Here is a 1,153,433-nt window from a genome sequence, read left to right on the forward strand (position 1 = left end):
GCATTCATATTTATCCGTTGCGTCTTCGCGCGCTTGTAAATTTTCTCTTTTCATTTAATCGCGAAAAATAGATATCGTCATCGTGAAATACGTACTCCAGGAGTAATATAATCTTTCGATTTAGGCAATAAAAAAATAAGAGGAAACCACCCTATTCCGATGACAACTAGGGAAGCAGAGAGGATTTTTTCAACCCTTAAACGTGTTAAAACATTCTTACGTATCCAGATGGAGGACAGGCTCACTGCTTTGGCTATGTTGTCAATTGAAAATAACTTCCAGGATGGTATCGAAGGTTTCAATGACAAGGTGATAGATAAATTCGCTCGGACGAAGGAAAGGAATTTCACCTGCTGTCACTTGTAAAGGTGTGGTTAGAATAATTGCTTTCATTAACATGCTTATATTATTTCTGTTCATGCAGTTTTAAGGGTAGGGAGTACCAGCGGCACATCTTGCCTGCAATGCATTCTATTACGACGAAATATGATGCTCATGGATTATAATTAACATTATATAAATCAATCATCCTGTATCTGCTCTAATGTACATCATGCACACTCTGTATAAATTACCACCAGCCGCTATTGGGCTAAGGTAGCTAAAATCACGAGCTACCACAGCCCAAGAGTTAAAGGGGCTAAAGGTTGGTGGGATTCGACCTCTTACAATTAGTGTGTTTCTCTTACATTAGTTGAAACTTTAGATGTGATATGAAGGAGATGATGATATATTGAGAGGTCATTGAAAATTCTCCAAATTAGAAAAGAAATCCTCTCAATAAATATCTGTACCTACTTAAAGCAAAAGAAATAACAAATTTCAAATATGAATCTTGTTAATCATGTCCATTTTAGCTCTCTTCAATATTTATATTATTTTTTCTTGATCAATAAAATAGCAAAATATAATGGAACAGATGTGTGGGGAACATAAATCATTCTTTATCTATTCAAGCTCTCTAGGTTTTAGTAGAACGTCCATTGGGAGCATCGAAACCCATTAATCTACGTTTGAGGTGACTGAAGAAAAGATCTTCAGAAAGAGATTTTATGAACGGTCAGTTCTTTCTCACATTTTTAAAATTCCTGTTCGCACAAAGGCTGCGGCGGATCTCACTTTAGTAATGCAATGAAAATATCACTAAAAATGAAACAATTGCGAATAAAGGTCGCAAAGTGACCTAAAAGGTCAAGTTATGCCATTTTTCTGGACGTGCTGAAGTTATTCACGGCATTTATGACACGGATGAGCGAGGACGTAAATATTGTCGAGGACATTGTGTACGCGAGGATTCAAAGTGGGCGCGCCATATTTCTTTACCGAAGTGAAATACGACTGTCCTCAAGCGTGTTTCATAACTTCCATAACATCGCACAGCACCACGTAACATGGCAATAACAACAAGATAAATTAGCTATCGATCGACTCAGGACCTTCACCCCTGACTTGAACTAATTTTCGTTGAAATCTGGATTAAATATTTGTGGAATTCAATTTAGCTAGTTAAGTAATCGAGTGAAGTGGTAGGTCTGCTTATCTTCCATTATTTTTTGTAAAAGTAGTTTATTTAGTTAAATTTTAGACAATTTTTAAATGTAATTTTTGTTTGAAAAACTATGTTAAATTCTCTTGTGCGTGCGTTACCTAATTGTGTTATCCAAAATTTAACGGCAGCATATTTTAAAGGTTAGTAAGTAGTCCTGTTTTCGAGTTGAACATTCCCATTGATTAGAAGTTTGTTGGTATTAATGTGTTCTTTAATAAAATCTTTGGTTGTCTTTGAAGCTTCAGCATTCAGATCCGTAGGATTCCGGGGTACTCACAGCATTCCATCGTCAATTTCACTCGCAGACATGAAGATAAGGATTTTGCCCGCTCTTCAGGACAATTACATGTACTTGGTAAATAATCACACTAGTTTTCACTAGGCTAGAAACTTTTTAATGAAAAAAATTGATGCTAAATTATTTAGATGCTAAATTATTTAATTTTAAGGTCGTCGATGAAGTTTCCAAAGAGGCGGCTTGTGTAGATCCTGTCGAACCTGAGAAAGTTCTACGAGCCGTGAAGGAAGAAGGAGTTAAGCTCACCACTGTTTTGACAACACACCATCACTGGTATTCTAGCATTTTTACATGAATGATTTCCATTATGTTATACCGGTGACACTGCGGCGAATCACCACTAAAGTCCACACCGCATTTCCATGTATCTGAGAATATGAAGACAGTCGCTTTCGCCTTATGATAAACTAGTCTCATGCCCTGCACAATTTTCTCGTCCTCGATGATTGGAGTAATTTGAGAGTTAATTATGCAATAGATTTTACGCAATATAAATTGCATGCTAACTTGCCTCTTGATACGACACTGTTTATTCACTATGGCTGAAATACTTCGTGCATAATTTCTATTATTTAGAGTATCATTCGTTCAGGGAATACTTAAATCCGCGGTGATTAATAACCTTATGACCTTTACTTTTGACAGCTGAAGAACTCCTAAGTGCCGAGTTCCTGTTATGATAATTTTTATGATTGGTTATTTGTAAAGTTGTTCTTGGTGCCTGTATCTTCCATTGATTCAGAAATTTACGTAACTAGTGCATACTCCTCTTAAAATGCGTGGACAACCTTGGAATGATTTTTATGGCTTCAAAAGTTTATCTGAGTAAATTTAATTCAGAATGGTTGCATTTTTTCTTTTTTGGAAATGAATCGTGAAAAAAATATTTCGTTGTTCCATCCTAATGTAAACTGTTATCCTGTAAACTCTTCCTGTGAATACAGAGTGTATCTCGTTGAATAGTGAATGAATCTTTGGTGACATTAAAATATGGCCTGTTAATTAGAAAAAAAACTTTGACACTTTTATCAATTTCATTTAAAAATAAAACCATTTATTCTGTCCTTATGGCAAAGATTTCACCAGTACAGGACGTTTAGTAAAAAATTCAACTCTATTGCGACCGATATTGATGTATGGGCCAAATAAATGTGCTAATTTCTAGCATCTTGTCGCAGTTACAATTCTGTCCACACTGCTCATTCTTTATACAACTGTAACAAGCATTGAAGTGTAAGTATGGGATCCTCTTCTTCTGGCTACCCAAAGCGCTTTCTATGGCTTATGCTTAATTTTAGAGGTGTGAAGTGTGGTATGAGGGAATGCTATTATCTGTTGATGAATGAATTCTTATTTAGGCTCTTGGCAAAATCTCAATAATAGTCAAGATCTTTTCTCAATGAGATAAAATGGATGTTGGGACAATTGAATGCACTCTCAACCTGCACTTTGTTCCTACTTGAGCTGTTTCATATAAACTTGCCGGGTCAACAATTCAGTTTTCAACCATTCTTTTTTTGCTAAAAAATCATTGTGTACCAGATTCCACACTTAATTCTTGTTCTGAGGGAAACAGAAGAGCATCAAATGTTGGATGTTAATCAGCATAATGAAATTCAATGTAAAGGAAGGAAACAGACTAATGAAACCAGAGGTGGGGCCAAATATCTGCTGCTCATCGTGATCTTATTTTTGTTTTTTTCTACCTTCCTTTGAAAGTGGAGTGTGAACTTCCTCTTGACACGTAAGCATAGTCATGAAATTTCATTAATTGGTGATGATCACTAGATCTCAGTATTCATCAATAGCTGTCCACAGCATACTGATTTTCATGATGAATATTTTAAACTATGCACTGGATGATTTTTTAAATTTGCATTCATATGCAGACCTTATATATCAACTCCCTTGTGAAGTGTTTTAATTGGCTATTGAGTAGATATTTAATTTAATGGTAACTAGGGATTACTTATTTAAATATTATTCTTAAGGTTTACCATTATTATAGGTTAGTTTTATTTCTTTTATATTCTAGGTTGATAAGTAAAATTACAAGAAGTTGAATGTTATGTAAGACATTCAATATGTTCTTAACATTAATATGCGAAAAAATCAAAGAAAAGATGAAATATCTTTGTAATGTTCCATGCAGTTTTATGAATCCAACAAGTTCTGGTGCTTGCTGTGCCATTATTAAAAGGTACAACTTTCAAAAGGAATGTCGAAGATTACAGGCATTAATTCAATCTGTAATGATACTGGTTTCAGCAGGAATCAAAATTAGGATTATTCATACTATTTTTTGATAAGTGTTTTTAAGTCAGTAAGATCTGTTTACCTTTTTCAAGTGTTGAATATAAAAAAAAATTATCTTGTTATTATCTTGTTGAAAAATTTCATGAAAACCTAAATTTTATGAAGTCACAGCTCCAGTCCCAGGCCTTTCTCATGCTTAATTCAATGGGAAAAACAATCAAGATGAACCTCTATTATTATGGAACTTTATTCGAACAAAATCCATGCATGGGCCCCTGTCAGGAAAAATAACCTCCGTGCCACAAATTTTCTGCTTAAAAATTGATTTAGTATGCGTTAATTTGCAATTTTTCTTCCAAAGTCTTCATTATAGTCAAAGTTTCTCTTATTATGACTTAAAGTTACACTTTATGCATCTGGTTGGTCATTTCCGCAAGGTGCTGCTTATCAGCTGCTAGTGAAGTCTATGATGTCTTCTAATTTCCATCTGCTTATCAGAGTTGTCTCCAGTTGACCCATCAAACTGCAGATATAAAATCTACATACTACCCCTGAAGCGACCTCATGAGGCATGTGGTAGAGGGGTGTTTGAATGCCATATGTTTCCAAAAAAATAAAAGAAATTTTGTATTGGAATAATTTGATTATTTGTTTAGGGTAAAAACACTATGCCTTTCTGTTCAGAAAAATATATATGTCTCTTATTTTATTATTTCTGTTTGATCTAGAAATATAGTTGGGTTCTATTCAGGCGTTGCTCTGAAAGATATATGTTCTTAATAGTTGGTAAATAATTTGACTCGATGGTCTAAAATTTTTAATTTACGCTATAATGCCTAAGGATATCTTTTGTGCCCCACTTCCTTGTTGTCTAGTTTATGAGGCTGGCCTTTTTTCGCTGTTAATATTTATTTCAGAAAAAATTATGTGCACATAAAGTATTTTTTGGTGGTACGCTTTAGGCCATGTGCAATGCCAGCTTCAACATATTATGACCTCGAGCAATCTATTGACCACTGTTCAGTCCGATGAATAGTAGCATCTTAGCCTGTTGTCATGGCCATGACTTTTCCATTTACATTAGCCTCAAATGTCTATTATTAGGTTCAACTCATTTAAAACTTTTTAATGTGGCTAATAAATTATAATGCTTTAGATCTTGAAGGTACCACGAATAACTTATCTATTTCCGTAGTTGCACAATAAGAAGGTCATTTGTATATTCCTTGGCACCGTATGGTTGCTTCTGTGGAGGACTTCCAGTGAAAACATATTCAATGTAATGAACAGAGTCTTTGTTTTGCTCATGATGCAAACAGCCATCAAAAGAGTAAAAAATACTAACATAGAGACCACATTTGTATTGCCTTATTCATCTCTGATTTCAGGTTTTTTTCCAATATATGTGCAACGAATAACGTGTGTTGAAATATTTCTTGTATTTTAAAACACATGTAATATTATATTTACCAATATAAACGAGACACAGTTTTATTTTACAATACAGCATTTTACCAGTGCAATTACAGTAATGTTTTTTGATGCAATTTTATTCTTACACTATGCCTAACCGTAACACATCAGAACGCTTCTACACAAGTTAAGAATAATTAGGAAGGGAAAATATACCATAGTCATGCATAGATGGTATGCGGCTAACCCATCATTCTGGTGTTAAAGTTGGAGGCATGAAGAAATTTGTATTATGAATTGGAAATTATCATCTTTTATCATTGGGTACGCATGGATGGAGGATTACTGTGCAATAAGTGATTGTCTGCTCTGCTCTAAATGAGCCAGTGTGAGAGGAAAGAATAATATTCCGCTGAGGGTTTTACAACTGATGATTTCATTTGCTTACTTATGCAGATAGGTTTATAGGGTCAATCTTGTCAACCTTAAGGTTTTCATTGCATTTATCCACAATTGAAGACACTTACAGGCATTCCTATACATTAGGGTGTCTTGAAATTACTTAAGTTCTCTAGTGTCTATGTTGGTACCTATTATTAGAGTTTGTGATACAAAAGAAAAGACCTGAATGTAGAGTATAGCCTGAAAGAATGTCTTAACCATGAAAAAAGTTTGCCTTATTATCACATTTACAATTTCTCAATCCTTCAAAACACCTGCCATTGCTGCTGCTACATTGGTGAGACCCATCTTCAAAACTCATGAACAATATGGTCATCCGGTGAAAAATGCAACCCACGCATCACATTTGCTAGTGAACCCCCTTATGCCTTGTTAACAGCTGCTTGACTTTGTGTACACATGGTGTTGTACATTCAAAATGAGTCTTTTGGTAGAAAACAACTTATGGCATGTTACGATAGTTGCTAGTTGGGAAAGCTTCTACACAATGTTGGTCTTTCTTGAAATGAACCAACAGCAAAGAAGATATTATATATGTCAGGAGACATTAAACATGTGGGAAGTCCTCTGAAAATCGATTTCTTGAGTAATATGTAGTTTGTTCTGTGATTGATGGAGTATGTCATCAATTTTTCTAGTTCACTGTACCAACTGAAGTTATACCAAGTGAAGTTGTTTGTGAACAGAGCTTTACAATGAATATTCTGTGGAAGAAAAATCACTTGTCTTGACCAGGATGAGTGTTTGCCATAGAGTGAAACTTCTAAAAAGTCTCGCTATGTATTCAATATGTGTAGAAAGAATGATACCTTTGGGTTCAAAGTTCTGGCACTAGCATCGGTACTGTAGCTCTATGCACACAAACATGTGGTGTTATATTGTGTCTGGCAGCATAAGGCATCTTGCGCTCTAAAACCATCAAAAAACTGCCAGGAAGATGTTTGGTGTTTGAAATGGTGTAAAACTCAGCGTGAATTTGGGTTCAGTTACTGGTCAACGCAAATAATCCGTTTAATAATTCAGATTTTAAGTGCATTTGTGGGTGATTCTGTAATGATACACCACTGGCTAGTTGTGGTTATTCACTGAATAACTGTACAGTGAAGTTGATATTTTTCTGGTCCAAACAGAGTTTTTAAAAGAGGTTTTACTGTATTTCATTGTTTTTGGTTTTTTACATATTTGAGCTTATAAGTGTTTTATTTATTTATTTCCATTACCCCATAAACAGCACATTTACGGCCTTTACAATGGGGAATTAACAATTGACAATGAAGGACATTCACACACGCCCATGCCCTGGATAAGGGTAACTTACCCAGGCGGGACTCGAACCCGCGACCTTCGGTTTGGCAGTCGAGGACTTTACCCCGCCGCCACCGAGGCTGGCGGGGTAAAGTACTATTTCTGTACTACTTTCTGTACTATTTTCTTTCCTTGTCAGGGATCATGCTGGGGGGAACAAGAATTTGGTGAAAATGGCCACAGGTTTGGGTGATGCTTGCCCTCAGCTGTGTGTGATGGGTGGTGATGACAGAATCGAGGCGCTCACTAAGAAAGTCTCACATGGAGAGGAGTTCAACCTTGGATCCCTCTCTGTCCGTTGCCTTTCCACGCCCTGCCACACATCGGGTCACATCTGTTACTATGTTTCTGGAGCAAATCATCCTCCCGTAGTGTTCACTGGTAAGCTGTAGTGTATTGAGTACCTTTTTGCGTGTATTAGTGTGTTCAATTAAGTTTTTATTGCCTTCACTTTGGATATAATGCAGACTCAATTCTGAATCTTTTTATTGTCAATAGTTATTGGCAGTCTCAAAGGTAGGAACTGTGATTTTGTGGCCAATAATTTAACTATGTGGTGCAAAACTAAGTTCCCACTGTTTGTCTATAGATGATTACAGATCATTAACAGCATGAACTATAAAGCTTAGGCATTTGGTAAACAAACTGCTCAACGATGAAGGTGAGTTTGTTTTGGTGACATATCCTAATTGTTGCGTGAAAATGTCTGAGTTTGCTCCGAATAATTGTTGTTTTTGGGGAGAATTGATTTTCTTCTTTCAATTGAAGAAAACGCCATCTAAAGGGCACTGAGAGCTCCATAAAGTGTACAGAGTTGATGCTCTGAGTGATACAACATGCTGTGATTGGTTCTGTTGCTTCAAAGATAGTCATTTCTAAGTTAATGACTGTCTGCATAAAGGAAGGCCAAAATCCTTCGAAGACGCTCAAATGGAGGTATTGCTTGATGATGATCCATGAAACTCAAGAAGAGCTTGTTTCATCACTGTGAGTTATCCGCTAAGCCATTTCCAAGCAATTGCATGCAATGGGAATGATTTAAAATGAAGGAACTTGAGTTTTTTGTGATTTGAAGCCAAGGGACGTTGAGCATAGTTTTTTTGCATGTGAAAAACTGTTCTAGCAGCAAAAAATGAAGTTTTTCTTCATCGTGTCTTGAAGGGTGATGAAAAATTGATTCATCACAAAAACTTTCCCTCCAAAAAGAGGGAAGAAAGTCATGGGGACTGCCTGGTCATACCTCTACTTCATTGGCTTCGCCAAGTACTCTTGCTGTGAAGGTTATGCTGTATATTTGGTGGGATCAGCTCAGTGTTATTTGTGAATTGTTAAAACAAAAAAAAAACAATACTGGGGAATGATATCGACTTCAATTGATGCAATTGAGCCGAGCACTGTGTGAAAAACAGCCGCAGTGGAGCAGAGGTACGACAAAGTGATTCTACCACAGAACAACACTCCAATTCATGTTGCCAAACCCTTTAAAACTTACTGGGAAGTACTCAAATGGGAAGTCCTAACTCACCTTCCATATTCCTCAGATATTCGGTCGTACAATTATGAGTTGTTGCGTTGTATGTCTCATGGTCTGACTGGTCAGCAGTTCTACTCACATGAAGACATCAAAAAATTGCTTGATTTGTGGATAGCCTCAAAAGATGAACTCTTTTACTGTAATGGTAATTGAGCTCTGCCAGAAAGATGGGGAAAAGTTGTAGCTAGCAATGAAAATGCTTTGAATTATTCATTTGTCATAATTTTTCACAATAAAGTTGTAGTTTCATGAAAAAAAGTGTGAACTTAGTTGCCTACTTTATAGATGCTTGAGAATTCCTGCTTAAATTACAAGCATTGGTGGCCAAGATGTATATTATGTCTAAGTGATTAAATTATGTTGAGCTGTCTGTTGTAGCAATGAGGGAAGCTCTGGATGAGTGCTTCGGCCATGTAAGTGTTTGGATTGCTTTTAACTAAATTCCTTAACACGTTCAGGGAGATGTGACCCACTGGGGGGCCGGACAAATTAACACCGTTCATTACTGCTGCGCCTGCAAGGAATGACCTTGTTTGTTGTTATTGCTCATGTGGACATATTGTTAGGATATTATGATTTTTTTCGGACCGAATTTTGTAATTAAAATTTAGTTTCTTGATTTTACATAATTCATAGTAATTCTTGAAAATTTAATTATGAGCATTCACACTAACAATACATTAATCCCCTGGACTGGGAATTAAATCACAGACTTGTTTCTTTCGGGGGCATTGAGCATACCACTAGGTTATCCAGGTTCCTTCATTCTCATGGCCTTCTTTACCTGGGTTAATAGTGCTAGGTGTTAGGCCCTTGAAGGATGACCACATCAGGGAGAATGGGTGGCCCATGGTCCATGAACCTTGGTTTAGAATTGACATTGGAATCAAGGAACATGGGCAGCGTAGTGGTCAGTACTATAGCCAGGAAAGACTAAGGCCTGTGATTAGAATCCCAGTCTGGGCAATAACAGAAACCTTATGCGAGTGATAAGGAAGATGAACGGCATTGGTGGTAATGTTTAAAATCTTCACTTCAAAATTGCATTTTAATGAAGATTTAACCCTTTGCCATTCAGATGATTACTTTGTTTTTTGAAACCAGTCCACATATTCCTGACTGTGGTACCCTAACGATGTTTGAATTTGTTCCCCGAGAGTTGATCTCACATACTGTGTTTGTTGTTCGTAGTCTGTATGTGTGTGCAATCTTAACCCATACTACCTTACCTGTGTCCTTACAAGGGGTTAATCTTTGCAAAGGGTCTTTACAAATTGAGAGTGTGTATTTGTGAATGGTTTCCGGCTAAGAGGCTGTGATTGGTCTCTGGTGTTAATTGCTTCTTTCCGGCAAATCAAAACAGTAAATCACCTTACCTTTGACAAGGTCTTAAACGTTTTGGTCATTGGAGTTAATCTTTTTGTTTGACTATTTAAGCTGTGACGCTCACCTACCCTGTTCTACCTTACACAGGATTAGTTTTTTTCATTTTCTTTCAGCATTGTTTGGTCATACCTTGTATATATTAGCAGAAATTCCTAATACCTCATCTACACCTACTTTTACTACTACATCTACACCTCACCTATTTCCTCACCCTCATCTTAACAATAGGCTTATTCTCACTGGCAAAAACTCCAATGCACACCACTGGACTCAACTATCCTCTGAATAGCATCCTCAAATGGCTCAAAGCTAGTCCAATGTAAGGATGCTGAATAGCTTTAAGTGCCCTGCTAACCTTCCATAGTGTAGGATGCCTTTATTTTTGTTTTCACCGTGTTGTAGTTGTGAAAAAGACTACAGTTTCTGCTGCATTACAGCTGGTGTCATCAAGTCTAAGTACTTAATGCTGTATTGTGCTCACCATTATATAGCACACTGAGGTGTCTCATCTCTGATTGGTTTTAGAGTTTGCTCTTGGGCCTGTAATATCAGAGTTAGAATCAAATAATGTATTCCTGGTGTTTACCGGGCTGCATATCTAATCCCAACACCCATATTATTTATCAAAATGCATGTTCTCACTCTAATTAGTTGCAAGGCTGGGCTGCATGAATATTAAAGTCAAAATATGATATCAAGTACTTAGGCCTGAAGAAACCCACTGGAATGCAGCAGAAACTGTCTTTTACAGCTCTATGATGCAGTGGAAGCTGAAAAATGCTGCTTGCATTGCGGAAGCGCTGCAGAAGTCTTCACACCAACCTTCCATAGTTTATTCATGGTGAGGGTTCTGCTGTCAGTAAAATTCAAAGAGCAACGTCCATCACGTTACCTGGCCAGTCTAATTTCTTGTCTGAGTTCATTGAAAACTGCAGAAAACAAACAAGCTGATGAGTTTCTCTGTACCTCTCTTCTAACTGTTGCTGAAGTAGTGAAAAATTTTATGAAGTCTGAGTCTTCAATATTTCTCGTTATTTATTCCATTTGAAGTTGTGCAAAACATCTTTCCCACGCTTGTGTCTTAACTTTTTTTTGTACCTAGTAGACGTAATAAATAAATGTTTCTTCTAGGTGATACTCTCTTCATTGCTGGATGTGGAAGGTTCTTTGAGGGAACTCCTAATCAAATGTACACTGCATTAGTGGAGATATTGGGAAACCTTCCTGACAATACGGTGAGCATTATAGTGGTGGTTTTGGTTGCTCATTATGTGCCATTGAACTTGTTAAGCATTGAAATTTATCTCTAAAAAACACCAAAAATTCAGTATAGTAATAGAGGATACATGAGATGTATCATCACATTTTAGGTTAAGATCCTTAACAAATAATTTCATATTTAAAATTAACAGCAGACAAGGCAAGAACTTCAGGTCAGTTTTACCCCATAAGATAATTTTTGTTTTGAAGATTTTTACAGCTTCTTTTATCTATCTTGTTGGCTCCTTTCGGGAAATGCTGTGCTGAAAACATTTTTGTCCCGATCTTATATGTGATTCGTTATCTCATTGTTGGCCCGATTTGAATTTCCCATGGAAGGCAATAGCCATTAGGCATTAGATTGGGCCAGGAACCCTTTATATATCTGGCTGAGGTTATATCCATCCACCCAACTGAAATTATTTGGCCTTTTTGCTATTTAGACAGCTTCACATATAAGGCATGGAAGGTAATCTTCTGTCTTCGCCAATACCTGTGTATGGTTAAACATTATTTTATGCCCAGGACTGGAGGAGTAATGTTCTGCGACTGCTAATGCCTCCTATTATTTCAATGTTTCCCTCTCATTCTCTTGAAAATGCTCTTAGTAGGAGGAGTGAAAGGTTGAGTGGTAAATGCTATGGATTGTTGAAATGTGCAAGAGATGGTCATTAAACTTGTTGCAGTGTCCTAATGTTTTCTGGTCTCAATTTACTGCTTGCAGTTTAAAGTTGATAAAAAAAATTCTTGAAGGATATATCATTAATTATGACAAATTTATATCCCAGCGGAGAATGAGTAAAGATATATGGCATTTTAATTCAAAGTAATGTCTTTCTATACCAGAATACTTACTACTTCCTCTAGCTAATGTATATATGTACTCTATAAATTATTGATGAAGACAGTTTTAAATATATATGATCTAACAATATTGGGAACTGCAAGTGCATGATTGAAATTTCTATTGCATTTACAGCAAGTGTATTGTGGTCATGAATACACAATCCAAAACCTGAAATATGCTCAGCATGTGGAACCTGCCAATGAAAATATTCAGGATAAAATGTCTTGGGCCCATTCGAAGCGAAGCAAAGAAGAACCAACAGTGCCTTCAACCATTGGTAATTATTGTAGCTGTTACCAAATTTTGCCTTATTATTGTCGTAGGTTTCAGTGAAATTTGCTGTTTATACTCTGTGAGCCTCGTATGTGTATGAGCATCTCAATGCTTGTTGCTTGCCTATAGGGGAGGAGAAGCTGATCAACCCTTTTATGCGTGTCCTTGACCCTGCAGTGCAGCAACATGCTGGCCAGAATGAACCTATAGCCACCATGGGATTCATTCGTACCGAGAAGGACAGCTTCAAAGCTCGGTAGAAAGCTCAAATTGTGTGCTTATAGTGTGGAAAGATTGCTATTGTGTTACAAATGGTCGTAGTTGTGGACTAAGTTTTCTTTTGGTATTAGTTTCTGTAATTTCTGTTTGAAGTATTGATTGTATGAATTGGAGCGAATATGAATTGTAAATAATTTTTGTATCCTTACTACCTGATTTTGTTGGTAAAATTTTTCTCAAGTAGTTTAGTAGTCAAGTCATAGCAGAATGGTTACTTTGAAGACTAATACATACGTTCTCCCTAAGAATTGGGCATTAATTTCAATAACTTTTACAAAGAAAATTTTATATTTTATTACAAAATCGTACAAAAATTATAAATATAACTAATAAGATGAACTGCATAGCCAAATATGATCTGTAGAAGATTGATAATATCTATGAACTGAAAAAACAATTTTAAATTTCGACCAGCTCCAATGTTCACTCAGTTTCACAACATCCAGCACTTCCTACAATAAACATAATCTATCATCACGTCACTTATCTTCAAATTCACTCAGGTCAGCTCGAAGAATCATCCGCTGGAAAATGTGAAAATTTAGGTCGAGAGCTGTACATCTGCATGTCAGCAGAATACTTTTCTTTCTGCTTCTCATATTTATCATAGTAAACCTGAAAATCAACGAGAGTATGATTGAAAGTGTTTTAGCATGACACTGACAACTGGATGTCTTAAGAATAACGATTTACCTAACCCCGAGATGCTCGACATAACTTCACTAAATATACCATTAATCAAGGAATCATGAGTAATGAAGAATGAGTAAGTCATGAAATTCGCTCTCACTTAAATAGCATTCAGTAAATGATAACATTCACTTACCGTTATTGGGTAACAACAATCCAGAAAGCAGGTAAAAAGAAAATTAACTAAATTTGAGAAATCCATCATAATAAAGTGGTAACTCTAAAGAAGAGTTAAATTAGGGCAAAATAAACACTACACAATATCAGAATCAAACCAATGGTGCACAACCTTCTTATCATCATTGGTGAGACTATTCCATCGGCTGGCCAATAACTTTGTTAGTTCTTGCTTGCTTAAATCTGCCTCTTGACCACTTCCAATATTCGTATACTGCTCGGATACCAGTGGTCTCTGCTCCTGGCAAAACTGGAAATACGGGTTAGCAGGCCGTTTAGGAGCACTTGGATCCCTGTCTTTTCCATCTTTATTTTTCCTCTTAGAGGAACTAGGAGTGCCTCCACCAGTACCACCCTTCCCTCTGGGAGTTTTTTCCGAATTTACAGTGGAGGAGGTTGAACTAGAGGCCTGAAAAAGTAACAACTCATAAAGACTACTGACAATAACTGTATTTCCATATACAAATACGAGCCACAATAAAATTCTATACCTTAACCTGAGGACTTAATTTGTTCGGCTCTGGATTCTTGTGTGTCTGAGGAATCAAAACTGGAGGCTCTTCTGCAAGATGGAGCGAAAGGGGAACATTTCTCCAACTATCTCCATGCTTATCCAACCGCGCCATCAAAAACCTTTTAACAACCAATTTTCAATAAGCAAATGATTAACATACATTATAATCACAATGCTAATGTGCCTCCTTACTTTCTTTCTTTCCGGGCTCTTCGAAGCATCTTCCGTACTCTTTGAATGCGATTGACCAGTCTCTCGTTGTCCTGGAATATAAAATTGCAACTTAGTAGCAACGACAAAAGGAAAAACACCCGTAGTATAAATATTATTTAGTACCTGTTGCATTGCGGTGCACCTTTCTAATAGAATATGGAACTTTCTACAGTATGGATCCACTTCTACATCATCTATTTCATCTTCTGTTTCATCTGACATGACGTTGGAACTTAATATGATCATAGTTCAAGAGAAGAATTCCGGGAACATGAAAAGTATACAGTCTTATTCATTAGCGGATAACCAATTAAAATTTACACGGATTATCACTATCAACATTTGAAAATCAGATATCCTACAATATTGTGTCCAGGCAACTAGATTTATGTCGTTTTCCTGATGTTACAATGCACATTTATGTTGTTTTCTATTGAGCGTAAAAATTTGCACTGAAACAGTTGAGGTACGATATTCGTACCACACATCGAATTCGTGCTTCGAAAATAATCGATATTGCTAAGCGGCGTTCTGCTGGTTCTGCTTTCCGTGGAAGGGATTCGTTTTCAGCTTTGCAGGCGAGAGGTTACTTCGCACTCTTGTTTCGTTGTCATTAAAGGGGTTTATTGTTTGGTTTTACGTAGAGTAACTGATATAGGTTATTTTTAGTGGTTTCTGTTTGGAGGAAGAATATTACATAATCGGAATATTTTTCTTATAACTATCTTATTAGTGGAAACGAAACTCTTTCGATCAGGGTGTCATTGCGCATACTCAATTATTTTTTGTGAATTTTGCCGAATACTTGCGATATTGTGTTTAAGCGTGAAGGTTGTATATTTGAATGTTTTCGTCATTGTGATGATCCTTCATTCTGGTTTTCCATCTCGTCGCGATTTTTTTAATTTCTGTCTCTAGCTAATAATTCTCCGGATTGTGTTGACTCCAAAAATTAGGACTTTGTATCACCTGTATCCATCGTCGAAGTGTGTGGGAACCAATGACCTTAAACTACGTGGGAGAGCATCAATGATTTGGTAGCACGCATAGGTGAGTATTTGCTTTTGATATGAATTTGTGAAGTGTCCATTGCTAATTAATATTTTTCGTTTTTGTGACTTGCTGAACCAGATCTCTGGTCTGGTTTCTCTTGCTTAAATTGTGTGTGTGTGTTGCGGGAAAGTTATGAACATTCTTCAATTTTATGTTGTCAAGTGATGGACAGTTCTCATCCTGTTATCATGAATGGAGTTGGGTATTGTCATTGGGTATTCATACTTTACACCCAGACATCCTGGCAAAATTTTTCTTGTTGGTTGTCCATCTCTTATTCATTAGCAGTTTCCCGTCATGTAAATGGCTGACCGCGTTAATCGCATAGCTCGAGCTTGCCAACAATAAAAATAGAGTCACTATTCTCAGCATCTTGGGAAATTTGCCATTATTTTTCCTTAGTATTGCTGTATATGCCATTTTCTTCTGCATATCATGTGTGCTCGAGACTGGGAAGTTCCAATATACCCTGTCGCTAATTTGTCTCCTCTGAACTTAAAAGGCTGAGTTGTTTTTTGACCCCTAGGTTGCCGGTTGCCTGTCACAATCTACGCGCTCTGTATTGTTTGCCTGCTTAAGAATTTACTCCTAAAATCTTGTCCGTGCGGGTGGTGGCTATTACCCGGCGAGGAATCAGCTGTGCCTGCCGATGTGTCCCGACAGGAGAGAGCAGGATCCGTAAAAAGTGTTTTCTACGTTATGTGAAAAATTTTCGGACACATTCGTTTTTAGCCATTGATGAGTGTTCGCTGTTGTTTTTGAAAGTCGAGACTCCTTAAAATCAGGAGGAAAATGTTGACGTGATTCCCCGTTTAGCAGAAATTAAACTTCCTCTTAGGCTAGCAAAAATAACCGACTTCATTGCATTAGTATGTTATCTGGTTCGTCCAGAGGGGCCGAGGGGGGGGGGGGGTCAATCCTGGAAATTCGACCCTTATCCCTATTTCGGGTGCCCCCGATACAATTACCTTGAATTTGGGGATAGGAACGATCTCCATAGAGAACATATTCCCTGCTCCCAAGATTTCAGAGCGACCCCAATTGTACCTGGATGTTGAATAGGACATTTCTTTGCAGAAAAATATTTTTGCTGGAAATAACTTTAACCCATTAAGGAGGAGTAAGTTATTTGGGACGCTTCATACATTTACTGTCTTGTTCAATAGCGATGTGGGAAAACTGGTCCACGAAGGGGTTTCGTAAATATTAATCAAAATGTTTTGCTTTGTATGATGCGATTATAATTGAACTCCACTGTGAAAAGTACTGGATATATAACGTTAAACAATCACCAATATATTATTTTTATTCACCAAAAACTACTTTTATTGGGACCTACTTTGTCTCGGGCCGGGTGTGGGAGGGGGGGAGGAATTCAACCCCTACATCCCTCCCATCATGGTTTCACCCCTGACCCAGCCAGAAAAAAACGCGGTCGGTCTCGTTGCATTTCTTTGCTGTCATGTGTGATGCTGGGACGTCTTTCCTACTCCCGTGAAATGCTTTGGCTATATTTTAATTGTTTTGCGTGCGAATTAAGCGAAACGCGCGTGCATTGATGGCATATATTATCGACTCTTCCCAAATTCGTAACGGATAAATATTCTGCGCATTGTTCATCACTTGAAAATATGAATAGATTTAACGTTGTTTTAGTGTCACTTGTTAAATACTGAAAATTCTCTTCATCGTCGTTTATTACGTATTCCAATGTATGGTGCCACCAATTTTACTGAGACATGAATAAGTCTCAGTTTTGGCTAGCACTGAAACAAGCAACTTCGCGCTGCAAGAAATGACCGTCTATTCCTATCAAGTTAAATAGAAGTTATTAATAAGGGGGCGGAGATCAATGTAAGGGGGATTTAAGAAATTTGAAGGAGGACTACCCACAGTATTTTATATTTGAAACAATTGTGACAAAAATTCGGAGTAGCGCTGCGTGCCACTGCTATGCCGTCGCTCATGGTTAATTCAAATAATTCAGATAGTGGTACTCGATTTTTTTCTTTGATTCACTCAGTTTCTTGGGGGGGAGGGTCTTGGGTCTCCTGGGCCTCCCCTTATAATCACCCTTATATTCGGTGTCTACTCATAAAAAAATTGGGTTATGGCTATAGAAATTTCAAAAGATGCATTCTGGTGAAAATTCAGTTAAACCTCATTTATTACTATCATGGCAGTTGGACGAGTTACTGAATACAGACCGGTGACTAACCCCTGGATCCCTTTTTGCCAGGGGAGGGGTTGCCCCCCCCTGGCCTCTTTATCCCCCCCAAAGTTTATTCCTAGTTACACCTCTGACTGAGGTTATAGATTATCTAATGCAATGCATGAACACACATGAATCATTGTGTAAATGGATGCTTTTTTGAATGAAGTCAAAATTCGCTATGTGACCAACCACCCAACTTGTGTGAAGGCGTGAACAGAAAATAGAACCTGTTCTAATTTAGTTTATGCATTCATTCAGGTTCCATTCCGGTGATACTTCCCTCATATATCCCCAATCTAAGCCGTATCACCAATAATTTGGATTGACTTATATTCTTTTGTAGGTGTGGTAATTACTTTGTAATATTATTGTGTTTACCAAAACTTTGAGATATCCTGACTCGCATTAAAATTCTATGAGAAAGAACGGCAAAATTATGTTGGCTAGGTTATCTACCTCCATTGATGCTGTGGAATGCAGTGATATCAGTGTTGATGTGATGAGGGATAAATCCTCTTATAATATTTAAATTGAATTTTCTTCTAAAGACATGATATACATTGACACCCTACTGATTTGGAAATTAGCTCTTTGAAATCATTCATGGTGGAAAGAATAGTTTTAAGATGCACCACCATTTCTTGATTTTTTAAAATATGGGACTCCCCCACATCCGTAATTGGTTGCCTGGGTTACTCTTACCATCATTTATATTACTATTAATTTAAATGTACTTCTTTAGTTGTTGTTTTTAGCTGTGGCTGAAGGCCATTTTAGTGCCAGGCATGTACTTCATACATGAATTCCATCGGTGCTCACTGAAGGGCAATGGAAGCACAGTAAGGGAGGGGTGTACAGTGGCTTAGTTAGTAGACCACATGGCTGTTGATCTAAGAGTTTTGGGTACAAATCCTAGGTGAAGACTTTGGACACATCCAAATTACAAAATTACTAATCCTTGAAGGTAAAGGTGGCAAAAAGAAAGGAATTGACCCACTTATCCCGAATATTCTCATATTCACATGCCTGTGGCTAAGGCTAGGGTGAGCTATCCCCTCCTCTCCTCCCACTGACCTTCGGGTTGACTCATTGGTTGAATGAGTGTAAATTTTAGGGAATATTCTGAGGCTGCTGCCAGGTACGACCTTTCAATATTCATGCTGACTCTGGTTTAATTAGTTATGATGAAGGTGGAAAAAATTGCTATCTGCTTTATAAGCATCTATTACTGTTGAGATTCAAACTTGGAACTTGTAAGTAGTGATAATACCATGCTTCATAGAGAATGGCTGTCGGATGTTCTAATTGACTTTTTTATTTTTAATTAACTATTTAAACATAAATATAAACCTTGATTTTATTACAGCCGGTGATGATAATCCTTGGTGAAGCCTAAGGGCACTCCCAACTTGTGTGTGTTTGCGTATGAAGTGGCCTAGGATAAGGGATTGATCCCTTACCCTGAACGTTCTGATATTCAAATTTCTGTGGCTTAATATGTGTAGAGCTCTACCCTCACATATCAAGTAACCAGCTATCACTAACCAACCTATCAGTTGAAGCCCTGAGTGGGTTGGGGTAATTATCTGGAATCAGTCAGCTAGGGTTAAATAAAGTTATTAAACTCTCCACCAAAGTGTTGACATGGTTGATAATATCGAAGATAGTGATTACCTTTTTTCAGTCACAGGGTGGATTCAAAGTAAAACTTGTTCATTCATTAGTCTTACTTCATTACTCGTATTGAAATTCAGTGCATTTAATGCTTTTGGGGTCATAAAATGGTTTATGGGTAGAAGAGGTGATTTCAGATTCGCCAAAGAGATGGACCTGGGGTCAGGGGGCATAATAGCCGGGGTCAAAGGGTCCATGCCCCAGGGATTACTGATGAATGTTGAAAAGTATGAATTATATCTGCTTACCAAAACTTTTGGGGGAGCGAGGAAGCCTGGTGGGTAAAGTGCTTGATTGCTGGTGCGTCATGGGTTCCAATTACAAGCGAAGCCTATAAACACTCCCTAAAGGCCGCTATACACGGTGAATGATCATGCTGAATGATCACGTGATCATTCATAGGATCATGCGAGCAAAATAGAACATGTTCTAATTTTCACTGAATGATGCGCATGAAATTCGCGAATTGTTACGTCCTACACGGCGAATGATCATGCTGAATGATCATGCAAATAAAATCATTCGCCGTGTATGGCGGCCTTAAGAAAATCCTCGAAGTAAGGGATGGCCCAGAGAAAGGATCTGCCCTCCCCCTACCCTGAATGTTAATATATTCAAATGCCAATGGCGAGTTGGAGACCAGAATGTCTCTTATATATTTAAATATAATATATCATGGGGCGCCTTTGTTTGAAATGAGTTCTCCTAATCCCAGAGAGAATATAAGGGATGCTCACCACCCCCAATCCCCCAAAATGAGGCTCTTAATGCGTCACTGTCTATAGAAAATAAATTCAGAAGGAATTGCCGGACATCAGATCGCTAGCGGATCTAAAACAGTAGCGTGCATGTTTTATCGCTTTTTACGATTGGAAGGGACTCTGTTTGGAATTTCCTCGCTCCCGTGCCTCACGACGCCGCTCAATCTCAGTCAAATTCAGCGGTTGCGGAGGTCGTTTGTCATATTCAAGGATGTCCTGGGTAATTACTCCATATCTTTCACTCTGAGGAGACTTCCAGGAAAGTGGAAGGAAGCCGTTAAAAGTCACATGCTCGTGTGGTCCGTGTTAAGTCCCTTGTGTTGCGCAATACTCGAGTCGCTAGCCGCGGTTTTACTGATTAAAATTGCATGCCACAGGTTATGGCCTTGGTAACTTTGGCCTGAAAGCCCGTGAGTGAAACGGAGGGTGTATATCAAACTCCCATGTCCATTATGTTGGCTTCCAGGTTTTCCAGACAATAGGGTCGTTCACTCACCTACTCTCAAAATCTCAATTCATAAAAACAATTCGGTAAATTGAAGTGAAAGATAAGTGGCTACTAAAAAAAATTTCTTCTATATTCACAATTTCTCATATAAGCTAATTGACAACACGTAATATATGCCGTTCACTTTTCATGAGATGGTGACATCATAAGGAGTTTTTTGTTCATTTACTCGATCAAGGAGAACATTTCACTGAGGGAAAAAATTGCTAGCAAGAGCATATGCAAAAAAGAACTTGAGTTTTTTTCTTTTTCTTGACCTCGATGTTTAACGTGGATCTGTGTCTTCGAGTTTAGGTATTGAAGAATATAAATGGGAATTTTCCAACTTTTTGGTATAGTGTTTTATCACCTTCATCAGGATTTGTTTTTTGCAATGAATTGAATTTGTTTACAACTAAGAATCACACGAAGTTCATGCACAAGACCGAGTACTAGCTGAGTCGCGGTGAAACACTATGCATACGTTCTTGATGTCATCAACTTACTCGAAAAAGGGTTATAAAGGTCGTCGATTTTAATTTGAATACGTTGCTGTGATATTTTGTATCTCAATCATCGATTAACTACTTGTGACGATGTGATTGAAAGTTCAGAAGTTCTAGGGAGTTTCGTCACTCGTAAATATTAACAAGTTCTATGATTTTTCTCAAAACTTGCTGCATAAAAACCTCTTAAGCATTTCGAAACTTAGACATCTCTAGCCTCTCTTGTACAGCATATATTCTTGTGCCCTTTCAATGGTTGCTGCTATCGTTTCTCCTCCCTGGCATTCTAACGGTAGTGTCCCACTCTTGTAACTGTCATTAATTATTCCGCGGAGAATGTCATTGGATTTGTCGTGTCTACGAGGTTAATCGTGAATTCACGGTTAATTTTGTCTTCTACCGGCGCCTGGATGCCTTTTAATTTTCTCGTTGATGTAGGGGATCGATAGGGGGTCTGCTTTTTGATTCCTCTTTTTCACCTCGTCTTCTCCTGAAACTTATCCAGCGTTCTGCTCAAATATCTGCTCATTTACACTTAATAAATTGATCGCTTCTACTTTCAATGCCTTCTTTTCGATTGGCGCATTTGGTGTAAGCTCATTTGATTTTTAGCTCTTCATACGCCATTTGAACTGTTATTAGAAATATTTAAATATTTCCTTACATCTTTCCGCTACCCATTCCTCCATTGCTTGCCTTTTATCAAGAGCCTTGTTAGCATCATTTGTGTTTACGCGTTTGCTCCAATCTTCCACGTGATAAAAGACGTCTTGCGTATACTTTCCCGTTCATTCTCCCTACTTCTCCCCTACCGGACGATGATACGAACTGCATCGAAAAAGATTCTGATATTAAATTTTACGTGGAAAATTGCCTGTCTTTTTTATTCATATGTAGAATTGCCACCAGTTAAAAGTTGAAAAACTCGTTATATGTCTGACGTGAACTTTGCCTACCTCAAAACACGTAGCTTACTCATAGTTTCTGATATGCTTCATTCGTAATTATTTTCGCAGACAATCATAATTTTTCTTTGCTTCCAGATATTTTTCCGGCGAATAGTAGTTAGTATCTGTGCTATTGATTTAATGTGGTTTAAATTTAAGGATGGGTCGGTTCGATTCTTCAATAATCTATGCCATCGGTTCTTGAGTTTTTAACCAAAATCGGAACAGGAACGTAACAGGAACCGAAATCGGTTCCGAAGTACACGCGCAAAAATCAATTTGGAAAGTTTACCAAGCAATAATATATATAGGTACATATATACCTACATAATGTAAATGTAGTGGTGTTATTAAAAATGATCCGTTTGAGATGACTTTGTGTGTTATTTTAGCTAGTTTTCGTGATGAAATGGCTTTCGGAAATCATTTATAGCTTTTGGGAATTGAGCGATGAAAATGAAACTGTCGATTAAGATACGAGACCGAGAACCGATGCCACGAACGGAATAGGAATGGATAAAAGAAGTGAACCCGACCCATTCTTAGTTTCAATTGTTACCCTTACATGCTTTTTCACTTCACTCATGACGTTTTATTTGCTCGTTGACGAATATGTAACTGACAGCCGGATTTTTTGTTTCTGTGTATCTTTCTCCCGCACTGCCTCGAATTTCATTTGACTTGTGTACTATCGTGGAGAAGGGCTGTTATCGATTTGGTTCATTCTTCTCTCTTGGCATTTTCCATGTGTGTGTTGTCTTCTGCGTATGTAGTTATCTCTCGGGTAGCGTGTTTACTGCATCTATTTTATTCTTTCCACAGAACTCCGAAGTCCATCTCCTTTACCATTTCATTTCCCAACTGCTACAGTCTACTCATATATTTTCCCCTTCTATGGATAAGGCCTCAGTCGTCAATGGGGTAATTTCATCGTTCCCGATATCGCGGTTCAATTCAAGAATACGAAATATGAATATGGAAGTATTAATTGTGCTAAAAATACTTACATACGTCCAGCTTTTCACTTTTTACAAACGAGAACCCGTGAAAGCTGAGAAGTAATTTTAATAATTGGACAAGAACAGCAACTGAATATCATAATTTTCCACCTGCCTTTTCGTTAAAGTACGTAGAACAATGATGATTGACATGGATAACTCGTGGAGTAGATGACGTATCAAAAGACGGAAATGTCGATAGCTTCACATTTTATTTACCCTATTAGAATTCGCAGAAAAGGTTCTGGTAGACGAGCCAATATTTATTAGATTTATTCCACTTCTACACTCCTAGATTTAGCTCTTTCGGTAGCTGGATCAGAATATGATTTATTTTTCTGTTTACGAGACTTTTTAAAATTATAGAATAAAATAAAATAACTTTGTTTTATTTTATTCCATAATGAAGAAATTCCACAAAATAACGCCTGAGACCGTGAGTTATACTTTTAAAAAATTTTTACCGTTGTATTCAACACATTAAAATCCACGGGAAAGAATTTCCTTGGGCTGGGAGTGGAACCGCTGTCCTTCGGTTTTCCGTCCCAGTGTGCAGATCTCTAAGCTAAGTAGGTTAATTTTTATACCGGTCTGGGAAGTCATAGCCGTCAGAGAAATTATGCCTGGGACAAACTCTACGGAGGTACCGCTAAGGGATGAGATTTGTGATTAAGCATAGGTATCCCTTGTAATATTGCCGTCCTAGCTTGGCGACACGGGGTATAGCCGACTTGTCTCTACTTGACTTCATTTATACTACTGCTTGGCTTAATTTCACAGTACATCTTAATGGTTTTTTACGAAAAGTTTCTGCTTGCGACTTCTTTCGGTACAAATTTTAAATTTCGGACTGAAAATCAGGGAAATCGAAAATGGAAAGTTTGTATGATCCCTGAGACTCGGTGATTTCCATTTCAATTTACCGAGGTTCATGGGGATATGCGGAAGAGTTTTTTCCCATGGCAATTTATTTGGATTTCACCGCCGTTTGCGTGCCAGAATTGAAATGTATTTGCCACATCTCAGCCAGCAGGCATTTGCCATCTTAGCATCTCCTCGATCGCCATGCCCAGTGTACGTCGTTCATCGTGCCGCTGGCTCTCTTCATTCTTCCCTCACTCTCACAAGTCAAACACGTTGCTGCCTGTTCTTATTCTTTTTCGGAAGCTCATGTTTCCATTCCATATAGTGCTGCAATCTGAAACAAAGAAGCTCTATTCAACATAAGCACTCATTGATTCCAGTCGCCAAGGAATCTTCTAGTTGAATTAATCTGATAGGAATACGTACGGCGACGACGATATACTCATGACTTTGCAAATAAAGTGTCATTAATACTATCGTATTAATGACACTTTATTTGCAAAGCATTCACACTTAGCGTTCAAGTTTCGAATGGTTTGCTTACAAGCGGCCATATCGTAAAGCGATATCGGTAGGCTAATTTATAATTGTTGATAACGTATTCCCGGTAAAGATCATAGCAGGTTAAGATCTTCAATTAGTGGAAAATTCATGTACGTATGTTATCACGTCGTTTAATGTATAATTTTTTTGAAATCGTTGATATTGTAAACTTCCTAAAATATTCGCAAAGTTTTTTGTGAAAAAATAATGACCAATATACACCAAATATATGAATTAGAAGAAGTTACAGCCTTTCACAAAAATGAGCTTCGTATTTCTTAAACTGATTTCAACGAACGACGCTATTATTAATGACGATCGACTGTAACGGCGTCGCGTCGCCATTACAGGTGATCTCACTATAATGACCACGAGAGTTGCAACTCCGGACGGCGCTAACGATGCTACTCAATTTTTTCCTGAGATCAAAGCTATGGACGGCATGCAACGTCATTAAAGAAGTGATTTCAAGGTCTGTGTAGCTACTCATAGCACGTACGATCCCATTCGTCTGCGTTATGGAGCACCGACCTCTTGAGGAAATTGCACTAGAGCACGCATTGGCTTATGCGCTTGGGGCTAATGCTGAATTTGCAAGAATTAAGATCACTTGATGGATCTAAGCAGCGATTCCGACGATAGTGTTTGTTTTTATGTTGTTATTTTCGATTTGAATGAAAAAATAGCATATTTCTTTTATTCTTGACCTTTTGTTTATATTTTAATACGAGCTCTTGAGCTTTATTTCATGTATAAAAATTAGTTTAGAAAAAAATATATACAAGAAGTTGGGTGCGCTATGAAAATAATTAACTGGAATAGCTACGCAAGTTTCACGAGGAAATAAGGCATGGTTGAAGCTGAAATAGAAGAGATAGGAACAGCGCTTCTAAGATGGGGGTGTGGAGGAGGCTAGAGATGGTGAAATGGGTAGAATAGGTAAGGAATGTGGATGTGCTGGAAAGATCTGGAGAGGAAAGAACATTATGGAGAACTATACAAAAGAGAAAGGGAATTGGATCGGGCATATTTTAAGTGGGGAGGGGATTTTAAATACAGCAGTGGAGGGAACAATGGAAGGAGAAAAGACGAAGATGGCAGACGAAGTGAGAATAAAAAGGTGGTGCAAGGAAACCATGGAAGAGACAAGGGACAGGAAGAGGTGGAGACAACTTAATTGGCATTACTTATATTCTTTGGCACACAACAGTACCAATCAATTTTCAATTGACCCATTTGTTTCGAAGTTTTCAGAGGTTTGCGTTTTTTATAACAAATCCATCAATGTTAGTGGTGTAAACATTTTTTTCGGCAGACTGTTAATACTATAATGTATCAAAATTGAAAGTTATTGGAAGGAAAGATACGGGAACACCAAGCGTTCGAAGTTCGGCAACTTGATTTTAGGCGTATAAGAATGGATACTTAAAAAAAGTTCAGGAAATGCTATGAAGCCGAAGAGTTTTTAAAAAGTAAACGATCCAACGTATAAATAAAAAATTTTCATGATTTTTGTTGCATTTTAATTGAATACTTCGTTTTGACGATAGAACTACTCAAACTCGGGTGTATTGCTTTTTTTTTACAGACGAGAACCCGTGAAAATTCTGCCGTGAAAGCCGTGACGTAATTTTAATAATTGGACAAGAACAGCAACTGAATATCATAATTTTCCACCTGCCTTTTCGTTAAAGTACGTGCAACAATGATGATTGCCATGGATAACTCGTGGAGTAGATGTCGTATCAAAAGACGGAAATGTCGATAGCTTCACATTTTATTTAACCTTTTAGAATTCGCAGAAAAGGTTCTGGTAGACGAGCCAATATTTATTAGATTTATTCCACTTCTACACTCCTAGATTTAGCTCTTTTGGCAGCTGCATCAGAGTATGATTTATTTTTCTGTTTACGAGGCTTTTTTTTCAATTTTTCACCGTGTTTTTGCAATAAGAACTCCTCAAACTCGGGTGTAGTGCTTTTTTTTACAGACAGGAGATATTTGGAACCTGCCATTGGTCAGAAAACCAGTTGATGATAACTAACTCTGAGAATAGGTCTGGGTACGCCACTGCAGTGTGCGAATGTATATGTAGATATTAACTCCATCAAGCCCAGGTCTCCTTTATTTTACTGCCGAGACCGACTGATTGCGAGGGTTACAACTCACATCAAAGGTCGCCTATTGAGTTGCAGATTCTTCCTTGATCTGCTCAACGCTTCGTCCCTCTTTCAATCGCATTCTCGTGATTAGATCGCTTTGTCGCATTGGAGTCGGTTGGGAAGAGTGCAGATCACATCTCTGGCTCGAATCCCGAAGTCGTCGCGTGTTCTGATCGACCAAAGCGGCGTGCTTTGAAGTCATGCGAGAAGGTGAGGATTGCTGAACGTCTCATCCCACTCGATACACGTGCAGGTATTTTCAGTGCTTACGTGGTTCCCTTTGCGTCTTTATTTCCTTTAAACGCAGCTATAAAGCGGTCGATGTGAGCTTCGCAAATACTTAGGTACCAAATCATCCAGGTCTGATCTTTCGCAACAGCTCGACCTAAAATATTGATCATGTCCCAAGTGTACATGCAAGGGTCTTGCCACATAAATACACCGGTTCTCATAAGATCACGGAAATGAAACAATGGTGGACCCGGGCTAAGTCTTGATGGGTGTCCATTCCTACTTAACCCGTGGTGATTGTCTGCAATTGGCAGGCAGAAATGGCACAATTAATCAGGAAAGTCAGAGTTTCATGGTACCTGACTAAGGTCCCCTGCACCATGCAATATAATCTAACTTTCCCTACTTAATTTTTGGTGGAGAAATTTGAGCACTTTGCGTCTTCTGCCATAACAGCTACAGCAGATTCCTCTAATATGCGCCACCGCATAATGGCGCAATGGCGCTCGCTCACTTGGGGCGATTCCCCAAGAACAGAATCCCGCCAGAGAACCTATGTGTTCTCCAGTAAATTGGGCAGAAAGCAATGGAAGTTGTACGTAGATAGCTGAAGATGGTAAAAATTCATTCTTCGCGGGTGTTTAATTCATTTAAACAGAAATGAAGTAATAAGTTTGGTTATTATCGACTGAAAAAGTGATACAGTTCGCTAATTAAGTCCGTTTCCGAAGTGGCGTGAAAGCAGAATTAAAGATTATTTTTTGAAAATCCCTCCATTAAAAGAAAACTTGAATGATTATTGCTATGGTTACAATTTTAATTGGATACAAATTGACTATCATCGAATGAAATATGTTTACAATTAATGTTGAATAGTTAAATAATTATTGTTGAGTATCTATTTTTACGTTACATTCTGTTTGCGGAATGAAGACTGCACCACTAGTAACTATGTGCCGCGTTCGTCTTGTGCCACAAAGCAATGGTTGCAACGCATGCGTTCTGCTCCGTTACAAGTCATCTGCATAAAAAATATTATTGTCCATGATTCTGATTCCGTCTAATATTGGTGCCATGCTCTGTTTAAGCCTGGCGGCAAAACCTCATCTTTGAATTTTAAATGAACCTATATCTTTTCTATGAATTATTTATTAGCGCGACACATGTTCCGACTTTTCCTGTGTGTATATTGACTCCTAAAAGAATAGGAGGTACTAAAACCTGTCGGTAGGGAGAGGCACCGTGAATTGCCGCACTATGGGGCACTGACCTTAGTGATGCCACTGGACCTGTATTCCATTTTTTCTACTGTTTGTAAAGCTATAAACTATATGGTGGCTATTTATAGTGCTACACCTCAACATCCTCCGTCAATGGTCGCGTTAAGACCGCTTAATGCGGCGAAAAGTTTCTGCTGATCCCTTACAGTGGTTGCTCACCGGTCAGTCAACATGTTGTGATATTTTGCACCATTGTTGGAGGATTAATGACTCGGGGAGTGACCGGTCAGTGAAATCAAACAAACTCGATGCAGCGGCGTATATACATAGCCCCCCTTACCCCCGAAATGAGGAAAATAAATGAAGTAAGTTTCGTAGTTTGAATGAATCAAGCGTGAGGGTAAGGCCGTGGCATGCAGTGATACTCCGTCACCTATGTTATTTCTTTTTGTATATGAATATATTAGTATGAAGTATAATGGGTATTCCTTATTTACAATGCATCAAAGTGACTTTACATTGATATTGCCTCCCCAATTCTGTAATCCTCTACATAGGCGGATCTAGGGGGTGCATCACGGGGGCACGTGCCCCCCTTATAAATATGCAAGATTTTCAATACGGTCCCTCTATCATTGCGTTCGTTTTGTATTACGAGGTATCTTTGTGCCCCCCCCCAGAACAAAATCCTGGATCCGCCCCTGATCCTATAATCAATGCATCAACATTCTAGTTAATGCTAAGCAGGTACACATGAGGGATAGAATGGTAAAACCCAAAAGGCTGATACCGCCAAACTGAAGCGCCCCCGGTGGGGGCGCTTCAGCAATTTTCGTCGCATAAGAAGGAGACCGTCCCGTAGAAGCTGAATTTATATAGCTAGTTAGGACTCATATTAATCGGTTTTCAAACATGTCCGCAGCTCGTATTTCGAGTGCAGAGCGATCCGAATGTTTGCAACTTTGATCTCGCGAGACATAAAACTGAAAATTTACGAATTTCATAGATTTTGTCATCGCAGATATAAATTTGGTTTAATGGGCCAAACAATAGATGATTTTACCGAGCAGTTGGGATCTTTATGCTGTCAGCATCGCGAGTGGCGACTCTTAAAAACCCATTTTAATGCACATTTGGTACGTATAAAATCGTTTCAGGCTTGATTTTGTGGAATATTGTTAAATCCGTGTTAAATTGAATAATGTGGAAATTACCATTTTCGTTTTTATCATGGATGGTACATTTGGTAGCCCACAGGGGAAGAATCCATTGTAATATTTGTGGAATTGACCTATGTACATATGTTGCTAGTTATTTGGAATGTGAGAAAATACGAGTGCAAATGTCCTATAAGGAGAGCCACGATTCTTGGAACGTGTAACGCAACTGTTATATATCCGTGCGGCCATCAACAGTCAAACTGTCTTGGCAAGGCGCGAAGGGAGAAAGGCCAAGGGGGGATGGGGAAGGGGGCGCCCTCCCCATTTTCCCCTCCCGCCTTTCTTTCCAACCCCTCACCCTCCCCATCGCGGTCCCGGTGTAGTCCTCTCTTGCCCTTCGCTGCGCTGAGCGAAAGGACCCCTCCCCTTCCCAAATCCTTTGGATGTCCGCCAAATGGGTTTGCATCCTTGTCCTCCCCCCCTTTCGTGAGCGGGCGAAGGTTGTGCCGGCAGTGGCAGTAGGGCAGTCTGGCGGGCGTCGGCGACCTTAGCATGTTCGTGTGTTTGTGTGTGGAATCACGACGACCAGCTGTGGCGGTCACGGAGGCCCCTCCCTCTCGCGGTCGAAAAGTGAATGAGCTTTTGTTTTTGTTTTCCACTTCGCTCCTCTCCTTTTCCTTTCCTCTCACCTCGTCGAGGGGAAACAGCCAATATCGCTGTGCGGGCATAATTAATATTGTTGACCAAGCCGTTGACCTCATTGGAATCCGTTTCTAGTTATATTTTCTCGAGGTTTTGGTCAACAACGTAAAAAAGAACGCTTTCCAACGTTTCGATTTATTTGTAAATAATATTCTGGGCTTTATTGGTTAGAGAATGGGTAACTGTGGGTATAAAACCGCATGTTCACTCTTATATTAAAAAAAAAATAATTGAAATTTGAAAACAGTTAGTTGGCTTGGGATACTGTGAGTCAGGGTCCTACTAAACACATTTTTAATCAACCCATCTCCATAGCCTTTTATACATTAACCAAATAAATAAACTGGGAACAAAAAATATGGAAAAAAACTAGTAGAAACTAATTTTTATAAAATGATATTTTTCAGCCTTGAAATTTTATTGGGTTTCCATTAATTAAGTTAACTTATATATCCACGTTATATTTCTTATGATTGTAAAAAGTTGGGGTAAATATTGTTTCTTCGCGTAGTTATTATTGTTAATGTTTCATATTTGTACTGTTTGGGCTGGTAATTTTTTGTTACGGTTTAACTTAATGGTGTTTATAGGAATTTTAATGTTGTTTCTTTTGGCAGCACATGTAAATAAAACTCTCAGTATTCCTGGTCAGGTAACAGTTTTCAAAATTCTTTATGTTCATTTTTTTATGTGCAAGAGCGGACGTTCGTTTGTTTGACCTACTATTATCCATGTGTCCCATCATAACATCTCTGGATATTATTTACATTTTAATCAAAATGTAGGAATAACTTCTTTTACTTTGTTAACTTTACCCCCGCGAAAATATTAATAACAATGTATAAACATTTCTCATTCACTCCTAGTTTCAACTCCACCAGGTGGAGTACCACCCAGTTGTCGGCAAGCTTTCAAACCTTTTTTAAGTATAATCATAAAACCACACTCAGTAGTGAAGTTAGGGAATCACGCGGTGTGTATGCGTTTCACACAGAACTGTACACCGAAGATTTTCCTCTTATAATAAGTGGTGGGCCAATTTACTGATGGTCGGTCATTTTACGTGCCGCCACCCAGTCTGTCGAGAGCGTGACCCTCTGGTGGGGTTTCGTCCTGGGCGGCGAGACCCACCTGTGGGACTGACATCCGATGCTATATGTACGATATTAGCATACCAAATGTTTCTTTTTCTAACTCCTCAGGTCGCTAAATAGCGACAGCTGCAAATGGAAGATGAATAGCAAATTTGCCATCGCGCTGGGAGGAAGGCTTGTGTGGCCCAGTGGTGGGTCACGTGATAAGGAACGCAGTTTCCAGTGCCTAATCTCTGCAAATTTACACTAACCATTGCGGTGATGTTGTGAACATCGGTCACGGCTTGAGTCTATTCTGCGTTTGTCATACCTTTCTGCAAATTTCGGACATCAACATCGTACTGTTTGCGTGCTCCGTTGTGAATGTAAGTCACTCTCGTAATCTAAATTTCCATATGTATTCTGTTTTTCCTCGCCTCCATTCTAATTTATCATCCCTGCTCGTTATTACCAGAGTCTTTTAAATTGCCCGAGTATTATTTTTCTCTTAGAGGCGAAGACCAGTCGCCATATTTGAAACCCAAATTGCGCTAATCTAGGCTCTCCGGAGTCTTTTTGTGGGCTCATGTGTTAAAAAGCGGAGTGAGATTATTTTTTTAATATTCTGGCATCACTTCATAAATTTTACTCTTTTTGAATTTTTTATATCTCAGTAATTATGCTCGTCCGTTCCCTACTATCCTCACGGTACGGATGGCTTGTATGATGAAGAGGAATACTTTCTCTTGATTTTTTGCCCGCTGTATGGAGTAGCACGCTCTGTCAGAGGATGCAGCGCATAGAATTCATTGTGAGCTGTGTGCAGGGTAGTTGTTGCAGTAATTAATGTCGCAACTGAGCTTTGAGAAGCGAGGCTCTCTTTTTTTTAATGGGACGGAACGTCACTTTTTTTTTTACTCTCTCTCGGTCGGCTGGAGATGCGCGCGCATATGAATATTATTTGCCCTCACCGCCTTTCGTGGCGGCTCTTCAAGTGTCTCCATCATGGCACTTAAATTTTCCGTTTACGTCACGTACGCCTATCTATACGCAACAAACTGTGTTGCTGCGTACAAGTATAGTTCATGTAAATGAAGGAAATGAAGCAAGAATATAAATATGGACGACGCCTCGCAGACATATGAGACCTAGGAGACCAGCGGAAATGCGGGAAATTTTTAGCATAAGTAGTCTACCGCCTGACGCTTACAGTTTTTTATTTAGAACTTCTTCTCCTACTCTTTCAGTGATTCAACTCGAAGGTTGATATTGTCAGGTATTGTCAGGTGAGGGTCTAGTTCATCCTGGACTAAGCCTCATGTATGTGAATACCACTCGTAAGGGCGGGAGGGGGGCAGTTTGCGCCAACTCACACTAAAAGGATTAGTTATTTGGGGTTGTCCAAAGGATTCACCCGAGTTCTGAACCCGGGACCCTTCCATGTGCAGCCAAGCGCTTGACCACTAGGCTTCTACGCTCATCCTAAAGATCTGGTTGGCAGTCAAAATTCCAACTCTTCACCACTCCTTAACTACAACCCTTAGGCCAACCTGAAATCACCGCCTCTCCCCCAAGACCACCGGGGAGACTGGATTGCAATCCTAAACAGTATGGAAATAGGTGTGCTGAATGAGGAAGTTTTACTAATCATTATCCTTGTAACTGATAAACAGCATCACTATCATCGAGATTTTAGCGATGCTCAGTGGCCTGAAATCGAAAATATACTTGACATATATGAGATGACGTTTTTCGAGGCCGAAACCTCTAAGTTTACTATTTGCTATCCAAAAAATCGTTCGGATTCAATCACATCAGTTGGCATATACGAGCAAATTCGCCGTTGTCTAGTCCAAGGAATGGCTTTTTTTTACCATCTATTGGAAAATCATACTGATTAAATGGATAGTGGAGTGTTTCACTGGTGTGAAAAACGGTATCAACTACGTATGTATGTATGTATGCTACTTATTATCTATTTTGTTATAGTTTCAGAGACGTTACTCTTAGTTTGAGTGCCGTTACGTTACAAAATGAAGAACGCTAATTTAATTCGACCTTTCTCATAAAATGGAATAAAACTGGGGCCAAAAGATATATTTAAGGCGGGAAATGTATTTCAAGGATTTAATGAAGTGAACTGAAGACGTGGCTGACGAAAAATAAATCCACTTGCGATCCCGAATAGTAGCTAATGTTTTGAATGCACGTTAGGATCTCGTCTTCGAGCGGCTGTAGCAGTGGCGGTTTGCCCTTAAGGACTCTCGGACGCCGCCCCTCCCAAAGATTTGAAAAAGGAAAAAAGAAATAAATACCCATTCAATTGTAAGTATACATCTAATTAACCTAAGTATTTTTTCAATCGCTTACATCGAAAATGTAGGAAAAACACGCAGAAATAGCGCGAGAAGTTCGCATTTCTAGCCGCGGGGCGCTGGCCAGAACATCCTAATCCATCGCCATGCAGTTACATGAAGAGTAGTAGTGGTGGGGGCTGCTGGTGCTATGACGCGTCTAAGCTTGTGCCTTGTGGAAGTCTTGGGACGCCGCCCGAGCATGCGCAGAACGACGTATCTAGGGAGTTGACATCGCCGTTACGGCTGGCGGCATTATAATCTGGCGTTTACTTGGTGCTGTAGAGTCGAAGAATACCTTGTTTTTGTTTAAATTTTATTATTATAAATATTTAAATTATATTATTTTGAATTAAACAAATTTAATACCTTGATGGCAAATTAAAAACTCACTAAAATATACAAAATATTCAAAAATTTTGACCCCCCGATGTAGTGTGCCCCCCCCGAGCATTGGACTTACGAGCCGCCACTGGGCTGTAGTTGGAAACCCACGACTCACTTCTCTTATTTGTATGATGACGACGATAATTCATCATATTTTCCATGTTTTTTCCGGTTGTGTTGTGGAGTGGTATGACAAGGAACTAAGATTTCTTTTCCCTGTGTCACGATTCTTAAGTAAAACGCCTTCGAAAATGGGAAAAGTAATATTGTGAACGTTGATAAGGTTAATTTAAGCGTCCATAAAACGGAATATTCATTTCGGGCATTCGTCGAGAAGTCGTATAGCGGATGTGGAAATGTGGAGCGGGTGGGCTATTTGCCGATAAGTAGCCCATGCGATAAGCTATCGCCACAACGGAGTCATTAAGATCCGTTACCAAGTCTTAAGCGTCTATTCTTGTAAGTGGTTATAGGACACTCAAAGTCTATTTCTGGAAAACTAAGAAATATGAAACATTCGAAAGATTCTGTGTTCAAGAAAGAAATTAGGCTTACAGTCAAGTACTTAACAAAACACGTCATAATTATTTCATTTTCCACCTTCGCACGCAGTCGGCCGCTCTTCCAACACTCTTATTTTTTCACAATTGCTTAAATCTGTTGTCTGTTCGATAGAATTTTTATCACCTTATGCTCACCACCATTGAAAAATTGGTGCTCTAAGAGGTATTTTGCCCTGAGCTGATAATTAGTATTATTAACCAGGAATGTGTGTGTTACTCCGTTATAACGGACTCGATAATCGTATTTTTACCATCGTCGATGAGGACAGAGTTTTGAAAGTAAGTATCTGCAGCCTACTTCTTGAGCTACTCTCGGAGGGAAGTCGACTGCTTTTACCAGTTAGTGGTTGAGTTGATGACGTCACGAGTTCTTGCCGAGCGGATCATCGTTTCTCAATTACTCCTTCGTCTTGCGGGCATGGTCCTCGTGTGGTCCGTTGTTGTTCACACTCAGGTGAGTGATTACGTCCATCATTGAATGGTGCTGTATAGTAAATGAACAAAAACGGTAATGACGTCACCAACTACTGAAAAGTCATTGGATACGTTCTCGTTTTTTTATTTTTAACTTAAGAGAGAATGGCTGAATAGGAATTTTTTGTCGTATTTTATCTTTCCCTTACTTTCACCGTTTATGGCCTTGCGATTTCGTATCGTAGTGAATGACTCTATGCAAAATAAATGTACCACTTGCGACGCAACATGGCGTTGTAGTTGACAAAGCTCTAAGAATACTGAAAAAAATCCTAAAATGTGCGGGGGCTCCACGGTAGCTTTAGAATCATGAAAAAGGCGAAAGGAAGTTATTCCAATTGGAAAATCATGGCCTGTCATCCGATTTGAAAATTTTATTTCATCATTTCTAACGGATACTAAGGAGAGTTGTTAAGATTTTAATGAAATCTACTAATTAGTATCTTTTAACCTTTTCTGTGTACCGTAAGTATAATTATTTCCATGTTGTCCTCAGATTTTGCGTACTTACAAATGATTCCCGCGAATATTAATAAAAAAAAACCTTTTGTCTTTTTAGAAGGCATTTACGGTGTTTGAAGAGCGAAATCTTGCTACTGAGAAAGTTGATAATGCATAATTATAATTTTAATTAATACTTTTCCAAATATTTCAACCAGCTTTTGCGACATTATCACGTAATTTACCTCGGTTGACTTACAATTATAATATTAATTTGCTAATGACTGAGAAATTTGCATGGCAATAAGCCTAATTTTTGTTTTTGCTTAATTATTAAGATTTAACGAACATTGCACCACAATCAGTAAGGCAAATTCTTTCTTTCTTATTTGCAATGCGCCTCCTACCAGACTTTTAAAAATTAACATGAATTCAAAATATGCGAAAAAAAGAGAAAAATCAAAAGTCTAATCATCATCGTCAAAATCTATGAGAAAATTTGAAATTTTTCTAATCGTAATTTTTTCTATGAACGCAGCCATTGACCTGTGAGTTCTGGCATGACACGCTTTGTGTTCCCAATGGTTAATTTACTCCTAATTTTTTCCATATACTGGTCTTCAGGCTGCAATTAAGGGATGAGGCCAGTAAAAATATCAATAAATATCTATGGATTAGAATTGATAAAGAAATTATCTTCATGGATTCGGGGCGTTTATAGAAAAAATTGCGTGCATACGACGCCGTTATTTATTATTGTCCTGCGCAACTATGACTGCTAACTGCCGCTCTTAAGAAATTGAAATTGACTTGGTTTGTTTCTTAGCCGCATTAATGTCTTTTGCCGCCGCCGCGGCGGAAGAGTCTCGGGAATTGTGGCATTCCGCCCGGCCTGCCGGCCGGCTCGCACGATCAGCTGATGCATGAGGTCGTGCGTCTGTTGTGAAACCTCTCCCTCTCTGTCGGCGGTGTTGTTCGAGGGACCTTTGGCTCAGAGAAGGCTCTCTCCCTGTGTGGAGAGGGAGGGGGGTGGGTTTGGAAGCGGCTGATAAGCGGGAGGGGTGGGGGTTAGCTGCTCCCCCCCCCCCTGCTCGCCCATTTTTATCCCCGCTGACGAAACGGAGAGAACGGTTCTCTCCGGTCTTTATCTCAGTTGTCTCTCTGCGCGTCCAGGCGTGCGAGTGTGGAGCGCACGTTTTCCTAGCTTAAAAGCTCTGCTGGTGCGTGCGTGTGTCACCCCTGGAGGAGTACCCCCGTCCCCATTTCACTCCACCCCTTTTGCCGGAGGAGGACCTCCCCCTCGGCCGTGCACGTTCGCTCAGACCTCTTACAGGCGAGAGCGCAATTGAGCGTAGGTGCCATGGTAGGTGCATTCAGTTTGTGGGAAAGCTACACCTGCAAAACACCCGCGGTATACTTTTCCACGTATCGTTGCATTTCACTGTGGACTTAATAGGTGGAAGTGCGTGGTGTACTGTGTGTAAGTTGATCCTGCACTGTGGGCAAACCCCTCGGTGCGCTTGTACACAGGGTATATGAATTGACGCGAGTCTCCGTCTGAGGAACTCATGGGAGAAGCGAGAAAATAGTCCATTCGACCCCAAGGTTGATAGTGAATTAGCTCTCTGCGCTTCGTGGGAGCATCGCGCCGTCTATTTTGGAAGGAGCACCTGGAGGAACCAAAAAATCCATTCGACATCTCATGATAGTGTGTAGTGCAGTCCCCAAAGCAAGGAAGTCCATCGACCTTGTCATGATATCGCAGTGGTGTTAAGGCCATCTTCCGACACACTCAACTCTCTTAGCTGAGCGTAGTAGGTTGAATCTTTACCCATAGTGTAGGAAGTGAGGTTTCATAGGGGTCAATTTTTCAGTTTTCAATCTGGCTGCGGGCAGTGTTACCGATAATTAATTTTGATGAGGAGAGTTATTGAATGCTGATATTATAAATTTCTCTACCGAGAATTCACTGTGCCGAGAAGAGTAATCGAATGGTGATGTAAACCAACTTGCCACTGAGAATTCAGTGTGCTATGGACGTTAGTCGAATTGTGATATTATAAATTTCTCCACCGGTTCACCGAACCTCAAAGGGGGGGTGGGGGTGTTTTGGTATTTTCTCTTGCCGGGCGGAAGTGTGTTTTCGTTCGTCAAGGTGAGCGCGGAGTCGACAATGAGAGTGACGGTGCAAGGGGGGAGGTGGTGCGCGCGCTGCCCCTCACATCTCGCCGAGGACGGGCGGTCCACCTCGGAGGAGGAGATGGGCGCCCCCACGTTGGAAGGGAGGGCCGCGTGCTCTTGCTGAAGGAAGGCTCACTCGAAGAGTGTACGCACACACTCCTCCACCACCCTTCAAGACGAGAGGACGGCCGTGGTGGTGGAAGATGGACCCGTGAAGGCAGCTGGAGCCTATCGAAGTCTAGTGCTGTGATCCGTGTGAATTGGTGATAACCGAGTGTATATAATTATTGAGCCTTCACAGGAGGCGGTTTTCTCAATCATACACTGCTGGATGTGCCTCGTTGTATTTAAATACCAGGACACAGTTTTAATTTCATGTGGCCGTGGTCAGATGTGTCAGTAGTTAGTGATTCCCTAGTGCAAGAAGGTAGTTTTCGTTGGGGACAGTTTTCTCCATCATTTTTAATCCATCACATTTCATACGAATACCGTGGCACACAATTTCTCGTGGCCTTGGTCGATTTTCGCCGAGAATTCAGTGTGCTACAGAGTCATCGAATGATGATGTTTGTAAATTCGGTTTAATTTTGCTGCTACGTGTAATTCCATGCGGTTCAGTGAGTCTTCGGTAGTGTAAGGAATTGAGAGAAGTCGCCAGTTGTGTGTGCCTTGATCGCTTAATATCCCGAGTGCGTGTGTTTTTTTCTTATCTGCGTGGTTACATACCGACATATATCATCCGGATTCTTCGCCCTCGCTGGCACGGGGAGCCGAACAGCGTTTGTTCTTTTGGTGATTGCCATTTCTCGTGTTTTCCCTCCTGAGGATACGCACAATTCTCCATCGAGATTGGTCTACCATTCCCCTGTTATCTTTGAGAACCTCCTTTCATCCCCCCCCCCCCCCCCGGAATCTTCTCTCCGACCTGACCTATCCATTGGTGACGGCATGATCTCCGCTGGGGGCGCAGCTGCGCGGATCGTCAGCCGGACCACGGTGAGTGACCAGGACGGCGACGGTGTCCTTGAGGACCCACATGCTTCCCTCTTTACACATCGAATATTGTTTTTCTTAGGTGACTTATCACTCATTTAAATCTGACCTTGTATTTTAGTGAAGGGAACAGTGTATACCACTGTCAATATTTGCCTCCGAGAGTTCAGTGTGCTACTGATTGTGAGAGTAATTGAATTATAATGTTATAAATATCTCCACCGGTTCGCCTAATCTCAGAGGGGAGGGTGTTTTGGTGTCTCTTGCCGGCCGGAAGTGGTTTTCCCTCGTCAAGGTGATCGCGGTTTATGGAATAGTTCTAATGCATAGCGGAAGATAGTAAAAGTTTCTAGGGTGTAACTAATTTACAGCTGATAAGTATTGTGAGAGGATAATGAGGTAAAATTTTCTAATTCACAAAAACATAGGCTAGTGTTTACCAGGCCCTGATCATAAAAAAGGATTTTAGCATGTAAGTAAGGTCATCGCTGTAGTGGAAGATATGCGGCCACTTCAAAGGTGGACGGTTGGTGACGAATTACTCACCTAAAACTTGTGCCTTCATATTGTAATTTTCGGGGTGTGTAAAATTGACCCAGGGTAGCATGTGCCCGTATCTCAAATTTTGTAACTCTTCACTTAGTATTTCTCGGATAAAATTTTTCATATATTCGAGATATGTACAGGAGGGTGCTATTTGCTGTATGCTAAGGTCTATACTACTCATCCTGAAAAATTCAAGATGATTGCTTAAGTTTTCGACGAGTAATACTTCAACTAGAAAAGACGAAATACGTCCGTCGAGAGGTATGTGTGCGTCCTTATAAACCTTGTTTACCCGTCGAATTTGACAGCTATAGCAGTCGACTGTCAGCTCGACTCGAATGTGTGGACAGTGGCTGCGTAACACTGCGAAGAGAGAATGTTGCGTTCTCTGCGAGAATGTTGTCCGCCTTGATTCTATCTACAAGGTTTGTGCCAAAAGTAATGAGCTTCATTTTTTTGCCACGCGACTGTGCAACGCCACCTGCGCGACTGATTGGAAGTAGTGGGGGGGACTTTAAGCTTGTCAGCGACACCTCGTTCAGTTGCATACGAGCTTTTGGAGCGGTAGGACATCTTTTTTAGTAAACCTCCGCGCAGTGTCTCGTCGTGGTTAGGATGGAGAGAACTTTGGAGCAACGCTATGCGATAAAGTTTTGCGTCAAACTTCAAAAGACGGCGAAGGAAACATTTTATTTGCTCACTGAGGCCTTCAAGGATGATTGCTTGTCGTACTCGCAGGTCAAAAAGTGGCACAAGTCGTTCAAGGAAGGCCGGGAAGAAGTGGCCGATGAGGCCCGTTCTGGGCGTCCATCAACATCGCGAACGGGCGATAATGTCACCCGTGTGCGAGATTTACTGAACAAAGACCGCCTGATGAGTGCTCGTTTGATGGCAGAAAAATTAAATTTGAAAAATTAAATTTTTCCGAAAACAGATGTTCATCAAATTGTTTCAGAAGACTTATGCGTAAGACTCCATGCGTAAGATTTGCGCGAAACTTGTGCCAAAAGTCTAGTCCGACGCTCAAAAACAGCAGCGCGTGGAAGTGTGCAACGAGCTGCTTGAACTCTGCGAGGAGGATCCAAATTTCCTTGACAACGTCATCACAAAAGATGAGTCGCGGATCTTTGAATACGATCCGAAGACGAAAAAACAGAGTGCGGAGTGGCACACGACCTCGTCACCGCGTCAGAAGAAAGCAAGAATGAGCAAGTCCCGCATCAAGTCCATGGTCATCGTGTTCTTCGACGCTAAGGGAATCGTGCACTACGAGTTTGTACCACCTGGGCAGAACGTCAACAAGAACTTCTACAAAGAAGTTCTTAAAAGACTCAATCACAGAGTTACCCGCGTCCGGCCAGAGATCCAGTCGTCATGGAGACTCCACCATGACAACGCGCCGAGTCACACCGCCTTCGTAGTCAACTCCTATCTGACCCGGATCGGTGTTTCAACGGTGCCACGGCCCCCCGATGAAGCCCCGGCAGACTTCTTCTTGTTTCCTAGGGTGAAAAGGGAGCTGAAAGGAAAGCATCTGGAGACCCTAGATAACATTTAAAAAACCACGACGAGGTGCCTTAACAGCATTCCGCAAAGCGAGTTCCAGAGGGCCTACAATGCATGGAAAACACGTTGGAATAGATGTATAGACGCGGGAGGAGACTATTTTGAAGAGTATTAAGTTGCATTATATGTTTGATCAATAAATCTATTTTTTTGAAAAAAGGCTCATTACTTTTGGGACAAACACTGTATTAGCGACATTAAGAAGTTCAAATTCGAAGGTACATCTACATCTACATCTACATAATACCCTGCGAGCCACCTCTAGGGTGTTTGGCAGGGGGTGATCAATCACCAGCATGCAGCATGCATTTGGACTCCCACATGCACACCACACCGTCCAAAAAACGTCCCGTATAATAACAAACTATACTACTATATGCTGTTAGAAATAGAATATAGAATAGAATTTCAGAAACATGCATTAAGTTTTACATAGGTTAGTAGGCTACACTACAAGTCATGCAATCTATTTACGAGTTCTATTGCTGCCGTTATAATCTCTTATTGATCGTGGAAAAAATGACATTCGGAATCTGTCTGTTCTACAATCTATCTCTCTTATTTTATTTATATGATCTGATTTTCCGTAGTACGTTGGCGTCCGCAAGATATGGTTAACTTCGTCAGAAAAGACACTGCTCTTGAGTCTATTTTTCAATCTACGGTTCGACAGAGATTCCCATCCGAGTTTATCTAAGAGGTCAGTTACACTAACATGACTATCGTAACGACCTTTCACATACCTGGCAGCTCTTCTTTGCACGCGTTCTAACTCTGTTATTAAGCCTTTTTCATGAGGGTCCCAAACACTGGCAGCGTATTCCAAATGTGGTCTAACGAGGGAAAAGTAGCTAATTTCTCTCACTTTGTCGTCGCACTTTCCTAATATTCTTTTAACAAAACCAATTTTACGATTAGCTTGACCGGTTATTTCTCGAATATGTTTATTCCACGATAGATCATTATTGAGTCTAACGCCTAGATATTTCACGGATTCAACTGCATTTAATTGGGTGCCTCGAATGATATAGTTACGCTGTAGGGAGTAATTCTTCTTCCAGAAATTCATTACGACGCATTTTTCCAAATTTAATTCCAACTGCCAAGCATCGCACCAAGCTTGGATAGCAGCAAGGTCATTCGTTAGTTCATCCATATCTTTGCTGGAACGGATTTCTCTGTAAACTACAGCGTCGTCTGCAAATAATCGTAACTTCTGTGTACTACTTCGCCAATGTCGTTTATATAAAGAAGGAATAGGAGTGGGCCAATGACACTACCCTGAGGAACGCCAGAAGTGACTCTAACCTCATTGGAGACTGGAGGTAGTAGGAATGAATATATCACCAGCGCCAAACGTTGATATAACTGATCGCAGGCAAAGACTGTGGTTACAGTTTTCTTTGTTTCAAGTTTTTGACTTTATGAGAGATCAATGGTGAGCGAAAAGTCTAGCATAATATCTCATGAAGAAGAGGAAATTGTAATATTTCTCTGGAGTAGTCGTCACGTTTTTCTTATTGTGCCTTTTATATAATGAAGCGCATTATTGGTTCTCCGGAGACTTTTGCCTTTTCATAACTTACTAGAAATAGTTTTTTTATCTGCTGCTATTTAGCAGTCAACTACCACTTGTAAACAAGGCTTTATTGTTCATCCTCTGTTTCATGGCCTGTTCCACATCTGAAAATGTATCTGCATTCTATCAATCTCCAGCTATCTGCAGAATATTAAAAAAGCAAGCATATAGATTATCTAAAATTTCATGAAACTCAAATGGGTTGAATGAGAAGCATAGGAGACAGGATGGCTTTTAGATTACACGATTTGGGTAGGTCAAGTAATTGAAGAAAAGCGAGTTCATCGGTCATCCTTAGAACAATAACTAGATTTTTCTAAAAAAAATTCCATACGTGGTTAAAATGTTGGTAGTTGTAATATACACAAACTGGGGGTAAACTTTTCCGGAGTCACCTGCATGTTATTGTTGACGTCGGTTAAAAATGATTTCAATTTAAGGGTGGTAATCATAATACAAACTCTTTGGTTTGATCTATCTGAAACCGTAAGAGTTGTTCTATAGCTGTACTACTGTTTGTGGTGTAGCAAGAGAAGATGAAATGTTCAGTTTTTTTTGCTTTCAAATTCGCTTTCCGAGAACTCGCTTGTCAGCTGTGATTATCTAATCGCCTATGAAGTGAATAAAACCACTAGTTTATCCTATGTGAGCGGAGGATGAGAATTCCATATGGGTACTCCAGGAGTCAAAGGTGGTGACATAGAGCTGGAGGGGGAGGGACGGAGGCGTGGGAGATAGAGAGAAAGCGCAGATGAGAGAAGGAAGTTGATAAATATGTACTACAAAGCAGGAGATATTCCCGAGATTACATCCCGTCAACGCTTTCTGACTTCCGCCTGGCATTTCGATTCATAACAATCGTTGCGCAACAGACTTGTCGAAGAGCCAGCGACTTTTGCAATCGAGTAAAGGGAGTGCACCACCTTTGTGATGAATTTCCAAGAGTTTAACAATGTAGGAATCACCAAACGTACCCTTGATTTATTTACTCACACCACGTTTGAATGGATATACAAAAAACTTGCATCGCTGACGGCAGTGTGATCCGAGTTTCAAGCTTCAAATAAATAGGGAATTTATAAGCGTGATGATAAAGTTTATCCATTCCATAACTTTTCATTGAAATTCTCGCGAGTAGAAATACTTTATTGCAAATATTGAGGATAAATGGATGCTTTCACCGTCGCGTTGCGGGCATTTTTGAAGACCGATTGAAAGCGAACGAAGTGGTAGTAATAATCCTGCTTCTACGCAAGGAGGCTACATCGAAAAAATCCCATTCCATTCCGTAGTAGGTTGATTGTTGTTGCCTTTTCGGGGACATTACAATTGGTTTCTGAATATGTCCGCAGCGCGTGAATAAGTGCAATCTCGTTTGTGTACTCGCAAGGAATAATGTCGAAAAGTTATGCAATTTGTGCATTATGTGATCAGAAGTATATATTTCGGTTAACAACTCGAATTATAGCTTATTTTCCATCAAAGTCGCATAACTCTGCTCGACAGTGACTTTTGTAAACCCCTTCAAATGCGTAGTGGGTGACGACAATTTTGGCGGCCGACTGCAGAATCCTCTTATTCTGATATTCGTGCGTCTGCGGGACGAACTTGGGCCTCATCCACGCAGATCCTCTTAGCCACGAGTGTTAGAAAAGGGGATTGTCATGTAGGCCTCTAAATGTGTTGTCACCCACCGCGCATTTAAATGGGTTTACGAAAGTCTCCATTCGCGTCGCTGACGAACAAATTGATCTAAGTTTCTTGGGGAAATAAGGTGAAATCAGCGGATTTAACCGAAATCTATCTACATGATGATGTGATCTATCAAATTCATGACGTTTCAATGCTCTTCCTCGCAATTACAAACATTATAATGAGAAATATTGGGAAACAAACGGATCGCATTGCACTCATCACCCCGCCGCGGACATTTTTGAAAATAGATTAAAATGCGACCGAAGTGGCAACAGAAATCAGCCTTCAATGGGATGGAATTGGGACTCCTCTATGCAGTCCCCTTGCGCTTATAGCACTACCGTGTGAGGAATTTCTTTCCGCATCGGCTGCAGACCGCTGCTGGTGGGTTGAATGAAAGCCTTTGTCGCTTGAGGCATCACGGTCGACCGCTGACACCTGTGCGTGTGTTGTTTGTGCTGCTCTTTCCCTTTCTCTCTCCTTGGGACAGCAAGTGCCTTTCATTCTCGTCCCACTCTCTTCTCGGGCGATGTGGGAAAGCGAAAACACTCACCCATAGGGATACGTGAAGCAGTTCAATTACTGATATTTTAGACAATTTTTGGTGGATGTTTTGCTACGGTGATTTTCATCTTTTCGCGTGTTGTGCGGTGGATATTGAAGGGACCAATTGAGATAAAATACATGGAAATTGCATGATAGAATACAATGGACAGTTGCATCAAAAATTTTACAAAAAGTCTTGTTTTCCGTTTCCTCTTTGTTTTTCGTTTTCTCATTTGTGCATTTCACGTTGGTTTAGGGGCAATTTTTTTAAAAGCGCAATCCCTTCTGGCGAACGTACCGGTAGGAAATTGCAGGTACTCGTTCACTTGCAAACTAGATACGCTCCGAGTGCTTGGTTGTGTGAGGGATTGGTCATCAGTTGGAAATGACTTACGCTGGTACATATTACATTTTTACCAGAAGCCAAAATATAACCTTAAAGTTGCTGTGCCGGCTGACATAGAATCACTGCGTGAAGAACACATGCCAATAGCGCTCGATCTTTTGATGAAACTATGATAAAAACATTATCACTGGTAAATTAAATCAAAATTGCCAAAAAAATCGCTGCTGAGAATAATTTTCAGGGTTTCCACTCAGGGTTTCCACTCAACTGTGAAAACCTTAAAACCGTGAAATAGCCGTGAATTTTGTCTACCGCGAGTAAAACCTGGAAAAAGCCGCGAATTTCGTCGTAAAACCTTAAAAATCTCTCAAACTTAATTGTAAAACTACGATTGACCGATAGAAAGAATGATCGATATGTCGATCATGTTTCAAGGTCTGTAGTCACTCGCAGACACTGTCTTTGCATTTATCTGCACACCTGTATTCGAAGCGCAAATATTGGGCTGTTTGCCGGGACGACACTTCGACCTAAAACCTGTGATTGGAAGACCGGTAACCAAAGTGTCATTAAACCCTGGCGAAAAATCAGATACCTTCCTGCCACCCTACTACTTCCATTTACCCACTCACAACCTTTATCCGGCCCTGAATTTTGCTAACGATAGGTGATTTCATAAGAGATATTAACTTCATTGCTGCGTTTGCATTCACAGCGTCTGTTGCGTTTAGTAAGTTTTTAGTTGACGTGCGGCTGGTGATTGTTATGTGATCAAATATATCCGACTAAAATGGCTCGTTAACGGACCGTGAATTTGAAGACATTTAGACCGTGAAAACTGGGAAAAACCGTGAATTTTATAATTTAGTGAGTGTGGGAGCCCTGAATTTTGTAATAGAAACCAATTTCCGCTTTATGCGTGCGATTGCCGTGGACGCTTCAAGAAGAAATTTTTGGAATATTTCAAGCATTTTTTTTTTTCAAAAATAAAATTCGTTTGTAATTGCCGGTGGTCGAAAGGCCGTCTTTCGCTGTGAATATCTCGAGAAGTAGGCGATGGATTGAAAAAAATACAGGTATTTATTTTTAGGACTATCATAATGATAAATTTAAAACTAGTGAACAAGTCCATTATTACTTCTCCTTCTACTTTACACAATTACGAGTTCAGGGATCGTTCGAAATCTTCCTTCTGGTATAGTGACAAATTCATACTGTGTGATTTTCCAAGCATATTGTGTCGTTCTCTGTTTTACATTTTTATCCTGTCCTTGGTGGTCTCGTAGTTCTTTGTGCTCGTGGAAATGTATTGGCAACGACAATGCATGTCTGCTCGAGGTCGAAATCGAGTCGGTGCTTGCATATCTAGTATGAAGAAGGCTCGGGGCAGTTAAACACACATTTTTCAGCACTAGATGAATGGATTAATATTACGAGCACCATTCAAGTGATAAAGCGTGTTAGCATTTGAGTGAACGTTACTAATTGGAAGACAATGTGGGATAATCAGTGCTCGTTGTTCCTTTTGAGGCGACTGATTTCTTAGTAGTAGGCAATCTTTGCCAGATTATTTTCATTAACTTTATACAGTTCTTTTGAATTTCTCGTACATAAAAGTCAGTTGGTTAAACCCAGCTTTCCGCTATCTTCATCTGAGGCTAATCAATTTGCACCGATATATTTCTGCTTTTTTCAGGTTCAACTTATTTGCTACTTTTAATTCTTTCGATTCGTTCGCTGTACTTACTTTACTTTCCGAGAAACTCTTCAAGAAGCCCTCTTTCTTAATGTCTATATTAGAATGTAGGCAAGCGGTTTATGCTTTAGGAGAGAAATAAATATTTAAATGCCAAATAGAATCGTTAACTTCCTTGTTTTAATCATTGAAATCCATTGTGTACATCGCTGTTTACCTTTATTGAATATTTACGCGAATTGTACCTTCTGTACGTTTGTTATTGCATCTCCTTTTAAGGATTCCGTAATTTTTCAAAATATTTTCCTCGGTACTATATATCGTTTTTTGTTTTGCAAGGTAAGAGAGAGCATTTTGAAATTTGGCTCACTTATATTGTTGGCAGTGGCTTCTGTTTTTCGTTTGTTCAAATGGCTGGTGTGGCCATTGTATTTTAAGACAAGACTTTTTACGCTTGCTTTCTTTTACGATGTTTACCACAAGAGTCGTGATAAAAATCTTCGTATTTTTTGCGATCATCGGCACTCGACGCACTTACAAGCCAAGGAAAGTGATTAAAATATCATGTATCTCCTTTTAAAGATTTACAGTCTGCCGCCGATAAATGAATTTCAGTGCGACGTTGGGGAGTGCATATCAGCATGTCGTGGATAGCTTTTGAAGAAGAGGGGTAATTGTAATTCAATCTTTTTAGAGATTTTGTGAAAAAGATAGGTAAAAAAACATCTCAGGACATGAGCAATTACATGTTCCCCTTTCGTAGAACCCCTGACAAAAATGTTGCTATAAAATAAAAAGGAAATTCTTGTACTTGAGCTGCAAGGTTTTACAACACACGACCTGATTTTCGATTTTGGTTATCCACATCATCAGGTCAACCTGCTGGCCAGCCAACGATGGGGCTAATAAAACCTAATGACATTAGTAAAAGTTTTCTTTAACATTTTCTATCGATGAGACGCCTCCAAGTAAACTAGACGAAATTGAGTAAACTTTTATCAGTGTTCAAGAAGATATTGTATCAAATTATAAAAATGAGTATAATAATACAAAACTAATGTTGAGAATTATCTATCGTTTCAGTATTTATTTTGTGAATTTTTTTTTTTAACTTTCACTGTGAAATATAACTTACTTTGTATCCACCCCTTTCATTTCTTAACCAACCCGGGTTCCAACACAGTTGCATTGCCGTCATCTGAGTAAGAATGATTTCCCCACTTCTGTGTTGAAACCCGATCGGTTTATATATAATGATGAGTTGAAAATGGCAGCAAAAAAAAGCGTCGAACCTTTGGCAATGCTGTGTGCCGGGCGTGTTGGAATGCGTGGAGCGTGTTTCTTTGTCCGCTCCAGCTGTTGCTCTTTTGAGACGCGTTCGTTTTCCGCCTTCCTTGGTCGGATCAGCTGAGAGAGCGGCCGGTGAGCGTCCTTGGTCGCATTGGGGCAGCCCACGTTGAGGCCGCAGTCGTCGACTCTTCTCTGTTGTTGGGAGAGGGGAGGGTTGGCTGGACGCGTGAAGGACTCTCCGCCCTTTGAAAGGGGAGGAGGAGGAGGCATCCGGAGAGGAAAACATTCCCCCTCTTCTTCGCGTCTCAGAAGGAAAGACGAAAGCCCCAATCTCCACCTCCACCCTTGGATGACAGGGCGAGTCACCTTGCCTCTTCATCGCTCACTTTCGCCCTCGCCTTGTCTAAATAATTTGTAGATTTTCGCCCCGCCATGAACTCCTAATATTAATAATGTCATCAAGAATATTACAATAGAGATTTATCTGGTCAGTCTCTCAATGCGTAGTCACCTGCCGATAATTAAAAGAATCTACAGAAGTCGTCACACGCGTCGCTGCCGAGCATAGCGATCCAATTTTCTGGGGGAAATTAGCCATAATTAGAGCTCTTGACCGAAATTTATGCCTTATAATGATGAGATCTATCAAATACATAGGTACTCAGTGCCATGACTGGAGTTTGTAATGTAGTATAAATGAAATATCGAGAATAATGCTCCACTTAGCTCCAATATTGCCTACATTTTTGAAAACCCATTAAAATGCGCCCGAAGAAGCAACAAAAATCGTACTTCAATGAGGATACATTAGCCTTCTCTGTTATAATTTTTGGCTGTTTATAGCCCATGAGGTAATTATGTACGTATGAAATCACATTTTAAAGCACTGGAGATAAAGAAAAGAATCACTTTATTCGGAGAATTAATAAAACTAGGAAATGTATTGAAGAATAATTCTATTTCATTGTTGAAAATGCCATTTTAAGCGAATGAAAGATAAAGTATGTAAACTTAACAACCCCTCCCTACTGTGAATGTGTAAATTTCTCTAGTCTGTGGCATAATACTTCGGTTTATGTCCCACCCTCACCTATTCAAACCTTTTTTCTGGTTGAAGCTCTCATTGAGTGATCAAATAACTAAATCTTCTGTTGGGCGAATTAAGCCGGTATATGTACCCGCTGTCGAGCAAAATAAATTTTTCTAGATTTTAACTCTTGGAGTAACCGAACGGATAACTTCACTCGCCGCAAGAAAAAATGTGCGTGAAAAGGGAGGAAAATGGAGACAATCTTTTGAAAAAGTTACAGTTAGTGTAAATGTTGTTATTCATTTCCATTCTCAGAAGTTTCGTCTGAGTACCTATATATCTATGACCTTGCTCTTCTATTGCATTACCGTATTGATTATTGCAATTCGATCATTTCTCCCCTGTTCTTGCATCCTCCGCCGCCTGTTTTACCATTGCTCTATCCGATTGCTTTGAAAAGTTCTGGATGTCAATAACCTCATTTATTAAGATCATCCTGGACTTTCGTCAACTTTAACCGTTCTTGCTAACTACCATTTCTGTTCTTAATTTTTTTGTATTTTGTTTTAGGGTGCCTCGACAACTGAGGTCATTTGCATTCTGTTCTTAAATAGCTGTTACTGTCTCACATGCTAAAAAATCTATCTATCCACGCGTGCGCAATTCAATCGGGACCGTTAAATTCACAGTGATCATGCTGCATCTGCAACTGTATCACCAACAAGTTTTTCCTCTTCGAAGAGGCTGTGTTGAAGTCTTCGTGAGTTTCTCGGTCATAAAGAAAAGTCTATGAATTTAAAATTTTCATTAATCATATCAGAAATCAATCATCGTAATTGCTTCCAATGTGCCGCCTATATATATCCGTAACGTCTTCACTCACCCTGGTTCCAGGAGTCGCCAGTTGTTGCTTTAAAATTTACCGATTCGATCCAGTTAAAATTTTTGAATATTACCCAAAGTCAAGGGTAAATGATAGTTATAGACCGTATTTTGCTCTGGATTGGGTTGAGATGCTCACGTTGGTCATACCATGGAAAAAATGAAGTTGGTTAGTAATGCCATGTCTGTGATGCGTAAAATTTGCTCGCTTTGACACGATATCTTCGGAACGTGAATGTTACTTTCTTTGGTCCTGTCCTTATGTAGCTCCCGTGTATGGGCGGCCGATGGTAAAGTTTTATATTCTTATTTTCGGACTTCGGCCGATGAAGTTTTCATGGCAAGGTAAACTTCCTCGGTCAAAGGCCAACCTTTTTGGGGCAAGGCAGCGTTCAAGGTTTGGTCAGTAGAGCGGTTAATGTGCGTCGTAGCTTCTCGCACTGACCCTTCAAATTGTGCTTTGAATAGCGAAAACACGAGTATAGTAATTCTCTAGTAGGTCACTAGATGTGCTGTCACCAATCGTGCTTTTTAATGTATTTACAGAAGTCGTAACTCGCGTCCCTGACGGGAAAGCGATCCAAGTGTCACGGCGAAATAAGTTGTGACGGGGGCCTAAATTTAGATTCGTGAAGATACAATATATCGAATCGATAATATTAATACTGAGATTGAATAGATCGCTTTACATCCATAGCCCCGCTGCGAGAATTTATAAGAAAGATGGAAATGCGCTCTGGCAATATTTCCTTACAAATATATCGATTTGCAAAATCTTAATAGGGTAGTTTCCTTCATCAAAGAAAACGATAGGCATGGATTGCGATTCGTTACCCACCATTAGTGTATTCATAATACACAAATTATTTGGTTTTAGAAATACCGGTTTAGACGAATGGCAAGGGTCAAATTTTATCCTCATTTGAAAAAGGCCAGATTGGCGCCCATGCGATTCCACTCCGCGTGACGTCACAGGGACCTAGTTTCTACACGAGAGGATAGGAGTTATACATCGTCTGAGGTTACCAATGCATGCATGAGGCACAGAGCTCAGGGAAACATGTCTTAATAATCACCTATTAAAACTGGCTAAGGTCGGAAAGTTTTCTTCGTTTGATAAGGTATTAATAAACCTTTAAGCCAAGCGCTACCATTCAGCAAGGTACTCAGCTATCCGCTAGCATCCTGCGTCCTATCAGCGCTCAGAGCCTCGATCAAGGTCACTTCACAAGGAGAGAGGGGGAACCAGAAATGCGTCGCACGGACTTTCCTACTTACGCGTCGCGTTTTTGCGCGCTTGAAAATTTTCACTTTTCATTTAATCGCGAAAAATAGATATCGTCATTTAAAAATCTAAAAGCGCAAAATACGTACTCCAGGAGTAATAATCTTTCGATTTAGGCAATAAAAAAATAATAGGAAACCACCCTATTGGAAGAAACTCTCTCCAAATGTTATAACTCAAAAGTACCAAATATCATAAGTAAAAAAATATTAAAACGAAAGCAATAAGGTCATTCAGATTTTTGTTTTTTATAAAAGAAGTAAGAGGCAACGTGTACCAAGCTTCTACGGGAGCGACTGATGCCTCCTGTGTATAATCCTTCTTGAGTGAAATCGGGAATGCGGTGGAAGCGACACCTGTCCGATACGGCACCTGAGGTTTTTTTATTTTGAGATAGTTAAATTGGCAGTCATGTGAAGGATCCTTTGGGTCATTGTAAAGGTGGGATTTTACGTTGATTTTTAGCACCCTCCTTTCGTTACTCTCATCGCCATGACGTTAACGGAAATATCCGATGATATTTTTTGTGTAAGTATTTTTAGTGACGGATTCCGACATTTAGAAGGGATTCTGTGTCAAGGTTGTTACTTTCTAATTTTTTACCGTAGTGCTGGTATCTTAAAATTAATTTCGACGGATCTCTTTCGTAAATTTTGTCCATACCGAGGAAGAAATAATAAAGGAAGAAGTTTGATGTTCGTTTTCGTTCACCTTCCCTATTTTCAACGTAATAACATCATTTTGACTTCTTTTGAAGAATGTTTAAAAGCGAATTAAATCTTGCAAGAAGGAAAGTTTGTGGAACATCCTTGGAAATGGCACATGTCCCTTCAAACTGGTGTGAGAGAAATATGTCGAAAAAAAAACCCTTTCTTTAGAGTTGATATCAGCCAGACGAGTACTCTAGCGAAGATTGAGATTTTTTTTGCGTATTACGTATTTTTTCCGTGTATTTTATATTCGAATTCCCCAGGAAAATATATTTTCTGCTCCCATTTCGGAATGTAAAGCAAATATTTGATAACTTCGATGATTGTTATCGAAAGTAACAGTCTGATTATTTAGGGAGCGTGTATATAGTGGGTTATAAGTATCATTGTAATTAATTACGCAGTCCGAAGATAGATAACTCTCTCCTTTTATTCAAGTAAATACCGCGGGCACATTCCTATTCGTCATCTTCGAATAGCTGGCATTCGAGCAGAGATTGGCGTCTCGTATTTTCCCTGGAGCATCCAATGTTAACTTTGATATCTCGACTCTCTAGGAGATTTTTTCCCCTTTCGGAATTGATAGCGCGCAAACTCCGTGGGATAATTTCTCACGTCGCTCCCGGCATTTTTGTGACGCTGCGCGTCCTTGATAAAATATTGAGACCGAGTTTGGGTCTCAGATTAATCTCGCCGGCAGAAAATCGAAATTTTGTAGCCTTTTCTGTATTATTTTCTCTGAAAATCGAAGTTTTTGGGTCCTCCAGTCTCGATTGTACTCATGCAGTCGTATAATGGATATGAAAAGATGTTAGAAAATGCACCTTATTTAATTATTAACCAGTTTTTAATATTTCATTAAGTTTCTTTCATATTAGGCCAATATCAACTGTTTTCTAAAAAAAACCAAGATAGCTTGAGTTTATACACTTTACGCTGAAACGGAAGTCAATTTCGTTCCGTTAATTTTTTCTTCGTATATCCAGTTAATATCCATTTAAATGTTTTTCAAAACTATTTAAAATCGCGTTTTTGTTTGTATTACTGTGCTTTAAAAAAATGTGTATGCACTGTTATTTCCCTTTTAGGAGTGCATGTAGGAGATTTGCCTCTAATTTACTCTTTTTCCCCGCATCATATTGATTTAATCTATTTATAGGCCACATCTTGAGACATGATGGCCTGATGAAAACAATCGTCGAAGGACAGGTGGAAGGCAAGAATGGAAAAGGAAGACCTCGAACAAAATATATGGAACAAGTAAAGAGAGATGTGAAAGAGAAGAAATACGTAGGAGTGAAAAGATTAGCTGATAGGAGAACTGAGTGGAGAGCTGCGTCAAACCAATCCTAGGATTGTTGACCAGTGATGATGATGATTAAAATTTTAGCGCAATTTAAAGCGCATTTAAATATTTTTTTCTGTTGATAAAAGGCCTATGAATGACTTTTATATTAAGTTTTTACGATTTATTTAATAGCAGTCAATGTGCTAGTGCCTCAACAACTGATCTGGAATTGATTGAAAACAGATATTGACCAACTCGAGCAAATTTTTGTTGATAAATATATTTAATAAATATTTTTTCATTGCTTCCAAGAATTATTTATGCCCAATTGATCGAATTTCCACTTTATCAAACATGTGTGCTATCTAGGCAGTTTTATCCTGAATGCGATGCAACCCAAATGACATGTATTCACCCTTACGCCGATTAAAATAAACCGTAGAATTACCGTAGATTAGTCATCACTGATTCATTCTTGGTTGCTCTACGATTTCATGTATGGTAAATTTTTTCGCGTTTGCCAGGACTCGCATGAAGACTCTCCAACTCACTTGAAGGCTATATTAATGCTGCCGCGTCGCTATAGCTTATTCTTCACTCTACACAGAGCATTGATAGACGCAGATCGACGCATTTTTCCCAATATGTGTTTGAAATAGGGCATTTGCACTCGCGAGGAATAGCATTGTAAGCTTATGGATTCGATATTATAAAATCGCGAATGTAAATTTGGATCAGAAGCTCTGATAATAGTTCATTTTCACGTGAAATTCGGCTCGTTCTGTCGTCAGAATCGCGAGCATCGTCAAAATCGTCAGCAGCAACGTTATTGAACTCATTTAAATTCGCGATGAGTTGGAGCACACTTATGACCGAATGGAGAATCCTCAATTGTAATTTCCGTGGTATCAACCAGTAACCTCAGTACAAGGAAAAATCTATCTTTATTTATTTGTAATGAGATGAAAAAATCCCGTCATCTGTGCAAGAGCAAAAACCTTTTCGTCGATGCGAAATTCATTGACAACTTATAATCTGCAAAAAAATTTAAATGATCGACCAATCTCCTTGTGAATTACTTTCGGGTTTCCAATTTATTATGCTTGATGGGTGTCGGCGTTCGACGTTGGTCGGAATTATTCATTCAGAAACTAACCCGGTTGAGAAACCCGGAAGAATTCACCCGTACCATTCACTGGAAAAGCATTAGTACCTTCAATTCATTGATATTTCTGGAAAACCTTAAATTGTCGGATTAATGAGTTTTAAGTGTGGTTTTAGTCGTCATGCATTTCGAAAGACTTTCGTCGAGTGGCGCAGATCCCGGCTTTCAAGCCGTTTCCTCGTGAGTCCCCTCGTCTCTGTCTGCTAATCGTCCTCGCCTCGGTTCTCGGCTTGGATACTTTCGTCGTGGCGGTCGAGAGATTATCTGCAGTGGTGTGTTGTACATGTGAGGGTGTGTCTGAGAGAACTATCATTTTTATAAGCGCCCACAGGAATAGACGTGGCGACCGTGAATGTACCCCATTGAGTTTTAAAAAGCCTTCTCAAGGGGCTAAGGAGTGGCGTGGACGTACTGAGTGGACCACTCGCTTCGCTTGTGCCTAAACATCCTGTGTTGCAACCCTCCTCCCTCCCTCCCTCCTCAGAGAATAAATAAAACCCGCGATCTCTCGTCTCCTTGGCAATGAGCGGAAATTTTTGCGCCATCCCTTATTTTTACGACCTCTCTTCTGAAGAATGCTTTCCTTTGTCTCTCTCCAAATGTTAGTCGTTTCCAAGGGAACTGCATGGAAGAAGCCCCAGAAGTCCATTGCGTGAAAACTTGATTTTTGTTTCCTTTTCCGTTATCATTAAAGTAGTCTACCGACCAAGGTAGTTTTCCATGTAGTATTTAAGAAGTATTCTGGCAGTCTCCCCTCCTTTCATGGACTTCCCTATTAAATTTATAGAAAGGCCTGCTCCCTTTAATTCTATCTAAAAACCGTAATCTCTTCCTTCCTATCCCCCCTTTACCCAGCATTATATCCTCCAACTCTGTTTTCAATATACCATCCCCCCTCAGTACTCGCTCCATCCATTGCCTTCTATCTCCTCTGTTTATTTCGTATATCATCTAGAAGCTGCCTCTCCTAACCCACCATGTCCAGCACTTCGTCCTTCCTCCTCCTTTCCATTAACTTCGCCTTCTTCATACTTCTCCACTCCTGTCAAAAATGTTCACAGCGGGTCGATGAATTTTGAGCAAACCACTTATTTTTATTATTTGCAATACATAAAGCTACCAAATTTTTCGCGAAAAGCTATAATAATTTCAGATCACTTCCACAATTTCCTCTCAGTATTTGTAATAGACTAGAAATCATGTGTGCGGGCAATTTATAAAATATCTCTATTATTTATAATACAATTATGTACGGAACATTAATTAAAAATGACTGTGTGTTTCCGAAATATGAACAATTTGCTACATCTTGCGTTAGAGTCTTTGCACTTGTGTGAGGAATGGCTTTAAAGAATTTTGAATTCGTTAAATCTTGTCGCCATGAATACAATTGTTAGTTAACAGCCCTAGTTATATCTTCTATACCCGTGAACAAGGGACTACATCGATGACTTCCCAGTCTGTCCCGTAAAAGCTTAATTTTTGTTGCCGTTTTGAGCGCATTTTAATCGGTTTTCACAAATATCCGCAGCGCGGCGATGAGTGCGGAGCGATCCATTTGTTCTTAAGGCCGCTATACACGGTGAATGATCGTGCGAATGATCATGCTGAATGATCACGTGATCATTCACAGGATCATGCGGGCAAAATAGAACATGTTTTAAATTTCACTGTATGATCATGCGCATGAAGGTTCGTTCATTCGCGAATTGTTCCGTCATACACGGTTAATGATCGTGCTGAATGATCATGCGAATGAAATCTTTCGCCGTGAATAGCGGTTGTAGACTATTTGCAGTCGCGAGAAATAAATCACATTTAAAAGTTACGTCTTCGATTGATCACTTCATCGTGATAGAAAATTTCGGTTAACAATTATGGCACATTTATCCGCAAAATTCGGATCTCTTTGCTCTTCAGGGACGCCATTGGCGACTTAAGTAATTCTATTTACACGATCATTGGGTTACACCCATCAGAAGGCTGTTGGGACAATGCTGTATTGTAATATTTGTGATTGTATTTACTCAGGAAAGTAATTTGTAATTATGGCTGTTTGTCGAATTTTTATTTGGAGATGATTCATAAAAATTGCTAAATTTTAAATTTTATTCTTCGCGAGTGCAATTACCCTATGCAAGTATTCAGAATTAATTTTCATCGCTCTGTCCTCGCCGCCACGCTTCGGTCATTTTTGAGAACCGAGAAGAAAAAGACCGAAGTCTAGCTTCTACGAGACGTCTCCTCCGCGGTCGTTCTTCAGTCCCTCTTAATGCTTTGACTCCCGTTAGAGTTCTCTCTAGGAGAGTTAGGGTTTTTTTTAAAAGTGTCTGCATGTCCGTGCTCCCGTGGCGGTGGCAGTAACGTCGTGTCGCCTAGCTCTCCGCTCCACCAAGGTCGACTTAATACCCTTGGCAGCGACCTTGCGCCTCGCTCTAAACCCCCACCAGCACTCTTACGGGATAGTGGAGCTCCCCATCCCCTCATCGCCATCCTATCCAGGAGGAAGAGTGTGCTTAAGGGACAATTGAGCGTATGTGTGCGATGATAATAGTTTTAATGTTCTCTCAGTTGAAAGCAATTGCACCCGTGCTCTATGAACGTGAATCCTCCCATTTATCAGAGTGATTTCATTGAATCCGCGGGGCTCTTAGAAACGGTTGCACCCCGGCCTTGGCCATCAGAGGTCCTTGATATAGCGGAGAGTAGATTTATTTTTTAAAGAATTATATCGTAAATCGATACGTTCCATATCATCAGAAGATTTTGCGTTAGAGTATCTAGGTAGAGAATTTGTTCTTTTCCATTTTAACTTTATTTTACATTTGATTTCAATTGACTTATATGATTCGTGGCTGGAAATTCTGATACCCGGCATTGATTCTTGATAGTCCATGGCGAATGACGATGGTTATGTTCGTGGATGAAGTTATGAAGTAAAGTTATTGTGGCAAAGTTCAAATTTTATTTTTTCATTATTATGGACTTCCACTTACAATACCCTTACTGTTAGTGACGGCCGAGGTTGTCAGCATGATGAGAATATCTAAAGGAGTGGAAGATGAAATAAACGTTGAAACAGTATGTAAATATTTTGTGGAGAGCTATTGAGTATATTTTATACTTTAATTGTTCACCCGTGGTAAAGATCACGGAGAGAAACGTTGAATAACGGAAATGTTTAAAACGGTATTTTCCCCGGTATATCATGAAGTGAGCCAAAGCAGTCACAAAATGGTTTAGTTAGTTAATAATGAAATTATTACAATCATACGACGTAATTTTAAACCTTATTTAGCAAACACCATTACGAATAATTTCAATTCACCTTCTTGCTCACAAGTGTCTTCAGGTTGTGCTGCTCCTAAATTATTTTAGCCCTGGGATAGCGTGGTTGTCCAGCACTATTTCGGCTTATTACTTGGGTTTTACGCTATTATATTAATATCCTGCTATGACTTATTGTGATGAAATTGGCTGATAGATCTTTGTAAATCAAATATTATCTTTCCAACCCACATATGTCTTGAAACCAGAGTAAAGATGTGTTCGGCGAAGAGACATAGCTTGACGCTTTAGTGCCTATCTTTCATTTGAGCATTCTCTTTTTCTGCCGAAAACTTTAGCAATCAAAATGACCCATTTTCATTTGGAGGTGATTTCGTCCAAGGCCATACCAGATTTGGAAGTGAGAGAGATACAGCATTGGTTACTAGGCCCTTCCTTATCTCTATCTCGAATATAAGCGAGTCATTCGTGGTTTTCCTGCCTTCGAATAAGGTTTGGTTTCAAATGTGTTTTTGATGCACTCTCCCGAAATAGCGTGAACTTAGGTTATAACTTCGGAGCAGTATTATTTTTCGGATACATAATAAGCGGGTATGGATTGATTCAGAGTATAAGGCGACATTTGGTAAAGATATTTTTTTCCGAAAAATTAATTTTCTACAAATATGTAATGTCTAGTAATAAATGTTTTCACTTATAGACCATGGTATTATGATAACAGATCAAATTTTGTATGAATTTTGATGAAGTCGGGCTATACGAGGGAAAACATTTTTGTATAGGATAAATAAGGAATCTGGTCGACTTGATAGCATGAAAGTATCGTTATGATTACCTTCATTTTGTCAGAAAAACTCTGAATATAGCAGAAATATCTCCGAATTTGCCAAAAAAACTTCGATATTTTCGCTGATAACGTTATAAACAAACTTCAAAATATGGGAAATCGACGTAATTTAACCCTCGAGAAAGTCATCGTATCCGGGGAAACGTTAAAATCGGGTGGACTTTCTATCGGGGTCCAACTGAACTCGGAAAGCAGTTGCGCGCAAGTTAGATGAAACGTCTGGGAATTATTCTATAGGTACAAGGATGGGATTTTTGTTTCTATGCAATGAATTGTTAGAGTTAGTTTTTTTATAACGTTTTAGCGTGGGGTCAAAAGACTTCTGCTACCACTGCTGGTTTATGGCGTGCAGTTTACCATTTCTTTCTTGCATCATCGCTCGTGCGCCCTCAAGTCTGTAGTTGTTTACGCGCCAAGGATAGAGCAGATAGAAAATATTTTTCGTATTACTCTAGATTATAAATCTTTCATAAAATTAATAACTTGTCTTCACTGCGTGGCCATCTCGCTATTGGTCCGGCGTTCAGAAAAAAGCCATGTGTCTCTCGTTGCCTTGAGAGTGTGAACACCTTATCAATCTTCTCCTGTTGTTATCTTATCTCTTTGGATTCAATTATAAATTTTCCGCATTATGACTTATGTGCCTTGATCGGCCATTGTCCGCACCATCAGGGGCTTTGCACTCAACTCATCAATGGCATTGAGCACGTTCCTTCGATCGATATGCTCACGGATGTTAGAATAGAGGATTCTCCAATCGGCCACTGCGAAGCTAGGTCACATACCACGCATTTAAGCGGATTTAATAAAATCGTCGCTCGCGTCACTGGCAATATAGCTGCCCGAATTCCACGGAAAATAACCAGCAATTTGGGATGTTAACCGATATCCATTTTCACAACTACATACCACCTTGTAATCAAATGGCGTGTGGCGTGGGTGTTAGGACACCAGCTGATATCATGAAAGACTTTCAAAGTCAGAGTGATCACTAATGTTGCTGTAGATGACAGAGTCGTCAGCAAATAAACGTATTTTATACTAATTCGGGAGTCAATTATGTATATAATGAAGAAAAGGGGGCCGATTAGGCCAAGAACCTTTTCAAATACTCTGACCATGTCAGAAATATGGCTGTTCTTACAATTTTTAACGAACAATATATAAGGATACATTTGGCTCATTACGCGTTTCAATTGTAAAACGCGTGGTTATGACTGTCCTGACAAATAATGAAGTCAATGATAACCCTATTTTTGTTAGAAATTTTGACGGAATTTTAGCATACTTCAAGGTAAGGTATTTGAATTTAATAGATTTTTAAAAATTCTTCATTTAACATTCGCTAAAATAAATTTTTTTATATGGGGCTAATTCAGGTAGTCGGAGGAAGGGCGAGGTTGTGGAGCCTGTATATTATCTTCTTGTTTAAAATGTTAAAATAAAAAGTAGTTGCACTTGAGCACAATTATTTTAATGGTAACGGCTCACAGAGCCATCATCTGGCGCAAGACATCACGGTACATGAGGACATAGCATTTATACCTTTGAGCAAGGTGACAGCATAGAGGAGGCCCGATTCTATCCCTTAGAAGGTTGAATTCTGTTGCCACTTCGGTCGCATTTTACTCGGCTTTCAAAAATGTCCGCGGCGCGGTGATGAGTGCAATGCGATCCACTTTTTCACAATATTTTGCGGTATAATGTTTGAAAATGCTAGGAATAGCATTGAAAGTAATGAAATTGATAGATCACATCATCATGCGTATAGATTTCGGAGAATCCCCCTAATTATACCTTAACTTATTTCCCCGTGAGACTAGGATCAATTCGCCCGTCAGCGACGCGAGTGGCGACTTTTGTAAGCCCATTTAAATGCGATGTGGCTGACAAGACGTTTAGAGACCGACTTGAGGATCCTCTTTTGTAATATTCGTACCTTTGAGGAAGAGGTATTTGAGAGTTTGACAAGCCTGAGGAAGGGGTTGAAAGCAGGCGTACAGTGGGGGGACAGCGAGAAATAGGACTACCAAGAAGATACGGACAAACCAGTGGTAGAATGAGTTCTGTTGTAATAGCTGTAGAAGTGTACTTAAGGGAAAACAACAGGGAAACGCGGATGCACAGGGGGGAAAAGAATAGAATGGGCAGGGTGAAAGAAAGGCAACCACGTTATTAGAAATAGATAGGGTTGAATAGGTAGCGAAGCAAGAAGGAATAGAAAAGCACAGTTAAATTTTCATTTAATTTGTCGAATTGCCACTCAGTAACGCCTGAATCGGTTGACTTTGTTCTCTTCTTGCTTTAGGGCTTCGATGAATGGAATGAACGGAGGCAGATGTTTCTTTTTTCTAACCCCCTGGTAATCCATCCGTTCTGTATCGGTCACTGCCCTCCCTCCCTCCACGGGTTATCTCTGCATGGCAATGGGATCGTCTTCTTGAAATGGGTCGTCGCCACACATCTGCCTCTGTTTGTCCCGCTTATGCTCATCATTAGATCAAGACTGTGAATTGTTGCCCGAGTGGAGTAGGATGGGAAGCCTCTCGTCTCCGTGGATGGAATAAAGTGTTTTTGGGTTACTATCAGTGGGGTGAAAGTTATTAACGTAGTAACTGTTTTCGCGATAAAGGAGTAGCCATAAGCTAAGAAAAAAATCAATTCAAAAGAAAATTTTGGAATGTATTGTAAATGTAAATTAAAATTACACTTCGACTCGACAAAGACGCATGAGCGTCTGCAGCAATCTGCACTTCCACCAATAATAATGAATTACGATAATAGTAAAGGTACCTCAAGATATCTTTCGCGCCCCTCCCCCTGAGTTTTTTCGGTATCCGCTACTTCGATTATGACTAATGGGATGCGTCATAAAGACATGAGTTGTTAGCTTTTTCGCTAGGTATTCTTCTGGATTTTCTGCTTTGGAGTATTTTACCTTTCCGTGGTAAGCTGGAGAATTATCGAATATAAAAATAATCTCTGTAATGATTGAATGGATAAAGAATATTTTTCGTAATACTAATTGACCGAAAAAGTAAATTTTACTGAATGGGTTTGAGCTTCTGTTTGGTTATTTTCAAATACGCTTTTATGTAATGGTGGTTACTTCACATGCTTACTGTACTTTACCGTCGATATGCCTATAGCATTATTGATTTTACTTAGCCTCGTATTATTGATAGGCGGATGGTGCGGAGCGTGATGAGTAGCTGATAAGCTTTGATAGAAGCTCAGTCTTTTGAATAGTCGTGTTTCGTCATTTTTACACTCTTTTGAGCTATTCCTTTCGTTAGTCAAAGGTTATTCCTGATCAAGTAATCTCAAACAATCTCTTGTGACTTCACCAACTCATTTAAAGGGGCAAATTTTCCGTTTTCTTATTGTAAGTCGACGAGGTAGGAGCTAAATCGGGGAGATCTGTTACCTTCCATCAACGAAATTATTTTATATATAGCGATTTATGATAAGAATGAACATCCCTATTTCGAGATAACTTAAATATAACCTTCATGTGGTATAACCTGGAGAAATAATGAATGAAATTACGCTTATTGTTATTAGGTAATTATAATTGGCTTCTAAAACTCTGGCAAATTGGTATGCTGAAAATACTGACCAAACAGCAAGCTTAATTACAGTTTGAATTGTTTCAACTTTATTGCTCTTTGTCTCTTATTCAGTAGTGTATACATTTTTTTTGGTGATTGGTAAGGCTTATGTACTTCATTCGAATTTTGGAAAAAATGAATTATATATTATTTCGTTTTTACAGATCTGATCATCTTATCAACGAATACGTGTCTATAAAAACGATTTTTTTGAAATAAAGTTTTTTTGTCGATCTGTTTGCTAACACACGCATGAAAATGTGACATTAAGCGTGAAAATATGACATTATCGATTTTTTGTCATTAATTTTCACTATCGAATTCATTCTTAATAGTATTCTTTCATTCCTTCAAAACAGAGGAAGTAGATGAGCACATCTCTTCGTGAGTACTCAATGCGCCGTTCAAACACGAATTGCGACATTTTACTTGATCAGCGTTTCCCTATCTCCATATATACTGCTGCATTTACTATCAGTCCTCGCGTTAGGCGTAGGCATTTGTCCTTGGCGCATTGGTGATTCAGCTACTTATTCATCGTAAACGTGACTAGATTCAATTTCAGCTGAAAGACGCAAAAGTATTTGCGGCAGATTCTGAGAAGAATCCTAGACACTGTTGGAATTTTTATATCGTCTCGTCTTGTTCCCTTGTTATATTTAAATATTTATATATTTTCACCTCGACATAGAAGGCATGCAAGTAGATACAGCTGACAAGTAACTCTGAACAGTCGTCATGGTCGTATACGCATTTTTCCGGCGTTTCACATTATTGTTTTCTGTCTGAGGACGACAGTTTCGCCGGCAAACACGCCTGTATATTCCGGTTAGAAGAATAAAATATTTTCGGTATTAAGTTGCTGTCGATCTTTTAAACGTTCTCGAGGCTGTCAATTACAAGTGTTGCGTCGTATATGGTTGAAAATATCCCAGGTATTCGAGTTGGGCTTCTAATATTGGAAATTAAATTCAGTCGTATGTATATTACTTCTAATCACTGTCGTGAACGACGAAGTGCTGGACAATGGATATGGTGGGTGAGGAGAGGCAGTTTCTAAATGAGGTACGAAGGAGACATAAGGTATGGATGAAGCGGGTATTGAGCGGGGAGGGGATGTCGAAGACGGTGTAAAGAGGGTTGAATGTTGGGTTAATGAGGCAAAGTAAGGAAGAGATTAGGATCTTCAGGTAGAATATAAGGGATATAATAACCTTATTGTGAATTTTAGAGGAATGTCTATGAAGGGAGGGAAGGCTGCCAGAGTACTTCTTAAATACCCCATGGAAACTTACTTTAACCGGTGGAATAATTCAATTATGATCACTGTCATCCTCATCATGTACGTAGCCAAGAATTAGGGTGATTCAGCCCCCCGAAATATTCCCCTTGTATCAACTGCCCGCTATACATAACCGAGAGAGACAACTAGTCCACGGACACATATCCTCTGACTTTCTCTCAACTGCTAAAAGTTGTGGACTGATATAAAGATCTTAGATACGAATTTTTTTTATCCGAAAAACTAATTATTGGATAGTATTGACTACCAACTGTTGCCAGAGTCATAAAGTTTAAATATTTTTTTCCGAACATTGAGGAAGATCTCGGAAACAAGTGCCTACGTAGTCCTATTAATAATCACTACGGCCGTTTCGATAATAACTGGAAAACAAATTCTAGCATCACTTAAACGAAATTTTAGGTTTATTTTAATGAAATTTACGGTTTCCTATGCGTAGAACTCGTCAAAAAAAATGTAAGTGTGTAAGCAACCCGCATACCCTCCAAAGCAAATTTTAGGCTACCTGCTTGGTCCTCATGCAACAAACAACGCGTTAAACGCCTGAAAACGTGATTTCATCAATAATTTACCGTGAAATTCTTCGCAAGAGTCAAGGTAATTGGTCGTAGTTAGGGATAGAGTGGACCCACTCCCTTTCTTCCCGTGGTCGAGCCCCTCGAGGTGTTTTAATTGTTCATTGCAGCTCGGAATTCCGTTTCTACTTTGAGACGAATGTTGGCTATTCCATGCCTGCCATGTGTTCAATCTCCCCTACTCTTATTTTAGTTATTCTCCTAATACATTTAATCAGAATATTACTTAAAATCACTTAGTTCTTGCGCAGATTCAGGCATTCAGATGCGCAGAACTAAGGGGGTTTAAGTTCCGCGCACTTGAAGGCCTAAATCTACGCAAAGACTGTAGGTTGATCAAAACCATTGCTCCAATATTCAAACTATAACTAATTAGTGGCTAAATGAATTACAACCAACGTGAGCTGTTGGAAAATATGTTCTCTTCCAAGATAGTCAAGCATTTTCTACCAGATACAAGTCCACCCTAAGGGACGACGTAGATCAGGCCCTTGACCGTCTCGTAGAAGATCGTGATTAGAGTCCTTTATTGTTCGGGGGAAAAACGTATTCCCATACCTATCTGTTTGGGAAAATATCTCTTTTAATTTACCTTTTTTTAGACCTGAAAATTTTGTGGGATTTTTATATGATGTTCTCCGTCTCATTCTGAAAGATATCTATTCTCAATTGCTCTAGCAGGTATATTGATATTCAGGAGGTTGAAATACGTAAAGATTACCTGCATTTTCGGAAAAAGCTTTCACATGCATATTAGTTTGTTGCGTAGTGAAATGCAGGGTCCACTAGTGATTTGATACCATAGATCTCGGACTTGGAAAAGACCGCCTAAGGATGGGAAATGCACGGGGAATTCTCGAGAGCACTCGACGAGGCGATAACGCCTATTATCGATCGATGATTTATGAATCACACTTCCCCACTCCTGGTCTTCCCGTTTCCATGACCTTGCACTCCTCTCCCTCCTCCAAGTCCACCTTCCTCTTCTTCTAATAATCCCCTCCGCGAATGATAAGTTGGTTCCGTAATCAAACTCGTCACTCCATCCCCTCCTCCTCTTCCTCCCTGCCTCCCTCTCCTACTTAAAGGCCCGATTGCGCGGTTCTTTAACCCGCAATAGGTAATGCGTAAATATATGAACGCGAGAGTGAACGTAAAAAAATGTACCGCGTAATCATCCAGCTTGTGCGTATGTGTGAACAGATAATAGAACATTTTTCTAATGTTGGTCATGCATTCGAACATGTTCCGTTCCGGTCCACCGAAATCGTCGAAGTCTTAGGCAGGATTATTGGCCAGGGGAGGGAGACAGGCCAGGCAACTAGTATACGGTACTGGGGGCATAATGAATATAAAGTTATTAAAATTTATTATAAAATGCTTGCAGTTCAAGTTGTCCAGGTGGGGCGCTGCCCGACCACCCCCCAAGCCCCTGGTTTGTGCATTCATTTATTAACAATGAGGAGCGATTTGCGAAAATATATTTTTATTGGGCATATTGTTTCATTTTACGAACAGCAAGTGATGTTCTGAATGCTCCATAATTTCTTTCCAAATGATTGTATTTATGAAAAAATCGTTTCTTATTTGTATTTTCTCTTCCATTTCAGGTGAGTGGTGATTAATATAAATCTGAGGGGTTATAACTGCCAAATTGGATTTGAATATTGGTGAGTGCGAATAAATTAGTGCCTCGACTGCTGTGATGCGTCGAAGTCACGTTCATTTTTTTCTGTAATGATGTAGTGATGATGAGTTTAAGAGAACTCTTCAACGCGTGCTCTATTTCCACTACAAATAGTGTGGTTTGTTTTCTCCTCTTTATTGATTGTTATATATACTGTAAGTGTCATAAATAACAGAACATCTGTTATCAGTCATTTCTATTAATATATATATTTTTTTTAGATCACGAGATGTGATCTAAAAAAAATATATATATATAATAAGGGGTCGTGAAGCATAAAGTTTGATTTCTATTAATAAACATTGTAGTTAAGTTTTATGTGGACGTTGTGTTAAACGGTCATGACAGGGAAAATCCAAAATTTTCCAAATAAAAATCTTCATTAGGACGGAAACGCTGTGAAACTCTTCAAAAATAAAAAAAATTCTTAAGGATGCGGTCTTATTTGGCTCATAACGTTTGACCCTTATTACCCCACATCTCGAACTTAGTTAAGCGATTTTATTTTCGTCAGTAAGTTTTATTTCATGCTGTAATTTAAGATAGTAGATAATGTTGTGTTCCGGTATGACCATTGATTTTCTGAGTGTATTTAAATATTATTATTTATTAAATACCCTGGATGATTTATTGGTAGTTGTTTGCATTTTCTATTAGCAATAATAGTAGCTGTAGCAAAGGGAGCATAAGTAAATAACAAAGATGAAATTTTTTGTGCAATATTTTGTATGCAGCACTGTGTACTTGATTATGATGTGATTATCGAAACGCGTTTTCATATGGATAAACACTCGGGTTTGCGAAGGTTTCTCTTTCGCTAGTGACCACACTCTTAAAAAAACAAATTTGAAAATTCACATGCACGCTCCCACACAACACCTCCAGGATTTGCTCTGAGGAACGAGTTTTTGCTGCACTCAGTTTTACGGAGAGTTTTCTTCCAATTTTCTCTCAGCCCTTTGTTCATCGTGTTCTTCGTATTTTTATCACTTCTTTGTCTTACCATTACTTATTCTCATTCCTTGCCCATTAAAAGTATAGCCTTGAGGAATTCTTGTAATCAACGGCTACACGGCCATAGAAGTGCCATCTATTTTATTTGCATTGCATTTTCGACTTCACAGAATTTTAAAATTGTTTTAAAACTTAAAATATATAACAAAAGCAAGAATTTCTTGATTGAAGCTTTCGCGGCTCATGATGATTAAAAATAAGTCACATACGGGTGTATGCCGCGTACGCGGCATATGCGGCGTATGTACGCGGCATACACCCGTATGTGACTTATTTTTAATCAAAAGCAAGAATGTATAAAACAATGGTTAACAAGTGTGATAAAATGTGGAGCATAGATGTGAGGAATTAAAGAAAAAGATATAAATGGGAGAAGTGGTTGCAGAAAGAGTGGACTTCGTAAAGTTAGAAATGATACAATAATGAAGATAATCGGAAACCGTTAGTTTCGATGATGGAATAAGAAAACGTCGACCAGGTAGAAGGAAAGCATCTTGTCTGGTTGGTCATGTTATTAGGATGGATGACAACTGGTGGCCCAAGCAAAATTTGGATGAGACCTCCAGAAAAAAATAACTGAAAAAAGGAACACAAAGAGCGAATTAGAGACAGGGAATACAGAGAGAAATGGTAACAAGAGGAATGAGAGAAGAGGATTGTCATGACAGAGATAAATGAAACCTGAGTGCAGTAAAATGACGACAGTCGTAAACAGCCTGCTACATGTATAAAAGTGTAAAATTTTGCGCAATCACATCACTCAGGTGACGATACGTTGTTTTTTTTTTCGTTTTTGAAATCGTCGATGTGTTGCCGTTAATACCCGGACATCCCCCGTTTTGGATTGTTCATCCCCCGTGGATCGCGTGCTGTGCACGTGTGTCCTTCCTTCATTACGCCCTATCCCTTTGCTTCCTGTTCACCCGGCTACCCAACTCGTGGGATCAGTGTGTGTATATACCTTCCCCATTTCCCGACATCACGTCCCCCGTGGCCCCGTGAGGCACGCCTCGCACACCTCATCAAGATCGATAAAGGCCCCCTACCTACGCCCTTCCTTTCCTCGGCTCATCCGTACTGCGCATATTTCACCTTCCTATTACATTCCACAAATAGTAATGCGACAGTTAAGAAGGTCCATTTTCCGAAAATAAACAAAAAATGTCTTTAACGCGAGTGCCCTATCTGCGCTAATTCTACCTTATGTTTAGTCCGTATTTCGGAATGAAAATAGTGACATTGGGAGAATTGCTGGATTTTCAAATAAATCGTTCGAATTTCACTGGCAGTTAAGAACGTCCGATTTCATTGCACGCGACTGTCCGATCTGCGCAAATTACCCCTATCTCGGGGGATTATTCTGTATTTCCGAATGAAAATGACCACGTTTGGAGAGTTGAAGCGTTGAGGGATCTTCAAATGAATCGTTCAATTCTTTCGTTCAAACGGAGCACTGGAGGAAGAGAAAAATAATGACGAGGAAGACAGTGGACAATACATTTTGAGAGTCATTAAAGCTTCACTGCAATGATTTTCCTGACAAATTTTCATATTTTATTCGTAAAGACTCACCTAATGGAGATTAAACGGTTTTTTCACGTGATTATATGGTAAAGTCATAAAATTGTTTTGACTAATCTTTTAGTGTAAATACTCCTAAGGGCGACGCATCGAAGGAGAGGATGGAAGGATTATTTTCCTCCTAGAATGCTATTGAATGTTGATAATCAACCGTTCTTTTGGAATTGAGTCGTTTAAGTGATCTCTATCTCTATTTGGGAGTGTTTGGAAACATTTCCTCTTGTGAGCTTTTACTCTCGTGCTATTGGTGGTGACTAATGGAACTTCCAAACAATGCCCATATTTGGCTAAATTTGTAACGTCATCCAAATTTGATTCGATAAAATCGCTGCAGCCGCAATAGGTGTAAAAGGAAATTAAAGAACTACGGAAGCGGGTATTTGCGGACTTTTTTACCTGTTGATGAAAATCATAGGGCGCAGCAACGGAGGAAGGCTTAGATAATGACGAGGAAGGCAGTGGACAAAAGTTTGGTACCGCTTCACTGTAATGGGTTTCCCGTTAAAATCGAAAAGAGTCACAAAATTAAGATGAAACAGTTTTTCACTTGATTACTCGAAAAAAATTATAACATTATGTTGACTGATTTTTAAGTGCAAATACTCCTTGGTGGGACGCATTGAAGGAGACGATAAAATTATTTTTTTATCCTCAAATTCTAGCGGCATCAACGAAAAAAGTATTCCAAATCTGTAAAGAAAACCGAATTGTGGAAAACGGCCCTTCATTTATGGTACATTCTACATTGAAGGAGGATGAAATGCTTCTCTTTTCCAAATGCGTCTCAGTTGTCATAAAAAATTGGAATAAAGTTCTGACTTTTTTACAAGTAAAAAACTATTAGCTATGAAAAACCACGGTATATATGTCGTACATTCTGCAAACGTATCCCAGGCACCTTGGCTGCCAACGGTCGTGGTTGAAGTCTCGTCGTGACGTCATTTGTGTTTGGATTTGGAGTCGGGAGGAGATTTTTCTCATATTCAAGGCCTTGCCCTTAGCATGGAAATTCAATGCCTTTAGCCATTAACTCCTGGGATATGTGTCGCATGCAAGGATGATAAAATAATTTTATTTGTAAAATGCTATTGCGCTGTCAAAGAATAAAAAGTACTGTATGTATCGAGGTAAAAATGAGAAATCGCCCTATTTTTAACTTGAATTTTACGGTTAAGAAGGGTAAATTCTTGTATTTCAAACTGCATATCGATGGCTAAGTTCTAACAACACGTATCTCAAAATTTGGCCGGTTTGAGGAAGGTGTCTTAAAAAAAGTGTAATGACATTTAAAAAATAAAATTGAAGCAAAAAAGAACTCTTTGGTTGCAAATGTATGCTTCTTTTTCAGTTTTATGAATTTTTGGTTTTTAATTTCAGTTTAGGTACAATTAAAAAAATGAATCGTTTCTTTTACTCTCCTTAAAAGTTGCTATTTTTGATATATGTGTCGTTTGAACTTAGCCATCGATATGTGTATCAATTAACATAAATTTAATATCTTAAACTCTATTGATATGCCAATGCAAGAAAAAGTATACGATATGTATTGAGAAAAAAACAATATATTGGGGCAAAACCGCCCTACTTTTATCGCAACATATTTTTAAACTGCGTCTTCGTATTAAATATAATAATTGCATTAAGTATAACCTTGGTCATGGAAAATGCCGTTAATTATGGAAAATCCCCTTATTCTGGCTTGCATTCCCAGTACGTATCCCAGTGAACTTGGCCATCGAAGGCCAGGGGCTCTTTTTTGCGCTGTGTGAAGTAAAATGTAGAAATTTTATTTTTTAATGTTAAAAAATGTGTATTTAACTATAGTAAAAGTACCACCGTTATTTTTTTTACGTTGAATATGTTTTTCTATCGGGAAAATATCCTATGAACCCGATAGAGTATTGTATCATTTATACGATTTTTTTACCAGCCATATATTCTATGGTCTCTTATAAAAGAAATGCCGTTTGTTTTTTTTCCCTGTAGCTATACTTCCTCTACGTGAATCCGCAGAGTATACGGTGGAATATGCCCTATGGTGGAGGGAAAATGATTCCGTTGACTCACGATAACGTAATCATCGGAAAACCGCGTGCTCTACTTCCTGCTCCCGATGCCTGTGAATGGGCTCAGAAAAAAATGGGGAAATGTTGGGCCTCGTTTTTTTCAGTGCTCGCTGTGTTTTTTTAGACCCAGATTTTCCGCTCGCACTTCGCTTCTTGGAGTTTTCCATCGATCAGAAGATTGCAAAGGCAGGGAAGAAGGGTAGGGGGATGGAAGAGAGCCTTGCAAAGAACGCTGGGAAATATCACTTCGGGCTCGGCGGAGCAATTACAGAAAGACGGTGTTTTCTGTAATTGCGCTTCGGGTGGAAATCCCGGCCGTGAAAAATATACATCTGCATAGCGTGTATCCTGAAGGCCACCTCCAGGGTGTTTATCCGGGCCTCGCTTTTCCAATGGTGCGCTATGTACTTCATCTGTTTTGCGAATTTTTCAGTGATCATTATGTAAACAGTAGATGCGTTGCTAGTTTGGCCGCATATATTTATGATCATTTCTGTGGATTCACTTGGCTATTATTATTCTGGTAACTTTCGCAAAAACTAACATCGGGCTTTAATTTGACGGCAAATACTTTCTAAGTTTGTCGTAAGCGACTGCTGTTTAGTCAATAGCAGCAACTCGCTTACGCCAGCGCATCGAGATCATGATTATATCCGAAAATTTACGTCGGGAATCGCTTGCAGGTGATTTGCTCTTCGATTATGTAAATAATGGATGCGTTGCTTGAGAATTGCATTGATCTTGATATCAAAGCTTTGTAATGAGGTGTCCTTAGGATCTTGTTCTTGCCCTACCGTCGCAAACCTAGTGAGTCACGCTTCGCATGCGGGACACGGCACAACTTCCTTAAAATCGTTTCATAAATCGTTTCAGTTGCGAATATAAAGCAGCGTGATGTCAGTGGTGTAGATAGATACTGGGATCAACTGCCTTCATTGGGATGGTAAAGTGTATAAAGGGGACTTTTTTATTCTATAATTTAATAGGAAGAAATTTTCTGACCCCACTAGCGTACGTTTAATACCAATGCGATATCTAACCAGTAGTATGCGTTAAATTGTACGTCCACATTTCCATAATTCGAATTGAAATATTTCCGGAATATTTCGATAAAACTAAGAAATATTTTTTCGACTCAGCGAAGTTCAACTGTTACGTAATATATCAAACAGTTCACCCATACTGTAAAAGAATATATTGATCGATTAATAAGGCATTTACTTGTGAGGAAGTATATGAGGCTGGTTCAGTAAAATTCATCTATCAGTGGTTTAAAACCTGAGTAGGATAATTATTTTGACATCACGTTTACTAGTTATCTTTAACTTTTTAAAATTCTAGGCCCTCAGTTTTTCCATGGAGTCCATTTTGTTATCTCCAGTATTATTTTGATTCCTGTTTGGTAATCGTTTAATTTGCGATCAGCTTAATCGTTAGCCTTTGATTTACCCGGCTACAGCCATTTGTATTGTGATATTTTTACGGCAGTGGCGAAAGTGACCATTAAAAAGGGCGCATAACTCCCTCTCAACTGGTCGTATTTCGTTTACTTTGTTGACGAATTTAAAACTTTAACCTTGATCATGCGAACATTTTCTCCGTACTTTAGAGTGATAGTGGCTCCAGCGATAGGTTTTCAGGGACCAAGAGAGTGATCGCTCGACCCATAACCTTCAGAATCACACGGTCATTCCGCTATCTGGGGGAGTCTTTTTCCATCGCTTATTCCGTCCCTTTCCCTATTCACAACAGCCATTCAATTAAAAGCCAAGCGTGGCGTCACAATTGCTGTTAGCGGCCGTGCTTTTTGATTTGCTGAAAGAAGTTTCCGGCGTTGGTGTCATTGACGGGAAAGGGATGTGCCTAGTGATGGAAAAAAGGCATGGGATTTCCATGCATGGAGCCATCAGGAAAAATGATCGCTGGAAACGGTCATTTTTGCTTCCATCATTGGAGCGATCGCTCGGAACGGCTGCAACAGTGATCGTGTGATTCAGAATTTCACTATCATGTTGATATTTTCGGGACAAGCAGAGTAAACCATTGCCAACATTTTCCAGTACATAAAAGGCAAAAATGTTTCCTCTTACAAGATAATTAAGGTATATATTTCAAATTTCTAGTGCAGGCAAACGCTACTCAGGGTTTACTTTATACGATCTGAAAATTTCAAAAATTATAACATGAATTTTAAATGAGTAGTCACCAAAGAAGATCGTTCATTTGGGAGGGATGACACCTATTACTACATGTCTTAATGTGGTTTTCAGTTCTCATTGTTTTTGCTTGCACTTACCACGTTCCATCGGGTTTCTTTTGGCTTTTTTTTAATTAACCTGGAAATAGATAGCCTTGAAAGTGTCATAAGTTTGAAATGAGTGCTCTGATAGTGGCTCTAACACTAGTTGTTACATTGAGCCCGTATAACTCGCTTATCAAATTGTCGTATCTATCGACCTTTGGACCCAACCTATCTGTTGTTTCGCTGCACGCGCTCGGATTCATTGATTAGGCCTAGCTGTTTAGGGTGACATATTTATATGTCGTACTGATCCCTGGGGGAGTGCACTATAGGGGGATGTATATCTGCCGACCTTGCAACAATTCATCTTAAGCCTCGTTAGTGGGGTTGGGTGGGGGGAGCGGGCGGCAGCCGCAGAGCAGGCGGCGCCCGTGTCGCTTTATCGCATTCCGCGACTTCTCCCCACCCCTAATTACCTTCCCCCTCCTTATTACCCATGTGGGCGCCGTAGCTTGGAAACGGAAGGATGGGAGTGAGAAAATAGGATGCTAGGTTAGGCATGAATCAAACCGTCATTTTTCACGGACAATTCCAGTCATGATTTGAGCTATGATTTTCAATGACGGCGAAAACGTTTGCGTAACCCATAATTTTCTGTATCACACGGTAATTTTGAGGCGTCCTTGATGTTTTCCATTTCTGTTATCCTAAATCTCAATCGCGAAAGTGTGGAGCGCAAAAAGTGAATTTTCTTTTTCTGCATCACGATTTCAAAAAGTTCATGGTTTAACAAATTGTAAGCATAATGCAGTGTAATTTACGTATTTGATATGCAGATGATTAAGGTCTATGATATACTCTCCGTAAATTTGACTAAAGGCACCACCTAGTTAAAGGAAAGAATTCGACGGCTCTGAAGACCCCCTAGTGCACGGAATACCATGTGACTGCGGCGCGGTCTATGCCGGCGAAACAAGGGGAGCAATCGAAACCAAAATAAAGTCATCGCGGTATTCTCGATGGCGACCGGTCGAAACGTATACAACAGTGAAGCAAATAACCCGGTTGAATACTTGAAGCAACGTCAACTACTCATGAAAATGGGTGACAACTTTCTGCGTTTTATTATTTTACACTTAAGAGCGAGCGGCTTAAATTAGAAGATTGTTTTCGCCGTAAGTTATATCTCCCTTCCGTTTACCGAATTCTTTTAGTGAACGGCTTTTTTCACTCAGTTCCTGAATCGGTATTTTTGAAAAGAATTCGGTTTTGATAGGGAAAAATATGATCCCGTGGAGAAAACAAGTACTTATTCCTCATCCAGCCTTTCTCTCATAAGTTAATAAAATGGCGCACATTGCCTCCCACTTTTCGTGAGTGGTTGACGTCATTAGATATCCGATCCATAAACTCATGGAGAACCGCTCACGGGTGAAGGGATCGTTCTTAAGAGTTTAAACTATAATGGATTACGTTCGGCTGACGGGCGAGATCGAGCATTAGCGTTTCAGTCGTGAACCGCTCAGTTAGATGTCGTGATGTCATTGAATTATTTGCAAAAGGGTGAAGGCCGTCGATTTATCGCCGGGAATCGATCGATATGTAGGTGACTGATGGAGAAACAGAAAACTCTTTATATTTTAAACTCTATTGGAATCGGCAATTAAAAAAAATGTAGAAAGAGCCCAATTTCTTAACGGGCTGAGTGAAAAATCCCATTTAATGTACGTCGTATCTGTCACTTCTTCTGTCATCTTTGTCATCCCTCCCCGTTTTTGCTTGTCCTTGCACTTCAAATGGATCGCTCGCCCTTGGAATCCATCCGCTGGAGGAATGAGCGCAAATGACAAAGCCTGCTGTCTCCATCCGTGTTTATATGCCCTACTGGTCCCTTTACGGAACGGATCACTTTTTTCCCTTTTAAACCATTCGAAAAAAGTTTAATCCACATAATTTTCCTTTAGAAGTTTACTATTTTTATGCGATTCACAACGAATGAATGAAATGAACGATATTAATCATCTATATTAACTTCCCTAGATACACATTTTTTGCCTCCATTACTATATTTTACCTTTTATGAAAAATCGCGTTACATTGACGCCTGCTATTTGTAGAGTAATAGCTGTCTGACTCAGTTAAAAATTTCTGAAAATAAGTCAAAGTAAATAATCAGTATCACATTAATGACTGACACCATTGTTTAACGCGTGCAGCCGATCACTGGCCAAAAAATCAGCAATGGTATTCGGTTTTGCTAGCGTATTTTTAATTTTTTTTCAGGTATGTTTTCATAACTTTTGAAAAAAATCAGTGAAATAAATTTAATGACGTGCGTATTTTTTAATGCTATAGTTTTATTGCGTTTTGCGTGAAAATCTCTTTCAGTTCACTCCAGTCATTTTTCAACCGTTAGGGGACCCAAACTTAGTTTGAAATCTATTCAACCAAGTGTATATAACGAAAAAGTATTAAATAAATGAATGATACAATATTTTTTCCCTTAAAAATTTTTGCTGTTGTCAGCAGCTATATAATCTGTAAAATTTCGTAGAAACTGAAAACCGCTGTTTGTCAGGAAGTGTGTCTATCTAGAGAAAAATTGGCGATTTTGCATTGCAGTTGGCATCCTCTTTGTTGATAACCAAGCATTTTAGAATGTTTTTTCGAAGTTTTAAGTCCTTAAAAATGTAATTTTCTAGTTCTGTCCACCTTTTTCTCTATTTCAGCCCACTGCAAATTTTGATGATGAATCGATTCTGGTTTAGACGTAGGAGTTCGAGGTCAATATGAATATTTAAATAATAAGTTGCATTTTATATAGTATTCAAGATTAATAGATAAATAATAATTGGCATTTAATATCGAAGGTAAAACGTATAAAATTATTTTCCCTAAAAATTAGCATCACATTAAAATTTTTAATATCACATGAAAATATTCCACATTAAATTTCGTGGCTATGTAGCTCGAAATTTTATGGTTGTCTTCAGGAAAATAGATGCTTCTAATAGAGTCTGAGTTAACAGGCTTAATAAGATACAACGCCGTCATTGGATGAGAAACTTCACGGAGTGCATGCCACGCTTAAGTTGCATACCGCCCACGATTTCTGGTAATTATTTCATTGTAGCTATGGGTGGTTGTAAATTATGGAATTCGATAGATGTAAATTTTTCATTTAAGGCTGTTAAAGTGTAGTTAAATTTATACCTTCCTGCTTTTTTCTGCCTTTCGTGTTCAATGATTAAAATTTAGGCTTGGGCAGGAGGATTATTCATTAACTGCGTCGTAAAGTCAGGCCTATTGTCACTCTCATTTTGGAGTAATGTTGGCTCAAAATTAAAAGAATCGCTAATATTATAGTGTCTCATAGCTTAAATTCCTCATCATCATCACTGTTCAACAATCCTAGGACTGGTTTGAGTCAGCTCTCCACTCATTTTAAATTCTTATGAAAAAATAACGGAATTTTTAATGCTGTATGCCTAAAAAAATGGCATTCCTCCAGTCAGTGGCATGAAATTTTGAAACCAATTCCCCCTGCTGCTTCTACTCGGGAAATAGCTTCATCGTAACGACGCGTCCCAAACCTAACCGATATCCGTCGCACGCGATTTATTTCTGTTACAAGTTCTACTTCGTGCCTTCTCGTGGCCTTGTATTCCTGCTCGATAAATCGTATATAACGAGGGCACGTAGTCGATGAATCGCTGCAATTCCCGCACCTCCGTTGCCCGTACATTTCACCGACGAAACGGTTGAAGCCCCCATTTTGCGTCTTCTGGTCAGGTTTTGTGCATAAATTTGAAGATGATCTGTTGACGTAATTAATGACTGGAAAAAATTGCACAAATGGGCCAGAGTCGTCGTGGTATTAAGGGTAGAGGAAGTTTTAGTTGCTGCGCACTTGTGATTGCCTTGCCTGATCACGTGATTCTTGGAAAGAACTAAATAGACCCTGAAGATACTATTATGTATTACTTATTGGTAATTAAGAAAGCATAACCCCCAGAGATGAGCATCCATGCTGTATTTAAGTTATAGTACTGACGAAAAGCCATCGGAATGTGCACTCCTCCCATATTGTAATCAATTCTAAGGCTAGTGTGAATTTATTTCAGAAAAAAAGACTAAATATTTATGCTTACTACTTCAGAATAAAGTAAACCAATTAAACAAATTCCATTATTTACACCCCCTCAAACTTCTTGGGCACATTTTATATACCTACGCTTCCACTAGGCAAACCCCAATGCAAAATCCACATTGCCGCCTTCGCGCAGAAAATTCTAACACGAACGGATTTTCCTGCGACGACGCCAGGGGCTGGCGACATGACTTCATCAATTCTCAAGACTGGATCTGATTGCCTCACTAGCTGTAACGTCAACGCCACGCCAAGGCACCCTAACTCATCCCTGTCACCTCCTTGGGGTTTTTCGGGCAATATCCAACATAACTCTCCTTTCCCTAGTCTTCTCCAAAACTTGCCATTTGTCCCTACTCCAAGCCTCCCCATCCCCGTTGCCTCCTCCTCCTTTGGCCCATCTCGTCTTCCCCGCCACTCTCTTCCACTTTTTTTTTACAAAATACTGTGCGCCACTGCCATTCGCTTTTTATACAATGACGCGACACGGGTGTGGAGCCGTGGAAGTGCTTTACTTATGTGCAATCAGTGTACCTGTTCATTGCGCAAAAAAAAACTCAGAAATGGCCGGATCGGTACAATCGGTTTCGCTATGGCTTGAACTGAAACGATTGTTTTTGCATAATGGTTCGGTTCCTTCGAACGCATCTCATGCCTAGAATAAACGATACAGCTTGCACTGGCCCGGTGACGTTTCACATTTCTGAATGAGATGGCTTAAAAATTCCATAGAAAACAGAAAATCACTATTTAAGAATTCATAATGGCAGAAAATGCCATGATTTTTTAAAAGTTCGCGATCAACATGGTAACTGGCTGTAGTGACGTCAGACTCTACCAATGCATTGCATATACACTGCATCCCGAGTGTCATCTTCCATGAAGTAGGTATTATTTTTTTAAGTTATGATATAATGCACCGTATTGTGATGCGGTGGTAATTGAGAAAATGCTCGTCGGCCGAGCCCTTTTTGTGATTTGCCAGTCTTTACCGTTTGTTGCCCGTCACTTTGAAGAGCGTTAGAAGGATCTATGTGACAATGGCGGGAGATACGAGCGTTCCAAGGAATGATGGGAGATGGTCAAATGGAGTGAGATGGCGGCACGAATAATAATCGGACGGTTGAATGTGGGAGCGTGGGCGGCAGGTGAGAACACATTCACGTTTCTTTTTATTTAAAATAAAAAGATTTTTAGGAAAAAAAGAATAAGCGTGTTCAACATCGCCGTTTCTAGGCGAATCGCGTCCGTGCAGCTGCTTTGCCAAGGTCTCTTCCCGTATGGAATGCTCACCCCTCCCAACCCCTTCGCCTTTTCGCCTTCACTTGTTTCCAGTTCGCCGACTGTGACTATGGAAACGAAAAAAAAGTAAAAGGGGAGCATTTCGAAAATTACTTCGCTGTCGCTGATCCTTGTCTTTCTCCTGCCGTTATGCTGCAGAAATGTCACCAAAATGGCGGAGAGGAGGTTTTTTTATTCACGTTTTGTGTGACGCACGTGTGCTTTGCGATCTTCTGGATGTTTCCCTCTCTGAGCCCACCCCCCGTGCACCGCCAATCATCCCCTTCTGCATCGCTGTCACTAGGAGTGCCTCTTTGGCCTGTGCCTCTTTGCCATCTACCTTCGGACTGGAGCGAGTTTTTTTTTTACAGTGGGATCTATTTTCAGTGAAAGAAATACCCTGGACCGCGAATCGAACCACTAACCTTTGGCTTTTCGCCGAATGGAAATCAGTGATCCGGGTATAGCTTACAATTAGTGGTGTACGCAGTTACCCGGAAAGCCAAAGGCATAACCCTTTCAAAACCCGGTGGCACCTGCGCGGACATCGGTTTAGGGCATGGACGAGTCTATTTTGTAGAAGTACCGTCACACGAGGGTGTAGGGTAACATTGCCATTATTTATTTTGGGCCTGGAATCAATTAATGGTCCATGCTTGACTCAGTCCTAAATGCTTTTCCTCCGCTCCGACGTTCCTCCAATGGAGACACTTGCTCTCCCCTCGTCGTTCTGCGCGTTCTGGGGCCACCGAGTTTTGACCGGACCGTACGTGGTTCAATATCCGGTCCATAAATAATTTCCCCCCTGCAATTATAGTGAATTTTACCATCGTTGGCTTGGCAGATTCGATATTTTCAATAATTTTGGTTAAGATTTAAAAATGATAAGTATGTGGTTCGATGTGGTGAAAGTTATTTTTATTAGTTAAATAAGATATTACAATGTTTCCACTAAATTCAATGTCTTATATAACTATTATTAACAGAGAAATGCTGATTGGTAAGATTTTGTCAATTGTAACTTACCTATTTGTCCCTTTTTTACGAATTCCTCAGATGAATCACGCTTTGGACCTGAGTGAACAGCTGCATTTTCACACCACTGTGAACTTACCCGACACTCCATGAATGCGAACCGATCTTTGTCCGCGGCTCTCTCTGAAACTATGAGAAAGATTGGTGTGGAATATGGGACGTGCTTAAAATATTGATTCTCATCCTTTGCAGGGCTCGAAGTAGCCCTCATCAGTCGACCTGTCTCTTTGCTTGGAATGTTGCACTCGGTACCCACTCACCGTGATACTGATCCTCTGCATTTTATTCTTTGTGCCTTGCAGCAGTAGATGCAGGTTGAGGCAAGGGTTTGATGGAATCCCGAAGCGCGGATTCCATCATCGATTTTAAATGAACTTCGGAACTGTAACGGGAGAGATTTCATCATGTAATGGCGCGCCCTCGGGCGTTAAGTCCGCTCAAGCGAGTCATCCGCTCGTTCTCATGGAAGCTACCTTCTCGCTAATTCCTCTACATCACTTCTTTTTAGCCCGGATCCCGCAATTAAAAGTGATTGAAAGCATTTCTTCCGAATAAATTCGTTCTTCGAATTCTTTTGAACTGAAGGACTTATTTGCTGTGCTTACCAACAGAATTAAATGTAAGAATCAAGTGTACTAGTTTCAATAATGATAAATCCTGGGTTGTTATTGGTCAGGAAATTTAGGGGAAATGGAATTCGCCTGAGAAGTCGGAGTATAGTCATCACGTCCATCAAAGTCTACGAGGTTTCGGTATTAATAGGGTATGTGACTCGGGGTGATTCCACACCATGAATGCGGCTTTCATTCCAGCCTTAATCGTGAGTGTCTGGAATTGATAATAAAGGGAAAGGGAGATTTTTGTCGGTAATAGTCAGGGAGTTTGAATTTGGGAATTTTATGACATCCCTGTAAATTGACGGTCATTTCAATACAGGCATGATTAATATTTTCATGATATCACCTCGAATATCGACCGATTTTCAGGAATAGCGTTATCAATTGTTAAACGAGGCGTATTACATTAGTATCAATTCCATTAAATCCCATTTCCAAGGGTGACCTAAACTTCATCATAATGGTATAAGGATGAGGCTACCGACAGCTAGATCATTAGCGTCATAAAGGAAGGGTAAGGGAGGAAGGACGGCGAGAAACCAGGCGTCGGGAGCAGACACGCCTGCACCAGTCGAAAGGCACCAAGAGAACCGCAGCTTCACGTCCCAACTGACGGGTGGAGTGATTCAATAGGGTGGTTTCCTATAATTTTTTTATTGCCTAAATCGAAAGATTATTAATCCTGGAGTGCGCATGCATGCTCTTTGATTTTCGAATGACGATATCTATTTTTCGAGATTAAACGAAAAGTGAAAATTTTAAGAGCGCGACGGATAAGTAGGAATGATGGGAAAAGTCCGTGTGACGTATTTCTGGTTTCAGCTGTCGTCCTGTGAGGTGACCTTGGGGCGAGGCTTGAGCGCTGATACGGCGCTGGCTGCTAGCAGGTAGCGCTTGGCTCAAATAAGGATTATTATTCCCCTATCAAACGAAGGAAGCTTTCCGAACTTAACTAATTTTAATGTGTGATTATTAAGAGATGTTTCCCTGAGCTCTGTGCCTCATGCATGCATTAGTAGCCTCAGACAGCGTAAAACTCTTATCTACTCGTATAGAAACTAGGTCCCTGTGACGTCACGTGAAGTGGAATCGCATGGGCGCCAATCTAGCCTTTTTCAAATACGGTTAAAATTGACCATTGCCATTCGTCTAAACTGGGATTTCTAAAACCAAATGATTTGTATATTACGAATACACTAATGGTGGGTAACTAATCGCAATCAATGCATTTCGTTTTCTGTGATGAAGGAAACTACTCTATTGAAATGCCCTCCACTGAGCACCCGAGGAGGGATCCGGCGGTCTCTGATTTGTCTACGCCACCGCCGGCATTTGAACCCGGACCCATTGGGTGGGATACTAGCTCTCTGGCCACTACACCTTCCCTATCCCCCTAAACCTAGCTAGTAGATAATTGCGAAGTATCTTACTTGAACTAACACTATAGTACGTAGGCAGCTTCGACGTGTAAATCAGACTTCCCCTCTCCCGGGAGAAGTCCCCCTCGCGTGGCGAGGGAAGCTTTCCCGAGCTCGGTGGTGCGGCAATGGTGCGCGAAGACCGGTGCAGTGGGCGAGCGCATCAAAGCGAGCAGGTGGGAGGCAGGTGGGGATGGGTGGGAAAATATCGTAGTAAATATTAATCAGAGCGATTTTCGCCTTCTGCTCTGTTGACCACGTTTGAAATACAAAAATCCCAGGTCATAAATCATCCATCTCTACTAGAAGAGTATTTGAATAGAAATACAAATATGGGCGCGGAGTGGGTGTAAGACGTAACAAAAGATTGCGCTATCGTCAGTAAAGATGTAGAGCTCTCTGCGCTAGAACATGCGTGTATATTACTTTAAAAATGCAATCCTAAAAGATAGAGACGTGACATTTAATGATGATTACATCAAGTATAAAAATTTTCGGGTTTACTTCTGCGTGGAATGAACTTCTAATGCTCAACCTTTCGTTCCTTCTGGTGGGAACATCGTCGGGAGACGTAGCCCTTAGGAGGAGGAAAAAAACGTTGAACATTTGAATCTCATTCCGTAGAACAGTAAATCCAAAAGTGGTTTATACTTGTGCTTCTATTCGCTGCAAAAATCTATAAACCAAAATGGTGACATTTAAATGCGCATAAATTACAATCGTGTAGTTAGTGCACCAGTATCGTGTGAGGAAATATGTACCTCGACAGTCTACTTAGGGAAATCATATATGTCTCCCGAGAGTTAAAAAACCTAGCGCTTTTGCGCTTATGACGGAGAAAATGAAACTATTACCACCTCCCTCCATTATCTTCCCATTAGTGGAATTAGGATTAAATGCGACCGAAGTTTCCCGAAGCTTTTAATGCAGATGCGAATGAGTGCGAGATGAGTGTGGAAAGGGGTGGGAGGGAGAATGTGCAACAGCTGTCACGGGGCTGCGTTTCAAGTTCAAGGTCTCCACGAAACAAACGCTGCGTGCCACGTGCCATCATCTTCCCAGAGAGAGAGAGGCAGAGAAACACATGCCCCCCATGATGTCAGGGAAAGGGAGATATTATTCGGTTGCATATTGTGTGTGCAGCGGGGGCGCAAACGAGTGTGGGTGTACTTGTAGAGCAAGGATGGGTCAGTTCTTATACCGAATGAGCTCGTTGATAATTTTTTTAAATTTTAGATTCTTATGGAGTTTAAAAAATAATTACTCACGTGTGCATCCATTTCTCTGTCCTTCGCTAACTAATCGAGCTCTTCGTGGCAAAAATTCGACGGTCTTAACCCATTTGTATTTACTTATTAACAAAAAAAAGTCACAGGAAACGGCAGAGGGCAACGACGTAAAACGGCACAGAGGCGTTTTACATTGAATTGACAATGAAAACAACTAAATTATGGGAAAGAACGGAATAAAAAATAAGATTTAGAAATTAAAAATTGTCTAGAAAATTTTGAGTGTGGAGAGAGGGTAGGGGAGGGATATCAAGCGCGCGTTGTTAAAGGTGGAGAGATTGTAAAAAAAAAGAGTTAACGGCGATGAGGTCACGGAAGGGTGATTGCGAGATCAGGGAGTTGAAGATTTGGAGGGGTCGGTGGAATAATGACGCTGGGATGTTGGGTGCAGCTGGTGCGGGAATGGGTGTACTATGGTCGGTGGATTGTGTCATTTCCGATCCTCATGGGATCGTTCATAATTTTTTAGAGGCGATTAATAGTAGGGTTTGAAGAAAATCATTGGACCATTATTTTACCGTTGTTAAATCCGTCGCATACTTTTTGAGAAATTTGCGGCGGCTATTCTAAAGGTTTGGGTGTGGGACTCGTTGGGCGTCGTTCGTTGTCGTTTTCACTTCTGTAAGCGATTACTTTCCTCAATCAAAGTTTCTCCCACAACGAGCTGTTGAACCAGAAATTTTAATTACATCATCAAATCACAAAAGTGGGCGGTAAATTTCGTATTTTCTTGCTTTAAACTGCCGTGAGAATGGCTGAAGGGCTAAGATTTTTTTTTCCTTCATTATGTTTCACTTCCTTCCTATTCAATCGGTGAAAAAAATGCATAAGAAGTGATGCTGTTGATGATGATAATGGTGAGATATAGCCTAGTTTTTGAAGACTTTCGGGGATAGAGAAAAGGGATCAACATTCGGAGGAAGGGAACTAAGAAGTTGGGGGAGGCGGAAAAAAGAGAGCGCTGAATCCTTTGAATGAATAGCGAGTTCGGGTCTAGTTAGGTCGGGTCGGGTTATTAGTGAAATACCCCGTTCTTTTCAACAGAATCCGTTATTAAATGCATTTCTGTGGGACTTGTATACTGTAGAGTATTAAACTCTTAGAGGTTTTCGGCGCAGCATATATTTTCTCTCAAAAGCACTTCGCAAAGGATATTATTTTGGAAACCTTGGATTAAGCCGTATGTATCCATTGTTGTTCTCCCTTCTGTTGAGAAAAGTGCACGGAGAACAACAATAGTTTTTCAGCGCGACCTTTAAAGTCAAAGAAAGGGAATATGTAGAATTATTTCTTTTTTTCGTGAAACATATTGTTCTGATTTCGGTTATATGTATCTACTCCGAAAAAACATTCCATTTAATTGTAAAAATACGTGATCCGAGGCCTGTGGAAACATCCCTTGCTTGTGGAATGCACCGCTCCGCGACGACTCCCCGCTCCCACCCTCCCATTATTCCCACCCCCCCTCCGTTTCCACACAAATAGCCTTACCCCGTTCCCCGTGACGTCACTTATCTACATATTTCCCCTCCTCTTCATTCCCCCCCCCTCCTTCCCTGTGTGGTGGTGCTGGAGTTGGCATGACGTCACGGAATTGCAGTTGCTTCGCCAAGTCCCATCTCAGCGGCCCTGACATTTTCTCATGGGCCTCGCTTACCCTTTGTTCATGTGGTGTGTTTTGTTTCTTGGAATTACCTGCCATCTGCTCTCACCGAGGTAAAAGGAAGGTATTTACCTTTATCTAATCAGATACTCATTGCTTGTGGTACTTATTTTGTGCTTGACTGACAAATGTTCCGTAGAAATATGAAAATTAGTTTGCGCATGTTACAATTTTCTGAAAAAAGTGAACTTGACAGCTAAAAATGGGATATTATGTTTAGTATCATGTCAGAGTGGAAGTTTAAAGTTTCTGTTCTCTTTTGAGGGGAAAAACATGCTAATAGGTGCGAAGTCATTCATGAAAATGTGCATGAGGTAAGAAAAATATTCCATTCAGAAAATGCGGAAGGCTCCAAATGGCGAATTTTATTAATTAATTTATTAATTTTTTGACATCATGAGTGCCAGTGTTACTAAAATTTATATCCTCTTTGTATAAAATTCAGATGCCATATTTATATTTAAATGAATTCGTGAGATTTATTGCTTATACGATCCACAGTTCTTATTAAGGCACGTCTCAAATATAATTTTAATGTTCAGTCTCGTCAGAAGTAATAAAGAAATAATATTATTTACTGCAACGTAATTATATGGCAGATATTAGGTGTGGTGAGAAATTGACTTTATGCCCTAGAATAAATAGGAGATTTTCAACCATTACATTGAGTTGGAAGAGGAGAAATGAAGTGTATAAGATACTATACCAGAGCTCTTCTTGATTACTCCTGATTCTGTTTCCAGTTTATCCACTACTGTTAAATTAGTTTATTCCAAGAAATCTACGAAATTAATTTATATGTGATATGCATATCAGAATGTCATTCCGATAATTTCTTAAATACTTCCACTATGTTTGAGTTGTTTAGTATTTACTCTGGTAATTGGTATTCAAAAAATAATTTCAAAAAAATTTATTTTTGTATACTTGTTATAAACCTGGAAAAATAAATCATTAGAGATAAAAACATCTTAAAAGTCATCTTTTCCATACTGGTGAAGATTTTGAGATTATCTGCTATTTATACGTCAGGAAAACTTTAAATGATTCCCTTAATATTTGCTTAAACGCTATTGCGCTCATTTAAATCATACTTAATCTGGAGATCTTAATAATTATATCGCCCTTAAATCATCTGCGGGGACTTTCCTTCTTTGGCGTAATGTGCGCCTAATGACCCTTTTTTTCCTGTTCTTTGGGGCACCATCTTTATTTTCCTAAGGTTAATGAAATATTCCAGACAGTGCATCGATTTGTTGAAGGAGAAATAAGATCATTTGAATACGACAATTAAGGCGTTTTTAGTGAACTACCTCGTTTCTTAAATTATCCTTTTTTGACAAGTAATTTTTACAAAAAGTTTTTCACTTCAACGAATGTCTTCTGATTACCATACCACTTACTCTTTATCACGCTTTAGATGGTATCCCTTCATATTCATAGCTAGTCTTAATTGGCCGTAGCGAATTTTATTTGATTTCCTCCTTTTTGAGTGGCCTTACGGTCCTCGTTCTAATTTCGATTGTACTGGCTAGTACGTAACTACCTTTTTTCAAAACTTAATGAAACTCATTGTACGAATCAGAATTTTTTATCTTTTTACGTGGTATTGAAGACGAATTCAGACATAAGACGTCCCACATTCTCTGTATTCTGAGAAAACAGATTGTTGTCGTTTGTCATGATTCTTGCCAACGCAGCAGGTATTATGTCGACAATTTCTTCAGGGATGTAGGTCTTCTAAGCTTGTATAGTCCTTGGACGGCACACATGAACACGGAATTTCAAAACGCCCCATAGAAAAATCGTCCGAGTTGGCGTTTGGACGGTACAGCCTCTCAAACCTGGGTGTCTTCATTTTTTTTGAAGGCAGTAGAACTCGCAGCGCCACCTGCAGAACCACCATCTCCCAATTCTCCTCGCGTACTCTGTGACAACTCTTGGAACCTTCGCTCATCTAGTGTCTGTGTAGGAAATCCCAATCCCTCCCCATTTATGCTGAATGTTCCTCCATGCTCATTCCTCCACCAACCAACCCACTCGCCCCCTTTTTTTTCCAATGCTCTGCTCCTTCGCCCGGACGACTGTGTGTGTGTGTTTGGTTGCATTTTGCGCCGCCCACGCGCAGTTTTACCCTTTTCCGCATGATATGCGCTTCCAGCCCCAAGGTCGCTCTTTTTCTCTCTATGTGCCGGCTGCCGGGAGTGAGGCGCTCCCTCCCTCCTCCCACCTCCACCAATCAACGCCTATCCCCCCCTGTGTGTTACGCGCAGACGCCATAATTATTATCCGCTCCTTTTCTCGCGAGTGCATTACTGCGGACGGCAGGGCCTCAAGGCGACGTTTCCTGGGAGCTGGAAAGATGATCTCGAGACGGAAAGATGGGTGAAATGGTTGAAAAGTACAGGGAAATCGTTGGAAAGTCTCTTATCCTGGGGACGCTAAGGATAAATTCCCGCTCGAAGGATGGAGCTTGTTAAAAAATTGTATTGCTACCAACTATTGGACGGCTCTATTCAGAAGAACTTTATTGTGCAGCAATTATTTTATCGTATATTCAATACGAAGGGTGTTTTCTTCTGAGGTAGAGTTATTCGTTTTCGTCCGGGTGATGAGGTCTGTGGCAGCCATTGACCTCATCACCACCTGGCGAAAATCATTTACCTTACCCTGAATTGGAACTCAGTTTTCTCGAATTCGCACCAGCTGTTGAACTACCACTTGAATTACCGGGGTATCTTATTCCTCTGTGGAGTTTTACGGGAGAGACGGGTTGTAATCCTGGTCCAGGTTAATGATTTTTTCTTTCCTGGTACTAAGAAATTTCTGAATCCTTCATAATCTGGGAACGTTAGCTTAAATTGGCGTACGGTTAAAGATTGCCAGTTACCCCTTTAGATCACTCTCATGGGATAGTTAGATAAAAGCAATATTATCCCAAAAATCCTTGTATTGGAACGAGTCGAAAAAAAGAAATATCCTTGAACATGAAAATCTCCGGGAATGTTTTGATTGCTACACAGTGGAAACCCTGTGATGAATTGTGTCGTAGATTGTGCTATTTTTTTTAAAGCGAATTTAAATGAGGTCGAATGTTAGCGGAATTGAGTTCCTACCTTTTTTAACGGACCGCATCCAATCCTTCCCTCCTCTCTACGTCATTAATTTATTTCCAACGAGCAATACCCAAAATTCCTTATGTGTATTAACGGGTAGGGAAAGAAGAAACCCCCTAGGAAGCCTGAAACTCTCGAGGATTTTTTCGATGGCAACACGATTGACACCCTGTGATGTAGTATGCCGTCAGCTTTCGCGCTGGACTGTGCCATAATTTTAAAGCGAATTAGGAGTTCGCATATGAATTAAACGTTACGTCTCAACCGTAATTTTCTGTGACTCACGCCTTTCGTCCAATCTTTACCTCCCTCTACGTCAGTAATTTCTACTCCATAATCAATATTATCCCAAAAATCCTTGTTTGTTGGAATGAGTCGGAAAAAAATAAATCCTCTGGAAAACTTGAAAATCTCGGGGATTTTTCCGTTGCGACTCAATGGACACCCTATTTAATGAATTATGCCGTGAGCTTTCGAATTGTGCTGTGCCATATTTTTTAAAGCGAATTTGGAGGAGGTCGCATATGAATTGCATTACGTTTCTACCTTAATTTTCTGTGCTTGGCGTCCAACCCTTCCCTCTCTGCCTGCGCGGTGTTTGAGTGTGCGTTGAGCGGCGAGGAGTGGAGGGGACTCGGGCGTCGGTGACTCGTGCGCGCTCTTCCGCAGCGGCCTTAATTAAGAGGCGCGCGGCACGGCGTTCAATTGAGCGCACCTTTTGGGGTGCAAGGAGGGGGGTGGGGGATGGGAGGGCAGAATATGGCGTCGGCAGGGGGTTTGGAGGATGCAGTCCCTCTTTTGACTTCATATTTTTTAATGAAATTTCATTTATTTTTCCCCTCTCAACGGATTTTCAAATTTCGTCACTGAAAATGTAAGAATTTTATTGTAAAATATGGATATCATGATAAAAAAGCCTTCGGGAAAATAAAAAAATTATAAAAGGAGCATTGACACCAAAAATGATAAACGATGTTTATCATTTACCCCTGAATGGAAACTTCAACGGCTTCGTTACCTGCTCAATCCATTAGTTGTGATCTTAAATCTCTGAAAATTTGCGGTATTGTTAGTTGCTGAATATCATCTCAATTATTAAATACTGCTTTATATTTGTGTTTTATGTGTTGCTCCGTAACATACCTGGAACTTCTGTTGCCTTGAAATTATTTTTATAAAATTCCTTGTTCATTGTATTATTTATGTAATTTAACGTTTAGTATTTTTTCCACGTTTATAGGGACTTAGAACCATGAGCACCCATTCCAATTTTAATGTCAATCATGGGTAAATAAGTAGTCGAGCATGCGCCGTAGCAGCAAAGGATGCGGTCATAAAGAAAATCTATATGCTCAATCGTGCCAGCAGCTGGCCCTATAATAGCGGTAGAGGGACTTTATAGTGTTCGACCCTCGCCTTAAGGGCTTAGCCGGCCGTGACCTTGCCGGGCACGCGAAAGACGGGCGGCGTGTCAATCGATATGCCCTTTTAAGTCGCTGTTTACCGCTTGGAAGTGGGGAGCTTGATCGGATAAGCCTTTTAAGTGCACCGAGTCGTATCCCATACCTTATTCCATCCATTCCCTCTCTCCCCCCTCCCTCATTTTCTCCCTTATCAATTCCACCAATCAGAGGCGCCCTGGAGGTGTGGTTCGCGATGGTGTCTACCTCGGACGGGGTGTGGAGGAAGTGGTGTGCGAGATGGAGAGAGAGAGGCAGGGGTTTTGTAGAGAGAATGTTCCAAGGGCGCGACCTCCTCTAATGCACTCCAATCAATGAGCAGAGGAGTGAAGTGGCACTTAAAAACTTCCACCTCTCTCGATCGGAGCATGCATGCTTATAGCCTGCATCGCCTGCATGCATCAGCGCCACCTTCTGCCGCCCCGCGGCGCTGATTCCACTCATCCATCCCATGTGCGCGCGGACGAGAATGAATCTCGTGTGAAACAAAAAGGAATTTTGCGTTGGTTCCTCGAAAACTTTGGAAAAACGGGATCACATTGAGGAGGCGCAACTTGGCCCGCCCAAGTCCGTCTCGTAGAAGCATAATTCTCTTCCTTCGCTTCTTAATCTGTTTACGAAAATTTCCGCGATAAGCGCGGGGTGATCCATGTGTTCTTAATGTAGTCAATTTAGTGGTAACTCTCGTGAGGAATTGTATTGAAAAGCTGTGAGTTCGGTATTTTAAATCATCTATTGTATAAATTTCTGTTTACAGCCCGTAAAAAAGCCCGTTTCCCCGCAAAATTCGGATCGCTCTTCCTTTAGCGACGCCAGTGGCGACTTTTGTAAACCAATATAAAAGCACGGTGGGTGACAACACACGTCTTCTATTGTATTCGTGCATCCCGCAGTATGAATGCATACGTATTCTGTATTCTGCGCCACCTTTCGCCCTTTCCCACCCCGCGGCACTGATTGCACTTGTCCATTCCATGTGCAGACAAGAAAGAATATCGGGATGAAACTTCACATGGGAACCTCAGAAAGTTGGAGATGTTCATCCATATTTCCCGCGGGATCACGTCGAGAATGCTTCAGTCCGTGCCGTAGAAACTTTATTTATCCTCCCGTTTCTCACTCGCTTTTCAATCGGATTTCAAAAATGTCCGGGGCGCGGTGCTAAGTGGAGGGCGATCCATTTCATATCAAATTTTGCTGCATAGCATATGTGTGTGCTAGAATAAAAAAGTTTTGAATTGGATATGTTATATCATTACGAATAGATTTATAAAATGTTAAATGTATATTTAAGGGCGTACCCAGGATCCAAACTAGGGGGGGGGGGGGGGCAAGCCATTGTTGTTCAAGTTGTAGGTAAGATTAAAGCATGGAAAAGGTGAATAGAATCAACATTTTGAGGAAACTGTATTAGCTCTTTATTAGTTTTTAAAATTATTTGTTTGAAAAAATATTATTTTCCTTGAAGACATTCACTATTTTTGCTTCTGGGGGGGGGGGGGGGCAGTAGGTACGCCCATGCGTATATTGTTTCAAAAGCATTATAAACTTCTATTTTCACCTGTATGTTGCAAAAGTCATCGCCTGCCAAAGAAGAGGTCGCGGGTTTGGGTCCCGCCTGGGTAGGTTGCCCCTCTCTATGAGGGCGTGGTAGTTCGTTCACGTGTAGTTGTTAAATTTGAATATCTACCCGAAGTAAAAATGTCCAATATGAGCTGTATTTGGTGGTATGAGAATAAATAAAATAAAAAAATTCGGTGAAAACTCATGATTATTGACTAAGTTGATCGAAACACCGGTTTTCGGAGGTATCTTCACTCCAACCTCAATTGGAACTTAGAAATTTAGAGTAGGTACCTGTCATCGAATATAGCCACTGCTATAACAGTCTATCTCGACGTGTCAAGCGGGCGTATTGTAGCCAGTCATCTCTCTCTCAATATAGCGAGTATTCCAAAAGGCGAATCATAGGAATCATTACAAGGGCAGTTGAGAGACGAGGATGGGGGGGGGGGGGGAAGAGAATCCCTTTTATGTCATCGATTGTCGTCGTTGCAAGGGCGTTACCATCGGCTTTGGCCTACTTCCGCCTCCGTCCGTCCGAAAAGGCTCAATGCGACGGAGCACTGCATGGTGGGGTGACAGCCTGCTGGATGAACTCACTCCATCGGCAGAATGCCCGATATTTCTTTTTTTTTATCTTCCGACTCTTTTTTTCCAATGTTTTTTTCCTCTCTCTCTCTCTCTCTCTCCTGTTTCCCTGATCCTATTCAAAATATTTACTTGGGATTCCTAACCTCCTCGCTTTCCCAAATACTCGCCCTTATTGACAGTGTATGCGCAGGAAGTTGGGAATAAAATGCATAGAATACGCAAGGGAAAGGAACGATTGGGAAATCAAATCATCTCATGGTAATGGTAATGTGGCCTTCATTTTGAGTGTCTTCTTCAGCAGTTGAATCCGAGACGTTGTAGATTTTTAATGTTTTTATCCCTATTTTCCTGGTTACTCCGCGTCTAGTATTTCCGTTGACTACAGTGTCGCCAGCGATAATCCTGGCATCAGGTCCAAGGTCCTTATATAGCCCTTCTTTACCACCTTCCTTGTGTAACTGTCCGCTGATAGGTTGCCTCTCTGAGTGCTCTCTTCCATGATTGGTGGAAAGGCTACGCCGTCTCTCGGCTCTTGTCTTGTTTTTTTTAGGTTTGGCAATCTCGATAACTTCTTGTGTCAACCTCGGGTAAAAGCGTTTGGCTCGAGAATTTCCTGAAATACCCCGGAGCTGTTGTCCTTCCGGCAAGGACACAAAGTAGACGCTGCGTTCATCAGCGATACCCAGCTACAACTTCACAGAAAATGGAATTTTCTCGGCTACACTGTCTTTCGAGAAGATAGAATGGCGCTAGATCCTACGTGGCAGGGCTTCGTTGGAACTGCAGTTCTTCTCCGAGATGGTCTCAGCCAGCCGCCAGCCGGGAACACTAGCCGCCGAAGCGAGCCAAGCGGCTAAATTAGGACATAGAGAGAAGGCCACATTTTCATAGAGTTTCATCAGGCGGAATGAAGTGGAAAAACTCGATTAAACTTGTGTTTCTCTCTCTCTATGAGACCTAGAAAAAGGGCAAAGCAGCACCTTTGACCTGAAGAAGCCAGAAGGAACACTGGCGAAACTGTATTCAATGGCAATATTGTACGCGATGTAACCGGAAAAAAGGAAAATCAAATTTTTCGAAATTATCAAAGGAATTGATCGCGGACTAGCCAGTGGCGTATTTTTATGGAGTCACCCGTAAGTGCAAATCATTTGCCTTGTCTCGGGACAGTGGGTCCATGCGCAAGAAGCAATCGGCCGTGTGACATTGTATGTCTACCAGCATAGCCACCGTGCCTTCTAAAGCAAAAGAAAACTCCAAAGAGGAAGAAAATGGCTTATTAGTTCATGTGAGTGAATACCTGGTGCAGATTCGGGAGAAACAGGGTTGAATCCCGGTAAAGGCAACTGATTATTTCGCTGTGGAATTTTCGCTCTTGAAGTTTCAGGAGTATTTTTCATGGTTGTTTTTGGCGATAATGGAATGACTGATGGTGTCATAAGGTATTTGTTTTTTAAGGTTGACTAGCAAAGTGGATTCCTACTCGGCCAAATTAAATTTGGGGATCGGACTCCTGTTTTGGCTTCATATTCCTCGGGCCCGGGTTCAAATCCCGGCAGTGGCAGAGAAGTATCAGAGACTCGACGATCCATGTTTGAGTGTGGTGTGGAGGGCATCTCAAGCGCAACACTCCGTCCGTCGAATGGGACGTTAAGCTGAGTTCCCCTTGGCGCCCAACGTTAAGACCAGGCTGATACCGACGCCGGGTTTCCGTCCACCTATGCTTTCCTACTCTTCCCCCATGGCGCCGATAACCTTAGCTGTCTGTCCCCTCCTCCATATACCATACCATATCGAACTTAATTCAGCCCTTTTGCCTATAATTCATGTCGGTTATGTTTTGGATTTTTTTTATGGATAGCAGTGTACGCTGGATGAAACTCACGGGTGAGATCAACGTATTGGAGTTCCAGCGGATGAATCTGGGACTCTTGCGGGGAAGTAATTGAAAGAGAGGCAATTCACTGTGCCCAACTCTAATTATAAGGTTTTTTTGACTCCTTTAATTCTGCTAGAAGGATTCAAACGGATTGAATGAAATCATGCATGATTTATCTTCTTTTTCCTTCTCTCACGTTTGGCTTTGATATAATTTTCCGCTGCTTGTTATTCCGCTCGAATGGTATTACGTGAGCGTGCACGCTTGGGTGCGTGTATTAATGAATGCCTATCCTTGCCTGTATCTGTTCTTTTTTAGTGCTTTATTTGGCACGTTGCTTCGCTTCGGATTTATAATTAGTCGCTATGGTCTTTTCATTCTGGGAATCGACGCTGAAAGAGATGAAAGTAGACGATGCGTAAGTAAAATGGTGTCACCAATTCACGCGATCGGCCCAGGTGGCCCACACATGACTGAGTACAAAGTAAAACAGGTGTGAGGTAGAGGTAGTACAAATGTTTGATTTGTAATTATTCCATGTAAAATCTCTGGGATACACCCATCATAAAATTTTCTTTGATTTACATTATTATTTTTATGTAATTTAAAAACTTAGGGAGTTAAATTGCTTTTTTAATTTTGTGATAACATTGGTGCAAAAGAAACTGAAATGTATGTCCAGCTTTTGCTGATGATGTCGCCTTAAGTTACAGTGGTTACGACCAAATAAGCATTGCAAATGACGTTCAAAAGACTTGTACTTTATACGTAAATGGTTTGATTATAATGGGCTTGAACTAAGTGAAAAAACCAAATTTATGTATTTTGATCCTAGCAACTGCTATGCAATCAATGTTAAATTATATTACCATAATGTAGACTGCCTAAAGCAGAACTGTAGTTGTCTAATAATTGAGCAGGTCAGCAGCGTAAAATATTTAGGAGTAACATTTGATAAATACTTGAAATGGTATCACCATATAAATGATTTAATAAGAGTCTTACGATATTATGTATCGAAGCTTTATTTTATTCGACATAAGTGTCCTTACTATTTTCAAGTAATATTGTACAACGCTTTGGTTGGCACTAAGTTAATTTACGGTTTGATATGTTGGGGTGGTGCCCACAAAACGGCATTGAACCCTGATGTTTCATAGTGATAATGTTTCAAAAAATTATATATACTTTCTTTTTGTTTTCTGGTCTGCCGTGAAATTAGTTTTTAAGATGGTAGCTCCCATGCTGGTTTTTTTTAACCATTGAAGCTACCTAAAGCTCCATTTGCGTTGTCCTGTTAAAAAAAGTGTACATTCAAGGTTGGAGTATTAAATTCAAATTCAAATTAAATTCAAATTCAACTTAGGGAGTTAAATTGCTTTTTTAATTTTGTGATAACATTGGTGCAAAAGAAACTGAAATGTATGCCCATTTTATTTTCTGCGAATCAAAGTAAATTCCCGTAATCCATTGAATAACTTTCTCTGTTTCTCATTTGACAAATGCTTATTGAATATTTTGTGTTAATATTGGTATGTCATTTGGTTTCTTTTCAGTTTTTAAAGGTGATTGTGAATATGTTATTTTAGCCAGGTACTATATTCCAAGTGCTACATTGTATCTTCCCAATATTTGTAATACGTGGGTAAATGTTATTTGTAAGTATGAGGGATAGGCCTAGGTGAGTGACACTAAATAAATCACCGTTTTTTTGTTTTTAAATTGTGAGAGAGTGACTATGAGAAATATGTTTTTCGTCTTTACGTATCTTTCTCAATCATCTAGGTAACGAATTTTATGGATTAGGGATTTCTTGTCTGAGATGGGCGACCCTGTTACTAACTCCAATTTGTTTTTTTATTAAATAGTTTATTTAGTCTTTCATGCATTGCCTGGGTGTAATCGTTGAGTATTAATTTTTTATTTCTTTTTCTCTCTTTCGCAGGTAAGCTTCGCCATTCCTACCCTTCACTGCATTGTATACCCTGACTGTGGGAACACCCTCCGACATTGTAAGTTTAATTATTTTTTCAATCAGCCTCGCGGATTCATTTCATCTCCCGTGACCTAAGTTATTCATTATATTTTTTTAATCGAGGACCTACTCGTGAAAAGTGATCGTCAACGTTCGCGCTTTATTTTTTTCTATCTTGCGATAGAATAGCTGAATGGGTGAGATTTTTTTCTCGCTCTAATTTATCTTTCTCCTGCATCAACCGAATTAATCCTTTTTATGAATTGCTATTTTTGGACTTACTGAACGCCTTCATTGTGCTTTGCGTATCGTGGATCAGAGGAAAGTTTGATAGGTGATGAAAGGAATGTAGCGGATTGAAAGGGTTGAGAAAGAGAATTTTGACTAATGGTCCTCGTATGATCGGGAAAAAAGTTCCTAGTATAGCAATTAAAAATATCGAGTGTAGGTCGGTCTACTATACATGCCCTGAACTTACGTGATGATACTGTGTGTGCGAACCAAAATTTTTGCACCCCCTCACCCCGATATTTTTCTGTTTCTACGGCACTGGCCCAGTTTCTTTTAGATTTTTCACACAAAGTAAATGAGGCGCGTACTAAGGATAGACAACGTACACGTGCTATTGGAATCAAAAAGGTCCCTCGCGCCTTAGAACTTTCAGTATATTCCTTCTCGACCTCTTTGATTTACATGTAAATTTCAAATATCAGTTTTGGTTGTTAAAAATCATTCTTTGGGAACGATTCGGAATTTAATAAATTCCACATTCAGGGCTACAAAGAAATCAAAATCTTATGCTCTGTTGTCATTTAAATAATTTAATATCCCTTTCATGTTATATAATATGTTGCCTCTCTTGGTCGTTCCTAGAGATGTCATGCTTATTTTTCTTTTAAGTTTTATATTATATTTATTCCTCTCGCCACATGCATCGGAGGATTCATCCAAATATGAAGTAGTAACTATGATGTACCCATAAAACAAATTTTAAGGTTATTACCCCTCTTAAAATTGTATCAATTTTGTTAAATAAGCTTTGAAAGGTGAGAAGAGGGAAAGTAGGTGTTGTACCCTGATTTTTTTATATGCAGCCCTTAACATTATATTGCCAGTTTATTCGATTGTAGCCCACTGTGTGCCGTAGAACAGAAAAAATCGGGGGTAATGGGCTGCAATAATTTGGTCTGTAAATACCTTGCCATCACGTATTTTCAGGGCGTGCAAAGTAGACCGTTTGCAATATTACCTTATATCACAAATTCGAATATTTTACTTTATGGCGGTTTATAATTTTTTCAGTTGTTTTGTTTAATTGAGATACGAGTCAATTTTAAAAGGTCTACTTAAAAATTTATGTACTCGTAACTTGGTCTATTCCACTCGGCTTTATTCGGTTCTTCCTTCTGGTTATCAACAGCAAACGCAACTTTTTCTTATGGCTTTATCCGTGAGCAAGTTCCATGAAGTTAACTCGCCAATAATCAAAAGGTTCATTCTACTTATTATGAATAATTGAAATGAACTTGAATTTGGTGCGGAAATACTGAAAAAGAACTTCATTTTCAATTATATTTTAACTGTTCCACAGAAATTGTATCAGACCGGAATTTCATCACCACCTCCTATTTTTTCATCTATTCATCCATAGGTACACTTCCTCGTATTTTATTTCGACTTAATGTTTTCCTTTGTTTTACCTTCCTGATCGATATTTCATCAGTATCTCTTGGTTTTTTCCCGTTGTCGTTCCGAGCGCTACTTCAAAATATTATTTCGAGTAGCGATTCATTGAATGGGTTCTCATTCTTTTCGTGGGATCAGTTACTCTGCGAGCATGAATGGATTGAGTGGAATACTGGGAAATCCTAGAATGCGATGTACCATTTGTGATGCGGTGGTACGGGCAGCGTTTCGACGCCGCGGGATTACGCCTCAAAAGCTGGTATACAAGGGGCCGGATCACCCTCAATCAACCAGCCGTATTTTGTATTTATTTTATGGCGCGTTGATTGTTTGCAACTTAAAACATATTACCACCAGTGCCCACTTGCGTGTTCTGCACCCTGGTTGACATTTCTGTGCTACCGGTTTGATGAGAATCATGGCGCAATCGCGAGAATCATGGGCAAATTGCGAGAAATGCTCACAGGGGGCTTGCAAGAGTTTTGCAAAGGAGAGCCGCTGCAGTGGGAAGGCAGGGATTAATTGTGGCTTGCCACTTTTCGTCTTATTTGACTCAACTTAATATGTGTGGTTTATTTTCATAGTGGAATAGGGGAAAGCCTTGTCAACTTTATTAAGTATGTAAAATATTTGAAATTTTACCACCATGGAGAATATTTCTCAATGGGAGCGTGGTTTGGACGCTGACTGGTGCAGAGAAGTCAAGATTGGAAGCGTTTTAAATGTGATGCCACCGGAGAATGATGAAGATAAAATGGATCGACCGAGTAAGCAATGAGGAAGTACTAACGAGAGCGGGAGAAAAGTGAAATCTTCTAAAAACCTTAAGAAGACGGGATTACTTAGTTGGTGACATCATAAGGCATGCTTGCCTTATGATCATAGAAGTACAATGGGAGGGAAAAAGGGCAAGGGACGGCCTCGAATGAGTTACGTAGGACAGGATATAAAGGATTTAAAAGAGAAGAAATCCGTCACTATGAAAATTTAGCGGATAGGAGAGAGGAATGGAGTACTGCCTAAAACCAATCCTAGGATTATTGAATGGGATGGATGAGGCAGATACTTTGTGGAGATCCATTATGAGGTATGAAGTGACACACTGTGCACTTTCCACATAAAAATTTATTAAACTACAGTCGACATGTTTCGCTGATCAGTCGTCAGTCTTATGTAGTGCAGCGAAACATGTCGATTGTAGTTTAATAAATTTTTATGTGGAAAGTGCAAAGTGTTTCACTTCATATAGGTACCCTAGGATTATTGTCTAGTATTGACTATTGATTTAGTACTGATATAGTATTGACTATTGATTTAGTACTGATATAGTATTGACTAATGTAATGATGATGTTGTATCGGTCACCAAAGAAGGCAAAAAACGACCGGTCGTAATGGAGGTAAAGCAATGTTCGACAATCAATAGTACGGCATGTTTTTGCTATACGACCGCCACCAGCACAGCGCTCGACCTCACCACACTGACTTCCGTTTCACGATTCGGGGTACTCGCATACGCTCCACATACCCCTCCGATTGTGTCCTCAAACAAAAGTCTTTCCCCTCGTACTCAATCCATTGCCCAGGCGAGCGGTCACAAAGTGGTGCAATCGACAGACGTTCCAAAGGCCGCTCGTTGCCCAAGCGACGCCGACGAGTGCGGTCCGTGACCACCGCCGCGCCGTCATGCGAGTGGAACGACAGTTGCACAATGCGACGGCGCTTCCGAGTTCCGCCCGGGGCGCCACACTCGCGCGCCGTCCGTCCATTGTTCGCTCGCATATCTGTGCTCGCGAGAATGTCGGTGACAGCGTTGACGGATTTTGGGAAATCCTGGGCGTGCCCACCCTTCCCCAATGGGGCCGGCTACTTGTATCCTAAATTGCAATTTATTAAATGTATTCGGTGGATGGACGTAAGTGTTAGGTCGAAAACAAATCTCCTCAGTCAGCCATTCTCTCGTTAGTTTAAAACAATACTCGAAAGTCAACGCCTTCCTATCGTTAGCTGTTGACTTCATTACATCTACATACTGCCTCTCAAGACGCCTCAAATAGGCATTTGGGGGGGTGTGTTAGGACAAAAGTCGTTAAAAAAAAAGGAAATGCCCTTACGTAGTTAGGCTTAGCATATGTTTACATTTTAAATTAGAGTTGCAGATTATTGACGTCCACGTCAGGGTCAAGACAAGGTCCACGAAGAACTGCTCGTTGTAGGAAGGAATAGTGCAAATAACCTCTAACCACCCGATGCCGATGGGAGGACCTTTTTAGTATTCATGAAGTGGTGAACCGCTAGACTGGAGCTCGGATAGTCTGCAAAATTGTCTGAGAAAGGATTAGTGCCTTCGGTTTTTCGTCGCGAATACCTCGAGAAGCAGGTTACGGATGGAAAAACGGAAAAATGCGGGACTCTTCATTTTTAATAACTCTGGCTAGCTAACTAACTAACTATTGCTAACTATGTCACTATCAAAAGAAATTGGCGATCGCGCCTGTTATGATGGCGCATCTCTATTTATAAGTAAATTTTATTTCCCCTTAAATTTGGGACTCGAGTAGAAGTCATATCAGGCGTTGGATCATTTTTTTCAAAGCTTTCTTTCAAGATAATTTCTTCCAGTGAAAGTGGAATTTATTTTCGAAATCTGGGTCGGTAAATAAACATCTCTGGACCATAAAAATGTTTTTCTGACGTTGTGTAACATTCCCTCGGATCTCATGGTAATGCCGACAGTATTCAGACTTCCAGTTGTGTCAATGCTAGACTTACGGTTTTTATGTGACGCCTTCAAGTTCATTGTTCTTGTGTATATTTACACGGGGGTAGAGATGGATTCTGACATAAAATGGATGGAGGGGGTGAAGCCTTGTGGAGAGGTGTGATAAAATGGCTCTTAGAATTAGGTGCTGAAAGAAGATTTTTATCACCGCTGAGTGGCAACTTTTGCATGTTATTACTAATCATATGTTTATTTTCCCATTTAGGGCCTAATTGCCTTGTAGTTTCATTGTTGTTAAATCGGTAGGTCAGCGTATAGGCTACCTCTGCCGTCTCTTTGTGGAGATCCTAAATGCTAAAAAATGAACTGGACACTTTTCCACTGCAATTTTATTTGCCGAATGGGTTTCAGCCTTTCTCATTAAGTACCTTTCTTAAGGAACTTAAAGGTTGGAGACGCCCCTTGAAATGGCACGGGAGTGCTGATACCGGTTAGGCTAAAAAGAATTATCTTGCGAAGTATAAAAGTTTATTTTTTCATTGCGAAAGTATTGTGGAAAAACTATTTCCCCTGGGCAGTCCGAAGCTGAAGATGAGAGGAGCGGAGTGATATTTCCCCATGAGTTTGTCATCTTGGGTGAAGATGTCACAGTCGTCCGCAGACACGAGCCGCGGGTCTGCGCACGACATTCCTCACTCGCCTTTTTTCGCCATGGACCCTTAGTGCCGCACCTGATGCAATCCCAGCGTGTGGAAGGGCGCGTTTGAGTGAGAGACAATCTGACGGAAATGCCGTCTGCCCGCGCCACGGAGCAAGGGCGACCGTGATGGACCAATCCGTGGACATCGCGGCTTGTCCCACAAGAGTACTATTTGGATCCTCCCGCCTTCAATTCCTGCTCTCGCCTGCTCATTGGCCAACACCGGACGTGTGGATGAAAGGGTGACACGGTAGAGGGTACGTCCCTTTGCGATACTACAGAGAACTCCACGGCCTTTGTGCGAGCTAGAACTGATGGAATGCTCACTTAATTACGTTTTAGGATAGTGATGGATCCAGGGTGGGATTTTTGTTCCCCAAATTACGGAAAAAGTTTTGAGCCTCCCCGAAGAAACCACTACAATGTGTAGCACGTACAATGAGTCAGTGGCGGCCGGCCGTGGCAGTTGGACGCGGCCATGGGACGCCCCAGGAAAACTAAGACTTTTAGGAAGGGATATTCCCGCTATACCAATGAATACGAATTTTAATAAACGAGCAATCGTTGTAGATAAAGAGAAAAAAAAAATACTTTCAATAATCGTGAAATTGAATAGAAATCCCATTCCAAAATCCGGCGTCTGCAGTGCATGTCAATCGGAAAGCAGTCATGAAAAGGTAGCAGAAGTATGCAAATTTGTTTTCCTCTGCAATTTAGTGAATGTATAAAAGAATATGGACGTAAATTTCTTAGATACATTCTCGTATTCTCAATAAATAAATGAAGACTTTTCGATGTGTACCCAATCACTTGGTGTAAACATAGGCCACTATATTTGTTTCGAAAGGGTTCCCTCCGGTACCTCACTCCACTCTATCCAACCGGCATCCAAGGTCTTCACCGATTGGCTAACTTGTTAACGGCCAAATGATACAACTTCGTGGTCTCACTATATAGCATGTTTCGTTTGCAAATATGTCCTAGAATTTATTGATGTCGTTACGCGGGAGATGAAGCAGAATCATTGAAATTTAAAATTTGAAAATGCGCGCGCAAAATCAGCTCAGATCGTACGACAAATCCATCCTGGACCTTAAATGTATTTCTTTTTTGTTATGCGGCTTGAATTAAGAACATTAAAACGTGAAATTAGTGCAGAAGAACACAGGTTTTCATAAAATATATGAAGAATAATAAATTTCAGTATTATACATAAAATATATAAAAAAAGTTATACAAATTAATACGTCCAATTGGTCGTAGTTTGTCCCTATGTACGCACTCCTACTGCCTCACTATAAAGAAGCACCATTCATATGCACTGATGCTCTTTTAATTGTCTCTTCGTCTGAAAATAATGCCGGTAGAATTCACTTTACGACTACTATTTAGCATATTTCTCTGAGGAATTGGGGTCGCCCTACCGTCAGCGTTAAAATTTGGCGACTGTTGTAAACCCGTTGGATTTAAAAAAATCCGTATCCCTTCCAATCAAACCAAGTTGCATTCAAAATGTATGCATTTCTATGCATTGTAGCTAAAACAAGGGCCATAGGTTCATGGTTAGTTGTCTCCTGAGCGTGTGCGTAGTGGGCAGTCTCCATGAGGTCACAAATAAATTTCGGGGGGAGAGGACTAAAGTGGCCTGAGTCCCCTAACCCCCAGACTAAATGGCTAGTTGTTGGAGCATATGCGCGGTAGCCAAAACTTCCTATCGTCCACAGTACATTTTTGGCTTGGTGATTCTTTCCGGTAGGCTTCTTAAGAGGTCCTTCATTGTGTCCTTATTACAGATTAGCATGCTCTTCTTGTGGTCCACCAACTCACATCGTCCCTCCCGTCTTTTCGTTCGCTCAACGCTCCCATTGTCCTCCCATGTCGCGGAATACGTACGCTGCGATCCAAATGGGACGGACGTAAGTAGGGCAAGGCCGAGGGCGCGCATCCCGGAGACAGCAGGCGCCGCGCCGCCGCCGGCCGGGCCCGCTGGGGAGAGGAGTGTGCATGGGTATTGGCCCCTTTGGTGCGAGCTGGGGAAGAAGAGAGGCTGGGACCATGTGGTTTTCGCCCTCCCGTCCCCTTTTCTCCCTCCAACCCCCTCCCCTCTGCCTTCCCCACCCTCCACCGGCGACGCCACTTCCCCATTGCGACTCATGACTTATTTAAAATATAAACTACACAAAAATCTAAAAAAACGATATAAAAAAAGAAATAAGGGATTCAGAAGATGGCTTTTCGCAGCTGCCTCTTGAATGATCTGATGGGCATTGAAAGATCCAGGGAAGGGTGAGTAGTCGATATGGTATTGAAAGAGGTAGGGAGGCTGTAAAAAAGTGATCTCTGAGAGAGAGAGAGAGAGAGAGAGAGAGAAAGACGGAATTTAGGTTGGTGTAGTAGGTGGTTATTACGGAAGGAGCGGGTGGGAATGTGGAGTGAAAAGAAAGGCAGTATTTCTGAGGATCGGAACTTGCCATTTAAGGAATTGTAAATTAAGGAAATATCATGAAAATTCCTACGGAAGGATTTTAAGTCCGTATAACACGGGGCATGCACTTGCACAATCTGACGTGTGTACGAAGGCGCAGTCAAAATTGCGTCGTATACAGCGGTGAATTGCTTGAACACATGCGTGAATGCGTGGACATGAGATGGAAAAATAGCACTCTCTAATTTCTTTCATGCATTCGCGCAATTCCACGCCATCTTAGAAGTTAATGCAGTTCTAAACTGCAGAATTCCGTGCCCCGTGTAAAACGGCCTTTATACACTCCAGGTTGTATGGATTGCATTTATACTCACCTTATGCACACCTCGATCCACGAAAATTTCCAGCCGGCCACGTATGTCTCTTTTTACTCTTGTACTCTTGAGAAAAGCTGCTTTCCCAAACAATGATACATCGAAAAACATTTTTAAATGTTGTGTCCTTATCATATTGGTCGCGAAAGAGCTTAGTAGTGTTGCTGTCGTAGTATAAAATTTTGAAATTTATTTCATGACGTAATTAGCACCTAGTGTCATTCGCCGTTTACTCGAGAAAGGGGCGCATTGCTCCATTTGAGCCCATAATATAATGAAAACTAGAAGCGTCCAATTAAGACCATGTGGACGATTCCTTTTCTTGATAACAAAATGCGCTGTGGGAAATTGCGTATGTAAATAACGCTCGCGGGATTTCTACGAATCTCACCCTCTATTAGCGTAAGATATGCTAATTAATGGTGTGATGGAAAAGAAATTTCATCTTTGGCGGATAGACTAGGTAGTTATTTCTGATTGGTTATTTGTTGCGATCCCTCGGCGTAATAACGAACTTGAGGCAGATTCCCGCCCAGCTTCTTTTCGGAAAGTGTGTCCTTTAATGGGGTTACGTGTCATGGAGCATGCTAAACCGAAGGTCGAAGGTTCAACTCCCGCCTAGAAAAGTTTACCATATCCAAGGTATGGATGTTTGTGTACCTTTAATGGTTAAATGCTGTGAAAACCGCGATGTAAAGGCCAGATAGCGTTGTTTTCGGTGGTATGGTAATAAGTGAAATAAATAAAAAAATAGCTCTGGAGAAATGCCCTATTTTTGAAAGATTTTGGTCCATTCATGGGATACATTTCAGGTCCACTGTCCAAAATTCTCCTTTCCCTGCAAGCAGCGCCGTGTAATGTGAATATTCGCCCTAATTTTCTTCGCTAAACCTTGTCCTCCTCCCCAATAACGGCCTCTTCTCTCCCCAATGAGTACTGAATAAGAAGGCTTGCCGAAAGGATAGGGAGGGATGATAGCAGACTGCATTTGCCTCAACGCTCGGATGCATGCCTCCGGCGCACCGCTGCAGTCCAAGCTCCTCTCTCCCGTTGCGCTTATCTGCGAGCCCGATCGGAAAAGCTATGCCCTGTCGTTCCTCCACCACTTCGCCACAGGGGAAATTCAGCCTTTAGAAGACATAGCTTCCTTTCGGTAAGTATATTTTGGCGACAGATAACTCGCGTAAAACTGACGCTATCAATTTGAAATTCAGGGTAACCGTAGTAGGCAACGTTCAAGTTAGGCCTGTTTCTCGACTATTAAAAATTAGCTCCTGAGAAAATAATTAAAAGGTAAAATCACGAGTATTACAGTAGAGGATTTGACAGTCGGTCTCCGCGCATTTAAATGGGCTTGCAGAATCGCCAATCGCGTCGCTGGCTAGCAAAGCGACCCGAGTTTCACGGCGAAGTGCGGTGTAATTCGCATGGACTGCGCGTGGCTCCTTATTGTTTATACTCAGGGGCGGTTTGCAGTTATTGGGGGCCCTCGGCTGGGGCTCGTGATAGAGCCCTCCTCACTCGGGGATTTGGGGGTTCTCACCCGGAAAATTTTAGGGAATCGCATCCCTGGAAATGGATTATGACGCTATCTCAAAAACTATATAATGGTTATTAAGAGTAGCAATTTTACGATAAAAAATACTGCAAAAAGTGAGAATTTCACAACTAATGAAATTTCATGTTGATATATTGTTCTATTATTTATTCAGTGTATTTTTTCCTTGAAACTGCTCATTGAAATCTAAAAAATCACTCAAATTAGCTATTCGAATAACCCTGTCGGTTCTCTTTATTCTCCTGGCACTTGTATTTTATTTATTTTTGTATAAACTTTTTACACTGTGTGTTTGATAAATAAAACAACCAATGGAAACGTAGAATTTTATAATGACAAAAAAACTTTGGTTCAAATTATCCGATTATTTTTATCACACGAGGTCAAGACCCGAAAACGCAATGCACGAGAAGAGTTCGGACACGGAAAGTAAAGATAATTTTGAGATGAAGAAAATAATCCCAACTCAATCCATTTCCTCGCAGGGGTAAAGAAAACAAGCCGAATTTTCTCACCCTCTTGTTGTCAGTCGGTGGTTCCATTAGATTTCAGGGTAATAATCATGTTTAGGAAGAACCAGTCATCGAGGGAAGAAATAGCTCACTAGAATCTCAATCAACAATTAACCGCGCGAGGTCTAGGAATAGCTGCGAAGCGGTGACCCGTTCAGCAGCAGTTGGAGACGTCATCAACTTATCTGAGAAAGAAGTTAATTTTTCGTCGCGAATACATCGAGAAATAGGCGAAGGATCGAAAATCGGAATAATACTTATGTATTTATTTTTAAAATCCTTCAGTATCGACAACAAAATGAATTTGAAGAACGAGCTCTTGACCATTTCGGGTGTTGATCGAACGACCCCATTCCGTGAGCTCGGGTTAGCCTCGCCTTCCTCTTGCGGCGTTGTCTCGAGCTGATCTTAAGTTTAAGTCCTGTGTCTCCTAACTCCCGTGCTCCCTCGGATCATCCGACCCCAATCACAACCTCGCTTCCTTCCTCCGTCTTTTGTCTGTCTGCAGATTGGCAGAAGGGGTTGAGTCTTTAAGTGGAGGCCGGCATGCCACCCTTTCCTCCTGGGAACCATCTTACTGCTCATCTCCCACGTCCGCTTTTGCCAACGACGGACTCTGCTCCTCCACCTTCCGCTCCTTGACCTTATGACCCCTCCCCTCGTTGCTGGTTGCGTACCTCTGTCACCCCATCTATCTGGGTCGCCAATGCGAATGATGATAATAATCAGTGTTGTTCATCGCATTGTCTCGGTCATTCATTCTTAGTTGAGGCAGAAATCTGGCGGAAAAGTGGGCGCGTCGCATCTTCAATTGCCTTTCCTGCTGCCCTCAATTCTCTGACTACCGTATGTGTGGTAGATGTTATTGTTTTTGTTTGCACTTACGATATAAAAAGTGAGCTAGAAGGGTAAGTGATTTTCAAAGAAATGTTTTTCTCCTAACAATTACCTACACGAGTTAAAAGCAAATATGTACTTTAAAAAACTAATTTTAGGGTACGCGGAGTTTGTAATTATAATGTTAAATCCTTATCTTTGAATATTTCGCGTGTATAAAAATATATAAAAAACGGGGATAAAATTATCTTTAAAATGGTGTGTTTATAATGAAATTTTTCGCAAATAATAAAATATTTATCGCGTTTAACTTGTTTTGAAAAGTTGGCGTTGGTATTGATGAAAGGCGCCAAGGGGACCACGGTTTAACGTTCCATCCGACGGGCGGAGTTCTGTACTTGAAATGCCCTCCCCTAAGCACCCAAGAAGGAATCGGGCAGTCTCTGAAAAATGTCTCCCACAACCGTGTTGGTGGTGAACCTGGATCCACAGTCCGGGAAGCCGAAATAGGCCACCAAACCATTCCCGTATGGAAATATATTTCTTTAAATAAAAATCCTTTTTTTTCCACAGCCATTATTTTAGTTGATAAAGTTATATTTATGGACTGGATTCAACATTGACGTAAGTTTTGAAACCAACCGAGTCAATACTAAATGGTTTCTGTATTTTATTTTGCGTTTGCTTGACCTTTTAAAGGACGCATACAGAGCGGGGCGGCGCGTGTTTCGTGACCCGCATGACACGTGTGCAAATATGTAAGCCTAACTTCGACCATCCAGGAGGTGCAGAGCGCGGGACAAATTAGAGGCACTGCATTAGAAGAGGTTGCCAGAGGGTGCGCCGATTTCTACCGTTCGAGCCATTTCTCCCTTTGATGCCATTTCTCGCTGTTCGTGCGTAGGATTCACATATGAGCGAATCGGAGGTGAAAACTATTTTAACCATTTCAGCCGTTTTTATGCTTTAAAAAATGTAGTTAATCAATATTTTTGTTCATAATATGAATTTTTATGTTGTTAACTAAGGCTAACAGATCATTAAGTATTATTTATGTTCTTAACTGTGCGGTGTACTTAATGATTCATTTTAATCATGTATATGATTATTGTGGGTAACTGATGCTATTCAGCCTACTCTCGTTAGGTAGGCTATCCTTTTATCGAGTAAATATATGGGAGACGGAGGAATTTTGTGAAATAAACAGCTTCTGATATTGATGCCTCTTAGTGGAAATTATCATTGCATGAGTATCATGCGATCTTTGAAACCAATTGTGTATTTGTGGTGAATATTAACCTTTTGAAACGCATTCATGATTTGAATTCACTCTCCTTCCCAAGTCGCTATCGTGTAGCAAGCTAAAGATTGGAAAAAAACTTATTATACCGACGGAAGAATGTGCCAAATCGATATGACTACAGTAAATAAATTCAATTAATTATATTTTATAGAAATTTGAGCATAAATGCTAATAAAATTGTCAAACTAAGCAATAAAAATTTTCGAGAGAATTAGCCACGATCGCCGTGAAGACTTCGCATGACGTATTTCTTTTTTCTGTCGTCCGATGCAGACGCTCCTTGGACCTTCTACTATAATTCATTCGTGGGAAGCATTTATTGTATTTTATTTAATGGATGCTAGTCATTCAATGCTTGATAGTAATTTTATTTACATTCAATGTACATCCTTAGGTCTGTCTGTTAATGTGTAATAAGCCATTCCAGTGAGCAGTTAGGCCGAAAATTCGATTATATTTTCTAATTGATTCCGTGCTGGAAGCATCTTCGCTATTAGATCCTCCAGAGCAACGAAAAGTGGCTTCCAAGTATCCGTTGGCCAGAATCCCCCGGTGGAAAACCTCCTGGATAAAAATGCATTTTAATGTGCGGTACTAATCTTATATTTTTTTAATAACTTAAGTGCTACACTGGTGTTCAATTATCAATTACAGAAATGAATGATTACGATTATACTCAAGTTAGTAACTCTTAATTATTTTACTCGATATTATTTATTAGAATTTAGAAGCCCATAATGGGATTTCATGAGTGCCAACATTTTATTATATAAACATTCAGCAGACGAGGGAATGACCTGTATTCGTTAAAAAAATTCAATTCAAGTAGCATCTTCGTTTAATTAAGTTTGTATTAAAGGTTAGAGTTTTTGGCTTCGGTACTTATTTTTAACAGCTTAAAATCATTGGCATACGAATAGGTTACTTTCTGTTTGGTATTCGCTGTATATTCGTAATCTCATGCACCAGATCGTTGGCTTCCTTACAGAATAACATTTTATGCTTTGTTGTTTTTGCTAAAAATATACGTTATCTAAGAGCTAATTTCCTCTTAATCGTAGGGAAACGGATTACGTAACCAGGTGAAACAAAGACGCATGGATTTTGCTACACAGAGGGTGGTCCTCAGTCAATGATTTTAGAGTCGTGTCACTGAAACCGACGCGGGAAAGAGAGGCAAAACAACTGACTGCACAATTTTCATTTTGAATGTCTCCGTTGCCTGATAAATCCTTCTAGGTCGCACTTTATCCAATAACGGATTTAAAGTTGGTGTTTACTGTGCCATGCATGGGAAAGTCCATTGAGTCACAGAATGTGATTCCCCGGCGAGGGGGAATATTGATTTCTCTCGAGTGAGTTGACGTGTTGTTACTCAAAGCATTAATGTCACTTTGAGCTCTTTCTCTTTCTATGCGCGCCGGTGTTAATTCGCATCGCTGTTCAATTATAGTTTTTTCTGTGGTTTTTGACAAATTAAGTTAAAATAATGAAAATAAAATTACCAGGTTTCATCATCATCATCATCATCACCGATCAGCAGTATTTAGACTGGTTGGACACACCTCATCACTTCATTCTTCTGTCAGCTAACATTTTCACAACTTTCGCATTTCTTCTTATATTTATGATCCCTTCTCTACCTGATCCATATATTTTTTTCCATGTTACAATTATTCATAGTAAACTCAAAATATAAGTTATTATAAATCGTTTCCTTATTTCTATGTTAACATTTTTTTCTACCAATAGATCTTTCTTTTTGTAGATTGATCTCTTCGCTTGGGTATTCTATTGATAATTTCTTTCCGTCGCTAGTAATTCTGCTTCCCATATAACAGATTTCATTCTCATCTGCTAGGTTCCATGTCCAAATTTACTAATTTCTCTAATTTTTTTCTTTGTGTAGTGGAAGCTAGATACGAAACATGTGATGTTTGGGGGTTAGCACGTAAAGGTTTTTGTTTACGTTACTTCGTACGAGATATTATCCCATCCGCAGTTCCTTGAGTAGCTCAATTTATTTCGTGTTTCTTTAAGGTTTGGGAAAATACATTGTCTTAATTAACACATGCATGCATTGTAAGCTTGTACATGGTGGAAGGGCTCCATATTATCGATAACATACCCTTTGTTACTTCCATAATATTTTTTTTTAATTCCGACCGGTTTCGGCAGTTACACGATTATAAAGTACAGAAAATATTTTATCAAGTACATTACCAGTACAGTATCAGGTACAGTAACATTATCGAGTACAGAAAATATTTGTACTCGATAATGTTTTAACAGCCGAAATTGGTCGGAATTAAAAAAATATATTGTGGAAGTAACAAAGTGTCTGTTATTCATAATATTAACCCGTGCATTCATCAGATCATTTCGTTAGTTCCAGCGAAACTAAGAAGTATGTATGAGAAACGCTTGGCCGTAGGGCTAGGCATTCGGTAGTGCATCATATAAATCATCCCTCAAAAATATCATCGAGTTTCCACCCAATAAAAAATCATTCTGGATTATCGTAATGCGTCTTTGGCTTTCCCACCCCCTACCACTAAAATCAACCCTAAATCAGTCTCAATAGGCGTATGTGATATAAGATGGGGGTGTTGGAATACCAACCGTTTACAGAAAAATAAAATGAAATCGCTTTACAGTGATTTGGGTACTGTTTTCCACGCTGCAATTTCTAAAGTTCCTTATTGTGTTGAGGCAAGAACGAATTACTCTACCTCTCCGTTTGGCAGTATTTATCGTTTCTGTGGGATCGTAAAATAGGAACTTGTGTGTTTTCTAACCATTGCCGGGCTGTGTGTCGGCGGGGTGAAGTCTGCCTGCCAAACCGAAGATCGCGGTTCGAGTTTCGCCTTGGTAGGTTGTCCGTATCTAAGGTTTGAATGTAAGGTTGGTCATATCGTTACTAGATGTCAACCACCCTTGCTTGGTCCAAGTTTTACTGTTTAAGGGGCAACTAAGGAATATTAGGTAATAAATTGTTCGCGTGTTAAAAGACACGCAACGCAAGACGGTAGTCGATATACCCTCTTATCTCCTGACTATCGTGGTCCGGAAGTTCTGGATGCAGGGCATTAGTATCAAGGACGTGGTGGAGGTTCAATCCCTCCATTTCGCATCCCCTTTGGGAAGGGGCGGGGCTTTGAGGGGCGTGGGGGATCCATTTCAAATGCGCGCATCGACCTCTCCTCTATTGCGGCTCTCGGCAGGGACTAGTTCTCTTGGCTGCCGCAATGGCGCGAACGCAGCGGAAAAAGGGGAAGGGCCTCTTTTCTCGATCACGCTGTGGCAACACTAACAATAAGCAATCATTGGAAATGAAATATGATAAAAAAATTTTAGTAACCATTCATTAAGGATAATTAATTCTATTATCAAGTGAGTGTATACACAGCTGTTATTGAGTTACACAGGTTACCCTCTAACGTGGATAACCAGTAAAACCTCGAATACTAGAGGAATTTTACTCTCCTGGATGGAGAACTTGAGGAAACCTCTCGATTTGGCGGGTGTTGTGGAAAAATCTGTTTCTGCCGCATGCAGCGTCCAGTGGAAACCAACGACATGAATAATATATATATACCAATGTTGAATCGTGTGAGGCACCCACTGCAAAGCAAAGACTAAAATATGTATTAAAAGTTTTTAAAAACTATTTGTCAGTGAATCTAAATCTCTCTAATTAAAGCTGCTCATCCAATAACTTTCGTTAACAAAAATTTCACTTACATTTGGACAAGCACGTATTTAGAAACTAATCCAAGTTTTGAAAATACTCGTTATTAATTTGATTTTAGATTTTTGATATTCGTTGTATATGATATTTTTATTTGAGGATTATTCTGAAATTTATAAAGGGTTTATATAGAAAGAAGTACTTAATTCAAATCAAATTCGGCTTCCAAAAGGGAAAATGAGATGTGATGCCTCACGGAGCCAGATATTGTGGGTGGTATGCGAGTTGCGTGCACTCGACATTTGTTGCTGATTCTAACGCATAACAAAACCACTATATTCTTTTGAAAATTTTTGAAATCCGTTTAATATAATTCTGGAGGTTAAAACCATCTTTGGTCATTGCCAAAATGGGCAACGGTTAGTGATTTATTCTTCGTAGGTATTTGCCACCAAATTCAGCCTCAATTTTTGCACAGTTTAAACTTAAGTTCTCGGGTAGCTGTTTTAATATTATCAATTTTTGAATAAGTTCGGATCTGAGACACTGATATGAACAGGCAACTTCCTTGCTCAGGGAAACTTTAATGTTTAAGTATGCGTAATTTTTCGGCTCAACGCACAGTAGGTCCAAACCCCACTTTAGACGGACAAAAGTCAAAAACTTTTACTAACTACCCTAAAATATTCATACACATGTTTTAGAGACCGATTTAATGTTAAGTTTTCAATATTTTAGATTTTAAATTTTTTTTTCAATTTCATAACTTTTAGAATTTTAAATGTAACTTGATTAGTTGTAAAAATAGATTATATATAAATATTTTATCAATATCTTTGAAAAAACCATCATGCTTAATAGAAAAATAAAGATTTTCTCTTAAGTTTGCATGTACCATTTTCCAATGCAAAAAGAAAGAAAATACTATATTGAAGAGGTAGTTACAACTTTCAAAAATAAAATACAGTAGAATATGGTTAATTGCGCGTCGAGAGTGAAAAAGTACTAAATTGGCATTCCGGAATCGAATAAGTACACCTCAGTTGAACGGAAATAGCCTTTTGGAGCACTTCATTCACGACAGGGTGGGAGCCTCGGGAATGGCCTCTCTACAATTTAAAAAGGTCTGTCCTTGTGTAGAAAACTTCACCGCTTCTATCTATGAGTAGACAAAATATATAATGCAATCAAATTTAATTTATTACAAAATAATAATAATATCTTAATGGACACTGTTTATATTATAGTTTACCCGTTGCTATGCAGCCATAGCGGCCGGATGGATTCCCTTTCGGCTTGTCATGCATAGCTAATCTTTTATCATAAAACTCTTTTTGCAACTCGCTAGCAGTTGATTTCTTATACATTATTTAGCTCAGTCTTCAATGAATAATATATCTAAAAATCACGTTACGATTCCGTCCGATTATATAACTTTTCTCTAATTAAATAAAACTTTTCATCGTGAAAAATCAACGACGTTCCATTCATAATAATTAATTTCTCCACGGCTATTTTCTCCAAAATATAAATAGTAAAAGCAAATTTATATTCTCCATACTTATTCCAATTGATTGCTTGATTGATTTAAATATAATCAAAAGGGCCAGTGTACTGTAATCATAGTTTAAAATAGACCGTCTATTTAGGCGTCTGCGACTCCGGGACCAGTGCTTCGCTTTTCTCTCACTTTGGCACTTATTTCTACACAAAGGTGCACACATACCAACCCGTGAAATACACTGTTATGCAGTTCAAGCATCCTATTACCCAACCTAATATTTAAAAAACCCCATTTCAAACTTTCATTTTTGGACTTTTGTCCACTTAAAGTGGGGTTTGGCCCCACTGTGCACCGTAATGAAAACAATAAACACACATTATTGTCCCCTTGGAGCCGCGTATCGTCATTTTGACTTATTACGACAGCAGGAGCTACGACATCTCGTGGGACTAATGAATCAGAATACAATATGGAAAACTTTGTTCACAATTGGAATTAATGGCTATAAATCCCTGGGAAATAGAATTTTAGAAAAAGCTCTTTCCTTCGTTGATCCACGTTTTGAAAGCACGGAAATTTTTTAGGCTCCTTTGCTTGTTCAGCGAGCGTCGGAGCGTTCAGGTAAGAGCTGCAACGTTTAATTCTTGGCACCACTCCAAAAAAATCTGCGGTTCTTTAATTATTCGAAAAATATTTAATTTGAATATGTTTTGATTCTTATTTCCTCTTTTTAAATATGCAGTTAATGGAATGTGTATTTTAAGGGTAATTTATGGTCCCACTGAATTAAAATTTCAACTTAAAAAAATAGAAAGTATATATATCCAGAAATGATCATTAATTTCCTTTTATGTTTTTTTTCTGGCGCTTGCCTCATTACCGTGACGGAGGAAAAATAAATCTAGTTTGAGTGTACGTCATTTCAGCTCCCTAAAAATTAGGCTGTCTACGTCATGTACAATAAAATATAATGAAATGATCCAGATATGATCACTATTTTTTTCTCTGGACTAAGCTATCAAGTGAGGTGGGGAAGATAATATTTCAAATGCGCTAGCTAAATAATTGACCGAACTCATTTTATTAAATATATATTTAAAATGAAAACGTCAATGTAAAAAATGTTTGAAGAAAGAGACAAGGAAATTAGCGTTTTTGTCCCACTGAATTCAATTCCAACGCTTAAAAAAAAAGAAAATAAATGCTCAGAAATGATCATTAAAATTTCCTTTAAAGTTATTTTTCTCTGAGGCAAGTCTCATTACCGTGAAGGAAGAAAAATAATATTCCCAATTCATCCTGTTCTATTCGTACTGCAATTATAATTTTGGTATATACTCTAGCCTTCATTTTTCCTTCTCCCTGGCTATTTCCTTCAGCTCCCTAGTATTCTCTTTCCTCTTGTCCTTCTTTATCTACTACTTTTACTTTTAATTTCTTGACCTCCCTCTAGGTACTTCTCCCTCCATTTTTCCCCAAGTATATTCCTCACATTATGGCAGTGTATTATGACCCATCTAACGTGCCGTTAGTTGACGTATGGTGCTCCACAACTTCCTTTCCTTTATTGTTCTCCGATACCTATCCTCGTTTCTCACCATACCCGTCCAGTTGATTTCACCACCCGCTACTAGAACCAGGTCTCCAAAGCGTCAAGTGTTTTCTGATCAGCTTTTTTAAACGTTCAGGTTTCTGATCCGTAGATTGCTACCGCCCATACATATGTTTTAAATAACTTTATCCTCTTATCTCTGGTCCTAGAGCGTGGACGTTTGTAACTTCAGTTCCAACAAAATTAAGAAATTTTCGTGATACAATAAAAGATAATGAAATGAACCAGAAATTATAATTTTTCTCTGGACTAAGGCTATTGAGTAATTTCTTGAGGGAGGGAAGATGATACTTTAAAAGCGGTAGCTAAAAAAGGACCAAATTCATTTCTTGGAATATATTTAAAATCAAGACGATGAAGGCAAAAAATAATTTGAAAAAAAGGGTCGAGGAACTTAACCTTGTAGCAAAAGTATCTAGACTTTGGAAACAAATCTATTTTGTCGAGGTGACATACTATCCACCATACGAGGTGACCATGAAGGAGGACAGTATCGCAGGGGAGGCAAAAGAAACGCTGCACAGTGGTCCCAAATCGAAAAAAGCTGGCCAAAAGTCGTTTTTTCGAAAATTTTCAAGGAATTTTTGGACCTTATATTCGGATTCTACAGGATATGGTCTACAAATTACACTACTAAGTTAGTATTTTTGTTCATCAGAGCGGCTGCAGTGATCCGTCAAACATGGAGCATTCACCGTAAAAATCACAGTTGCGTGAAATCGGTCGATTTTGATGGAGTTCAGCGTCATGCAGGACAACCTTTACGCGATATATTTGGCCAAAAAACATTTTTATCTACAAATATAAACATTATTACATAGTGGGACATAAATTTTATTCGGATTTTACTATGTTTACTATTTTATATATATTTTGTAACTTTTAGTGTTTTTTACCCGAATTTTCAAATAAAATGTACAATATCGTTTAGAAAGGCACGTGAATGCACGGTGTCTTTTGCACCAATACAAAGGGAAAAGTATATGCAACGCAGTAGTGAACAAAATTTTTGCTACTAGTTGCTACTCCGACCTCAGCATTGATTTAACTATAATGATGCAATGCGCTGACGCGGGCGGCGGCCTGGCTGGCGCGTGGTAGGGCTCGAGGAAATCCAGTATTTATGGGTGTTATTCAACATTGTTGGATATTTTATTTCTACAAAAAATATTTACCCTATGAATAAAATTCTCTTGCCATACGTAGAACATTTTATCATTAATAGTTTCCACTTGACCTTACCTTTTATTTGCGCGTGCCCATGCTCTCATAAAAATTGCTTAAGGACTCGAGCGGAAGGATATATTTATGGATCGAAAGTTCGCAGCTATGCTTATAGTAATCCTCAAAAACTTGAATGCATTCAAAACAAAAAAGGAATCCCTCAAATGCTACTCCAACCTTTCCTTCCGTTAGACAGATTAGTTTTTGCCCTCACGCGGCACATTGTCCCTCTGTCGCCTCCTTAGCGGCCTCCTCAACCGCATGCAGGGCAAACGACTGCCGAAAAGGCCAGAGGCTATTTATTGCGCCCATTGGGAAAACACAACCACCGCTCTCTGTACACTTGTTATGAATTGCACTTTGGCCACCGGGGATGAACGGAGTAAGCCTTTTCACCCTTCAAATGTGATATTTCCTAGAAAACGGAGATAATAGCATCGCGAACCTCACACTGTGGAACTCCCAAATTACTTCTAGACATCGCTTGCCCGAAATTTTCCCGCCAAAACTCAGTTTTAGTCGGATTTTGCCAAACGAAAGACGTGAAAGTTAGTTTCCTCAAGCGTGAAGATCGAGTCTTGAAAAAGTCGAGTATCCTCGAACTTTTTAAAGAAGACTTGTGGGGTTGAAGAAGAGTGCCCATAGTGTTTTAGTTCGATAACTCTGAAAATTTTCACGCGTCTTGAGATGCATGAAAAATTTCTTGAAAGTGGAAAAGGGTCCGTATCATTTAAAAACCAATACTTATTGGATTGCTGCAGCAACAAGTTAGAGTTAGATGAGGACGTTAATTCAAAGTTATCCTAAAAAAATTGCGGAGAAGTGTTTTTTCTCTCAAATTATCTTCGCCGGTGGAAGGAAAGAAAAAGAAATGACAGGTTTTTTAGAAGAAAGTTCGCTGATTGCCGAAATGAGAAGTTGAAATTTCCTCCGCCTTTATTTAAATGTCAGCACATTACATCCAGTAAGTATTTAATGTGGAATTTGTGATGAATTTAGAGTGATATTCATTGTACTTAATTCAATATGTTCGTCAAAATTGCTACTTTTGAAGGTTCATCAGGTTTATTGAAATTGGTCGACCAAAAAAAAATTTGAGAATTCCAGTGAAAGGGCCTAGAGAAGGAAAACGGAGGATCTTAGAGCTAGCACATCGCCAGTAGAGCATCCATGAGTTATCGAAGCAAAGGTGATGAGTTCGTGGCGAAAATAATAAATGAGATGACAACAACCACTCTCTCAAGAGCGCGGCGAGTGTTATCAAAATGGAGAGCCAAGGGTGTGAGGCAAAGTAAAATCTCCCACGAAGAAGCCCTTTCCATGATCGTTTCTGGTAATTTCACGAAACATCAGTACTTGCTCCTCCGACGGACATCTAAAGAAGCTGCCCTTCCTATTGTCCACTTGTCCGAGAGGGCAATGGAGGCGAGGAATAAGGACATAAGAAGATTCAGGGAGCACCATGCAAGGAAATTTTCCTGGATAGCAACGAATGAAGACCTGATTAAAAGCTTACTCCTAACTTCAGATGCAATGATATCTAGTGTTTCTAAGGCTCAAAGAAGGAAATTACTTCAATTACCAGTCGAGGTAAAGAGTTTATTAATCCTGGAAGAATTGAGTGGATGACGACTGTGATGAGGATTTGTCGGATAGTGATTATGAATGTATTTAATTTTTTTTCGTAACAATGACTGAGAAAGATAAGGAGAAATGTTAGCTTATTTTTTGATAATTAAAAAAGCCCAAATTAATGGAAAATCTCATTTAATTTTTCGTACCAAATCATGTGCTCGTTAAATTGATGCCTCACTGCGTAAAGAGCCTATTGCAAGCGTATCAATAAATTTGGCGTTTAACTTGAGTTATAGGAGTTATGAAATATTGTTTATAACATTTCAATGATTGTAATAATGCCTCCGTTGAAACTTGTGAAATAAGGAACCTCGTTTAAAATTGCTTCCAAATCCATTGGCACGTTACAAGGAACTATAAAATTGTCTACTTAATTAGAATTAGATATTATAATTTTTAAACAATTAATGTAGTACAATAATACTAATAATATACTTATAATATAAATTTCCAATTAATATTAACTTATTTTTCGTATCAAATACGATCAAACATATGAGAAAGTAGAAAATATTCTCTTGGTTCATTCAAAATCAGTTGTTCAAAATTTGTCCAAAAATAAACAATGCAGTCATTTTATATGCATTTATGTATGTTTTAAATGACTAATTCTGTTTTATGATATGTATAATTTTTATTTACTATCACCAGGTATAATCTCAAATTCCAATGTTAAAAACATTAATTGTTTAAACAAAATGTGAAATAACAATAAAATTATTGCAAATACATAAAAAATAGTTATAAATTCAGAATAAGCGGGTCAAAAACAATAAGAATAGACCTTTAGGTCAAATATATACATAATAACAATAGCGTAATTAATTTTGGCCAGCTTTTTTCGATTTGGGACCACTGTGCGCTGTTTGAATGTTGTATCCATTTCATGTATGAATGCATGGAAAAAAAATTCTGTTAGGTCAGTCTATAATTTTAACAATGATGAGGCTATAATGTCTTACTCCCGAAGTTGTTTATTTATAATATGCATCTCCAAAAATCTGCAAAACATATTTTTATTTGGGTGATAAATATAAATTATTTAATTAAGTGTTAAAAAATAGTTTAAAAAAAGTCGATATTAGACAGACTTTTATATGTGAGGCTCAAGAGATATTTTCTTCGCCCTACCACGCCGGGTCAAGTCCTTTCCGATTTGGGTCCGTAACAGCGAGCTTATGTCGATATTGTATTTTGGCGTGATAAACGTTCGGTGCGCGAGGGCGTATTTTAATTCGGACACTTTTTTTGATATTGATCCCGCTGTTAAGGGTGTTTGGAGGGGGCGGTCACCATGGGGGAAGGGTAAAGGGGCAGGGTCTGTCCCTGGGAACGCCGATGAGGCAGCGGTTGCGTCACGGGTCCCTCTGAAGGACTCTCCGATATTCAAATGGCCCGCTCCAACGATTTCCAACCCTTATATTACGGCCGTCACACAACCTGCCCCTTTCGCCCTGACGGTCATCGGATTTTCTAGCCGGCCGACTCTGACCCAGATACTCTATGTCCCCTCTGCTGTAATCGAAAATAGCTGAGTAGGATTTTAAGAGGGGACGCCTAGCGAATATATATATGTATGCATGTAAGCGGTGCTGTCGTGATGCGGTGTAAAATGAAACCATCCCTCCATGATGGCTCTCTCGCGCGCATGAATGATTTGGAAATAGAGGAGATTGTGCAGCCAAAAGTGCTAAATTTATTCCAGCTAGAGGTGTTTTTGGATCAAATGCTTCCCCTGCAGACATGCACTCTCATGCTTTATTTTGCTCCACGTGATCCGTGCTGGATCATTATCCTCTCATGCCTCGCTACGAAAATTGGCCAAGTATTTAATTTTTAAAATTAGTAAACTCTTTCATCAAAATTTCGTATGTGTAGATGATGGCGCGATGGTGTAACTAGTATGATATTTATCGGCATCGAGGATGTTTACCTGGAAGGATAATTTTTGGGGAAAATGTTCCCCGTTCAGCCATTGCTGCGTTAGTTTGGAGTAGGGTAAAGCGAAAGTTTCCGCCCGCGTTCCATGAGTTGGTGGCGTTATCAGAGTTTCGGCTCGTTACCTCATACAGCGAGCATAGCTTTATTTTGCTTCTTAGCTTTATATTGAAGGAAAGCATCGCTCACAAAAATGTAAACATCAGCGAAGTACGCGAGGTCAGTGCGGAGAGGAAAGTTGGTCGGTGATATGCTAGGCAGACTTTGGTGACGTCATCAACTTATCAGCGAAAGTGTTAAGACCGTCGATTTTCCGTCGAGAATAGCTAGATAAGTTGTCCCTCGATAAGTTATAAGAAGAACGGAAAATACGGAGTTCACATTTTTGTAATACTCTATCGCTATTGACAATAAAAGAAAAGAATCGCTATTGCAAGCAACAACGAGCCACGCGAGGCCCACGCACAAGGATGCGGATTAGCTGCGAACTGGTGACACGCTCGGCATGAGGCCGTGTCGTCATCAACTGATCCTCGAAAGGGTTATGGTCGACGTTTTTTTATTTTTGTCCCGCAACGCTCGATAAGTAAGGGATGGATCGAAAAAGAAAATTCCACTGGTCTCTTGATTTTTCCAAGCTCTACTATAATCGAAAAATAAATAATAGTGAACTATCCCATTGTGAGATTTCGAATCCGGTTAGAGTCAACCGAGTTAACTGATTTTTTTAGGGTGACGTTCATTAGAAAAAATAACTCCAAAGAAAATTAATGGACTTTTTTGTAAGGTCAAATTGAATGTACGAGTTGCTTAGACAAAGGCAAATGAGCTTCTCCAATAATTGCATTCCCAGGTCACCACCAACAATAGAAAAAAAAACTAAACGAAAACTAAAAATTGCTCTCTTTTCAGTGGCAGGCATTTGAGCGCAATAAAAAATATCTTGCGCCACAGTTTATTTAATCTCGCTCGTGTTACATTAAGTTTTCTTTTTTAGCTTTGTTGCCTAAAATGATTAATTTCTTTCTAGGTACAACTCTTATTTTAAGCGCTGTGAAACTTAACAGGAGGCATGACGTGATACAGGCTGATTCTTGCGTGGGTCTACTTAACACACCTAGAAATTTTCAACGTGATAGCTTGAGTTTTAAAGTACCAATAAGTACATAAAAAAATTCCAAACGAAACATTAACGGTCGAGGGGTCGTGATTTGTTCACGCAAGCTTCTTCTATCTGTGCGAGGTTATCCATCCAGTTATTTCCGTTCTTTATCGGTGATTAGGATCGAAAGTTTTCTGCTTTGTGAACCTACTTACCTTGTGCTAAGAGTAAGTAATAAGCATAAATGATTTTCGGCTTCTGCAAATTCGGTCGAGGTAGAAATGGCAAAATTCCAAATCACTTGATGGCCGTGATTGTCTCAATTCCGACGATAGCTTTTATTTAAATGTTATTTATTTACTGGAAATTTTTTTTCCATTGTTTTGATATCATAATAGGAAAAAAAGCTAATAATTATGATTAAATCGATTGTATAATAATTCATTCGCCCTCTTTTTCCATTTCCTTTGCTGAAATTTGATTTGAGGGTATCAATGTCGTCGTCAAATGTTGGACACCGCGTAGCCAGCCAACTCTAGCGCTCTTTTGAGCTTAGATTATATATGAGTAAACATTTAGGCCCTTTACTCTTGCACTTTACCATTGAGTACCTTGGTACCAGCATCAATCCTGACCTCTGACCGAACACTGTTTTTGTGTTCGCCTGAGGAGCCATTCATAGCATAGTTTTCAGCTGTTTTTTTTGCAAACTGCGCATGCTCAGCGCTATTTACGAGTTGTTTGACGCTAGCGGTCCAGAGCAATCTCAGCAATGTAAAAGTTTTTTTTTGTTGGGACCAACATTTTGCTTTTTTGCAACGCATCTATTGTTTACGCGATCGAAGTTTTTGGGTGGTGCCCCACTTTCCGTTTCGCCACTTGGGGCGCGTCGATCGCTCTTCATTCCTTCTGGGAATTCGCTGAATGAGAGAATGGAGAGGGGAGGGGGAAGGAGGGATTAGGAGGGGCGGGAGTGGCCATCCAGTGAGGAGACTCCTCCATTGACTGCGACGCTGAGAGTCTGCTGTGAATGACTCCGTGTTATCGACTGTTCCTCAAGGACCCGTACCGTGCCCGTCTCCGTTCCCGCTCTTATAGTTGATTTCGCAGCAATTGGAGCGATGAAAGCGCATTATTTGCCCACCCGTTTGGGATACCTCTAGATAATGCAGTGACGTATTAAGATGAGGGGATTACCTTTTGGAATACCTCCTCCCGTAATTACTCGAAATTATTAAAAGATTAACAGCACAGGACTTGGATTCCTTGAAGATGATTGACGAGTCGCTCTTCGAAACGCTGGAAAAAGAAATAGAGAACCTAACCCGTTTTGAAACCCGTGAGATCTTTACCAATTATTAGTCTTCTCTACGCTGTTCATCTTCAATACCAGCTCAGTATTTGATCCAATGATCAATGGTACAGCAGAACTGCTACTTTTAATATGTATCACTTCAACGCATTATCACATGGGCGGATGTAGGCGTTGTTTTCGGCGGATTCATTATTTGCCGCTACGCATTGGGATTATGCCTTGCGAGTGAGGTTTGATATGCGCAGGCAAGTGACTTTTAGGTATTCATCGATATTTTATACATTGTTTGTTTAGGTGGTACTATCTTTTCAATTTTTCCAGAAATTATACCCCCCACCTCCACTTAATCCGCCATTTGTCGTAGTTGAGATGCCTTAGTGCCATCTTGGGATAGTCGAACTCTAATATTAATCAAGCATTCTAATTTTTTGAGGGAACATATCACAATTACATGAATAAAATATTTACTGTGATTAATTGTGTGGTTGAGCAAGATCTGCAGGCTATTGCAACTGCTCAGAAAAAAATTATGTACGCTTTTATTTTCATCAGTGCCGGTTGTGGAGATAAAAATGCTTAAACATTTTTGAAATGTCTAAATACGGATCATAAAATCCGTTGAAATAATTTCTTCATTTTTGTGAACTATTCCTTCGCCAGTATCATTTTGGTTGAAAATATGCTCTCAGGAGAGACGAAATGTGGTGGGCGACCTTAAAGAGCTCTTTAGCTCCCCCCTCAACTCTTCTTTTCCATAAAATATTACTTTTATAAAACGTTAGACATTGTTTTGGATTTTTCCGCAGGGATAGAGTGAACCATTGTCACAATTTGCCTGTAACGAGGAAGTGAAATTTTGTGTTTTAACTCAGTCTGACTTTCTCTATTAGGCGATGAGATATCTATAGTTCAAAATTTCTGTGATATCAATATCTTCAATGTGTGGTATATTGTTCTATTTTTTATATTTTACCCGTGTATTAATTTGTTAATTTCATTATATATCTTAATTCTAAACATTGATTGCTGCATGAAGTATTAATTTGTACCTTTTTAGTTCCACCCGCTTGGAGAGGTACCAGCGAGAAATCCCAGGGGTATTTAAATATAATTTATGACACCTCCGGAAAAACATGTCTTTTATATCAACGTTTGATAAACATCATTGTTTTTTTATATTTAACCATTATTGTATTGAATATCAATAATTCTTATTGATTTTTATTCAAAATATTAATTGCTGCATAATTATTCATTTGAAGAACAACCTTATAGCTTTGACAAAGACGATAAATCGGCTAGTGGAACTTTTCGGCTGAGGAACTAAAACCGATACATAGACCCAAAAGAAGCAGTTGGATGATGTGGAGCCGGTAAAAACGGTTTCGCCAAGGGCAATCGACGTTATATGAGTTGAGAGAAGAATTGACTTGTGCATCTGGCAGGGAGTATTATGAAGGTCGTCAAAGGAAATTTGTTAGTAAGTTTATTTATAATTTTTTATTGAAGTTATGCTGTTATTTCTGGGTCTCCCGTGGTACCCATTTATCAGATGTAAAAGCATTTTTTCTACCACGGTGATTTTCCCATATTTAAGACATGTTAAATGTTATATATAAAAGGGCGAATATATATGTGCTTAAGATTTCAAAGCGATAGCCTAAGTTACGAGCAATACTTAAGAATATATACAATTTATGATCGGTTAAGCAGGAGAGAGGCGCCTTATTAAGCTCGCTTTATTGCCTACTGCAAGATGAATACAAAGAGGAGGTTCTAGTCCGTCCCATATAAGCTTGAATGATGCCGCCTCTACGGTCGATTTTAATCAGTTTTCAAAAATGTCCGCTGCAGGGATGAGCGCTGATCCAATTACTCCCTATGTTTGTCATAGTCTTTGCACTCGCGGGGAGTAGTATTGAAAAGTCATACATTCCGTGAATTACACATGCCGTGTTCAAAATCTCAAATGATCAAGTTAGCTTGATTTCAAGTTGACTCTATGACGAAGGACAGCTATTTTATCTAACAATTTACGAAATACCTGCAACGGAGGAGGCATCTAGCGGTCATCGCCTGGGTTAAACATTTATCGTCGAATTTCCAAAATTAACCGTACGGTCGAAGTAATTAACTCTGAGGTAATAGTTATATGTCTTCTCTGTTATACATTATTTGTGATTTGTCATAAATTGTGATTTTTGTCCAACGTCATCAATTGAACTCGAAACCGAGTTAACTTGATTATTGGAGCTTATGAAATCGCCCATTATATCCTGGTATCGGATAGCATCCAAATTTTATTGCAATGCAGCCAATTTTATGGTTTATATCTTGTAAAATTTTAATCGCTAAAGCTTCAGCGTCGTGAGTGGCGACTTTTGCAAAACCATTTAAATGCGCGGTGGCTGTTAACACACCCAGTGGCGGAGTTGATAATTTAATATTATAATATTTGTGGCCTAAGGCCTCCATTTGATAGTACAGAAAGATTGGGAACAGTGAGAAGAGTTGGACGTGAGAGGTCTTATTGATATTTCCTCCTCGCTTGAATAACCTCAACCCGGCTAGCAAATATCTTTCTCTTTTTGGAAGATTTGCCAGGTGTCGCTCCCGGCAACGCAAACACGATGAGAGTCAGTGATTGATTTGAGTACGATCCGACGAAATATTATTTTATTTTCTTTGGGACTTTTTCGGCAAACAGTGTCGAGCAAATATTATCAATTTGGGGCTAGTTTGCCGAGAGTAGTTCATCTCCAATGTCGGAACCAGACGTGGAGAGCTGTTAATGCAAACGAATGGACGTTTATTCACATCCATTCGCCTCCTCTCTGTTTGCGCTCTTACGGTTTCGGAATTGGCCTCCGAATATCGGCTCGGTGATTATCACGCTTTTAATGATTCACACCTGTTGCAAATAGTCTCGCGGTTGGCGTTGTTGTCGTCCTCGTAAAATGAATCCGCGACGTCGTTCGAGTTTCGGGATTGAGAGCTCTCGGTTGGAGGTCGTATCTCGCTCGTAAGTAGGGCGCGGAAAAATGGCCCTCAGTTTTGGGGAAGAGGTCGTATAAGCGGTCGCTAATATTGAAAGAGAAAAGTCTCTCGAAAAGTCTCTACTTGCACGAATGCATGTCATTATTTTACTTATTTATTATTATTAGTTACTTTTTTTATTTTTTTCATTATTTTTTTATCAGATATGTCATTTACAATATTTTCAGTAATAATTTGTGTGGAAAAAATTGAATTTTCATTAACATTATACACTTTACCTCCTCTGAGTCTGATTGTCGTGGGGTACGTGTGATAACTATGTTTACTCCTAAGGGGTATGTATCGCATGTGATTTGGACTATGTCAATTTTGTGGCAAGTCGGTACTCTGGTATTAAAATACTTCAATTGAGTTGAGTGAAAACCCCCATGAAATGCTAATAGGCTCCTAGTAGGTTACCTTTGCTCGTCATGGTATTTTTATGCTAATTCGTTTTTTTATTATTCAGAAAATAAATCGCATTCTTTGTATCAATCTGGCGTATCGGTTGTGGCTGAAATTATTCATTTTGAAATAATGATTTGATATTTGAAAAATGAATGTTTTTCAAATGTAAATGCACGCAGCTCAAGTGATTCTTAAAACTGTGCTCGTATTCAGCTTAAGGATGCTCTAATGAATATCTACTTAGTGGGTATTTTTCAGCTGGTATGAAACAGTAGTGAACCGGTCGACAGAAGAAGGTGACGCGATCAAATTATCTCGGAAAGGCGTAAGGCCGTCGTTTTTTCGTCGCTAATAGCTCGAGAATTAGCTGACACAAAGTGGGCCCAAATTAAAATCTCCACTCCTTCTTTTTTGGAGATAGTTTCTGGAAACATTTTCACAATTGTGAAAAAGCAGTTGGCAATTTTGAAATGATAACTCATTTCTCATTTATGGCCCATTATTCAATCGGGCACGGAAGTATCCGTCTAGGATATTTCACGATGTTAAATTCGCTGACTTGTGGGGAATATTTGAGGCAGACATCTCATGGAGGAGGTAGTAAAGTGCCAGCCATTGCATTAACTTTTGACATCAAGATATTGTGATAATGCCTATGTGCTTTTATAAAAACTTCTGCCCTTAACAAGAAGAGCTAGGAACGGGTCGCCTTGTAAGGAGTGCCATACGATGTCTTTTCCGTCTAATAATAAAGACTTCTTACAAACTCCTGGGGTAATTATCATGTCAACCAGGTGGTGATAGGTATTCATATCCTAGTAAATTTTAAAATTTAGTGATAAACAGCGATATTTTAAATTAGTCTTAAAGTTATTGAAAAAAGAGTAAACCACCAATAAACCTAGCTCTGAAGCATCCAAAAGAACTATAATATTATTGAATATCCTTAAAGGTAGCAAATTAATAGCTATATCCCGATGCTTGGTAAGCAAAAGTTGAAATATTTAGTGAAAATGGCGCGCAGCAGATTTCGTAGATTTTTATTTATTTTCGGCGGGACGTAAAAAATGATCTCATTCTTCTGCAAAAATAATTAAAATTTGCTATAGATGCCCGGGGCTGTCTAAAATGAGGATATTTAATTCCAGGTTCGTAAGGCAAAAGTCGAAATTTTGATTTTTTTTGCATTGCTTTTTTTCGATTTCAGCCCACAGTGTGTGTCATAAGGTTGCAGGGGCTCTTTTGACTGGCAAGCAAGCATGGGGATCTAATAACTCCACCCCTTAGCCCCCCCCCCCTGTAAGTTAGCTTGGGGATTCAGTGCGCGCGCCGTCCCCTCCCCCCTCCACCAATCCCCCACGTTAGTGGTGCGGGGGACGTAAGGGAGTGGGTGCGGTGCCGCAGCCGGAGCTGGCGGTAGTATGTATCGGGGTCAGGAGTGCTGCATCCGTGCCCCGCCGCGCCGCACCCCTTTTTTTGTTTGAGTCCGCACCGCCACAGCAACACACCCTCACTGGCTGCCCGCGCCGAGCGCCGTGGCGCAGCTTGGGGGAAAAGGCTTGAAGTGTGCCCGCACACGAGGTCACTGGGTTGAGGGAAAAAGAGAGAGAAGGAGCGAGAGGGTATGCTCGTGTTTCCAGAGACCAAACGCACACATTTCTGCGCCCCGGGGATGGATTAAAAACGTACGAAAAATAATTTATCTATTGCTAGGCAGCACCCGGCAGACTTCGTCCTGCTTGTTTATACTTCTTTACCTATATATATGTACGTGTAGAAAACTCACAACCTTGGCAACCTTGATAATGACGTACGAGTCGAAACCGTGGTTGGAAATGATGTATCAGTGTGGAGTAGAAATGTGTGCATACAGCAAAATTTCTGTGGCGGTGGCGTTCTAAAATATTTTTCAGCGTGCGGCGGCGACCACGCCGCTGGAGGCTCCATTTAAAGCCCAGGCACAAAGTACAAGTCAAATACAGATAATTATTTCGTATTGGCCTAATTGGTTTCAAAACCTATGTGAATGTTGAATCCTACCCGCAAATGAGACAGTATCTCACTTATCCTTACAATTTAACTTAATCCCCACTTTATCAACTAAAAAAATGGTAGTGGAATAAAATGAAGAGTTTTATTTTAAAGAAATCTATTTCCATTAGGGGATCCACTTGGTTTGCTTGTTGGTGTGTTGGTTGGTTTTTTGGTAGGGAATCGGACAGTCTTTTAAAAATCTCCGCCTCCGCCCCCAGGATTTGAACTCAGACCCACGGGATTAGAAGCCAGTTATCTGGCCACCAACACCAACCCAGTACCCCAATACTAATTCTGATCAAATTAATATCTGAGTATATGCTGCTAATTTTTTCTATAAAATACGTACATAAGGCAGATTTGCGAATTGATGTAAGGGCAGGGAAATGAAAAAATTCGGTCTGGAAATCAGGGAACAGTTAGGGAAAAGGAAAGTTGGTGTGAACGCTGAAGGAGCGGCTGGGAGTGGCAAGCGTCGTTTTCCGGGACGCGCGTCGCTCGGAGGGCGGGACAGGGAATGCGTGGAAAAGGCGGAAGGAAGAAGGAAGGAAGGGAAGCACTCCTACGCCGGGATCGATCTGCGGAAAGGAGAGAGAGATACGGCTGGGAGGACGGGGGTTGGAGAGTGAAGGGCGAAGATTTGTACTTCTGCGTGTGTAAGTGAATGCGAATGGAGAGAATATAGTTTCACATCTACGAGGTACCGTGCAAGCCACCCCCTGGGGTCGTGGCACGGGGTGATTCTACTCCATGCATGAAGAACTCTTCCTAGTCAGAAACGATCTCTTTCGCCGGACACTGACGAAACATCTCTGAACAACCAAACTCGGTTAGACCAGAAACTGGGAGTGTACTAAGGACACGAAATAAAACTACTGTCGGAGTCAAATTTATGTGGCGTTTTATTTTGCAAATTTATACCTGCGCTTCAGTGCATGCTACAATAATGAATAATACGTGATTTTAAAGAAATTGTTATTCTTAATTCTGATTTATCTTTTGTTTTATAAAAAAATTATAAAGGTAGACACGCCAGTGCAATAAATGACTCCGCGTACCGTAGAATTAGCCATTTTGTCAACTTAATGAACTTTGTAACTCAACCTAGGGAAAAATACTACTTCTACGGCATTCGTCTTCCACAATAAGTTGCACGCATCAATGCAGATTGCTAAAATGGATTTTACGTATTATTCGAATGCATATTATATTGTTAATAAACGAAAATGTTATCTATTATAGCATGCATTTAAGCCCAGATATAAATTCGCAAAGTACAGCGGCACATCATTTTGACGGCGACAGTACCAGTTAGTTATAGAGAAACGTTAAGTTTGCGTTGTAAGTGATTCATGTATAAGTTACAACGTTCCAAAAAAAATCGTGCTGATAGTATTCACAAATACATTATTTATTTATTTATTTATTTATATCAATTACTCAAAACAGCACAATGTGGCCTTTACATCGTGAGTTAAAACATTCAACAACGGACGAACAAACACACCCGTGTCCTGGAAGGGGAAACCTATCCAGGCGGGACTCGAACCCGCGACCTTCGGAATTGTAGGCGAGGACTTATCCCCGCCGCCACCGAGAACTATTAGCTGAGTCTATTTTACCTAGTGCGAGCCAAGCTATCCTAGATCTAATCTATCGCAAGTCCCTTATCGCATGCGGAAAAAAACGACATCTTAAATCTATGGGGTTTTCTGTAGTTAATCTCTCTGATCTTATTCATTTGGTAATTTTTACCATAGTAATAATTGGGCTCTCTCAAAATATATTAAAAATCCAGCAAAAAACATTCTACTTGAAATTTCCACTAAATATGTGACCTAAATTTTTCTCATCGATCGGGTTTGTGCCATACTCAAATCCTAATTAATTCAGTTACACTATTATGTTTATTATAATGTTTTTTTTACAAATCTAGCTGCCTGCCTCTGCGTTATATCTACATGTATATCAGATCTGTATGGTCTTTAAATAAAGTTCTCACGGGTTCCCAGCCAGAATTTCAAGAATTCATCTTGTCCCACGTTTTTGAGGCTCGTCACATTCTTCATCCTCACGGAATGATTCATTGAAATGTGGATCTATTATTGATACATGAATTATTCCCCAAGAACTAGGGGCGTGACAGACCTAGCAGCGTCGTAAAAGATGGATTCTCTCAACCGGCTGTAAACCCGAAAGAACTTTAATCCAATTAATTTGTCAAGAGAATACCAGATATTTAATCAGAATAGACTCTATTTTTATGCTACTCGGCCAAAATTGAGCTAACCTTTATCGTCAGTGATAATTATAGTGCCATAATTTATTCTACAGCTTCAATTATTTGCCCAATCGTTTATGACACGCGCGGGACATCTTCAGGGACAATGGGATTTCATAAAGGGGCATCCATTATGTTCCCTGTGTCCACACTGGAGCTATGATTGCGGGGCGCTACATTCATTTTTAATAGTTGCAACAGTCTTGCAATGGCGAGGAATTATAAGTTATTAATTCGATAGATTACATCATGTCACTCAATTAGTCAGTGATTAAACCCGGAGGTCGGTTTGGATCGGTGAGGTGCTAAGTTAAGTGAAGTGATTTTATCAAATGTTATTTTATTATTAAAAGTACTTTTATTCCTTACTAAAATTAGACTTATGAAAATTTCCATTAATTGGCGATAAGCTGAGGAATGAATAGGAGTAGGGTAAATCATATTGAAATGAATGCTGATATTGATAAGGGGGATGAGCTGGACGTCAATGAAGGATTCCCAGAAAAGTAGGGTTTGCAAAAGCCTTATACGTGACTTTATATTCTCTCGAGGAATGTAAATATTATGTGGAGTAAACCCGAGGCTAGGGGGTCTAAGATTAAGCAACAGGCGTGTGGCTTTTACACACTCAGGGTAGAGTATCAGTTCCTTTCCCTGAGTCACCTCGCTTTTTGAAGATTATTTTTAAGGGTATCCAAAGGATTCACCCGGCATTTGAACCCGGGACTCCTCGATCAGGAGCCAAGCTCTCTACCTACAAGGCCACCGCGCTCCTTATTATATAATCAAGAATATAAATTCGGTTGACAGCCCTGGTTATCGGTCTTCTGATCTTAGGATCGCTCTGCAGCCAGCGGCGCGAGTAACAACTTATATAAACTCATGTTCACGCTCGTTAGGCGCCAGTACATCTGGTGACTGACCGACCGAGAATCCTCTTTTATACCATTCATGTTTGGGAGATGCGGCGTGAATTGAGCCACGAATATTGCGTTTGAGGATTTTCCTGCCGGCCGCTTAATGTGCTGTCACTCACCGCGCATTTAAATGGATTTACAATGGACTTACGGCGCTGACGGCAGTGCTTTCCCGGGGAAAGAATAAGTGAAAAAGAGATTATATTCTTTTGCGAAAACGGGGAGGAAATAGATCGCTCTGCGCTGATTGCAGCGCTGCGGAAATTTTTGGAACCATATTGAACACGCCAGGACAAAGGATAAAGCTGCGACCGGACGAACTGGGGCCTCCTCAATGTAGTCTATGTCTACCTAGGTATTATTTTTTAACCTACATTGGTATTTCACCTTTAATTGGCTGGTTAAAAACTCAATAGGTCCCATTTGCTATGATTTGGCCGATATTTGGTGAAAACCCCATGATGAATGAGTTAAAAACTTGATCGGCAATGATTGCCGACAGTAAAAATAATTATGCTGTAATAAACCCACATTTAAGTCTCCATGGACTTTCCATTAGGTCAATTCCTGAGCCGACGCTTCCATGCCTGACTCTGTGCCATCTTCCCCAGAAGATTCTGTTGTTATGTCTTAAGTTGGCATGAATGATTCATTAATTATTAAGGTTTTATCTCTCCTTCTCCTCTGGTCGTAGTTTGTCTTTCTTTTTAGCATATTGCTCGTTTGAAACTTAGGCTATTATACTGAACTTTTCAGGGTATATCACAAGGTATTAATAAAAACTACTGCCATAGGGAATTCTTTCATTTAACAACTATTCGGCCGTCGAAATTTGGTATTTTCGTGGTATGGGTGTAGCGTAAACCATTTTCCATGTTTACCTATATGCAGTAAATAAAAGGCTGACCTCCGATCAAATACTAATTTAAAATTTTCGTGTTCAAGGCAGGAGTAATGCGTTCACTTAATTATTTTTCTGTGTTGGTATGAGATGCTTATCTTCATTATAATTGTATTTTCAGTGCATATTTTGCTTGGTGTCCTTGTTGTGTTAATTAATTACCATTCAGATATCGTTACATAGCATTTATACGAATCATGGGGTTGGAAGCTACTTGTAATGCCTAGGTTGCTTGGGCAACTAAAAACAGAGCGACGCGACGTAGTGAACATCATCTTAGAATCCCACTATACATATCTCTAGTCCCGACGGAAACCATAAATTAAGGGAGATATTTTAGCGGCACGGATGGGTCCAGGAATGTGTTTTCCCCACGAGAAAAATATCTGACTTAAATAAATGCTTGGTGGTAATCAGTACGCGCATCTCCCTTCCTTTTTTATTGTTTGTTAACGGCTGGTTAACCCTACAAGCCTATTGAGGCGGCTTTTAGTGTAGTGTGTACCGCTGTACAGTAGTGAAGGCTGTTTAATGTTCGACATTTGCATTGAGCCTCACATTATGCAATGGCCTGTATGAGTGTAGCACAAGATTCGAAGAAATGCTTCCATTTGTTAGCGCTGACCGCAATTCTGAAACTCGACAAGGTTTAATTCGTTCCCTCCTAGGCTTATCTGTTTGGTAAATTCTATCAGAAACCGCAGAAATCGGAAGAAAGCAGCGAATTTCTCCCCAGTCTTACCCGTTAAGTGCTTAGTAGTTTTTATGGGTACGAATTTTTACGTTGTGGATGGGATAGACCGAGAACATAAAATCCTCTCGTTCATGGGACTTTGAGTACCAATTTCTGCATTGTTGAGTTGATTTTTGATTTAATAATTTTATGGAAGTATTTTATGCATATTTTTGGATAATGTTGGGTATTAATTTTTCCTTTTTATCTTTCGCAGGTAAGCTTCGCCATTCCTCGTCTTCACTGCATTATATGCCTCGACTGTGGGAACAACACCCTTAGACGTTGTGAGTTGAATTTTTCCTTCAATCAGTGTCGCGGAATCATTTCATCTCCCATGACCTAAATTATTCTCCAATGTTTTATCGAGGACCTCTTTCGTACATTTATTTTTTGGCCGTCGATATCGCTCAGCCCGCCATCTTTAAGGAACTTGATTTGCGATATTGACGTGGTCGTAGAAGCCCTTCAAAATTCCGCCCAGACCCACTTGGATCCCGGAGACACTTCGAGGGAACGGCCGCGTTACGTGACGGGTGGAAAAGACTCCCTCGCGGTCGCGCTCTTTTTTTTTCATGATAGCAATCACAAATTTAACAATAGAGAACTCTTTCGTCAGCCACTAGACATGATGTCTCTTACCACGCATTTAAATGAATTTCCAAAAGTCGCCATCCTCGTCACTGACGGCAGGTCGATCCGAATTTGACGGAGAAATGCAGCTATATTTAGAGCTGTTTATCCAAATTTATTTTTGGGATTATATTCGACGGCCTCGTTGGCGGCGGTCTAAAGTCCCCGCCTGCTAATCCGAAGGTCGCGGGATCAAGTCACGGCTATTTAAGTCACTTCCATCCAGGGAATGGGCATTTGTGCTGTTACTGTTGTTAATTGTTGGAATCCTTGATGCTAAGGCCATTACAAGTTGTTTTCGTGGCATGTGGAAATATAAAAAGAAATGTATGATTTATCTCATTCATCTTTTTAATCGTTATTCCTCTCGAGTTCAAAGATTATATATGGCTACTATTGAGGATAAATGGATCGCTTCGCGTGCATCGTCGCGTTGCGGACATTCTTAAAAAGCGATTAAAAAGCTACCGATTTGGAAACATGAATGAAGCTTCCGCGAAACTGCCGGTTATATCCCCTTGGGCGACCTGCTCGACAGCGAGTTGATGCCATCTACTTATCCGGAAAAGGGTTAAGGTCGTCTATTTTTCGCGAAGAATAGTTGGAGAAATAGATGACTTATCGAAAAACGGTTAAAAATAGTTTTTTTTAATGTACACACAATTACAATCGACATTTTCTGAAGTAATACAATCACAAGAAAAATTTCTAAACATACCCATTTGGTACTAAAAAGTTTACGATTAAAAGTGAATATTGGTTTATCCGAAATCATGAGTTTATGTCACTTGTCTATCACTTGATATCTATTCTCATGTCTTTCTTAAAATTCCGTGTTTCCATGTCACATAGTGCTGTAATCTGATTCGAAGAAGCAGTCTTCAAAACAAGCACGCATTGATTCCCTTCGCAAAGAAATGTTCTGATTGTATTCATCTTATTGGAGTACGCGCGATTATCGTATTAATGCTTGGGATGAAAACTTAATTCGCGAAACATACATACTAGTATGCCTCGTATGCTGGTATGTATGTTTTGCAGTAAAACAGGCGTGCGAGTTTCGATAGGTTCGCTTACAAATAGGCATATCATAAAGGGGTAGAGTTTCATATCAGCGACCAGCATGAGAGATAGCAAATGTATACAATTTTACTAGGAGAAGTTTTGTGTACCATCTAATTTGCTGTTGCTGGCCTTCAGGGCCCCCAAGGGCTCTTCTCCTGGTGGTCCATTGGCTAAGTATTTGTTTCAGCAGATTATTTTTTTTGATACTTTCTTTCACTTATTTTTATTGGGCTGTAATTTTTTACGGGATGTCTGAACGAATTTTTTTATCCCTTCAATAAATTTTCTCACAGGCATTATATGTTTATCGGAAATCTCATTTTTAGCTGAAAAATGTCATATTTTTCTCTGTAATAAACTAATTTAGATTTCATTTCAACCGATGTTTATAGTAGCTGGATGTAGCTAACATACAGTTAAAAATGAAGAAGGGTAATACTAATATACAGTAAGAAATATTTCCCTAAATCATCAATTCAATTTAATGCAAAAAAGTTAAAACTAATAGGCGATACACAGCGCCGGCATGTGGCCGAATGTTGGTCCACTGCAGTAAAGTTCTGGCTATCGTTAGGTCCGGCTCAACGGATGGGTTTGGCCTCGCCGTGGAACACATTTGCCCTGTAGCTTCCCCTCCTTACTCTCATCGGAACAGACCACATGGTTGGTTTGAAAGCGCCCCATTTTGGTGTGTATTTATTTCGATGACGCTTTGCAAAGACGACGTTCGTTCGAAAATAACGCTGTCATTTGCGAAAGACGCGTCACTCAGCCAACTTAGAGGCGTTTTCTCCTGCAATAAACAGACAGCCCTTTTTTCAGCTATGGGTTTCTATAATTACATCAGTATTTTTGTTCGTGGTTCTCGTGACAGTCCATATTTTAGTTTCTTTTTACCGCGTGGACCAGCTAAGCTAAGTATCATATTAGTTTACTCTATTATTAATAAATTACTCCAGAGGTTAATGAAGGTTTATATGAAGTGTTTTGCGAATTAGCCCGGCCTGTTTCCCCGCAATCTCTCATGTTTTTTTTCGAAGCCCTCTTACGATAACCTTGTCCCGACTATCAAGCGTTTCAATGCCAAGTTTATTATTGAAGTATTCCACCGTTTAAGGTAAGTTTCCATGCTGCGTTTAGCAGATTGCCCCGTCCTGTCTCCGCTCCAAAATCAGCGTTCTCTCTTGTATTCTTAAAAAAAAACCTTCTTTCTATCTTTCTCCAAACCAAATAACCTTTTGTTCTATCTTCTTATCTTACTCCCACTCCCTCGTTTGCCCATCCTTCTATCACGGATGTTTTTAGCTTCTACCTGCTCAGTTGTCGTCCCTTCCATACATTTTATCCCCTCCTCATCCCCAATACGCTGAGAGCGAACATATGAGATCCAGAGCAGAGGGATTTAATGCGGTTACTTTATAAAATACCGAAGAAAGCTGCGCGATTGGCCATAAACTGCTACGAGCAAACAGAGTGTTACACAGCTTTTACATGAAAGGCCGATAGGAGGATTTACAGGAGTCGCTAGAGACTCGGAGGCTACGTTCTATACAGCCTTATACCTTGTTCCCATGATTATCTTTTTGACGACGGTTACTCTTAACCAGCGTAATTTTAGGTTATGGAACGCACATGAAAGGCAACTATGGTATAATATCCTACGCTGGTAGTGCTACCCGCGTAACTTAATGGGAACAGGTGGGAAGGTATCTACTGTCGAATCCTTGTAAGAATGATTCGTGGAGAAACAGTTGAACTACGAAATCCGTTCTCAATTCGCGATTGTTGATATTCGAAGGGGAAACGGAAAGCCTGGTGCCTTATTGCCTTGTACCGTGTAATTATGCAATAAAATAGTATATCAACATAGATCAACGATTTCAAACTCCGTTAATGGCTCAATTGCGCCACTTCGTGTATATCATTCGTCAACTATCTTTAGATGTGGAGTTATAGTAACTTCTGCCGACAAAAGCAGTGAAATATAAGAGACATTTTGCCGAACGGGTAATATTGGGACTTCGTTTTACCCCCGGACGATTAATGACTATGCAAAGTGAAACGTTGTAGTCCAATCACTCCAACACGCACCTTTTCTTTCTTTTTTTTGTAAACACATTAATGTTACTCGAACACCATTCACCACACACGATGGCTGAAACGTTTCATAAAATGGACTACATCAACCGGTGGAAAGCCTGAGAAGAGTATACCTATATAATTGGACAGGAAAGGGTAAAATCTTTCTTAGCCTTCCATGAATTTACGGCGATAGAGGATAAAATGGGAATCCCAGTTCGTTTTTATTTTTCATTTTACTTTACCATACATTTTTTTTTACCAAATATCCAAACTTGCCAAGTACTGCATGGAACAAGTAACTTCGCACTCATTCACTTGCACGGATGCAAAGTTATATAAAGTTATAGAAACACCAGTTACATAAATTTATGGTGAGTATAACTTAGCACCCGTGCAGACATAAATACTGCCTCCTGAAGTAACTCTTTTATGAGTCTTTCGTATGTATTAACCATCTTCTAATCGTAGATTATTTATTAGTAATGTCATTGCTTTCGATTTTTAAAAATTTGTTAGAAAAGTGTCAAAAACAAGAAAACATTTACAAAAACTCTATGAAATTTGAAGAAGCAGTTCAAAAGAAAATGGCAAAAAATGAGAAAAATAAATAAAATAAAATCACCAGATTGGTACAAAAATAAAAAAAATAAAATTTCAATTCTCAACTAAAAACTTCTGATGTAGGCTTTCGCGGCGTTCAGGTTCGCCGTTGGGTAGGTTCTGTCCACGTTGTTATTTTGATGGCGACGTTCCACCTACTGTGTTGTAGGCGTCCTCAGGTCAGGCTGAAGTGGAGAGCTCTCTCTAGAAGCACTCTCCCCTTCAGCATGACCTGAGGACGCCTATAACTCAGTAGATGAAACTTCGCCATCAAAATGACTACGCGGACAGTACCAGGAAATCTATCCTACTGATCAACTACAACCGTGTATTCTGCTCAATTAATTCTGAATTTGCAAAAACTCATTAGATTTAATCTTCTATTTCTCACAAACATCACTTTACACCGACAATGATACAAATTCTCCATTTTTATCATCTACCTTTGTAAACTGGCTAGTTGGGGCGAGTTTTGGACTCACCGGAACAGCTTCCGGAAACGCGCTTTTAGCGCGGCCATTGATGTGGCCATGACTGCGTACTTAGTTACTTGTTTTATGTTGTTCTTTGGAAAACGTTCGCTGCGGAATATAGACAGAATAGGGTTTATTTTCTCCGACAGTGGCATAGTAAGCACGATGTCCGTCTTCCGTGCCTCAGTGTGGATTTGAGACATCAACACAGACTGAACCTTCTCTGCGATTCGCCGTGGAAGGAGATGGCTTGGTGGTGTAACTGGCAGCATACCTGACTGGCAATCGGGGTTCTAATCCCGGCTAAGGCAAATGATTTTTTCATGCTGAATTCCATCCCTGGTTAATATCCGTACTTGCGTCTTGGTCGGGACTGCATGCAATTTTATGAGAGCACTAGGGGGGGCCCTTTGAAGGATACAACACACCGGGGCCGGGACCCAATGTTTTAATCGATACGCCCAGTCACCCGGGGAGGGGATGGAATGGGAAGGAAAAAGGAAGGAGGCGCTGCCGCCGTTAGGAAAAAACCTGCGTTGCCTTGGGGACAACGGCTACCAGCGAAGCCATTACTTGATTTATCAACGAAATTGGAGGAATTTTCTATGAGTGGAGAAATCCAACGATCATTTCGTTGGAATGGGATTGCATGGAGTTGAACTCGCCTTTGGGTTAGCGTAAATGATGCCAGTGGCGAATGTTTTACATTGCTTTCCGGGGGGGTAAGTCGGGCGAGTGGCCAATGGGGCATGGCTTGGGAATAAGGAATTGCATACCTCGTGGACCTTGTGACCTAATTCAGGGGCAGTTGCTTGAACTTAGCGTTTGAAATTTGCGTATTTTAGCATAGTTAGGAAAGTTCTCATACTATTCAAATATAAAGTTGTGTATTTCCTTGAAAAAAAAGTGGAATAATGAGGTATTCCAAAAGTCTCGCCTGGTTCTGATGTATTGAATCGACCTCATCACAAGTTATCAATCCACACATTGGTTTCATATACTTTTCAATCGCAATATTAGTACATTATTCAATTCTAGGTTAATGCAATATTGAATAAGGTACATTCTTGGCTCATAAAAGTAAGCTGAAGGAAGTATACTCAAGAAAGTATATAGGATACCTTGTAATCCTATGTGGCACTTTGTGTCTGCGTCGCGGTTGTCCGGCGCAGGGGATGCTGGTTGAATTGTGAGTGGCGCGCGCGCGGGCGACCCGCGTGTTTTGTTTGTTTGCCTTTCCGTCGGATGGGCGCTGCAAATATTGTCCCTCGCCCGGAAACCCTTTTCCCGTCTCTCTTTCATTTTTTATTCTTTTGAGCGAGGCACTCTTTCAACTCCTCATTCGCCTCTGTGTCTAAGGGAGACTCCCTCCCCTTAAAACATGTATTCAGGTCGCTTTTGGTAAACGTGTGTCGAGCGAACCGTTTTAAAGTGGTTAAAAATTACTCCGTCACTCGTTTTTATTTTCGTCCGCTTCCTCGGGAAACGAACGACCAAAATTATGAAGCTCCAGCGGAAGATATTGAGTGATGCCATTGAGGAAGATTTTAAGTGGTTGAAAATTACTCTGTCACTCTTAGGCGTCGTTCTAACCAAATTGACTGGAATTAACTTGACGAAACTTACTAAAAACAAGTGTCCATAGCAACTTTAAGTGGCGCTACTTGACGGAATGGTAATTAGTCGATAAAAGTGGAAGTATCTCTTGCAAGTAGCCTATGGTAAGACGAGAGTAATATGCGTCGACACTCTCATAAACTCGCTTAACTGTTATCAATGGAATGCCGATACATCCCCTCTCCAAGTGATGCGAGCATAGCGCACTATATTTGAAAGAAATAGGAAGAGATCGAGTTGAGGAGAATTTTGGACTTGGGCAGAATGACTCGTGTGTAATTTTCTGTGAGTGATTTTATAGACTTCTTTGGTCTTTACATGGAGCAGTTTTAATTTCTGCCAATTTTTCGGAATTTTATGTGTATCTCATAAGGCTTTCATACATTTTTTTATTTTAAAATGGAAGTGAACCATGTTATAAAAATTTCAGATTTCGTGTAATTTAACTTCGTGATTAAATGATGAAAAATTAGAATTAAAACCAAATGGAATGGTACCTCTTCGCAATTAAAATAGGAGGGCGAAAAAATGACGGTATTTCAGTAGGTACACGTATTTTATGTTCGCATGTAACCAGGGAAAATTCAGCTACACTTGCCTGCGAGGCTTCTCTCTTTTATTTTCTTTATCTTATCATTCTTTCCTGTCATGCACGCGAGGTGCAACTCGTCACGTCTTTGTGTCCGAACTTGAATTCAGAACGTCGTATTTCCTCTGCTCTCGGGCCTTACTCCGTTCGAAAGAGAAAAGTTTGTTCTCTGGGAGAAGTTGGGTTTCAAGAAATGAGTTTGCTGGATAGTCCGAAGCGAGGGACGAGCCGGTGGTGCGATGGACTGAAAGTTACCAATGGATTCGATTGGTGTCGATTCTCTCGAAGCTGTCGAAGAGTGGTCTCTTCCGCGTGTGAACCAGCCTCATCGCCGTGAGAGTGGATATCGATTGCGGTCTTCGCTTACTAATCGACTTAGTGAGACGAGCTCTCTCTCCTCCCCCTCCTCCCCCTGCCCTTTACCCACTCATAGTCTCTCTTGCAATCGTGTTGAACTCGTGTGGAACTTGCCCGTTCAATGTTCCCCAGGGAAGCGTCGTTGGCTGATTGGCTAGGTAGGGATGTCTGGACATGACAGCGGATGCGTAATGTTCGCGTCTAAGTTGACTGCCGTTGCAGTCGACGGCTAAGCCAAAATGACTGGATCATTTTTTCTTTCCCTCAGAGTTATAGGTAGCTCCTGCAATAGGTTTCCAGGAAACATTATAATTGCTTTATGTTAATTGAATGTTTTTATTTTTCCATCGTTCTCACCTTGCATGGATTTACTATTGGAATTACTAACCCTTGCCAAGTTTTGCCTTTGCACGAATGTGAACGTATTTTTTGTTCTTATGCGTAATTATTTTATGACCGTGTGGTGTGCGTGTGAGGGCCTTATTGCATGCTGCTTGCTGGTGGTTGATCACTCCTGCCAAAACCCTGGAGGTGGCTCACAGGGTTACAGCTATTAGTTAATAGTCGCGATTCCTAGCTTATCTTATTCCACCGACGACTCCTTGCACCCTCATTTCTGGATGTGTACGAGGCCATGGTCGTGTACAAGGAATCGCCAGTGGAATGCATATGTTTCGATTTGTTAGTTTGGACTCGTTAAGTATCTAAATACATTTGAAAAGAGAGCACCGATTGCTTTGTTGCGATCACAGATACTTGGAGGCATGTCTACCTCGAGGCGATTGCTGTGACATCAGGCTGAATCACTTGATCTTTTTTTCCATCCGTCAGAGTCATATGTTTTCAGGATTATCTCTAGCAATAGGTTTTCAGTTTCAAGAGTGATAGCTCAACCTATCATTTCCTGTATCACACGGTTATTCCCTCCGTCTCTTTTTCCATCCCTTATTCCGTCATTTTCCTTAATCAATTGTAGTATCATTTCCGCATGAATTTCTATTCAATTGAAAACCAAGGGTGGCGTTTAGGGTGTTGCTTATTTTTTTATTTTTTTCCCGGATTTTTTATTTCTACCTCTTAAAGTATGCAATGGGGTGCAGAATGGATATCCTAAAACTTTCAGCTCAGTTGTTGAATATTTAGAGGTCGCTCAAAGATCATAAATGCAATAACATTACATTTTCCCGATTTTCTGAAGTTACATAATTTTCAGGGGTAACGCACAATTTTGCATTGCTTCAGGGTCAAAATTCGCTCCATTTAACGTCCGCTCAACAGTTTTCCAGGAATGAATATTTTTCCGCGAGCTACTGCCGCGCTTCACGCCCCTGACGGCGAGCTGGTCGCTAGCAGGCCGCATTCACAGTCAACTGAAAGGTCATGCGCCCCTCGCTGCCTTACTTTTTTGCCTCGCGCCTTCCTTAACGAGAGTCGGTGGAAAAAGGCAGGAGTTACTTAAAAACCTGTATTGCTTAACATTGTGATAAATTCAGGAGACTGTTTCGTTGTGATGAAGCAGAATAGATGGAACCATTAGAATGATGTTTAGAGACAACCGTGTGTATGTTTTCTCACCCAAGTTACACGCCACTGGCGTTACTATCGCTGTTAGCGGCCGTGCGTTATGAATTGCTGAAAGACGTTACCAGCGATGGAAAAAGGGACGTGATTTCCATCCCTTCGGGAAATGGTTGCGTGAAACGGTCATTTTTCCGCCGTCATTGGAGCGATCGCTAGAGCTATCGCTCGGAAGGGGCGGAAAAAATGATGGCGTTATCGCTTTAGGGAGATGCATATTTCCGGTGGTATTGAAGCAAGCAGCTCCTTTTTTTGTGTTGTGTGAGTGCGATCTGTATTTTTACAATACCTGCTTTTCAGCTGCCTTTTTTATTTTCGAAAAAACAATTTATTTTCATTCGATCGGAGTTTTTTTTAATTTGAGGAGGAAAACATTATAACTCGTTTTCACAAAGCCTGAGAATTCAATCGTCATCTCCTGTCCGGGATAGCATTGCATGACTCAATTGTTTTATCTTAATCGATATATTTAATAATAACCCTTTCATGTCTATGCTCTTGAATTAAAGACAGTATAGCTACTATCGCTCTCAGATTGGTAAACATTTAAGCAATGATAAAGAATAAACCTTAACTAATCACCCCTTAGTATGACCGTTATAGCAGAATATTCTTATGAAATTTAATTTTTTTATTCTGATTTTTCTACATTGCTGATGAAATTCTGATAAAATTTTCTGAAATTGTACTTATGTACTTCTAAATATTCTTAAAACTCCATTTCCTGCGTAATCCATTATTACGTATTTATCTTTCTTTTGGGAATGCAAAGTCAGTGATTATTTCATTACTGAGTGTAATGTGTTGCGTATCAGAGCCTGTAGACTTATGACATTGAGTGAAATTTGAATACTCTACGCCATTAAGCCCTCGAATGTCGCGTATTCTAAAGACTTCCATGTCGATGCATGTATCCAGACGAAAGCCTCTTGTCGACAGCAGCGCACCACACGGCGACCATTCGAGATAGATCGCATTCCGCTTCCGCAGCTGCTCGGAATTGAAACCGCGTGAGGTCAATTGAGGTCACGGGGTAATTACCTTCTTGCGCCTCCGCCGGATCATGGAAGTATCATGTATGATTAAGAGGACGCATACCTCCTGCTTGAGTTGTCATTTTTGTTGACGAATTACTAGCTTAAAACTAATGCTATCATCTTAAATTTTGCAGGGTATATAATGAAGACCGTGGTTAACATTTCCCTGCATTTCAAATTTTAAAATGTTAGGTATGTATTCTCCCATATACAATATTTTTATGATTGAAAACAGAAATTATTTGCAAGTATGTACTACACTATTGTCTGAAAATTTCAAGACGATAGCGTGAATTTCAAAGGAGTAATTCACCAATAAAAATACGAAGTACCACTGGACGAGACGCAGAGAGGAGTCCTCTTAAGGCATATATGTTCTTTGTTTAGTTGAATGAAGTGCTACACTTACGAGGTGTCTTCAGAAAATAACGGAAATTTTTGGTAAAAAAAATATTCCTTTTGTCGTCAACATTAATGTTGTCGCATTCAAAATAGTCTTCATCAGGTATTAAGTAGATAACATGCTTAAAACTATTTCTTTCACATTTTCCTCGTTTTCATCGGTTGTTGATGTGCCTTATTATGTTCGTCATCTTCAACGTCTGCTCGGCCATCTTGGATACGCGTATACCACTCGTAAATTCTTGACCAATCCTTGGCCTTAGTTGACGTTCCGCACATTTTGTTACACGTCATTTGCTGATAGTTCTTTGGTTAGCAATCATTCTTTGATTCATTATTTGATTTCTTTTAACGTGCGAAAATCGCCGAGCCCATAAAACACGTCTAACTTTAGTGGCTGCCATAGGCACAATAAAAAAATTGCTGAAGGTTTTATCATACTCAATTTGTCATGTAATAATAAAATAATAATAAAAATAATCCATAATCGGACCTTTTAAACCCGCGAAATTAGAAAATTCTCGTTATTTTCTGAACACACCTTTGACTCTCACGTATTCTATCGCTTATTGTCTCTAATTTGTTGTTATTTCTTTCCACTTCCATCCCGTTTTATCTGGCCTATTTATTGGTCCTAAAATAATATTATCCCTTCGCATTTGCTGTTACTCATTCTTACGTTCGGCCAAGAATAGTGGTTCAATCTGAGTCTCCTCTGCGTACCTCTCGGGTGTAAATTTAGTGGGCATTTGATGCCAGATTTAATTTATTTTGTTTTTCGGATTGTATTGAGTGTTGCTAAGTTTATATCACGGTCTTCTTTTAATTTTGGAGCCTGAATCGCTTTGGCTGCTTCGTGGCCATCTATTCACTAGCGTACCTCCCTCAATTATTTCTTCGCCATTGTAGACATATGGCGGTGTCAAAATGATATTACCTGTTTTAATAGTAAATAACAAAGCTATCGTTTGTATTTGAATTGTATTGATTTTGAATGTCCATCAGCCATCCTTTAGCTTGAAATTTAAGAGACCAAATTTGCCTCCCCGTCTCCATTTCTCTTTAAGTAAAACTTATCAAGCCCAACGTCATTTTAGGAAAAAAAATGAAACTTGAATATTTTTCATATGAAGATATGTGTATATTTTCATCTCAATCACGATAATCATGGAAGCATCAAATGGTCCATTACATTTTGAAACATGAAGTGGAAATTGGCTCAGAACTGTCTTTAGTAGACCTGAAAATACACCCATTTTCTAAATAAAGGTCTTGAAATAAATGTTGGTTCGATGTAACCCGAGGTTATAAAAATGTCACAAACTGTTAAAACCAACTAACTCCCCCACGTATTTTTTCCACGTGTCAGCCTCAACCGACCATTTCACCATAGGATGGATGACTTTAAAATCCGTGTTAGAACCTCCCTTTTATACCTATCCTATTATTCTGACTCTGTAAGTGGTCTTTTGTGTGTGAAACAATCAGTTTAACGGCATCAGCCGTTCTGCTTATGAAGCTGATGTATTGAAACTGTTGAGAAATAACACCAAGATTGCGAAAGTTGGATAGCTTTGTTATTTATTATTATAACATGCTGTTCGACCACATTTCCAGTGATAAGGTATTCCCCTAGTCGCTCACAATCTCGCCAGCTCTAAAATAACTCAATTTTCTTCTAGCGTTTTGGCTCTTGGCCTATAGTCTCAAGCTTTTCGCATCTTAATCCGCTTTCAGCACACTTAGTATTGAGCAAGTGCTTCTTGCATTTGGTTGGAGACGCTCTTTGTCCTATATTGGATTCCCTGTTTTTCAGGTTCTAACTGTGCGATCTCAAATCTTCCTTGAAATATGATAATGTTTTCCGGGTTCTACCGCGTTATTTATTGTCTGATCACGACAGTTCCGCCGGCAGTCCGCCGACAGTCTAAGCCTGTACCTTTTTGGATTCATCATTCGTCGATGGGCAGCGTTATTCCTAGCCGTAAAAACATAAAAGGACACAGTTAGAGTATTTCCTCTGTAAACATTGACACACTGACCTGCGCTTCTTTTTCTATGGGCCTCACCATTTTTTTGTTTCCTCTAGGAATTTGCTTCTCCGACGATAGGTCTCCTATATCTGTTTTTCTCAATTCCTTGTCTACAAGGACATTCATTCTTCTCTAACTGGCCGTCTTCGCCCTGGATTTCCTCCGTACCCAAGTGTGTACACTGGCGATATTTGGCAAAGGCGACGCTGTGTCGTCTATGGAGAGGTTCCCGTTAGAAGCAGAAGTAGCGGCGCTGCGGAGCGGCCGGCACTTCCGTTGTGAAAGGCGCCGGCGCCGCCTCTGCAAATTGAGCGCGCTTCGCTGTTGCCATGCCATGCGGCCTCCGAAAGTGACTCTATAATATTTCTCTCCTCTCGTCTTCGATTTCGAAAGCAGCCCTTTTAAGGCCGCGGGAACAAATCTTGAGGCTCACAACCAGTGCCGAAGAGAAAAAAATCCATTTCCTGTGCTGGAAATGGGATCGTAGATCTTTTGATTTTCGAGCCAATCCGCCGACCACTGCGCTCATAAAATTCTTTAATTCTCCAGCCAATTTCAGTAATTTTATTCTTTGGAATTGATGCTGAATTTAACATCCAAATTTGAAGCATAAATCTAGGTTCCCAAATTACTGCCAAATTTCCATCAGATTTATAAATAGTGACTATGTTAAAATATGAAAGAGAGATTGTCCAAATTGCTCTGCCTACTAAATTGAACTCTCCCTATTCCTACCCGTATTTATGCTCGCCCTAGGACATTTGAGATCCCTGAAGTCTAGGCTACTCCTGCAAACTCGTCAGTGTTAAGGTTTGCGTGCTTCCTTGGAGAGTGGAAAATTCCTCTAAGGGTGCAATGTAGAACCTACTCATGTATTCTGCTCTTCAATCTTGGCGTTACAATAATATTTATTGAGGCTTTGGATGAGAATATAAAGCTTGAAAATAACATCCATTGTGTGATGTCTGTCTAAGGAAGATTTTGGCATCGCCTCTGTCCACCTTTCACCGACAAGATTGAGAAATCAGTTATAAACCCTGCAGGTCTCTCGCCCGTCATCGGAACGCGAGCACTCGCTCTATGTTAGGCTATATTTTCTTCTTTAGGTCTCAACCTATGAAAGTCGATCATTTTTCTTATTTTCTTCGATTAAATCAAATTTATAATAGTTAAACGGTCCATATCATTAAAATCAAGCCTATTTACGTCTGATAGAATATTTAATTATTAATTCATATCGCGTGGGATATAAAATAGAGTACCAGTACTTGTTATTGATTTGTTGACTCGTAAAACTGCAGTGTTAATATTAGCATAGAAAGGGCATTATAAGACAACATTATCAATCAAAATTATTATGCAAGCACGCACTACACAGGAAATGTGCATGATCGAGACACAATTTTCGCAGACATATCTGGTAAATCTATTTTTCTTGTATCCAGTCTGCTTATATTTTTTTTAAATTCCAGGCACTTTGGGTTCTCATAACTTTTAGATTCCTTTGATTCATCTATTCTGTTAGAGTCGTGATAGGCTCGTCACGAAGGTCCGACTGCACTTAGGGCACCTGGAGTCTGCGCCGTGCGCTGCGAGTATGGCCAGTAATGGAATGAAGAAACAGGCCGATTTCCGGAGACGAAGCTAAAAGAACACCGTTGACACCTCCAACTGGGACAATAAAATAATCGGCGGTACCTGAGCACAGTATTTTATTTATTTTTTATTTTTTTATTTTATTCTAAAACCACCGGATACAGCTCTCATTGGCCATTTTACACCGGGGTGTTCAACGTATGTAACAGTAAACATACACAAACAACCATGCCCTGGACCGGGGTAACCTACCCAGGCGGGACTCGAACCCGCGACCTCTTGTTTGGCAGGCGAAGACGTTACCCCGCCGCCACCGAGGCCGGCAAGATGAAGGATTCATTAGGATCACATTATACACTCTGGATGTTTCGAGGGAGAAATGAAGAACCTATCCCGCTGTGAAGCCTGAGAGATCTTGTTACTTAGTATCCATTAGCAATCGTGGTTTCCGTTATCGCTACTACATGTGACACATTTTAAACAAGATGTATCAAATGAATTGATGATCGACTCCGCGAATTGATCTGGTCAAGTGAGATACGCTTTAAAAGCGATAAGCGATTAAATCATTGGTTCAGTAAATATCTCCTTCTGTGACATAAGATTGAGTGGCTGCCTAAGATAAAATGCGCCGAATGGAAAATGATTTTTCGACCATTTAGAGTTAAATATCGCGTTTTCTCTAGTCGTCTTCGCCCTATATGAGGAGAGCGTTAGTAAAACCAATGATTTCTGAGTCTTGGCTTCGTGAAAAATTGCCCTAATATTTAAGAGTGCATGATATTTTTCGACTTAATTATTTGTTCCAATTGGGTCTATCACAAATTTTACATTATCGTAGGTTATGATAGAGTTTCAATATTTAAGAGACCGGTATTTTTCCGTCTTTCGATCCGAAGCAGACTTCTACTTTGCGACGAAATTCCACCGCCCTTAACCCTTTCGCAGATGAGTGGATGACGTCATGAGCTCATTCCGAGCGAGTCGCCGCGTTTCAGTGACTCCTGAGTCTTGTGCACGGGTCTCTTGTGATTCGTTGTTGTTTACACTCTTGTGAGGCATTGTCTCCATCAATAAAAAGTTCTCTCTCAACGAGATAATGAACCAATACTATAATGACGTTAACAAGTCATGAAAAGTTGGTGGAAACTTTCGCGTTATCGTAATTAAAGTATTAGAGAATTACTTCTTGGAGAGGTTCTTTGCTTTGAAACTTGTCTTTCCATTCCATTCGCCGAATTAAAAAAATAAATATATTTTCGGGTTCTAGTTGACGACTCCATTTAAGCACGAGCATTTCATTTCTGTTACCCATTTTCTTATTCTGCCAGCCTCCATATCCGTTTTCTCCGACGGCTCCTGTGTGTATATGAATGTGCTGTTTTAATTTAAATTATTGCGTGTGTTTTAAATAGAAATATCCGTAAATTGGAATAGGGTAGCTTCCTTCATCAAAGAAAACGAAAGGCATTGATTGCGATTCGTTACCCACCATTACTGTATTCATAATATACAAATTATTTCGTTTTAGAAATACCGGTTTAGACGAATGGCAATGGTCCATTTTTATCCTCATTTGAAAAGGGCCAGATTGGCGCCCATGCGATGCCACTCCACGTGACGTCACAGGGACCTAGTTTCTATACGAGAAGATAGGAGTTATACATCGTCTGAGGTTACCAATGCATGCATGAGGCGCAGAGCTCAGGGAAACATGTCTTAATAATCACTTATTAAAACTGGCTAAGGTCGGTAAGTTTTCTTCGCTTGATAAGGTATTTATAATCCTTATTTAAGCCAAGCGCTACCAGCCAGCAGGGTACTCAGCTACCCGCTAGCAGCCTGCGTCGTATCAGCGCTCAACTCGCATCAAGGTCACCTCACAGGGCGGCAGCGGGAACCAGAAATACGTCACACGGAGAGATTTCCCGGCATTCATACTTACGCGTCGCATTTTCGCGCGCTTGAAAATTTTCACTTTTCATTTAATCGCGAAAAATAGATATCGTCATGTAAAAATCTAAAAGCGTGAAATACGTACTCCAGGAGTAATAATCTTTCGATTTAGGCAATAAAGAAATAATAGGAAACCACCCTATTGCCATTCGCTCCTAATTTCGCAGTTTCGTGTTGATGTGTTGCGTGAGAAGCGCAAAATATTTACTTTGAGCACTTTTTTGATATTCAGGTCTATTTGTCAATGGATAAATAAATAGATTGAAACATTGTAAGTCCTCCAAAACATTTTATTTTGTAAACACCGACCTGTTTCAACATTCATCCGTCATTCTCGAAAGGAGGTGTAACTTGTTTCTCATTTTTCTTTCTTCAACTTGTTTTCCGAGGATGACGCGTGAGTGTTGTAACCGGTCGGAGTTAACCAAATAAACTTTTGTCTCCCTCATTAATGGCCGCGCCGAAGGCACGTTTAGGCGCTTTGCCTGTAAACCAATGTTCACCAAAACCAGTCAGCTTACCTTGTAATAGTTATTTTGGGCATTTTCCTGTGTTGTGTGTGCAGTGTGTTGTTTGCGCTGCCAGAAAATCAAAATTTAACATTGAAAATGTGATTTAGAACATTTTTTGACCAATTTCATACAGATTATTTTACACAACACAATTCATTTCTTTATTTTTTCTATTTTTTATTATTTGCTATTATTTATTTTATTGTTGCAAGTAGCAATTTTGATAATCCTGTATTTTCTTTTGTATTTTTATTGCTATGCGAAACTCGATAAGCATATTAAATTATTGTAACTAAATGAGTAGAATTGAATAGAAAGGACTATTAGTTACTTAATTAGGCATTATGCTCGTATTTTGAAGCATAGAATCCTATTTCCAAGTGTCTATAAGTAAAGTGTTATCAGTTGCTCCGAGCTGGAACTAAAAATTGCTGCCTAGTTGGGTTATATATTGGTTCACTGTGGGGAATTTATTGGCGGAAAGGACGTCGCGATGTCGCGTCGCGTCGAGTATTGATTAATTTGGAAAGAGCAAGTTGCATATGGACGGATTAGCTTTGCGAGATTTAAAGTTTATTCCCATTGTTATTCACTAAGTTTTAATCTATCTATCCATGAGTTCGAAATCCCACAAAGTTACTTCATAAACTATTGAAGTAAATAACTGTATTGTACAATTTGCATTTTTTTCGAATATACGAGTCCGAATACCAATTTAAATAAGAAATAAAACTCTTAACGTGACTTCTGACGGTTTAAAACATTCCTTCCCCATTTTTGTTGACTAAGTCATCCGAAAACCATATTTCGGAGATTCATATTTATATTTTATTTGGAAATCGTATTTGCATTTCTTAGGATATGTTTAGTTGAAATCAAATGGTAAGCTACCATTATCCATCTATCCTAAAGTAATTTATGTTTCCTCTTGCTTTTCAGGTAAGATTTTCCGTATATTGCTGAGATTTTCACGAAGCTCCTCGTTAGAGTTTAAGACGGTAAGAATGTGACTCAAAATACTGAAGTTAATGTATTCAATTACCCATGGGTGTACTTCTTAACATATTTAATTTATCAATTACCTGCCGAGAGTGCTGTAGCATCCTCATCCTCACTGTATTTTATTATTTCTGTGTTATTATTGCTCTTGAACGTAACTGATGTCGTTAATTTTAATTGTCACGAAACCAAGCTTTTCAATTTTTTCGCCGTTTTTCGTCGGCCTTATATTACTATCAGTCTTATATATTTTAGCCAATCAATCATATTTTTTTATTTTTAATTATATTTGATAGTCTTTTTCAAAGGATACTGACTCTATTGAGAAGTGCAAAACTTCCATTAACAGATAATTTCGTTTGTTGGGATTGTGCAGTAACAATATACCAAAGCTTAACGTGTAAATCCTAAAATATGCAACTGTTTGATGTTGAGACTTTTTACCTTTTGTCTAAAAATACGATGCTTGATGACGTATATACCATGCTACCCTTATGCTACCAAAATTGAAATAGCAATAGCCCAGATCACGTGATCTTTGATAGGTCCATTGAACGGTCATTTTCATCATATCATGTTCATTTAGTCCCCATTGTTCCAGCCAGGTATAACCACTTGTATAAATCGTTGAATAATTCAAACCATTGATTAAATATAAGCAAGAGAGTTTTATTGGCTTTTACGCATCCAACCAAGATTGAAATGGCATAATTCCAGATCACATGATCTTTGATAGGTCAAATTTGCCCATTTCAGCCATAGCGTTTGTTTACGTAATATTTGCCTCGATATAAACTTCCATTTACGCTGTACGTATAGCTGTAAAAAAGATATTGGTGTATTGGGATTTCAGTATATTCTATTAAAAAGTATTTGATTTTCTAACTTCTATTCATTTCTCATTATAATACTAAAGTTGGGGTTTTAATCGTAGGCCTGAGCTATGGTTACTGCGTGGCCACCTGCATTGCTACATGCGTAGCACTCATGTTTTATTTAATCTGTCTTCAAGCCAGTCCAATTCAATACTTTCATTCCCGATAATAAAATATTGATACGCGAGACGAAATAAAATTAAAACCCGGATAGACAATATGAGGGTCGTAAATACGAAACTTACAGTCGAGGATTCTCTTTTCCGCTACTTAATGGCTCCCACCGCACATTAAAATGGGTTTAAAAAAACCGCTTACGGCAGAACGAACCGACTTCTCGGAGAAATAAGCTGTTATTAGAGATCTTAATAGAAATTTATATTAATAATGTTACTACCTAGCAATTTCATAACTTTTGACTAAGTACGTGACTACGCTTGCGCCTGCATGAAATTCAATTTGCAGTGGCTTTACTTTATGGTTGATGCTGTTCCTTCTCCCCTATATTTTTTGCCTTCGGGATGAAATTAATCAAAGACGTTAAGAATCGCGAATGTTACATTAGAGGATTCTCTTGCCGGCCACTGGATGTGTTGTCACCCACTTGCCATTTTAATGGATTGACAAAAGACGCCATTCGCATCACTGGGGTAGCATCATCCGATATCATGAGGAAATAAGCTATAATTAGTTGTCAGCCGAAGTTAATTTTCGTTATGGTATAATGTAAGGAAATTGTACAACTTTTCAATAATGTTACCCACGAATTGCGAGTGCAAATACTCTTATGTTATTGCATTCATCACCCCGAAAACAGCACTATTTGGCCTTTACATCGGGGGTACTAAATACAACGATTGACGATCACTGACATCCTTGCTCTGGCTTGGGGTATCGTGCCCAGGCGGAACTCGAGCGAGGAATTTTGTGTGGCTGTCGAGGGCTGTACTTCACCGCCACTCCATCGGTCCCATGATCGGAAAAGTATTGATAATTAGTGGATCGCTCCGTAATCATTGCTTCGTTGAGGATTTACTTTTTTTGAAAACTGACCAATATGCGACCTAATAGGGTAGTTTCCTTCATCAGAAAGGATTGATTGCGATTCGTTACCCACCATTAGCATTTTCATAATATACAAATAATTTCGTTTTAGAAATCCCATGGTCCATCCAATCCAGTGGCAATGGTCAATTTTAACCTCATTTGAAAAAGGCCAGATTGGTGCCCATGCGATGCCACTCCACTTGACGTCACAGGGACCTAAATGATATACGAGTAGATGGGAGTTTTATATCGTCTGAGATTACCAATGCATGCATGAGGCACAGAGCTCAGGAAAACATCTCTTAATAATCACCTATTAAAACTGCCTATGGTCGGAAAGTTTCCTTCGTTTGTTAAGGTATTAATAATCCTTATTTAAGCCAAACGGTACCTGCCTGCTGGGTACTTTGCTACTTGCTAGCAGCCTGCATCGTGCTGGCGCTCATAGCCTTGCACCAAGGTGCATTTAAAAATATAAAAGCATGAAATACATACTCCAGGAGTCGATTTAGGCAATAAAAAAATAAGAGGAAACCACCCCATTGGTAACATAGGTAAAGCCCCTGCGGGACAGAATTAATCCACTGCACGCAGTCTCTTTTATCCAACAGCATGGTTTCGTTCCGGGGAGTGTTGTAGATACAGCTCATTGCTGGAAACATATCTCTTTTAGTGCTCTTGATGTGGTCTAACCATCATCGCTGGAGTATTGCCTTTATGCCGAAAAACAAAGGCGGAATTCTGCATCTCCCGTTAGATGCCTCCCTAGTGTTTTACGTGCGTGGAAAACAGTATTACGATAGCCGTATTTTTAACCCTCCCGTCTGGAGCTCATCATACTATAAGGGTGGAATGTTTCGGGAGTTCTTTGAAATCACCCGATGACTGTGCGTTTTCGGAAAAATTGCCTGCTATTAAACTCCACCTGGCGGATAGGATAGTTGGGAAGTTTGGCGCCATCCCAGAGACGGTGGATACATGCGTGCGTGCCATTCCGCGTGCGGGCGTGCGCCAAGTGCGTGGGCCCAAGGCATTCAAAGCGGAAGCCATTGTGTCAGACCACCTCGGGCAGGTGCGCAATCACTTTGCTCTATCACGCGACCACGCTCAACGGTCCCAAATAAATATATTAATAATGCTGTTATCATACGTGTACATAAAACCGATTGTAGGCATTTCTAATCTCTATAGTCTCCGGCTCAAATTTGTGGAAGTTCATTCTAACAAATGAAAGAAAAATATGTACTTATCTACCAATTTATTCTCGCGGTACTTGGCCAAAAACAATGTCTTACATTGTCCAGACACAGCTCTGTTGTTTGTAGGCATTTCTGTTTGTGCTTTATGCATGGCATACTAAGTTGGGCATACTCCCTTTATCAGCTCTCAAAGTTAGCAAAACGTTTTGATGATGGTACGAGGTGTGTTCAGAATATAACAGGAACTAATTTTTTTACTATTTTGGTAAACATGCCCCTGATGTATGAAAAAATTGTGTGCCGTATTATTTTTTTCTTTGTCTGTGCCGGCTGCTAACGTTAGACGTGTTTTATTTGAGCTCGACTATATTCGGCTCACACTTCATTGCCTGTTCGAGGATTTTTGGCCAAAAGCAATTCCTTACATTGTCCAGACTTTAACGTGTTTTCAGAAATGAAAAGGACCTTAAATGGACGTATTTTTACAAGCATAGATGTCATTAAAAGAAATCGCATTTGTTGATAGATGAATTGGTTAGTAAAGTTTCTGATGATTTCGATGAACTTTATTTTACTTTTCTCATTAACCTTAAGTTCATGATTTTTTTGCGAAATCAACTAAAGCATATATCCTTGACAACTACTGATATTAATGTTAAATCGTGTTTTTGTCTCTGAAAGTTAATACTATTTTCATTCGAATTTAACTCAGTGATGGGCAAATTTTTGCTAATACATAAATATTATTTTGAATTTGAACCCAACGGATCAAATGATTTAGGATTGAACCTTTACCTCAAATATGTACTCGCCAATGTACACTCAAATCCCAGCAGATGCTCTCCCGCAAAAATATATATATTTTCTCCAGTATCCATGTTAAAATAGTAAGCGGAACGAGGATTTGAACTCTTTGAGTTCATATCATATTATTCAAACAATTGTTCTAAATTTCAAATGGATTTGTAACAGCAGCCCAAAACATAAAACGTAAACAAGAAATAGATTACTCACAGTTACAATTCGGGCCTATTGAAACGCTGCCAAACTCTTAAGAAACGGCGCTGGCGAAGGAATGCGAGAATGGGAAGGGGATGGATGGAGTGAGGGCTGTATCTTTAGGGAAGATTGGGAGAGAGGGTTGATATTGGCGCGTGGCGGCCGGATATTGTTCTTATATACTCCTTTCATCCTCTCCGAAAACAACCCTTTAGAACTTGCGAAAAACGAGAAACAGATTTAATGGCTGCATTAACGGATATTACGGGAGAGTATTCTCCAGGTACTACATGTGCTGTCACCTTCCGCGCATGTGATCACAAAAGTTACCGCCCGCGTCGCTGATGGCGTAACGATCCGTATTTCACGGGGGTATAAAAAACTATAATCGGGGCTGTCAACTGAAATTTTTATTCGTATCGATATGAACTTTCGAATTTATTAGTTTTTAATTCCGGTAAAAAATATACCATTATGCCCGGCTACTACGAAGTTAGCTTGAGAAGAGGTTGCGTTGTTTACGAGTTCTTCTATTGCAGTTTTGCAAACAATTTGTATCCTGTGAACGATAATGGGACTGGCTTTCTTATTAAAAATTGCAATTTTAGTTAAAATAGATATTGAAATATTTTCACTGGATTTATTTCCCCACGTCGCGTTTCGTTGTTACAACGATATAATTGAAAACTTTGTTGTAACAACGAAACCGTCGTGCAAAAATAAATACAGTAGAAATATTGCAATATCTTATTCAACTAATATTTATAACTTCCACCTCATCGTGGCTCACTAATCATAAAAAATTTCAAGTTAACGGAACGAAAACTTAGTGAAAAACCAAGTTCTCTAAAGATCCAAATAGAAAAAAATCATTCGCCTTGACCGGGATTCGAACCCGGATCCCCCCGGTCGAGTGCTTTAGCCTTTAGCTTTTCTCTGTGGATCTTTCGCACGATTGTGCATTGCGGGTGACTCCCGTAAAAGTTATCACCGCGGCTAGTCCCGGTATACTTTATTCAAGTTGGCTAACTTGATTTTACGCTCGAAAAGGGTATATTTTAAAAATAAATACTTGCATACAAGAAATACCTAGAGCCGATGATTTTTTTTAAACTAATAAATAAAGCGTAGAAATGAACAGACCCCTTATTATTTTTACTGCCTTGTAATGGGCTGTTTTGTTTCGAAGATGCTTGACGACCGAGGAGCTATGCGAACCATGTTGACTTTCTTTTTTCAGACAGTAAGTTGCAACATAAATCAAGCTCTTTCGGAACAGAGTTGGGCCTCAATTATGTAGTTTCCTTAGATGAATTATATCCCTTGCACTTAAATGGATCGCGATATTCGAGGTCCTTCCCAACCATTCCCAACATGGCGATTGTTTGGAGCTGGGTGAGTTGGTGACGCAAGTGATGTGAAATGGTACTCTGTCACCGCGATTGTTGGATGAACGTTGGAATCTTATGAATGGCCTTTTTTCTGAATGGAAGATACCTATCTTCCTTGCTAGCGCGTCGATGAATTGTCATTTTTTTTCGATTCCCAGTTCATCCGATCTAAAAACTCGGCGCTTTATCGCGCGGTGGTGGAGTACCAACTTTATGAACGGAGTTCTATCGGCTCTGATTTCGTTCGGGTCGTTGTCAATATCTGGCTTCTGCGACGGCCTTCATTCACTTCCGAGGGTGACCTACTGAGATATCTCGTCCATGTCATTGTCCCATCGTCAAATCACTATGATGGACAGTCGCAATTTCCGTACTACGTCACTTCCTTTCGTTTTAATGGGACCAGTTCGCCATTTCCTCGTCCCAGTATTTCATCCCCACTTCCAGCTCAAACCTATTCAATTCGTGATGCGGTGCTCATCCCTTAGACTGTGCTTCGAAACCATCGTGGTTAATAAGCTTTTGTGTGTTGCGTTAGCTATGGAGAGATCATAGTTCAGTGTCATCTTTTGTTCAAGCATTGTCTTTTATTTCTTTGGCCGCGTGCCGAGTTTAACCGTTGGTCTATGCTATGTCCATTGTCCCATCAATGATCTCGTCTGTTCCGTTCAAGTGATCCATAAATTACTTTCATGACCACTCCAGAGTGTATCATTTCCTATGGCGTAGTCACCAGATATTAAATGGCAGTTATCGTATCACCAGATGTTACATGACTCATGCCGAAAGCGTTTTCAATAATGCTGTTTTTGCACTTAAGGAGTTGGAAAAAAAACTAAGAAAAAATCAAGGTCAAAGAAAATTAGTGGACTTTATTGTAAATTTAAATTAAATTTACAAGTTAACTCAAAAATGCACGTGAGCTTCCTCAACAATCTGCTCTCTCTCGTTACCACCAACAAGAGGCAAACGAAATAAAACACAAACGCGAAGTTGGTTCCGTCCAATGGCAGGCAAGGGAGCACACACACAAGCATCTTGACGCCAGCAATGCTATCGTTTTTAATGGATTTCATACATCTTGTTTTTTGAAGAATCGTGAATTTCCCAGTCAACACAAATTTATCATTTTTATTCTGCAAAATTGGGTCACCACTCCTTTGTTATCCAGGTCTGGGGGTGACATTTTGTCATAATGGCCCAATTTCCTTCGTGTATTTTTCTAATCGCAATCTTGATACCATCTTGATATGGTCTATGCACTAGAGAATAACGAAATTTCATCATTTTTTTTCTCGAGCGTAAATTTTTTAGCTATCGTGATGAATAATTTTCACGGTAGGAATGAAATAATGAATTATTTCTTCCATTTGCTTTGATCCGGTTTCACGATTGAGCAATCATTGATTCTAATGAAATGATTATTACAAAATCGAAGTGTTTACTTTGGATTTTCTTTCAACTGCCAAAGCGTTGTTCAAACGATTTGACTTGTAGTTATGGAGTTGAAAATATGATACGAGCATTTGCTGGTTTAAAATAATTGAAAGCGGCTTTACTCAACTCGGAATAAAGGTAAATGTGAGAGATTTTCTGACTCTTTGCTTGCGGACAAAGTTAAAATGTCGCTGGCATAGTTTGGAAGTTCAATCGGCGACCATCTAAGGCGCGAGAAAAATGTCTCGCTTCCAAGGTGTCATTGTCGTTGCTTAGAGCACGATATGAATCAATGAGCGGTTCATTTGAAGATCTGATAGCTCTTCGAATGTGGCTATTCTCATTGGGAAGCACAGATTTACCCCTCTGAGCTGTGCTGAACGAGAACTTAATGCAATCAGAAAATGACCGATTGCTCTGTCACTCTTCACTGAGCGTCCTCCTAGTTTAAGTATCCAGCCGTATAGCTCCGGTGAAGCTCCGTCGGCAATTACTCTGAGATCGCGCCGAAGTATTCCTCGCTTCAGTGAACACTATGATGCATGACGATACTGGATCCACTCCGCTTGTTTCGACAGGGAAACAAATCATCGATGAGGAAAGATGGAGTCATTAACATTCCACTTAACCCCACTTGAAGCTCGTTGCAGTGGACCACGTGGGCGATTGTACAGGATGACAAACGCTTCAAGGATTTATAATTCGTAAATAAAATAAGCGTTTCGTGGGGCTGGAGAGAATATAAAATCATCGTCATGAGACGTTTTCTTGTGATCACAAAGCTAAAAGTGCTTTGTCAACATGCGTGGTCGTATCCACCGGGTCTTCAACTTCCGGGTTGCAGGTGAAACAGCAGCATAAGAGCCGAGCTCAGCAAAAATTGAAAGAACTGGCGGAGTGACCAGAAACTACCGCAGGCCTTGTCCGCGGGGTGTTTGGGGGTTTAGATCCCCCCTTCCATGCTCCCTTATCGATTTTGTTAGCCCAGTAGTTCGCGTTGGATTGATAATGTGTTAAATTTAATTCAAATAACATTGATATTATTTATATAATTTCATTTTTTGTTGATCTTTGTCGATGTCGAATTGATGTTGATAATAATCCATCTCAGAATCTAGCTAAACTCTTGTTTTATAATTTAAACGTATGTACCCTACTACTCCGTAAATTAGATTTGGTGGCAAACCGTCAAATATATCAGTAAAATCCTCGAATGTGTGTTTTTTCATCGGCTGTCGGATAAACACGCAGAGCGGGCTGGAGTGCCTAGCGATTCGCATGATTTACGAGCATATTTCCGTTCGCGAGGAGCGGCATTGAAAATTTATAATTTTGAGCTCCTATCGTCACGAATGTAAGTATATTATCACAATTGAATTCGTATCGTTATACCGTCAACTTGGTGACTTTTGGAAATCCTTTTAAATGCGATGGGTGACGACACATATAGTGTCTGACGGGAGAATCTTCTCCTGTCCTCCTCGTGGGAGCAGAGATAACACCTGAGCACTTTGGCTCGCCTGTGAGCGTAAACTTATCCGATTGGAACGAGCAATTTATTTCATGCAGACCTGTTTACAGTCGAAAACCACAGAGGACGTCACGCACATTGTTGGGGAGGGGATGTCGTGTCGGCATCGCCCACTTCGCTGGCACGTGCGTCTCTTGTTTTTTCGTCGAGGATGACGCGCGCGGGATGATTCCCGGCAAGTGCCGAGGGGGATTGGGGTCATCGCCGCCGTCGCTACTGGCCTTGAGGGCAGAGGATTCCCCTCCAAAGACAGCTGACAAACGGGAAGCAACAGCCTCAATCGTATTGCTCATTCACAACTTTTTTTCTCTGATAAGCCTTCCATTTCTATTTTTTTAGTACAGTTTGTACACTACTCATAGTAGTCCGCTAGAAAATTGGTTGGCAACCCGTGGCCTGTACTATAAAGAAAAAGGTAGAAAAAAATTATTTTGCGTCAGTTTTTTTTTTCAATATAGCCCTTTAATGCTCTGCAAGTATATCATTTTTTACTCCTATCCATTTTTATAAACAAATGAAAATTGTTTACTGCAGTCGACAAAACAATGGAACTATAGGATTGATGCAGATGAAACTCGATCACCTGACTAGCCACGAGTGCTGCTTACTCGAAAAAATTAATTTATTATCCTAAGAGAGCAATCTTTCGGAAATTTCAAGGATTTATTGAACGACCCTCGTAAGAAAGGACTCCCGTCACTCATTGACCTGGCGTTGCGATATCAAAAGGACACGTAGTTCTCGCCTTTGTCCAGTCTTTTTGTCGTGGTCTGTATCGGCTGGTGTATGGAAAAAATTAGCGATGAATTAAAATTAGGAATAACCAAGAAATTAGCATCGCAGTAGAAAAAAATAACCGTGGACTGGACGTCCCCTGCGTTAACATTCTCCTGCAGGACGTTAACAGCAAACTGCCAATCTTTAAGGTTTTGAAATTAATTGGTGCTCTTTCTTAGTCACATTGATTTCTTTTTCGGAGTAAACTTCCATATTCCATATTATGTCCACGTAATTGTGCTGTCCGAGTTGTCTTCCTGCACGATACTCAGAACTAACAAAACACGTTTGTATAGCGCATGAAAAAAATGAACACGACATAATTTTCAGCTAGTGCATCCCCAGTGATTGTCGGTAAGGAATGTTAAATTAAAAAATAGTGGTGCACATAATCTTGACAAGCCAGAATTTATTTTACAAAATAATTGCTTATTAAATACTTCATCAAGTGGGGGGCCACGGCTTCAGTGATACAGAATGGTGACTTATGATTACTACTCTTCGGTGATAGTCTCGAAAATATTTACCCGGTGACATCAATCGAAGTCATCGGAAATTACTGATGCCTCTTACCTGTACGCCGATGAAACTTCAAACCGATTGGACGCATCTACGAATGTGTAGCTCTCTGCTTGTAAAAGTGACGATTAATGTAATGTAGCGATTACTCAAAGCTGTCCAGGATTAGCGCATAAAATTCCCTTTTATGTATTTCTCTTGGTATCGTGCAACTCGTCCACAGAATTTTTTCGAATTCTCTTTAAGTGAGCCCATCGTGCTCGCGATGCACTTGTAACAACTTCTGCATTAAAAAAAGTATTGGGTTTTACCTCTTAAATCATACGCTCTTGCGGTCGTCTAATGTGTCATTGGTCTGAAAATGAGTTATAGAAATCAAGTGATTAATCGGTTACTCCGCTCTCTATTTGTTCACTTCCCTCGATGGATGGACCATGCCCCTTTTTGAGGCGATTCGTGGTCACTCGATAATCGTGTCTGTCGCGTCTTCGCCCTTTAGTCGCCCTCCTTGTCCGCTGCGAGGCGCCACCCTACCCCCCTCCTCCACCGCCCTCTGCCTGGCAACAGGCGCCCCCGAAACTCTTCCTCTTCTAATTCTTTCCCTTACGCAATCAAGCCCCCCACCCCTTTCCCCCCTACGTCTCATCCCTTCCGCCCGTTTATCTTTTGAGTCTAGTACGAGTGTCCGCGCTTTTGCGTGCAGCATAAGGTGCGTTAGCGCGATTGCATTATCCATCCGGATATGTCTGTCCCAGGTCCGCTTTAATTGAGGGATACGTCTTCATTTCATTACGTATCGTAAGGTTATGGGCTCGTTCACTCTGACCCAAAAATAATTCGTTTGATGGTGGGGAAAGAAGAAAAGAAGGGAAAGGAAGAGGCAAATATAAGAATATGAGAAGAAAGTACTGTTGAGCTTTATACGCCATGGAATAACCCGAAGGATTGTCCACGGGATGAGAGACAGCAGTTACGTGGTAAGAATAATGGAAGAAAATTTATGAATACTCAGAGGTAGACCCAGGGACGAGTATCTAGGACTGATCAAGAAGGATGCGGGGAAGAATAGTCTCAGAAGGTAATCAACCGTCCAGGATAAAAACCGATTGGAATAATGTCGATCATCAGTGTCAATGACGCCCTTTCTCAAAAAAGTTTGGAAGGTTTGGAAAGAGAGAATCTCGCGCCGTCATTGATACGAATCGAGTTACCGCAAACGAAGCATAAAAAGACACCCTGGAGCGTACCGTGTGCCCTGTGGTTGTGGGAAGGTGTGGATTTGGGGAGTCAGGCCGCACCATTAAAACGCGGCTCAAAGAACATGGTCACCTTTAACGTCTAGCTTTGCCTACCGAGTCGGCCGTTGACGAGCATTGGATGGTGCACGAATATTTCAAAAGAGGAGCCTCTGAATGTGTTGTCACCCGTCGCGCATTTAAATGGGTTTACAATAGTCGCCACGCGCGTCGCTGATGGATAAAGTGATCCGAATTTCATGTGGAAATAAGGTATAATTGTGGGTGTTAACCGAAATTCATCTACACGATGATGCGGTCTTTCAAATTCATAATATTTCAATTGTACTCCTCGCAATCGCAAACCCTATCCTTCAAAATATGGGAAAGAAGTGGATTGCATTGCACTCATCACCGCGCCGCGGGCATTATTGAAAATAGATTAAAATGCGACCGAAGTGGCAACAGAAATCAGCCTTCAATGGGATGGAACTGGGCCTCCTCTATGCAGTCCCCGTGGGATGCATAGAGGAGGCCCGTGGTATGTAAAAGAGACATCCATTTTGATGAAGCGGAAATACTCTGCCGTACATCCAATAATTGCGACAGAATATCTAAAGAGACTATTGAAATCCGATTGGAAATCTGGCATTCCAGCACAGACGCCGGATAGGAGCTGAGCAACACTTGGGGGCCAGTGCTGAAAACTATTAAGGCAAAGGAGGGCGAAAATCGGCGCCAATCAATGGGAAGAGACCACAAGTGCGATACAAATTTAAATACAGGCCACGGTCATGGCAACAGCATCATTTTTTGATGAGGAGGTACGTCGGACCAAAATGTTTGAGAAAATGGTCTCTCTCACCCGAGAAAACAAAATTGTATTTAAAGATACTGTCACTAGAGGGAGGGAGGACCACCCTATGAGTTATAGACAGTCCAGAGAGCTGGTATTTGGAATGGAATCCTGCCTCGATTTCGCGGGAGTTAACTGAGAGACTATTTCACCGTTCACCTGAGAAGAGGTAGAAATGGGAAGGAAAAACTGAAGACGGCGCCGCGACATCTTTTGAAGACTCCTACTCCGTCCGCCCTTTTTATATCTCTCTTTAATCAGGTGCAAAAAAAAGTTCAACCTACGAGGTGTAAATCTCTGCAAAGCGCCTTCTTAACTCGCCAACTTTCGCGGTGGAATCGAATTTGCACTCTATTTATCCTCAAGATAACCGAGTGCGGCCGTGTTCACTCGCCTCCAGTCCACAGCCAACTGTCGAGTATGAGCGGATCCGGGCGAGTTGCCAGTTATTTTTAAGATCTTCCCCGAAAATGCGAATTTTTTTAGGAATAAGTGTTCATCACTAATTGGTTAATTACATAGTGGTTTAATAGGGAGATTGTGGAATTGGGTTATTGGGTCAATGTTCATTTGTTAGCGGTATTATATTAGAATTTATGTATTTAATAGATTGTTTGAAATTGGTTTATTGGGACAATGTTAAATTCTTAGTAGATTGATATTAGAATTAATGTATTATTTTTTACCATAGGCGTCTATTCTGTTTCTCAACTTTGTATTAGAGAGGTACATTTTTTATTCTTGTGTAAACATCTAATGCTGCCACCAGGCAATAGCCTACTTGAAGCAATGTAATAAAATATTCACAGTCGATCGATTTTGGCCCGGTTCGGAACTAAAAAGTACGGACTCTAAACAGTTGAAGTAAAAAAAAATATTCTTATTCTAATATCTTCGCAAAGCGACAATTAGTCAGATGTGACTAAATCGGTCGATGATTTTCTTGTATTTCTGTAAAAAATGCAGGTGATATTTATAAATATTTTCATTAACCTCTGTGATGCCCTTAATTTCAGTCAACATAAAATAAATTGAAATGAAAGGTAGTTGCACTTTTCTGCAATTGCGACGTTAACAATAAATTTGTACGACGCGCTTCGGCTCACAGAGCCATCATCTGGTACAAAAACTGATTGCTCTGAGAGCCGATGGCAATATGAGCCGATACAAGATGATGTAAGATCTCTGTGAGCCGATGACTATACGAGCCGATAGTAGATGAACCGAAACGCGTCTTACGAATTAAATTATGATTGAAAAGTGCAACTACCTTTCATTTCAATATGTCGAACTTCCACTGTAGCACGCTTGAATCGGTTGAACTTGTAAAATAAATTTTCATAATCTAGTATTAGGAAGACGAGATTTTAGTAAATTTATAGTATGCGTTATAAGTTTATACAGTTAATGATAAAATATGTTGAGCAATTATTAATCGGTCTCTCCATGAGTATTTGGCGGAAATGAAGACAATAACCTGATGCAGATTCGGAGAAGAATTTCTATATTTATAGTAGTCCTTTCCATTTTGTTAGATCGCCGGCTATGCGGATAGTAAAAAAATATTTGATTCGAATATCTTCGCAAAGCGACAATTAGTCTGATGTGACGACAGCGGTCTATGATTTTCATTTACTTTTGTGTAAAATGAAAATGATAGTGATAGTGAAATGATTCGAATCCCTTCAGTTTTATGATCCAAGTCTATCGTGGCTTTTAGCCAAAATTTAATTTTAAGTGCCTTAAAAATGATATTTCTTAATGTTCTCTTTAAAAAAGCAAATGTTTGCCAATATCTATGACTTCAGTTTTCATACTTTAAAAAAATTGTACAAATAGTTACCTACAGCTCGATGAAATGTTGAAATAAAGAGAAAATATAAAAATTATCCCACAATCAGATTTTAGCCATCATAATCTATAAGAAGAGATAATGGTATTTAGTAGGGTAAAATAACGACGTTATAAATTTTGGCCAGCTTTTTTCGATTTGGAACCACTGTGTGCAGCTGCGATTATGATCCCGAAGACCCTTCCATGGTAGGGGTAGTATAAGAAGGAAGGGTATCATTGTGTCGACACGAGCTATCACTAGGGAAACGAGTTTTAATATTCCTAGAAAATACTGTCTAGAAAGATTTCATCTGTGAATTAGTGGGTGATTGACAATAAAATGGACTTTGGAAATCAAAGGGTAGTGGAAAATAATCATTATTAAAAGCGACGGACCTGTTCCTCGGTCCGTCTTTCTCCTGTATTCTCTCAGGGGGTGGCCTTTGTTTTGATTTTTCAGAGAGTAGACCAACAGAATTATATACCCACCCGTATCCTGTGTGGTGAATCACGTACTCAGGTGGGACTCGAACCCGCGATCCCAGGACAAGCAGAAAAGGACTTTACCCCGCCGCCACGTGGGACGACATCTGCATCTACATACTACCTCGCAAGCCGCCTCAAGAGGCATGTGGCGGGTGGTGTTAGGACACAAGCCCTTAGTAAATAGGAAATGCTCTAACGAATTTCCGACTCGCATTTACGAAAGTACTTTATTGTGTGTAGGAAAGTTTATTCCCATACTTAACCGCTCGGCAAAATATCTCTCGTAATTTATCTTCTCTGTCGGACCTGGAAATATAGTGGGGTTTTAACACGACGTTCTCCGTGTCTCTGTGAAAGATATATATCGATGGCTAAGTTCTAACAACACGTGTCTCAGATTCGGCCGGTTTGCGGCAGGTGTCTTAAACAAAGTGCAATGACATTTAAAAAAATAAAATACAAGCAAAAAACAACTATTTGTTTGTAAATGAATGCTTATTTTTCAGTTTTATGAACTTTTGGTTTTTAATTTCAGCGTAAAGTACAAAAAATTAATCTTTTCTTTGCTCACCTGAAAATTTGCTATTTTTGAGATACCTGTTGTTAGAACTTAGCCATCGACATACCTAATTGCTCAGGCAATCTAAGGCTAGCCGTAGCCTTCGAGTCTCTCGTGGCTCTCACCCTGACGTGGAAAATCAATACCCGTTCATAATTGCTGAATTCGCTTTAATCATTTATTATTTACCCTTAGGACTTATAATGGTCTATAGTGTGAATCCCCTGGCGGCATGGGTAGTTATTTTTACACCGTTATCCCCATGTCCCAGGTGCTTGTGAAATTATCTCTCAAATTCCCCTCGTCTAATTTATTGTCGTGCAATTCCGGATAATTTATTGTCCTGCCTTCAGTAGTTGGCTCATTTGACACGTGCACGGCATCATGGAAGATAAGATTCATTCGGAGCGTGGAGCTTTAGGAAAGTTGCCGACCTTTTGTGATTCTTTCAATTGAATATGAGCGTGAAATAAAACTTTTGAGAGTATGCAAAGTGTTACTCATTGAGAAATTGTTAAATGTCTAATAATGTCTGATAACAAAATCGAATGATAGATTCATTGGTAAAATTTGATGTCATTCTCTCCTGGAGAATTATTTCATAAAAACTTCTCGCGATTTCCACCGATTTTAATCATTATGTATCCCCAACGTTTCAACGGACGACTCCTGCATCGTCATTAGGGTCACCTTGTCTTCCGTTGGTGATATTTCAACGATTAATACCGGTGCATATCCTGATTAGCCTTCACGAAGGTCCATGAGTATTTAGTCTGGTATCGATTGGGCCTATCCAATGACGGTATTTCAAACGAGAGACTAGTATCGCATTTCCTGGCAAGTAGCGCTGATACCTTTAACTTAAGGTACGTGTACATATTAGAGTTTTTAGATAGATTTGCTCTAGCGAGAGCAGTCTACCAGAAAAGTCTACCTTGTAAAAATTTCTGAGAGCACTCTAGCTAATAGTAATAATAGAGAGAATGGATATAACCTCAGCCGCATATGGAGAGGGTTCCTGGCCCAATCTAATGACCAACGGCTATCACCTTCCGTGAAAATTCAAATCGGGTCAACAATGGGTTACCGAAACCTATATAAGCTCGGGACGAGAACGTTTTCCCTCCCATTCTCTTGAAAAAGCTCCCAGTAGGAGGAGTTAAACGTCGAGCAAATAATGTTACCTACGCAGCATTTCCCGAAAGCCACCACCAGCACTCTAGCTAGTGCGACTCTCAACTCTAGTGGTAGAGCTACTCTCACGCTGAAGGGGGGGGAGTTTGAACAGAAAGGTAGAGTGTCTCGCTCTACTGCTCCCGCTCTATCAAGGTTGCCGGGTAGAGTATTTTCTCTCGCGTGAGGAAATCAATTCTGTCTTCAAGAAATTGATAAAAAGCGGGGAAAAACTGAACTCTTATTCAATTCAGCCGTTCGAAAGTTATGCAGAGGAATGATCTGGTGCTTTCCCGGAGTCTCAGTCGAATGAAATGCTCTCGAGTCGCTCTCACCACGTGAATTGCCTGATTACTGCAGACGTTTCGACCGGCGACTCTTTGGTCTTCATCAGGAATACTGCGAGTCCCTCGTCGAAACGTCTATAGCATAGGAGGAACTCACCCTGTTGAAGATCCGAGAGCATTTCTTCCGATCCGAGAGAAGATCCGAGACCCAGATCTTTGGAATACTGCGAGTAAGGAATTTCGGGATAGGCTCAAAAAAGCCGTGCCATTGGAGAAGATTGCAGAAAATTTGGAAATGGAAGAGATAGGAGGACGTCGATGGCAGTCTCGCGGTAGCACTCTCGCGAGAGTAAATTTCGTGTCAGTGTGTTCAGTCTCCAGACTAACTAAGTCTCGCTAGAGCTGCCCTACAACTCCTCCAGAGAGTCTCGGTGGAGTAAAATCTCTCACCAGTGCATACAGTGTCTAGATTAAGTCTCGCTAGAGTAGTGGAACTGCAGCGAGATTTTGCTTTACAGTGTACACGTACGTTAAATTCTCGCCACGCTAAAATAAATGGTTTTATGTGTAAATGAAATAGAATTGCCGTATACATGCTAGGACATTCTTTACAGTAGGAACACATCAACAATGTTTATTTTCTTCAGTCTGATTGACCGTTGTTTTGAATGAAGAGAAATTTCTTGTGTTAAATAGGTATTGGTGTCAAAATCTTAGTGTACAAGTCTTTGCCAAATCTTAATCGATTTTAATTACATTTATACTACGCCTCCCTAGCTTAACGTTGTTATGTAACATGCCTTAGGTAACCCGCCGCACACTAAAGAACTTTTCTCTATTTTTATGTTATATAACCCTATGGAAGCGCTTTATCTTGTCAATAACGTAGAAATCACAGCAGAATATTTTTAGTTAAGCCAAAGAGGTGGGGAAGTTAATTATGCTGTAGCTGGGCCTAATAATCAAGAGAACATATGAGAGAATAAGTGAAAATCTTTCAGCCAGCAGTGGTTCATCTCGTCTTTTTCCCGTCTGACTGGCTTATGTGGAATTTTTTAAAATTTAACTTTTACCGCCATAAAATCAACTGATTTGGGCGTTACTTGGTGGGACGATGAAATGTTCATGGTGAAACAAAACCCAATAACTGTTCCACAAACTTTTTATTATTAGCTTTCAACTAGTTTCGACGTCTATACCGTCATTATCAAAACAAAACAAAAAAATCAAAAAAGTTAATCCTTGATGATGATGGTATAACGTCGAAATTAGTTGACGTATAGTAATAAAAAGTTTGTGGAACAGCTCTGGGTTTTGTTGGACCATGCACTTTTACCGTCATGTTAGAAGGAATGAATGGCATGAGGAAGGAAGGCATGAAATGTGGTATAAAAGTGGCGTGTTTAATTTTTAAGCCTATTTTCATAAAAAATAATGTGCCTCTTCCCAAAACTTTTTGGCCAATCTGATTAACAAAGGGATTATTCAGTTGTTTTTTGTAGAAATTTAGAAAGTGTATGCTTCAAGTTGGTACTAACGTTTGAAAAAAATTGATACTGTGAATTCGGTGCAGATTGGCTATAACTATTTCCCCCGCTGATAAAATAGCTATTAAGAAGAACCCAGTAAACAAAAACGCTGTCTACACTAGAATTAAGACAGGTTAAAAAATTACAACAAATATAAATTAGGATCACCAAAAAAATCAGCTTCACAGCTTCGATGTTGAAAATAAATCTCGTTCTCCACGCCATCTATCATTCTTCTGTTGTACTAAAACAGCAAACCTTCGCATACAAGGTGAGTTACATGGGAGTGATCGCTCAATCGACCTCTTATCAGGAGTTGACTCCTCAAATTTTATGGTATTTCCTCGTTATTTTTTAGTCTGAGGTGTCTTCGTCCACGGTTCTTGGTTAAAACTAACAAAACACGGGTGCAAGACGTATGAAGAAAAATGACTGTGAAGGCAATTCTCGTTCCTAAGTTTTAGGCAAGGGGTCTGCTTAAAGGAGGCCCAAATCCATCCCTTATAACGCTGATTTCTGTTGCCCCTTCGGTCATTTTAATCGGTTTTCAACAATGTCCGCGGCGCGGTGATTAGTGCAATGCGATCCACTTCCAATATTTTTCATTGTTATGTTTGTAACTGCGAGGAATAGCATTGAAAAGTTATGAATTTGATATAAGATATCATCATGCATATAAATTTCGGTTAACACCCCAATTTAAACCTTAGTTCCCCTTGAAAGTCGGATCAATTCGTCCGTCAGCGGCACTAGTGGTGACTTCTGTAAACCCATTTAAATGCGCGGTCGATGACAACGCTTTTAGACGACGACGCGTCGCGTCGTGAGGATCCTCTTTTATAATATTCGTGGTTTTACACTAATATTGACGTTAGTTAAAAAATCGACCAAACCGCACGCTTGTTTTCGCGCTTATTTTTACCAGTTGCCGCGATAATTTGTTCTATGGACGCGACACTTCACGCATTGAAATGTCATGCCAAGTGCTCCATGGGGATAGTTTATGGATATAGCTAATGCTTTCTATAAAGCGGCCTAAGGTAGCAATGAGGAGGCGGCGGTGCGAAATAACCTTTTACGTGAAAACACCCTAATAAATCCTGCTACTACTATCCAAGAGGCACCCTAGTGGGCACTTCTGTCGCTCAGTCAGCCATTGTTGTAGTGGAATCGCCCACGCGACCGCCGACTGCCCTTATCTTTCCCTCTCTTGTTCTGCGAAGACTTTAAGTCTAGTCTAATGCCTCCGTGACACGGGAGTGAGATAAGAGACGATAAGAGAGGCGAGCTTCTAGAATATAGGATCAGGTGAGAAATCTTTGAGGTGTCTGTCCCTGAGCTGGCACGTGCATGACAGACGGGAGTCACGGTCCTAACTGTACCCTCTAATCGAATACTCCCTCCCCATTCCGAAGTGGGAGGGATTCGATCCTCCCCTCCACATTGACCCCGCCTCTCCTCCCCCGAAATTTTTGCCTAAAAATAATAATTTGGCTACGTCCTTGAAGGAGGCTACCTTATGGGCGAAGTTTAGAGTTTTATGTTGGGGGGCGGGAGGAGGGGGGGAACTGCAATCCTGCCGGGGTTTTAGGGACTATGGAACAAACGTCTGTGAAAAAGGGGTATTCCATAGCGCCTAAGTGAAGAATTTGTTTAAATTAGCCTCTGAAAAGAGCATTTTAATTACTACCTAAGACTAAAAATACTTTAAAATTTTGATGGTTTAGTTGTCACAGTACTTGAATGCACATATTTCGTACTGTTTTGGAACAAATTAGCATTTAAGTTGGGAGGGGCAGGCTCCCCTAACCTTTAACCCCCAAAGCTCCGCCCATAGGCCTCTTGTATGTGGAATTAAAAGGCACTCTTACGTTCGGTATGAGGCGTGAGTGATTGGGTATGTCTAAAAAAAACTGCGTTGGAGTATTTGCGTCGTACGTTTCTATCAAAGTGGAAGGTGCGTGGCCGTCTGGGACCTTCTGCCGTGGGGCCCGGCGGGGCAAAGGGGCCTCGGTGGGAAACCCGCCCTTCCTGGTCATCCCGCCCCTAATTATTGCTCGTTTCATCATAACCTCACCTCAGAGCGATATTTTAAGGTACTTGGAAAGCATGAAGAAAAACGTTTCTCTTCATCATTCGCGGATTTGATTCGGTGGGCCATTGTTTTTGCGTTTATGCAGTGGAGGTATCGATATGGCAATCGTTTTTTTTATTGGAAAGCGGTCGAAAGTAAAAAACATTTTGAAACTTGCAACAATGTTCGCCTTCCGTGATTGCGGGAAGCGGCAGAGTTTGCTTGTAGGCTTGGAGAGGCTTGTAAGCTAGCTGCTGTTTGAATCAATAACAACTACGGAAATTTGGATAACTAATCTGAGGTTGGGCTCGTCCACCAAACTATTTTTCCCGTCGTATGTAATAGAATAAAAAAATGAAGAGACTCGCATTTTTTCGTTTCTCGATTGGTCCTCTACCTCTCGAGTTATTCCAAACTGCATCCTCTAACTTTCCGCAGTTAAGTTGATGGCGTCACGAACTGTTGCTGCGTACGCCACCGTTTTCCCCTCTCCTCGTCCTCACGTGGTTAGTTGTATTTTACAGTGCTGTGAGCGATTATCTTTGAAAGAGCTAGAAATATCAGAACGAATGACGTCACCAACTCATGAAAAGTGGTATGAAACTTTAGCATATTTTAATTTGAAATTTAATAGAGAATTGCAAATTGCAGGAAGATTTGTTCTTCATCGTAACTTCTCTTTCCCTTCCATCCACCGAATTCCTACAGTGAAATAAGATTTTGGGTGCCAGTGAAGGACCCCATTTTCGCCTTTCCTGAATAAGAAAAGATGGGAGTCGTTTCGAGTTTTTCATTACACAGCTAAACCCGTTTTTACACATCGAAGTAGACTATTATAGCAGTGGCTCTAGGACGATATCTCTCAACTATTCGTTGCATAGAAGTGTCCCAATAGTGTATTGCGCCTCATGGTGACATAAGTAGAAAAATGAAGTGGCATATGCGAAGGAGAAACATTTTCATCTCCTCTTCTCTGTGAGACGAATTAATTTTTGGCGCACCTTTCATCCCTAATTACCGATGCATCGAAAAAAATCTAAGAGTAATAATATTATTTGTCTGCGTAATTGTTGATTGCGATGTATCCATAGTCATCGACTCTACCTGCATTTAAAGTTGAACTGCTTCAGCTTCTCTAATAGATTACTATAAACTCTAATAAACCTCAAGGCCTCAATCCATTCGTTCTTCACAACAGTCCCAGCCAACACGAACGAGACGAGCCTTCGACTCTTGTAGTGGTCATATTCGACGTATGAACCCAGCTTAACATATAAGGAAATTGGAACATCATATTAGGAGAATTTGGTTGTCTTAGGCAAGTCTTAGGTTTTGTGGTCTGAGTTACGGGGGATGATCGCCAAGAGGGTGGGATAGGTTGGTGGCGAAGGGGGCCTTGTGTGGCTTCCTCGTGAAGTCCTTCGACCTGTGAGGTGACGACGACCAGAGTGTCATTTCAAGTCGTCTGTCTGTCCAGGCTGCTTGTGTTTTTGTGTGTGCTCCCGGCCGTTGGGACCGAGACGAGTTGGACTGCCGTGAGTGATACCTAACACTTTAATTTTGGCTGCCTTAGTAACGAAAAAAAAATATTTTTACGTAACATCCAGTTGATTTCAGCCCTCATTATATGGTCCTCGCAAAAGTTTAAGCTACGGATAATTCGATTGAGGATTCTCCTGTCAACCACTGGATTTATTGTCACCTGCGGCGCATTTCAATAGATTTGGAAAATTCGTTGCTCGCGTCGCTCACGGCAGAGCGAGCCGAAATGCACGAGGGAATAAACTGAAATCATTACTTAACGAAATTTATTTACTGCTTACCCTGATATATTCTAGTTCTATTTTGCGTAATTTTCAGCAGACAACTGGGCATTATCCTTCCTATATTTATTGATATTCTTCAAATACTTATCTGATTCGGCTATGACTTCACCAAAAAACCGCAACATACTATTTCATTCCCCGTGGATACTGACTCCTGAAGCCTTTTCTTTGATTTTATCGATAGCTTTCTGTGAGTAAACATTAAAAGTTATGGGATGCAATGCGCATCATTATCTCACTCTTTACCTTATTCTAGATTCTTAACAGTTGGGTCCGGATTTAATCACAGAAACTTAGTTACTTGGTTTTTAATTAGGCTATGGACAATTTTTTGCCGAGTTGCTTGCGAAACTACGCATTCTTTCCAAGTGTCCCTTGGAGTGCCGTCCTCATAGTCCTCGCAAAAGCTTGCGCCTTCAAATGCGTGGAAAAAAAGAGTGGAACAAGTGAGAGGGAGAGAAACAGGAAAGTTTAAAAAATATATATTTTTAAAATTTTGTGATTCATATTTCAAAAGAATAGAGATTTAATGTTTTATATTCTATGCCTTAAAATATATTTATGTTTATAATGAGTTAAAAATCTTGGTGTTCCGACTTCTGATTACTGTGATATTAATTATGAAATGATTCAAGGCATTTAGATTTATAAACGATAAAATTTAAAAAAATATCTTTAATCAGGGTATTACTAATACCTCTGCTCCCATTTGTCATAGGGAAGAGGTTTTTATCTCTGTAAAGATAAAAACTGGCTCTGGCATTTAATATAAATTAAATGGATATAATCCTATTCCCTATTATTGTGAAACATATATGTTTGAAAAAATTGCGAATTAACTTTTATGAAATACCCTTTAAAAAGAATTCTTATTATCGGCCGAAACTTTTATTTCGTTACCTTGGTACATGTTTCTCACCGTTCCAAAGTTTAATTGAGTGGCATCCCACAAGTGAATTTTATAAGATAATTTACACATGTTAAAAAATTTCTGTCTCCTGGCGCTTCGGCTCACCTTTTAAAAAACCTTTTATTACCAGCCAATGAATTTCTATGAATCCACTAACTGCTGATAATTATCGAGTTGTCTTTTGGTTGCATAAATTCAGAAGTTAAGAGGCAAAAAAGAGGGAAAAGAGGAATCTCTTTGTCTCATTCGTCTTCAAATGCACTCCAAGCGGGCATAACTTCGAGATGTTCCAAAAAATGGAACAGCACCTTCCCAAATTTTTGGCACAATATTAATGGAATTATGTACACAATTTTATAAATAAACGCCATTGATAAGTAAATAATAAGATAAAAGTAATTCGAAATATTAAAAATTAAAAACATTAACGTATTAAATTTTTTGTTGTTTTACAATAAAATGTATCAAAAATCAAAAAATGTACCCATATTTCAGCTACGTTTTTGAAGTCCTTCAGCAATTGGTTACGTTGATTACTTCCCGAAAAGTGTGACGCCGAATATTTCATGTTTGAAATAAATAAATTAGAAAAATCGCCGTTTTGAAAATACAGTTATTCAGTCGTTTTTTCGATTTTCGTAAAAACGCTTCAAAAAAGTGATTTTTATTTGAGTAGTATAAACTGTATACCAATTTTCACCAAAATCTTAGTGGTCCAGGGTTAACTGCAGTCCGAGTCACCGTGGAATGACCTATCTATTGTGGTCGGTATCAAAAAACCATATTTTTACCATCTCTCTCCCCCCTTTGTTCGCAGAGTTCCCCCTCGGTGTCCCCGCATGGCCGTGGATCGCAGCGACCCCTCCTGCAGCGTTGACGCGCTCGACCCGCCACTCCACCCGAGCACCAGCCGCCAGGCGCACAGCCGCAGCCGCCGCCGCCGAAGGCCCTGCCCCGCCGCCCCTGACCGCCGAAACAGGCCGGCCCCCACGGCCACCACCTTGATGCCCGGCCGCCGCCTCCAGCGACACTTCCGCCTCCACCGCCGTCGCCGCCGGCCAATCACGCGGCTCGAATGGACGCCAATGCGGACGGACCCGAGGACGAGACCTCTGTAGACCACGATGGGCCTAAAAGCACCAATGCAAGTGCCCCCGACGATGAGGAGGCGGTGGGACCCACGGTCGTCGCACCTCCTCCGACAGCGCTGTCGCCCGCTGCAGTGGCGGCCTCCCCGACAACCCGAGACCCTCCAGAAGTCAAGAACGAGGAGGTCAGTTCGGCCGGCAGCAGTAGCAGCAGCGCCAGTCTGCACGTGCAGTTCACGGCGGGGTCGGGGGCGGAGAGGCCCCTGGCCAACGGGGGCCTGCACAAGAGGGCCCGCTGCGGCCCCTCCGTGAGCTCCGCCTCCTCGGAGGAGTCGTCGGCGGGCGGTGGGGCGGCGGGCGGGGGCGCAGTGCCCCCTGACGGGGGCTGGGGCTGGGTGGTGGTGTTCGCATCGTTCTTTGTCAACCTCATCGCCGACGGGATCACCTTCTCGTTCGGCGTGCTCTACGTTGAGCTGCTGCGGTACTTTCGCCAGGGCAAGAGCAAGACGGCCTGGATCGGATCGCTCTTCATGGCGATGCCTCTGCTCTCAGGACCCATCGCGTCCTTCCTCACGGACCGCTTCGGATGTCGCAAGGTAACCGTCTCACCAGATATTCTCCTATGTATTCGTTAGAGTATATTGATGAAAGAGACTAAGTTCCAATGACTGTCCTCTCAATGCCTTCATGCTCAAGTTAACAAGCAGCGATTTTTGTGGGCTTTGTCATTAGTAATGGAATGAATTTTCCCATTAGAAACTTCATTTCTCCCTAATATCATAATCTACCCGTTCCTATATCTCAAGTCAGTGTTCTATCATTCTATGTCTGTTCTAGGGATAATTTTAAGTGTTGCAAAATTATTTATTAATTATCTATCCTAAATTGTCCTAACAATTTATTAAGTTTCTTCTATTTCCTTTGTTATTGGCCTATTGTTTAATGCCCTTTTTTATATAGACTTTAATTTTTGCAGTTTTTCTTCCACCATTATGATTTTAAAATACATTGTAGATTATCAATATTTTTTCATGGGTGTTTTTGCTAACCTAATTGATCTATGCTGGTGTTGCATACAGCTAATCAGGTCTGATGTATGTATTATATATATATATATATAATCATGGTAAATCTAAGCGTCCTGGTAGCGCAACTGGTAGAGCACCTGGCCGGAAACCAGGAGGTTCTGGGTTCGAGTCCCAGTCAGGCCGCATTTTTACCCTCTGATTTCTGGCTTTTTCCATCTACCACAGCACCATTGTCCTCGTCCTTTTTCTGTTCCATGTTCCTATCCCTTTCTTTCCTTACCACTGAATTTATATGTATGTTTGCGCTTAAGGCGCCGTGTGAATGAATGAAGTAGTGTATCGGCCATATTGGCTTATTTCACTTGGGCTCAGCGTGCCCCGAAACGCATGTTCCTGTCTCTTTCCTGCTATCGTGTGAGTGTGTATCTTTCCTTTCATCCTTGTGTCCTCGTCCATTCCTTCTGTTGGTGAGTGGTGAGCTGCCCCAGTGCCATCTATTGGTTACTCTTGCGGGCCAAAGCAAAGGGAGTTTACTGTATATAAACCCCCGCCGAAATCATGGTAAATCTAAGCGTCCTGGTAGCGCAACTGGTAGAGCACCTGGCCGGAAACCAGGAGGTTCTGGGTTCGAGTCCCAGTCAGGCCGCATTTTTACCCTCTGATTTCTGGCTTTTTCCATCTACCACAGCACCATTGTCCTCGTCCTTTTTCTGTTCCATGTTCCTATCCCTTTCTTTCCTTACCACTGAATTTATATGTATATATATATTACTTGAATGCACATACTTAAAATTTTGTGTCAAGCAGTGTGGATCTTTTCTATTGCTATGGACCCTGAGCCAGCTTAAATCTTTATTTATTTTTGTTGGAAAACTATACTTTTAGCCCCTTCAGAGCTAAACTTTATTACTATATATTATATTTTTGCTTGCAGGTGACCATCGTAGGCTCCATCATTGCAGCCTTTGGCTTCTTCATCTCTAGCTATGTGAACACAATGGAGCCACTCTTCCTAACCTTTGGTATCATCGCTGGCTTTGGACTGTCCATGTGCTATGTGGCTGCTGTGGTCATTGTCGCCTACTACTTTGAGCGCCGCCGCTCCTTTGCCACTGGCCTCTCCGTCTGTGGCTCTGGCATCGGCACCTTCGTCATGGCACCACTCACCCACGTGCTCATTGAGGAATATGGCTGGCGCGGCACCACCATGCTGCTCGCTGGCCTCTTCCTCCACATGGCTGTGTGTGGGGCCCTCATGAGGGACCTGCCACTGCCCAATGGTGGCAAGCCAGAGCCCAAGTCTAAGGGTCCTAACAAGAAGCGCAAGGCTCGCTTCTCAAGCAACAACAACGCTTCGAGCGACTCATGCTCAGGGCGTACGGCTGGCGATGCCTCACCTACGCTTGACGACTGGCCACACGGACCATGGGCAGGTGAGTTTAATGCCTGCATCACTCGGCTCCTTGGGTAAATTATTTGTGGGTTTTCTGCCAGGTCATGTCATCTCCTACTGACATTTTGATGGCTCCACTAACTCCACCAACCTCCTCAGGATGGCACTGTACACGGTGCCAGGTGTATTTTGTTGCATTTATACATACTCCCTATTTGGTTATATGGCTCCAGAGGGGTATTTTTCTCTCTTCTGCCGTACTTCCTTGATTTTATGTGTGATGGGTCTCCACTACTCTATCATCTGCAAAATCAATTGACGAGCATCCAGCCAATTGGGGGGGGGGGGGGGGATGTGTGGGGCTGCCATAACTTTTTCCATGGTTATTTCAAGCTGAAGTCAATCCTGTGAAGTTCAAAATATAGATTCTTTTTGGACTCAGGATATGATATGTATAAATACCCTATCTGCTTCTTTGATAGGAGCATTGCCAGCTGAAACTGACACATTACTTTGTCACTCAACTCTGACCATATGATAATAACTCTTGTTTTTATTGGACTGCCATTGGACTCTTTACCTCAAAAACAGCCTCATCAAAAATCTTGTCAGGACTTGACCCAAGGATATTCTTTGTATCAAACAAATCTGCTGGGACTGATGCTTATGTTGTACATATGTTTTCTTGCGTAAAAATCGAAAATGGGCTCTGAAAATTGGCATGTATGTTTTTCATCCATATCTTTTTGGTTGGAAATATTGAAAATGGATTTTTAATTCTGGCTATGTCTTCCTATTACATATTTTACTTTTGAGTGGATGTATTACATGGTGATAAATTAGACATTGCAAGTTGCTAAGTCCATAATTTTCAAATTATGTATACTGCATGCGGTCTGTTGCGGGAGTTTCCCCTCAAAGGCCATCCCAAGTTATTTCTGAAGGGTGAGGATTAAGGTGCTTCCAAGGGAAAGCTTCCCAGAGTGAATGACAGTCTCATTTAAGGTACCTGGGTGCTTCAGTCAGGGTGGTCCTGCTCAACTACTACAAGCCGTTGCTATTACAGTTTTACATGTTATGGTTCTTATGTTTATAGGTGATGGTATCAATGGTGCAGGAGATGTGTTTGGTGTTGGTCCAAATGGTGGCCCGACTGGTGCTGGGTCAGGGGCACCAACGGAAGAAGATGGCGTCCGCCTCTGTAGTTCCCTTGTCAGCCTGCCAACGTTTGTCAAGAATGGCGAGGCTGTGCCACTGGAAGCCCTCGAGATGCTCAGCAACCGTCAGCACGTGTACAGTGTCATCCTCAGGAACTACCCCAGCCTCCTCATCTCGAGAAGCTTCAGCGACTCGGCACGGCTTCACTTTGAGGCACCAACGCGGGTGCCTGTTCCGGAGGGCAAGGAGGTGCTCGTGTCTCCTCCTAGTGAACCTGTCGAGGGAGGAGTTGTACATCACACTCACGGAAGGATCCTCCGGTCTCCACCACCCCACCCACCCCCCATCCTATCATCCACCAGAGTGCCCTTGTTGAATGCTGCACACGGCCCCACAGCCAACGGACCATCTGGCGGTGATGCTTTCCTCTGGGTCCGTCGGCAGCATCACAACAGCAGTCAGCGACGGGTGCCCACTGCATATCTAAAAGATCTTCGTGTTCACAGGTTAGTGCGTTATCCATGACAGTACTTTTTATCTTTCAACTATGCTAAATATTGACTCTCTCTATGTAAAAATAACACTGTAAATATAATCTGAATAGAGTTTTCAAAATTTGATTTCATTCATAAATGGGTGCATTCATGTGGAGTGAGCATTGAGAGTTCTACCTCAGTCAGGGATCGAACCACCGCTGATTGTGAACATCTTTTATTAGAAAAAGGTCAGCTGAGCACTACAGGGAGTCTTTTGAATCCACAAAAAACCTAGAGCTACTATTTGAGCTCTTAGCGATCATTCACTACTGATCAGGTGGCTGAAAAGACTGCTCTGAGAAATGACTGCTCTGAGAAATGACTGAATGCCCTCACTGAGCTGCTATTTTGTGGTCGTATTCATGGGAAATTCCAAAGCCGTTGTAGTAGAGTTCTGAGTGATCTCTACCTCTGATTGTGCCCAATGCTATTGCGAGAGTATTAAATTGAGCTGTACAGGTTGCTGTCCATAGATGGGTGGCTATTTAAAAAAAAGTTGAGGTTCCACAGAAACAGAATGATCATTGCATAAGGACTTGGCGGCTTTAGGGGGCACGTGCCCCTCCCCAGATGCTTCAAAAATAGACAAGATTTTAAATACATATATCAGATTTTTATATTTTAATATAAAAGCTATAAATATTCACTTATTAATAAATTTGGTATTAAAATTAAGAGTATAATTCTAGGATTAATTGTTGCATATAGTTTTTAATCCCAAATATGATAGGATAGTTTACCTGTTAGACCCTGGTGCCCCCCAGGAAAAAATCCTGGATCCACCCTTGGATAAGGTTTTGACATAAAGAATTAATAATTTCTTGAATGGAAGGGAGCTACACCCAAGCCCTTATAAAGTACATATTTTCTTAACCCTCACCCATTTATCCAATTTCCTTTACTAAAAAAGTTTGTGTGCTATCCACAATTATTTGGATGTAAGGCTGCCAGAGGAAAAACTGAATTTTACTCCAAATTCTTCTCTATTTTTTTCCTCCAATAACGGTGGACTCAAACATAGTACATACAAGTGTCTTCAGTCTTGCCCACTCAATGTTCTTAGGCATTTGTTGACCACAATTTTGCATTACAGGCACTCTTTAACGTACCGAGGGGCTATGCTGAACATCAGTCGTTATCGTTTACGTGCTTCATCTTGCCCTGACATTTATAGGAATTCAATGACAACAATTGCAAAAGAAAAATTTGAGGTATGTTCAGAATAATTTTTACGATTTGTTGTTTTGCAATCTTCCATTTTGAAATAGGTTATCATTGTCATTATTTTATTATTTTCCTGTAACTATGTAACTGCTGGGATGGTTTTGTTTCCTTCTGTTGTTGCATTGAAATTTTTTAAAAACATTATTAGCAAATATTTTTGTGGGATGCGGCATTTCTGAGAATTTAAGTTTCATTGGTTAATTATTTTCTTGTTTTATTTTTATTCATATTTATTTTTTTGGAATCCATTGCTTTCACAACTATTGCAAGAATTTTGTTAAATGCTTTTGTTGTGACATATTTTTCTCCTTTAAACGTATAGATATACAGCTTAAGTTGCAATTGATATGCATAAAATATGTTCACAATATCTGTAATATCCAACATTGATGTCCATTCAGTATCCAATATTTATCCAAGAATATTGTATTTCACTTCTGTAGTCATACACAGGCTAAAAACTGTAAGTCATTGACTGTGAAAGTATTCGGATATTTGATCCTTTAGATCATGAAGATCGCAGTTTTGGTGGTTTCTTCATTTATTTGTTTTTTGGATGTACGAGAAATAGATTAAATACTAAGTTTCCAAAACTTGTAGCCCAAGTGACTTTGATAAAAGTAATTAATGACAACGTCATGTACTTAAAGGCAACCATGACTGTAACTGGCCATACCCATCAGGGATTGCTTGGGAATGAAAACAATATCTGGTGAACTTAAATTTAGCATTCATATTCACATGTTTGGAAAATAAAATATCACTTGATGAACATTATCTCACTCTTTTGTTTTGGATTTTTGGTGATGTAAACAAAAAACTGAATCCATACTAGGTTGAGATTAGTTGCATCTCAGAAGAGTGATCATGAAATAAGTCTGGCAACAGTCCAAAAAATCTTGATTCATGGAAGTAATTGTGGTTTGATTCATGTAATTTTCTAATCACTTCAGTGGGCCATCAATTGAAAGTATGTAGTTGAATGAAGAATGTGCAAATTAGTATTTTTTGATGAAGAGTTGAATATCGTGTTGAGTTGTAACTACTCAGCGAATATCGAGTTGAGTTGCATGGACTTTTTTTATTAGTCTATTTTTTGAGTAACTGCTGGTAATTCAGTGTGTATTTGTATCAACAATAACTTTACAGCTTTCACTTTTCATTGTCTTGCTCTGAAGACTACCTACAAAGGCATGGTACTCTATTGAATCCTTACGTAATATTTTCATATTCTCTCGGTGTTTGAGTAAAGAAAATAGGGAAAGGGTAGTAAAGTATCCTATAATAAAGTATGAGCTATGTAGCAGATTACCCTGAATATTTCACGGGGTTGGAAGAGGGTCGGCTGTTGCTGAAAATGTATTAGTTAGCCATGTCGACTGTAATAGTAGTTGACTGGTAGGTGTAAAGCTTGCTTAAACCCCCAGACCAAGAAAATTATCTTAATATATTTAGGTATTATCAACTTTATAAACAATTCTTACTTGAGTTTGATGATGGCGCTTCTTAGTGGCAGATTTCTGAACCTATTGACCTCGACTGTTCTGTAAACGGAAGCACTTGATTTAAATAAATAAAAGATATGTCTTACTTCCACCAATTGAAGCCGGAATCTGTTGAGCTTATTCGTAACCTCTTGACTCAACTCAGCATTTGTAATCGTACTCAAAGCACTTATGTTGTGTTGCAACAACTTGACTCGACTTGAAATTAAGTACTTTCACATCCCTAGTTTGAATGGTTTGAAAATCAAACATAAGTGGTGCTCAAAACAAAAAATATACAATTCTAACCTGTTTCAGGGGAACAATGTGCATATCGATACCTCCACTGCACAAATGCTCAAAAATTGCCCACCGAATGAAATCCACTCATCTAGTATGAGCAGCGGTTGGCGGTGGCGATTGTTGAGTGTTTATGCATTGGAGGTATCGATATGCTTTGTGAATGACATCTCAATAATGTCAGCATTATATATTATTCTTTTTAAATAGCCATAAACCAACTATACGTGAACATTATAATTGCACTGCATATAAATAGTATCTTTTTTTTTCGAAGCTGCCAGCATGCATTAATATCTTTACAATATCTGTGTAAAGTTATCATTAGATAACACTTTTTGAATATTCGTAACCCTCTAGGGCTAATGAATGGGTATCAATTGTTACCCCAGTTAATTAGGATGACTATGCATATGACATTTGGTAAAACTATGTATGAAGATAGAATCACTAATCTCATTTCTGTATGTTATCTCAGTGGTTTTCAGGGCTCTGGGACCTGTGGGAAGTACTGGCTGACATGGTAGATTTCTCACATTTTGCTGATGTTCGTTTCTTGTTGTTTGCTGCTTCTAACTTCCTCCTATACTTTTGGTATGATGTACCCTATGTATATCTTGCCGACTGTGCTGGAGAACTGGGTTTCAGTGAAGGTGATGCTTCATATCTCATCAGTATCATAGGAATAGTCAACATGGTTGGAGAGGTGAGTTGATCTGAAGTTGACGAATAAAAATCCAAACTCTCTGTGTTATTTTTAATGCCTGTCTAATGCACTTTCTCTGTTTGATTTACAGGTAATTTTGGGATGGGCTGGAGATAAGACGTGGGTGAATGCGGGACTGTTGTATGCTGCTTGTATGGGTTTGTGCGGTTTTTTTGTGGCGCTTGTTCCTCTCCTGTCCAGCTACCATGCTCTCTCGATTGTTTCTGGCGTGTTTGGTCTTTTTATAGCAGCTAATTACTCTCTCACCTCAATCATCCTCGTGGAGCTGATTTCTCTGGAGCGTTTCACCAACGCATATGGATTACTGCTGCTGGTGCAGGGTATTGCAAATCTGGTTGGACCTCCTTTGGCTGGTGAGTTTGTCTTAATTCTTGTTTAAATTAAATGTGGCAGTGGAAAATATTTCATATTTTTGTGAAGTACCACTCTTTTTAAGGTTCCATATTTACCTGTCATGTGCATAACCTGGGATTCATAACATGTGTACATAGTTGCATCTTCAAGTGACTGTTCGTAGTTATATTGATATTAATGCAAAAATCGTGTGCAGTCAGGGATAAGAGCGAGGTGAGAGTGAAATTGTTGTGCAGATGGTGAGAGAATGGAAGGATTAGTTGGGGCATATTATATACCACTGTATATTTCAGTGGTATATTTATGGCAATTTTTTTGATTGTAGTCCATAGGTTAAGGCTATTGTTGATGCTGGAAATTTCTATGAGTTTTAATGAGATGATAACATTCACCAGGAATATGTTAATAGCTCAAAGATAGAAATGTGACTGCGGGTTTTAGTGTAGATGGTGGTAGAGGGGTATGAGGACTCATGATTTTCAGTGTTGTTGAAAATTATGTTTTGGAGAATGGAGAATGTAGGAGGGTAGCATTTGTTCATTTGCCAGGGGCACATAGTTTCTGAATTGCTTGATTATCCAAACAATTTCCAGGGTATCGAGTCTCCTCCCATTTACCTCTGAGTGGAGGATGTCTGGTGTGATCCCTCCAGCACTGGTGTACTGTGCAGACAAGTTCCTTGATTCCCATGGCATTTTATTAAAATTTCACTGCTGTTCATGCCATATTTATAGCTAAGCAGGGCTTTAGTGGTGGTATGGGGCTCACTACTGGTAGTTGCTTCTTGGAAGTACATATTCTCGTGAGTAGCCATCCTTGATAGACTGCAAGAGCCTTACATCTAGCATCATGAATTATAAAAGTAGGCTTTGGAATCAAGGAACCTGGATGCCATTGTGGTCTGATGATAGGCCCTGAAAGCCAACGGTCTGTGGTTTGTTTCTCAACCTTGGGGAAATTTTTCCCATGACAATGTATGTTTATTTCTCCACAATTTATACGGCAGGATTGATATGTACAATGGAGGTTTTTAAGCGTCTAAACATTATTAAAACACTTCTCACAATTCCTAGAGGCTTTTATTATGGTCATCTAGTTTTGATGTCTGTTGCATCATTATTAAGACCACAGGGAGGTTGAAGGACTGTTGCAATTACTGTTGCAATTGAAGGATCGTTGAGTAATCTGTTGGGGAGGTGTAATGAGAAAGCTGGTGGTAATGGCATAAGAGAAAGGGCATAAAGAAAAGAATGCATCTTTTAAAACTGTCATGAAAGAAGGGGATAATTTTATGTTCGTCATTTCATTGAACAATGTAAGCTCTTAATTCAGATTTGCTTCCTGAAAGTGATGGGCATTGAGGGGGTGAGTCTACTGGCTGTTTCTTCTATCTCTGTAGGATGGCTGTATGACATCTCAGGGAGCTACGACATCTCATTCTACCTGGCTGGTTTTTTCATTGCCGTGTCTGGCTTGCTCCTGGTGATCCTGCCTGTTATCGAGCGAGTTCGAGGTACAAAGATAGGACGCTCTGCATCAAGCAGTGGAGAAGAAGAGTGTGATGATGAAGAAGAGTATGGTGTGCTGGCAGATATGAGGCTGTGTCAGTGTTTTCCGTGTGATCTTGGTCGAAGGGGAAGTGAAGTGAATATGAAACCAAACAGACTGTGATTTAAATAGGTTTATCAGTGGATGTGGGAGTGAAAAATTTTCCCTTCCAAGTCTCCTAATATTTTCCTCCTCTAGCCTAACCTTTTAATTAGTAATTTTCCATCGATATTGCTGGCATACACTTACAGGTGTATGGAGAAGATTACACCAGGTGATACTTTGTAGGATAGTCATCATATGCCTCCCTTTTGATGTTTTCCTCAACAATGACCCTCTAATTGAATTCACTCTGATGCTTAGTTAGTGGTGAGTTTAATGTGTATATTTTATACTATTGGTATAGTAGATTATGTGTTGCATCTCTGTAATCAAAGCTTTTGGCTAAGGATGGGTTGGTTTCATTCTTTTGTCGGTTCTTAGAGTTTGGTTCATTTCATCGGTTCTCAATTCCTGTAATTAATCTAGTATTTCATTGTAATTGCCTAATTTTCAGAAGCTATCAATGCATTTTGATGGGGAATTATGAAATATGTCTAAAATACTTCATCAAAATGTATCAAAAGTGGATTAATCCGAAACATTACTCTATTAAAGGTACATATATGCAAATTATGTTGTGGAAAACTTTTCTAACTGCGTGGGTCACTGATTATTTCTGCACCAATTCCTATTTTGATTCTATTCCGAATTTTGGTCCTAAGCTGAAATCTGTTTGAACTGAGAACTGAAGAACTGAACCAACCCATCCCTACTTTTGGCTAAATAACTTTTTATAAAAGTTGAAACACTCAACGTTGACTTATAAAGTAACATTATGAAGTGAGTGATAGGAGGGGGGGGGGTGCATTGCCTTGTAAAGATTCCAGGAAGGAATTCTGGGCACAGGAAGAGTGTGAATATATATTAGGAGTTTGGTGCCCAAGCAAGCTATCTAACATTGTTGTATTCTCTAATTAGTTTGTGCGGAGAAATATGAAGGCGTGCAATGGAAAGAAACTTTGCGAGAGGCAAAGGGTGTAAGTGATCGAGTGCCTTGTATCATGTTTCTCACAGCTAGCAATACTGTTAAGAGGTTTTTAACTCATCTCTTAAGTAAGAGTAATTTTTTTTTAGATGCACCCGGTGTGAATGGCAGAGCTGACTGCTCACTGTTTATTGTGCAAATGGGTTTAAAATATTCTTCTCCATTCACATGCTCAATCCACTCTACTTTTGAAAGGTTTAATAGCTGTGTGAGCTGTTATTTAGACTTTTAAGTCTTTTTATGGATATACCTTGTGCAGTGTACACTTTGAAATACTCAGAAATATTTTGGCAAGTGAAGCAGTGCATGAAAATATACATTAGTCACAGTTGTTTCGTAATTACTATTTTGTTGATGATGTAGAGTTGGGTGTCTGATTTGTTGAATGAGTAGTTATCCATTTCTTTGTACTGACTTTATAACTGCCATGCCTTGGTCTGATAGATGTTTGAAAACTTGATGGGAAGTTGAAAATTATTTCCTGGTGAAATATTAAAGTGTACGTTGCTGAAGTGAAAATGTTTAATGCAGTTTGCATGATTTTTTTTGTATGACATTATTTTTTTCAGTTTTGTAAGTGATAAGTGACTTATATCAACAAAGTTATATAACCAGCAACACTGATTAGATACAGATAAGTCTGGAAAGTGTTAAAAGTTTCTGAACTCAGGGTTTCAGGTGAATCTCTGGTTTCCTGAAAATAATGTGAAAACCAATACTATGGTGTCTACATGCATACTTACATTAATAACGCACATACCAAAGGATTATTGGTATAAAAATGTGTACAGTGGTCTTTTAATAACTATTCAGTGCTAAGAATTGCTATTTCTTTGCTTGGAACATGTATTTTTTCTGCATAAATTTTCTGATTTCTATAAGTGAATAGTGAATACAATTTTTGGAGTTACTTACTGAATTGACTTAGTAAATTCATCTATTTTTTGTTTTGCTGGTACATATTTAGCTATTATTTACTAGATCATCATTTTCTTTCCCCTTAACTCCTGAAATGGCATTGATGTACGTGCAATTTAATTTAAAAGGCTAAATTTATTATGTTATTGGATGAAAAGAAACCCTTGTTTCAAATTTATGCCAATTTCAAAATTTCAACTAATGTGTCCCTTAAATTCAGTTACATATTTTCAATAGTGTTGTACCCAAACTTTTGAGAACTTATTCATTGCAGCATCGAAACAGGAAAGTTTGAGATGTCCGTATAGATTTCAGTATACATATCTGCTCTATAAATATTACTTAATTTATTCATCTAATGAGATTATCATTTAATATTTTTCAATATTCAATGAAAATCAATGCTTTTCCAATAAAAAATAATATTCAACCTGTTTAAACACGTTAACACTCTCTTATTGTCATCTGTGCTCTCATTAATTTAAAAAATTCACTGCATGCTATGAAGCATTTGAGTGGCTGTCCTTTTATAGTAGTTTAAATCTAAATTTTGTCTCGGTGATGATATTAATTAGATCTTAAAGGTCTTAATCTTGCTGGAAGAGCAATAGTGCCGTAACAGAATGCCATAGTAAGCGCTCACCTTACCAAGATCTCTGTCCTTTTTTACATTTTGATATTTGCTTGTTTTTTTCGGAGGCAAAGAGAATTTCAATGCCTCATATTATTCCTTACGTCAAGCAGGCAGAATGAGTTTGAGAGAGTCTGAGTGATTCTACCATTGCAAGGGGCAAATTTCATGCTAGTAATTACCTATTTCCATGTGTAAGACTTTCATCAGCTAATCCAAGCATTATGTAGCATTAGATTTGTCATTTGTTGTTTCTTTTGAAAGAAATGCAAGCTACACCTTCTACTCTGGTTCCTCTTTTTAGCCTTTTGGTTGTGTGTTATTGAAAGCATGATAAATGCAGGCTGCTCTTTTTTTCTAGTTTAAATGATTACACTGAATATTTTTAAATTTTGGATGTGCATGTGGGAATCCTGATATCGGAACTACAGCAAATTTCTTTAAAGCTGCATTTGGAATTTTTATACCAGTTACTTTCAAAATTAAATGTCTTAATTCTCCTTAACAATCACATGAATTATTAAAATGTATTGCGGTGCCTACATTTGATAACCATGCCAGTGATAAATCTCGTGAAAGTTGTCTCCATCCCTTCAGAATAAAAGTTGTTCTTCTCCATACGTAAACTAGCTCTGTTTATCCCAGGATGCAAATAGAGTCATTGCCTAAATTGAAAGTCTGGGCAGTTTAACTTCAGCTCAAGGATGGCAAATGGTTTTTCATCTTTAGGAAGAAGTGAACAATTTTTACATGAATTACCTTCGCTTTACATCTAAGTGTACCGATTCCAGGTGGATATTATTAAATCTGGGCCCTTTGTGCTAATGTATAATAAGAAAGTTAGTAAAATGGACTTTTCCAAACGTCCAGTGGTCTTAGTAAGAGCTCTTACTAATAATGTTGTAGATACTTAAAGAAACAATGAAATGAAGGGTTGATTGGTCCTAATAACATCCATTTTGACTGAAAGTGATTGAAAGTGATGATTTCTGTTGTTGAGCAAATGTTGGATCCCACATTGTACCCTTAACACCAATTGCAAATTTCATGCGTCAGCTATGACAAAAAATCTGTTGTGAGATGAAAAACATGCTCGTCGATGACAAAGAAACTAATCTACAGGTAAATCTGTGATGGAATTTGTGTGTGTAGTGGAAAGACTTAAAGGTTACCTTTCATTGTATTAGTAAGGCTGATAAAGTCCCAACGACTTTAGTGATTGGGATCAAGGCTTGTGATTTAAAATAGTTATGTAGTCACAATCTCACTGTTTTATTCTGATTGTGAGACATTGGTTCAATTGTTGTCATCATTTATTCATTAAGTTTTTAAGAATATGAGTATTTTTCGGAGTGATATGTGCATTACAAGTTTTCTTTCCTATCCATTAATGTGCCTGTGATACAGTATTATCTGTTAAGTTACTACGATGGTGTTCAGTAACGGTCATTAAAATTTCTGGAAATTGTATAAAATTTGCATCATCTGTATTTTAATTTAAGTTTTTTTTTACTAAAGTCCACCATTTGTGTTAAATGCAAACAGTTTGAACCTTGACATGGTACAAATTATTAAAAGTGGTAACTTAAATATCTGTAATTTTAGTAAAATGTCAGTGAATATACTATCTGAATAGAAAATATCCATGGCAAGCTTGCTTTGATATTAATAATTTTGTAGATAACTCTGCCATCAATTTTTGTCAATAAATGAAAATCAACTGTTCATTGCTCAAATTCATTATTCTTTCATTGTATGTATTTTTTTCATTTTTATTCATTTTAAATTTACTAAACATAGTTATTCCAATGTAATAGGTCAGAAATAAGGAGGCTGTACGGGAGACAAAATTCAAAAACTAGACCCTCGCATCGATAGTCAATGGAAAGGTTGCATATAAAGTGAAATTTCAGGATTTATTCTCCAGAGCAGGAAAATCTTCTTGAGTTGGGTGGACATTCAGAGGTATTTCTACTCCATTTCCATTTACGGCATAATATTTTCTGATTCTTCTTCTCCTCCAATACCAAATGCAAATGCTTAAGCAAATTGCCAGCACAGATAATGAAATGAGGATGACGTATGTCACATATGAAGTGTTAACGTCATATTTAAACATGGTACATACACAGTTAGACTGTGTTTTCATTTGAGATTCTCCTTTTGCTTCAATGACATAACATACTTTAGGTTGTGACGATTCGCCCATTTTGTTCATAATGTCCTTTAAATCCAATGTATAACTTGTTGGGTTCCTTGGTGAGGAAGATAAATTAAAGTGAAGGGTTATGATGTCTCTATGTTCAGATATTTCATCCTCCAAGTATCCATTTGTGATCGATGAGTTGTCTGTGCAATTATTTTTAATCTGGAATACATATTCTGAAACTGGAAATAATTGAAATCATTATTCACGAATCAATGAATCCAAAATTTTACGTTTAGGTTTAGATTTTTTTTCAGGTCTACAATGTCACAATATTTGGAATTTTCATTAGTTATTTTCTAGTGGCACACCATTTTTGTCATCTTTTATGTTAAATGCTTAACTTAGCTTTTATATTGGTTAACTACAAATATTTTTACCAGTGAGAGGGCAGGGCTCAAGGGTGCCCGCCACTCAAGCCCAGATACTGTTGGTGGGAGGGGGAGAGGGGAGAGACATGGAGTGAACTTTGCATCATCAGATGCACACATTTGCTTTTCTACTTGTGAAAGGAATACTTGAATGATGGGAATCTTAGGTCTGGCACTGGAGTAACGAGTGAGGGACCTCACACTAGAGTCTCTCTTTCCTCTCGTATATTGACACTTATGCAACTGTGTGAAGATAAAATACTTAATATATTTTAATGTCATATCATAGTCTTATAAGCATATTGCAACCAAAATTTTTATGAAATATAGCTTGAAGAAAATAAAAATTAACAAAAGCGCGATTCCTATCGTTGGAAAAAATTTAACTTCTCACCAAGCTAAGTGGATTATATCTAGACTTAAGAAAATTACTTTTTACATTGATATCATTTATTAGGATCTTTAAATTGACATTTCTTAAAATAATATCTCATCTTTATAAGACTTATTTATGATGTGATCACTGAAAGAAAAAAAGTACATCTCACTCCAGGATCACTCATTGTGATCTTTAAATTGATATTTGATTAAATAACATATAATTTTGCATGCTTGATTTATTTCTCATGTAACCATTATGACACGAGTAAACTTGATAATTAAGTCGTATGAGCTGGTTGCCTTATCCTAAAGTTCAGTTCGGTTCTTGTGAATGGCTATTCAAATGCATGTTATGAATAATTAAGGTAGCAAATGTTGGTGGTATTTATTCTTTATCATTAAAGCAATAGGTCATGTTACTATGATCTGGGGCTGTTACCACATCCATTGACTTATAACATACACCTATCATTTTTATTTGTAATGGGGGAGCCAGGACGCATGGGAGAAAAATGAAAATGCTTAAATATTAAATAAAAATCCATCAATGAATTTTTTCTAAATTATTAGTTTTGGAAAATTTAGGTAGATGTGTTTCGAGTGTAAAATAAAAGTTTGCTATAATGCCAGAGTGGAGTATTTGAGGAAATGAAATTCACCATTTTTAAATCTTTGAATATAGCATAATAATAATAGGAAAGGGCATTTTATCATTATAAGCAAAGTTTACATGAAGTTTTAACTTAAAAATAAAATCATGACTCTGGGACAATTTATTGGAGAAATAGAATGTCCTATATAATTCAAGGCATGTTTTTTTATGCTAATGCTTAAAATTTAAATTTGCATAAAAGACACAAACATTTGCTGCAACCTTTCGTACACGTACTATGTGAATAATGGTCAGATTTCTAATTTTTTTCTTTCAGATCAGGGTGACAAGTAGAAACTTTTTCGCTCTACAAGAAAGTAGTTAGAAGTACTAATATTAATGATAGTACATAATACCTTTTCCTTTCTCAAGAGATCTTCCTGGTGCCGTCCAGGTTATGTATAAATTAGAAGAGGTTCCTTCCTGTTTTCCTTTCAGATCTCTTATTTTATCAGGAGGATATGCCTCATCGAATTTCTGAAACTGCAATTTTTATTAATGTAGACATCAATTATTTATGTCTCAAAATTTATGATTTTTGAAATTAGAGAATGAAGTACCGTATTTGACGGCATATAAGACGCACCCTTATTTAGAAGGCCACATTCAAGGAAAAAAGTTTCAATAGTCCGCGCGACAGCACAGTACCACAATAACTTAAAATGTGGTTTCTTTTAGTTCTCACTTTTCATAAAAGCCAAACAAACAGTGAATGCAATTACCAAATATATTTTTATTTAGGAAAATTTAACGAATGGGAAGCTATTTTGAGCATAATATGTAGATTTCAATAATGAATAAATAAGTGAACAGCAAGCAATCAGACATAATACAAAATAAATCAAAAACAACAAAAAACACAGATTCAAGGAAAACATTGCCTATCATTAAATGAGACTTAAATCACTTTCAAAACCGTAAAAATCCTTTTCACTATCATCAGCATCGAAAACGAGAATATCGTCATCACCACTGTATCCATCATCGCTAGTATCACCTTCTTGGAATAATGTGTCGTCTCTCGTTCAAGCGCTGCTAGTTTTATTTTTTTGACTAGAACAGTGCAGTGTCGGAAGGAAACCATCCCAGTTCTCTCTTTTGAGTTATATTTTTGTTGGCAAAAATTTAGTTGAACCTGGTGAAATAATTAGGCATGTCAGATGTAGAAAAAGTTTTGTGTGACTAGACCTTTATCCAGGCTGTAAATAGCATTCAGTATTGAAAGTTAACCTGTGTCCTTCGCATATAAGATGCAGGTAACTTTTTTGAGACCAAATTTAGGAAAAAAAGTGTGTTTATATGCCATCAAATACGGTATGTAAATGCATATTTGGGTATCTACTATCCAACTCTTATAGCACTTCACTCCCACGGATGATTTGGTTGAGTTCCTTTATTTGTAGAAAAATGCTCCGAGTAGATAATTTGAATCATCTAGGTTATCTAAAAGGATTGAATCTTCAATAATGTTAGCTCCATTTTAAATTAGTAGAGAGGCAATATAGAAAAAAATGCTCCAATTTTTATTATGAATTACTTTCTGCCATTTTTTTTATGACAGAATTATACTGACTTGAGTGATATGGCAAAAATTAACTCTTTTGTTCTCTTGAAATTGATAGAATTTCAATCTCCAAGAGTGGTTGTGTTCTCAGACACAAAATTGAAATTCATAAACAGAATTCATCTGATGAGTGGGAAAGATTGGTAATGACGAAAAGAAAGGCCCATTTGTTCGTATTTTCACACGTTTAAAGTATAAGAAACTCAAAAGTTGGCGCCCACTTTTCCTATGACGGTGATGTCATTAAAGTTCTGGTTCATTTACTCATTTGGAGAGAAACTTTCATTGAGTAAAGTTGGTGCTCAGAAGAGTGTAAACTACAATGATCGTCATAAGATTGCAGTACAATGCTGAAGAGTGTAACTAAAAATTAGTGAACCACATACTATGTATGAGTTTATCATGCCATCAGCTTATCTCTGATAGGTTAATTGGGAGGAAATTTTTTTATCATAAATAGCTGTAGAAGTTGACGATGATGGGGAAAACAGAAAAATATGGGTCCTCTAATTTTAAAAATGTATTACTCTCTGCAATTAACCCTTTATAGCTCACTGATTGCTTGAGCAATCACCTTGATCCCAACCGTTACAATTTTTTTTGTCTGTTCATTCTCGCTACACATGTCCTTAAGATCAGAGAGCAGTTGCATGGAATGAACAGTGGTTGATTAGGTAACCACCCATACATGACATAAATACCGTATTTCTCCGAATATAGTCCCCCCCCCCCCCCCCCCCCGTAATTTTGAGGCTTGAGTTTCAGGAAAAAAAATCAAAAAATGGGTTTGAATATAGTCCCCCCTTTACTTTAACCATGGGCATTTTTGGAAAAAAAGGGGGGACTATATTCAGACAAATACGGTATCTCTGTTTTAAGGTATTTGCATAAAACTACTGTTTACATGTCTTAAAACAAGTAAGTATTGTGTAAAAATATAAGCAAATGGTTTTAGGGAGATTTTTAGAGGGCTAAATAAAATTGGTGAATGAAGCCTTTGTGTGAAGGGGAACTCTTTTCAAGGAATCTGTGAGTCACTCACCTGGAATGGTGGTCCTCTGATCTGCATTTGGAATTTTTCATGTTGGAGTCCATAGCCAATTACAGAGCACTCAAGGGAAATGTTACATGGTGTTGAGTTATTCCGGCAATGATTGTAAAAATCTCCAGTTGGGTAAAAGTATCCAGAGTATATGCTATCTCTGTTTACGCCATCAGCTCCCCATCCTCCATCGTGGAGTTTTATGACCTCTCTCTGGTGCTTGGAAGTATTCCTTTGATAACTGATATCTTCCGCTGTAATCCTATAATGTTTGATTTATTTCTATTATAGGGGTGTAGCAGTAAAAAGGCTTTTGCACTATTTATATAATATATTTACTTTAAAACTATTTATATTTAATAATGTTGAGTTAATCATAGAATTTCTTGAAATTTTCATTTGATACTCCATATAATGCGAATAACAACTACAACACATATAATACCAAATCATAACCTGTTGCATCCAAATACCGTATGGGCATGTGTGCCTTTTTTCCCAGAAATTTCCGCCGAAAATGGGGGTGCGTCTCATACACAAACTTCTTATCTTCCCCCCTCACCTTCACCGGTCGCAAGTCTAAGGGGAACTGAGTGGTCTTGGTTTTCAGCGTGAGTCGCTCATCTGAAACCCTAGGTCAAAAACAAGCGGAGGGCAGGGGAGTTTCTCCCTCAGTGACGTATTTTTAAAATGCTCCTGTTTGCTTTTCTTACTGGTAAGCATCGCGCCGTCACGTCGGTACCTCAGAGGTGAACATGAAAAAGATTGTGCGGGGTTTTTCGCTCCAAAGGGCACGCTAAATTTACTACCACGAGTGGGCATCCCGCAGCATTAATACTGCAAATAGTAATCGCGTATCAAACGTAGAGAAACGCGTAGTTTTGAAGGACAATACTTGGTTAATAGTCAAAATCTGTCTTGCCGAGTAATTTCCATTATGCTAAGGACCTTATTTTTCAAAAATCATTTTCAGACGCTATTATGAGGATTATTGCAACTGAAAATTATATTGGCGTCAAAACCTGCGATTTAAAAAATTCGAACAAATATGTACATTGTTGGACTAAATGGTGAATAGAAGAAATCGGAAAGTGAAGAGCGCAGAAGGAGAGGTCGAGGGGAAGGAGCACGCTCCCTCTTGTCTTTCAAGCAACGAGGCTACAAGTGAAGGAATAAGAGAAGAAACACGTCCGATCCTGCATGTGACATCATAGCCTTCAAGGCAAAGGGGCTAAGGGGTAGCAATGTGATATATGCAGTTTGCGTTGCCTAAAGTTTCTAGTCCGTCTCGTCTTGTTTGAATGCGCTCATGCTATGAAATGGTCCTATGTGGGCTTTGTTGAATATTAGTAGCCTTGTTGTGACTATAAATCTTTGGGCCAATAAATTAGAGCTTATAAAACTTAAAAGCTGTCAGATATGTGTTGCGTTAGGTCCCATTCTTTTTTGAACTTCGTGCGATTCATACAATTGCTGAAAGCTATCGAGATATCTTCGAGCTCAGTTGGTGACTCACCTAACATTTGGCCTCCAGAAACTGGGAGAAATGAACCTGGTTGACCGAAAAAGATCATTTGGTGAGATGGGGCTGGGATGAAACACGTTTCCATTGTTCCCTTGTAACTTGATTTTTTCCTTTGAGGCAAGTGATTTATGGTCTATGGGGTCTTGGGAAGGAAAAAAAACGTCAGAGGCATTGGCTGATGGAGGGCCAAGTGTGGTTCCGTGAAATCTACGATGTGGTTATTATCCTATGGTGCTGAGATTCCCCCGGTTGTCGTTCAATCTCTTGGGAAGGTTCATGCTATGTGCCTGTCGTGTTTTACCTTAAAATTTTCCACAGTTGCAATTCTATTGCAACACTCCGATGAGAGCTTTTGAAAAAAATTGTTTGTGAGTAGGACATGCATTGTACCGCAATGGCATGTGCGAAGAGAGGATCGGAACTCTTTCTACTCCCTCTTATGGGACGTTGCACTCATGAAAGAATTGATTAAAAATTTTGGATTCAATTTCTTCAACGAATTTGGATCCGGAGTATAAGGCGAAGGGCATTATCCGTGGACATTTGGATCCGAGGTATCCGATCTGACCATCCCTAGTAAGCATCATAAGGTTAAGACTACAAGTGAATACCTACATATCTCCGAGCGCCATACATATTGTGCAAATTTAGCTGAATAAATGCCACGGAAATGTTTTGTATTGAAAGAGGAAATCTTAATAACTGTCAAAAGTCCAGGTATACGTCTGCAACACCGCGAGACAGGATAAAAAAAAGCAGCAAAATTTTTTTCTTTAGCTTTGATGCTCAACGTAGGCATGCATCTCTTACACGTGCTTATACAGTATGGTGTACAGGCTAATTTTTTCATGCCTAATTTATTGTATTTAGGGGTGTGATAAGTCACTTTAGCAATTAAATTTTTGCATTATATTTTCTTCTATTTGTTCACATGTTGTTCTGGATGATTTTTTTCTTTTTTCCAAACCTGATAAGTACAAAATCATGGTTGTATAGAGGAGGTAGTTTAGAATGTTGGAGATGGATTAGAAGGCATTAATGAGAATTTGTTTTATGAGTACATGTTATGTGAGAAGAATATGTATTTCAAAAAGTTATGTGAAATAACAGGGATTTTTCAATTTTCAATTGGAATTTGTATACATATAGTTAATCAAAAGGAAGCAATTACCGGATGTAATTATTTTTTAGACATTGAAATACATTGATTTAAATGAGTGTAAAAGATGTGTGCTGAAATATGAATTGAATATCCACGTGTATCGAATATTAAGTGATAGGCTTGGAATCAATTTCATAGTGAAAGGACTCGTATAGGTGTAGGTACATCATTATGTATATATTTGATATCATGTTCCAAGATTAAATTTCTGTGAGCAAATGTACTTTTCATGCCTAAAATTACACCTTACTTACATAATTGTGACATTTTCTAATGACTCATTATTTTCTTTTATCTGTGACATGATTATTACTGGATGTGGTCCATTGGTATTCCAGCTCAAGTGGTTGTCTCCCTTTTCACACAAACCTGTGAAAGAGTAGGAATTCAATTTGGATTTTAGTTTCATGTACTCTTAAGTTAATTTTGTAAAGGGTGCTTCTACCCAAATATAGGATTAATTTGATTGGATAAGTGAGTATTGATCTCAAAATCAGAGACTTTAAGCCATAAGCATGTTTTCCAAAGGTTACTTATATAATTCTACCCAGCTCATTTGCAAAATACCTACTCTACCTAATAGGCTGTGAAACTCCCCTATTTTACATTGCTTTACTCACATTTTGCCTAGTGATAACTGACTGTAGACATTCTCACTGATCAGCAAAAGTAACATGTGAAGAGATAGCTGATTACTGAACAGTGAATATTACTGTCTAAATGGCATGCTGATCGTCTACATTTTGTAGCGAACAGCTAATGAATTTTTTTTTCTTCTTTGATTGAGATTGCAGAAATTTAAGGAATGCACACTCTTTCTAAATGATTTTTGCAAACTTTTTCCAGTGAGGCATTTGTTTTGTAAGTTGTTTTCTAGGTCAAGAAAAAATCTGTCTCATTAACCATCATTTACTTAGTCATTCAGCCTGAAGGTTAGTTTGTGCAGGTGTAAGTAGAGCTCACCCCTGATTGAGTCACGTGCATGTGAAATTGTCACATGCAAGGCATTTTCTTTCCCTTGACTGCCTCCCAAGTTGAGGGTTGACTTTTTTGGGGGGTGTCCATGGGGTTTACGCAAAATTTGAGACCCCACAATCTTGTTAGGAACTATGTTAGTTTGTTACCAAGTGTCCATTTACACTAATAATGGTGCTTTAAACTTTAAAGGTGTACTACTGAGCCATGCTAAGAGTTAATAATGTTTTTTCATATCTGTGCCTGTCAGGCACGTGGCGCCTGAACTCTGCAATTCAAATATTATTCGCTTTCCTGACAGAAGGTTATGCATTTTTTTAACGTTTATTAATGAACAATAAAATACTAAGGTAGAAACTATGCTAGGAGTGTAAATACATAAATCTGGGCTTAATTATGTGGCATTTATAGCAAAAAATTTAATTTGTTTCAGCATTTTTTTTACATTTATTGAGAGCTTAGTCTAGAATCATAGTGAGAAAAATTGAACAATAAAATGCTAAGTTAGGAGCTATATTAGGTGTGTAAAGACATTAAAATGGGCTTGATTATGTTGCATTTATCGCAAAAAATTTAATTTGTTTCAGCATTTTTTTACATTTATTGAGAGCTTAGTCTAGAATCATAGTGAGAAAAATTGAAAAATAAAATGCTAAGTTAGGAACTATATTAGGGGTGTAAAGACATTAATCTGGGCTTGATTATGATGCATTTATTGCAAAAAAATATTTTCCTTATGCATTTTTTTAACGATTGTTGAGAGCTTAGTCTAGACCCAAACTTAGAAAATTCAATGATAAAACATTGAAATACTTAATAGAACCTGTGCAAGTGTCTCACTGAAAAATATCAGTAGATATTTACTGAGTTTGCCCTCTTCTCCGTGTGAGATTGAACGAGATTTAACTTAATTTTCCCTCTAAAGCCTTGTATGCTTAATTGACGCCCCCTCGTTTCCGTTACTTATTGGTGTGCTCCACTTCTCATTATTGTCATTGTATGTGGTACCCCTCGGGTGTGTACTACACTTAAGACAGCAGCATGTTTATATCTAATGCATCAGAATAATTTTTACTGTTGGTCTCTCCTCCCACTGTTGCTTCCTATGACTGTTTGGCCAAAAATTGTAACCAATAAGTCTTTTACCCACCATTAATTTTCCAATTATGTTGAATTCATTAGTGCAATACAGAAGACACTTGCCTTAAAATGGTACATAGTTGTTCTGAAGGACCAGTTATTTAGCAAATTCCATCGCTTGTAGAATCAGCATTATTTCCACGCAAGAAATCAGTTCAATCAGGAGCATCAGCACGTATAATGTTACTTTGGCAAAAAATGAGTGTCATGAGCTAAGGAGGTGTAGAATTACTTAATTGATGACTTTTTGTGCAAGTGGAAACGAAATCGGAAAAATTTTAAATTTATAAAATGGGGTGCAAAATTAGCACAGATCATATGCCAAGTCCATCGTAAGTCAAGCCCAATGAAAAGCAAGGTTCTTATTTACTATAAATTACAGGAAAGAATTATTAATTCACTCTTTCTACTTTTAATGAAGAAACAATGAGTGCCTAATTCAAGTGTTTTTTTGACTTACTATTTTTGTGTTCCAATGTATTGCTACTCAGTCCTTCAGCATTTTTATCCTGGCAGGCGAAGCAGCTGAACTTTAAATTTTGCATATTTACATTTGCTTCAAATGTCTCAGCCACCCTTACGAAAGCATATGGGGTATATTGTTCCTCAATGCTGTTTGGGCATTTAATGTATAAATTTTTTGTGCTATTCTGTTGGAAGAAAAAAATTAATATGCATGTAGTATATTATGTTTTATTTTTAGAGCATTCTGATCATTTTTATCTAATAAGTATCAAAACTCTCCTGATGCCATATTCTACTACCCATCTTATATTTTTTGCCCCAGTGTATTTGTAAAAATCAGTAAATATTGAAAAAGTACCGTACATGTCTGAATATAGTTCCCCTTTTTTCCAAAAATGCCTATGGCAAAAGTAAAGGGGGGGCTATATTCAAAGGCATTTTTTAAACTTTTCCCGAAACGGAAGCCTCAAAATTAGGGGGGGGGGACCATATTCAGAGGGGGACTATATTTGGAGAAATACGGTAATACTTGCATTAACTTTCACTCAAACTCTCAATGCAAACCAACTAAAAATACCGTGACATCTGAACTCATATCGCCATTACTAATCATAGTCACCATCACTATCTACTATTATCAAGGCTGGTTGTCAAGGAAATATTTTGTCATTGATATTAATGTAAAATGTTAGTTTTCCAGCTAAAAAAAATTATTTTAAGGAAAATACGAGTTGTAAAAGCAAATTTACGGAAAAATTATATGCTTCATATATGTATCTCCAACCATACCTTTAAAAAATCATAGTCTTTTATCCCAAAGAAAGGTACTGGAGAAAAACTACGTTTGTGTATGTATTTTCCACATTTCATAACAATTGGATGATGGTGCAGTAGTGCACAAAGGGCAAACCAAGATATATCCATTTCTATATGCATGATTTTAATGCATCAGTGGGATGTGTTTCTCACTAGATGAATCAATGGCCATATATTCATGGAAGTCCTTAATTTTATTAATTAAATATGAGTGCATACTAACTTAGAGCTAACTAACTTACATGTTATCAGTTGCTGCTCGTTACCTATTATGGACAGACATATTGTTATGTTAAATTGGGTCAAGTTATATTTTGAACAATAGCTTTTTAACCATGTTTAAACCTAAAGCAGTTCTCCCAAATTGACACCCAGGTACATATGTCGTTCCCCGGCATGAAAATACATACGTCGGTACACAACATGTTGATTTTCTGCATTTCGGGGAGGGGGGACCTGGCTGAATGGGAAATTTGAAAGCAAGCATGTAGAGCAAAACATACCACATTGCACGGATATGAGATCCATAAAGTGTTCAGTTCTTCGTCTCTTCCCTTCTTTTCGTCATTGCACTGTGGAAAGTTATGTCTGAGTTGACACCCGTGCAATCCAAATAGGAAATGTACTGATATTTCTAATCTTCTAAATTGATCACTGGAAGAAACAGTAATGGGGATACTGGTTCCCTCTTCTGCTTTGTAGTCAATTAGTAATTCTTTCTGTAATATCTGAAAGAAATACAGACGTACGTGTAAACATTCTGTCTCAGGTATGAGTTCAATAAACTGGTTTCAATTTTTTATCATCCAACTTTAATTCTTTCTTTAATTTTCAGGTGAATGAACTTACATAGATAGGTGCATTTAAAGTCAAAGTTGGTTGGATCTTTTTAAGTCTTGTCTGAATTAAGTTTTATCCATACTATGCAATTTTTGGTACTTGCCGTTGTGGTAGACACATTACTATGACTCCAGGTAGAAAAGAAGGTAGCTATCACTTCCTCTAAGGCTGTATCAATACTGATGATACGAATTTCATGCTGAATACTTAGAGAATCCTCACTGACTTGCAGATATTGACCATGAGCTTTCAAATCACAGTATCCATGATGACAGGCATCTTTTCTGCAAATATTTCAAATGGATATAATATGCGATAGTGAGATTTTTGTAGGAAGCAGGTGAGTTTTCTCTGCAATAACTACGTAAATTTAAAGAACCAAGCCTCTTTAGCCAAATTATCATTTGATGCAGAAATTATGTATTTATCTTTATTGGAAAATTTTCTTGCAGCTGAGCTTAAAGCTTCCAAGTGCATCCACCAAGCTGCAGCTGATGGACCAGTCTTTAGATAAAGGAGTTATTTGAGGTATAAGTGGGTCTACTTGTCACTATTGTCTTTATTTGAAGATTTGGACAGGACTGGCTTTTAAATTTTGTAACTTAAGGCCTGTTTACACAATGCATTAACACGTATGAGTTAATGTCTGTTTGCATGAATGCTTTTTGTGAACCGGAACGGAACAGGTACGAATGCATGAACCAAATTAGAGCAGTCTCTATTTTATGTGCATGCAAGTGCAAGTCAAGTGGTTACATTTTCGTGTTCATTCTTGCATTCAGACATTAACTCGTACGGGTTAATGTACCGTGTAAACAGGCCTTTATGATACTGCATTGTCCCAAACACCAGGATATATGTACCATTATTGTAAAATGCTATGGTTGACTGCATTATGGCAAACCAATTTAATTTTTGCAATATTTACCCAGTGTTTATGCAAAATGAGGAGTTCACTCCAAAAATACAAATGAAAACTCTCCAAAGTGATACACTGTGCAACTCCCAAATGTACACCAAATGTAAACACCACTTGAGCAATCAAGGCATCTTGTTGATCGGTAGAGTTTTGTTGGCTTTCAATCAAAGCAATTGATTTTTCTTTCATGGAATTTTTGCTTTTCAATGTGCTTTTCCTGGTGACTCTGGAAAGGTATACAGCTGGCTAGTCTATGGTTATCCCTGAGGCTGCGGGAACGTTTTTAAACGGTCTGCATGGTGAGTGTGGGGAAAACGTTTTTCAACATTTGACCAGATTTTCTTACCAATGGTAGCCTTTCCTTAAGATTTTATTGCTGTCCTTTCCGCGGTTGCTTGAACTTGGCCTTACCTAGTGGCAGAGAGCACGAAGGCGTCTTTCAAGGACTGCGTACCCTCACCGCGGGGAGCGCTACCTGAATTATCCCTTCCTGAGAGAGAGAGCTCCCTGCTCTCCACCGCTCATTCATGATGGAAAAAATTTTAACGAGTCTTTGTATTTCCTTGGAATTTATCTTGCTGTTGTCCATTAGCCGGGGAAACTTATTTGAATGCATTGGTCTCTCTTTCTTATACTATCGGTGGTGGGTCTTCCGTCCCTGAGTAATTACCAAGGACATATTATATTCGTGGTCTGTCGGCAGGGGGTAGGGTGGGGAGTCCTGGATTATGAAGGCCCACTATGGGGTCGATGGAAAAATATCTTCCCTGCTCCTGTCCCGCACTCAGTGGAATCAAAATTTTGACGCTCCCACAGCTAAAGGATGAATTCTAGAGATGGGTCGAATAGCAGATTTCTCGAACTCGATTATCGAATTCGAATATTAAATCATTGCTCGAATATTCGTATACCTCGAATTTCGAATACCTCGAATACCTAAACGATGAATGCGGGAATGTTTGACTCGGTTGCCTATGCAGCAGGAAACACAAGATTTTGGGGAGTAATTTTGATTTCCTTTAAAGGATTCGAACAGGAATTTGGCTGATTAATGGAATATTTTAATTTTATCGAAACATTTGGGCATATGTATAGTTGATTAAACTAACATCTCTTTCAAATATTCTAAGGGGACTCACCACCTCGTGAAAAATGATTGCATGCCGTCTCGGCATTTACACTGCTACGATGAATTTCTGTCTGATATATGCATTCTTATCTACCAAATGCCATTTCAGCGGCGCACCCATCTGATACTCGGCTTCATCCAACTTCTTATGTTCAACAGGTAGCTCACTTTACACCCACTCCTGCTGTCACTGTGCTAGTGGACAATCTGAGGCGTTTTGCAAAATACACGCGCTTCTCCACCGGATTTTCTTCAATTATTTTCATTCCATCTTTGGAAGTTCTCAGGAGATAAGAAAATGAATTCGAATTGCTATCAGGGAGAAACCAAATATCCTGAGAAAATATCACTTTGTCTGTGCCTGTAACAATAGAGATTTATAGCACAACTCATAAATTGTAACTTGATATATGTTTTCGGAAAAAAATACTGCATCAACTTCCGAGAAGCTCTGCTGCACATATCGAGTTTTGCCAGAATGCTAAGTCTCCGTCGTATTCTGACATTTATTTCCTCGCGTAAAATGCTTAAATAAAGTCAGAAATGCGTCGCTTCTTCTTTTTTATATTACGCGCACATTATTAATATTTCAATCCAATAAAGGTGTAATATCAATTGCCGAAAGTCATTGTTAGACACCTTTTGGGCTAATAGGTGATTCATGCAGCAGTTGACCTCCTGAAACTGGGAACTTTGAAGCAGGTAGGCTGAAAAAGGTCAGTGGGTGAGAAAAGGGGGGGCGCAAAACACTTTAACGTTAGAAATTTCTATTGTTCTTGTGTAACTTGATATTTTTTTTGAAGCTAAGGTCTTCGTAATATGATCCCTGCACGAGCTGGGACCTTTTTATTTATTTCAGAGAAGTGGAAAGCCTCAGAGGGGGGGCTAGTGCTGAATGGAGGGGGATAGCGGATCTTGGGAAATGCGCTAGTGTAACTATCCCACGGTACTCATGCAGCAGTTGACCTCCAGAAATGGGGAACTTTGAAGCAGGTAGTCAGAAAAAGGTCAGTGGGGGAGAAAGAGGGAAGGGTGAAACACGATTATATCACTCTCCTGTAACTTGATATTTTCTTTAGAAGCTTTTCATTTATGGTCTACGTAATACGATTGTTAGGACACAATCAGGATTGTTAGGACCAATTGCGAGGACACAATCAAAGGACTTTTCTCGTCCTCTCAATTGGAAGGCAGCCGGCATAACACACTTTCAACCCCTTCTCTTTGCACTTTCTGCCACATTGAAAATATGGATCTTGGGAGTTGTTGACTGGGGGAGAGCTTGAGATTTGGCACTCATTTAGTCTATGTAGGTATATCTCATTGTCAGCAGATGTCTCTAGGGTCTGTCATTTATATACTAGTGCGTGGATCTCTACGAAAGGGACACAAGGCATGTAGACCCCTATGTGCCTCACCCTACAAATTAGAACATAGCTTTTTTAATGTGGGAGCATATACCACCATATCTTCTTTAGCCAGCTAAACTCCACTCTACATCTTGATAGTTCCAATGGTAGAAAAGTGGCAAATGTGATTTCTGGTCCAAACGAATTTTATTCCTTGCAAGTTAATGCAAATTTCACCACTGTCATTGCAGCTGGATTGAAATATACCTCTAAGTAATTTATTTTTCAGCATTATATGTAATTAATTTTTGGCATGTAAACTTTCTACTTCATATGAAAAAACTTTTAGATAAGTAATTAAGTTAACCAGGTTCAGTAATCACTTTAATTAGCATCTGAGGCATTGCTGTGCTACTGCTTCTGGACAATACTAAACTTTTATTTGTTTTCTAATCTAGTATGAAAAGGTACTCACTGGAGAACAATGTGGACAATTTTCAATTTTTTTTGCCATACATTAAGCAGTGTTCTTCTTTCATTTGCTCCGATGTACACTTCTTCCCAATCTTTATAGCTTAATGAAATAATTAGACCACCTTCCTTCTGAAATTCCTGTAATGATGATATTAAAATAAAAAAGCAAATTATGATTTAAAATTCAATATCTAATAGACTAGAATATAAGACCTAGAAATTAATAATTATGGAATAGATCTAATAACAATTGAATAGAAGACCAAACAAAATTTGCTCAATCAGGGTTGGTAGGTTAAGTCGAATAAATTTCAGGGAAGTTAGGTCATGGTCAGGGAAAAACTCCATACATGCGGAATAAAGAAGAAAATCAGGGTTGAATGCGAGAAGTATTGCTGGATTCAAGCAATGAGGTGGACGTTTCGTTGCCCTTCCATGGCTGCAGCTGCACCGCAACTGGCGGTGGCAAATTTGCACTACATGACTTTTTTCTGCTACTTCTACTGCTTGACTTTATTTCACAATATGTCTTCCTGCATATTTCTACCAATTCCATCTAAAAGAGTGTGGTGACATTGATAGAAAGTCAGGGAAATAAAAAAAATCAAACTGAAAATGAAGGATAAAGTTTGGAAGGACCCTGATTCAGTAGTGCTTAGAAAGTGGTGCAGGGGAGTATTCAGCTGGCCAAGGAAAGATGGAAACCTGCTGTACAACTCATGATGGACTTGATACTGTGTAAATACTGGCCATTTCCACCATCAAACCATTATCTCCGAGGCTGTGACGTTGCCAGAATTTCGTTTCGGGAGGGTCAAAAATCAGGGGGAAATTTTTTAAAAACAGGGTAGAGGGTTTTAAACTATTTTAATACTTTTCATTATCAAAAAAACCTCATTTTTCTAAGAAATCTTTTGTAAATTCATGATTTTTAAAATATTGTGTTTTCTTTTATGAAGCAAAGTACATATGTTTGTTTTTATATTTTGGGAAGGGGGTGGGGTAGGGTGGGGAAGGGATCGGACTCCCCCTTCAATATGCCACTTACCTGAGGATGCATTGTCACGTGAGACTGAAAAAGTTTACAGTCCTAAGACAAGTTCTAAGAAGAAAGTTCATTGAGCTTACACAATGTGAAATGTGAATAGCCTTTAATGACGCAGTGTGCAGGGAAAGCTTAAGAACATAATTTGATCATTACTATTAATATTACTTTTTTCTGTTCAAATTTTCCAACCCTATTTTGGTCATTTCTAGGAAGGAAATGTAAACAACAAAGATTATGAGAATTACTGACTAAGTGAGGTGAAACTCGACTACAATTAAACCTTTTCAGCTAGATGGATGCCTTTCATTGGGTTGCTTTCACCGTGAACAATAGGCTTGATTCTTGATGCTAGAGCACTTCGTTGGGTCATCTCTCCCACAGTCATCATAGGTAGGTGAATGAAATTAGAAGCCCTGGAAATTGAAAAAAAATCATTGATTGAATTTCTTCATGATAAATATTTAAAATTTTTTGCTGAAATTGAAATTAGATACCAGTTGATTGAAACTGATAGGGCCCAATTGCACTTTGTGGGATTTAAGTATTTGCCTTTTAAGTGTATTTTTTCTATCATTCTCACTACCTTTTACTACTTGGTGCTACTTGACTTTATTTCACGGGACACTTTGCGGCATTTTTCTATAAAATCCATATGCATGACTGCTTTGCTGTTGATACAACAAAAGGAAAATGGATAATGTATATGTATTAATGTGGTCTTGCAAGCCAAGAAAAGTAAGTGAAATTGAAAATGGAAACAGTGAGGTAATGGCAAAATTAGCAGTGCCGGAATGCACTTCACTAAACTTTTTTTTGGAAGTGAAATACATATTACTCTGCGTGTTTTTTTTACACAAGTTATTATTTACATTTTATTACAATTTTTTGTTTTGGTTATAGATGTGTACATTAGAAATTTTGTGTCAAATAATTGATAAAAATATAATTTGACTATTATGTCTTTTGTTAGCCAGTGCCGGACCAGCAGTACGGTGCATTCTGGCACCATGACACCATGCTGAATAGAAAGTTTGTACGAACCATGTTTAAAGATTCGCATCATTATGGAGTGTAGTTGGTGAATATGTATCACCAATAGATGGCCAATAGTTTCATGTCATATATGATTGGGAGAACTCGGGCTCATTCTATAATGTTGTTCTATCCATGTCCCAAGTAAGTTGGTTAGGTCCCTACGCCAAACTTAAAATATCATATATGTAGTGTGGCTACAGCCTCTCTAAAAATAATACAAATAAAAATAATATAAACTGGTACAAATAATATTTCTAGTTATAATGGAAGGATTTATGGATTTAACTGCACATTAATATTATAGTAACCGCGGTAATGTCATTTTAACCCATAAGTATATATACATAGGCGGATTTAGGCCAGGGAGGACGAGCCCCCCAGATGCTTAAAAATTGATGAGATAAAAAAAAAATATTAATAAATATTATATTTTAATATAAATTTATAAATATTTACGTATTAATAACTTTTATATTAAAAGTAAGAGTACATTTCATAGAGTAATTGTTGCATGTGGTTTTTTATTCCAAATATGTGAAGATTGTTTGCCTGTCGGATCCTGGTGCCCCCCCCTCTCCTAAAAAATTCTGAATCCGTCCTTGAGTACATATGACTGATTCTAATGATGTAAATTTTCATAACAAGGGTTCAGTTGGACAAAGTTTGCTAACAAAAAGATATTTCCATTAGACTTTTGTAAGATTTGTATTTTCTACTGCAAAAACTTGTGAAAAATATGCTTGTAGAGCTATCTTATTCCATTTTTTGTGAACATTTTAATTTAAACTAGCACTTTTGAACTGTGCAAAAAGAATTAAATAGCTTCATAACTCCACTCTCTTTTCATTTACTGCTGTTCAAAGCACTTGATCTCTAGTCTAACTCATGCCTCATGTAATATTGTATCAGTGGTATCTGTAGCAGTAGAACTGGAAGATGTCTGGCCAGAAGTTGCCAAAATATCAGTGAATAAATGAAAGGAATTTTAAGCTCATTGTTCCTCGTATGTGATTATAGTGAAAATATTGTAACATAATAATGATATTTCTGTTAATTTTCTGTACTTATATGTGTGCAGTACACTCCTGATTATTCGGACTAATGATGGGGAGAGACGGCACGAATAATCGAAATACACGGATAATCCAAATATTCTCATAAATGTCTTGTAGTTTTCATAATTTACTTATAACAAACAATATATTATTATTTATGACGTTATTCTGTTATTTTAGAGTGCTTCCAGGACTCATTGAGAGGTATCTTTGTTAGTTTGTGATCTTTTTAGCAGCGATAGCATGGTATTAATGCTCCATGTAAGGCCTGGTTTCGGAAACCACGCATCCATGGCTGTGTGATCAAGGATACAGAAAAGTGGTTTGCAGGAATGCTTCAAAACCACTGCTCGACGTCGGAAACAACACTTCCAGGCACCACACCACCTAGTTGTGTCTCGCACAAGTTGCCCAGTTTGCAACTGCTGCGGGACGTGTATCCGTGATCACGGTGGGTGGTCGTGCACTGTGAGGCTTGGAAAACAGGGACACGGTGCTCCTGTGAATGCAGCTAGCGTGCGGTCGCTTCCGTTTTACGAAGGGGATTTTAATGGAATTAATAATGGTGTGTCCTCGCATTAATTCCAATGATTTTGCGTCCGATTTTATTTTTTTCTTATAGATCGGGGAAAAAATTGAGCGAGAGTGAAAATGATGCATGGATAATCCACAACTCGGATAAACCGCAGCCAGATAATTGGTAGTCTGCTGTATTCCAAAAAGCATATTTTGATGTTCATGCATGTGATCATTACAGCTGACGTTGGAGCAACTGTACTAGTGTGGTCTCACTCCAGCAGAGCTTAGGCTGGTACAGGGATCGTGGCTAACGAGAACGAGGCCATAATAGGGCTTTCATGTATTGAGCCATTGCCATGACTGACACAGGTAAGCAAAAGTTTGGCCATATCATGGCTGCATTTTCTTTCTTGACTGGGTGACTAGAGTGGTCCCATTAATCAGAATCTTCTATACCTATATGAGTAAACTATGTATGTATAACAGTAATTACCCAATTTGAGCCACGGCCACAGAATCTCCTTCAAATATGGTGTATTTTAACCACCTTTTCACTGTTTCTACTATGTGCTGATCCATACCATTCTGAAAAGTAATGAAGAAAATGTATTAGTTGTCATCAAGACTAAAAGTAAATTGTAAATGCAAATTTTACATATATCTTAAAGATTTGGGAATCTGCGGAAAATTAAAAATGTAGAAAAACTTAGCTGGTCGGTAAATGAAAAAAACTGAAATTATTCAAGGTCCACACAATCTAACATTCATGAATTTTAATTTCTGGTCTGATAACCCGATGAATGCCATATATCTATTAGAGATTCCTTTTGGCATTTTTATATTATTCTACCTCGCTATTCTTGTGAAATTATGTGTTTTACTTATGACTGTCGTTTCGTCATCATTTAAAAAATGTGAATGATTTTTAAATTATGGCCATATGATGTTATTTCTCCTTATGGTATTGAAGCGCCAAGAATAAAGACATTATTCTTATACATAAATGCCTTAATGAATACTCTGAAATGATGGGATAAAAACAGTATCTACAGAAGTGCTGAAAGTTTGGCATCCGTTTTGTCATTACTCGACTGGATGTTTGTCGGCCTGGCCGTAAGAAACCCATAACAAGCTTACTTGATAAGCGCCTTCCTAATTTCTTCCTTTCCCCTTATCTCAACGACTTATAATGTGCTAGCTGGGTCTGCACTATGAAATATTGAAAGGAATCTGGAAAGGCTATCTGGAAATATTGACTATCCAAATTCATTTCAAGTTAAGTCAAAATACTCACTATTTTTGCTCCATCACTCATATCCATTACTATAGTGATTTCTGGATAAAGGGTATCATTCTCTAAACGGAAGGCTATATTTTCCTGAAATGATTAGAGAAATTCAAATAATTTTTGGAAAAACAGGTTTCTAAGTCATGAGCATGTGGAGTGTATGCAGAATAGAGAGCATGTAGAGTGGAGCCTGCTGGTGAGTGTAAAGGAATCAATATTAACTTGTCTGTGAGTTAAGATTGAAGTCTGAAAATTGACAATGAAACGTTTTCAATCTTAATTCAGAAAACATTGAATATATATGCATATGTGTGCACTTCTGCCATGCACTGGTACCTCAGCTGTAGGATGCTCCAGATCCAAATAAAAAAAATGTCGTAAAAGTGACAAGTTGTTGTGAAAGTTGCTTTAGGAAGCCCATCATTCTTAATTTCGAGATAAACTGAAGAGATAAAGAATATTATTCCATTTTCAGATGTTAAGATATAAATCCACTGAATAAAAAAATAGAAGACATCCTATACTCATAAAAATAAATATTAATAAAAGAAACATAAGTGCTTTTCTTTGACAAAACTGCAGAAAATATACCTTATCTTATGCTTTTCGACAAAATCAATGTAATCTACTTTACATAAGTAAATTTTGATCATGATAAAGTAAAACTATTTGATGAAATTCAACTTTAGGATAGGCTTTTAAAAATAATCATTGAATGAAGAAATTTGATTTGATGTTAGTCTTGTGACAGTTCACCTTCTCTTGAGGATGTGTGACATATCTGACATTAGATTAGCATTGTTGTTCAACTAAGATAAATTTATACAACAATTGCCATGAGAAAAAATTCCCCTGGACCGGGAATCGAACCACGGACCTTTGGCTTTCCGTTTAAGAATACAAGAGAATTAAAGAACCTGGATAGCGTAGTGGTTTGCGCAGTGGCCCGGAAAGCCAAAGGTCCGTGGTTCGATTCCCGGTCCAGGGGAATTTTTTCTCATGGAAATTGTTGTAAATTTCACCGCCGTTCACGCGGCAGGTTTAGAAATATTACACATAAGATAAATTTACATTTTAGCAACTATATTAGCAAGGTTAGGCTTTTTAAGTTGTACCTCTGGGATAGTCATATTACTGAAGGTTCTTCTTATAGAAATGTATGTATGTGCGTTGGGGAATCCACTGTCATTGTACAGCCTAGAGAGTCGTACAGCTGAAGGTTGTTCAATTGAGATTACGCAGTAATTATGATTAATTCATATATATGAGCTTGCCTGTTGGGATAATAGTGATTTCTGGATCTGGGAATGCATTCATTTCAAAGAATATGGATTATTACCAGTGAATGAAGTTTAAATACAGAAATTATTGAAAGTGAAAAGTTTCTGTTACTCAATATGACAGCTATTTTTCCTTAATAAATTATGTGCATTTCATAAAATAATGATAATTTATAAAATATTGCTATTTGGTAATAATTTAAAAAATACCTTTTCAATAGTGAAATGCACTTACTTGAAGAGCTCCATAAATAAATGTATCAATAATCCCAAGAAGTATAAAAATAATGAGATTGGTCTTGATATGTTTAGACTGAAATAAAGAAGAGATGTCAGTTTTAGCTTCTACACTTTTAATTTTTATGTAACTTGATGATTTTTCTCAGATGAAGTCTTACCATATTTATCCCAAACAGGACAATGACGTAGTTGGACAAGGTTTTATGTGAATACTGTCTCGATTCTGTCAACTTTTGTGCAGCCTCATGATTTCTTCTAGCATTTTTCCACATTTCACAGTTTTATCACAAAACTTTGACATTTTGATCAAAATTTCAGGTATCGATATAGTCATATATAGATAGCTATCTGGACATCAAACAGTGCACTGATGTATGGAGAGAGGAATGTGGAGAGGATTTAGGAATGTGGTTGAGACCAAAGTTATGATTCATTTCATTTGCTGATTGGGCAGTCAATGACAAGAGGTTTAAGGATGGCCATGGGTGACTACTGACATTTATGAAGCAACACTTGCAAAAATATATCTGATATATTTTATCCAATTTTTCGATTCTTCCTTCAAAATTTTATATCAATTTTACTGTTCATTTTTTGAGAATTATTGAGAAAAGTAAATAAGGTGTATGTTAATTGATGATGACAGGGAGAACAGATAAAATTCCGTGGATTGTATGCAGAGACATGGAATGCTTACTGCTGATACTAATGTGCAATTTATCCATCTTTTAGAGTAAAGTTCTTAGATATTTGGCTTTATGTATTTGTTAAAAAAATCCTACTATTTATAATATTATTTCTTACTTGTTATTCAAATACCAGCCGGATTTTCTGCTGTCTTTTCCCCGACTACACCTCTTATCTTCAAGCAATGACTCCCTAACTTATTTACTCAGTTTATCTGTGAAAACGCCCATATTGCAGTGACACATAGATAGCTCTAATGTTTGTTGACTGAACACACTGATATGGCTCCAAAAATTTAATGGGAAGCTCTGATCATGGAAAAGCACATTCTGATTGCTCCCTGTTCTATATAATTTCAACATCTTTTTCTAGGATTGCCTATAACATGTGTAGTCTACCCTGAAAAAGGTTGGTTTGTACGGATCTCATCTAACATTTTGAACCAAATTGTGCCATATTACGAAATGGCGTAATGAATTCCATTTGTAACATTCATTTTCATCTCTCTTATTATTAATGAAAATCACATTATTAATGAAAAAATTGAAAAATATGTCAAATTAAGTGTTCAAATAATAATTCATAGTGTGTTACAGAGTTAAGAATATTGTAAACTAATTTTGATTATATTTTGAAGAGATGTAAAAATATTTTAAAACCCTTATTTGAGAGACTTTATTTTTAAAAAATGAATTTGAAATACTCTCTCAATATGTCTCCAATTCAATCATTCAATGTTGTTTTGCAACTTCAAATATCTGATATGTTATTTAATGTTGTTATTGATGTCACAAACAAATTTTTTTCTATGTATTCAAAGTAATTTTAAAATATTTACAATTATTATTATCTAAATTTTGTAGGATGATAAAAAATGTAAATTCATGAAGAAAGAATCTAAGAACTATACCAAGTGTTTGCTTTCCAATGTTTTCATTTTTGGGTAATACCTCAATATTTTTCATCCAAATAGTTTTTTCAGCCTATTGGCCATTTTACCAACCAGTTAACCTGCAAATTATAATTTTTGAGTAGCATTTCCTTCCTGAATAATTTTCATTTATATTGATTTAACAGACATTTTTTATTCCCTTATATTTTATTTAGGATAGTTAACCTTCCCCAATACCCCTCATCTGAATCATATTTCCTCCCTATCTAACCTGAGTGTATCTTCATATTTTGATATTTTTCACTTCCTGAATATTTATTATTGGAAAAGTTGTCCAGATTAGTTAAAAAAATGTATTCAAATGAAAAATTATAAAATTATTCACCTCACTAAACCAAAAATTCCCTTAGAAGTGGGTGCAGAGTTGTACAAGTTCAAATTGGATATGAAGTAAAAGTAGCGCCTCAAAAATAGTGATACCAGACAGGGGCGCAGATAGAATTAAGGCTGGGGGGGATTTAGGTGCAACTAATACCTGTGCGCGGTGGTATGGAAAACCCACCAGGATAAGTGGGAGGTGCGAGATCAATAAATTGCGGAATTTTAAGATAAAAGGTTCAAAATGGTGAGTTTTATGGCTTTCTGAGGGATATTTTATTAATCCTTACACTATTATATTAGCAATATCATAGAGTAAGTATATTCGCGAAATGTATTTCATTTGATACATTGATCGTTCAACGAAGCGATGAACATCAATAAGATTTATATTGTCTCTTGAAGCGAAAAAATCTTCCCTCACGGAAAATCTCTTCCTCGTCAAAACAGCAGCTCACCTCGCCAACCTATCTGATGGCAATACGATCTCCTTGGGAGACGGGAGCTTTCAACGTAGACCCAGGCCAGTAAGGAAAGCCTGACGAGGTGCGTTCATTAAAAATTCATAACTCCCCTTGTAATCGAGATAAAGTTACAATTCTTTCACCAAAAATAAATTTATAGATTTTTACAAATTTCATACGCAGCATATATATATGGACCTATATCGTAAGATACAAAAGTTAGCAGGCGATTGATTTTTACCCTGCAAAATTCCAGATTTTTCGTCCGAAAGATATATAAACACACATAACAACGTTGAAACTGAGTTATGAACAAATTAAAGTTTACCAGTACGGAAAAAAATCTGCTATAAACATTTCCTGCAAGTTTCAACTTTATGCTAAGAACAGTCTGCCGGAAAATGGATTAGGAATATAAACTCGGAAAAGTCAAGTAACTAGCCGAAATTCGAGAAAATATTTTTTATAACAATTGTTATACACAAAATCGAATAATTATTGTATCCACTAAACGTAGCAACCCTTTCTGCTTCAGAATATATTTTTAGACATGTGGAACGAGCAAATTAAAAAAATGCCAAAATTGTTCATAGCCATCTGGTTAATTGTTCTAGAATTACGCCAAAAACGTATACGAATTTTGTACGTGTGGTGAGCTCTCTATATATACTTACTCTATGGTAATATCAATGTAATAAGTAAAATAGATTAAATTTAAATATTTATCTGAGCTCTGGGGGGGGTTTAACCCCAAAAACTCGCTGCGCCACTGATACCAAAAGTTAAGCAGTTGTAAATCAGGCCTCAGAGAGTGTTTTTTTAGCAGTATTATTTTTAGAATTTTATTGAAATATCACATTTTCCCATTCAGCAAAAAAATATTTTGTTGACAATGACGTTTTTGCTTCCCATTTTCAAAACGGGTTTTGATTAAAATTTTGTGTAACTACATCATTATTTTAAATCTAAATTAAAAATATTATTTCAATATAAAGTTTACCTACTGAATCAAAAATTTGCAATTTTCCTACAGTGAATTAAAATATGTTCAAGACTCCGAAGTCATTTATTAACCTTTCCCTCCTGCAGACTCAAATGTGTTTGGTTCTTAAAGTTCATAATTTTCTTTTATCATTTCCCATTTTTAATCTTGAGAATCCTGAATCTTTGTTTACAATAAATTTTAGATGTTAATCATTACATAGCATTTTTATTACTAGCTATTCCTAATTTTCTTTTGACATAATTGGGTCACAATTTCCCATTTCCATACCTGTGCATTAAAAGGTTTATTTGACAGGATAATTTTAACCTATGTACTAAAATAATGCTTCATCCTACAAGGCATCAAAAAATGTTGATGACTGTAATATGGGTTTTTTCACAACATTTCTCAATAATACTGTTTTAATTTAAAAATGTTTTAAATAAGGATAATGTAAACAACCATACCCTCACAACCTGCCCAACCCATCCTGACCTAAAAATACCCAGCCAAAAAAAACTTACCGAACCGTACCAAACCCAAACAAACCCAAACCACACCAACCTAAACCGACATAAACGTAACCCAAACAAACCAAACCCAAACCAACCTAAACCGACATAAACCCATCCCAAACCAACTGAACTCAACCTAACCCAACCAAAACATACAGAACCCCAATCAAACCAAGCTAAAACGACACAAAACCGGCCCAATCACACCCAACACAACCCAACCCAACCAAACCCAGCCAACAAAACAAATCGAACACAACCATACACAACCTAAACTGACACATATCCGACCAAAACCATCCCAACCCAACCCGACCCGACCCGACCCAACCCAACCCAAGCCTACGCAAGGCTACCCAAACCTACCCAAACCTACCCAAACCTACTCAACCCTACCAATCGAGACGAACCCTGCCGTGCGATCGAAAAATCAATGTGATTTCGGGCGACGCAAACTTATTTCAAAGATAACTGCATAAACACCTCAACAAATCTTCAAAGAATGCTCTCATATAAGTTACTCCGCGTGACTTTGCCAAAAACCCATTTGAAACTCTACCTAAATGTAAAACTTTGTTGAAAAACAGTATCCTCCATTTTGTAACTGCACGGAAAGGATTTTTCGCTAATATTCTTTAACATTACGGGAAATTAAAGAAAAAACCCTATGCCAACAGAGTATGTGGTCTTTTCTTCCGCAAGAATCCATCCATAACTTCACCATCTACGTACTTTGGAAGATTTTCAGAGAGAATTGAATACGGGCGTTTTTATGGAAATTTCCTCACGTTTGAGCCTCTGTATCACAGTAACGGGTAAGATCAATGCCAAATATAGTACATATCCATAAACTTCAATCATTTTTTAGTATACCTGCGAAGTTTCAAGTCTATAACTCAAAAATGCCATTTTGTAATTTTGTCCGGTTTATCCGATTTCCGCCCACTGTGCGATGTTAAAACTGCCGGAATATAATTTTAAAACTAATTTCACAATTTTTCATTTATAAATTACTCACTATTACTTACCATGAATCCACACAAATTTCGAAAATGCCACACTTCAAAATATCCCACTTTTATTGTTAACATGGTCGTTTCCTCTGACGCTCATGAAAATTGCACCGAAGTTATTTTTTTATATAAAGTTTTTTTTTACATGGGCACTATTATTTGGATTTTACACGCAGTCTTTTTCAGTGAAAAATCCCAATTTTCGGAAATACCACTTTTCAAATGAGCAACTCTCATGAGAAATTAGAACTTTCACATTTACAGTTGACACGGAAGTCTTCCACTGGAGCTCACCAAAGTTGCACCGAAGTTAGAACTGGCCGGAATATAATTCTATACGATGTTTCATTGATGAGGCTATTCTAGATGATGTTCCCTCTCTCACTTCACTCCCATGGCCATTTATACCCTAAATGGTATTTATCGTCGCCAACTGCCTGCCTCCAACTCTTTCTAACTTCTGCATCCGCCTCGCTGACTCCTCGATGCTATTATATAGACTTTATTCACACAATTCTTGTGAAAAATTCCAAAATTTGAAACTGTCACACTTCAAATGAGTTTCAAAGTACACATTTACAGTGTGTATGGCATTTTTCCAATGAAATTTTCACCGATAATAGACCTCAAGCAGATAAAGTTTTATTGCAAATTTCACTGATGAGCACACTTTTCTTTATATCTCTTTCTAACTATTTCTAGAAAAAATAACAAAATTTTAATTTATTTCACCCTAAAATACATCATATTTTTTCACGGGAAGACATCGTGAATGACTTACAAAGAATTTTGCGCTCATCGATGACACTTGGTATGATATTTTACTACGCGTGGTTCTAAGATGAAAATTTGGTGATAATCGGTGGAAATGTTTGTACCATGTCAACAATTAATGTGAACTCTTTTGTGGTGTGGCAATTTCTAAACGTGAGATTGGAAGTTTAATATCACTCACTTCCTGTGAAAAATCCCGAATTTCTAAAACTGTCAGACTTTAATGGATCAGTTGAAATGAAATAGATAAATGGTATATTTTTGATGCGTTGTATGATAATTATGATACAAAAAATAATTTTTTTACAGGCGTGTCACAATTCCAAAATTTATATCCCCGTGGATTTAAAATGTGCTTTTAACAAAAGACTCCATATCGTATTGCATTATTATTCCCTTCCAATTTCGCACTTTTATTACTTCGCAATATGATTTTATTTCCGCATGATTTTAGCGTTGTATCGTAATTTTGAATTTTTCATACAACGCTATAAAAATATTTCGGTGACTAGAATTTTCAAGTCTGAAACATTAATTCCCATTTTCCTTCTTGCGAATTCAAAATATGTTTTTAGAAGAATTTTTAACCTCTGAAACAAAAGAGCACTTTTGTCGCAGCGTATTCAAATTTTGTCGTTGTTTAGGCTTACTTCCGTATCATCATTTCCCATATTTATTTTTGCATAATCAAACTGTACTTTCCATACAATTTGCATTAAAAATTCGCATTTTCCCCAAAAAGTATTTCTGTCTGTAGATGACAATAATTTTCACTTCCGTCTTATGTTTTCGTGTTAATATTTCAGCGTTTTCAATATGTGTTATTGAGAAAACATTTACTTCAGTATCATCATTTTGTATTCCTGCGCACGAAAAAGTTTCTCATGAACTATTTATGTTCGAATTTTCGCTTTTTTTAGAAGAATTTCATGCATAGTTGGTAACAAGAATATTCATACCAAAGTCACATTTTTAATTTATTCATTCTGAGTACTGAAATCCAGTTCGCAAGTTCATATCCAAGTGACATTTTTAATTTTTTCTTTCTGACTGCAGAAAAATTTCGTTTGAAACAAGAATATTCATATCCTAATCACATTTTTAATTTTTTCACTTTGAGTAGTGAATTCACTTTGTATCAAGAATATTCACATGCAAGCCACATTTTTAATTTTTTTTCTGAGTACTGAAATCGCATTTGCAAGACAAATATGCATATCAAAGTCACATTTTTAATTTTTTCACTATGAGAAGTGAATTCCCGTTTGTAACAAAAATATTCATACCCAAAGAAAAATTTAATTTTTTTCTTTCTGAGGACTGAAATCACGATTGCACCAAGAATATTCATATCCAATTAACATTTTTAATTATTTCACTTTGAGTTTGAGTTTGCGTTTGTAACAAGAATATTTCTATCCATGTCACGTTTATAATTTTTTATTTCAGAGTACTGAAATCGCGTTAGCGAGAGGAACTTTCATATCCAAGTAATATTTTTAATTTTTTCACTTTGAGTAGTGAATTAGCGTTTGTAACAACGATATTCATATCCAAGTAACATTTTTAATTTTTTCACTTTGTGTACTGAAATCGCGTTTGCAACAAGAATATTCATAATTAAGTAACAATTTTAATTTATGTTTCTAATAATTTACTTCAGTATCATCATTTTGTAATCCTGCGCACGAAAAAGTTTCTCAGTGAGTTTGCAACATGAATATTCATTCCCAAGTAACATTTTAAACTTTTTCACTTTGAATAGTGAATACGCGTTTGTAAGAAGAATATTCGTATCCAAGTAACATTTTTAATTTTTTCATTTTTAGTTCTGAATTCGCGATTGTAACAAGAATATTTCTATCCATGTCACGTCTTTAATATTTTATTTCTCAGTACTGAAATCGCGTTAGCAAGAAGAATTTTCATATCTAAGTAACATTATTAATTTTCTCACTTTGAGTAGTAAATTAGTGTTTGTATCAAGAAAATTCATATCCAAGTCACATTTTTGATTTTTTCTTTCTGAGTACTAAAAACGCGTTTGCAAGAGGAATATTCACATCTGAGTTACATTTTTAATTCTTTCTTTCGGAGTACATAATTCGCGTTTTCAACATGAATATTCATATCGAAGTCACATTTTTAATTTTTTCACTTTGAGAAGTCATTCGAGTTTGTAACAAGACAATTCATATCAAAGTCACATTTTTAATTTTTTCAATTTCAGTATTGAATTCGCGTTGGTAACAAGAGTATTCATATCCAAGTCATAGTTTTTTTCTGAAGCTGTCATCGCATTTGCAAAAAGAATATTCATATCCAAGTCACATTTTTAAGTTTTTCACTTTGAGTAGTGAATTCGCCTTTGTATCAAGAATATTCATATATAGTCACATTTTTAATTTTTCTCTTCCCGAGTGCTAAAATCACGTTTACAACATGAATATTTACAACCAAGTCACATTTAAAAAAAATTACAGTTTGAGTTGTGAATTCGCGTTTGTAACAAGAATTTTCATATCCAAGTCACCTTTTTAATTTTTTCTTTCTGAGTGATGAATTCGCGTTGGTAACAAGAATATTCATTTTCAATTCAGATTCTTAATTTTTAATTTCTGAGCACAGAAATTGCGTTTGAAACTTTGAAGATTCATATCTTAATCACATTTTTAATTCGTTCACTTTGAGTAGTGATTTCGCGTTTGTATCAAGAATATTCATATGAAGTCAAATTTTTAATTTTTTCTTTTTGACTACTGATATCGCGTTTGGAACGAAAGAATTTATATCCAAGTAACATTTTTAATTAATTCATTCTCTGTAGTGAATTCGATTTTCTTACAAGTTTAATCAAATATCAGTCACATTTTTAATTTTTTTTCTGATGACTGAATTCTGGTTTGTAACAAAAATATTCATATCTAAGTAAGATTTTTTATTTTGGTTCGTTTTTATTTTTACTTTCTGAGTACAGAAATCGCCTTTGCAACAAGAATATTCATATGAAAGTTAAATTTTTATTCTTTCATTTGAGTAGTGATTTAGCGTTTGTAACACGAATATTCAAATCCAAGTAACACCTTGAATTTTTTCTTTCTGAGTACAGAAATCGCGTTTGTAACAAGAACATTAATATCCTATTCACATTTTTAATTATTTCACTTTGTACAGTGAATTCGCGTTTGTATCAAGTATAATCATATCCAAGTCACATTTTTAATTTTTTTACCTTGAGTATAGAAATTGCGTTTGCAACAAATACCAACAACATATTTAAAGTCACATTTTTAATTTTATATCTTTGAGTAGTGAATTCGAGCCAGCAACAAGAATATTTATATCGTAGCCATATTTTTTTAATTTTTTCTTTCTGAGTAGGTACTGAAATCGTGTTTTCAACAAGAATATTTTATCTAATAAAAATTTTGAATTTTTTCTTTCTGAGTACTGAAAGCGATTTTGCACCAAGAATATTCATATCCATGTAACATTTTTTATTTTTTTCAGTTTGAGTAGTTAATTCGCATTTGTAGCAAGAATGTTTCTATCCAAGTGACATTTTTAATATTTTATTTCTGAGTACAGAAATCACGTTTGCAGCAAGAATATTCATATCCAAATAATATTTTTAATTTTTTCACATTGCGTCGTGAATTCGCGTTTGTAACAAGAATATGTATTCATATTAAAAATCACATTTTTAATTTTATCTTTTTGAATAGTGAATTCGCGTTTGCAACAAGAATATTTATATCATAGCCACTTTTTAAATTTTTTTCTTTCTGAGGACTGAAGTTGCGTTTGCAAAAAGAACAATTAAATCAAAGTAACATTGTTAATTTTTTCAAATGAGAAGTGAATTCGCGTTTGTAACAAGAATATTCATAATCAAGACCGATTTTTAATTTTTACTTTCTGAGTACAGAAATGGCGTTGGCAACAAGATGATTCTTATCTAAATCACATTTTAAATTCCGTTCACTTTGAATAGTGAAATCGCGTTTGAACAAAAATATCCATATCAAAGTAACATTTTTAACTTTTTCACCTTGAGTAGTGGAATTCCGTTTTATCAAGTACATTCATATTCAAGAAACATTTTCAATTTTAACACTTCACTCATCCAAGTAACATTTTTAATTCATTCAAATTGTGTAGTGAATTCGCTTTTCTTACAATAATAATCAAATATAAGTCACATTTTTAATTTTTTTTTCTGAGGACTGAATTCTTGTTTGTAACAAAAAAATTCATATCCAAGTAAAATTTTTAATTCATTAAAGAATAATCATATCTAAGTCACAATTTTTAATTTTTTTCTGAGGAATGAACTCGCGTTTGCAACTTGAATATTCACATCCAAGTGAAGTTTTTAAATTTTTCACTTGAGTAGTGAATTCGCGTTTTTAACAAAAATATTCATATTTAAATAAAATGTTTTATTTGACTCTTTCTGAGAACTGAAATCGCGATTTCAACAAGAGTGTTCATATCCTAGTTTCATTTTTAATTTCCAGAAATCGCCTTTGCAACAAGAATATTCATATGCATGTCACATTACAAACTTTTCTTTTTCTGATGACTGAAATCGCGTTTGCAAAAAGAATATTCACATCCAAGTCAAATTTTGATTCTTTCACTGTAGTAGTGATTTCGCTTTGGTAACAAGAATATTTATATCAATTAACATTTTTAATTTCTTCACTTTGAGTATAAAAATCGCGTTTGCAATTAAAATATTCATATCAAAGTAATATATTTAAATTTTTTACTTTGGGTAGTAAATTCGCGGTTGTAACAAGAATATTCATATCCAAGTCAGATTTTTAATTTTTTCAGTCGGTGGACTTAAATCGCGTTTGCAAAAAGAATTTTCAAATCCAAGTCACCTTTTTTATTTTTCCTTTCCACGTACAGAAATATCTTTTGGAACACAAATATATTCATATCCTAATCATATTTTTATTATTTTCACTTTTAGTAGTGAATTTTTTTTTCTGGGAACTGAAATCGCAATTGCACAAGAATATTCACAGTCAAGTAACATTTTTTAATTCTTCAGTTTGAGCAGTGAATTCGCTTTTTATGAAGAATATTCATTTTATTCCAAGTCACATCTTTATTTTTTTCTTTCTTAGTATTGTAATCGGGTTTTCAACAAGAATATTAATATGCAAGTGATATTTTTAATTTTTTCACATTGAGTAGTGAATTCGCGTTTGTAACAAGAATATTCAAATCCAAGTAACACCTTGAATTTTTTCTTTCTGAGTACAGAAATCGCGTTTGTAACAAGAATATTCATATCCTATTCACATTTTTAATTATTTCACTTTGTAGAGTGAATTCGCATTTGTATCAAGAATATTCATATCCAAATCACATTTTTAATTTTTTTTCTGAGTACTGAAACCGACTTTGCACCAAGAATATATATAACCATGTAATATTTTAAATTTTTCCTGTTTGAGTAGTTAATTCGTGTTTGTAGCAAGAATCATTCTATCCAAATGGCATTTAAAATTTTTTATTTCTGATTACTGAAATCACGTTGGCACAAGAATATTTATATCCAAGTAATATTTTAAATTTTTCACATGGAGTAGTGAATTCACGTTTGTAACATGAATATTCATATTTGCCTGACGTTTTTGATATTTTTACTTTGGAAAGTTAATTCGCGGTATAAAAAACCAATATGTTCATATCTAAGGCACATTTTTAATTTTTCTCTTTCTGAGTACAGCAATCGCGTTTGCAAAAAGAATATTAATATCCAAGTCACATTTTCAATTTTTTCTGTCTGAGTACAGAAATATCGTTTGGAACACAAATATATTCATATCCTAATCATATTTTTAATATTTTCACTTTGAGCAGTGAATTCGCGTTTGTAGCAAGATTTTTCATATCAATGTCACCTTTTTTTATTTTTTCTTTCCGAGTACAGAAATATCGTTTGGAACACAAATATATTCATATCTTAATCATATTATTAATATTTTGGCTTTGAGTAATAAATTTCGCGTATATAACAAGAATATTCACATCAAAGTAAAATTTTTAAATTTTTTTCTGAGAACTGAAATCGCGTTTGCAACAAGAGTATTCACAACCAAGTAACATCTTAAAATTTTTCAGTTTAGTAGTGAATTCGGTTCTATGAAGAATTTTCATATCCAAGTCACTTCTTCAATATTTTCTTTCTGAGTATTGAAATCGGGGTTTCAACAAGAATATTCATATCCAAGCAACATTTTTAATTTTTTCACTTAGAGTACTGAAATTGCGTTTGCAACTAAAATATTCAGATCAAAGTAACCTTTTTAAAATTATTCACTTTGGGTAGTAAATTCGCGGTTGTAACAAAAATATTCATAGTCAAGGCAGATTTTTAATTTTTTCAGTCGATGGACTTAAATCGCGTTTGCCAAACGAATATTCATATCCAAGTCACATTTTTAATTTTTTCCACTTTGAGTATAGAAATTGCATATGCAACAAATATATTCATATTAATGTCACATTTTAAATTTTTTTCTTTTTGACTCGTGAATTCGCGTTTGTAACAAGAATTTTTATATCCTAGCAACATAAATAATTTTTTTCTTTCTCAGTCAGAAATCGCGTTTTCAACAAGAATAATCATATCCAATTTATATTTTTAATTTTTTTTTCTGAGTAAAGAAATTGCGTTTGCAACAAGAATATTCATATGTAAGTCACATTTTTAATGTTTTCTTTCTGAGTACAGAAATATCGTTTGGAACACATGTATATTCATATCCTTATCATATTATTAATATTTTCACTTTGAGCAATGAATTCGCGTTCATAACAAGAATATTCATATCAAAATAAAATTTTTAGTTTTTTTTTCTTTCTGAGAACTGAAATCGCGTTTGCAAAAAGAATATTTATATCTAAATAAATTTTTTTATTTTAGTTCATTTTTTATTTTTATTTTCTGAGTACAGTAATCGCCTTTCCAACAAGAATATTCATATGCAAGTCACATTTCAAACTTTTCTCTTTCTGATGACTGAAATCGCGAATGGAAAAAGAATAGTCACATCCAAGTCAAATTTTTATTCTTTCACTTGAGAAGTGATTTCGCGTTTGTAACAAGAACATTCATATCCTAATCAGTTTTAATTATTTCACTTTAAATAGTGAATTTGCGTTTGTATCTAGAATATTCATATCCAAATCACTTAAAAAATTTTTGCTTTCTGAGTACTGAAATCGGACTTTCAACAAGAATATTCATATCTAAGTAACATTTTTAATTTTGTCTTTCTGAGTACTGAAATCGGACTTTCAACAAGAATATTCATATCTGAGTAACATTTTTAATTTTGTCTTTATGAGTGCTGAAATCGACTTTACACCAAGGATATTGATATCCATGTAACATTTTAAATTTTTTCAGTTTGAATAATTAATTCGTGTTTATAGCAAGAATGTTTCTTTTCAAGTGACATTTAAAATTTTTTACTTCTGAGTACTGAAATCGCGTTTACACAACATATCCAAGTAAAATTTTTAATTTTTTCACATTGAGTATTGAATTCGCGTTTTAAACTAGAATGTTCATATCCAAGTCACATTTTTAGTTTTTCTCTTTCTTAGTACTGAAATGACGTTTGCAACAAGAATATTCACAACCAAGTGTCATTTTTTAAGTCTTCAGTTTCAGTAGTGAATTAGCGATTGTAACAAGAATTTTCATATCAGAGTCACCTTTTTAATTTTTTCATTCTTGGAACAGAAATATCGTTTGGAGCACAAATATATATTCATATCCTAATCGTGTTTTTAATATTTTCATTTTGTGTAGTGACATCGCGTTTATAACAAGAATATTCATATCCAAGTAAAATTTTTAATTTTTTTCTTTCTGAGAACTGAAATTGCGTTTTCAACAAGAATATTCACAACCGAGTGACATTTTAAAAGTTTTCAGTTTGAGTTGTGAATTCGCTTTCTATGAGGAATCTTTTTATCCAAGTCGCTTTAAAAATTTATCTTTCTGAGAACTGAAATCGGATTCCCAACTAGAATATTAATTTTTCAAGAATATTCATGACCTTCAATTTTTAATTTTTTCACTTTTTGTACAAAAATCGCGTTTGCCACTTAAATATTTATATCAATGTAATATTTAAAAATTTTTCATTTTGGGTAGTGAATTCGCGGTTGTATATCTAAGTCACATTTTTTAGTTTATAACTTGAGTAGTGGATCCGCGTTTGCATCAAGAATATTTATATCCAAGTCACATTTTTAATTTTTTCATTTTGAATAGAGAATTCGTGTTTGTATCAAGAATATTCATATCCAAGTCGCATTTTTAATTTATTCTCTCAGAGTACTAAAAACGCGTTTGCAACAAGTATATTCATATATATGTCACATTTATAATTTTTTCTTTCTGAGTACTGAAATCAACTTTGCACCAAGAATATTAATATCCATGTAACAATTTTAATTTTTTCAGTTTTTTGTAGTTCATTCGCGTGTGTAGCAAGAATGTTTCTATCCAAGTGACATTTTTAATTTCTGAGTACTGAAATCGCGTTTGCACCAAGATTATTCATATCGGTGTAACATTTTTAATTTTTTCAGTTTTTTGTAGTTAATTCGCTTTTTTGCAAGAATTTTTCTATCCAAGTGACATTTTTATTTTTTTATTTCTGTATACTGAAATCGCGTTTGCACAAGAATATTTATATCCAAGTAAAATTTTTAATTTTTTCACATTGAGTAGTGAATTCGTGTTTGCAACAAGAATATTCATATCCAAGACTCATTTTTTATTTTTATCTTTCTGAGTACTTAAATCACGTTTGCAACAAGAATAATAACATCCAGTCACATTTTTAAATTTTCAGTTTGAGTAGTGAATTCCTGTTTTAACAATATTCATATCCAAGTAAAATTTTTAATTTTTTCACATTGAGTATGAATTCGCGTTTGTAACAAGAATTTTCATAACCAAGTCACCTTTTTAATTTTTTCTTTCTGAGTACAGAAATATCGTTTTGAACACAAATATATTCATATCTTAATTATATTTTTAATATTTTCTCTTTGAGAAGCGAATTCGCGTTTGCAACAAGAATATTCATATCCAAATAAAATTTTTTCTTTTTTTTTCTTTCTGAGAACTGAAATCGCGTTTGCAACAAGAATATTCACAACCAAGTCACATTTTTAAATTTTTCGGTTTAGTAGTGAATTCGCATTCTATGAAGCATATTCATATCCGAGTCAAATCTTAAAATATTTTTTTGTGAGCATATAATAGCATAAGTATACTTGATATAAACACGATTTCACTAATCGATGTGGAAAAATTGTGAATGTGACTTGGATATTAAGAGTCTTGATGCAAAGCGTATTCAATACAGAGAGTGAAAAAATAAAATTTTTTATTAGGATATGAATATTCTTGTTGCAAACCCGATTTTAGTACTCAGAAAGTAAAAATTAAAAATATGACTTTTATATGAATATTCTTGATGCAAACGCGAATTCACTAATCGAAGTGAAAAAATTAAAAATGCGATTTGATATGAATATTCATGTTGAAAACGCGATATCTGTACTAAGAAAGAAAAAATTAAAAATGTGACTTAGATATGATAATTTATGTTGCAAACGCGATTTCACTAATCGAAGTGAAAAAATTAAAAATGCGATTTGATATGAATATTCATGTTGAAAACGCGATACCTGTACTAAGAAAGAAAAAATTAAAAATGTGACTTAGATATGATAATTTATGTTGCAAACGCGATTTCTATTACAATGTTGTTACTATTTCTTAATTTCTAAATTAAACTATCAGAGAGTCAAAAAATTAAAATTGTTACTTGGATATGGTTATTTTTGGTGCAAACGCGATTTTAATTCTCAGAAATAAAAAAAGTGATATTATTACTTTTTAATTTCTAGGGACATAAATCGCGTTTGCAATTAGAATATTTACATCCAGGTCACATTTTTAAGTTTTTTTCACTTCGACTAGTGAATTCGCGTTTGTAATAAGAATATTTATAATCAAATTACATTTGAAATTATTTTAATGTACATAAATCGCGTTTCAACAAAGAATAATTATATCCTAATCACATTTAAAATTGATTCACTTTCAATAGTGTATTCGCGTTATTATGAAGAATATTCATTAAAAGTCACATTTAAAATTTTGTGCAGAAATCGCGTTTGTAAACGGAATATTCATATCAAAGTGATATTTTTAATTTTTTCACTTAGGGTAGTAAGTTTGCTTTCATAACATGAATATTCATATCAAAGTCAATTTTTAATTTTTATATTTCGGAGGACTTTATTCGCTATTGAAACAAGAAAATTCATATCCTAATCAAATTTTTAATTTTTTCACTTTGAGTAGTATATTTGCGTTTGTATTAAGAATATTAATATCGAAGTCACTATTTACTTCTTTCTTTCTGAGTACTGAAAACGCGTTTGCACCAAGAACATTCATATCCAAGTAATATTTTCAATTTTTTCACATAGAGAAGTAAATTCACGTTACTAACAATGATATTCATATCCAAGTGACATTATTAATTTTTTCATTTCAGTACTTAAATCGTATTTGGAGCAAAAATATTCATATCAAAGTCACATTTTTAGTTTTCTTCTTTCTGAGGACTGATATCGCGTTTGCAAAAAGAATATTCACATCCAGGTGACATTTTTAAAAATTTCACTCTAGTAGTGAATTCGCGTTATTAGCAAGAATATTTATATCCAAGTAACATTTTTAATTTTTTAACATTGAGTACAAAAAATGCAACAAAAAAAATATATCGAAGTAGCATTTCTAATTTTTTCATTTTGGGTAGTAAATTCGCGTTTGTAACAATAATATTCATATCCAAGTATCATTATTAATTATTTCACTTTCAGTACTGAAATCGTATTTGTAACTAAACTATTCATATCTAAGTCTCAATTTTCTTCTTTCCGAGGACTGAAATCACGTTTGCAAAAAAAATATTCACATCCAGCACACATTTTAAATTTTTTTATTTTAGTACTATATTCGCGTTTGTATCAGGAATAATTGCATCCAAGTAACATTTTTAATTTTTTTACATTGAGTAGATAAATGGCGTTTGCAAAAAAAATGGATATCAAAGTAACATTTTTAATTTTTTCATTTTGTGCAGTAAATTCGCGTTTATAACAAGAATATTCATATCCAATTAGCATTATTAATTTTTCCACTTTCGGTACTGAAATCGCGTTTGGAAAAAAAAATTCATATCCAGGTATAACTTTTAAATTTTTCAGTATTGGTATTGAGTTCGCGTTTATAACAATAATAATCATATCAAAGCCACATTTTTAGTTTTTTTCTTTCTGGTGACTAAAATCGCCTTTGCAGCAAGAATATTCATATCTAAGTCACATCTTTAATTTTTTTCTTTCTGAGGCCTGAAATCGCGTTTGCAAAAATAATATTCACAACTAAGCAACATTTTTAATTTTTTCCTTTGAGTAGTGAATCCGTGTTTGTAACAAGAATATTCCTATCCAAGTCTCATTTTTAATTTTTTCTTTCTGAGTACTGAAAACGCGTTTGCCTCAAGAATTTTCATATCCAAGCAACCTTTTTATTTTTTATATCCGAGTCCTGAAATCGCGTTTGTAACAAGAATTTTCATATCCAAGTAATTCTAAAAATTTTGTTTTCTGAGCACAAAAATCGGGTTTGCAACAAGAATACTCATACCCAAGTAGTATTTTAATTTTTTCACATTGAATGGTGAATTCGCGATGTTAAAAAAATATTCATATCTACGTAACATTTTTAATTTTATCATTTTCAGTACTGAAATCGCGATTGGAACATAGATATTCATATCCAAGTACCATTTCAAATTCTTTCAATTTTGGTAGTGAATTTGCGTTTCTATCAAGTAGAATCATATCCAAGTCACATTTTAAATTTTTTCTTACTGAGTATATAAACCGCGTTGGTCACAAGAGTATTCATATCTAAGTCACATTATTAACTTTTTTCTTACTGAGGAACTAATTCGCGTTTGCAAAAAGAATATTCACATCACAGTCACATTTTTAATTTTTTCACTTTGATTAGTGAATTCGCGTCACATTTTATTTTCTATCTGAGTTCAGAAATCGCGTTTGCAGCAAGAATATTCATATGCTAATCACATTTTTAATTTTTTTTATTTCGATTAGGGAATTCGCGTTTGTATCAAGTATATTTATATCAAAGCCACATTTTTATTTTTCTCTTACTGAGTACAAAAAAGGCGTTTGCAACAAGAATATTCATATCACAGTCACATTTTTAACTTTTTTCTTCCTGAGGACTGAATGCGCGTTTGCAAAATGAATATTCACATCCCAGTCACATTATTAATTATTTCACTTTCATTAGTGAATTCACGTTTGTAAGAATAATATTCATACCCAAGTCACTTTTTTTTTCTTTCTGAGTTCAGAAATCGTGTTTCTTTCATATCCTAATCACATTTTTTATTTTTTTACTTTAATTAGTGAATTCGCGTTTGTATCATGTATATTCATATCAAAGCCACATTTTTAATTATTTCTTACTGAGTACAAAAAAGGCGTTTGCAACAAGAATATTCATTTCACAGTCATATTTTTAACTTTTTTCTTCCTGAGGACTGAGAACGCGTTTGCCTCAAGAATATCCAAGAATATTTATATCCAATTCACATTTTTAATTTATTCTTTCTGAGTAGTGAAATCGCGTTTGCAACAAGAATTTTCATATACAAGTAATATTTTAATTTTTTCTCATTGAATGGTGAATTCGCGTTTGTATAAAAGAATATTCATATCCAAGAAACATTTTTAATTTTATCATTTTCAGTACTGAAATCGCGATTGGACAATAGAAATTCATATCCAAGTAACATTTCAAATTGTTTTACTTTTGGTAGTGAATAAGCGTTGGCAACAAGAGTATTCGTATATGAGTCACATTATTACCTTTTTTCTTTCTGAGGACCAAATTCGCGTATGAATATTATTGTTACAAACGCGAATTCACTAATCAAAGTGAAAAAAATAAAAATGTGACTGGGATGTAAATATTCTTTTTGCAAACGCGAATTTGGTCCTCAGAATGAAAAAAGTTAATAATGTAACTTAGATATAAATACTCTTGTTGACAACGTGGTTTATGTACTCAGTAAGAGAAAATTTAAAATATGACTTAATTATGAATATTCTTCTTACAAACGCGAATTCACTAGTCGAGGGGAAAAAAGTCAAAAATGTGACTTGGATGTGAATAATCTAGTTGCAAACGCGATTTCAGTACTCGGAAAGTAAAAATTAAAAATGAGTCTTATATATTTTAAATTCTTGTTGCAGACGGGGTTTCAGTTCTCAGAAATTAAAATTTAAAAATGTGAATTGGATATAAATATTCTAATAATAATAATAATTTTTTATTTCTGAGAACAAAAGTCGCGTTTGCACCAAGAATATTCATATCTTAGTAACAATTTTAATTATTTCGCACTCTTTAGTGAATCAACATTGTATTTAGAAAAAAAGTAATACCATTGTAATAGAAATGGAGTTAGCAACAAGAATAATCATATCTTAATTACATTTTTAATTTTCTTTTATAAGGACCAAATTGAATATTCACATCCCAGTCACATTTTTAATTTTTTCATTTGAATAGTGAATTCGCGTTTGTAACAATAATTTTCATACGCAAGTCAAATTTTTAATTTTTTCTTTCCAACTGCAGAAATCGTGTTCGCAACAAGAATATTCATATCCTAGTAACATTTTATTTTTTTTCTTCTGATGACTGAAATCGCGATTGCCAAAAGAATATTCACATGTAAGTCATATTCTTAATTTTTTCGCTTGAGTATCGAATTGCCGTTTTTAACAAGAATATTGTTGCAAACAAGATTTCAGTACTTATAAAAAAAATTAAAATTATAACTAAGATATGATTATTCTTGTTGCAAACTCCATTTCTATAACAATGGTATTACTATTTCTTTATTTTTAAATACAATGTTAATTCATTACAGAGTATGAAAAAATTAAAATTTGTACTTGAATATGAATATTCTTGGTAAAACGCAATTTTAGTTCTCAGATATAAAAAATTAAAATTATTATGAGAATATTTATATCCAATTAATATTTTTAAATTTTTATTTCTGAGAACTGAAATCCCGTCTGCAACAAGAATTTACACATCCAAGCCACATTTTTAATTTTTTTCTTTCTAAGTACAGAAATCACGTTTGCAAACGGAAAATCATATCAAAGTGATATTTTTCATTTTTTAACATTGGGTAGTGTAATCGCGTTTGTATCAAGAATATTTATGTCAAAGCCAATTTTTAAAGTTTTTCTTTCTGGGTACAGAAATCGCGTTTGCAAACGGAATATTCATATCCAAGTGATATTTTTAATTTTTTCACTTTGGGTAGTATATTTACGTTTGTAACGTGAATATTTATATAAAAGTCAATTTTTAATTTTTTTATTCCGGAGGTTTTAATTCGCTATTAAAACAAAAAAATTCATATCCTTATCACATTTTTAACTTTTTCACTTCGAGTAGTGAATTTGCGTTTGTATCAAGAATATTAATATCCAAGTCACATTTTGAATTTTTTCTTTCTGAGTACTGAAATCACGTTTGCAACAAGAATTTACATAAACGAATAATTTTTAAAATTTTTTTTCTGAGTACATAATTCGCGATTGCAACAAGAATACTCATATCCAAGTAATATTTTAATTTTTTCACATTGAAATGTGAATTCGCGTTTGGAAAAAGAATATTCATATCCAATAAACATTTTTAGTTTTATCATTTTCAGTACTGAAATCGCGATTGGACAATAGAATTTCATATCCAAGTAACATTTTAAATTATTTTACTTTTGGTATTGAATTTGCGTTGGCAACAAGAATAATCGCATCCTAGTCAGATTTTTAATTTATTCTTACTGAGTATATAAACCACGTTGGCAACAAGAATATTCGTATCTGAGTCACATTATTAACTTTTTTCTTTCTGAGGACCAATTTCGCGTATGAATATTATTGTTACAAACGCGAATTCACTAATCAAAGTGAAAAAATAATAAATGTTACTGGGATGTAAATATTCTTTTTGCAAACGCGAATTTGACCCTCGGAAAGAAAAAAGGTAATAATTTGACCTGGATGTGAATTATCTAGTTGCAAACGCGATTTCAGTACTCGGAAAGTAAAAATTAAAAATGTGGCTTGGATGTGTAAATTCTTGTTGCAGACGAAATTTCAGTTCTCAGAAATTAAAAATTAAAAATGTGAATTGGATATGAATATTCATATAATAATTTTTAATTTTTTATTTCTGAGAACAAAAATTCCGTTTGCACCATGAATATTCGTATTCAAGTACAAATTATATTTTTTTTCACACTCTGTAGTGAATTAAGATTGTATTTAGAAATAATGAAATGGTAATACCATTGTAATAGAAATGGAGTTTCCAACAAGAATTTTCATATCTTAGTTACATCTTCAATTTTTTTTGTGAGGACCGAAATCACGTTTGCAACAATATTCTTGTTAAAAATGCGAATTCATTACTCAAGCGAAAAAATTAAAAATATGACTTGGATGTGAATATTCTTTTTGCCAACGCAAATTCACTACCAAAAGTAAAAGAATTTAAAATGTTACTTGGATATGAAATTCTATTGTCCAATCGCGATTTCAGTCATCAGAAAAAAAAAATTAAAATGTTACTTTGGTATGAATAACCCTGAAACAAACGTGAATTCAGTATTCAAAGTGAAAAAATTTAAAATTTTATTAGGATATGAATATTCTTGTTGCGAACACGATTTCTGCACTCGAAAAGCAAATATTAAAAATTTCACTTGCGTATGAATATCACTGTTACAAACGCGAATTCACTATTCAAATGAAAAAATTAAAAATGTGACTGGGATGTGAACTTTCATTTTGCAAACGCGCATTCAGTCCTCAGGAAGAAAAAAAATAAAAATGCGACTGTGACTTGTTGCAAACGCCTTTTTTGTACTCAGTCAGAATAAATTAAAAATGTGGCTTTGATAGGAATATACTTGATACAAACGCGAATTCACTAATCAAAGTTAAAATATTAAAAATTTGATTAGGATATGAATATTCTTTTTGTGAACGCGATTTCTGAACACAGAAAGAAAAAAAATTTGACTTGGGTATGAATATTATTGTTACATACGCGAATTCACAAATCAAAGTGAAAAAATTAAAAATGTGACTGGGATGTGAATATTCTTTTTGCAGACGCGAATTTGGTCGTCAGAAAGAAAAAAGTTAATAATGTGACTAGGATAAGATTATTCTTGTTACAAACGCTAATTCACTACCAAAAGTAAAAGAATTTAAAATGTTACTTGGATATGAAATTCTATTGTCTAATCGCAATTTCAGTACTGAAAATGATAAAATTAAAAATGTTTCTTGGATATGAATATTTTTTTTACAAACGCGAATTCACCATTCAATGAGAAAAAATTAAAATATTACTTGGATATGAGTATTCTTGGTTCCATCGCGAATTATGTACTCAGAAAAAAAATAAAAAAAATTACTTGTATATGAAAACTCTAGTTGCAAACGCGATTTTAGTTCTCAGAAATAATAAATTAAAATTATTATAAGAATATTTATATCCTATTCACATTTTTAATTTTTAATTTCTGAGAAATGAAATTCCGTCTGCAAAAGGAAATTACACATCCAAGCCACATTTTTAATTTTTACTTTACGAGTACTGAAATCGCGTTTGCAACTAGAATATTCACATCAAAGTCACATTTTTAACTTTTTTCGCCTCGACTATTGAATTCGCGTTTATAACAAGAATATTTATAATAAAGTCATATTTAAAATTTTTTAATGTACATTAATCGCGTATGGACAAATAATAATCATATTCTATTCATATTATTGATTTTTTCACATTTGTATTGAATTTGCGTTTGTATTCAGAATAGTCATATCAAAGTTTCGTTTAATTTTTTTCTTTCTGAGTACAGCAATTACGCATGCAAACGAAATATTCATGTAAAAGTGATATTTTTAATTTTTTAACTTTGGGAAGTGAATTCGCGTTTGTATCAAGAATATTCGTGTCAAAATCAATTTTTAATTATTTTCTTTATGAGTACAGAAATCGCGTTTGCAAACGGAATATTCATATACAAGTGAAATTTTTATTTTTTCACTTTGGGTAGTATATTTACGTTTGTAATGTGAATATTCATATCAATGTCAATTTTTAATTTTTTGTCTTCCGGAGGTTTCAATTCGCAATTAAAACAAGAAAATTCATATCCTTATCACATTTTTAATTTGTTCACTTTGAGTAGTGAATTTGCGTTTGTATCAAGAATATTCATATCCATGTCACATTTTTAATTTTTTCTTTCTGAGTACTGAGAACGCGTTTGCCTCGAGAATATTCATATCCAAGCAACATTTTTAATTTTATCATTTTCAGTACTGAAATTGCGATTGGACAATAGAAATTCATATCCAAGTAACATTTTAAATTCTTTAAGAATATTCATATCCAAGTAACAGTTTTAATTTTTTCACACTCTGTGGTGAATAAACATTGTATTTTGAAATAAAGAAATAGTAATACCATTGTAATAGAAATGGAGTTTGGAACAAAAATAATCATATCTTAGTTGCATTTTGAATTTTTTTTGATGAGGACTGAAATCGAGTTTCCAACAATATTATTGTTAAAAACGCGAATTCAATAATCAAGCGAAAAAATTAAAAATATGACTTGGATGTGAATATTCTTTTCGCAAACGCGATTTCAGTACTTAGAAAGAAAAAATCAATAATGTGACTTTGGTATCTTGAAACAAACGGAAATTTAGTAATCAAAGTGAAAAAATTTAAAATTTGATTAGGATATGAATATTCTTGTTGCGAACACGATTTCTGCACTCGGAAAGAAAAAATTAAAAATTTGACTTCCGTATGAATATTATTGTTACAAACGCGAATTCACTATTCAAATGAAAAAAATTAAAAATGTGACTGGGATGTGAATATTCAATTTGGTGCTTATAAAAAAAATTAAAAATGTAATTTAGATATGATTATTCTTGTTGCTAACTCCATTTCTATTACAATGGTATTTTATTTTTTACTTTCCGAGTACTGAAATCGCGTTTGCAACTTGAATACTCACATTCAAGACACATTTTTAACTTTTTTCGCTTCGACTAGTGAATTCGCGTTTGTAACAAATATATTTATAATTAAGTTATAATTTAGATTCTTTAACGTACATTAATCGCGTATGAATAAATAATAATCATATTCTAATCATGTTATTGATTTTTTCACATTGTGTATTGAATTTGCGTTTGTATCAAGAATATTCATGTCAAAGGCAATTTTTAATTTTCTTCTTTATGGGTACAGAAATTGCGTTTACCTCAAGAATATTCATATCCAAGCAACATTTTTAATTTATTCTTTCTGAGTTCTGAAATCGCGTTTGTAACAAGAATTTTCATATCCATGTAATTAAAAAAAAAAATTTCTGAGTACTAAATTCATATCCAAGTAATATTTTAATCTTTTCACATTGAATGGTGAATTCGCGTTTGTAAAACAATATTCGTATCCAAGTTACATTTTTAATTTTATCATTTTCAGTACTGAAAACATGATTTGACAATAGAAATACATATGTAAGCATTATTTTAAAGTCTTTTACTTTTGGTAGTGAATTCGCGTTTCTATCAAGGATAATCATATCTACTAGTAAGTCAATTTTTTAATTTTTTTTTCTGAGGATTGAAATCGCGTTTGCAATAAGAATATTCACATCTAAGTCGCGTTGTATAACTTTTTCACTTCGACCGGTGAATTTTCGTTTGTAACAAGAATAATCATATCCAAGCCACATTTTTAATTTTTACTTTCCGCGTACTGAAATCGCGTTTGCAAATAGACAATTCACATCCAAGTCAAATTATTACCTTTTTTCTTTCTGAGAACCAAATTCGTGTTTGCAAAATGAATATTTACATCCCAGTCACATTTTTAATTTTTTCACTTTAATTAGTGATTTCACGTTTGTAACAATAATATTCATACCCAAGTCAAATTTTTTTTCTTTCTGTTTTCAGAAATATCGTTTGCAAAAAGAATATTCATACCCTAATCACATTTTTAATTTTTTCTTACTGAGTACAAAAAAGGCGTTTGCAACAAGAATATTCATATCACAGTAACAATTTTAACTTTTTTTTTCTGAGGACTGAATTCGCGTTTGCAAAATGAATATTCACGTCCCAGTCACATTTTTAATTTTTCCATTTGAATAGTGAATTCGCGTTTGTAACAATAATATTTATACGCAAGTCATATTTTTAATTTTTTCTTTCCGACTGCAGAAATCATGTTCGCAACAAGAATATTCATATCCTAATCAAATTATAAATTTTACACTTTGATTACTGAATTCACGAATTACAGTCATAATTTTTTCGCTTGAGTATTGAATTAACATTATTATAAGAATATATTTATCCAATTCACATTTTTAATTTTTAATTTCTGAGAACTGAAATCCCGTCATCAATAAGAATTTACACAACCAAGCCACATTTTTAATATATACTTTCCGAGTACTGAAATCGCGTCTGCAACAAGAATTTACACATCCAAGCCTCATTTTTAATATTTACTTTCCGAGTAATGAAATCGCGTCTGCAACAAGAATTTACACATCCAAGCCACATTTTTAATTATTTCTCTCTGAGTACTGAAATCGCGTTTGCAACTAGAATATTAACATACCAGTCACATTTTTAATTGTTTCACCTTGATTAGTGAATTCGCGTTTGTAACAATAATATTTATGTCCAAGTCACATTTATTCATATCCTATACACATTTTTAATTATTTTCTTTGATTAGTGAAGTCGCGTTTGTATCAAGTATATTCATATCAAAGCCACATTTTAAATTTATTCTAACTGTGTACAGAAAGGGCGTTTTTAACAGTAATATTGTTGCAAACGCGATTTCATTCCTCACAAAAAAAAATTAAAATGTAATTATGATATGATTCTTCTTGTTGCAAACTCAATTTCTTTTACAATGGTATAACTATTTCTATATTTCTAAATACAATGTTAATTCACTACAGAATGTGAAAAAATTAAAACTGTTACTTGGATATGAATATTCTTGGTGCAAACGCGATTTTAGTTCTCAGAAATTAAAAAATAAAATTATTACAAGAATTATTATATCCAATTCACATTTTTAATTTTTAAATTAAGAGAACTGAAATCGCGTCTGCAACAAGAAAATACACATTAAAGCCACATTTTTAATTTTTTCTTTCTGAATACTAAAATCGCGTTTGCAACTAGAATATTCACATCCAAGTCCCTTTTTTTTTAACTTTTTTTGCCTCGACTAGTGAATTCGCGTTTGTAACAAGAATATTAATGTCAAAGTCAATTTTAAAATTTTTTCTTTCTGAGTACAAAAATCGCGTTTGTAAACGGAATATTCATATCCAAGTGATATTTTTAATTTTTTAACTTTGAGTAGTGAATTCGCGTTTGTATCAAGAATATTAATGTCAAAGTCAATTTTAAAATTTTTTCTTTCTGAGTACAGAAATCGCGTTTGCAAACGGAATATTCATATCCAAGTGATATTTTTAATTTTTTAACTTTGGGTAGTGAATTCGCGTTTGTATCAAGAATATTAATGTCAAAGTCAATTTTAAAATTTTTTCTTTCTGAGTACAGAAATCGCGTTTGCAAACGGAATATTCATATCCAAGTGATATTTTTTATTTTTTAACTTTGGGTAGTGAATTCGCGTTTGTATCAAGAATATTAATGTCAAAGTCAATTTTAAATTTTTTCTTTCTGAGTACAGAAATCGCGTTTGCAAACGGATTATTCATATCAAAGTGATATTTTTAATTATTTAACTTTGGGTAGTGAATTCGCGTTTGTATCAAGAATATTAATGTCAAAGTCAATTTTAAATTTTTACTTTCTGAGTACAGAAATCGCGTTTGCAAACGGAATATTCATATCCAAGTGATATTTTTAATTTTTTAACTTTGGGTAGTGAATTCGCGTTTGTATCAGGAATATTAATGTCAAAGTCAGTTTTAAAATTTTTTCTTTCTGAGTATAAAAATTGCGTTTGCAAACGGAATATTCATATCCAAGTGATATTTTTAATTATTTAACTTTGGGTAGTGAATTTGCGTTTGTATCACGAATATTAAAGTCAAAGTCAATTTTAAAATTTTCTCTTTCTGAGTACATAAATCGCGTTTGCAAACGGAATATTCATATCCAAGTGATATTTTAAATTTTTTTAATTTTGGGTAGTGAATTCGCGTTTGTATCAAGAATATTAATGTCAAAGTCAATTTTAAAATTTTTTCTTTCTGAGTACAGAAATCGCGTTTGCAAACGGAATATTCATATCAAAGTGATATTTTTAATTTTTTAACTTTGGGTAGTGAATTCACTTTTGTATCAAGAATATTAATGTCAAAGTCAATTTTAAATTTTTTCTTTCTGAGTACAGAAATCGCGTATGCAAACGGAATATTTATATCCAAGTGATATTTTTAATTTTTTCACTTTGGGTAGTGAATTCGCGTTTGTATCAAGAATATTAATGTCAAAGTCAATTTAAAAATTTTTCTTTCTGAGTACAGAAATCGCGTTTGCAAACGGAATATTAATATCCAAGTGATATTTTTAATTTTTTAAGTTTGGGTAGTGAATTCGCGTTTGTATCAAGAATATTAATGTCAAAGTCAATTTTAAAATGTTTTCTTTCTGAGTACAGAAATCGCGTTTGCAAACGGAGTATTCATATCCAAGTGATATTTTTAATTTTTTAACTTTGGGTAGTGAATTCGCGTTTGTATCAAGAATATTAATGTCAAAGTCAATTTTAAAATTTTTACTTTCTGAGTACAGAAATCGCGTTTGAAAACGGAATATTCATATCCAAGTGATATTTTTAATTTTTTAACTTTGGATAGTGAATTCGCGTTTGTATCAAGAATAATAATGTCAAAGTCAATTTTAAAATTTTTTTTTCTGAGTACAGACATCGCGTTTGCAAACGGAATATCCATATCCAAGTGATATTTTTAATTTTTTAACTTTGGGTAGTGAATTTGCGTTTGTATCAAGAATATTAATGTCAAAGTCAATTTTAAATTTTTTCTTTCTGAGTACAGAAATCGCGTTTGCAAACGGAGTATTTATATCCAAGTGATATTTTTAATTTTTTCACTTTGGGTAGTGAATTCGCGTTTGTATCAAGAATATTAATGTCAAAGTCAATTTAAAAATTTTTCTTTCTGAGTACAGAAATCGCGTTTGCAAACGGAATATTCATATCCAAGTGATATTTTTAATTTTTTAACTTTGGGTAGTGAATTCGCGTTTGTATCAAGAATATTAATGTCAAAGTCAATTTTAAATTTTTTTCTTTCTGAGTACAGAAATCGCGTTTGCAAACGGAATATTCATATCCAGGTGATATTTTTAATTTTTTAACTTTGGGTGTGAATTCGTGTTTGTATCAAGAATATTAATGTCAAAGTCAATTTTAAAATTTTTTCTTTCTGAGTACAAATATCGCGTTTGCAAACGGAATATTCATATCCAAGTGATATTTTTAATTTTTTAACTTTGGGTAGTGAATTCGCGTTTGTATCTAGAATATTAATGTCAAAGTCAATTTTAAAATTTTATCTATCTGAGTAGAGAAATCGCGTTTGTAAACGGAATATTCATATCCAAGTGATATTTTTAATTTTTTAACTTTGAGTAGTGAATTCGCGTTTGTATCAAGAATATTAATGTCAAAGTCAATTTTAAAATTTTTTCTTTCTGAGTACAGAAATCGCGTTTGCAAACGGAATATTCTTATCCAAGTGATATTTTTAATTTTTTAACTTTGGGTAGTGAATTCGCGTTTGTATCAAGAATATTAATGTCAAAGTCAATTTTAAAATTTTTTCTTTCTGAGTACAGAAATCGCGTTTGCAAACTGAATATTCATATCCAAGTGATATTTTTAATTTTTTAACTTTGGGTAGTGAATTCGCGTTTGTATCAAGAATATTAATGTCAAAGTCAATTTTAAATTTTTACTTTCTGAGTACAGAAATCGCGTTTGCAAACGGAATATTCATATCTAAGAGATATTTTTAATTTTTTAACTTTGGGTAGTGAATTCGCGTTTGTATCAGGAATATTAATGTCAAAGTCAATTTTAAAATTTTTTCTTTCTGAGTACAAAAATCGCGTTTGCAAACGGAATATTCATATCCAAGTGATATTTTTAATTTTTTAACTTTGGGTAGTGAATTCGCGTTTGTATCAAGAATATTAATGTCAAAGTCAATTTTAAATTTTTTCTTACTGAGTACAGAAATCGCGTTTGCAAACGGATTATTCATATCAAAGTGATATTTTTAATTATTTAACTTTGGGTAGTGAATTCGCGTTTGTATCAAGAATATTAATGTCAAAGTCAATTTTAAATTTTTACTTTCTGAGTAGAGAAATCGCGTTTGCAAACGGAATATTCATATCTAAGAGATATTTTTAATTTTTTAACTTTGGGTAGTGAATTCGCGTATGTATCAGGAATATTAATGTCAAAGTCAATTTTAAAATTTTTTCTTTCTGAGTACAAAAATCGCGTTTGCAAACGGAATATTCATATCCAAGTGATATTTTTAATTTTTTAACTTTGGGTAGTGAATTCGCGTTTGTATCAAGAATATTAATGTCAAAGTGAATTTTAAATTTTTTTCTTTCTGAGTACAGAAATCGCGTTTGCAAACGGAATATTCATATCCAAGTGATATTTTTAATTTTTTAACGTTGGGTAGTGAATTCGCGTTTGTATCAAGAATATTAATGTCAAAGTCAATTTTAAATTTTTTTCTTTCTGAGTAAAGAAATCGAGTTTGCAAACGGAATATTCATATCCAGGTGATATTTTTAATTTTTTAACTTTGGGTAGTGAATTTGTGTTTGTATCACGAATATTAATGTCAAAGTCAATTTTAAAATTTTTTCTTTCTGAGTACAGAAATCGCGTTTGCAAACGGAATATTCATATCCAAGTGATATTTTTAATTTTTTAACTTTGGGTATGGAATTGACTTTTGTATCAAGAATATTAATGTCAAAGTCAATTTTAAATTTTTTCTTTCTGAGTACAGAAATCGCGTTTGCAAACGGAATATTTATATCCAAGTGATATTTTTAATTTTTTCACTTTGGGTAGTGAATTCGCGTTTGTATCAAGAATATTAATGTCAAAGTCAATTTAAAAATTTTTCTTTCTGAGTACAGAAATCGCGTTTGCAAACGGAATATTAATATCCAAGTGATATTTTTAATTTTTTAACTTTGGGTAGTGAATTCGCGTTTGTATCAAGAATATTAATGTCAAAATCAATTTTAAAATTTTTTCTTTCTGAGTACAAATATCGCGTTTGCAAACGGAATATTCATATCCAAGTGATATTTTTAATTTTTTATTTTTGGGTAGTGAATTCGCGTTTGTATCAAGAATATTAATGTCAAAGTCAATTTTAAAATTTTTACTTTCTGAGTACAGAAATCGCGTTTGAAAACGGAATATTCATATCCAAGTGATATTTTTAATTTTTTAACTTTGAGTAGTGAATTCGCGTTTGTATCAAGAATATTAATGTCAAAGTCAATTTTAAAATTTTTTTTTTCTGAGTACAGAAATCGCGTTTGCAAACAGAATATCCATATCCAAGTGATATTTTTAATTTTTTAACTTTGGGTAGTGAATTCGCGTTTGTATCAAGAATATTAATGTCAAAGTCAATTTTAAAATTTTTTCTTTCTGAGTACAGAAATCGCGTTTGCAAACGGAATATTCATATCCAAGTGATATTTTTAATTTTTTAATTTTGGGAAGTGAATTCACTTTTGTTTCAAGAATATTAATGTCAAAGTCAATTTTAAATTTTTTCTTTCTGAGTACAGAAATCGCGTTTGCAAACGGAATATTTATATCCAAGTGATATTTTTAATTTTTTCACTTTGGGTAGTGAATTCGCGTTTGTATCAAAGAATATTAATGTCAAAGTCAATTTAAAAATTTTTCTTTCTGAGTACAGAAATCGCGTTTGCAAACGGAATATTCATATCCAAGTGATATTTTTAATTTTTTAACTTTGGGTAGTGAATTCGCGTTAGTATCAAGAATATTAATGTCAAAGTCAATTTTAAATTTTTTTCTTTCTGAGTACAGAAATCGCGTTTGCAAACGGAATATTCATATCCAGGTGATATTTTTAATTTTTTAACTTTGGGTGTGAATTCGCGTTTGTATCAAGAATATTAATGTCAAAGTCAATTTTAAAATTTTTTCTTTCTGAGTACAAATATCGCGTTTGCAAACGGAATATTCATATCCAAGTGATATTTTTAATTTTTTAACTTTGGGTAGTGAATTCGCGTTTGTATCAAGAATATTAATGTCAAAGTCAATTTTAAAATTTTATCTTTCTGAGTAGAGAAATCGCGTTTGTCAACGGAATATTCATATCCAAGTGATATTTTTAATTTTTTAACTTTGAGTAGTGAATTCGCGTTTGTATCAAGAATATTAATGTCAAAGTCAATTTTAAAATTTTTTCTTTCTGAGTACAGAAATCGCGTTTGCAAACGGAATATTCATATCCAAGTGATATTTTTGATTTTTTAACTTTGGGTAGTGAATTCGCGTTTGTATCAAGAATATTAATGTCAAAGTCAATTTTAAAATATTTTTTTTCTGAGTACAGAATTCGCGTTTGCAAACTGAATATTCAAATCCAAGTGATATTTTTAATTTTTTAACTTTGGGTAGTGAATTCGCGTTTGTATCAAGAATATTAATGTCAAAGTCAATTTTAAATTTTTTCTTTCTGAGTACAGAAATCGCTTTTGCAAACGGATTATTCATATCAAAGTGATATTTTTAATTATTTAACTTTGGGTAGTGAATTCGCGTTTGTATCAAGAATATTAATGTCAAAGTCAATTTTAAATTTTTACTTTCTGAGTACAGAAATTGCGTTTGCAAACGGAATATTCATATTCAAGTGATATTTTTAATTTTTTAGCTTTGGGTAGTGAATTCACGTTTGTATCAAGAATATTAATGTCAAAGTCAATTTAAAAATTTTTCTTTCTGAGTACAGAAATTGCGTTTGCAAACGGAATATTAATATCCAAGTGATATTTTTAATTTTTTAACTTTGGGTAGTGAATTCGCGTTTGTATCAAGAATATTAATGTCAAAGTCAATTTTAAAATTTTTTCTTTCTGAGCACAGAAATCGCGTTTGCAAACGGAATATTCATATCCAAGTGATATTTTTAATTTTTTAACTTTGGGTAGTGAATTCACTTTTGTATCAAGAATATTAATGTCAAAGTCAATTTTAAATTTTTTCTTTCTGAGTACAGAAATCGCGTTTGCAAACGGAATATTTATATCCAAGTGATATTTTTAATTTTTTCACTTTGGGTAGTGAATTCGCGTTTGTATCAAGAATATTAATGTCAAAGTCAATTTAAAAATTTTTCTTTCTGAGTACAGAAATCGCGTTTGCAAACGGAATATTAATATCCAAGTGATATTTTTAATTTTTTAACTTTTGGTAGTGAATTCGCGTTTGTATCAAGAATATTAATGTCAAAGTCAATTTTAAAATTTTTTCTTTCTGAGTACAGAATTCGCGTTTGCAAACGGAATATTCATATCCAAGTGATATTTTTAATTTTTTAACTTTGGGTAGTGATTTCATGTTTGTATCAAGAATATTAATGTCAAAGTCAATTTTTAATTTTTTCTTTCTGAGTACAGAAATCGCGTTTGAAAACGGAATATTCATATCCAAGTGATATTTTTAATTTTTTAATTTTGGGTAGTGAATTCGCGTTTGTATCAAGAATATTAATGTCAAAGTCAATTTAAAAATTTTTTTTTTCTGAGTACAGAAATCGCGTTTGCAAACGGAATATCCATATCCAAGTGATATTTTTCATTTTTTAACTTTGGGTAGTGAATTCGCGTTTGTATCAAGAATATTAATGTCAAAGTCAATTTTAAAATTTTTTCTTTCTGAGTACAGAAATCGCGTTTGCAAACGGAATATTCATATCCAAGTGATATTTATAATTTTTTAACTTTGGGTATGGAATTGACTTTTGTATCAAGAATATTAATGTCAAAGTCAATTTTAAATTTTTTCTTTCTGAGTACAGAAATCGCGTTTGCAAACGGAATATTTATATCCAAGTGATATTTTTAATTTTTTCACTTTGGGTAGTGAATTCGCGTTTGTATCAAGAATATTAATGTCAAAGTCAATTTAAAAATTTTTCTTTCTGAGTACAGAAATCGCGTTTGCAAACGGAATATTAATATCCAAGTGATATTTTTAATTTTTTAACTTTGGGTAGTGAATTCGCGTTTGTATCAAGAATATTAATGTCAAAATCAATTTTAAAATTTTTTCTTTCTGAGTACAGAAATCGCGTTTGCAAACGGAATATTCATATCCAAGTGATATTTTTAATTTTTTATTTTTGGGTAGTGAATTCGCGTTTGTATCAAGAATATTAATGTCAAAGTCAATTTTAAAATTTTTACTTTCTGAGTACAGAAATCGCGTTTGAAAACGGAATATTCATATCCAAGTGATATTTTTAATTTTTTAACTTTGAGTAGTGAATTCGCGTTTGTATCAAGAATATTAATGTCAAAGTCAATTTTAAAATTTTTTTTTTCTGAGTACAGAAATCGCGTTTGCAAACGGAATATTCATATCCAAGTGATATTTTTTATTTTTTAACTTTGGGTAGTGAATTCGCGTTTGTATCAAGAATATTAATGTCAAAGTCAATTTTAAAATTTTTTCTTTCTGAGTACAGAAATCGCGTTTGCAAACGGAATATTCATATCCAAGTGATATTTTTAATTTTTTAATTTTGGGAAGTGAATTCACTTTTGTTTCAAGAATATTAATGTCAAAGTCAATTTTAAATTTTTTCTTTCTGAGTACAGAAATCGCGTTTGCAAACGGAATATTTATATCCAAGTGATATTTTTAATTTTTTCACTTTGGGTAGTGAATTCGCGTTTGTATCAAAGAATATTAATGTCAAAGTCAATTTAAAAATTTTTCTTTCTGAGTACAGAAATCGCGTTTGCAAACGGAATATTCATATCCAAGTGATATTTTTAATTTTTTAACTTTGGGTAGTGAATTCGCGTTAGTATCAAGAATATTAATGTCAAAGTCAATTTTAAATTTTTTTCTTTCTGAGTACAGAAATCGCGTTTGCAAACGGAATATTCATATCCAGGTGATATTTTTAATTTTTTAACTTTGGGTGTGAATTCGCGTTTGTATCAAGAATATTAATGTCAAAGTCAATTTTAAAATTTTTTCTTTCTGAGTACAAATATCGCGTTTGCAAACGGAATATTCATATCCAAGTGATATTTTTAATTTTTTAACTTTGGGTAGTGAATTCGCGTTAGTATCAAGAATATTAATGTCAAAGTCAATTTTAAATTTTTTTCTTTCTGAGTACAGAAATCGCGTTTGCAAACGGAATATTCATATCCAGGTGATATTTTTAATTTTTTAACTTTGGGTGTGAATTCGCGTTTGTATCAAGAATATTAATGTCAAAGTCAATTTTAAAATTTTTTCTTTCTGAGTACAAATATCGCGTTTGCAAACGGAATATTCATATCCAAGTGATATTTTTAATTTTTTAACTTTGGGTGTGAATTCGCGTTTGTATCAAGAATATTAATGTCAAAGTCAATTTTAAAATTTTTTCTTTCTGAGTACAAATATCGCGTTTGCAAACGGAATATTCATATCCAAGTGATATTTTTAATTTTTTAACTTTGGGTAGTGAATTCGCGTTTGTATCAAGAATATTAATGTCAAAGTCAATTTTAAAATTTTTTCTTTCTGAGTACAGAAATCGCGTTTGCAAACGGAATATTCATATCCAAGTGATATTTTTGATTTTTTAACTTTGGGTAGTGAATTCGCGTTTGTATCAAGAATATTAATGTCAAAGTCAATTTTAAAATATTTTCTTTCTGAGTACAGAAATCGCGTTTGCAAACTGAATATTCAAATCCAAGTGATATTTTTAATTTTTTAACTTTGGGTAGTGAATTCGCGTTTGTATCAAGAATATTAATGTCAAAGTCAATTTTAAATTTTTTCTTTCTGAGTACAGAAATCGCTTTTGCAAACGGATTATTCATATCAAAGTGATATTTTTAATTATTTAACTTTGGGTAGTGAATTCGCGTTTGTATCAAGAATATTAATGTCAAAGTCAATTTTAAATTTTTACTTTCTGAGTACAGAAATTGCGTTTGCAAACGGAATATTCATATTCAAGTGATATTTTTAATTTTTTAGCTTTGGGTAGTGAATTCACGTTTGTATCAAGAATATTAATGTCAAAGTCAATTTAAAAATTTTTCTTTCTGAGTACAGAAATTGCGTTTGCAAACGGAATATTAATATCCAAGTGATATTTTTAATTTTTTAACTTTGGGTAGTGAATTCGCGTTTGTATCAAGAATATTAATGTCAAAGTCAATTTTAAAATTTTTTCTTTCTGAGCACAGAAATCGCGTTTGCAAACGGAATATTCATATCCAAGTGATATTTTTAATTTTTTAACTTTGGGTAGTGAATTCACTTTTGTATCAAGAATATTAATGTCAAAGTCAATTTTAAATTTTTTCTTTCTGAGTACAGAAATCGCGTTTGCAAACGGAAAATTTATATCCAAGTGATATTTTTAATTTTTTCACTTTGGGTAGTGAATTCGCGTTTGTATCAAGAATATTAATGTCAAAGTCAATTTAAAAATTTTTCTTTCTGAGTACAGAAATCGCGTTTGCAAACGGAATATTAATATCCAAGTGATATTTTTAATTTTTTAACTTTTGGTAGTGAATTCGCGTTTGTATCAAGAATATTAATGTCAAAGTCAATTTTAAAATTTTTTCTTTCTGAGTACAGAATTCGCGTTTGCAAACGGAATATTCATATCCAAGTGATATTTTTAATTTTTTAACTTTGGGTAGTGAATTCATGTTTGTATCAAGAATATTAATGTCAAAGTCAATTTTTAATTTTTTCTTTCTGAGTACAGAAATCGCGTTTGAAAACGGAATATTCATATCCAAGTGATATTTTTAATTTTTTAATTTTGGGTAGTGAATTCGCGTTTGTATCAAGAATATTAATGTCAAAGTCAATTTTAAAATTTTTTTTTTCTGAGTACAGAAATCGCGTTTGCAAACGGAATATCCATATCCAAGTGATATTTTTCATTTTTTAACTTTGGGTAGTGAATTCGCGTTTGTATCAAGAATATTAATGTCAAAGTCAATTTTAAAATTTTTTCTTTCTGAGTACAGAAATCGCGTTTGCAAACGGAATATTCATATCCAAGTGATATTTTAAATTTTTAAATTTGGGGAAGTGAATTCACATTTGTATCAAGAATATTAATGTCAAAGTCAATTTTACATTTTTTCTTTCTGAGTACAGAAATCGCGTTTGCAAACGGAATATTCATATCCAAGTGATATTTTTAATTTTTTAACTTTGGGTAGTGAATTCGCGTTTGTATCAAGAATATTAATGTCAAAGTCAATTTTAAATTTTTTTCTTTCTGAGTACAGAAATCGCGTTTGCAAACGGAATATTCATATCCAGGTGATATTTTTAATTTTTTAACTTTGGGTGTGAATTCGCGTTTGTATCAAGAATATTAATGTCAAAGTCAATTTTAAAATTTTTTCTTTCTGAGTACAAATATCGCGTTTGCAAACGGAATATTCATATCCAAGTGATATTTTTAATTTTTTAACTTTGGGTAGTGAATTCGCGTTTGTATCAAGAATATTAATGTCAAAGTCAATTTTAAAATTTTATCTTTCTGAGTAGAGAAATCGCGTTTGTAAACGGAATATTCATATCCAAGTGATATTTTTAATTTTTTAACTTTGAGTAGTGAATTCGCGTTTGTATCAAGAATATTAATGTCAAAGTCAATTTTAAAATTTTTTCTTTCTGAGTACAGAAATCGCTTTTGCAAACGGAATATTCATATCCAAGTGATATTTTTGATTTTTTAACTTTGGGTAGTGAATTCGCGTTTGTATCAAGAATATTAATGTCAAAGTCAATTTTAAAATTTTTTCTTTCTTAGTACAGAAATCGCGTTTGCAAACTGAATATTCATATCCAAGTGATATTTTTAATTTCTTAACTTTGGGTAGTGAATTCGCGTTTGTATCAAGCATATTAATGTCAAAGTCAATTTTAAATTTTTTTCTTTCTGAGTACAGAAATCGCTTTTGCAAACGGAATATTCATATCCAAGTGATATTTTTGATTTTTTAACTTTGGGTAGTGAATTCGCGTTTGTATCAAGAATATTAATGTCAAAGTCAATTTTAAAATTTTTTCTTTCTTAGTACAGAAATCGCGTTTGCAAACTGAATATTCATATCCAAGTGATATTTTTAATTTCTTAACTTTGGGTAGTGAATTCGCGTTTGTATCAAGAATATTAATGTCAAAGTCAATTTTAAATTTTTTCTTTCTGAGTACAGAAATCTCGTTTCTAACGGAATATTCATATCCAAGTGATATTTTTAATTTTTTAACTTTGGGTAGTGAATTCGCGTTTGTATCAAGAATATTAATGTCAAAGTGAATTTTAAATTTTTTTCTTTCTGAGTACAGAAATCGCGTTTGCAAACGGAATATTCATATCAGAGTGATATTTTTAATTTTTTAACTTTGGGTAGTGAAATCGCGTTTGTATCAAGAATATTAATGTCAAAGTCAATTTTAAATTTTTTTCTTTCTGAGTAAAGAAATCGCGTTTGCAAACGGAATATTCATATCCAGGTGATATTTTTAATTTTTTAACTTTGGGTAGTGAATTTGCGTTTGTATCACGAATATTAATGTCAAAGTCAATTTTAAAATTTTTTCTTTCTGAGTACAGAAATCGCGTTTGCAAACGGAATATTCATATCCAAGTGATATTTTAAATTTTTTAACTTTGGGTAGCGAATTCGCGTTTGTATCAAGAATATTAATGTCAAAGTCAATTTTAAAATTTTTTCTTTCTGAGTACAGAAATCGCGTTTGCAAACGGAATATTCATATCCAAGTGATATTTTTAATTTTTTAACTCTGGGTAGTGAATTCACTTTTGTATCAAGAATATTAATGTCAAAGTCAATTTTAAATTTTTTCTTTCTGAGTACAGAAATCGCGTTTGCAAACGGAATATTTATATCCAAGTGACATTTTTAATTTTTTCACTTTGGGTAGTGAATTCGCGTTTATATCAAGAATATTAATGTCAAAGTCAATTTAAAAATTTTTCTTTCTGAGTACAGAAATCGCGTTTGCAAACGGAATATTAATATCCAAGTGATATTTTTAATTTTTTAACTTTGGGTTGTGAATTCGCGTTTGTATCAAGAATATTAATGTCAAAGTCAATTTTAAAATTTTTTCTTTCTGAGTACAGAAATCAAGTGATATTTTTAATTTTTTAACTTTGGGAAGTGAATTCACTTTTGTATCAAGAATATTAATGTCAAAGTCAATTTTAAATTTTTTCTTTCTGAGTACAGAAATCGCGTTTGCAAACGGAATATTTATATCCAAGTGATATTTTTAATTTTTTCACTTTGGGTAGTGAATTCGCGTTTGTATCAAGAATATTAATGTCAAAGTCAATTTAAAAATTTTTCTTTCTGAGTACAGAAATCGCGTTTGCAAACGGAATATTGATATCCAAGTGATATTTTTAATTTTTTAACTTTGGTTAGTGAATTCGCGTTTGTATCAAGAATATTAATGTCAAAGTCAATTTTATAATTTTTTCTTTCTGAGTACAGAAATCGCGTTTGCAAACGAAATATTCATATCCAGGTGATATTTTTAATTTTTTAACTTTGGGTGTGAATTCGCGTTTGTATCAAGAATATTAATGTCAAAGTCAATTTTAAAATTTTTTTCTTTCTGAGTACAAATATCGGGTTTGCAAACGGAATATTTATATCCAAGTGATATTTTTAATTTTTTAACTTTGGGTAGTGAATTCGCGTTTGTATCAAGAATATTAATGTCAAAGTGAATTTTAAATTTTTTTCTTTCTGAGTACAGAAATCGCGTTTGCAAACGGAATATTCATATCCAAGTGATATTTTTAATTTTCTAACTTTGGGTAGTGAATACGCGTTTGTATCAAGAATATTAATGTCAAAGTCAATTTTAAATTTTTTCTTTCTGAGTACAGAAATCGCGTTTGCAAACGGAATATTCATATCCAAGTGATATTTTTAATTTTTTAACTTTGGGTAGTAAATTCGCGTTTGTATCAAGAATATTAATGTCAAAGTCAATTTTAAAATTTTTTCTTTCTAAGTACAGAAATCGCGTTTGCAAACGGAATATTCATATCGAAGTGATATTTTTAATTTTTTAACTTTGGGTAGTGAATTCGCGTTTGTATCAAGAATATTAATGTCAAAGTCAATTTTAAAATTTTTTCTTTCTGAGTACAGAAATCGCGTTTGCAAACGGAATATTCATATCCAAGTGATATTTTTAATTTTTTAACTTTGGGTAGTGAATTCGCGTTTGTATCAAGAATATTAATGTCAAAGTCAATTTTATAATTTTTTCTTTCTGAGTACAGAAATCGCGTTTGCAAACGGAATATTCATATCCAAGTGATATATTTAATTTTTTAACTTTGGGTATTGAATTCGCGTTTGTATCAAGAGTATTAATGTCAAAGTAAATTTTAAAATTTTTTCTTCTGAGTACAGAAATCGCGTTTGCAAACGGAATATTCATATCCAAGTGATATTTTTAATTTTTTAACTTTGGGTAGTGAAATCGCGTTTGTATCAAGAATATTAATGTCAAAGTCAATTTTAAAAATTTTTCTTTCTGAGTACAGAAATCGCGTTTGCAAACGGAATATTCATATCCAAGTGATATTTTTAATTTTTTAACTTTAGGTAGTGAATTCGCGTTTGTATCAAGAATATTAATGTCAAAGTCAATTTTAAAATTTTTTCTTTCTGAGTACAGAAATCGCGTTTGCAAACGGAATATTCATATCCAGGTGATATTTTTAATTTTTTAACTTTGGGTGTGAATTCGCGTTTGTATCAAGAATATTAATGTCAAAGTCAATTTTAAAATTTTTTCTTTCTGAGTACAAATATCGGGTTTGCAAACGGAATATTCATATCCAAGTGATATTTTTAATTTTTTAACTTTGGGTAGTGAATTCGCGTTTGTATCAAGAATATTAATGTCAAAGTGAATTTTAAATTTTTTTCTTTCTGAGTACAGAAATCGCGTTTGCAAACGGAATATTCATATCCAAGTGATATTTTTAATTTTCTAACTTTGGGTAGTGAATACGCGTTTGTATCAAGAATATTAATGTCAAAGTCAATTTTAAATTTTTTCTTTCTGAGTACAGAAATCGCGTTTGCAAACGGAATATTCATATCCAAGTGATATTGTTAATTTTTTAACTTTGGGGTAGTAAATTCGCGTTTGTATAAAGAATATTAATGTCAAAGTCAATTTTAAAATTTTTTCTTTCTAAGTATAGAAATCGCGTTTGCAAACGGAATATTCATATCGAAGTGATATGTTTAATTTTTTAACTTTGGGTAGTGAATTCGCGTTTGTATCAAGAATATTAATGTCAAAGTCAATTTTAAAATTTTTTCTTTCTGAGTACAGAAATCGCGTTTGCAAACGGAATATTCATATCCAAGTGATATTTCTAATTTTTTAACTTTGGGTAGTGAATTCGCGTTTGTATCAAGAAAATTAATGTCAAAGTCAATTTTAAAATTTTTTTTTTCTGAGTACAGAAATCGCGTTTGCAAACGGAATATTCATATCCAAGTGATATTTTTAATTTTTTAACTTTGGGTAGTGAATTCGCGTTTGTATCAAGAATATTAATGTCAAAGTCAAATTTAAAATTTTTACTTTCTGAGCACAGATATCGCGTTTGCAAACGGAATATTCATATACAAGTGATATTTTTATTTTTTTCACTTTGGGTAGTGAATTCACTTTTGTATCAAGAATATTAATGTCAAAGTCAATTTTAAATTTTTTTTTTCTGAGTACAGAAATCGCGTTTGCAAACGGAATATTTATATCCAAGTGATATTTTTAATTTTTTCACTTTGGGTAGTGAATTCGCGTTTGTATCAAGAATATTAATGTCAAAGTCATTTTTAAAATTTTTTCTTTCTGAGTACAGAAATCGCGTTTGCAAACGGAATATTCATATCCAAGTGATATTATTAATTGTTTAACATTGGGTAGTGAATTCGCGTTTGTATCAAGAATATTAATGTCAAAGTCAATTTTAAAATTTTTACTTTCTGAGTACAGAAATCGCGTTTGAAAACGGAATATACATATCCAAGTGATATTTTTAATTTTTTAACTTTGGGTAGTGAAATCGCGTTTGTATCAAGAATATTAATGTCAAAGTCAATTTTAAAAATTTTTCTTTCTGAGTACAGAAATCGCGTTTGCAAACGGAATATTCATATCCAAGTATTATTTTTAATTTTTTAACTTTGGGTAGTGAATTCGCGTTTGTATCAAGAATATTAATGTCAAAGTCAATTTTAAAATTTTTTCTTTCTGAGCACAGATATCGCGTTTGCAAACGGAATATTCATATACAAGTGATATTTTTATTTTTTTTCACTTTGGGTAGTGAATTCACTTTTGTATCAAGAAAATTAATGTCAAAGTCAATTTAAAATTTTTTTTTTCTGAGTACAGAAATCGCGTTTGCAAACGGAATATTTATATCCAAGTGATATTTTTAATTTTTTCACTTCGGGTAGTGAATTCGCGTTTGTATCAAGAATATTAATGTCAAAGTCATTTTTAAAATTTTTTCTTTCTGAGTACAGAAATCGCGTTTGCAAACGGAATATTCATATCCAAGTGATATTATTAATTTTTTAACTTTGGGTAGTGAATTCGCGTTTGTATCAAGAATATTAATGTCAAAGTCAATTTTAAAATTTTTACTTTCTGAGTACAGAAATCGCGTTTGAAAACGGAATATACATATCCAAGTGATATTTTTAATTTTTTAACTTTGGGTAGTGAAATCGCGTTTGTATCAAGAATATTAATGTCAAAGTCAATTTTAAAAATTTTTCTTTCTGAGTACAGAAATCGCGTTTGCAAACGGAATATTCATATCCAAGTATTATTTTTAATTTTTTAACTTTGGGTAGTGAATTCGCGTTTGTATCAAGAATATTAATGTCAAAGTCAATTTTAAAATTTTTTCTTTCTGAGTACAGAAATCGCGTTTGCAAACGGAATATTCATATCCAAGTGATATTTCTAATTTTTTAACTTTGGGTAGTGAATTCGCGTTTGTATCAAGAAAATTAATGTCAAAGTCAATTTTAAAATTTTTTTTTCTGAGTACAGAAATCGCGTTTGCAAACGGAATATTCATATCCAAGTGATATTTTTAATTTTTTAACTTTGGGTAGTGAATTCGCGTTTGTATCAAGAATATTAATGTCAAAGTCAAATTTAAAATTTTTTCTTTCTGAGCACAGATATCGCGTTTGCAAACGGAATATTCATATACAAGTGATATTTTTATTTTTTTCACTTTGGGTAGTGAATTCACTTTTGTATCAAGAATATTAATGTCAAAGTCAATTTTAAATTTTTTTTTTCTGAGTACAGAAATCGCGTTTGCAAACGGAATATTTATATCCAAGTGATATTTTTAATTTTTTCACTTTGGGTAGTGAATTCGCGTTTGTATCAAGAATATTAATGTCAAAGTCATTTTTAAAATTTTTTCTTTCTGAGTACAGAAATCGCGTTTGCAAACGGAATATTCATATCCAAGTGATATTATTAATTTTTTAACTTTGGGTAGTGAATTCGCGTTTGTATCAAGAATATTAATGTCAAAGTCAATTTTAAAATTTTTACTTTCTGAGTACAGAAATCGCGTTTGAAAACGGAATATACATATCCAAGTGATATTTTTAATTTTTTAACTTTGGGTAGTGAATTCGCGTTTGTATCAAGAATATTAATGTCAAAGTCAATTTAAAAATTTTTTTTTTCTGAGTACAGAAATCGCGTTCGCAAACGGAATATCCATATCCAAGTGATATTTTTAATTTTTTAACTTTGGGTAGTGAATTCGCGTTTGTATCAAGAATATTAATGTCAAAGTCAATTTTAAAATTTTTTCTTTCTGAGTACAGAAATCGCGTTTGCAAACGGAATATTCATATCCAAGTGATATTTTTAATTTTTTAATTTTGGGAAGTGAATTCACTTTTGTATCAAGAATATTAATGTCAAAGTCAATTTTAAATTTTTTCTTTCTGAGTACAGAAATCGCGTTTGCAAACGGAATATTTATATCCAAGTGATATTTTTATTTTTTCACTTTGGGTAGTGAATTCGCGTTTGTATCAAGAATATAAATGTCAAAGTCAATTTAAAAATTTTTCTTTCTGAGTACAGAAATCGCGTTTGCAAACGGAATATTCATATCCAAGTGATATTTTTAATTTTTTAACTTTGGGTAGTGAATTCGCGTTTGTATCAAGAATATTAATGTCAAAGTCAATTTTAAATTTTTTTCTTTCTGAGTACAGAAATCGCGTTTGCAAACGGAATATTCATATCCAGGTGATATTTTTAATTTTTTAACTTTGGGTGTGAATTCGCGTTTGTATCAAGAATATTAATGTCAAAGTCAATTTTAAAATTTTTTCTTTCTCAGTACAAATATCGCGTTTGCAAACGGAATATTCTTTTCCAAGTGATATTTTTAATTTTTTAACTTTGGGTAGTGAATTCGCGTTTGTATCAAGAATATTAATGTCAAAGTCAATTTTAAAATTTTATCTTTCTGAGTAGAGAAATCGCGTTTGTAAACGGAATATTCATATCCAAGTGATATTTTTAATTTTTTAACTTTGAGTAGTGAATTCGCGTTTGTATCAAGAATATTAATGTCAAAGTCAATTTTAAAATTTTTTCTTTCTTAGTACAGAAATCGCGTTTGCAAACTGAATATTCATATCCAAGTGATATTTTTAATTTTTAAACTTTGGGTAGTGAATTCGCGTTTGTATCAAGAATATTAATGTCAAAGTGAATTTTAAATTTTTTTCTTTCTGAGTACAGAAATCTCGTTTGCAAACGGAATATTCATATCCAAGTGATATTTTTAATTTTTTAATTTTGGGTAGTGAATTCGCGTTTGTATCAAGAATATTGATGTCAAAGTCAATTTTAAATTTTTTTCTTTCTGAGTAAAGAAATCGAGTTTGCAAACGGAATATTCATATCCAGGTGATATTTTTAATTTTTTAACTTTGGGTAGTGAATTTGCGTTTGTATCACGAATATTAATGTCAAAGTCAATTTTAAAATTTTTTCTTTCTGAGTACAGAAATTGCGTTTGCAAACGGAATATTCATATCCAAGTGATATTTTAAATTTTTTAACTTTGGGTAGTGAATTCGCGTTTGTATCAAGAATATTAATGTCAAAGTCAATTTTAAAATATTTTCTTTCTGAGTACAGAAATCGCGTTTGCAAACGGAATATTCATATCCAAGTGATATTTTTAATTTTTTAACTTTGGGTAGTGAATTCACTTTTGTATCAAGAATATTAATGTCAAAGTCAATTTTAAATTTTTTCTTTCTGAGTACAGAAATCGCGTTTGCAAACGGAATATTTATATCCAAGTGATATTTTTAATTTTTTCACTTTGAGTAGTGAATTCGCCTTTGTATCAAGAATATTAATGTCAAAGTCAATTTAAAAATTTTTCTTTCTGAGTACAGAAATCGCGTTTGCAAACGGAATATTAATATCAAAGTGATATTTTTAATTTTATAAATTTGGGTAGTGAATTCGCGTTTGTATCAAGAATATTAATGTCAAAGTCAATTTTAAAATTTTTTCTTTCTGAGTACAGAAATCGCGTTTGCAAACGGAATATTCATATCCAAGTGATATTTTTAATTTTTTAACTTTGGGTTGTGAATTCGCGTTTGTATCAAGAAAATTAATGTCAAAGTCATTTTTAAAATTTTTTCTTTCTGAGTACAGAAATCGCGTTTGCAAACGGAATATTCATATCCAAGTGATATTTTTAATTTTTTATTTTTGGGTAGTGAATTCGCGTTTGTATCAAGAATATTAATGTCAAAGTCAATTCAAAAATTTTTTCTTTCTGAGCACAGATATCGCGTTTGCAAACGGAATATTCATATATAAGTGATATTTTTATTTTTTTCACTTTGGGTAGTGAATTCACTTTTGTATCAAGAATATTAATGTCAAAGTAAATTTTAAAATTTTTTTTTCTGAGTACAGAAATCGCGTTTGCAAACGGAATATTGATATCCAAGTGATATTTTTAATTTTCTAACTTTGGGTAGTGAATACGCGTTTGTATCAAGAATATTAATGTCAAAGTCAATTTTAAATTTTTTCTTTCTGAGTACAGAAATCGCGTTTGCAAACGGAATATTCATATCCAAGTGATATTGTTAATTTTTTAACTTTGGGGTAGTAAATTCGCGTTTGTATCAAGAATATTAATGTCAAAGTCAATTTTAAAATTTTTTCTTTCTAAGTACAGAAATCGCGTTTGCAAACGGAATATTCATATCGAAGTTATATGTTTAATTTTTTAACTTTGGGTAGTGAATTCGCGTTTGTATCAAGAATATTAATGTCAAAGTCAATTTTAAAATTTTTTCTTTCTGAGTACAGAAATCGCGTTTGCAAACGGAATATTCATATCCAAGTGATATTTTTAATTTTTTAATTTTAGGAAGTGAATTCACTTTTGTATCAAGAATATTAATGTCAAAGTCAATTTTAAATTTTTTCTTTCTGAGTACAGAAATCGCGTTTGCAAACGGAATATTTATATCCAAGTGATATTTTTAATTTTTCACTTTGGGTAGTGAATTCGCGTTTGTATCAAGAATATAAATGTCAAAGTCAATTTAAAAATTTTTCTTTCTGAGTACAGAAATCGCGTTTGCAAACGGAATATTCATATCCAAGTGATATTTTTAATTTTTTAACTTTGGGTAGTGAATTCGCGTTTGTATCAAGAATATTAATGTCAAAGTCAATTTTAAATTTTTTTCTTTCTGAGTACAGAAATCGCGTTTGCAAACGGAATATTCATATCCAGGTGATATTTTTAATTTTTTAACTTTGGGTGTGAATTCGCGTTTGTATCAAGAATATTAATGTCAAAGTCATTTTTAAAATTTTTTCTTTCTGAGTACAAATATCGCGTTTGCAAACGGAATATTCTTTTCCAAGTGATATTTTTAATTTTTTAACTTTGGGTAGTGAATTCGCGTTTGTATCAAGAATATTAATGTCAAAGTCAATTTTAAAATTTTATCTTTCTGAGTAGAGAAATCGCGTTTGTAAACGGAATATTCATATCCAAGTGATATTTTTAATTTTTTAACTTTGAGTAGTGAATTCGCGTTTGTATCAAGAATATTAATGTCAAAGTCAATTTTAAAATTTTTTCTGTCTTAGTACAGAAATCGCGTTTGCAAACTGAATATTCATATCCAAGTGATATTTTTAATTTTTAAACTTTGGGTAGTGAATTCGCGTTTGTATCAAGAATATTAATGTCAAAGTGAATTTTAAATTTTTTTCTTTCTGAGTACAGAAATCTCGTTTGCAAACGGAATATTCATATCCAAGTGATATTTTTAATTTTTTAACTTTGGGTAGTGAATTCGCGTTTGTATCAAGAATATTAATGTCAAAGTCAATTTTAAATTTTTTTCTTTCTGAGTAAAGAAATCGAGTTTGCAAACGGAATATTCATATCCAGGTGATATTTTTAATTTTTTAACTTTGGGTAGTGAATTTGCGTTTGTATCACGAATATTAATGTCAAAGTCAATTTTAAAATTTTTTCTTTCTGAGTACAGAAATTGCGTTTGCAAACGGAATATTCATATCCAAGTGATATTTTAAATTTTTTAACTTTGGGTAGTGAATTCGCGTTTGTATCAAGAATATTAATGTCAAAGTCAATTTTAAAATATTTTCTTTCTGAGTACAGAAATCGCGTTTGCAAACGGAATATTCATATCCAAGTGATATTTTTAATTTTTTAACTTTGGGTAGTGAATTTACTTTTGTATCAAGAATATTAATGTCAAAGTCAATTTTAAATTTTTTCTTTCTGAGTACAGAAATCGCGTTTGCAAACGGAATATTTATATCCAAGTGAAATTTTTAATTTTTTCACTTTGAGTAGTGAATTCGCCTTTGTATCAAGAATATTAATGTCAAAGTCAATTTAAAAATTTTTCTTTCTGAGTACAGAAATCGCGTTTGCAAACGGAATATTAATATCAAAGTGATATTTTTAATTTTTTAAAATTTGGGTAGAGAATTCGCGTTTGTATCAAGAATATTAATGTCAAAGTCAATTTTAAAATTTTTTCTTTCTGAGTACAGAAATCGCGTTTGCAAACGGAATATTCATATCCAAGTGATATTTTTAATTTTTTAACTTTGGGTTGTGAATTCGCGTTTGTATCAAGAAAATTAATGTCAAAGTCATTTTTAAAATTTTTTCTTTCTGAGTACAGAAATCGCGTTTGCAAACGGAATATTCATATCCAAGTGATATTTTTAATTTTTTATTTTTGGGTAGTGAATTCGCGTTTGTATCAAGAATATTAATGTCAAAGTCAATTTTAAAATTTTTTCTTTCTGAGCACAGATATCGCGTTTGCAAGCGGAATATTCATATCCAAGTGATATATTTAATTTTTTAACTTTGGGTATTGAAATCGCGTTTGTATCAAGAGTATTAATGTCAAAGTAAATTTTAAAATTTTTTCTTCTGAGTACAGAAATCGCGTTTGCAAACGGAATATTCATATCCAAGTATTATTTTTAATTTTTTAACTTTGGGTAGTGAATTCGCGTTTGTATCAAGAATATTAATGTCAAAGTCAATTTTAAAGTTTTTTCTTTCTGAGTACAGAAATCGCGTTTGCAAACGGAATATTCATATCCAAGTGATATTTCTAATTTTTTAACTTTGGGTAGTGAATTCGCGTTTGTATCAAGAAAATTAATGTCAAAGTCAATTTTAAAATTTTTTTTTTCTGAGTACAGAAATCGCGTTTGCAAACGGAATATTCATATCCAAGTGATATTTTTAATTTTTTAACTTTGGGTAGTGAATTCGCGTTTGTATCAAGAATATTAATGTCTAAGTCAATTTTAAATTTTTTCTTTCTGAGCACAGATATCGCGTTTGCAAACGGAATATTCATATACAAGTGATATTTTTATTTTTTTCACTTTGGGTAGTGAATTCACTTTTGTATCAAGAATATTAATGTCAAAGTCAATTTTAAATTTTTTTTTTCTGAGTACAGAAATCGCGTTTGCAAACGGAATATTTATATCCAAGTGATATTTTTAATTTTTTCACTTTGGGTAGTGAATTCGTGTTTGTATCAAGAATATTAATGTCAAAGTCATTTTTAAAATTTTTTCTTTCTGAGTACAGAAATCGCGTTTGCAAACGGAATATTCATATCCAAGTGATATTTTTAATTTTTTAACTTTGGGTAGTGAATTCGCGTTTGTATCAAGAATATTAATGTCAAAGTCAATTTTAAAATTTTATCTTTCTGAGTAGAGAAATCGCGTTTGTAAACGGAATATTCATATCCAAGTGATATTTTTAATTTTTTAACTTTGAGTAGTGAATTCGCGTTTGTATCAAGAATATTAATGTCAAAGTCAATTTTAAAATTTTTTCTGTCTTAGTACAGAAATCGCGTTTGCAAACTGAATATTCATATCCAAGTGATATTTTTAATTTTTAAACTTTGGGTAGTGAATTCGCGTTTGTATCAAGAATATTAATGTCAAAGTGAATTTTAAATTTTTTTCTTTCTGAGTACAGAAATCTCGTTTGCAAACGGAATATTCATATCCAAGTGATATTTTTAATTTTTTAACTTTGGGTAGTGAATTCGCGTTTGTATCAAGAATATTAATGTCAAAGTCAATTTTAAATTTTTTTCTTTCTGAGTAAAGAAATCGAGTTTGCAAACGGAATATTCATATCCAGGTGATATTTTTAATTTTTTAACTTTGGGTAGTGAATTTGCGTTTGTATCACGAATATTAATGTCAAAGTCAATTTTAAAATTTTTTCTTTCTGAGTACAGAAATTGCGTTTGCAAACGGAATATTCATATCCAAGTGATATTTTAAATTTTTTAACTTTGGGTAGTGAATTCGCGTTTGTATCAAGAATATTAATGTCAAAGTCAATTTTAAAATATTTTCTTTCTGAGTACAGAAATCGCGTTTGCAAACGGAATATTCATATCCAAGTGATATTTTTAATTTTTTAACTTTGGGTAGTGAATTCACTTTTGTATCAAGAATATTAATGTCAAAGTCAATTTTAAATTTTTTCTTTCTGAGTACAGAAATCGCGTTTGAAAACGGAATATTTATATCCAAGTGAAATTTTTAATTTTTTCACTTTGAGTAGTGAATTCGCCTTTGTATCAAGAATATTAATGTCAAAGTCAATTTAAAAATTTTTCTTTCTGAGTACAGAAATCGCGTTTGCAAACGGAATATTAATATCAAAGTGATATTTTTAATTTTTTAAAATTTGGGTAGAGAATTCGCGTTTGTATCAAGAATATTAATGTCAAAGTCAATTTTAAAATTTTTTCTTTCTGAGTACAGAAATCGCGTTTGCAAACGGAATATTCATATCCAAGTGATATTTTTAATTTTTTAACTTTGGGTTGTGAATTCGCGTTTGTATCAAGAAAATTAATGTCAAAGTCATTTTTAAAATTTTTTCTTTCTGAGTACAGAAATCGCGTTTGCAAACGGAATATTCATATCCAAGTGATATTTTTAATTTTTTATTTTTGGGTAGTGAATTCGCGTTTGTATCAAGAATATTAATGTCAAAGTCAATTTTAAAATTTTTTCTTTCTGAGCACAGATATCGCGTTTGCAAGCGGAATATTCATATCCAAGTGATATATTTAATTTTTTAACTTTGGGTATTGAAATCGCGTTTGTATCAAGAGTATTAATGTCAAAGTAAATTTTAAAATTTTTTCTTCTGAGTACAGAAATCGCGTTTGCAAACGGAATATTCATATCCAAGTATTATTTTTAATTTTTTAACTTTGGGTAGTGAATTCGCGTTTGTATCAAGAATATTAATGTCAAAGTCAATTTTAAAGTTTTTTCTTTCTGAGTACAGAAATCGCGTTTGCAAACGGAATATTCATATCCAAGTGATATTTCTAATTTTTTAACTTTGGGTAGTGAATTCGCGTTTGTATCAAGAAAATTAATGTCAAAGTCAATTTTAAAATTTTTTTTTTCTGAGTACAGAAATCGCGTTTGCAAACGGAATATTCATATCCAAGTGATATTTTTAATTTTTTAACTTTGGGTAGTGAATTCGCGTTTGTATCAAGAATATTAATGTCTAAGTCAATTTTAAATTTTTTCTTTCTGAGCACAGATATCGCGTTTGCAAACGGAATATTCATATACAAGTGATATTTTTATTTTTTTCACTTTGGGTAGTGAATTCACTTTTGTATCAAGAATATTAATGTCAAAGTCAATTTTAAATTTTTTTTTTCTGAGTACAGAAATCGCGTTTGCAAACGGAATATTTATATCCAAGTGATATTTTTAATTTTTTCACTTTGGGTAGTGAATTCGTGTTTGTATCAAGAATATTAATGTCAAAGTCATTTTTAAAATTTTTTCTTTCTGAGTACAGAAATCGCGTTTGCAAACGGAATATTCATATCCAAGTGATATTTTTAATTTTTTAACTTTGGGTAGTGAATTCGCGTTTGTATCAAGAATATTAATGTCAAAGTCAATTTTAAAATTTTTACTTTCTGAGTACAGAAATCGCGTTTGAAAACGGAATATACATATCCAAGTGATATTTTTAATTTTTTAACTTTGGGTAGTGAATTCGCGTTTGTATCAAGAATATTAATGTCAAAGTCAATTTTAAAATTTTTTTTTTCTGAGTACAGAAATCGCGTTCGCAAACGGAATATCCATATCCAAGTGATATTTTTAATTTTTTAACTTTGGGTAGTGAATTCGCGTTTGTATCAAGAATATTAATGTCAAAGTCAATTTTAAAATTTTTTCTTTCTGAGTACAGAAATCGCGTTTGCAAACGGAATATTCATATCCAAGTGATATTTTTAATTTTTTAATTTTGGGAAGTGAATTCACTTTTGTATCAAGAATATTAATGTCAAAGTCAATTTTAAATTTTTTCTTTCTGAGTACAGAAATCGCGTTTGCAAACGGAATATTTATATCCAAGTGATATTTTTAATTTTTTCACTTTGGGTAGTGAATTCGCGTTTGTATCAAGAATATAAATGTCAAAGTCAATTTAAAAATTTTTCTTTCTGAGTACAGAAATCGCGTTTGCAAACGGAATATTCATATCCAAGTGATATTTTTAATTTTTTAACTTTGGGTAGTGAATTCGCGTTTGTATCAAGAATATTAATGTCAAAGTCAATTTTAAATTTTTTTCTTTCTGAGTACAGAAATCGCGTTTGCAAACGGAATATTCATATCCAGGTGATGTTTTTAATTTTTTAACTTTGGGTGTGAATTCGCGTTTGTATCAAGAATATTAATGTCAAAGTCAATTTTAAAATTTTTTCTTTCTGAGTACAAATATCGCGTTTGCAAACGGAATATTCTTTTCCAAGTGATATTTTTAATTTTTTAACTTTGGGTAGTGAATTCGCGTTTGTATCAAGAATATTAATGTCAAAGTCAATTTTAAAATTTTATCTTTCTGAGTAGAGAAATCGCGTTTGTAAACGGAATATTCATATCCAAGTGATATTTTTAATTTTTTAACTTTGAGTAGTGAATTCGCGTTATATCAAGAATATTAATGTCAAAGTCAATTTTAAAATTTTTTCTTTCTTAGTACAGAAATCGCGTTTGCAAACTGAATATTCATATCCAAGTGATATTTTTAATTTTTAAACTTTGGGTAGTGAATTCGCGTTTGTATCAAGAATATTAATGTCAAAGTGAATTTTAAATTTTTTTCTTTCTGAGTACAGAAATCTCGTTTGCAAACGGAATATTCATATCCAAGTGATAATTTTAATTTTTTAACTTTGGGTAGTGAATTCGCGTTTGTATCAAGAATATTAATGTCAAAGTCAATTTTAAATTTTTTTCTTTCTGAGTAAAGAAATCGAGTTTGCAAACGGAATATTCATATACAGGTGATATTTTTAATTTTTTAACTTTGGGTAGTGAATTTGCGTTTGTATCACGAATATTAATGTCAAAGTCAATTTTAAAATTTTTTCTTTCTGAGTACAGAAATTGCGTTTGCAAACGGAATATTCATATCCAAGTGATATTTTAAATTTTTTAACTTTGGGTAGTGAATTCGCGTTTGTATCAAGAATATTAATGTCAAAGTCAATTTTAAAATATTTTCTTTCTGAGTACAGAAATCGCGTTTGCAAACGGAATATTCATATCCAAGTGATATTTTTAATTTTTTAACTTTGGGTAGTGAATTCACTTTTGTATCAAGAATATTAATGTCAAAGTCAATTTTAAATTTTTTCTTTCTGAGTACAGAAATCGCGTTTGCAAACGGAATATTTATATCCAAGTGATATTTTTAATTTTTTCACTTTGAGTAGTGAATTCGCCTTTGTATCAAGAATATTAATGTCAAAGTCAATTTAAAAATTTTTCTTTCTGAGTACAGAAATCGCGTTTGCAAACGGAATATTAATATCAAAGTGATATTTTTAATTTTTTAAATTTGGGTAGTGAATTCGCGTTTGTATCAAGAATATTAATGTCAAAGTCAATTTTAAAATTTTTTCTTTCTGAGTACAGAAATCGCGTTTGCAAACGGAATATTCATATCCAAGTGATATTTTTATTTTTTTAACTTTGGGTTGTGAATTCGCGTTTGTATCAAGAAAATTAATGTCAAAGTCATTTTTAAAATTTTTTCTTTCTGAGTACAGAAATCGCGTTTGCAAACGGAATATTCATATCCAAGTGATATTTTTAATTTTTTATTTTTGGGTAGTGAATTCGCGTTTGTATCAAGAATATTAATGTCAAAGTCAAATTTAAAATTTTTTCTTTCTGAGCACAGATATCGCGTTTGCAAACGGAATATTCATATACAAGTGATATTTTTATTTTTTTCACTTTGGGTAGTGAATTCACTTTTGTATCAAGAATATTAATGTCAAAGTCAATTTTAAAATTTTTTTTTCTGAGTACAGAAATCGCGTTTGCAAACGGAATATTGATATCCAAGTGATATTTTTAATTTTTTCACTTTGGGTAGTGAATTCGCGTTTGTATCAAGAATATTAATGTCAAAGTCAATTTTAAATTTTTCTTTCTGAGTACAGAAATCGCGTTTGCAAACGGAATATTCATATCCAAGTGATATTTTTAATTTTTTAACTTTGGGTAGTGAATTCGCGTTTGTATCAAGAAAATTAATGTCAAAGTCATTTTTAAAATTTTTTCTTTCTGAGTACAGAAATCGCGTTTGCAAACGGAATATTCATATCCAAGTGAAATTTTTAATTTTTTAACTTTGGGTAGTGAATTCGCGTTTGTATCAAGAATATAAATGTCAAAGTCAATTTTTAAATTTTTACTTTCTGAGTACAGAAATCGCGTTTGAAAACGGAATATTCATATCCAAGTGATATTTTTAATTTTTTAACTTTGGGTAGTGAATTCGCGTTTGTATCAAGAATATTAATGTCAAAGTCAATTTAAAAATTTTTTTTTCTGAGTACAGAAATCGCGTTTGCAAACGGAATATCCATATCCAAGTGATATTTTTAATTTTTTAACTTTGGGTAGTGAATTCGCGTTTGTATCAAGAATATTAATGTCAAAGTCAATTTTAAAATTTTTTCTTTCTGAGTACAGAAATCGCGTTTGCAAACGGAATATTCATATCCAAGTGATATTTTTAATTTTTTAATTTTGGGAAGTGAATTCACTTTTGTATCAAGAATATTAATGTCAAAGTCAATTTTAAATTTTTTCTTTCTGAGTACAGAAATCGCGTTTGCAAACGGAATATTTATATCCAAGTGATATTTTTAATTTTTTCACTTTGGGTAGTGAATTATCGTTTGTATCAAGAATATAAATGTCAAAGTCAATTTAAAAATTTTTCTTTCTGAGTACAGAAATCGCGTTTGCAAACGGAATATTCATATCCAAGTGATATTTTTAATTTTTTAACTTTGGGTAGTGAATTCGCGTTTGTATCAAGAATATTAATGTCAAAGTCAATTTTAAATTTTTTTCTTTCTGAGTACAGAAATCGCGTTTGCAAACGGAATATTCATATCCAGGTGATATTTTTAATTTTTTAACTTTGGGTGTGAATTCGCGTTTGTATCAAGAATATTAATGTCAAAGTCAATTTTAAAATTTTTTCTTTCTGAGTACAAATATCGCGTTTGCAAACGGAATATTCATATCCAAGTGATATTTTTAATTCTTTAACTTTGGGTAGTGAATTCGCGTTTGTATCAAGAATATTAATGTCAAAGTCAATTTTAAAATTTTATCTTTCTGAGTAGAGAAATCGCGTTTGTAAACGGAATATTCATATCCAAGTGATATTTTTAATATTTTAACTTTGAGTAGTGAATTCGCGTTTGTATCAAGAATATTAATGTCAAAGTCAATTTTAAAATTTTTTCTTTCTGAGTACAGAAATCGCGTTTGCAAACGGAATATTCATATCCAAGTGATATTTTTAATTTTCTAACTTTGGGTAGTGAATACGCGTTTGTATCAAAAATATTAATGTCAAAGTCAATTTTAAATTTTTTCTTTCTGAGTACAGAAATCGCGTTTGCAAACGGAATTTTCATATCCAAGTGATATTGTTAATTTTTTAACTTTGGGGTAGTAAATTCGCGTTTGTATCAAGAATATTAATGTCAAAGTCAATTTTAAAATTTTTTCTTTCTAAGTACAGAAATCGCGTTTGCAAACGGAATATTCATATCGAAGTGATATTTTTAATTTTTTAACTTTGGGTAGTGAATTCGCGTTTGTATCAAGAATATTAATGTCAAAGTCAATTTTAAAATTTTTTCTTTCTGAGTACAGAAATCGCGTTTGCAAACGGAATATTCATATCCAAGTGATATTTTTAATTTTTTAACTTTGGGTAGTGAATTCGCGTTTGTATCAAGAATATTAATGTCAAAGTCAATTTTATAATTTTTTCTTTCTGAGTACAGAAATCACGTTTGCAAACGGAATATTCATATCCAAGTGATATATTTAATTTTTTAACTTTGGGTATTGAATTCGCGTTTGATTCAAGAGTATTAATGTCAAAGTAAATTTTAAAATTTTTTCTTCTGAGTACAGAAATCGCGTTTGCAAACGGAATATTCATATCCAAGTGATATTTTTAATTTTTTAACTTTGGGTAGTGAAATCGCGTTTGTATCAAGAATATTAATGTCAAAGTCAATTTTAAAAATTTTTCTTTCTGAGTACAGAAATCGCGTTTGCAAACGGAATATTCATATCCAAGTGAAATTTTTAATTTTTTAACTTTAGGTAGTGAATTCGCGTTTGTATCAAGAATATTTATGTCAAAGTCAATTTTAAAATTTTTTCTTTCTGAGTACAGAAATCGCGTTTGCAAACGGAATATTCATATCCAAGTGATATTTCTAATTTTTTAACTTTGGGTAGTGAATTCGCGTTTGTATCAAGAAAATTAATGTCAAAGTCATTTTTAAAATTTTTTCTCTCTGAGTACAGAAATCGCGTTTGCAAACGGAATATTCATATCCAAGTGATATTTTTAATTTTTTAACTTTGGGTAGTGAATTCGCGTTTGTATCAAGAATATTAATGTCAAAGTCAATTTTAAAATTTTTTCTTTCTGAGCACAGATATCGCGTTTGCAAACGGAATATTCATATACAAGTGATATTTTTATTTTTTTCACTTATGGTAGTGAATTCGCGTTTGTATCAAGAATATTAATGTCAAAGTCATTTTTAAAATTTTTTCTTTCTGAGTACAGAAATCGCGTTTGCAAACGGAATATTCATATCCAAGTGATATTTTTAATTTTTTAACTTTGGGTAGTGAATTCGCGTTTGTATCTAGAATATTAATGTCAAAGTCAATTTTAAAATTTTTACTTTCTGAGTTCAGAAATCGCGTTTGAAAACGGAATATTCATATCCAAGTGATATATTTAATTTTTTAACTTTGGGTAGTGAATTCGCGTTTGTATCAAGAATATTAATGTCAAAGTCAATTTTAAAATTTTTTTTTTCTGAGTACAGAAATCGCGTTTGCAAACGGAATATCCATATCCAAGTGTACTTTTTAATTTTTTAACTTTGGGTAGTGAATTCGCGTTTGTATCAAGAATATTAATGTCAAAGTCAATTTTAAAATTTTTTCTTTCTGAGTACAGAAATCGCGTTTGCAAACGGAATATTCATATCCAAGTGATATTTTTAATTTTTTAATTTTGGGAAGTGAATTCACTTTTGTATCAAGAATATTAATGTCAAAGTCAATTTTTAATTTTTTCTTTCTGAGTACAGAAATCGCGTTTGCAAACGGAATATTTATATCCAAGTGATATTTTTAATTTTTTCACTTTGGGTAGTGAATTCGCGTTTGTATCAAGAATATAAATGTCAAAGTCAATTTAAAAATTTTTCTTTCTGAGTACAGAAATCGCGTTAGCAAACGGAATATTCATATCCAAGTGATATTTTTAATTTTTTAACTTTGGGTAGTGAATTCGCGTTTGTATCAAGAATATTAATGTCAAAGTCAATTTTAAATTTTTTTCTTTCTGAGTACAGAAATCGCGTTTGCAAACGGAATATTCATATCCAGGTGATATTTTTAATTTTTTAACTTTGGGTGTGAATTCGCGTTTGTATCAAGAATATTAATGTCAAAGTCAATTTTAAAATTTTTTCTTTCTGAGTACAAATATCGCGTTTGCAAACGGAATATTCATATCCAAGTGATATTTTTAATTTTTTAACTTTGTGTAGTGAATTCGCGTTTGTATCAAGAATATTAATGTCAAAGTCAATTTTAAAATTTTATCTTTCTGAGTACAGAAATCGCGTTTGCAAACGGAATATTCATATCCAAGTGATATTTTTAATTTTTTAACTTTAGGTAGTGAATTCGCGTTTGTATCAAGAATATTTATGTCAAAGTCAATTTTAAAATTTTTTCTTTCTGAGTACAGAAATCGCGTTTGCAAACGGAATATTCATATCCAAGTGATATTTCTAATTTTTTAACTTTGGGTAGTGAATTCGCGTTTGTATCAAGAAAATTAATGTCAAAGTCATTTTTAAAATTTTTTCTTTCTGAGTACAGAAATCGCGTTTGCAAACGGAATATTCATATCCAAGTGATATTTTTAATTTTTTAACTTTGGGTAGTGAATTCGCGTTTGTATCAAGAATATTAATGTCAAAGTCAATTTTAAAATTTTTTCTTTCTGAGCACAGATATCGCGTTTGCAAACGGAATATTCATATACAAGTGATATTTTTATTTTTTTCACTTTGGGTAGTGAATTCACTTTTGTATCAAGAATATTAATGTCAAAGTCAATTTAAAATTTTTTTTTCTGAGTACAGAAATCGCGTTTGCAAACGAAATATTTATATCCAAGTGATATTTTTAATTTTTTCACTTATGGTAGTGAATTCGCGTTTGTATCAAGAATATTAATGTCAAAGTCATTTTTAAAATTTTTTCTTTCTGAGTACAGAAATCGCGTTTGCAAACGGAATATTCATATCCAAGTGATATTTTTAATTTTTTAACTTTGGGTAGTGAATTCGCGTTTGTATCAAGAATATTAATGTCAAAGTCAATTTTAAAAATTTTTACTTTCTGAGTACAGAAATCGCGTTTGAAAACGGAATATTCATATCCAAGTGATATTTTTAATTTTTTAACTTTGGGTAGTGAATTCGCGTTTGTATCAAGAATATTAATGTCAAAGTCAATTTTAAAATTTTTTTTTCTGAGTACAGAAATCGCGTTTGCAAACGGAATATTCATATCCAAGTGATATTTTTAATTTTTTAATTTTGGGAAGTGAATTCACTTTTGTATCAAAAATATTAATGTCAAAGTCAATTTTAAATTTTTTCTTTCTGAGTACAGAAATCGCGTTTGCAAACGGAATATTTATATCCAAGTGATATTTTTAATTTTTTCACTTTGGGTAGTGAATTCGCGTTTGTATCAAGAATATAAATGTCAAAGTCAATTTAAAAATTTTTCTTTCTGAGTACAGAAATCGCGTTAGCAAACGGAATATTCATATCCAAGTGATATTTTTAATTTTTTAACTTTGGGTAGTGAATTCGCGTTTGTATCAAGAATATTAATGTCAAAGTCAATTTTAAATTTTTTTCTTTCTGAGTACAGAAATCGCGTTTGCAAACGGAATATTCATATCCAGGTGATATTTTTAATTTTTTAACTTTGGGTGTGAATTCGCGTTTGTATCAAGAATATTAATGTCAAAGTCAATTTTAAAATTTTTTCTTTCTGAGTACAAATATCGCGTTTGCAAACGGAATATTCATATCCAAGTGATATTTTTAATTTTTTAACTTTGTGTAGTGAATTCGCGTTTGTATCAAGAATATTAATGTCAAAGTCAATTTTAAAATTTTATCTTTCTGAGTAGAGAAATCGCGTTTGTAAACGGAATATTCATATCCAAGTGATATTTTTAATTTTTTAACTTTGAGTAGTGAATTCGCGTTTGTATCAAGAATATTAATGTCAAAGACAATTTTAAAATTTTTTCTTTCTTAGTACAGAAATCGCGTTTGCAAACTGAATATTCATATCCAAGTGATATTTTTAATTTTTTAATTTTGGGTAGTGAATTCCGCGTTTGTATCAAGAATATTAATGTCAAAGTGAATTTTAAATTTTTTTCTTTCTGAGTACAGAAATCGCGTTTGCAAACGGAATATTTATATCCAAGTGATATTTTTAATTTTTTCACTTTGAGTAGTGAATTCGCGTTTGTATCAAGAATATTAATGTCAAAGTCAATTTAAAAATTTTTCTTTCTGAGTACAGAAATCGCGTTTGCAAACGGAATATTAATATCAAAGTGATATTTTTAATTTTTTAACTTTGGGTAGTGAATTCGCGTTTGTATCAAGAAAATTAATGTCAAAGTCATTTTTAAAATTTTTTCTTTCTGAGTACAGAAATCGCGTTTGCAAACGGAATATTCATATCCAAGTGATATTTTTAATTTTTTAACTTTGGGTAGTGAATTCGCGTTTGTATCAAGAGTATTAATGTCAAAGTCAATTTTAAAATTTTTTTATTTCTGAGCACAGATATCGCGTTTGCAAACGGAATATTCATATACAAGTGATATTTTTATTTTTTTCACTTTGGGTAGTGAATTCACTTTTGTATCAAGAATATTAATGTCAAAGTCAATTTTAAAATTTTTTTTTTCTGAGTACAGAAATCGCGTTTGCAAACGGAATATTGATATCCAAGGGATATTTTTAATTTTTTCACTTTGGGTAGTGAATTCGCGTTTGTATCAAGAATATTAATGTCAAAGTCAATTTTAAATTTTTCTTTCTGAGTACAGAAATCGCGTTTGCAAACGTAATATTCATATCCAAGTGATATTTTTAATTTTTTAACTTTGGGTAGTGAATTCGCGTTTGTATCAAGAAAATTAATGTCAAAGTCATTTTTAAAATATTTTCTTTCTGAGTACAGAAATCGCGTTTGCAAACGGAATATTCATATCCAAGTGATATTTTTAATTTTTTAACTTTGGGTAGTGAATTCGCGTTTGTATCAAGAATATTAATGTCAAAGTCAATTTTAAAATTTTTACTTTCTGAGTACAGAAATCGCGTTTGAAAACGGAATATTCATATCCAAGTGATATTTTTAATTTTTTAACTTTGGGTAGTGAATTCCGCGTTTGTATCAAGAATATTAATGTCAAAGTCAATTTAAAAATTTTTTTTTTCTAGGGTACAGAAATCGCGTTTGCAAACGGAATATCCATATCCAAGTGATATTTTTAATTTTTTAACTTTGGGTAGTGAATTCGCGTTTGTATCAAGAATATTAATGTCAAAGTCAATTTTAAATTTTTTTCTTTCTGAGTACAGAAATCGCGTTTGCAAACGGAATATTCATATCCAAGTGATATTTTTAATTTTTTAATTTTGGGAAGTGAATTCACTTTTGTATCAAGAATATTAATGTCAAAGTCAATTTTAAATTTTTTCCTTTCTGAGTACAGAAATCGCGTTTGCAAACGGAATATTTATATCCAAGTGATATTTTTAATTTTTTCACTTTGGGTAGTGAATTCGCGTTTGTATCAAGAATATTAATTTCAAAATCAATTTTAAAATTATTCTTTCTGAGTACAGAAATCGCGTTTGCAAACGGAATATTCATATCAAAGTGATATTGTTAATTTTTTAACTTTTGGTAGTGAATTCGCGTTTTTATCAAGAATATTAATGTCAAAGTCAATTTTAAAATATTTTCTTTCTGAGTACAGAAATCGCGTTTGCAAACGGAATATTCATATCCAAGTGATATTTTTTATTTTTTAACTTTGGGTAGTGAATTCGCGTTTGTACAAGAATATTAATGTCAAAGTCAATTTTAAATTTTTTTCTTTCTGAGTACAGAAATCGCGTTTGCAAACGGAATATTCATATCCAAGTGATATTTTTAATTATTTAACTTTGGGTGGTGAATTCGCGTTTGTATCAAGAATATTGGTGTCAAAGTCAATTTTAAAATTTTTTCTTTCTGAGTACAGAAATCGCGTTTGCAAACGGAATATTCATATCCAGGAAATATTTTTAATTTTTTCACTTTGTGTAGTGAATTCGCGTTTGTATCAAGAATATTAATGTCAAAGTCAATTTTAAAATTTTTTCTTTCTGAGTACAGAAATCGCGTTTGCAAACGGAATATTCATATCCAAGTGATATTTTTAATTTTTTAACTTTGGGTAGTGAATTCGCGTTTGTATCAAGAATATTATTGTCAAAGTGAATTTTAAATTTTTTTCTTTATGAGTACAGAAATCGCGTTTGCAAACGGAATATTCCAATCGAAGTGATATTTTTAATTTTTTAACTTTGGGTAGTAAATTCGCGTTTGTATTAAGAATATTAATGTCAAAGTGTTTTAAAATTTTTTCTTTCTGAGTACAGAAATCGCGTTTGCAAACGGAATATTCATATCGTAGTGATAGTTTTAATTTTTTAACTTTGGGTAGTGAATTCGCGTTTGTATCAAGAATATTAATGTCAAAGTCAATTTTAAAATGTTTTCTTTCTGAGTACAGAAATCGCGTTTGCAAACGGAATATTCATATCCAAGTGATATTTTTAATTTTTTAACTTTAGGTAGTGAATTCGCGTTTGTATCAAGAATATTAATGTCAAAGTGAATTTTAAATTTTTTTCTTTCTGAGTACAGAAATCGCGTTTGCAAACGGAATATTCATATCCAAGTGATATTTTTAATTTGTTCACTTTTGGTAGTAAATTCGCGTTTGTATCAAGAATATTAATTTCAAAGTCAATTTTAAAATTTTTTCTTTCTGAGTACAGAAATCGCGTTTGCAAACGGAATATTCATATCCAAGTGATATTTTTAATTTTTTAACTTTGGGTAGTGAATTCCCGTTTGTATCAAGAATATTATTGTCAAAGTCAATTTAAAAATTTTTCTTTCTGAGTACAGAAATCGCGTTTGCAAACGGAATATTCATATCCAAGTGATATTTTTAATTTTTTAACTTTGGGTAGTGAATTCGCGTTTGTATCAAGAATATTAATGTCAAAGTCAATTTTAAATTTTTTTCTTTCTGAGTACAGAAATCGCGTTTGCAAACGGAATATTCATATCCAAGTGATATTTTTAATTTTTTAACTTTGGGTAGTGAATTCCCGTTTGTATCAAGAATATTATTGTCAAAGTCAATTTAAAAATTTTTCTTTCTGAGTACAGAAATCGCGTTTGCAAACGGAATATTCATATGCAAGTGATATTTTTAATTTTTTAGCTTTGGGTAGTGAATTCGCGTTTGTATCAAGAATATTAATGTCAAAGTCAATTTTAAATTATTTTCTTTCAGAGTACAGAAATCGCGTTTGCAAACGGAATATTCATATCCAAGTGATATTTTTAATTTTTTAATTTTGGGTAGTGAATTCGCGTTTGTATCAAGAATATTAATGTCAAAGTCAATTTTAAAATTTTTACTTTCTGAGTACAGAAATCGCGTTTGAAAACGGAATATTCATATCCAAGTGATATTTTTATTTTTTAACTTTGGGTAGTGAAGTCGCGTTAGTATCAAGAATATTAATGTCAAAGTCAATTTTAAAATTTTTTTTTTCTGAGTACAGAAATCGCGTTTGCAAACGGAATATCCATATCCAAGTGATACTTTTTAATTTTTTAACTTTGGGTAGTGAATTCGCGTTTGTATCAAGAATATTAATTTCAAAATCAATTTTAAATTTTTTCTTTCTGAGTACAGAAATCGCGTTTGCAAACGGAATATGCATATCCAGGTTATATTTTTTATATTTTAACTTTGGGTGGTGAATTCGCGTTCTTATCAAGAATATTAATGTCAAAGTCAATTTTAAAATTTTTTCTTTCTGAGTACAGAAATCGCGTTTGCAAACGGAATATTCATATCAAAGTGATATTGTTAATTTTTTAACTTTTGGTAGTGAATTCGCGTTTTTATCAAGAATATTAATGTCAAAGTCAATTTTAAAATATTTTCTTTCTGAGTACAGAAATCGCGTTTGCATACGGAATATTCATATCCAAGTGATATTTTTTATTTTTTAACTTTGGGTAGTGAATTCGCGTTTGTACAAGAATATTAATGTCAAAGTCAATTTTAAATTTTTTTCTTTCTGAGTACAGAAATCGCGTTTGCAAACGGAATATTCATATCCAAGTGATATTTTTAATTATTTAACTTTGGGTGGTGAATTCGCGTTTGTATCAAGAATATTGGTGTCAAAGTCAATTTTAAAATTTTTTCTTTCTGAGTACAGAAATCGCGTTTGCAAACGGAATATTCATATCCAGGAAATATTTTTAATTTTTTCACTTTGTGTAGTGAATTCGCGTTTGTATCAAGAATATTAATGTCAAAGTCAATTTTAAAATTTTTTCTTTCTGAGTACAGAAATCGCGTTTGCAAACGGAATATTCATATCCAAGTGATATTTTTAATTTTTTAACTTTGGGTAGTGAATTCGCGTTTGTATCAAGAATATTAATGTCAAAGTGAATTTTAAATTTTTTTCTTTATGAGTACAGAAATCGCGTTTGCAAACGGAATATTCCAATCGAAGTGATATTTTTAATTTTTTAACTTTGGGTAGTAAATTCGCGTTTGTATTAAGAATATTAATGTCAAAGTGTTTTAAAATTTTTTCTTTCTGAGTACAGAAATCGCGTTTGCAAACGGAAAATTCATATCGTAGTGATAGTTTTAATTTTTTAACTTTGGGTAGTGAATTCGCGTTTGTATCAAGAATATTAATGTCAAAGTCAATTTTAAAATGTTTTCTTTCTGAGTACAGAAATCGCGTTTGCAAACGGAATATTCATATCCAAGTGATATTTTTAATTTTTTAACTTTAGGTAGTGAATTCGCGTTTGTATCAAGAATATTAATGTCAAAGTGAATTTTAAATTTTTTTCTTTCTGAGTACAGAAATCGCGTTTGCAAACGGAATATTCATATCCAAGTGATATTTTTAATTTGTTCACTTTTGGTAGTAAATTCGCGTTTGTATCAAGAATATTAATTTCAAAGTCAATTTTAAAATTTTTTCTTTCTGAGTACAGAAATCGCGTTTGCAAACGGAATATTCATATCCAAGTGATATTTTTAATTTTTTAACTTTGGGTAGTGAATTCCCGTTTGTATCAAGAATATTATTGTCAAAGTCAATTTAAAAATTTTTCTTTCTGAGTACAGAAATCGCGTTTGCAAACGGAATATTAATATCCAAGTGATATTTTTAATTTTTTAACTTTGGGTAGTGAATTCGCGTTTGTATCAAGAATATTAATGTCAAAGTCAATTTTAAATTTTTTTCTTTCTGAGTACAGAAATCGCGTTTGCAAACGGAATATTCATATCCAAGTGATATTTTTAATTTTTTAACTTTGGGTAGTGAATTCCCGTTTGTATCAAGAATATTATTGTCAAAGTCAATTTAAAAATTTTTCTTTCTGAGTACAGAAATCGCGTTTGCAAACGGAATATTCATATCCAAGTGATATTTTTAATTTTTTAACTTTGGGTAGTGAATTCGCGTTTGTATCAAGAATATTAATGTCAAAGTCAATTTTAAATTTTTTTCTTTCTGAGTACAGAAATCGCGTTTGCAAACGGAATATTCATATCCAAGTGATATTTTTAATTTTTTAACTTTGGGTAGTGAATTCGCGTTTGTATCAAGAATATTAATGTCAAAGTCAATTTTAAAATTTTTACTTTCTGAGTACAGAAATCGCGTTTGAAAACGGAATATTCATATCCAAGTGATATTTTTATTTTTTAACTTTGGGTAGTGAAGTCGCGTTTGTATCAAGAATATTAATGTCAAAGTCAATTTTAAAATTTTTTTTTTCTGAGTACAGAAATCGCGTTTGCAAACGGAATATCCATATCCAAGTGATACTTTTTAATTTTTTAACTTTGGGTAGTGAATTCGCGTTTGTATCAAGAATATTAATGTCAAAGTCAATTTTAAAATTTTTTCTTTCTGAGTACAGAAATCGCGTTTGCAAACGGAATATTCATATCCAAGTGATATTTTTAATTTCTTAATTTTGGGAAGTGAATTCACTTTTGTATCAAGAATATTAATGTCAAAGTCAATTTTAAATTTTTTCTTTCTGAGTACAGAAATCGCGTTTGCAAACGGAATATTCATATTCAAGTGATATTTTTAATTTTTTAGCTTTGGGTAGTGAATTCACGTTTGTATCAAGAATATTAATGTCAAAGTCAATTTAAAAATTTTTCTTTCTGAGTACAGAAATTGCGTTTGCAAACGGAATATTCATATGCAAGTGATATTTTTAATTTTTTAGCTTTGGGTAGTGAATTCGCGTTTGTATCAAGAATATTAATGTCAAAGTCAATTTTAAATTTTTTTCTTTCTGAGTACAGAAATTGCGTTTGCAAACGGAATATTCATATCCAGGTGATATTTTTAATTTTTTAACTTTGGGTGTGAATTCGCGTTTGTATCAAGAATATTAATGTCAAAGTCAATTTTAAAATTTTTTCTTTCTGATAACAAATATCGCGTTTGCAAACGGAATATTCATATCCAAGTGATATTTTTAATTTTTTAACTTTGGGTAGTGAATTCGCGTTTGTATCAAGAATATTAATGTCAAAGTCAATTTTAAAATTTTATCTTTCTGAGTAGAGAAATCGCGTTTGTAAACGGAATATTCATATCCAAGTGATATTTTTAATTTTTTAACTTTGAGTAGTGAATTCGCGTTTGTATCAAGAATATTAATGTCAAAGTCAATTTTAAAATTTTTTCTTTCTTAGTACAGAAATCGCGTTTGCAAACTGAATATTCATATCCAAGTGATATTTTTAATTTTTTAACTTTGGGTAGTGAATTCGCGTTTGTATCAAGAATATTAATGTCAAAGTGAATTTTAAATTTTTTTCTTTCTGAGTACAGAAATCTCGTTTGCAAACGGAATATTCATATCCAAGTGATATTTTTAATTTTTTAACTTTGGGTAGTGAATTCGCGTTTGTATCAAGAATATTAATGTCAAAGTGAATTTTAAATTTTTTTCTTTCTGAGTACAGAAATCTCGTTTGCAAACGGAATATTCATATCCAAGTGATATTTTTAATTTTTTAACTTTGAGTAGTGAATTCGCGTTTGTATCAAGAATATTAATGTCAAAGTCAATTTTAAATTTTTTCTTTCTGAGTACAGAAATCGCGTTTGCAAACGGAATATTCATATCCAAGTGATATTTTTAATTTTTAAACTTTGGGTAGTGAATTCGCGTTTGTATCAAGAATATTAATGTCAAAGTGAATTTTAAATTTTTTTCTTTCTGAGTACAGAAATCTCGTTTGCAAACGGAATATTCATATCCAAGTGATATTTTTAATTTTTTAACTTTGGGTAGTGAATTCGCGTTTGTATCAAGAATATTAATGTCAAAGTGAATTTTAAATTTTTTTCTTTCTGAGTACAGAAATCTCGTTTGCAAACGGAATATTCATATCCAAGTGATATTTTTAATTTTTTAACTTTGGGTAGTGAATTTGCGTTTGTATCACGAACATTAATGTCAAAGTCAATTTTAAAATTTTTTCTTTCTGAGTACAGAAATTGCGTTTGCAAACGGAATATTCATATCCAAGTGATGTTTTAAATTTTTTAACTTTGGGTAGTGAATTCGCGTTTGTATCAAGAATATTAATGTCAAAGTCAATTTTAAAATATTTTCTTTCTGAGTACAGAAATCGCGTTTGCAAACGGAATATTTATATCCAAGTGATATTTTTAATTTTTTCACTTTGAGTAGTGAATTCGCGTTTGTATCAAAAATATTAATGTCAAAGTCAATTTAAAAATTTTTCTTTCTGAGTACAGAAATCGCGTTTGCAAACGGAATATTAATATCAAAGTGATATTTTTAATTTTTTAACTTTAGGTAGTGAATTCGCGTTTGTATCAAGAATATTAATGTCAAAGTCAATTTTAAAATATTTTCTTTCTGAGTACAGAAATCGCGTTTGCAAACGGAATATTCATATCCAAGTGATATTTTTAATTTTTTAACTTTGGGTAGTGAATTCACTTTTGTATCAAGAATATTAATGTCAAAGTCAATTTTAAATTTTTTCTTTCTGAGTACAGAAATCGCGTTTGCAAACGGAATATTAATATCCAAGTGATATTTTTAATTTTTTAACTTTGGGTAGTGAATTCGCGTTTGTATCAAGAATATTAATGTCAAAGTCAATTTTAAATTTTTTTCTTTCTGAGTACAGAAATCGCGTTTGCAAACGGAATATTCATATCCAAGTGATATTTTTAATTTTTTAACTTTGGGTAGTGAATTCGCGTTTGTATCAAGAATATTAATGTCAAAGTCAATTTTAAAATTTTTACTTTCTGAGTACAGAAATCGCGTTTGAAAACGGAATATTCATATCCAAGTGATATTTTTAATTTTTTAACTTTGGGTAGTGAAGTCGCGTTTGTATCAAGAATATTAATGTCAAAGTCAATTTTAAAATTTTTTTTTTCTGAGTACAGAAATCGCGTTTGCAAACGGAATATCCATATCCAAGTGATACTTTTTAATTTTTTAACTTTGGGTAGTGAATTCGCGTTTGTATCAAGAATATTAATGTCAAAGTCAATTTTAAAATTTTTTCTTTCTGAGTACAGAAATCGCGTTTGCAAACGGAATATTCATATCCAAGTGATATTTTTAATTTCTTAATTTTGGGAAGTGAATTCACTTTTGTATCAAGAATATTAATGTCAAAGTCAATTTTAAATTTTTTCTTTCTGAGTACAGAAATCGCGTTTGCAAACGGAATATTTATATCCAAGTGATATTTTTAATTTTTTCACTTTGGGTAGTGAATTCGCGTTTGTATCAAGAATATAAATGTCAAAGTCAATTTAAAAAATTTTTCTTTCTGAGTACAGAAATCGCGTTTGCAAACGGAATATTCATATCCAAGTGATATTTTTAATTTTTTAACTTTGGGTAGTGAATTCGCGTTTGTATCAAGAATATTAATGTCAAAGTCAATTTTAAATTTTTTTCTTTCTGAGTACAGAAATCGCGTTTGCAAACGGAATATTCATATCCAGGTGATATTTTTAATTTTTTAACTTTGGGTGTGAATTCGCGTTTGTATCAAGAATATTAATGTCAAAGTCAATTTTAAAATTTTTTCTTTCTGAGTACAAATATCGCGTTTGCAAACGGAATATTCATATCCAAGTGATATTTTTAATTTTTTAACTTTGGGTAGTGAATTCGAGTTTGTATCAAGAATATTAATGTCAAAGTCAATTTTAAAATTTTATCTTTCTGAGTAGAGAAATCGCGTTTGTAAACGGAATATTCATATCCAAGTGATATTTTTAATTTTTTAACTTTGAGTAGTGAATTCGCGTTTGTATCAAGAATATTAATGTCAAAGTCAATTTTAAAATTTTTTCTTTCTTAGTACAGAAATCGCGTTTGCAAACTGAATATTCATATCCAAGTGATATTTTTAATTTTTTAACTTTGGGTAGTGAATTCGCGTTTGTATCAAGAATATTAATGTCAAAGTGAATTTTAAATTTTTTTCTTTCTGAGTACAGAAATCTCGTTTGCAAACGGAATATTCATATCCAAGTGATATTTTTAATTTTTTAACTTTGGGTAGTGAATTCGCGTTTGTATCAAGAATATTAATGTCAAAGTGAATTTTAAATTTTTTTCTTTCTGAGTACAGAAATCTCGTTTGCAAACGGAATATTCATATCCAAGTGATATTTTTAATTTTTTAACTTTGAGTAGTGAATTCGCGTTTGTATCAAGAATATTAATGTCAAAGTCAATTTTAAATTTTTTCTTTCTGAGTACAGAAATCGCGTTTGCAAACGGAATATTCATATCCAAGTGATATTTTTAATTTTTAAACTTTGGGTAGTGAATTCGCGTTTGTATCAAGAATATTAATGTCAAAGTGAATTTTAAATTTTTTTCTTTCTGAGTACAGAAATCTCGTTTGCAAACGGAATATTCATATCCAAGTGATATTTTTAATTTTTTAACTTTGGGTAGTGAATTCGCGTTTGTATCAAGAATATTAATGTCAAAGTCAATTTTAAATTTTTTTCTTTCTGAGTAAAGAAATCGAGTTTGCAAACGGAATATTCATATCCAAGTGATATTTTTAATTTTTTAACTTTGGGTAGTGAATTTGCGTTTGTATCACGAACATTAATGTCAAAGTCAATTTTAAAATTTTTTCTTTCTGAGTACAGAAATTGCGTTTGCAAACGGAATATTCATATCCAAGTGATATTTTAAATTTTTTAACTTTGGGTAGTGAATTCGCGTTTGTATCAAGAATATTAATGTCAAAGTCAATTTTAAAATATTTTCTTTCTGAGTACAGAAATCGCGTTTGCAAACGGAATATTCATATCCAAGTGATATTTTTAATTTTTTAACTTTGGGTAGTGAATTCACTTTTGTATCAAGAATATTAATGTCAAAGTCAATTTTAAATTTTTTCTTTCTGAGTACAGAAATCGCGTTTGCAAACGGAATATTTATATCCAAGTGATATTTTTAATTTTTTCACTTTGAGTAGTGAATTCGCGTTTGTATCAAGAATATTAATGTCAAAGTCAATTTAAAAATTTTTCTTTCTGAGTACAGAAATCGCGTTTGCAAACGGAATATTAATATCAAAGATATATTTTTAATTTTTTAACTTTAGGTAGTGAATTCGCGTTTGTATCAAGAATATTAATGTCAAAGTCAATTTTAAAATTTTTTCTTTCTGAGTACAGAAATCGCGTTTGCATACGGAATATTCATATCCAAGTGATATTTTTAATTTTTTAACTTTGGGTAGTGAATTCGCGTTTGTATCAAGAAAATTAATGTCAAAGTCATTTTTAAAATTTTTTCTTTCTGAGTACAGAAATCGCGTTTGCAAACGGAATATTCATATCAAAGTGATATTGTTGATTTTTTAACTTTTGGTAGTGAATTCGCGTTTGTATCAAGAATATTAATGTCAAAGTCAATTTTAAAATTTTTTCTTTCTGAGCACAGATATCGCGTTTGCAAACGGAATATTCATATCCAAGTGATATTTTTAATTTTTTAACTTTGGGTAGTGAATTCGCTTTTGTATCAAGAATATTAATGTCAAAGTCAATTTTAAAATTTTTACTTTCTGAGTACAGAAATCGCGTTTGAAAACGGAATATTCATATCCAAGTGATATTTTTAATTTTTTAACTTTGGGTAGTGAATTCGCGTTTGTATCTAGAATATTAATGTCAAAGTCAATTTTAAAATTTTATCTATCTGAGTAGAGAAATCGCGTTTGTAAACGGAATATTCATATCCAAGTGATATTTTTAATTTTTTAACTTTGAGTAGTGAATTCGCGTTTGTATCAAGAATATTAATGTCAAAGTCAATTTTAAAATTTTTTCTTTCTGAGTACAGAAATCGCGTTTGCAAACGGAATATTCTTATCCAAGTGATATTTTTAATTTTTTAACTTTGGGTAGTGAATTCGCGTTTGTATCAAGAATATTAATGTCAAAGTCAATTTTAAAATTTTTTCTTTCTGAGTACAGAAATCGCGTTTGCAAACTGAATATTCATATCCAAGTGATATTTTTAATTTTTTAACTTTGGGTAGTGAATTCGCGTTTGTATCAAGAATATTAATGTCAAAGTCAATTTTAAATTTTTACTTTCTGAGTACAGAAATCGCGTTTGCAAACGGAATATTCATATCTAAGAGATATTTTTAATTTTTTAACTTTGGGTAGTGAATTCGCGTTTGTATCAGGAATATTAATGTCAAAGTCAATTTTAAAATTTTTTCTTTCTGAGTACAAAAATCGCGTTTGCAAACGGAATATTCATATCCAAGTGATATTTTTAATTTTTTAACTTTGGGTAGTGAATTCGCGTTTGTATCAAGAATATTAATGTCAAAGTCAATTTTAAATTTTTTCTTACTGAGTACAGAAATCGCGTTTGCAAACGGATTATTCATATCAAAGTGATATTTTTAATTATTTAACTTTGGGTAGTGAATTCGCGTTTGTATCAAGAATATTAATGTCAAAGTCAATTTTAAATTTTTACTTTCTGAGTAGAGAAATCGCGTTTGCAAACGGAATATTCATATCTAAGAGATATTTTTAATTTTTTAACTTTGGGTAGTGAATTCGCGTATGTATCAGGAATATTAATGTCAAAGTCAATTTTAAAATTTTTTCTTTCTGAGTACAAAAATCGCGTTTGCAAACGGAATATTCATATCCAAGTGATATTTTTAATTTTTTAACTTTGGGTAGTGAATTCGCGTTTGTATCAAGAATATTAATGTCAAAGTGAATTTTAAATTTTTTTCTTTCTGAGTACAGAAATCGCGTTTGCAAACGGAATATTCATATCCAAGTGATATTTTTAATTTTTTAACGTTGGGTAGTGAATTCGCGTTTGTATCAAGAATATTAATGTCAAAGTCAATTTTAAATTTTTTTCTTTCTGAGTAAAGAAATCGAGTTTGCAAACGGAATATTCATATCCAGGTGATATTTTTAATTTTTTAACTTTGGGTAGTGAATTTGTGTTTGTATCACGAATATTAATGTCAAAGTCAATTTTAAAATTTTTTCTTTCTGAGTACAGAAATCGCGTTTGCAAACGGAATATTCATATCCAAGTGATATTTTTAATTTTTTAACTTTGGGTATGGAATTGACTTTTGTATCAAGAATATTAATGTCAAAGTCAATTTTAAATTTTTTCTTTCTGAGTACAGAAATCGCGTTTGCAAACGGAATATTTATATCCAAGTGATATTTTTAATTTTTTCACTTTGGGTAGTGAATTCGCGTTTGTATCAAGAATATTAATGTCAAAGTCAATTTAAAAATTTTTCTTTCTGAGTACAGAAATCGCGTTTGCAAACGGAATATTAATATCCAAGTGATATTTTTAATTTTTTAACTTTGGGTAGTGAATTCGCGTTTGTATCAAGAATATTAATGTCAAAATCAATTTTAAAATTTTTTCTTTCTGAGTACAAATATCGCGTTTGCAAACGGAATATTCATATCCAAGTGATATTTTTAATTTTTTATTTTTGGGTAGTGAATTCGCGTTTGTATCAAGAATATTAATGTCAAAGTCAATTTTAAAATTTTTACTTTCTGAGTACAGAAATCGCGTTTGAAAACGGAATATTCATATCCAAGTGATATTTTTAATTTTTTAACTTTGAGTAGTGAATTCGCGTTTGTATCAAGAATATTAATGTCAAAGTCAATTTTAAAATTTTTTTTTTCTGAGTACAGAAATCGCGTTTGCAAACAGAATATCCATATCCAAGTGATATTTTTAATTTTTTAACTTTGGGTAGTGAATTCGCGTTTGTATCAAGAATATTAATGTCAAAGTCAATTTTAAAATTTTTTCTTTCTGAGTACAGAAATCGCGTTTGCAAACGGAATATTCATATCCAAGTGATATTTTTAATTTTTTAATTTTGGGAAGTGAATTCACTTTTGTTTCAAGAATATTAATGTCAAAGTCAATTTTAAATTTTTTCTTTCTGAGTACAGAAATCGCGTTTGCAAACGGAATATTTATATCCAAGTGATATTTTTAATTTTTTCACTTTGGGTAGTGAATTCGCGTTTGTATCAAAGAATATTAATGTCAAAGTCAATTTAAAAATTTTTCTTTCTGAGTACAGAAATCGCGTTTGCAAACGGAATATTCATATCCAAGTGATATTTTTAATTTTTTAACTTTGGGTAGTGAATTCGCGTTAGTATCAAGAATATTAATGTCAAAGTCAATTTTAAATTTTTTTCTTTCTGAGTACAGAAATCGCGTTTGCAAACGGAATATTCATATCCAGGTGATATTTTTAATTTTTTAACTTTGGGTGTGAATTCGCGTTTGTATCAAGAATATTAATGTCAAAGTCAATTTTAAAATTTTTTCTTTCTGAGTACAAATATCGCGTTTGCAAACGGAATATTCATATCCAAGTGATATTTTTAATTTTTTAACTTTGGGTAGTGAATTCGCGTTTGTATCAAGAATATTAATGTCAAAGTCAATTTTAAAATTTTATCTTTCTGAGTAGAGAAATCGCGTTTGTCAACGGAATATTCATATCCAAGTGATATTTTTAATTTTTTAACTTTGAGTAGTGAATTCGCGTTTGTATCAAGAATATTAATGTCAAAGTCAATTTTAAAATTTTTTCTTTCTGAGTACAGAAATCGCGTTTGCAAACGGAATATTCATATCCAAGTGATATTTTTGATTTTTTAACTTTGGGTAGTGAATTCGCGTTTGTATCAAGAATATTAATGTCAAAGTCAATTTTAAAATATTTTTTTTCTGAGTACAGAATTCGCGTTTGCAAACTGAATATTCAAATCCAAGTGATATTTTTAATTTTTTAACTTTGGGTAGTGAATTCGCGTTTGTATCAAGAATATTAATGTCAAAGTCAATTTTAAATTTTTTCTTTCTGAGTACAGAAATCGCTTTTGCAAACGGATTATTCATATCAAAGTGATATTTTTAATTATTTAACTTTGGGTAGTGAATTCGCGTTTGTATCAAGAATATTAATGTCAAAGTCAATTTTAAATTTTTACTTTCTGAGTACAGAAATCGCGTTTGCAAACGGAATATTCATATTCAAGTGATATTTTTAATTTTTTAGCTTTGGGTAGTGAATTCACGTTTGTATCAAGAATATTAATGTCAAAGTCAATTTAAAAATTTTTCTTTCTGAGTACAGAAATCGCGTTTGCAAACGGAATATTAATATCCAAGTGATATTTTTAATTTTTTAACTTTGGGTAGTGAATTCGCGTTTGTATCAAGAATATTAATGTCAAAGTCAATTTTAAAATTTTTTCTTTCTGAGCACAGAAATCGCGTTTGCAAACGGAATATTCATATCCAAGTGATATTTTTAATTTTTTAACTTTGGGTAGTGAATTCACTTTTGTATCAAGAATATTAATGTCAAAGTCAATTTTAAATTTTTTCTTTCTGAGTACAGAAATCGCGTTTGCAAACGGAATATTTATATCCAAGTGATATTTTTAATTTTTTCACTTTGGGTAGTGAATTCGCGTTTGTATCAAGAATATTAATGTCAAAGTCAATTTAAAAATTTTTCTTTCTGAGTACAGAAATCGCGTTTGCAAACGGAATATTAATATCCAAGTGATATTTTTAATTTTTTAACTTTTGGTAGTGAATTCGCGTTTGTATCAAGAATATTAATGTCAAAGTCAATTTTAAAATTTTTTCTTTCTGAGTACAGAATTCGCGTTTGCAAACGGAATATTCATATCCAAGTGATATTTTTAATTTTTTAACTTTGGGTAGTGATTTCATGTTTGTATCAAGAATATTAATGTCAAAGTCAATTTTTAATTTTTTCTTTCTGAGTACAGAAATCGCGTTTGAAAACGGAATATTCATATCCAAGTGATATTTTTAATTTTTTAATTTTGGGTAGTGAATTCGCGTTTGTATCAAGAATATTAATGTCAAAGTCAATTTAAAAATTTTTTTTTTCTGAGTACAGAAATCGCGTTTGCAAACGGAATATCCATATCCAAGTGATATTTTTCATTTTTTAACTTTGGGTAGTGAATTCGCGTTTGTATCAAGAATATTAATGTCAAAGTCAATTTTAAAATTTTTTCTTTCTGAGTACAGAAATCGCGTTTGCAAACGGAATATTCATATCCAAGTGATATTTATAATTTTTTAACTTTGGGTATGGAATTGACTTTTGTATCAAGAATATTAATGTCAAAGTCAATTTTAAATTTTTTCTTTCTGAGTACAGAAATCGCGTTTGCAAACGGAATATTTATATCCAAGTGATATTTTTAATTTTTTCACTTTGGGTAGTGAATTCGCGTTTGTATCAAGAATATTAATGTCAAAGTCAATTTAAAAATTTTTCTTTCTGAGTACAGAAATCGCGTTTGCAAACGGAATATTAATATCCAAGTGATATTTTTAATTTTTTAACTTTGGGTAGTGAATTCGCGTTTGTATCAAGAATATTAATGTCAAAATCAATTTTAAAATTTTTTCTTTCTGAGTACAGAAATCGCGTTTGCAAACGGAATATTCATATCCAAGTGATATTTTTAATTTTTTATTTTTGGGTAGTGAATTCGCGTTTGTATCAAGAATATTAATGTCAAAGTCAATTTTAAAATTTTTACTTTCTGAGTACAGAAATCGCGTTTGCAAACGGAATATTCATATCCAAGTGATATTTTTAATTTTTTAACTTTGGGTTGTGAATTCGCGTTTGTATCAAGAATATTAATGTCAAAGTCAATTTTAAAATTTTTTTTTTCTGAGTACAGAAATCGCGTTTGCAAACGGAATATTCATATCCAAGTGATATTTTTAATTTTTTAGCTTTGGGTAGTGAATTCGCGTTTGTATCAAGAATATTAATGTCAAAGTCAATTTTAAAATTTTTTCTTTCTGAGTACAGAAATCGCGTTTGCAAACGGAATATTCATATCCAAGTGATATTTTTAATTTTTTAATTTTGGGAAGTGAATTCACTTTTGTTTCAAGAATATTAATGTCAAAGTCAATTTTAAATTTTTTCTTTCTGAGTACAGAAATCGCGTTTGCAAACGGAATATTTATATCCAAGTGATATTTTTAATTTTTTCACTTTGGGTAGTGAATTCGCGTTTGTATCAAAGAATATTAATGTCAAAGTCAATTTAAAAATTTTTCTTTCTGAGTACAGAAATCGCGTTTGCAAACGGAATATTCATATCCAAGTGATATTTTTAATTTTTTAACTTTGGGTAGTGAATTCGCGTTAGTATCAAGAATATTAATGTCAAAGTCAATTTTAAATTTTTTTCTTTCTGAGTACAGAAATCGCGTTTGCAAACGGAATATTCATATCCAGGTGATATTTTTAATTTTTTAACTTTGGGTGTGAATTCGCGTTTGTATCAAGAATATTAATGTCAAAGTCAATTTTAAAATTTTTTCTTTCTGAGTACAAATATCGCGTTTGCAAACGGAATATTCATATCCAAGTGATATTTTTAATTTTTTAACTTTGGGTAGTGAATTCGCGTTAGTATCAAGAATATTAATGTCAAAGTCAATTTTAAATTTTTTTCTTTCTGAGTACAGAAATCGCGTTTGCAAACGGAATATTCATATCCAGGTGATATTTTTAATTTTTTAACTTTGGGTGTGAATTCGCGTTTGTATCAAGAATATTAATGTCAAAGTCAATTTTAAAATTTTTTCTTTCTGAGTACAAATATCGCGTTTGCAAACGGAATATTCATATCCAAGTGATATTTTTAATTTTTTAACTTTGGGTGTGAATTCGCGTTTGTATCAAGAATATTAATGTCAAAGTCAATTTTAAAATTTTTTCTTTCTGAGTACAAATATCGCGTTTGCAAACGGAATATTCATATCCAAGTGATATTTTTAATTTTTTAACTTTGGGTAGTGAATTCGCGTTTGTATCAAGAATATTAATGTCAAAGTCAATTTTAAAATTTTTTCTTTCTGAGTACAGAAATCGCGTTTGCAAACGGAATATTCATATCCAAGTGATATTTTTGATTTTTTAACTTTGGGTAGTGAATTCGCGTTTGTATCAAGAATATTAATGTCAAAGTCAATTTTAAAATATTTTCTTTCTGAGTACAGAAATCGCGTTTGCAAACTGAATATTCAAATCCAAGTGATATTTTTAATTTTTTAACTTTGGGTAGTGAATTCGCGTTTGTATCAAGAATATTAATGTCAAAGTCAATTTTAAATTTTTTCTTTCTGAGTACAGAAATCGCTTTTGCAAACGGATTATTCATATCAAAGTGATATTTTTAATTATTTAACTTTGGGTAGTGAATTCGCGTTTGTATCAAGAATATTAATGTCAAAGTCAATTTTAAATTTTTACTTTCTGAGTACAGAAATTGCGTTTGCAAACGGAATATTCATATTCAAGTGATATTTTTAATTTTTTAGCTTTGGGTAGTGAATTCACGTTTGTATCAAGAATATTAATGTCAAAGTCAATTTAAAAATTTTTCTTTCTGAGTACAGAAATTGCGTTTGCAAACGGAATATTCATATCCAAGTGATATTTTTAATTTTTTAGCTTTGGGTAGTGAATTCGCGTTTGTATCAAGAATATTAATGTCAAAGTCAATTTTAAAATTTTTTCTTTCTGAGCACAGAAATCGCGTTTGCAAACGGAATATTCATATCCAAGTGATATTTTTAATTTTTTAACTTTGGGTAGTGAATTCACTTTTGTATCAAGAATATTAATGTCAAAGTCAATTTTAAATTTTTTCTTTCTGAGTACAGAAATCGCGTTTGCAAACGGAAAATTTATATCCAAGTGATATTTTTAATTTTTTCACTTTGGGTAGTGAATTCGCGTTTGTATCAAGAATATTAATGTCAAAGTCAATTTAAAAATTTTTCTTTCTGAGTACAGAAATCGCGTTTGCAAACGGAATATTAATATCCAAGTGATATTTTTAATTTTTTAACTTTTGGTAGTGAATTCGCGTTTGTATCAAGAATATTAATGTCAAAGTCAATTTTAAAATTTTTTCTTTCTGAGTACAGAATTCGCGTTTGCAAACGGAATATTCATATCCAAGTGATATTTTTAATTTTTTAACTTTGGGTAGTGAATTCATGTTTGTATCAAGAATATTAATGTCAAAGTCAATTTTTAATTTTTTCTTTCTGAGTACAGAAATCGCGTTTGAAAACGGAATATTCATATCCAAGTGATATTTTTAATTTTTTAATTTTGGGTAGTGAATTCGCGTTTGTATCAAGAATATTAATGTCAAAGTCAATTTTAAAATTTTTTTTTTCTGAGTACAGAAATCGCGTTTGCAAACGGAATATCCATATCCAAGTGATATTTTTCATTTTTTAACTTTGGGTAGTGAATTCGCGTTTGTATCAAGAATATTAATGTCAAAGTCAATTTTAAAATTTTTTCTTTCTGAGTACAGAAATCGCGTTTGCAAACGGAATATTCATATCCAAGTGATATTTTAAATTTTTAAATTTGGGGAAGTGAATTCACATTTGTATCAAGAATATTAATGTCAAAGTCAATTTTACATTTTTTCTTTCTGAGTACAGAAATCGCGTTTGCAAACGGAATATTCATATCCAAGTGATATTTTTAATTTTTTAATTTTGGGTAGTGAATTCGCGTTTGTATCAAGAATATTAATGTCAAAGTCAATTTTAAATTTTTTTCTTTCTGAGTACAGAAATCGCGTTTGCAAACGGAATATTCATATCCAGGTGATATTTTTAATTTTTTAACTTTGGGTGTGAATTCGCGTTTGTATCAAGAATATTAATGTCAAAGTCAATTTTAAAATTTTTTCTTTCTGAGTACAAATATCGCGTTTGCAAACGGAATATTCATATCCAAGTGATATTTTTAATTTTTTAACTTTGGGTAGTGAATTCGCGTTTGTATCAAGAATATTAATGTCAAAGTCAATTTTAAAATTTTATCTTTCTGAGTAGAGAAATCGCGTTTGTAAACGGAATATTCATATCCAAGTGATATTTTTAATTTTTTAACTTTGAGTAGTGAATTCGCGTTTGTATCAAGAATATTAATGTCAAAGTCAATTTTAAAATTTTTTCTTTCTGAGTACAGAAATCGCTTTTGCAAACGGAATATTCATATCCAAGTGATATTTTTGATTTTTTAACTTTGGGTAGTGAATTCGCGTTTGTATCAAGAATATTAATGTCAAAGTCAATTTTAAAATTTTTTCTTTCTTAGTACAGAAATCGCGTTTGCAAACTGAATATTCATATCCAAGTGATATTTTTAATTTCTTAACTTTGGGTAGTGAATTCGCGTTTGTATCAAGCATATTAATGTCAAAGTCAATTTTAAATTTTTTTCTTTCTGAGTACAGAAATCGCTTTTGCAAACGGAATATTCATATCCAAGTGATATTTTTGATTTTTTAACTTTGGGTAGTGAATTCGCGTTTGTATCAAGAATATTAATGTCAAAGTCAATTTTAAAATTTTTTCTTTCTTAGTACAGAAATCGCGTTTGCAAACTGAATATTCATATCCAAGTGATATTTTTAATTTCTTAACTTTGGGTAGTGAATTCGCGTTTGTATCAAGAATATTAATGTCAAAGTCAATTTTAAATTTTTTCTTTCTGAGTACAGAAATCTCGTTTCTAACGGAATATTCATATCCAAGTGATATTTTTAATTTTTTAACTTTGGGTAGTGAATTCGCGTTTGTATCAAGAATATTAATGTCAAAGTGAATTTTAAATTTTTTTCTTTCTGAGTACAGAAATCGCGTTTGCAAACGGAATATTCATATCAGAGTGATATTTTTAATTTTTTAACTTTGGGTAGTGAAATCGCGTTTGTATCAAGAATATTAATGTCAAAGTCAATTTTAAATTTTTTTCTTTCTGAGTAAAGAAATCGCGTTTGCAAACGGAATATTCATATCCAGGTGATATTTTTAATTTTTTAACTTTGGGTAGTGAATTTGCGTTTGTATCACGAATATTAATGTCAAAGTCAATTTTAAAATTTTTTCTTTCTGAGTACAGAAATCGCGTTTGCAAACGGAATATTCATATCCAAGTGATATTTTAAATTTTTTAACTTTGGGTAGCGAATTCGCGTTTGTATCAAGAATATTAATGTCAAAGTCAATTTTAAAATTTTTTCTTTCTGAGTACAGAAATCGCGTTTGCAAACGGAATATTCATATCCAAGTGATATTTTTAATTTTTTAACTCTGGGTAGTGAATTCACTTTTGTATCAAGAATATTAATGTCAAAGTCAATTTTAAATTTTTTCTTTCTGAGTACAGAAATCGCGTTTGCAAACGGAATATTTATATCCAAGTGACATTTTTAATTTTTTCACTTTGGGTAGTGAATTCGCGTTTATATCAAGAATATTAATGTCAAAGTCAATTTAAAAATTTTTCTTTCTGAGTACAGAAATCGCGTTTGCAAACGGAATATTAATATCCAAGTGATATTTTTAATTTTTTAACTTTGGGTTGTGAATTCGCGTTTGTATCAAGAATATTAATGTCAAAGTCAATTTTAAAATTTTTTCTTTCTGAGTACAGAAATCAAGTGATATTTTTAATTTTTTAACTTTGGGAAGTGAATTCACTTTTGTATCAAGAATATTAATGTCAAAGTCAATTTTAAATTTTTTCTTTCTGAGTACAGAAATCGCGTTTGCAAACGGAATATTTATATCCAAGTGATATTTTTAATTTTTTCACTTTGGGTAGTGAATTCGCGTTTGTATCAAGAATATTAATGTCAAAGTCAATTTAAAAATTTTTCTTTCTGAGTACAGAAATCGCGTTTGCAAACGGAATATTGATATCCAAGTGATATTTTTAATTTTTTAACTTTGGTTAGTGAATTCGCGTTTGTATCAAGAATATTAATGTCAAAGTCAATTTTATAATTTTTTCTTTCTGAGTACAGAAATCGCGTTTGCAAACGAAATATTCATATCCAGGTGATATTTTTAATTTTTTAACTTTGGGTGTGAATTCGCGTTTGTATCAAGAATATTAATGTCAAAGTCAATTTTAAAATTTTTTTCTTTCTGAGTACAAATATCGGGTTTGCAAACGGAATATTTATATCCAAGTGATATTTTTAATTTTTTAACTTTGGGTAGTGAATTCGCGTTTGTATCAAGAATATTAATGTCAAAGTGAATTTTAAATTTTTTTCTTTCTGAGTACAGAAATCGCGTTTGCAAACGGAATATTCATATCCAAGTGATATTTTTAATTTTCTAACTTTGGGTAGTGAATACGCGTTTGTATCAAGAATATTAATGTCAAAGTCAATTTTAAATTTTTTCTTTCTGAGTACAGAAATCGCGTTTGCAAACGGAATATTCATATCCAAGTGATATTTTTAATTTTTTAACTTTGGGTAGTAAATTCGCGTTTGTATCAAGAATATTAATGTCAAAGTCAATTTTAAAATTTTTTCTTTCTAAGTACAGAAATCGCGTTTGCAAACGGAATATTCATATCGAAGTGATATTTTTAATTTTTTAACTTTGGGTAGTGAATTCGCGTTTGTATCAAGAATATTAATGTCAAAGTCAATTTTAAAATTTTTTCTTTCTGAGTACAGAAATCGCGTTTGCAAACGGAATATTCATATCCAAGTGATATTTTTAATTTTTTAACTTTGGGTAGTGAATTCGCGTTTGTATCAAGAATATTAATGTCAAAGTCAATTTTATAATTTTTTCTTTCTGAGTACAGAAATCGCGTTTGCAAACGGAATATTCATATCCAAGTGATATATTTAATTTTTTAACTTTGGGTATTGAATTCGCGTTTGTATCAAGAGTATTAATGTCAAAGTAAATTTTAAAATTTTTTCTTCTGAGTACAGAAATCGCGTTTGCAAACGGAATATTCATATCCAAGTGATATTTTTAATTTTTTAACTTTGGGTAGTGAAATCGCGTTTGTATCAAGAATATTAATGTCAAAGTCAATTTTAAAAATTTTTCTTTCTGAGTACAGAAATCGCGTTTGCAAACGGAATATTCATATCCAAGTGATATTTTTAATTTTTTAACTTTAGGTAGTGAATTCGCGTTTGTATCAAGAATATTAATGTCAAAGTCAATTTTAAAATTTTTTCTTTCTGAGTACAGAAATCGCGTTTGCAAACGGAATATTCATATCCAGGTGATATTTTTAATTTTTTAACTTTGGGTGTGAATTCGCGTTTGTATCAAGAATATTAATGTCAAAGTCAATTTTAAAATTTTTTCTTTCTGAGTACAAATATCGGGTTTGCAAACGGAATATTCATATCCAAGTGATATTTTTAATTTTTTAACTTTGGGTAGTGAATTCGCGTTTGTATCAAGAATATTAATGTCAAAGTGAATTTTAAATTTTTTTCTTTCTGAGTACAGAAATCGCGTTTGCAAACGGAATATTCATATCCAAGTGATATTTTTAATTTTCTAACTTTGGGTAGTGAATACGCGTTTGTATCAAGAATATTAATGTCAAAGTCAATTTTAAATTTTTTCTTTCTGAGTACAGAAATCGCGTTTGCAAACGGAATATTCATATCCAAGTGATATTGTTAATTTTTTAACTTTGGGGTAGTAAATTCGCGTTTGTATAAAGAATATTAATGTCAAAGTCAATTTTAAAATTTTTTCTTTCTAAGTATAGAAATCGCGTTTGCAAACGGAATATTCATATCGAAGTGATATGTTTAATTTTTTAACTTTGGGTAGTGAATTGGCGTTTGTATCAAGAATATTAATGTCGAAGTCAATTTTAAAATTTTTTCTTTCTGAGTACAGAAATCGCGTTTGCAAACGGAATATTCATATCCAAGTGATATTTCTAATTTTTTAACTTTGGGTAGTGAATTCGCGTTTGTATCAAGAAAATTAATGTCAAAGTCAATTTTAAAATTTTTTTTTTCTGAGTACAGAAATCGCGTTTGCAAACGGAATATTCATATCCAAGTGATATTTTTAATTTTTTAACTTTGGGTAGTGAATTCGCGTTTGTATCAAGAATATTAATGTCAAAGTCAAATTTAAAATTTTTACTTTCTGAGCACAGATATCGCGTTTGCAAACGGAATATTCATATACAAGTGATATTTTTATTTTTTTCACTTTGGGTAGTGAATTCACTTTTGTATCAAGAATATTAATGTCAAAGTCAATTTTAAATTTTTTTTTTCTGAGTACAGAAATCGCGTTTGCAAACGGAATATTTATATCCAAGTGATATTTTTAATTTTTTCACTTTGGGTAGTGAATTCGCGTTTGTATCAAGAATATTAATGTCAAAGTCATTTTTAAAATTTTTTCTTTCTGAGTACAGAAATCGCGTTTGCAAACGGAATATTCATATCCAAGTGATATTATTAATTGTTTAACATTGGGTAGTGAATTCGCGTTTGTATCAAGAATATTAATGTCAAAGTCAATTTTAAAATTTTTACTTTCTGAGTACAGAAATCGCGTTTGAAAACGGAATATACATATCCAAGTGATATTTTTAATTTTTTAACTTTGGGTAGTGAAATCGCGTTTGTATCAAGAATATTAATGTCAAAGTCAATTTTAAAAATTTTTCTTTCTGAGTACAGAAATCGCGTTTGCAAACGGAATATTCATATCCAAGTATTATTTTTAATTTTTTAACTTTGGGTAGTGAATTCGCGTTTGTATCAAGAATATTAATGTCAAAGTCAATTTTAAAATTTTTTCTTTCTGAGCACAGATATCGCGTTTGCAAACGGAATATTCATATACAAGTGATATTTTTATTTTTTTTCACTTTGGGTAGTGAATTCACTTTTGTATCAAGAAAATTAATGTCAAAGTCAATTTAAAATTTTTTTTTTCTGAGTACAGAAATCGCGTTTGCAAACGGAATATTTATATCCAAGTGATATTTTTAATTTTTTCACTTCGGGTAGTGAATTCGCGTTTGTATCAAGAATATTAATGTCAAAGTCATTTTTAAAATTTTTTCTTTCTGAGTACAGAAATCGCGTTTGCAAACGGAATATTCATATCCAAGTGATATTATTAATTTTTTAACTTTGGGTAGTGAATTCGCGTTTGTATCAAGAATATTAATGTCAAAGTCAATTTTAAAATTTTTACTTTCTGAGTACAGAAATCGCGTTTGAAAACGGAATATACATATCCAAGTGATATTTTTAATTTTTTAACTTTGGGTAGTGAAATCGCGTTTGTATCAAGAATATTAATGTCAAAGTCAATTTTAAAAATTTTTCTTTCTGAGTACAGAAATCGCGTTTGCAAACGGAATATTCATATCCAAGTATTATTTTTAATTTTTTAACTTTGGGTAGTGAATTCGCGTTTGTATCAAGAATATTAATGTCAAAGTCAATTTTAAAATTTTTTCTTTCTGAGTACAGAAATCGCGTTTGCAAACGGAATATTCATATCCAAGTGATATTTCTAATTTTTTAACTTTGGGTAGTGAATTCGCGTTTGTATCAAGAAAATTAATGTCAAAGTCAATTTTAAAATTTTTTTTTCTGAGTACAGAAATCGCGTTTGCAAACGGAATATTCATATCCAAGTGATATTTTTAATTTTTTAACTTTGGGTAGTGAATTCGCGTTTGTATCAAGAATATTAATGTCAAAGTCAAATTTAAAATTTTTTCTTTCTGAGCACAGATATCGCGTTTGCAAACGGAATATTCATATACAAGTGATATTTTTATTTTTTTCACTTTGGGTAGTGAATTCACTTTTGTATCAAGAATATTAATGTCAAAGTCAATTTTAAATTTTTTTTTTCTGAGTACAGAAATCGCGTTTGCAAACGGAATATTTATATCCAAGTGATATTTTTAATTTTTTCACTTTGGGTAGTGAATTCGCGTTTGTATCAAGAATATTAATGTCAAAGTCATTTTTAAAATTTTTTCTTTCTGAGTACAGAAATCGCGTTTGCAAACGGAATATTCATATCCAAGTGATATTATTAATTTTTTAACTTTGGGTAGTGAATTCGCGTTTGTATCAAGAATATTAATGTCAAAGTCAATTTTAAAATTTTTACTTTCTGAGTACAGAAATCGCGTTTGAAAACGGAATATACATATCCAAGTGATATTTTTAATTTTTTAACTTTGGGTAGTGAATTCGCGTTTGTATCAAGAATATTAATGTCAAAGTCAATTTAAAAATTTTTTTTTTCTGAGTACAGAAATCGCGTTCGCAAACGGAATATCCATATCCAAGTGATATTTTTAATTTTTTAACTTTGGGTAGTGAATTCGCGTTTGTATCAAGAATATTAATGTCAAAGTCAATTTTAAAATTTTTTCTTTCTGAGTACAGAAATCGCGTTTGCAAACGGAATATTCATATCCAAGTGATATTTTTAATTTTTTAATTTTGGGAAGTGAATTCACTTTTGTATCAAGAATATTAATGTCAAAGTCAATTTTAAATTTTTTCTTTCTGAGTACAGAAATCGCGTTTGCAAACGGAATATTTATATCCAAGTGATATTTTTATTTTTTCACTTTGGGTAGTGAATTCGCGTTTGTATCAAGAATATAAATGTCAAAGTCAATTTAAAAATTTTTCTTTCTGAGTACAGAAATCGCGTTTGCAAACGGAATATTCATATCCAAGTGATATTTTTAATTTTTTAACTTTGGGTAGTGAATTCGCGTTTGTATCAAGAATATTAATGTCAAAGTCAATTTTAAATTTTTTTCTTTCTGAGTACAGAAATCGCGTTTGCAAACGGAATATTCATATCCAGGTGATATTTTTAATTTTTTAACTTTGGGTGTGAATTCGCGTTTGTATCAAGAATATTAATGTCAAAGTCAATTTTAAAATTTTTTCTTTCTCAGTACAAATATCGCGTTTGCAAACGGAATATTCTTTTCCAAGTGATATTTTTAATTTTTTAACTTTGGGTAGTGAATTCGCGTTTGTATCAAGAATATTAATGTCAAAGTCAATTTTAAAATTTTATCTTTCTGAGTAGAGAAATCGCGTTTGTAAACGGAATATTCATATCCAAGTGATATTTTTAATTTTTTAACTTTGAGTAGTGAATTCGCGTTTGTATCAAGAATATTAATGTCAAAGTCAATTTTAAAATTTTTTCTTTCTTAGTACAGAAATCGCGTTTGCAAACTGAATATTCATATCCAAGTGATATTTTTAATTTTTAAACTTTGGGTAGTGAATTCGCGTTTGTATCAAGAATATTAATGTCAAAGTGAATTTTAAATTTTTTTCTTTCTGAGTACAGAAATCTCGTTTGCAAACGGAATATTCATATCCAAGTGATATTTTTAATTTTTTAATTTTGGGTAGTGAATTCGCGTTTGTATCAAGAATATTGATGTCAAAGTCAATTTTAAATTTTTTTCTTTCTGAGTAAAGAAATCGAGTTTGCAAACGGAATATTCATATCCAGGTGATATTTTTAATTTTTTAACTTTGGGTAGTGAATTTGCGTTTGTATCACGAATATTAATGTCAAAGTCAATTTTAAAATTTTTTCTTTCTGAGTACAGAAATTGCGTTTGCAAACGGAATATTCATATCCAAGTGATATTTTAAATTTTTTAACTTTGGGTAGTGAATTCGCGTTTGTATCAAGAATATTAATGTCAAAGTCAATTTTAAAATATTTTCTTTCTGAGTACAGAAATCGCGTTTGCAAACGGAATATTCATATCCAAGTGATATTTTTAATTTTTTAACTTTGGGTAGTGAATTCACTTTTGTATCAAGAATATTAATGTCAAAGTCAATTTTAAATTTTTTCTTTCTGAGTACAGAAATCGCGTTTGCAAACGGAATATTTATATCCAAGTGATATTTTTAATTTTTTCACTTTGAGTAGTGAATTCGCCTTTGTATCAAGAATATTAATGTCAAAGTCAATTTAAAAATTTTTCTTTCTGAGTACAGAAATCGCGTTTGCAAACGGAATATTAATATCAAAGTGATATTTTTAATTTTATAAATTTGGGTAGTGAATTCGCGTTTGTATCAAGAATATTAATGTCAAAGTCAATTTTAAAATTTTTTCTTTCTGAGTACAGAAATCGCGTTTGCAAACGGAATATTCATATCCAAGTGATATTTTTAATTTTTTAACTTTGGGTTGTGAATTCGCGTTTGTATCAAGAAAATTAATGTCAAAGTCATTTTTAAAATTTTTTCTTTCTGAGTACAGAAATCGCGTTTGCAAACGGAATATTCATATCCAAGTGATATTTTTAATTTTTTATTTTTGGGTAGTGAATTCGCGTTTGTATCAAGAATATTAATGTCAAAGTCAATTCAAAAATTTTTTCTTTCTGAGCACAGATATCGCGTTTGCAAACGGAATATTCATATATAAGTGATATTTTTATTTTTTTCACTTTGGGTAGTGAATTCACTTTTGTATCAAGAATATTAATGTCAAAGTAAATTTTAAAATTTTTTTTTCTGAGTACAGAAATCGCGTTTGCAAACGGAATATTGATATCCAAGTGATATTTTTAATTTTCTAACTTTGGGTAGTGAATACGCGTTTGTATCAAGAATATTAATGTCAAAGTCAATTTTAAATTTTTTCTTTCTGAGTACAGAAATCGCGTTTGCAAACGGAATATTCATATCCAAGTGATATTGTTAATTTTTTAACTTTGGGGTAGTAAATTCGCGTTTGTATCAAGAATATTAATGTCAAAGTCAATTTTAAAATTTTTTCTTTCTAAGTACAGAAATCGCGTTTGCAAACGGAATATTCATATCGAAGTTATATGTTTAATTTTTTAACTTTGGGTAGTGAATTCGCGTTTGTATCAAGAATATTAATGTCAAAGTCAATTTTAAAATTTTTTCTTTCTGAGTACAGAAATCGCGTTTGCAAACGGAATATTCATATCCAAGTGATATTTTTAATTTTTTAATTTTAGGAAGTGAATTCACTTTTGTATCAAGAATATTAATGTCAAAGTCAATTTTAAATTTTTTCTTTCTGAGTACAGAAATCGCGTTTGCAAACGGAATATTTATATCCAAGTGATATTTTTAATTTTTCACTTTGGGTAGTGAATTCGCGTTTGTATCAAGAATATAAATGTCAAAGTCAATTTAAAAATTTTTCTTTCTGAGTACAGAAATCGCGTTTGCAAACGGAATATTCATATCCAAGTGATATTTTTAATTTTTTAACTTTGGGTAGTGAATTCGCGTTTGTATCAAGAATATTAATGTCAAAGTCAATTTTAAATTTTTTTCTTTCTGAGTACAGAAATCGCGTTTGCAAACGGAATATTCATATCCAGGTGATATTTTTAATTTTTTAACTTTGGGTGTGAATTCGCGTTTGTATCAAGAATATTAATGTCAAAGTCATTTTTAAAATTTTTTCTTTCTGAGTACAAATATCGCGTTTGCAAACGGAATATTCTTTTCCAAGTGATATTTTTAATTTTTTAACTTTGGGTAGTGAATTCGCGTTTGTATCAAGAATATTAATGTCAAAGTCAATTTTAAAATTTTATCTTTCTGAGTAGAGAAATCGCGTTTGTAAACGGAATATTCATATCCAAGTGATATTTTTAATTTTTTAACTTTGAGTAGTGAATTCGCGTTTGTATCAAGAATATTAATGTCAAAGTCAATTTTAAAATTTTTTCTGTCTTAGTACAGAAATCGCGTTTGCAAACTGAATATTCATATCCAAGTGATATTTTTAATTTTTAAACTTTGGGTAGTGAATTCGCGTTTGTATCAAGAATATTAATGTCAAAGTGAATTTTAAATTTTTTTCTTTCTGAGTACAGAAATCTCGTTTGCAAACGGAATATTCATATCCAAGTGATATTTTTAATTTTTTAACTTTGGGTAGTGAATTCGCGTTTGTATCAAGAATATTAATGTCAAAGTCAATTTTAAATTTTTTTCTTTCTGAGTAAAGAAATCGAGTTTGCAAACGGAATATTCATATCCAGGTGATATTTTTAATTTTTTAACTTTGGGTAGTGAATTTGCGTTTGTATCACGAATATTAATGTCAAAGTCAATTTTAAAATTTTTTCTTTCTGAGTACAGAAATTGCGTTTGCAAACGGAATATTCATATCCAAGTGATATTTTAAATTTTTTAACTTTGGGTAGTGAATTCGCGTTTGTATCAAGAATATTAATGTCAAAGTCAATTTTAAAATATTTTCTTTCTGAGTACAGAAATCGCGTTTGCAAACGGAATATTCATATCCAAGTGATATTTTTAATTTTTTAACTTTGGGTAGTGAATTTACTTTTGTATCAAGAATATTAATGTCAAAGTCAATTTTAAATTTTTTCTTTCTGAGTACAGAAATCGCGTTTGCAAACGGAATATTTATATCCAAGTGAAATTTTTAATTTTTTCACTTTGAGTAGTGAATTCGCCTTTGTATCAAGAATATTAATGTCAAAGTCAATTTAAAAATTTTTCTTTCTGAGTACAGAAATCGCGTTTGCAAACGGAATATTAATATCAAAGTGATATTTTTAATTTTTTAAAATTTGGGTAGAGAATTCGCGTTTGTATCAAGAATATTAATGTCAAAGTCAATTTTAAAATTTTTTCTTTCTGAGTACAGAAATCGCGTTTGCAAACGGAATATTCATATCCAAGTGATATTTTTAATTTTTTAACTTTGGGTTGTGAATTCGCGTTTGTATCAAGAAAATTAATGTCAAAGTCATTTTTAAAATTTTTTCTTTCTGAGTACAGAAATCGCGTTTGCAAACGGAATATTCATATCCAAGTGATATTTTTAATTTTTTATTTTTGGGTAGTGAATTCGCGTTTGTATCAAGAATATTAATGTCAAAGTCAATTTTAAAATTTTTTCTTTCTGAGCACAGATATCGCGTTTGCAAGCGGAATATTCATATCCAAGTGATATATTTAATTTTTTAACTTTGGGTATTGAAATCGCGTTTGTATCAAGAGTATTAATGTCAAAGTAAATTTTAAAATTTTTTCTTCTGAGTACAGAAATCGCGTTTGCAAACGGAATATTCATATCCAAGTATTATTTTTAATTTTTTAACTTTGGGTAGTGAATTCGCGTTTGTATCAAGAATATTAATGTCAAAGTCAATTTTAAAGTTTTTTCTTTCTGAGTACAGAAATCGCGTTTGCAAACGGAATATTCATATCCAAGTGATATTTCTAATTTTTTAACTTTGGGTAGTGAATTCGCGTTTGTATCAAGAAAATTAATGTCAAAGTCAATTTTAAAATTTTTTTTTTCTGAGTACAGAAATCGCGTTTGCAAACGGAATATTCATATCCAAGTGATATTTTTAATTTTTTAACTTTGGGTAGTGAATTCGCGTTTGTATCAAGAATATTAATGTCTAAGTCAATTTTAAATTTTTTCTTTCTGAGCACAGATATCGCGTTTGCAAACGGAATATTCATATACAAGTGATATTTTTATTTTTTTCACTTTGGGTAGTGAATTCACTTTTGTATCAAGAATATTAATGTCAAAGTCAATTTTAAATTTTTTTTTTCTGAGTACAGAAATCGCGTTTGCAAACGGAATATTTATATCCAAGTGATATTTTTAATTTTTTCACTTTGGGTAGTGAATTCGTGTTTGTATCAAGAATATTAATGTCAAAGTCATTTTTAAAATTTTTTCTTTCTGAGTACAGAAATCGCGTTTGCAAACGGAATATTCATATCCAAGTGATATTTTTAATTTTTTAACTTTGGGTAGTGAATTCGCGTTTGTATCAAGAATATTAATGTCAAAGTCAATTTTAAAATTTTATCTTTCTGAGTAGAGAAATCGCGTTTGTAAACGGAATATTCATATCCAAGTGATATTTTTAATTTTTTAACTTTGAGTAGTGAATTCGCGTTTGTATCAAGAATATTAATGTCAAAGTCAATTTTAAAATTTTTTCTGTCTTAGTACAGAAATCGCGTTTGCAAACTGAATATTCATATCCAAGTGATATTTTTAATTTTTAAACTTTGGGTAGTGAATTCGCGTTTGTATCAAGAATATTAATGTCAAAGTGAATTTTAAATTTTTTTCTTTCTGAGTACAGAAATCTCGTTTGCAAACGGAATATTCATATCCAAGTGATATTTTTAATTTTTTAACTTTGGGTAGTGAATTCGCGTTTGTATCAAGAATATTAATGTCAAAGTCAATTTTAAATTTTTTTCTTTCTGAGTAAAGAAATCGAGTTTGCAAACGGAATATTCATATCCAGGTGATATTTTTAATTTTTTAACTTTGGGTAGTGAATTTGCGTTTGTATCACGAATATTAATGTCAAAGTCAATTTTAAAATTTTTTCTTTCTGAGTACAGAAATTGCGTTTGCAAACGGAATATTCATATCCAAGTGATATTTTAAATTTTTTAACTTTGGGTAGTGAATTCGCGTTTGTATCAAGAATATTAATGTCAAAGTCAATTTTAAAATATTTTCTTTCTGAGTACAGAAATCGCGTTTGCAAACGGAATATTCATATCCAAGTGATATTTTTAATTTTTTAACTTTGGGTAGTGAATTCACTTTTGTATCAAGAATATTAATGTCAAAGTCAATTTTAAATTTTTTCTTTCTGAGTACAGAAATCGCGTTTGAAAACGGAATATTTATATCCAAGTGAAATTTTTAATTTTTTCACTTTGAGTAGTGAATTCGCCTTTGTATCAAGAATATTAATGTCAAAGTCAATTTAAAAATTTTTCTTTCTGAGTACAGAAATCGCGTTTGCAAACGGAATATTAATATCAAAGTGATATTTTTAATTTTTTAAAATTTGGGTAGAGAATTCGCGTTTGTATCAAGAATATTAATGTCAAAGTCAATTTTAAAATTTTTTCTTTCTGAGTACAGAAATCGCGTTTGCAAACGGAATATTCATATCCAAGTGATATTTTTAATTTTTTAACTTTGGGTTGTGAATTCGCGTTTGTATCAAGAAAATTAATGTCAAAGTCATTTTTAAAATTTTTTCTTTCTGAGTACAGAAATCGCGTTTGCAAACGGAATATTCATATCCAAGTGATATTTTTAATTTTTTATTTTTGGGTAGTGAATTCGCGTTTGTATCAAGAATATTAATGTCAAAGTCAATTTTAAAATTTTTTCTTTCTGAGCACAGATATCGCGTTTGCAAGCGGAATATTCATATCCAAGTGATATATTTAATTTTTTAACTTTGGGTATTGAAATCGCGTTTGTATCAAGAGTATTAATGTCAAAGTAAATTTTAAAATTTTTTCTTCTGAGTACAGAAATCGCGTTTGCAAACGGAATATTCATATCCAAGTATTATTTTTAATTTTTTAACTTTGGGTAGTGAATTCGCGTTTGTATCAAGAATATTAATGTCAAAGTCAATTTTAAAGTTTTTTCTTTCTGAGTACAGAAATCGCGTTTGCAAACGGAATATTCATATCCAAGTGATATTTCTAATTTTTTAACTTTGGGTAGTGAATTCGCGTTTGTATCAAGAAAATTAATGTCAAAGTCAATTTTAAAATTTTTTTTTTCTGAGTACAGAAATCGCGTTTGCAAACGGAATATTCATATCCAAGTGATATTTTTAATTTTTTAACTTTGGGTAGTGAATTCGCGTTTGTATCAAGAATATTAATGTCTAAGTCAATTTTAAATTTTTTCTTTCTGAGCACAGATATCGCGTTTGCAAACGGAATATTCATATACAAGTGATATTTTTATTTTTTTCACTTTGGGTAGTGAATTCACTTTTGTATCAAGAATATTAATGTCAAAGTCAATTTTAAATTTTTTTTTTCTGAGTACAGAAATCGCGTTTGCAAACGGAATATTTATATCCAAGTGATATTTTTAATTTTTTCACTTTGGGTAGTGAATTCGTGTTTGTATCAAGAATATTAATGTCAAAGTCATTTTTAAAATTTTTTCTTTCTGAGTACAGAAATCGCGTTTGCAAACGGAATATTCATATCCAAGTGATATTTTTAATTTTTTAACTTTGGGTAGTGAATTCGCGTTTGTATCAAGAATATTAATGTCAAAGTCAATTTTAAAATTTTTACTTTCTGAGTACAGAAATCGCGTTTGAAAACGGAATATACATATCCAAGTGATATTTTTAATTTTTTAACTTTGGGTAGTGAATTCGCGTTTGTATCAAGAATATTAATGTCAAAGTCAATTTTAAAATTTTTTTTTTCTGAGTACAGAAATCGCGTTCGCAAACGGAATATCCATATCCAAGTGATATTTTTAATTTTTTAACTTTGGGTAGTGAATTCGCGTTTGTATCAAGAATATTAATGTCAAAGTCAATTTTAAAATTTTTTCTTTCTGAGTACAGAAATCGCGTTTGCAAACGGAATATTCATATCCAAGTGATATTTTTAATTTTTTAATTTTGGGAAGTGAATTCACTTTTGTATCAAGAATATTAATGTCAAAGTCAATTTTAAATTTTTTCTTTCTGAGTACAGAAATCGCGTTTGCAAACGGAATATTTATATCCAAGTGATATTTTTAATTTTTTCACTTTGGGTAGTGAATTCGCGTTTGTATCAAGAATATAAATGTCAAAGTCAATTTAAAAATTTTTCTTTCTGAGTACAGAAATCGCGTTTGCAAACGGAATATTCATATCCAAGTGATATTTTTAATTTTTTAACTTTGGGTAGTGAATTCGCGTTTGTATCAAGAATATTAATGTCAAAGTCAATTTTAAATTTTTTTCTTTCTGAGTACAGAAATCGCGTTTGCAAACGGAATATTCATATCCAGGTGATGTTTTTAATTTTTTAACTTTGGGTGTGAATTCGCGTTTGTATCAAGAATATTAATGTCAAAGTCAATTTTAAAATTTTTTCTTTCTGAGTACAAATATCGCGTTTGCAAACGGAATATTCTTTTCCAAGTGATATTTTTAATTTTTTAACTTTGGGTAGTGAATTCGCGTTTGTATCAAGAATATTAATGTCAAAGTCAATTTTAAAATTTTATCTTTCTGAGTAGAGAAATCGCGTTTGTAAACGGAATATTCATATCCAAGTGATATTTTTAATTTTTTAACTTTGAGTAGTGAATTCGCGTTATATCAAGAATATTAATGTCAAAGTCAATTTTAAAATTTTTTCTTTCTTAGTACAGAAATCGCGTTTGCAAACTGAATATTCATATCCAAGTGATATTTTTAATTTTTAAACTTTGGGTAGTGAATTCGCGTTTGTATCAAGAATATTAATGTCAAAGTGAATTTTAAATTTTTTTCTTTCTGAGTACAGAAATCTCGTTTGCAAACGGAATATTCATATCCAAGTGATAATTTTAATTTTTTTAATTTTGGGTAGTGAATTCGCGTTTGTATCAAGAATATTAATGTCAAAGTCAATTTTAAATTTTTTTCTTTCTGAGTAAAGAAATCGAGTTTGCAAACGGAATATTCATATACAGGTGATATTTTTAATTTTTTAACTTTGGGTAGTGAATTTGCGTTTGTATCACGAATATTAATGTCAAAGTCAATTTTAAAATTTTTTCTTTCTGAGTACAGAAATTGCGTTTGCAAACGGAATATTCATATCCAAGTGATATTTTAAATTTTTTAACTTTGGGTAGTGAATTCGCGTTTGTATCAAGAATATTAATGTCAAAGTCAATTTTAAAATATTTTCTTTCTGAGTACAGAAATCGCGTTTGCAAACGGAATATTCATATCCAAGTGATATTTTTAATTTTTTAACTTTGGGTAGTGAATTCACTTTTGTATCAAGAATATTAATGTCAAAGTCAATTTTAAATTTTTTCTTTCTGAGTACAGAAATCGCGTTTGCAAACGGAATATTTATATCCAAGTGATATTTTTAATTTTTTCACTTTGAGTAGTGAATTCGCCTTTGTATCAAGAATATTAATGTCAAAGTCAATTTAAAAATTTTTCTTTCTGAGTACAGAAATCGCGTTTGCAAACGGAATATTAATATCAAAGTGATATTTTTAATTTTTTAAATTTGGGTAGTGAATTCGCGTTTGTATCAAGAATATTAATGTCAAAGTCAATTTTAAAATTTTTTCTTTCTGAGTACAGAAATCGCGTTTGCAAACGGAATATTCATATCCAAGTGATATTTTTATTTTTTTAACTTTGGGTTGTGAATTCGCGTTTGTATCAAGAAAATTAATGTCAAAGTCATTTTTAAAATTTTTTCTTTCTGAGTACAGAAATCGCGTTTGCAAACGGAATATTCATATCCAAGTGATATTTTTAATTTTTTATTTTTGGGTAGTGAATTCGCGTTTGTATCAAGAATATTAATGTCAAAGTCAAATTTAAAATTTTTTCTTTCTGAGCACAGATATCGCGTTTGCAAACGGAATATTCATATACAAGTGATATTTTTATTTTTTTCACTTTGGGTAGTGAATTCACTTTTGTATCAAGAATATTAATGTCAAAGTCAATTTTAAAATTTTTTTTTCTGAGTACAGAAATCGCGTTTGCAAACGGAATATTGATATCCAAGTGATATTTTTAATTTTTTCACTTTGGGTAGTGAATTCGCGTTTGTATCAAGAATATTAATGTCAAAGTCAATTTTAAATTTTTCTTTCTGAGTACAGAAATCGCGTTTGCAAACGGAATATTCATATCCAAGTGATATTTTTAATTTTTTAACTTTGGGTAGTGAATTCGCGTTTGTATCAAGAAAATTAATGTCAAAGTCATTTTTAAAATTTTTTCTTTCTGAGTACAGAAATCGCGTTTGCAAACGGAATATTCATATCCAAGTGAAATTTTTAATTTTTTAACTTTGGGTAGTGAATTCGCGTTTGTATCAAGAATATAAATGTCAAAGTCAATTTTTAAATTTTTACTTTCTGAGTACAGAAATCGCGTTTGAAAACGGAATATTCATATCCAAGTGATATTTTTAATTTTTTAACTTTGGGTAGTGAATTCGCGTTTGTATCAAGAATATTAATGTCAAAGTCAATTTAAAAATTTTTTTTTCTGAGTACAGAAATCGCGTTTGCAAACGGAATATCCATATCCAAGTGATATTTTTAATTTTTTAACTTTGGGTAGTGAATTCGCGTTTGTATCAAGAATATTAATGTCAAAGTCAATTTTAAAATTTTTTCTTTCTGAGTACAGAAATCGCGTTTGCAAACGGAATATTCATATCCAAGTGATATTTTTAATTTTTTAATTTTGGGAAGTGAATTCACTTTTGTATCAAGAATATTAATGTCAAAGTCAATTTTAAATTTTTTCTTTCTGAGTACAGAAATCGCGTTTGCAAACGGAATATTTATATCCAAGTGATATTTTTAATTTTTTCACTTTGGGTAGTGAATTATCGTTTGTATCAAGAATATAAATGTCAAAGTCAATTTAAAAATTTTTCTTTCTGAGTACAGAAATCGCGTTTGCAAACGGAATATTCATATCCAAGTGATATTTTTAATTTTTTAACTTTGGGTAGTGAATTCGCGTTTGTATCAAGAATATTAATGTCAAAGTCAATTTTAAATTTTTTTCTTTCTGAGTACAGAAATCGCGTTTGCAAACGGAATATTCATATCCAGGTGATATTTTTAATTTTTTAACTTTGGGTGTGAATTCGCGTTTGTATCAAGAATATTAATGTCAAAGTCAATTTTAAAATTTTTTCTTTCTGAGTACAAATATCGCGTTTGCAAACGGAATATTCATATCCAAGTGATATTTTTAATTCTTTAACTTTGGGTAGTGAATTCGCGTTTGTATCAAGAATATTAATGTCAAAGTCAATTTTAAAATTTTATCTTTCTGAGTAGAGAAATCGCGTTTGTAAACGGAATATTCATATCCAAGTGATATTTTTAATATTTTAACTTTGAGTAGTGAATTCGCGTTTGTATCAAGAATATTAATGTCAAAGTCAATTTTAAAATTTTTTCTTTCTGAGTACAGAAATCGCGTTTGCAAACGGAATATTCATATCCAAGTGATATTTTTAATTTTCTAACTTTGGGTAGTGAATACGCGTTTGTATCAAAAATATTAATGTCAAAGTCAATTTTAAATTTTTTCTTTCTGAGTACAGAAATCGCGTTTGCAAACGGAATTTTCATATCCAAGTGATATTGTTAATTTTTTAACTTTGGGGTAGTAAATTCGCGTTTGTATCAAGAATATTAATGTCAAAGTCAATTTTAAAATTTTTTCTTTCTAAGTACAGAAATCGCGTTTGCAAACGGAATATTCATATCGAAGTGATATTTTTAATTTTTTAACTTTGGGTAGTGAATTCGCGTTTGTATCAAGAATATTAATGTCAAAGTCAATTTTAAAATTTTTTCTTTCTGAGTACAGAAATCGCGTTTGCAAACGGAATATTCATATCCAAGTGATATTTTTAATTTTTTAACTTTGGGTAGTGAATTCGCGTTTGTATCAAGAATATTAATGTCAAAGTCAATTTTATAATTTTTTCTTTCTGAGTACAGAAATCACGTTTGCAAACGGAATATTCATATCCAAGTGATATATTTAATTTTTTAACTTTGGGTATTGAATTCGCGTTTGATTCAAGAGTATTAATGTCAAAGTAAATTTTAAAATTTTTTCTTCTGAGTACAGAAATCGCGTTTGCAAACGGAATATTCATATCCAAGTGATATTTTTAATTTTTTAACTTTGGGTAGTGAAATCGCGTTTGTATCAAGAATATTAATGTCAAAGTCAATTTTAAAAATTTTTCTTTCTGAGTACAGAAATCGCGTTTGCAAACGGAATATTCATATCCAAGTGAAATTTTTAATTTTTTAACTTTAGGTAGTGAATTCGCGTTTGTATCAAGAATATTTATGTCAAAGTCAATTTTAAAATTTTTTCTTTCTGAGTACAGAAATCGCGTTTGCAAACGGAATATTCATATCCAAGTGATATTTCTAATTTTTTAACTTTGGGTAGTGAATTCGCGTTTGTATCAAGAAAATTAATGTCAAAGTCATTTTTAAAATTTTTTCTCTCTGAGTACAGAAATCGCGTTTGCAAACGGAATATTCATATCCAAGTGATATTTTTAATTTTTTAACTTTGGGTAGTGAATTCGCGTTTGTTTCAAGAATATTAATGTCAAAGTCAATTTTAAAATTTTTTCTTTCTGAGCACAGATATCGCGTTTGCAAACGGAATATTCATATACAAGTGATATTTTTATTTTTTTCACTTATGGTAGTGAATTCGCGTTTGTATCAAGAATATTAATGTCAAAGTCATTTTTAAAATTTTTTCTTTCTGAGTACAGAAATCGCGTTTGCAAACGGAATATTCATATCCAAGTGATATTTTTAATTTTTTAACTTTGGGTAGTGAATTCGCGTTTGTATCTAGAATATTAATGTCAAAGTCAATTTTAAAATTTTTACTTTCTGAGTTCAGAAATCGCGTTTGAAAACGGAATATTCATATCCAAGTGATATATTTAATTTTTTAACTTTGGGTAGTGAATTCGCGTTTGTATCAAGAATATTAATGTCAAAGTCAATTTTAAAATTTTTTTTTTCTGAGTACAGAAATCGCGTTTGCAAACGGAATATCCATATCCAAGTGTACTTTTTAATTTTTTAACTTTGGGTAGTGAATTCGCGTTTGTATCAAGAATATTAATGTCAAAGTCAATTTTAAAATTTTTTCTTTCTGAGTACAGAAATCGCGTTTGCAAACGGAATATTCATATCCAAGTGATATTTTTAATTTTTTAATTTTGGGAAGTGAATTCACTTTTGTATCAAGAATATTAATGTCAAAGTCAATTTTTAATTTTTTCTTTCTGAGTACAGAAATCGCGTTTGCAAACGGAATATTTATATCCAAGTGATATTTTTAATTTTTTCACTTTGGGTAGTGAATTCGCGTTTGTATCAAGAATATAAATGTCAAAGTCAATTTAAAAATTTTTCTTTCTGAGTACAGAAATCGCGTTAGCAAACGGAATATTCATATCCAAGTGATATTTTTAATTTTTTAACTTTGGGTAGTGAATTCGCGTTTGTATCAAGAATATTAATGTCAAAGTCAATTTTAAATTTTTTTCTTTCTGAGTACAGAAATCGCGTTTGCAAACGGAATATTCATATCCAGGTGATATTTTTAATTTTTTAACTTTGGGTGTGAATTCGCGTTTGTATCAAGAATATTAATGTCAAAGTCAATTTTAAAATTTTTTCTTTCTGAGTACAAATATCGCGTTTGCAAACGGAATATTCATATCCAAGTGATATTTTTAATTTTTTAACTTTGTGTAGTGAATTCGCGTTTGTATCAAGAATATTAATGTCAAAGTCAATTTTAAAATTTTATCTTTCTGAGTACAGAAATCGCGTTTGCAAACGGAATATTCATATCCAAGTGATATTTTTAATTTTTTAACTTTAGGTAGTGAATTCGCGTTTGTATCAAGAATATTTATGTCAAAGTCAATTTTAAAATTTTTTCTTTCTGAGTACAGAAATCGCGTTTGCAAACGGAATATTCATATCCAAGTGATATTTCTAATTTTTTAACTTTGGGTAGTGAATTCGCGTTTGTATCAAGAAAATTAATGTCAAAGTCATTTTTAAAATTTTTTCTTTCTGAGTACAGAAATCGCGTTTGCAAACGGAATATTCATATCCAAGTGATATTTTTAATTTTTTAACTTTGGGTAGTGAATTCGCGTTTGTATCAAGAATATTAATGTCAAAGTCAATTTTAAAATTTTTTCTTTCTGAGCACAGATATCGCGTTTGCAAACGGAATATTCATATACAAGTGATATTTTTATTTTTTTCACTTTGGGTAGTGAATTCACTTTTGTATCAAGAATATTAATGTCAAAGTCAATTTAAAATTTTTTTTTCTGAGTACAGAAATCGCGTTTGCAAACGAAATATTTATATCCAAGTGATATTTTTAATTTTTTCACTTATGGTAGTGAATTCGCGTTTGTATCAAGAATATTAATGTCAAAGTCATTTTTAAAATTTTTTCTTTCTGAGTACAGAAATCGCGTTTGCAAACGGAATATTCATATCCAAGTGATATTTTTAATTTTTTAACTTTGGGTAGTGAATTCGCGTTTGTATCAAGAATATTAATGTCAAAGTCAATTTTAAAATTTTTACTTTCTGAGTACAGAAATCGCGTTTGAAAACGGAATATTCATATCCAAGTGATATTTTTAATTTTTTAACTTTGGGTAGTGAATTCGCGTTTGTATCAAGAATATTAATGTCAAAGTCAATTTTAAAATTTTTTTTTCTGAGTACAGAAATCGCGTTTGCAAACGGAATATTCATATCCAAGTGATATTTTTAATTTTTTAATTTTGGGAAGTGAATTCACTTTTGTATCAAAAATATTAATGTCAAAGTCAATTTTAAATTTTTTCTTTCTGAGTACAGAAATCGCGTTTGCAAACGGAATATTTATATCCAAGTGATATTTTTAATTTTTTCACTTTGGGTAGTGAATTCGCGTTTGTATCAAGAATATAAATGTCAAAGTCAATTTAAAAATTTTTCTTTCTGAGTACAGAAATCGCGTTAGCAAACGGAATATTCATATCCAAGTGATATTTTTAATTTTTTAACTTTGGGTAGTGAATTCGCGTTTGTATCAAGAATATTAATGTCAAAGTCAATTTTAAATTTTTTTCTTTCTGAGTACAGAAATCGCGTTTGCAAACGGAATATTCATATCCAGGTGATATTTTTAATTTTTTAACTTTGGGTGTGAATTCGCGTTTGTATCAAGAATATTAATGTCAAAGTCAATTTTAAAATTTTTTCTTTCTGAGTACAAATATCGCGTTTGCAAACGGAATATTCATATCCAAGTGATATTTTTAATTTTTTAACTTTGTGTAGTGAATTCGCGTTTGTATCAAGAATATTAATGTCAAAGTCAATTTTAAAATTTTATCTTTCTGAGTAGAGAAATCGCGTTTGTAAACGGAATATTCATATCCAAGTGATATTTTTAATTTTTTAACTTTGAGTAGTGAATTCGCGTTTGTATCAAGAATATTAATGTCAAAGACAATTTTAAAATTTTTTCTTTCTTAGTACAGAAATCGCGTTTGCAAACTGAATATTCATATCCAAGTGATATTTTTAATTTTTTAATTTTGGGTAGTGAATTCGCGTTTGTATCAAGAATATTAATGTCAAAGTGAATTTTAAATTTTTTTCTTTCTGAGTACAGAAATCGCGTTTGCAAACGGAATATTTATATCCAAGTGATATTTTTAATTTTTTCACTTTGAGTAGTGAATTCGCGTTTGTATCAAGAATATTAATGTCAAAGTCAATTTAAAAATTTTTCTTTCTGAGTACAGAAATCGCGTTTGCAAACGGAATATTAATATCAAAGTGATATTTTTAATTTTTTAACTTTGGGTAGTGAATTCGCGTTTGTATCAAGAAAATTAATGTCAAAGTCATTTTTAAAATTTTTTCTTTCTGAGTACAGAAATCGCGTTTGCAAACGGAATATTCATATCCAAGTGATATTTTTAATTTTTTAACTTTGGGTAGTGAATTCGCGTTTGTATCAAGAGTATTAATGTCAAAGTCAATTTTAAAATTTTTTTATTTCTGAGCACAGATATCGCGTTTGCAAACGGAATATTCATATACAAGTGATATTTTTATTTTTTTCACTTTGGGTAGTGAATTCACTTTTGTATCAAGAATATTAATGTCAAAGTCAATTTTAAAATTTTTTTTTTCTGAGTACAGAAATCGCGTTTGCAAACGGAATATTGATATCCAAGGGATATTTTTAATTTTTTCACTTTGGGTAGTGAATTCGCGTTTGTATCAAGAATATTAATGTCAAAGTCAATTTTAAATTTTTCTTTCTGAGTACAGAAATCGCGTTTGCAAACGTAATATTCATATCCAAGTGATATTTTTAATTTTTTAACTTTGGGTAGTGAATTCGCGTTTGTATCAAGAAAATTAATGTCAAAGTCATTTTTAAAATATTTTCTTTCTGAGTACAGAAATCGCGTTTGCAAACGGAATATTCATATCCAAGTGATATTTTTAATTTTTTAACTTTGGGTAGTGAATTCGCGTTTGTATCAAGAATATTAATGTCAAAGTCAATTTTAAAATTTTTACTTTCTGAGTACAGAAATCGCGTTTGAAAACGGAATATTCATATCCAAGTGATATTTTTAATTTTTTAACTTTGGGTAGTGAATTCGCGTTTGTATCAAGAATATTAATGTCAAAGTCAATTTAAAAATTTTTTTTTCTAGGGTACAGAAATCGCGTTTGCAAACGGAATATCCATATCCAAGTGATATTTTTAATTTTTTAACTTTGGGTAGTGAATTCGCGTTTGTATCAAGAATATTAATGTCAAAGTCAATTTTAAATTTTTTTCTTTCTGAGTACAGAAATCGCGTTTGCAAACGGAATATTCATATCCAAGTGATATTTTTAATTTTTTAATTTTGGGAAGTGAATTCACTTTTGTATCAAGAATATTAATGTCAAAGTCAATTTTAAATTTTTTCTTTCTGAGTACAGAAATCGCGTTTGCAAACGGAATATTTATATCCAAGTGATATTTTTAATTTTTTCACTTTGGGTAGTGAATTCGCGTTTGTATCAAGAATATTAATTTCAAAATCAATTTTAAAATTATTCTTTCTGAGTACAGAAATCGCGTTTGCAAACGGAATATTCATATCAAAGTGATATTGTTAATTTTTTAACTTTTGGTAGTGAATTCGCGTTTTTATCAAGAATATTAATGTCAAAGTCAATTTTAAAATATTTTCTTTCTGAGTACAGAAATCGCGTTTGCAAACGGAATATTCATATCCAAGTGATATTTTTTATTTTTTAACTTTGGGTAGTGAATTCGCGTTTGTACAAGAATATTAATGTCAAAGTCAATTTTAAATTTTTTTCTTTCTGAGTACAGAAATCGCGTTTGCAAACGGAATATTCATATCCAAGTGATATTTTTAATTATTTAACTTTGGGTGGTGAATTCGCGTTTGTATCAAGAATATTGGTGTCAAAGTCAATTTTAAAATTTTTTCTTTCTGAGTACAGAAATCGCGTTTGCAAACGGAATATTCATATCCAGGAAATATTTTTAATTTTTTCACTTTGTGTAGTGAATTCGCGTTTGTATCAAGAATATTAATGTCAAAGTCAATTTTAAAATTTTTTCTTTCTGAGTACAGAAATCGCGTTTGCAAACGGAATATTCATATCCAAGTGATATTTTTAATTTTTTAACTTTGGGTAGTGAATTCGCGTTTGTATCAAGAATATTATTGTCAAAGTGAATTTTAAATTTTTTTCTTTATGAGTACAGAAATCGCGTTTGCAAACGGAATATTCCAATCGAAGTGATATTTTTAATTTTTTAACTTTGGGTAGTAAATTCGCGTTTGTATTAAGAATATTAATGTCAAAGTGTTTTAAAATTTTTTCTTTCTGAGTACAGAAATCGCGTTTGCAAACGGAATATTCATATCGTAGTGATAGTTTTAATTTTTTAACTTTGGGTAGTGAATTCGCGTTTGTATCAAGAATATTAATGTCAAAGTCAATTTTAAAATGTTTTCTTTCTGAGTACAGAAATCGCGTTTGCAAACGGAATATTCATATCCAAGTGATATTTTTAATTTTTTAACTTTAGGTAGTGAATTCGCGTTTGTATCAAGAATATTAATGTCAAAGTGAATTTTAAATTTTTTTCTTTCTGAGTACAGAAATCGCGTTTGCAAACGGAATATTCATATCCAAGTGATATTTTTAATTTGTTCACTTTTGGTAGTAAATTCGCGTTTGTATCAAGAATATTAATTTCAAAGTCAATTTTAAAATTTTTTCTTTCTGAGTACAGAAATCGCGTTTGCAAACGGAATATTCATATCCAAGTGATATTTTTAATTTTTTAACTTTGGGTAGTGAATTCCCGTTTGTATCAAGAATATTATTGTCAAAGTCAATTTAAAAATTTTTCTTTCTGAGTACAGAAATCGCGTTTGCAAACGGAATATTAATATCCAAGTGATATTTTTAATTTTTTAACTTTGGGTAGTGAATTCGCGTTTGTATCAAGAATATTAATGTCAAAGTCAATTTTAAATTTTTTTCTTTCTGAGTACAGAAATCGCGTTTGCAAACGGAATATTCATATCCAAGTGATATTTTTAATTTTTTAGCTTTGGGTAGTGAATTCACGTTTGTATCAAGAATATTAATGTCAAAGTCAATTTAAAAATTTTTCTTTCTGAGTACAGAAATTGCGTTTACAAACGGAATATTCATATGCAAGTGATATTTTTAATTTTTTAGCTTTGGGTAGTGAATTCGCGTTTGTATCAAGAATATTAATGTCAAAGTCAATTTTAAATTATTTTCTTTCAGAGTACAGAAATCGCGTTTGCAAACGGAATATTCATATCCAAGTGATATTTTTAATTTTTTAATTTTGGGTAGTGAATTCGCGTTTGTATCAAGAATATTAATGTCAAAGTCAATTTTAAAATTTTTACTTTCTGAGTACAGAAATCGCGTTTGAAAACGGAATATTCATATCCAAGTGATATTTTTATTTTTTAACTTTGGGTAGTGAAGTCGCGTTAGTATCAAGAATATTAATGTCAAAGTCAATTTTAAAATTTTTTTTTTCTGAGTACAGAAATCGCGTTTGCAAACGGAATATCCATATCCAAGTGATACTTTTTAATTTTTTAACTTTGGGTAGTGAATTCGCGTTTGTATCAAGAATATTAATGTCAAAGTCAATTTTAAAATTTTTTCTTTCTGAGTACAGAAATCGCGTTTGCAAACGGAATATTCATATCCAAGTGATATTTTTAATTTCTTAATTTTGGGAAGTGAATTCACTTTTGTATCAAGAATATTAATGTCAAAGTCAATTTTAAATTTTTTCTTTCTGAGTACAGAAATCGCGTTTGCAAACGGAATATTTATATCCAAGTGATATTTTTAATTTTTTCACTTTGGGTAGTGAATTCGCGTTTGTATCAAGAATATTAATTTCAAAATCAATTTTAAAATTATTCTTTCTGAGTACATAAATCGCGTTTGCAAACGGAATATGCATATCCAGGTTATATTTTTTATATTTTAACTTTGGGTGGTGAATTCGCGTTCTTATCAAGAATATTAATGTCAAAGTCAATTTTAAAATTTTTTCTTTCTGAGTACAGAAATCGCGTTTGCAAACGGAATATTCATATCAAAGTGATATTGTTAATTTTTTAACTTTTGGTAGTGAATTCGCGTTTTTATCAAGAATATTAATGTCAAAGTCAATTTTAAAATATTTTCTTTCTGAGTACAGAAATCGCGTTTGCATACGGAATATTCATATCCAAGTGATATTTTTTATTTTTTAACTTTGGGTAGTGAATTCGCGTTTGTACAAGAATATTAATGTCAAAGTCAATTTTAAATTTTTTTCTTTCTGAGTACAGAAATCGCGTTTGCAAACGGAATATTCATATCCAAGTGATATTTTTAATTATTTAACTTTGGGTGGTGAATTCGCGTTTGTATCAAGAATATTGGTGTCAAAGTCAATTTTAAAATTTTTTCTTTCTGAGTACAGAAATCGCGTTTGCAAACGGAATATTCATATCCAGGAAATATTTTTAATTTTTTCACTTTGTGTAGTGAATTCGCGTTTGTATCAAGAATATTAATGTCAAAGTCAATTTTAAAATTTTTTCTTTCTGAGTACAGAAATCGCGTTTGCAAACGGAATATTCATATCCAAGTGATATTTTTAATTTTTTAACTTTGGGTAGTGAATTCGCGTTTGTATCAAGAATATTAATGTCAAAGTGAATTTTAAATTTTTTTCTTTATGAGTACAGAAATCGCGTTTGCAAACGGAATATTCCAATCGAAGTGATATTTTTAATTTTTTAACTTTGGGTAGTAAATTCGCGTTTGTATTAAGAATATTAATGTCAAAGTGTTTTAAAATTTTTTCTTTCTGAGTACAGAAATCGCGTTTGCAAACGGAAAATTCATATCGTAGTGATAGTTTTAATTTTTTAACTTTGGGTAGTGAATTCGCGTTTGTATCAAGAATATTAATGTCAAAGTCAATTTTAAAATGTTTTCTTTCTGAGTACAGAAATCGCGTTTGCAAACGGAATATTCATATCCAAGTGATATTTTTAATTTTTTAACTTTAGGTAGTGAATTCGCGTTTGTATCAAGAATATTAATGTCAAAGTGAATTTTAAATTTTTTTCTTTCTGAGTACAGAAATCGCGTTTGCAAACGGAATATTCATATCCAAGTGATATTTTTAATTTGTTCACTTTTGGTAGTAAATTCGCGTTTGTATCAAGAATATTAATTTCAAAGTCAATTTTAAAATTTTTTCTTTCTGAGTACAGAAATCGCGTTTGCAAACGGAATATTCATATCCAAGTGATATTTTTAATTTTTTAACTTTGGGTAGTGAATTCCCGTTTGTATCAAGAATATTATTGTCAAAGTCAATTTAAAAATTTTTCTTTCTGAGTACAGAAATCGCGTTTGCAAACGGAATATTAATATCCAAGTGATATTTTTAATTTTTTAACTTTGGGTAGTGAATTCGCGTTTGTATCAAGAATATTAATGTCAAAGTCAATTTTAAATTTTTTTCTTTCTGAGTACAGAAATCGCGTTTGCAAACGGAATATTCATATCCAAGTGATATTTTTAATTTTTTAGCTTTGGGTAGTGAATTCACGTTTGTATCAAGAATATTAATGTCAAAGTCAATTTAAAAATTTTTCTTTCTGAGTACAGAAATTGCGTTTGCAAACGGAATATTCATATCCAAGTGATATTTTTAATTTTTTAGCTTTGGGTAGTGAATTCGCGTTTGTATCAAGAATATTAATGTCAAAGTCAATTTTAAATTTTTTTCTTTCTGAGTACAGAAATCGCGTTTGCAAACGGAATATTCATATCCAAGTGATATTTTTAATTTTTTAACTTTGGGTAGTGAATTCGCGTTTGTATCAAGAATATTAATGTCAAAGTCAATTTTAAAATTTTTACTTTCTGAGTACAGAAATCGCGTTTGAAAACGGAATATTCATATCCAAGTGATATTTTTATTTTTTAACTTTGGGTAGTGAAGTCGCGTTTGTATCAAGAATATTAATGTCAAAGTCAATTTTAAAATTTTTTTTTTCTGAGTACAGAAATCGCGTTTGCAAACGGAATATCCATATCCAAGTGATACTTTTTAATTTTTTAACTTTGGGTAGTGAATTCGCGTTTGTATCAAGAATATTAATGTCAAAGTCAATTTTAAAATTTTTTCTTTCTGAGTACAGAAATCGCGTTTGCAAACGGAATATTCATATCCAAGTGATATTTTTAATTTCTTAATTTTGGGAAGTGAATTCACTTTTGTATCAAGAATATTAATGTCAAAGTCAATTTTAAATTTTTTCTTTCTGAGTACAGAAATTGCGTTTGCAAACGGAATATTCATATTCAAGTGATATTTTTAATTTTTTAGCTTTGGGTAGTGAATTCACGTTTGTATCAAGAATATTAATGTCAAAGTCAATTTAAAAATTTTTCTTTCTGAGTACAGAAATTGCGTTTGCAAACGGAATATTCATATGCAAGTGATATTTTTAATTTTTTAGCTTTGGGTAGTGAATTCGCGTTTGTATCAAGAATATTAATGTCAAAGTCAATTTTAAATTTTTTTCTTTCTGAGTACAGAAATCGCGTTTGCAAACGGAATATTCATATCCAGGTGATATTTTTAATTTTTTAACTTTGGGTGTGAATTCGCGTTTGTATCAAGAATATTAATGTCAAAGTCAATTTTAAAATTTTTTCTTTCTGATAACAAATATCGCGTTTGCAAACGGAATATTCATATCCAAGTGATATTTTTAATTTTTTAACTTTGGGTAGTGAATTCGCGTTTGTATCAAGAATATTAATGTCAAAGTCAATTTTAAAATTTTATCTTTCTGAGTAGAGAAATCGCGTTTGTAAACGGAATATTCATATCCAAGTGATATTTTTAATTTTTTAACTTTGAGTAGTGAATTCGCGTTTGTATCAAGAATATTAATGTCAAAGTCAATTTTAAAATTTTTTCTTTCTTAGTACAGAAATCGCGTTTGCAAACTGAATATTCATATCCAAGTGATATTTTTAATTTTTTAACTTTGGGTAGTGAATTCGCGTTTGTATCAAGAATATTAATGTCAAAGTGAATTTTAAATTTTTTTCTTTCTGAGTACAGAAATCTCGTTTGCAAACGGAATATTCATATCCAAGTGATATTTTTAATTTTTTAACTTTGGGTAGTGAATTCGCGTTTGTATCAAGAATATTAATGTCAAAGTGAATTTTAAATTTTTTTCTTTCTGAGTACAGAAATCTCGTTTGCAAACGGAATATTCATATCCAAGTGATATTTTTAATTTTTTAACTTTGAGTAGTGAATTCGCGTTTGTATCAAGAATATTAATGTCAAAGTCAATTTTAAATTTTTTCTTTCTGAGTACAGAAATCGCGTTTGCAAACGGAATATTCATATCCAAGTGATATTTTTAATTTTTAAACTTTGGGTAGTGAATTCGCGTTTGTATCAAGAATATTAATGTCAAAGTGAATTTTAAATTTTTTTCTTTCTGAGTACAGAAATCTCGTTTGCAAACGGAATATTCATATCCAAGTGATATTTTTAATTTTTTAACTTTGGGTAGTGAATTCGCGTTTGTATCAAGAATATTAATGTCAAAGTGAATTTTAAATTTTTTTCTTTCTGAGTACAGAAATCTCGTTTGCAAACGGAATATTCATATCCAAGTGATATTTTTAATTTTTTAACTTTGGGTAGTGAATTTGCGTTTGTATCACGAACATTAATGTCAAAGTCAATTTTAAAATTTTTTCTTTCTGAGTACAGAAATTGCGTTTGCAAACGGAATATTCATATCCAAGTGATGTTTTAAATTTTTTAACTTTGGGTAGTGAATTCGCGTTTGTATCAAGAATATTAATGTCAAAGTCAATTTTAAAATATTTTCTTTCTGAGTACAGAAATCGCGTTTGCAAACGGAATATTTATATCCAAGTGATATTTTTAATTTTTTCACTTTGAGTAGTGAATTCGCGTTTGTATCAAAAATATTAATGTCAAAGTCAATTTAAAAATTTTTCTTTCTGAGTACAGAAATCGCGTTTGCAAACGGAATATTAATATCAAAGTGATATTTTTAATTTTTTAACTTTAGGTAGTGAATTCGCGTTTGTATCAAGAATATTAATGTCAAAGTCAATTTTAAAATATTTTCTTTCTGAGTACAGAAATCGCGTTTGCAAACGGAATATTCATATCCAAGTGATATTTTTAATTTTTTAACTTTGGGTAGTGAATTCACTTTTGTATCAAGAATATTAATGTCAAAGTCAATTTTAAATTTTTTCTTTCTGAGTACAGAAATCGCGTTTGCAAACGGAATATTAATATCCAAGTGATATTTTTAATTTTTTAACTTTGGGTAGTGAATTCGCGTTTGTATCAAGAATATTAATGTCAAAGTCAATTTTAAATTTTTTTCTTTCTGAGTACAGAAATCGCGTTTGCAAACGGAATATTCATATCCAAGTGATATTTTTAATTTTTTAACTTTGGGTAGTGAATTCGCGTTTGTATCAAGAATATTAATGTCAAAGTCAATTTTAAAATTTTTACTTTCTGAGTACAGAAATCGCGTTTGAAAACGGAATATTCATATCCAAGTGATATTTTTAATTTTTTAACTTTGGGTAGTGAAGTCGCGTTTGTATCAAGAATATTAATGTCAAAGTCAATTTTAAAATTTTTTTTTTCTGAGTACAGAAATCGCGTTTGCAAACGGAATATCCATATCCAAGTGATACTTTTTAATTTTTTAACTTTGGGTAGTGAATTCGCGTTTGTATCAAGAATATTAATGTCAAAGTCAATTTTAAAATTTTTTCTTTCTGAGTACAGAAATCGCGTTTGCAAACGGAATATTCATATCCAAGTGATATTTTTAATTTCTTAATTTTGGGAAGTGAATTCACTTTTGTATCAAGAATATTAATGTCAAAGTCAATTTTAAATTTTTTCTTTCTGAGTACAGAAATCGCGTTTGCAAACGGAATATTTATATCCAAGTGATATTTTTAATTTTTTCACTTTGGGTAGTGAATTCGCGTTTGTATCAAGAATATAAATGTCAAAGTCAATTTAAAAATTTTTCTTTCTGAGTACAGAAATCGCGTTTGCAAACGGAATATTCATATCCAAGTGATATTTTTAATTTTTTAACTTTGGGTAGTGAATTCGCGTTTGTATCAAGAATATTAATGTCAAAGTCAATTTTAAATTTTTTTCTTTCTGAGTACAGAAATCGCGTTTGCAAACGGAATATTCATATCCAGGTGATATTTTTAATTTTTTAACTTTGGGTGTGAATTCGCGTTTGTATCAAGAATATTAATGTCAAAGTCAATTTTAAAATTTTTTCTTTCTGAGTACAAATATCGCGTTTGCAAACGGAATATTCATATCCAAGTGATATTTTTAATTTTTTAACTTTGGGTAGTGAATTCGAGTTTGTATCAAGAATATTAATGTCAAAGTCAATTTTAAAATTTTATCTTTCTGAGTAGAGAAATCGCGTTTGTAAACGGAATATTCATATCCAAGTGATATTTTTAATTTTTTAACTTTGAGTAGTGAATTCGCGTTTGTATCAAGAATATTAATGTCAAAGTCAATTTTAAAATTTTTTCTTTCTTAGTACAGAAATCGCGTTTGCAAACTGAATATTCATATCCAAGTGATATTTTTAATTTTTTAACTTTGGGTAGTGAATTCGCGTTTGTATCAAGAATATTAATGTCAAAGTGAATTTTAAATTTTTTTCTTTCTGAGTACAGAAATCTCGTTTGCAAACGGAATATTCATATCCAAGTGATATTTTTAATTTTTTAACTTTGGGTAGTGAATTCGCGTTTGTATCAAGAATATTAATGTCAAAGTGAATTTTAAATTTTTTTCTTTCTGAGTACAGAAATCTCGTTTGCAAACGGAATATTCATATCCAAGTGATATTTTTAATTTTTTAACTTTGAGTAGTGAATTCGCGTTTGTATCAAGAATATTAATGTCAAAGTCAATTTTAAATTTTTTCTTTCTGAGTACAGAAATCGCGTTTGCAAACGGAATATTCATATCCAAGTGATATTTTTAATTTTTAAACTTTGGGTAGTGAATTCGCGTTTGTATCAAGAATATTAATGTCAAAGTGAATTTTAAATTTTTTTCTTTCTGAGTACAGAAATCTCGTTTGCAAACGGAATATTCATATCCAAGTGATATTTTTAATTTTTTAACTTTGGGTAGTGAATTCGCGTTTGTATCAAGAATATTAATGTCAAAGTCAATTTTAAATTTTTTTCTTTCTGAGTAAAGAAATCGAGTTTGCAAACGGAATATTCATATCCAAGTGATATTTTTAATTTTTTAACTTTGGGTAGTGAATTTGCGTTTGTATCACGAACATTAATGTCAAAGTCAATTTTAAAATTTTTTCTTTCTGAGTACAGAAATTGCGTTTGCAAACGGAATATTCATATCCAAGTGATATTTTAAATTTTTTAACTTTGGGTAGTGAATTCGCGTTTGTATCAAGAATATTAATGTCAAAGTCAATTTTAAAATATTTTCTTTCTGAGTACAGAAATCGCGTTTGCAAACGGAATATTCATATCCAAGTGATATTTTTAATTTTTTAACTTTGGGTAGTGAATTCACTTTTGTATCAAGAATATTAATGTCAAAGTCAATTTTAAATTTTTTCTTTCTGAGTACAGAAATCGCGTTTGCAAACGGAATATTTATATCCAAGTGATATTTTTAATTTTTTCACTTTGAGTAGTGAATTCGCGTTTGTATCAAGAATATTAATGTCAAAGTCAATTTAAAAATTTTTCTTTCTGAGTACAGAAATCGCGTTTGCAAACGGAATATTAATATCAAAGATATATTTTTAATTTTTTAACTTTAGGTAGTGAATTCGCGTTTGTATCAAGAATATTAATGTCAAAGTCAATTTTAAAATTTTTTCTTTCTGAGTACAGAAATCGCGTTTGCATACGGAATATTCATATCCAAGTGATATTTTTAATTTTTTAACTTTGGGTAGTGAATTCGCGTTTGTATCAAGAAAATTAATGTCAAAGTCATTTTTAAAATTTTTTCTTTCTGAGTACAGAAATCGCGTTTGCAAACGGAATATTCATATCAAAGTGATATTGTTGATTTTTTAACTTTTGGTAGTGAATTCGCGTTTGTATCAAGAATATTAATGTCAAAGTCAATTTTAAAATTTTTTCTTTCTGAGCACAGATATCGCGTTTGCAAACGGAATATTCATATCCAAGTGATATTTTTAATTTTTTAACTTTGGGTAGTGAATTCGCTTTTGTATCAAGAATATTAATGTCAAAGTCAATTTTAAAATTTTTACTTTCTGAGTACAGAAATCGCGTTTGAAAACGGAATATTCATATCCAAGTGATATTTTTAATTTTTTAACTTTGGGTAGTGAATTCGCGTTTGTATCAAGAATATTAATGTCAAAGTCAATTTAAAAATTTTTTTTTCTGAGTACAGAAATCGCGTTTGCAAACGGAATATCCATATCCAAGTGATATTTTTAATTTTTTAACTTTGGGTAGTGAATTCGCGTTTGTATCAAGAATATTAATTTCAAAATCAATTTTAAAATTATTCTTTCTGAGTACAGAAATCGCGTTTGCAAACGGAATATGCATATCCAGGTGATATTTTTTATATTTTAACTTCGGGTGGTGAATTCGCGTTCTTATCAAGAATATTAATGTCAAAGTCAATTTTAAAATTTTTTCTTTCTGAGTACAGAAATCGCGTTTGCAAACGGAATATTCATATCAAAGTGATATTGTTAATTTTTTAACTTTTGGTAGTGAATTCGCGTTTTTATCAAGAATATTAATGTCAAAGTCAATTTTAAAATATTTTCTTTCTGAGTACAGAAATCGCGTTTGCAAACGGAATATTCATATCCAAGTGATATTGTTAATTTTTTAACTTTGGGGTAGTAAATTCGCGTTTGTATCAAGAATATTAATGTCAAAGTCAATTTTAAAATTTTTTCTTTCTAAGTACAGAAATCGCGTTTGCAAACGGAATATTCATATCGAAGTTATATGTTTAATTTTTTAACTTTGGGTAGTGAATTCGCGTTTGTATCAAGAATATTAATGTCATAGTCAATTTTAAAATTTTTTCTTTCTGAGTACAGAAATCGCGTTTGGAAACGGAATATTCATATCCAAGTGATATTTTTAATTTTTTAACTTTGGGTAGTGAATTCGCGTTTGTATCAAGAATATTAATGTCAAAGTCAATTTTTAAATATTTTCTTTCTGAGTACAGAAATCGCGTTTGCAAACGGAATATTCATATCCAAGTGATATTTTTAATTTTTTAACTTTGGGTAGTGAATTCACTTTTGTATCAAGAATATTAATGTCAAAGTCAATTTTAAATTTTTTCTTTCTGAGTACAGAAATCGCGTTTGCAAACGGAATATTTATATCCAAGTGATATTTTTAATTTTTTCACTTTGAGTAGTGAATTCGCGTTTGTATCAAGAATATTAATGTCAAAGTCAATTTAAAAATTTTTCTTTCTGAGTACAGAAATCGCGTTTGCAAACGGAATATTAATATCAAAGTGATATTGTTAATTTTTTAACTTTAGGTAGTGAATTCGCGTTTGTATCAAGAATATTAATGTCAAAGTCAATTTTAAAATTTTTTCTTTCTGAGTACAGAAATCGCGTTTGCATACGGAATATTCATATCCAAGTGATATTTTTAATTTTTTAACTTTGGGTAGTGAATTCGCGTTTGTATCAAGAAAATTAATGTCAAAGTCATTTTTAAAATTTTTTCTTTCTGAGTACAGAAATCGCGTTTGCAAACGGAATATTCATATCAAAGTGATATTGTTGATTTTTTAACTTTGGGTAGTGAATTCGCGTTTGTATCAAGAATATTAATGTCAAAGTCAATTTTAAAATTTTTTCTTTCTGAGCACAGATATCGCGTTTGCAAACGGAATATTCATATCCAAGTGATATTTTTAATTTTTTAACTTTGGGTAGTGAATTCGCTTTTGTATCAAGAATATTAATGTCAAAGTCAATTTTAAAATTTTTACTTTCTGAGTACAGAAATCGCGTTTGAAAACGGAATATTCATATCCAAGTGATATTTTTAATTTTTTAACTTTGGGTAGTGAATTCGCGTTTGTATCAAGAATATTAATGTCAAAGTCAATTTAAAAATTTTTTTTTCTGAGGACAGAAATCGCGTTTGCAAACGGAATATCCATATCCAAGTGATATTTTTAATTTTTTAACTTTGGGTAGTGAATTCGCGTTTGTATCAAGAATATTAATTTCAAAATCAATTTTAAAATTATTCTTTCTGAGTACAGAAATCGCGTTTGCAAACGGAATATGCATATCCAGGTGATATTTTTTATATTTTAACTTCGGGTGGTGAATTCGCGTTCTTATCAAGAATATTAATGTCAAAGTCAATTTTAAAATTTTTTCTTTCTGAGTACAGAAATCGCGTTTGCAAACGGAATATTCATATCAAAGTGATATTGTTAATTTTTTAACTTTTGGTAGTGAATTCGCGTTTTTATCAAGAATATTAATGTCAAAGTCAATTTTAAAATTTTTTCTTTCTGAGTACAGAAATCACGTTTGCAAACGGAATATTCATATCCAAGTGATATTTTTAATTATTTAACTTTGGGTGGTGAATTCGCGTTTGTATCAAGAATATTGGTGTCAAAGTCAATTTTAAAATTTTTTCTTTCTGAGTACAGAAATCGCGTTTGCAAACGGAATATTCATATCCAGGAAATATTTTTAATTTTTTCACTTTGTGTAGTGAATTCGCGTTTGTATCAAGAATATTAATGTCATAGTCAATTTTAAAATTTTTTCTTTCTGAGTACAGAAATCGCGTTTGGAAACGGAATATTCATATCCAAGTGATATTTTTAATTTTTTAACTTTGGGTAGTGAATTCGCGTTTGTATCAAGAATATTAATGTCAAAGTGAATTTTAAATTTTTTTCTTTATGAGTACAGAAATCGCGTTTGCAAACGGAATATTCATATCCAAGTGATATTTTTAATTTTTTAACTTTGGGTAGTAAATTCGCGTTTGTATTAAGAATATTAATGTCAAAGTGTTTTAAAATTTTTTCTTTCTGAGTACAGAAATCGCGTTTGCAAACGGAATATTCATATCGAAGTGATAGTTTTAATTTTTTCACTTTGGGTAGTGAATTCGCGTTTGTATCAAGAATATTAATGTCAAAGTCAATTTTAAAATGTTTTCTTTCTGAGTACAGAAATCGCGTTTGCAAACGGAATATTCATATCCAAGTGATATTTTTAATTTTTTAACTTTAGGTAGTGAATTCGCGTTTGTATCAAGAATATTAATGTCAAAGTCAATTTTAAAATTTTTTCTTTCTGAGTACAGAAATCGCGTTTGCAAACGGAATATTCATATCCAAGTGATATTTTTAATTTGTTCACTTTCGGTAGTAAATTCGCGTTTGTATCAAGAATATTAATTTCAAAGTCAATTTTAAAATTTTTTCTTTCTGAGTACAGAAATAGCGTTTGCAAACGGAATATTCATATCCAAGTGATATTTTTAATTTTTTAACTTTGGGTAGTGAATTCGCGTTTGTATCAAGAATATTATTGTCAAAGTCAATTTAAAAATTTTTCTTTCCGAGTACAGAAATCGCGTTTGCAAACGGAATATTAATATCCAAGTGATATTTTTAATTTTGAACTTTGGGTAGTGAATTCGCGTTTGTATCAAGAATATTAATGTCAAAGTCAATTTTAAATTTTTTTCTTTCTGAGTACAGAAATCGCGTTTGCAAACGGAATATTCATATCCAAGTGATATTTTTAATTTTTTAACTTTGGGTAGTGAATTCGCGTTTGTATCAAGAATTTTAATGTCCAAGTCAATTTTAAAATTTTTTTTTTCTGAGTACAGAAATCGTTTGCAAACGGAATATCCATATCCAAGTGATATTTTAAATTTTTTAACTTTGGGTAGTGAATTCGCGTTTGTATCAAGAATATTAATGTCAAAGTCAATTTTAAATTTTTTTCTTTCTGAGTACAGAAATCGCGTTTGCAAACGGAATATTCATATCCAAGTGATATTTTTAATTTTTAAACTTTGGGTAGTGAATTCGCGTTTGTATCAAGAATATTAATGTCAAAGTGAATTTTAAATTTTTTTCTTTCTGAGTACAGAAATCTCGTTTGCAAACGGAATATTCATATCCAAGTGATATTTTTAATTTTATAATTTTGGGTAGTGAATTCGCGTTTGTATCAAGAATATTAATGTCAAAGTCAATTTTAAATTTTTTTCTTTCTGAGTAAAGAAATCGAGTTTGCAAACGGAATATTCATATCCAGGTGATATTTTTAATTTTTTAACTTTGGGTAGTGAATTTGCGTTTGTATCACGAATATTAATGTCAAAGTCAATTTTAAAATTTTTTCTTTCTGAGTACAGAAATTGCGTTTGCAAACGGAATATTCATATCCAAGTGATATTTTAAATTTTTTAACTTTGGGTAGTGAATTCGCGTTTGTATCAAGAATATTAATGTCAAAGTCAATTTTAAAATATTTTCTTTCTGAGTACTGAAATCGCGTTTGCAAACGGAATATTCATATCCAAGTGATATTTTTAATTTTTTAACTTTGGGTAGTGAATTCGCGTTTGTATCAAGAATTTTAATGTCCAAGTCAATTTTAAAATTTTTTTTTCTGAGTACAGAAATCGTTTGCAAACGGAATATCCATATCCAAGTGATATTTTAAATTTTTTAACTTTGGGTAGTGAATTCGCGTTTGTATCAAGAATATTAATGTCAAAGTCAATTTTAAATTTTTTTCTTTCTGAGTACAGAAATCGCGTTTGCAAACGGAATATTCATATCCAAGTGATATTTTTAATTTTTAAACTTTGGGTAGTGAATTCGCGTTTGTATCAAGAATATTAATGTCAAAGTGAATTTTAAATTTTTTTCTTTCTGAGTACAGAAATCTCGTTTGCAAACGGAATATTCATATCCAAGTGATATTTTTAATTTTTTAACTTTGGGTAGTGAATTCGCGTTTGTATCAAGAATATTAATGTCAAACTCAATTTTAAATTTTTTTCTTTCTGAGTAAAGAAATCGAGTTTGCAAACGGAATATTCATATCCAGGTGATATTTTTAATTTTTTAACTTTGGGTAGTGAATTTGCGTTTGTATCACGAATATTAATGTCAAAGTCAATTTTAAAATTTTTTCTTTCTGAGTACAGAAATTGCGTTTGCAAACGGAATATTCATATCCAAGTGATATTTTAAATTTTTTAACTTTGGGTAGTGAATTCGCGTTTGTATCAAGAATATTAATGTCAAAGTCAATTTTAAAATATTTTCTTTCTGAGTACAGAAATCGCGTTTGCAAACGGAATATTCATATCCAAGTGATATTTTTAATTTTTTAACTTTGGGTAGTGAATTCACTTTTGTATCAAGAATATTAATGTCAAAGTCAATTTTAAATTTTTTCTTTCTGAGTACAGAAATCGCGTTTGCAAACGGAATATTTATATCCAAGTGATATTTTTAATTTTTTCACTTTGAGTAGTGAATTCGCGTTTGTATCAAGAATATTAATGTCAAAGTCAATTTAAAAATTTTTCTTTCTGAGTACAGAAATCGCGTTTGCAAACGGAATATTAATATCAAAGTGATATTTTTAATTTTTTAACTTTAGGTAGTGAATTCGCGTTTGTATCAAGAATATTAATGTCAAAGTCAATTTTAAAATTTTTTCTTTCTGAGTACAGAAATCGCGTTTGCATACGGAATATTCATATCCAAGTGATATTTTTAATTTTTTAACTTTGGGTAGTGAATTCGCGTTTGTATCAAGAAAATTAATGTCAAAGTCATTTTTAAAATTTTTTCTTTCTGAGTACAGAAATCGCGTTTGCAAACGGAATATTCATATCAAAGTGATATTGTTAATTTTTTAACTTTGGGTAGTGAATTCGCGTTTGTATCAAGAATATTAATGTCAAAGTCAATTTTAAAATTTTTTCTTTTTGAGCACAGATATCGCGTTTGCAAACGGAATATTCATATCCAAGTGATATTTTTAATTTTTTAACTTTGGGTAGTGAATTCGCTTTTGTATCAAGAATATTAATGACAAAGTCAATTTTAAAATTTTTACTTTCTGAGTACAGAAATCGCGTTTGAAAACGGAATATTCATATCCAAGTGATATTTTTAATTTTTTAACTTTGGGTAGTGAATTCGCGTTTGTATCAAGAATATTAATGTCAAAGTCAATTTAAAAATTTTTTTTTCTGAGTACAGAAATCGCGTTTGCAAACGGAATATCCATATCCAAGTGATATTTTTAATTTTTTAACTTTGGGTAGTGAATTCGCGTTTGTATCAAGAATATCAATTTCAAAATCAATTTTAAAATTATTCTTTCTGAGTACAGAAATCGCGTTTGCAAACGGAATATGCATATCCAGGTGATATTTTTTATATTTTAACTTCGGGTGGTGAATTCGCGTTCTTATCAAGAATATTAATGTCAAAGTCAATTTTAAAATTTTTTCTTTCTGAGTACAGAAATCACGTTTGCAAACGGAATATTCATATCCAAGTGATATTTTTAATTTTTTAACTTTGGGTAGTGAATTCGCGTTTGTATCAAGAATATTAATGTCAAAGTGAATTTTAAATTTTTTTCTTTATGAGTACAGAAATCGCGTTTGCAAACGGAATATTCATATCCAAGTGATATTTTTAATTTTTTAACATTGGGTAGTAAATTCGCGTTTGTATTAAGAATATTAATGTCAAAGTGTTTTAAAATTTTTTCTTTCTGAGTACAGAAATCGCGTTTGCAAACGGAATATTCATATCGAAGTGATAGTTTTAATTTTTTAACTTTGGGTAGTGAATTCGCGTTTGTATCAAGAATATTAATGTCAAAGTCAATTTTAAAATGTTTTCTTTCTGAGTACAGAAATCGCGTTTGCAAACGGAATATTCATATCCAAGTGATATTTTTAATTTTTTAACTTTGGGTAGTGAATTCGCGTTTGTATCAAGAATATTAATGTCAAAGTCAATTTTAAATTTTTTTCTTTGTGAGTACAGAAATCGCGTTTGCAAACGGAATATTCATATCCAAGTGATATTTTTAATTTTTTAACTTTGGGTAGAGAATTCGCGTTTGTATCAAGAATATTAATGTCAAAGTCAATTTTAAATTTTTTTCTTCCTGAGTACAGAAATCGCGTTTGCAAACGGAATATTCATATCCAAGTGATATTTTTAATTTTTTAACTTTGGGTAGTGATTTCGCGTTTGTATCAAGAATATTAATGTCAAAGTCAATTTTAAAATTTTTTCTTTCTGAGTACAGAAATCGCGTTTGGAAACGGAATATTCATATCCAAGTGATATTTTTAATTTTTTAACTTTGGGTAGTGAATTCGCGTTTGTATCAAGAATATTAATGTCAAAGTCAATTTTAAAATTTTTTCTTTCTGAGTACAGAAATCGCGTTTGCAAACGGAATATTCATATCCAAGTGATATTTTTAATTTTTTAACTTTGGGTAGTGATTTCGCGTTTGTATCAAGAATATTAATGTCAAAGTCAATTTTAAATTTTTTTCTTCCTGAGTACAGAAATCGCGTTTGCAAACGGAATATTCATATCCAAGTGATATTTTTAATTTTTTAACTTTGGGTAGTGATTTCGCGTTTGTATCAAGAATATTAATGTCAAAGTCAATTTTAAAATTTTTTCTTTCTGAGTACAGAAATCGCGTTTGGAAACGGAATATTCATATCCAAGTGATATTTTTAATTTTTTAACTTTGGGTAGTGAATTCGCGTTTGTATCAAGAATATTAATGTCAAAGTCAATTTTAAATTTTTTTCTTTCCGAGTACAGAAATCGCGTTTGCAAACGGAATATTCATATACAAGTGATATTTTTAATTTTTAACTTTGGCTAGTGAATTCGCGTTTGTATCAAGAATACTAATGTCAAAGTCAATTTTAAATTTTTTTCTTTCTGAGTACAGAAATCGCGTTTGCAAACGGAATATTCATATCCAAGTGATATTTTTAATTTTTTAAGTTTGGGTAGTGAATTCGCGTTTGTATCAAGAAGATTAATGTCAAAGTCAATTTTAAAATTTTTTCTTTCTGAGTACAGAAATCGCGTTTGCAAACGGAATATTCATATCCAAGTGATATTTTTAATTTTTTAACTTTGGGTAGTGAATTCGCGTTTGTATCAAGAATATTAATGGCAAAGTCAATTTTGAAATTTTTTCTTTCTGAGTACAGAAATCGCGTTTGCAAACGGAATATTCATATCCAAGTGATATTTTTCATTTTTTAACTTTGGGTAGTGAATTCGCGTTTGTATCAAGAATATTAATGTCAAAGACAATTTTAAAATTTTTTCTTTCTGAGTACAGAAGTCGCGTTTGCAAACTGAATATTCATATCCAAGTGATTTTTTTAATTTTTCACTTTGGGTAGTATATTTGCGTTTGTAATGTGAATATTTATATCAATGTCAATTTTTAATTTTTTTATTCCGGAGGTTTTAATTCGCTATTAAAAGAAGAAAATTCATATCCTTATCAATTTTTTAATTTTTTCTCTTTGAGTATTGAATTTGCGTTTGTATCAAGAATATTCATATCCAAGTCACTGTTTAGTTTTTTCTTTCTGAGTACAGAAAGCGCGTTTGCAATAAGAATATTCATATCCCAATCACATTTTTTTTTCACTTGTATTAGTGATTTCGCGTTTGTATCAAGATTATTCATATCAAAGTTTCATTTTTAAAATTTTCTTACTGAGTACAAAAATCGCGTTTGCAACAAGAATATATTCATATCATTTTGACATATTCCACTATACTCTCTCTGAGGACTGAATTCGCGTTTTCAAAAAGATTATTCACATCGCTGTCACATTTTTAATTTTTTCATTTGAGTAGTGAATTCTCGTTCGTAACAATAATATTCATACCCATGTCAAATTTTAAATTTTTTCTTTATGAGTACAATATTCAGTATTCGGTACACGATTGCAGTGGTATCCCAGAATATTCACATCCAAGTCACTTTTTTAATTTTTTCACTTCGGCTAGTGAATTCGCGTTTGTATCAAGAATATCCATATCCAAGTCACATTTTAAAATTTTCTTTCTGAATATTTTTCTTTCGCAATCAATCAATCGAACATATTATTCTGGTGTGAAATTTCGCGTTTTTTTTGCATCGCACTGAAATCGAGTTTATAGAATAAAATTCAATTCATGAGTGTCACTTTTCATCTTTCTTACATCGCACTGATTCGTGTTTTTAGCAATAAAACTCAATTCTCGAATGACATTTCGCATTTTTCTTGTATCGCATACAAATCGTGTTTATAGCAAAAAAAATTTAATTACCGAGTATCATTTGGTAAATTTTCTTAAAACGCACTGACATCCTGTATACACCATATATATGTAATTTCTGGAAACCCATTTTGCATTTTTTTTACATCGAAATGAATAAGTGTTTATAGCAATTAAATTCCATTCTTCATTGTCAATTCGTATTTTTCTTACCTCACACTGAAATCGTGTTTATAACAATAAAATAAATTCTCTAGTGTCATTTCGCATTTTTCTTGCATCGCACTGAAAAAGTGATTTTAGAATAAAATTCAATTCTGGAGTGCCATTTCGCATTATTCTTACTTTGTATTGAAATCGTGTTTATAGTAATGAAATTTATTTCTGTAACGTCAATTCGCATTTTTTTACATCGCACTGAAATCGATTTTTTAGCAATAAAATTTAATTTCCCCTGCATGATTTCGAATTTTTCTTACCTCGCACTGAAATCTTGTTCATTGCAATAGTATGTAATTCTATAGTGTCATTTCGCATTTTTCTTACACCGCATCTTAATCGTGTTAAATGCTGTAAAATTCAATTCTGGAGTGGCATTTTGATTTTTCCTTACATCGCACTGTAGTCGTGTTTATAGCAATAAATTCATTTCTGGAGTGTCATTTCGCATTTTTCTTATCTCGCACTGAAATCTACTTTATAGCAATAAAATTCAATTCCGTAGTGTCATTCCGCATTTTTCTTGCATCGCACTGAAATCGTGTTTATAGCTATAAAATCCAATTCAGGAGAGTAATTTTGCATTTTTCAAAATCGCTCTGAAATCGTGTTTATAGCAGTAAAAATTTATCCTGGATTTATATTTCGCATTTTTCATACATAAAAATGAAATCGTGTTTATAGCAATAAAATACAGTTGTTGAGTGCCATTTTTTAATTTTTGTTGCATCGCACTGAAATGGTGTTTATAGAAATAAAAATCATTTCTGGAGTGCCATTATACATTTCTTTTACATCGCACTTAAATCGTGTTCTTAGCAATAAAATTTCGTATTATTATTACATCGCACTGAAATCGTGTTTATAGCAATAAAATTCAATTCTGGAACGTCATTTCGCAATTTTCTTACATCGCACTGAAATCGTGTTAATAGCTATAAATTTCAATTCTGGAGTGTCATTTCCCATTTTTCTTACAAAGCGCTGAAATCGTGTTTATAGCAATTAAATTCAAAACTGGAGTGTCATTACCAATTTTTCTTACATCGCACTGAAATCGTGTTCATAGCATTAAAATTCAATTCTGGAGTTTGTATTTGCATTTTTCTTACATCATATTTCATATTTTTCTTAAATCTCACATAAGTCGTGTTTATAGCAAATAAATGAAATTCAGGAGTGTCATTTAATATTTTTCTTACATCGCACTGAAATCGTGTTTACAGCAATAAAAATCAATTTTCGATTGTCATTTTCATGTATCTTGTATCGCACCGAAATCGTGTTAATAGCAATAAAATTCATTTCTGGAGCGCCATTTCATAGTTTTACTTAAAAATGCACACAGGAATGCAAAATGACACTCCAGAATTGAATTTAAATGCTATTAACACGATTTCAGTACGATTTTATAAATATGCAAAATGACACTCAAGAAATGAATAATATTGCTATAAACACGATTTTAGTGCGTAGTAAGAAAAATGCGAAATGACACTCAAGAACTGAATTTAATGCTATAAACACTATTTCAGTGCGTAGTAAGAAAGTAGCGAAATGACACTCAAGAAATTAATTTTATTGCTATAAACACCATTTCAGTACGATGTCATAAAAATGCGAAATGACACTTCAGAAATGAATTTTATTTCTATAAATACCATTTCAGTGCGTAGTACAAAAAATGCGAAATAAAACTCCAGAATTTAATTTAAATGCTATAAACACGATTTCAGTGCGAAGTTATAAAATTGAGAAATGACACTCCAGAATTGAATGTAAATGCTCTAATCTCGATTTCAGTGCGATGTAAAAAAATGCGAATTGACGTTACAGAAATAAATTTCATTGCTATAAACACGATTTCAGTACAAAGTAAGAATAATGCGAAATGACACTCCAGAATTGAATTTTATTCTATAAACACTTTTTCAGTGCGATGCAAGAAAAATGCGAAATGAATTAATTTTGTTGTTATAAACACGATTTCAGTGCGAGATTATAAAAATGCGAAATGGCATTCCAAAAATGAATTTTAATTGATATAAACACGATATTAGTGTGCAGTAAAAAAAATGCGAAATGACTTTCCAGAATTGAATTTTATTACTATAAACACAACTTTAGTGCCTAGTAAGAAAAATTTGAAATGGAACACCAGAATTGTATTTAAATGCTATAAACACGATTTCAGTACGGATTTATAAAAATGCAAAATGACACTCCAGAATATAATTTTATTGTTATCAACATGATTTCAGTGCGTATTTTGTAAAATTTCGAAATGACACTCCAGTTTTGAATTCAAATGCTATAAACACGATTTCAGTACAGATTTATAAATATGCGAAATGACACTCTAGAAATGAATATTATTGCTATAAATACGATTTTAGTGCGTAGTAAGAAAAATGCGAAATGACAGAATTGAATTTAAATCCTATAAACACAATTTCAGTACGAATTAATAAAAATGCGAAATCACACTCCAGAATATAATTTTATTGTTTAATAACATGAAAATGCGAAATTGATTATTCCGAATTTTGCTACTAAGAATAAACATATTATTTAAGATTTACGATATTTAAGATTTACGAAGTAGAAAATAAAAGAAAAATGTTAATACACGATATCAGTGCGTAGTAAGAAAATTTTATGATGACAGTCCAGAATTAAAATGTAAATGCTATAAATTTGATTAATATACGAATTTTTAAAAACACGAAATGACACTCTAGTAATGAATATTATTGGTATAAACAAGATTTTAGAGTGTAGTAAAAACTGTGAAATGACACTCCAGAATATAATTTAATTGCTATGAACACGAATTTAGTCCCTAGTTAGAAAAATTGGAAATGACACTCCAGATTTGAAATTAAATGCTATTAACACGATTTAAGTACGAATTAATAAACATGCGAAAAGACACACAAGAAATGAATTTTATTTGCTATAAACACGATTTTAGTGTGTAGTGTTGTAAGAAAAATGCGAAATGACACTGAAGAAATCAATTTTATTGCTATAAATACGATTTCAGTACGAAGTTAAAGATTGCGAAATGACACTGCAGAAATTAATTTTATTGCTATAAACACTACTTCAGTGCGAAGTAAGAAAATTACGAAATGACACTCCAGAATTGAATGTTATTTTTATAAAATTGATTCCAGTACGGAGTAAGAAAAATGCGAAATCACACTCCAGAATTGAATTTTATTGCTTTAAACACGATATCAGTGCATAGTAATAAAAAAATGCGATATGACACTCGCGAAATGAATTTTTTTGCTATATACACGATTTTTTACGAAGGAAGAGAAATGCGAAATGACACTCTAACATTGAATTTTGTTGCCATAAACACGATTTTACTTCAAACTAATAAAAATGCGAAATGACACCCTTGAAACAAATTTATTGCTATTAACACTTTTTCTGTGCGAAGTAACAAAAATGCGATTAGACACTCAAGAAATGAATTTTATTGCTATAAAAACGATTTCAGTAAGAAGTAAGATGAATGCGAAATGACACACTAGAATTGAATTTTGTTTTGAAAACAATAAAATAAAATGGAAAAAGATTCTTAAGTAGTAAAAAATTTTGTCAACAACATATTCTGAATGTAGTGTAGAAAAAATGCTAAAATAAATACCTACCTAAGAAAGTCATCATGTGAATACAAGTACCGAGAGCTATGGAATTTAATGCACAGTGATGATACAGAAGAAAAAAGTGTTGTCTATATGTTATGAACGTAGTGTAGTTAAGTATGGAGAAAATTAACATGGAAGAAAAACAGCATGTGAACTAAATAAATTGAAAGCCATGGGTTTGAAAATGCAAAATGACTATACAGAAGTCGTAAAAAATATCTTTAATAACAATTTCTGAATATAGTGTAAATATTTGAAAAAAAATGGATGAAAATCATTATGTGAATAGGTTTTCATTGAACGCGATGGAATAAATAGAAGAAAGGACGATATTGATGAAAAAAATTTTCAACAACATCTTCTAATTGTAGTTTAGGACATTTGCAAGAAAACGGAATAAAAACATGAATTAAAAAATATTTAATGCAAAGGTACTAAAAATAAAAAATGTTGTTACAGAATGAAAAAATATTGCCAACAAAATAGTCTAAATGTGGTGGTGGAAAAATGCAAAAACTAAACACGGAAGAAAAAGATTATGTAAAATATATTAAAAGATATGATATAAAAATGCAAAATGATGAAATAGAACTAAAAATATGTACAAAAACATTTTTTAAATTTAGCGTAGGAAAAATAAAAAAAGAAATACGGTAGAAATACTTCTTGTGAAAAAAAATATTGAAAGTGATTTAATAAAAATACAAAAAAAAAATATATATAAAAGTAAAAATATTTTCAATAATATTTACTGAATTTAATGTGGAAAAAATGCAAAAAATACATACGCAAGAAAGACTTAATGAGAAAAAGTATTAAAAGCGGTTAATTAAAAATGCAAAATGATGACACAGAAGTAAAAAATATTGTCAAAAACATTTCATGAATGTAGTGTAATAAATAAATAAATAAATAAATAAATAAACGCATTAGAACTAAAAAATTTTAAGCCATGGATGCAAATGCTAAATGATGAAACAGAACTAGAATAAATTATCAAGAAAATTTCTGAATGTAGTGCATAAAAATGCGAAAAAATAAACACCGAAGAAATGTTAAAGAAGAAAAGGAATTTCTCAATTGGCCGTATAATTCTCCCTGCTCGTCCACCTTGCAAGTCGAAAACATTTTACTGCGTTGGTGTGCGGGAAGGGGGAGAAATTCCCCGCAGGGACCAAACACCAGCCTCTCAACCGGAAAGCCCAAAAAACACACACACTCACACAATCACTCACACAAACATACACAACAAGATCCTTTGTGGGGGCTGTGGGGACCTCCGCTAAGGATTCTTGCTCCACAAAAAACCGGGAATCTTCACAGGATGGGCCTGTTAGGGCTCCCGCGTACTGGCAACTTTTACAAAGCAACTATTTAGTTGCTTTGAGGAAGTCCCTATGGAGCACACGGCAGTTGCGGCAACTAAAAAGTTGCCCGTGCGCGGGGCCACAGTCAATTTCGTGTGTTTCATTTGAACATCCACAAAACAACTAAATAGTTGCTTTGTAAAAGTTGCCAGTGCGCGGGGGCCCTTAAAGGCAGCCAGTGATCCGTAGAAACACTTGCACTCCATAAGCAATCACTCACCTGTGGATGGCTTCATTGTTCCGGGAGAAAAAAGGTGAAAAAATGAAAAAGTAATGAAAGCCATGGAATGAAAAGAAAAAATGATGATACAGAAGAGAAAAATATGGTCAACCACATTTTCCTAATTTAAAAGTAAAACTATAATAAACAACATTTGATGAATAAAAAATGCGATAAAATAAACATGGAAGTAAATCATCTGAAAACATCTGGAAACATCGTCTGAAAAAAGTATTGAATGCGATAGAGTAAAAATGCAAAATTAATATACAGAAGTAAAAAATATCAACAACAGTTTCGTAATATGGTAGTGAAAAAGATTCAAAAAATAAATACAGAACAGTAACCTTAGGCGAAAAAAATTTTTTGAAAGCGATTTAAAAAAGGCAAAATTATGATGCCGAAGTAAAATATTTAGTCTACATCATATTCTGAATGTAGTGTAGGAAAAATGAGAAAAAATTAACACAGAATAAAAACCTCAGGTTAAAAAAAGTGCTTATAGCAGTGTAATGCAATTGCAAAATGATGATACAGAAGTAAAAAATATAGTCAACAAAATTATTTGCATGCGAGGTAGGAAAAATGCCAAACCATATGTGGAAAATATATTGTAAGGTAAGTAATAAAAATGCAAAATAATGATGCAGGTGTAAAAAATATAGTCAACAACATTGTCTGAATATGGTTATCGAAAAATGCATGATAATAATTTTAATGAACACTATACATGAAAAAATTGTAAAAGTGTTGGAATAAAAATGGAAAATGATATTAAAGAATTTTTTCAACATTTCCCTAATGTGATGTATGAAAAATACGAAATTTTACCGCGGAAGAAAATTCACAGGTGAAAAAAATATTGACAGCGATTGAATAAAAATGGAAAATGATGATGCAGAAGTAAAAATACATATTCATCTACATTTTTCTGAATTTGGTGTAGGAAAAATTCTGAATATCAATATGGAAGGAAAGCGTCATGTGAAAAAAAATATTGAAAACGATGAAATGAAAATGCAAAATGATCATATGGAAGTATAAGTTTCAATTCAATGACACCATTTTCAATACAAAGGAATGGAAAACATATATGTTGTTAAACTAAGCAGTGGAAATTATCATTATTATATCATTATAATTATCATAATTTTTATATTAAAAACAGTTTTGAAATCCGGACGAATGTAAAAGCAAAATAATTGAAGTCAGCAACATTTTTGTAAGTACTGTAGGAAATAAGCGAAATAATTATACATGATATTTAACTTTGTGATATAATATATTTATTTTGTTGAAATAAATCTGCAAAATTATGGTAAAGAAGTATAAATTTGAGTGCACAGCAAGAAATAATAATGCTTCATACTTATACAGATGAAACAGTTTCTTTTGAATTCAGAATATCTCTGAATTTTTACCTCTTTAACATCTATTCCAATTTATTTTTGAATGCGTTCATTGAATGATGTTTAAAATTTTACTATTTCTGGATCATTATTTGCCATTTTTATTCCTGTGCATTCAAAATTTGTTTCCGAATGAATTGTATGGTCCTGCTGTAACAAAATTTCACCTTTTTGATACCATTGTATTTAAACTGTCCTTCCAAAGGTATTGTTTAATTTCTTGTCAAAATTTGGTATTTTCCTACTGAAAGTATGTAATATTTTTGAGCAGACTCAGAATGTACTTTTTAAATTATTATTAAAATTATATGGTGGATAACTACTACAGTGGTATCAAGGTTTTGAGCTCATAAATGAAATTGAGCACATAATTATATTAAGTCAAGCACATATAAAGTATTAGTTGTGGAGAAAGTGGGAAATGATGATCCTGAAGGTCAATGTAATGTCGAAATCATATATTCAATTACTTTCGGAACGCACCCTGTGAATGACAATGAGTGCAAAATTGTATTCTGGGCATTTCCCAAATGGGTGCAAATCTGGTGAGCTATCCTGGTGGCGAGTCGCACCGTGATTAGGTTGGGGAGCACGTAAGAAATAAGTACGCATATGTAGGGAGCGAACACATTTTATTGCTGCTCATTGCTTGATGGAAAAGGTGTGATCAAACGAATCAAATGAAAGCGTGAGGCCTAGCGGGAGGGGTGTAGCGGAGAAGGGGGGGAGGATACTCACTCTGGGAGGGGGCGTGGTGACCCATCTGGAAGGTCTCCCAGGGTAGGAAGTGGTGACCCAACTGGAGGTCTCCCGAGGAAGAGCGGTGACCCGGCGAGGAGGTCTCCCGATGCAGGGAATGGTGACCCGGCGATGAGGTCTCCCGAGGAAGGTGATGGTGACCCAACGAGGGGGTCTCCCGAGGAAGGCGAGGTGCAGAGTCAGCGACCGGCAAGGGTGTATTGGCCAAAGGGAGCGCCTCAACGACCCAGCAAGGGGTTCTGTTGCAAGTGAGGAAAAGGCGTAGGCGGGAATGGCCCTGATGCATCTTCGATGCTCGCTTAAATATTGTGCTTGCCGGGCATCAGTGACGCAGGGAGTTGCCCTGAGGCCGCTACTCGTGGTTCGTTGACCTAGGAACAGGTGCACATGAGCGGGGCCTGGCTCCTTGGGAAAGACCCAAGGGGACAGAAGGCGAAGGTGACAAAGTGTCAGGGTATGTGCACCCAAACCCTTCAGCGGGAAAGGCAACGACAAAAGGCGTCAAACGGAATAGTGCCTCTGTGCCGGTCACTGGGAAAGGGTGAAGGGAGGCGGCGAAGGCAGGAGGAGGAGTAGGTGGAGGTTCCCTCCCACAGAGCATTGGTGTAAAATAAATATGTCAGGTCAAAAATGTTACTTACATACATACATACTTGATTTCAAGTGTGGCATTGTTCAAATTTGGGATTTTTCATGGGCACTGAGAGTGAATAACTTCTTAAGTAGAGTTAGTTTTGGTTTAAAATTATGTGTAAGCAACTCCTAACTGTGAGGTCATCAATGAAATTGGTATAAAATTAAATTTTGGCACTTTATAATTACACTGCAAATTTGGTGGCCATCACCAGGAATAGTGAAATGAATAATGAAATGGTGTTCTACATCTGAAGTGCAACCTTGTTGAATATCTTGATTTCCACAAGAGGTGTGAAATACTTCTAAATAATAATATTTCCTTGTCAGTGAAGTTTGGTAAATAATTAAATTACTGCCAATTTTAATATTTCTCGAAGACTTTTTTTTTTTTTTTACCATGTACTACTTCAGCCAAGGGTGGATCAAGGAATTTTTTTCTGGGGGGGCATCATCTTAGGTAAAACTATCATTAATGAACAAAAGAATTGTTCATAGACTTGCCTTTGAAGGGTAGAACTATATTTGGATATCCAGCATTATGAAAATTTGATCCAAGGGAAAGGTTGAAAATTGATTCTTATGAATAATACTGAATAAAAATTGGAAGGAATTCTGAGTAATAATAAGAAATGGCAGAATATTGATTTGAATTAAAATATTCAGGTAGTTAAACTAACAAAAATAAGAAAGTTGGTGAAAATTTGGTGAAATTTGGTGAAAAGGTCTGGAAGGGTAAACATTTATTTGGAATAAAAATGTTAATGAGGGTCAAAAAATGCAATCTAAGAATTGAGAAAGTTTATACACTTGATGAAATAATCAGAAAGAGTAGATGATTGATTTGAACGAAAAATATTCAAATTGGCAACTTATACCTACCTTTATTACCTAAATAAAAAATATTCAAAATATAAAAAACACAAGAGAGTAAAAATATCCAAATATTAAAGAAATTGAGCAGGAATACCCATCATGAATTATTCTGGAATTGTAAGCAATGTATAGAAAAATCACAAAATTTGGATGAGTATACCACATGGCATTATTCACTAAGTGGTACTTGCAGGTGCTTTTGCACCATCGTGCACTGCGGAAGTACTCCATTATCGGGATGGAAAATATTGAGGAAGAAAAAAAACAATAATTAAGGAATGGGAGTTTTAAATACTAAATTAAATGGGTTGAAAGAGTTAATAATTTATATGGATGAAAAAAAACAAAAATGAAAAAAGTGGAGGTTATAGACTTGGTGATATGGTCAGGAGGAGGTTGAAATAGTTTTTGAATGGAAGATATTCAGGAAAGTGAAAGTATCCAAAATTGAAATTGTTCTTACCCCTTTTACACCTTATCATGTTTGGGTCCTTCATGATTACTGAGCAGTACTTGCTGGCTTTTTGTATCACCATCCAGAACAGAAATACTCTGATTTTAAGGCTCTCTTTAGCCACAGTCACTCTATTTAGCGATGTAGCAATTATACCTTGGAAAAAAAGTAAAAAAAAACAATGGGGAGTAATGGCTACCATCAAGAAGTCATTCTATGGGTGGAAAGATTAATATTTGTTTACTACCTAGGACTGGAACTCAAGACAGGCGAGAAAGAAAATCTGCTGCTTCTGTATGCCCTCATGTTGCATAAATGGAACAGATTACATATTTCATTCATATCTAAGGTATAAATGATGTAAATGATTAATGTGACATTGCTGATGAAATTTTATCATTTTTGAAGAATATGTGCTATAAACCATGAATTCTATTTCATTAGTAAGGGATAGCAAGCATATATGGTAGTGATGAGCAATAGGAATGGATATGAAATGATACATCAATACTATTATTACTCTGATTGAGGTGTAAAATTGCAAATGAACCATCAGGTAATACTGAAAACTGAATTTCTCACAACAAAATTTTTCCAGGATGCAAAAACACTCAACTGCATCAACATACTCTTTATCAGTGGATAATTGGAGTGTTGGCGTCACTGAGAATGAGCAGGTATTGAGTGATAATCTGTAATAATCACTCAACTTTTGAGATGAACAATGATTAAATTAGTCTACAGATAATGTAAATGGTCCACTTGCATTAGTACTATTAGCTCCTGCTTGCATGAGCTCCCTACTCGTTCCTGATTGGTAGAAGCGCAAATATCATTTATCAGGGCAAATAATTTCAGAACTGAGATCAAGTACACAAATACTCACAATTCTCCTTATCATTCATTAACTTCTAGAGCAATAAACATGAAACATTCGGCGAAATTAATTTCTGCCTCCATATCACAGTGATATCAAATTTGTGACTTTAAAAATACAGCTCGAAAGCCAGAACACCAGAAATGTTTCCATGGGAGTAAACATAAAGTGACTAAAATGCTGTGGCTAAAATTTGATGAGTCTTAACTTAAGATAAACAGCTTTCATATAGGAATAAACAGTCACTTGTAATTAAGGGATTCATATATTTTGTTTTATTTCCTCCATGTGATTAACAAGAGAGTTTTTGTAGCAATCATTTATTTCACCGTTACTCAAAAATTACCCCATTCGTTTTCATATAAAAATCTAGGCTGGGGAGAAAAAAATCACAATATATTGTTTATGTTTAAGTCTTAATACTAAAAGTTCGTGAATGCTACTGGAAATTCAAAAGCAGAATACATTCCTGGCTTAAATTTCCGGCATGCAAAAACACTCAACTTCGTCAACAGACTCTTCATCAGTTGATAATTGGAGTGATGACCTGACTGAGGATGAGTGGGTATTGAGTGATAATTGTAAAGATCACTCCACTTTTGGGATGAACAATCCACCTCAATCACTTTATTTTTATGTACCACGTAGCACTCGTATATTTGGGGCCACTAGAATGATCAAAAGAATCTTGTCAATAGAAAATACCACCCCCCAACACTCACATTCACTCACACACAGACATCTGCACCAACCTTTACTATAAGTCTTGATACACCTTATATAATGTACGTAGTCATTTTTTATTTTTGTTTTTTTTTCCTCTTTTGGCAGAGATGTAATCAATTATCAGTTCAACATACAATATGGAAAGGAGGAATTACATGCCCTTGACAAGAAAGAGAAAAAATATGTACAAACACTTATAAAAAGCTCAGAGCATGAAGTCCACAAGTTATTGGTATTTTACACTTGATTATCATATATGTATGGCATACTCCCCATCTTCCCCATGTCTTCACTGCCATACAACAGAATGAAGTCCCATGGAGGATGGTGGCAGCTAATTACATCGATGATTGTTTGCACAGCATCCTTTCAAATGCCAAGCTAGCCTAGGGGAAATAAGAAAAATTGTCTTGTGTCTGGGTACATTTTGCAAACAGTGGCTTGAACTTGGGGACTTCTTGCACCAAACTACTCAGTCTCAATTTGCTGAAGTTTCTAATGCTTGTTTTTCTTTATTTCATCCTCCAGCTCACATACTTCAACTTCCGCTGAGATGGCTTTTAATCAGAAGTCCAGTTATAGTTAAGGCACCTCCATTTACATAACTTCACATAGTTGGTCCACAAAAACAAAATGAAAAATTTATCAGCACATTTCAATCTGGAAACACATTCATTACCTTGTCATGTGAATTTTTGACACTTGACAAATATTTATCCATCAGCATCACTTGTCAAAAGTTACTCAAAATGATAATCTGGAAAAGAAATTTAAATTTAACATCATAATTAGCATCAAGCCAAATACGTTCAAGGAAAAGAGATTCAGCCATTTAAAAACTGAACTACAAGAAAAATCCATGAAATTCTCAATATTCAGTTAGGCTTGATACTTTTTAACAATTCAATGCATTCATGCAGTTTCTAAAGACAGCAAAGTTCATTTAAAGGAGTAGGAGAATTAATCCTGAAACATAAAAGGCAATAGATCAAAATTCCATCCATGATACAAGAATGCAAATCTAAAATTAGATTTTTAGATTCTTCACTTGTTTGAATTTAAGTGGTGAGAAACAATATGCTGATGAATTACTTCTTCACGTGCTAGCGTGCTTGAAAATTTTCTTTAACTAATGCATGGAAGTATACTGAATGTGTTTGCTCATTGAAATTCCCTTACAGTGTATATTCAAATCAATAAAAATGGTGATGCCTTTGATTAAGTTACACAGCTGATAAATAATAGCCATATACAACCAGTTATTACAGCAGTTAAGTTCCATAGCATAAGTATACATTATTCGACCACCATAACATGGAAAATATTTAGAGCCATTGGACTTGCAACTGTATTATCTATCATCATGGAGTACGTGGAAATGAAGTAGCATAGAAACACTTTCTTTTCAAAACCCACCTTGGGGATTTCATTTTCACAATTCAACGTAGCAGCATTTATACAAATTTATTGGTTACTTCCTGCTCTCAAATTCACTCGGTTTGGTAGCATTTGATACATAATTAACCTTAATTTGCTATAGTATATATCGATGACATCATCATGGAAATTCAAATTCTTGTGACATTATGTGGCTGAATAGTTTGATGCAAAGAAATAAATTGGTGAATCAATTTCAAATTGTTTCATTTTTTCATGCTTATTGTTCTTCTTCAAGAAAAGCTTCAATTCCTTGAGGACTTTTAAAAGATGAACACACTGATAATGTAAAATAATAACTTTTAATTCAAAATCCTTTGACAAAAAAGGTTCATTCTATATACCACAGCACAGAGCAGTAAAGAAAATGTGTAAGTGTAGAAAAATGAAATAATTAAGAACCAACTCCTTCTGATCCAAACGGCAATATTATATATGCTTAATGCATAAGTTTGAATACCACTCAGTTTTCACAAGACCACTTCTGTCTAAGCAAACAACATTGATGATGAATAAAGTTGAAAAAGATAGTATAAATAAATGTATCCCCCTGGGAAAAATAAATAAAAAAACAGGCAGGATATTTACTGATATTTCTAATCTGCCTGATATATTTAGTTACAAAAATTTGTAAATGAAATGATTCATGAACATGAGAGCAGTTTAGAAAACCCATCTTTAAGCATATCAAAATAGCAAGAGTCATAATCTCAAAATTATAATAAAATGAAAAAAATAGATATTTAGTGGTGTTGCACAATCAAATCCAACTCTCAGGGGATTAAACAAACCCTTGCAACTGGTGAGTAGCCTTTCTAAAATGTGTTGCTTTGAGGCAGCAGAAAATACATGGAAAATAAATAACATTAGAAATATTTGATGCTTCATGATGCAGTCTTTCTTTGGATGAGAAGATAAAAACATGCTTCAAGTAGATGATTTCAAACTTCAATGTACCATGATCACAGAAGAAAACATTAAAAGAAACAGATACACACCTCTCAACAACCACTGGGTGCTTCAGAAAAAAAACTCATTTGATTTTTTCCAACAAAGCCTTCTAGTTCAGGAAGCACAGCTTTGTATGATAGAAATTCACGGTCAAAACTCCTTTTCACTGGGAGACATATTCACACATCGGCTTGATTAATTTTACCAAAAGACTTTCATTACGACAGCAAGGTACTTCACAGTTGGCACAGTCAAATAGATACGAGTGGAATGTGGCATATTTCTTTTATCTATGAAATCAGGCGTCCCTCATCAAGGGTCCTCCTAATTTTGCCTAATCTTAAAAAATTTCCATCACTCACAACATGCCCACTACATACCAATGATTTGGGTAAATATTTATCACAAATTGTTCACGTTTATCAAACCGCTTGAGACACTTGTGTGCACTTATAAAAGTGGCTGCTTCCTGGTGGAAGGGGTGGGAGAGAGCCGTCAGGGTGGTGGACAGGAGGAGGAGGAGGGGGGGCGGCAGTGCGACAGGGCCCACGGGTCCCCACAACCCAAGGGTCCCCCCCTCTCCATCGTCGTCGTCGTCGTCCTCGACTGGCTCCTTGCTTTGGCTGTGGCTCCCCCCGCCCCCGCCCCGTCGTCACGTGTGGTAGTCCCTCTTGAAGTCGATGTTCTGCTCAGCGCAGAAGTCTCGCGTGAGCGGGAGGCAGGTGAAGAGCAGGCACGCCTCGCAGTCGTACACGGGGACCACGTAGAAGAGGAGCACGAGGAGGAGGAAGAGGAGCGTGGCGGACACCAGGCACACCCAAATGAGCGCCACCTTGCGGCGCCGGTCAAACGGCATCCCGCTCCCACCACCGCCAAACGAGACAAACGGCAGCAAAGCATAAGAGAGGAGGAAGCCAAAGACGAATCCAAAGAGGTGGGCGTAGTTGTCAATCCAAGGGAGCAGACCCAGGAGGAGCAGAGTGGCAGTGGCCAGCAGAAGGCGCATGAGCGCCCGCCCCGGGTGGCGCAGCAGGGGCCATGCATGCAGGACCTCCACCACCAAACATGCCAGCAGGCCAAACTGCGCACCCGCTGGACCGACCTGAAGGATAAATTTTTAGTGATTCTTAAATATGTATATGTGTACTTTGAATTCCATTTGTTCTGTACATTCTGTTTCATTCTATTCATTCTGTTTGTGAATAAATGGGTGCACGGATGGCCATCTAGTCTGATGCTAGAGGCTTACTAGCGAACACAAAACGCAAAATCTCCTCGTTCCAGCCCTATGGCCATCTTAGGTCATGTTTGGAGCCACTGGCATTGAGGAGGAGGCTGACCATGGCCATTTGCCCTATCTCCGTATTCCTGGCTGAATGGTCAGCTCACTAGATTTCTGCCTTTACCACTTCAAGCAACCCCTTAAGAAAGAAAGGGAAGCATTGGGGCAGCAGTGGGTATAAAGGCCTGCCAGGGGCTTTTCTCTACAGGACTAATCAGCTGTCATGTTCCCCAATTCGCCTCAGATCACCGGCATTCGGATCTCTAAGGCTGACGTGGCTCTCAGAGAACTCAGGGAATATTAGTGAAATACAGCAAGAAGCATTCTTGGAATGCTTTCTCTCTATCTATCTCTCCCATTCTCTAGCAATGTTGGTTTCAGCATGCTCCATTTCATGACCATTTGCACGATTATATCTGATGAATGAACCCAAACAGTGTGGATGCAATTTCATCATTACAAAGATGTTACCAATTAATTTCAATTATATTTTTTTTCAAATAGAGGTAGTCCCCAAGTTACAGACCTGTTTAGTATTAGTTCAATTTCTAAGTCACACAATTCAAATTCTAATGAACACACAGTAATTCTAGCAATATTTTGTCAAAATATAATTTACATAATTCAAACAACCAGGATAAAAATAATATTGATGGAATGGTTAGATAGGAGAAATTTATGACCAAGAAAATAGATGAACAGCCAATCAAGGTTGTATCGGTAGCCTATTTACTGATCAGTTTTAGGAAAGAAATCTTAAAAAATCAATAGATTTACACATTCTTAAAAGGAGTCCAGAGAGCCCATCCATACGTCCAACATTCATAAGTCCATAACTTGGGGATGAAAACTTATTATAGCACATCTAAGCCTGAATTGAGAAGTAAATTCATCATCATCATTCAGATGATGCCAAATCCACTTCCATTTCTTTTTTAGCCTACATGATAATGTTGAATTGATGCCACAATATATTTCTCAGTGACCAAAAGATATAAAGACACAGTCACCAAAGATGGAAAAATAAATCAACTTTTCATCATCAGCATTGTATCTGAGTTTCCTCATGCTAATGTTTAGTTCATTTCATTGAAATTATTCTCATGGTATACTTATTACGTGCTCAGGAATTAGTGAAAACAATGGTAAAATATGTTTAAATTTACAGATTTAAAAAGTTCTAGAATAATGAGTATGTACTAATTATTATTGTTTAATTCCTCATCTACACAAAAATGCAGCCATTGAAAGACAATTTATATTTTTGGCAATGTCCAATAGAATGCTATCTCATATTTCTCTGAAAATGGGATGAGACACTTATAAAAAGCAATGTGGAATCATCAAACTTGGAAAAACTGACTATACTTACCTCTGCACGGTATGGGGTAAATATGGCACTAGCAAGATTTCCACCAACTCCAGAACCCAAGTATATTATTCCTATCCTCAGTGGTCCAGCTAGCTTCTCCAAATCTCTCATTAGAAAATACTGTACCACAAGAGTGATCTTCAGATGAAGCAAGCTAGAAACAGATGAAGAAATGTATTTTAGCCGACAAAATCTTTACATCAATTAAAGCTAAATCCAGCCATTGAAATACTTTTTAATTTAAGACATGCTTTCATGTGGCTTTGTTGCTCAGAAGGCAGCTGTATCTATCTGCTATCTGACTTTTATTTTCTAATAAATACTAGTGTGAGGAAGAGAGTGGTTTAAAATCCAGTTGGAGAACCCAAGAGTCCTAAATTCATCCTGACTTAAGGATGCCAGTGGATGTTCATTTGTACGAGCCCATATCTTGATATAGGTAGCCCCGCCATTAGTGGACAATCAGACTTTAATAACCACAATTATGCAACCCACCGAACATTTCAAAAAGGGGACTCGAATGTTGGAAATTCTGGAAATTTCCATATATTGAGGAAGAGTCCACAAGGATTTTTAAACATGCTCCTAATGGGTTGACCCCCTCATTTTTGCACATGACACTCATATCAAGGAAAGTGAGAGTTAAAGTACACCTCAGTAAAAAGATTAAAAACTAAAACTTTTAATTACCGTATTTTCCGGCGTATAAGACGACTTTCTAGCACCTAAAATCTTTTTTAAAAAGTCGGGGTCGTCTTATACGCCGCGAATGTGGCGGAGGGGTGGCCGCACTGAACAAACACTTCACACATTTGCAGAACCCTAACCCTAACCCAGTGCTGAGATCTAATATACCAGGCTTTGTGAACTTCCATGTTAAAAGGAGGCCAAGGGAGAACCAAGCAAGACAATTAAACCAACGGTCGGAGGCACTTCAACACAATCAGCAGAGGACAGTTGTGAATGCAATGCATTAATAGGCGCGTGAGCACGGAATATAAATCAGACAACTGGCTTTAACACTGACATACGAAGCAAAAGGCAGTACACTACCTCCCATTCGAAATATGGGCACCACACCCCGAAACACTACGATGGTGCTTCATTTTCACTTTATAAAATTAAAGACAATTATTTTTAAAAGAAAAACAATGCCGAAACTCAAGTTCCCTGTTGGTTGTTTTGTACATGTGAATGAAAAAGGCTGGATGGATGAAGAAGGGGTAAAGCTATGGCTTGATAACGTATGGAGCAGGCGACCAGGTGGACTTATTAAAAAACGTAGCCTACTGGTGTGGGATATGTTCAGGGCTCATTTAACTCCCAGCACCAAGGAAAGGCTTGCGAGACTAAATACAGATTCAGCAGTTATTCCTGCAGGATTGACATCATTGGTACAGCCACTGGATGTGTGCCTAAACAAGCCGTTTAAAGATCGCATTCGAGAACAGTGGAATGAGTGGATGGTTAGTGGTGAGAAGTCATTCACAAAAGGAGGAAACATGCATGCTCCACAGTTGGATGTTTTGTGCAAATTTGTTATAAAAGCCTGGAATGACATTGATGCAAAAACAGTAATCAAGTCTTTCAAAAAGTGTGGCATATCAAATTCGTTAGATGGTATGGAGGACGACTACTTGTGGCAAAATGAAGAGGAAGTCGAAGCTGAGACCACACCATCTGATACGGAATTTGATCCATATGATGATTGCCTTACAAATGTAGAACAAGACGTTATTGATGTACTGATGATATCAAATGACGAACAGGAGGATTTTAAAGGTTTTTAAATGGAAACTGCGTTGCTGACTCGCAGTGACTTGCGAGCTCTCTCTATCGTTTGTTAACTTCCTTGTATCAGACTGCTTTAGGAAAAGTTTAATCCACTTGCACTGTTTTAGTTTTATATGTTTTATGAGGAACTGACTTATGTTTATTAGTGACCGTTTTCATGCTATCATGTCATGCCATGATGTCATAAGCATATTAATTAAAAATTTCTATATTGAAATCAAATCTGATGTTTTTTATTTACCGGTAGTGTGCGTTGGAAAAGGGGTAGTCTTATACGGAGAGTATAGCACGAATTATATATTTTAACAAAAAAGTTGGGGGTCGTCTTATACGCCCAGTCGTCTTATACGCCGGAAAATACGGTAGATAATGTTAAAATTTGTATGAAACAATGATCATATTTTTAGATAAATCATTCAATAGTCTATTTTAGGATAAAGAGGTGTTATCACTATGGTGTCATAAGATCATCTAGAGATGACATAAATAAATATTGTGCATGAATATCATTTTTCATTACGACCTAATTAATAAATAATGCATGGAGCATTACTTACCCAGCATGAAGAAAGAGGGAAGTCCACAGACGATAAAACTGGTCAGGAACTTCAGGGTTGTAAAAAGGAATCATCCCACAAACATTGTCCAAGCAGGAAACCTGAAAATACATTTTTAGGTCAAATATATAAAATTATTTTTATTTGAATCCAGAGAAAGCTGGAACCTGCTAGGATATTAAAGTCACGTTTAGTTCAATCCATAATAATGACACTGAACTACATGCCAAACTGTACACTTAATTCCTCATGTGTGGAAATAAATTGAATATCATATTCCAACGAAAAATCAATTGACCAGTCTCTCATTTTTTATAGAAATTATTATTTAATTATTTTGCATCAGAATATGATGCAGAGACAGGTCTTCCAATAGATGGATCTATTGAAATAAATTCTGACTGGTGAGAGAGCTTTCCACCAGAATGTAATCACACTCATACATCACCAGTCATTTACGTAGGTTAGAATTTTCCTTGATTATTAATTTCATTGAAAGATTTGAATACACAGAGTGAAATTCAGAGTATTTTATGCCACAGGATGACTATGCTATGCAAGCATATAGAAAATGTGCAGTGGCCACGTAACCACACGGACAATAATATGACAAAGTTCAAAAATAGGGACTGAATTTAAATAAGAATTCCTTTTTCATAGCTTTCATCTATAAGTTAAGTATTACAAGAGGCAAAAACTACCTGAGACAGCTAAATATTTTCAAATTCTAGCAAATTTTTAAAGGTGGACTGTCATATTAAGGAAGATGAGAAATTGATATCCATGATCTAGATTAAAAATCCTTGAGATCTGCCGCCAGACTATATGGAATGTGTCATTTCCATATTGTCTCGATGGGGAACCAGTAGAGAAGGGATATAGAAGGCATGGAAATAACATGAAAGGAGAAGCATGAAGAGTTGCCATTGCATCCTTTCCAGTTTCATTAAGTGCAAATATTTTTTTTGATGGTGTAAATATGAAAATGATTCAATGTATTTCACTAGAATTATGTTAGGTTTTGTATAAAACTTGTCCCCACTTTATTCTTATGCCCAGAAGTTCCATATCACAAATATCAATCGAGTATCTATTCCACTTGGTCTCACCTGACCGATTTCAGATCTATTTGGGAACTGGTTGGAAATTTTTGATAGAATGGAAAGCATATATTACTCATTTAACACCACTAAGATACATATTTTTGCATAACATATAGATGAAGACAATAAAATTGAAAATAGCACTATACCATAAACAACAAGAAGTATCATTAAGACAATGACTCACCTGGGAGCAGAGAGATGCTTCTTCATGGAAATGGCCCCGTACAAAGTCACAATATTCTCTCGTAGTAATTCGGCATTCCCCATGAATGCCTATGCAACATGGGTGACCTATCACTTCGCAAACCATGTGTTCTGCAGCTTTGTCCTTGTATTTGAACTTTTGCGGTATAGAGCTTGTTTTACGGCATATGGGCCACTTAGTGATGTCATCAGGCCATTCATATGGTGCTACGGAAGGTGGTGCCTCACAAAACCTGAGTGAATATTGAATGAAAGGTGAGCATTATATGCCAATCAGTGATATTCTCAATGAATATATAATATCAAGTCTTAATTTTCTCTTGGACTTACTTTGGATCTAATCCACAAACTGATCCTGAAATCCTCCCACCAGGGCCAGAATCACCAGCTGACCATTTCTTCCATGTGGAGATGGTCTTCTAGGTGAAAAAACAATGCATCATAGGTACTGTTTTTTAGGGTTGCAAGAGGGTAAATCATTTGCAATGCTTGCCAATGCAATTACATGCTGCTTCAAACCATGCAAACTCAATTCAGTGGGAAGGAGTAAAAAAGCATAAATATCATCATGAATTAATAAAACAATGTTTTCTATGTCAGCATTTTAAAGTTCAGCAGTTTTATGTACCACAGAAATCAACAGGCAAATGCAGGGATTTAAATACAGGCAAAAAAGTAAGCAACCAATAATTCCAAAACATTTTCCTCAAACAAAAAATCAACAGAGAGAGGAACATGCATACTTCTAATTGTGTAGTAATAAGTCAAATACCTTGCAAAATTCTACTTTCTGTATTCAAAATCTCATGATAAAACTGAAAACGAAATCCATTCAAGCAAGATTTTTACAAGCTTAATTGCCCAATGGAATGTTGGTGCATGATATTTCTTCTGAGGTCTATCACAACTACTGCTTGATATACAGTACAGGCATTTTTTTACCAGGATTAAAAATTATGCATAAAAACTTGTAATCCAGGCGTGCAACATACCAAATTCTGGTGATGCAAAGCCACATTTAGTAATTTACATAACCAAAATCGAAATGACCATCTACATCACATGCTAACAAATACTGAATATCTCAGACGTACCGTAGGCCTCAACCCTCGGACCAGTTGTTTGAAAGAAAGAGAACAATTCGGTTACAAAAAGAAAGTACATGAGCATTAGAACAATGTATATTTAATTAGCATACAATTTTGTCTGGAGGGAAATTATAACGTAACAAAATAAGACGGAACCCAATTAAAACTAAATTTACATGTGAACCCATGTCAGGTATATGCAATTGCTTAGAATAATATTCAGATACACTGATACCATCAATACATGTTATACAAATATAAATGCAATGTAGGAAAAATAATCATTACATAAATATAAATTAAAAATAAATCAAATAAAAATGTCATAAATATACTTAAAAGATCAAGAAAAATTATTACAATTATTCTTAACAATAGTTTTTATAGTTTCACACATTCACAACACGATGACAATCCTAAAATGTTTCAATTTTACGGTTAGCAATAAGAGGATGAAATAATCTCCGGCTGAACTGTGAGTAAGGGACACTTAAATTTTTTCCTCTATGTATTCAATGCCTGACTGCCTATAATGAGGTTCACATTGGAGAAGTATGGAATACTTAAAAAACTTTTACCACATGTATCAAGAGCAAAATTCTATCTGCCACTACAAACTGAGTAACCATGATACCTCTATTCCCAATGACCATACCACAACTAGAGATTGTCGGTCTTTCATTCAGTGTTTTGTACAAATTTATTTTTCATTTGGTTACATAGTGGCTCTAAATTAACATCAATTTAATTATACACCGAGGTCATGATTGAAATCACATTAAAACCCTTTTCATTAAAAAATGGCTATAGAATGCAAAAATTAATTCAAAGTAAAAACTCACAAGTATTCCATTTTAATATACCACTTAAATGCACTTCTATTTCTCCCACTATTAAAATCTTTTTTTGTTGCTTTTTTCTCTCCTCCGAAACTGCTTAGATTAAAAAAAAATAATAAAACCATAACTTGAAGACAGTGAATCCACACTAAACACACCGAACTTTACTTGCAGCAGTTTTCATGACTATCGGTTCTTTACATTGCTTTTTATATTTTGTGTGTACAATTTTTCTGCACCGTATCCATCATACTGATGTGCTAAGTACTCTATCCTCAAACTTAGGCCGCATTTATGCAGATAAGTTATGCGTGCGGTATACCTTAAAAGAAAAAAAACCCTTGCTTTAACCGTAAAAAGCACATTCTTTTGCAGTTTTCTCCACTAAAATAAAAAAAAACCACAACCAAGCTGATGATGGAGAATACATAATAAATGCTCTGAACCAGGGATGGCAATTGAAACCAAACGAAAGTCAAAACCAGTAAAATTTCAATTTCATTTCAATAGTTCGAGGGAGCAAAATGTAGAAAAGAAATGAAAAAGAATAAAGCCCGGGGAGCTAAACCCAGCGTCAAAATGCAATTGGAATCAAAACTGCTTTGGGTCGAAACTAAACTAAACTAAACCTCTGGGACGATATGAAACACAGGTTATGTTTCGCACCGGAGGGACCTTGTGCTTCACCTTCGAACAGTTCAGTTTTGACCCACACACCTAGTATGAATTACGGTTGAATAGAGTAGAAGTTCGGGCTACCTCCATTAAATGCATGTGGCACTCATATATTTACCACAAACAGGAGAATGGTGAATGCTCACTGGCCAGTAGATTTTAAAGCTCAATGTTTTAACCTCTCTCTAAGTATTCTGTCATGAAATGGGTAGAAACTATTCTCTCTTATGCCCTCCACTCAACTTCTGGGATTGAAACTTTACTCTGAGCAGCAGTATTTCAATTAATTCAGTTTTTTTCCTGGGAGTGAAGTTTTGTCTTGGGTCGAAACTAAACTCCTTGGTGATTTTAATTTCATGCGGTAATGAAACCAAACCCAGGCCTCATATTTTCGTTTCGCTCTGGGTTGAAACAAAACATAATCGTTTCTTTTCACTTGCTATCCCTGCTCTAAATCTCATTTCTATAGCTCCTGACTTGATTAAGAAATGGACCCAGACTGACTGACTGACATACTACTGAATTCATATGTATTGATTGTCCACTATTACAGTCATATTCTTTTCTTTGAAACGAATAGTAATTTTTTCTCCTAATTGCTCTCTCCTTCCTTACATCTCATTCACTCCTCTTCCATGAGACAGATCACACATCCCATTGCACAGCTCTTTCCTTTATTTTCTGTTCTTTTTTAAACTCTTATACCTCTCTCCTATCCTGCACTGTCCCCTTAGCTTGCCTACAAATTCCTCTCTACTTGGTATCCTGTCTGTCAGCACTACTGCGGCTGAATAAATATACTTTGTACTATCTAGATACCAAGAATAAATAAGACATAAAATTAATGCAGCATGGAGTATGGGCCTCACTGCATTTTCAAGGTGCAACTTGACTAAATTGAAGTAACATCACCATTTCACTTTTTCATCCCTTTTTTAACACCTAATGGTATCTTAGAGAGGTTAAGCAATTCCAACAACGTCTCTTTAGATCTAGTGGAAAAAACAATTTTAAAAATTCATATAAGCTATGAAGCCACGATCTTGTCTGACTCCAGATATTAATAGTGAGGCCCTTAAGATTTATAGGGATTAAATCCTCTTATTTGTGAGCACTGCTCGTGAGCAAAGATGCTCAAACAGCAGATAAGTAGAATTAACCCTCCAGTGGGTGCATGAGTGCAGGTAGGAATTAAATACTAGGACTAGGGGGGGTTTGAGGCACAAATAATACTAGGGATTGTGGGGGTATGGAATACCTGCCAGGGTAAGTGGTAGGTGCGGGGGCCCTCCCCAGAAAATTTTTAGGATAAATGGTTCAAATTTGTGAGTTTTATGGCTTTCTGAGGGACATTTAATTAATCCTTACATTAATCTATAAGTAGTATTAATCCAATTAAGTAAAATGGATTAAACAAAGTATTTTATAATTATGATAATAATAATGGACAGAAAGTCGAAAGAGCTTTTGTTCTGTGAATAGTTATCAGTTATAGTTTGATGTTATGCTTGTGAGTTATCTGTCCTCCTAATATTAGTTACAAAGTTTATCATATTAATATATATTTTAATTACTCTAAGCTCTGGTGGGGTATTATCCCACTAAACATCCCCTCACTGCAACACTGAGTGGGTGCACCCTGTGAGTTGATATGAGTGGGTGAGCCACACACTGTGCAATTTAACTGGTGCAGCAGTGGAGTAATAAAAATGTATATTATAAGAAAGATACATATATTTTCAAAAATGGATTTGCGAACTTAAATGAAGATAACTAGTTCAAATGAGTCAATTATGGCATAACAAAGAAATAAAATTTGTACAGCATGGAGTATGGCAGCACAACCCCCTTGAGCCCCTTGACCTTGCAAGTATTGCACCAATAAGGTCTGCTCAAACTTATTCACTCAAACCTAACTATCGATGTGATAGGTGCTCTGTACTCAAAAAATGCTACTTGGTGCAAACATATACATACTAAATACGAAATACACTTAGTAAGAGTTACGGGAAGCACATCCCCCTAGCTTCTTTGACCACCGAGAAATACAAAGTTTGCCACACGGAGTGCAGCAATGTGCCTGGCAAGGGGTTAGCAGTGAATGGGTTATTTCATACAAGAGTTGATATCATCATCGATAATTGTGCAACTGAATAAATGTTATATGCATTGAATCATGTAACATAACTTCATCATATCAAATTTCATTCATAATAGTATAAATTAGATTATATACTTACTGAGCAATCTGCTTGTGATGACTGCACACAGCCTGAATCATCATTCCTTATGCAACAAGCAGTCTCTCTTTCTTTTTCTCTAGCTTTCTCAATTTCTTTCATTACCTTGTAATCCTTCCGCATACAAGGAGCAAATTTTGCCCCTAAATGAATAAGGTCCGCCTTAAAGGAAAAAGGAAAATATTAGTCTTTTCACCACCTATTCTAATACAGTAAAAAAGAAGTAACCCCATCTTAGCAGAAGATGACACCAAGTACAGATTGCTGCGGAAAAGTAGAGGTAATCTACATTGTTTGAAAATATTCTATCAATCTGACCATACATTGACTACACCATTGAATCAATGCCTAGAAATCTCGATTTCATCTATCCCAAGCATGTTGCTCACTTTCTGTTAGTGGGCTTTTTTTGACAGCAGAAAATACAAATGAATTCCTAATTGGGGATGGCAGGGGCACTCTTAACTATTCTCCATCATTACCGATAGAAGGACTCATGATGAATTGTTGCCAGAGGGGTAGAAAAAATTACTTGCAGAGCATTTATTTAATTAAAAGACATACAAAATGGAAAAAAATGATAGTTGACTGGATCTAATATGCAGGCAAACATTCTGTGTAACTAAAGAATTCACTTACATTGAAAAATTTAATGGGCAACACAGTCCTCAATTAATTATGGTGTAAAATGCTGTGATTAAAGCACTTTTTTGAGGTTCAGCTAACTCCTAAATATACCCTTCAAGATAGAAATTCAAACCAATAGCCCATAAAAAAAATGAATGCAAAAATTCCTGTTTATGGCTAAAATTTAGCTTTTGCCTCTCATAAGTAGCTGGTGGTTTTATGAGTAAAAAAATAATGGATGATGCTTGTGTGCAGCAGAACATCAAATATTTGTAAATAAGACCCTTTCTGAAAACAAATTACATAAGTGATTTTTCTGGACTGAGTTCAAGTCTATACAGTTGATGTGAGCTGGAGAGTTCACTGCCTGTAAGGATTCTTCTCATCTGGTAGAAAACATAGATTTGCATGTCACTTAAACAGTGTGCTGGACATCAGATAGTGCTACGAACAGGATGTGCTTATTGTTGTTTGCGCAGATTACGACCTTCCTATGGAACACCATGCCACAGGAATGGGTAACTGCACTGGTGATCCTCTCCATTGAGGAGAAGAAAGTATGCAAAATACAAGGGATCTATGCCAGGATGATTGTTTATATCTGTAGCAGGAAGGAGTGGTGAATGGATGAATTATTGGCAATGAGTGAGTTAACTTTAAATTTCTTCACATTTTACTGTGGAGGTGGGGATGAGGAAGGGAAAGAGGAGGAGGTGGCATTGGAAGGGAATGATGGGAAGGGTGTGTATGTATTGCTAATTTTTGCATAATTGGCCAATGAGAAAAATGGTATTTTTCAGCATCATATTCAATTCTTTGGTTACTGTTTCACAGCATACGAAAGGTTTTTCAACTACATATATATATTTCTGAAAAGTAAGCAGACATTGGCTTAAAAACTATGGAAATCGAAAAAAAAGGAAACATGTACATACGTAGTTCCATTTTATAAAGGGAATTGTGTTAGGAAATAATAAGCCAGGTGTAGCCTGGCAGTAAAATGCAAATATCCTGGTACTTTTGTGTCCAATTTTACTTTTTATAATGATCGTGGAAAACATCAACGAAGTGTGAGCTCATACACGGATAATTCGCAATGCGGATAAACCGCACCCGGATAATTGGGAGTCTGCTGCATAGATGCCAATGCTAAATATGGAAAGACCATTCAGTTATCTTGAGAGCAGTGAACCTCTCTTCATTTTCTAACCATAGTAAAAGCAATAATAGAACACATTAACACGTCACTTCTATCAGCTTGGCACAAGTGTTGTATGGCCAGTCTGTTTCGGTTAGCCGGGGTTGAAAATATGTCACTGAAACTGAGCAAGGAACAATTTGTTCAGCAAGACTGAAAGATTAACATCTACTGCTCTGAAGTGAAATTAGTATGAGAAGAGGGAAAACCCTCACTTTAACACTTAATCATAGTTTAACAAGAGGGACCTTCAGTAAAATGTACTCACTGCTCTTGGTCCAATCCAAAAATTTGATGGTTCCATGTAATCAACCTGTTGCAGAGAAAGGCTAGTTACCAAAACCTGAAAAGATAAACATGGTTAATTAAAAATTTTCAGATCAAAGAGGATTCATAATTAATATGATGTAATAATAAAAATGATTACAAAAAATCAATTCTACACTTTTTGTTCATGTCTCACATGAGACTATTCACATGGATACACATTCCCAATGATTTCAAATAGGAAGGGAAATGCATCAATAAAAAAAGATAAACATTGGAAACAGAGCAATGATTGTAGAAATTCTACAAGCTAACTTTTTCTATAATTTTTTGCCTTTGAAATTCTCAATTAATCATAAAACCACACTTACCAAACTTGAGCGTTGATGCAGGTCAAAACCGATCGGTCCAAAGCCGTAGCAGACAAGTGATATGATCATTACAAGAACTTGCACAGTGGTTGCCCAATAAGTAAAGAAGGGTCGATGATCCTCCATGTCATCTAACTGTTCTCTCACTTTTCGATCTTCCACAACAGAACGACGCACTGATCTCCTGAAAAATTACATATAGGCAATGGTTACATTTCCCACGGTGTTTGATGCAATTATTTTGAAATCACAGGTTAATTGAATTATTAACTCATGTTGATCCTTGAAAGAATCTTATTTATTCATTTATTCAGAAATGAGGTTCTAATTAATAACAAATAATTAATGATGATTCTATATTGTGTATGGAAATAAGGCTTCACTAGTCATTAGCTAATAATGCATGGGCAAGCAATGGATATAAGAACCAATGAATTATAAATTTTACAGAAACACATAAATCCAAAAAAAATTTAATAAATGCTTCCATGATGGATATCAGATAGTATAGTATGACATAAACCCATGCAAAAGGAAACCTAGATAATCATTTGCTGTAAAGGTATTTTTATGATTTTAAATACATATGCGATGGATTAAGCTCCAAAAGGTACCTATGGATGCATGAATGGATTTATGATGGATTTTAGGTTCTCCCAATGTATTGTGTGGAGAAAGATTTTTTAGGTTTCCCATTGTGTACAATAACTACAGGTCACCAGCGTTTACAAGGATATCTGCAACCATTCTAATGGTTTAAGGGCCAGTCAAGGTTTTACCCAGTTTTTCGCAGATGACAATTGCAGACTCGAACCTTTGAAATGCCAATTACAATGATTCAATGGTACCCTGTAGAGGACACAAGAAATCTTCCCAGAATGAATGAACTAAATTTAACTTCAATTTGAAACGGATTGTTTTAGGTGAGATTTGGTGGAACCATTCCATCATAAATGAAAGATGTTCTGGTTCGAATTGTAAACTTTATCATATAGCACTAAACAATGTGTTTTCATATTGTCTCATCATTTTCAAGTGTCCATGATGATGCATTTGAATATTTCCAGGCAATACACTTAAAAAGGATATGACAACATCAAAATGCCTTGGGTAATGTGGTAAGATACAGTACATAAGTGCAGATAAGTACATAAGTGGAACCTGCAAAAACTATTTCATTTATGATAACTTCAATACTCTGTAAAAATGAAGTTGTGGCAAACAAATAGGGTTTTATACTCTTATACAAACCTAAAAAATCTCCCAACTACGCCCATGCCATACTGTCGCCTGTCAGAATTGTCTAGAGCACGGTCAAGTACAAAACTTGTAATTCGTGACATTCCGACTTCAGCATATGATTCTGTTCCTGTCGCTGCAGTCCCTGCTCCCTCGGCAGCTGACTGCGAAGCTGATGGTGCAGCCCCCAGCACGTGGGCCTCAGATGGCATGCGTTCCGGTGTCCCTCTCCTCCAACTTGCCCCCCTTAAAAAAAATAAAGTTTTCTTTTTATAATACATATTTCATAAAAAGACTAGCTGCTACCATCATTGATGAAGCTCAGCAAAAATTCTACCTAATCTGCAAACTGATATGAGTAAGTAAATACATAATTTATTCATTATTTCGCCATCCCATGGTTATATAAAAAAAATATTTTTAGGAGGTGGTTCATTTGAAGGGAGAATGTATAATGGCTCATTCACTTGAAGAGGATGCCATTAAATTAAAAAAATGGGGGAGTTCTGAACTCCTTGTCCTATACCACTACTGGCTACATCATATATAAATTTTGATTCCATTATATCATGAAAAATGAAAAAGAATAAACTTTGTGCTTTTTCATTTTTCATAATGAATCGCTTTCACAAAGTCACCCCTGAAACCATCAATCCATTATATCACTTGAATGACTTCTGATAGTGCTTTCAGGTTTGCACCTGATTAATTATGAGTGAGGCTCAGTGACTATGCATTCTTCTCAAGACAATTCATTTAAAGAGCAAATACAAGTCTAAAAAATTATCAAAAGAAATTAATATTTTACAAGGAAATATGAATTTTCAGATAGAAAAAGATGTAAGAGCACATTTTTTACTGATACCAATGAAACATAAAATCAGAATCTATCCATTAAATATCTGTCTGTATAAATCTGCCTACTCACTTCACCAAAATTGGTGTAAATAAAGCCACTTTCATTGGAAAATATTTTTAATGCATTCCATCTATTTGTATGGAATATTGATGAAGGTCCAATCAATACCTTTAATTATCCATTGTAAACAAAGCATTTACCATGCTCCGGCTCAGAAAGCTAACATCTTATTTTTGAAAATACTGAATTTGCATTAGTGAAATTTGTGCGAAAATCAATACATTTTTTACTTATGCAAAAAACATTTTCCATGCATATTATAAAGTACACTTAACATGTAACCAGTACATACTATGAGCATTGAAAGAATTTTAGTGAGCAATTCCCAGAAGATAGATGATAAAATGTTTCAGATTGATGAGTTTGAACATCCTTTGGCATACTGGGCACTAATGTCATTTAGGTCACTAAGTTTATGTAAATAAGGATATCTCTGGTCATATAATTATTACATGAAATGAAGAAGAGTAATTTTTGTGCATAACTTCATATTAGTAAGTTCATTAAGATTCACAGCATTAATTTGGTATGGAAAAGTTAAATGTAACAGAATTGAAATGGAATTATTTGTGAAAAAATTTAAGTACGGAGAATTATGTGTTAAATTCTCCAGAAATACCTACATTTAAATTAAATCCCCACTCCCCAATTCTTTCTCAGCAGTCCCTGTTGCTGATTTTGCTTCTAAATTTTAACATGACCACTCCAGACCTATATCTAACACATCTAAAGCAAAGGCAGGGCCGTCTTAAGATGACCCGTACTCAAGTTATTTTCTATGGTGTCAGGAGAATATACTAAATATGTATGTAGAATAACTGCAGCAGTCAAGGATTTAATCACATTACTTAGTTCATTCAAAGCAGCTACCCTGTGATGAGACATTTGCATATCTATAGAATCACTGACTAGTCCACATGCAGATGGTGTGAGGAAGAGGAGGAAACAATCTCCCAATTACTATGTGACTGCCCCGCCATTATGAGGACTTGCAACAGGTTCATCATTTTTTGGGGCCCACGGAGATAAGAGACCTGGTATCCTTCAGCTAGGATATTGGGCTCTACAGGAAATCACTCATTGGTGGATAGCAAACTGGACCACTTAGGTGTTAAGGCTCATGGCTATATAGCATACCATCGTTTATATCAGTCAATCAATCAATCATACTCAAAGCAGCAAAAGAGTTACACTTGAGTCTGTTGTTTCCTAGCAAGAGCAGCTTCTTACCTCTCCCGAGTGTACAAATCCCCCCTCGTCCTATCCATCTGGTCCCTATTCGTAGAATCAGAGGCAAACGTTGATGTCACTCCAGTTCCTCCAGATGGTCCAGCCTCTGAGGAAGGGTGTCCTACTCCAGCACTACCACCAGCCCCTCCACCATCCGTGAAGTCTGCACTATGAGCAGTGTGGGCACTAACTGGTCTATCAAAGAACACCTAGAATGGAAAAGAATCGACACCAAAACTTATAAGTCATCATGCCTTAATTTTCAGAGTTTTCAAGATAAAAATCCATCTATATGCCACTGATTTGAAAGTATCCATTGGAAGGAGTTGTGGTGTTACAATAGTATTATCAGTAATTTCCAACATCAGAAAACATAGCATTATGTAGGATTTTGCACGTCAAGTTATCACAAGGCAAATTTGTTCTTTTCATGAATTGGCCAATCAATCATTTTCACATATATTGCTAATTGATCTGATGCAGACAATTTTATTACATTTGATTGGAATTGATTTCATCATATGAGTTTGTTATGTCATGGCATTTAAATCATGTGAGATAAGTACAAAAGCCATGAAAATAGTTTCTAAAGTTGACTAGCTCATGACTTAGAATGATCAAACCAGGTGAACCAATTTAATTATCATGTAGGTAATGAAAAAAATCTCAATCTTAGTCCCAATCAGGGTCCTGTTCTAACATTTTTCTAGTGTAAGCAAGCAATATTCTGTGCCCCCCTCAAAAATAACCTGAGAGTGTACACAGATTCTCTCTGGGTACAGTTTTAAATAGATTAAAAATATTTTAGATATAAGGGTCAAAATTTAAATATCAGCATGGACATATAATGTGCTTGCTCTTACATAATGAATGTGATACTTTTAGACCTTATAAACCAGCGCTTATCATCCCCATTTGCTTGGCACCCTACGCAGCCTTGTACTTTGCTTATCACTTAAACTGGCACAATATTGATAGCAAATGCATCAAGATTCTTATCAATTATAAGGAAAAACATTGCTGAGAAAAGCTAAGACTTAACAAGTACCAAGCAAAAAATATACTCTAGAATTTGGATGATGATTGAGGCAGGTCTCTTAGTCTTGTATCCATTATTATAATTAAGGCTATGCCTCAATTACTAAACATCACCATTACCATTGTCCCATACAGATTAAAACAAGAAAATATAATTGATCTCAGAAGTTTTTTCACTGTTAACTTTATTGGACAAGGTCAATCCCTCAGACAGAGGAAGACCATTAGAAAAAGGGAATTTTTGGGTTATTTTGGGTATCTGTATTTTTTCCACGAGAGAAAAAAATTATAATTATAAGTACACTTTGAATGGAAGCTTTAGGTATCTCGAAGGTGTGCCATCAAATTTTTAGTCAGTGATCCCTCACACAATGATCGCTGTAAATAAATGCATTTTAAATCATCGACAGAAAAAAACATCATGAAAATGGAACAAATTACGTGATATTAATTTCCAAAGTTCCATTTGATAAAAATGAGGAGTAAAAGCTTTGAATTGAAAGGAAATAATGCTGACGCTTCAAGATCATTCAATAGGGCTAGAATGGAAAAATGAGGAAAATCATTCTTAAAACAATACAAAAATACTAACTTATTTCAAGTCTCTTGTGTATCAATCCTCCTCCAGCAATCATGGCGTCATAAAAAAACCTCCAACCTCAATGAGAGCAATCGTTTACCATTTTTCAAAATATTTACCACAAAGAGGGATTTCGATATTTTTAAGCAAAAGAAAGGAAACGAATATTTTTAGGCCTCACAAATGCTAAGGAGAGGATCAGGATGCAGCAAAGCGAACATTTTCCACCACTGGTTAAGTCACCCTTCTCTCGTTCCCAACCCACTGTAGCAACCACCACCAGTCGGAAAAAGCTCCCCCTGACGCAATCACGGGGGGGGGGGGGCGGAGGCAGGAAGAAAGGGGAATTTTGTGAGTTTGGGTGACGCGCGGAGAAGAGTGGGGGGGGGGGGTGTTTGTGACGGGGTTGGGGGTGGATTTGAAACACGCCCATTAGCGAGATTAACTCCCAACTCTTTTCTTCTTTCCCCGGAAAATTCTCCATCCCACCCCCTCCTCCACCTTACTCTCTCCCCCCCCATACATTCCCGCCAATCCTATTCTCTTCCGCCCCCAATATCCATCCTACCCCAACCCTCCAAATTTTGCTTAGCAGCACCTGCCGCTGATTCTACCTCTAAATTTTGCGAGCCTAAATCCAACTCAAATGCAGATCCACGGATATTACAAAAGAGGATCCTAAAGTCTTCCCCTAAATGTGTTGTCAACCACCGCGCATTTAAATGAGTCTATAATAGTCACCACTCGCGTAGCTGACGTAGAAATTGGTCCGAGTTTTACGGGGAAATAAGGTTTAATTAGTGGTTTAACCGTAATTTATGTATGTGTTCTATGAAATTCATTGACGTACACATTGATCCGAGTTTCACGGGGAAATAAGGGTTAATTAGCGGTTTCAACCGTAATTTATGTATATAATGATGTGATCAATCAAATTCATAAGATTTCAGTGCTATTCCTCGTAATTACACACATTGTAATGCAAAACATTGGAAAAAAGGATCGCATCGCACTCATCACCGCGCCGCGGACGTTTTCGAAAACCGATGAAAATGCGACCGAATTGGCACCAGAATCACCCCTCTAGGGAATGGAAATGGGCCTCCTCTATGCAGTCCTATTGCGCAGAGCCATCGAAAGAGGACGCATACCTTGGACGCGCTCTACGGTCTTCTTTCGTAACGCATTAGTCGCTTAAAAATTATGCTCCGAACCTTGAAATTTACAGCTTATAGCACTGAATCCGTGGCGCCGACTCCATGGGGCCTGAGGGGGCTCGAGCCTCCTCAAAAATTCGTCATGGGTGTGAGGAAAAAATGTGTCAGGCTTGTCGATTTCCCCGGAGTGTCGAGATATCGAGATTCGATTCATCAGGGTTCTAATGTTGATCATAAATCTTCTAAAATGCTTAAAAAACTTAACACTCACTACTTATAAAATTTCCCGGGGTAAGATCCCCGGTTAGGGCCCCCCAATATTTTTTGTAAGTCGGAATCCCTGCACGAAATTCGAGAAATAGAGCATATACAATGCAGGATACCTTGAAGAATTGATGCATAAGTTAGTTTAGTTGAATTGTTTTCAGGATAATTTTCCTCTTTTTCCACTCAAGCCCTATTGAATAGCCATGAAGATGCAGAGACATTTGAGACCTTATGCATTAATTTTGAAATTACATACACTATGAATGAAATTCGTCATTAAAAATATTTGGCTTTGCCGGGATTCAAACCTGGATCTCCCAATTGCGGGTCAGGCGTGCTAGCCAATACTAGTCAGGCTAGGTAGCGCGTGACTGTGTACAAATTCATTTGTTTTATGCAGTGCTAGGAAATTTACAGGCTATATCACTGGCAGAGACCTTTAAAGAGGTTATGGGAGTGATCACTTACGCAAAGCTTGATGTGAATTAAATTATTGACAGAACAAAAATACTTTTTAAAAAATTCATGCTAATTATAATAAATTAAGTGGCAATAATTTCCGAAGATGCATTATATAAAAAAGAGGGGAAAATAATGGTGGTGCCATGAATCTCTGATATGTAATACATTTCCCTGCATTGCCTGCACGTATTGTTATCCAAGGTTGACCCCAGGAAAAATTTATTTTCCTCTTTCACTGATTTCCCGCTTAAGAATTTACTTATCATTTCGAAAATTTCGGAGTATTTGGAGAATATCGCTTTATGCATTTACCTGACATTTGATAATTTGCCTCGGTATTTCCTCAGCTGCATTTTTTTACATATTTGAGAAACAGGAAAATGTAGACAAAGGTTTACTCTACAGATTATTTAGTTAAACAAAAAAACCAAATTGAATGTTTTTTCTAACTTCATCAATAAAGGCAAAATACGACCGATCGATAGGCAGAGATGCACCAACTTAAGAAATCATCTCCCATTGACCTCACTGTACCTAGGACTTCGTTCATTGTCATAATTCGTTCTCGCATAGAACACGTCTCCGCATTTTTAATTGATTCTCAACACCCAATCCACCTCTGACGGTGTATCCATAAATATAACTTTACACTTTAAAAATTCATACATATAATATCGATTATTGTGAGAGTTTGTTTGATCAGCGGTTTGGGATGAAAGAACTATCGCGCGCGCCCTTTCTCACGCCAAATTGTGCTGTTGGTAACGTCAATACCATTTTGTCGAGTAATAATAATAAATATCAGAATTATAATTGACCCTCTCCTCCTTGTTATCAACTGGAAGTTCTTAGGCGTTCACGTGCATAAGTGGGTAACGTGGGCTATATAAGACTCTAACATGCTGCCTCGGATGATTTACGAGTCGAAGAATATCCCGCGTGTCCGCGATTGATTGCTATCTGAACATATTGCATACTGCAGTTGTTTCACATTTGAAAATTTTACCTCATTATCAGTATTTCCTCAAGCGCATTTTTTCATTCTAGTAAGAGGAAAATGTGGAAAATGGTCTTCTCTACGTACTCTGAAAATGCCCTCATGATAGCGTAAGTTTTAAGGGTCAGTTTTACAGAAATAAAATATACGAGAGGACGGATGCGTCCTCTAACGAATGAGCAAATAAGGAGAGGAAAGAAGGGTTTCTGCGCATGCGGCTATGATTGAAATGGAAAAATCCCAGATCACGTGATTCCCTCATTCCCCTCTAACCTCACCGTGCCGGGAAATATCACTGATTAGCTTATTCCGACGATGGCATTGTGTGACTCTTTTCGGCGAGTATGTTTTCATGTAGTTAAGTCCGAATTAAAATATTCATCCCATTTTTAACATCCAAGAAAATAGATAGGTGTAACGGTTCAAATAAAATCTAACCATAAAAAAATTATTGGCGTGTTCTATTTCCCATAGTCATATTGAATTTGAGCGTATCAGTACTGTCTTCAGTTTATGGCTACTGCGTAACCATATTGAGCTGTTTGTGTTTGTATTGAGAATTCACATTAATTTCAGAAAGCAAGCAATCGCCGATTTGCGAAGTATTCATCGATACGTAAATCGTGCAATCGTGGATATGAAGCAGACCGTTGGGTCGTTAATACACTACGTTAATATACCCACTTATTGAGTGGTTTCTAAGGCACAAATGAAAGAGGAAAGCATTAACTTTTCCAGTGGTCAAAATCCGATCACAAATTAATAAGTTGTTGCAGGATACGCAAACAATGGCGATCAATTAGTATGGTATCTCCTTGATTTACTCTGGCGAGGATTGGCCCAATTCGGCATTATGTTGCCTTCAGAACAATGGTTAAATGCTTTGAGTAATCGGAATAAATTTTAAAAAATTCCTGCAACAAAAATGTAAAAATAGGTATGCCATATTAGTGACAAGATTTTTCCACTATTTTTTTAAAGATTAATAATTGATAACGTATGAAAATAATGATAAAATAAGGTATGATTAGCCATTTAGCGATAATTCAGCGGAAATTAGTTTCATCGGTCATCCTTTCCACCGACTCGACCGTAATTCTTTACACGCATGACAAAACTACACTAATATTAATAATAATATCAGAATCCAGGGACAAACAAAGATAAATAGCAAAAATATTCCCATAGGAAATTTATGCAATGTACTTTTGAAGCATTTCTCCAAGATAGTTATTCTAAATCTGACATGACTGCAATGTGTTCTAGCGTGACCCTTATCACCGCCGTGATCTGCACGACGGGGTTGAGTGGGGTCGGAGGAAGTGGGACATTGCCGGGGGAAAATAAAAGAAAAATTGACAGTCGCTGGCGCGTTTTCTCGCCTCTAGAAATTGAGTCACTTGAAGAGAGGGTTGGGAGAAGGCTGCACAGGTTGTTGACAGCTAATTTCCCTATCAAATGTTTTCTTCATTTTGGAACTCTTTAAAGCCCTATGAATATCTCGGAATGAAGAATATTGTTAAGCTCAAAATGAAATAGCCTAATTTAATATTTCATCTGTTTTCAGTAAGCACGAAGATAATAAAATCCAATCTAGAAAACAACTCTGATTCTAATCAAGAGTCATAAAGAGATACCTACTCGCCAAAGACCTCAGGAAGCCTGTAAAGTGCTTGGAAACTTATGAAAACCACAGTTATGCTACTAGAAAGAAACAAAAGCCGTGAATTAATTTAATAATGAAGAGCATTTGAATAAAAGTTCTTTAAATTTAGTTAATCAAACTTAAATTAATCAAAATAAAATCAAAGGTTAAAATAATTGAGCAAGCAGAAAAAGGGATGTTTTATCCAATGGGCGAAGCTGACAAGTGTAACGCCAGAAAATTCTCCAAAACAAACTCTATTCGGTAATTTCAGATCAAAATTTCACTGGTTCTTCCGAAGTTATGCGGAATTCAATAGCTTCCTCACTAATTGATTCCTAGGCAACCTACTTACCACAATAATTATGAGCGCTCTGCAGCATTCCATTTCATTCGATCCCCCTCGCATCTTTGATGACATCATTAACTTTTCATGAGCTCAACAAGTGACTTGATATATTTTCCTACCAATATGGAAGTAGAATATTTCCAAGTACAAAGTCACTTGTTTCATGCAGTGCTTCTTCTAAAATCGATTTCCCAATTTATCCACTGCATTAAGACATGGTGTTTGGAAAAGGTGACCGACCTGTGAGGTCATTAGCGCCACGAGGTAGGTTATGGAAGGAAGAGCGGACGTCGCTATTAGCCTACTCTTAGCGGGAGACGCCACGGGGACCAAGGCTTAGCGTCCCATCCGACGGAAGGCGTGCTGTACTTGAATCGCCCTCCAAAAATCACTCAAGCAGGGCCGTCTCTGAAAAGTCTCCGCCACCGCCGGGATTTTAACCCGGGCACATAGGGTGGGAGGCCAATACTCTAGCTGCCACACTAACCCCATGCCCCAAATGAATTTAATAATAGTGAATTCGGATTGATGGGAAATACACCATAAAAATCAGCATCGGTTAGTTGAAAGTGGAACTCAAAACCATTGGACGAGCATTCATTAGTAACACGAATATTGCCATAGAGGTTACTCCAATTGGATTTTTAACTGTATCGTAACCAACAGCGCATTTGTGAATGGGTTCAAAAAAGTCGCCACCAGCGTCGCTGACAGGCAAAACGATCCGTATTCCACGGAGAAATAAGATATAACTACGGCTGGCAACATAAATTTAACGACGTAATGATGTAATCAGTCAAATACATAAATTTTCGATGGAATTCCTCTCCCAATCATTTATGTATACCACGCATACTATATCATTTTATTTATTATATTATTCCCCAAATATTAAATGGTGAATAGTGAGAATAAATGGATTGCTCTGCACTTGTCGCGGAGCGGCGGGCATTTTAATAAACTGATTAAAATGTCCCAATAGGGGCAGCAATAATGAAGCCTCAACGGGACGGGGACTGATGCATTCGCTGTCTCACCTCGTCGTCGCCGATGGACACGAACTCTTCGGCGTCCGGCCCTCCGGAGTCTGCAGCCGTGGAGTGCGACAGGTGGAGACTGGCGGGGGCGTAGCTGCGGGACAACTGTCGGCTTCGCGACGTCTGCCGTGGCCGATGGCTCGTCAGTGCCTAAGGGGAGGAAAAAAATACAGCATGCCATTAGGAAAAGGACTCCATGTCATAAACCAAGTTCACCGCGCAGTCAAGCAAATATTTCCATCATCAGAGGAACTTGTATCAGGGGCGCAGCTAGGAATCAAGGCTAGGGGGGGTTTTAGGCGCAATTAATACTTTGGGGTATGGGGCCGCCAGGGTAAGTGGGAGCCCTCCACCAGAAAATTTTTAAGATTAATGGTTCAAAATGACTAGTTTTACCGCTTTATGACAGATATTTGATTAACTCTAACACTATTCTATAAGTAATACTAATCTATTAAGTAAAATGGATTAAACTTAAAATTTCTCAGAGCCCTGGGGGATGGGTTTATCCCCCAAAACCCCCCCCCTCGCTACGCCACTGACTTGTATACTTATATTCCTCAAAATGTAGACCATCCTACTTCGTCGCTAATACACTTAAAATACACTTATCCAATCCAGACAATAAAAAAATGCATTTTTTTCTGGACCAGTCTCAATAAATTTAATACCGGTCAAGAAAATTTATTTCTCTACTACGACAACTCCACACACATAAGTCTCAATATTTTATACCCGAGTTTCGGCCGATGTTTACGAAATCATCCTTTGCTTAAAATTCTATTTATCGTGAAATTCTAATAATTAGACCAAGCAATGGAAATTATTTATTTAAATTCAATTACCCTAAGGTTGGAATAAAGTTGACATCAGGCATCGCTAAAGAACAAAAAAAGGCATGGAAAAGAGAAAAATTGTACGTGATGTATCAATATCAAATGAATTCAAAAAGAAGATATAAAGTCACATGACGATAAAAGTTGAGCAAATAAGAATGAAAGTTCAATTATTACCCAAAGTACGTCATTACGCTCAATAATTCATCACAGAAAAACCGCTATTTAATCCGGTCTCGGGCTTAAACCGTTAAAAAAATCAAAAGGTTTTTTCGATGGTTGGATTATTTACTGGAAACCAATATTTTGTTTACCTCCGATACCAATGCATGCCTGTGCGGTTTTGGATCTATTATTTAGGGGGAAAAATTTCCGGTTTTGGAAGGATTATCGAAAATCGAGGAAATTTGGCAACAACGGTATCAACGCAATTAAATGACGAACAGTACCAGCTGATGTAAGCTGAAAAGACTGTCTAGTACCTTCCAGAATAGCCAAAAACCGCGTAATTTTAATAAGAAAAATTCAGGAATGAGAAAAGTATAAAAATAGCTTAATTTTCGGCGTCACAAGCGGATTTTTTTATTGTTTTTATGGAAATATGCCTCCATGGAATTTCATCAAATCCCTAACATGAATATCTCGGCACTATTTATTTGACGCACTTTAACTTTCATTCAGAGCCCCTCTATTTTACACTACCCATTCCAGTCAAACTGCATTTATACGAGGGGAGAAAAAAATTCAATGCTGTATAATTTACCACGCATATTAAAGGTACGCAATACTTCCTTTCCATGATGACCCTATGCGCAATTTCTTTACTTTAATCAGGGAGAGGTCTCATCATACCATAGGTCATTTGTATTGAGTTCAGTCCTACAACAGATTGCATCTACCATGGCGACTATTGATAATCGAACGCCATCATTCATTACTGCCATTCGATGGCCAAAAATTCGTTGATTATGTGTGGTTACATTCAAACAAAGATTACAATTCTGGCTGATTTTGACATAGCTCGACGGCTAAGTGAAAGTGGATATCTCGTCTCTGAGTGAGAGGGCAACTTGTAGCAGGAAAAAATTGCAGACCCTATAAAGGTTGTTATAAGGATAGGAAAATGCACGCCTCTATAATATAAAGGCTGCGGCACGCGGAATAATATAATAACGGCAATTCACTTCTGTCCAATTATTTAAGTGGTGGAAACCAGTGATATTCGTAAGTAAAAAGTTGAAAATTGATGATTATACTCTTTTGTGTAGTTTGGAATCAGTGCAGTGTAGTGGGTCATTTGAGTAGAATGCGTGTTAACTAACGTCGGCTAAGACTGAGGAACCGGAAAGCGGTGTTGCGGTAAGGGAAATTGGCACGTTATCGTCGTCCGATGGTGAATTACCCGCAGGAAATTGTATCGGGAGATCGTCAGTTGACGGTTTGCCTCCAGCTGTCCGTTGGCCAGTGTGCTTGGAGTGGAGTATGATGGACGTTCTGTTGTTGCAAGCCATTTACATGTGTTTTTGAAGACTGAGGACAAGCTTTTTCAAACTGATTTTGTGGATTATTTAAATTGTGTGTTCGATTGTGAATGGTTGTAGATAAATATAGACATAAAAGGAATTTTTAAAGATATTGCTCAGAAGAGGAAAAAAGTTAAAGCGTGTTTAAAAATTGAACATATTTTATTAAAGTTGATGCGTAGTTTTCCGCGGCATTGTCTAGATGATGTCTCCATGTTCCTGGGCTTCACCGCGTGGATTTTTCTTTATGACGACAGTTTCTCCGGTATTCCAACCGGCGTCTTCAGGTCTCGACCTGAAGACGCCGGTTGGAATACCGGAGAAACTGTCGTCATAAAGAAAAATCCACGCGGTGAAGCCCAGGAACATGGAGACATATTTTATTAAAGTCATGTTTTGAGGTTAACGAAGAACAGACGTTTTACTATTGATTTTTACTGATAATATCCAGAAAACTAGGGCCCCTTGGAAAGATTTAACGTAAAATTTTAACCTCTATCACACTGCGAAATTTGATTACGATATGGTGGTGACACATGGATACATTCCCTTGTAAGACTGAAATTTTGTAATTTATCTAGATGATTTGTTGTGACGCGAACGGGTACAGTAACCGTGGGTACCACTCGTAAGGTCACATTTTCCGAAGGTATATCAACATCTGTATTTTGATAAAATCTACACGGGAAATCAGCCGGGTAAGGATGGATATTGCTACCAACGTTTCAATGGCCTTCTCTGCCATCGTCTTCAGGGCGTCTTGATTTCCCGTGAAGATTTTATCAACAGCATTCGCCGGGAAAGCACCAAATCCTTCTTCAACATCTGTATTTGATCAAAAACACTCTCATAAAATATACTGGAATATACTATTTTTTCACCAGCAATAATTTTCTCATAGAAAAGAAAGTACGTCTACGGTTTGTTCTTTCTTTTTGCGTGTTTAATACAGTTGTGACACACACTATACGAGATTTTTTTGACCATGTGAATTTATAATGTAGATTACATTTGTTTTATTGATTGTATATACAAAAATAGACCTACAAGCTCAAATATAGCGGTAACTGTGAAGATTAAAAGGTAATTTCCAAAAAAATATCTGGCAGGGATAGTGATTTTCTTGACTTACCGTTGATAAAGTAAGTTACAACAGTATATTTTGAAATTTCATCCTGTATTTTTTTAACGCGTTTTGAGTTTCGTACATTTTCATGCATCACGATATTTTCACCTAATTCTCTTCTCGGCGAGGAATCGTTAAGAGAACGCATAACTGCTCAGTTAGACAGATATTTTTCTCATTTCCTGAGGCATAACTTGTTTAAAACTTACGCCAACATCTTGAAATTTTCATAGCACGTGAAGCAAAGTTTATCCAACATTTGCCTGCATCTCAGGTACAAAAATCTAAATGATTTACAGGCTTTTTTTGCAACTATCTAATCAGTAGTTTCTCGCGCCGCTTCACTGAAACCCGGATAGATAACGTATAGTAGTTCCTTAAACTCTCCCTTCTTAAAACTCCTTCGAATTTTCTGCTATCGTTTATTTATTACCAGCAAACATTCATATCTCCCCCGAGAAGTTCGCAGAAAAATACTGATAGCGTACACTTAAGTTTCATGGCTGTCGTCACTACTCGCAATGCACATGTTTTCGCCCCTTCCGAGTCTCATCCGAAATCGAGACATAATGAACTTGAACACACAAAAGCTCAGTAGAACGCATAACTCTCGCTCAATCGGGCTTCTTTTTTCCTGACTAATTACTTGTTCAAAATGTATGCTATCTTCTAGAAATTTCATTTTCTGGAGAGTACACTTGCCAAAATATCTCAAATATAAACATTTTACCCCTTAGAAAATTCAACAGTAATATCTACTTCCATGTTCTGTGATACAGGTTAATTTTGTCCGAGGGAATTTGTATTGGAATGCAGATCCCAACTATAAAGACATTTAATTACTTAGCATGGCCCCTTGTCACGGGGATGGTAATCTTTGCTATCAATGTTTTTCCCTGTAGTTTTTGCGCAGTACACAGGGGCGGGGAATTACATGAAGACTGTTTGCCAGACTTCATACGTATTCTACCAATGATATCCAACGATATGAATGCATTTATAGATAAATATATCCTGTCGCTGAAAAATGATTAATTTCAGGGTATAAATTATACCCTGGAAATCTCAATTTCTGATAAAAAGTAGTATCATCACATCAGCCTATCCTATCGTTGATCATTGATTAATTTCTGCAAAAGGCCGTAAACTTCCAGCTAATAGCTTAAGTTTTAAACTAGTGGTATATCGGGGAAAGAGACAAAGCGCGACTGGTTGAGTGGGATTTATATACTCTTTTAACTTCAATTCTTTTAACTCAATACGTCCGATGACCTCGCCAAACTTGACGGAGCTTCCACGGTCACGGATCGACTGGTTAAGGCACTAGCGCTCACTCAGTCGAAGACAAGCGAAGGGCGGTCACCGCTTCCTGGTGGAAAGCGATTGGTCGGACTGGGGAAGGGGGGGACGTGGGGAAGAAGGTTTGGAAACTCCCCCTCATATCCCTGAGGGTCTTCGGTGAAATGAGTGGCGAACAGATTGGACGGAAAACTTCCAACATTGACTCGGCGTCGCACGAACTAGGAAGTCGAAATATCAACTTCGCCCAAATGTGAAAGAGAAATCTCCTGGAAGCAATATAATGGATCAGAGGATATATGTATGTGACATAATTGGGGTCGCCAAACTCCGCCCTAGTCCTAGAAGGGAAGTAGAGAGGGCCAAAACGGTATAGCGACAGTACGACACTACGAATTGATTGGATTGCGCCGACACATCAGGCCTAAATCTCTTTGCAGTATGACAAGCTTAATTTGGAAATAAAAGGTGGACAAAGTTGTTTGAGAATCATGCCACTTTGAGAGCTTCAAATATTGTCTCCATGGCGGTGCCACTGTTAAAAAAAAAGATTCATCCGAATGTAAAAGAGTATATGTTTGGGTTTCCCATGTCAGTTGTAAGAGTGACCAACGCTTCTTCGCCTATAACAGAGATTTGGTCAGGACTAACGATTCCACCTATTTTGCGCTTCAATATATATATTCGCCTATCTATTGCAAGTAAAGTGGTTCTCGATATCTACGCCATATCCTTGGACAGCGTAATCTGCTATGGTAGATTTTTCCAGTAAGAAGAGAAACAATTGGGAATATTCCAGATCAAATCCAATGATCGGATATACGAGTATATTGACACACAACATAGACAAGATAATTAGCTCTGACGAGGTTTGCGACGAAGGAGAAGAAACCCCGGCCACTCCCACAAATGAAGAAGGGAAAACCAAAAATTACTCTAATCATATGGGACAACCAGCGAAAGTTGTAATATTTTGAGGTTTATTCGACGCTATACAACGGTTATTTCCCAAAGTCTGTCGAATACGATAATATCCAGAAAATGATTTTTTCTGTAAATTGCTCCTATACGGAAGTGAGGCTGAACAATGACAGCAGCGGAGAAAGCAAGGATAGAGGCCTTCGAAGTGTGGTGCTACAGAAGAATGATGAAAATCAAATGGATCGACCGAGTTAGCAATGAGGAAGTCCTGAGAAGAGTAGGAGAGAAGAGAAGCCTCATGAAAACCTTATTAAGAAGACGGAACAACCTTAAAGGCCACATCTTGAGACATGATGGCCTGATGCATGGGCGCAGCTAGGAATTAAGGCTGGGGGGGGGATTTAGGTGCAACTAACACCGGAGTGTGTGGGGGTATGGTATACCCATCAGGATAATCAGCAGGTGCGAGATTAGTAGTAGGAATTATAAAGATAATTGGTTAAAAACGGTGAGTTTTACGGCTTTCTGAGTGATATTTTATTCATACTTCCACTATTCTTTTAGTAATATCAATCCAATTAAGTAAAATGGGTTGAACTTAAAAATTTCTCTGAGCTCTGGAGGGGGTTTATCCCCCAAAACCCCCCCTCGCTGCGCCACTGGCCTGATGAAGACAATCGTTGAGGGACAGGTGGATGGCAAGAACGGAAAAGGAAGACCTCGAACAGAATATATGGAACGGGTAAAGAAGGATGTGAAAGAAAAAAATACGAAGGTGTGAAAAGATTTACTGATAGGAGAATTGAGTGGAGAGCTGCGTCAAACCTAACTTAGGATTGTTGGCTAGTGATGGTGATGATATCAAATGACGCTTAAGAGCACAGAAACACAAGAAACTTAAAGCTTTCTTTTACACATCGCTGAGGCATAACTTATAAAAACTTACACCATCATACTGAAACTTTCAGGCAATATAAAACAGAGTGTTTTAAACATTTTTCTCTCATCTCAGGCACAAAAATTTGCCTAATCTACATCTTAGTTTGCAACTCTTTAATGTGTACTTTCTTGTGCCTCTTGCTAATTCCAAATTCACTATGCGATCACTGTAAAACTTCCACTACATCTTTACTCCTCTAAGAAATATTACGTCCGCAGCATAGAATGTTTCCTATATTCTGTCTCTCACTTGAAATAAGACAACGTGATTTTATTCCAAGGAAGTAATCTTTTTTTCCTTCCAGCATGAAGCCACCCTCTTGTTGGCTCACAGATGGCAGCATATCTCTTCTCTTGGATAATGCGCATGCGCACATGTGATGACACGGAAATAATTCTCACTGCGACTTAATTACGAACAAAAATTTGGCATGACCCTGTCGCTGAAGTGAAAGCAACGACGAGCTACACAAATATTTTACAGCCCTGCGGAGGAACAAGTACCGCGAAGTAGGGGCGACGCTTGAACAAGGAAAAAAATGACACCATGACACGAAGGGGAGACAGAAACATTGAGGAGAAACACTCCACCTTCTTTACGATGTGAATGAATGATTAATAATGAAAAGGACTCGAAAGGAATGGCTAAAAGGGGTTGTCGAATTGCTTCAGCGTGTACTTTAAGTGCTGGTTTTAGCGTGATGGTAGTCAGGGCTGGGAAATTTTCTCTGAAGGAATTACAGCGTCACCTGGATACTTTTAGTGCAAAATTATTTTACTCAGCTCATAGGATGGGGTGTTAAGCCATCGACTTAGAAATGCCATATTTTGCTTGGAGTGAACCAGCGGTGAGTGACAGCCATGCCTATTCTAATATCTACCTTCCCTCCCTGAGATGTCACACCGTTTCGGGAGGTAAAAAACTTAAAATGCACCAATAATTCCATTTATTACCATAGAGTGATTCATATAATGTGACTTGGCTAAATGCATTACCATTGATACCGAAACAGTAGCAAAATACATTGAATAAACCGGTAAAGGGTTACGCATCCCTAAAAGTAGATTCATTACTCCGTATAGGTTTTGAGTTCATTAAACCAGAGTGGAGGCTGGAAGAAATGCTGGAATCAATAGGTCCACAATTTATAAAAACGACAATACATAAGGTTATCGATAGCTTGTGTAGGCTTAAGAACTTCCTAATTCCGGAAAATTTTCAAAATTTCACTATTTGTATCGAGACCGCCTCGCTATGCAAACCTAGGAAGAAAGTCAAAATAATCAGCATGGTGACGGAGTTATTTTTATGAAGAGTCTTTGTGGACAACAAAGAATAAACAGAGATGAAAACAGAGAAATAAAGTTACGGGTATAAATTGAGGGGATTTAAGGCGCAAGGAGAGAAGTTTTCATTACGAGGGTGATGAAAAACTTTGCCCCCTTTACATACCTCCTCAATCCATGCAGCTTCTACTAAAAAATTAAGAATATGTTGCTGAATTAAGAGAGATGAAAATTGCTAATGGCACTGGATACTTCTCTCGTAAGAAAAAAATTAACGCCCCAACAATAAGTAGTGATTTTTACGTGTAAATACGCCAGAGCAGATGATTTAAGGATACACGACATGAAAGAACAGCCAAAAAATGTACAGGTACCATATACACGGGCATATTTTTTCTTTGGTGATCCTACTAGTCTCAAACCCATTTAGAAAGGTTGGTAAAAGGCTGGAGGCAGTTGAGATTCAGCTCAACAACAATAGTATCAACGGGGACCGAGGCGTCACCCTTAGTAAGATTTGAAATCCAACAATAATGACACAACTGATTGGTTGAGACTCCAACAATCGACCTCGATCGAGTTGATGCAGGTACGTATACATATACCCGAACATACAGAACTGCGGCATCTTACATGATCCCTGAGGATGCTAGGAAAGAATTCTAGAGAAATATCGGCCAACGTCGACCGTCTGACCCGGTGTGATACCCGAAAAGAATCCATCCAAGTATAAGGTTTTAATTAATTTTGTTGGAATATTTTTCTTTAGGTTTTTTTATCAGCTGAAATTAAAGTTGTGATTTTTATTATTTTTGTAAAATAAATAAATGTTTAATACAGTAGCAATATTTTAAAACCCGCACCTTTTCTTATTTTCACTTCTTCCCCGATAACTAGGACATTTCAAAAACCCAGACAACCGTCAGTTCACATTAGTCCGGGTTCGCGGGACTCCACTGTAGTTGTCACCTCTCTCCCCCGCCCGAATAACACACGAGGCCGTTTCTCTTTCTGGAGAACGCAACACATGCGCCACTGACGTTCACAAATACGCCGAGCGGACGGGCAAGCAGTGGTAGCAGCGGCTGCGTCATAATCCTGCCAACTAACCTCCTCACACCCAGCCCATCCCAGGCCCGACATACACAAACCCTTTCCCGCACGACATACCAGCGAAAAACAGGGCGAATGCAGGGGGGGGGGTGGGGTGGATGGGGGTGTGTATGGCGAGGGTGAGGGGGTAGGGCCGCTCATTACGCGTGACAACGGAAGCCCATTAACGGGGAGCCCTCTCTCTCCGGGGAAAAGAAAAAGAGGGGTCTTCTGAAAGGGGTGGGTGAAGAGTTGGAAGCTAGGGCCGACTACACGAGGAGGAGAGAGGGTAGGGGATCACGTAGGTGGAAGGAGGGAAAGGGGGTGGGGGTACGGCCAAGGTGTGTGTTTGTGTTTGTATGGGAAACGAGGAAGGAAGGAAGAAAGTCAGCGCGCGTCCGACCTCAAAGGAAGAACGATGATAATATAATGCATCGACTCTTGAGGCGGGCATATCAAGCGCGCCCTCGAAGACCTCCGGCTGCGGTCCCTTGTGAGGCGCAAGACCTTTTCTGTCCTTTGTCGGACGCGTTCGAGAAGTGAGTGAGTGAGTGAGTGGTAGGCTGCGTCAAATAAAAAGACAAGCACGGAGACCGTGAAGAAGGGAAGGCATTTTTTTCCACCTCCGTTTCAACGTGAATTAAAGATGCCAGGATTTTCGCATTGAAGAATATGAAAATTTCCCACTAAACCTGATATAAAAACAAATATTTTTCATCAAATATCGATAATTCTGCATTTTCATACCAGTCTAATGCAAAATTCAAATTTCAATGTTTTGAAAAATTGTCTACGTTGCAATGTCTTTGACGAGGTTTTAGAGTAACAAATTCACATTAGCGCTTGAAATATTGTAAAATTATTCACAGATATCTACAGCTCCATTTCGAAATGAGACACAAACAAATTTCCCGCCGATCTCCTGATTATAAGGAGATTGGAACATCGATGCACAAAAATACGATGCAAATTGCAATAAGCAAAGAAAACATTAAAATATTTACTAGAAATTACATTCACTCTTTCATAATATTTAGTAGATACGAGACATGGAAACCGAGGTGCAGGGAAATTAGAGTTCCCACCTACATTAGCCAGTATATTAAAGCGGCCAGGCTTTTTAAAAGTGGGTACTCATTCCTCCAAGAATTGTACTAGAGCTCGGAAGCAGTTCGAGAGTAAAATGATTGCAGGGGATCAGAGGCATTTTACATTGAAGTCCGCTCGCTAACAGTCCCAAGTTGAGGCATTGTAAGAAGTATTTTTTTTAGGATTAACCAAGTCTGCTGATTCTTATCCAGCCATACTTCATGGGATAACCAGATTACCCATGGAATATGACTATCAGAGAATTTCTTTCTATAATTTCCGACACGCTTGATTTTTCTTGTTCTTTTTACGCCAGAATCTAAAAAAGAGAGAGATATCCTAAGTCTACAATACACAATAAATTAGTATCAGGGAAATGTGATGTAGCCCGAATATTCATGAAATGAAATTTCAATATATGAAATGCAACTTTTGTTATGATTATGATAGGCTTCCAAAATACATAGCATTAAAAATTCATGGCAAATTAGGTTATTCAACTTAAAATAAGGTCAATTAAAAGTGCAAATGGCAACTTGAGCTTCATTCCCAATTAAATTATTATTAGATAGGGAAGTAAGGCCAAATTATGGCGATAAAAAGTTTTAGCACTGTATAATTTATTTTATGTTGCACTCCGAATTAGGTTGTGATGTCTTATATTAAGGATGATTTGGCCTATTAATTTCACAAAAAGTTTGTTTAAATAAAAAAATTGCATTTACATGAGTAAAAGCCGTCACACTTAAAAAAACTGCACTTTCCAATTAAAATATACTCTGTTGGTTTTTTTTGTTAAAAGTCGTATAACGAGGTGAAATATTCTACAGGATGATAAGAGAGCTTCTCGATGGGCAAACAAGATTTTATCTCGACTTGACACAGATTTGTTGGATATTTTTAACAATAATAAAATCTAATATGAGATATAATGCCTATTTAATTATGGCTGACGTTTTCGTGAGTTAAATGGTAAAATAACTTGCTTAAATTATCCTTATGTTTTTACCCACTTGTTTGAGCTACTTAAATCCTTCGTTTAATTTTCCAGTGAAAATATGCTACTCCTCATACGGGAAGGTTGAAATTATCTCTAATTAAAGATAATTAATGCCCAATTAATAAAATTAGAGAGTACCTGAAATAATGAAGACATTTCCATGTGAAAAATGTCTGGGGTATTAGGTAGTTGTTAAGGCGAAATTCAACATGAAGTAAAATCTCACGAAGACCTAATTGCGTAGAGCTAAATTTTAAAAATGTTATCACTAATGAAACCTATTATGGATCTCAACGAAGTAATCTTAGAATTAGGGAGGCAACCCGCCAAACATACTATTGCTGTATTTATGTCATAAATAATACCCACACAATAATTATAAAAACATAAAATATAATAAGATTGCGGTTTTTTCAATGAATCTGTAGATATAATCGTAAAAAAATTGTGAGGATATGTGAACGAGATGTAAAAGTCACTTGGTGATATCATAACTCGTCCAGAAATCTTAAGAAAAATGAAAGTTCGTGAAAATTGGCAAGAGAGCGATGGCATATCTAGTCCTTCCCCTATCCCTTTGATTCATCTTATTATTTTTTTTACTACGACGCTTACGGATGCGACTGGGAAACTTTCCCTAATCGGAACAATTACTACAGAAATAGATAAAAACAAGGAAAGGTGTTGCGGACTTCCTACTGCCAACGATGACGACTTCGTGGAGCACCAAATAAAGTCTCTTAAAGCAAAAAACTCGGCAAATAACTGACGTATTGAGGCTTTGTATAAGAATTAATCATGATTTATGTCTTTATACTTAAATATTTGGCCACGTTGACCTGGAAGAGAAATTTTTTTCAATTTCTTGGAACTAAATTTCAAAAATTTGAGACGTTATTTTTAGCATGAGTTGGTGTTCGATTAAAAAAAGATCTGAGTCTCGATGTGATGTGATTACTCTTTGGGACAAGCCCCAACCACAGGCGGGCCTGCGAATGACGTGTAGACCCAACGGGTAGAGACACCGGCACGCCCTCTGCGACACCACGCTGAGGAAAATTTGCTACTTTATGATAGGAGGGCGGAGGGGGATAAAGGCAGCCACTGATTAATTTCCTCCTCCGTCGACCCCTCCTATGCTGTGCGCCATTTTATTAGAACGAGAGAAGGGAGGGAGGTAGGTTGTGCGCCGCATGATTGGGGCGGAAGACCTGAAGAGCGGTTGCTAGGAGGGAAAGGACGGGATGACGCAAATCACGGCTCAAAGGAACGCAGAAAATATTCATCCAGGCTCCCAACTATCCATGGAATGACTGACGACGGTTCCAAGAAAATTTAAATGACTTATCGCCCAAAATTAATCCCTTGAAAGCTGAATGAGGCTTTCTTATTTTGACATCTGATCGCAGAGATGTTGAACGAGAGAGCACACATCAATCGTAAAGTAGTGCTTAATGAATGAACCAGGAAGCTTGCGGAGCTACAGAGAGCAGAGCTTGCAGAGCTCGAAAGGTGAATTGCCGACAGCTCCAAGCCTGGTACCATGACCATTTTTTGGTGCCTTGGTGCCTAGTACCTTGGACGTTTTATTTTGTTTTTACTTTGTTTTTTTTTACTGTTTTTCACTTTAAATGCCTTATTAAATATTTCAATGGACCGGGAATCAAACCACGGACCTTTGACTTAGCGGATCTCTGAGCAGTCCACTGACTGAAGGTTCACGGGTTTAACTCTCAGGTGAATCTTTAAAAGAAAACTTCGAGTTGGGCCAGAAGAAAACTGGCCCCTTACCCTGTATGTGTGCTAGTGTAAACTTAATCTACGATTACCTTCATTCTCACCTATTCAAAACCTATCATCGAGTTGAAATAACTGAGTGATCATTACTTAGACATCACGGTATGAAATGAAAAAAAATGGCTCACAAAATACCTTATTATTAACTGGATATTATTTTTTTCAAAGGAAATAGATATTAATCGTAGTTACATTTTTTAAAAAAACAAAGTGATTCTCCAACGCCAAGAAAGGAATAAGTATCTATGTAAATGGGCCGCTTATAGACTAAAGAAATATAACACACCTGGAAAGTAAAAAGTCTAAAATTCCACTGAAAATTTTGATGCATGAAACTCTACAGCGGAAAGTAGTACAGAGCGCATCACAAATGTAAGCCTCTTAAGTGAAATTGACGTCCACCGGAGCCATGTAAATCCACGATTCCGTACAATGGACACTCAAGTATTCGCATACAGCACAAACAGGAAAATTAATTCCCGCCTTTGGCTCGCACAGAAAGACTTGTGAGTCCCTTGAACTTTAAAGCCATCTTACAAAAAAAAACGAATCCCCTGAAAGCTGAATGAGACTTTCTTATTTTGTCATACAGTCGCGGATGTGCTCCATCAAAGGAGGAATTCATAGTCGTGGTGTAACTCCGGTTGAGTTAACCAGGGAGACTTCTCTCTTGATACGGGAGATGAATTGTCGGAGGCTTTCAATTCGGTGCTCGCCGACTTAATCTGATCGACTGGCTCGACCACATTGCGACACGCTCCAGAGTGCAAAGCAAATCAATTATTTCGCCGGTCGATTATTCATTCAAATACACTTTATGAATACAATCTTCACGCACAATTTGTGCATTGCGGGTGAATTCGTAAATATATCACCGTGGCTAGTTCCGGTACATTTAAGTTAGTCAAGAGCGACCGCCTCTACGTGGTCAAAGTTCGGGCTTTGTTTCATTCGAGAAGAATACAAAGACGACTGAGACTATTTCTCCATTCCGAGTCGATTTAACAATACCCGGTCATTATAATCACAGTGAGAAAATACGAGAAAATTTCGGAAAGCGCTCATGATCTACTATCTTATATCTATCGACAACTAAAGCCAAGTGATGATAAAGGCCTTATTCATTAATTTTCGTTTCTTAACAAAAATATCTGAATGCCACACTTACTGACTCTTGAGTACAATTATCATGTACTTAGTTTAATTTGCAATGCACAGTAAATTTCAACACGCTGGGGTGTAAATTTATATTCATCCGCTGTATTAACAGATATAGTGCTATGAAAATTCATGTATCGAGTTATAATAATGTATGCCAGCCATACGTTGGAACATTAGCACAAACAGTCAAGTAGATCGAAACTTGTGCTTGCAGGTGTCTGAGTTAAAAAATTACTAATCGTGAACTAAATTATTATACTTATGAACTCGTTCAAAAATCAAAAACCGAAATGAAAAATTAGCAACGAAATTCAAAATGTGAAAAACTGATGCACAGCCAATTTTATCCACAGAAAAATAGTCTCGATAATGAAGATGCACAATGCCGGCGTGGTCGGTCGAGTTTTGTACATTTTTAGACGTATTACCAGTTTCAAGTGTATGCTATCTTTACGCTCTCCCGACAATTTTCAGGGAGGAAAACCGTTTCAAATATTTACTGTGTATCTCAAATTAATATTTGGAGAAAAAGGGGGAAAGACGTTAATATTTGAGATAAAGGCAAATTTTGACTCAGGGCTACTCAATTCAGCGAGCATAACCAAACAATAAACTTTAGTGAAAAAGAGTTACAAACAAGTAATAAGTAGGGATATACAAAATTCGTAAATGTGATGACTCCAATTCAGGGATATTCCCGCGAAAATGCGGGAAATTTTCACTTTTATCGAGAATTTCAACAATTTAAAAGCAATTTTCATGATCATGCACACTTCTCATTTTTTTGCAATAAAAGTTGTTTTGAAGCGTGTTTAAGCCATATTGTTCTCTTAGTATGAGAATGTGGATTGCTATATTTTCATTTTTTCAATGATACGTGATTAAATAACAGAATTCAATAAAGGATTAATAGATTTATGAGATAATCAAAGATTTATACATCACTCAAAATCCCAGTCGAGCGGAAATTATTGGTCCACTTGAGTCCCTCTCTCATACGCACCTAGGAAAATATACAAACGAAACACAATTTTTGATGTTTTAACGGAAAGTGGAAGTGAAAAAAATCATACCGTAAAAAGGTCAAAGTTTTCCCAGACAAAATGTAGCCGTTATAAAAAAAAACGAATTGCAGTCAGTAAGGGAAGTCAATATAATGGTCATATAGTAGTCATAGACAGTTATTTGTGCTTTAAATTGTGCAAAAATGGGCCAGGTTGCACTTATTAAGTGGAAACTTGATTCATAAAAATTCTCCTCAGCAAGAATTTGGCTTATTTCGAAGGAAACGTGAACTTTATTACTATCGCAAAACTTTTGAGCTTTCGGAGAATTGCGAGGACGACAGCGTTTTTAATTGGTTGAAACTCAGGAATGCATCTACAGTGGAAATGAATAGCGTACGTTCCACTCTCGTGCCCAGTGCAATTAAGGCGCAATATACCTTCTTCCAATTTTGTGTTTCTAAAATTCATTAGCGATGCAAACTCGAGACGGGAACAAGCTGAATGAGCAATTATACCGCGGCTAGTTGTTATACGTGGTGATTTTAGCCGAAAAAACGCATCTAGGAGAACGAACGCAAGATTGGGCCGGAACTGAGGTAATGCATGTAAGCTCATTTCTTATTCATTGCATTTAAAGTTTATGAGTACGAAAATACTTCCCAAGGACTAAATTGCAAGGAGGCAGAGAGGAGTGATTCATTTCAAATGCATAGTATTCGAGCGCAAGGAAGAAAAAATAGGAGGAAAAAAAAAGTTCCTGACTGAGTATTCAAATCGCTTAAGCCGTTTTCAGCATCTTCCAATCCGGAATCAAACGGCCAAGAATTTACGGTTCGCCTGATTTGACTAATCGCATTTATTCGCCAAAAAGGCGAAAGGGGAGCCGGATGAACCTCGTTGCAGTATGCTGTTGGCTTCCAACGGAAACATCTCAAATTATACGATCCGGTTATTTATTCCGGTTACCCGAAGAGAATTGCGAGCTTCTTTCATCTGGATCTCTCTCATCCTTTTCTCTTTCCCACCTCCATCATGTTGCTCGGTCCTCGTCTGTTATTCCCTTAGATTGAGCCTGAAAAGCTATTTAATATACAGTTATAGAAAAACCGCGAATAAATAGAGTCAAATTAGGTATGAATTCGGACAAAAATGGTCTCAGCTTGATTATCCCTTCATTGCATTTTGTATCATATATGATACGATACACTCATTATCATATATCACTCAAGATACACTCATTGCCGGTTATTTGCTCGAACGCATGGTGTATTAGATATGACACACCTCGTCGTTATACTGTGTGGTTCTCGAAATAGTCAGTAGGTGTTATAGGTGATCATCTTCTCATTATGTTAAAGGAAGTCAGCTCCCTGCATGAGAGACGTATAAGAGGATTTATTCGAATGGTATCCATACATATCATTATTAATGCTACAGGCGCCGTTTAGTATGTCAAATGAAAACATTTTGCGGAAAATTGCCAAATCTGTTGATACATACTTATTAATGCAAAAGTTGTCTATAGCCATCATGTATCATATGTGATACATATTAAATGTTTCCTTGAAAATTATACATAGCAGAAAAAGTTATTAAAATATGGTAATTGAAGCGTTACTGGATATATTTTATAAAGATTTTCTTTTGCAGGCATTTAGCAATTCTTGCACTTAGGGGTTAAAGGAAAAGTGGAAACATCATTCACTTTAGATTATTGTTTTCATACCTCTCTTCCACGTTTTTTTATTGAAGGGAAGTTCGGCCGGGAATCGTGAAATTTTGTGAAGTTCGACCGATTTAAGTGGCAGGAGAATAAAATAAATCTTAAATAAATTAATTCGTTTACTCAAAAATGTTCGCATCCCCATCCACCTTCAGGGAATTGAATAGCTTCAAAAGATGGAAATCGCTTGGCTGAAGTATTATTTGATATTTTCGACGTAACTTAGCCAGTAAGAGAGAATCTAAATATTCTCCTGGCTCATAACAATGATGAACTATTTGATTATTTGAAAATCTGAATCAGAAAAAGCAAATAAACTAATTTAACTACTCATTTAATCTTAAATGTGCACGATAAAATGTAATAGATTCAATACGTGCTTGTTTGCACGCATTTTATCGCGCACATTTAAGATTAAATCCCCCGATATCTAACTATGGATGAAAATTATCAGTAGCCATCTCGGTAATTGGACACAACAAATTTATCACTTTCAAAAAATAAATTTTCATAAATATTTATATGTTTCCAACTACCAAATGAATTCAACAGCCTTTATATATATTGGCGTTAAAGACTTTCATTGCAACACCAAGGTATATAAATTAAATTCTATACACACAAGGTGCTCAAATAAACAGCAAAATACGAATACTATCCAATATTATTTCTGCGAAAAATATCCGACAGATTTATTCTGACGTGGTCACTTTGAATAGCTCTTTCTGCACATTTTTGAGAAATAAATTGTAGTACTATCACTATAGCGCTGTCTAAGATCAGCGAAATTTTATAAACTGTATTTGGGGTGCAAATTCGGGATGGGATAATTCTGACACTTGCTGACAGACCCTGATTTAATTCTTGAAACTTTAAATTGAACCCAAAAGATTGGTAACCAATGAAGTACGATTGAGGCTAAAGTCGGTTTATACTCCAGTGCGGAAACTGGATGGTGGCCTTAATTGATCCCATCTCTCTAGGTCTCATGCCTTAAAAATTACTTAAACTCAGGCTCTCTTGTGCATATAAGACCACTTCTTATCGTTGGATTACTTCGCTACTTATTTAGCACGCACTTCTTTACTCTTACAATTACCTGATCTACAATATAACTTTACTCAATAGTAAATATTATGAATTTTCGTTAAAATAATAAATATTTCATTTCACGCGTAAGTATACATCACTGGTATGATTAAGTGTTTGCTAAGGTATAATTTGTTAAGGTATAATATTGTAATGCTTAGCGCTCCCGTGAAAATCATTAATTCTTACTTAGTAACAGCCAACCAAAATAAGGAGAAGGTCTCAGTGATTTCGTCGAATCATTAAAGTTATTTTGGCTTCAATGGGAATGCAACATTTTCCAGAAATCCTCTAATACATACACGGGGAAGATTTGGTAGTTATCTCACGATGCATCAAGAACACTGCTGCAAGAGCGTCCCTTTCATAGTAAGCATAGGTATTGTAATTCAGCCTAAAGCACTACAGAGTACTCAACATCAGCCGCATCGATCAGAGGACCTTGATCTGGACAAGGGAATGTCCTTGGTAGAGGAAGTACTCATCCTCTAGCATGTGATGATGACATGATAGGAACAGATATTTGGTATCATTTTTTGGCCCTACCCACGGTTGCCAAATTTCCGTGCCCGCTTACCGAAAGGGCCGAAATAAAACAAGGCATGGGTGGTGGCAAGCACGGTCGTTGAAGTCACCGCGACCTTAAAACTAAGATGTACTCACCGACACGATGTAAGCGATGCCCCCGATGGTCATCCTCGCGACGGACTCTTTCCGGCGCACGGGCGGCTCGGCCCAGCGGGGCTCGCCTGAGGCGAAGTGGTCCGCCTCGGCGCCTCCCCCACCGACGCCGCTGCCGTCTGGAGCGTCACTCGAGGGCAGGACGTCGGGCCGCGGTCCTGACACGGATCGGACGGCACGGCCCTGCAACAGGAGAAGAGAGGAGAAAAGCCGTCAGTGGGATACATGCACTGTCCAGTGGCTGGAGGAAGATGGTAAAGGGGGCTTAATCACATAGCGCGATGTGCTAATCTCAGAATTTAAGGGAGAAGTTCGAGGTAAATACTCCTCATTCTCGTAGTTTGACTGAATCCGGATATCAAATGTTTCTCGAGTCTTTGATAGTTCGAGGAACATGTGATATGATATGTTTGTCGGCGCAACCAAATCAACCAATAGTGTAGTATTTGGGTGCAACCACAAGGTCTGACAACTGAGGTCATTAGCACTATCAAACCTATTAAAAACATGAAAATAGAAGCAAGCTTATTCACACACAAATCATCATTTGCGTAAAATTAACTTACCAAATTAAAATGAAATATTACAGTAACTGAGATAGATGTATTCGACCAATAAATGATCATATAACTGTAAAAGATGCGACATAAATACAATTTTTTTTCTTTTTTAAATTTAAGGCAGAGAATAATGACTTCGGAGCATTTATTTTCAACATCGGGTGATGTATTTTTTGTGAGAGCAGAGGCATTTCAAGATACTACGCATAATCATTTAGACTCACAGAGTTAAGGAATAAAATGACGCTCAGGTTAAAATGAGCGCGTTTCAGAGATTTAGAAGAATGGATAAGCCCACCTTTGCAAGTAAATGGCATAAGGAAATATGTTTTTCATCAAAATAACAAGAAATACCTGTCATTTTTGGATGTTCATATATTATTTCAGTACACACTTTAGTTAGAATTGTTCGGTACCTACTACACAAAAACACACGTAAAGAAATATTGGCCCGAAGGTAGAGGCCATAAAGTGAAATTCCATAAAAAAGAGCTAAGACTACCGATTTGTCAGAATGTTATATTCATGAAAGCTTCGGTTGATTATGATCAAGTAGTTTAGGTTTCCAAACATATAAAAATTGATGAATGATCTCATGTTTAGAAATGCCAAGAATAGTTTGATTGCTAAAATAGCCACGAAACTCAACGTTTCAAATTAAAGTCGCAAAGAAAATTGATAAAACTTACTTTGAGTGCCCTAAAATATAAAAAAACCACATTGAGGGAATATTGTTCTTCAATCAAACTATTGGATCACTGCTTTTAAACTATAGGGTGTTTCAAAAAGAATATACATATTACAAAGTATTATTTTGTCCAAACTATCAATCGTTGCGCCTCGGATCGGCTAATGGAGATACGAATACATGGTCTAGTTTATTTTAATAGCCGCTAGATGTTAGTTTTCTTCTGTTTTGATTGGCAATCGTCATATGTCTGAAATAGCTAGTCCGCAGCTGAAATAATTTTGTGTCCTCAAGTTTGCGAAGTGCAATTGTGTAATTGCAGTGCAAAGAAAAATTCAGGTTGAGGTACTCAATCGACCCTTCTAATGGGTGGAACATTCACAGATGGTATCGACTATTTACAGGTAAAGGATGTGTATGAAAAGGATAGAGTCCTGGCCACCCTTGTGTTTCTGAAGAAAATATTGCGCGAATTCAAACTGCTTTCCAACGTAGTCTTCAAAATCAACTCGTAGCACCAGTCGGGAGTTACAACTGCCTACAACAGCACCCAGTGACTTCTTCGTAATAGAAAACGTTTATGTACCGCCACTCTCTCTCTCTGCACCTCGGAGAGGTGAATGACCGCATCCGTACTGCCATAACATCAGTGACGAAGGACATGCTTGCCCGAGTATGGGAGGAATTGGAGTATCGACGTGATAATGTTCGTATCGCTGATGGGGGGCATATTGAACATGTGTAATCTAAACTTAAGAGGTTCGTAAATATCTGTGTGGATTTTCATATTCGTATGTCTGAAAGTTTAATGATATATTGTAATCATTAATTTTCAGTTATTTTGAGTTGAATGTCAATGTGACAATTTGAGCCGTGCATGCTGGCTCGAGGTGGGCCTGGCCAGGCGACTGGTGTCAAACAAGCTCGTGCCTGGACGACGGCGGTAGAGCCAGCTTCTCCCCCCCCCCCCCCCACCGACTCCACCGGCAATTTGGGGGGCTTATATAAAGCCTTCCCGGGGACGAGAGTGCACTGTTTTTCCTCATCTTGACTTGTGCCGGTCGTTGCAGCGCGGCCCTGCTGTCGCCCAGTCATCCCCGGTGCCTGGTGTGAACCTTTCCCCTCCTTAACCCCCCCTCTATTTCGTAGCACTAAACCTTTTTGTTGTATTTACCATATTAAATACTCGCCAGAGGGCGGCGAGTTTTTCTGATTTAACCCGTGTAGTTTCCTTTTTTTCCCCTTTTTCCCAGTTATTTTCCGTGAGGTGACCCCTCAAATTGATGGGAGAAAGACAATGAAGCAGACGGTATTGGACAGCAGAACTATAATGTATCAATTGTTGTTGACGGTGCGGGACAGAGAATCGGAGTATGGTTGTAAAAGTTGTGGTGTGCGGGTCTTCGCTTCCGAGGGTTTCGCTACGAGAACTGATTGAGTGTTTGTAAAGTGTATAAACCATATTTGTGAAGTGAGTAAAGAGGAACGTTACATTTAGGTGATAAAAAGTGTTTTAACCATATTTGTGAAGTTAAAGAGGAAAGTTAAAACGTTATAATGTGCATTCGAAATACGTACATTCTTTTTGAAAAACTCTGTATTCGTCAGAATGAAAGTGTAACACCGAGTTAAAAATGTGCTCATAATGTGAATGGAATAAAAAGTTATTTTATTTGTATAAAAAAGAATCATCAGGCATTGAAAGTGAATTGGACATGGAGGTTGTTTCACAGCTGGAGCATCACAAAAAAGGCCCTAAAAGGATTCGAAAGTCGCAGTTACGATACAGTTATGTGACTGAATCCATGGAATAGGAGGATATTCACATTCACAAAATATTTGGTGAATCTGAGGAAAACAAATCTGCCAAGCAATTAAATTTGCATAATAGAATCAGAACAGAGCTCCTCATTTAAAAAAATTGAGAAATACAGAGTGAGGAGTAATCAATTCGCAGCGATCAATTGGAGGTGAATTGAACCAAATGGAATCTATCAATGCTTGCATGTACATAGAAAACATAAATCGAAACATGCCCGAGAAATTACATTAACATCCACCAAAGGATGCATGTTTCGAACAAAATTTTCTCGTGTTAATAATCAAAGAAAATATGCGGCGCATAGAACGTAAAGGAAACTGGCTTACATCCGGTAATACATAAACAACGGAAAAGATTGAGGAAAATATACATTTCAATATAAATGGAGTAGAAAAGTATGGAGTTCATTGAGAGAGTGATTCAACACTCATAAAAAATCACCATATCACGATTGAAATGATAACTGAAGAGGAAATTGTGGAAACACACCCCATCGTTTATGTTCACGAAACACATTGATATAAGAAAAAGTATGTGGCGGAAGTAATATCCACGTTCCGGAGTGGAAATATGAGTATTGAAAATATGAGTTACTACAGCCTGAGTGATGTGAATTACCCTCGGCAGTTACTGACCCCGCATATGATAAAATGGTTCCGAAGACGAGCGCGCTTGATTGAAAAAAAACAAAACGTTGACGCACTGTAAATCCTCCGAAATAAAGCTGAAATAAATTTTCCCTCTGCCTCCGGAAAAATATCGCCTTGTGCACAAAATTTTCATAGCTTGCAAAGCACCTAGGTATCCTCGTTGGTTCTCGGTAGCGGGTGAGGGAATGCATTAATTCATTAATGGCGATGTTGCAGCCACCTAGAGGGGAAGAAAGCAATTAGGGTTAAAAGCTTTTTGCCTCGTTGCATTTTCGACTCCTTCCCCCCTCCCTCCTCTTCCGTCATCACCGTTGGCACCTCCAAGCACCGCACCCCTTGCGGATCATCCACTCCCCCCTCCCGCTTCCCTCTCCGTGGGTGGTGCCGTTCACCGCTGCCGTTCCCGCATCTTCCACGTCAAAAACTATCTCGTGCGACACTTTGCTTCCTCACGCACCGTCCCCAAGTAGACGCGAATGACACTCTTAAACGTCGGCGGTGGGCATATCGACAATACGGCCGTCATTCGTACCTTAAAAATCTGAGATAACTTCGCTTTTGAACTTTGCGCTACGGGTGACGGCAAAGAAGAGGATATCTTTATGCCGGTCGACTTGAAACTTGAGGGATTTTATTGCCTGTTCGGTGTTCCGGGTTAAAGTTTTTAAAGAGCGTCCGAAAGTCGACAGAAGGGATGATTTTCCTAAATCAGCGACTGAAGAAAATACATTATGAACCATTGATGTATCACCTCCTAAATATTTTTATGGCCGCCTTGGGACGGTAAAAGCTGCACTTTATGAGAAAATGCAGCTGCGAAATAGAGAAAATTCTTCTCCTATTACTGAAAAACTTAGAAATACCGCTTGCTAGCGAGAGGAAAACTCGTAACTTGGATCCATAAATTGGTGCGTGTTAAAAAAAACAAAAAACCAAAGTATCACTAAAATTCAAGTAAACACGATGAGAACCAAGGAACTTCATTTCACAACCGAAATGATAATGTCTAAAACAGAGATTAACTTGCAGCTTATATCTGCATAATCTATTTCAGATTACATTCTTTCCGAGATTAAGACCACGAACTAGTTCACTTGAAAAATTGGGTCATTCATTACATCTTGGTCGGCTAGACCAAGTGTTTACGCCCGAAATCGTAGATTCAGATATTCCTCATGGTCAATCCATACGTAGCATTCAATCAAACGCGTTTAATCACATCTATATAATTTGTACCTGACCGCACGTCCTACTAGAATGCCATGGCCAAATGTATAATGCGCCAGCTGCCAATGACAAACACAGCAAGAAAATCATAACACCACGGGTTAAAATTTTAAAACCGTCTGATGCGCTTAAAATTATTTCGCATATGCGGTCTATGCCGAAGAGTAAGATGTATAGATCACTCAGTACGTAAGGAATATATTTTATAAAATGCGATTCATCTGTTCATTGAATTAATTGTCAATTTTTTCCTAAGTACTTTTCCAAAATTACAATCCCTTTGGGAAAACGCAATGGTAGTATTAGAACCGTTTTATCACATGTAACATTCCCCCAGTACATTCTAAAATTATTTGAAAATCTACCCGGTGACACTTAAATTGAATAATGCAAAAATACTATCATAATGACCTTAAAATGAGACTATAAAAATTACTTACACTTTTGTGGCTTCTTTATTGGAACATATATGCGAAGTTTAATTGAAAATAGGTCTAAAAACGATTTTGAAGGCAAAAAGGGCTGGAAAATGTTTCAATATATATATATATGATTTCGACAAATCCTATCAAATAACTTAATCAGTTGATATCTACTGAGAAAACTCATGTTACACAGTCGATTTATACCTGGTCTTTCTAATTTACCTTGCCCCAAAATAAACTGGGAAATGAGTGTGACAACCTACATTGTCATAGCACATAATAGCTTTAAGGGATAATGGATTCATCAGGAAGAAAGCAGTTATTCCTAGTTTGTTTCGTGGCAACGGAGGAAAGCCGGCATTGCGCCACGTAGTTTCAAATTAAGACCACTGCAGTCAAGACACGGCTTTCTTCATTATCATGGTGACAACATATTTGATTAAGTCTGTCTGTTCAAAAGTCTGCAGCAACACAAAAAGCTGAGAGTCATTCGAAAAATCAACGCAAATGAAAATCGAGTTATAATGAGTTCATCGAGTTTAACCCCACCTCTATCCACCGCGTTAATTTTAAAAGGCGTTTACTCCGAGCCCGAGTGGTGAATGATTTGCATTAATGCCGACAGATTCTATAATGAAATGTAAACCAAACACAGGAAAAAGTTTTCACGAAACATTTATAACAGTCACGTAAGCAAAACACTACTAAAATGCACGTATAATTTTTGATGGACAAAGGGATTGAAAAACTAATTCACTCTCATTTCAACGCAAAAATGAAAGTTATTTCAAGCCTTAGCATCATTCAAGTATTGTTTTTAAATGTTCTGCTTAAAAGACAAATGCTCACAATTCTGGCTCAATAAATTAATTATCAATGACTTTATCATTAAATTTAAGCAATTATCACTTTAGAAATGCAGCAGCAATTTTGAGCAGGAAAATAATCATGGTGAGAATACGAAAATTAACTGTATATTTTCTATAAAAAGATTTATTTACAATTCAAAATTAAGCGCACTACACGAATATTCTAAAAATGTTGATAAGATGGAACTAATTTATTAATGTCTTTTCACCTTGAGCACCACGTTTAAAAACTAAATTGAAGAAAATATTCTCATGAGGAATTTAACCTGAGCTATTTTGAGACCTCCAAAACCACAGCACTTCATCCGTTTGATAGAGACTAAGGTCACATGTGCGTTATTTGTACTGATTCAATAGATTTCTCTAAAATTAGCATCTTGTTCATTTGATGATCACATTATATACGAAGTGGGGTCAAACGACTGTGAGAATAAATAAGATATTAGGCATGAAAAAAATCAACGTGAGTGAAATAGATTTTAAAATAGTTCTCTCAGTTTTTTTCTCATAATTATTTGAATATCATTTCTGAAAAAATTCCAATCGTATTGATGCGTAGTTTTCCGCGGCGTTGTCTAGACGATGTCTCCATGTTTCTGGGTTACACCACGTGGATTTTCTTTGTGACGACAGTTTCTCCGGTATTCCAACCGGCGTCTTCAGGTCGAACCGTTCCCCTCTTCTAACCATCTTTCTATAGCACGATAAAATAATCCACGTTCAATGACATTAAATTGGAAATTCGACCGGTAACATTCGAAAAATTATGGAGCAGCATCAGAACTAACTCGGATAAATTCTATGAAAATTTACAACACACAATACCATCTTAGCCGCAAAGCAGCCATCGTGGGAGTACGGAGGCATCAGTTATCATCAATGCTTGGAAACGTGAATCTCCCGCAACATAGAAAAGTGTATCTTCATGAGGCTATAATCCGGACCATTACTTCATACGCAGCACCAGCATGGATTGGTGTTGCAAGCAAATCTGCTCAGCATATCCTGGAAGTAGCAGAGAGAAAATCTCTTCGGGTTGCCCTTTGTCTCGGATGGACACCGCATAATGAAGCTTTATGGCCGTTAGCGCGGATGGAGCCGCTGGAGGAGACTCTTCGTTCCGAGACGAAGACATTTTTCCAGGATGTCGCGGAATCAAAGTTTCCGGAGCTGCGACGGATAGCAGAATTCCCTGACTGGCCCTGGGACAAATACAAAAGACCCTGCGCCGGAACCGGTCAAACCGAAGATCTTCCTCCGAAGGAACAAAAGAACGCGGTTCTGTAACGGGATTTACGGCCTCAACACAGGAGGCTTTTACAGGGAATAAGTCCCTTTGCAATTTGGAACTCGAAGCGAATCATAATCTGAAGAGCCCAGGAGTACTGAGCAGATTAATACCAATCAATATAAGATTGGTTTGAAGTACCACGCGTCTAATACCAACTTATTGAAAGATTGACTGCTTGGCTATTGATTTTTACGGTACCTACAAATGTGACCTGGATCATTATATTCGCACACTTTGAACTATAAATACAATACAAAGTATGCGTTACATGGATTGCAATCCCAATTAAATTCAATCTGGAATACTCCATCGACAAAAAATACGAAAAAATGATTTAAAATATTAATAAATAGCGATAATAGTAATAAATTTCCTATGTTCTTACGTGATAGTAAAACAGTATAAATTAAATTTAATCCATAAAATATGAAATTTAAGAAAAGCGTCCACATATATCAAGTCTGCCGGGATTTGATAGGTATCTGCATACAATTTTCAACCTCAAGTACGGTATAGTAAAATTAAATAAAAAAATTTCTCATCTTCACCGCAAAAAATCGCGCGTGAGCATCAATGGAGAATTTTCATCATATCAGGGTGGTTTTGAATAGCCTCACTTAAAACAAGGACGTCGCCGTAAGTCCCTAACGAGTGGAAAATGATTCATGAGCCAATCAGAAACAGGCATCCATATATCCAGATATATGCACCGCTTCGAGAAGACCAATACTAGGGCGGTGACACCACCGAAGGTCAATAAATATTTCGCCGCGGCTCAACCACACGTATAGTGTGCAGCGCCGTCGCCGTGTGGAATTGAGGGCTGAACAGCCACCGTGTTGATTGGAGTGGTTTCGGACGAATGTTTCGCGCGAGAAACAAATTGGATGCCATCTGCGGACGAAATTTCGGGAAATCCCGATCACGTGACAAAGTTGGGACTTTCGATTTGACAGAAGTTACATCGCCATGACGACGAGAACAAATTGAAGTTAACGAGGGGACAAATTGAAGAGTCTCAGTGAAATGTTTCATACCTTTCTAGTTGCAAACGTTATTGTCCAGCCTTTGGTCTTAGTTTTGTAATTAATTTGGAAAATACAGCTAGTTCTATGTGATAATCGCCATGAAAATGAATAAATTCTAATTTATGTAAGGGAAATCCCTCCCCTTGAATCGATTTCATTTGATATTTAAAATATTACGTAAAGGAAATTCCAAGAAGCTAATACACCCTCAGTATTTATGCTAACATATGCAATATTTTTTCTCTTCTAATACTCTCTTCAACATGATTTATTAACTTCTTTTACATGCACTGCTAAAGCTTGATAAGTTATTTGAAGATTAAGGTATGCAAAACATTAATGCGGGTTCGCTCTAAGTTGACCTCATCCGAGTTCTGAAGTTTGAATGACCACCAACGCATGACGGGTTCCTTACCCTTACCATTCCAGATCAGGGTCAATCCTCTTTTGGTTTATATGACAGTAAATCACCTTCCCTATCCGTCCTGAACCTCTCTTTGCAAAGTGGTCAAAATCTGCCTTCGATCCATGCAGAGAAAGAAGTCTTAGCCCTTCGCAGCTCTGCAACTACGTCCACTCTTCTCAAATGGGATCATGGGACACACTTCTAATGCCTCATCACTCATTCCTGAGGAGAGAAGTTCTCAGAGGAGAAGGGGGGCCTTTTAGGGCGCAAACTTTAGAAAACCGCTCTCGGCCGAGTGATATCCTTTCGACCGCACGCAGCTCGCCTCCTCGAATCGGCAGGGGTGGTAGGGGGAGGAGGGGCTCTCTCTCCTCGGAGACTTTGACGGTGGGTTGCGGCGATGATGACCGGTGAGTTTTCGAAGGGTGAGTTCTATGTTCCTCGACACAAATTCAGGACGAGCGCTCTCCAACTAGGACCAGCCACAGTTCTCCAACCTATATTCTCATCTCACTGTAACTAACTAACTAACTGAGTGAGACAATAAGGAGTCACATCCTACATTCACAGTTGCAGATAGCTACGTGAGGGACTCACTTCGCTCTACATGAGCCAAGGCCTCTTTCTCCCACATGTGCGATTCATGATACGTCAATAACCAATAGTATTACTTTCATTTGGACATGAATCATTTTATAAATATGCATTAATAAATGCAGAAACAAAGTAGGTCAGACTCACGTGAAAGGTGATGTTAGATTTTCTTAACTTAACGATACCGGGGAATACCGATACTCTATACTAGTGAATGGCAAAGAATTTATTTCCACAAACTGACCTTTTTTGCTAATGCCTGACAAAGATAATAGGAAGTTTTTTTAACGGAAACCAAGCGAGCGTTATCTGTAAACCGTACATCTCATAGATCTAATGCAGTTTTAATTACTCGCCGTCCAGATTTTATTAGAGAAACGTATGTTCATATGATATATATATGGCATAGTTCGTTGACTTAATTGGCTAAAGAAGAAATGAAATATTATCTCATTTACACCATCATAAAATTTCATGTCTAATCAAGACTTCCTCATTTCCTTAAACTTTATGTTTAATTTAGAGAAGATTTAGTTGCAATTGGTGGAGCTGAGAAATGAATTAAATACAGTAGAACTAACTCATATACATAGAAATGGAAAAATTGGCCACTTGAAAAATGGTATGCAAATAAATAGTAAAAAACACCTGATCCATGACTATAAAAATTATTGAGTTCAACTTTGTTTGGTCACCAGATATTTTTACTATATCACCATGAAATTTAATGAAAGCATGGAGAAAAAAATTCACACATGTGAGAAGTTTTACGGGCCATCTCTCCAGAGGCTTGTTGAGGATTGCATAGTGAGGTTTGGATGATTAGGAGGAGAAAAATAAAAGACTCCGACACTAAGATCGAGAGAGTTGAACAGTAGTTGAAGTGTTCAGGCCAACTGGTCGTGATTAACTCGCAGCGCAAGTTACATTTCATGACCCTCCAGTTACGCTTTTATTTGGTACGTTCCATGGGGGTATCTCTGCTATCCCTATTGGGAATCGCCTATCGGAATGTGGGACGAGAGCGCACTGAAGTTGTGGCCTACGATCGGAGAAAATCGGTCAGATACTTTTGGAAAGGGAAGGGGGGGACCCTATTTGCAGCGTAGGGGATGGAGGATTGAATGTACGCTCACGCCACGATCACTTGTTCTGCGCCGAGATTGGCCCGTTGAGAGCGTGTCCCCCTCCCTCGGTCACCACAGTTACCAGTTCATCTCGACTGTTTCCAGCTCGTCTCAACTTTCAGACCTCGTCTCCTCTCCTTCCATCACCTCGGATGACCTTTTCCCCATCGCCCTCCCAACAACTTCGGCTTCAGCTGGAAAACCCTTCCCGATGTTTGCATTCCCGCCGGTGAAGTGGAGAAGGAAGGCAGGGGGGGAGATGATGAAGTGAGAAGAGGAAAGGTCGAAAGTTGGAGGGACCTCGGGAAGGCAGAGAGAGTTAATCGGCCTCCCTTTCTCCAATGCGTTTCCATGTCCTGATCCGTATAAAGGGTCGCCAAACGGGCTCGTTCGTATTGATCGGTGGAAAAACGCCGGGAAATACTCGCGCGAATTCCAGGCTCTTCATTCACTCAGGGCCATGTGAGCGGGTGGTGGGTGACGACAATCGGGAATTCTACGGTGGTTCTCCTCGGAGCGTTACCTTGGGGGATTCGCCGTGAAACGCTTTGAAGCGAGAGACCGGAGAGCGAGAACTTTGGCACTCGGCAAGGATGCAAATAAAAAAAAGTTACAGTCCTTACTGGTACCGACCGACCGAGGGAAAAAACGACTGCTAACGTACGTATTTGTGTGTCGGATTTTTGTCTGCGCATGATGGAAAAATATGCAGTATGTGTATATGTGAGATAGAAAAATATGTAGTATGTGTATATGCGAGATAGAAGAATATGTGGTAACTGTATATGTAAGTATGAAAGATTAACAATTTCCTGATGAATACAAAAGAATTCACTAATGAATATAAAAGTAAGACTGCACACTTGATTGCAGTGCCGGCGATACACGAGGTATTTATATGTAAAATGTGAATTTTATTATTATTAACAAATAAAGTCGAGTCGACCACTATGTAGATTGGTTTTACCGAAGTTATTAGATGACGTTGCAAACATAAAAAGTATAAAATATAAATATAATAATAAACAGAGAAAAAAAGAAAAAGACCCTTACAATTGAATATTGTTTAGCCTTCTCATAAAGGTCTTTAGGTTAAGCGAGAAGGGCTAAAAAAACCACCTTCGGTAGACCGTTCCAAACCCCTATTCCATGATGCAGGAAAGAGTATTTCACAGAATTTGAAAGCCGTTTCGGAGGGTCTATAACAAAAGGCTTAATCTGCATCCGAATTCTCATCTAAAAGTCCTCCCTAGGTCACATTCAAATCATTCTAAGAACGACGCACATTGTGAAGAAAGTCCAAACTGAATGGTAGTCCACGAAACTTAAGACAATGTGTACGTATGTGAAATCAGGCACATGGGTGGGTAACTTTGTGACGTAGTGGTAAACATCTACCATAGTACCCATTGCGAAAAGACAGACAGATAAAAAGATAGACATACGGCATATAAAATATATGAAAATCTCAAGCATAGAAGCAGGAGGGTTATGAAGACTAAAAAAATCAATATAGCATTCATAAAAAATAGAAATTAAAAATCACTTTAGTATTTATCCGATGCAAATGATAAATGCTTCCTCCCTAATGCGACATATAGCTTCTTATTTCCAGAGAATTAAGACGCGGGAATATCGAGGACGTATGTTGAATAGCGCAAATCAAGATAAGTGTGCATAAACGCACAAGGGTGAAGACTTCATTCCATAAACCTTTGCCTCAGGAAGGGTTAATGGATACGTGACTAGGAAACTGTTTTCGGGATGAGCAATCGCCGGCATAAAAGGACATTTTGTGAGCTGAGCATCAGTCTACGAAAGCTGAACGGGCTTTACAATTAAAACACGGACACGCCGGGCTGCCGGAAGAACGTGGGGCGTGCAAATAAACGAAGTTATTCCCAAAAAACGCCTACTGGCATTTAACCTTCTTCTAATACTTTTTAAACTGGCTATATGCAATATAAATATGCCGTTTGGATTATTCTAAACAATCTAATTGAATGGCCTCTACCGATAAAATTTATAAAAATCTCTCAAGCCTATGCCTATGGAAATATGGGAAGGAAAACATATAGTAATATATTATTAAATACGAACGAAATAAACTAGCAGGAAATGATTTTAGAAAACATATCAACAATTCGTTGAGACTGATACGTGCCTCATGTTAATGCAAATCCTCATTCATTAGCCATTAATTTCGGTCCTGTGGACCAATTCCGAGGCTCTAGTAATCACTAGTTTAGGTAGAATGATTTTGGGACCTAAACGCTGTATACCCATGTATAATGGCTGGCCTAGAAGATGACTGGTAGACTGGAGATTGAAAAATTTGTGTGGAATTGTATTTTCAGATATCAGAAAAAAACCCTTAATAAATTTATCAAAAATAGAACAATCAAGATTTTACAATCTAGGTGGAATTATGAAAATGAGTGTTCGATGGTTTACTTAATTTGGGTGATAGTGCAACGCGCTATTAGTTTTTGAAATGTAAATTTAACGAAAGGCTTAGAATGCATACGGATACTCACTTAAAAATCATTACATACAAAGAGGTTTCATTCCTGAAAATATTCTTAAAATTTAAAATAAACACTGAACAGAAAAATGGTACTATGGAATTACAGCCTTTATAAAGAAGAAAATATCATTGATTCCGCAAAGCGGGTCACTGGATTTGTTCCTGAACCAAAATGTCGAACCGTAATGTCATGTTTAATGGATTGTAAAATTAACAAAAGCCAAGTGTTTATTCGAATTGAAGAGGTGAAGTTAGAGAGATGAGCAGGTAAGTGAAAATATTTCCCATTGATGGGTTTTCCTATCGGAATTAATTATGAGTAATGCATTGACGGGTGTTACGCATCATTTCGCTTCGTGCATTAATGATGGAATAAGTACGTGCGATTACGTGATGGTTAGAGGAGTGCATTTACAATTATGAATTTGGCAATGGAATCCGTCTACACTCTGCGGATCAACATTAGATCATTCACAAGGAGATGGAAACTTTCCAAATATGCAAGCTGTATAAAAGGCAATTATGATTGCAGTACGAATTAAAACCACATTGTGTAGTAAATGGAATTTAATACTCATTTAGCGCTAAAACAGTTGTTTTTTTAGAGTAAAAATGAGCTTAATTATTCCATCGGATGGAAATTTTCCACAGCTGAATAATTGAAAGCGATAATTGGAAAACAAAAGGAGGAAGAATTACTTTCAGTTTAAATTCACACCTACTTTTACCATCATTGATGCTTGTTTAAAGGTTTGAGAGTTAAAAGTAAAAAGAGAGTTATAGCACAAGGTATGTCAAGTTTTGACTAATAAGCTAAACAGAAAATTTGCCAGTAAACCATTACGAAAGGAGTAAAGAGAGAGGCGGAGGGAAATTCGATAAAACAGCCTAGGATCAAGTCAGTTTTTTTAAAAGCTGCATAACAAGCAATAAAAAAATAGAACGGGATGCGTCAAACTGAAAAATAGTTTACATACATAGTTCAAGGTATAAGGTCTTACTTTTTGGAATCGGTGAAAGGGTAAAGAAATATTTCTTAGCGGAAGTAAAGACTTGTTAAAGGTAATCATTTTAGAATGGTTTTAATTGAATGTTTAATAAAGTAACAAGCATTCACCTACAGCCGACAATACGGATATATACGTGAAAATAAAGTCAGACGATTTATGCTATTTATATAATTATAGTGATCCACTCCACAATGGATTCAAATTATTTGCTCAGTCTTTCCAATGATGAAGAAAATTTTAGCCTTGAACAATTCACGCCAAACTGTGTCGAAAGGGGTTAAAAATAACCGCCTATAATACATAATCTATATGACGTGCATTTATAGAGCAAACTCGGGAAACGGCATGCTCGTCGATAGGGAGATTATTGAGCAAGATGACCAATCTTATACAAATAGGACTCAATGAGGAGGATCGTCGATTATTTTCGTGAAAAATATGAGAAGAAAAATCAAATACGCATTTAAAAATATATAGAGGAAGAAAGTACGGAAAAACAAAGTTGAAGAGTTAATTTCTCCTTCATATAGACTTAATAAGCATAGAGAAAATGGAACCTTATCTGTATCTCTACATAATCATATTGCTCTGAACCTGCTCAGAGTAAGAATAATATACATGCATACATGATAGGTAAGAGTAATTATTTGATACCTGGTAAGAGAAAGGGCATTTTGCAGGATATATTTTACCTTGAGGGCAAGTACCATTTTGAGTGAACTCAGTAATTACTTTTTCAATATCTGAAATTCCATATTTAGGTCCTACATATTAGTATTTTAATTAAAAAAGTGCCTATGTCGCTAAAAAGATGAGTACCTAACGAGTAAGTACCCATTAGGGATTTTTCATCTACTCCGATACATTAAACCAATTTACTCATTAATTTTTGTTTTGCCTAACATTGTAGCAGCAGCTTCAGTATTTTATTATTCTTACTCCGAGCAGGCCCAAGTAACCTACTGCGATTAAACAGAGATAGAGAAAATATACATGCCATCTTGAGAAATTTCTTCTCCGAAACTTTCTCCTGTAGGCATAAGGATTATACAACTTGCCAGCAGACTGGAATGAAGCGTGATATATCCCTCAACTAAACAACGTAGGCCTAGTGGAATAGGGAGGAGAATCTGCCGTTAGGTACTCACCTCTTGAGCGGCATAGGCACTTTCTTGGCGGGATAATGTCTGCGCTAGCTGGGACTGAGCGGACTGGATCTGCTGCTGTTGATGTTGCTGGAGGAGATGGCGGTAGTTTTGGGCGAGGTAGGGGTGCGGTAGCGGGGCCTGCGGGTGCTGATGGTGGTGCGGGGCCGGCTGGACTGGCGGCTGCGGCTGTGGCTGCTGCTGCTGGGCGGGCGCGGCGCTGTCCTCGCGGAAGGCGCCGTAGCGGCGGAGGGCGAGTCGCTTCCGCCGCTCCATCCACCGCGCCGCCTGCTCATCCTCCGAGCTCTCGTCCACGCCGAAGAAGGACGCCGTGCTCTTGCGGATGTAGCTGTGGGAGGAGAGGAAAGAATGGAATTAGGAATTCATTGGAAAACACTGAGTTACAGACAGGGATGCCGACTTATAAAAAAAATTGAGGGGCCCCAAACCGGGGATCTTGCCCCGGGAAATTTTATAAGTAGTGAGTTTTAAGTTTTTTAAGCATTTTAGAAGAGTGACACTCCGGGGAAAATCGACAAGCCTGACGTACTTTTTCCTCACACCCATAACGAATTTTTGAGGGGGCTCGGGCCCCCTCAGGCCCCATGGAGTCGGCGACACTGGTTACAGAGACCTCGGTCTTTAATTGCTCTTATTGAATAATAAATAGGTATGCAGGGAAAAGGCTTTGTGAAGAGATACAATCAAAATTGCATCACCATAAAAACCACGTATAAATTTAAATAAAATTTCGAAACACAAATGAAAAAACGACTTCGTTTTCTTCCACTAATTTATTTTGACGGTACGACATGTTTCGACCTTGAGCGGTCATTTACGATTACGACGAATACGATGTACTTTTGACTTAAAAATTAAAGATTTGTGAAGAAGCGACTATTATTTATAATCAAATTCAGTCAAACACGAAAATGCGGCTGTTTACTAAATTAGTAAGAGGAGAATTAGCAATAAACATTTTTAAGGCTCTGTTTTGAAAGGGTTTCATCTTCATCGGTTTCACTTTGCAGCATATTGCTTGCAAAATTTGTCAATATTATCGTCCATTTCACTTTGTAGATCATTGCATATCCTTGGAAAATAAGTCATAGGAAAATGTTAGAAGTTGTTAAGAAGAAGAATGTTAGAATTATGAAAAAGTTGAACTAATAAAATATGAGTAATATAAAATCGATTAGTTCCGTAGAAGTACTATTTTATTATCTTATAAGTGTATTGGATTTATCACAATATATAAAAAAAGATTGCTCCTAAATAATGAAGATATATGTGATTTCCTTACCATGAAATTTATTTTTATGAAAAAATTACATTTACCATGAAAGCATTATTTAATAGCTATGGATTTTTTTAGTTTAAACTAATGCATTTTAAATTTCAGAAAATAAAATGGCAACCTAACGCCAAAGGATACGCTAATGCCTACATTTGAGTATCACAAGATAATGATGATAGCAGACTCAGAATGTAAGACACAAGAGACGATAAAAATGCAATGCTTCGAAACACATGGTGCATGCACGCAATGCTTCAAAATGTTTTTAAGAAAACTGGTGATGAAGAGAATAAAAGGCGTGAAAAAGAAAGAAGCAGCTAATATCATTGTCCTGGCAATAAGGTAGTAAACGATTAGAGAAATTCAGATAAAAATGGCCAATTCCCAGTGCTGCTCAGTTCTTCTCCACTGGAGTAGCCTCATAATCATCTCTTCTCAAACCCTTGGACCTGCATACCTATTTAATATCCAATAAAAGCAATTAAAGCTTTTTCTACCGGGAGCTCCCTTTATCTTAATGAGCTGTTTATGGCGTTAAAAAAATAAAAATAATTCCAAAACCTCGATTCTCCACCGAATGCTGTTTCTATCGTTTCGAGAGAGGACGGCTCTGAAAACAAAAAAATAAAACCAAAAGTTGGGAAGGGATACTTAAACTCGGAAGGCATCGCAGTTGAAAAAGAGACGTGCAAGACTTTGAGGAGGCGAGCGGAAGGAGCGGACAAAGAGGAAGGAGGGTGGGGGTGGGTGTGGGTGGGGGGGTGAAGAAGAGGGCGAGTTGGCGTTGGAATTTCTCGGAGGAGAAAATTACCGCGGGGTGAGGGGGCAAGGAAATAAAAAGCACGCAGATAAAGTTATTGTTTGCTGCCGAGTCCATATTCAGGTCTCCCTCGCCCCCCTCACCTTCAAAAATTGGCGGACGCTCCGAACCGTAAAAAGGGGACGAGAGTTAAAAGGAGTCAAAACTTCCCTCCTCTCCGCCCCCGCGCAACGGGAGAGGAGTCTCAGGGAGGGGAGGGGGTGAAGAGAAGGAGGTTTCCATGGGACCCAAAATGTTCTTTCGCGCTCTTCAGCTAGTTGTTAAGCCATATGGTGGAGGCATTTACTCGGGGCGGCGCTGCCGATTACAGCGGATGAAAAGGGGAGAAGGTGGTGGGGAAATGGTGAGCGGGGCAGGGTGGCACCCGAAAGAAAAGCGAAACCGAATTGGGACGGAGAGTAATCTGGAACAACTGGCGCTGCAGTCATTCGAAAGACGGGAAAAAGGGAGCCTTCGGCGAGTCCTCCGCAATTAATACGTTCAATGGATAAACGATTTAGATCTCCATTCATATTCATTGCTCAAATCGAAAAGGGAGCTTGTTGAAAGAGGAAGAAAAAGGTGAAAATGAGGCAATATTAATTTTCCTTCTTGCTCGAGAATGAAATAAAATAATATATATAATCACATCACCTAATTCAGGTTTGATTTATTCCGAAAACGCTGATTATCTCTAATTCAGTAAAAAAATAAAAGTTATTACATGCTACACTCCGTGAATTCAAGAATTAATTCTTCCTGTACATTAGCATTGATAAATTTGACGAATTGGATTAATTCCATGACCTTAAATAACTTACGGTATTACAGTAATCTAAGGCAAGCATAGTCACTATTACTGGTGATTTAAGAGCCCAATATTGCTCATTTGACGTCAATTCGTCCTTTTCATAGGTCATTGCTAGGTTATCCATGAGAAAAACATGACATCTCGCACTCACCTAAGCATGATATTAATTTTTATTTCCTCTTCAAAGCACGGATATATATTTTCAAGTATTTATTCTTCTTCTTAATTTAACTCATGAGAATACAAAAATATCTTTTATCTTGAATTTATCCTTGTAGATGAATTTTAAACGCGCGACATTCGAACTGGTGTAAGGGGTATCTGCGTTTGGATTTTGAAGGGAAAAAGCTCTCTACTTAACCATGATACAAAAACGCCGAATATTCCTCGAGAGTTTAGCAAACGAAGGAAAAATCGAGTTCTAATAAAGAGGAGAGGCCGTTTGGAACCAATGAACTTTAAGTCAATTAGTGCCCGGAAGATAGGGAGTAAGCCAAATGCGACCTACTTTCCCAGTCAAGTTCCTGAGCTCAAAGTTTCCCATAACTGTGGTTTACTAGCGGGAAGCATTTGGGAATTCCAGATTCCAAAGCAACGCAGCATGTCCACGACACGATTGTACGTTTGTTTTGAGCAAACAAATTTTCTTTGGGATATTAGATTCCATCGAACAGATGTTTCTGATGATAAGGTGGCTAAGACATGAGGTTTTAAACGAAAAATATATCAAGAAGAGCCTTAATGAAGCCTACGCATTAGTTCCAGTAAAATAATATATAAAAATTTAGTCACATAATGGATGATCTCATATCAATTAAAGAAGAGGGTTACCTAGGGAAGCCTCATAAATATTGTCAAAACAGATAATTTGCAAAAAGAAAAGAATGGACTACGACGCCGATTTAGATACTTAGCTTTTTAAAAAAGTCTACTAGGATTCAAGGCGACGTAGTTTATGTATGCTCTGGTGTCGCATCAAAGATACGCACACGCAAGGAAAATGGGAGTATTCACGTATGATTTCGGTGGTGTAAGTGGTAGTTACTCACGGAAAATGGCGACAATCAAGGTTAGAATATTTGTATATTCTTAGCGATATTTTTTCAAAAAAATTAATTAGTGGGATCACTGAGCCTGCCACTAAAATATATACTTCTGTGTTATTAGTTATATAAATTATATTAGTTATATAAACATATACTTCTGTGTTATTAGTATTGAATATTTTACATCTTTTGTATAAATATCAACTACTTGTCAAAATGCCTTTGTTAAGATTTAGAACATTTCCTGTATTTTCCATTTTTTGCTCTCATAGGTTTTACCTAGAGCATAATAAAAATATTCTATTCTATTCTAAAAAGTTGAACTTTCATATAAATGAGATAATATATGTTAAATTCAAAATTTAAATGGCAAGGAAATGAACTTGCTATTATCTTGAGACGAAAATCATGTCTACTACTGTATTATTCCAGTTGACACAATTTTGATCTGCTCAATAATTATGTAATTTCATACAAATTTAAGAATCACTCGCGAATAAAATGAAATCATGATATCACCATTTTTAACGAAAAAAACATCGATGTTGATGAGAATTTCCTCCGTTAAGAATTTACAATATCACAAGTTGAACTGGTAATTACAGAACAAAAATGATGAGAGCGCGTGGTTGGTTAACTTATAAACACCCATGCTAAATTTCGTCCCAAACAAGATTAAGTGAAAATTTTAAAAGTACGTCATTGCTGGGGTGGTTTAGTTTATAAAATATGGTTAATTTAATACAGGAAAGAAACAGTCTTACCATAAAAATGAACAAATTTGTATATTTCACATATATAACTTAATACTACGGGCTTCACCAAGTCTGAAAAAGTACCGCGATCATACCGGTCGCATTAAATTATAAACAATTTTTTCAAATTAATTTTTTTTAATAAAAAATTATGTTCAAAATGAAGCAAATTCACTAATTCACGCCGAAATCTATTGATTTTATTCGCAGGTAATATTTCGGGGCAGAATTTTCATATGCTAATGGAACCAATGGTAGATCCAGAAGCAAACCTGGAGTTGAAGCAATATTCGCTAATGCACCACATTGCCGCAGGACACGGACGGTGCTAAAAAATTACTCCCTAAAAATGCTTTGAATGCTAAAAATGGTAAAATGCTCCCTATTGGGAAAAGAAGACTGCATTTTTGTCCTGGGATAGGTAGGGCTCCATCTGTCTCAATGAAGCAAAGAATTGAAAATTTAAAGCGACTAGACATTACCTACAATAGGTCCAATTTGCCGGGACGACATTTCAGACCGCTGATGCAATATTTTGGGCGCGGTGATGCAAAAATTAACAAGGAGTAGGACAATCATCGGGCAGTTGGAAAGCTGAGAACAAGTGGTCAAAAGTTAACGTTCCGCTTTTTACCTAGTGGTGAGACGCAATCTTGCCTATGCACTGATATTCGGAAGAAAGCGGAGCTAATTTTTCAAATATAGTTTAAATTCTGTTGTTACCAAAGTATCCGAAAAAGATGATGGAATTGGAAGGAATGAAATATGTAGAATATAGATTTAAATGTAATGAGATATAATTTACCTCATCAGCTGGAAAACATTCATCAGATTAATCTTAACTATGAATACGTGTAGAAATTTCCTTGCTGCCATTCTTTCACTCTGGCTATATTGAAGACGTGGTAAAATATATACATAAATAATTAAAGGTGGTGGTGGCGATGCATTATAAGATTGCAGGAATTCAAACTTTGCGGAAAATTAACGTGTTTTCGAACACTGAAAATGATCAGCGGTTTTATGTTCACGAAAATCACCAATTCTAAGCTGCATAAAATTTGAGATTTCTAACAAAATCATATATATTTCTCCACCCATTCCTCCCTCATTCATATAAAAATGCTTGGAACCTTTGACCGTTCTTGTGCGTTTGTCAGCAGTTATGCTCTTTCGCTTTGACACAGCACTCACCGGAAAACGGGGAAATGACCTCTACAGCCTCAAAGATTCAATATGAAAAAAAGACTCAATAGGCCGTACAACGGCGATTATACGGCCACTTGGATCTTTTTTTATTCCATATTACACACCACTGACCGATTCAACATTCTCTTCATTCCCTCAATTCTCCTCCATTTCATTACTTTCTCACTGTTCACACCCTCATGTACCCTCCGTATACACGTATACCCGCCGCGCAGAGGGTATTTTTTTACCATGATAAAAAGAATAAATTATGAGTTTGTTTCAATGAAATAGCATGAATTGGAAATTTCACTTGATCTAATTTATATAGTGGAAAAGTAAGGCTTTGGTCTCCCACTTTAATGCCTCGATGATTGCCCTCTTTCGTGCATATATGAGGACGCAGTCACTCACTCTAGACCAGTATTTTAATAACGTATCACCCACTTAAATTTAATGCAATCATCTTCAGCCTTTTACAGCAAATAAAGGTCTAATTGATCAACATAGGCATATATTTTAAAGTTGAAAGATTAATCCCGGTATCAATTGTCAGTAACATTTTTTAATAGATTTTATTTACAGGAAAATGTTGGCAAAGATTCACTCTAAAAATTTTGATTTTAAATGAAATTTAAGTAAAAATAAAGACAAAATAGAACCGGTCGAGTAGAATGGCTGGGTCCTCAAATGACCGGTCTTTTTTGACGATTTACTCACTTCAAAACGTTTGATCTCAACTTCAAATGTCCAGGGTGCATAAAATAGACCCTGGTGAACTCTGATTTGCCTGAATCTCAAATTTTTAAATTTTGACACAGATTTTTTCACATAAAAGAATAACGCTGACAAAGGTCTACCCAATAAAATCTGGGATTTCAACATGACTTCAAGAGGGAATTAAAGAAATCACAAAAAGCAAAACAAAATATGAACAGAATAGGGTGAGGGAAACGTGTCCTCTTTAGTGAGAGCGCGCATGGTGGTGGCTTACTTTTTCACGGCCTCCGTCATGGACACGGATCGGCTGAGCCCCTGCGTGGGCGAGTCCTGCTCCCGCATCTCGGCCACCTGGTGGTGTTGCTGCAGTTGCTGTTGCTGGAGCGACCTCATGGGGGCGGAGAGGGAGCGCTGCAGGGCGTCGGGGGCGGAGGCGGCGGAGACGGGTGGCGAGGGCGAGGGGGAGGCCGTGGCGGCGGCGGACGCTGCTGCTGCCGCCGCCGCCGCCGCCGCCCCCGAGGAGGCGGAGGCCTCCCTTGGGGCGACGGGCGATGGCTCCGATGGGGCCGGGGAGGGGGCGGACGGGGAGGCGGACGGGGGCGGCGGGGGCTGCTGCCCCTCCCGGCCCCCGCCTCCGCCGCCGGCCGCCCCCGCGGTGGGCAGTGGGGAAGGCGGCGGCAGGGGCTGGCTGGAGCCCCCTGAAGGCCCTCCTGCAGACGACAGGCCCCCCGCAGAAGAGCTTTGGTGTTGGGCGAGAGGCTGAGACGAAGAGTGGCCCACCGCGCGCCTGCAACAAAAGAGAAACGAGGTGCGTTAGCAAACGGAACATGAAGACTTGCGGTCAGGTAAAAACCTTGTGAAGTCCTTAATGTTAACTCAATGAAGCTATCACGGCTCAATTTGGGTTTCGTTTATTTGTAGATTTCACAAACACACGTAAACTTCCATAGCGATGCAATGTAAGTAAGTGAATCCCCCGAAAATGACATACCTGACGACATGCGCTCGTAAACGGAACTGGAAAGCAAGCGATCAGAACTTCGTATAACAACCACTCTCGCTGACATCCCCAAATATTCACGTATGTTGCGTGAAAGCTATATAGTTCGTTGTGCTAAGTTCTCCCTTTACTCTAGGTCTCTTGGTGGCGCTCTCGAATGTGTCATCAGAGTGGTCGGTATCACCATCAAACACGACTCTCTGGCGGTCAGGTAGCGTCCAATGGAGTTTCCGAAGCAAGTTAAACTCGAAGAAGTACCGCTAAGATTGGAATAACTTTTAAGCGCTGCCTAGTTGCCTTGAGTAACGGCAATCGGAAGAGCAAAACAACGAGGGCGAGGGTTGGAAAAAACGAAGTTGTCGAATCTCTTTACCCGGGGGCTTTAATTTAGTGTCATTTAAATGGCCGCGGAAAAAGCGTCATTGAAGCACTCAAATTTCAAGAAGACAATTTAAGGATCATTAGGAGGAAATCTAAGTTAAAAACTTAGCACCGGGTGCACGTAAATGTCGACTGAACTCGTTACCACATACACTGTGAACTTATTTTCATCCGAATGCACTAATGTGAGAGTATTAGAAGAATTCAGAATTTTGGAGTAGGACTTAAGAAGCCAATGGTTTCCATTACTCAATTTCATTTAGTAGTTCTTTTCACCGAATTTCAACGTTCCATAACGTATGAATGGAGATAAATCCCACCATAAAGGCATGCCTGTAAAATGAAAATACATAATTTTCATTTAAGCCTATCGGTACTTACAATTAGATATTAATTCCTTGGGTAGAGTGCGCTATCATGAATGATATGGTTATAAATTTGGTAAGCCATTGAACCAGTGCTCTGCTAAAGGTAAATGCAGAAATAACCTGATGGCTTTGATCTCATGATAATTGTGTCTCAAAAATCTTGACTAGTTTATGGAATTTTATTTATAGTTTACGGGTAATTTCAGAGTTATCGGAGAAGAATAGCATAACGCGTCAGAAATGAAGTATATCCAAATGTGATGGATATGGATGACGTATATAGTATTAATGCAGTATTAGTCATTTCCAGTAAATCGTTAGCACAGATATCGATAAGGAATTCATAGATTGATACTCGCGTAATTCATGTTGCATAGCTGAGGGTCGCGAATCTTCTTTTCAGATGTCAGCATCCTTTCCAACATTGATTAAAGTGAAAAATAGGCTGAATTTGAAGAAAAACCTCGTGAACCCCCTCCTTGATTCTTTTCAGAAAAGGGAATATAAATATCCATAAAGGGTAATTAGCACGAATTGTGACACTATGCTGATTGCCAGTATATATACGCATTGAAATTTATTAGCAATCATTACTATAATTTATTGCTATTATTAATAGAACAACGGAAAGTAGACTACACTGCTCCCTAATTTACAATTAAATTCATTTGGTAGAGTAAAAATTAATACCTTGTAAAACGTCCATTTGTTTTATGACTTCAGTGGTAAAACTGCAATTCTGGAAATGTATTCAAGCAATACTTTCTGGCGATATTACTTCACTGTCGCCTATATTTCAACATCGTTTTACTCAAGTTACATGTCGAACTCGGTGACGACGGGAATAAGTCCTCGCCTAACAAACTGAAGGCCACGGATTCGAGTCCCACCTGGATAGATTGCCTGCCTCTTCCAGGATATGGGTATGTGTCAACGTCAGTCGATGATTGCTTTAACTCCCGATGTAAAGGCCTCAATGTACTGTTTTCGGCGGTAATTGAAATAAATAAAGTTTACTTTATTCTGATTATTATAACAGCCATTACTCCAAAGAGAATTTCCTTCTAAACGCTATATTTTAAAATAAATATCAAGGATATATGATGCATAGTATTCCATGGTTTGCAATCATGAGTATTAAGGACGTTTAAGCTGCGATGGAACAGTTCCACTGACAGTACCCAAAAAGGATAGCACCTATGCATATGGAGCGCTACTTTTGTCTTAAATACGGGAATACGGGAGGGTATTTATTCACCGAAGATTAGGGTGGGAGAGGAATACAACGCCACAATTAGAGTGAGCAGCAGACACCTCGTTGCGGTCGATAGGACTACAAAAAGAGAATTTGACGAAGAGAGAGATAGTGGTGGAGTAATGGATGAAGGACTGGGAGAGATTGGACCCAGAAAACTTCAATCACGCGGAAATAGAATAGAATAGGAGTGAGAAAAAGAGAAGGAGAGACAGATGAGGCTAAATAATAGGGACGTGTAATTTTTGCTATCTAGATATCGGAGTAATGGAAAGATAGAGAAAAAAATGGACGGCCTTGCAAACCGTCGAGATTAACTGAGTGGTATCGCTGGGAGCGGCCGGAAATTTCCGGGTCCGGAATGAAAGTAGGAGCGGCGAAAAAATGGTCCCCAGACGATGACAACGGAGGAGAGTGCGGGAGGCCATTACAGGCGGAGGGAGGGAGGGATATTGACGGGGGAAGCGATTGGGTGTGGGAGGGCGGGGGACGGAGTAGGAGGGCGGGGGACAGATTGGCTTGGGCGACGATCGGATTGGAAAAATAAACACTGACTGAATGAGTGGTGAAAGAGGAATTGGCGGGATCCTCTGGCCAGTGATTTCGTTGCTCACCGAACCTCTCTTCATCCATTGAAATGATTCCCAATCAACTCTCCGTGCACAATTTTTTTTACATAGAACGAATTGGCGAGTTGTTCGAAGTTTTATATCAATTGATTCCACAAAAATATTTATAAACAACACGACCGAAGAAATTCATGCATTTTATTGTGGAATATAGAATAATGAACATATTTTAGTTCTTTAACGTAAAACTGGTCGGTTCCTGGTTTGATATTCTCTCTTGCAGCTGAGATTTGAAATATTTCCTCAACAGATAAAGCTTTGAGTTTTTTACATCTCTCAATGAAAGGAACGCATGGCCTTTGAATCAATTAAGTGAAAAATGCATTTAACGTGAAAATACCAATCGCTATGAGCATTTACAAATTTTTTGCTTGGCAGTTTGCCAAGGCCTATTTCTGTCGTAAAAGACAGTTTCCAAGAAAATGAGCTGAAAGGTTTTTAATAGTTGAGTCGCAAGTAAATTGAAATTGGAGAAAAGTTACCAATCATTTATTGTTTTACGTTAACTTTGTGACGTCTGATACAGAACTATTTCCTTTAAAAGTAAAATTATTTATATAATGTCATCATTATATAAAATGGAAAACTGAGTTTTATCCAGAACTTTGCAATCAGATAAACGTTTCTACAAAATAACTGTGGTAAATAAATCTTTACCACTAAGCACTCATCTCGTATCAAACTCAGAATGCACTGTAAGAACGAGCTTGTGTACCATTTTACGCAAAGCTTCTAATTCCAGATAAATCGGTCATTAGACGGGTGCAGAGCCGAATATCACCGGCAATGACTGACGAAAGGAAGTGTTTGGTAGGATGAAGGAAAAATTTGCCTGTGAGTGCTTATTCACGTTTAGCAATGCAAAATTAAATTAATGAATTAGTACAAAATAAATTTATAAAGCTTTATATTAAATATTTATCCAAATATCAAATCATTTGGAATGAGGTCACGCATATAAGAATACAATTCGAAATATCAAAATAAACTGATGCCGTTGTCAAGCTTGTAGGCTGTGTACTTAAAAACGGTTGGTTCACCAATTTTTTTAAATTGCCGAATGTTGTAGATTAAAAAATAAATAAAATGAAATTAGAATGGACCCGTTTGTTTCAGGTTGTCAATCAAATTGCCTACTTATCAAGCTACGTGCGACGAAAAGTTAATGGCCTCAGTCCTTTCGCAGATGAGTTGATGATGTCACCTGATCATACCAGCCGTGTGTCCACTTCCAGCTACTTCTCGGCCTTGCGCAAGGGTCTCATGTGGTTTGCTGTTATTTACAGTCTTGTGAGCTGAGTGAAGGGGTCTTCTTGATGGCGATAATAGGAAGAAACTCTAACGACGTCACTCTTTCACTAAAAATGGGAAACAATTTCGCGTTTTCTTATTTTAATCTTACGAGAGAATGACTGTATGGGGAAGACTTTTTTTAGTCATAACTTATGTTTTTCTATAATTCACTGAATTGCTATCAATAATTGCGATTGAGGATGTGAATTAACGACCCCTTCGCAAGCCATTTGAGACGAGACATTGGTCGAGGTGAAGGTATTGGTAGGTATCCCTGATGCACATCGCTCCGTTTCAGAGATTGGCAAACGGACCGCCCCGATGTAAATGAGGAATTAAGGCGACAAAACACGGCCGTGCCGCCGCCGATTCTGCTGTTGCCTATTAATTTCTTTCTTTCTCTCTCTCTCCCGCACTTCTCCAGCATCCAAACCCTTCCCGCGTGGACATTCGTGAGCGGTGGGCGGGGTGGCGTTGTTTGGTACCTACCTTCCCCCCTCCCCTTCCCCTGGTGAACAGTGAGTGGAAAGGGTTGACTGAGTGAGACAAGAGGGAGGAGGGAGGGGTTAGGGAGGGAAGTGTGGGGGGAGGGGCGGGAGAGGCTGGCTTCCAACGCCGTGGAGTGCGAACGAATCAGGAAATCAATAGCCATACCGCGCCGATTAAATGTTTCGCAGGGCCTGCGCATTTCAATTTCGGCTGCGTGTCGGGTGCCCCAGGGAGGGAGGGAGAGAAGGGGGGAGGAAGTCGGGCGGGGGAGGGGGAAAAGGGAGGGGGCGGGCGAGCGAGAATATGATAATCCAGACGCTTGTTTGACCCATGTCCTCACATTACAAGTTTTACTTCGAAAAAAAAATAATTGTATTCGACGGAAAGTGGGAAAGTTGGCGAAAATTATGAGCGATATAAATAACGCGGGATTTTCGGTGCCTCGACTCGTTTTATTTTCAAAAGTTTTCAGAGGGAAGGAGATTCGAGATTTAAGGCGTAGTATTAAAACTAAGGGAGAGTTTTTCAAGAATTCTGAACTCAATCGGGGACTTTTAAGACCTACATTTGATAGCGAAAATTGTGGTTATTTTAACGGGTTTTACATTAAGTACTCTATTTCTTGGGACATGGAATAAGAGTCGTAAGGAAGTATATGAATCGTCAAAGAATGAGTAATGCTATATTAAAATAAGTAAGTCAGTTGTAACCATACTAATAAAAGCTAATCTGTAACAAAGCCTATTATTTTTCTTAGCCGGTCAAACTAAAAAAATGATATAATGATACAGCTTCTGCTACGTCTGTCAAATAAAAAAGAATGAAATTTAAGCTACCATAAATTCAAGCCATATGTAACCAAATCTTAAAATTATGGAAGTAAGATCATCTTATAGATGGTTAGAATAACTATCACAATCCAAAAAAAAGCAAACCTTGCCGAGGTATAGAAGATTAAATTAAACTCATACAATCCACCCAGTGTCAGAGAATAATTCGCGTACACTTACTCTCAATTAAATAGAAATGTAAATATAGACGCCGGGCTTCTCTTCTCTCCTTCAACAAACTAAATTATTCTTTTATTCTATCAATCTCCTTCATAGAAACAAAACTATGACCAAAAATCGTCTATCCATGTGACTGCCCAATCAAATTGACTTGAATAAAAATGCATTATATAAACTATCTTCACTGAAAAAACATTTACTAAAGAAAATTAAACAGCGCACACACTTATTCAGCAAGATAAAAATAATTTTGGCAGCATTATTTAGTTTAAAGGCTATAATGTGAAAAAATAGAGTTTAAAAATATGTATGAAATGCAATAAATATCAAAAGCATTTCGCAGCAAAAATAGCCAGCAAACTTTAATGAACCCTGTTAAATCGCTTGATAATTTAATTTGAATGCAGTATCAAATGCTGTATTACGCTAAATTATGGTAGATATGCTTTTACGTAACGTGATTATAGTTAAATTTTCAGTGGATATAAATTGAGAGCAAAAAGAGAAAGAAGTTCACTGATTTCATACACATTGGTACAAATTGAACGGCAAAGTTGGGCTAGCTTGTTGGTATGTGGCATATTACAAAATTCATTCCAGTGGTCACTCTTACAATATGCTGACTAATGTGACAAAAACTAGGAAAAAAGTAGTTGGATTAATTGGTAACTTACAATTAAAATCAAGAACGTTTTTGATAATGCCATCTCTCAGATATCGTCCAGAAAAGTCTTTATATACGAGGACCCAAATGGAACTAAAAATAGGCCTAGCTCTAGAAAAATCCGGTATGGCATTCGATGAAGCGGTTTTACCTATCCTAAATGGAATCCAACAACGATGGAGATACAATGCAGGATCTCACAGTGCTCACTTGCAAGCAGCGAAGTGGAACATTTTGGCGATACGATCCAATTTTCTTGGCAGTTAATATCCAGAATTGGAGTGTCTGAAACGATTTCTTTCAGTTTCTCACTTATCCTAATCACTTCCTCTCGATCTGGTGACATAGTTATCAAGAAATGAGAAGGCAGGCCATAAAAAGAGAACCGATGAGGATGGTAAGATATATTGTGTAAACAACACGATGGTGGTTTAGATGAAATCACATAATTAGTAGGAAAAGCAAATGAAATGGGAAATTTGTATTCTAAAAATATCTCTATCGAGTAAAAAAAGAAGATAAGGGTGAATTAGCTGCTCAGACTTTAGCACAAGACATAAAGGAAGGGATAAGAGTGAGATGGTTATATAGAGGACTGCCAATAACCGATAAGCTTTTGGTTAATGGAAAGGTTAATAGAAATAGAGAGACGCTAAAGATCTTAAACGAGTGTGATTATATTCTTAACCAATTGATGTTATTTTATCTGCACGAATTACCTTCTCTTCTGGTATTCAACCCATCGAAGTGGTGGATTCTTCTACGAAGGTACGGTGGTGTGAGGCCATGCATGCTTGAGCTGAGGTTAAGCTTTGGGACACACCACGAGGGTTCTTATCTAAACGTCATATCTGAGGGGCAAGGAAAACCTCAAGGGATAGCAGAAGCGTGCGTGTGGAGACGGTCTGGTATTGCAAGGCTGGGATCTGAGGGCCGAGGCCACCATTTGCTGAATGGGGGAATGGAATACCCAAGGTGTGAGAGGGATTTTTCTGGTCGCGGGATCAAGCGGGCGAGGGACGTGGCCCTAAGGTTCCCGCTTGACCCACATCCTCAAGGTGGGCGCGCTGGCGACGCCACCGACGACAACGTCTGGAGAGAGAGAGAGACGCCTCGGAATGCACGAAGAGGAACGAAGGGACGGCCTGGGTATCGGGTGCTCATCTGAGGTGACGTTCCTTTAAATGCGCCGCGCGGATGAAGTGAAACAGTCCGTGGCCTTCCGAAGCCACCGTCCCTACGCGACGGGCGTATATCTCTCTCTGCTCCTTAACGTCGCGGTCAGTTCCACGTGAAATTTGCGGAGACCACCACCACCTTTACTTAAATACGCTCCAAAAAAGATGAAATCATGCTTGAGACCGCTTCACGTGTTAATTAATTCGTATTATATCTCCCGTTAACGCCAGTATTGGGATAGTATTGCTCAGTAAAACTGCATGATTCGTAAAAAAAGTTTAAATAATTGGGATAGTACTGCTTGGTAGAAGTGCAAAATGCGTTAAAAATGCTCAAATAAATGATTAATTGAGGAATTGAAAGTTTCTTTGTTTCAACCAGGTGAGAATACATACAGATGGGATATACTATGCAAGGTTATCCGTTGAGAAAAAAATTTGGGGGCAAAATTTGAGTGAAAAATTAAATTGAGCATAAAATAAGTTTCATTAAAAATAGTTTTGAAGGAGCTTATATCGCCATGATTGAAGAGATTCATACCCTCGGATTAAGATAGGCACAGTTTCGATTGTATTCGAGTGCACTATTCTTTAGCCATGCTAATTCGTATGCATAAATGTTATCTTGACTAAAATAAGACAATATTCGGTAAACTTCGAAGTGATAGCACTAATGTAAATAACTCGTGAATTTTCATGGAGTTATTAGCTGCTAGTGACTATTTGAAGTGATCAGAATCCCATAAAACTTAATGAAAGCGTCACTATTTAATAGCTCTTGGTGGTATACTTGTGAATATTATTTTAGCTAGGAGATGTTATCCTGGTGGATTATCCTGGTGATAGATTGATGACACCGGGTAAAACTTTAATACCAATACAATTCAGCCTGTTTACTCAAGAACCTGAAGCCATAATAAGTAGGCAAATTAGCATAAAAATCAAAGGCCACGCAGATAATGATCCAACCCTGCAACCGAAAATCAAAGGCAAGAGCAAGCGGTGGGGTGAGTCGATAAATAAAAAAGTTGAACTGCTGTCAACTGCTCGCTGTTTAATCACTTCTCTCGCGGTTGGTCAACTGGCACGGGGTCAAATATGACGAGGGAAAGAGCACATTGTTCCCGTGCTCCGCTCAGCGATGCATTTCGAGACCGCAAAGGCAGTGTGTTCCTTCCTCGATTGCATTCGTGTTCGCCGCCTCTCCTCATCCCTGCTGCCCGCCCTCCCACCCTAACCCTGGCCGAACGCCGCCACTTTGTTGACGTTGCGTGAGCCTTGCATCCGAGAGACTTGCCAAAGCGGGTGGGGTTGCTATGGGAGGGGACAAAGCGGATTATGGCTGTCCGTTGGATCGGCTGGCAGACTAACTACTTGGATGTTAAGCTGAAAGTTAAACGGGGAGTTTGGGTGCGCTTGCGAGTTGGCTTGAAAAAATTAAGCACCAAATTCCCTCGCTCGCTTGTTTCGCATGTTACCCTGAAGATGCATGACCGTAGCAGCAAGAGGGAACTCAAATAAAAAGTTCATGTTAACCGTGAGAATGCGTAGACATAGTCCCAAAACTCAATATCATCCAGCAAATGTGTACATGAACATTATCGAAGCACGTGATATTTTATAGCAAAAATTGCTCTGTCACTACCCGTGTAGTTTTTTTTGCATTATCTAATAGCACTTTTACCCCAGTTAAAAAAGATAAACAAAATTAGAACAATTTTTTTAGGGTATACGCAAAAAAATGTACCCATGAAGTAGATACAAAGGCGTTTGAATTAACGCAGAAAGTTATGAGAATAATTGACAGAATATTCACACCAACGTAACGTTATTTATGCTTTAATTTTAAGCAAATAAGGGAATAAAAATTTTCACTGTAAAATTTCTGCTAATTCACGTGCATTTTCTTAAGAAAGGAGGTGATAAGAGTGAAGAATTAGTGGTTAAACTTAGATGATATTAAATATTTTTGTGTTGAGAATTTCAAACTTGTTCTAACAATCTAAAAAAAATATTTGACTTGTACTCAAAACCATTAACTCAGGATAAACATTTTAAAAGGTTGCCTCAAAATAAAGGTAAAACTGGATGCTTACTTCATACTACAATTGTGTCATACAATATCTCTTATTATTCCCTCCAAGCAATCGACATAGTTAAGCTTGCTGATAGGGGGGCTGATAATACAATTGACTTTTTGGGTGAGGGATCGCGAAGAAACCTCTCGGCCTCTTTAAAGCAGCCAACCACCGCGGACTCGGAGGGAGCGACGGGTTTGCGCGATGAGCGGAAGCAATTCATCAACATCTGCGAGGGAAATAAAAAGGGACAAATACAAGGGGGGGAAGGATGGAGGGGTTAAAGCCAAGTGGATATATTGTGATATCAGAGTTCGGGGGATGAGAGATGAGGGAGATAAATCAGAGATGAAAGGAAGATTACGAGCAGGACGGGTGGGGGTGAGTGTGCGTGGCAGGAGAGGACCTTGGGAGAAGAAGCAATGCGATGGAGGGATATATAGCAGCAGCAGCGGCAGCAGAAGCATACTCAGTTCTCCGCTGCCGCGAACGTCAGAGATCGATGCTTGTCCGGGTCGGCTGGCGCTGGGGGTGGGGAGAGGGAAAGGTGAAATAGCGGGGGTGGGGGTGGAGGGGGGGGGGGAGGTGGAGGGAGGAGGGGACGGATTCTTGAAAGTGGCCAAGCAGAAAGACAGTGGGAGAGAGAGAGAGGGGGAGTTTGCATGACGTGGGCTTGAGTTTTTCGGAGGAGGAGGGGAGGGGTTGTCAACAGGTAAGGTCACTCACCTCGCCAACTCTCCGAATTCTCAGATTGAGATTCACACACCACTTCTGCAGCAAAGACGATGGATGGTTATTGACAGTCGGCTTCCTTGCTTTGTATTGATTTCCTTCCTAACGTCTCTCATTGGGGAAAAATATACCCGGTTTCTTCGCCTGATCACTTTTAGTAATGAATTAAATTGGAAGTAGTTAGGCGTTCTCCGCCAACAAAGCTAATAGCTATCATATTAAGGAAAACGAAGCCATAACCCTGACATATATGATGAGTGACATATATGACGAATAAAGGACCTGGATTTTCTAACAGGAGCAGCATGAGTTGGGAAATTACGATTTTTTAAGTTCACAGTTGAGATAATCCCTCAGGATGTTGTTGCTTAAAAAGGCTGCAGCCGATATTTTCAATACCTAGACAGTCATTATCTCCAACGGTTTTGAATACCGGCCTTTAGAAATGAATGATGAAGGAGGTGATTCAAATCAAAGTCCAGAGGAAGCATATCAATCAAAGATTAGGTTTTAAAATTACAAAAAGTTAAAAACGAATTTTTCATACACACAAAAAAACAATTGAGTGTGCTGTATGTAGGTGAATACAAATACGTGAGGAAGGGAATGATGACCAAACTTCTAAGCGAATAAAACTAAGAAAAGATAAATCCTTTTTAATTCCAAAATTTTGAGAATTCTGTATAGCAAATATATGTACATGGATAAATATACTTCAGAAATTTGGCAGTGAGGTACAAATAAAGTAGCGAAGTAGCAAGCTATGCAGGATATCAAAAAAGGATATCATTACTTCTTTACAGCTTTAAAAAAAATTTACTCCTTGGAATGGGTTAAATCATATTCCAAATTGCAGGAGGTAAAAATATCCCTAATAAAAAACTAATATCCATGCAAAGAGGCAGGACAACGTCATGGCACTAATTTCATCGAAAGCCAAAATAAAAAGGTTCAAAGAATTAGCCAAGGTCGAAACCTTATTTTTAGAATGTGTAGGCGCAAAATATTGCTCATACGGAAAGGGTACAGTAGAAAGAGCTTGTAGGCGGGTTATCAGCAACGTTTAAGAAAATAAATGCAATTATTTTCTCTTTACCCTTGTTATCAGGGCGGAGAACTATTATCATCGTGTCCTAAAATGCAAATAAGGCTCGGTTAAATGAGTTAGTGGATTTTTCAGACTTAGCCTCGTGCTGAAAAAAATATAAACAGAGGGAATTTCAAGATGACAATTGTAAAACCAATTTAACCACGGGAAAAATACATTTTTATAATTAATCCCAGAAGTTGTGTTTTCTATTTTTTACTTTTAATTATCTACAAAACCATTAGGCAGTTATGAAATATCCTTAAATAAACTTGGAGAGCAGTTCCTTTCTCAAGGTTTTTGCACTCCGTTCTTTAGGCACTCATTAATTTTTATAGACCTTCACAAACTTCGCAGGCAACGATAAGCCATCTTAACTTTCATGTTGATGTCTTTCAACAATTATCAGCAGTATTTACATACACGCTGATACAAATAAGGTTAATTATTCTACAGGTCACGCAATTTGATCTAGGAGAGAGCTGACTGATTTATCTTTGCCGCTATTAACATAGATCCTTAAAAAGAGTACTTTTTCGACACAAATTGCAGAGTGAGGTCAATAGTAATTTATTATTTTCCAACCCTCAATATATAACTCTATAATGTAGAATGTTATTTAGTTTTTTTTTAGAATTACAATTAGAATTTCATTTAGGTTCTTTTATCCGGAGAAGCATTCTTAGAAGATAAGGATTTAAAAAAACAAACATATCCAGAACTACTTTTCGCCAGCTCCCGGATTTAATTCCGAAGAATTTTCCCACAGTGGAACAATATGATAGGATAACAAGGCCCGCGATGGAATCCACTTTTAGACCCTTCAATTAGTGTTTGAGACGGTGGAACCATCCCGGCTCAGCCATCAGACCGAAGCACGTCGGAAGTTTACCATTGCCCCGAAGCAGACGGATGGAGTGGTCGGCAGGGTCAATATTGGCCCCGAGGTCGCGAGGGGCGGATGACACGGCTCTCCCACAAAAGGCACTCGCGGACTAGACCCCAAATTAGCTTCCTCCTTCCTTGCGATTTTTACGGCAGCGGATCCCGGATAGAGAAAGAGGGAGAAAGAGGGCTCATCTTACAACGACTGCGGGAGATTGGTCGACTTCTACGACTTCCTCTCAGACAGCGATTCCAACCACCACAATGAGCACCAATGTGGCCGATGCGGTGCTATGCTCCACAGCACCAACATTCGTTCCTACTTCGTCGTCGTTTGTAGGAGAGGGAACTATTTCACGAAGGAAAATATGTTGTTATCCAAAAAGTGATAATGTTGTAAGCGGGTGCATCACTTCCGTTCGGCCGGTATTTTTTTTGCGACGTATTAATCAATTAAAGAGGTATTCTCTCTTGTTTTCCCGGCATATAGCGTCTTGGAAGGCTACTCCGGTTTACTTCCGGGTAGTTGTTGGCATTGATGAACGGGTAATTGTTGGAAATATTTAATCATCAAGGGCTGAAGATTGGATCTGATTCAATACTCGAAATGAGGGCAGCAATATCAACAATTGCGCGGTGGGAATCCCGAGTAGCCTTTCAAGACGCTCAATTAAAACTCACAGAATCAAATTTAAAAAATTTCAGTAGTGATGTTAAGTAAAGAGAAAACCTACATTAATTATAACAAAAACATTAATCTATAAATGATAAAAAGCCACGGGATTATCTCGGTAAAGGTAGTGTTTTTAAAAGAACTCAAATACTTTCATTTCTTTTGAAAAATGGGGAAAATCTTCCTAACCCTCTTTTTTATAAGAAACACCCGAATCATACGTTCTGCCAACAAACAGTGAACTAAATTAATTATTACGAGCCTCGGACAATGGAGCGGAAAAGAAAATCACAAACTAGTACATATTTATTACAAATATAACCGGTCACATATGAAATGAGATGCTAATGAAGCTATCACATTTCATTTCTTTTCTTATTCGAATTTGAGCTCATTCCTGCCCAAAGAAGAGCTTTCTGTGGAATATCTTCAGCCAAACGTATCCATGTGTCCATAAATTTGAAGCAAATGTAAGTAAAATATTCACTCGACATTGCCCATCTGGAGTGAAACACTGTATTGCTGTGCAAGCTAGGAGAGATAATAAAATGAAAAAACACCATGCCAAATTTATGACCTCAAACTCTCACAACAAAAAAATGGCGCTCTATATAACTTTTGAACAGATATCTTTTCAACGCTGACACTTAAAATCATCACGAAAATTCCCATTTCATTTAACTACAATAAATTAAATACAAATAATAGGTACAAATTTATTCAGAGCATGCAGAACACTAACCATAATTCGCACATACTTCGAATTATATTTTTTTATAAAGGCTGCCAACAATAAATTACAGACGATAAGCGGCATAAAACTAACCATCAAAGTACATATCACGCAAAATAATGCGGCACATTTAGGTCTAAGGCGGGCACTTCATTATTATTCATGGGTAAAAATGTACCCGGGACGTTCTAAAAATGAATCGGGATATTGTAAAAAGGAGGAGGAGGGCCCGATCGTAATCTGCTTCCTTCACCGCGAGTGTGTGTCGCCGCCAAGACGGGCGCGGCGGTCCGAAAGCCCTCTTTAAAATTTGTGCGCCTGGAGTTGACGGCGAAGGAGAGACACAAGGAGTTGACGGGTGGCAGGAGTTCCAGGGGCATGGGAGGAGGTTGGATGCATAGCCCCCCCCCCCCCCCCGTCCCCACCCCCGGGTCGAATAGACGGGGAAAAAGGGTTGCCCCCGCCTTCAGAGAACACGGAAAATCCTGTGAAGGGCGCACGCATAGGAAACTGGGTCAGTCTGATGGGCGACCTGGTGAGTGGGAGGCGCGGATGAGAGCAGAGCTATGAAGAGGGAAAGAGAGGCGGGAGAAGGAAGGAGGCTGGGGACAGTGTTAGAAGGGAAGGCTCGTCGGGAAGGGCGAAGGGATTCGGTGATTTAAAGATTCCCCGTGCATCCCCGGTGAGGGTCCTTGGGGACATTCATTCCCCGAGAGGGTTTTTTTCGTTCGTGACCTTCAAACAGCTCCATGAATCATGCAAATTAATCTTCATGATGGTGTTTCCAGCACTCAAAAGTAATTTATGATATCATAAATCTGTACTATTTCTCAGTTACTCATGGGATTAGATTTTGGGGCCAGATGTGTGTGGGAAAACTAAACTATGATATTTTAAGACAGTACCAAAAGAACATATGCAGACTCAAAGGATCATTAACAGCCTAACGCATTAATTATTATAACCATAAATTAGTGATATTCGATAAAAATTGATTAAAATCAAACATTAGTTCAACTATCCGCACATACTGAGAATTCAATTTTTGTTAAGACAACGGAGTCAAAGACGCTAAGAGGCATAACACTAACCTTCGAATTTTAACTATTTAACCGTTGGATTAAGTTCAATTACTGATTTAGTACGTATCAGACACTAAAATCCCCGTATGAAGTCGAGTTATTTCCATGCAGTAGGAAGTATAATGAATTTCCTGTACGCCATGACATGGGAATGAGGAATCAGCGATCGATACTAAGATCTCTAATATACCAAAGTTTCACGTTTGGACGCCTTTGGAGACAAAAATAAGTCAACGTGATATGTGTGCCATTGTAATGAGCACGCGACAACAGAGCTGAATGTACGCATATAAACGGGAGGAATTTCGTCCAAAAAGATATCTCTAATTCAGAAGAAAGTACTGTATCCATAGCCCAACATATGCATACACATTGTGTACGAATACAATTCAATTGTGTACAAAAGCATTGCACAATTCACGCCCTGTGTATTACAGCGAAAACTTAAGATAAACATACAAGAGCGAGATAAATTTTGAGGCTCTCCCAAATTCGAATCACAGGGTTAGGCGAAGGGCACTTAGCGTTTAGCATACTGATTTTCCCAAACTTGGATCGTCAAAAATACAAACTCACAACGGATCTCTCGGAGGACTGTGACGAACGGAAGTTCCTCCTTCCCGTGGTGTGCGTGACATATTGCGGCTGGAGAGAGATGAGCGCCTTCACTCGTTAAAGCTCTTGACATTCCTTCCGTTCAGCTGGTGACCGTGAAGCAAGCCCCTTCCGCGTCCTGTCCCCCCCTCGCCCTCCAGGGGATTGCGACTCCGATGGCAACAATCGTCTCTCGGTATCGGTTTAGATGCGCGACTCGGCCGTCGCCACGGAGACACACGACCGGGGGAGGGATGCTACTGTTGTCTCGAAAGTGGGTCGGATGGGTGGGGCGGGGTGGGCGAGCGGGAATTTGACAGGCGATAGGGGCAGACCTCAGTGGAAGTAGGATACAGGCAAATTCATGCAGAGTTGTTATGAAATTAGGAACCGTAGATGAAGGATTGGGCCTAGCCCTATGCCAAATTAAGTCAATTTGAAATGTCTGTCAAATAGCGGATAAAAATAACCAATGAGAGAGATAAAATAACATCTTGATCTAGCTATTAACGAATATTCCCATGTCATATATGTCCAACTCCAGCAACTTGCTTTGATATGACGAGAAAATTTATTATTTATTATCGCATATAACGGATAACGTACCCAATTTGAGGAAATAAAATCTTCTAATTACATCCTTCAAAGAGGAGTCCATTTTTACTTAACACTCAGATTTATTTGACATCAAAAGGTTAAGGCCTTTAAGACCACGCCCTTAAGCAGGGTGAAGGAAACGAATTGTGGAGCGCGACTCTAGTTAGACAGTGGTTAGCAATAGCATTATGGCATGCTTGGGTTAAAATAATCTTAACCTACAAATTGCAACTTAAATGCTCATTTCAGCTTGACAACATTCTATAAAGTACAGCCTAAGATTGTGGAGTCGATAAATATGATATGCCTGGAAATGCCAAGTCCATTCGTATGAAATAGTCAAGTACACAGTCTAATCTATGTTGGCAGAAAACTCATTGATTAAAGGATTGAAACACATAATACAATGATATTTGGTCAATCAACGAAGGGTAATTAACTGAACAAATTCGCACCATCTAAATACTATGCTAGATGGGAGAATTATACTAGGATGTATACTAGATGGGAGGAATTTTCAATAAAAATAACTTCTAAATGATGGAATGAAAAGGAGTAAGTAAGAGGGTTAACGTCTCTTAAGAAAAGATCACATAAGATACTCAGATTATAATACAGAAAATTCAGGTAGTAATTCGTAACTGGACAATTGTATGCATATTAAAAGTAAACTATTTCTTTATGATCAATAACAGACCACGAGATATAAATTTGGGAGTGAAAATGCGTATATGAATCTCGAAGGAGAAGTAAAACAGTTGTATTAGCTGTCAATTTAAATGTGTGATGCATCTTGAAAAATTGTAAACTGGTCATTTTGAATGCAAGAAAAAGTCCGTTACCAGTGGACACAAAAAAACATTTTGAACGTACTATCTGATTGGTATTCATTATGTTCGGCGGTAGATATTTTACTTCTTTAGACCAGGGAAATTGTATGAAAGAGATAAATGATAGAGAAAGAATATTATTAGGGTCTATCATTCTATTCTAATATGTCATCTAGTTACGATGGTTATAATACTATGCGCTCGGGTGGAAAGAATACAGTTTCAAAATAATGAAGACGGTGGGATAAATTATTCTTGCATACCAAGGAAGATCATGGGATTTTCCTCGCGCCGCACTTTGTGTAAGAAGAAAAAGAAAGTAGCAAGAGTTGGCTAAGCTGCCATTGGTTCTCTAGATCGGCCTCATCAAGAAGCCAAGGAGGGAGTCTTTGGAGAGCAGAGCGAGAATTATCGATGAGAGACATGGAGCGGCATCTTTCAAGTCATCTACAAACACCGAGGAGGCGGAACCAGGAAGATGGCTGAATCACGAGTTTGAAAGCAAACATCTCGGCGCAGAAGCTGGAGGCTGCGAAAAGCGACCCCAAGAACTTGACTTCCGTTTTCCACGATTGAGGCTCCCAATATTCACTCACAGCCCTAAGTCAAAATAAAAATAATGGCAAGCAATGTATATACGAAGGAATTGTTTGCGATGTCATGCCTTTTATTCATTGACCATAGATAAAATAGTCAATCTTCTATTAATACCTCTTTATAAACTAGGGTAACTTTTCGTAGAGTTAATCACTTGCTTGGAAGAGTTCCAAAAGTAGGGAAATGAATATAAATTATAGATATTGTGTGTACTTTGATGCAACAATAAAATTAAAATTCTTCTCTAGAATTTTCCAAATTAATATTAATAAGAAGTTATTATAAACCTTAACTATGTTCTGAAGATTCTGATGTACCAATTTTTTAGGAAAAAAGATAATCGTTTCGCGATGGGAGCTAGCCGTCTTAACAAATCAGGCCGATTTAAAGAATCCTTGGCTTCATTAAAAATCAGCTTAACGCATCAAAGCATTTTAAAGGGCAGTAAATGTCATCAAAGCGTGTCAAGAATAACGATCTTTGCAATGAAGCCACACGAAAAATGATTAATGACGACAGCAAAAATACCCGATTACAAATTAATTAGACTAATAAAGTAACTACAGAATCCAGCAATACTCGGAGTCTGCGAATAAAAATAATACGCCGATCGATTGGAATGCGAACAAATTTTAGCGCAATAAAACCATTATAATGATTAAAATTTTGAAATTCCATGCCAATATGAAAAATAAAACCTTCAATTCGAGTAAAAATTCCAACGCCTATGAATGGAAACAATGATTAGATAGCGCCCAGCTCATGACATGATCACTGTGTGCCAGGTAATTTTTTCATGTAAATATCTTCATAAATTTTTACCACGAAAGACTCAAACGACAAATACAATTTTAAGATAGAGAACAGTTACTGACGCAGTATTTGAGCCGAAGCGATAGATGAGGAATATTTATAGTTAAGGATATTATTTTAAATTCGGTATACGCACCAAAGAATTTATACGCATGGTAAAAAAAACAATGATAGTTAAATGGAAAAGAGACTTTAAACGATGAAGACCGTTCCTGGCTAAGTGGACAGTTAGAGGCGCAATACTTCACTGGATTCTGGGGAGGAAGGATGGATAGTAAGTGGGGGCAGGGGAGTTTCGCTCGGATGGGACTCTGCTGGGAAATGGCGCGGGTGGAGGAGGCGGCAACATCCCAGAGGTGGTCCCTTGGAACTGCGGCCGACGTCTGTTATTTATGGTCAAGCGGAGAGGGATGGATGCGGGCGACAGCAGGAGGAAACGGGGAGAGGGCGGCCGATAGGGCTTCGTCGGGCGAGGGGGCGCTGCCTCGCCGGGCAGTCCGATCACGGGCGGGCGGGAAAGGCGGCTCGACGGAATCAAAGGCCTTCAGCCGCCCAGGGGCTTTCACACTGGACCATGAAGTCGCTCTTAGGAAAGAAAAAGAAACATTTCCCTTTTTTCCTCCGTAAAAAAACTGGACCAAAAACGAGAGCCGGTAGAAAGCAGAGGGGTGTAGTCACAGCGTGCATATAAATTTTATTTTCGCCCTTGCAAACACGCGGAAGGTGAAGTGGAAGGTACAATGCATTGCCTCGCGTGCGATGTTACTCTTCACGTCTTTGAGTTAGAAACAGTAAGAAAATATCCATTCATCGGTAGGCATATCCATTCGAGTCGTTGAAGTATAAATATTCAGTCCTCCTTAATGGGAATTAGCGAGACCTAGAGATTAGCTTGACCCGAATATCAATCATGGTTGCGTAAAAATAAGAGTAAGATTGAAAAATTGTGTTTTTTCATTTGATTTTTAATAATATAATGGGATAATAGAGTTCATTTACGAAAGGTTAAATTTCCTAGCACCGGTGAATAACATTATTTAAGTACCTAATGAAAATAGCATTTTAAAACTTATCTAGAGCAGAAAGGCTGATAATTTTACTTGTTATTTTTCTTGGCAATCTCTATTCAAATTTGCTCCCGCCTTGAATTATTCTGTACATTAAAATATCATATTTAATTTCTATTTAACTAGTAATCTAAACAAAATTGCGATGAAAAGAATTGGAAAATTTTAGTGGGTTACGATTGGATTTTCATGAACTTTGACCTGTTAGTGACGATATGGTTTCAAGGGAGAACAAAACTGACCACTTGTTCTCAGAAGGTTCCATCAAAAATAAATACTAGGGATAAAATAATGCATAAATAGATAGTTTTTAGGCGAGATTTGTAAAAAAATAGTCAATATTCATTAATTCTATGATATAAAAAGTCAGAATGTTTGAAAATGTGATGGAAACGCGGTGGACGACGACTTCTTAGGAGGCGATACGGTATGACCACTTGAAAGGGAGCGATACAAGGGATCATAAATTATGAGGAAGGTGGTTAACTATTCCCTGTGAAGATCTCCGTCGGCCTCCTCCTCGTAGGAGAGTCCTCCACTCATGCGAATGGCCACCACGAAATCGATGCCTTGTGTTGGACGGCTGGTCCAGCTGTGTCGGCCATTGCGGCGCGCAAGCCACCCCCGAGAGGGAGGATCTAAGAGGGGCTGGGGATGGATGGATGTGTTTTCGGATGGGATGTATTGGGGGATGCAAGCAAGTCGCCTCGGCCGATGTGCGGCGCCGTAAACGGGGGAAGGACGGCGCTCTCCAGATGGGTGGACAGATAGGGTGCGTTCCCGCTGTGGGAAGCAGGGCCGGGAAAGGGAGGGTTGAAATTACTCAGAGGCAGGAGGCAAGTTGGACGCGGAAGCCAGGAGGGAAGATTAGAAGAGGGAAGCCGAATGGAAACCGGCGGCAAATGAACAGCCACATGAAAGAAAAAATAAGGAAATGGCGATTTTCGATACTAATAAATTCCTACAAATTAAAATTGTCTCCTAGCTTCGGAAATTGCAAAGTTTCTGTGAAATAATTTAAATAACGAACATATTGCTAACCGTATCAGCGTCACGTGGGTACAAGTTGGATTTGAATTTATTTTCACACACATTTCATTCAAGGTACAATGACCAAGCATATCAGAGTAACCGCATTAGCTTCACGGATGGTATAATGTTCGACAATCATCGTGCTTTAACAATATCTGCATATGATTGGAAGATGAAATTTTTCATCATAAGCAAATTCATAGAGTATAGGTCCATCCCAACTAAACTACACCGTTGAAGTTCTCCATGACTAAAAATAAAATCATAGCTGAAAATAAAAGGAAAAAAAAAAACTAAAGCAGGAAGTTCCATTATTCTGTTTTCACTGTATAAAACATGGTCATGGTAGTACAGAAGTAATTCAAAAATATTGAGAAAGGAATTTCATGGGTGGAAATTTAGTTCAAATAAGAACTATAACAAAAAGACTAAAGAGTCATGTTAGGGAAAATAATGATTAGGTGAGTATTTTTCAAAGAGTAGGGAGGTGAAAAGAAAAGGAAGCCAAGAATAAAATTGGAGAAGCTAAGTAGCAAGAGTCAAATATATGGGAGATGAAGATGGTATGGGGACAATATATTCTGAAACCAGAGGTACCTATGCATAAGGAGATTGGAAAGGGAAGAACGAGAAAAGGCTTTGTGGGTGGGAAAATGAGGTGCAGCACCTAAGCTGCCTTTAAGTAGCGAGGGAAGAAGCAGGTTATCATTCGTTACGCATTAGCATTGATAGTACAGAGTAAGTAAAAAGTCGATAAATAAATTTCGATTGAATAGGCTCATCGTCCTGTTCCACCCTCTATCCAGGTAGCCTTATTAAAAAAAGTTATTACATTCGCAGGTCCCACTTGTTGGGACTGCGGCAATTGTCGCGAAAACGATAACTTCACCATTGAAAATTTACTCACACGAGAGCATCTTACGATAATACACCTTCGAAATTTAAAGAGGATTTGAAAGTATGATAAAATTCTCGGAAAGGATTTTGCACACAGAAATTAGAACGGGGAGAAATATTAATTGCCTTTCGGCTACGTTCGGCATTGTCTCGAAAATAATTTGCGGTGTAGAGTGAAGTGTGTTAATGAGGTGCAGACCGAAGCGAAGTCGTAAGCTTATGTTTCCCAAATAATTCTGTTATGAATTTGCCTCAAGCCATAACCACCGCGAGATGGAGCTAATAATACCAGGAGTGATAAAAGCCGTTAAGGCAGACAATGAAAAAGCCTTAGAGTGCTTTCTGAGGGGAGTAAATTAATGGAAATATGCCGGGGGCGCATATTTGGCACCTTCAAAGCCTACTCCCGCCGTCCTTCTACAACGAGTGGATTAAACGCAGAAATATGGAGAAATTTAAAAATCACCACCGGATTTGGCGAAGATTAAAAAAATCTTTTCCTAATTTCTCATAAATTAAATATAGAAACAAAGTCATGTTTACGGATATTTATGAATTAAACGGTAAAATAAACATTTATGTCTCGTAAAATCTGCTTCACCATTGCTCATTTTGACTGACGATGGTATATTTTGGTCTCACAATTAAACTGTATACAACAGTATTGGTTTGCGTTGGTGCATATGAACATTCGGATAGGTAGTAAAACAATTGAAAAATGAAATTGCGTCACAAATACGCAATGGTATAAGATGTAACATGAGCAGATGAAATACTCATCTCTATTACTCATATTTATATTAGAACTACTTAAAAATGAAATGAAGAGTATGAAATAAAATAGTGTTATAGAAAAAGCTAAGACAAAAATGTGTGACTTGATTTGTACATCTCTAACCACACTTTAAGGTGAAATTTGGTAACAAAGTAACGCAGAGAACCCAGGCTAGGTGAAAAACAGCATACAGACAAAAACATATGGAGTTAGCCACTTAAGCCTAGAAAGACATGTCTCTTAGACAGGCAATTCGATCTTTATGATTACGCAAACGAAGAATAAAATGCTGCCATCCATAATATTTCGTAGCATAATACTATTTAGAATTTATTTTCCACTCCATGAGTTAGAATTCGACTTCGCGTAAGAATTTTCTCTCATAGAGCCAATTCCGGTCCCAAATATCTAGCATCACAACTCTAATCTTAACAGCATGTTTGGCGAAGTGATAAAAATACAAATGGCTTATCTGACATTTCATGAAAATGCGTATTGTTTTTGGTTTTCTGCAACCTCACATTAGTGATATTCTTTACTATTCTACTAGTATTCGCGATTTCATAGGGTTTTTGGCCTTAAATAAATTAAAAGATAACTAACTTACTTTCGAAACTAAAAAGGGCTGAAAATATACATTTTAAAGATTCGAATTTAACGCTAAATATGGAAATTTTATTTAAGGCCAAGTTAGGAAATGTTTTCCCTCCAAGGTAAAAATAACGCACACTCTATATTGGTCCAGAGGACTGAGGTCAGCACTTACGTCGCAGTAATTTGCATCACAACCGTAGAGTTAGTAGAACAAAAATATTCATGCATTGTAATGAATATCCAGAAGGCAGTTTTGTAAATGCCCTACGGATGACATTCTTGGTCAAAAGATGTCGAGGTGGAGGAAGAATGGGAGACATGGGGGTGGATGGATGTCGACTGTTATGAAATTCAACACAAAATTCTCGGCCACAAAATTACTCGACGTCCTTCAACCACATGCAGCGACCAATTATTATTATTTTCGCTCTTTTATTGGACGCGCACTCCGACAGGGAAGGCCATGAAATGTCGGCCGCAGACGTCGTCGCACCCCCGCCGGGGATATTACATGGCTCCGTTCCTTCGGTTTTTCCGCTGCGCTTTTATCTATCTTCGACTCCCACGGACCCCGATGGGAAACCTTTGACGCCGGAGTCGAGGACTGGAGAGGAGCAAAGACACGGATCTGCCCAGGCAATTCAATTTTCTCGTAATAGCGACAGCAGTGAGGCCTACTTTTCCACGAAAACCCACTCTCTTGAGGGAGAAGCCGTTTTCGCTACACCGCGCGTTTAAAAGCGGGAATATTGTCGTATGCACATGACATTTTCTTGATACAATACATGAGCCACATTTAACTTGATGAACGCATGACGATAATATTTTCCACGTGAACAAACGGCTCCATGAAACCCTTGACTAAAGAACAACACCTCTTCGGTAATAATAGGATTGTTAGTACTTTACCATTCCTTTCTGGAGCCAAAGACGATATAAATGGAAAGAAATAATCACAACATATGCCGTTAGGTTTACGGGTAACTTTTACTGTGACACGTTATAGTTTTGTGGACCTTGACGCTTGAGTTTTTCCTCATCTAAAATTTTAATTCATCAATAGGAGGGAAAACATGTATATCATTCAAAGATGTAAAAATATGGGGTTTTCCTTGTTGTTATCAGCGTAATGCTAAAATGAATGTCTATTATTCATGCCTCATTACCCAGCATATAAGTCATTCTACCTCAATTTGACAAACCTTTGTCAACATAATACTATTTGATTTTACGGAATTAGTTAAAAGACATTAATTAAGTTAGGTAAAGAAATGAGGTTAGAAATGGTGATAATTTACATGGAACTCGATGAAAAGCAATATGAAATACCTTCACCCAGGTCTGAAGAGCAAAAGGTCATCTTTTCAAACTAATTATGCTAATTTCAAATGCATTCAGAACAGATAAGTTTTTGGACTATGTTCACAGAATGCCTTAACGCCATCGAAAAGTGCATAGCGAGAGCCTTTTTTTACAAGAAACTTCGAGGATCAAAGTTAAATCAAGGAACTTCGGTGATCTAACTTAAATAAAAAGCAGTTCATCCCAAACTTCTATTTGAGAAGGATTTGACCAGGAAGACAGTTATAGCGATTCCAAGATAAGCCATTTGGAGTCTAATCTGGTATCTCGAACTTAAATCCTGCTTAGCAGATCCAGGACTAGCTTGGTACGGATGGCGGAGAGTAAGAAGCGCAGGTAGTCGCAACAAAGTGGTGATCTCGAACGGGAAACTTGAAATTTTTGACCCCGCAAAAGCCGTTGCCACAGTTACGCGAAGCCAATAGAGATGGCGCAATGCCCTTCGGGGAGCCGTGGAAAAGTTGCGGAATGCGAGGGGATGGATGGAGAGAGGGTCGAGGGGTTGGGTGAGATGCGACGCGGCGATACCGCTCCGGCCGAAGGGTTCGATTGGCACTGCGCTCGACTGGGGCCGAATTACCCCTGGGGAAGCGTAGCCGGGAGGAAGTTGGGAATGGGGAGCTCACGAAGTCCACCTGGGTGGAAAAAAAACAGGAAGCTGAACGTCATTATCGCGGATGTTACCATCGGAGATAAAAAGAGTGCCCGAATCTTCTTAAAAAAAAACCTAACAAGAGCTTTTAAAGTTTTAGAATTTTTTAGAAGGTGGATATTTTCGTTTCATTTCGTTTCATAAATTTACGTACCGTCTGCACCCACTTGTGACATAAACACACCAGAGGACTTATTTTGTGTGCCATATTTCACTTAATGTTAAGGAACCTTACCCTTACTGTGATACCGTGAAAAGAAAGACCAATATTGATGCCTTTCCTTCTGGATGGATAAGAAAAGTATTACTGCTACTGGGCGGTGTAGCAAGGTACGCAAAATTGAATTTATTTAAATATTTTCGAAGACTAAAAATGTTATTAATTTTTTTGCCTTCAAATTCAAAATGCCATTAAAAAGGTATTATATGCAGTACAAAATACCACAAAAATAATTAAAATATCAAATTTATTTATATGAAAACTATAACAGTGAAAAGGTGCAAGTAAATTGTATTTCAAATAATTAGGAAAAGTTATCCAATTAATCGCCTGGCATGGAATTTAAAAATTCATGCCATAAAAAACCAATTGGATGTGGTCCAGAATGTAAATATTAAGATCAGTGAGATATTAAAGCCATAAAAGATTGGAAAAAAGCGGTGAAACAAATCCACACCAACATCTTTTTATACAATACTAGCTGACCCGGCGAACTTCGTACCGCCTAACAATCAATGAACTTACAGTTTACTTACACCATTTATAAATCAAGAGCGGCTGTATCGTTTTTAATCATGTTTAATTTATTATAATAAAATAATTCAATAAAACTACGTAAATGAGTACCTACCAAAATTGCTTGTCAGAAAGACATTTTCTTTACTGAATCTACATAGGGTGAATCGGAGCACGTTTACGCGGATTTTTTTCAACAAATTTTCTTACGTTTTAGCTTAAGAAATTTTGGGCATTGTGGTTTAATAAAGCAGTTCATGAAATAAAAATTATACGCATTCAGTTGTTGGCTATTTGCGTTATCAGCTGTAAAAAAATGTTTTTAGGTCCAAGTCTGTTGCATACACTTGGCCCATTCAGGAGGCAGGTTGACACGACCCCAGACCGACGCTTGACTGATGCTCAAAATCGTGCAAGAAAAGCCCCTATGAAGCAGCATTCGCATTAAATGACTTAAGGCGCGCCAGTTTTAGTATCTCTGTTTGGAAAAAATGCACTGCGTAAACGTACTGCATGCGTAAACGCACCACGGTGAGCCCTACACATTCGGGTTTAATGTCTTGCGTCAAGCACCTGATAAACAACAGTTTTTGTTTTGTTATCAGGCGCAAGATGAAGCGGATGAAGCTAAATAAATATGGCGAAGCAAAGCAGTGACGCAGCGAGGGGAGGTTTTGGGGGATAAACCCCCCCCCCCAAGAGCTTAGAGAATTTTTTTATGAAAGATTTTGTTATTAATATTAGGGGGACGGATGACTAACAAACTAAACATATTTAACTATTCACACAGCCGCAAAACCCACTATTTTGAACCATTTATCTTAAAAAATGTCTGGGGGAAGTGCCCCCACACTTCCCGCTTACCTTAGCGAGTTTTCTATACCCTACAGACCCGTGGTATTAGCTGCGCCCAAAACCCCCTATCCTAGCTACGCACTTGAAGCGAAGGAAGAAATACAGAGGATGGTTTATCGACTCGTGAACATAGCACGCTAAATTGACCGTGAGAAAATCATGGGTTTTCATTAGCACATGAGCACAAACAACACAAAAACTGAAAGAATGACCATGTGATTTTTTAATCGTTATCACGAATGCAACACGAATTGTAAATTGAATACGTTTAAGCTCAAAAGGGCATATGAGTTGAGATCATGGAATCTACGGAATGAGGACTTCCTAACCTTTGAATTTTCCTTTGAGTAAAGTTGCGTGAATCACATTCATCACCAATTTTTTTAATGATCAAACACGTTCCGTTGGATAGTTATGGTTGGTTTAGGCTTCGAAAGATCATGAGCACAGAAACTACATTTTTCTGTAAATCGTGCCTTGGTAAGCCAGGTACGTCCAAGGACTTAAAATATTCAGATAGATAGTTGGTGATTTCGTCTTCGTTTGTTACACATTTAAAAGATTCGAATTCATGCAGAGTACGAACTATTTGAATTTACCTCGTTTTAGTCATCCACATCTTCGTTCTTGCTCGCTAAATCAACCATCTTTGATTCTTTTGGTGATCAATCATATTCTGGAACTCTTTGTTTATGAGCTCACTGAAACTAATTTGCAATCATTCCAAGGAAATGAGTTAAAACTACTCGATTCCTCGACAGGAACACGGACATTACCGTTTGTCAACAATTGCTTGGAGATTTGTTTACAAACACGGTAGTGAAGTGTCAACTCGAGCTGGGCCACGGCTGGGCTTACAATCAGCTCGAATTAAATTTAAAAAATGTAATTTCAATTTAATTAATATTTTGAATATATTTAGTAATTAAAATGTTATATTGTTTCTTAATTCATTTATGAAAGTGGTAAAAACAAAACAAATTATTTAATTTGTAGTTTTGACCGACTTATCAATTGTTGTGTTACTATAACTCCTAAAAGCATGTCCATAGGAAAGAGATGAATTTTTTGTGTGAAATTATCCTTTTTTAATGGCCTATATGTTAACCCCGCCTGAGACGAATCCAAAGAACCAAATCTCATTGAAATCGGTGCAGCCGTTCTCGAGTTATAAGTGTTCTAACTAACACGATTTTCGACTTTCTTTTATATATATAGATAAAGTAGGTACTAATGTTTACCAACTTATTTATGGTACGACAGTTTGAATTAAGATGAAGAAGTCTAAATTCAAACTTAAATTTCCCTTTGATTGTAATACACCAAGAGATACTGAGAGCTGGAAAATTTACACTAAAGTGAGCCATTAAAAAGCTGATTGCGGTCTATTCCTGGCGTATTTTTTAAAACTGAAAATATTTCTATTTCTGCTAATATAAAAGATCATCAGAATAAATGGCATTTAAAGGCAATAAGAAGGAAAACTGAAACAACTGAAATTACATATTCATGTAAAGTCACTAAGGACTAATCTAATTAATTTTATGTATTATCATAGTTAAGTGATAAAAATCTCTTCGATCAAATAAGTCAGTGGACAGATGAAATTCAAATTTTAGAATTATAAGAAATATCTCCGAGGTGAGGTTCAATAATATGACTTTGAAAATGCAGAAAATGAAGCGCAAATTTTGAGTGGATCATCGGAAGCTCTTCACTGCGATTCGGTAGTGATACATTTCCGGGTTGAGCTTCAAACGATGACAGCCATCATACCACGATGACACCTTTTATAATGCTTTGAGCATTAGGTGAAATATACGTTGCTACATATATAAATATTGGTGATAAGTTTGCGATTTGAAAGGAAAAGAAGAAAATAACCAGATTATCGTGTGGTATTTTCGATTGAATGAACATAAATCAATAAAAAATAAAGGAAAAAGTTTGAGGTTCTACAAATCAGATGTATACTCGTCTCATAATCGTTAGTATTTTACTAATTCTCATTGGACATACTCTAATATGAAATAATAAAACCTATGTATCCAACGGGAGGCACCTTCAATAGAATTAATCGATGACGGAAGACTAAGGAAGAATTCACAACTGTGAGACTCTGAAAGACTGGCTACACGCCATACTTAAAAAACCAGTGGGTTGCGTGCCGTAGGATAAGTCTTTAAGTCGGGGGAAACCCCTCCGCTCGCAGAAAGTGACATATCAATACTACTGTACATTGGGAAACTGAGAGAAGTGGTAGTTACGGAGTTAACCAAATCTAAGGGGAGCAATAATAGCCTAAAAACTGTAACACATATATAAATAATTCTTATTAGATTGAAATCGCTTTCTCATAGAGCCATTGAAGGTCAATCGTGTCCACAAAGTTTATATTTCCTGTACACCATTCGATAAATCAAATCATTCATCGTTAGTACGTAGCATCGATTAAGCTGGCAAAATTATACTGCATTAATTTTCCCCGAAAGGCGTCGTCGTATACGAGCTCGGTATTTATTATGCGAAGCTTGATCATTTTAGAAAGCGGCTGTAAAATAATCTTAGTTAATACTACGGCAGACATATTTCAATAATATTATAGTAGATACAAAAATCAGAATGATAACCAAAACAGTACATAATAATGGTGAAATAACGTCATTTCATCGATTCCTTTGTCGCATAATTAATTAAAACCATAACCCGAGATTCTTATGGATACAGTCCAAATGCGTCACAATTTCGGATCTTACAATTCTTACAAGTTTTTTCTCAAAACGAATTTCTCAAAAGTTCTCCCCAGTAGAGTTACTTGAAAGTTCAATATCATAGGACTGGGAAATTGCGAGATACGTTATGAACAAAATGGTGACGTCAGAAGGGAATTGTAAAAAACATATCGCTGTCAACTCCACGAATGAAAATTAGTGCAAGTTACTCTAACCATGTCACCTCTCTTATTCTTATTCCAATTATTTTTTTTCAATGACGGCAGTTAGACCTAGGGAAAAAGTATTGTAGTTGTAAATGCCAGAAAGATATTAAAAATAACCACATAAAATATTGATAGAAAATCGTTCATAGTCGTGCAAATAATTCTTAAAATACAGGTTCTCAATCACATTTGGAAGAATTTAATGAGTGTAGAGAAATCATGACATTTGTGGAAATGACGTTAGTTTGATTAAGTGCCAATTAATTAATGTTACATGAAAATATAGTCTGGTTTGATACCCAATTTTGATGGAATGTTAGTCATATTAAAGGACTCGCTTTTGATTGCTGAGGGGTAATAAATAAGCAGCTAGGAAAGGTGTCATGAACCAACTAAATTGGTAGCTCATGAAATACATGAAAGAGACATTAAGGATTTGGCAAAGCAAGATAAAGAAAATAAGTATGGATAATCATAGCGATTTAATGCCTTAAAAACTTTCCAAACCTGAAGTTGTGAAGTTGAGGAATCGATTTAGTTTCCAGCTGATTCTGACTAAATACATTGAAAACTCGGTAAGCCTATTAGTGCGCAGAATGGTTATAGTCTTAACTTTTGGTTGGCCAAATTTGTGTAAATACTTTTATTTTTTGCATACAAACACACATCATAGAAGATATTATGCTTCGTAGTCATATTTAACTACAAAGTGACATGTAAATATTCTCTTTTCCATACAATTATGTATTCAAACAATATTCAAGGTATTGTTTCTATGTATAATAAGCTTTATTAAGTATTTTTGAAGCAAATTGTCTTGAGATGAAACAAATTCCGTAACCGTAGACGATAAGTACTGTGAAAAATGTGCATAAGCTTAACAATTTTATATATCGATAGAAGAATGTTCCATTATTCAATAGTAGAATCTGTGGTATAGTTATAACTCAAAAGGAAAGCGAAGTATGACAAATGTAGAATGGGACTTTTAGGTGCAACTGATCTCTTGAAAGGTATCGAAGCCTTCGGATCCATTCAGGGATCATGACGTTGAAGCAAAAGCAGCGGAGTGCTTCTGTAAAGGTGTCTGTCTATTCGTCGCGTTGGAGGAGCCGTCCTCTTTGCAGATTGGGCGCGTTGTCATCACTCCTCTCACTATCACCCCCCTTATTCCTTTTCCCCTCCCACCGGCATACGACACCGCATCATCACGTGATGACGGAAGTTTCATACTTAGGGGAGGGAGGACGCTGGTTGGGCGAAGGTAGTGAAGGAGGGGGAGAGGATCATAGAATGATGGCGGAGGAGCGCACGGAGAAAAATGGAACGGCGCACCTTTCCCAGTTGAGATGCAAAGATGGAAGGAGGAGGATAAGGCGCGGGCACACAAAGGACGAATGAATGGCGCGTAAATATTTCCTCTAGCATGACGTCACAGGACGCTGGTGTTAACGCGAGTAGGCGTTTTGAGGAGGATTGAAGGCGATGAAAAAAGAGAAGCCTCAGGGGGCGGCTTTTGGACGGGACCTAAGAGTCAGCGGGAGATTTTATGCCTGCACGTGTCGAAATAAACGAGAGGTAATTTTTGCCACTTAGGGTGAAAGGGTGCACATCGATTCTGAGAACGGCTCCACTGTCAAAGGAAAAAAATTGAAGTTAAGAGAAGTATTTACTTTTTTTTTAACGGCAAAAGCTATGTTAAATGAGTATCAGTTACCACTAATACCGGATCAATAAAATATCTTTCTTCCCTAGAAATTGCTTAAACAATTTGTTTCCAAAGCCTTTTCGATGGGAATTAAAGTACTTAGCATATTTTCCGGAAGAAAGAAAAATGGGCGTCATCAATATAAAACGGCATTTGAAAATACATTTCTATGCGCGTGAAATTGTTGAAGATAGCTGGAAAATATAAAGAAAATAAAGCGTTTTCATAATAATTACTGTGAAAATAGTGAGAAGTACAGTATTTAAAACTCTCTTGCAAACAAAATATACGAATAAATTCTCTCTTTTTATAATTACCTTATAAAACAAACTGCTTTCTTAAATTATGGTAACTTAAGTATTTGGAATGGGATTTTAAGGCACCAACTATGAAAAGGATCATCATTTTTCAAATACGCACTTTTAATGTTAGAATGATAAATAAAAGAAAACAGGGAAGTGAAAGAGTAACGTCGTTGGAGAAGGAAAAAGGAGAATTAGGGAAGATACAAAAATGATGAACGTAAGCTGTTCCCAAAGAGGAGATTAATTAAAACGAATCTTCAGTACAATAAAGTGAAATGAAAAAAGTTAAACGGCCAATTCCGCACTATCATTCGGAAACGCTTTAATTGGAAAAACAGAATCAAATGGACAATTACTCGACTGACCACGGGCTCACACGAAAAGGGAAGAGAGATGACATTCTAATGTCCATTTTCTCATTTTTTTAGACGAGCACTGATGCGGTGACAAAGCAGACGACGAGAAATAATTAATTGCCGAGCAGCACGGTGTCAGGGTCGACTGTGTGAAGAACAGAGGAAGAGAGGGGGGCGGAGAAAAGAGGGCAGGGGGAGGGAAAAGTGTTGACTAGACGAGGAGAGACACAGGAGACAGCCTGCGGAACGATGCAACGCGAAAGCAAGCAAACACTCCAGGGGAAGGCAGGGGAAAAGGAGGCGAGGGGAGTATTTGGGGGGGAGAGGACAGGTGAGGAGACAGGATGGGGAGGATGGAAAGCAAGGGGGGGTTAATTCATTTTGTAAGCAAGCGACACGTGAAGGACCAAAGGCGACGAGAGAGGGAGAGAGACATTGGGAAGGATGGGGTGACGAATGAATGGAAGAGAGGGCGGAGGAGAAAAAACAACAACATAGCGTTTCAAGCACGGCTATGAAAAAAATAGTTGTTTTTCCCAGTTTCGTTTTGATAAATTTGTGACAGGAATGTAGCAACAAAGCGGCGCTTAGGGATGGGATAGTTGAGGAAAGGTAAAAGGTGGGCAAAATGATCGAGAGAATGAAAAGAAGGATAATTGACCGTAGGCCTTTGAAACTGATTGATTCATTGATTGGCTAATTCAAAGACAGTTAGTTGTACCAATTATTCGGTCAAAGTGTAGAAAAAAGGTGGAACTGAACAACGACGGGCATGTTTCATTAATGAAATTATACAATTATTCTCCAGAAGAGAGGTTAGCAGGTTAATTTGTACTCTAAACGGCGCCGTAACAAACGCTAATGGAGTTTATGCAAAACAAATATATCGATAAAACAAAAGAAATGACCATTCCATTACACAAATGATGAAACATTTTTAGATTAGTTTAAATGCTTTAGTTGGAAACAGAATTAAATGGAAAATTAATCACCTGACAATCTGGTTATATGAAAATGGAGGTTATATGACAATATGATATCCATTTTCCCATATTGGGACGATCATTATGAAATATCAGACTGCGGGAAATAATTAATTGCCGCCCACTATGCTGGGAATATACACGATTGTAGTTTTCCATTTTACTTCTCTTTCTTTATTTGTTCCAACGAAGTTGTTTTGACTTCCTCGTTTTAATTCTTCCTCATTCTATTAACATCAAATTATGAATTGGTGCGGATATTTATCACTTGAAATAGAATAAGGCGATTATACCTCACTCACCAATTTTCCAATGCGACAGAAACTCAAGAGGATTAAGTTTAGAGGAAGCATTTTATGTGAACAAATATGAAGACCCCTAAATACCCTAAAAGAAAAATACGCAAGAAGTAATTTCGGAGCTCCTAATGGGGTGACGAAGATGAGGAAAACAGCGAAGGGATACAAGAAGAATCTTTCAGATCTGGGTCTACAGGAAAGTTGGGGCTGTTTTGGAGGTTTGTGTGTGTGAGTGAGAGAACGCGCGACATGGCCCGATAAGAAGCCGGAGAGAAAGGGAGCACGTTCATCGGAAGAAAGATGGCGATGGTGGGAATGGCTGCGGTTGTGTTTTTGGGGAAGATGGAGTGCCGACCTAGGTCTCGAAAAGAGGGACGAAGGAAAGAAAAGGGAACCCTTGGAATAGGTAGTGTCATCCTTCTGGTGGATTGGTCGATTGGAGAAAAGAAAAAAAAAGAAATAATCGTGGAAGGTTCTTCGGGATTTTCACCGGGTGGGGTTCTCTTGTTTCCCGACTGTTTTGATGAACGAGTCATACATCGAAACGTCCCCGTAATGGAGAAACTGACCTGGTGGAATTCCCGAATAACCTTAAGCGATACAATGCGCCAGGAAAGCCTGTTTTCAATATTAACTAAAAATAGATGATATTATAAACCGAAGAAACCCAGTTGACATTGAGATCATGCTATGGAGCATTTAGTTTAGGGGTTGAGATTTTTTAATTCACAACATTCTTTATAAACTGGGATATTCTGTCAACGAAATTTAAAAAAAATGGAAGTAAGAGGCACGAAATTATCTACATTCTTATATATGTCCAATGAGATGAAAAAAGGTGAATTGGTCACCCAAATTCGATCAATGGTTGCCGATAGCGATATATTACAAGCATCAATTCATGTTTCATTCAAATTTGAAATGATTCACCCTCGTAAATAGATCGAATCAAGACGTTAATCGCAGTGCTTTGCAGTTGCTGACTACACACTCGAGTCGAGTCCGGTAGTCAACTGCAACAGCAATCAACTTACAATTAGACGTGTGAATAAGGTTCAAACCAATCAAATCGTGTTTTGGTAGTCTTAAGAAAACGCTATTTTGGAGAACCACTTCTAAAAAAAGCACTCGTATAGTACAAGGAGCTTCCATTTCTCTCCTTTCGATAATCTCCGAACATAAAACGCAAAACTGTGCTGCTACATAGCTCACCTCTTGCACACGTGGATCTCAATGCGAGAACGGAAGTGAGAAAGAGTAGAAATCAATTTCCTCCCCCAAGCACTTTATCTTTCTCCTCAAAAGATCTCGAGCCCATGTTTTCAGTGGCGCCGGGGGAGAAGCGAGGGGTGGAACCGGTTGTTTGAGGTGAGAAGAGAAATATATGGGAGTGGATGGTTGGTTTTACAGGAAGAACGGATAAGGAGGCCTCGAAGGTGGCGGGAAGTGGGATCATGGGAACTGAGATGGCGTGAACATATTCCGGTACAGCTCCATTTCGAAGGAAGAGGATTAATAAAATACAGAATATCCATTTCACGCAGCAGATATTGAGATAGAGAATGTGCCGAGAAATTAGGTAATATGTTTATTAAGCTAGGGAAGAGAACGCTTGAAGTTGAATTTAATGCATTATAAGAGCAAAAAAACCTATTAAGTATCACAATAGTTTTTTAGAAAAGGAATGTATAAATAGAAGAAATATACTTATTACTAAGGTATTTCTTATAAAAGTAAAAATTGACTTGGGTTATAAAACGCCTTTTAGAGCACAGAATATCGACAATCGACAAAAATGCACTAATAGGCTCGATATGATACTATCTTGCATATGTAACAGCATAAACATTAAATTACTCATAAAAAATATGATTTATAGCATTTGAATCTTTATCATTCAATTCATTTTAATCCCTCAACCCACAAATGATTAAAGTGTAAATAAAATAACTAATGAAATGGGCAAAGACAGGTTTGAAATTTTTATCCATTATATTAAAGATTCCTCTCCCACTGGAGTTTATTCAGGCAAAGAAACGTCATATGTTGCAATAGACGTAAGGCATGCATTAGTAACTGCATTAACCGCGATGGAATATTCTGTTAGATTAAGCACGAATGAGTTTCTTCTCAAAAACTTTCATTGTTTAGGGTCTGGAGGACAAATAAGGAATCTGCTTGTGAGTGAAAAAAATGCATCGAATGAATTATGTACCAAAATAGTTTTGCAATAACCATATTATAATCCTTTTTTAATCCCCTTCTTCGGCAATTTACTTAGCATCTCATATTAAAGTCAATGAATGAAGAAATTTCACAAAACCCGAGGAGTTGGCACATTTGTCTTCGGGCGAGTAAAGAAAAAAGTTTCGGTGACAACTTTTTAAATTCAATTTCTACATGCATTCTTTTGCAAATAAAGGAATAAAAATTCCCATAAAGCTCCTTTCTGATAATGGGAAAGCGGCGTATCCACGCAGGCAAGTGCGCGCGGGCCCTAAATAGATGATGGAGGCACTCCAGGTAATTTCCTCGCCAAGAAAGGCCGCTGTGGAAACCAGAGGTTGAGAGACTGCATATCTGGAAGGAAGGAGAGGAGGTTCCAGAAGAGCTGCGCGTCACCAGGAAATGAATAATGGCGATACGCGAGGGAACGGAACGAGAGCATTGGGACGAGCGACGATGTGGGAAGGAGGAAAAAAAAGAAGAGGGATGGGCGCAATGGAATGCATTCTAGGCCGAGTATCCGATCCTCTGCATACTTCACAAGACCAATTTGAGCGAAAAGACATAATTTATGAGCATACTTTTTCTTTGGAAGTGCACGAAGCAAAAATGGGTTGCAGGCACATATTAGAAATAAAATATAAAAACTGAAATCAAAAACTTAAAATTAAAAAGGAGTAAACAATGAGAAAATGAATTACAAATTAATTTATGCCTTAAATCGATTAGATTACATGAAAATGTGGTAATTTAAGTCAAAGATGCATTTATTCTGGTGCAAATACCATTTTTCTGGACTCTGCACTCGATTAGCATATTTAAATAAATGAATACAATCAATTATCTTTTGAATGTAACTCTTGTAAATGTATATCTTTTTATGTATGCTATACGCAAAGTAGGCTGATCCGGCTTTCAGAAAGAAATCGCTGTAAGGTATATGCAAAACACAATAAAGGCAGTTCGATCAAGGATAGGTAAAACATGGAGAAATTTCCCTCCTCTCTTTTGCTACATCCTGTACACAGAAGGACAGAATCATAGTCAGGATCAAAATTTCAACAAATCCACGTCGTCTTCTCTTCCTCTGTATCGAAATTAGCGCATCCTCGTTTTTTCGTTTTTCTCACTTCCATTTTTTGCACTCTCTCTCTTCCATTGCGTAGGTACCTCAAAATAATCTCCAAAACTCTTCAAAATTTCTTTTTTTACACCGACATAGTATACAGGTATTGCCTATATCTGTGATTAAACGGATCATCTGACACGCTTACCAAAATTTCTTATATCTTAATTCATCCTCGAGGTAAAAGTCTACGAGAAACTAGTCACCTATAATTTCGATAGCATAATTTGTACAGCCTTCTACTTTCTATTATTTTGACGTTAACCTAGTACCCTGCATAATATAAATAGGGAAATGTTATTTTTATCTGATGACCTCTTTTTTTATTATTTAAGCTGGACTTAATACTAGAGATAACTATCCTCTAATGTAGCCTAAAGGTCAGAGGTGTTATCACTGATCAATTAACATGTTATTATTTAAAATGTGCATAGATATGACCAGTCTCTTGCCTTTGAAAAGTAATGAAAAATGGTACGGGGCCGATGAATATATTACATGCCCCTTTTCTATTGCAAAATTTTCTTGGAGTCGTCTTTTGAATCACTACATTCGGTCGATCGCCAAATCTGCGTATTGAAAGTAAAACTCTTTTCAATATCATTGCATACAATAATCAAATAAACGGAAAGTAGCAATGGATTGGCTATTATAGCACCACAAAATTTAACGTCAAGTAAATTATAAAGAAGTTTCTTAAAAATGATATCAATTTCCTTCGAGTGAAAGTCATTTCTTTGAATTCTTTCATGGCATGTAGTAGTGTCAACAAGTGTTACAGTCAATCAATATTATTCGCCTGCCTGCATTTTATGTAATCAGGCCACGATTGAAAATAATTAAAGTTATTCAAAATATTGCAAAAAATAATATCTTCTCATATTGAGGCCAGTGGAAATTCCAATTAGTTGAAAGAAAAGAAGCAAATTCTTTCCACTCTCCAATCATATAAATCCTACAATTATTGGGCATCGCCTTACGGCAGAAAATATGATTTTTGTTGTCGCACTACATGACTATGAAAGAATACAGAGAAAATTGATGAAAAAGTCTTCACTAAAGAAATCACGATAATCTAATAAAATATTAAATTGGAAAATTCCTTAGTTTATGCAATACTTTATACTATATATTCGAGACTCACAAGAAAATAAATGAACTCTCAATAAAGCGGTCCTTCCATTAGACGAGATAGCTAAAATAGATCAGTACGTCGTAATCGTTAAAAACCCTTAGCGAGAATTTGAGAAAATTTCCAAGAATCTCTATGTTCCGGATATATATATATATAGTTTTGATTAGTTCTCGAGTTTTATGCAAATCATATGTTTAGGCATTTGGTAGTATTTTAATATTTCATTTTTTGTGATCCTGAGGTTATTAGATTTCGGGCGCCTTTTATGGAAGCAGTACGTCTCCAAGGGAGTTCGTAGTCTTCAAAGACTCCTAATGCCACTACTGCAGCCACTACGAGTCTAATGAGCCTCCAAGATGTGGAAGGGATCAGGAGGGAGGTGGACGGAGAAGACGAGGTCTCCTTAATGAGAAGATTGGAACGCGGGTTTTGCCAGTGATGAGGGATGCGAACAGCACTTAACTTGTTTAGCAAAGATGGGGGAGGGTTGGAGTAAGGGTAAATAGGTAGCAGAGGGGAGGTGGAGAGGGGGATATTAAAAGTGAGCTCCCTTCTAAGTTTTGGACATGAAAGACGCTCAAGTCAAAATTCAGGTCGTGGGGTTGCAGGGAGCTCGGTTATATCCCCCGGGGTTTTTGAAAGGTAAAAAAAGAAGCAAAATCCCCTTGACGAGATTAATCCTCTTTTGCCGAATAAATGCGAAGGCCGACAATTCTTATAATCCGAAGGCCATGCCACAAGATGATGAGAAATAAAGCTCATTGAATATATATTTGTGCGCTTAAAATTCTTGATATAAAGTAGGCTATTTAAATTTAGATGAAATTTGCTGAGATAAATAAACTATCCTACAAAAAGCGGAGTTCGCGACAAAAATATTCGTACCAGCATCAGAAAGTTTTTACGGAGATGATTTTCAAGGGCAAAAAAGAGACATCATATTATACGCGGAATTCAGAGACTCATCGTCTCCAGAGAAACGTATGTAAAAGCGTTAACAATGAGCTTAGGGTTTGACGTCTTTTTACGCAACCATATAAATTTGACAAAGTTTGAATTCATTTGAGGTATTTAAAGCGAAAAGTTAATTAGATATATTAAAAAATGATTAAACTATCAACAAAAGGAAAATTAAAATGTTGCATCATCAGTACTGAACCACTTCTTCTTCGTATATTTTTCACCGAAACAGAATTCATATATAACTGGTGGGAAATTCTTTCAATCAATATATCACTAAAGACACGTGAAAATAGGAAGGAATCTAAATTTGAGAAATTCGGAGAAAAATAGGATGAGATTGGTATGTATTACACAATAAAAAATAGCTAGTTCAAAACTAGATATAATTATTAACTACTAGAAATGCAAGAAAGGGGTTTTCTTCTATCTTGGCCATAATAATTCCTCTTACATAAATTTACACGAAAATAAAAATGGAATCATTCTCTCTTCATCAATGTTAACAAAAAATTGAAAAATGGTAGTAATTAATAAGGAATTAAATGCACGAATAGTGCAATTTCCTATATTTACATTAAAAAATAAAAGAAACTCTTCGATTGTTTCCTTTGTAGGTACCTCCACCAAGTAATGACTCCATAAGGGTTTTGATGCAAAAACGACATCTTAAAATACCGTGCTAAACTTTATCTTTTAAAACTTTTAAATTTAGCTTTAAAAAATTGCTTACGCTAAAAAGAAAAAAAAGTTCTTGTATTCATCAATAACAATCGATTTATCGCATCTCTCAGCGACAAAAATATTGAAGAGAGAACATAAAATGTGTCTGACAACACAAATTTCTCTTCCGTCTTTATGATTACGATCACCTGGGATACTTCATAAAAATAAGACTTCAAATACATTAATTTTTAACGAGTCACGTAACTGTAAAGAAAAGCTTGGTAATGAGCATGTCGAGAGAATAGCGCTTTATGGGGTGGAAAATGGGAAAGGAGTTGGGGAAAAGAAGAGGCATTTGAGATGCGGTGGGGAAGGGAATGTTGAAAGTGAAGAAAATCTCTGGACAAGAAATTTAAAACGCGGCTACCATTGACTTATTAATCCTAAACAAAGAATTTTGTATTCTTTTTTTTTTTAAATTGATGCCCAATTTACTCTTATTTTCAATTGTTAATACAGACTTCAGGATGCTATATGTTAATGTCTTCTAGAGTACTAATAATTAGCAGTATTAAAAAAGTTGCCTTCATGACGAGCTGGATGAATTCACTCAACAGCAGGCAATTCTCATATCATTGGACGATTTGTTTAATAAAAAAGGTAGAGAATGTTAAATCATTTATTTATTTTATTTTGAGCTAAGTATTATTCGCGGCAAGTTTTAAAAACTAATGGGAGACGCCGAGAATATAAGCGATAAGAGATTCACCAGATTCACCAATCTTAAAAACTCTTTTCATTGAGGAGCATTTTATTCGCGGTAAACCTTACAAATTTTATGCATACGCATTTTTACGATAAGTTTTGTAAAAATAATGAACTTTTTTCTGCTGCCAAGTCTTTCTCCTGCGGACCGCTCATGTCGACCCTTCAAATGCCTAAACGCTCACGAAAGTTGCCGAAGCACTTTCCTTACGGGCCCCGAGGAAGAAAATGATGCTGGCCACGTCTCGAGAGACCATTTATCCCCAACCTCACCACCCAGAGGGAAACCAGATGGCCGCGCCAATACTCCCCACCCCTCAACCCCCTTCGCCGCCTCATTCCCCGAGGCAAGATCGTTGTCGTCGGCCGCATAACGTCACCCGCCTCCTCCTCACCTTCGCCTCCAGGGCCGTGGGGATATGGAAAATGGGGAGAAACCCTGAGATCCTCCCCTCGCGCTGTTCCTCGCCTCATTACCCTGCTGCATCTTCGGCCGATCCCTTCGTCAACCGCCTTGCGCGAGAGTGGAGAAGAGGTAAAGGGTATGGGTAGGAGGAGGTCTGCCAGCCCCTCGAACCGCGCCGGTGACTAATGGAAGTGTCAGGCTACGCAACGACCTCAAAGTCTTAGGGAAGAGGAGACAGTTGTGCGAGGGAGGGGATGAAGGTGGCTGGCCGGTGCTGGTGGGCTGGCAGCGTCTCGGGTCAGGAGATCTGTCGCGGCCCACGTAAACGAGGGACCCGCCGAGGTTTGATGATAGGGTCGCCGATAAGTTTTACGAGTTTCCGCCTTTGGTGGAAAAATTAGTCGTCCACACCGGTGACAGGGGGCTAAAATCCTCGCTTTCAAAACCAGAGGTCGAAGTGCGCGAAAAAGCAGCAAAACGTTTGCCTTGACCGGGATTCGTACCTGGATCTCCCGAATAAATACAGCTTAATTCCGAATGGGATTCATCACATTCTGCAGTGGGTTTTTTTTGCTGAAGGATATTACACCCTTATCCTCATGTTATTTCGCACAAGCAGACATATTTTTTGCAAAAAATTTTCACATATACTTGTTTATCTTATTTGCATTTCAAAAATAGTGTATACTGTATATCTTTTGTATTGTAAACGTTTATCTACTATTTTTAATATATTTAAATTGACGCTATCAAGGGGTTAGCTGGAAGAGGGGACTTCTTAGTCTCAACCTCGTCCGAATAAAGGCATATTATTATTATTATTATTAAAGGCATGGGAATAAAATACCTCGGGAGTTCAATTGGCTGAACACCTGGAGCTAATTTGGGAGATTCAGATTTTAATCCCGGATTAATTTTCAGAAAACACGCACACTTTTACGAGTTAAAGTTGACGATTGTTTACTTGAAAAAAATAGAGGTGGGGGTTCGATACCCATTACATCATAGATATGTGAACATATCTAGCATCAAATCAAAGGCTACCGAAGAAGTGATAATCGTCATCACTAGAAAATTACACACAATTATGATATTGTTGCCATTATTATTGCAACAGAAAAAGTGTAGGGATTACAATAATAAAGAATTTATGATCTAACAATCCAAATGAGATGAATCTCGATAAATATATCTAAGGATAGGAACTTTTATGATCCAAATAGTTCAAATGAAATATATTTTATTACCACTCCAATGAAAAAGTTTTGGGAGACTATCGTCATATGAGATAGATGAAAAACTGCATCATGCTATGTATTTCAAATTAACTCTAATTTACAGCTGATATGTACTTGAGTGAGAGAAATTTCAATTGTGTACATAATATTACAAATATGTAAGAAATTGGCTGGATGTATCCACGTATTACTACGTGATTATATAGACACGGGCCAGTTATGCATGAAAAAAACGGAAGAGACAGGTGAACTGTTTACAGAGAGTTCCTTAAAAGTAACTCACTTTAAATATGGTTCATGATGCCAGTCTGCAAGCCATTTAAATTCCTAATTTGTATACATAATGGGACCTAAATGGAAGTCCAAAATTATACCCATTTAGGCACACTATTTGATTACGCATGATAGGATAAAGTGTTTTTTCTTATTTTATTCTAGGCATTATCAGCCAAGCACATTATAAACCAAGCATATAATCTACGAGTTTAGTATCTTTCCTGTGATGAGTTAAGTAATATGAACAGTTAAAAAAATCAATTCCAGTTAAAAATGACTTCGCCGTTCAAGGAAGGACATTATTTACTCATCATTATGTAAGCACATCCTTTGGGAAACGGTCAGGAATATTTTCTCATCAATGACATATCCATATTTTATGGGTCCCTCCATTTTTCTTGATACATGAACCTCATACTTTCCATCCACTTCCAACTCGGTCGAGCGAAAAAAATCTTCCACTTTTATTCATTCGCAATTTTTCAAGTGACATTGATGAATGAGTCGATGGTAATCAAGACGAATGGGACAAAGTTGAGACATGAAGCATTAAAAGTGAGTAGTAAGTGTATTCGCTTAAATATTATATCCACGGGACACTGTGTGGGTGAAGCTGCGGGAGAGAAGGTGAGCGACCAGCTAAGTTTTTGAACATTTTTCTTTTCCATTTTTGTCCCAAGAGATATAAGAGACACAAAAACTTCGAGACACATAAACACTTAATACCTCTGGAAACTATCAATTTTTTTAATTACGGGCGTAGGAGCCGGGAAAAACTTACATATGCCATCGATTTTAATTCCCTTTCTGTTTCAAAGATTTTTGCTTCCTTATACTCTTTAAATTAAAGCTTAACAGATCAAAAATAATTTCCGTAAGGCAGAAAATAACGTTTCACAAAATCATTGCATTGCTCTATTTCTGCCCTTGTACAGCTTACCCGTCTTGCTTACACTTCGGCGTGAATCATGGCTGCCGAAGGAGAAAATGAGGAAATGTTTTGCATTATTCATCTATGCGCATAAAATCGGAAGTTCGTATATTTTTCCGTCCCAGATCGACGGACTCCAAAACTGCAGCACCGATTATTATCGTGAATATTGGCACGCATATGTATGTTTTTCCGGAAGAAGGTTTTTGTTTCATATATTTTTATGAAATACACAAGGGCCCTGCCTGTTTTCCACTGAAAATAAATTGGACTGCGTTCAGCGCACTGCAGTGGTTTTTTATTTATTTTGAAAACTACTTCCAATGAAGATAGCCGGTATTTATTTTGGCGATTGGGTATAGAAATGAAGTTTCCAATTCATTTAATTGATTTTTTACGCCACGTATTTATCTGAAAAATAAACTTATAGGGAAAACGTGTAGCATTTTCTTTGAAATCACCAACGCCATATAATTTTGGCGACCAAAATAAATAATGACAGACCATTAAATGTAGTTTGATTTCAATTGAAATTGGTCAGAATACTGAATGTTTAAATGAAGATCTACTTATGATAATGCAGTTCATCATATTTTTATGCATTACCCAATGAGTCCTCAATCAATCTATAATGAGTAAATATTCCCAAATTCGTTCAAAAATGCATTGATGGAAATGGATATGGGAAAATGCATTGGACTGTGAAAATTCAGTATACTAACATTTTCACTGTAAATGTAAAAATACCACATTTATTTTTTATTCTCGTACTTAATTGCGATTAATATATTTCCATTTGTGCAGTAATTAGTTAATTTTAATAAAAAAATCGTAAAATACGATTCACGTCACCAACCGGTCACGGCAAGTTTCTGTGAATTCATCATACATATGAGTTCTCTGGACTACTTTAAATAAAAAAATTGATTGCAATTACCAAAAGTAATCAATTTTTAAAAATTAAATTAGATTTTGATAGGAATGATGCAAGAGCAACATAAGGCAAAAACATTTAACAACCTAAAAAGATGAAATAAATAGCTATATCAAAGTCTCTAAAGCATATGTGACTGTGTTAGAGAAGGCAATGAAATGTATGAAATGCAATGCAGCAGCCGGATCGCAAGAAATATGGAAGTCATAGTAACGGTTACTGTAGGAATGCGTTGGCTCAGAATGAATATAAAAAATGAGAATCCCAGGGAGCTAAAGAAAAAAAATATTGACCCTGAATAAAAGTTCCTGGATATCAGAAATTGAAAAAGTGACACAAAGTGAGTTATTAGTACAATTAGTCTATGTGCAAAAAGTGATGGAAGGAACTGCACTTGACAAAATTGACTGACAAGTAGAAGAGGTGAAGAGAGAAGATCAACATACTTTCTGACATAGCCAGGGACACCGTAACAAAAATATTTATTTTTTCTGTAAGTAAATAATGGAAAAGAAATTGAAAATGATAAACAGGGGTGGTTTAACGGTAGTACTTTTCGATTTAGAAAAAGCCAACGTCAATATCAGAAGTTTTTCGATACTTACTGCACTAACTGGATCGATGAAATGTAAATAGTGCATACATTTTATCAGAAACCAGTTTGGGGAACACTAAATAGTTTGTAGTTGGGACGGGTAGTGTTTTCTCACTCTACCTGTTTTGTAGTAACTCTCGCTCAAGGATCCAAAATTCCACTCCTTTAGATTCATTCAAGATGCATTGGGTTAGGAACATCGATTAAAAAGTACTTTTTCTATTTAAAAGTACATACTTTCACTCAATATTGATGGCTGGGATACTTTGATTGGATGACTTAGTAATGAAGTTTTCAATTTTGTTAACCCTTGATAGTGGCCTAAAAATCAGATTTCACCTGAAATTTCTCATGCTTTTTCCTAAAATCAATTAAAATATAGTTATTCCACAATCGGTGATTACAATAATAAGTATTGATGTCATTTATATCGGATTGTGTTGGCCCCTGGATTATTACTCGAACAAAATAGTCTCAGGCGAATGATATTCCATTCCTCTTTTGTTGATGGTATGAATATAAGTGTTGTCGTTCTTAACTTATAGTACAAAACACTGAATATAGCCTGAGATGCTACCCAGAAAATCAATCATTGGGAGGAATACTAAGTTACGAATATTTTTAAAGAAAGATCTTTAATCTGAAAAGCGAGTAATATTCCTTGAATATAGGTTTTTCTCCTACTCCTCTTTTTTTCACCCTCATTTGGCACATAAGGAAGCTCTTCTTGAATTTGACGACTCATTCACCTATTAGTATACCCGAATAAAATTATTCCAGAAAAATACTTCCTGAAAATTGATGCTTTGATATTGTAAATGTAACTAATGTAATCTAAAGAAAAGAATTAGTTTTTCTTTTAAATTCTATTTAGAGGATTATGCTACCTTCACGATGTTACTCACAAGTATTATGGATCAAACGATCAATTGAAAAAATAATTCTATTTATTTTTTAAATGCATCAACTGAGTTGATTAAAAAAGAATGAAAAACTTGTATCCACTGATGAATATGCAGAATTTTGTAAAATATATTTTAACGATGTGGGGAAAATAGCTGAGCATTCATCGGGTTGAAATTACAATACCAAAGACATAATAAGTATAATTCATAATCTAAAATCTGTCAGGTATCATGGGTGCAAGAATTACTTTGCCAAACGTGCAAGAATTACTTTGCCAAGTTGTAGGATAATTTTTTAAAACGTACTCATAGAATGAAGGCTGAAAAAAGTTTCTGTGCAGGGAAGCTTAGGGATTTGGAGGATATAGAGGACGAGATGCAAAAGGGGAGAAGATTCTGACGTGCACGCGTACACTCATGCCGGATAGAAGATATCGATCACCACGGCACTAGCAACACTCCATCACCAGGAATGAGAAATGTCTTCCGATCGGTAAGGGTTTTACTAACGCGGGCGCAAAAAAAAGCAACAACATTTATATTTCAGGCCATTACCTGTGGTTTCCTCAGCAACGAAAAAGTAGGAGAGCCCAGGCACCTCTTCATATTCCATCGTCACATCTAACCTTTCTCCAAAAATAATTCGCCTCGCGAGAGAGATCAACAGTTGCTCATCGTGGCGTCAGCCGTGGATAAACACCGTGGCGACGAACTGTATATTTGGTCGGAGCATCGACCGTCGTCACTTAAAGAGGGGGAAGAACTATTTCTCCGCACACCGAGAAACAGAAACATTTCGGTCAAATCCTAAGCGAGAAGGAATGTTAGGCAGGCATGGGGAGTGAGTTTTGGGTGGGGAGTTAATGCACCGAGATATCTCATCGACCAAAAGAGCTCCAAATAAGTAATGAGAAGGAGAGAAATAGCCCAAGGAATCGAAGATCCGAAATCCGGGTCACGCTCCTCTCTCGAATGGTGGGAGGGGAGGTGGGGAATGGGAGGAGGTTGGGATCTTCCCAAAGGGGAGGAGGATCTAGTAAGGGTGTGGGTATGGTGGAGTGAGTTGCAATCGCAGGGCGGAATGCAATGGTCCGGAGGAATCGAATGAAAGCGGAGTTAGTTTGTCGGAGCGTGAACTCAGTGGTCGAAGAAAGCACCGATTCGGAGAATCACTCTCGTATTTATCGCCGAGGGCAATGTGAAGAGTTTATTTTAGTCCGTGAATGCTAGAAGAAGACTTTTAATCACCCACGCCAAGGATTTACACCAATGAGCGAGTAAAAATGGAGGCTATAAACTTTCTTTTAAAAACAAAGCACACTTTTAGCAATACATGTCATAAAAAATAAGGGGGGGGGGAAATAAAGAAATCCGTGGTTGTAAATCCTAATGGCAGGCTTCATCTAGAATAAAATTATACATTTTGGCAGCTACAAATATTTTCATGGGTATGCATACGGTGGAGACATTTTTTAAACGTAAGAAATGAAAATAATGCAACATTACTGAAAGAACGCACATAATAAGTCCTAAATGATGTTTGGGAAAAAAATTATATATGAATGTAAGGTGAATTTAAGAGCAATAGATACCTATACTGGCTTTTGTAGATATATAGCTCGATACTGTAAACACAATTAAGAATCGCTGTAATAATGAATAATAAATACATTTAATAATCGCTCCATTGGTTAAAGAATGAATTTATCTTTCAAAATGAAGTTTTAAACGTATTCCGCGTTAAATAACACTAAACAGATGAGGTGACTAGCATGCAAAATTTAGATTGATCGATAAAAAATTAGAAATTACACATTTTGAATCACCACAGCAAAAAGGAATGGCATGAATGCAAATATGTTAGTAAAAGCGATTGATTATAAGATTCGAAGCATAATATAGTAGTGCAACAAAATTGATAGGTGAAATCGAAGGCATTCCACTGAAAGCGCCATCTAGCCTGACGATTTTTTTTCGCCTCCAAGAGTAAATTGAAAAAGACGGGACACTTTTCTGCGAACTGGCGGAGAACCAAAGGGGCAGAAAGCACGGAACGGCACGAATGACCACCACGGGGCAGGGACATAGAACTGGGATTTTCTTTTGTCGTAACGGCACCGAAGCGGTCGCATCAATTAAATGAATCCGTGGGATCAGGTCGTACGATGACAGCTATGAGTTCTAACTTCGGTAACCGCAGGGTCGTCCCCGGGGGAAAAAGATAAATATTTATTTTACGAGTCACCTGCGACGTCTGCTGAAATTCCTTGGGAGCGCTTTGGCTCAGAGACGCGCAGAGGGGAAGGGGAGAGAAAAAAGCTTGGTATGAAGAAAGAGGGGGCCAAAGCCTGCGAAGAGGAGGCCATGGTGAATCCGAACTCCGAAATGGACTCGTAACCCAGGGCGTGATTCCGGTATTTCCAAGATTAAGAAATCAAATGTATACGTACGGAAGTAAAAAAAGACTTCTATAAAAGAAAGAAATATGAAATAAACATTGTGATCAACGTCAAGATCAGAGACACTCAACCTAAGGATTAAAAAACTAATTATAACTCGAGTGAGGGATTTGGTTTGAGTTATACGTCAAGAATAATGAAAACAGTTGTTTCAAGTGTGATATTTGTTTTGATCATGAGAGACAATTTTCTCAAGCAATTAAAAAAAAACTAAGTAATTTAAATGAATAAGGGAAAAAAAAACAGATATTCCAATGTGAAATATACATAGTTATGTGATGCAATTTTGTACGTAGAGCTAACAAAGTTTTGAACATAAGTCAGTTTATAGAATTTGACGAATTTTAAAATTCCCGATACTAAAACAAGACGAAATAAATGCAAATAACGTTATTCTTTGTCGTATACATCGTAGTTTAAAAAATTAAGGTTACTCTGAGTGAAGCTTAAAAGTTAAATAAATGCGGTAGGAGAAATATTGGTATATTATGACAGGCACTAGCTAAAACGAAAAAGTGCTTAGCTGACGAAAAATGAATGGTCGATAAATCCAAGTAATTCAACAGAAATAATATTTAATTGCTCATTTTGATAGAAAGGAGGTAGGATGAAAATGATTTGGCGATTCAAAATAAATCAAATCGTGAAATCGAGAGCGTGTCTTTAGCGAACGTGCGAGTACAGGTGGAGCGTGAGTCACACCCAGCAGCAGCGAGCCCATGGGACGCCGAGGGACATTTTGAAGCGAAGCATCAATTCAGCGATCAACACTTACGGTCGCTTGTCATTCACTGCTATGACCCCGTTTTTTACTTCCGTGAAACTGGAACAAACTAAAAACCAGTAAGTGGATGTGCGAGTGATGACGGCTTTTTTCTTCCTCTCTCTCTCTCTGTGTGCCACTAGCTCAATCGAGTGACGGAGCGAGAGAGCCTTCCTCCTCGCAGCACCGTGCAATGCCGCCCCTTAGGGCCCCTGTAGCACGCCCTCGATCCCTTGTCCTCCTTTCGCTGCTGCGAGCCCATCGCTCTCATTCGGATTGCTGCGGCCCCGAAATACCACTCCCACTGCTTTTTCGGTGGACGTACGAGGCCTCGGTGACTACGAGTGCAGGGCCGAATGTGGCTGCTTATTTGTTTCTTTTTTTTTCTCGTGTATGTGAGCGAGGTTTTCCGGAGCTTTTGTGAGGAAAGTCGAGCGAAAATCGTTACAGGACGCAACCAAAGTCGTTCACTTATTTAAATGTGGAATCAATAGCGGAGCCCAGTCATTCGCAAAACTTTCCTTAGGTGCCTTAATCAGTCCATGTCTACAAATGCAGTTAAAATTTATATTTCCCCTCCCTCTAAGAGTTAATGATAAGTTTTTAGAGCTCTTTAAAAAGCATTCGAATTATGTTGATTTTTATTGGGAGTTTGTTTCAATGAAATTACTTTGGGTGAACTTTTCCAACATTGTTGTGAAATTATTATTTTGTTCAACACGAGTTTCTTCGCTCTTTTAGAAATGGAGTGAAGATGCCTTTAATTTCATATTAACAAAACTGAAAGCTCTGTGAAGGATTAGTATCATTTCTGACGGGTTGACGAATCGGCGACACTAAGATATTTCATTAAAGAGTAAAACTCTACATCACGAAGAGCGGAGAAAAAATTGTAACTAACAATAAGTAGCAAGCGTAATTGACTCAAAACATTTAGAGTAAAACCTGTACTCAAATGAGGTGGAATACCTTGATACAGTAAAATTTAAATTCGCCAGATATAAATAACAAAATTTGGCATTCGCACACGTGACGTCAAAAATGACAATGATCCAGTTGGAAAAACTGCACTACGATAATTGTTTTCATACCCTGGTGTTAAAATATTTACGACCTCTTCATAAGAACTTTCATTTGTTGATAATTTTAATTTGACTGAAATAAACTTCTTTCATTCAAAGATTTTATTCGATAGAAATATTTTACAAGATTACTTCCGATAATTTCAAAACATTTTTATAAAGGTTCCAATTCATGCCATTTTAAAAATAAATTCGGATTTTCGTAGCACTTAGAGTAGAATTTTACAAGTCAATTTTAACATTTTACTCCATTATTTCAAAAACTTTTGCAATTAAACACATGTATAATACTTGGAAGGTCACTTAGTTAGGAGCCTTTTACTAAATAAAAAAATATTTTTAATAAGCAAAATGGAAATGGACGAAAAGCATGATCACCGTAGGTTTTAACCTAGAAACCTTAGATAATCAGCCAAACGTTGTTTTGGCAAACATAAAAAAGTATTTACGCCAAAAATTTGTATATCCATTTCTACTGAATTCCAGATCAAATTATAATTATCAACCAGATAAAATCAATCAATTCCGATTTCTTTCTCTACCATGAGCGTAATTGCATAAATAAAAATAAGGAATTCTACTAAGAAAAATTAATAATGAGTGCAATTGAGACGAGCAAAGGAATTACGCTGCTTAAAAATATTAGGCAGACAACAAAACTTTAGCTTGTAATAGGACTAGGCTCCTCCGCAGCATAAAATATGATAATCGTCAAACAAGTGAAAAAGTCTATTAGACGTAAAACGGATATGCAAATACATATATCAAAGCATTACATGATTGTTCGGTTAGAATATCCTTTCTGCTCAAATCAACTTTTCTCCCCATCGACCGGATTCATGCCCGTTGTTGCTGTGCAGGCCAGAGGGTAACCACCCCATTTTGATGCATATCTTGCGGCGAATCGAGCCTCATGCGTAGTGGCGCCATCTGTCTCCACCAAAATGTGCGCATGAGATAAGGCTCTAACACGAGAAGACTTGTGGGGAAAGAAAAAAAAAATTCGGTACGCAGTTTCCTTCTCCGAAGGGCGCCCTCGTAAGACGATGAAGGGGGCAAGTATTGCATCGCGGGGTTGAAACCACGGAACGAGGAGAATTCCGTCCATTGAGAGTACTTCCCGCCCTCTGCGGTAATTCCGCCGTCTTCAAGGGACACCGATAAAACTTTGTCCGCCGCGTAATGTTGACCATTTATCCGCAACAAGCCTTGGAGAGCGCCCATACATACACATATATGTATACGTGCCGGAGCCCGTAAACACGCTCGTAGCCCCTGCTTCTCTCCTCCTTCCTAACGGCGTGGGCAGATATAATAACGGTGCACGCGGCTCGACACCGCGGCGATATCGGCGACAACGCCTCAGAAAGCGGTGGATCCGGAAATGAAAGAGTGCGGACGGTCAGGCCGGGTGCCGTATCTTCGTGCTTTATGACGCGAATAAAGGGAGAAGAGTAGAATGCGGGTCGGGCGAAAAGAGGGGTCGCAGCCGATAAAGATTTATACGCGGCGAGGAAAACAATGGCTCGTCGCGATGGAGATGCGGGGTCAAGGAGGAGGGAGGGGGTTGAGGGGTAAAGGAGGGAGCTGCGGTGACCACCTGGGGGACACACACACTCTCACGAGGCTGGGGCTATAATGGCGGCGGACTCCAATACCTCAGCACCAAGGGAAGCAGAAATATTTTTTTGAGCAAAAAATAATTGGCAAAGTAGAATGAGCGGTGGTAAAAACGTCAGGCTAGGGCACGGAAAGAATTGTATGCGCGGAGCGCTAGACCACTGGAAAATGCCCTCTCGGGATAGAATACTTCGGAAACGTTGTTTGTCGCCTAGCAACATAGGGGAATTAGATTCAATTTACAGCTCTGAAAAAGTACTCCATTCTCAGTGACCTATATTTATGAAAACAATTTTTCAAAAGCTTAAGCATAACATACATTTTATTAAGAAATGTGAAATGCCATTAAATGGCAAAAGAATAGGAGAGGATATTAATAATTTCATTTAGGGAATTTATAACAAACGAATAGCACAAAATAGAGATAAACTTGACAAATTTCAAAGTAGAGAACGGAATTTCATTTTTAAAGGCCTGGTTACACGATACATTAACACGTACGGGTTAATGTCTAAATGTATGAACGCGAGAATGAACGCCAAAATGCACCGCGTAACAACCCAACTTGTGCGAATGCATGCTCTGAAAATAGAACATGTTCTAATTTGGTTCATGCATTCGTACATGTTCCGTTCCGGTCCACCAAATACATTCACACAAACGTACATTAACTTGTACGTGTTGATGTACCGTGTAACCAGGCTTTTACAGCAGAAATACCACGCTAGGATTGTTTGCCTATATTCACGTTTTAAGGCCGCAGCAAGGAAGACACTATTCACAGAAGTCCGCGGCGCTTTGGTGCACTATTAAGAGCGAGACTTAGCTGGAAATATTGAAGCTGCGATAAATTAGCTTTGATGGAGCGGGAGAAGTAAAATAGAAATGAGATATATCTGAGAGATAAAATAGTTGTGTAACCTTTTATTACAAAATTAAATTCTATATTCTTGATGACTCGATAACTTTAAAAAATTTCTCTCTCGCACTAGATGAATCAAAATTGGTGCCAGCGTCTTTGCAGTCGCAACATTGTTTCCTCTTTCCTGCTCGCAACCTGCTCGCCAACATTTCCCTTCCTTAGTGACTATGACTTCAGATTCCACGATTTTCGTCCAAAATTCCAGTCTCCACCCTTCACCTACCTCGTTTAATCTTCCATTTACTTTCAATGGCATTCCTCAAATTCCCCTTAGTTCTTCATATCCCCTCCACCAACCCTGGAGATATGCCTTCTACTCCACTATAACTATGTACTTTATTTGACCGCTGTCAATATTTAAAAAATGCAAATTCTCAATTAATCTTCTAGGAAAACCAACCGATTCAATGCTCAACACCCTTTAGTGGCCGGTATCAAACGTGAAAAGCTGCGAAAAATATATCAAATATGAGCAATAACAACTTGAATGAGGAGAGAGAAACTGTATTCTAAGGAAGACCAATGTATCTAGACCAATCTATCAACAATGCATCAGGACATTTCAGTTATATGATTAGAATCAAAACTCTTAAATCGTATGTGAATTATTGGAGTGCATGATAGAATACGGCACAGCTATTTCTAAATAACAATTGACCGGCCTATTTCTCTATCCTTTTACATTATTATTGCTTGAAACCAGGAATGAAAAGTGTGCAAACGTAATTGCAACAAGCAAGTGATTATTAAAATAAATAAATGATGAAATATCTTCAATAAAATTGCCAGATCTATGATTAAGTACTTGCACGGGCATATGATGAGTCGTCTGATTAAGTCACAGGGTACAATAAATAATTAAAAAGAGATTTTCAACTCAATGATGCCAAATAATTAAAATGATTTTTTTTACTCAGCCTTTTAGGAAAGTTTCACAATAGTAAATCTTCTCCAAATGAGAGTAGAATTAAAATACTACCTACGCAAAATTTGAGGTGTTCCAAGATGCTAGAATACACTCATGTGACCGGACATCAGTCAGCCGCTAGAATCAACCTGACAGGTGACAGGTGACAGTGAAAAGACGCAAAGTAAAAAATGGTAGGAACGATATTCTGCACTCGAACTCGGGTGACTTCAGATTTAAATTAATTTTTAAGATGGCAGTGCTTCTATGATACTTTCTATCGTCCTTACGTGCGAAAGAACATACGTTCATGAAGAGATTTCGATAAATAAGGGATGGGTAGATGGAGACCTTAAGAGTAGGTGGAAGCGATGGGCTGACATAGGGTAATTGGCAATTATGGCGGGCGACGGCCGAGTTTAATGGACTTGAACTCAAGGACGAGAGCGTGAGGGGGCGTGTTCATACGGCCGAGATGATACAGTAGTCGATAAGGAGGTCAGATGCTGGAATATCACTCCCAGTCAACTTTTAAAAAATCACTGCAAATTCAATATTCTTATATCACCAGCTCTGGGGATGAATATGGCGAACATAGATGTTAATGTAGTCGTCTTTCATTTATTATTTCTCTGAAACTACTTTGGTACAAAACATGAAAAATTGAACTATCAAAAAATCCTAAAACAAAAACACCTATGAATTAAAATGCCAAAGGCAAATCAAAACTGTGATTTGAGGATTTTTCATCAGTCAAAATTAGGCCATAAAATATTCGATGCTTTTGGCACCAAGTTTTCGGTTTACATATTGTTGCGTGCACGATTGTATGAGCTACATTTTACTAGACTTAGCTCTAATGACGGAACTAATCTCTACTCCCAAACGGTTTAAAACTGAGCTTTGGTCTTACAAATGGCCTTCCCTGAACTAAAACTATCCTCTCAGAGACACACAGAATGGTGTTTAATGACAGGCACCAGAAGAGGTCTATATCTACACTTTACGCCGCATGTCGCCGCAACAGGCATGAGACTGGGGGTGTCAGGACAGCCGCTAGAAAATAAAAAAGGACATGCTCTAACGAAGTCCCGCCTGGCAATCATAAAGGTCCTTCATTGTCCGGGGGAAAACGAATTCCCATGCTTATTCTCTTGGCAATATATCTCTGTATTTATCGCTTCTTTCGGATAGGTAAGATATGGATAGGAATAACTACACGGAATATGAGAACATTTATGGTTCGCGAGACTATCATCAACCATCACTCTACAAGCTATTGGACTTTCAAATTTCTTTTTGCTGAAATATCCTAACCGAAAACCTTGCCAAAAGGCATGGGAGGCATTTTAAGAAGAAGGAAGAAATCATTTAGAGTTAAAATCGCCATATATAACATAGTAGAGGCATAGTCGAGGTGTTCTGGAAGAATATTACAAAATAAACAGGAAAGAATGATAAGGAAAAGGTAGAAGAAATAAAGGACCAAAAGTTTATCAGGTTTTCCAGTTGGTCTCGTAATATATGATACAGTTGGTACGAGAGAAATAAAATTCACCTTTTACGTTGCACAGTGAGCATTTATTACCAATGTCCATCGTTTCGATACTTTAATACATGTTAATTACCTCGATAATTATTTAGTAATATCATAATCTTAGTCTATATTTACTCAAAATCAGTGATAAACGCACAGAATGACTTTCATTTCCCTACATAATGGTTCCACAAAGTTAAAATGGAAACATAATAGCTGAATTGGGCTGAGATACACCTCCCTACTTCGGAATAAAAGGTGCCATCTAAATAAGTGGAAGTTCGAATACATTTATCTCTCTCGCTCTCCCTGCATTCCACCAGATTTATTCCGGAGTTTTGCTGACCACGGACATAATCCAGTTCAAGAATGGAGGGAGGGAGGTACAGAAAGCATTCCTTAGTAAACCATTTCTGCACGCAACGCATTCCTCAAAAGTAAGGGTAAGAGGGTGAATGAGGCCTAGGGAGAAGGAAAGAGAGAATGGGCAAGTGGGGGTTGGTTAGGAGGGGACACGGTTAGGCAAGGGAATGGGTATACGGAAAAGGCGGGCTGCTCTAATTAATTAATTAATCAATTAATTAAAAGCGATAGCGGCAGCAGTTTTGGCCGAGGCGGCGGTGCCTAGGGCGAGACACAATGCCTAAGCTACAAAGGGCGTTTAAGGCTCAAACTAAGGGACGAAGCGGGCAAGGGGTGGTGGAAATGAGGCGGACAATCTATGGCCCTGGAACGGCTTGCGTAGCCTCCTCGGCGTTATACTGCCGTGGCCAAGCGTACGGAGAGCATTTTTCTCAAACCGAAAATAAATGCACTTCCTGCTCGATTGAAAGGGGAATTGAAATAAATTTCTTGGACAGCAGCAATGAAAATTGGACAAAATTTCAAAATGTAACATGTGTTTAAAATTTTTATGTAAGCATCAATACACATTGTTTAAATAGTAACAGGTGGTAGTAATAGGAACACATTTGCTGCTCCATAACAATTTAATATGTACAGATTCCATTAATTTTATACAGCCCATTGAGTAAGAACTTAGTGCTGTACTGCTATAATGAATTTTATCAGTCGTAACATTGTGGAAATTCTTTATCGTAGGAATTGAAGATTGACCTCACTATAAATCGCCTTGTGGAAATAGCCAAGTTTTTATTTCTTCCATTCCTATCTTGTAATGCTGTACACGGCAATATCTAAAAAATAGATAAAACCACGTTTGCATATACGAATAATATTCCGAAAGCAGATCCAAATGACAAAATAAGCGATCAATACCCCTTGCAAATTAAACCAAATGAAACTTTCATTCAAGTGAAATTTTTTAGAGTGAAAATTAATATTTCTGCTTGCATTATCAGTGCAGATGAACTCTATCAAAAAAAACAAAAACTGTTACAGAGAACGTCACAATAGATTCTCTTATAGTCTCGTAAAAAGTGAGAAAAAAAAACTTGGGAGTTTAAATCAAGGGGAATAAAATAAAGGTAAACAATGCAATCTTAGACAAGGATGGCCTCGTGAACAATAAACGAAATCCGCCAAAATCACCAGGCTAAAATGCGAAGACTGGGGCTTTAAATACACGCAATTAAACAAAAATATAAATTGTACGTATAATCCAATCATAGTTTGTAACAGCAGAATTGGGTGGTTTCCTATTTTTTTATTGCCTAAATTGAAAGATTATTACTCCTGGACTACGTATTTCACGCTTTTAAATTTTAAAACGACATTATCTATTTTTCGCGATTTAATGAAAAGCAAAACTTTTCAAGCGCACGAAAACGAGACGGTTAAGTCTGAATGCTGGGAAAAGTCCGTGTGACGTCTGGCTGCTGCTGTGTGAGGCCACCTGGGTGCGAGGCTATGAACGCCGCTACGATGCATGCTGCTTGCTGCCGAGCATGGTGGTAGCGTATAGTACCTACCCTGCCAGCAGGTAGCGCTTAGCTTATAAGGATTATTAATACCCTATCAAACGAAGGAAACTTTCCGACAATAGGCAATTTTAATAGGTGATTATTAAGAGATGTTTCCCTGAGCTCTGTGCCTCATGCATGCATTGGTAATCTCAGATGATGTAAAACTCCTATCTACTCGTATAGAATCTAAGTCCCTTTGACGTCACGTGGAGTGGCATCGCATGGGCGCCAATCTGGCCTTTTTCAAATGAGATTAAAATTGACCATAAAAATTCGTCTAAACTGGGATTTCTAAAACCAAATAATTTGTATACTATGAATACACTGATGGTGGAGAACGAATCGCAATCAATGCTTTTCGTTTTCTTTGATGAAGGAAGCTACCGTATTGTCACTCTCTACGAGTTGTTATCCTAAAGACTTACTACTCAGTAAATAGTTAATAAAAAAGTAAATAGTGCAAATGAACGAGTTAACTTGAGAAATTCACTTATCTGGATAGGATAGCGGAAAAAATAACCACACCATGTCCTCTGATTGCCACATAATGCCGTTAAAGCAAAGAAGGACTGTGTATTGAGGTCGGCAGCAGATGAGAAATAAGAGCTGTTTCATTTTTCATCTCGAACCTTACGAGTCCTTGATGGCATACATCTATCTGGCACACCCAAATGAAACCGAGGTGACTCGTATCTAGTCGGAGACGAATATTTGCCAATGAAAATCTGGAATAGCTTCAGATAAAAGTTTTAATTACGTTTCAAAAGTGATAAATTACGCGAAATTGACGAGGGGCGCGCGTTTTGAGATTGGTTTTTCTTTACGACTCGGGCGGTTTTGTATCGCCATCTTGCGCTATCGATCATTTGAGGGCTTCTTTACCTCATCTCATTAACTGAGGATGACGAGGGAAAGGAGGAGCGAAAAAATGACGGGTGGCCAAATGGGGAACTGTGAGCCGAGGGACCAATCCGGGCAGAACCTTTGCCCTTAATGGGAAACCGAGGCAAATGGTGGAAAAAAAAAGTCCCGGATAACAACGGCGAACTGGCGAGAGTGAGAGGAGAGTGAGGGGAGAGTGAGGGGGTAGGGGAGAAGGCCAGAGGAATGACGAACAGAGGGCGAAAGAAATGTGGGTGAGTGGAGTAAACGAAGTTGGACGCGGAAATTGGAAAACAGGGAAATGACGCAAAGGGGAGATGAAGGAGGTCATATTCTAGATATGGTACAAATAAGAACTGATGGAAGAGATGAATGGAGACATCAAGAATTAAAGGGTAAACGGATGTGAAGCTAATTGAAAAAAATGAAATACATCTCTAAATTTTTATCTCATAAACGTATTTAGTGAACATTATTTAGGGAATTTTGTGCATTCACACGACGTCATGATTACGAAAGTATTTCATAGTGGATCATTGATCAAAGCTAACTGTCAAATATAATAGTGAATAATAGCTCTGTTGTATTTTAGCGTATTTTGATTTATTAATGCCTTCAGAATATAAATTCCATTAAAAAAGGAAACTATTTAATAAAAAATTAGTAGAGCTAAAGAAAACACTGCTATATATTTTGGACGTCAGTATTTTATGATGTGATGATAACAGTTAGTTGCTATGCTATAAAACAGTTCGGAGATAGGAATAAAAAGAGCAAAGGAACGAAAAATTGGCAGTCAATTTTATATCGTCTGGCTGTTTAAAAATCAGCCCTATTGCTGCTTTGATATAACTAACTGCTTGAACTTAATTTGACAAGAATATTAAGCATTGACTTGAAAAAATTATGCTTTTGGTGATGAAATTTAAATGATCGTATTTATTTGCAGATCTCCTTAAAGGTTGACAATTTCATTAAAAGTTGACCTAGCTCTTTCAAGAAATTACTTCGTTAGCGTCTATCGAATTAGGAGTTCTAAATTCACTTTCAATAAAGTTTCGAAATCTTGTAATACATTGACTGACATCTCTGTAGACTAAAATTTCTCTTAAAAAAGGCCATCTCATGATAACTAATTACCGCTTAAATTTTTAACTGATAACCTCTAAAACGTATTACCACAAATACTGAATTTCATCGATTTAAATGATTAATATTTCCAGATGATTGAGAAATAAGAACAACGCATTCAATGCAAGGGCAAAAAAGGTGTTTTTGAGATGAAATGAACAGGAATAACCCATTGATATGGTTAACGAAGGGTATGGTCCAATACGGCAGGACGACAAGGAGGAAGACTTCTGAAGTCCAGGCTAAAAACGAAGAGCATCCATCAGTTCCCATCCCTTTGCTTTCAAATTTCATCCTTCCCATTGCTGCCCATTGAGGCGTAAAAAGGGTCAGATCATCTGGAAGGTAAAATAAGAGAATGAAATGGAGAATGATCTCTCAGCATGAAAAATCTTAAAAAAATATTCAAACATTCAGTTGAAAATCAACCGGGATTGGTATAATTACGCGCCAAAGACACTTAAAACAACTAATAACGAAGATAATAACTTAAATATTTGTATACTAGTTACGAGTACCCTACCTGATCCGGTAACTGCACAGACTTGTCTCCTATCAGTTAAATAACACTAGATTTTCCTAAAACTTTGAAATAACCCTAAATAAATGATATTTTGAATAGAAATTATGTCGAAGTCTTGAAATTGAAAACGGGGCCTATTAACACCTTAACAATGCTCGTGAAGATGTTTAAAACCCAGTACGAAGTGACAAAATAAGAAAGATATTTATAAGCCTGCGTTTGTGGGGGAAAATTAGGTCAGTCTTTAGGTATCTTACAGTAAAAAATAAAAGGTTTCCAAAAAAAGGAGATGAAATTTTCAAAACTATTGAGGAGATACACCTGCAAAAAGCAAGCGCATGAACAAAGGAACAAAATTTAGTTTGGTCATGAGTTGATTCAAATTCTTTCTATGGTGCATTTCCCATTGGAGTTACTTTTTAAAAATATAAAATAACCTCTCAACTGAGACGTTTCATGGTACACGTTAAATACAAATAAATTAGCTCTGGATAAGAAGAAAACATTGAAACTTCCGCGCTATGCGCTAAAGAGATTCCTTGTAAATAGGTCTTTGTACCTGCGAGGCTAAATAAACAATGGATAACTCCCAAAAGGCTTAAAATCGTGATAGAAGGGTTTAATCTCAGAAGTCTCGGTAAATTATTTCGTACTTCATTTTAAACAGCCATGGAAATTCAGACAAGCATTTCGTTAGAGACGTACGTCAATTAGGATGATTAAATTAGCAATGTGTCAAAAAAATGTCATCACACTAATTGAGGAAGAACTTAGGACTGAGAGCATCGTGCGTCGCCTTCAATTGTCTGAAATGAGTCCTTTTCTAAGTCGCACATATTTCCTCTCTTTTTTCATCACTCGCTTCCACCTTGAGAAATGCATTCAGTACCGAAGAAAAAAAGGCGCGTAATTATTCAATATTTCGGAAGAAAAAGCGAGGAAAAAGCATTGCCATACGGTGGGAGTCTGCAGGAATCTTTTGAAATGATGGAGAGGAAAGAAAAAAAAAAGTTGAAGGCGGAGGGGCAGGGGGAAGTCCCGGATATTAAAAGCGTTAAAAAATATAAAAAGAGTCCAAACCGTCACTGCATGCGAGAAGAGTGTAGAAGGAATAATAAAAACCAGAAGAGGATGCTATAATTCAGGCACTCTCCTTCTTCGCCCTTCAAAAGACTTCTGTTCTGCCACACTATGCTCATCGCTCATTTCTATCCCACCTGCATCAAAATATTCAGCTTCCAACCCCTTTGAGATTTAGAAGCCCCCTCTGCACCATCTCCAGGGGAACTGCATGCCGCAGGGGTGCCTCAACAGCCCCAACAAAACCCTCCCCATTCAAATTTACTCTTTCTTTTACCCATCGAATCACAACCCAAACATTGTTGACTGAGCCATCTTTACTTCACGCTGGTATTGCTGCGTTTCCTTAGCGACGGATAAAGGATAAATTCTCCAAACCTGCGTTCCCATTGAAGTTTCCCAACCAGATCCAGCTTCATTTCCAATCTCCTCTCCTGCATCTTTACATTTATATCGTAACTAAAATCGATGGTATTCGTCAAAATTTAAATATATTTTTATAGCCCATTTCTAAAGTAGGGCTCAATAGGTCTGAAGATAAAAACATAGGTGCCGTTCTTAGGGGATTAACTCCAAGACATAAACAGAATTCTCCTATACTAACAACACTGATGGCTTCGACATGGAAGTGATCTACATAATATCAATAGAAAATCACAAGGAATTATTAAAAAATAGTGGATTTTCGAAAAGTTAAGGACGAAGTTATATTTATGAATGCCGCACGATCTTCTGCTCTGCTCATCGAATTATATGTTCCAACAATCCATTATATCCTCTACTTAATGGAGCAATCTTCCACATTAGGATCATATCATCAAAACGTCAGCCATATAAAATTATTTGAGTCACTCCTTTGTAATGGCTACCAACGATAAATCTGGAAAGAAGTACATAACTGTCCTAAATCTTTTAACGTCAGGCATAATTATGAGTTTTTTTAACTTGAGAAGAATTTTACCTCATGTAAGAATATGTATATGATAGATCTCATGTAAGAATATGTAAATGATATATTATGACTCGAATAATGGTTGTCCGTTATTGGGTAGTTTATCTTGAAAAAGGTGATGCATCACGAATTTATTTACTAAACACCCATCAATCAATACTAATAAAGATTTAATAAGGTTACATTGATAAAGTTACGTTCATCAGCTAGTATATACATTTAAGTTTTTATTATAGGCAAGACATATTAATAAAACAATTCAGTCTTCCGAATTTCTTGTGGACGATATCCCCCGCCCGAATAGCATTTGCAAGGGTGAGGGTCTAACACGGAGCTGTGTTCCTCCGCTAGAAGCAAATTTTTGGCGTCCCTTCAATTGCGAGCTCAAGTTGTTGCTGCTGTTTGCGATAGCTAGAGTGGCGCCGCTGTTTGAGAGGAGCACGCAATGGGCCATTTTCTCCCGCTCATCGTCGCTAGGGCGAAACCCTCCCATTCCCCATCCTCTCTTAAGCTCCTTGGGGTCAATGACCTCTCGAAGTACAGAGAAAGCATCATTTGCAGAAAAGGAAAAGTTTCAACCCCGAATTTTTTTTAGGAAAGGCATTACATGTGAAGGTCGTTGGAAAAATGATTAACGATTGTTTTCAGAAACTTAAATTGAAGAGAAGAGTGAACACCATTACAGAATTTTTTCTGGATTAATTGGTGGATAAATCACCATAATGAAAAAAGAACAAAATGCAAATTCGAACGTTTGAAAATACTGCGTAAAACAGGGGATGATTCAGCTGATTCATCGTCACTTACAAGAATAAAAGGTCATTTAGCGCCTCAATTCCGACAAAATCTGCCGCATATGCAGGTTTCGCTATCAATAATTGTTTCACAGATCCAAGTTTGACTTCCTCCTTAGGTTTGGTTCTGCCAAGGCCACTCTTTTAAATAGTTCTATTAGATCGGTTTTGACCTAACCCGGAAAAATATACCAAATTTTTGAAATAGGCGGGCTTTTGATATTTTTGATGCACAACTTGTTCCTCCGACACATCTCAAGCTTTTCAGTCCTTAACTTGCCATTCAAAATTCCCTATTGCCTTGGATTCACACTCTACATCGAAAAAGTATTCACAGCTAGCGTTCATAAATTTTCACCTTAGCACGGATTCTCGGACATTCATATAAGTGTGGAAACGTATTTTTCTCGCGGTTTTATATCTTATGGTTTTCATTTTTAGTCCCTGGCGATGGAAGAGCCCATAATCTGCTGATCCTCGCTTATCGAAGAATGACTCCATTCCCTCCGCGGTTCAATTCATTTTGCTCAAGGGCACACTCTCCATGGGTCAGCTGTTCCATGCCACGGCTATCTCACATAAAAAAGTTAATTTTGAAGATCGTCGTCCATCTTTCCAGTCTGGTCAAAAAAATCGTGGGCCAAAAAGATCAAAGCATATGACGAAACGAGGAAAAAGGATTTCAATGCGATCGGCACTTATGGGAACGAGAAATCACGTCACATGCGAGTATCGTTAAAAAAACTGAATTTGAGCTTTCGATAGGTGGAAAGATTAAAATACGAAATAGATTTATTTGACTTCAAAAGATAGCTTATCACTCAAAGGCCTAGATTTGTCAAGGCGCTAAAAAAGTCATGTTAGTTTTTGGAAATCATAATATATTTATATTATATGTCTATGCTTCAACTACTTACTAAATTTCACAATATTCAATTAGAAGGTTTCAATTCAATTTTCACTTTATTCTATAAAGAATTCAACCTTGAAGAGTATAATTAACAAGATTTTTATTTTTGTTAGGTATTCCAGAGTAAATGATATATTCTACCTTAATTTTTTACTGATACATTCATTAATGCACCGAAAATACTGATTTGTTTATATTTACTTGATTATATAAGGTTAAAAAAAGGAAATGGCTCAAAAAGTTGTCAAAATACGTCTTTTTAAACTTTAATTTGCGTAAAAATAAGGAAGACTGGGAATGGCAGAGTGCTGAAAGCGAACGGGAGAGCAAAATTATTTACATAGAAAATATTCACCGAAAGCATTTGGGTAATTGCCGGAAACAAAGACCTACGCACGGATTATGGAGGCATGGAAAGACAAACACTAGATGCGTAAAGTTTGCTTACTGCTGAAAAAATAATGTGCTGATTTGATGAATGCGTACTCCTACATGATGAAGTTTTAATTCTAAAAAAGAAAAACACATAAGAGTGCCACAATTGGAGGAAATAGGTGTTTTACATAGGAAGGTTTGGGAGATAAGCAGTTTTTCACCGATGACAAGCGGTTAATTAAATCGAGAGGGAATTTCACGATAAATATTACATAACTAATTGTATTCAAATTATATTTTACCATTCCTAATAAGATGAGGCAAATGTTTGATCTCCTCGATAGTGACAGAAATTACAGTAAAACCTTCAAAATCTCTGGTTAGGGATAAATTTGGTCTCCTTTCCGTGTAAACGACCGTTAATTAAAAAATACACCGAGAGAAATGGATTTTCTTTTCTCATCTCTTTTAACAGTACTGTGTTCTATTGAGTAACTGGGATCTGCAGTGCTTTTAGTCCTCGAGCACCTTGACATGTAAAAGCAGGTGATGTGCTATAATTGATGAATTATTTTTCTTCAAATCCAACTTCTAATTCAACGTACTTAAAAGCAGCAGCAGATGTTCTTAGACGAACCCGTGTTTTCTAAATATCAGGCTGGGCTAAAATTCAGGATATGGAATATAATAAGGAGTTATCTACGGGCCCTTAAGATATATCAATTGCCATCAATTTTTCCTTCCCTCGCGGTGAATTTTCATGGGCGGAAAGTTGCCCTTAAGGGGTTATAGCCAATGGTCTCGAGACATTATCGACACCATAACGAGCAAAGAAAACTCCTCGGGTGCCACCCACGACAGATGCATTAAACCACAACTGGTTGGCACGAGGAAATTACCCTAAATGTTTGGAAATATTAATCGGCTAATGATCGAATGAGAGATTGCATTTCAGTGAAATCGAAAGAAATGGAGGTGATTGTTGGCTGAAAAGGGCTTTGTCGGGGGAAGTGGCTCGAAGGAGAATGGGTTTATGGATGGAGGGAGGGGGTGATGGGCAGGGGGTAAGGGGTTTCCTCCTCGACTAGCTGCAAGGTGGTGTGGGTGGGAAGGGAGGAAGATACGAGGGGTGGGGTGGGGGAGATTAGAAGCAGGATGTCTGGGAGAGCATTTGGTATCCTTTCAAATCCGATTGACGACGTCGGGAATGGCGAAGGGCGAAGACTTAGATCACGCAACTCCCCCCCTCCCCTTTGCAGAAGAAAAATGAACGGGAGTGAGATGGAAAATGGGGCATAAGGATCGACTTAAGGAATACGATTGCAGGGATTATTAGGCGAGTGTACAAGGAAAAGGGGAAAAAGGTTTTCCTGAAGGAAAAACTGGATTTCTTGGAAAGGGGTTTGGTATATCGGAATCGCGATGAGATAAGAATGAAAGGAAAAAAGGGATTTGGCAGAATAAGTAGCAAAAGAGCCACCAAAAGGAGCAGCTTTTTTCTTGTCTTCCCCAGAGATACGAAATATCTTCTCTTTTCATCGTTTTCAAAGATCCGTAAACCCACTAAATTGACCGATTCACAAATTTCCTAAAGGCTATCTGATGGCATACGCAACACAATAAAATATTCACAAGATAATTCAGAGCTCACACAATAGTTATAATATCCCTTTATATTCATTCTGTAATGAAACACCTTTATAAAATTAATGTATTCGTCCTTCTGAGAACTTTTGCGCTGGGGCGGGGAAATAAATCTGGAATATAATAATATATATTTATTCCACATTATGGTACATGAAATTTTATTAGGTTACTCAAGCATGAGTTTTTACAAAGGTGGAATATAGGCACCCCTGTGGTAAGAACCAGTGTTGGGGTTGCCATCTCCTAAATTAAACATACAGCTGGCTGGTGCGGCCAAAAACAAAACAATATACCGTAAGTAATGAGTCAAAGTGCGCTTTTCTTAAGCGTCTGTTCCTTTGAGAAAAACTATGAAAAATTGAAACATAAAATAAATGAAAACAAATACATCAATTACCATGATACATAGAAATATTTCATACACTGTACAGAAATCATACGAATAACATACAATACAATGTAAAAAATAATGTGCAAAGATAATATTATATATATGAGCATAGAATATAAGGAAAATAGCACCCATAATAAATAAAATTGTTCATCTGCATCCAAATATAGAATTTTGGAAAATAGCATCTATATTAAAAATTAGATTTTTGTCAATACCTATATTATGCAGACATGAATTCAAAAAATAACTTTTTCACTCAATGAATTAAAATAAAGTTTGAAGTATTAATGCAGGTCAACAATATTAGTTCTGGAATATTTATCTTGAATATTCTAGGGCATCAGTGAGAAATATGGCCACAACGTATAACAAGTCGTTATGAACCTCTAAATTCCTTTTAACTAGTTTTTGACCGCTATTTTAAATAGTTGACTATAAGGCTCCAAGGCATATACTTTCAATTCTTAGCAAGCGTCACAAAAAATCCCAAAACATCATATACAATGACAAAAGGTAAATGATAAGGGAAAAGTAATGAGTGGATTTCGTGGAAAATAGGGTCAATAGGTGGTTTTGCGGTGGAGTGGTTGGGAGATAGAAGAAGGATGCAGAAGGAGCAGATATAGTATTTTGAGGAAGTCGGGCGAGAGGAAGAGGAAATTAAGGAACGACGTCCGAGGTGGACGATGAAATGCCTTCTTCTCAAAGAGAGATGAAAAAAGACGCGAGGGTGAAGGAATGGAAAGTGATAGGATGATGGGAAAAGCAGGGGATCGATTGTACCAACCGACTGAGGGCACGATAAAGAGATACGGACGACAGGTGTCTTCCGGCTTGAGGTTGATTTGGTTGGATAAGAATTTAGGCGGCCTCAATTTTTCCCAACAAAAGGTGACGCTCTTCAGTAAGATTCAAGCTGCTGAGAGAAACATAGAAATTAGATGTAGGAGGTGATGCGATTCCTTTTTCCATCACTTTTTCCGACATCTTAACCTGTACCTCAAATAACAAGAAAGGTGATTTGATACTGATGACCAAACTTAGAATTGTTGCAAAGTATTAAATACTAGCTTTATAGACGGATAAATGTTACAAACAAAAAATATATGAAAAATGTGAGCATGGAATCCTAAAATTCTGTGATAAATAGAAGTCAAGAGTCCAGATGTTTACAGCTAAACAAAGAATATCGCAATTAAACTCAAGGCGGAGCAGCAACGAATTATTGTCCTCTAAAATACCGAAATAACTTCAGTAGTTTTACAAAGAAAAAACTTGTCGTCCATCTTCAGCAGCTTTTTGACGACAATACCTAAATACGACACCACCTCAAAATATGCTTCATAATTTCACGTTTTACTAAGAGCTTTTTTTGTAAACAATCGTTCACATAAATGAGTTAGGCTAAATAAATGCGGTACCAACAGTTGTTATGTGATAGTAATTCCTCTTGGTAATCACATTAGGAATGAAATTAGTAATGATAGGCAATTTTCATTAATGTTATATAAATAATTGATAGTGATTGATTTTGGCGTAAGTAGGCACAGATCACTTTGAGAAGAGAGCAAGGTATAAAAATCCTATAAAAGAAGTAAGGGCTGAATGATTTATTAAAAAATTTCACCTCTTAGGAAATAAAATCCAGCTTTTACCCAGAGAACAGTATAGGTAACATCAAAAAAGTAATCCAAAACAACGTCAGTTGACTTATATCCGTATTGCAGCCAGGTTCTCAATCTGAACACCCAAATGTCGACTCCACCTTACATTGGGCCCAGGAGCCGCATAAAGGTTAGGCATATTATAGATAATTCAGTATTGAAGTACATATGCATTAAGAGTTGAAATATATTCGTGTGACCTCTATCACAATTATGCAACAGATTATTTACTTACGTACTGCTATCATTCTCACAGCTTAAGAAGTGATTTTATATCCTTGATTCTTGCTCCTACACTCACCTGAAATAGAAGAAAAGATGAAATATTACAAACAACAGAAAAAAATTATACAATCAAAGGTTAAGCTATAGTAAAATTACACACAGGAAATACATTTCTACAGTTAATGTACTCATGTAGGAAAAAATATGAAAGTCAGTAAATTGCATGAAATTTATCGCATGAAACTTATTCTGAGAAATGGAATCTCTATCATTTTATAGAAAATTTTAATGGTAACTCTTCGACCAGAGCTTAATCGACCGCCGATCAAAAAAATCAACCTTTACCAGCCTTCTGTGCTATTTTTTGAAAATTGAATGAAAATTCAAGAGGTTTGCATGTATTTTTTTCTGCTACACTTCCCTTTGGGTACCGAAAAAAATATAATTACAACCATCTTACTAATATCAATTTGAGGAGGGCGTTCTGTCACATAAGTCTCGATAGCAATAAAAAAGCGCGTCATTCAAAACACGTTATTTATGTTATAACGAAACTGCTATCTTCTGAAGCATATGAAAAGTATTTATAGAAACATTCATTCTTTTACTGATATGCATGCTATTTAAGCCAAAAATTGCTTTGCGATACCAATGGATGCCTCAATCAAAAGCAGAGTGTAAAAAATACATTTGTTGGAAAAGGGAATTAAAGGTTAATATTCAATCTCACGAATATGGCAAAACGTACTTAGTAGCAAAAAGCTTAAAAAATTTAGTGACTTGCGAAAGTGGATAAGGAGAGATCCACTAAGGCGGCGTATTATGGGTACACGTTATGCGTGGGAAGGGAGGGGAAGGAAAACCTTCTGCGAAAGGGAGATTTTTTTATTTCTTGTGAGGAAACGAGAAAATTCTGGGAGGAGTGCGTGACGTTGCTTATGCTCGGGAGGAGGGAAAGGACGGCTGGCCTGGGAAAGAGCAACAAGACTCTCGCCGTGTCGATTGGGAGAAGGGCCACAGACGAATCCTCAAGCCACGGGAGAAAGGCGAGAGGAGGTGGAGATGGGTTGGTTGCGTTGGGGGGGGGGGGGGGAGAAGCTCTCGAGATGGGATTGTTTTCAAGGACTCGGGGCGAGGGAGGAGGAGGGTGGACGTTGGGTTGGGAATGAGGGGCGGAAGGAAGAGTCGGATTGGATTGGAGAGCCATCCCACAGGGTGATTTATATGAGAGAGGGTGGGGATTAGGGTGGTAATGTGCAAATGGAGACGTGTACAACACCAATGACGGTCAACGCAAGATCTCAAGTAAACCTTAAAACAGCAAAAAGCGATAGAGCGCTAATTAAAGCGCTTTTTATGTCTTGCACACTAAAAATAAGAAAACTTATATGTTACTTAGAAAAAAAAAGCAAATTGATCATATAAATAATGAAAATATGCGATAGGTATTAATTTATCAATGTGATAACGATTTTCCTCAGTCTCGTGAATGCTACTTGCGCTTTGAAAAGTAGAGATGTTCTAGGTTTTGAATCTAGCAAAGCAGAAGTTCGGAAAAACCAGTAGCAGTAGTACCGATGGTCGATAATTAACAATGAAAATAAATAAACACCATCAGTATAAGAAGATCATAAAAGCTGAAAAGGACTAAATTGAGATATCGAAAATAAGAGGCTCAGAATGTAGGTATTCGCATAATTATTTATCGTGCAAAACTGGAGCGAGAACCTCCCATATGAACTCAATATAAATGAATACTATAGCATCACGGTGAGTCAAAGCTACGTGGGCTTTGCGTTAATTAGATGAGAGAAATATGTGGAAACTTAAAATTGTGGATAGTGAAAACAGTTCATAATATACCTACGATTTTCCGAGTAAAGACCAGCATTGAGGATAGAAGAACTACCTAACTATGTTACCGAATAAGAAAAACTACCACCTATTTGAAAAATCCGTCAGAAGTAATGAGAGATAGCACAAAATAAATTCCTGGCTCTTGGAGGTAGCAATGGGGGTAGAGAGTGGTCCTTTCCACCGGCCTAATTCCATCCGGGAAATCTCAGCGATTAAGGGGGCCCGACAATAAGGGAAAGCGGACGTTGTAGTTGGAGCGGACGAAGCTGGCGCATCGCAGATATAGATTCGTTAATAGGAAGGAAGCAAGAGGATTGTAGGGGTCAAAATAGTCCATCTTAATCCAGTACGTGACCTCCGGAGGGAAGAGGAGAAAGATAATGCTTCGCTGCCAAAATAACATGGAAGCAAGGGCAGCCCAAAAGAAGTCCTTGGCAACAGAAGGGAAGGGGGAAATAACAGAGGCATTTATTGTAGAAGAGAATGGTACTGTAGCCATGGGTACGCATAAATAGAGCTAACATCACCAAAGAAGACCTTTCAAAATAACTTGGGTCCAATCATTATTTATTAACCTAACTCGAAAAACAATACTTTATAGACGTTCCATCGCCAAGAGTTTTTTTTACAATTACTTCAATAATATTATAATTTACACAATTTTTTTCTCGATTTCCTATGTAAACACCCTTTACCAAGATTTTTCTAACATTAAATCAATACAGCAAGTTTTGTTTTACTAATTCGCCGTTTTGAAGGTAATGGAAATTTGCAATACATAATTTACTGACGTAACCACGATTTTCCTCAGTCTCATGCCCAGAAAAATAAATATCCTAAGCGATATTCTCACCATTGACAAAACGAAGCTCAGCAAAAGAGCTTGACTCATAGAAGTCGCGAACGAGTGAAAATGGAAAGACGTCTACTTAAATTGTGAGGTCTACTTTCTAGCATTGATAGAAGCCCATACCGAAGCACCTAGCAAATGAGATACATAATTTTTCATGTTCTTCAAAGTTGCATGTTTTATACTTTTCATATACAGGAATTGATGTTCCACTTTGCGATCTCTGAGTATAAATTAGTACTGAATTATTGGTAAGATTCCTTCGCCCGTGAAGAATTGATAACTGCCATATTTTGCGTTAAAACAAAACATTAATAATTCAAGTAGCCGTCAAAAGTATTTCACAAACAAGCAATCTATTAAAAGGCAAACCGAACTGTTGAAAATCAAGTGGGAGCTCATAAAAGCCTTTAAAGGACCACTGCTGACGTGTGTACAACCGTGGAAATGAGACGAAATTGTGGGATTAAAATTTTAAGTGAGAAAATATTGAATAGAATCCGCATAAAAACTAATATCTTTCAGAAACATCTTCCGGAAAAATCAACACCGAGGGTTCAGTGAAATACGCAATATTAGTTTCTAAGGAAAAACCGTCTTGAATTAAAAATTGAAACTAGCTTAAATAATAGTTTATACAACTTAGCAACGTGGTACCATACATCTACTAAGAGACAATCAGGTGAAAATTACTTTTATGCCTGAAAAATAACGAAAAGGATGGATTTTTGCCTTGTTTGAAAGCATTCTAAGCCTGTTTGCTTGTTGGGACGGATTCCGCAATGCGTGAGTGGGTAAGAGGAATAAAGTCATTGTGATTTTCAATGAAGTTGCCGTAGATATAAGTATATAAGCAGAACAGTATCCACTATCTACCCAATGAAACGGACACAGTTTAAACTGACAAGAACTCTCACGGATTACTACAAGGTTTACTGGAATATCAATCTTGATCACAGCTTTTCTTGCATTTGATTTCTCCATCTCAAAATTTTTGCGATCTTCAAATTAACATACAGCTATCCTTTAATTCTCGTATAATCTTTGTCTTATCTTTGGATCATGGCTAAACCTTCCTTTTCCCTCTAACATCCATCTCGCCTCTCCATCTCTTTTGGCAGCAGCTCTTGACGACTGGAATGCCTCCAATCTTCCTTTTTCCGAGATAATCAAGGGAGACGAACCCATTTTGGGTTTTTACGCATAATATGGTCGCAAAAGGCAAGAAAGAAGGAGAGTGGATGAAGGAGCTGGAGGACTACGACAGGACAATGTGAATAGCTATTTCCAGCAAGGTAATGCGGGTGAAAAAACAGGGTAAAATTTGATGGATTAGAGAGCTTTTGGGTGATAATTGTATACCAAAGGGTATATTCATTATTTTAAGAAGAGTTGGAAAAGGATTCAATCGCTTTAATTTGAGGAATAACTTCTAAATGGGCTCCAGTTCTTTTATAGTACACTCGAGAGCACATTATCAAAGGAGAAAAAAAAAACGTTAGCCCAGAATACAACATCATACAGGATTAAAAAAATACAATAATTAGACTTAAAAAGGATTAAAATAGAAAAGTTTCATCCCTTACAAGGAAATGGTTATTTAACATACTTTTTGCAGATAAAAGCCTTCTTAATATAGTATCTTTGTTTTAGTTAGCTAAACCTGTTTTGATAGTTGAAAAAACGGTTTTCAAAAGTTATACTAAAAAACTTGGTTTTCATTGTCACCCATGTATTGCATAGTTTATGTCGAAAACGAGGTTTATTCCAGCAAAAGTTTGGCTCTAAATGCAAGTTACCGAATATAGAAATATGCTATCAGTATTAGCATTTCTGAATATTCAATGATGATTGCGGTTACAGGTGAAAAGAAATAGGTATCATATCCTTATTATGTCATTTCCTAAACTTTCAAAAATTACAACACCCATTTCCACCCTAGCAAAAAGAAATCTCCATTCATTGATTCCCTAATTTTAACAACGAACTATACCTGGTAAATAATAATTCATCATTATAGCTGATAATAAATGCACGTAGGATTTATAGTATGGAGTAAAGCCTCAAAAAATAACGAAATAAATACTTACGTCCAAAGTCATATTTTTAACCACCAAATAACTACACCCAATGGGAAAGAATGAAGAGCAATTTTAGGAAATAATTCTCGAAGAACTTATGAAGTAGTCTTCAAAGGTTTCGTCTCGTCATGGAGTCGTCTCGATATATTTAGAAGGAAATCTAAAAAAAAAAGGAGCCACAGATTAATCTGACCACTCCTAGTTGAATATCAAGGGGGAATAATCTCAAGGAAAGCAGAAATAAAGAAGGAAGGTCACTCCTACCCCTCCTGCCCCCGAGTGAATGGCTGTCTCTCCTTGGCAACCGACCCCCAGATATCCTTAGGTGAGACCCTTTGGCCACTCGAATACCCTTTTTACCTCCCCAGAGGCTTGAAACCAGCCTGCAGGCACAACCCAGGTCGTTTCGAGCGCCAAATCCTAAACCTCTTTCTTCCCTTTACTTTCCATCTACTTTATCTTCGCCCTAGAACACTCCCCACTCATTTTGGGCGCCAGCTCTCTCTTCTCGTTGTTCCTTTGGCGTAGTTAGCCCCGATGGTTTTGTTTTCTTCCGTCCTCTTGCGGATGACGAGTGCGGGAATATTATGGAAAGGATGGCCCTTGGGAGCTAGACACCATTCCGGCTAGTCAGTATTTGAGACGCCGGATATAACATTTTGAGAAGGGGCACCACTTATGCGAAGAGTTCATTAGCATAGTGAATTTCAAGCAAGTAAGCCTCAAGCGAGAACTAGATATAAAATGCCGTGACGCCTTTGTGGAGTATGATATGTAATGAAAAAGAGAAATGCAACATTAATTACAATTCTCTTTTATTCGATGCACTCAATGAAGGGGGTTAGATGTTAACTTTCAAAATGTGGAAGCAAAAATGAATTTTTACCGCTGGATAGAATAAATATTGAGTGATGGTGCGAACTTAAATGACTTTGATTAATAAGAAATTTTAGTTATCATAAATAGAAAAAAAGGAGAAAGTACCAACGGAGGCAGCATTTTTGTCATCGAATACAGAAATTCTTTATTTAGGCCAAATATGACCACAAAAAAATAAATATCAAAGGATTTCCTTCTCCATCCTAAAAGAGGTGAAGCTTCAGGAAAACAGGAAACCTGATATAGCAGGAAACCTGATATTAAAAGTAAATGTTTTGATTTTACTTTTCTTCTTGGCTATATTTTACTGGATAAAAGACGAAGTAGAGAATGGTTGCATTAAAATAACAACCAATCGCCCGAGCTTTGTGATCCTTGGCATGTTGAACAATCGAAGAGCATTGCAACGAGATAGCTTTCTAGTTTTTCAAATCATAAGTTCCATCCTTTAGTGAGGAAAAGGATGATTTCCGTCGTCATTATTTTGTGCAGTTTCGAATCCGCTTACCCCAACTGCCAACACTCAACGATTTGATGGTCCCACCTCATAGCGCTAAAATATATTTTTAATGAGTATTTAAGCTGATAATGAAGGCTTTTGAAATGCATTGAATTAAACGCAGGAATTTACAGTTGGAAACTAATAAGTAGAATTAGGCAATTGATACCCTATGTAAACATGGGGTACTTTGACTTTCGAGAGGAAGACTTTCATACTTTCCAGGATGACTATATTTGACCACATTTTAGGGAAAAAAAGAACATTAGGTATGAAACGTATGTATTTTTTTAGGGAAAAAATTAAGAAAAGCCTTTTTCTAATTGTTGCACTGAAATTCAATGAGTGTTTATGCTCAACAGTTAAGATACTTTTAGGAAATTCCTCAATCACTCCCATTTTCCGAGCTGTTGAAGACCTAATTCAAATTAAATGGCAACTATACTTACATATATAAACCATAATCTTTACGTGTAAGGAAGTTTTGAATATCGGTTCCGCAATTCATGACCAAAATTATTAATGTCAAATATATCCATTTTCATGCGGGATCAGGCGCCTACAGAAAATCAAACTCAATAAAATTCAATGGAAAGCCGCGATTCGTTGAAAACTTGATACGCGCGTACGGAAAGCGATACACCAATGTTAAAGTAATTATGTTTGAAGCCGCTTGAGACTTGCAGGCTATGCGGTAGGCTAGTTTGCTTGAACAATTGAGGATAGATATATTTCTGAGCGACACACAGAGCATCAAATTAGAACTTAACTATATTTACAGATCTGATAAAAACGAGAAATTAAGAGGTATATTTTGTCGGACGGACAGTTATTATTATAGGTAGGTAACGGATTTTGTTTTACCCCCCAAAAAAAGGACAATGAAAATTAATGCTGGGCGGAACTGCGTTGGAGTGAGATTCTTTTCATTTGCTTACGGCTGGTGTCCTAACACCCCCCACCACACGCCTATTGAGGCGGCTTTCGGGGTAGTAAGTAGATGTAGAAGCCGATGATACTTAAGAATTTGTAATATCCCAATCTCCTTGCATATGGAACGTAAGCTCGATCTGTTGAAGCGTCAAAGTGTTTTGGATCTCTTCAAAAGGCTTTGCGGCCTCATCTGGTTCTCACATGACGCATCACCCTACTAAGGCCCAGCGCACACGTAGCGACTATTTTGTAACCACAGTGGGGAATCAGTTGCGTTTGCAACCGGTTTGCAACTGAAAAAAAACTTCTGTCCGCACACGGGCGTAATGACAAAGGGCTGGTTGTAAATCAGTTTCGTCTTTTGTGCAATCAGTGGAGTGTTTATTTAATGCGGTACGTGTTGTTTTTTAGCCCTTGCCTTGGCCGTCAGCGCTTACTATCACTGAGTCAGGCGAAGAAGACGCTGTGAACTATTATCAATACCAAAGACGTTAGATAGTTTGCACTTGTTCAGGACTTCATGCTTCTCCACTGCTCCAACGAGCTCCATTTTGAGTTCTTGATCATTCATTTAGAGATATGGCCGTAAAAATACCACCAAAACACCACGTGGTCTCGTGCAACTGAAGTCTGCGACGCAACTGCAATCGCGGGCCCACGGTTGCATGTGACTGGTTTCAGACTGTTTTGAGATCGTCAAAAATCAGTCGCCTCGTGTGCGCCTTCACACTCAAATACATTGTCGAGGTCACAAAACAGTTGCGCGCGCAACTGGTTTGCAACGGTAGTTATAAAACAGTCACACCGTGTGCGCTGGGCCTAAGGCCAGGACTCCCTCTGCAACAATTGCCGAATCGTGGCACATGCGTGTCTCCTTGAGGAACTCCTCCGAACCAAAGCACCACCAGGACACGCCTGGAGAGTAGATACATCTCTTTCTTTCTTCGCAGCGCCCCCTTCTCATCCTTCTTCCGCTTTGGCCATCACGTCCTTCCAGCCCGGCTCCGTGCTTTCCCAGCGGAGAAGAAGAACTCCGTCTGTCTTTCTTTCGCTCACCCGAGGGAAAACCTTATTTCCGCCGCCGTTCACCCAGGCCGTCCCCCCCCCCCCTCCCCGCCTTCTGCACCCCAACCCCCCCGTCACAGAGAGCCACAGGGAAGACACCGTGGAAGAGAGCGACTACTCGTAAGAGCGGATGTGTGGCTAAGGTAAGAGTAAAAAGTGCGTCTCATCCTGTCTGCATCTTCAAGTCAGAATCTCAAGCTCAAACAGCAACATGAATACAGCCAAGTAGACAAAAGTGACTAAAAAACGACCGCAATTGCTGCCACCGTAACAAATGAATACAGGCCTATTTTATAAATTCTGCATCAAATTCCAATTCTAAGCAGGAGATGCTGGTGGGATTTATGGCAAAATTGTCGTCATCAGGTCTCAGAAACGCTGTGGAAAGTCGGTGAACACGATGGCATCAGCTAGTTACCGCGGAAGCCTACGCAAGAGGGAAATATTCTAATCAAAATTGTAAAACTTGAGAAACACATGTAAAATATCGCGTTTCCTTTAAAGTACACGTGGTTTAGATCGTTTAGACTAACGATTTTTTTTATTCATATTTCGGGTAGTCATTGAATCACCTGACATCCCCACGCTCGCTACAGCCTTAAAACCTCTGTGTCTATCTGATTTCATTAGAAACTGTGACCGCTGAGCGGTCGCAGCGAGATAAAACTAAGTCGAATGTTCAAAAGTTAACATCAGAATCGGCAGAACTCCGAAGCCATTTATTATAACCAACTGGATTTATTTTCGTCGGGATTGGACCTACGGTGAAAACTTTTTTTTAGCACATACTCCTAGTCTCAAATGATGAAAAGCTAGGAGGCACCAGGACTTTAACTTAAAATGTGTAGCAATGGTCGCAAAAAGAAACGCACAGTGAGTCCGGTTGGACCCAGCGAGGAGTGGCGAGAGTTCGGCGGTTCTTGTGTTAAAAGTCTTGAATTATTTTGAGTACTTTACCCAAAATTTCGTCTTCAACTGCACAATTGAGAGGGTGAGCTGGTAAGGAAAACCTGGTGTGAAGGAGGGGGCAACGCAATCGCTCCCAATGGGAAAGGATGTGGGTGGTTGAAGGGAGAGGTGGCACAGAGAGTAGGCAGAGTAAGGGTGTTGACATTTAGAGGGGCAAGAGAAGGAAAGGAGTCTCGGATGACTTCGTCGGACGCCATATCTTGTCGCTTATTAAATTTGAAGGGAAGGGCAACTGGAAGGTCTAATGTATTTCTCCAGTCGACCAGCCTTAAATTTCCAAAAGAAGGTATAAACCCGATTGAAGGAGAGGCTCGCACTGGATATTTTCTTCCAATAGTCTGATTCTTTTCGGTCATATGTGATGGAAAACGTTAACGAGGGTCAGTTTTCAATCCGTCACAAAAAAATACAGTTTGAAAGCAGACCTCGAGAGTCACTCAGTCAGGATCAGTTGGTACGAGTTGCACCATGGGGCTGACTCACATTGATTCACATGCATTGTAAATTGTTCCAAGAAATTATACATTCAGTGAAACTACTTAAATACATAAATATTAAAAGAGATATAATTCAACCGAGGAGAAAATGTTTTTGAAGGTGTTTTCCCAGCCAGCAAGAAATAATAATTAAGTATTTGGGTTTCAAATTATATAAATTAATGAGATACAGGCACAGAAACTTATCATCACATACTGACACTGGCATTCAACTATGACCTATTGAATAGAAATAGATTTATCTATTCAGTAAAACTACTCCAAATACTATGAATTCAAGAAGAGGTGCTAAATGAATTGAGGGATCTCTTTACTTTCTTTTTTAAAGTTTTTTACCGGCCAGCAGGAATAATGAGTACGGAGATAGGTTCAAAATTATATAAATTAAATAGGCACAGAAATATATAAGAAAATACTAGCACTGATATTCAAGCATAATATGTTGAACAGATATAGATTTCGTTTTAACTACATATCACCACGTATATGTATGTACTTTGCAGTGCCTATATTGGTTTTATTCGCTTCAAGACTCATTTAAAGATGTGATATTGGCACTCATCGAGATATTAACCACCTTCTTGTGGAAGAAAAGACCGCATTGGGATAATGCGTGACTTCCGCGAAGTTTTTATTCCGTACAGGTATAGTTTAGTTCACTTCTAATGGACAGCATGTTTGTTGAATGGAACTGATCATCAAAGCTCTTTTCGAAAACCTTCCACGGGCTTAATGCCTTTTTCATATGACAAACCCACATAAACTTCATGGAGATACTTTCTGGCAAAGTTTTGCTTATAACGTCAATATTCAATGTGTTTGGGTCACAGTCATAATTTGCATACATTATTATTGTTATCGTAAATACAGGTAATAACTAGCAGAGAGAAATATTTGCTTGGGATTTTTTGTCTGAAAGAGCAGTGATTAAAAGATATTGCCGGAACTTTATAGCATTAGGAAAAATATCTCATGGCCATTGTAATTGTTTTACTTAAAAACGAAAAAATATAAATTTCAGGACTAGAGGAAATCCGCCTGTTGTAAGTCCATTTAAAATGGTTGGTTACAATTTTTATGCTTAGGGATATTGCGTATGTCCTTTTTATGAGTCATTTAGGGCCAAAAAGGGAGAAAAAACTTCAAATAGTGCGGCTAAAAATTTGAATATTTAAATTCAAGGTAGATTGGTACCATAAAAATATAAGTGTTTCCTTATTTAACCCTATATTTACGACCAAAGATGAAAATAATCTAAAATAGCTCTCTTTTTATAAGATGGACTTAAAATATTATTATGGAGAATTTTTTAGGTAAATAATTCAGAGACTTAATACAAGAAAAATTGCAATTCTTCATATGCATACGAAGCATTAAGATTTAGCACACAATTACGGGAAAGTACACTTCAGATGAGTAATTTAGGTATAAGCAGAAGAAAAAATAGTCTAAGACCTGAATCATTTCCTAGAGGTTTATTCAAAAGCCATGAAAAAATTAAAATCACTCAAAAGCAGTATAAGAAGATTACATTTGCTTCCGTGAGAAAACAAGTTAAAAGCAAGCGCGCGGAAGGCAAATGCTATGCAGAGTAATAAGTATAAAGAGAGAGAGAGAGAGGGAGTATCTACTGATTTTTACAGTTGCGAGAAGGAAAATAAATAAAAAATTTCAACATGAGAAGAGCCCTAAAATGCTCACTAATTCATGAGAGGGTTAAGGGATTTATATATTACGAGGAATTTTGCCGGGATAAAGGCATTCCAAAGGCTGCGGTAGTTTGGAGGCCTCGGATGCATGTTTAAAGGCCGTTAGCCTACAAATAGCTGTGATCAATGACAGGGTAAGGGCCAGGTGGGGGCATTAGGATTATCTGCGCCGGTGGGTTAATGGAAAATCCTCGAGGGGCCGGTAAATTGCTGCGCAGGGGCTATTTTCTTTCGCAGGATACAATGCCACGGGGAGGAAGGCCGAATGTGCTCTGCGCCACTGTGTGAGCTTCGTATGAACTTTAAGACAGCGACTCGGGAAGTTAGATCTTGTATTCACTTACTTTTATACGAGAGAAATAAATTAAAGTATACACGACTAGAATTAAAAGTATTTCACAGTATATATTTATTTTCTATGAAATTTAAGTACGTAAAAAGCCACAGGAAACAAGCAAGATTGAAACGTAAGCAAAAACAAAATATTTGCGGAGAAAATTATATAATTTTTTACTATGGATTTGCTCTAAATGCTATTGTACACGAAGGATATTCAAAGTACCCAGATGTTAAGCGAATTAGGCTGGAGACTCGGATGCTGCACGCTAGACTTAGATTGCTTGAACATTTGAGAATGGATATCTTTCAGAGCGACACGGAGAACATAATATTAGAGCCCCACTATATTTCCAGGTCCGATAGAAGCTACAAATTAAGAGAGATTTTTTGCCGAACGGATAGATGTGGGAATTCGTTTTTCCCCCGAACCATAAACGCTAGTCCTAATTTCGTTAGAGCACTTCATTTTTTTGTGTAAACGGCTGGTGTCCTAACACCACCTACCACACGCCGTTTAGGCGGCTTGCGGGGTATTATGTTGATTTAGATGAATAGTTATAAACTGTGCACTTCGCGCCTAAAGGAGTTATTTTATTAGCAATTAACTTGCGCTTATTTATTAGCTATGAATCGAATAATGCCGAATCCACAGAGGAAGCAACTTGCATGGAGAAAATACGAAACCTCGGAGTTATGATATTCATAATTCAGACTTTAAGGTTTTAGGAGACCAAACATTGGAGCATGTAGCCATGTTTGATCGAAAGCGGAAATAAAATCAGAATAAAAATTTTTATGGATATTTCTAGACTAAGGTAAAATTTTCCGCATACATACAGCGCGTTTGATTTTTTGAGGTTTAATTATGCATTCATTATCAAATAAAAATTTCAAAGGGCTACTTTAAGAGAAATTTAAAAGGTAATTCCATGGTTTTAATGTGGAAATTTACGATACAATAGCAAATACATGGGCCCAGAGAGAACGCTTTTCAGGGTTGAAATAGAGAAAATTAAAACAAATAGTGGTTTTCAATTAGTGTTCATACAAAATAATAAAAATGCACATAAACATTCAATTTTTTGATCGAGCTAAGGTAGGTACCAACTTGCTGTTTGATTTTACCGGACTTTGAACAATGCTGAAATTTTAATTAGAAAACTAGTTGCAGTTAAGGCCCTCCGTGTTTCAAAACGTGAAGTTGGATGCAGCATTCAACAGAGAGCAACTGGATACAAATCCCTGCAGAAAATAGTGAAATTTCCTTGCGAATGAGGAAATGTGAATGGCTTCATCCCGGAAGTTCTCAGTAAGCGGAAGTCGAAGTAGGATTTCTGACTAATTATTTCCCAATTGACTAATGAGGATGTGAATGACCTCCTCTTCCTGGTCCTATACCCTCTCTCCTTATTTAAAAGGAGAACCTTATCTAACTTTGCCTCCCTAAATATGCCTCCCTTGACCCCAGAATCTTCCCTTTACCATTAATTATTTTGTAACACGTCCAGTTCTCCTCTTTAGTTCCTTCTTTCCAGGTCAAACACCCCCTTTTTAAGCTGCGCGCACACAGGAAATTACTCTTAAAGGTGTAAATATGATAATATCAGCTGTTTTATGAATCTAGCAGAGGATTACTTATAGGTCATACGTTTAGTATCATGATAATACGCTCCTGTCGATCTTTCAAATATTCAGAATCTAATTTTTCCCACTTTGTTCATTTTTCGGGTCAAAAAGTTCAACATCTCTAAAATCCTATGAAATATAAACTAATGGCATCAAAAACGTAACACATACACCTAGCACGATTATTGTTAGAACTGATACATGATTTCGATTAAAGAGAGTGGAAGACCTCGATGGAAGCAGAGATATAAATCACTCCTATGCATCACCTTCTTAACAGTGAGGGATAACATTGGAAGGCATCCTACCTTTCATCACCACTGCACCCTTCCCTCTATTTAACATTTCCACATGCTTCCCTACTGAAGCACTTTTTTCACTTCCTTGCTATTTTCACACCTCTGCATTGGGTTTCATCTCCTTGACAATCAATTTGAGAAAATCCTACTACGGATATCTATCAGTTCATCTCACTTAGTTCAGTCTTTTTATCCAAACTCAAATCTCGAAAACTATAAGTTTTCTATCTTTTAGCTCTCAATTTAAACAGGAAACTCCACAATAACAAGCTGCATATGCTTTTAAGCTCCACGAGAGCTTTATTTTGCATTAGCACGCGAGATATCCACCATGATCTCTTCTTCAGGAAGAATTTAATGTAGGAGCTGAGAAAAATATTCAAAATCGTGCGATTTCCCAATTTACTGGAGCGCAATGGAGGTTTTTTTCAAGATGGCTAGATGTGCAATTTCTTGGAATCATTAGAGGAAGTTGTATCGGTAATTCAACTGTATCCAGTTCAGTGGTATATTACTGCTTCGAACTCTATCGCTATCGACAATAAAAAGAATTTCTTGAACGAATCGATTTGAAGGTAATAGCGTTGGTTGTAAACAATTAATACGTCAGAGAAAAAGCTCGGCCGAGCGGGAGTCTCACGCTCTCTTGAAGACAGCAAGAGTTCAGGGGTACACTGAGCCCGCAAGTCAGCAGATTGACGGAGACGTCTCGAGGGCAATTGCTATGGCGCGGCGGCGGCAACGTCAGGGGCAGGCGAGGCGGGGCGAGGTCCGCCCCCTTCCCCTTCACTCCACAGGAAACATTCACCATGCCCATCTCTTTCATCCAAGGTCTTTCCTCAGCCTTGCTCATCATGGCTCGCCAGTTCTCCTCCTGCAGAATGTCAAGCAGCAATAATATCTTCCTTATTTCGCACACGCATCGAGTCACCTAAGTAGACGCATGCGTTGCAATAAAGAAATCCGGCAACACTTCGCATGTTTGGCGTACCAGTTATAGTTCACCATAATACCTACTGAAATTCACACGATCCAGAGTATTTAAAGGAAAAGCATGTGCCTTCAGAAAAATTTTTCCTATGGTTACGGTAGATTTGGGAGAAAAGACCTCTAAATGATGTATTGCATAGAAAATAATGGCAAAAATGTAAAGAGAAAGTTTTGTATGATACTTTGTACAAGGTGTTACAATCCTTGCCAAATAGCAGTAGTTTAGAAATATTGCTTTAAAAGAGAGCATTCAAAAATTTACAGAAACTTAACCGATAAGTTAATAAACACTTTTCATGTGATATCTGACGAACATCATTTAAATATAGCAGTGACACATAATGCCATAATATAAAAGAGAAGGTGAAAATGCTTAAACTGATGCGTGCATAGAAAAAATTCGGATCGGCTAATGAAAGTCAAATAATCTGTGAAGTTTTGAGTACACAAGTATTGATTCAAAGATAAGCTATAACTGCGTTTTTTAAAATAAATTATGATTATAAATAATGAATTATGGACCTACGTAAAAAGCCTTATCTAAAAATTGTCACAGGTATTGTGTGCAGGACAGTAATAAAGAAATGCATAGAGAGGCATGGCACGACAGACCACGACGCGTATCGATGGATGATTTGAGTATCTCGAGAATAACAGTATATTTAAGCTGCAATGCAAGCTGCTGAGAGGGAGAGAAGTATCAAGCTGGCGTAGCTATGAAAAATGGACGCTGATGAAACACCGAGTGGCATTGAAGCACAGCACCAAATAAGGTGGAGTGCAGAATACTCAGAACACTTCACGGTGACCACTTAAATCAACCTTCCTGAATACAAGTACCGCGCTATGACTTCCCCATGGGAATGCACTCCAAACGCCTAGCTCCACTGCCGCTCCAATCCTTGTTTCTCTACGCTCCAGATATTATTCTTCCGAGCTGAAGCCTCCTTCTCCCTTTTATCCTCCACACCGTATCGCCATACCCATCTTTATGCCTCAGTCTCTCTCCCCATCCTTTCGCAGAGTCCTATTAATCTCAGCCAAGGTCTTCTCATCGGAAAACCCGCTTTTCATTTCGCCCCGATGACTTGGACACACCGGCTCCTCCTTGGCAAACACGGCCCCGGGCGACGACGACGGGGCAAAGGACCAGGATAGGCCCACCCACCCTTCCCCACCCTTCTTCCATATTCATGGAGATTGAAAAAGAAAAATACATAAAACAAGAGGAGGAAAGACTCCATCTTGCGTGCTCTTGGCTTTTACTGCAGAGTTTAGGTTTTTTCGGACAAATTCCGGCATTCATAGCGTCCACTCGGCCGGAATCTCTCTCTCGCGTTCCCTCCGCCGCCGCATTGAAGAGTTGGCGATTCGAGGCACTCGTGTAAGCGATGTTAAAGCGACCGCAGTGAGATGAGCGACTGCATTGAGGGAGAGATATATATGGTACACATACGTATAGGGGAATGAGGGTGGGAGGGAGAGAAGGAAAGGATAAAGACGAGGGGCTGACGCCTGGGGAGCTTGCAAGAGGTACCTAGCGGACGTATTCTTAGGAGCCATGCGGAAATTCAGCCGGGTGAGAGAAGACAAGAATGCATGATGGTTTGCTATGCTTTGTGCCCAAAGAACAGCATTGTAAGCTACGCATATTTGTGAATGGAATCCGTGAATGATATAAGTATGTGGAAGAAGGCAACAAAGGATATCGATCTCCCAAGACCATGAGGCATAAAACATAGTTCGATGAAATATGTACGACATTTGCAATTCATAATCATGAAGATTTGAGTTTTTCAAGCATCAGGGACAGGATGATAGGAAGAAAATCTTTAAAGTTTTTCCTAAAGTTTTTTTATGCACTACAAAAGCAAAATCTTTAAAATCATATTAGGCAAGTGAATGAAAATTAAGAATGATGCACAATTTCACTCGTCCAAAATCCTACTATATTTCTTCTCCTGATCAAAGCATATATTTCGAACAAGGAATTCTAAACTAATACCCCAATATGAAGGGGTATCCCTTTATAGTGAGAGCATGGTGAAAATGTTACTATGGGTATGAATATCTTCACAAAAAAGCTGGAATGGTTCCCAAATTTGTGAGCGAAGTGAATTTTGAGATAGGATACTCATATTTTACTTTTGGACCTGAAAATAGGATTCTCCGAAATCAGGTGGCATAAAATAATATCGTTTATTCCGGGATATAAGGAAGCCTGGTTTAAATAAGACTGGTCTACAAAACGAAATAACAAAAAGTGAAATTGCAATTTTAATTCTTCATTTTACCCACCTTAGATATTACAGAATATGTAAATGTATTTTTCAAAGCATTAAAACTAAGCCAAGGGGTCAAAACAACAAACTTTTGACTCACCAACGGTAAAAATAGAATTATTATTTCAAAACGTATTCGTGGTCATGATACGATAAATTTCCATTCTTCTAGAAAATTACACAACGACTAAACTTCTTATCCATCGGAGAGACGATTAAAGAGCGTGTATACTAATAGTGCTGTTACTGTAGGAGTTTCTACAGGTTTTTATAGCTACGCTCTGCAGTGTAAAACTTAAATCAAGAATAGAGTGAGGTGAAAAATTGATCTGCATGGTAGCCCTCAGTTTGTGCTGATTATTAAATTGCTTTATTTCCACCTGTACTTAACCCCAATAATGTAATTTTTTATAATATCCAGTTTTCAGTGATAATTAGCTATCCAAATTAAAAGTAGCTCTAGGTTTGATTCCATTAGGAAAGGAATGGGCTTTATCGTAGTATATTAACGCGTAGATTATTAATGTGCAAATAATTTTTCTAGATAAAAAGATTTATTGCATAAGAGTGTAGATTAATAAGCTGCATCCATTATATGATGAGGCATTTTCAACTACGAGCCAGAATTCATGGTAATATTCAGATATTTTTTATCCCGCATTATAATGCACTAGCATCATCGACACTGGTCACAAATTAAATTGGTTACTAAACACCTAGAGGACTCAGCAATTTGAAATTCTTCAGCCGCTAAGTATAGATTCAATATTAATTTTCAACATCCTGAAAATAGAAAAACTCAGAACAGTTCATCTCAAACAATAGGTATAGATTAGAAAACATAATTTTTAATTAAAGAAGTGGTTTCTTCCATGGGAGCCCAAAAAGAATTATTTTTGTATTTTCAATCCTATTTTCATCTCCTCCATGGATTTCCTTAAGCCATACATTAAAAATTAATAGGCTAAAACATTCACCTAAATACGATTATTATGGCGCTAAGAAGGATCTACATTCCTTCCATTTTCATCACATTATAGAATCTAACTATCCGAGTACATGCTTCTAATGCTTCCGACAATGCATTCTTTTCTCAGTACCACCGGTATACCACATGGATATCCACATAGGCACCATGTTCCACTGCAAGTGATACACTTGTTTTTGTTGATTGCCTAGAAGAGTAGCTTCAGGTTCGCAGATCGCTTGAAGCATGGGAGAGGAGGTGGCAGCAGACTAGACCCTTCTGCGTGTGTTTCCGGAGCTCAACTGCGAAGGGTTCCTCATTCCGGCGGAGTGCTATAGCGCTTTCCGAGGAATTAATCACGAAATGACTTGTGCCGTTCAAACTCGTTCGCGTAAGAGGGGAGAGAGAGGGTTTGTTCGAATGTAGGTCGAAAGGCACTCAAAACGTTACTGCGACCATCGCCGCGCAAGCAGAGCTGTGAGATATGGCGCCCCCAGGGAACTCGCTTCACCTCCCCGGAGTCGTAATTTACCAGCATTTAAGGGTCCCATATCCGAGAATTGAAATGACAAGTGGCCAATGTATATTCTCATGATTTCATTCAAATTAACCCAAATAATCCTTCCAGTTAACATTTTGCTCGCAGAGATTTAAGTAGAAATAACCTCTACTAATAACTTTAGAGTACAATTAACATTAAAACGTAAAACTCAAGGGGCTTCGCTATGAGATTACGTAGGGAGTTATAGTTGCCGACTCATTTCACGAAAAATTACAAAAAACTGAGGAATTAAAATCTTAATGCTATAAATATTATCATCTTTTTCCACAGATATGGTCAAAATAATCATAAAATGACACTTTATCATATAAACTATTGTACATCGGTTCAAATTAATTTTTTTCATATTTCTGTAAATGAAAAAAATTATGAAACTATCGCAGAGAGTTTCAATGTAGTTGACAGATAATTGTAAACAGAAGATAATTACAAGCAAAGAGGATAATGGGTAGCATTCGCTATAACTTATAATTAACTCGTTGCACGATAAAATTATAAACATTCGCTAAAAATGACAAGGGATTATGGGATGAAATTTATTGGAGATGCTATTTTCAATAATGAAATACGCATGAATTTGAAATATTAAACTCAATCCACGAAAAAAACTTATTATTATGGTTTAATACAGATATAATCCGTCACCTTTATCCAAATTTAATTTCACGCGCAGCAGTCAAACGATCTAAATATATATACAAAGTCTGACGAGACTATTTCAAAAGACCAAGTTTTACACACACTTCAACCCTATCTCAAAACAGAGGATATTTTTACTTCAATCAACCCTTCAGTCCTGAACTTAAAGAAATTTATAATGGTCAAAAAGAGTCATACGATACATGGTTCGATCAACGGTCCATTTAGTCGTAATTTTGAATAACTTAATAATTTAAGAATTGCTTCATCGTCAATTAAAAATTCAATAATCTAATTACTATACTCAGCTATAAATCTTAGATTTCTCATCGTCTTTCATTATTTTTTACAATATTTATTCATAGACGAACGCAGTTTGCTGATTGCGGCTGCCATCCATTATTCCACGAAATAAATGCCTGGATCGATTCCATCTTCTTGAATCAAGCTTCTTGAACGGAGAAAGACCAATTCGAAAATAGCAAGATTCTAAACAACGCTCAGCTTCAAGTCATCCCTCCTTTGTTTTAACGAAAACTCTTCCTTCCTCCCAAGATTCTGCCGATCTTTCTCGTCCTTTTCCTCTTATGCCTTCGATCTTATGCCTCCAATCGTTTTATCCCCCCTTTTTTTATAAAGGTCTCTTTCCATTCACTGTCTCTAATGACAAGCACTGACCCTATCCTTGCGGTCACCGACGCGAGGAGCTCCACCCCTTGACGCTCCTATTCCACAGAAACACCCCGCCCCACTCTCCGACGCTGTGATGATGGCGAGGGAGGAGCGGAGGCAAAGGTAATCGTGAGGGGAGAGGTCCCCCTTCGGAAGGGATCAGGAAGGCGGTGATTCAGCTTTGCCAAAAGAGAAGAGGAGAAAACAGGAGAAAGGGAGGAATCATCCCCCAGCGACGGAGATGACGCGAGGGGGTTGGGGGGGAAAGAGGGAAGAGAATAGCGCCCAAGAAATTTCTTCGGACTTAAAACCAAGAGACTGGGATTAATCCCCAAAATCCCTTTCGAGCAAAATCCCTCCCTCCCCTCTTCCATTCTACGGCATCTCACTCCCCTGTGAACTCTCCTCCTCCTTTGAAAACCTTTCTTCTCATATTTCCCTGACTCCGCCCACACTCTCTCCTCCTCCTATAGGTATAGGCTGGTCTATAGAGGCGACCCGATTCACCTCATTAAGCAGGAAATCATGAGAGAGGAAGGGTGAGAGCAGGGCATGAGGATATTGAAGAGGACGGATGAATGAATGTTTGAGAGAAGGGGGGGGGGGGAGCGACTTTCAGTTTATCCACAGATCATGCACGCGAAATGATACAGTCCAATATTCGATTAAACGTTGTGACTATTGATCCCGAGATTAACGCGGACTTCTGAAGTCATACACTATATGTTCATAGTAATACTAGTTTTAGCTATTGCTATGTAGCTAGTTACACAAAATACACAGCGGCTATTTATGTGCGGAAGTTACCACAGTTTTTCATAGCCTTATCTTGTTTTTTCAAGTGGATATTCAATTAAGTCCAATCGTTTCCCTTTTTACCTATTCCAAAATATTCAAATTTGGTATTCATGGCGTGGAAACGCCGAATGCCTGGTATTAATATGTTTTGAACAAATTTTCATTCTACTTTTTGGGGAGGAAGCAAAATGCTGAACATTGGCATGCAAAATATAGCCAACATATCTTATGGCCGTAAAAATGTGACGCTGACGGCCGCGAGTGGTCAATATACGCGGAAAATCTTTTTGAAGAGACTGAATGACTGAATGAGGACAAGGAGGCAGAAGTCGTCAAGGCAATGATGAACCACAAGCACAAATGCATTTCTGTCAATGATACTCAGCATACCATGTAACCCGATGGATGAAAAAAAATCTTGCTCAAATTTAGCTGTAGGAAATGTATTTATTTTTATATCAGGTATGCCAAGTTTAAAAATATATAAAACCCCGGGTGCCAATGAGGCATATGAAAATTATCAACTACTACCCGGCGGGAATGGGTTTTCTGATAAAATTGAAAATAACTCAGCATAAAACGATCAAATTCAACAAATCGTATATTATCGTACAAAAAAACTCAGATAATCGCCAGTTGAACTTATTCAATCATAAGTTAATCACCTTTACTGTAGTAGTTCGAAAAAGCGCTGCTCTAGGCATTAATGCAACAAAGAAACGTTACGTGGTTCATATACCATAATATAGGATAAATTTCCTCCCCTAAACTACGGTTGGTACGCGGGACATAATAAGCAGTTACGCAGCTTCTTATAAATACATATATTATGGCCTTACAAAATCTTAGCGGGCAGCCAAAAGTTTCAGCTTCATATTTTTAGTTTTTATTCGCTTCCTGTTAGAATGAGGAGAATGAAGTATTATCTATAGTTTAGAAAGGAATAAAGTAATTGAAAGTTGTAAATTATGTACAAATACTATGACTGAATTGATTTCCCAAACCTCGTCAGGATGGCAGTAATCCTGTAGAAAACCAGAAAGGTACACATACCACACTTAAAAATAGTAATATGACCTCTAGTTTTACTGCTAAACTATCAAATGTTCCGATATATGTTATCAATAATATTGATATTATGATTTTGTCGAGTTTTATACGAGAACTAAACTGGAGATTTGGAATTGACAGCCAGGTAATATGATTTAATTTGCAATTATACTCATGGCAAAATGATCGAATTGCGGAAATGATTACTGAAGTGTAAAAATGAGATTTTATTTTTAAATAACTATAAACTTTAATATCATTGAGAGTGACATCCAAAATTGTTTTCACAAAATTTTATTTTGCAAAACGTTTTTAAGTGCACGCTGATATGCTAAACACGAAAGCACTCCTGAACAACTGTACCAAAGAAAGAGCAATTATTCCCATAATATAACCAATCTCATGGTTTGCTCCCCATACAACTGCACTGTGCCACTCTCCTTGAATAGTACTGCACGAACTAAAAACAAATTTATATACCTAGATGACTTTCAAGGAAGGTTAACATTCAACAACAGAGCTTAAACCTTGAAAAACAACGAAATTGAAACCCTTGTAAAACTGAAAACTTGTAAAAATTAAAAACTCTAGTAAAATAACACGAACAAAGAGCATGATATTTTAGCAATGAAAAAGGGAAGTCCAATTTTAATGGACCTATTAGATAGTTATGGTAAAATCCGCCAAAAAGAACAGACATGACTGCCGTGAGAAAAAGAAAACGATGGATACTTGAGCGCCCTAAGATGAGCCGAGCTTCTGTTGAACGATTTCGGCACACTTTGGTGGGAAGGCATGAATATATCAAAAGGTGGAGAGAATGGGATAAAAGAAGGTTTCATGGCGAATGGGAGAGTATATTTTTTGGGATTATGAAAGATTTAAGAGTGTAACAAAGAGCTCGCTTTGGGATGGGCTTATTCCGCTAGAACCGTTTAACACGAGAAGAGTTTTAAAGATGAGGATTAAAAAGATACCCAGGAGAGTAGAAGTAGGCCCAAGGGAGGATTTATCCCAAGGATACCATGGGCTTGTCTTCAACGAAACGGTTTTGTAGGGCTGAAAAGCGTCATGCATTTTATGAAAGAAGACATAAAATCGGATGCTCTATATTACTTTCCAGAAAATTAATTTTAATGCGCAAAATGAATATCGTTAAGTCTCTTAATAGCAGAATAAATGAAATCAAAAGAAGATTTTTTCATATGATGTTTTAAACTCAACGCTCATTTTAGCTTGGATCTATCTTCCCTTTCTTTAATATAAATGGATTTATAAGTCGATGTAAACATCCAACCCATTCCCGCCGTGGAAAACGCATAAATTAATAGATATTGCTAGGATTGATTCGGGAAAATGTTTTTCTTACATCTCTCTAAGGTTACTAATAAAATAAGAAATTTTCCAAATAAAATAAAAGTATAAATACACCGGGAACGTTTTGATTGCATATCGTCATGCTCTTACGATAAGAATACCCAATAAAACTTGATAAATAAAATACATAGCTCTTAAGGTAGCCAGAATTTTTTGTCTCGGATTACTTTATTTTCTCAGTTTGTCACGTGTTACACCGATTTAAAATGAAAAAAAAACAAATGCGACGTAATAAGATAGTTCTGCCGCTTACCTCAACGAAATTTTAGTCTCCCAAAAATCCTGCAGTCGCTATAGGTAGAACTCAAAAATATTGATCACAAAGACGTATTTATGGATTTGCACAGTCAATCTAAAAAAACTTCAAAATTGTTGGGCACTTCGTCTAATATTCTTGGCTTAGCGTGGTTAATCTTGATTTCATGTTAACTATGACTCTATTTTCACTTTACTAGACATTTAAATAAAGTGACCATTTTCTGTTCAAATCCTACATTTTTGGTCTAACTCTAAAGTAACTCTAGAAATAAATATCGGGAATAACGGTTCATCGGCTATTTTCGATCGCAAAAAGCGCTATAAATTCGAGCATCCGCTATGATGATTGTGATTGAAGGAATTCTTCTCGGGTTTTCCACCGGTTGAGGCTTTCCATGGCCGACGTTTCGAGGTTCGACTCGAGCATCGTCATCAGGGCAGTTGAATGACAGTTGGTGAGTGACAGAATGACAGGGCAGTTATTCAACTGCCCTGATGACGATGATCGAGTGGAGCCTCGAAACGTCGGCCATGGAAAGCCTCAACCGGTGGAAAACCCGAGAAGAATTCCTTCAACTTGTTCGCCGGGAAAAAACTTCGATCCTATTTCATGATTGTGATTGATTTGAGCTTGTGATTTTTCGAATCAAGCATTAATTGTTCAGTATCACTTAGCATCCAAATATTATTTTAACGCTACATATCAAGTATTGAGAGCTTACACATATCACACAATATCAATTAGAGGTTATTCTAATGAGAATAGCTGAGAAATAGATTTTTAAAAGATGCAACTAATTACTGCAGCCGATGAATAGCTAATACAGTAATGTTGTTCAGGTGTTGCTACTAAATTTGGAGTAGGCTACGATAGATAACGTATTATTCCTCTCACAGAATGTTTCTCTATCATAAAACTCTAAACTTATGACAAACTAAGTTTCGTATCTAGTTGAGTATCGCATGCTAGAGCTTCTGTGACGATGGTGGGCCACTTTTTCAACAGAGCGCAGGAAAGAAATGGCACACTAACCCTTAACTCGCACGCTGATTTTTCGCCCTATTTTCCTCGCACTTGCCATTTTTCGCCATCTCCTGTGGCTGGCGGCCATCCCTTCTTTCCGCGAATTCGAATATAAAAAAAGGCGGACATAACTTTTAAAAACCTCTTTGGAAAAAAAACGGCTCTCATTCCGACGCAGAACGACTAAACATTTTTTTTTGCTCGCTGGGTTCTTCTCCAAACCTATTCCCTCTCTCTTCTGTACTAGTAGCAAATATATATAAGAAGGAGAAGGAGCAGTTTCACTGCTGCCTTCGCCGAGTGTTGTGAAGAATCACGGTGAGCGTGTTTCGCTTGTTTTTTTTTAATTTTATTCGGCGGAGCGCGCGCGCCAACATACAGATACCTCTTCGCAAACGGGAGTGAATTGCTCGGTCCGTTACCATAGCATGTGCCCTATTATTTTGAAGATGGGCGAAGAAAAAAGGCTGAATGAAGAGATGGGTAAAAAGGCTCTTGGCACGCTTGCGTGCACTCTCCATCTTGGAGCCTCCCCTCTCAGTGTAGCTTCCCCGCCCATCCCCTGCATCAGCCGCTATCACACAGTTCACGCCAAACAATGACACCCGTGAGGGAAGCAACTCCCTCCTGTTTTCTCAGAGCGTTGTTGGCAGAAAAGAAAGCTTTCAGGCGACTTATCACGATCTGCTAGCAACGCGGCTACGCGAAATATCGACTGAATCCACACAAGGCTCAAGTAATGCATACGTTTGGCAAATTTCTCAATATCAATATCTCTCCAGTTTCACCAAGATGTGGAAGTGTGCAAGGTTTTTTTCACGTTGGTTCAGCATTAGTTATTGATTATATAGTTACGCCAGATACTATCCTAATTATTTCGTAACATTATCACTGTATCGAGTGATTACTTAAATAAAATGATGACTTTCGCTGAAAATCGCTTCAAATTTATAGGTCAAATATTAAACACTACCCAATATTTGTACTCAAAATTCGCACACTAAAAAAGGCCAAAAAGCAAAAGCTCTAGAATAATCAACAGACAAAATAAATGCACATCTTTTCAAGGATATTCTTAATATACCAGCTTAGTTATAAAAAAATTACTTGAGCAAATTATACCAAAAAATACTTTTTCTCTTTATTCTCTTGACATATCAAAATGACCTGAACAAAACTGGCTGAAGAGAAAAATAATTATTTTCCGTAAAATTACAAGTTTGATTTTTTCAAACCTAGGCATACAAAATCGCCAACTCCTCCTCGTAAGGCTGTAGTGATGGATATATTGGGACCAACAGCCAATTAGCAAACAACGATTGATACAGCTTACATAGTGGGCTGGATGTGAATAAAACTTACGTCATTTTGAAAAGTCTTTAATTTTTGTTCTGAAGTCCAAGTCACTAAAAAAAATGGAATAAAGAGAACAGAAATATATTTGGAGCAGTACAATTTTAGATATTCCTTTTTTTCTGAGAAAAATGCATATGAAATAAGAAAACACTATGTTCTACCTTTATTAAATTAGATAAAAAATTCTTACTCACATTAAATTCCTTACATTTCATTATATCTCTCAAAACTAAAATCTAGCAATGAAGAACTTCTGCAATGTGTAAATATAATTCCTCAGTATACAGTGAAAGATGTAGACTTCTCCTCGTGCAATGATCCCCACTAATAGGTTATACATCGACTACTTCTCAGAAAATATCTTGTCCTTTCAATTGAATTGAACATTAAGATACCAATTTTACATATAAATATTCTCAAAAGCCAGAAAAATAAATTATGATTGATGAAAAATTAGAATATTATTAAATTCAGGAGCTATTAAGATTAAGTTAGTGTTATGAAAACTATTGAATGAGCCCTCCTTAGCCATTAAAAACGTACAAGGACATAAGAAAGTTATTTCTACCATTAGAGCCTCTATACTTCTTGAGACATCAAAATAAGTTGGTATCTAGAGGGTTCAAACTTTTGCAAGGAAAATTTATCTTTCCAGGTAAATTCCAAAAGGAAGACCTTAAACTAATACGACCGTCAAGATCACTCTATTTTATGCATCAAAGTAAATAACCATAGTTGACTTATCTCCATTCAATACCCTTTCTCTAAGTTTTAGTCATTTTTTCCATCAGTGGATTGATGCATCAGCATAAGTATGATACGAAATATCTCTAAGGCAGTTCAAATTCTAAACACAATGAAAAAGAAAATTTTGTGAAGTAAACATTTCAACACGCAAAACTAACGATAAGATAACTACAGGGTGTATCATTAAAATCCATTAATAACGATTAAAATTGACACGAAGGAATTGAGTACACATAAATTCCTGATGCAAATTTCTCTTCATTAATTTCTACTTGATTATGATGGAATGCCTTCAAATAAATAATTTCAAATCGAAATCAAGAATAATTTCTCGTTCTGCAAACAAATATCTTGTAGCTCGGAATAGATGCAAGTGTTATTATAAACTCAATTGGTGATGGAATAATAAAAGAACTGAGCTAAAACGTATTTTTTTAAATAACGATTCACTGGCTCATATTCAGAAACTTGGGTCACAATTCTGGAATTGAGAATTCATGCACCTATGAAAAGCTTTTTCTTTGATTGAATTCGCCACAGAGCGGCAAGCTAAAGGGAAGCAATTTCGGGAGGGATTTGCTGCTCAATTTAAGCATATTTTCAAAATATCAATTCAAATTTTTGAGTGCTCAATGCCAACCAGTCACTCTATTAATGTATAAAGAATATACGTAACTGAAAAGAAAATCAAATAAAAAAACTAAGAGAAGGTCGCTGGAATTGGAGCGGCATCATTGTGTTCATTAAGGGAAATTCAAATGCTTCATCCGATCGGCTTATTTTACTTTTGGAGTAGCGAGACAAAAGCAAATTATATTTCATCATAACTTAAAGTACGCAATGATCATAAAACTTTTCTAACTTAAGGCGTGATAGCCTTGTAGTTATTCTTAGCATTAGTACTGAATCGGTGTTTCTTTCGGAAAAATCGCATAATAAATCGTACGGCAAGCAAAAGTAAACCATGGTGGAGTGACTTGAAACCTGAGACAGGTAATCGCCACCAGCTTGAATTGCATCACAACTCATAATTCTGATATTTGAAAAAAAACAAACACTCTTGGTATTAGATCTCACGCAAGGTCATATAAAAAATAATAATTACCAGGAGTTACGCAGCAAAAAATATCGCCATGAAGATTTGATCCTATTTCAATCAGCATAAGAGACAAAGTTTTCATCCGTACTTGGTTTTAAGGCTCTTTCCTCCCTTAAACAGATAAATCTTCATACGGGGAGGGTGAGGGAGAAAGATATGGAAACATATATATAGATATGGAAACATACATATGGATATGGAGAGGTGGATATATATATGTATATAGGGAGGCCAAAACCCACATGAGTCCAATACGGCCGCAGAGAAGGAATGGGAACTCGAAATTAAAATGGCCATCCGAGCGAAAAGACTCACTCCCCGAATCCGTTATCGGAGCATTTTGAGTTTTAATCCAAGTGGAGGCAGCAGCAGCTCGGAGGCAGGAAGGAGAAGCAGCGAAGAGGGAGGAAGAGATGAGGATTGAAGTCGAGGAGAGCATATATATTCGACATTCGATCTCTCGGGCTCCTTATCTCTTTGGCTTTGATATACCTGGCCGCCCAGCAGAGCGCGATGCCTGGGCGGACCGGAAGGGTCCGCTCAGAACGAAGGGATGGAGCGAAGGGAAGGATGGTTTCGAGCCCACATAAAGGAAAAGACGGGCGGAAGTTATATGGATACGTCTGCGAGCTTGCCTGGGAGAGATAGATTTGACGAAGGAAGGATTCGGCCCCATGAAAAGCTTGGATTACAACGGTAAGAATACACGGTTGGGGATTCTTCAGTTTTGGAGGTATTACGCTGTAGTACTGTGATCTTATTTTCAGGATCTATTATGGCAATTCGATTCAATAAATATTTATGAATGGAGTAACAGAAATAGAGTAACTCATATAAAGGCTTCATTTATACTTAGCTACAGTACCTAAACGCACTATGAGTGTATTGGAGTTACAAAACTAAGAAGTGTATGTGGTAGGAAAAATAAGTGACATAACTTAGTACTGAAAAGATTATGTGAATTAATATGATAATAAAAATGATGAAATATAAAAAAATAATAGGAACTTATATTAACAAGTATGTTTTGATAGAGAAAAGATATAGATAGAGAAATATTTTAATTTGATAGAGATAGAGAAAAAATGTATCGCAAGAACAAATCATTGATGAGAACTTCAATACTTCCAGCGAAGAACGATGAAATTAATCCGATCCTCATTAATCCCTTACCGCTAAAAATCATATTGATTTTTAATGGTAGATGATGCTTTTCTGGGAATCTCATTTTAAAATGTCTCGTGAATTCCATTTTTCCTGCTACTTTACCCCTTTTTAGACTTTACGATACGATAGGACTCAACTAATGGTATATGATTAGAGTAGTGGTTTAAATGACTTTGACCATGATAGTTCAATGGATGGACAGAAGATTCTTGAGAACAGCATTAACGAGTATCATTTTTAAACATTTGTAATCAACGTAAGCTAAACCTCTTCTCTTACTTAATTTATATTTCAAATGGCTAAACCAGGTGATTGTTTTTCATTCATTTGCATTAAACTCACCGCAGTCTCTTGCAGAAAAAAATATATAGTACAAGTCTGGAGTTATTTTAATTATGTAAACGTTATTACCATCGCCATTTAATAAAGATTTATTGAAGAATATATTGAAACTAACACGAATTAACAAAATTGACGTATAATTTATGCATATGAATCAAATATTCGGGTTTTATTCAATACAGTTTGGAAGCTACTAAACATTTAATTATCAACAGGCACAAGTAAACAACTGCATATTTATATTGCCTTGCCACGTTTGCATTAAATCAAATCGGTCATATTTAATTCTGCAAAGTGTCGTTGTTTAGTTTAATATGAGAACATGACGTAACTGTATCATTTAATACCAAAACGCACCATTAATAAACTAAAGCGTAGACGTTTTTCAGGTGTTGCAAAATAATTTGCTCTGCATGATGAATTTCCTGGTATCAGATGTAAACACACCATCTGCCATGAAAAAATTTCATGGCAGTTGGTGTGTTTACATCTGAAAGCATATTTTTCCAATTCTCCAATTGACTCCAATTCGTTTTCTCACGAATTTTTCCCGGAAACAGAAAGATTGCTATGAAGTCTGTAAAGATTGTGTGCTACACTAGATGAAAATGCTAGCTCCGACTAAATTTAAACCTTTAGTCTCAATGACCTGGGTTTTAATCACGTCAATTCACAATCGATGCATAATAATCTATCACAACCAGAGCATAATGGGTTTAAAAATACAGCTTCATTGTATAGAGTTATTTTAATTTGCTAGTGTGGTTTTTGCGACATTTGGGAAAAATTCTTTCAGCATATTTTGGGGGACTATTTAGATGTCCAATGCCGCAGAATTGCGATGGGAGATTCTCAGAGGGGGGTGAAAAAAATTTTGCTGCTGACCAATCTCTGCTTGAGTGCTTTACAGAACAGGGGCGCAGCTAGGAATTAAGGCTGGGGGGGGGGGGGGGTTTAGGTGCATTCTAATACCGGGATGTGTGGGGTGTAGTGTATTTTTTATTCTATTTTATTTCATCTTCAAACCACCGAATACAGCCAATATAGCCCATTTTACATCGGGGTATTCAACAAATTTACAATTAAACGTACACGAACAACCATGCCCAGGAAACGTACCCAGACGGGACTCGAACCCGCGGCCTCTTGTTTGGCAGTCGAGGATGTTATCCTGCCGCCACCGAGGCCGGCAAGTGGCGTAGGATAAGCGATAGGTGCGAGATTAATAAATTGCGGAATTTTAAAGATAAATGGTTCAAAATGGTGAATTTTACGGGTCTCTGAGGGATATTTTATTCATTCTTACACTGTTCTATTAGTAATATCAATCCAATTAAGTAAAATGGATCAAATTTAAAAATTTCTCTGAGCTCTGGGGGGTTTTCATCCCCCAAACCCCCCCCCCCTCGCTGCACCACTGTTGCAGAATGCACATCAAATACACCTCTCCAACCGTCGAGACGTTAATCCGTGGCTCACTCGACTCTTTTCGTTACAAGGAGGCTAAAGCCGACGCTAAGTTTCTCTTCACGCTTCCCCACACTTCCACAAGGTGAAAATAAACTAAGCTGTCGATCGCCTCCTTCAAACGCAATACCATACCATTCCTCTAGCATTCAATCACACGAATTTTCACTCTCCAGAAGGATATTCTTTTCTCACAGAGTGGCTCTTTCGAGTGTGTGCACATGCAGTATAGAAAGCATGAGAGCGGTGGCTGGTCGCCGCCATGACGAGGAAGTGCCATTTGAAGCGAGGGCGTGGCAGTTTCGGACGAGAATACGAAATCGAGGAGAGTGGAGTCCTCTTCCGAGACGCCGAGGGAAGGAAACCCATTCACACGAGCGCGGAGAACAAATACAACGCATTTTACGAGCTAATTTAAAGGCGGACGACGCTATTTCCAGAACGGAGAATGTGATTGGAGATAAGAAAAGTTTATGCCGAGGAAGAGAGCAGAGTAAATGCGAGTTAGGTACATGTAGCTTTGCAGGGAGATAGGGATGGAAGAAAAATATATACATAGGTATATATAAATGAAAAGAAGGATCCGAATGACGGAGGAGGGCATTGCCTCGGCCAGTGGGTACATGGAGGAAGAAGCGTACACATTTCGGAGAGCGCCGATCACACTGCTGCCAGAATGCAATTCCACAAACTTTATCGCGAGAAATATTTTACAGCGGAGGCTCAGCCGAAGTGACTATCAAAACTTTTGCGTAGGTTTAATAATACTATCAAATATATACAGCTTAAAATCCTTTACGATCTTGTAGGCGGGAAAAGTTGAGTAAAAACTTAATGATTCTTTAAATATGTTCTTTTATGCATTTAAAAAAATAACTTTTATGAAAATAGTACAATATAAAAGAAGAGAGAAGTTGAGTTGCGAGTATAAAATAAAATATGGATAACCTCTGGTTAATAAAACCTCGAAGAAAACTGCCCACAGCTAGATTATTTTTCCTCCGCTGCTTTAGATCAATTCTACAAATTAGGTAAAGAAAGAGTCAGACAAAGCGATGATTGGAAAGGCTTCTTGAATTGACGTTCATAATAAGGATAGCAGTTCTTTCAATCAAAGCATAGCAGTTCAAAGGAGCCGCAAAATTCATCTCCAATGAAATACGCAAATTGAAAATGCTATCCTTAAGCAATAGTAACAAGTTTACCGGCTCGAAAAATTTCATTCCTATTCCAATGAATGGTTGCCATTGCAAATATTTGCTAGAAATTTTTGTAACGAAATGAGCATTCGTAATTATCTACATTTCAATATTGATAAGGGATATCTATTGAGCTTTTTACAAAGATTCGGTATTACCGTAATATTTAAGGTACCAGTCAACATAGTAGCGTCTAATACAAAAAATGAAGGCCACCAAATTTCAATACTTAGCCCTAATCAGAGCCCATGATGTAAGAGAAATATTGAATGAATTCAAAATCATTTTTAAAATTAATTTTTCTAAAAAGTATCAGTCATTCCTAAAATAAAATTAAAAATTACGTCAGTTTCGAAAACATGCATATGATGCCAAAAATGTTTAAAAAAACGATGGCCTTTAGGACATTACAGTAAAATTGAGGTGATGCGTTGCCGTGATGGCGCTGCTGATATACGTTGTAACCAGTAGAACTTTTCTTCATCTCGCTAAAATTTCATCTGTTGATCTTTTTTTCGTGCTGCTAAGATATCAGTTTTGCACGTTTAACTTAGGTAGTTTCATGGGGCTAACTCTATAGGACACAAAAAAGATTTGAAATTTCGGAAAATTCTGGGAAACTGCAGGCACAATGAAGTTGATTTTCGGATAGAAAAGCCATTCTAAAAGGGAAGCCGAAGAGCTTGGATAAGGTAGAATACAACCACCTTTGAATGCCACTCGAGGGGAGAATTTGGAGGCGCAAGAAACCACCATTCTGATCCAGATTACGTCGACGAAAAGATATAAAACGCAAATTGATTGAGAATTATTCCGAAAACTGTTTTTGCGAGCGGGAAGTCGACGAGGGAGCAAGAAATCGGATTTTATTTGCTCTTGGACGGAAGCCAAGGCGACGTCGAAGCGGGTGGCAGAAGTGGGTGGACGGACCGAAGATGAGGAAAGAAGGGAGAAAGCACCACCGAGCAAGGAAAGTGTTTTATCAGAGGGGAGGGGTTGGAAAGGAGGGTGGGGTGGTAGGGAAGAGGGAGTGATTGAGCAGCGCTTGACCGCGCACCGGCCCACCAAAGGAAGGAGGGAAGAGGGCACCACACACCACTCTCGGTGACTGACTGGCAAAGGAATGCAATGGAGAAGTTAGCTGTCTAAATCTCAACTACTTGACTACCCGTCGTTAGTCTTTTCTCCCATCTACCCAATGCTTCAGATTGAAAACCACCCATTTATGAAAGTAGAAGAATAGTTCACGAAACCGCTTTTTCCCAATCGTATGCAGGTACCTTTTCTTCCTTACGATTTTTTCTCCGAAGAACCATCTTTACTGGCCATAAGCACTAGTTTTGTTATGTTTTTATAGGCATTTTTCCTTACACATATCCCCATCACGGATTATGGTCGTAAAATAAAACAGCCTTCACAAAGTTTTATGGTTTTTCCTCTTTTTTCACTCTTTGATAAAAGTATTTGAGAATTAAAAAAAATCAATTTTTTTCTCTCTCGTTGTCAGATGATCAAAACGCAAATCAAAGCAGCTATTTTTAACGCCTTATTTTTCCATTTTCTCATTTTATTTACTGACTTCTTCCATGTCGTTCGGTTTTTTGTATTCAGAATGTAGTTACACCCCTATGGTGCAGCATAAAATAAAAGAGTACTTCATAATAGTCAAGGTTAATTGGTTTACATTTTCAAGGATACAAATTAAAACCACTGAAAAGTACCGTAATGATGCTCATAGTGTACCAAGGTAGTGGCTCACCAATTTTTTATGATGCGATGCGATGATTTATTAACGTTAAGAGACCCTAATTTTTCAGTATCTTGATCGGTCGCCTACTTCTCGAGCTATTTGTGGCGAAAATTGGCTGGTCTTAATCCTTTTGCAGATAAGTTGAAGACGTCATGAACTCAAGCCGAGCGCATAACCACTTCTCAACTACTCCTCGGCCACACGCATTGGCCTCACGTGGTCCTCATCGTTTACTAACTTTTGATGGATTCCTCCCCTCAATGAGCGGTTATCCACGAACGAGTTAGTGAGCCAACACTACAATGACGTCACTAACACATGAAAAGTGGGAGGCAACTTCCGCGTTTTTCTTTAATTTTAAACTTTTAACAAATGGTGATTTTGGGTCTGAGACTTCATGGTTTGGGATTTGGAGGAGGTGAGCAACAGCTAAGGTCATATGCGCCATGAGGGTGGAGAGAAAGCCGGCGACAGAATTTCCCTGCCCTCACGCCCCTTGCACATTGCACGCTTTCGTCCTTGCGGGAAAAAACCGCATGGGTTTTAATCGTGGCGAGTTGCTTTTCACACTGTGCGATTTTAACCGTACAAAAAGATTACTGTCAACAGTACTGGAGACAGCTCCCGCACGGCTGAAATCGCCTAATGTGAAAGTGTGTATTTGTTTACGTGGATCACTAAGCAGAAAGATGATACGGTAGTCGTGTGGCCCCAGTGGCACTGGACGGCTGCAATACGGCTAAAATCGTGCCCGTGTTTTAACCGTACAATGTGAAAGCTCTCGTAGACCTCTTCAGTGGAATAATGGAAAAAGGCCCGTGCGGTTTTTTTGCCCGCACGAGCGACAACGTATAATGTGCAACAAACGATTACGTCCCATCCGACGGACGGAATGCTGCACACATGAGGTGCCCTTCACAAAGCTCCGAGGGCATCCTCTGAAAAATCTCTGCCAAAGCCGGGATTTGAACGCGGTCCATCTCGATGGGATAGCAGTACTCTAGCCGCAATACCAACCGGATCCCTCAACAAGTTCATGCTAACCAAAGAACACCATTACCCTAAGCCTCATGAGGAAGAAACATGAATTGAGGAAGAAGAAGATCAGGGATGCCGACTTACAAAAATATTCGGGGGCCCAAAGCGGGTATCTTGCCCCGGGAAATTTTATAAGTAGTGAGTTTATGTTTTTTAAGCATTTTAGAAGAATCATATGATCAACATTAGAACCCTGATAACTCGAATCTCGATATCTGGACTCTCCGGGGAAAATCGACAAGCCTGACACATTTTTTCCTCACACCTATAACGAATATTTGACGGGGCGCGGCTCCCCCAGGCCCCATCGAGTCGGCGCCACTGAAGAAGATGGAAGTATGGAGGAAATGGCAGCGGCAAAGGTTGAAGATTTATCGGGCAGAAGACCTGCGGACGGAATAAAACGCCCTCTGGGGTGCGGTGGGAGAGGAGTGAGGGTGTCCACACACTCTCTCGCAAATTCGCATCGGGCCGTCCTCATCTCCGTTCCGAGAACATTTTGAAGTCAATAAAAGAATGAGGAGGAGGGAGTTAGAAGTTAAACATCGACCGTGATTGGAGCGGGTTTTTGATTGGGAGAAGAGGGAAGGGATGGAGTAAAAGTAAATAAACCGATTTCATTGGAATCGTGGAAAGAAGGAAAACTGCCAAGCGCGTGCAGGAGTGCGGGGGGGGGTAGGGGGAGTGAGTTCGGAAGGAAAAGGGGAGGGAGGAAGGAAATGTTTCTCATCGAGAAACGCACTTGTGGGTTTCAACGGGGTTGCTGAGAGATAGACGGAAGGGGGTTGGGGAGAGTTTGTGAAAAACCCCCAAGAGATACCCTTTACCGGCTAGTAAGATCCGTTATGAAGATATAAAGAAAAATCACAGAATTATCCAAATTTCGAGTTAGATGCCTTTTTTGTGAGACAATTTCACTTTTTTAATCATATTCACATTCATTTTGGTGAATAGACTGCAAATATATTTAAAAAAAGAATAGGTATTTCCCACTTACATTGAGGCACCGAGGATTTAAAGTAGTAAAATTTGAGGTACATAGTATTGGTTAGGTACATGAAAAAAACATGCATAATCTTAATGCAAGATTATTAGGAAGAAGCTAGTGAATAGTCTGATCTGGAGTGTAGATCTTTACGATGCGGAAATTTGGACGCTTTGGAAAGAGGACGAGAAAAGACTGGAGGCGTTCGAGATGTGGGTGTGTAGAAGAATGGAGTAGGTGAAATGAATGGAGAGGAGGAGGAACGACAAGGTGATGGACATGGTGGGTGAGGAGAGGCAGCTTCTAGATGAGATGCGGAGGAGTGGGGTATGAGTCAGGAGCGAGTACTGAGCAGGAAGGACATATTGAAAATCGTGTTGGAGGGTAGAATATTAGGTAAACGAGGGAGTGGGAGGAAGTGAATAGGATTTTTAGATAGAATGAAAGGAATAGACCATATTGTAAATTGAAGAGAGTAGTCCACGAAAATAGGGTAGATAACCAGAATATTCCTTAACTACCCCATACATACCTACCATGATTTGTAGAATACTTTAACAATAATAATTAATATATTAAGCCATTTGATTGGGGGTGTTACCATCAGTTTTCAATCGCCCAACTTTAAAGGTCAAATGATACATTAAACTCCTTCATTACATGACTGATCAACAGGAGGTGAAATCCGAAAAAAATCTAATTTTTTACGAAAATTCCGAAATCCTTTTTTATGATGAAAAATTAGAATAATGGAGACCCGAATAAAAAGCATTCCAAATTTTCCAAAGGTAGGAAATGCACGAAAAATCGAAAAAGACCTCTCCGGAGAATGAGTTGCCTTATCTAAATGGCGGCTATGAAAGGAAATATTTCACCTATATGTGTTAGAAATAGCATGCCAACAATCAAATTCAATGCAAGCACATAATTCATTTCATATCCAGGAAGTTACTATTGACGCAAGTCCACATGTAATATGACACAATGAGATGACTTAGTTGTATAAGCTTTAACAAAATAATTTACCCTAAAGAAAATATTTGCTCTATAACACACCTACCAATAAATTACGCTGACTGTGAACACTGGGTCAAAAGCCGATATTTCCTCCGTCTTTATCGCGATATCATAAGTAAAAAAAAATAAAAAGGGGAAAGTCCAATTTTATAAGTGAATATATGATATATAAAAATGGGTGAATATATAAGATTTTCAATGAAATTCCAGGGCAGACATCGAAACTCAAAAAACAATACATATTTATGTAATGTAAGCTACACAATTATGATATTTGCTGGAACGATTAATATTCACCCAAATATTATTCAAAGCAGTTGGCCTCGTAAATTAATTATATTTGCTTTCCGTTTCCCATAGTCAAGGTAATTCTTACCGTTCGAGGTTTATATGAGCACACAAGGCCTTTCGATGTGATTTCCAATCACTTCGCTTGAATAAATATTTATTTAACAGCACCTGAAAAGAATTAGGCAGAGTCAATCCATTACGACGTCAAACGAAGCGATGTAATCCGATTTTATCCGACACCTATGGCCAGATTAGCATAATTTCATATTCTACCTTTTTTTAATTTTTTTTTAAATCATAGGCCGCCGAAAGAGGGAATGTATTCAAAATAAACGATTCCATAGGGGATTTCACAATTTCAATCAATTTTGGCCTCTCTCGAAGAAACCCGACGCGATAAGGGGATAACATAAAGCCTCTTTCGGTTCCCTCCATATCAACGGCAGTAAATTATCAGATTTAATAAGCAAAAAAATATCGAAAAGCCATTCGTTATATTCTCCGACTCCCCGCGTTTTTCCCGGTGACCACCATGGTGGCACCCTCTCCCATTTCAGCCGTTTCCCCACCCACTTTAACCCTCCCTCTCACATCCAAACCCGCCATCCAAGCCCGTCCCCATCCGCTCACTCTGTACTCCAATAGACCGGTTCCAAGCCATTCTTCCATAACCAGTCACCGCCCGCGTTGTAAGTCAGAACGGATATCTTTATATTTTTTCAGGCACATAACTAAAACACCTCCTTAGAGTCGAACACAAAAATCTTTTTCAGCACTCTGGCTTATAATACTTCGCTCCGATTCAATCTATAAAAAATGTGAGTAGAAATAGCCGTAAAATATCTAGGAAATTAAAATAATTCTTGCATTTAAAATGTATGGAATGAATTTTTCTTTGAGCGTAAGCAGAAAGTGCAGAATGAAAAAATATAGTCTCAATTCAATTTTGTTTGAACCAATACCAGTGAAAGACCAGTTTACAATAATATCAAAAGTTTGATTTTTCGATTGAATAGCCAATGAAAGTAATTAAAGACAGAAATTAACTTTGTCGTTTGCAATTATCTAAGGGAACAACAATCCTTTCTGATCTTGCATGAGATGACATTTTATACCTCAATAATTTTCCAAGATCTTCAAAAGTCGTTAAAAACATTTGGCAAGTGGATTTTGAAATTAAGCGCTGACTCTAACTGGATATTTGAAATCTCGAAAAGTGAAAACTGGTAATTCCTGAAATTTGAAGAACAAATATTCAAATATTGCCCGTACACAGCTACAATAATTGATTTAATTTCAAATTTTACTTCAAATGTTGACTCAATAAAGTTTTTAATGTGTATTATATAAATCTATTAAAAGAATAGGAAACATCATTGTCCAATATGTTGAGGCAAAAAATTATTGTAAACTATGTAAAAGATGAAATTTGTCACTTTTGATGGGAATGTTTATAAAGATGAGTGAATTTTCTAATATTCTACAAATCGCCAGTATATTTATCCTTTTTTCCGAAAATATGCAAAAAAATCAACTATTTTTATGAGTAGGTTTTAATATTCTAAAACAATGGTGATCATGAGAACACCCATTTTTGAGAGAGAGAGAGAGAAAGAGAATGAAATAACGGTTATACCCGATTTAAATCTCTTCACCACAAAGTTCAATAGCTTCCAGCGCGGAAAAATCCTGGCAAAAAAGATTTGTCCGATTTGGCATGAATATCTTCCTGTACCCAGTTGGCGGTCCTGTTTCCAGCAAAAACCAATTGGCAATCGCGGAACTGGCACGTTTTCTATCGCAAAGAGGCAGGAAGGCCACTGCACTCGAAAAGGAGGAGGATAAAAAAATGTTAGGCTTATCCCGCGTCACACATCCCATGCCCTACACCTCTCTCCACAGTTATGGGGGGAGGGGACAACACTCTTCCATCCCAACCCCTATCTCACCTCTCTTCAACCCCCCTCCAATGGGGGTCATCCTCCCCGAGCCGTCAAGTTTCGTCGACTTGATCGGGAGGGGGGCGAAGTGGCAAGGAGAATCACGGGTCTGAAATAGGAATTTTATAACCGGGCGTGCGACACCGAGCTCCTCTTCCAAAGGAGGAAATGAGAGAGATTGTTTCTTCCTGACGTCGCGCCTCAAGAACCCAAAAAAATCCCTTTTACTCCTTCCTCCATTCCACCATCTCCCCAGCACACGCCTCCTCTCCTCCTTAAGCTTGACCTCTCTCTCCCCACCCACTACGGCCTCAACTCCCCGAAGAAGGTTCATCCCCTTCCTTTTTACTGCTGTCGCAGGGACAAACCAACACATACTCGTGGACACATATACCCTCCGGTGTCATAAAAATCTCTTTAAGGTCGCTCGCTCGTGGAGGGAAAGAGAGAAGAAAAAATTGGGCCGTGTTTTTCGGGAAAGAGCGGAGGAGGATTGTCGAGTGGGAGGGAGAGGTATATGGGGGGGGGGGGGGGAGGGAGAAAGGGGTTGAAACCCGAAAAGATTCGCGGGAGGGAAGATGAAGGAGAAGTACATGGATGGAGTCGTTCTGATTGCGTGCCTCGGGCGGGATTAAGTTGGTAGGACCATTGGAGGAAGTGGAGGGGGGGAAGTGGACAGATAATCCGAAGATTAAGGTGGACTGAATTTGGAAAGATGGCGGATGAAAGGAGGATGGATGCTGTGCTGCCTCATAAGAGGACTGGGGAGGTGAGGAGGGAAGGTCAGCGACGGAGGGGGAGAAGGGGGGGAAGGAAATAATGGGGCAATGCATTATTGCCAGGGGGAGGGAGCAAACTGAATTCCCCTCAATGCCTGAAAATAGGTCGAATAAGTTCCCAGTTCCTCCTAACTACTCAATAGACATTGAGTGAGCCATTAGGAAAAATTGGAAATTTAGGTGAAAATTTCATTTTATACGATATTTATTTAGCGACGCTTTAACCTTCCAGGACAAGTAAATTCCTTAGCGTGATTTGGTAGGCATTGAAAATGGTTCAAGAATACAATTTCGACCTCGTAAAACACTGGAAGTTTACAGGACCACCACAAAAACTAAGAATTCAAATAGTAACATTAATTAAGGATGCTAAAAATAATATTATGAAGCAAGTAAGTTATGTTGTGGGGACATTGCTAAGCCTAAGCTAAAAGCCTTAGATAATTATTTTTTTTAGTATCTTAATATTTTATTATATCAACGAGCATTGAATAATTAACTCATTGATATGCTGGATTCAGTTTTTTCAGATTCAGAGTTATTTAAAACAAAAGAATTTAATCGATTAGTCTGAGCCATTAGTAATGACTTAAAGGAGTTTACGAAAAAAATAAAGCTTGGGAGGGTAAGTTCGAGCGGATTAATATTTTCAAAACCACCGAGATAACATATGGGTGTAATTAAACCAAATCATTTGCCATATAGGTATAAATATTTCAATGTGGATGTGTCATTTCAATGTGTCATCCATTCAGCTAAGATTATGAGAACTTTTCGCCGAAATAGATATCGGACGTTATTGCTTCACCATCCATGAGCCAAGTTTTATCCTATTTTGACTATTCGTTCTCAGGATATGGAAATTATGCCTTTTTCCAATTAAATATCTAAAGAAAAAATCAGGAACGATAAATATAAGCAATTATTGCCGTAAAATTTCGATAGTCCTTACTCCCTCACCTTTGCCATCGAAACATAAACATATGTGTTTCCCAACCTGAAGAAGACATTTCCCTGAAGATAAGTATCGCAATACCTCCAAATATACAAATTCGAGCTTAGGTTTCATATAATTTAGGAAGTTTTCATAAAATGGGCGCTTGTCGTATTTTATGTGCTCAAAACTCTGCCTACACAGCCTTCGTCTTTCGAACACAGAAGGCATCATCCCTTTCATAACTTGGAGTTCTGAACGGATTTCAGAGGATTTGTTTGGGTAAGGAGGCAAAATCTTAGTGGCCCCCAGAGTAAACGCGTTCGACCCTTCACCGAGAATCAACTCTTGGGTTCAGAGTAGCACCGCAAATTCGGCTCAGGCCAAGGTTTAGGAACTAGGATAGATACAAAAAGAAAATCTAAGGAGAACCCAGAGTATATAAACATAAATTGTCGGGTTTTAGAAGGTAAGGATAGAGCGAGGATAGAGGAGGGCTGGAGGTTTCAGAACATGGAATGGGCTATTTGGGAAGCGTTATCACTGTTATCAGACTAAAACATCACACAATATTTAGTTTTTAAATGATAAATTAACAGCTTGAAGATTATTATGATCAACTAATTTGCTAAAAATGAAAGATTTGCTGAGCAGAGCAAGGGTATGATTTTTATCATTTACACATCAAAATCTTAGGCAAAGGTTAAACCTTTATTATTCTAACTTTAAATTATTGAAAGAGTATTATGTAAAAAAGAAAAAAAACAGCTGGAATAACCGCGGCATCGTGAAGATGACCTAGCACATTATAGCGATATAGTGTAGGTAATAAAGGAAAGACTAAAGAAGGGAATAAAAGGGTAGTCTGAGGAGAACTGAGATTGAAGAGGAATCAAAGAAGGTGGGAAAGTTATACGGAAAGTAATGGAGGCGGGAAAGAAGAGATAATAATAGTAGGGAGGGAGTTTTAAAGCGTAGGATGGGCCGCTTAAGTGGGAAGTCTAATCCTCTTTTAATTGAAAACTATACAACATTAAACAATTAAGTCCTTTTAAATGATGCTCCCGAGTTCCTGAAGTCTAATCGTAATCAATTATGTTATATAAATAATAAGAGAGGTAAAATTGGACGAATCTTATTATTTTTTCTCTTTCACCATAATTATAATTTTAAATTACCCAAGAATATACGCTCAATTTAGAAGAAAAAAGGAGAGACGAAATTCATTAACCAGCAAAGACAATACGAGAGTATGGAAGCATGTATCGGTTCAGCATAAAAAAATCGATGTTAATGCTCATCGTGAAGCTAGGCTTGCCAAAAATTTAGAAAGTAAAATTAGGGAAAGCTTTTCGGGAAGATTACGGCAGTTTTCTAGAATGAGAGCAGTGAAATAGGACGGAAAGAGGAAGAATGTAGTGTAAGGGGAGTTTATAATGTGAAATAAGCCCCGATTAATAATGTATTATTTGACTCAGAAATTATCGAGTAGGTAAGGTAGGACTTTTAGTTATTATGAAAGTCTTTAGAGGATTTTTCCATTTTTTCCATCGATGCACTGCAATTGCAAGGAACTAACCTGGTACATTTAAACGAATTTTTACATAGAATTTCCCCATCAGCCGCTTTCACCATCGATCATCGCTTAATCATTCTGTACCGAGCAAAATATTTCCCAAAAATATAAGATTTTTTTAATAAAAAAAATAATTAAGTCGAAAACATTGAGCATGGATAATAGAAGATAAGATAAGAGCATTAAAAAATGCTAAAAAAAATTATCTCTATGACATCGGCATTTGTACGCGTCGTGACATAGTAAATCTGGCTTAACTGATGGCATTTAGAGGTAATCCGCAGAGAAGAGATTGAGGATGAACAGGAGCGGATGTTATGGGAACGACAGAAGGCGGGATAATGAGGGGGTAGCGTTGTAGTGCGGGAACAGGGTAAATCCGCTATTTAATAACGATCATGCAATATTACCACCCACGATATTTTACAATGGTCCTATTGAGATTGAGTTTTCAAGTTGGGAAGTCTCATTGTGTTGAATATTGCGGCTACCTTTTATTTAAAAATTGGGGGATCAAAATAAATACGTAGGATAATGCTGAAATAGTTTAATGTTGCCCTTAACTCTGAAATATTCAATGTTGTTTTTTATTTTCATTGAATGAGAACAATACTTGACCTTTTATTGGTCGAACCCCAAGACATACGAAATTCTTCGCTTCGCGTCATTGTGACCCGAGTTGAGTTTATTGCGATTTACTTTTTTAATACAACGGTGCCATTTCACCGCTACTTAATAAGTTGTTCGAATAAGGTGAATACAATTTTGTGGTTAAATTTGCAGTTAGATACACAATAAATGTTTCATAAACTATGACCGATGCATGCAAGACGGTATCAATATTTATGCAGAGAACATATATAGAAATATGAATTTTATAAAAAGAGGGAATGTATTGAACAAAATTCACTAACTCTTGGTTAACTATGTGGTATTCGTTTATTTTCCTGGATATAAACAGTTACTTATACCACTTATTTTATAAGAGCGCGACCCGGGTTTCAATGAGTAATCATCATCATCAGGCGCTAATTATAATTTGTTTATCTTGTTGTTAATCTTGTTGTTACCTAGTTACTTGATGAATTTTAAAACGGACGCCAGAATAGGTGAAAAGGATGGGTAGAGGTATTCATTTATAAGGGTACTATCTTGATTTTCAATAATTTTTAAAATTTCTAACTGTTCCCTAGAATCCAGTTCTCGGCGGTCATTGCAAAAATTTAAAATATTCATTTTAAAGTCGCTTCTGTGGCAGTTACATATTAAGTCGCGCTCTTATAAAATAAGTGGTATAAGTAACTGTCTATATCCAGGAAAAAAGGAATGTATTGAGCTTTACAACATTTGAAGGAATCAGCTTGCTATATTAAACAGACTAATATAATACTAAAGAAAGAATAAAGCGTGGGGTCAAAGGCGGAAAAAATCCGATGCGCTCACGGTCGCGTCGGGTCAAAACATCGGTTGCAGCGAAACAAAGAAAAACTTTGAAAATCCAACTTTACTCAGCGGTAGAATTGCATGAAACCCTAGTATATAACATATTCCAATTTAAAACGACGTTATTTTTTTTTGAAAAACCATATAATAAAATCCAGTTGGGAAAATATTAGTCGGGTTAAGTCAAGGAAAACAAAGGAGAATGACGAAAAAAACCAAGGGTAAAAATAAATGGTAGAATTCGAGTTATTTGCCTTCAAAAGACAAAATGAAGCATTGGGCTCAAAAATCGGAATCACGCCCAAAAATCTCAAAGCAATCTAGCCCGTGATGAAAGGGAGAGAGTGAGACTTATGCACTGTAAAAATGGTAAACCAATTCGAAGAAAGCTTGAGGAGAAACCCATAATGGAGCACCGGATATGGAGGAGAGAGGGAATAATAACAGGAAAAGGTAGCTATCAAGATTATAATGTGCTATTAATCCCCTATTCGACGGAAAACGACAAAAAGTATTATGGAAAGCAGGTTTCATATCTCATTTCCCCGTATCTGAGGCCCCTCCACGATCATTGGAGCAATGGGATAATTAAATGAGACGTATCTCAACAGATTTTTAATTGGATTATATTTATTATTCTGGTCTGGGCCCTTGATACACCAAAACACATAACTTCCTTCAAAGATGAGGAAATTTGTGAAATAGAATAAATTGAAGAACACTCAGCTAAACACGAAAACATCAAATCTTACGAATCTTGCAAAGCCGGCTTAGTTTATGGTTTACGGTAAGTTCGGGGGGGGGGGGGTTTAGAAGGTGCAGATTGTGGAGGAGGTGTATTGGGAAGGGAGGAAGGCTGAGGGGGGGGAGTGAGAGGTAGTTTTGGAGCGTGGGACAGACCATTAGGAGGAATAATCCGCTAGGCCAATGGGGAGGGATGGAAGGATTTATTCCATGGAGGTAAAGAGGGGGAGGGTGCGACGGGAGAAGGGGTAGGGGAGAGAGGGGTAGGGGGTGGGAAGGTCGCAGTGTTGTGGGAGAGAAGAGGGAATCGTTGGTGACGACAAAGGGGGAGCTGAGGATTCGATCGATATCAAGAGGAGAGGGAGCAACTCCCCGCTCACAAACTTCCAGTCGTCCGGAGCCGTGATAATTCAGCATCAAAATGTCAACATTTATTCACATATTAGAATTGGGTCGTACTCGAGGATCAATAAAAGTAAATGTACTTGGTTAAAAAACATAGTTTTTCGTGAAGAATGCCGAAGATTTACCAAATAAGGAGAGCATTGAAATGGGGAAGGACGAAGGAAAGAGGAATGATACGTAGAGTGGGAATTACCAGAAGTAATTATCCACTGGTTGACACAAAAATTGTCAAATATGTATCATAGAGAGATAGAGGAAAACGATTGTTATAGGGCATATTTGCCCAAACAAGAGCTTCCCCTACGTCCACATCTGTGATTATTCAACAGCAGAATATATACGGTAATGCACATAGTCTTTCATAGTCAAAGAAGCAACAAATTATGAAAAAAGCCGCATTCAAGAATCGATCCCAGGACCTCCTGATAGGTGTCGCACACCGTGAGCACAGGGCTGCGGCTCATTCTTAACCGTATTGGTACTCATTAGCTCATTCTTGAGGATTAGACGAATGGGTACTGCGCAAGCGTGGGAAAGGTCACAAGGAATAATCCATTGATTGATTCAGAAACTATCACATATTAGACGGCCCGAAAAAAGAGAGATTTCAATTGAAATAAAAAGGGAAGGTCGCATTTCCCCGCCCGCAAACATATTCGTGACAATTTTATATCACAATTTGGATCCTTAAGCACATATTCGATAACTTGTTTTTTCGAGGATTGAGAAAAGTAAATAAGAGTGGTACAAGATTAAAGATATAATTTTTCGGAAAGAGTACCGGTGATTTACCAAATATTGATGGGGATTAAATGGAAAAGTACGAAATAAAGGATTAGATATACGGCTAGTTTGCAAGCGAGGGAAAAACGACTACGGATTTTCCACTGCTTGATACATAGGCTATCACATACCATATGATCGGGTGGCGGAAAGGATTCGAATGAGATAAGATGGGAGGGCTCATTTCCCCTCACCCGAAGTTCCCCTCGACCGTACCCGAGATGATTCAACAAGCCCCTTGACATTTCGCCACGAGTAGCCCGAGAAGTAGGCGAAAGATCGAAAGATGGAGAGATACAGGTCACTTTATCTATGAAACTATATCGCAATCAACATTCTAAAAAAATTAGTCAACCGACCCTTTGAAAATCCAAATTTTCACCTTTATCTCATATTCGAAGTCGTGTTTGCCCGAAGATAATGAAAAGTCAATCTGTAAGGTTGAAGAAACATTGTGCGTGCCACAGTAGAGAAGATTTAACAAATAATGAGAGTAATGACAGAGGGAAGGATGATATGATGAGAGAAGGATGAGGTGCACGGATTCTGTGCAGACCTGGGAAAAGCTGCAATTAATTATCCAATGAATGTTACAGAAATTATCAAAAATCAAATGGTACGGAGGGAGTGAGGATCCGATAGATACAGGAGGAGAAGGTAAAATTTCTCGCTCACAAACTTCCCCTCGTCCGCATCCGAGACAATTCAACATCAAAATTTCGACATTTATGCATGTATCCGGCGTCGGTTTTGTTCGAGTATTAAGAAAAGAAAATGTGCAAGGTTAATGATACAATGCGCCAGTTAGAGGGCCGAAGATTTTCTGAACAATAAGAGTGATGAGAGAAGAAAAAGTATTAGGTGTGCGACTAGTTTAAGAGCGTAAGAAAAGCCACGAGTAAGTATGCAAAATTTGATGCAGAAATTGTAAAAGAATCATATGAATTTAAGAGAGAGTGGTATCGTATGGGATTTTGTGGAGGCGACCAACAGCTTAGGCCATTTGCCCCATCAGAGAATGGCGGGAAGGGAGGGATGGAGAGAAACCCGGCGTCCAAATTAGCATGCTTTTTATGAGAAGCGCCAAAGGGACCACAACTCAACGTCCCATCCGACGGACGGACAGCTGAACTCGAAGTCCCTTCCTCAAAGCACTCAAGCAGGGATCGGGCAGTCTCTGAAAAACCTCTGTCACCGCCGGGATTTGAAACCGGACCCAGGAGGGAGAGAGAGGATTCGATCGATATGAGAGGGGCGGCCCCTCAAACACACATTTCCCCTCCTCCGCATCTCTTCCACGGGCACGAAAATAGGGGTGGCCGTCCCACCCCTCCTCCACCCATCTGGTCCACATGCACTGGCGGCGGGAGAGAAGGGGTTAAGCGAGGTCACAAACACGGACGCCCAGGCCTCCTCCCTCCATCCCAACACCATACCCCCCCAACCACCAACGTCTCACCCTCTTGCGGATAGGGACAGAATATTTGAGCAAGTGTGTCACGTGAAGAGAGAGATGTTATTACTTTCCCTCCCCTTCCTCTTCTCTTTTGGCCCCTCTTCCGTCTTATTCCCCGTAAAACTCTTCTGCATGCTCGAAAACTTGACTGCAAGTAGTTTTCTAGGACACGAGGATCTCCGAAGTTGGCAAGGATATCGACGTCACATCACCAAAATTCAAAAGTAGATGCACACAACTCGGATCTGACTTGCATGGTACACCGCATAAGAATGCATGCACATACTCAGTGCGTTAACAACCATCCCGTAACGAAATATAACCAATGAAAATGTTTGTAATGGAAAGTATTAAGTGCGCCTACGAGATAAAAATTATATACGCTCCGTAATTAAAAGAATATTGCTCAAAAGAAGGAATCGGATAAATAATGTTGCAAACGTAAGAAATAGGTTAAAAATATAGATGGATAAAATTGATAAAAATATTACATGGATAGAAAAGAAATTCTCATTTAGTTGCTACGCAAATGACACTATTTCTGCTTAGGAAAATGAACAACTGAAAGTTTAATAATATTGCGCATACATGAGCTTTTTCAAACTGTAATTTCATAAATACAAATCAATCCTCACATACATTCTACAGCTCAAATTCTAGTTATTTGTTGAGAGAAATAAATACAAAATTTCTAAGGTAAAAATTTGTGCCAAAGGAAGATATTTAGGTTGCTTACAACATGTTTCCATTAGGAGAAAGAGCTGAATATAGTTGTACCCTCGTAATAAAGCTTACACTATTTCCTTAATTACATCAAATTACAGCCAAATAAAACGGCCAAATAATATTATTGTTCTATTGTATTATTTGTTATATTTTGTTATATTTTGTTTGTATTATTTTGTTGTATTAGTAAATTTTATTTATATATAAGTAAGATATTTAATACGTGTGCATAAAACAGGAAACGTGTTGAAATTTCTTGGCGATCCTTATGTCACATGTTCCACATGAGTTATAATTGTAGCTCATGTGGAACATTAAAATCGCTATTTCTTTTGAGAATTAGATACAGGCAGGAAATGAAAAATGCCAAAGTTAGAAAATCTTAAATAAAAAAATTCAGTTTCCTGCGGTATAATTCACATAAAAGTTAAATTTCAACGGTTAAAAGCGTAAGCATTCGTCCGAATCAAAACCTAGATTCTATATTCAAAAATAGTCAAGGATGTTCAAAAAGACTCTTATATCATTATTAAATACAGGAAGATGTCGCAAAATATCACCATAGTTGGAAGGAAAATTCTACCAACTGATAAATGTATCGCCAGCAATAGAGGATTTAGGTCAATTCCAGAATGAAAAGCAGCAGTCAATTTATGCAAATGATCGCGACTTGCGAGATAAATCGAATTATGTTGAAAATAATATTGCTGGTTGGTTTCACATTATTATTCACAGCATAAATCCCCACCTTATGCTCTCTCAAAAATTAATTTTCTGCAATACAGAAATAAAATGCTGATAATATAAAAACATTACAGTTAGATTTAATTTGAAGTTCTAAAAAATGTATCAGTTCCGAGAAAAATTGTTTTTGAATCCAATATTCCGAAAATTATCGCTAAGGAATTTATAGCGCACTTGATTGGAATTTTAAAATTCAATTTTTCCTCCTCATTCATAAGAAAATTTATGAACAAAATCGGAAATATTGCAATCGATAATTAATTACTCTCATGCACGACTAAATAATAAATTGGGTTACGTAGGAAGTCGTCACTATACAGTGTAGTTGCATCAAAATATGCACTCTGAAAAAATACAGTGAAAGATTTGTAAAATATATATATAAGTATTCGATCGACAGAATTAATAATATTCCACTCCCTCAAAAGCTTCCGTCGCCAAGGAAATTTCGAATGAATAAAATATTCCGGGATTACAGTAAATGTTAAAATAAATGCAGTTTATCAATATTCCATCATATTAACTAGGTCAAATGTATCTTTATTGACCAGAGTAAACACAAATATACTCACGTTAGAAGAAAGACGAAACTGAAATAATTTCCTTCATCTCAACTATAGTTGACAATGGCTCGTACTTACCTGAAAAAGAAAGTAATTGTGTTATAAACATTATTTATTTAAACATCACATCACTTTTTAACAGAGGCCTTATATTGAAGCTGCGCATTAAGTACAATGAACATTCCTGAAACAAACCATGTTGTTTCAATTCCAAAATATTCTTTGCATGGTCCATATGTTCGAAAACGGAGCTACATTATGCAAATAAAATGCTGCATAAAGCTGTTAAACGCTTTATATAAAAATTGTATATTACGCCATGATTATTACGTTTTTGCACTAAATCGCAGTTATAGCTAGAGCAATTACTGTGGAATATATCATTCGCCTTACCAAATTAAAAGCATATTATGCATAGTATAATCATGGATCGCCATATGGCTTCAATATGAATGTAGCAAATTTATGGCCAAATTACGTTAATAGAAATGTAAAATATATTCGAGAAAAATATGATTCATAAAATATTTTTTAAGGCAAAAATCAACGCCTGTAAAGAACATTAGCAGCGCTACGTGTCTCATTTTGCTCGTTACAAATGAAGAGTAATGTAGGCCGACATTTTCAACCCTTGATGCCTGTCATTTTCCTCTCCATCGCCTGTCGGTTCCTTAAACTGTCCAAGCTCTTTATTTAAAAAGAGGGATCTTTAACCTTCTTACTATACCGTAAAAAACGAAAGTATGTTCTTGTTATCGTGATAATTCAATGAATATAACACTAACAATGAATCTTCCATGGAAGACCACACAATTTCAAATGATAGGCTTAATTTCGTTACAACATATCCTTTTCATTCTTACATACCCGTTGGCGTTAAACCCTCGCTGCACGCATCTTGAGGCGACTTTCGGGGTAGTATTTGATTGTAAATGAATGAATTTTTCTGCCTGAGCAAGTAAAATGAACCAGAAATGTGATGACGTCAGCAATTCATGACAAGTGGGTCAACGGTAACTTTCGCGTTTTCTTATCCTGAACTTTCAGGAGAATAAAACGCCAAGGATGATACTCGCTATGAAAAAATCATTTGGCTTAGCCGGCATCCGAACCCGGATCTCCCGATTGCCGGTCAGTTGTGCTACCAGTTGCACCACCAAGCCATCTTCTTACAATGTGAATCTCTCTCAGTCTGGCTTAAACGATCAAGCGGTTTTTTCAAGATGAGTAACAACTATGGTGTACTTAACTTTGCACCCTTGCGCGTGACTGCGTACAAAGTTACTTGTTCCATGCACTCTGCGGGAGAATACCGTAATGTTTGGATGGAGAGAATGCTGAGCGGGGAGAGGTTGTTGAAAACAGTGTTGGAGGGTAGGATGTTGGGTAAACGAGGGAGAGGAAGGGAGAGAATAGGATTTTTAGATAGATTGAAAGGGAGCAGGTCATTATGTGGATTTAAGACAGGAGTCTATGAAAAGTCGGGGAGACTCCCAGTTATACTCCTTGAATACTCCATGAAAACCTACCCTAAGCAGATGAATAGCTTTATACCAGCAATGGCATGTAATTATTTACGGAAGGCATTCTCGATTCAGGTGCTCGAACCTTTGAGGATGCCTAAAATTCCGAGTTATTCGTGCTTAAATAATGTAAAAATTGACGAAGTAAATATACATTAGTATTATTTAACAGTTGTAATGCATTGTATTTTCCTTTAGTCTTTATCAGAATTATTTGAACAAATATCATTAAGCTGAACTACGATATTCCGCTATTTACGAAGATTCAGTTCCTCTACCAAAACTCACCGCCACAACAGCATTCTGCACATTATTTAGCCATGGTGGCCAAATGAGCCACGTTTGCACTATAGTTATCCAATATTTCATTTATTTTCCCATTCCATCGAGCGATTTATTTAAATAATAGGAATTTTGCGTTTGATTGCGCACTAGTTCATACTTTGGTGCGCGAGAGTAGTGGTGGGTGTGCGTGGGAGTGACGTCGATTGGTGGGGGGCGATCGAGAGGAGGTGGGGGGTGGGACGGGGGGGGGGGGGGGGGGAGCACAGGAAGGGAAAGTTACAGGGAGGACGAAGTGGGATATTGATGGGAAGGGAGGAGTCCTCGCTTCCGTCTACGGAGAGCGATGGGAAAAGGAGACTTTGGAACTTCGACCCAATTCGTGCTGCCTCTCCTTGGAGAGTTTTGTCGTGTTTACCGGGTAAAAGAGGAAGAAGAAGTAAAGGAAATGGATGATTTGAAAACTTGAGGAAACAAATTCAGTATGCGTAAACGCAAAAAATGAAACAGAACAGGGAATAACACACAGTAAGGCAACAGACATAAAATGGTAAGCTCGATGTTTTGGGCTTGGTTTTGAGCCAATTTACTCGCATGTAAAAAAAATAAGATATTTATAAAGCATATATGCATATCTTGAAACTGGGAGAAATACAATATTTTCGATTTTATCAAAAAAGAGAAAAAATAACAACGTGAAACCTCGTACAGCGGAACGGAATTTAAAATAATATTCAAAATGGCAATTTGGCCACATATAATGGGTTATTGATACGATGAAAAGAACTATTTAAAATTGAAACCTCGCTTTCAGATGGAATACCTAGAACAGTGATTATATCCACGACACTCGGACCAAAAATCGAACCACAGAGAGGGACGGCATGAGCTCTTATCATCATCACAATCCCCGGATCATCTGCAAAAGACAGCCAGGTTCATGTTTCTCAGCATTCTCCAACGAAAAAATCCATTATATCACCGAAGCGGAATGCTAGATTTCTTCGCCATTAAGCTGCTCCCATGAAAAAAATTTCGATACAACAGAAGTCAGAATACAAGAAGCTACTTCTCCTTCTCCGCAGAGCTCCTTTTTGAAAGTGCACGAGATAAAAAAAGTAGGAATAAAAATCATCGATGAAACTACGCCAAAATCGGAAATTGCTCCCTTGGTAAACGGAAAACATCCAACTTTTCGCCCCAGTCCGATAGTCCTCGCAACTTATTCGATGGAAACGTCAAAAATACCACGAAGTTTGGACGAAAGAAGGTTAAGCTCTAATAAAAAGGTTAAAAATCCAAATCACCAATCTGCAAGAAAAGAAAAGGAAGAGAAACTGGACGAGCGGGATGAGGGGAAATAGAGGATTCACTTAGGCCCGCAAGGAGGCGGTAGAAGCGTCGACGATGATGAGACATGGGTGTGGGTGGGGGGAGGGAATTGCAAGGAGGAGAAAGGGAGGGGAATTCTGGGAATTGGAGGGTTTTCTTCGGAGGCAGAGATGGGCGAAAAAGCAACGGAAAGGTTAGGGTGGTGGCTGGAACGGGGAGGAAAGTCGATGCCTGCGGTGAGGAAACATGAGCAATTCTCAGAAATTCTGTTTTTCCGTAAGCAACGGGAAAAACTGTTCACAAATGAAATGCCCTGTATTCATTCCATACCGGAAAATACTGCGAGGAAACTTCGTAAAACGAACGGTGGTCAAAATATTTTCCTCCGTAAACTTTTTCACCGACTAAAAAAAAGTACACGCAGTGTACTACATGAAAACTTCCTTAGCACCATAATGAGAGTCTACTTTCGTAGAATGAGGAAACTTTCTGCATCATTATAAAGGTTCACTTAAAATACAGATTTTCTTCCCTCAAATACTATTGAAAAATATTTTACGGAAAATAAATATTACTCCTGAGCAAAACATGTTACATGCTTGTAGCGACGTTAATGTCTCCATTTAATGATTCAGTAGTATTTTGCATCAGAGGCTTAAGATTATTTGGAAATTTAATAAACTGTTGTAAAACATTTAAAAATGTGTATTGATCAAAGCAAGCAACTTTTATAATTAACATATATTTTTGCATCTTAATATTTTTTAGCCGTAGTAATAAGTTTTTTTCACACTAAATGTGTTTGTGAAGGATAATTTTAAACATGCAAAAATCTTAAAAATGATAAATCAAATTAAATTCCGTGAGTGTAAAAGAAGCGAATCGAACCAAACTAAAAGAAGAATAAATTAACTTTTCCAAGCCAGCAGTAACGTTTTAATGAAGCGAATGAAACTTCAAGAGTAAATATGATGCATCACAATATAGTTTTATATGCTTTAGTCCAATGAGAATTTCTTTCTATTAAATATTGAGGGAAGGAATATTTTAGTACATCTTGACAATAATTAACTACAGGAAGTATATTTTACTTCCAAAACAAACATTTTATCAAGGACGATAGAGCTCGAAAATACATGATTAAGGCCTGAGGGAAACATCTGGTGGAGGAGAAGAATGAATGGAGATGAGGGAGAGAAACAGAGTAACTGGAGGGAAGATATTCGTATAAGAGGGGTCAGCGGTGGAGTACGAGAAAGATATGCCCGGTGGGGGTGGTGTTGGGTGAGGGAAGAGTGAATTATAATGTGGGTGCCGCCCCAATTCACCCCGCGACGCCGGAGCCGCTGCTCTCACTAGAGGAGGACGAAACGGTGGCGGCGGAGGGAGAAGCGGAACGTAATATAGTTGGTGAGAATTGCTTAGAGCAGTGACAAACTACGCCTAACACGTCGGCCACCCTCCCTACCTCGTCTCCGGGACTAACTAACCGGCAGCAGCAGCAGCACAAGACCCTCCTTCCCCACCACATCTTTCCATGTCTCACCCCCTTTCGCCCGCCCACCCCCACATATACCGCCCACTTTTCGATTTGCGCGCTCCGTAACTCGAGCCTTAATAGGGAACTGAGCAGTCTTCAACGCCTAAAAGTACGGATCCCACCCCCTTCCATCTCCTCGGCTTGCTCCTCCTTTAAAGTTTGGAGCTCTAATAAAATGGTGTTCGGAAAATTAGTAGAAGTAATCTCAAGGCGTGCAATAGATGGAGAGGGGAGCAAAAATGATCTCTCTCATCCCTGGAATCCTGCACAGCTCACAGAGTATTCCCCCACAGGATCCCATGTTTATCGCATCTCGTGTCACTTCGAGGGTTGGATGAGATTATACAATGATACGCCGCATCCATCTCACTCAGTAGTATTCACCGTTTAAATTACTGGGAGAAATGAGGAAAATAACCGAGATGTTTCTGTGGCTTGTAGCTACTAGCTGGGTTCATAATATTTGAATCAGAACGTTCCAAATTTTCTTTCAGGATTTATTCAAAATTATGTTTTTGAGAAGCCTAAATATGAAACTTGGTTATTAGGGATGCAATATGGTTTTTAGAGGCATAACTGAAACTGTAATGAAATTAGTTTAAATCAGGGATCATATCATAGAAAATTATAATCGACTTTCGGAGGCATTGAAGACAGGGCCGAAATCTAGGCTATTTTTTTTACCAATAACATCGTTTAGTAGGACGAGATACTGTAAAATAAGAGATAGAATATATGACAGAATGCGACACCTGTAAAATTTCGAATTATATTGCGTCCACTTGTGTCGTAAAATAAACGATAGCCAAGATTGCTTTCTCAAGACATAAAATACATAATTGTTGTTAGTTAGCACGAGCGACATCGCAGTCAAGGTAAACAAAAGCAAGATCGCGGTATGACAATAAATGCTTGCAATTCTTGGACAGCAGAAGACTAGTTTATACGAGATCGGGAAAAATCATTTTCAATTTTCAAAATTAACGCACACTCCAGAAATTTCCATTTAAATTAAAGTTATTGCACTACAAACGACAAATGTTACTTTTAGACGATACGTGGCGACATTGTAAGGTATGGAAAAAAAGGCATGACATATAAATAAAAACCAATAGTAGGAAACAGACACGTTGAATGGACAATTAAAAGTCACAAGCAGTGGCAGATCAAGGATTGGGACAAACGGGGGGCTATGTAGAGGGTAACCTCCCAGCAGTAGTCGGGGTCCGAACAAAATTACCTTTCTATCTAGTGTAAATTGGATATACAAAGAGGGGGCCATATTCCGCTTGGCCTTCTCCCCTTATACATCCGCCACGGGTCACAAATAGTACCAAAACTTCTCAAGCACATATAAAGGCCACAATTACATCAAAGTGAAGAATTGATCGTTGTGAATGGATAAAATTTATATTTTACGCTTTAGTCTCTATCCCAGATTAATTTCATTCCGGGTGAAGATATTGCTGCTACTTCCTAATAAGGACTTTTCAATAAGAGCCTGAGGCAAGCATTCTCGCCCACAATCATGGCTTCCTATCGTGGAAGATTATTCCCTCTGATTAGAAGATGAAAAATCCCGAAAATTCGTGAAAAAGGAATGCACAGTCTTTAAAGACGAATTTTCCTGATAATTAACTTGGCTAATAATTTCCGCGATATTAATCGGTTGATCTCTTCCTATTTTCTGAGATGCCATCAACAAATAACGAACGTGATTAAAACCCTGAAACAATAGGGAGACCGATATTCAATTGTTAAAGGATTAAGTGAGGCAGAGTCCGTTCCTCGTCCTCTCGCGATAATACTCCTCTCGGAACGCCCAACTGGAAAGTTCATAGCCGCTTGGAGGGAGACCAATGACCCAAAAAACAGAGAATGGAGTCTAATTACTCGGTTCACTTAAAATTCAGTCGGCCGTTCGATACAGCATCAGCCGCTCTCCAAAAGGGAGAGAGAGAAGATGGAGACTAGAAAGAGCGTTCAAGAAGCGAGGAGTCCGGCAGTACAACCCTTTAGGCGGCCCCTTCCCACCACCACTCCATGGTAAACGTGCACGCATCCATTTCCTCGCAGATGGACCTTTTCCGGGCGCGCAGCAGACTGTCTCCTGACTGAGCTTCGCCCACTGGAGCGCTGTCTGCTAGCCTTTATCCACAGAGTGCTCGCCGTGATGTTCCTGCTTGCACATCTCTCGCACGCCGTCTCCCGAATATTAGCCCGCCCCCGTCCTCTTCTCCTGCCCTTGCCGAGTGCCACGTGGTCTATCCCCCGCGAGTTTCCCACCATTATCCACCACTGTTCTACTCATCAACAAAGAGCCCCTGAATTGATGGAAGCGCGCAATACATTCCGCTCCACCTCTTGAAAACCACTCCGCCCGACACACACGCAACAACTGCTCGCCCCACCCACGCCATCATCCCTCCCATTCCACCCCACAGGTTCACCCTTTCCCACCCCACTGCTCTCTCCTTACCTCCACATAATTACGTGGATTGCAAGAGCTAAGCTCGCGTAATGCCTCGCTCAACCAGTCTTAGTAACACCTATAAAAATATAAGTGAAAACAAAAAGAATATCAGTTGACCTGCGCAAATTAATGGAAATAATTTATCAATCATAGGCAATGGAGTGGTGAGAGGGAAAATTTCTATCCAAACACAAACATAACCTGGTTTGTTTAGTTAAAATTTTATTCTATTAGTAGTCTTCTCTCCTCCTCTGGTATTTTAATTTGGATGCACTATTAATTTAATTGCTGAGCCGATGCAACAACGATTTCTAATCGTAAGATGACTATTTACAACGGAATTATTAATTACCTCCTCGAAGTTATCAGGCTATGGTCCAATTAGTCGAAAAAGAGCTGGGACCATTTAACATGTGTAATTTAAAACGGCTAATGCATTTTTCCTACCATCTCTCAATTATGGGACATATTGTTAGGAAATTGACGAAAATCAGCAATATGTATGTGATTTTATCCAAATGAACCTTTAGACTAACGGAATGAGTTAATAAACAGAGGTAAGTTATCTTTTATCAAAGCCTATCGAGACCTGCTTAATTTATTTTAAGTTTTACCCAAGAGGTAATGGAGATATCTCTTGAGCAGAAAGTAAATATTACCTCTTTCTCGCCACTAAAGGAAATCGAAGATGCACTATCGACTTAAGCGCACAATGACTATCCGCCAATTCAACTTGTGCCAATTTTTGCTTAAATTTCTACTTTCGAGTGCAAGATTTCGGTTGTTAAAATGTGTTCATTTTTCCTTGATTTTCTCTGAAATGATTAATTTAAATGAAACTGAAATTTTTCGTGCATATTATGGTACTAGCAGACGCTTCACAGTCAATTCCTTTTACTCCTATCCAGCTACCAATTTCAAATAACATCAAACTTTTCCAAATACCACACAAAATACTTAGAGATAGAAATATTTTCCAATATCTGGAGCTTCAATTGAGTTTTGACTAGCCATATGCATTCACGCAGAGCGTTAATCCATGCGCAAAGCTTTGCTACTCCCGAGAGAACTGCTTAATGTAACCATTGTTATGAGCACACAAGCTTTTGAAATTACTCTTTGTTTTGATTTTTATACCGTAACCAACGCAGTTCCTACACGAGCCAGCAGACAGGATATTTTTCAACGTTAAACAAAAGCATTCGGTCGAGACAGAGAGAGAGAGAGAGAGAGAGAGATGGGAATTTATGGAGAAGCAAAACTGCACGTACTGCACAAAACCAACGCATGCAGTTAAGTCATTAAAACTCGCCGTAAGCACAAACATGCGGTGATTACTCTTCCGTACGCGCACACTCTCAAAAGGAGATTAATGGGCAGAAGTTTGCCTCCGAGGTAGTGATCACCAAAAAGCTAGCGCGTGAAATTGGTAAAAATAGCACGGTAATTCCCCATGTCTCAGCAGGAACGGTTAAAGAACTTGGCCCCTAAAAACTGCAAACAAATAAATTATAAGGACATTATACCATTCCCAAAGAGATAATATTTAGAAAAGGAAATATTCATAAAAACGATGAAATCCAGTGGCAATGATGCTAAGTAGGCCACTATTTTCCTCTATTTGACTCTTACAGATATAACTGGTAGCATCACTGTGAAGCACTCGTGTTGACAATTTAAATACAGAAAATTTTCTGTAAGCTATTGTACTGAATATTGGGTAAAATATTTGGGTAATTTGTAAAAAAAAGTATTATCTAGACTTCTTTTTTATCATAGATACATGAAATTATTTTTATTTTTATCCATTGAGAGGGGTTGGCTGTGTCTCCAACATTCCTCATGATTTTCCCCATATTCTTCTTCAAATGCTCCAACAAGAATTTGCAACTTGCTCTTCCTCTAGAGATAAATATCTTTAAAATGTCCCTCCCGCATTCTTTCCGGCACATTTGCCGTTACTCATGACGTGATCGATTTACTGTCTTATTCATTGGCGCATCGTCCATCTTAGAGCTCTTTCTTCAACCATTTTGCATTCGTATTTGTTCCCATCTTAAACATTCATTTCATATCCAGCATCCTTTTCTATCACCAGATCTGAAGGACTTCCACTCTTTGCTAACAGCTTCATATAGTAGCCAATTCATTTCTTCCGTAGAGTAGGTACTTCCTAAAGACAGTGCCTGCTATACCGTTTTAATAATGTTATTTATTAAGGCCGTGCGAATTCAGCAACATAGCTGATTTACGCAAATACGTCATTGTAGCGCCTCTAGCTCCAACGATTTATAATATACTGTCATACCTGCTGAAAAACAAACACTGGCACATTTGACACCAATAAATCCAAGTTTCGGCACATTATGTCGTCATTAGAGCTATGATGACCCTCGGAACGGACCTTAGAATGGCATTATGAGCCGAAAACTTGGCCGATTGGCGTATTAGAAGAGAGCGGAAAGTAGCAGAGGTTGTATTTCGAAATATACAACGAAATGACTTCAAGCACGGCCACAACGCACAGGCCCAGGTCTCCACGTTCAAATGAGGACTCTCCCTCGTTAGCTCCCCTACATTTCAGCCACTCATATCCCATTCGCACTCCTTTAACTTCCTCCACACCACTCTTTGCATCTCTCGCGGCCAGCCACACCAATGCGAATTCCTCGCCCACCCTCAGTCCAAGGGAGGGGAACGGGGAAGATAATGTCTCGCGAGCAAGGTTCTGCGATTAGAGCACTGCGGCGGATGTGTACATGTAGGTATGTGCGTATGGATCTGCGCTCGGCACATTGGGGATAAGAGGAGCACATGGTCGCCTCCATCCTTCTTCCCAGATCAAATATCTCACACCAACGGGGTGAGATGTGGCACGGCATTCTAAGGTGTCTCATTTGGGCGGTTTTTCCTGTGGTAAATGTTATACCAGCAAAAGTTGTATTGATATTCCGGATATGATTTTCACTCAAATATATTAAAAAACTTAGGAGATTTAATTTAAAATAATAAAACAGAGTTAAAATTTTACCCTTGTGGTTTCCATGGTTCATATTTCCATGCGTTAGACATATAAACATGCCAATTACAAGGAACCTCGAAGATGATGAGTTCATGTGTCGAAAATATGGTCGGTTAAGTGCAATAATATATAATAAATTCAGAATATTTACCACTATTTTATATTTATATGAAAATCAAGTGTTATCGCAAATTACAGCCTAATATGGTTTCATGTTTTTCCACCTCTGGTCCAAGAGTTATTCCTGCAGTTATTCCTTCCAAGAGTCATTCCTACAAGAGTCTAATTTTTGACAAAAACCAGCTTCATTTTACCATGTGAAAGATCGTAAAATTTGAAGAAGCATATCAATTTGTGAAATTGATCAACTCGATAATTCGATCGACTTTGTCGAATTTATTTCATTACGAAAGGAGAAAAAAGGCAGACGTACGTTTTGGGCGTACGCTTTTTTTGGGGTTGGCTTTTAATCATAATCCCGTAAGACGCCGTGCTAAGACAAAATCGAGTGGTTGGCGAGTTGGATTTGGAAAGTTCGCTCTGATATTTCCTAAATTAGAAAGAAACTAGAAAAGACCCCAGTAATTTATCTAAAACGAAGAGAAATAAACCTCAATGACGACAAAAAATGAAACTACTGGTATATTGAGGTTTTAATGACAATGTTCATCACAAATGATGACTCTACACCTAAATATATACAGCCAAAATGACTGAAAAATAATGATAATCATGCTATTTTTTGTTGAACTCTTAAAAATTTCAAGTATATAATATACTGTCAGCTTAGTATCAGCTTGAAGATAATAATTTGGAAATAACTTCATGTCCTAATTTTTTACGCATATTGTCAGCTTTTCCAGGTATTGCAATTTGAACAAAACATCGTCACAACGCAGCACCCTTGTCCCTTACGTCCTTCCGAATATTCACCTCTCAGTTTGAATTTCTCCATATTTCTCTCTATGTGCGATGCTTACTTAACATGGCACGCTGGCGGGGTGGTCCGCATTGCCGCTCCAGCGAGGCAAAGAGGCGCAGGCGAACTCGCGTTGCCATGCCACCCGAGGGCGACGGCGGACTCCCGAACTGTCGCGCTTAATATGCGGTGAAAAGTGTTCTCCTTTGTAGCCGGCGACGATGTGTCTTCGAGCATTGTATTCCCCGTGCGCTCACGTAGCATGTTCCCACATTTTTATGATTACCATTATTACGCATGATGGAGCAGCTGCACTTCCATCCTCGTGAACAGAACCACATTTCTTTTTGCGGGACCTCTACGGCTGGAGAGTGTCTCAACGAAACTCCTTATTTCCATAATTCAAAATTTTTGAAAATGGTAGAATTCCCATGATCACGCTCAACGCTATGAGAAAACAAAGCATTAAATACAGTGTAGCCAAAGCGTGATGGTAAGATATTAAAAAATTTCGAACATGAATTGTTTAAATAAATGGCAAGGATGTACGAGTGTCATACAATTCATATTTATTAAAATAATTCTGTATATCACGCTTTTAATCGACTTTTATTAACGAAAATATTGCGGTAAAGAGTCGAGGATACGTTAAAGACATTTAAATACCTATTAGATCACATCAATTATTTAAGTACTGTAACGAGAATACTCGAAGTACTTAAAACATTCATTCTAGATGCCATTTTCCCATGGTATTGCCATTTATTCGTAAGTGATTCTCTCCTGTCTGATGTGAATGAGTGGGGTCGTAACATTAGTCATCGAGCCATGAATACTTCTCTCTATCTATGAAATTACTCAGATTCGGATGTGGTGTTTTCACATGTTCCTGCACTCTTCATCGCTCTTAATGGTAGTTTCCAAACGAATAAAATCACTAAAAACGGAACACAAATCATTTTCCGATGTTTCAGCCCTTTGTCGGTCAACAACTCCGGAACAAGGCCCCGGGATTTGAGTGTTTTTATTTACCTTTGACGCTACAACAACCGGAAATAACACAGATTAGGTAGTTCTGAGGCTTTCAATGTCGCTTGCAAGTGCATAGTTTAGTTATGATCAATGTAGTTGTGTTCTAGTACCGATATTTATCAATACACAATTCTGGAAAGCATTATATATATTCAAACAATAACATATGCTCAGAATTATATATGAAAACCATGATCTAAATAAATCAGAATAAAAACACTATCAGTCTATGGGAAAATGCCAATTTTACGCATTCCTTTTACTTTGCATGGATACAAAAAAAACTGGTACTTCTGATGTGAGATTCATTATATTTTAAATCTTACTTCGATGTTTCATAAGCAGTGAATTGCACGATTAGAGAATAGAATTCAAATTGCAGCAATGACACAAGCTCAGAGACTAAAATCGAAGGTTGGTGTAATTAGCTGAGGGTAGAGCTCACCCCAGACGTATCCTAAGGTGAGTGACAATCGCACATATAGGGTAGGAGGGGGCAACTCCTTTCCCTAGGCCACCGCAAACTCCGAGATTTTTGTCATGGGGGCGTCCGAAGGATTCAGCCCAAATTTAAACTCAGGAACTTATAACAGCAGCCTAGTGCTCCATCAAATGCTTGCTGTAAAATTTTCAGCGAAATTTTATGCATATTTTTTCGTGCACTAAGAGAGAAAATAAAAATTAGCATCTCTTCCAGAAGGGGTTGCATTGGCATGAGCGACAATCGTTGTCTCTCATCGGCGTCTATCTTCTCACCAAGGGTGGTCATTGGGACGTTGACCGCAAACAGAATACGTGTCACCGGAAGTGAGAACCACCCTCCCACGCGCTCACCACGTGACGTGGATGTCGTCACTCCAAGACGCGTGTTTACGGAAGCAGCTCATCAGAGAGAGACTCGAAGCCACGTGCTCACTCCGATCTGAACAGAGAGACTAGCAGAATATCAGTGTGCTTCTTTCGAGCGACTTCTTGAGACGACAATAATTTCTACATATTGCTTTTCATATTAATTACTGATTGCATACGATGTGTAGAAAAATTATACTGTTAGCAGCGTTTGAATTCGCGCTAGTATCACGGCGGAGGGATACGTCGGGCTGACGACGGATGTGGCGGAAGGAGCGCCGCTAGCGTGCGCGAGGAGAAGGAGAACTGACGACGAGCTAGCCTGTCCGGAGGCGGCATATTGTATGCGAGCCCTGGCCTGAGCACTCGCATGGTCGTGTTGTACTTGTGCAAATAATTGTGTAAAGCCGAGAGTCTCGTGTCATGTTTAAAAGATCTAACAATACAGAATAACTCATTGAACATATTGTATGAAACATAATACAAAATATACCACAATCTTAAGCAAAATTCGACAAATGCCAGTTTATCATGGGAGCGAAGTCAGCAGTTCAAATGCTAAGATCCGTAATAAATTGATAAGTAAAGCCCTTCCATAGAAGTGGCACTTCCGTTTTTTGCACAATAGTTACATCCAAAATGGTGCATTTTAAGTAAATCAACATCAAAAAACAACCCATCTATTCAAAGTTACCCTTGTTCCCCATAGTGACAAGAAGTGAGAACAGTGGTATTTGCACATTATTAATTATTAATATAATCAACAATCTTAATAATAGTTTGCCACCTATAACTCACTAACTAGTTCTTGTTTAAAAATACGAGTTGATTACCCAAAACCATAGTAGATAATGAGATTTTAGTGCTCGATCCTTTTTCTTCCTGAATTACCTTAAATAATGTGTCCTATAATCAGAATGAAAACAAAGTTACTTCTCCGACATCTTCTTGATTCCGCTTTCTGCTTGAAGCAAATGTTCCACATTATAACTTGAGGCCACACATAGAACAATTTTTCCTGCCACACTTCTTTTAGCAATAGGCTACCATAAAACTTCTATCATCGCCAAATACTAAGAAAACTTAAGAGCCATAAGTCATATCATGCCTAATTACGGCATAGTGCGGTCTCAAATTCCCTAAAATATTTGAACACTTAGGCAAATTTGGATATCAAAATTTACCTGACATATACCTGCGCTTCAGGTAAAAAAAACTGATTCGAATTCGAAATCCGGTGATAGGCTATTCCACCAAAGTAGATCCATAAACTAGCATCGGACTCTTCCAAAGCGAAGAAATGTGCCGCGCTTTTGACGTCAGAGTCTATTAGGAAGTACTCTGCTGGACGCATGAAGAAGTTCCAAATTTGAAATGTAACTGGCTTTTTCACTGCGTGTTCCACTCAAGTTCATCTGATTTATAGCGATGCATTGGATAAAAATCCTATTATGACGAATAGCCTTTTAGCGTTCCCAAGCACTCTAAAAGTGCTCAATTTTCCTTCATTTTTGGCTCAAAATTCCATCGAACAAAGCCTGACAAAATGTTATGACATTCTGAAAATTATTCTTCATACATGCAAGTCACTGTCCAATACTGACAGCTGAAGTTAGAAAGTATCAAAGCCACAAAAAACCTCACTAAGAAGTCCATTCCTAATAGCTCAATCTTTTAGCGTTGTCAAAATGAATGGTAAATGTGCAAGAAGCCTGAGTATATTTCCGCGACGCACAAAACTTAAAATAATTATTTACGGTCATTCTTTCCTCATTTCATGGCATATTTTTTCCCATTCCATCAACTGATTAGCATGAACAATATTTAGATATAACTTAATTACCTAGGGCACAATTACCGTTATCAATAACTCGTGCCTCGCTGTAGTACAAACCGTTAGCAGACTCATATCAGTTATTTAACCATTGCTTCTGAATAAAAAGAAAAATAACCGTTATGGTGGCCACACAGGTCACTCAAAAATGAAATTAATTAGCCCTTTACAGCAAAATAAAACTCCTTTCGGAAAGCAAAACGCGCACTGAAATGAGGTGAATAAGCTCTCAGACAGTGGAGTTAGAACGGGTGTGCTTGCAATTTTAATTCTCAGATTTTCAGGCAGTTTAGCTGTAGGAACAAAATTTTTGCTCCTAAATCGCAATACTTCAATCATAGGTTCTCTCTAATGTCGATTTTTTTCAAAAACCGCTAAACAACATTATGAAAATCGTTATTACCACCAAATAAATATTTTAGTAAAGACATTAAAAGAATCGATCTCCTTAATAACTTTTCAATTACTTAGGAGTCAAAAGCCAATTTGAAGAAATATATCTTTGGATTAGCTCTTCGTCAGAATTACCCACGTTCCACAACTCAATGACTCCAGAAAATCTAGATTTTCATCCAGTTCCCAATATAATTGAAATGGAATTAACGTAAGTAGGAAAGCCCATTCGAAAACTAAGAAGATTTTAATATTTGGCAGACACAAAGGGACGCCAACGCTGTTTCCTAATCACCACAAAGGTGCCTCGAACTACATGCGATTCCCCGGGAACTCTCCGAGATACGCATACATGTTTCGGCTCCACCACGATGTCGCCAGGAAGGCAAAATTAAATCACGTCGCCATTTGTCCAAATCACTCCGCCACCGTGGACAACAACAGTGAAAAAAACAAAGAGTGTGGACGGGTTGAGAGAGGGAGGGAGGGAACACAAGGGGTGGGAGAGGAGGGGATGGGGGTGGTCGATGTTGAACGGGGGTGAGGAGGGTGGGAAAGAGGGAGGGGGAGGAGAGAAGAAATAACAAGAGCGTAACAGCTTGCAGCAGTCTCCCTCTTGTCATCCTTCCACCCATTTAAAATATGAGGCGCCCTTTAAAAATAAGGAGACCAGCGGAGGAGGAGGGGTGAAGGGCGGGGGTGGGGGGGGGGGTAATAGGGGAGGAGTGTTGGAAGAAGGAAGTCTCCCCCTCGCGGGCATTTCATCACCAACAAAAGGGAGGCGAATATCCGACCATTGTTCCCTCCTTATCACACTCCTCTCTCCCTCATTCTATCTATCTCATGAGGAAAAGGGGAGTGAGCCCGGATAAGGGATGTTTATTTGCGGGCGACTCTGGGCGGAGGGTTGAGGAGAGAGATTGAGGCAGAGTATGCGAGGGGGGTGAAGAGAGAAATGTGGGGGGCGGGAGGGATGAAGGATTGGGGTGTCGTTGGACACGAAGGAAACGCTTTAAGACAGAAAGGGAAATAGAAAATTCCGAAGACAATTTCCTCGACGACCAAGAGCAGATGGAAGGAGAGGAGGGAAAGAGACGGAGTCTTTCTCTCCTCATCTCTCTTTCTCTCCTCTCCCTTTCCTTTGTTATTCTCTCCCGCAGCGACGAATGGAGTGGGAGGATGAAGATGAGATGGGTGCGCAGAGGAAGGTGCGTCATGTCCCAACTCGCGCTCCGCAAAGACGCTCTCCCTTGCGTCTTCGCCTCCTACTTTTTTCCCCCTCTCGGCTCCCTCGGAGGCACGAGCCGTGGGCGCAGCAGCGCGTGGATCAGCAGACCGATTTGTGGGCATTTTAAGAGCTCTCGCGACTGCGGGTGGGATAAGAGGAGGATCGGTCCAGATTATTCTCCAATAGAAAAACTTGTTTACTAGCGGTAGCTTATTTTGCTCTATTCAATGTATGTTAAATCCTAAAACCATTCGCATAAGTACTTCAAGGGCCTTTAATTTATTCTAATCGGTGTTAAAGACTAGTCCAATTTTTTTACGGAGCATGTATCCAGATATCTGTGCTCAATACTAAAGCATTTTCATTATAGAGTTTCATTTCCTTCCTACATTCGCCATACAGGCCTCTAATTATCAACCCATTTCATGAAAAGATCACCCACGAAGTTACCCTAGCATTCCTCTTTTTGTCGCGTATTAAGTGTCTTACCTTTCGCCAATGTTCGTCTCTTTAAGTATCACACTTCCCTTTGCTACTTGGACCCTTCCATACCAGTCATAATCTTGAGTCTCTAGAGGTAGTTTTTACCTCACTTGCTCAATATCAGCTTTCTGCATCACCACAATCTACTTCCAATTATATTCTTTGCCAGTCTTTTCACACTAATAGCACAACGCAAATGTTGTTAACAACTTCCCGTAATTGAAATCATCTTATCCAATGTATTTCTCACGCATGATCGTGAGGTCAGTCTTCGTTCAGCAAAATAGCAATAATATCACCCTGATCGCGTAAATACTGGCCCTCACACTGAGTTCCAATTACCTCTATTAATTGAAAATATGCTATTCATTTCGGGGGATCATAAATTAATTTTACCCCTTAACAGTTCACCGAAAAAAATCATCGCAAAAGAGTAAGTGTCTCACATAAATTGTACATAAAACTACATGCCATATCAAAATATTTAACACACAACAAATAAGATACAATCTAAATGAGTCATATTCATGGAGGAATCATGCTATTATGACACCATTATTTTATTTTCGGGCAATAAAACACCATATTTTAAAGGCCCACCCCACACTTTTAAAAGAAAATAAGTAAAATAAGGAATATTTCCATTTCTGGCTGCGGTGCAGGTAACTCCCTAGCCCAGGGGTCCTCAACCTTTTTTATGCCAGGGCCAAAAAAGGATCACACATCGTCCTAAGAGCCACAATGCTCCACGTCACTTTACCACCACATCAATGAAATAAAAAAAACAGGTAATTTCAAAGTGCAATAACATTCACTGGCTAAAAAGTTCCATCAATCAATGCGATTATTGAAATTTTTTATTTTTGACGAGTGCGTCGATATATATTTTATATTATGTGACGCGATATAATATTTTCTTTAGCCTCTAGGGGCCGCAAGAAATTAGCCGGCGCGGCGGGCCGCATGCGGACAGGTGGCTGCGGGTTGCCCAAGCAGAAAATAATCGGTCATAATTCTTTTCCAATTATAGTGTTCTTCTCTTAAATTGACGTCTTTCATTTGTCTTTCAAAATTACAAAAAAATGTCAACCACATAACTACTGATAATGAAAGGAAGATTGACTCGTTCAAATTATAAATTAATAGTATGTTTTGCATTCCAAACGTAGTATCCATAATTCGCACGACCTCATATAAAAAAACTACGAAAACCTTAACTTTAACTTTTATGTAAGGGGGATCGGTGGAATTCGCGGTATTTTCACTTTTAGGGAATACTTGGAGAGGGAAGGAGAGCCCTAACATGATATAAAGAAGCAAGAAATTTCGTCAGTCTCTCTTTGATTAAATATACGAAAATAGCAAGTTCCGAATAATGGATATAAACACCTGGAGTGCATTTTAAGCATTCGATTGTTTTCCCAGAACTTTTCAATGGAACCTAAGCCTGCAAAAGGCTTCACAGTATCGCTTATCCTCGCATTCCAACTTTTCATATTAAGAGCAACAATACGGGTAAATGTCTACGGGATTTCTGGAAACTCTCAGGGAATAGAATGCATAAACGAACGAGGCAAACACTCCAAGATTATGCTCAAGAAAGTTTTTCATTCAAGCCTGACCCAGATGTGCTGTTACGTAAAATATTGCCTGACCTACCTCCCATTTGTTTTAAGCCGGATAAAAGACCCTTTACAAGAATAATTCCCGCCTTCTCCTACTCCTCCTCACCAATTTCCATCCCTCTACCCCGCCCACCATTGTGTTAAATCGAATTCGAAGTGTTTTTATTTTTCCGTGAAAAACAAAAGACAACATTTTCACTCCCACTCTTCCGTCTGCACGGGTTACTTACTGTGTTGTTCCTTCTTCATCGCGCGTGAATGACTACGGTGCTTCTGCATTCGACGGACGTGCGGAGATGGTGGAAGGGGGGTAGGAATTAAAGGGATGGTGGTGGGGGGTGAGTTAAGGGGAGGATGGGGGTGGACGGGAAGGGTGTTCAGGAAGCGTCTCTCTCCCTTGTCACGTCAAGAAGACTGTTTCCCGCCTGGCAACGGAATTCATTCCAACGTACGAAACAGATGTTGAATAAATCTCTCAACTTTGTGCTTAAGACACTCGCATAATTAGAGTACGTTCCACGATTCAAACAGTTGTGAAGAATGCTCGAATAAAATTAGATGCAAAATTCGGAAACGAATGATCTTGACGCTTGGGAAGATAAGCGACACAGGAGATAAAAGCCCTGCAGCCGTATACATACGCTTTGGCAAACCCAATTTGATACTAAAATCGCAACAAGTTTTAAATGGATTCAAAATTATGCCTTCCTCTGTGGCACAGGAGTACCGAATATCTTCTGGATCTCTCTAGATACGTGATTATCACCTGATAAGAAGAGAATGCTTATCGTAGATATTTCCTGTTATAGCGGCCAAATACCATTTAGGCTACGAAAAATAACCAGAAAGCTCAAGTATTACGGTAGTCCATCATATTAGCCATAATTTCCCACCGAAAGAACTAGTTCCCCTAAAATGTTTCAAGGTTTGATACCTGAAATACCGGTAATAACGATTATACGGCTGGCCGGTCAGATATTGCACTCAATTTATATCGGTGTTAAGGAGTGTGCCGTCATTACCTATGTACTTTATATAATTTAAAATAGGTTTCTTGTTGTTGAATTTCTATTGAAAAATGTGAAACAGTAGTATGTATACATTTTATAGAGTTTTACATAATAATTTTTTACCAAAAATAAATTTTACTTCTACCAAGCCCATGAAACTATTGTGTCACGTATAGCCGAAGGATAGAAAAAAATAATGTACTAGCATTGAACACATGATCATAAGATATGGAGGAAATTATTGTAAATAAAAAAATTCAAAACATTATAACTCATGAAAACAATGATTCTAATTTGGCACAAAACTAAGTACTTACTCATGAGAACTTGAACTTTACATCGTAGTATAACAAACACATGACTGAAGAAAAAGGCATTCTTTTAAATTACAACTGACCCTTAAACCTCTCGAGAAACGATGCAATATGTTCATTCATTCAGAGCATTGAACGCAACAATATGGAGACTGAAAGGAAGACAATCAAAGGGTGTGTGGTTTGGGGAGACTGGTAGTAGCACGTAAAAGATGAAGACACCATTCGCCTAAAATTTCTAGATCGATAGACAAGGAATTAGGGGTGAGAGGCATATTGACTCATGTGTCTCATGAAATATAGGGAAATAATATAAAATGGAAGAAAGAGAAGGAAAAGGAGAGCACAGAAAGGTATACGGGAAGGAGAGTCTAATTCGCGGGATAGTATCAGGAATATGAGCAAAGAAATGAGAAGGATTTGCGGGAATGAGACTGAACTTATCAGAAGCCTTTGACCACGGGTTCGTTAATAAGTCGAAAATTTTCAACGCCTACCCACTCGAGATACTAATTTCTACTCTTATTTATTTTTTAAACTATTTTTTTCTGGTAAAAACACTACGCAGGAATCAGAATTACAAACATATGATTTGCCTGTAAGAGCTTTAGCACGGATTTTATCGAGTATAGTTTACTTTCTAGCAGACTTTAAAATTGAGCACTCACCAGACAAGAAACTGAAGAGGCCAAGAAACTCAAAATATGGTGATTCGAGGACTAAAAAAATTTAGATAGTCAGGGGCAGAAAAACTATCTTTCAGCAGTTTTAAGCTCTATGGAAAACAAATCGAATAATAGTAATGTGTGTAATTCAGTGGAGTAAGCATAAACCAATTATATTAGAATTTAGCATTATAATGCGCAAATCCTTATTTCCAAGATTCGTATAAAGGATTGAAACGCAGTAAATAAACGCGGAAACATAGTGCGATTACTTAGTAACGGCTGGTCCTGTGTAATTTAATGCATCCACGATATGAACGTCTTCCCTGCCTTACATTTCCTATATTTTCTCCAGACTTTCGTATGTTTTCAATAAACCAGAGGAATTTAAAAATATACGTCCTGTGTAATAATTGTGCAAGAGTGAAGTTTCGACTCTCAATATTTTATATATATATAGATTTTTTTACTAAAATCATCACTAAATCATAATCAGAGATACATTAACGCGACCAAAGTTTAATGTCTCCAAATATTTTATTTAAAATGTACGATATAATAAAAATCCAAAGCTATATTATTATTTTTTCCAGCACAGGTGCCACAAATATTCATTTTTTAAATGCGGTTTCCTTTTATTCGCAATATCACGCAAAAAAAAACCTTTTAAATGCATGTAATCTGCATACAGCTCCAACCGAGGAATGGATTTTCTCAGCCACAAAGCCTTATGACCCCATTTTTGCATTTCATTGGATAAACAAGTAATGTAAACTTTGTTGCCATTCAATTATTCCGAAATTACCTCGTAAAATGAAACGGAAATATGTAGCACCGCAAAAAGTAACGACTTAATGATGGCTTACTGAGATTTCCTCAAAGGTTCTTTGCTCGAACAATATGATACGGAATAATTTATTTACAATTATGGCCTAAAGACCCTCCTTATACAGCCATAACCGCGAAAAAAATCTCTCGTTTACTACCTACTTAGTAATTCTCAGGAAAAATACATGCATACATTTCAACCTCGCATGCGATGATGGATCTCAAATAAAAGAAATCTCATCTCGTAGACGGACGAAACCGAAGTACACCGTGTGCGAATTAGTGCTGTAAAAGCCTCGTCCGATGCAAACAAAAGCTAGTCATTGTTAGTCACGTAAAGTATGACGGCAGGGGCAGTGGCGCAGCGAGGGGGGGGTTTTGGGGGATAACCTCCCCCCTCAGAGCTCAGAGAAATTTTTAAGTTTAATCCATTTTACACATTTTGATTGATATTACTAATATAATAGTGTAAGGATTAATAAAATATCCCTTAGAAATCCGTAAAACTCACCATTTTCAACCATTTCCCTTGAAATTCCGCAATTTATCAATCTCGCACCTGCCGCTTATCCTGGTGGGTATTCCATACCCCCACACACCCCGGTATTAGTTGCACCTAACCCCCCCCCCCCAGTCTTAATTCCTAGCTGCGCCCTTGGGCAGGGGTATGCACTTATATGAAACATACCCTGGTTGGTCTCTTGCACTAATATCGAGAAAACTCATTAAAACCGTATTTACAAATGGACTTGGAATCACAATATGGATGATGGAAAATGGACTTGGATTCAGAATTATTTTCCAATATAAAAACGCAACTTTAATTTTAATTTCAGATTAACATCCAACGATAAATTTTGTCCTCTTCTGGAGAAACATCCATGTCCTAGGGCGTTCATTTCTATCACTCCCATAATCCCACGTAAAGTAATAATCCTCATGAGCTGGTGCTGTAAAAAGAAAACACTAGGTTATTACACTCCGAGATGGAATGCAATAACGGATTTCTTCTCAGCGAGAGCAGTGATGTCCTCAAGAGATTAGAAATATAATCCAGACTAGGGATTATATAAGTCTTTGAAAGATTCCAGAGGAACAACCCCCATTCCCGTCGTCATTTTCTTTGTCTTCATTCCTCCCTTCTCTCGGCTCACCGATCTTCCGACCTTTGTCGCATTTCGACCCAGCACGCGGAGAAGAAGAAGAGGGTAAGAAAGGTGCAGTCACAGGATTCCGGGTCCGTTTTACGAGCCACCCGAGGGCCGACAAGGAGAGGAATTATGGAACCGTGTGTGCGAAACGCAGCGCCACTCTTTCCCCTTGCGCCCGTGGCCCGAACTACGAAGCCCGCCCCTCCACACAGTGTCTGCGAGTGGGTCACGCCCTGGCCACTCGCATCTGGAGCGACAACCCGCGCCGCGGCGCCACCTCCATCGCCGGCACCGCACCTAGCCAATGGATCCTTAAACCTTGGGTGCCATGGAGAGCCGGCCAATATCTTCAAAACAAACACTTATTTCAATCATTTCATAAATGCTGCTACAGTAATGATATTTTCGCAGGCTCTTGTTCGATATTTTGAAATAATTAACAGTTAACTGCGTTGCATGCAGTGCAATGAATAAACATATTTTGCAATTCGCGTACTCTCGCAGTTAGATTCAATTAAGCAGGTAACAACCGGAAAGTTGTGTACCAAGGACGTAGACAGAATATAAAATTGGTGGGGGTAGGAGGTTTAAGGAGAGGATATAGACAATTAAAAAGAACAAACTTTGTATTTATCCACCAATTTATTGAATTAATCGACATTGACGGGTAACCATGAATTGTATTAGCATAGTTACCATCAATAAACATATAATTTTTGTTTTTTTTCAATCGATAAACATTGCAAAACGGTGTCAAAAGTTAAGTCTCTTCTATTTTTGTTAATTTTCAACTGAATGTTTCTTTTTTACTTTATAATGTAACTCAACAAACTTTGTATTTGTCCACCAATTTATTCTTTTTAATTGTTGAAATGAATTTACACAAAGTTGAGCCTGAGAGTATAGATTATGAGAGGATGTAGATTAGAGTTGGGGGGGGGGGGAAATCATTTGGATGGGGTACACTTAATACCGAATCTCATGACCATTTCGAGGGGATTTTGAAACCCAATGTTCTGGCTATGGCCTTTAATCAACGTATATCAGAGTCAATTACTACAACCAGTTGCTAAAAGTTTCGCTAAAGTAGTACATTAAGGTCCTCTATTACCTTTATGACCATGTTTGATATGTCGAGATGCGCATTTCAATTTTTTTGGTTCAAACGCCTTTAAAACTCTATTTGAAACTTAAACACTACTTAGGGCACCGTGGCCTAGTTGAAGGGACGACTTCACCAATGACAGTCCATCATTATTGCATCGAGGCCGTCAATGGCAAATTAACTCTTCGCTGTAAAGTTTTGTACCAAATATACGTGATAAAATCTGAGCGTTGCAAGACGTTTGGAAACAAATAAGGTAATTTATTAGTAAAGAAAACGTTTTCAATTCTAGCAAGTTAACCGAAACCTCAAATAATGGCTCTAATGGCTAAAAATCAAGAGAAAAAAGTGAGAAAACCTTTTCGTTTTGAAATATTAATGATATTGGTTCAGGTTTTCAGAAAAACTCGATTTCTGAGGTTTCTCCACAATACTAACGCTGATGGCAAGCATCACTCACCCAAAAATCCTTAGTACTCCAGACAGCACAATTTTAATTATTTCAGACAGACATTATTTGTTTGTAAAAAAATGAATAAAAAGGATATTAATTTATGGGTTTTCAATCGAGAGCCAAATGAGCGTAATAGAGCGAGTACAGAATTTATCAGGAAAAAATGCAAAGTTGACTGGAAGGAATAAAGGAAAGACAAAATTGAGGCTTTTTATTGTTAAAAATAGGAAACAGCTTAAAAATTATAACGGAAGAGTACCGCTCAATTAAAGGGAAGCACCATCCATGCACAAATCTGACGCATTAATAATTAAAATATATTTACTTATGTTTTTCTTGAAAAATGCTTGTTTCTTCCTCTGAATTATTAAACACTTCTTCACTCTAATAAGCACCTCTAAATAGAAACAATGCCATCCACGACAGCCCAAGATATGGGGAGTATCTACAGACCATTTTAATAGGATTCATACGAGTAGTATTACGGCACGGCATAATTCATTCGTTATTGTTCTAGTTTAGGTAACATTCCATCCCTAAGTAAAATCAAAGGTAAGAAAAAAAATGATTCAAAAATTGGACAGAAAACTCCTCAAAATCTCATCTCTCTTATAGTTGAGAGGTATTTGTGAACAGAATTTAGGCCAAAGAAAAAATAAAATGCCGAAAGAGAAAAAACAGAGCATGTAGAGAATAGGGTGGTTTCCTATTATTTTTTTATTGCCTATATCGGAAGATTATTAGTCCTGGAGTACGTATTTCACGCTTTTAGATTTTTTAAATGACGATATCTATTTTTCGCGATTAAATGAAAAGTGAAAATTTTCAAGCGCGCGAAAACGCGACGGGTAAGGAAATCTCTCCGTGTGACGTATTTCTGGTTCCCCCTCCCGCCTTGTGAGGTGACCTTGATCGAGGCTCTGAGCGCTGATAGGACACAGGATGCTAGAGGGTAGCTGAGTACCTTGCTGTCTGGTAGCGCTTGGCTTAAAAAAGGTTTATTAATACCTTATCAAACGAAGAAAGCTTTCCGACCTTAGCCAGTTTTAATAGGTGATTATTAAGACATGTTTCCCTGAGCTCTGCGCCTCATGCATGCATTGGTAATCTCAGACGATGTATAACTCCTATCTTCTCCTATAGAAACTAGGTTCCTGTGACGTCACGTGGAGTGGCATCGCATGGGCGCCAATCTGGCCCTTTTCAAATGAGGATAAAAATGGACCATTGCCATTCGTCTAAACCGGTATTTCTAAAACGAAATAATTTGTATATTATGAATACAGTAATTGTGGGTAACAAATCGCAATCAATGCCTTTCGTTTTCTTTGATGAAGGAAACTACCCTATTCTAGAAAAAGGACAAGGATTTTGAACATTTTACGTTTACATTTTTGCTTTTACTGTGAATAAAAACAATCAGCACTTCATTCGATCAGATGACGAAGACGTAGGGATAATAAAATTATTTTTGAATTGAAATCAACATTTAGCTCTTTAAATGCTGAGAGACAGCTAACAAACAATGCTGATTATTCAATCAGTATAAACCAAGTATATTATTAATATGACAAAATAAAAGGTGATGTAAATATTAACCAAGAGAATAGTAAGAGCATCATGTAGCATAATCAATTTAATAAAGATTTAGTCGTCTGAGATTGAAAACCAATGGCCTAAAATCATTTGTTGATCGGTGTAACTGGAAACTTATTCCAATTTAAGTATTATTGAAACCCGCCACCTCTATTTAATACAACAACGGATTTAACTACCGTAGGCAGAAAACTTTTTTATGATTATAAAAAAATGGGGCAAAACTGTACTTGTACCTATAAAACATTAAATATTCTTCATCCATTGGCTATATCAATATACTTTACGATTTTGAGTTGGAAGCAGAAATTTAAAAATAAAGTTTTCACCTCAAAAACGCTAAAATTTCATTTAAAAGCATAAATGAGTCCAGGATAGAAGGATTTTTTTATTTCGAACTCGGGAAAAAAGCTAAATGCGCAATTTTGAATGGAGATAACTTTTATAAACACAATTGGAGTCAGCCTGTTTTTTTTTATTAGGCTGGGCTCCTCCATTTCATAGAATAAGCATTTTCCTCATGAAATAGCCGCACAGTGCAGAAATACAGTCAATAAAGCAAACATTTTTCCGCGAACTGCTTCCATACCCACAACTGATAAGGGCACTGCAAATCCATTCAGCCGCTTGCCTCTGGAAGAGGTGACAATGAACACGGGACGAGTTTATTCTATCCATTAGCTAGTTCACTCATATTTTACGAAACAGGTAAAACTTTAAAACAAGGGAGCGTGATCAAGTATTTTATCAATGTAAAAGATGCATTATAAAGGTGAGTTAATTGGAAACGGGTTATAATAACTATATATAACTGAACTTAGACTAGGGTTGAAATAAATTGAAAAGGATTGCATAATCACTATTATTTGAGTCGTTCTCTTGCTTTGAATAAAATTAAAAATACAGCCGAAGGTCTATTATAATTACAATAAGCATTTAGTACAGAATTTCGTACCTTCCATTCTACCTTCGTGAGATCCTTTACCTATGCATTCTGTCACTCAAATTATATTTGTAGTCGGGTAATAAATATAATTAGTAATGCGTGGAGGAAATATCAACTATTAGTGTGAGAGAGCAATATTGGTCCGATTCAATTAGAAGCCCTCTTCCTTCCACTTCGCTTTTGATTGTCAACCGTAATTTAAGACTGCGATTTTCAAATAAATTCTGGTTAGTAAAAAAAAATTTATTTAGATATCACCATGAGCGTGTAAATATATTTCTGAGAAATCTGGTGATGAATCTTCTTGGCAACTCTTCCTAAATATCGAGTTGATATTTAATCAGTCGTGCAAGTGGATATATCAGAGTTTTATCGAGCGAGTTCTCAGGCGTAGGTAAATTCACCCGAGGGAAAAACATAGGTTGCTTAAGCCAAAGAACGTAACTTTAACCTTTGTGTCTAAAGCGCTCAACTAGAATTGGGAGTACCTGGTTCAAGTCACATTATTCCTCTGTGAAATTCTTGCAGTTTCCTTAACTATACGATCGGCTAATGAACGGGGACCCGAAATTGCAAAATAATTCAGACCCGAAATCGCAAAATAGTAAAATAATTTCGTAGATTGACGAGCAAGATTAATTATGAGAAATAAATTCTTCCTCATTTAGTCATTCTCTCAAAAGTTTAGATTCAATGAAACGCTACATTTTCCGCCCACTTCCCATGAGTTGGTGACGTCAGTTAAGTTCTGGTTCATTTGTTCGTCCTGGAAGAACCTTTAACTGAGGGAAGGAAACTGTGGCTTGAGTGTAAACAACAGCAAACTACTCGAAGTCCATGCATAAGGCTGGGAGGTAGCAGAGATGCGATGACAAGCTAAGCGTGTGTGACGTCATAAACTTATCAACGAAAGGATTAAGACCGTCGAATTTTCGTAGCGATTAGCACGAAAAGCATGTATAGAATCGAATAACAGAAAAAAAGTGTTTCTTTATGCTTCTAACTCTATCAAATCCAGCAATAAAATGTATGAAAGGGCCCATCATGCCAAATTAGATAAAAAAAACCTTCGACGCATAGAAAAATGTACACAGATCTTAGTTGTACCTATGACAGAGGTGTCAAAACTCTAGAATGAAGAAGCTAACAAGTAAGGGTCAGGGGAAAGGAAAGGGTCGCAAGGACCCCCTTTTCCTCCCAGTTCCTATTCCGGCGCGTTGACGGTCCTGTGCCAAGTCGATTACGGGGGGGTCGCACCCCCGCACGGATCGCGATGGAAGGGACAGCCTCATCTTCAATGGCCTCGTCGCCCTGCTCACTTTCGCCGCGCTCTCCTCCGGGGTGGCCGTAGGAGGAAGGAAGAGCCGACCCTCAAAAGGTGCATAAATTCGGAGAGAGAGGAATTCGTAATGTTCCACCCTCTCTCCTGCAGCCAAGACGAAGGGGGTGGCGAGGAAAGGGGGGGGAGAGAGAGAGGGTGAAGGAATTGTGCCGGAAGGCAGCAGAAAACGTGTGGGAAGATACGGAGGGAGGAAGGGTTGCTCATACATCCCTCCTTCCAAAAGAGGGCCATGCTCCGTGCAAAGAGAACGAGAACGGAGAGAAGGGAGAAGAAGAAGAAGAGCCTTGGGTGGAATGAAGGAGGCGCGAGGAGTAATGGATGGAGGAGGCAGAATGAGGAAGGGTGGAGGAAATGAGGAGGGGGGAGGGCACCCCTGAGGAAATTTTGAGGGGGCGTACATATGAAGGGGAATGGGGATGGGGTCTTGGTTTATGCGCTGGAGGTGCCCTTGAGGGTCACGGGGTGTAAGGGACGAGGATTATGGATGCCACACGAGCGATGCCTCCTCCTTCCCGAGACACCCACCCACCTCCACGTTTCACCCGCCTCCCTTCCTCTCTTCGGTGCACCCTAGAGCCCAGGGGCGTTTTAGGGATGCTTCTGGCCCTTAACATATCCACCCGTAAGGCCGCACTGCCCTCGAAGGCCTGAATAAGTGTACCCTCTGCGGGCATTGCGTGCACGCCTATTCCTTAATAGATATGAGTGGGTGAGAAGCCATGAGGTACAAAAGAAAGTGTTAGGTACAGAAATTAGGCATAGAAAACAAACGAGATCGACTAGATATTTAGTAGTGCATTTGATTTTCCACTCGACGTCAGCACAGAAAAAAGACTCAATCGTATCCCATAGCAAACAATTTTTTGTGTATTTCTTCTAACGATTGACTTAACCTAACTCTGTTAGGAAAAAAATCACTTGCACCCCTTGACTTCTCAACCCCTCATATAAAATATTAAGACTTACCGAGGTTTTCGGGAGCAGCTGTGTATTACGCTTTGTCAAGCGAGCTTTCGCGGCCAATGCAGGATGCATCATTAGACGATGTAGGCCCTCATTCCGGCCACCATCATCGCCTGACGATGCGTCCTGCAATTGCCGCGAAAGGTCGCTTGAAAAAGCGTAATACACAGCTGCTCCCGAAAGCCTCCAATACTAATTAATATCGTTGCGAAAGGCTGCGCTTCAAGTTAAAATATTGAGAATCATGATGCTACTGCACTATCCTACAGTTGGGGAAGTAAAGCTCAAATTCCAGAGGCGCAGTTAAATACATCTGAGCTAATCTGAAGCAAGGTTGGAAGATTTGGGGTGCGTTTCCAAAATACTGTACAGAGCCCATCGGATGGAGCGTTAAGCCGTAAATTTCTGTATTGTTCCGTCTTTCCCTGACTGTAACTCAGACCCAGTTGATATTAAACGGTTGCTCGACGCGCGGAGGCACCCTATGCAACTTACCAAAGCTATGCTCTAAACTGAACTGCTCTTGGCGGATCCCATTGTTCTCCCCATCGTAATCCCATGTACTCATGGAGGGCTCGCAGGGTAGAGTAATGGCATTTCACGGGGAGAGAAGGTTACAATTCAATGCAAAGAAATAAATCTTTCGTGATTGGCTGCATTATTCTAGCTTGGAGGCTTTGAGGAGGAGACCCAAATATAGTAATCACCTGTCCAACGAGGCTGTAAGCCATGGTTTCTTTCGCTCGAAATTTTCAAGTTCCAGTAATCTCACAACACTACATCCAATCGTCCGTAAGTCTCGTCGCTGTATTTTCCACTGACTTTCGGTTAAAGGGAAATTGTCAGGAGATTTAGATTCAATGCATTTGAAATGATTTCACACGACCAGTTACGAGGTTGAAGCTTCCACTCGGATCAAAAAGTAAAGTAGCTAGATTGTATGATTTTTGTAAGTGCAAACAGAGCTGGCGGGATTCATAAGCAATTATACATTTCTTGTTGCTGGTAATAATGCTTCGAAGCGTCCAGGGTTCAAGTATTTATAGGTGGAACAGGTGGAAACCAGAATACAAAAACGGACCTTTACAATTAATAAGATAACATGCTGGCTGAATTGATGTTTAATGCCAATAACACCTTATTCAGGTACCACAATGGCCTGAATTGCAGCTCTCAACCGATGAGGTGCCGTCGAACAGGTACTTCGTACACTGTTTGCATGAGAAGTTCGGACTGGAGATGGTATGTTTTATTGAGCAAGTTTCACGTGGATAAAATTATTATTTTTAAAACTAAGCGCCGCATACGATCAACGAGCACTAAGATATTGCGAAATTCATGTGGTTTTCATTGCTTGACAACTTAAAAAGCAAAGAATGAGAAGTATGCTCAGAGAGTGTAAAGTAAATGACTAAATCGACATTCTTTGGTGTTTACATCTTACCAAAATAATAATATTCGTAGTTTAAAAATATTGGAAGATGGCTCTGACAAAATGCTTTAGGACGGTCTTAAGGCCCAAACAGAGGAGGATAAAACATTCGAGATTTAATATTTTTAAAGGAGAAACAACGGAAGAATATACTTAAGAGTAGGAAAAGATCAATAATTTCATAGATTTGAGGGAATAAGCGCACAAGTTCTTAGATACCCAATAAAATAATATCGACTGCAATGATTGGTTGCAATGAAGTAGTTGATTGAAAATTAAAATTTATTAGCAACGATAGGAAGGAAAAAAATTTCAGCGTTGACCTAAAATTAGGATTTCAGCTTTCAAAATCATCTTTAGGAGATTTTTTAGAATTCATTTTACAAACTACCTAAGATCGGAGGGCTGATTTGTGGGTTGCCTAAATTTTTTTATAGATATACTTTGACTAACGCAAATTTTAAAATGTTCTGCTTAAATAATGAAAATTATAATCTCTCAATACGTTACAAGATGCAAGACTGAAATTTGTTCATTTATATAGCATATACATTTGTATCAATATTTTGGGCCCTAATGTAACCGTTGAGTGATAAAGCTCCAAACAAGGAATGGGCTTCAAAAGAAGCAGAAATGATAAAGTGTGTCAATATGGCAAAATATTTTATTTGGACTCAAAAAGTTGCGTTAACCATCGCGTTTATCCGGCAGAGATAAGATACGAGGAGGGGCAACGACGGGAATGTTCTGCAAGATATCGAGACAATGGAGGCGGCGTAGGAACACACGAGACTCAGGAAATACCGAAGAAATGGGAATATACTCCGCTTCGGCAATGAGGCATCACCGGAGTGGCAACGATGGGAAGACGCCGACGCTTTGAAGAAGAGAGTCTCTGAGAAAGATGAAGGCGGCAAAGAGTGCACATTTCCTGGGTTTACGGCGCACCGTCGACGGATCATTTTCTCGCGCCGTCTGAGAGGAACCTCGTCATCGAGAGAGACATACTGCATCACACGCGGATTTTACAAGCGTCGCACAGTCAACAAGATATCGTGCAGCTGCCTTGAGGCGCAAATCTCGCGGAGATAAAAACAGAGTGAACATGTACCATTACATTTCGGATATGTATGTACGTCACATAAACGGGAGCAATTTTTAAATTCGAACTTCCGTTTAAATACTACAGTAGAGAGTCAGTAAAAGAATTGCTAGCATAGGTTTCAATGCTTAAATTTTGACGTGATCAGGAATAAAACAATTTAGCCTAGATATAGTTTTGATAAGAACTATTTAAAATAATGAATCTGGATAGAAAGCCTAAATATGGTACATGGACAACTTGTAAAGATACAGATAGCTATGGAAATTAAATATAAAAAATAAGCGTGGTAAAGGTAAAGTTTGCTTCATCACTATAGGGCACAAGGAAATAGCCACTTCAAGCTGTAGATAGTGACGTACTTAAAATTATTTTCAACTCAAACCAAAGTACGTGAAATCATTGAATATATATAAGCCTTATATCAATACACAATATGTTGAAAAAACTCTTAAGGTTTCAAAACAAGAAATTATTACAAAACAAATTAATTTTTTTTAAAGTTAGTGTAATTACTGTTTTCAGACTACTATAAACCCTTGCAGCAAGATTCTTTAACTGTTGGACACATGAGAAAGACTTAAATACTTATTGGGACCCTAAAACTGTGTTTAATGTGGCATCACTCTGAACTATTTTATTTTAATTTGCTCGAACTCCAATTAAGCACTAATTTTCCGTAGTTGGAAGCACGGAATGAAAACGTAAAGCATATCTGAAATCCCTAGTTTAGACTAGACATCCTCCTAATGTGTCTTATGCTGTTATCGTTTACCTTCAGAAAACAGAGAGCCGTTTAGAGTGAAATAGCTCAAGAATACTTTTCTGTAAATATTACTGGTACATCGGTTGAGATTATTTCCCTTCCATCTGAAATCAAATAATATGCGATCATTTTGTAAATTTTAGTACTTTTTCTGAGCGCACACGCCTGCCTATTGCCTTTAAACTAAGCAATCCGTAGTTTCACAAATTAACGAATTTGGATCCTCTCTTTACTAAGATGAGTAATCTCCATTTATAGGCATGCCATATCTCATTCTAATTTGAAAACGGCAAGCATTGATGTGAGAAGTATAGACATGAATTTACACATTTCAAAAATATATATATTTAGAAAACAATACTAGAAACTTGGTTTCAAATTTCGGAAAGTTACTAAGCTAGAAAATGTACCATGTTTATCATTATTATTAATAATAATCTGGCGCTATCCTACCTATCTTTGCGCTTAGCGTGAACAAATATATTCCTCCACGGAATATAAATTGAGAGAGTTGGATTTCGTAACGCTTCCGGATAAATATAACGTTTTAAAAAGGAAATGATTCTCGTGCAAAGTAGGTTATTCCGAGCAATAATTAAATACATCATACCGATAACAAGCACTCCAACTCAAATCACGAGAAAATCGATAAAGTCTCGAAAATTGTACGATGAAGGAGGTGGGGAGGAGGAGATGTTGAGGAGGATCTTCTCAACATCTAGTGCTATGCTATATTTTAAGCGGTCCACGGGACTCATCTATTTTCAAACTCACCTTTCCATTTGAATAAGTTTCCATTCCATGTATATGAGATGCAGCGAGGTTGAGATAAGGGAGGAGATGAAGTGGTCGGTAAGCAAGACTCCTCGCTCCCATTTCGGCTCTCATATTTCGAGTGATAAAGGGCCAAGGTGCGAGGAAGTGGGGAAGTCATTTAAATGGCCTCCAACGACCATTCTGGGCATACTTGGGATGGATTATTTTCATAAGGAATAGCACGCCTCCTCGACTATCAGAAAGAAGGCATCGGAAAGCAGTGGAGCTATTTTCGAATGAAGAGTTGTAGGCGGCTTCTTGACTTTCTTTTCTTTTTTTCGAAGCTTTGAAACACGTAACTGTGTGCATCATACGATCTTCGAGTAGATTTTAGACATCTCAAATAAGGCTTTAATGTTTAGGTATGTTACAAACCATACTATGACCGCTCTCAGAATTAAGGAAGGGACCACGATGCATTTTGTTTTTTGAATGCTTAATCTTCAGTAATCATATAATTCTGATTATGCGCTTGGTAATACCTTGCATGTGTAAATCCTGTGAAGTCATTTTAAAAAATCCCACACTACGTAATGTTTATCTCGAAAAAAAATATTTTAAACATACAACCTGTAAATCCATACTTCCTAGTAACGACTATCGAAATGAGAGCCTCCAAAATTAGAAATTAATGAAAAAATATTATATACCTACCCCAAATAACTTCTAACTAGGATTTACAAATATAATTCGCCATATATGCTTGATATTATTTAATTAGGTAATGACTATTAATCATGGTCCTCAAACAGACTATATTCTCGCGGGATTTTATTCTTAACATATTTAACTTTCCACGCGCTGACTGATGTATTTAATGGCACACAAAATGTAAAGTATTCAAGCAGCATGGCATCATTTTTTAACTCGTCATAAGATCAGTTTACACACAAAAATTGCTTGCACAGAAATTGACTAGATCGCATACATAATTAGCAGTAGGTTAGTTTTATCCAAACAGCAATTTAGGGATAATACAATCTTTTCCCTAATTGTCTTAAGTTAGGATGTGGCATGGAGAGAAGGATTGCGGCTCATGAAATTGATTGGAAAACACAGAAATTTCTCAATACACATACTAATTGTGTCATTGAAGGGTATGATTTCATTTTTCTGTCGAATAAAATATGCAATACACAGATAAAGCGGATTTTTGTGGATAGCAATAATAAGTGGTTTATTTCAACAAATTGGTATAGGTACATAGTTTTAATAAAATTTAAAAAAATAAGCATACGCAGTATTTATAAGATAGGTTTATCTAAATAAAAATCAAGTCAGGAAAAATTGTTTTACTAAACTCAAAGATTTTGCCTTTCGCAAAAATTCGGTGTTATTAATTTTACTCTAAACTCGTTAAAATTCTACTCAACCGATGTCTTACTAAAAATATCTAGCATTTACCAAAAAGACTGAAATAAATCGGTGAATTCTCAAGGTGAAAACATATTCCTATCGTTTTTATTTGTAAATTGTATGACAACGGTAGAAGAATTAATCTCAATCGTGATGTAGAAAAAGACAAGTAAAAATAACGAGATCAAATGGATACCCAATACTTTCTATAGGTTCTTATCGATGTTCTACATGTAGCACGTAATTTTGAGTTATACTTTGTAAATGAAACAGACGTCACATATTGCTTTGGGAATAAAAAAACAGGGTGTCCTGTGAAAGAATGAAAAATTGATTGTTCGCGATCAAAGAGCTCGGCAAGGAGTGTGGCATGAGGGGATAGGGAACTTATGTGTTGGATTCAAGGGATCACAATGTTGCCACATTTCAAGACAGTTTCTCAATGTAGAGGGGTGGGGTTTCAGAATCCCAGCTTCTAGATTAAAAAAGGTATTTTTTTACAAATTGTATGTTCCAATTGAATTCATATCATTATATCAAAATCAATGTAAAATTTCTTACCCGTTCCATATTTGTTCCATACCAAAATACTAGCTCCAATTTAACATACATCATTAAATATAGAAACGATATGTTATTGAAGTAGTCGGAGTATCCTTGTAAAAATTATTTGTGCATTATAAAACTTGAAAAATTCAAAGCCAGGGCTGCTTGAGAAGCCTCTGGAATTAACTGCACGGATAGAATTCATTGCAAAAAAATAATTAACCGAAAGTATGGATCTTTATTCTCTGAATAATTTTTGATGCTATATGAGTGCAGTTGAAAATCGAAATTTGGCGGTAAATGATTTATATTAGTACATTAAAATAGGGGAATTTGATGTAACTGAGTGTGAAAGGCAATTTTCAATAACATAACTTCAGAGTAAATTGTAAATCATATATTACCAGATTTCAGATGGAACACTAAAAAAAAAACAAAACAGTTCTTGAAATAACAGCGACAGTTATGCTTTGGTCACCATGATACAACCCCGTTCAAACTGGTACCATACTCATTAAAGTGAATTTCATCTCACTATTTTTATGACTGCTTATCTCCATTTCACCACAAATTCTGTTGCTAGCCCCCACAACACATGCCAATCAAGGAGAAAGAAAAAAACACCTCAGGGCATTAATTCACAATCATGCGCATATCAACCTGTTTCATCGTAAGGACCGTAGCAAATTACATTCTTATCATCTATACACAATTATTATTAGTCCAATTAATCAACCTATATTCATCAATTCCTAGAATCCTTAGCTCATAGCTCATCAGTTATTAATTAAAATTTGTAACCACCCACGGTACATACAGAATATTACGGGTTATTTAAAAAAATAAATCCATTTTCATATGATATTATGGCTGGCAAAATTCCTTAATTATTTGGAGAAAGACGGCGGCAAAGAGCAACGGCAAAACGTGATTCAATCTACGGATATTCCGCATTCAATTTTCCGCTCCTGCACTCACAACATCCATAACCGCTCGGCAAGCCCAACACCTGACAGGAAAAGCTTACACATTAGCAGGGGCTTGCGGGAATTTTTGATCAAATTACATCGCATGGGAGGCGAGATAGGTAGGTCACTAATCCAGCATCCATAATTTGATAACTCCAATTAATTTGGTCCCAATTCTGATGTAGTTAGTAATGGGTTATCATTTCCGCCGACCATGAGGATTATTTTGGCTCACCACCGACGATAATTATTTGGTACTTTCTTTTGGCTGCCCCATACCCCTTATCTTCCTGTTCTTGCCACATTCACTCCATCGGTCACTTACAGAAATAAATAAAATTACTATTTACAGCACATTTTCACTCCATCAATACTTCAGTGGTATGCTTCACTCAACTAGAATCACACATTAAACAGCTACAAAGGTTGCTGGAAAAATTAGCCCGAAAATACGTACAATGATTGCTACTCAAATTAGCGATAGTTATAAAACTGTCTATAGCGAGTTTTAAATGAAGTCTTCCTTCATTCGCTAACTAAACACATTTTTTTACGAAGGAATTTATAAGTTCTTATTAGCAGCATAATTTTAGTATCTAATTTTTGTACACCAGCGTCGCTGCATCAAATGCATCAAGATAAGAAGGCTGAAAGTAAAATTAAAATAAATACTTTCTCTCCATTTTATTTTCGCAGTTTTCCGATCCCTCTCGCAGGACATTCCAAAGTTAATTCAACATTTTTTAAGCACATATTGGCTACTATGCACATACGCATACTATTAGTATAGATACAACCGTTTCCATAAATACGGTCATCAGATATCATGAATGTTGCTAAATTTTACAGGGGTACTAAATCTTTCTTGCTTCAGAAAAGCTTTTGTAATTAAATTTTAATCTCAAAGTATGACCATAAATTTGAGTTATCCGTCTCCAATCTTCAATTTATCTTGGCTAACGATGGCTACAAATATAATTACTCCTCATCGTTCAATGTTATATTGCGATGTCCTTTCAAAAGCTACATTCTAGTTATTACAGCAATTCGAATTATTCAAACTTGGCCAGAATTCTTTATTAAAATTACTAAAATACTTCAAAGAGTTAATATCTTACGCTACGAAGAATGATTATGTACGTATATTTCAAGAAATTATAAGGGTACTCTATAAAGTTGTTCCGTAAAAATACCTCACTCAATATGATCATTCAAAGTTAATTTGGCTTACAGCTCTATATTCAATAAAAAACATGGCCTTTTTCCAAAGTTTAACCATGCTAGAGGCTAAGATTCACGCAAACTATAACCTTCTCGCATTACACATTTTAATCATCGCAGCATTATTTGGAATTGATTCTATCTCATGATCTTGTGATGAGTAGCTACACAAAAGTTGTGCTCTATAACGTTTATATTAAATCATAAAAATATCAATCAATTTCAGGAATGATATAATGGCAGAGCTAATCCATTCTAAAATCAAGTTTTCTGCCCTTTAAACATTTGAGAAACATATATTTATTCGTAATTGAGGTAAGAAATTCTTTGCTCAGAATGTTGGTGGACATTACTTATGAGAGATTTGGAACCGATTAAAAAAATTATTTATCGCTCTTATTTCTGCGATTTTCTTTATAACTATGGTTACCAACGAATGCAGCAATGTACAAAGTTGCCACTCACCCTATTTCCTTAGTTAATGTTTGCCTTTGTGATACGTACTAGGGACCGTAGAGCCCTAAATAGGAAATATGCTCGCATAATTACGGCTGGGAAGAATCTCGGGCAGAACCAATTAAACACCCGTCCGCAGGAGCAAACGGGAAGCAGTTTTCTGGGCGGGAGAGTTGCCTCTGCAGATTCCCACGAGAGAGGGGGAAGAGGTCGGCGTGTATCCTAATAGCGGCACTGACCGCAACTGGCGCTTCCCTTTATCCTCCCCCATATCGACCCCTCTTGGCCCCCACCTCACCACTCCTCCACAACCACCTCCGCTCCTCCTCGTGCGGCGAGCCCTGGGGCGTCGAGTTCACCGCCGAGAAGACACTGCCACCGGGGTCGCTGCACCCCTTCAAATGAACGAGTGCCCACAATCAGGCCATCCCACTTCAGGCAATACCGTGCTGAGCAAGTGAGTCAGCCAGCCATCCCCGAGGACGCACTTTTGAAGGGCAGCGGCCAATGTCATTTCTATTCGTTGGTTTCACAACTGCCATTTTATTGGGCGAAGGGGTAAAACTCAGGGTGGCATCCTGACAATTGAAATTTAATTTCGAGGGCAGCTGCCCCACGGTTGGAAGAGAATTTTTCACGGAACCCACTGTCAAAACCCAAATAAGACTTCACGCATTCGGAGCACACCTGACTGAAAAACGACCGCCCTCTTCTGCGTATGTATACATTTTGGAAACTATAATAACAGGAACTAATAATACTAGTAATGATTAAAAAACGATTTTAATTAAGTGGTGAAGCAGTTTTTTTATTTTTTTATTTTGACAACTATTTTGAATTTTTAGGAGCATTTTTCTCTCCTCGTACTTTATTTACAACGCTAATCCTATCTTTTCAAACAGACGTTCATATTCCTGCAGCAATGTTCATCTCACCTACGAAAAAATAATCATTTGTATAAGATCTATGGGAATTTTAGAAATATTTACTCTATAAGTAAGCCTCGTTTTATAAAACAGCACCAGGCTGATTCAAAGAGGGGCGAATTTATAAATTTTCAAGAAAATGGCAATGCGTCATTTTATGGTGCGATTTCCTTCAACTGAGCAAGTATCCACGAATTGCTAGAGATACGTCGCCGCAAATATCCGCAAATTTGCGAGGACCACACCACACAGTCTCTCCTCCCGCATCCGATGCAGCCTTTCAACGCTCACTCAACAAACGCCCACGGCAAACATGCACTTCCGCAGCAAAGCGCTCCGATGCTAGTCCGTCCGATCCCAAACGCGTGTTAACACGCGTAAGCTTCCAGGGCTCGTGAAATTCGCTTGGCAAGCTGTATGTGAACGAGCATGCGAATGGATCGCGATATGCTTGGCGCATCTTGGTGCGAATGGGATTGGTGAGCCCAACGAACGGGAGCACAAGGCTGGATGTACTCTTAACATTCACAAACAGTTGAATCGAAAATTTAAGGATCAATCCAATAGATATTCAAAGAAGTATGGAAAACGACGGATGGTCAACAAAACAGCATCAATGAAGGTAAGCAAAAAAAGGTCCTTGAATAACCTTTCCTCGGATTTGCGAGGGGGTAAGAAAATCTAAGGCAGCCGGCGTAATTGAGTAAGTATCCTTGAGAATCGGTTACGAGACGAAACCCGAAACTTCGGCTGCATAAGATTTTATTGCCCGTACGCAAACTCGAGAAAGTATAGATATTCATTCCATTCACCGGGAAAGTGTTAAATCATAGATTGCAAAGTTCATTGCTTTATTCTAGAGATGATAGTTTAAAATAAAGTTCACCAACCCCATTAAAAGAGTTGGCTCGCAAAATGTACAGAGCACAATGCCACCTTAAAATGTTTACAATTACCCTCTCGACAATTCAGCCTTTAAAAGTGTGGGTATTACAAAAAATATGCCACATACTGTGAAATAATATCCATAACATGGCAACAGACAAATTACCATTTCACATTTTATTTAGAAAATTTAATTCTATAATAAGACAAAGTTATCCCCACGACACATTACTCTCCTGCAATTACAAATTGATTTCAATCGCTTTATCAAGCAAAAAATTGAACTAAACAAAGATTATTTGCGGAATAAATCAGAATAATACTGAATACAATTTTTTAATTTTTATTTCCAGTTTCATCCTTTTCAATCAATCACGATGAAACCCATTTATTGATAATAATGGATATACAAGTTACTACCAGTTACTAACCAGTCCTACCTGACTGGCAATTGGGAGGTCCAGGATTGAATCCTGGCCGATCCAAATGCCTTTTTCATGGTGAATTATGCGCGGGCGTGGCTGGGTACAAAGTTACTTCTTTCACACAGTGTCTTGGGAATCTGGCATTGATTTTGATTATTTGACTTGGAAGTGGGAAGCCTTCGCGTTCCGCTTCAGCGAGGGTTCAAAGCGTGCGTGTTTATCGCGTGCGTGCGAAATGATGTAATGTCTACGGTTGCCTATACCTTGAGATTATCATTTCATAATACGAGGAATGAGTGACGTCTTATTTCTTCTCATCTCGTCTCGCTTCTACGTGATCAAGAACTCTTCACCAATTCCATTCGAGGAATCATAAATTAGGCAACGACACTTTGCATTTGTAAAAAGGGCGGAGAACTTCCGTGCAGTACCCATCGAATTGCTTTAAGAACCCAATAAAAGTTTACAAAGATCGACAAAGAGGTATATATTTTCCATGCCATGCTCACTTGGCAGTTTTAATGTATTCAAAATATACGATATGGTTCGTCACTGCTGCTTGCGAGGATTTAATCACTTCTAATAAAATGTTTGACCTATTACAACAGGATGTAATATTTTGAGATGTTGGGCAATGTTTTCTTTCTTATTTCTGTGTTGTTAAATTGCAAATTCCCGATATTTAAGTTTCAAAACGCTGTATATGAAAGCGTATTTTGTTCCTAAGTAGATTCTCCCCCAAAAAGTATGCATTTATAATTTTGGCGAAAACATTAAATATAAAGTTCGTGCACTTCCAGGAAATTAACAAAGTAAAACCATTCCAAGAATGAAAGTAAACTTTCGAATGGATTGGCTCTCAACTTTATTTAACTGAGTAAGATACCGCAAAAATTGTAAAATCCAGGCGGAGTCCAATAGGAAAGATAAGGAATGAAAACTAACGGGTACCAATGAACGCAGAAGTGCAGCGGCACATGACTATGATATCTTATCGAGTTAAGTGGATATGATAAAGCTGAAGACCTGATTTTTTTCGCTCGATCTTATGAGAAATTGGAAAAAAACAAGTCGATTCAAATATTAAAAACTCGAAAAAGATCATCATTAAATAAAGTTTTCTGAATCTGCATCATAAAAATATTGTTGCAATTTGATGGATTGCTGTGGAAGAAGCGTATAAAGCTTTCTTGAGAAGCATATACACCTCTAAACGTATTTTAGGTTCCGCAAGTCTACCACGGCACAAGATTTGTTCAAAGTTGAAGGTGTTTTCCGGAAGGAAGGCGAAAACTGAATAAATCTCTAATTCACCATCCAATATAGCCCACATTTGAGAGAGTGAAACAAGCATTCACATCTAGCTTGGTTAATAATCTCACCTTTCTGAAATATCTATATCATTTAAAAAATTGCTATGTCGGGTATTTCTCCCTATTTTAAGATAAAAATACCTCCTTGTATGTTATGTGGCTCAAAAATATCAAAAGCATAGATAGAGCTTCGTAAAACATACTCATACGACGTTAACAGTTCTAATAAGCCAGCATAAAATAAGTGAAATCGGAGTAAACACGAGCCATTTCCTGCCAATGTATCTGACAGAGTTTTGACAGAAAAAGATCAAAATACAAATGGACTGATGTAGGATGAACAAGTATGTGCTTCAATATACTCACTGTTTCCAGAGCAGCGGAAGAATAATATATATATAATTACCATCGGTTGACATATTATCGAGTACACATATTAATGAAGGCCTCATCACTTGCATTATCCATAGGCTTAAAATCTCACTAGTACTGTCATCCTTCTCTCATACCTTTCCGTTCTCTCTCTCTCTGGGTTTTTCCGTAGTATTTTCTATATTCACTCATTAGATATCGTCTCTCGTCCATAACAAAATTATCGACTTCACCTCTTCTCTTTCATCACCTCATTATCGCCTCATTTCTATGCTTATCCAACCTATTTTCTGTGTCCACATCTTTCTTACCGTCTTCATATCACCATACGCTGCTTCGCAATAACGCAGTCATCAATCTTCCTCAAAATATTAACATAATATTAATGAGGGCGCATTCCTTTCACGTTGCCCTACGCTATTATAATGAAAGTTTTAGAGCAGGTACATCGAGAACACCCGAATCACGATTTAAATGCATTTTAAATATTCAACTTCTCACGTCAGCACGAGTATCGTCCTCAAAGTAGGTTGCGAATATTAAATTCTCAGTTTGACTCATTTCTCCGCCACTCTTTACTCGGCTTTCTCTCTTCCTCGTCCCCAACTCGATATTGGCACTCACCACTCCCTCCGCGGGAACTTAAGAGGTGTGGCACCGGCATCCCACCTTTGCGTGGTTTGCCTGCCAAAATGATCGTTTCAGCCGAAGGGCAGGCTCTCAAGTGCAAGGTTACAATCGTGAATACTACGCTTAAATAATATTCAGTCGGCTGCTAAAAGTGATATCATCCTCCGCGCATATAAATGGGTTTACAATATTCACCGTGCGCTATGCTGACGGTAGAGCGAAACGAATTCAGCGATGAAATAAGGAAACATTAGGGCTGTTAACCTTAATTAATGTTCGCATGATAAATATGTATTGCATGATGAGCAAAACTACCAAGGTAAACAATGGGAATGAATGGGTCGCTATGCACACATCGCCGCGCTGCGGACATTTTTGAAAACCGACGAAAAAGCGAAAAAAATGACAGCTTACACCTGAGGGCCTGCTCCCAGAATTCCGATTGGCTACAGTATAGCATGAATAACTCAAGAGAAAGTTATGAAATTTTGAATATTTTTAGGCTTTCACTATCATAAACTTCACTTCAATATAAAAGACTCATCCCAATCACGTGGCGAAAGGAGTTATTTGAAGAGTCTTAGCACTCATTTGATATATAACTAAGATGTAGGTAAGAGTACTAAGATTGGAGATAGAAGCAGCGCAAATCTTAAAATACACCATAAAAATTGCCACAGTGATCATTTACGTTGGATCAGTTATAATTGGACGATTCCAACCCGTCACCAAGAACTTCAGCACCGACTTTCAACGATAAAACTTTCCCACAAATGAGAGGACAACACAGCACACATAATGCATCTTGGTTCGATCTCACACTTAATGACTGCGCAACTTCCACTTATACCCCATTTCAGCTACTAATAACACTCAATTATTTTCCCAAACATTCTTCGAACGTGAAATTCTTCCTGGCGAGGAAATATCAAACAAATTCCGCCAGATGACGGCATCCGAAGCGGTTCGTTGGCCCACGGAAGCACAAGGTCAAACCATCGCAATGCCCACGCACTCGGAAAAACTGCTGGCTGACGACCACGCAATAAGAAAAGCGCACTCACATTTCCAAGCCTTCCTCCGGCTCGTCGTCCGCCATGCTGAGGCACGACTCCGTCACACGATGTTGAAAACGCCCACTTCTCACCTTCGCAGCGAGAAAAAGCGCACGATCGCCCACATGGCGGGAAGGACTCTCGCTGACTGAGCTTTCCAGCGAACGCTTATCTTATAGTACACACACAAGAGTGGACGGGACACGCCGTCCGTCCCACTGACACGTTTGTAAATGCCTCGGGCATTCTTATACTCATGTACCTGAGAAGACGCATCGCTCCCGCGCTGGTCGTGTTATGCTATGGCATCCGGAGGAGGTGACCGACGGCTGAAGTCATTGGCACCGTGGGGAGGGGCAGGGAAGGGAGAGTGGAGAGAGACCAGGCATTGCCATTGGCCTGTGAAGAAAGATTTCGTGCTTTCCCGGCGAATGGACTTGGTAAAGAGTTCTCTGGATCGCCACCGTGTCAGTTCCTGACCCGGTGGCGATCCCGAGAACTCTTTACCAAGCCATTGGCCTGTTCTTACCGAGAGGCGTCAGGGGGACAACGGCTTAACTTCCCATCCGACGGACGAAGTGCAATAATTCTACTAATTTAAGCTGTACTGCTGCTTTGTTCTTACTGCTGCTAAGTTCCCTCCAAAAAGCAATGAATAAAGTATGGATCGGAAAGTCTCTGAAAAAAAACTCAGCCACCACCAGGATTTTGCTCATGGTGTAGGAAGCCAATACTCTAGTCACCACACCCACCCGATCCCCGATAAACGATCGAATTTAGAAATACTATGACGCATTATTTTGAGCACACTATCTATCATATTGGAAATTTCTTAATCCTACCTAAAATTATCCAATTTCATTTGAAATAGTGCTAAAATAAATTATCCATAACAGAAAATGTCCATTATTGAAAAAAGTGTTGGTTAATGGTCTACCCTATAGACCTTGCAAATTTAAATACCAAGAAGTAAGTCTGAAACTAGTAATACTTCGAGTAAAAAAACTGGTTGAGCAATGATGATGCGTTCTCTAATTGTAGGAAACAAAAAATTCATTCATTTCACATAGAAAGGCCTCAAAGGCGTCCCTTTATGTACACTACCTTACCGTGAAATGTAAAGTAATAAATCCATACTTGTAATGAGCCCCTAAAGAAATGAAGGGCTCAATCATTCAATCCGCAGGTTGTCTGGTTTAGATATGTACTGTAAAACTCAGCACTGACTTAGTCAGATGTGTTTGAACATTCACATATTCTGAGACGCCATTACCCATTACGTGGCCCTCCACAGCGTTGAGGAATTTAATGGATTTACAGCTATGAAACATCCTGGCATAAAATAATTGGATGAGAAAATTGAAAGAATGATCGCCCTTCTCAGCTACCTACTTTCAGCTTAACTTTTACGGCAATAAATACTACATATGGCTAAAATAAATAAATAGAACACGAACACAGGACCAGCCAGTCACATTTATGAGGAAACACTCGAGGATCTTGTATCAAAGGACCATTGTCTAACTTCACTCGGTTCAAGTGCAGGTGTCAGTTAATCCATCCCGTCACTTTCGTCACGGTTCGAGAGTTGGAGTGCACCCGTCACAAGAAGGCACAAAAGGGAAAGTAAACGAATGGAAGCCAAGGTTGGCCTATGTCATGACTGCTGAGAGTGATAATGGTAGCTACACGAAGCCGTACCAGCCTCACTATATGAATCGCACCGCTCTGACCGACTCCAAATCCCTTCCCCACATTCTTAGATGGAAGATGGCGAAATTTATGTCCTTACATGGTGACTCACCGCTGGGAAAAATATTCAGCCATCCTCAAGAAAGCTTGTGCCTTCTAGATTCAGTGATAGTGGAAATGGAATATTTGGGAGGGCTTGGGGAAAAGAACACAGGGGAAATTAAATGGCAACATGGCAGGATTATTGGCCTACATAGTGTGTTGGGGAAGAAATAGAACCCCAACCCATAGAGACGTAGGCAAGAGATGTGAGGATCAAGGTAAAAAAGTGGGTGGCCACAAACATGAGAAGATAAACCATTTTCAACCAGCTCCATTAGCTAAGGTACAACTTCTCCATAACCAACCTCAGAAAGTAGCAGCGAGCATTCAAATTCTTATAAAGCATATTGAAAATATTCATGTCTGACAAATAAATTCGGACGCATGATCTCACCCGCGCATTCCATTCACCCTCAACAGTCGGTTATTAAAAAATAGATTCTTCAATTCCTACATCGTCCACTGCGCAATACCGTAATCTTCCGCAGAAACTGCACTCGTGAGGGAAAATGAGAAGTTTCCCCAGCGTATGATATCGATAAATTGCTGTCGCGTTTACTTGGTATTAATTTATAAAATGACATTAATTATATTCAGTATGTACCTATAATAAGCTTCATTGCATCTTCCTACCCCCTTATAATACGGTTTTCATTTGAACGCATCATAGAAAGGGTTTCTAGAAAATGCTCCTTACTCGAATATCTATCTGGGAGAGTGGGTTGGGAATTTCAATTCGACCAAGAATTATACGTAATCATTTCACCCTTTACACTTACAGATACTACTTATGAGCAAATAAATGGAATCAATGGGCACGTAAATCAATTCACTGTCGCTTTCTGAAGTTTAAAAAATGAGAAACGCGTATTTTTCCGTTTCTCGATCCATCGTTAACTTACTTTTCGAGCTATTCGCGGCTAAAGGCGACGGCATAAACCCTTCCGTGGATGAGTTGATGACGTAATAAACTAATAACGAGCGCTTCATCGTTTCTCCACTGTTTCTTTGCCTATCACTTCGGCCTTGCGTGCTTCATCGTCGTTTACGGGAGTGAGTCCTTCCTTCAATCGGCTGGTCGGTAATCGCCGAGGGCCCCGAGCATAGGGGCCCCCTACAACGCTCGCGTCTATCGTGAAGCGTATATCAAATGTGCAATTAAAAGGACTCGGATTACTTGAAATTAAGTATTTTTTGAAACTGCATAATTCTGCGTTCACATTAGTTGTTTTATTTACACTAAAATGGCAATAGAATATGTTCACTAAGTAGTTAATGCAACCATAATAAATTACTAAATTTTATAAGCTGTGAACTTCTCACTCTTGGCAGTATTTTTTATCACGAAATTAATATTTTTTATCAACTTCTATCTAGTTTTTTAAAAGTCAAAATAGAGTCAAAATCTATTACCGAGCGTGTAACTTCCTAAAATTTCCGGGGAGGACACCCGGATCTCTCGGCAAACAAGGCCCCGTCATGAGCCCCAGGCGAAGGACCCCAATCACCACACACCGCCCCTGAATGAGCGGTTCACTCAGAGCGAGCTATAAACCAAAACTCTATAATGATGTAAATAATTCAAGAAATGAGGGCGGGATCTTTCGATTTTATATAGTCGAAAATTTTCTAGGAATGGTTGAACGAGGAAGAATTTATTGCGTCTTTCCTTTACATCTACCTAATTACTTTCACGAATTAACGTTTTAGATCTCAGTGAACGATCAATTACCATTTGGCCAAGAAATTTAGACAGTGATTTTCCTTTAGTATATGGAGATACCTACTAATAAGCGATAAAAGATAAGATACCTATTAATAAAATACGGTTGGGAACGGCAGTTACGATCTCACCCCGATTGCGGGAAGATTAATGCCGAATATTGATACATGCCTCCAAATTTTATTAAACTCACTAAAATTAAAGGATGATGTAATAAGCTCAAACAACAATTTTTGTAATTTAGAATGCCAGTGATTATTTGGATAACACGGTTTACATTGCGTTATTGTGGTAAATGCAACTGGTTCTATACTTACTTCAGTGAAAGCTGCAAGTTCAGCCTAAGTCTTTAGCTTTCATCACAAAAAGCAGTTATTTTTTATTTTTACTCCGATGAAAAAACTACATTAGTAAAGAACAACTTTCTAAATATTTTTCAAAGAGTTACGTTAACTTTGAACGCATTTTATCCTACGAGGAACTTGATTTTGATACTCGATATGAAACTTGATGTGAACAATTTTATCCAAATTTGAGTGTTTTCAATTCTCAGCATTGACCTATTTCACGGTGGAGAGAAATAAACGGTATCATATACCCAGTCGCAAGTTTCAGTTGAGGAAAGAAAAATACCCAACGGAAGAAGCATCGACCAAGCGTACTCTTTGATTTTAACCGTGGTAACGCCTTTAAGGACATTAGTCCGTTTTCGGAGGAAATTTTCATCACAGGTGTAAGGCCTCCGTCAAAGGCTTCAATGATGCTCGGAAAACGGCAAGCGACGTCATCGACGCTTCTGGGTACCTGGGCACCGAAAGTGCGCTTCCCGTTCGCTGATTATTACTCTCCCCTCCTCCACCTACTCTCCGCCTCTCGCCTTTCCCTCACTCCCTCCCCTCCAGCCTCCGACTACCATCCCGAATCGACGATTTCGATCGCCAGCGGTACGCCGTGAGCCCGTTAGATGGCAGCAGGAGGCGGAGCCAGAATACCTGTCCTCCCATGCCATCGTGAACTATTCACCCGAAACATGATGTGAAATAGCAAAAATCGATGCTTTTCTCTCGTAAGTTGCATACGTTTAAAAATAATACCCTTCTTTTCGATAGCAGAGAGGATAAACGCGAGTACGTTGGAATCTCAAAGGAAACGCAGTTGAATAGAATTACAGCGCAGCAATAATTTTTGTAGGGAGAATAGTAACTCACAGCTGGTGCGGATTCAGAAATAAAATTTGAGAGGGGGGTCATGATCTGGGTCCGTGGAGTTTGGGATACCCCCCGGGAGTTGTCCAGTGTAAAATATTTTAAAACCCCCATTTTTTACGCATTTTGCTGCCTTAAAATTTCATTTTTATTCTTAAAATAAACAGATGGAATTTAAGGATACAAAAACTATTAAACCAATGAAATTTATAAATTTTCAATAAAATTTTGCGGGGGTAATGACATATGCGATCCCTCCTAAATCCGCTACTGACTAACACCTTCCTTAATGAGAGGTCATAAACAAGCCTAACTTGAAGAAAAAACGTTTATACCAATAACCGTGTGTTTTTATTGATATATTTCATAGAATTACAAATTTTAGTTGCTAAACCAAAAATGTTCGTGGAAAAGAAAATAAAAAATCATTTGAACCAAATATATATTGTTGTCCTAAGCTGATAGTAAAAGATGTTCGTGGAAAAGAGAATCAAAAAATTATCCGAACCAAATATTGTAATCCCGAGCTGACACTAAAAGGTGCTCTGTTTTGTGGTTGGCGCACTGCATTGTGGCGTTTCCTCCGGGTGGAACTACTATTCCTTTGTTCCCAACTCATTGTGGCCGGCTGCGGTTTTGCTTCAGCTCGACGTCCAAAGCGCTCGCAAACAAAATTTTTCTGCAGCTGTAGTCTCGCCCACTTTGCCATGACCTTCACGTCCAAAAAAAAAAAGCAAGACGGTAAAGCCCCATCGGGCGCATATACCTCAACAACTTGGCGGCGTTACAAACCAAAAGCTGGACAGCACGTCCACGTACACAAAATATAAACAAGCCCACGAAACTTATGTGCCAATTTTACGGAAAAAATAAAACAAGGATAACAAATAGAGCGCTAAGAGAAGCCCGAGGTTTTCAAATAAATAGGCCACGTGTCCGGATTTATGATAAATAACGAGATGAGGTAGAAAGTATTAGATTAAATTCTGAGGGCGATCATAACCAGAGGCTTAGTTTTAATGAATATCTCAGCAAAGGAAATTCATTCGATAGGATCGGAGTATGTCGTACCTAATAAGCAAAATGCGGAAATACGATTTGCCGCAGTGAAGCAGAATTAAGAGAAAAAAATCGATGTTATCTAAAGTTGTATTGAGATTTAAGCCGTTCCAACAGAACGGACTCTCAAACGTCCCCGATGGAAATTAACTATTCATATCGAGAGGCATCGTAAAAGAGGGTTTTCACCAAACCTCGTCGTCGCATGAGACGTGCATGAATAATAAGCATCCTCGGATCCAGCGTGGCCACGCGTGATGCAGCGATGACGACGTCGCGTCGTAAACATTCCTGAAGAATGCTTGGTTGGTTTGAATGCTTAAATGCTCTGATATTTTTGCTTTGGAGACGACACCTTCAGAGTATTTGGTTGCTATTTGAAAATTGCAATCCATTCACATGGTTTTGAGGATGGACACTGTGTTATGCACGCAAATAAATGCTAAAATTAGAGATATTTGTATCGAAAAGTTGCTTGAATTTAAAATTATAGCATAAGGCTGTCATAAAAATTTATTTTTGTGCTATTTATTTAATGTTTTTGCTATTCAAGTCTTTGAATTTTGCCTTATATGATGCTGGTGTCCTGTTTTATTGAAAGGTAGCGTTAACCTAAATCACAGTTTGTACATGAATTAATTATATATTAATGAGTATTTTTATAAATAAACCTCGTTGGTGGTACATAATTCGGAGTGTCCGCCCAACTCAACAGTCAGTAATCATTAACTCTGCTCTTAATGGTCCTACGTTGCGTGCCTAGGTTGCATGCTGGAGGTTTGGGTTAACGGCTTCAATATTCGGGGCGGACTCAGGTGCATTTTTGAAACCAGTGAACGGCCTCATGTGAAAATATGAAGCATAATAGCTCCTAAAAGCACGCAATTCAGACACGGGTATGATATTCCATCACTGAATAAGTATTTTCCAATAGCCACTTCACTGGAACCGATGTGCCGATGATACTTAACTTTTTATGTACATTAAAGGTATTGTAAAGTTTGTTTCAATAGCTCCTAACAGGTTCTTTTTACAACAAAAGGCGAAATATTAGTTGTGAGCATAGAGTTGTGACGGACAGAGCAATTTACGGCAAGTGTTGATACGTAGCAATATAGGAGTTCCTGCCTATTCACTGTGAAAAGTGATTCTGCCATCCAAAAATAGACTTCAGCGGATAATATTTTGATAAAAATGGAGCATGGTAAAAGCTGAGAAAAACAATAGGTAGAAATCATTCAATAATTTTTTCTAAAATCACCTAATGTTTTATAGTATTATTGTATTATCTATCTCACACCCTCTCATATTTTACTGCCTTAGTAATGCCAACGATATGGAATTATTTCGTAGAAACTCAGCATAACTGAAAGAAAAACATTATATCCGGATGTAGGGGGTATTCAGTCTCAATAGTTTTTTTAATCGTGAAGCAACTAACCTGGTGGTTAGCTTGAAAAACCCTCCAAACAATTCAGCTGGAAAGTCTAAAATTTTTTATGCTGAGGGCACTTGAAAGTACGGGTAGCACAGTGACATACAAGAAAATATCAAGAGTTAGCAGACCCTGAACAAAGAGAGGGAGCGATCCACAAATATATTATACCTCCCGATTTTACGGCGTCAAGACGAATATTGGAGAGGAATGGCTTGGTAGACGAATGGGTAGATTGTCTGGTTTGCAATCGTATGGTTCTGGGATCAAATCCTCTGAACACGACCAGAAGAAAAGGTGGCCAAGAAGAAGGATTTGTTCCCGTCACCTGAGTGTTTGGAAGTATGGGGTGAGTTACACTCTCTCCTATCCAAGTCAACCTTCAGTTTGATGTGCTAAATGCAAATTTGCAGCTGTTACTAGACGTGCTGTCAACCACAGCGCACTTAAATGTGGTAATAAAAATCGCCACTCGCGGTACCAGCGGTAGGGTGATATGAATGTATGGTATGAGGGCGAATAAGCGCCCTCGTACCATACATTCATATCACTCTAATAATAAATAATCTAATAATAAATAATAATAATATTCGTGATTATTTTAGCTATCTAATGCATTATTTATTTCTATCGAAATTATTTGCGATGACATAGCCAGGCGTTGCTAGGTCCTAAGTTAAATAATTCGGACTAATCAAGAGAGCCTCTCATCATTGGAGAAGGCAAGAAATTGTTTCCCGACGCATTCTAATTTTTCGCGACCATACTTTTTCAGTATTATTTCTCTAGAATAAAATACCGCCTAAATTACAAACATTAAGAGCAAAGGGATCGGTATACGCTTATCGCGGCGCTGCGGACATTTTTGAAAACTATCTCAAATGTGCACTATGTGGCAACATAAATAGCTTCTTAGGCCTCACTGTAGTCCTCTGGGAACTGAAAATGAGCGAGAGTTGGATAGTGACAATGATTCACGAACTGCTTAAACTTCGGGCGTCTGTCTTCCTCATTTCGTCCATGTTACTATGCATGTGACGCAAGCGACTCGTTTATTCGACGTGCGGTAAAGTGGTCTTTCATTGCGGTGGAAGACTATTTGAGAATACATCATCGCTCTTCCCTTGTGCTTTTCTCGTGCCTAGGATCCCATGCGGGCCGAGAGATCCCCATTTATTTTACCTCGTGTTACGGAATCCTGTACCAACCCAACGCGTCTTATGAAATATTACTGGCAGTTCAAGAGCTGTGAAAGATCATAGAATCCATCTTCGAAAATGATTGGATATAAAACCACCTGATTTCTGTTTTATTTGGTGTGATACATCACTGCTACAATATACTAAATCGTAAACTATGAAAAGTAATATACTGAAATTATAGCGATAATTTTCTTGTTTGTGAAGAATTTCTCTAAGTGATTTCGAGAGGTTCAAGATAACCTAAGGATGGATTAAATTTTAGAAAACTAGGTTGAAAAACATTAAAAAAGGCCACGAAGAATTATTATCAATACATAACGATTCCTCCATATAGCTAGTTCGTGAGCCGGCAGAGAATAACTAATGAATATAAACTATTAATTATGATTCTTAGCCTACATTTTTCGATTATTTTCATCGGGAATCCATAAAAGGGAATTTTACTCCTCCATAAAAATAATGAAGACTGATGTAAATATCATTTTCCCCAAAAAATGAGTATCCCTGAAGTACTGAGTCTGTAATATGTGGTCGGATGACACTGAACCCAGGTCTGCAGACAATTCCTTCATATGCAGCCCGAGACACGATTCAGTCAAAATAGCAAGAAGTAAAGAGCACAAAAAGCATTAGAATTGTTTCCATGAATAGAAATTTTCTCATATCAAAGCAATTGAATCAAAGGTTTCCTCCAATATTTTTCCCCTTGGTTCTGCATAGATGGTTCTTTGAAGGATATCGATGAAAATGCAGTAGTTTTTTTTCGATGGGTACATGAGTACATAGGAAAGGAACATACTCATCCTACAATGGAAAATAAGGCAATCTACGGCCCGTCATATACGCCAAAGGTCTGCAGACAATTCCTTCGCATGCAGCCCGAGACACGGTTCAGTCAAAACAGCAAGAAGTAAAGAGCACAAAAAGTATTAGAATTATTTCCATGAATAGAAATTTTCTCATATCAAAGCAATTATATCAAAGGTTTCCTCCAATAATTTTCCCCTTGGTTCTGAATAGATGATTATTTGGAGTTTATCGATGAAAATGCAGTAGTTTTTTTTCGATGGGTACATGAGTACTTAGGAAAGGAACATACTCATTCCACGAAGGAATATAAGGCAATCTACGGCCCGTCATATACGCCAAAATTACTGCCATCCATGAGTGAACGTCAATCAAAGTTCTGGAGATGATGCTATTTATTACCATTTCCTTATTGACAATCCAAGGGCAGCACAGGAGTGAATGAGCAAAATACAATCAGGGAGTTGTGAAAAATCTAAAGCTAAATATAACTTTATCAATATTCTTCCTAAAGAGGATTCATTATAAGTAAAATGCTATGATAACAATATCTGGGGAGTCTCTCAAAGGAATTATACTGTTAATTTAGCACGTTAATTTCTGAAAAACATCACATACAGTTGGAGTATTAATAAAAATAAAATGACTCATGTATAAAATCCTCATAAAAAGGAAATTCGTTGCCAGGCAACGTATTCTACGAAGGGTCAGTTGTATCCTAAAAAAATCGCAAAATCTGGTAAGTTTTAGCTAAAAACATCACTGAGAAAGTTCCAAAGTTTACTGGCTTCAGATAGTCATGATTTATGCACGTATCTTTCGGGTTACAGAGTTTTCATCTACTAAGTATTCCCATCCAATGAGAGATGGAGCATCCCTATTCAGCAATTCCAAAAAATAGGATAGTTAGATGTGTAATACCTTACGATATATATAAAAATACATTATGATTCATAAAATTAAAAAAATAGCTCATTTCCTTGTTAAATTTCCTCATAAATTACATTGGTATCCATGTAGCCTTCGAATAGCAGTGTGGAAAGAGTAAAGCTGTCTATTCAGTTTCATATTTGGTATTTTATAAATGAAGGGCACACCTGTTTCAGAATAATATAGAGATTAATACACTGGACAAAGAGATCTCGTACGGTGATGTGATAGAAAAGGTTAATTCATCCTCTAGAGGAAATTTCTTGTCAACGAAAAATCTTGCTAAATATTATTTGGACGAGAATAAATGACAAGTGACTGATTGTTTTAATTAATTTTTCACTTATAATTAATAAGTTTGTTTTTTAATTGTTAAATTTAAACATGCAAAATTGGCAGTGAATGTATTCATTAATGATTATTGGAAGCTTGATTATTTCGCGATCATTACGTCTTGCATACTTAACATAGAAGTAAATGAGCTATTACATCCTTACCGAGCCAAAACCTTATTCTAAAAGTACGCGAAGTGAAACGAGTGATGAAATGGGGTGAAAATAAAAAAGAATTGGAAGGGAAAGGGAGTTTTTTTTAACGATACTGAGAAAATTTATGAACGCTATAAGCCTCCATCTTGAAACTTGAACCTGCAAGTATGCACGTCAAAAGGTCAGAGATTTTTTCGACATAGTTCGAGCACCGTTAAGGTTTCCCTAGGGCCCACAGTATGAAAAGAAGCGAAACCTTATGAGGACGCAATAGCTCACTTCGAAAATTTATGCAAGGGGAGGAGAAGGAGACAGCGTACAGACATGAACGATAAATGCCACAGAAAGGAAGAGATTCGAGCCTATGAAATATGGTGCTTTATAATCAGGTGTAAAGATATGATCGCATTACCAACGCATAGGCGCTAAAAGAGTTGGAGAACAAGCACAAATATAATGAGAAAAACGCTGAGGAGAAAACCATTTCTACCAAATGTTAAGGTTCAAAAGTCTAACAGACAACATCGTCAAAAGATTTTAAGATTATATTAAGGAAGAAAGTCTTCGGTTGAACCTCAAAGAAAAGTAATTTTAAAAATCTAAAGAATACATTTTTGCTTTCAAAGAGGCTAGCCAACATAAGAGAAGGCAACTATAAAAGGTTCGTATCAATGTCAAAGCAACACTTCTGTGTGAAAGAAACAGCGGGAATTTTTGACGATTAATAATTAGATGAAGGCGAAGAAAATAAAAAGGTATAAAAGATTCATATGTAACTTTCAGAGTAAAGCTCATACAAGGAATATTTTTACTCTTAATTAAATGTGATCAATTGCGTAATACATGTATATTAGGCCGGCCCTTATTTTTCAGAATTGCGAAAAGTTATGTTTTCCTGGTCTCAAAATGATCCAAATGAGGTCTATATTCAAGTGTTAAAATTTGGTTACTTTAAAATAACGGCAACCCGTGCCCTAAGGGCCCTAAGTACTAAGGACCCTCAATTGAGTTTTTTGGGGTCGAAAAAGTGCTATTCCTATGTAAAACGTAAAAGTAAAGTCCTTCAGGGACAATTTTCTGTTTGTTTTGACCTATCTCTAAGCGTTTAGGAGATATCGCCCGTCGTAATGCAATCTCCCCCCTAGGGCGCCACCCCGCACCGCGGCACCGCTGAGGTACGGCCCGCACCACTTACTACAGACTTCCCCTCAACCCCCTCCCCTCCCTCGGCAAAGACTGCTCCTGATGACTAGATTTACATGCTAGTGGTGCAGTATTGAATAAGTTGTTCCTCTTGTGTCATGATTAATGTTATTAAAGCCTATAACGTCAATATTAACCCCTCAACGCCGTCCTATGTACTGGGTACCGACCCCTTAAAGCTTGATTTTTTGCCGCCATACGGCCGCGAACCATTCCAGCAGGCTTTGTTCCAAAGTGCTCTTTATGTACAAAATATTATAAGCATGTGATACAATTGTGTCTACGAATTATAATGGAATGAAGGGAATGGGCATTGAGCATCGCTTCCAGGGCTCCAACAGTAGATAGAAATATTCAAGGAAGACGAAACGAGGTAGTCAGTTCACGGATGTAGATCACTGTAGAGAGATAGTTCTTGTGTATAGTGTGCAAGGGATAGAAAGTGCTGCAAGTTTTTTAGGATGTAAGGATAAAAGTGGTGAAATAAATACTTTATCATGAACGTGATGTTCATTTTAAGAATAGACCAACAAGGAAAGGCGTGTAATCAAGACTAAATCCAGGAATTGAACTGGTTGGAAAAGAAAGTGAAGAAATACACGGCTCAAATTTACCTACAGTGAGAGAAGTACTGTGTGTTTTCTCTATCACCTAATGGGTTCGAAATTTGTAAGACTTAGTGCGAGAAAAACCGTGAGAAACGCGTCTCATCCATGGTACAAAACTAGGATTCCTGTTATTACGGTAAATAAGGCGATTGAAAAGTTAGAAAACTGACGCAAAGAATGGATGAACGTGCAACGACATAAAGAGACCGCGAACTACAATAGAGATGAAGAGAAGAGAATCTTTCGTAAGAAAACTTGATGATTTGTTTGAAATTGCAAGGAGCGATACCATTGAATTTTTGACGCACGAGGGGGAAAGTGCAGTTAATCTCTCGGATAAATGTGCTTGGGCTGAAGAAATAAAGTTCTTACGCAAATAAAGAGGAGAACGAAGTGCAATTATTGGTGGAATAGATTTCAATATATTCAAGAAGAAATTAAAAGGTGTGGTTCTCCGCTCCTAACAGTGTCAGAAGGATTAGAAATACAATGAATATGTATTTTATTTTGGTTAATGTACCGAAATTCATGGACAGAGTGAAAATAAATTGATCTCTTGGATTGGAAGTATTGTAATGGCAATTAAATTCTTTCTAAGGTAAGCACATTTCTTCAGAAGCTAGATCTTGCCAGTGTGAGCAAAGTCTTTGCCGAGGGAGGGGAGGGGGTTGAGGGGAAGTCTGTAGTAAGTGGTGCGGGCCGTACCTCAGCGGTGCCGCGGTGCGGGGAGGCGCCCTGGGGGGGAATACATTACGACGGACGATATCTCCTAAACGCTTAGAGATAGGTCAAAACAAACAGAAAATTGTCCCTGAAGGACTTTACTTTTACGTTTTACATAGGAATAGCACTTTTTCGACCCCAAAAAACTCAATTGAGGGTCCTTAGTACTTAGGGCCCTTAGGGCACGGGTTGCCGTTATTTTAAAGTAACCAAATTTTAACACTTGAATATAGACCTCATTTGGATCATTTTGAGACCAGGAAAACATAACTTTTCGCAATTCTGAAAAATAAGGGCCGGCCTAATGTATATGCTATCCTACCTCTTCAAGCGATCAGAACATTCCACTTTTCTCCATGCTACTGACCAGGATTAATGCTCGATATGCTAGTATTAAAAAGGTTATCTTATTTATTGGAGGGTATTACCATAGAGTAAGTGATTTACTTACTCTATGGTATTACTCATTTTAGGATTGACTCACCTTAATCCATTATACCTCTTACTTTTCCTCGATATCTAACGCATCTAAAATTTCTTGAGTACCATCCAATATAAAAGTGCAATTCTGTGCAAGTACTCCAATAGAAAAAAATTCAATCGCATAAAATGCGTCACTAAGCCCACCATGTAGCGAATTTAAGTGATGAATGAAAAGTACTAAGTAACATTATCTTGAACTTGAATACCGACTAGAATCACCAAAAATCAACACGCTTTTTCCTGTATTTTCATTCTGCGTTCTTATTTTATGGATCCAGGATAGTAAAAATCTCATAGTTTAATAAGTCTTATAACTCTAACGATTAGTACTATTGTAAAACTATTTTCAACGTACGTTTAAAAAGATGATTCAATCGGTGCTGGTTGAAACTTGTGGAATACCGTCATATTAAAGGGAATAAAAACGAATAAGTAATTTTCCACTCATAGTTTATTTTACCATCTCGGTTTCGACATTAAGTGCGCCGTTCTCAAGGATACAACTTCCTGGTTTCCAACGACAACCAACTTGGAAGTTGTACCCTTAAGAATAACACAGTAAGTGTTGAAACCGGTTGGGTTAAACAAATGTTGAGTGGAAAATTAGTAAGCCTTAATATCTCCTAATAATTTGATTTTATGAAAAGATTTTTTAATAGTTCGAATCGATATTGTCGTTTCATTTCCAAGTAACTCACACTTCACAGCATACATGAAAAATAGGAATGAGTATATGTGTAACAGAGCAAGTAAAAGAAGGCTTTAAACGGAGGGTGGATGAAAGTGATGGCGAAGGGCGTCGAAGCGGAGACATCGGCGTTCGGAGACGCCGAGAGAAAGAGAGTCAAGCGAACGAGGGGATCCTGGCGAGGCGACAAAACAGGGTCACAGGCGACAGCGAGGGAGAGAAGCAAGAGGGATGAGTGGAAAAAAACAAACAAGTGGAAAGAGTGATATTGCGCGAGATGTGAGCGCATGAGGAGGGATATGTAAGTATGATCTCCGTGTATGGCCAGCCGAGGGAGAGAGAGAAAAAAAGAGGGTGAGGCAGATGGAAGGTGCATGGACAAAGAGAGAGATAGAGGAAAAGAGGGGTGGGTGTGAGAGTGAAAAAGAGATGGAGATAGAGGGAGGGAGAGATATTTTGGCGAGGAGAGGAACGTCCACGTCAACCATTCCTGTTGTAATTGCGGAAGAATTTCATTCATTTAAATTCGTTTTATTGTCATTTTCGATCCACCACACGTTTCTCGAGCTATTCGAGTCTCACGACGATAAAATTGACAGCCTCTTTTTGAAAATCGAGCCTTTCGTAGATTAGCTGATGACGTCACGAATTCATGCCGAGCCGGTCACCGCCTCTCCACGAATCTTTCGTCTGGCATTGTTCGTTGTTGCTAACATTATTGTGAGCGATTTCCTCCCTCCATGATACGCCTCCCTCCTTAAACGATAAACAGCACCGATTATTTTTCCACCCATTTGATACAACAACTGCACGGGAGTTCGCTTACAAATTTGCTTTGCTCGAAACTGGGACTGGTAGGAGCTTTCCGAGGGGCTGCGGAAAGTGAGGAACGATTTCTCGGGCGGCAGGGCGAGTGTGACTGCACTCGAGGATTCTTTGTCGAGCGTAGCCGCACTCGTCCGCACGTTTCCGTCCACTCCGATCGAGTGCAAGCTCTTCGCCCATCTCTCCGTCAAAAACGTGGAATGGAAAGTAAATCACCAGCAACTAAGCGACTGTGGCCCAGTACGAAAGCAGGGCTCAAACTGAAGTCCCCATGGCCTCCCGTGGGCTACGTGCCTGCCCTAGGGCGCTGGAAGGAGAGGAGAGAGATAGAGAGGGTTACTGGAGAAGGGATAAGGGAAGGAAAGAGGGGAGAGGAATGTTGCTCGCTGTGAGGCATATCCAGAGGGATGTGGAGTTGGTGTAGTAGCAGCAGAACACAGAGAGCTGGGAGAGAGAGAGAGTAGGGCACACGGCACAGAAGCGGGTCGAGATGAAAGAAGTGTATGGAAAGAGGGGGAGGGTGAATCTGGGTCGCGATGCACAGGGCCCATGAGGGGTGAGGGGAGTGGGGTGAGGGTGTGGAGGGAATGATGCTGAGGGGGGGATGAGGAGCCGCCGCCGTCTATGTGTACGTGTGAGGAGATGGTTTACACAAGAAGCACTAAAGAAAGACGAAAGAGTGGCGGAGCGTCTTCATTGGCTGGCTCCCGTTCCGCGAGAAATAATTTATATGGGATAACGATCAGGTGTTGGTGGTGGCGGGGCGGGTGGATTTTATGGGGTTGGTGGTGGCAGTCGTTCGCGTGAACTGTAATTATGGTTGGCATTGCGACGCGAGGGGATTTTTTCTTTCCATTTAACTCCATTTCGATTACAAGAAAACTAGTGAATTCGTATGTAAAAAAACATAGGTAAAGATTCCTTCGATGTACCTACTTTAAATATGAATTCGAACATAGAAAATCTTTTAAAGCCTTAAAAATAAGAAAAAAATCCCTGGGATTATTTGTGTGACTCAATCAAACGCATCTAACCCATTATAACCCAATGTTGCTTTTAAGTAACATCAAAAATGTATACATTCGCTGCTCTATTCAGAAGAGATTTAAGCTACGTGTTCTTTTGTGCAGTAAAGAATAATGGTGAAATATATAGCTGCCACAATAATTACGGTTGAGTAGAAAATTTTCACATTTTTAAAATGAGGTGTCTTGTGATTAAATTTCTTCCAGAACCACCTCTGGGTTAGAAAGGGTAAAAGATTAAGATCACAGATACAGATATTAATACCACGATGACTGCATATTTTATGACACCTCTGGTGAAAATAAGATAAAAGCGGCGTTACGATGAATAACTCTGCAATATTAGAAAACAATATGCAAAGTGTACTGAGGTTTTCATTTTTAGGGCAAAATTTACGAAAGCCTAGGTCGTTAACGATAAAAAAAAACTATCTACGTTCTACTTCTCACGAAGCATACTTAACCCAGTTGCAAGATACGAGCTGGAAATTTCAAAACGCATTTTAAATGACAGAAGAAGTGTCATATAAAGTTACAAATAATTTTATGTATGTGGTTTATGATCACTGTAAAAAAGTAGAATATGAGGATGTTTGATGAAGTATTGTTATTACGGCGGAATTCTGAGTGTACTAAAACTTGGAATGCCAATGATGTAATTAAATAAGACCTCGATTTTACTTTTTGGTTACGTAATTGGGATTGGAAGGCGATAGTTAAAATTTATTCTCTTCATTGGTAATTGAATTGATATGAATGTATACAATGCCACAGTTTAAAAAATGTGTTTTGAGATTGTTCGACGTCATAAAGAGACATTTTATCGAAGGGTAATTTATTATCGGCACATGAACTCGGTAGAGGGGAATTACTGATCAAGCCTTTTTTTAATAGTTCAGCATCGAGTGATGATTATGCGTTTTCGTGGAAAAGTATTTAGGGACTTCATATAAAGTCTTTTTTGGGACATTTCAATAAATTCAACAAACTCTGTTTTGCTTTACGAGGTAAGTAAATCAAAGCGGAAGGAAAATTTATAACGACATAGCAATTACTAAATTGTCGTCGGTTGATTTTCGAATTAACTGGGTTATCAATAATCTTAGTGCATACACGTGACGATCTTTAGAAAATATTGCAGGAAAAGCAAACATTACATCATAAATTAAGGTCAAGGTTTATACAATCAATTGTAATCGTCAGGACTACTTTATATCAACAAACTACCAAGCATAGCACCACGAGAGGCAGCCACAAGCTCAGCATCCACAGTAAATGAGGAGGAAATCACGGGTGGAAAAACATTTTATTGGAAAAGCGGGCCTTTCATAACAAGAGGAGAATACGTATTTCCTAACTGGGGCACGATGTGTGTGAATTTATGGAATAAACATGATCAACACAGACAAAATACTTTGAAAACAATTCGGGTTGAATACAATTCGGGTTGCTTTCCACAGAAAAAGGGCTTGGCTACTCTGTGATTTGAACAAAGACCTTGGTATTTTACGTAAATCTACCTTTGCCGAAAAGTACATCCAAATTATTATTTTTAGTGTGTACCAGGATATTTTAAGGCGAAAAAATACTAAGAGTCATTTTTTGACAAACACACAAAGCAATAAACAACAGAGAAAATCGATAGAGAGAACTTAATATACAGATCGGTATAGGTAGGTATTGGTAGACTCCGCAATGGGATGGGCTTAAGATAATTAAGTGGCAAACACCCATATTGAAGGAAATGAAACGGAACTCAAATTAATGCCGGCAAGGAAGGAATAAGAAAATGGTACGCATCACTAACCAATTGATTCGTTGACCAACTAAATTTCTGCAGGAAAGCAAAAATAATTGCAACGGGGATACATCATTTTACGACTAACAAAAGATGAAGTGAAACATAACAGTTTACGGGAGAAAATTCCAGTACTATTGGTTTTAGGATAATTTTTTTACCAGCATAAAAATTTTCGATCGTTGTTAAAAGATATATCAACTACTTTTTAAGAGCTCAAAGCATATATTCTGCTTATTTCATCGTAAAAGGGTAGATACGATTAGCGCTATATAGCCACATTCAGTAATAGAGCCAATGTAGCGAAAGACGCTAATTTCTTTGCTAACATCAAGTAGCTACGGATAATAATAACCAGAGTATACACAGGTGATTTTAACTGATTCTTTGACTATGACTATCTTCATGAAAACAACTTTTTTTCCTAAATATCCACCACTCACAGAAACTAGATAAATATTGAAAAATAGTCCTTTTTCATTTGAATGCACATAAATAACGGTGGTTAAAAAATGGAAACATGACCGAAAAAGCAGGTACAAACCCTCAGGTAGGTGAGCCAAAGTAATGTTGGCAGTACATCAATGTTTAACCCGGTAGAAAGACCGAGAGCACTTCGCATTATCGATCAGTATAGCCTTTTGACGTCTCTCATTTAGAAACGCCACCGCACTGAAGCTGAAGATGCAAATTCTGATCTTTTTCTCTCAATAAGAGATAAGACGGATACGCCTCCTACCAAGAAGAGGATTTGAAAAGAAGCGAGGCACGTGGGCTCGAATAGGGCTAGAGGAAATTTCTGTCGGCATTCATGTCACCAGGGGCAACGCAGCCCCGCCGACCGGAAGAGTGGCTCAAGGACGAACTAAAGCGAATAAAAAATAAAAGAAATAAAATAGCCTCGCGCAGCGGGGGCTTTGCCACGGCTTAGGCGCTCCTTCGGTTTACCTCTGACAGAGAAAAGTGCGTTTTATTCTGCGGGAAAGAGATGGAGGAGGCAGAAATCTGGATACATCTAAATGCGTTTTGAGTTTCTCCATCTCAGACACTCCTCATTTTTTTCCTCATCTAAGAGATCTGTGGAAAGGCCAAGAATCTGAGAGAATACATACACCAGAGATAAACATGACACCTTAAAAACATCGTTGCTCCTGAAGAGAAAGAAAAATATTTAATTTTGCCGACAGTTTAATCGACATTTGGTAGTCATTGCAGCAATTTTTTGGTCTTTGTTATTTCACACAATATGATTACATATATGTGACATAATATCTTGAAAATCAGCGCCCATTTCATCCCAAATCCTCATTCACCAATCTGCCACTGTTTCATTTTTGCTGCTGTACTTGGAAGTGTTTCGCTTGGTCCAACTCATCCGATATTCAAAAAAGCCTTGAAAAAAACTTCTTCGTACACAGGCTCACTTATATAGCAAAGAATATTTGTTTGTACATATACACATTCCCTCGGTTCAAGCGACAAAACGCATTTAAGTTAATTGACTCGCCTAGTAACAACGTCGCTCCTTTACTAGGTGATGGAGAGTTTAAGGATTGTGAGGGAAATACCAAACATCCCAGATAGAAAAACGAAAATGGTTGTGCTCAACTCAAATATGCAATGATAAATATTCAGTTTTAAGTTATTGATGAAAATTTACGCTTTATTTTCTATATTTGAGCTTTTAGAACACAAAAGGCAGTGCGCCAAATCATGACTCTTTCTGCAAGAATCAAATCCTGGGAAAGGTTAAACTATTTCTAAATCCATTACGTAAGCACAACGGCGCGATATGTAGAGGGAGACAAAATATTATATTTATAATAAACTACAGCAAGGTATTAATTCGGAATTAATTAGGAACTAATTCCAAAAATAAATCAGCGCTAGATGATTATCCTCGATAGGCCTAGGGAAATTTTTTCGTAAGAATACGCCACGTCAGGAGACAGGAAAAGAACAACGCCTAACTACCTGATGGATAGAATCAAAGATACGATACACCATAGTGATTACAAAATTTAAAAAAAACAGGCCTTTGGGCTAAACTTTTGCAGCTGGCAGCTGGTCGTTATCCGAGGAATCAGAAGAAACGGGTAGCATGCACGCAGGAGGTCCGAGCAAGCAACTAGGGTGTGTGAATGAACTAGATTATATCCGGGGCTCAACCATCGATGCTCAATTTCTAATCCACACATAGGAGAGCCCTGTAATTATAATAGTGGAGTGCCGCTACCGTAACCACAGGAGGGTTCATCAAGAAAGGCGCCATTTCCAATTCAACAAGTTATAAAGTGCATCGAGTTGCAAAACGCTATGGCTTCATGTATCAGAGTAAGTAGGCCACAGCGTAAGCAGAAAACGCCCTCAGCAATTATCCCCGGTTTTGCATCTGTAGTGATACACAAACAATATATCATCACATTTGCGCCGCCAGCTGCAAATATAGTGGAGCGAGCAACGACTCCCAGCAAAAAGGTTGCTTAGGTATATACAAGTATCGTATATTAGACCTAACGATTTCAGAAGCTCCAAAATTCCATTTAATACCCAAAGTTTTTCATTCATACTCAACTAAAGCATCTGATTATCATTTTTTCTACCGTCTACTAATTGATTATAAGCCTACTGCCGTACTCAAAATGATGTTGGGCATGAATTCTGGAATTAGAACGTTGAAAAGAATTGCTGCAATTTTCTACAGTTCTGAATGTACCACCAAAACTTTAGCGAAATCATAATACGCCGAATCGCGAAGACATCACATAGTAATTCTGTAAATTTTAAATAATTTTCCGTTTGCTATGACTACCGTAGAAAATTCTATTATGAACTGGAAAATTGGAAATTACTGACAAAAACACTTAGATTATTTCCATTAATTGAAATCATTCACATCCATTTTTTCTCATTCAAAGAAATAAATAGATAATTTCTCTAATTTTTTAGATTAGAGAAACTGTCTCACCTGAGTTTGAATAACCGAGGAGGGAAAGGCAACCTTCGAAATTTAGACAATTGCATATCGAAATTCCTCATCACCTGTCCTTGTTGCATTGCAAGGTGGGCAGCAGAAAAAAATTATTTTTCCAACAAACTATAAATATTAAAAATAATATTTGTAATTTTCCACGATTATAGCCTTATTTATTTATTAATTATATTTATTTCAATTTGGAAAAATTCCCCTCCATCACATTTAATCTTCGGATTGGAAACTACCAATAAAATTTGGCGATAAAAAACTCCTCGCGATAATTGAAAAGAACAAAACTAGTAAAACGATGCTAGGAACGTTTTTGCATACCCCGAGTTCAAATCCTGGCGGTGGTGGCAATTTTTCATTCACTGCCCGATTGCTTTGTGGAGGGTATTTCAAGTACACCACTCCGACCGCCGCATGGGACGTTAAGACGTGGTCCCCTTGGCACCATTCGTTTAGAGGAGGTGTATCGGGACACCGAGTTTCTCTCCACTCTTCCCTCCATACCCATCTGTCGGTCTCTTCCTTCAAATATCATGCTATACCGTTTTGAGTGGTTCCCTAAAAATCGTTTTAAAATTGATTTTTACTTTTAGCAAGTAAGGGAAGAATCTTTCTGTATTTCATTACTTAACTGTTTGTAAGAAAATGGCGATGTTGACCACACTTGGAGTGAGTCTGTTTTCCAGGCTGTTCAGACGCAGCCCTGGGATCATTATGGTATAATATTGCCTGGGAAATAAATCTGTGGCATCAGTGTGCAATCTGCGTGCGTATTTGTGTGTTCTCAACATTTCCAATAATGGGATAGATATTGAGTTACTAGAGTTAAACACTTAACGCATTCTCCTCTGCCAGATTAACTTTTTCCGCGCGCGGAAAAACACAAGAAGGCCAATAGATATTTAGCGAAGGAATCTAGCGCATTCATTTGAATGACGACCTCACAATAAAACAAGACGGAGGAGGATCGTTACACCTTGTAATGAGATTTCCCAGGCGAGGTGCTCATTCACGGTGGCGGTGGCGAGGCGCGGGGAGCGGCCACTATTGTGGCCGACACGCCACACTCACAAGTGCCTCGCTGCACCACCACCATCTAGCGTGGGTGCGGAGAATGTGTTTGTGCCCGAGTTCTTGCCAGCACTTACTTCAGCTTTGTTTGAACGCCACTCGATACCATTGTTCTCCTGGCATTCCAGATATCATTCATTATGGCCGGACAGTATTTTTAAAAAAAGGAGGCTTCGGCCCAGAGAAATGGGTTAAGTGCATACCGCAGCAGCGAGGCTTGGCACATGCGGGTTGGCACATGGTGGGTGAGGTCAGGGTCGTTAGCGCACGCAGAAGCACAGAATATGCCCCGTCGACAGAGTAATAGGAACCAAAATCAGAAAATGAGCGTATTCCATTCGCTTATTTATAAGCAGGGATACTGAATTAAGGCCACCGAGGACATTCGAATCCTAAACCATCGGTCTGAAGCCATCTTTATGCTCCAACCGAAATGCCTGAAGTGCATAAGCTATATATTGAAAATTCATGTACCAGGTATAGTAGAAAAATTTTTTAAATAATATTTTGCATTTCATTCAGGGTCCTAACGTTACTTGAGGCGTCAATGGTCAATTTACGTTTTACTAGGCTTGTATAATTACTAAAAAGTAAAAAAAAATCATTTGTCCTTTTAACATATTGATCATTTCTGCAACCATTTAGCGACTCATACATCTCAAAATAATTCACATGATTAATATGCTTCGGCGTGCATTAAAAATGTTATTCGTTTTGAGTCGTTCCCAAACTGACTTTTTTAACGGTCAAAAAAGGTTTCTTCAAATAAAATGCTTAGGACAGGAAATTTCCTCTTGTTGACGTGCAAATCAACGTCCATCCTTATACTGAGAAAAGATCGACAAAAACTTGATGCATGGTTTGAATATTCATTTAGATGCATTCATTTAGTTTCGGAGCCTTTAGCTGAGGGACTTACTCGAATGACCGAATATTATTTAAATAAAAAGCTATAGCATTTAAATTAATAGAATTAATCCAATTGTAAAAAAATGAATCAATAAATAAATCTAAAAACTGTAATAAATTTACCCATTAAAATATTTCCTCCGATTCCCAACGATATTTTGAGCAGTGTGACTACAGTATCATTACATTGTATTCTCTCTGAAAGGCGAATTAATCTAATTATCGGCAATTGATAACTTCAAAAAAATTTAACGGGAATAACTTTAAGCTTCCTCAAAATTTAATTTCCGGCCGGAGAAGAAAAAAAGAGTTCTTCGATAGCGCAGCACCTCAATTCATCTTCAATCACTTTCCTCCGCGCCTGTCAAAAAAATGTCTGTTTCCTAACGAACTCTTTCCGCTCTCGCATGCAATTTAGGAGCTTCTCGTATTTCACGACAATCCTCATATCTCAGCGCATCAATAATGGTAGGTCAAGCATTCGGTCAATGATTAAACTCAAATCCATTTACTTCAAAGGTTAACATTGTGATTAACTTGGATAATAAGACTATCGAATACCACCAATACCAACATTCGTATGAAAAATGAGAGAACGAGATGCAATACTTTCTAAACGTGAAAATATTTTCATCTCTATCCTCCTTGAGAGTACCTCGAAATATGATATATTAATTCAAAGTATAAAAAGAAGCGGTGTTCTAAAGCTATTTTAGTTTCGCCCTTATTGCTGAACATAGCAGTGTGAGAGTATGGCACGTCAGTGATGACCGTTAGCTGATTATGTTCGGTGAAAGGCTATCAATCCCAAGGCCTTAAAATTATAAAATTTTTAAACGGCAAAAGTAAAAAATGTGATAAAAAGGTGTGCCGTACCTGAAAAAACTGAAGTTTTTGAACTTGAAATATTCGAGAAGTTACGCCATCATTCAATATGGAATACAGAACGGCGATTTTTTAAATAGTTAATTGGCAAAAATTGGTAAATAAGCGAACATAACTCATCAGTAGCCCTGAGCCTTACTATATAGGCCACCACGCTACTTAATTACCGATTAGAAATGAAAAGGAAAATATATGCTTCCAATGCAATTATTTTTTCAATCAATTTAGGACGATGCAATGAAGTTCTTTACATAGACCAAAATTTGACCTCTCTTAAAAGAACTATGTAGATGAAGAGAAAGATAGAAATTTGGATTCCAAAATATGTCTACCTTTTTCAACCATTCTCACCTGTTTTTAAAATAAGATACACGAAAGTTGACGCCCATTTTTCATGTGTTGGGGACTTCATTAGAGTTCTCGTTCATTGTAAACCGCAGTGTGAAGGAAATTGTATCTCACAAGATTGTAAAAAATACTGAAGCACGCGAAATCCTCGTATGAAATGGAAGTAGCTGGGAAGAGAAAAGGCCGGAGTTTGTGAAGACATCAACTAACTTATCAGTGAAAAGGGTTAGAGCAGAGAAATTTTCATCGTAAATGGCTCGAGGAGTAGGCGACAGATCTTAAAACGGAAAAATATTTTTTAAACTAATCACAACTTACAATATACATGATTGGCCATGAGAAAAAATTTCCTTGAAAAATCGAAACACGGACCTTAGCCTTTCCGAGCCACTACACTGTCGAGGTTCCTGAATTCCGGTATTCTCGTGCAATGCGAGATATTCCGGCATTTCCAGCGAAAGCAAAAACTACCCTTCCTAGTGGTTTGTTAGGAGACGAGTTTGAAAGGCGCCGAGGAAAGGGACTGAAGATGAATTGAGGTGCTGCACTAATTAAGAACTTTTCTTCTCCGGCAATCTACCTTCTATCAACTTTCTATCAATTATTTTCTTATGCATACATATTTCACCGCCTTTCAGACGGCAGGCTTCGAAATATTACACAATTGACAATGATACAAAAATGGTTTAGGAAATGCCTGGTGACAATCTAAATCTGGCACCGAAACACATGTCTAAAACCTTTCCGTACCCCAGTAATCACGACCCCATCAATGAAGTAATTTGTGCACTGCCTCTAAGCTTCCTGCCTGTCCTGCAGCTACTTCCCTTGGGTGTAGGACACTCATAAACGGGAGTGATTGGACCCCATCATCAGAGTGCCGTGCCATACCTTCCGCCCCCGGCGACTCAACGGGGACGAGACGAAGACCAATGGGACGATGTGGCCCACGCAATCTCGCCACCACGGGGAGCACGAGTCCCTCTGGGGTGTCCCAGGATCTCACCGGTTGAGGCTCATACGCCGCGACTTAAATTGATAATGCGCCTTAATGCGCGCCGCTCCGTGGGACGAGCGAATGCGGCATTAATGAATGGACAGCGCATATCCCTCCAGCCACCAGCACAACGGAGAATGTCCAGGGACGCTCCTATTGAAAATCAATTACAGTCGCACATAGCAAGCGTGTAACGCAGCATTGGTTTTTAGTGTGCCAAAGTGTTTATAAAAACTTCAATACCACTTGGCACTATGGTTCTCCTATATTCTTCACCTATCAATATATCTTCTGCCACAACAATCCTTTGTTTTTCTTACTGCCACCAAGGCGCCAGCTCACCACAAAAAATAATGAATCCATAAAAAACAAAACAAACAACAACTGAACTTCAGAAAATGAAAGAGAAGGATGACGTATATAAAAACATACATAAAATTGACGTGGGTCATTTGAAGTAGATGCATTAATTTCCTATGTTAGGTTAGATTCTCAAAATTTTGGCCACAGCAATGTAAGAGGGAAAGAGATATAAAATACAGGATTTTTAATTATTAACGGGTTTATAATTGAGATGCATATCTGTTGCAAGATTTTAAAGATTCGAGGCAATTTAATGAGTTATGTAGGGCGGCACAGGTAAGATCAGCAGATTTAAAATTAGATGCTATGAATAACCTCTAGATCATAGAGCTGCTGTATGACTGCTACAAATAGCGTTAACAATTCGTAACGAGATGAAAGTATTGTTTTAAATACAAAGAATAACCAGTAGAGTTGCCTCAAAATACCATAGTTTCTGTAGCACACGATAATGGTCCAAAAAATCAGAGTACATTTTTTTAAAGCAAACAGCTTTACTATTTGTTACCACCAAATTATTTTTGAGAAAAAAAATTGGGCAAAATCGCATCCTTGTAAGTTGTAACTTTTCTAAAACTTGCTAATAGCGTGGAAAGCTAAATTTATGGAGTGGCCTAGTGGAGATTCTTTGGGACACTTACTTGCACCTGTCGGTTTCAATTGTGCCGATACTCATAGCACATTCACTGGGACTTAAATTGCTGCCATGCTTCTTTGCGCTGCACCATGAACCGGGGAACTGAGTCATTTACGAATATTTCATCTCCCTATGCCTGAATTTGCCTCTATGCCCGAATTCCATGCTTGAATTAGTCTCACGATGAGTCATCACGCTGAGGCAGGGAAGCTCTACTGGAAACTTAATTGCAGATTCCACACTAGCGCAAAATATAGCTCGTGTATTCCGTGGTACACGAAGATAAAGCAATTTTAGTCTCATGAAACAAATCAAACATCTTCAAATTAGTGTTTATTCATTCTCTATTTGACAGAAATGGACAGTGGGAAATAGAAAGTGATCTATCCACAGAGGAGAAAGTATGTAAGTCTCTTCGTAATGGAAAAAGGATACAAGTTAAAATAATTAATAGATCTGTAAAAGGAGATACTAAAATATACAATTTAAGCTTAAATTCTGTAGATATCTGGCACCTCTGATAAATGAATAAGGCAGTATGAGGTAAGCAGCCGAATCCATATTTGTGCATATTCAATAATAATATAGTAATTCTATTTATAACACCTTTATTTTTACTTGAATAAATATTTGATAAATTATTTTCGATTGAGGGGTCTAATAGGAGCTGATAAAGGAAGATAAACAGAAAAATATAATTTCGTGCACTTATTTATACCATCTTCTACAATGAAAGAAGGCAAATTTTCTTCTCATTCCGATAGAAAATGAGTAAACCTTAATAATTGAATAAGCTTATTCTAGTAAAATAAGTAATTATATCTCCAGATTTTAAGTTAAATGCCATTGAATACCACAAGCAGCTGCAGAGGCTTTACTTGTATGAGTGTTACAAATAGAGTTAATCATTCATGCTGCGATAAAAGTGTAATTTTAAATCAAATTAATAACCAGTAGGGTTTCCTCAAAATTAACGTAGTTGCATAAGCATTCGGCCATGCTTCAAATAACTATTTCCTAAAATCAAACAGATTTTCTGTTTGTACGCATCCAAATTATTTTCAAGAAAATGACGTCAACATCGCATCCTAACAAAATGTAACTTTAATGAGACACTTCAATTAATATTCATCAAAAGAAAGACACGGATTTCAATTATTTTACTTTTTTAAGGACAAAAATCTAGTAAATATAAAAAAACCCTGCATTACGAGTACACATTGAATTTAATGCTTCTTAAGGTAGAAGTGATCTATTTGTTTTGGCATTAACAAGCAATATATTGTACGAGGAAGATATTTAAATCCGACCGTTGCATACTAATTTTTTAAAAGGATTACGCCCTAATAAGCCTTTCAGCTCGTGCAAGAGTTAACTATTTCACGATAATAACCGCCCTCGAAGCTCGGAAAGCCCCATCGTCGTGTATGTAAAAAAATTATCAGTTTAATGGCTGTGATGCTAGGCAATTAGAAGAAGTCTACCCTTGATGAAAAACCAATTTCACTGGCAGGAGAACGCAGACATGTATTTAAACCCCCATCCCCCAAATATGAATAAGGTATTTTAATGAGTTATTTAGGGCGATGGACGAGGGGCACGTGTGATGGGCTGCAGGGAAGCGCGGCGGATTAAAGGAAGAGGAACGGCCGAGGAGCGTGGATGCGAATGGCGGGGAAGAAGAAGGCGAGAGGGATGCTTTGAAAGGGGGAGGAGGCGCGGGAGAATGCGGCAGCACATTCACCTGTCCGTGCGCCGTGAATAATTGTTTTATTTTCACCACCGGTGTTTCCCGAAAGGCCACCGACGCCGCTATTTTTTCCCCTTAAAATACCCCTAAGGGGTGATGCGAGGCGTTGGTGAGACCGAGGAACGGGGAAGGCTTCCGTGGAAAAAAATGGTAGGAGGGTCACTGGTTGAGGTTTGGATGTATGTATGGGGGCAGGAGGAGCTGGGGAGAAGGCGGCGTTGTGAGGGGGTGGGGGGGTTGGTGTTAGGAGGCAGCGGAGAGCAACAAATCACGATAAGCAGGGGGGAGGCACCGGTGAGAGAAAAGGGTTCTCCGAACGGCAGAATAAGGGATGGGAGGGCGGAGGGGGTAGGCCGGACGTTAACCACGGCGGAGCCTCTCCTTTCTCTCGTCGTCCCTTTTTTTATGGCTGCACGGGATGGCTGGACCTCTGGCGGTGGCCGTGGGAAGATGTAAAGGGAGGTTGGGTGAGAGAGACCTTGCGAAGGGCAAGCGGGCCTGATCGCTGAGGCCACGCCCACTCCGGAATTGAGAATAATTAAGTGCTTAGCGGGATAAGTATCAACGAAGCCGGAATAAACCAATAATGATGAGACTGCCAGCATATTTTGGAGCCACGCGTGGAGATCAATTTTCGTGAAGAAAAAGCATTTGTAGGCAATTTTTTCGTGGGTGAAGTTAAATTTAATTATTGGAAACTTTTTTCAAGAGGGGTTTGGAAAAAGAACATATCACTTGATATTTGGTGAAAATATTTTTTGTTTACTTTAGGACAAAGTTATTGGTAGATCAACTGAAAATGGTTATAATACCATCAGTCAATGCCTATAGGCCATATGAAGTCCAATTTATATTCAAATAAATGTTTTCATGAAAAAGAGACATTTTGACCTCCTAAATTGCCATACATTAGCATTAATTTTATTTTCGCGGAAAAAATTTCTTCCAAATGCTCGTATGAGTAAGAGATGAGTTTTTCATGATGATATTAAATAAATAAATTCATTTAAAGTCACATAACTTATTGATCTATATCAATCGAATTTCTTCTTCGAATCTTGTCTCATCAATCGAACGAAAGCATTTCTTCAATGCAGACAGGAGAGAACTAGGATGAAAAAGCGTTTGTCAAGGCACCAAGAACATGCGTTTAGGATTAAAATGGACCTCGTATGATATTGAACAAACTTTTTCTCTCCCCATACCTGTGGAATAGAACATGAACCTTAAGCACAAGATTCAGCGGTGGGCTAAAAAAGGGTCCAAAGAAGGGATAATAATTATAAAAATTAAGGGCGTATTTTTAAAAATTGATTTTACAAAAAGATAGGGGAGTGTGTTGTGCGACGGACTTTTTTTTTCAATTTTTTTTAGATAAAGCAAAATATCTTAACTTAAGATTCAGTCTAATAGTAACAATTTTATCCATCAGGATTACGTAACATAAGTTTTAGATTTGTACCTTAACCAATAATGGATCTAATTTAAACTTCTAAAAGTGTTTATGATTGTACCTTGGTACATCATGTTCATTTACCTAGGAACACTACCTATCGTACCTAAGAACACGATTTAGATTGGTGGGAACAGTAATTAAAAACGTGAAAAATGGGAATCAGTACGTAGATTTTTATTAAATTTGAAAGTACATTAAAGTGTTACACAAAGAAAATAAATGTAGCTTAGGTGAAAACTCAATTTAAAAATATAACTCCTTCCAAATAAAAACAAACTTAGGTTAAACCCTCCAAAATTAATATCATTCTCTAAAGTCCAATTATGTAATGAATGTAACAAAAAAAATTAAATTTTATAATAGACCATATATTACGGCTGACTACAAAAATCACTAGCATAGGAACATGTTCCTAGGTACACCATGGGCTTGTGATCCTTGGTACAACGGGTAGCCATTTTTAATTTCGGCTGATTCATCTGGTTAATATTACGTCTAAAATACCAAATAAGTAGCTAATACTATTCAATATTATCTGTCAATTTCACCTGTACTACGATAACCACTGTTGATGTGATCGATTTTCGGTAAAAGACTAACTAATATACAACTAAAAATATTTCCTTTTCAGCGATAAAAACTTCAAACTAGTCCCAAATGCGATGGTGGTTGGCGTAACATGGTGGAACTCCTTCATGATGCACAAAGGTTAAGAAAAAGACTTCGCTGTTCCACAAAAAAAAATATATTTGCGACCGGTTTCGATACAGCGTATCATCATCTGGCAATTACAAGTATCAGTACATAGAATTTATATCCTTGAAGGCGTTAGAGGGGCGGTGGAGTGGAGGTGGAGAAAGGGGGGGGGAATGGGGGAGGGTTAAGGGAAGGGAAGGTAGGTTTGGGAAGTACGTCGCTGATGGGTCACTGCACGGGGTAGCCGAGGGTTGGTGTATGATGACGAAATACGGGGAGGGGTTTTATGGAGTGGTATCCGTAATGGTTTCTCGGAATAAACATTAAACAGTACTCATAATAACCCAAATGGACTCATAATTGACCTGTTTTGCTCCCTAGCGCATCTTTCGCATAAAAGCTTAGTTTAAAGCTGCTAGGTCGCAGACCTTGCCGGTAGTTGCAAATATTCTTAGGTACACTATGTCCTAGGTACACCACCCCCTCCCTCTACATCAGAATATATCTCGCTTTATAGTTATCAATGATAGACTTCAGCACGTAAATAGAGCACACAGAAGAAAAAAGTTGGTGCATATTATTTCCAACAATAGTGTACAGATCCGAGTAATGTAAAGCATTGAGAATAAATGATTACTTGATAAATATTTCTAGTTCCAATCAATAAGGAAATAGAAAATGGATGCAAAATTAATCCGTTATCTAAGAACTCGACTTCTAGGAGGATTAAGCGAATAAAATTATTCCAATGAACATCTCCAATGAAGTTAGCTACAAATAATGTAATAAACAGGAAAATGGTACCATTAGATGCAAAATTTATGTTTATTTGTAAACTTGACGAACATAATGTATTTGAGGAGCAAGTTTTCAGATTTAAAAACATGATGTAGCCTGTAAATTGTTTAAATTACAGGTAAAGAATATTGGTCAATTTAGTAATAAAAATGTATTGAATTAACTTCTTGATGCAATAACACCATAATGCGGAATTTGGTGAATTTCAGATGCTGGTGAACTCTGTTTTCTATTACAACGAGTATTTCAAAATTTAAATCAATTTTCTGTTCAAAATTTTCCTTTTTTGAATTACATTAATTCTGTGTTCATACTAGTACCGTGTTTTCAGAAATTTTGAAGAATTAATGAACATGATTGTTGAGTGCTGATTTACGAAATGAGATTACAGCTGAGTTTTTGTCGATTTTCAGCAATTTCATGCAAAATCAACTTAAAACCATTATCAAGTTGGCAACTTAAAAATTTTCATCTCTAATCTTACGTACGAACTTCAACCGAAAAAACTCGCACACATGGTGCTGAAAAATGCGTAATAAAATTATTACCACTTCATTAAAATATGAATAAATGTGTCAATATGATTAATTATTTAACATATTAATGTAAATATTGTAGGTATTCATTTCAGACGGAAACTAAATTAACTAGGAAGTATTTTTTGTTTTAGAAAATAAAAACTGAAAGGTTAATAGCGATATTTTCACAATTCTCCGAAAGTAATTCGTGAGAATAATTAAAAAGGGGGTGACTTGAAGGAATAAAATTACATGGTAACGCACACACTACATATTTGGAGTAGAATAACCAATTTGAATAGAGTTTTACCCTTTCATACAAATATGCATGCATACAAGTATCATTTCTGCAAGTAATGCATACACAAGAGGAGACCTATGAAATGATGGCAACCTTATTCGCAAGTAAAAAGAAAACTGCTGAGAGGGGTTAAATGTAAAATATGGAGAACCTTGTAGTGGGAAAAGTTAATTTCACACATTCATATATTATTCGTGAACACAAAGCCATGTCATGTCGGTAATCCAATTTAGATGGCCATACTAATAAAGAGCATAACTGGCTCAGCAGTAACTTAATAACAGTTTACGACAGGGAATATGTGTCCATTAAGCCTTGGCTTAGCGGTCGCAATCTCCTTTTTTCCTATTTTGAAATGAAATCAGGAGTGCAAAGCTTTTGAGGGCGTAGTTGATTAATCTGAACCAAGCACTAGAGAAGGCACCATTCCTGGCGATCATTGGTAATTCCTTAGAATGACAGCTGTGGAATTTTAAAATAATTTTTCACAGATCCTAATAAGCTCTCTTCTAAATGACCGTATTGGCACAAAAAGTCACATATATTTTTTCTACTTTACATTTGATCTTGGATGTGAAGTCTTTTTTTTTTTCAATTAAAACTGCTGATTCACTATCAAACTGAAGATGAATTTAATCCATTATAGAACGTCTCTCTGATAATCGAAAGATCAACAACACTTGTTTTAAAATACATGACGACTAAAAATTAATCCTAAATGCTGCATAAGCCTCATTATAATTAATAAAAACACTCGAAAAATGAGAACTTAGATGATAATTGAGACAAAAATATCAACGCATCATTGATTTTAAAGTCTCAATGTTCATTACGACCAAAACATCGATTAAATTTCTGAATTCTTGTCAAGACTATTTGGCAGCCATATATTACCTGCAAATGCAAGAGAAGGATGGCACATTTCGTGCACCGAGGAAATAAGTCAAGCCTGCAAGCGGTAATGTAAAAAAAAAAAAAAATTTCACATTCATTTACATATAATGAGGAAGCCGAAATAAGCGATGAAGAGCTGCTTGAACTGTTCCGCACACAATCTGCAGTGCATTCTAGGGGGAAGGCCGATGGGGAGGGACGGATGGAATTTCGGGTGATTAGAGAAGTTTCAGCTCCACGACTCCGACGAATTCATTGTGAGCGCAGATTTGAAAACTTTGCGGGCCAGATTACCTCCAGTATTGACTTGCAGCGTACGAACGGCGATTTTTGCAAGTGATTCCGAGCTAAGCTGGAAATCTAAACTGCAACCGCTTTAGCCCTCCTCCATCTGGCGCACCTACTCACACCCCTTTATAGATACAGCCCTCACTCACTTGCGAAAGTTTGATGTAAGAAAGGGAAGGACTGGAGGCATAGGGAAGTGGTCCTTCGGATGAACTCTCTTCTTCACTCGCTGCAAGAGACGAATTGGGAGGGAGCACGTGAGAGTCGTGACGGCGTTGGATCAAGAGAAGAGCCGTCGCCAAAGTTGACATCTTTCCTGAGAGTAATAAGCCTCGCAATCAAATTAGGAAAATCCACCAAAACGTTCACGGATAAAAATGCCTGGGATGATGGCTGGTTTGATACGCGCGAAAACTTTCCGTTCTGATTCCACTGAAACGGGACAATATGAGCTGAGAACCGTCTGCCTTGGATTTCGAAAATGCGGGAAGTTTTCCAAAGGTTAATGATTTATTTTTACTCCCCACTTTGTGAATGAAGAGGAGGGTAAATCTAAAATTAAGTCCAAACCTTTGCACTAAAAATAATGAGAACATTTTTTTTAGCTTTTAAGTCTTGACTTCTATTGCGCATTTGTCTTAGATTTTTGACAAAAAACTAATCAGATTTACATTCTCGTATATAAACACAAGCAATACTGTAGAGTATGAGTGTCAAATTTCTTAACCTCAATGAATGTTTATACAATCCCGAGAAATTACGACACTAGATATGAAAATTGGTAACTTAAAAATGCTCAAATATACTAATCAGGCAAACGATGAAATTAAATGTATAAACATTATTTTTTAGTTTTTGTGGAATAATGTTACTTTAGCCCTATTCTTATCCGAACGCCAGTAAAAATATGTTTACGAGAAAGAGCTAAGACAAATGGTAGCAGTTTATACCTATTTCAGATAGCCAGGGCTTCCTTTCTCGCGCCTAACATGGTGAAAATATAAATTGCGCAAAGAGATCAAATTAAAAGTGCTTATCAACGAAGTCATAAGAACTATTTCCGGCATTGCCTGATGGGTTTGGCAAAATCCCTATGAGTCTGAGGATCAAGGAGGCAGCAAGAATCATCAATTCAATCAAGGAAAGAAGAATCAGACCGTATGACCTTTTGCAAAAGCAGAGAGAGAGAGAAAAAGAGGAAAGTTCTCTGCAGGAAAATTAGATTTGAAGGAGAGTCTTCCGGTGGAAGCACAAAGCGCTCGCTGTCGCATGAGCCGAAATAATATTTACCTTTCCCTCTCATTCATTCAAAATTTAATGACCTCAAGCCAAAATTTGATAGAGCAAATAGGAAAGTATCGCTAGCTTGAGGGAGGTAAATAGCCATTCTCTTCATTATTTTTTCTTGACATATTTTTAGTACCACGAGTACCACGCAAAGTCTTACACTACGCAGGAGCTACTGCACTAAATTAACACGGAAATATCACAAGAAAAAGAATTCGTATAAAATTTGTGAATATGCGATCAGGTTTGATCAAAGGTTTTGATGCTTAAAGGGACTTTTGTGTTAGGAATGACTAGTTTTCCCTTAACCATTTTGGGGAGTCCGCAATATGCACTAAGAGACCATTCTTGACATGTTAGATCTCTATATATTCCAATATTTCATCAAATATTTTGCAGAATCCAGGCAAGACCAAAACTGTAAAGATGGCTTAAAGTGTGGGCTATATTTTCAAAAAGTATTAAAATATCACACACAGTCTTTCATGAGAAATAATCTGAGTGAATGAATGCCATGCGATTTCACGAATAGTTCAATAAATGACCAGCGCCATTCTTGGAAAAGTACGGCTAAATTATTCGAAATCCCTATTGGCCACATGTTTTGGATGTTTCACAGTCTTCATTCGCTAATTTTAAGATCATTGGTGCATATTGATCACCATCAGAGCACTATTGGTTGAACTTAACCATTTGATTTTACCCAACAATAAAAAACTTATGAATACTCAAGGGACGAATTTTTACTTAAACTGCAACCCTTAGTTCAAGGATGAAGACGTTGTAAATTGCTTTTCGTCGATAGCAGGGATTACTCCAATAACTTATTTGATTTTCAGTTCGGTGAATCTTTGTGTATAAATTCACATTGCATTATCAACATTTCTTAAATAAATGCCCAAATTTTCAAGAAATAATGAGTTTTTATTAAATTCTCTCAAAAAATAACAATTTTAGTCCGTAAGGATGAGAGAATTCCGTAAATGCAGCTAATCCAAGCAATCTCGAGAAATAACTGTCGCAATAATTATAATTCTTACTCAAGAAAATTTATAAAACTGTTCCACAGTGGAAGCAATGTTTTCAGATATTTTCACCAGATGCTTCAATAATATACTGCAATATTAGACGCTTGAAGATATAAAAACTAACGATTCTTTACATATTGAATACTTTATGCAAGTGTTTATTTGAAAAAAAAATTGACTTTCAAACATCCTATTCTTCATGCTGGGATTATCATTAGAAGATGGTAGATTAAGCATTAATTTATTTCCGGGATCAAGGTACAAACTTATCTTCAACAGAGGCAAAAAAAACAGCTTCTTAATACCCATGAGTGATTCGAGAAGTAATCGAAATAGCTAAAAAGCAGTGAAAGTGGCATTTGGATTACCTACGCTCTGTTTGGAAAATAAATCTATCCAAACATGTGGGCGTGGCAAGCAATCGTTGATACTTTGAGTATTAAAGAAACTTTAATTTTTTGCATTATTTTAAATGGTGAAAACAACAATGAGTTTTCCAACTGTCCGAACACAAAGCAAACCATTAGTTTTGTAGATGTCTGATAACGTTCCCAGTATGAGGAATAAACGTTGATCAACCATCTAATACATGCGGTATATATTCCGAAGTTGTCAGTGAGTGGTGCATTTGTAATTTTTTTTACAACAATGTTGTGCAAGAAATTAAAGCCAAGTTGCAGACACCTGGGAAATGTTCCGAGCTATGTAGGTTAGTGCCAATCACACGGCACCGATGACTGGATGCTCAACGGAAGGAAAGCAAGAGAGGGGGAGCAGCAGATGTGAAGAGACGCCTGGGGGGCCCTTTAGCATAATAGGCCGGTGACCACGGAGCTGTGGTCTCCGCCGGCCGCGGGTCGCCATGGTTCTCGCCGGGAGAGGAAGCGTCGCAGGTCCCTTCCCCTTGGCGACCGCGACGGACTCAGGTGCTGGGGAAGCTGAGTGCGGGTCCGAGGAGATGGAGGCCGCCGTATGGTGCCATCTTAAGCCAAATAAAGAGCTCCGTGGCTACGAGTGACTGCAGATGCACGAGTTTCGTAATATTTATAAGCGTTCAAGATTTATAAAAGGAATTATAATTCTGAAGGTAAAAGAGAAAACAATTGTCCTGGGACGGATCGTTAGTACTTATTGTTGATGATAAAATACCTCCAATTCACAAACGTTCAACAATCAATCAAAAAATCGCCCACCTGCACCGTACGCATTCCGCTCATATAATACTACTTGGGCTACCAGGTGAGCGGATTTGATTCGGTGGGTGATTGTTGAGCGTTTGTGCAGTGCAGGTATCGAATACATCCTGGATGTGATAAAATTCCTTAGGACTAATCTAAAGAGGTATAAAGATAATTAACACGGCAAATTGTACCAGAAAAATTTCCATGGCGCACGACAATTCAATTTCCACCGTTGCTGTCAACTCTTAAATAATGTGGAGGGGTTTATGTCGCCGCAGAGCATTAAAAAAAAAAAATTCTCAGGCTGCCTTTCTAATTTTTTCGGCATTTTAATAAGCAATTATAAATACGTGAACACATTTTATAGACAAACAACAATTTTATAAACAAACTACTACGCATATCTTGACACACTTATAGAAATTGTTTCAATGCGCTGACTAGAATGGATATCAAGCAACGATTTCCCTGAACCAGTAAAGAGACAGCGTTTGAGTTTGACGTCGCTGACCTCATAGTTCTTCCCATAAATAACGTCACAATGCCGTGGTTTATTCTCCTCCGCAACGTTCCGCCGCTGGATGTCGGGGACTGTTCAACTTTGACTTTTAATATTTGAAATTTGGGAAAAAGGAGACACATACAGAGACAAGACCTCTTCCTCTTGGTAAAACTTGTTGAAAGATGTCAGAATTGGAAAAAAGGCAGGGTAGGCGCACCACTACTTTTTCTCCGTGCTTCCTCGAAGCACTAGTATTTACATTGGAAGGCCTCAACAAATAATTCACGCGAATTCGAACCCAGGACTATTCAATCAGTAGGAAAGCCCTCAGCCTCCCTCCCACACATCTTCCTTGTAGCCTCTCGAACGGAGGAAGATAAAGAGAAGGAAGAGGCATTTCCCTATGGCTCACATTATCGGAAAAATGTAAGTCGTCCCTTCGCAACCAACACTCTTTGCGCGTTGCCCGGGGAACACTTGAGACAGGAAGGGAGGAGAAATAAGAGCATTAGGGCATTAAGGAAGCATTAAACATTTCTGCAGTTTGCTCCCCTTCTAAATTTTTACGAGGAAAAAAAACACCAAGTATCTCTTCTCTCTACGATGGGGAGGATGAAGGGAGGGAGGAAGGCAGAGATGTTGAGGGGAGGAGGGAAAGAGGTGGCCTGAGTGCCTGTTCTCAAACGTAGGAGAAATAGAGGTGTGAATTCTGCAGGAAGCACGTTTTATTATTCTAAAGGAAGCAATTATAATTATTACTATTTCACTTCCAGCACGGTTCTAATGGCCAAGGAAAAAAATAGTAATATTCTCAAAACGCCTCCTACCTCCTTTCTTATCGCAAACGCACATTCCCATGGAAGAAGTATAATAAAAAGAACGTAAGGCAGAGTTGATGCACTGCATTATTTCAGATGTCACAATTTTTTGTGCTCCCTTTTTTTATCCCGCTTCAAAAAAAAAAACCCGCTTCTTTCAGTAGATTAGGCAGGAAAAATGAAGCCCTTAAATCCTCGGGAGTCCGCTCCGAAGGAAGAAGAGCGGAGACATTTAATCCGTCCATCTAATACCGTTTGCACACGTCCCTCTCCTCATCCCCCCCCACCTCCTCGCCTACCCGACTCCGAGCTTAGACAACGTCTCTCGGACGTACTCGCGAGTTCCTCTCCTTCCGCACCGACTCAAAGCCTCGTTTAGGCCTATGAAAAGGACTCCTGGAAGGAAGACTCGTACACTTCGTTGCCGTGTTGTAGGACGAGCCTGTAAATAATTTAATCCCAGTTGTCGGTGGAGCGTAATTTAGCAAAATTTGATGTCGAAACCTTACGCCAATGAAATCGGTTAAACGCTTGCTTTGCTTTCCCGTCGGACCGCACAGTCTATTTTGTGGAAGCTAATAAATGGATAAACTTATTAACTGATGTGTTTTCATAGTTCCCTTTGGCAAAAGCACATTTAATCCTCAGCTGAAGATTGGCCGAAAAAAATCACTTCATGTTATTAGCGGTACGTTATTCTAACGAGAGCAAAAGGAAAGATAACTCTACTTGGCCTATCCGATTATAGAAATATTACATACTAATTTTCATCGAGGTTATGAAAAATACTCCTTAAAATTATAAAATGCTTTCCATTAATTATTCCTTACTTCGGAATAATATTTTTGCTTGGATAAAGTCAATGGCGGTTCTGCAATTTGTAAAGAAATGGGATGACCATGTAATTGATTACATTTTATTCTTATTACTGCTGAAAACGATAGCTTTCAATAAACCTATAGAAAAGAAGGGACAGAAATCAATACGCTAAAACTTGGATCCTAAAATATTCGTTATTTGGAATCTAGAATAAACTTAAAATCACAAAATGGTTTGTGCTTATTTGAGTTTTACATATGTATTGATTGAATTTTCAAAAATTACCCGGGAAATAAATATGGAACTCACCTAAGTGAGTAATTTCTAATACCTTAAAAAATCGAGCATCATAACTTTGATACCGCATTTAGAAATATAAAATAGAAATTACTAAACTAAAAACTAGTTGAAAAAGCCTGCGATGCTCTGAGTCTCAAAGTGCTCCATACGCCCCAAGTCTGCGATATAATTAGATATTAAATATGTTTCAAGGTGACTTAACATTCCAGTGACCATGTAAAGTTTAATCATTCATGAGCCTTTCAGCCTATTTTACTTTTTTCATTAACCATAAACAGGGATTAAGTGTAATGCCTTTACACTAATTACAATGGAATAGAAAGATGGAAACTACTCTTATTCATTCTTCGAATGGACAGTGGATCGCGCGGTTATTAGCAGTTGTGTAATAGCGCTAGAATACCAATTGCAAATGGATCAACTCTCAGCAATTGGGAAGGAAGACTACAAAGTGAGCAGAAATTATAAGAGATATAAAATCTTACTCAGGAAAGGTATTTTTTGATAGAAAGGAAAATATAAGCGAAGGCAGGAATGAAGTTTTTCAAAATGAGGAATATTGACACCCGAAAGTCGTTATCGATCGATATCTTGATGGAATATTTCGCAAAGGAAAGTTTTCGTGACAAATATCTAAACACCCCAGCAAATATAGTACCATGGATAGCAATTCGTGAATAATACTCTGGTTGAATGAATACTACTCACATTTGTTACGTCTCATCAATACTGGATTCGATCGGAAATGAAATTCTGCACCTGACATTTAATAGAGCTTTAAATATGAATAGCTCGACTGAGAAACCTTGCAGTTACCAATACATTAATGCTACTCACTTCAACTAACGTACACAAATAAGGTCAATAACCTTGCAGAAACAAACATGTTTTACTCAATCCCATGTGATTAAAAAATGGAACCTTAGACTAGAAAAAAATGAATAAGAGTTTAATAATCTTTCAAGGAGCATGCCACCAGCAGTGTAATGAAGCGAGTAATGCATCACACCCTCAGTAACAGGTTTTTGGATACACAACATCTCTACATCTGCGCACAGGACTCTGGGGAGATGGGAAATGAATAGCCGCTGCTAACCTGGGAGCCTCACGCTCAAGGCTCCTCATACCACTCAATTACTTCGCCATTTCATACTCAAGCGGATCAAAACCAAAATTTAGTTCTGCGAGCACAGTGGTCCATAAAAATGCACACATGAATAATTCATAGGCATTCACGCCATTCAGTTCGTTAGGTGCAACGGACCCTTCGTTAACTCCCGGTGCATATTTCTGTCCAAAAATGTGCATCTCAGGCGATTGGGCACGTGAAATAAATTGAGAAAATATTTCCGGAAAATGTCAACTCAATTGGCACGTAAACAAAAAACTTTTCAAGCCGGAAATTCTAGACATTTGTTGTCCACCTGACTTATTGCCGCATGAAAAAGTATATCCAATGATATTCCAAAAAAAAAAAAGAAATTTTCGATATAAAATTTGCTACAAAACAAAAGTAAACACCGTGAGGAGCTATTGCAATAACGTTTTTGGTACACACTGACATGCGTGTCATATTTTATTGAATGAACTATGCGGTGATTCATGGAATAGCAAACGACTCTCGATGATGCACAAATCCAATCATTCAATAAAATAAATGGAATGCGTACGGCTGATTTAATTGCAATATAACTCAATTGAATAGAATACTATTTTACTGTGTGTCGATATGGACTTATTTAATGAATGCAAAGAAAATTCTGTCAGAATTAAGTAAGCATTATAAAATTTATCACATTTTACCATAGGCATTTCACAGCTTGTAAAACGGTCGTTGGTGAATCAAAGTTAAACTTGCACTCAAAACTTTTTTCTTCTCAACACACATTTATCTCCTTAAAAATCGTTGGTTTATCAGAAGATAAAATGATAAAAGCGATATATTAAATGTAAGACACACAAGTAAAAAGCTCTAAAAATACATTTTCTTTTTTAAACTCAACTTAAACCATGGCTTCACACTCAGGGATATAGCAGCTACCGTACTCGAGGTTTAACTCGTGGTAAACGAGGTACAGATTGGATCGGAATTGATCTATGACGAATTCATCCAACCATTTTTGAATGCCCGAATATGCCATACGGTAATTCAAACCTTTAACAGCACAGTGCAGGAATAATGTGATTAATAGCTAATATATCCAAAAATTTACAATATGTAAATATAAAAATTACTTAAACTAAGTTCGTTGTAAATTGCTTGCACACAATTTACTGCACCATTTGCAACTTAAACATTGAACATGAAAGCCTCTCATCCGGTGTTAGATGATTTTTTGCCCTAATGAATCACATGGTAGAAATGAAGGCAATAATTTGAATCCTTTTTTTATACCAAAATACCCTATTTTTTACACATAAATTAGCTTCGAGAGGACACACTGCATTAACAATATTTTTTTTCAAATTACCTCTGATTCAAATATAACAACCCTCCAGGTTTCTGAGCTGTACATAACATTGTGTACATCATATAGGATAACCATTAAAAATACGTTTTTTAAAAGGTGATACTAGTGCTTAAGAGATACTAGGATTATCAATGGATTAGATTTTTAAAATCTCCAAAAGGGCTTTAAATACATTACAAGAACTATCTATATTAAAGTAATTGAACCTTTCTTTATATTCCTCAATTATTGTGATGATAAATATCAATAACAGAGCAAAATTTTCCCTCTTACTTGATTCAATAAAATTCACAGGAGAGAACTTGATAAAGTGAGGAAACAGAAACTAAAATAGAATAAAATAACTCAAAAGCAAAAGGACAAAAACTAAGTTTCTTATAATGTAACACTTTTCAAAGAATTAGGGTCATCTTTAAAGATATTTGGATGAATTAAGTAGTCAAATCCTAGCTCATTAACTAACATGAAAATAAGTCATTTGAAAAGACGAAAGTAAGAATCGACCATACAGTAAAATCATTATCTCAAATTAATTAGCTGTAACCTTTGGCATAAATTAAGCAAACGACTCTTGGATAATTAAACAAGATTAGTAAAAAAAACATTGACCTGGGAGACATTACCACAATCATTTTCACCCTCTAAAGTGCACACTTTTTCTGTAGCCGATTTAACCTTGGGGATTATTTCTCACACGTGAGTGATGCTTGCGTTTGCGGGTGGATGGATCGTCTGAGAAAAATCTTTGGACCTGGATTGTAGTTTACGAAGACGTATCAGGGATGTGATCATGGCTTGCCGAGAGGAGAGTGCATTAAATTAAGGCCAAGGGAATAATAACTGAACACTGCCACCCGCGGAGAAAGTGGAGATAAACCCGTCACCCCATCCTCTATTCAAACCCACATCTACAAACAATTTGCGAGCCTCGCTACCGTAGAATAATGATGGTAAAAATAAACAGGATTTTTTTAAATCTCTGCAAGCAATTCTGGATATCACATATTAAGTTCATTAAAAGCTCGTGTTCAAGGTGAGGTGACACAAGATGGCGCCCAGCGTTGTCATGCCCTTCCCCACTTCCCACGACCCGCGGAGGAGGAAGCCACGCGAAATTTGCACGCGCCACTCAACCCCACGGTGAGCTCATTCGCGTAAATGCTGTCGTGCATTCGAATGAAAGGCGAGCGGAGCGAAAAGAGCACAATCGAGGATCGGAAAACACGAATGGAAAACTTCACCCCTGCGCTGCTGCTCCGCTTTCAGCCCTGAACGCCTTCCTTTCTGCTCCGGTTGCGAAGCAAAACAACAGCGTTTTGCGAGGCATTTCATATTCCAGTGAACTGCCATCATCCGGAGAGAGGGAGATCCTCTTGTCCATATATAAACCCTTAGCCTCATGGTTAGCAAGTTAACTAACTGTCAATCGCATCAGTCCTCTTACCAGCTCTCTCCTGAATTGGCATTGCTGTGACACAACCCCTGGAACCTGGGTTACTGGTGCTCCATTACTTCAAGTTCGAGTGAAAACTAATGCCTTATTCAATAAAATACAGAACGTCATAGACAAGGAATCCATTTTAATTGCAAATAAAAGGTACTCGAAGCAACGACTTAACCAAAGAATGATCCAATAAAGTTCACCTAAAATATTTACAGATTGCGTGGCACAATCGAATATTCTTGAAATCAACGAACTGATATAGCTGAGGTTATCTGATTTTTTCGTCCGGTGAAAACTTTTGGAAACATACTGCAGTTTTTCTTCAATTTTGGATGACATTCTTTTAATGATACATCTAAAAACATACCTACCTTCACTATTAGGTGACGGAAAAGAGTTAGCACCAACTGCACGCGACATTAAAGCAAAGAATGTTGTTTGGTCATTTGAATTTGCATGAATATTTACGACAGAAGTATCGAGCAGAATTAAGATCTATATACCTATATTAAATAAGTTTCTGCAAGGAAAATATCAATCGTGTATCCCATCTAATGGCATATTCGAACGAATTGAATGGTAAAAAAGGTATATTTTAGATTTTACAATTAAAACTGCAATTTACTGGTTAAGAATGACAGCACAGGCGATGATTATCAGTCGCCACCTAAGCTCATCTAACTCCTGAAACCTTCCAACCTAAATTCCGGCGGTTTAGCATAACGAAGTGCTAAATCACGTCGTAGATTCTAATTCCGTCATTTCTTCAGATTATGACAAAAAGGACAAGTCATTCGCGTTGTTTACAATGTTGTGTTTTCGTAATTTTTGTTGTAAATACCTACTTTTCCCTTAAAAATATTACTTCTTGTAAAATGCTACAAATTAAATGTTTTTACTCCGCATCGGGTAGCACCGAATCTCAGATTCTTACTCCACCATTTCTTCAGAGTCTTGCAAAATTGTCTAACCCTTCCCACTGCTAAATCACTAAAACGTATATTTCTGCTAAAAAAATTTATAAAATATTAGTTTATTTTTCCTCCGTCGCTAGCCTCTTAATTATTTTAGAGTGAAAGAACTGCTCCCCTGATTAAAAAAATACGTCAAGGGGCAAAAGGATTTTAATTTAGCAGAGCCCTAAAAAACGGTATTACGTAATACAACAACAGAAATGGACCAAAGTTAGCCTGAGGTTCTCCACCCAAGAATCCTAACTGCACAATAAAGAGAGGAAAAATTTCTCCTAGGTACTTCAAGATTTTGGAGTGAGGGAGATAGCGATGAAGCCAGAAAAGAGGGTATAGCTCGCACTGTAATGCAGGACTAAACAACTAACCATGCCACGCAATCACTCGAAGAATGAAGACGGAAAGAGTAGGAATAATAAATGAAATGCCTCAAGAACTATTTTTACTGCTGTAAAACGTTCCCAGTATACTTTGTCTATGAAGCGATATGAAGGGAATCTTTCCTGCGGAAATTTTTCCATGTGGAAAAATGACACAAATCAAACAGCAGCACGTTATGCTTCTTTCACGGCGTGTTTTATCGTAAATTAAAGATTTATCAAAAGCAGTGTTTGCAAACGTATACATATCATTCGCCTCCTCATTTTTAATCATCAATTACGTCCTGAATTTTTAAAGCACAAATAATGAAATAAATATTCTAAAATCAACGAGGCAAGCAATAATTTTTAACATCTGGCTTCGTTCTATGACGCATTTGCAACCTATTTATGAGAATAACAAAACCTCGTGCAACAAAGAGCTGTTTTCCATATCTCATGATAATAATCCAGCCGCGGGCGCTCAGCTTTGAAAAAAATATTTACGTTATAAAAATCCGGAAGGAAAAATTTTATAAATTCCAAATTCTAGTATACGTGATTTCATTGAATGATAGTTAGAAATTGCTTAAATAGATTGAAAATGCATTCTTGGTTAGGTATTAAATAGAAAATTTAGGTTACATAGCAAGCGCAATATGAAATTCAAATATTTATAAGTTATATAATTTTGCTTATTTTTGAGCTAAGGAAGTAGACTATTCAGCAGTGACGTCATGGCAAAATTGGCAGTGCCAGAACGCACTTTCCTTAAGATTTTTTGGAAGTGAAATATTACTCTGTGTGTTTTCTAAATGACAAATTATGATTTATATTTTATGAAAAGATGTTTTGTTTTGGTTTCGAATTATATATTAAAATTTTGAGGCAGCAACATTTATAAAAGTGTTGTTTCACTACTATGTCGTTTTTCAACCAGTACCGGAGCGGCATTCCGGCCCGTTCCGGCACTAATACACCCCTGCTATTAAGCTATGTATTTTCACAGAGCCTACAGAAAAAAATGATAACAGGACGGCAATCTTAAAAATAAGGACGATGATGTTATTTTTACAGGGGGTGTAAAGTAAATTTGCTCACTGAAATGATATTTACATTTTATGTTCGCGCCATTAAGAGAGGGCGTAATCCTTGTGGAATAGGAAAAGAAAAAAGGGTGAAGGCTCTCCCTTACGTAACTCATCGTTGAGTGAAGAACCGGTGGCCTGTCCCTCTAACCTGAATGTCCCAAAAGCGTTACACGAGTGACTTAGACTAAGAAGGATTCTATTTTTCCACCGTTAAAATTTTCTAGTAACTTAATTTTTGATGAGTAAGTCTAAATAGTTGTAGTGTAGAATTTTTTCTCGTTTGGGAAACATTGCGGTAAGAATCCGCATGTACTGATTGATTTTTTAATGCATTTATATTATTAATTACAGAGGGAAGCTCATTTTCTTGAAACGCCAGACGATTGAATTTAAAAAAATGAGTATATCTGAAGCATTGTCAAGCATAATAAAATTGACTCTGAATCTTGGCGTAATACAATTTAGAAGTGCGGAGAGGGAGTAAATTAAATATATGTTCTTTACCCACCCAACCCTTCACCAGAGCAATGCGACCTTATGCTCTTATTGTGCGCGTCGAGGTGGCACTGGCGGAAACTTGCATCGGCGAAAGAGAGTGTTGTTGTTCGTTGGCAACAGCTTCACGGCGACGCTCGGGCAAAGGCGCGTGCGAAATTCAATAAACGTGTCCTGCCGTCGGGGAAAAATAAAAATGAAAGGTTTGGAATGAGAGAGAGAAGGGCATGATGGGCACACGTGTGAGGTAAGAGTGAAGAAGGAGGAGTGAGAAAGAGAGAGAGAGAGAGAGGAGGGTACTATTTATTAGAGTGTAGTGAGGGGTAGGAGAGGAGGCGACATGTATAGGAGCGACGGCGTAACTGGAGCGTGCAACTTCCGCGCGGCTGAGCACTCTCCCGCCGGCGATGGCGATAACAGGGGAGAGGGGGGGTCGGAGGAGGGGTGACAACACTTGAACCCCCCCCCCCTCACTCTCCCACTCTCCACCACCCTCCCAAATCGCCAAAGGACGCCTGCAACCTCCTCCTCTTTCTTTTTTCACACCCTCCGATGATTGCGCGCAACACGAATTAATTTCATTGCTTTGCTTTTGACGGTCTCTTCTCTCCGGATATCTCTCGGTCACCAGGCTCCTGGGAAAGGGTGAGCGACAAATACGACGCGCGAGGAAATGGCCCAAGGATTCGATGATCCCCGAGTGTGCCGTCAAAACGTCTATTGACTAATGCGGGACGAGCATCAAGAATTTAGCGGGAGCATGGGGGGGAAGGTTTATTTTCTGATCCTCGAAACGGCATGTAGGCGACGTACAACTTCACACTGTCATTAAGGCTTCTGATGCATTGACTAAAGGGCAGATAGTACACTTATTATTTTTTAATTTAATTTAATTTTTAAATAATATTCTTTAATACACTGATTATTTTTCGGTTTAAGAGATTGAAAGAACACACTTATGACTGGACAGTGATGAGTAAAGCGGTCACAATTTACTTTTTTAATCATTTAAACATAGTGAAATGAACCTAAGTCTTAATAAAAACGTTAACTAAATAAAAAAATATTTTATTCGAGCGTTCTGAAGTCAATTCTCCCAATGACGCAATGAAAATGGTGAATATAATTTAAAAAAATGAAATGATCATTGTAAAGTGAGAAGAAAGCAACTAGCAAAAATTCAATTAATATTATTCCTATGAATTAAAATTTTATCAACGTACACGTCATCAACTGCAACGCATTATTAAATACAGTTAGGATATCATGCTGAAACATTTTTTATTCCTTTTTTCCTTCATTGTGAAACAAAACAATAGCTTCGCGAAGTGCATGAATAACGCCACGTTCGAAGTACTTGAATGGAGAGAAAAAGCTATATTCGAGAGATGCGATTGATAGCAAATCGTGAATGTTGATAATTGATAATAAATTGATACCAACTGGTTAAATTTTCTGAAATTTAATAGATACTGCGATCATACTCGTAGGAATCTTTTTACACACAACCGTGTACATACTTTCACGTACGCTCTCTTCCCTAAGAGACAAAAAGAAGGGTAGATAAGGTGTTGTAGGTAACAGTCTGAGTCTGACGCACAGATTGAAAGCATTCTGCCACGCAACAGGAGACTTCCATTACACATGAACGATCTTCGAGCCACTGAAATTATTTTGACTCCAACGCGCATGAAAGGGACACGACAGTTGATACTGGAAGCTTATTTGTTCTCATTCAACGGCTCTGACCCAATGGATTGGTACAAAACGATAGAGTACCAAATACATGATTCGGAAATATTGAAGAAAAGTGACCATGTAAACAAACCTGTAACTCGTTGGGCAGTGAAAAGCAATGCTTTTAGTTTGCTTTGCTTAAGTGCAAATACATGTATCATGCTCATGTCCATATTGGGGAAAAATATTTTGAAAATGAAAAACATGTAGACATTTTGGTCAATTCTCTACGGCTCGACAACATGAAATGTACATAATATTTTAAGTACAACTTACTCTATCAAAACAGAGATATTGGCGACATTCGCTTTCAAGTGTTAACCGCAAGTGTACGTCTTATTGTAATTCCTCTTTGAATGGACTAAAAAACAAATCAGTGACATGTTTTTAGTATTAATTTTTTAACAGTTTTACAATTGGCATATTAACATTTCTCTGCCACAAAAACGTTTCTAGGCGACTAGAAATAACCTGAGGTTACAATTTTAGATGTTAAATATGACTTTGCATTAATTAGCGCACAATATAACACATCGAATAAAAATCTTTACTGATAAATCATTTAATACCACTAATATTTTCGCTCATTTTTATAAACCATTGTAATTTATTTATATTCATAGATTTTATGGGAAGAATGTCAAACTAAGGAGCCGTTAAGGTGTCGCAAGAACTTCGCGGTCAGACAACAAAACGTATTTCATACTTCATTCCTCAGAAACATAATGGCATTGGTTAAATGCCATCTTCTCCACCAAAGCCTTGTGGTAGGAACAGCTAGAAGACATCAAAATTTTTTGTGTGAATGTGATACTTCAATTTTACGATACAGAAACTTTATTTTTGCAGTTGCCACACCAAACGTTTCGTAATTTTCACCACTGTATACCAATAAACCCTTCAAAAATGGTTTAACAATGATAAAGAGGAATTTAAAATTATATTGAGGGATTATCAATGGGTACATATAAAGAGCTATGATTATTTTTCACCATTAAAATGGCTGCAGAAAAGATATTCGGATCTTTTAAAACTTATTAATTTGGAAAAATATACAAATGGCCTAAGAAGGACTGATATTAAGACCTTAAGCTTTTTTCAACGTCATGAGAAGAGCAATGAATTATACCAACCTAGTGGCGGAGTCACAGCACGTTCATACCAATCCTGAGGACAAGGAGAAAGATAGCTATATAGTGTGTACTCACCAGTGGATGGTGCCGGTGACTGCGGCCGCGGCGGCGGACGGTGCCGGAGATGCGCTCTGCGCCCCCGACCGCCCGGACTCTGCCCTCTCGGCGGCGTACTGCCGCTTCTCCCTGCGGCCGCCTTGCACCTCGCACATGGGGTTCTCGATGACGTCGCTGCCGGTCCCGGCGGCGGCCCGGGGGGCGGAGGAGGTGGGCGCAGGGGGTGGGGGGTTGCCGGAGGCCCCACCTTGCTGCGGGGGCGGCGTGGCCGAGAGGCGGGCCACGTAGTCGTCGGGGGCAGTGGAGGCGGTCGACGCCCCCGACGACACCGAGGAGGACGACGAGGGGGGCAGGAGGCGCGGGGGCGGCGTCGACGGCAGGCGCGTCGGCGGCGTCCTGCGCGACGCGCCGCCGGACGGCGCGGGCGGCGGCGGCGGCGCAGACGCCCGCGCGTCGAAGTCTCTGACGGAGCAGCACGCGGCGAGGCACACGCCGCAGCCGCACGAGCAGCAGGTGGAGGCGGCCGCGGCGGCGGCGGGGGAGGAGAGGGGGCCGCCGAGGGCCATGGCGTTGCACAGCGAGGAGGAGGACGAGGAGGAGGAGTTGGAGGAGGTGGAGGAGGCGGCCGAAGCGGACGAAGAGGAGGCGAGCAGAGGGGCCTCGGGGCAGTGTCGGTTCGAGGGCCGGCTCAGGTGGTAGCCGGGGGGCGGAGGACCGGCGCCCGTGGGGGCTGGGGAGGGCGGTGGCGCGGGGGCGGGTGGGGGCGTCGGGGGTGGGGCCGGGGGCGGAGGAGGCGGCGTGGGGGCAGGGGGCGGAGGAGGCCCGGAGGACCCTGGGGGGTCGTACCGGGAGGAGGCGGCGAGGATGGCGTGGTGATGGGAGGGCAGAAGGCGGGTAGGGACTTGAGGGAGGTCCTCCAGGCGACCCACCACGTGGTGCGGGGCGTGGAGATGTGGTGGGGGCGGGTGGTGGTGAAGGGTGGCGAAGGGGTGATGTGGGACGGTGTGGTGCGTCTGGAAGTGGAGCGGGGGAGGGGGCGGGTGGTGGTGCTGGGGAATGGGGTGGTGCAGGGTATGGTGTCCCGAGGGGGAGGAGGGCGAAGGGGTGGGGGAGGGCGCCGAGGGGGCGTGGTGCGGGTGGTGCGGCAGGGTGTGGTGGCCGCTGAGAGGCCTCGACGGCAGCACCCGACCGTACGAGGCGGCCGAGTGGTGGGGGGACGGGTTGGCGTGGAGCGGGTGGTGGGAAATGGGGTGGTGTAGGTGGTGGTGCCCGCCGTGGTGTTGGCCCGCCGACTGGTGTTGGTGTTGGTGGTGGACGTAGGGCGGCGTGAGCCTGTAGTGGTGGTGGTAGCCGAGGTCCCTCCTCATGTACGGGTCTCCGTTGTTGCCCTTGGAGCTGCCCTGCTGCTGGGAGGGCAGTGGCGAGGTCGCCCGGGGCGAGGGGTTGGATGTGGGCGCGGGGGCAGGCGGGGGTGGAGGTGCCGACGGGTGGTGCAGCGGATGGTGGTGATGGAGGTGGAGGGAGCTGGAACCGGAGGCGTACTCGGCGGGGGGCGGCGGCCGCCCCACTGGTATGGGGTGCAGATGGTGGGGCAGGGATGACTGTGCCGCCCTCCGCGTGTACTCGGCCTCCGGTGGCGTCATCCTGCCCGCCAGCCCACTGTCAGGACATCTGTGGAGGAAAACGGTGCAAGAATCCATCAGGACACTAATGAAAATTCTTTCTTTTTACATATGCCAAGTTAAATTGTGCTACATGTATATACATAGTTCATGTTGAATTAATCGATAAAAATCACTTTCATGTATGATAAACTTATTTTGATAATGTTGAATGTAATTTTATTTTTAATAATTTACAATTTAAAAAATTCTTTTCTTAATTATGAATTTCTACTCTTCATGGTGATGAAAGAAATAACGAAGAGATGGTTGGACTGAAGATTTTAAGAAAAGATAATGATGTTAAAATGAAACTGAATTTCAAACTGTATTGCTATATTGTATTCTTTTCATTATACCAGGGAATAAAAATTGATTGCAGAGGAAAAATAAATTACAGAAGGATATGAAAGGGAATACCTCTGGCACGATACTCTGTACACTTTTTCGATTAACATACGCATGTAATCATTAGGATAGTTAATGAAATTTTTAGTTGAGCACTCCCGAGACTAATAAAAAACTTAGCTTAGCTTATCCAAAGAGAAATTCTTAATGAGTTTGCTCCATCATGAGTCCATCCTTAGTTCCATCCTTTCCATCAAAATCAATTGCTTTGTTAATAAGTGGCGTTAATATTCTAGAGATCATAATAGAGAAACTTTTTCAATTAAACAATTGGTGTAATTAAAGTTGAATTCTCAGAATGTCTTGCCTCAGTAAAAATATTATTTTTGGCACTATATTAAGAGGGCACTGCTTTTAGAAAAAGACTACCCATATTAAACGTTTCAAAAAGTTGCTGTCTACGCAACTGCTTTCGATAATGTCAAGATGGACATAATTTTCCCACAAGGTAAAGAGCTGAGGCCTTAGGATATAAAAACTCCTTATATAAATACTCAGACAACCATTATTAAGTTATAATGAATGAAATTATTCAAAGTAATTCTTTCGAAGAAGGGTATTGATCGCATTCATATTTTAAAACCGGTGTATGAGAATGTTTTTAATTGTAGAATATGGTTTCTTTTTTCAATAATTTTCCTGGCTAATTTTTTTCATAAGAGATATCCGAGTTTTAACTCTGATGCTGTGATTAGCTTTTTTAATGATGCCTAAGGTTAATGTGAAAGAGTAGAAGCAGTAAAAAGGAAATCTTGACAGCTTTCATGCTTTTTGGCTAAAAATGTATCAATGAGACGCAAGGCCATAGGTTAGCTAAGAAATCTAAGTGGTTCCCCTTCCATTTTGGAAAATGTCCAAGAATTTTTTCTTCTCCAGGTGACTTTAATGGCCTTGCGTTTAACCGCAGGGTGGTTTCCAGATTCTCTTTTTATTCATAATACAGGACATTCATACCTATTCCCGTTAGGCTAGTTCAGTCTAGTTAATTTGGCTCCTTTCTAAAAAACTTCGTTACACGCAGCCTGCGTTTATAGTCAATCAAGGGGTGAGGAACTTCTAAACACACTTTTTGGCTGCAGTCATCACATATTTCATTTCCTGGGTCGTGAACTCCCGTATAAAATTGCTGAAAGTTGACAAGATGAAAGTCACTAAGCTAATGTAAGTGTTACTCAGCGAAACATTCTTCCCACTTGTCATGGGAAAGCTTCAGCCATATTAGTTTTCCAAGATTACAATTTCTTTTACCGCCACCATTCCAAACCAAATACCTTTTTGTGCTCTTTAGTAAATTTTCAAGGCCTTACCAATAATATAATTATTTATTTTTATTTTGGAAGCCGTACCTACTGCTCCAAGGAATGTATAAATACGGAGGGATCCTAATGAGTTTATCTGATAAGCATGCCTGTTAATGAACATATATATACACGGAATGAATTAGAAGGATATAATTCCAATGCTCAACACAAATCACGATGCTACCAGAAATACTGGCTATTATTACATTTCCAGTATCTCACGCATGTATGGAGGAATCCAATGAATTATTTGAAATCGATAAACAACGGCTTTGGAATTCGCAGCAGTAACAATCATCAGCTAGTGCCCGCTAGGATATAGTGGGCCTCAGTTCAATGTTGGTTTTTGATTTCACAAATGGACTTCCTTGAGAGAGAGAGGGAGGAACAGAAAGAGAGAGGGGCAAATAAAACGTGTTCGTCTTTGCTTTCAGAGGTGAAAGAGCACGCAGCATGAATAATCAAAGATATGTGTTTGAAGACTAAACACAATATTTACCCCAGCCGTTTTCATTACTGTAAAAGTGTTTATTTTCGTGGCTATTTTAATTTATTTCAGGAATCTCGATATCATCCACATTTCCATTTAGGCATAGTATACCAAGACATTTTACCTAAACTGACTCCACGAGCATTGGAAAATGCGGCAGTTGAATTAAAATACTGAATTTCTAGAGCAAAGTTTGAGAGCTTTAAGTCCGAAACCATTTTCCTATTCTATGAAAAACAATCTCATTAACTGCAGTAATCATTCAAAAGCTACAAATGACTTTGGTTACGTTAATGACCCTGAAAAAACGTATCTCAGTGGAAAAACGTTCAAAACTAACTAAGCTGGATTGCTTATTAATAATGGTGGTTAAAAAATCCTTCGGTAAGGATTTTTTCACTCAATAAGAGTTGATGAAAGACGAATCAAAGAACTTGGAATTTACAATTTCTCTCTTCAATGAAGAATATATCCATGATTGAAATATGATATTAAAACCTTACGTTTATCTTGCTATATAAATGTTTTTTTTTCACGTGCATGTTCTTTTTTTCAATACTTAAAGCTCATATTAAAGAATATATATTCGAACAATCAGTTGAACGTAAATGAAGAATGTAAAGGGAAGTCATGAGAGTCGTCTAACGTAGCGTAGCTTGCGCTGATGGCTCAATCACATGCTAAGACTGCCGTTTGGTACGCATTCACATCAAATCACCTGCAAAACGTCAGCTTAGAGGATCGTAGAGATGTTGCTTCGCTCCACGTGTATATTAACGAACTGACCAAACCAGCGGAACGCAAAAAAAAGAAAAAGCGGGAGCTAGAGAATCGCGGTAAACTGCCGCGCTCACTGTCGAAAACACCGAATAGCGGCTTTGGACGTACTCGCACTTCCACATCCCCACTGCCTCGTCTGCCGTTGCCTAGAAACAAGCTCAACGCCTCTCGAGAAGATTCGAGTATGCAAAACGGACGGAGCATTAGCCATTTTAAGCGCATAGTATAAACGTCGCTTGGTGCATTATTGTGCGTGAGTATACACCGCTTCCGAGTACCACGTAGAACACGATTATATTATCTTTTCTCCCGAGAGAATGCTGGCACGGGCAGAATAAATCATGTCCATGAAATAACGGTGATAGCGGAAATGATCGTAATTCCTCACTGGTGTCTAAGTGCACTTAGAAGCGTGGATTTACAAACACTTTCATAGTTCCCCGCGAGAAGGAACGGGAGCACAAACAATGGATACTCGCCGCACGCATTCAATAACAGCTCATCCGAACGCGGTCGTTCCTCCAATTACCGGCCGCTAGAGTCTGCAAATAGGTCGTCAATCCATGTATTCGGACGGCGGCGAACAATCACCGCTTCTAGAAACTATCTACGTTAGAGCTGCGGCTATTTTTTTCCATGTCAGTCGCACTTAATCACGTACACCTGGGAAAATTTGGTAGCATTTTAGTCGAACCAAACTTCCTACCAAATTGAAACGACCAACTGCCACTGGATTACCAAGCGCCCTTATAAGCCCACCTCTAGAAATAGCAATCACAAAATGTTCCTCACCGTAATTTCAATCTAATTATTAAATGCACGCTGCCATATCATACTGAAGGGATGAAAATATTCTTTTTTCATATTCTAAATTGTATTTAAGCACGTTTTCAAATGAGTGTCTCAAGCAGTGAAGCAATCATCGATTTAAGGAACACACTGAACTTTTTGTGGTACACACACTAATTTTGTGGTAAATTTCATTTAAAAGAATGAAATATTTTCTACCCGTTTCTTGAAAACATGACAAATAATAGCCACTTGATTTTTTATGTCATGTCGAGCGTTGTTTGATAATTGCTGATGACAGTTCCACCGACAATCCCGTTATCGTCTTCTGGTCGCAAGTACGGGATTTCCGGCGACATCGCAAACATCGAACAACATAATAAAAACCCGAAAATCATGGCAGCATCACTTCGGTAGTTATAACTCTATTTTAAATTCCCGGAGAGTGATAGATTATGGGTATGCCTCTAGACTACCATATTGGTCCAACGATAATGAGGAATAGATACTTTTTCGACAGATTATGTTGCAGCACGTCCCCCTGACTCATGTGGACAGGGTGGTAAGGGCGCAGAAATAATCATGTACGTATGAAAATGGGAAAACATTAGCTGACAAATAGGAAATGCACTCGGAGTATGCGGGAAGTAGTAACCTAATCGCGCGTCACGACGAATCATTTCATAGATCTCTCTATCTTTGGTTTCTTCACTGAAGAGAAGATCCCACCGAGATGTGGCTATTGCGACTGCCCTTTGACTTTGAGACACCTCCTGACGGAGTGTGACGAGTACCAGCTTACGCGAGATAGGATAGGCGTCAGGGGCAACCTAGAATGTATTCTGGGCGATGACCCTGACCGCCAAAGCCGTGTCATAGAAATCATTAAGAAAACTGGCCTTATAAATTCAATTTGATTGGTTTAACTTTTACATCAATATTCTCAACAGTGCCCCACCAAACTGAAAATATAGTATATGCTTATGTCGCAATTTATTTACGCGTGGTGATAATGACCTTGGCTGTCGACGTACCCGTAACCCCAAACCTACCTACCACAATCTGTTATTTCGCCGGGAATGTGAAATAAAATTATAGCCACCTACGTGATGCTTTCATGGTTTCCGCGACTCACGTGCACAGGATGGTAAAGGCGCAGAAATAAACATGTTCGCATGAAAATGAAAAAAAAGAGAGGGTGAAAAAAAAAAGAAAATGGACGCGGAGTGTATGGGAGGCGGTTAGCTAATCGCGCGCCACGACGAATCAATGTCCAAAGCGTAACGGACGCCAAGCTAAAGTGCGCGGGGAGGAAGAAGGCCTGCGGCGGCGAACGCATATCGGCATTGGCTTTTACGCGCGCCCTTGCTCGCCAAATCGATCTGCCCTCGGAGGAGTAGAAGAGAGCGATAAAAGGGTATCCGTCACGGGCGATATCGAGGAGATGGCGAGCGGCGGTGGATCGGAGGCTCTTTCACAGATGAAATGGCCGCAGGCAGGTGGACTGGTGTGCGGGGGAGAGAGAGAGAGAGGACTGTCTGCCCACACGTTCTCTCACCGCTCACAAAAGAGTAGCGGGGTTTCCTTTCTCGCAAATATTCCATTCCGATAGCAGCAGTAGTGAAGTGGAAGTGCACGTGGAACTCCCCTTTTCCCGTCGTCCGTGACATTCTCGTACTTGCCCTTCTGCGTGTCAGGTCGGCGGAATCGACGTCGGCTGACCGACGCATGATTCTGCATGGAATATTTTACTCCAGGCTTACGATTCAAGAAGACTTCAATGCCCCAATGCGCCCAAAAATGAGTTTTTAAAATGCCAGAGTCTCTACCGATTTTGGCTATACTTAAGCTAAATATTATGTTGTCCCGAAAGAATAAATAAACCAGTTTAAATTTCGTTTTATTTTTCAAAAATGTGTAGAGTCATTATGTGTAAAATGTATATAATAATTAGCTTTCTACAAAACATATATCTATAATGTTTCATTAACCAATTTTTCAAGGTATATGATCAACCTTTAAATGCACGTACCATGGACAAATTTATCCCACGACAAAGCACATGCTTCCTCACAACGAAATCCATATTTCTCGTAAGAGGCCGAGGCTCCGCACTTTAACTTGTGTGGATAAAACTAGAATAAACTCCGGTATATCCTATTTCAATGGAACTCAAATCAAAAAAAAAAACTATTCAAATTATAAATAACAATGATTAATTACAAGTAGAATGATTACACTATTTGCTATACCCACTGTTGTTACATTACACTGCTCACAAGAAAAATGTGCCAAAAATAGATCATAATTCTGTACTATTTATGTAAAACTCGACTATTTAAAAGCACAAGCTCCATCATCAAGGATCATCATCAATTAGAGTCGGTTATAGGCCCTTACAACTGATGCTATATTGCTCAAAACGGCTGGGTTAGGGGTAATGATGCGGAAAATTACCAAGCGATTGATTCCTTCCAACAGCTTCTTGTCTTACGCCGAACATTAACTTGTGGGTTCTACTCCTTCATCATTTGTCGCGAGGTAAAAAGTATATTTTAACAAAGTTTTTAAATATAGCGTGATAGGTTTATTACCATATATACTAGCCGATGATTTTGCTAAATTAATTCTGATTGATCATCTTGCGTCTATATAAACTAATAAATGTTGGAACTACTTCATTCATGATTCAGAAGAAACTTGGAGTACTTTCAAAAGAAATTTTTTCTCTATGAATCCGAAGATCAATTTTGAACTTATTTGAAAATTTATAATGTAACTTGATAATTCTAATTACAAAAAAATTGAAAATAAATTTCATTCAGCATTATATCATTGAAACAGAGAATTTTCTAACGATGAAATATGTCCTAATAGCCCCAGAGGTCGTCAAAATACATCAAATAAGAAAATAATAATTTAGAAAATATTAAAAGCAATTAATGGCTAATAAAGCTCCAGTTATTTGATTAAATATTCATACAAAGTATCAACATTATGCATGAATTCCCACTTATGCGATGGAGAGTGGATTAATTTGCGCTAAAGACGAACTTTTGGATGCACCAGAAAAATTAATGCTGTTATTTTAAAACGAGAAGTACAAGCTACAAGAAAGGAAACCAAACAGTAAAAGGTAAAAGTTTTCTCTGTGGTATTCACTGCGCTTGCATTCACATCTAAGTCATCCATAGTATTTTCCTTTCCTTATTCTCATATATTTTACTCGAAGAGCTAAAAATTCCCTTCAGAACCATTTCAAAAACTCCACATGTTTAATTCTTCACGCGAATGCCCTCGTATTTTCCTCCGTCCCTGTGTATTTACGTCCCTTTTCACGCCCCAGCACACGTTGTGCTTCCTCTCTCTCTCTTCAGTCTCCGCGTCGTCCTTTATCACAGCGCGCCTTCACCGCAGGCCCCGATCTAACTTCCTCGCTCCGAGTATTCGCCGTCGTTAATTCACTCATTTTGGCCCGCCACAAAGGACGGAGCCCATTCATCGGGCCGTGCTTCCCCTGACTCTGATATGCATTCTGCGAACCGATTGTCAATTCACGCCCTAAACCACACACTTGAGCGGGCAGTCCCTCCATAATTTACCAAGCCAGCACTAGACGATGATGGAAGTTTTCAATTTCACGCGCAGTACCGAGAGGAAAGCCTCAAAATATGATCATTACTTAGCAAGGTGAACGTAATGGCGAATAAAATCAAATAATATTAAGATACTACTAGTTTCGAGCTGCGTCGAAACTAGCAGTATCTTAAAATAAATTGATGCAATACCATAAAATTTTTCATAATACTATCGTTAACCAAAGCTAGTTTTCTAAGCATCTTGATGTAAGAGAATTGATAATATTTTTCATTAATTAAGAATATAAAATATTTCATAGAAAAAAACTGGTTTACTGGACTATAAGACCAAGTAGCCTTGTAAGGACTATATAACCAGTTGTCTTGTATTAGCCAGAAATATGGGGAATATCAAAATGGGCTAAAATACTATTAGCTTTCGAAAATAAAATTTGAAGATGTATCCATGGAGAGATTGAGGAGAATCCCTACGAACAACGAGCTAAAGGAGCTATAGACGGACCAAGATAATATAGCATAAATCAAAAGCAGAGGACTTAGGTGGGCATGTCAAGCGTGGACAAGAGGAGGTAATTATATATTATAGAACGGTATCAGAGGGCTTACCAAGAGAAAAATGAGCTATGGGATGACCACGGCTAAGCTGGGGAGATCAAATGAGAAAAAGGCACGATGAGGTTGTGAGCAAAAATCGAATGGATCTGCAAGATTGAAAAAAAATGACGGGGAGTGGTTTGTGAGGCCAAAAACACTTGCTTTGAGGTTTGAGTGTCCTAATATGCAATTGGAGAGATGCAAAGTGGCAAGCAAGTTTTTGAGCAGTAAAATTAAAATCATAATTTTTCTGCTGGCTTTGCCAGTAAGGTTTACCCCATTATTACGTTTCAAATATTAATAGTTTATAAAAAAAATAATGGCGAGACAGTTTAATGCACTTTAGAGCTTAAGTCTCCAGTCGGTTCAATTTATTTACCATACGCACAGTTTTTTTTATATTTCAAAGTTCTCTATTTTTTCTATAAGCCTTGGTTTGAGCAGCAAAAAATACCTTAGTTATATAAGTAATAGATTTAATAGTTCTCCATAGTATTTTTTCTCATCAAAAATCATACTTATATTTTTAATATTTTTCCACTAGCGTGATTATTTCCCCTTCCCCTCTACTTTTTGAAAATATTTTGAACTGAAGCTTCTAAATGTCTCTCGTTTTTTATGCTTTATTTGACTCATAATGATCACATTAAATACATTTTATTCATAATGGGTGATCAAATTCAGTGGTCTGATACCAGTCGTTCTATAATTTTGCTGTAGCAAAGAAAAGGAAATTTTGTAATTTTTTCCAGATTGGGACTAATGCAACACTCACACTCTCTATCTCACAAAAAACCGAAGAGAACTAGTTTACTAATTCTTTTTAATAAGAAATAGACACTTTTTGGCATTTCCGACACCAATGTTACCAGGGTAGAGCATTTTAAACCCTTGCAATGCGTCAACCACCTAAATATGTTATCCCACGGATAGGTTTATCTTAAGTATCTTTACTTCTCTACCCCCACCTCTCTCGCGCAGTACTCACCCCAAACTTGTACCCGAATATTCTTCCCCCAACCAGTCTCTCTCACAATTATGATTCGTCTGCCACTCAACTTCCTCGCCTCTCCACTCCCACCTTCCCAGGAGTAAAAATCATGCTTCAAGAGAATCTCACCCTCACTCAAACTGATCTCATTACTCTGTCGCCAACAATCCATTTCCTTCCCTTCTTCACAGCACACGTCATCACAAAACTATCGACCCATTTCAGCTGCACGTTTCCAACCCTAACACTAAGTCTCTTGATACATTAGCACATATTCAAGCACAGTTGTACACCTCCCCCAATTTTCCACCGTTTCCCTACCGACCAAGGCCACAAGCTATTTGCCGATTTTCAGTAATAAGACTCTTTATTCGGTCATGGGTACACTTATGAATTTTTCTTCAAATGATTCAAAAGAAATTTTAAAAGCAACGGAACAACCACAATGGAAATAAAAACATCCTTGAAAATCTTCAATTATAAAAAGTAAAATTAATTTATATAAAAACCTACCGGTGATTCTCGCGCTATTGGCACTTTTCATGGGTGATGTATCTTCGAGCGCTTAGCCAAAAGTATTTTCAAAAAGATTTCTCGGATTTCACCATTTTGTAACTGAAAAATTAATTCCTTAGTAAAAGATTCAATTGCAAACTTATCAATCTTATTACCCTATTAATGCACATCACCGACATAAAGATGATTCGATGCAATGTAATAAAATTGCATGAAAAGGGAGAATAGTGATGAACTTTTTGGATAAATATAATATTTTTCAAGCCAGTAGTTGCAAGATAATTTAAAGAAAAATGAAAAAATAGCACGACCCATGCACATAAAGAGCTATGATGAACAAAGTGATGACATTTTTAAAGTCATAATTTTTTAGATTTTTCTTTAAAATTAATAAATGATTGAATTCGACTCATGATACACCAATACACATGATGAGGTCTGCAAAATACTTTGGCACTTACATCTAATATGTCATCGAATTTTTACAGCAAAAAAATCCTTACTCCCGCTTCCAGCGTAGAATTATTCCCAAACGACAGGAGAAATATTATTTAATGGAAAGCACACCTGTCTATGTTTCATATCATAATATTTTTCATCAATTTTGTGAGCAAGAGTCCTCACACCCGTGGAGAAGCACATCCAACTGTTGGTACATTCACATTCTTGTAAACATGAGCCGATGATTGAATGGAATTGAATATTGAAAATTATTCCCGAAATCTTTTTAGTTCGTCGTTCTTATAATTAATCGTTGTTAAAATGGTTTACTAAAAACTTATTCATAGATATTTCATACGAAAATATCATTCTTATGAATAAAAATGATTCATAATTTGTATTTTTTACCATTTATCCAATTTCCTTTTATTACCAAAGATTTTGATAACAGTACTCCTTCAATTTATCATCAATCAATGTTTCTTGGGACGAGAAATTCGTAAGGCAGTTTGTCAGACAAAAACTGATATTATTTCCTTTGCAGGATAAATTGCCAGCAGGGTGGCATGTCTGAGAAATAAGCCCCTGGTTCTCAATAACCTGTTCGACGGGAATGTACATTGCTCGAGATTCTGTCAGGACGACTGCTATCCAAGTCGTCACTCGCAACGTCCCATGCAACGCAAATCATCCCCTTTCGAGCCGCATAAAAGGCAATAGAGCAGCGTACGTACGTCACAAAAAGGGGCACTCACAGAGAGCAATTACTCGTCGACGCCGACACTCATTGCGTACAATGGCGCCTGCAAATCCCCATCAAGATCCCCCTGCGTTGCGTATGCCCGCGTCGCCGTGGTGACCACCTTTCATAGCGAACACAGTTGCAGCACGAAGACTACTTCCCCCCCCCTCTCCCTCGCCTGCCGTGTCTGGAGCCATTGCATCCCCCTAGAATTCAACGTGGAATTCCAAGTGGAATCTTGTACAAGGGTTTTCGCTCAACGGGAATCATTGAGAGGGGAGTCTGTGGCATGGGGTGCAGTTTTAATTAAAGAAAAATTCCGGAGCATGCTGGCGACGCATGAAGCAAAGGAATGGCTGGGTGAATGCGAATTCAACTCAATACCCACACAGTCTTAACTACTCTCATATCCTTGGTGAGCCTCGCACGGAAATTAACAGTTGGAAATGGGTGAACCTCATGACGCCAGGGTAGATTTTCCTACATAAAAAATCTACTCTGAAATATTTCCAAATGAAAGGTGAGCTCTTTGAAATCAGTTTCTAAAGGGTGTACATTCAAAGAAATTATTCAGCCATTAATGAAATTCGCAGCAAAGCTTGATTTGAGTAAATTGATTCATCACTTGTACCTTCAGTATGATAATCACTGATAGAAATTAACAGAACAAAACAATAAATTTCCTTAAATTGTTGATCATAAAACTTGTAATCATTGATTAATTAAAATTGCGCACTTTAATCCATGGATGCCTTTCATTGTAGGGTAGAGGCTAAATATGAAGCATAGAAAATATATTGAGGATTAAAAAAATATTTCCCATGGTACACTTGGCGTACACTAACAAATGGCGACTTGAAGTTCTCACATTTTATTCATGATAAAATTGCTTACAACGGAATGCTAACTACTTCTCCTGATTTTGAAAAGTATGAGCATGACATTTGCAACATCGTCGACTCGTCTAACCAGGAAATCCGGCTAAGAACATAGAACTATGCATAATAAATATTCAAGAAAGAAATAAAAATATGACAGTTAAGTGCTTTGCGTCCAAGAGAATGATTTGTTGCCAATATCAGCGTTGGTAAATGCGTGAGCTTTGTAAATTACAAGAAATCTGGCATTTAAGAAATTTAAATATTTCAATTCTAAATTAAGCAAAAATACTAAAAAGTAGCAAAACTCTTCAGCCAATTCCTGAAGTCGTGATAAATTATGACAGTATCATATATTTCCCATGCGACGAAACGGATACCTTTTTGGAAAGTGGATTACCATGAACTAAATCAACGAGAGGCAAATGAAACAAAGTTCAAGAAATTTTAAAAGCATTCGCGAGAAAGCGGTTTCACGGAAATTGTTTCGTTCAGATGCTTACTATACACAAATACTCCGTTTTGGATTGCTAAGAACACTATGTCAACGGAGATGGCTTTTTATTCTACGGCAACGAGGTTACTGCAGGGACAAATAAGATCAAAGAGGTAAAAGAGGACGTTAATGGAAATGTACTTACTGATTGCTATTCTCGCTTCGCACTGCTCATTTTCACATTAAAAGTTACCATGCAACATCGGGGGCTCTGTATTTTGAATGAAGCACAAACCTTTTCAACGAGTCTTTTCTCGCCAATACTATTCCTAAATATCTTTCTGCTGTCCCGTAAATAAGTTATTTCTTTATCTATGTCTCATAAAAGATTTATATAAGAAGTAAGATTAGATTTTACATTCATATACGCATAGCTTACCTGAAGAAATTATAAAACAAGAAGTAATTTATGCTCGAATAGAGCAAAAAATGAAACAAAGTTTGCCTTAAACAAAACTTGGTAGCTCAAAAGTAAAGTTGACGCGTAATCAGACTTAAATATTTGTTTAAAAAAATAAATTTCCTGTGCTACTGGTGTGGTACGTGAATTTGGTGAATTGGTGAATTACCTAAAATGCACGTTAAGTTATTCAGGAGCAGATATCGTTGATAAAAACACGTGTACAACCATTTTCACGATATCGTATATAATATAAACTATTAATCTGATATCCATATTCTCATGAACTACAAAAAATCAACTTTTGAAATAATTTCTCTTTTCAACGCAATATTTTTCCTAATTAAATTTGAGATGAAATATCTTTCCATAAATAAAGACTATGCCCAGATGAGGCACCTCATTAAGCAAACAAAAAATAGGAATTAATTTAAAAATGGAATATTCTATGCCACCAAATTTTTTATAGGCAATCAATTCGATGGTAAGGGCTTAAAATGGTATGACATCCTGAGAACGATGTTCAATGACACTCGTTCTATACTAAAGGGCCAATGAATGAGCCACCTGGTTAGCACATGAAAAGAACAGGTTACAGCAAAGAGTAGGAGAGAGATATTCTTCACAGTTATCTTTTTTGGAAGTGGATTTTCATGAGTCAAATCAGCGGAGGGATGAATTAAAAAAAAGTTCAGGAAATGAACAAAAAAATGGCGAGAAAGCAAGTTCATGGAGGATCTTTCGTTCGGATGCTTACTATATGTGAATACTTCGTTTTGGACCGCTAAGAGCTCCGTGGAAATGGAGCTCTGGTTTTTCATTCGCCGGCAGCAGCGAGGCTAATTAATTGTTGTGGAAGAGCAATCGTCCCTTCAGCTCGACGCGATATTCAGAGCAATCCGTGCGGAACTCTTCTGGGGCACTTGTCGCCGTTTAATTTACCCAACAATGGACGGGAGGAGAGTGGGGAACGATCGTCTCCACGAGACGCGAAGTTTTGGGAGGAAAACAGGTTCATTTTGGAGGAAAATATTCGTTTATTATGCACAAATAACGGGACAGATAATGATGAACGCTGAACTAAAAATGAATTAAAAACATACCAAAAGAACCCTTCCGCGAAAATTGAAAGCGAATTGATCCTTTAGAAGAAATATTTTCACAACCAGTCGTCCATTTATAGAACGGAATATCTTTCTCCACAATTTCCAGCTAACGAACCGTTTGAAGGTAGTACTTAAAAATATATATATTTCCCTAGAGCAAAATAATTGTGCTTTCTTGCTGTAATAGTTAGAGACATGAGGATAAATTAGAGAGCATAAATACGAGCGATATTATGTTCATTTTTTATAAATAGTATTTCTTATTCACTACGAAACATCTTTTTCTCAAACTTCATTTCATTTAGAGAAAATACTGCTGTTAAAAATACTTTTCACTCATTACGGTACATGTTTATGTTAGACAAGCTTAGAACCAAATTTGACCAAATTTTAATACCATACTCATTACTTATATATGAAAGGAACTTGAATTTTCTTAAAAAGGAAGCCTAAAATCGAAAGTCAGTGGATGGAATCAAGCTAAACTCATGATGGCATGAAATTTATCTCATTTTATGACCACCTAGATTCAACGAAAACAAATTTTATTCAAAGTAACTCAATGAAAAATCATAAAATACACATTAGTTAAAACAACGTTACGCAGTTTACAAAATGATTTCCCACAATTTTTTAAGTGGCACATTCACAATCCAACAAGAAATAAAAATTATTTGGAAGTAAGTGTACATGTAATGGCAGTAATGACTTGATGGAACCACTTGAAACACTCAGGTATTAACCTTCCATTGGGCGCAATGGGTCTGAAAGGCACAGGGCGAGTCTTTTTTTTTTAATTTCTCCGTTCCACTAGGCAGCATTGACCCTATGCGCTTATAGTAGATTTCTGTTTTGACACACTCTATGCAACCTTTTATTTTTCGCATTTATACCGACAGATCAGTGGCGTATTATTCATCATAAATAGCAAAATAGTGGCAAAATAGAGCAAAATAAAAGCATTATTAGAAAAACAAGATAGAAAAATAAAAAAACTGATTTCATAGCATTCACAGATAGAAAAAAAACTGATTTCATAGAATTCACATGCTAAAATAAATTGCATTTAATAATGGTTAATAGCCTAGAGAGGACATTAAATTAAACCTTGTTGGATTGGTCCGGGGCCGTATGACGGCATATACATAGCAAATAAGACATCATCACTTGCCCGTTGATATAAGGCTGAACTTTACCAGGAGTAGGGTGTTTAAATACGTTTTATAGTGTCAGAAATCTCGTCTCTAATCCATTTTGTTCCTTTTTATCCGAGCTCTAATTTGGTTTAATGATCATATTTTAAATACTATTTTATCTATTTTTATTGCTGTTCTTTATTTGAGGCTAAATTATGCAATCAAGATGTTCTTTATAATTTTTACTAAGACTTTTTTTTAATGTCACATGCATGCACTCTTTTAAGTTTACTTAAATTTTTTACACTGTTTTAAATTCAACTTTTACTATTGAGAAGAATGAGTTTTATCTGCTGTGTAATTTTTAAAATTTTATCATGATTTACATCCATGCTATAATTTCAGGTTTCTAAATTTATTTATTCAACATATTCATTTATCTTATAAACTCGTTTAACTATATATTTATTTATTTCTATTAATTTCATTGCTATATGCTCTGATGGATATTCTACTGGAGGCAACCAGTTCTGCCCGTAGGTGTTGGGGAAAGAGGGTGTTATGTTATAACCTGCCTCCTGTCTTGGCTAAATCAGCACAAGAACATGACAATTTCTATCGGCCTGCGCGCAGAATAAGGACATATATTAAGCGCTATTGTTTTGCTGATACTTGAACTGAATATTCTGTAAAAGATCCCTGGCCCCGGGGAAGAGGGGGCCGGATTGTGGCCTCACCAGGACCAGGTTGAATAAAACGATTAAAAAAAATCATTTACGTGTCCGTTTACATTAATAGTGGTGATTTAAACTTTAAAGGTGTACCACTCAGCCATGCTAAGAGTTCATGATGTTTTTCCATATCTGTGCCTATCAGGCACATTGCGCCTGAACTCAGAAATTCCAATATTGCGCCTGACGAAAGGTTAAGAGCAAATACAAAAGATCTGCACGGTGTTTATTAACATCATTTTATTATATGCTGAGAAAAACTAGTGGCCTATTAAATTAATAGTTCCACTCACAAATCAAATCAAAAGCTCTTCAAAAACCAATATTAAACCCACTGCTTTCATCTTTTTTGCAATTAAAATGGGTCGGAATGAAAATGCCATTTGCTAAAAACAGCTTTCAATAATTTTATTGGATCATCCTTTAGACCATTTAATCCATATCAAACATTAAAAGTGTGGCTTTCAGAGGATATTTTTCATTAAGTTTCCATAACCTTCCCTCATTGCAATTTTTCAAACATTGACACTTCTTTCTTCGTATACAAAATATTTGTATACCGATTTGCTGTCAATTGTCGGACCAGATTTCCGCATTTCATATATGCTTTAAAAACTGCCTGAAGGCCTTCTGTTAATAAAAAGACAAGAAAAACGAAGGAGAAGGAAAAATACTACCATATTTGTGACTGCGGTTTATCAATGCATTAAAAAAGTACGAGGAAAAATATCATTCTTCAAGATTTGTAATTTACGAGAAAAAAATAAAAATATAGTTTTTCAGAGCGCGAAAAATATCTTAGAGTTGAAAATTCACATGATTAAATTCTACCATTTTATTTACTTTTTTAAAAAAATCCTCCTTTAAAGATTCATTGCCTGTAGAGGACTAATTTAGCATAAAAAGGCATAATTTTATGCAAATATTTCGAGACTGAAGTACAAAAATAACAAATGTAAAATGGAGTTAAATGAGTAAGTTTGTGATTTCATATGACAAAGCTGTAAAAATGGAAGGTTAATGTGTAAAATAAAATCTTAAAAACTTAGTAGGAAAAAATTTTGCAATATAACATTATATCCCGCAAATTTTGGGGAAATGAATTGGAGTAGCAAAAATAAAATCAAGAATTTCTTAAAATGTTGTCAGTGTTGATTTTACCTGTTTCATCACACAAAAAAAGTATTTAAATCAAACCCGAATAGATTATTTGGAAAACTACATATTCGTAAACTTTAAAGGTTGAGTATGTAGAGGCGCAGACAATCGAGAGTTATCTGAAAATCTCTAGCAAAAGTATTCCGAAGCAAATGTATTCATATTTCCCTGGGGCCCTCTCTAACTACAATTGATAATATCACGTACAAATTATGAATAAATATGATATTATATCTGTATGATAATACATGCCGTTGTTATTTTACTTCCTGTATATAAAAACATTAATCGCAGTGCATGGAAAAAGTACGAACTTAGATTTAATCTTAACACGAAAAAAGTAGAGAACATTGTTGATAAAAATATTACAAAGTTTCTTAAGGTATTCTGCCCTCACCAGAATTATGCCTTACATATTGTCTGATGCATTGTAGGGGGAGGATATTCGAGGTGGTTGGGGTGCTGTGACGTTGGTTGTAGGGGGATGGGAGGGCGAATTGGTGGAGGATGAGCCGTGGACACAAGGGTAGAGAGAGCACCGCTGTCCAGCCTACGAATGAATGGCAGACCTATGACGAGGATCATTTGTCAACCAAGTTATTTCGGAGGAATGCTCAGAGCCAACATGTCAAATTATTTTTCCGGGCGAAAGTAGGAGATGGAAACATTGTGGGGGGAACCCCATGCAGAAACATTAATGAATTGATCATGATTTGACTAATCGAGTAGCTAAAAGAACATTCCAACTCACAAAAAGCTCTAATTGCAAGTGCATGTCAACAGTCATCAAATTTGTTGTGAAAGCTGGAAATTGTTAAAATACAGCGGGCAGGGTCAGCGATTTTATTTATTTTTACCCTTTTCAATTAATCTGCATGAGGTAATTAAATCGAAGCCCATCAATCAAAAATTTTATTCGAGTATGAGGTCATATTCATTCGCAGATTGATTCACGTCCTACGTTGCTAACTCGTTTGTTTCAATTATAAAATAAAACCAGAAGAATGGCGTGCTTTTGGGCTGGGAAAAAAGTGAGCTCTTTTTTCTGGAATTTTTCATTTGCGGCACGAGGAATTTTTCGATGGAATTTTAAATCCCGTTACCGTGTATTTTTTTTACCCAATGTATCCCTAAACACTGTGGGTATGAAGAATTGCAGTATGCCCAAAATTATTTTCCAACTGATGGCATTCACGTCAAACAATTTCGGGAACGAAAAAAATGTAGTATTTTAAAAACACTTTCCTAATACCATGAGCAGTTTAAAATACGTCAACGTACGTATTCCCAAATGCAATGAAAAAATCGAGCGTTTGGTGGCCTGATAAAAATTCTAGAGTCACCAAAAAATTGCTAATACTTGTTAACAGTTCATTCTGCACAACAAATATTGATAATTTCTTATTGATTACTGATGATGGTTTACGATATAAACAAAGTAAAGTTTGTTTAAAAAATAAATCACTAGGTGCTATGCGTAGGGAGTACTATTACAACATCGAAAATACCCAAAAGCTGGATGCTAAAACTCCTAATAGAATCGAATGATCTTTGATCGAGTTGAACATAAATTTTTATGACGCAAGAAGTCTTAGAAGTCCCAAGTGTTTTTCCTGGCATTAAACGTGTTATCAGTCATGGCATCAGTCTATGATATATGATATTTTAGGAAATTTAAACAGACAATATTTTTAATTTCAAAAATAATCATGAGTGCAGTAAAATTAAAATAAGGTTTTTTTTCAAATATTACGGTTCTATCACGAGAGAATATCATTTATGCTAATTATCAAGGTTATCTATAACACATTTCTACTAATAATATTTAGCATGTAGCTATGAGATGTCCAAAGCTATCATTTCACAGTTCCCTAACGAGGTCCTCAAGTCCGCATACTTAACGGTTTAACAACTACTTAGTTTAACAACTAGTGGTTGGACTACGCCACCTTGCATGGTTTTAAGCGTGGAAATCGCTGGAGAATAATAAAGATGGACATCACTCGAAGATGAGTTTTCAATGCAGTCATAACTTTTCATCATTTGAGCAATGATAATCGCACCAAAACATTTCTATACGTATGCACTCACTTGATTTTAAGAAAAAATGTACGGTGGAAAAGGGAGCGTGATGCGAAGGGACTTGTACCCTTTTACTCACTAAAAGCTAAAGAAACCTTTGAATAAATGATTTGAGTGCTGAGCGCGAAAAATTCGTAGCAAAACAAAAAATCATGCAGATAAAAAGTAGAGGAGAATTTAGGTGAAGGGGCCTTTATTCTTGAGTCTTCAGACCCAATTGTGAGAATTCGTGCATTCTGCACGTCACCAATTGCAAGTCGAGCACACTGAGAGGAGTTCCCAGCGCCCTCTTCGCTGCACGGGATTGAGTGAATGAGCAAGGCACCTCTCCTTGCTATTTGATCGCCTTCATTAATAACATATAAGAATGCAGACGTAAGGTTTCGGGCAGAGGAGGACTTCTATTGAGTTCACAATACACGTGGAGTAACATACGTTAAGAGCTGAAAGCTTTCTCAGTGAGCTTAGTCATTTATTGATTGAAAATAGTAAAAACCGTTCTTTGCAGAAAAATATTAACACATGCATTTCAATACGTCTCAACAATTCTTCTCTAACTTTTTGCCTGAGAGATAGTTTTTAAAAATTCGGATTATTAAGGCCATTATCAGCTATACAGGTGAAAATTGGGTATATTCCTGATGATAGTTGACTGGTAGATAACGGTAGCAATAAAATTAAAACCCAAGTAATGAACGTTAAAAAAATCACTGATTATTGGTTAATATATCGGCCTGCTCATAAATATTTTTTGAAATTTCAATATTTAAAAACTATTGGGGTATGAATTTGTCCGCTATTGTGGCAAAGGTAAGTATAAGGAATTCAGAGACCCTTACGTAGATGCCGATTGATTTCAACCTTCTACCCCAAAAATTTGCTCTTCCATGACTCTAAGCTGACACGTTCAACTCTTGTATTTTTACCGGAACGCAGCCAGGCATGAATGCCAAGGGGATGCAGCCAATACGATGACGCAAGGTTTTAAGCTGTAAAAATTACTAACCTCGGCAAAAATCATTTCCTCTTGCATTTTGGAGGGGGAAATTTTCCAGTGTATCCACCACTGATTAAAACCTCTCCGAAGGTGGCGCCACTTCCTATCTCCAAATCACTTCATATCTCTCACGCACCTTGCTTAACCTTAATAACCACCCCAGAAAAATCACGCGACCCCACAGTTGCGTGTACAACGGCTCTGTGCCTCCAGAAGAGGGGGAAGGAATATGCTTCTCTGAAGGAGACTAAGAATACGGATTGAGGTAGACTGGAGGGGAAGATAGCGAGAAGAGAAAGAAAGGATATCGAAGGGTGAAAAAGAATGGCCGAGGGTCGGTTAAGCTGGGAAATAATACGACGTGAGAATACCTTGCCACGGACTGGTAGAAAGAAGCACTAATTGAAGGAACACGCATCGCCGTCCCCAGTCTTAATTATTCATGCGGGACGGGGTCATTAATTATAATTGTCGAAGCCTCGAGAGAGAGTTTGAGGGCCGCCTTTGTCTTCTTTCTGTTCACCGCCATTCGTTCGTGATTTCGAATGCTGGATCTAGTAATAAGTGAGTTCCGCTAATGAGGAGAGAGGGGAAGCGCCGGATACGGAGGGAAAAATTCAGGAGGGAAGAGATAAGGGTGGAGGGGGGGGGGGTTTGGATGGATGGATTTCGTGGTTTGGGGAGAGAATGCTGACTTTTTCCGTTCCCGGTTCCATCACGTTCGGTCCCCCCGTTTCAATGGTTCCAACTCCCACGCCTTCCCCACTGGGCGATCCGATAAAACGACTTCCCCTCTGAATGCAGTCTCGCCCTCATATCGTGACTACCAACACAACATTTGCAGTATAATACATAGCATGCAGTTAACCCTTTTTCATTTGTGAATCAATCTTGTGAAAGGTCTCATACTGTCTGCTTTTACCATTACGATGTGGAAAGACTCATCCACTCATGCATATTTTCTAACTAATTTCCAACAAATTGGAATTTAACTATGATGATAATGACTTCTAGAATGTCGGGGCCCCATCAGTAGGATCATTGCCATTTTTTCATCAAAATCTTAACGATGAATTCCACTTCATTACGTTTCAATTCGCATATTTACTTTATATTATGTTTCACAACCCTGTACCGACTCCTTAGCATCAGAGATAAAATGTTTAAGAATTTATCCGTTACCATTTTTGCCTGATTTCATGGAGAATTTGTGGTAAAAAAAAAACGAATATCATATGTTTTACCCTGAATATTCATATAACACAGCAAATACCCTCACACAGCACATTTACTATAACTTTATATGCATAGAAACCACGATGTTACACTTATTTATTACTATACCTACAACATTCCTAATAGCATTCCCTAATAGCTAGATCATTGTATTTCAATACCTTTAGGTCAACGCGAATACATGAATGTCATGGGGGTTCATTTTACCGAAAGCTTACGTTGTGATGATGAAATGAGTGAATGTTAATTTCGTGAAACGAACTTCATAATGTATAAATTACAGGATTTAATTTAAACTGTATCCGCAGTCTGAAAATAAACAGTGAGGATTGAGAAACTTGTTACTTAGATGCAGAGCAAATAGGATTTTGAAGAAGGGAAAGGATGATCAGTTATACTTGTAGAATATAGAATTAAGTTATATTGTGTATAAAAAAGTATAAAATTTCAGTAAAATGTTCACAACTGTTATTTTGAAAATTTTTTACCACCTTAAAATTAAGAAACCCCAGTGTATTGAGGAAATAAACTAAATGCTTTACAATTGAATGTGCAGAATCAACGTTATCCTACAGTGACTTCCTCCCGTCGGCTGTTATCACAATGGGCTCCTGAGCCGCTTGCATTCTTGCAGACTAATGCAGCTCGTGACTGAAGGCGATGGGCGTGTATGATACGCATTTCCCTTGCATCCCGTCGCATTCTCCCTCTGTCTCCGAGGACACGTGCCGCTGAAACCATAAGGCGGAGTTGGAGTAATTCCATTTCCATCCTGAGGAAGTTCACGCGATCCGAAAGCTGAACTTAAGTTAGTTCATTAATTTCCTCATTACGATTCCTCGGCTGGGGCATTCGAAGTCTCGGAGCAGAGTATCCTTATTTCAGATGGGAGCAGGTAGGTAGGTACGTGCAAAAATAAGACCAGGAAACGTGCCCTCGCGCCTGCGCTCGACTCACTCACTCCGGCGTAAAAAATGCAAGAGCTTTGTGCTCTCGACAACGATTGACGTAATCAACTCGCTCTGGAGACGTAGTGTATATGTATCAACACGATGAATGCTATATGCCTTGTACCTAAACTTGTAAAATGAGGTAGTTACACATGAAAATAGTTTTAAGAACACTTCAAAAATGAATGAACATAAATAATTTGAGGAAATACCTACTTAAAGTACTCCACAAATATTGTTCAAAGCATAGCTCTAAGAATTACATGTGATAATTCACGGAACAAGAATCAGCCTTAAGGATTTTACCAGTTTAGCTGATAATAAATTTCCTGCCCATCCATGAATTTTAATGCCAAAACATATTTCATGGACTTCGCTCACAAATACTCCAACAACTGATTCTCATAATTTAAAAAAATCAAATTTTCGTCATAATTTCTTCTTGCTTATGACGAAATACGATACATTGAATATATGCTCACGTCTACGTAGATAACAGCTTCATATTTGTTTGTTAAATCATTTCAAAGTATTTTACAACCTGAGTTTTAAAGATTTTCTTTTAAACATTTAGCTTTCGCTATCCCCAGTCGTTTCAGATGCTGTGTGAATTAGATGGACAAAATGTCATGCTTGATCTTAAAATTCATTCAGTAACTTTTAATGGAATATATTTAGCCATGTCCACCTACCAAGTTATCTGTAATTGATAGATTCTCCGCGTTTTCGTGTTATTTTATTAATCGTGTACTTAAGCTCAACAATATTTATCTCCAAAAATTATAATTAAAAGACCTTTAACTTTGCCGAGAAACTCAATAAATAACAAAAATTTAGTTTGTGCAACAAATTGGAATTAAAAAATACTGTCGTGAAAAGACCCATTATTAAGTTTCACAACAATACGATGTCTCCACATACTTGAAGACAAGGATTACGTACAGAGTACCAGGAAATCTGTGATTGGTGAGTCACCGATTTTTCTGAGGCATTCGACAAAAGAAACAATAAAAAGATATCGTCCTTCATATCCTCATAGTCTGAACATTTCAAGGTGCGGCTCAGTCATTTTAATCACACCGAGCTAACCTTCTAGCCACCAAAGAAAAACTAATATTATCCTATTGAGCGAATGCATTGAATCTTTTGAGGCGGGAGACGACGATATTCACTGAGGTGAGGGGAGGGCCCCGAAATGAGAATTCCACAGACGTCAGCTCTCGAACATTCCCCACGTAGCACACCTTAATAAACGGTGACTCTGAATTCCGCCCTCCTCCCTGGATCCTCGCCACATTACCATATCACCCCGTTGCCAAAACGGACAGTATGCTATCCCATTTCATTATCCTAGCGCACTCATGCTAGTACGGGTAGTGGTAGGAAATTAATAAAGAAAAGCAAACCCTGAGTGACAATTATGCCATGGATGGAATGGTATTGCAATTAAGAGCGATGGAGCAAAGGGCGTGTGATATTTCGGATGTATTTCCACAAACAAAAGGGCAAAATGTACCACGGGGCTGGATATGGAATTACTCCCCAAAAGTGATGGGTCTGCAGTCCTTATAAATCTTATCTTATTTTTACGAGTCACAAATGAATATCTATCGGATAATATTTAGTTGCTATCACGAAAATATATTACAGTAAAATAACTTTAACTTCCGATCCTGAATTGAAAGAATATTGTTACTAGTATTAATATTCTTTAATTTACATTGCTATATTATTATTAATAACTTATGTACTTTTGTTATGACATTTGATTCTGAAATTATTTGTGAACCTATTTCATTGAATTTATTTTAGCGCCAAAATTCATGGATGGATTAGCAGCTTTTTCATACTATAAATTAAATGCCTAACATATTATCCCAACTGTAAACACAATAAATATGGAAACAATGATTGAGGATTACTATATTACGGTTGCCAGTAATCCTTGGTAATACACTAAAATTGTATTTTACACAATTGTATACGCGTTTTTCATTGCAAACTTGCACTCAGGGGACATTGAAAGAAGTGATGGAAGATAGTAGCTGATATTTAAGGACTTCCATGTACAAATAAATCATGCAAATGCTCTGGAATAAAATAAACACCCTCAGAATAAAAAAGGTCAAAATCTGAATGATTTACGTTGGCAGATGAAGGATGAAGTGCACGGAAATATTTATAGCACAAAAATATGATGCAACGTGGAGCCACGAGTGGGGACTGGAACAAAATCACATTAAATGAATGGAAGCATGGGCGATCCCAGCGAGGGGCAGGGGGGGCAGGTTCCCCCATTAGAAGCAAAAATCGCAAAATCAGCACTGAATTGAAACGAAAGTGTTCAACAAATTTTCTTTAAACCCACGGAAAATGATATGTATTAGTATAAGATATGTAACTAAAATAAAAAAGTTTCCCAAGGAAATAATCTCATTAACTAATAAAGCGCTGTTATAATTTTCTTAAAATGTTGGTTTCATTCACCTTTTCCGTGCTAAAATGTCACAACTTGGCTTGCCCCCCCACCTAGACCACGGCTTGCTCCCCCCTTGAGCTTGCCTTGCCCCCCCATTTAAGATCATTGGTCCGCCCTTGAATGGAAGTACATTTCTTGTGTAGAAATTCCAAATACCCCTAAGTAATGTTGTGGATTGCGATTACGTAAAGGCAACTGTGGCAGTTTATGTTTTTAGAGTTACGATAATACAAACGTAACATGAGGAAAACGTAAAAGAAATAATTGTGACGGAGCTCTGAAAGAGCTATTCGCCAAGTGGGAAGATTTACGGATGAAAATTGAAGAAAATGGTGCCAATTCGCCCTCGTCAGGCTGCAAATAGAATATGCGTTGAGTCTTAGGGATCCAGTGGAAAAATAATTAATCCATATACTGAATAAAATATATTGGTGATTAACTGCTACGAGCAAAAAAAGACAGTTATGCAGCTCTAACATGAATTAAACAGGGGGCTTTTACAGAGATGCAGGCTTCGTGCTAAGCTTTGATTGTTTGCGAAATTAGGAACAGATATCTTTCAGAGCGACACGGAAGAAATTATAACAGAATCGCTCAATGTTTTCAGGTTCAACAGAAACGATAAAAGACGGTAGATTTTTATACCAAACGGATAGATATGGGGATTTGTTTTCTCCGGAACAAGAAGTAATACAATTACTTGATAGATCTCAGTAGTCAAACCACCCTCACGCGCACCTTCTTTTCTTTCATTTTGCAAACGTTTGCCCAAATACATGCTTGTTAAGGCGGCCTGCAGGTTAGTACGTAGATCTAGCTTTACTCCTGCTGCAGAGAAATATTCGAAATAAACCTTGATGGAGAGCAAGAAGATGAATGAAAGAAAAGGAATGGGACCCGATACTGCAAGCGAATGTGAGCGATATGAATGACTGAAAAAATATGAGGAAAGTCGAGCAAGCGAGAGAAAATGGAAGCTTCCTAACCCTTTACATCGATCGCCGTGAACTGAAATGGGTTGGAATCCATTAAGAAGTGAGGACGAGTTCTCTGCGCGGGCGTATCAGAGGATGTTGAAAAAAAATGGCACCAACGGATTGAAGAGGATAATAGGGGGAGGGCTGAAAAGGTGGACAAAAGACGGAGTGAGGGATAAGGAAGAGGTAACTGATGAATGGACACGAAAACACGGGAGAAAGGCCAAAAATGAAACGAAACAGGAATCATTCTGCATGCCTCGGTATAAAATACCGCGGAGCGACGATGGCCTACCTTAATTTCCATCATTTCCCTCGGTGACTTGAAGGAAGTATTTTCTAAATTCCTAATGATGACCAAATGCGATGATTCAGAGAGCTTTGAGTGGGATTAAAAGACATCAAACCCATCATATTGCTGCAATTCTAATGAAAGTATGCTGCAGCCTTTCAGCATTTTCAGCAATCCCATTCCAGTTATTTTACCTCATCTGGCTCATATTACCCGTATCCTTCTTGATTTTCCCTGGGTACCTGTCCCTTGGTCTGGCTGTAGGGACTTATCCATCTATTTTTTTCCTTTATGTTACCCACGAAATGCTGTGGCCAATCCACCGTGCTCTTCTTTGGCGTACGGTGATTCATAGTGACCTTTATCCTACTGTCATTCTAAATACTTCCTCTTTTATCATCCTATACGTCCATTTCATTTTCAGCGACCTCCTCCAGCACCAGATCTCGAAGATTGCTGTTCTGCCTTGATCCATTATTTCCAATGGTCCAAGCCTATGGACCACAGAGTACCGATGCTCACACGTTTGATTGATTGAGATATGACTTTATTTAAGACATTTATCTCACTATTTCCAACCAAAAATCTTCAATTCAGCGCTTAAAATGCATATTTATTTTAGCTGCATACCAAATCGCTTAGTTTTCTTCCCACTGATGCATTCGTACAAGCAGTTGCCATTTCTTCACTGCCCCGCATAATAGGAAGAACACAGCCAATGTCTTCTTTAAAATGCCCCGCATTTAAAGTTGACGTAATTTTCACACCAATTTATTATCACACCAAGAAAAGGGATTGAAAAACAGGCGGTAAAAGAATTTTTTAACGCTTATAGCAAGTCAATGACAAAAAAATGGAATTAATCTACAAAAGCATAAGAAAAAGATCAAAAATATTCTTCAGGAAAACTCGCAAAATGAATATTTAATACAATAAATTAACTTTTCTTTTCTATAAATTACATGGATTGGCAAATATTACGTTACCTAGTGCATATTCTGACCGTTTAACCTGCCTAAAGAGTAAAAAAAAAACATATCGTGCTAGTATTCTACACTAGTAAGGTCAGAGGCATCACCCAAAATACAAAGTTAGCCCGCAATGCAAAGCTAAATTTTCATTTAAAATTCAAGTGAAATAAAATATGAGAAGAAAAAACAAATTTTTTTGCGGATACTCTATATTAATTTACAAAAATATTTATTCAAGAGTAAATATTGGGCAAAAAAATTGCCACAATTTGCTTTGAGCTCGTTATTTCAAAGTCAATAAAAGCAAACTACCACACCCAATGCCAAATTTATTTGAAATTACTGAAAAAAGTAAAGACAAGAGCATCATTTTTATTCGTTTGAGATTCCGTTGGCTGAATTTCTCCTCATATAAACTACCTAGAGTAGGAGTGTAAAAAATATGGTAGTCACACTTAGTGCGCCATTGTTCCAGTACTTCATACGACCACTAGAAAAAGAAGCTATTCCCTGAAAATAATTTTAGTGCGTTAGACTTACAAGCCACGACAATGAGAAAGCATAGCTACATTCCATAAAGAGTAATCCCTACAAAAAGTTTCTTTTACGCCATAAAATACTCCTCTTTTCATAAATTTGATCCTTGATTCTGTCAATATTGGGACAAAAAATTCTGAAACTAACTTCTAATCCTTTAGAATAGTAACGCTAACACCAGGTTCAATGGCTAAAAAAACATGCAAGCATCCACACATGCTGATCACGCGCCCTATTCTTGGGTCTATTCTCTGTGGAGTCATCTATCATGCCTATCACTGACTTAAATCGACGTCCGCAGAAGAATAGATGAATATGTTGGACATTTCATTGCGGACATCCGCCGTCCGGTTCGGTTGGTATCGGTAACAAATACGTTTAGGTCCTAGAAATCGAGTTCGCCGAATGACCGCAGGCAGGGATGATTGATTGCTATAGCATAAAGCATCCCCTCTCCTCGGAGCGAAGGATGCAAGTAGTAACTGGAGCGAGCGCGAAAATGAGAAACACAGCGGTCTGGAACAAATCCAAAACACTTTCATTCAAAACCAGTGAAAAATATAGAAATGAGAGTGTGCCAATTTATTGTGTGAAGATAGAATTCCATTTTTCAAGTGCGATACCAATAAGTCTTTTACGGTTTCGTATTCCGAAAGACTTCCAAATTTTAAATTACCTTTTGCATCCATATCTCTATTCTTCATGTAGTTCGCATACTTTCTTATATTTCCACCCATGTATCGCATATATCGATTCAATTTAGAATCTTCAAATACCAATAAATTACTCTTTTATTATAGTTAGACTGCTTTCAAATAAATTATCTTAAATTGGAGATGATTAAACAGCGGACACTTTTCCATCAAGGGAGCGCAAAAAAATGCCTGCTTGAGTTTAGAATATGGGATTAATCAGGCTCCAATTAGGTTTCAAATCTATTTCAACCATAAATAAATTCCAATTGATCAGTAAAATTAAATAAGTATGTAATTAACTCTTTTTATAACGCATCAGAAAACGCATTCAAGGGCTATAATTCTTCCCTCATCGAGGATGAACTCTTTAAAATTTGCCTGCTGCAGTATCTTGAGAGACTCAAACAAGGGAACCAAAACCCTCCCCTACCAACGCGTATTAGCAACCGGATAAACAACAACAAAATAACTGTTAATATAACGATTTCTGTACCTGATGATGTCGCCTCTGCGACGAAACCGGTCGTATTGAATAAATCGTGTGAAAAGGTACCATAACTTTTTATTGTTCAGAATGGATTTTCACAAGGTAAAGCCAGAAACAATCGAGCTTAAGGGTACTTAAGGTTAATCAAATTCAATAGCTTCAAAGTTTGATGACGAATTCAACAATACGTGGATTGGAGAAAGGAGATGAAACGGATAAATGAATTGAACAGCAAAGCAAATGTCCCCAACACTATTAACGTTGTGCGCGATGACACCATAGTAAGCTTTAACGAACCATACTCTAGACGTAGACAATGATTTTTCTCAAGAGGTATTGTGACTATTGAATGACTATTGAAAAGTGCAATGAACTGAAGTATAGGAAGAACTGGAAATCTTGAGCGCCCAGGATTTATATAACCGCGGGTATTACAGAGTAGTAATTGAGTAGGAGGCTTTAAATTTTTCTTATGTCAATGAAAACATTTTTCCATTTTATTTGTGCTTAGGAAAATACTTTGCTTACATCGAATTCTGCCAAATGAAGTTCTTTAATACTAACCGATCAATATGTTTCAGTTACGAAGGCCATGGGAAATAAAATATGAAAATGAGGAAATAAATAAAATAATAAATTAGTTAAAAAAATACCGCATTTATTTTCAATCCGTGCCTTACTCAAAAAAAATAAAAATTGATAGAGTTAGGGGATCATGGTTAAAATCTTTAAAGTTAAAATGAATATTTTATTCATGCAGAAATTTCCTTCACCATTTAATTATTTCAATTTTGTGTGAAGAGAAAATAATAAATTCCCTTCATACTCAAATCAATATTTTACATATCAAACTGGCAATTAATTACTTCGATAATGACAAAATCAAAAAATGACTCATGAATGACAGTAAAGGATTACACAAACCGACTGACTTTCATTTTCTGGTGATTCCGATATGGTTCACCGTCAGGGATTCCTCGGGCGTTTTTTTCAATGTAGCTTAAAGAAAGTAATTTTACGATTATGGAGGACTTCCAAATCGAATACCTTCATGTGGTACGGCATATTTTTAAGACAACCGACAACTGTGGTCAACGCCGCGAGGAAAGAGTTGGTTGAAATGAACAGAGAGAAACCCGGCGTCGGAATCAGGCTGCTCTTACTAAAATGCACCTAAAAGGCATGACTTAAAGTCTCATAAGACGGACGGAGTGCTGTGATTTAAGTACCCTCCAAAAGGCACTTAAGCTGGGATAGGAAATTCTATAAGATACCTCCCTCACTGCCGCGGCGCGCCGAGATTTGAACCCGGATCCACAGAGTGTTAATCTAGCACAAGCACCACACCAACGCCATCTCTTCGAACATATTCTTAAAACAATTGAATAGATGATAAACAAAGATATCTTAATGCCCACTTAAATTTATTTCACTACTCTAAAGCACGTGTGTTAAGAGTTCTCGGTATCGCCACCGGGACACTGACCTCACAGCCCTGAGGACGATGGCAGAGTCGGAGATGGAAACGTCGGCATTCATGCAGTTCCTCACCCGGTGGCAATCCTGAGAACTCTTCACACACGTTTTTTAGAGCTGTGAAACAAATTTAAGTGGGCAGTACAATATCTTTGCTTATCATTTGATACGGTATTCTACGATATCTCTCCAGAAAAAGTTAGCTTCACTAGGTATTAGTCTTTATCACACCTAATATTGTTTCAATGAAGGAGATACTGCGACGATAAACCGTCGTTCTCATACATGTCGCGACGGCATCTCATTCCTCCAGCTTCCTTTCCTTCCCATACATACCCCTCCCTTATACATATTCCGTCCATTGTCATCCACCCCCGTTCAGACCCGCGTTCGAGACAGTCTTAATTTCCCTCCCAGCCCGAATACATGGTACCCGTTCCTCTACATCTCTAGTCGGGATATGGGGGGTGGGGATTAATTTGCACGTCTCGTGACTTCGTCCTTGTCCTCCTTTCGCTAAGACGGAGGCGCGGCCGGAAAGGTGGTGGACGTCTTCCACAGCGCCACCTACCTATCCACCCACACACATACAAGTAGACCGGGAATTTCTCTGTCTCCCGTGCGATTCAAAACCATCCCCTACACACGCCCTCTCCTCCCCATTGGATACGCCACAAATTTTAATTGACTTTTCCTTTTCACCCCTTTCCCACGAGAACAATGATTTGCTATGTATCGTTAAAATTCTGGCCTTAATGCATATTCAACGACCTTTTTAATGACTCATACTTAATGAATATATAATAATACATCAATAAATCAACTTCTAATCTTTTAGGGTAATTACTTCATTTCACTCAGGTGGCAAGAGAAGCAGAACAATTAAATTGGCAAAATCCTTGTATTTAAGCCTGAAGTTAGAAATGTATAATTTATTATGACTTCCACCATCAATGGCGCAAACTAAATATCGCAGATAGTACATGAATAACGAAACATCAATTTGTATCAAGACTTCCTTTTGCATTATGCTCACGCAGCACGAGGTGCAGAATATCAAGGCCTACCTATTTATCTGTAGAACATAGGAATAGTATTGAATAATTTAATATTTTTTCATCGTAATATCAATTTTTCGTGACATAATTTCCAATATAAATTACAAGTTTGTTTGTACCATTCCCTTTCGATACCTAAAAAAGTACTTTTGAGACAAAGCCGTTTTTATCTGCACATTTCCATCCAGGTGTCCGTCCATGCATCCGTGATAGCCTCATTCTAATCTTTTTCAGAAGTTGCTCTGTCATAGATTTTTGAGAGTGTACTGCTGTGAGAGCCGGGATGTGATCGGCTTACACTTCAAGATGATACTATCAGTGATTCATCTACGTGTCACAAGACCTACAGTAATTTGAATTACTATATCCTTATCTTTCAATTATAATTGCCTTCTTCTAAAAACAATCTTCACTAATAAAAAGCTTCATTATCCTTAGAACCTTGATTTAGTATTGATTTTCTGATAATTTATTCAGATTCCTGTTTAATTTCGTGGAAAAAAATTATTTTGAAAATCAATTTCGGCTGGTTTTAAAAAAATCACGCGATATGTAAGCTCCTTTGATTATAGCAGCAATAAATCATTCGTGTCTGCTGCAGAAAAGGAATAAAAATGCGATTTAACATTCATTAATGCATATTCACGAGTGAAAAGACGGAAAATGAAACGCAACAAATAAGTGCCGACAAAAAAAATTTTAAAGGTAAAAATTATGCATGATAAGAATTAAAGAAATTCATACTGGTTTTAAAGTGGCAATTATTATTTTTTGTCTCGTTCAGAAGAATAAATCAGCAACAAATATTTTATTGCTGACGTTTTGGAATGAAAACGTGGGATAAAAGATATTAAATCAGGAATGAATTCTATAGCAACTAGGCACTAAAAACATCCATCTTCCTGTTTGTTACATCTAATTATTCAGTTTAACTTCATCAATAGTGAGATAATATACACAGTCCAAAGGACAAAATAGTTTAGAATTTATTGTATAATCTGATGATTCACTAGCCACCGAACAATGAAATAATTTTTTTTTCTATACAAACCTCGGAAAATTGCTGCATTAATCTTTTATTAAGGAAAACAAAATTAACAGTAAGTGGTGTAAATTATTTCATGAAGATAAGTGATAGTTGCAAAACTTTGCTGCCGTATTCAGCTTTTTAATCAACGTCACAAGGTCATTATAATGGTTAATTTTGGAAGAAAAATCAATAGTATGTTGGATTATACATAAAGCGTAACTTTATGTTAGGATCAATTGAAGTCATCATCAAGTCACGAATTCAGAAAAGGTTCCCAAGGTAAAGGGTAAATTATAAGGGTTATTATTCAAAATAAATTTAATGAAAATTTTTGAGGGTATTACCACAGTAAAAAATAGATTTTCTTATACTCAGAAGAGTCCATTTGAGAGTGGGCCGCTCTTTTAAATGAAATTAAATCCTTCTTAAATGGTGGTGGTGCCCAGAATAATTTTTTAATCTGCGAGGAGACCACGTTAAAAAGACAATCTTTATAGAGTTCTGCTAAATTCTGAATAATCTACTGGAATTTAAAAAGCACATATCCTCATATTCAGATTATACTCTTCGGAGTAAAGACTAATTTATTCAAATTTTAAGAATATTTTCTAAACTGAGTAAGTTTCATGCCGCGAACGCTATGTGAAAATCGTTTTACGGGCACGCAAGGAGATTAAATAAAACACGGAATAATCTCTAAGATGACAGCGTTTAAAACATTTTGAAAAACTTTTTTCGGTGTAGCGCCAATTTTAACCACTAGACAGATGGAATAGTTGCTCTACATATAGAAAAATGCATGAATATAGGTAGTCCATGTTGCCGTCATAGTGCTCCATGCGCATATCGGAATGGACAGATGAGATTTCCATCCGTAGACGTGGCCAGGTGATTTTTTTTCTTCCCCAACGAAAGAAAACAACGGCCTGAGAGTTTATCGCGAGCACAACGAGCAGCGATTTCGTGCATCCCTCCCTTTCGCTCATCTCCTCCGGCCGTCCTCCGCATTCCTACCGTTCCCTCGTCCACGATATCCGAGGGTCCGCGATATTTATGCTCCCCTTTGCAGCTCCTGGTTATTGCCTCCCTACACCCTACTACCTGCCTCCTCCGCCCAGTTCTAAGGGGCGCCCTCGGCCCGAAAGGTGAGCCAGAGCCTCCTCCGCAGCAAAAAAGCAAAGGGAAAGGCCGCAGAGAGCACATCTCAAATTATATCGCCGGGGAAGGAACCTCGGTTCGGAATCTTCTAGTCCCTCTTGCCTCCCTCGCCCCCCACCTGGCAGAATGCAGAAGCACCCCTTTGACGAAGAGAAAAACGATGTAAGGTGCCGTCGAGTAAAATAGCATAAGAGAAACTGAAAGAGTATGAACGAATTACTGGCATATTTGCAGGAATAAAAAAAATAAAACAGAAATTTTTCTACATAAGTTAGCGAGTACAATGCTAAATTTTTCATATTTATTAATGAATATGCTTTAAACAAATATCACTATTTTCAGGACAAAATATTTCTGAATAAATGATCCATGTAGAGATATCTAGCGAAGAGCTTAGGGTGCTTTTTAAATATTAAATTGACTTGGTTCCACTTTGTACAGCCTAAATCTATCTCGTGCATTCGAAAAGTTCTTATTTTCTGGGTTTTCACCTCGGAGGATGATAAAGTTCACGTAAATTCTTTGGCTTTCAATTTAAAGGATGACCGGAGAATAAATATTCTATAATTTACCTTAAGTAAATGGTGCACTAGAAAGAAAATAGAAAGTGAATTTCCAACTTTCATGAAATAATAAAGCCACACACAAGGAATGTAATCTTTGAATGCAAATGGATGATGATAAAGATATAATAATTCGATATACCAAAAATACCAAAGGTATATAAAATGTCTCTTCTGAAATGGCAGCGAAATCTAGGTAGTTTGAGATAAAAATAAGAAAGAGATGCAACTTAGTATTTAAAAAAAAATAAAAGGCCGTATAAAGTAAGAGAGTTGATATAGTCCGAGGTTGAGAGTAAGGTAGAGGTTGGAAAATTGTAGTGTGACTTTAAAGATACAGGATCATCTAAATGTAAGCGGAAGAAAATACTGTATAATATAGTGCGGTGAAACAGAAAGGGACATGGAAAGGTAAGAAAAGGAGAGAATTGAGAAAGTGTTACGGAGATAGCGAGAAAGGATTGGTAAGATGGGGTTGGAATAAAATACGAATATACAGAGAGAGAGAGAGAGAGGAAAGGGAGTCACAAGTTGCCCATGAATAATCCAGGGAGGAAACTCGGCCTCAACAAAGAAGGGAGGAAAAAAGTTTTTCGCTTCTCTCGCTCCACGTGGCAAGGAAAAGGGACGTTGGTTGAAATAAGGTGGTCTGCTACAGAGAGAGAGGGTTGAATGCTGGGGAAAGGGAGAGGTAATGTAAGAGGTTTGAGGGAGAGGCGATGGTTCCGGATGCCGGTGGAGGAGAAGATGGAAGACGTGCAGAAGGTGGGGAAGAAGAGGGTTTGCGAGCGGAAGTGAGCCAAGAAGCTGAAGCCCTAGGGTGGAGGGTATTAGTCAGGGAGGATAATGCACCCCATCACTTCCTTCCCAACGCCATACACGCACTCACAGTCAGATGTAGTCACAAAACGAATATGACCTGTGTGATGATACTACCACTCCAACCAATTTATCAGAAAATTTGTCGTAGCATCTCTTTCTCCATACCACATATTCGAGTTGGATTTCGTTCATCATCTCTAGGGCTGCGAGTCTATCGATAAATAACTTTTGTATTGAATATAATTGAAATATTGAAGCAAAAACAGCCGAAGAACTCCCGACTGTGAACCATATCCAAGACACCAGAAAATGAAAATCAATCCTTATATGTAATTCTTGACTGTTAGATAGATAAATGAGAAATAAATGCGGAAAAAAAGTTGTGTCTGAATGAATAAATAAAGGGAGGTAGTTTTGAACTGAACTGACTTGGCTCTTGAATTCCAACTTAAGAGAGAGATGATAGGAAGAATACAATAGAAATAAAGAGGGATACTGGTTGTGATGTGGCAAGGAATGACAGAATGCTTTGCGTAGTGAAACTCCGTAATCCCAAAGGTTTTAAATGAACAAGATACATTTTTTATTGACGATGTTACTTTCTTGAGTTGGTCAATAAAAATATAAATTAATTTCCCACCAACGTATTTACAATTATTTACTATCATCCTCAATTATGGGAATTCAATTAAAAAAGTGAAAAACAAAAATCAACATTTGAATCCTTGAGCATAAATCATAAAAAAATTATGAAGTTCTCACTGAATAGCTCTTACGAAGTATAAGAACATGCATATCATGCACGTATAGCTAATCTACCCGTTGTACCCAAAGAGCATGGGAACGATTAATCAACATGTGCTCAAATTCAGTGAACTCGATGTAAATAATCTTCTGGAAATTAAGTCCACTGAAATAGAATTCAGGCTAAAACTCAGTATTTGACAGATTCGTTTATAAACAAATGTTACTCAAGGACTACTCGGCTTTTACCTCAGATGAAATAATAAAAAAGAGCGATCAAGGTACCTGCGGTGTAGCCTAAAGTTGAACACTGAAAACAATGAAACCTCCAGCTACAACAGTATTTTGGGAAATGTCTAAAATAATTAAATAAATTCATGTATAAAGAATTCGTTAAAATCCTGACATTTCTCCTCATTCTTGAATTTGATGTTCGATGGTTTTATAATTCCCTAAAATTGCTCTTGCTTATGCTTAATTTGCGGTTGGTACCTAAAGCGCATGATAATGATCAATCAACGTATCCTCAAATTTCAGTTACAAGAGAAATAATTTTATAGAAATGTATTCAACTGGAATAGAATTCTGGCTAATATTAGTACAATTTAAAGGCTCTCATCATTTAAGGAATCATAATGTCCACCACCTATTAAATAGAAAGTGGTATTTTGAGAGAGAGAGAGCACTGAATAAGTTTTTTTTTAACCTTGATTGTAGACAAAGTCCTTCGTTTCTTCAATTGACCGTTTTGAGAGGTTTCTTACGAATTTCAAAGATAATTTTGAATGTCTTTCCAGCATGAAAATATTATTTATTGGAGGAAAGGCACTTTGACATGCTGTTAACCCGTCAGCGCCCAAAGTTTTTTTTTAATCATACATCGTTCATTTTTATAAAATGTGTTACATATGACTAATGAATAATGCTCCTAAATTTTTATCCCGAATAGCCTGATACAGATAATTCTTTACTAAATATTACTTAGTACTTTACATTTCATAAAAACATTACGAAATAATTTCTAAAATAATAATTTATGACACCAAAAGCATACATTTCATAAAAACATTACGAAATAATTTCTAAAATAATAATTTATGACACCAAAAGCACTTCCCTCGATTGAATACCCATAAAAAATGGGTTCGGAAAAAAACCTTTTGCTGTGAAACAGACAGGACGATCCGATGTGGTCAGAAACACAATTCAAACTGAATGAATAAGAGTAGAAACCTTCTACTAAGTACTTGAACCGAAATGTACGCTAATAATAACATATTATTTACATTGCAAGAGTTTAGGCTCGGCGCTGCACTGCGGTGCCGCATGGCACCCGTGCGCGTTGACGGGTTAATAAAGCTTCAATAACATTGCCACAGATAAGCAAGTTTATTTGTAGTTGATTTTTTTATCTTTGGCTGGAGCCAGATTTACTAGCTGTACCAATAAAGACTCTAATCCGTATATTCCGTAAAAATTTGGACGTCTACATGTGGCCACCCACTACCCAACCCATTGTTCCCGCTCAGATGTCAGAAGCTAAATAGGAATACCTTAAAAAAGGATAGATTCAAATATGAGTCAGCACCAATTCTTTTTCGAGGCCTCTTAGATGGCGGACCTAATGTGAACAGCTGCTTGAGTTACCATGCAAAGACCGATCACCATGAAGTAAATAATAATAATTTCTAATTTAAAGGCGTCTAATGATGTTACTAAGGAATCTTCGCTATTACTATGTAGACCAAAAAATAAACATTTAAAAATAGAAATACTGAACTTCTCAGGGCATGAGTTTTCAGTAAATCTCAATCGCAAGTTCGCACATCGCTACTATTCTATAGATACTCTTTCACCCTCTGTAAGGCAAAAAAAACCTCGTGCCTCGTTCTGGCTGAAGAGAGGCGCGGTGGTTATGCGAGCACTGTGCGCACGGAAAGATGGGATTAGTAGCAGAGAGAGAGAGGGAGAGGAGAGGGAAAGAATGAAAGAATAAAGAGGGATGATGTAGGGATGCGGAGGGAGGCAGGAAAGAAAGAGTGCATGGCTCCACGCGCCCCTTTCCTCGTGCACCCACGCTGCCGGTGAGCATTCTAGCCGCTGCTGTAAGCAGAAGATAAGTGCTTCTTTTTCTTCCCTTTTAGACAAGCGATGAATATCTCGAGTTTACGGCGCCGGGAGATTGGGAGCACTCCGGGACTTTTCTCTTCTTCGAGCTCGATGCCTCGGCGGTTGGGAAAATTGCAGGTGCCTTCCTTGCCCTGTTCCTACACTTTGGTGGAGGTGGAGAGCCAATTCGGAGCTTTTTAAGGGCGGCTGCGAGACATCTCTCTCACGGAGCGGGCTGGAATGGCTTCATGTGTGGCAGCAGCCGAAAAAGAGATGCCTCGGAATGCAACGGGAAAAGATCCGACGCGAAAGCTTCTCCTCGGAAAGGAGTTTATATCGCGAAGAGCATTGGTTAAGGCGAATTTCTGCCTCTCTTCCGAGAACGCATGCCTTTCCCTTCCTTCCCTTCCATCCATTTCCCACGCGAGGCTCCTCGGGAGAATCCGCACAACTGGAGGAAGAGAGCTGGAAGCGGCGGTCCCACGTAAATTCGAAATCTCGGGCAGGGCTCGTGCGGTTGGCCATGAAAGTCGGAACGATTTGCAGAGAGCGCGCAGGCTAGGAGGGCAGACCGCATACCTACTCCGGAGATTTTTGTCGTAGATATTACGAAACTTGCCCGCTGCAGTTTGCATTTTAACCATAGTACTAAACTGGTAGAGCTTATTGCATCATAGAAATTTCTCGATTCCGCACGAGTAAATAGCATCTCCATCCCAAAAGAGCAGATCCTAACAAATTAGTAATTAAAAAAAAACTAGATTTGGTCCGAGCTGCATAAAAGTTTGACTTTATGCCTGGTGAGACAATGCATGAGTGTTTTTATACGCAACCGCTTTCAAATATTCTTCAGGCAACTTATAAAATTAATATGTCACAAACTCTATTGCCTGCTGAATCGAGATATTTTCACGCTGGTTAATAGACGGTTCAATTTTTTTACGAAATTTCAAGGTTAAGGTATCATTACTACACAGTAATAGGCAGAATTTCCTTTTCTGCCTAAATATGAGTATAAGAGTTCAAACTTTTCCCAGATATTGAAGACCGCGGAGAACAAGAATTTCCTTTTCCGCCTAAATATGAGTATAAGAGTTCAAACTTTTCCCTCCAGTTGTTCCATCACAACACTATATTAATTAAGCCCATTAAAAGTGATTTGAAGCAAATCTGGAACGTATCCAATTGAAGTTTCTTTGGCTGGGCTGTGTACGTTACCATAAATAGCCTGAATTCATAAACTTTATATAGACATGAAAATGTGCTGTATTTAAATGAGGATGAATAAAATTTAAATTCCATCAAGTTAGACACACAGACGGTCGAACAAATCACATGAGATTGAGCGTCTCGCATTAGAATTGAAGCAGAAAGTTGGTGCTGCGGGGAACATAGAGAGTTATATAACTTTATAAGCTATGCTGGACGCTTCGTTCAACTTGCCTTCTACATTAAAACAACGAGATGACATAATTGTGTCTACATTCAATCAGCAAAACTACAAGCAGTTATGAACACCAGTCATACATCAACCTTGTCAAACGCTAGCAGCAATAATTGTCTAGAAATAGCCCAAAATAATTTCATCTCTAAGCTATTACGACTGGCCATTGAGAGACATAATTGAAGTAAACAAACCAGTTCCACAAACTCCCACTCCTTAATTAGCCGTGTACATTACAGCAAACCTGCTTCCAAAGGTGCTTTTACCCCATTTTTATGCGCCCTTTACGCACTAGTCGCGAATGCAGCCAATTTCCTATATTTGTATAAATTTCCCAGAAGGTAAGGTCAATTATCACGTAACAAATAGATTTTAAAAGTTCAGACTTTCAATACCTGAATTGAGGTGATTTGATTTTAACCTGATAATTTCCAAAGGTAAAATATATTGGAAAATAAAATTTATTTTTAAAGCACATTTTGGAATCTACAGAGTTAGGTCCCACAATTATAGGCTATTTACCAGATAATTTAAGAAAAGAGTACTGCCCGAATGAAAATTAAATGAAAACATCGCACAGAATGTTATTGACTGCATCGTGAAACTGACGCAATGCTTTTAGTGATAATCTGAAACAGGAGTGATGCGAGTGATACAAAGTGTGATATTCAATTTACAATTATCATGTTTTTTTCAGTTATAGCGGATACGTGGCCTAGTATGAGGGTATATCTCCATTTTCCTCATTACCTCTTCCCTGTTTGCCTAAAATCTTTCTCCCTAGCTCATAAAACTACTTCGGCATTTCACCCGGCCACATTCAATGATTTAAGTGGCAGATTAAAGCACTCCAGAATCAGTCAGTGAAAAGAGGAAATTCGAAAGAACTAAGGGGGACATAGTAAAGGTGTTTAGACTGATGTGTTCAAAATATCAATATCAGTCATATAATAATGATTTTGTGAAAGAAATAAGGGAAGAGGAAATATGAGAGTGGCCAATTTAGATGCTCTGAAGTAGCATATTCCATGGAATTAATTCACGCGCATGAAGGAAATAATTTGGAGGTTTAATGAGCTCGTCTTCCTTCCTCCTTCAATGCGGTATCCATTCATACCATCCGAAACTAATATATCACCTGATGGACTCTATATTACGTGCATGCATACATATAAATGAAAAAGTTGGTATCCTGCTACCTTCTCGTTCACTCAAGATAGTTTTCTTATCATCCAGAAGTTATATTTTCCTAGAATACTTCATAACCTGTCCAAAGACCATTCTTCTTATCCTCCTTGGGGACATTTTCCATCATTTCTATTACACATAATCTGTGATATATGGCATTGAGAGCCCGATTCATTCCACCTTCGAGAATGGTGATCCACCATTCACTTTACACTCCTATTCTTCTCGAAACCTCATTCTTTCCACATCCACCCATTTGACCTTCAGCATCCCTCTCGAAGCCTTACATTTATTTCGGAGGTGATTTTCCAATGAGATTGAAACTATAAGAACGGGACTAGTATTTATCAATCTTATTATATGCATAAATTAAGTACATTCGTCAGCTTGGTCGATTCAATTGAAAGGAGGTTATTCGAGTATAAGTATCTTTGTTCATATAAAATAATTTGTAAAAATAACATAGTTTTTCCAAAGCCATACGAGCCAATTATTGCCTCAGAAAAGTTTTCTCAGCTTAAGAAAGGAGCTATTTCAAAAGTCTTACATCTTGTGAGAATGGAGCGAGGAAAACTTCCCTCTTTCCCGCATTATTTCTTGGGAGGAAGTAAGTTGGTGACCAGCCTTTTTCACGGAGTCTGCGACAGAATATATATATAAAAAAAGAGAACACTTTCCGTAGCAGAGTGAAGAAGGCGTGGATGTGGTTTGCGGGAGCGTTTTTTTTCCTGCTGTGCACATTTCCGTATGCCTCCTGATCATCTCACTGGCGCACATCCAACGCCGAATTTTTTCGCCCCGTGGACCTCACTAACCAAGGCACGCCGCCGGTGTTTCCGGGAGCCACCCGTCTAGTTTATGCGCGGGTAGCGTTCCTAATCGATTCAGTCTTCGGACACCGTTTAACCCGTTTAAAGCCAAAGCAGTCAAAACGATGCTACAAATGAAGGCCAAACTACACAAAAATACCACGATGAGCCATCAACATATTAGGTGCTAACGATTAGGGACTTGGAGGCTACGTGCTGGATTCAAATTTACACGTACAATTAATAACAGATATCTCTCATAGCGACTAGGAGAATATCATCTCAGAACCTCCTTTTATTTTAAGTTTTGACAAAAAAGATAAAATAAGAAAATTTAGCAGAAGGGATCGGCATGAGAAATCGGTATTCCACTGAAAAATAAAGGATGATTCCACTGAAAAATAAAGGATTAAGAAAAAATAAAGGATGATGACTTCTTTCTTTATCGCAACCTCACGCGGGGTTGGGCTTTTTTTACATGCGGATGGGAGAGTTGGAAAGGAGGACTCTTACGGTTTCCCCGAAAAAATTCTCACAAGGAGGGAAATCATTTCAACGCGCACTATCTTTTCTTGCAAACGACTGGTGTCCAGACACCCCCACCAACCCGCACAGATACTAAACGAGGGTGAGAAGTATGAGGATAGTCGAAAAGGTTAACGTTGGGAGCACGGAGGTGAGAGAGATTTCTATAAAAATATGTCTTACGACAAATCATTCACGACAAATAATGGCTTGGTAAAAAACTTGCCCGCTTTTTCCATAAGCCAAATGAGGTATTCAAAATATTTATGTTTCGTATCCGCAGATGAATTTATAATATGATTGGGATAGGTACCCCAGTTCCTGCCTTCCAAATGAGAGTATTTTTACGCAACTTAAAAAATTCATTCCCCTTTACCCAAGGAAATACCTTTTTATGAAGAATGGATAATTGAACAGTGAGAAGCCAAGCACCATCTATGTATAACGCGTCAAATGGGTTGAATCCCACTCTTAACCCTTCTTATTCAAAAAATATACAAAATTATTTTCAAACTATAAATATTTCACTGAAAGAAGCTAGTAGTATACAGTAAATCCTATTCGTCAAGACACATAAATGCATCGCAAATTTCTTACAATCCCCGGGATTTATCCCTTTTAAAATACATCTGATTTTGTCTCCTAAATGAGCAGTACACCTCCAGTAAGGCTGATATATCAATTCTGATTTCCTTGAATTCAGAACATCCATGCTATTTTTTCTCCCCTCCAAACTTAAAAAAAATACTCCCGCGAAAATAATAACCCTTGTTGAATGGCATACTCTTAGCTAATCAAGCGTAAATTTGTGCACTATAAATGCAGAAGTTAAACTGAGAAATTTTTTTCGGAAACACATCTCTCGTACGAAGAAATGTGTCCAAATCACTACAGAAATGGCTTTGCGTTCCCGCTCCCCGTGGTTTATCAAGCGGAAACACCACATAACCAAGGATATTTCAGAGCCCACTGAAATTGTTTTCTTTCGTAAAAGAACGATTTGATTCCAACCGCGACGTTCATTCTGTGAAGAACACCTGGTTATGACAGTATTTTGGAAACGTAGACACCAATTTGGGTGAACGCTTTCCTCACTCCAAAGCCCTTAGAGCACACAATGTGTAGGTATGTGTGCATGCACGGGAAAGCTGTTCCACTCGGAATTGGCCGCGATGACGAGGTGAAAATGTGATTCGAACAATGCTTAGGGTTTCAACTGCTTATGATGGCGGTAAAAAAAAAGAAATAGTGGATGAGCGCTTCATATGTACTACGAACGGTGTGTTTTGAATGGGGTGTGTGCTTCCTGCGCACATGCAGACACTCCCACTCCCGATTCCTCCAATTGTGTTAAAGTTCTCCATGACGACGAGGCGAGTGTTCACTGAGAGGGAGAAACGAGGACATCATGAAGCAGAATGGCGGCTGATGCACCCCAGCGGCAGCCATTTATATCGGTGCGCTCCACGTCCTACATCTCTCAAACTGCATGTCATCCAACATTCTGGCCCGAACGAGGAAAGCCAGACAGAGAGAGAGATGGTAAAAATTCAACCAAACTGATGCGCGCATATAAAGCCCCGAATCAATTCTACACCATATAACCACCGTCGCTGTCTCTTCACTACGGTGACACGAAGCTGAGACCGAGTATAGCAGTGACACGTTGCCGCTGCCACATATACATTCACAACGTGTGAGAGAATGAACGGGATGCGGGTGATACCTTCAGAGTGTAGCGGAACGAAGTTTTTAAGAGCGGGAAGATAAGCTAGGAGACTGAGCTGCTAATCTCGCGCTCGCAACTCCAAAACAACGAGTGCCCATAACTTTTTTCCGTGTACACACAGTCGACACTTTATGCTCATCTCAAGAATATTCAGCTGTTCATGGACTTGAAACGCGGCGCGGATTAGTGACGTAGATCCTAAAAAGGTTTTACAAAAGTCAGCTGTCCAATCAAAGTGATGACGAAGGGGCTCAATTTTTTTGCAACGTCGGCGTTGTGTAAATGGTCAGTCATAATGGGAATGAAAGAGAGGAATTGTGTCCTCTTTTCAACCATAATACTTCCATTTTCTATCCCCGTACTTCCTTTTAAATCGTCAAATCTATTCACAGTGAACATTGTCTCAATAACCAACTTTATTATTAAATCTATTGATATGTTGCTATCAATTTTAGTGGCCACAGTTGATAGCTTTGGCATATACTTTTTCCTTTACATCATTAGCAGCCCATATATTTTTATACGCATTTCATGAACACAGCAAAATGAAAGAGCACTTGAGATCGAATATAAATCCATTTCAGGCATTGTTACCGCTTTGTAAAAAAATTTATGTAACCGTAGAGAATATCACATTGGCATGCGTCTAAAATAAGTATATAATTATGTCACCAAAAATTATTTTTCGGAATAAAAAATCTGGGAAAAAATCGGGTTACAGTCGGGATATTTGGTCGATGCGCGCTCTTATATCTATCAATTTAGGAACTATCGGATAACGGGATGAAGGCTAGACATTATTCTTTTCGACAATCTACACACTGAAGGCAAGGAAGAGTATGGGGTTGGATGAAGCAGTAGCAAGGGAAAGACGTACGGGAGGCAGGTTATAGGGGGAGAGTTGGGAGACCTCTGGCCGTTCGATTGCAGAGCAAATTGTTCGCTGGAAGGATTGAAATCGGAGCTGATCGCTTATTGGAAAAAACCAGGCACAAGTTGAGGAGCATTATTATTTTCTCTCCCATACACTTGAATTTGTGATACGGAGAGGCATTGGCCGATATCCGATTCGCTGTCTCTCTCCAAGTATTTCCTTTCCACAGCACTTTCTATCTTATGTTCCCGAGGAAAACATCCCCTCAACCATGATAAAGTTGATATGAACGTGGAGCTGATAATGGCAGGTATTCTATTATTCTTCTTCAAGTCGATTGCTACTCAAAAAGGATAATAACGTTCCTGAGGATAGTAGAGCGAGTTGCACGAAAACTAATTCCGCAAATACTTCTCTAAACTCATTTTGAAAAAAAATAACAAATTCCCTCGGAAGGAATTGTGGACAATTAAAACTGTTTCGACGATAATGAGTGCATGTACTTTAAAAGGACCCCTTATTTGAGAAATATTTGGAGAAAAATTTTGACGAATGGACTTGATTAAAACTAGCAAAAGAAAGTTAGTGCGAAATTCATAAGATAAACACCATGGTTACGTCATTCATATGTGTCGTTACAAGCAATTATACCTGTATATTCCTCTTACAACTTTCAGGCAATCTCTTGCATAAACTTCGTGTACATATCTGAAAGGAAGTTATTTAAAAGCATCGTATATTATAGATAAAAAAGGAGAAAGATACATTAAATGAATGCAAAAATGAATGCGCAATATTTATTGCAGGAAATAAAAGCCTCTTTCAAAAAATATATATCCTTTTAGTTTCTCACAGTAATACGCAATCAGTAGTGTGATTTATCGAAGTATTTTATCAAAAAATCTATTTCAATGTCTCACAGGTAAGAATATACACCTGATAAATGCTTGTGATTCGATGAATGGCTATTGATTAAATGGTTAATTGAATAAATTGGACACTTTATGAATATAGAATGATCTTAATATTCTATTCTATTTTTACGACATAAATATAAGCGAAAAATTGAATATAGGATTTATAAAATATTAAATCGCCACCAAAAAATTTAATACGTCATGGGTTAATTTTCACAGTGCGTTACGACAGAATTCCCTAGACGATTTTGTTCCATACAACCAAATATGTGCAGGCAAAGACACATGCAGGCTGAGGGTAAAAAAAGATAAAACAAAACACAAGGAGTCCGCTCATGAACGCGGAGTAACCTGAAGCGGGATAAATTTACGATGCACTTGCATAATTAAAGCAGTTTAACGACGCAGATATAACTTCACATGATGAAAGGAGGCAAGAGTGGGCACGGACGGGAAGCAAATCGGAATGAGAAATTAATCAACCCTCTTTGCCCAAGGGTAATGACTTCAAATAAACACGTTCCCGGCTCCCGTCAAACACTAGTTGAAGGTCCTACGCCCGCCGCCCGCCGGAAAGGGTCTCAAGAAATTAACTTCTAATTTGGCCTCAAAATTAAGGAAAACCACTCCAGAGGAGGTAGGTCATTTCGCATCTTGGCCGCACGACGAATTTCAATGCGAGAGCGACGCGGTCGCAGATGCTCCATCGCGGCATGAGGAGGCAGGGGGAAAGAGGGGAAGGACACTCCCTTCCACCCCCCTCCTCTCGCTCCGAACGTGTCCCGCTGAGGAATAATTAGAGTCCAGGGACAGAGGCGACTGCTCCGGCCACCGACACACCGTTCCCCCTTCCATCCGAGCCCACACTACAGTCCATCCCGTGCAACAATTCTCAGGTCAAAATTGGAGTTGCCATGCTTACCAAATACTATGGAATGCCATGTGTATACACCATGAAGTGCGAATAAAAGTCGAAATTTCGTTACACCACAGTTATAAATTTTCCACACTACCGCTGCAAATCAATATTTAGCGGTCCATTCACCAATGCAATTCCCCCAGAGTGCCTTGACTCAAATATATATTCAGGGAAAGGAAAAACTCTAATTCTTACTTCGATTGTCTCCGTTGGTGAAATTAGCCGAAAAAAGAAGACCATAATGTAATAATAATTCTCGGGTCAAAACTCGATGTGATAGGTTCTCTAGAGTTGTAATACTACAGGTTTGAATATGCATTACGGAAAAAGGGAAAGCTTTGGTAAAACAACTTTTACAATTTCAAGGTACAGCTGTTGCTCAAGGTATAGTAGTCCAACTGCTAGTTATGATACGGAGATCTTCGAGTGATTAATATATTTATAAATGCCTTTGCCACACTTGGGCAAACATAAATAACAATTAACAAGTATCAATAAACATTTTTTATGCAAAAATTGGTATTCCACGTATACCTCATATAGTTCATGACAGTTTAAAAAATCTAATAATGTGGAGGCAAGCATTTATTGCGTAAGTTAAATATTATAAAATTGAAGTAAAACCAAATTCGCGCTGCTGATAGATACCCTATGGTAAACAAGGCTAAGAGTTAGAGAAATACCAAATAGTGAGATTTAATTTGATCAGCAATCAAAATTAGGCTACATTTTCTGGTATTGGGAAGTCTTATCTCTTATTATTTGAAATAGGTTTCCTCAACTCATTCCTAAAATCAAACAAAAAAAAACAAAAATAATTTAATTCTGGATTGAAAGAAACTTCAGGAGTCCACGATGAGGTTGCGATTTAAGCTTATTAATCTGAAATTAGACTTTATGGTACTCGTAGCGTCCTTTTATTTTCATGGCAGAGATTCTAATGTTTTTGTTTCCATAATTGTTAAAGTTCTTGGGGTAACTGTTGGTAATTACTCCATGCAGGAGGAAAATACTTTCCAAATTTAACTACGGTAAATATTGCTTCCCGTGAAAAATATCTTGTTTAAACATATTCCGCATCAATTCTCCTTGATAAACTTTCTTTCGAAGTCAATCAGCTACCTTTGCTAACACAAACTTAAACTTAAAAAAGAACGGGCAGAACGCTAGAGTAAAGGCATAACCTCTTCCTCCGATTTTTTTGGTTAGATTTCCAAAAGGAATGAGAGAAATCGAGAACAGGGATAGGGTGAGCGAGGGAGGAGGTGTAGGAGGAGGGGAAACGCGAGATTCTGGGGAGGTGTAGAGTTAAGATAGTCTAGGGAATAGGACATATAGGAGCATGTTCGAAATTACAAGGGAAAAAGGAGGCGATGGATTTTTCACCCATATTTATTCCTTATCTAGGACACTCCTTAATGAAAGCATTATCTCCGACGGTAAGTTATGAACTCTGTAGTGACATCCAACTCCCAGCCCGTCCTTACCGACCACGCCAACTTAACATCCCGTTCACGCGGCCAACCACACACGTGCAAAGACCTTCCCTTAATACGCCTCTTTTATATACTTTTATACCTCACCCTTCCACTCCCCTACCTTGGCGCGAACGTTGCCGCGAAATAATGCATGGACTGAGGGGGAAGAGGAAGGGTTTCGGTGGAATGGAAGGGTGAAGGCGGGAGGCCCCTGACTATGAATAATGCCCACCCAGGGCTCACTCAGGGGCCCCCCTCCTCCTCCTCCCGTGGAGCAGCCGCAGCCGCTCCTGACGACGTATCTCGGTCGACAGAGGGCAGGCAGATCGATTCGGGTGTGACGCAACTGCGAGGGGAATGGGAGGGCTTGAGGGACGTGATGGAAACATGGAGGCCGCTGTGCCGTTGCCGCGATGGAAGTCGATGGGTGTACAGCCGATGTGTTGTTGTGTGTCCATGTCCATGGGCGAGGGTGAGTGAGTGTGCGGCAGGGCACAAAGGTAGTTCCGTTGGTTTCGCTCAATTCCAACAGCTCTGGCCTGGACGGCGGAGCACAAGGATGGAAGGGGGCAAGTAGTTCAGTGGTATTTATTTTTTCGGATACAGGAGGGAGCGCTAGCTCACCAAAAGAGGTGCAGCTTTGAGGAAAGGGGAAAATGGAAAGGCTGTTGTTGGTTAGGCGGTGTGTTCGAAAGTTGGGTCATGGGGGAATAAATAGGGCATAGAACATTACTAGTGGGTCGTTGGGGGAGAGGTATGACGGGGAGGTTAGGAGGTGCGGAGGCATACCTACTCGGAAAGCAAGGGAATCCACGCGGTGGTCCGGCCGTGACCGTCTCTCCTCTCCTCCGCTCTGCCAACATGGAAACTTTTCCGAAACAAGGCGAAGGGAGTCCGTTCCGTTTGGAAGTCAATGAACAGGACAAGAAACGGATCCCATGAGGGAGGAGAGAAATAAGGACTGGTGGAGGGTGAAAGGGGAAGACCGGGAGGGAGGTATTTTTTAAGGGGAGACGGAGAAAGAAATAAAGCAAGGTCCGAGAAGGTTATTTCTCCCAAGAGTTGGCACGCTTGAGGGATCGACCGGTTCAAATTCACGGGGATGTACCAAGATTTATGGAAATATATAGTAGGATTGGAAAGCAATACTTGGCCTGGCTGCTTATGTGACATCTCCCTTAAATTAAATACGCAGTTAGCTCCGGGGAATTTTGGATAAAATTTTATGATCGTAGATAACTAAAAGATTATGAGGTTGGCACTATCCCATCCCTCGGAGAAATGGCCGCGCGGTGATTTCTTTTACAAATGATACATTGCGTACGAAGCAGCGTTTTCAGCTTCAAGGTATCGGTTCAGATGACGACGGTGCGAAGTCCACGCCTGCTTATCTGAGGGTCGCGGGTTTGAGCTCCACTTTATCACCACTTTATCAAAATGAAATCCACAAAGCAAGGCGGTCGCAAACAATCTATTTAATTGATTTATATTATAAAGCAAGAATTCAGTTGAAGGTACGAATAATTATAAATAGGTGCAAGAGTTCGTGCAAGAGATTAATTCGAACATTCTTTTAATATCCTTTAACAGCAAAATAAAATAACATCCATAAAGTCTCATCTTTGAAGTAAATATTTTTCAGTGACGAATGAATGCTTCAATGATAGAATTTTTTGTTTGGCCTCCCATCAAGTTTGAAGATTTTCTCTAAAAAAAACAATCCGAACTACTGCATCTCATTAGTGCTTGGAAAGATAAATAGGAGACATCGCCGTCTTCCACATATGAACTATTTCATTTAATAAACCTGGGAGAAGAAAGCAAATAGGGTTATCCAAAGGAATCTAAGTAAAGATTACATTGGTTTGATATTCCATCCATATTATAATTTCGTTTGAGAAGAATGTCGCAGATGCCAGATGAACCTGATGGTGCTAGCCAAACCGTTACTAGCAAGGTTTTTCCGGCACAATTTTTCTGTGTACAAGTCCTTTAAGTTTAACCGTGAATACCAAGCTTGTAAGCGCTGGATAAAAATTGTAATGGTAGGGAAACGCAAGTTAAACATTGCAGTCAGAAAATTGATACCGATAGAAACATGTGAATAGCTGCCATCTCCTTTTGACTTGATTGTTAACTTTTCACTTCTTTCTCGTACTTCCGACCGGCAATGGGAATTTTGTAACAAGCATGTAACTAGGAAAGATCGTGAGTAAATTGCGCAATTTTTAATTTCAATAAATTGCATTTTAAGCAAAACAAGAACGTAAGATAGAGCTCCTACATAATACTAGCATCACCGCCGTATAGATCAAAGGGCTGGAAAATACTAAAAGGCAGGCCTCCTTTAATACATCATTACATTTGAATAGATGCGTTAAGAACAGATCATTCGGAGGAAACGGTAAAGATACTAGCCATCCGAAACTTTATCGTAGCTAATAAGTTAAATTTTAGAGCGCAGAAAATTGAACATTGCAGAAGTTATGCAAGACGACTGCATGAATATTTAAAAAAAAATTAAAACTGCATTGGTATGCTTTAGTCAGCAGTTAGACCCGAAAGAACATCAATTTTATTTCCTTAATATGTGTTAGTTACTCTGAAAAGCATCATCAATTTGAATCATTTTCATGCAAAGGAGCGTTAGCACTTAAGATTAAAATAGCCGAAGTCATTTTACATGCATCGGATTCCCCTCAGTAATATTGGCTAAAAGAACTTGCAATTGGCTGCAACAGCAGCAATCAAAATAAATGGAATAAGGAATGAAAAAGTTTTAAGAGCATGAAACTATTACTCTGAAAAGAGCGGAGAAAATAAATTTGCAGAAAACTACTTCACACGAAAAGTGATGTATAATAAGAGTAAAAACTTTTCTTTCCTTTTCTCTATCCATCAAGGACTAGAAAAAAAAAAACACCTGAAGCCGCATTTTTCTGAGTACGTCGGGCGCAGTTTTTATTTCAGCGATCGATTGCATGGAGTTAATGAGACGTATCGCGGGTGAGATTGCACACGCAGCAGTAAAACTGAATGATTTCTTCCGAGGCGGAGGGGTGAGAATTTACTCGCACAGCATGGTCCCTATCCTCGTTCCCCATCTCTTCGAGACCGAGTATTGAGATAAATTCGCCATCTCCTGGCAAACGGGGAAGAGTGGCCAACCGATCGCATCCATTTTATACACCAGACGAATATTCCTGGGAGGCAGGCGGGGTCCTTCTTCCACCTCGCCACAGCCTCTTTGCTCCCTTACACCCCTCCCCTTTCTCCTCGTTCTTACTTCACCAGAAGTCCAGAACCTCCCATTCCCTCTACTCTACCTTCCCCCCTCCCCTCTTCCTCACCCGCGAGGCTGTGCTTTACGGACGCCATCAAATACAAGAGGGCTCATTCAATCGTCTTGGACTGGATCGCGCTGAGAAATAAAAACGGGCCGAGTGCTGAGCCTTGGGGTCACGTCGGCGGAAGGAAAGGCATGGGTGGCGGCGGTGGAGGCTGCTGCGGCGGCGCCCAGGGACTCTCTCCCGCCCACCTCCACTCGGGCTCCCAAAACGGTTTCCAATTTCAAATATTCCTCCGTTTCATAAATCGGGGAGAAGAGGGGAGGACAGGATATACACGCATCTCACGTCCATCAACTACATCGGGATATTGGGGAAGACGGACGGAGTGGAGTCCAAAGGGAAGAGCGGGGAATGGAATCGGGAAAAGTATTGAAAAACAGAGAGAGAGAGATAGGGAGTTGTGAGAGAAGTCAGAGGGGGAGAGAGTGAGCTTCCCAAGTGGATAAGGTAGAGAGTGACGCGGGGGAGAAAGACAAGAAAGCCTCGGAGTGGAGGATGACACCGGACATTTATGTCTTCGGGGAAAAAAACCATTATACGAATCTCCTTTCTCTTACTTGGCACACTGAAACAGTTAATAGCAAAGTAAAAAATATACTGTTAAGATCAGGATGTTAACTTCAGATTCAGGTTCCATTTCATATTGTTGGTTACAGTTGAAATAAAGTGATAGGTCACATTTCACAAATAGATTGATTGCTGAGCGTACATTAAAACAAATAAAAGTAGTGCAATCCTTCCTAAAGTTACCCACTAAACGTGGAGAGATGAAAATAAATTTGGAAACTATAGGCGGAAAAAAAATATTTTTTTTATCCAAGAAAAAAAATCAAGTATAAAAAGAAGTACCTTAATCACAACCATTAAATTAATAATTTATTTTCCTCGGCAGTCTTCCACAAGTTTAAATATTACCTATTTACCTTAGATTGGTATCTTTTTATGCGGTAAATTTTGATCCCTTATGGATAGTTAATTGATACAATGACTCGTACAACTTTGAATTTCATGAAACAAAGATCGCTAATATCCATGGAAACAAATATCGACCGGATCCCATTTCGAGGACTCGAGGAGGACAACAGCGACTTAATCCGATTACTTGCATCTAAAGCAAGCACTCTTCTCAACAATGTACCTAGCTCACTACCTCCATCGCGGGGCACCGCCTTTCCAATGACAACTTCAGTTCCGGTTGGGGAGGATTATGTAATGTCAAGGGCTATGCCGGCTTATTCTTAGCTACTGTTTCGGTGCCCATTATATTTAACAACTATTACGTACAACCTTACTTCTGATGAAACCGAAATGCATAAAAATTGGAAAGTTAATCTTTCAAAACAATTAAAATGCAGTATGTTAGGAACTTATTAGACACCAATCTAAAAACATATCTTTATTGCTAATCAAATATAAGGCTCTTTTTCAATTTTGATTGGTTATTCAATGGAACTCTTAATTTTTGGCGATTAAGGTGTATAAAGATTAACGGTGAGGGCGTTACAATTGGAGAACACGTTGCAGAATAGTACCCTCACTACCCCTCATGCCTATTACGTGAAATTGGAAGAAAAGAGCGAACTAAGCCATTAGATACTTTAGGGCAGAAAATCCGAGAGAAGAGGCAGAGGGAACGCGATGAAGGGCAAGAAGTCCTGAGTGAGGAATTCCGGCGTGGAGACGGCGGGGGAAGTGGAGGGGGCTGTGCGGAGTGGCGTGGACTCGAATGAAGGGCGAGGGGACAGACAGGACCCCATCTCATGAGGAAGGCACGTCTAACAAACCGCCTGTCATCGCAAAAAGAGAGAGACCACTCCTGTCTGCGGAGGCGTCGGCGGGGAAGTTGAGGCAAGGATCACCGGCTGATGAAGGGGGAAGACGAGCTAGGAGTGAAAGGGAAGACCTCTAGGCGGTGGTGTCGGGAGACGAATGATATCTATATCAGAGGCACAATTAATAGGAGCTCTTTTCGAGGTCCCTAAATCTTGAATCACATGCTCATATTTCCCATCCCATTAGAACTGTATATCGCTCTAATGATGCCGGAAAAATAACCGTTTCAAACGATCACTTTCCGCGAAGGCCTTTTGGATGGGATGTCATTCGACAGGATTAATTTTCCGTCTCTAAAACCATCGCTGGAACCGTATTTCAGCCAATCAGAAAGCACGGACGCCAACAGCGACTGAAACGCCACGTTTTGCTCTAAACGGAATGATCGGTGTAAACATTGACCACGGCACCACAAATGGAGTAGTAAATATCAAGTTCGAGGGTTATCAAAATGTCTCGCAATTTGACAGCTACAAGAACGCGTGAAGTTTTCGTGATGCAGGACGTAAAAAGAAGAGCGAACGAAAATGGTGCGAAAAGGGACGGCGGAATTACCGTTTGGTTCACGCTAAAGATAATCGCAGGCAATACTATAAAAAAGGTTTAAATTCCTAATTCTTACAAATTAATCTTACGAAACTATTCCCCCCTTTATATTCCTACCTATGTAATTGAAAGGAAGGGCGGGGGTGTCCATCTCTATCCATGATAACGTGATGCAGACTGGCGAATTGAATTGGTGACTTCTCTCACAGAAGGAAAGGGTGGACTGTAAGCCGGCTCCATCAAATCGAAATGTGGGAGCTATGAGGGCGATTTCTTCCATCGAGGATATTTCTCAATGACAGGAAACCTTTCAATCTCCTCACGGTGTAGATCTCGGTGCTCAACGACATTTTCTCTTAAAAAGAAAATGAAAGTCTGAGAAACTTCGTTGGAGAGTGGATTTGCCTTCAATGAAAAAATCATAGATAACATTTTTGGGGAAGGGATAAGCCTCTGTGACTTCGAAGGAGAAACTACGTTGAAATCCAATCAAAACTGCCAGATGAGACTTTGCGTTAAAAAAGCAAAGCAAAGGATATTCAGACGTGAAAAAATCAGGAGTGTTGAACCCTTAAATTTTATCAATAAATTGTTAGGTTCATTGAGTAATTCGGAATTGAATGTGCAGTTGGCTATCCTAATTTCAGTTATCTCGATTTCATGGAAGAAAGAGAATTTAATTTTTACATTTTAAGAAGCACACGCCATTACCCTTACTTTAGGCCCAAGGACTTGACAAATATATTACAAATGATTGAAAAATAATGGTTAACCTCTCATTAACATTACTTAAAAGTATTAAGTTTTCTGAGAACAAAGAATTTTCCCCTTGACATCATGCCAAACAATAAAAATACCATTTGAAGGGTAAACATAGCTAATAAAGAGACTTCTTATTTGCTTATAAGGTGCATCAGATAGGGTAATGTTAACTTTTACCATATTTGCTTAATAGATACGGCATATTATTTCTCTGGTCCAAATATAGCATATAAAGAGAAGACTTTAAGGCCTTATTAGATTTACCTACTCAAAACGAAGTCCTTTACCATTTCATTTCTCCATTCAAGCAAAAGTACCGCTGTCATAGAGAGATAATTTTAAACGTAGCCCTTCAAAAAAACATGCGTAGCATAAAAACTAAAGGTTTTCGATTTAAGGCTCGGCTTTGAAATGAATATGGCCATGATCAAAGCAAAAAACGAAGTTTTTACTTCGAAATGCTTTCGTTAAAATTACCTTCGTCGGTAATTACAGCTATCCACCAAGCATGGATGCTGGTTTCATGAAAAGAGCAACTCAAATCAGGCACAAAGTTCTCGTGGTTTTGCCTATCTTATCCATTCATATAAAAATATTTTACTTAAAACAAACCTAGTACTTTAAAAATTTCTATCTCTATATGCTGGATAGCTCTCAAAATAGTGGTCGGGGACTAAAATTCCACGTTGAAAGGATTTTGGAGGCTAATTAAAGTAAATAATCGTCAGATAACCTTGGGCATATCCCAGTAGCTTTTGACTCCATAAACCCAGTAACGCATGAAAGACAACCGTAATAACGACCAGGGTATGATGAAACACACCTTTGAACTTCTATTTCATTTTTTAGCGGTAATTTAAAATCTGCTACGTTTTAGGTTATAAATAATAATATATATATATTTATTCCACATTATGGTACATGAAATTTTAATAGGTTACTCAAGCATGAGTTTTTACAAAGGTGGCATATAGGCACCCCTGTGGTAAGAACCAGTGTTGGGGTTGCCATCTCTTAAATTAAACATACAGCTGGCTGGTGCGGCCAAAATCAAAAGAATATACCGTAAGTAAAAGTTAAAACATCAACAAGCATATATATTATTATATAACTTGTATTCGGAGTAGGACCACAGTTATATGGCCTCCTGAGACACGGCGTAGACCAATGTGTTATTATTTGACCTAGTCCATGAGCCTAATACAAATTAGATCTTAATTTTAATTAATTAAATACAAACGATCTTAGAGAGCTTGATGGCAGATATGTTTTAGCGTTCAATCAAGAATTCCAACTTATTGGAAAAGAGGCCTTTAATAGGAACATCAATTTATGAGAATATTTTATCCAAATGTTGACTGACATGATTCCCGATTTTTGTTTGAATGGTTCATCATCGTCATTAGTCAAAAATCATAAGATTCGATTGATACATCCCTCCATTCCTTCCTCATGTTCGCTAGTCTTTTCATAGTGGCGAATTTATTCTCTTTCACATCCTTTATAACCTGTCCTATATAACTCATTCGAAGCCATCCCTCGCCCTTTTTCCCTTCCACCTGTCCTTCTACGGTTGTTTCCATCGGGTCATGATGTCTCATGTTTGAATAGTTGCAGCATAAAATACCAGAAACTGTCACAAATTAGCCAATAATAAATCTCCAAGGCCTCATCAATCATAATTTCACAGAAATACAAAACTCTCAAAGGGTTATAAATTGACATCACCTTACTTTGTATTTGTTTGAATTTGCTTTTCCTTTGAGTCATAACGGTATTCCCTGAATAGACGACTGGGGGTTGAAAACCTTGACTTGAAGAGCACTTCCTTACTTCAATACGCACAGGTCTCAGTTAAAAAATACGATTTCCCTGTTTTTTACCTCTTCCTGAAAACGATAGCCTTATTGCGATGATTACAACTGGCAAATTATTAATATTGTTTATCGATGATAATATTAGGATGTCAAATGTGAAATTAAAAACACTGCCTGGAGGAACGAAAAGGTTACCTATGAAGGTACTTTTGGTATCTTGATCCATTATAGTTATATCTGCGTGTTTTCCAGCGATTTTACTCAGTCTTCTTCAATGAAACCAATTATGAAATTAAAAGTTAATTTCATCTAATGAATCACAATTTTTACGATTAATGCAGAGGAGATCCACATCCGGAATGGACATTTAGGTTCCCAATGTTACGGAAAAAAGGTGTTGAAAAATAAAATGAGGCCTTGGTTGTGAAATTTGGTGAGCACACAATTGGAAAATCCTGGTTTGAGTTCACGGCATGGAAAATTAATTTTTCCAAGGAATTTTTTTTTCGGAGGCCTGACGTTTTGTTTCGCTACCCTTCCAGAGAAAAAGGACAGATGAAATGCGACGAAGGTGATGACTCAGAAGTGGTGCTGAGGAACGAGTGGTATCCGATTCCTGGCACTCAAGCTCTCCTTGGTCCTCACGCTACGACTTTTGCGGTAGTAAAATGATACGATGCGGAGAACTGCGCCTATCCTTGGTCCTCTTTTGCACTAGATTCTAGCGAAATATGCGATTTCTTTGGATTATTTCAGGTTCATGAGAAAGACGACGCGCCAGTACTCCAACGCACATACCTCCTCGCAGTTCCACAGCCAAGGAAGAGACATGTGAATTTTAGGGAGAAACAATGGCAGGTTGAGAGGCAAAAAAGAAGGGGAAAGAAAAGCGTCACACTAAACCTCAACTTCCCACTTTCCCACAAGCGTTGACTTAATCCGAACATCCAAGGTCGCCTCGGGTACTTGTACGACGATGGGTAGCTTAGGAAACGAAACACTTTATGGGCGTTTTTTTTAGTTCCGCTTAGCTCACCTTCTACTCATATAGCCAATTAAGGACTCGCGGTCAACGTGAAAAACGAACCAAAACGGATTCAAGGTTACTGTCTCCAGTCAAGAATCGTCTGATTGTTAGCAGAATATCCGCCAAATACATTCCTTCAATTGCGAGAGAAAAATGCTCAGCGCGGAAGCAAATACAGCTTAGCTCTCAGAATTCCTTTCCAGGAAAGTTCCAATTTTTTTCCAATGCCATTTTTTTTAAATATACGAATGGTGTGTGCTCAACTGAAAATATTATCAGAATAAAACCAGCAAGATTTCAAGCAATTTCAACGTTCAATTTCGCGTTATGAGGCCAAAAATAATCAGGATCCAGTGGCCTAGTTAGGACAAAAAATATATAGAGGCGGTTGCCAAAATTAGAAAGTGCGTCGGCTCTTGACGAGGGGGAAATTAAAAGAGGTTCTCTGATGAAAGCGCGGATTTTTCCCTTTTTTTCCTGCGTTCTTTTTGCGATGCCTCAATCATGCTGGCTGAGAGGAGAGAAATTTCCGTAACACGGCTTAAAGGAGGATAGGGGAAGTTTTGTTCTGTTTTTGGCGTTGTTCTGATATTCCTTTGAAGTAAGGATCGCAACTTGTGAAGAGGCAGCAGGGCATAATGAGATATTGAGATTCAAACAAACAAAGAACCGAGGAGAAGAGGAAAATTCTATAAACGAGAATTTTAAGGATTGGCTCCAAAAATGTCTTCTGGTATTTACCTAAGTTCCTCCGAGGTCGTTATTTTATGCGGGAGAAAGAAATATGGGCACTCTCTCGCACTCCACTGAGGAACTATGTTTTCTCAAAGTAGAGTTACTGAGTTCTGGCCACGTAACTATAAGTGGGTTTTTGAAAGTTCTGCCAGTGTAAAAGGTAAATAAAAGGATAGCTTACGGAAAATGTAAAAAAAAGGTTCGATCCATGTTCCGTTAAATGACTGTATAACGAAATATTATATTTCCTTGAGACAATACGATTCGATAATAAGAGTACACGACTCATTTCAGACCGGTAACATAACTTACGGCATAGACCTAATTAGGGCGTATTGGATATAGATAAAAATTGCAATAGCACAATATAAAAATACATTCCTCCAGTCGCTTATAGTAATAATAATCTGTGTGTTTTCATCAGGGAAGTTGGCATTAAGAGGTAATATCGTACTTACGCCTCGGGAATTTAAAAATTTTCGAAAAAAAATGCACAAAGAGCATTCCTAACGCAGTGAGACTTTTATTGAGCAACCACCGACGGTTCCACTGAGAAATTGTCTTTACAAGAGGTGGAAAGATCCGAATAGTTTGGCTTTTTGAATGTATGTAATGTTTGTAATTAAAAACAGCTAAGAGGCTAGACTGAAAAAAGTAGGAGAGTTACTGAGCTTAAAAAATTCACTACAAGTCGTTAGAGGCGATAATGCTCGAATTATTTTGCCAATTCTCTGGAAATTTTCCAATTAATAATAATATACAGGTAATTCGACTTTTCCACTCCAATGCATAAAAATATACATCGATTAGGAAACGAATTGCCAATTTCAATATATACAGCAATATTTCAATATATAAAGCAAGTACAACAAACATACTTGCGAAAATGCGACAGAAAAGTTAGCAATAAATGTACTATTGACGTTTTTTGTCTTCAGTGTTTACAATATACAACTATTTCATTCGCTGAACGGAGGGAACTTTCCTTTAAAATATGGTCTTTGGCCTGAATGAGGAGTGTTCTTTGAATAGGGATGTTAAATATCATTAATATATTGGCTATCGATTCCGGAAAATACTCTTTTTTTTGCTGAAGATGATCGCTTAGTAGGAGTGATAGAAGAGCTTTCAATGTATTCATTCCAGATCTACGATTGAAATATTATGAGGGAGGCTCATTCCACGTTCCCCTGCTGTACCCGCCAATCCCGAAGGAGAAGGTGATGCATCCTTCGGTGCGCGCTGGATGACCCTGTGACATTCCCTACTTCCTTTCCCTCACAGATTTTCGCGACGAGACCGCCACCCCCTCACAGCGAGCGCCGGCATGTCTGGCCCATCGGCCACCGCCGCCTCCGGTCTTCATCCTCGGCTGGGAAGTCGCCGGAGGAAACGGGCGGAGATGATACAACGGCAGGAGAGGGGAGGGAGCGTAAGGGACTCAACCCCACCGTCCCCCAACCCCCTTGCGGACGGCAGCCTTATCAATCCATCTTCGTCACAGAGGAAGGTCACGGGACCTCTGAACCCCTTCCCCTCCCAAGAACCATCTCATTTCCGAAAGAAATAATGTGGATGTGTGTGTGTGAATGGAGTGCAAGGAAAAAAAAAATCCGGTGAAAGTCTCCTCGGCTCTCTCAACCAATCAGCGTGCGATATCATCTCGGACTCATCACGCGTCCCAATCTCGTCTTCCCATTCCCTTGCTCGCTCGAGGCCGTTCTTTCCCCCCTCGGCACATCTCCCCCGGAGCGCTCGTATTCTCCCGCTATCCAGCTCACCATCTCGCTCATTCCGTCACTCACTCGATTTCGAACGAAAAATATCTTTCGGAAAAATAAATACAGGTATTTTATATATTCTTCCATACTATATGAGGGGGTGAGAAGCCAAGGGGCAAAAGTGATTTTTTATCCTAAACTGAGTTAGGTAAGGCAATTGATAGGAGAACTATATAAAAACTTAGCGGCCAGGAAATACGATAAGTATCTGTTTTGTGCTGACATCGAGTTGAAAATCAAATGCACCACTACTCGATCTCGTTCGTTTTCTATACCTAATTTATTTACCTAACTCTATATAGAAAAAAGAATCATTTGACCCCTTGGCTTCTAATACCCTCACATGAGGTTTTATATTTCAATTTCAGCGGAGTACCATTTTATAACTCAACTAATTGGGAGTGTTGTTCCAAAATAGATCGAACAAATGGGAGACAGAGCACATGAGAGACCTCAGTCCGTCCCGTACGATCATTATATATGTTCCCACCTAGGGCGCGTTTTGCCCAAAAATGTGCTTCTTTATCAAATAGGCGTATAATTACAAAATTAATGACACATTTTGTAAGTAGAAACAGAATAGGGGAGACTTAAAATTTTAAAAATCGCGCAATATATCAGAAATGGTTTGTTTGCCGAAACGATCGTATCACATGGAACATATGGGAGGCTTAAGTACATCTAGAAGAGGCTTGGGATATGTTGCCACTTTATGGGCGCAATTTAATCGAATTTAACGGATCCTGGACTTCGGAACAGAGGGTTGTGGATTCTATTCCTACTGTTGAGTCGATCTCTATAACTATAGTCGTACCAGTAACGTAGTCACAATTATTTCTTCTCACTTGGAACTACGAAAAATGCTTGTCCGATACTTATGGCAACGCACGTAGTATTTTTCCGAAGTAACATGATTTCCTCAAGACACTTAACAAAATTGGTCAGTCATAATTTACGCATGAAATGGAACGAAGAGGAAACAAATAGAACCATTTAATTTTTTTCCGGAACATTAATTCACATGTTCACCGTAGACCTCGGGTGATATTTCGGTTCCAGATTTTCTCATTATTGCGGTAGAGGTGGGGATGGGTCTAGAAAACATCGGATGGTATCACTTTCCCAAAAATAACTTTACCCCGCTAGTCCAACCTTGCAGTATTCCTTTGAAGTTCAAAGAGAGAGAGATAGATATGGCTCTAGTTCTAAGGCTTTGTGCGGCACGGGGCGCCACCGTCAAAATAGGGAAGTACGGATTGCTTAAGTAACTAATTAAAGCGACGGAGAATGCGGAGTTCACTTTGGGGACATGAGGAGGACCCAAAAGAAGGGACAGTGAGGGTCAGGCACGTGGCTCATCCGAAATGACCTCTTAACCGGTTTTAGAGTGTCCTCAAACCCATCGCTCGCAGACCGGCATGCATTTTGAAGAGATACACTCGTACCCCACGAGGTTTGCACCATCTCTCAAGCTGACTGTGACGTCGCGAGGCAGGCAAATGAAAGGTAAGACAGGAGATGAGAAGGCACCCAAAGAGAAGGAAAACCATCAGAAATAAAAAGTAATATTTGCACGAAATATATTTTTTTTGGAATTAAGTCTGCTTATTTCTAAAATAAAATAAACAGGTGGCTTTTCCGACTTTTTCTAGTTATACATGATATCGTTTCAGGCTTGACGTGGTGGAAATGCGTTATATCCATGGTTGAATATGAGCAGCAGATGGCAATTTCTACTCTTTAATGTATTACTCTACTACCGACCATAGTTTCGACACTCCTTGTCATTTTCAAGGTTCATAATGGTGTCAAACCATGGCCAGTAGTGAAGTTATACATTCAAGGGTGGAAAAAAACCATTTGCTATTTAATTTTTATCACGGATATTCTCTAGTTAAATTCAACTCGATCATCCTGAATTCACTCTTGGCATACACTCAAAGACACAAATTTTCAGAATTTCAAGTTTGAAAAAATCCATTTCATAATATTCTCTCGTGTTCAATCATTCTCTCAGCAGATTTTGGATGGTATATGGATGGAACGTACGACGAATATGATCTCAAAGCACAACACGAGAGTCCCTTGTTAAAACCATGCGGTAATCTATTTCTTATATTTCTTATATACTTGTAGTTTTTAGCCTGGGTGATATTTAAAATGCATAGGAATGCATGCTGAAGTCATTAGATCCGCAACTACTTTCAATACCTACACAGAGTAAATTTCCGCGCTTCATTGAATAACTAAATATATCACCCTATTTTAATCAATATACCAGTATGACTCAAAACTGATGTAAAAAATTAATATGCATAATATTAAAATTTCATTATATCAAAAAATAATTTACCCCTCCCATGGAAAAATTAAAACGTTATATACAACGGTCAAAATAAATTGGTGTCCCGTAAAAAGTGAATTGACCAAAAATTTTGCAGGGAAAACGATCGAAGCAGTCTAAATAAATGAAACAGATGGATTGGTAAACAACACTCGTTTAGAACAAAAGACACTCACAAAGGTACACAGTAGAAATGTTTTCCGTGATGGGCGCTCCACTGCGGAGAATTTATTGTGGAATTTAATCCAGTACCGTCTCCTTACCTGAAAAGAGAAAATATCATTATTACTCCTGGTGTTTAGAAACGATATAATGAATCAAAAACGTTTTTGCGCATATTTAATCTTTCAACCGTGTTAAAATGATTTATTTCCAAAATAGTGATGCTTAAGGCCTCATCCTTGTATAAGCATGTCAACATGAATTTAACGATGTGTGAATTCAAATTTAAAAAATTAAAAAAAAACGCCATCATATTGCTAAAACATGTTCTTTTGGTATCATACAAATACGGAACACACTATGACTGCGGGTACCTACTACCTAGAGAATAAAATTTCAAAATTCCTTCCGTATTCAATTTTTTCATTGAATTTGCTGTTAAGAATATTTTACACCGTGTTATGACGATTTAATTTAGCTTCTTTGTAATCTCAAGATAAAAGCATCGCTAAACAAGCTGGTGATGTTAATAACGGATTTCCATAGGTACCATTTTGAATGTGCGTCTGAATTGGAATGACAAAATTAATTTGTTTTCGAAACACCTGACTTTGGTGATATTGGTTTTGTAATATGGATGAATATACAAGATAGTTTAAAGTAAAATTCATGCCACAAAAGGATTACTGAAAAATTTTCGATTCACTTTACGAAACATATGACACAAAAATCCAATTTTATCCAGAAAATGACATTAAATAAAATTTTAGAATAGTCACCACCTCACTTGTTATGCTTCAATTAGTACATGGCTAAGAGATGCATATGAAACATTTAGATTTTGAAACAACATCAACAATTCGTTGCTTTGGTATGAAAAAAAATCGTATTGTAATTAAATTCTAAACGAGATTACAAGCTTATCCAATCAAAATGGCGCGTAGTTCAATCAAATTTTCCTCGCAAATTATTTTTTATCCCCTTCATGCAGTGATAAAAATGCGCATAACCCTGCAAAATTCAGCACAAAAAGGTCTTCTCCAAATAATAATAGACACTCGAACTACGTAGAAGCGGCTTAGTCAGTTCCCTCACCTACACCAATGTGACTCTGCCTTTTCGGCCGCTAATTAAACGCTTCTTCGATGACAGCGCTCCTGTTACCACACCTACGAACATAAAAGTGTACCTTTCCTTCACGTATGCCTTTTTTTTTCAATTACCACGGTGCTTCTAGCACACGCGCGGATCATTCGCCTCCTCTCAATCCCAAGGATCTCTTCTCAGAATGCCACCGACTGACTTTTCAGACAGAGGGGAGGAGATATGGGTTTCAGTTTCCCTTCAGACAAATTTTGCCTTCCCTATCTCCGCTGAGAAATAATTAAATCTCACTTTCATTTCACCCCTGGTTCTCCCGTTCCATTCAAACTCATTAACTCAAAAAACTCCTCCCTACTTTTACAAATTTTCTACATGTATAACAAAATTAGGTTTTGGAACACATAACTTAGCTTTAATAGATATTTCTACTTTCATTTAAAAGCCATTGCTATTCCCAGAATTACGTCATTGGTTGAAAGTCTTATTCCTTCCCTTTGATGGCATGTTTAGCATGCCACACGTGTCTGATAGGTACATTATCATCAACACCCAATTAACAGCGAAGGCCGTTACCATCCGCACACGTTTACAATTAATATACGAAAAACTGTCATTAGAAACCGGATGATCAGCAGGGATTTTGAGAAAGCGACGTGATTTGGCCAATATTTTGCCATGCTACTATTATTTATTCATTACTATTACCTTCATCTGTTTTTAAATTCAATAGTGCTCAGATTCCTGAATTATAACGCCTTGTCAATGGTAAAATATCAGAAACGACAATTTAATGATTATCTCTCAACAACAGCGAGGAATCCAACATTAATAAATCAAATATTACCTACGGATCAAATATCGATTTTGGCGGAAATGATAGGGACCACTTTTCCAACGATTTTGACCACCGCATTTTCGGCCCCTACATACGTGCATGAAATTGCTACCACCAATCGATGCATGGGCGGAAAATGCCAGTTCAAATTTTAAAAAAAATGTATTGAATACCAAGTTCGTGGCTGACGATCTTATTTCCATATAAATTCTCAGATAACAGCACAGCACAGTCCATATACCTAAGCTACATATATTTCTCCGTTATAAGAAAGCGTAGATTTAACGACCACAGGATTTTACGCGAAAAATTTTGGTGTGATCGTACTATAAAGACAATTAAATTGGTCATATCATGAGACATGAGGGTCGAATGAAAATTGTCGTTGATGGGCAGGTGGAAGGGAATAGGGGCAGAGGAAGGCCAAGGAGGAGATATATAGAGCAGGCGACGAAGGATGGGAAGTGGAAGAGTTATGCAGGTGTTAAAAGATAAACCTAGGGGAGAATTAAGAGGAGAACTGGAGAATATGTCAAACCAATCTCAAAATTGATGACTGTTGATGATGGCGTAGCACAAAGCGTGCTGCAAAGTAATATTCAGGTATATACTTGCCGACCTCGGTGGCGGCGGGGTAAAGTTCGGCAAAGTTCTCGCCTGCCAAAACCGAAGGTCACGGGTTCAAGTCCCGCCTGGGTAAGTTACTCTTATCCAAGGCATGGTTGTTTAAGCCTGTTCGACTGTTAAAATATTATCGAAAACTCCGATGTTAAGGCCAAATAGTGCTGTTTTCGGAGTTGTGGAAATGAATAAATAAATAGATACTAGAATAATTGAAAAAATTAAAGATGTCATTCGGCCGGCCTCGGTGGCGGCGGGTTAACGTATTCGCCTGAGGTCGCAGGTTCGAGTCCCGCCTGGGTAGATTTCCCCTGTTCAGGGCACGTTCGTGTACGTTTAATTGTTAAATTTATTGAATACCCCGATTTAAAATGGCCAAAGTGAGCTGTATTCGGTGGTTTGAGAATAAAAAAAAAACAGTATCGTTGTCATAACTCTGAGCTCCCTGAAGAGCTAAAGTAAAACTTCATCCTGGGTAAATGGGATTGACACACGACCCCTCAACTCCTCCGCAATTGGACTCGCTCCGAGCCGTCGCTCAAAATCTCGGCCGTTCACTTTTCCTCGTCGCGCGGAGGCCAAGACAGGAGAGAGAAATAAACGAAAACGAGCCCCACTCGTGACTCAGGCGGGAAAACCCGTGATCGCGTGCTCGGGACGACAACAAACCTCCCCCGTTCCCAATCACGCCGCGCCGTGACTCACTCACGAAGCAGCCACTGGCCTCACCCCACGCATCGACCTATCGACCTCAACAACGCTGACAGCTCCACAACAAAACCCTTCCCCTGCAAGGGAAAGAGACTGGCGGCAGGTGTTTTGTCCTTCCTAATTCATGCGCCTCCCGGCCCAGCTGACTGAAAGTGCATTGACGCCTTCCCGCACGCACGCTAACCACCCCAAAGACTTGAATTCCTCAGATAACGGTGTCAGAAGGTCGTTTTCCCCGACAAGGAAATTTGATAATTACATCTCGATGCATTCCATATAAAGACTCTGGTGTTATAAGCGAAAGACTGCCTTACCAGAGGAATGAAGCCTTAACGAACGCGCGTGTAGAATATCGCGTTAACAACAGCCTCGAAATACTTGCTAGTACTTGCCGAGTGAAATTTTTATATTCTTATAATTTGAGGAGTAGGTAGTGGTGATCAACCAAAAAACATTACCCAAGGCTAGCGATAAATATTATAGTAAAATCAGGAAAATGCGATTAAAAGTTTGTTATTAGACGCGCCAGAATATTTCATTCAAAGTAGTAAAATGGCTTACAGACACATTATAACCAAATATTCTGAGTTAATTAGGCAAAAATCATAGAAACTACAGCTACTTTTAAATGATAAAACCATATGCCGACAATAAATGAAAGGCAAAGAAATATTTCTATGATGCTGCTCTTTCGAAGTGTACTAAGGAATAAAAAACTACCTTGTGCTAGTGTGACCAACGCAGTAAAAAAAAATCTGCAAGGAGGGTGAGGGTCGGTTTCATCTTCTTTTTATGCATTTTTTTATTAATAACGCTCAGTTCACTGCCGTAGAAGTAATTCTCACTACCCTAAGTGTGTGAGTTCTGGAGACCTACACGGGATCTTAAAAGCGTACGTGATAGGTGAGTAAATGAGCGAGAACACGTATGGATTTTTTCTATTAGTTCGTATTTTTTATTTCGCGAACCGATTTACTTATTTAGCTTCCCTTTTAGCCAATTTCAACCGCTACACAAGGACTTTACTAGCCCACTAAAGAGTGCGGCCATGCGGGATTCATTTTTTCAGCTATTTACTTAAACTTCGTAGTCTCCATATCTCTGATCATAACTTTGTCCACAAAAACTATGGAGATTGAGATATTCAGTGCTTTTAAGTTTCTCGGTGAAATAATAACTAACAAAACTCATCTCCGTAGCAGTAAATTTAATGGAACAGCATATAAGCATCATGAAAACGTTCAATGCACACTTTTGAAATAATATAGAGTGCAAGTTTCCATTTTTATTTTTATTTTTGGGTGTAACTAATCATAAATTGTATTGGCGAAAAATACTGTAATATTCAGACAAACATGCGATAAAAGTACGTAAAACAATAGGAAAGAGGAATCGGAGGCAAATGAGAAAAGAGGCTCATGTAAAAACAGCGGGGAATGGAAAACCGTGAAAAAATAGACTGCATAAATGAATTTACGAGGATATAAAACATGCAGCGCGGATTAGATGAAAACCCGATGGTGTTTAAAAGAAGCTGAGATAAAGAAAGGAGACTGAGAAGAAATTGGATCGTCCGCGATCGCAGTCACATGGCTATTAGGTTGCAGGGGTTTACGGGAGAAGAATGGCAAGAAATTTACCGCACCGCGCTAGAGCATAGCCATTTCCCGGAGAAAGAGGACCCATTTTACCCTCTACAACACCCACATAGGAAAAGGCAAAGTAGCTCAGAAGCTCATAGCTCAGAAGTACGAAGGCTAGTTTTTGGTCTGGATGGTATGACTTTTTTTTTTTCCTATTCACTGTTCTGGGCACGAGAAGTCCTATAGAGCGTTCCAAATTTAGTTGACAGTACGGGTCTTATGGATAACAGTGTTGCCAAGCTTCCGCTCCGCCGGCAGGCATCCTAACAGCGTATGCAACCACACATAATAAGGCGCCAAAACGGTTTAGTTCAAAAAGGAGTTAGGGATCGCGCGAAAGACGGCGTAAATTAAGGAATTTTTTTAGCGTTAATTACAATACCTTTGCTGCAATATATAAGGAAAAGTCTTATGTTATTTACGTATGTACTTATTCAATGCACAAGCCGAATAATGAATAATCTTTAATGTAATAAATAACAATAAATTGAAGGATAATAAAAATTATCGCCACTCCTGAATGACACAAATTTTCTATTCCTTCCATATTATGCAATATTTTCTGACTCTGGCTAGTATTGCATGATTGATGATGTATTATACAACATCTGGCGATGTTGTACAAGACATCATCAATATTTAATTTTTCAAAAATTTCCCGTATGTACTTGGTTTATTGTAAATTAAAGATCTCTTTTCAAGCTGACATCTTCGAAGCTAATCTCCTTAATATTCTTTTTCCTTCACCTTGTAGTAGGCAAGGATACCAATTTCCTTGAGTAATAAGAGGCATTATCTGCCACTATAATTGATCCTTCGGGTAAGTTTGCAAGAAGTGAGTGCTCAAACCATCTCTCCTAACACTCGCCACCCACTTTTTCATGCTCATCCATTGAGTTCTTCTGGTACAGAAACACATTCGATGCTCCTTTTGTGAACCCATTTTCCGTTCCTGTGTGTATAATTGCAAATCGACATCCTCGGGAAGTGAGGGCCAAGCCCAGTATTTAGTCCAGCAAGGAAAGCCTGACGCGGATTTTGTAATTGTTTGTTTGGCAAACTAATGTTCACTATTTGTTCAACATTAATCCAAATTTCGCCTGTGAATACACTCGTCCTGTGTTCGCGACATTTTTTAGCGGCCTTAAATAATTAATTGTGCCGTCAAAGAATAATAGTATCCCTTTCGATAAGGATGATTCTTTTCCCCCTGCGTTCGTACACGAAGCCTATGTCCAAAAGAAGACGATATAGTGTTGTCCTTTTGTAATCTGGGAGAATACTATCCATATTTACCGAGTTTAAGATGGATTTTAAAGTCGGAGGAATATTTTTCACGAAGGATTCATGTACCTTCCTTCTAATTCCCGATCTTACAAAATCGTCGAAAATCACTGCTCTCGAATTTTTGTAAGGCTGTCTAATTTCTTTATTTTTTGAAGGAGTTACCAATGGACCACGGGAGCTCTCCTTTCTCACTCTGTAAATAGTGGACTCCTAGCACCCAGTAGCCTTCGAAGCTTCTCGGCAGGCCTCACTACTGCAGAGAGATTTCCTTAAGTACGAGAAGACTGACATGAGCACCAACTGTCTTTCGCGGCTTATGAGCTTCTCACCTATTCTCCTCTTCTTTGTATCGGACATATTGATTGGGCGTGTTACAGCACAGATAAGTGTAAAACACACTTCACAATTTTCAAATTCAGCAGACTACTCAACACTTGTTCACTCCAAAAAAAATGCAATGACAAACTGAACGCCTTCGTAAATTCTTCCCACGGCCCCTTCGGCTAGGGTCCATTCTGGTGCAGGTTTTATGGTACCCTATGAAAGGAACTCAGAAAAACCCAAGACCCCTTTTGTAAAAGGCGTGCACTGGATGGGGTAGTGTTTTGCACAGATTATGAGATATTCTCTTTCTTGGTTTCCGCGATGGGACCGAAACATCCAAGGCGAAAGCGTCTTATTTCCAAGCCGCTTGCTTACTTTCGTGTATCAATGTACCTATTCAGATAAAAACACTGCTGTTACGACGTGTGAGTATTCTCTGTTTAGGATATCAAACGAATAGATAAATACATTTCATAGTATGCATTGACAAAAAAATTCCTTTTCCGCCCGAGAATTTCCCCTCTGCGCGCAAGAAAAAGCAAGAAGCCCGGCCCAGCGGCGCCGTAATATTTTTTCTTAAGATCAAAACCTTGTAACTCGCTTCAGAATTGATGTAAGTTAATGATTTTTTCACCAAAAATAACTTTGTAGTTTTCTTCACATTTGATACGCAGCATATAGGGACCTACGACGTAAGAAACGTAAGTTAGTAAGCGACTACTTTTTACCTTGCAAAAATCAAAATTTTCTTGTCCTAAAGGTTGTTACGTCGACATAACAATATTTTAACTCAATATTTGTAGAATTGGTGAAAACCATCAAAGAGAAAATAGTGTGAAAATTTTGTGCAGAAGATTCAATTCAATACAGACGACGGTCAGGCAGAAACTACGAGAAGAAGATAAAGTAAAAAATACACGTTTCTGACGGAATTTTAAGGACATGTTTTTTGTAGCTTTTGTTATAATTTTTATCGAAAAACTATTGGCACAAATGAATGCAGCATCTATTTCTACATTAAAATGCAATTTTTAAAAAGTGCATACAGCAACATTAATTTTCGTGCTGTTGTTTACAACACCGCGCTCCTGGCCTTATGGAGATTAACATGGGAAACGATTCTCCATAAGAGCCCATACTGTCAACTAAATGTGGAACGCTCTATACTACTTCCATCCATCTGAAATAAACCCCTCAGAAAGAAGTAAATTGTGCTAAGTTGTTTTTTTATTCCCCCGCTGTATAGATCTTAAATGCGCTGTTTTGGGGGAATGAAGACATATTAAAACAAATAAATGTTAAAAAATATTCTTTCACCGAAATTAGTATATTTATTCTTCATTGTATTGCACAAAAATAGGTATATTGGTGCTTTGTCACGAATTTAAGCCAATTTTTGACCTGATATTTTAAAGCTCAGTTGACATGGTCAAAAACAGGCTAAAAAACGTTCAAAAATAGTTATGTAGGAGAACATCACGGTAAAAAGGAGCATTCCGAGTTCTATGGTACAAATTTTATCGATGAAGAAGAACTACGCAAAAAGAACCCTTCCAAAGTGTATTATGTTAGAGTGCTACAAAAATTGTGAATATTTTGGTCAGCTGCTGTCATCCCACAATTGCTCTATTCATCAGTTAAGCCCAGCATAAAAACAGCTTTCTTTCATCATACTCCGCTAAAAAATTGTGCATAAACATTTTCATTTGGTCTTTTTACAGGAATATTGACGCCACCAGATCAAAGACCACGAAAATTACGAAAAATTTGATTTTGCTCGGATTACCTCGGTGACCCCGAGTACGGTAACAAATTATTCGGAAAACTCATTGTTGGTGGAAATGGAACGCAAAATTAGGAACTTAACAGTTCACTAGCTCTGTTATATAAGTGTAGGAAACAAAAAAGCTATAAAATATACCTCAATAACGAGAAATTAATTTATAATGAGCAAATACCTTTTGCCCTTCTCTTATCATATTAAAGAAACCCTTCTTGTTTCACGACTGAATGTATAGATTTGTAACTACAAATTGCAGTGGGTAACTGTTTCAAAATTGTAATTAACGTTGTTCTTTGCAGCGTCAGTTATAAGCTTAATGATCAACCGTTCCCTGAACTAACATACCTCATAAAGTTTTAGTCAGCGTCTTCATGTGTGGAATGACTTCTCCAAGATTTGCAGAAATACAGTAAATTTGCTCTTGTACGCACAATTCATCCATAAAATACCATAAACTTCCATTAAAGATGTTCAATGTATATGTAAATGATATCAAGCCTCTTCCAAGTTATTTTTTGTGTAAGCTCTCGCTGATGTGCACAGAGATTAATGTTGATTTTTTAATAGAATTATTAATCCCTCCTAATCAATTTTACCAATTTTTGCTGCAAAAACTTCGCAAAAATCCCGCTTTTCGTACGATTATCAGAATGTAAATATTATTCTAACATATCTAGCTAGCATATCCATACGATAACACTGGGAAAAGTTAATTTTTGTATAACTACTACGTTTCTTGTTCCCATGAAAAAAAATTGGTTCCATCCCAAGCACTGCTTGAAACCTACAGTTTCTCTAACAGCAACTCGTTTTTTTATTTATCCATCTTTTAAATCACTGCAACTTTTATACACAAAGAATCCCCTTACTTAATTAACTTAACTGTTATCTTCTTCCTTTCAATTTTTCTTCCTGTTCCTAATTCCCACCACCAGGCAATAAAAAAGTCAAAATTCCTTCTATACGAAACATTATATTTCATTTGAAACATCATTTTCATCACCAAATTATTGCTTAAAAATATCCATTTAAATTATTTCCCATGGTTGCAATAATTTTAGAAAAGTACAGCGTTCTCATTTTCACAATGATAAGTCTGATGAACAATTGAGCCTTGTTGAATCTATTCTTGGTTTCATTTGCTCGTAACCATTTCCTAAATGCTTGATAAAATCAGTATAAATATGAAAAATAAATTCGCCTACCTTGTTTTTACAATGTTTAACTGCTCTTTTGCAAGGCTATTCTTGAATATACAGTTTATTGCCTATATTTTATTTATCAGTAAACACTGACTGTCAAAATATTAAGAGATAATGAATAGTTTATCATAAATAACCCTTCCCTTCTATTGCATCAAATGTTCTCACATTGCTGAAGAATGTACTTACGCTGATTTAAGTGCAAAATAATTTTTGAATGCGTGTTACTATTCTAGCAGCAGTTATTTCTTTCGCTACCTATTTTATTTTTAAATTTGACATTTGCTTGAAGCTAATTTTATTCTCTAGTTTGAAATAATTTGAAATTTCGGAAGCAAATCTCATTAAATATACATATTTCCATGTATCACAATGATGACAATCTTTTGTAATTTCAACAATATCATAGTCTTAAAATTGAATGGCATTGGAGAATGTCAGGCATTTGCCCAGGGCGGTGGAAACCTGCTCCACGGACCTTTAGGGTAGACTTTTGCGAAGGAGAGGGTAGATTGGGTAGAGAGGATGTGCCTCCGGAAGAGCTCGCCGTCAGATTCGCAGTGTAGGGACAGAAGAAGCACACAAAAATGCGAACTTCACATCTTGGATGCGAAGAGAGCGAGTGAGATGGAGAATGTTTTTATATCCTCGCCTCCGCGGAGGGTAAAGTGATAATACCGCTCACTTTTTCTGCCGGAACGAGTCGAGGAGGAAGTTGAAAAGGAAGTAGACGAGCGAATGTAGGAAAGACAGTACCTACACGGAAAAAGGTGAATTTTGGAGAGAAGGCTGTCTCAAAATAGCTGCAGGAGCGAGACATTAAAAACTTTACGTTAATGATAAATTTGGATAATGAATAAGGCATACTGTGATGCTTGAAAAATATTCAGCGAATAAAAGTATAAAAATTAAAATAAGATACTTAATTTAGTCTTTTATCTTTCACGCATATATTTACATTTAAAATGGAAGGGAATAACATATAATTTGCCTCTAGCTAAGCATAGTTAATAAGATGGTGCGACGTGGAGAAAAAAGTAACAACAGCCATTTATTTAGCAGACAGCTGTGGGGAGGTATGTAAAAAACTTAACTTCAACAAAAAATGCGGTATAATGCACATAATAACAGCTTTAACAGCATATTTTATGTTCAATATGCCTGCTTCACAAAACGCAATTTTAATTTCTAAACTGCAGCTATGGGCAAACAGCAGCTATTGCCTTTTGAAAGCATGTTAAGTAAATGTTATGAAAAAATTAACCATTCTAATGAAAAAATATGTTCCAGTATGTTTTTAAAAAACTTCCAGCAGATTTTTAAGTTGAGGTTTTTTCTAGGAGCTACGCATCATTTTGGCACTCCTGCAATATGACAAACAAAGTTCGCAGTACGAGTCGTTCAAAACATTATAACAAATGATAAAGCTATAGCACCATTTCTCAGCTTTGTGGGGAAATAATCCTTTTAGCCAACTCTTCTATAGCATGCTTAGCTTGGAACGCCATGAGTCTTTGATTTCTTTAATCTACCTAAAAGGCTATTTAAATATCTCCAATGCGATGACGAATAAGTTTATGATTATTATTTGGAATGAAGGGAAATTAAAGCTTTAAATTCAGCATCTATGATGCACAGATTAAGAAAGGATAAGAGATAATTAGAATGCATTTTCCAATTAAAGAAAAACTGAGTAAAAACTACATCCTGCTGCTAAAGGGAAAATTAAAAGTCGTCGGTAATCAGAATGAAGTAGAACCTTTTCTGAGACTGAAATCTGAGATAAAACGTTTTCCAGAAGAAGCATGGGCTTACCCAGCGAGGGGCATGAGGGGGCAGCTGCCCCTCCCCCCCCCCCCCCCAATAGAAGCAAAAATCGCTAATATTTTTAAGGTAAATAATATTTTTTCAGGCAAATAATTTTAAAAACTAATAGAGAGCTGTTACAGTTTCCTTAAAATGTTGGTTTCATTCACCCTCTTCATGCTTAAATCTTACCTATAACTTGAACAATCATAGCTTGCCCCCTCCACCTATAGTTTTGATCCTGGGTACGCCCTTGAGAAGAAGTCAATGTAAAACTATTTTTCATTCAAATGTACTCGAACATAGAGAGAGAATGGTGGTGCTCACTTGGCTACTGAGAACTCAATATTACAAAAACAACAGACATATTAACAAGTCAAAAATGAAAAAATATTTTAGAGTTTTTCTTACTTACATACGTAAAATCTCACCAAAACTCAATTTTTTATTTCATCCCCCGTTTAAGGCCTTCAGAGATTCAAGGAATTTGAGTATCACAGGTTTAGGACGAGATAAAGATACCACAATAAACGAACGCTTTTCCCCGTAAAAAATTCTCGGTATTCTAGTTTCTTGCTCGCTAGCTATAGTTTATGAGATGATACAAAAGACAAATAAATAACAATAACATGCAAATAAATATTCGAGCTAGTAATAACTATTCACTAACACAACCATAAATATTCGAGCTAAAACAAATCAGGCAAGATTAATTATTTTTTCCTTACTACAGATTTTTCACATGACCAGCAGTCAAACGCATGCCAAAGGAAGATGATACCTACAACTTATATACTTGTAACGTTTAATGCTAAAAATTAGAATTAAATTAATAAAACTTTGAATCATGACAATGGCTACCGCATTGCCTAGAGGAAAGTTTGAGGCCACTTATTTGCGGAGACAAAATTTAATATGGACCAACCCTGGTGCCAACATACAGAGTCAACTTCATATTATTCATTTTCAGCCGTACTTATCAATCGCAATTTTTTTAGGCTGAGTAGCACATGACACTACTTGCAAAGACAAAATCATTGGTTCAGAGCTTACTAGCGGAAAAATGTTTGGTTTTGTGACAATTTTTTTATAGCGAAGCGACTGTGGTTTCGATGTCACAATTTCGAGATACATTCATCATTTTTTCTATAATTTCTATTTTTATTCATTGGTACTTTACGACACCACTTTCAAAGTCAATAAAAACATGTGAATACAGCTTCTCAACCGTATGCTTGCTACTTTTCCTCACGGAATCCTTATCCCGACGAGATAAGAATGCTGCAAACGACGCGACGGAATCTTGCAAACGGTCTCTCGCTCCTCGAGAGATTGAGCGTCCTGAGTAGCTGCAGTATCAATCAGAACGAATGGGATATATGACGAGAGGCGGCGTCGGAGAATAGCCGACAAAGGAGGAGCGCACTCCGGCAGAAGGATGGGAAATGCTCCCGCATGTCTTCGTCGCGCGCGCGATTTTCCAGGAAGGCATTGCCTACGGGCATATTCCTCGTGGAGTTGAGTGGGAAGAGGCCGTCTTTCTAGGCGGTCGTTGCCGGCAATTTCATTTCCCCTCCCCTCTCGGGAGAAGATCACAAGGCAGCCCGTGTGCACAGTGCCGTGAGTGTGCGAGTCTTGTGTGTTTCGGTTGCATTGCATCCGACCGGAATGTATTCTCGGCGATGCCCCTGGAAAGGGAACGAACCGTACGTGACTCGCAATCGAGGTGCCTAGATGGAGACACGTGAGTGCGCACGTATGGAGAGTATCGGAGGAATAGAGGCGGAGAGAGAGAGAGAGATAGAGGAGAAAGAATGGCATCTTATCCAACTCCATCCGCTCCCAACTCCACGGGAAAACGCCGAGAAGATATCCAAACTCTCTCGGCCGCAGGGTAAATAACGTTGCAAGCGTGGTGATACGAAATATCGTAGGGACGGGTCTCGTGAATAAAAAGGGTATCCAACCAAAGGCATGAAGCCGGGAATGAAAACCAGGAATTACTATGTGAAATTAATTGATGATGGAAAAGGAAATAAATTTTAAAAATTCTTAAATGCAGTGTTATCCACGACCCAAGTTTTGACACTCATTTTTTATTACTTGCTGGAATGCAAATCAGCTTATTATTCAATGATGTATAGAAAAGTTTCAAAATAATAAAAGTTACCGATCATAAAGTGCCCTCAAATTGTGGAACCAAAAGTTAACAAAAGAATAATTAGTTTTTTTAGCATAAAAATATTTAATAAAAACAATTTTTAGAATGCAAAATACCATCACATTCTATATGAAGATAGTTTTCATTATCAAATAAATTTCTGGAAAATTTCTACTTCAATTTCATGGAAAGTATAATAAATAAAATCCTCTCCGCAACTCTCCAAACCAATTCGACCGATCCATCAGTATTCATGTCACATATTTTAGGTAAGGGAAAGCGATTTTCGAAAAAGAAAATACACTCACATCCAACCTCAGAAAAAGTAACGTCTCTGTGCACTTGATTACGAAAATTATTGGCCTCGTCGTCGCTATGAAAGTGTCCTCTCTCGGCTCTGAATTGTCGATGCAATCGACCAAAGTCTCCTCTTCAAAGCGGCTAGCCAAAAAAAAAATCGGAGCCGAAAAATAAATTCACCAAATTGAGTCCATAACGGGGAGGACGGCTCAGGAGGTGGGGGGAGACCATCTTCGCCCTCTTTCCTCAACGTTCCCATGATGCCCCTCGTGCGAACGCACAAAAACACACAGAATCCGGCTCTAGCGACCGACCAATCAGCGCAGAGGAGGAGGGAGCCATCGCTCCACCCTCCTGGTGACGCCTGCAGACTTTAAATCTACTTTTCGGAGGAGAAATAAACAGCTCTCCTAGATCTCTCTCTTTTAAGCTTTTCCCCTCTGCCCCCTCTCTCCCTCAGCACGCTTCCCGCACCCCTCTTCCTTCGCTCCGCGCTTCCCCGTTCGTGAAGCCAAGCAACGTGCATTCGATTCAAATGCATCGCATCAATTCACTGGCGACTCAATTTCCGGCTCGGAATTAGCTTTCGCCGCCGATAGGTGGCTCCAGGAGTGGTGAGGGAGCGGCGCGGCGGCGGTGCATGGATTCCTGCTAAACTCCTCATTCCCCTGTTCCGCTCAACTCCTTCCGCTCCCGTATGATCACAAGCACTGCTCCCCCTCTACACCCCTCATAAACCTCCATCCATCCAATCCACATCCATATCTGTTCTCTCTCTCTCTCTCTATCGCTTTAACGTCAGCATTTCCACCGCTCATCCGTGCTGCACACGGTTATTGAAATTAGTGGGGAAATTAGCTAGCTCCGCTAAATTAGGAAGGATGTTTGCCAGCGAAAAACTTATAAAGCATACCAAAGTAATCAGATTTTGTAAAATAAATATCAAACTTTAGGCGGAACGGAACGGCGAATAAAAACACTCTGGGCAACGCCAATTATTGGACTCATAAGGATATTTAAACAAGAATATTAAGAAATAAATTATCATGAAGTAAAAAGCTTCTTCTTGCATGACGTGCAAGAGAAGAAAAAATAAAGCAGTAAAGATTTCTCCGCTATTGAATTAAGGGAAAAAGGACAAAATAATTGTTAAACAAACGGTAGAGCATTCAGGTCTAAAATCCGGGAATGATTCTACTTTAGGCTAATTCGAACACTCTTGCAAAGCACTTGCAAAAACTTAAGTTTTCAGATAGAAATAAGGTAATCCATTTAAGCACCCTATTCTATTCCAATAATTAAAAAAATGGTCGTTTATCTACTTTAAAACCAGGGGCGCAGATTGATTGGCGAAATCATAGATAGTACAATTATTCAAATCGTAAAAATCATGGAAATTTAGTGATAACGGAGCGCCATTAACTTTTGGTTAATAAACATAAACTGGGAAATGAAAACAATAGCAATAATAGGGATTGCTCATTCATATGCATAGTTGAGAAAGAAAGAAATAACCCCGTAGGTATAAATGACACTTCCTTTAGGCAAATTAAAACGCATATTTCGCTATTCGGGTTCCGAATTATTTTAAGCAAAATATTCGATGAGGGTGGAAGATATATATTGAAGTATATTATCCATAGGAACTATGAAGCTAAGAGTTAGCTTAAACCAGATTTTCTATCAAAGACAATGATCAAGACGTAGTGTTTGACAACTTATAACATGGAAACTTTCAAGATATTTCTAACTTATTCCAAAAAAAAGTAAATTAGCGACTAATTACAGCCTTTGTGCCTGCATCCTCTGTGCATTATTTGATAGCTTTTGTAAATGGGGATCCTGTGAATTACCTAAAGGCTCAAAACAGACTAGCTAACGTTCAGAGAAGTATTGGTGCAATAATCTTGCATGATTGCTATTGCTAATTATGACGCTCTCATCGTATCACTAAACCCGAGTTAATTCCAGATTGTAGGTACGACGAGAGTAGGAATTAATACTGAGCTGCTGCATGTTCACCTGGTCTCCAATATTACCACTCTCCTTTATCCTGATTATTGATTCCTCTGAGAGACAAAATACGGAATGATGACATTAATTTATTTTTTACGGATTTTCACATTCAGTGCGGCTGTCCATCTAATTTTGCAATTGATTCCAAATCCTATGACGACTTTCTATTCCGTCAAATCGTTACGGATAGCCTACTTTCCCCACATATTAAACTTTCGTGAATAATAGTGGTTAGCTAGAGGTAATGAAAATCAAAGATAACATTGTCCTTTTCAGGACTCCATTATGCGCGACAAAATGTATATATTACAGCCCCTGTGTCATTATTTCGATATTCGATACCAAACAGCAAAAGCTAAAAATATGAGAGTAAATTACAGAGCAAGTGTTAGTGATATTATTGCCCTGTTATGGTGATTCATTCGGATTCCTTATGGCTGTGGTTTTCCAAGGAACCAAAGGAAACAAACAAGCAATAGAAGAATTTGCAAAATTATGCACTACAAAATAGTACTGTTAGTTGTAAAAGATCATTTTTTCATACTAATTACTGTCTTTTGCTATTTTGCAAGATAATGAATTCCATAGCATAAAAATGGTTATATGTGAAAATTATATGCTACAAAAGAAAAACTCGACCCAAAATGCTTCTTCATTCAAGATGCAGCAAAATAAATCTTCAGTTAACCACCATGTAAAACCTATCGTAGAATTCAATTAATAAACAGTTCTAATTTCCTCCTAGAGCTCTTGTTCTCGGGTGGATTCGTCTATCAAGAAAAATACAATTGGTCTTTTGATGCGGACTAAAGAGTGTTTTTAACTTCATAATCCTGCCCGTCAAGCAATACTACTCCTCAGAACTACATCATTTTACAGGTGTTTACCTCAGTTTATTCCTCATTAGTGTTAAACTTAAGAAGACACCCTTAAAATAATAATACATTCCATAAGAGATTTATTTAGTTTACAAATTATACAAAATTAGGGGAGTGGAATAGTGGAATATGCATTGATTTTCCTGCTTCTTCATCTTCGGGTTCCTTTACTGCCCTTACACGCTAATATCACAAAAAACGTACAAGCTTAAGAGAGAAAATAAGACAAATTCGAATAAGAAGTCCTTGGCTTGCCTTCCCTTTTCGTAACTAACCGTCACTAGCGTTATCTCCCAGATTGTGATTGATTAATTTAGGTTTTCAACCTCTTTGCCATCAGGACAGGTTACCAAGACATGACTGTCGCTAAACTGCTCGAGGAAATATTATCTTATATTCTAGATGCTGCTCTAGTACGCAGGATTTATCATTGATAGGTATATGATAATGAATAAGTAATGAGGTTAAAATATTTGGCCAATGCCGTAATGGCTTGATTTAAAAACAATAACCTCCATCAATAAGAGAGTAAATTAATTTCACGAGCCAATATTTTAGGGTTTCATCGTAAGTATAGCATTGAAATGATCGTGAGTTAATAACTGAGAAAATGTAATTGACAAGTTGTGGAATCACGAATTTATGCTGCAACATTAGTGAAATTAAACTTCATGGCAAATAATAAACCAAATTGAAAAATTGATACCCTGTGGTATGTTCGACATACTGCATCATAAATATATGGTGCCCACGAGTTTAACATTAAAATTGACTGCTAAAATACTTATAGATGTACTCAATCACATAAATAGTAAGGAATCTTTTTTCATCAGATCCAGAATATAAACAAGAGCATGATATCCGGTCGACCGAGAGGTGAAAATGCACTGAGTAAGCAGGGAGATATATTGATCAGTGGTCGAAGAGAAAACAAAAGGCGGAACATGCATGGGCGATTAAAGCCTAATTGAAAACGAGAGAGGAAAGATCACTCTTCAGTAAACATACGCCGATACATTATATGTATAAATCTCTCCCTCCCTCAGCGGCCTCGAATAATGGACTCCTTTTATCTCTCATTCTTCTTTCTCCCGTCCTCGTTTCTCCCTCTCTTCCCCCCTCCCCAACACAATGCACGCTGGCTCGCAAATAGATCCCCATTTCTCAATCCCTTCCTTTCACTTCGCCCTGGAAACGCCAGACAGCATTAGGAAGAGGTTCCTCGTCTATAAACACACTCGCCCCCACCCCAACCCCACCCCTTCCAACCCTTTCTCCATTTTTATCCATCTCCCTTCTCCTCGCTCTCTCCCCTATCAATCCCAATTTTCTCAGTTCTCCCCGGATGTGCACTTCCCTTAATCCTTTCGCTTTCTTCTCTCGCGCGCCACCTCCTCCTCTCTTCCCCTCTATACTTGCCGAAAAACCCGCATCCAGACCTCTTCCCTCTACGGCAAAACCTCCCTCCCTCTCGTGAAGTCCAGCGTTTCCCCCTCAACTCAATTGCAAACCCTAAGCGCACCCTTTTTCCCACTGTTTCCCTTTCGAAACCTCGGCGCTTTATTCAAGTCGCTCTCCATTATCTAATCCCCCTCCTCTCCCAGCCCCGGCTCTCCCGTCCCTCCACACACCCGCGCATGCCTTCCTCCACTCGGAATCCTAGGGCTTTTTATACAACCTCGGCTCCCCCCCCCTCTCTCTCTCTCGTTCGCACGGACCCTCTCATTCCTGAAACCCTGACTCTTTTTCTCATTCTCTCCCCACCATCTCTTTGTTCCAAGCCCTTCCTCGCGCGCTTCAATTTCCTTCCTCCATTCCCGTTTGCTTTCATCTACGACCCTCCTTCATCGCTCTTGTGGCAGCTTTATCAGGAGATCTCAATCCCCAGGACTTCAATTCGCGTCTAATTTTATTCTTGATTTTAGCGTCTTTCTGAGTTGAATTTTAAGCCTTGTAATCCTCACAATTCCATCATTCAAAGGCTAAAGATTCATAAAATATTTTAATTTTAAATATCATTATTACGTGCGCATCATTTTCTCTGGCCAAGATATTGTGTCCAATTTTTTACAGGGATTTTTATTCAATGCATTAAACAATCAATTCGTATTAAGGGATATTTTACCAGATTATCATAAAAATCAATTTTTTAAACAAATACACAATTAATGAATACAAAAAGGTAGCACTCCAAGTATAAACACTGGCCAATGCACAAGTTTGACATTGAGGCCCAATGGAGCCTGTGACAATAAAGAGGCATCGAAGTGATTAGATGCCAGATTTAGCATAGAATTAGTGGCATTGCTTCCAAAATTTTCATTCGCAAACTCTGGCGATGTATCAATTTTTTGTGTTCATAGTAGCTTTATCAAAACATACTAAGCTTAAAAGGCCAGCTGGTGGAATATGAAGTCCAAATTATTCTTGTGAGGGCAAAGAATGTGCTCGTTATGATGAAGAAATGGTGGGAAGAGCTAAAAAAAAAGAGAAATTCATTTTAACAATTGAATTTCTCTTTTTTTTAACTACCAACCCCCATTTATTTCCAAAGTTTTATTTACAAAACCAACCGAGTCTATATAATAAGATGATCTCAAAGTCACTTCTCCAAATGCCACGTTAAAAAATAATTATTGTTATAACAGTTACGCCGTTGCCAGGAGCACGGCTTCTTTTCCTCTCCCGTGACGCACGTGCCTTCCACTTGATTTCCATGATGCTGCTGATTCGAATGCACCTTCCCCTTTCACTCGTCCCTTCCTGACCTTTATGCGGGATGCTCAGCGGCGGTGGTGGCCTTAATTTTGCTCCTCACCCAACGCCGCCGCGTTGCCTCCCACCGACCAATTTCCTCTCCGACGCGACCCAACGTGCAATATTTCGTGCTCCTTGGTCGCATCAACTCATCAGCAGCGCAAGGCAGCAGGCGGATGAGCCGTGAGAGTGACTGTCTATGCTATCCGCCCGCCCTAAGGCTTCCCCCACACACAATCGACTTCCTCCCGCCACCTACCAACTCTCTCTCCTGTGCATCTCCATTCTTCGCATTTATCATCGCTGTCCCTATCACTTCAACACACCCCCACAAGAATATGTTTCAATTCTTTTGCCTCAAGTTCTGTAACATATCGACTTCAAAAATAACTTATTGGCTCAAATTAGACAAAATATATTTAAAAAAATAAGAATTGCTCTCATTATGAAAATGCCAAATACATGAATGACAAATAAGTTGTTTCTGAAAATGGAAGGGTCATTCCATGTCAATTCAACAAACTTTTGTCCTTTAGGGGGCTAGATTTCGATTAAAATTTGTGTGGATCTTAATACTCCTAAAAATAAATACCTCGAGAATGTTTTACCACAAAGAAAGTGTGCAATTTAAGCGAACTTTAATCATTTGCATTTTTGCAGAAAAATGTGCCTTTTATCATATAATTCCTTATATTTTACCACCAAATTTTCTCAGAGCCGTGGTGTATGGCTTATGTTAAATCAAAGGCTTTATGTGGTACATTATATATATTCCAAATTGAATAATTACATCTCTCATTTTATTAATTTTTTATTTTTATACCTTGTTAATTAACCTTTCTAAAATATTGCACCTCAGAATTGAATTAAACCTTTAATTCATAAATTCGACGAATCTACCTTATCATTTCAAAAATGAAATTTAGTGACGTTTCAACTTGGAAGCCCAAAAAATGTTATTTCAAAAAACGGTCTCTAAGTAATTAGTGTGAAGTGGATATAGATCCATACAGAAATATTCATCGAAATGTAAAATCCCATGGGACAAAATTTTGTTGAATTGAGTTGAAATGGCCTAGTATTATCTAAAATGCTATGCTGGAGAAGAAAGAGTAACTAATCCTTCGTAAATTATATAAAAAATTGAAAAAATATCAGCAATAGATAAAAATTCAACATGAAATGCAAGAAAACAAAACAGTTGCGACACCATCGACAAATTATTCCCAGCACGTTTTTGGAGAATAAATAAATACGTCAGAAGGAGGAGCAACTACGATAAAATGCCTATGGTATTATACATGTACACATATGTAAAAAGCATATGGTAAGGACCTGAAATTATGAAGATGGGCATCTACTCACTTTTAAAAAAAAGCAACAAAAAGAGCAGAACCTAGTGATATGAAATACATTAATCCGTACCAATTGAAAAGATTTTACTATCTGGATCCATCAAAAACGTGTACATTGTTTTTAACATGCATTTTTTTCTGACCGCAACACCTTTTTTAAGACATAGTATAAACTTAATTAATCCAAAAGACTGCAAAAACACTAAATTCCTTCCGTTTTGTACCTATTTCCTGGTATATTGATGGTGAGATGAAAAAGTTAATATCTCACAATTTATATAACAGTGTGGAAAACAAATCTCGAAAAAATAATTTCTTCTTCACATTTACTGTAAATGATATTTTTAATTAGCGTTTTTACTCATATACTGATACAATACATAAACGAGTTGGACAAAAGCACTAAATTAGAGAGTATGGGAGTGGAAAATAAGACACATATAATAAACACACAGAAGAATAAATATTGACTCTCATCCATTTTGAAAACCGACTGTAGTCGGATAATCATACAAAGTGGCCAAAAAACATGAATTTTCAATCGATTAACTGCATTACGCTGTACAGGAGAGACGCCAGCTGAAAAAGAGGTGGTGAAATTGTGAAAAAAATGAAAATTATATCGCGCAGTAAGCTGAGGGACCAATCCTTTGTTTCATGGAATACCATAAGTGTAAAACACAAATTATCGAAAATATGATTAATAAATTATAAATCTTACAGTTAGTAAAATACAAAGGAGATGAATACTTATTATTCATCCTGATAATGGATCCATATCCATTTCCAAATGCTTAACCACACTAAGGCTAACGGTAGACTAATGCTTAGATATATAATGGTATGGCTTAAACTTCATTCAAGCCTCAACGGAAATCCGTAAGGACACAGCTATCCTTTGTATTTTCGTTTATTTCTCAGATGCGCTATTTCTTCCGATGGTGTCACACATAGATAAGGTATTTTGGTTCGTAGTATATTCAGGTCATGAATGTTCAAAATAAATGGTTGATTACATTTTTATAAACAATTTACAATGTTACGTAAAAAGATAATAAAATAAAAATATTTATTCATTTATAACATAAGACTTCAAAACAACTATGCCTCAACCGTACACACATAAGTTTAAAAGACAATAATATTTATAAATGAACTTCAATCAGTTTAATATAGTCGTTGAATTTATAAATCTTTCAATCAACTCAGTCAAATCAAATCAATCAATCAACTCTACTCAGCATAGCTAGTTAGAACAATAAATTATAATACTAAGCACATCAATTTGATTCTTATATAACTATATAACGCAAACCTAATACTTCTTCTTTGATTCTTTGATTTTCATAAATACGTAACATAAAAAAAACAGTTACGTCTTGAAAAATGGTGTGAGCATTATTTTTTGGAGATAATAATTTCATAAGCAAATTTGACAAACGATTTAAAGGTATTCCATAGATCTATACTTTCAATTTATAGAATTATATGCATCAGAGTTCAATGCTTTCAAATCCAATCATTTAAAAAGCATAGTGATGAAAGAATAAAATTAATTGGTGCCATTTAACCAAGAATGAATCAGCCAGATTTTTGCAGAATATTTCCAACTTACGAAATATTCCTATTCTCTAAGGAGAGAGTGTAAAAATTAAAAACACCTTATCCTCAGAGGGCTCCTTAACTTTCTAATTCTTTTATCGTAGAGATGGTATTCTAGAATTAACCTTAAAATATGATTTTAAAACTCCTCTATGATTCAAAGCATTTTAGTCAAAATTATTGGATAATGTACCCACCGTTATAAATTGTACCGCCGCATAAATAAGGATAAAAAAAGAGCTGGGAAAAAGAAGCTGCGTTCTCTAAGGTATTTTGTAACAGGAGGAAGAACATATAAAAATGGGACTCACAACATATAATTTTTTTTTAAATTGCAATAACAGCTTTCAATACATATCACATGATGAGCAAAAATCTCGTAGTCGTAGCAGGCATTGGTGGTTGTCATGGTAGCCGACACACTATGATACTGTGACCAGTCTCTTGATATTGTTTGTACAACACTCCGCGCTGCTGTTAGGCAATAATAATTGTGAGTATAGATCACAGTATGATATCGTTGAGTATAAAGGATATGAATGAACTATTACATCCATCTATTACACGTAATCTGCTCACTTTTATAGGATAACAAAAGAAAAAAGAGAAACACCAAAAAACCGTTTTATGCTTAAATGTCTGAGATCCAACAAATGGTACAAATATCATACATTATAGTGCACAAAAAACGGTCAATTTTGAATCTGTTACTAAAACTTGCCTAATCCTTTGCTGGCGAGGTGGGAATTTTTAAATGCATAATTTTCCATTAATTTATATTTGATAAATTTTGCACAGGTTGAACATAACCACATATCCCTAACCAGAAACTGTGATGGTATTTATTTAAATTTAAGTCCATTTTTTCTCTTTTGAAATATTCTTTGCTCTTTTTAAAAAAGCATAGCCATTATGACAGCCATTTTTATTTGCAACCATGCATGATCTACAAATGCATAGAAAAAAATACCATAAGTTTTAGAAATTCCTGCACATTAAGTCATCTTGAGAACGGTTGCACTAATTATATTTTTGTTACGTCTTAACTATTATATTGCACAATAATAACATAAAAGTCTTAGTTCCTTATGCATGAGCTTCAAAGTAGGTGTACTTTTGTAGGATGAACCACATCGTCAAGCACGGTACTTCTCACCCAGTCAGTTATGAGTGTGAAATGGTTTTAACTTCTCTCCTTATATTTTTTTCAGCAATAGAGAAAATATTTAATAATTTCAGTAAGAACTAAAAATTTATTGCGCTTTCTAGTCCAACATAAACTAGATCTCAAATAAATAACTGCACGTTGGAAATTTCCTCATACATATGAAAAAAGTTAGAGTATAAAGTCATTTTTGAGAGGTTGACGGTTGAGTTTTTCAAGAATTAGAGGCAAAGCTTTTTATGTGAGCTCTTTACCGTAAGGGGAATTTAGAACAATTTAAGAAACAACTGAATATTAAAAACTGAAGCGATATGAATTGTGCATATCAATATACAGTATATACTAGCAATTCTTGCCCATAGGTTCCTTAAATGAAGCACTATCGAGGGAATAATTATTAACGAATGTGTTTCAAAGGGACAGAAAACGAAGTTATGGATATTTCGCAACTTCCTATTTCGATTCCCAACTCGGGCGAAAAAATAGCCATTATTCGATGTGTTGCAGGGTGAAAAGAAATGACCGCGGCGAGAGAAGGCCACTGAGAAATAAGGAGGGAGCCCTGTGTGCTTTTAAGGGGGTGCTTAAGCCCATTACCGCGGAGGCCTTAGATCGGCCGTAAGGGTTCCCGAGTTAAGAGATCTGCTATCACCCCACACAGTGATCACGCGAGGGGTGCAAGGCCGCCCGCCGTGACTCGGGGGCTCGCGTGAAGCGGAAATCGAGCGTGCAGTGCCCACACATACACATACATATATGCAACTAGATTGGTGTTGAAAGGAACTGGGATAAAGTCTTTTCAAAGCTTCATACGCGACTACCTTCTCCCAACTTTAAGAACATTTAAGATAGATCCTTAGATTTCACGGTGTCGCGTAAGATGATCGACGCTTTACCACCAATTTCAACGCCACGATATTTAAATGTACCATCAAACTATCCGAACTTTAAATAGTACAGCTTAGTTGAATGTCGCTGTTGACAAATTGATGCATTCTTTTGCAGGAATAGGGAATTCTTTTTAAATCAAGCCGGCAAACAGAAAATAGCCATTTGACCGGTTACGAATGGGGAATTGATAAGCTTTCTATGAGATTTTAAAGTTGATATCTTGGGTTTCAGAGAAAAGAAATGCAGCTGTTAGTTCAGCAGAAAGTAAATTAGAAAGCAACCACATATATCCTGAACTATATACTATGTACGCGACAATTATGCATCGGTTGGAGTATACATTCAGGCGCGGTTCTCACCGCAATCGGGTGAGATGGTGGGGCCCACCCTCGGTGTATTTTCCCTCGATTTGCTTGACCCCGCCCCCTCTTGACCGGCGCCCGGCATGGGAAGACGGAGGGGAGGGGAGGTCAAGCTGGAGAAACGGGCCAGCAATTAAAGGCAGTCCCAAAATATCAGGGTCAGAGCAGGATAATCTGACCCTCATTTGGCTTTAATTTGACACGGACGTCACTACCTAAAGGCAATCCGAGGGTGCGGAATACGGCACCTTTGCACGTCACTTATTACCTTGCGGTCTCATTTAGTGCCGCAAGCAAAATATGAACGGAATAAACAAAATATTTTTTCCAGAAAAAGAGGAAACAATGTTTTTTTTTGACAGAAAAAAATGTCCTATACACATCTTCATTTTATTAATCATTTTTCGAAATGGCCTTAAAATAATTTTACAAACCACCATTGAACTGTTTCACACCACTAAATTCCTTATCATAATTTCCTATAACAAATTATCACTGCTATTTACGACAAGTGATAGAAGAAGACATTAATCGAAAATACTTTGCACAATAATAATATTAGCGATCGAGTTGAATCAATAGATGCAATGTACTCAAATGCTATTTTTGGATTGGAAGACATTGACTGACTATTCATCGTGCGGGCTAATTCTACACTCCGCTAAATTGGAATTATAGTATCTCCTGAAGCCCACATCACGATTGAATAAAAAATCCCTTCAAGCAGATAAAGTATTGAAATAGAGTACAAAATTGTCATTACATAGTGTTAAAATCCCTATTCACACGTGTATTGCAACATTCTTTCGCCTTGTATAAAGAAATATTTAGTGATATTTGGGTGACCGATGATATATTGCAAAACTCGAGCGGTATTGACACCTTTAAAATTATGTTTTAGGCAATACAATGCATTGTGATGGAATTAGTCGAGCTGTTTCGTCTTTAGGTGAATGCAATGAAAAATTGCTCATCCATCTCTCCATCACATTTTTTTAAGTATAATACAAAATACTGTTTCTCTCAATCCTTTGAACACAGTATGCTTAATGCTGTGCTAAACCTGATGCTAAATCCACAACCATAGTATGAAAGTAATAAAAATCGAATTTACCATACCTGGAGGAAATAATTACGTTAGACCCTTTTACTTAATTTGTGTTCACTCCACGCGTCATGAGAAATCTTCTCTCAGCACAAATGTTTAAAATTCTTTCACATCAATGATCCTTAATGCTGCTTTAATGTCATTAGGTCACTGATGAGTAAGGGCCTCGATCATGCCTGCTTGAAATTTCATTTGGTAAGAACTTATCAGCAAGTTGATGTATTAAAAAAATTATAAATAACTGTCAAAAATACTTTTAAAAATTGTAATTGTGAGCCAAAAATCTAAAATTTGAGGCAAAAAATTAGAACAAAAATTTCCAACAACTTGGCAAAGCCCACTAAATTGAGGAAAAAGATTTTCCATAAAATTCAAATTGCAAATTCAACTTTTTTGCACGCCTTTTTCAAGAAAATTACATCTATGGACTAACCACATCAGGAAAGACGACACATATTTCATTCTAGCTATTACTGACAAAATTACCAACTGGTTTACATAAACTCTTTTACGCAGTACCGTATGGTGGTAAATATATATAACTTTGATTTTCCATGAAAACCAGAGGCAGAAAAGTCTCAAAATGAGGGCTAACAACTTTCTTTTAATGAAATAACTCCCAAGAAAAATCTAATCAAGAAAGCCAACAAAAACTCCATGTCAAATATAATGGAGACTTAAGTCTCCAAAATGGAGGCGTAAGTTTCAAAGGAAGCAAATAACGAATCACGTAAACGTAATTCTTCATTTTTGAATGCTAATCTCAGCAATCACTGGAATAATCCTAGTTAACTAAAATATATATTTTATGGTAATATGTAGCTGTATTCTCACGTCTGCGACAAAATAGAGCACTAACGTGAAGAAATAGAGAGAGAGATGGTAAAAATATCTGATGGCCCTGAGAAATAAAAATCTGAGCAGCATTTAAAAACTTTTATTCAAATAACGTATTCATACGGTAGTTGCGCAAGTCATGCACAAGATGAGTCAAAATAACATCGAAAGATATAACTCGACTTTCATGACGTGTCTATTAATATTTCCTTTATAAAAATCATTTTTGGTATTTTTTTAAATCATCTCGTATGCATACAATTTTATTTATTGCCGCTGTCCAATGACTCATTCACTCCAATGAAAGAATGCATATGGTAGCCGGTCGATAACTTGGCACATATCCATGTTGGTTCCGGTGCTAGGGATAGAATGACCCCATCCATTGCAGTGACCTGCTCTGGCATATTGCTGAGACGGATGAATTGCTAGGCGACTAGAACCGCGGCCCGTAACGGGCGATACAAGAGATTGATGGGAGTTGTACGCTACGCGTGCTTCAGTTTTATGAGGTCTCTCTCGGCATACATGTAAGCACATGAATTCCACGATTTGTGCGCTTACATGGATAACTGCAGATACTCCTATTCTAAATAAGTTACCAAATAATAAGACAGTAGAAGGTTCCTAACTTTGCAAATTAGTACCATACTTATCAATTTAGTGACAAACTAGTGATGGCAAAACCGTAAATATCTTCTGGATGAAAACTTGAGTCTAATTACAACACATAGTACTGCAGGAAAATAAAATATAAAATTTACACCCGGCATTAATTGAAGATATCTTCATCATTTATATAAGACGGTTTGGGAAGCATTGATGCCAGCTAGCGATCTCTGGGAGAAGCTAGAAAAATTGATGAAGCTCTTAAACAGTAAAGCAATTGTCGTCAACTAAATTTTTTACGTTGAATAAGGAAATTCTGGAGAAAGTAACTCGCACAAAAATTGCCTGAGTTAATCTTAAATAGAGAATGATATATATCCACAATCGTAACGAAAGAGTGAGGTACGGCTTGTCTTGATTGAGGACTATAGCAAACAAGGTATAAAAGTGAATTTCTTAGATTTTACAAGGTTTGTTAAAATAAGCCAGGAAATATCGAGTGGGAGGGATACAATAAATGCGACAAAATAAATTGACCCGCTCCCGCAACCCTTCAAAAAGTAGTACATTCCACTCCCCTTTTCCACTTACACGGCTGATTCCAACCACGATCCCATGAGAAGACTCGCAATATAACATGCAGACGTAGAGTTACAAAAAAATACCTAACCCCCTGCCAAACACCCAAGAGGCGTCTAACGGAGTACTGCTGTGTAGCGGCAGATTAAGGTGAGAGGCGCAAGGGAATAGATAAGCGGGCGAGGGCGGAAGAGGAGTCAGTCGTCTGGCTTTTAGGACACCCTGGAGGTCGTTCATCCGCGACTGGGGCACGGGGATTTGGATAAAAGGGAAGGAGGAAGCGGAGCTGCGATGGGAACCAGACCCCTCTCGCGGAAACTGTCAAAGTCAACGACCTGACCGCGCGCTGCTGGCGCCGAGGGGAGAGGGAAGTTTTCCTCCCGGAGACGACAGCTGCTGCTGCTGTCGCGTGGAGGTGAGCGGCGTCGGCGGTGGCTTTAGCCGACTCACACACGCGCGTGTCGGGTGATCACGGTTGAACTTGGAACTTGTGATTTCCCTGGGTGATAAAACACAACCCTCGTGCATTTTTGCTGCGTCGTCGTCGTCACTATGATTCACGGCATTTCGCCCCAGAAGGGCCTGCACGTTGTGTGCCGAACGTTGCCACGAGAACATTACGACTCTATCGTCGGGGTGAAAGAAGGAAATCGTTTCATTTCGCCACATCCGACTCGGGTAGACGAAAAGTAGAAAATAACATAACACCACAAGTCCCACAGGTCACGAGAGGAGAAATAAAAAGGTTTATCGTAAAAAGGTTTATCGCTAAACGCAGAACTGAAAATGGCAAAAATGTATTACTGAATACTCTTAGCCGATATAAAACTGCGAAATTTCCGGGAAACACAATGCATGGCAAAATGCGTAAAAGGGAGAAATATGCCTTTTATAACATTATGTTTTGAGGACATAGAGGCCGACTTTATTGCTGCTGCGGGAAAATTAATGGCCCCTATCAGATGAATACATAAATATAAACATGTTTCCCAACTGAAAATGCGTGAAAGTAACAATGAATATGAATGAGAACAGAACGGACCCAAGTGATTTAAATGGCCGGAAATGTTCGGCCTATAATTTGAACTTGTTATCTCTACTCACCTTTTATGAAATGAGCCGGTATATTTTACACTATAATCATGCATCAAATTATGATTGTATATATTCAGTTTCCATTTAAAATCTATCCCAAGCATAGCTCCAAGATTACGTGCGGAGAACTATTTTACCTGGTTTTTACTATCACTGTAAATGTAACTTATTTTCATCAGTTTTAATTTAAACTTTGCTAGCCAAACAAAAAATACATATAATACAACTCATGTGTAGTTAAACTCAAGCAATAAGGTAAATAATGGCACTGCTCCTCTTTTCCTCGGAGTTTTCGCACATGCAAATTTCACAATTTTGATGAAAACGATTTCCGTGGTACTTAAAGACCAACATAAACAGCAGCATGGAGATAAATTTGGAAGCAAAAGTTTTCATATTTAACTTTTAAATCTGAAGATTGTAAAGGCTGTGAAATCGAAATAAATCGCTATCGAATTTAGTCGAATTTCACTTTCAATAATATTCGAAAAATATCCGGAAAGAGGGCGTGAAATCTGATTAAAAGAAAGCACAACTCAATCATGGGTTTTTTTCGTACTCAAATATATTTTAACAATCTCATTAGGAACTTCGGTAGTTTTTGGATGTGGATTTTAACTTAGAATGTAGTGGTTGGATATAAGAATGGACTTCTTAGAATCAATATGGCCCCAATGAAGGACTATTATAATTTGTATAATCATATTAAATTAGCCTCATAAAGGATCAAGGGTGACCAATTCCTCAGTAATGGATTCACACATCTAACAAGCCATGAGAAAACTGTCTTTGTGCGTTTGCCGATTACAAGATATTCATCATAATCCAAGTCAGGAGTCAAGTCCATGGAAGAGAAACAAGTGGTGCGAGAATAAAGTAAACGCATAAGGTCTTAGGCGAGTGTAATGAATAAAAATAATTCACTCTGGTGCTGGAAAACAGGCAAATAAAAAGGAAAAATGTAAAGTAAAAGAATGTAATGGGAAAATAAACCAGCAAATAAAAGTTTGAGAGAAAACTATTAGTTAAAAAAAGGGCTTTAGTGAATGACTTGAATAAAAAACTTGAGTTATATCTTCCTGGTTAAATTTGAGAAATTTTTCAAAGGAATGTGATTCCTCAAAAAGAAATTGATCCAAATATTGATTCCACTGCGTAGAATTTGTTTAAATTTCACACGAAACTCAATTTTAACACCTATTAAGCGTGTAGTCATGTGAATTCAATTTATTATAATATTTTTGAAGATCAATTCTTCCTGTACAGTAAGAAGTCTGACCTATGGATAATTATTTTTTTCAAGCTTTAAATTACTATTCTTTGGCTTTAACTTACTATTCTTTGCCTTTAAAAATTGGAATGCTATTAGACAATAATCTAGCCTTCCTGTAAATTCCAGTGTCAATAAAAGAAACACTTCGTTTTGATATTTTCTATTACCAATTTTCTAATAATTATTTACCCAAGCCATTTCTTTTCTACTCAGTAAAGAAATAGAAAAAGTTTGCAAAGCTGAAAAATGAAACCTATTAAAATCAAAGAAAAAAATATTCGCAAGAGAATTTCACCGCAGCAAAGTCCGTAGATTCATATATATGTGCCTGAAGGCTTAGCTTAAGAATAAATCTCAAAGAGGGCCTTTACAGAGACCCGTTTTCAATTTTTTTACCACGAAAAATGAAGACGAAATAAAAGGCGGGACTTTTGCGGGAAATTCTGGAGCGGAAGTTCATTTGCGTGTGATGAATAATGGCTGTTCTCTGGCGCTAAGCACGCGAAGCTCTCACCGTTCTTCGGTGAAACATCCCTCGCCTAAAAGGGTCCCCTGCCTTCGGCAGCCCATGCCTCCTCCACAACCAAAACCTTCCCTTAGAACCCTCACTCCCTCTCTACGGCAACCCTTTCCCACTAGAAGACCCTCCCTGTTTAGTAGAGGTCGCCCTTCCCAATCCGACGTCATCTCCTTGGTGGCTCTGCAAACTGCCAAAGCTCCATGCCGCCCATCATTCATCGCATAGGCGCCCTCCGCGCATATGTCCCGAACGCCTTCACTCACAGCCCACGAGGCGGTGATGGAAAGCAGGGAAGACCGTTCGATTGGAGAAAGCATGACACAACCACACACAGGGAGCGTTGGTAGCTCCGGTTTCCACGAAAAGCACCTGCTATTTACGCGTATTCATGGGCGATGTCATAAGCCTCGTCTTCAACAGCTAAACTTGACGAAATTTAGCGTGCTTCGTAGAGGAGGGTTTGAAAGGAATGTCCACAAGCTCGTATTAAGTTTAAGCAAAGTGTGTCGATTAGGCGTAATATTCATTTATTTCGACTATAACATTCTTATTTTATTTAGACTGCCTTAACTATTTTAGATTTTTATATTGATATAAACATTTAACCTTGTCATATAAGTAAGTAATTACGGATTTAAAAAAATTATCTATGGATATTAAGATATTATAGATCAGCTACATATGAGTGTTGTGAAGTTACCTATATGTAGGTCCATGTGAAGCTACCTACATGAGCTATGTATACAGCATATCAAGAACTACCAGTAGCATTGATTTGCCGTTTCCCAGCAGTAACTATTCAGTCTAAGAACATCAACCATGGTAGATCGTGGCACAGCGTGCGTTTGCCACAGACTGACATTGACGAAACACCTGAACTCCCTGATGCCTAAAGAGCTATCGATTCCGTCGGTGGGACCGATAAAGGCACGATCTGGAGGAATTGCAGCGGGAATTTTTCCAGCAGTATTAGGCTGTTTTCCCCCTTCTTTACCCTGTGAGGCAATTGTGGAATGCTCAATGGGAGACATGGCTTTTAAAAAATGTCGTCCCTGGGTCCAAAGCCAAAAATCAATAATTTAAGCTGTCAATCTAAAGTTTTCGTTGGGCTAATTCTGATAATATGATAAAATCTTTGATAAAAATGCCATTACTACAGAATGAGCACATCAAATAAAATGTAATATATTACCATTGAAGTTACCGAGTAAAATAGTCATTATTGTATACGCAGCTGTAATATGACTCACCACAAAGTATCCAATGGTTTTACAGCTCGAGGCAGATATTGGGATATTACCTGGAAAAGAGAAAATTCATTAGTGTCATTTAACTGAAGAAACTAGCACCAATATAAATTTAACATAGATGTATTCTTAGGAAACAGCGATTCTTTATACATTCGCTATTGTCAATATAATATAATTTTTAGCCAGAGAAGTCACAGAGCCACAGAGCAAGCACCAGAACAGAAGTTTACCATCTCTCATCATTGATTAAACGGCACAACCGACCCAAAACTTCAAAAGCCTGGCGGTTCATATTATTCAAGATTCAGGCGCTGATATTTCTTGGGCGATTATATGAACGCGGGCGAAAACATTGATTCACAGTTAGTATATAATTTGAATTCTATTCGCAGGACACGCAAATCGTTGCGACTGTAGCGTTCTGCCTTCAGGTGGAGCCAGGTAAACAAGCTCCACTCGATGATGATGATAAGACGTGCCAATGTCCAACATGATTAAATTTGCTTTACACCTCACTAGAACGATATAATTTCGTTTCGTGGGATTTTTAAACCCAAAAACTCATAGCAGTGCTCTGCCGCCATATTCTTTAGTTTTGTTTAAGATGTTTAATAAAATAATAAGGCAGATGTTTCTTTCTACACAACTGGTGAAGGTGAATTTGCCTCGCGAACACTTGAAGGAACACGGAAATGTAGAGCATTGCCGCTGAGTCACGACAGTACAATACTTCCTAAGTTGCAGCATATATAGTATATATGCACGAGAATCTTTCGCAGAAGATACAAAAATTCCACTACATACATCACGTTATCATCACGTTGGTAGTCGAGTAGTCTACATATTGAGAGGCTGTAATGCGAGAATATTTTACTCGGCATATATAAAATTACATCCGCAGCATCTCGCCGGAAATTCTCATTTTTTAATGAAAGCAAATTGGAATATTTATTCCAACGAACGGTCAGCAGAGGTAGGGCAGACACTCGAGAATCACCGAAGAGTCTCGCCTCTCTGAGCAATGGATGGCCAGGATTTCCATGTTTTCCACTCCCTGAGGCCATAAGGCCACTAAGAGCAGTTCTCTCTCTCCCACCGGAATAAATGAAATGCCTGCAAGTCCGCTCGGCTACGCCGCCGTTTTACACGCGAGCGCTGGCGCGCGTGATCTGCGCAGAATACCCGCTGGCGAGTGCGTCCCCGGCAAGGGTTAAGATTTGAGTGGAGGCACGGAGGAGAGGGAATTCATGGCTGCCCTATGCGCTGTAGTAGGCACGGCCACTTCAGGCGAGAGGGCGGATTGGAGGAGGTGGGAATAATATTGCAAAGGGCAAAGCAAGAGAGTAGGGGGTGAGGAGGGAGGATGTATTGGCTGAGGAGGCGTTGGGCATGGAATTACAGGAAGAGAATGAAAGAAATGGAGGTAAAAGTAGGAGGGGAAGAAAAAAAGTTGGAAAAAGTCACAAAAGCCTTTGCAATCTCTTTCTCCTCCTCTTTCTTGCCTTACCAAGTGTCAGCGAAGAGGCAGTTGCGGAAAATCGGAAAACTAACGCAGAGCGTACAAATAAATATATCCCTTTTTCCATGCGTTCCCTAACCCAGCCATGCATATTTATTTATTCACTTTTTCCTCTCTTTCTAGATGAGGATCTCGTGGAGCATTGCGAACAAAGGGGTGGTGGCTCTTTTACCCGGCTCTCCTCTCAAGGGCTTGGCGTGCCGGTCGGCGTTTTCTTTTTTCAAATACTAAACGAGGACAATGACCTGCTCGCGTATGAGGTAATGATATTTCTGAGAGCGCGTGCACTCGAGAACTATTCGCTTGGCGGAGAACCTGAGAAGGCTGGTGCCCGACGAGCGCCATAAGTACCCACCACTGGAGACCATTAGAACCACTAGGCATTGAAACGCTGCATGGCTGCTATCGACATCGGAAGGGTAGCGCCGCGCTCTTGAAAACAGTGCATGTATCTGAATTAATCCACATTATAAAGAGAAATTAAATGCAAAAACGCTCTCAGGCGTCATGTAATATTATTTAATAAAAAATAGTTGTAAAAGTAGTTATAGCAGCATATAGGTGGAATATTTTTGAAAATACCAGGCAAATGTTACCAATTAATGACGCAGGACATGAAGAAGCAAATTATTAGGATCCGACGAGGATCTATCAAGAACATTTTGCTACACGACTGTGTGAACAATATCTAGGAAATTAAAATACTTATCAATTTCACAAAGGCGACAAAAATATGAGAAAAACTAATGTGATGCATGTACAGGCTTTATGCATTATTTTTAGAGCATATATAAATAATAGCTTCGGCATGATCCCATACTGCACTTAACAGCTTTTAGATTTTTCCCCACTAGTTTCTTGAACTAAAATTGATAAAGCTAAGCTCATCCTGAACCGATTCTTTCAGAAAACTATGGCAAAATATTAGTAACTACATCATTTTGTATTACTAAATTAGGACTGTATTATTAATGTGAGAGAGAAATAACACCAAGCCCCGAGCATATTACGAATTTATACCTTAGGCTGCATAATATATATACCATTATATAATCATAAAGTGATTAAAAGTGATTAAAGCCAATCCATTAATCAATTTAGCAGGATAACAACAATTTCACATAAAATCTCACTACTCGTTTACTAAATATCAAATTTTAGAGATGAAAATTTTACCAATAATAAAAACTAAGGCATTGGTATTAATAACATCTGTTCACATACATAAAAGGGGGTTAAAATGAACTTCCGAAAACAGAATATCTATTTCAATAAATTAACGCACACTCATGAATCTACATAATAGGGCGAACAATTACCTTTCCGAAACAACTTTATCACTACGGTGGCTAAATTCCATTGATTCCAAGCATACATGTTAAATGGGTCATACCGATAGCTACAAATACTTTTAATAGCCCAGATAAATTTAATTCTCACCCCTTAAATCGTCGCTTGTTCAAAACACATGGTACAAATAGATGACAAAAGAATAAATTTCGTATTCGACACGGAGCAGTGCATTATAACCACTTTTTTATTATAACTATTTTGAGGATCGTACCGCCCTTTCACTATCTTATGATTCAGGAGGTAGGTACGAATACTCAGCTCGTCCATGTCTCTAAATGTGCCATATGTTAGTAAAAAATTTGTTATAAACTGCTAAACAACGTCAAAATTATGAAAATAACTTGCCATAAACAATTTTTATTTATATGCTGGTATGCATGCTCTAAAGGGCCACCCCAGACCCTTTTTTTCACCGCAGGAGACAGGAGAGTATGGGCAAAGAAAACCACTATTCCAAACGGGCCAATAAAAACTAGATACTAGTAAACCCGGTTTTTCCATAGAGAAGCATTCTCTGGTTTTAATTCAGGCATTTTTATCCTAACTTTCATGGTTATTTCAGAATATGCTGCAGCATCTGAACATTTTAAATATATTTTTCTAATGATATCAGCTCTTCCCAATAACATATCCCTTACGTTTAAAATGACACAATAAAGTGGACAGTGAGTTAAATAGAATTATGCGAAACCACTTTCTGTTTTCTAATATATACGGAATAAATTCTTCTGGAGTCAGAAAGTTATAGTAGCCATTTAAAATGCTAATGGAACTATAGTTTAAATTCGTAAAAAGGACAATAATCAAGATATATTCACAGTAAAATTTGATATATTCAGGGTTCGGGTTTACCAGGGCATCAGTAACTCGATAATGCAAAAGGCGGTAAGCAATTTAGTTTTCCTGTTTATCACACAATTACTTATACCACTTATTTTTTATCAGAGCGCGACCCGGGTTTCAATGATTTATCATCATCTTCAGGCGCAAGTTATGATTTGTTTATCTTATTATTGTTACCTAGTTACTTGATGAATTTTAAAGCGGACGCCAGAATAGGGGAAAAGGATGGGTGGAGATATTCATTTATAAGAGTACTATCCTGAATTTCAATAATTTTTAAAATTTCTAACTGCTCCCTAGAGTCCAATTCACCGGAAAACTTATATTGGAATACCACAAAGTTAATAGAGAGTTAGTGAATTTCGGTAATAGTCCAGGAAATGAAGCATTTTGGCTTGCAATTTTTTCAAACTGAATCGATTTTCTTAAAATTTTCACAATAAGTAGGGAATATACCAAGAATCAAAATCTATATCATGCCGACGGGCGCTTTTACCCTGGGGGTGGTTTCCACCCCATCTCGGGGGTGGAAAATATTAATTATATTTTGACTACAGGAATCGATAGAAAAATAAATTCTAAGAATAAAGTGTTCCTTCCATTTTTTGCGTAAAGTTAATATTTTTCGAGTTGTTTGCGATTGAAAGTAACAGTTTTTTGACGAAAAAATCAACGATTTTAATCGATTATAGGCAAATAACTTGAAAAGTATTAATTTTATTAGGAAATTGTGAATTACAAAACTGTAGCTTGTAAAAAATTAAATAAAAATCTCATTTTATATTTCCTTTATGACCAATTCGGACCGAGCTACAACTTGTTGATAGTTATCTATTGTTTGTCATGCGCTAAATTTGAAAGATTCAATACTAAATAGCGGGAAAAATATTATTTTCGAGGAAAAATTATGTGATCTGTTTAAAAGTGTTTTTAAAAACCTTTCTTATAATGAGAAAAAATATTTTTTATCATGAAATTTGAGCGAGTTATGATTAAAAATAAAATCACTCCCTACTTTTTTGTACGAAAAAATCAGTGAAAACGACTCCTTATTACCACACTAGACAAAATTGATCAATGCCCTTCAGTATTTCTCTTTATTTAAGTATTGTTAATTGATCCTAGAAGTTTTTTTAATTTACAACTCTAAATTTTGAAAAAATTGGAGGAAAACTTGAAAAGTCATTTTCTACAATTTCGTTAAAAATGCTCTTTTTTCAAAATAACTCCAAAAAAACTGGATATATGAAAAAAATTTAAGAGTAATAAATTGTAGCTTCTTTATTTTCAAATATTTTGGTGTGTTTTAATTTTCTATGCAATAATTATTTGGTGAGATATTGATAATTAAAACCTCTATTTCCAAGGGAGCTCCACCTTATTTAAACCCTTAAATCCCTCCCCTTTCAAAATTAATGACTCGAAAAAAATTTAATTCACATGACCTTGTGGTCAGTAAAAACCCTACAAAATAAAATTTAAATGAACTTTCTATCATAAAAAATAAAGGAGCTATGTTAGAAATACCAATCAAATTTATTTTCGAAAAATTCGAAATCCACAATTCAGAGCATAATATTCCTCATAATCAGCATATACTTTGTGTACTTTACGTTAGAAGCTAACGATACACTCAAATTTGCTACAAAATAAACACACATACCCATAAGATGTATATATACATACACATATGTGAGTATGTGTACTCTCGCTTACAGTGACCTATGAGCATGCATGTGGTGGGAAGACTGGAAGCCATAGTCTCCGTTTGATTGTGTTTCATGTAATGTCTACATAAATGCACATTTATTTGTTTATGTTACCATGACGAAGTTTGTTCTGTTTATCCTATTATTATATCTTTTCTATGCTGTGATTAAAATCATGAGAGAAAAAAGTGAATACATAATAAAAGGAATAAGAAAGTGAATAAGAAGATACAATGTGATAAATAATTCTAATTTTTAGGGTAAATATTTTTTTTTACATTAATCCCCAATAAGGGTTGATTATTATGGGTTAAAACACATTAAAATTATTTTCAAAACACAAAAAAATAATTATACATATAATTTAAACTAAATTTTACTCGTATTTAGCTTTAAAAAATAATATTTTAAGTTTCAGCTTTTAGGGGTAGTTTTCACCACTAAAAAATAAAAGGCGCCCTTCGGCATGATATAGATTTTGAATAATGGGGTATGATTAGTCTAATCCCAAATATTAATGCAAATCGATTCGGCTTGAAAAAAATTTTTAAAGGAGGTATGATTAGTATAAACACAAATTTTTATGCAAATCGATTCAGTTTGAAAATTCTTTTTTACATTAATCCCCACGAAGGGTTGATTATTATGGGTTAAAACACATTAAAATTATTTTCAAAACATAAAAAAATAATTATACATATAATTTAAACTAAATTTTACACGTATTTAGCTTTAAAAAATAATTTTTTAAGTTCCAGCTTTTAAGGGTAGTTTTCACCCCTAAAAAATAAAAAGCGCCCTTCGGCATAATATAGATTTTGAAGTAGGGGGTATAATTAGTCTAATCCCAAATTTTGGTGCAAATCGATTCAGTTTGAAAAAATTGCAAGGTTTTTCACTTTTATGAGCTTCATTTCCTGGACTATAAGCAATTGTTGAGTGATAGGCAACCTGGCGGTGCGTGTGGACCCGGGCATAGAGGACGGAATTTAAATGCCTCCAGGAAGGATAGCAGAGTTGGGAAACGCCCCTCTCAAACTTTCCCTTTGCACACCGCTTCACTCATCGCGCCACAGCTGAAATAAAATGCACGGTAAAAGCCCTTGGAGGGATGGCGGTGACAGTGCACGACGCGGCGCCTCCTCCTCACTCACTTCCAGGCCAAACACACTCCTATTACGGCCCGCGAGGCTCAACTTCAAACGACACCACTTTCAAAAAGGTTTCATGGAAGGGATTTGCTGAGCCACGTGTGCTCATTACGAGATGACAAAGGTAATGGATAAGAATTGGCGAGGGCAACGCAGCGTACGCACAGTTGGCTTCCCCATCCAAATCAAGCATACCATTTGCCGAATGCTTCAAATTAACGTGGCTCAAAACTCCTAAATGCTAATCACCACACCATTTTTCTACATTCGATTTAGTCTAATTTTCTCGTTATTTATCTCAAACGACTCTCTCGATATTGACCGAGGAGTTCTAGTGATAGACTTTTAGATAGACTTCTTCCAATTTACACAATGGCACACATTTTTAGTACCCACTTAACACTTTGCGTGCCAGGGGCGTAATATTACGTCCTGTTAATCTTTCTGAAGATTGCCATGGACGTAATGGACAATACGTCTTTCTATTTTATGCACTTTGTTTGCTTGAAGCTGTAATATACCCATAATAATTTGCCCATAATACGTTTCCAGTTTACTGCTTAGTGGTTCTGTCATTTCAAAAATCAACTGCTCGATGGAAAAAGAGTTCTTTTAAAGTCTTGATGACGAAAAGTCCTCTGTAGCTACCGGCTCCCTTTTCTCAGCCTACTTTGTGTGAAAATTCTTTGGAGGAAAGAACCGTTCGTTGAGGGTGCAGTGACCCTTTCTGCCATCCAGGATTTTTAATTATAAGCTTGGAACAATGCTTTTGTATGATTTCCATGGTTTAAATAGTTCAAATTGAGAGTAATAAAAAATATTATGCATTTTATGGCAGTACATCATTTGTTGCAACTTTTTATTTTTTTTTAACAGTACGTTTTCATTATAAAAATATATATTTTAAAGTTAGCAATAAATGTTATTCAACTCATTCATGAAGAATAACAAAGTCCATTTTTATTGAAATACATATCGATATAAATATATTTTCGATGCTTATATTTTTAAAGAATTTGCGAATTTAGTAAAAATGGCTGGATTTATCAGTAGGCCATTGAAATTAGCGGCCCGCACTCAAAGTGTTAAATATGAGACAATATCCATGAGGGTGCAAAAAAAAAATACCGAATCGAAGACTCTGAAGAAACTTCAACTAGCTAATGAAATTGCTGTTTGTATATTTTATTCTAAGATACACAAGATATTAAAATGAAGAGAAGAAGAAAATGCACGGAGAGTTACGATTGAAAACATTTCCTTATTTAATAAAACAATAGTTAAGTGTATCAAGAGAAAAATTAAGAAAAACAGAGTAAAAATCTTTGAAGAAATGAAAAAGCAAATACTTCTAGAATCTAAATATAATATAAATATTTTATGTACGGCATCAAGATGGCTTCGGCAGCCATTAAATTATAGGAATCATGATGATTTCTTCGAAGCATATAATAATTATAAAATTCAGAGTCGAGCAGCAAAAAATTTTACCAACGTAGGATAATGCGTAATGTTTTTCTTATAAATCAGGGTTAAGAGCATCATACTAACTAGAGCACAGTAAAGCCATATGCAGATAAGAGAATGCAGGCATCGTCAGATAATTACGACGAAAATAGGATGATAAAATTTGAGTCCTCAGGAATCGCCGTTCTAGAAGCCGTACGACTAAAAGATTCTAGACGTGAGTGAATCAATGACTCTTGGAGGGGTCAATTTCGCATTCCGTGGGTTCTCGGCTGCTCCGGGAGAGATAGCAGCAGCCACTCAGCAGCGAACACAAGGGAAGGGCGCGCGGTGTCAACACACACGGCGGGTGCGCCCGTTTCGATAATGCACTCCTTCCAAATCAAATATCGGCGCCTAGTTAACGCCCTCTCCATCAGGGCCACTAATGGTGCTCTCGGAGTGGAATAGTGGGCCCGTCAGCAAATAACTTCGCTCGGCCTGGCGGTTTGCCGTGCGGTTTCCATGCATTGAATAAGCAAAACCATTTCCAATCTCGGACAAACATGAGCACTTATTGGGAAAACGTTTTATCAGGCATCAAACCAATAATTTAAATGACACCTGTCCATATTTGCCAAATAACCTTAAACTTTTACCGGAAGCCTGTCTTAAACTGAGGATATTTTCCAATGCTACTAGGATAATAAAAATACGATGTGGCTTTATTGAAACACATTTTTCTTATTCCACGCGAAATAAACGTTCTAATAAACTTTCTTTAAAGTACCATAAAGTTCCAAATGGTAAAAATGACGGGATTAATCGAAAGAAGTGCGTAATCTGAGTAGTGTACAAGCCACCAGGATATGTATATGTTTACTACGTCATGAAAATTTCAAGCACATCTTTAGTTATTAAAGATCATTGTTTAAGAAGAATGTCAGTGATATCCTATCCAGAAATAACAGCCCATATTAATTCAAGACTATGAAAGATTAAGAGTTCCACCAAACTCACAATATTATCGCTATGGAATCGTAACTCATTGTATAGGGCAGCCAATAGTTAATTTTAGGACTTTAGAAAATAATGTAAAACCTGACAATCATTTTCCGAGCAGTATCTTTATAGATGTCGTTGATTTTAATGCTGAAAAAGCAAAATAATTCTCTAAAGGACGATACAGAGATACATGCTAATTTCAGCAATTTTTCTCAATTAAAAATTACATCAGGCATTTTGCAAGGTTATTTTCCTGAAAAGTCCTTGATTACACGAAAAATAATATTGTTTTTTGTGTAATCAAGTGTTTAAACGAAATTTTCTAATGCTCAGGTATTGAATACGGACCCATAATCTAACAAGTGTATTGATTAGTTCATGCACAAATGAGTTGACGCATATATTTTTCCTCCCTTTGTATGTCCATGAACGTAAATCACAAACCCACCCAGTCTGAGCAGAACTGAAAAAGTTAGCAGTAGCCTCTCGTCAATACGTACTTTTGAAGTAAAGATAGCGTCTTTCAGTACGAATTTTAAGGTCAATTACTTGGCTTCGTCGTCACGCTGGAGCATAAATCGCAAGGCATGCTACTAAATAACGATACACGACTAGAAACATGGGGAGTTCCAGCGAAAAAAATTTGGTTCTGACGTGACTTATATGTGACCTTAGAAAAAAGTTCCTTTAGATACGGCGGCTACGTTAAAGCCCTTGCGTTACCGTGAACTTTAGAAATGAAGAGAGAAAAAAGTTTTCGTTTTAAGACAGGAAATGGTAGACACTCACTGTCTTTCCAAAAGATTGGATCCGGGATACAGAAGCCAGAGTAGTACCTACCGCTCGCTCATACTCCCGTAAGAACGGATCACGGGGATGAAAAAAACGAGGAAGTATATTGCGGGTAGAGGGAAGGAGATGTGTACCATAGGCGAATGGGTAAAAGGGTGGTTTGGGGTGAGGAAAAGGGAGGGGAGGGAGGGGTAGAAGAAAGGCGTGAGTCGTTTTGGAGAGAGCACGTGCGCAGAATGCATTCCAAAGGCGTCACTTTTATCGATAGCGACGTGGTCTCTCGCCACCAACCCCGCGACTTTTTTCGGCTTCCCACCTCGCGAGCAACGGTGTCTCTACCCCTCCACCTCCTTCTTCTCGTCGCCCGACGGTGGCGGAACCACTGAGAGAGGGGGGAAGCAGCGAACTGGGGGGTATGAAGGACGCAAGTAGGAACATGGTGAATTGGTAGCAGCAGTAGGTAGTTGTTTTGGGAGTGTCGACAATTGAGATCATCAGCACTACATCTTCCCTGGTATGGTATTCGGTAGGGGCGACCGACATCTGAAGTCGTCGTGAGGGAAGATTAGGGAAGGAGAGAGACCCTGTGTCGGAATTAACCTGCTCTTAAGGAAATGCGCTAAAGGGACCACGCCTGAACGTCCCATTCAACGGTTGGAGCGCTGTACTTAAGCCTGAATCACAAGGTCATTTTATATGTCATTTCCTAGTGATCACTCTAGTGAACTACACCACAATGCATTGCATTGGTTTAAATTCGGGCCCATGGGGTGAGAATCCAATACTCTAGCCGCCACACCAATCCGAACCCCCCACAAATCTTCCATTGATATAAAATGAAGATTCATTTTATACAATTTAAACAAGTGCTGCAGGCTAGAAATTTTTTAATTATTCACAAATAAGTACTGTATTTTTAAAAAGGGGAAGACAAAGGTAAGGTGATCATCACCTGTGATATTTTCTAGCCCTCCTGTGATTCCAATTCTATTGAGCGCATGCCGATTTTCGGAAGGCTCCTTCAAAAAATGCTGCACAGTTAGAAGTTATTCATTGTTCTGGGGAAAACGAATTTCCATACCTATCCGGCAAACCAAATCTCTCTTAACTTATCGTTTTTGTCGAACTTTGAATTATAGTCGGGTTCAAATATACTAATACTCTCCGTCAGAGTGGGGAGGAACTTCCCCAGTAGTGATTGCGCATTAGGGCAGCAGTATCCAATAATATTGCATGACGGTAGATTTATCACCAGCCTTTGATAACTAGAAACTAATGCATGACATCCTTTTTCGTTGATGAGCATCGAGAAATCTAATACGGAGGTGGAATAATTAAGTTGAGCAACACATTGGATACAGTGAAGAAGTCCAAAGCCAGGAAATCCTAATGGCAATTAATGTGAATGTTCTAAAGAAGGAAACACCGAGTGTTAATTAAAGTGGGAAGGAAAAGTATCTCCGAAACAGATTTTTCGATTGTCTTGGGAAATCCCAAACGGGAAGGAGAACGGGTGCTAACCCGTCGAGGGCAAGGATTAGAATAATTACGCTAAACTAAGGGTTTTGGAGAGATTTTTTCCACCTAACTTCAATTGGAATTTGTATTTCCTAACACCGGAATTATTGGATTATCGTAGAGATACGTTGGTAGAAAATTACCCATATTATCCATAATCATGGATTTATAATAATGATTTCGATGATCTATGGCCTCCTAATAGTAGAATTAGCGTGAATTATGTCCCATTCATGGTGAACGGTGAATTGATTGCTGATGGTAATTTGATAATAGAGTATCTAAGGTGACTGATAACTACAGGTATGGCACTATTTTCGCTATAACTGAAAGCCGTGTCAAATACGATATCCAAATATAATATTAATAGATTTTTCAAATCGAAATTGAAATACCCTACCAACTAGTACTTCCTAATGATTTATTAGATTAATTATGAATTAAATGAAGAGATAACATCTTCTATTAAGATGCACTATGTAATGATGTACTGGATGAAAAATTAAGTACTGTGCACACGATGAAGCCATGGCTTTATTTTTAATGAGCTCTGCTAATTACCGTAAGGATGAAATTATTCCTTTCGCGATCGGTAGCCTGGAGATGTTCAACAATTTGCACTTGCGCAATGATTGAATGAAGATATACACGACCGAAGGATTCACTCACGCCGCATGATAATTTAAAATACGTAACACGGTGATTTTACTCCTGATTCCTTTACCTGAGGAATAGTAATTTATATCAATGTAAATCAATATTATCAATAAGTAATGTATCTTTTCCCACGCATATTTTTGAGTGAAGCTTTTTAGCCGGCTCCATTTACTCATGACCTTTGGTGTTTCGGCGAGCTGCCAACCCGCATATTGTCATCATAAACATAGATACCCTGAAATATTCACACATTATGTTCGTCGGACCAGTGCGGAATTTTATTTTCAGCAGACGTATTTCGATAGTAGTCGGGGTAAACATAAAGCGAGGAAAAAACGTAGACACTCTATGAAAAGTGAGTTCACCAAATGACACTAACGAAGGAGTAATATGAAAGTGATATTTTTGGATTGTAAAAAGCTTGACTGAAATATTAAGGAAAACACTGCAACTAAAATTCATTACTTAAAATTGATGATTAGATGCCAATGACTGCCATAGCAAGGTGAAACAACATTATACACAAAAACTTCCATTAAGTCAATACCGGCGAAATGGAAAAGAGATTTTACCAAGAGAAAAATTTCTTCTAAAGAAATGAAAACGAACGATCGTTTTTCTCGTTCTTAATTGCTTGCTTTTTACGGCAAATTATCTCACAGAAAAGAATTATTACTCTGTATATTCTATGCGCTGAACTATTAACCACCTGGTGATTGTAATAAAAGACTATTCTCTCCTATAAAGATATATACGTTGAAGTAAAAATAGGGGACGTACTTGGGCGAGCAATGTTATTCATAAATAATGAAAATAGAAATGGTCTAAGATGACTTAAAAATTATTCGGAGAACTTAACTAAGTACTTTAAAAAAAACCATAAGCAGGCGAGAGCAGCGTTAAAATATCACAAGTTCGAGATAACAGTCTAAAGACCTCAGGCTAAAGAGGGTCACTTAAAAGAGAAAAAAAACACAGTCTATGCATAAAGGATGCATTCTGAGGGAAGGTAAGTGCATGCATTGAGACGAAAATAGTCGCAATGGGAAAATGAATGAGGCAAGGCTGGATGGCGGCGAATCCACGTGGAATGCTGAGTGCCGTACTTGGGCGTTTAGGAACTATTGTCGCCGTGAGCGCATTCGGTGGGTGTGATCTCCCGATGGGGTGGGGTGGGGATGGCAACGACCTCTCGCGAAGATGCAAACGACACGTGGAAGGTGAGGGGAGGGAGAAGAGTGCACAATGCATGGGGATTTCGTAAAGGGACCCCAGTCTGTCCCGCTGAAGCTCGATTAATGTTGCCAATGGCAAAAGGCGCATTTAAACCGGTTTTAGAAATTTGTGGCCTGGCAAAAAATTACTTTTTGAAAATTAATATTAGTCGATTAATAAACAAAACCTTTTTTAATTTCCCCTGCAATGATTTCATGGAAATTTTTGTCTTCACGTCAGGCATTATTTCACTCTTTTAATAGTAAAATCGTTTAATGGCCTCTCATCATCCATTTACTGTAATTATTAATTATAAGTAAAAACGTTATCCCTATGAGTGACGACCGATCCATTTATCCTCAAATTTTGTCAAAGAGCATGGGATGCTGGTGAGGAATATCTTTGAAATTTAATTAATTTGATGCATTGCCATCACCACGAACACAAATTATACCAAACAGTCGTAATTATTGGTCATTCAGTCCTTAAACCCGTATCGCGCTGAAGTCGGAAGGCGATTAGCAACTTTTATAGACCCATTTAAATACGAAGTTGGTGGCAACACAATGAGAGGCCGACAGGAAAATCCTCTACTGGAATTATCGTGCTCGATGGGTAAGAGCGAACCATTCTAGTGAGGCAATTGCGAGACCCGAGGATGGTGGGGCTCTTTGAGGCACACAGATAGCTCGCGGATTTACGGATAAAAGTGCAATTAAAATTTTAAGAAAAAAATATCTTATAAAAAAAATTAAGCGAAAAATGAAGAGCCATACGCGCTCAATCGTAGGTTGATCTTTACCTTCCACATTCGATAGTGATATTTTACCCTTTGACTTCTATTTAGATAATAGTAGCAGAAAAAATAATCCTAATTCAATTGCTATCCACGATCGTCATAGTGTTCATACTGCATAATCTCTGCTTGATTGATTTGTGGAGGGCACCTCCAGTACATCACTCCGTCCGTCGGATGGGACGCTAAGCCGATGTCCTCTTGGCGCGTTACGTTAAGAGGCCAATCACGACGTCGGATGCCTTTCCACCCTTCCCTTCCTACTATTCACTATAGCGTAAATGGTCTTAGATATCGGTTGCCTCCTTCAAATACTACTCTCTTACCAAACCTCTTATCTCTCGTTTGTGGGACTATTAGCAACTCTTTCTTCTTACCCAAACTATTCTTTCCCTCACTAGTTGGCTACGTTTCTTCGGCATGGAATTTCAATTTAAATTATGAATCCTTACGATATTGAGCATTGCATCGAAAGTGATGAATGATTAAAAGCCACTCAAATTAGAAGTGTGTTTTCACAGGTGTTTTATTCAGAGCAAAGAAATTAGTGGGAAATAAAGGTAGACGGTCAAATGAACGAACCGTAATCAACGCCAGGAATGAGATAATGTCCTCCAGCAAGTCGGGTAATAAACGCTTCATGTGAATATTATAGAAGAGGAGTGTTCAATCAGCCGCTAAATATGCTGCCACCGAGCACGCATTTAAATGGATTTACGAAAGTTGCCATTCGCCTTGCTGGCGGTACGGCGATCAGAATGAATCACGAAAAAATGAACTCGATTTAATCCTTTCAACTGAAATTCATGTCTGTGATGATGTTATCTATCAAATCCATAGATTTTGAATTCTACTCCTCACAACGTGAAATAAACTATTGCAAATATTGAGAGTTAATCGCTTCACCCCCATCGCCACGCAGCGGGCATATTTGAAAACCGCATAAAAAGTACTCGTAGTGGCAGCATGACTCAAGCTCTTACGAGCAAAGGGAGTCTCCTCTTTACAGTAATTTTTGCTTTTCGCCGTGAGTGAGGGAAAGAATCAATTGACCGGAAAGAGAAGGTGGTGAATACACCAGGAAGTACTGTGAGGGTATGATACAAAGGGTACGTGGAGATGCGATGCTAAAAGGTGTCCAAAGCCTCCGGTGTCCCACACTCAAACGCTTGAGGGCGGACTGAAGATGAAGGGAATCTCTGCAGGGAGAGAGAGAGAGGGAGAGAAAGAGAGAGAGAGAGAAAGAGAAAGGATGCTCCGGAGACGGGTGAGACAAGGTGGAGGTCCACGCGTGGCCGTGGATTGAACAGAGTCAAAGGTCGTTTCATCCTTCAGCCCTTGGGGGCGGAATTCCCTGGAGCAAGGAGCACATAGCGGGGGATGTGAATTAATGCGAAGAATGCCGCAAATGGGAGCGAGAGAGAGGAGCAAAGCCTCGACACCCATCCGTGTGCCTCTGGCCCCTTGCATTCCCAACGCAAACTCCTCCTCGCTTTGAGCCGATGAACGCGACATCCTCCCGACTAAGTCAAGCTTTTTGAAGAACCATACAGGCAAACGCCTCGGATATTTCGATCGAAAGGTGTCGCCGCGTTCTTCAACTCCCATAACCACCCAAAAAGCGTATCAAATTCTTGCGTTATTATAGTCGAATTGACTATAATAATGAATGAATGAATAATGACACCAATTTCTCACCTTCTCTTTCCCTCACTTTAAATTATAATTGAAATAATAGTTTCTCGAATGCTATTAGGTTCCTCTAATTACTAGCATGGCCATAATTTAGACCAAACACATTTAAAACCACGTATTCTCTAGATGCCCAGATGGGACTTGACCTCCGGTTTGGTAGGCGAGAAGTTGGCCCCGCTGGTTCTTTGGTTCAGGCTGGCCAGAATTGGTTTAAAGGCGTTAATTACTCAAATGATAAGCTACAGAATATCATCCCATTGATCTTAACTATTTAACAGTTTCCAAGAATAAAATTTATCGATGAGTCCTATATAAGTTATAAAATATTATATAGGAAAGCCAGTATAAAGTATTTTTGTTTCTCAATGCAATTTATAGCAAAAACATTATCGACCTCCACCTCTCAGGTCATCAAAAGCATTGGTACTGATCGCGATCAATCAACTGCCGAACAGTAGGACTTTATGTATTATTTATTTGCCATCATTGGAGGATCATTGTGTTCGAGGAAATATTAGTGAATGCACGAAGGTGAATTAAATAAATCCAAAATATCTGTCGAGAAGGAACTTGAGGGCAGGTATTCCGGGAGCGATAGATTACTTTATCTGGCGCTGAGAGTTTCGAAGAGTGGATACCTCGCGACCTTAATGCATCCAGCATTAGGCACTTCGAAAAAGTGTTGCAAAGCACAGGGGGTGCGGGAGATGGGTAACGCAGAGGACGACTCGACGAAAAGCTGATGAAGTTGAGAAGAAGAAGAAGAAGAGAGAATTCAATTTCACAAAGGGTCCGCGCCCTCGGAAAAGAGCATCGGGAAGAGACGAAGAACTGATTCCCTTTCTTCTATCACTCGAAATTACGCCCTAACTTCTCTCCTTTCAGAGGTAAGCGATCGCAGGGCGAGGGGTCGCGAGGGGGGTAGAGGGGGAGGGAGGCTGTCGCGGTGGCAACGAAGGGTGACGGTGGAAGGTCATAGGGGGAGGGGTGGGGTGGGTGGTAGGAATGGGATTCTTTGATTGAACAAGAGCGACACTTCTCCGGAAACTTCGTAAAAGGTTTCAAGCAAGGCCGGGATAAAAGGAGAAATCGAATTACTCTCAACTGATATCGATCTACGGAAGTGGTAGCGAATTATGACCCATCGTGTCCTTCATTCTAGGGAAAAAAAGATAGAGAAGCTTATCCTATGAATCCTATATTATTCCTGAATTAAAAAGGCCATTGGGCAATTATGTAATAGGATGGGATATGAAAGGATTATTTCATTCGCAGTTTAGCTGAATTTTAATGCGATGTCAATCAAGAATCAATGATAGATTGATTTAAGCTGATATCAATTGAGCCAAAGAGGCTTCTAAATGTGGTTCAGAAAAGATTGTTAAAGAAAACCACTTTGAAAGGCAATCATTTTAAAGAAAATTTGGGGACTTACGTCTGCCATCAAACAATTTTTGTACAAATACTGAGGAAAAATCAAAAATATTTCTACAGTAAGTCATAGCTCCTAATCGGTTTGGCGTTTAAACATTTTTAACACAGGCGATACCTATTGAAAAGGATGGAAAATGTTTTTTTTGTGATTCTATGTTTTAGTAACTATTTTGAGCCAGTAATCGATTCGCAGATTTCTTTCTTTGCTGATTCACATATTTTTCATCCAAATTATTCGGGACAGGTTTTCGCATGTAGATACATTTTAAAATGAATGTCCTAATTCTAGTAATCGGTTTTCACCAAGGATGATATTATTATTGAGTTTTGAACGCTTGAGTTTTCCTCTGATTTCAATAATTATTTGGTGACTAAGGTGATATAGAGGCGAGTATGATTTATGGCCTCCAAGAGTTCACGGTATCAATAATTATGATCCATAAACGACATGCAAGTCACATACTTTATTTAAATTGGTTCGATAGAAAAACAGATGCATCTTAAAATCGCCATTCTTGGTAACCAAGAAATTTAAGTCAGCCACGTTAATGTATCGCCTATCCGCACCACAGACCCATCGGTAATCGATAGCAACTGCTTAGCCGGTTCTGCCGCACCCGTGTATCTTCTCCTAAATCAGGGGGACAAGATTATGTTAAATTACTATAATGTTATTCATTGAATTAAAGTAAATTATCGATTTTATTAAAAATTTTATCTAATCAAAATAAATAAAATAAAATTATTAAAAATTTTATCTTATCATAGTAATGTTACCCCTGCATATAATCATATCATATGTAGAGAAATCAGAACACGGCAAGTATCTTACCAGCCAAATGACTCCAATATTTGTGGGAAGAATAACATGAATGGCGGAAGAATGGCGATGGCGATGTAACAGATAAGTTGACCCAAAATAATAACTCCATAAATTATTATTGTTTAATTCTTCAAGTATTACTAATTTATCGAAAACATCTTCAGCCTCATACTCACCAATAAAAGGAAACCAGATCCACCGAGGTTGTATGGAAAATATTAATTTAAATTCAACAATATCTGGGGTCATAAGAAGCTACATCATGTTGTAATTAGCAAACGTTTATCAGTATAATGAGAGCTAAATATACGAAATGGAAAGAATTTGTGTTGTAATCGCGTTAGATACGTACCGAAATGCACGAAAATGCAGCTTTACACGAAGGAATGCTTAGAGACGTTTTCTATCTCATTTAACATGAATGCGGTTGCGAGAACGTTTCATCGGCTGGCACAGAAAGACAAAAGCCCCAAATAAAAGAGAATAGCGAACACTTTCCCCGGCAAGTGGTCTCACCTGAGACGGATCTTCTAATCGATTGATAATTCCAGTAAGCGCCGAAGTGAGCCGTGAGGAATACAAGAAGAGTCCCAGAGGGATCGAAAGCGGCTGAGAGCTGCATGCTGGAAGCATGGGAGTCCTTCGGAATGCAGGGAGAGGCGAACGTTCGAAGATAGAGAAGCATAAATACATAAGAAGGAGAGAATTCTTGGGCAGGGGGACGAGGGCAGAAAAAGAAAGGATACCAACTTAAGAGCAAGGAAAAAGAGGAGAATTGAAAGCGACGGATTCGAGAAAGAAAAAGAAACTAAGCCACTTGAAGGCGTTCGAAAAGGCACGGAAAAGAAAAGAGCAATGGTATCTAGAGTGGTGCGCTGACGACAATTGGAAGGGACATCGTGAGAGGAAACGAAGAACCCGATGAAAAGCTCAAGACTTCAGGGAGTTTATTCACGTAACTTAGCAAAATTGATGTAGTACTGTTTGCCCCATAATGGCGGAAATAAACGGTAGCTCTTGCGTCAGTAGTGTACCTTCCGGAGGGAAATAAGATACGAGTGGTTCAGGGTTAGTACATCGGAGGAGAGCGAATTGACAACAAGTAAAATTTCCTGAGGTAAGGTCTCATTTGTGAATATGGGGAAAATTGATGAAAATAAAACATCTAACGCTGGGATTTATATGTGCTTGATTACTAATATTGTGAAATAAATTGGGAATATTTGTATCCCCACGAAGCCTTGGGCCTGAACTGAAGGTGCGATGGTACACATAAATATCTTCTCCTTCTCCAAGCAATGGCCTTTCCCCTGAGCCGGGAAAATATCTATCTGAAGTCACATTATTTGATATTGACTTATTTTTCGTCTTTTCTTCCATGACAACTTGGGGATTAATGCCGAATAAGTATGCATTTGAGCTGAATATGAATATATGAATTCATGAATTACAGCGTAAATACTCGTATTAGGATTAAACTCGCCATATAGTCGCAGAATCAAAGCCAATTAATCCAGTTAAAAATGTTTATATATGCATGAAATAGTCGTTACTAGAAAAGATGTAACATTTGGATGGTGAGACTTCCTGTATTAAAATTGAAAAATGAAGAATAATCGAAGTTAGATATTGCTTCAGATAGGGGAGATAACTTGCAAATACTTTTCAGATAGCAGGAATTTCGAGGCGAAAATTCCAGGCTGCGGGTCTGAATGGATGAAACAGTCGCTCACGATCTTATTCTTACGCGCTCTTTCGATGGATTATCAAAACTGCCGTCACAGTTGACGTGAAGAAGAGCTGTGTGAGTAAACTCATGGGGTAAGAGAAGTGACACTGTGGAGTGCTAGTTGGTAGTTATCTAGCGAAGAGAGAGTAATAATAAGACAAGAAAGGAAAGTATTGTAAATATCACCTCAATACACCACGATGTATCGCCAGATGAATCGAAAATCGATAGAACAATACTTATGTCAAAAAAACTCACAAAACAAGTATAATGAGAAGTTGCTAATCTTAGAGATAATAATTTGTGATTCGCTTATTTCAATTTAAATCCACCTCAAAAGTTCAAAAATTCTACTCTACCAGTCTACTCTACCTCAAGAATTTACTTACAGCAATGAGTAGGTAGTAGGTGTTAGGGACCAGCTCGAAATACCAATATACCCAAATTACACGAGACTAGATTCCTAGACGAGTCGCGCATTTGTTTATTATGATACTGAATACTTCAGATACCATAAGGAATAAAATTTCATACTAAATATAATATAATGTTATAAAAATATACATTGTCATATTTCGTCCTAGAAATAACATATTGTTAAGGTAAACACATTGTGAATTACTGCAAGTAACTAAGGCTTTCTACATCCTGAACCTCATGGGTAACGCACTGAAATTATGATTTCAATAAGGCGTCACTATAACTATGTATCATCGTATTCACCCAAAATCCTATCCCCAAGAGAATATCTTTTTATTTACAATATCTTTATTGATTTTCAGCAGAATCTTTGGCAAAAAGAAAATTACCCTTGTATTATTTTCCTGCTAGCATTGAGTTAGGACCTTTCTGCCATATGATACGTTGAGGTCAGCTGGCCTGTGGACGGGACGGGACTCATGATATCCCTAGAAAAAATGATTTCCCTTCATCAATTGATGAGATTAACAATTCAGAATGCGAAGTTACCAGTTTTAAGCAATCATGAAGCCACTGAAAAACCTCGGAATTGAGGAGTAAAAAGTTAAGCAAGGCAATAGAAATTTTTAAATTCTTGCTACTACCATTGATAAACTTCGAGTTACTGTCAATCGCTGTCAAATTTGGAAATCAGGAGTTTCGGGTCCCATAAATAAGACACGTAATATGTTTAAATTGAATTCGTTATGGTCAATGACATTTAGTTTTGAAATAAAAAACCAAAGAATTTTCCTTTAAAAACGATGAACGATTGAAAAAACTGAACCTACTCCACAGGAAAATGGAGAAAAACATCACAATGGAAAATAAGTGTATCCCTTGGAAGGAAAGAACATAATTAAGCTAGATGTAGGGAATGATTATCGCACAGTAAATATGAGAGATGCGAAGGAGAGAAAGGACTTTTTTAAATCAATGATTGGATTTCCCACCGCAGATTAGGGGCTCTCGCGGCTGATTATATTAGGGTCATCATGGGAGAGGCGAAGGAAAGATTCGCCTCATAATTCCGCGCAGCTGCAAAGCGACGGTGGGTGTTTCTCAAAACATAATGGACATCGTTTTTCATTACGGGTCATAAAGCCTTAACGGGAGGAGAAAAAGTCGTATCTTGGAATCGTAATTGAGATCGGCGTTGGGTCGGAGGTGGGGTTGCGGACTTGCTCCTTCCCTTCCGTCTTCTCAGTGAAGGGTGAGGGGTGAAATTTGGGAATTTGGAACGGCTATAGAAGAGATTTGGGAGGACGCAATGCATAAAAGAGGATACGCGCGGAGAGAGGAAGGGGGATGAAGGGTGAGATTGGAACGGGGATCATTCCCGAAATTGCTTTGCCAATGCGTCGCGCAGAGAAAGGGAGACTTGCAAAATTAATTCAAATGTCAGCCGGAGACTCTTGCGGCAATATTTGCTCTCCGGTTTTAACGACAAATCCTATTCATGAATTGTGATCCACGAACCTCCCAAATCGAACCTTTCCGCTTTAATCATGGATTCGACACGGAAAAGCTAAAGGATTTGGTCTTATGGCAGGAACGAAACAAGATTCTCAAAATCCTGGTCCATGACATCCAGTTATACGACAGAGGTCCAAAGAACATCTCTATTCTCTTATTGTGAACCATAAGACGTGACTCAAGTTCGCGAGCGGGAATTAATTTATTTAGCACCACAGAGCAGAATGGTATAGCAATGGAAGGATCTGAAATTATTAATGACAAAGCACTTTAACCACTAAACGAATGGCCCGGTTACTTCTGAACCTTATGCAATTCGCGAAATTTTTCTACCGCATGCTTTGAAAGCAAAAAACACCGCTTTTCTATGATACTGCCATTCCTTTTCACTTCTCAGATGCTAATAATCATTTCAAATAGTTGAAAATTTTTAGCATAAAATAATAAACTACGCTAAACGATACCACATTGCTCTCACTGACAATTTCAGCTCCTAGAGTTCTTTTTATGCGTTTTCTTCAGAACTATTGATATGACTAGAAATAGCTACCAATTTATCGCACGTATACCTTCCTTTTGAATGATTTCGTGCAAAACCCATTAAGGTGAATATTAACGAAAATGTATCAAGCAAAAATACCCAAACTAACCTTAATATAAGCTTTAACATCTTCACTGTATCAATTTACTAGCAAGGTCATGCTAATAATGAAATATATCTCTAAACTGAAGTAAATGGGCTAAATAAATATAAAGATAAGTAAAGCCAATTGGTTTTGTAGATAAACGCTCGTAAAAAAAACAGAAAATGCAATTAACCTCGGTAACGATGGAAATCATCTTTTAACCTATGTTTCATAACTCGTATATAAATTTATTCCATCAATTTTCCATAATGCCACTAACTTGAAATAATTAATTAAATATCGTATCACTGAATGTTTAATATTTCCAGCTCTTCTTTTCTTTTCTTTGAGTCTTTTGAGAGCCCTTTTAAGCATCAGGAGTTCTTCAGAAGCCATTATAATCTTCTCACAATAGTTCCTAATTCATCCATCCTGAAGATATGCAAACCATACCAAATTGGAGAGCCACTTACTCACGAAGCAACCGCTCTAAGTCTCCATTATCACAGACATTCACAAATAGCAGCCAACCCACTGCATCTTCCGCACTAAATTCTTCCACATTACTGCATAGGGCGCACACCAATAAAACCTCTAACGGCAGCTCCTTATGAGGCAGCCAGGCCAAAATAGGCGTAGGTTTGCATGACTTGCACGTTCCATTGCATCAATTGCGCGGGATATTTTTCCACGAATGGGACAAGTGCCTCTCAGCCGGATAATGGAGGAGTAGTGTGAGAGAATAAGGGTGTAATTGCAGACACTACCTCCTGGAAGGAAGACAGAAGGGCATATGTGCATGAACTACGCTATGTGGGTAAGTGTCTTCACACGTTATGGATGATGTACAGGCGTGATTTATTGAAAACAGAAAAATTTAGATTATAGGTAATTTTTTGGGATGAAAAAGAATGCAAATTGTAAAATTTTTACGAACATTCTTTTCCTAGCAAAATTTATGAAAACTTTGGTTGTAATGATATGCTGTAAACAAGTTAAAACGTCAACCATACTATTACTTCATTGCAGAGCCTGGTTTTAAATCATTAATCATTTTTGCTCCCTTCCTCTCATTCCCCAAAAACGTGGTTACAAATAACTTCATTAATCTTTTTAAAAAATCTGACTCTTTGAAGTGATAAATCAATACAACCGAGGGCACATTAGCCCTCTAAGGGGCGAAGGGCCGTTTAAAATGTATGAAAATGTATAAAATACCGTAAAAGTAGACATAGCCAAATGAGAATTATGTTTCTAAATAGCGGCAAATGAATTTTGTACTCTCAAAGAGTTTTGATACGCTGCTCACCGACAAAATAACGATACTTAAGATGCAATTAACTTCTGTAATATCACGCAAAGTTCATGCATTCAAGAATGAAATTAAATTCATCCTCAAAAGAACTTTGCAAAACCCAGTGACCTACGATGATGAAACTGAACTGAAATATGAAGTCCGAGGGGAAGTGCTAATGTGTTACAGCAATGCAGTTTTTCAATGGCAAAATATTGATTTTAGAATACAAGTTAACGTTTTCATTCAAGTATTGTATAAACCCGATTGAGTGATATAGGTACTTTGGAGTAATAAGTATTTAACGAATGTTGCTGAAAACCCGGCGTGCTGAACATTCACTAAAAAAGTCCTCGCCCCACGAAGTGTGTTAACGATTCTGCGTTCAGCCTGTTATCCCCTGGCGGCATCGTACGTTACCAGCTGGTAAAGCATTTGTAGTTATTTTTTATATTTATCGATTTTTCCCACGGCTTGTAAGAAATAAATATCAATGAGTGGGCAAAATGTTATATGAAGCCTAAAAAGTTTGAATTTTTAAAGGTATATTTGTTTAAAGTTTACGATTTTTTTCAACGTGAAAAAATCGAAATTTTAAGCTCAGACCTTAAAGAGTACTTTTACTAACGCAGTAGTATCCTAATGCATCCTAATACACATAAACTTTGAGCTTTTATTATTAATTAATGATGAAACAGCTTTCAAAAGAATATTATTATAGTTTGAAAATGTTGACCTCATCTTTGGGAAGTTATGAAGTTTAATATTTTGTTGGTACCTGTGCTAATGATCAAAGATGAATAAAATATTAATGATCCACTCAATTCGAAAAAAATATTCTCTGGCTATACAGCGTTAATGTAAAAATGAGAAAAAGCGAGGGGTAGAATTCTGCTATTGTTTCCGGCAAGTACTCTAGCCCTTTAAAATGAAATATTGTTTCATAGAACTACTAGTAAACTTTCCCCAACGCTATCACTGTGTAGGTACTATGAGCATCGCCAATCAAATACTCAAGAAGACTTGTTCAAACCCATTTTCATTTTATTTTTGATTACATTTCATGAATAAGTGCAGATTTTTCGCAGACCAAGCATTAAATATTTTCACAACACCTTCTTTTTCACATCCGCACAAAAGTAATAAATACTCATGAGTGAATTACCGACAGAAAAGGCCATTTATAACAGTAAGAGAGACGGCTCACTGTATTACGAGCCCTGTTTATCCTCAGCGCCGGCAATAATTCTTCACCAAGAGCTCACGACGACTGCTGCAAGCCCATGGTCCAATTAGCTGGAGAATAAGTATTAAAAAAAAAGCCCAAATCAGCAGGAACGCCCGTTCGCAGTGATTTAAATCCGCAGATAAGTGCTCGGCGCCAGCGGAAGAGACGCGCAAAAAAAACACACACACGAACGAGTAGGAGGAGGAGAGAAACCTTGGGGGCACGCAGGAGGCAGCAAAGGCAGCTCCCACCTTTTTAGGAGATGGATCTAGCTATTAGGGATTCTGGGGTAACCCAAAAACGCTCCGAAACTCGTGAATGCACGACCCAAAAAATAAAAATACTCGGAAAAATGACGAGAGGGAAGCGAAAGAGCGCGAAAGACCTAAGGGAGCGATGGACGGTTGAACGCCTGCTCACATCTATGTGTGTTCGAGGGCACATACGATCACACCTTCGTGAAGCGATGGTGGTGGAAGATAAGCAGCGATCGAGGCCGTGGAGAGGAGGCGAAATAGGTGCAGGAATAGAGAGAGGAATAGCGAGTAGGGCGAGTCAGCGCCGTTGGATGTGAAATGGAGGGAGTACCACAAGGTTCCTGCCCGCACCCTCCCTGGTCATACATCTCATTCCTTGTTGCCATGGGCCCGGAGAGTGGAGGAAGGGGTTGGAGGGAGGCGAGGGGAGGTAGGGGGGCGTACGTCAGAGGAAGAGGAGTGGTCGTGGCTCGGCGCATGCGCACAGAGGGTCAGAGGAGAGGAGCGATGACGGGGGAGAGAGAGAACGGAAAGAGAAATGAGAAGGGAGAAAGAAAACATTGGCAAAAAAATTGCAAAGCGAAAGGAAATGTAGAGGAGGAGAACAAATTTCTTATCAACTGTTTTCGCGAAACGTTTTCGCAATAAATTCTCCGCGCTAAAGCACGATGTGATACTTTTTTATGCCTGATAACAGCCGATTGTAATACGCATTCTATTGGGTTTCATTTTATCACTATATTTATTTCTCGGGAGAGCAGCACACATTGAAAATAATTATGCAGTGTAAGATGGCGTTAAACACGGCTGTATACATAAATGCCAATTGCATTATAAGATTCATTATTCCATCTCTTTCAGTAAAAATATTTCACAATGACAAAATATCAAAGCTTGAGAAAAATTTTGCATATTTTTGTTGAAAATAACCTGAAGGAACGCAACTCAATTTAAAATTTCTCATGAATTAAATAAGAAAAATCGCGTCCCAAGTCGAAAGTTTCACAAGGCAATATAAAATCATTTCCTTTAATTTCATATTTCTTCAAAATTAAGTTACAGTGATGGGAGGACATTAAACTAAATTTTTACCTAAAAATTTTCATTATTGTACTTCCCTGTTTATTATTAAATACTGCAGTGTTTCTCAGAGTTATTTTCCGGCATATGAAGAGTGAACTAGAAAAAAATATTAAGTCGTGGAGTAATAAAATTTCGTGTTATGGTAATGACTTTTGAGAAATAAGTTATGCAATAAAAACTTCCTTTTTCTCCCTCTACCAACTCCTCATATTATCAAGAAATATATATGCAAATACACGCGGAACACAACCAAAAAAGAGGTTTATTTATAATCATTAGTATGCCAAAGCTTCAATCATTCAAAAATATAAAATTTCTTTAAAAAAACAGAATGGTAGTTTGAGGCTACTCAGTTTCTTCTAATGTAGCAATTTTTAGCAAACACTACAAAGGTATTTAATAGATAAAATATCTACGGATTGAAATTAACCTTATTTAAAATAAACAAGGCTTTCAAACCTTATCTGAGGCTAAAAATCTGTATTTCTATAAAATCTTATTGGATATTCTTTGCATTAGCATAAAATTATTAAAAGGAAGTGCGTTCCACATATACACAACCTTAAATGAGTACACTAAAGTCTCAGAGTTGCAATGAATAAAGCATTTACACTCCGGCTGCCTTCACGGTGCATAAGTTCTGCGCGGAAAATCATATCATATCGAAGAGATTCAAAGGACGAGGTCCCAGAACCCGTAAATCAAATGAAACAGCCGCAAAAATTAACAAGGGATTGACATTCATGAAGGCGTCACGCTGGGATGAGATAAAACGAGGAGAGAAAAGGCAGGAATACATTCGAAGGGAAAGGGAAGGGATGCGACAGAGAAATGGAAAGGGGTGAGAATGAAGGAGGGTGGAAGATGAAAAGAGCGAGAGCATGCATCCCTTGCCGTACACTCACAAACGCAGCACGGGGGAGGACCTGTAGGGCGGAGGAGAGAGAGACACACTCTCGCTGACGCAAACAATTCCGCCGCTTGATCGTTACACGCCGTCTCCGCTCCCGCCGCTCACTCACCCTCCGAAAGCAAAGCCGAGAAAGGAGGAGGGAAAAAAACGGTGGATGGAAGGGTTGACTGAGGGCGGAAGGGATGGACCGATAATAAGGGGCGGAAGGATGGAGAAAAAAATCAAGTATGAAACGGAGAAAGCAGGGAAAAGGATATGAGGCATATTAAATGAAGGATGATGCGACACTCGGCGAATTGCCATGCAGGAAAAAAAGGAGGTTCACAAGGGAGGAAGATACATGATGGTAATTTCGGCGTAAAGTGATGGTGAGAAAACACGGCGTCGAATGGCATACAACAAAAGTTTAATTTTCTAGAACAGCATGCTAGTAGTAGTAGTGTTTGGATTTAGGGTGCGTCGACGGCAAGGTCATTTTGCACCACTACTGTGCTATTTAATTACAATTGTTATGTATAAAGTAATCTAATGCATCTGATGTCTTCGTTGAAAGTGTACATAATTAGACTTTATTAAAAATGTTTATTTCTCTGAGAAACCGAAATGTACAGATTAAGTTGGTAGGGTGGTCTCCTAAAAGGGTTTTTAGGTCTCCCCCTAGATTATTTCGCCTTCGCGCTTCGCGGTACTTAACACAATCTAGCATGATGTGTCTAATACTTAATGGACATTTACAATCCCCACATTGGGGAGGTTCCTTCTCTTCAGTAAAGAGATACGCATGGGTCAGGGGGCTGTGTCCTATCCTCAATCGTGTAAGTACTACTTCCTCTCTCCGATTACTACGAGCTGAGGAGGGCCACGCTGCTACCGTGTCCTTGATGCCACGGAGCTTGTTATTATTTAGAATCCTCCATGACTCCCTCCATTTTCCAAATACCACGTTTCTTAGAGATGCTCGTAAGTCCTCGTGGGGAACCAGCGTTGAGACTAGAACTTCGTTATTCAGAGCTTCCTTGGCCATAGCGTCTGCTATCTCATTCCCGGCTATCCCCTCATGTCCCGGTACCCACAGAAAATGGATATTCAAACCCTTTCTCGAAAGGGTCAGCAGGAGAGAGTGTATTTCTTGCACGATCGGGTGCACGGGTGAGAAGCCAGAGATGGCTTGTAGCGAGCTCCTGGAGTCAGTGCATATCACAAAGGAGCCGCCGTGGTCATCTAGGGCTTCTAGAGCTGTCCTTATGGCATAAAGCTCCGCCGTGTACACACTGCACATCGGGTGAAGCTTTGCTCTGATGTTCCCGTGGATAGGGGAGACCACTGCACATGCACAAGCAGAGTTATCTTTCGAACCGTCAGTGTAAACGGGGGTAAGGTTGGGGTGATTCCATCGGAACATGGCAAACAAACGCTGGTACTCCGAGGGAGTTGTGGAAGACTTCGGTCGAGATCGTGAAAGAATATTCACCACCGGAGTGGGAGTAATCCAAGGGGGGTGTTCCGAGAATGAAACAGGATACACTTCAGGTAGCGTGAATTCGCATCCGCGAATAAAATCGTTGAAACGAACGCTTACTGGTCTGGTTGCTTTAGTCCTTCGGTTAAAAACATTAATAAAACGGGGTTTAAAAAGTAAACTATAACATGGGTGACTCGTCATTGCTAAAATTTTGGAAACGTAGCTACAAAGAAGCCAGGTCCTTCGGTAGCATAGAGGAGGCTCGCCTGCGTCGGTATATATACTGGGAATCGGGCTGGTCCTAAACGCCCCAGTGCATAGTCGCAGACCTGCGTTGTGCACTGAATTAAGTGCTTTCAAATACGTCTCGCGTGCGGACGCATACACGAATGAGCCGTAGTCTAATTTCGACCGCACCAGTGTGCGGTAAAGTAAAATTAAGGTGGTGCGGTCTGCTCCCCAAGATGCGTGGCTTAAAAACTTTAAAATGTTTAAAGACTTCAAACAGTTTACCTTGACAGAATTAATGTGCTCCTTCCAGTTGAGTTTGTGGTCGAGGGTCATTCCCAGAAAACGGACTGATTCCACAAATGGGAGGTTTCTACCACCTAGGTGTAACGTGGGATTTACATGGACGCCCCGAGTGCGAGAAAAGTGAACGCACTTTGTTTTCTCCAAAGAGAAAAGGAAGCCGTTATTTTGGGTCCATTTGTGAAGTTTATTGATGGTGAGTTGCGCCATACGCGATGCATTCACGACCCTAGATGATCTGCAGAAAATCGCGAGATCATCCACAAACAGTGACCCTAACACTGGCTCCTTGATGCAGTGAGCTATGTCGTTGATCGCAATAGCGAACAACGTCACGCTCAGAACCGAGCCTTGGGGAACTCCGTTGTCAAGAGGGTAAAAATTTGACAACAACTGTCCCGTCCTTACTTTAAAAACACGGTTGGTTAAAAAATTTTGTATAAAAATGGGCAAACAGCCTCTAAAACCCCACTCGCGTAATACGCGTAGAATCTTACGTCGCCAGACCCGGTCGTAAGCCTTCTCTAAGTCGAAAAATACACCGACTACGTGTTGGCGGAGAAGGAAGGCTTCTTGGATGAAATTTTCAATTCTGACCAAGTGGTCCATTGTGGAACGGTTCCGTCTGAATCCGCATTGTATCCTAGAGAGGAGTTTTCGACGCTCCAGCCACCAAATGAGACGTCGATTTACCATTCGCTCCATTAACTTGCACAGGCAGCTGGTGAGAGAAATCGGCCGGTAAGAATTCGGGTCAGCTCGGTCTTTTCCATGTTTTGGGATGGGGACAATGACGGACTCCCGCCAGGACGGAGGAAAATCCCCATTGGCCCAGAGCTGATTAAAAGTTTCAAGGATTTCCAGCAACGCCGATTCCGATAGATTTCGGAGGAAGGCATTGTGGATCTCGTCGGGTCCTGGGGACGTGTCGTGGGAGTCATGGATGGCAGATTTCAGCTCCCAAATGGTAAATGGCATATTGTAGTCTGCCGTTGTTTTAGGCTCCATAAAGGATATAGGGACGTTCTCGAGCCTTTTCTTGAGGATCGCAAAAGAAGGGTCATAGCATTCGTCGCTGCTCACTTTGGCGAGTAATTGGGCGAATACGTTCCCTATCGCAGCTGGAGAAGTGATAACCTTTCCTTCGACTTCTAGGAAGGATATACCTAGATGCTGGCTGCTACCCGATATGCTCCTCACCTTACGCCATACCTGTGCAAGTGGAGTCCTGTGGTTGACACCGGAGACAAAATTCATCCAAGAAATCCTCTTTGCGTCCTTTATTACCTGACGCGCTTTCGCTCTTAGTCGCCGAAAAGCGGAGAGATTATTTGCTGTAGGATACTTGTTGAAAATTCGGAGAGCTTTCTTACGTTTTTTAATGGCTTCTGCGCAGGTTTCATTCCACCATGGCACCGCATTTCTTGGAAGGATGCTTCGAGATCGTGGTATGCTAATTTCGGCGGCTTGAATGATGCTGGATGTCAAAAGATTTACGTTTGTTACACAGTCGTTGTTTTTATCCCACACGTAGTTAAAATTTGAGTTAAAAAGATGCCAATCAGCTTTCCGGACAATCCAACAGCCTGGTCTAATAAAATCGGGGTTTATATTTTGCTCCCTTTTGATTAAAAGGGGAAAGTGATCGCTCCCACTAAGATCCTTATGCACAGAGAGTTTGAGTTTATTGACCAAACTAGTCGATAAAATACTCAAGTCAATGGAGGAAGAATCGCCGCTATAAGAGTTAAAACGGGTTTTCTCGCCGTTATTGAGTAAAAAAAGGTTAAAATCACTAATAAAACTTGATAAAATACGTCCCCTGCGGTTGCACTGTTCCGGGGTGCTTCCCCATAGACGATCGTGAGCATTAAAATCTCCGAGTAAAATAAAAGGCTGAGGTAGCTGGTGAACAAGGGATTCTAGATTAAAACGGGTGACGGGTGCACCCTCCGGCAGGTAAACGTTGCACACCGTTATCGCCTCGGGAGCGTGCACCGTCACCGCTACCGCTTGGAACGGTGTGTTAAGATTTATTCGGGAGGTGTAAAGAGCCTCCCGGACAAAAACCGAAACTCCACGATGGGCTCGTTGGCCACTAGTATCGTCCAGTCTAAAAGTGTTAAAATGTTTTAAATATCCCTTGTCTGTATCTTTAAAACGCGTTTCCTGCAAACATATACAGAAAGGGTTAAAATCATTTATTAAAACAGCCAGCTCCTCCTTATGCCGATAAAATCCATTACAATTCCATTGTAATATAAAATTCATAAAAAGGGTTTAAAAAGGGTAAAAGATAAATAAAAACAGAAAAAAAAGGATGTCAATATTGAAACTTGGAGCAGCATTAGCCCGGAAGTCTGTGGAATCATCGCTTTAAGCGACTTTTCCTTCCCTTATTCCTGACTTTTTCGATCTCTGTGTCCGAAATACAGAGATCTTCGTCTATGTCCTCCTGCATCGGTTCCATACCTTTGCCGGAGGGACCAGGAGAGGGAGTTTTTTCTCGCTGGTCAGGTTTTCTGGTGGTTTTCTTTGTTGTGTTTTTGGGAGACACTACGGAGGAGTTAGGGGTGTTTTTTTTAGTATTGCTATTGTTACTCGCATTTGTTTTTTTTAATAAATCTATCTGCTTTTCAGGTTCCGTCTGTGTAGAAATGGTGCACTTCTTAACTGGAGCAGAGGCGATTGCGGCAAAGGAACGCGAGAAAGAGGGGGCACTAAGGGCTTTGAACTTTTTCCTTGCCTCCAGGTAAGATATTTTTTCCATAGTTTTTATTTCCATAATCTTCCGTTCCTCTTTCATTTTCGGGCAATCGCGAGAGTAAGCCGCGTGGGTACCCTCGCAATTCACGCAGCAGGCCGCTTCCGCACATTTGTCCCCATCGTGCTTGTCCTTGCCGCAGCGCGGGCAGGTGGCCTTGCCCTCACATCGCGGTGCGATGTGGCCGAATTTTTGGCATTGGAAGCAGCGCATCGGTTGAGGGAAGAATGGTCGCACAGTTACAGATTCGTATCCTAAGAAGACTTTAACGGGCAGTTTGTCTAGAGCGAACGTGAGAATTACTGACGTGGTATTTATCACTTCACCGTTTCGCTTCGTAGTCAGTCTGCGGCAGTCGATGACGCCCTGGGGGGCCATCTCTCTCTTGATCTCTTCTGGTTCCACGTAAAGAAGGTCGTAGTGACTTATTACTCCCTTAGAGGTATTTAGAGTGCGGTGGATCTCGACTTTAACTGGGATGTCGTGTAATTTTTCAGTTTTAAGCAATTTTTCAGCTTGGATGTTGTTCGCAGTCTCTATTAGTAGGGTACCATCTCTTAGTTTTTTCACCGAATTTGGCTCTCCAGTAATTATCGATTGCATAGCTTTTTTTATGAAAAAGGGAGACACCTTTTTCAGAGTGTCACCTTCTTTGGCGCATTTCATAGACAAAAAACGCTTCGAGCTTTCAAAAGACTTTTCTCCTCCGCCCGTGTCCGGGCGGGATCTTTTTGGTGGAGGAAGAGTAATCGTCTCCATGAAAGTAAGAACATAATTCATCCCCTGGGCTCCCCACCCACCACGGAGCCACACATTCGGGACGCCACACCGAGATCCGGTGTGGTCGCCAGGGCTACCCAAGGGATATAGGAACCTTTGATAGGGGGTCTCTTTTGGGTTAGAACCTCCAGCGCGGGGGCCCTCCGAACCCACGCACCTTCGGCCGCCCTACGGAGACCCCCATATCTCCAGCACTAACCCGTCCTGGCGTACGCTCGGAAGGAGCCGCCAAGCTCCCCAGCCGCCAGGAGCCGATTGACCGAGCTGGGCTCTTCTCGGCCGCCCGTTTTTCGGGGAATCCAGGGCCGAAGTGGGGTATTGAACTCCGGCCCATACCGGGTTTCCGACGCCCAGCTGGGAGCCGGAGAACTCACCCACCAGGATCCCCTTCTCCCCCTTGTACGGGTCTCCACGCACGGCAAACACGTGGGTGAATCTGGACGCCAGATGTATCGGCTACTCAGCACAGCAGAGTCACATGCTGTCTGGACGCTATCCTAGCGTGCGAAGGGTTTTTTGACGAGGTTGTCTCCCCGGTGGGCTCGGGTCCGTGGGGGCGCGGCTCCCCAAAGGAAGAGATTACTCTCTTCCCCCCGTGCGGGGAACAGCATGCTTTCCATGACTTGTACTTAACACAGGAGGTACTTCGTGGCTAAGCAAGCTTTGACGATTACTTTCATTCAGCATCACTAGTTAAAATACACTCTAAAAATAAACAACTGCATATGAGAAATTATATGAAATTAACAAGGACGGATTTATCCAAGAAAATTATTATATCCAGTTACTTTAAGCAAAAATTGACCATGAAAACGTCAGGCATTCTTGAGTGAGCCTGGCATTCAGGAGTATCATGCCATGTAGGAATCTATCCAGGTAATTAATTAAAGACTGGGTGCAGTAATCAATGGTAAGATAATTATTAAATCATAATTGCCCTTTTCCACAAATATTTTAATGTCTACGACGTGCTTCTGCTCACAGAGCCATTATATGGTATAAAACTGCGTTATGCTGTACCAGATGATGGCCATGTGAGTCGAAACGTGACGTAACTAACTCAACGTAACTATTCTTAAACTAACGTAAATAATTATTAAATCATCAATCACCGCATCTTGCCTCTAAACTATTTTATGGAGAGAGAGAGAGAGAGGAATGAAGTAGAAGACAGGAGAGCCGGATTGAAAAATATAAATAAGAAACGGAACGGTGTGATACCCGGCGAGGATGGATGAGCGTGAGAAGACTCAGAGGCACGCAAGTGGCCGAGGAAAGCAAGCAGAGGAGTGGAGAGAGATGAAGGAGACATTTCCAACCCCTAGAGCAGGCCTTCTTTACCATGTCCACTCTCGGAACGCATGGGAAGTTGGAAGGGCGTTCATTACGCGGTGTAGCGCAAGCTATGACCTGTGCACACGAAGAGGAAGGGTTTGCTTGAGCTCTGCGAACTCTTAAGCATTCCGGAAAGCGAGGCACGCTCTGAGGGGATTTCATGCTAACCCAGTTCACATGTTAAGTCCCGCGATGCATCGCATTTATACGGATACCTGATGGTAAACACACAAACAGTGAGTGTTGAAACTGGCCGGGGTATACTAAGTAAAAGGTTGTGTATAATTTAGCAAGTTTTAATTCATTTACCTACCCACTTACATCCACAAAGTTAGCTTCAAAGCCACTGAAGATATGATACGATGTAACCTAATAATGAGAAATTGATCTTATCGGGGCAGGTAAGTGATTACTCATAATCAGCCAGGACTGACGTATTATTGCGAAAATTATGGCACATTTTTGCACTGGCGAGCGAAGTCGCTGAAGCAAAAACGGAAGAAAGAATTACGTGTGCAGCGTAAACTACACTACGAAATGCCCGGGTAACCGGAACGTTAGTCCCACGTTAGAAGAGTATGCTAAAAATAAATACTTGATGGTGACCAGGGAAACAAGACATAATATGGCTCATGAAATTCCAAAATACCAATTCAGCTACCAAAATAGGTGTCCCATTTCTCGCAAACAGTATGCGATCGTAAGATTAGCTGAGCCAAAACAACCCTTAGTGTGAACCTCACTTTAAAATATACAAAAAATATGACTGCCTGATGGTTAATTCGTAAAAGTAATTGTATCCGAGATAATTATTTCTGAAGAGGTAACTCTATGAGCCCAAGTAAAGTACGTACAAATTGAACAATTCATAATCATCCGGAATAAAATTCACTCTATGATGGCAAATATTTACAAATACACCTGGTCTGTTTCATGCTGAACGATCTCACAGTATAAACATCGCTTTAAAATATTCATTGCACGCTTAACTGAATGATGAAGAATGGGGTAAACACGTCGGAATCATTTTATGGATTTAGAAATGTCAAATTCCTAAGGACATCCATACAATTTCTTCCATCGTACGTAAAATGATTCCTAAAATGGTGATGTCAGCCGCAAACTTTGCGATAGACCTTTCATTCACCTCGTTGGAATAGGAAATGTAGAACCTGAGTTTCACTGAAATCAGCGGTGGCAGAGCATAGCCTGGACCTCGGTCACCGAGTAGATTTTAAAAGTACCAAAGTGCTATGCCGCACAGACAACTACTGGGATCGAATTGTCAAAGAAGCCATACAAATCAACATACACCAAAAGAACCTAAACAGAGACAAAGGCTTCCAGTTAAGTAATACGTGGAAGTCAGTGATCAATCACTATAAATCACCCCAATTCAGAAAGGACCAATCAGGGCCCACTTGAACGGCCCTCATGAGTATAAATACCGGAGAAAAAACTTGGCTCAACATTAACCCCTGATGACGATGACGGACTTAGTCATGGAAACGTTGGGAACTACAACCCGATACGACACCCGGTGGGAAACCCGAGAAATATTCCTGCATAGGAAATGTAATTGAGTCCGTTTCAATTTTCATTAGCTCTCATACATAATATTCCAACTGATAGAAAAAATAACTATGATTACAATCATAATCCACGATTCCTGGTTATTCAAGTTCTCTTATCACAAAAAATGCCTGTGAGCGTTACTATAGTTGTCCCAATCTTAACTTATAGGCAGACTCAAGTAGAAGATAGTGAGCCGATATAACTATCATTCCCGCAAGAACCTTCACTTCTCACTCCTCCTTTAGTTCATGGCATAAATTCTAAAGAATGTTCCTACGCCATAACACTTTTCTTTTACGTACTTGGTTCACTTCCAATTGTATCCACATTTAATTTTCATCCACAATTTTCGTTCACTCCAATTAGCATTAATAATCCATTTCTCTGAATACTTAGTACCCATTCCTAATTATAAGGTCAGAGTTACAATAAATCTACCTTAAATTTCTCTCGGGACCAAGAACAAAATTTTGTAGATTGGCAATAAATTCAATTTTACTCAGCGGCCTACATTGCAGTTGGTGATGCATTAAATAAAAATTAACGCGGAAATTTCCTTGAAAGAGGCCAGCGCGAAGAGACAAAGGAAGAGGTAAGCCAATATTCCGATGTCCGCGGGGCATGACTCAAAAGAATGACATGTCTTCATTACTTCCGCCGCCGTCCGTCCATCCTCTCTGCTCTTCATTTCCATCCAGCACGATTCCTTTGGCCTCTCCCTCAGAGTAAACAATCCGTGATCATTGCGACACACCGCAATGCCAGAAAGCGCTGCCTGCCGCTGCAATTCCTTTGCTCCATTTCTGCGGAGCATCGGGGGCTCAGGTAATTAAACGGCTCACACCTTTGATCTCCAAACTATCGGAATGCCCGCGTGACGACCGTCATCAAATTGCCTCTCCTTTCAATAATCACTCAAACGACAAACAATTCCCGACCAAAGGATTTCTGTGAACGGGCCCGGCGAAAGAAGACAAATTTCCGCCTGTCAAAAGGTGACTCGAAGATCTGTAATTAAAAGTTGAAGTTATATGTCTACGAAAGGAAATTTATGAAGAAAAATAACTAACCGTGTCCAAATATTCATAGTATCATACGGTTTACATGGAGGCCTTTGCGAGAAAATGAACTTTATGCCCAATTTCAGATTCTGGTAGGATACTTTTTTTTCCTTTGGTTGATTTTCTAGCGCAGACAATTATAACGGTTCCACTGATTTTCAATGTCATTTTATAGTTTGTTTACTTAATCATCATCTTATTATCTATTTTATAAAGCGTTCGAAAGCATGTTAATGATATTTAAAACAGGAATTAGTGTTAAAAGAATTAAATGTAATTCATGATTGATATTGTTGGATACAAGTAAACACGTGTTGTATTAACTAGCATATTTCATTTGAACAAATACCATATGTTGATGGATTTGGCAGGATGTAAAATTCTCTGAATTAATCATGCGATTGCTTTTCTTAGCAGGTACAATTCCAAAATCAGACTCCGCAAATCCTGGAATACGGCGCTCATTTGTATGGCGATCGTGATAGCATATCTGCTATTGGAAAGGCAAATATAATGCACGTATTTTTTCACATTTAACTTCACATTTTGTGAAATTTTATTCATTTATTGTACAAGTTATCATTAGAATGAATTGCGTATCATCAAATTCCCTGTCCCAATATCGACTCCTCTTTCTACAATCACGTCTCTTAGTATAAATAGAGTTTAAAATCACTAAGTCTGCATCAGTTAAATATAATAAATCAGGCGAAAAAAATATTCCATAGCCACATTCCATCGGTGATCATAATATGTAACAGGATATCTGACAAATATTTAACTCATAAATAATATAATGTTATTTTACTCTCAAACAGGAGCTCTACATGGAAATTGGAACAGAATTGGAATGTCATTAAAAAATGTGGGTAAAAGTTGTTTACTACTCATCGATGAAAATGTGTACCTTTAATCTGCAGTGCATGAAAATAAACCATTCATTAAGAAAAACATACAGCAGTAGGAAATGGAATTGATTTGTTTCAGCTCGCATATGCCAATAGAGAATATAGCGAATCCAAGGGGAATGTGACCAGGATATGAAATTCTCAAAATTAATCACATGTTTAATTCTCTTTATAGGTACAAAAACTGAGTCAGACTTCCCGAGCATCAAAAATAAATACCCCATTAATTGGATTAGCAAGAGAATTTCAGAAAATCAGGGCTGCCCTTTAATTGATTGATAAAAATATTTTCATTCAGAGATACGCAATATGAAATACGTTTTAAATCGTACATAAATCGTACGTAAATAAGTACAAAATTAGATCTAAAGTAAGTACATAGGCTCTTTCGTCTTATATACATATCTTTCCCTACACAATACATTCCTAGTATTCTTAAATTTCTTGTTCTATCTTCTTGACCTTTCTTTTACAGTTAACACTTCATCGAACATGAGACACAAATAAGCAGCAAGAACAATGTGTGCATAACAGCAATGAAGACGACGGCAGTTTTCCTTGTAACTTCGCGGAATCTCAGCGCACTGCTTTTCATTTCCCAATTTCACGTCACCTGCTGCTCGCAAGGGTCGAGACCTCCGGAGTGATTAAAAGTAATGTCTCCTTCGCATTGAATAGCAGCGGGAAGGACAGTGTCGAGGGATCGGTCCGACCAAATTCCTGCACAGCCTTCGGGCACTCCTCCCACCGATCCACGACCACACTCACGCCGAACAACGCAGTCCATATTGTTAGATGTAAAACTAGATATAAATTCAAAAGATATCAAACCATGTTTTGGCTGGAATTCTCAGTACATGCTACCCTCGAGCAGGAAAATTTGTCAAAATATTCGGGTGATGAATTATGAATGAGAACAGGAGGGATTATGAAGTAGGCATGTACCGAGAATTGTAATCAATTTTATGCACTTTATGAATTTCTGGTAAAATATTTTTTTAACATCGCTTCCTGCATGGTTGACCCTTTATTTTGAAATTTATCCTTAATTTCATTATATTTTAACCGTTGCCCCTTTAATGAATCTGAACAGAGGACGCAAGTAAATTTTACGCAATTTTATCAATTTGTCAATACAATTTTCCAAGTTTAAGTTTCCTGCATCTCCAAATATTAATCGTAATATTTATTTTGGATTCCTTTTTCATTGCCTGATACCTATCCCCATTCATCTTCAAAATTTTATTTTTCAGATCCTTAGTTTTTTGATCTAGTAACTTTTCAGATAAGTTTTCACTCATGATTGAAATCAAAATTTAACATTTTATTTTTATTTTGGAAACGGGAAATTTTCGTTTTTGGGAATGAAGGGAGAATAATTAAATTCCATTAATTACCTACGTATTTTTAGGGATACAATGGATTCATTTGGATGGATAAATTGAGAGAGTTCAGTGCGCCTAATATTTTTAGTATTGACGAGAACTTTTCAAAATAATATTCTGAAAATAAATTAAAATACTGCTATAAAAAATTCCGAGCAATAAGAAAAGAAGAAATTACGACTCTTTCCGGTAAATATCTAATTTATTCTTTCAAATGTTTATACTTTTCCTTTCACTCACTTTCTTCATCGAACAGCAGTGCATGTGGTCCAATAAAGTTTTCGGATACATTTTCATGCAAAAATTATTTCCTTTTTTATATTGTTTTATTATCGATTTAATCTAATTTAATTTGACGTCTTCGAGAGACATTTTTTGAAAAAAAAAAAACGATGGCTTTCAAGAGAGTCATCATAATACAATCTGAGACGACCTCGCGACTTTTGCAAACCTATTTTAAGGCTCAGTGAGTGACAATTCTTCTAGAGGCCTGCTTTAGAATCCTCATAATATTAGTGCTGACAACTGGGGTCGTATCGCACCCCGTGCTGTTTTTCTCGGGTGTTAACCATTTTTCTTTCATCCTCGACGATAATAGAGTTTGAGAAATAAATGTAGTTGCCTATATTCTTCCGTCTTACGATCCGCCGCCTACCTATCACGCCCTTTGCGGCAAAGAAAATCGGCAATCTAAACCCTTTCGAAGCAAAGGTGATGACATCACACCCTCTTGCCGAGCGCGTCCACGCTTTTCAGCAAGTGGTCTGCAAATCGCCTCCACAACTCTCCAGCTTTCACTGAGCTGTCGGTGGTAACGAATGCTTGTACTCGAGCTTCAAGCTAACCAAGAGAGGCTGTACTCGACAAATCCCTCGTCTCGAGTCCACGGATAACCGCCGAATGTGAGCGGATTCGCGCGGAGTTGCTTGGGCGTTCGTTCACAGATTTGTTGAGCTCAAATGAATCACAAGCGGGAGCGTTCTGTGTAGCTGCGACAAGTTAGGGGCCCTCTGCAATGCGTGCGGGCGAGTATGACTGTGCTCGACTATTCGTCGTCAAAAGTAACCGTAATCGGCCCAAGGTTTCTGATAACTCCACCGGGTGGCGCGCTCTCCGTTGATTTCTCTGCCAAAACTTTGGAATAGGAAATGGATCACTAGCAGCCGACCGTTGGTTTGCGAGTGCAGTTGTCATATTCCAGGGATCTATTCTTAACGAACCCTCAGCTTCACGAATCGGCCTCGATGGTTTATCATTTTTTATTGGTATACATTCGTGTAGCGAGCTATTCTTCCCTAAATGAGATTCCCTAACTTAATGACTAATAAATTGGCAGTGTTATTACGTCATCAACTAATGCGAGGTGGATGGCAGTTTTAGCGGTTTCTATTGTCTTCATGTGAGAAATTACCTTAATCATGAATATATATTACGTGGTAACTTATTTTTACCTTCCATTTACTGAATTTCTCTGACTTTTGGTGACTTCCAGCCTCCGTAAAAAACCCAATTTCCAGTTGCTCATTCCCGTACTAAGCGTGAAAATAGGAGAAATCGTTCTCTTTCCCTATCCGTGGTCACTCTCGCCATCCACTTTCGTCCTCCGCTCTCCTGCACACTTTGTCCCAAATTCCCTCTCTTTCATTTCTCATTCCATCTCCTTCCCACCTTCGCTCCTTCTTCACTCTCGAAAGGCGAACACAAACTCACCTAGGAGCGTGAAACCAACGTCCCTTTGGGCCCTTATTCACTCCTGGGATGAAAAACACTGCGCGCAGATAACTCACTCTATTCCCAGGAGCGCAGGGTTGAGGTTGGAGAGTGGGGTGGAAGGAGGGGGGTTGAGGGGCATCGCATGAGAGTGAGACGGGAGGCGGCGACGGCAGCGCGGTTGGCGGTCCGAGAGGGAAACCGAACCAAAGTCCTCCTTGGGTCCTCCTCCCACGGCAGCCGTTGTTACGGGGAGAGAGAGGGGGGCGAATGGAAGGATAAGGGAGAGATGGGGAGAAAAGATTGTGGTGTGGTGGTGTTTCGGAGGTCACGAGTTGTATGTTGGTGATTATATTTATTCAAGAAAGGAGGAAGAAACTTAGCCATGAATTAAAGTAAAACTTCTTGCGGTCCGTGGAGTGACAATGGAAGGGACGAATGTTGTTCCTCTTTCACTCACATAATGATTCGCTATGACCATGATTCGAGTCATAATAATAAAAGTCATATCATTGGAAGTTAAAAGAATGATGAAAAATTTCTCGGGATCCCCACAGGGTGTGGTATTGGGTCAATTCTCCCAACGTTTCAATGGCTGAGCCTGCCATCGTCTCCAGGGGTTAAATCTTAATGGTATTTTTTTACGGTACTACTTATTTATTTATTTATTTATTTATTCATATCCCTGATTGCCGTTATTGTTGTATGCGGATGTAGCGATTAATTATGGTGTTGGGAGAATTAACCAAATACCACACCCGGTGGGAATCCCGAGAAATTTTTCATCAATCTATACTCCGGGCAAACCTAAAATTTTGCAACGAAAAGAATCATTTGAAAAAGTTTGTTGACTTATGTTAGCCTGATGATGCCCGCTGTTGGATGAAACCGGTCGTGGTTGACAGAAAAATTTAAGTGAAAATCATACACTTAGATAATTCAATTCTAAAATCAACGATGAATTTTCACCAATTTGAGACCGAAAGTATCCAATTTATGAAATATTTTAACCAATTATTAATAATAGCTGAGTAAATTTACAAACCCCAGGCTGAAACAAGGTAATTTCTCACAGAGCATTTAGTTGAGGTATTTATACTGACAGTCTTTCGGAAAATCCGGCCGACAAAAAAAGTCGATCTTACATCTGGTTGAAGTGTATCACAGGTTAGCGCAGCCTCTACCCAAAAATTAAGTCCCTCCTTGTAGACATTTCGTCGACATCACACCTAATGATTTTGGTGATGATATATAACTAAATACCTAACAATTTTATTCCAGAGATTAGAGAGCAATAAAAATCTTTAGTTATTTAAACACAGCGAATACTATAGAAGCTCATATTAATTTGACTACGCAACCCATTAAAATGCCAAAAGTGTTTTTGAGAATTTCAGGGAAAACAACGCCACGCACTGATAATCTATTTCTTCCAAACGTTAATGCATTATAATAAATTATAAAAATGAATTTGAATGGAAAAAATTCCTTTTGAAGTTTGAATTTAATACGTAAGCAATAATATGTGTCGATAACTTTTGTTCAATTACATGGAAAAATATTAAATCATACTGAACCACTTATCCTCCCGTCAAAAGAAACCTTGAAAAAATATTATTGTGGATGATGATGTCCATCCAAAAATTGTGGATGCATATAAGGCAAAATTTAATAGCTTCAATATTAGTTAAAAGGTAAAGCAATAACAATAAAAAATTTTAATGCACTTGAACCACCAAATGTTCATTGAAGCCAATTTGAATGAGAGTGAAAGGAGGATTATGTGAAAGAAACAACTCTAATACACCACAGTAATGAACCAATGTTAAAAAGCAAATTCAAACGCAGTTGTGCCTTTTAAATCCTCCAAGTAACGGAAGAAATAGCCTACGTCAATAAATTCATCACCTCAAAGACTCTAAAATAGCCGTCGGAATAGTTCATTCCCTACTAACTCCGAATCACATACATCTCGGCGATAATAAAAACTCACCTTCGGGAAAAATCAAGTATAACTTTTGAACTGTGACGCTCATCTAAGTCTCAGTAAAGCGAGCCGCTCGCAAAGGATAGCAATTGGAGAGTTGGAATAGTAAATGACGAACTGCACATGAAAAATGTACGCAAAATCCTTCCCCTTTCATCAAAACTTTGCCGTTATAGGAAAAACAAGGGTAATAGCGAACTTTTGCATCAAGTTACTTCATTACTTCACACCCCTTAGCTGCCTTGAATATTTATATCTTTTGGCAATCAATGTGTCTTCCTAAAAAAGACCTTTACCACCAAAACTCTCGCCATCAACTTACCAATCAATACAGATATGTTTCCTCACGTAAATATATTTAGAATTTGCTTTAGAATTTTAATGGGTACCTTATCTATCTTTACACACCTGAATTATTTCACAAGCTGGGGATACAAAGAAATGAAGAATACTGTCAAAACTTTGACAAATAGTTTCATTTCCTAAATATTTTCGATCCCTAAATCTTAATATATTGCATAAAGCGCAGTGGTCATGCGCAGCTAGTATTATAGCGAGGGTTTTACATATATCAAATACCAATATTTACTATAAGGAATGGAAAAATGCTTCTCATTTGCACCTCGTGTTATCTGGAAAAGTGTTTGCTACATTTCTTTTCTAAAAGAAATCGATTTAAAGTAAATATAAAACGGATATTATAATGGCACATTATTAGAGCTAACCTGATATAAAGGCCTGTGTCCACGATACATTAACTCGTATGATTTAATGACTGATTGCATGGACAATTGGTGGACCGGAACGGAATATGATCGAATGCATGAATCGAATTAAAACAGGTTCTATTTTCTGTTCATGCATTCGCGCAAGTTGGATTACAAGTTGGGCAAAAGTTACACGGTGATTTTTTGAGTTCATTCTCGCGTTCCTACATTTAGACATTCACTATTAGATGCGAGTTAATATACCGTTTTATCAAGTCTTAGTAATTGATCTATCTGATAAATCCTGAAATCGCAGAAATAACATCTCAACTCATTTAGGTCATTTTAAGATGGATAAAGCGTGTTAAATTTGCGGTAAAAAGGGAAGTCGACTTAAAGTTGAACGTGCATGAATAAAGCTCGCTGAAGCTATATCTCTGAATATTTTTCGGCACAATCCATGAAAAAATCTCCATGCGAGCACATTTCAAATTTTTCCCATTTGTTGATGGGAATATTTTATTTATTTATTGGTGCAAAGGATAAACACACTTTTCATGAAGTCTAACTTTTATTTAGTCCAATTTTAAAAGCCGTTACTATGAGCGAAAATTATAAATTTGAAACTAGAATCAGTGAAAATGAAATAGGCGTTTTTGCCCATAAAAACTCTGCATATAACGCTTAAACCTTGTGGTCGTAAACCAGACGTGAGAAGTAAACTGCACGAGATAAATTTTTTTTTTTTTAATGATGAATTCAATATTTTTTTTGTTCGATATCACCTATTTATTGGATAAAAAACACAACTGAGATAATTAGAGTGAAGAATATCACGTATTTAGATAAATTGGTTGAGTTTACTGTTAATATTTAGGTTAAATTAGAATTGATAAAATAATATTTGTTTCATCTCCTATATGGCTAGAAATTTATATTACAGCTCGAAAAAAGTCACGAAATCTATATATGATAGCTAGAAATCACGCAAACAATGACTGTGCGAATGAGAAAAAAAGTGATTGACGTAAGCATCAAGTGAAATAAATATAATTTGAACTTAAATTGTGAATAATAATGCTCCATCATTTTAGTACCTTATTCAGGTTTCATCATATGCAATTATTATTATTATCAGTCATTTTTAAATAAAAAAACTGCGAAATGTTATGACGATATTTCCATGTAATCATATTACATCTAATTAATTCTTCCTCTCATATGAATAAGGTGTACAGTCAATAAATTTTAATGGCTCAACGCTAATCAAATGGAGTTTCAAATGCGTGTGGAAGTAATGGCGCTAGTAATCATTTTCATGGCCGTTAAAAAAAAGTACCCCATTAAATCTCCAAGCGCATAAATATATTCAGCGCAGCAACTCACTGATAGGATATATTATAGTATTTTTGAATGGGTTTAGAGAAAAATTACAATTTAATGGTATACAGGTTAATTTCCGCTCTAACAAGATACAGACGGAAATCTGAACATGTATCGCGTGAAACATGAAGCGCCGTATATGTAATTTGCATTGAAAAAACCATACCCGAAGGTAAAAAAAATGCTAGCTGCAACTAACTTACTTTGATTTTTATTTCACATATACATCACCTGACTTCATATTTCATTGTTAGACCGGGGGTCGCGTTTACGTATTTTTTTCTATGAGCAAATTTCTATCCCATATTAAATATTCCTAGATGAAGCAGCCAACCCTTGGGAAATACAGGTATAATATTTTGAAAATATCTCCTCATTGAATTCAAATATACAATAAAATGTGATTGCCCGATGATTCACTTGTATTAAAATATGACCTCGTTTTTATCTATACTAGACAATCCAGCAAAAAAGTTAATATAGCTTGCATATTGCCGCGTGAATTTCATCGTTCATAATAAAGTAGGCTCTATCAATATAATACCTTTAAGGTCGTTCTGAGCTAAAACTAATGCAATCATGATGTTACGAGGCAAATATTTTTTTAATTCTGCAATGAAAATTCTCGCAGACTGAAATATCCAATCCGAGAATAATACATGCAAAGTCATTTTTTACCGTTGCCACGGGAGTGATAGGCCTTCGACCATAAATAAAACTTTTTCCATAAATATTTGCTCCCAGAATGAGGAAGCCGGAATGTTAAATCATACATAATGAGATATGAATCCAGGTTTTAGTAAATGGACTTTCCTCTGAAAAAAAAGTTTTAGCCCACTTGTCGCTGATCCCACAAGGCTAAATCCCCACGCCCGAAGATTTTTCCTGGATAAAGATAAAGTGAGTGATTTTCAGCTGCTAAAAAAATGGCAGCTTGTCCCCACAGAGAAGAAGTCAGTGTCGGGTTTCACTGACAATGAGTGCTAAGAACAATACTTCAATTACATCCTAAAGTTAACTCGTGCCTTTCTTGGAATGGCAAATTAGGGCCGTTGGCCGCTGCTTTCCCACTTCAGGCCTCGAGCGCTTTCCTCTCCCATCATCAAGCCACTACACTCTTTATTACGACAGGCATCGCACACAGCCTCCCACCAAAACGGAGAGAGCAACCAACCCTCCTTGCATTCGTCTGCAATTATCCCCCACACTTCCACTCCCTCCACCCTCTTACCAACTATTTTCCTCCGCTCCACGAAAAGTTTCCGTTTTAATGGGAGCGGTGGAAAGATGTGTGGGCGGAAGGAATAAAGGTAAAGCTTGCGAGGGTGCGGAGAAAGGTGGAGTGATGGAGGGATTATTATTACCCTGGCGAGGGTGCAGGTGTACTAAGATTGCTGCAGGCGCTGGCATTAAAAAGGACGCACGCGGCGCGAGGGAGAAGTAGAGGAGGGAAGGCGAGGGGGGCGGAGGGGGGGGAGGGAGATGGAAAGCTTTTAGGGCAAGGACGCCTTTTCGAGAGTGATGCGAGCAGTTTGCACACGCAGGTACGCAGGGGAGGGAGAGACATTGTGGGAACAACGACAGGAAGATATGCACGTCGTGGAACTGAGACGGAGACAATGGAGGTGAATACGAAACATTTTTTTATCCAAGAATACATACATCATCTAAGTTTAACCACTTCAAGCTCTACATGATGAAATTTTTTTTTTTATATTAAAGATTTGATGTCAGACAATGTACAGTCCAAGAATTTGATGTACACAAGTAATGCAAACAATAGCTGTTTTAATGCTTCAGTTCCATCACTAGGCACCTTGCCGCAACCCATCTGGTGATGACGTCCACGTGGTAAATCACTTACCCTCCATATTACGAGTGTAATACATCAGTATCTCCAGGAATACATGGCTACTGATGCCAAATCATTAGTATTGCATCACGCTGTTTACGATTGATACAAAGGCGTAAGTTTGCTGTAAGAACGGGAAGGAATAAGTTTTCGACTCAATATTTTTTCTACAGTTGGTCTATTTCGATTTATTTCTTTCATTTTTGAGCAGGGCGGCTAAAAATACTCAATAAAGCTCCGTCCACTTACAGCGCATAACGGTACTGGCATATTAACGGCATTTTCTAAGCAAAGTAGGAGCTAAAAAAATTGAAAATAATAAAAAATCACGATAATAATAATCCTGAATGAAAATCTCATATTTCCCTCACTGCAAGTGATTACAAAACCACAAAAACCGTAAAAACGTAAAATATTTAAGAAGGGATAATGAGCTGATGATGAAACTATGGAACGAAAAAAAAAATGAATTGACACCATGCCAAGCAGCGTCGCTGAATTTATACTTTCACATTCATTCATTGTAATGTTTAGCATGAAAACAACCTGAATCAACCACTGGACTCTCTCTAGAAAACTATCGGTTGTATGACAGTAACTACAGTTAATTTCCTGAGCTCAAATGTATAATTGCGTCACGAGTCAATTAAAATAGTTAATTTTTCTCCTGGTAATACATTTAAAAGACATCAAGTGCGATACCAAACAATGGCGATGAAATAATGCTTTCGTATCATTTCTTTCCGTTAATTTGATGTGAAATAGTACGGCAGCAGCTATAGTATTCCCTCCAGACAACTCTTGCGTTTATTCTAGTTATTTGAGTCATTTAGCTCAAATTGGATATGCAATTCAATTGGATTCATTTTTGATAGAGATTAGGAAAAAGATAGATTTGAAGGGGAAAACGCACACGGACACGAAAAAAAATCAAATTCGCCCCTCTTTAAGCATTTGTCAGGACCACCAACCTTGACGCTGCAAGGAGAAATATCTGTCACGAAAACAGATACATAGAGGGGTTCAGGAGTCATTCAGGGGGTGACAGGAGGAGTGGGAGGGGAGAAAGAAGGAGAGGTGACGCGGAGCGAGGGTCTTGGAGAGGGTGAGGAGGAGGGGGGGGGGAAGATTGATGACCGACGGATGGAAGCAGTTGACTCGGGCGGGTTCAATTTAATAAGGGGAGTGGATGGGGAGACAGAGGGGAGTAAGATGGCAGCGGATATGCCTGACTTTCAGCCACGGAGGGAGGGGGAGAGGATGTGACAATGATCTAGATACTGTAGTGGAGCAGGAGAGTGAAGGGTCGCGGAAAAGGGACGCGTTGGAGAGGGTGGTAAGGCGAAGGTAAGTTCCGGGGAAACAGTATCCCTAATTTACTGTATTTTACGCCCGTCCACAATGAATTGTGATGTAACTACGATAGATCTTTCAAAGTTAGCGGCGTACTACGCTCACTCTCTGTGATTCCACCTGAAGGTTGATTTGGATAGGTGAGGGTAGAGCTCCGTAAGTATTAAGCCGTCAAGTGGTTATTTCCGCCAATTTCTAATTTTTAGAACCTAGAATACAAAATGTATTTGCGGTCATACGTTTTAAATCTCAACATTCGCTCACCATTACCTACTGCCATTATGACTGATTTAATATAATTTATTTCTTAATAAGTGTAAATTTAATATTTATACATGTATAAAAATAACAAATTATTTATAGAAGCTTAAAATAATTATTGAATTATTAAGTACCTTACTTATTGTGGTTCATTTGCGGAAAAACGACTCCGTAGAGTCCATGGAAACTATACCTATAAGAGGGAATTATCCGTCTCTTGAGAGAAGTGCAGCCTTAGGAGGATATCCCGTTTTGCTGCGTACCTTCACCGTGTGCTCCGCCAGTGGGCGAGGGAGGGCCAAGGAGCGGGAAGGGGTTGAGCTTGCTGTTTCCCGGGAGACGGGAGATGGAAGTGGTTGGGAGGGGGGAGGGTGAAGAGTGGAGAGGAGTTGGGCGAGGGGAGCGAATGGGTGATCGTGTGTACACAAGAGTAGTAGACAGAGAGAGATAGAAGGAGAGGAAAAGAGGGAGGGAGTGAGAAGGCAAATAAAGAGAAAGAGGCGGCACGTAGCGAAAACGTCACGTAAGGAAGATAAATCTTGCGTGAGTGGTAAACTCGTTTCGCGTCCTTCTCCATTTATTACAACAATTTACTTTTCCAACTGCCTCTCTCCTCTTCAAACACTTCCCCTCATCCCTGTGGTGCGTTCCCCTCCCTTCCCTCAACCCCCCTCTCACTCCCACCTTAGCACCCTCACAACTACCCCCCCCAGCCTAGCACCGTGGTTATTTTCTCGAGTAGCTTCCATAATTTGACTGCCCATGATGCCGCTTCGATCGCAACCAACCAACCAGGCAACAACAAACTCAAGTAGTTAACTACTTGCTCAGCTGAAATATGACTTAACGGATTTTATGATTGAGAGAAAAATGCCCTCTATTTTAATTAATTAGCTTTCAATAAAGACTTTTTGAATCTTCAATAGTATTTTTTACAAAGCGAATTACAGCATAATCTCTCAAAACAAGCCCTTGAACAGTCCAAAAATATTTGAATGAAATCCTTTTCTTGAAAATTATCTTTATTTCTCAAAACCAAGATAGATACCTAGTAATTTACATTTTTCGCTGGTTAGATATCTGCATGTGTTTTACGTCAATGCTAAAAGCAAATAATTTTGCAATTTTTACGTCTATTTTTCCAAACTATTCACCATTTGTGTAATAATGATAGTTTGGAATGAGATTTGGATATGTTATTTAAAGAGGAAACAGTCAAGAGGAAGGGTTTTGCCACATTTCGTTAATCAGCAGTTTCTGTTCATTCTGAACTATTTAATAAGCATTTTGTTTATGTTTCCTGAAATATCTCAGCAAATATAATGGGGAAAGGAAGGTTTTTAGGTAATTTTAATGTTTCCTCAACCATAAGGAAGCATTAACATAACATAAAAACCTCCTTTTCCCCATTATATTTGCTGAGATATTTCAGCCTGTTCCTTCAAAAAAAAAAAAAACAATAGGTCTTCACATGATTCATAATGAATTAAAAAGGACATTAGTGCTCTTTCTCTACGTGCTAAAATAAAAATAACATCATAAACCGTGTTTTTCAAATAGTTTTCGCTATTTAGACTGGTTTGTAACTAAGAAAACCTCAAGAACGCTTGCAGATACCCAATACCCTAAATGAACCCGCGTACAAAATGTAATTAAAAAGAACCATTATTGTTTCAGCGGGGAAAAGAAATAGGAGGCAGCCTGGCAGAAGAGGTAATCGTGAAGAAAATGGATAATACAAAACACAATTAGGCAGAAATGATCAGCAAAAATTTCATCCCGGAGTGTAACTCAACAAGAATACTAGTAAGATATTTAAATCAGCCAAAATCGACAAACTATGACTGAATTAAGGCATACACAGCCAATTATTTTGTCATTTTAGTGTCCAAAACCTTGCGAAACTTTGGTACTAGCGCACTCAATACACCCGCGTGCTTGCGTAAGTTTCAAGGTCCAATACACTAAATATAAAATCAATACTTTTTTCATTGTTTCAATTACAGCCGCGAACACATATTACATAATCTAAGATACACATTCCAATTGCTCGATGCCTTAAGCAGTTATAGGTTGCGTCTCAAATAATGCATGGTACGCATTCAATTCATAGAACCATGCATGTTTCTAAAACCCTGGGCAAAACATTTTAAGTTAGAGCGGCAGTGTATATATAAGTCTTTTACTTAACTTCGAGGAAGGTGGTAATGCCACCGAAAATTAATTTATTAATGTGAGTTTTTAATCTTTATCTTGTGTGTTCTGTGATACTGCCCATCCAAGGGTTCTTTACGTTATTTACCTCGCCGAGGAACATTTCAAAGTGAATATATATATAGACACACATGCGTTTATACTAGTCCATCAAAACATAATATGTTTATAAGGTTCATATGGCTGTTTTATATCACAGAGGCTATGTCGTTTAATTTATTTCAGCTATTGTTTCCAATTTATTTTTGCCTCGATTGCTCTTCGAAATTTTTTTATATAAATTTTAAGGCTCTAGCGGCAAAATTTAGAGGATAAAGGGTAGCTTCGATCGCAGTACCAATAAAATTTAATAAAAATAATATACATTTCAAAGTAAAGGTGAGTATTCAATAGCGTTCAGTAGGTTCGAAAAATTGATACCGGTTGAATGTTTTACTGTCAATCCTTGCAGATGGTAGAGACATTATTTAGGGGAGCTCTGAGTTCATTACTCTCTGGGTGAATAATACACGCTTCGGTGTCTCTCTTTTGATGAACAAAGCTCATGATCAAATCAAAATCAAATTTATGGAACATTGAGAGGTATTAAAAGTTCCTTTGGCAATTATTTCGCAGAGTTTGGACTGAAAATTTTCTAATCATTGCCTAAAATTAATTTTATAGACAAAACCCATGAACGGTGTACATTTCAACATTTATTTGTGTAGTTCAGGCAAAAACATTGCACGGAATTTTTTCCAACTGATTTTTGCTTCAATTACTCATGGAGAGAAATTTTTTTACATAAATACAAAGGCGGCAAAATTAAGAGAATAAAGGGAAGCTACGGTCGCAATACCAATAAAATTTAATAGTAATAATAAAGACTTCACATGGAATGTTTGAATGAACTATCACACTATTTACTGTGCATCAAAATAAACACCGAAACAGGCGTATATCAGTAAAGGAGCCCTCTATAAAAAAATGGATCAAATTTCAATACTATAAAACAAATATGTGCGCAGCTTTGTAAACAAAGAAACAGCACGCGAATTTAATAACAATACTTTTATGCCTTCTAATCCTGTTAATACTTTCATACATCTATTTATACTTAAACAATATCCGGAGTAAAATGCAAATAAAAAAATTTTATTTCCACAAAATACTAACTGTGGAAAGCCAAGTTATATTTATCGTTAATTCATTGAGGTACAAATGGAATAGCAGGCCATGGGGTTTTTAAAAAATTCTATTTCTCTCGTTTATCGGTGGAATCTCCTCCTTTGCTCGGGAAATGGAGAAGGCGAAGTAAAATCCCCAGGCCCTGTGCCGTTCGATCCCAGCGACAGTGGGAGTCTCAACTTTCCCCCACCCCTTCCGGCACGGGTTTGAGTTTATGATTACACGAACGCCATGCCGCTCACTCAGAGATACTGACGTCTCGTATTGCCAATTATCTGCTACGCTGCCATGGCAACTAATGGGAGTTTTCTCGCAAGGCAATCGGTTTTTCCACGACTGAAGACTCAATTACCTTCTTATAGAAGCTCAACAGTTTCCTCCCTGCAATCATTTATAAAAATCATAAGAAACGACGAAATTTCTTATCATCCCCGAATTTACGCTTATTTTTGATAAGCCTCTGAATTTTTTCCTAAATGGAAGCAAGTTATTACGCTTGAAAGTCATAAATACGATAACGCTGTAAGGAAACTAACAAAATAACTACGGAAAAAGATTAAGCTCTCGTAGGATAGCTTTTTTCATTCTTATCGAAACCAGTTAACAGTAAAATTCCCTTAGGGTGAATTACAAAGCAGGAAGAACTATCAATTAAGATTAAAAACGAAAAACTACAACAGAATTGCTTTATCACTAAGGGTACAAATTTGAATATTGGACGCGGAAAGCTGTCAAATTGTCTACTTTTTACGCAGAAAAATATTAATATATGAAAATAATTGACGATAAAAAGGCAATTTTTTCAATTATAGAAAAATAGTAATATCCATAAACGAAACGATACGAGATTAAATATTAGATTCTCCTCACTTGATGCCATAATAATAAAATGTTCTTGAAATAAAGAAGGAGAGATAAATACTTTAAAAATTGAACTACGTACGGATAAAATTACGCGTTTGGAAAGCTGAAGAATTACGCTTTGGGAACTTGCAACGCGAACGAAAAAACGATCACAAGCCAGATAGAAATAAATTTCATGATACAAAACAAAACAGAGTTACTTTTGCAACAATGGCCTGGAATTTTCCTCCTTACGGTACGGCTCTTTCTTTCCTTAGGGTTAGCTAGAGCTAACATTAGGTAGCTATAAAATGATTATTCTGCGGTCGTAGGAAGGTTCACCATTTCTTCGTTAATTTGTGTTAGCGATCGCTTTTAATAGTCAGAATAAACGTTCTGCATGTCCTCAAAGAGTCATGCGAAAGGTCAATGAACCCCTTATTATTGATTATCATCACTTATTACTCTGTAGATAGTATCAGAGTAAAAATCCAAAGCTTTACACGAGATTGAAATATCCGTTCGAAAAATAAATGAAAATTTTCCGGCATATAATGAATTTGATTCCCTGATTGGCACTCCAATTGATCTATTAACCACAGAACCGACGCGACGTCTCTTATCGACTGCTCTGGATACACAAGCACATAGTAATGTAATACCAGTTATAAAAATATGCATGATATTTATACCCGTAAATAAACAGCAAAATAATAATTTACTAAAATTGAAGCTTCTCACTCACATCGAGATCAAAAGTCATGGTTACAGAATGAGAGAGAAGTGGAAATATGAGGAATATGCGCATAGGTGGACTGAGAAAAAGAATTTTGCTATTTCGGATGCAATTAGAGAATGGCGAATGCTGTGGCTTAGAAATCAAAAGAAGAATAACGTTAGCCAATGAGTCCTTTTCACTGAGGAGAATTCCCCCACAAACAACAATGGTATTGAGAATAGGAATATATTCCTGATTTTTTTTTGTAATTGGGTTCACTGACGTATGAATGTTAAACATAAACACTAGGGAAGATTAAAATGACCAAACTCGAAGCTTTGTATTCGAGGAAGACTACGAGAAATATGTGAGTCGATAAAAAACTGATGAGCAAGTACTACCTGAAGCCGAAACAGAAAGAGAACGATTTAAAATATATCTTATATATAAAAATGAATCGCAAAATGTGTTGGTAAGCGCATAACTCAACAACGCCTGGACCAATTTGGCCAATTCTTTTTTTAAAATGTTCGTTGAAGTCCAAGGATGGTTCTTACGGCGAGAAAAAATCGAATAATTGCCGGGAAAACCCTAAAAACAGCCCTTTTCTTTTTAACATACAAACGTTTTCTAACTAAAACGTAGAATCATTTTGAGCTTTATTGCTATTATATAAAGTTCATATTAAATTACAAGCACTCACTGTTATCTAAGAAATGTAGGTGTGTAATATAACATTTTAATTACTAAATATATTCAAAATATTAATTAAATTGAAATTACATTTTAAAAATTTAATTCGAGCTCATTGTAAGCCCAGCCGTGGCCCAGATCGAGTTGACACTTCACTACCGTGTTTGTAAACAAATCTCCAAGCAATTGTTGACAAACGGTAATGTCCGTGTTCCTGTCGAGGAATCGAGTAGTTTTAACTCATTTCCTTGGAATGATTGCAAATTAGTTTCAGTGAGCTCATCAACAAAGAGTTCCAGAATATGATTGATCACCAAAAGAATCAAAGATGGTTGATTTAGCGAGCAAGAACGAAGATGTGGATGACTAAAACGAGGTAAATTCAAATAGTTCGTACTCTGCATGGATTCGAATCTTTTAAATGTGTAACAAACGAAGACGAAATCACCAACTATCTATCTGAATATTTTAAGTCCTTGGACGTACCTGGCTTACCAAGGCACGATTTACAGAAAAATGTAGTTTCTGTGCTCATGATCTTTCGAAGCCTAAACCAACCATAACTATCCAACGGAACGTGTTTGGTCATTAAAAAAATTGGTGATGAATGTGATTCACGCAACTTTACTCAAAGGAAAATTCAAAGGTTAGGAAGTCCTCATTCCGTAGATTCCATGATCTCAACTCATATGCCCTTTTGAGCTTAAACGTATTCAATTTACAATTCGTGTTGCATTCGTGATAACGATTAAAAAATCGCATGGTCATTTTTTCAGTTTTTGGGTTGTTTGTGCTCATGTGCTAATGAAAACCCATGATTTTCTCATGGTCAATTTAGCGTGCTATGTTCACGAGTCGATAAACCATCCTCTGTATTTCTTCCTTCGCTTCAAGTGCGTAGCTAGGATAGGGGGTTTTTTGGTGCAGCTAATACCACGGGTCTGTAGGGTATAGAAAACTCGCTAAGGTAAGCGGGAAGTGTGGGGGCACTTCCCCCAGACATTTTTTAAGATAAATGGTTCAAAATAGTGGGTTTTGTGGCTGTGTGAATAGTTAAATATGTTTTGTTTGTTAGTCATCCGTCCCCCTAATATTAATAACATAATCTTTCATAAAAAAATTCTCTAAGCTCTTGGGGGGGGGGGGGGGTTTATCCCCCAAAACCTCCCCTCGCTGTGTCACTGCTTTGCTTCGCTATATTTATTTAGCTTCATCCGCTTCATCTTGCGCCTGATAACAAAACAAAAACTGTTGTTTCTCAGAAGATGCTTGACGCAAGACATTAAACCCGAATGTGTAGGGCTCACCGTGGTGCGTTTACGCATGCAGTACGTTTACGCAGTGCATTTTTTCCAAACAGAGATACTAAAACTGGCGCGCCTTAAGTCATTTAATGCTAATGCTGCTTCATAGGGGCTTTTCTTGCACGATTTTGAGCATCAGTCAAGCGTCGGTCTGGGGTCGTGTCAACCTGCCCCCTGAATGGGCCAAGTGTATGCAACAGACTTGGACCTAAAAACATTTTTTTACGGCTAATAACGCAAATAGCCAACAACTGAATGCGTATAATTTTTATTTCATGAACTGCTTTATTAAACCATAATGCCCAAAATTTCTTAAGCTAAAACGTAAGAAAATTTGTAGAAAAAAATCCGCGTAAACGTGCTCCGATTCACCCTATGTAGATTCGATAAAGAAAATGTCTTTCTGACAAGCAATTTTGGTTCTCATTTACGTAGTTTTATTGAATTTGCATCCTTATTTTATTATAATAAATTAAACATGATTAAAAACGATGCAGCCGCTCTTGATTTATAAATGGTGTAAGTAAACTGTAAGTTCATTGATTGTTAGGCGGTACGAAGTTCGCCGGGTCAGCTAGTAAATTAATAAAAACAGGGCTGATGGTACACATACTTAGTCAAAGAACGAGTTCCTAATAGAATGGCGACGGAAACAGGATGCACCTCCTACAATCAAATGAAGAAGATGGCTGAAAAAAGATATGTTTGATGCCCGTGGCTTCAACAACAAGAGTAAACATCAAAATAGAAAAGAGTGCAGAATAGAAGAAGATTGAAGCAATGATCGAAACTGTTTCTCCATCAAGTGCAGTGTAGCGTGATTGCGTGTGCCACGGCGTGTTCCTCTAAACAAGGGTCACGCGGGAGGGAGGCGGGCTCACAGACACGTGTCTCCGCCCGAGTGGCAAGCGTGAGGCAGCTCGTTGGCAGAAGCTTGAAGGGACGCACGCGGCGCGCTAACATCGGCACGACACGCGGTCGACTATCAGTCAGCTGCGTGCGATCGCACGTTGGAGAGAAGGGGGCGGCAGCGTGTTGCTACCCTGCCCCACGCTCTCTCTCTCTCACTCTGTCCACCACATGCTCACAATGCGGACGGGCAGTGCTCACAGGCAAGCTACCCGTGAACAGCTGGCGAGGCTTATGCGGCCTTTTGATGTTCCGAGCCACAGATAACCGTGAAATTGGTGAGAAATCGATGTATTACTGGATTTGAAAAATAATTAGCAACTTAAACGATCAACGGATTCGATATGTTCGAGTGGTTTTCCTTTTGCTGGTATCACTGGTTTCGCCTTGGCATCATTATTGTACTAATAAGCAAAATTGGTCGCATGAAATCTTTCAGTAGTAGGAGGAGTTGACTTTTGAGTTGCATTGACTATTTTTCGAAACAGTTTCTCACATGAGCTACCGGTATTACGGACTGTTCCTGATATCACTGCATAAACTCCTTTAACCGCTACGTTTATGTCACGAATATAAGTTATCTTTGACAAGCCTTACGATAAATAATGATTACTAGAAACAAAGGTGCAAGAGACACTATTCTTCTTTGTATCACCTGGCACAATAGGTGACTAGAACAGCCAAAAACTCAGGAAGAAGTGAAATCTCAGCCATGGGAATTGACGCCAATGGTAGCTACTTTTTTACGATAACTATGCACTGCGATAAGTTTTCTGAAAATAATGAAAAAGAAATAAAATATTCCGTAAGAGTTCAGTCCAACTAAACCGTATTGGTTCGGCAGCACTGATTCAGAAGGTTCCATCGAACTTACGGCTAAATATTACTTGGCCCCAAACGTTAGCAAATATTTAAAGCTACTGTTGAAGTATGTAAAAAATAGATACTTGACTACAAGTATATACAAAAAGTGTTATAAATATTTGCATAAATACAAACATTTATCAACAAAAAATTAGTTTCCATCCTTAAATTTATTAAGACATTCTTTTTTACCAAGCTATTTAAGTTGTTAACAGGAATGTAGGTAATTAAGGTGACCTAGATTTTCTTTCTAAATTGCTCCTCTGGATATCAGATGATACCATTGGTAAATCCCTCAGTAAGAAGACAAAAACTAAAATCGGAAAATTGGCAAAACAAGACTTGATCATGTGTAAAACTCTCGAGGTCTTCGCGAACCTAAAAAGAAGAGAAATTGGGTCATCTCAAAGAAAAAAATCTACAATGTTCGTTAAAAGTATGTGCAATAAGTCTCAAAATCATGACTTGAGCGTGATTTAAACTGCTCAATTACTCTCCAGTATATGATAATTAAAGTGCACGTAGTGGGCTAATGAAGTGAGGATGACGGTGTAAAATGGGTCAAGGCAAGAGAAAAGGAAGGAAATGGAGGATAACGAATGGATGAGGTGGGGGAGGGATGGAGAAGCAGCCCATCTGGTTTACCTTCCGAGCCCCGGCCTCGCGTTTCCATGGCAACAGGCTAGAGAGGAGGTTGGTTGAGAAGAGGGTGTGGGTGATTGGGAAGGTGGAAATTGCGCCGCTACGCGCTGTGGCCATGTTGTGGGAGTTGGGGGAGAACACGTCTGCCTGCAGCGTGGGAGCGGCACTCTGCATTCGTTAAGGTGACCTGGGAGCATGAAATGTCTCGAAAACATCTAACTACGGGCAAGCGAGGAGAAATACGAGGGTTACCATGTAGAGAATGTAAGTGCATCGATCAGGAGATTGAAAAACAGATCTAGAAAGATAATGCGAGTGATAGGATAATTTTCGAAGGAACTTCTCTCATTATTATGGTTTAATGCTTACAGTCCGCAATTATGCAGTTACTGCAACTGATTTATTGGTCAACTTTACTGAACTTTTAATTGGTTGCTAAACTCTGTGATCTGGAAAAGTTGACGTCCCGTCCCTTCATAGATATCATGTGTGCTAAAATGGGTAAATAAGAAAACATTGATTGAAATGATAGTGCATTTTGAGATGCACTATCGCGCATCGCAAATGCCTTATGGGATCTAAGTTGACGCTCTCAAGACGAATTTTCATCCAAGTCGTATGAGCTGAGAAAAAAATTCTAATTTTTTGCGATTTCCAATGCATTTAAACGGAGTCTTTTTTCAAGATGTTCACTCTCAAGATGACCAGATGGGCATTTTTTGGCTAAATTTGGGGAAGTGTATCAGCAATCAACTTTTTTGAGTTCTGCGGCCAATTTCTTCCTGACATCAATCATTTCTGACACTCCTTAAATTATTATGTGACATGTAAGTAATATTCTCGGTGCCACACTGAAAAATGACAGTTTCGTCTGCTGGAAGCAAAAAATTAGTATGAACGAGGCAAATAAAAATACCACCGGGAATTTGAATGGGACAGCAAACCGTTGAGTTTCTCGGCCAAAACATAGGAATTCACTGCCAAAGTTCCAAAATTCTTACGTGTGAAACAAATGAGAACGTACTACCGCGTAACGAATTGAATGTAACTATCAAAAAAAGTCCTCTTATTTCTCTATTTTTCAAAGACCCTATAATCGAGGTTATAATTTGATCACGACTGAAGTTACTCAATTAGTTCCTGGATGTGAAAACTAAAGTCGTCCATTGAAGTAAGGGTTACGCTGCTAATTGGGTCATCGGAAGACTTACCTCAACCGAGTTCCACTCAATGGCATACATCTTCCGATGTTACATTTTTGTGCAAAATCCATTTAAAAATTAATACGAGTCTATTTTGTCGTATGGAATTCCTATGACGCGAAAGAAAATCATGCCATACTGGCATTATATACGTTATTCTTAAAAAACAGGCACATATTAGCTTCGATATCATATGCAGTCATGGTAAAAACAAAACGTAGATACTTCATCCACCACTTCCTTTATTATTATCTAATGTATGCAGAGGCAGAATTCAAAATGGATTTTTTTAGATGACGTCTTAAAACTTTGCAAAAATACGTAAAAATGGTTAACCATCATGAAATTATAAGCCATTTTTCTTACGTCTCCTTTGAGATACTGAGATTCAGTAGCTCCATCACGACCAAAGCTCAAATTGCACGGTCTCGTTTTTCTTCGGAAACCTTCAAAGTTGAGTTGACAAATTGATTACCAGGTCAGATGTTTTTATTTCCTTGAATTTATGTCAATGCCAAAGTAGCCTATATAAGCAGGGACTTAGTAGAAAAATGCGGCCGGGTGCATTGTAAAATAAAATTTTCTTCACTCTGGCAGTGCAAGATATTCACGTTAAAACTAAAAAAAAACAAAGAAATTTTATACGTACGCAGTCTTTGCTTAGTAATAAGAAATGATAAAATGTCACACTAATTATAACAAAAAACGGAACCTGCCCTTGCCTCGTCATCAAGGCAGCAATATGGTTGAACTTATTCTCGCAGTCTTCTCAGCTGCTAAGTCCTCTCTGTCTTCAGGTCAGAAAAATTTTGCGCCAATTACCTTTGCCTTCTCCTCTTTTTCGCTCTCTTCCTTCTGAACGCAAAGCAAGGAAAAAGCACGCCCCGCCTTCTTGCAACGACCCACGCATTCAATCAATATTTTCACCTTTTTTCTCTTGTCTTGACCTCTTTTAATTAACGATTAAAAAAATAATTGTATCATTATTGCATATTGTTGTATTTTATTGTACTCTCATTTTATCATTCATAGCCCTGAGGAAGGTTTTAAAATAAACCGAAACGTTGGCAAACAACTTCTCGTATTATATGACCTATACTTCAGGAATTTTTTAATAATCCGATATTTTCACCTTTACAGCCCGCCTCCGACGCATTTCACTGACCAGACTCTCCCCGACTTCCAACCCCAAATTTCAATTCGCTGAAATTTCCCTCAAAGGTATGGCACAGTCAAAAACTTGTGAAAAGTCAACAGCTACTTTCAAGATTGATTTTTACCAAAATTTATCTTACCCTTCCGCATAGAAAATTTAAGCGATTTGATGCATTCCATTGTCGCATGCGAAATATGTATAAAATTATTTTTTTAAATTGAGTTATGGCACTCATATGGAAATAATTAAGGCAGTAGTTCATGACGTGTCAACTTTTTATTTTTACCTTAAGAGTTTTATTTTCGATTCTTTTTCAGAAGGAAGAAAGTTAAGAAGTATTTTACCGATCCGTCTCGAATAGATAAGACACTTTGCGAGCATAAAAGGAACATTAGTGAGCATGATTCACGTAAAGTTGAAATTTCCTTCGAATTTGTTTAGGAAAGAGTAGTCATGATCTAACCCTCTCAAGTCCATGCAGTTAAATAGAAAAAGAGTGAGGGTGTAGTTTTATTATTTTTCATTCAATTATTTATTCAATTCAATATAAGTTACATTTGGGGAAAAATAATTCTCGCCAATAAGAAAGTGATATAAATTTGTCACTATTCATAGGAAATATTGTAGCATGTTACTCTATCAATACCACATAGAGCATGATGGTATTAGTTCCATCAGTCAATTCAATATGATAATTAGAGGAGGTGACCGACAGCTGAGGTCATTTGCTGCATGAGTAAAAAGGTGGGTGGGAAAGGGTGGAGAGAAACTCGGAGCGGCATTAGCCTGCTTTTAACGAAAGAAGCCAAGGGGACCACGGCTTAACGTCCCATTCGACGGACGGAGTGTTGCGCTTGAAATGTCCCCCACACATCATTCAAGTTGGGATCGGGCAAATATTGCCAAACATTACCCACCCATTATTAATTTTTCCTGTAACTTCCGGCAGAGGCAATAGATCAATTGCTGTGGATATCCTAACGGGAACTCTCAGGAAGTAATTGCCCACATTTATCACAGTAGTCATCGTTTCATTGTGACTTTAACCATATTTTTAATATAAATCGATATCATATATCGGTATATGGTCTCTGGAAATTCTCCGCCACCGTAGGGATTTGAACCCGAACCAACGGGGGTCTATTTCGCTCAAAGATTACCAATGGATATTTCTATATATTATTCCGTAAAAACATTCGAAGAAAGAGAGTCAAGGGCGAGCTCCCCAGATTCTTCCGTCGCTCTCCATTCGTCACTTTTTCCTGTTCACTTCCCAGAACGCCCACAGCCGAATATTATTGCGGAAGTCGGGCGCGGAGAGCTAGAAAGGTAAAATAGGAGATACCGTATATTTCTATACGTTTGTTTATTTTATGGAACGGGGAAAGAATGTATTTTGAAGCGAGTATCAAGAGAGGTAATGTTGAATGCCCGCGGTGAAGAAGCGGGAACGTATGGAGGAGACACCCGCTCAAATTGATGCTATTCCTGGTGAAATGAATCTCGGAAATTTGCTCACGCACTTTAAATCATTGCCTCAAAATCATTCTCCGTCAATATACAGCACTTCGCCAATAAATGAGTTTTTGAGTCTCATATACGTCTTTACATGCACCGCTACCTACCACAGACCGACAATTTTCGCTGAATTGAATGTAAATAAATAATTTTTAATTTTCCGGGGGAATTTATGTTCAACGAATGATTACTAGCGATTTCACTCATTTGTTTACAGAATTTTTATACATTACTTTTAATTATCTATAGATAGCTCAAAAATTTTGGCAGGGCATTTGGGCAATAAATACAATCTATATGGTATTTCAAATAGATATTTTTTAAATCCTGCTCAGTGCTCATCTTTTACAAATAAATCTAAATAACATGGAATTTTCAGTATGGAAAAGGACACGACAACTTCATTATCCGGCTGAATACACTTTGTTGCTTCGAAAGTGATAAACAAATATATTCCCAAGGACTTATCTATGTTGCTTACTCAACACGCACTACTATTTCTTTTCTAATACATTACCTCCTTTGAATTATCCTAGATGTATCCCACGCAATTAATTATTCAGTGATAACACAAAAGGTTCCACCGAAGCGCCGTGTTTGCTTTGTAAGTTACATACATAATCGTATTCATACATTTTGTCATTCAACATTTTCATCATCATCACTGGTCAACAATCCTAAGATTGGTTTGACGCAGGTCTCCACCCTATTCTCCTATCAGCTAATCTTTTCACACCTACGTATTTCTTCTCTTTCACATCTCTCTTTACTTGGTCCATATATTTTGTTAGAGGTCTTCCTTTTCCATTCTTGTCTTCCACTTGTCCTTCGACGATTGCCTTCATCAGGCCATCATGTCTCAAGATGTGGCCTACAAGGTTGTTCCGTCTTCTTATTAAGGTTTTCACGAGGCTTCTCTTCTCTCCTACTCTTCTTAGGACTTCCTCGTTACTAACTTGGTCGATCCATTTCATTTTCATCATTCTTCTGTAGCACCACATTTCGAAGTACAACATTTTATCAACGGTAAATAGGATATTTTGGATCGCCCTCGCAAGGACTAAAAAGCGGTCATATGAAACCGTGACCTTAATATGCTTAAAAAGAGTTCCTAGCAATGTGGATCGAATGCTTGAATACACTCGAAAGAGCTCCCTAGCATATTATCGTGATCAATTACAGAAGCTTAAGGTAGATAAAGTTGCTTTAAATAATTCTGTGTCTAAATTTAATCTTCTTCCGGAGACTTTTCTGAAGTAAATGCAATCATATGATGTATTAAAATTAAAATAGCTTTAATAAATGTTTCGTACAACAATGTAGCCGAAGGTGAGCATCTAACCACGTCTAAATAGAAATCATGAGGTAAATTTACAATGGGATGAATTGAAAGATACATCCAAAAAATTAACCTCAATTGGGGTACGTAGAGAAGACAAATTTCCTAGCTACAGTTGCATCAAAGAATGCCTGCGGCTTACTTGAATACTTTCTTACACTGAATCTCTAAACATGAATAAAAAATATAGACCACAATTTGAGGGAATACAGAGATAAAGATGCAAAAGTAAGGAAGTTGACTCAAAAGGTAGAAGTTATTAGCAATGTAAACTCTTCCACTTTATTTGTTGATTGCTAATTATCTAGAAGACTTCATAACAGATTTCACATGAAAAATCCTTTGAAGTATTTTACTGCTCCAACTCGAATAGTACTCATGGTATTTTTGGAGAAAATAAAATGGCTCGCCAATAAGAGAATGTCATGAATTGGTAGAAAATAATATAACGTGTTACTCCATCATTACTACATTAAAAATGACGGTAATGACTCCATGGGTATCTATTCGCCAATAATTAAAAAGGTGATGTAAGAATTCAGACCAGTGAAAGAAACACAGAAGAACTGGAAAAAATGTTGAAAATCAATCACATACCTGCTTAAGCGATATGTTTTCAAATGGACCAAAGACGTATGTGGATTGAATTTTTAAATAGCTGGTTCTTTTAAGCTTTTAGGAATAGAACAGCTAAGATTTAGTGACGACAAAAAAAACCGGTGGTTATTTATTTGGCTGTATGCACTCGTTACTGGAAATAATAATTTTGGAAGCAGCTTAGTGGATTTTTTAACATCGTGGAAAATAGCACACCCTGGCGCATCCATATTTGCGAAAATTTCCAGAGAGACCGGAACCGCAAAATGTACCACACCTCTGAGCGCAGGAGAATAATTTAATTTATTTTGTGTTTTTTTTTAAGCTCACCGGCATCAAAATGCGTTCACTTCTCCGGCCAATTATCAAATACATTCGCCCCGTGTAAAAATAACTGGCCAGTTAATTAAGCCGTGTAATCCCAGGTGATTTATTCTGATAATGGGATTCCGACGAATATCGATCGACGCGGTGGTGACTAAATTATCACGAGGATTCGCACGTTTGTTTTGAATCGGGAAATTAATCAGCAACAAAGCAACAATTTTACCCTCATGAGTGATCTCTTCGCATCCACAATCTCAGACTCTTGCTCATTGGTTAAAGATTTAGCAAGAGCTGAAGAGATTAGGTAAAAGTGCACGTTTACTGCGCTTTCTGCTACCTGACCTTAAGTTTACCTAAAGGGTGCAACAACGATACTTTCATCGTGCGAGTCGGTCATTTAAAGGAAGCGCACCCTCTACTGAGTCGGTGGCAACCACGCGCCTCTTTTCGCCTCCCCCTCCCACGACGGAGCGGCCGGTACGCGCATAGAAACATCTAGATAAATAATAAGTGATATTGACGTTATTATTGATATTTAATATACATTTCATTTGTGCTTGCATTACTAACATTCTAAGAAAGACAACAGTATCAATCAATTTTCAATTGACTCACTGGTTTCGAAGTTAGCAGAGGTTTGCGTTGTTTACAACAACTCCGTTAATTTTTGTGGTATAAACAATTTGTTTCCGGCAAACTGCTAGTAATAGATGTGGCTTCTTTATATTAAAATTGCAAGTTATAGGAACGAAAACTACGGGAATGCGAAGCGCTCAAAGTTGGGCACCTTGATTTTACGCGCAAAACACGGGTACTTTTTTGAGAAACAATTAAGTACAGGAAATACTATTTAGCCGAAGAATTTTTAAAGTACATGATATAACGTAGAACTAAATTCTCTTTCGTGTGCTTTTTATTGCATTGAAAGCGATTGCTTCGTTTAGACGCTAGAGCTCCTCAAACTCGAACATCTTGTTTTTTTTACAGACAGTAGGGAATCAGCGAACGTACAGCCATGTTTTGAAACAATTTGCTGTCTCTTATGTTAAAAAGGAAATAAATGGAAAAACTTGAATGTGAAAAATATAGCTAATTTTGCAAAACAGTAACGCTTAAAAAAATTCGGAGCTTTTTCACAACGGACAATTGAAAACATACGAGCGCCACGTATCATTCAAAGTTTCTTAGCAAAAATATATCATTAAATATATTGTCTTTGAAGTTATAAGAATGCTGACAAATTTTATGCCATCTACCAATATTTAAGAGATTATCAAATTCCAAAATTGTATATCACCCTCAAGCACGGTAAGTGACGATGAAAACCTCTAGTAATGAATCCATTCTGAGAAACATTTGCATCAAAAATTAGATAATAATTGACGATTTTATATTGCTTCAAAGGTTACAATAACCTGTTATCCAATCGATAAGAAAAATTCAGAAATCTTGACCCAAAATATTATAGCAACTATTTTGTGAAAACCTTGGCTCCAGCAATTTGTGGTAGAAAATTACCTGGCATCAAAAGGATTAACAAGCCAATTACTTATCAAAGATGAGATGATGTTATAATGCAATAAAAAAATTATTATTAATTTGAAACTACTTAATAAACTTCTTTCTTTTATATCTGTCATCTCTGTGCACATTTATATTCTTATCTTTCTTCATGCCTTATTTTCCACCGTTAAGGCATGAGAAACTGCTGCAGCAAACTCACTTTAACATTTTATTTCAGTCTGTTCCACCCTGATACAATGTAAATTATGTGAAACATGTTCCTTAAAATAATAATGGTAGCCAAGTTAAGAATAGATGGCGATACTTTGTTTAACCATCTAATGGGTTACCTAATGGCAGATAAAATTTTGTATCCCCCTAATATTTTATTTATCGACCCAGCAAATTTAAATGTAGACACCCATTTCAAAATCGACAAACTACGCTTTCAAAAACACTTGAAAATGGCACATTTTACGGAGCTTTGGTCGGTAATTAAAAATATGAGGGCTACACAAACATTTTTCTTTAAATATGTTACCCAGATAATTACAGTATGGGGACACGGAGGAAGCACGTTGACAAAATTGCTCTTTCTTTTGTACATGTTTTTCCCGAGTAGTACACACATACATTACGAGAAACGTGTATTAGAAAAGTAAAAAGCACGGTTTGAGGAGGGAGTTGGTTGGCCTCTGCCCGGGATGCTAATACGCTGTGGCGTCCGCTACGGCTCCGTGCGACGCGGGATGGATGGCTGGTGCCGCGGGGAGGCGATCAATACGGCGGTGGTGTTGGTGGGTGATGGATGCGTGTGTGCATCACGCGGATTTGGAGATGGACGCGTGGATATGGAGGGATGAGCGGATAATGCTCACATGGAAGGTGGTGGTGGGGATCTGGCCAAGTGGGGGATGCAATTCGCTGTTGGTTTCACCTCCGTCCCTACATCACAGCCAACTTGATGATCTCTTCCTCAAAATGTCATGGCACATGTCGATGAGGATTCGCTACATTTAACCTTCTATATTTAACCTCTCTCGCGATGATTCAACTCTCGTCATCAAGTTAACGCAAGATCTTGCGCAATTCTCTCTTCAAATCTTCCATTTATTTTTGCAAATCATTCCGTCTTTCACGTTTTCTATCTTTCAGCCGAAGCAGAAATCCTGCCACCATTGGCAACAATGAAACAGAAAGACTAACTGTAATTTTTCATCTTATTATATTTTTTCATAAATTGATAAAAAACAGATCCTCCTGCAGCGCAAAGAATGGTCACAAGCCTTTCTCAAAAATTGCAGAAAGGATACCTAATGTTGTATTGAAATTACTTAATTTCATTGAATTCGAAGGCATACCTGAGTTGCATAGGGAGGTGGCTTTTTTCATTCGCCATCATTTTTGTCCCATAGAAATCAATATCAAATCCCAACTCACTCGATGCGTGCATCATAGGAAATTAAAAAATGGATGCCAAATAGATTCGTAAGTTTAATTTTTGATTTTCCATCGGTATTCTATGAAATTCAAGATGAAAATGGTCATCCGCAATTTACTAGATAAATTAGCTGTAAAAATCTCTTATATGTTGGCGATACTAAACTGACTCACAGATCCAGAGTAAATAACGCAGTGGCATTTTTATATTTCAATGATTAGTCATTTTTATAGCCTAAAAAAAGGAACTTTGCATGGCATGTTCGCAGGCACAGTGTCCTGGCTTCTGACAAATTCATTTCAGCAAAAAAATAACCTTAAATAAATCCCTAACTTTCGGGGCGAGAGATCACCTTTATTCAAATAGCTCTAAGTAAAATTATCCTGGTATTCCACTTTACATTAATGTCTGCGATTTTTTTTATAGGTTCATATTCACAATTACAAAGAGAATGTAAATAAATATTTCCTCGTTGTATTATAGACATATTTTTTGTGTATAACAGTAAAACAAGAATATATCACCAGAGTTTAACTTTTACAAGATCTCTCTCATAGAATAGAATGAAACCTGCAACGCTGATCTTTCGAATATCTAGTTTAATCATAGTGATGGAAATTTTTTAACGCAAGGGTGAATGACCTCTTGAGACCGATAGATATAAGCGCGCACCAGTCGAGAAGGAAACTGAGTGTTCAGTCCTATTTCACATTTCCCGAGGCTAACACAGGCGTGAGTGGTCAGAGTGAACGGCCTGGGGAGAGGTTTTGAGAGTAACCATAGAACGGTCAAGTGAGCTTCTCATAGGCAGGACAGTAACTTGTTTCCAGCTAGCTTCAAGCTTTGTAATTGAGCCCATTGTTACTGTTACGTCACCCAGGTCAATTCTTAGAAGGTACACGTTTCTTCTCAGGAGAGGCCAACCGGTGAAGTTAGTGAATGAATACTCATTTTTTTCAATAGAACCTGACATCCAAGGAGTTTTCCTCATTGAGAGGTCAATTTGACTCATAACGAACAATAGCAAGACACTATGAGGTTGCGAGACAAACTGTGAGTGACTCCATGATGATTTGGGATGGAAAATATCACATATTTATATAATTACAGCATATACGCTCCTAACTATTACAAAAGCAAATGGGTATGCCTTCTAGTAAGGTAGGAGGAAAGGGAACAGGGTAGAACCGGAGCACAATGAAACGGGAAAAGGGTAGGAAAAACGGTCTATAGATGGAGACGACGACAACGATAGGGAGACCAAGGCACATTGACACCGATTTAGGTTTTTGATCCTTGAATTTATTATCAAGCGCTTTTTAGGGACAAAAATGTGCTCCAGAATACAGGAAGGGTTTTTCGATAATTCGTTATATTTATTTTTTCCCAGTATTATCAGTATCCTCGAAAAAAAATTATTAACTAGTCCTAGACAAGTGCGTAAACTTACTTCGTGAGTGGAAAGGGTTTCCACAGCACCTGAGAAGGCTCTTAATAATTTGGGTCTGGGATATGAAATAGGTACAGTCTTGTGAGCTTTGAAAAGTGAAAATTAATCATTGAATAGCTAGTGATAGTGCTATCAAACTCATATGGAGATCTCAAAATAGTGTAAATCGGTATAGGTGACATTTTTTCGGTAAACTATTCGCAAAAATAAGAAAGTTTCATGCACAAAACGATTATTACAAATGTTAATATTGAGATTTGCAAAATTTCACCGGTTGGCATGAAGAAAGTTCGAAATGATTGACAAAATATAAGAATATTATGTCATAATTGTGTGAAAACGTGCCCTACCATAATTTTTCTCGTTCACTAAAATTACCACAAATTACCACAAAAAATCAAAAGTGATCACAATTTCAATACTTAGTAACTCTGAAAAATTCAACAAAAAATTTACTTTCTTGGTTGAAAATTTGAATTATTCTCTAAAAATTAGACACTTGTGAGGATTACGCTCTAGAACTTGGAGAGCCTCGACAGGAAATGGCATTGTTACAGTCTTTGTTCGAAATCTTCCTCACGCATTTATAACGACAACCTGATAACGAACGTGCTCCAATCTCTCCTACCTGGGGAGAAGAGGTGTATTTCAATTCTGCCCCGTGAATATGAGGAGCGGATTTGAGATAGAGAAATAAAGGGGCAACGAGAGTCATACTCGGTAGGGCAGGGCAGACAAAAGGGAACTTAAAGAATATTCGTGGAAGAAGTAGTTGCTACTGGTGGCATGGAGGTAGATACTTCTGTCCGTCAGTTAGCATACGAGGGACCTAGCGAGCACACCCAACGTTTCTGTTGAGGTTCTTTCAATTGTGCTGTGGAAAGCTTCAGGAATGCGTTCAACAAGTTCACGGACAGTGACCCCCCGATCTTTGAGCAGCTGACTGTTGATCTTCTGGACAATCGCATCTAAAATCGGCGGTCTTCCACTCCATTCTTCATCGTGAACTTCCGTCCGGCCCTTGGCAAAAGCCCTGCGCCATTTGCGGACGTGCAGAACGGACATGCACTCTTCACCATAATCTTCATTCAGTTGCCGAAGAATCTCCACGGGCGGTAACTTCCTTGCGTGGAGAAATCGGATTACTGCTCGAACCTCCCACTTGGCGGGAACGGGGATCAACTCTTCCATTGTTGACGGTTGCGAAGCCAATACCGAGCGACATAGTGAATTGCGGATGTGAGAACTCACTGCACACGGCACTGTTCTGGGATTTAGCCTAGCACCTTCCCTCAACATCGAAGCTCATTGGGAAACCTTACTTTTGGTATAACCCTCGTGCATACTGAGTTTCACTAAAAATGAGCACTAAAGGACTGCAACCACAACTAGAGTTAAGGAAGTTACAGTGGTATCGGCTGAAGTCAAGTGATGTACTCGTACCTTCTATTATTCACACCAAATAGTTGCAGTTACCCGGAAATGGAAGATTTCCAATTCCAAAATATGCATAAATGTGTTGTTGTGTGACGTCTCAGAATAGCCGGCTATGTCAAACTACGCCTCGGGATTTGTACCTTTTCACTTTTGATAACGCCCAACCTTCCTTTCCCCTTTCTCTTTGACGAAAACACCCTGGTTCCACTCCTCTATATAATGGCACGTTGTAGACGCTATTAGCACTCAGTAATTCACTTACTGGACTCAGTTACTCAGTCACCAAAAAAAAAGAAAGGAGAATGGAATGTTATCAGATGTGAAGTCTGAATTCCAATCTATTCCATTCTCCTCTTACCTCTTCATTTATTCCGTAATACTTTTTACAGAAATTTGGGGTTCCTATAAATATTTTACCCCTAGTAAATTAAGTTACAATTTTTATTCAAAAGTAGTGTGTTAGAGAGAAAAAAATAATTAACTTTTAACTTAAAAAATGAAATAATTGAACTTTTAGTTTTACAATAGAATACTAGATGAAATTATTGGACATTTTCATTCTTAAGAGTGGAAGTGTTTATTTTCCTTTATCTTCTGTGTCTTCTTTCTTGCTCGTCTTCTTTCTTGCTTCATCAGTAGACTCACCACTGTTCAGTCACAATGTAGCCGTCAGCGGGACTCGAAGCGCGGGCCGTATTGTCCGTGTGACCTAAACGCCTCGTTATCCACCAGCAGCTCCTCTCCTTCCCGAGACTTTGGTATTATTCTAAATTTTGGCTATTCTAGACACACAAGTTCATTGTTACTTCATATGTTCTCACTCAACTGATTTGGAAATGGGGATTTTACAAGGGAAACGACTTTGGGTAAAAACTTAAAATATTTGAGTGTGGATTACTCGCTTCCCGACACCAAGGGCAAGAACCCACTCTTAAAAACTGGCGACCAGCGAGACTCTAGGTCGACGACCGTTCCCTTACATAGTCGCCAAAAAATTTAAACAAAAAGAACATAAATAGGAATGAAATTTCAATGTGAAAATTGGTTTTTAAAAGGTTTTAACAGTAGTCAACTTGACTAGTTACAACACTGCTTCGAGCCTATGCAGACTGAACTGGTGACTACACGTAAACGAAATATTCACAATCTAAGTGGAAAATCGTGACTGAATATATTTATTTACGCACAAAAAATATATAGTATGACGTATTTAAAAGACGGGAAACGAAATATATTTGTGCAATTTAGGCGAAGTCGGTGCAGGGGAAATAGAAATAGAAATCACCTGGCCATCTCTTTGAGCAAACGGTTCAATGTAAGTTTTTGTTGAAAATCGTGAGTGGAGACGAAAGCTCGCTCCACGAAAAATATATTACAAAAAAGTGGATTGAAACTAGTTTTTCTTTTATGAGTATAAATAGTTAAATTTAGCTTCACGACTAGGATAACCTATAACATTGCATGGAACTTTATAACGTTTTACCAAATAGAGCAGTTCGTATCGCCTCTACTCTATCCTTCTGTTCGATGAAATTCCTTCACATTTAAATACCGCCATCATCGTAACTCGATCAGAACACCGAAGATGCGGGTTACTACTTAATCTTCCTGAGTGAGATTGGAAACAACCAGACTGAAACTCGATTTACACATGTTTAATGACAATGATTGCTCCAATTATCAAAACTCGTAAAATTTGGAGAAGATTTCATTAGAATGAGTTTCTTTAAAAAAACACATTGCTAGCAGTTAATTTCCGTTAATGCAATTATAGTCGTGCGTAACAAGGCTTAGAGGTTGTGTAATTTATTGAGACAATTTCCGAGCCTACTCTGGCTGATTAATGCAGATATTTATCACTAACATAGTTAATAAGGTGCCATCATTATCATCAGGTGTACGATAAACTTATTATGAACATACATTGACCATACTACGTTCAGCGAATGAAATATCTACAAATGCATAAATAATTTAAAAATTATTGGTTCTTTAATCTATAATTCCCTATTATTCGTCCTTATTTTAGCCTATACAAAAACTACACCATCCATACATCCCAATTACGAAGTTGCATCATGTGTGGCTACTTTATCAGTACCCAACTCAAAATTTTGACACTATTAATAGATATTGAAATTTTAGGAAAACCAACAAAAGGTAGAAAGATATGAAAATTTTTCTCATAATTTAAAACATTTGCAACGATATATTCAATGAATTATTTGCATACAAAAGCAATAACTTTGCCTGCCCATCAACACCTGTTTTTAGAAGGAAATTTGAATACCAAAAGCCAAGTTTTAGAATAAAATTATTTAGTAGGCTTAAATATAGGAATAAATATACGAAAAAGAGTACATTAGGCATAAGAATAATTATAAACTTCGTTCTCTTATGCTACTTTAATGTCATTTGGATATTGTTAACTCAAAAAGCTACCAAAAACTACTTTCCCCGAATCAATAATGAAGATTACCGTAAAGGTAAATCAAAAATACCTTTCTTTAATTCATTGTTGACAGCGCCATATGAAAGGAAAAGCTCCAGGATAGAATGGAAGAGATGAATATTATTATTATGTTATATTAATATTATCGTTGCTATCAAATTATATGAATATTATAAGTATTGTCGTTTCCCAGAAGAGTAGTGATTGGTCTATAAGCTTCATGCAATAGGTAAAATGATGATTAAGGTGCATTTTATGTCCTTAAGATGACATAAAGTAAGTATCCGTGCCAAAAACGCAAGGAATAATTCAATGCTTCGCAAGAGTGCGACGTATGAACGTGATGGCTATGTTCACCAAATAGGCCACATGACAAGAGATGGTAATGGGTGACCACGGGTCATGGATCCATAATAACTCATTCATAATAAGGAGATTCATAATGAATTAGCTGTTTCATGAACCCCACTTGATGTTTCCCTTGGTAGCTCAAGTCAAGTCGCTCGACGTTAGACCTCTATAAACTTTAATTAAAGCAAATATATATACTGATTACAATCTCTGAAGTGACAAATCAACCTACAGCCTGATACAACAATATGACCATGCTGAAATTGAGTAAGATATGATGCGCTAGACAATTTTCTTTTCCATTGCAACTGTCTCTCCCATAACCCTAAAAATGTATGGTGATAATTATATGCTCGAAATAATAAGTAAAAGACAAAAATATTTTTGTTCAAGAATTGAAAGTCCCATAAATCCTGCAATTCACTTATCATAAAGAAATTGAAATTAATAACATAAAATACATTTGATGAATGAGGGATTATATTTTGTGGGCTAACACAAAACCTACAAATAAAAAATTTATTGGCTTGACATAGGTGATACGGAAGACTGATGGTGCTTAAGTTTAAAATGTTAAAGAACTAAATTACTGCTTTGAAATTATAAAAGTGTAAAATTAATAGCAACTTGTAAATAAAGAGCAAACGCATATAAGTTTACTCTTGTTTTTTTTCACGCTCAAGAGAGTTTCGTGCAAATGAGTGCGAATCGTGTCAAAAAAAAAACTTCGGTTAAATACTTGAACCTCATATTTATTCCCTCTTCATGCTAAAACTTGTTACCTACCGAATGATAAGGAAGCCATACGTAAGAAATAATAAGATTTCACTTAAAAATTACATTTACTTTTGTCCCTCTATATGTTTAATTAGTTCGATCGAGTTATTACCAAATTATAACGGCATCCGAAAATTTCATTACAAATTATCCCGGTATTATATAGAATATATAGAATATAAGGTAAAGCATCAAGCACTGATGATTAATATATAAAATAAATACGCACCCCACGTCCTGTTAAGCAGAATGTTACATCGACATACGCTCTTTACATCGTAACGATTCCATTAAGGAATTATATGCAAATCTTTGCCGTATTTCTTTCCTTTCTTAATCATATGCTCTATATTTCCAAGTACGCAAATTTTTACCCGACCTGTCACAACACCGATATCTTTGAATTATAGGATCACAGGCTCTTACAGCTGAATGCTGTGCATGCAGTCGATTGAGCTCGGTTGCTGTCCGATTATTTCAGAGAAAACGATAGAATAGAGAAGACCATTTGGAGGAATGGCGGGGTAAGCTCACCGCGGATATAGGGCAACGGATTTCCGAGGCACCCAGCGGTGGAAGTTTCGTGGAAAAGCCGTTCTAGGTATCCGGAGGTTATGCGGTATGAATTCATGGTGGCTTAGCGTAATAAGCTGGCCTATCGCACGGAGGACGGCTAAAAAAGCAAGATCAAAAGGAGTTTGGACTAGAAGGAGTGCGACAGATTAATCGGAGACAACTTAAGGATGGAGCCACAGGTTAAACTCTAGAAAAGAGACGATACTCCTATTTATGATAACCACGCGTGAAGGAAGACATATTGAGATAATATTATAATAAAGGTTGGAAATAACATTTCGTTAATCCCTAAACTTTTTTATTTATTTTTTTATGTAGAATAAGAAAGACCGTCACAATAATCGACAGTATTGGATTTCTGCAATAGGACGTAATAAGTCACTATCAAGCGTCTGTTCGGAAAAATAAGGTGCATTTATGGTCACTGAAAATAAGGATGCGGAAGGATTTTGCGATAAGGAATAATTTTTATAAGATATCTCAATAAACATATATATTTTATAAAACGTATTGATGCTCCTAAGTGGAATATTTTTTTCAAATGAGAATGAGACTAAACGAATATATGCAGGGTTTCTCATAAAAATTGATTTCACACGCTTGTGGTTACATGAAAAACAAGTAATAAAATCAAAATACATAAAACAGAAATCAGAGAGTACTTACGACTAAATAGTCTGTCATGACAGAAACGTACCTGAAAAGATAAAAATTAAAATAATCAATCACGATGAAGTAATTGGTATCATATTTTACGTTGAAAGTAGAAAAATATGACGTAGCAGATATAAAAATATTGTGTATACCACTAGCCTTAAAATATACAAAGCCTACATCATTTAGCATTTGGCATTTCAAATTTATTCATATACTTCTCCATTACGAATATTATAATGAAAATTTATTCACCGCGAGAAATTCATGCACTGCAAAGTATTGGAATTTTCAACGGCTGCGTTCTTAATCATTTTACGAGAAACTTATTGCATTTATTACTAGTAAAATTATTAAATTCTTAATGAAGCCAAATCTACAAGATTATAACGATTTATTACAGGAAAGTACTCCGAAAATTCAGATTAATTTCAGTCTATCAACCTGCAAAACATCAAAGCTAATGTAACGGAAAATCATGCAGTGAGAATTATATATAATTTTCATGTGTCAAATTTTTTTCCGGTATTTTATGGATTCCGAAACTGTTGCTTCGAAACGCTTTACATGGTTGTCATGAGTCCATTTTCGTATTTTAATAGTTTCGACTGCAGAAGATATCCTCGAATTTTCATCAGTTGAAATTCCGAGTAAAATCAATCAGAGTAATGCAAAATAAATGCTTTATTTGATAAGAAAAAGTCTCTAGCGCCATCGAAAAAAATTGTTATGTTCATATTTCCAGCACATCAGTATGCGTTAAACACATCGCGTCATGTATGTTCAATAGGTACATAAACGCCTATTCATTATGCAACCTCTTCAGGAGTATGTAGTTCTGGTTGCCGACGCTAAGGAAAAATGAGTCAATGAAACACACTTTGTTGATGCAAGTGGCATGAAAAACTCTTTGGGATCCTAAGTCCGAATACATCCTTCTATTGTACAATGCAATAGAGTTTATACAAGTTTACAGAAGTGTTTCTCCAAGAAACAAGAGGGCCTTGAACTGCCATTTTCCGTTGAAATACACAAACGGCTAGTCAAACTTCCTGCGTGATCAAAAAATACCGTGAAGAACCACAGTCGATCTTCAATGATATTTTTGCAAGATACGAGTCACACAAAAACATTCCAAACCCGTCATAAGATGAAAACTTGGGTGGCCAAATCGCCAAAAAAAACCATCGTTGACGACAGAAGTAAAAACTTTCCGGGACACCTAGGCAAAACTAAAGAGGTTACCTATCAGGAGCAAAAGCTAGATATACAGGCAAGAGTCGCTCTCCCTTCTATAGAAAACGTAAACACGTAAAATGGCTTGAACGAAAATGTTACATTCAACAGTCACGCGATGGAAAGAGGAAACGAAGGGAATCAACGGACGCGTCGATTCGGAAACAACGGCGCAGAAAATAAAGCGCGGTGTAAAAAACAAAGCCGTAAGAGTAGGATCGCCGCAAAGAGCAGCAAATACGATGGGGGGATTTTTCTCTAGCCGACCGACACACATAAAAAAAGAAGGATGCAGTGAAAAGCGCTCGGGCGACAGGACGTCGTAAACAGGAAAGGCAAGCGCGCCCGCAAGAATTCTCGCCGGTGGCGCGGCATTCTGGGTGCGGGAGATGTGCAGAGTTTAGGACGGGGATGATTGAAAGGCGGACGAAGGGAAAAAACGAAACAACGCAAGGTATGACAGGGAGGATTATTCGCAATAAAGGCAGGAGACTTCAACGCCAGCTATTTCACGGTCAGCCCCTTGCATGTTTCCAATGCTGTGTAAAAAGAAAATAATTCCTTAAACGCGATTGAAATTAAAATTGACTGGTTGACTGGAGTTCCAAGAAGCGTTACATGCATATGAGCACAAAAAAGGTTATTAGAACACGAAAAGCTATAATTTGGCTTCAAAATTTACTTTGGATCTGAGGTTGCCCTTTTGAACTCTGAACTGACTAACTACAGCTTTCTTAAAGAAAAAAAGAACAAATGAGAGCGCAAGCATTTGATACAGTTCCCATTCACTCGCCTGTCCCTAACTTGAATACATTTATTTCCCCTAAATTGTTTAGAAATATGGAAAAAAATAATTTTAGAGAATTAATCGTTATTTAATATTTCAATTTTCATGCAATGACAGACAGCAGAATTTTATTATATAAAAAGATAATTTTAGCACACTTAATTAATGATTGTTTAAAGCGACTTATTTAATACGTAGTTGCTGATAGTTAACAGATTTTTAGAATAAAGGAAATTATTCTTTACAGTTATTAGTTCCTTTTAAATGAACGCGATTGGATTGAATATCATTTTTCTGCGCAACGGTGGTCTTAAATACACAACATTAACAACTAACAAATTCCATAATATCTTTCCATGAATGCCAAAAATATATTCACCAAATGATGGATAGATTGCACTTTACACCACGCACAAATATGCTACAGTTTTTACTGTACAGAAAATCTATGAAATACATAATTTTCTATTTTCATCATATCGTTATTCTCTCAGCAGTATGTTGTGTTTTTTTTAAATTGAAATTAAAAATTATAAAAGAGATACGCAAACACATTCCGAGAAGTCTTAACCATGGTTGTTCATGTAGGGTACTGAAACCATTAAGGCTACCTTAAGTGGAATATAACATTAAAGGTAGCATTTTTTTCTTTACTGGGGTTTCATAACGCTAAGACGCTTGCAATTATAAAATATTAATTCAAAAGATGGATTAATGTTAGTATGTAAACAATAAAATATCTGGATCATAACAAAAACTTCAAATTATGATCAATTTACAAATTGAAATCCTACGTAAAACTCCTTTTTGGATAAAATTCAGAGATGAATTCTACTCACAAAAACAGTAACTATGTCTCAGGATTTTTAGAAAAAAAATAAATAATGAATATGTATATTTACCAGAAATAAAAATTATTCTAAGATTAATTTCAGGGTATATTTTATGTTTTTCAGTTTTTTTCCTGCAAGTCACAAATGTACGTGCTCACGCAAATAGCTGAAGATTGAGCATTTATTTTTAAGTATTACATATCTATTAAATACTCGCAATCAAAGAATTGTGGTTAAATTCTTGTCTCAGTCAGCGATAGATTCTAGTTTTGCAAAAACAATTAGGCTCTGGTCCAGCAAATGTAAAACAAATATTTTTAGTAAAAATCGGTATGTATTACATTACAAATTAAGCAAGCATTTAATCCAAAATTGATCCTAAGAAAGCATGTTTCTCCACGCTATTATAAGGATGCAAAGACATATCTGTATTTTAATTAAGAGAGAAGATTCTCATTAAAATCGAGATATTTTTGCCACAAAAGGCTTTTCCGAGTTTCAATGGCATCACTGGGCAGCGACAAACATGAGGCAATGGCGAGGGAAACATCACTAATTTCGAAGATAGGGTGAACGTTCAAGTGAGAAAGACATGAGGAGATGTAGAGGGAAGGAGGGTGAACGGGGGGCAGATTGTGTGGTGGCTGGACCGAAATCCTGCGAAGGCGATTCATCAAAACGTCCCATGGGGTGGTCGAAGCCGCGATATTTCACGCTCCCCTGCTTCCTCCCTCGGGTGCATCCCTTCCCTCACGACATATCACCCTCTTCATTCTCAGTCCACCGCGGGTCCATGCAGCTGCTCCCACAGCAACCTTCTCGAGTAGAAGCTGCGCGCGAGAATGAGGATAACGGCAGGGGGTGGGATACCTTCGCCGCATCGCAACCCTCCACCCATTCTCTCCCTCCATTCCACCTTGTTTGCTCATTGCTGTAACCGGCACCCATCAGTTTGAACCCGCTAAAATACTGAAGTAATTTCAACCACTCATACATTCAACTGAGTTATGTTTGATGGTTTTTTACTTAACTCCTAAGCATTCTTAAATATTTACTATACATTTCTCAAAATGAAAATTTTTGCACATCTCTCAGCTATACGAGGTAATAATGTACGTTATGCCTTCCAGATGGTTTATCTCGCTCCATAGGCCCTAAAACTTGCATTTAATATAGTTAATACAAGGCAATTATTTTAGGAAAATGCACTAGAACATCTAGCATTATCTTGAATTTATTGGTGTAATTTATTGATATCAAATGTAAAAAGGAAAGAAAGATAAGCCAAATTATTAGGGGTTATTTACATTGGAATCTTGATAGAAATGAGAGCAGTAAAAAAGTTACTTTTTTGTTTGGACATTTGAGAGAAAGAGATAAGGCCGATAATAAAGAGTACAAGCGAAAACAGTACTGGAGAACTGTTGAAACGAGGTTGGGAGAACTGGAGGGCTAATATAATATAATAAAAGGCGTATACTAATATTAGGATTGCACTGATTCCAATGAATGAACTCACCTCCGAGAAACCCAAGGAAGTGTACAATTCATATACTCAGATTTAGTGATTTAAGAGTCCGACCAACACGTTACCTTTCTTTGCATAAATTTCTAAAACTCGCCTCCCCTCTTCTCCCTCTTCTCCCTCTTCTGTATACCTCTAAGCCTTGATATTTTAATTAAATATGGTCAAAAGTACACCATTAAGATTTAGTTAGCACCAGCAGCGGCGTGGTAGGTTTTTCTCCTACTGCTTCAAATCGAGAAATAAGACACTTTTTCGCATTTATTAAAGGAGTTTTCACATCGATTATGAAAGTCATAGCTGTGAAATAGCTATTTTATTGTGTGTAGTTTAAGTTCATTTGATATTATTTTCCCACCGTCGTGAAAAAGGACAAATGTTCACTGAACACATTTCAACTACGTGCTATTTTTAAACAGGAGATTGGAAACAAATTGACACTAGTTATTAAGACAATATCCATAAACAACACTTTAATGATGAATTTATTTCTGAATAATCTGAGCTTTTCCCGGTGAATAGCGTGGATGAAAGCTTCTCGGGTTTCCAACCGGGTCAGGGTCTGCATGGTGTAGGTCAACACCATGCAGACCCTGACCCGGTTGGAAACCTGAGAAGCTTTTATCCACGAATTTATTTCTAGTTGCGCATTTTGACAGCTTTTTTAAATGATCAAGAAAGGTGAAACTGTTGTCCAACATTGTATTCAATAACCTCCTCTGAAACTCCTAAGCTAGTCGTAAGAGTAGACCTTTCGTAATTTTAAGCGCTTTGGTTACCATGAAATAGAGAAAAAATAGCTTACGCAAGTTAAAAATTTCCTTTCTCTTAATCCCATTAAAATATAACGATTAGTAAAAGAATAATACGAGTACTTTAGTATTCGGCATTCCAGTGATACTTTAACGATGAATGGATAAAATTCATAAGCAAATATCTCATGTGAATGGAAGTTTTTCTTTGTGCTTGCATATTATGAGTTAAATTAAATGGGAAGACTTAATTTTTTTCCAAAATCGAAATTAAAACTAGATTGACCTCCTCACTGACGCATACTATTCATTAAAAATAACCTTCATAAATTCTTCCATGAAAGAGAGACAATGTATTTTGCACATTTGGGCTATATTTGCCGCTTTCATGCCTTCACAGGATGAAAGTAAATCAAGTCCCTCTTTTAAATTCACGGACACCTATCCATGGCAAAAATTCAACTCATTCTGGCACCATGGGTTGACGTGAGATCAATAATAGCGGCCATAAAGTTCTCGTCCGCAGGAGTGTATTGATCTGAGTTTTCCGCGACAGTGTAATCCGTCTTATGTGACTGCTAAGTCACTGTAACGTGGAGCGCTTTATTTGTTTCATAAATCACGCCGTGAAATACGCCCATAAGCCGCTTTCCCTTCCACGTCATGGGGTTTGGGATGTCGGATCCTCTCAGCCTTCCAGGCGAGTTTTCAACTTTCAAGGTGATTGGCCCTTCCCGACCGGGAGCCGTGTTGAAGTGGAGACCCAGAGGCAATGGAAAATATGAAAAATGAATAAAAGAAGATTCTCCCCCACTGATTTCAGAAAATGGTTCACCGTAGCAGTTTTGTCATTATTTCAAGGCGATACATTCAGCTCAAACTGTTCAGTGAATCTTTGAGAGAGCATGAAAATGATACGCAATAGATTTGAAATCAGAAAAAGTTATATTTACCCAATAGACGACTTATGTGATATTCTGGCTCTCGTTTATCTCTAATTTATCCCTTTTCTAAACTTTCATTTGATACATTAGAGAGCGCAAATTATAGTATCACGGCGTAGAGAATTTATCTTAGGAAAATTAGGCATTTTTTAATTATAGCATTTTTAAGTTTATTCCCGACAATTAAAGAATACTACCTACCGCTTGGTAATGTTCATTGCGATATTTGATGGAATCATAATGTACATTTAAAAACATTTAAATAAATTTGTAAATTTGTAAAAAATAATCTTTTAAAAATATGTGCTACCGAGAGGGAGTCTAATCCTAAGGAGGAGGAGTCTATTTTGAAAATTCCCGATGAACTTTTCCTAATTTGTGGCGGTTTCCTAAAAAGCGATTGACCTTTCATAAGATAAACACGATTATAAAAGTGTTTCATTGGATACGACATTTCGGAACTCGGCGGTTTCCACCGAAAATAAAGCTGCTCACCGCACTCACTGCCTGAGGAGAGGTTCCGCTGACAGCTGTCAACTTACGAAGCTCGCGTGAAGCAAGATGCGAAGTGGAAATGACGTCCACTTTACCAAATTCCCACCACTGATTTCCCTTCAAAACTAATGTCATCTCTTCTACATTCCAGATTCCTAAACGCCAATCTCACAAGACGAGGTTTCCCTGTTCGTTATTAACCAACGTCACTATTTCAGGGTAGGCTCATTTGAGCGTTCGTGCTAATTCCATCACCAAAAGAGGCTATTTTCTTCCCTATGTGATTGAAATTAAAGCGCTTTCGCTATTGAGTATTTATGGAAATACATCATTGAAATACTTGGAAATAAAAAATCCAGCATCACATTTTATTTTGGGGAGGGAATAAATGTTAAAATAAGGTGGCCAATTGTTTTAAAGAATTGATTATAAATATTAAGAAGTCACTGAAGAAATCTTTCTATGATCCTAATTTCAACTATTTTAAATCATACAGCGAATACATATAAAAACATAAATTTTACGACACTATTAATTCTATTTTGGGGACAGAATTATAATAAAAATAACCTCAATAGTTGTTTTGAAGAATTAGTAATGATATACTTAGAAGTCACTTAATAAATATTTCTATAATCCTTATTTAAAATCTTTTAAATCATTGAGCGAATACATCACGAGCATAAATGTCATGATATTAAAAAATAGATAGGTGCTAGATAGACGTACAGCAACAGAGAGTTTTAATTACATCATGCTAAAGAACATAGTGATAACCAAAGTTAAATCGTATTAGAAAATAGCTTCAACAGTGGGAGCAATGCAAGAAGATTTTCGTTCAAAGCAAGATTATGGAATTAAGGATAAAAAGATTCCAAAGGGTACGAGCGCTACAAAAAACAAAGCCATTATATACCCAGATGCATTAAGGATAGCGCCTCCATTCTAGCCAGCATTAAAGACATTTATTTTGACCCTTGCGTGCAAGTGGACATCCAGGGCAAGGGTTAGTCCTCTATGACAGCGACGAGCCGCATAGGGAAAGCGTTTATAAAACACGATTGGGAAACCTAAAAAAAAAACCGAGCAATTTGCCAATTTTAAGACCCGAGTGACACCGTGGAGAGATGGCCGCCAATTTTTGAGGACAGTAGCCACTGTTTAGAGCCAAAATCCCCACGCATATTGGCAGCATCGTGTGAAATGCTTACGATAGTTAGCAGTTTAAACAAGATAAATTTTGAGACCTAAACAATACAAAATTCTAGCTCTTTATCAAAGTTCTATTGCAATCAAGTATTCGACATAATAAAAGCTATTCCGCACAGCACTAATTAACCTTAAAAGATTAAGTAATATTGATACACATAGAAAAATGCACGGATCATTGATTTTAACGGATTCATTCAAATCGATATTCAATATATTTTTAGCTTCAAGTGTTCAGAATAATCTAGAATTGTTTTTAATATCACCTACATTTATACGTCCCCGTAGTCCCCAGAGTCAAATTAATACTTAAGTGTTCCCAGGGAAGTGGCATAATTTCAGGGAAGTGACCCGACAAAATAATACACCTAATGAAATTTTATTTCAAATATTGCAAATTATTTTAAAGAAAATTGGTAAAATATTAAGTAAATAAATGAAATTTTTGTTGATACACCTTTGGCCCTAAGCCAAATTCTCCTACACTATCGGTTGGCATTTTTGGCAACTTTGAGAAATCGTTCCATTGATAAAGATGGGGATAATAAATAGGCGTGGAGAATGAAATGGTTTATGACACGTTAATTTTTCTGTAAAAGTTGAGTACGTAAAATGCTATGATAATAAAGTCAAATGTTAGGCCTTCAGAGATTTAAATATTGAGATTAATTTTATGTTTTTTTGCATGTGAGCCAAAAAAATACTTTTTCCAACCGCTTTCACAAAGGCAGCACCCATCCAATTAACTTTTACTTGTTATCATCTCGGAAAGCACCCTACACCCATATGCGCACGTGACTTTCTTCAATTGCTCCCTCTCCCATGCAATATCTTACCGCGAAATATGGTCTTGCTTGAATGCTGGAATGCATTTTCCTGGAACGGTAATAATGAATTCGGCTACCCGAAGCTAGTCACATCGCAATATTACAGCGGTCTATTCAAGGGAAGGTCGCCGAATTGGCCGAATTAGCATTATTCCTCTGTATTTTTGATATCGGAAACTTTTGATGAAACACCTGCTTGTCAAAAATGAAAGGTAAAATTTTCACGATGGTAGCGCCGAATATTGATAGTATAATATGCATTACCTAAAATTCAAAATCTTGCATAAAATTTTGAACTCCAGGGAAGGCATGATTACTACATAGGTAATAGCAAAATCCGTTGCAACAGTAGTTCTTCGTGCACAGTGAGTAATATTGCCCTTGAAATTTAATTTTCTGTAATGACAGATGGAGTTCATGGGACAGAAAGCAAAAATGAATTGTAAAGACCCTTGAACATATTTAATACTCTAGAAAAACAGTATCATAATCTCTCCAAAAAAAAAAACAAATCTAAAGATGTTCATAAAAAAACCCGTTACACGTTAACATGAAATTGCTGGAAATATGTTGCATGAAATAATTATTAATTATTTCATTAAATTAAATATTTGTAAATTGAGCTTTTGAGACTCTCAGGATATCGACAAGTAACAAAAGCCAACAGAATTGCTGTCTGTTTGAATGCCACAACCTGCCGACACGTACCATACGAATACCAGTCGATAATTCCAAAATCACAAGGTTCGTGGAAACGACGGAAATAAAATCTCAGTGGAGCATTGCGGGACAAAAATTACTGGAGAGGGAAAAAAGTAAAGCGATACGCGTAAGACGTGGACATATTGATTGGTGGATTCGTCGAAAGACAGTGAACTAAAATGACCAAATTGACAGAACAGAGTATATAGTGAAAGTGATAAGAGAGGATGTTTCAAATGAAAGCGGGAGGATAATCTGGTTGTCGGCTGAGGGAAATGTACTGAAGGAAACAGGAACAATTCTAGGAGGACAGGTGGAAGAAGAAGAAATAATTTCAATATATTAATATATGACAGATGATGATCATTCATCGTCAAACGCATGCGTCAAAAATTGCAAACTCTCCTGGTATCACTGAAAAAGTTATATAGGTTTCTGCTAAGGGCTTCAAATAAAACGCATTCCTTCCCGCTATTCAAGCAAATGAATGTTTTACTGTTTGGTATTTTTTTGTTCCTCATTATGCCTTCGTTTATAAGGTCCTCACTGCCTTTTGAAATTGAGGTGGTAAAAGAAAATCAATAAGAGTACATTAGCTGTGTAGCTTTTAAAGCGTAAATGTTGACGAACGTAGGAGAGAATAATTTAAGCTAAGTTACTTATTAATAGGACCTAAAATATCTATCGTGCGTTTCTTGAAGTAATAATAGTGTAAAAACCGAATATAAGTATTGTAGAGGCGTATAAAATAAGATATATACCATTGATTACATGTCTAATTTACTTTAATAATTTGTATGATGGTGTTGCTAAGAGAACTGTCTATCACCTTGATTTTATGTTTTCTTTTTATTACGAATAAATAAATAAAAATGGTAATTTCTCTGAACAATTTTTTTTATGGTTGTCAAATTACATAAAAGCAAATTTAAATCATTTAAATGAAATAATGAGCCATGTACTCCAAAATAGTTTCTCCAAAGGGGAATCTATTTTCCAGAAAACAGGCTATTGTGGATTCCAATCACGACGCGTGGATTGAAACTCATCATTATGGTTTTATCTGAAATCGGTTGGAGATGCCAACTGATTGCCGGGAATGGACGAGGGGAGACGTGCCCAAGCGTCGTCGGCAAGCGAAAGACGAAGTGGTCGCCACCGACGGGTTGTCTTTTTGGTGGCCGGCGGGAGCGGAAGGGGTTAGCCGCGGAAGACGGCGGCGTCGGCGGCGGACACACATTCAGTCAGACGGAGGGACGCTCGGAGGCGCCGCTCCGTCTCGCCGCTGACGTCACACGCGCCCGCTGGCAGTCCTCCGTCCTCGCCGACATTGGCAATGGACGGCCGGCGCGAAAAAAAAGCGAAAGGGAAACGAATCATTGATCCCCTCACAGCTTCAATTCCGCGCTCGAATGGAATTTTTCTCTCCCAAGGTTTAACTGAATTAACGGACATGATGAGGCTTCATGCATCCTTTACGCTACACTCAACCAACGCTGAAGTGACTAGAGCAAATTTGCATTCAGCAATAGTAAAAAATAGAATTTAGGCCTTTCCCCATGTTCGGAACACCATGGTTACATAGTTAAGCAAGTTTTTATTGTTAAAAAATCTTGAGTAATAACTTCAATACTGTTAAGAAAATGAAAAAGTAATTTTGATACCAATTACTTATTTATACTTGCATTATATATCAATGTAAATCACTAATACATTAAAGCAAAAAAATTTATGATGTAAAGCATGCACATTTATTAATTTTCTTATAAGGATAATTTATAATGATTAGCTCTAAAATCAAATATTTAAAAAGTGATGCTTTGATTTCATGCCTTGTAGCATAATCTTATTCAGGATTTTTATTCTTTTTAGTTTTTTGCAATTCAATTAAAATATTCCATTATATGTAATTGAAAACAAGGCATCAGGGTAAGAAAAATCCCGAGCCTATCCAGAGCGTTGATTTCGATATATTAAAGTCGAACTTGTGTAAACTCAAAAAATAATCATTGCATAATAAATTCAATCGAAGCAGTATCATGCTGGAAAAGTTTACACGATGCATTTATCAGCGCGGTTAAATGCGTAAAAACATTGCACTATGTGAGCACTCAAATTTGCGAAAAATAGACCCTGTTCTAATTTAAAGCACTATCCGACCAATTGTCCAGCCATATACTTATACGGACAAATGCAGCGAGAGAACACGGTTAAAGAAAGAGCTTTCAAAGAAAAGTTTCTGCAGCGGGAAAGAGAAGAAAAAAATTAGCACTCTCAGTTGCCCTGCTGAAATATTTATGCTACTAAATCTAATTTAATGGGAATAAACGAACAGAATAATGATGCATCATAAATAGTAAGCTACCTCGCATCTACTGTCACAGAGATAAATATCACATACCTACAGCTCATTTTTTTCCATTATATTTAAATTAATCAGCAAGCTCTATGTGAAGAACGATTGAAGGCCTGAGAATAATCACCTTGTGAATAAATAAGCTGATATTTCACTAATTCATTTAACATGTTCAACAGTTATGCAAACAAATATTACGACTAATTAATCCATTTCTTCTTCCCGTTAAAATAGATTTGATGGAATTAATTTTTCATCAGAGCGACTGAGAGTGTTCATTTGCTTGTTCTTTTCTTTTTCCGTCGCAGAAAATTTCTTTGAAGGCTCCCTGTTTTCATGTTGAAGCGAGAAAAATTTGACCAGATATACCACTCTAAGATTACATGCTTTTTTGACAGTATCTTTTCTGCCTTCTCTCGTTAATATTTTACTGATAATTAATTCAATTTATGCTCGATATTCAACATTTTATTATGTACATTTAATCGAATACAGCAAATTGGTCAAATCTCAACTCGGTGGTAATAAAAGAAGCTAATGCGAAGATATGACCACTGCAAGCTGAAGAGTTTCATTTTATGGTTCCAATAACAATATTTCATGCTCCATTGAGACTTTTTATTGTTCTAGTTTATTTTTAAACGGATAGCTTTTATTTAATTTTTATTTACGATAACTAGAATTACTATGGCTTATAGGCTTGCCTGGACCGGAGTGATTTTTGGTACCTGCAAATCCACCCCTGAATTTGATATATCACGATCATATATAGCAAGGAGTACTTTTATCTGCATCAAATTGCAATTTTAGTTGATAATTTCCGGATATCAAATATTTGATTGGAAATTAGCTCCTCGCACAGAAACTATTAATTTAATTTTCATTAAATTTTCAATTTCAAAAGATTTTTCCTCTTAAATACCATCGTTTTCTATGTCAGTTGTAAAATTTCGGATAGTATGCAATGCCATGAGACTCATAGCACGAGCATTGAGAGCACGTTGGGTGGAAAATTGAAGAAGTACTTGCCAGAGAAATATCATGATGTAAATGCTTGGGGCTGTTTAGGAAGGATAGGTAGGGTTCAATTACTACAGTGCATTAAACTGGTATATGCAAGAGATAATTGGAGAGAGGCAGGAAACCAATCCGAGGATCGAATAGTTGTATGTAAACCTTTGTTGAGTTCATCATCGTTCTTTAATTTTCTCAAATCTCGCACTCATTGCAACGACACCATCTGCACCGAAAGTCACGCGGCACAGTGTCGGCTAAGATTTCACGCCACTCCGCAGCGAGCTCACAGTGCTCAAACTCCAGTCTCTGGACCGCCCATTTTCCCCGATATCCCTCTCCGGTCACTGATCAATACAACCCGCCACACGGTGGCAATTCTCTTGGTCCCCACCACCGCACCCCTCGGCCTCTTGTCCAATGAGCAGCGGGGCGCGAAGGAGGCTGTGGCATTCTCTGGTGAGAACGGCGACCCTCGCGCGGGGGGCAACCTCGCCGTGACCGGCAATAAATCCCGCGGCCTTCCCACCCAGCACCGCACGCACTTACTCCTTACGTCCCTTGCATCCAGCAGGTTATCCCTTGTAAGGCCTTTGACTATCGGTAAACTAATCCCACCCGCGCAAGCCATCTGGAGGCGTTACTACAGTGACTAGCTCGGTCTTAACACCGAGACAGATGCCTGCAAAACTGTGATACAGAAGAAACTTGCATGGCTCGAATGTTTGTCTTGCAATATCAATCTACATTCAAGATACGGCTAAAGTTCTTGCATTTAAAAAATCAACACTTTGATATTAACGATTTACATTCATGAAATAATAATAGGGTCAGTATCCTGGTAAAAGGTAAGTCTCTAGTAGCGGAGATGAAACTGTTGGTTCATATAATTTAATACTGTAACGCGGGTTTACCCAAAAAATACCGCTCATCGCCATTGATCGTGACATTTTCACCAATTGACGAAAACTAATCGACTCTAGTTGCGTATCTATGCACCAATATGTTATAGCATATGTCTTTTTATAACTCTACAGTCAACGCGACTCAATTAAAAATCATACTTCGCATACGTATGCATATGCGAAAAATTGGATATGAAACCAATAGTGGCTAAGTTTTGCGATGTCAAACTTTCTACGTGAGAGCGTCCGTCAGGTGGAGAGTGAGAGGATATACGAAATCACCCCATGAGTCCCATTTAAACTCACCCTCCCACCCCACGCTTCCGGAGCAAAGGTTTTTGCAGTTTTTTTTAGGCTTTTGGATGATATGACCGACAGAATTGGTAAAAGGAAAGAGTGGGGGAGGTAAGTGGTGACATTAGTACGCCCTTAATTAAAGGCGTGAGGGCTTGGGCAGGTTCAAAATGTTGTGGGGAAATCAGAAAATTCACCAAATCAATGACACAAATTTTTATAAAGCTCATTGTTTAATATTTTGAAATTGAGTATAATGAGTAGATAATTCGCCCGATTTCATACAGGTCCGAGCGTAATCAACAGATAACCGACAGACTTTCTTACGCCTGCATCGCAACAGTCTTGTATTTCCAGTTTCTCGCTGTCACTTAATTATAACCAGCACTCCAGAAAACTGTCGAGTCACTATTTATCGCCCAGTTTTCCCATCCTCCTTTTTAGCCAGATTCCCGCCTGAAAAAAGTTACGTCTGGATTGGTCTCGGGTACAGGGGACCATGGCTTGATTCCCAATTGACAGAGATCAAATGACAAGCAAAATGACGTAAACTAAAAGAGGTATGAGGAAGAGAAAGTCAGTACACGCAAGTGGAATCGATGCGTAAAATAACAATAAGTAACAATAAACTTGAGATATCGATGGGTCCGTTTCAAGGGAACTGATAGGAAGGCTTAAACTTATCGCAAAAAAATTTAGGAAATGGGAAAATGCTACACCAATATTTGAAATCGAAAATTTTGTCAAACAAGCAATAGGGTAGTTTCCTTAATCAAAGAAAACAAAAGGCATTGATGGCGATTCGTTACCCACCATTAGTGTATTCATAATACACAAATTATTTGGTTTTTGAAATACCGGTTTAGACGAATGGCAAGGGTCAAATTTTATCCTCATTTGAAAAAGGCCAGATTGGCGCCCATGCGATTCCACTCCACGTGACGTCACAGGGACCTAGTTTCTACACGAGAGGATAGGAGTTATGCATCGTCAGAGGCTACCAATGCATGCATGAGTCACAGAGCTCAGGGAAACATGTCTTAATAATCACCTATTAAAACTGGCTAAGGTCGGAAAGTTTTCTTCGCTTGATAAGGTATTAATAAACCTTTTTTAAGCCATGCGCTACCAGACAGGAAGGTACTCAGCTACCCGTTAGCATCCTGCGTCCTATCAGCGCTCAGAGCCTCGATCAAGGTCACCTACCAGGCGGGAGGGGGAACCAGAAATGCGTCGTACGGACTTTTTCCCTTCATTCCTACTTACGCGTCGCGTTTTCGCGCGCTTGAAATTTTTCACTTTTCATTTGATCGCGAAAAATATATATCGTCATTTAAAAATATAAAAGCGTGAAATACGTACTCCAGGAGTAATAATCTTTCGATTTAGGCAATAAAAAAATAATAGGAAACCACCCTATTACACCGACCCTGCCCTCCGAACTCAACAACTTCCACGCATCACTCGGAGATTCACCTACGCGGACAAGTGGAGACCACGAACGGAATAAGACCTGAAGGCAAAGAGACCGCACACGCCTCCACAAAACGCCGAGGAGCCCCCAAAACAGGAAGGGGCAGGAGCGGCACGTTTTATGGGGCAGTCATCGGCTGCCCTCTTCGACGCTCCTCTCCCCGCCCGCCCCCGCCTCTGTATGCACGGGGGCGGACACCGTTATTCACCCATATCCCCGGAGTTACGGGGCTTTGCTCCTTTCTTCCCTCGCCGCGAAAAAAGGAAGCAGTAATGAAGAGGAAGAAGAAGTAGAAGTATCGGCGAGGAGAGAGGAAGGAGATGGCCAGGGAAGAGGAGTCTTGGATGGGTTTAGAAAGGGAGGTGAGGCTTAAAGGGGGATGCCGGCCGACTCGTAAAAACGACGTGGGCCTAGAGGCAAGGGGGTTGAAAAAAAAAAACTCTCACCCTTTTTATGTTGTATTTTTTTAACTCCAACTCTAGGGCAATAAAAGAGGCGGGATGGTGTGGAGTGCGGCAGAGAAAAAAATTCCAGGGTCGGCATAATGGCGGCCAGAAGTGGCGGGGTCGGAGACGAAAGGGATTATGGGAAGGGAAGATGAGGTGATACGGTCCAAAAAGGGAGAAAGAAAGGGCCTAGGGATTGAATATATGATTTGAAGCGCATCCGAATTCCATTCATGGCAACTCAGCCCATTTAACAGCGCGAACAAACTTCACGGAGTCCATTAAAATATAATGATGGCTCAAGGCTGGCTGAATTAAATAAATCTCAAAACAGCCCCCAATGTGGAGGTATGCAGACATTTGTAAATAATTAGGACATGTGGTGAGAAACTGAAAGAAAACAAATTAAACTTTTTAAAAATTTGCCTTAGTATCTATTTAGTAACTTAGCCTCACCAATATTCACCCTGAGATGGAAAAAATGCTAAAATATCGGTGGTAGGACAAATCTAAATATAAGGAGGATATCAAAGAATATTATAATCGAAAAGTTGATTAAAAAATAAATTATCCAACGTCACCTTAAAAATCAAATTCCTTAGACATTAATATGAGAGACTTGTGACTAATGGTGTATTCTTGTCGTTTAAAGCTGAAGAAATAACTTCAGGGAGCACGACACATCGTGCAGCAGAGTTTTCTCTACATCAAGAATATATTTTTAATACAAGTTTATAGAATTCAGTTTTTCGTAACACTAACATACTCATTACTCTAGAGGCTTGAAAGGAAAAATTCTCTTCAGATTTGATGTTACCCTAAAGTATCACGAAGGTACTATTTTTACAATTCATAAAATATATATTTAGATAGGAGCTATGGGCAACGTATTGGCGTTCCTTCGACGACAACCGGGGAGGTCTCATATGTTTTGTATAATAAATCAAAAACCTCCGTCATCATTTGCTTGATGTATTTCTTTAAACTGTTATAAGAAGTTTTATATAAACCCGTGGTTTTCTTGGCATATTACAGCATAATTCATTATATAATGAATCCTGTGCGGTTTATTTTGATAAAATCAAATAATACATGTTTTTGATACATTATTTGACAGTGAAATGACTACGGATAAATATTTTTAAAAATTAAGATCCTCACATAGAAAATAGATTAATTTAATAATGGCTTTATCTTAAAAAAATCATAAAAATCAACAGCAAGATAACCGCTCACGATCAAATTCTGTCTTTACGACTCTCAAAATTAAGCATAAAATGTTATTTTAACAAGCAACCGCCGCATCTGACGACAATCCTAATAAAAAAGGGAATAGATCACTATTTTATTGGCTAATTTAAGAAGTTTTACATGCCCTTCTCCCCATTGGAATCCTGAGGAGGAACCAAATTTAAGTCAATATTTCTCCACTAATATCCATTTTCTTATTTTAGAAAAAGGCATACCATATTTCAGTGAATTAAAAAAAATACATGTGAGATATACAGTCGAAGATTTCATTAAGAAATAATCTGCTTATGGAACGTGTGCAGTTCTACGGATTTCAAGTAAGGGCCAACACGGAAAAAAACGAACACAGCACTTTAGTTGCGAATGTATTACAGAAGTAACCCCGAACCAAGCATTAATCACCTTTTCACAACAAACGTAATGGAATAAAAATACCGGCGTCTGAAGAAAAATATCCGCTACCGTTTTGAGCAAAAAAATACAACATTCTTTCCATGTCGAGACGAGAATAGGTGTTTCAGGGAACGAAATTCTGGCAGATAAAAGAGTTTAAGTTGAAAACAACGGAATGGAGAGAGGCGAACGCTGTAAGTGGCAGTTCGACAATATGGCGCGTTTAACTGCACGATGTAAATCGATAGACGGGCGAAGGGAGGCGTGCGTGGCAACGGAGCTCATATCGAGACAATCTGGGCTTAATGCATTTGAGGTGGCTCGCGGAACGGAAAGTAGGGCAACAATAATGCAACGAAAAAAGCGAGTCCGTTGAAAGGAATTAAGAGAGATTTTGTTGCCACCTGCCTTAGTTAAGGGAGATGTCTCACTGGCTGGCTGATGAAACTACTTTGCCGAGCTAAGCATCAGAGAATAAGGGACGATACATCGCATATGTCGCAAATTTAAAAAAAATAGATAGTTCAAGGTTTACTTAACGTCGGCGCTCTTAAATAATCTAACCCGCGCGCAATCCCGAGAAGATTTTTCTAATGTTATTCGCCGGGAAAGTGTAAAATCATATAGTTCAAGGTTTGATAAAAAACTGGAATTATAATGAAACTGGAAGACAGTAATAAATTTTGTAATTGTACGCTTAATAAACAGCAGAAACGATACAAAAATTTAATATCCTAAAATTATTAATTTATTCTATATTTTTATGCATATCACATGAAAATACAGGTTTTCGCGTACCAGGTAGTTCCGTCATTTTAAAAAACTTTCGGAATGCTTCAATGAGGTTTTCAGGCCCGAAAATATAGGTGAACACAAAAATGAATTAAATATTTTATGCCGTAAGAGATTGATTAAATGGTAAATATACGGGTGCATATTATCATAAATATACCTCTTTTAACAGTCTTACAGTCTTATGTTAGAGTTATCTTCATCTACATTAATTGATGAAAATATGACTGAAGTTGATGTGAGATATGAGGAATAGAATGCGTGCCTTGAATCCAAATGATAACTAGCTCAACCACAAGATTTACGGGAAAAATTCTATAAAAACAATACTGGAAATGAGTTATTAAACATGAGGGGTGGTGAGAGACAATTTTAAGGGGTGACAGAATGTTGATATTGACTACTGAAGGAGGACTTCTGGTCAAGAAGGAAAAATCTGTTGGCTAAATTATGAAATTGGCTTCGTGGATAAAATTTTGCGATGTGAAACGTATGTGGACTTAAGTAAATATTTGTTGCAATGCTCTCGCCACAGATATAGTACAGTGGAGTATAGGTATGAAGCCAAAAAATATCAGAAGAGTCAAGACGAAAATAACCAATTTTAAGCGAAAGAAAACAATTATTTTAATGGACAGCCACCGAGCCAGGAGTGTGAATATTTTACTCAAATGTTGTTATTATAAACAACTGACGCGCAAATAAATTGAAATCCACAATGTGACGTCAGCACTGTAAAAAATAATACACAGTTTCACCACAACATCCAATGATTAAATTATTACGACCACGCAGTAAAGAGAGTACGTGACGCAACTACACTCCCCATGAATCGCAGTTTTATAACCCATGCTTCAATCAAAACTTGGGAAAATATTTTCTTTCCGTGGAAGGCATGGGTTTTAGTGCGTGTCTACTCCTAGCAGCATTAGTACATTAATTTTGAGGGATGGCGCTGATGGCCAAGTTTATGGAGGGGCCACCTTGACAAGAGTGGATCGACCGCTGTTGCTGTTAAAAAAAAATAAACTACGAGGGCCGCACTTCCTACAACTCTCCACATTCTCCTTTTTCTTCCCTCTTTGATTCTCATCCCTCCCACCGATTTCATCCTCTTGTGTGTGTCGTGGAAGGCACTGACGGAAGAAGCCTCATCGACGAGGATGGGAGGAAGGTAGAAGGGGTTTAAGAATCGCGCGTGTTTTGTTTTGCCGGGGACGCGTCGCCTCGAGTGTCACGCGCAAGTGGAGCGACGGGCGGGGTGGGTTATATTGTGTGTGCGAGGGGTCGTTTCGTGCACACACGCGGGTAAGGCACGTAAAACGCAGAGGGAACAGAGACAGCCCTTGTGCCGGCGGAGGAAGGAGGGTTGGGGATGCTGGGGACAAATTGTGGGAGAAGTGCGCAATTGAATTAAGCGGATGGAACGTGCTCGCTCTCCGATCCTCCACACACTCCCCTCTTTCTCTCTCTTTCCCTCGCATTTCTACCCTTTGTTCCCTCTCTCTCTCTATCTCTCTTTATTTAGCCCTCTCTTTTCCGAGGGGGGGATGAGAGGGATTAAAAATAAAGACCACGAGAGGTTAGAGAAGAGAACTGGAGTAATGAAGGGAGTAGGTAGTCAGCCACCTGCATCAACAGGAGCGGTAGCCGAGGGTTTATTTTCAAAATAAAGTATTTCCGTTTACTTCCTCCGCATGCACCCACTTTCTCCACCGCAATCAACTTGTGAAAAATGACTGGCGACAGAAATCATGCCGAGAAGTGGCACGTACAATGTACATACGCCGTACATCCTTTCATTGTTCCTTCATAAATAATAAAATGTACATTACCTTATTGATTTTGCATAAGGATTTGGCTACAAATGTTGTTTAATAAACGCTGACTACAATGAACCACGGTAATTTCTTCGAACATGCGGATGTAAAAAATAAAATTTATGCTCCTTATGGATAAATAATTGAGTGCATTCCTCACTTAATAGTATACTTCCTACTCATTACCACGCGAAGGGCGATATAAAACTCACCCGGGTAATATCAGGGAAGCACAATGAAGTCTCACAATTAAAAGGCTAATCAAAACCTAGTAATGCTGGTCTATCTTAAAACATTTTATTTCCACTACTGAATAATTTCATGAAGTTGACAGAAACAGTGAATAATTCGTAAATAAGTTTTTATGAAAGATATTACTGAATAATTAGGCCGGTCGGAAAAATATCAGAGATTTGAAGGAAACTACTATGATTTTTATTGAATGTCTTTTAGTTAGTTACTAATCAAACAATAGTTAAACTTTTGAAATGACTTTATTTCTTACAAACAGCACTATCTATCTTACTATTTTAATTTCCTCCTCTCAATGATATTTAATGAATTAATCATTGAATTTTTATGTAAAGTATTAGAAGACTTAAACTCACTAAATATAAACTATTTTAGAAAACACTATCTAAATGATTGATACTACTCAATTTGGTCGCATTTTTGGTGAAAGGACTTCTTTTTCCTAGTGTACGAGTTCTGTGGCAGAATCATTTCACTACTAAAAATGATTTTATGTGAGAGATGACTCTGGCAGATTTCATTTTCTGCACAAGAGGACTAAATATATAGCTATTATATCCTGAATTTCTAAGGGCAAAGTTTTAAAATATTTTTGCAGTCAAAACTCATTAAATTACATCACTGTTCCTCGTATGCGTTAAAAAGACCAGATGCCTCTGGATTTAAATTCAATGACTTGACTACCACTTCAAATTTATGAAACGCATTTCACGCAATGCTCACATCATAAGGCATGGATTTCACAAACAACCACGAGACAATTACTAAAAGCACCCCGAAAACGCTCGTCGGCATCCGCACGACCTCATTCATTCGCGATAAAGCGAAGCGCATCACTTAGCACAGGAAGGGCGCCCCGGGTGGCTAATGTGGAGCCTAGGAGAGGGCAAACTGCAGGGAGGAAAGACGCTGATGAGTAGTAAAGGAGAGATGCACGCCGCGAGAATAGGGGATGGGCTGTCTCTATGGCGATCTACTCTGGCAGCGACCTGGGCGGGGGAAAAGGGTAGGATTCACGCTCGCTTCGGGAGGTCGTGGGTGCGGCTGTGGAAGGGGGGAAACGCGAGAGGAATGAACCCGACGGAAGAGGAGTAATTAATGAGCGCGGCACGGAGAGGGCGTGACCAGACGGCGAGCGGCACTAGTTCTCCCGAAAGGGGGCGCGGGAGTTATCGAGTCACGATTTAGAGACGAGAACGGCGGGACGTAATGGGTGGGGGAAAGAGAGATGGGGGGGGGGGCGAGGAGGGGAGTTTTTAGGAGTACACCCAGACGAATTATTTCCACGCGCACCTGGCATACTAGCACCCCTGGAAGTAAGTGATTCGGGCCCTGCTATTCCGTACGGAAGGACCATTCGGAAATCGAACTCGGGAGCAATTCTGAGCGTGTTTGAGAGGGCGGAGCAGTGGCCATATCTGGTTGAGAAGAGAATCAAGAGAAGACCAACTTTCTGAAAATGAATTATAAATGTGTGCTAAGCGAGTACTCGCGAGCAGAGAGGGCGGAACACAAATGACGTCCAGTGCAAAAAAACAAGAGTGCTTTTTATCGCCGTTGGGAGGAAAATAATGCGGAACCATCCCGAGGATCCATAACTCTCTTAATGCAGGCTGGATGTTGATGAAAAACTTCGCAAATTTCGATCATCACGATTCAAGGATTTAAAGTTCAACTCAACCGAGCTCACTCTCCTATTAAATGGAAAACATAGGTTTATGCGATTTAAGAATGAACTTGTTTGGCAAAAAAATATTTTATTCTCTCTCAGATTGTATTCTCTTCTCTTATCGAGCAAATGCATCCCGGATTCTCAGACGGCTCTCTATCTTCGCCGTCGTTCGATGGCTGATTTAAATACGGCGCGCAGCAGGCCTTGGCAACCCGCGGTTCGTGGACTGCATAAAACCCTTAAATAATTTATCAAGGTCAATATCATCAATAATATTCTCCTTAAAATACTCCAATTACGTGCAGAGAATAGGTAATTCTGAGTTTTAGTGAAATGATTGTATTTCAATGTAAATAAATCGAGAGAATATAAGCTCCACATGCAGCCTTTCCAACCTGAAACTGATACACCCCCCTTTGAATAAGTGGACCAGAGGCATATAAAGGATACCGACGACTGGTGTTCAGGGCTCCGGAAATCTCACAAGGAAGTCTCGTTTCGAAGTAATCCAGGGAGAACGGAATACTGGGAGAATGACCTCAAGTTCCCACTTTTGAACCTAAGTAAATTATGAAAAGTCAACTAAATGGATTTTTCCAAATTGTCACTAAGAAAACGAGTTTACGATGCCGCGCCACTGAAATCGAAAAAGTAATTCGTCATGGGTACGATGTATCGAGAAGTAAAATCATAACATTGATAAAAAGTTATTTTTAATCATGATTACCATTTTGCCTTACATTCAGAATCTTGGCAAAATACATACAAATATCATAATTATAAAATTCACACTCAATCTACAATACGGAAACAGCGAAAGTTAAGAGAATTGATCGACCAACCAACAAAGACGTAAGGAATTCTACCCAGTGATAGTTTACACGAATATAGCGTACGTCATGATGGATATTGGCGGAACTTTACAATGAAATTCAGAAAGCTTTTCTATATTTTATCAGAAAAATCGGTGGCATATGCTAAAATCTTGTCTATGAGGAAGAGAACATACTAAAATGATGACAACTAAATACATTCGATCACATAGTTAGAGTCACGTTAAATTTGCCGAAGTATTCCACTTAGGCAACTTTGTTATAAACGTTTTACTTACTAAATTTAAATGGAATTTAAAAAAAATAGAATGACTTTCAAGCAAGTGACTGTGAAATTATCCCTTAGAATTTCAGCATTTTAAAAATGTTATGTAAGTAGGGAAATCAAAAGATATCCCATAATCTTTTCTTTGATTGAGTTGCATATATCAATAAAATATGAACAAAAGAGTACTATACTTCTTAAAATGCTATTTCCCTCATAATTAACTGAATTAAAATATCGATATGGACTTATTTGGAAAATTTTTGTGACTCTCTTTTATTTACATTGCGAGACAATGATAGTTTTTACCAGCAAACACAAAAGTATAGATGGAATCACATGAAGAGCAGCATTGAAACTTTTATTTAATACTGTTGAATAATGAACGAGATTGACTCAATTGCGAAAAAGAAACATTTGATAACAATGTCAGATATTAGTTCTCATAATATGCAGAATGGAACATTGAACAATGGAACAATGAATATAGTTTTTTTTTAGATAAACTCCCAACATAAATTTATAGGAATACAGAATATAATTAGGTTTCTTAGTATTTGAGTGGGAGTTTATTTTCCAAGAAAATCCCGCTGATTCCTGTTGAGGGTTCTTCCTGATGGAATAATATTGATATTGGTCCTGTGTTTCGCTTCCCATTTATTCGGTGCGGGCTAAATTTAGTATTTCCTGGCTTCATTCCTTTTCCATTCGATCTTGCCCCATTACATTCAGCCCTTCCACACGAGTGGGAATCGTTGATTAGGAGGCTCTTTTAAACCGTCGCCATCTTTTCCCCCAAACCTCCTCCTCCTCTCTCCAAAGGGAAATACCCTTTCACCTCCTCCTCCCTCGCCTTTCTTTCCTCCTCTCTTTCCTCCTTCCTTCTTTATACTCTCTCTCTCTCTTTCTCATATCCCTATCTCCTTTCTCCCCTCTCTGTCACTCTGTCTCTTTTGCCCCCTTTCTCTCCCTTCCTCCGATTCCTCGAAAAACCCTCCAAACCCATCCAAAAGATCGATCATCGAGTTTAAGGTCGCGCCCAACAGCTTCCTCTCTCTCCCACCCGCCTTCCCTCCACTCCGCCTCTCAAGACTCTTTCCTCCCCCACCACCTCGGCAGACATTCTTCCCACCCCTTTCTCCCTCCCCTCCACCCCCTAACGCCCTATTTCTCCGAAATCCACCCTCGCTATCCTAGCGCCCGACACTAGTTCTTCCCTCTCTCTCTTTCTAATCACCCCACCACCTCAGACTCTTCGCACTCCTATACTCTCAGCTCACCCACACCCAAACCACCCTCTTCCTCAACCCCTTCCACCCCGTCACATCCCATGCCCCCTATCACGTCACATTTCCAAAAAATCCACCCACTCCCCCCCCTTCTCGTACTTGCTCTCACCCCTTAACCAACCCTTTACCACCACCACTAGAGAAACCCACCTCTCGTCTTCCGCCGTTCGCTAGAAATCCATTACACCCCTCGCTCACGTCTCGCACATTTTCCTCCAGCGGAGGCTCCGGAGCAGTGGGAGGACGAGGCGGTTAATACGTGGACTCCCGTGCTCACGCAACGGCCGAGTTCGATTCGAATAGACATGGCAGTCAAAGATTGGGGAGGAATTATAGGGCTATTTAGTGCTTGGAAGGCAGTTTTTAAGTACCACAGGTAAAGTAGGTACTAATGCACATGCAAGAGTGTAGCACCTCTTCCCAAAAAAACGAGATAAAACGCGGCACATGTGGAACCCGTGTGTACTCAACTGTTGGATAAGCTCATTTCCACGACCACCAATGATTGCAAGAAACTATGGCTCTGTAAAGCCTGTGGAGCATCTATTTTTAAGCAGAATATGTTTAAAAAAATAACATCGCGCACACAGAGGCGTAGCCATGCCTCCAAAATATTAGATTTATTGGAAGAAAATAATGTTTTCGTGGCAACTTCTTCTAATTATTTCGAGACAATAACGATAAAAATTATCTTTTGCTCATCAAATGCTAAGGTCCGAATGGTATTCTAAATGCCCATTAATTATTAGGCGGTGGTTTAGACTGACGCAATGACCATCTATTATTAACAACACATAACACAGAGAGAAAAATGCTACTTTGCTTCCAAACCACATTAAATGTTCCTAAACCCTTTGGTATATTAACTGCAGTATTTTTACTGGAAAAAGGTTGCTCATTTCTATACAAAAAGCAATTTTTTGCGATTAATAAACGTATGAGAAAACTCAATAGCATTTATTCTATATAAAAGCTATAATTAAGGCTTTACTCAAATGACAGATACATTAATATGTCGTCTCTGAAATCGTGCATTACCTAAAATATATTGTTCCTTGAGAAAATACGGTTAAAGTATTAAGTCAAAAGAAGAGTAACAGTATATATTTAAAATATGTGAAAAACTCAACCCAAATTGTTTCATGAAACTAATCTCATTATTTTTTTTAAAATATTGGAGTGTTCAACTGAATATGCAACAGCATTAGTGTGGAAATAAATGAAAACGTTTTCATAATGAGGGGTAGTGACGGAATCTTCCCGTGTAAATTTGCGGTCTAATGGAATTATGCGCTTTCGATGATTGAAACGAATAAAATAATTAACGCATCAGCTTTTAACACACTCAGTATCCGTACTATTATGAAGCCGAAAAGTTGATATCCCAAGTACATTGTTTCTGCATCGTATGAATCAAAAGTGTCGCTACTTAGTCGTGAAGATTTATATTACCACAGGTTCACAGCAAACATTTTTCAACACCACAGCTCTGAGATTTACCTGTAAAGGAAGAAAAATTCATCATTAGCGTGGTTATTTGTGCCTCAAAGAAAAACGTGAACAATATACCAGATAAAGGCAAAACATTAAAACTAAGACATGTATTCATACAACCAAACAGTGATTTTAAATAATTGAATACCTGAACAGCATCAACTTATGTTATCAATAACTGACCCTTTTTTACTTCTACAATATATTTTTTTCCGACCGGTTTCGGCTGTTACATCATTATCAAATGCAAAAAATATACATGGACTAAATAAAACTTGATAATGTTGTAAAAGCCGAATCTGGAGGGAATAAAAAAAAATATATTTTGGAAGTTACAAAGTGTATGCTATAGATAATATGGAGCACTTCCTCCACGTAAAAGCTTCAAGTTTTGATTTTATTAGCACCAACTAAATTATTTAATCTTGACGGAGAACCAGCAGGATTTCCTTCTGGTTTTAACTCAGGTAGTTACAAACAGACCTTTTTTAAAAATATTTCCATTTCCCATTTAAGAATCACTCACCCTGTGAGTCAACCCGATGGTTGGTTTGGATAGGTGTGGGCAGAGCTCATCCCAGACTTATCCACAATCATGAGAGTATAACGCGTTAAGGGGGACAGTTATTTTCCGTAGGCCACCTCGAAGTTCGAAGATTTCCTTTGAGGCTGTCCAAAAGTTTCTGGTTGTACTTGAAACCCTTCGATTATAGGCCAAGCGCTCTACCTCTTTGACTACCACGCTACTCCTATTACACGTTCTATTATGGATGCCATCCAAAAGAAAAGATATTTCACCATGAAAAACCTTCTTCACTACTGAATTTCAGGGATTAAAATTGAACCATGAAATTTAAAGATGGAATTGTTGTACTAATTACCCCACTTTTAAAGGCTTTGAAATTTACTGATTACGCTTATATAAGAATTCGCAGCTGATATTTTATTTTAACTGCTTATTTAATTTCATAAAATTTTAATTTCATACTTCAAACTCAAAGATTGTGAAAAAAACTTGTTATTTAATAACTAGTAAAAAAGGGGGACAAACTGAAATACGAGAAAATATGCACTCGTAGATTCCAAAATAATGTGAGACGTTTTATGCAGTTAAAACACATTTTACATGAAATTTAAACCGACATTTATCGCAGTATGGTAAGTATAAAACGCATTAAGGGCCAAGTTCGATGAGTAAATTCTTATTTTGGCCTGCATGCTTTTTTTTGTCCCTTCCCTCACGAAAATGATGGACTCTGACATCTCGAGGTGAGTGAGGAAGCTGTAGGCAGAGTCGGGATTCCCGCACATCTTCGACGACAAGGAGATCTATTGCATAAAGGAATCACATTATTCGCAGGCATGCAGAGCAGGTGGAATGCGGGCTGGAGGCGGACCTCGGAGGAGAGCAGAGCAAGAATGAGCCTTGAGGGCGTCTTGGGATTGAGGATGAGTAGAGGAGCAGAGGCAAGACTTGGCAAAGGAGATGAAAGCAGGTGGGTCTGCAATTTCTGAAAAAGGAATTCCCCCACGCTGACGCCAAAATGACAGATTACTAAAAAGACGATATAATTCCTGGTGTATTAGAAGGATGGAAAATCACGTTCACTAAACTAAACTTGTGTTAGAGTTAAATAAGATTCAAGAGATAAATAGAAGTAAATTAATATAAAGTATGAACAAGATTCGATAAAAAAATACTTATATTGGCGCACGTAGTAAATTTTCGGAAAAAAGTATCATTTTTACCAGTAGCCATAATACAAGATACATCGTACTATCGTAGATCGCATCGTAGATCATAAATACAATTAACTTATAGAAAGATTCCTAGTATCAAGTGCACATGATGAATTCTTAAAATTCTTTAGCTCCAAAGCATAACTAGCCTGTCCTCTTTATATTTTTACTCCTGAATTTATGAAATCACAAATGAAGATGAGAAGTATTATTTCCATGCAATGCGATGGCTAAAAAATAAAATACAGAAATGCTCAAAAGACAGCAAAATCAAAGAATGGCTACATCATGCATGTGTGGATAAATGTGTACGAGTGCACAAAAATTTATATCTAACCAGAAATATTCATCGTCAAAAATGATGCCCTTACTGATCATGCTAAGAATAAGATTTCTTGGTTGGATAACTATTGCTTGTACCACTTTTTTTTAAATAAGGCATTACTTTAAAGAAAAAGTGGTATAAGCAATAGTTATCCGATCAAGACACCTTAAAATGGAACACCACACAGGTAAAAATAAGTTAGTGAATTAAAAAGTTGAAATACTAACTAAGTGATACCTCCTCTCCATATTTCTATAAAATCACAATGCATAGAATAGGTTTCGGCCAAGTTATCAAATCCACAAAAGACATGACTAATTGAAAAAACTGAGACTATCAATGGTGGATAAGAATTTATATCAGCCGCAGAACAGTAGTTCCTCGAGAGAGGGGAAAAGATAATTCCACTCGCAGTCTCCTCATACTCTCTACACTATGAGATGGCAACTCAACGTTCGGCTCAAGTAGCGGATAGTCCCCGTTACTTTACCTTGAATTGGAAATAAAAACGATTCCGCAAGATTATTGGCCGCCCTCTTCAATCCTAAACTCCCCAGCCAACCCTTCGATCTCTTTCCCCAGCCGCTTCCCATTCCATGCATATTCGTACGTATTTCCTCACACACAAACACCGACTTCATCCCAGCAGGGGTAGGCTTTCCCACGTTTTTTTCACCCCTCCCTCTCCCACGGAAGGAAGCGGCGCATTTATCTCGACAAACCTGTCAAAGACGGAGGGTGGGCGGCCTAGAAATCGAAGGACGAAGCATCCATTTTGGGCGAGGAGAGGCAGAGAGAAGGAGAAACGGCTGGATATATATGTATATATGTGTGTATAAAAAAAGAATGAATCGAGCACCGTACGCCGCCAGCGAGTGGAAAAGCCCCTCGATAAAACTCGGCACCATGGAAATGCGGATCGCCTATTCCCGGAGTGGTCGCCACCACCATATTGTAATAATCTCGAACAGATCTCTCTCTTACGACTAGCGATCCACGAAAAGGATAATGCTTCATCACGCGGCCTTTACAAGCTTTATGCCCGCGAAATACACCCGCCGAAACGTCAATAGATTTGTAATCAGGCCTCGAGGAAATGGTAAAACCGATCACAACGGCCGAGGTTAAAAAAAAAGACAGCGATATCCCCGCATCCCATGATATGAAACCACTTTTGGAAACAAGGTTATATTGCCTCGGCGGCGGAGGGTTCTCAATTTCGAGCGCCTTGGATGGCAAAAGAGCCCGCCTGGCGGAGAGAAAGAATGAAACATATTGGCTCGAAAGGAATGCGCTTTGAGAGTTCATGACTCTTGGCTCCGTACCTTTCCGCACTTTTTCAAAGGCACATCCCATTTTTTTTACTGCGACGATTTTCCTAGGCACAGAAACGTCACACGACGAGGAAATGGGATTCGACATTACGCCAAAGCTTCGGTGCGGAAGTGCTGGCGTGGCATTCTTTTTTCCGCCACGAGACGGTGAAGTAAATGATTCAACCTGTGATGTACCCAGCGCATATGCCTCAGTGCTTGCGGAAACGTACGAGAAACGTTTCATGGCGTTACAGGGTTTGAGATAAATTTCTGAAATTCATGGCCTCCATCAATAGATAAACACTACGAAAAAGAAAACAAAATGCTGGTTCAGCCTTAGCTCCCCGCAAGAGAAAAAGTAGCAGACATATTCGCGGTAGGATGTCTCGCGTTAAAGATAAAATAAAGAAAAATTACCAAAGGGCATGAGTGACAAGCAAAAATATATTGCACGTGAATGATTAAAAACAGAGATTATTAATAATTTTTAATCAGTGATAAAGTTCATGTACAAGTGCATCCTACGGTGTAAAAACTTTTAGCAGTGTACCAGTGTGGGCTCTGGGGGTTTGCATGAAAGTGTCTTCCATCATTCCTAACTAGCTCAATGGAAAGTACTAATCGAATCTAAATTATAACATTAAGATACATGAACTGTGTAATCTTATCGATCTTATGATAGTTTCAGAAAAGAGCTTAGATGTTACTCGTATTAGAAGACGAAAGTTCCGGAGGAAAGGAATGCCAATTTTATCAAGAAATAAAATCTCCGACACTAATTTTACCATTGACGAGGCACTCAAATTTTAATTTCTTTAAGGAATATTGACGTGGAGCCTATTGGCACCTCAACTTTACTTATGGGTATTGAATGAAAATTAAAGTTTAACTCCACATAAATATTTATTCGATCACAGTGATCGAGTAGATATTTATGCGGGAAAACGAAGTTTAATTTCAATTCAATATGAATAAATTCCACAAAGTAACGCCTCAAAGCATCAACTTCATTAACTTGTGGGATAATATTGAGATTAAGATAATCAATGGGCTCTTTTACGACAGTTAATGCACCACACAAAGCAAGTCACTCACATTCATATACGAGGCCGCTGAACAAGCTTCAGCTTAAATCGTGCATGGTAAATGTCGATCGGCAAACTATAACATTGAGTTCCGTGGCTACCATCGTCCCATCACCAACGCGATATTTCCTTTGCCTTCCCTTATGCAAGATATCACCTTGTAGGAATTGTCCAAGAGCGTGTGATTGTGGGCGGTAAGAGAGGGGGCAATCCCATCTGAGTGCCGCGTAATCATTTGAATGGAGTTCGCAGAAATCCGGTTATTTGATTACACCAATACAAGTGATGTGCTTGGCTTTATATATGCAGATACGGGATATGAGTGTATTTCCATTTCAAGCCAGGCGTTTTACATCCTCTTACTGTTGGTTAGCGGTGTAAATTGGCAACTTACATTCCTAATATAAACTGCCAAAAAAAACCTCCATTAATTCCTGTCACCATCAATGGAATTCAGCTCTAGCACATTCATGTTATCTATTTTCAGGTCAATCGATACAAAGAAGGGTACTCAATCGAGACATATAAAGCATTTGACATCACTGGGCTTGGTGCAAATCGGAAAATATATCTTCCAGATTAAGGGAGCAGAAAGTAAGAAAACATGGAGCACAAATGTGGGGAGATATGATGTGCAAAAAACACTCGATTGGAAAAAAGCATGTTCATTAACAAGATATACTCGTAATTTGTCTTTATGAGGGTGTCAGTCAAATATTTCATTCTGTTTTCCCCATAAGTAGTAAAGATATGTCCTATTATAATAATAAATTCGTTTATTTCGTGGGCCTGTGGCCCATGAGAAAACCATTGCACAACTTTCACATGTTAAGCATGATATTACATTCCCAAAAGAAAAGAAAAAAAAATAAAAAGAAACACATAAGATACACTTGTTGCGGACAGCCGCCAACTTACAGACAATTAGGCAAAAACAATACCAACGAAAGGAGAAACAGTTTCCAAAATGGAGATACTTTAGTTTCCCCTCCTTGGTGACATCATATTCATAAAGAAAAACAAAAAATGTAAAGAAATACATAAATTATTGAAAGTTCAATAATAGTCCACCTGGGCCACGATAAATTGTTCCAAAAATCGTACCAAATGACATATTTTTAACAGCCAGTCCCATGATCTTTTGCAAATCAAAATTTAAACTAGGAAAAGAAAAAAACCCTGCCTGCTGTCATATGCTGTTCGGAGGAGGCGACCCACGGGTTTACTCGGTACCTGCGAAAAAATTACCACATTTGGACTATTATTAGATCTTTAAATGAGTTGTCAATGAGTGGAAATCCACGCCTCGATATGCCTGCGATGACACGATGGAAGCGAGCCGTTTAATGGAGCCGTAACTCGCGCGCTTTAGACGGTAACTTATTGAACTTCCTAACAATACCCGTAATAAGTCTGTGACAGGCAGATACAGATTAACCCCCCAGGTCATAAACTCCACGAGAGAAAGGTAGGAAAAACATGGGTGGAGATAAACCAGTCGTCAGCTTAAGCCTGCCCTAAACGAATGACACAAAGGAACCATGATTTAACCTCCAACCCAATGGACGGAATGGGGCACCTGAAGTAACACCCACGCAGCACCCATGCAGGAACCAGGAATATCCTCCGTTTAACATCCGTTATCACCATAAGTTGAACCAAATTAAAATATCAATAAAATTTGGAGATCACTCGACCGACAATCGAGAGGTTCTGGGTTCGATTCCCGCATTTTTCCCATTTGGTTTCTGGCTTCTTCCATCTCCTCTGCCGTCCTCGTCCTTTTTTCTCTTTTTTGTTCGTATCCAGCGAGTTTATTTGTATGATTTCGCTTGTAGCGTCGCGTTAATAAATGAAGGAGAATATCAATAAAATCTTATGTAATATCCCTGAATGGGAAGGCTGTACAATAACCTAGCCGTAGAGAGGTTCCGCTCGATATTGGTAATTCGATCTTTCTAACATTGCGTGCAAAGTGTACCATGCTACAGTTCAATTTTATTATTAGCTGCCAATTTTTTGCTTCTTCTATGATACATAACTACCCAGTGAGCTGCCATTTTGAGCTAATTTCGGTCAAAAAGGCCGTCCACCGTAACTTTCGTTTAATGTGATATATTAAACAATGGAGATGAATAATTTTTGACCCTGAATACAAACTTTTTTCCTTTTTTTGCTCTCTCGTAACTCTATGGCTCGTTTATTTTGGAATAAAGAGAAAAAAAATGAATAATTAATAGTTCTCCACTCGAATCGTGAAATGAATAAAAAGTAATTTAACACATATCTTTAAATCAAAATGAGCAGGCAGCATTGCTTTGCTTGTACTTAATTCAATCTTATCATTAGGGGAAAGAGTTGTGTCATGGGTAAAACTTATGAAATGATCCATGTAGGCCCAGAAGGCTGGTGTCAAAACCTTGAGATGATTTTTCACATGGGTTTGGTTACTTCACCACACGAACCCTTCGTCGTCATTAATCACTCAGTGCTTCAACACGTAGGTTGGCAAGGAAAAGTGATCGTAAAGCTCACTCAAGACTAAGCTACAGGCGTGTGAATAATGTATATTCAAGATAGGGGACCAGTCGCTTTCCCCAGGCCATCTCTCCAACCGAAGAACTTTTGCTGAGAATGTCCAATATCTTCGGGCCGGATCTGAACCTAGGACCCTGAGGTAAATGACCAAGCGCTGTATCCACTAGACCACCACGCTATCCCTCATTGATACCGTCCCTGCTTTATGGTATTTTCATTAAATCTATGCTCAACAATACTTGCTGCTACTTAAATTAACAGTTTAATACTATTTACATTTTTGTTAATTATGTTTTAGAGACACGAAAGGTGTACGCAAACATTCTCAATGTTGAATGGAAGTCACAAAATTTTTATTCCATAATGCGAAACGAGCCGATGCTATGACGCGATCGTTGCTTGAGTGAGGAGGCGGGCACTTCCAATTCCCTCCCGTTCGCCCTGGGGGAAAACCGCCGACGCGCGGTTTCGGAGACCCCAAGAGTGGCAAATGGGGGTTTGGCAGCCGATCGCGCCTTCCACCCCTCCAACTCGACTCACCCTCATTCATCACGCTCTTCTTCGCTGCGCCAAAATTACTGGGTCGGAGGGAAAGTTGGCCCGGGAAGAGGGAGTGGCACTCGCGGGGAAGGGCGAGAGGAAATTAGCGGTGGCGCGGCGAGGGAAGGAAGAGGGGGGCCACCGCGCGACGATCGAATTTTTCAATGGGGAGAGGTTGGATGCCGCTAATGGATGGCCACGGATATCACACGACGATCATCGCTTTTGGCATCTTCGAAAGGCAATGAGCGGCACGAGCAACGGAAGAGAGAGAGAGAGAGAGAGAGGGAAGTTGCAGGCATAAGATACAGCGACACCTAATAAGGGACAAGGACGGTGAAGATAAAACAAACGGATCAAGTGAGAAACGCAAAGGAGTACAGAAAATTAGAGGATGAAAGTGAACTCTGAAATATCATTTTCAAGTGAAGAAGAACAATGAATAATGTTCATATTGTGAGGCATAAATTATATTCGAAACCATCTTTTCCATTCCATTCCATAGTGGGTGAACCCATAGCCATAGAACCCATAGTGGGGAATTCCATAGTGAAGGAAAAGTCCCTCTGGGACGATGAAAAAACTGAGTTTAGGGTAATTCAAGAAGAGCTCGGGGAAGTAAAGGTATACCTAATGCCACAAAATAACTGTTATGAGGCCGCGAGAAATGATTCATACCGATATTGAATCCTAAATGTGCTAAAATATTGACAAATGTGTCTAAGAGACAGCAAGACATTTTATATTAAAAGTTTTTTCACCTTAAAATTCTATTTTTTACACATATAATTCAGGGCTTGAAAGCCTACGTAGATATTTATTAGCCGGTAAAGATACCAAAATGATTTCCTTTGGGGTTATTCTCTCAGCATTGATGCATTGTTCCCATGCTCAAATAATGTCCGCAGTTCTTGGATTCTTCCTGAGATATCTCCGAATCCTGCCTGTGGTACAGTGGCGTAACTATGGGGGGTATGAGGTGGATAAATCCACCCAAAGTCTCAGAGAAATTTTAAAAAATATTTAAAACTTGTCTAGTTTTGACAAAAAAAATAACTGCATCTGCTTGAAGTCCCAACATTTTATTCCCAAAATGATGTAAAATGTATTTCCAGGTATGTAATTTTTCAAGCATTTTCCAAGCAGTCGGCTGGGGGGGTCGCCCCACCCTCAAGCTCCCCAACTTCCCCCCAAATCGTATTCCTAGAACACCAATGCTGGGGTATATTGACTAAAATACTGAAAATAAGAACCTTTGGTAAGTAGAAAGTGCATGGGATGAGAAGCAACAGAAAACTGACGAAAACCAATCCTAAGAGTGAAATAGAGAAGATCCTCGATCAACGATATGAATCCGTTCTGGAGGGCAGATCGTAGAGGGAATTCATTACAATTTTTAAACAGTTTAAAAAAGTATAAGTGTATGTAAATTATGCTGTGTTAAAATTTGTTGCGTTAAAGATACAAGGCGTAGAATTACATAGTCAATGATATATTGTGCAAGTGGAAGCAATTTAAAAATTTCAAAAAGCGCGTGAAACATCAGCTCAGCTCAGCTCGTACGCCGTATAATTCATTGCAAGTCGAGCCCAAGAGGATTACGTAGAGGAGGCCTCATTTGGTCTCGTAGAACCTTGATTTATGTTGCCACTTAGGATGCCATTTAATCCGCTTCCAAAAACGCCCGTAGTGCGGCGATTAGTGCAAAGCGATCCATTTATTCATAATACTCACAATAGAGAATTTGATTTGGTAAGGAAAAGTGTTGAAAATGATGTCTTTTATAGATCAAGTTATCGTGAGGTTAAACTTCGTTAAACAGCCGCAATTATTGCTCGTTGTGCGAAAATTCCACAGAGGAAAATTGACAGGGATTCGAACCTGGATCGCTCGATTTCCGGTCGATTACTTTAGCCAGGCTACCGAGGCGTTATTCTCTCCCATGGAAATTTGAGGACTATGCGGACTAAGTGGCATGGACTGGTGGTGTGGTAAAAAATAATTATTTATCATTCCTCCGTAACATTCGCATCGCTCCACCCATTCGAGTAGCGACTAACGAGTAGCGACTTTTGTGAACCTATTTCAATACGCTTCGAGTGACCACGTATCTAAAGGCCGTTTTACATGGTACACGGAATTGCGCAATCTGACGTACGTGCGAAGGCGCAATCAAAATTGCGTCGTGTAAAGCGGTGAATTGCTAGAACACATGCGAGAATGCGTGGATGCGAGACGGAAAAATAGCCCCTGTTCTAATTTCGTCCATGCATTCGCGCAATTCCAAGCCATTCTAGAAATAAATGCACTTCTAACCTGCGCAATTCCGTGCCCCGTGTAAAACGGCCTTAAGGCACGAACTGGAGACTTTTTGTGACATTCGCGGTCGAACCCATCGCAACTGCACTGCGAAGCGTGTGTAGAAGAAAGGGAGGATTGGGAGACGAGAAAGGACGAGAGATGAGCGAGGTTTCGATGGAGGATCGGTTCGCTGAGCAGGCAGTGTGAGCAGAGCGGGCGTGTGCTTCACGGTGTGCGAGTAGTGGAGCGGCGAGGGGTGGGGAGGGAATAAAGGGAGGAGTGGGTGCGGATGACGAGGCGGGAGAGAGTGAGGCGGGCGGTGTGTATTGGGCGTCCAAGTCGGGAAGATTAATCTGACTGCATTCAAAAGCCTTCGGCGTGGGATGGGGGGAGACGTGAAAGTGAAAGGGACTCAGTTGCCGCGGAAAGCATAAATAACCGCGCGGCTTGTAATATCATGGCCCGCCGAGCTAAGGCGAAGGAGAGGAGAGGCGGAGAGAAGAGGATTGTGACCGGAAGAAAGGGAGGAAAGGCTCTTTGCCAAGGAATGGAAGTATCTGCACATTGGATGCAAATTTACCGATAACAATTGAGGGGACCGAGGGGTACAAGTTATTTTTTTTCTTTACGGAGTTGAGCAGATTACATTAATTAGATGAGTTTAGATTATAATTTTACCTAAATTTATGGAAGAAATATACAAAAGCATGGTGCCCAAGGGATACGAGTGAGTCTCTCATCAGAGCTGACATCGAGTAGAAAATCAAATGCACATTTTTTTTAGTTGATCTCGTTTGCGTTCTTTACCTGATTACTCTACCTAACTCTGTTTAAAAAAATTAATCACTCATACGTTTTGGATTCTCACACCCTCAATTTACAATGGCACGGCTTTTTGAAATGGGATATTGGGAAACTAAACGCATGTATGAAAATTATCGGTATAAAGGGTAGGGGATAGCAGCTATCCTCACTCACTCTCTCATTGATCAACCCGATGGTTGGTTTATATAGGTGAGGGTAGAGCTCACCCAAGACTCAGCATAAGCGTGCGATTATCACAAATTCTAGGTAGGGAGAACAATTCCTTTCCATGGGACGCCTCGCACGTCGAGGATTTTATAGTAGAGTTTCCGAAGGATTCACCTGGGATATGAACCCGGGCCCCTTCGATCAGCAGCCAAACCTTCAGCCGTAGAATTTATATAAGTATTATGCAGTATTAAAGTGAAGTAGTATATTAGTATACAGTATTTATGCTCTCAACCCACTAAGATTACCACGCTCGCGATAAATCTATCCTAAATATGTAAAAAGTTTATACATCATAATTGAATGATAAAAATAAGATTAAATATGGAGGGACAAAAAAGTACATAATAAATGGAAAATATTAGCCAATGGAAGGACTGAGCGGAGAGTTTTGTCATACTTATCTTCAAATTGTTGATTGTCAAAAATTTAGAGGGCAGAAATTTAAAGTATTCATTCCTTATTTGCGATTCAGATATTTACAATCGTTTTCATATAAATATGTATGTCTTGTTCAGGCCATAGCTGCTACGATACCAGTTATTGTACAATTCTGAAGGCCAAATATTTTATTGTATCTCACTTTATAGCGCAAAAACTGAAGTGAACATGAAATAACAGAATTATAAATATTATTTCACAAGCCACCATGATATGCGATTCTCTTACCATCGCTAATTAATTTCACCCAATGACTGAGATTTAAAAAAATATACATAATCGTATTTTTCTTTGTTACTTACGCTTTGTATGTGATTAAAAAATGTCTTTCAATTTTTTTAATTATTATTTTTATTTAAGCTCGTAGAAGTCAGAAAATTTGGGGGTAGCCACACTTTTTTTCAATACGGCGATTGCTGTTTTCACTAAGTCTCCAATTTTCTTTCAGCATAAAGTGATGCCGATCGATCCTCATTTGGCACGTGCAGTCCTTCATTGTGCAAAAGTAAATCGATATAGAAAGGCAATAAAGTTGCTTACAAACAGTGGACGCTTAGCAACAATATGAGCATTTCCATTACATAGTGAGGGAGCGAAACACAGGCTCCACACTTGCCAATTAGTCCATTCCAGCCACCGCATAGGTTTCTCATCTAGACAAGCAATTTCAGGAACTGTGTCACTTTATCCACCACCCGCGGACTATACCGAGGCCGTGTTCAAACGCGCTCCTGCTGTTCACTGACGATTCTGCACGAGCTAAGTCAAAGGGATACCAATATTCAAACCGTCAACAATGACAAGGACGAGGGTGTATTATGCGGCAAAGGGCACTGAGAAAGAGCAAGGGGAGGTGTGGTCAGCAGAATGCTGTTCCACTTCGGACTTCCAGATTTTGCTATTGTACCCATTAAAGCAACACGGCTCGCTATATCAACACTATGGTGTGCAGTCCCCAAAATTGGTTCCCAGTCTCCCCTCTTTGCTTGCTGCGCACGTGTTCACGCAGTTGGCTGTCGAAGCCACAAGGCGACACCCTGTGGAAAGGGACGTTTGAGGTCAGCGGCGGGACCGAGATCATGGCTTTGCATATTAACCTAACGGCGAATTCTATCCGAGAGTCGCTACCGCAGTGATTACCGTAGGTCTGTAGCCCGAAGCAGCGCCATCACTTCCCTGTGGCTCCCTTTCTAATCAGCATCAGCTATAAATGGCATTTATAACACTGAAATCGGTAGAACAAAGGGTAACTATCCAAAAAAAAAGTCTGACATTTTCACAATATGAAGTATACGACCGTGTTTCTTACCTTTTTAAATCTTGCTCATCATTTTACAGGAAAATGCACCAGATCATTTAAATGCTCTGAAATGCCTACAACGAAATATTAGCAAGCATTGAGTGATAACTTATGTTAAGTATACGATTCAATTTCGTTTAGGTCATAGAGGAAAAGATAGTTTCACTAATTTTTATATGCTAATAAACTTTTTCATCCCTTCTTTTACCTCTAACGTACAGAAAAAGTACGGAAATCTACATTAAAAATAATACATAACCTCTTATGTCCATTATACAACTAAATAAAGTGATTTTACAGAGATATATTTGGTCAATTTAAAACAAGAGTTTTAAATAGATTGGGTAAAGCGGGGTTTGTATATGATATTTTCAATTGATAAAAAATATTAGCATTTCAATATATATAAACCCACAAATCTGACATAAGAGAATGTCAGGAGGAAAGTTTTGCCATACTATGATAGACCCATTACAAGCGACGGTATTTTGGATTTAAACCAAGGCACTTTCTGAAGAGCTGTGGCTATGAAGCCAAGCAAAACTGAAGGAGAAAATTTATGATGTTTCACCACTCTACGGCGGTGAGCAGGCACCCGATATCCGGTGAATGGTCAAATGAAAGGGATAAAAATCTTTTTTCTTACAAAGGAGGAAGGAAAGAAACATATTTTAGATCATATCAACAATATCACCACCAAAGCCTTCGACTTCTTTGAAAAGATACCTTCTATTCTTTGAGTTTCGGGAGGGATGTAAACGTTCCACGATAAACAAGAGCCGGGTGGCTGAGTCCAAGCCTTGGGGCGAAACTCCTCGGCAGCGGACAACTGGAAAATAAAAAGCCGAAGGGCGCGCATGGCCGGGATAAGAGGGGGCAGAGTTGAAAGGACGGAAGTTTGGAGGGCTGAAACAGTTAATGCTGGCCTCAATGAGAGGACTAGGCGCTGTGTGATAGATGAGGCAATGCGTCTTGTCTCTTGACACGATATGATGAGATGGGTAACAGCAAAGCATAGAATTTCGGGGAGTAACCAAGGACTCGAATGTTTATTAAACAGGAAAACGAGAACAGGTTGGATCCCATAAAAATATTTCCATTTCATTATTTTCGATTTAGAATCTTCGATTGTTTTTATCTACGGCTATAATGAAGTCTCACCCTCCAATCTTATTCAGTATACCACTAAAAACTTTGTTATTACACTGCGTGATGTCGACCATATTTGATGGTAAGAATTCTTTTTTTGCGCTACATTATGTTCAAATTGAAGAAATATTTTTCATAACATTAAAGCCTTTAAAGGCTTTAAGGCCTCCGATTTTTACCGAGAGAGATTCATATCTATATCGATCGATATACATCACATAATAGACACATAAACTTTTTTCCATAGTAATTCATCCATCCTCTTGCAGAAAGAAAATTATAGGGATAATTAATACAGTAAAGGATTTAATGATGATAGAGTCGTAGGAAGAACCATATGGCTGAGTAGGTAAATTAAAAATATGAATTTTAAAGTCTTTCATAGTCAGAATTTCGTAAATAAAACGTAATGGTAATACCACGGGTAACTACGATAAACCACTTTTAAGACTGGATTGTTACAGTCCGTGAGTAAAAAGCTCTAATTGCATGTTAGCTTTAACTATTTTCTCCCCGGATCACCCCACTCTTAGCAAGTTTAAATCTTCGAATCGAGGCTAAAAAAGACGTCATTCGTCGAAGAAAGACGTCTTGGTGAGAAATAGAATGAACGTGGTGGGGCGGGCGAGGGTGGTGGTATGTGTGAGTCCATTCTAGCCGATGGAGATCTCGCAGGGCATTCTGGAAATTGCGAGGAAGAAGCAGGCACTCAACGGAGAAGCAGCAGCCAAAGGGGAAAAAGCTTCCTTACTCGACTCGAGCCATCGATATCCAATAAGTCGTCGGCACCGATCACGTATCTCGAAATTGCACCGTGCTTTTCAGGATAAGGAGGAGTGATGTGGCGGGTATTGGACTTCCTTCGCTTCTTTATCGATGTTTTTAGGATTCAAGTACAGTATTTACTAAGGAAGTACGTGGGATGGATACACTTTAATGATGTGCACAGAAAAACTTAAGGCTTCCTTTTTAGAGGATAAATAAACACGCTCGTAAAAATTGCAAACATTTTTATCTTTCACTAAAGTTTTAGTTAATGGTCTAAAATGTGATATCACGAGAGGTATCATCGGAGCTGACACTCACTATAAGGAAAAAATGGATATGAAAAATTGAATGATTCACTACAGTTCCTTTATAATTTCACTTATGAATATTAAAAAGATTCTACGGATATGAGGTGTCAACTCTTTGCCTTTGAATATACTTTCATATACGCACGTATATTGGCTTGATGAACTACTCAAGCGGTACAATATCACATTTTCATACAAAAAAGAAAACTTCCAAGAGTAGATATTTTGTTGCATAGTTTTTACTGACATAAAATGGTATCCTGATGCTCAATGAACTAAATAACCTGCTAACACGTGTCTCAATTTTTTTACCCAACATAACCGAATTAAGTGTAAAGACGTTACATGTCTAAGATAAAATAACTAGGATATTCTTAGAAGCTGAAAGAGGTTTGAACACCCTCCACAGTTCTTAAGCCTCTTTAAGAAAAGATAATAATCACAATTTTTCGAAAAGTTCACCGATAATATCCTACTGCACTTCAAGACCTTCCTCCATGTAGCTTCTCCAAAATTATCACTAAAAAGCCTATCGAATTTCCTACATATTCAATACATGGACTCCCCAGCAAGGGCATGTGAAACAAGAAACAGACTCCAATCAACTTGAAGCAGCCTAATTTGAGGTCACTGGTCCCAAAAGACAGTAGAAAGCTACCTATTCTTCGATTTGGGCAAGGACAGCTCTCAGAAGTAATTCCCAAAATTATACATATAGGTGCAAGTTATGAAAGAGAGCATCTTTCATACTCCGCACTCTCAACATATCATCTTATGGTGACATTATTCCTAAGTTCTCGCGGGCGATGACAGAAAATGGCCAAAGAAAGATAAAAAATAGAGATAGACGTAAAGCCTGATTCAATGCTGTAATTTTTGGCGCTCTAGCAGCGATTGCATATTATTGCCACATGAAAAAATTGCAAAATGAAAGATGATTAATCATGCGAAAATTTATAACATAAAAATACTCAAACAGCTGAACAACAAAGTAGAACTATTACAGAGCAATAAATATATAGGCAACACTCCGTCCGTCGGATGGGACGTTGAGCCGTGGTCCCCTTGGTGCCTTTCGTTAAGAGCAGGCTAATGCCGACGCCAGGTTTTCTCGCCGCCCTTCCTTCCATACCCTTTCCCTCATGGCGCAAATGACCTCAGCTGTCAGTAGCCTCCTCCAATACCATACCAATTGATATATCTAGTATTCCCACGGATAATGAGAAAATAATATTTAAATGAAGGTAACAGCCAAATAGCAATAGCGAATTAAACGGCGAACAGGCGCGTCTTCATTCTTGAAAAATAAGCAGGTTGCAGGGGAGTCACTCAAATATTAAACCCCCGTTTAAACAAATAGTTTATTCTAACTGTCCTTACGTCCTCCAACTATTTGATCTTTGAATTTTACTTATTTATAGTAAAATCTTCCAAAATCGTTGGCACATTAAATTATGGTTTCGCTAGTAGTGGGCCCTGGTCGCTCTCACAGCGGCGACGATTTTTCCCCATCCCACACTTCCACCCCTATCCCTACCCCGGAGGCGTCGCCGGGCTCCTACCGTGGCGGCGCACAGTGGTCCCAAATCGAAAAAAGCTGGCCAAAAGTCATTTTTTCGACTTTTTACGAGGAAGTTTTGAATTATGTATTCGGATTCTACAGGCTATAGCCTATTATATTTCGTACCTGATAGGCCTATGTGATTATTATGTTGACCTGTGTAACCCGTCAAACATGGGCATGTTCAGCCTAAAACGCCTGAGGCGTAGAAATACTCGATTTTAGGGTAATTCAACTTAATAAATGACTATTTTAATTTCATAGGATTCATCTGTCAATTTTAATACGGTAATTTTGCATATTTTTTCACAATATTATAGTATTTTTTGTTCGTTTCAGAATTTATTATAACAATATTGAATTATTTATAATGTTAGCTATTTTTGGGCCTATTTTTAGTCAAATGTATCGATATAGTTTTGTGCCCCTCCGTGCCCCTCGAAGATTCCTATGCTGAATCCTTAGGAAGAGTATGTACAACAAGATGGAGAAAGAAAATCTTGCCTATACTTGCCTATCCGACATATAGAGGGTTTTAAGTTGAGCGGTGCACCGCTCCGCTGAGGGCGGCTGGCCGGCGGCCGGCGGGAGACAGTGGCATTGTCGCTCAAATATTAATGTATCGGTGGTCAAACTTGCATGGTATATACTTAGCATAATTCTACATCCTGTACGATTACATAAATCAAGTGCTTCACGCCTATCGTATACACACTTCTCGTTTGTGCACTCACCTTCAAATATTCATGAAACCAATGAGGGCCGGTTTTCATGCTCTTAATGAGAAACATAATTAGTGATCAAAACCGACTACTTAAGTCCTTATGCGAGAACCTTATAGTAACCACAAGATGCTTTTCTCTGCAAAACTTTCCTCATATTTTTATAGAGAAGAGATCCCTTACATGCTGTACAGCGTTGTCAGCACGTTATTCCGAAATAAGGTATTGGAGCTAAGAGAAATAAATGCTCCCTAATGCCAAGATTTGTTCACAGAATCATTTCAACAGCCCATAGACGTAGATAGGATTGAATTCGGAGGGAAAAATTCGTCTAAACCCACCAATGGAGCGTGAATCTTGCAAGTGCATTTTTTTAATAATAATGGAATGAGGATGACGGCCTCCCTCACCATAGCCATTGCATGGATGTGGTGAATATTTCCCACTCAGTTTTACTTAATGATTTTCTTAGTGAAAAAGTGCTGTGCTCCGAACTGTGTTAACACGGCTAACTCGAGAAACTTCTCCTGTCCAGATAATTAAAGCACTTGGTTTGCCAATTTTTGGCATTCAAATTTCAGGATACGCCGGAAACTCAGAGGCAAGTCTATATAAGCTTGTATATCTTTTATTCAATGTCAACTCATAATTTCCGGTTTATTATTGGTTAAAAAAAGACAACTTTTAGAAATCACATTCATCGTTTCAGCCGTAAATACTCCTGTTAAATTTGAATTATGGGTGCCGCAAATGCTTTCGTACCTTGCGGTGTACAATAAAAATACAGAGAGAAAAGAATATTAATAAGCGAAGAAGAAGGAATATGTCGTGGAATATTTGAAAACAAGATTTCGACTGAATGAAATCAAGCATGCAAAAAATATTCTGACGCGATTTGTGCGAAGAATGTTTTCTCGAAATACCTGAGAAAGTGGAATCAAAGCTCGAGGACAGATGAGCATTTCAAAGAGATGTTCAAAAGCTGGTTGCAGAAGAAAATGAAATTCCCTCCAGAAGCATATCAATATCTCCCTCTCGCATCTATTGATTGCAAATGATTACCGTGTATGCACAGTCGGTGAATATATGCAGTGTATAAAAATAATCACTCATTAATCTCAATCATCATATTTTTAAAAGTGAAGTTTTTATTCAGGATTTCATTTCAGACAAGATGAAATTAAGTGTAAATATTAAATTGTAATCAATAAGTAAGAAATATTGGACCCGTTTCCATAATTTTGAAAAATCTACGAATAAATGCTTTATGTGTATGAAATGTAATTATTAATGTGATTTGTAATTTTCCTGTCAGGTATCGATGAAAGACTTATTCATAGACTTTCAATGATATTAAAATCTCTGTCCTGCGGCTATGAGATAAATAATGAAGCCTTCAGCCAGCATTGCATTGAAATAGCTGAGCTGTGCATCGATTATGGTTGGTATTATATCCTGCTCATGGTACATAAAGTGCTGATACATGGAACAGCAATTTCCAAAGAATCCTTTCTTATAATTGAAGTTTAAATGGAGGAAGCATTGGAGGCCAGGAACATAGACACGAGGAAATTCCGAGAGCATTGTACAAGAAAATACCCAATAATGTTAAATTATGAAGATATCTTTCGAAGACTCCTTTAAATATCTGAATCATACATTTTAATTACATCAGGAGTCACAAAAAAACGAGGTCAGTCTATCAGGTGAGGTGAAAATTAGCTAATTTTAAGTGATTCGCAGAGCGACAATGAGTCCGAAGGGGTGACATGAATTATTTTAAAATTTTTTCTTTGTGATACATGAAAGCGATTTTACTGCAATTCGAACATTATTTTCCTCAATGTTTTTAATATCAGTCATTTTATTTCAACTTATGTGACTTATCAAATATATGGGAGCCAAAAATGAGTGAGTGTATTTTTTTTTCGATTTTGGTATCTCACCAACTATGCTGATGGTCGCGGGTTCGAATCTCACCAATTTCATGTCGTAAATTCTATAATGGGTTTTGACAACAATTTATACATCTTTTACCTTAAAATTATACTATTTTAAACTCTCCATGAACACCAAGTTATCGCCAATTGCAATGACATCTATATCGAGATTTTCTAAAAATTGTTTAAATAATAACAGCTCAAATAATGATAAAATGAAGAGACATCGTAAAAATAATGCCAAAATCAGATTCAGACGATCAAAATCAGTAAGAGACATCCACTTTTGTTGCTGTTTTAGCTAAAATTAGGGCGTTATTAATTTTGGCCAGCTTTTTTCGATTTGGGACCACTGTGCGGCGCCTCCATCCTTTTTCCTTCCCATTCCACTCCCCTCCGCGGAGGCAAGGGCGTATCAGTTGCAGCACTGGGTCCCGGCTTCGGTGTGTTGTATCCTTCAAAGAACCCCTCTTGGGTTCTCAATCTTGTCCTTACGTCCAAATAAGCGTCCAAAAGCGTGGAATACCGGCCATAATTGTCTATATTCTTGAGTGTCATCTGAGTTATGGCGCATTCCTATGCGCCTAATTGTGTTGAATGAAGTAAAATATCAATCAGCAAAAATAAATTCCCTTAATATGTTATTTTCTAGAGTGAGACCTAGAAAATCGGAGTCCCTTTACAATTTTATGTCTGAATTTAAAATAAAATTAGCCCTCAAGAATTCATCTCGAAAGAGATTATCCATCCTGCAAATTCCTGTCTTCTTCCTTACCAGTACTATCTGCCTTCCAAATCTCAAGATCGCAAACCAAGCAAACGGTTTAATACTATTGGGGAAGCTATAGGGCCTCCCTTAACCAGATGATGTGTAACCGTCTACTGAATCCCCATCAAAGTGTTTTACTGTCAAGGGTGGTGTAATGATTAGGTAGGGAAATTTTCGGCAGAGGAATAACAGAGGCAGTAGGCAGGAAATTAACCCTTTAACGATACTCGTCTAGAGTCATTTGAGGCACCCAACGACATGGAATTTTGGCTCGCTCAGTACCCCTTCCATGACACTCGGGATGGGAAAGCATTCGCGCTTGTTGGAGGCCTCGCGTTACCCGAGACAGTTAAAGATGCTTCCAAACTTTCGAAAGATTCCGAGGCTAAGATTTCAATCAACCGCTGTTCATGGGGTGAAAAATTTACGACACCGACTCTCCCGAGATACACCGAACTTCTGACGGGAGTAAAGAACTTTTGGATAAACTCCTGAGGTGCTTGTGCAGGAAATGATGATGCGAGGAGAACACTAATGATTTGTTTGGTGTTTCAGAGAAGCCTTCTCCGAAGCCTAGTAGATGTAAAACAAAACATACACCCTCAGAATCAGAATTTTGCATATCCATTCACCTAAGCGGGAAATCTTTAGGTAGCATCACAACTCATATAAAACAAATGACTACAAAATAAACATTCACAAGAAGGCTAAACACAAAATGTGTGCTTCTCTTGCCAGCTCTCGCTGAATTTTCTCGAATAGCAAATGATATTTTTATACGCCGCTGTGTCGAGCAGTAACACAAAGAAATACTCCTTACTTGAAAAAATATATACATATCAACTCGATTTTAATGCATATGTTACACGGAATTTAATGGCCATCGCAGGAAAGTTGAAATAAAATTTGGTCTCAAAAATCAATAAAGGTGATAAATGGCGATAGTAGGAACGATAAAAGTAGCTGTTGACGGAGATAAGGGTAAAAATTGAAAGCATTTTTTACGAAGGAAGGAAAAATAAGTAATAAACAGAGCTCGAGCGAGGATATAATAAAAAATGTTTCAGAGATGCCGTGAATTATGGTTACTCAACGCGTCAGGTTTTACCAACAGAATTTGATATTAACCCGAATGGATGCTTGTAGAAAACAAGGGAAGCACACCTTGGACGTGGTTTTTAGAGCTCTGAGAATCCCACATAGCCCTCTCGTAGTTCTTCAAGAGCCTCATGCATATAAATAAGAAACAGCGCTCTTGAGATTTCCACGCGCAACCCATGCCTCGCCAAAGAAGCTAGCGACTCGGAATGGAGACTTGGGAAAGCAACAGCACTCTCATGGCAAAAAAGGTATAAGTAATCGTTGAGGAAGTTTAGGAATGATTTTTAGCAAGGAAATAATTCAGGTCCTTAATCTTAACCATTATGGTTCCTAACTTCTCGCATAAAAAGAAGAAAGAGTGAGTAGGAAGTTACTGAATACAAAAGCTAATAAAAATGTTAAACGCAATGAAATATCCAATAAATATTTAATGAAATACCTACATTGAAATAAATTCTACATAAATAAAAATTATGTGATAAAATTTTTATATATAAAACGCCGATTCGGATAAAGAGCATTTTGATCTATCAAAATTTCATAGTATTTGAAGGAGGAATGAATATCTGCGGGAAACTCAGTACTGCATTACCCAAGTTACTGTCATCTATAGAATAAATATTTAACTTGTTCTCACCACATTAAAAATTCAAATCACATGTGTGCAGAGGGTATTTAACTACGCAATCATATGTTACGGTCCCTTGCCAAAAAATGACTATCGCATAAAGATGTTCCATATTCGCTCAAACGCATTCCTAATTTGTAAAATCTAACTTATGACATGGAAGAAGCCTATAAAAGCTTTTGAAATATATTGTCTTTTGACTCATCACAATAGTTACTGCGGGTTTACTTCACCCTTGGATTCAGACATGAATTGATGAATTACTGGCAAAGGTTGACTGGTCCATCTGACAACTAGTTCTGCTGGCGATATGGTAGCATGGCTGAGAGTATCAAAATTTGCATCCAGGTTAGAGTGTTGCACTTTCAGAATTTCCTTGAAGACCTATCGCAATGCACTAATAGTGGACACGATTTGTAAATAAAGCTTAAATAAACTAATAAACCGCCGTGATAGATCAATCAAAATACAAAGCGACAATGCTCAAATAGGAAGCATTTTCTCCCTCTCGTTGCAAAAATTAACTTTGATGCTCGCTTTTTTACTTTTTGTGCCATTTGAGGAAAAATAATACCATCGTAGTTTTGCACGTGGGTCACTGTAATCAGTCATATTGTCTTAAACTTTCGGTGAGCATGGTCCTACCACGGCATTAACTACCGATGTAATTATCTGAAGACAATGTATACCCCTCCTTTTTTGGCCCAAAGGAGTGAGTATGTGATAAATATTAAGACACTCCATCCAATGAGATCCTTGTTTCACTCGCGACCTCGCGGGTGTCATCTCAATGAGATACATACAGCTGTAGTAATTACCAACACTATTTTATTCACCCTACTGGTTTCAATGTTTACACGTCATTATCAAGAGCCGTCTGAATAAAAAGCAGCTATCCTGGCATATCAATGCATCGCTGGGAGGTGTAGCTGGGGTTAAATTTTGAAGTAGGAATAGGGGAGGGTTAGGTTGCACTCATTTGCATGCCAGAAGTCTAGTTAGGGTCATCGGACTAGGTTTTTAAGGTGGTAGGGACTCTCAACTTAATGATTGGTGAGTTCGTCGTCGGCATCACCTTCTTAAACAGTCTTTTTCCCAACAACTTCGAATACACAACTATTTCAAAATTTTCCATAAAATCAGTTTTTTCAAATATTTGCCAAATTTCGAAGTTAAAATCAGATGAATGGTAACAAGTAATCAAATGTTTTGCAAGCATAAATTTGTCGTCACAGTTAAAAAATGATTTTACTATAGCTGTTTTTATCTTATAACAATTGATTTCCGCATAGTGAACTCGTCAACAATCGAGATCATGGGTTGCATCTCGATCTGCGGGGAAATCACATCCGCTCCCGCTTCCGACACGGACGAAGCACCCAACAAGTGAGGAGACAGAGAGAGATAGAGAAGAGCAAGGCGTCGCAATTCAATGACCTCTGTACCGCTAACCGACACTCTCGAGGAAGTGCTGCCGAATGCAGCAAGGGTGAATCTCCCCGAAATCTGTTTACCGAGACGCCAGCACCGCTAACGGAGACAAGAGGTTACTGTCGCTAGCGAGGCGGAACGGGCGCCGTTGCCTAGGAGTGGGTGGTGGTGTTGTAGGAGGGGAGGAAGAGTAAGAGAGCAACGCAACGGGGTGGGGGAGGGAAACGACCTAAAAAGGGGGATGTTTTGGGGTGGTTGGGAAGGAGTAGGTCGAGTGAACCCTGGGATAATTACATCCGGGTAAGAGGGACGAAGGCTGGGGCAGAGACGCCGCCGTTCTTGATCCGAATGGGACCCTATAAACGGCTGAACCGACTCCGTCCTCTTCTTAACCCCTCAATCCACCCGTTTCCTAGTAATCCCCACTCTTCTCCCCCCTCCTCCTCTCACGCTTCTGCCTCTCCTCATTTGAGGTAATCGCCAACGAGACTTCCCGTCCAGAGATGTAAATTGATATTTTTCTACATCTTTCAAAACGTTTACTCTAACCCACCCCCTCTCTTCCACCCCCCTCATCCACCCATGAAGATTCCCGACATTGCGTGCTTTGGGGCGTAGCACGAATCGCACATCGAACAGTCCTCCTGGCCCAACCCAACCCGGCAACGTGAAATTATCCCGTCTAAACTCGACTGAGTGCTTCGTTTCCCCGGAGCGACTGAATCTAAAATTCAAGGTTTAGTTACGTCGAACCACTAATTAAGTCGCGGAAGTTTTGATGAGAACTTGTGCCCCGGCGTAATTAATTACCCCTCCTAAAACTCAATTCGCATTGCTAACAGCCATTTTCTTCCCTAATTCGAACATTATTCTCTTGGTTTCGCTTTCGCCAGATTTTCTTGCAATTAGAAATTAATGTCACAACCGGCATGAGGTTTCTATCTCTATGTCAACGTTATTGTTACACGTATGTATGCTGAAGTATTTAGCTCTAATTATGAAAAAATTGAGATAAAACTAACGACCATATTGAGAACGGAGCATGGCGAGAAAGGCTTACTTTCGGGAGATTCGTTGGAATCTGTTCCTAGTCTAGAAGAAGCCCTTCTTGAAACACTTCTTGAGAACCTTATTCCAGGGACACTTCAGAACTTCTTGATGACATCGTTATCAGTATTTTTTCTGACTTAATGTCCAAAAGCATGTGACTCGGTATTCCTAAAATTTTCATAAATTACAACTACTTCTTCACTCTTGATAAAGATAAAAATTGAAGGAAGAAATTTAAGGCATACTAAAATCTTAAACTTTTTATAGTGTACCAGCAGAACTTTTTAGATGATGAAATAAAAAAAGGCAAGGAAAAAACTTGAGAAGACGATATTTGTTATCGCGTGGGAACTACCGCGTATCATTCATAGATACAGTCAAACAAACTTTTGACTGTCGATAATATCAACGATAAAACAAGAAAGACTTTTATTACTCATCATGAAAGTGTATCTAAAATATTTTCATAAGTTAGTAATGAATAAATACAGCAGCAAAAAAAAATAAAAAATATACTTCATTACATACTTTTGATGTTCTTATGGTGACGCACGCAAGGCTACGAAAAGGGAATTCATTGCAAATAGCCGTAGTAAAAGGAAATGGAAGAGAACTCGAATCTTTTGAAAAAAAATTTGTGCTCACTTTCCTCAAAAATCAAAGGATAAATATGAGTATCCCACGCAAAAATAACATGAAAAGCTAAATAACAACTTACACTTTATGAATATCGTCATGTGCATCATTTTCTTAATCTCCTCATTTGAAAGTTCTCCCAATTAACTGTGAGTCGTATGAATTTGAGCTAAAATCCTGAAAGGGCATCATTTCTGTGCATGAAATACCTACGTACTCTGATGAAGTCTGATGAAGGCAATTATGATATACTAGAATCCGCTTCGTTAGAGAAGGGTATAGAAAACTCTGGGAAATCGTTTTCTATTTTGGAAATGAGTAAACTAAGCATATTTGATTCGGTCCTTCCAAAAATATCATATCACCTATAAATGATTTCACTTTATTTATGCATTAATAACGTATATAACGCAATGAGAAGACATATGAAACTTTTTCATAAATTATTAGTGGTGTACGACACATTTCAATCTATCCGATATTTTTACGTACAAGTTGAAACGCGTCGTGCCCTGTGGAAACGTGCCATCTGTTTGATTTACATAACGATGTCTTTCTTCTATGTCTCGATACCTATTTTTTTTCGCCGATTTTCCTTTAATGAGAGGTCTGAATACCGCTGAAATAATCCCTGCAACGATATTCTTCAGGAGATTCTCTCAGCTGTTGAAATTCCCACTCACACGCGCTCATCCAAAATCCTATCCACAACGCCTCGCACAGACTATAAGCATTTAAATAGTTGACGCAAATATTTAATTTTCGCCCCGTCGCATCAAGCAGGCCGTAAAAGGGACGAAGGGTAGGCAGTTTGATCCCAGCGATACCACCCGCCGCCATTCTCATTCCAAGAAAACGATGTTTGCCTGCAAATGAGACGTTTTGCATGCAATATTTCCGCCCTGACCTCTCTCAGGAGTCTCATCTCCAAACTCCAAAACCCCCGCACTCGCCGCTGCCAACTCGCAATTCCGCACGCAATTCCACGCCCGGATCCGCGTGGCAGGTGGGATGGGGAATTGCAGACGTGCTGCTTTAAACCCAAGACGCTCTCCTCAAATCTTGTCATTACCGATTGAAACCAAGCAGCCAACCCACCAAGCAACTCAGAGTTGTCTCGGAGTCTTCCGTGGCTTACAGAATTTGTGGATTTCTCCATTTTCCGGGTTATCGCCGCGTTTCGTGGTCAGAGGTGACGACAGTTTCGCCAGCATTCCATCAGGCGTCCTTAGGTCGAAGTTCGACCTCAGAACTTTGAGGCACGATCAAGATGATTCCATATATTTTTTATAAAACGATCTCTCATAGAAAAAAACGGTGTGGTTACGTGTGCGTGAAAGCTGAAACATATGAAGAAACTATAATGAAAATGTGGTCATTTTGTCATTTCAAATTCGGCGTGTTCATTTTGCCACGTGCCATGGTATACTCAAGTGTGTCGGTACGAGTTCTGGAGGGTAAGTAAATTTGTGGAAACTAATTAGTCTCAGTTCATTGTAAATAAAAGTGCTCAGCTGTTGATCTTCATTGAAAACGCTGCAATTCCAAGGTTATCGCTATCCTGAATGCTACTAAACATTGATTACTTGGAATATAAAATGAAGTGGAAAATTGAAGGGAAATCCCTTCAAGGAGGAAAAAACGGTTTATTAGATGGAGCAAATAAAAGATATACGGAAGAATAATCACAACACGAAATGACACAGAACATGGAGAAAGGAGTAAAGTGTACCAATTCTAGGATTTCCGCGCACTGAATAAGTAGGTTAGTTTTCCCTAAATTTTTATCATTTCAATTAGTATTACAACTATATTTTTCACTCATATACCAAATGACTTATCATCAATAGTTCACAGCTACGGCAGGACAACATATGGTTTTGAGCATTTTGACTGACATTCCTGAAGAGGGTATTTGAATTTACACTTGGTGGAACGGTGTATAAGTTAAATATAATGATATTTTTTACGGCCAAACTCATTTATATTGCTTTCAATTACCAAATATTAAGAATGAGACTTATTTGTTCACAGCGCATCCCATTATTGGGTGCATAATTATAAGTCTTTTCACGAATATAACGTCAATGAAACAATTTAAACCTAGTCTTAGCACACAGTGCATATTACAAATCTGTCTGCTTATGCAACTCAGAAATGTTACTACTAATCACTTGATTAATCTGTAAATATTGCGGAGTGGTCTTAAGTCTCACACTACATCCTCTTTATCACACTAAATGTATGACCCCATAAATAATAGATAAGTTTGGGATAAGAAAAAAAATGTTCTGCTAAAATTTATCAGACAACGTGAGGCTAATCTTAGTCCATTACTGCCTGAACGCTGCACCGGTAAAACAAACGCAGATCCATGCTTTTGTCTCCGCCTCACGATATAAAGATCTTCCCTTTGATAGCTATCCCCTCCATGTTTTACTCGCTGGAAAACAGCATCGTAAATATCCCTTCCTATGAAGCCATTTCCAAGTGGTATCTTTATATAATGGCCTATAAATTTACTTCAATGAGACAATATCTTTTATGAATCACCAACCTAAGTTTGAGAAACAGGAATGAAGACCTTTCCAATAAGGCAAGGGGATACAGACATTTCCTGTATTTAGTTACCACTCTCTATGTCTATTCCAAAAAAGGTAAATTTGTGGCCATTTTTTGCTCGCTAGTGCACATTAAATCACTTTCTCTTTTCGTAAACTCAGCAATAAATTTTCAAGGACACATTCACTCAAGCATTTTTCTTAGCTCAAATGTTAAGTCATTAGTTTTTGAAAATTGATTACATGATTCTTAAAGCACATTCCACAAATCCATCCTTATGAATTAAGTAAGTACAGCGATTATAATTTGTACGGTGTGCTATGTACGAACACAATTACGGGATTTTTAAGCACTTGAGAACATGTGCAGGTACATGAACATAATTCACAGATAATAATACCATGATAAAACTGATAAAATGATTGAACGCTTAATAGAAACTCCAAATTTGGAGAGTAATATTTCGATTTACTTCACACCCCGGCTAAGCCAAATAAGCATACGCCTACGTATCAGCAGCTTATTTATTAGAATTACGTTTAGTAATACTGGGAAATTTTTCTATATAGTTCATTAAATGTTTCTATTTGCTCACTTACTAACCAAACATTATTGGCTGTGTAATACCAAACGTAAAGTAAGGAGACATTCTGGTGTGTAACTGATCTTTAGCATTTTCCATAAGTTTTTTTAAGTTTCTAAAAGGCTACCACCACATTATTCGTTCCTATACGAAATTCTGTCACTCTTTTTGTATTTAGAGAAATCCATACGAAATAATAAAGAGAGCCTTCAATAATTCATGTATCGTATTATTATTGCGATCATAAGAATATAAATTACAAAAGGACATGATCGAACCACAGGAAATGAACACAGTGCACTGAAGCTCGACTCTTCGCCCAAAATGCACGCAGGCAGGAGACTTTAAAAATTTTCCCACGACCACATTCAAAGTCGTGATAAATCATTCAGACTATTGAATATTTTATGCATTTCATATTTCGTCTCTCAACCTTGGGCCTCTAAGACTAAAGGCGTTGAATAAATCGAAGCGCTAATTACGACGAATATAATTGGCGAAAAACGCGGCTATATCCTTGCGCGCTATGTATCCAACTATCCCGTGCTTTAACAATCCCCACAGGCTTACGGTTTTGCGGCGTGCATTTGGCGTGTGACTGACACGGCGCTCCGTGCTCACGCGGCGAGGCCAATTTAGGAGAAGGGGAACAACGCCCGAGGCGCATAGATGGACTGCTCTGCGCATTGCCGAGTGATATGTGGCATTTCTGGCTAAGCAGAGCGAGCGAAAACGCAAGAATGTAACTCGAGGGCACTCGGCGGAAGTTGCCGCTTTGTCATGTGAACGAGAATTCCTCGGTGGGATTATGACGAGGGGAAAATAACGAGAAGAGGCGAATGTGTGTGTATTTCGAGCTGCAGTCTCCATGCGTCGCTGCAGTAAGAGACAGCTCTAAGGCCACGACAGCATTTCAACTGTGTCACGAATATGATTACTTATTCCCGCCTGCTTGCAGTCACCGCTCAAAAAACCAACAACTTGAATTCAAACGTAGCTCTGACGGAGACGCAGAATTTTTTAATGATTTTCTTGAGTCCTTCGAATAGGGATTGGAGCAATTTCTATTTTAATCACAAGTTTTGCGTATTAGTTAGTTTTATAAATTATGAGAAAACATCTTTTACTAATTATTCAGTAAAATAAGTTCATAGTGAGCGCCAAGGAAAAGAGGCTTCCATTTATTGATCTGGGAGGCTATAGAACTCGCCAAAATGCTTAAAAAAATTTAATTGAGTGGACATCTTAGAAGAGACTTTTTCACGGAACCTCCTCCCACAAAAATAAACTTGAGCCATTCAGAGAAAAAAAGGCCTATAAACGACCGCTCCTTAGCCAACTTCGAAGAATAAGTAAGGGCCAATTTTGCATCAAATTCCAATTCTAGTATGAAGATACTGACGGTATTGCCGTCGAAAGTGTCGTCATCAGGCATGAATCAACGTGGTGGAAACCCGGAAATCATGAAAGTATCTACTGCTTATCGCGGAAGCCTTTGAAAGGATTATATGCATAAGATATCTCAGATAACAAAATGAAATTTTAGTAAATCAATTTAAAAAATTATATTAAAAAATGAAATTCTCAAGGAAAAATTGATCGATTATTACACCGGTGCTTAACCCCAAGTGCCCGTCCGGAGTGCATCCAGTCACTCAATCTAGCCAAATCCATTCAAAGCGAACTTCGAAGGGAGGTTTCAGAAAAGTATCTCCTACTACAAGTAATCATATATACCAAATTATTAAGTCCGCAAGTCGCCTCAATAGGCATGTGGCCTGTGGACTGAAAGTAGGTTTTAGGACGTCAGCCGTTAACAAATGAAATGGAAATGATCAAACGAAGTTCCATCCAGCATTTATAAAATCCTTTATACGAAGGCCATTCAATAAGTATTTAGAAAAAAATAGAAAATCAAATTATTTTGACTCAAATTTTTTATATTTTTCAACTTTGTCTCCTTTCATCTCTGTACATTTCTAATAGCATTTTTCTAAGCATTTTTAGCCGTCCAAAAAGTATAATTTCGGTATCTCCTCAAAATAGGCATAATATTGGGCGTTTACTTACTCCGTAGAGGTAAACCTTTGACTGAGAAGCTATTTCTTTGAGTTGGGAAACAATAAAATGCCGCTGGGGGTCACATCTTATGAACACGGTGAATTTTATAACAATTGGACTTTAATTCCATAATTTTGTCCAATACACCTGCATGGGTGGGCAACCGTGCATTTTCTTGTTGAAGTAGGAACTTTTTGTCTTTTAAATGAGGGCGCACATCTTGATTTCTACCAACAATCGCTCCAATAACAATGCATAATGCTCCTTTCTTATCGACTTTCTCTTTTATAAGTAATTGATGCATATTATACCGCGTGCATGCCAAAATGTCGTGGCCACGACCTGACCTACCCATTTCACCATCTTCGCCTGCTTTGAAGCCTGTTCACCTTCAGAATTCCATTTTTTTTCGACTGTTTATGCCTCTTTCAAGTAGTGATGAATCCATGTTATATTGACGGGTAAAATCCTGAGGATTGCGGCGGAAAAACGCCAAAACAGGCTCTGAGTTGACCACAAGATTTCGTTCATTCTCCACGGCGAGCAAACGCGGCAATATCTTGCCGGGACTTTTTCATACCCAATTTTTCGTGAAAACTTGAAGCTATTGTAAATTGCTATGTGCCTGTAGCCTCAACTATATGGCATACTTTGATTTATGTATCAGTTAGAACCATATCGTGGATTTTTTCAATCATTTCGGGGATGGACACTTCCACAAGGGGTCCGGAACCATGTTCATTCTTTTGGATGTACAGCCACGTTTTAACTCACTTACACCGTTGTAAATAGCTACAAACACAAGAGCAGATGTGACATGGACTTCATACAGCTCAGCTTTGATTTCTTTCGGCGTTAACCCCTTTACAAAAAAGTATTTTACCACCGCACGAAACTCACTTTTATCCATTTTTATAAACAAATGAAAGTTGTTCACTACAATCGGAAACAATAATTAAACTATGGCATGAATGCATCTGAAACTGACTAGTCAAAAGTGGGAAAAATTGATTTTTTATGTAATGAGTGCAACCTCTCGGAAATTCTAAGGACTTAATGAACGACCCTCGTAGTTCGTGGAAAATGAACTCCCATACCCATCTGTTCTGCGTAATTTCCCTCTTAAATTGTCGCTTCTGATAGACCTGATAATATAGTGGGGTTATAATATGATGTTCTCCGTGTCGCTCTGAAAGATAACTATTCTCAATTGCTTAAGCAACATAAGCCTGGCGAGCAGCCTCCGAGTCTCTGGCGGCTCCCAATCTAATTCGTTTAACATCTGTGTAGCGCTTTCTTTACGGCGGTAGCAGTTTTTGACGAAGCGTGCAGCTATTCCTTCGCATTTTATTAAGTTCGCGGATGAAGTCTTTCTACGCCGGACCCCATATGCTCGCTGAATATTCAATGTGTCACCGAACGAATTCGAAAAAGCACCTCTCTATTCCTTTTTCAACGGAAAATTTTCAAACAGTACGCTTGACGAGTATTTGGAGTACGAATTCCACACGAATACAGGTACGAGCCATAGAAACCTCCTGAATTTCAGGAACGATTGAAATACATGTTTCGATAATATTCAAAAGCCAGTCGGGTCTAGCAGCATCGCCACCGAAGGGGAAGAGATAGGGAATTATGGGATTGGTATCGGGACGCCGGGATCCTCCATCGCTGGCGCCACACCGTCAATTATGACGGCATCCTGCCGTCCCCCACCAAATAGACACTATCCCACCCCTCCCCCAATACCACCCCAGTTTCCACCTCGGCCGTCATTTTTATTCTCTGTGGAATTTGTAATCGCATTTGGGATTTAAAAACCGACGTGATCGCTGATCCGTGCTTTCCATCGGCGCTTCAAAAAAAATAATTATACATTCAATGAGAAAAAATTGCGGCTGACTGGAGAGGATAAGGTTAAGCATTTTGCTCGCGTGCTCTCTCTGAATTGATATCGAGCTCATGAACGTTTGAAATTTCTATTTCCGCCATTTTTTTCCACTCTAATTCAAAGCTAGTTTGGTGAAAACGGGTACAATATTTGCCTTAAACGTCGATACGGGTGGGGATAAATGGGGCTTTTCAATTAGTTCGTCCCCTTGATGAGTGCAGCATCACGATAATGACATATCAACTGCCGCAAATTAAAAAAAAGGCTGGCATGAATTCACACTGACCTCAATCTCATTAATTTATATACAAATCGCAAATATATCCCTTGTTAATGTCATAATCGGTGGGCATACCTGATTGACTCTGCGTAAAATAAATAAATCTTCCAACAAAGTTAACTTGCGCATAGGTCTTTTGACCTCATATCATTCCAACCTGGAGTGACGATTGCCTTTTAACTTAATAAATCGAAAAATCAGTGAAACCTCAGGATATCAATAAAAACAGAATTAAAATTCAGACTTTTTCAATTTCAGCAATGTTTTGACGTCAGAATTTCGTAGAAGAATGATATAAAATGTCTCATCTCAACAAATATGTTGCTCTTATATGTTATAAACTGAAAAAGAGCAGGATAAATGGAGAAGTAACGAAACTGGAAAGTAATAATAAGCACTAGGTACGCTTTAACGCTCACGTGAATGCATTGTGTGTTATCATAACTCCCAACAGCTTAACTCACATGAGGAAGGTGGAATGAAATATCAATCAAGTATAAGGGCAAAAATATAAATGTTATTCTTATTACTAAAGGATCACAGATATCTTATTCTAAAGGATAGTTAAGAATTAGAACAACACTTTTTCCCTCTCCCATGCTAAAGTAAGGATCTCCTCATCTCCCTATGGCCCGCTATGAACTTTATCTGTTCATTTTATCTCTGCGGGTCAACTTTCGTGAGATCCCGGACACTCTCGGAGGGCCTCGCTGAAGGGGGAGGGGCCTCGCTGAAGGGGAAGGGGTAGTACCGAGAGAGAGAGAGCAGGAGCGACCTTAACGTTGCCAAATGTACATAGCCGCCCTTGTGTCTCACTGAAAAGGTGTGACTAACACGTGGCCACAGATATTTTGGGCCCGGCGGCGAAACAATGCATACAATGTATTGAGAATAATCCCATCTCAGAAGCCAGGATATTGTCCGCTAAATGCGAGACCGCTGGTGAAAGGCATACATAGGCGTAACATTCTTATAAACGGGGAGTGCAAGGGAAAAGGATTTGGCAACACAGCTAGCAGATTCACGAAGTTGACACGACGGAGGTCTGAGAGCGACTGACGTTCCGAAGTGCTAGACCACGCCTACTGTCTGCTGATTGGCAGAGGGAAAGTCACGTGTAGATAAACTTTCCCTCCTCTCACCCCAACTCGGTTAAGCCACACCAGCTCACCCGCAAAGATAAAGTGAACAGACCTAAATGTCAACGCACTGCTCAGAGATGTGAAAAGCCCTGATGCCTTCTTCCGGCTAATACGTCTTTATTGCCTGCACAATCGTTTGGAAGGCTACTCGTCGCACTTCGGCACTTTCATTATTCACCATTGCAATGAGGATGTTCTCTGGATGAGCGAAGAACGCTTTTCTCTGAATGAATTTCTCAAGAACTGTACTTTTTAGGGAATTGTTTTATTCTCGTAAGTATTTCCCATACATGTTTTGCTCCTGCTGTAATCTTCCAATTTTTCTTTATCATGAACCACATAGGAATATAGAGTTTCATAATAATATTGGTTATTGTTTTCAAAGCCACTATTGCTCGTCTTGTTCCTATGTAAACGCGGATCATTCTGTTGCCCGTCGTTCCCCATATGCTGTTATTTATTCTTAGCTCAACATAAATGGCCCTGGTGCCACCGAAGGATGTCAACCTTCAGGAACAAATTTTTGTCTCTGTTCATTTGGTACCTCGGGCTACATTTTGATATATGTCGAACTTTGAATACCGAAAAAAAGTTGTTTTATGACCGCCCCCTACTGATCAGCAATCGGCAACTCCAGATTCGAACCCCGACTGAGCTAAATATTTTTTCAGGGCGAATTTAAAATCATTAGTTAGAATCATTGCTGATTATCCTCTCTCCATAGTACAAAAAAACTACAGTGAAACATATAAACTAAGGGCCACATTAAAAAAAGAGCTGTACGAAAATCCAATATATACTAATTGCTTTAATATGACAAAAAAACTTTATTTTTTATACATGAAGACACTTTAACACAACTTTTGCATAAGGAGATATTCCAATACATTATTTCAACTTATAACACATTGTACATGTTGACTTCGAATTGATTGCTTTACTGACGAAAATAAATGTGGGCTATAATACAAAGTCATTTACTATTTTTGTTTAACCTAAGAGTCACGAACGGACTGCAAAAAAGCAATTAAAACTATTAACCCTAGAATTGTCAAAGCTCTACTGTACTTTCAAGGACGTAACATTCGGCTAAACAAGTATGCCCAAAGACAAGCCTACTTTAATGTCACATCGGTTGATCCATGCGGATAGACGATTGTCGTTTGACAAACGCACTATTAATCCCTATGCTCCCGCTAAGCCGTCCTATTTCAAACCCGTGGGAAAGTCGCACGGGCCGACGCGACAAACACACGTAAGGTTTATGCTCCAGCCACCCAGCTTTTCGGACAATAGAGCATCATCACCCGCATCGACATCCACCTGACTCGATCGCGAATTGCAAAACGCAAACCGCCATACATTTCCCAAACTCTCCCTTCGCATTGAACGCTTTCCCACCATTTCTTCCCCTTGAAATACATTTCCGCTCCCAGGGAACCCTTCACTGTGCACATTACGGCTGTGAACATAAACATCAATTTACTCTGCCATGCGTATCACCTCACGGCTCTGAAATGTTCGAATGCCTATTATTGGGGTAGCCTGCAGGGGACTGACTCTAGGGCGGCAATTCTCCATGGACGAAACCTCCCTACCATAATTATATATTTATTTACTTCACTTTATGTACATCATTCATTCACACGACGCCATAAGTGCAAACATACAAATAAATTCAAAGGTAAGGAAAGAAAAGGATAGGAAACTTTAATGGAAAAAGGACGAGGACGAAATGCAAAAATATGCATACATAATTATTAACATGTTTTTGTATTTAAATTTGATGGAAAAATTATTTTATCCGAAAATATGCGAAATAGCAATTTTTATTCCGATGAGGAATCAATTTGATAAAAACGTTCAGGCGACAAAGCAGTGATCGATTACTTTTCAATAATATTTTATTACATGATTATCAATATCCTTCAAAGTATAATTTTCTGCGATGAAATTTGGTTCAAATTAGAAATGACTTTAAATATAAATATAATTCGGAATGGCTATGTTACGAGTTTGAGGCCAATGACTTCATTTGCACCAACGAATCCATTTGTCTCGATAAAATAAAATGGCATTTAATTTCAGGAAAAAATTCAAACACTACAATTCTGATTCACTAAATCTATATCTTAATCTTACAAAAAATCACACAAGACATTGCATCATCGCATACGGTACAATTCATCTCCTCCGAAGTCTTATCAATTCCCAATATCATTACCGTAAACCAGAGGAAGATGACCAATAAAGGAAAGTAAGCAAGTGTTAATGAGATCAAATTTATGCACACACAACCCCATTCTATGAACCAACTCATTTTACTGCCTACAAACCCTCAATAGTATCAATGGCATTACCATACAGGTGAAAGATTGCGTCTAACTCTACCAATAATTGGCGAGACTCGTGGAACGAAATGAAAATACGAAGGAAACCCCGCTATGGATTTTTCCATGAAAAAAAAATTCAAATAAAAATACAAATGATTGTTTTAAACGAACGTGGAAACGGGAACAGTGTTGTCCTCAGCTGCATTAAAAGCAAATGCGATCAAGTACGAAAAAAAAGAAAATCTGTCTTCAGTTTCCCACAAAAGTGTTCTCAGTAAAGATGCCAGTGAATAAATTGAGACAGCCAAATCAAGCTAAAAAGAATCCATCCTAGTCAAGGGTGACGAGCATTTAGGCGACGGAGTATCAAAAATCTATTAAATACGAATACACTCGCTCGACTCGCGTACCATATCACCCCATTGCTCTTGGCGCCCTCCCTGCTCCGCGTGCCGAAATAATTGCTCACTTAAGGCGCGTGCGTCATAGCTTCGCAACCCCTGGTCTAACTATGAAAAAGGTCATTTTTCTTCTATCATAAAAGATTTGAGACATTTCAAACTTCGATATCCACTACGCAAAAAAAAACTTATGAAGCCCACGTTACTTTCTCGATGCATAAAACCGCGTATTTTAGAAAACTATTTTGAATTCACTCAAAAAAGAGAATTGTTAGGCAATTTTAAGGCAATTTTGATTAAGAAGCAAAGGAAATCATTTGTCACCCAAAAAACTTTTCATCGATATTAGGTCCAGGGTCACAATATAGTGCTATGAAAAAAAACAGAGGATAACTTTTGAGGGGTCTTTTAAATATATGGCGAAGAAAATGCTTGGAAATTTTTACCTAGAAAAATATTTTCGCTTTCTATCATTATCAATCAATGAACTGAGTTTTGGCAATATATCTTGCAAGCAGTAGCGTTTTTTCTACATGGTTACTTACTATTTTTTACCTCCATAGAATTATAAAATTCACTGTGAACATTAAAATTTTCTAGACCTCAACACAAATAATGTGAGGGAAAAATAATTGCTTTGCTTTCATTGGCTCTGCATCTAACGTTTTAACATTCATTACCCTCAATTTTGCTAGAAGATATCAGCGAGGTTTTAAAGGAATCATAAAGGCAAGAGACACAGCATCCTGTTGGCTAGAATTTATGCTACAGCACACTCAACTCACTAGCTCCACGTACTGAATCCACCTCAAAGGGTTCTACAATAACGAAATCGTGGGGATATTGAATAGAGAGAGAGCCGATTCGTGAACCTTTTATCACTGCGGCTTCACGATAGCACTTGTGCCCGGAGCTGTTAATTTTCCAATGAGCACTGCAACGACGTAGGCGGAATTGTGATGGGGAGTCATGGTTCCCTGACAAAGGAGACTGCTTCCTCGCCTTCCCATATCATGTTCCCGGGAGGGTGGCGTGCACTTCAGGGGATAGATGAGGAATTGGGCGAAAAAAGGGAGTTTCCGTCAGAATGGAATTTGCGTAGAGTGGTGCGGTAGGTGTATAGATGCCAGACGGAGGAATGGGGAGTGAGTCGGGGGTGAAGGGGGATGCCGAAGCTCCACTTCTTCTTCAAGGTAACCCTCGCCTTTCCAGTGGCGCGGCGTATTTCTGCGAAGCGCCCTGGACGTACAGCATCTCTTCAGCACTTCCTCCCCATCATGCTCGAAAGTAATGAAAGATAGAATTTTACACAAAAGGATAAAATTCTGAGGAGCAAATAAATTTTTACGAAATTTAAAAATGCTCCCATTTTCAACAACACCTTGCCTCTATCACTGCATGGTAGTATTTTCATTCGGCCGATATTTTTAATTTTCCTTCCAAGTATGGCATCGAATTAGGAAAAAAAGATGCTGTTTCCACTCGTGATCACAACGTTTTTGCCCTGAATTTCGCCTGGATTGAAAAATATACATCTCCGATTCCCATTTCGAGCTTCCGAAAAGACACTGGATTTAAAAAAATAATTATACCGTAAACCTATATCTTATTCCTTTCTAGTTGTTATAACAATGTTTCAACCACGAAATTTCGCATTTAAGTCTGATAAAATCTTTACCGTCACTAGCATGTGTGAGAGCATTCCTATCGCACTATGTACAGAAAAGTCATAGTATTAAAAGTGTTACACACTTTATATTTCTTTATTAAAAACCAATTTGGTACTGCTGTAGTATTAAATGTAAATACCGTTAAAATACTAAATTTTGCGATATAAGCAGCTCTAGTTTCAATAAAAATTCATATTTGCGAATTACAATTTAAATATTTCAATAATATTAAGCATTACCTAAAAGGTATTTGATATTAAATTAGAAATAAACAAGGAGAGAAATATGCACAAATTTATAAGGGTTTGAAAACAATAAAGAGATAGTATCTATTCTTGGAACCTTAATATTAATTTACCGACAGGCAATTTGGCCGCCCCTATGTAAGGGCTTTGAAAGGTGGGTACCCCAACGCAGATTCCACGCAAATGCGCTTCCCTTCCACCTTTCCCTGCTCACATCACCCTTTAACCTTTATCATAGATCAAACAAGGACGCCAAAATTCCCTTTCCTCTTGAAAATATGTGTTCATGCATAGTATCTATGCTTCAATTCCTCTTATTCAGGAATTTCGCTCGTTCATTGATTTCCGCACGCGTGGAGTTTGCTGAGCAAAATAACTATCTTGATATCTCAAGATTACATATGGTCCCAAAATATACATACAGCCATGTGAAAGAGTCGCATTGCTCATGTTGGAGTCATAATTCATTACAGAACTCCTCTAGTATAAAATAATAAGAGCCGGCCAAGTTATATCCTTGATTGGCAGGAAAGTTTAAAATTTAACCCACATATTTTACTTCCCTGCATATTTATAACGTAGTTTAACTAGGTTTATGTATAATGGAGACACATTAAAAGTTGAAATCATTTGTAATGACCCTACCCCTTATAGATTTATTGTAGTTACGACAGCAATTAGAACAAAAAACACCGATATTAGTGATACCTATATTTTGAGTTATAAAACACCAAAATATCCGTCCAATTTTGCAAGAACCGCAAAAGCAGTTCTATTCCATTTCTTAGGTAATGTGGTTTGGAGAGCGCTGCTCTAACGGTCCGTGGGGCTTGGGCTCATATCCGGGAGGAGCGATTGAAAACTACATGAAACATCCTGAGCGATGTGGCCTAGGAATAAGAACTGGCGCGCCTACCCTATGCCTGTAAATATTGAACGCCTCCGTCATTGCTTTGTGTGATGTCTACCCTCATTAATCAATTAAAACATTCACGTGCATGCACATATTTATTGTGAGTTTCTTTGTGAGTCCGTTTCTCAGAACCTTGATTTATGTAGCCACTTTATTACACATTTTTATGGGCTTTAATAATGCCCGCAGAGCGGCGATTAGTATTGAGCAATGCATTTATTGTCTATATTTGTGATAGAGTATCATTACACGCGAGGAATACCAATGAGTTCCGGCTTTCATAGACAATAGCATTACAAATATTAATTTCTGTTAACAACCATAATTACAGCTCACTTTTCGGTGGATTTCGAATCGGCCTGCCATCCGCGACGCTGATTTAGACTTCAGTGAATCCGTTTAAAAATCCGCAGGGGGTGACAGCACATATAGTGGTCGACAGGAAAATTCTTCAATTCAATATTTGTGGTGCGAGTGTTCTTTCCCGCGAATTCTACGCGACAATTTTAAGCGCATTCTACCTCTCTCTATCTCTCCTTCATTCTCACATTCCCTCGTTCATTCCTTCTTCATTGTGTCCCACTTTCTCCATCCGCCCACCACAGCACGCGACTCATCTAATCCCAAACATCGTTCCCCTTGCGGCCTCAAGTTGAACCCTCTTCCCCCCACCCCCCACAACTCTCTCCCTCCCCTTTAGACTACGCACGACCTCCATCCGCACAAAGGGATTACGCAATAATCCACCTTTAATCCACACTGCCTACTTGGCCTCCAAAAACCTCCGCTGCGACCCTTGGTTGACCGTGTTCCCGCCTCATCTCTCTCTCTCTCTATTGCAAAGTCACCCCTTGTAGCGGGGAAAGGAAGGGGGCGTTCAGCTCCAGTCCTCCCGGGCCCCTATTCGCGCCCGACGACGACCCTTCTGACCTTCTCCCGAATCGCCCTTTAGGTCTCCTTTGTGTCCTCCTTTCGTTTCTCGCCCACGCTCCCCCCCCCCCCCCCCAGTTCAAGGACGCTACCAGACCCAAGTGCGATGCAACGCGACTGAACAGCCTCATCAGCGAACGTTCGCTAAGAGCGCACTCAGGCCATTCTTGCGGCTGAGCGTACTACAGCGGAATGGAGCGAGGAGGCGGAATGCGTAGTTGGAGGCTGCGAAGATCTCAATATGGCTCGACGAGGCTTTGGCTGAAATTTTGGACGGCGATGACGCCAATATGATGGTTCCAATTTTAAGTGTCATCAAAATTAGGCGTCTCCAAAAGTATGGCCTACGGGCCAGATGCGACCCGTGAGGCCCTCCCAACCGGCCCGTAAATACCTCATAATCTGCGTAAAAATTACTGAAATTCACGTCTATTTTAAGATCAGCCATACCTTTCTTATCGAATTAAATAAACGGTATACCGAAGATCGTATGTTTTGCATCCAATAGCACAAATAATACATTGAACTTCAAAGAGGTTGTAATCGGCTGCCAAATTGCTTCTAGATAGTAAGCGTGGCCCTCGGGCTAAAGAGGTTTGGAGAGCCCTAAGATAAATGAAAGACGCTGATCGTTCCATTTCGGAGGAAGACAAAGCAATTGCCTATTTAATAATACCGACGAAACAACTGGGAAAATTGCAAATTATATTTATCAAAACTAACTTGGTGGAGTTATGGCCTTTCCAAGCAAAGGCAATCTCGTATTACGCATTTTCATTACTCTAGTCACCAGCTAAGGAGCCTTGGCATGGAACATTAAGCCAAATTTGCCAACCACCTCCGCCTGTCCTTTTATTCTCCAGTCCGTTATTTTCGATTGATTCAAATGCCACCAACAATAAGTTGATCACAGTTCTATTCCTACTATGAGAATATCGATTCAAGTTTTCTAGTGAGGTAGCTCAACAAGAGCCCAACGTACACGATAGCAAGCAGCCTCACCGTGGTAGGGCCGAACAAGTATGTGTAAAGGCGCCAGGTAGCCATAACTCAGTAGATTGCTTGAATGATGATCCAGTGAAGCAAGCTTTAGTCTTATAAATTTCGAATTTAGATTGTCAAATAAACACGGAACTAAGCAAATTTATGATCCCACCTCTTCTTAGATAATATAAAAAAACTTCTTTCGACTACAGTATATTCATACGCCTTGTAGTGAATAAACATGCCACTTGCATGGTACACAAATCAGGAAATGTTTCTCTTATAACATTTTTTTTTTTTGCTTTTTAGCAAAGTTCTACTCCGCCTTGATTCAAATAACGCATTAGGAATTCAGTTACAGCATCAATATGCAGTCAGAAAGTAAAACGGTGAGACTACCAAATTTTCATTTTCGCGTGAATGTTCCGTTGTAATACACTACTGATAGGTTTTTACCAAAAGATTTTCACATCTCAGCTGTGATCTATATTTATACCACGAATAGACAGGCATTTTCACAGACATCAGCTGATTTTTCAGTGATTTCCATTTTACATTGCACGTAAAATCTAAAGAGTTGTGAACGGCAGGCGTACAATAAGTCAACATGGCAATGATGGTCACTATACTGGAAACTGGGTATGAACCATGATAGGAAACCAAAAACGAAATTTGCGACAGAGTGGTACGCAGAATCATAAGAGTCTATCATCATATTCTATTCGAAAATTTTAGCGAATATGATCATTACTTCACTGCACACTGGTATTTCCTAAAAGTTTTCATTGGCTAGTATGGTTGAAGTTGGGTGTAAATGAGCAGTGGGATATCCGGTGCTTCAGGACACGTGGTATGGCTGTTTTTCTTATTTTTAGCTTAGCATCGCATTCGCCTCGTTACGGTCTTTACCCCTGACGCAATCGACTCCCACATTCCCCCCATCTAAGCCTCCAAACTTTCTCCCACCCTCCCGTCGCGTCGTCCCACGGAACCTCCGAACTTGCTGAGCCCTCCATCCTAATCTTTTCAGGAATGTTTTCTTCCTTCTCCTCCTCCTTCGCGGCCTCGTCTTCTCCCATCTGTATTCCAGCGACTTAGTCTCCTCCCTCCTCCTCAGCCATTTCCTTCGCTCCCTTTTTGCCAACTCAACCGATTTCCGGAGAATCCGTCCTTTCTCCTCCTCAACAACCCCTCTCTCCACATTCCACCCCCTTCCATCCAACCAACCACATTCACCCTCTTCAGCTCCAGGAGACTCCACCCCCTTTGGGCATTCACGGTCCCTAGTTTACGTCAACCAGTTTAAGGAAAGTGGATTCCTTCTTACCCCTGAAATACATCACTTATCGATTGGTTAGGAAGAAACTAAATTATTACCAAATGATAAATGCATCTCAACAGATCAGGCAATAAATAGATAATAATGTAAATGATATGGATTCAGTAATTCCGTTAACTGAGCGATTTCAATCATGGGCCATACTACATTAGCTACATTACCACAATCTTATATTTATATTTCCTACGGTAGATTGAGGATAGATATAAGGTCGCTTCACAAAAATACACTTAAATATTTTACTGATTTCATAGCCAAGTGTCCATCCATATCGAGAAATTATAATGAAAGCCTCTAAACTGAAGACATTCAGGACTTTCAAAATATTCAATTTTAAAGTAACCCTTTTTTCATTTGACCTGTATTCCCTTAAACTTGTGAAAAATTTGCAGGAAAATAATTTTTAAAAATAGTGAAGGCCTTCTTCACCATACATTAACGTAAAATGAAATTTGGAGGTGATATTTTCAATTTATAAGGCATATTGTTTTTTTCGATACTGTAGTAGGGGTGCATTATTTTTTAAACACCTTGCTTGATCAACTAATATAATAATTTAAGAAGCTGCTTCGGTATATTAAATAAGCAACTTTTCATTTATGCAAGAATTATATTTAACTATTTATATTCCAAATGAACAAAAATAATCATTTGACAATTCGCAGTCATTAGAATATACAAATAGTCAACAGAGAAGTAAAATACATGCTTATCTTCCTTACGAGTATAAAAACAGCTTTTTTAGAATACCTATCCTATGTAATAGATTTTTCACACGAATTCAGTGAAAATTAATTAAAATGGCTTTAAATCATTAATTTATATTAAAACAATACACTCTTTCAGTCTGGTTGGACTAAAATATAATATGGAGCCAAAATTACTCGATTAATAAATGACATTGCCACCGAAATATTAGTTGCAACGTCATTTGACAAGATTTTAGATAATGATGGACTTCGAATGCTGGAAATTTGGAGGAAATACGCGACAGTTAAGTATTTTTCTCACGCTACATCATGATTAACCAGCTTTAATTAAAAAATAAGGAAAAAGGATTGGGCTGACAACGGAACAGAAATGAAATAAGACACGCAGGTGCAGTAGTAATCTGGAATGAGAAATGTGTCGGGGGGCTGGGATGCATTTCCTCGACTGACCAATAAAAGCTTCAGCCTCGTAATCTGATTCGATGTCGAGGGCGGCGCATTGATGAAATGGGATCTCTGTGACAAGGAAAACAGCGAGGTTGCACAGTTCCACACACTCATCACGGAAGTTTCGCGTTCGCACTGAAGTCATTCACATGCCAATTGCCACATATCGTGGCCTCAATTCCTGTCACCTGGATAATTTTGAACGGGCGATTCCTTCGTCCGGCTTCATTTCCATAAGCCATGAAAAGCAGGCCAAGTTGGCCGCGAGTTAATGTCATGATTTCAACCCACTCGCGAAAGACCCCACCCGATGATCGCCGACCTCATTTCCCACGCAATCACGAAGTCATCGTCAATCACTGCTATTTCACACGCAGATTTATGGAGGATATTTTCATTTCACTGAACGGCGAAACCCTCCAACAGAACACTCCTTTGTGCGTCTTTGCGAATTGACAGGGCTCAGGATGTTCAATATTTTAGCTTACATTTCAAGAGGCTCTAGAGAAAAATTTTTATATTTTCCTTCTCAAATCTTCCATCTCGGGGAAAAGTAAACTACCATTTATCCTAGTCATATTTCCACTCTTTTTCCCACCCCACGCAAGGTTTCAGAGGGTTGAATAGGAAAATAGGAACCAAAATTCGGTTTCCAAATATAAAAAGCCTTTGAATGAGATGCGTATTTTTAATAAATATAATATTAATGTACCCGTCAGAAAATCAACGTGAAACCACGCTGACTAGCTAGTAGCCATAAAATAAAGTTATTATAAAAATTGATTTCGCAGCTCAACATGTTCCATTGGATATGCCATAGGACGCGAAGAACGAGTGTCAATAATTTTCAACAAAATATAACGCTACCAAGCCACCTGATGTTGATCTTGTACGGCAGAGAAAGGAAAAACAGTGATATTGATGTAGAATTTAAAGTAAAATATATTACTTTAAGATTTACTTCCAACTGGAATATTAATTAAGGGAGAAGTTAGGGGGACTCTAACGCATTTTATAAGCAGCTTTCTTGTTGAAAGCTGCAAAATTTCATAAAATATGGTACAGAAACACATCAATTTATGCTGTACTCCAATATTATGAGAATATCAAAGAAATACCTTTGTCACGGGTGAATATTGCCGTAAAAAAGTGCTGCTGAGAGATTAACAGCAAAAAACGAATGACAGTGGCCCTCTTTTCAATAATGCAATCTCAAAATGACCAGTATATAAAGCGATAAAATATCTAGATATGAGATACAGTTCAAACCCAGCACTATGAATACCAAAAAACGCCAACCTACTCTCTCTTAATGATCACCAAAAGAAATTGGAATAGAACCCCGACTTAGGCCTCGAAAAGACTAAACGAGACGGAAATAATGGCCACTGTAACAGCCAATGCCTTACTCCCAATGGCTTCTATCGTATAGAGGCCAACTTGAATTTTGGCAATAAAACTGGAATTTACAATAAAACAAATTATAAAGAATCAAAAACATATGAATGCATGAAGTGAAAAAGGAAAAAAAAAGAACTTCCCAGTACATGTTCATTCAGACGGCATAGGTTTCGACACGTTTCGTGTCGACTCTTCCCCAGGAAAAAATACAAAGCTAGAATGACAACATATCCTCAATACCTCGCTGTAACGTTACCCTTGGTGAAGTAGTTCGGGACTCGAAAACCACGCTTGGCCGCTGAAATCGATTGGGGTACTTAAAAACTGTGTTTGTGGAAAGTACAAAATTGTTTTATTTACCATGTTAAACGCAAGGAAATTTCACGAAAACTGAAATGTATCACCTTCATCAATTGATTTAATATATCTTAACGTTTGGTGCTCCACTTATTTCAGCCCATCTTCAACCGATCATGGTATTGCCGAAAGAATTTTTTGCTGAAATATTCAATTCAATTCATTTATTATAGTGGGCCTCTCTGGCCCGTGAGATATTTTACGACCAAACAACAATTCAATAAATCAATTTACAGAGGTGCGATAGAAACACGATAACAAGGCTTGTTAAGCGCCAATACAAAATAAAAATTATAAAAAAAAACAAAATATAAACCTATACAAACATAAGCATACACTTGTATCCCGAATGCGGATACCCGGGAATCCAGCCGCACAAAATTTCCACACCTATGAAATACATTGGAAATAAAACCACTACTTATTCAAGCCTAACAACAAAACGCAGCACCAATAGATAATTATATCAAGAATACAAAATATTCTCCCCCTCATCACATCAGTAATCCATCAAATCTGCATGGCAAGTCAAACTGGGAATTGCCATGAACTATCATGAAGTAACTTTGCAATTTTGTCTTAAATACACGTAATGATTGCAAGTTTCTTAGTTCTTTTGGTAGTGAATACCATAATCTGGCAGCTGTTACCATGAAAGATTTATTGAGGTGAGAATTTATATGCTGGGGGATATGAGTGTCAACATTGTGATTCCAGGCGGGTATTATATGAATATTTCTTTTCCAAATGAATCTTTAGAACAGATAAGGTGGGTTGCCAGAAGACGGTATAGAAATATTGAGGTTGGGAGTGTCATCATAGCAAGTGAGTGCATCGGAAGAACTTAAGGCATGTGAAGGGGCTGAGGAGTCAGAGCCATCCGGACAAAGCAGCGGTCCGATGCGAGGGGCGAGAGGGGAAGAAGGGTTTGCGCGGTGACGGTGGGCTGAAGGGGGTTGGTTGCCACGCAGGTGAACACTCTTGTGGGGTGAGAAATGGGTCACGTAACGGAGGACGGAAGCGGCAGATAAGGGAAAGGAGCAGAGTGGGCCATTAACGTATTCCCATCCGGAGAGCAGGGCCAGCCAGCCGACGGAGCACTGACTGTCCCGAGACTGATGCAAAGGAAGCGGGGAGCAGATGGCAGATAAGAGGAGAGAGAGCTGCTAGGAAGCACGCCATTGTGCCACATTAATTGATTTCCACGTGACACTCGCGCAAGGCCTGGGAAGGATAGAAGCCTATGCTATTCCTTCGTATTTCCCAGTGACAGAAAACAACATAACTGTCCTCCCAGTGTTCACCAGCACTGAACACACCAATCTCTTTGTCCGCTCGTGGCAATATTTGCGCACTAACAGTTCAGCAAAAAGCAGTAAAGCTATATCGAATAAATAAATAAATGAGTTATAATCACGCTGCACCATTCGAAATTGTAAATTCAAGATTTTCCACTCTCTACCTCGCGGTATGAAAAGGAATGTATAATTTAAAGGTAAAAATCATCATTATTCTCGTAATTTCATTTATAACTAGATATTTAAAATAAAACTTAGACATTATATCCAAAATAACATAAAAATAATGCGTAATATTGTTCAAAATTGAAGTTTGAGCAACCATGGTCAAATATGCATTTACAAAAAAAACTTGTTACTTGTCACATGATTAAATGCATGTCTTTAGAGGAATATAATTAATATCTAAAGCATAATATATCCTTTCCCCGAAATAAGTACATCCAGTTTTCAACAAGAGTTGCTTGAAAGGATTTCAAGACAAATGTTGATTGAAGATCTTTTTAGGTTTTCCATGAGGTCACCGTTTTTGAGTTGGCAACGAAATAGTGGGGAAAATGAGCGATTAAAATCAGTAAAAACCTGTTCACAGTTTCTGAAACCAGGCCACTGGGAAATCTTTTTTGATATCCCTTCTTATTTTCTCTTATATGGTAGCCTTTTCTTCAAATACGTTTCGTTTTGTGGTGCATGAAGTAAGGTAATCAAAATTACAACTGCATGAATATATTTTTGCTGTTTAGTAGTTTTGTAGCAGAAAGTATAGCAAGGATTAAGTTTTGCGAGTGCTACTTACCTTTATCAATATTCACCATGTTGATATGCTTCATAATTGAAATTATGAATACTTTGTTTTTCATCATAAGCAACGTTATCACACAACCCGCGTTTCATCAGAAGCAAGACATAATTGTGTCGACCCTTGATTTAAAAAAAAACGTACCGCGAACCAAATTCTTGTGTGTGAAAACGAAGTATTTATACACATTATTTCCATTCATAACAGTCTCTCAATAATAACGACAAAACTAACTAAAAAATAAAGTTTTTACACGTTTCGCCACAAATCAAGCTCAATTTATTTGCAAAATCAATAGTGCCTGTTTTTAAATGGTAATAAGTAGGAATAAAGTAGATAAACATTTTTATAACATTCAGGAGGCGCATTTATGTGAGAAAATTAAATTTTGAATAAGGGTATGACTACCAAGAAAAATCATTAATCCATCATAAAATACAGCTTGTACCAGAAAAAAAAACTATTAAAAAAAAATGGCGAAAGAATTAAATGATAACAGAAATAGACAATTCCACTCGCTTCCATCGAAGAAAATCAAATCTATCATTATATGAGAAAGATATGCAATAATTTACAAATTTCATCTTCTACCTATATTTTATCTTCTATTTACAGCGGACATGATGAAAGAGATTGAATTATCTGGTTTATTGCTCAACGAATATAACATCATAATCACAAACATAACTGTTCAGATATGCTTTAGAAACTTACAAAAACCTATTTCCAATTAATCATTTTCCTTAGAAAAGTAAACGTTTGCAGGTAGCAAGGTCCACATGTTTCATCAGCAAAATCACCACGTCACAGTTTCTCAATTTAATAAATCAGCACAAAGGAGAGTGATGAATAAATTTCGACTAATGCAAACTCGTCTGTTGCAAAAGGACTGAATACTTATTAATAAAAAGGGTAATTCCTACATTATCTGCCAACTATAAACACCATAAGCCTCCCAGCAGGCTTTTCGTCGATCAAAAGCAGACCTAGCAATCGATTCACCCTGAATAGCAGTTTCAAAGGTCAGGGGTCACGAACAATCGGAAGGCACAAAGCCTCGATGAATAGAAGACCGTGGCGCAATCAATCAAAATTTAATTTGCTCTCCCATCATTGAAAGGAAAAACTACATCTCCATCATTGACTAATCCATATTCTCCTTTAACGCTTGAAGCACGTAAACACATATTTCCAGTTTTGACATAAATCATATATAATAAGCGTAAAATACCAAAATATAACAAGAAAAGAACACAAATAGCATAGCTTAACATAATGAGCATGCTTTAGAGCAGAAGACAGACTCTCAGGAGCAAAGTGAAACAAAGGTTTTCCTGATAAAGTCAAGCAAAAGAGAAAGGGAAGTTTGCGGTCAGCTCTAAACAATACCTCTATTTAGTTTTTGAATTAGAGCAACTGTGCTAAAGCTTGACCCTTAAAACTAATAAAGTAACGGAGAGTGATGAGGAATTTTTAAAACAAAAGAGCGTTTTGTGTGCGTGGAGAAAAAGTGAAGAGACGCGGAAAAAACGAGCAGTGGAATAATTTTCGGACAGAGAAACAGGAAGCGGAAAAAGGAACAATGGTGGCGAAAGATCCATAAGCACTTGAATACGATAAAGCGAATAAATTGCAGCGACAATTGCCGAGCGGGGGGGGGGGGGGGGGGAATTTGGTATCGTGGAGGGAAGAAAATGCGGAAAAAAGGTGAAGATCGCGAGAGGGAAAGCGATGCGAATTCGGCGGAGGAAGTCGTAAATAATGAAACAAGGGAAGAGGAGGAGGGAGGAAAAATAAGGAAGAGATGGAGAGCGGAGATTGGCCGAAAATCTCCCACCTCCCACAACCTCATCCCCCCTGGAAAGAGGTTGTTTCGAGAATGAGTAGGAAATTGAGGTAAAAGGGGGTGTGTTTATGCAAGGCATTGGAGGGAAGGAAGGTTCGAGAAGGGAGTTGGGGGAGAATAGGGGGCGCGCGAGGAGAGCATAACAAAGAGAAAGGAAGATGTGTTTTGGAGGGATTCTGGTGGTCGGTTGGCGAGGAGGAGGATATTGTGAATGTTTGACGGAAAAGAAAGCGGGGCCGGCTGGATCCCGGTCGGTGTTGGCGCGGCGGGGTCAAAGTACGGACGGGGAAGGTCACTACCGGGGTCAGGCCCCGCGTCCAGTTTCGCGGAGTCGATTAATTATTATCGTTTCCTCTTCCCGATTCATATGCAGGAGAGGCGGGATGGCCTCCCTTCGTTTCCTTGCATAGCTACATTATCTGCGGATGTGGCGGGATAATTTCGTTCCCCACGCTTTTTGCCAAGAACGATTTTGTAGCTTGCGCGAATAAATATTCTCTTTTCGTTCCCTTTGTATATTTTGGCTATATTTTACGGCCTGCATGACAGAATATTGTAAATCCTCAATGCTTTCATTTTTCTCGCCGTTCACTCAATATACTCGAGCTCAAAGTCACAATTTTAATATGCTACTTGACTTTTCAAAGAAAAAATATGACCAGGTTTTACGGTTCATAGGGAATCATTATTGGGTTTCCTACCAAGACCTATATTTTTTAACATTGGAAACGTTGCCATTAAAAACGAAGCCATCTTTCTTTTGTAGTATAAACGCTTTTAAGGGTAAATGAAGAAATATATAATTTAGGGTCAATAACAATCGTTATCAGGTGACAAATGCTTTAATTTCAGCTATTCCTATATTTCAAAAGTGGAAAGATAAAATCAATCTTGCCATAACTAAGTTGGTGTCTTCATTTGATATGTATAGCACGATGCGAGATGAGACGTCAACGGCTGTTTAAGAAAGGTAACTCTGAAGTGACCAACTACAGTTCTCGAGGAAATAAGACAAAGAATTTTTCAAGAAGTCTTTTTAGGACTCAGTCATTCTTTCTCAACCATCGCGGTTGAGACTGGCGAAAGGGAAGGACGATGGGTGAGGAATTGAACCATAAAAGCCGTTTTGGTCCTCGATTGAGGTGAGCGGAAAGCATTGGGCTGATGGAGGGGAAAGGATAGTGGGGCGAAATGGAACGCATAGAAAAAGATTGGCCTGAGTGAGATGAGGAGTTTTTCAAGAAAAAAAGAGTAGAACACTTTGAAAAACCCCAGAGGTGTAAGTGATTGGAGGTCGGGATGGTATGGTAATGGGAATGATTCAAATGTGTGTGAATGTTTTAAATCAAATCAACTAGAATCAGAGATGATAAGATCACATTTATAGCAAATTGGAAAGCTTCATTTGGAGAAGAGATAACATTCTGAAAATTCGAATCATCTAGATTCTATTCCAGATCAGAACACCGTGCACTTGACGTGACGTACATTGTGGAAATTAGCAATCCGCTAACATCCACCTTCCATGAGACAAAAATATCTGAAAATGGTATCATTAACTAATTTTAAGTTGAATTTGATTGAAAACGAACTATTTTCTATGTGAATTTATAAAATTCTTAGCGTCTACAGAACTAATTTCACAACGCAAAACGTGCTCCCAACTCTGTGTTATAATGTTGTGCATTGCATTGGTGCCAGGCGTGGAGTATACATTTAAGGAAATCGTGTGGGAAATGAATGAGTAGGAAGATGTTAGCTGATTTTAGGGCTGCATTTCAAAGAAAAGGGTAAAAGACTCCGGGGGAGATTAGTCGGATTTTTTCGAATTTGGGCTCGAATTTGGATGACGCCAATTTCTAAGCTAAATACTGGAAACGACACACATGCTCACTTTCACATAAACGGATCATTTCTATTGTGCCATCGCTGTTGCCTCCTGTAATGAATGACATTGAACGATTTGTTTAAAGGTACAATTACTCTCCGAATGTGTTTATTTTCATTCCGAAACATAGAGTAATTCCTCTGCAATGGATAATGATGAACTGGGGAAGCCGGTGACAGTACTAAGCGGTCCCAAGGAAGTTGCAAGGTTATGCTTAGAGTGAGGGGTCCAAAGCAGTATGTTCTTTTAGTAACTCACATTGACCACTTCCTCGAGTCGTATGAAGAGTTATCATATTGTAGCGATAGAATTAAGTATCTTATCACTACTTACTCCTTTTTTAACTTCTTTATTCTTCCTCTTCATCTTTTTAAAGATACAAAAGATTATATGAACTTCCGTGTTTTCTCTTTCGTCCCCAAAAAACATCAATAACCACCCATTATTGGTTATTTTTCCATGACAACTTGGAAGAGGGTTTTCTATAACATTTATAACATACACGTCAGGGTGCAATTATAGATGAGCAGATGGAATAGGAAAAGAACACTTCGAACGTTTCACAATAACAATTTATTACGGACCATAGTTTGAACACTTACTTCAATATCGATGTGTATAAAGGCACCTTGGTAGATCATGGTTTTAACAATAATATATTTATCAAGGTATCTCAAGGCACCTTGACAGTGACACAAGTGTCAAAACCATCTGCAGTAATAAATTGCCAGTGCGGAAGGTAAAAAGTCAACTTTTCCCTCAAGCTACGGTTCTACACAGTTATGCCGGAAACGTTAAGCAATAGAAGAAGCAATTTATATAATTTGATTAGTATGGAAAATTTTATATATATTTTCTAGCGGCTTAAAAATTTTTCAAGAAGAAATGATAGGGTTTGATTTTAAAACATAACTACTGATTTTTATTCACTTACTTAATGCTACACCACCGAAAACAGCACTATTTGGCCTCATACATAGGTGTTTTCATAACATTCAACAAGTATACGCACACGAACATCCATTCCCTGGATAGACTAACCCGCGAAAATTGGTCTGGCAGGCGAGGAAAAGACAAATCTATCACTGAAATTAAAAAATTACCCCACTTTCCGATTGGTTCTTCTTCGAAAGGAAGGAGAAAGATAGGAAAAAAGAGTAAATAAAGAAACGGGAGGCGCTGAGCGCGGGAGGCAGGGTTGGGCCGGGAGGTGTCGAGAGGTAGCGGTCGTGAGATGTAAAGGGAGGATTGGGATAAAGGGGGACGAGGGTCGTTTATTCAAAACACGTCTCACCCCTACCTCTCCCACCTCTCTCTTCTAACCGTCCCTCCTTACCCACGGCGGCGGGGCACCGGACATCTCAAAGGGGTGGACGTGCCGCGGGGTGCCACGGGGAAGTGGACGAGCGGAAAACTGTGGGTGCCGTGGCCGTTTTCAGGGAGTGCAGAGAGGAGCAAGGCGAAGGAGGAGAAAAAAAATGGGGGCATGTGGAGGAGACGTGACTCCGGGGCCTCCGTCTTGCGGAGAAAGGCGGGATTCACGACATTCGCTCCTCCCGCTTCTCTCTCTCTCTGTCGCCCCCATTCCCATTCAAGATCCACAAAAGGAGCGAGTGCCAAAAACACACAACTCGCATATTTCAAGCCACCTTAATATTTCGCGGCTCAGCGACTATAATGTATGCTTTTCGATGACGGAAGAAAGCTCCATGAGCTGTTTTTCGGATGCCAGAGGTAAAACTAAGGAGTGAGGTTTATTAATGAAGAGAATGCAGCATCTTTTCATCAAAACTCCGAGAATACATTTATGCTAAACTACGCGCCTCCACTTTCTTTGAAGCTTGACAATTACGAGTGCATCCAAAAGAAAGAAAAAAGGGTTCTGCCTGAACCTTTGATGCAATGATTTTTCACCTAGGCCCGGAATTTTCCCCTCTTGCCTCTGCTTCACGTCAAAGAACAAGTTCCTCCCGCTTCGCAGGCTAAGTTATACGAAAGCCCGAGGCATTCAATTCTTCACATTGACGTCAAGGTTAACTTGGGAAATACTAAAAATCAAAAAGATTTTTAAAAATATAATGACTAAGACTAAATCGGCGCTAACAACGTAAACCACCGTATACAAAGAGGATAGATAATTCAAAAACCACTCATTACATGTTTTATTTCATTTCTGCCATCTCATAAACAGGATTAATCATGCAAGGGCTCTATTTCACTGAAGAGTACAATTTTACCAAGACAAACTGCAATTTTCACGATGATGAATCAATCTCAAATCGGATCGACCGTCTAAATAGTACACCTCGTTTTAATTTGAAAATATTTAATGCCTACAATATCAGAGTATTAAGCTACAAAATAGATATCATCATTTATATGGGCAATAAAGCGTTTTTAAAGAATCCAAACTTTTGTGCAATTATTCATTGGCAAAATAGAAGGATTCGATTAATTTCCAATGTGATACCAGTTTATTTACGCAATTATGCAATCGGCATGAGATTAATTTCCAACTAATAAGTTATCTCGATCGAGAATTGAAAAAAAGACTTTCGGTTCTTACGGACAGCATAATTCAGCCACTATGACGATTAAAGTTCAATATGGGAAGTAACCACTCAACATTATGAATCTACTTGTTTGAACCGAGTAAACTTTATTCTAGCGTCCAACTTCAAGTATCGATAGTCAGATCTCACGTTGGATGAAAATAATGATCTGAGTTAATATATACCTTATTTCTATCGAGAAATCCATAAAATAGAGGTAAAGATAACTTCTCCAAGTTTTCACGCAGTATAGTTTAGCTGCTATGCTTTATGCCTTAGCTTAGATAGTCAATCAATGCAAGATGGTAGCTAAGATTAGCAGAAATGGGGAGGTAATCTCTCTGTTTAATGAGCAAAACCATGAATTAATATTGGGAGGCGAGCCGGGGATCTAAAATCCATTCGGCTTTCGTCTCTACAAGCCGCATATTAGAGCATGATTAGCTGTTCCATGATAAGCCATTGGTTTAGTGTGCAATATCCTCGCGTTTGAATTCCCATTCCGACTGGGAAAAATTAAGTATTCAAATGTCAGGAGAGACAGCACGCGTAAGTCTACTTAAATCCAGAATGCTTATTCTGGTGCATGTAAACCAGGGGTTTAATGAGCACATTGTATAAAATCATTTACGTAATGATTCAATTAACTGTCACACCCTCCGAGGACGCTGTTCTTAAAATGATTACCACCTTTCAATAACTATGACAGCCGATACAGATACCAATGTCATCTAGTCGATCCATAAAAATATTTATTTGTACTTCCAACAAATATGCCAATTATAAAATTTCCTAATAAATTTTATAAGAAAAATCTATAATCTGAAATTCTCATTTATAAAGTACACGATAGTTAAGTAGATTTACAAAATTATCACATCAATTTAAAATACATACAACAACAGTCGGATTTTGGAGGATACTTTATACTTTTATTTAAAATAACCTAACATTACTAACTAGTATTGTAACCATTGATTTTTATGCTTATTTTTATTATAATTTACTCTCTTATGTTTGTAATACCTCATGGCGACAAAGAATCATTAATTTATTTTTCAAATTTGTGATTGATTGTTTAAAAATAATCTTGTTTTAAACCATCACATAATGTCTTAAATACCGAACTAAGTCTATTTGAGATGTCTGTTTTTATTTCCAAGCATAAAATCTCTCAAATTTAACGTTTCATCTACTTTGATTGGCACCTCCGGGATTGAAATAGTTTAGAACGCCATCGGGATGGCTGGCGAAAATTTTGTGAATGCTTGCAAGCATACGTGGACGAAGACCGACAATGTTGACTTCAACAAATGTGTTCATTTGCTGAAGAGTATATTTCCAATGACAATATTCTGCCCACTAAATATTATACCCAAATTTGCTTTCATCACATAACATACACAAACCAGCGACAGCTTAAGAATAAAAGATTAATTATTTAATCATCCACCAAAAAATACAGAAAGAGGTCCGACGAGACTTGTTGATAAAATAAAAAAGTAACTCATTTAAATAAATGTGATGCATCAGCTCCTCGCCTTATGGCGCGTAATATGCAGATATCGCGACTTCCTTCGCATTGGTGTAACTTTACCGAGCGACCACAAAGTAAGGGCTGCCACAAGGCAAGGGCTGCCACAAGACAAGAGCTGGTTGCGGAAGTCCGGGAGGGAGGAAGGGCGAGCAAGCGGGGTCAGAGCAGAGTTTTAGCGGTGGTTGGCGAGGGGACACGTCGCGTCGCAACTCCTCCTTGCACACACGAGGCATTTACGGGCCAATGTCTCCTCAAACTCCACCGGCCTCAATCCTCCATACGCGGTCCTCTTGGAAGGGGAATCGAATGCTTTTTTATCTCTAGCTGATCGCCGCGGTAGACATAATCCATTCACAAGACAAATTGAGCCTCTGGAGCGGCAGAAGCATTAAAAAAAAAAAAATTCCTAATCTTTTTGGTATATTCTTCAAAGGTAAATCAAATTATGCTGTGTATCATGATGCCTCGGGTTAGTCATAAATCTGAACCTTTCTCCAAAAATCCAAAATTGTCTCCTCTATCACTCGAGGAAATAACCGCAGTCTATCAGGCTGCTCACCACCTCTCGCAAATTTAAAAATTGCAAAAATTATGCAAAGGAAAAATCCTTAGCCTTTGAAGTAATTCCAACCGGAATGCCTAAAATTCGCATCAGAAATATTTAAATTCAATAATTTATTGCAGTACGCTACTACCCTCACCATTGACACCCACTCCTGTAATGAAGAAACATCTGGTATTGGGAATTAATGCACAAATTATTTCCAAAATTATCATGAATATTTTCCCACCGTTCGCTTTTACAAAGGGATACCTTCCAAAAATTATACCATATGTAGCCATGAAACTTAATGAAGATTAAATTTAGAGTAGAGGCCCATTATATGAGTGAGTCTTCTCTCAACTTGCAAATATATATATATATACGTTCGTATTGCAATTTCTTTAAACGCTCAATGCAAGGTTAATAGAATATAAGCCTTCACGTAAACGGCAGCAGTAGAAAATCTTTCTTTCAATGGATAGGAACTCAATAGCTTTGGATATAGCATAACTTTGAAAACTTAAAATATAAGGAGTATATATTTGTCGCCCCGCAGCTTTCACATATTTTAGTCGACCAAATTTACCTCCTTACTTACATATTCAGTCCAACTTTTCTATAAAAATTTTTTTAATTTTAAAGCTAACGAGGATGAGGTATTTTTTTCTAAAAATTGAAGTGTTATCATTAAGACAACAACGGAACAATAGCAATTAAAAAATGTCATTCATTACAATTCTTTCATCGGAGTAAAAATTTTCATCGATAGTCATCTTATTTCCTCACAACTGAAATTCACTAATTTTCCAGGAATACGATCAATTTTACAACCCTCATTTACTGGTATGTGCTGTGTATCTTCTTAACAAAATCACATCCAAAAACAACAAAAGGATGAGGGTCATGGAAAAGCATTCAATGGCTATTTCTGTGGCCTAAAAATATAATAATTGAGAAAACGTGAGTGATTTCCAGAAGAAATGAATCTACTAGAAATATTTGTCAAGAACACATAGGAGTCATCACAACTCACGATATGGTCGCGCACACAGGATGGACTCAGGCTCCACTCATTCATTCCCTGAAATCGGCCTCGGTCACTCTCCAACTTTCATTTTAACTTTAACCTTCCGTTTTCGTTTCCCTGCTTTCGACGTCCGCCGTCCTCAGCTCCGTGGCGCCACTCACATATTCATGAGCATGAGATGAACGCAAGAGAGGCAAGCAAGTCTCAGGAGGAGCTGAATCGGACCCAAGTCAAGAAGAAGCCCTTTTGTCCTCGTCACATCGATCCGTGCACCCTCTCCTCCTCTTCCCCCCCCCCCCCCCCCCCCCCCCCCCCCGCTCATTTTTAACCCTCTCCTTCCCTTCCTTTTCTTTCCGTTCCTCCCTCACCCACCTGGCAATTTCCCTTTTTTCAAAATCTCTCCCCCTTTACTTTCATGTCCTCTGTTTTCCTCCCTTACTTTCACGAGTAGATTCTTCCCAACTTTTTCTCCCCATTTTTCAACATCCCTGTTGGATTATACTGCTCTCTTGCCGAACTTTTTTCTTTTTTCATCGCATCCAATCCCCTCAGTTTTTCCTTGATTCTTTTCTTAAGCTTTGAACTGCGACCACAAGGTTTCCGATAGAAAGTTTATTCTTTTCTTTCTGAGGAGAAACCATTCTTCCAACACGGTCATCGGCTCGAAAAAATATTCTTTATATTCCATTTGGTTTCAGATAATTTCTTTTAAATATCTTTCCAAATTATGCATCCTCTTACCGAAACAACGGAATTTAATTCTAAATGAATTATCCATTCTTTCGTCTCTAGACCCTACCTTGTCCTATGATATCAATTCTTACCTTGGAATTCCGTGTGTTATGCAAAGATGATGCATTATTAATCAGATGACTCATCTACATTGCAATTCGGTCAAAATTTGGCCATGAATAGCCATTTATGTCTTTTCCTCACGAGGATCTACATTATTTTTTCAGCAATACGATCAATTTTTATAACCCTTATATATCTAGTATGGGCTACATTCTAAACAAAACCATAGCCAAAAATGAGTAAAGAATGAGACTTTGCAGAAGCCTTCAACGGCTATTCCTACGGCCTAAAAAATTTCTTTTAAATGCGCCTTTAGTAACATTGAGAAAATTTAAAAAATCAATGAAATTCAAAAATTTAGCTGCTGCATCGATAATCAAATCCTTACATTGAAAAAATGCACCGATCACCAATAAAGAGTAGTATGTGGATATAAATGAATGAATAAAATACATGGAAAATATCTTACAGCGTAAATTCAAAGTGGGGACTCTCCTAATAAATGCACTTCGAATTAGATAGATAATCTGTACATATCATTTCCCGAAAACCCCGAACATACCAATGGACTTTGAGCAAGCAGTAAAGAGGTTAACCACTGAAACCAGTGGGATAAAGTTTAATGCCTTAACAGTAAGCTTCCATTGAGAGAGCGATAAATGCATGTTACTTGGCAAAAACCACTGACCTAAAACTTCAGCAGAGTGAACGGAGCACATGAATGCATTCCAAAGGATTCAAAGGATGAATTTTGCTCAAAGAAATACTTGGCAGTCATAGGAGATGGTAAGATTCCTCAAACACGGTTTCACCTATAAAGGTTTAAGCAATAAAAGAGCATTCTTGGTATCTTTGTTGCATAAAATCACGAATTTAAACCCTTCGGGTGCAGGAAACGTAATTGTGCGTCAGTAGAGGCAACTGAAGGAAAAAGGTATTTGTATGCTCAAACCATTTTTCTTAATAACTCTTTCAGCCCCTTTTATTATCATATCATGGAAACATTTGAATGATGAATTACTCAGTCTGGTTAATCCCCTCCCCTCATACCTGCCATATTTTGAGAATCGACGGACCATTGATTTAGTCTCCATTTCATGAAAATTTACCTCCGAATCGCTCTGAAAATACTTTTCGCTAGATTATCAGAACTACCCGACGTTCCAACCATAAATGTTTATGACCCTCTGAGCAAAGTCTTATAGGTGTTTTACTTTTGGTCACGACACTTTGTCGCTTGTAACTTTTATTCGGGTGAACCTCCTCTTTTGTGTGAACCTCGCTGCCTCACGCTTTGCTTGCTGCACGTTATACGCGGCGTAAATCCCCGCCGTCACACGAGCGCCAATTCCTTCTGCTTCCCCTGCCGTCCGGCACCACAAGGTATATCGCACCGCACCCCTCCCCCCACCCGGGTCACGCCCCTACCCCATCATAAAGGGCTTCGACCCCGATCACCCGCACCCGACCGAAAATCCCACACCTCCTCCTCCTCTTCTCCCTTCAGCGGCGGCATGATAGTCCCTTTTTGGGAGCGAGCGGAGAGATGCTGCGCTCCAGAAATCCTAAACGTCTCCCGCTCCGGCGAGCAGGTCCCTTTGACCGCAATAATCGCTTACGCAAGGACCGCAAGCGGGTCACAGAAGCCATGAAATATGGGAGAATGGCGACCGGTAGGAGGAGTGCGGGTGGAGGGAGGGAAGGTCGGGGGAAGGTGACGGCCGGGCGGTGACAAAGGAGAGGGAGGGGGTGGCTTATTAGCGGGGGAGAGGGGTGAAAGGGGTTGAGGAGGGATACGAGGAAAGAGAGGAGCACGGTGGTGCGATGGATAGAGAAGCAAGCGAGGCGCGATGGAGATAATCCCTTTTTTTGTTCGCCATTAAGGCAAGCCAAATTTCTCCCGCTGGACAGAGGAGACGACAACGCCACAAATTAATCATCAATCCTCTAATTTACAGCAGATGCATGTTATTTTTCAGTTTTCTAGAATAATTGCAATATTGCTTCCATAAAGTTCTCCTTCTCGGCGCCTATCACCTGAAGTTTAGATACGTTTTATGTACTCGATTTGTAGCTTTAATTTATCGCGCAAAACAACTTTGAGGAATGCTTTGCTTCGCATACCCAGTAGATTAGCATAATGATGCCTTAATAAATAAAGAAGAGGTTTGAAGAAATATTTTCCCCATACCTACCTTAAAATAGAAGTTTTGATTTCTTCGTATGTCTAGCAGAACCAGATGATGATATAAACATCGGGAATACTTAAATAAATATTTACCGCATGCCTACCATAAAAAAGAAGACCTCCTAGAACGCAGGGGTAAAAGAGGAACTCAATATATAACATATATTTATAATTTAATAATATTTGTTGCTGGAAAACAATCGTTTAATAATGATTTTACCCTTAATTATAAGCTAAATTACACACAAAATAAGATTATGGAAGTTTAAATTTAACATCGAGACTAAGTTTTTCATGCATCGTCTCCATTTTGAAAACCGCACTTTTTTCAATCCAATTTACTAGGATAGCTCTCTGTCAGTGTTTCATTTTATATGTATATTTCATGATTCACTCACCAAAACAGGGTGGAATTCGTAGCATGAAAAATCGACTTTTTTAAAAAAACGTCCCCTCCAATGAGTCAGCTGTATAAACCACAAGAATAATTTCTATTGTAGGTATATTCCTCTTACAGGTTTTTTTATCCGCAAAAATGTGCTGTTAAAAAAGACCGAAAATCAACACTGGAAAGCTCCTTTTTTGCCCGATTGGTGGTGGATATTACCTACACAACGTGTGGGAGAAGGGAGATCAGGGTGTGAGAAGAGGCCAAGGGGAAGGAGGGAGGAGTGGAGGAGGGGGTGAGGAGAGAAGGGGAGGGGGAGTTTGGCGTCAGCTGCGAAGGACACATCGCACGAGCAAGTAACAAACAATGGACGGACGAATGAAATTTTTACGAGTGGACGCTGCCTTTCAAAATTACCGCCAGGGTCAGGGAAAGACTTTTTGGGATTCGAAGGCCACGTAGGCACGGATCTGTGCAGACTTCCTTTTTATTCATACATGCGAGGCCTCTACCATGCTTCATCTCCCTATTTCATGTTATGACCCCCAAACGATCCACTATGTGGTCACTTGATGTATTGCCAAACAACGGGAAATTAAGTGGTTTACAAAAGTAACCGTCGCTGTCAGATGAGCGCTCCAAATTCCAATGACGAATAATCAACAATACCGAATAATGGACCATTATCGAGATATACATTTACTATGGTATAATCTATCAAAATCATAACTTTCAATGCTTTTTCTCGTCGGTGCAAAAATTTTATTAAAATATTGAAAATAAACAGATCATTTTACAATCATCACCACGCGGCGGCATATTATAATGCGCCCAAAGAGTTTATATAAAATCAAGCATCTCCTGTGCGAACAATTACCTCCACAATCCCTTTGTTCTGACCAGCCGTAGTGTGACGTCGTCTTTCGCCACCTAGATCCAACCCTTTAAAAAGAACTCCTTTCCGACCTGTTGTCTGCCAAGTCCAACCTACTGATCCTCTACTGGAGGCACAATGATATAGCCCTCCATTTTATCTGGAGTATAACCATTGTAAGTGTCTTCTACTGATGCTTATACTCCCTTCAGCCCTCACCTTTTCTCGCAGAGATAAAATACGTCAGCCTTTAAATTGAAACAAAAATTATGGCATTATTTCTTGACAATTGCAGCATTATTTTATTATTGCATTTTTCTTCCTTAAAGAAAGACATAGGAGGAAAATAACACTATTCCAAATACCTACAAAAAACTATGAAATGAGTATAAGAATTTGAAATAAGATTTTCTAACTGAAACTATTGATTTTCTTTTAATATCATCCTACATTAATCTCAGTTCCATCATATCAACATAAATCACTGTTTTCTATCAGATGCGATTAAAAAATGAGCAAAGCTGTTTAAATAATTGAAATTTGTGACGGGATAAAAATTTTAAATTTAAAAAAGTTACAAGCTGAAAGCATGTTAAGAGCGTCAATATTTCACCACAAAGTCATTAAATATTTCGTGCTTAATATTTTAAATATTATAATTGCAGTGAGAGTAAGTTTTAACATCAAATAAAATACTTCTAGTATTATATATTTAAAAATCCATTTCAACTTAAAATAAACTCACTGGGTTATAATCAGTCTAACATAATCCGTAACTGGAAAACGTTTTTAGAGCAATTTCAAGTAAATTAAGTATGAATAAAAGGAGCTTCAATTAATTGATGCATATCTAAAGGCGTTATCTCCTGCGAATTTAGAAGGGGAGAATTAAACCAGTTCAAATAAGACAAGTATTTGAAAGAATGCTTAAAGGACACGCCGGAGGGACCGTATACAGTCTACAAACAACGATGTCAACTTTGGCTGACCTGCCTGATGTAACGTAAAAGCGAGTAATTAAGTTTCCGGACCAGTGAATTGTAATTCGAGGATAAAAGCCGGCAATCAAGAGGTCTTTCTCGAATTTAATGCGTCTTGTGTTCTACACTTCGAACAAAATCGCGCGAAAACGGCAGAGGTCAATTCGGCGCAGAGTGGCAGGAAAAGATCCTTGAAACCTTGTCCGTCCATCGATTCTCGGTCAAACGAGTAGGTTCCAAATAAACGGCCATAATGCTGAGAACTCGTTTAAGCGGCGGTGCATCGCATTGTTCATCCATCTTATACGAAATGCCGGCGTCCACAATTTAAGGCGACTGCTGCGCACCACTGACCCGTATTCCCCGCGATTAGCCCATGCCCACAAGACTCGCCCACTCCTTCAACCGTTACTACTATTATCGAAGTGGCGGAGGGCATCAGAGATGCTTGCCAAGAACGCAACATGAAGGGCATGAAAATCACTTATGATAATATTGCAACGGCGGTGCAGAATTCCTTCACACATTCAAAGTCCAAATTGATTGCACAACAGATTGATTTGAAATTTCTCACTTCATTAAATGATTTTAATGCGTGCTTTTTTCGCGTATGACTCATAAATTATACAGAATTAAGTACGCTTGAAAATGCAGTATATCGATACAAGACGTCATTAAATTGTTTTTTTTTAAGTGGAAGATTGCAAATCATTCTGTATTTTATGATGCAACGGTACCAAATCATCATTATCGGTTACTTTAAGTTATGAACAAAAATTAATGTCTAGAGCAAAAAAAATCTTTGAGCGACAAGACATTTTATATGGTAAATTAAAAAAAAAAAGTTTTCCCCACAGCTTTATCGATTTCAAAATATAAGCGTCATTCACTTAATGTGAATACTCACCATCCCGATGAGTATTTTGATTTAAATTTTTACATAAAAAACATCAACTAGCATTGAACGAGGAGGAAACAAATAGAATAATTTGAGAGCAAAAATAATGAAAGTTACAATCATTTTACTTAGGTCAGTTTCATGAATAACGGTTTCAATGACGGGGTAACAAATTATTAGGTATAGATTTTAAGGTTTATACTTGATGGTTTTTGAATTTTTTGATTATATTAATTATGTATAAAAAGTCTTAGTTTATTTAAAGAATAGGTTGTTTAAAGACTTTCTCGCGGACTTGTACCACCTGTGGGGAAGAGGCTACATAATAATATGGAGCCTCCCGTATTGTAGGAGCGGGAAATTTTCGGAGGACATAGAGGTATTAGAGAGCAGGAAAATTTAAATTGAGTAGAGGAGGTATTTGGGGATGTGAAGACCACCCAGGGATGGTCTGAAAATCATGTCGTGATGTGGTGTTAGCGTTTCCAAAATACGAGGAGGAGGTAAGCAAAAATATATTTCTCATTCAATGGAGTCAAAGTTCAGTGTATGAGACCAGAGCCTTGGTTCCTAAGCTACACCAAAACAATAGTCGTCTAAGATACATTTGTGGGAAGATTTTAGAATGAGAGAGTAAATTATAGGTGCTGTTTCGCATCTGAATATACCTTATATATGCAGCAATCATATGGGATCCGGTTCAGAAAGACAATCCGTGAACTGAATAAAATAAAAAGCTGCGCGATTCGTCAAAAACTGCTGCGGGCGTACAAACAGCGTCACCCAGATGTTAAGCAAATTAGGCTGGGAGCCACTAGAGACTCGGAGGCTGCGCACTAGGCTTAGATTGCTTGAGCAATTGAGAATAGATACCGATAAGACCGACACGGAGAACATCATATTAGAGCCCCACTAGATTTCCAGTTCCGACAGAAGAGATATATTTAGATAGATATATTGCCGAACGGATAGATATGGGAATTTGTTTTTCCCCGAATCATTAAGGACGTAAATAAATGCTGGTCGTAATTTTGTTTGAGCAATTGCTTTTTATACGCAATCGGCTGGTGTCCTAACACCCCGTGCCTTACGGCTTTATAGGCGGATTGTTATCTCGCTGTAGATTTCAGAATAGTGCAACAGTGAAAATATGCAATAGCATTTCAATTTCCATTTCGAAAGGTAGAGTATGGTTCCAGGAAAAAATAATATCTCACTTTTCCAATTTTGCGCCTCAACGTGACCATATGTGACCATCCTCCCGCATCAAAGCTTCGGACAATTCTCGGGATACTGAAGGCATTGAAGAGCAGCGGTTACAAAACTGAGGGAAAAGGGTATTCGGAAGAGCGAATACTTCATACGTTGGCGTGATAAAATAACGTTGGAACGATGGCTGTTTCGGTGGGAACGTTAACACGATAGGGTTCAAGATATTTTCAGTTCAGTGAAGCAAAAGTCAAATGAGGTCGTATCCGCATAATTACCGAGCGACGTTAACGGAAACATCGCCTAAGATGCATTACGGAATTATGCACTAGAGAAAATATTCCATAAAATTTCAATGTTATTTCTGATACTGTTATGATCCCCAAAAATATTTTCATTTATTTAAATATTATTAGTTAACTTTTCTGCTTCGAAAATACAACTGACATTTTCTATCCTAACCTAAATATCCCTATTACGATTTAGGGTTTTTAGCTAAATCAATGTAAAGCGGATCAATACGGTAACCATGATACGGAAAACTCTTCTTAAGATGAGCGATAAGAAAATATTTTTTTTAAATTTTGTGAACGCATCCATTTTTTATCAGAAAAATATTTTAAGGCTCGATTGTCAAGGTAACAAGGTGTCAATTCTTTCTATATTTGATGTCTGAATGCAATTTTATTTATTTAACCAGCTATACAATATAATTATACGCAAATTTTATATAGGTTACTCAATGAATTCAAATTTCATGCGCCCCTTCATTTAACTTCAACAGAATAATCAGCGATGAAGTTTGACCATTGTCTATTCCGTTGGACTCGGAAATGAACATTTGAAATTTGTATGCTGATATATTGTCAAAAAAAGGCGAGAAAACAAAACGTCACCTTTGGGAAAAGGAATTCCTTTCGCGTCGCTCCTGTCGGTAGCACTCAAATCCAACAGATAATAAATCACCGGGAATGTTTTTCTGCCGCGAGTATGCTTGCCCTTAAAACGAATTTATGTATACATTGGAATTCCATAAAAAGGCTTCCACGCACGTAGGCACTGAAGGCTAAGGAAAATCGGCTTCGTCTACCTTGGGATGAAGGTAAAGTAACATGAATCTCACATATGCGAACCCTAGTGTTCCGGCCTTTTCCGAACCTGGGGTTTTTCATCATTAAATTTCTCGCGATCCTGTTTTCAGGCCATTTCGTTTTAAGTCTCATTAAGGGACAAAGGGAACAAGGACGACCCGAAGGTATTCTTGGTATTCTTCCCTTCGTCCACAAATAAAAAGAAATAGTGGACCCGAGGGGTCTCATATAAAAGAGCAGATTTCGTCGAGAAAGAATCCCGTGTTTTTTTCCTTCCCTCGTCATTTTCTCCCACTGCCTTTCAGTCGCTTCGTTCCCCTCGCACATGTGTTAGGTGCTTCCTATTCAATACAGAACAAAGAAAGGATAATTCGAGATAGACCATGAATGGTGGAATAGTTGTTAGTCATATCCTTTTGTTAAAAAAATGGGTGTATGAGAAGGGAGAGAGAATAAAAAAAATAAATCCTCGAAAAATATATTTGAAAGATAATGCGAAATAATACTCTGGCTGCCTGAGGGGTCGTGAGACATTTAGAACAAATGATGAAAAAAGATGCTTCAACACAGAGCATTCAAAAACAAAAACTTACATTACAAGTATGAACATTATGTTTTTACTCTCAAAAGACTCTGAATATCGATAACAAGACATAATTTAGAGTGAACTATTTTTCATTTTAATCAACTCATTTAAACTCGCATTACGCATGCATTGCGTATGAATACTATAAAGCATGTATTCTACAAGCTGACATAATTTTAATCTATGAATACATCGCGAAGTGAGCATCGAACGCCAAATCCTTTATCAACTCATTCCCTTTGAAGAAGGAAAATCTTTCTGCGAGGAAAAAAATTGAAACCGAAATAATTCCAAGCCATTTCATTATCAATAGTTACCATGAATTCCGTAAACTGTTTACATACCAAAAAATAAAAGGCAATATCATAATCTCCATGCATTCCCATTAATTTCCCAGTTATTTCTAATTATGCATCAACCCATCGGGCCCATGTCACACCTATTTTTTCCAAGCCGTGGAACGTCTTTTGCGCCCCATCAATTGTTCTCGAGATACCAAATATAAAAGTGCACCAAACCATGAAATCTTCATTCTCCTCGGAAGGACTTGAGTCCGTAAGAGCGTCGCAGCCCCATCCCACGAAACTAATTAAGATTCTCGCAAGTCTTGCGAGAAATTGCGGCAAATAGCCCGCCGGATAGAATTAAAAAAACAAACCCCGCTGGGTCTTAACCCTTTCATTGCGTAACATTTTCTCAGAGTTGTTTCACATTGGCGGATAATTTTTTTTCACTGCATTCACTTTGTTTTTCGAAAATATGAAAACATTTTCAATAAAAAAGGGATTTTTATATTAATTTGACGATTTATTAAATAATTTGTTAATGGCATCACAGTGATGCCATCCGCACCCATGTGATAAATGCTCCGAATATTTATGCAACCCGTTACACAAACATTCGGAACGACGGACAACATATTTTTACGTAGCAACTAAGAAGCTTGAAATAATTTCTGAAATGATGGCGGAATTGAATTATAAAATTAGATAAATAATTTTTCAGTTGTCATCCACTATCCATGCATCAAATTTTGGGTAAATAAAAGTTTTCGAATTTTAATTTTCACATCTAAATTTTTAAATTTACTAGTAACTTAGATTTGGATGCAAACATATGAAAGTTATGTTATCTTTTTGCCATTTTCTTTTGTGTTGATGCTGAAAGTATTAACTAATAATTATAAAATTCTTTGAAAAAAGGGTTCAAACACAGCCCTGGAACATCTGCACATCATACACCATCAGAGTTATACTGATTCGCCACTTTAGTCGTTCTAAGGACGTGAGGAGGATTATTTCTTCTGTTTGTCCTTAGAGTTTCAGTGGTGCGTCTTTTTGAGTAACTCAATAGATATTTGAACAGATTATTATAATTTTTATGATGATTATAATTATCCATGTATAAACTCGGTAGAGTAGCCACGGTAGGGGGTTATGGGTAACAACCCCCGTTGAGGTCCCAAAAACGGGTAAAATGGCCCCCGCACCCTCCAGAAGGGCCCTCAAACCTCCGGCAAAAACCCTCCATTTCAAAATCGTGGCTACGCGACTATATAAACTGTGCCCACTGAGGAGAAATGTATCGATTAATTTTCGCACGACTTTGTTAGCATGTCCCCTGCCTCCAACATCAGGATCCTTCGCCCCAGTGTAAATTATTCGCGATTCCAGCCAACTACACGCCAACTACCGGGCGAAAGTAGAATCACTGGTCCGGGTATACTTTTGCGCACGGCTCATTCAGAAAAGGTTCTTCTGAGGAGAAGTAGTGTCGTTTGCTTGCGATGGAGAATATTCCGATGACTTTTTCTCCAAGAAAAGGGAAATCTAACAAGAATTGCTGTGTGCCACAGTGTTCTTTAAGGCCTGTAGGAACACCGTAGTTCGATTTCACGAATTTCCAAAGCAAGGCGATGTTTTCTATCGCAGGAATGATTGGTGTGAGATGGAGAAGGTCGATCGACGGAATTTGTGGATCCACCGGCTGAAAATCGGGAAAAAGGTGACGAAGAGCATGCTGGTGTGTTCTTTGCACTTCATAAAGAACGATTATATATTACCGGGTACGTATACATTTTTCTATTTCACTTTTTTTATCTTAATTTGTTTCGACGTGGCTGAGATCACGTTGTGAAGTCGATGCGAATGTTAACCTCCTTGTAGTTATCTATGTTTTAACGTGTTCTTTCTCGATAGATTTTCCAGCAAGACATCGATTTTTGAAGAGATGCGCTGTCCCGTCTATGAATTTACCAATATCGTCGATAGAAAAATCTCCAGTTTGAGTACACAGACGGAATGGACGACGAGGAGAGCCAATTAAGGTAGGTATTTCAAAGGAATGTATTATTTAATCTTGTAGTTTTCAGCCGTATATTAAAAATCAAAATTCATTGATTAGCAACCATAGTTAAGGCTGAAACTAATGCGAGCATAGGTGGGCCAACTGTCTAACTGAGTAGTAACAAGGAAGTGGTTATTAGCTGTTTTGGTTATAGAGTGCTGAACCTGCTATCTTTCTCGTATTTAGTGGTTGTGGTAGTAATTGGGACACTACATAAGTTGTGATTTTTTCGAATGAATTGTGGCTTGGAAGTGCAGCCCTATTTTTTTTATAGATGTTTAAAAACGTTGCCGAAAAATAAAAGTGCATACATCATGCAAAAGGTTGCATTATATCAGCGTGATGTGATGCAGCTATTGAAAAAAATGTATATGGATTTGAAATCTTGCAGTCCACCACCATATTTAGATATTTTAGGTTTTCTACTAGAGGCATGTAATTTAGATAAATATGGGAACAGTTAATCTTGAGTAATTGCGTGAGTAACGCTAGAGAAATTGTTAGAAAAATAAGAAATTATGGTATTCATGGTTATTCAAGAATAAAGTTTCCACTAAGGCCATACACTTGGTTGTTTACCTATTGGCCAAATTTCTATGGCATCAACTTATCGGATTGAATAAATGTTTTCATACATTATATTATCGTTTTATCTCTTATAATTTGGATAAAGATCAGTTTATATATTACTGTGGAGAACTAAATCTTCAGTCGTTTCTTTGGTCCATCTTTTACCAAATTCAGCACTGAAAGATGGTTATCATTTCATGTGTCTCACAGTAACAAACTCAGTTTTACTTACAAATGATGATCATTGAAAGCTTTTATTAATTTTATGGAATTTATACTTAAAAGTCCCTAATGCGTCATTTACCTTAAACAATGAGGAAGGGGAACAGGAAATTTTTCGTTTTGGCCTCATCTTTTTAGTTGTCTCAATTGCCCGAATTCATAGCGATTCGGAAGGAGTTTCACTGAGGACATTTGTCATTTACCATTCTTCTGTGAGGGATCTTTTCCGTGTTATTGTTTTTTACCAATGCCAAGTACTGTTTTGAATCATTGTAATCTGGTTATTTTTTATTTAGATCCAAAGTGGAGGGTTTGTGGAGGCAGTTGCTGAGTGTGATGAGGCCGATATCCACCAGATTATTGCAAGCCCCATTGATGAGCCCACTAAAGATTTTTCGATGTAAACTAAAGAGGTTGCAGCTGCTGAGGGCCTGATATCCATTGGAAATGGAGATGTTAGGGGTGTACAATGTAGTATTGGCACTCAATGTGTGAATGAGACAAGGGATTTTGGGTGCCAGGTAACTAGTGGTGACTTTCACTCGACGGTGGCTGACATGATCGTCAGTGAGAGGAACCTATACACGATGACTGGCCTCGATTCCTTTCTGCAATTGGCCAGTTTAGTTACTTTGTTTTCGGAACTTCAGCCTGACAACATGAGGTACTTCTTAAACAACAAGTGCAAAATAATTTTATCGCTCACGAAAATGAAGCTAAACTTATCCTTTGCCGTGCTGGCACATATTTTACACATTGTATGGCAGTATATAATAATTTTTTTCATTCCATGGCTTCATCATGTACTTGTATCACATTCTTCCATATCAAGTGTAATTTTATTTGTTTTTGCATTGTTTTGCCTTCCTTAAAAAGGGGGATGAATGACATTAGTTCCATGGTGTAACTCGGCTGTTATTGAAGTCTAAATCTAGTTTGAACATTGTAAATCAGCCCAGATATTACCATCGTATAATTGTGGGGAGTTACACCACTTGGACATATTTTACTTATTGTATTGCACTGTATTATATATTTTGTCATTCTGCCTTCATTAATGTACCACAAACTTCCATATCAAGTGTATTTTTTTGCATTGTTTTGCCTTCCTTATAAAGAAGGATAAATATCATTAATTCCATTTTGCAAACTGGCTGTTATTAAAATCTAAATCTAGTTTGAACATTGTAAATCATCCAAGATATGACTATAACTGTTGGATATTACACCACTTGGGCATATTTTACTTATTGTATTGCTTTGTACTATATTTTTTTTATTCCATGGTTTCATAATGTACTTAAACCACGTACTTCCGCATCAAGTGTACCATGAATGATAATGTTGTCAATGCTAATCATGTCATTTGTGTATTATCTTTGTATACATCTCCCATTTGATATCTCCGACTTCTTTGGAAAACATATATCGACTGATATAAATTTTGTTATCTTGTTTCATTTAACTCCTTCAAGACCCCAGTTGCTTGGTGTCCATGTCACCTATTTCAGTCCAGGTTTTCATAACCTCTCACCTCTTGTCCAGGTTACCTCTTTTGCATGTTAGAATGTATTTATTATGTTCTCTATGTAGCTTACTGTGAATGACATCTTTTCATTCCATACTCCTTTTGAGGGAAGAAGGTACGTATTCCATGCAGGGACAATGGGCGTACATAAAATACATGAATTTCTTTTTATCTGCGCATATTTTCTGAGAAACAGATGCCATTATGGAAAAGCATTGGTCTAACCTTTGGGGATATAATTGGTCTTAGCTAAAGGGGCTGCTGGTATCTCATGGGTCTGGGGAGGGAGGGGATAAATCCGCCTATGAGTCAGTATGTGGTTGTATTGCTGTCATCTATGATGAATTGGTGATTTCATACAGGTAGGTTAGTTCTGTACATTTTTCAGTGGGCCCAATTTTAATCCTAAATCTGAGTATTTACATGTATAATTGCAGTCATATACGACCAGTGAATTGTTTAGGTAATACCTAACTAGCTAATTCTCTTTCGGCTTGATTATAGGTTTTGATCGAAGCTGTAACTTTATTTATTTATTTTATTCGAGGCATAGGATAGAGAATTGAAGGATATGTACCAGAGAAAGAGGTCAGTGTAGCCCAAAGTGGTCGTGGTCTATGGTTAAAACAGCTCCTCTTTAAGGTACCTGGCACAAAAGTTTTCTCCATTCAGTTATATCCCAACAAAAACAATTTTAATGTAAATTTAATTTATTTTGAAATTAGTAAGACGCTTGAAATTTCTCCTTTATGACTGCTTATTTGTTAAATTCTTTCCTTCATATTAGCTTTCTTCTGCCATAATTGTATGGTACTCTTACCACTGACTTGATGGACACTGCAACATCCACAAACTAGTAATAAATGATTGGCATTTTTTGCATTATTATTCATGAATACTAAAGGTTAAATTAATGTAGCATAAAATTATTAACCATTAATAGCTACTAATGTAACTGGGTTGTCTACGAATGGTTTCTACCTATTCCTAAACAATTCCCGCTTTGCGAGAACAATCAAACTTCCGGATCTCGATTTTTTCATCAATTGTTAGGCTAATGAGACCGTTTATTTGAAAATTTAGACCGATTATTCGAAATTTGACCGTTTCCTTGGTAAGGCCACTTGTTTGAAGAACAAGAGCCATTATTTTTAATTCACAGTCATTTCCTTGGTGAAGCCCCACAGTGATCACCAAACCCGCGTTTAAAACGCTCTCCCCTTCAAAGATATTTCGTTGGCTGCAATTTCCACCCAAATATCACACAATTTCTTAATAGGTCACAAAAACTTTGCTACTCATGTTCCTTAGAATACAATTTAGTCCGAAAACGAAGAACGGTGCCGATATGCGCAATCGAATCCACAGCAATAAGGAGAATCACGGAGATTGCAATTGAAATGTGTTGTTATTCACGAGAAGTATACCCGGACTGACGGCCATTTTGGATTATGACGTCAGCGACGACAGCGCCGCTAGTGGTGATTTGGTTTCCGAATAGCATCTTGCACGAGGCCATTAGGCTCAGAAAGCATATATGTATAATGTTATGCCGCGTTTGTGACGCCAAAGCAACATGGACTAATGAAGCAGAGTTCTTTAAACGTGTAATAAATTTCTTTCATTATTTGAGTGAATAATTTCAATAGGGGTCGAATTTTATGCCAGGGGTCTCTTGGTATCGGATCATCTACTCCAGGGTTCCTGCCAAACTGCATGCAACGGAAAATTAGTTGAAATCGGTCTCGGGAAAAATTGCTGTGAAGGAGCGAAAAATTGAAGATATTTTCCTACCTTTTCCAATAATCTGGAATGGATGGCCATCTTACAATACTTCATACAATCATACATTAGGTATATCGGACCAAAAATGTCTCCCGTACCCCACGCGTAAGATTCCTATGCTCGGTTATCCTTGAAGAACTGCATGTTGAGAGGATTGGCAATATGGACCAAAGCCTTTCAGATGACAATAATTCCTCCAGCTCCACATAATTGCATCCTCAACGTAAACCTCATGTAACACCTATAAAATATACTACAATAAAATACATTACACTTACAAAATGCACAAGACTGATGAGGTTGCTCTTTTGCAGTCAGAAAGAGATGTAAGCGTTAAAGTTTAGAACCGACGTACAAGAAATATCTAAACGTGAATGATCCAGATAAACTGGCAACGTATAATAATCCAAAAATAATTGTTTCTTTGCGCATAGAAATTTTGCTGACTTTCTTTTCTGATTATAATAGCTCTATTTGGTCGAAGTAAAATATGTAAATTGCTTCAAAATTAAAAAAAAAAACCTTCCCGGAGAAGACCCAATGCAGTGTTCCATGCATACACTTGAGTAAATTGTGCCAGAGGTAGTTTTATTGCGAGGAGATATTCTAAGCCTAGTTGGCCAAAGGCTGATACATAAACGGTCTTTGGGGTTTGAAAATAGGAATAAAGTTAAAAATGAAGATGTCTCCCATATTCCACGTAAGTGGCTAAATATATGTAAAATACCAAAATGTCCAATGGAAAAAGGCCATACGGTAATATTAGAAAAAAATCTCTATAGAGGAGTGAAAATGCACGCAATCGAAAGATGTCTGAAGGAGAGACTGTACTAATAACGAGAGTCGCAAAAACTGAGAAGGAAGAGCTGACCTTTTCGACGACATGCACACAACAGAATAGTTGCATGGATTTCTAATAAGAATGGCAAAAATGCTTCTAAAAATAGAGATAACAGGCGACACAGAGCGACTTGTAGTCTATTCCGCGGTGACGGAAAACGACTTTTTTATTTGAGCCCCGAAGTTTCCCTAGAACCTTCATTATTTCCCGTGAATAACGAATTGGTGGTCGTAATTATTCCCACCTAGTAACTTTAACAAACGCATACGAAATAAATGAGAAAAAGTCGAAAACTCTATTTCTTCTTCCGTAGCCAATATAATCAGACCCCTGTTGAAAGGATCGTTCAGAAAATGAGTGGCAAATATATTTTGGAAGAATGTTAGGAGTTATAACGGCATTATGTAAATATTAAGTTTAAACATTAATAAACAGCAACAGATTATTCAACTGTGTTTAGCGTGTGTAGGTATAGTGACCGTAATTTGAAATACGAAAATATTTTTCGTCCATGAGATGAAAGGAAATACTGTTTGAAACATTTTAATAGGACTAAAACGAAAATAATAACCTTCAAATGTGGCAACAGTTAGTACAAATATTCAGAAAAGTAAAGAAAATATCACATTTAAATTTTTTTGTAATGGCAAAAAATCTTACAAATAAAAAAGTACTCCATAAATGTAAAAAAAATTTACTCAAAAAATATAAGCTATTTTTCAAAAACGGAAGGCATATGCAGGTAGCCTAATCCATTTTGTGTGCGGGAAACCATCATGAGAGTAGATAGAACAGAGCGGAGGAGCGTAGGGAGCGATTGAAGGATAGAGGCCGGCGTGGCATCAATGTGATGCCACCCGCCTGTTGGCAGGACCTACGCTGGGCATCAATGCTATGCCATCCGCACTCAAAGGGTTAAGAACCACAAAAACGCCTTCCGACCCAACCGGATTGCTACTTAAGTGAGGGCAATGAACGAGAAAGTTTGCGTTGGGGGGGGGGATGAGGGTTGAAACGAGGGGTGTACCGCTTGCCTCACTCTCACCCCTACCCCACCCTTTCATAGCAGAGGGATGCGAATGGAAATAGACAGGAGGGGACACTCTACAGGGGTGGTGAGGGAGGATAAGGAAGGGGCATGCTGGATGGGGAAATGAGTGGTAAGAGTTCCAAGAGTACGATTGGAGTTGAGTTCTCAATGCGAGAGAGACTGGCGCCAAAGCAGCGGACTCTGTCCTTCCTCTCTCGTTTTATTATATCGAACCAAAGACTCGCATGGGAGCGGAAGGAGCAAGCGACCATGAGGGAGGCGGTTGCACAGAGAGTACCCACTCTTCGGCCTCCTCTTCACTTCAAAGGAATTTAAATGCGCGGCGCGGAGGGTGGGAGGGGGAGGCGAGGATGGAGAGGAGGGGTTGGGGTAAAATCGTTGGAACGCACTCGAGGTATTCTCCGAAACGGCCGAGCAAAACCTCGTCTGGAGGGACTCGTAAAAAAAAGACAGGCGCACTTTCAAAACGCAAAGCTCTCAAAAAATATATATTCCCCCTTATCTATAATGACATGTTCATCTATTTATTTCCTTCCTGTAGCAGTCGCCTAGAGCAAAAACTCCGTGGTAAAGGAGCTATGCTTAAAAGTATGCTACCCAATCGGAGTTATGTATATTTAAAATATAATTAAAATATATAAAACAGAATGCATGTATAATCTTACCATTTTCCCTTCACCACGGAATCGTTTGATGTAGGTGGCAGCTATAGAAAGGCATTTACTAAAATTTTAAATTAAATTTCCAGGATGGAATGAGAGTTATTCCAACTAGATGCAAATTACCATTTAGTATCCACTTAGCACAGAGAAGCACAGTACGCAGATGCATTGAACTCGAATACTCAGTGTTACAAGATTCTACATAGTTGCCACTTGGTTCTCGAAAAGTCGGCAGCCATGTCTGCAGTTACCACTTAGGAAACTCAGGTAGCCCTCCAAGACCCTGTACTCCGGGAAAATACCAGAGAATGTTTCATTGCAAACTTCCCAAATAATACATTGCACTTGGGAGAAGGAAGAAGGGATCCTAGTTCATCTTAAAAGACGTGTTTGCTGTAGGAAAGTAAAGGAAGCATAAAACTCCAAATTAAGTTGATATTTCCGGGAAACCTGGGTGATTATCCGTTATGCACACTGCCTTATAGCGTTATGTGCATGAGCAATAACTATCTGCGAGTATGCAGAAACTACCCGGCCCTCTGAACTTTTGACTTGGCAGTAGGATTTCTAATCACTACAGCTGGAGGAGATGTATTTTTTTAAGTTTAAGATTAAACTTTCATTATTATCTCCGCACAGAACTTTCGGAGGTTTGTAGGGTTCAAAACGTTTTGAGCACTTCTTTACGATACACTCTGCATAAATTATCTTATTAAACGCAGTTACGAACGTAGTACATATTTAACAGATACATGACTCAAACAGCGCACCATACGTAAGTTTTTTAGAATTTATGACCTAATGAAAGAATAAGTCTCAATCATTGAATACTTGCTCCAGCCAGACATTCAATGAAATAACTTTGAATTGAAATAAGTATCACTGATAAATAATCACGAGATCATTTATAAAGTAATAATTTATCACTAATAACCAGGGTGAATTGAGGAAGCAATAAGATATTATATACTAGTTCAAGTACATCATGTTTTTCTTGCAATATATTCTCTAATTATTTTTGTTGAAAGTGTTGCAAATGATTTTCACTCAGCAATTTCAGCTGTTTTAATGAAATGGTATATTCAATGTGTGCTGCTAATTTTTTTATTTGATGCCTGACGCAGGACGAGCAAACACCAAGTTCCTTAAAGGGCTATCCATTCCAGGAGATAAAACCTTCCAGAGATTTTATCGCGAATACCCATTTTCTAAGGATTGATGCCTCCTTCAAAAATATTCGTCAAGTCAACATCGTCATGATTCCTCATGATATTCACGCCAATGTAGCGGCTCCCAGTGCGAGGAAAGAAAAGCAAAGCGAAAGGACGCAAGGGCCAACTGACCTGTATCGTGACTTGGTGTGGTGTCCCGTCGCCGTGTTGGTGTTGCTTGAGTCTTGCGCGGCGCCGGCGCTGTTGCCGCTTGTGTTGCTGTTGTTGTTGTTGCTGTTGCTGCTGGCTTGTATGTGGTGGTGGTGGTGCCCGGGGGCGGAAGGGGCTTGCGGGGGGCAGCGCGCGAGGAGTAGTTCCCCCCCGCCGCCCCCGCCGCCGCGGAGCCAGGCCCCGACGCCGCCCCCCGCTCCCTCCGATGGCGTCACCGCACGTCAGAGTGACGTCACGCAAGCGCGCTCCGCCTCAGGAGGGCACCCTCCGCCGCCCCCGGGGCCGCCGCCGCCGCCGCCCTCCCCACACGCATGGTCCTCGCAGCACGACGGAACGACCACGAGGTCGCGGACGGCACTGGCCCGACTTCCGCCACCGCCGACCACGCTGCTCCTGCTCCCGTTGCCGCCGGACCTGCGCTGGTGTCGCACCGTGGTCGCCGCCCCAGACACGTCCCCCAGGGGGTCGCCGCTGACCCTGCCGCCGCCGCCCCTGGCGCAAGATGCCTCAAGGTTCGCCTCCAGGGCGGACGGCCGACCAAGAAGCGCTCGTCGTCAGCAGCTGTGCGCAGCTTCCTCGAGTCGGCGCCGCGTTCGCCGCCGAGGGCATGTCAGAGTTCAGGCACGGGTCAGGCAGGGGTCGTGCGACGCAGGACACGACCCGGGTCTTTGGTCTCCACGCACGTCGGCACCACTCCACGCCACCACCTGTGGGGGGAGAAAAAAAAAGAGGCAAATGCTGAGAAAGTGCTGGATGAATCATGGGCAGATTCAGCATCAAATTTGGGGGGGGGGATCATGGAACACAGAATGGGAGTGTAGAAAACATCATTAGTTCCAAATCATTTAAAGAAGAAATCATTTTTGTAGAATAGAAAAGTACCATTGAAGAAAATACGACCACATTCGTTCTCGATGCACTGTAATGTTTAAAATATCTAAAAATCGTCGCAAAACTAAAATTTAGGTCCAAATAATTTTGAGAGAAAATAGTTTTTGCACAGAAACACCATTTTTACCAAAAACGATCTGATGCGTTCTAAATTTATTGCCATGATTACACTCTAGCTGCGAGAAGGATACCAATCATAAATAAATATCTATATTTTATGAAAACCCATTTATACTTGGAATGAAGGAGATTAATGGCTGATGGTAGAGAATAATTCAGTCAAAATATACAGTATGGCTTTAAAAAAAGAGGCATCCATTGCTTTCTAAGTTTCACACTTTGCAACTCTTTAATTAATCGAATTCAACAACTATGCCCTTTGGGGTGACGCAGTAATTTTTGCCAAATTGTTTTTATATTGAAATAAGTAATTGTTATCATATGATGAACTTACCAAATTTAAACAGTTCTAGAGCACTTCAAAGAAAAAACATGACGAAATAAATGTATATCCACAAATTTTTACGGTAAAGAGTTTGTTCGAGAGAAAAATAGGTGGCGTATGGCTGATGAATATTTAAAACGATGATGATCACAACATCAAACGCCAGAAATATTTTAAAAGATACAGCTCATTAATGCAAGAGGCGCAAAAAGTCCTGGTGACGGCTGTTACTCCGTATTCATCTCTTCCAATTACATAAATCTCTAATCCAATATAACTGGCATTGCAATTAATCTTCTTTGAAATTATCTCTCTTAAATCAAATAAACAATAGATATGAGTGACCCTAATTCGACACAGTTCCAATTTGTACATTAAACCAAAATAACGCGCTTTGCCGACACGTGAGGCGAAATAGCAATCACACTCAGCAAGTGACCATCAATGAGGGAATAATGTTAAGTTACCATTGATTTGAAATCCATTAACCAAATTAATTCTCAGACGCGGATCCCTAAATGGCAAGATTAATGATTATGGGCTTTCTGATTTAACTTTGAATGAACACAGTATCAAAGGTCACGTTGTGTGAGTCATTATAAAAATATTAAGGGAAGTAAGTATGAAAACTTATTAATTATCTGAAACTATATATTGATGACATTTCCCTGGATTCAGAGAAATATTCATTTAAAAGTAGCACAGATGATGAATTTGGTGAGTACAGTAATAACCAAATGAAATAGAAGTGGATTAGAGGGACTCAATTTTTTTGAGCCAATAGCGCAGAATTCAAGCGTCAAAGAGGATAGATATTCACACATTAAGAAGTATTATCTTGTACAAGCAATCGCATTTATAAATTTTAAATTTCATTGCCTATTCATAAGCTTTGAAATTTTTATATAAAGCGTTGAGCACCGTCCACCTGAGAATTAGTATTAGTTTTTAAAATCTTGATGATGATAATGTGGTTTCAGCGCTGAATGAGCTAAAATCAAGTTCATAGCTAAATTTATCCAGCGCGAAACTCGAAAATAGCTAATTGATTCCTGCCAGAAAATATTTTTTTTACTAACTACCATCGCTTCAATCCATAAAATCGTAATGGACCATTCTTTTCAAAAGTCAGGCTAAATTTCTTAACAGACGGCAATTTGTTTAGATCGGTAATGGTAGAGTTATCGCATTTTCGTCGCTATCATTATAACTAATTACCTAAGCTGTTCCATACTTATCTATTTAACCATTTCTTTCCCTTCCTGGCAGCAATTTATTATGTTCGCTGAAGTTCAAACCTGAGGCCTGTTGGAGAATCTTCCGGCAAATGTTGAGGCTTCCGATTTATTATAATTATCATCATCATCATCAATATTTTTGGAGAATTTCATTCTATTGTTACAAATACGATGGATAAAACTTAACAAAATTCACTAACTCAATATTTAATAGAACTCTTTGAGAGCAGTTGGAAATTTTAAAAATTATTAAAAGTCCGGACAGCACTCTGATAAACGAATATCTTTACCCACCCTGTTCCCCTATTCTGACATCCGTTTCATAATTCATCTCTCTCTCCGTTAGGTAACCAGGTAACAATAATAAGAAAAATACATCATAATTTACGCCTGAAGATGATCTCGGAGGCTGCGCGCTAGGCTTAGATTGCTTGAACAATGGAGATCTTTAAGAGCGACACAGAGAACATAATATTCAAGCCACGCTATATGTATTTCCAGGTCCGATAGAAGCCATAAATTAAGAGAGATGTTTTGCCGAACGGATTAATATGGGAATTCGTTTTTCCCCCGAACCATAAAGAACTTTAAGAAACGCTAGTCCCAACTTCGTTAGAGCACTTAATTTTTTTTAGCTGGTGTCCTAACACCCCCTGCCACACGCCTCTTAGGCGGCTTGCGGGGTATTATGTAGATATAGATAACTTATTGAAACCCGGGTCATGTTATGTAAAAACTTAGTGGTATAAGTAATAGTGAGATATACAAGACAACTTGGAAAACACATGGCATAAATGCTAACGTCAACTAGGTCAACTCAAGTCCAGTCATAATCATTGGCTATTGAGAGAAACAAACCCTTTAAATAGGAAAGAAGATAAAAGTGAATGATTTTCCGGGATGGAAACTCTCTAGAAAAATGGGTCGACGGGAAGGGACTCTACGACGGAGTGTGCGAATGAAGGAGAGGGCAGTGACGCTCATTGACTCGAAGACCCCACCACCACACGGACAGAGAAGTGTGGAGATGAAACGGCGGGAAGGAGAGGATGAAACAGCGGGGGGCTCGAGGAAGCGATGAGACAGGCCGCAAACCTAAGGAGGAGTACCGGAACAAACTTGTCAGAGGCTAGTAGAACTTCGTCTCTAAAATTCTCGCTATCGACTGTATCTCCTCAAAGTGCGGGGAAGTTCACAAGAGGCGAGATGCGGGCCCAGTGAAACCCACCAAATGGAACGCTTAAAGATAAATCAGGCACGGAAATACAGAAAATATGTCATTGCAGAGATTAGCCTCAATTACGAACAATTCATTTACTTAGAGGCATGTGCACATATTTTAGTGCTAATGTAGGGCAAATTGATTACTAATAGTCATTAATGAGGGCGAAAAAGCCTTAATGAAAAGCGAATTTTAGCCGTTACCAAAGGTAATTCAAACGCAGTCCTATTTAACGAGATACCGTCATGACTAAACATGAATAGATCGCGAATCGAACCGCTGCCCTTCCGAACCACTGCGCAGGCTATTACGCTATCCAGGTTCTTTCGTTCCGATGGCAATTTTACCGAGGCTTAACGATGCCAGGAAATTTTCACGTGAATTTTACCGCCGTTCACGCGGTAGGTTTGAAATGAAACACATGAATAGAATGAATCAAAATTTTCATAGAAAGCACATAATTTACCAGATTATTGATAACCTATGTGTATAAAATTTATGAATCCAATAATTTCGTCTTCAAAAAAAAATTATTATCTTTTAATAACACATGCACTAAATTCATTTATGTTATTGATTTCAGTTTATCATATCTGCCTTTTATTATATCCTCCTCCCCTCTCCCCCCGCAACACATAGAGAGTGATCACTATGACAGCAAAAGAGCTAAATTCAAACAAGAATGAGCTCTTTAGACAGTTTCATACGGCTACGGTTATATCTATCAAAATTTCTTAGTAATTATTGTGCAACTGTTTGTAAAAACGTATTTAAGGAATGAATGAGATAGAAGAGAGGTAGAGATGGCAGATATCAATTATTCCACCAAGAAGGGAGGAAAATAATATTTTCATGAAATTTCGGAAATATGTCCTTGCAAGAGTACTGCATTGACTGAAGATAAGAGTGCCCCCCCCCCCCCCTTCGCGCTTTTTTTCCTCGGTACAAGTGATTCCCATCTCAGTGCGTTCAAAAACTCCGTCGCGCTGACCTCTAACATTATATTAATATGTATAGATCACACATAGGTATTATTGATGCCTAAATACACATAGCATACCAGAAATGAACTGAGATATGAAACTCACGAGTTCATTGAACGATGCATTCCCGGTGCGGGGTAGAAACGCCTTAAGTCATAGGATCTCTCCCTGGCATCGTATGAGGGCCTAGAGCGTGTTTTCAGTGCTTTCTGGCACATAAAACTTAGTTTACAGCGTTGCAAGAGCTTCGAGCGACCCTCGCCGTTTCTTTCTTCGGTATATAGTAAATCCCCTCGGTATAAACACTTTTATGGCGGCAACCCAAGACGGAAGTTTAGGCTGCTTGGCTGTCCGAACACCTGAGAAAGCTTGACCATAGTATAATGGCGAAATGTGACACGAATAGTTTGGTAGCAAAGAGGTTAGTAAAAGCTGGAGTAAGATATACACAAATTTCAAGTCATAAGAAGTCGACATAAGACATGAAACGACCCAGTAATGTCTACCTATGTAAAAAATTGTTTATTTATCCGAATTCTTGGCCCTCAATAAATATTATTATGTCTGCACCAACTGCAACTGCTATATATGTGTAATTTTCTAAAATTATTTAGCCCAGGATGATAACCTAGATGAAATCAGTTGAATGATCAATAATATATTTTTGACATTCGATTTTTACAGGGCGTAAAAAGTACGAATATTCCAGATATACCGGCAGGGTTAAAGTAGTAATATGAATAAGTATTAAAACTAATTGTTACGGTGGCAAATAATTTAAAGAGATTAGGGATACTTTGATTTGAAGAATGTGAGCATAATTCAATTTAGGAACGTAAATCATATCCTCTAGTAAACTAACATGTAACATTATTATTTAGTAACGATAGGAAGATGAGAGCTTCTTACTCTCGCATATTTTTTTACAGAATATCACGCGGAACAAGATTTTTTTTAAACCTCGTTTTGAGTTCGCACAAAATACTTCAAATAATGGCGACGTAACATTATGTTTATTTTCTGAATCCGACAGTTTATTTCCCGTGAAGAAGATAACTGACGCCAAGACTATTCATGTTTTTATTACTTGAATTTTATTAGAGTCGATTGTCGTGTCTCAAGAGCACACTCCTAAGGTTGTAATTATTTTTGTACGGAGAAGTTTGGTAGATACTTGTTCTGAGAATAAAAAATGAGTTATTTAAAGATCTCAACAGGAAAACGACCGAAAGGGGAAGTACAACACTAATAACTCATCTCGAGCAAATTAAGGAGGAGGAAGATGAATAGAATAAAAGAATTGTGCGCATAAATAAACCAGGCAGGAAGTTCGGAGGCTGAAGAGGTTTCTGGAGTCAATGGGAAAGTGTGAGGGAATAGAAAGGGCGGCTTTGGCTGTTTGAGGCAGAGGAGTTTGGAGTTGAGGCGTGGAGAGAGAGGGAGGGGGAGAATGGGGGTGAGGGGGGGTTTAACAGGGCGATAACGCATGGAGGGGAATGGAGAGGGGGATGGGGCACTCGAGAGCGAGAGAAATGCCGGTGGCTCCTCCCCGCGGATTTTTCAAAAATAAACCTAACGCCACCCGCGTCGTTGAAGAGGGATGGATACAGAGGGGGTGGGGGTGAGGAAAGAGTTGCATGAAGGCGACGACCGAAGCCAGAAAGAGGGAGAGAAAGGGATCGGGTTGATGAGGTGGCAATAGTGTTGGCTTCCCACTCGGCGGGCTCGGGTTCAAATCCCGGCGGGGGCAGAGAATTTTCAGAGACTGCCCGATCCTTGCTTGAATGTTGTGTGGAGGACATTTCAAGCGCAACACTCCGTTCGTCGGATGGCACGTTAAGCCGTGGTCCCCTTGGCGCCTTTCGTTAAGAGCAGGCTAATGCCGACACCGGGTTTCTCTCCGCCCTTCCTTACCCACCCCTTCCCTGATTACGCAAATGACCTCAGCTGTCCTCCTCCAAATATCATACCAAGGGGGAGAGAGAGAGGTGGAATATACGGTTGGATGGGAAAGGATGGTCGGAGCGCGGTGACTATCATTCCTCGCGGAAAATTACACCCTCAAATATACAGAAAAGGCGAAGTGCAACGGATGGAGAGAATAAATAAAAGAATAGTAATGCTAGCGAAAGTAAAATGAGTACATGACGAGCAGGTTGGCCAACACAGCTTGTTAGCATAAAAATGAAATCGGTATGGTGTATGGAGGAAGCTACCGACAGCTGAGTTCATTTCTGCCACGAGGGAAGACTTGACTTGTATAACAGTTTAACTTGGTCCAGGTGTGGCAACAATCCAGTCTCCCCTCCCCTGGGCCAGGGCTCTTTTACAAAGATCATGAATATGTATATTCCACACGTAGGACGTAGTTATAAAATTCATGAACCGTAATGTTCGTCTTTATGGTAATCAAGCCTTCAATTGATGCTCGAACGGGGCAGTGAATATAAAGCAATCTGTAACTATAATATAATGAAACAAAAATTCCGACAACAGTTAATGATAAATAAATAAAGTTGGCTAAAATGACATTTTTACGATTTTAATAAATTTTTTAGGCAATAAAAAGGAATTTGAAAAATTAAATGATACATACATTTCACAATTTTAAGGTTAAAATACCCTCATAAGATGATATGGAAAGGATGGGTGGAAGGAAACCCGGTATCATCATTAGCCTACTCTTAACGAAAGCCTCTAAAGGACGGAAAGAGTGCTGTAATTGAAGTGCACTACACAACGCACTAAAGCAGGGATCGAGCGATCCATGATAAATCTCGGGATTTGAACCCTGACCCACTTGTTTGGAAGCCACCGCTCCGATCCCATCCCCTTAAACATGATATTCCGAACCATGTGGGACAAAGAACTCGCAATATTTGAAAAATAAAGCAGATTCACCCACTTACGATTCGATTCAGAGCAGATCTACAGCCTAGGAGAACAAGCCACGGGTGAACCTTGATAGACACACTCAAGTGTATTAAACAGCCTAAGTTCTACTTCAGTTTAAAATGTTGCCAAATGGCTAATCACCAACGAAATAACCTAAAAGGAGATAAAGGTTTTGGAATGTAGTGAACTGGGGCAGCTAGTACTATCATCTAGATGATAAAATTATAGTACGTAATATTCAATTATTTTATATGATCGGTAGCTTAAGCTCCTGGAAAGTCACCGCATTAAAATCACTTTCAACACTAGGAAAATCTTCACAAGAAAGTGAGCCCTCTTCAAGCTTCCATTATCACTAAACGAAATAGCTCATGTGATGCCTGTCTTGTACTGAGTGACTCCACACTCTCTCCACCAATATAGCCACTAAACGGGGAATGCAATGGATGCACGCTAATGGCGGGATGACAATGAATAAACATTGATTATCTTGAACCGAGCGTCTCACGGCCACCAGTCAGCGTGGCCACGAGACGAGGCGTTATTGGCTAACGGTCGCAATCGACTGGGTGAAAAATAGACGCTCTCCTGGACATGAACGGGTTGCCGCTGATTGGCTGAGGAATCATGCACCATCCGTGAACGGATACGTCTCAGGATGTGCGTTACGGAATTGGAACGGAATTGCCATCCACCCCGTCATCACGAGCATTACTGGCTCAATTCCGCGGGCAGAATTGGTTCCTCGTGACGCGGTCGGATACAGAACGCTCTTGCCTCGATCACGTTTACGGCGCCGTCAAGGGCTGCTATACATACTCTCGTCCTCCTTCTCAAGAGGCCGCACCGGGGCTAAGATAAGGCAGTATCGAGGGTTTGCGAGCAGAGTTACTGTTCCTTAAAAAAGAAATACAACTTTTTAACAAAATCTTAATTAAGTAAATTATTGAAATTTAAACAAAATTTTAATAAAATCTTAAAATAAATTTTAAGAAGCTCCCGCATCTTAAAACAGTGATTAGGATAGAAATATTTAACTTGTCATTCGGGTTGCGAATAAAACAAAAGAATTTTTTTACTCTTTCTCTATCAATTACCTCTTCCTCATTCAGCCATTCAGTGACCCGCCACGTCACCTTACTCGTTTCTTTGAAACTCCACCGTCGATCATCATTTCCACGCGAAGAGAGCCGATAATATATTTGCAGGGAAAAATAAACTTCCATTCACCCCACGTTCCTATTCCCCGGGTAATATATTATTATTAATGCGGAATATCTTTAATACAGCCCCCAGCCTCATAAATATGCATCAAACAGCCACCATTAATATTCTACTGAGGATTCTTCTGGCACTCGAGAGAGTGAAGAAGCCGCAGACGGAGGAAGAGATGGGAAGGAAGCAAAAGGGGGCCCGCGCAATGGGTGGAGCGAGGGAAAGACGGAAATGAGAATTCGCGGCATATTTCCATAATTGGAGAGACGCGAGGGAGGAGAGAGAGAGAGAGAGAGAACACCGTGGGAACAAAGAGCGTGTGGCCGCAGCGAAAGTCCGTGGCGAGAAGGAAAAAAAAAGAAAGATTTTTTTTCAGAGTGGGAGATAGGGATGGAATTAATCGCGTCGTGTTCTTGCGTTTCACCCTCAATACGCCGAGTAATTTCATATAAATTGAATTCCCATGAAAAGTTCGTCGGGGGAATGGAATTAAACCACCTATTACCGGAGAAGAAGATAAATTAGCAAGCAAGAGGAAAAAAATTACTGAAGTTTGGTACAAAAATTATGGATGTCTTGAGGAAGGAAGGAAGTGACGCAAAAATGAAACTTGAATGGAAAGAAACCACTGTAAATTAATAAGAGGCAATTGAATTCTACTCCCACTCACAAGAGAGTTGACGAACACATAAATTAAATTGCAGAAAATTCAGATAAGACGGTGAAAAATCGTGTCAGTCTCACAGAAGTATCATAAAAATTATTAATAAATGACTATTCCTTCCAACATTAAAAAAAAGAATTTCACTTCCGCTTGCAAAGCATCGCATAATTTATCAAGAAATAAATTATACATACCGTTCAATTAAACATTTCATGAACAGAGGGGATAATATCACAATGATATCTTCACTCGCTGACACTATAATTTTTTATTCCCATTACCCAAATTAAATCTTGAAAAAAGCTGAGAAGGATCTTTCCTGTTCAATTTAATAAACTTCGACGAGTTTTGTCTCTAGATTTTCAATTCACGAGAACCATTTACCTTCTCTACGGAAATACTCAAATATTTCCCCCCCGTTGCCACAATAATTTCAAAATCGAAGTCTGAAACAATCAAAAGCTAATGTATTCAATCATCTAAATCTATATACCGATAAAAAGCAGAAGACTTAAATATCATTAGTAACATGATTCCAAAACTAAATAATGAAAAAGGCCAACAGTAGCCGTTTCGGCTGAACTGCGATGATCAAATGGATAAAGATTCTTAAGCTTGCACACTCCAAGTCGAAAAATTATCAATATACACAAATTTCTCAACCAAGAAACGACTATCGTAATAACTACTCAATATGAATCAGAAGCATCGTATATGTCAAATTAATAACAAAACCATTAGTGGTAAAATTACCCTAAAATGTATCATGACCGGTATTTCGATTTCTTTCGTTGAAACTAAATAATTTGAGAAAGTATCTGATTATTTGCCTTTACTGCACGTAAAATAATAATAACACTGATGATACACTACTATATCCCTACTCTACCATATGATGAGTTTCAGAAAGATAATAGAAGGTAAAATTAAACCCAATTTCTCTATAAGTAAACAAAAATACGAAGGTGAGAGTCAATGAAAAATTCATGAAGCTGACTATCTGCACATTTGCTATCATAAACGAGGCTGGAACTAAGGGATGGGGCTAATCGACCTGAGAACTGCCAGTTAAAAAAAGGCAAGTAATACTACTTATACAGCGTTAAGAAAAGAAAAAAGTCGAGACACAACAACAGCACGCGCATCTACATCGAAATGGCAATGGGTTTTACGGCAAAACCAACCTATTGATACAAATACCGAGATTAAGACCTATGATTTGGAGGTTTTAGGAAAACAAACATATTAAGTACCCTGAAATATTATTAGAGCGCTAAATAAAAGTAATTATCCTGATCACGATTATCTTTGAATCAATAATTGACGAATCATTATTCTGACTGCAATAAAAGCTCGTCATAGCTCTAATAATAATCGTGCAAGAGTAGCCGCTAGCATTTGGAAAAGATTAGTATAATTACAGGCGTACTTAAATACAAACCAAGTATTTTATCAACCCATACATTTCCCCTCATTCGGTTTACAATATTGAACTAGGTCATTTATAAATAATAAGTTTATAAAAAAGTACATTAAAGTAAAAATTAGTCTTTGTGAAAAATCTATCGGAGGAAACAGCCGAAAGGGCTTGGATAATACACGGGACATAATTACAATGCCATTTAATCTACTATGAAACGTGAAAACAACTAATAAGAGAAGCCAGAATCTTTAAATATAATGAAGGATTTGTTTTGGATCGCGTAATCCTGGAGGAACCTTCTTTAGTAACGGAAAATGAGGACAATCACAATACTTTTCTCCGTCAAGAAATTTTTCCTCTCCTTTGGGTCAATTCGAAACAATACTTTGGAATTGAGAACATTCCCCATCATTTGCCACGGGTCGTTTAACACATGACCCCGAAAAATTGCCGGGAGTTGGATGCACGACTACCACTGCCAGCATTACCCCCACACCCTTCCTCCGATTCTACTCTCCCCATGAGACTTGAAACTCCATATTCCACTCGAAAACTCCAACACCAAAACTTGATATTTAATTCCCAAGATACCAAGAGAGCGTCTCACTCAGTTTGTATCTCACAACATCGATCCAACCATCCATTGAATCCACCATCGAAGTGTGAAAATGCTTTCTTAATCTCAATTTTAAAACTTACGAAATTCAATTCCCAATAGAATTAAAATCGTACAGAAACGCTGCGCAATGAAGAAGGATAAAATAAAGAAAATTCTTTTGTGTCCATAGTGTTTAGTATTCGATATGACGAATTGAATGGCATGATAAGACATTATTACTTGCCGAATGCAGTGCTTTCTAATAACTGCCTTGAAAAATATCTGGCTTCAACACAATATTTATGCCCCAACAATATCAGAGACTAAAACATTTTTGTGCAAGCGCGCATGACGAAAAAAATCTTGCTTATAAAAATTATCTTTCCAGGCACTTCATCCGAGGACAACAAAGTATTTTCTATTTCTATTCACTTCCCCCTGGACTAAAATCCCGAGGGAAATGAGTAACTCCACCCGGGATGCAAGGAAAGTGGAAGGAGCAGATTGCCTCCTCTTCCCTGGGCCTTCTGCTTCCTCTCCCCATAGAGCGAAAAGTGGCGCGATGCTGCCGGCTGATGCTATTGAGCGGGTCTATGTGAGGAGGAGGGGGGGGGGGTTGGAGAGTGATGGCTGGAAAAAGGGATGCAAGGAGGAAGGGATATTATGGGAACGGGAGGAGGAGGAGATCTAAACTCAATGGAACGGATCTAGGGTAGCGAGAGGTGGAGGAGGGAATAAGAGAAGTGGGAAGAGGGGGAATTAAGGAATATGCAGGCCGCAATAGGAGAATGGGAGAGATGTTTTAGCAGAAGAAGTCACTACATGATGGTCCAAGGAGGCAACGGAGGCAAAACGAGGATAATACATACATATGTACACTTATAAGGGGGGAGGAGGAGATAGCTTGCGCTGTAAAAATGATCTCTTTCGCTCGCCCTTGAGAATTGAAAGCTCGGTTAAAAGCGGCTGAGATGGCGCTGCGGTATGCGGGGAGGGAGGGAGGGAGGTTGGGTTGAGCAGGCGAAGACGGCCTTACCCCGTTTTTCCCGTAAACACAAGCGTAGTTTTGTCGACGCAGCAAGATGGATTAGAATAGAGGAAGAAAAAAAAAGATATGCCTGGCCTGGTTTGCATGCGTTGGCATGGATTCGGCCCTTCTCTCTCTCCCTCCAATGGAAACCTGCTCGCTAAATATTTGGCGTGTTCATCCGCCTGTGAGCCATCGCTTAACTCATCCTAGCAACTATTTACGCCCCCGACTGAGGAAAAGGTCGGATTAGAGAACGCAAACATCCGCGGTGGAAGGTTTTTCTCCGGAATAAGAAAATAAAGCATAGGACCAGCAGGGAGCTCCATGTTTTGTTTTCTCAGCCAGGCTTTTGTTCTCTTTCTATCTCTCTCTCCGAGCGATTCAAATGCTCACACAAGTCACGCAGCAAATGTCCACTCAGGTAAGGTACCCTCCGAGAATATTTCTCATGGAACGCGCGATGCCGGGACAGTTATGACGAAAGAAGAGTTAGACAAATAACCGAGCCTTAAATTTGCATTTTAAGGAAAACAGAATTCCAAAGGCCTGAGACTCTTTGTGCGCAGTGTTAGATACCATAAGAATTTTCTTCGGCGTAGTGGCCGCGATTATTTCCGTCTTGCACGACACGCTCAGTTAATAAAAATTCGCTCGGAAAAGTAGGTGAGATGTGGTACACTCCTAAAGAATAAGTTACAATGTCGTACAGATCCAGTCTTCTGCATTAAGATCGATTCACCGAGACTCCAGCAAAATGCAAGGATATTGAGAGATTCGGTAAAAATATTTCAATGAATGTTTCACGATGGGCTAATCTTCAGGGGTTTGAGCGTTCAATACGAAATTCCGGATTCCCGAGTGTCTCATGAGGAGTACCTACTCCAAATAATTGATGAGCCGAGATAGTGAGGAAATGAATCCCTTGAAAAAGAAAAATTACGACAAGCGCAACTGCATAAAATCCCGAGTATAGTATCATCAACGTGCAATAAGAATACCTCCCGAAGAAAATGTTCTTCTCCAGCATTGTATAGGATTGTGCATAGGAGGTGAAGATAATAGTTTCCCAGGAATTGAGCTGCTGCTAAATAACAGGCGTAATAATTAATTGGAAAAAAATCTTTCAGAGAACAAAAGATGATAGAAAAGTTAGCATTACTAACACATGTACACAACCATATCCAAATTTTGTTGATGAATTGATTTTTATTATGTCAATAGGTACGAGTTCTCGTAACTTCATAGTCAAAATAGGCCATTAATGATCACTAAAATGACGCCAAACTCCGGAACACTATTTCAGCTCGCGAATTCGATAGCATTATTTTTTAACAATGCGAAAATATTAAAAAAAAAAAAGTAATGCGATATCGAAAGGCTACAATATTTCAATGACATCGTTACCTGAGTCAACATTTAAGGTAATCTCACCATTGTAATTTATTTAGCCTACTCTGTACAATTTGAGACGGTGAGGACTAATCACACCAAAAATTGTAACGCAGCCTTATTTTGAACATTAAAAAGTCAAAACTATGTATTATTTTAGTGCAAACTCATGATTTATGCCAGCATAACCTTAAAACATTGTCAAGTATAAATGATTTAAGACGTGAAATAAAATGTTTATCACAAAACGAACCTCACAGGCGTTAGATGAATTTTTCCAAAGCATGAAAACCTCTCAATTCATCAAATAGGTAGTGAAGGATGATTCTAAACTAAAAAAATATGAAAAGCTCAAAATAGGAAAATAATTTCAAAATACAAATTCAGAAGTTGACTAATGTGTGAAAAATCAGATGATAAAATCTTAAATTCAACAAACAAAACATTATGTTAACACAGGACCGAAATAGCTCTCAAACTAAGCGAAGGTAATTGACAATATTTGTCTCAGAAGTTTTTTAGGGTAACAATGATCCCCCCCACCCCCCCAAAGACGGATATTCGCACTCAAAGGCGCTCACCCGCATAGCAACACGCATTTCCATAGACCCTGCTTCATACATCTACGTTCCTCTGCTCAGAACGTATTGGAGTAGCATCTTCAACAAAAATAAATCCCAGACGCAGTGAGGTGACTTTATGAAGACACATTTAAGCTACTACTCCAGGAACAAAACAATGTCCATCGCGTTCGGAGTAGAGAGAAGGAGGGGCAAAGATCATTTAAAGTCCATGGAAATGGGGGCAGTCCGCTCATTGACTAGCAACGGCAAGGCGACGCCCCGATGAAATGAATTGAATTTCTAGAAAAAGAAGGAAGCGACAGCGGAACTTCGACATGAGGATAGATAGGGTGGGCGCCCTAGTCTTCTGCAGGCAGACAGACTATCATCCTCTGTGTCTTTCCACGTCAGGTCATGACACTACCTCCGGCCACCGCCCTCTATCCATACAAAATACTGCGGCGTATACAAGGATAGGGAGGGGGGGATTCCACTTTATGAGCATGAGAATTTTTTGTATAACCAAAACCTGGTACTTTCAAAACATATGTCATGTTCATTTTATCACCAAGCACGGATTTAGGGTTCACCTGTGGGCATTTACCCCTTGGGAAGTCCACATTCCCTTGCATTGTTATCCTGAAAGAGGAGAAAGGTTTCTTCATTTCTGCACTGAACACAGGTTAGTGGTTGCCAACACTTTTTTCAAAAATCCTCTGCGAAGAAGATACATAAGAAAGATGCCAGGAGACCTTAGAAGACAACAAAATTCACTACATTCTAGTGAAACAAAGATTCAAGAACCAGATGAAAGGCTGCAAAAGCTACCCAAGGGCAGATATTTAGTACAAAATAGTGACTATAACGTAGTTATGATGAAATGCACCCTGAAATTCAAAAAATTGAAGAAAGCCGTGAAAAACATATGGCAGATTGAGAAAGTGAAGGAGGCTTAGCACCAACTGGCTTGTAAAGAAGCTGTAGAAAAGAGAATAGGGGAGGTTACGACCAATAAATCAGTGGAAGATATTTGGAAAACCATTATAAGTGGTCTGCAGGCAGCAGCTGAGGAAGTTCTTGGTAAAATAAAATTCCTTATGAAAAAACCATGGATCACGCAGAAATTATTGGATCTCATTGAAGAAAAAAGAAAATACAAGGCTGCGTAAACAGATGAAGGGCAGAATTTTTACAAGAGAATAAGGTACGAAGTATGTCGTAAAGCGAGGAAGGCTAGCTAGAAAGTGAGGATGAAAAATATTTGTGAAGACGTACAAAACAACCTTGTGCATGGAAAAGTAGACGCCGCCTATAGGATAGCAGCGAGGAACCACTTTAAGATGTAATACCTACCCATAATAGCAAAAACGGAGAATTAATGATCTAAAACGAAGACAAAGGGAAGATATGGAAGGAATGTCTGGAAGTTTGTGCAGAGGAAGCAGCCTAAGAAAAAATGCTATCGAAAATGAGAAGGAAGTGGATGAGGATGATATGAGAGCGCCAATTTTAAGATCAGAATTTGATGCGGCTGTAAGAGACCTTCGGATAAATAAAACATCTGGAATTGATGATATTCACGCAGAACTAATAAAAATGCAGAAGAGAGGACGTTTAAACAGCTGTACAAAATCATTAGTGAAATGTATTCGACGGGTTAGGTACCCAAGGACTTCGAGAGGAACAAATAGCCCAATTCCTAAGCGAAAAGAGCGGAGGACTGCGAAGATTTTAGGACCATAAGCCTGACTACCCATGCGTGGAAGATACTGACAAGGATCATATTTAGAAGAATAGAACGAAAAGCAGAAGAGTATCTGGATGAGGACAAATTTGGATTCAGAAAAAGCAGAGTCACAAGGGAAGCAATATTGGCTCTTAGGCTGCTCATAGAGAAGAGAATAGAAAAGTACAAACCAACGTTCGCTGCGTTCGTGGACTTAGAGAAGGCATTTGGCAATGCGGATTGGAACACAATGGTTGGAATCCTAAAAGAAATTGGAGTTCTCTACACTGACAGAAGAATCATCCACACTAAATACAAAAACCGGTGATAAAATCAGGGCCCAGATGTGAAAAAGCAAGAATTAGGAGAGGAGTGAGACAAGGCTGTGCTTTTTCACCCGTAATTTTCAACATTTACATCGAGAAAGCAATTAATGAAATCAAAGAAAAGGCTTCGGGAGTGAATATCAATGGATAAAAATTACCATGCTGAGATTCACCGATGACATAGCCGTCGTAGTAGAAATTGAGAAGGATTTGAAAAATATTCTGGTTAATATGGGTAGGATAATGGGTAGATATCAACTGAAAAAAAAACTCACAGAAAACCAAGATACTAGTATGCAGCAGAAGAGAAGAAGTCAAGACTAAGATTAAAATAGGGAAGCAAACACTGGCGGAGGTGGATGAATTCTGTTATTTGGGAAGGAGGATCACTAGTGACAGGAGAAGCAAGAAATAAATTATCTGCAGAATAGCCCAAGCGAAGAGAGGATTACACCAAAAGAGATACCTGCTTACAGCGGGAAACATAAATATGGAAGTAAGGAAACAATTCAAAAGAACCTAAATTTGGAGTATGCTACTATATGGAAGTGAGGCATGGACAATAACAGCCGAGGAGAAAGCAAGGATTCCATCGAAATATGGTGCTACAGCAGAATGATGAGGAACAAATGGATCGACCAAGTTAGTAATGAGGAAGTCCTATCAAGAGTAGGAGAGAAGAGGAGCCTCATGAAAACCTTAGTAAAAAGACGGAACAACCTCATAGGCCACATCTTGAGACATGATGGCCTGATGAAGACTATCGTCGAGGGACAAGTGGATGGCAAGAACGAAATAAGAAGACCTTGAACAAAACATATGGAACAGTTAAAGGAGGATGTGAAAGAGAATAAATGTGTAGGTGTGAAAAGATTGGCTGATAGGAGAATTGAGTGGAGAGCTGCGTCAAATCAATCTTAGGGCCCCCGCGCACTGGCAACTTTTATAAAGCAATTAAATAGTTCCTTTGTAAATGTTGCCAGTGCGCGGGGGCCCTTAGGATTGTTTACCAGTGATGATGAGATGCCCACAATGTCTTCAATCTAACATCTATTACTAATTGAGATGATTTTCTCATAACACAAGACCATAAAGCAAAATAACCATGGTGAATTGAGAGGAGAGGAGATGATGGGAGAGTTTGAAAGTAACAGTCATAATTAGACAAAGAAGACGGTGAATTGGAAGATGTTATATGTTATGAAGAGAGATGCATACAAAGGCGTAACATTCTTATAAACGGGGAGTGCAAGGGAAAAGGATTTGGCAACACAGCTAGCAGATTCACGAAGTTGACACGACGGAGGTCTGAGAGCGACTGACGTTCCGAAGTGCTAGACCACGCCTACTGTCTGCTGATTGGCAGAGGGAAAGTCACGTGTAGATAAACTTTCCCTCCTCTCACCCCAACTCGGTTAAGCCACACCAGCTCACCCGCAAAGATAAACTGAACAGACCTTAGTAGCTCTAAATCGTACAGTAAATATTTCAATGCTTTCCCATTTTATGTTCCAAGCCAATAACACGAATGGCAGAGTCATCTTTATTTCATTAACACAACTTTATCGTGTAATAGCTAGGCGGCTGTTGTTGCGAAGATATGTTGAAGTCTTGACCTCTGTCATTCACAGAAAGCGTATCTCAGAGATAATATATAAGTACAGCATGAAATGCAAGAGAAACAATGTGCATAATGTTCAAATGTTCCCCCCATACTGCTCGCTGGCATTTCTTAAACTCAAAAGCGCCCTTTCAAGCGAGCCACCCCCCTCATCAGCAACCACCACACGCATAGCCGTCCACCCTTTCGTAACCTTACAACTCCTCGGGCTCCAATTCTCTTCCGTGTTTCTTTTAACCCCGGGCGAACTTTTCAAGAATGTCACCCCCTCGCCACATTCATCAGCCTTCGCCGCACCCTTTGTAACCCCAGCGCCCCCCTCTTCACCACCCTACCTCGAGGAGAGGATTCGGGAGGGAGTTTTCCCCCTTCTGGGTGAAAAAAAAACGCTTTGCGTGGTGTAGACGCCGCCGGAGAGAGGTGCCGTTTTGAGGCGGGTCACGGGGTCATCGAACCGGAGAGGAAGCAACGAATGACTAAGAGGGGGGAAAGACATGCACGAGTGAGCGCCCCTTGAATGGCGGGGTGCGACCAAAGGCGGGTGCATACACTTGGAAGGTTTGGAGCCAAAGGCGATTCGAATACGAGGGAAAAAGTGCTGACTAGGGCGACTCATTTTTTCCACCTTTTTCCACCGAGCAAATTACTACACGGAGCTAAAGCTTACATGAGCCTTATATTTTCCAAGAATGATATTTTTCCTAAACGGTCGATGTCTTTTGTGGCAGCTAATAATAAGTATTCGTACTTCTCCCCCAAATTTTAGTTAGTATCGTAATTTTAACCGTTACACGGCGACATCGGATACTTTTTGTTTTTCAAAAGGTAAATGTACTAGATGATGTCGCATAGTGTTGAGACATGTTGTACCAATTATTGGTATATTACCAATTATAATACAATATTGGTGAAAACTACAACTATCATGAATACTTTTAACTTCCATGAAGGTAAGCCTGATGTGGTAAAACATTTTTGTGAAAATATTTTCCTTAAATCCTTATAATGGTAAAAGTCAGTAAATCAAAACCTATATGGATTTTTTTGATAAGATTGACAAGTTAATACTAAAGAAGTGATAATCTGGATAAAATTTTGCATTGAAATCAGAATATAATAACAATTTTTTTCCTTTATGATCAATAGAATGAAAGCATTTTTCTAGCCCGTGCTTATTTCGTTCGGCATAAACTTTTGGAATATTTGAGGAAGATCACGGAAACGGAGGGCTTTCTTGATTTAAACACATCCACATTTCTCACCGTTTCTTCGTGATTACCAGAATTCCATTGCTGCCTAAGGAATCATCCATTCGCTTTCAAAATTTTATGACTCACCTCAACTATGTAATCATTGATATAGTTTCTGCTGGATTGATGTGAAATTCATCTTGACTGTTTGCAGACACAAAAAGGTGGACACATATTGAAAGTGGCTATACATGTAAAAAAAAAAAAGGCCAAAGCGGCACCGTTGAAACCATCCAATCGGTGCAGATGGGCATGCAACTGATGAGAACTGATGCAACAGAAGAACCGAACCAAGCCTCATAATTATTTATGCTCCTAATCTAGACGCTTACTTTAGGCTTTGCATAAACGAAATAATTCATTAGATAATTTGAAAACCACTTGCTTATATCCACTTGAAAACTATATTTTAAGAAATAGTATTATTGAGGCTCCACGCCCTCACCCCAAAAAAAAATCCAGGAAATGATGCATGCTCGTCCAAAAAAGAATAAATTTCAACTAGATTTAAGAATAGAAGTTACTTTTAAATTATCCTCCAATAATGTGACAACAGTTACCATAGATACCTCATATTGCCATATATTTCTCTGGGCCACTACCCAACATTCCCCTAAAAGCGACCACAGCTTGAAAAAAAATACAAAATAATGGCGTAATCAGTGAAAATTTGGACTTGCAGATGAGGTGGAGCAAGAGAGAAACAAACTTTTTCACGGATGTTCCCTAATTTCATTTGTTCTAAAGCCACAAAATATTGGTTCTACATTTTTATTTTGCTCCGTTTGCGATTATTGGTGCCGCTTCTAAATCGAATGCTTCCTTTTCCATGCTTATTTTTCAAAAGCTATCACTGTTTTCTTCGAGTCATTATGCAACTACCTTAAGCAACACACCAAACTATCTCATAAGTGATTTGATTCAAAATATCACTGTATTTAAAATGCGTACTTTAAAATATGATCTAGAAAATTCTCTTTTTTTCTTTAAATAAATTCGGTGCCAATTCTTACTTGCTTTGGTTGTGATTCCCTAGTTAAGGTCAAGAACTGGTACAATCGATGACCGAATAACCGATTCAAAACTAATAATTAATTATGCCCCTAACTAAGTCAATTACGTCAGGCTTAACATAAGAGAAGTAATTTATTAGGGAATTTGAAAATCACTTACTTAGACTCACTTGAAAACTATATTTTAAGAACTAGCCTTGTGAATGCATAAGACATTTAGTTTCGAAACTCAGAAGCTTTTGCAGATACATTAAGTTGAGTTATGTACACATTTCCTCCGATTTGAATTTATTTAGCTCATTCTTACTGTAAAACATTTAAAAGCAGCATATTCTGCGTAGGTTAAACATAGCCGACATCTGCTGCTGCTGCTTTATCGTGTACTTAGAATTTTCACGCAAAAAAACATAACAATGACATCCGATGGAAATATAAAGAAGGATCGCTATCACTATGGCGTGCATAGAAACTATTCATGCGATGTTCGTTCCGTTGCGAGGGAAAATAGAACACAAGGCACGTCATCATGGAGGCTTGAAAGGGTTTGACTCGTGGAAAAGGAGATAACGAGTGAGGGTGAAAAAAGTAAGGGCAAAAAAAGTAAATTAGGTCACTCAAATGAAAAGCTAAGTGACAAAGAAATAGAAATTCATTCTAGAAGATGCGAGGTTCAATTGAAAATACCGTGTGCATTGGATGTGCAAGCTCTATACATTACTTGCGAGGTACTCTTGAGGACTAATATAGTGATGTTGCGTAGATTATGAAATCTTAAACTCCAGAGCCGAGAATTACAATTTCACCACGATGGTTCTGTGAAAGTTGGCAGCATTCTGTCCCCATTTTGTTGATTGTTTTTCTCACTTCGCCACTCGGGACGCAACAAGATGCTTAGCGTGATCAGGGAGCGCAAATTAGGCATCGCATGCAGACAATTTCCATGCCTATTTAGAAAAATAAGTGGACCATGGCCTGACCGCGCGCGAGTAACAGGATTTCACGTTCCAAATGCTAACGAAGGGCCGCGTAGTAATGTAGTTAACCCCGCGTGCCCACTGCGATAAGTATTCAGCAGTCCGCAGCCAGGCTACACACAGGCCCTGCCTACCCACCCACTTCAATCCACTTTTTTTGTCATCCTACCGCGAAACACCAGTGACTGACTGAGAGGGCTAAACCCAGCGATGCGAGCGGCTGAAGAGAGTCAGGCAGGACAGAAAATATATACTATGTCGAGCAAATAAAACCAGTGAGTGAGCTACAATTACTCGTCGGAACAAATGAGGCCCATCCACTGCAGGAGAAACGGTTGATGGAATGAACAAGTAATGCAAGTTTGCGAGAGTCGTGGTAATTCATCGGAATGCGAGCGAGCGAGCGGGCCCTATGCATTTATTTATGCACTCTGGCCGCATGCACACACATGGAACGTGCACTCGGAGGAGGGAGTGAGAGGGGGTTGGATATGCGCAGTGCACAATGGCCGTGCACGGCGCTAATGGGGAGCGGAGGAGATGAAACGACGAATCGCTAACGAGGAAGTTCTGCGGGGATGAATGAGGACAGAAAATTCCGCGGAAAACATTCCGTCGAAGAGCCAAGGGGAACATTTAAAAAAGAATAATGAATAAAAACTTTTTTTCCAGTTCATTATGCAACATGGGGGCCCTCAATCTGGAGAGAGACCCGGGCTCGTGAGCATTCAGGCCACCAAAAAATTGGCTACAAAGTATTCACAGTGATTTGCTTGAGCCTTGAGAAGAAACAAGTGGTATGGGTAAATTTCTTTGGTAACTGTTTCCAAAGATAAATTAAAATAACTGAGATAACCTTTGAGAAACTGAGTAAACGTCACAGGTTTCAGGGATCCCAGCCCTAAGCCTTGCCAAATTGGGTGAGTAGTCTTATTCCAATGATATAAAAACAAACGGTCCAGTTCCCCGAATGACAGAAATTTTAGCAGTAGACTATCTGGAAAAATTAACAAATTTCCTAAACGTGCGTCCTTTTAAATCAATCTCATTCATAAAAAAATGTTAACAAAAAAATAAAGAAGACGATAGACTTTTCGAAAAAGGCATCACTGGTGCATCTTAGTGGACCCATTAAATTATTATTAAACGTCACCTAAAACCAATAATCCTACCCCTTACACAAATTTTACTCCAGAAAAAAACGAACGTTCCACAAGAATTTAATATCGCATAATTTCTAAAAATAATCATCAATGATTTAGTTCAGGGTTCCCAATTTAACTACATTATTAAATTCACGGTTTTTCCAGGTTTTCACGGTCTAAATGTCATCAAATTCACGGTTTATAGATGAGGCATTTTAGGCAGAAATATTGATCATGAAACAATCACCGGCCGCACATTAACTAAAAATGTAAAAAACACAACAGATGCCTTGAATGCAAACGCAGCAATGAAAGTGCTCTCTCTAATTACTTCACCTATCGTTAGCAAAATTCAGGTCCGGCTAAAGGGTGTGAGGGGGAAAATGGAGAGAGCAGGGTGGCAGGGAAGAGAAGAAGTGCCTGATTTTTTGCCAGGAATTAATTCTAATCGCAGGCTTAAGGTCAATGTGCTGTCATGGCACACGGACCAATTAATAATTGCGCTTCGAATACACATGTACAGATAAATGCGTGGACAGTATCTGCACGTGACTCGGCCTTGAAACATGATCGAAATATCGATTTTTCTTTTAATCTGTCTACCGTAGTTCTACAATCAAGTTTGAGAGATCTCTATGGTTTTATGACGAAATTCACGGCTATATCCAGGTTTTTTCACGGTAGACGAAATTCACGGCTTATTCACGGTTTTAAGATTTTCACGGTTGAGTGGGAATCCTGTAGTTAGTAACAGCAAGGTGTTACAATGATTAAATCTTTCTTCGTTATACACAAAGAAGTATTAAGCATAAAAAAGACAAAATTGAGAGTTGTCTGACGCACAATGTAACAAATACTATGCTTCATCAAAAGTTATGCATTGGAAGTGTAACTAGCACCGCTGAATAGCTAGAATAGAGCCAAAATTTCTATCATAACAAATCCAAAAACTATTTATGCAATTGAAGGACGGTTATTGAAAGAAAATATTTCTTTCATTAATTATAAAATTCGCATACGGATCGCTCCACAAAAAAGGCGATTATGATGAGGTTGGAAAGGAAGAACTTCGGCCCCGATATCGTTTACGCGATCAGCAGCACATGGAAGAGAATTCTGAAAAGGATTTAGATCTCCAGAGCTGAATGTTCTCAGGTCGTCCACCTCAACAATCGGGACTCAATGAAGTCCGTCTCCGCCAACGCCAATTTTCAACGGTAACTTCCAACTAGCGGCAGTACCCTTGAGAATGGGTGAAGAGACGGAACACGAAACGTAACCCATCCTGCGGTGATCCCGAGAAAAGTTTATTCATATTATTCGCAGGGAAAATGCTAAATTATGTGCATAACCTTCTGTTTATTGGCAGGATAACTATATATCCAAAGAATATGATATTCTTGTTAATCCCACCCTAACTTATTCGCCCTTTACTTTTATATATGTATGGATTAATTGAGAAAAGATTTTCATTGAATTCAAAAATATTTTTAACGACGGAATGAAAAATCTGAAATCAAATCGATGCCGGAAATCTTCTCCGAAATAGGTATTCCGACATACTTAGGCAGTCATTTTTGCGTATTGGTGGCGATATATCGTTCGCCCGAGAACGGCTAGACTTAGAATGAAGGGGAGCACAATTTTCATTCACGTACAGGGTCTTTTCGATCAGATTCCAAATTATCCACCGCAGACTTAACATTAGGAGCACAGTGTGGCTCATATTGGCTTGGCACCAATGTTTTCCTCCATGATGGCTGCCCATGTCAGAAGATTATGCCGGATTAGGACTTTCATTTTAAGTTTCGATTTGTTTTCAAAATAACTTTCTTTCCTTGGAAATACTTATCTATAACAAAATACTACCCCATTAGTAGCCTCAATCGTGGTGTGGCACGAGCTGTTAGGAAAACAATCATTGGCAAATAAATGAAACATTAAGGTTTTCGACTTCTTTGCCCAACCTAACATTCATTAAATTCCAGAATTATTAGCGGGGAAAACGAATCTAACCCAATATTTATTTAATTCCATTACTAGTCGCGGGGAAACGAAACCCTCTACGTATCTATTTACCAAAATATCTCTCTTATTTTATCGATTCTGCGAAACATGTTACTCATGATACCATATGGATGTAAGGGAGAACAATCATTTTGTTGCCATAAGTTTGCCATAAGTTTGGCATGTCCCACGCATGCAAGCGGCCTCTCGTTCACTCCCTCTCTCTTCATCTCTTTCTCTCTGCGCGCGCAGCGGTGGTCGGGAACACACACACACTCGGGAAGAGAGCGGATTAATTTCGCGCGTAGCCGGCAGGGAGCGCTGATGACGACGACGAAGGCGAGGCAGGGCATCGATCCCGTATCTAGAGTCGGCAAACCCTCCCCATTCCCCCCTTATCCTCCCTCACTACCCTACCCCTCAACTCTACCATCGCTATTTTCCAACCAACCTCCATACACTTTTCTTGCATTTTTTTCATTCGCGCGGCTCGAAAGTGGGCTAAACATGAAAAGAGATGCGATGTCGGACGGTGGAGGCAGAGTCGAGGTGAGTGAGATACAAACCTCTCTCTTCGCCGCCTTGCACCCACCTCCAGTCCCACAGATCCCCAGAGGGACCGTGTTGGTGTTGATGGCTAAGTGTGCCACCTTCCCACTCTGTGGGCCTCAGTTCAAATCTCGAGTGGAAACAGAGATTTTTCAGAGACCTACTTTCGGATTCTAGGTTCAGAAACCTAGTTGATGAACCGCTAGTATAGTACTCATTCCGTCGGATTGGACGTTGAACCACGGTCCTTTTGAAGCCTTTCTTTAAGAGCAGGAGGCATATGCCAGCACCAGGTTTCTCTCTAATCTTCCTTCTCTACCCTTCCCTACGGTAGAAATTACCTCAGCTGTCGGTCGTATATCCCAATTACATGTCTATTTCCATTTCCCACTATTATTTCCAACCCTCCGACGGGAGATAACGCCTCCTGCACTCGGCAAGAGCGTAGAAAAGCTTCCGAGAGCAAAATGAAGGGTTAGAAATCGTGCTGGTATAAAACTGTAGATGAGACAGTGAGAGGCTCGGAAGGCTACTTCGATGTTTCATATTTTCCGAATGCAAATGCGAAACAGCTAAGTATTCACAAAAATATTAAATAATGGTATTACAATTTTTTTAAACCAGCAAAGCGTGATAATACGCTACACTTAACGAAATATTAAAATAGATGTAGTTACTTTAAAAGTAGAAGCCCATTATGAAGCTGTAAATTAGGAATTATGCTGTTTTTGAGGTAAGAAGTGTTTTTCGTTCTATATGGAACGCATTAATTATTCGACCCATTACTAGATGAGAAATGCGTAGGCCTTTTTTCGTCAATTTGACTCATCTATGACTTCACCCCTTTCAACTCAACACATCCATCACTCTCGGCGGCCATTGAACTAATCATACCAACAATATTTTCAGGGATGATGGTTTAATCAGTTAACACATATCTTCTGTAAGAATCATAAGCCGCCAATTACTTCTCCGCCAAAATTGGAGTATTAGGTATTTTGATTGTATTGATTATTTCACGTCAAAACGTGGTTAAAATGTGAGTAATAAATCAAATTTGAAACAGTCATAATAAATTATAAGGTGCAGAAATGGCTAAATGTGAAGTGATGCTTAATTAAGGTGGTAAATTAATTATTTCGTTGGAATGCGGGTTGCCCAAGTTAAAATTTACACCGTTTCCAACCACGATAGCATCAAGACTTTGATAAATGAGCTTAAAAAACACATTTTATTGTGAGAAATTGATCAAAATATTTTTCCTTTCTCTTTGAAGAATTTCTTTCATCGTATACCACAACTTAAGATACAGTAGTAATTGAACGCCGATACATACAATTTCTTAGGGGTTAAAGTCTTTTTTTTCCAATTTCATCCAACATTCATCTAAATTTTAAATCATCGTGTCCAATTACCGCCAATTTTGTTTATAAACCTCGCCCATCAAGAATACGCGACAACGCCTTGGCTACATTCTAATTTGTTTTTTATTTGAAATCAATTTTGGAATTAAATCAAAGGAATAACACAAAACTTGAGGAAAATCCCTAAGACTTCTCAGAAATGTTTTATTGGCTCCAGTGTGACGTAGGAATAGGTTTTCTTCCTGGGAAGGAACGATATTTGCTTTTTATGGGCACATCTTTGCTGGATTATGCTATATTGGTAATAAATATCATTCTTTCCTTAAATAAAATTGAAGAAATTACACTCCAATAGTTCATAATTTCTTATTTCCTAATAACTACTTTCTATAACGATACTCGATGTTGCAAGAAAGGTGAGTTTAATTCAATCAGCCTGTAAATCGAAGACTTACAAAAATTACAATTTTAATCAGCCAAAATTCATAATTAGCGTAATTTAAACTTTTCAAAAATTTCGAGTCATGGCGTGCGTAATGTGTAATGTTTAAGCACATGAGAGAGTGGGATTGTTTCTAATAATAAATCGATTCGTTAAAGCTCTGCTAAGTCAGCAATAACTAGTTCGTCCGTGCACGATATTTTATTCACCACGTTAAGCGCCTAAATAAGAATACTAAAGCACAGTTTTAAGGCACATATAGACTTAAAAAATTGAAAGTATTTTTATCACTTTAATTCAGAATATGCCTAAATCATTGGCACATCTGGTAATGACGGTGCCACCCCGTCGGGTGCAATGTTGGAGGTCAGCCGAGTGGTTTATTGCCCAAACACCGCCGCTGCCTGTCCGCCTCCGACACGCCATGTCACCTTCCCGCCGCACGGCGTTCAATTATCACTCTCGCCAACAAATCGCTCCGAATCGGATATCACGCCTCGGCCACGCCCCCCGTCGCCACGACTGCTGCTGTTGCCATGGCGAACGCCCGTCGGACTGTGGTCCGAGAACCCTTTGTCGCAGTCGCTAATCGATTTTTCAAAATGTTTAAGTTGAGCCGCCCACGTTCTTATACTGGAGGAAAATGATTTTTTTGCCATTTAAAAGTTGAGTAATATTGTCCTTAGTTAACCCACGAGCGATACAAATATTCACAAACTTGGGGACCTAAGTGTCCGCTCGAAAATCGTATCGCAACATTAAAAAAGGGAAATGGAAAGCACATTAAATTTCAACTCTAAAAAAAATGCATTGCATTAATTTATTTTGTGTTTATCTTCTTATATTAGTATTTGCAAAATGTACCTAGGCCTCATCGTTTAGGAATTTGCATCGCCAATGGCCGCAAAAACATTGGTATTTCGCGTCGTGTGTGATGGTCGATGGTGAATGGGCTTATTCTGTCCAATCCAGTTTATCGATCATCACCATGGAGAGATAATCAGAGACCCCTCCCCTAACCACCCGTCAGTTTGAGGGTCTCTAACAAATTATGACTCCAGAGAATCCGTCGTACCTCACGATTTTCCTGGAACAGGATTTTTCCAGTAAACACGAGCTCTCTAAAGAAGCCTTTAAATATTCTGTGAAGCATTTCCAGTGAAATATTCTTCACTTTTACTCCCAAATACCATGGCTTTTTCCTGTAATTCACTTCATTTTCCAATGTAAAAGTTATATGTGTATATATGTATGTGTTATATATAAAGTGTAATGAAATATGACCAAAAAACATCCTCATTGTAGTTACATGTCCCTTGTGCTAAATCAAAAGTAAATAATACGGGGTGGTTAAATTCTGCAAATATTATTCCTTTTTAGCGTGTCATACTGAAATGTTTCATTGAATTTTCGTAATATAACTGTACAAAGTAACTTTATCCAATATTTCTTTAATTTGTTTCTATTTTTCTCCATTTTATTTTTTGCAATGTATTACTAAATTGAATAAATAGGATGATGTTAACGCCATGGAATATAGAATTCTTCAAATGTAATGCGTTTAACAAACTGATATCTATTGTTCGTAGCCAAAAAAAAGTAACAGTTACTTCCAACGTCCAATACATTGCTGTTCAAACTAAACTGCAATTTCGAAAAAATAGTCATTTCATCTCTGTTATTATTTTATCTTCTGTTTGCAAGCTCCCAGACGGACTGATCAGATAATATCAACAAAAATTGTAACTCATTGTGAAACAATGACAAGTATAGCATCAATCAATGCAGAGCTCAATTTTCTTCGTATAGGCATGAAGATATAGATATAGATGAGAATTTGCACCATAGCAGTCTTTATATACGATACTCTTCGCCTAAAACACATGATCAATTCCTTGATAAAAATATGGAAGGTAGAAGGAGATTAACCGAAAATTAATCAGAAAATTTGCACTCAATTACTAAATTACATACCTTATAATTGAAAGTCATAATAAATACCCAAATCCAAAACTTTAGAAGGGGAAATACCAAAAAACCCTTTAAATCTTTCAGATATTTAACTTATCACCTATCGTTCCTATTTTTTTCCACATATATTCAATCTGTTTCATAAGATAGAAAGCCCCAATAATCAGTCCGAATTCTTGCCATATATTGACCAAAAATGGGGATGTGGTAAATAAATTATAGTAACCAGCATTTTCACCCCGGCTCATTCTACGATGACAACTGACGAGTTTACGATGAGTAGCGATTTCATTGGAAAAAGTATACGATCATAATTTCTGCAGGTGTATGTCTTTAATACATGGAAAGTAAATCTTGCAAGTGTTTTATTTTTAAGAAAAATTTAGCCATTACATCTTCAGGTACGCACAATATATCATCTGTTGTGGGGAAATGGGATGAAAATATGCCCAAAGCTTGATGAGTGTTTCGAATTATAACATGAGGACATATATAAGAGTATTGTGATAAAAAACGATAACAGTGATTTCATTAAATACACTCGGCGAAAAATTGAATCTTAAAATAATATTATAAAATGAAGGGGAAGGGCTATGCGGCTAGTATCAGATCATCGTTCTTGACGCCTTTATAGAGAGAGGAAAAGGTTAAAAAAATTCATGGCTGCATATCAGAGTAATTTATCAAGATGTGCTCAAGTTTGCTGCGTAATAACTGAAAGCCGAGGCCAACAATGAAACCCCATCCTCATTAATGCTAAGAGAAATGGAAATAGGTAGCAAATTCTATTTTCATAAATAGTACCATCAAAAAACTTGATTATTTCTCTTCTTGTTTGGTATTAAATTAGATTGAATTAAAATGTGGAACCGAAAACAGTAGCAAAACAAAATGAGAGCAATAGTCATAGTCAACCAGTTACAACAATTAGACACTCGTGATATCTGATTTTGCGAATTCAATCGTAGTCTCATGCGTATAGGCCGAAACTCGCTCTTGTGTATCTTTAGTCAGTGAGAGAAATGCACAACCAACACATGGTACTTGTGTTATTGGACAAGAGGAAACAAACCGGGTGGTCGTAAGTACTAAGTATACATTGAATCCCAACGTTGTGCGTGGCTTTTCCCCGCGTGGATGGAAACGCTTGAGTGTCCCTGGTGACTGCATTATGGGAACAAGAGGTGAGGAAGAGACTTTATCAAGCGTATTGATCGACTGATCGCAGATCCTTTATTTTTCTAAGGGAAATGGGGAATCTTACTTCCTCGGATCTGTATATCGGGTGACATCAGTACGCATGTATGTCGATAAATTTCAAAATTATTTTTTCCTGTAATTTATCTATTTCTCGAATTATCACGTAGCTGAGTGATATATTCGCAAGTAACAATGCAGAGGATAGGCCCGACTTAATTTTCGAAGTGTAATACCATTGCAGAAGCTCAAAAACAATACGTGGCAGCTTTCATAGACATAAATATCCCAATGGCAGAAATTGGTGGAAAAAAGAAGGGAAGGCAACGGAGAAGAAATATTTTCATCTACTATTCAAATGAGAAAATCAATTTTAATTTTGGCTTGCCATGATACCTCATAAGTCATACAATGGAAAATGTATTCTATAAATATGGCATTTTTCTGCGACATTAAATCAAATTTAGCCTCTTGCGATAAATCCATAGTTATTGATTAAATTGATCTGCGTATAGTTGCAACTGATTCAACTTAGCTACTTTTTTTCAACGAAAAAATTGGCAGTTGCGATGGAGAAATAATTTAATTTCATCTTCTTTGGAGAGAATTAAATGAATTTTTGGCTTAACATTGGCCCCTAATAATTAATAATTTGAAAAAAAACATTCTGTAACTATATTCTTTGCCTATGTAGCTAAATCAACAATTGCCTCTAACGAGATAATGAGATATCCATATCCATCGCCACCTAAGTTGAACTTCGGTATTAGATCTAATCAAGCAAGACCTGAAGCGATTCGCCCGTTCTTCGAAGAGCTTTACAGTCACTGTCTACACGCAAGAGCCTCTTAGTCGGCTGCTATAAGAGGCAACCTCGACGTGTGCGCTCAGCTTTGCTCTCTTTAGCGGATTACTATAAACAATCGAGTGACGATACAAGATTTGCTCAACTGCCGACCAGAAAACTCAAAACAATGGAATAATGGTCTCCGAGCACCGTATGCATTGAAGTGAATATGCACAAATGAAAGTTGAGCCTGACACCATTGAACGCAGTGAATATGTGTTATTGTTGGTGCGACACTCCTTACGAAATCCATTTTTGTGAATTTATTTTGCTCTTGACCGCTGGCAAGCAATGAGTTATCTGCTGGCTGCGCTAATTCTCCACTGTCTTCCCAGGCGGCCACGAAATAGGATTTTTGTACAGCGCAAATATCAGATTAGATCTTGATAGTGCCATTGAACTGAATGAACTATCTCAGATAAACGTATTCGCGATGGTGCTTTCAGTACGCATCACTGATGGTGATAGCCAACATGTAGACATCACGCAGTAGCACCGAACTCGAGACAGAGGAATGCTGGTCGCTATGCAATGCAAACGCGAGCAGTTGAAGCCAGGACGAAGCTTGTCCGGGCTCTCCGAACAAGGACGACTAACATGCATTTTAAACTGTGAAATGCGCAAAACTAGAGTGAAAAAATAGCGTATATTAAGGTGAAAAACTATCCTCCTGGAATCATCCTCCTTGTAATTTTTTGTCAAATTCACCACCTCATTCCAATTACATTAACAGAGGAAAAAATTAAAGTTACGCGATTTTCCATTTTTTTATGCATAGCAATTCTCGGGATGGTCCTTCTTAAGAGGGCAAATGCGCCATTTTTTCACTTGAGTGAGAGGGTGTGTCAGCGTTCCATTGTTTAGAGTGCAGTGCTATCGGTAAACAATTGACAATCGATGGCAAACTTTCTATCAGCCAACCACAAATTGAAGTATCCGATGGTCGATACAGTATCGGTATCGGACTCCGGGAAAAATTTTTATACCGAGGAATTCGAGGAAATAAAAATGCCTTTGACTAAGCTTAGTCAGGGAAGGAGGAAGGGAGCTGGGGAGGGAGAGAGAAAAAAATAAATAAATGGAATTGATGGGGTATGGAAATGCGTGGAATGTCGCTGGCGGTGAGGACTGGGGTAGGGGTGGGATTGGTGCGCGCATGGCTTGGGAGAAACGTGGATGTGGGAAGGGTTAGCTGGGGAGGGAGAGGGAGTTACGTGGGAGGAGAGGCAGGTATTTGTCATTCAGGGAAGACGAGGTGCGGCGTTCGACGAGGACGAAGGTGCAACAAATTCTTGTGCAAATAGACCTTTTCCCGATTTCCAAATAGTAACAAATGACAGAAAAAAATCATTTAATTAGACAAGCAGCCACAAAAATTACAAACAAATAACACAGAAAATATTTTCTAAAAATATAAGGAAATAGATTCCGCGGTAGTAGTGGTGCCAGCCGCTAATTTGGGATACGCGGACTCGTATCCAAGCCCAGTCAAATGAGGTATCTCCAAACTTTATGTGCACACGCGCGCGACTCTGCAAAGGTACGCTGTTGGATAGTCTGGGGATATTCCTTGAACAAAAATATAAGATGATCCCGTTTTTCCACCAAATACAGACCATGGAAACCCTTGTAGTTAAAATATTACGTGTAATTTTAAGGTTTTCAATAAAACATTAAATATATTATCCTAAAACGGCTGTTAAGGAATGATTAATTCGTATCGGATTATCCTAAAGACTTAACATTAAAGAATTCAAACTAAATATACTTATTTTACTAACTCCGAATCAAAATTCCAATGCAGGGGACTAGAAATGATTGTAACACTTAATTTATTTTCGGTCCCGCGAGTAGCATTCTTAGTTTACGTAGAAGTAGGCACTTGAATCCTTAATTCAACTTAAAAAGCATTCACTCTAGCTGCTAATGGGACCTATATATCAAATAAAGGTTTACATGAGATAAAATTCCCTAAATCACATGTATTAGAATTTTCTTCATTTCACTACCAGAGGTAACCCAAAATCCGCCACACAAATTTTAAATTAGAATTTTTTCAACGCTACAACTGTTCTTGTAGCAATAATACCTTTGCCATAGCATTCACAGCGGGTTAAGCCTTCGAGCACCGCCAAATAAATTCCTCAAAGACCGAGGTGGACCGCGGGAAGGAAATGGCCCTCCTAGTTCACTAAAATGTGGCAGGCAACTTTCTAAAACAACCTTCTAATTGAACGATGAGTGAAAGAGTGAATTTTAAAATAGAAACAGTATCATGCGTTGATTTTTAACTGCCCGACAGGCTGAGAATATATTGGATGCGAAACAAAAAAGCGACACAAACAGAATGATATCGATATGAGAAGGTGGGATGTGAAAAAAGGGGGTGGGGTTTGAAGGGGTGAATCGGGTGGAGGGAGGTTTACGTGGTTCCGGGAGGGAAATTCCGATCGCGCTGTCGCCGGAGTGGGGGTGGGAGGAAGGGGTGAGTTTTCGCTTGGCATGCAAGTCGGTGCGTAGCTGTGTGCGTTTGATCTAGATTCCGGCAATTCCTGCCACTCAAAAACGCCCGAGTGATTAATTGTTTTACTTATTGAATCCCAGGAATGAATTATCCAATAATGGAATGCCATGGTAGTGATTCGCGTTGACTCAAATAAATCTGAACTGCATATGAATAGAAAAAAATTATATATATTTCTATCGCTCACTAACCGGTTCGAACGAGAGATCTGGAGCTTGAGTAAATGAAGTGGAAAAAAGTTATATCCAATAAAATTGCATAACAGAATTCTGTAATTTCAAAATGAAGATATTTTCTATGCCAATAAGTATCAAACAATGAATCGCAAAATCTGAGACTGCATTGTATTAAGTTAATTATAGTTACATCACTAGAATGTAGGATACAACTAGCGGCAACACAGTTTTTTAAACCATTTCCAATATTCTCTAAGAATAATGATTTCGATGAGTTATTTTATTTCAACACAACTGCAACATCTTAACATTATCTAATAAGCTGATAACTGGTGTTATTATCATACACTATGCTAAATCTGGAAAACAAAATATGGGTGTTCACCAAAAAGTTTAGATAAAAAACTTGGATTTACTCTAATGTTAATATTGCTCACTCCTCGACAACCTGGTTCTGATAAACGGATAACAACTTTGTGAAATTATGGAGATAATATTATGATGACGAGCAAGTGAAAACTCCACATTAGTTGCAAACATTCTTTAACTTTAAGCCGCCGTGCTAAAGCTCCCAAACTCTTTTTCAAGATTATTTCATTTAATTGCCATTTTTGCTCCATCAAATGAAACTATATACGATCATCTCCTTCGTGCCTTGTACACACTATTTAATTCTATTACAGCAGTTCTTTGCAAGTTCTGATTGACTCCCATATTTTTCAACCTATCCCCTCCCAATAATAATCCACAGCAAACCTCAACATTATACAATTTTCTTTAAATGCTAATAATCTGAATTCGAATCAATTCTTTTTTATGGGAGGTAAAACTTGAAGGACAAAGCTATTCTCAGGTATCACTCCACATGTAGCTTCTTTCAACTGTCTAAAATATTCGGAGTGATATTGTATTTATTTATATTCAATCATTGCATCAGTTTTTTCACACGATGATGGAAATACTTAAATCCCATCATGACAATTACGGACAAGAAGTAAAAAACAGAAGTGAGATAATATGTTTTGGTCTATGTAGAGTAGTTGTATCTACCAGTGATAACAGCTAAAGGCGTTGTGCCAAATCAGATACACGATCGAATCTCTGCGGAACAAGAACGGCATTTTCAGATTTAATCTAAAAAATAAGCACTGTTCAAACTCGAGATCTGAAACATTACATTAGGCGCCACAGACAATTATACGCTTGTTCTTAAAAAAAAATGGAGCCTTTATCACTATTCCCACCCTGATGTAACAAGCTTCAGGCTAAATAAGCAAATACATGAATCTAGCACTGTCAGGAATAATTCTCGTGTCGACAACATGGCATACTCTTCCAATTAGCACGAGATTATCAAATCTTCTAACATGAGAGAAATAAATGCTGTCGTTCTGAAACGCTACAGGAAGTCAAATATCCATGACATAATTCGTAAACAATTGTTGCATTTGCTTTGTGATTCTGTAAATCGCGAATAGAGATAAAAATTGATATTTATTTTTCGCGAAACTTTCGCGTATTTCTGGATAATTATGTGAAATAATAATGAGTTAGATGTTAAGTTCTGGTCTAAAATAAAATAATGACATATGAGACACGAATTTTGAATTAGAGGAACGCATACTTCCAGCAAAGAACCTAATTTTGAAAAAAAAATTAAAAAATTATAATTGACGACATCTGAGACGGAGGAATTTTGAGTTATAGGAACGCACAATCGCAGCAAAGAAGCGAAATTTGCTTTTTTCCACTGATAGGCTAAATTCACCGAATTAGGTGGAAGATTTTTTAAGATACCAAGGGATACAACGGTTCAGCAGGGCTGGGGCTCCAATTTCATGCAAATACTCTATCATTGTTGCTTACAAGGAATTTGTCTACCACTTTCTCTGGGAAAGTCACGGGCAATGAATGAGTGGGGCATGACCGATCAGTTGACCGTCACTGCGGCTTGGCGCGATTTGGGTGGATCGCGCGGTCTTAATGGGTGCAAAAATATGTTATTCCTCAACAACGCTTTCTTGGACGCAAAAACGAAAATAATATTAGCCTCATAGAAATTTAAGTTTAAAATTTACCCTTACAAATTATGGTGCTAAGGCGATAAGAGAAAATCAATCGTTACTATATTTAATTACTTTATTAATTTACCCCATTTACCTGAAAACAGCACAATGTGGCCTTTACACCGGGAGTTTAAACAAACAACAACAATCGATCAAACACACCCATGTCCGGCAAGAGGAAACCTCTCCAGGCGGGACTCGAACCCGCGGCCTTCGGTATGATAGACGAGAATTTATCCCCGCCGCCACCGAACTCTTGAGCGGCCTCGAAATCTTAATCAATCGATCTGAACATTTTCCCATATTTTTTCTACTCCCTATAGCACATTTAACGAGGTTAAAAATCATGAATTCGAGATAATTTTAAAGAAGTAAGCTGCACCTCAGTGCGGTTATTTCACAGTAACTGAAGTCATCCATCGACTACGATGAAGAATACGCTTAAATACAACAAGAGGTCATCGGTAACGTAATCTAGATGCCGATAGAAAGGTGCTTTTGCTATTCTCTTTCGGGTCTTTCGCCGCCGATTCAGTCTCTTATCCTTCTTTTTGCAAAGTATTTGCGCGCGGAGAGAGAGGACGGCACCCGATGGACTCAAGTGGATCAGACCCCCTTTGACACGGCCCGGTGACTCGGGAAACGCATCAGCGGGGACGGTTGTCCCCCCCTCAATACCACCTCCATCGCTTACCTCCCACGCCCTCCCTCGGATTCTCCGACAAACCCCCTTGGACCCCTCCCAAACCACCCTCCATCGCTCAAACTCCCAAGTACATTGCCCTCTCGCACCACTAAGTCCTCCCCCTTCTTCACTCACCCCCTCCTCCCACCTTCCTTCAACCCCCAGACGACCCCGACAGCTCTCTCAGGTTCGTTCACTTTCAGGTAACGAAAAGAAAAAAAAAATATTCCAGCCGAAGGGCAAAGGCTTGTCGGATGCATGTATATTTGCGTTTTCCTCCAAATAACGCTCAAATTTTTTAAAACTTTTTTCCGGATAACGGAAACAACGGTGACATTTTGCTCTCACTTTTATTATTCCGCTCCGAAATGAATCGGCAGATCCAATTATTCTTTTGCACGGGGACGACACACAGCAGGTGGATTGACAGCAGGGGAAGTTCGTTAATTTTAACTTCCCGTATCCGTTGTTCTCAAGGTAGGCGGGGCTGAGGTCGGGCGTTGGTATTGGACAATCCAATCGAGGAGGAATAAAAGGGAAAATTAAAATGAATCAGAAAATGTGATTCTGAATCAACGGTTGACACGTTATTTTATGGTGAAACGCCTCTTACAGAATTTAAGGTTTACTCCTTCACGATTTGCAAAGTTGGTAAAGCTGTTCTCTAAACGTAGAATATTATTCCTCAGAAGGTATGAACTTAGTCCATAACAAGAATTTTATTACAGAAACGCATAAAACGCAAAGAATATTGGTCAACGCGCCTTCCAAAATATATCAATTTATGCGGGCAAAAAGAGTTCCAACTTATACCTTGCTCCTAACTGCTGAAGCTCACAACACAAAGGTTACTTCTGAGAATCTTCTCCTGAGAAATATATGCATGTTTTAACATGGGTCCTGATATGATACAGAATTATACTTAACTTGACAGTAATAAAAAGTGATAGAAGTGCCTCGTAACTAATTGTTACACTCACATCAAGTAAAAGAACACGGATCAAAGATTACAAGAAATACGTACACTATTAATTTCTTCTCTACAAATAGCTCTTTGAAAGCTAAATGAAATCATAAAAGCAGCAGACAGTTTAAAACCCTAATGAAATGTTTAATATTTTTCAAATTGATTGATTGGGTGTGCCCAACCAGTCAGTTTCCTCCAAATACGGCCACCTTCCATGAATTGTGAATGAGAAAAATTGAAAATTGTAAATATAGAACATTGTGAAGGGATTAACTAACTATTAACTGTAATATTGGATCTAAGTCACAATGCCATCAAAAATATATGAGTTATGAAAAATAATTTCAAATTTGCGTATTATCAATGTATTTAAATTTGGCGCAATTCTATTAAAACTCTACATAGTTCTCAAGATGGCCAAATGAGTAATTTATTGGATTCACTTTGGGAAGGGACATCAGAATTCTGTCAACTTAGATTTCAGATATTGCAACTGACTTATCAATTTTCTAGCCTTAAGATTAATTTCAAAATAAATTTCAGCGTTTCTCAACAATTGGTATGAACAGCCGTAGTAATTCCATATTTTAAGTTGATATGGACGAGTAGCTCTTCTCAATACTTCAGCTCCATAGGTTGAGTTATTGTGAACAAGGATGAAGACCTGCTGCCATTTGAGTACTATATGGCCGATGAGCCCAGTACCACGGCAAGCCAAACAAAAGGGCGGCAAGGGTGTCCTCAGAAGCACCTCAGCCGCCATCTAAATTCCACAGTTTTTCAGAAAATAAAAAAAATTTCCACCGTATTCACGATGATCTTTCAGGTTTTCCAAGTCGCAAGAAACCGTACCATACAGAAATCCATCTCATTCGCATAGTTATTAGCCATCCTACAATAATCATATTCATTTGGCAAGTCATAGACAACTCCTTAATGCAAATATTCATCATAAGTATCATTTTTCATTGAACTTTCAATAATCAAGGCACGTTAAGTCAAAAAGTTATTTGTTAATGCTAAAAATTCAAAATATAACAATGATAAAAGTAACAAAGCTGGCGAAATATAGAGGAATGACATCCTTTAAGTATTAAAAGAATAGAGAGATGGCAGTTTTCCACAGGTTAATTGAGAGTACGACGGGTTCCGACAGTTAGGTCATTATCAAGTGCAATGAGGATTTGTTGGTCACGCAGCTGTATAAATACAATGTACTGTGTACTTGATAATGACCTAACTGTGGAAACGCCTCGTACTCTCAATAAACCTGTGGAAAAGTGCCATCTCTCTATTCTTTTAATACTTATAACAGTGATATACGTGAAAAACTTAAGACCATATTATATATTCAAGTGCAAACACGTAGCTCGATATAGCAGATATTCCATTGAGGTACTAGACTACCAATATGATTTTTAGCATCCCAAGTCCTATGAGTGGTGTTCATGGTGATCCATGTACAGCATTATCATCCCTCCGTTAAAAAATATTTTTAGGCAGCGATATCTAATTGAGGTTATTTCTTGCTGAAACATGCCCATTTCTTTCAATACTAGAACTGTGGTGGTGCCTAAAATTTTTTCTGTCTGCAGGGATGTGAACTCAAATTCCGTGGAGTGAGTATCAAATTCTAGACGCATTAACTGAATTTCTCATTTTAATCAAAATCATAGGTTCAAAACACCAAAATTGAATATTAAAGACTTACCATAAGCAATGGTTATGAATTCAATGCCAGTAATATTTAATTAACACCACGTACCTGCAAAAAGAGAAATAATTTATTAAATCAAGTCATAGCAAAACCACAGTTTTAGTACAATACATTAAAACCATAAGATATCACATGAAATAACAAAGGAAACAGATGAAGCAAAATGAGACGCTTTTTACAAATTATTGATGAGTAATGCACTAATTAAATCAATTTCAAGAAAGCATTAAAATCCAGTAGAGAGTAAACAGTATTAAAAAGTTATTGATTCCTCTATAATTTAATTTTAAGGCTAAATAGTGCATAAAATGACAATACATCAAGCCAAGTTGCCAATTGTATCTTGAGCCATTTGATACTGCCATTTATTAGCCTAATTCTTGGCGTGGCTTATTTCGAATATTTTTTTCCGAAAACAGCATTCAAAGCGTCCAATTATTTGATGGTAAAAAGAATATATGAATAAAAAGTTCGCCGCAAAAAAATAAACCTGGTAATTACAAAATCGCAAACAGATAATTTTTACTTACTCCTACGCTAAGGATCACACTACATCATACGCAAAAAAGTTGCTCGAACGAATAAAGCACGTACCTATACACAAATACGTATATGTTAAAAAATTTGGTTTTCCGTTAGCTTTTATTTATTGTGATATCTCTTAGCTATTATTTATTTACGTAAACAGAGCAATGCACGCATATGTTCAAAAAGTTTTCTTTCTGTTAGTTATTATTTAACTTGTTATCTTTTTGCTATTATTTATTTACGTAAACAGCCAATGCCTTTGTGTCGTTTTTGATGGTGAAATAAAATAAATAAATATGCATTAACAAACGCGGTGCTCCATTTCATTAATATCTCATTTGGGATAGAAGAATAGGGGGATAGTGCAAGAACGTAGCCGTAGTGGGAAAACTGGGGGGAAAATTACGGGTTTACTCTTATGCGGGGCGCTGGAGAAAGAGAGACCAACTGAAGAGCGCAAGGAAGATGTATGGGGAGTTGGCCGAGCGGATGTTTGCACCCGCATAGGGCTGGGAAGCGGGTAGCAGCGGTGTAGGCATTGCTCGAGGGAGGGGTATCGCTGTAGTGGAGGTCAAGGAGGGGCGAGGAGGTCGCTGCTGGAAGTGAGTGATATACGTTAATCCACCCCCCCACACCCTCCCGTCCACTTCCCCCACCGACCTTATGTCCAATGTGTAAGGTGCTACTGGCCCAAAGAGTGGGCAAGATTACGGCCCAAGAAGGGTTGAGGGGAGGGTAAGGCTTGCAGGGGTGCATAAGTAGGGGTGCTCGAGGAAGCCCTGGCGTCACGGGGTGCCGTGGGTGAAGGGGAGGGGCACGAGAGCGAGAGAGTTTGAGCAAGGTTCATTATGCAGTACGTTTCCAACTTGATGTTTTATCAGTTCTTAAGGGAAGGCCAGCTGCAATTAACGGTTGAGTCTTTGCGGCTCTTAATTCGCCACGTAACATAACCGTCCAAAGGATCGTAAATTTATCTTTCCGGACGGGAGATGATGAAAAATAGGTCTTCCCTTGCATTCTGGGCCATTGCGCATTAAATAGGCAATTAACGGCCATCGCGCTAACTAAACAAATGTATTACCCTCAAAATTTAACGCTAGGTTTTTTCGACCATTGCAAACACAAAATGAAATCAAATGGAAACTTTTGATCTATATTTACGTAATTTCATCGCAATTATTGACTGAAATCCTCTTTTTTGCCGTGAAACATTTATACTGCCGTTACGTAGCATTTAAAATACTGAATGCCACATTACTGATTCACCATTCAATGCCAACCTTTTACAGTCTGTAAGTTAATTTCATCATACGAGAAAAAATTTGATAAAAAATATGAGGCTACTTATAAATCCTTAATCTTTAAAGTACCTATCATTAATACCTAAAATCCGTGAAAATTATTTTTTATAATTTATTTCTAGCATTATTTAATTTTTTCCTCGTCTTCTGAATACAGAAAATATAAAAATAAACTTCGAAAAAAAATAAAATCTGAAGTGTGTTTCAAGAACTATGGATCAGCTTAAAAAAATACTTTATCGTACCATTAAAAAACGAAGTAGTTGCGAAAAAGCGGCAGCGCGTTTGGCATTAGCTCGTGGCGTGATCAAATTATCCGTGCAAGGTTTAAGGGCGTCCAGTTTTCATCGCGATTAGGTCAAGAAGTTATCAGCGGATCGAAAAACGGGAAAATATTTTTATCTTATTTTTTAAAAATCCATAATGAATCGACTACAACAATCGAAATTTTAAGACAATTAGTGAACCATTAATAATATCGCTCTCCCAATAACCATTTATCTCCAACATCGAACCTAACCCTTTATTTACCGCTAAGGTTTAATGCAACCATGAAATATTTAATAATTTTCTGTTCGTTCATATAGTCATCTTCACCCTTGACTTTTCCATTATGCGAGGTAAACAGCAATTCATCAGATGCTAAGGATGGAGCATGTTTCTCCACGGGAGCGAGGCATGAAAGTTGACAGGTGCAGAAAAGTCAAGAGTGTAAGCATTCGAAATGTGGTGTAACCGAAGAATGGTGAAGGTAAAATGGATCTACCGAGTAATAGCAATGATGGAGTGCTAAAAAGTGTGCTAAAAAGAGAAGTCTTCTAAAAACTCAAGGAAGAAGGTGGTACAAATTAGTTAGGTAGATGAAATTGCCTAATGAAAACAAACGTAGAAGGACAGATGAAGGGAAAAAGGGCAAGTGATGGCCCCAAATTAGCTACTTAAGGCAGGTTATAAAAAATGTAAAAGAGGAGAAATACGTCGCTATGAAAAGGATTGCGGATAAGAGAACGGAATGGAGAGCTGCGTCAAACCAATCTCAGGATTGCTGACTTATGACGATGATGAGGTGAACGAAAATAGTGCTTCAAACCGCACGCTTTCATGTGCCTTGAACCCCTGAATAGGTCGAACTGTCGTGGAGGCCGCAGTATTGGCTTACCATTCTTCAGTCCGGATTCAAATCCCTGCTGTGGCATAGATTTTAAAATCTCAAAAACTGAGCACTGTGTATTGTGGGCTCTTTGAGTTCAGCTATCAGTCCGTTGGATGGGATGCGGCAGCTGTGGACACCACCATTGCCATTCGTTAAGAGTATGTTACCGTTGACGTCACGTCAAGTATTTCTCTACCTATTTTCACTTATATTCATTCATTTCACATATGAAGTTAGTAAAAGAAGTCACCTTCTCGTAACATCACGTCTTACCAAAATAACTGCTTAAGCTCGAGAACCCTTTTCCGAGTATATTTTACTCCCAGTCTATTTTCGTGACCAAAACTTGATTGTGGCTTTTGATGTTTGCTTGAAATATCTCCAGTATATCGAATTGCCCTTCTTCGATAAGTAGCAGTATCTCGAAAACTCTACCTCAGCATTCTCTCAGAACTTTATATAGTATATAAACAGTGAAATTTTGACAAAGTTTGATCATATACACTCTGAACAATACAGAAAAACTTAATGTGCGTAATGTAATATGTCCCACGCTTAAAAAAACCACTCGACGAAAACGACAAACGACACGATTAAGCAGCAGTTACTCGTCCTCTTAAGGAGATGAGCCCTGTATACCGAATAATAAGTACATCAGTAAAGAGATACAGAGGATTCGGTTACGTTAGCTTATACCGCGATGAGCCTATGGAGACTAAATTTCAATTTAAAGGTGCAGAAAACTTAATGTACGGAGTTGGCTATATAAATTTCAATACCAGATGTGTGGTGAAAATTATTTTTACCTCCCAGGAGTTGATAAACCCAAGATTCCAATGGTAATCACTAAAAACCCACTATCTTTGCCACCCCAATCCGTCGGAGGGCCACGATCTTTAAGCTATACATAGAAGAGGTACTAATCCGCCCAGTAGAAGTTTGATTTATGCAGCCTCTTAGAGCGCATTTCGTCAGTAATTTCAGCAACGCGGCTAAGAGCGCGGTGTTATCCATTTATTCTCATTATTTTTAATAGAATATGTTCGTTTTCATAGAATAGCATTGGAGAGTTATGAATTTGGGAGATTTTATCACCAAAAATGGGAAATACGGTGAAAATTTCTAATTATAGCTTATTTCCCCAAGAAATTTCAGAACACTCTGCCATGAACTAAGCGACTAGAGTAAAATCCAATTCAAGCCAAAAATTGCCATGGGAAAGTAAGAAACCAGATCGCGTAATGGCCTGCGCAGTCGCCTGGGAAGTCAAAGATCCGCGGTTCGATTCCCGGTCCAGGAGAATTTTTTCTCGTGGCTGTTCATAAACATTTTATAAATCCATTTATATGCGCAGATAGTGATAACCTAGCGTTCGGCGTGAGAATCCTCTTTGTATTGGTGGATGAGCCATTGGTAGGAACAGTAGAAGTATCACAATAAAGAGATACAAGATGCAAGGTAAAGGTTTTGTTTGCTTATACCGCGATGAGCCTATGGACACTACATTTCAATTTAAAGGTTCAGAAAAACTTACTGTGCGGAGTTGGCTATATAAATTTCACTCCCACATGTGTGGTGAAAATTATTTTTATCTTCCAGGAGTCGATAAACCCATGATTACAATGGGTTTCACTAAAAAGTATAGAACAGAACAAGTAAAAAGGAGGGATCTAAAGAAGGAGAGAGAGATTAAGGAATGATTAAAAGAAGAAATTAGCGGTGATCCATTCGAAAGTGATAATCTAGCGTTCGAGACGAGAATCCTCTTCACTAATATTGGCAGGGACAGAACAAGTATAGAGGAGGGATCTGAGAATAGAGAGAGAGTGATAGAGGCATGATTCAAAGAGAAAGGGAGAGAAGAAGAAGAGGATAAATGAGGAGGAAGAAAGGAAGGCGAGCGGAAGTGCGCTTCCATAGATAAGAGGGCACCATGGGATTACGCCCCTCCCACTGCCCCAACGGTTGACCCCCGGGGGGCGAGGAGGGGGGTTTGGGGTGGTATCGGGGTGACTCCGTATGAAGGAGGGTGGGGAGAGGTTGACTCTCGAGTCGCAGTCAGCACACTTCCTCGCCGTCCTTCACAGCGCTGCTAGAATGTGTGCTCACGAGTGGTCTCCATGCATGCACAACACTCTCTCACACCCGTGGGTACATATGCATGCGATGCACGCTCCTTGATTCTCCCCCTCCCTCCATCTCCCATTCCGCTCTCGCGATTTTTCCCAACGCCTTCCCCTCACTTGTCTCCCTCTCTCTCTCTGTCTCTCTTTTTTCCTCCCCTCCTCTCGTCGTTCGTCTCATTCCCGTGACGTCAAGCAGCTGCCCTTGACCCGCCCCCTCCCCACCCCTCACCTCCTCTCCACTCACTTCGCCGAATGCCTTGGCCCTTGCCTAAGGTCCCAACTCACACTCACTTAAACTGCTCCCCATGCAATCCTTCTACTAAACTAAACAATTGCCGTAGGGCTCCTTGATTTTTGCAAATGCGAATTTTAGTGATCTCATCATTTGTAGTTTTTATAGTGCAGTGGCAGTAAGCTCCTAACGCTAACCGAGGAAGAAATTCGTAAATAAATCCACGAATACAACACATCGTGTAAAAAATATGACTCCACAAACATTTGAATTCGAGAAAATGAAGGAGCACAAGCAATCGTCCATGTCGCTAGCTCCATTTCGCTTTGAAGATTGCTCCCGCGTCATTGTTGTTTTTTTTCTGATGTTTCTCCTCCGGCCAGGGAGCGTCTCCAGATCAGACATGAATTTTCTGAGTTGCCACCACTGTTTACACTTGGATCAGCTCATGTATGAACCACGGTGAAAATTCAGTGAATATACCTTCGGCCTGAAGACGCCTACAGGACGGGAGGAGAAACGTTTTCCGGAAAAGGAATAACTGTTCAGCAGCAATTCCGAGAGCATGACCGAGCAGTCAAAAATGCGGAAATATCAAAGCCAACCGGATTGGTCAGAATATCAAAAAGGTACAGGGTCTTGGAAGTTCATAATTCAACTCGTTATATTTACCATAAATACTGCAGAAAAAATAACTCTGTCAGCGGCATGACGCAATTGTGGAGAGCAAGTAACTGTGAGGATGAAATTCAACATGAAATATAATTTGATTTGACCAAAATAAAAACAGCACCATGAAAAACCTGACCGGTTATCGGGAGTTCCAGAGTTTTGGGCACTGATTAAGGACAAGTCGTGTAATTTTTCGTGCGCGATTTTTAACGATTCGTTGAATGTACACAAGCCTATATTTTTCAAGCTTTCCTGATATTGATTGTCGTAATGCTGGTCTTCTGGTGAATCGTCTGGTAAATCTTTTGGTGAAGTTATTTTTTTAGCAGTTTTATAAATAAATCATGCCTAGTATCGTTCCATGCACTTTTCCTTGAAGTATGTCTGTCACTTAAAACAAAATCATGGCATTACACTAACCTAAAATTGGTTAAAATTTTAATTAGATTTATTTCACTTCAGTTTTCTGCAGGAATTATATTTATTCTTCCTCAAAATTTTTAAATCACAATAAAAAACGAGTAAACATAGTTATGGGCACTGTACTCACTAGAAAAGGAAACGAATCAAGCATAGAACATGATATGGTAGAAGGTACGTACGAACATTTTTCCAATAGTTCTACATCAAATGCTGACCAATATCAGACCCCTAAAGACCGTATATCATAAGGGGTCTCACATAATGTGCATTAGAATCTAGGTCAACATATTAGTATGTGGTATTATTGAAAACATTTTTTTTGTAAGCGGATATTCCACTATATCATGTTGTTATATCAAGAGAGTCTCAAAGTGACCTTTGCCGACGAAAGCGATATCTATAGTAATGAATATGAGTATGAATATCTCCTCCATCACATTCATTACTCATGGTCATATAGTATAGAAATGAGGGCCTAAGAAAGTCGATGACAGATGCCTTGAATTTGATGTTAGCCTAATAATTTGATTAAATTAGGTATTTCTAAATACATCAGTCAAATATTGAAATGACTTGATGACATTTTAAATTCTAAATGTACTTTTGTAATGCGTATTTTGATTCCTCATAATTTATTCGACTTATAGAAAAGATAATCCTTTTGAGTTAAAAAGCCATTAATTCACCAAGATCACTTTTTTTTGGAAACTAACGAAATAACATCCCTTTTGATCGCTCATTTATTTGGCCGCCCAAACAACGTTTATGTCCCTCCTTTTCTATTAAATTTTCTTCTGATAATATATATTCCCCTTGTAGCAATATTAGGTTTCATTTGGAATTAACTGGTCTGTAACTGTTTCTCGGGAGTATCTTCTTTTTGCCCTTTAAATCTTTTAACCAGAGTAGTTCCTATTTACTTATGAGTCGTTGAGCCATAAGCCTTTCGTTAAGTCCTTATATAAAAGGAAAAACTGAGATCTTTCAAATAATTTTAGATCATTATCCGAAGAATATTTGAAAAAAAGGAGAGACTTAAAGGTTGTTTGGGCGGCATAATGAATGAGCGATTAAAAGGGATTTTAATTTGTTAGTTTCTGAAAGAAAAAGTCATCCTGGTGAATTAATGGTCCCTTAATTCAAAAGGATTACCTTTTCAAAAAGTCGAAGATTTTATGGGGAATCAAATTTGCGTCCCAAAAAAAGGCATATTTAGAATTCAAAATGTCAACAGTTCAGCTAAATATTTTAATTTTGTATTTAAAAATTAGGTAATGCAACCTTTTTCATATTAAGATTTAATAAGAGACATCTTTATCGACTTTCTTTGAACGTTATTCCCATAAATGACCACCGAATGTAATGGATTTGCGGAACGGATGTGATGGATAAGATATTCATCCTCATATTGTTTGGGATATTGCATTCCAAATGCATGACTACGCAATAAGTCTCGAACCTCACAAAGGAATACATCACTCGTTGGAAAGAGAGGAGTGAGGTGAAGGGAGGTATAAATCTGGGAGCTTTTCCTTGCCTCTTAAGGAGGTAAATGCTGCGGTCGCTTTGTCTTGAACTACGTTTTCATCACTTCCTCTAGTTTTTTCCTAATCTTTAACCCAGTCTTCCTATAAGGACCTTGACCATTCCAAAATTTAAAAAAACTAACATGCTGGAGCGCAATCATTGTTTGCATTCACTTCTGCGATTCCCCGTGCACCCAACAGCCCAAGCGAGGCCAAATTCTCGCCCGAGTTGACTCCGGCAGAGCAGGGGCAGATAAAACAGGTGAGACGAGAAAACAGGCCAAAAAGAGAGCGGAGAGGCAATGGAAGGCTCGAGTCGAGAGCCAACGGCAAGGAATCCCGTGGTATGCTTCATCTCAGGAAAAAGGATGCAGCGAAAGAAATTGGCTTCAATTTAATACTTTTTCATGCATATACGCTAGTAGTAAGCATTGGAGGCTTTGCCTAAATGATTCGAATTTCAATTCATAGGATAATTGGGCTGGATGAGGAAACGTTACCCCTAATATAAGCCACATCCTTGTGAACTTCAACGTTTTCAGGGGAGAGCAGAGTTATTTTTTCTAGGCCGCCTCAGGATTTTTTTGTTATGATTTGAAGCCAGGAATTCCAAGCAGGTAGTCAAGCACTCTATCCCTAAGTCTATAACGCTGGATCTAATTATCCTTGTACCATTTTATCAGGAAGTAGAAAATTTTTCCTAAAGAAAATTATCTAAATTGAAACAGAATTCTCTAATTTCACGCTTAGTCTCTAAAGGAAAATATTTATCTTAACATTACAATCCTGTCCTACTTCATCAGGAAAATTAAAGGAAGTTATAGTTAATAGTAGAAGCGGAAAACATTCTTACCATAAAATCTATCCTATATTTTTCCTGTATTCACTTTCTAAACAACTTGGTTATCATCACATCTCATTACTATCAGATCTTAGCGACCCGATTTCATTTTTAATTTTTTTCGCTCAGGCTGATCAAGAAAATTCTGCATACTTGCATTATACTCTGGTTTACACTCATCACAAAAATAACATCAGGTTACCTCAAAATCTCTCTAGCCAATCATTTGAGAGGAAATTTTACCCAGGAAAAATTATGAGGAAAAGATGAATGAAAGTCCAAGAGCAAAACTCTGAGAGAATTAAATAACTTGTTTAAAATGCACTACCGCTTATTTCACATAAAAAGCTTCTTAGTATTTTTTAGCCATCCTTAAACATGCATAAGCGAATCGTTAGGTATCGTAAAATCATTCAAGTACCAATAGAAGGTAGTTTGATGACACAGTTCTAGCAGATTTAGTGCAGATGTAAAAGTATAAGTAGGTAAAAAAACTACCAGTATGATGCAATAGTTACGTACCACTTTCCAAGCATCATTTAAAATGCTCAAGTTTAACACATTCCTAGAATATGTCATGATAGTAATCACTAATAAATAATGTAGGTACTGTAATAGGCAGTTTTCAACAACAGCATAATGATAATTCAGGCTTTATTTGAAATAAAATGGCTTATTTGATCCAAAATAAGAAGGTATACGGTGACAACAACCATTTTTATGACTTGATTTTAACAATGAAATCAACATAGGTATGCAACATAGATACACAGAAAAATACCAACAGCGGTTGTAAATGTTACCAAGAACCCCACCGAAATATTTAGTAGTAGAGGTAAATAAAGATAGGATAAGGCAAAAAGTTAAATCAAGGTACCATGAAGGCATCCAAACGTTTTTGTATGCATCCAGTAGCTTCCACAAAACACAAGTTAAGACAAAGTTGCAAAGACAGCCACATGCAGTAGCTCAGATGGTAATGGGGGAATAGAAGAGACCCGGAGACTGAGGCAAGATCCTTGGACCTAGATAAGAAGGAGGACGAGGCTTCTCAAGGTGGCAAAAAAATGCTGCCCCAGTGGAGGAGTTGGAAAAGTAGCGAGGTTCACGCGAGTCGACAAAAAAACGCTTAGTCTAATGAGCGAGATAAGGGGAAGCAGGGGAGAAGGAGGGGGAGAGAGAGAGAGAGAGAGGCTGGAATTGCTGCCACCGGAGAGAAACGGAGGAAGGAAAACGTTGGTGTTTGGAAAAATGGTGGTGAAAAGAGAACGCAAGAAAGAAGGAAAGGAGGAATAAAGGGATATGGTGAAAAGGGGAGAGAAAGAGAGGAAGAGTCTTGCCTTATGCTTCCTCCCACTTTGCGGTTTCTGGACTATTTACTCCTCTCACACTCGTGCACACAGGGAGGGGGGAGAACTAGGACTGGCTTTCAGGGCACGAGGAGGGATGCTAGAGGGGTGAGTTTGTGGGGGGGAGGAAGAGTGGAGGGGTGGGCGAAGGGTCAAACGTCGTTCCTGGAGGGAGGAGTGCTTGCGGTAGTTTCGGCGGTGAGGGAAAGGCAAAGTTTTCGAGTGAACCGGGAGGGGTGGAGAGGGAGGACGTAAACGGGTAGTTGTGGGTAGGGGGGGGGGGGCGTGGTCGCTCAAGGGATGAGTGGAATGGGGGGGTGAGACTCGCAGGTGATGCGGAGGAAGGGTTTTATGAGTGGAGGGATGGGCCTTGATAAATAACCTTCTCTCCATCTCCCTCATTAATCCCTGACGAAACTTCGCCTCGATGTCGAGAAGAGAGGGCTGCTGCCTCTTCCTTCTCCCGCTTCGAACACGTCGCTGCCCCGCGCTCTCCTCCAGCATCATCCTTCTTCCGCCAAAAACCCGAGGCCCACCTCGATCGTGCCCTCCCAATCCATCTCTATATACTGGTTTTGTTTTCATGTGGGACGCTGCTTTCCGCCCTCTGCACATTTTTAAGGTGATTTTCCCCTCTCCACGCATAGGGAGTGCAAAATAATGCAACTTTACAATGAGAGATTGAGAGCAACACATTTTTCCCGCCTCGGTGGCGGTGGGGTATAGTCCTCACCTTCCAAACCGAAGGTCGCGGGTTCGAGTCCCGCCTGGAGATGTGGTCCCAAATCAGGGTATGAGTGTTTGTGTGGTTCTGCATGGTTAATACTGTAAACCACGTTGCAAAAGGCCTATATATGCTGTATACTGGAAGACGGAAACAAAATAAAAATAAATGAATAGATATTCCAACACCTAAAAATAAATGCAAGATATGGATGTAGGTATTAATTTAGAGTTGATTTACCCACGGAAGTCGTGAAGACAGATTTTTCTCAGATTGGTCGCATATACATAAATTTATATCAAATATATATTTATCAGATGCTCAAAAAATTACTAAGCCATATTTCTACATAACTACAATATAAATTGAACAATTATCGGGAATATGAAGTTCGGTATATTCATTTACGTTATTTTCGCTCGTGTCATTTTGTTGGCTTCATTTATCGTCTCAAATCTGCGTTACTTAACTTGCAAGAGCATAATAATCTCAAGTCATCGTCAATATATGTGAATTCTCATAGTTTGATTCCCAATTTTAAGTGAAGTTTGATCCCGTAATAGTTGCAGCTCGATCATTTCACAACGTTTGAAAATTAAAATATTTCATTATAAAATGCAAGATGCTGAACAATAATCATCTGGCTTTATAACATATTTAAGTAACCATTCTGTCACTCTGGACACACAATTAACCATTATTTAGATTATATTTCTGGGGAGCAGCATATGAAATGGCTCCGTAAATTCATACACCTGAACCCAAAGCCTCAAATTATTGACGCACTCACAGCTATTTCGGCACATATATAGTAGAATTAAAATTCTATTCAGAATATTCTTTGTGAATTGCCTAAAAAATGGTACATTAAATACTACAGAGTTTTAATCGCTATTTTAATCAACATATTTCTCTTCAACTCCTCTAAAATATCTCTTTAACATTAAAGATATTTATGATGCACAGAGAAGCAGTTGAATTGAAAAAATCTCATAAATCATCTCTTTTAGGAGGAATGTAAAATTTAATGGTCGAACGGCAAAACTTACTACTCAATGCAGCTACCGATGAAAATAATTACCAGAGGGGCGGATAGTCATCAAACTATAATGGTGCGGTATGAAAGCAATACTTTACAATGACTTTTACTATAGCTACTAATACTGACTAATATAAAAACACTAATCCGACTAGAATCCGGCCAATATAAAAAGAAAAAAAATAATAATACGTGACAACCACACAAAAAACACGCATAAGAGAAATCCACAGCGTCAAGAAACACTAGAAAATAGCGTGATAGTGTCAAAACGCGCACTGCCAGTAAATAGAGTTTAGTGGAACTTGAAAGATTAATTTCATTTGTAATGGATCGGTTCCATTGCATCTTACCTGTAACTACAATTTTTACCAACAGTTTATTTAATTGTATGCATTAAGTCTATTTTGGTTTCTATCCATGATTGCACGGTATTTCGCATAGAGAATGCTACGCTCTCTCACTAATGTAAGGTAGGTAATGAAATGTATTATGCGAGAGAATAGCCCCTAAAATTAGGTGTATTGGTTGTGTGAATGGCGTGTCGGTCAGTTGACTAAAAGGCAGCGGTGAGGCGAAGGCGAGGACGAACGGGGAAAAGGTTAAATCTACATGGAGGATGCTATTATGTCCGCCAGAGAGATGGGAATCGCTCGGGTCCGGACTAGTAATAGCTTATGCGGGAGCAGGTGTTCCTCTCGGGTGGTGGGCCGTGTGTGAGTGTGAGTTGGACTGGCGGTTGGGGGTGGGGGGGAGAGAGGAAGTGGAAAGAGGGGATAGTAATGTCGTCGAGGGCGTGGTGCAAGTGAGACGGATCGATCCAACTGGTGGAAAGCGTGGCGTGCATTATTCATGACTACTAAAGATCTAATATTGCTCTTCGCCGGCAGCGGAACGGGTCTGGTAATGTGGGATCGGGTGCGTACTATTCCGCGCCTGGGAGGAAACGATAATAACGGATCACAAAGAGAGACGAATGGAATCGATACCATATTTCAAGACTTTCAGCCCTTTCCATAACCTATAACTTATTATCTTCAGCCTGAAATCCATGGCTTCCAAGGCACTGCATCAAGTAACTTTGTTGGCAGTCACGCGCACCGGTGCAGTTATATACCAAGGAAAATATTCTCCATGAAAACATCATTTGCCTTATCTACATATACATACTACCACGCAAACTGGTTCAATAAGCGTGTGGTGGGGGCTTTAGTACTCCAGCCGCTTATACATAAAAAGGAAATGATCGAATAAAATTACGCCTAGTATTTATTACATTTTATTGTGAGAGAGAAAAAAGAATTCTCGCACCAATCCGTTCGGCAAAATATCTCTCTTAATTTATCGTTCCTGTCAGACCTGGAAATGTAGTGGGGTTGTCCGGAATACGAACCAAGATAACCCAATAGCAGGAAGGTATGCCACCAGATACACCACCAAGCCACCTTCAACCGAGGCGGATTTAAAATTTAAATTAACTGAACCCAGATTTGCCCGGTAGAGCCAGTCTAAAACTCGCCTTGGTGGGAGGTGGTTTGGTGGTGTGACTGGTAGCATGCCAGACCTACAATTGGAAGATCTGAGTTCGACTCCCGGCTAAGCCAATAGATTTTAATGGCAAATTTCATCCTTGGTGCACCATTGCATATGCCTACCAATTATTATCGAAGATTGATACGCCCCTATATCTTACAGTAGTCATGAGATACAATTGTCACATCATTCGCAGTAAAAACCGCCGTAAGTGCTAATCATAGCTCCTACTAAATTGACGCGAGATAGGCGGTGTGTGGGTTAATAACCGTACAGAAAGCGTTTGTTATGTGACCGCAGCAACTCATACAATCGCAAGATTACACAACTATTTCTGTCTTCAACGCAAATACGGTATTTGGTTGTATTTTGTATACCTTTTGTTGTGACAGGCCGCTTCACACTCAAGTCATCAATCATCCTCAAACCAAAGTAGATTTTTTGTAGCAAGAACAAACCGCAAGGACCTAAATTGATCATTGCGAAATAGTTCCATATTAAACTTATACATCATGTAATGTTTGAATTACAAAATACCGTTACTTATCAGAGTCATGTTACTAAAACTACCCGGGAAAAAACTCCAATTTCAAATTTTCATTCGTGATACCCAGATAGAATTTACAGTCAAATTTCCACGGCCGGCCGTTCTTTATTCCACCCATACATTACGGCTGCCCGCACCGTCTTACCCTATTAAAATGCTGTCCATAAGTCATGGCATCCAATATGGAACTTTCTTTCCATAACTTCACTCCCTCTAGCGAGAGCCACGGAGTGCGGGAGGGGGGGGAACTGCGTCTTTGCCCCCCTCCATTTCATATCCTGCCACCCATGACACTCTCGTCCCTGTCGCCGCCCCTGCAGACGTTTTCGTGGTCGTCTCCAGCAGAAGGTCGCAAATTTCACGGCACCCAAGGGGAGAATTAAAACTTTAACAAGCAAGAAACTCCATTTCTATGAAAGCTAAAACCCATTTTCCTCGAGACCAAGAATTATGTAGGAGCCAGTGGAAACCAAGAGTAGGTACCACCGCGGCCATTTGAAGGAATTCTCAGGAAGTAATACACGGATGATAATGGCTTTTAGCAACAACTTTGTGAGCTGTCACAATCTTCTGAAGGTAAATATATTTTTAATCAAATAATCATACAAACTCCTAATTCTCACACAAATACTAACATATAACGACCTTCAAAAAGATATATTCATTAAAAAATATTCCTATTCAAAAACACCCCTACTTATGATTCACGTTTTGTAAAAAGTCCACTCGCAAAGGTTCGCAAAGATAAAAGTTTTTAGATAAGCGTTTCTAGGTCACATTAAGGTTATCATCGTATCGATTAATAGTTTTAACATGTTTCCATAACTTCACGTGGTAAAATGAAAAATGACGTACGCGAGCAATTTTTCTGCTTTTGGCGTGTACGTCATTTGTTCTTCCTCGGGTATATTTTTGGATATTAACACTTAAACTTTATTCCACATTATTAGCACTGCCGACCTTAAATTGCACCTGGAATTTTTTCTGCCAGCTGTATAAACGCCTTCTTTCAACAGAAATTGCCTAAAAAATTTTGGGATAAAGGATTTATTTCTGATTGAGTTCAAAATTAATATATCAATTTAAAAAAAATTAACTGTCCGTTTACAATTCGGTAAGAAAAATTCAAAGTCGACAGCGAGATTTGTACAGTCCTTGCAATAAAATATATATAGCAGAAAAATATACGTGGATTATAAAACGTTATCAAGCAAAAGATACTCAATTAAGTCTACAATAAGAATACCAAAATATTGCCTAAACTTTCAGCATAAGGAAATAATAAAATTATTTCGATTCATCTCAATAATAATTTTGATCACAGCAAATGTTGTGTAGGAAGTCATTTTCCCCTGTAAAGAAAGATTCTACAGTAAGTACGTATGGCTCCAACAAAATTTATCAGAACTGGTCATCATTGCTGTTTTGCAAAACCACAGACAGGCTTAATTTCCCTGGTTCCTCATTCATTTTAAACCAATGAATCCGCAAACATTTTACTTGAAAATTGGGCATTTTATCCCTAGAGAGAAAAAAATCACCGTGTTAAAACAGTAGAACAGAGAGTACAACGTTACAAACACAGAGCTGAATAAAAAAATACCTAGCTTTAATGGGTAAGTGGGCGTAATTGACCCACATAAATTGCAACCGTGGTTAAGCAAAAACACCAAATAGCTAAAAACATGGTACATTATGAGAGAAAATGGGAGAGAAATTTTCGACCCAGTCCTCAGGTTTATGTTTGCATGTACATCGTATACGCTTCAATGCTCACCCATAATACCTCCCAAATTTAGCCATGCGGTGACAAGTTAAAATGCCCTTTTATGTCGCTTAAATTTCGATAATGTTCCATGGAGCAACAGCGCTTGATATTGATCCACTAGAAATCACTGAACACTCTTTATCCCCTTCTTCTCTAAATATGTAATCAATATAAATTCAACACACAATCACAATGCTAGAAAACTTCGTACATTACTTTAACACTAAAAGAAAGAGACATAAAGCCGACGACTTCTCCTGAAAGTATATGCAAATTATAGTACACAGTAGTCGAGATACTGCCTAACATTCAAGGATACTTGAGAAAGAAATACATGTAACGCAAATTTGTGTCTTCCCGTCTACGTAAAGCACTAATAAATTGCCATTATATTGCATTCGAAGGAATGAAGCATTTTTCTCCGACATTTAACGAGTAATGATACAGCTAAAATAGCCTCTCTTACAAATCCGAGTACATGCAACCGTGACACAGATTCCGAAGCCCCATTTGTGAGGTTGAAAGAATTTCACCGTTAATTTAATTTTGATAACATACAAAAAAAGTTGCAATTTTAACATATTAAGGAATAAAAAAAACCTGAGTCATATAAAACAGTTGAAACTGTACGAATACTCTGAATTCAAGTGAGTTTGAAGGGTTTTGAAACATTTCCCAATCAGAAGTAGAAGGATGTCCACGTCAGCCGGGGATAGCCGGACTTATATTCTCAGGATGGAACCAGATTGTGTCCCACAAGACAGAAAACCGTAACGGACTGCGGAAAGCTGTTAGCAAGCCCAAAAGTGCTTAGGTTTGAGTGGCAACATGTTTAAGAAGGTAATTAAAAGGATGTGTATAGCAATTCCTCAGGACCACTTTTAAATGCAACATTTAAAACCACTTTTAAAATGCAATTGTGAGAATCAAATTGCACTAGCCTTAACTCTCACTGATTCAGTTCTTTGGTAGGTAAATAATCCTTTCAGGGGCCTCTAAATACGGGAATTAGACCATCATTCTTGAGGCAATGCATTTTTAACGAAAATAATACTTTGAAGGTATAAAAATAACGAAAAAAAGACTTATTGGTGAAGGCATGGATGTAGGGTTGGAATTTTGGTCAGGTTTTCCACTATACTTTCGAGCACCCTAAATTCAGAGAGACATCGATGAGAGACCCCCTTAAATAGGGTCATTTAGTTTCCACACCAAACCGTTATCTTGAAACACCGCCACACCGTAGTCACTGCAGCAGAGAAGGAGGCATTTCATCTCGAACACGAACCGACGGGAGCATTCACAAAGCATTACGCCCACAGTGGGGTAGAAAACCCGCAAGAGGTCTTAAATGGCATCCAAGTCCAGATAAACTTCACATCCACCATACTCAACTCATCCCATCCTTATGACCGCAAAACCGCTACGTAAAAGCATTTGTATGCTAATTTTAAATTGCAATGTCCATTACCTTTTTTATCTATCCTTTCTTCCCCACTTAAAGTGCAAGTGGCAATATTTTATGGAACTGAGAGATAAGTACAACAGTAACGAACAAGAAACATCCGACGTCTACACAATTTTCTTTTGAATGATTGAGAAGTCGACATGCTTTGAAAATTACATGACGTAGACGTGACATCAACACCCAAGTGGTCTATCCACTAGATCAGCAAGCTGCCCCGTTTTATTAAGGTTAATAGTTAGTAATGCTATTAATTACTTATTGTAAACCTTCACAGCAGAGCAGTAACCTTATTTCATGATATAAACTTGTTGTTAACAACTATATTAAATTTTACATTAAAAAAGGTACACGATTTATCACCAAATCGGCCTTAGTGGAGCTAGCTCTCATTTCTAAAGGAAATAAACGGACTAGCTTCTGATGAGAGTCAAAGGAGGATTTAATAAAGTGGAATGTATTATAACGGACGGATTTAGGCAACTTTACTTATAACTAACACAAAGAAAAACGAAATAATTGGAACCGGCACGAAAAATTCATTGAAAGTCATAAATTGATAACACATTGTTTCTACGGATGATCCAAAATATGTATTTTTACGGCTGAAAATGGCCATATTTAACGGTCATCCACCCCTCCGAACTGCCATGTAAATTGGTGACGCACTTTTGTCATGCATGGGGATGTATCTTAACCATTAACATTCCTGCAACCATAAGACCTATACTCGAGGTGATCCTAGACGTTGGGGTGAGGCGTTTTTATCTCTACCTGTCTTCGGAAGAGGCCCTTAAATTATCCCTCCAGGCATGTTAGTCCCTTCTCAGGTGTAAGATACATTCTGTAGCGGAAACCTGGCCCTGAACCTTCGTCACAGGGCCTACCTCTAACCATCCAAACTCACCATGATGCTCCCCTTTGCCATTTAAAGCTACCTTCGAAACACAGAATCGATCCTTAAGAACTTTTGGTAGGAGTGGATAAGGAATTGATATGGAATGTTCCTTGCACTGCTTACTAATATGCATAAATTGATGCAATTCTGGCTTGCCAGCTTTCAAATTTTTACATAATTATTTTGGGTGTGATAGGTTCTCTTAAATTTAATGTGCTTATTTGTTGGACGGATATATTTCCTCTGATCCTCTTTCGCTCTCTGATTGGGTAGAGGTTCATTGTGTAAAGGCATCGGTTCGGCTAACTTCCATGCATTAACCACATTATTACACGCAGATATTGTGAATTATTCTCCAATTTTCTGAGGTATCTTTGCTCCAGAAACAGCCTGAAATTCTCCTAGCATGTGCATTCAAGAAAAAAACAGCCATGCAGCGCATTACAGCGCTTTATTCTAGTTTCCTGAATTCTAGTTTCTTGGATCAAAGAACTCATTTAAGGTTACAATTTTTCACCGCTGATGGATATTTGTTTCACGTCGCCGTTGCAGAAAGTTTCGGAAAACATAAAAAATCATCACTTTTTCATTCTAATGGGAATATATTTGTCAGCAAGGAAAAACGACTTGCTCCATGCTGTTCCCACTCTACCCTGCTGATGTTCCAAACATCAGCCTCAACACGGGCGACATCAATGCAGAGTCACCACTTCGCCTCCTCCGAATGGGAAGGAGTTCTTCCCACCCATCCTCCCTGCCTCCCCCGCCCCCAGTCTCACTACCCCCCTCCCCCTCCGCACTCTCAAATGCTTCTCCCCGTGCGCCACACGCCAGGCGGCATCATCCTGACCTCTGGCGATGAAATTGTCAACTAAGTAAAGCCGAGCGTTGAGAATTAATGACGCAGAGATTCACTCGGAATTCGGTGCCGCGCGCTAATGTAGGCCACACGGATAAGGCGGGAGGGGGATGTATCTAGGGGGTCGCCCCTGGCTAGAGGAACGAGTGGAAATGCGGATGTTGCACGGAGTCATCGCATCGATCGGGGAAGAACGGCGAGAGATGGCGGACGGCGACACACTCCTCGCGGCCAACTTCAGCACTCGTTCGCCTCCAATCCCGAAGAACACTAAACCGTCCATTAAGACAACAACTGATAAATCAACGTCAGTCATCTTCATCTTTTCATAATTTCACTTCCCCTTCCCTTTTACAAATTCTACGATTGGTTCCAAAAATCTCCACTCTTTCGATGCTACCGCGTCGGTTGTTTCTTGATGACAACGATTTCGCATACACTGCTGCAAGCGTCTTCAGGTCGAAGATGCCGGTCCACGATTTTCGTCCTTCATATACAGGGGGATTTCCATCCTCCTTAATGTCATGTCCCGGGGTCCAGGCAAGCTCCGATAGGGCGGGACTGAACCCCTATACAGGTTGTCCCTTTATCTTGACCACCCGAAATAACTTTATGCCCAGGTTCAAATTCAAAATATGTGTCAAGCAAATGTTCATTAGCCGTCAGCGGACATTATTCAGCATGACTGCCTTACTTGTAGCTTTGTTATTTACAAAGATATGAACAGCGGTATGTCTTTTTTAAATGGAGGAAATGAATTGCCGAATAAAAAATATAGGGTGCCATTTAAAAAAGAAATACCTCCTACATCTGGACAAAAAGTTATTTCGGGTGGTCAAGATAAAGGGACACCCTGTATAGGGGCTCAGTCCCGCCATATCGGAGCATGCCTGGACCCCGGGACATGACATTAAATTTGACGTAGCCAGGATAATGGCAAAAGAAGGCGGATATTATGCCAGACCAATCCGAGAAGCAATTGAAATAGCCGGACGGGCACTTTTAATTGGGACGACGGCTACCATCTGGATGCCCATTGGAGGAGGCTCATTAGGCGTACCAATAAGAGAGCGGCAGCCACAACTGGCGGGACTGAGCCCCTATATAAGGAGGGCAAAAATCGTGGACCGATATCTTCTACCTGAAGACGCTGGCAGCAGTGCCAGCGAAACTGTTGTCATCAAGAAAAAACCGACGCGGTTGCACTGAAAGAATGGAGATTTTGGAACCTCGACACCGCGTAAACCAAAGCAGTCACATTCTAGGATTGGTCTTCCACTTTATCCGGTCTTGCACCATTATTCTCACTTCTCCGTACGATTGGCAACCAAGTTCCTTCACCAACTGCCCCATGTAGTCCAGCATAGGTCTACCATTATGATTTTTCCCCTCATATACACCCTCTAGTACGGTTTTTACCGAGGTTTATTATCGCATAATATGGCCAATCCCGATATCCCTTCAAATATTTCTTATTCTAAGTAGACACCCTCTTTCCCTTATCCTTTTAAACACCTCCTGGCTCGTGGATCTTGCACCTAGGGTATTTTCAGTATTTTGCGGTAACAAAATATTTCAGATGCCTCAATTCTTTCCTTATCTTTCTTACCAAGAGTCCAAGCTCAATACCATAGAGCAAGATTCCTGTTTTTGAGCACGAAAGTTCTCAGTAGTAGTTTCCTAATCCCTAAATTAATTAAGATACATTTCGAGCACCAAATAGCACTATAAAACATCACTAGTAATAATAACCTGTTCATAAATTCTACTAGCATAGAAAAGGATAAACTCAAGCCATTCTTGGTGCCATATTCATTTAGCATTGCTTGAGACTGATTTTTCGTTCCTTTAGATACACCACAAATATTTTATTGTTCATTGTTCCATTCGAGTATCCTATTCCTGATATCCCTGAAAAATACTGAGATGGATGGACATTAGTTTTCTAACAATTGTTATGGCGGCGCATTTTAACAGCACCATAAATACTTTCGGCTTACACTTACTGCACAAATAATATCTCAAATTTGCCAACAGGAATCTCTTTTCTTATGAAAAAAATCTTTTTAATATGCATCTAAGTTTCTCGCGTTTAGCGCCTCTGATTTTTCAGCTCAAAAGTTTTTAAATGTATATAAATAAGACTGGAGGGTTACCACGACGGCAGACAGCCGTATGTGGGTCGGTAAATTCCAAGTAAGACTCGGCAGAGACAGAGGGTCCCATTATCGCTCAGCTTCGTGAGGTCAAGTGGGAACAAAAGGTCCCTCGCGAGGTTTGAGTAACGAAAGATTTACCACAGGTGCCCGCTGAGAATCCATGAACCCTGATTTTCTACCGGCTAGACTTTTTAACGATACGATTTTTACGATACATGATCAGGAGATCAAGTCATTAATTCCTTTGCGGTTTGAACCAACTTTTAATGACTACATGAAAAGAACCCGATTATTATATTATCATATATGGTTGTAATCTTTGTATCTATTTCCTTGCGTGGAAATTGACCCACTTTCCCCATAGAGCACGTTATCCATCATCAATGTATATACCCAGAACCGATTTAATCATAATACTATGAAAGCCCGTTTCTGATTGATAAGGAAATTTCTGGAGTTGATTTAACCATATTTTAACAATATTCCATTTAAATATCAGAGCACAGAAAACTAAGTAAGTTTTCCAATATTTTTTAAGTTTATTCAAGTATATTTAGTCTTATACGTAATAATCGCCTTATCTTGTTGGACAGATAGCCACAGAATACAGTGATAGTCACAGACGAAGGCCTGTGGTAATTTCACTATTCTTGCCCCAAAACAAACATACTTCTTTCATAATGAGAAAAATAAGAAGTTAAGAATATACAAAGATTCATCGATTTTCTGGGTACATAGTTGTACCTAATAGAAATACTTACAGCTGCGGAAATACCTATTTGCTCGAAAGGATGCGTTTTAATCTTCAATTTTTTCAATTATTCTATTACCTAAGCTTTCGTTCTCACAGTAAAGAGTAAGGTACGTACATGCAAAAAAGTTGGCCATTCGTTTTATATTTAGCAATTATTTGGAGTTGTAATTGTTTATATTGGGCTATAATATATCCAACCACTGAGCTAATAATGAATGAAAAATATTTAATCCCCTGCATGGCATTTTATTTTGCTTAAGTTACCCCACTGACCGCGTACGTCGCATGTGCTGCCATATCGAGAGAAATCGGATGAAATATGTGTCTTATTTTATACTGATCCTAGTCTAGGGAGGTAAATATATCCAAAGAATATCCTGCGAAGTCTATTATTGAAAAGTGTGTAGCTGAAAGGTCCAAAGATAGAGAGCCACAAGAGACGTTTCCGTACTTATTATAGAACATATCACGAATACGCAGTGATTCACAATACATGGAGAAAGTATTTTCCGCTCAAATATTGAAAATTAGATCACATCTCCTGCTTAACTTTAGTAACAGGCGAATATAATAGTAACACAGCTCATAGAGGAATTAATTAGATTGGAAGCCACCAGAGGGGTCAGGGGTTAAATACCGAGGTCAAGATGCTTTGCTAACTTCAAAACATTCATGTTTCTGCTTAGAAAAATTAAATTTTCAAAGCTGCACTACATTTCCAAAGCCAAATGATAGCATTGAGGAGATAGGTAAGGAAATGGCATAAAGGAATGCTCGTACTTTCTGAGTGCAATAAATGTGATATTAGCTATGAAAGTCACGCAAAACTCCTTCAGACCTGTTTCAGCTTTCTTTTTTCCATTTTCAATAATACGACGTTTGTATGCGAGTGACTAAACCTAAGGAATATATATGAATATTACGCAAGGTTTGAAGAATATCCATAGAACATTGATGACAGACCAAATGTTATTTTCCAAGATATTCAGCACGAATAGTCCTCTTTCTTTAAAAACACTATTCAAAGCATTGACATATTTCGAAAGGCTATACTATTGCATTCACCTCACAACATTCCTTTAATGCGTCCCGCTATGCGATATTTTTTCTGAAATTTCCCTCATGCCTTTGAGACAATTTCGCACCATATCTGTATGAATTGATGAGGAGTAGTCCATTGTTTTCCAAAGCAAAATGAAAGCTATATTTCTCATAATACGTTGGAATAAGAAAAATTTTCCAACATGCGAATATTTCTTTCCTGTGTGTGCGGTGATTAATGCCCTCTTACAGCATATCCAAATAAACAACTTGAAGTTTGATAACTTTTAGCATCGTATTTTCTTTTTAAATTTTATCACTGTTAAATTTATCACTGATAAATACCGTACTAGTTACAACTAACGTTGAGAGTAATCTTGAGATTAATATTTATATTTATCGTCGAGATTATTAAACATTGGGTTTCATCTAATGAAGAACCCTCTGGTGAAAATTCATCCCCAACTTAATATTTCCCCAGACTCAGTGAATTTTAAACCTATATGTCGACGCACATGAAAATAGGGCTTCCAATCTTTCATACGTGCACATTGGAATTAGATTTTTCTTCCTGTAATGGGCTCTGTATGGCCCAGCGGGGCAGCTTTAAACGAGTTCTTTGCAAGTGCTTCAGAGGTTTGAATGTCGGTTCAATTCCTTCCCATGTAGCAATTTCAGCTTCCATTACAGCTCAAAAGCGTATCTTTCCCTTCTCTATCAATGCTCCATCGACTTGAAATAACCAAGCCTCTATGTAGCCACTCCTCAGCATTTCCAGCCCTTCCTCGATCCTTCTGCGATTTTTTTATACCACCTCTTCCCTAACCTCCTATTCAAAGACATGCTTTCACCGTTGAACAGCAAGCACGCAGCAGGCATCTGCAATTTAAACGAGGCTATTCCGATACGCAAACGTAAATGTGGCCCTTTGAATATAAACAAGGAGAGGATTTACTGAAAGGAATCCATACCGGAGATACCTGGAGTCTGCCAGGTACGAGGAATGTTTTTCAATGATATTTCCAAGTTATAAATATAACTTCGATAGATGATATATTATATTCCATGGTGCTTTGAATGGGCGAAAATGTCCAATTATTATCCTGTTATCCGAAAAATAACATAAAAAAATAAGGATAGCGCTGATAATGTGTTGTCGGCCGGACATGAAAACGTTCAGCTATTTCTTTACTCTTATAGATACATGGACATTGAAAAACCAGACCGTACAATTAGCAAAAGCGGCTAATTTCTCGAGTGCACTTGTCCTCGAACATATTCGACTCCTTCTCCAAGAAACTCTACTGCACCTCATCCAAAAGAAATTTAAAATTATAATTCCATCCTAAATGTAGCAATGGCTTACCATAACTGCCATTCAAATTCGTCTCATAACCATTGCTATGGTTTCCACTGCAACATACTTTAGGTTCATATGTAGATCCATTCAAGGTACTTGCCTACCTCCTTTGAGGTCCCATGTGTATTCTTTGGGCAATATATCGATGGCTAAGTTCTAATTCTCAAATTCGGCCTGGTTGAGACTGGTAACTTGAACAAAGAGTAATAACATTTTTAAAAATACAATACAAGCATAAAACAACTTTTTGTTTGCAAATCAATGCTTCTTTTTCAGTTTTATGAACTTTTGGTTTTTAATTTCAGTCTACAATCAAATAAATTAATCGTTTTTTTTTTTTTGCTCTCCTGAAAATTTGCTATTTTGGAGATTCGTGTTGTTAGAACTTAGCCATTGATATTCAAACTGCGTTTTCTTCAAGGAAGTTATTATAAGTCTAGCGGGAGACTACTTATTCTCTAATTAGTTCTCCTCTTAATAACAAACACTCCCTTCACGTGAGCCAGGCTTCAAAAATTTATGAAACTATTTCCCTTCCCTTTTCCTTGAATTATTTCCGAAAGTAATAACAAGAATTGAAACTATTTTTTTAGCCTAACAATGATATTAAACAGTTTTGTTCCACAACAAAATGCCTCTTTTATTTCTAGTGGACTTTAAAGAATAGAGCCCACGACGGAGCTGTTTCATCCGACCGATTGTTTTCTCCTTAGAATCGACCTAAATCCTTGGACTCCGCTATCGGCCAGAAACTTCGTCAGCAGCAAAATGGACTTAATGAGCTCATCGCAAACTTCCCGCTCAATCTCCTAGCCCATCCCACACCGCCCGCCCGCCCACCTCGCTCCTCCATAAACCGTCTCAATCCGCTGAGCTGACTGTTTTAATTCGCCCGATGCACGGAAGGAAGCAAGCGGGAAAGGAGAAGGGAGGTGCCGGGGGGCGGAGAGGGAGGCCTACGCCCGGGGCGAGTGTGGAGCGGTCGCCATGAAATGCAGCACCAGCGAGAGACGAAGAAGGAGAATGGAAATGCGAGAGGGATCGATGGAGGGGGGATGAGGCACCCCCTCGATCGGCCTACATTCGATCCAAATACACACAGTATCAAAAACGATCCCATTCCATCGAAAAACGGACTGATCCTGATCTGAATGCCGACAAGGGTTGTGTGTCTTTTATTTTGAGGAACTGCTCGCAAGAGGTTCCCAAAACACTAGGGTGAAAAATCATTTGCTTCGGGTGTAATTGAAAGCTAATTATTTTAATTTTCTCCTGTCACCTTCATTCGAATCAAAATTTAGAGTGGTCGATGGAACCAGTTGTTTGGGCTTCAGGTCCACATAGTACCAATTTTAGCACTTGTTTAAGCATAATTGAAGTCGTGATTTGTAAAGCGGCACAGGTTCACTTGGCAAGAGTTCGGAATGGCAATACTCAAAAATTTCATAACTACCTTATACTAGTAATAGTGATTTTCACTGGTCAGTGAAAATCATTTGCTTTGGCTGGAAATACTAAATTGGAAGCTAATTATTTTAATATTCGCTCAGGAATATAACCAGTTGAAATACCTAGCCATCTTTATTCAAATTCAGAGTGGTTTGTCGAACCAGTTATTCGAGCTTCAGATCTATAGGGAGCCACGTTGAGCACTTGCTTAAGCATAATTGAAGCCGCGATTTGAAAAACGGCGCAGGTCCATTTGGCAGTAGTTCGGATGAACAGCCGTGATATTTACTTTTGGGGCAGCTATATCCGCTGTTAAGCTGAGATATTCTTGATAAACTTGCCTTTTGATGCTGTGAAAAGCAATAAAATTAGCTTTTCAGTGAAAATTACACAAGTGTTTGATTTATTGGTGATGATGAAGTTACGCTTCCACAAATTACGCCAGAATTTTCTGCATTACTTAAAAAAGTTGTTGCACGATTTTATACTTATCAATGGATATTACATAAAGACCGATATCATTGGGGAAAGTTGAGATGAAGACAATCGTATCTTTGAAAATAAGCAGGGAAAGTGATTTTCCTCCAAACTTTGCTGAATGTACTTCTGCTGTTTTGGAATCCACGTCTTCAAGTGCCCAGTTGTACCAGTGTTAAACGGTCACTTGATTCAAGCAGAAAGTTAGGAAACGTGCTTTTTCATTAACGGAGAAGATGGAGCAACTAAATCAATCACATCATGAGATATAGTGGCCTGATGAAGACAAAAGTCAAGTTAGAAGAGGATGTCAAGAAAGGCAAAAGAAGGCCTTGGACATAATATGTAGAGCATGTAATAAAAGATTTGAACGAGTGAAACCAAGTACCAGTGAAGAGATTAGCTTATGAGAGAATTATGTGGAGATTTGCGTTAAATCAATTTTTTAACTTTATGAATGAACCATTCTCGGACAAGATAAATGAAGACAGCTAAGGTGTCGGAACCCAAAGCGTTGATTACCTTTTTAAACCCGGTGGGTGGCAACGAGCCAAAGAAAATTTCATTCATATAAATAACCGGTAAAGTGAAAAATTAATCATATATTTATCATTGTGGACGGAGCGTGAGAGCCAATTTTTATTGCGAAAATGTGTATATGGGCACAACTTGGTCCCCTAAAGACCTGAGACCCGGACACCTAGGTAGATAGGCCCCTCTAAATTTATATGTGGATGAAGGTGACCAAGGTATATAACTGGTATAACACCTCAGTAATAATAGAAATACTTAGCTTCCACTTCAATCCAAAGGATATATTTTTCACTGTGTAAATTAGTCAAGACGTACGAAAGGCCTCACACACTAATTACACCAAAACCACACCCTTATTTATCCAAAGCCGAATAATACGTAAGAACTGCAGATGTTTTTTTAATAAAGGTAACAGGCCCGCTACAGTGGCCAGTCAGTGGTATAGGTATTCTTCAGCATCATTCTAGATTAGAATAGTTCTCCGCTAATTTTCCCATTAATTCTTAGAAAATGACATAAATACGAGAAAATGTAAATAAATAGCCATTCGTCTATTCCTGTGCTGTAACTAAAATCAAAATTTTAAAATTATTTAATAAATCAATATTTTCGTAATAATTCTTATGTATCAAAATATGAATTGATTTATCAATTCTAATGTATATAAACAGAATACTGGAACACAATATTTCCTTCGCAAGTTTCCCAAGCATAATAGGCTTCGTAATGAGACCCATTACGAGGAAGGTTTGTTATAAGTACTGGTTTGAAATTTGAATTAGATAGTGTGATAAAACAGAGATGTATGTATTAAACTACGCAACCTTTTTCTCTAACAGTGACTTTTGATTCTTTTCTCCCGAAACATCACTTTAACTTCAATGTAGTGCGTAGATAAGAGGAGTAATCTAATTCTATGGACACAGGTGAGTATTTTGATCGCCAAGCATAGCAACAAAAATAAAAATTCCATGCCAGCACTGGGCTCTAGTGTGACCTTGATACGGGATGAATGAGGAGCATGATCAAAACGGCAGGAAGGCGTGGAGCCATTAAAATCGACATGCGAAACATTTGCTTCCTGGAATTGAGTGCTCCGATTCGCAAGTTGCACGCAAGAGTCGGTTTTCGACTGTCACTCGCGGTTCGAGATGGAAAACATTAATCATAACAGCAAAAAATTGCAATGTGCGCAAATATACGGGGATGAGATGGTTTCATTTTGAGTCCCAACTCAGAGTGCAAGCGCATCATTTTTCACTTCTCATCACAATGGCACGCCACGACACGGCGGCGTTCTGCTGCAAACATGGGACTATTCCGGCCGAGGTGTAACACATTCTGCGGCAAAATGGACTATTTCGAGCATTTAACTTGATATCTTGGAGTAGTCTATTTTTCATAAGCCAAATATGTCATTTTGGTAACGCAATGCAACTGATAACCAATGCTGCCTGTTCTCTAAATGGGATATGTAATTGTAATCTTCTCTCTGCTCAACACAAAAGTATCGGAGAAGAATAAAGCAAATTTTTCAACTAGAGAATTTTCCATTTAAATATTTTGTGCCATGTTTACAATAAATCTAAATAAAGAATTTCCACCACGTCGTGCCATAAATCATAAATGACAAAGTTTTCCAGAGGATGATATATATTTTAAACCAAATTATTTCATAAAATAGGAAAAATAGATACTAATGTTTCAAATTGGGGTTTGATTTCGGAGTTGAAGATATAATTTGTCCCGTTTGGATCACGAATTCCATATTAGCAGATTAATTAGGCCAGCTACATTGTCACATTACGTCCACTCAGGCAAAAAATTACCTTATTTGATTTCGATAATATTTTCGATAAATTTTAAAAATTTATCAAAAATGTTTTAAATGGGTATGTGGTGGCCATATGCAAGATTAATTAAGGATTAAGGTCTGGTGTAAAAATAATTCTGGCTCAAAATCACCTATACTTGGATAATTCGTATAAAAATAATGGTAGGGTACAAAATTTATGGAACGTTTTTCAATAGCAACAATGTAACTATGTCACGACCTCAACACAATGTAATTAGGATCGCTATACGCTTATATGCTGAATAAAATATATATGTATTCAAAGTTTCTTGAGTTAGCGGGATGCGCTATTTCTTTGCTTCACAAAGAGAGAGTCAATCGTTACTTCATTTTATTTAATTCATTGAGCGCTTTTGAGGGTTTTTGATATGGTGAAAGTGCAGATGTCCGTAATTTGCTCCCACGTCTAAATGGCTGCTTACAAAGTGATGCATGACTAATATCACAATAACTCATGTGTGGTGGTGAGGTAGTGGACCCCCAGAAATTATCAGCTCAAGCTCTTCTGGTAACTATTGACGCAGTTTTTTTTCCAAGTTCCCAGATTTTAGAGAGCTAAGTTTCGGTAGCAGTTGAAACACATAAGCTATAAAAATTCTTGCGTAAAAAAAAAAGTTTTTTACTGTGGACGTCTTGGCGTCTTTTGTTTTGTTTGGTCAAAGACAGAGAATTCTCTCCAACCCTCAACTATTGCCAACAATGCTACCCTTAGCAGCCTAATCCTCTCTATTTAAAAACACAAAATTCCTAACTTTAAGTGACCGGCGAAAATACCCAACTAATAACCATACACTTGTTTATAATCGTGCCCGGCTTCAAAGAAATATACCCACAGGTATATAGAACCCAGCGGAAAACTAATGAAAATGCCTTCCGAAAATGACCTCTTATTTTCATTTCTATGTTTTTCCAAACGGATGGTAAAACGGCATTATATTTATTTTAAGGTACCTACAAAATGTCTTCGAGTTAAAGGGAAAATCATCATTGCAAAAAAGTTCAGAAAAAAATTCATGCTAAAATTCCACGTTTAATCCTATCACTTCGGCCAGACAACAGATGTTTTCTATACCTTTCACAGAAAATGTAAAAACCAAATTTTGCTTTTGACATTTCACTGCTAACTTTTGTTATTTCAACGAGCACTTTAAGTATTATTGAATAAGAAACTATACACGAAAATCGATATAAAAACTTAATAGAAAGCCTTAATAGGATTTTTGTTAAATATGTAAAACTCAGTGCATTGAGTCACCGCAAGATTTTATTCAAGCGATAAGACTGTATACTCTAAGCAAAGCAAAGGTGAGTGTTAGAAAAACAGAAAATAAAAAATAAAAATACAGGAGAGTATAAACATGGAACCTCATATATAAATCAAAAACAACTCCAGTATCATCCGAACATTCTGATGCAGCACATCAAAGTTTCTATTAAATGAGATAAAGCTATGATAATCCAGTGTGGAATGATGCAAGGAGGTCTACCAGAGGTAAAAAGACTCCAAAATTAGTCGCTGTTCAGTACGGACGGCACTAGAGTGTAAACAACTGCATTCAGGAAGTTACATCAGAGAAAACTAGTCATAACTTGCACCCCTTAGGGACTTTCCTATTCTTAAACATTTCCAGCATAATTGATAAAACAAACAGCTTAATTTGAAAGGATTCGCAAACGATTGTGGATATCTGATGTCACTCTTGACTTGGGCTATTTTGAGTAAAAAAGAAAATACATCCAACCAGTTCCCGCCGCAAACTTAAAAAGAAAAAACTAGCCAAGCGAAGTGACTAGCGGAAGCCTAGCGAAACCAACGAAACTGGTACCTAATCTCCAACGGACGCTTAGGATTATGGATTCACGCACTTTGCATGATCCCATTCGCCTCCAGTGGAAACGCATCACTGCTGAGCGAGCGTTATGCACGCTCTCAAATGGACCGAGCGTTAACTGTGGACCAAATGATCTCATATAATTTCGTCCGCACATAGTCCTCTTCCGTGTGCTTCCTGCCTATCTTTCGGATCCGCAAACCTATCTCACATCCACCGCCAAAACCCACCGCTCCCCAACATTTCCTCCTCCCCCGCCAATCCACACACATTCACACCAGACCCGACCGCAAACACACACACACACACACAAACATACGATCAATCGACGAGCAGCAGTCCTCGGCATCCCACCACACATTCCACTCCCGCATGAATCGCATTCCCACACCAAAGGGAGGCTGCACACTCCCTCTCCACCAACGGGCACCAAAAACCCGCAATGCCATTTGTCGGAACACACCAACTGACAAACGCCCCTGAAATGCATACGGCCCCTCTCAGCACACCATCAATTACAGCTTCCTCCCTTCCACCCGCTATCTTATCCCGTGCGTTTTCATCCCCTTTTCCTAACCCCTAACTAAGTCCGAGTCCGAATATACTTTCGCGGTCCACCTCATCTCCACCTCCAACAAGTACACACTCCCTAAACCGTAATGGGCTCCTTCACCAAATTATTTTCACTGTCGATATTGACTCTACAGAAAAATATCTGGATTATTCCTCTATCATAATTATCTTCCATTTCTCAAGGTACAGAAAATTCAGTTTGTTAGTGGTAGCTCACATCGCCTTCATGAGGCGTCGGGATTCTCCCATCCCCAACTCTTCCTCCCCTAAGAAAAGAAAGACCGCTTAGAGACGTTGTCGGGCTCTCATCACGGTGGCGCCTCATTTCCCTTTTCTCTCCCCCCACCCCCCTCCTCTCGAGAAGCACGGGCGTAAAAGTGTCGCACTTGGTTCCCGGGCCTCGTGAGCGCATACCCGCGAACCCACCCTGGGTACCCGATTCCACCGTCGATTTTCATACAAAGAGAAAAATATTTGGATCATTCTTTTCATTGGGTCTAATTTCTACCTCTTCTGTTGGAACAGTAAAGTCGGTTTCGCTGGTGGTAGCCCGTAATGACGGCATCGCAATTCTCAATCCTTTACCGTTCCACCACGATCCTTACCCCGGAAATGTCGGTGAGCTTCTATCGCGACGGAGCCTCCTACATTTTTGCTTCCTTTTGTTCTCCCTCTTCATGGGGTTTGGGAGTAAACATCAATTGCTTTCGAGTACGGCTTCCAAGAGTTTATTCACGTTTATAGCAAGTCTATATATATAGTCCACCCAGGGTTTTATTTCTGTGTTTTGATTTTAATACCTCGAGAAAAATATCTATAACATCCATCTCATAGCTTGGTCTCCCCAGTCTCTAGGGACATCTTATTCGTTTTTGTCTCTTGAATGACTGCCATTCCTTTTCCTTCTCCTACTATAACTAAATGGGAGATATTCTGTCATAATCTAGACGGCGCTTTTGTCTTCATTTCCATCCCTTTGCTCCCACTCTTAATAAAAAGGTGGGAAGAGTCGGACCCGACCAAAGGAACGTATCCCTGCGGGATTGCGACAGAATCCTGTTCCAATTATTGAATTTTATAGAATTTGAAAAATTACGATAACTTTATTTTTCTTCTTTTCGATCGGCCGCCTAATTTTCAAGCTATTTTTGTAGAAAAATGGACTTCCTTAAAGTTTTCGCATATAAGGTGGTGACATTTCAAGCAATTGCCCACTGGATAGGAGCAGACCTCGTGACTCTCTCTCATCTGCCTCCCGTCTCGTCCGTGAGTGAATGTACTTGAGGATGGCATGAGTATGATTCACACCGCAGAAAGGAACAGATAAGAATGAGAAAAGGACTAAAAACTGACAATTCGTCAAGTTGAGGTTCAGTTGGTGGTTTGGGCTTTGCTTCTTTCATTTGCAAGCATATTTTCCACTAACAAAATCTTATAATTGATCATAACTGTAACAATAATACGCCACTAACTCCAATACACCTTTGAATAATTACACCAATTTTATATGGATTGTTTATTTAACATTCTGGCTAAAAGTATTGGATAGGCCACGTGAAATATGCTTCAAAAGTGAAACATTTCATCACTAAGAAAGATAGGACATATTTCACAATTAAATAGATTTCAATTGTTCCATTTTTGCTTTAGTCCTCGATTCATGGCTCCTACTCAAAATTGAAGTACTGTATTCACTTTCAGCAATACTGTCTTCTTTGTTTAAGGTAGTACAACAGAGTAAAAGAATAAATTGAGGTGCAATGGATGAAGGAAAACAAAGATTTTTTGACGAACAATCAATAGCTAACCAAAAAATGTACCCTCCTCGCAGATGGGGTCAACATACTTCCCTTCAATTTAATGCACTATTATTGAGAAGTTTCATTGGATTTTTTTCTATCAGTAATCGATTTAATTTGCAACAAAATCCTTGTACATATATGCATTTTGGCCTATGTGGCCACGTACAAAAATTTCCACAACAAAATATAAAAATACTTGCATCACATATGAGGGAGAATAACAGCCCCAATTTCCAATTTTCCAACTGATTGATTCAAACGACCGATAAGAGTTTTTTCAGGATTCGGGCGGCCGGGAATTTTCATTTTTTCCATTTCCTTGATTAGCTTCCCCACGTAACAATAGAAAAAATAGATTCAGATCCTCTGATTAGCAGTCGTACAATCAAGGGAGAAATTTTCAATCCATATTTACGTGCCAACCTAGATAAATATGAAAGAGAATTTTGGTTTAGGAATGCGACGTCATTTAGTAATTTTGCTTAAAAACCGACAGAAATACTTCGATAAAATTTTCCTTGATTTCGTTTGTCAACTTTACATCTGGTTTTCCTACTCGTACATTGTTTCAGTATTTTTCTATGATATATGGTAATTATCACAAAATAAATGCGATAGATATCTGAACTTTAGTATCTTAACTAAAAGTCCTGCCATAATCAAGTTTCCGTCAAGTCACAGTAAATCGTGACTCATCCTCAACAGTGACTTTTTCTCTACGAAGTAATGAAACTAATCTTAATGAGCTATTAGCACGAAAAGCAGGGAATAAACTTCAACTCCTAAATATTTTAAAGTTAACGTACCCAGGCTTGCTTTCATATGAGAATACCATGGATTACATAGAAAATGAAACTCATCAACAATTCATGAAATTTTTTGTGAAGAAAGCCCCCACCTGGCTCCATGACATACCTATTTAATATTAGAAATAAGGATGAAATCGATTGCTATAAAAAATTTCCACAGAATTTAAAACTTGCCGGATTCATATCTTTCCTTACGCTTATAACTCAGCAACAAAAACCGATACCCTGATATGCAATAAATTTATTCCGGGAGCATCTTTACTTGTCTCTACCCACCCCATTACCATGTTTCTCCCAACTACTAGTAAACGATGCAGCGACAAGTTGACTTTTTTACGCATTAATTAAGCTGAGAATGTTAGCGCCTCTTTAAAAAAAAATTAAAAAATGATTGAACTGAGATGAGAATAATTGATAACATCCATGAGTAAAATAAAAATGCAGGCTTATAAAACGTTGAATTAAGCAGTAAAATATTGTTTGGTATGCTTAATTGTTTAACACCTAATTTGTACATTTCTTCAGGGTTTTCTTCCGCGTCACCCTGAAGAAATACAGAGATCAAACCATCGCCGCGGAAACCTACTTTCTAACACCTAATTTGTACTCGAACTCTGGAGTACTCACATTATTTACACACCGGTTGTACGTGATTGGGGTGTCTTTGACCCTATGAAGCATCGTCTCCTTAATCAGGCCCGAAAAATCAGCCCTCAAAGGCGCGCGGGAAAGAAAATATTGCGGATGCAGATGAAGGCAGGCGACGACTGCGTCCCACATCCAACGGATGGAATGATTTTCCTACCGAGAGTTCCCAAAATACATCGCGCGGTCGTGCGGGGAAGTATTTATCGCGGAGGGCAGTCGGAGAGACACGTAGGGCCTGAATGAGCCAGAGGATTAGTCGCCATCCTCCGTTCCGCACGTCACCACCCCAAAAGAGCGCTTCCCCGCATTCCTGTGCGGAAACGCGGGGCCGAATGAGTTCCTTCACCCACTAATTATTCCTCGTATTTCTCAGCCCACCGCGTTCGGAAGCAAGTTGTACCTTCCCCCGGTTCAACTTCATTTCAAAGCAAACTGGACGCTCGAAGTCACACGTTAGAGTCCTCTTACTTCAACAAACCATCCATTCTGACGACGGTGTCGTCCAAGGGTTTGTTGACCGCGGTTCTCATATTCAGCGTCAAGATGGGTCTTCATGACCTCTCTCTCAACAGCTATTCATCGCACCTTACCGGATACCATGCTAAAAACGTCGAAATTAGCTCCGTCTGGGATTATTAATTAATTCGTCTGGGATTCTTCAACTTTCTACTTCAAAGATGCCTACCTACCAATGAATGGCATTTACGAGGAAACGTAAAGTTGCTAAATATTTTGTAAATAAACGGAAGCTAGGATGAATGATGATGAAGGATCCATTGTCTACTTCAAAGATCGTAGTACCATGCCCAACTATCAATAAATTGTATTCACGTGGAAAGGCAAATCTGGTAAATATTAGAAAATAAACGGAAATTAGGATGGATGGTAATTAGGCAGGCTGTTTTGAAATTCGCGTAAAACTAAAAAGAAAGCAGGAATGTCGTCAGAGCAGTATTTCAGCATTCACTTTACGTACGCAAAACAAGTATCATTCGGAAGTATCACCCCATTTCTAAGTTATCAAGATATTTCACCAGCAAAAATTTTACATTGTTGACCACTAAATAGTAAATCATCTAAGTGCTCCTTATCGTCTTGAAATATACTCATGCCCAAACGCGAAAAGGCATTTTTTTATTGCGTGGCAAGGATTAACTGCAGTGATCTAATAACAGGACCTTGACGTTATAGTTTTCCTGATAATTAAAGCGTTCCTACTCACCACATAGCTTTCAACAGAAGCGCTGAAAGAAAATCCATATATTATTTTCCATGATGAAAACCCCTTTCCAAAATAAAATGGCTGAAAATTTTAAAATAATATGGAAGACCAATTGAGTTTTTATTCAAACAAAATATAAATTTCCAATTAAAGTCCAAAAATAATCATAATCTTTTAAGTATTGTTAAATCTTTTTAACTAAAAAAATACCACAAGCAGCTACGTTCATTTTCCAGCCAAAGGGGCACAACCCTGCCCGACTTCTTGAAGCATAAACGATTCCCAATTTGAGGAAACCCTCCGAACGCAATATTCCTTAAAATCTTTAATAAAGCACCTCGACAGCATAATTCGGAGGGCATTTCGTTAATATCAAATACACGCATGAGTGAGCCACCTAGCGGCGGAAAACTAATCTTATCTCGGGCCGGGAAACGGGTCGGTTGGCCCGACCAAATTTCGCGTTAATGACCGAAAGCCCTTTTAACATGGAGACGGGGAGAAGAGGACGAAGAAGAGGATTTAGTGAAAACGTTTTGTTGTTCCTCCTCAGGGTCATCCATCTTGAGTTTCGCTCACGCCCCTTTCGCATGGGCTCAAATGATTTATTGCGCGGGAAGCCATTCAGCCCTACTTCACCCCACTGCGCCCCTCGCTCAATCCTCCCCCCCCCCCCCCAACCCCGGAAACTTTTAATGCCCACGCAGATTTCACCAAAATCATTTTTTCCAGCGAACTTCACAACATATCTATTTCCAATTTTTAGAGCCAAAGAAGAGCCTAGTAGTACTTCAAATAACCGTATCAAATTACGAGTTTGACTGCATTTGACGGGAACGTCCTGAGGAACGTCCTGAGATGCATACTGGAATTAGTTTGCATTACTGGTATCTATCCAAAGATAGATAATAAAATTTCCAGAATAAAATCGTCACATCATGATAGGTAGGATGAGAAAACTCAACCAAAAGGCAGGCCACAATATCCAATTACTCCATTTCACAAACGTTTCCTTTTAATTACTAACGGATATGAAGAACTTTTATAATTTTTGATACGGCCAAATAGAGCTAAACGATGCAAAGGAATTTTCTTATTCAGCTGAAGAACATTGCACTCCAACAAGTATATATCATATTGAGTACACTTTTCCATTTCAAGCTTTAAGATTGCAACGCTCGCTTTTCATTCTAATTAATGAAGAATTGAGAAAACAAGGAGTTATCAGCATAGCGTTAACTTTGTAGGTTCCTCCAGGAATATTTTAAGCTAAATATATACACTTCAATTGATTCACTGGTGCCAAACTGATCTGAAAAGAAAGATTCTATGTCTTAGAATCACGGTCCGCAAGGATAAAATTAAAAGTGACTGTTGATGGAATAAATTAAGTTGATATGTCTTTCGGCTTATTTGGCTCAAGTGAATATGTCCGAAGGTAGGAAATCCAAATGCCAATTAAAATCGGAAGGAAAATATCCCCAAAATCAGTACTCACGGTTGCTTCCACGTTAATGATTGCCTTAGAAAATCGAAAATATGTTTTAGTTCATTCAAATTCCTGCTTCAGATAAATGTTATGAAACAATTTCGCTTTGGCATACTTAGCAAACTTTAAGGATACCGTGTTGAAGGACAAAATAGGATAATAAAGCTGATAAGTATAAAATAACAAAGTGATTCAGAAAGCAAAAATACTGTTACTATTAACAAAGGAATGCCAGAGATCTATCCTGAACTTCATAATAACGAATTATAATCACTTGGCCACTGAACTCTTAATTCAAAAAAAGTATTATTTCCCTTACTTTTGAATTGCTGATAAGAGAGCATAAACTAAAAGAATGTTAGATAGGAAGTAAGTCTCATCATAACTAAATAATTATCACCGTACACTATCTTTAAATATGTAAGCTTGGACATAAGCAGAATGGGGAACTTGCATGAATTTTTTTTATTTCATAGGCGGACAGAAAATTATTTTCTGAATACAACAAAGAAAACCTCATGTAAATCTGAGTTTTCCTTCGCGAGATATTTAATGATAAATATAACGAATTTTAAAGCGCGGGAAAAACTCCCTCACCCCCCAAGCCACTGCCGACGAAGCCTCGATGACGTCAAAGGTGCCTAAACATCACGCGAAGCTATTGTTGTGATTGTTTGTAATAGTTGCCAGCAGTTGTGAGAGCTTCGTTTGTTAGACGTGTTGATTATTTTATATTTAAAGATAAATATCCGACGATAGAGGCTTGGAAGCCCTCGCATTTTGCATTATTTATAATATTAATATCTGAGTAAGGGCATAAAATATAAAACTGGAGCAGTTAAACCAAAAATTTGATAATACCTAAATAACATCGTTGTAGGAGCCTGAGCCACGGCCATTGGAAGGGGGATACGTTAATTGTAAGTTTATGTTATCGACGGCATATGATTCATTTAAGTATGTAATTAGAACGATTTTGATGTTTAATGATGTCCGCTTAGCTTTTATACACAATAAATTCATCCGTTTATTCGTAGGTACCGGAGAATTCGTCGTTTAGGACTGTCTGTGCTTGTATTATAGGGTGAATTCCAGTCAATGCAACTTTTGCTCGCTAATTGGAGACATCTAGGAACATTTTTGTGCCAAAATAGTGTTATTTTCAACGTGACATCTCCCGTTAAGCTACTGCTAATAATCACGGTGCCAGTGGTTGTAATGCACAAAGTTTGACAAGGTTGAAAAATATCGGCCAAGAGTTATCAGTGTTCCATCGTGATTGAATTGTAAAAAGTGCTATTACGCTATCGATAAATGTCTAACAGTAGTGTAAAAATTGTCAGTGGCGTGCTAATCTCCGTTGTTCACCGTAGATATGACATTTCACGATCACGCTATTGAAATAAAAACTGGGTGTGAAGTTTGTTATTCCATTATTTCAACGAATAGTAGTGAGAAATGTCACTTGTGTGGGCTAATTTAAGGGTTTAAATCAGTGAATAAATAGTTGTATTCATCATAACGAGTTCTGTTATTGTAAGTTGTACCTACGTGATGAATATAAGAATGTGATAGTGACATCCAGTTTTTGATAAGAGTATTTGCCTATTTCCCACTATATTTTAATGGTATATGCTAGTATATTGTTTATGGATTTACCTATATCATTGAAATAGGTTGTAGCTTGTGTGTGTGTTGGCAGCGGAACCGATTCGCGATCTCACATGTGGATTGTGTGCAGACTGTTTTGCTGTGAATTCGTACCGTAGGACGGATAGGACTACCTTCTCCGTTAATCCGGCGTTGCCAAATTCAACAGCACAGCTTACTCTAATGTCAACAGCACAGCTTACGATCGTTATCCTCCAGTATTACAAGTTTCTTTTACTACTCGATTTGCCGCCAACGTATAGCAATAATTTGTCTTAACAAATTTCATGAGGGTCGTGGCATCAATTTTTGGTGTCCTAAAAAAAGGCTGGTGTCCTAACACCCCATGCCACACGCCTTTTAGGCGGCTTGCGGGGTATTATGTAGACGTAGATGAATTTCAGGTGTACTATTGAGTGGCAACGTTATCATCCATTTTTCTGATAACCAAAACACACGAAGTGAAACGCTTGTACTTCATCATCCCGATGCCGCATTATTAATATCCCAAGTAATAATCTAGGCACAACAGCAATAGGAAAACTTGCCCAAGAATAACAGAACAAAATAAAGTGACGATGAGCGGCTAAATACTCCCTCAAAACAAATTTTACACCATGCGCTCAGCGTATTTCCCTCCTCCCTACGGTTGTTTAGGCACCTATGACGTCACGCCTGGCCTCGGCAACGCTCGGGTGTCTTCGCGCAGTGGTCGGCTCAGAGAAATTTTTCTCGATTTTAAATGCAATTTTTTAATTTCTTTTGATGTTGAATGGAGAAACTGAAGGTATTTTTGCGAGCTAATGTATCCATTTGACTTATTCAAAATTGTTTTTAGAGCAATTTACGACCCATGCAAGTTCCTCATTGATTATGCCCTTGAAAAAAAGGTTCCCGAGATTTTCCTTGTCTTGGAGAGAAAAATAAGCTTCCTGGAAAAACCGAAGGAGGACAGCGAAACTAATTTTGTGGCTGAACTTAAAAACTCTGGCACATATTTCAAATATTAATACTTACTTACAGAATCTGCCAAGAAAATTTAGCTAGGTAACTTGCACTGAAGAACGCTCTCGGTAAATCAAGCGAAAGTTTCAAAATTATCTCCTTCTAGCGATATACTTGCTATTGCATGATCATCTTATGGAAAATGAGAAGCTAAAAATAGGAAAAAAAAACAGGTGATAATATTCTCTCATAACATATTATACTACATATGATTTCCAGTATTTATAAGAAAATACGGGAATAAATCATGAAATTACTGATGATATCCATTCCGCAAAAAAAATGAACTATATTATAGGGCTCGTTAATGATGAAGTGGAGACTACCTACCCAAAGTGCATACACAAAAATAACCCTCTCCGCCTATAATTATTCGCCGTGAATTGATTGTAAACTTTAATTAAAGGGAAATAACTTCTAGGAGAAACATATTATGAAAGATTAATTGGATTCCTTTATGAAATAAGGAAACGTTTTCATAATTTCAATCCAAATTCCATTTCCATCCAACTATTTCAATCCACAAGACGTGGGCTTTAACGTACACGAATTGTATCTGATTATGGCTACGTGAGTTGTAACGCGCAGAGTCGTAATTGAAATAGCTGAAAATGCCTTAACGTTTGCTTCTTCCAGTAACTTTCGAAACCACAAGCCTTTGCCCGATCAATATTCATTTCTCTTTTCCTAAACCAAATTGCACCCAGATATTGTTGGCGCCATCTTTCCCTTCCTTTCACATCTATTAACTAATCCCGAAAATGTTATCTATAAATTCTTCCGTGGAGAATTTTAATCAATGATACTACCCGCGTGTTAAGCAATTGGAATGATGACAGTAATGTAGTTAGCTGACTAGCCCAGAAAAACGACATTTAAGCAAGCATTTCGGAATTATTAGCAATGCAAAGCATATTATTCAATTTTCATTACCTAGTCTATTTTGAAATAGCCCATTTAAAATCACACTGACAATGCACAAGTATACATCTGTCTTAACAAAATTTTATTTCTCATTTACAAAAATACAATCGGGACATGGCACTGATTTTCGTTTGTCTTACACTTCACTCACAATAACTTCAATATCCACGGCATCGGCGTCATGACCCTCTAGCAAATATATAGACGTGTGCTTTCCTTCCTCTGCGACAGCTTGAAAAGAGACAAATAGACTGAGAAAAATGTAGGTGTCGAATAGCCTCGACTGTTCGATTTCACTTCTTGAGACCCCTCTTCCCTCACATTTTCCGGGTGGACGCTCCGAACGAATGAGGTGGGCACGAGATGCAAGCATGTTTATGAGCTGAGTTTGGTTCCCTCCGGTCTTCTCAACCCGTCAGCCCATCCAAGGTTCGATACCAGCGTGTTCTACCATTAAACGGCAGGCACTTTCATCCTTTCCTCCGAAATTCTACCATTTCCTCCTCTCTTTTCACGTTCTCAGGCACAAACCTCCCTCACTCAGCTGCCAACCTACGCAAAACCACCCTCGCACCCACTTCACTTCGCCAGCGCTTTTCCGCTCGGATTCCATTTTCCATCTTTTCCTCCTTCCGTCACTTTTCTTATGTACCCTCGCTCCCAGGATGACAGCTTTCCCAGCAATCTTCTGCCATCAAGATACGAAGGAGTTTTGGGAGAAAGAGATGGCCTTGCATGAGAGATAAGTTAAGCGAAGAGAAAAATCTTTAAAGAAATACCTTCTGGGCAAGAACGTAGGATAAACCGAAAATGTATCTTCTATTTATTTTTTTCTGCTTGAAATCTTGTAATTATAAGATTAAGATCTTGGAGATTAAGGAATGGAAGCGTTCTAGACCTACCGCGTAAGTGGCTTATGGTGCTGAAGTAATTATTTAAAAATTATATAATATCATTGACTAGTTTTAAAAATTCTCAATATGATTAGAGCAATCCATCAACCAATGATATATACTAACCTTAATTAACTTTTGAGGTAAAATTAGTTTCTTTCTCACATTTGATCACCCTTCACCTGAAAGGACTAATTTATGATCTACTTTCATACTTATGACCACGCAATGCCTCAAATATTTAAACTTTTGAACACGTCACATCGACCTCTCAACTGTCACCTATACCCCTCACAACCTTTCTTTCCATCTTCAACTAGAATTTTCTGTCTCCCCTCATCGGATGTATTTGAAAGTATCCCCAAATATAACGCCTTATTCGGCCACGAACGGAGAAAACGATACGTGGGCTGAAGGGAAAATGCTCAAGGATGATTTATATGTCTGGACAAAGGACTTTAACATTTTTAGAGAAAAAACAGTCTAAAAAAGGCTCATACGTATTACCCAGAGTGGAAGCTTGAATCCGATCAAATATATGGCTGTACGAGTTTTAGCCTGGAAATTCTTACTTCACCCACATATAGGTATGCTGTGGATGGGGTTAACGTATGGGGTGAAATATTTGCGAGTCACGATGACTTCAAACCTATCGGTAGGAGTACAAATAAGAAATATCTGTGGCAGAGCAATGAAAAAATGAGAATCCGTCAAGCGTGTTACGGAGAAGGTTCTCGGGTGAAAAAGCGGCAGACAACTTCACAGTAATGTGAAGAAGCTACGTCGCACTCGTTAGGCCATACCTATAATGCGTGAAAATCGTGTGGGATAAGGTGCAGACATATTTTTTCCGTGAAATAAATAAAACACAAAGGAAAGTGGGACGATTCATCAGCGATTGCTACTAATGAGTATAAAGCGTAACACAGTTTTTTTATCGAATCAGGCTGTCGAACTCGGAGGCTAAACGCTAGTGATGCATGCATTGGGAGATGGCGTAACTTCTTGGAAATCCTACTTTATGCAAAGTAATGAAATAAATCTCTGCTGATTCAATGAGAATTTTTTAATACAATATGTCACTATAAGGGAATTCTGACAGACATATAAAATGTTTAAATAGCACAGGATGCGTAGTAGAGACTGGTGTCCATATACCTCCCACCAGACGCCTATTGAGATGGCTTGTGGTGATAGTAAGATTTTTAAGTAATTACGAAAGTTAGAGGATGATTTCATGAGACGTTATGGTGGAGCCCATGACAAGGGGAAGATTTTGAGCCCTCTCCAGCTCTAAACGGACCACAAATTTGTTATATTCAGGCCTTAGTTACGAATAATATATTTTTATATTTTTTTTATTTAGCTCTCAATGGACCTTTAATTGTTACCGCATCTTCTCGGGTACATCAGGTCATAATATCAATTTTGCCAACGTTTCAACACTCGAGTTGAGTTTCATCATCAGGGTAGAGGGGATAGGGTAGATTTTATAGCGCAATATGTGCCCTCTCTTGAGCCTTTATGAATGGCTTCTACTCTCAAAATGATGTCGTCAACTCAGACCCGAAATAGAAATTCATTCATAGAATTCGGTAGATACATGGGAATGATTAGTTTAGATGAAAACCTAATCCTACTCACTCAGCCTTTCTCTCGTGAGTTTAAAATATAAATGCGCGAAAGTTGCCGCCCATTTTACCCCGCCGAGGTCATAAGAGTTCTGGTTGATTCATTTGATGGGAAAAAAAACTTTATTTGGGAAGTGAACAATGAACCACGCGAGGTCCATGCACAGGGGTATGGCCAAGACACAGTGGAACGTGGGGTGTAAGTTCGTGACGTCATCAACTTATCCGGGAAAGATTTCAGGCCGTCGATTTTCCATCGCGAACAGCTTGATAAGTAAACTGATACGCAATGGATAGATCAACTGAAAAACACGGGTCTCTATAAATTTTCAAACTCTATCACAATCGATTGCAAAATGGAAATGGTGAACGAGCTCATTGGAAAATGAAAAGCGTGGCCTCATTCTTCAGGGTGTCACTCTTCCCGTTCTCTTCTCCTCTTTCAAGTTCGTTTTCAGCTCGGCGCGAACGGATCGCCTGAATCTAAATTCCCAGCAATGCGCCGCATGGCTTTATTATCCATCGGAAAGAGCCCGCGCACACACGTGGGAAAATGGAGCATGGGAAGAGGATGAGGAAGCATTCAATACGAGCGAAAGGCGTTCGTTCGCCATGTCTTCTGGGAGAGGAGGCTTTCTAGGCTCGTCTACTCTTCCGCACTTCCAGGGGCCGCACATACACACGTGTGTGTCGCCCCCTCGCGGTTGCGCCGGCGGAGAAGAGCGGCGGAACGAAGAGTGTGTGCAGTGCTTGGGAAGCTCAGCTCCCGCGCAAAGTAATCCCTCCTCTCGCTCACTGACGCTGACTGGAAAGCCATCCCATTCAAATAGTAACAGTGGGAAGGTACACAACATTACCCCCAACCCATTACGGTCCCACCTTTGCGTGAAGTCTTCACGGGATTTCCACCGGTTTAATTCGTTTTATACCACCAACGCTTCAACGGATGACTCCTCCACCGTCATAAGGGTGAATGAATCGTTTAAAATTCGGTGATATACAATTCATTGACCCTTTGAGTGGCAACCGATTTTCTAGGTACTCTACTAAAAGTACCGGGGAATTTTTGCTGATTTTTCTGTAGGTTAGGAAAAAAATTAGGTCTCAAAAACAACTAAATGAAAAAACTTTCGTAAATCTTTATTACACATGGTTTCACCTTTATAATGCATTATTATACGAATTTATGGTAATATGAGCTAATTTTTATAATTTAAAGAGAAATTTAATTTTGAAATAAAATCAATATTGACAATTGAATGATTAGTGAATTATCAGCATCTAAGAGGGACATTGCAGGCACCTTTTTGGCAATTTTCTCGAGAGATAGGAGGAGCGCGATAGCGCTTCCCGACACTCTAAGGGTTAAACTGGTGGAAATCCCTAAAAAACTTCAAGTATGTACTTCGACAGGGAGGAATTTAATCATTTTTTTCATTCCAGGCTCCTTTACTTTCCTCGAGCTCTAAAATAAAGTTTTGGCAAAAAATACAATAATAATGATGAGCACTACGCTATTTTTCCTTATTAATTCATCAATGCATTAACAAGCACTAGCATTTCATAAAGATTATAATATAAACAATGCGACAAAAATAATCAATATTTTCCTGAAACTTTTTACACAGTTTGTCGCACACGCGATTGACAGCTAGTAGGGAATGAAATTAAATAGGGATAGGGAAAACAAGTAGGTGACAGGGTAAGAGGGTTGAAAGTGGAGGAGTATAATATGGAAAAATATAGGGCGGATGGAGGTATATCTTCCATTTCCCGAGGACTGTGCACTTAATCCCGAAGTGCATTACGACGCGAGGAGGGAACTCGGAAAGTGCATTGTTGACGTGAAAAAAGAAGAGAGGGACCCAGGGGAGCATGACGGGGTTTTCCTGCTGAGGGGGAAAGTGGGTTGACTTCAGAGGGTGGGAGGACGGGGTGGGATGATGGACTTATGAAGTTGCTGCGGTAAAAGGATGGAGAGATGTTTGAGCCGTTATATTTTTTTCCCTCCCGCAAGGGTAACTACCCTCGGAGAGTGAAAGGAAAAGGAGCAATGTATGCATTTCATTCTCACATGCGAGAATTTGGAGAATTTCCTCCTTCTGCTCCCTTTTTTTTCACTGATCCCGTATCTTTCCGATTCCTCCCACAGTCCTTTCTACTCAGAGGAAGAAATTGTTCCCCCTTTTCCCTATTCCAAGGACGGAATCTCTTTTTGCGTCACCATGGAAAACGCAGAAAAGAGAGGAAGGAGGAAAAACAGGGTAGAAATAGTGCTACCCCCAGAGAGAAGATGGCGTCCAGCGCAAAGAATATGAGTCTCTACAAATGCACTGCATCACATCATCCTCCTGAAGGATAATGAATATCCCTCTGAAGTTTTGGGAAATTCGATTGAGGTATTGAATACTTTGAAGTTCAAAGATGTGAATATTATTCCTGAAATGAGTGGTATATAAATTTCATGAATCCTTTGATGTGATAGAATCAGAAATTACTTCGATTCATTTTTCTGGGCGGAACACACAAAGTCAGTACAAATAGCTATCATAGCAATAAATTGGATTTTCTCACGCTCCGTAGACATATTGATAACGAAGTACTCTTCTCATAACTTTATGAAATAATTAACACTATCCCAAAATATTACGATGCGAATTTAAGACCTTCCTCAGCAATCAATATATATTTAGCAGTCTAACTCTTACTTATCCTTATGCACAAAATGTACTTTTTCTTTCACTATTTTTCTTTGAATTTTTTCAGTCGTAAATTACGTATTACATGATGTGTTGTTAAAAGGAGAGTTATAGCTGCACTGAGAGCTTTCACGGTTGATCTATGATTGGTGAGCAATGGTAACACATTATGATCAAATACCTAAGGCCATAGATAAAATCATTTGCATTATTTCAATTTGATGCATAAACGCCAATACAATTTGAAGAGAGCATTGATCAATTAAATATAATTTTTATCTCAACTACCATTTCCTTTTCCACAAGTTCTAAAATATATACGTGATGCTTGAAAAGTTTTTGTAGAATTTGACAGCCAGATCAAATGGCATCAATATTTATGAATTAAAGCTGTGGCAACAATCGATATTTGCTATAAGGTTTATTAATTATCGAGATACAGTGCGTATCTGATTAAGCGACATATAATATATTTTCTTAATTTATTGTGAAATATAAAATTTACACGAATAAAGTAAGCCTGGATATTTAGAAGTAAAACATGTTTCAGTGTGGATTTTGGTTCCTTATCGAGTACAGATCGACAGTATCTTGCAGAGTACATCTTGAGGTCCTGAAACGCCACACTCTCTGTAAAAGACGTTGCAGGTGATAAATAATTCTCGAAACTGCCTATTATTCGGAATTTTCCAATATTACTCCAATGAATGACAATTTTCTATCATCGAATGTTGCAGAAAGAAAGAGGGGGCAGTCTGGATTCACTGTGTCATGGCGAAGGCGCTGCAAGTACGGCAGTGCGGTCTTTCCGCAATCGCATTCCGTCCCGCCCTTTCTCTTTTCTGAATACCTCAATGCCGTTTTGCACATGCAGCTTAACACGATGCGTACCGGGGTATTTAAATACCTAATGGACTTTCTGATGTAGCAGTAATCTGCACAATCCAGAGAAAAACGTAGTTCGGAGCATGATGAACAATGGAGAGAAAGTCTAGTTTCACATTGTGCGCGAAAACATTAAGTCACTCCCAGATTTTATTTATGAATAATGGGAAGGGACCCCAGGACATGCAATTGTCTAAAATCAGGACTTGGTTGATAATTAATAAGATGGATAGTGCTAGAATGTAAAGGGGTCTACATCTTTTACGACATATACAATTAGATAAATCGTATGAGATACTGGCAACTAGGACGAATATTCCGTCTAATTGGTAACAAAATGACTGGCTGAAAATATTATCTGCAACCGATGATACTAGCACGGAAAAATATTTTAAGGTTGATTTAAGGCCATCTTCTAATTTATTCTTATCTAAATTAATTACAATATTCCTGCAGTGTTCTGTGATGATTATGAAATAAATATTGCTGGAATTACTTAAATAATTTATCCTCTTCGGTACAAACACAGTACCAGTGAAAGATACTGATCTTCCACACATTATCAATATGGTCTCCAAAATATAAATCCAGTATTTCAAAACCGTTAAAAAAAATTCTGTAAACACGAATAAATAGCTTTTAATTATATGGGAGGAATACGTTTCGCATTAAAAAGCCTAGCCAAAAAAATAATAGAGTGATACGAAAAATTGTCAAACACACTTGCAGGGATTTCAACACTGAGCGCATTAAAATTTGAGATTAATTATTAATTTTTTTTTCTATCGCAAACTTCAAACTTCAACTTAAAAAATTATCAACGATGCATGTGATATTTGTTACTACGAAATAGAATAAACTACTTTGCAAAAGGAAGCGTCTCGTTCAAAAAATCCCTACCTCACAATCCCCAAATTTGAACGACTCACGGTATGGTATTTGGAGGAAGTGACCAACAGTTCAGGTCATTTGCGCCATTAGGGAAGGATAGGGAAAATAGGATGGAGAGACACCTGGCGTCGGCATTTGCCTGCTCCAAACGAAAGTCGCCAAGGAGACCACGGCTTAACGACCCATTCGGACGGACGGACTTGGGATAGTGCAACCTCCGAAAAATCTCTGCCACCGCCGGGATTCTGACGCGGGGCCCCCAAACTCTAGCAACCACAACTACCCTATCCTCGTCAACGACTCATTCCTCTTGAACAAGAGTTAAGAGGGTGCTATGGAACTAGTAATTTTCCAAAGAGGATGGAGGACGAAAAATAGGGGGAGGTTGGAGCAAAAGCGGTGGGCGGGGCCGATATGTGCGCGGAAAATGCCGTGATCGCCCTCATTAAGAAAGGATTCCCTCGAGGAGGAGATGGGGTGGGAAGAAAACGACGCCCACATCCTCAAGGAAATACCTTCCAACGACGACGGTTGCCCATGACAAAATTTTGCAATGTACGAACGTATATTTTAGTTTAAAAAATTCAGCCATTCAGATGTTTTCCTCATATTACTTTATGCCATAATATTTTCAAACCGATCTCGTAACGTTCAATTACTACTGCAGCATGCATCAAATAGTACATATTTGGACACCCAAGAAAACCAGTCATGAAGTTCGACTGATTCCTCGCAAAAAAAAAACTTCCTACAACCCCCGGGAAACAGGTTATACACATGCTAGTTTCACGAGCACGCCCTCATCATAGGCTAGCACCATCTCAGCGCAAATTACAGCGGACGTACACCGATCAACTTGGAAGCTTTGAGTATTTTACGTGGCAATGATGAAGACCTAAAAATGGAACGCCGCATGGAGGAGTTTATGGGCAAATTTGTGGAAGGGTTGAGGGTGGAAAGAGGAAGGAAGAAAGGTATACACCGGAGAGGGGGAGAGAGGGGCAGAGTGGAGCGGGAAATGGCGCGCTTCGGCACCGCGTCGTCAACTTGATTCACCCGGCACGCCCCCTCTTCCTCTCGCCATAAAACTGAGTTAGAGCGGTCGAATCGAGTACAGTATGGGGTGGATGAGGAGAGGGGAAATGAGCTGCTGGAAAATGAAATCAATAGCAATAGAAAGGTATATTCACAAACACAGACAATAGATTCTCGCAGTATGGTCATGGGAGATGCTCAAAACTTCCCGCCAAAATGGTGTAACTTCAAACGATGGCGATCGCTACGCCACCGATACACCACTAAAAAAATCTAGGACGTGGATAGATAGGCAGGCACCCTCTTCAATCCAACTGTAAGGTAACTTTATTTTTTTTTATTTAATTTTTTTATTTTATTCCCAAACCACCGAATACAGCTCATGTTGGCCATTTTACATCGGGGTATTCAACAAATTTAATAATTAAACGCACACGAAAAACCATGCCCTGTATAGGGGAAACCTACCCAGGCGGGACTCGAACCCGCGACCCCTTGTTCGGCAGGCGAGGACGTTACCCCGCCGCCACCGAGGCCGACATTTATGACAACAAAAGACGTTGGCTATTGGGATGACAAGATAGGTCGGGCTTCTGACAGGGTTAGGCTCTCCATTACAGCCAGCGCTTCGATGTAATACGCTAAATTCCCAATCGAAATGCGCATTCATGCATAACGCGCAGCTCTTAGTTAGGCCGTTATCCTCATTGCTTCAAAATTTCCCGTATAACCCTCAGAAAACCCGCAGAAACTTGACTACTGACGTTCATATTCTCAGAACTATTGAAATTCGCAATATATATCATACATATAGTCATTTAATATTTTTGAATTCTTAAATATATATTTCATTAAGTAAATTTCTAGTAATTATTATGTATAATGCGCATCAAAGAACTTAGAACATTCACAAAAATAAAACAAGAAAGATATTGCGTTTTGAAAATCCATTCCCAAGTAAAAGGCGCGCGCTATACTTTAGGATTTGGGATCCTTCTCCATCGGAATGTTGGCAGAAATAGAGAACCTAACTAGGTCGGAATCCCGAAATTAATTCATCGCATTAGCTCACAGGTAAAGCATCAAATTCTTCTCAATGGAGACTGAATACGTACCAGGGGAAAGGAAAGGGAAAGGAGACAGATGTGCTGCAGATGTGAAAAGAATAGGGAGCAAGATGGAGCGAAGGTATCCGACGTAACGGAGACAGCAGGGAGGGGACGGCACTTTCCCACTCGTCGCGCGCGATCACGTGACCCGCAGGCTGTACCGCCGTGCGCGCGGCCGCCATCATCGCATCGAGCGCCGGCCGCCGCATCATCTCATCGCCGGGGGAGGAGGGCGCCATCCCGGGGGACACCCGCTCGCTCGCTCGCTCGCCTCCTCCTTGCCACTCATGTGGTTGACTTGAGCCTTGACCCAGTTATCCGATTTTTCCCCCGCGAAGTAAATCCATAACGAGCTAAGATGTGAAGCTGAAACATGGTGGCTAGACTAACATACCTCCACCCGCCGCGAACCGCAGCACTTGCTCGCTCGGCCCAGAGTGAAAATTTATGTGGGCACTCGGTAACGGACTAACTCGTGAACTAATAAGGGTGCGTAAAACAAAGCGGATAAGCTTGCGGACGCAATCGTGAATACATCTCAGGAAGAAATTAGTTGAGCAAATTCACCAGGATTCGAACCCTGATCTACCGATATCCTGTCTAGTATGGCACCTTTTACACCACCGATAAACCAGAATAATCGATATATTTGATGTATAGTATTCCAATTTCAATCTACATTTATCAGAGCCACAGACATATAAAAAAGCGTTTCCCGTTTCAGAACTTACCCGTATCTCTTCATTTACCTCGATGAAGCCCTGAGGGAAATATGATACTGTGTGTTGTATGCGTGAATAATATATATTGCATTATAATTAGGAGCATTGAAGGCAAAAACTATGACTCCATTTACAAGCTAAGGAATGAAACAATGCATAAATATGGCAGTTATATTAGAAAATAGAAATGGAAACTAGCTGGCGTTTACTGTGGATTACGATTTTCCAAGCTTTCATCCTCCTTTAGAATATAAGGTATGTTTCTGATAGATTTTTGGCATGCAGTTTATTTTATATAGTAACTTATAATGCTTGTAAATAATTATTATTTCATGATAGTGGAGAATATTAATGTGTATTACATGCGTCAACAATATATTGCATTATAATTAGGAGCGCTGAATACAAATAGAAGGACGAATGTCTGTCACGATTGAAGTATTTTATTGAACAGGACTGCTAGTAATATTTTGAATCAGAGTGTCCCTGAGATAAATCGGCCAGATTGACCTTTAGGGGCTGTAAAACGATATGGAGGACTTCCAAAGGTTGGCACAGGAAAAGATAGAAGAGTTGATAGAGTGGGTAGAATGTCAATACTAATGGCAATAAAATTGAAATGGACCTCCAGTCACGCAGAACACGGTTCCTACAGGTTTTATCTCATGCGACGCGAACGGCGAAGAATTTCTCCTTAATTTGAAGAATTTCCTTTCATAAGAACAAGGACAAAAAAATGTCAAAGCATCATTTGTATAAAGATACTCTTTCTCTGCGTGCAGCTCCACTAATACATCAAATTTAGGTTTTGAAACACAAACCATGCCTTTCAATTGTCAAAGACGTCATGTGAAACTCACTTCGTATATTTTCCATAGTACATTTAACCCACTGAAATAAGAAATTCTTTAACTGAATTATGATATTTGGTATGGTACTAAGATTTTTAAATATGACATGCACGAGAGAAATCGTCAATAAATATCCATCACAGTTTTGTTTTTTACTGTTATTTTTTCATTGATGCACAAAAATTCTACTACGGGGAAATACGTTAATAATGGTAACTGCGTTTTTTTTCTTCAAAAGAGAAAAAGAAATATATAGCTATACTAAAACGGGTCAGAACTGCTCAAACTAACAGAGAAAAAAGCTCGAAGTGCTTCCAGAATTTTCACAAGTTACTTCCAATTCAATTGACTTTGGTTCCCGTAGACCTCGTTACTCAATCCTTGATCCTGAAAAACTCAATTTGTTTGCCACGATGGTAATACTTAACCTTACTCAAGTCCCTAAGTTACTCTGGCTGTAACCCTCAGTTGATACGTTGAGTCGTAACTCGAATCGAGTCGCCAAGTCCCAAGATGCCCTCCACCTTCGCCTCACGCTTTGTAAATGACTTAACTCCCATAAAAATACTTACACGTATGTTATTGTAACTCAGTAACACTATTTCATTAAGGACGGGATAACATGATTTCAAAGATTTTAGGAAAAACAATTATTTGTAAATTTTCCGCTAAAAGTCACATTTACTCTAATCTAATCATTGAGTCGAATCTCTTTTTAAAAATACGAACTCTCAAATCAAACTCAGCCCGAGTCTGATACCTGAGCCAACGAGTCAATATTAAGTCAGGTAATGGAATACGGCCATTTAGACACATTATCTGAGGAGCCGTCTGCGAGCCACCCTAGAGAATTGGGCCTTTCAAAAGGCTTGGAAGAAAATTTATTTCGCCGAGACACTGAAGGAGCAGAAAATAATCTCGAGCATAGAATGAATGCAATAATATTTCAACTCCGCTATCTAGATTCTATTTTCTCACGGGGTTTGTGTACCACACAATTTCCCTCTTCCGATCACAACAAACGTCCCTCTATCTCCCCGCAACTACATCTTCTTATTAATTCTTTTTAGCGAATGCGGACGAGAAAACGACGTACCTACTTAAGATTTTACAAGGAGAAAGAACCGGATCGGAATAAATGTCCTTACTCGTATAAAATGCTCAAACTAATTTTCCCGAATATATTTCACTCCAACGAGGTACTTTACCGAGTTTTACACCTTTTGGGACTCTTTTGACGCGTATTTATCGAAACTACTACATCCTCAAAATAATGGTCATTCTTTCATTTTTTAATTTCATAGGTCAACGCGCCATACATTGTGAAAGATAAAAATCAGATCTATATGTGCTTCAGGGGAAGTTTTATAGCTCCAGGACTTACTACTACAGATAAAGAATGGGAAATCAATTCTTAATGTAGCATATGCTATTAAGAAGCTAACACAATGAAGTTTACTTGTGGTGACATATATTTCCTCTTTCGGTATAGAATATCTAATGTAGCCCTTACTATCACAAAGCCATACCTTGTTTTTGCTACGCCCTCCATCAACCTCTTCAACTGCAAAATAAATATGCATCAATAATTCCGAGGGGGAAAAACGCTCGCTCTTATTCAAAAGGCATTTTTTACGGACAAGATTTCTTGCCTCTCTTCCTCCATTTGGAAAACCGACAGCAAACCAGCCAGCAGCTATTTTCCCAGGGAATTGAAGAGATTGAGAAGGGGCAGGGAGGTGGGCGGTGGGATAACCTGAATAAAGCAGAAAAGGCCCGCCTTCCCCTGCGCTGAGGCAATGCCCTTGTCCCGCTTCTAATAGGAGTGGAAATCCAAGTTACCATAAATAGGGGGGGAACTTATCTCGGGTCGCCACGCCCCACCGCCCCCCCCCCCCCGAAATGCACCCCCACACACAATCCAACCCCATTACCAACCCCCCCCCCCCCGCACCCACGCTCTAGGCTATAGCTGCGCGACCCCACTTAGATGTGATTTTTCCACCTCTCAACAGCCAGTTTACCCAAAATCAAAGCATCACTAGGGGGTGCTATCCTTTTCTCCAAAAAGACATACCCACCTATCCCAATAACTTACTGAGAGAGACTATTCACTACGACTAAGGTACTCAAAGAGTTTCTTGGATGATAACTCTAAGTAAATGTGATGTGAAGTGACAAAAAAAAGATAGGAAGTAGTTCATAGTTCCAGTTCATTGGAGTGATGCATACCGTGCAGATGTTTTTTTTTAAGATCCGGTTAATTTTTAAAATGACGATTGACACTGGTTGGCGTCAATGTTTCACCTTCTCACGCTCATATTTAAATCTCACCAACTGGCGCTTCTTATTTTTGCAGGCATCAATGAATTGAGACAAAAGGAAATATTTTTGGAGGATTTATAAATTTCTGCACCTATCATTTCCGACTACCGATTTGCACTCAGCTATTAATTTTTACCTCATAAACTGTCACGACATCTGGGCAACTTCAAGGATAATTAGGGTGTTTTTTTTTTAAAGTCTGCTTGGAGTTGACCAAAAATACGGTTGAGGCATTACCAAATTATAGCCAAGAGAATAGATGATATGCCTCACCTTCGAGCCCTTTTTAAAACGGCCCTAATTCCCTAGACCTTTTTATACAACTTGCATCTTCTGACTGTCCTCACTCATCCAACGCCAGCCGCAGCCCTTTCGCTAACCCTGCTTCGGGTTAAGTAAAATACAATGTAGCCCTTATGAGAGCCTTTACCAACTAAGAAAAGCGTATCACAGTTGAAGAAAACTTTTCGAAAAATAACACAGTAAAAATTACAGGAAACAATAATTTCATTATTAGGCTCATTAATTATCACACAGCCCTCGTACTTAAGACAAGTCAAAAGATATTACGATACACCTAACCTTCCAGCACTTCCTTAAAAAACCTCTTATTTCCTAATATCTGAGTACTGGTGAGTTGAACTAAACTGCCCTTATAGTCGTCACTCAACCAACCGCCAGGTACGCAGCCGCTAACCATCCACTCTCGCACCCCCTGGCTGCTTCCGTCGCGAGGTTTGCCTCGAAAGGGAAGTGATCCGCGGAATCTGCCTCCCTCTCCGCGCAACTGAAGTTGCTCCTTAAGTTTACGCCCCGCTGGATACTCGGGAGGCATACGTAAGCAGTGCGTCGACGTCGCTGCAGACCGGCGGCAGCTCATACCCACCCTCCTCGAATCCTCCCCACCCTCTTCAATTGGATCTCGGGTGAACTCGCCATACTGATCCCGCGTCGACATCATCTTCATGCAAGCCAACTCGAGGGTGCTTGGCAGTGGGTGAACTCCATCCATTATTACATCCCACAGGTATGTTGAGCCAATACATTTTAAAAATCGATCAATTATTCGTGAGGCGTTTTAATAGCTTAGCGCAACCTAAGGCTAAGAAAACTTAATCGAGAAAAATTGCGATTGCCATAGCACAAACTAATGAATGGGATCCAGGAGCATAGCCCGCGTTTCCTTCAGACGCGCTAGACTATGTATTAGAGTACGACTTATTTTTTTAAGTTTCTCGGATTCTTAATTTCAGCCTCTTAAATGTTGCATGGGGAGTAGAATCAATAAACCAAAAAATTAAGGTCGAACTACATTTAGAGACCTCTTAAGGGACCCAAATGAAATAGCAATTGATTTTCTTAAATACACCAAGTAACATAATTAATGAGGTTAAAATAAATTTTTAAATCGTTTAAGGCCAAAATTTACACGATTTTTTATTCCAAGCAACCCTTTTCCAGGAAAAATTACATTATAATTACATATTTTAAGACGAATCAGAATGTGCATTTCATTACTTCGTATAGGGTGCCCTTTTGCTGCCTATCACACGCCATTCTACCTACTAACTACAGGTGTGGTTAAACCGAGTCATTAAAGCGATGTATTGCCTAAACAAAATCGCCTATTCTGGCACCAGCAAAATTCTTCCCACAGCCTCTAAAGAGGCTATAAGCTGAGTTGCTTTGCCATACTGTATCACATGAATTAAAATTCCAAATGAATACCATGATATTGAATGAATAACATCCCTGTGTGGGTATAAATATTGTAAGTTATACTTCCAGTTCACCTTCAACGCATATAAACTTGTTGCACGTGGTATTGAACAAAGAAACATAAAGATATTTTCCTAGCGGCAACAGGCAAGTAAAAATTTCATGCGAGGTACTTGAAATTACTGGCAAAAAAATTTTAAGTCTAATAAAACAGTGGACAGTGTGTTAAGCAAAGCTACAAGGCCTGTAAAATAATTTATGGCTATTGTTGACATTTCTTGTTCAAAGAAAATCGATTTTTGAAAAAAAATACGATAGGGAATCTATCACCTCAATTTGATAAGTATCACCATAACCTATGTCAATGTTATTCGCATCTGGTCCATATTCGCAAACTATCGCGTTTTTTTCATTGTATTTTTACAGTATAGGCAAATCCGCTGAACAAAATACTTAATACTTCTTACTTACTCAATAATTTTAATAACCTTTTAATTTTTTAATATAGCGTGATAATGGATACATTTTTCATACTAAACCGATAATTTCCACAGATGTTTGGTAAATACTACCTTAAATATACAAATCAACTGAGGAAGTAGCCAGAGATTGACGTGGTTCGAAACGTGATTAGGTTTATTTGCATCCAATTATACATAAGCAGCGACCCACAGAGGCGCGTGTCAATTGCAGACCACAGTTCAATGCCTCAGGGAATGTTGCAAGGGAATGGAAGGATAACGGTAACCTTGGATTCCAGGATGTGCTAATGAACAGTTGACTGATGGGTAGCGGAGGCAGCCGGCAGCAAAAGTTGAGAGCAGAGTAGCTCAAGCGGCAAACCCAAACGATACAGGCGATCCTATTCGTAATTGCCTACACCGCCTACAGCCAAGCAACAATGAGATACTTGCAGATCTGTAGCCACAAAAGCGTACCCCACATCCAACGCCATACACTTCAATAGGAAATCATAACAACGGCAAATCGAAGTGAACACCAAGAATAAATAAAATCAGCAAATGAATAGACCATTGGTGGATAAGCACTGCACGTAATTGTTTTGATGTCACCACATGATCTAATTGTAGGCAACTCCAAATTTATAGTCTTTCACTGAAACAGTACGCAGATAGATAAATATGAAGGCTAATAGCATACCTCGGGAACACTCAAATCAGTGAGATTGGGATAAATTAAGAATTTTGCTTTCTAGAAAGAGAGAGCTCAAATAATCAATAAGATAAAACACGCCACAGAGGAAATCATACCTCGCGATTGAATGTCCCTCATTTTCTAACCTTCAGCCGTCTAGTACTTGAGTAATAATCTACCATTACTCTATATTACACTCAATAAATCTCGGTTTCCCTACAGCATATAAACAAACGACCAAACCCTGAATGAAATGTTCTGGACTTAAATGGCTCATTTTGGTTCATAGTTATGAGCCTCCCGAACAAAAAAGAGAAGTTGCTCATAAATAGGAAGGGCATTGAGTATTTCTTGAGCAACTATCGTCAAAAATTTTGGGAAAGATAAAATAATTTGATTCACAAATAAAACTTATTATGCAAATGGATGGTGAGGGTAGAAACCATGAAAATACCCCGGGATTAAAATTTTTCAACTTTATAAATTCGGCTACATATTAGTTACATTCGGCTACTATAAATCTACAGCAATCAAAATAGGAAGCAGCACGTTAATTCAGGTACGAAAGGAGGGACTTCATAAGTTAATTCAGATTGATACATGATGTAATACTGCCAGCGTTTACTTGGTTTGGTGAACCACCGTCTTCAGGGTACAAACATACATCTTTATACTCGTAAGTTCAGATTTCGACTGAACATTCTCGTTCAAAATTGTCATTTTGAGCACTAAAAACGCTGGCAGACTTAGCCATAGAAACTTCGGCAGTTATAAACCCATTACCCTGGTGCGAAGCTAGATAAAAACTACATAAATTTTCATATAAATTGACCTGATGCTAGAGAAAATCATCTTAGATGTCCAAATATTTTTTAACATAACATATGCCTTTGAAGTGATGAGGAAATATTCATAGGAAGTTCGAGATTGTCTCTCATACTTTATCCCATATTCAGGAGTTTGCGGCCAACGCGGGAGAGCTCAAAAGAAAAACAGAAGAAGCTCGAGACGAGGCTGCACACTCAAGGCAGGCTTAGTTGGGAAGAGACACGAGGGAACATAATCTGGCGAGCAGGAATGAGGAGAGAAGAGCAAACGTGGAGGGGCAACTCGTTTTTCTCCAGAAACTCGCTGTCGGGAGGGATTACGGCAATAAGGATTAGAGCGACAGCGTGAAATAGAGAAACAATGTATTACCCCTTAGCATCCGCTCCAAGCTAATCCTTCCACCTACCCACTCGTTCTTCCCGTGGGGATGAAAATAAAAATAAGCAAGAAGAGCACTCTAGGGTTTTGCTAAAGCTATTTCTACCTTTATTCATTATTATGCTCAAAATTCCACACGACCACTTACCTCAAAATGGACCGAACTGCATACTCACAGCTGCATTTTTCTCAACTAATCTCTGAGCTTGAATGCTTATAATCCACAGATGCATTACGTCAAGTACTTAATACTTCTAGTTTCATCATAATTTCTTCATAAATTGAGGTAGTTGCCTTAATCTCGGGGTTATCATTCTCCGTTTTATTTGAAACTTTGATAATGATAGATTAACCCTAATTTCTGCATATGCACCATATACAAATTCCCAAATTTAATAGTCTGCGCCAGAAACCAAAATATGACTATAAAAAATCCATTTGAAATATTTTTATTAAATCGAAGCATTGAAATACACTATTAGCAGTGGCGATTAAAGCGAGAGAAAGGTTGGGAAAACTGTAAACTAATCCAAGATTTTTAAAGCACGTACAGATACTAAACTAATGGCGGCAAAATTTTAAGGATCCGTTGCTCCGACAAATTAGCTATTGTCACAAAAATTGCAGTAGTGAGTCTACACACCTTTGGAGATCACAAACCACATTCATGATAAGAATGCGAAATTTTGGGTTGAGTAAACAGGATCGTATCAAGATAAAATTTCTTTTGAATGTATTTAAGCGTTCATTAAACATGTCAATTATTACGGGTATTATCATTACAGCCCATTCGCAATTATAAAGCGAATACGTTTCATAGCCTCGTCACTCACGCTCTAATTCCAACGAATACGTAAATACTTGCGTGGTAAATTGATCGTATTAAGTCATTACGCTTAAGTACCCCATAAGAAGTACAAGAGGTAAGCTGGAAGTGAGAGAAGGTAAGAATCGAATAAAAATAAGTTAGAATTAATTCCATACAAAACTACGTCCTTGCGACTGCGCCAAGGGCAAGAAATGGAGAAACAATAAAGGTACTATTGATGAAATTCTCATATTTGGTTCCACGTGCGACCTCGTGACCTTTCGAGACCCACATCTTTTTCCTCAAAAGACTAGAGGTAAATATCTCCCATTTCTCTCCGCATATCCGATTTCCTCGTTAAACTGCTGTGCAAAGTTATATTTTTTCAATCATTCCTACGGCAAGTAGAAGGGTAAAATTAGGAGTCGACAATGGAAATTAGTCCATTAGTTCATCTTCTTCAAAACATTCAAATGACTCCGTGTGTAGTTATGAACTATTTCTTCTGCAGTAAATACCAGCACCATTTTTTTCCTTAACGTTTGATCAATTACAGAACTTCAAAGAAGAATAAATAAAATCTATGCAGGTAATTAAAATTCTATCACCCTCTCCCCGTATTTCCAACAATATAATAGGCATAGTTAAGATGATTGAATAAAGACCTCAATTGACAACATCTAACAATAAAAAGTGAAAACAAAACATTGCAAAGAACGAAGTATAATCAAAGAAACAAATTTTATGCACATCTTCTTGAACCAAAAAAAATCCTCTGTAAAAGAATTATGCTAAATGGAACTTAAGGAATAAAACTTGTTACAAGAGAATATAAATGCCAAAACTAGCATAAAAAATAAAATTCCGCAAATGACAAAGAAATGGCTAATTAGTTATCCAATTGTTGATAGTTCATTTAATAATATTGCGTGATGCTTTTTTATTTATTGTATTTGTATTTAGCTCGTTATAAACCTGCATTGTAAAATTATAATTTAGATATAAATTATTAATATACCATTTTCATTACAAAAAATGAGCAGCAATGCATTCTGGGAAGGTCGCCTCACCATGGTTTTCTCTAAGAGGCTATATCAAGCTTCCCATATTTTTGCACACAAAGTTTTGCAAATTTTTAAAAATTCTTTTACTTGGGAAACAATAAAACTTAGTGAAAAGTGATAAAAATCATTAAATATGATGTTAAGATCAATTTTAAAAAGGGCTAATTAAACGCACTTCATCTCGCGTTGCCGTATTTTGTCTTTTTTTTGCATAGATGTAATTGCTAAAAACATTATTAAATTCATGGTGAAATAACAACACAGTACTATTCCACAACCTTATATTTTTGCAGTCTACTAGTTTCAACGTTTACACCGTCATTATCAAGACTAACTGAGACAAGTCAGTTAGTCTTGATAATGACGGTGTAAACGTTGAAACTAGTAGACTGCAAAAATATAAGGTTGTGGAATGGTACTGTGTTTTTATTTCACCATGAATATCTCATCGTTCCACCAAGTAACGCCTAAATCTGTTAACATTATTAAAATTGAATTTTTCTTGTTTATAGCCATCACAATGATATTTTCAGAGTAACAAAAGACGGAAATTTTTAAAATATATCTTAATCTCAAATTCCAATATTTTTTATCTGATAAAATATTGTGATAAAATTTTCAGCTTTAAAATAGGTAAATATTAAAATGAACCTGCTTCATAAAACATAAAAGCTTTAAGACGATGGCCTAAGTTTTGGGATAGAAATTCGACAAGAAAAATGACCGGGCTGTGAAGCGTCCTCTTATGGACAAATTTGTACCGCCTACACGTTTTATGTAACCCCAGAAGTAACACTTCAAGCGTTTTCCAGCTCTCAGGTCCAATTGCTTTGCACAAACCAAGCAGATTAGATTAAAATCGATGCTTGTCATGGCTGGCGGCAAAATATGCTGAGATTCTAACCGTACAAGCATGAGGATATATTGACGTGACATGAATATTTCAACGTTCAGCATCATAGAAATTGAGTGCAATCAAATAAAGAAGAATCCTTGTTTCATCTTTTTGGTAGGTATGGCATTTGGAGGAAGCGAACGACAGCTGAAGCTATTTGCTCCATAAGAAAAGTGTAGGGAATGAAGGATGTAGAGAGATACCCGACGTCGGCCTGCTCTTAACGAAAAAAGCCAAGGTCGCCAAGGCTTAACGTCCAATCCGACGGACGGACTGCTAAACTTGAAGTGTCTTCCACATGCAATTGAATAGGGCAGTCTCTGCAAAATCTCTGGCACTACCGGGAATGGAACCCGCGTCCACGAGGAGTGAAGCCGACACTATAGCCACTGTAGCCCGATCATCCACATTGCACCCTGGAAAGTGGATAACCCATGAGCGTAAGTAATGGAGCGTAAGTGAGAGCTCCACTATATTTCCAGGTTCGACAGAAGCGATAAACTAGGAGAGATATTTTGCCGAACGGATAGACATGGGAATTCTTTATTTCCTCGAACCATAAAGGATTTTTCAATTAATACCATTAGTAATTTTTTTAGCATGCTCTCAATAAATTAACGGCTGTTGTCATAACACCCCTTGCCATACGTCTTTTCGCGGCGGCTTTCGGAGTAGTGTGTAGAGGTAGATGAATTGAAGGGATTAGGGAACTGGGGTAAATTAACGAAGCAAAAAAGATCTGCATGAGACCGATCACAATCCCTAACACGATTTGTGCGGTGAAAAGCGATAGGGTAGGTGCATTTGACCGATCAAAGCCACCATTCGGCGACGCTCGAGAAAGATCGGAGGAGCCGGGGCAGCGGCTGGCTGCATGGAAGCGCGCGCTATGGGGAGCCACGGTAGATCCCCCGCTGCCGCTGGCGGACGGCCTCGAAGCGATATCGACCCGCAAAACTCTCCTCCCTTGCCTCACCAGTGGAATGGGGAGAGAGGGGTGGAGGAAGAAAGAAAAATAAAGAGAGGAGATATTAGGCAGGGAAGGAGGTGCCCACGAGAGAGATAGTGAGAGAGAGAAAGCGAGAGAGAGCTTGCTATATTGGAGAAAAGGGGACGGAGGAGGCGAAGCAGCAAGGACTAGACTGAAGAAAGGATGGACAGAAAAGAGATGGAATGGCGAAAAATAAGGAAAGGAAAAAAAGGTTGGGACAACGTTAAAGAGGGAAGGATGGAAGAGGATATATAAACAGCAGTCAACACGAACAGGGTTCATACCATCAATCCGTTTTCGATTACCTTGAATTCCGGTCCAATTTTTTAAATTCCCTTAATTTAAATCAATGGCATAGCACTCTCATGCAGGGACTTGGAAGAAAAGTTTAGCAAAGTACCTTGCGAAATCAAATTTATTTATTTAAGGTGCGTAAAATATTCCAGTTGAAATTCATTCGGTGGGCTTAAATGACAATCGGTGATGCGCAAAACAGCATGTAATTCAGTTATCAATTAAGTCCCCAGGAAAAAGCCTTACTTGCCTCTTCATGCATCAAGGAGTACTTGTGAATGACATTAGGACAAACCAACTGTCTATTTACCAAAGCACTTGCTCCAATGTATCGGGTATGTAATGGGTATCAAAAATAGGCCACTACACGAGAAAAGCTCACCTCAGCAATGTACAAGGGCCCTTAAGCTCAAATGAAGGCACTTGCCAAGGACTACATACTGTAGTCACACGCAAAGTTAGTAATCTAAAAGAGCATATTTTTAGGGACTTCCCGTCGCGCTTTTACTGGTTCGTCCGACCTAGCAGTCAATATTCAGGATTAGACGACGCCACGAAGAATAATATGCCAAAAATCTGTTTTTATATATATAGCCATTAATATTCCTTCACCGCAGTGACCAACGCGAAAAAATATGTGACATACAGGAAGTAAAATCAATTACAGTTCACTCTATATTAGTTTTCCGTTCCACTAATCCAACGGAAAATGAATGGAATTGGGTCGATACGGCGGCAAAATTCGAATGGGCAAAGAAAATTTCTAAATTTTAGGATCCTGAAGAAATCGGTACAGTTAACTCTCGGATGATCTGTGACAAAGATTCTTCGGTTCACTAATCCAAATCAAAGTCGCAGTCGTCTGAAGGGATTGTATCCGAAAACTCCGCTCAACTGCGAAAATCCACGTTTAAAGCGAACGGTTGCTTCTACAATTCCTTTCTAACGTTAACAGGTTGTTGATGCATTTGAATATGAGTGGAAAAAATTGTATTATTATATTATTATATATTTATTTAAGTTCTAGGATATGCTGTCCTTGAATCATTTACATAGTAGCATTAAAAGAAAAATATCAACATCGATATCTCTCGATCGATAACAGTCTCATTATAAATAAATACATACACAAAATACTTACACTAAGACAAAGACGCTTAGTGCATAAATCTTTGCAGGCTCATACATGTGACCGATGAACTAACTTGCTCACACACATGACCTTTGCAAAAGCATCAAATTTGAAATTTTATAACAGGTTCATTTACGATTTTGTTTTTTACAGCAGGTGATTAGTGATCTGCTTTTAGAATTGACTTATATTTATAGAGGGACTTATTTTCTCCGATGAATGATTCCCCGATTTGGAATCCATGTCCTACAAAAAGCTACATCTACTGATTTACCATATGCAGTAGTGTGGAAGTATTAGCTTCGAGGGGAGAGAGGTGTGACTGGTGCTCTCGTAATCGGAGGGTGTGGTGTGAGTATGACCGTTTCCAATACTGCGTGGAGGAAGGGCAAAGCCGGAGGGACGATTTGGTGCTCTTATTGGGGCAAAGGGAGCGATTTGATTGACAAGGGATGGAAGCAGAGAGAAGATGGACTCGGAGATCCAGCGAACGTTTAAATTTCAAGAAATAATAGCCACCAAATATCATTTGGATTAGGTAGCAGACAGCAAAGAGCTTACGCCTTTTTATATTCAATTCCTTACGACTCAAATTACTTTTGATATTTCTTCTCATGAATTACGAAATTTTGAAGGAAAAATAGCAACAATAATTTGCATTTGCACCAATAGAGTGACTAGCCATTATATTCTAATGAAAGAAATAAACTTTTACAGTGTGCATAAAATGTAGAGCACATATTTCTGCACATTGACCTATTAAAACGAAATACTGATGTCTCCAAAATGTGAAGCCAATCACGGAATTACGAATTCGAGCCGCCGAGTGCTGAATCAGTGCAATCACTACAACACAAGTCCATAACATATTGATCCAACATCATTAACATCATCCAACCTATCAAGAAAAAATAAAATGAATTAGACATAAGTAGATTCTTGGTCTTTCAAATCTTGGAGGGCAAAATATTTCAGCTATTTTTTTGCGTCGCCTAACCAGGAAGGAAATCAGTATCTCCCTCGAATTGAATAAGTGTAAAATAAGTGACCACTCTAGTAATTGCGTTTTGCTCAATTAACTCGACAGTTCAGCAGTTCTAGCACCAAAAAATATACGCCCTCAGGAAAACTTTATAAAGAAGTCAGCTTCCGTAAACAGCAATTACTCTGGAAATTCGGATCCGACGAACGTTCTCAGTCCCAGTAAACATCGCAGAGAATTTCCGTATTCATATTTTCATCATCATCAGTCTCTTTGTTGAGTTCCATTCAACCTCTTCACGATAAAATGCAAAAACGTGGCTAATCATTTGTGATGAGCCAAGTTTCCGCTTACTTCCTCATTTCATTACCGAAATAAATAGAACATATAACTATAGAGGAAATTCCTTAGCTTAGACCAATTAAGTTCTCAATAAATGGATTCAAGAAATAGCAACTAAGGATAATATTTCATATGGAAAAAAAAGATAAATCAAATAAAAACTGATAAAAGAGCAAATAAAAATATAGCATATGTTTCACAGCCATTATCTCAGCAGATACTCAGGACTAAACTCACAGATCAGAGAGACGAAATGAGAGTAACTGGACAAAAAGATCCTCGAAGACGCATTGTTTCCTTTCGCGGTCCATGCAAATCGGATTTCATATGCATTGCGCTTTCGCCACAGTCTCCACTCCCGCTTAATAAAGGCCGGATCTAGCGAAAAAGAATGTCCAACTGCCTCTTGTTCCACCGTCAACGATCCCGGTTTCCTCGTCACTCTTCCCAATAAGCCGTTCCTAAAAACCCTTCCACCGAAAGCGAAGAAAAACACAAGGGAAGCGGGGTAAGAAGCCCCTGTCGAAGAAGCGAAAGTACTTTTTCTCCCTGCCCCCCCCCCCCCTACCTCATTCTCTCTCCCTCCCCCACTCCATCTAGCTCCCGTGGGGGAACGGAAGGAGGCAGCACCATCGCCGACAGTTCCTCCTTCCTTCCTCCTCCCACCCCACCCCCACCCGCCGTCCACCTTCTTGGTGATTGACTCGCCCTCTTCCTCCTCGAACGAACACGCTATCACAGACGCGGTGTCAATCCACCAGAGTGCACCGCAATCGGTTTTTTCCCCATTGCCCCCTGAGGAAGTAAGGAAAGGGGTTGTCGGACGGGAGAGAAAAAAAATGGTGGCACTTTCGGATGCTTTTGCCCACTCGCCCCATCTCCTGCGATCCACTCGGATTCGTCCGCACGACGAATGTCTCCCAATAGACGTACGGTGGAGTGGCCGCTTCCTTATTCAGCTCCGCAAAATCTTCTCTCCTCTGCGTTGGCGTATTCTCACTTGAAGCAACGGGAATAGACACGCAAGGATCGCAATAAACTGGATACTACCTCCTTTTTTCTTCTTCCGTGAGGATGCTAGGCAAGTCGAATTTTCTCTCGGATCAAAGCCACTTTCAGCTTAACAATGAAGTGATAGAGAGAGAGAGAGTCAGCTGAATCATGAGGTTCTAAATCTGCGGAGCAAGAGCGTCGGGTATGAATAACTTAGGAGATGTAAAATATCGTACCCCTGATATCGATAAATATTCCGTTGGTTTGTGTACGCTGCACTGCCACATACGATTTTCTGAATGCATATTGTATATTTCGTATCGATTGGAATTTAAACAGTGTCATTTGATAATTTAAGCTTTAATTTATTTTAGTTAGGAAAGGAATGCTAAGAAATTTTTCAGCTAAAATTAGTAATATACATTAAAAAAACTATTTTGAAAAAGATGTTCGGGGATTTATTCAAAAACGTACTTACTGGCAAGTGGATAATTTTTTATTTTTAATAGAAGTATGGTCTTCGATCGTATCCAAAGAAAACGAAATGAACTTCGATGAAACGTACATCGCATGAAAAACCTCCACTGTCTTCACCATAGACCATTTGAGAATCGGTGTCTTGAAGAAAAACATAAAAACGGTGAATGCTGAGCGTTAAAACCCATACAGCTTCAATAACCTTACCGCGTCGCGGCTAATTCAACTCCCGACGCGCGGAGACGAACCCTGCCGCGCGATCGAAAAATCAATGTAATTTCCGGCGACGCAAACTTATTTCAAAGAAAACTGCATAAAAACCTTAAGAAATCTTCAAAGCATGCTCTCATATAAGTTACTCCGCGTGACTTTGCCGAAAACCCATTTTAAACTCTACCTAAATGTAAAACTTTGTTGAAAAACAGTATCCGCCATTTTGTAACTGCAGGGTAAGAATTTATGGACGGTTTTCTTTAAGATTACGGAAAATCAAAGAAAAAACACCATGCCAACAGATTATGTGGTTTTTTATTCCACAAGAATCCACCCATAACTTCACCATCCACTTACTTTGGAAGATTTTCAGAGAAAATTGAAGACGGGCGTTTTTATGGAAATTTGCTCACGTTTGAGCCTCTGAATCTCAGTAACGGATACGATCTATGTCAAATGAAGTACATATCCATAAATTTCAATCATTTTTAGTATACCTGCGAAGTTTCAAGTTTATAACTCAAAAAAAGCCATTTTGTTATTTTGTCCGGCTTTTTCCGATTTCCGCCCACTGTGTAACGGTCCTATTATTGTCCAAGCTTAAAATAACGGAAATTGAAACACAAAATTCGATTCCAATAGACTCGGATGGTTCTAGATGAGGCCTAATGCTGTCGGTAAACTCTCCACTCCGCCACGTTCTCAGCAAGAATCAAATCGAAAAATAAAATCAAATCAGAACTGTTCCAAGTACCGTCATAAATCAGAAAGTGTTTATGCAGAATTTATCTGGTGCGAAGCAAATTTTTAACCCCTCCTTAACTCACCGACACCACTCACCTTTTTGAGATGCCAAAAATACTTGGACTTTTTAGTTCGCGAAAATACTGTCCAATAAACTCCAGGAAAGTCAAAGGCGGTATAGTGATATGTATGAAATACCGGAAAATTGTCCCAATTCCTATCTTTCTAATCGAGTACATATACAAGGTAATACAACAGGAGATGAAAATTTTATTTCAGTAGTAAAAATATAGAATATCTTACAAGTAGACCAAAATTTAACTCCAAAGTAGACCAAGACTGAAATAGCAGAATGGCAACTGAGAGAAATTGGCACCGAGCAGTAATTGCTTCTCCACATCCTCCGCTACGGGCGGGCATTTGCACCGGGTACACAAATCAATAACGATCACGCTATGGCAACGGCACTTGATGCTCGAGGCAGCCTCCGATCCGGCCAACTTCGAGGAGGTCGGCTAAAGGGCCAGTTACCCAACGCAGTTCGAGCGGGCTCCAGAGGCTATCATTGACCTTTGGCGCTAGACAGCAAATCAAACGCGCTCCATTGGATAGAATCGTAGAGAAAATATTCGATAACCGCGCAGATAAAAACGCCGAGTTAACGAGGGCTTTTTTTCTAGCAAACGAATCGTCAAGTATTATTTCGACCTCTTGCGCAGCCGTACCAATATCTATTCGTGGAGGCGGTAAAGTGAAATACCAACGTACGAATTTTTGCCAAGCCAACTAATAGGAGCACGTATTCCGATGGCGACTTTTCAGCGAATTTGCCGCCTTTCAAAATCAGCGCAAACGATGCAATATTTTTTCCTGAAATAATAATGGCACCATTAGCGAGAGGGAGACTACGTGGCAATAGTTGCAATTTTTAAAGACGAATTTTGCAAACCAAACTATGTTTGGGGAGTTATGTTTGGCAAACTATGTTCAGGGAGGCACAATGCAAAATCATCATGACAATCAAATCGCGCTATCAATAGAGGCGGTCGGTTGTGATCCATTAGTGGCGTTGGTGAGCAATTTCATATTTCTACCAGACAATTAATTAAAAGAGTATTTAGGGGTGATTACAAAAGCCATTACTTCAGTATTTACAAACACTCTATTACTAGAGTTCAATCCTGTGTAAAAATATCAGTGTTTTTAAAAACATTTGGACAATGTAGACGCCCCCAACTAAGATACACTATAGTAAATAATGGAAGTTTCACACAATCTTTTGATAGACCTTCAAAAGCTTTTAGGACTCTTTCGCCTGCGATACACTTTCAAAGTATTCAGTTGATAGTCTATAAAATGCGCATGGTAAACACAGTTATGAAATTCAAGATGCACACTAGTTAGTGCATGTCTCACGCAAGATATCATGACTTGAGTCACTAATAAATGGTGCAATAGTTTCCTTGATTTACCTCTGTTTTTAGAAGTAGTGCTGGAAAATATCAGAGGAAAGTAGAATTTCTTTGTTTTCGAGGGGCGTGAAATTCATAAAACTTTATGCTTGAATCATATGAACGCATTTAAACGTGTTTCGACTGACTTCACTTATTTTTTAAGTCTTTTGTTGAACCCCTAAAGGTAATAACAGAACTGTAAGTCTATCTTCAACGACAAAATGAACTTTATAACTACTACAAAACTTTTCGAGAGAACTATAGTTTTACCGAAGGTGTGGATAATTATCTTTGGCGTTTCCCGCAGACACTACCCTCGCACCCTACATGCGCAGGTAATCCTCAATGAAGATGTCCACAAAATCACTTCGATCCGCATGCCATTTTCCTCTGTCTCCTTGCCGGAAATATTTCATGAAAGGATTCTCCAGCCACCCTCACGATGGTGAGTCTTTGCGGAACGCAAAATTTAATGTTTTATCCAAAAGTTGCAACGCGTCGCTGTCGGGCAGAGCGATCCCTATTCCAAGCAGAAAAAAGCTATAATTCGGGGTATTTGCCGTAATTTATATTTCTGATGATACGATCTATCAAATTCACACTTTTTAATGACATTCCTCGAGATTTTAAATGAAATGCAGTAAATGTTAATAATAAATGGCTGGCTCCGCACTAATCGTCGCGCTGCGGACATTATTGGAAATCGATTTTAAAATGGCAACAGAAATCAAATTTTTACCGTAGGCCTATGATGAAATTTGCCACGAAAAAATTATTCGGCTTAGCCGGGATCCGAACTCGGTTCTCGCGATTGATGATCAGGTATACTTCTTGTTAAACCTCCAAACCACCTTCTTTCTGCCGAATCTCAGATGGTTTCTGCCGAATCTCAGATGGTTTTTCCGAACAAGGTGTGTTTTTCTCCGAATTTCATCCTTGTTTAATAAATATAATTGTATATAACTTCGCACCCATGCGGGTGACTGCGAAGTACAATATCATTTGCTTCTTTCAGTGCTTTCTTTTGGTACAGACCAGAAGGCCTCCTCGTAATAGCGTAATTTCTCCTAGCCCTCATGGGCCGACGAGACGATGTTTGCAGCGCCACACGAGTACACCGCGATAGCATTGCTTCGAAGGGGTGGGAGGATATATTGGGAAGAGAGTGGTGGTGGGAGGGTGGGAAAAGGCATTGGAAGAGAAGAGGTTGAATGAGAGTGAGGTTTCAGGAGGGGAGGGGGGAGAACTCGCGGCGAACGAAATTGAAAGGGAAGAGATCAAAGGGCGTAATCTCTTCGGTTCTTGTATCAGAGGGAGAAGTGGAGAGGACTTGAAGGGGGAAAGGGAGGGAGAGAGGATGGTGGCGTGAGTGGTTTGATGGAGGCTGGAAGGAGAGAGGCAGACGGGCTTGAACCCGAAACAGCCAAATGCAATTGCGATCTCGAGTGACTCGCAACACACAAACATGAGCCCTAGTCAAGTGTTGGGCATTTTTTTTCTCGTGGTTTCAGGGAGGCACAATGTAAAATCATCATGACAATCAGATCGTTTTAACTAGCGGCTAAATTAATACACAGTGCACGAGTAGGCTGTGCAGTCCAAAAATGGAGGGGAAGAGATACGATTCATTCATAGAATGAAGAGTAATGCACCTCACCCAGAAAAGAAGAAACTATTTCATATATTTCATAAGAAGAAACTATTTCGAATAAACTATTTCAATATGACGAAGGTGATTATTGGGTAATTGTACGTTCTGGCTAAATATATGAAGCTACCTTGAAGGGTAAATTATGAATTACAGCAATAAACTGAGTGATAGGAATAAAGATACTGTACACAAAAGAAACACACATCATTGACCAGCGTCAAACATAATTTTATCACAATAAATATATGCCGCAAGACTCATTGTTAAAATGTAAAGACAAGACATAATAAAAATTAAATTTCAGACAGTATATTCAAGTTCCTGATTGTTGGGCTGGTTTATTTTTTAAATTCCTTAAAAATGGAGTAAGTAAACTACAGAGAGGTATTAGGCAGTGAAAATTAATCTCAAGATATTGACTGCGATGCCAACAACATTGCTGTATTGTTTTCGAATGCGAAAACGCGGTTGCAATATAGAGACATGCCAATCTTCCAGCATATAGCATTTTGAAGGCCTCGAGCTTTTAAGATTTATGTGCAAACTAGAATGCCACTACGAGTAACAACCCTCTTATTGAGTCAGTATTTTGGGTGGTTAATACTTTGTCCAATAAGTCGATCCAAAGAACAGTCGATAGCATATCCTCACCATAATGCTGATTTCAGTTGGATAATAACGGAAAATCTGGTTTCGCTGGAGTGATTTCTACGCCTTTACGTGACGGAGCGAACGTTTCTACATAAGTTCCCTTTCATACCAGACCATTTTACCTTTTATTTCTTCATTGGCTTGAGTAGTCTTATGCGAGAAAATTGAGATCAGCTGCCGGTCACAGAAAATTCCCATTAGAGTGTTGCTAGCTTCTATTAACCTGATATCCAATAGGTAAGTCTAGCATTACCGCGGAAATTGAAGTGGAAATTCATGCGAAGGGATAAACTGACTTCAGAATTAGAAAGCCGTATTTCATTTGTATGGGTAGAATCTTTGAATTATTTTATTCTTCATTCCCTTCATTTGAGGATCAGCATTTATGTAGTGGAGTGTAAACACACTTGTGGTTAATTTCAGTCGATACCCATAAATAGTTCAATCGTTTGCTTCGCAGGATTTTCTACTCTAGTTCCGCGGCAATTATAAAGGCATATAAATCACCTGTATAAAAACAAATTAGGGTTCCCCATTCCAACCCTATTACAAGGGGAGCGTGAACTGAAAATAAATACATGAGCGCCGCCGCTCCCAAATTAATCTGGCATTCATTCATCCCATGTGCCAGCATAAAAATAAACCCAGACTCACCGCGCCCTGCGGCTAGACATAACAAAAACTTCCACTGTAGGCGCCTGGATGGACGGTGGGCAGAAGTTTTCCGAGAACTCCCGAGCACATTCATAATGCACTTATTCGAGACGCAAGCGAAACCGCTAATTTCTAAGGTGGAGCGTTAGGATAAAAATACCTTTAGAATTCAGAGATGAAGAATAACAGCGTCGTAAAGCCTTATTACTGGAAAGTTAGATCTTGTATTTCACGGAGGTTTTCATGTGGTGAAGATTACTCCAGTCGTCTATTGGGTCATACCTTACACTAGCTGCAATGAACGGCTCGTCAATTTAAACTGCCGTAGAGATTTTCCCCCCAGGAATACATCAGCAGCCTTTTCTTCTAATTAGCGACGTAATCTGTGGAAATCATGAAATACGAAAGAGCTAGATGGGAGAACCTTGCATAGAGTAAATGGAGCATACAACGGGTAATATTAACAAATAAGGGCTGAAGGGGGATAAAACCATGTTAAAAACAAACTAACTTGACGTAAAATTAAAGCAGTAGTGACCCGACCAATTTGTACACATTTTTTCAATCACGGCATAAAATCGCGCGTCAATCCTTAAATCGATTCAGGAAGATTCTCTGGATGAACAAAACTCTCTTTCTTGCTAATAGTCAAATTCAAGAGATATTTGAGCTTTAGTCAACTTATGACTATGCTATGCCGAGTAATTCATCTATTACTCAATTGAGCCAACCAACGCGTCGCGACGCTCTTTTTGAGTTTTTAACTTTATAGTTTATCCGTATGCCTTAATCCGTATGTTAAGGGTTTGTGAACATGACTTTACACTACAAAGCTCCGTGAACTAAACGCCGAATAAAAGGACCTGAGAGAGATTTGGAGTGTAAGACTGAAGAGAATCCCTCTCGAACAATGTATTTTGTCTGTTTTGATGTAGTAATTATTGCTTAAACTACCAATTTCAAGGGTTGTAACCAAATTTTAATCCTTAAAAACCAAATTTTCAGGCTTACTTGTGCGCATAGTAAACCATTGTCAATATTTTACTATTTAACTACATAGTCTGAAAACTTCAAAATGATAAAATGAGTTTTAAGTTACTGATAGGTCATCAAAATAGGCCGGTAATGGGGGAGGAATGCATCATGATAATGAAAATTTTCGATCTAAAATAATAAATTTGTTATCACTTACAAAACTTAGCAATTAACCTTATTGGACTCTTGGTCTCTGCTAACATGCAGCTAAACTAGGCACTGCCAGCCAAAAGTAACGTAAATTATTGGATTTGGAAGATTTTCGTTAGCATTTAACATATGTATTCCTTTCGTTTCTAGCTAAAGCTAATATATAAAAATTATCCACCATATTCAACGAAAAGTTGCGGGGTGAAATGAATACCCAATAAACTAAGGAGTGCATGCAGTACTCAAGCAAACGGGGGAGACCGGATGTAAAAAAAAATGAATCACCTCGAGGCCTTATTTTGAAGGGACCCGGTATACGCATATCATGATGTCAATAGGAAAAGGAAAATTTTCATCGAACGTAACATCGAATTTACTTCCACTCAAAACCCCAAAAATTTATCAGTATTATTAGAGTCGAATATTCGACCAGCGCAACGGAAATCAGGAACAATGCAGAAGAAACGAAATTCCTTTCTTATTTCAGCGTTCATTTTCATTTTTGAAGCGCAAGAGCAAGGCCATACATTCGTGAAAGCGATATCCTTTATACCCCCAGGTATTCCATGTCAGTGAGAGGAGTAAGGAAATTGATACTGACATATATACACGTAGAAACGCAACGATAAAGGAGAGAGGACCATGAATGGGAAGGGTCCTACGTTTAGAACTTCAAGTAAAGCATGACTTTACCCATTGAGATTTCAACCAACAGTTCACATATAGTAACTGAGTTCGCACATCACCGTAGCCATGCATACAGAAATATATACAGGAGTTAAGGTCTCGAATGGTTGTAAATGTACTTCCAAAGATCTAAATTAGTTTTGATATGAGCTATTATTTAAATGACAACCTCATATAGCTGTCATCTTGAGCCAAAATATGGATCTTGAATGTCTTCCGAATAAAGCGGTAAAACTTACATAAGGTAAAAAAGGCACAGTTTTGCTCTATTCCAAAATGAGGAACGCATTTTTTTCAGAACATATCTTAAGCACCCAGTTCCAAAAGGTCCACATTGCTTTCCTTAAATATTTTGAGGACCATATAGATAAAGTAGATGTCAAGTCTACGTCTTTGTTTTCCATTTCTTATTCTTTTACACTAGCGCAATGACTCTTACACTGCCCGTTACACTCATGCGTGCTCGCACACAATGACCTCGGCGGCCGCAATAGACACTTGGAGCGCTACTGCACAACATACTCCCAAAAATGTGAGCAATACCTTTAAAAAAAAGTTCCAGCCTTTTTTTTTCACCCGCCTGGAATGCTCAAAGAAACAATGGAAGTATAAAACGACCGCGAGCTAAAAAAGAAACTGACAAAAGGCGCTACAAAACGAGCACGCTCTGCTAGTGGCTTTTACCAGATTTCCTCCACGCTCCAAGAATATTCGGATCTTGGGAGGTTTAGAGACGCTAATGTTTGGGGAAGGGGGAGTGGGGGGGGGGGGGAAGCGTCGATAAGGCGACCGCAGGCGCCTGCGAAGACGAGGCGGAGAGGGGGGTAAGTCGGGGATGGGGGGTGAGGGGAGGGGAGGTTATAATGCCCCAAAATTCCCCCCCCTCCCGCCGCACAAGACACCTTCCTCCCTTGCGCCCCACTCCAGATGTTACGAAGATAGTACGTACCCACCACTGCGACGGCTGGTATTCCACGCCTCCGCACGGCGCGGCGGTGGCCATCAACCCAACCCATCCTCCGCAGACGCACTTTCCGGGAGATAACTCCATCCAACCGCCCCTTCACGAAACTTCCCCCAACACCATAATCCCCCTCACAGCCACCTGGTCGCGCATAAATTGGCGGCTATAGCGCGCGCGCTTGCTCTCTTCAAGGAGAAGAAGGGAATGGCGGGGTGGTGAGGATTCCCTCATAAAGGGAGGGTGTGTGGGGGGGAAGAGGAAGGTGCAGGCGCGACGACAGTACGGGGATGTTTATGCAGGGGAAGGAGGGGTGGGGAGTGTGATTAGGGTGAAAGGGATGAGACACGAGAATGGGAAAAGCTTTGAATTTTAAACATGCAAATAATGGATATTACAGTGATCTTAATCTACGTTTGTCTCCAGAATGTACAACAATAGAATCTATTGAATAATAAGGCTGAGATATAAGAGGAAAAAAATATTTGGAGAATGGTGTATTATAGGCATAAATGCTGTGACTTTGGGAAAAATTACAACTGGTGGCATAAGTTATAATTTAATTAACAGTACTGCTAAACAATTAGGGCAGCCGCATTGCAGTCAAAGTGTTCTTTATTTAATGAAAAACATCAATAATGATTCTTTAAATTTATTTTAGAGCATTTTCACGCCATGTCCCATTAATTAAGTTTAAAATACATCAAACCCAAATCAAAACCACTCTATTTATTCATACAAATATTCCGAGAAAAACGGTGAAATGCTGTGATATAATTTCTTTAGCGAAGGTATGGTCACTCGCAACGACGAAAGTCAGTCTAATGGTGGAAATGAACAAAAATTGTAGATTATGAAATTAATTTCAATGTGTAAATAATAATAATTACAGATTTAAATTTCTCAGAAATTAATTTATGTAGTGCTCTTATGCATCTATGTTTAGGGCAAAACCAGTAGTTAACTTCGTGGGTTATCTGACTAACAGGCCATGTTCTCACATTTACTTCTACCTCCACATGATATCGTTACATCAGAAATTATATTAATCAGTTCTGATTACTCATTACGAAAAATTCATAGTGTGCAATGCCATAATTTATGGGAAGCATTTATTCAACGTCACGCTTCTGGTGAAATTCAAGTTACTGAAAAATACGAATAAAAACAAGCACTTATTCGTCGAACGTTGCTGTCTGATATTTTCCATATGAAAACTAAATAAGGCGTCAAATTTTCATTGTTAATACGCTTAATAAAAATTATTAACCCACGCAAATAAACGCAATATACAACACCCACTCTACCTTAAGACAAATAATAACCATCTCCTTAGAGTGTTTTCGGAAAAATTTGGAGGCTTAAACATTTCTAAACCAAATAGAAAAACGAAAAAAATGGAATTTCCACCTTTAATTCTTCTTGCTTATGGAATGGAGCCTGCTGCTCTCCAATTTAAGGTCGGGAAGCAAGGAAGGTATTCTTTTGTGATAACGTCGGAGGAGGAAAAGCAGAGTAATACCATTACCATTTTAATACCTGGCTCACTCGACAGGAAAGGATGAGGAAATTTCGGGCAGAAGACCGCTTGTCATCCGACCAAAAGTCGAGGGAAAGGCATTCATTATTTCGCTCCATTGTCTTCTGCCGCGCCTCGAGCAAGAACGGCAAGGATGCAAAGAAACGGGATGCCCTCCTTGAACCCACGTCCAAAACGCCCTCTCTTTGTCCACCAGAGGAAGGGAAACTAATTGGAAATCGCGCGAATGGCATTTTTTCCCAGTACGACACAACAAACAGAAGTCCACAGCTCCCGTAGACTGTACCCAGTCATGTGTTCGCATACTTTTCGCAAAGAACTGCATTTAACAAGTAACTTTGTACGCAGTCACACATACATTGCAAATTTACTCCAACGATAAAGTTTTCCATGCTAAAATCACTTGGCTTGGCCGTTATCGGAACCCGGATCTCCCGATTGTCTGGCAGGTATGGTACCAGTTACGCCAATTAAGCCAACTTCCCCCAAGGCGAATCTCAGACCGGGTTTATCGATTCAGGTGTTGACGTATCAAGATCACTTGGACAATTGAGAGATCCGCTCTCGAATCCCGGTTAAACCAAATGTTATATTTCATAGCAAGTCTCGTGCATGCTTATGTCACATCACAGAATAGATAGTCTGATACGTAACCCGCTCCATTCCTCTTATTCCTCCCCAAAATGATCAAAATTACCACCTTAAGAACGAGCTTTGACAACAACAGAGTAATCGAGATCGTTGTGTATATAATACAAACATACGTTCCGCGTATTAGTAATCAATGGAAAAATTTCAATGTCATATTCAAACAATAATGTGATCCACACTCTGTAAGTGACTTACATTGAATTTTCGAACGTGTCCATGTCACGTAATCTATGGCAGTAAAGAAAAACAATCCGTATCTCCAAAAATATTAAAAAATAGATAAATTATGTGATTACTCCTCTTGTTCATCCCGTAGTGATCAATTTTATGGAAAAGCGTTCAAAACACCGACTAAAACTATAGAATGGGTACTCCTGAAGGAGGCCTGCCAGTCTGGACGCAGAATTCCCATGAATCCAACTAAAATTATTCTTTGAGGATCGCAGCGGATCTTTGAAAATTGGAGGGAGTTACTATTCTCGTTACAATTTTCTCTTAAGGTAATTATCCAATTCGGTAATATTAATTATCCAATTTAGAAATATTGGCTATCTTTTGATGAGTGCGATTCAGGTCAATGAGATGGGGCGAGGTATGCTCGGGGAGCAAAAGGATATGAAAGTCTTAGAACTAGGAGCTACATGAGGCATTTAAGGACCCCTGAATAACGAATTTTCTATCGTTAACAGATTTCATTTTTTCTGCCCGAGTAGCTATACTAAGAGGCAGTTTGTAGCGTCATGTCGATGTCACGGGTAATTTTACACTAATGGCCGAGTCAAAAAATACTTTTTCCCTTCGATTTAAGGAGAAAATATTCCCCTTTCCCGCGGACTTCCCTTTCCAGTGCTCAAGTGCAACATCAAAGCTTGTGATTTGATACTGGTAGACGGAGCACCACGGCACCCCCACCCCACCATGTCTAGTGGAGACAATCTAATGTCATGGTGACCCCCTCGGTGACTTTCCATTTACGAGCGATTGGCCATCAATCAGAGGAAATTGAGATCGACGAGTCTTTGAATAGAGCCCATCCTTCCCGATTCCTATTTTTCCACACCGAAGACTGCGCGAGGAGGATTACTTTTCGGGGAGGGTGGGGGGGATTACACCTGGTATCTTCCTTGTGGGGTGGGGAGGAACGGAACGACGGTTAAAGGAAAGGGGGAGAATGGGAGGGTTCGGAGATCAAGAGCTGTGCGAAGGCGGGGGCCATCATGAAGAGCAATGACTGTCATTGAGAAGAGGAGCCGTGATTGAAAAACGAGAGAGGACTAGTGAGGCTGACGGACCCATTGTAGAGACGGGGGTGTCAGGAGGGCTGGAGGATGGTGGGGGAATGGGAAATGGAGAGCGGTAATGTGGGTGGGGATGGGGTGGAAAACACGTGGGGACGCCTCGGTGGATGGACCCCGGGGGTAAAAATGGGCGTCAGGGAGAGGGATTCTGCCATAATGGGCCATTTCGGGGGAGAATGAGGGGGGGAGAGGGGCGATTGAGTGAGGGGTGGGTCGCATGGCAACCGGCCCCGCTGCTCTTGGTGCACGATGGTCCGTGACCACGGCCGGAACAGCTTAGCTCACGACAACCTCTCACCCTCCATAGAGACCGCCAGACTTGGGAGTCTTTCTCACTACAAGACATGGATGTATACCTTTAGAAAACGATACCATCAAAAATTAACTACGCCAAGACACTTGTACGTGTAAGATAGGGAACAGAGGCCGAATTCTGCTTCAAACGAGAAAGAGATATACGACGTTTTGATGGCTAAGTTCTAACAACACGTATCTCAAAATTTGGCCAGTTTGAGACAGGTATCTTAAACAAAGTGTAATAACATTAAAAAAGTAAAATTCAAGCAAAAATCAACTCTTTATTCGCAAATGTATGCTTCTTTTTCAGTTTTATGATTTTTTGGTATTTTATTTCAGTGTACAATTAAATATATAAATCGTTTCTTTTGCTCTCTTGAAAAGTTGCTATTTTTGACATACGTGTTGTTAGAACTTGGCCATCGATGTATCGTAAATATTTGAGAAGATGAAGTCAGCGTCATACTTCGTGTTCAGCGTAACCTAGGAAAGAAAAAGCTCGGCAAGGAATGGCAAAGAGCTCTGCTACTTCAAAAAAGGCTATTCGGGCTTCCAGCCGGGTGGTCTCCCTCCATTCTGCCGACGTTTCGGAACACGAGTCGGGTACCATCCTGGAACACGCCATTGAATGGCCTGGAATACGCCTGGAATGGGTGTAGAACACGCCATTGAATCCGATCATAGGGTAAAGTGGGATGACGTGAAAATTCTATGCCGCGAGACTGATTTCTGGAAAAGACTGGTTAAGGAATCCATCGAGATCCGGCTGGCAACTAACACCCTCAATCGTGACACAGGGTATTCACTGAGTAATGCATGGAAACCGGCACTTAAGAAAATAAGATTGGCTGCCTCCGAGCCAATCACGTTAGACCTCACAACCAACTGAAAAGTAAACAAGCTGGCAAACTTCATCCACTCACCATTAGCCCTGAGGATGGAACCCGACTCGTGTTCCGAAACGTCGGCAGAATGGAGGGAGACCACCCGGCTGGAAGCCCGAATAGCCTTTTTTGAACATATTCGCCGGGAAAGCATCAGATTTTAGCTCTGCTACTTATCTTCGAAAGCATGACCCTCAAATGAGAAAGCCAATACGGTCGTTATGAAGGCTATTCTAGTTTGAAGCTTTTTTATAATGGGCAATATCGTTTTCATTCTAATGTACGTGCGGAAGCGCAGAAAATTTCACGGTGCAAAGCAAAAATTACGATGGCAAATATACAAATGCACTAAAGCAATTTGCGTTATATCCGGTTTGGTTCCAAGTTGGTGACAAAATTTGGCAAGACTGGAGTGCTAGATCACCCCACTCTGCTCTGATGAGAGGGTTAACTAAGTCACTGCAAAGAACAGGCTCTATTTCATCTCGCGGAAGCTAGTTTCATATCACCTATGAGGACGCTTTTTTAATCGACTTTCAAAAATTTCCTCATTACCGTGACGAAAGTATAGTGATCATTTTATTGTCTTAATTTGTGATATACCTAGTATTAGCGACCGGGAAGAATAGCATTGCAAAGTATTGACTTTGATAGATCATAGCTAATAATGCACACAATCAGTGACTCCAAATTTTGGTATGAATAAGTGAGGGTAGAATTTACCCTGACTTTATCCGCAGGGGTGTGATATCTACGCACTCAGTGTAGGTGGGGGGGGCTAGTTCTTTGCCCTGGGATACCTCCCACTTCGAGGATTTTTGTGCTGGGGGTGTTTAAAAGCATCACGCGAGATTTCATCCCGAGACCCTTCGATGAGTAGCCCACGCTCATCCCACTTGACAACCACGCCTCCCCAAACCATCTCCACCCTACCATCTCGAACATACATTTTGGTTAGCATCTCTAGCTAATTGTAGCTTATTTCCACGTTAAATGGGGATCGCTCTGCGTATTTTCCCTTTCAAATGTGCGGTGGTGGTTACAACATATAGTGGAGAGGCACTGGAGAGGCCTCCGTTGTAATATTCGCGGGATGATCAGAGAGGGAAGGAGAGAGTTATTTTGCAGTGAGAGGGTGTGGCCGAAGCATAAAGGAGGCGGAACCGTGGGGTGGGCATCACTCTCCCCCCCCACCCACCACCCTCCCTGTGGCGACCGCACCCTCATCCGAGCGCGCGCGTGGTTTCCCTCGGAATGCCCGCTCTCCCTGCGAGTGACAAACACTCACTTTCGAGGGAGCCGTTTCCGGACGTATTTTTCTTCGTTTATTTCGGGATATGGGATGGGCGATGGCAGGGGGTGGGTCTGATCCACGATCTTGACGGAGGCGATGTTCCACGCCAGAGCCGGCTTATGGGACGCAGAGAGAAGTGGGGGCGACGGAACTTTCAAGAGGGAAGAACAGACTTAGATTACCATCCGGTATATGCAATATATTTCTTAGGGACATCGACCTCTACTTTCTATCAACGACATAGGATTGCCTGCCAAACTCAATATAATCACGTAAGTTACATTTAGCAGCTAAACTTAACATCTACGGCTGATATTTTTCTCATTATGAATGATTTAAGACTTCCCCATCCAATTATGCTTACGAACTTTTCCCGCATTAACCACCGGGTAAGAAAGTTTAAGGCAGCAGAAGTAAATGAGAATGAGCGAACAAGAGCCTTGAGAATGACTAGACGGAGCCCTTAACGTCGGCTTCTTTCAATTACGCTACCAGGTGGCGTACCCGAGTAAAGTACATATTTTTTATCGCTCTTTTCGTCCACGCTGGGTTTCTCCGTTCGGTAAAATATAAATTCCGTTCTCAATACGTTATCGGATGTCATGCCAAGGTGAATTTGAACGAGATCACGAGCACGCAAACATAGGTAAGTAATATAATTTCTAGCCTAGGCCTTGAAAATATTAAGATGTAGTTTCTCCCCCTGATACGAGAACGGCGCTCTCTCTGTCTTCTTAATTTTTCTTTAAGAAATCTATTGGTGATATTAAGTCCATACCACGCAGATAGCACGACTCATACCTGCGTTGATCTCCCTTCCATATTAACCTTCTCCGTTTAAAAGGGATGGTGGGAGATACACTGGGGGCCCAGGCCAACTTCGCCTTCATCTCATCTCATCCCTTTTATCATAAAATTAAGAATTTTTTTTTTTTGATCCTCTAGTGAAAGGGGCCCTGACAAACTGCCCAAATTAACACCATCCCCCATTACGGCTCAAATACTTCAGAATTCGACATGCCTATCTTCAATCCATCCATTAGCCATTTTCTCGCTCTTCCCTTTCCTCTTTTTCTCAGCATATGTTCAGGCTATAACAAGTAGGGTGATCTCTACGGCCTCAATAGTGAAAACGAAAATCGTCTCTAATAACCGTAACGTTAGGGATGACGTCGCACGTACGATACAATTTACAGTATTGGTTTACTGCTTGTATGTGTGTGTGAGATAGGTCTCTCAACCTTAACAGCCATAGCGAGGCCCCTTCAACCGTCGCAAAGTTTTCTTCAAGTTGAGCAAGAACTTGAAAAAGGTCTCCGGTTGAGAGGCTGGAGTTGGTCACTGCTGCGAAGTCCCCCGCTCTCGCAAACCTGCGACGCGACGGGATTCATAACGTGTCGGCCATTGGATACGCGTTCCTATTTCATATATGTCGCAGATTTAAACATATCCTCGCCCCTTCTTCGGTCATTCAGCCTTAACCTATGACTCAACCTTATCGCACACAGCATTACCTACCCCCCTTACTCCCAATTACCACCACTTCTTCACTCGCTCTCCTTTCCATTCATTTCACTTCTACCACCGTCCTTCTCCATTCTCACACGTCGAACGACGAGAGCTTTTTTGCATTCTCCTCATCCAGAGTCCATGATTCATCACCGTACAATGTGACTCTATTTCAAGCCCGTGTTTAGTATTTTCTTCACGCTCTTACACGAGTATCCTATCATAAGTTCAAAATGCATTTCGTTAATACAAAAGTAAATTATGCCGCCAATATATTTCAGATATATGCTATCTGAAGTGAAATACATTACCATTTAGTAGCTATATTCACACTTATTACGCCTGAATCGGGATCCGAACCACGGACCTTTGGCTTTACGGGTCACTGTACTAGGCTATCCATGCTCCTTGATTCCTATGCCCCAAGGTTCATTGTGGCAGACGTCAAAGGACCGGAAAGTCAAATGTACGTGGTTTAATTCCGGGTGCAGGGAGAATTTTTCCCATGAGGAGTAGCTAGAATATTATTGCCATTCTCACTTTAGAGTTGAAAAACACCGACCGAAGTGTACTCTGGTTCTACTATGCTCAGATACGAGGTTAGAAAGAAAAAAGGACCTCCTTCGTTTCTTAATTCTCATAAATAAATATCCAAATAGATAAAGGGCAACCTTACAATATGGGGATATATAGCAAGACGTGTGCACTGTGCAGTCCACCGCATTCCCTCCACGCACTCCCCTGCTCAGTGGCGTAGCCAGGAATTTAGTTAGGGGGGGTCCAAAACCAGGGGGGAATATATTTCAAAAACGGGGTACTCAGTAATGTGTTTTAAACTAATTTTTAATACTTTTCACAACCGAAAAAAGTTCATTTGCTAAAGAAATATTTTGTAAATTCATGATTTTTAATTTTTTTTTTCTTTTATGAAGGAAAATAACTGTATTATTACATTTCGGGGGGAGGTCCACAAAGGATGGCAATTGAGTTCCATCTCGTCAAAGGAAAACGTTTGGATGTCATTCCTGAATTTAAGTATTACCTACTAACGCATGCATGCCTTTCCAAAGCTATTCCTTCACATAGAGGCAAATGAAGAGCAAGTAGATTACAAGGAATTCATGGCTCAATCAATAAGGCAGCATCATATTTACATGTATTGACTACATTCGATATCATGAACGAAAATGAAATTACCGTTAGCTTATCATTGGCCACGTGTGAATGTTTAGAAAGAAGGGAATACTAACTCTGACCATATAAAGTAGGAGAAATCAACGGTTAATGAAAGTAGCAAACTCCATCTGACGGGAGGAGAGCATGCCTACGTTTGTGGAGTATTTTCAGGTTAGCACAAAATTATTTCCCCATAAATGGATGACTTAGCCGGAAACGGCGATTTTTTTTCACTACCCACTTTTATTTTTTTATTGACTTGCGTATTTTTTCCTCCCTTGATAAGATGAGCGAACAGATTAGGAAATAGTGGCAGCGCCATAAAAACGATAGCGTCTGCCTCACGAAACAAGCCTCTGGATCGTCTGGGAGAGGATCCCACGACATTATCCCTCTCCAAGATTCTTAGAGCAGAGTAGAGTCCAAGAGCCTTGTTCCCCCTCCGCTCCCTCCATACTTCCACCGCTGAGGTAATATTTCCTGGCAGTCATTTCCCATTTTCTCATCGCACCCCCATTGCAACTCCATGCCGATCCCCTCCACTCTTACAACCCCAGCGGGCCACTAACTCACGCCCCGGGAAACCTCATTTCCCACCGCAATGAACTGATGCACCAGAAAACGACATAGGAAGCCAATCTACAAGGGGGGGGAGAATTTAGTTTTAATCCGTTTTTTCCAGGCCTGCCTCTTTTCAGATCAGCAAAAATTCTAACTCCACGACAACAAGGACACAGCATTTGGTGCTCACGAAACTATCATTCGAAGCAAAGGATAAGTTGCAGCAATTATTCAGAAACTATTTTCCCTACCAAATACCAAACCTATGACAGTGAAGATTTATCGGGTCTCACATCGGGTGAATTCCTCAATATCTCCTTCCGATTTTTCAATGTACCACTCGCCCATCGCCCTCAGGGATTCAGGAATCCAATCCTACTTGCTGTGACTGATGGCCGATAAAGAAAAAGATAAATTTCACGTATAGATAACCATTTATTACCATTCTTCATCTTAAAGATGACTAAACTACTCAAAAATATTCATAACCATGTAGCACAGAAGTGTAAGCGCCCATAACCTAAATAGATAATCATACTTGTCTGATTGGATTCTTGAATCCCTGAGGACGACGGGCGATTTGCACATCTTAACGTTGGAAGGAGATATGTGTAGGACCTATTACCCGGTGTGAGACCCGTGAAATCTTCACTGTCATTATCTGCCGGGGAAAATAACAGACATTACACGAAACCCATCACATCCCCTGCCCCCCAAGTATATAAATAAAGGTGACGCTGAGGGGGGGGGGCGCAGCGAGAAAAGGGGATTTACCACTCTCGGGGATGTTTATCTCCCTCGCGGTTTATTGTGTCCGGCTACGCTCACCCCTCCAACCCCCGCAATGGCGATTACAGTGCCGTTACTTGGGCCATTATGCGAGTTTCGATCCGCTCGAAAGCCGGGCGCGTATAAGAAATGGCGGGCGTAAAAAGGACGCAAAACGCCACCCGAGGAAGTGAGGGAGAGCGGGAGGGAGAGAGCGGAGGGAACGAGTTGACTCGGCAAGCGCGTAGGTGTGGAGAGGAGGAGGAGAGGGATCGATACATATTCGCCGCTGCCAGGGGAAAGGAAGGGAATGGGAGAGGGGAGATGGTTGCTTTGGGGAGCAGAGAGCGGGACGAAAGAGTGTTGGAGGAAGAAAAACAACAAGAAAGACACAAAAATTGAGGCGTTATTTCAATGGCAACAATTCGGTGCTCAAGCGAAGAAAAATATTAAAGCAGTCGTATCACGAAATTTTCAAACTTTCAGCATTTCTTTATTCGAAAAAAATAAAAGTTTTGAAGTAAGATGACGTCCCACCGAGTGATGTAAATAGCATGGGAAAGAAAGCATCAAGAATATTCAAATGCTATAAAATATTTCTCGCAAGGCCACCATAACGTATATTAAACATTTTTGGAGACTTGATGTGTAGCCTATTTGAGTACTATTTATATTTTAACAGAATTATCCAAATAATAACGGCTCATTTCTCCAGGGAATCTTTTTTCCTTAATATCTGAAGCTTGAATAAATTTCAGGCCATATTCCTAAAAAAAAACTAGGTTTCCTTCAGGAATTCTTACAACTGCGATATTCTTAGAGGCCTTTTATATGATATGACCATTGATTAATACGAGAGAATGGAAAATGAACCACCCCATAGAGAATAGGTAAAAAATGTTAAATTAAAAAACTATTTGCTAGCATACATATCGATGGCTAAGTTCTAACAGCACCCATATCAAATTCGGCCGGTTTGAGACAGGTATCTTAAACAATGTGTAATAACATTAAAAAAGAAAATACAAGCGAAGAACAACTCTTTATTTGCAAATGAATGCATCATTTTCAGTTTTATGAAGTTACGGTTTTTAATTTCAGTGTGCAAGTAAAAGAAATTAATCGTTATTTTGCTCTCCTGAAAAGTTGCTATTTTTGAGATACGAGTTGTTAAAAGTTAGCCATCAATATACCACATACTCTAACAAAAGGACACATAAATTCCATTTGTATAAAAGCGGCGGATGAAATATAAAGGACTATCAGTTATGTTCAAAAAGAGACGAAGGAAATGCATAAAAATACATTGATAATTTTAATTAATAATATTGGTCGTATGAAGACAACAGCGTTTTCGGGTCTTCCACTCGATAAAGATCTCAATCTACTACAAAATTTCAACGATCCATTCCCTCATCTTTTTCGTGTGAAACTATCTGGTCGGTGCAAACTATCAATATCTATCTTGTATATCCATGAAAGTGATCAGCGAAAGGTTATCGGAATTGCGACACAGAGAAAGAGTAATCAGGTTGAAATCACGAGAATAATTCAGATTCATTTTTTTACAGGTGCATGGAAACGAGGCACGACCCTTTGATACAGTAATGTGATCTGCAATTCATTGTCTAAAATTTAAAATGGGTGTCAAACATTTCTATTCATTATAAACAAAATTCTAATCGAACAAAAAATAGTATTCACCTTAAAATACCGAAAATTATCGAAAACAGTCGTCTTCTTTCAATCAACATATTTAAAAACAAAACGATTTCTAAATTTTAACAGTTAGTCAGAAACTGATATTGAAGTGCGCTTTTACTAGCAATAATGTGAATAAAACATACGAACCATACCAGAGTAATTTTTGTGAAGATACCTCAAGTAAAATCTCTGTTATTTTGACCTGATAGCTATACCAATACATAAAAATCCAGGTCGCTTAAATGTAAACTGTGCATTGTTCACATTTTTATTTACTTTTTTTGGAATCTTAGCGTGAAAAAATGCAACACCACAAAATTACTGGCGAGCTATATTTATTTCTTACATGAGGTGTATCTTTATTTCAATGGTGATAGTCAATTAGAACGTTTATTTTTAACCGAACTCTATTCAACTTGACGTCTTTGACGATCGCGTATCAATAATCCACGCACCAGAGAACAGACGCTGACGCATTATTTCTCCCTCAGGAGCCGAACAAGCCCACGTCGCTCCGGGTGCTAATAAACAAAGTCCAGAGACAAAAATCGCTCTGCGTGGAAAGTGAGTTGAGCGACGCGACGTCGGCGTCACTGCTGAGAGGAGCGCGTGACGACGCGTGTCTGTCTGCTTGTTTACGAGGGGCGTCGTCGTCGATGTCACGCTTCGCGAGGGAACGGAGAGAGGACGTTCTCTCACTCACGCGAGGAAGAGAGCCGAGATAAAGGTGCCTTTCCGCGTGTGAATAGCCGGCGTCTGTGGGTGAGACCTCGTATGACACGCCGGCATAACAAAAAAAAGTGTGCGACTGTTCCGTAGGTTTTTTTACGACGACAAAGCCACGACGTGTTTGATGGCTCCGCAGGCTTTTCCTTTCCAATTCCACCCTTTAACTCCCCCTTCACTCACCTTTTCCACCCTCACTCGCCTCACTTTCACTGCACGCCCTTCCTTTGTTTTTAAAAGTCCTCTCCGGCACCCGCTCTCACCCCACTCATATTCCTCTTCGCTCCGCAGTCGCCGGAAAAATGCACTGGCCGTAAAGGTAATGAAGGGGAAATCATAAGCAAAGCCGATTAAATCACACCACTACGAGGTACTTATCACAACGGGGTCTCAACATACTGCAGACAAAAGAGTTGAAGTTTTCCCAGAGGATAATATACATAAATTCTTCTCGGGTTATCAACCATGTGAATTTTCCAATCTCTAAAGTTTCGTCAGCTAATTTTACAACCACTTTCAACAAATTTTATGAGCGGATAGTAAAAAAGAATCAATCGGCCATAGGCTGCGAAAGAGGAATTTTAACCGGGACAGCGGTTTTCACCTCAGAAACATACGGAAACAGTTTCAGCGGTCGACAGGAAAAAGCACGATTGGAGAGAGCCAATCACATAAAATCACGTGAAAAACATATATTGCGGCCACTTCCCAGTCGTCGACTACCCTCACCCCTGAAGACGGTAGCAGAGTGAGCTGTCGAAACGTTGGAGATGAAGTCATTCCACCGGCTTATAACACGGAAAAAATTCCTTTGTAATGTAGGCAAATTATGAGACTTCAGTGTTCAGCGGTTGACTTGCCATCAGGATCAGATAGCCTAGACTCCTGGAAGGGCCTTGGAGATACTCAATAGCTATCATTGAAACGCGGGAACATCTCTACCAGAATATTAATAGTTTTATCCAACAAATTTGCAAATTATTTAAATTTAATCAATCAGCATAAAGGTAAACGCAAAGAGGAGTTAATTTTAGATCCCTTTTTATTACTGTACGCATTTTCGAATGATGAAATTACTAAAATTTTCCGAAAGCATAGGCATAGGAATCGTATTTTCCTGCAATAAATAAATTAATTTCATGACTTTAGAGGGGGTTAATACCATCAACGCGCACCTTACTTGCTTTTGGTTGAATTAAGAATTAAAAATTAAGATTTAAGAAGATTGTTTACTAAAGGCTATTATATATAATCTGTTACACGTATTGTAGTATTTTTATCTTATGTTGCTGTCCATTAGAGATCGTATTATATGATGTCATGTACGCATAGTGTTTTGTTCAATTTTTTGTCCGGGTAACTCCTATTTTGTTTTCGAAGGTAGTATTACCTCAAGAATAACCTTAAACACTACCTAAATCTTAAATGCTCGATGTTAATGTAGCTGTGTACATTATGTGATGGAAGAATAAGCAATATTAAGGTTTTTATTAATGATGTCCTAGCACTCCCCGCCTAACGCCTTATTGAGGCGGCTCACTAAGCATTATATACACGAAGATTTGCTCATTATTCGTTCTGATGAGACCATGATATTATATATTTGGGGCAATATCACAGGTCAGTGATAATTGAGCTCAGTTATTATCATACAATGGCGGGATTGATAAATTCTGTTTTTTTGCTAATGATAAGTAAGTAGAACGTGAAAAAATGGAGCTCGTAGAAATAAGGACATTGTGAGTCACGCATATTCATTTGAGGTAGGTATTGGGAATTTTATAGGCCAATTTGATGACCTCCGCAATTTGCGATGCACGATGCAACTGACTATACTTCAAAAACATGGCATGATTTCTAGTTTCCAGTTCTGTACCAAGTTTCCACCCAATTTTAAACTGGTGGTTTCGTGACTCCTAAAATGAAATAAATTTTAAGACAAGCTGAAAAAATAGAGGCACAATTCGATTAAGCCTCGAAAAACCCTCTCCTGCGAGTTGAGCATGGGTAGTGATCGGAGCGATGCAGGAAAAATTCAAAATTTAAAATTGCCTATGCCTTCGATCGATTAGGGAATAGAAGTGGTCTTCCGTTGCCGAATATCAAATAAACTACTTGATATAAATAGAAATCTCACATTGTGCGTACGACCCATTGAAAACAAAACTAAATCAGCGTCAAAGCACCGTGAATGTCCTTAGTACCACATCGAGTAAAAAAGTTTTCCCTTGCTTTGGTAAGCATTAAAACTATGAATGTTTTCACTTTTAGGGCATCCCTTTCCGCCGGAGTAAAAGCAAATGAGCAGTAAAGGCGGCCATGATGGTTTTCCCCATAAACACAGGGAGCACGTCGCAAGTGTTACGGCCCCACAAACAACGTAGATTTTACGATCGGGAAATGAGGGCTCTCAAATCATGCTGAATAAACTTAAATGTGTCGGTCTTAAAGCTTGTTTGCGTGAGCAAGAATCCCTGTGTGAGGATACGTGAAGGAGTCGTTGTAGGCGGAGGGAAGCTTAGCCGCTCGGTCGGGAGACGAGGAAGCCCAACCGATCTCCGACGGCAAACACCGTGATCGCGAAAATCCTCCTAAGACAGCTTTACCACATTACGCGGATTCTTTCCACTTCAATTCAATCGACAGTGCACCAAAACTACTTACAAAGTTGAAGAGGATTTCAAGGGTGAAACAGGCCAGCGATATGGAAAAATGCTCATACGCCGTAACGCGGTGGAGTAACTAGGACTTAGCTTAGCTTTGGAGATCAGATTGAACATCACAACACACCGGGTAAAATTAGCGACATTTTTCCTGATATTAGGTGCATTAATTATAAAAACTTGTTACAATCAGGTAATCCCGCAAGTTAGCAACCAATTTGAATAAATTAGAAAAGCTGCATTATTATTAAAAACATTTAGAAACTGTATTTCAAACAGCATGCGATTGGATGCCCTTATAGCTATGTCAAGGCTTAAACAGCACTTGATTCTAAAGCAGCATACCGGTATATTCTCATACAGAGGAGTCTAACACTTAACCCTCCACTTTTCCGATTCTACGCTGGCTTATAAGGCTTGATGCAAGAGGTTAACATAATATTCATAGGCATTCCATTTGCGTCAGAGCGGAATCAAGACTGAATTTTATATCGATGAAAATATCCATTTCGTCGCATGAACTAAAACTATGCATGTGATTCATCCGGCTAATTATTATTTACTTCGCCCATAGAAGTGCATTTAGGGAAGAGTATGGTCATCCAACCTACCAAAGAGTTGACTAGTACAGAAGCTTGTTGGAAGTGGAGTAAAAGGCTTTTTACAGCTAATTTATCGAAAAAGAAACCCAGTTCCATCATCAGAGTTTATATGTGATCAAGCATTAAATATGTCATGAGCTTTATACCGTTGGACTGATATCTAAACGAGGGTAGACCGTGTTAACATAGTTAAAAAGATTGTTTGCATACAATGACGATACCATGAAGTCCAGTAAGCATAATTGGTTAAACGCAAACGGTTGTATTTTAAATTACTTAAATTTTCACAGAAAAAAGGCATTCACATTAAAATGACAAATTCTTGACGCTTGGCTCATAAATAAAATCATCTTAAAAATCATATCCGCAAATTTTGTTCCCTTCTGGACACGGAACCTTTTATACACCATTATTCACCATTGCCACTTCTCTATTTGATTAATGCGCTAGGATTTACCGATAATATGCCTATTGAATTGCAATGAACTGCTCCATACTGTACTGAAAATAAATTTAAAAAGTACTTACCAATTTTATGATGTAAAGACGGCTACCGGGAGCTTTTGAGAATCGTAATATTCTTTGTCGATCCGTAATGAGAATGAAAATCGAGTTTCAATCTTTTTCTTTCTCTCTTCTCAACAGCACGATCTTTCCTCTTCAAGTTTCTTGCGAGACAGTCCAATCCTCGTTTGTGAATGCATCTATTTTCATGCACGAGATATATAAATGTATATGAATATATATATCGACCTGAGTAGTCACAAAATCAATCCCTATAAAATACGAACGGGAAAGAAGGAGTCACAATTTTTTTTCTTAATCAACCAAAAATGTCCAATATGACGCACACGAAGTTTTATAAAATATAGAGAGCTATACATGCACTTTCGGAGAGGGGAGTTGTTTTTTTTCTACGGATTATTCCACCCCGCGTGCGTTTCTGTTTTTTTACCGGCAGTTCGCGTTCGGTTCCGGCTTAGGCGCACGGCGGCGTGCTTCGCCTCTCCGACTGGGTGATGCAGGTGGACGCAGAGCGTCGGGTCTCCCGCTGGAAGCGCGCGCCCGAAGGCGAAGCTGCGTCCGCTACGGCGACCGTGGTCCCCACGAATGCCGGGATCATGCCGCGCTCGTCCACGCGGCGGTCGGCTAATGGAGTGCCCGCACCCCGAGCACCCACGTAGATCCAGGGGCGGCTGAGCGCAAGGGGCCTGGGGCCGACGACGCAAGCTATACTTCCCACAGGAAACCGAGCTCTGAATCTGTAAAAAAAGCAAGGGTATAGCATTAGTCATCGTATAGCTTCAGGGTGAAATATCAGAAGAACAAGTCAAGTACATTTTGAGACACCACACGTTCTAAACTATCGTAGTTAGAACATAAGATACGGGGAATAGATAGGAGAATGAGAATGTTTAAAAGTTCATTTCTATCGAGAAAGATAAAAGACCGTAACAAAGTTCACCGTGATGCACAGTGGGGCTTCCAGAGAGGGGCTAGATGTGGCTAGAGCAGTCCCCCCCTTGCGGCATCCAATTTACACTAGATAAAATGGTAATTTTGTTCTGACCCCAATTACTGTTGGCGTGTTACTCCTCGAGCCCCTCACCAAGCCATTGTCCCTGTCCGCCACTGATGATATATAACATGATTTTTCGTTATATGGTTTAGCTACTTCGCTGTCCTTTTTCGCTTAATACGCAGGTATCTTTTCTGGTACATTCGAAATTTGCGACGCGTCCATTTCAGGGTTAAAGTTATTTCTTAGACAGCGGAATGAATGGTGCACGCTTGGCGCTAACCTCTAGAGTGTAACTGCTCGTGCAATTGCGGTAGCATATTTAAACAGCCAGCAGGAATTGGCTCAGAATTTAGAGTTTTGGAAGGCAGCTTTGTACCATTCATAAGATTGCTGTAACGTAAAAAAATGAGAAATTTGGGAGGCATTATATTTTGAGACAGATTGAGGAATCACCAGCATCCTAGAACGAAAGGCAGGGTTCAGAACCGCTACAGTTTAAAAAGACAAGAAACCCATCCAGGAAGAAAGACTGGGACAGATAAATGAAAATCTGCCGAAAGGAATATTGGAATGGAGCAAAAGGTATTCCCTTCATAGGGGGGGCGGATATCTTTGAGAAACTTTATAAAGACACGAAAATTACTTGTGATTTCAAGAAATACCACTTCGATTTGTTTTCCACCTCATCAAATTCGTATTCATACGTATTCTCAAGGTAATACCACAACTTTTCCTCACTTTGATTATCTTAAGCGATTTCATTTTATCTGGCTATACTCGCTTAGATATCTTTCTATTTTAACACCTCCAGTTAAGAATTCAATTGGCTATATCCAAGTAAAATGACACAAATTATTCTATTTCGATTAATTTGAAAATCAAATGTCATATAACGAAGGATAATTGAAGGGAAATTATTACTTAGATTTGAAATAGTTCGGTAATGACTGTTGCTAGAGCTGTGTGTTTGGCTTATTCGCATAAGGCATTGTGGAGAAAATCGGAAGATCGTCGAATTCAAGACATTAGTGTACCGAAACGGGCGGAGTTTTCGGCGTCGTTTAGCATAAATATTTCAATACCTACGCTACTAGCTAATCTATTTTTGGACTAATAAAAGGGCTTTAGAAATACCAGAGATAAGATTATAATAAGTAATCAAAATTCCAGGAAGGTTTTAATATACAATTGCTCCCGTTAACGCTCGTATAGATGGAAGATAATTGGGTAATACTTGTCGACGGTGATTTTTCCGGCCAAAAATTGATATACCACTGTTTTACCAACGTTAGAATGTATCGTCTTATACCGTTACAAAACCGAAGGGGCACGAAAGATGTAAAATGAATTTTATAGGATACTTTTGCACTGCCCTGAAGTTCTGGACTGCCTCCAATGTTAGGAATGTTTTAATAATAGGATCTAATTTAAGTGTAGGCTGCATTTTCCGGGTTTCACCGCGTCGTGGTTGCGTTGGTGACAACAGTTTCTCCTGCATTCCAGCAGGCGTCTTCACGTCGAAGTCACTTCGACGTGAAGACGCCTGCTGGAATGCAGGAGAAACTGTTGTCACCAACGCAACCACGACGCGGTGAAACCCGGAAAATGCAGCCTACAGTACCAGCGCACCGCGGAAGCCTTCGCACCAAATCTAATTTAAGTGTATGGCATCAAGACTCTGGTTTTCCCTCTTCTTTATTGAGTTGAGCTAAGTAAGGAACATGATATGACCAGGCCAAATATAGGGGAACATGATGTCGACTAACAAAAAGTGCAAATTTTATTAGTATATATCCAGACTTAATTCAATGAACTTCAGGTCAAATAGTCTCATTGACCTACTCGTTTTTTAATTTCAATTAATGAACTTTTCATGTATGTTAGCTTCATGTATTTCAATACTTCAAAATCAGGCAGTCAAGCATCTTCATCCCACTAAGTAGGTATAGCCCCTGATTGACTGGTGTTACTATTATTAAGTACAAAATCATTTCACGTGATTCTGTATTCCAGGATGACTAGTTTCAACAATGAATTTAGTATATTATGGATTTTATGACAAAAATGTTGCTCCACCTTTACTCCATCTAAAAAGTATTGTCGGTGATTCCCAAACGGCGTTCTTGATCAAACTGTAAGACCCATCCTGCTTATACAAACTCCTCAATCACTCAATCTGGTAAAATACATAAGTTAGCTCTTAATCACAGATTCTCATCAAAGTAAAATATATATAAACTATACGAAGTATACTTTACTAAAAATAATTTATTCGCATCCTTTAAAAGCATCCCTATTCACTATTACTGCAATTTGCTTACCAGTCCTCCATCGATATCTAGCGTTTCAGTAGAACAAAAAGCATGAATTTTCAATCAATCACTCGCTTATAATTCAATTCAAAGGTTGGTTTAGATATGTAAGGCTAGAGCTCACTCCAAACTTAGCAAAAGGTGCATGAATATCGCACTGTCAGGGTAGCGGAGGCCAGATCCTTTCCCTAGGCCAACTCGCACTATGAAGTGTTGATTTTGGGGGGTCAGGAGGCTTCACCCAGGATTCGAACCCGGAGCAGTTTGGTCAACAGCCAAGCGCTTTACCCCGAGGACTACCGCGTTACCCATTCGATTGATGGTAAGATGTGGAAGCGTTGAATAATAACAAAATAATACCGACATTATTGCGATACTTTACGTGTTTAGGGCAATGAAATAGTAAATATTCCTTCAGACAGTTATTTATAACACCCATATTTAAGAACAGAGACCTTGACTCTGTCTTATAAACAAATAAATAGTAAGGCTGATTAATCCCATGTACTTCCAATGAATATTACCCCAAACATCTGATCACCATTGCACATTTCGAGCATGAATACGAACAAGGAAAATTTTAATTCTGAGTACACGTTAAATGCGGTAAAAATTAATCGTCAATTTATGTCAAAAGTATCAATATTAGTGGTAATTACTTAAAAACCAATCAGTCACCTGAATTCATCTTTTCCTCGTTTCCAGATTTCGCCGCTGTTATGACAAATGAAACAAATAGGAGATGAATAATTTGTATGCGGAACAGCTTGCAATTGAAAAGGCAACAGCCATAAATACAAAACGCTTCCAAACGATCGGACGACCTCTGTCACCTGTCATGGCCAAATGCCATCCTTGACTAATCCATTAATGAATGCCATTAAACGAAAACCCGTTCCATTGAATCTCCTGGCTTGACCCTACATTCGTACGAACAAGTATTGCTGCGTGGAATTTGTCTGATTCTTAACCTGATACAACCAGATTCGGCTTCAAATAATGAGCAAAAGAAGCTATGGGCACGCATTCAAGGGGTGGACCGGAGAAAATTTCCATTGTAATGACACAAAAGCGGGTAAACGCGAATAATCAAGTTCCCAGTGAAATAATGTAAAATTTTGAGGAATAAATTGATCCAGGCTTCACTCCTTCATTTTAGGCTACTAAATTAGAAATCAAAATATTAAGTTAGTATTGTTAGAGTCATTTTTTAATTGCAATGATGGAACGAATATAAAAACAAGGAATCGTTAAGGTTCGGTAGAAAAGGCAAAGTAAGAGAGTTTTAATAAAAATATTGAAACTTTTTTGGAATTTGAGTTAATTAAATGCTGCTGCGAAAATAGACAATAAGTTGATGTTTGGAATATTATTTGCTTCTCTGTTCATAAATATTAAAAGGCACAATTTAGGTTATAATAAACAACACTTACAGCTAGGGAAAAAGGTGCTCTTGATGATTATGGTAAAAAAAAAAACTGTAGTAGTGGGCGGAAATAAATTTTCCGCTGGAGAGTGGCTGAAATTCTAGCAGTGAGGTGATGTTTGCCAGGTGGAAAAAGGGAGCGTGTTTAAGGGGTTAGATGGGTTATAATTACATATCTATTTAAGCTCTAAATGAAAGATCAGTGGGTACTCTACAAGTTTGATCCGCGTTTTTTTATTCTATTTTGCTGATAAATAACGATATTCTTATGGCATTGGAAAAATGTTTATTCCTTATCATCAAGAGAGCCTCAGTTGAGGGCGGTAAAAACATTCATGTTACCAAGAAATAAATTCAATTTGCAAGTTACACACCGAGTATTTATTGACACCATTCATGTTTTCGATACTAATATTATTATGAATGTAGCATTATTTTGTTTTCCTACATCTTGGGTCCGCAAAATGAAGCCGGAAACCTAAGATAAATACGCGTTGAAGAGCTGCCAAAAGTCTGGCTAGGAGGTGGCGCAGGGCAGACGATAAAAGAATAAGCACGAAAGGGGTTGGAGCATTTGTGGCATATGTATACACTCGCCCATTTCTTCGATTGCTCAGAGATGAGGTCCGGTGCGCTCCAAGTTTAATTCGGTGTTTTAAAACGTGAGTCACTTGAGATGATTTTTCCGACGTCAGCGGTAGTTATCTTAGTCAGCACTTTTTGAGCACTCACCGGAAATGCCACCTACGTCAATGTCCCACCCACGGCCGGATTCGCGAGGAGCGTCGGGCGATTCGCGGGCGGGGCTAACGACATCGGCGGCAGCGGTGGTGTCGCCGCAAATAGACGTCGCGCCGGGTGCCAAACTGACTCACTCAATGCGAGTGTCGACGGGGGAGGCGTAGCAACAGATAGATGGATAGCCTCCCCGCCGTCGCTTTCTATTCAAAACACGTAAATAAATATATCCTCCGATTCTGCACGGATTGTCACATTACTTTGACTTACGATATTTAAACTCTTCCACAAAAATAGACATTTCAGAATGACTGACGATGGCGAATATTTCGCCGAATATTCTGGATGGGGCGAATATTCCAACCCGTGGTGGTCTGCAAATTGGCAACGAAAGCCCAAGTTTTCGGTTCCATTTGTTTCCCGAGTGAATGTATTCTCGAAGCAACGAGAAAGCATTCAAAGAGCGAGTCCATACCTCGAATCACAGCAAAAAAAAACAAGGACATCAAACCTTTCAGGCCGTATTTTTTTAAATCAGGAATGCATTTAAATATCCTTCAAGTCTAAAAATAAATGTACGAGTAAAAATTTAAAAAAGGGATTACTAATTACATTCTAAGCACCATATTTTGGAGAATAAAAACCTTTTTATTTACTAGCACATAAATATGCTGCACAACTCAAAGAGCATTCAAAACTACAACGTGAAATCGCACTGGATAGCTAAAGCAAGGAAAATGCATTGATAAAGCAGGTTCTCCGTCGTTTAACGCCGCATTTGTATTTGGTTAGTAAACATTGGGTACGTTAAATGATGAAGACACTTTCTAAAGTTTAAATGTCACTCGTTTGCGACACCTAAAACCTATTTCACACTGGGAAATCAAATGAACAATAAGGAAGACCTAAATTTTTCAGCTTCATTTTTTCAACTGAAATATTAATGGAACACTCACTTTGTTAATGCCACATTTCATATTCACCTGCCATGGTTTGGACGAATAGTTATTAAACGTTTACAGAGCCCTATGCCAGAATAATCATAGCTATCGAGCTCGCTTTAGGTATTAGAAAATGAGTGAAATTTGATCTTAATTATTTAGTATTTACACATAAAAGGTGCCATGAACAAGCTTCAACGGCCAAAAGAAAACGATTTGACTTAATATGATAATTTTATCATAAGGTAAACTTATAAAAATCAAAATTATTCATCAATTGGTACTTTTTGAGGTTATCCACGATATTCTTACAAAATGAAGAATTTTATTTATTTGGATTAATTTAATTTCTATTTAATGTTAAACATCAGCATTTTAGCGTAGCAAACAACCATCGAAAAATGGAAAATGAATCAGTCCATAGTCCATTACAAATTTATTTCACTCACAAAATTTTTCAACTCCATCTCACTTCAGAATCCAACGGCTTTAAATAATCATAGCTCGCAAGATACCCCTTACAAAATTCAAAGCCTACATTTTTTATGAAAGTCCCAACGATCCGATATGGGTGGGTCTATGTTTTTAAAATCCTTCACTTTTTGCTTTCGGAAAGGGACAATAAAGTCAAAAGTCGAAAGTGAAATAAAATATCACATATTTTTTTATTTAAATACCTAAAGTTAAATGATAAAAAAATTGTCGAAAGATACCCAAAATTGAGTTTCTTTTTTTAAATAACAAGATTACAGTTGGATTGCTTGATAAAAATAAAAAAATTCACTTTAAATACGTCGGTAAATAATACAAATCACAAGTCAATTGACGAAGTGATATCAATATTGTGATAAATACACAAACATTACATTGGAAAAAAAAATTGGTTGGAGATACGTAAGGAGACATAAAAATCGAAACATTAAACGCAAGAATGTTGACTGATTATACTTTCATTACCAATTTTATTATCACCAGTGCTTCAAAACAGAATTACTAAGGTCAACGTGGAAAGTGGACGGTATGTCTCGTGATTTTCATTTGAAACTTAGGGAATGGCTGAGTGAGAAATATTTTCTTAGTCCGACCTTATCTTTGCCTTCCATCTTTTAATAAGTTGCAATAACGGTAATGAGCGAGAGGCCCTATTGACGACGATTCCAGATTCTGGAGAATTAAGGGAAATGTCACGGAAATGATTCCCATACAAAGGAAGGAGCTCACTATTTAAGGAAAGAGAGAGTAATTCACTCACTCGATGCGAAAACCAAAAGGTTGTTTTGGAAACGTGAGGACTAAGCTGACCGCGGGCAGCCGCGTGAAATATACACTTCAGGGTAGGGGGTGGCTCAGTGTCTCCCCTTTGGCCACCTCGCACTTCGAGGATTTCCATCGAAAGCGTCCAAATATTTAAAAGGACTCATAGGATTTCTTCCACGACCGTATTTATCGTTTACAGAATGGTCTCTTAAAACGTATTCTATTGCCAAGAAATTTCATGGATATACGAAGAAGTCCTTTACCAATATTTTAACTTTCGAAAACTGTACCAAGATATTTTCTATGGAGGCTAAAATTTAAAAATGAGAAACAGGAAAATGTCGAAATTTGATTTCCCAGCATGCTCTTAAACTTTCAGGATGTTAGCGTGAGTTTTAAAGGAGTAATGCGTGATAAAAATTATTAAATACGAAAGATGCGTTCTCTTATACTGGGATTTAAATCCAAGGACAGTAGCAGCAGCGTACCCAGGAATTCTTTCTGGAGGGTTCTAAAACCATGGAGGAAAATTTTATAACAACAGGTTACTAAGTCGAGGGTTTTAATCTAATTTTAACACTTTCCATAATCGGAACAATTTCATTCGTAAAAGAAATCTTTTGCGAATTTATGGTTTTTCAATATTTTGTTTTCTTTTATGACGGAAATAAATTGTGTTTTTATATTTAGGGGGATCCGGACCCCCCGAACTTCCCCTCTGCTACAACACTGGTCAGTAGCTAAAGAAAGCTCTGCTAAGTAAGCCACCATGATAACGTGAGAATGATTACGAGGGAGGGAAGAAATAAATAGTTTCGAGTCGAGAGATCCATCTACAGGCAGATATAGATATATCTGTGAACCTTATCCTGCCACAACATAGTTTCATGTACAGTAGTGCGAATATCACAACACAGGATTCTCAAGTGTACGAGTATTGTCACCCGCCGCGAATTTAAATGGGTTCGCAAAATTCTCCACGACAACGTCGATCCTCAAAAATAACCAGCTTATTTGTATAGCCGTGGATGTTCCTGCTGTCGGTGAGTATATATACCACCTCTTCATCGGCGATGACTGTACGCAAAGTGCGTACGCGGGACATTATTAACGATACAAATGTGTTAGGGACCAGTGTAATCTTTCCAGTGTTAGTGAAGGAGAATTAGAAAGACAGGCTTCTAGTGAGCGCGTGCAAAAGCGCTCTAAAATTACGAAGACTAAACCTAACCGACATCCGAAGCCGGGAACGGCCATGATTGGCCCAAAACATGACATTTTCACAATTCAATATTTTTCAGGATTTCTTCACAATTATATCATTTTTTGTGTGCATCAGTATGAATTTTGTTCATTTTATATTTTTTGCATATATTTTACCATTTTTATCATTTTTTTGGTTTCGTTGAACAAGAGTCTCTACTCGCATCACTGATGGGAAGGAAAAACTAAACAAGAAATAAGCCATAATTAGCGCAAATTTTGTAATCGTGATGATGCGATCAAAGTGTCATATGCATGGTAAATATAAATAATAAGTGGATCGCTCTCATATTATTCAGATGATGACGTGCCACGTCGAAACTTACAGTACAGCATTAAATTTATGTTCAAGTATAAAGTTTTTTTTTTGTTTTTTACTATGTCAGGTTGATACCATGAAGTCAAACCCGAAACAACGAATGCAACAAATATCCAGCTGCAACCGAACGGGCTTGCGCTCCTCTCTGCAGTCTCCTTACACAATACGATGCGAGCGAGATGGCGAAAAACAAAACACTACGACCTGGATTCCAATCCAAATCTACCGCATCCGAGCCGCTGAAAGGATGTCTGTGTCTCTCAACACGCCCAGCCATCTCGTCTCCCCTGGCACACACAGATTCCCCCATCCCTCCCCCTATGCCTTCCGACCAACCGACCGCACCCCGCAGGAATCCTCCTGCCCGCCCAGACTTCCCCATCCCACTCCCACCCACCCACGCACCCCTCCCTCACCCACCCCCCCGCATTCCTCTTAAATCCCCCACCCCCGTTTTCCTGGGCCAATAACCCACACGGCCAATTCCTCCTCGTCCCTATGATGAGGCAACTAACTGCATTAAGACAGACACGCATAGCGATGCGTCCGATTCGTACGTCTTCGGCTTTCCAGGGTGACGGCAGAGTTGAGAATAAATAGCAACGATCTTGAATCCTTTCCTCGGCCTACACCACAGAATAATGTCTCGTAATGGAGTCGTTCACTCCGACCCGAAATAGCAATTCATATATGAATATAATTAACAGTGTCCGGTGATATCTTGTGGAAATGTTTTATATCCATGGGAATAAACTAAAATGGTAAACTTATCATTACACAATTGTGTGGAAGTTTACCATTATAGTTTATTCTCATGGTCATAGATGATTTCCCGTTTCCGTGAAAAAGGTATCTTCCCCATTTAGGCATTCTCTCGTTAGTTCAAAATTAGAAAAAGCGAAATACGTCCAATTTACATTAGTTGGCAACTTAATTAGAGTTCTAGCTAATTTACTCGTTCAGGGAGAACATTTATTGAGGGAGGGAATGGCTAATAAGAGTTTAAATAACAGCAAACAACGCATGGCCTAAGCATAAGTCTGAGTAGAAGCTGAGAAGCGGTGACCCGCTCATCATGAGCTAGTGACGTCATCAACTCATCTGAGAAAGAGTTGAGGCAGTCAAATTTTCGTCGCGATTTTTTATAGATGGAGGCGAAACTAAAAAAGTCAATAATACAAATAATTGGGTCGATGAGTCCCATATTGTGCCCCAGATGATGAGGTTTTGGAAGACCAGGTATCTCATTCAACGAGGACTAAACGCGGTAGAACCTCGAAATCTTTGTGAACACACGGTGTCCATTAAAACGAATCTAAATAATTTGAGTGACATTCTTCCCAATATTTGAGTCTTGGTGAAATTACAATATTTTTTAGACCAGGTATGTTTCCGAAATGTTGAAAACAATCCTTAGTTTAAAACTAAGGAAATCTTTTACCGAAAAGTGTTTGAAAAAAATGACAATTTTTATGATTTAAATTAATACATGCCTATATGCAACCTCAATCAATTCCAACAATGAACTAAGAACTTTATAAAAATAGGACCAAAAATTTTATAATATTTAGGAAAACAACATTTGAAGTTTTCATGCAAAAAATTGCAATTGAAGATATTCAGGAAAGGCCTCAAATCAAGATTATATATGCCACAGGGGGTGAAGAATGTGAAAGAAATGATAAACGTACGTACGAAAAAAGTCAACTGATAGGCATGTTGAGAAGAGAGCTGCCCCCAACCAATTTCAGGTTTTTTGAACGATTAAGATAAATTGATATGTGATTAATCGACAGTATAGGCTCACCCAAATGGTAAAAACAAGAGTAATAAGCAGTTGTAAGGAAGTAGCACACGAAGTTAAACCTACGTCTCCACCAACGAAGAGAGAACCACAGTCAATTGTATTACCAAAAGCCAGTCAAGGATTGCGTCCAAACAATTTCCCCACCCAGCACTATTAGAGTGTGACGCTCCACATTACAGATCAGTTAACCCACTACTATGAAAAGTCCGTGGTCAATTAATGGAGCAATTATTATTGCAAATCTTGCAGAGCGATACAGAGAAAATCATCTCAGAATCATACGATGTTTCTAGGTTCGACCAAGACGGTAAAACAAGAGAGATATTTTGCCAAACATATTCCTGTTCCTGACAGAAACAGGAGTTCTTTTGTCCCAGAACTACAAATTACTTAATAAAATTCTAGGTCAGACTCCAGCTCGGTCCCTCTTGCCTTTTCCTTTTTTTTTTTTTAAACGCTGGTTTAAAACCGCCATACGGCCATTGATGATGGCTTCCGCGGTAGTATGTCCGAGGGTTGCCCAATAAGTAGTGCACCACACTTTTTTTCTCAGCCGACAGCAATGATATGAATGCAAAACGTTGCTTATGCATTATCTGAAGTTTCATTGGTGAGGCCGCAAAATTTCTGGCTCTTCCAAACGGTAGCGTAGCTGCAGGACCGTTTCAAATAAGTGATGCACGTTACAAGGAGCGTGCCGTCATTGAAGTTCTCATTATTGAGGAAAAAAAACTGAGTGGAACATTCAAAAACGTTTCAATGGAGCATCTGCTGGCAATAGGATTACAGTTAGTCGCTGTTTCAGAGTACGAGGACATGAGAAGGCGTTTCGGCGGTGCTTCAAGATTTGCAGTGGTCAGAGAGACCATACACGGCAGTCACACCTGACACGTTACAGCGAGTAGGTGCTTTCATTGCCATGTTATTGATGCTTAGAGGTGATTTCAGAAGTATATTTCAGCGCATTAAAATACTTAAAAGACGCGCTTCCAGTGACTTTGGCGCCATACCAACCCAGGATATGCTTTGATTCGACGCGATAACGCTCGGTCCCACACAAGTTTTGCCTCGTTCCGATTACGATTGTCCGAGCGATCGTCCTAACGATAGTTGGCCGAACTTGCAGTGTGAATGCATGTCCTGACAATAGTAACTGTAGTTCCGAACGTTGCCACTTCACGATGGGTAAGCGCCGGGACACCGGAAGAGGAAGCGACAAGAAAAAGACGAAAAGTTCATGAAGCTCCCTTCGTTCTGATTGTTTCATGGATTTGTCCAAGCAAGGAAAAATATCGGCGGAAGAAAAAATATTCGTTAAATACACGTTGAACACAGTTATATTTTGACCATGCATACGTCAACAGCTTTTCTAACCGTACATTTCTCGTTCAATTTAGATGTCAGCACTAGAGGGCAGCACAGGTTTTAACAATCGTTGTGTGAATGCACGATAGTTACAACGATTGCTGGAACAACCGTAATCTGAACGAAGCATTTGAGGACTGCTGAACACATGGCAAAACAGGGTTGGACCGAGTTACCTCATTCACCCCACTGCCCTTGGACCTCCCCTTATTGGGCCACTAAAAGATGTCAGTCATGGAAGACATTTTGAGGACGAAGAGGAGGTGATTCTCTCTGAGAAGAAATGGCCCCGTGACCGGAACAAGGATTGGTACCAACAGCACGTACACGCGCTTGGCCAGCGCTCTAGGAAGGCCATAGAACGGCACACAGATTACGGGGAAAATTAGGGTGTCTAAAAGAAACATCATTCTTTCTTTTGTGTAATTCTCATTATGTGCAATAAATAAATGACGAAGAAATAAATATCGACTTCCTGGGCAATCATCGTAGATTCAAAACTTTGATGAAACGATGAATGAACGTTTCAAGGTCTCAGGTGGAAGCGTATTCGGCAAATGCACTACCATTACTCTCCTTGTATTATCTAGAACCCGTACACTGTTATATCAGGCATGAATTTCGAGATTGAAGCGCTACATTGCTTACGTAGTTTACTTGGGGAATCTGAACGCTTGATAGTGGCGTTATTCTGGTCATTATGTGAGTAGATACGGTGAGGCAATGAAAACGATGGACGAAGGATTGAGAGAGTAATCCAGCGTCGGCATCCGTGATAACCGAGCTTTGCCTATGGGCATAAACCATTAATAGCCCGAATTTACTACCAGGAATAAACTACTTGAGAGCTTCCAGGGATAGGAACATGAATTACAGAGACACTTCAGGCTTTACAATCGTCCCTCAATCACTTATCACGTACCTTGTAATGATAGAGAATATCAAATTGTGCCGACGAACTACCTGAAAAGTCCTGGCTGCATTAATGTACCGAATCTATTTAATGACGGCATTTGAGTACCCAGATGGTATTCGAATACTCAGGTAGGTTTCTGAAATCTTACGCTGAGTTATCGCATAGGATCATACCTACCCAGACGAATACCTCCCGACATGAGGTGGATAGTCCCCGAGGCACATGCCTCTCCGCCAGCACCCAATTACCGTAAAAAATAAAACATTAAATTAAAATCCAGAAAGAATACCGAAGTTTCCTGTATATTTATGTAACATACCATTCTCTGAAGATTTGGCGCTAGCTAGTCATATTGCTCGCTCGAGTGTCGTGTTTTTAAAATTATAAGAATACATTTTTTCCATGTAGATTCCTATTATTCAAAAATGATCAGTAAATTCCACTGGGTCACTTCCGATACGCAGAGTGCAATAGGGGGCGCTATTCCCCTCGTCTCTCGTTACCAGAGAGTCGCAAGGTGAAAAGTACGAACGATTCTGATTTCGCTCCTCCTTTTGGCTCATAAGTACGTTAGGAGAGAACCCCAGTATTACTGATCTTATGATAATATCGTTCCTAATAACTCCATACACGTAAAAATGCTGATAGTTACTTTTATCAACTTAAGTAATAATTATTTCATACCAGTACCTCGCTGAGAACAGTCATTTTGCTATAACAGACGATATGAAATAAAACAATAAATATCAATATTGAAATGAAGTGGTATCAGTGTGTACGAAAGGTTGAGGATTAGGGACTTTTTAATACTTTGTCAGTAAGTACATGAATAATAAATACCCGAGAAAGTATTTTGTTTGCCAATGCTTTGTTATAGCATCCTCATTGGGTCCATTCCTGCCGCTAACTTTACTCTGAGTTGTTTTTTATGATGTTTAAAAGCTTTCTTTTAAATAATATTTCAAAAAATTTTATATTTTGCATTAATATATATGGCTCATATGCACGTATAAGAAAAGCGAGATGCAAGGGAATCAAATTATCATCATAAATCTACATTTTTACGTGGAAACGAGGGATAGCTGCTAAATTCCATGAAATTTACTAATTCCTTAACGCGGTTTGTAAATACTTTCTTACATTAATTCATGAATCACCATGCAAAATATCAGATTATTTCTGCCTTATGGTTGTCAGTCGTTGTATCATATATATAAGACTTAGATGAAACATATTATAAATCATCACTATTTTTAGTGAAATTCAAATAACAGGAGCTGGCCCCTCATACCTGCATTTAACTCCTCTGTTACTTGCTTTTCGACATTGCTGATTGCCATACTATTGGAGTGTGCTGTACATTTTTGCTGAATTCATCAGAAGTGGATGAGTTACGTGATTGAATGAAGATCCATTGACGAAAGTTAAATTTTGAGAAAACCTCAGTAGCCTACTGAGAGACGATGAAGTAAAAATAGGCCGGCGTTTCTTACATTAAATTCAAGGTGATATTCAGGCAAAAATGAATCATGCACACGTCTAGAATGCATGATTTATTTTTCTGCGAAACTAAATCAATTATTCGATTATCGACTAAAATAAGTGTAGATACACGAAACGTTTCCGCAACTTGACGTCCTTAACGTTAAGAAATAATTTGAATGGTAGTGCAAGCTAACTCTGGTTGCTGAATTTTTTTTATTTGATAAATGTTTTCGTGCAGTGATTAACTAATATGAGGATATAAAGATGTATAAATAAGTTCCACCAATTTCGATTCAACTAAAATTATCATAGTTTTGCAAAAAATTCTATTCGAACGGAAAATGAAACATTTATGCACGTTCCATCGAGGATGGCAAGCGACGGGGTGTAGACTTCTAATGAGTCACTGACAATGATCAAACCAATTCTAGCGCAATCCGTAGTTGGTGATAAATGCTCTGTATGTCAAAGGTCCGCGGTTCCATTCCCGGCCCATGGGATTTTTTTCCGCGTCAGAATAATTAGGAGGCGAGGATTGTTCCCCACCGCCACCTGGACCATAGGGTCTTTCTTTGTCATGCAGCCTTATAACGAAATCAATATGGTTGAATACAAAAAAAAATCGAAGACAGTTACGCATCACATTAAATATTTCTATAAATAAAAACCGACTGCAGTAATGCCCATCGTCACCCCTCCACTGAGTTATGGCAGATCAATGTATCGAACGGAAAGATACTACCCTTTGTTTTTTTAGTGCAGTGATTAAAACATAACGCATATCCAAATAATAATTCTATTTCGATTATAATCAGTAAAAAAATGAAGGAAAACTACATCTAATTCATTTCAACTCCACGATAAATTAAATGCAAAAAACTTCAGCTCCCGATTCATTTGATTAAAAAGAACACTACCCTCAGTTCTTTGTTCTAGAACAATAAGTAGCAGACTCAGACTCTGGAATCACTCTTTTACCCCAATTTCAAACGTATTCAAATAAAACTTTAATTAATTAATTAAAATAATTAACATGAATTTAATTCTAAAATTTTTAAATCCCTAATTGCTTTGAAAGCTTATTATTTTTGATTAAATAAAGAATATTAAAGTATGAAAACAGCATACACCCAAATAACAAGAGTTGGAGTAGAAAAGTGCAAAAAGAAAAAACATACATTCAATCCACCTATACTTGCTAAATACATTATGAATGAATTTCTATTTTAGAATATCTTTTTATCTGTCCACTCTCCGATACAGGCAGCAGTTCAACAGACAGTGGAGAGAACAAAGCGACTGAGCAAAAACGGGACGATTATTTAAAGTTAAATTTAAAAACCAATTACGTCATCAAACATCACATAATTGCGACTTGCATCCAACGCACGACAATATATTTTAAGAGTGTGGTTGGTATCCTATTGGTGGTTTCCCTTCCGCTGCCTGTTGGGAATAGTATTTCAGAAGCGTCACACCTCAAATGGTAGCGTAATTTGTTTATAATTTAGCTGAAAATTGTACATAACTCTCGCAGTGAAACTAGTCCTGTCTTCTTAAAGGACGATATTCTCACATTTTACTCAACTGGTGTATACAGAGCCAAATTCAACTGTGTGAGAAAAATAACAGCTAATATATTATGCAGCTTAAATTTTAATGCATTTAGGTTGGGAAAGGAATTTTGATATTCCTTTCGGATTCATCACAACATGAAAACGTCTTCAACGTGAAAACCACAGAACATTTTAAACCAATTGGTAAGCGAAGACAGTACAATGATAGCATGAACTAACTATAGCAAAAGATAATTCGTTCGTTCAGGATAATTTCAACAAGCACTTCTCGCCACATAGGGGATTTATAATCGAGTACGTTTGGGTAACTGACTACTGAATTTGGCCCAAATGTACTACCGCTGGACGACCCGAGAAGACTTCTTGAAGAGTGATAATTGATTGAGCACGAGGTCTATGTTCATTCGCTCTATTAGCGAAGTTGAAGCACTTCAACTTTTAACGCATCACGAATCGATGGCTAGGATACATCGCAAGCGACAATCGTTGACTAAGATCAGGAGGTAAAGATTATAGTTACAGAATGCTTTGATTCAATTTTCTACCTACGACGGACACAAAATTCTCGTAAAAGCTATTTTAAAATGTCGAGGAAGCTAAAATTTTACTTTATTCTCTCATAAAGGAGAGAAAATGTGAAAATATTTCTCATTCGCAGTCATCACTTCTATTTTTTTTTTTTTTTTTACCTTTCACACTACGAAGTGAATGACTTTAGTCTTTGGGACACTTCCGTCGTAATAATATCATCGAGATATCGTTTCTGGAGTTACTTTTATGGCAGTCACTAAATCGTCCGACCAGACTTATGAGCGTAAAAATATGTATGCAATGAATGTATGTATGGTGAACGTGGACAACAGTTTTTAACGTGACGGGGAAGGCAGCAACCATTGATCCAGAGTGTCGGGTGAGAGGAAGGGAGGCGTGGGGTCGGGTATGTGGGAAGCGCCGCGCCGCCACTCCAAGGGGATTAAGCGAGGAAGAGAGCGTAATGGGTTTGTCATTAGCAGAAGGAGGAGAGTGCAGACAACGAGGACTGGGATTTCCATTTGGAGCGGTCCCATCCAAACGGCGGGCACTTGGGACCACCCACGGCCCGCACACAAATGCGCTCGATTTCCGGAGCGCGGCGGAGTTATTTCTCGGGGAGAGAGCCGGAGAGCATCGGAGCTCGAAGGCCCGAATTAATCCCCGAAACATGTAATCCCCCACCAACCACCCAAAGTGCGTCTACCGCGGTCCTCGCGGCTCGCTATGTCACTGCGCAGATACACTCCGTAATCACACGCATCGCGCATCAATTGGACAGGGTGTTTGGTGATCCGGCTGCGTTCCATCCCATCCCATTACATTAAATGCTAACTCAACGCGGAGGAACACCCGAAAGCCAATTTGCCACATTGAATATCGTAACATATGGCATTATTAATAGTGAGCTAGTTCACTAATTTTATTTTATTCCTGATTGTGGCAGAGTTCGTTAAAATGAAGATACTCGTATTTTTTTCCTTTTTTTTTTGATCCGTCACCTACTTCTCGTGCAGTCCACCGCGAAATATCGACGGCTTTAATCCTCTCGCAGATAAGTTGCTGACGTCACGAAATCATGCCGAGCCTGTCACCGCGTCTCTGCTACTCCTCAACCTTGTGCACTAGCCTAGTGTTGTTCATTGTTGGTTAAAGTCTTGCAATCGATTCCTTCGGCCAGTGAAAGGGTCTTCAGTAGATAAAGCAAAACTCTAATTACGTGTACTCTAATTAAAATTTAAATGCACTTTTCCACAGTTATTTAAATGCGTAAATGTGCGTTTCTGCTCACAGAGCTATGCTTTGGTGCACCATGAACTGTGAGCCAAAACCCGTCACACGAATTAAAATTATTGTGAGAAAGTACAATTGAATTTTGTTTCAATCTAATGACAAAACTAAGTTATAAAGAGTGAACGGCAACTTCTGCGTCCTATTATTTTATATTTATGATAAAAAGGCGGAATGAAAAAGGCTATTTCTTTCGTCCTAAGTTATCTTCCCTTTCCGTCAAGAGAATTCATTGAAAATTTTAAGATTTCAAGTCTGAGTTAACAACATATGCTCCACGTAGGAAGCTCAATCTCAAAGTACATCATTAACGTCCGAGATTTCAAGTGAATTATTGATAACCCATGTTTCCACATTTACTAGACAGATGGATTACCATCGTGATCAAAACAAAGCAGGGCGCATTTACTAGCCTGCTCACTTCATAAACATGATTTCCCAATCCTTCCTGATGACACTCTATCAGTTAGAGTCACAGATATTTTTGCAAAAATGTCCGTTATGGTCATTTTATGAAACCAAAATCCGGGTTGAATCATCGAGTGAGTTATATTTCGCAATAAATTATGTTTCTGGCAATGCATTCCACTTAAAACTGTAAAAGGATGGATAGTGAAAAATGACAATAATAGAAAAAACATACATCTAACCATTTAGTTAAAACTGCTACCATTAAATGTAGGAGCACAGAAACTCTACAGATTAAAGATAGCCTAAGGGAAGACTGGACTGCATCTCAAACACAAGTAAAGTGTCTCGACACCAACATTCTGAAATCCTCGCAAGGTTCGCTTCACGGGTCCCAGGGTAAATTGGCAGTCCTTCAAGGGAAACAAAGTAGACTTAACCTAAAACGTGAATCTGATTCTCTAATGACTTGTGAGTTAGCCCCTCTCAACCTATAAATAAAAATTTTACGATTTTCACGGAGAAAATATCTCTGCATCCATACTCGCACGTCAGCTAAACGTCCTCACGCAATTTTTTTCTCAAAACAGTGCTTTCCAAAAATGGCGCTTAACGTACTCAATTTTATTCCAATGCAACACGTAATTAGTAAAAAGGATAAAATATATTTATTTTACATTTTACAATCAATCATACAGCTATAACTTAATATTATAAATGCAGTAACGATTAATTCAGGAAAAGGGAGAAGACAGAAAAGATACCTGAGAGAAGCTGCGTAAATGACTGAATTTTTGTACAACCTTCATAGAATCTGCTACCTGTAAAGACGGGAAGCATTTGGTCTCTGCCTGCATATAGTACGACGATATGGTAAATTAACGATATTTAAGACGCACCGTATACTTTCCATAATTCAGAGAAGGCTTTTTTCACCAGTCTCGTAAGAAGACTGAGGATCGTTCTTCCGTCACACCTGTGAGTAGTAATATATTGTGACTCCTTTTCTGCCACTGTCAACAACATCTGCTTCTTTCAAACATTGGTATTTGAAAATTTACCAACAGCATTCACTAACCTCACTGTCAATATTGAATAAACCTCTTCAAATAGCCATAGGAAAGTAGATCGAGATAATGTTACACCCCTGTTCCATTTGTATTCCACTAAAATATTGGAGACGAATATGGTCAGTATGACTACAGAAAAAGCATAGCTTATCAACGCAAATCTTATATCAAAGGTTTTCTTCCCGGTCATTATAAATAGGTGAATGGAACCGCACCCTAAAGCCAACCACTAATCTCATAGAAAAATATTATGAAACAGACTCAATTGAAGGGTGATTGGAATCAAACTATCGCGAAAGAAAGTTTCCCTTACTTCATACAGCCTTAAAATACATAATCATCGCATGAGGTGACCGACTCCTTGCTTGGCACTCAAACAATGCACTGGTAATGCTAAAAAAATGCGGTTGATTTCAAGACATCAGCGAAAATAAGACGGAGAGGAGCACAAACTCTCTTGAGTCCAAATGAGGGAGAACTTGGAAAACAACGGAAGCGAGACTCATTAGAACCCCCAAGCCGAAACGGCTGTCGGCGCCGCGCACTCCAAAGCTCTTAACCCGCGGAATGGAGAAGAGAGTAGGTACAGCGGGAAACAGAGGCTCTTGAAATTGTTTGGGGTTTGGAAATGGTGCGAGGGGGTTGACGGAGAGGAGAGTAAGACGAGCGGGGTGGGGAAAACACAGGGATTAGGGTGGAAAGGCTCGGGGAAGCACGCTGGTTTGGGAGAATCGCCGAAATTCAGGATCGGTCGGAGACAAAGGGAGCAGGGAAAACGCTCTCGTGAAGGCTGGAGAGGAATAGTGTAGAGGGATTGGAATAAATCAAAGAGAGAGAGAAAGTTCAAAAGAACTAATCAGGGGCGGGAATAAGGGTGGTGGCGGAAGGATTTATTAACCAGGGTTGGGGGTGAGTGGCGCGGTGAATGGCGAGGGGGCGGAGTTATATGCCTCGGTAGCGTTGGGTCGCGGGGACTCTTTCAAAAGAGAAGGGCACCGAGGCAGACGGGGGAGAGGCTGGGAATTAAAAAGGGACTTGGATGGATCCTCAGCACTGAGGTGAAAATAGAGCCCTTTTTACTGAGAGCATAGGGAGCAATGCAGATGCTGATGATGTGCTAGAGGCATCGATCAATCAAGTGAAGGCGATTGGGGAAAGAAAAGATTTCGGGAGAGGAGCTCTCGGGTTTCATACCGGTTATGTTCTCCATTTCTTCTTCCAGCGCTTCGTCGATTGACTCAACCATCGACTCCAGGGATCCAGGAACCTTAAATGAATACTATTCCGTTCACAAAAACAATTCTGGTTTATATAAAGTCTTTTCTGAGTTTTTGCGGTTTCTCATCTCTATGCGTCATCTGAATGAGTCCGAAGGTAAGTCATTCAAATGCCAATTAAATTTGGTTGCAACAATATCTCCGCATTGAGTTTAAAATCTTAGGCGATACCTTGTGGAAATCGAGAATCGATATCGCGGTAAAGATAAAACAGTTGTTTTATTTCCGCATATTTTGTTTCTTAAATGACCTAGGTTTCTACAATATACACTTTCATTATCAACTTGATATATCACAAAAATCAATCAACTTATTAATATTTTTTGGGATATTTAACGAGGAGGGTAGTTCTAGAGGGTAGGGGTGAATGACGACAATCGGGAAAACGTGGGTACCACTGACTTAATCAGAGGGGAGGGAGTCAAAGTTTGTGTTGGATGAGTAACATGGAGATAAATTTGGATGGAATCTCAGGTTATAAAACGTCCATCTGTATCTTTGAAACCGATTTTTCGATCAAGGTCGGTGATTCCAGCTCAGACCCTCGTCATGTTAGCGCGTGCTCTCCTTACCGTGATTACTCCCCGATTCTGGATGGCTTCTATCAATATTCGATCCCAATAAAAATGTGCTAGGATATCATATGCATCTACAGCAGAACAAAATCCAGAGTGAAATCTGAGCTATCTACCCCGTACTGATGAACGGGAAAGCATCAGACATTTCAAAAAAATAATTAGGACTCACAAGATAATTATAGAGCATGTATCTGGCCAGACTGAAATGAAAAAAACAGGAGACGTAAAATGACCATTATAAACATCATGAACGTTATGAGTAGGCTCTGAGGTTAGTAAAGTTGCTAAAGAATTATAAAATGTATTTACTAATCAGTAAAGGATTTCAAATTACTCCAAAGGAACAGCAATATTTCACTTCAAGTTTACTCGCGTGCCATTAATTACACACGGATGATAAATCTGAAAATAATAATGATACAAAGGGTAGCGCTTATAGCATTCAAATAAATGGACTGCAATTTCATAAGAATAGCGCTAAACTTTAAAGGATTAAACCGAATATTTTTTTTGATAAATCACATTAAGTCATCCTATACAAACTTAAGATCCCTGCAATACTATCTTCCACATTGGGGAAAGCACTTGCGTGTATAGGTTCGAATGGCAACATAAGAAAAATATGGTTGTACTCTTAAAAAAAGGATAAATTTAACTTTTACGACGGCCACGAAGATAAATGAGATAAGCAAGTAGGAGTCTTTCCGTTCGTACATATTAGACTAGGTACTCCCAATTATTACAGAGAGGCTCCGTGACCCAAACAAATCGTGAAAAAAGGCTTTTTTATGGTTAAATTTTTTCTTGAATGAAAATACTTTAGGATTCTTATCGCAACAATACTTCATCTTGAAACGTAAAATTAAAGTTAAATAAGACAGACAAAGAATTTCCCTACTTCATGGTTAAACAGAATCAAATTAAATGAAAAATGAAGAATTTAAGACTTCAAGCTTTCCAAGGGGTACGATATGGGTAATTTATTTTCGGGTACACCCTTAGATGAGTTGGTAAGGCAGGCCGTACTTAACAAACTCACCTGGCGGAATATCCGAAAAAAATTTGCCCATAAAATCACATTTGTTCAGTATAGCCTTAATCTCTACGGAACATTCATTCTCCCTAACATTAGCTGCATGTGGTGATATCAAAAGCCACACATCAATAGAATTAAATTCGAGGGCACGAAATTAGATAACGATCATTTGGAAATATTAGAAGAAAATTTTAAACAGAAAATAAAAAATAACTGTATCATATAAACTGTAATAAAATAAATATACTAAAAAAAAACTGTATGATATAAACGCTTGCGTTAATTTTATTTCAGAAACATTTTGCAAAATATTTCTTTCTCGTTTAAAATTGTAATTTCACATTTTTGAAATCGGAGTTATGCTATGATGAAATCAATTAAATTGCACGTTTACAGCCTCACGATACCATAAAGAGGACAAAAATATAATTTCATTTTGTTGCACTCGCGGAATTTAATTTGAAACGAGGAAGTTTGCATTAATTCGAATATCAGTCCTCGAGGCCTGAATTTAGAGTGTGTTCTCATGAATTAGTTATCAATTACAACAAAATTTATACTCATCCAAACTCGATACTCGGGAATGATAAATATTGGATTTCTTTCCAAACAGAATAGACGACGGTATGATTGTCCACTGACCGCAACTCTTCATGCAAATACTCCCGGAGGGAATTATGTCAATGATTACCCGCCAAGCTTTGATCTCTATAAATCAACGGAATTCCATTCAGAATTTTGAGGGACAACTGCGGGATTAAAAGAGATTTTTTGTCAAAAAGCAAATAAAACAAAGGGAATCAAAAGACGGAAAATTAGTGAGGAGTCAAATCCAGAACTTGACAGTGACAAGGATAAACTTGATTTTTTCTGGCTTTACTTTGTGAAAATCCATTCTTAATAATAAAACGTTATTGTACTTTTCCACACGATTTAATTAATACGACCGGTTTCGTCGCAGAGGCGACATCATCAGGTACAGAATCCGTTATAATAACTGTTATTATAACGGATTCTGTACCTGATGATGTCGCCTCTGCGACGAAACCGGTCGTATTAATTAAATCGTGTGGAAAAGTACAATAACGTTTTATTATTAAGTGACAAGGATGAATGACTTGAGAAAAGAGTAGCCCTTGTTCCTTGGTCACTCGCGGCCCTACCGATGAATATTTTAATGCCAAGCGATTACTATCACAATACGTTCATCTCAATTCTTCACGTGCTACTACTATAGATTTTTGTTGCTAATCCCCCTCAAGTCCGTGACAACAAAGTCAAAAAGCGTTCCCACATTGGCTAGTGAAGATGATACAGTAGACTGGTATTACACTGGCTACCTCCCCCTTTTTTATGTAAACATTATCACCATCCCGATTTAAATTTATTCGATATAATAACGACTTCAGTAACGTTTCAAGACATATAAAGCCGTACCCATTCAATGCCATGTCCGTAGAGGCCAACCGCTTACAGGATAGACCTAAGTCCACACGAAAACAGGAAATTAACCAACCGAATCACGAAACGTTCATGCATCGCCCAGGAAAGGCATATAAACGGGATAACCATGAGGCATATTTTAATAAGACAATGTATTATATAATTCAGCCATTAGATTCGGTAAAATAAAAAGCACGAGGAAATTAGAACTGAGAATTCTCAAAAAATGATCAATGGCAAGTCCTCTAGCACTCGCCCAAGATAGCGACTCCAGTCGCTGAAGAGCTTTTAAAAATCATGCTTCTGCAGGAAAAAAGTTGTAAAATATGAAAATACAACTACAACTATTCTCAAATTTGCACTAATTCTAAGCTTCTATTCTACACCATTAACCCTTCCTTGATTTACTATTTGAAGAATTTCAATTTGAATTTTTCATCAGAACGGATGCGGTACATGGGCGAACATCAAATCTGGCTTTCCTCGTCTCACTCCACTCGCTCCAATCATATCACCTTATATTTTCCATTCGGAGCTTAAAAAATTAAATGTGGTGATATTTATCTAGTCAGCGTTCGTGCGACTTGACGAAAACAGAGGAGGAAAAATAACGCACTTCTTGCTTTCCCCAAAAATAATCCAAGTTACGGTAAATATTTCTAATACAAATTACTGTCAAAAAATGTATATTCATCGTGCACGCCAATCAGGAGAGTTGAACTCTAAACCTTACAATAAATTCAATGGATGAAAGAAGCTTCAACTACACAGACTATGAGAAGCTAAAAATACGAGCAAGATTGTCGAATGTGCATAATGAAGTATGGAAATCAAAAGCCAAGAACTACGGACTACAACGATGGGCAATAAACACGTATCGTGAAGAATTATAGTTATACAATTCTCAGACTCAATTCTTCAGAATTCTGACCTCTTCGTGTACGAAAACGAAAAAAGTAATGATTTTAGCGTGGGAGAAGCTTTGAAAAAGAAAAAGAGTTAACAGGGGAGCAACATAGGTGTTTCAATATAATTGAATGACATTGATCGCTTATGGTCCTTTTCTACGGTGAGTCTATTTTTTCAAATTACATTGCTTACAATTATGGTAGAAGAGTTTTTGGTAATGTTGTAGACATACGTGGTGTTTATTACCATTTCCATTTCAAGGGAACTGCAATAAAAAGTAGAGGAGACAGTACAATAATATCTGAAGAGAGTTGGCTTAAACTAGTATAATAAAAATAACCGATCTTATTCCATTTAAAAACCTAACAATACCCTGTAAAAATGGCTTCATGGCTGATAATGTCGCAAAATGTCATAATGTATATGAAGTTGGAAAATAAAATGATAGGAGACAGTGTGTGGGATTTCATAAGCACTCTTGGGAAGTTTTAGTTAAAACTTAAAAGCCTCAATAAAAAATTACACGTGCAAAAACAATCAGTCCACCAAAATTTTACTCAAAACAATGAAAGCAAAAAAATACCCACACGTGCTTCAACATTACAGTGTCTCATATACCAAATACGCACAAACTCGAGCTCTTTACGTTGATTCTCATTTGAGTATTCACCATTATGTACTGCTGAGTACTCTATTAACTTTAATGCGGAATTCCTTATATGTATCGATTTTTAATATTCAGACTCCATAAATTACGTATAAAAACGATCGATTGATTTATGAACAACTTCGCTGACCAAAATTTAATTCGACACTCCTTAACTTTGGCGTCACAGAATGCTCAGCTGACGGCACACGAGCAGTTATGACGGAATCTGAGAGCTGATGCCACGTTTCAATTATTTTCATTTTTGGCGGAGAACCGATACATGTATTACAACAATTCATTCACTAAGAATTACTAGACATTTCTATAGCTAAGGTTCAAACTGGATGAGCATGGCTTATTAATACATTGACAAAACTATGAAGCATACAGAATTGTTCCGAAAATCAGTCTTCCGATTCTTAGTTCGTATATTTAGTTTATGGAGTCAGCAATATCTCGCTGCGTTTTAATGAGAACTAATTTCATAAAATTGAATCGCAGCGAAAAGTGAAAGAGAGAAGCACGACTGTATTTTTTCGCTCCCTTCCATTACTCTTGACTAACTTTCGGGGTCTACTTTGCCGAGCCGAATGAGCGGCGGCTGACGAGTAATGGCTGGCCGTGGATAACATTTTTACAGTGAGTGCGAATAATGCGATGCCTCGCATAGCCGTGCTTGGGAGCCGACATAGACACGAGGTGGCGAGTATTTCGCAAGCAAGAGAGGAGGAGATATCTACTACCATGTACCCCTCACTCCCTATCTCCATGGGTGGCTAACGTGTGGGACTGAAAGTCGTTTTGCTAATTAACTGTGGGTGATGTGGACGCGCAGAAAAATTTTCATTCTCATTACTGGAGAGGGGAGCGAAGTGAGAAGCTCCATATTCACTCGCCTAATACGCGTACATTCACATAAATGCGCTAACGTGTATACGTATGTATATACATTTATACATATATATCGGTGCCATTCCATGCTTAACGACTCCCTGCTGAATATTCCTCTCCGACAACCAACCCACCCACGTGAACGCTCACTTCCCGCCCGGTCGCTTTCGGCGCAAGTAATTTCATTGGCCAAAATTGGATCTCTCAAGAGATAGGGTGAGAGTCCTCCACCATTCAACCCAGCAACGACCCTCGAAATACCAAGATAGATTTAAAGGTAAATTCTATTTCTAGCACGCAACGAGCCACAGGAGTTTTACAGTTCACGAAATACAACATTGGATTTGATGAAACTATCCACATCTTACTGATATGGCAATTTTCATGCAATAAACTCGCACAAAAAGGGAAAATTGGGTATCATAAAATGGAAAATCAAATCACATTGCCGGCCTCGGTGGCGGCGGCTTAGAGTCCTCGCCTGCCAGGCTGAAGGTCGCGGGTTCGAGTCTCGCATGGATAGATTACTTCTATCCAGGGCATGGATGTCAGTTAATGTCGCCAAAGTTAATGCTATCGTAGTTATGTTCTATCCCGCCGATAAAAAGGCCAATTAGGACTTTTTGGTGTTGAGAAAATAAATAAATGAATAACACGTTAACAGTATTATTTCAAAAATTTTGATCTTATAATAATAAATTCAATAGTTCAAAGAAACACTTTCATATATCCTTATCAAAAATAAATTACTTTTAAATCGATAGAAAAAGCGGATAGTAACAGCATTAGTAAATTATAAATGGATATGATATGGAACTATCTGTTGAAGGATAGAGTAATACAGCCTCTTCGAGTTGCGTAAAGTACTTACGGGTTATCCGACGAAAATATAGTAATGCTCATCTTACCCTATATTTAAAGAGATGTATATTCGATTTATAAGTCACTTTTACTTTTTTAGATCTTACGAATTCCATCTAATTGCAGTGCGTTAATTGTTACAATATGAAATTTATCTTGTGGAACGAATCTGGATTAAATTATTACCATCATTTCCTTTTGTAATAAATTAACTATAAACCCTGCCGGTCTTCTTCATGAAGTCTGTCTTCCAACGCTTTCACCCCCATGCTACTAGATATAGCCATCGAGCATAGATAGCCCTCATTCGCGGAGCCAACCAACCAACAATGCCACCCTCTCACATCATCATCTCCACGCAACCCTAATACGTGGATGCGCATCAGATGAGAGCCACATTCCTCCTTTCCCATCCGTCCTCCTCCCCCTTCCCAATCAATCCAATTACATTGCCTCGCGGGGGAAGCTGTTTGCCGAACGCATCGATTGAGAGAAGCAGATAGTCTCTCCAATAGTACGGATGATGCCATCCGCGGTGGAGGGAGACAACAGACGCCATCGCTGCGTAGCATATCCAATTCCGTGGAATAAAAGACGGAAATGGAGAAACGAGGGGCGTGTACTAAGTTGCAATAAGACACTTCTACATGGAGTTAGAATCCGTTCTTTTAGTATCCGATATTTCTTATGACTTTAAAATATTCGACCCAACTTTTATTCACTCAGCCATCATAGGCATCTATGTTAAAAAAAACCTCGGATGGTAAAGTACAATTACATTCCCTCTTTACTCTAGTTTAACTAATCCGCAGGGAAATGGCGGGATTTCCAGCTTTCGTGCATAACCTACAGTATTTATTTTCAGAACTATTCAAACGAGCTTTTACCTCAAAATAACCTTGTTAACCTGTTGAAGTTGATAATGATAACAATCGACTTTGACTGATTGTCGTCGATCTAGATTCAATGCACAAGCGAAGTTGAAGCTTTGAGCGCAGTTGGAAATTTATGCAAATGCATATGACGAAAGTGAAAAACTTTCTATTAACTACGCATGGAAATTTTTGTTTACAGATAGTGTTTTTTTCATTTATTACATCAGAGGGAATGCAAGGGATGACGGATGAGGAAATTTCATTTCATTTTCTCACAAAGAAGAGGATATGAAAATATTTCTATTTCCCCGCCGCCGTTTCTTTTCTTTCTATAACTTTGCCTTCACGAATCATATGCTATTCGCAACACCGTTTATAAATATGTTGGAAGATATAGTTTTTAATCCACTGAAATTCTATGCGGAAGCTAAATTTAATAATCCGATTTAAGTTAATATCACCTTGAATGGGTACTGTTATAGCGAAAATAAAATCGCTCTTTTTCATTTTTTATTAAATTCTCTCTTATCTTTCCAGAGAACTTATTGTTCTTTAGGTACAGTTAATTTATTATTTACAATTGCTTTGATAATACAAGCGACGCAGACCCAAATAGGCAGGTGGTCCTTGCAGGCGAGTAGATTTGTAAGCATTGAGTTCCATTACAAATTGCAACTTTTACAAAGATTAGGTGAGGTTTCGTTTCACTGAAACGGTTTCAGACTCAGCGCCAAGGCATAAAGGCATATATTTCTATCGTGAAATAAATTCAAGAATATAACACATACCAAATTATGAAGTTCCATACATAGATATAATATGTACTAAGAGAAGGACAGATGGGTACTAATGGTCTAGTGGTGAAACTTGCCGTGTTCATGAGGATGAGGGGAAATGATTGGGAAAAACGTCCCAATCAAAATGGAGTAAGAATAAGCAGTAAGGAAACAGGTTATACACGCGGTGAACATCTTCAGCAAAGAGTTTTAGAAGAAGGAATGGGATATCAGTAAAAAAAAAAGGGCACACAAGCAAGGAAAAATTGGCACGCTACCACTTTATTTCAAAGAGTACTTTCGTATGGTTTCTGTCCGTAGGCATTAAATCAAGATAACCAACCCATAACACATAGTAATGCAATACAACTGAGAGTAAATGCAAATTGGATAACGAAGCCTTAAGCTCAATAAGATACAAATGCGAAAGCAAAAAATGAGTCACAAGTAGTAGTAGAATAGAATAATGTTCACTGATTGCGCGTAATTCAAGCGCCAATGGAAGTTCACTCGTGCCCATCACATAGCGAATTTGAGTAATTTGGATTTTGAAGCAGGTGACCGACAGCTGTGGTCATTTGGACCATAAGGTAGGGAGGGAAGGGTGGAGAGAAACCGGCGTCGACGTTGGCCTGCTCTTAACGAACGGCTCCTGGAGGACCATGGCTTGAACGTCCTATCCGAAGGACGGAGTATTGCGATTGAAGTGCCCTCCACAAAGCATTCAAGCAGCTATCGGGCAGTCCCTGAAAATTCTCTGCCGCCGCTGGAATTTGAACCCGGCTCCAAGGAGTATGAAGCCAACACACAAGCTACTAAACCAACCCGAAACCAAATAGAAGATTCTTTCGCGCGGGTTCCAAAAGAGTTTGCATTGTAGGATTTAAGGTACAAAGTGGCTAGCTGCAAAAAGATGCAAAACCCAATTCGGTTCGAAAGGGAGCGGTACGAAATACCATATCACCAAAAATCACAATATTACGAGGAGAAAAATCAAGTTAATTGTTTCAGACCAGACTGCGGTAATATTTTTCAATTCTTTAAAAGTGAATAAAGACATATTTAACAAGTAAATCACTATAAATAGCCAGGGAAATATTCTCAACGGTGTAGGCAATTCTACACTCATCAAATCAACCAGTAGACTGAAACAGTAAGCGAATAACGCCATAAATCTGATTATTGAGACATGAAAGCTGAAAAAAGGGTGGTTGATGCCAGCATGGTGGTGGAGCGGATATTATCGGCCTACACCCGTCCAATGATAAGGGTATGACGTCACAGCTCACCCGATGAGAAAGGGGATGATGAAGCATTACCATCACCCGATTGACTGTGCTTAAACATTACCATGGCAACAGCTAAACAAGAGATCTGCGAGTATCTCTCCTCGAGATGGCTTCCTCCCGTATCTCGACGCGTCGCAACCATGGAAGTCACTGTAGAGGGAGTTAGTGCATTGAAGTGAATTCAGCGGAAGCCTGTTAACCTAAACGGCCGCCAGAGTGATCTACCACCAGTTTTTATTGTTTCCCGAGCGCGTTAAATAAATCGTCTATTTTTTGTAGTTAAACTCGGGCTTTCCACCGGGTGATGGTCTCCACTGATTCCGACGTTTCAAAAACCGAGTGGGTTTTGGAAACGTCGGAATCCATGGAAACCCTCACCCGGTGGACAGCCCACGTTCAACAACAAGATTTCAATCGCCGGGAAACGATGAGATCATAGTTCACAATCGTCAATTTTGCTGTAACCCCAGGTTGACAAAGTTGCGTTACTATTATACTAATGAAATAACGTACCCATTTTTATATTTAGGCTCCATCGCGTCGTATCAGAGCACGGAATGTTTCTCGGACTTCCGCTCGGGTTAAAAACTCAATCGTCGCTAACGTTTAGAACGCACGTTGCTCATCGTCCTCAGGGGAGTCTGTTGCAGGGATCGAACGACCGGTCTTACTTAAAATGCCCAGGATTAAAGCCGGATGTGATTCGTGGATGCACCTAATCAGGCGCCTAATCATTAGTTACATCCACGAATCACATCCGGCTTGACCCTTGGGCAATCTTATGTAAGCGCCGCTGTTCCATTCCTGAAGACGATGAGCAACGCGCTCTTCCAAACGTTGGCGACGATGTAGTTTTTAACCCGATCGGAATTCCAAGAGCCATCGCATTTACAGATATATTTTTAGATTACACATCAAACAAATTTCTGGTCCCAATCCATAGGTCCTCGCGTATGGCGGGATCATTTACATGCACCTTCGCCCGCTCATTTAACGCCCTGTCGAATGACCAGAGACGTGACTGGTCAAGGACGAAAGTGATCCGACAGCTGGCAAAACAATACAATGTGGCCTAGCTACATCATAATATAAATGATCTATCATCATATTAATTTTATACCGATGCCTTTATACTATCATTTCCGTATTTATAACCTTGTAAAGAGAGCCCTGGTCCAGAGGAAGGGGGGGCCAGATTGTGGCCTCATCTGGGCCAGGTAAAAGCAATAAATCAAATAAAATCCGACTAATTTTCTTAATGTGCCTTGGAAAGGGGTTGTCGAACTGTCATTAGAGAAAATATTGAGTTTTCGTGGCTATATTTCCCATGTAATCCTATGTATTCCTGCTTTTCCCGAGGTAGAACAATATGGAGGAGTCCTGGCTTCACCTGCTAATGGTAGCAAGATTAGCTATCAACATCTCGAAAAAGTTCGATGGTCTCCACCATCTTTCATTTACCAGTTTTGCATACTTGAGCTGAGATATACGAAAAACCGAACCCAACCGCAACTACGTTCAACATGAAAGGATCAGGAATATAGTTCATTGGGCTAAGTGTCTGAAATCAGGTCTTGAATTTTAAGGAAAAATCTCATCCGTTAAAGCAGACTGGTAGAATAAGCAAATTAAAATATTAGTCCAAACACTATTCAGCGTCCAAACACAGAATTTTGGATACCTTTAGAGATCCACACTTTGGAATTGAAACTTTCATTGGTGGGGCGGGTATAAGGAGCGCTTGCAGTAAATTTGATGAGCTGGAATCAATTCACAACTCATTCAATGCACGTTACCTGAAACATCTGAATGAAAGTACCACATAAGCAACCAGCGATTACATTACATTTAATTGTTTACAGTCAAACATAAAAATCAAAGTAGGCGCACACCTAAAATTGGGTCACTAAGTAGTTTGATAAGCTCTGCAATATCTCCAAATGTGAGGTGATTTACATAAGAATAAACAGTTCTCTCCGGTGACTCTCTATCACCTGTCGTTTTTCTAGTTCTTGGATCAAGGCACAAAAAGGATTTTGATTCGCAGAAACTGCGATTACAAGCAATAAGCCTCCATTCGGTACATCAGTCTCAAATGTGAAAATTATTTGCTTCCGATCAATTAAAATAGTGCGGACCAAGTAAGAGAATGAAACACAAAGAATGACGCCAAAGAGAGAGATTTTTCTTCACCATCAAAATATGAATCTCAGAGGCTTACGCATTTGTAAACTTAGTGAGTGCGCAGCTCCTTAGAGGAACTGTTCCATAAGTTAGAAAATGTATAAGGCACTTAGTTATAAGATACACTTCAAATCATTTATTTTAATCAGGAAAATGTCGTGACGAAACCATCAGGCAATATTATTTAAATTAAATTAACAAACGCAAAACTTTTGGTCCCCTTTGATGAATTGCCAGTTTAAAGTCCTCTAATGACACAAGAACCACCGAAGCCAAAAAATTACTACTAATAAGTACGAAAGCTTGGAAAATCATAAATACCATCATCTATAGCACATATTAATCTGCTTAACTACGATATGTTTTGAGTTATTTTCACAGTTATTTAGAAATGACGAAATGAGTGAGTAAAAACTTATTATAAATACCCTACCCAATGAGCAATACAACGGGTGAACTGACTATGGACAGCTGGTCTGAATATTGAGGAGAAATAGATTCAGTGAATTTAGTAAAAGCTGTTAGACAGAAGCAGTTATCAACATAAGCCAACAGTCGTAAAATTGGTTAAACATAGTTCTCCATTCCGTTTTCCTATTTGCTAGCCTTCTCATATTGAATTATTTCTTCTCTATTGCATCCACAACTACCTATCTTATGTAACTTATTCGGTACCGCCTTTAGCCCTTCTTCCCAACTGTTGGATATATTTAAAGGCTCCAGGCTTCCTTCGTTAAAGTATATGGCATTCGTTTTAGATTATATACTTATCGAAGTGTCGTAAAAGTACTGTAGAACACTACTAACATAGCTTTTTAAACGAAGTATTTTCGAGGAACTGAATTGTGGTAAATCGATGACAAGAATAAAGACGGAGGCTGAAAGTACTCATTTTAATACTCATTCTTCCGACTCCACCCGCATTTTCATCCCCTTTCTCCCGAAATCCGTGCTTGAATCGCTCTCTCCTTGCCAGCACATTGTCATCTTTAGACGCTCGTCATCCGACCATTCCACAATGCCTCTTCCGAATCTCCACCTCGCATTTCCTTTTCCACGCTGTAACTAACACCGCCTCCTTCGCATTCTTCTCGTCCACTCCACCATCCCCATTCTTTGCCACATCTCAAAAGCCTCCATCCGGATAATTTCCTCTTTTCCCAAGGACCATATTTCCGACTGCACAATAGACTATCCTCTAAAAGATCTTGGGGACGGGTCATCAACCTTTCCGCTTCCTCCATGCTCAGTTTCCACCATCAAATCTCTGCTCGTAGCACGTGCTTTCAATCTCAATGCAAATCTAAAAAATATACACTTGCTATCCACCATTTTATAGTGCTTATCTTTCACTGATTATCAGTATGAAGCGGCAGTTTGCTAATGCATGCCACACTCTCCAACGCCCTCATATCCCTCTACGTATTACCCCAAAAGGGGTGAACCAATTGAAATTGTACCCCGCAGTGTGGTTCACGAAAAAATTTAAAGACGATTTTCCAGCCAGGAAACATAACTTTAGCGGTTTTTACTCATTTTCACCTAGTTTAGCCAGAATTACTACAAAACAAAATAATTTAACATAATGGGGCTCATCCTATCAAAACATATTGCATGAGTTGAAACATTTGTGAATATGAGGTTCAATGATTCTGGTAGGTAACTGATTTTACGTGTAAGTAAATCGTTATTCATAGGGTGGAAATATGTTGCTCCTCCGGTGAGTGATTAGGTGATTAACTAATTAATCGATTGACTAGGTGAACTGTGTGTAATTTTGGCGATAAAATAGAATGGATGAGGAGAAAATCAACTTTTAAAACACAATGCACATGAGAAATACCTACTAAAAATACATGGAGGCTCAAACAAATGCGGCAGAAACACCCTAAAGCAGAGAGATTTGAGCTGAACCATATAATATTAATCGAATCGACCGTATAAAAGGATTTCAGTTCAGTACAGAGACGAATGTGCTCTTAAGTCGGGAAAAAATGTTTTTGCAATTTCTTCTAAAACAATCAATAAGAACTAAATCAAATTATAATAAAGCTACTAATCTCAAGATATAAATTCTCATGTGTTAAAATTAATATTTTCCCCCAATCGGTCATGTAATGTCTCATTTCAGATGGCCTGAATCGAAATCAGAATGCTCTTAATTTAAAATTAGCATTCTATAACAACATTCAGAATTTACCACAGAATAACTTGCAATTCTCCAATTTTTTAATCGTTCAATCGTTCTGCAGTGCATTATGGAAATAGTTCTTCCACATCGGCATGCGTAGGTAAGGAAAGAAATAACATTTCACCTCCTACAGCGTGGAAATCAGAACTAGAGCATATTTAGCGGAAGTAATGAAGCAAGGAGTTGAGAGTGCACAGATCTAAGATAATAATATCTCTTACAATATAATGTAATAATGTCTGGTACAATATACCATAAGCTTGGTAAATGATTGATAACATCAAAAATCTCAGAATTTATCTATTAAATACACTAAAACTGAGTCATGACTTTTAACAATCATATATCTAGGTAATGTTATCAAACACCCATTATATATAGCCAGTATAAATTTAAAGTTCCATTTCAAAAATAAATTACAGATGCCAAATCAACTCAAGTCCTTCTCAAATTCCAAGATGGCTTGACATCCACGATACTTTGTCTGACATTTTATTTCAAATGACCGATTCATAAATTTAATTTTCTTCAATCCACTACTTTATTGCAGAAGTAATTTCAGAAGTTTATCTGTCAAATATTCCCTTGGTCGTAACAAGTGAAGAGGCTCTAACGTCGGCGTCACTCTCACAAGTAATCCCGCTGGGGTAATAATCATCACGTTTTGGCATATACAGTTGGTGAATAGAGATATAACGTTATAAACACATCACAGCTCAGAGTATTAAATTTCCATGTAGCGAAGAAATTTTAGCGTAAGCTAACTCTTATCTATTCTATTTCCTCTTTGATTTCGGACATAATACATTTTTTAGCAAATGGGAACACTTCAAATGAAAATGCACCTTTGTAAATAAGGATTTGCCTTGGAAATGACTGAAAACTAGTTGTAAAAAAAATAATTCGTTTTTGAAAGGTTCCTCTTTGAAACCATCTCCTTTCTCTATAGAGATTTACTAAAATCAAGCAGTTCATAGAAGTACGCACTGTTTTCTATCTTCTGGTCAAAGGAAGTTAGAATATTATCTCATATAAATTACCTTAACTACAGTCATAATTTGCCCTAACGCTTAGGACAAATTTTAAAAGAATTCTAACAATAAGTGATTCGCGCATCATTTCCAATAACAAAATTTTCTCAAGTGAAAACTAAGATGAATTACTGGGCTAGCAGTGATTTGATTTATTCCGATAAGGAGGTACTGAAACGAACCAAAATTCGAAGTTTTTCCCCGCACTTTCCAATTGTAATGCAGAATGGATGAGGCATAAACGCTTGTGCAAGAACCACTAATTGTAAGTATTAGAGTATTCAAGAATTCACAAATGAAACCTAACCTAAAGTCACCAGGCACTTCAAATCTGAGACAAACATACAAACGTAAACTACGGTTAAATACATTTAATTAAAGCCTCATTTCTGCAAAGATGTCACCTCTACATATCGCGTTGCAGATTTTTTACTTTTTTCACAGATTTTGACAATAAACAGCATAAGTTAAGTTTTGGTTCAACTTAGGGAGACGGAAATATAAGGAAATTGTCTACCGTAGTCCGAATTAATGAACGCTGGGGTAGCATAGCTTTAGAGTAGCTTAAATTCACTCATATTTAAATCGATGCCAGTAGTTCAAAAATAAAACATAGAAAAAATCTTGGAAATCCAATATGCCCCACTATCGATGTAAGAAACCGTTTAAAATTAATTCCTATTAGAAGAGGGATAACTTTCACGACTCTCTTTAACTACTTATCTATTATATTAAAAAGACTATTTCTCAAAGCAGACATGAGTTGAATGAAATAAAATAAAAAGCAAACTGGCATTTTCCACTCATGAAAATTTCATCATCATTTAATTAGGTCGTTCCACCAAATTAACTCTGAAACGACAGCCTTCAGATATGAGTTGAACATATGTGATCTTGATTTTAAACTGTCTGCCAAATATTTGCAAATACACCGTGGAATTTCACCCAAAATACCTAATTCCAGCTAAAACTATTCCCTTAGCAATATTGTACAGGCTTTTTGTGGACAAAAATTTACATGAACAAAAAATACGAACACTTGTGAGGCACTCGGTGCTACACCACAACTTTCAAAAGTAATTAATGCTCCCAACTATGGGTCAACTACACAACAACTATTTTTGTACCAGAGTTTAATTAGCGTACCAACAGTTTTCGAGGAATTCATAATGTTCAAATCTCCCATACAATGGAAAGAAATCGAAAAGGTAAGTAGGGAAGCATAAAGAAAAAAATATAAGGGTTTCGAAAGAGTAAAGCAAGTATGTGCCCTTTTACTAACTTAATTTCACAAGAATTAATTTTTAAGGAAATATACCTATTCCGGCAAAATTAGCAGTGAAATAATTCATGGATATAACAGGAACAATACAACCTTAGTTGTGAAACTATATTTGCCTTTTTTGTTGCCCTAGCACACAAAAAAATGGCCACAGAAATCCTTAGGAGTACTTACAATTACTTTGAAGTGAAACTCACGCACTTACGAAAACATAATATTCTGTACGCTTTATAACTAGCTTCCATTATATAGAAATAAAGTAAATTAAACCTACGCAAATATTATTAATTAATAAGAATTACGGGTTTAAATCTTCCAAAAGTTAGAAATTCATAACACGTTTACCCTCTTCGTAATGCGTTTATGATGTAAACTGCGCACAATAACAGCTTACTGAAATTCCAGCTCACAGATAGGTAGTTAAATGAGGGAGTTTTGAGTGGAGTAAAATTACAAATTACAAATGTCCGCAAGTTCATTGCATTCATCATACAACAATGGTATTACTAAATGTTCACTTCATCCGCACTACAGATTCGCAGGAGCAAAAATTGAAAATACGATTTGTATATCCCGATATTAAATTTCCATTATGAGGAAAACGGACACCCATCAAATAATCAACATAGGAACTCGTGGAATACATCAATAAGTTACGCGACGCCATATTCAGCTCTGAACACACTCAAATAAAAAGGACCGACAGTTTCACGCTTAGATGAAATTTGAAGCGCTAAATCTCACTGTCAAAATACTTTTGTGTGTATCGTGAACTACGGGTGACGACAACTGCATCGTGAGATAGTAGCCAGGTATGCTGATGAATCTTCATGAACCGTTAGCGTGAACCAATGAATGGCAACTAGCGTTGACCAACAGAATGAACGCTGTTTAGTTACGTTCCCAACAAAAGTGTTGCTCAGTCAACAAGCATCTGAGAAAACCAAACAAAAGATTATCAATTACCAAAAATATGTACTAACACATGCAAGATTAAGCGCATTAAATGTCCAAAGGACAAGATAAAGCGTAGCTGATTCGCTTGGTAAAATTAAAACCAAAAGCCATCGGGATGAACACAGAGAAAACACGCAGACACGTTGGAGTAGTGTAATAAATAGGAACCATGTAGATCATCTGAAAAGTGCACAAAGCACATTACACAAGTAATCGTGGAAAACAACAAAAGGAGCCGGTACGTAGTATAGCTGAAAGATTATGACGTAAATCCTCAAATCCAGGTTGACGATTCTGATTCATGAGAACAAACTGCCGGAAACAGGCTAGTTGCATAAATGTAGCCATGGGGGACAGAGCCGCCTCCCCGAATTTTTTCTCCAATGGTTACTTCCCACGATGCATCGGCTGATGAGACCACTAACCTAGGGATACCTATTCTCTGACACTCCATTTTTCGATATAGCAACAGTCCATATTGTCCACCAATATCAAACGAAAATATCAACTTTCAGCTCTCTGCAAGCGAAATATACAGCTGATTTAAACATGTACAGATATGGTTTTCCGATACGTGCGAATCGACAACAAAATATCCAACATAATCAAACCGCATATCACCATGGCTCCCCTCGATGTGAATTTCTACCAACGTGCCAGGGGAATGCTTTGGGATCCAGCTAGCCGTCCGAGGTACGGAGAAGCATTTTGATTCAAGGGGACACGCTACCGCCGGTTCCAATCAGCTCCTGTCGAATGAGCACTTTCGAGGGGTAATGCATGAGTGGCTAACTGATGGAATTTACGCAAAGACGACCCGCAACGAACACGCTCGTTTATTATTGGGGGAGCAATTTGGGAGGGGGGGTTGGGCGCTGGCATGCGTTCCCCCTTCCTGTCACTCACTCTGCTGTGCTCGCCCGCATTTCAATTATGTCCTCATCCCTCTCCACCCCACTCCCCGCCTCATAACCGCACTTCGATCAGCAACTGCTCCCGCCACTTGTCCATACCGAAGCGCGATAAGCTATTAGCAATTTTATCTCCATTGCGCCACCGAGTAACTACTCATCCAATTACACATCTCTCCCCCAAACCCCCTCCCGAGAATTGTTTCTAAAAAACATCGGTCCAAATGCAAGTGTAATGATCAAACCGTGCCATAAAAGACCTCAGTCCCTCCTCTTGCTTCGTCCACAGCACCCACAACTCGCCGATCCACCGAGTACCCACTCATTCGACTACACCTGTCCCCACAGAATATTTCTGTGAAATTAATTTGTGCACAACACATTTGCTGCCACTGCAATATTCCTGCTTTCCATGTGAAACTTTCGTCTCTTCTTCCTATTATTTTTATAAATTGTTGCTTCTTGGTCCTGTGTCATTAACAGACCTTGTTCGTTCCTAAATTCAGAGAGATTCCCTTCCCCAGAATTGTATCTTTTTTTTATAAATCATTGGACCAAATGCGTGTACACTGATCAACCCCATCCAAAAAGACGCAATTCACTTACATTGCGTACAACAATCAAAATTCGGAGAACCACGCTGTACCCACTCATCTAATTACGTCTCTCTCGTTCAATCCCTCTGATGGAATGTATTAAATAAGGACACGATGGAACAGAATGCGTGTGTTTGGATGAAACCGTATTGAAATAAATTTGCTCTTTTCTTCACTTGCTCCATTTTTAATATTCGCCACTCCCTCAATCACTCAGCAGGTGGATCATCATCAAAATACACCTCTCTCCCCATTCCTTCAGTGATATAGATTTAATAAAGTAACATGACGCACAAAATGCGGGTCCAAAAACCATGACCAGAAAATGGGTTTGTGCCTTCCCTCTTTTTCATCACTTAAAACATTCAAAACTCGCCTATCCAACCAGCATTTTTTTTTAAATTTACTCTTCACATTACGCCTCTCTCACTCGCCAACTCTTCAGTACTGTATGTATATCTTTTAATAATTTAAATAGATACGACCGCACTGATCTAAACCGATCTAGACTTCACCGACATCACCTACAAATCTCCGAACCTAAATTATCCTCCACTGAGCAGTAAGGTATTCATTCGTTGACAGTAGTAACCTCTCGGCTTGATGGGTAAATTTATGAAATTTGCTAACAATAAAAATACGGCTTTATTGGGCGAGATTAGGACGAGAAAGCCCAATTTTCCATCTAATTCCCGCACAGTAACTAAAGAGCTATGACTACGAAACTCCAATGATTAAAGACCGACCATGGTTACGACGTGTCACGTCATCTTCAGGGATAGTCACCGGTACAAAACACACAGTTATGAACAGAATGCACATTATACTTATGCATAACTGTGAGTTCTGTTCCTGGATTAATCCCTGATGATGATGTGCCACGTCAAGCCCATGATCGGACGAATAAATCATGAGGAATTACGAAGTCATAGCATTCTCAGCCGTTCTATTCCTTCGACGAGCACATGCCCATGCAGGTAAAAGCATACAACACAGCGCGAACTCCCTTGCGCCATTTGTGGCGAAAAAAATACAAGGCCCTCCAATGCCTCCCTCACCGTAACTCGCCACATTTTACCGTGGGACAAATTAACACGAAAACCACGGCGGCAGCAGCGGTAGCGCAGCCTTCAATTGATCGACCCAACTACAGCCGTCCCACCCCGCTGCCCCCCCTCCTAAAGACACACACACAAGAGGGTACAGCCTCCCCTCCCCCGCCACACCCCCTCTTTCCCCCACCCCCCCAGAGCAGGGTCGCACATCGATCCGAGGGCCTCAGAGCGCCGAGAGAGAGAGAAGGATACAGAGGAGGAGGGGGAGGGGAGAAAGGGGGGGGGCGCACAGCATGGCCGGCACGGCAACACACCCACCCTGCCACCCCTTTCCCCCTGGAAAACCCAAACTCCCCTCTAGTAAGAGGGCCGCGTAGGGGGGCGGAGGGAGGGGTATAGGAGTTCGCCCCGAAAGATCAAGAGCGGCCCTACGGAGCTCGGGGGCCAATGTTTCAAAAGCAGTGCACAAGCGACGTGGCGCCGATGAAATATTAGTGGTTTTGCCGGAGGATATTACGTAAATAATAATAATAATAATATTATACAACAATTGCCATGACAAAAAAATCCCCTGAACGGGAACCGAACCACGGACCTTTGGCTTTCCGGGTCAATGCGCAGACCACTACGCTACCTCTCAGCTTGATGGGTAAATTTATGAAATTTGCTAACAATAAAAATACGGCTTTATTGGGCGAGATTAGGACGAGAAAGCCCAATTTTCCATCTAATTCCCGCACAGTAACTAAAGAGCTATGACTACGAAACTCCAATGATTAAAGACCGACCATGGTTACGACGTGTCACGTCATCTTCAGGGATAGCCACCGGTACAAAACACACAGTTATGAACAGAATGCACATTATACTTATGCATAACTGTGAGTTCTGTTCCTGGATTAATCCCTGATGATGATCCAGGTTCTTTAATTCTCATGGAAATTATACCGAGGCTCATGGTACTAGGTGTTAGGCCTTCGCGGTCCATCAAGGATGGCAACGCGAGGGAGAAAGGATTTCCAAGAAGTCACAACCGGATGAGAGCCTCAAACCTGCGCTAAAGCCGCGCAAAGCGGTATGTGTCATATTTCTAACCCTGCCGCGTGAACGGCGGTGAAATATACAGCAATTGCCACGAGAAAAAAATTCTATAATAATATAAAGAAATAATATTATTAATTTCTACAAAGCTAAAAGACTCCCACAACAACTAGCATTTTGGTGTAGACGAAACATATATCAAACCGCCCATGCCCCGGGCACCCAGGCGGGACTCAAACCCGCCGCCACCTAGCCCGACACAATATTTCCAAGAAAACTTGATTATTTTCTCTGCGGATAAAATACTTTTTTCTACCTGGAAACTTCTTTTTTAGCAAAATGAACTTCCACAAAAAAGACGCCATAAGACGATTTTCTCTGATATTTCTCCAATATCCTAGGTTGGTTTCAAATTGCCTAGCGTTTCACTGTTTTCCCTGACTCGTAAGATACGCCTCCAGGGTTTGTATTACTGTCATTTCAATCATCGCCGACATGATTCTGCAGCTCAACCCCATGGGTTACCGCTTACAGGGATGAATAGTGAAGAGGATTACTCATTGTTGTGGGGAAGTATGTCGAAACACGTCGAAATATGATACGAATAACCCTGATAAAACATCTAGAGGTCCATCTGTTTTACAAACACCAGGCTTCCCACCATGACAATATATCCTGATTAGCCACGATTCGCCTCAGCCTTGACGACGCTGGTCTAATGGGAAAGAATTTCTGGAAAACATCGCTCGGCATGGGGACATAAGAACGGTACGAAATCTGAAAATGATTCGCCAGTGCCATTGTCACTAACGCCTCAAATCCTTCACAATGCCAAAACAACTTGCCAAGTGTGTTATCGCATGAATGATAAATATGATTTATGAAGGCAGTAACATCCCACAAAGCAATATGCAATACCAGGCCACCCGCCTCCTCTCAGAAGTCCGTTTTCATGACAACTAAAATTCACCAATATTGGATGTGAGCAATCATTCGTGTGTTCCCACAAGACAGAAAAATCAGATGAAGAGCTATTTTTTTCCGCTCGCATATATGTCCTCGTAGTCGAAAATCGCAACTAAACACAAGTTGATTCAGACTAATCCTCACCAAAGTATAAGGTAAACCTATAATGCCATTTGTAAAGACTAACGACGCTATAGAACCTCAAATGGTTGTCGTAAGCCGTAATAGATTGAAATATCGAATGAAAAACTCAAATGGCTGTAATGGACGGCTGTAAGAGGATATGTCATGCTCTATAATTATCACGCACGTCCTAATACAGCCACACGATATTAGAATATTCACAAATTTCGCAATTGGAGTGTCTCACCACACCGCACATCTGAATTCGTTTGTCAATTCTAGCGTTAGCTTAATACCAACACACCTTTATCAGGTATTTCAAGTTAGGAAAGATAGTCAGAAGTTTGGGAATTGAAGGAAGTAAATACCTCTATTCCGCGGCAAAAGGCAGGGTTCCATTCTGACGAAGGTTTTCGCGATGTTGTGTTGGAAAATTGGGCGGTGTTTTAGTTTATTCTTTCTGAGAACGCGCACAAAGCCTCAAAATCTATCCAACAGTGCCAAGTTGCCCGATGGAGACCCTAAAGGATTTATAGCGTGTGGAACGTCCACGTTCGGATATACGGGTTGAGACGAGGCGACAAATGCATGAAAAGAGGCGGACAAAAGAGAAAAAATCGATGAAAATTCCAGGAAAAATGCGCTAATTCATTAATGCAATGCGAAAATACCACCTTTTACAATTTTTATGGGTTCCCATACTCTGTACGTGCAACTACCGTGCACCCATAACAACTTCGAGTATAAATGTTATAATATTTGCTCCAAGAAGGAATGAGACGCTTAGGGCCCATTTGATAAATAGTTAAAATATTCATGGTATTTTTAGACACAGACATTGCGCAATTTTGCTTTCAAGACCTGATAAAATATCAACGAATGTCATTCAGGTTGTGATTCGTTGAGACGTCACGCTAAGAAAAATTTGAGGCTCTTCCCCGTCACCCCTTCATTGAATATAGTGCTGCGAAATCACTGCGCTAAGCTAAAAATCGGAAAGTGATCCCATGCATTATCTCTCACAAAACCCATAAACAGGGTTATAATAAACAGGGAGGAATAAACCCTTATTCAGGCTTCGATTCCTCTCTACCCCGACTACGACGGAGAATGTTGGCTACTGCTGCCTGTCACATGATGCACACAACAACTATGACTCATGGAAATTTCCTAGTTCCTCCCTTGTCACATCCCATAATTAGCACGTATATGGCGTGTAAACACGAACGACAACAGACGATGAACTATATGAAAATGAGTCGTCCTGTTCCTTACTAGAAAGTTAAAGCGAAACTGGATACATCTTGTTTTATTTATCAATTTACTCAAACGCATCAGACTAAAATTCACCATTACACAAGAGTGAAATCGACAGAGAATGACAGCGATATGACCCAAACTTAGGGAAGGGCTCGCTTAACAATACGTTAGCTGTAGTGCATTAAATAATTGAAAAGACTCCGACAATGGTAGTTCCTCAAAAAATTCCAAATTTTTGAATTCGTATAAACCATTTTCGAGTGTAGTATTGCGTGAAATACACCCGTTCTATATTTATGATTTACGTTATACTTGTGAGTCTAATCGTTGCGAAAACCTAAAAATACCACTGTACCAATGGCAAAGCAAGGAACTTTATCATGCTCCTTCACGTTAACAATTGCTATATCATGAAGGCTGAGAAGTTAAGTGCGCATTTAAAATATTAATCGCAATACGCATTCCTCCGAAAATTTAACTCACGGATAACAATAATTAAATTACCCTGTTAACTATCAGACACCACTGATGCTTGAATCGTCATTGTGATTGATTTTTCGTAGGATCTAATTTTCTCTTAACTACAAGATGACAAATGAGGAGAGAAATGAAAACATTTATGTACAAAAAAAACCTCACAGCACTTGAAGATAATTTTTTTGAAGGCAAAATAACTTCCTACGTACCACGTTTGAACTTATTTTCGATGCAAAAGAGAGGATTTTAAAAAATAACCATCAAAATTAGTTCTCTCATATATATACGAAAAAAAATGACTATCGAATGACTAAACATCTCAGCGGGTGTGACAGAACTCGGAGGATATCCAGCTACCAGTCCAAAATCTTCAACCAGACTCCCTCCACCCAAAAATATATATTTGTACATGATCACAGATATTTATGTCTGTTTCTCCCCCCTGCTTCTCACTCCTGCGCCGCCGTGTTGGTTCTACGAGTCGGGCGACATATTTGAGTTCGGAGCGATGGACTGGGGTGGGTAACCTAAGAAATCTCCCAAAGTTCCGACTAGCTGACCTCCCTCCTCAAGAGGTCGAGCACCATCCAACAGTTTTCCGATTATTATGGACGTATGCATTATTCTCTCTTACCTCCTCCTTTCAAACTTTCTCAACAGACCATCAAGGCGTTGCGTACGAGGCACCTAAATTCCCTCAGCGATGTTTGAAGAAATATAATCCTCTTTACCTCTACTAGCTTATTAATGCTCTGTGCAGTGATTTAGATTTTGGAAATTGTCACGCGATATATTTTTACGGTGCCAAAGTGCCAAATAAATTTTCACTGCGGCTTAACACTTATTTATGACGTTCTAAAAATGCCCTCGATTGAAACATCCTCCATACGGTGTTGGTAACATCTAGTGAACGCCCTCTGACTCATGAAAGCACCTAATGCTATCGCTTCTTTAGATATTCCCTCAAGCAGTCCTCTCCGAGAACTCTCGAGAAGGCTTCAGCAAATTGTCACGCCAACCTTTTATCAAGAGAAAAGGCGAAGTACCAAACAAACACGCAATCCAGCACCGAAACTAAGTGGGAATGTGGTCTATGAAACTGGCATTATAATCCACAAGGTTTCCGAAAGCACTCCACTCCAGAAGACAACATGAAATAATTCCCGGACATTATAAAAATATTCCCATGCACAAACACATTTTGCAAACAGCTACTATGACATTTAAAACAGGAAGACAAAATCACTTTTCCAACACACCTCTTGATTTTACAGCCTCCTCTTCGGGATTCCCTTCAACCCCACTTGCTCTCTTGGGCAATTCCCCGCGCAGAAGGCTACACAGGAGGGCACACGCGCTGTTGTTCGTCAGTTGTGTTAGTGTTATCTCCAAATGGAAGGACGTAAAAGAGGACCACTATGTTGCACAAAAATCACAGATATCACCAGACCAATAAAAGATTCGTATATGACGTAAACAATTCCTTGAAACGTATTCCTGTATACGGCAGACGAGGCTTCAGAAGTGTAGGTTTGGGATGGAAGCGTGTAGAGGGAGTAACACGTAGAACGTGACGCCCGCTGGCGAATGGAAGAGGGCAGAATTAGGGACAGCGTTGCCCCTTTTCGTCTTATAGATCTGCGAGTTCGTTGAGGGTGGATGCGGATCCGTAATTCCTCAAAATCCGCGTCGGCAACGGCTTGATCCTCGCGAAAACGAAAGCCTTGTGACCCACTTCCAACTCTACTCCCCGCTTGCAAAGGGAGAAGATATCACAAGAGTGGCGAGGAAGGCTTTTCGAAAGAGGCGGTCGTCCCTCCAGATCCACGGAGGGAAACAATCGGGGGTTGGATATGGGATTGCGAATTGTGCGAATAATAAAAGAAATATCCTCGCTCGAATCCCCTTGTCGCTTTTTCAGGCGGACACGCAGGCAATTTAGACCGGGATCGGATTTATCAATCAATCCTCCCCCTCGGTTTGTTTCTTTTTTTTTAATTACGATCGATGTTTCACACGATTGCCTGCTGGAATCTCTGCGACCGATCGTTCTTGTGTCGACGATGTCGGTTTTTTTTACGAAGGGTGGGTGTATTGGCAGGGGAGTACGAAGCAGCACAAATCACCAACACAAAGTGGGGAGCCCCAAAAAAACCACCAACACTTGCCGTTCTTGTAATACTCCGCTGGTGCGGCAGGGGAGTCCTGACACACGTACAACACAGATGGGCACACGGCTTGCAGAAGGGGTGGCGATGGAAAGAATATTGATGTTTATGAATAAAATGCTGTCCCCAGGGGCGGGGTGGGACCAAAATATGCAAGCAAGGAGCGTATTCCGAACTCGGCACTCGCGTTTGGGAGGAGAATTGAGAGTCAAAAGATAAGATTTAAAGGTATATACTTGATTTGTTAATGAGTAGGGATCGGAAACTAGTACTGTTGGGACGAAATCAGGGATTCGGGAGCGCTTTATGGCGTTTTGGTGCGACGATATCCCTCCACGGCAGCTTTCAATATGGCTGTCACACTTCACGGCCCTGATCGCTTCTCACTCTCTCTCACACACATGAACACTCAATATATGCCTGGATACAGTTGCAACACAAAACACTACACCTATCACGTAATCAAATTTTTTGGGAATATTCCTATTTCGATGACGAAAATTTTCTTTGGCCACACTCCGTGTTACTTATGTCGATTTGGGTCTATTTATCCGTTCTATTCCGTCAGCGTTAAGCACCTCAGTCTTCCCAAGTCGTCGTCGCAGCTCTATATATCCACTTAAAAACTAGAGCCGAGGGTAGAAAGTCACTGAAACGAGCTCACAGCCAAGCGACTCCCCTCTCGAACACAAGGCGAAGACTGCGATGGCGCCCGCTCACGTACCACGGGATAACTTCTCGGGCGGTCGGGTCGTAGTATCACCTCCTGCTTCTTTATCACTCACCAACCAAACCCCTTTTCGACCGCCGGACCTCAACGCGTCAAGTCCCTTGGTGGAAGCGACTGGAAACAACCAAAACAGTTCCGATAGAATGGAGGACGCACTCAGCGGATCGAATGGTCAAATGGCGATTTCAATCCAAAAATCCCGCTCCACCCAGGACACTTTGGAAGGGTGACTTGGTTGCTAGACAACAAATAGACGCCTATTTATTCCGCAGATAATCCACCAATCGATTGCAGCAAACGATTATAATTTATTTTAATTATTTTGTTATGATATTTATGCTCTCTTGTTAATAGGTGTGTATACGTAGAGATATATTTTTTATTTATATTATTTCCTTTACTTTAACTCGTCGATCGACACACAAAATATGATTGAAACTTCGCGCACACTCATAAACACACACTCTATCGAATACGGTACACAGATTTGATTCTCGACGTTTGCAAATATGGCGTATTATTACTATATTATTATTTACACATGTATGCTCTTTGAGTTACGTGGGGCAAAGCTTTAGCACGGGTGACCTCGGGAACGTCGAACGAGCAGCGGCGGAAGAGAATGAAGCAAGCAATCCGCAGCTCTTCAGAAACAAAAGCAGTCTTCGTCGGCACTCACTCGAGGAAATCAGATGGTAAACTACTATCCCGTGGCTCCTGAAGAGATCGACTCCACACTACGCCAACGTGAGGAAGGTTCTTCTTTCAACGATCGTAGCTTCCTCTCAGTAGGTACCCTGGTTGCAACGAAATCCTTCCCGTTGTGACTTTCTCGCGTATTCCCTCGTCGGTCACTTCACCACAGATGCACGTATCCTTATAATTATAATTATTTTTTTTTAACGTTCCCCCATGTAAAGCGTCAATCAGCAAAGCGTGTAGGTACTCGGGTTGCGTTCAGTTTCGTCCTTGCCGTTGCATTGTGTCTTCCTCCCCCCCCCTTTAAAAGGAGGAACGATAAAAATTTTTCAACACGGTTTTCCTCTTCGATAGGACAGGCATACACACAAACACACGTACGAAACGAAGAGTCGGACTGAGGCAAGCAGGGCCGGAGAGGCGGGAGGCGCGCCGCGGGAGGGGAGGGGACCGTAGTGAGCGCGAGGCGCGGGAGGGGAGGGTAGATGGAGCCACCGGCTGCGCACGGGACGCCCTCCATCCGAACACTCTCCTGCCATCTCGCGGCGGGGAGGCGCGAAACAAGGGGGGGTCGCCCCAAATGAACCCCCCCCCCCCACTCCCCTCAGCACGCACACATGGCCACATGAAATGGGGCCGGCCCTGGGTCGTGCGCTTTTCGTGGCGAGGGTAGAGGGGGAGTTGGAAGTATAGAGAGAGAGAGAGATGGCATGGCGACGAACATAGAGACCAAGGGTGTGGGGTAACGGAGGAGGGGGAAAAAAGGGTACAAGGGGCAGGGGTGAAGGGGGGATCCCACCCCCCTAACCCTCACCCCCTCTCTCTCTCTCCAGGCAGAGCCGCTCAATACCGAGCGAGCGGCAGTCTTCAGGCGTGCGCGGAAACGTGCGTTTTCATGTGGGAGGGGCACGGGGGGGGTTGAGAAAATGGGGGCGAGAGGAGGAGGGGCAGGGGGGTTGGAATGGTTGGGGATGCTGGGAAAATCATGGGGGACAACGCAGGGGATGTAGGGGTAGGAATCGGGGGAATGGGGTTGGAGCGAAGGGGGGGGTGAATTTTAGGGCTGCAAGGGGGCGGAGAGGGGTAAGTGGAATTGGAGGGATGAGAGAGCGGTGCTGGAAGAAGGGCGTGAGAGAGGAAGGACGGATATTTTTTCCCCAAAAAAAAGGTAGGGCAGGAATTGGGGAACTATATGGGACTTCCAAAAAGGAGGAGAGGAGAGAGCCGAGTACATACGTACTTAGCGAGTGCACTGGGGTTTCTTTTAATTCCCTCAATTTTTTTGTGGGTGCACCTCGCACAATGACGCTGCACACTTTATATGCTAGCACCATAATATGGGAATCTAGGTGCACATTTACCCTCGGTACATACACGACCGTAAACAGGCGAAAAAAAACGCAAGAGGAGCGCAAGGAGGAAAAACAGGGGAGGGTGGGGGTGATGAAGGTCGAAGAAGCGGAGGGAAGGGTGAGTGGCAGGGGTTGAGAGGGGATGAAGGATTTTGGCGAAACGGTGAATGTAATCCTAGGACGGAGGAGGAGAAGGGTTTGGCAGTGCGATATTGAAGGGGTTAAGGAGGGGGGAGAGGAGAAAAGGAGTCTGTTTGAGGGATACACAAAGTAAGGGGGCGAAGGATACGAGTTCGAGGAAGAACAGAAGAGGGGAAAGAAGAGAAGTGCTCATGTAGTGGTTGGGGAAAGAGAGAGAGAGGGAGGCATCCGTGAGCTGTTTGCCCTTGCATATGGAGGGAGTGGAAGAGTTTCATTTAAGGAGGGAGGAAGGGCGATTGTGAGGGCCTTGAGGAGAGGAGAAATGGAGGGAGAGCAGAGATCGGTAAGGTAGCACCGAGAGAGAGAGAAAAAGAGGGGAGTTTGGAACAAGGACAAGTTAAAGAGTGAGGAAAGGGGAGGATTAGGGGGGAGGATAAAGAAAAATATATATAAGGGAGAGTGGGAGGGGGGGCATTGTTGGTGTGGCCAAGGCGAGGGTGCTCCGTCTACCCGAATTATTTCCATGGGGAGCGGTCGTTAGTGTGAGTCCCTGGGATCCGAAAAAGAGGGTTAGAGCTCTGGGAGAAGGAGAGATTGGTTTCCCCAAGGGTTGACAACGTGGGAGGGTTGGAAGCCACGTGTGTATTCAGGGAGAGGGATGAAGTGTCTGTCTGAGAGAAGAGTCAGAATGCATAACACTGGGCGAGAGAGCTGACTTCACGGTGGCTCGAAATCGCAGCCAACAGCGGACTACGTGACTCACACCTTCCCTTGAAAGTAGCGACGTAAAATACGTATTCAGAATGCATGATGCCTCGTTCCCATTATTATCGCCAGTACGATCGTACAATGCATGCATGCATTCGCTATTCGATGATAACAATTTTGCATTCCCCGTGCTCCCAACGTCTTAACTCTAAGGAACTCCAGTGGATAATGGAGCTGTTTGTTTTATGATGCCGTCAGTAACCCAATAATTATTTAACTTTATTTAATAAGCACGGAATAAATTGGGAAAGTAATTCTGCAGAGGCTCTTTCTCTGAAATATCTGCTTCGGTTTAATTTCGCTTCGCTCCTTTCACTTCCAATTACGGCGCTGCATAACTGTATCATCGCAAATTTTCAACGTGAACTACATAGTACGACTGTCCAGACATGAGCACATTACGATTTCCACATACGATCGTATGAATAACCGTGAACACGACAGCAATGGGAACGAGGCATAGCCCTCGAATTATTTCCAGATTATCCCACATCTGGATATAGAGAACTTATGTTGCATTCCTGCTCAACACTTCTGCTCGGGCAATGTCAAAAATGTTCCCTGTAAAGATCCCTTTTTATAGCCTCCTGAAAGTATCAACAGAATATACGAAATCACTAATCATAACTCTAGGGTGAGTAATATCATTTATAATGCTCCCACAATATGATGTTGAAAATGTGATTCTTCGAGAACTTACGTCAATCCTTGTAAGGAAATGTCAGAAATGTTTCCTGGGAAGTAAAAACCAGCAAGCAAAACGTCGGGTCTACTTTAAGGCTGCTAGAAAATTTGTTACTTGATCTATGCACCAGAAAAGACTGAACGAAGAAATACATCCATCCTTAAAAAATAAATGCACTGTAATTTTCTGCTCTTAGATATTTATTATCCTTAAACAGTATTCTACGATTATAAACGTCTTTTGTGTGGAAAATTAGGAAGTTATTAATTTAAATTAGATGAGTTCAACTTTCCACAAATAGCGATCGCCCAAAATTTCGTCGAGTACGCACTTGAATCCAGCAATAATTGTCCGTAGAAAAACGAGATACGCCTATGTATACATGAAATTATGAAAATTAACTGGTAATTTTTTCTCGTAATCACTCGTATTTGAAATTTGAATATTGAAGGCGAGACTGCAAATTTTTTCCAGTACTCGTAATTCGGATTCTGGCTGGCATGAGCAGGAGCCGAAAAAAAGCGTTCCATTCCATTATGCCCCCGTGGTCCGCCTGTGTTTGCATGTAGTTTATCGGAGCAGCTTAGGAGGAGGAGAGCATACACCCAGAGAATGGAGAATGGCCGCGTTACGCAAGCAAGGCTCACACACATGGCGCTGCATAACGACCACGGCATAAAGGGATTGCGTAAATAGACGAGGGCGAGGCGGGACCACGGAGGGCAACACAGATGGTTTTCGGGATCGGGGGGGGGTCTTGAAGTCGAGGGGGGAAACCCTCGTGGACCCGCCAGCTTCTGCGAAGACTACGGCGACGAAATAGGGTGAAATGGACCCACTTTCCTCGTGGGGCGCGCGAAGGGATTTAAAGGCGATTGCAGTGGTGGACGGGTCCGCATTTTCATTAGGCCGTCTCGACGAGGAGGGGAAGAGGCCAATTAGTTCAAGTCCTTTTTTTACGACGTCTCGCCCACATGTCTTCCTTCATCTAAGGGGCGACGCGCGAAGAGAAGCTCCGGGTGCACACGGGTCGTCGTCTCACACACACACACACTATGGGAGCAGGCCTCTCGCCCGATACGTCAAAATTATAAATTAGCCTGAAGGCCACTAGAAAATGATTTCGGGGGAGGGATGTATTGGCGATGAGAAATGAGGAGGTGTACCGAAGATTAGGGGAAGAAAGAGAGCTATGGAGCACCATATGCCAAGAGAATGGCCCGATGTATAGGCCATGTCATGAGACATATCATTCATAGCTATTCATTACATAATTATGTCGGTCATACCATGAAGGGAAACAATTAAGGAAAAAAGAGGCAAGTGAAAGGATACAAGGTCAGATGAAGAATAACACAACGAATATAACAATCAGTACTTAAAAATAACAAAAGAATCTTAGAGTTGTAGTACCACGGATTAATGGAATAGAGATGGGGAAATTTTTGGGGGTTCATTTGAGAGCGGTACGGTGATCAACGCGTTCCCGAAATATTTCGGAGAGTTTCGACCCCTCGACTCCCTTCCCCGCTCACAACGACCTTGATATTATTCTCCTGCGTCATATTTATTTTAATCACAGGCCTGAAACAATCTATATGCTTGAAGAAGAGGACCAATTGGATCGACCGAGTAAGCATATGAATTACCATTATATAACGACTCGGGATTTACACCATTTAGCCGTTAAAAAGACTTGTGAAGACCTTAGATGCCGATTGGAGAAATCGGGGTAAGGTACCTGTGGGCTCCCTTACGAAATAAATATGGCGGGTTTAGTTTAAATCATGTGATTACGTCAACATCAACAAGGTTACGTTGATTTATTGAGAATACGAGAAGATTTCGTCAACATTTTGCCGATGCATTATTAAATTGTTGAGGAAGTCAACTTTGCATACTTCTGCAACCTTTAGAAAGTCTGCTTTTACGTTCCAATAAAAATCTTCTACAGACATAGGCATTAATAACGGTATTACTATCCACTATAATTATTGTTTCACGCAGTATTTTTTGCTTTGGCTACTCTTTGGTTTCTTTCAATAATAATCATATTCCTTGGCGTAGAGTGAGTATCGTTCGAACTCGGAATTTCTTCTTCTTGTAGTACTCACTTCAGATGGAATGGATATCATCGTAAGTAATGTCACTGATTATAATTATATATTCAATTGTTTTTGTCGGCAATGAACAAATTCTAAAAAACACAATGTGTATACCTACTTAGCGTCATTGGGCAACCAGTGTGGAAAAGCACACGCAATGTATAAGAAGATAACGGAAATAGTACCCATGGAGGCGATTTTAGTAGAAATTAAATATGAGTTACATACCTCATGGATTTTCATCATTTAGAAAATTTCACGGAACTTATCTATCTACTATAAAGACCACTTACGACCACTCATTCATTCACGTATACAAATGTTTGGGGTGAACGAGACGAGATACGGCAAAAAGTCTAATGAAGACCCCCTCTAAAATTGTCTGAAACCCCAGGAAAAATTATGAAAACACTAAATTTACAATTATTTATCAGTCTATTCATATAAAATTGAGTGTATGGGGATTAGTTCAAAAAAGGGCCACCAAATTCCAATGGTGGCGCGTCAGTCATACAAACGAACAATCATAGCAACATATTTGTTTATGCAAACAAGAGGAGCTAAATTGGGAAAGAAGATAAAGGAAATGAAACGAAAAACTGATAAATATAAGGTAGGAAATTAAGAAAGTAATAATTGAAGTGTCTATTTCTTTGCGTCTTCTTTCCGCAAGAACAAACATCTGTTTAAATCAAAGCGCATTCAAATCAAAAGCGGAGAAATGTAAGGTAAGAAATTAGTTGTTGTTTTTGGTATATTACATCGAGAGTGTGGTGGTTATTAATTTCAAAGTTAATAAGTGCTCTAAATGCCAATTTAGAAATATGATTCGTGCTGTTGACTATAGTTCGTATCTTGTTGGCGATACACGATTGTAGTAGAAAGACTTAAACAAGTCTTACATAATATAGGTTGGTAAAAATGATTTTATTTTCATTTTTTGTGATGTTGATAACTTTTTATTTTTGTTTACGTTCTTTTTTCCGTTAATTTCCTTTTTAATGTACAATGTTATCCGTGAGCTGCAGGAGTGAATAGGCAGTGAATAATACAATATGGAAGATAAGTGCAAATAAAGGTATTTCTTATTCAATTATTTGTCTTGCGAAAATCACGTTTCCTTGAGTGACTAAGTTATTCAATTGTGAAAATTATCGAAATCTTGACATTCACAATGTCTTGTACACCAAAGGCTGTGATCCGTTACTCACCAGATTTATTGCGCATTGCGTTGGATATTAAAGCTGAGATATTTGTGTATCCCGATTCATTAAAACTTTAAATAGAGGTATTTCTGAAGTGAAATCATTCGCGATCAGGATCAATAATATTTCGATAAAATTCGTCATACTAGCCCCAATTCATGCTTAGGCGCATTTGTTTCTAGATATTGATATTCAGTCCCTACGTCATTCGCTTACGAAGCGGGGAACAGCTGTTACATATTATTCGTATATCAAGAATTTGGTTGAGTTTTGTGGAAAATAATTAATAAACGTGTTTTTCATTGTAATACGTAAAGTCGTTAAGCTATGATATTACGTATGCATTGGGTGTTACAGTGAAACGTGGTCTCAACGCTTTTTGTATTTGAATTGAATAAGTTAAAGAAACTCATAGAAATTTATTTTACTTTTTCAGCCCCTCAGAAAAACGTTTCTCTTTATAAATATTTACATTCATATTGTAGCCTACGTACCATGCGCTCGTTTTACGTGAAAGTGGAAATATTGCTTATACCTAAGCTAGCCAGCTTAAAAGTAAACGATCCTTTAGTAACAAGTAGCAAATTAAACGTGCAAGACCTCCCACAGTGAGCATAACAGGCCGTAGGCCTTTTTCGGGGGGGCCTAGGGGGGGCAGAGCCATAGCCACCTAGAGATAAGGCCCGTTCACAGGCGTGTGACGTCACTCATTGAAGTGCTACCGCCAGAGCATGGCAGAACAGAAGTAGTTGTGGTGCTGTCTGCGACGGTGGTTTAGCCGCCGAAGTGAAAAGATAATTGATACCTAATTTACTCAGTCAATAAGAAAATAGTCAGCGGGTTCCGAGAAAATACTGACACGCATCAACAAAAATATTTTTCAATCTCAAAGTTATTCGTTAATATTACGTCTTATGGCACGTAACATATAACTTCGCCGTTCTCAAGAAAAAACTATTTATAACTAATTCATAAATTGTCGTTGTGAACTAGAAGTACTACATAACAATATAAAAATCTGAAATAACTATGTAGAGAAGGCTCTATGCATCCAAAGAGCATTTATTATTCAACATAAAAGCGTCTCGAAATTCGATAGCATAAAGTGGTGATGGCAAGTATTTGATTAAACCTGGTTGCATTCCATATACTTCCCTTGGATAAATAATTTCTTTCTGGTAGAGTAAAAGGTGTTCACACAAAGTCCCAAATGGATCTATTATTTAAGAGTGAATTCTTCTTTATTTTGACATTAAATTAGATATGCCCATGGACTATGAAAATCTTACCGTAGAGCCTGACGAAATAAGATTTTCAATAATAGTTACTTGTGAAATTTGGTATCGTTGACACATCTGCCATTATTACTCTCGAATGCATCAAAATGCAAGCCAAAATTTACGTATAGTCCAGCCTCGGCTAATAAAACGTAACCGTCCCAGGAGCTTAAGTATTTTAAATATTATTTGGGATGAGCAAAAGTTTCAATCCCACTTCAGTAGATGTATCAATCTAATAAAAAATTTGGAAGTCCTGCCACATAACCAGCATTCACATTTGTATAAAGAACACGACATCTCTTAAATCACACCTCAGATCTTACTTAACATGCATGAAGTAATCACCACAAGGAATTTTGGCGGCAGGAAAGAAAAAAACACAGAAGTAAAATACAAATATTTTGTATTTCCATTCGTCAATCAAAATAATACCTACAATGTTCTCTTATTACGATGAACTAATTTGGTGAAACAAATACTGGTATTTTCTTTTGAAAAAAATCATTTAAAACAGCACTGGCAGAAGCCACAATAACTATCTTCAATAGTTTTTCACATGAATTTCCATTGTCACATGAACCACTTATAAAAAACAAATCCACCATAGTCCTATATGTCACTTCAACCACTATGACATTCTGTCTTCTAGATGACAGTTTCAAATGAAGTAATGGCACCCTCCTCCTATGACACTTCTAATTCAACACGAGTTATCTTCCCCATCTTCTCCCGCAAGGCCACAGGTTCTTTTCTGATGTCACTCGCTGAGAAGTGAAGATCACACGACTAAAATTAATAAATAAGAAAAAGTCATGAAAATTACTAAATTTCATTTCCAATTTTAGGCATTTCTGCATGCGAGATATCTAATGACTAGGCCAGTAAATATAGGAGATCATTATGTACCTTAAAGATTTTTTAAAATTTAAAACTAGAGCATAAGATAATTTCAGATGATGAAAGCCGGGCATAGAGAGAGAAAAACGCAAATTTTCATTCACGGTTGTTCAGACACATCAATAACATAGTATAGCATAGTATAGAAGCATACGTTTCTGACGCGACTTATGCATTTCTCATGATTAGATGCTATCCATGCAATTTATCGAGTAAATATCGTTGGTCTTACGGAATTATATATAAGCTGAAATTAATTTGAACCCAAGAACCCTAGAAATTGATGTGCTTTACCCCTAATATAAGTTACTACGCCAAAAATAAAAGACTGGTAGTTTCATGGAAAATACCAAAGCACATAAATTATCGCGTAGATAATTCACATTGCTTTTCAACTATGAGTAACAAAAGTATAGTTAAATAAGCACTGTTTTGCTGAGTTTCTAGACGCATAACACAGCAGAGGGCAAGATAATAAAGAATATTCGATGCTATAAACTTGGCAGCTGTATTATAATTCCCAAGAAACTCCTTCAACCTCACGTTTACTGAACGAAATAATACAAAAAATTCAGCTAAAATACAAGAATTTCCAATTGAAATGCCGCTTCTGTATTTAAATCACCACTTTTGGTACTGTCAACATCCCCAAGACACATCTACCTAGAAATTACATCCAAATAACTACAGCTAGAAAGAGTACATACCTTAATGTTTTCCGTCGAGGTGAAATTGTCTATTTTTATCCCCCATATACACTTCTTCTTCAGCTCAGGATCTTTTGGAAAGTTAAAAACTTGAACCTCGGGTCCACTCCTGTGAGTTTTCTTCGCATGCCGGCACTACACACGTGAAAGGAACTTTTTAACAAAAAGGCCTCACAAATACACGTTTATGAAGAAAGGTTTCTCGGGTTTTCCACCGGTTGATGTCGTCCATGTCTCCCGACGTTTCGATCTGCGACTTGCTGATCATCCTCAGGGGATCTTCCGAATGCCGTTGAACGGATCCCCTGAGGATGATCAGCAAGTCGCAGATCGAAACGTCGGGAGACATGGACGACATCAACCGGTGGAAAACCCGAGAAACCTTTCTGCAACTGATACGCCGGGAAAATCTAAGATCATACACACGTTTATGAAGTCCAGCGAATGAAATTCAATAATAAAGGAAACTTCACTACCCTCAGAAACTTCAATTTACACCAACTAACACCACAAAAGTCCCTAAAATGTGGTAAAACGTAACGTAAATACACTCGTAAACAAAGTGGTCTCCAACGGCAGCCGGAACAACACAGCACTTCTCGTGGTGACGTCAGAGTCTCAGCCGTCGCTTGTGACGGGGCCTTTTCTCTAGGTGGCTATGGCAGAGCCCCCCCAGCGAGCATAGCGAGTTATATACATATATTCGAAGAGATTAAAGTGGCTAATGAAAAAATAATTACACGCACGTTCAGTAAAACGATGTTTGACGAAACTTTTAGCTTTCCAATCCGAGTGACAATGATAGCGAAGGACCGAATAACCGGGTGGTAGATAAATTAGAGATATACATCGAAATTTGTACCGAGAATATATTTTTTTGAATTAAATTCAAACAATATATGAGAAATCAACGTTCTTTCCATAATAGGATGATGGTGGACACAAAAAATTCCGGGGAACTTCGTTCATTGTTGTATCAATAAGGAAACGCAGAGACGAATTCCTTTTCCTTACACAGCTAAAATTGAAATTTTTAAAATATGTTATCGTTTAATTAGAACACAGGTTTTCATGAAAATAGGAAAAACGGTAGGTTTTCTTAGTGGCACAATTTCATTAATTTACTACTTTGCTTGGGAATTTAATGCCCAGTTTCCCACCCATTTGATCTGTATATAATGCGTCACTTCATTGCATTTCCCTTTGAAAACTTATTGTGTGCGAACATAAGAAATTGTTGAATTATAATTTTAGGAAATTTCAACGCATGCTTTGTACCCTCTTTTCATCATCCTTAAGAATGTTTCGATTCCACCTTCGATTCCATCACATCTGAAAAACCCAAAACAAAGTTGATCCACCTCAATGCAGAAACATTTCCTTCAACAAGGCGCACACAGTAGCTTTATTTAATAAATTACCGAGTGGTACACATCGTTGACAGTTCAAAAATACGAGTGGTCACCATGAATTATCCCTATATTACTTGGGCTTTGTGCATCAGCTCCAAGAATATGACTCTGAGAATCTCACTAAAGTTTAGAAAGTTCTCCGTCGCGGATTCGCTCATTCTATTACATGAAAGAACCGAGGAAATTACTCCCGTCAAATCTTTCAATCGAACATCTCAAGAAGTACTACTCAGCTTCGCGGGCATTAAAAGGAACTAGCTCACTCCAAGAGCTAATAGGTTTTCAATCGCAGTGGAGTGGAAATGGGTAAAGCAAAAAGAGCTTATGTCCAAAACACGCAGCACTCAGTGACTTTCACAAAAGGAGTTCTAATAGTTTGAGATGACTAGGCAGTCTAATATTCTCGACCTCTAGAAAAAATATGCTTATCTGAACTGTATGAAGTGGTGCTTGATGTTTTTTATCAAATGTTTCAGTCTATATGGCGTAAAAAATAAGTTTTTGTAGCCTTTACAGACCTTAAAAATACGGATAAAATTGCAATTCAAAAGCGAGCCATTGGGCAGGTTTGGTCCTCATATTTCTATGATATACCCAACAGAAAAATCTCCCTCAGCATTGACCGAAATTTATTCAACTATGGAAATATTAGGCGTTGTTTCAGTTTCCCGATTGACTGTTATTCTGTAAATAGGAGCGATTGGTTTCATAGCTTTGTTTTCTCCGGGGATAATCCAGTCTAATAAATTAAATTTTCTTCTCACCTAAACTGATCCGCCAATATCTCTGCTTCTTGATTGGATTCATTTAAATCGGATAAACCCAATTTGTGAACTTCCTGGTCCTTAAATGCGATGGACGAGGAAAAATTTCTTATCAAATTGCGAATGCCACCAGAGGCTAGATGAAATCACAGTGAATCAAATTCCATGAAAAGCGGAAAATGCTAAATGAAACACTTTAGATTTCAGAAGAACTGATAAAATCCTGATAAAATAAAAAATTAAAATGAACTGACGAACCGAATTTGTTCATAGGTATTACCTGTCTTGAATAGCGAGAAAAAATAATAGGCGGAATGAGCTTTTTTCTTATTTGAACTAGGTGTGAAATCTATCTTGCGTAAAAAACCTTACGATTTAGATATACCGGCTCATGGTTTTTCCATTAGGATAATGGAGACAATAAAAAACATGATACATATTGGAGTGTTACAAGGCTGATAAAATGATTGTAAAGATAGAACTAATGGAAATCGATATATATCTGGATATTAGCACCAACGAGTAAATGCGCTATTTCTAGGAAATCTATTCAGAAATAGATACGGCAAAGTTAACATTTACACAAAGGAAATCACTGTGTTCCTTTCAACAGAAAATAGAAGGAATTACCTGCAAAACGTCGTATTTGGTTACGATATTATACATAGCGAGGGCACAGGCATTGCGAAAAACGGTAAACGAGCAGAGGCCTTTCAGCATGAGAAGGGTGTAAGGCGTTAAAAGGGTAATGAGACTTTAAGAAAATTTCAAGGAATGGGGAAAGGCAGGTGAATGGCTAAAATAGTGGCGTAGCCAGGATATTGAAATGGGGGTTTTATCGGAGATTTTGGGGCCCTTCCGGGATGTATGGAAAACACACCAGGACCTAAGGGGACCCGGGGAAAATTGTAGGATTTTTGATGTTGAAAACCTAATTTTTAGGAGTCAAAAACAGTAACTTTGCACGAGTAATTATTAAAATAAAGTATATTAAGTTTTTGGCGCAAATGTTAAAGGCCCCCCTTTAAATACCTTATTAAATTAAAGGCCTTATCATGACGAATAAGAAATTCCTTAGGACAGAGAAAGATTTCGAAATAATAACAAGAAACACGGAAATAATTACAGATGGCCTAAGATTAGGAGCATATGTCTTCATGTAAAAAATTAATTACACCATTAAATAATTATATTAATGAAAAATAATGCATTCGGGAGTAATTTCTTCATGACAAATATTTTAATGCTGTTCGAGCGAGAAGGTTTGAAATAGTATATATACTTTTTATTATAGTATTCCGACATATTATAGTATTTTATTATTATATTCCGACATTTTTTAACCATAACATGAAAAGCACATGTATTCAACAGTTATCAGATGTTCCTTCAGAAAGTACATTTTCAATATTATCATTGATTTTTCAGTAATGCTATCGTTGCTGTTTCCCGACCTTCATTAATTTTGCTTATACACATACAAATACGCATTTTTATATTCAGAAAATGGTGCACTCCTGACGCACACCACTTCGTTGATTTGAGGGAGAATTGAATGCAAACTACCGAAGTCATCTCTTACTCCTTAGAATCTTCATACTTCCCAGAAACAACCATGACTTTCATAATACATTACCCAGTGGTGTCATGGCAAAATTATCGGTGGCGGAACGCACCTTCCTAAACCTTTCTTAGAAGCATAGGCGGATTTAGGGGAAGGGCACGTGTGTACGTGACTTGCTTACTTCCTGGATCCACCCTTGCTTACAAGATAAATATTACTCTGTGTGTTTCAATCATTTCAGCAAATATAGAATAAACAAATAGAAAAAATGTGTTTATTTATGAACCTATATCAAACAATTTGAGGCATCAAAATTGATGAAAGGGTTATTTGACTATCATGTATTTTCTTAACCAGTGCCGGAACAGCGTTCCGGTACCATGACACCACTGAATTATTACCATAGTTATATTTCCATACAACTTATCTATTATAACAATGACGCCTAACCTACTCATATATGTATGATATATTCATTTCTTAAAAAAAGGTGAAGCGACATTACACTACATTCATCAAATAATAATTTTATATTATTCTGATCTTTGGATCCCTTAATTTTAAAATATAGTTTTTTTAGAATTAGAGTTCTCCTTCGATTATAGGATAAACATGCTCAAACAATTGAGAGACCTCTCTCCAAACATCACTGAGATACACTTCCAGTTTAATCAATTCAAAATTTGAAATACTCTGAATTGGCTCTATTCCCAAAAGTGCCCGAGGAAGGAGCGTCGATCTGGGTTGGGAAATTTAATATTTGACTGAAACACACTGAAAAATAATCCGAAGAAGTGAATCACTACATTTTGCCAAATTCCAATGTTTCCGGTTGGGAAAACAGGTGAATTGGACGTTTGCCGACGGCTGCCCAGTGAATTATGAGCCGCGACGCTTTCCGTGCCTGCGAAACATAAAAATGCTAAAAACAAGAGAATTCGTAATAGCTTAAATTTGTTCATGAAAGGAAACGGTACATTTTTAGTGTTTATTCATGCTTTTACAATCGAATATTTGCATTTATTTTTCTGCTGCTGGCATTGGAAAAATAAAACCTAAATGTCTGGGGAGTTTCTTATTAATTACATATATAAATAAGAATGAATGGCTAGAAATACGAGGTACAGAAAGCCTTCGAGCAGGTTAAAACATAAATAAAACCTCCAAGTATTTTCAACTACCTTACCAAATGTTTTATGAAAGAGATTAATGATGGTCATTTTGAATTGTTCATGATTTTCAATGTTAAAAGAGCTCACGAAAATTTTCAGGCTACTACTTTACGCTACACTCAATTGGAAGCGTCCAAAACTAACTGTAGCCACCACGTGCTTTCCATTACTCATGGAGCCCCGCGTTCATCCTGAATTGTTCGAAATTAAATCCAGGAATTTTTCCCTCTTTTTGAGAAAATTGATTTTAAAAATACGAATCAAAGGAAGCTCAAGAGCTTGAATGTTGATCGAATTTTGCTCGGTAAATTTTCCCCAAAAATCCTTCCAAATTTGGAATTAGTCATTCCGTTCACACGAGGATTAGATGATGCTTACCGAAATTGTCACAATGAAAACCTTTCACCTTTCAGGCTATTCCAAGGGCAATAAAAATCATATAGGTGAACTGATAAAAACACATCCGAGGATATAGATTGTAGGCTGGTAAAGAGTGTCCCCTACAAAGATGGCAGAAGTAACGACATTGAAATATAGGTGGAAATCGAGAATAAAATTTTTCAAAATTATTAGTAAATAAATATCAAATTTAAAAAAATTCTTTCAGGCAGAAAATGGAGAAAATTACTGACAGGAATTGGCAAATAAATCACGTTTTACAGTACGGTTATTTTGGCTAAAAAAAATTACGCTTGTTGAGACGCTTCTTGCTCTTTAGCATAGTTTCCTCTTTGATAAAGAAAAGAAACGTTACGTTTACTGATTGGTTGTTGAAAAACATCGTTTTATATACCTGCCCCAGCAGATGAATGGAGATATTGCTTTCGTCGCATTTCGTAATTCTACACCATTTAATGAATGGCCTAAAATCGACTCACCTGTTGTTCGATGCTATTTTATAGGGTATGCATAAATGCCTTCAAGAAACTAAGTTTCTGTAATTGGTGAATTATTATTAAAACCAAGGATAGGTATAGCGACGACAGCATGGAGCGATCTAACAATGAATGTTGCCCTTGTACGCCCTATGTACCACTTTGATTCTGAAACTGAATGCTTTTAATCACTCACGATTTCTGCTCTGACTTAACAAACTCGTTAAAGGACTTCCATATTTAATACAACCGTGTCGCTAAGATTGCTGATACGACCAGTAATTCCTTGTGTTTCATTAGGGTCACTTCAGCTCTCCGCCATTGAAAGCGGTCTTATTCAACGGTTAATTTCATTGATTCCAGTCTCCCAAAAACATTCAATTTGGACGAGTTAACCCATAGGCCCCAATCGACCGTTATTCTTCGTTCGACGCGAGATCGCTTTCAGAAAGCTTCGAACCTTTCCCGGCCTTGTCCAGCGGAATGTGTGTATCGCAGAGAGAGGGACCGGGGGAGAGAGGGATGCACGAACCGCGATTGTTCGCTCTGCACACGGGCCGCATTCCGATCGCGGTGCCTTGCCGACCCGAAGCTATTAGCGAACCATTGACGTTTAATACGCCAACACGCTCCCCTTTGATGCGACCCGCTATCGCACCGTTGACCTGCGGTGACCGTTGATCAGCGGATGCTCAAGATCTAAAGGTTGCCGTTGAGGGTGGTTGAAATGGTGGAATCGTCAACCAGTGCAAACGGGTGGGAACCAAAAATGTTGAATTTGCCGAGGCAAGCATGAACAAACCTGTTCCTTAAGCTGCGTTTACACTGAGTAACATGTTATATAAGTAAGCTACATATAGCATGATTTTACGAAAATGTTACCAATCCGTGTAACGTGTTACATGTAGCATTGTGTTATAGAACAAAAATTCGTGTTGTACAACAAGGTTTTGTCCATGATAAAAACACAAATGGTAATTTCCATGCTATTTAATTTAACACTCAGCGACCGACCATGGTTTCGACACTTGGTATCATTTTCAATATCAACACCTTGAAAATGACACAAAATGTTGAAACCATGGTCGGTGGTTGAGTGTTAAATTAAATAGTGTGGAAATTACCATTTGTTTTTTATATCGTGGTTATAGCAATATTCCACAAAATCAAGCCTGAAACGAATTTAAACAAGTTTTTGGTGTCCCGCTTCGCGTGAGAAACTAGAAACTTTCAGTATAACAGGAATTTCGTTTCATAACATAATGTCCCATGTAACATATTACACCGATTTATAACTTTTTCGTAAAACGTGTTAAATGTAACTTGTTTAAAAAATCACGTTACTCAGTGCAAACGCAGCTTTCGACCGATAGGATCGAATATGCCCGAAGCACCCAAATAGATGTTGAATTGGGTGGGGAGAGCGTTTTTCAAACATTGTTTTTTAATCAGACATATTGTCTTTTTTTCGTATTCGATTCAACGTGATACAAGTCCCGTGGTAAAAGTAGTGAAGTTTAATTGAAGTATACCGTGAAAACTTTACGTATTCGCCCGTAATGCAAAACTTTGGTAAATTCTGAAGAGATACAATCATTCGCCTTGACCGGGATGTGACGTGACTACTCAATTTTAAATTCCACTCCGATCATCGGAAGCGGCACAAATGGCAGCCATTTTGGCGATTGATCTTTTATGCTTCAGGAGTGCTTCAGGTTAACTTGCCTCATATATTTCGTGTCACTAAATACGGATTGTACGTCAATATTATACAATATGAGAGTTAGCTTGGGCAGCATCATATCCAGGGACTGAGCAAAACGTGATAATTTATCCCAGACAGAAATCGCAATTTCAATTATGCATTCGATGTATGACGTACAAATAGAGTCTCGACGGGAAAATCAGCCTTTTATTTAAGACACTCTCTTGAAAACAAAAACTTCCAAAATTGCACTATAAGTAGAATCGCACGGCTTGGAAAAGAGCAAATAATGCCGAAAATACTTAAATTACGCACTAGAAATGTCATACGACGTATTTTTCACCGATTTCAGCGCTTACATCGACCCAAGCTTTGATTGCCTATTTATACGCGTTAAAATCCTCTTGCAATCAATTTAAACGAATTTATATTAGGAAAAACGGTTAATTAGATATACCTATAAATAGAGAGAAGAGAATTTTGTTCGATTACGCTAAAAGCTAAGCATGAGAAACCAAGGATTTTTGAGAGCCTATCGCTTTTGATATTGTAATTATTAGGTGACTATTATTTGCTTATTTTGCGAAAATTTCCATTTCAAATATTTTCCTCGATATAATAAATAAATCGTCAGTGCAGCTTCCAGAAAATCACATGAAGTAAAGCCTATTGATGTAGTAAACATAAAATCTAATGCGTTATCCTCCGACTTAAGCAGCTTTCGTCAAAAGAATAAATATGAAAACTGATGCATAACCCTCTGACTTAGACAGCATTCATCAACCAACTCATAAAAACTAGCTACTACACAACACTTAGCGTGAAATGAACGGAAAAGAATTTATCTGGGTCAGTGCTTAGCAATTGATCGCAAGCCACGATTGAAATCGGGAGCTCAAGCAACCATTAAGCTATGCCGACATCCGTCTCTCATGAAGAAAGGGTAATGGGTTCCCTATTACGCCTTATCCATATAAACGAGATCAATTTCGAAAAAAGGACAAAAATTGGAAATACTTGACGATAATGGGGTCGAGACTTAACCTCTAATGCATAATACAAAGTTCTCTAATATGAATCATACACCGTTCACCTAGTTATCCACTAGATCGGGTTATAATTTAATATACACACTGTTTTATCAAAATACTACATTTTCTCGTGATACGCATTGTCCTGTTTTCATTTATCTGCTTGAGCACTGAGCTATTACTGACGATTTGTAGGTCAAGTTCATTGCCGTATGGATTCTACGTAGATTCGTACATTGGTGTGAGAATAGCCAATAGAAATAATTTAAGCAAAAAAAACGACGGTTTCCAATAAATTTTGCCTAAATTTAACTTTTTAACCACCACAACCCAAAATATTATAGAAAAACTATGTAAAAATCTCTATCTAGTTCTAAACGATTTTAATATGAATTAAATAAGATTTTCAGCAATAAAATTGTTCATTTAAATAAGCAAAACAAATAAAAATGAATGCTATCGCCATTAATAAAATTCAAAAAGGGATTTATTGATAAAAACTACTTATTTCCTTAATTCGCAAGCATATAGTTCTGAAACAGTGGTTGTAAATATTTCGCCAATCCCCGCACCCCAAAAAAATACAACATAGCTATTGAAAAATCTCCATCGAATTCAAGATAGTATTAATATGGAATAAATAAGACTTTTAGCAAAAAAATCGTTCATTAAAAAGCAGAAAAAAATTAAAATGAAAGCCATCGTCTTTAATAAAAATTTAAAAGGGATTTATGCATAAAAAATACTTATTTTCTTGATTCTGAAGCATTAAGTTCTGAAATAATGGTTGTTAAATACGCTAAAAGGGATATTGCAGGCAATTTAAGTCTCCCTTGACATTATTTTTGCTAACCTTCTCATAATAATGGCTGCGGATTAACTTAACTCGCAAACTTTAGTGAATAAACTCGTAACAAACAATTAGAGGACGAATCGGCAAGCCTCTGAATTCGAATTCTTGAGGTGGAACTCTTCTTACGTCTCAGCATTTCGCTAACGCACTTAGCGCAAGTACAATCTTAGAAAAAGTTCAGTTATTATTGCCATACCTCAATTCACAGAATCCACTTTTATGAACAATCATGACATACAAGGTAACGTGTAAACCGTATGAAAGACTTCTTGTCTGTGTGTTCTCTACTACATACTAGCCTGAAAAAGCCAACATTACAACGTGCGCGCCGCCGTGACCCAACGCTAATGTGACAATTTTCGTGTCACCATTGCCCAATTGGCCCCTTTAAGTTGGGTGGATAACAAAGAAAAACAATTCCTTATAATATTTTTTCTCAAAATTTGAGAGGCTTCAGGCTCACAAAAGAGAACAGCAGTACATCTCAGTCATTCATGGCAAACGCGGAATCAGGCAAAAACTGAGGGACGAAAAGGAATACCTTAAACAAATTGTAACTGGAGCGCTAAATTTATCTTTGGCGATAAATTTCGTCTTAATAATAAATTATGTATTAGTTTTTTTTTTTTTAATTTTCAAATATAGTTTATTAATAACAATATATACATATTCCATCATGTCTTTTAACATATAACAATCTAGGCCCCGCTAAGTCTCAAAGACTTGTCAGCGGGTTCCAATACATCACAAAAATTAAAGTTAATTATTTAGTAGAGCCCCTGAAAATAATTCTTAAAATATTATTGCTCTCACCATGAATACTTTTCCCCTACATTAGGGGGAGAAAATTACACGTTTATTCTTCCTCATCAGGTTAGTGGATGTTTAATCTCCAATTTAACTCTTGCTTTTCAGATGTATAAATCAACCCCAACTTTGCAACAAATTGGATGCAAAATAGCATTGATATTTCAAAGAATGAACTTTTTCCGTAAAATTAATCCATGTTATGAAAGAATTTTCTACTATTCAGAGAGAACGAGATTTTAAAAAGTTGTCTACATATGTTCTGCAGGATTCAGGATAGTACTCAGCCCCCTTGATTGCTTTCCTAATGGGATGCGGCACATGGAGCATTATCACGGGGAAATTTGCAAGAGCCAAGCGAACGTTCAACAGTAGCATGCGTTCGAGAGCAATCCGCGGATTACCCTGAGTATTCACGGCAACTTCAAGCTTCATCAGACGTTTTCTTTTTGGGTCAATTCTTGAAGCAAATGCTCAAAAGCACACAAATGCATGTTTGCCTGGTGGTAACCCTTTGTCGACCCACTTCATTTCAAACGAGCTTCGCAAACATAACAAGGTAGCATCGCTTCAGTCCACTTTTATTAATACAGTGTTTCGGCTAGAGTTTGCGCTCGAATAAACATAGTAAAGCCGTGTATAATAAAATTAATATGAATATAGGATTTTTAAATCATCTTCTACTGACAAAATAACTGTTTACTCAGTTCTTACGATGAGATACAGCGAACCACAGCTACTTTCCTATATTAATAAGTTTTGCAGCGAAACTTGGTGGAGGATAAAAATATAAAGTCGCTATTTTTTATTTTCAGAGCCCCATATCATTGAAGCAACATTTCCTGCTCTAATTTTCTGCTGCCATTAATTTTGTGCTCACGGGTGCGAAGTAATTTATAAAGGTGAACCAAAATTTGAACGTGCACCGACTCCGAGTGTCGTGGCCGAGTTTGAAATCACCTCTTGAATCATGGGAGATATGGCTTTAAGTGGGAGTTTTATTTACTACGCCGTTCTACCTAGAACTCAAATCTTTGTTCGGAAGATGTGTCACAATACATGGCATCTTACCGGATAAATTGCAAAAACAAAAGCTTCCCAAGAGATAAGTACTTCGTGGAAATACGAGCCGCGCATTGGAGAGAAACACTACAATTTGAGGTCGACTAACAAAATATACTACTTCTATCTTCATATGTTTTTACTGGATGGCCGGGTATTTTGATGGCATACAGTTTGTTGTCTCGTTACACTGTCCTCAGCATAGCATTCTTTCTCCAGATAATGGAAGTTGCTATTTCCATTTACGTCCATCCACCAACCCAAAACACAAATTAGAATATTTCGCTCACAAGCTTCATGTATTCAAGCTTCTTCGTGTATTTTGTAGACCAAATGTTATCTCAGAAAAGAAAAATACTTTTAAATAAATTAACGAAGAGCTATTTAAACTAAAAATTATTTTATACTCAGTCACATTATTACCCTAATAACATACGCAATGCAGACTACCATCTCCTAGTGTAAATAAAAGAATTGTATGAACTTTAAGTGGTAAAGGAATGAAAGTTCTAGTGAGTTCACCAATGTATGATGAATTGAATTTCGATTCTCATTTCATATTATGAAAGCTTTAAGAATATAAAACTGAAAAGAATATTAGTGTGCAATTTGCATTACTATTTTTAGTCTTCATAAATGATCTACCTGCTAATGTACCACTCTCCAATACAATACTATTCGCTGATGATACTAACTTAATTTTTAAAAACCACAATCCCATTCAGCTAATGAACGAGGTAACAGAAACTACACACAATTTGATGAACTGGCTCACCGATAATAAGCTATCTTTAAATTTTAGTAAAACCCATTATTTAAATTTCAATCTTAAGAAGAAGATAATAAATTTTAATCCAATAATTAACAGTTACCCTATAAAAGAACTTAGGGTAACAAAGTTTTTAGGTATCTGGATTGACTCTAATCTTTCATGGGAAGAACACATCAATAAATTAACTCAAAAAATGGCACAAATCTGTTATGCATTCCGTGTACTCAAGGAAATCACTTGTATTCAGGTATTGAGAACGATATATTTTGGCTATGTGCAGTCACTTCTTAATTATGGTATTCCATTTTGGGGCTCCTCTATCTTCCTACCAAAATTATTTAAAATGCAAAAAAAGATTATTCGCATAATAACTAATTCCAATAATAGAGCTCCCAGCAAGCCTATTTTTGAAAAACTGGAAATCTTACCACTCCCTTGTATATATATTCTTGAAACAGTCTCTCTTATTAAAAAAAACCAAGACATGTTTATTAAAAATTGTGACATTCATAGTCATAATACAAGAAGCCAAAATGAAATCCATGTAAGTCAGCACCGAGTAAATAAAACAATTAAAGGCATAGACCATCAGGGAATACTTGTGTATAATAAATTGCCAAGCTATGTAAAAAATATCAAAAGTTCCTTTAAATTTAAATGTGCCGTGAAAAAACTACTTTTAAGGAAATTATTCTACAGTGTGGATGACTTTTTAATGTAAAAAAATTTAAGTGTGTAATTGAAATGTGTTCACAAAAAAAAAAATTTTGTAAACTGTATGTATTTATATTTTTTTATATTGTTTTGTTATTTGAGCATTGTTTTTCCATTCATATTGTGTAATACATGTAACATCCTTGACAAAGCCATGCATAATGCAAATGCTTACGGTGACTTAATAAATCAATCAATCAATCATTGACTTCAGGAAAGCGTTTGGTTTATTCTACAGTCGTATGACAAGATTTTTGATCAAACTCGTTTTTCTTTAAATCAAATCTTATTTTAGCAGGTGTGAAGTTAAGTGGCATGCGAATCTCCATCCATGTTCAGATCTCCAACGAAACAATTTCCCAAATTTTTTCCATAAAATTCAACGCCATTAGAATGTGCAATACACTATTGACGAAAAGAGCACAGTAAGGTGGATAAATCAGGATTCAAACCTACTATGAATAGTGATACGTAATATATTTGACTTTTAAAAGAGCTTAATATCTGGTAAAACTTTAAGCCCTTCAATATACATCAGAGTACCTATCATTTCAATATCTAATTCATGTAAGTGATTGAACTATCTACGGCCGTTGAACAGTTGAAAGAGAACAAATTCCCCACGGCCGTGCTCTTTGTTTTTTTTACTTTTCTATCAAAATCCGTCCTTTATTGAAACTCGAAGTCATTGTGATTTTTGGTGAGTTTGAGATGAAGATTGTAAAGTTCTAATTCTAATTTGGCTCTCTTTGAATAGAGGTACTGAATTTCTGATTTCAAAATCTTTTTCTTGATCATGGAGTCGTAGCATGAGAATTGATTTCTTCCAAATGTGGAAGACGAAATGAATTTGGGAAGAACGTCGTTGATCTGACATTTTTTTTAGAAACTCAATGTCAAGGGAGATTGTATAAAGTTTAGTCTTAATACGGTGGTAGGGGAATGAGGGGCAAGAGTACGCATCTAAAAAACAATCATAAAAATTATGCATTCCGGTTCAAAGAATAAATTTCATTTTTACGCATGTACTACAATACCTATCTTCCAATGCAACAGAAAAAATTAAGAACTGCACTTACTTATCGAAATATAAGAGAGAATCAAATAGGAAACTTGCCCCTCACGTGGGGCAAGAGTCCTCCGTTCATGGGGCGAGAGTCCTAATCACATTTTTCACATGTGAACTTTTGCTTTCGTGATTATGTGGTGCAAGGTTCTTTTATCCATGTTTTACATTCATAGCACATTATCCAATCAACAAGGGGTAGCTCTAAGTATATTTTTCACAACCTCCAGAGCCATAATCAGTATTTCCGGTGAGGTGAATTTTGCCGTTTGCCGTCCACAAACCGCCGATTAGTTCTGCGATCCTTATCCCTGTTTTTAGATATCTTCGCGTTTAGTTTCATGGTGTCCGATAAACTCGTAAGAATTCAGACCGCTTTGAGTTTTTACCCCGATTTATCGCTTGCAATGGTTTTGGATATGGACTAATACTCTCAAGAGGGAAATATGCCTTCCGATATTTGCAAGGCTCATTATTCTCAGAGGTGGAAGGTTGAAAAGGATTAAATGGACATGAATGTAGTAAAGGAGTTCAGGGAGAAATGCTTGAGGGTAAAAAGGCTTCTCCGCCTTCTACGTTCATTTTCTCTCCTTGTTCCCTCTTTTTATCCATTTCATATCCTCCTTGATTTGGATCCAACTTATCTGTAACCAATGAACGCAGGAAATCAGACTCAATACACGCGTATGGACCAAGTGAGTAAATACCGCGTCTATTATCCCTTTACTGCATTCCCAACAGTTGCATATTTCTCAAACATTTCAGAGGGCCAAAGAATATTTATCTACTAGCTGAGCGTTGTGCGAGCAACGTAGGAAAGGTAAAAACATTATACGGATGAAGTGAGTCTCACAAAATTATATGGTAGGATGGGAAACATGGGAGATATGGTTGCCTACAATGAGCAGGACTGTATCATCAACAGAGGGTTTTGCACTTTTCTCAACATGTTTAGGCCAGTCAATATAAATGTTTGAATTGATGAATCCCAAATGAGTCGTTAGCAAAAGAGTTCCTGGAGGTTCTACATTTGAAAACTTATTTTTTAAATTATTTATTTTAATATTTATAATAAATATTAATTAATTAATTTAATATTTGTATAAAATTTATTCATTAAAAATAAGGGCTAGGGGAATATTCACTCATGCCTGTACACGGGTTTGGACGATAACAGGGAGTATGATGCATATCTACGAATAGACCTCGTCTAAAATTCAGGAATAAACTAAAATTTTCTAATTTTCCAATCATTAAATGATATATTATCTATTACAAATTCCGCCTTAAGACTTTTACGCAGAGAAAATTCATCAATTTCTAGACCAACTGCAATAGAACGAATGGATTCTCCGCTGCTCCTTCTCGGTGTAGCTACCTCCAAAATTTGTTATCCTAATGCTTTTCAATAAGTTTTTGTGTAACATGTCTACATTTTCTTTCAAAACTATTATCAACAAAGTACATATGATATTTATGGCAGAAACTGTGAGGTCATAAAATAGCTATGGTATAAAGTGGGGCGGGACTCAGCGCCCGTGGGGCAAGAGTCCTATGCGGACACTTGCCCCAGGACTCTTACCCCAAAAGCACTTGGTACACCTAAAACGCAATAACACAATAAAATGGTGAGCTGCAAACCAGTTAACTGCATGAATTTTTGAGGCAAAGAATGTACTTAAAAGAACGCTAGACGAAAATGGTAGGTACATAAACGCCTAAAGCCCAGATAAAAACTACGCGGTCCTACAAATTAGATAAACGTTGCGTACCCAGTCGAAACGGAAGCGTTCGGGGAAGTGTCCAGGAAGTGTTGCGGGAGTGTTCAGGAAGAGTTTAACGGTATGTGGACGCTTCCCGGCAGCTTCCCGAACACTTCCTCAACACTACCTGACTGTCGGCCCGTCGCTTGCCGAACGCTTCCTCGCCACTTCGTGGTTGAAGCACTTCCCGGGCGCTTTCTGAACACTCCTGTCTCTCGAGTCTTCGGCTTCGCTGACGCTTGCTCGCCACTCCCGGGATGAAACGCTTCCCGAACACTTCCTCAACACTTCCCGTCTCTCGACACTTCGGTTTCGTTGACGCTTCCTCGCCACTCCCGGGATGAAACGCTTCCCGAACACTTCCTCAACACTCCCCGTCTCTCGACACTTCGGCTTCGCTATTTTGGTCATAGGACTTCCTCAAAGGATTGCTAATTTGTAATTAATAAAGTATGATTGAAAGGGTAAATAACAGTTGAAGTTGCATTTGAGAGAATTCGCAAACAACCCACGTGAAACGGGAGCATCGATGAAGCATTGCGGGAGTGGAAGTAGCGCTTGAGTGCTGTGTGGGATATTAAGGAGCATTTTAAATGTTATCTCGGTAGTACACTGAAAACAGCTACGGCTATACACAGTGCAATTCATGGTAGTGAAGAGGAGGGTCGTGCCGCCGTAGATTTCCTAAGTCCCACCGCCGCCAGCGAGGGTCGCAGCTGCTATAATGCCTTAGAATTACCGTATCACTATCTGAGAGCGGTAGACAGGTGGTTACCGAGCCCGACTCGTACGTACCCGTAGGTCTAAGGTTCGATTCTTGAACGCGGCATTTTTTTTCATAAATTGTTCCTACCTTTCATAAAAAACCTGCTGTTCATTATTATTACCATGATTTACAATTTAAATTTTATTTTTCCATGTGGAAATCTTTTTTTGCAATGTGGCAGCGTCAGGTGTCGGATGGACACTTCCTGAACACTTCCCGAGCACTTCCGAAACGCTTCCGGAAGCGTTCCAAGTGGGCCATAATCTACTTCCCGGACACTTCCGCGACACCTCCTCAACGCTACCTCAACACTCGCCCGCCACTTCCCGAACACTCCGTCCGACGCTTCCCCAACACTTCCTCAACGCTTCCGTTTCGCCTGGGTAAATATGAAAAATAAGAAAAAGTCACGTTATATCATTCGTTTTGCTCGACTGAACACAACCCTCTGTTACATTTGGTTACGTCAATGAAACTGATTGACTACAAGTGGTATCATCCCGGTATTTAGAGAAATATTTCGAAAAAGGAATCTTGCCCCTCACTCCCCTACTTATTTCGTTCAGAAGACTTGGATGCCATGAAGTGATTGAACGATCTACGGCCGTTGAACAGTTGAAAGAGAACAAATTCCCCAAGGCCGTGCTCTTTGGATTGACACCTGGTGTTTCTACAAAGAATACAGCCTTGGGGAATTTGTTCTCTTTCAATCATCTAATCCATAATCCATTTATTTCAGCCGCCTGTCTAGCAAAATATAAATTTTTCCAAGGAAAATGTTGAAAACGTAAAATTAATTTTTTTTCCATTCCGACGATTTTGAAATTAATCCTTATTTTAAGGTAGATACGCCCCGTCGGAAGTTTCAGACTTCACCCTTTAACTCGGTAGGAAGAGGCCCTAGAGGGCAGGGAGGATTTGACGCGAATGAAATGACGGAGTGGTTTTCATCTGACAATAAAAATTTTAATGAAAGTTGCTCACATCAGATCAGAACAAGTGAGCTTGTCCATTAGTCACGCGATTTCTCAAAATTCTATCACACCGAAATTATCGGGTACTATTTAAGTGGTTATGAAGCCAGCGTCTGGCATATTCATGTATCATTTAACAATGCACGCACGTGCTCTCATGATTTCCGGGTTTCCATCGCGTTGTTTCATGTCTGATGATGACAGTTTCGCCGGGTATCCCGCCAGCATCCTCAGGTCGGAAGTGGAGTTTGATGTAAAATGGGCCTGTATATACTATAAGCCTCAGGGATGGCAGTGGCGATCGCCACGTTTCGGTCAGGTTTGCTCTATTTGGCTGTCTTATTTTTAAAATTGAGTGTTTTTTCTCTTGACCTCTATTTTTAACGTTGATTAGTGTATTAGAGAGTAGGTCTTGAAGGATTTAAATCCAAATCTTTTGCCAATGTTGCGGTACCTTCAATTTTGGTGCTTTTCAAAACCTTTATCAGGGCTTTTTTTTCTGCAATGTATTGGATTTGGTTTTCCATTGATAGCTCGTAGGAAATTAATTGGACAAAGCTATATTTAATTACATTCTTCGCATACTTATATAGGTGATTGAACGATCTACGGCCGTTGAACAGTTGAAATAAAATAAATTCCCCAAGGCCGTACTCTTTGCTGGGCAAAGGTGGGGGGTGGGGGGAGTTACAAGGCTGACAGGGCGGTAATACGCGGAAATCAAGTTAAACACTATGAAACAATACAATCTCGAAGCTAATTGTTTGTTTCTCCTTTTGTTCCTTCCCACCTTTTCCCATCAAAGAGTACGGCCTTGGGGAATTTATTTTCTTTCAACTGTTCAACGGCCGTGGATCGTTCAATCACCTATATAAGTATGCGAAGAATGTAATTAAATATAGCTTTGTCCAATTAATTTCCTACGAGGTATCAATGGAAAGCCAAATCCAAAATATTGAAAAAAATCCCTGGAATTTATTTTCTTGGGGAATTTATTTTCTTTGCTTTCTTGGTTAAAACAACGTTTGCCACTGGTGACATATCGATAGGTACCTCCACTTCACTAACGCTCAACACTCGCCCACTGAATAAGATCCGCTCATCTAGTAGCCGCCCTAATAGTACTAGATGAGTAGATTTGATTCAGTGGGCGATTGTTGAGAGTTTGCGCAGTGGAGGTATTGATATAGCCACCATCATCAATTCCTACTTATTTTCGGTTACAGGAGTAAGTTCTGTGAAAAAGTCTCTTCCAAGCATGGAGGAGCGGTTCACTATCATCTCTTTAGAAGTTTATGAAGATGTTGGCAGGATTGCTAGCGAACCTAACGTCATCAGACGTGAAAAAACGCGGTGGACATTCGGAAACCAAGAGATCATCAAATACTCACCGCGGAAGCCTTCGCAAGAAATATACTCACGTGTTTTGGCCCAATGCTTCGTGGAAAGCCAATTCATCAACAACGCATATCATCAAAGTCTGGGTCTCTTGAGAGTACAAATCATGGTTGTTCGTAGAGACCTTACGGATAATCCTATCAGAACTAAGAAGAGAATTACACATTTCGTAATTTTTCCCGCAAAGGGGGCGGGGAGTTACCTACTAGTGCATTGGTTGTTTTTACTAAATACCTCGTGGCTGCCGAAGGGGACAATGGCTGTTAATGTATGCTTTAGTTTTTGCTATAAGTTCACCATTCATTTCCCAAAGTTTTGGGATAATAACTCATTTCAGATTCTCTGCACCATGTATATCCCCTTCCTCATTCTTACATAAAGGGATAATTTGTATTGATGATGTTAGTTGGTGAAATTGTTGAGCATCCTGCAAAGATAATCGGAAAAATGTATGACTCGTAGGGTGCTTATTATTTCATGGCTACCTCTTGAAGAACGGTTGCACCACTTGACCTAATTTATTGCTGATGCTACTAATCGCATCATAAATGATGAACTTCCATTAAAATGTATTAATTCACGAATAGTTTTCAATTTACATTGTAAAGTAAGGAAATCTTCAGATACTTCGTGTGATGATTTCCAAGTTTTCCTTTGCATTTTCTTTCCTTTTGACGTGAAGGCAGAAAAAATAACTGAGTCGTATCCGCTGAACGCATAGAAGCCTCCAAGTCCTCTGTTTTTTCTCACTTGGAGGCAGGTCTATTTCGTGCGCGGCCTAATGCCTTTGACTTTTAAGTACTCGAATTATTAACTTGCAACACCTCAAAGTCTTTTCTCTTCCTTTGAAAAACACACCACACCAAAGCAACTTGAGAAATAAGTATCCCAAATGAGATCTACGTTTTAAAGGACCTTTTGGATATTTATTCCTAAGTACGGTATAAATTCATGCTCTCATTATTCAAAGGTTCAGTGATGCCCAGGAAACAGGAAGTGTCCTGAGTTGCATCAATAAAAAACATTTTATCATAATTAGTAGTCCCAAGCATGACTTGGTGGATTTTGAAAATCATTGAGATATAAAAATGACGACTTCGCAATTCCACATAATTTATTTAACCGACCAAGGTTTCGGCGTAAAACTCCATTACCAGGAGAATACGCAGGGTACCAAACATATAAGTAAGTTCGCTTAGTTCCCTCGCAAGTAAATGGTATTTCCCACCCATCTTTTTTCTCCTCGTTTGTTTGAAAAATAAGGAGACCTGTATTTTTCCAATTCTAGATATATTGCCTTCTTCTCCATCGATCTTTGGCAAAAAATTATTATTATTTACTCCTTTCGCAGATAAGTTCATGGCGTAACGAACTCTAGCCGAGCGCATCACCGCTTCTCCTGTGACTCCACTCGGACTCGCAAATCGGTCTCATTGTTGCTTTTCCGCGGTTATTACCCGACGGCTAGCTATGGATTACCCATGGGTGACCGACATTAGCGATCGAAATCTTTCGTGCGATCGACTGATAAACGGTATCACTCCGACGAAAGACATAATCTTATTGGCCATTCCCGACAAAGGTTGGTCGTCGGTCAGCTACATTCAATACAAAGTTTTCCCTGAACTAGTGATTGAGTCACATGACATCACAAATTCCTCAAAGAATGGTTGAAAAAATTAGTGCTTTCTAATTAACAAAGAATTGATTAATGGGGAAGATTGACATTTCCTCGTAGCTTATCTTCCCCTTCCATCTACCGAATTCTTTTAAACATTTACAATTTTGGGTCTGAGAGAACGACCCCGCTGTCAATTAAACTATGGATGCATAATAATTCACGGAGAAGTATACATATTTGATAACCTAAGATGCATTGAGTGCGGTTGCTTTGACTAAATACTCACCATAATACTGTAAGATACCGTGAACCACCTCACATGAACAACCATCGGCCACACGCATGAGTTCAACGCGTCTTATCATCTCACTAGAGGATTGAAGTCAAGAGGATGAATGTATTGTAGGCTCGTCCCAGCGACGAGCACATCGCACGCGCTTCCGCACAACGCTGTCGCGCGGTCCAAATCGCAAATTGCTCCCAATCTGCATCCCTCGTTCTCTTCGAAGCGGCGCGAAGGCCATCATGCAGTTGGAGCCATTGGGACAATCAGCTGCCCTCTACTTTCCTGAGCCGAGTACTTCCAAAAACGGGTCATCCTGAAACATTACCGAGATCGGATTATTTCCATCCCTCATGAGGCCGGATTTTACATGAATAGATAGGGAAAGGAATTTCCTTGCGGAAAATAAGAATTACTTCTTCAACCTTTTCCCGTCCGTGCTGAAAAGCCACAAACAAAATAACCACTAATACTCCCATTTTCCATTTTCCGGGCGTTTATTTATTTTTTCTAACCATTATTATTACCACTTAAGCGTTACTCTTTTCCAAATTTTATTATAATTAAAAATACCATTGAAAACGAATTTGAAATTTATTCAATTGTTGAAAACCAATAGAGGCGATTAGTTCTCTGGGGAAACGGGTACCAATCCCAAAATTTCTTCGTAAATTCAGTCAGTTTTAAAAAGTTCGCAAAGCCGCGTGAAAAAAACTAACGCCTTCATTGGAGATGGCTGGAAAAAAGTAATTTTTATCACCACCAAATTGCGTCTTATGTACGCGCTTTCGTAATATTTTGTCGGTGGATAGAGGTCGACGGAGATCCTGCTATTATCAAGCGAGGATACACTCTTGAGGCCGGGTGTATGGGACCAAGACCTTTGCTGCCTGCACATCAGGAAGGGTAAAAAAGAGAAGGGCAAAAAAGGAAAGAGGGGCCGCTAACCAGCTGTGATAATATCCGCAAATAGGCTCCGTCAATCAACAGCGGGGTAAAATCCAAAAAAGAAAACATCTGAAAAAATTACACAAAGATAATTTCCCAATGAAACTGCATAAAAATTTTCAATTTCTGTATCTGACACTTTTCAACGATATTTTTAAAAATTCTCGCAATCAAAGAAAGGGATCCCTGATGCTATGTAAATCCGCCATTGCCTAAAGGCAGGAAAGTCTCAGAAAACGTTTCCAAGGACCAGCGTTTTTCAATTTTTAATTCAATATTCAGCACTGGGGAAAAAGTTTACAATTTCGAAGTCAATTCATTGTGAGGTCCTTTGTTCCACTATGGGCACAATTAAGGGTGTAGTATTGAGTTTAAAAAATAACCATGATTCAGCTAATCAATCTAAATTTCAATTTTCGCATTTTGCGCGCGATCATAGAGGTATTCAAATCGAATACAACTAAATTACAATGGAATAAAGACTTTGTGTGGATCACTACATGGTTTGTTTAGAAACATTGAATGATATTTATTACAAATTGTGCCTCCGATAATAAGGTATACGTAATTTAGTATTACGGCCCACGTAGTGTTCCAAGATTGGGCCAATTATTTAAAAATTAATTTTCCCTCGATATGTTTTCCGATAGATGACTAAATCGACTAGTTCACTTCATTCGGCAGTAATATCAAAATAAAAATCCTCAGTTATTATGTGATGCAAAATGCTTTTCTCTCATGTACTGTCTCGTCATTTCCAATTTGAAAAATTCATCTCTCTTATTCTCCCAACCCGTCCAATGAAACTGCAACGGATGGAGCGATTTTCAACATCATAACCAGATCACCAGCATTAGCTAGGTAAAAACTGTTTTACCAAGAGTCCAGTCTCGAATGCCCACTAAAGTTTATGGTTGAGGCCGGCCACTATCCGGCTTTCGTCCGCGTTAGATACTTGCACAACACAGTTTTTTCACGCTGGTGTTAGCAGCTGAGGAATCCCTCCACGCGAGACCGCGATATTTGATGACGAGAGAACGGGAAGAAATAATTTTATTCCCATTATAACACAATTTTAGTTCATTTGATCTCAGAAATGAATAGTAGGGAAGATACCTAGCGATGATTAGCAACTTTCAACAGCAGCGAGCACACGTATAAAACTTCAGGAAAATTGTTCCGGGTATTTATGAGTGAAATTAATACAACGATGGCATAAAGATCGCTGGAGATTTATTGCTTTGACAAAAAAAGCAGAATGAGTCCTGCGTATAGAAAAATTTATATTTCCATTTTTACTACATGCATTTTTCTCCCATAATAAGAAATTATTTCTTCTAGGATCCCTAATTCCTTTTTTATATTCGTTTAAATAGGTTATGCACTTAATTTACATAGAAGTAAATTTTATTCTGTTCAATTCAATATTTCTAAGAGACCATGCAAATCAAGTTGTCCAATGCTGACGAAGATTCAAGATGTGCTGTCAGTTAACTCGTTCCACGCGTTCTAACCCTATGATTCCCACTATTCGACCCGCACTCACCCACGCTCTTATGGACTACTCCTGCCACCCCCACCCTCCTCCCTTCCCCTCCCACACCCCCGCGATGTGCTCTCAATGCCACCGAGCGTCGATGACGACGGAAAGAGAGGAAAAGGAGAGAAGAGATCTGGTTATCTCGACAACACTCTCGCCTCCAAACACACACACCAGCCGATGACGATGATTCTTCTCCCAGCTGTTTTAGCCATCTACGATCTCCATCCCACCCCACCATTATTCTTCCCTTCCCGAATACCCCATTCCCTTCCCTCCCCTCCTCTTCACTTACTTCCCCACCCTTCATATTTCCCTCCTCCTCCCTGCTAGTAGTGTCATTCTATGAATACTCCCACACTTCCCCTTGGTCCTACCCATGATGCACAGCTAGCGCTCAAAACAAACACACACACACACATGAAGCGATGGGGCGCGCACCACCCGGTCGACAGCCTATGGTCCCGCTGCTGTTTGAGTAGATGCTGCTCCGATAAAGCGTCTTCCTTCCTCTATCCATCGCATGTGTATGTATCTCCGAAAGGGCGCTCCTCCGCGTATTTCCGCTTGTGTCATGATGGACTCAGATTTTCATTCGCTCCGCTGGGGATGACGTAAAACTGTCTCTCAAACGCTTCACAAGTATTTGACGAGGAATTCATGTTTCCTCCGTCGGATCTCTGTGAGGTGGATGAGCATGCACTGATTCAAAGACTCCCATTGAGTATGGAGCGTAATGGCCTTGCCTTTCATTGCCCTGTGCAAGGGTATAGAGATAGCGTATCCTCAAAATTGTGCTATTTTTCCGCGTGTTATTTTAACTTAGCAATAACAAAACAGCTCAAACGCATTCGCATCCGTAATTCCCAAATTTGAATACTGAAAATAAATACCCTTCCACACATGCATCTCCTCAATGGATGGAAAAACCAAGATCCATCCATGATGTTTATCCATCCATTTATTTTCCCTACTCCTAATATCATTCACTAAAAATATGAAGTTAGCCTGCATATTTTTCACTATGTTAGGTGACTAAAACTTTTTATAGCCACAATTTCTAAAGCACGACATTTAAAAGAGGGTGTAGAGTCTATAGGAAACACAAGCCGGAGCCAGCCAAAGCCAGTAATTCGAGAAGGTTCTGATTGATTTACCCCAAATTGTGGCACTATTTCATTGAAACTCCCCTTATGTTCTCCCGACTCAAACTCCTCCCATAACTGCATTTCTTCTGTTACCTTTCAGTGTGGTCCCAAATAGTTCAATCTTTTTTGGTTTTATTTTGAAAGAACTCAGGTCTTGCTGCCATAATTTATGAATGGAATTGGAAATCATTGGTTCTACAAAACGTATTTTCTTCACTCTAGTAATTTCCTTGTATTTCATCGTATTATATCGTAACTGGACGTATATATTTCGAATCATAATATTGCCATTTAAAATGTTGATTTTGGGCTTTGCTCATCGTACCACTTTTAAAGCATTATTTTTTAACAACACTCAATTGCTGCTTTCATACGGTCACTGCATACGAGCTAGGTATGGATGCGACAAATTTTGAGCTCCCCCCGCCGTATGCAGTGACCATAGAATCTATAGTCCAACTGGAAAGTTTGAAAAAAGGACGCAATGAGACCGGGCTCGGCATATAAAACAACTGCCGACTTTTGAGGCGATTTCTCGGTTTTCAAAAATCGTCATATACGCCGGAATATACCTACGGTACCTACTAATAACAAGCTCGAAGATTTTTTCAACTGAGATCAGGGTGACATCTAATTTTTCCGCGCATAGCCCGATGGACACACAGGATAATTTAAATTGGAAAGTCGCACAAAATTATGTCATCGAATAATTTTATCTAACCGAATATTTTCAAGTAAAATAATAAACTATATTATTTTTGCTGATAAAATTGGTCATTATTTTTTCCATTCCTCTCACAATAAGCCCTCATTTCCAATAATACGGACATTTTTAACTGAAGGACTTATGAGGTAATATTCGAATTCTAAAATTTTTAGGAGTAACTGTACTTAAAAATCAGTCCCTCAAAAAAAAAGGTTCCCCAAAGTGACTATAAAAATATCTACTTAGAGCTTTACTCGTTTCAAAAGCTCTGGTTGGAAATCTCAAGTCCGTGTGCTGTGACGAAGAGGTATTTTTTAAATCAATAAGAACGCATATGTAAACGAATATTTCAGTTGGAAATGAGAAGCGAAGGTGCATTTGAAAAATATTGAGAAAATTATAGAGCATCTCTTAGTCGCAATGCGGAAGTTATTTATTAAAGGACTTTCAGAACGAGAAGCCAAGTAAAGAGTTGTAGGCTATTTCTATATGAAAATAGGGAATCCAGCTCTTGATGGGAAATAAATGCCTTGAAATTATTCTAACTTTTACCAGTCATAAGAGTTCTTCAAAAATTGGGACAACGTGAGTGGATTATTCTATTTCCTATGAATCGATTGTTCCAAATTACTCTTCACGAATTGCCGAGAAGTAAGCTTAGGAAAAGAATTTGACTGTCCTATTTCTACCAATTCCTCGTATTTTCAATTTAATCACCATTTTCGTTGATAACATCCATTTGTATGCATATAATTCGCCTCAATATTAGATTCCCCAACACACAATTGATGATGAGAACCTCTCTATTTCTAGAGTATATTAAAAAGTATATTTCCGTTCATCATTCCAACGATTGCGATGATTTCTGTCGCCCGATAAATTCTATTTCAGCACCAAAGATTCCTACGGTCAAATAAACGCAACGCTATCATTTTGGGTTCGAAAAATTGCTTTAGGTACGGTATCAATGGCATGATAATTTACCAAAGTACTAGAGTCCAACAACAAAGTCATCTATATTCTATAAAGTCCCCTAACGACCACTCACTCACTCATTCATTCATTCATTCACTCACTCATACAAATGTTTGGGGTGAACGAGACAAGATACGACAAAAAGTCTAATGAAGACCCCCTCTAAAATTGTCTGAAACCCCAGGAAAACTTATGAAAACAATAAATTTCCAATTATTTAACTGTCTATTCATATAAAATTGAGTATGGGGATTAGTTCAAAAAATGGCCACCAAATTCCAAAGGCGGCACAGTCATACAAACGAACAATCATAGCAACATATTTGTTTCATATCATAGCTCCTTTTGTTTGCATAAGTGGCTATTAATTTCAAAGTTAACAAGTGCACTAAATGCCATTTTAGAAATATGATTCGTGCTGTTGACTATAGTTCGTATCTTGTTGGCGATACACGATTGTAGTAGAAACACTTTTAAACAAGTCTTACATAATATAGGTAGGTAAAAATTATTATATTTTCATTTTTTGTGATGGTGATAACTTTTTATTTTTGTTTACGTTCTTTTTTCCGTTAAGGTCCTTTTTAATGTACAATGTTATCCGTGAGCTGCAGGAGTGAATAGGCAGTGAATAATACAATATGAAAGATAAGTGCAAATAAAGGTATTTCTTATTCAATTATTTGCCTTGAAAAAATCACGTTTCCTTGAGTGACTAAGTTATTCAACTGTGAAAATTATCGAAATCTTGACATTCACAATATATTGTACATCAAAGGCTGTGATCCGTTACTCACCAGATTTATTGCGCATTGCGTTGGATATTAAAGCTGAGATATTTGTGTATCCCGATTCATCAAAACTTTAAATAGAGGTATTTCTGAAGTGAAATCATTCGCGATCAGGATAAATTATATTTCGATAAAATTCGTCATACGAGCCCCAATTCATGCTAAGGCGCATTTGTTCTAGATATTGATATTCAGTCCCCACGTAATTCGCTTACGAAGGGGAACAGCTGTTACATCTTATTCGTATATCAAGAATTTGGTTGAGTTTTGTGGAAAATGATTAATAAACGTGTTTTTCATTGTAATACGTAAAGTCGTAATGTTATGATATTACGTATGTATTGGGTGTTACAGTGGAACGTGGTCTCTACGTTTTTTGTATTTGAATTGAATAAGTTAGAGAAATTACGTGAAAGTGGAAATACTGCTTATAGCTAAGCTAGCCATCTTAAAAGTAAACGATCCTTAAGTAACAAGTAGCAAACAAAAAGTGTAAGATCTCCCACAGTGAGCATTACAGGCCGCAGGCCTTTTTCGGGGGGCCTAGGGGGGCAGAGCCCCCCCAGCGAGCAAAGCGAGTAATAGACATAAAACCTGCATACGTATACAAAAGCCATATATCTGCATTATCCCGAACAATTTGGTGATGTTAAAGCCTCTTATTCTTATCAATTGAAAAAAAATACGTTAGAAATTTTTTTTTTCCATTTTGCAACTTTGGTCTGGAAATTTAAGTTCAATTTCGGATTCAACACTCGAATTTCACTTGGTCAGTTTTTAAAACCCATATTTTGATCGAGACTGGGTTCTTATCATTTAGGATATAATTTGACTCTCAATTCATATCCTTTATTGTTTAAAAAACACAGAGTGCTATAACTTAACAGAATCATTAATATTTTTTGCCGGCATAACTCTTATACGACGATTTTAAACAAAATGTTCCTTTTAAAGGAGTACATATTTTTTTCTGCATGGATTGAAAACATTTATTTTAATTAAAAATTTGATTTTTTTTATTTTCCCTTCCATCTTCCAAAGCAATTAGTTCATGCTGATCCACTCACATTCAGAATTTAACATATAATTTCCGGTCTTTCATGCAACTACTCGAGGGACACTCAGGTATTACCTCACCAACCCTAAGGGAGGTTGGTTTAAGAGATTGATTACTTTTGATGATAAATGGGAGTGGGGACGTTGTATGTCTTACTTAATACAGGAAGTGATCAACGCTTTAGTGGAAAAAAGAGTGTTGACTAGATCATTCTGCGCATCACTGGAGTGATTCTGGCTGCTCCATCGGATTTTTAATTAATATCTTCTAAATTCTTCCGATAAATATTGGGGAAAACTTGCTATCTAGCAAGCCTTTCTCAGTCAAACCACAGGATAATTTGAAGCTCCAGAGATGTGAGATAATATAATTATGGAAATGAAATGATAGGGCCATAATGAAAACAATGAATCGTTATAACAGGGATCGTGAAAACGATTAAACACTTGCTTTTTTATTATATTCAGAAAAAAATATCCATAAAGTAACGAGTCCATAAAGTAACGGCAGAGAGAGAGCTTTATTGAATTTTCCCCACAAAGCAAGAGATTCTAATCCGACGGAATATCCCCAACAGGGAAAGGTGATGAAAGCAAGGAGGTCAAGCGGGAAATATTTGGGAGAAACATTCATTAATTTTTATTTATAACGAAATTTCCTCTAGCAGAACGCCCACCTTACGATGGGCGAAGGCATCAAAACGAGTCAAAGCGTCAAGAAAGACCTCATTGACGAAGTCAGACGGACAATCCCGTAAATCCGGAAAATTAAAAATGCATAATTCTAAACTTTGCATTCTGAAGACGTCACTATCAACAGTTAAAATATATCTCTAAGAAAATGAAAACAGAAATCAAACTTTGAAACTAATCACCAAATTAAGAGATTTTCAACAACAAAATAACACATATCGTGAGATTTAAATATCATTTTGAATCCGGCATTTTATAGATTGGACAAAATCATAAGGAAATGGTACTCTTACAATTAAGAATGCTCTTTAGCCGCATTCCTACTTCGATTTGTTTCAGTCAAAACACTGAAATCCAAGACAAAATTACCGTAGAAAAACCCAGAGTAATACGGGGTCACAGAGCATTAAGTAGCAAATATGACAAGTTATAAATGTTTAACAATTGATCATTATAAAGCGATGGTGACAGAGATTACAGTCTCCATAGCCAAATCTCGTTGATTATCACGTTTGAGGGAGAAGTTGCGGATCACAACGACAGGTATCCCAGTTATTTGCCGGCCAATTGCACTAAACATTTCTCCTGCAGGAGGGTCAACGAAAAAGTCATTTGGCATCAAATATTGTAGTAAAATACTGTCGAACATTTTCTAAACCTGGTTGTAACTTTTCAAGAATAAACATGAGCGGAACAGTGACAACAGCTCTGCTTATATCATTAGTTAGTATAATAAAATCAATGAATTGTGCCAGGAACAATCTAAAACGATAAATTAATCAATAGGTTCGACGGCAAAAGCAAAACATCTCCACACCTAGGGCACACCTTGGGCACACCAAGGCGGGTGATTAAAAAAAAGCACATTCTTTTTTTGTCATTCGAACTCGATTAGAAAACCTTGAGTAAATATCAGTGTAATTACTGGAACAGGTGAATAATTTCTGTTTTTTTGGTAGAAAAATAATTACCCACGAAATAAACAAGAAATTACTTATCAGCAGAGCAGTCCAGGCGAAGGTAACATTCCACAAAAAATAATTATCAACCTATAGCAGGAAATTGAAATATAGAAATAAGGAAACAGTTTATCAGAATTTATATGGAATATGCTTATCTCTGAAAGTGAAGCACGCACAATGACAGCAGTGGAGAAATCAAGGGGGGTGTTTTTCGTAGTGTGGTGCCGCAGGAGAATGATTAGAATCTAATGGATCGATCGAGGGAGTCCCAAGAAGAGTAGAAGAGAAGAAGACTCGTATAAAAACCATAATAATACGGCGGAATAACTTAATCGGCCACAACTTAAGCCAGGATGGCCTGATGAAGAAAAGGGTCGATGGACAAGGTGAGAACGGAAAGGGACGGCCTCAAATAAAGTATATGAAGGAGGTAAATAAGGATGGTAAAGAAAAAAAAATATGTAGGTGTGAAAAGATAGGAGAATTGATGACGGCCAAATAAGACATGATAATTCAAACTACCAAAAGCAGAATAAAATTCCATAATCAATCACAGGAATTTATACGCATTAAGGGGGCGCGGTAGCGTTTGAATTTCCCAATTAAACGGCTCACGAAAGCCTCTAGCCGCAGCGCCGGGACATGGAGACCGAAGCCGAAGCGCGTCGAGGTAGGGAAAGGGAACTCGCCTCCCAACTTCGCCTGCGACGACTCCGGGGAGAAATTTGATACTCCTGATAAATTTGATACGTGTCGCTAGAACAGGGGTCGCAGTCGGAGTTGATATGTGACACCTAATGGGAGCCAATTACAAATAGTAGAAGCCAACTTATGGGGGCTGAGTTCCTCTGTCATGCTCTGAAAAAATTGGCATGGATTGAGTCCCGCCTGGGTAGATTTCCCCTGTCCAGAGCTTGGTTGTTCGTGTAATTATTGTAAAATTTGTTGAATATCCATTATAAATGGCTCAATAATGATCTGCATTCGGTGGTTTGGGAATAAAACAAAATCAAAAAATAAAATGTCAGTATTGAATTGTCGTTTATGATGTTATTTTGACGGAATGTGGAGTCTTTTTACGTAATAAAGATATAATCGCTCGCAGTTTTCGAAACGGAAGTGAAATACGGGTGGCAAACGAAAAATGGACAGGTTTCTCATTTGATATATACTTACGCGAAATATATTCAACTAATATAACAAGTTACTAATAAAATGTAACAATATGAGTCAGCTAGATTGCTTGAAAGTCGCACTTGGATGCGAAAAACAATGGTTACTAAAGTTAGAGCTAGAAATATTTTTTTATTACCACCGATGAAAAGAAGCAATAAAACAGAACACGATAAAAAGCATCCTGACGGAGAGCCGAAACATGTGTTTCAAGGCATAAGTTGTAGTTTATTAATAGTTGAACTTTTGTCATCATATTTTTCTGATATAACACTCATCATAAATCACCCCGCAAACATTTTATATTTTGAACAATGCAATAGGGTGGTTTCTTATTATTTTTTGTTGCTTAAATCGAAAGATTATTACACCTGGAGTACGCATTTCACGCTTTTAGATTTTTAAATGACGATATCTATTTTTCGCGATTAAATGAAAAGTGAAAATGTTCAAGCGCGCGAAAACGCGACGGCTAAGTATGAATGCTGGGAAACGTCCTTGTGAAGTCATTCTGGTTCCCGCTGTCGCCGCGTGAGGTGACCTTGGGACGAGGATATGAGCTGCGCTACCCGCTACGATGCAGGCTGCTAGCAGGTAGCGCTTGGCCTAAATAAGGATTATTAATACCCTATCAAACGAAGGAAGCTTTCCGACCATAGGCAATTTTAATAGGTGATTATTAAGAGATGTTTCCCTGAGCTCTGTGCCTCATGCATGCATTGGTAATTTCAGACGATGTAAAACTCCTATCCTCTCGTGTAGAAACTAGGTCCCTGTGACGTCACGTGGAGTGGAATCGCATGGGCACCAATCTGGCCTTTTCCAAATGAGGTTAAAATTGACCATTAACATTCGTCTAAACTGGGATTTCTAAAACCAAATAATTTTCATACTATGAATGCACTAATGATGGATAACGAATCGCAATCAATGCCTTTCGTTTTCTTTAATGAAAGGAACTACCCTATGGAAAACATATTATATAAATGGTTCATATATAAAATTATATATGAACCATTAGGTATAAATTAACATTAATATTTAAATCGTAAGAAGACATAAAGAATAAATTCACCAGCTCTACAACTAGTTTTCATTTGCATTCAAGGGAAAAGTTGACCCCATGGTCATCACTGAATCTTGGCATTGATGCTATGATGCGCGAGGCTGTGTGGTTGAGAAGCCCTTGAAGGTCCACTTTAAAATTTATTTCTTCCACTGATGTCCCCTCTGGGTATGAAGATTTTTTTGCGTCTAGCCCTTTCATAACTAGGATAAAGCTGGTAGCCACAGATCTTGGCAGTCTTACGAATAATTTTGTACAGAAATTTTGTTAAATTCCAATCAACAATCGGCGAAATAGCTTCCTCTGGCGTCAGTTCATTTTAAGTTGTAGGTATTTCCCTCCATTTCTGTAATATCCGCTTCCCTCGGGTGGGGGTGGTCGTGATCATTGCCGTGATTATATTCGCTGCCGCATCATTCCCTTGCGAGCGTAGTGTCATAGATGTGGCTAGCGATAGCTCAGCTGCTGATGCTTTCTCAAACCAGTCACTATTCTGCTCCTATTATTAGACCTATCACTAGACCTCTTCAGGTCTTTCTTAGGCCTTTCTTTGCTGCTTTACTCATAAAAACCACAAATTAGATAGCAATAGTGATATAAAATCGCCCAGAAGAAAATAAAGCCAATACGAATACGTTAAACAATAAAAGGTTACCACCTGAGTAAGGATTCTCAAGGATATTATTATGCATGTCAGCTGGGTATATACTTCTCTAACAAACATCGACATTTTTTTCAAACCTGTCGCTGCAGCGCGTTGGCTCTCTTATATTCGTCCCATTTCTGGAAATACTTATTGAAAAGGTATTTCTTCATGACATTCTGTATTACTTCCTTCGTCTTCACTTCTTGCTCCAAGTTAAACTTATTGAACAGCTAATTTACGTTTTGAGGACAACGAATTTCCACTTCCATTACCAATAACGTCATGTATTTCTTTTCGTGTTAATTCCATGCGCTCAATTTTTTCATACCCGAAATACCAACAATCTGAATCACCGAAGAAGAAAATCTAAATTAGAATAAAATTCCCTGCATAATACAACATACAAAATAGGTGAGATATTTATCTTGCAAAACATAGGAACCTTTTTATCAATGCGAGATATCCTCTAGTAGTGGTAGTTCGTCCTCAACGCTGAAATCTCACGCTCTAGGGAAAATAGACCTTGGTTCTTCTCTTCCGTAGCACAAACACTGATATCCTTTAGCACCCACTAGAAAAAGCTGACTAATTTTCTCGGTAAAATCGTGAAAGGAATGTTTTTCAATCAACTGGGAAGAAGCATTTCTGGAAGTCCCCGTGCAAGTCACCTCGTAGAAATTATCCGTATCGAAGAGAAGCGATCCTCAAAATGGCAAAAACCACTCACATAACGAGGTAATAAAGCAATAAGCGGCATTTCTACAAACGGACAGCTATGCTTTGAGTACCAAACTTCTTGAACGCTAGGTAAAAATCGTAAGACTGAGGGAGGGTTTATGGGCACAGTAGGGATTAACGCGGTAGGCAGGGTAGTGCCCGCGTCGGGTGGTTGGACACTTAGTCACACACACTAAGTTGATAGGAAAGGTGGGGTGGCAGGTTGGTGCAAGATTCCTCTTTTGAGAAGTTAAGTTGATAATTTGTTTTGTAATGCGGTGTATAACCTTATGCCTAGCAATGTGTAAAACATGAAGTTTTCCTCTAACCATGTTATCAAGACGTGAAAAGTAAAACATTTTAATTGCTTAATGAATAATAATATATGCTGTCAATAGAAAAGAAATTTTCACTACTACGGATTCTAAACATATTCATTCTTGTTATGACATCCTTAAAAATTACTCATTTAAAAAAAACGCAACTGTACACATCTTCTGTATACTTCAGAAGATTTTCTCAAAAGAGAAGTTAGCATTTTTGAGATAATTTTATGTTAATTTGAAAGACGTTTCTGTTTGTTGCACGTCTTCCTTTTCTAAGACTTCTATCCTTTTCGATTTCGTTATTTCTCTTGGAGCTTGCCATCGCACCAACAAAAAAAACGCAGAAAAAAGAACGACGATGCGATCACAAAATCAAGCAGCGAAGAAAACGTGTGACCGGCCGGCCGGCTGTGTTGCTGTTGAGGGGAGGGCCCTCGCGCTTTGGAGGGGAGGGCCAGGAGGGGAGGCAAAGGAGTGAAGGATGACTCGCGGAAGAAGGAAAGGTCGTGGATGACTCGAAACGACTGTGCGTTATCGAAAAACTGGCTGCAAGGTCTCACAATTTCCCAAATTGTAGCTTTGATTTATGACGTGTGGTATATGTGTAGCCTTTACTTGTAGTTGAAAGATTATATTTTGCTTTAGTCGGTAGAATATTTTTCACGTGATTTTGCGCCGTGATAATGGTCGTTGAAAAAAATCAAAATTTGTGAAATTAAGCAACAAATATCTCATCTAGGAAACCTGGTAAAAGACCCGTCTTCGTCTCAAGGCACAGATTTAACCTTTATTACTATTCTGAGTCAAGAAACCACTATGTCCCTATGACGAGCGAAGCACAAACTGGTTAAAAGGAAGGGTCTGCATCGTCTTCCGCGACCGTGCTGGGGCGCCCCACTTTACAACCAGGGGATTTGCTCTCTCTGTCGAGTTTCAGGCTATTAAATGCATCGCAGCAGAATCTATTGTGCATGCGTTTTTACTCCTAGGAGTATATCTCACCCAGTATCCTCAATTTGATGGAACAGTAAAGGTTGATGAACTGTATAAGCTGATTTTAAGATCTCTTTGAGGTAACCCACATGCACATATTCATTCATATCGTTAGATATGAATTACTATAATTATTGGCATGAAAATCCTTTAGCCAGCCATCGACCCATTCCCTAGCCTATACAATCGCATCGGATGATGACAAATTCGAAGAATTTTCATTTTGAAGAAGACTCTTAGAACACCCTTTTAATGAATTTACTTCTCAAAATTCTTGCTAAAATCCGCCAATTTTCTATTCCCCGAGTAAAATCGTGTTCGTAAGGTATTTTAAAGTAATAAATAGCGTTAACCAGGAATTAATTAAAAATGATAATTAGTTATAAGAAGATTTTCAGATTATTAACGTTAATATCCAGAGAATTGGTGATTTCTAATAAAAATAAAAAAATTAAAATGGGCTTTCGGATAAATTTTACCTATTTGCAATAAAACTATTGGATCCAACAGGTCTTATGTTTATATGTAAAGTGAAGGGTCTTTTGAAGTTGAATTTTATCAAAAGTCTTGTACAATCTGCTAAAATCGTATATGGCTACTTAGGTGAATAATGTCTCTTTTTTGAGTAGTAAAATAATTACCCACGGAAGAAGTAAGAAATAAATTATCAGTATAAGAGCCCCGGCGAAGAGAGGATTCTACAAAAAGAAGTATCCACCTGTAGCGGGAAATTGAAATATTGAAGTAAGGAAACAATATATCACAACTTACATTTGGATGCTAAAGTTTTATATTCATGAAGTATAGCATTCTAATAGTAAACCTTTGTCAAAATAAACTATGAGGAAAGCCTCCTTGGCTTCACAATATTTTGAATGTATATACAAGCATGCTCAGCGAGCAATTTAATTCCAGCACCATTCACTTAATGTTTCAGTCGCACTCAACAAAATTGCAACGCGTTAATTCTGGCCTTTTAAACATTTTTCGCCTCGGATCAAACGAATGCAGCAACCTCGGGCGTCGTCGCTGAAAACAAGCGAGCGTGAGCCCCCGCACGCTCACCGTAGCGCCCCCTACCAATCGACCAGCCGGCGCGGTGCGGCCCCTCGCCCCGGGGACCATCACCTCCCCCGGGCTTTGCACTTTTCCGAGCGCCCGGATTAATGTTTCATATAGAAAATAACACAAACAAAACGCGCGCAAAATAAAAAGACGGAAGCGCGTCGCTTTAGAATTCAAGATAAGTGCTCCTTCACTCCGAGGAAAATAAAACGTCCGGGCCCGCAAAACATTTAAAAAAAGAGAGAGAGAGAGAGGAATACAAAATGCACTAGAACAAAGATATCAATCTGTCTCGCGAAAAACGCTTGCGAGGGATTAAAAAAAATCCCGTGTTAGGAAAAATGTAAGAAAAGAGCGGATGAATTTGAAGGAGAGTGGGGAAGAAGACAAGGAAAGAAAGGGTAAAAGAGAAAGGAGTTGAAGAGAAAGGTGGATAGGGTGGGAATTCCTTTTGAAAGTACGCAGTGAGAAAGAAGAGAAAGTGGGCGGGGGGAGGAAAGGGGAGGGTGGGGGGAGATTGGGAAAGTGGCCCGGGAGGGGGTGGGGAGGACGAACGGGAACGCAGATGGAGAAGATTCAGGGCTACCAACTCAGCAAATGAATAACATTGAGACTACCATCGGAGAAAACATTTTCTTTGGCTCCCCTCGTTCTGTAAACTCAAATTATTCATTTTCGCGTCTCCTTTTATGTCTCCAAAAATGCTCAGAGAATATCAAACACCCTACATTAGCAGGAGAATGATGGGCGAAAGACTACAACTCTTAGACTAAAAACCAGGGATGGCGGATGAAACGAAGCGAAAATGTTTCGTTTCAAACCTGGTGAGAAAATATACGAGGCCTAGGTTTAGTTTCCTTCCCGCACGAAGTGAAAATCACCAAGAAGTTTAGTTTCGACCCGAGACGAAACTTTACTCCCGGGAACGAAACTAAATGAATCGTAACTCCGCTGCTCGTAGCTAAGTTTCGATCCCAGAAGTTGAGTGGAGGGGGGTAAGAGAGAATAGTTTCTACCCATTACGTTTGACATACGTGTAGAGAGGTTAAAACATTGAGCTTGAGAATCGAATGGCCAGTTTTTCGTTCACCGTTCTCTTGTAAGTGGTAAAAATATAAGTGCCCCATGTATCTCGCGGCGGTAGGCCGAATCTCAACTTCATTAAACAATACTTCGTACTCGGTGTGTGCGCCGAAACTAAACTGTTCGAAGGTGAAGCACGTGGTCCCTCTGGTGCGAAGAATTATCTGCGTTTCGTTTCGCCCCAGAGTTTTAGTTTAGTTTCGACCAGAAGTAGTTTCGACTCCGATTTCGTTTCGACCCTGAGTTTTGCTCCCCGGGTTTAAATCCATATCGTTTCGTTTCCACATTCCGCTCCCGGGCACGAAACTATTGAAATTTTACTGGTTTTGACTTTCGTTTAGTGTCTATTGCCATCCATGCTAAAAACCGCAGTTTTATGCCATCTATTCATTTAGGTTAGGTGATACTTAATAGATATGGACGCCTGCAGTAAAAATTCGATGGCGGTGGAGTCCAGTCGCATTTATAACGACTTGCGGGCGCACCGGCGTCCTTCCTAATGGTCTTTGAGGCAGGAGTTCGTCGCTTAAAATTAAAAATTGAGGGCCAAGGATTAAGAAGAGCATAGCAAAGTCTCATTACTGAATATTTATTCGAGTGCAGGGGATATTCTGGGAGATACACATCTTATATTCAGGTGTTTCTATGGTATTTCTAGGCTATTCTAGCGGCGACTATCTCTATCGTACTAGTGAGAATCTCTATGGCTTAAATGCCGGTAGATGATGGCATTCCGAGGTAAGCCTTCTATTTCAATTATAACCTATTGTGATACTTCTGTTACCTTCTGTGTATGCTAACTGAAAGTTAGTGTCCCATTTTACTCTCTGCACAAAATCACAATTTGCACTCGACCTTGTACACGAGTAACTAAGCAACGAGTGGGGACACAAATACTAATTTCACAAAATTAAATTATGACAATAAATAATTAGACAATAGATAATTATGACGAAAAAATAACCCGTTTTTTTAGGGTTTTCGAGGAAGCCACCGAATTTTGTGACCAATAACTACCAAGTAGGTATCTTAGGGAACTAAATTTTGATAACTTATAAAGTACCTACTCATCTCTTCAATAGACTATGTAAATTTCAACCAATCATCTACCAAGAAAAAGAGGCCTCATCGATTATTTAAAATAAGAGCACAATAGAACTGCGACGTCATAGTGGTGTTCGTGTCGTTACCCTATAATCCACAGGGATTACAGTATGTAATTGTCGACAACATTGACAAGTTCATTAAATTTATAACGAATGACATTAATACTGAACAAAATAAGTGCTTTCGGCAGGGGATCCTTCTTCACTTGCGGTAGATAATCCTTGCCGAGTTATCGCATTTCGCCGCTGCTGGCAGTCGTATAAAGGCAGCAATAACTAAGGGTAGCATGGCTACCAGCAATGCAACCTAAATTTTTCTTGACTTTCAACTTGAAATTCAACTTGAGAGTTTCGCCGGGAGCGGAGAAAACTCATTTCCCCTTCTGTAAATATCACTTTACACGAGCTAAATACACTAGTTGCCGTTGCAGACAATCACTTACTATTAACGCTGGTAACTAAATACAACGCTGCTATGAAAAAACGCCTCGTTTATACTTCTCCAGCATTTCACAAAATGAATAGAAGCTGTTTTTTGGTGTAAGATACTTGATGAAAACTCAGATGATTAGTACCAAACTTAAGAATTTCTCAAGTTGTGAACCTTAGTAGCAATACTGTGACGATTTTCCCAATTTGGATAAAGGACTACACACTGAATTTCATTAGATACTAATATAACATTAATTCGGAAAAGTAACTACATCATGGCAGTATTATTTATGACTTCAAGCAATAAAAATAATGTCGGAATGAGATAAGAGAATGAGCATGAAGATGACAGAAATATTAGACAAAATATAACCTGAGGTGTTATGAGAACGAAAGATTAGGCTAAAATGACACATATCGTTATATGATGAACACACGAAGCGAAATTTTATGGTCCAAATTTAGGACATACGCCATCTCAATTGATTTCCACACTTTTTTATCATATTCGTTCGTCGCAATCCGATATATGATTCCCTTTGAATTCGCATGTCCTGCCAAATCTGATGGATTTTTTCTAAGAGGTTGTGAAAATAACATAATTCAATCAACTAAAGATATATAGAGGAAAAATTACAACTGAAAAATATCGAGCACAGAATAACTGTCTATAATTTGATTTTCTAACTCTTCCAGAGACTCCCTTAAAAAATACTGCACCCTCTCAGTTTTTAGAGAGTTACGAGCGTATTCATTTTGGCAGTTGCAGTATTCTCATAGCAATATTTGCTTCTGCTGACCTCTTTGCCTTAGATCAATTATTTTTCCAGAAAAATTGAATATCAGGAGAGCACGTATCTTCGGAATGTTTCTGCGAACGATTTCAAAACTGTGATCGAATTACGTCTAAAGTAACTATCAAAAACAGAAGGATAACCAACTGCAATAATTTCTGTAAAACAAAGGTTTTAGATAATAAAAATAAAAATCGTGCAGCGTAACCGATGAAGAAACAGACGAATATCGAAAAGCGTTCGAATTAACGTTAGATCCTCGGACGTGGGGAGGGAAAGCAAGATAAATTGGAAGATGTTGCTAAAGAAAATATTGTTGTACGACGGAGGGCTGCCTGAGTACATTTCGAAGAAAGAGTAAAGTATTTAATATCAATTAATGCGAGCACTTAAAATGTTTCAGATAATATCCATATTACGGTGATAGTATAAACATAGTACCTTGGACGTGGTACGAGCCAATACAATTTGAGGTTCCTCCATTCGTTATGATGATGCATTCGGGCATTGATATGCCCAAAATTATCAGTATTAATGGTCCTAGTATAGCCATAAAACTCTTTTCAAGGGATAAATTCCCCTACCATCATATTTTCCTTTATTTATGCCCCAGTGGCAATATTCAACCCTCTTGTGGCTCTCACTCTCTCTAAAAATGTATATCGCCATACATTACACGACTATGTAGCCCTACTCATTAAAATCATGTCATTAATACGCATTTTTTTCCTCTATCTGTAAAATATTTCCCATAAATAACCTTTTGGTATGGCATCAATGGAGGCTACAAGTTAAATGCATAGAAGGAAATAGGTTACCTTGCTGGGTGAGGGGAGGGATTGACGGAGCAAGGGAGGGGGAGGAAACATACGTTTTTATTTATATTGGGCAGTTATGGTCGACACTTATTATGACTTCCAGAGGAGGCATTAAAAGTAAGATGGGGAATAAAAGTCATGAGCGCATAAAAGGACGTTGGAAGGGAGGGGGTTGAGAGGGAAAGGAGGAAGTGGAGGGGTCATTCCGAAGTAATACAGGAAGTGAGGGGAGGCTGGATGATGCGAGTGAGAGAGAGAGAAGAGGGAAGTAATAAGAGAGAGATATGAGTACAGTGAAGACGCATGAAACGAGTGGGGGTCATCACGAGGGTCTGTTTAACGGGTCTTGAGCATCCTCCCCTCCAGATAACTCAGTCTTCCACCTTCCTTTTATCTCCGCGTATCCTGTCTCCTCTTCCGAATCATCCTTCATTTTCTTTCTTCTTCCACCTCGCTTACCTTTCCTTCCACAATTCATTCCAATACCTCCTTAATCAAGCAATCTCTTCTTAGTTTATGCTCCAGCCAATTTTGCTTATTCATTTCGAGTTAATCATCTCGAGCATAAGACAAAATCTCAATTTTATACTTTTAAAAAGCATTAACATAGCGATATTTTTTTTCTTGGCATGTATTTTCATCGGGAGTTAATTTTTCCGGCAAAAAAACATATTTCACGAAGAAAAATATTATACTGCACGACTTTGCGCCAGTGTCTTACATTGACAGTCTGTAAATAAAGTTATCTTTCTTCAGCCTGGTCCATACCTTTTACTTATCACACACATTTCTCCTCTGTCTGTCCGACTGCTATTTGAAGCTCTATCATCTACACCTTCCATGTTTCCATCTGCTACATATCCTTTTTCAATGGCGTCTACGTCCCACAACCATAAAGTAAGTCGCTCCCGACAAAGCATTCCTTCAACTTTTTACTGAGTATAACACCCATTTACAACTCAACATCTTTTTTTTGAGTCCCTTGCGATGGCAATTCTCTTTAAATATCCTTTTGACATTTCCATGGTGTAGGGCAAGAAGAGTGTGCAAAATAGTTTCATTCGAAGGGGTTTTACGGAAGAGGAAGAAAGCAGATGGCAATCAGCGGTTGGGTGGACACAGAAAGGTGACTCATTTAGGAAGGAGAAGGGTGGAGGGCGGAAGATGAAACCGGAAGGAGGGGAGGGAGCGAGACGAGGTACTTCCATAATCGTGCTGATGACTGACGTACGTGCTTCGAAAGGGGGTTAGAGTGGAGTTGCAGGGGATAGAGTAGATACCCTCCTCTACGATGGGTTCAACTTAAAACGGATTCGGCATACGATCAGAGCTGATTATGCACTCACTTTCCAAAGTTTTAAACTTGGTCGATTGAAGATTTTTCACTCGCCCAAGGTCATAAATACGTTATTCTACACCTTATTTGCTAACGGCACACATGTTGTACAACAGCATATACTCTCTTTCAGCACCATCTCTTTCACATCCATTGTATATAACCCATTTTATCTCTTTTGTTCTACTGTAGTTTTATTTAAGAATATGTTTCATATTTTACATGTGAAGTATTTTATAGTTTGACTTGCCTTATGTTTGTAACGCAAACCAACGGGGCCAATAAACATTATCATTATAATCTTTAAACTGACTCTTTGTCGCGACTTAATTAGGATTCTTCGTTCGACAGAATTTGCTTTGCGTTCGGTCCTCTGCAACGTATTAACATCGTGATGAGGGGAGGGTCTACTGAATGAGAAAAGTGGGTTGCCCCACGGATATTCGCACCTCTCCGAGGGAGGGATAGTGCAGCAACCGTGAGAGTGGAGGGAGCGGAGAAGATTCATGTGCATTAGGCTTATTTCCCTAATATCATTCAAGTAATAAGTTTCACCCGCCGAAAACGTTTATTTCAATCGGACCCCTCTCGTGCGAAATTTTTTGATGCGCAATGTTGTTAACATTTGCACCATCGCGTCAACTTTCATGTTTTATTTTTATTTTATTTTAATAAAGAGGTACAATTACAGCAAGACTGCCTATTTAAAGTGCACTTATAGCAACAAATATTAAATAATTAAATAATAATTATTCATTACAATTTAAATAGAATAAAAAAGAAAACAACAAACATTTATCCGGCTATCTAGTCATATTGCGATAAATATGATAATGCCCGATGAGTAAAATTTTTAAGTGTCAGACCAAACGGATCAATATCACCGGGGAAAGAATTTATGAAAAAGGAGAGTCAATGGAAAAGTGAGCGATTTTAACGTCATCGTTAATGGAGCCGAGCATTTGCGCTTTTTTAAGACCAATAACCGCACTAAATCAGTTCGTCAGGGCCTAGGAGTTGCAAAACATTTATGCCAAAAATGAAACAAGAAAAATATCGGGATATAATACTGCTACAGGCAAGTATCTAGATAAGCATAATTTTTCCAATCTTACGCATACGTAGGCTGAAATGCTTTTCCATATAAAAATCATGGATAAAAGCAGGCTAAAATATCACTTACAATTAGACTTTTTACTGATATCAAATAAATTATGGAAACAGGACTCAAGCCAGTCTTAAAATCCGCAACCAATCCTTTCATAGTAAATAAGCTCTTATAAAAAAATTTTTTTTTTTAACCAGCCTTTATATTTAGATTACAGGGGATGAGCAACGTTTATATATGACACAAAGCAAAAAAAAACACGAAAATCGACCATTTGGAACTTCTTAGATCAAAAACATGTTTTGGGGGGCTATAGGTTGACTGGGGGGTGGTTAAAGGGGGGTTGGAGAGAAAAAGTTATATTTTCATGTATTGTCATCGGAAATGAAGAAGTGTGCAAAATTTCAGCGTTTTTGCTTCACAGTAAGTGAGTCAAATTTGAGTTACAATATTTGTACCAGACAAACAGACAAACAAACAGACAAACAGACAGGTTGGTGAGTTGATATAAAGGCTGGAAAAAGGCTGGAAAAAAAATTTCACTACACTATTCGCTTAACATTTTTATATTGTATTTTGATTTTTTTCCATCGCACGATTGTTGCCACTATGCATTGCAAGTTATTACCTCATATCTCATTCACTTTGCACATTTTATGTTGTACTACCGCGTTATTAATGGAGCGCTGTAAGGTAATATCTACTTCTTCACTTGATGTCGTGAAACACCAAACGAGTGCGATTGCATTTGGACCCAAAAACATAAAAATGATAATGAGACATTTCCGTCGATGTTATTAACCCAGAAGAGACATAAAACCCTAATTTTTGCTGTGGCCCGAGCAGCGGAATACCGGTTTTATGCAGTAGGTAATCAACGCTGAATAAAATGTCTAGCAGCCTGCTCATCAAACCGTAATTGCTCGGCCCCCAATTACGCAGATGCTGGTCAACGCCAATTGAGACGATAAAAGAGAAATTGAGAGTGATGATCAAAGAGAAAAGTGGGTAGAAGGATGAAAGTTAATTTAAATGGGTCGGAGGGTGATTAGAATTTCATTTTCCTCTCTGGAGGACTAGCTAATTCTTCCGGAAACGATTCAATACGTCATATACACTTCTACTTTCTATTAATACTAAATGCGGTTACAATTTCTGTAACTCGTAAATTAATGTTCATTATCAGTACTCCACATTTCACGCATGCTTAGAAATATTACATAATCGGCCAAATAAAAAGTGACTCCGAGTCAACGAGCCAAATATCTCGTTTAAAAAGGTAAGATGAAAAATGATAAAAAACAGAATATTATCCTCTTTAATTTACTCATTTGATTTCCTTCTTTAAGAAATTTATCGCCAAAGCAAGGAATCGCAATACTTTATCGATCGGAAAAAATATGTATAAATCATAACACATATATATATACACACAATCATAATAACAGATAGAAATTGAAACAAATAGACAGAAACAGGACGATGACATACTGTGGCGTGGAGATGGAATGAAGGTCGAAAACACGTGGAAAAATTTCACCTGAACCGGGAATTGAACCACGGACCTTCTGCTTTCGGGGCAGATGCTCAGACCACCGTGCTATCCAGGCTAATCTTATCTCAAGTGTTTTGTATGAAATTTTTTTATGTATATATTAAAAATATGCGTAATTAATATGCATGCTAGAGTAGACATTAATTTGAAACACGTCTGCGACTGCAGTAAATTGTTGATTTACCAAAATGCAAAGGACACTTTTTAAGATCCTTGACCTATATTTCACGAATCTGAGACGAGAAATCATTGATTTTCAAGTTTGTGAAGAACTAAGAAAGCTTCCGCATCAAGACATAAATTTTGGGGATTTGGAATTTTCGGAGAGCACAGAAGTTACTACCCATAATTAGTGCTAATGAGCGTTTCTACGTAACTGTCATACTAGGGTTCAAAAATTCAATTTGAGGTAAATGGACCGTTCAAAGTCCTGACATGGTGTAAATATTCCAAATTTTAATAATCCGTACCTGTTTCTCCCCATACTCCAACAATTTTTTACGAAAACGCCGCGGAATTGAGCTCTCGTATCACATGAGCAAATGATTCCGTTTACTGAGCCATTATATTACTAAAGATTTCGCAACTAAGATAAGATTTTTCTATGAAAATTTACAGTTAACCATTCTCCCCAATCGTGACTGTGTCTTACCAATCCATTTCATCAATACTTGAAAGCCACATGGTCATGCAGAGGAATGTAACGCAACAGTGCGTCGTTTTGGTGTCAGTCAGTGACGATTGACATACATTTTTTTCCGCTGACCAAAATCGAGGGATGCGGGAGATAAATCGTTTCGTATCCAAATCAAGTCCATCCCAAGGATGAAAGATCAGAATAAAAAAATTCCCCAGCATTCACCGTTTTTGTTCCTGAGGGCCGTCACTGACTGACATTTTAACCTGTGATATTGCTCAAGTTTCAAATTTTGGTGCGTGCGCTTCATTGGCCCCGACTGGTACACTAAATTCGTGGCATAATATGTTCCTCGAGTAATAATGTTATATCAGTTTTATTTTTCTTGGTAAATTGTTTCTTTATGCAGCGGAATATTTTATTTTTTTGCCAATTGTTGACTTCGGCATGCCGCGTATCACCGTCACCTTCATTGTCGTCGCGTCGCTTCGGTACGTTTGTTGTGAAAGCGGGACATAGGAGCAGAATGATTGTTGAGATCTGAAATCCTTAATTGCAACATATGTCAGGATTTATTAAGATGGCAAAGACGGGAGCAGAGAGACAGCGCGAGCATCGTGAGAGGAAAAAGTAAAGAGGTGAACGCGAGGAATTAAACAGGAAGAATAGAGAGCGGCAATGAAGTCGTAACAGATCATGGAAAGGGTGGTGTTGATGTAGTTGGGGGCAAAGTCAGAAACATGACCTGGGAAGCTTTTAAGTCGGGTTCTCCTGTAATAAATGCAGTATGAGTGTGTAATTAAAACAGCATGAAAATAAAATTTGCAGAGATCCCTGTACACGGCATTTCTGCCTCCAATGAAATGCTGGACTAACAGTGGCACGGCATTTCACCCATTCGGAACACACTCTTTGTTCACCATGTGGAGTTAGTTGCTATAAATATAATTAAGATGTCTCCTTACGCAATAGATCATAGTGCTAGGAGTACTCACCATTTTAAGCGAGAATATAGAAATCGAAGCAAAATTACTGGATAAAATACATACTATGTGCTTATGTTTCAGTGGGGTAGCCAGGAATTACGTTCAGGGGGGGTCTAACACAGGGGGAAAATGTTTTAAAAACAGGGTACAAGGTAGAGGGTTCTAAACTAATTTTAACACTTTTTTCTGAAGGAAAATAATTGTGTTTTTCTTTTGTGAAAATACTTTCGGGGGGGGGGGGTGTCCGGACCCCCTGGACATACCCCTGGCTATGCAACAGTATTGTTTCTTTTAAATAAATTTCTGTGTTCAATATACATATATTTTGCAATGCTCATTCTATGAAAAAGAAAAGTTAACACGCATCTAATCACATGTGTCAGTCAGTGACAATTCCCGTCAGTCAGTGACGCTCCATTTTTATGGCCAAAGAGAAGAAACCATTACTTACACAAAGTCACGATTTTGCATACATTTGGGCGACACTTAGAACTATTTTACGTATTTCATGGATTTTCTTTATCTTGCATAATTTCAGAGCAATGCGAAGAAATGTGACAACGTCACAAAACGGAGTTTCATTTTTGTCAGTCAGTGACGAGGACTTTGAAGTTTAAAATCTCCGGTTCTACTGGGGTCACAGGGTGGTACCATAGCCAGTGTATGCTTTCACCAACTTGTTTTTGGTGTAATCCTCCAGAAAGTTCCTAAATTGATTTCTATTAAGTCAAAGGGGAAATACATGAACAAAACCAGGGTGTAACGGTCAGTCAGTGACGCGTAGAAACGCTCTAATAGCGAGTTCTAACTTTCTAAAGCAGCTTAGCTCCAAGTTTATTCAACTCAAAAGCTGTCCTTTCTATCATTTATTTTAAGAGATCTCCAGCCACTATGCAGTTACCTAACACAATAATTCCACTTATTGCTACCAAATGATGAATTCTTGGTTAATTGAAGAGTTTCGTGCCATTCTTTCGGGGATAGCCAGGCAATTATGGCGGAAGATCAAAGAACTTCATTCCCCTTTTTGCATTGGGTTCCCTCAAGACGTGTCTTTGTATCTAGAGAGTAAACTTTGGTGAAAGAACCCACTCTCATCTTTTGGTAAGGATAAAAGTTACAATATTACTTGTCCAGCCCAGCTCAAAACTCACATTTCATAAGTTTCATATATAAATTATCGGAAAGAATTATATTTGGTATGAAACTCCTAAGAAGAGCAACAGTGTCTGTCAGGGTGCCCAGCTGTCCGCTGCTTGGCAATTAAAAACATTCCCGTGGTTTTACATGTTTTCCAGGGGAATTTCTTTATTTCCCAGGGTGCTGTACAATCTGAGGAATAAGTATTTTTGGATAAATATTGCTCATGGGGTAGAAATCACTGACCATTGGAATTGCTTTCAAGTAATTAAATATGCTTTGTGTAACGCCTTGAGATGATAGAAACTCATTTACGCAAACATGCCGATGACTATGTTAACAACTGATTTTTTCCCTGAGTATTCAAGGTTTACCAATTTTATAGGTTGGTGGACACTGGACACTCTGGCTGTTTATGATTATTTCTTAACGGAACATATTCATCGGTAAACTTTGCTTTCTCCAGTACCTAATGAGTCAATGAATGAATTAAAACGCCTAACAAGGGTTGCCTTGATATGGTAGCATTTACTTTCCAAGATACATTTTGTGGTTTGTTAAGGTATATTAAAGTTTCTTATAATATTATAGATTATAGATTAGATTAAATATAATACTTATTAGATTAGATTACAATACTATAGATTAGATATATACTTATAGTATATTATAATATAGTTAAGGTATATTATACAAGTTCATTGGTTTCATTTCGCTTCATTAAGTCTTCAAATATTGCTATATTTCATAGCATGAAATATTTTGGAAGTAAAGGGCTTACTGGTTCAATCCGTCAGCGAACTTAATACTATTATGCTCCCTTAACTCCATAACTCGACTCTTCCTGCCTTGCTCTCCGACCCCACGTTCCACCCTACCCTTGCCCAATCGAAAATTACGGCCTAAGGATTTTTCCATACTCCTTGACACAGTGAAATTGGTTCGATTTGAATCTTGACATCGAACAGGGCAGGTAAAGGTATTTGGAATCCTTGGAAGTAAGGAACTTCTTCTTTCACATTACTAGATTACACGTTCATAGACGAGGAAATGTCAAAGGGGCCACCTTGGGCGAGTGAGATTCAGGGAGATGGAAAGAGAAGCAGCGACATTTGTAGCGAGATCTGAAGAGGAGTCGAGGGAAGGAGCTGGGAGGAGAGTGAGGGTGGGGGGCAGTCGTCGGAGACGGATGTGTGTGCTGGACACTTGGGAAGGAGTGAACGCGTGGGGTCAAGGGGTCCGTTGAAGGGGCTAAGCCGAGGATTGCGACGGAGCGAGTGTTTTGAGTGAGCGCGCAAAGCGAGGGGAAAGATGAGGAATATGCCGAGAAAGGATGGAAGTGTGTTGGAAAGGAAAGGAGCGGTGGCGAGCCAGGGCGCCTCCTTTTTACTAACTCTTTCTCTCGGAAACAGCCGACATACACTGAGCATAAATTAGTTGAGCGAACAAAATTCACTAAGTCTTGAAATACTTTGTGGTATTCCATTATAAGTTTTCCTGGATATCAGACAACAAAATAAGTGGTATAAGTAATTGTCTGATATCCAGGAAAACTTATAATGGAATACCACTAAGTAAATCAAGACTTAGTTGAGCGAACCTGACATTTAGCCCTGAAGTTGGAAGCCGACTCAGTTCCCGAAACGTCGGCAAAAATGTCATCAGGTACCCGGTGGAAAACCCAAGTAGCTTTTAAAGGCGCTGTGCGCCGGAAAAGCACAATAGAATACTTCTAAATTTGTTAAATTATGTACATCACATATTAGGGGGGTGATAAGCCAAGGGATATAAGTGATTTTTTTAAACAGAGCTAGATACAGTTAATTTTTAAAAGAAATGTAAAAAACTTGGTTTCTAAGGGATACCAGTGAGTCTCTGTTCTGTACTGACATCGACTGGAATGTAAAATTCACTACTAAATATCTAATTGATCTCCTTCTATACCTGTCTCTGTTTAGAAAAAAAACAATTGAACCCCTTGGCCTCTCTCCCAGTCATATAAGATTTTATTCAAAATCGGACTATATTGTCTGCCAAACCTTTTGCCGAAAAACATTCCGGCTAAAAACTCTGAAATTCTGATTTACACTTTTCGAAAGAGTCAAAGTACTTTAAATATTTTTAAAAAGGTGTCTACACCAATCGTGATCAAAATTTGTTTAAAAACACAAATTTGTCACACGTGAATCCATTTTCAATTATCAGACGAGCTTTTGAGATGTCCATTGAGTGAGATTATCTTCTGTGCTCATTACGCAAAAAGTAACACTATCCCGCATTTTACACAAGTAATTTACTTTAAGCATATTTTCGCAGTTTTTTCTTTGACAGATCCGGAATGACTATGGCAGACCGGTAGGAGGAAACTTGTTAGCAATCAGGCTTGCAAAATTAACATTTCGAAAGAAAGAAAAAGTTCTTTTTGTGGCCAAAGAGGCCAAGAAATACAGGTCCCCGAAGGCAATAATATAGATATCGTTCACATATACAAGTGCTTATTTATTCAGAGTAGAAGAAAATTTTATACCCGCTTTTAGCGAAAAAAAGATAGTATATTCAAAATAAGACTCTCATCGCAAGCAAAAACCACATATTATAGCTTTGCAAGAGTGCCCTAGTTTTCTTACCTCGTCACGTGCTCGGTACATCAAGAAACGTAACCTAAATTTTGAATAGGGAGAGGGTATGCAATTACCGAGATATTCATGGGATACTATTGCTAATTTATCCAAAAATAGCCTAATATAGCTTTATTAAATTAATGGGAGTGCAAATCACAGAGAAAAAGTAAAAGAAACAGATGTTAAGACGGCATATTTTAGCAATGTGACAACCCGTTTTCTGGTTCACAAAATTAGTCAATAAATTTCTTATAGTAATTTAAGTCACAGCAAGAAACGTATGCTACGTTGTAGAACACTTTGGCATTGAATAATGCCGATACACAGCCGTGCAATTCACTATGCTCATAATACCTCGGCAATATGTTATATAAATGAAGTTTTATTTTTCCCAAGGGGTTGATGATAAGACATTATTTAAAAGTAATTTACAAATTTAAATTTGAATAAAAAATACAAAAAAGTCATTTATTAGGTTTAAATATGTGAAACAAAGGTGATGAATGTTTTTTCCATCCGTCGTTCGCAGTAAGACCACTTACTTCAATCTACAACATCTGGAATTACTATTATTTTTTGCTATCTGCCGAAGTTAATCACATGTTTCTGACGTTTACCAGGAGTAAGTTACACTTACTATAAAAAATCAATTCTAAATTTTACATTGAGCTCTTTAAGGGTTAACATCCTAGTTTTTACAACAGATTTCCACTTTTTATCCATAATTCATTATATTTCACAAAAAAACTAGCATCCACACTTCTACCATAAAAATGGGGAAAGTTACTCATGCTCTCAATTTCGGATGGAAATCATTCATGCGTAAACATTTACCTAAATAAAATCATAAATAACGTGAATGTTAACATATACTTTGATGTCGATCGAAAGCTTCCAACATCGACTATCTCCTTCCGCCAGTGTGTTGAACTAGGTTCAGAATAGCAAGGAAATCGCTGGAAACAAGATCAGCAGCAAATATAGGAATTACGCGACTGAGTCGCAGACAAAATAAGAAACTTTTTTCTTGTTACAAAGGAGCTGCACGTGGCTCTCGTCTATTTGAACTGAGGTACATGATTCAGGATGCTGGATTCGTTCCGCAATACTGGGGCACACGTTCTAGCGCCACATATTACGCGTCGACATTAGAGCATATATGCTTTTTCCGGTGAACACAAAACATCAGATAAAATTATATTCAGTGGGAGAGTAAAAAAGGTAATATCAGTTCGAAATAAGAGCTGGTCGAACTTTTTTTACCGGAGGAGAGACAAAATCTAATTCGTTTAACATGGGACGAATCCTTATGGTGGCGTTGCAAATGACAATGAGTGGCAGGCAAGTAAAAATATATTGAAATCTTCTGAATGAGGGTATGGTAGCTACTGTTTGCCACGAATATACCACTTGAGTCATCGTATTATAATGTACTAATGCGAAAAGTGATGAAATTAATAATAAAAACCGTTTAAATATACAAATGAGGAAAATAAAGAATTAAATAAATAGACAAGAAAATGTGCTAATAAATAATTAATTTCTCAACCAATCTATCGATCAACAAAGGCCTTCAACAATGAATTGACTCGTTTAAAAGTACAGCACATAGAGAACCATGTGTGTGAAGTCATGAAATACGAATGTCGTAATTAAACTTTTTTTTCTTTCAAGCACTTAGGGTTTTGTTCGATGAATATTTACGCCAGCGCTTGAAGATTCCTGGCGCCACTACATCCCGAATCCACGACTATTCCACACATCCATGTTCACTTTCAGCCCCAGAACACCCCATCCCTTTTATCACACTAATATTACAAATTGTGAATCCTATTGATTTCCATTTGTTAAAGCAAAAGCTAAGGCATCTTGGAGTGATATTAGGGTATATAAGATTGACTGGAGCAACATCTACACGCAAAACCAGGGAGATAAGATTTCAGATTGCATTGCGGCTAATGCACCATGCATAAGGGAAACGTGAAAATAGTCGCTATTTATACCAACTTCTTAATTCCCTCACTTGTCCCTGATGGGTTTCGTAATGGCGAATCGGTGCTTCTGCCACAGTGACGGCATATAATTAACCCTTCCCCCCCCCCCCCCAAAAAATAAAAATTGATCCGGCCCTGATATACCAATAGGAAATTTCCTTGCGTCCCGCAGTAAGTACCCACCAAATGGGAGCAAACTGAGGGCTTATTGTTGACCGTGCGCGCGTCCCCACTGCAATATTATAGTGGTGGAAGTAAGTATCACAACTCAGTTCTCCAAGAGTTAACAGGCCCAATTCCGGACACGCCAGAAACGAACGCAAGAAGCTAGTGAAATAATGAGGAGAATGTTCAACGACATCCCAACGGTCATAAAAATAATGGGAATACCCTATACAAGTTTCTCCTTGACTCTACGAAAATTACGACTCTTCCAAATATTTAAAAATTCCCAAATAATTCCAGGTTTTCCAGCTTTCCTGACGTTACCGAATGGCTGAATTTGTTTCATAAATCAGCGGCGTCATAAGAGTGAGCTTACTATGGCGACGATCCCAATGCGAAAGAGGTATATCCATTCCATGCCGCTTCCACGAAACGCATACTCCAAGACGGCGGAGTATAAGCAGAGTTCTAATAGAAAATCAGCAAATCCCAACGGTAAGGCCTGATTTTCACACACTGCTAACCCACCACATACTGATCGCAACTTTAATTTGCATAGACATTTTTTTTTAATTAAGACTAACGGTTCAATAAGAGAAAAGGAGACTTGGGATAGGGTCGCAGTGTACAAACAAAATGACTTTTTTCTTTATATTTTGCGAAAAAAACGCTAATATTTTCTAATTATCCTATGACCATAATACACAAAAGTGAAAGAATTTAATTTTTTAGTTCGTTTTTAGACAAGCAGACTTTTATCAAGTTAACATGAAATGATATTAAAATTTTTCCTTATTTTTAAAGGGGCAGAAGAATTTAGCTTTGGTTGCATTTTTTACGTAATTTTCAAACATGCTAGAAAAAAATGAATATTTAAAAATAGCTTTTAGCGGAAATTTTGATCATGTTGACAGTGTTTTTTACTCTTAATCAAACAATGAAAGTATGCTATTTTTCACCGTCCGGATGGTAATAATAGGAGAGAGGGCTCAAGGCTGTGTGGTGACCCTAGAAAGAGAGTGAATGGACATGAGGGGATTGGAGGCAGGGAGGATTAGAATTCATGTCATCAAACTTTTCTCTCCCGAGGAAACACTGAGATGAGGGAATGGGATATGGACTGCAAGCACACTGGCAAATGAGTTATGGGAAAACTTTAGCGACCGAAATTCAAGGGACCAGCCACCAAAAAGGATGTGTGCGCGCTAGTCAATGGATCTCGTGTCGAATGAGCTACGAGCAAAGGAAGAAAAATGATATTTTTGCAGTCGCATCTACCGCGATCAGTGTAAGGCGAAATCGCATGCGACGAAATACAATTCTCATTTCTATTTTGCTTTTCTATTACTGGCGGGCGTTAAGCCCTTTAAAATTCTCCGAATTCAAGAGACGATAAAAGCAAGGATTATAACCAGATGATCTCCATAAGAAATTGGTCGCACCACCCGTCTCATTCAATGACCCTTTCAATTCCAACGCTATATTTGAAGGAATTCTTCTGAGGTTCTCTACCGGGTCACATTATTCAAGTCCAACGTTTCGATGCTCGAAAAGGTATCACCATCATGGAATATGAGTTCGTTTGCCGTAGATGCCATGCCTTCGATTGTATTTTTCGATAATTTCAAATGCCACCAACAACGCTAGCAATTTTAAATAATAGTATTTACTTCATACACATACGCTGGTCAAAAAGGAACTGTCATAAAAATTCAAGGTACATGAAAAAAAATTTCAAACATTATTTTTTAATTATTTTCATTTTACTCTTACTCAGTGTATAAATTTATAAAGAAGGACGAACGTCAGAAATCAATTGCAAGGAAGCGAGGAATTCGTCGCAAGATAAGTTTAGAACTAATATTATCAGCCTTAACTATATTTTGGAAGCTCTTCACTCACAGAATGACAAAAGAAAGTCTTTGCTTACGAAATATTTGGCAAAAATAAGTAATTACATAAGCAAAAGTAACTACATCATCTTCATTATTATGGACAAAACAATTATTTTAGTACTGATTCGTAGTCATCTTCCATTAAAAAGGTATTTGAATAAAGATTAATAAATATTTTTTTTTAATGATCACTGTTTCAATATTTTACGTTGATCGCGCTTTGATTAAGGATAAATATTCTGGGTTAAGAGAGTGGATATAAATATAATACTTCATGATTGGTCAGAAAAACTCAGCCACACCAGAATACAGCGGTGTGCGGAAGACTGATTTGTGGAAATTTTCAGATTCTCGAGTGAGCGAAGCGCCAAAGAGGCCACGGAAAATGTTGCGTGGGAGAGTTTGTATTATAGGCCATTTAAATGGCTGAAATTCATAGCATAGATAGCCCGTGAGGGATTTTGAGAGAAATATTGAAGGTCCATTATCAAATAGAATGATAAAAACATTAGGGAAATTAAGTTTCGCTAGATCAAGTGCGGTAGCTACTCTTGACGTTTATTTCTGTCTTTTCCTTCCGATCATATCATAATCCTATCCGTCCGCCACCTTCGATATTCACCTGTTTTATTTCTTTAATTACATTATAATTAGGCAGATTCCTGGTTCCATTGAAAGGAGAATTATGATAAATAAATAGGTAACATGATAAACATATATGCTGCAAAAGTATGGTTAAAATTTAATTTGCCTTAAGAATTATAGCATTCACATCTTCTAGCTGATGAGTTTGTTTAAATCCAGGCTGGGGGGCCAACTGGAGCATTACCTCACGAGAAGATTCGAATTCAAGCTTTAAATCCTTCCCTGCACTACATAAACGCGTCAAATATTGCAAAGCCTAATTCCTTGCCATCAGCGATTTTCGAGTTCAGTCGATATCTTCGATATTCAGAATCTTCTTTTCTCAATGGTTGCTAAATATATCCTCTCTCCTTTCACGTCCATCATCGGTGGTCTTATTTCTTTGGATACCACGTGAAGGGTACTACTTAGTTCCTTTAAGCATACCATCTCGCCCTACCTTTAATATGTCTTCGGGAATAAACCAGTGAATCTGGAGAATTACCTGAGGAAATTATAATTTCACAAATATTCATCGATAAATCAACTTTTTAACTGCAGTTTCTCGGTCAATAATTTATTTACCTTCTTCAAAGATAGTAATGAAATAGAAATGTCAACGTAGTCGTGAAGAATCAATTTTACCGCAAAAGCAATTTCGACCATTCATTTTTATCCACTCTCAGAATATTTTCAGAACACCGACTGCCATTAACAGTACATTGAGCATTGGTAAAGACAGCAAATTATAGCGAAATCTCTAAGTTCAGTAAAACCATTTTCTTTACATGACTGCGAAATTGACAATATCGAAATGTTATACGTACTATTTGGGCATATTTTTTTTACGTTTTATTGCAGCTATGGGAAGGAATACTGTGATAATAAACTGTACTTGATATTGCTATTCGCAAAAATACAGTGCTTCTAAGCATCGGTCATCGACACCCCTCCACACTTTTAAAATGACGCTGATATTTGTGAAAGGCACCATTGGATCGCCGATGGCGCAAACAATCGATGATGACGGCTCCGATTAATCGCATCATCGAACATGGGGACAGCAGGTGGACACAGAGGCAGTGATATGGAAACTGGACATGAAATGACTCTAAAAAAAAACAAAGTCACCGGGCCGTTGTTGTGCGAAAGGAATAGTCCGACTCCCCTGATCTTCTCCCTCCCCCCTCCCATTGTTTCATTAATGCACGAGGACCTAAACGGGTCGAAAAGGGAAAGGCCCAACGAAGGTGAGAAGCGCAGAAGGGAGGAAAGCGGACTCATAGGGAATATGGATCGGAGGAAGGAAAGGTTCTTTTTTTATTTTTTTTTATTTTGGGCGGGTAAAGGGTCCTTCTCTATCCGCGGGTTAAAATAAAGGGGGGCGGGGGAGAATGTTTGAAAAGTGGGGGCAGGAGAGATGTGGAGGAGGGGGGTTGGTGGCGGGAGTATAATATAGCGGGAGGGAGGGGAAGAGGAGGTGAGAAAGATGGATGAGGCCATCGTGGGCGGTCCATAAATTCGGCACATTCGGGCATAATATAACTCCGGCAAAAGTTCGAACGCACTCAGATTATTGAAACACTTACTTTTATGAAGTAGACAAATGGGAAAGAGGGAGGGGAGGAAAGAAGTTCAAAAACCCATCACTTCAAGGCGGAAAAATAAACTTCCCACATCATTCCTCCAAAGAAAAAAAAACAAATGACCAAAAAATAAAAGGCTTTAATGCCTGCGACGCCGGTATTGCGAGAAGACTTTAGGGGACACCTCAGGTGCCTGCTTGGTGAAGTAAATTGAACTTTCTTATCATGTTCTCTCCTTTTTTCGAAATTCATGCGGGATGATTCGGCATGATATATTAAAGGGCGTAGGATATAGAAGAGTGGAGTGGAGTCATTGGCGGGTGAACGACATACGAAGGCCACGAGCCATTCGCGCGTCGCTGGGTGACGCAATAATTCATACTTAGCATAGGGAGAACGTTTGGCTATTTCCAGGAAAATAAGTGAAATGGGAAAAGATAAATACTCGTGTGCGCCAAACGAAAACATTAGCCGATTTACTATTTTCAGACTGTTGCAAAAGAAATGGATGATAATTTAAAACATGGGAAAATGTAGGCGTTTTTCACCCATACGAAATTAAAATTGGAGTAGAAATGAAAAACAGCGAAGGAAATTTCTCCTCGAAAATGTACTTCGAAGACATGGTGCCAATAACGCCAATAACATCAAAACTTTTTACCTCTCATTACAATGGATGGGTACGGATGGTTTGCACAATTTTGTAAGTATATTTTTATTCCAATGTAATAATAAATAAATCATATAAATCGGGTTTCTAATTCTCAGATAAGCAATAAAATATGAAGGTAAATCCTTCTCAGGTAAATCACTGGGTAAATTCATCCATCACAACGATCATATCGATAAGTCTTACGATCTTATCGATACTCTTCGCCGTTAGTATCAAAAATGTTGATGAGCAAGTCGTTCACTGAAATGTTTTCAGAGTTGACCGAATTTGAACGAATTGTCCACCAGAATTTGCAGAAAAAACGGTTCGCTCACTTAAAATATAAAAAACCTGATTCCATGCCAATGAACATGAGTAAATATTGTATTTCATGTGGTATTTACAAATTATTCCTTTCGTGGACGAAAATGAAGGAAGAAAAACCACATGTGAATGACAGCTTGTCACACACTTTACAGTTTCCTGTATTTGCAATTACTATCTCCGTTGTCAATCTAAAATTAACCCAACCTATCTCAGGCGGTCACTTGGAAAAAGAAAAGGAAACAAAAACAAGTGTGCTATAGGGCGTATATATTATATATAGCGTGTACAAACTGACTGACCAGTAAGATTGTGAAAATTATACATATTTCCGATTTTTTTAGCACAATCTGAGTGGCTTGCTTACATTCTACGACTTGCACTGTGCCAAAAATTTATTATTGGCACAGTGGAAGTGAATTAGTGGCCATCGTATAATTGCTCTCATTGAATATATTTCATGAAGCTATCGGTAAGCATTAAAATTTGTCATCTTAATAACTATCAACTGGATGAAATTATCATTTCCAGCACTTAAACTTTCCACGTAAAAGCCAACATCTTTTCCGTGTCTTAGCTCCTGAATTCACGGCGTTCATTCTGAATTTTGTCACAGCAATATATAATTAAGCGATCTAAATGGTCTTATTTATGGTATTTTGAAGATAAATTACAATCCTGCAATCCTTTATAAAGTGTTGGACACTCACAGAAAATTATAGACTATAAAGACAAGGCCGGCGTTTTTTTTTAATATTCAGAAGCGCAAATTGCACTGAAATGAATAAATAAGCCGAAGCTAATATTGAAAACATTTTGAACGGAAAACTTATGTGAATATAATAATGTATCTGCGCGAATCCAGTACCTTTCGTAAATTAAATACCAAACGAATCTGGGGAGACTCGTGGCATACTGTGATTTCACATTACATAAGGCTCTACGGAATAATATTGCAGTATAAAATTAAAGGTCTGCAAAAAACACGTTTTTCACGCGACCTAGAAAGAATAAAATAAATTATGGGCCAGGCAAAGACTCTAAATAAATTGCTTCATATACAACGAAAACTGTTGGGCTCAAGTTCCACTATAATTACGTTTAGATTGATCATAAGTATAAATTAAGAGTTACAGTGGAACATGCGCTCATAATTCTACGTTGTATTTGAAGCAATTTATTTTTTGGCTCTGTCAGTATCCAAGAAAATTTATTTCATTCTTTTTATTTCGCGAGAAAAACGTTTTTGTTATAAAAATTGATTTTTAGATTGTAATATTATTTTTCATTTACTATTTATTTAGATAAAATCTTGCAATCATTCAACTTCTCATGAACAGAACCACAATGTATAATGTAATAATCTAATGTCTATTGATAGTTACAGGAGAAATTTCATTGTGAGAAGCGAACACCTTCCTTTTAATGACCACAGTGGCACCATCGGATTTTCTTTGCCATTCTTTTTTAAACTGATCTCCATATTTAATTTAAAATTCCGAAGAATGATCTAGATACAGTTTCAATCATTTTACAATTTTTAGAATATTGCATTGCCATCTGGTCCTCAGTTATCCTGAAAATTTCAGGTAAATAGCTAATCGAAAAGTGAATAATAACTAAATTACAAGACTTTTCCCGGGAAAGACGAAAAACAAACAACAAAGCGAGCTAAGAAAAACGCAGTAAAGTTAAAGGCAATTCCATTATGTTTAAATAAATACTTAAGGTATTTTATAAAAAAATACTCTAACATATTTTTTCAGAGCTCCCCGTCATTAGTTGTCTCCTTGGATAACGAATTTTTTGGAAAAACACGCATGACTGTAATTTTCAAGATCAAGAGGCTTTCCCAGAATTTTGCCAGGGCGCAGTGGTGACTAAGACATTTTTTCCAGGGAGCGGCCTCATTAAATCCTGAAGTTATTATTTCCTTGAAGCGTATAAATCATGCTTCAAGTAGAACAGAACGTTGCATTAGGTTCGGTGAGGTGTAACAGCAGTCACTAAGTCGTTATGCTTCGGAACCATATATACATCTATTACTAACGGTAGATTCGTTTAAGTACGGCACGCCAAGCGTAACGAATCATATCAAAAGGATAATGAGTACGGATATCCAAGGGAACTCATATTTTAATGCCCTGGAGGAACAGCCCAATGCATACGAAAGGCAAAAATCGAATCAACTGCAGCTATACCAGCCATCAACTGGAGCATTCGTTTTATGCATGCAACCATGTCGTAGGAATAATTTTACTCAGAAAACTTAAGAATACATAAATATTCATCGTATAAGGTGTTTTTTATAAGGTGCTTTTCGGAGAAGTTTGACTTCCCTGAATAAATCCCTTGCCTTATGAGACCCGTTATCATAATAGGAGGGAAAAGGGAGTTTTCTAGAAATGATTCAAGCGGAAAAAAATTACAGCGCGTCGCTCTAAACGAAACGAAAAGAAAAAACCTTTTTGACATAAACAACACTTCGTTTTGCGAATGAAGGCCGCTTTCGAAGGAAAAATCGCTCTCCACAATTCTTGGAAATTCGTGCCACTGAGGATGCAAATAAACGTTTCAGCTAACATAAAACACCTTAATTTTCACATACTTAGTGAGGCTGAGAATCGAACAGATATTTTCCAATGTCACATCAACATTTATCCTTTCGTCATCATTTAAAGGACGAATTTTCATGGAAAATGAAAAAGAATTATTGTCCCACGCCTAACAATAACCGATAAATAAAATGGGTACGATTGCATGGTTAAAAGATTGGCAAGGCTGCAGGTCTCTTGCCGAACCTTTAGCCCTATCCCTGACGATCTTTTGCAACACGAAAATACAAGACTAAATGTTTCATAACATCAAAAAATATATTTTTGTAATAGCACTCCGTACATTTAACGCCTGAAGTCATAACTGCGTCACAAACACCTGTACTACGCTCCATCATGCCAGTAGTAGAATAAAAAGTAAACTCTTCTCAGTGATTCTCAGTCACTCTCCACAAGTACGAGTCGCGCGTAACTGCTATAGTTGTCGACATCGACGTGTTAAGTTTTACAACGACTCACTAAACCGACTCAAGGATCTCTCGCATTAAAGTAGTTCGGAAAACCGCATAATGAAAAAAAAATTCATCCTCCCAAAAATTGAAGTGGGGCCCCTGGGCGAAGGGGCCATTTTTCCCGTGACCCCCCAAACACGTGGGGGCAGTCTCCCCATCGACCCTTCGCGCACAGCCTCCCCCACCCGCCCCTTTAAGCCCCTTTGTCCCCACCCCACCCCGTGCACATATTTTAAAGAGCGAACGAACCATAAAGGCGGTAGAGGAAGGACGGGCGCTGCCATGGAGACCACAGCCGATCCGACGGCACGTACGCCCTCGCGGAGGCATGAATAAAAGAATAAAAACGCCCTCTATGGGCGACTCATCATAAATATCAGCCCGGGCGGGAAAAGAAAAGAAATGTATCTGGAATAAAGGAAGGCGACACGCGCGCACGGAAGAGATGGCCACGAGAGAGGTCGACTCATCCGAATGCTCTCAAGAATGTATGCACAACTCCTGCCATTCCCCCTTCCTCTCATTTCCCTTGAGAAAGCAGACCCTCCGCAGCTCCGCATACAAATATGCACACATGATGCATTTAAGTGGTTATGTAAGTATGCCATCTCCTTACTGGTGCGCCGCAGGAGAAGGAAAATGAAGAAAATGAAGCCCTTGCACTTTCGCATTCTTCCCCCCCTCTCCCCCCCCCCCCCCCCACTATGCCCCCCAACCTACCGGACACGTGATGTAGGTACTCCGTGACTAAATAACGAACTCGTTTTCTCCAATTTCTGATTTTATTTGTCAATAGTAACAATAAAAATTAAAAGTTTCAAACCCACAGGATTAAATAGTAACACATTATTTCATGTGTATCGTGTCCAAATTTAGGCGTTTTTTAATATTCTCTATTGAATGTACGACAAAAATCATGATTTTTTCAGATTACACGCCAAACTTATAAGATCGTCCTCAAGTTTTTTTTTCAAATAATCTAGTGAATAAGAATTGCAGTGGGTCCCCAAGGACATCACCTACATAATTTCTGAAGGATTTCTCCAAAACTGTACTTCTGATACTGGACGAAACAGAATAAATCTGAATTTACCTCTTAATATTCATATACCGCCTCTACCAGATGGCCACAATACGAACACAGGAAGTAATAACAGTAGAGGTGAAATTTAACGAAGTGGTTCGTCAAGGATGAAACCAATTACCAGCGCTCTAAAACATTATAATGTACATGGAAGAAACAATGTAGGAACTTAGCTATGAACAAAGGAAGGAGAATAGCTAATAAAAGGAATAAAGGTGAATTGAGAAAAAATCACCAAGCTAACATTCGCAGATGACATAGCTATCGTTGCAAGAAGCTGACAATGAGACGGTCTGCAGAACTAAGTGATCGTAACAGCAGATTATTTTAGGATTATATTATGAGAGACTAATCAGAGGAAAGCCGAGATAATTGTTTGCAGGGAAGAGAAATCAGTGGCCAATATCCGCCTAGAAGGGGAGATTTTGCAGTTATTTGAATCTCTATCCCCCTTGGAAGCACTATAACTTCTAACGGAGGTAGCACAAAGACCATAAAGTGTCATATAGCCCAAGCTAATACAGCACTCGTGGCAAATGGTTCACCACCTTGCTCCAGAGGCATTAGTATGGGGACACAAAAACAATACGTTAAAACATTCTTCTGGGCAGCGGCACACTACGGATTAGAGACTTTGACTAATGGAAGAGATGACCAAAAACATTTAATCCTCAGAGACCTGGTTCTGGCGGCGAATGCTGGAGACGAATAGGGTGAGAAATTAGGACGAGTACTGAAAAATAGGTGAAGATTCAACTGTGGAACAACATAGGCAAGAGAAGAACCTGGTGCTCAGGCTATCTCATAAAGCATAGCAATTCCGTAAGTAATATAATGGGAGGAGAAATTTAAGGGAAATTCCCAAATTAGGCACAAGTACTCAGGAACGATATACAAGGACAGAAGATGAATAATTTGGAAAAGAAGGATCTAACTTGGGAAAGAGGAGCATGGAAGGCTGCAGTATACCAATCTTAGGATTTTAATACCATAAAAATAATCACAATTTTTTACATATTTACTGTCTTCGTCAGAAAAATCACAAGTAGTTTAAAGGCATAGAAATTTTATGCTCTGTATAAATCATTAAAGAATGTATTTTTTTCGATCAATTGCTTTATAAGAGTGAAAACTAATACTTCTAATCCAGAAAATTATTTTTAAAAAAGCTCTGATGTCGTCATTTTCGACATGAATCCAAATGTACTTCAATAAAAAGATTCATCGAAAACTTTCTAAAATATGATATTTTTCCTAAGCAAGGCTTCAGAAAGGATTTCTGTTTTCACGGGATGTTGAGACTGGTGCAACTAGCTTCTTCTTACTTTTTCCTGGTACACCGACATATTTTTAGCTTTAATTTTAATAGTATTATAATGCGGGTGATATCCAGCGAGAACATTATTTTCAGTTAGATTATATTGATTCTAGAGCATTCAACGTTGGACTATTTTTTAAGTATAATCCGCGAAATTGATTTTTCACGATGTTTCTATAACAACAGCCGATAACCGACAGGAAAAAAATACAAGAGATATGTTTTTACTCGGTAAAAATTGAAATGAGAAAAAAATTCAGACGTGAGTTTGATTTCCAAGCACCTCTCGAGGGCTAAAGCGTTCTCTTACGCCGTCCACGTTTTCACCTCTCCTGCCTACGAAAAGCATTCGACCGCACTACATGGGCGACGGAAAAGTATGATATAAAATATCTATATACATGTATCCGAAGAAAAATACACGAGAGGAAGAAAGGGCCCGGGGGTCGTGTTTTTCCTTCGGGTGAGCCAAGGGGTTATCCCAGGGACAAACACGCTCTCGACACACAAGAAACACCCCTGGCCTGCGGTCCTTGTGCTGCCGCCGACACACAGATACACACACGCCCACAAGCGAAGGGATATCGCCCGGTCTCATAAAAAACAGCGAGGCGAAGGAAAAAAAAAACATAAATAGGGGTTCGACAAGGAGGGCGCCGCACTTTCTTCTTTTTTCATTATTTCTTTGATGGGCAGTTAAAAAAAAAGAAGCCGCACGCACGCCTTCACTTTTTCTTCCGCTCTCCACCTCTCTCCGCCCCTCCCGAGCACACATCCCCCCCCCTCCCTCTCCATATTCACCCCTTTTACTGCTACACCCCCTCCCCCGCCCACTTCTCGCCACCCCTGCCCAGCTCGGACGGACATTATGGGCGCCCTTTTATTCCTCCCGAAACATTCCGAAAATATCCCTCTCCCTCTTTTTCCCTAGGTCCCCCACGTCTCAACCTCCTCTCCAAGTGTCCTTCGCTCATTTATACCTGCGCAACTGATCCGCACATACGATCCCTTCGCCTTAACCCCTTCTAATCCTAGCTGATTGAGCTATGAGAAATTGATTTTCAAGACTTCTCATTTTTAAAAAGTGAAATTTTTCAACTCAATCATAATTATTGTGGCAGTTACATATTTCACCATTAAACTATACTGCACAAAAGAAGACGTTGTTTATATCTTTCCTGAATAGCGCTGAATTTTTTTATTTTTTTTATTTCACTTGGAAGCAACATTGGGTTATAACGAGTTAAGGGTGGTTCATAGAAAGAACTAGCGGAGAAGCGCGTTGATTCTCAACGGAGGCGAAATGAGCAGGTGTTGAAATCATAAAAAGAATATTGCTATAACATTAAAACGGAAAATTATAAGGTTCTGACTTGTTCTCAGCAGATGCTAAGGTAAAAACTCATATTTTAGGACAAGCTTATCTTAGACATTTTTTTCTTTTAACACGCAGAGACGTAACATTGATCTCGAATTAGACTACACTTAAATTACATTTTCATTTGACGTGCATCTTTTTAAGCATATTTTACCATTAAATCTACCAGTTCAAGAGCCTAAAATCAGTTCTAAAGAGGAGAAGGCTCTATGTGTGGGTGAAAAGCATACTATCCCGGAGATCCAGAGTCGGGCAACACAAATTTTGGAATTTAAAGTATCGATGGTGATAGGATTAAAATATAACGAGGCCACCAGTAGGATTTTGTGACTCGTTGCTCTGAATTGCCTGTTTTGTCAGTGAAAGTAAGAGCAAAGCACCTCCATTTTGAACGATTAGTTTTTCATGGCTTTTCGCCCTTCCATTTACACAATCGGGAACAGCTCCTTCTCGTTGCAAAAATAAATATAAATATAATGAAATGTAAAAAACTTTGCACATTTTGTATTTTTTTTACGTCGATTCCATGAAGTCACGTGCGAGACAATTCATGAATCTATAGAGTTTTAATTTGAAATAAAAGTAGGGAGATACTTCAAAAGTAATCGTTTACATGGTATTTTGCACCGAATTTTTTACTCTTAATGGTCAACGTTTCCCATAGCCAACAGGTCTGATGACGTTTTGGATAGCGCCTTAAGATCTGCCATAACATTGCATTTCCAAGCATACGGTGCGATTGCTTCACACTCTCGTACTTTCTATCCATCAATTAGGGATAATATGATAATTTCAGCACCATTCTGTTGTAGATAGCGCTTCAACAATTTTTATAACTACTTATTTGCCTGACGTTTAGCTTGGACATTGCTCAAGGCTTTGTGACTTAAAATCTATTTTAATTTAAAAACCTTGGCCGATTGAGTCGTAAAAGTTATGTCATGTAAAATTGTGAAATATCGATAATAATCTCATCACTAATCTGATCACCTACTTCCCTATCAATCATTGATCTATTGGTCACTTAAGTATGAATAGAAATGATGCGTTGGCCTAATTTAGATATTCCTTGGGGTTTATGCAGCACTTCACGATCTTAATGACGGATTTTTCTTCATTTCATTTATGATAGAGTAGAGAAGAACCTTGTCATGTTGCTGTTTTACAAGTAGTGGACCTTAGTAGTCGTGAATGGTTTTTAGGAACATAGGGTAAGACTGTCACGCCGTATTTCAGTCGAGCAGAAAGTTGAATTAGAACTTGAAAATTGTTTTGAGCACTTTTTAACGCTCTCTGAGGATTCTGAAGATTTTTCCGCTGTTTTTAAAGACGAAATTTTCTTTGGAGTACGGCTTCCACTCTATGATGCATCACTCCGGTTACTCACCTAACCTGCAGCACATGTATCAGCTCTGGATTTTCGCATCGGGCGTATTTGTGAATATGATCAAAATACACGTTAATTTAGATTTGTTCAACCCTACCGTGACCTCGCATACCCGATATCTACAAGATAAGTCACCCACTTCATAATTTTCTTCTCGGCATACTCACATTTATGCGCACACAAATTTAAAATATGATTTATGTTCTCAGTCAGATTAGCTTTATCGAGGTATTTATTTCAACAGCACGATTTTCCCGCGGAACGACATCGTTTGTCCTTAAATACCGGCAAGCAACACGAGTAACCACCCCATAATGGCAGCAACTAAGTCTTCGGAAGTAATATTCAATCCTACACAGCAATCGCTTTGTCCCTAGCATTTGGCCATAATTTTCTATTCACTTTCTACAATTAGTAATGTTACAAATTCGGTAGTTGACATGCTGAAGCATTTTCTTGATAAAGTTATGGTTTACCTTAAATTATGAATTATCTTTAATCCCATTTCACTTTTCCGGTAGATATAACAGTGATGGCTCTTTACATTGCTGAGCGTAATCTCAATTTCTGAATTCCTACAATCGCTAGGAATCCACGGACAGTTTTCCATTCGGTAAGAATTCTGAGTACAGCAAAAGGTTCATCAAATTTGGCAGGTTACTAGATCGAATTCCTCACTTCTAAAATTAGAAATGAAATGAATCTGAAGGAAATCAGATTCACCCGATACAGTGAGGAGCAAACTTCGTGCTAGGTGATATACTTGATCCCGAATTGAAAACATCGGCATGTGCCAATTTAAGAATACCGGGACTAGCCACGGTAATAACTTTACGAGGGTCACCCGCAATACACAAATTGTGCGAAATGACGTGTGCCCACTTTCGAAGCCCAAAAAAATACGTTATCTGGAAGGCGCTATTGTAGGGTCTTATTGATTTTATTTTTATCTTTGTGGTTGCTTAATGGAAATGTATGATAGCACAGGCTCTCGGTCTTCAGAAGATTAGTTGCCGAAAGCATGATGCTGTTAAAATGGGAGGAAAGCACTTAAATAAGGCTATTAGGTTTCTTGTTTCCATTAAAAACATCGATTCATTTTCCGGTTCCACATTATACCCACGTTATTTTTCTTTCCAAAGAGTCTTCTTCCACGATCCACGTTTAGAACTAACAAAACACTGATGCAAAGCGCATGAAAAAGTTAATACGACACTGCGCGCTGCAAATTTTCACGTTAATTTTCCATTTAATTCAAAAATCAACCAAACGCCACACTAGTCAAATACGTTTTTCATCAGATAGTGGGGAGAGCGAAGTACAAGATTCGGAGTGAGACACCAGTGATTTGCGTAAACCCCTCAAGAAATGGGTAAGATGGTACGATGTTGGGGTCAATATTTTGTCTCAGTCTAGCCTTGAATGATCGAGGCAAGTTTCCACGAGAGGGCATTCCTTTCTCTCCTCACACACAGAACCCTTTTCCTCCAGTTTGCCATCGTCCAGCGATCCTTGAAGGCGTTGCGTTCCTCTGAAGGGCCCTCGAAACGGTGAAAGGCGGACCGCCCGCGCCGACGGCGGCGGGAGAGAGGGTGAGGAACCCTGGCGGACTTTGAAGCGCATTCGAAGTTGAGCATTAATGCAATTTAGCTTCCCTGAAAACTGTCCTAAATATTTCATCCCGGGGATCGCATGCCATCATTCTCCGGGGATCTGTGGTCTGAGAAGAGAGGTTCACGTGAAGACCGGAAAGTTAAGAAGACATCGCTATTACGGCGAATGGAGATAACATTTTAATGCTGAGGGTTGAGATGTATTGGTCGTGAAATTTTCATTCGTCCACAACCCCACCCCCAAAAAAAACGAAGGGGAAAAGACAACATGTAAATGTTTAATGCCATTTATATCGTCAACTGACTCCATGAAGATACGACGAAAAAAAACATCAAAATTATTTTAACTGATTAATATTTTTCCCTTACTCTTTATCAACGCATTTTCTACTTTAGTTAGCTCTCTTAAACGATACATATATTGAAAATTTCCTTCTTATAGGTATTTCAATTTGGGAAAAAAGGCCTATGTGGCAGACAGCAATAGACAATGTAAGTATGAATTCATCGTAACATATTGATGGCTAAGTTCTAACAAGGTGTATCTCAAAAATAGCAACTTTTGAGGAGACCAAAAAGCGATTATTTTTCTCTAACTGTACGCTAAAATTAAAAACCAAAAAATTCATACAACTGAAAAAGAAGAATACATTTGGCAACAAAGAGTTGTTTTCTGCTTGAATTTTATTTTTTAATGTTATTCCACTGTGTCGAACCGGCCAAATTCTGAGATCCGTGTTGTTAGAATTTAGCCATCGATATATTATATACTCATATTTGTACGGACATCAGAAGCTTGCGAATTTGATTCAACCGTAACAATTACAGAATTCAAAATTGAGTCGTTGCTAACTGCATTAAAGAATTTCATCTGCGAGTGTCTTGAGGAGAGCACCAATTAATACGACTCATGATCGCTACGTTATTTCTTAAGACGCTTACCTTAAATCAATTGACTAGATACTTACCATGGCATGGAATTACAGCAATCCATACATGACATCGCAAGGCCACAGATAATGATCAAGGCTACATTACGGGGACCAGGATGATTATATACCTTCTGGCTACGCGAAGATAGCATAATCAACGGTACTTTTAATTGAAAGTATAGAGATTATAAATTTAATATGAAAGCCTACTCATGCTGTAAAAAACCGAGAGTACAGTCCCAAGCTCTGCTTGAAAATTTTCCCCTACTCTTATCTCCAAACTTCGAGTAAAAAAATAGCAAAGTTAATAAAAGTATTTATAACCTAATTCTTGAAATAATCCTGCAAAATGCTTGAAGAATTACAAATAAATTCTCTTGCCACCAAAATTTGTATACCCTACTGAACTATAGATTCTGATTAACATTACAACGACCACGCCGTAAAATTTTATAGCCTCACTTCGTATTAAATTCGCCACTTCACAAAATATCAATGCTTTTATGTACTTTAATGAATTTTATCGGGTCAAAATTGCGTATTTGGGGCATTATCCAGATGCAACTATAAAATAGTTGTACTTAGGGTCTCTCAAAGTATAGGATTCCTTCAATCCAATAAAATTTTCTCGGGATTTATTAAAATTAAATAAAAAATAGGTCATAAACGATAAAGAAATAAGTTCATAACATAATTACACTACTGATACTACTACTACTTTGAGAGTAATCTTTACAACTATGCATTTAAGACTACGATCCTAAAAAAACTACCATAAAACCGTTCTGTTGCTAGTTCATGCATTGAGAGGCTTCACTTCCGTGAGCGGCAGGAATTTTTTCGATGCTAAAAACCGTATCTATCATCACGTGCGACTCCTCAATAGTAAATTTTATTCTATTTCCATTTTCTTCTCGTCCCAATTCTTCTTCTGCCCACTTATTCTTGCCCTTTATTGTTCCATAAGATAAAGTTGATTATGCAACCCTTCCATCAACTACGCAACACTCCATCTTTCCTCCATTTGTAGAAGGATAAGCAGCCACTTTCAACGCGTAAAGACGAAGATAACTCGTTGGAACTCTGTAATGAGTGCATTTCAAATATTAATATGGCTTAATTATATTCTCTGCTCATAATAAATGTTTCAATGTTTCTACCACCAATTCACACAATAAAAGAAGCATGACCTTTCCGGTGTGTTGCGAACCCTATTCTGAATCTAAAGACCAGATTAATTTAAATACCTAACAATGATCATTTTTTAAAAAACTCTCTCTCACGCTCTCTCTCTCTCTCCCTCTCTCTCTCTCTCTCTCTCTCCCTCTCTCTCTCTCTCTCTCTAATATGCGTACTAATGTAAATTCATTCAGATAGAAGAACACATTTTATGGAATCAACTTACGATACATAGTTCTAGGGGAAAATACATGAGTTTAAAATTACAAATACAATCTAGCAAAAATTTCAAATTGAAAAAAAACCTGGCAACGGTAACTAAAAAAATATGTGATCTAAGAACATAATTCCAAACATTCTCACTGGTTTCTCTCTTAATATAGTTTATTTTCCTCTAAATTATAGAAAAAAATAAATTTAAAAATTTAAATTTCCGAAGAGATAAATAATGTCTCAACTTCTACACTAACAGTCATTGCAAACAAGTATTTAAAAAGTTGTGATCTAGATACGATTATTCGAAGCTGAGATAAATTGTATTTATGATGAGTTAACCCATTAATCCCAAATGGATATTTACTTTCAAATATTTATCCAAAAGGATTTCATATACATGATTTAAACAGATATAAATTAAAAGTATCAATTTGAGAGAGAAAAACAGGCATTCTAAACGGATTGTGGAGTCACCAGTCCATAATTGGCCCAGGGAGAAAGGGGCCGTTTTGTGACCTCACCTGCGCAAGGCTAAATAATAAACATGAAAATATAAGGTATAAAAGTAATCAAATTTTATAGAAAAATCTACCTTTTACAAGAATAGGTGATTTAGAGTCTTTTAAAGGATAAGCAGGAAAGAGAAGTTTCCTTGCGGACTATAGAGCGACTTTTAGTTCAATGTTGCAAAATATATATTCCCGGAAATAGGGGTATCTACATCTACATCTACATAATACCCTGCGAGCCACCTCTAGGGTGTTTGGCAGGGGGTGATCAATCACCAGCACGCAGCATGCATTTGGACTCCCAATATTCGTGTCGAAGGGTAAGGGGTATTCGTGTCGAAGTGCGTTAATTCTTAGATGATTAGCGTCACAGTTTTTGAGACGGGAAAAATTGGTGTGAAATAAATTAAAATCCATATCGACGACCATTTTATTCTCAAAATCAAGAAAGCCGAAGCTTATGAGCGGTAGCAATTCCGTAAGAAGGGAGAAAAATTACACCGCTCAGAGAATGCGAAAATGTACCTACCTATTTTTATCAGCTTCATCACTACAGTCAAAACGATATTTTAGGACTGAAAAATATTTCCAAAACGAACTCTTGACATACTTGGGTAGTTATTTATGATACATACCGTATGAAACTAAAGAAAGGAGCATCTTCTATTATCGCAAACGGACAAATATTCTAATTCTTGTCCACCCTGACTCAAGGAATCATTCAAATGTCTGCAAAAAACAAGCAACGGATTTCGACGGTAATAAATCAAGGGAGATTGGATGTGTTTTGCCCGACATATGGTTTTGGTCTCAGCCGGTAGACTCCACGATCTAGGCTGCTTGACGAGGACTATGCAAACAGTAGAACGGGGGTTTTCATCAAGGTCAGGATGGAGTGCATTAGGTTAGGATATTGACAATCAGTAAACCGTTAAGGGGTGTCAATAATGGGAGCGCGTCTGCGGCTCTAGTTTACCTTCTGAGGGTATAGAACAGACTTGTGTCTCGGCCTGTGCACTATGGAGGGTCGACCCGACTCCGTGCCACTGTCGGGATGACCTCAGCGTCCCAGATTTCTTCCGTAACTTGTAATGCATTCCGGGAGTTCCCATAAGGGTGACTGATGTTACAAATGCTACGGTGGATGGGGCTGGTTTTGCCCAAAATGGTCAGATGGAGAAGTCCGGTGGGTAGGAGAAGGCAATAATCAAATTGTGTTTCCAGGGAGAAAATATCCAAAAGAAGCAAAAATGGGCTTTATTAAATGCCTAATGGCAATAATTCGTAATATGAAGAAGAAAACATTACTAGCGTCAATTGCGAGGTTTACTCAAGGATATAAAATGGGAGAACGAGGTGGAATCGCTCTCAATGACTTTCAGGCAGGCTTTGTGCAGACACATTTTAAAAAACTTATGCAGAACCTATTCTTACTTCAAATACGGATTCGAATAACAACCTACACCTCTTGAAATGATAAGATTTTTGAAAAATCTCGGCTTAAACCAAACAGTGTAGGTACTGTAAAAAAGCGTAAAAATTCGAGTATCACCTACCGTAGTTGACATCTCGGGTGCTCTTGTGAAGCCCGTGGTGCCGATGCTGGAGACTAGACAGCCCTAAAATCATAGATAGAATTACGTCAATGACTCAACATCTTAAAACCAATAAATTTATTTATCTATGTGCAATAAATAAGTTATCACTGAGTTTTAGATAATACATGACTGCACTAATGAGTACGATAAACGGAGTAACTAAGACGGAATGCTAATATTATGCAATAAGATAGATATTTTGTAATATGTGGCAATGCAGTTGTGCAGTCTACTATAGCATTACTGGCAACTGTTGACTGTTCTAAAGAAAGTAAAATAAAGACTTGGAAAGTTGAAAATGAGGAAACATGACAGAATACAAAGACGAAGGACAAGAGTATAGGCAGAAAGGGTAGCAGGAATTTTCCACTAAAGAATCAAATTCATTAGGTGGTAGAGAATCCGTTGGAATAAAGTAAACTAGAATTATTTCACTAGAAACATCTGCATAGAAAATAAGAAAACATTGGCTAAAACGCTTGAAAATATCAAAAGGAATGAAAAAGAGAAATAATAATTCTTTTGAACTTCAGTGAGAAAGAAATTCGTTAAAATTACATTGCTGTAGATGAAATTCAAGAAAACAAAGATGATGACGAGAGAGAGAGAGAGAGAGATTTGGGTGCACAGCATGCCATATTTTAACTGAAGTAAGATATGATGATTTCCCGGCGAATATAGTCAAAGAAGGAAGGCTATTCGGGTTTCCAGCAGGGTAGTCTGTCCATTCTGCCACAACGCCATCTGTCTGGCAGAATAGAGAGAGACCACCCGGCTGGAAGCCCGAATAGCCTTCTTTGACCATATATTAACTAATACGCGTCAGCTGGAAGCCAATACTAGAAATATAAAAATGAAAGCAGAATAAGCACATAATAGACGGAATAGGTACTCTCTAGAGTGATCAAACGCCTACCATCGTTATGATTATAAATGTAAACATATATGGACGGAATGACCTCTGATCTGAAATACTCGAAGCCTAAATGGTGAAATCACCGCTAAAAATGAGTAAAATGAAATTTGCCTAATTTTAATAGTATCCCGATGATATTACATGGAATTTAAGTGGCGGTGACTCCATGGGGCCTGAGGGGGCCCGAGCCAACACCACCTAGACTAAGGCCTGAGTGCTGAAGGCTTGAAATCCTCTAACGTCACGAGGCGGAGGCCTAGCGAATTCTGGCTACCGTCTCGTTGCTAGGGAGACCTAATAATAAATAACGCGAAAAGTGCAGTTAAAACGTGTATCCTGCGTGCATGCCTGCATGTATCAGTGAAGTTTTGCGCGGATTTCGGTGAATTCAATCAAAAATTGCTTGAAGTTAACGATTGGATAAGTGGATAATGGTGAATAAGTGCTGTGTACCTCACTGCCGAGGCAATTATGCGGGTGGTGAGAAGGTTTCCGTTTTTCGTTTCCCGGACGACGACGAGCTGAAGAAGAAATGGATTAGGAGAATTCTGAGGGTGAATTTCATCCCTACGGCATATTCTAGGGTAAGCTGGCAAGGGTATGAACAATCTTAATGCCTGGTTGTACAATTAATTAATATTTACGAGTTAATATACGATGGTCTGTACGAAAGTTGAACCGCTATTATTTTATGGCCATCCATAATCAATGCATTCGTGCAGGTTGTGGTTATTTGTTGGAACGTACACTCGTACGTTACCTCTTATGCTTTCATTCATCTTGTGTAACCAGGCAATCATGAGATATATTTCTGAAATATTGTGGTATTTAGTTTTTCGCTGAAATATCTCAATGCTAATGTTTGTAGAAGGCTGTCACAATGGCGCCTAGTTTTTAGTTTATGGAGGTTCTGTATTTGTATACTGTAATCATGCAATACTATTTTCCCTTGTACTTTAGGTATGCATTAAGCATTTCCTGGCTCATGATGTTTACTCGGAAACATCCGCCTTTGATGAGAAGACTGGCAAGGTAATTACAGTGAAATTGCCAACACCCAGACTGAAAGCTGGTGCAGTACCTTCTGTTTTCCTTGGCTGCCCGTCTTACTTAAGTTCGGCTTCATCATCACGTGAGGAACCCGAGACGAAGCGACAGAGATTGGAGATGAAGCACCTGGAGAGGTGTATTAAAGAGAGTGAAGAAGAGAGAAGGCTCTCCGAGGAAAAGTTGAAGTTTAAGGATTCATGTGAACTTCACAACAAATTGGGAAAATGTGACTGGTTGGGTAATTTTTCCATTGTCAAGAAAGGTGATGAATTGCTTCTCTGCTATATCACAACCGATCCTCTTCCAGAAATAAGGGCGAGTGTTTTGGTGGGAAATTTTGGAAGTCAGAAGCTTTTTGGGCGCTGTTTCCTTGAAAAAAGTTGGTAAATATAAGTTTCCCATGCATGTTAATGATATGAATGTACTGAAAGAAATTTTGGATGGGCTAAATAGTAAGATGGGGAATAGACCCAAGGTTGAAAAGTCAGAAATGTGCCTTAAGTTAGAGGTCATTTTGTCTATTTTAGATGTTATGGCAGCAGATGATATAGTAGGAGTGAAAGTTAACTTTATCATTGAACAGCTGAAGCTTATGATGATGAACAAGTTTACCTATCGTTATAGAAGTGAGACTTTAGTTTTTTCTTGTATATTGTTTACAATTTCTCCTCATGCCTATAAATTTGCTAGGAATTCAGGCATGTTCTCCCTTCCACATTCCACAACCATTCGTCAAGTGTGTTCAAGCCAAAATTTAAGCCCAGAAGCAGATTTATGTAACTCACTTACATATGCCAAAATTGTCTTTCTCAAACTTAACTGCCACGAAATAAATGTCATCCTCATGATGGGTGAAATTCATTTGAAGACATATGTTGATTACAAAGGGGGTAATGTAGTCTCTCTAGGTGGTGTTGCCCGAGCCCCCTCAAAAATTCGTTATGGGTGTGAGGAAAAAATGTGTCAGGCTTGTCTATTTTCCTCGGAGTGTCCAGATATCGAGATTCAAGTTATCAGGGTTCTAATGTTGACCATATAACTCTTCTAAAATGCTTAAAAAACTTAAAATTCACTACTTATAAAATTTCCCGGGGATGGATCCCCGGTTTGGGCCCTCCCAATATTTTTTGTAAGTCGGCATCCCTGGTTAAGATAAATGTTAATAAAAGTGTCTATTAAATAGAAATGATTCGAACTAAGCAGAGGATGGCTCGAGGTCAACTTTTTTTGTCCCAAAATGCTTGAGGAAAGGAACTTTGGGAATGCAAATATCATCCCGTACACTTCGCTATGAACTAGAAAGGGAGGGGCAACCATGGCAGACAAGTAATTTGCAGGAGGAGATAGAGATGAGGTAATTGATTGCTTGACGAAGGGATGCTAAAGGCAACAGCAAGTTTCTAAATGAAACTTGAAAATCGCTACCATTTAGTAGACTTCCACTCGGTGAGGAGTAATGAAAATCTATTTAGATATAAAGATGAAAATTTTAAACAAAGTGTGGAGATAAGTTCTGCGGTCCCAATGACCCCAGGTTTGAAGCTGCAGTCTTATCGGAGAACAAAAAGAATACGCTTACCCATTTGACTGAGCAGCGCGTTTTACTCGAAATGAACTTTATTTAGAAAGCTATAGGCTTTCTGCACTAAATTAAAATATTTTAACAAGTTTCAAAATGAAACTTCAAAATCGCTACCATTTAATATACTTCCACTTGGTGAGGAGTTATGAGAATCCATTTAGATAAAGCGATTAACAATAAAAAAAACAATGGCTGATGCATAAGATTTAATCACAATAACAGAGGAGAATACCGTCTATTGCAAAAGACTGAAATTCGATTGTATCTTAAGTCAAAGACGGATTCTAGCAACTTTAATGCTAGAAAAGAGGATAGTACTGATGTGATGACTAGGGTGCTGACTACAGAGCTACGCGTGGGTTCGAGTTCAAATCCAGGTAGTGGAAGAGATTTTCAGAGACTTCCCAATCGCTGATAGAGTGCTTTATGGAGGTAACTTCAATTACAGCACTGCGTCCGTCGGATGGGACGCTAAGCGTGGTTTCCCAGGTGTCTCTCAGTACCATAGCAGTACCAATCATTAAGCTACGACTTAGGAGTTTCCAACGTTACCGTGTGAAGGCATGAACGTAATATTGCTTCCATAAGACACCCTGAAATAAGTTGAAGCGAAGGAGGGGTAGCACAATTTGCACACGGTGGAGATGAAAAGTTGGTTGGCGGTTGGAAATGAATTTCATACGTTTCGCCAGCGTGGCGCTCAAGGCAAGAGGGAGGTGCTGATGTTAGAGGAAGGAGAGTTTGCCTCGGCGCGGCGTGATATTTCTCTGGGGGTATAAACTGTTGGATGGCTTCGATCTGTTATGAAGCGTCAAGGACTCTCGCCGCAGTGTGTTGGAGCACCGTGTTAAGTTGCTTCTGCAGAATTCCTCGGCAGGGAACCAGCTCAGATAGTTTAGAGAAGTGTTTTTTTTTATGCCTTTCAAATGCTATATTCTCGTCTATCGGTTAAATCCTACCCCCGGTCACACGGCTGATAGTTCACTTTAGCATCATCGCTTTCCCGATATTACTCTCCGTCGCCACGAGTTCATTTTTATGTGCAGCCCCCAGCACGGCATCCGCGGAATGTGGTTTTTCTTTTATTCCACTCCAATGGAGCACTTTCCGAGGCGCATTCGTGCTCAAGGACATCATCCAGAGTACTCGTTCGTATTTTATTTATTTATAAAATGGGAATTTATCCACGATTGGGAATTATATCTCACTGGCATTCACTTTGAGCACATTGAAACTGAATTTGCACGTGGCCGTATCCCTTCGAACTGCTCACCGTCGGAATCCGAAACTTTTGTTGAAATTATGAGCTCCTATTGAAGACCGAGAGTCCACGCGCCATAGCTTGCAGCGACATTGGATTCTTGTGCCCAAATATTAATGTCTCGTACTTGTCCTATTTATGTGAATGAGAGAAATGGTCCAATTGCCAATACCATAAATGCCATACGAAACAACGCCATCAAGCTTAAACGGGATAACTTTCAGAATAATCTCGATTCTCTACATACTACAGTGTAAAGGGACACATTGTCTGCTATTAATGTGTGCGTCATTTCCCAAACAGCAACAAAATTCTGGGAAGAAACATTTTAATTCATTTAAGTGATGAAGTATTATAACTTGAAATAAAATTCATCCGCTATTTTAAGTTGAACACGTGAAAATGGATACGTTTATCCAATACTTAACAAGATACTCATTACAATGTCGGCCATAATTTTGGCAAGTCATAATGAATGCATAGACCACAATTCGTGGAACTGAACACACCCTCCCATAATTTTTTAAAGAGATCCAATTTTAATTTCACAAGTTTGCCAAGTTAATTAAGTTGCTGTACGTTAGCGCCTGTGATTTTTAGTTGTATAAAACTCTTGATAGTGAATCGCATACATATATTTGAATAAGAGCGAAAGAAATGTGTATCTCTATACGACAATTAAGTAGGTAACTAAAAATAACATTTACAACAGAATCTGAATTATAGTACTGGTAAACAAAACGAGATGGCTTGTAAAAAATTTGCAGCCAAAATATAAAGGGATTTCACGTCCACATACATGCTGCTTATTTAACTCACCAAAAACGTGTTGCAGTCGCCAAATGGAATTTTTTCATAATTAAGGGAAAATAATTGTCATTCATATAAATTTTCGCCAGCTTTATGAACCATTTTCAGATATTATCATATTTCATCGTAATTAATACCTAAAAACTGGATGGCGCTTATTGACAGTTATTTCAAGTCATAAATAAATCTGCTTTTGTGCAATAATTGACGTATCAGAAAGAGAAATTTTAAAATTTTTAATCCATTTTCCGGGAAAAATAGCGTGGAAAAAACTCTTTGGCGCAAAATTCGATTAAGTGAATATACTCAAAAGAGCAAGTATTGGATTTAATACGAAAATTTTCATAAAGCACTGGAAAGAATTCTGGAAGGATGTGATTGGCAAAAAAGACAGATCTTAACGCAGAAAGAGCCGCATAGTTCACATCGGTGAAAAATAATAACATGAAAGAAGTCTCCATTACTTGACTTAGTTTTGAAAAATCTTCCATCACGCTTGCATACCAAATGGAGTACCTGACGAAAGTGCTCCTTCATGCGATCGCCATTCAGCACCAAGCAACCTATTTCCACAGAGAGTAAAATGCAGTATTCTTGTAATGGACCTCTTCGCTAATAAATAAATCAGGATTGCGAATGTGGAAGTAAATGAAAAACAGCTCTTTTCAGCCAATGTTTCGGAATATAATATATTCCGTTCCTCAGGGCAAAAAATGAAGCATATTTATGTTGCGATATCTTTCACAAGCACCGAGCAACACACAACTACCGTTGAGAGTTTTGCTATATCCCTAGCTTTAATAACATAGCGGATAAATTTGAGCGTTAAATACTCCAAAATGAGGATGAGGCTATGTTAATGCCAGTGTCACCACAATTAGGTCGTTTGCTCACACCCGAAATCGGAATTCATTTTAAAAATGTGGTGTATGGGAGGTAAAGATTAGTTACGGCAAAAAAACAATTCCCTCCCTCCCTCATTCAGCCCTACTCCCGTTAGTTTAAGTTTAAAAACCGGGAAAGTTGGCGCCCACTTTTCATTAGTCGGTGACGTCATTGAAGTCAGTTATGGTTCATTCACTCGGTTAGGAATACCGTTTAATTTAGGGAAGTAATAAAATGCAATAAAAATCGAGTTTTAGACCAAACTAGTGAGGTTAGATAGCTCTCGTAATGTTATACCTTATTTTATTCCCCTCAGATTGATAAAGCATAGTTTTTTGCTATAGTAAAACTTGCACCAACTTCAGCTCTCCCTCATCTTCAGAACATGCATAAAGTTCTGTGATAAAACATAAAAATCATTCTCAATCTGGAGGCTGAATCGTTTCCCGATTCTGTGGAGGAATTTTTAAAGGAAATTACATACGCTCAAACTTCTGACCTTCACAGGTGAGGTCAACAAGTAAAGCCGCTTGGTCCAATCTCAAATTTCTCTGTTTCTGACAATTCGTCATCTGTAGGACCAAAATGACACCGTCGGTCACTTTGCTATCTTTCTAGAATTGAGGACCTGATATTTAAGAGAATACATATATATATCTTAATGAAATAATCAAATAAACTTCGATTAGCGTACATTTCCGAAACATGATGACATCAAGTTTCACACGTAGGTGCATGATATGAGATGAAGTTTAATATTGTTTAGGAAGCTCTACACAGTCGCTACTATGCCACTGTTAAAAACGATATTATCCTAGATACCTTTGTCATGAATGTAATCATAAGCACTTATGTCATCCTCTGTTAAATTTTCAGCGAAATGACAATAATCTATGAATCTTTTTTTCCTTCTTCTTCATTCGATATCTCCACTGCATTCACGCTCAAATATCGCCCATCGAATTATACTCGCTCATCTAGGAGCCCAAAAATACGAATCCGCTCAGCTGGCTGTAGCCGTACCATAAACGTTCATCTCTAATTCTCCAAGCTTCGGAGGTGCGCATTTGTGTTCCGACTACTGCCAGCAGCGCGCTCTCGTCTTGTTGGGCTCCTAGGTGAGCGTATATTTGATTCGGTGGGCGATATATTTGAGCGTTTATGCAGTGGAGGTATCGAATTACCTACCACACTGAATAATATCAAGTTAAATAATCCTCGTCCATTCCTTCTGTTGGCGAGTGGTGAGCTGCCCCAGTGCCATCTATTGGTTACTCTTGTGGGCCAAAGCAAAGGGAGTTTACTGCGTATAAACCTCCGCCGAAATCAAGGTAAATAGAAGCGTCCGGGTAGCGCAACTGGTCAAGCACCTGGCCAGCACTCAGGAGGTTCTGGGTTCGAGTCCCACTCAGGCCGCCCTCTGATTTTCTTGTTTTTTCCATCTACCACAGCACCATTGTCCTCGTCCCTTTTCTATTACATGTTCCTATCCATTTCTTTCCTTACATGTGAATTTATTTGTAAGTTAAATAAATTTATACTTCTTTTATTCACTATTTGTTTAAAACTGATCCTATCGAGATACTGCAAATATATCTCTCTCAGAGAGATTTTTTTACCTTTCCCAAAGTTTGAAGTGAGAGTTTTTTCCACTGAACAAATTTCACTCAATTTTTCTCCCTTTGATCTCGTTAGCAGTGAGCAGACTGAATAGCAATGTTAAACCTTCCCCAAAATGTGTAAATAGACATTTAATCGAAAATTTAGTACATACGACCGTCCTCTCATATGGCATTAAAAAAAACTTCAGCAACAAAATTAAAAATACAAGGATTATGCTCTATAACACCACTTCATTTTCCATCTGGCCTCGTGTAGCTGAATAAAAAGTCTAGCAAGAGTATGTAATCTATTTGGACTCAGTTAAAAATTGTCATGTAGGGATAAGTATTCATACCACATTGTCATAATTCTCATTGAAAACATTTTTCATTTTACTATAGGTACACTTTTGTCCGTTGCAGCTGGTTATTAAAAAACGAAAACTCCAGTTATTGCACGGGATGAATTTCAGCTCAGTAATCCATTTGGGGGCAGCGCACAGGCAATTCACCAGCTCGACTAACGAGAATGGCCTGAGTAGCATTAATGAGAGATTTCACGCAGAATGCGCCTATTTCTTTTTTTCGCAAGTAAAAAGGGCTTATAGAAGAATGTTTTCGGCGGCTCATATTTCAATTGGATTTTTAAATAAACTTACCCATTTCAATGATTACGAAAATTCACGTGTGACATCCCAGCTTTCCGATTGTTAATCCAATCAAGCGAGGAAATAGAATTTTAACTCAAATTCTACTCAATTATCATATTCCACTGATTTTAGTTTCAACGGGCAATTTTAATTTTTACAGAGTCCACCCCGTATTTCTTGTTTCCCCATCACATATTTTGCGTGCTAATGAAACCAAATTTTGGTCGTATTTATGACACATAATCACTTACTATATATGGGAGGATAGTTAAATTACTTGCCAGCTAAGAAATTATGATGTTATGGATAAAAGTTTTCATTTTTATAAGCGACTCATTCTTGACACAAGGGCTATGTTTGTTTCATAGTTCATAGTAGGATTTCCTTACACGCAGGTATGTACGGGCAAATATCTCTTTCATTCTTTAAGCCTAAATCGACAGGTATTTACGCTACAGCCATTACGGCTGCCCTCTCACTTCGATACTCGATAGTGCAAAAAGACAATTCATTCAACCTTGAGTGATTTATGCACTTGAAAGCGTTATTGGATTGCATATTGTAAGAACCACACGTATCATTACTGCAACCATGAATAATTATAACACATTAAGACAAAATGCACGAGTAACTTCCCTGGAGTGGATATTTTTACATAAGGACTGTTTTTTATGGAAAGAGTGGAATAAAAATATTCTTTTGAGCTTCATGTTTTCGTAGCCAACGTCCACGATTAAAAATAACCCATCGTCATTCGAAGCTCTAAACATTTAAACGCTAAAACAACGAGGATATGCCTTGGTTTTTCGTTTGGTTAAATGAGCAAA

At 37.6% G+C, this 1,153,433-nt stretch overlaps 6 protein-coding genes and 1 long non-coding RNA gene across 18 annotated transcripts; 2 read left to right on the forward strand and 5 right to left on the reverse strand.

The window, feature by feature from the left end:
• The first annotated feature begins 1,337 nt into the window (after positions 1-1,337).
• Positions 1,338-13,010, forward strand: LOC124168257 (hydroxyacylglutathione hydrolase, mitochondrial). Of its 3 annotated transcripts, XM_046546416.1 has the most exons (8): positions 1,339-1,526; positions 1,678-1,689; positions 1,789-1,904; positions 1,999-2,120; positions 7,423-7,664; positions 11,335-11,438; positions 12,443-12,587; positions 12,713-13,010. In XM_046546416.1, exons 3-8 carry the CDS (start codon positions 1,857-1,859, stop codon positions 12,841-12,843), a joined length of 792 nt encoding a protein of 263 aa, XP_046402372.1. In that variant the 5' UTR covers positions 1,339-1,526; positions 1,678-1,689; positions 1,789-1,856; the 3' UTR covers positions 12,844-13,010. The 3 variants fall into 3 exon arrangements, with proteins under 3 accessions (XP_046402357.1, XP_046402372.1, XP_046402364.1); XM_046546401.1 differs by having other exon boundaries at positions 1,338-1,689; XM_046546408.1 differs by lacking the exon at positions 1,678-1,689.
• Positions 13,011-13,141: 131 nt separating this feature from the next.
• Positions 13,142-14,929, reverse strand: LOC124168278 (transcription factor SOX-6). 2 transcript variants are annotated; one of them, XM_046546426.1, is made up of 6 exons: positions 14,819-14,928; positions 14,580-14,688; positions 14,436-14,506; positions 14,221-14,362; positions 13,842-14,138; positions 13,142-13,477 (listed from the first exon to the last, which is right to left on the reverse strand). In XM_046546426.1, exons 1-6 carry the CDS (start codon positions 14,872-14,874, stop codon positions 13,367-13,369), a joined length of 786 nt encoding a protein of 261 aa, XP_046402382.1. In that variant the 5' UTR covers positions 14,875-14,928; the 3' UTR covers positions 13,142-13,366. The 2 variants fall into 2 exon arrangements, 1 of the variants encoding a protein (XP_046402382.1); XR_006866889.1 differs by having other exon boundaries at positions 13,274-13,477; positions 13,689-14,138; positions 14,819-14,929.
• Positions 14,930-15,025: 96 nt separating this feature from the next.
• On the forward strand, positions 15,026-186,040 carry LOC124168217. Of its 3 annotated transcripts, XM_046546367.1 has the most exons (9): positions 131,018-131,054; positions 148,237-148,295; positions 171,657-172,523; positions 173,890-174,388; positions 175,445-176,012; positions 177,136-177,253; positions 179,529-179,756; positions 179,848-180,130; positions 181,531-186,040. In XM_046546367.1, exons 3-9 carry the CDS (start codon positions 171,915-171,917, stop codon positions 181,800-181,802), a joined length of 2,577 nt encoding a protein of 858 aa, XP_046402323.1. In that variant the 5' UTR covers positions 131,018-131,054; positions 148,237-148,295; positions 171,657-171,914; the 3' UTR covers positions 181,803-186,040. The 3 variants fall into 3 exon arrangements, with proteins under 3 accessions (XP_046402307.1, XP_046402316.1, XP_046402323.1); XM_046546351.1 differs by lacking the exons at positions 131,018-131,054; positions 148,237-148,295 and adding an exon at positions 15,026-15,506; XM_046546360.1 differs by lacking the exons at positions 131,018-131,054; positions 148,237-148,295 and adding an exon at positions 36,417-38,448.
• On the reverse strand, positions 185,834-208,873 carry LOC124168234. Of its 3 annotated transcripts, XM_046546377.1 has the most exons (14): positions 208,595-208,873; positions 207,949-208,157; positions 207,786-207,863; positions 206,277-206,360; positions 205,476-205,567; positions 202,654-202,786; positions 201,327-201,463; positions 197,558-197,738; positions 197,118-197,342; positions 195,794-195,983; positions 193,473-193,587; positions 190,532-190,793; positions 188,282-188,408; positions 185,834-186,703 (listed from the first exon to the last, which is right to left on the reverse strand). In XM_046546377.1, the coding sequence occupies exons 2-14, from the start codon at positions 208,060-208,062 to the stop codon at positions 186,225-186,227; spliced, it is 2,217 nt and encodes a 738-aa protein (XP_046402333.1). In that variant the 5' UTR covers positions 208,063-208,157; positions 208,595-208,873; the 3' UTR covers positions 185,834-186,224. The 3 variants fall into 3 exon arrangements, with proteins under 3 accessions (XP_046402333.1, XP_046402339.1, XP_046402345.1); XM_046546383.1 differs by lacking the exon at positions 208,595-208,873 and having other exon boundaries at positions 207,949-208,280; XM_046546389.1 differs by lacking the exons at positions 207,786-207,863; positions 207,949-208,157; positions 208,595-208,873 and adding an exon at positions 206,607-206,726.
• A 131,094-nt stretch (positions 208,874-339,967) lies between these two features.
• LOC124168289 (inactive rhomboid protein 1) lies at positions 339,968-616,174 on the reverse strand. 5 transcript variants are annotated; one of them, XM_046546447.1, is made up of 16 exons: positions 615,962-616,174; positions 408,199-408,711; positions 401,312-401,657; positions 385,922-386,122; positions 367,370-367,519; positions 359,838-360,046; positions 357,701-357,934; positions 356,450-356,633; positions 356,080-356,154; positions 353,987-354,148; positions 350,239-350,259; positions 349,475-349,560; positions 349,125-349,377; positions 347,835-347,935; positions 345,484-345,637; positions 339,968-343,931 (listed from the first exon to the last, which is right to left on the reverse strand). In XM_046546447.1, exons 1-16 carry the CDS (start codon positions 616,096-616,098, stop codon positions 343,482-343,484), a joined length of 3,276 nt encoding a protein of 1,091 aa, XP_046402403.1. In that variant the 5' UTR covers positions 616,099-616,174; the 3' UTR covers positions 339,968-343,481. The 5 variants fall into 5 exon arrangements, with proteins under 5 accessions (XP_046402403.1, XP_046402399.1, XP_046402427.1 ...); XM_046546443.1 differs by having other exon boundaries at positions 349,475-349,563; XM_046546471.1 differs by lacking the exon at positions 615,962-616,174 and adding an exon at positions 567,367-567,539 and having other exon boundaries at positions 349,475-349,563.
• A 457-nt stretch (positions 616,175-616,631) lies between these two features.
• On the reverse strand, positions 616,632-887,048 carry LOC124161652 (extensin-like). The gene is made up of 3 exons (XM_046538009.1): positions 886,985-887,048; positions 616,723-617,614; positions 616,632-616,673 (listed from the first exon to the last, which is right to left on the reverse strand). Exons 2-3 carry the CDS (start codon positions 617,584-617,586, stop codon positions 616,632-616,634), a joined length of 906 nt encoding a protein of 301 aa, XP_046393965.1. The 5' UTR covers positions 617,587-617,614; positions 886,985-887,048.
• A 185,041-nt stretch (positions 887,049-1,072,089) lies between these two features.
• LOC124153476 lies at positions 1,072,090-1,073,480 on the reverse strand. The gene is made up of 2 exons (XR_006863665.1): positions 1,073,308-1,073,480; positions 1,072,090-1,072,489 (listed from the first exon to the last, which is right to left on the reverse strand). It is a non-coding gene; the product is annotated as an uncharacterized LOC124153476 (long non-coding RNA).
• Positions 1,073,481-1,153,433: the final 79,953 nt, after the last annotated feature.

The sequence above is a fragment of the Ischnura elegans genome, chromosome 1 (genome assembly GCF_921293095.1).
Source record: "Ischnura elegans chromosome 1, ioIscEleg1.1, whole genome shotgun sequence".
Lineage (NCBI taxonomy): Eukaryota > Metazoa > Arthropoda > Insecta > Odonata > Coenagrionidae > Ischnura > Ischnura elegans.

What these genes read in the sequence shown, in the direction of transcription:
- LOC124168289 (XM_046546443.1), bottom strand. Translation starts at nt 616,098, where the DNA reads ATGTGCGAGGTGCAAGGCGGCCGCAGGGAGAAGCGGCAGTACGCCGCC. An exon ending in GATTTGTACACTCGGGAGAG is followed by an intron (nt 357,935 to 359,837) that starts GTAAGAAGCTGC and finishes ATTTTTTTTAAG; the next exon opens with GGGGGCAAGTTGGAGGAGAG. An exon ending in TTACCCCATACCGTGCAGAG is followed by an intron (nt 343,932 to 345,483) that starts GTAAGTATAGTC and finishes TTTATCCTTCAG; the next exon opens with GTCGGTCCAGCGGGTGCGCA.
- LOC124168257 (XM_046546401.1), top strand. Translation starts at nt 1,620, where the DNA reads ATGTTAAATTCTCTTGTGCGTGCGTTACCTAATTGTGTTATCCAAAAT. An exon ending in TCCTCCCGTAGTGTTCACTG is followed by an intron (nt 7,665 to 11,334) that starts GTAAGCTGTAGT and finishes TGTTTCTTCTAG; the next exon opens with GTGATACTCTCTTCATTGCT. An exon ending in GAAACCTTCCTGACAATACG is followed by an intron (nt 11,439 to 12,442) that starts GTGAGCATTATA and finishes TTGCATTTACAG; the next exon opens with CAAGTGTATTGTGGTCATGA.
- LOC124161652 (XM_046538009.1), bottom strand. Translation starts at nt 617,586, where the DNA reads ATGACGCCACCGGAGGCCGAGTACACGCGGAGGGCGGCACAGTCATCC. An exon ending in CGCCGCCTCCTCCGCCCCCG is followed by an intron (nt 616,674 to 616,722) that starts GCCCCACCCCCG and finishes CGCCCTCCCCAG; the next exon opens with CCCCCACGGGCGCCGGTCCT.
- LOC124168234 (XM_046546377.1), bottom strand. Translation starts at nt 208,062, where the DNA reads ATGTGGAAAAATGCTAGAAGAAATCATGAGGCTGCACAAAAGTTGACA. An exon ending in TTATTTATGGAGCTCTTCAA is followed by an intron (nt 206,361 to 207,785) that starts GTAAGTGCATTT and finishes TAATCATTTCAG; the next exon opens with GAAAATATAGCCTTCCGTTT. An exon ending in TCTCATATCCGTGCAATGTG is followed by an intron (nt 195,984 to 197,117) that starts GTATGTTTTGCT and finishes TTCTTCCAACAG; the next exon opens with AATAGCACAAAAAATTTATA.
- LOC124168217 (XM_046546351.1), top strand. Translation starts at nt 171,915, where the DNA reads ATGGACGCCAATGCGGACGGACCCGAGGACGAGACCTCTGTAGACCAC. An exon ending in GCCACACGGACCATGGGCAG is followed by an intron (nt 174,389 to 175,444) that starts GTGAGTTTAATG and finishes TTATGTTTATAG; the next exon opens with GTGATGGTATCAATGGTGCA. An exon ending in TAGTCAACATGGTTGGAGAG is followed by an intron (nt 179,757 to 179,847) that starts GTGAGTTGATCT and finishes TTTGATTTACAG; the next exon opens with GTAATTTTGGGATGGGCTGG.
- LOC124168278 (XM_046546426.1), bottom strand. Translation starts at nt 14,874, where the DNA reads ATGTGCATTGTAACATCAGGAAAACGACATAAATCTAGTTGCCTGGAC. An exon ending in AGTTGCCTGGACACAATATT is followed by an intron (nt 14,689 to 14,818) that starts GTAGGATATCTG and finishes GATCATATTAAG; the next exon opens with TTCCAACGTCATGTCAGATG. An exon ending in AGAGCCCGGAAAGAAAGAAA is followed by an intron (nt 14,363 to 14,435) that starts GTAAGGAGGCAC and finishes GGTTGTTAAAAG; the next exon opens with GTTTTTGATGGCGCGGTTGG.